We start from the raw sequence: 1,065,606 nt of genomic DNA, 5'->3' as shown, positions 1-1,065,606 counted from the left end.
AGGTTCAGTTGGGGATATGTTAAACTTAATATGCCTATGAATCAACCAAGTAGGTATGTCAAGTGGGCAGCTGAACTATATGAATCTGGACTTCATAGGAAAGATCTCTGCAAGGCGTGTACATTTGGGAGTAATCAGCTTAAAGATGCCTTTTAAAGCCACAAGAGTAGATAAGATCTAGTAAGGAAGAGTGACAGAGAAGCCTCACCCCTCATTCACAGGTGAGGAAGAGGAGGAAGATCCAGCAAAGAAGACTAAGAAGGAGAGGCCCAGAAGATAGGAGGGAAAAGAGAGAGAGAAGTCAGAGAGTACAAATAAAGTGTCTCAAGGAAGACAGTGTGATCAACTGTTACATGCTGCTGATCGTGTTGATTAAGATGGAGAGTGAGCACTGCTACTGGATGTTAAGACCTCCTTAGCAGAAACAGATGCTATGTCCCAGCACTATATGAACGGTATCTGATTCAATCCTCATGACAACCCAATGAGGTAGGTAATATCTACTGCAGTTTTAAAGAGAAGGACATTAAATTGAGAACTGAAGGAACTTGCCTTTGGTCACAGAGTTTGGGTTTGTTTGTTAGATTCTAATAACAAGGATGAACACAGTTCCATCTTACTCAAAAGCCTGTGCTCTTTACACCACATCATTCTATAGAAGATGGGTAGAATCATTGGCTACACATTGATAGCTCCAGTCTCTGATGATAGTTCTGTAAGATTAATATGCCTGCAGTAGCGTTGGACACTAAGACACTGATTCTATTCACTGACTCTATCCAACTCAACCCTTCATTTTACAGAACAACAACCAAGGTCCAGAGAAGGAAACTGATTTGTCTAATAGCACATCACTTGTGATTCCAGGTCCCTTGACTCAAATTTTACTGCTTGTTCTATTTCAGTTTATGGTTTTCCAAAAAGTCCTTTAAGGTCAAAACTCCTTTCCACATAGCTAGTCTGGATGCAGAGGGACTGGGAGAAGCACCACTCTCTCAGGCCTGGAGAATTGGCAGAAGAGAAAGAAGAGGCAAAAGATTATGAGACCCAGTCAGAGGAAGAGGGCAGCATTCCATCCATGCAGGAAGCATTGCCTATCCTGGGACGTGACTGGTAAGGGGTTATCCTGAAAGACGGGCACATCCTTACAGGGGCTAAGAGGCCCTGGGCTGGGCCAAAGGGGAAAGTGTGAAGTGAATACACCCTGGAATATATTCCCATGACCCCCATATAGTTTCTCTCTTCTAACAGATTTAGAGTATTTATGCCAAGTACTAGGTATTTTCTTTTTTTTTTTTAATTTCTTTTTATTTTACTTTTGAGAGAGAGAGACAGAGCGTGAGCAGGGGAGGAGCAGAGAGAGTGGGAGACACAGGATCCGAAGCAGGCTCCAGGCTCTGAGCTGTCAGCCCAGAGCCTGATGCAGGGCCCAAACCCACAAACCATGAGATCGTTACCTGAGCTGAAGTCGGAGGCTTAACTGACTGAGCCACCCAGGCGCCCCTTCTTTGTTTTTTAATATGCAAAAATATTATTTTTTAAAAAGCTAAAGAATAAAGGTTATATACAAAAGGGACCTGAAATCTTTAAGCTGATTCTAAAGATGAAATGAGTAGAAAATCTGTGGTGAAACCAGAACATTCCACCCCTGTTTTGGAAAAGGGCTATTATACAACATTCAGTCAGGTGAGGATGGATTGGTAGAGAGGTATCTATATATACATTTTCAAATCATTTTTGCTTCTGCAGAATCATCCAGATCTTCTCAAGACTGAATGGGCAATCCTGTGGCTTAATTCCTTTTCCATAGTCCCAACAAGGCCACATGACATTCAACTCTTGATGAACCACTTACAACAGCAGTTCCTTAAGCGCCAACACAACAGGTGGGGCAGATTTCCCTATGAGAAACTGGCCACCTACAGCAAAGTATCAAAACGGACAAAGTCCTTCTTTCCTCTTCCTTCTGATTATTATACCAGGTATTTTCTAAGCATTATCTCTAATCATCACAAAAATCCCGCCTTTAGATAAAGTAAGTAAAATGCAAAGACTTGATAAGCAGTGGATCCAGTATTTGATCTCAGGTCTGTTGGATCCCAGTGCCCACTTTCATCCGCTACATTACACATTCAGACATACTACATGATAAAATCATCATGGGAGTATATAATCTTAATTCAGATATGGCTGGCATGGCTGAAAACATCGATGAATGATAAAAAAAAAATCTATTTTGCATTACAATTTTGGGCTCAATTCTGCACTTCATTGAGAATATGCATACATAGGCTGAAATAAATACAAAGAAAAACCAAACTTCTGTCATGATTATGGCACTGTTCCTTGTGCGTACTTTTTAAAGATATTTTTTAAAAATTAGTTTAATTAAGGGCACCTGAGTGGCTCACTTGGTTGAGCAGGGGCTCTTGGTTTCCGCTCAGGTCATGATCTCACATTTCATGGATTTGAGCCCTGCATAGGGCTCTGCACTGACGATGCCAATCCTGCTTGGGATTCTTTCTCTCCCCTTCTCTCTGCCCCTGCCCCGCCCCAACTCTCTTTGTCTTTCAAAATAAGTAAATAAACTTTAAATATAGTAGTTTAATTAAAACAAGTTTGAATGCAAATTCCTTTATGAATACAATGCCTCTTATATGTTACTAGAATATTTTGATTACAAAACATTTTTTGTTTATATGTGCATGGCTATAGTGATAATACAAAAAGAAGCAATAAAAACAGAAGCAGAAACTTTCTACATTTCCTTCCATATACAATCTTCATGTCTGTAATGATAGTTAGGGATCTCACATGGTCCAAAGTAAGTGAGATCTTCTCAAAGCCTGGAGAAAGAGAGTTTAAGATATAATTTAGAACTTTAGAGTTCAATTTTTGTAATAAACATTTTTTTTAAAAGTGGGATTCACATACTTGTCTAATTCTTTATCTTTTCTACCTCCCCTCAAAAAACAAATGATTTTTATTTTAACTTTTGAAATTAGTAACATGCTAGGTATATGGGTTATCTTTATTGCAGCCACTTTTGTGGTTCAAAACCATATAACTAGGAAAGAAATCAACCAACAAGCATTTATGGCATATCTGCAATGAGCCTATTACTTCTTCAAGTGCTGTAAAAGTAAAAAAAAAAATGGTATTTGATTGCAGTTAATATACTATTGCTTATAATACACACCATTATTTTGTTTACCACCAGGAGAGAATAATAATGCCAGTTAAACTATTACAATGTGTGGGGTGCCTGCATGGCTCAGTCAGTTAAGTGTCTGATTCTTGATTTGGGCTCAGGTCATGATCTCAGGGTTTGCGAGATCGAGATTGATCCCTGCATTGGGCTCTGTGCTGGCAGCACAGGGCTTGCTTGGGATTCTCTCTCTTCCTCTCTCTGCCCTTCCCCTGTTCACCCATTCTCTCTCTCTCTCTCTCTCTCTCTCTCTCTCAAAAGAAATAAATAAACATTAAAAACAAGTAAACTGTTATAATGTTTGAGATGTCAACTTTGATTATAAGATGCATGTTGACTTTAGGGAAGTTAATAATATGAAAAAATGTGCATTTTAGAATTGATAAAATTTGGGGCATCTGGGTGGCTCGGTCCATTAAATGTCTGACTTCGGCTCAGGTCATGATCTTGCAGTTCATAAGTTCTAGCCCTGCACTGGGCTCTCTGCTGACAGCTCAGAGCCTGAAGCCTGCTTCAGATTCTGCGTCTCCCTCTCTCTGCCCCTCCCTCACTCATGCTCTCTCTCTCTCTCTTTTTCAAAAATAAATAAACACTAAAATTTTTTTTAAAAAATAGAACGGATACAATTCAATAACGAAAAATAGATCCTGATTTCCAAGAGCTTACAATTCCATTTGGGAGGGGGGAAATCAACCAAAACAAAATAAATCACAGAATGGGGAAATCAGTATTTGCAAAAATATGGAGGTAAAAAAACGATTAATTTTGTAGGGAAACTTCCTGTCTATAAAGACAGGTGCACGTTAGGAATAAAATTTATGCAGTACGGTAACTCTAGTTACATAAGCTTCAAAAATCAGGTGGAAATGTTTGGACTTGTAGTGTTTATGAACAGTAAGAGTGACATGATAAGAAATATATTATTATACAGGCTGAATAAAATAATCAGAGGGCCAATTAGAAAGCTAAAGTAATAACCCAGGTATAAGGGACATGACAACTTGGATTATGTTGAAGCCCATAAGAAGAACTCAAAAGACACTTTTTAAAAGTAAGTGAAAGATATTGAAAAAATGAACATAGAGATTGAACAAAGGTTCATCAAACATGATATGAAAGTTTAAAGCTAGGGAAACTTGGACATTAGTCTTATGAGGGTTATGAATTACAGTTTTATAGAGTATTGAGGAACCCAATTTATTTATTTAGTGCCTGTCATATTGTAAGCATTCAATAACTTTTTCACAGATGGACAAATGAGTGAGTAAAGCCAAGACATCTGAGTTGAATTGAGGCCATTCACTTAGAGGTGATGGTCACTAAGAAAATATGAATTTCTCAAAAGATCCAGTTTAGAGAAAGCCCAGCCAAGGACAATGCCCTGAGGGACAAATTTTGGAAGGCTGAAAAGCAAGTGAAATGTGAAAAGAAACCAGATAAGGAGAAGTCATGAAGGCGGGTGGAAAAGATGGGTTGTGTAATCAAAGGTTAAATAAGAGTTTAAAACAAAAATGTTGTCCAGTGGTATAAAAAGTTACAGAGAGGCCAGGGTATAGAGAAACAGCAAAAAATAACTTGACATAATAAAATGAGATCAACTGGAGATTTTATATAGAATGGCTCCATCAGAGTGATAGAGATAGCTGTCAAATTAGAGGGTTGAAGGGATTTGATGGATTGGAAACAGAGGCAGATGTAGGTCGTGCTCAGAAAGTACTAGATTGTCAATGATAGAAAATTCCCTTCCATGGCATCATCCTCCAGTAATGTTGACCTCTCCACTTTCTAACAGGAATTTATCTTTTTCTAAACACACACATATATATATGATTATGCCTACCATATATATGTTTATAAATATATACATATAAATATATACATATATATGTATAACACCTGATATTTTTATTTAAAATGATAGAAATGAATGGGGATGCAAGCTGGTGCAGCCACTCTGGAAAACAGTATGGAGGTTTCTGAAAAAACTAAAAATAGAACTACCCTACGACCTAGCAATTGCACTACTAGGCATTTATCCACAGGATACAGGTGTGCTGTTTCGAAAGGACACATACATCCCCATGTTTATAGCAGCACTATCAACAATAGCCAAAGTATGGAAAGAGCCCAAATGTCCATCAATGGATGAATGGATAAAGAAGATGTGGTCTATATATACAATGGAATATTACTCAGCAATCAAAAAGAATGAAATCTTGCCATTTGCAACTACGTGGATGGAACTGGAGGGTATTATGCTAAGTGAAATTAGTCAGTCAGAGAAATACAAAAATCATATGACTTCACTCATCTGAGGACTTTAAGAGAAAAAACAGATGAACATAAGGGAAGGGAAACAAAAATAATATAAAGACAGCGGGGGAACAAAACAGAAGAGACTCATAAATATGGGGAACAAACTGAGGGTTACTGGAGGGGTTGTGGGAGGAAGGATGGGCTAAATGGGTAAGGGACACTGAGGAATCCACTCCTGAAATCATTGTTGCACTATATGTTAGCTAATTTTGATGTAAATTTTAAAAAATAAAAAATAAAATTTAAAAAAATCAGAAAAAAATTAGAAAAAAATAAATAAAATGATAGAAATGGAGAACTGTGACCAAATTATTCAAAAAAATCAGGAATAATATGGATAATGTTAACTAAGTTAATAAATCCTAGGATATTAAAAAATACTAGTGAGTGTATCTTGAAGTTTAAAAGAAGTAATTTCATGTCAACCAAAAGAACACGGCGGGTAGTAATGTTAACTGAAAATGTTGCCTAAAGCACTGGAATAAGCAAACGAGAATAATTGTCAAGAAATTTAGAAAATGTCTAGGTCATATATCAACTGATCCACTACAGTAAGGAAACCATCTATATTTCTGGATTTTAGATGGATGAATTAGAAAGCCATAGTGCTTTCTTTCAAAATGTCTTGATGTCATGTGTAGAATAGGTGAAGGAAATTAAGGAGCACACTTACCATGATGAGCACTGAGAAATGTATAGAATTGTTGAATCACTGCGTTGTACGCCTGAAATTAATATAACATACGTTAACTATACTGGAATTAAATTTAAAACTTAAAAAATATGTCTTGGTGTCAGCATTCAGCTGGATGACCAACTGGTACGATGTGATATGACATTTCTTCTACTTTTATCTTCAATTCTCTCAATTGAGTCAGGAGTTGCTTCTCTGGAAATGCTCCTAAGGAACTGTATACTTATCTGGAAGTATCTCTATAGAAATTTTATGAGAATGACTAGTAAAAGCTAGAATCACTAGAGCTAAGCATATAGAAGAAAGCACTCATTCTTTTTAAAAATTGTTTCTTTTTCTAAAATTTTTTTTAACGTTTTATATTTTTTTGAGACAGGGAGAGACAGAGCATGAACAGGGGAGGGTCAGGGAGAGGGAGACACAGAATCTGAAACAGGCTCCAGGCTCTGAGCTGTCAGCACAGAGCCCAACGCGGGGCTCGAACTCACGGACCGAGAGATCATGACCTGAGCCGAAGTCGGCCGCTTAACCGACTGAGCCACCCAGGCGCCCCAAAAATTGTTTCTGTAAGTGCTCACACCAGAAGCACATATACTAAAATGGAATGTTACAGAGAAGCTTAGCATGGTCCCTGCACATGGATGATATACACATTTGTGAAGTGTTTCATATTTTTTAAAAAGTGGTTATTTAAAACTATTTGGGATGACACTATGTAGAGTGAAACAATTTTTTGTGATCTCTGAGAGGTCACTCATTCGATGATAGTTATGTCTTTCATTTCCTGATGCTTGGATTTTAAAAAAAAGCAAGATTGAAAGACTTCAGATTTTAAAGACTTGGATTTAAATACATTGATAAATAAGTATTTAACATGAAGAGAGTAAGGAATATTGGATCGATGAACTTGGAGGAAAAATGCAAATTTCACAACTCTTTCAAGGCTCAAATTCTAGAAAGCAGAGTGCAAGAGTAGTGAAGTAAAAGGGAATAAAGGTTATATGACTAGACTTTTTGCTGATCTCAGTTTCAGATTTAAATTTTTCAAATGGAGAATATACCCCAGTTCGAAAACTACATGCTGCCTCAATTTGAAAATAGCAGCAAATATTGAGAAACTTTGCAGGACTATTTTTTTTTATGGAAAGACTGTGAAAGATGATGTGTTGTTCTGTAATTGTCCTTTTTGTACACTCTTCTAGCAAGTATAGAGTTTTGTCTGCTAATCAAACATGTTAAAATAGCTGTCTTGGGGAAAAAAGCAAAAACACATTTGGTTTTATTTATTTAATATACATTTCTTGTGGTGTTTTGTTTTTGTTTTTGCTTTTGCTTTACATTTCTTGTGTTTCTATAAAACAAATCAAGGTGCATGGCTTTCTTTAAATATACTTTTAAACACATGCATTAGTCTAAAAAAATTATACTGCTTAAGAAAAGATTTCTTTTTACATAAGTAAGTCATCAGTGTATTAAGTGGTGAATGTTCAAGGAAGTATTATTATTCTAGTTCTGGACATTCTTATACTACTGAATTTAGTACCTGCTATTGTACCCTATACACAATGAAATGTTGAAGTACTTTTCTACGAAAAGTATATAAAAATTCAAACTGTGGAGGAAAAGTTTTCTAATTGGATAGTATAATTATTTTAAAAAGTCTTTACCATGATGTTTTACATTTGATTTAAAATGATGGAGGAAGGAGGTTATAAATCAAACAGAATTAGTTATATGTTGATAAGTAACAAAGCTGGGTGATGGGTACATGGGAGGGGGTGTTAATTTTGCTATTCTTTCTCCTGTTGCTTGAAAATTTGAAAATGTCCATTACTGAAAAGTAAACAAATAGGTAAAATAAATAAAAGCAAATTAACTTTAATCAGAATATATACCTTTGTGATACTCTGAAATTGGCCAGTGTCTTTGGAATTTAAGCAGCTTAAAAATTGTATTTATTGAAGGAAAAGAAAAAGCAAAAAAAAAAAAAAAAAGAAAAGGAAATAAATAAAAAATTATCTAGCTAGAGAGAGGCAGGGAGAGAAAGGCTAGCCTGATAACTAGGCCTTAATATTATTAAAACTATTATTAATAGCTAATTGCTATCAATATTAATAATATATTAGTATTAATATTATTGAATTCCTTGGGAAAATAACTCAATAACTTTTTTGTAATCTACTCTGGGCTTTTTTTTACTTTCTTATTTTTTTAAATGTATTTTATTTACGTTTTTAAGTAAGCTCTATGTCCAGCATGGGACTTGAACTCATGACCCCATGGTCAAGTGTTATATGCTCTACAGACTGAGCCAACCAGGCATTTCATTTTACTTTCTTATTTTTATATTTCTACTTTAAGAGGAGTGATGTCTAAGAAGTATGTTCTCATCGTTTATTTTACATGTTAAGTATGTTTTAAGCTTGATTCAGATTACTTTTACAATGTTTTTAAAAAGTGATTTTTATGTCATTGTATAATATTACATTTTAAAAGGTGTAGAGTTTTGCCAGTCCTTCCGCCGTCAAAGACCAGTATTGAATGGAGTTTTATTATTATTTCACGAAAGGAGAGGAACAATATAACTTCACTGTGCGTGTGTGGATGGGCTTATGTGCGTGTATGTGTATATATGGCTATTTATGTCTTAGTAGCATAGATGACTTCTAACTCACAAGCTGTAGAGTCATACGACGTGTGCTCATCTCCATGGTAACCATTTCTAAGATAAATGTGCTTCTGAACAATGATCCCAAAATAGTCTATTACCCGTTTTTGTAGATTTCCATTGTAGCAGCAAACAATAATTTTGAAAAATTTTGATCCATTCCTTAACCAACAAAAATAGAGACAACAAATATATATCCAAATCTGTGGAGAAACTATGGTTAAGTGCAATAATAATTTTTATAATAAACCCAAGATTTTGTTTGGTCTCATTTTCATTTTATGGATTATCTGTATTTATTGCTTCTCCTGAAACTTTTTGGCTTCCTACATTTTAGCCATTTTCCTTTTTGAGATTTCTTGGCTATAAAATAAACAGGAAGAAATGATCTTCCAGATCTCTTTTAGCTCTAAGATTTTATGATTTTATGATTTCTCTACTCAGCTTGAAGCATTATAAGAACATAAGCTTGGAAAATAAAAACAATTGAAACCTAAGTCAGACAATTTTTTTCTCCTTACTAGGTTAACTAAAGGAGAGTTAAGTTTTTTTTCTTAAGAGTTTTCTTTATCTGCAATGCACCTTCTATACTTTTTTTTTTTTTTTTTTAAGTAGTTTCCATGCCCAACATGGGGCTTGAACTCACAACAAAATGAGGACTAGTTGAATGGAATTCTTTCATTGGAGAAAATCCTGCCTGTGGTTTAAGGATGCTCATTTTGCACATATTTCTTCTCCACATTTCCTCTGTTGGAATTTCAATATCTGAGTCCTCCAAGGGATTGGGAAAGTCTCTGTGACCCTCAGATGGGCTGGGTCAGAACATATATCAACGGAGGAATGGTAAAAAGCAGGACAGATTCTACCCAACCCTTTTTAGTTCCAGGAAAATGGAAGGCTGATTCCTTGGACTTTAGTTTTTCTACTACTCCTCCAACGACCTCCAGGGCCTTACATTCTCTATGCTCCTAGATTTGTAAGGATCGGAAAGATGCAGGTTCCCTAAACTTTCATTCAGAGCAGACTGTGGCAGAATTGTAACACCACATTTTCCTTTGAGAGTAATCCTTACTTTGGGCCCAACTCCTTTAGAACTCCTTTTAAATTACTTCCTTCCTTTGGAGTATCACATCTTCTCTCAGAGTTCACCTGCATGCTAACAAGTCCTCCTTTTCTGCTTTCTTCAGTAATAGGGAAAACTCTTTTTTCTCTTATCTGGGCCAAGCACATCCTGACCAGACCACCAAGATAATCACTGTTATTCTTGCCAATCCCAGACTCACTCCCAAACATACTAACTCTTCTTAGGTCTCCACTCTTGGTAGGCTGCCTAGTGACCTAATCCATGCTAATGAAGGAAAAGAGGGACTGGAGAATTTATGTACACCTTTTGGATACAAGTTTTTTTTTTTTTTCATTTTATTTATTGTTTATATCCAAGTTAGTTAACATATGGTGCAACAATGATTTCAGGAGTAGAGTCCTTAATGCCCCTTACCCATTTAGACCATCCCTCCTCCCTCAACCCCTCCAGCAACCCTCCGTTTGTTCTCTGTATTTACTAGTCTTTTATGTTTTGTTCCCCTCTCTGTTTTTATATTATTTTTGCTTCCCTTCCCTTGTGTTCATCTGTTTTTATTTTAAATTCCTCGTATTAATGAAGTCATATAATATTTGTCTTTCTCTGACTGACTAATTTCACTTAGCATAATACCCTCCAGTTCCATCCATGTAGTTGCAAATGGCAAGATTTCATTCCTTGTGATTGCCAAGTAATACTCCCTTGTATATATGTATTCCATGTCTTCTTTATCCACTCATTCATTGATGGATATTTGGGCTCTTTTCATACTTTGGATATTGTTGATAGGGCTGCTATAAACATTGCCATAGAAAGCTTATGAAATAAATTGAAGAAGACACACACAAAAAATGGAAAAACATTCCATGGTCCTGGATTAGAAGAACAAACACTGTTAAAATGTTGATACTACCCAAAGCAATCTGCATATTCAATGCAATTCCTATCAAAATAACACCAGCATTCTTCACAGAGCTAGAACAAACAATCCTAAAATTTGTATGGAACCAGAAAAGATCCTGAATAGCCAAAGCAATCTTGAAAAGGAAAACCAAAGCTGGAAGCATCATACTCCCAAACTTCAAGATGTATTACAAAGCTGTAATCATCAGGGTGCCTGGGTGGCTTAGTCGGTTAAGTGTCCGACTTTGGCTCAGGTCATGATCTCACGGTTTGTGGGTTCAAGCCCCGCATTGGGCTCTGTGCTGACAGCTTAGAGCCTGGACCCTGCTTCGGATTCTGTGTCTCCATCTCACCCTGCCCCTCCCCCGCTCACACTCTGTCTCTCTCTCTCAGAAATAAATAAACATTAAAGAAAAATTTTTTTAAAAAGCTGTAATCATCAAGACACAATGGTACTGGTACAAAAAACAGACACTCAGATCAATGGAACAGAATAGAGAGCTCAGAAATGAACCCAGAAGCATATGGACACTAATCTTTCACAAAGCAGGAAAGAATATCCAATAGAGTATAGACCATCTCTTCAGCAAATGGTGCTGGGAAAACTGGACAGCGGCATGCAGAAAAATGAACCTGTACCACTTTCTTACACCATACACAAAAATAAACTCGAAATTGTAGAAAGACCTAAATGTAAGACAGGAAGCCATCAAAATCCTCAAGGAGAAAGCAGGCAAAAACCTCTTGGACCTCAGCTGCAGCAACTTCTTACTCATCACATCTCCAGAGGCAGGGGAAACAAAAGCAAAAATGAACTCATCAAGATAAAAAGCTTCTGCACAGTGAAAGAAACAATCAGCAAAACTACAAGTCAACTGACAGAATGGGAGAAGATATTTGCAAATGGCATATCAGATAAAGGTTAGTATCCAAAATCTATAAATAACTTACCAAACTCAACACCCAAAAAAACAAATAATCCAGTGAAGAAATGGGCATAAAGACATGAATAGACACTTCTCCAAAGAAAACATCCAGATGGCCAACTGACCCATGAAAAAATGCTCAACATCACTCATCATTAGGGAAATACAAGTCAAAACCACAATGAGATACCACCTCACACCTGTCAGAATGACTAACATTAACAACTCAGGTAACAACAGATGTTGGCGAGGATGAGGAGAAAGAGGATCTCTTTTGGATACAAGTATATTTTAAAAGCAGCCTTGCAGTCAGTGTCCTTACATTTTTTGTCTCACCTCAAGAATATTGGGGGCTTTTAAAAAGGTAGGGCAGTACCACAGAACGCCTACAAAACACATAGTTTGCCCAATGACCTCTTCAGTCCATGAAAGGATTGATTTTGACATTTGGCTTTGTTAGTGGACAGAGAATACAAAGAACCCCAAGTGGAAACTTTGTTTTGGTTCCCAGAGGTTAGTGGATTTTGTACCTCATATTAGTCATTGTCCACAGGCCAAGTGACTTGAAAAGGCAGTGCTTGCCTTGTCTTGACCCTTTTTCAGATGACTAAAGTTCCAGGTATCCCTCTCTGAAGGCCTATTTATGTGAATTAGTAAATCTTGCGTTATGACCCTAGTACTTTTAAACGGGCCTGAGAGATAGTTTAGTATTTCACCCGACTCTCTCCCTTCTAAGAATCTGAACTGAAGGTAAGTGATATTATAATAGTTTATCAAGAGCTTAAAGTGTTACTCATATCACATCAAGTTGGTGATCTACTTGCTTTCATTATGTGGACTACTTTACCAACAAATACTACCTTTTAGTTCTCAAAAGCTAACAGAGGACCAAGAACTTCTGTCAAAAGCCTCAACTAGCAGCAGATATATAACAGGTTTTAGTAATACCTGGATATCCTTGTTTTCTTTCATTGACGTGGAATTGCTTAAAAATTTTTTGGTATGGATATGCTAGAATTCCTGTAACTATAAGAATTTAGGTTGTATCTAATGTATGTTATTATAAATAGCATCCTTATACACAAAATTATTTTTGAGTTTTTTTCTTAAGGATTATTTCCAGGGTTCAAATATTCAGTTTATGGGTATATAGATCTGTATTTAGGAGTCATGGATTTTTTTAATGTATTTTACACATATGTCCAAATTGATCTCCAAAAAGATTACAGCACTGTATAAAAGTGCTCTTTTCACTACAAAAGCAGCTTTTTTGAGGTGGGGGGGGCAGGGCACAAGTGAGCAAGAGGCAGAGAGAGAGAATCCCAGGAGGGCAGAGGGAGAGAGAGAAAGAGAGAGAGAAGCAGGGCTCACCTGAAGCAGGGCTCCAGCTCACCCGATATGGTGCTTGAACTCATGAACAGTGAGATCATGACCTGAGTTGAAGTCAGATGCTTAACAACTGGGCCACCCAGGCACCTCAAAAGCAGCTTATTTTTAAACTTAATTTTTCTTGTTTTCCAGAGTATGAAGTCTTGCTGCTCTAAATTTTGGAGACCTCATTTTTTCCCATGTTGTAAATTCATGAAGAAAATGCAGTTTGGATTTTTTGTGTCATAGAGAGGAAAAGGCATTTGATATCATGAAAAACACAAAATTATAAAGATTAATATTTCTCCATTTTATTGTAGCTCTTTTTCTTATAATGAATCTTAGGCTTAACTTAAAATTTACTAAACAAAAAATAAATGATGTATTTATCAAGCTTGTCAATATAATAAGTAAAATTTCCCAAAGCTACAGCCAATATGGCCAGAAAAAGTGGTATTCCAAGATTATTTTGGAAATGAAACATGGAGAAACTATTAAATTGAGTTGGTCACGGGTCAGTTTGTTGCATGTCTGACTTGGGCTCAGGTCATGATCTCACAGCTCGTGGGTTCGAGCCCTGCATCGGTCTCTGTGCTGACAGCTGAGAGCCTAGAGCCTGCTTCGGATTCTGTGTCTCCGTCTCTCTCTGCCCCTCCCCCACTCATGCTCTGTCTCTCTCTGTCTCTCTCTCTCAAAAATAAATAAACATTAAAATTTTTTTTAAATAAACAAATGAACTGAGTCAATCAGAATGATTTTGTAATTTTCTTGTCAATTAGTGTAAATATCTAGCAAATGTTTAATACTAATCTAAAAAGGTTTTGGTTAATAAAATACTTCACTAGGATTCTGAATATTATCTGATTAAGAAAAAAAATTTTTTTTTACTTGCACCTATGTACCAGCCAGAGAGCTTTTTACATAAGCAAATTCTCATAATCAAAGTTGCCTGAGGTCAAAATATACAGAACAAATACTGGTGAGTATTATTGTAGACTGGACAGGTAACACAAAGCCTAGTGGCTTTATGCCTGCCGGTCCTCAAGGACTTGTGAATCACCTAAAAGAAAAATATGTCATTGTTCAGTAAGTGGTTTATCTTTCTCTCTTTCAACCCAGTGACTCAGCATAATGAATGTACTTTGGTGCATTCTTTATTTGCTTCTCCGATCAAGCCAAGATTAGGAGGCCCCACTCAGACAGCTGTGGTATCACTTGCTGTGAGCTTAGCTTCAGTTTGATAGACAGATATGTATTTAACTGATCTTAGTAAGTTTTACTACTTGGTTTGGCTGTTGCTAGGCACGCCACTTTGATGTTTGTCCTTACAGGCTCATTTTTTAAATATCTGGTTAAACATTATCATTAAAAAATGTGAAAATAAAACTAGCCCCATTTTAAGAATGCTGTTTATAACTCCAGGCCCATCCTGAGTCAACAATAATTAGTTGTCTTTTTTTTTGTAAGATTTTATTTTTAAGTAATCTTTATACCCGACATGGGGCTTGACACATAATCCTGAGATCAAGAGTTGCATACTCCACCAACTGAGCCAGCCAGGTGCCCCTAAAGAGTTGTCTTTTAAAAAGTAATTCAAACTGATCTCTTTCAAGAGTTTCTAGTTTTTTTATTATTTGTATTATAATCATGTATTATTTATAGGATAAATTAAAAAATTCTGGTTTTGATTATAGACAAATCAAAATCCTTTGCATTCGAGTTTGGGAAAATATTAAGCGTCAAACTTGGGTAATGAGTATATAGGAGGTTATTATACTCTACTCTTTTTTAAAAAAGTTGGATGCTCAACCGACTCAGGTGCCCCTCTATTCTTTTTATGTTTAAAACAATTTGTTATAAAAAATTAAAATTTAGAAAAACCTTCCCTTTGAATAGATACCTTTTGAAATACCTCTAGAAATAAAAGATACATAAAAGAAAAATAAATCTTTCACATGAATTAAACTAATCTGTTTCCCATGGAGGGGAGGAAAAAAATCCCTTAATCCTAGTATTTGGTTATATTCTTTGCCTCAAAGAATTTGAGGCAGCTTACCTAACTCTGGTCATTGTAGTCAAGTCCATTGCTTTGTGTCAAACTGCTGTTTAACGTTAAATGATGGTGGTAGTGGTGGGGGTTGTATTTATTTTGTATTTACATTGCTTCCCCAGAAAAGCAATAGCAGTGTGAAACATAGTGCCAATTTAAGCTGGTAGACTGGGAATTTGTCACCTGGCATAGAAGTCAAGAGAGGGGTTATTTCGCTAATAAGAGTATATTATCAACATTCAAAGATATTTTAATGTCCCAGTATTTGAAAACCTAAGCAATACTGGATTTTCTTAGAATTCATTGCTCCTTCCATTTTTGTGATTCTTTCATGTATGCCATGTCCCTTTCAAGTTAAGTTTTACTTCCTTTTTAAAAAATTTTTTAAAAATATTTTTATTTATTTTTGAAGGAGAGAGAGAGGGACAGAGCATGAGTGGGGGAGGAGCAGAGAGAGAGAGGGAGACACATAATCTGAAGCAGGCTCCAGGCCCTGAGCTGTCAGCACAGAGCCCAATGCAGGGCTCGAACTCACGAACAGTGAGATCATGACCTGAGGCTAGGTCGGACGCTTAACCGACTGAGCCACCCAGGTGCCCCAAGTTTTACTTCTTATGAATAGAGTATGAAAGGGTATATCAGCAACAGATTTCCAAATGTGCTGCTTTATACAGAGCAGCTTTGAAAACTAAAAAGCTGGCTGAGTCTGCTTTAAGCAGCAGGTTTCTGAGACTAAATTTACAATTTTTCTGCAATCATTCTGAGGCAAACTAACTATGGCTTATGTAATGTGCAGAAGCCACAGGATCTCTTTAAAGCACTGCATGTTTCATTAAGGAGGCAGCGAACCCTGTGTTACTTATAACAATAGGAGAAAGGGATATGTAGGCAAATGATAACTTGCATACAATTCAAAAGACTTAGAGCTAAAACAGCAGTTTCCACCTTTTCCTTGCAGTAAACTGTTTAGTCAAGGTATTCAACTGAAAGGAAAACAAAACAACTTCAGTTTCCTGCTTTCAGTTCTCCTTCCCACCTTCTGTTGGAGGTGCCAAAGTTCTCGCAACCAGAGGAGGCAGATGAAGAGAGAACTTGAGTCATCCATCTACAGTTGATATTTAGTCCTGGTAAAATGTTGATTACAAAGGCTACCCTAACACATCTGTGGAAAGATTACCAAGGAGTTGGTTGTAACACACTGAACTGATCAGAAAAAATACTTTTTACGTCTCTGGACAATGGGGTACAAAATTTTTGCTTTTGTTTTTTAAGGTTTTTTTTTTTTTTTTAACACTTATGTCAGGTTAAACCTGGACACTTAGCACAGGATTGCTTGGGTATCCAATTGCTGCTATTGTGCCTTTTCTGGTGGACTCACTACAATCCAGAATGCTTCTGAATCTTGGGTCTATGAAACTTGGGTCCATGAAAGCCTCCCACAGAGGCTTTAATGAGACCATGAACTCTTTAAAATTGCACTAAAATTTTGTATATTCTTATGGATAGGATACATAGCTTCATTAAATTTATATTGAGGTCCAGGATCCAAGGTTAATTAGGAACCTAAATTAGAGCCAAAAATTAATTTGGCCTATAAACAACAACATATTAAAAGACAAAAAATATTGCAGCTCTGTTTTGTTTCTGCTTCGACTCCTTGGAGAACATGAGTAAAAATGAGTTGTTTACTTCATTCCTTTCTTTTGATTCAATCCTTGGGCTTTAAGTTTACCTCATCCTCTCTTAAAACACGAGAGTGAGAGGGGTGCCTGGGTAGCTCAGTCAGTTGAGCATCTGATTTTGGCTCAGGTCATGACCTTGCAGTTTGTGAGTTCGAGCCCCCACCCCTACCCCCCCAACCCCCCACCACCGTCAGTCAGGCTCTGTGCTGACAACTCAGAGCCTAGAGCCTGCTTTGGATTCTGTCTCCCTATCTGCCTCTACCCCACTCATATCTGTCTCTCTCTCTCTGATTTAAAGCTAATCTATTGGATAATGTAACTATTTTCTACTTAAATCAATTTACAAATGTTTACTGTTCAAGTCAAACTATTCTATAATTAAAATCTAACACAAGAAAGTATTTATGCATATATACGCATACGCTGAAGTTTGCTTTAACATGCTCCTAATATTTTAAATGCAGACTCTACTATATAAGTGATAATTTGGAACTAGTTAGGACAAGTGGTTTTCCTTTCTTTATAAACTGAAAGTGAATTGTTTATCCTATCGTTTCAAATATGGCACAAAGACCATTAGAAATGGGAAAAATACAAAAACTGTGAAAATTTTGAGTTAATTCTGATTCTAATGTTTTATAATAGAAACAGCAATTAGTTGAAGTAATTAGAAACAACAGAAGAAATGATAGCGTGCCTGGGTGGCTCAGTTGGTTAAGCTCAGGACATGATTCACCATTCATGTGTTTGAGCCCCGCATGGAGCCCTGCATGGAGTGCCCCCATCAAGCTCTGTGCTGACAGTGTGGAGCCTGCTTGGGATTCATTCTCTCTCCCTCTCTCTCTGCCCCTCTCCCACTTAAGCCTTCTCTCTATCTCTCAAAATTAAATAAATAAAAAAAAAGAAACAATAGAAGAAATGAAGAAATGGTAAAACTTTAACATGCAAACAATCCAGGTGGAGCAATTATATATTCATAGTTTAAAAGCAGGAAAAAAAAATAGATTTGACAGTGGCAGCTTAGTTTGTATGGTTAAGTAACAGTGGATGTGAATTTAAGTAGGAATACAAAGTTGAATTTAAGCATCAGTGAACACCTGACTTATTGTAAACACTTAGACGTCAGTGATGTTTTAATGGAGAAAAATCATCTTATAATGAGTTTATAATATTTTAGCATAATGTATATTTTATAATAAGAACAAATTTAACATTTGCACATAATCAACACTTAGAAGCTTAATGATTATGGTGTGTGTCTAACATGAAATAATGAAAATATGATTTTCAGAAATTATTACTTTGCAATAGAAATTTGTCAAGCAAAGCAGTGTTAATACAATTAGGTAGGTTTTTAATATATATATATTTTTTGGTTGAATGCTAAAACAGTGAGTTAGCTATATTATTCCCCAACTACTTCTCTCAGCTCCTTTACTACTCTCTCTTTCCTTTGCATTCACCTAAAAAAAGAAAAATCCACAACCTTCCGTCTGTTTTATGTCATTACCAATATAGAAGATTACATAACTGGGCAGACTGGGGCAATAATAATAATAATAATAATGGTAATGACAAACAGCATTTATTCTCATTGAATTGTATAAGGTACAGTCCTAAAACTTATCTCATGCATACCTCACAATAATCTAGTGAGGGATGTAAAATTATACCCATTTAAGGTGAAAATTTGGGATTTTGAGAGCTTTAGTCATATGTTCAATGTCACACGGCTGTAAGTGGCAAAGGAAGGATTCCAACTCTCAGTCTGACCCCAGAGCTAAGGCTTTTTTCTGCTAACCATTTAAATGCATAACTCTAAACTGAAATGAACGTTTAACATTTTCTGACACATGACATTCCGTTTAAGCTAAAGACGTATTTCTACTTCACTGAGAAAATAGAAGACATGAGAAAACTTTCTTATCTTCGCCAAAGTAATTCTACTGATCTGCATCAGTGTACACATCAAGTAGTTAATAGCCTAAGCTCTGCCCCTTACCAGTTGTGACCATAGACATAACTTCCTTTCTTCTTTAATAGGAAAAACAAAATGTACCTGCTTCAAGAGTTTGTTATGAATATGAAACACATTAATACATGAAAAGCACTTGGAACAGAACATGACACATTGCAGGTAGCCAGCTAATATCATTATCTTATCTCTCCCTACAACCCCGAATCAAAAATCAATCTGGCTCTATATTATCTGCTTCCCGTTCATCACTTTCCTTCCTGTACTGTCAAAGCTTCTGCTCTTTTGATTATCCTAGCTCTCTGTACTGAGTTATAAATCTATCTCTTTCTACAGGATAGTTTGGTATTACCACTGAAAATAAACAACCTCCTCCCTCCCCCACCCCACCCCCCCCTTAATCCCTCCAGCTACTGCCCAGTCTCTGGCCCCTTTGACAATTCTATTCAGTCTCAGTTTGCTGGCTCTTTATTTTATTTTATTTTATTTTATTTTATTTTATTTTATTTTATTTTATTTTTTTAAGTAATCTCTACACCCAATGTGGGGCTCTGACTCACAACTCCGAGATCAAGAGTCGCACACTCCACCAACTGAGTCAGCCAGGCACCTCAGGGTCTTGATTCTTAAAAGTTGGAGTTCCTAAGGTCTTGGACTAGGCTTTATTTTCCTTTTTAAAATACTCCAAAAATGATCTCATCTACTCCTGTGGCGTCAAATAACATCCATATTCTGATGATCCCAAATTTGTATCTACAGTCTAGGCAATTCCTTGGATGTCCAGTTCAGTATTCTCAATATCATTCCAAATTTTTGAAAGACTGTTTACTTTTGGGGTAGACTAAATGTAAAAATGTAAATGGGTCTTATGTGTTCAGCTGGAACTTCAGTATCATCATAGGCTTATTCTGTATTCTAACTCAAGTTTTGTTCTATCATTGACTTCGCCAATTTTCCATGCATTCTAATATTTAAAGAAGACGTAACATCAAAATAAAAAGATTCACCAATATTTGTTTACACTGATTTGTATTTCATCATCCACTATTTAAGTGTAAATCTAAGCATAAATTTCATTTTTGTTTTTTTATTCTCAAGTTAGTTAACATACAGTGTAGTCTTGCCTTCAGGAGTAGAACCCAGTGATTCATCTCTTACATATGAACCCAATGCTTATCCTGAAGAGTGTCCTCCTTAATGCCTGTCACCTATTTAACCCACACCCCATCCCCCCACACCCATCAACCCTCAGTTTGTTCTCTGTATTTAAGAGTCTTTTATGGTTTTCCTGCCTCTCTGTTTTTATCTTATTTTTCCTTCCCTTCCCCTATGTTCATCTGTTGAGTTTCTCAAATTCCACATGAGTGAAATCATAGATCTGTCTTTCTCTGACTGACTTATTTCGCTTAGCATAATACCCTCCAGTTCCATCCACGTTGTTGCAAACGGCAAGATTTCATTCTTTTTTCATCTAAGCCCAACAAATTTCTAAAACAAAACTAAAAAACTCACAAATCCTTTGTACTATGAAAATAACTAAGAAGAATTAAAACCAATCATAAACTAAAAACTTCATTATACATTGGAATTTTTCTACAGGGAAAACTGAAATTCTTTGGGTGACTTTAATAAGAAAGATAAATATATCTTTAGTTTTGCAGAGCAGAAGCAAATAAACATAGTGAAGTGCATTATCAAAGATTTGGCAGGCTAGAAGATGAATCTAATTTGATGTGAATGGTCAAGATCAAGACCGTAATTAATTTTTCATCATTTTCTTTTTGAACTTTTCGGATCAGTTCTATTTCTGGCATCTCTTCTGCTAACTACGGAGACATCTTATGTTTCATTTAAGCCTGTCTTCATTACTCCTTTGCAATACCAAGTTGCGATCTCTGGCTAAGTCTTACCTCCTTACTTCATTTACTACAGGTACTGGGATACTGTTGCTCCAACTTTTCCCTATTTTCTTTCTTAATTTTTAGTGGAGTAAATTATCATACCTGGTTGTCTTTGGATGGAAAGGAACAGAACTTGAAGTATTGATGTAGCATATATGTTATTGTCTACCCTCTCTGTGACCATTGTTAAACAACAGTGAAATCTTCTGTTGTCCTTTTCCATACTTCACTCAAAGTTGGTTTCTCTGATTACATTATAGTCTGGCTACATGTAGTCTTTTTTTTTTTTTCTTTTTTTTGTAAACATTTATTTTCAGAGAGAGAGAGAGAGAGAGAGAATGAGAGGAAGAGGGGCATAGAGAGAGAGAGATAGAGAATCCCAAGTAGGCTCCATACTGAATATAGATCCCTATGGGGGGCTTGATCTCACAACCACAAGATCACGACCTGAGCAGATATCAAAAGTCAGATGCTAAACTGGGGGTGACTGAACCACCCAGGCACCCCTATATTTAGTCTTTAAAACAATTTTTGTGGGTGCCTGGATGGCTTAGTTGGTTGAGCATCCAACTCTTGATCTCAGGGTCATGAGTATGAGCTCCGTGTTGGGCTCTGTGGTGGGCACGGAGCTTACCACAAACAAACACCAATTTTTAAAAACGATAATTCCTTGAAAAACTCCATTAATTTCTATCTTATATGTGCCTGACCCTTCCCATTGCCTGACTCACATTTCTCTCTCTGCACTCAATTCTGTCAGAATGTAGCAGTTTCCCAAACAGTGGGAGGGAGGACAGGTAAAACTAATATATATCAGCTGCATGATTCTCAGGTTGTGAGAAATTTCGTTATATATTTCTGAAGTCTGATGGGAAAAAGAATGATGTTTTTGTCTTTAAGAATAAGTGGAACAGTACCTTTGACAAGAAACATCCTACTTAAAAGGCTTTATCCCAAGAACTCAAAAAGATACCTTTCATCAATTTTTCTCTCTTCTTGCCTTAAGATTTTTCTGGAAACACCAGAAATCTGGCTTGCCTAAGTGATTTACAAAAGTTTAAATCTTCCTCATGATTAGGAAAAAGCAATAATGAAATAATTTTCATCCTATATTCTGGAGAAAACAAAGCTAAAGAAAGCTACTAGAAAAACTCATATATTAGTCAGGGGAAAATATGACAGCCTAGCTGTTATCTGAAGAAATTTTAATGAGGGGATTATTTATAAAGGTTTGAGCACAGTTGAAGGACTTTAGAAGAAACTGTAGAATCATGTTTAGTGGGTTACATGACAAATTTATGTCATCCAACTGATCTGCAGTGACATCACAGTAATTAAGAGTACGCACGAACTTTGGTCAGACTGAAAAGGATCCAATACCAGCTTTAACACTTTCTGTGGCAATTTAAAAAAAACCTATCTGCATTCCAGTTTCCTCACTTATAAAATGAAGAGGATAATATCTCAAAGGATCGTTGAGACAAATAGATGAGGAAATGTAACTCAAATAGTAGCACCTAACACATAGTGCAAAAACACTTGAATGTTAAATTTAATTTCTATCCCTTATTTGATTCCTAGTAGAGATATTATCATGTTGGCCACAAAAATTGTTAATATTTAGTGTCAGGTTTGGCTAAAATAAACAACAGTAAACAAAAGAAGCTTAAATAAAAGTTTCTCTTTCACACAAAATCCAGATTAGGATAGGCAAGGTTTGGTATGGCAGTTCTGCTCTAAAAAGCCCACGTACACCTTCTATTTCTATTTTTGCCATCCTTAGTACGTGGCCATTGTCCTTATTGTCCAAGATAGCAGTCATAGTATCCTTCTTTCATGTGGCCAAATGAAGAAAGTGGGGAAGAACTGGCAAAAGGAAAGCTGCAGCAGTCTCTTAAGGAAGCTTCTTGAAAGCTTATATCCTATTGGCCAGAATATCAGTCATATGGCCACAGTGGGCTGCAAGAGACGCTGGGAAATGTAGTCTTTATTTTATTTCTAGGGGAGAAAGGGACCATACATATTGAAGGATAATCGGTAATACTTGTCACAGTCAGCAACTGTTTCAAATTATCTTTATTATCCTCAGATCTCCAAAAGTCACCATTTTTATCCCATTTTTTCTATCTTTCTTCATTGAATTTTTTTCCCCTTTCTTACCATTCATAAGGCTATATATTTTCTGTTCCATTTTTCTTTCTACCTATATTTCCCATTGTGTCTTTTGTGTATGCAATGAACATTCTTTTTATTTTCCTGCACTTTCCCGCTATTTTGCATTTATTAAAGTTAAACTTTGTTGAATATCATTTTCTACAGGTTTAAAAGTCCAAGACTTTGCTCTCATTCAAAGTTAAAATGTAAGCTACCCGTATTCTGAAAAGGGCTCTTAGACGTTTACGGTTGAAATTGTGCTAAGTCTTCTCCTGTGGTCTTGTATCTCAGGCTGCCTCATTGTATCTCCTTATGCATATTTCTATTCCACCAGGATGTGACTTCAAGATCAAAATCTACATCTTATAACAGTTTCATATCCCCTTCTAGAACAACAGTACTCTGCATATTTTAAATATTTGATTTAATATATTACAAAGAACTGAATAATACTCTTTAAACCCATCCACAATTGTCACTGTAAATGATTGAATGTTTTTATGTAAACCCTATATAAAAGTTGTGTGCCATAGTTTCTGAAATTTTGTGAGTAGAATTTTATACTTGAATTATTATAAAATATATTTGGGAGTCATAAATTGTAATTCTATTATAAATTCTTCTATGAAGCCAACTTCACTCCTCCTTATCCAATTTAAATATTTTCCAGTGAGAATCATTATACTTACCTCAAAAAATTATTTTCCAAAATTCTTATTTTTTAAGAATCAGATTTATTGAGATAATTTACATACAATAAAATTCACGTTTTAGGCATATTGGTCTCCACTAGTTAATTTTACTAGTTAATTTTCTAAGATCACTATAAATTTGAAGCTATTACCTACTCTCTACATCTATCTCTCTGAAGGCTTATAATAATTTTAATGATCCCTGAATATGTTCTAGGGACAAAACAGTAGAAATCTCTTAACTGAAGGAAAGTGTTTGGAAATCTTTAGTACCAAAAATAACTGTGAAGACTGCTGTATATGATGAGGGAAATAAAATCTTCAATAATGCTTTTGAAACTTAGATCACTAATCATTTTTAAAATTTTATGCTTTTCCAGAAAGCTATGGTAGGAAAACACCACAACAGGCACAATTTTCATAATACCTTTACAGGCTGATTAGCATGGTATAAGATATTTTCAAAGACTGAAGAAATGAATGAAAATATAAAATGATATACTTACTATAATTGCCATAAAATCATATGTACGTGGCAAAATATATAATTACCCTAGCTCTGACAGTATACTTTTTACACATACAGGCAAACACTGAAAGGGTTGAATCTTAGTAACAAAATGCTTTTTGATGCAAAATATAGAAAAAAATGCAAGAATTATGAATACCTCATTTAGACATAAACTCTTTTACTCAAATAGGCATATTCCATTCACTCTAGGGTCAATATGTCTAGAAATTAGTTATAATAAAAATTGAATCATGAGACTAACATCTACAGAGTTCTCCCTCTATTAGGTATTCTGAATTATAAGTAGGTACAACTGTTCAAGTTCATATAGAAACATGATAGTGGTTTTTCTTGAGTAGCAGTTGTGTTCAAATTGTAATATGGTGCCATTTTTCTCGTTCTTTTTTTGCAGCACTTTTGAAAAACTAGAAAATGATGCAAACTTTCATTGGTGCACTCTGTAGTTCTGCATCTAGCTAAATTTGTGTGTGGTCCCCCAAAAGAGCACATCTTTCCCTCAACGTTGAACATCTTTCAGTTTTCTTATCCAATTGTCCCAAACACCTTTGCAGTTTTGCATTTCCCAGGTCTGCTCTCACTGTGGCAGGCTCCAGATGCTTGCCTCCTCTAAACTGAAAGTTTAACTATCACGTTGGAAAGTAAATCCCCCAACACTTAACTGAGTAATAATAGCTCAATAGGTGATCTCTGAGGTGTTTACATTAAAAAAAGAAAGAAAGAAAAAAGAAAATAAAGGACACTTTAGGTACAAAGCCTTCATTCAAAGGTAATGAAATTCTTTCTATGTGTAGAATTTCAAGCAGTGTCAGGTATGATAGACTTTCTGGTGGGTGTTGGACTTCTTTAATGCCCCTTAACTCAAATGCATTTAGTCCACTCCCTTTCTCTTGTCAAGATAATAAAATAAATATTTCTGTAGGATGGTACATTCGCTAGCTTTAAAAAATGTTTTAAAAGCTGTTCATCACAATTTCCTTCTCATAAGGCATTTAGATCAATCTAACGATAGCTTATTTACTCTTAGTATATTTTTTATTGAAGGTGGCAGAACATTGTGTCGTAACACTAAAAATTAATGAATATAATACAAAGATTAACACATTGAAAGAAATTAAGGCCAGAAATAATCAAAGCCGTATGAATCCTCTTGGCTAGAACGCCTCATGCCAGTCAGTTACATAAGTCCTTTATTCGTTCACTTTTGGAACCAAGTCTAATACATTTGACTAGAGGGAGTAGTCTTGGAAGAAGTAGCCGGGAAGAAATCGATCAGGAAAAAACAAAAAGATGGAAAAGTAGAATGTTTCCAAGAAGGGGTGGGATTTAGGGTGGAGGCCTGGAAAAAATGCGAGCGTTCCTTCATTCACTGAACAAGCATTTATCTTTTGCCTCCCTCATGCCAGGGCCTATTTTGCGTCTTCTCCGGATGGGTGCTGCTAGTCAACAAATTCCGGATTCCGATTATCTCAGGAACTTGAGTTGCCCTCACTTCCGACCTCCCCTCTCAAAAACTGTCTTCAGGCAGGGGGGGTAGGGATGGGATAGGGAGGATGAGAGAGGCGATGCCCGCCTCGTGGAGCACAACATCTGCTGTGTTCAGCGACAAGCGTCTGTCAAGCGGTGGGAGGAAAAAGAGCTTGGAGCCTCCAGCCCACTCTTAGACGAAAGTCGCCTGAAACGCTCCCCTCCCCCCGCCCCCCCCGGACTTCTGCTGATTTCTTTAGGCAGGTGGTGCAGAAAGGCAACTTTTGGGAACTTGTAGAAGGGTGTGGGGCGAAGCGGGACGAGCGTGGAAATGCGACTCCACTTGATCTCAGGTTAGGACTCCCACACTGGGATCAAGCGCAGCGGGCGCGGGGGGCCGGGACTGGGGTCCGAAGCGGCAGCTGCAGCGGCGAGCCGGGCGGGGCAGGCGAAGGCCCCCAGGGCGCAGTTCCCCGTCCGGCCTCGCGGGGGCGCCGGCGCGGCCGATCAGGTGACCGAGCGCTCGTCCTGGGCTGCGGGAAGCGGCCTCGTTCTCAGCCGCCGGAGACGCCGCCGCCGCCGCCACACCTAGTGGAGGAGCCGGGGAAGGCGGCTCGGTGGGGGCTGGGGCGGAGAGCGCCGGGGGTGGGGACGGAAGGGCGGCGGGCGGAAGGCAGGAGGCTGCCGGGACGCGGGCTCCTACGGGGGAAGGGACCCCCCGAGGCGTCTGCCGCGGCTCGCTCAGTCACCGGCGCGGGATTGGGGCGCAAGGGTCATGGGCGCTCTCCCCTGAGACGGAGGTCGCGGGCGGTGGGGGAGGAGGCCCGACAGAGGTTGCGGCGGAGGCCGCGGGCCGGTGACTGGGTGCGAGGCGGCCGGCGGCGGCACCACCACCAGCACCACCATGTCGCGCTCCGTGCTGCAGCCCAGTCAGCAGAAGCTGGCGGAGAAGCTCACCATCCTCAACGATCGGGGCGTCGGTATGCTGACTCGCCTCTACAACATCAAAAAGGTGCGCACGGGCCGGCGAGATCGCGGCGGGGGCAGCGGGCGGGCGGAGGAAGGACGCACGGCCGGGGAAAACCGGGGGTGGGGGCAGCGGGCGGCGCCCGAGGCAAAAATCACGGCAGTGCCGCGTCAGGCCGGGCCCGGGGTCGCCGAGAAGCGCCGCGGCCTATTGCGGAGTCCCGGCGCCTCCCCCGGTGGCGGGCGGGCCGGCCGGAGGCAGAGAGAAGCCATTTCCCAGCTCCCAGCGGCGGGATCCGGCCGGGCCGGCGCGGGGCCCGGGGCGCCGCTGCCGCCCCCTCCTCGGCGCCCCCGCCCCCGGAGCGGGGTCTACCGGAAAGGGAGGGCAGAGGGTGGGCGAGGTTGGGGGAGGGGGGAGGAGATAGGAAAACTTGGGTGTTCATAACTGAGGTTGAATGGTAGGAATCTGTCGGAGGTGGTAGCAATTTTGTCTCAGTTTTTTGGTGTGTAAGTGTGTGGATGTGGGAAGGGAATGGCTAATCGGGATGAACCCCGCATCTCCTCCACTTGCCACTTTATTTTGGATTGCTAAATAACAGTCGTTTGAGAGCATGTTGACAATTTGGAATTATTTCATTTTGAAGGTAGAGAGGAGGGGAAAGTGAGGGTGGAACCAATTTTCTTCTGAAATACTTCTGGGCTGTGAGTCACGAGAACAGGAATAACAACCTTCTCTCCCATCCCTCTTTACTCCTCCTCTTAGTTTTTGCAACCATGTCTATCTAATAGCACCGAAACACCATTTCTTAAAGTTCGGTGTCGGTACAATTAGAATTGTAAATATGTTGCTATTACTGCTGGTTTATAACATGTAAGGAAAATTTGTGTAGTTGTAACTCAAAGGCCCATCGAAAGTCTTTAAATGGCCTCAGTAGAATAAGAAATGGAAGGCTGAGTTGGAGTTAAGAGAAATAGATGTAAAGATAGGACAAATATTGTATTAATTTATCTTGAGAGAAAACAGACCAAAATCGTTTTCCTTTTAAGGCAAGGTTAGTAAGTTTCAAAGAACGTGGTGAAGAGCAAATTAAAGAGATTTTTGGGCACACTCTACCATTTTTTGAGTTTGCAGTGTGTATTTGATGTCATGTTTTCATAATTATTTTTGTTGGCATTTTAACTATATCATGAACATTCCTTGTAGCTTGACCATAGCAATATAATTATAATGTGTGTAAATTAGGGCTGATGAAGAAGTATTTTTTTGAAATCCATATCATGGAGTTCAAGTTTTAAAACTGATTTATTCCAACAATTTGATATAGATGTTGTAATTCTAAAGGAGAAGACTATGCTAGCTTAATAGTGATAAATTTTTTATAAGGATGGCTTGTGTTCCTGTTGCTCACCTGAATGCAAGGATTGATTTGCCTCTAAACTCAGTAAAATCTGGAGAGGGCAACTGCAACATGTCTATTCAGTTTGTTACATCTTCTGTGGCAGGAGCTCAGCGTCATCACAAAGAAGCCCTCTGCATTTACCAAAGAGCTTTGGTTATACATTTATGGTAGATGGAAACAACTTAATTTTAGATAGTACTACTTACAGGTTGTATTGACTTGAACTTTTCTTGTGATATTATGCTCCTTAACAAACTTTCAAATTAGTTCCTATATGAACTTTGTCTTAACAAGCAAGGCAAACGGTACTAAAAATTACTAGACCTGTGGTATTGTGGTTAAAGGAAATGGTTACGATGGTTTTCAGAAAAGGAAGTGAGAGTAACATCAAAAGTGATTTGGGTATTTGGGCAAAATACCTTTTTAAGCATGCATTTAGACATTTTTATGGTATAAACACAACCAAACTTTACCTATTCTACCTTCATAAATTGCACAAAATTAAAACAAACTTGAAGCGTTTGAACTCCTGTTATTTCAGTTCACTGCCTTAAAAGCTTGCTTTTTTTCACTTCCTGTTTTGAGAAGCTTCAGGTTCTTATATTACTGAGCTATTGAAATTTAAAATGATTTGAACGTGATTATTCCATTCAATTGTCAAATATTTGAGTTATTGTTATATTTCAGCACTTAACGCATATTTAGAGTTTATTGAGAAATATTTTGTCTATCTTGCCTTACGTTCCCTCTGGGCACGGACGGTGTTAACTCATTTTTGAATTACTGGTACTTGGGGCCTTACCTGGTCCAGAGTTTTCCATTAAGTCTTGTTGAAATGGATGAATAATACATATATATATGTGCATATATATTGGTGCACATATGTACAATGTATATATTTAACATATATGGCATGTTAAAAAATATATATACGCATTTAACATATATGACATATATTACATATGAGTGTGTGTATAATCTTGCTCTAGTTTTAATAATAGCTTTTGGTTTGCTCTCCTTGTGCAATTTTGCATACAAATGCATCAGATAGCTTTTGCATCTTTTAGCCTATAGAGTTGTCTATAAGACTGGCATATCTTCCTGGCTGGCTAGGGATTGAAACATTTGTTCAAAAATCTTGCCAAAAAAAGTGAGTAAGATTGGTTCACCATGTGTTTATAAGGTTCATGCTGTCTGCATTTTTATGACTGTATAAGCTACATCTTTTTAATCCCAATCTCTTACAGTTCTCAAAAAAACCTTCCACTGCATAATACATGTCTACCAATCAATTATCACATTTTTATTAATGCGTACATGCATTAGATTGTCTTTCAGATCTGATTCCTGTTTCAGTTGGAAGTCTACATGGAAATATTTTAGTGAGCATACACAGTGAAAATACTTAAAATGACCTGAGTAAAATAATTTCATAAGTTACTGTAATAAAAAATAATATACTGGGGTGCCTGGGTGGGTCAGTTGATGAAGCATCTGACTCTTGATCTCAGCTCAGTCTTGATCTCAGGTTCCTGAGTTCAGGCCTTGCATTGGGCTCCATGCTGGGCATGAAGCCTACTTAAAAAAATCTATTATCTATATTTATATATGTATATACATGTATATATATATATGTATATATAGTATATATAAATACACACACTTTAATGCTTATTACAGGAATGTGGTTATTGAAGATGCCTTTTTATTTATTATTATTTATTATTTTTATTTATTAGAGAGAACGCGAGTTGGGGAGAGGGGCAGAGGGAGAGAGAGAATCCCAAGCAGGCTCCATGACCAGCGTGGAGCACGACATGGGGCTTGATCCCAAGACCTTGGGATCATCACCTGAGCCCAAGTCAAGTGTTGGATCCTCAGCCAACTGATCCACCCGTTGGTGCCCGTTTTACTTTTTTTTAAAAGAAAATCGATCAGTTGAAAAAATTTTGAGATCTTAATATGTACAGGTTATGGAAATTTTAACGAACTTGTAGACTAATCACATCCTTACGTGAGGACAGAAGGAGTCGCCGCCTGGGTAGCTCAGTCGGTTAAGTGTCTGACTCTAAATTTCCACTAGGCCATGATCTCATGGTTTTGAGTTCAAGCCCAGCTTTGGGCTCTGTGCTGGCAGTACGAGCCTGCTTGCTTGGGTTTTTTTCTTGCCGTCTCTGTGCCCCTACCCTGCTTGAGGGCGTGCATTGTCTCAAAATAAACATTTAAAAAAAAAAAAAAAGGAAAGAACAGGTGAAGGAGGAGTTTAGGAAAAGACATGAAGGTGGTAGGTAGTTTTATGTTTACATTTCTTTGTCTTAATTCCTTAAAAATTCTGTTTTTTGTTGAAAAATATGTCTTTTTCCAGACCTGGTAATGCTACTTACCTACGTGTTGATTTTTAACATTTTCCAGTCTACTTTTATATCTGACTGTGGTGTGGTACTCGAAGTACAGTAGTGGGCCAGGGCTTAGGAGACCTGCATTCCAGTCTTCAGTCTGTCACTGAGCGTTTTGTAACATCGGAGATGTCTTGACTTCCCTGAGCTTTATTTTTTCTCATCTGTAAAACAGAGGAAAATTAACTGTAAAAGGAATGTTAAAGTCCATTCTAGCTCTCATTATCTTATCTTTATAATGTTTACAGTGGCCCATTTTAAATAGTAACTGAGCTCAGTTTAGTTTCCATAATGCAGAGATAATGCCTGCTCTGCCTACTTCACAGGATTGTTTGTGAAGATAAAAGATAATAACAGTGTTAAAATAGTTTAAAACTTTCATGAATGTAAGTGTTTATTTAGGAGTCTCAGCAACTTTTTGGGGGGCAATGTTTGTTTTTTTCTGAAATTTTGCTGCTGTTAGCAAACACATTCCCAAATACCAGAACATTTTTGCTGAGTTGAGCAAATATTTCTATTTTGTTTTTTCAAAGTCTCCTTTTTTTTTCCTACCTATCACTAATATGAACGATAACTCTTTACTAGAAAGGTCTCAGTTAATATTTGCATGATTTTTCTAGTTACATCATTGCCTTAATTCTAAACGACGGAAAAGAAGAAAAGACCCACCCAACTATTGCAGACTTTTTTTTTGAATGGTGTGTGTTTGCAGATTTCAATGTATTTTCACTTGTTTAAAAAAATTTTTTTTTTATTAGAGGCTCTCTTTTTTTTTCATAGTCTTCTCCCCATGGTTTTGGATACATTTATTTTATGAGGAAAAAATGAATAGGAGTATAAAAAAATTGAAAGTCCTTAGCTGGTACCTGCTTATTTAATGGAGGAAAAAAAAAAAGATGCATGTGAAGGAGGGGTGTAGCGCAAGGTAAAGGGAGGGGAACCAGCTTTCGTTTTCTCTTTCAGTGTTCTCTTTCTCTTCATTTAGGGTATTATTTTCTCTATTCATCAATCAGGAGCAGAAACATCCTCCAAAGATTGGTTTGTGGCAAGTTCTGGAGTAGTAAGTGTTGTTAGTATGAGATTCCCCCCCCCCACCCCCCAGGGGGGTTTCATGAGAGCCTTAAGTATGTTAAGAAGGAAACATCTCTCCATAAACCTGAATTAAATAATATATATTATTTATTTAAACAGATCCTATTATGTCTATTTGTAAGTTTATTTTTTAATGAATGCTGCTTGTAAAAATGAGGATTTGATCATTTTTTTCTTGTTATATTGGATGGTAGGCTGAGGAAATAAAGATCACTGAAAAATACTTACGAAAAATTATTTTTATTTTTTAATTTAATTTTGTTTTTTTATATTTTATTTATTTTGTGAGAGACAGCACGAGCTAGGTAGGGGCAGAGAGAGAGGGGGACATAGGAGCCAAATGCAGCTCCGTGCCCGTAGCAGTGAGCCTGATGTGGGGGCTCAGACTTACGAACTGTGAGATCATGACCTGAGCGAAGTCGGATGCTCAACCAACTGAGCGACGCAGGGACCCCATTTTTATTTTTTTTAAGTAGCAATGATAGATTACCCTTTGTGGACTTGTTAAGTAACTTAAATATTAAGGATTGTTTAATGATTACAAAAGGAATACATTTATTGTATTCCTGTTTATTGTTAGAAATTCAAACATAACAGAGTTGTGTCACTTCAGAAATTTCTCTGCTTACCCATTTCCTACTTTTAAAAATAAACCTTGTATACTTACATGCTTTTCTGTGCAAATGCTAACATATGTGCATGCATATTTTATTACCTTTTGATTAAATTAGATTCTTTACAAAAATAAAAATGAAGCATCATGGATGCAGTTTACATATAAATGAAATTAGGGTCCTTAATCTATTGCTTGTATACTTGTAAGAAAAATTTAAAGGAATGAACATAGCTACTAGCTAGCTATGTCCAATATGTTAAAAATGAGGAGGCTCAGGTGAAAAACTGTCAGTGTCAGAAGTAATTGTCCTTCTTGACTAGGATGATTGAAAATCTAATCCATGTTATTGTTTGATAATATCCTAGGAATGTTCACATCAGTTAAATTCCAACAGTAATTTTGGGTCAGCTCCAGTAGTTATACACTTTATTTGTTACTAGAATTAAATAGTTTCATCTCTTTATTGTCAAAAAAAAGTGTGTAATGAAATTAATGCTAGCTGCCATTGTATGCTGTTTATATTTTTTTTTCTTTGTCTTTAGTTCTGTGATGTACATACTTATTTCTGGATAAAGGAGTTGAATTTGGAGAGGTTAAGTAATCTGTCCAATTTTTTTTTTAGTTTATTAATTTTTTTTTTTTAATCTCTATACCCAATGTGGGACTCGAACTCACGACCCCCAGATCAAGAGTTGCATGTTCTTCTGACTGAGCCAGCTGGAATTCAGATTGACACCTTTTTTATTGACCACTAAGTATGGGCTCTTCATTTAATTATTTTGCCATTAGGTTTACAGTCATTGATATATTTTTGGTAGATAGAATTAGATTTTGAACACAGTAACCTTAAAGAAATATGTAATTCTGTTATAGTTTTTGTCTTTACTGTAGATTGCATTTGTATGAACTTTGTATGGATTTGTATGAAAATTGAGATCATACTATCAGTGTACCAGAGTGATTATTATTGGAGACTTCCGTTTAGCTTTGTCATGTGTTAAAATGAGCAGTGGTTTAGAACTAGGAAATTTATTTATGTATGTAAGTATGTATGTATATTTTTGAGAAAGTAAGAGACAGCCTGTTGAGCACAAGAGGGACAGAGAGAGAGGGAGACACAGAATTTGAAGCAGGCTCTAGGCTCTGAGCTGTCAACACAGAGCCCAATGTGGCACTTGAAGTCATGAACCACGAGGTTGTGACTTGAGCTGAAGTCAGAAGCTTAACTGACTGAGCCACCCAGGTGCCCCTAGAATTAGGAACTTTAAAATTCAATTCAAATTTTTTTGGGAAACATATTTTGTATTTACTTTTCATGTTCTGTGCAGTTTTTCTTTGTGATTATTTCTAAAATTTAGTCCCTGACCTATTAAAATATACAAACTGAAAGAACTAATCATATAAACAATACTAAAGAAACAGGAACTTGCTTAAATTGGGGGAAGAGTATTTATAAAGCAGAAAGGAAAGTGTAAACTAAAAGATACAATGAAGTAGCATTTATCTTTCCTAATTTTAAGGACACATGGAATCATTTCCTAACTCGATACTCTGTTCCAAATTAAATGGAATTTTAAATGTACTTTTTTCATTTTACATGAAGTCAAATGGTAACATTTTCACATTGAAAGTTCCATAACATGAAATATAAGAAGTGCAGTAAAGAAAGCCCCACCAGCAGGTACCAGGGTGGCTCAGTCAGTTAAGTGTCTGACTTTTATTTCAGCTCAGGTCATGATCTCATGGTTTGTGAGTTCGAGCCCCGTATTGGGCTCTGTGCTGACAGTGCAGAGCCTGCTTGGGATTTTCTCTGTCTCTTCTCTCTCTGCCCCTCCAACATGCACATGTGTTCTCTCTCTCTCTCTCTCTCTCTCTCAAAATAAATAAACTTAAAAAAAAAGAAAGTCTAACCAATAAGTTTGTTTCTGTCTTGGGCAAAAATTAGTAATTAGTAAACTAGTAGTACTCTTCTGTGTTTTGTTGTTGTTGTTGGCTGTTTTTACTGTTGCCTTTATCAGTAAATGTAGTAAAATCTTTTTAGTTTTAATGCTGTAGGAATTTGCAGTACCATAATTAGACTTTGGTAAATTTTTTACTTTTGGTAAATTGTGATGAGACAATCTCCTAGTTAATTATTTCTTCAAATAGTGTTACAGTGTAGTGTTTTAGTTAAATAAGTTAACAGACTTCATAAGTTCTTGAATTACTAATTTGTAAGTAGGGTTGTACGTGTGCCAATTTTAAAGGTGTCTCCTGTTTTAAGTAAAAGCCTACATTGGAAAATACTTTTTTATTGCATAGATACTTGATAGTATCTAAAACTACATTTTAAAAAGTATTTTATATGGGGCGCCTGGGTGGCTCAGTTGGTTGAGCATCCGAATTCAGCTCAGGTCACGATCTTCCGGTCCGTGAGTTCGAGCCCCGCGTCAGGCTCTGGGCTGATGGCTCAGAGCCTGGAGCCTGTTTCAGATTCTGTGTCTCCCTCTCTCTCTGCCCCTCCCCCGTTCATGCTCTGTCTCTCTCTGTCTCAAAAATAAATAAATTAAAAAAAATTTTTTTAAGGTATTTTATAAATCTTACAAACTATTGTTTTAGTCCCAAATTTTGAGGGTTTCCATTTGTTTACTCTTCATTTGTTGAATGTCTTCCTTCATAGACACTGGTAAATTGATATACAGTCTCCAGTGTCAAGAAGTTCATATGTTAGTAGGTATGAGAGATTTACAGAGATCTAACTGAAATGTATTATGTAAGTGTGATTATGGGAATCTTCAGAAGAGCGTTGAAGATTCCATTCCGAGGAAGAAGAGATAATGACTTTTGTGCTTGATTTTGAAGTAGGAATAGAAGCTTCAGGTAGGCAATGTCGAGGAATAGTCATTATTTAAGGTTCCAAAACTTTTGTTCAGGAGAATATATAAAGATATAAAATATATAAGGTTATAAAATACCTTAGTAATGTCTAATGTCCTTCTTGCTGGCATACAGCTTCTAAACTTGTCTATCATTTTCCACAGTTGTAGTATATTCTGTAGCTTGAGAGAACTAGATTCTAGATAAAGCTCTGGTACTATTTTTTTTTTTAATTTTTTAATGTTTATTTATTTGTGAGAGAGACAGAGACAGAGTGAGACTGGGGGACAGGCAGAGAGAGAGGGAGACACAATCTGAAGCAGGCTCCAGGCTCTGGGCTGTCAGCACAGAGCCTGATGCAGGGATCGAACCCACAAACCGTGAGATCATGACCTGAGCTGAAGTTGGACGCTTACCTGACTGAGCCACCCAGGTGCCCTTCTATTTTGTTTTTTAAACTTTGGACAAGTTATTTAACCTTTCTGGGTTATAATAGTTTCTTTATTTATAAGCTTCGAAGACTAGTGGTTCTTAGCCAGGGATACATAATATAATCATTTTAAAGGGTTTTTAAAAATACATGTGTGTCTTGACACAAACTACTGAGAAGAAAAAGCCCCTGAAGTGATTCTGATGTTAAGAGCCACTAAGATAAGTAAAATATGTTTTTAATACCTCTGATTTCTTTCTCAGGAAGTTGTTCACTGTAGTGATTTAATTTTGTTTTCTGTGGTATAACTAAATTTCTGGAATGCTAGTAGACTGCATGTAGACTTTCTACCAGCAAAATCATCTACTGAGTATTTGTTCTCAGCTTCTGTTATGCTTCAAGGTACACTTTTTATTTTCTATGCCATGTTAATCTTCTTTTTTTTTTTTTTTTCAACGTTTATTTATTTTTGGGACAGAGAGAGACAGAGCATGAATGGGGGAGGGGCAGAGAGAGAGGGAGACACAGAATCGGAAACAGGCTCCAGGCTCCGAGCCATCAGCCCAGAGCCCGACGCGGGGCTCGAACTCACGGACCGCGAGATCGTGACCTGGCTGAAGTCAGACGCTTAACCGACTGCGCCACCCAGGCGCCCCAATCTTCTTGATTCTAACTCTTGAAATCTTAAATAGATATGCCGTTTCTCCTACATCTGTGGAATACTCTTATTATTTTTTATTTTTAAGTAATCTCTGCAACCAACGTGGGGCTTGAACTCACAGCTCTGAGATCAAGAGTTGCATGCTTCACCAACTGAGCCAGCCAGGCACCCCTGTGGAATACTCTTTAATTAACCTTATAAGGTTGAGAATTCAATGAATTAATTAATATTAAGTGCTAGTGCAGTGCCTGGCACAAGAGTAAGAAATAAATAAGTTTTGGCTGTTGTTATCAAACCTATTCCTGGGCCTTGAAACAAAGTGGACCTTTAATAAGTGTTTATTTTTTTCCCCTGTTAAATCCACCTCAAGACAACTTCTGGAAATATTTCTTAATTATCCTTTTTAACTACCTGACATTATAGTTTGATATCTACTTACTGCTAATACAGAGTAAGTATTTATATGTATTTCAGAAATGTGTGCTTCAGTAGTCCTTTAAAGATAGCTTCTTTAAAACAGTAAAAATATGATCATATATAATGCTTTTAAAAAAACTATGGAACACCTTTGTTTTATAAATGGAGATGTTTTTCTGTATTGCAAGCTGAAAAATGTTTAATAGCAACAGTGACATAGACCTCTTCTTTTGAATTGAGTAGTAATTAGTAATGCATTTGAATCGTTAAAATTTTTTAAATGCTTCTTTTTGAGAGAGAGAGAGAGAGAGCAAGTGGGAGAGGGGTAGAGAGAGAGGGAGACAGAAGTTCTGAAGCAAGCTCCATGCTGACAGCAGAGAGCCTCATGTGGGGCTCAAACCCAGAAACCATGAGATCATTACCTCGAGCCAATGTTGGACAGTTAACTGTGCCACCCAACTGCCCCTATATCATTAAAATATTTAATTAATTTTGAATTATATAAGACATTGAAATATTTCTTAAGTTTGTGATTTTTCCCAGAACTAGTGCTTAGAAAACAATAAGCATAATTTATATACCTTTAAGGTGGATGTTATTAGCTGTAAATAACAGGTAGTTATTGATAAATTTACATTAATTAAAAAAATTATTTTTTTATTAAAATTTTTTTTTAATGTTTATTTATTTTTGAGACAGAGGGAGACAGAGTGCGAGCTGGGGAGGGGCAGAGAGAGAGGGAGACACAGAATCTGAAACAGGCCCTAGGCTCCGAGCTGTCAGCACAGCGCCTGACATGTGGCTCGAACTCATGGACTGCGAGATGATGACGACCTGAGCTGAAGTCGGATGCTCAACCGACTGAGCCACCCAGGCACCCCCAAAAAACTTTTTTTAATGTTTGTTTATTTTTGAGAGACAGAGCATGAGTTGGGGGGGAGGCGCACATAGAGACAGGGTGACACAGGATCCGAAGCAGTCTCCAGGCCCTGCTGCCAGCAGGATGCTGCTGGATGCAGGGCTCAAACTCACAAATCGTGAGATCATGACCTGAACTGAAGTTGGATGCTCAATCGACTTGAGTCACTCAGGTGCCCCAATTTATATTAATATTAAAGAAAGCATTTCTAATAATTCCAGTTAACTTTCCTGTGAAGCTTCTTAATCTAAATTTTAGCAGTGAATTGCTTTTTTTTTTTTTTTTTTCACCTGCCCAAGCTCAAGGGGAAGTTCAGAGCAGTTTGGTTTGCCAAAATGTAGGTGATATGGACAAGAAAACAAAATAATTGGAAAATTAACCACTAATACGAGAATTTAAGGCTTGTTTTGCTTCTGACAGATTTTCCAGTACTTATTGAAAAATTTCATTGTATTATTTTCATTATTTCTAAAATAAATAAAAGAAGGCTAGGTAAGTTGCTTTACTAGTCCATGATTTTAGGTGATGTTCATTCTTCCTCTAGGCTTTAATGTCAGTTAATTTCCTTGGAGACTCGGGAGAATCTTGGTCCTGTTATGCTTTTAATTGTGCAAAACCTTTAAAAACTCTGACTTTTTTTTATTGAGAAAAAATTAAATTCCTGTTTCTATATAAATTGGTAACATTTTGCATTTTTCTATTCTTCCCTTACATATTCAGATGGGGCTGGTTTCTTTCCTGTACTCTCACAAATAGTATTCTCACTCTGCTCTCTGGGATTTTATTCATTTTATTTATTTTTAAGATTTTTTTTTTAATGTTTTATTTTTGAGAGAGAGCATGAGTGGGGAGGGGCAGAGAATCTGAAGCAGCTCTAGGCTGTGAGCTGTCAGCACAGAGCTCGACATGGGGCTTAAACCCACAGACCATGAGATCATGACCTGAGCTGAAGTCAGATGCTTAACCAACTGAGCCACCCAGGCACCCCTGTTCATGTTTTTTAATTAAATTATTGAATTTATTTTATTTTTTTAAAAAGTTCATTTATTTTGAGAGAGAGAGAGTGGCAGAGGGGCAGAGAGGGAGAGAGAGAATCCTAAGCAGGCTCAGCACTGTCGGCACAGAGCCCCACTCCTCGCTCCATCTCTCATGATTCTGGCTCAGGTCTTGATTTCATGGTTTGTGAAATTGAGCAAGGGGCTCTGGGTGGATAGCAAGAAGCCGGCTTGGGATTCTCTTTCTCTCTGCTCCTCCCTGACTTGTACTTTCCCTGTCTCTCCTAAAATTAATAAACGTTAAGAGTCGGACACTTAACCAGGTGAGCCAACCAGGTGCCTGTAAGTTAGTATATTTAAAAAATTGGTTTGTTCTATAGTTTTTTGGCAAAGGAATGTGTTTTACTGCTGACTTAGATAGACTAGGACTTAAAAAATAAAACTGATCTAACTAAGCAGGTTTTTCCTTTGATAGTAATTACTCCAATGAAAGTTTTGAGCAGCCGAGGTAGTGAAAGAATGGAGCATGTTTTTTTACTTTTTGTGTTTTTAAAAATTTTTTTTTAATTAAGCATTTTTAGTGCTTTGGAATCTTTGGGTCCTCAACAGCTAATAGTTGTAAAACCTTAATTTTTCTGAAGTTCCTTTCCTCTCCGTTGAGTGATGGGTTAGCACTTTCTAAAGCATAGATGTTTTACACACAACAGGTGCCCAGTAAATGTTCTCTTTATTCCCTACCCTTGTTGTTGTTTTCTTTTTTCTTTTAAAAAATTTTTTTAATGTTTATTTATATTTGAGAGAAAGACAGAGTGTGAGTGGGGGAGGGGGCAGAGAGAGAGAGGGAGACAGAATTTGAAGCAGGCTTCAGGCTTTGAGCTGTTAGCCCAGAGCCCGACGTGGGGCTTGAACTCATGAATTGCAAGAACACGACCTGAGCCAGTCATATGCTTAACTGACTGAGCCACCCAGGCGCCCCTGTCTTGATTGTCACATAATCTCTTATGAATAGAGGACTATTTCTATCTATATTTGATTTTTTTAACATGATAAGTTCTTGAAAAAACATGTAGCACTAATCACATAAAATTAATCTGTGTGTGTTATGTAATCTTATGTTGTGACAGCCTAAGGAAGGGACTTGGAAGGGGTTTTGGTGGTAGATTGGCAGAAATATTTGTTTTAAGGTTTACTTTAAAATCACATAAAGTTTGGTCTTGAGGTTTCCAGTGAAGGATGTTTACTTTTTGGCATGAGTAAAATATTATGTGGTTTTCTAAAACATCTTTGTTCTTTATTTTTGGTGATAAATATTATATTTGTATTCTGTGAAAAAAATGAACTTGGAGATGTCGATTGAAATACTGACCTAGAATTGGTTACATAGAAAATCTTAACTTTGATAATTGGGAACTCACTATAGATATTGATGTGTTTTGGGAAGTTTTATTTTAAAAAATAGAAGATGATTATTTAGAACTTAATTATTAAGTGCTTATGTACCAGGCACTGGAATAAGCACTTTATTTGCATTTTGTCTTTTAAAAATCTGTACAATCTACCCTGTTAAGTAGATAATATTAGTACCCTTCATTTGTGGATTATAGAACCGAAGTTCAGAGATTAAACAACTTGCCAGGAAGTCATATGGGCTGTGCTCTTTGACTCAGAGACAGATTTCTTAGTTATTATATTTAAGTATTCCCTTTAACACTAGTGCAATTTTATCTGTCACATTATATAGTAATAACTTAAATAAAATATAAAAAAAAAATTCAAAAAACCTAAGGGGCACCTGGGTGACTCAGTCGGTTGAACGTCCGACTTCAGCTCAGGTCATCATCTTGCAATTTGTGAGTTCGAGCCCCGCATCGGGCTCTGTGCTGACAGCTCGGAGCCTGGAGCTCCCTTTGGATTCTGTGTCTCCTTCTCTCTCTACCCCTCCCCCACTTGTGCTCTGTCTCTCTCTATCAAAAATAAATATTTAAAAAAATTTATATAGTCATAACCTTGTTGAATTTAAAGATAAGTAGAATATTCATAGAAAATAAATTTTCAATTGTGAGAACTGGAAGTTTAAGTATATAAATATTTAAATTTGCTTTAGATCTTCTGGAATTTTAAATAACAGTATTTTATGCATTATGAAAGCATGGTAAGTCAAGATAAACAAGATTTTGGAGTGGGTTTTTTTTTTTTTAAATTCTGTGGTTCAGATATAGTGTCCTTTTTCTCTAGTGAAGTAGCTCTTTTAGCCAATTAAGCAAAAAAAAAAATTTTTTTTTTTCAGTAGGGCTATAAGTTCAGTTATTTAGATGCAATTTTGCCCTGTACTCATCTTTTCCTTCTTTTTCTTTTTTGGTGTGTGTGGCATGGTAGAACTATTCAAAAGTTTTATTTAATTTAATTGGTAATTTGTTAAATCTTTTGATTCAGTCTTTATGGTAAGCCTTTTTGGTATGTATTACTGTAAAATGTGTTAATAACTAAGTACAGTAGTATATGTCATTTTCTTAAATGTGCCACTTCAAAGGATGATACTTTTGAGAGTGAAAGATTAATTTTGTGTAATATTGTAGTTGTAGGATGAGGTAGAGTTTCATAGGTACCAACTGCAGACAGTGTTTTTGAAATACAGGTTGTTATTTTATGATATCTTTGTCCTCCATATCCTGAAAATGAAATGTGCTGAGTTAGGGTGGGGAAGAAGAAGATTAATTTTTATAAACTGAGACAGCTGGTTACTTGGAATTTTGCTATACTGTTTTGGTATAGTAGGAAATCGCCCCCCCCCCTTTTTTTTTTTATGTTTATTTATTTTGAGAAAGAGCAGGCAAGCAGGGAGGAGCAGAGAGAGAATCCCAAGCAGGCTTCATGCTGTCAGCACAGAGCCTGATGTGGGACTTGAACCTTAGGAATCACGAGATCATGACTTCAGCAGAAGTCCGTCGCTTAACCAACTGAGCCATCCAGGCGCCCAAGTAGGAAATCCTTTTTTAAAAAATCTTCATTTTTGAGAGAGAGAGAGAGAGTGAATGAGGGAGGGAGACAGAAGATCTGAAGCAGGCTCCGTGCTGACAGCAGAGAGCCCAATGCAGGGCTCAAACTTATGAACCGTGAGATCATGACCTGAGCCAAAGTCAGATGCTTGACTGACTGAGCCATCTAGGCACCCCAGTAGGAAATCCTTTTTAACTGAATTATTAAGTACAGCTTTTTGTTAGATGTATTTATTTACTTAGATGTTAGCTTTTAGTCAGGTCATTGTTTTTTTCTTGTACTTTTTTTTTCTTTGCTTGAGTTTTCCTTACACAGTGTCTCTGTTGGTATTTGAGTAAATCAAGCAGGTTGATTTCAGAAAAAATAAAATAAGGTCTAGTACTTTTGTATAGTACCTATGAACCCTGTATTTTTTATTGGCATTTCTGAGTGCTCGTGGTATACTAACTATCTGTAAATTGCATGCATGCACACACACATACACACACAGATATTCATGTAATGGGGTTAAAGACTTTATAGGGTAAATTGCATTTATTATCAACCTATGTAACAGATGGAAAAACTGAGGCATAGAGGAGTAAAATCACTTGCTTATGGTTATGCAGCCAGGAAGTGATAGAGCTAGGATTTGAATATCTTGGAAATCATGTTCTTAACTATTAGGTTAAACTGTAAAAGTACAACAAATTTGGTATTTAGACATAGGGCAAAGGAAGGAAATATGTGATTAGAAGAGGGAATTGTAGTCATTATTTCTAGTTCCATATACTATGATAAATACGGTTTTGCAATTACTATTCATGAGACTTTTACTTGAGTAATTACAATTATTGTAGCTGTTATTGACAACAACGAGCATTTTTAGAGCATTTTAGAGCACTTATGTGTCAGTCCTTCAGCTAAATATTGTACACAGTTTATCTCTTTTATAATCCTCATAATGAATGTATGAGGTAAGTACTAACTTCCTCATTTAAACATGAAGAAACTGAGACTAGGAGATATTTTGTAATATATTCAAGTCCTATGGATTGTAAGTGGTGAAGATTAAAACCCAGTAAGTTTTAGAGTCTGTGTTCTGTCTCCTGCTATCGTATGTTTAGCTATGGCTCATTGAGCAGGGTGGAAAAAGGTAAATCAATTCCAAGGAAAGATTATACAACCATTTATTTTTCCACTGAAATGAAATTCCATTCTTTTAGTTTTTAGAGGGAGAAGGAAGAGTTCCTCTTATATATACATGCTCACCTGAGCACATATATATGTGAGCATACATATATATTAGTTTTCAGATACTTGATTAAATTCTTACACAGTAGAATTTGTGCTCATGGGAAATGGGTAGTCTATCGTATTTTTGTTATTAGATAGTCACTAATATTGTTAGAATGGATAGTTAAATTTTTAAATATTAGAATATGGAGGATAAAACATTTCATTGAAAAACTGAATGTAATAAAAAAATAAACTGAATGTAATTTGGAATCACTTTAGGATTCTGCACCACCTCAGGCAATATTTAGGAAACTTGATTTTCATTGTATCATTGGTGTAAGGAAATGCTAATCTAGGTATTTCTGTTTGGACAGAATTTTAGTATGTGGTTCTTAGTTATTATTATATAGCATAATATTTTTGGGGAGGTGGACTAATTAGCAAATTAGTTTATGTGCAATAAATGATGGTCTACTCTGAAGAAAAGTCAGATATATTTTAGTATTTATGATGTTGAAATAGAATTTGCATAGTTGCCTTGTGTCAATCTCATGAAGGATTATGAAGTTCTAAATTTCTTAAATTAATTTTGCTTTATCTACTTATGTTTGAGAATTAAGAGCATTCTTAATGCATTCCTATTTCCATTTGGAAAATACAGGAATGTTTGCATTGATTTTTATACTTTGACTTGGAAGGGAGTTAGGTGATTTTTGAAAAATAGTTTCAATTTGGGCTGAAGTGCAAAAGTCATCCAATAACAATTTACTTTTATTCTTGGCTACCGTTTCTTTTTAAGGTATGTAAAATTTCACTGACGGTTTTGCTCCTGTTTTTATAGTTGCATGTAGTCTTCATTTTTCCTTCTAGTATTATTTTAAGTTGATTTAGAAAGAGCACCAAGAAACTGACATGGTTTTACACTTACACAGTAGTATTTAAATATATATGAATAGTGTAAACTCTATAAAATCTATTGTATACTAAACTCGCTACTTAGAATACCTTTAAAATTGTAGCACCATATAGTTCTAATCTTGTTTTGTTATTCATAGTCTGCGGTGCATAAGTTCTCTACTGAAACGTATGTCATAGTTTGACAATCATTGTTTACACGTAATTTTCTCTCTTTTTATTACAATGCTTCCCCAGCAAGGACAAGTTTGGAAGGTTTGCAAAGCTTTTCACCTTCCCTTTGCCCGCTTGCCCGCTTTCAGATCAGTTTCATGTTTCATAACTTCTCTTTCTGCAATTCACAACATAGCCATAGTAAAAGATGAAAAAAAAACATTAAATTGCAATATGGTATTTCCTCACACATAGTAGAGAGATAAAACTTTTCAAAGGACACATTAAAAAAAATGCAATGAGAAGTTAAATAGCAATGTGATAGTTTAATTCCCTAAGAAATAACATCTCACTAGCAAGCAGTTAGTTAAATGTCGCATAATGAACCACTGAATAGTACTGATTATATTCTGTATTGCTAATAGTTCAGATAAAAAGTTCTTTCTAATGCTTACATTTGTATAATGCTTTACAGTTTACTACAGAGAATGCTATATGGCTGATGTGGTCAAAATGTAAACATTCCCATTTATTCTGTGCTTACGAGATCTAGAACAGATACAGATTCATTGTTTGACGTGCTGCCGGTATGATGGAAAAATACTGTTGTGACTCAGGTGTTCAGAGGAACAGGTTACACACTTGAGTACTATAAAGACAATTTTAGCAGCTTCCAGTTCTTTTGAACTAGGGCTCTTGTATTAAAATGTTTAAAATGAATGAGGAAAACATTTTGGAAAAGACATTTAAACATAAGCTTTATTTTATAACACTTAGAAAGAAACATTTCCAGTACTCTTCTGAATATTTAATTTTGTAATAATTTATTAGCTTCAGATGAATACAATTCTACCTCAAACCAAGACTTTTTTTTTTCTTTTTCTTTTTTTCTTTAGGTTTGAGCTTTTTTCTTCACTGCTGTTCTGCGCTAACTGCTTTGAAACTTTCCATGCATTTTTTTCAGTAGAAGAACATCTCTGTACTGTCTCCCATTGCATATTTCAGCTGTGACAATCCCTGCACTTTGCCTATTCATTTTATCACCTGCTCACCAAAAACAATAAATATCTCTAATTTCTGATTACAGATTTGCTATTAGTTGGTTTTAGAACAAGGATGCATTTCACTTTTTTATTACTGTTGTTTTATAGGCATGTGGAGATCCCAAGGCAAAACCATCCTACCTTATTGACAAAAATCTGGAATCTGCTGTGAAATTCATAGTCAGAAAGTTCCCTGCTGTAGAAACTCGCAACAACAATGTAAGTCATAGAAATTTTTGTGCTACTTGATTTTAACCATCAGTAGGGAAAGTAATGGTTAGATTAATACTTGAAATAGTTCTTATTTGTCTAACTCTTTATATTTTGGTATACCAATTATGTACATTGATGAATGACTTTCAGAGACACAGACACTATTCTTATCTTTAAAACTGGGAAAAATGACTGGAATATGTCACCGTTTTATCATACAAAACATAAGATGTTAATTTCTTACACACTTCTTCACTTTCAAGTTGCAACAGAAAGTAAGGTAATAGATATGTTTATGTTCCAGATATTTGCATGACTAGTTGGAGTTTTTCCTAATAATCATACACTATTTTGAAATTAGTAAATGTCATAGAGCTTGTATTGTTTTTAGTAATTAGCTATGTTTAGTTATAAAATATATGTTTCTTTAATATTTTTACATTTGAGAAAACAGTTTCTGAAAAATAATATAACTAGGTGATGTTGTAGGATCTTTATTTTTCCATATTACTTTCTTCAGATGGGGTAGTTTTTCTTAGTATATCAAAATATAATCCTATTCAGAGTTTACATAATCCTGATATGTTTACATAATCCTTTGGTAGTTCTTTATAATAATTTCTATAAAAACTAATTTTAGAAAATTAGAGCTAATTTTTATTTTACCATGTTCTTTCCATATAAATTTTGTTGACTTGGAATCTTTCTACATGTCTTCTCTTTTTAAATATTTTTCTTTGGTAGTCTTGTGTTATAATCTTTGCTCTCTTTTTCTTTATGTACAAACTTTGTATGGAAATTTCCTCTTACATATGGTCTTCCTACTTTTGAGAAACTGTTTAAAAAACTTTGTCATCTTTTAGTTTCCTTAAATCCTATATTTTTATTGAAGATTCATATTTAACTTACTGATATCACCTTTACTTAAAAATATTTTAATGTAGAGGGAAAATACCAGTCAGAAGTAATAAAGTCTGGTTAAAGTCTGTTTCTTGTGAGTACAGGTTAATAGAGGTCTTTCTTTGTTTCATAGAATATGTTTTGTAATTGGTATATTAAGGTATCACAACTAGTTGCTGATTACAAATGGGTGATTCAAAGTACACACTTTTTAAGAACAGTATTATTTGTGTGGAGGCTCTTTTTAGTTATTGACATTAATTAGCTGACTTATCTGAGAAATAATATACTCAGAATGAGAGAGGGTTTATGAGAATCGTTTTACATTTAGTTTCATATACACTTCTGTTTCTCCTGGCTTATAAAATCTCTGTGATATGAGCTCTTGAGAGAATCATTTAAGTTTAATGTGTGTGTGTGTGTGTGTGTGTGTGTGTGTGTAAATGTCCATGTGAGAACAAGCATAGTTCCTAAATATGAGGTCTTTTCTTAGAAAATTAGCAAGATCTGATTAAATACAGTTTTCATAACAGTAACATATTTTGTTAAAGAGTAAATTAAGAGTCTTTGCTCCTTGATTTGTGGGGTAAACTTTATAATAATGCTGCTGTTTCTTGTTTTTTCTAATATTTGTACTTCCCTTCTCAACTTTTGCAGCACAAAGTTGTTTTTTTTAAGTAATAGCTTTATTAAGGTACAATTCACATATATACAGTTTACTCATTTAAAGTATACAATTCAGTGAGTTTTTAGTACATCCACAGAGTTGTGTGTCTAGTTCCACAATTTTAGAACATTTTTATCACCCCAAAAAGAAACCCCAGACCCATTAGCATTCACACCTGCTAATCCCCCATCCCTATGCGAACACTAATCTACTTTCTGTATGCCTGTTTTGGAGATTTCATATAAATAGAATCCTATAACATGGTCTTTTGTGACTGGCTTTTCTTTTAGCATAATGTTTTCAAGGTTTATCCAAGTTGTAGCATGTATCAGTACTTCATTTCTTTTTATTGCCAAAAAAATTCCGTTTTGTGGCTATAACATTTTATTTATCCATCCATCAATTGATAGATGATTGGATTGTTTCTACTTTTCTTACTATTATGAATAATGCTGCCATGAACATTTGTGTAAAAGTTTTTGTGTGAACTTATGTATACTTTGAAGTAGAGTTACTGGGTCATGTGGTAATTTTTTGTTTAACCTATAAAATCAGTTGGATATTGTTGGATATTACGCTGCTTGTAGAATTTACTTTGGTTGTTTTGTGCAAAGTCTCAGTTTTGTGATACGGCCTTTACAACTATCTCATGTAATGCTATTGTATTGTTTTTTGCCTACTGAAGTATTATATACTGGGTATTTATGAGGTTTTATGATCTCAGTTTTGATAAATCCTGGTGAGAAGTTCCTAGCCAACTTGGTTTAGGAAATGACAAATGAGTGCCACTTTGTTATTATTTTTTAATTTCATGGAAGTAGTTAATGGAGGTGTCAGGACTGGGAATGGCAGTAGCATCTGGGAATGATGGAAACTTGCAGATTTCTGGGTGCTAAGTAAACTGAAAAAAATATATTGATACCGTGGTTGGTTTTTTTTTTCTTCTTATTCCTGGTCTTTGGGTCCCTATATAAATATGTATCACAGAGCATGCTTACTTTATCTCAGAAATCAGGGAGAATTCCTGGTAAGCACTAACTTGTCCCCAGTTTTAGAAAAGGCAGACAAAAATATTGTTTTGGTGAAAAATTAAGCACAAATTTTATTTTGAAGTTTCTGAGAGTAGATTCCTACAAAAAGGCTACCTGTGTGCTGATAGATAACCTGGTTATCTGGTATTCTGACAAAGGGAGGACACTGCTAACAGATACAGCCAGATTGGTTTCTAACATAGCCTCAGCAATGATGATGTTGGGTTCTGTTGAGTCAGTTTTGCTGTCTTGCTTGGGCCCTTTTGTGACCAGTTAGAAACTTTTGTACTCTTCCAGTTCTGGATTTAAGGAAAGTCTGGGCCAAAGGATGTCTTGTTTTGTTTTGTTTTGTTTTGTTTTGTTTCCCTGAGTCATGATGTTGAACTAAATGTGCCCGTAGGCTTCAAAGTAGGCTGATTAAGTAAAATTCAAATGAATAAGAGTTTTGTAACTATAGTAGCACTTACTAAGTGTCTAATATTTGCCAGGCTATTTTAATAGAGTTAATAGATTTTTAAATTTATTTTTAGGTTAAGGAAAGCATTTCTGAGCAGAGAGATTGTCTAATTTATAACATGATAATCTTCTAGTATTTTGAAAGGGTGACTGCAAGTGAATGTAAAATTGGTTTCCCAGAAGTTTCTTCTGAGTATATAGAGGGAAATTTGTTATTTTCCTGGGTAAAGAAAATAGTAGAAATTCCATATTTTAACAGGTAGAAATTGTTTTGTCCAAGAAATTCTAAGGAGCATTTTAAGGAAATGATCATGTTTATGTATGTGAAGACACTTCTTATGAAATATTTCCTCAAATATTTCAAACTTTATTTACCCCTTTTGTTCTTGTGTTGTATTTCCATCTAAAAGCTAGTTTGTTTTTTAAAACAGTTTAAATATCTGACACAACAATGTCATTATAGGATTTGCCTACTTACCTACATTTTAGTATAAAATTTTGGATTTGATTCCCAAATTAATGACAAAATGATATGTGTATGTTGAATTAAGTCTTAATTCCCTAAGAGTGAAGACCTTGTTAGTGAGGAGAGTGCCACAAGAATAATATAAGGGATTCTAGATTGAGAAACAAGCCATTATTGAAATAATTTGAAAATTAAGTTTTCAAACTTAGAGGAATATTTTGTGTTATGTGTTAACTTTTTTCTTAAGGAACACAGTATTACAGGATATTATGGAATAAATTAAATATTTTAAGTAGCTTGCAAGGTTACTCAAGTAAAGACAAAATAAAGCAACTCTAATGTTAGTTGTGAGACAGCATTAGAATCTGTTTTTAGATAACTTTTTATCCCTAGTGCTTGGTACATAAGAGACAGTAAATAAATGTTTGAATGAGTGAATAAAATTTATTTTATTCAGGGGCGCCTGGGTGGCGCAGTCGGTTAAGCATCCGACTTCAGTCAGGTCACTATCTCGCGGTCCGTGAGTTCGAGCCCCGCGTCAGGCTCTGGGCTGATGGCTCGGAGCCTGGAGCCTGTTTCCGATTCTGTGTCTCCCTCTCTCTCTGCCCCTCCCCCGTTCATGCTCTGTCTCTCTCTGTCCCAAAAATAAATAAACGTTGAAAGAAAAAAAATTAAAAAAAAAATTTATTTTATTCAATCATTATTTAAAATTTATGTCAGAACTCAAACTTACCAATAAATTTTTAACTTCATTATGTTGTTAGCTAAAAATTTACTATCCTTTTTAGTGGAGCTACACAGATCCATCTCATTAATGATACTACTGAGAGCAAACTGGAATAAGATGAGTCCCAGCTTCTTAAAAACAAATGTGTTTTGGGAGTGGGCTGGTGGACTTGAGGACAGATGTAGGGAAACCCTGACACATGCAGTGTGATTTAGTTAGTAGAAGGAAGAGGTGAGGAAATTTACTTGTTTCTAGCTTGTCTTGTCTTGGCTTCCATTATGATGTGGTAGTATACTGGTTACGAGGATGGACTTTAGAGTCAGTGAAACAGAATTTGAGTTCTGGTCTTTCCACTTATTAGCTGAATGATTTGGGGTAAGGTATTTCACATCTTAAAACCTCTTTGTTATTCTCTCTAAAATGATGATAATACCAATCTCAAGAAGCAGTTTAATATCTCCTACAGTACTTCACAGATTTGTGTGACAAATTGCTTTTGAAAAATGGAAGCTGTTACTTATATTACCCCTCTGACTTTTTGGTCTGCTTCACTGCCTTTTCTTCTAGCTGCCCTTTAAATGTGGGTAATTCTAAATGACTCCTTCCCACCCCACCCGCAGCAGTATATATGTATGAAAACTTTCTCTTCCATTGCTTCAACTAAGTAATCTACTCTCTTCTGTTTTCTGGGTTCTGAAATTCTAGGTCTGATTCCAGCTGCCCTTTGGACAGCTGCACAAGTTAAATAATAGCAAACTTTGTATCCAGTATTGAACACATGATTATTCCCCATTTTGTTTCTCTTCTATGTTTTCTGCCTGGAGCCATCATCTTCCACTTGGTTATCTAAACTAGAATTTTTAGATTCCCCTTTGTCTTTTATAAAATGTCAAGTTGGTGATTTAGAGCTCGTCATTTTTAATACTTGTCAGTTTCAATAATGTCTTGAATTTATCCCCTTCAGGTCCTAGTCTCCTGCTGGGACAAATGCTGTGATAATCCAAACACTGCTTTTCTTGCCATTCCAGTCTCTCCTCCTATTGCCACTCCCCATTCCCCACACTAGAGAGGCCAAACAGAACACTAATCTGTTTCTTTGTGGTAACTCCCATCTCTGTTTTCCTGCCCTAAGCACTCATCTTTGAATTCTGTTGACTAGGATGTAGTAGGCCAGCAAGAAATACTTTGGTTTTAAAAGGAATTATTATATAATAAGATAATATAACAAGATTTGGAGGATATATTTTGTCATTAGTCAATATGTCTCTCTGCATATCTGTATAAATACCCTAATGTAAACTTAAATATTTGGTTTTGACCAAGTAAACTGTGCCAAAATTGAAAGAATTTTAATACAATGAGAACTAACTAAAGTGTCTATTCTTTTAAAAAGGTATCATCAATATTCATTTAATATCTCTTCTACATGTAATAGTCTTTAATTCTAACTTGAATAAACAGAATAAATAGAAGAATGAACCCCTCATTAAAGATACAAGTAAGCCATGCTTTGATATATTTGAAAAGTATTTGAAATAGGTTAAGTGCTGGCAGGGAATTGCATTAGCACTAATGACCTACCTAAACTGGTTTAAATTTCCTTTTAGTTTATACCTAAATAACATAAATTCATGGTAATGAGCCAAATAGTTCAGAAGAATTTAAGATGAAAAGTGGGTGTATCTCCTACCCACTATTTCCCACCCTAGTCGTATTTCTCAGAAGGAACGTCTTCTAAGGAATATGCTTGTTCTTTTATAAATTCATTTGCCAGTGTTAGACAATGCCTATTATAAATTCTCTTCTACAAAAGATGATAATTGAGCTCATTCGATTTCTTGCTCCTTACTTACTCTCCCTTCTTCTTGATATTTGATAGTTTTGTTGTTAATATTTTTGGATCATTGGTTACTTCCTTTTTGAACTTCACATAGTACAGTTCTCTGTTTTTATGCCCTCACCCTTGGTCATTTATACTTTAATGCTGTCAAAATTGTTAGTGCTTTCTTTTGTTTATGAAACCATAAAATGTTCTGAGACTGATTTCTGTGCTGATTCCAAAAATTAACTATTAAAGACCTGAGTGCTTAGTTTGTATTCTTCATTCCATTGTCACATTGGACTTAAAATAATTTATTTATGTTTATATCTTTAATATATTTAGCATTAAAGTAAAATGGATTCTTTCATCCAGAATTATTTTGTAGTTAAATTTGTTTCATAGGTATATCATGATTTCTGGACTTACAGTTATGTGCCTTGATAGAATTCTTAAAATTTATCCATCCTAATAATCATATCATCTATGTAAGCTTTCCTTTTTGTATGGAGCCCACTCTTCTATAACCTGCTGTCTTCTAACTCCTCTGTGGACAGTTTGCTTATGTCTGCTGCAAAGCTTTCATCTTGGGACATCTTCTCTTTGTTGTCCCAAGTATAATGGTTTTTACCTGGGCTTTTACATGAAGTTTTCACAGAATTTGGGAATCCCCTGATACTGTGTACAGAATTTGAATGTGAGTGTATTTTTTGGCTTTCATTGTATTCTCAGGGTTGATTCCTATGATCCCAAAACACATGTGCTTTGAAATCACTTTATTTTGTGAATTTTGTGTACTATATATTCTAATTATACTAAACTCTAATCATAACCTCTTCAGCTCATTGATGCTCTCTGTTTTCCTGCAAATGAGACTGCTAATGAGCATTATACTGGGGTTTTCCCCATGGAGATGCATTCCTGGCATTTGCAATCATCTCTCTATTTTCCTCAAATTTCTTAGTTATATCTTGCCCTTAGTGATAGTTTTTTAGCTATCTTCCAAACTGTCCCTTTGGCTGCAATGTTGGTTATGATGCCCTTCCTAATAACAAAGGATATTACCAATATGTAATCACTTGTTGATCTTTAATTTTTATTTTCTTGGTTATTTGTTTGAAGGGAGCTTTAGCTACTTTTAGCCTGGTACCCTTTGAGCACCGTTAGTATGGTTTCTTTCTGTTTATCATGGCTGCCCTGGTCTTACCTTTTGTCAGATCAAAAAATTTTTGCTAAGATGCAGAGTAAAAGGCGACAAAAGAAACTATAGTGGAGTAAATAAGAGATGTTGCAAAAACACTTACTCTTCTTTATTCTTCTTCCTAGCAGTCATCTTGGGCTAAAAATGTTTTAAATATGTATACTAATGGTCTTTAGCCAAAAATAAATAGGATAGTATACGATGTTAGTCCTCTGTGTAGTGTTAGATAGAATGCAGAACATGGGAAAATATATTTAAGTGCTTTTTAAAAAATGTTTATTTATTATTTTAAACAACATTTTTTAAATGTTTGTTTATTTTTGAGACAGAGAATGAGACAGAGTGTGAGTGGGGGAGGGCCAGAGAAAGGGAGACACAGAATCGGAAGCAGGCTCCAGGCTCTGAGCTTTCAGCACAGAGCCTGACGTGGGGCTCAAACCATGAACCATGAGAATATGACCTGAGCCGAAATCGGATGCCCAACCGACTGAGCCACCCAGGCGCCCCAATGTTTATTTTTGAGAGAGAGAGAAAGAGAGAGAGACACCGACTGAGTGCGAGCAGGGAAGGGGCAGACAGAGAGGGAGACACAGAATCTGAAGCAGGCTGCAGGCTCTGAGCTGTCAGCACAGAGCCCAACGTGGGGCTCGAACTCATGGACCGTGGGATCATGACCTGAGCCAAAGTCAGACACTTAACTGACTGAGCCACCCAGACGCCCCTAAGTGCTTATTTTTTAAGGAGTATTTTATTTTGGGAGAGTATGTGTATACTTTCATGGCACAGATTGGCCATGCTTTCCTTAGCCTTGAGGTCTTTGTTTATGCTGTTTTCACTATATGGAAAAATACTTGCCTCCCATATTCTTTCATTAGGCTAACTTCTACTTGTCTTTTGGGTTTATCCTCAGATGTCACCATTTCAGAGAAACTTTCTTTAACCCTTTCAAGTTAGGTTAAGTGCTGCATGTATAGTTCCCTCCATTTATCATTCATTCACTTATTTAAAACATTTGTTGAGTGCTATCTGCATAGTCCTGTTATGGGAGAGGGGATCCAGCAGTGAATAACTAAATCAAATTACAGTTCTTGTAGAGCTTATGTTCTATTGGATAAAGATAGACAAAAAAAGAATATGAATGTAATATCAGGTAGAGATGAGTTTTAAAAAGAACAAAACAGAGTGATAGTGGGGAGATACTTACTTAAGGTGACCAGGGAATGCCATACTGAGGAGAAGGATATTTGCAGTCATTGAGATTAGAGCTAATAGTGGCTTGGGCCAGAATGGTAGAGGTGAGAAATGTTCAGATTCTGAATTACTTTGAAGACAGCCATGAAATGTTCAGATTCTGAAAATGTATTTTGAAGATAGAGTCTTCAGTAATTTGCTGATCCATTGGTATGGGGTACATGAGACTATGAGAGATGACCCCAAGATTTTGGCTTGAACAGATCTCAAGATTTACTTGGGTAAGGACCCAAGATGAACAGGTTTGGGGTGGGCGCGGGCATAAAAGGGGATAGTACTCAACAACTCAATATTAGATATGTTCAATATGTCTAAATATTAGAAATCTGAGTGGAGATTTTGAGTAGCCAAGTATACGTATTAAGTCTAGAGCACAGGCTAACATGAAACAGAAGTTGAAATGGAATTATTGAGTGTTTTAAGAGAGAGAGGGAATGGCATAATCATTGAGAATGAGAGAATGAATGGACAGTAAAAATTGGCAGTGAAAATGGTGTCGTGTTGCTACTCAGTTATGGTTTATGGTCATGAATTCAGGTTGAGATCAAGTCAGCATATGTATATGCTTTCTCTTATTGTGGGTTTTATCAGGCAGTCATGATGGAGAAAGAGATAAGGGAGTAATCCAGTGATGGGCCACTCAGTCTTAAAATGGTTAAAAACGGTATTATGGCATAAGAAGGCAAGTGACAGGAAAAAAATGGTAGGGTAAATGGATCAGAGGTGCTTCTGAGTTCCAAGAATTGATGAGGATGTAAGGTATTAGGAGGGTATTACAGGTCTTAAGTGGGAGTTATTCATAGATGCCAGTTAACCTTGTTTCCAAATCTCCCAAGAACAACATATAAACAAAAAGGTCAGGAAGAAGCCAAGAGAGTTTAAGCATAAACTTTATTCCTCTTTACAGGCCTGCAAATTGAGGAAATTTAACATGAGCCACCAAACTGTCAATATGTAAGAAAAATAATCCCTGGGAGCCCTCTTTATTTTAGGGTATCCTTTAACTTTCCCCATCTTCCTCACCATCCTCACTACCTTTAGAAGCTCTGACCATTCTTGTGGTCTTTCTCAAACTGGGAAGGGGAAGGAATGTGTGTGTGTGCTTTAAACTTCTTTCATGTTATTACTAGTTGGTGAGGGTTTTTGTCTTGTATTATAAGCATTATAGTGTTTCACCATTTTTGAACCTTGCACCTAGAAGTTAATTGTGGTGTAACCAGCTTTTAAAACTGGATATTTACCTTAAAAAAAAAAAGGTGAGAGTTACCTGCATACTGACATGTACATCCTTCAGTAGTCTATATACTCTTTTAGAGGCAAGGTCATCATTTTATTCACAGTTTTATCCCCAGCTCCTCTCATGATGCCTGATAATATAATAGGTTGGGATATTTGTTGACTAAATGAATAATATATTTATGAATAAGTAAGTAAAATGTGGTATATCCATTTAATGGGATACTATTCAGCAATTAAAAGGAACACACTACTGATAGATGTTGTAGTATTGATGAACTCCAAAACATTGGGCTAAGTGAAAGAAGTCAGATGCAAAAAGCTACATATTGTGTGGTTCTATTTTATAGGAAGTGTCTAGAAAAAGCAAATTTGTTGAGACAGAAAAGAGATCAGTAGTTGCTTGGTTCTGGGGGTAATGGGGTAAGAGTGAGGTTAACTGTAAATAGTATATCTTGGGATAATGGAAATGTTCTAAAACGATAGGGTTGGTGGTTGCACAACTCTAAATTTATGCAAATTATTTAATTGTTCATTTATCATGGATGAGTTTTATGTTATGTAAGCTACCTTTTTTAAGTGATTTATATTTTTATTTTTTAAATGTTTATTTTTGAGAGAGAGAGAGCATGCCACCCAGGCACCCCATAAACTGTATCTTAATAAAGCTATGAAAAACAATTTTCAACAGCCAGAAGGGGTATTTTATTTTTTATTTTTTTTAAGTTTATTTATTTATTTTGAGAGCACGCTTGCGTGAGCTTGAGTGAGAAAGGGGTAGAGAGACGGGGAGAGAAAGAATCCCAAGCAGGCTCCGTGTTGTCAACATGGATCCCCATGTGTGGCTTGAAATCACTAACCACAAGATCACGGCCTTAGCCAAAGTCAGATGCTGAGCCACCCAGGTGGTCCTGGAAGTATTTCAGAAAAAATGAAATGTATTCAGAAACTGTGAGATCATGACCTTAGCTGAAGTTGGGTGATTAACTGACTGAGCCACCCAGGCATCCAGAGAAATAAAAACTTTAAAAAGTAAAAAAGTATAACCATCAAGGACAGTTTAATGTTGACTTATTACCTTGATATGTCAGTAGCACCTGAGGCCATCTTGACATAAATAGTTCGGCATAATTATTGATTATAATATTGACATCTAATCTGTAAGAAAAGCTTGATTTTTTTCAGTGCCCAGGTTATGAAAGCAAGGTAATCACATATTAGAAAAATAAAAATTATTAAAAATGAATGTGAGGAACTAGCTTCATTTATATTGGAAAATGGTGCCATTATACAAAAATTACATTATCATTAACACAGTATACTACCTTTTATATAAATATGTTACACCAACCTCTCTTTACTCTAGGACCTATAATTAGTGATTTTTCTAGTACTAATGATAAAGTTACAGTAGTTCACGAGTTTGTATTAATTTGACCATCCTGTAACCAGAAATCTTAAACTTTCAGGATCTTTTCAGGTGCAACTTAAGGTGCACAGGTGGTGAAATAGAGATTGTTTTAATTTGTGTTACTTATTAGTCTTTGTTTCAGTTACTTAGTACTATATAACAGATGACCCCAAATATTAGCTTAAAACAACAACTTATTTCTTATTCTGTAGGTTCACTGGGCAGTTCTTGTGTTTGTCTCACCAGCCTTATGTCACAACTACATGTAGCTGGTGGGTTGGCTGGGGGGTGGGCCTAACTGAGATAGCAAGATACTGAGACTTTTCTTTCCTCATGATATATCTGAGGCCTCTTCACACATGGCACTCAAGGGCAGTGTTCCAAAAAGAGCAAAATCAGAAGCTGCAAGGCCTCACATTAAGAGTGTCATTGCTTCTGCTTTCTGTTGGTCAAAGCAAGTCACAAGGCCAGCTGAGATTGTAAGGGTGGGAAAAGAGAATACTATTGATGGGAGGAGCAATAAGGTCCTATTACAAAAGTGGTATGTATAAACCTTTAATTTCTTTGCCTTTCTGTTCTTTAAAATATAAAACTCTGTTCTTTGGAATTAATTTAAACGATGACTAGCAATACAAATTTGAAAAAATTTAATATATAAAATGAGGAGGTTGAATTAGAGGAGTTCTTGGAAGCTATAGTCTGATGAGACTACAAATAAATACAAGTATTTTCTGAAAAGAAAATAGTTATAGCTTGGCTTGTTCCTATACTACTTTTGTATCATTGTATGGACACTTGAATGTTGAAGTATATCGAAGAGGTGTTTTAAACTTTGATGTCTCATTGACTTCATTTGGCATTTTGCCCTCTTTATGGTCTGTTTCTGTATCTGGAAAGTGAGGATAAAAATATACCTGGATTGGGAAGATAAAAGTTCGGGGGGGAGGAGGGGGGCGCCTCGGTGGCTCAGTTGGTTAAGCATTGGACTTGACCTCAGCTCAGGTCTTGATCTCAGGGTGGTGAGTTCAGGCCCCACACTGGGCTCTGCTGAGTGTGAAGCCTGCTTAAAAAAAATAAGATGTTCTGGACACAGATGGGAGTGATAGTTGTACAACAATGTTAGTATATTTTTAAGTGTGAACTACACATTTCAAAATGGCTGAAATTGTTAAAGTAGATTCTGTGTTATGTATATTTTATTGCTGTAAAAAACATGTACCTTGAAGAGTATTTATGAGGATTAGATTCAGTAACAAATTTTAAATACTCAGTCATGCTTAATTACTAGGCAGGTGTTAAGGATACTTCCCTGAAATTTATTTACTACCCTTTGCTCAGAAAAATGCATTTATGAAATACTGACTACCAGTAGAATCATTTTGTATATGATAGAAGGAGAATCCTACAAAATGTTATGAACCTTTTTTTTAAAATGAGTACTCTTGGGGCACCTGGCTGGCTCAGTTGGTGGAACCCGCAACTCTTGATCTTGGCATTGTCCCTTGCTGGGTGTAGAGGTTACTTAAAAATAAAATCTTTAAAAAAGTAAAATGAGTACTCTTTGTGCTGATTTGGATTTTCAGGTAATCTTAGATTCGCTTATATTGGATCGAATATGCCATTCTTTTTAGACGCTTCTTGTTTCCTTGTTTTATGCTTTTCTATCCTGGAAGGACATAATAAAATATTTTGCCCAACTTTGGGGATTTATTCCAGGGATTAAATCACCAGTCTGTGTTAGGATACATAAACTCATTTGAGACATGAGTTGATACCTGATATTGCATTCATTTATAATCAGCAATGCAATTTAAAAATTGACTATGATTTTTACATTGAGAATCTTGATGATTGGAAATTAATTGATAGATTAATTGTACATCCTACTATGTGCTGGTATTCTTTCAACGTTTATTTTTGGGACAGAGAGAGACAGAGCATGAACGGGGGAGGGGCAGAGAGAGAGGGAGACACAGAATCGGAAACAGGCTCCAGGCTCTGAGCCATCAGCCCAGAGCCTGACTCGGGGCTCGAACTCACGGACCGCGAGATCGTGACCTGGCTGAAGTCGGACGCTTAACCGACTGCGCCACCCAGGCGCCCCTGTGCTGGTATTCTTGATGTTGGAGATATAGCAGAGAGTGTTACAAACCTTCTTGCTCCGTGGATTTAAATTCAAGTTGGGTTTTTAGATAACAAACAGTTAATGGAAATAAACACATACTTTGATTTGGTGATAAGTGGTAGGAAGAAATAAAAAGCAGGATAAGCAGTTAAAGAGCAAGGAGGAAAGGAGACTATTTTATTTTATTTTTACGTTTATTATTTAAAAAATTTTTTAAGCTTATTTAGAGAGAGAAAGAACACGAGTGGGGTAGGGACAGAGACAGAGACAGAGACAGAGAGAGAATTCCAAGCAGGCTCCACGCTGTCAGTTCAGAGCCCAATGTGGGACTCCACTCACGAACTGCGAGATCATGACCTGAGTCAAGATCAAGAGTCAGATGCTTAACCAACTGAGCCACTCATGAGCCCCAAAAGGAGACTTTTTTTTTTTTTTTTGAACCAAAAGGTCTCACATGTTTATTACTGAACCAACCTACAGGTGCAGAAGCATCGTAACAGAGAAAAGTCGATTTCCTGATAAAACAGATCTACTGGTCAGGCAGTAGGGAGGGATGGAATAGAAACACCTGATTTTCAGGCAGCATAAACGTGTGCCATCTCATGTTCGATCCCTTACAGACCCAGCTTCATTCTTCTCCAATTCTGCCTCTTGGAGTTGTATCTGATTTTATTACCAGTTTTCATCCGAACCCACGGGGCAATGGGACGATTCTGCTTTTGTTTCTTGGGAAGGAATCGCTTGATCCTGAAAGTCTTGTGAGAAGACATGGCGAGAAGTGGCCAGCGGCACACACACAAGGACGGCGTAGAAGAGGGAAAAAAAGCAAAAGGAGACTATTTTAGATAAGAGTGCTTAACAGTGGCTTCTCTGAAGAGAAGTGAGGGAGTGAGCTATGCAAACAAGTGGCAAAAACATCCCAGACTTGAGAAAGGAAGTGCAGAGGCTCTGAGGTGGGACCAACCTTGATGAATTTGATGAACAGAGGAGAAAGACCTGTATGACAGCTACTGAGTGAGGCTAAAGAAGTCAAAGATGAAGTTTGGAGAGCAGTTTGGAGGCTAGTGTAGTGGTCTAGATGAGAGTTAATGACAAAGGGTGGTAGCTGACAGTTCCTTTCATAAGAGGTTTACCCAAATACCTTCTCAGGACTCATATTTTTAAAAGTGTGGTTTAGAATATCATATTAAGAAACTGAACAAAGCTTTTTCTGAGACCAAACTTCTATACTTGGTTGTTACTGTTTTGTTTTTGAATTTTCATTTTTATTTTTTAAATTTGATTTAAATCCAAGTTAACATATAGTGTAAGAATGATTTCAGGAGTAGAATTTAGTGATTCATCACTTACATATAACACCCAGTGCTCATCCCAACAAGTGCCCTCCTTAATGCCCATCATGCATTTAGCCCATCCCCCACCCAGCACCCCTCCAGCAACCCTGTTCTGTTTTTAAGAGTCTATTATGGTTTGCCTTTCTCTCTCTTTTTATCTTATTTTTCTTTTCCTTCCCCTATGTTCATCTGTTTTATTTCTTAAATTCTACATTTGAGTGAAATATATTTGTCTTTCTCGGACTGACTTATTTCACTTAGCATAATACACTTTAGTTCCATTCACGCTGTTGCAAATGGCAAGATTTCATTCTTTTTGATCACGGAGTAATATTCCATTGTGTGTGTGTGTGTGTGTGTGTGTGTGTGTGTGTGTGTGTGTGTGTGTTTATGTGTACACATCTTCTTTATCCATTCATCAGTTAATGGATATTTGGGCTCTTTTCATACTTTGGCTTTTGTTGATAGTGCTGCTATAAATAAACATTGGGATGCATGTGCCCCTATGAATCAGCATTTTTGTATCCTTTGGATAAATACCTAATAGAGCAATTGCTGGGTTGTACGGTAATTGTTTTTAAATTTTTGAAGAACATCCATACTGTTTCCAGAGTGGCTGTCCCAGTTTGCATTTCAACCAGCAATGCAAAAGGGTCCCCTTTCTCCTCATCCTTGTGAATATCTGTTGTTTCCTGTTTTGTCAGTTTTAGCCATTCTGACAGATGTGAGGTGGTATCTCATTGTAGTTTTGATTTGTATTTCCCTGATGATGAGTGATGTTGGGCATCTTTTCACATGTCTGTTAGCCATCTGAATGTCTTCTTTGGAAAAGTGCCTGTTCATGTCTTTCGCTCATGTCTTCACTGGATTATTTGTTTTTTGGGTGTTGAGTTTGATAAGTTCTTTATAGATTTTGGATACTAACCCTTTATCTGACATTTTCTCCCATTCCATTGGTTGCCTTTTAGTTTTGTTGATTGTTTCTTTTGCTGTGCAGCAGCTTTTTATCTTGAGGTCCCAATAGTTCATGTTTGCTTTTGTTTCCCTTGCCTCTGGAGATAGGTTGAGTAAGAAGTTGCTGAAGCTGAGGTCAAAGAGGTTGCTGCCTGTTTTCTCCTCTAGGATTTTCATGGTTTCCTGTCTTACATTTAGGTCTTTCATCCATTTTGAGTATACATTTCTGTATGGTATAAGGAAGTTGTCCAGGTTCATTCTTTTGCATGTCGCTGTACTGTTTTCCCACCACCATTTGCTGAAGAGACTTGTCTTTTTTCCATTGGATATTCTTTCCTGCTTTGTCAAAGATTAGTTAACTATATAGTTGTGTGTCCATTTCTTGGTTCTCTATTCTGTTCCATTGATCTATGTTTCTGTTTTTGTGCCAGTACCATACTGTCTTGATGATTACACCTTTGTAATACAGCTTGAAGTCCGGACTTGTGATGCCTCCAGCTTTGGTTTTCTTTTTCAGGATTGCTTTGGCTATTTGGGTTCCATACTGTACTTGGTTTTTAAAAGGAACAAAATACTAGCATAATTTAGATCAAGAAAAATAGTTTATTATGCATAAGCAGTTTTGACAATGAAAGAACATAATACTTGAAATAGGTGAATAGAGAACTATAGCCACATTTCTTTGAAAATCAGTGAGTTGCGGGGCGCCTGGGTGGCGCAGTCGGTTGAGCGTCCGACTTCAGCCAGGTCACGATCTCGCGGTCCGTGAGTTCGAGCCCCGCGTCAGGCTCTGGGCTGATGGCTCAGAGCCTGGAGCCTGTTTCCGATTCTGTGTCTCCCTCTCTCTCTGCCCCTCCCCCGTTCATGCTCTGTCTCTCTCTGTCCCAAAAATAAATAATAAAAAAAAAAAAAAAAAGAAAATCAGTGAGTTGCCATCTTAGGCATTGGTTCTTTATTGTAATTTGCCAGTAATTTTTCTTTGAAAGAGTAAAAACTAGTAAATACTACATTTCAGTGAATTTTTTAGATACTTATTTTGTGTGTAAAATGCTTCTTAATTTGACAAAGATTGATAACCAACATTTTTCAGTGCAAAGATACGATGTTTTTACGATCTGTGTTGCTAATGTTTTTCCTGTTTGTTTTCGGTTTTTACATATTTTTTACTTTGAATGTTAAGAATAAGGATCCATGGTTTGAAATTTAGTGAAAGCATTGTACAAATATTTTGCTAATGTATATAGTTAATCTAAGTATCCAAAATAATGCTTTTAAAGTATTAATGAATAGAATCAGTTCTCAGAATTACACTTTTCTAATTCTGTTCTGTTACATCAAACAATTTATTATTGATCTGTTGTTTAGCTGTTTCCTGCTTTTTGTTTACTATAAAACAATGAGATGATGAACCTAAAATTAAATACATTTAGTAGTATCTACTCTCTTTCACTTTAAGAACTAAAAGGTACCATTCTTTTTTTGTGGTTGAAGTCTTAAAGTTGTAGACACTTTTGTTCTTTGTTGTTATAATTGATCTCTTTCATACAGAACTTTATGGAATTTATTGTCATTAAATAGGGAATATAATTGGGACAACTGAGTGAGATACTTGTAGAGTATTTGGAACAATGCCTGGCAAGGAGTGTGTGCTCATATAATACCAGCTCTTACTAGAAGTACTATGAGTAGTACTACATTATTTAAAATAGCTTTTCTTTTGTTTTGAAGAAATGGTTTGTTTAGCCTCCTTTGCCATTTATCTAATATTGAATGAATAGCTTCTGGGTGCCAGGAACTGTCAGATGTTCTCATGTACATTATTTTGGCTAATGATGAGAGTATTAGGCTCTAATGGTTAAGTCAGTTAGTCTTGGTTGTTCAATAAGAGGTAGGCTTTCTAGCAAAATTTGTCATCTATGATTGACATAAAAACCTTTTAAATTTGTCATAATCTCTCCTCTGATAGATGTTTATGTTGGATACTTTTTTATGTTCAGAGCAATGCGATATGGGCTGTGGAGATTGAAAAAAATGAGTTTGGTACACTGTCTTATAGTGCTGGAGAAAGCTGTGATACAGGGTAGAAAATGATACGGTTAGAAATTATACACATTTAGAAGAGAGAGCTAATACTTGCATTCAGGGAAGAAGTTTAATCAGGCATGGTTTTTGAAGATAGGTTAACATTTAAACTGAATAGTTTGGGGATAGTAGGATTTGGACATCTCAGTAGAGGAAACAAATATGAGATGTGTATAGAAAATAGGGAATAGTTTGTTTTAGGTACTGTGTATGAACGAATGTAGGAGAAATTTTAGATTGGGAAGGTAAATTTTATTTAGAACCAAATTGTGTAAGGCCTTGAAAACTTGACTGTTTTGAATTCAGACATTTGTTAGTGGAGTGAATGTTTTTAGTCACTTTGAGGCTAGTTACATATGGTTTGGGGGAAATAAAGTTGAATGAGAAATTTAGACCATAATGAGATTTTATTACTAAAAAGGGAGGTGGTGACCATACAGAATGGTAGAAAGGACAGTTCTTTTACATTCTGTGGGCATTAGGTTCTTAATATGTAAAATAAAATGTGTGTAAAAGATCATTAAGGCCATAATGAGATGGTGACTCTGTCTTTTTTTTTTTTTTTTTTTTTTTTTGGTCCAAACTAGGATGCTGAAATTGAAAGGAGGTACTATTAATAATTAAGCCCAGTAGCAACTGAGTTATACTGTTGCTTCTTATGAGTATACTTTACCTATTATATTTCAAAACTCAAATTTAAAGTACTGAAAAGCAAAAAAAAAAAAAAAAAAAAAAGACTAAGTCATCAATCATAAAGGTTTATTGTTGAACTTAAAGGTAAAGGTAATATAATCTGAGGAAATAGAATCTTTTAAAATTTATTAATTTAGTTTTAGTTGAAGTATAGTTGACACAGTGTTACATTAGTTTCAGGTGTATAACAGTAATTCCACAAGTTTATATGTTAATACTACGTTCACCACAAGTGTAGCTACCACCTGTCACCATACAATGCTGTTGTAACACCACTGACAATATTCCCTATGCTATACTTTTTATTCCCCTAACTTACTCATTCCATAACTGGAAGCCTGTGTCTCCCACTCCCCTTCACCCATTTTGTCCACTTGACACCCCCAGAAAATAGTCATTTTTGTATAAGTATCTGCTTGATGAGTGGTAATGATTAAAAATGTGCATATAAACATGGAAGTGTTTTGAAACAGATACATTGTTGAAAATAAAGTCAGTTACTCATAGATAAAGCTAAAACCAGTTACACATCACTGTAAGTATACACTTTAATATGTCTGGCATTATGAGGAAGTAATGAGGTACTTCATTTACACATTTTCTAGACATAATTCTTTAAATGTCTTCAGGGACTGCAGTCTTTAGGGTAGTTTACCCTATATTAGATGGGTCTACTAGGCTGCTATACTTGCTATTTTAAACTGTCTTGTCAGAATTTTTTTTGAATTTTCCCTTGATGTTGCACTCACTGCTGTAAATTTTCTGGCTTATCATAATGGTTCAGTACAATTATGTAGAGGGGCACCTCTTCCCCCAACTCTCCTGTATAAGTAAGAACCGTATGAGGGCCTCAAAATTATGTGGACTATGACAGCAATTTTGTTACTTCAAACCACTTTTCCGTATTCTAGTTTTCTCACATTCTAGACAAGTGATTCTCAGACATTTAGTGTGCATTCAGATCACCTGGGTATTTTGTTAAAAGGCAAATTCTCATTCAGTAGATCTTCCTTGGGCCTGAGATTCTGCTTTTCTAATCAGCTCCTAAATGATGTGGAGTTGCTCTTCTGTGGACTACACTGAGAATATCAAGGTTCTAGAAGGTTTATTGGAATTCTGTCAGTCTTATGATACAGGGTGTTAAATGTGGCTGGATTCTTCCAGAACTTACAGTTTTGAAAAGAAAACCTAGGGCTTTTTAAATTTAGTAATGCAGTTGATTGGATAATATTTATCTTTTATATTCACGTTTCCCTCTTTCATGTTTACCAGTGTCTTAACTCTAGTTTTGCTTCTTTCTCATTTCTTTTTTTGTTGTTGTGGTTTTTTGCTTTTGTTTAACGTATTATTGTGTTTTGTGGATCTGGTCAGGGAACCGTTACTGTATTTTATGTTTGTATCTACATTTTATTTTGCATGCTTAACGTGGCTTTGCCTGGATGTTCTTTTTGGTAAGTTCCAAATTTATAAAGCATATTGTTTTTTTGTAGTGTAAGTCACAGTGTTTATCATCCTTTTTTTTCCTCTCACTTCTGGTAATGTGATCATGCTCTCATGAGTTGTTTTTAATTTTTTTTAAAGAGTTCATTTGATACCTTTCCCTAACATTTTCCAGTTTTCCTTAATAGTAGTGCAGTTTGGTACTAATCTGCTTTGATTGGTTTTATAGCCTCACACTGTCAGTTGCTGATCACTATTAGCAGTTGCTATGTCAAGTATTTTGGTTTTTTTTAAAAAGCCTTAATCATCTAGAGATACTGTTCTAAGAGCTTGTGCTTCCATATAGCAATCATAAAAGAAAATAGTTTGTAGTAAAATTAAATATTTTTGTTCTGAATGAAAAATGCATTCTAATTTTGTTTTTTTACAGCAACAGCTTGCACAGCTACAGAAAGAAAAATCAGAGATTCTGAAAAATCTGGCATTATACTACTTTACATTTGTAGATGTTATGGAATTTAAGGTATGTATTTTAATATATAAAGTTTAATATTTCAGAAGTAGGTTGATGTTTATTAATTGTATAAATTGCTTTGTCACTTGTAGATAATAAAATAAGAATTCTTTTGCAACTACAATTTAAAATATATTTTATTTTTGTGTTTTCTAAATTTAGTATTATTTACCTAGGTAGAAAATTAACATAAGCTTTTATTTTCAGGACCATGTTTGTGAATTGCTGAACACTATTGATGTTTGCCAAGTCTTCTTTGATATCGTAAGTATTATTTTCAGAAAAACTCCTGATTCTCTCCTGGTAGCTTCTTTTTTTTTTTCTTTTAACGTTTTTATTCATTTTTGAGAGACACAGAGAGACTGGGCATGAGTGGGGGAGGGGCAGAGAGAGAGGGAGATACAGAATCTGAAGCAGGCTCCAGGCTCTGAGCTGTCAGCATGGAGCTCGTATTTTGTAGCACTTTTTAAAGGTAAGGAGTTATAATGTATTTTCTATTTTTACTTATTTCATTGTCACTGAGTATAAATCTTGAGTGTATTGGAAAATAGTTGTTAATTTTAGTATTTTATTTTAGTAATTGCAATTTAAAAAAGTTAAGTGAATAATATTTTTCTCTGTAAAAGGCACACTTGATAGAATCTTAGGTACGACAATTTCTAGATACAGGAAGTCAGAGTGAAAAATGCCTCCATTGACAATTTACTACTAAATGACTTCCATTACTTTTTTATTTAGTACTCCTTTTTCTTGCTTAGTGAGATTGGCTCCATATTTCTTCTTATTCTGGTTTTATTTATCCTTTTAAACTATTTACCAGTTAAATAAAGCAATAACAAGCTTTTTGTCATCCATAAAATTGTGTCACCAACATGAAACTGTTACCTGTAACTTCTAAATTTTAGGTATGTTTTTGGTGAAAGGAATTAGAATTTTAGAAGTAGGCATAAAATAAATAACTAAAGATTATTGACTTTTAGTAGCTGCCATGAAGATTGTGTATGTGCGTGTGTGTCTTAAAGTTCACAAAATAAGAGGTTAAACTTGATTTTTGTTTTCTAGACTGTAAACTTTGATTTAACAAAGAACTACTTAGATTTGATTATAACCTATACAACACTAATGATACTACTGTCTCGAATTGAAGAAAGGAAGGCAATCATTGGATTATACAACTATGCTCATGAAATGACCCATGGAGCCAGGTAGACCTGCATTATACAGATCTTTGTGAAATTCTCAGTTTGATGGCTAACAACTCACTGAAATTTGATATGTCTATTTTAAGTGACCGAGAATACCCACGCCTTGGTCAGATGATTGTGGATTATGAAAACCCTTTAAAAAAAATGATGGAAGAATTTGTACCCCATAGCAAGGTAGGACCTGGTTTTTAGATTGCTTTTAATAGGCATATGAAATAGTATAAGGGTGGATAGTTAGATAAACTTCTTTATGAAAAACATAATGGGATGCGAATAATAGCTGTGTATGGTGTTATCTAATTGTGAACCAGAGAACTCATTAGTTAGATTCCAAATAGTACATGGAAACTCAGGAATATATTGATCCAGTATAATTTTTATTTTTATTATTTATTTTTAGTTTATTTTTATTTGTTTTGAGAGACAGAGAGCAAGCAGGGTAGGGGCAGAAAGAGAGGGGGACAGAATCCCAAACAGGCTCTGCGATGTCAGCACAGAGCCTGACATGGGGCTCAGATTCACAAATCGTGAAATCATGACCTGAGCTGAAATCGGGAGTCGGATGCTTAACTGAGCCACCCAGTCACCTCCATTATAGATTTTAGATTCAGTATAGGGTATAGAGGTAGTGAAGTTTAGTATTTGGGAATGTCTGCTCTGATACCAGACTACCTGGGTTCTAATCCCAACTCTGCCAATTACTGAGTGTGTAATATTGGGCACATTCCTTAACCATCTTCCCTGTATCCATTTTCTTATCTGTAAAAATAGAGAAATAATATCTCCCTCATATGGTTGTTATGAGGATTAAATGAATTACTTCATAAAAAGTATTTAGATACATAGTGTTTGATAAATTTTAACTAGGTTATTAATAAATCTTAAGAAAAACTATAAGAGCTTTGTGAAAATAATTTTGAATGTCTTTTACAATATATAAAAAAGTAGTTTTCGTGAAACAATTTTGGTTCAAGGGAGTCTTGCCATTATGGTTTCTTTGCAGTAGGGCTGATTCAAAGAACCATAGTTCATATGCACATCAAGGAAATTTAGAGGTATCTCATACATCCTATTACAGATAAAAATTGAGAACTGGAGAAGTGACACAATAAGTCATTTAGCAGCAATTGGGGCAAAACCAGAGCTAAATCCCAAGATTTTAGAATCTTGGTTCATTCTCTTTGAGTCATGAGAGTTAAACATTTTAATAATACACTATTTTCTCTAAATCTGTGCTTTTTTTTTTGACCTACAGTTAACACCAAGAATTTTCCTTCCATTTTTTTACTCCAGTAAAAATTCTGAAGATGTGTTTACAGAAGATGTGTTTGTAGTTTAATTTCTTTGTTTAGCTGTATTATACCCACAAATTTATATAGGTTATTGTTTTGAAGTTAGTTGGATCATTAGTTTGAAAGAGGCCAGTGGATGGCATCAGTTTTGAAGTAAAAATCAGCATTGCAGATGGAGATGTCAGGATTCCTCAGAGTGCTGAGCATACCACAGTCATTTGTCTCTGATTTGGGTATTGCTTTTTCCTCACCTGGAACTGTCTTCCCTACTCCTCTCTGTTTTCTCTATACATTCATTTCTGACTTTTTGCCAATCACATACGGCCAAGTTTTTATTTACCCAATTCAGATTTCGTTCTTTTCCCACTTAAGTGATGAAAATTTCCTTAAGACTCTTGCATGTCTTTTTAAGTTCTCCATAGTCATTTGCATATACTAGACTATTAATAATTGCTTCAAGAGAATTATCCATTTGGATTAGACCCTTTATTTCCTAATCACAATTTTTCTGATGTTCCATGATATCTCAGGTTTAGATACAAAGTCTATCCTGTATTTGCTAGGATTTGTTAAAATTAATTTTAAAAACATTTATAATCACTTGGTAGAGTATAATAAAAATACAGATTCCTGGGGTCTACTCCCAGAGGTTCTGGTTTACTAAGTTTCAGGTAGAACTCTGGATTCTGATTTTTGAACAAATTCCATGGTAATTCATGTGCACTCAGATGTTCACTCTTACACAGAGATTCTAGGAAGCAAAGATGAATAGCAAAGGACAGTTAAAAGCAAGTAAGAAGCAGATGAGAAGAAACATTAAATACCTTGATGATAAAGCTATAATTAACAGACCAAATGACAAATAGAAGTTAAGTAATTTATTAAGATAGAGCACATTTTTTTTTGTAAAGAAATCTTTGGAGAAATATGAAATATGTTGAGCTCTATTAACAGTCCTATAACCCTAATGTGTTTTTTCAAAGAACTATTAGAGTAGAAAATGATGCACAAAAGAATGTGCCTACTACCCCTTTTGAAATAAAGATCCCAAGATTGCCAAACATTGTAACTTTTAAGGAACTAACATGATTTCCTGAGCTGAGCTCTTGCCCAGGAATACAGAATCTATGTAGTTTTTATGAAATTAAAAAAAATTCCAGAGGTGGTAGCCAGACCCACCTTAGATACTATATGGAGCATAGTTGTAATTAGGCTTTGTTGTTTTAGGATGGTACAGTTAGAAACACACAGCACTTGTAGCTGAAATTTAAATGGAAAAATAAAAAAAAGTCTTTGTTCCTCAACTTCCTTTTTTCCTATTTTAATTAGTCTCTTTCAGATGCACTAATTTCTCTTCAGATGGTGTATCCTCGAAGGAATCTTTCAGCTGACCAGTGGAGAAATGCCCAACTATTGAGTCTCATCAGTGCACCCAGTACAATGCTTAATCCTGCACAGTCTGACACCGTATGGTTCTGTTTTTCCCTTTTTGAATAAAAATAGTAAAGTTGATTTTTAAAAAAATATCAGCAATGCAGTACTGTTGTGATTTTTCTTCTGATTGATGTTAGCCTGTCAGTGAAGTTTATTGTAAAATGTCCAGTAATTAAGTTGTACTATTGAGTTTTTTTATTTCTAAAATCTGATGCTAAGTTAATACAATTAGTAATGTAAGTATTTTCTCTTAAAATTTAAATGTCTGTTTTGTTCTGTTATAGTAGAAAATTTGGAAAATGCAGAAAATTGTAAAGAAGGAAATACAAATCATCTTAAATCCTCACCAAAATCATTATATTGTTTTATATAGTTGACCCTTAAACAACATTGGTTTGAACTGTGTGAGGTCACTTACACGTGTATTTTTTGATAAATACAGTATTGTACTGTAAATGTATTTTCTCAAGATTTTCTTAATATTTTCTCTAGCTTTATTATTGTAAGAATACATTATATAATACGTGTAACTTACAAAATATATATTAATTGACTTTGTCATTGGTAAGGCTTCTGGTCAACAGTAAGCTATTAGTATTTAAATTTTTGGAAGTCAGGAGTATTAGGCAAATTTTCAGCTGCATGGGGAGCAGGGTGTTGGCATTCCTAATCCTCCTGTTGTTCAAGGGTCAACTGTATTTTCAGTCTGTTCTCTGTATGTATAAAAATATATGTTATGCAGATGGAGAATACACACACAAAATTACTGATTGGGGTGAGATAGTAAGTACCCATGTACCTAAATCTTTTTTAAATTGATTAAATATTATCTCTTGGAATACTACAAGCTCTGAAATAGACTTGGGAAATTTGAACTTGTCCTTTATCAGATTGAAGACAATTTAGCAACAGTATTATTTTAAGGGAGGTTTCAGAGAGTGTAAATGTGAAAGGGGCACAGCTCTTACTGTCCTTTATGGACTGCAAGTTTATTTATTTATTTATTTATTTATTTAAAAAAATTTTTTTTTTCAACGTTTATTTATTTTTGGGACAGAGAGAGACAGAACATGAACGGGGGAGGGGCAGAGAGAGAGGGAGACACAGAATCGGAAACAGGCTCCAGGCTCCGAGCCATCAGCCCAGAGCCCGACGCGGGGCTCGAACTCCCGGACCGCGAGATCGTGACCTGGCTGAAGTCGGACGCTTAACCGACTGCGCCACCCAGGCGCCCCTGCAAGTTTAAATCATAAGTTATAAAACTTTTATCCAGCCTTTTAAATACGTCATGGTGGTATTTGAGCCAAGAATTGAGCAGTAAGAGTTTTTAGGAGGAAGAGAAAGAGAGTGACTTAGCATAGGATTTGTTTTTTTAGAATTTCTTCTAATCACAGGTATATATTTTCTCTTTTTAAGATGCCTTGTGAATATCTCTCTTTGGATGCAATGGAAAAATGGATTATCTGTAAGTAAAATCAATTAGTTTTGTAACTATCTCTCAGGTTTTAAGTTTTAGAGAAAAATAACAGGTAATATGGATTACTTCTGTGCCAAGCACTGTCCTAAGCCATTTCTGTGTATTACCTCATTCAGTTCTCGTACTGACCCTGTCAAGATAGTCTGTTTTATAGTCGAGGAATCTAAAGCTTAGTCTATGTAGCTAATAAGTGACAAAGACAAAATGAGAACCTAGGCTAATGCCAAGGCTCATGGTACATTATATTGCCTCTCAGTATGACTGTCAAAACTACATTTTTATTTTGTTTTTAATGATTTTTTTAAATGTCATGTTTATTCAGCTAAGGTTTTTGGTTTTAGTTTACTTCTGTACATATAATAATGACTCATCGTTGGCAGTTAAATGCATTGGAAGATGAAATTACTAGTTGTGCCCCTGGGACGTTCACAAACCATAGGGGAAATAGACACAGTAACATACAGATACAATATAGAATGAGAGTTCCTATAATTACTTCTACCGCCCCCAGGTCCAGTAGCATATGGGAATAATTTTGAGCAGTTTTTGTTTCTTAGTTCTTATAGGTCTTGTTTCTTGGTTTATTAACCTTTAAGATTTATTTATTGTTTTTTTTTTATTATAGTTTATCTCAAACTATAGTGAAGGACCAGTTTTTAAAAAAATTTTTTTTTGCATTGATACTTCTATAAAATTCAAAAAAATTGAATTATTAGAATTACCAGAAATTAATACAGATGCAAAAGCCCACATTTTAAATTATTAAATTCAGTTTAATCTAACATTGTTTTTAGCTTTCTACTCATAAATCAATGTCAGATTTTTATGAGAGTTTCTAAATACTGTTAGTTTCTTTACTCAATCTCATGCCCTGGCACTTTGAAAAGCACTGTTATTAGTATGAAAGAGGAGGAATTTAGCACATAACTCCCTGTCCCTGGCCATTTTTATTAATTATATATTTTACATTGATCATTTTTGTGATACTCCTTTTTCTTCTGTAACGATAGTTAAGATTTTCATCCTTTAGTCTCTTACTTGATCAAAACACAGTTTTCAAAGTATTAATTTTGCTTAAATGTATCGTGATCCTTGGTTGTTCATGTTTATGGAAGTTTGGCTGTAGAACAGAGGTGATTAGTAGAGTTAGGTAGCATGACGACCTAGAGTTAATAGCACTAGTGCCCCTAGTCAGGAATGCTGAGTACAGGGCCCTGTATGATGAGAGGGAGGTAGGTCAGAAGGCAGGCTACCCTAAGAAGGAATGTAGGGACATAGAGGCAGATTTGGGATAATCACAGTTGCCCAAGTAAGGAAGGTTTACTCTGAAGTTTGCTGCCTTCATGTGTTTGAGCCTTGAGTAGAGTTAATATAGAAGTTAAGAATTGCCTTAAACTCTGCACTTGTCATTTTAACCCTAAAACTCATAGTAGGACTTTTCTGTAGACTGTGGTCTGCTTTCTTTAGTGCTTTGCTCTAGATTAGTTTCAAGTGTGGTCCCTGGATCAGCAGCATCACCTAGGAACTTATTAGATATGTAGAATCTTGATCTTCACCCTAGACCTACTCAATTGGAAACAGTGAATGGATCCTAGCAATCTGATTTAATAAGTCTCCCTAGTAGCTCTGATGCAAGCTAAAGTTGGAGAATCATTGGTCTAGATTATAGCCTGAGGCCGAGAGTTACTGAGAGTCTGGAATGTTGAAGACCCAGCTATTTGGAATGCAATTATAAAATAACTTATCCTGATGTTCTTTTCAGGGTCTATTCTTGCTCTGTTGGTTGGACTCAGAGGACTCCTTGGGAAAGATCTCTTTTCATCTCTGGAGTTTTGGATTACTAATTCCTGACTCTCTTTAAATTGATAGTCGAGTTCTGTCTACTTTCGATCTTAAAAGATTTTTCCCAACTTTCTTGTCTAGTATTGGTATTTATTTATTTATTTATTTATTTATTTATTTATTTATTTATTAACATCCACATTAGTTAGCATATAGTGCAATAATGGTTTCAGGAGTAGAGTCCCATGATTCATCCCCTACATATAACACCCAGCGTTCATCCCAACGAGTGTCCTCCTTAATGCCTCTTGCCCATTTAGCCCATCTCCCCACCCAGAACCCCTCCAGCAACCCTCAGTTTGTTCTCTGTATTTAAGAGTCTCTTATGTTTTATCCCCCTCCATGTTTTTGTATTATTTTTGCTTCTCTTCTCTTATGTTCATCTGTTTTGTATCTTAAATTCCACATCAGTAAAGTCACATGATATTTGTCTTTCTCTAATTTCCCTTAGCATAATACACTCTAGTTCCATCCACATAGTTGCAGATGGCAAGATTGCATTCTTAGTATTGGTCTTCTTTCTTGTTTTCTAACATTTTTGTGGCTTAAAATAACTAAATTTTTTTTTTCTGTCCTTGTATTGGAACCTTGGTGGGTAAAGGAAGTTAATATGTGATTTAATTAATAAATCATCCTAATCTTGGGCAGTCTATTTTAAATTCATTTGCCCTTTTTGATTCTGTCATAAACAAATGAAGATATTTTAATTCATAAGGTAATCCATATCTTAAAAAAATAAAATATATGGTAACCCATAATACTGCTAACATCTTTAGAGAAACCTTTTATTATCTGCAGCAATTTTGTGACTCTAAGTATTCAACGAGGTATAAAACACTAAGCGAAATCACTTTTTACTCAGAGGTTTAGAGTAAAAAAACATTATATAGGACAAGAATCTTTTACAAACAGTTTCTCGTGAGGACTTAAGTTTCCATGTGTATATTCTGTTTCTTTGGTTGTGTACCAGACCATGTAATTGGCTGTGTTTAGGGGTCCTGTTGCATGAAAAACTTTTTTATGTTTCAGGGTATTTAAAGAAGTTTAATATGTTTCTGTATATGATTCCACAGTATATGCCTACTTACCTTAAAAAGTTAACTTGCTTGCATAGTGTCCTGTTAAAGGAAGGTTGAGCTAAGAATAAAAAGATGAATGACAAGTTATATGTTAACGATTCAGGAGTTTAAAGGGGAGAGTGAATTCATGTAAGAAAGCAGCATAATATATTGAAAGAATCTTAGACTTTAAGGGTAAATACTTGAGGCTAAATATAGCTCTAATAGTTAATAGTATAACTTTAGGCAAGTCATTGAACCTTCATTTCTTCAACTATAAAAGAGAAGGATACCATCTATTTTATCTACTCCAGAGAATCATGTGAGATAATATAAGTGAAAGCTTATTTAGTAATCTATATATTGCTGTGAAAATGTGAGATGCATTTGTTCTGGTGATTTAAAAAAGTAGATTAGCCTTATTTTTCAGTTACTGTAATAGTTATGATTACTGTATTTGTTGATTAGTTTAACTTCTGATATCTAGGTTAAAATATTTTATAAAGATTTTGAAAATGTCTTTTACTCATTTATTAAAATGACTTTTTTCACAGGCCAGAAGCAACATTTTTTCTCATCAGTGTGGGTTCAAAGGACTGATTTTGCAGAATACAGAAAATTATTGACAATTGTTGCCATCTTGTGTGTATGAGTTATTACCTGTCACTTAAAAAGCCTCAATAAAAAGCCTCAATTTTATGTTTCTGAAATTTTTGGAAGCTACTTTGTAATGGAAAGAATTTAATTTTGGAATACTTTTATATTCGTATTTACTTTTTTTTTTTAAGTTGGCTTCATTTTGTGCCATGGGATTCTAAATACTGATGCGACAGCACTGAACCTTTGGAAGCTAGCTCTTCAAAGTAGCTCTTGCCTCTCTCTCTTTCGGGATGAAGTTTTCCACATTCACAAAGCTGCAGAAGACTTATTTGTAAACATACGAGGGTATGGCATTTTCATTTATCTTGTCTTTTTTTTTGGAGAAGGGTAGTGAGTGAATGATTTTTGTTGAAGTTTGGGGATAGAGAAGGGTCATGTATGCAAGAAGATGTCACCTGTACCCTCTTACTGGTCACAGTAAGTTTTTTTCTTAACAGTCACTCTGATACGGTATTTTCATATATTTTATAGGTAACTTCACAGACTGAAGTATCTAGTGTTTCTCCCCTTTTAAAACTTGTATTCTATGATAAAGAAGATGTGCTCTCTTTTGCAAATTATGATATGGGTTTAGACGTAAATATTGCTAAAAGCACCATATACATTTTAGAGTTTTGAAATTTGTAGAAGTGCTATTGAGAAGTATGTGGGTCAGTCAGAAGAACTTCATTAAATTATAACAATTATACAAGTCAGACTGCTGCACGTAAGAAATCATGTTTCCTTTTAATAAGGTGTTCCAAGTGACTCATTTATATTCATTCCCTGGAAAGCAAATAGTTCTTACAAATTTGTTTCCTTGAAATTTTTAATGCCTGTATTTCTTTCTATATGAGGTTCTGTAGGCAGTATACAGTAAACAGGTTGGCCTCAGACTTGGTAGTAGTTTTGAAGTCTTTTGAAATTAGGAGCATCTAAAATATTCTAAAATACCTGAAAGTGTCAAATAGTTATGTTCATCTTGTTAGTTTCAGATACAAATGAAGTTTACCAACATTTGATTCATATCCAATTTAGAAATGTCTTCATGCAGGGTGCCTGGGTGGCTCAGTTGGTTAAGTGTCCCAACTATTGATCTCAGCTCAGGTCTTGATCTCAGGGTTGTGAGTTCAAGTCCCATGCTGGACTCCATACTGGGCATGAAACCTACTTAAAAACAAACAAACAAACAAAAAAAACAATGTCTTGAAGAAATTGAGATAAAGCATCTGTTAGTTATTAAAAAGTAAATATACCAACTAAGCCTCAAATTTTAGTGTGCATAAAAATTACTCTGGGATGCGTATTAATCCAGATTACTGGGCATGATCCCTAATTTGTATTTCCTATATCTGTATCTTGGAGAGTTAAAAGAATCTGCTCTTTTTCTCCCTAGTAATTTTTGAAGTAGAATTTACAGACAGAAGAATGCATAAATTTTACATGTATGTCTCAATAACTTTATATATGAATACTCTAGGTGACCACCTAGATCAAGATATAGAACATTTCCATTATCCCCAGAAAATTGTCTTGTGTCTCTTTTTTGGTCAGTACTGCCACCCCTGGTCTCCCTTTCAGTTCCCTTCTCCGGTGACCACTCTTCTGGTTTCTGTCACCATGGATGGTTCTGACATTCTCATGTTGGTAGATTCTCAGGTATAATATGAGAACTAGTGCCCTATGTACTTTCCAGCTCTTACTTGGCTTTTATTTTAGATGCTGGAGTACTTGGAAATATCCTATGTCAGATGGGATACTTCCTAATTTATTTTCATTTTCTAATTGGTTCAGATTGAAAATTAAGAAACTTGTATTATATCTTAGCATATTGATAGCTTCTCTGTGGAATCATATTTAAATATATGTAAGCATTTAGAACCAGGTAGTCTATATATTGAGCGAGCTTATGTTATATATGGTACACATAAGTTGAATGACACCATGAGACCAGTTATCTTAAAAAAATATATTTTTTTAATGTATATTTATTTTTGAGAGAGAGACAGATTGTTGGTAGGGTAGGGGCAGAGAGATGCTGAATCTGAAGCAGGCTTCAGGCTCTGAGCTGTCAGCAAAGAGCCTGACGTGGGCTTGAACCCACGAACTGCAAGATCATGCCCTGAGCTGAAGTCAGATGCTTAACTGACTGAGCCACCCAGGCACCCCACCAATTGTCTTTTTGTTACGCTTTTTTTTCTTTATGTTAATACTTTTCTAACAATGAATTTACCATTTAAGAATCTTCATGATTAAAGTTGTAAAGTTTTAATTTATTAAGTCATGAGTGATCACTTGAAAATATGATTTACAGTACTTACAGGTTAGATTGTAAGTATAAAAGCTTATTAATTATGAAAGAGAATGATTACAGATTTAGTATATTTTAGACATTTGCTCAAAGATCACATAAATCTTAGAGTACTTAATTTAGAAGCTGGGACTTCTTGGTTTAAGTGGTCTTAGCCAGGTTGTCAAGAAGATAATTTTTCTTTAACATTTTAGGAATTTTGAGTTTTTGCATGTAGTATTAATGAAAATAACATTTATTTGCTCTTTTTTTCACATGTTACCTTTAAATTTTTTTATGTTGGTTCCTATTTTTTGTTTTTGTTTTTGAAATTTTTTTAATGTTTATTTATTTTGTGAGAGAGAGAGAGGAGGGGGCAGAGAGAGGGAGACAGAGGCTTCAGAGCGGGCTCCATACTGACATCAAAGAGCCTGACGGGAATCAAACTCATGAACCATGAGATTATGACCTGAGCTGAAGTTGGATGCTTATCTGACTGACCTACCCAGGCACCTGGTGTCCTATTTCTTTTAATTTAGTCTTAGGCTTTCCTGCCCCAGTTTTTTCTACCATAAAACCCCTATCTCCAGACATTCAGTAGTGTTACTCCCTAGTATATATCCTTTCAGAATTTTTTTAAATCAGATAGCATAAAATTAGAAGTAGTAGCTTTGTTATTACTTTAGATTTTGGAGACCACTGTTAATTACATTGGAGGTACAATTTTAGTGTCTCTGTGGGTTCTTGACGAGGTGTATATAATCAAAGATCTACATTGTGAGCTTCAATTTTATTGTTAGATTTAATATAATATGAGGTCTGTTTTTCTAAGAAGACTTGACTGGGTACTTAGGAAAGGAGGTAGGTGGACTTGTTCCATGCATTTCTAGTTTGAGCACCATTTTTTTCTTATTGCTAATAGTCGTTTTTAATTGACTTAGTATTTGGCTAACTCGTTTTGACTGTTACTGATGAAATTAGGATTAACAAGGATCTAATTTTTTTTTTTTTTTTTTTTTGCACATAGCTATAATAAGCGTATTAATGACATAAGAGAATGCAAAGAGGCAGCTGTGTCACATGCGTAAGTAGTTCTGTTTTCTCTGTGGAACTTGTAATCAACAAGAATTTCTGTCTTAAAGCATAATTTTGTTCACATACTGCAGATTAATGGTGTGCAATATGGGATAGAAGTGGGCCAATCAATGAGAAGTATATATCCTCAGTATTTAGTAAGCTTCAGGTTAGTACAGACAGATCTGGAATATTTTTGAAGTGTTGATAAAAATGCTCTAAGCAAGTACCATACAAAGGTCTTTTATTTTAGGTATCATTCAGATCTTTTGCCATCACTATGCTTTCATATCAATACTTTTCAAGGTGTGATGATTTTTGTACCACTTCATGAACATAGATATATGTTTATACTCTCCCAAATAGTATTTACTTTTCAAAGTATGTTATCCTCATGCCCTTACCTAATTGTAGTAAATATTTTATATTAGTAAGTATATAGAATAACTTAAAAATTATCATATTTAAGATCTTTGAACAAGTTTTTGATTTTCTCATGAAATAATTATAAATAATTTGATAATTCAGTGTTACATATATACTTCTATAAAATATTTTCTCCACTGAGCCTAGGTAATGTTATCTGATCCATCCGTATTTTTGTAAAGCAGAGTATAAAGCACCACTGCCATCGATGAAAATATAAAAACCACAAGAAGTTTCAGAATTTAGGTTTAGGCTATACGATGGATTTTGGGAATTTAAACCATCTTTATTCATTGCTGTCAGTGACCTATTTCCTCATGCATATTTTTTCACTTGAATGAAATGCTTATATTTAAAAAGTTATTTTCTAGTACTAATATATTTTGGAATGTGTTAGCATTCCTTTCTTGACATACAGAAATACAAATGATTATCAGTTCTTCATGGGATAGACTCTATTGTAGGCACATATATGATTCTTAGCTATCTTTTATGAAATTCTTTTAAAGGTAAGGCATTTTCCCCCTTTATTATATAAAGTAGTTGTAGGTAGTAAGCAGTAAGAATTCCTCATAGGAATTCCTCATTACCTTGTGCCAAGCATGGTACTTTATAGACATTTTCTCTCAGTATTAATAACACCACAGACTCCTTGCCACAACTCGGTGTAATAAAATAGTCAAAATAACATTGCCTCTTTTCTTAGAAATTGTATTGGTTGACTTTATTATTGTAAGATAAAAAAGAGCTTGTCATTGGAATTAGCCTAATAATACTATGTATCAGACATCATGAAAGATGTATCTTTTCAGGGAGGTGTCATCATCCCTGTTTTATAGATGACAGGGTGAAACTAGGAGGGGTGTGTGTGTGAGGGGGTGGGCAGAGGGTGCTGTTTTTTGCACCTATCAAAATCTTAAAACTTTGTTGGGACTGTGTATTTTGCATAGTGTGAGGAGTTGGAATACTTAGAACATTCTGTGATATTTTTTTCTACATTAATATGTAAGAGTAATTCTTTTAAATTTGCATTTTATTTTAAAAATACCTAGTAGTGAATATTTATGATTATCTTTTCCTTTCCTCATCTTTCTGTTTTTGAAGATTACCAAATGATCTCATCCTAATATCTTTATTATATATAGCTCTTGTTTATTAGTCTTACCTATTTAATAAGAATATACTTAATAAAGTAGGATATAATCAGATATTTAATAAGTTGTGTTCATTGATTTTCTTTGTGGGGGTGACAGAAAATGTATGTAGTAGAACATTGCTTGTTTTCAAGGATTTCACAGTCCACTTTTATAAAGTGCTAGGCTAAATGGTATTAAAGTTGCAGACATTATTCAAAAATGGGCATCTGGATATTGGGAAATGCTTCTTGAAGGGTTGGTCTTGAAGTTTGGGTAGGATTTTGATAGGTGGAGAGTAACAGAATAAACATGGTTATAAAAACACTGCAAGGAAGGCCAGGATAAACATAAGTTTGGAAAGTCATTTAATGATATGACATACATATAGAAGATATTTGTAGGAGCTTGTGCTTCCTAAAAAATGTTTGTAAATTGACCTGAAATGGTAAGTTATTTAATTGCCAATAATGATTTTAGTAGAAACAGATAAGTTATATTGATGTCTTTCCCTATAGTGGTTCAATGCACAGAGAAAGACGCAAATTTTTAAGATCTGCACTGAAAGAATTGGCTACTGTCCTCTCTGATCAACCTGGCTTGCTAGGTCCAAAGGTAATTGATTTAATTCTTATTTCAACTACAGGTGTACCGTATTAAAATGAAAAAAATTCGGGGCGCTTGGGTGGCTCAGTCGGTTAAGCGGCCGACTTCGGCTCAGGTCATGATCTCGCGGTTCGTGAGTTCGAGCCCCGTGTCGGGCTCTGGGCTGACAGCTCAGAGCCTGGAGACTGTTTGAGATTCTGTGTCTCCCTCTCTCTGACCCTCCCCCGTTGATGCTCTGTCTCTCTCTGTCTCAAAAATAAATAAACGTTAAAAAAAAATTATAAATAAAATGAAAAAAATTCTATGAAATTTTACTAAAATTTGAATTCTTATTTAACTGTAGGTGTGCCAATTAAAATTTTTAAAAAATTCTCTATGGAAAACTACTAAAATTTATATTTAACTGAGAATGAATTTGCTTACTTGACATTCATACATCACACCTTCCTGCATTTTTCTCACTTCATGTTTGAATGTGTACTCCCCTTGATACCTGTCTCTAGGTTTTCTTCTGTGTTCTCGTTTTTGTCTTTGAACTTCATATTATCAGTTCTTGCCAGTGGCTCTCACTTAGACAAAGATTATGAATAGGTTTTGTTAATAATCTTGGCATGAGAATAAGCAAATGTTCTTTTTTTTTTTTTTTTTTTTTAATTAGGCACTTTTTGTTTTTATGGCATTATCCTTTGCCCGTGATGAAATTATCTGGCTACTTCGTCATGCAGATAACATGCCAAAGAAGAGTGCAGATGACTTTATAGATAAGTAAGTTAGCAACATTTAAAGAGTTATTTTTTGAATGTTTTGATGTATGGGATGTGGAATTTGGGGACATTGAAGTTAAATTATTTTGAAAACCTTTTTTAGAGCTTTTCACATTTCATAATAAAGGGATATTTGTAATACACCATTAGATGATATGAATTAAAATAGAGTCAGTGTTAGCTTAATATTAGGGCTTGTAATGTTTCCTAAACCTAGATGGTCATAAAGTTCTTATTTTCTTGCTATAACCAGTCATATTTTCTTTGGAATTCATTTTTTAAAATGATTCACTACATAAAAATTTAAATAAGAACCTTAATGAACCAAGTGTGTTATTTGAAATGTCTTTATCATTTTAGTACACAGTCCTTCAATAGGAATTAGATAAATGAAACAGAAATAAGAGCTTACAGAAAAATCTTAATTCTTCTAATCCTCTAATCCTCTTCCGTTTGTGATTTTTTTTAATGATGTAATTTATGAGATACTCTAATTTTATTTTCATTTTGGGTTTTCCTTTATCAACTTTTTAGTCATAGCTGTTTTTTAATTTTTGCTTTGCATCATGGAAATGTCTTTAGGAAGGAATTGACATAAAATTATATTTAATAATGCTTTTTCTAAGAAAAAAACTCTTGTAGTAATATCAGATACATTTTATATTTTCCTTAATGATGAATTTATTTTTTGAAATACTTTTCTTGGATTTTTTAAAAAGGCACATTGCTGAATTAATATTTTACATGGAAGAGCTTAGAGCACATGTAAGGAAATATGGACCTGTAATGCAGAGGTATTATGTGCAGTACCTCTCTGGCTTTGATGCTGTTGTTCTCAATGAACTTGTGCAGGTAAAAACTGTCTCATGTTACTCTCCCTGTTGTTCCTTCCTTCCCTCCTTTCTAGTAACTGATTTGTTTGCTCAGTATAATCTAGTGCCAAGTGATAGATACAAATGTAAACAAGTCATTTTCCTATCTTGTTAAGGGGGATCATCACCTAGAGGGGAGAAAACATTTAGTTGTAGTCAAGTGTTGTAGCATAGTGTTATGCTTAAGTGTGTACAAAGCTCAGACTGAGCACAATTCAGGGAATTATTCTTTACCTGGCAGGTGGAGGTTGATATACAGTGACCAAATTATAGAGGGCCTTTCAGTAGAGGAGGTTAGTCATAAATCTGATTTATTACTTAGATTACTGTGGCTCAGTATGGATGATGGATTGCTGGGGGCCAAGGGAGGAAACAGAGAGATTAGAAGAGAGCTGATGAGAGCCTGAACTTGGACATTGGCTCTGGCAATAAAGAAGAGATGATGGAGACTTTATAATTGATAACCAAGTATTAGATAAAACACAGAAGATAAATCTTTTAGCATAGTATATTAGAAATGACCAGACTTTTAAAACAAAATTCATCTAGATGCCCTAATAAGATTAAATGTCCTGATTTTATTTTCAATTTGAATTTTCCTCTATTGATTTTTAGTCTTTTTTTTTTTTGCTTTCCATAATTTAGTCTTTTTCATCTTAATATAGATTTATTTTTATTCCAAATAAGCTAACTGTAAGGAAAATTGTTTTTTTTTTTACTTCATTTATAAAATCAAGATGTCTAAAAAAGTTCTGTAAGCTAATATACAGTATAAAGGAAGAACAACACAAATTCTCTTTGTATTAAGATTATTCTAGGGGTGCCTGAGTGGCTCAGTCAGTTAAGCATCTGAGACTCTTTACTTCGGCTCAGGTCATGATCTCGTATTCATGAGTTGGAGCCCCACATAGGACTCTGTGCTGACGGAGTGGAGCCTGCTTGGAATTCTGTCTCCTTCCCTCTCTCTCAAAATAAATAAACTTTAAAAAAAAAAAAAAAGAAGACTATTCTAAAGCTACTGGTTTTCCAGAGAAATAACCATACTTTAAAATCCTGATTTTTCTTTTTCAAATCTACCTAAAAAATGTAAATGAGAAAAGAAAATGTCTTTCATGGCATTGTTTACCTTGAATTAAATACTCCTTATAGGTTACTATCCTGAATTGGTGTATTTTTTCCTTTATCCGCTAGGTGGAGCTCAGATGCTTCCTGTTTACAATGTCCATTAAAAAAGGTCTAGAAAAGCTGATTTTATCTCTAGAATGTTATTGCTTTGCTGTACTTCTATTTTAATAGTTACTACTTAACAGATAAACCAGAGGCTTTTGTGCTATCAGAATGTAAACCAGTCTCCTGGTTTCATGTCAGTTTTAAACTTGCTGTGGCTGGTTGGATATTTTATTAATTTTATAGGTTTATGTTACAGCATTAAAAATTTTAAGTCATTCCGTATCTTTTGGTGTCTTTTTCATCAACTGTATTTTAACAACACTAGGGAGATTAATGTCTTTTTTTCCTAGAATTATAGTACTATAATAGCAGTAATACTAATATTAATAATTGTCAGATTTATTGATATTTTATTACATCTATACAACAATCCTCTGAGGATAGGTATGGTTATCATTATTTGTTGAAGAAAATAGACTTTGTGTAACTTGCTCCATATCACACAGTTCATAAGTAGTAGAGCCAGTATTTGAATTTAGGCTTTAATTACAATGCGTGAGCTTTTTATACCCTCTTCTGTTGTGAAGTACCTGCATAGTGTTTCTAACCATTTGGTGGGATTTAAATTTAGAACTAAGATTAACCTGTTAATATAGTTGATGAAATAGCTGTCAAATTTGTTTTTTGTGGTAAAATATACATTTTCTGCGTTCACTATTTTTAAGTGTACAGTTCAGTGAAATTATGTATGTTCACATTGTGCAAGTTTTGAAAATTATGCTGTTAGTGAGCTAAGCATTCACTTATTAAAAAATGTATTATTTATTATCAACTTCAGATGTACTTTATATGCTATTCATTTTTTTAGCTGGCTTGAAAGGGATGTTTTTGGTCCTAATCTTACTGAAGTATAATACACACAAAGTCACCTATTTTCAGTGTACAGTTTGAATTTTAGCAACTGTCTGTGTTCGTTCACATTACAGCCACTACAGTCAAGACATAGAAAGTTTCCAACACTTAAGAGTTTTCTTGTGTACCTTTTTCTTGTGTACTGATGCTCTAAATCCCCACCAACCATTCATCTCCTTTTGGTCACTTTTGCCTTTTTTTAACAAAAAAATTTGTATAAATGGAATCATATACTATATAATCTTTGTTTTTTATTTCTTTCAGTTAGTATGTTTTTGAGATTCATCCATGTTAATGTATGTATCAACATTTCATTCCTGTTTAAGGCTGAAAAATATTCCTTAGTATGGATATACCATCTTGTGTATCCACCCACCAGTTAGTGGACCTATGAATTGTTTCCCCTGTTAGATGTTCTTAACATTATTTTTTGTTTCTTCTTTTAGAATCTTTCTGTTTGCCCTGAAGATGAATCAATCATCATGTCCTCTTTTGTTAACACTATGACTTCCCTGAGTGTAAAACAAGGTAAGTCTTTTAAATAAAAGCATATTTTCTTCTAATTAGGTTTTCAAATTTGATTTTCAAGGAGGGGATTTCACAGTTAATTTTTATAGACTCACTTACTTTTGGACATATTTAGTCTGTTCTCTTTTGTCTTAGCTTTGTTCTCTGTGAAACAAAAGTTTCCAAAATGGGTGTGTGACATTTATAAAAATAATGAGAATTATAGCTTGAAATATTTTATTATTCAGCAGGTGAAAAAAGGCATTTTGTAATTAAAAAAAAACAACAACAACAAAGAAACATAATGAAGTATATATGTGGTCCAAGCATCACCTGTGACAATAGTATGTACCGTTGATAAAACATTTTAAAAATTGCCAGGCACTTATATTATCCTATTTAATCCACATCAATTTTAAAAAGTTCTTTATGCTTTTATTTGGTAGGTTTGGAAACTTAAGATTTGAGAGTTAACCTCTCCATTATTTAACATGATTTTCCCAAGCTCTAACAGGTATTAAGTGCTACTATAGGAATTTTAAGTTCCGGTCTGTCAATCCCAAAAGTTAATGTCATATACTAGATTGCTTCTTCATTATTTGAAAACTTCATTCCAACAGATTGGTGTTATATTTTAGTTTTGTAACCTTTTAAGTAAAGGGTATCCAAATCCTTGAAAATTTGAGTAATAAATACATTTTAGTTTAATCAGTATCACACTTAAGTAGTGAAACTGTTGTAAAGTTGGTTGGTGATAATTTGGTTTGTAAAGAGTTATTTTGAAGAACTTCACTATGCTGTCCAAAGCTTTTGTTTACAGAATTCCTCAAGCTCTAGTCTAGCTTCTTCAAAATTGACATGTAAGCACACTTAGAAACAGTTTAGGAGAGAAGTCTGTACTTAACACTTCTCTTAGCATAACTCCCTCCTTCTATCAACATTTTTATAGGATTTGAGAATTACTGCCTTGTCTTAGCTATTAAATTTTTTTTTGTTTTTTTTTTTAAGTGTACAGTTTAATACGGTTAAGTGTATTCACATAATTGCTCAACCAATCTCCAGAACGTTTTCATCTTGAAAACTGAATCTCCATAGCTATTAAATATCAACTTCTCAATTTCCCTCGCCCCTGGTATCCGCCATTCTACTTTCTGTTTCTATGAGTTTGATTACTCTAGGTACCTCTTAAGTGGAATCATGCAGTATTTTTCTTTTTGTCACTGACTTATTTCACAACATATGTCCTCAAGATTCAGCCACACTATAGCATGTGTCAGAATTTCCTTCCTTTTCAAGGCTGAATAATGTACCACATTTTGTTCATCTATTCCACTGTTGGTGGACATTTGGGTTGCTTCTGCCTTTTAGCTATTATGAATAATGCTGCTATTGTGAATAATGCTGAACATGGGTTTACAACGATCTCTTTAAGACCCTGCTTTTAATTCTTTTGTATATATGGCCATAGTTGAATTATCTTGATCTTAAATTTAAAACTGTGATTATATATTTGTTGAAACATTAATTTGCTTTGTAATCTTTTTTCTACTGTTGTAGTTGAAGATGGGGAAGTATTTGATTTCAGAGGAATGAGATTAGATTGGTTTAGGTTACAGGTAAGAATAACTTAATTTTCATTGGCTTTCTGTTTGGATATTGACTCTTTTAGCTAATATGGAAACATTACTTAGAAAAAAGTTCATTGTTGTATACCTGTTGAAAAAAGTAACCATAGCCTTGTATAACTGACCATAGTCTTTACCTCAGAAGAAACAGTTTTTTTATTAAGATGTAATTGTTGGGGCGCCTGGGTGGCTCAGTCGGTTGAGCGTCCGACTTCGCTCAGGTCACGATCTCACGGTCTGTGAGTTCGAGCCCCGCGTCAGGCTCTGTGCTGACAGCTCAGAGCCTGGAGCCTGCTTCAGATTCTGTGTCTCCCTCTCTCTCTGGCCCTCCCCCCGTTCATGCTCTGTCTCTCTCTGTCTCAAAAATAAATAAATGTTAAAAAAAATTAAAAAAAAAAAAAAAGATGTAATTGACATAGAACATTATACTAGTTTCAGGTTTGCAACATCATTACATTAGTACTTATTGCAAAATGGTCTCCATAATGTATCTAATTAACATCCATCACTACACATAGTTAGAAATTTGTTTTCTTATGGTGAGAACTTTTTTTTTAATTTAATTTTTTATTTTATAAAATTTACATCCAAATTAGTTAGCATATAGTGAAACAATGATTTTAGGAGTAGATTCCTCAGTGCCCCTTACCCATTTAGCCCATCCCCCTCCCACAACCCCTCCAGTAACCCTCAGTTTGTTCTCCATATTTGTGAGTCTCTTCTGTTTTGTCCCCCTCCCTATTTTTATATTATTTTTGTTTCCCTTCCCTTATGTTCATCTGTTCTGTCTCTTAAAGTCCTCATATGAGTGAAGTCATATGATTTTTGTCTTTCTATGACTAATTTCACTTAGCATAACACCCTCCAGTTCCATCCACATAGTGGCAAATGGCAAGATTTCATTCTGTTTGATTGCTGAGTAATAAATACTCCATTGTGTGTGTGTGTGTGTGTGTGTGTGTATACATACACCACATTTTCTTTATCCATTCATCCATCAATGGACATTTGGGCTCTTTCCATACTTTGGCTATTGTTGATGGTGCTGCTATAAACATGGGGTTGCATGTGTCCCTTCGAAACAGCACATCTGTATCATGTGGATAAATGCCTAGTAGTGTAATTGCTGGGTCATAGGGTAGTTCTATTTTTAGTTTTGTCAGGAACCTCCATACTGTTTTCCAGAGTGGCTGCACCAGCTTGCATTCCCTACAACAATGCAAAAGAGATCCTCTTTCTCCGTATCCTCGCCAACATCTGTTGTTGCCTGAGTTGTTAATGTTAGCCATTCTGACAGGTGTGAGGTGGTATCTCATTGTGGTTTTGATTTGTATTTCCCTAATGATGAGTGATGCTGAGCATTTTTTCATGTGTCAGTTGGCCATCTGGATGTCTTCTTTGGAGAAACATCTATTCATGTCTTTTGCCCATTTCTTCACTGGATGATTTGTTTTTTGGGTGTTGAGTTTGATAAGTTCTTTATAGGTTTTGTATACTAACCCTTTATCTGATATGTCATTTGCAAATATCTTTTCCCATTCTGTCAGTTGCCTTTTAGTTTTGCTGATTGTTTCCTTCACTGTGCAGAAGCTTTTCATTTTGATGAGGTCCCAGTCTTTCATTTTTGCTTTTGTTTCCCTTGCCTCCAGAGACGTGTTGAGTAAAAAGTTACTGCAGCCAAGATCCAAGAGGTTTTTGCCTGCTTTCTCCTCGAGGAATTTGATGGCTTCCTGTCTTACATTTAGGTCTTTCATCCATTTTGAGTTTATTTTTGTGTATGGTGTAAGAAAGTGGTCCAGGTTCATTCTTCTGCATGTTGCTGTCCAGTTTTCCCAGCACCACTTGGTGAAGAGACTGTCTTTATTACATTGGATATTCTTTCCTGCTTTGTTAAAGATTAGTTGGCCATACGTTTGTGGGTCCATTTCTGAGTTCTCTATTCTGTTCCATTGATCTGAATGTCTGTTCTTGTGCCAAGATGAGAACTTTTAAGATCTATTTTATTAGCAACTTTTAAATATGCAATACAGTATTGCTGATACAGTCATCATCCTGTACATGACATCTCCAGGACTTACTTGTTTTATAACTGGAAGTTTGTACCTTTTGGTTACTTTCACCCATATTCCCCAACTCCAGCTCCCCATCTCTGTCAGCCAGCAGTCCATTGTCTACATCTATGAGTTCAGTTTTAAGGGGTTATTTTGTTGTTGTTATTTTTTCAAATTCCATATGTAAGTGAGTTCATTGGGTCTTTGCCTTTCTCTGGCTTACGCCACTTAGCACATTGCCTTTGGGGTCTGTGCATGTTGTTGCAAGTGGCAAGATTTACCCCATTTTTTTGGCTGACTGATATTCTTATACACACACACACACGACACACACACACGCACACATTTTTTTTTCACCACAATTTATCTATTTATCCATCAGTTGCCACTTAGGCTATTTCCATGTCTTGGCTGTTGCAGGTAGTGCTGCAGTGAACAAGCGTTTGGAGATATCTTTTTGAGTTAGTGTTTTCATTTCCTTCAGATAAATACCTAGAAATGTAATTAATTGGATCCTATGGTAGTTCATTATATTTCTAATTTTTTGAGGAATTTCCATACTGTTTTCCAGAGTGACCGTACCCATTTACATTCTCACCAAGAGTGCATGCAGGTTCCCGCTTTTTCCACATTTTTGCCTTGTTACCTCTTGTGTTTTTGATAATAACTTTTCTAACAGGTGTGAGGTGATATCTCATTGTGGTTTTTATTTGCATTTCCCTGATGAGTAATGAGGTTTCAGCACCTCTTCATGTGCTTGTTAACTATCTGGATTTCTTCTTTGGAAAAGAATAACAAGCAGCCAGCTCACAGGCCATAGTTTACCATCCCCTGATGTAGTGCCAAAAGCTGTATTTCTGAAATGCAGAAATAAATGGTATTAGACTTTAAAACTTTTCATTTAATATATAACTCACTTAAATTGTTTTTAAGGGCTTTAAAACTCAAGCTTAAAATCTTTGTATATACTGTAAATTTAATGATGGCATTTAATTGCCCCTTAAATACTTCCAGTAATTATGTGGAAACTGTGGCTCAATTTTTTTAATAACTGCATATCTTAAAAATACGTATATTTTAAAGTAATACTAATGTGTTCTCATTATAAAATGTCAGAAAACCCAGAGGTAAAGTAGTAGAAAATGAAACTTTGTACTTTTCCCAGTGTTATGCCCTAGAAATACTAACTTTTAATAAGTGGTTTATATCTTTTTAGGTGTTCAAACAGTAAATGGGATTATACTATATATACATATGGTTCAGCACCACAGATTAATTTTTCATTTAATTAAAAAATGAAAATATAAGCAATATATGTTTGTGGAAGAAATTTTTAGATCAACTCAGTCTGGCGAAGGACTCCAAGACATAATTTTCTGGCAGTCTTCTTTATTTCCTGTGGTACTTTGGCTCTTAGGTTCTTTCCTTTCAACCTCAAAATACATAGGCACTTTTCTTGCTCTTGTTCTTTGTTCTATGATCACATATTTTTAGAAATGATTTTATAAATGAGACCACAGGTATTAAGTAACCTGCCTGAGATTGCAGAGTTAGGTAATGGTAGATCCGGAAAGAAGACTTGAAATAGCACCATCGCAAATATTAAATGTGCATATATAATACGTTGTTTTCTTCCTATTAAAAGTGAAGTTTAGAGATTAACATTTCTTTGTTTTAATTAAAGTTGTGAAAAGTACAGAAGTAGAGCATATGAGGTAAAAATAGAAGTGAAAATTGCTCTGCTAAAGGATATACACATTTAAAATTTTGAAAGTCACTCATTGTCAAAAAATTGAACTATTTAGTATTAAGTCTCTTGCTGTCAGTTTGTGAGAGTACCTAAACCAACATTTGGGTTCAGAAAATCTTAAGAGATTTAGGTACATTTCAAATGTACTCATTATTAAATACTTTCAGGATTATTAAGCTTACTCATCTGAAGGATTCACTTGAGAATTTAGCTTGGTTTGGTCATATGGCAGAGTATAAAGCATTTGTTGTAAGCATTAAGAATGTAGAATTGATACATCCCTGTGTGATTTTTTTTTTTTTTAATTTTTATGAGATAATTATAAGAATATCACCTGCTGGGGCACCTGGGTGACTCAGTTGGTTAAGCGTCCAACTTCGGCTCAGGTCATGATCTCACGGTTTGTGGGTTCAAGCTCTGTGTCAGGCTCTGTGCTGACAGCTCAGAACATGGAGCCTGCTTCGGATTCTGTGTCTCCCTCTCTCTCTGCCCCTCTCATGCTCATGCTCTCTGTCTCTCAATAATAAATAAACGTTAAGGAAAATTAAAAAAAAAAAAAAGAATACCACCTGCTGTTTGATTCTTTCACGCGTTGTAGTCTTGATTTTATCAGTTTGCTAGGGCTGCCATAACGGAGTCCCAAAGTTGGGTGGCTTAAACAACAGGAATTTATTGTTTTATAGTTTTGGAGGCTAGAAATCCAAAATTAAGGTGTTAGCTGGATTGACTCTGACAGCAGTGAGGGAAAATCTGTTTCATTCTTTTTCCCCAGCTTCTGGTGACTTGCTAGCAATATTTGATGTTTCTTGGCTTGTAGATGAGTCACTCTAATGGCATTTGCTCTGTCTCTTTTCATATAATCTGTGCATATGTCTGGGTCCAAATTTTTCCTTTCTACAAGGACACCAGTCATATTGGATTATGACCCACTCTAATGACCTCATTTTTAAAAACTTGATTATCTCTGTGAAGACCCTATTTCCAAATCAGGTCACCTTCTGAGGTACTGGGGACTATGACTTCAATATATCTATTTTGTGGACACAATTCAGCCCATAGTGTTTCTCATAATCATGACTAGGATATGCAGTCATTTTCTACTGTATAACTATTAAGTTTTAGGGACAGTAGGTAGGGCAGAGCATACCAAGGAAGGAAACTGGTATATACAATTTAGCCAGCGAAGCTTCTCCATGGAAAGAGGGCAAAAGTGCAAGTTGGGAGGCAGTGGCCATAATCCAGAAGTTTTGCATAGACGATGAAGAACAGGTTAACAGCGAAGGTTCCACTCCTTCATACTCGACCATACGATACAGGAGATAAAATATTGAGCAGTATTATATAATCTGTAGAGGAGTACAGATCCTCTTTTGATGATGTTATTAATCTGGCTGTGGAGACAGGCATAACAGATACGGAAAAATTAAATAGCAGTTGAAAATCTAAAAGATTAACTTAAAAGAAGCCGCCGATAGGGTATGATTATTATTATTAAGTACAGTTTTCTTAAAAGGGAGAAAGCTTTTTCCAAGTGGGAATTGGTAGTAATGACTTCATAGAGAAAGCATCATTTTGTCCAGACATTGAAAGATGGGTAGAAATTGAATATGACAATAGTTTACACAGGAAAAGGGCAACCAGTGAGGAAAGGGCAAGTAAAGAGACTTCTTAGTGTTAAGTATTACTACAAGAAGGAACAGATCTTCACAAGAGATCTGAATGATCTGACTGATCAATGATCAGGTAGAAGGATAAGGGTTAACTATAAGCATATGACCAGAGAGAGGTGTAGCATTCTGTAGATATCAGTAATTCTTTTTTTTTTTTTTTAATGTTTATTTTTGAGAGACAGAGCATGAGTGGGGGCAGGGCAGAGAGAGGGAGACACAGAATCTGAAGCAGGTGCGGGGGCTCGAACTCACGGGCTGCGAGTATCATGACCTGAGCCGAAGTCAGACCTTGACCAACTGAGCTACCCAGGCACCCCAATATCAGTAATTCTTGAGTAGAGCAGGGCCTGAAGGATAAGCAGTTGGGAGAATTTTATAGTTTTATGCCTTCACTGGAGTCCTATGCAATTTTGATTCTAAGGTCATTGGTCTCTTACAGGTCATTTTGATTTCTCTTTTTTTCTAATCTTTAAAGAAGAGTACTTTCTCTCTCCATGTATTCTTTGTCATTTTTTTCCTGTTTCCTAAGGCATCTTGTTCCCCTGTGTATTCAGTAGTCTCTTAAAGCATCTTCAGTTATTTTCTCATTTGTCTTCTTCCCTCTGTCTTCAAATTTACTTGGGTTGTTCATATCTTACACTTTTATTTAAGCCTTTTTTTTTTTTTTTAATAACCTTCTCCTTTCGTTGTTGGCAAGTATTTCATTTTTTTTTAATATATGAAATTTATTGTCAAATTGGTTTCCATACAACACCCAGTGCTCATCCCAAAAGATGCCCTCTTCAATACCCATCACCGACCCTCCTCTCCCTCCTACCCCCCCCCCCCCCCCCATCAACCCTCAGTTTGTTCTCAGTTTTTAAGAGTCTCTCATGCTTTGGCTCTCTCCCACTCTAACCTCTTTTTTTTTTTTTTCCTTCCCCTCCCACCATGGGTTTCTGTTAAGTTTCTCAGGATCCACATAAGAGTGAAAACATATGGTATCTGTCTTTCTCTGTATGGCTTATTTCACTTAGCATCACACTCTCCAGTTCTATCCACGTTGCTACAAAGGGCCATATTTCATTCTTTCTCATTGCCACGTAGTACTCCATTGTGTATATAAACCACAATTTCTTTATCCATTCATCAGTTGATGGACATTTAGGCTCTTTCCACAATTTGGCTATTGTTGAGAGTGCTGCTATGAACATTGGGGTACAAGTGCCCCTATGCATCAGTACTCCTGTATCCCTTGTTGGCAAGTATTTCAAATGAGTCTTTTTTAAAATTTTTTTTTTTCAGATGTCTTTTAAATTATCATTTTGTCACCATCCATTTCCTCTGAAATTATTTTCACAGTGATGCTTTAGTTCAGAATTTTTAAATGAGTGTCAATTAATGCAAGTGTTTAGTGACCTCATGGCCACAACAGTGGCTCCTCTTTTTACTCTAAAGCTGATTAAAGGTAATTAAACTTCATTTAAACTTAGTTTATAATAAATATCTGAGTATACTTTGCCATCAGAATATTGCTCTTATTATTCTTTATCCATTCAAAAATGACAAAATATAAAACTGCTTTCTTAGTGAACGGTAACCATCCTTGATGGACCCCTTGCCATTGTAGGGGCTGAGATTTGATTTTTATCTGATTTACAAGGAAAAGAATTATTTAGTCTCTTAATGTTTCATGGAAACTGGCAGAAGACATGGGTCCCCTGGGTCAGAGACAAAGGACTTAGCTATTCATTGCATAGGAAGCACCATGAGCATCAACAAATATATATCATTTTTCTCACTTGCTTTCATGACCCACGCTGGGGGGACCAGACGAACACAGATGAATACTATGTATAGAGTATGTTTGTGTTACAGTTAAGGAACACTGAGTTTGATGAACCCTCCATTTTATTAATAGTAAGCATACTTACTCTTTGATTCAGAGGGAGATATTACCATTCCTCAAATTTGGCAGCTGCAGATACAGTCTTGAGAAATGGCCTGAGTAATGAGTGCTCTGGGTCTTTCATTCTTGGCATATCCAACATGTGTAGGTACATATGAGATCCTTGAAGGAGTATCTCCCCAAAGCAAGCACCCTGGCCATCATTCATAATTTTTCTGTTGCCCACATCTAGTCATGTCCCAGACTTAACTCTTTTATTGCCACCATTGTGGATCAGAGCATCATAATCCTGTCTGGATTATTGTACCACTGCCTCCTGATAGATCTCTGCCTCCTCTTCTGGTCCTTTTCTGTCCACCTCTCCCCCAGTTCTTCTCTCGACTCCCCCACTACATAGAGCAATCTTTCTGAAATAGTAATTGACCACCACACAGAACCTTTGGTTCACCAAAAGGTTTAAATTCTTTAACATGGTATACAGGGAGGGGTCTGCAAGATATGATTGAATCTCTTCTGACACCATTTTCTTTTTCCTCTTTTCATTTTAACTGTAGCCATAGTGAACAGTGTTTATTCTGTAGACACCCCTTCTATTCTTGTCCTGTGCCTTTCTGGAATGCCCACTATCCACTGACAGGATTTTGTTCTTTGATTTGGTACCTTTATAGTCGAGTTTCTTTCCCTATAAACCTATACTGATGGATTTGGTTAAGTTATATCACCTTATTAGCCAACCTACACTAATTTTTACTATCTTCAGTTTTTTTCTAGAATCCATCAATTAGTACAATGTGTTATCTGGTTTTTAATGATTCAGTATAGTCTAAAACCTCAATGAATCAACATGTACCATACTTATTTTCATCTGAATGTTTCCCATGTATGCTTTCTTTCAAGCTGGACTGAAAATACCTTTTGGTAGGGTTAACTTGACAATTCACTGTTTTATACTTTTGATATTATAATTGCAGTTCCTTTGGGGTTCAAGATGAATGACGCATATATTAGGTTTTGTTTTATTGGCAGTAGTATTTGAGTTTATCTGAAGAAATTTTTAATAGGGATTTCAAGTGTGAGTCACTGTTGACAATTTTAAAAAGGTGATGTTATTAATATAGTGTCAAAATAAACATTAAAAAATTTTTCAATAGTGTTTTTATCCCCCCTGTAGAATGTCAAGGTTAAAATCATTGGTCCATGCTTAAACGACTTTGTTTTTTGCTGTATTTTCACAGGCATATACTAGTGTTTCCAAGGCTTCACTTAGCCTTGCAGATCACAGAGAACTTGGAAAGATGATGAATACGATAATTTTTCATACAAAAATGGTAGATTCCTTGGTGGAAATGTTGGTGGAAACATCAGATCTCTCCATATTTTGGTATGTGGTAATTTTTTTTCAAATCAGAATTTGAAATTTTTAGTATCCAAATATATCTTTGTTGATTGTTTTTATATTAGTGTAGTCCTTGAGACTATTCAGTAATAAACTCTTAAGAATAAAGGGAATAGGGGTGCCTGGCTGGCTCAGTTGGAACATGCGAATCTTGATCTTGAGGTTGTGTATTTGAGCCCCACGTTAGGTGTAGAGATAACTTAAAAATAAAATCTTTAAAAAAAAGAGATTATAAAGGGAATAGTTGACAACTTGTTAACAAAAGGAAGTTTACAAAGTAGAGATTTTATGTCTTTTTTTTTTTATTCTCTATAAGAGGAACTCTTACTGTTGTAAATTTATTTTTATATATTTTTTGAGGTTGTAAGAAACTCACGTCAGATTGCCTTAAGGCCCTCTTTTGCATCATTAGATTAAGGAAAAAAAAACTTGTGAATCAAGGTCAAATAGAGCAAATGTTGGGAAGTAAATAGCAAGTAATTTCGCTCTGCTGTATTAAATTAGATATTAATATAATGATGATGTAGTGACTACTACTCCCTCCATTGTTCTCTGTTCTCCTTTGTTCCTATCGTAGCCTCTTTAGTTAAATTTAGCAGTTTACATTTTTTTCCCCCTTTCTCCCCACATAAATGTGATTCTTGAAGTAAGGTCATGTTTTTATTTTCTTAATGTCTAACATAGTAAGTACTTATTAAATGCTTGAATGAATAAGGGGACTTCATTATGATCAAACTAATGAACAGTGGGATCAGGATTTAAACTCAAGTATTCTGGCACCAAAGGTGTGCAGTATCAACTCTATATCTGCTTCTTGGCCTTTTTTCCTGTAGGGAAGCTGATTGGAATAACCCAGTATTATGTCCTTTTATTTCTACAATGCTGAGATAATCTCAGTGGATAGTGATAGCCATTTCTATGTATTGAAAAGCTGTCATTATGAATAGCTTCTCATTGGTTTTATTTTGGAAGATAACTCAGTCCACACTGATTTTGGCAGTTTGTTAGGATAGCTTTAATTAGCAGTATTGCAGAAGAAATAGAAATCACCAGACGGAAGGCATGAGAGATCTCTTAAAGGAACTCTAGAAACACAGTATATCACTGAAACACAATATATCATATGTTAGATATGCAAAAATTTTAAGATTATTTGGAACCCTGTACTATTGTTGGGCTTGAAAAGAAAATGGAGCATTTAATGTTTACATATATTTGAACTACAGAAAAGTTCCTATTGTAAAAGAAGCTACTGCAGTTAAAAAGTCCTTTTCCCTTTTCTTGGAAGTAAAAGTACTTTGAGTAGTATTTACAATTTGTGATTTGTAGTCATATTTAATTAATTGTTATGCATCTTTTCTTATCACATTCTTATTTTGTCTGTTATATCCAAAATAAAGACATGTTCACTACTTCTGGTTGTCTTACTATTCCAAGATGTACTATATTTTACGGACTCATATTCTTTTATGTTTAATATCTCCTAAATCTGGAAGTAATTTAAAATTGATGGGTGTGTCATTGTTTAATTGACAGTGTTTTTCTTTCCTAGTCGTACATAAAATAATGGTGTTTCTTGCAATTGATAATGACTTAGCTTGGATAAAAATTTGGCAAGGTGAGATTTGAATGTCGTATTCATATGTCATAGATATGGTTTATTTTCTGTTTGAGTTTATTTTAAAATTTGTTAATATTCTACAAATAATATTTTTATTACTCTGTAATGATTGTTGGTGTATGAAAGATACTCTTTGGAAAAATAACTACTCCTCTTATGGTAATGAAGGTTACCAGTTGATAACTTTCACTTACTTGAATCCAATTAAATAAAGTACTATATCATTAAAGTTTTTAACTACAAAAATTGTGATCTAATTTTTGTTTCCTTGTATAGTTTTTATAGTCGTGCTTTTGAGAAGATGTTTCAACAGTGTTTGGAGTTACCCTCTCAGTCAAGATACTCAATTGCGTTTCCACTGCTTTGCACTCATTTTATGAGTTGCACACATGAACTATGTCCAGAAGAGGTAATTTCAGAGTAGTACTGTGATTTGTATGGCATGCAGAGTAAACTAGAACAAATATGTAGCTGGCTGGGTTTCACAAAGTCACAATTACCTAATCTAGCTTCCTACCTACTTTATCTCTGCAAAATCAGAAGAATGTTTGAATAGATTAAAAAAGCTGTTAATGTTTATTTGCATAGATGGATAAATACACATACATATTTCTAAGAACATGTTATAAAGTCACTTGGAATTACATTTATTAAATGGTGGGTCAGGTATTAATATTTATTGTAAAGTTATATATAGCTATCGATTTTATATGCCTACTTTTCCTGTCAAACTGTTATTGAAAAGACTTGAAAATTGAATGTACACATTACTGACTAAACATAAACATGTCAAAGAAGAATTTCACTGACTTGTTAATATGATAGATGTAGTACACAAAATTAATATTTGCTAGTATTTGTAAGACATTCACGCAGGCACACATAGTTATTGAATAATTGAACTACTCCATAGTTTATTGACAACAAGTATCTATCAAAAATGTATTCAGTATTTCTTCTAATCTTTAGAGAAGAAATGTCACTTTGTAAATGTGGTAAGAATATATATTAAACTTAAATGGTCCATTTCTTCATAGTTTAACTTAGTGTTGAGTCCCTTTACTTAGAACTACAAAACTTGGAGAAGAGAAACCGACAAATTGCAGTAGCGTTATTAATGTCTCTAAGCATTAGGTTGCAGATTGTATTCCAGCAATGCATTGGAAACTGACTCTGAGAAAGGTTAGCCTGAGGGAAATTCAGTAGGGACACCTTTTAGGATTATTACCTGCAGGGATACCAGCACCACCAAATTTAATAGTTTTATAGAGTTTTTAGATTTAATAGATATTTTCTTCAAGCTTTATACCTAAAATACATTATTAATTTTCCTCACCATCATCCCTCCCATTAAATTACCCATGAAGTCCTCTTAGTTTTATTTGTCTGGTATAAAACAAGAATTTGAATCCGTCTTCTACTTTCCATTGCTTTTGTCACTGTTGTAGCTCAAATTTGCAATATTCTTCATATATACTCCTAAATAGTTTTCCTGTCTTCAGTATTTCTGCCTTTAAGATCACCTGATACAATGCCACCAGAGTACTTCTTTCCTTCTTGAAAAATCCTCAGTGGTTCTCCATTGCATGTAGAGAAAGTAAAAATTTCTCAGCCAGGCATTTAAATTTAACTTCAACAATTTGGACTCTACACCCATTCTTTTTTTTTTCTTTTGCCTTTTAAAAAATTGTGATAAAAATATTTTTTTAATAAACATTTAACTTTATAATATAAGCATGTACCATTTAAATTATTTTCAAATGTGCAACTCATTGGCATTAATTACTTTCACTGTGTTGTGCAACCGTCACCACTACCTATTTGCAAAACTTTTATCACTCCAAGCAGAAACTTGGTGTCATTAAGTAGTAATTTCTCATCCATCAACCCTTGGTATCCTCTAGTCTACTTTCTGTCTCTAAGAATTTACCTATTCTAGGTAGTTTATAAAGGTGGAACCATGTAGTATTTGTCTTTTTGTGTTGGGCTAATTTCACTTAGCATATTGCCGATGCCTCCCAAATTTTTATCTCCAGCCCAGACCTTTGCCTTTAGTTCTAGATTTTCTGTATATTCTGCTGCAGTTTAGGTATTTGTGACCATCTGAAATGTAACATGTCCAGAATAGAACTATTGATTCTCCACATGTTACCCCATTGCCATCGTTCAAAGCCTTTTCTGCCTTTGGCTCTACCTTTATATATATCCAGACGCCTACTTCTTCTCGTCTTTGTCAAAGCCATATCTTTTTTCCTGGATTATTGTTACAGTGTCCTTACGTGGTTTCTCTGCTTCTGACATTGTTCTCCTAAAATCTGTCTCAGCACTGTAGCAATAGGGTGAGAGCAGATCATGGAGAGACTGTGACATGTTAAGAGACTTTAGTTGTTTTGTTTTCCATCCAGTCTCAGCATTTCTGAGCCACTTGAAGAGAGTAGTGATACCAGATTTGTATTTTAAATTAAGGCTAGTGAATTTGAAGCAGTGCTAATTTAATGTTCTTTTTTCAGGAGTAAATGATAGCAAGGGGTATGTTTCATCTTTCAAAAGTCAGATTTTGGTTAAATGAAATCCTAAATGTTTATAATTTGAAATCTTTCCTTAAGTAAAGTGAACTAACATTTAATTTGATCTGGCCTGGAGATGCAAACCGTTCAGTTTGGCTTCCTGTTAAAGTTTTAAAGGGCATTTAGAATAAAATACATTAAGGTATCATGAGAGAGCTAGGAACAGTTACGTTATGTGTTTAAGTATTTTTATATTCTTGTATATTACATTATTTTAGCATAGAAGTATATGTAAATTATACATTCGTTATGTAATTATGGAAGATCTGTAAGGTAAACTTTCAAAAATTTATCTCTTTGTAAAGTGCTACAAACGTGTAGTGCAAAATTTTATAGCATTATATACTCAACATTCCAGTTACCGTTGACAAGAAAACCCTATTAAATTATTGCGACATCCACCAAAACTAAAAAGATACAGAATCCTGTAGAGAGAGATGGATGGATTTGAGTGAGTGTATGTTTACATATACATATCTAATCTCCTAAAAAGTAAATACAGTGTTCTTTTTTTCCCCTGTTGTGTTTAGAAAATGCACAGTTTTTTTTTTTCCTCTTCTGGGTTGATGGGTTTGATTTTAGAGAGTTGAATGCCTTGTGAATTTCTGTTTTACTGACTTGATTTCTAACAATTTTAATTAAATACTTAAGCTTTTCTTTTCTGTTGGTACACTACAAAGTTATTCATTGTGTTGAGATATGTATATATATGTGTGTGTGTATATATATATATCATTTAAGATTAGAAAATATTACTCTAAATCTCTTTCACATCCTTTCTTTGATAGTTTAATATTTAAGAACTGGATGCATAGGACCTTGTGAAACTTGGAAATTACATTAAATTTTTTGTGTTAAGGAAAATATTGGTCCTCTAAGATCCCTCCACTCATTGTAGTTGTATAATCACCAAATACTTACTTTATGTCAACTGTGTAAATATAGTATGGTAGGTTAGTTGTCCCCCCCCCCAATCTGTAACATTCCCTACTCCCACTCCTTACTATACAGAGTTTATTTTCCATGTTTATTTAAAAAGTATTTTAATTCAAACCACTTTCTTATAACTTTTATTATTGTTATTATTCTGCTTTGACAGCGACATCATATTGGAGATCGCAGTCTTTCCTTATGTAATATGTTCTTGGATGAAATGGCCAAACAAGCTCGAAATCTCATCACTGATATTTGCACAGAACAGTGTACTCTCAGTGACCAGGTAAAAATTCACGTGTTTCCGTAAGGACAGGATGTTTGTGTATGAAGGCAAGAAAATAAGCTGTTAGTCAGTTTTGTGTGTGTGTGTGTGTGTGTGTGTGTGTGTGTGTGTGTGTGTGTTAAACTCTTAGTAAATCTCATTACCTCTTCTTGTAAAACTCCATTTTTAGGTTTTTAAAAATTAGCCCATCTTTAGGATTACTTACTGTTTAAAATCCAACTTCTAGCTTTGTATTCAAGTCCCTTCCTGCTAGCTCAGACTGTCTACTTCACCCTGCACTTGATGCTTTACCAGCTAGTAGTGCTTATTAAATTCTGAATACATCATGTCTTCGCACAGTTTATTCTTCATAGACCTTTTTCCTTCTAGTAATACATTCTCATTCTTTACTTGCCTACTTTGTTTTTACTTATCCTTTAAACTGTAGCCTTTATAGAACCTCTGTGAAGTTTTCTTCACACAAGATTCATCTATTTCTGTTTTCTACCAAGTTGTGCGAGCTCCTTTAGCTAGCTAGGTAATCTACATCTCACTTACACCTCTGTTCTTAGTGCTACATAGTCTGGATTCAGCTAAGGTTTGCTTAAATAGTTAATATGTTTTCAAAATAATTGTTGTCATGTAAATTTTCATTTCTTTTTAAATTTAGTTGCTACCCAAGCATTGTGCCAAAACCATTAGTCAAGCAGTGAATAAAAAGTCAAAAAAACAGACTGGTAAGAAAGGGGAACCTGAAAGGGAAAAACCAGGAGTTGAGAGTATGAGGAAAAACAGACTGGTAGTGACCAAGTAAGCCATCCATTTTTATTATATCTTTTTGTTATGAGTAGGAGAATTTTTTCATTTTTTTGTATGACATTAGTACTGAAGGAATGCTAGTAATTGTAAATTCTTCATTTTTCAGCCATTGGTTGTTGTTGTTATTTTACCTTTGTGAACTTGAGTAGGTAGTGCTAATTTCCAAAATACAGATTTTAGATTTTTAAAGAAAATTCATGTAATAAGTAATATTTGTCTTTATATAGTGAATACTAAAGGCCAACAATCTGTCTAGAATCTGTCTAGTAATTTTACATTTATTTAAAATCAGATAATCTGAGACTTTATTTTGGCATGTTGTCATATTAGAACATATATCATTTTTAAAGTGGGTATATCAGACTAGATATTATTAAGGGCCATGTGTTTGTTTAGAGGGTAGGCATTGGTGGGCAATAATGGATCAACATTTGTTTAAAGTAGATTTCCTACTACTTTGCTTTTTTATGTTGAACAAGCTATTTGCCATTTTGTAGACTATTTTCTTCCTCCAATACCGAAAATATAGCAAGATTTGGAAATGATTGTCTTTATGAGCATGTAATAAACTTTCTTGTCTATAAAATCAGTAAAGTCATTATTATCTGAATGTAGAAACAGATGAATGATGCAATCTTTAGAAAATTGCTCTCATATGTTAGTAATATTTTTAAAGATTTTGAACTTGTCCATTTAGGGAAGAAAAATACTGAATTCTGCAATTGTAATTCTCAAATAAGGTCTGATATATTTATAAAATTAATTTTGTATTGCTGTGATGAAATGTTTAACATTTTATTTACTGTCTATTAATATTTTTTCAGCCTTGATAAATTGCACACTGCACTTTCTGAGTTGTGTTTCTCTATAAATTATGTACCAAACATGGTAGTTTGGGAACATACCTTTACCCCACGAGAATATTTGACGTCTCATCTGGAAATCCGCTTTACTAAGTAAGAGAGAATATGAACTTTTTGTTGGTTCAGCTAATAGGTTTGTTATAGTCTTCATATGTATATGGTGTTTCCTTTTATGAGGAAAAGTATTAGAACTGATGTAGTATCAAGAATAACGAATGGGGAAGTATAAAGAATAGTGAACTGGGAATTATGTTATGCAGATTCTTGTCTCATACTTGTTATTAACTAGTTGTAACATTGGACAAAGCAGTTAATCTCTGTGAGCCTTAGCTTTTGTATAAACAAAATGAGAAGACTGGAGCAAATCTGTATTTCAGCTGGTAGGTAGCAACCAAGTAGGGTCATGAAATCAGTGTAGAAGGTTGTTGTAGTCAACATTTAAAGAAAGAAGAGGGAGGGAAAGGAAAAGAAACAAGGAAGAATAAACAAACGAACAATAAAGAACCAGTGCACTGTATGTAGTAAATATAAATATTGCTTCATGAAACTCTTCGCTATGTATATGTATATATGTACTGAGTTGTGATGCTAACTACATATCTTATAGTTGGTCCAGTCAAATGTTTGAAAATATCAGGACTAGATAAACACTTGTTTTTTCTTTTTTTTTTAATCTTTTTTAAAGATTTCTTTTAACATTTGTTTATTTTTGAGACAGAGAAATAGAGACAGAACATGAGTGGGGGAGGGGCAGAGAGAGAGGGAGACACAGAATCCGAAGCAGGCTCTAGGCTCTGAGCTGTTAGTACAGAGCCCCATGCGAGGCTTGAACTTACAAATTGCAAGATCATGACCTGAGCCGAAGTCGGACACTTAACTGACTGAGCTACCCAGGTGCCCCAACTCTTGTTTTTTCTGAATTCAAATGTATGCTGTTAGGCCAGTAGAATTCTAGACTCTTGAGGCACTCAATCTTAATTAGAGTTTTATAAGTCTTATATATGTTTCTAAAGTTACATACTTGTTAAAGAAAATATTGATTAATTTGAGAAGTTTTTCCTGAAGGCCTTAAAACACTTTATAAACCAAAATTTAGCCAAAGATTTTTTTCAAAGGTTTGTAGCCATTAACAAGTAGTATCTGCGCCATGTGCTTGACAGTGTGTTAAGTTCTGTGAGTAGTAATAAAACAGTATAAAGCTGAGAGCTATAGTTTGTGAGAAGACTTTAACAATTAGAGAACAAAATAAGAGAATGTATAAGTGGGCACTAAATTGTGTGTTAAGTCATCACTTGCCTAGTCAGGTGTTAAACAAAGACTGTCTTTTACTATCCTAAATTAGTAAGGTAGGCAACCTCACAGTGAAACCCAGAATAGTATTTAGACGAAATGGACATTACAGCTTCTGGTATTTATTATTCTCTAGTCAGCGGGGTGGTAGAGTTGTGGGTGGAAGATAGAGCTCACTTTTCAGCTCCCTTGTTTTCCTTCTGTAAGTATGTTCTCCACAGAGAAACATGTTCTTGTAACAAAACATCCACTTAGTGATCAGGATCAAGGCAAAGCTGTAAACTTGTTTACGGGGAAAGATTTTTTTGCCAAAACAAATAGCTGTGTTAGTTGGTTGGGTTTTACTGATCACTTGAGCACAATCTTAGGACTTTAGGGGTTATATACAAGGATAGCAATTATTGCCTTGAATCCTTGTTTTCTGGGATTGTTTTCTATCGATGGGGTTTGTCATTGTCTTTAAGGATTTATCCTTACAAATAAATAAGTCTAAGATCTTTATAAATCCAATGCTCAAGGAGTTTTAAAGATGGTAAAATAGGGGTGGCCAATGTAGGAAAAGATCAGAAGGGAAAGTATTTTCAAAATCTGTGTTTCTTTTTAGGCTTTTATAGTTTATTGGGATATAAACCTAACAGAACTGTGTTTCACGTGCTGTGAACAATTAAAGAACAATAAAGTTTTTTGTTTGTTGCCTTGTTTTAACTGTCATGCATTTTGTTGAAGGGCAGCACTAAGGCAGTTGTGGGTTCAAAGCCTAGGCACACTACTTCCAAACAAAGTGACTGTATTCAGTTGACTTCAGTTCTGAGCCTTAGTTTCTTTTTACCTGTGAAGTGGTGGTGGTAGTAACTACATTGCAGGGGTTTATTTTTTTTATTTTTTTATTTTTTTAAATTTTTTAAATGTTTTTATTTATTTTTGATACATTGCAAGGTTTTAAACATGAGGGTGATTGATATAAAGCCTAAGAAAATATTAGCACATAACTGTGCCAGATGAGTTTGAGCTATGGATTAAATAGTCCAGTGTGCTTGCTAGAGACAGTGAGTCCTATTAAAGGAATTTTTTAAGACCCTCTTTATCCTTAATTCATTGTTATTATTGATGTCCTTAGAATTTTTAAAATCCTAATTCTACCTTATTGTAGCTTTTGGGTGTTCATTCTTTTTTAAGATGGTTTCTTGGGAAGATAATAATTTCATTACTTTGTAACAATTAGTATGTTAAAATTAATTTTATTGCATACTTAATATTAGAGATCAGTAGGTTGAATGGCCTATGTACATAAATGGAAAAGTTCATTTCTTATTCCCTCCCTTACCCAGGTCAATTGTTGGAATGACTATGTATAATCAAGCCACACAGGAAATTGCAAAACCATCAGAGCTTCTAACAAGTGTAAGAGCATACATGACTGTACTACAGTCGATAGAAAACTATGTGCAAATTGATATTACAAGAGTGTTTAATAATGTTCTTCTTCAGCAAACACAACATTTAGACAGTCATGGAGAACCAACCATTACAAGTCTATACACAAATTGGTAAGGAGCACATTTAGAAATTTGGATTGATACAAAGTTTCTTTGTGGTGAAATGCTTAGGAAAGTTATTTTTTATCAGTGAGTGCTCATTTGTGTCATCAGTCATCTTAATGCAGGAATGTATACCATAATTTGAATAATACCATAAACTTTGAATTAATTTCTCCCAGTTATAAATTTACTTTTTCTTCCTAGGTATTTGGAAACTTTGTTAAGACAAGTCAGCAATGGTCATATAGCTTATTTCCCTGCAATGAAAGCATTTGTGAACTTACCTACAGAAAATGAATTAACATTCAATGCAGAGGAATATTCTGACATATCAGGTGAATAAAATCTATGACATGTTTAATGGAGTGAAGAAACCTTGATTCTTTTGCCTTTTCATTGTTACAACTATTTTCATTCAGTTATGTTCATTCAATGCATAATCATACATTATATCTTAGACTTACCTTTGCATTTGTGTTCCTTTTTATTCTAGAGACTAGAGATTTTTGCATTAATAATTTGCTTCTATGATGGAACATTCCAAAATGTTAATATTCATTTTCTTAAAGTATTTGCTCTATCAGAGTGTAAAATTAATTACATTTCCTTTCAGAAATGAGGTCGTTATCAGAACTACTAGGCCCATACGGTATGAAGTTCCTAAGTGAGAGCCTTATGTGGCATATCTCATCACAAGTTGCTGAACTTAAGGTAATACAGTCTTTATCAGTTTTAGCTTTGAAACATTGATTCCTGAAAAAACATTTCAAGAATATGAACAAGTCTATTTTGTTAATTACCTTAACCCAACATGAAAATTCTCATGTAAATGAAATTATAGAGCTACGATGGCCTTTCAATTGCATTGTCATTTAATACTCTCTCTTTTATGGATGAAAAACCTGAAAGCCTAGAGAGGTGAAATGACTTGCTAAAGGAGATTGAAAGTCAGATTTCTTGATGTTTGGTCAAGTCTTGATTCTATAGTACCATAATGCTTTTCTTTGAAGGACTGTTCAAAATTCCAGCCAAAGTCATTTGTTTAAATTTGTAGTTTGAGGGGCGCCTGGGTGGCGCAGTCGGTTAAGCGTCCGACTTCAGCCAGGTCACAATCTCGTGGTCCGTGAGTGCGAGCCCCGCATCGGGCTCTGGGCTGATGGCTCAGAGCCTGGAGCCTGTTTCCAATTCTGTGTCTCCCTCTCTCTCTCTGCCCCTCCCCCGTTCATGCTCTGTCTCTCTCTGTCCCAAAAATAAATAAACGTTGAAAAAAAAAATTAAATTTGTAGTTTGAATGTATTATTTCCCACAGTTTATGTTGCAAACATTATTAGGCTCACTGGGTTGTTGTTGGTTTTTTTAAAGTAATCTCTATGCCACATGTGGGGCTGGAATTCAACAGACTCTGAGATCAAGATTTGCATGCTCTGCCAACTGAGCCAGCCAGGTGCCCCTGGGCTCATTGTTTTTTTATCACTAAGTAATCTTTTAAATTATCTTACACCCTTTAAGGTAGATAAAAAATTTCTTTAGAATGCTTAACATTTTGTTAAGATGTAAAAGGGCTGAAGCAACAGCCTTTTAAATGACTTTTTTAAAGTCTTTTAGAAATATCCCAGCTCTAAGGTGATTTATATTGAATGAGTCTGTATATAATAACTATCTAGTTTTTGAAAGAATTTGAATTTGAACCACCAAAACTTTATAACTTAACAGAATACAAGAGGCATATTTTAAATTGTGCCCTTTGTGAAATTTTTTGGTGATTACTTGCGCCTTGCATTTTTAATTTAAGAACATGGTAGGTAGCATTGATAAGTAGCTTGCATTTACATAGAGCACTGAAGTCTAAATGTGGTAATCCAATTTACTGAAAACTTAGCAGTTATATAGGATAAGCCAATTCCTGCAAGGTAAAAAATATTTTGCTGAATGAATAAAATATGTAAGAGTCTGTGACTAAAAGGAGACGTGGTATTACCCGGTGGTTAAGAACTCAAGCTTTTAAGACCTGAATTTCAGTCCTCTCACTTATGAGCTTTGACTTTGGGCAAAGTTTAAACTCACTAAGCTTTTACTTTGAAAGAGTTATATGATACATATCAAATGCTTAGGTAGTGAGCATAGTTCTTCATCCACAATAAGCACTGAGTAATTATTACTTGGTATTTTTCATGTTCATTATCCTCTAAGAACATTCTGCAATTCTTTTATAAAATTCAACTTTTATATGTGGGTTTTAAATACACACACTGTATACTTTATATAGTTTTAAATGCTAAACCTTGCAATGACAGTTTTAGTTCTTCACAAGTAATATCGTTCTTGTTTATTAGATTCGTTCCCCTGTAAATACATGATCTCTTTTCTATTCTGTTATTTTTTAGGTAACAGATTTCTCATCTTCAGTTCACTTTCTTGTATTCTTTTCAGTATGAGATAATAGAAGAATTATGGCAAGATATTCTTTTCCTTGAATTCAAGAAAATTTCACTTTTGCCAGCTATTTTTTATTTCAGACTAAATAATAGGTACTTCTGGAATTACTAAGTATTTTGGGTGCTTCTTTGCTATTTAATGTGATGGATAGAATATTGTCATGTAGTGGTACAGATTGGCTTATTTAGGTCTCTGCATCTGTATTTATGAGAGTTCAAGGGGATTTGATGTCCTTAACAGTACTGGAAGGCCCCTATAGGATCTGGCCTTTTGCTTTTCTTACCTCCTTAACTCTTCCAGCCTGGTTGGCCTGCTTGTTGTTACCTCAAAATACTTTTCACTGAAGTATTGTCTTCTCATAATATTTGTGTGTTTTTCAAATGTTGCCCTATCAGAATATCCTTTCTTGACCACACTTTTAAAAACAGCAAGCATCACTTTTTATTCTTTTTATTCACCTTTTTGTGTATCTTATTGTGACCTTTCATGTCATGTATTTATGTCACTGTCGCAAGAATAAAAACTTAGTTATAAACCCTCTTAAAACTTTGCTAAATCAGTGTCCACACATAGAAGGTACTTGCTAAGTATCTGTTGGATGCAAAAATAAAAATAGGTAGCTTTTTTGACCCTTTGCTTTGTTCCAGGACTTTTCTAAGCTCCTGACATAAAACTGGTGGTATTGCCCCTATTTTACAAATTAAAAAAGTAAGATCAAGAACTACTAAGTACCTTCTCTGGGCTCACATGCTTGAAAATGGTGAAACTAAACTTTGAACTTTGAACCTACATAGTCAGTCTAGCCCTAGACCTTATACTAGTCCTGTGCTATGCTGTTTTTAGAAATGAAAGAGATCTAAGCAGTCCTCTAACCCACACTTATCTAATGCAGGAAGGGACACTACATTTCTCTAGGAGGATGATCTGGTGTTTTTGAAAATGAGGCAGTCTCTTCAGTTACTGCATATCTCTAGTTATGTTGAGTAAATCTGAGTAGTGATTTTTTGATGTGTCTTCATTCTTTTTTTTTTTTTTTTATGCTTATTTTTGAGAGAGGAAAAGAGCAGGGGAGGGGCAGAAAGGGAGGGAGGGAGGGAAAGAGAGAGAGAGAGAGAGAATGAATATGAATCCCAAGCAGGTTCTATGCTGCCAGCACAGAGCCTGACACGGGGCTCAAACCCATGAACCATAAGATCATGACCTGAGCCAAAATCAAGAGTGGGACAGTCCACCAACTGAGCCACTCAGGCACCCCTGATTGGTCTTCATTCTAATGTCAAGAGGCAGAGATTGCGTTTAACAAGATCACCCTTCACATATTTAAAAACTTTAGTAGTGTATTGCCTTTCTCTTCTCCACGTGAAATATATTCATGTTTAATCTCTCTGTCTTTTATACAAATTCTATCTTAATTGTTTGTGTCATTCTTAGAAAATAGTGCCTTGAACTGAGAATAAACTTCAGCTAGAGATCTGATTAGTAAAGGTACACTTATCCATTGTGGACACTACACTTACTTGTACAATTTAAGATTGCTTTGACACATTTGGTACCTATAACATAATATTTTCATGTTAACTTACAATCATAAATTTTCTTTTTTTCACATGTTGACCTTGAACCACGGCTCTCCACATCCTTGATTTTGTATTTTTTTCTTTAGACTTAAGTGTTGCTTTATTGTTTGTCTTTTAAAAATTTATCTTGTTAGATACTATTATTTCTATATCTTTTTTTAAAATGTTTATTTATTTTGAGAGAGAGGACATGTGTGCAAGCAGGGGAGGAGCAGAAAGATAGAGGGAGAGCCTCTGTGTACTGTCAGCACAGAGCCCCTATGAGGGGATTGATCTCACGAACCATAATATCATGACCTGAGCCAAGACCAAGAGTCAGAGGCTTATCCGACTCAGCCACCCAGGTGCCCCCAGATCTTTTTTGAGTGCAGATTTTGTCATAATCTTTTACTAATACTTTATTTATGAACATAACTCTCTTAGCTCTGTCCTTAGGTATTAATATTGTCAAGTACATCCTGTATTCTTAAAAAAGAAATGAGAGGAGCTTATGTTTTAACATTTCTGTTGTATTCTGGGTGACTATTTCTTTTCTTGAATATTATTAAAATTTAAAGTTTTGATGAGAGTGTAAATAGTGTTGATTTTTTTTTTTAATGCTGTTGAATTTTCTGACTCAAGAGTGTTGTTTCTTGGCTGACTTCTCATTTAAATATTTGACAATATTCAGCTTAACTCACAAACCTAGACAAAAGAAACTTTTTGTGTAAGAACTAAGGTTGATAATAATTGAGAAGCATGAGTGTGAATTAGCTTGGGTTTCTCATTAAATACTATACGCTCCAAAACAAAGATGGTTTAGGATACTAACCATTGTATTTCTAAAACTTTTGATTTTAACATTTTATTTTTGTGATTTTAAGTTTTTATTTAAATTCCAGTTAACATACAGTGTAATACTAGTTCAGGTATACAATTTAGTGATTCAACACTTAACATACAACACCCTGTGCTCATCACAAGTGCACTCATTAATGCCCATTACCCATTTAACCCTATCCTCCCACCCACCTCCCCTCTGATAACCATCAGTTTGTTCTCTATAGTTAAGAGTCTGTTTCTTTCTTTGTCTCTCTCTTTTTTTCCCCATCCCCATTTGTTTTGTGTCTTAAATTCTATGTATAAGTGAAATCATATGGTATTTGTCTTTCTCTCACTGACATATTTCACTTAACATAATACTCTCTAGTTCCATCCATATTGTTGCATATGGCAAGATTTCATTCTTTTTTATGGTTGACTAATATTCCGTGTGTGTGTGTGTGTGTGTGTGTGTGTGTGTGTGTGTGTGTGTGTGTGTCCGTCCGTCCATTCATCATTCGATGGATATTTGGGCTGTTTCCATAATTTGACTATTGTAGAAAATGCTGCTGTAAGCTTTGGGGTGCATGTATCCCTTTAAATTAGTATTTTTGTATTCTTTGGGTAAATGCTTAGTAGTATGATTTGCTGGATTGTAGGTATTTCTATTTTTAGGTAGCTTCTATTTTTGAGGAACCTCCAAATTTACACAGTGGCTGCACTAGTTTACCTTCCCACAAACAGTGCAAGAGGGTTCCTTTTTCTTCACATCCTCACCAACACCTGTTGTTTCTTGTGTTTTTGATTTTAGCCATTCGGACAGGTATACAGTGATATCTGATTGTAGTTTTGGTTTGCATTTCCCTGATGATAAGTGATGATGAGCATCTTTTCATGTGTCTGTTGCCCACCTGTATGTGTTCTTTGGAAAAATGTCTGTTCTTCACATTTTTAATTGGATTATTTGTTTTTTGGGTGTTGAGTTTTGTAAGTTCTATATATTTTAGATACTAACTCTTTATAGGATGTGTCATTTGCAGGTATCTTCTCTCATTCAGTAGGTTGCCGTTTAATTTTGTTGATTGTTTCTTTTGTGGTGCGGAAGCTTTTTCTTTTGATGTAGTCCCAGTAATTTATGTTTGCTTTTGTTTCCCTTGCCTCAGGAGGCATATCTAGAAAACAATTGCTACAGCCGATGACAAAGAGGTTATTGTCTGTGTTCTTCTGTAGGATTTTAATGGTTTCATGTCTAATATTTATGTCTTTAATGCATTTTTTTAACGTTTATTTTTGAAGGAGAGAGAGAGAGAGAGAGAGAGAGAGAGAGAGAGAGAGAGAGCGTGAGCGGGGGAGGGGCAGAGAGTGAGGGAGACACAGAATCCGAAGCAGGCTCTGGGCTCCAGGCTCTGAGCCATCAGCACAGAGCCTGATGTGGGGCTTGAACCCACAAACTGTGAGATCGTGACCTGGGCCGAAGTCGGACGCTCAACCAACTGAGCCACCCAGGCGCCCCTGTAATCTATTTTGAATTTAGTTTAGGGTATGGTGTAAGAAATTAGTCCAGTTTCTTTTGTGTGTTGCTATCCAATTTTCCCAACACCATTTGTTGAAGAGACTGTCTTTTTCCCATTGGATATTCTTTCCTACTTTTTTAAGATTAATTGACCATATAGTTGTGGGTTCATTTCTGGGTTTTCTATTCTTTTTCTTTGATCTTTGTGTCTATTTTTGTGCCAATACCATACTGTTTGGCCACAGCTCTATGATGTAACTTGAAGTCTGGAATTGTGATGCCTTAGCTTTGCTTTGCTTTTCTTTTTCAAGGTTGCTTTGGCTATTCGGGGTCTTTTGTGGTTCCATACAAATTTTAGGATTGTTTGTTCTAGCTCTGAAATGCTGGTATATTTTGATAGGGATTGTGTTAAATGTGTAGATTGCTTTGGGTAGTATAGACATTTTAACTATTTGTTCATGAGCATGGAATGTCTTTCTGTTTCTTTGTGTCTTCAGTTTCTTTCATCAGTGTTTTATAGTTTTCAGAGTACAGCTCTTTCACCTCTTTGGTTAGGTTTATTCCTAGGTATCTTACTGTTTTTGGTGCAATTGTAAATGCCATTGATTCATTAATTCCTCTTTCTGTTGCTTCATTATTGGTGTATAGAAATGCAACAGATTTCTATACTTTGATTTTGTATCCTGTCAGTTTACTGAATTTGTGTATCGGTTCTAGCACTTTTTCTGTGCAGTCTTCTGGGTTTTCTATATAGAATATCATATTGTCTGCAAATAGTGAAGGTGTTACTTCTTCCTTGCTCATTTGGATGCCTTTTATTCCTTTTTGTTGTCTGATTGTTATGGCTCAGACCTACAGTACTATGTTAATTAACAGTAGTGGGAGTAGACATTCTTATCTTGCACCTGACCGCAGAGGAAAAGCTCTCAGTTTTTCCCCATTGAGGATGACATTAGCTGTGGGGTTTTTGTATATGGTCTTTATTGTGTTGAAGTATATTCCCTCTATCCCTACTTTACTGAGGGTTTTTGTTATGAGTGGTGGATGTGGTACTTTGTCAGATGCTTTTTCTGTATCTATTGAAAGGATCATATAGTTCTTATCCTTTCTTTTATTAATGTGGTGTATCACATTCATTTATGAATATTGAACCACGCTTGTAACCCAGGAGTAAATCCCACGTGATCGTGGTGAATGATTCTTTTAATATATTGTTGGATTCGGTTTGCTAGTATTTTATTGAGAATTTTTATGTCCATTTTCATTAGGGATGTTAGCCTGTAGTTTTCTTTTTTAGTGGAATCTTTATCTGGTTTTGGTATCAGAGTGCTGGCCTTACAGAATGCATTTGGAAGTTTTCCTTCCTTGTCTGTTTTTTGGAATAGTTTGAGAAGAATAGGTATTAACTCTTCCTTAAATGTTTGGTAGAATTTGCCTGTGAAGCCGTCTGTCCCTGGACTTTATTTTGTGGGAGTGTTTTTTTTTTTTTTTTTTTTTTTTGTTGGTGCAGTTTCTTTTCAGGTTTTCTATTTTTTCCTGTTTCAGTTTTGGTAGTTTATATGTTTTTAGGCATTTATCCATTTCTTCCAGGTTGTCCAATTTGTAGGCATATAGTCTTTCCTTGATTTTAGCATTTTAGAAATCTTCTATGTGAGTTCTCTTACTTGGTCTGACTTTTTATTTATCTTCATAAAAACTTGTATATTTTATTAATGATAGGAGGTTGTATTTGTAGGAAGACTTTTTAACAATCACATGATTATGTTTTGGTATTTAGGGACTTCCTATTTTTACCTTTTTACTTCTCAAGTTTAAATCCTGATTTGATTAACTATTTTTCAAAAGACTCCTTCAGATGGTCAACCATAAATATGAAAGGTTTACATTTCTAGCATTGTGCCTTTACCATTGAAATTTCTTCAAAACAAAGCTAGTTCTGGGGCACCTGGGTGGCTCAGTCGGTTAAGCATCCGACTTCAGTTCAGGTCATGATCTCACAGTTTGTGAGTTTGAGCCCTGCATCAGCCTCTGTGCTGACAGCTCAGAGCCTGGAGCCTGCTTTGGATTTCGTGTCTCAATTCTCTCTCTGCCCCTACCCCACTTGTGCTCTGTCTCTGTCTCTCAAAAATAAATAAATAAATAAAAACAACAACAACAAAGCTAGTCCTAATGATTCAGTTTTCTGGAATTGCACAGTACTTTACAATGATTTTCTAAGAGATCCCTTTTAACAAAGATACATACATAGTCCAAATTTATCGGATTTCAGCTACTTGTGTATTATTAAGAACTAGAGAAGGTGTTATTTATGACTTTATTTCTGGCCTCTGTGTACTGAGGCATAGTTCCATGTGTATTCTTGTATTTTATTACATAAGAAATCTTATGATCATAATATAATGATGTTTCATATAGACAAGTTCAGTGTGTTGTATATTATTCTCTCACATTGAGATCAATCTCCAAAAGTAGTCAGTCTGCCAGTGGTGATTATAATTGTTTTGCATTTTTTAGTGTCCTATAAAGTTACTGCCCTTAGAATGACCTAATTTATGAAATTACAAGAAGAAATAACATTTAGTGTTTCGCTTCAAGTATTGGTAGGCTAGGTTATTTAGACCATTTTTTTTCCTCCAAAAGACAACTTAAAAAGTTAGAGAGCTATATTAAGAAAGATTCTTCTCTCAAAGAAGCTAAAAAAAAAGGTAGGTAGGTTAAAATCGAGGAGAAAGTGGGAAGTCAGACACAAGCCTAGCACTGGAAGCCACTTTTGACCTGAAGACATTTGCTAATCAAGAATTTGTAAGATTAAGACACAGTTTTTGTGGTCTTGTGGAGCAAGGAGGTCTGTAATAAAACCCAAAGCCTACCTGCAATGGAGAGTGGGAAATCTGCTTAAATTCCCCTCCACTCTCTTTATACAGATACCTCAAAGGGTTATTATATAAGCCTTCCAGTGCTAGGCTTATGTTTCTGAGTTCCCACTTTCTCCTTGATTGTAGCTTACTTATCTTTTTAGCTTCTTTGAAAGAAGACTCTTTCTTTATATAGCTCTCCAACTTTTTAAGTTGTCTTTTGGAGAAAAGATGGTCTAAATTAGCCTACCAAGGGCAGTTGTGAACTGGATATGATCTGCCCCTCCCAGGTTCTCCAGCCCTTTTGGTGTTACTCTCTTTGTTCAAGGAATATATAGTCTTAAATATGGATTAAGATGGTCCTGGATGAGTTGTGCCCCAAAGTACTTGGCAGAAGATAACAAATATTCTTTGGAGAAAAGTTTCAAGTAATTCTTACAAACTGTTTTTCAAAAACCATAACCTCTAGCTGGAGAGTGGAAGTCTGTTGGAGATCATTGGAGTGTGGAATAGGAGATTCAGTACTCTAGTTGGCTGTCTCAGGTCATTTTCTCTCCTGCTACACCCTCCACCCCCACCACCAACTTTTGCTCCTGAATTTAGAGTTGTCCTTGTTGGCATCACTTCTTAAGATGGTGAGAGGTTGGATGTGCAACAGTCCCCTATACAGACATGTAATAACCCTCTTGTGTAGGTTTAAGTCTTTCTATGTCACTGCCTACAACTTCTGAGCCCTGCTTGGGTCCTAAAAAGCATGCATCAACTTGCCTTCTATACTATGTCTTGAGGACCCTTTTATTTCAAAGAGTAAATTTGTCAGTGAAAAAAAGGAGAGCTGCTTTATATTTAATGGTCGTGAATAAATTGTGTGTCAGACATAGTCAGCACTGTGCATGCATATTCATGGTAAAATATGTTCATTGCTCTCTGAAGAAGAAAACAGCCAGTCTTCTTTCCTATTAAAATTCTTGGAGTGTTTCATTTGGTGGTGTGCCCATTGAGTCAATATCTCCTTTTAATCCTGCCAAAAGAATCGTTTTTGGCATTTTATAGATCAGTTCCTCCAGTTCTTCATGGAAGACTTTTTTTTTTTTTTCAAATGAAGTAGGAAATTTAAATATGTATTGTGCCAAGAATTTAACACTTTCTTATTAACTGAAAACCGAGTTTATTTTTAGTACTCTTGATATGTTTCATTTGATTTGTATTCACTAATGTTACTTCCAGCTTGCAGCCCATTTGCCAATGATATTAATCAATGGCTTTAAGTGTGTAGAGAGCTCTCTTTCAGGATGCAATTGAGGGAGAAAAGAAGAACATTTAAAAATGTATAAACTTTTTAAGTAGAGACATCATTAAATTTTTTTTTTTTGGGGGGGGGATAATGTGCAAACCACTTTGGGGTAATGGTTCTTAAAGTATGGTCCTTGTAGCAGCAGCAGCATTACCTTGGAACTTGTTAACAATGCACAGTTGTTCTTTTTTTTAAGTTTTATTTATGTAAGCTCCATACCCAACATGGGGCTTGAACCTCAACCCTAAGATCAAGAGTCGCACTCTCCTCCAACTGAGCCAGTCAAAATCTGTTGTGGGACTAAGACCCAGCAATGTATATTTTAATTAATAAGTCCTCTAGATTGTTCTGATACATACAAAAAATTGGGAACCGTTTCTTCAGGGATTGAGATCATGGATTTTTAAATCAGACATACCTGAATTTAGATTGCATAATCCACTGTTTAGTATCTCTCTAACTTTGGACAGATTATTTAATTTCTCCAAGCCTTAGTTTCTTCAGTTGAAATTAGAATGTCACCTCTCATGTGGATAGGTAAATGGGGTTATTTGTAAATTGCCGGGTACAGGAGCTTAAAAGTGATTACAGTGTCTTTACTATTAAACATATACTACTGTCTCTCCTCTTTCTGCCCTTCTCCCCTGCCCCCCATGCGCTTGCACTCTTTCTCTCTAAATAAACTTAAAAAACCATATACCGTAATTTATTGATTCTAAAACACAGTTATTCCATATTAGTATTTCTGAAATTATAGATGTCTTAAAGTTGTATATTAGAAACACTGTGTCAATTTAATTAGTGAAGGTTGTTTGTTTTGTTTTTTTTTTTTTCCTTAATGGCCCATAAGATAATGGTGCACTTAAAATTCAGTGGTGTATGATTCAGTGATATGTGGTATTATGTTCAGAGTTCAGGAAGACTTTCAGGGTTGAGCATATACTTTGAGTGTGTATTGATTGAACCAAGTTTGAGCATGGAACAGGTATTGGATTAGCCCCAGAAAGAGTAGGCATTTTCATCAGAGATTGTAGAAGTTGAGTTTAGCAAACAAATATGACTACAGGTGGGAACATAAAGAGAAATAATCTGAAGTACAGGAATACCTCGTTTTATTGCACTTTGCAGATACTGCAATTTTACAAGTTGTAGGTTTGTGGCCAACCTTGTGTCAAATATATTGGCATCATTTTTCCAACAGCATTTGCTCATGTTTGTATCACATTTTGGTAATTCTCCCAATATTTCAAGCTTTTTCATTATTACTATATTTGTTAAAATGATTTGTGATTACAACTCACTGAAGGCTCAGATGATGGTTAGCACTTTTAGTAATAAAATATTTTTTAATGTTTATTTTTAAGAGACAGTGTATGAGTGGGGGAGAGGAAGAGAGAGAGGGAGACACAGAATCTGAAGCAGTCTCCAGGCTCTGAGCTGTCAGCCAGAGCCTGCCATAGGGCTTAAACCCACAAACTGTGAGATCATGACCTGAGCCAAAGTTCGATGCTCAACCAACTGAGCCATCCTAACAATAAAGTATTTTTTTTTTTAATTTTTTTTCAACGTTTATTTATTTTTGGGACAGAGAGAGACAGAGCATGAACAGGGGAGGGGCAGAGAGAGAGGGAGACACAGAATCGGAAACAGGCTCCAGGCTCTGAGCCATCAGCCCAGAGCCTGACGCGGGACTCGAACTCACGGACCGCGAGATCGTGACCTGGCTGAAGTCGGAGCTTAACCGACTGCGCCACCCAGGCGCCCCAATAAAGTATTTTTTAATTAAAGTATGGACATTGTTTTTTTAGATATAATGCTGTTGCACACTTTATAGACTACAGTGTAGTGTCAACATAACTTTTTGTATCCACTGGGACGCCAAAAAGTTATTTGACTTGCTTCATTGTGGTATTTGCTTAATTATAGTGGTCCGGAACCAAATCTGCAATATCTCCTAGGTATGCCTGTGATATCAAGTAACGTAAACAAAATTCATACTAGTATAGGAAAAATGATTTTTATAAACATTCTGTATAGGTTTTCATATTCCCCTTGAATCAGTTATCATCAGCCTTTGACAAACCCTCATGGCACTTTAACAGTACGCTTGCTGTTAAATCTTTGCATCCAGGCCTGCTGAATTGAAATATCCAAGAATGAAGCTTGGATTTGTATGTACTTTGAAATATGCCCAGGCTTCATCCCTGGATATTTAAATATTACATCCAGACTTTCCACATACATAAAGCCATTATCTCTTACAGAATCCAATTGACTATATTTAATTATGATTTCTAAACTAAATTACTTTTCCAAAACACCTTGTAAGACAAACCTTCTTTAAAGAGTTATGCGTTCTTTAATAGCTGTCTGTACTCCCTTCCCTTATTTTTATCCCTCCATTCTCTTCTCTTCCTTTTTCTCAGTGGTCTCTGAAAGAAGGTAGAGAGTTTTAACACTTCCATTTTATAATTTGTGTGGGAAACCTTGGTCTAATTAATAATCCCCATGAAGTGGTACATACCCCAGAAATTACTCTCCCTCTGATTGTATACATCTAGTGGTGAACTGTAGGCTGTCCTTGGCTGCCTTTAACTTTAGCAAGTTTTTTGTTTTTTGGGTTTTTTTTTTTAGTTGGAATTTATTGCTCTCTATATCCACTTCAGTGTCTGTTTTTTATTATTGATGCTGTTCTGTGCCTAAGCATTAGATAATCCTTTATCCTCCTGTTTATCTTTATTGCTTTTTCTTGAACCATCCTCCCTTCTTGAATTTCAAATGGAATAAAAACATTAATCCTATATAAATAATTTTAAGATTCTTTTTTTAAACCAACAACAAAAGTATATAGCATAGAGCATCTGGATTTCATGAATTGTATTTCCTACTTGCTGGATTGTGATTTCAAACATGCTCTTGTCTCATTAATGCAAGGAGGTCTATGCCTAAGCTAGAATCTTTCTTACTTTTTGTTTTGTTTTGTTTTAGAAACTTGTGGTAGAGAATGTTGATGTGCTAACACAAATGAGGACCAGCTTTGACAAACCAGATCAGATGGCTGCACTCTTTAAAAGATTATCATGTGAGTAACTCATGATACTTTCTGTAAGTATTAAGACCTTGAATTAAGCCATTATTCAAACATAAATATACGCACTCCTTAGCTTATGAAGAGAACCAGAAAATTCTTGCAGTCAGAGGATATTTTAAGTACATGACTGATGTATGTCACAGTTGGTTTTTTGGGTTTTTTTTACCATACTCTTAGTCCCATGATCAAATATTTAGCGAATATTATCGATTAGTTATAAACTCATTTAATACAAAGTAAGTCTATGTTAACTTAGACTAAAGGAGAATTAACTTTTGAGTTAACTTTCTAAAAATCAACTTTATTGTGGTGTAGTTTACATACAATGAAATCTGTGCATGTAAATGAGCAGTTTGATGGATTTTGACAAATGTATACATCCAAGTAACCTTTACCACAGTCAAGACACAGAGCACTTCCATCACCTCAGAAAGTTCCCTCTCCCTTTGTAGTCAGTTTCTCACCATCCCCAAACCCAGACAAAAACTAATCTGATTTCTATCACTATAGATTAAATTTGCCTGTTCTAGAACTCCATATAAATGGAATCACACTGCATATACTGTTGTGTCTGCCTTTTTTCATTCAATATGTTTTTGAGATTTACCCAGCTATGTTAAGTGAATCAGTAATCTGTTTCTTTTTATTGCTAACTAGTATTCATTGCATGAAAACCTGAGCCCTACAACTGAAAAAAAATTTGTTTTTAATGTCTTCTTGACATTGATTTTTTGTGGGATGTATGTTGTGAAACAACAGTGAATCTTAAATATATATTAAAGTATATTTAGACAGGTAACTTTTAGATCCACTTGAATTTATTTTCATTTGCTTTGTACTTGAACTTATAATTAAAAATTATTCTAAAGTCATACTTTATGATTCATTTAAAAGCCTTTCCGGGGTGCCTGGGTTGGCTCTGTCAATTAAATGTTCAACTCTTGTTCTCAGCTCAGGTCATAATCTCATGGTTTGTGACTTTGAACCCTGTATCCAGCTCTATGCTAACAGTGCAGAGCCTGCTTGGGATTCTCTGTCTTTCCCTCCTTCTCTCTCTGCCCCTCCCTGCTTGCTCGCTTTCTCTCAAAATAAATTAATAAGCTTGAAAAAATAAAGGCCATTCCAACAGTAGAAAATTAATCAAATACCAAATAAAATATTCTTTGTATTTGAGAAAACCAGAGTTTATTCTCCCAAATAAAAAATCGTCCTGAGGAAAATTAAAGCCATGCATGTATTTTACATAATACTTCTCCTTTGATAATTTTATTTACTTTTTAAATTTTTTAAAAATGTTTGTTTTTGAGAGAGAGAGAGCACGGACAAGCAGGGGAGGGGCAGAGAGAGAGACACACAGAATCCAAAGCAGGCTCCAGGCTCTGAGCTGTCAGCATAAGAGTCCAACACAGGGTTCAGAGCTGAATTCCGAAGTTCAACTGATTGAGTCACCCAGGTGCCCCAATATCTTCTTTAATTTCATTTATTAATTTAATTTAATTTATTTTAATTTTTAATTTTTACTTTTGAGAGAGAGACAGAGTATGAGTGGGGTAAGGGCAGAGAGAGAGAGAGAGAGAGAGAGAGAGAGAGAGAATCCAAAGCAGGCTCCAGGCTCTGAGCTTATTATTAGCACAGAGCCTGATGCAGGGCTCAGCCTCAGCACACTGTGAGATCACGACCTGAGCCAAAGTCGGGCACTTAACCAACTGAGCTACCCACGCACCCCCTGATAATCTTCTTTTGAATGTTAGGCAGCTATATAAAACTTTATAAAAGTGTAAAATGATTTAGAGAATTACTTTATTAGTCTGTCTTCAAAAATGCTTTAAAAAATGCAAGCTTTTTTAATAAAAATTAGTATAAAATTAAACTATATGATATGTTGCCTTGTAGAGCAGGTCAGTTGTTGCCAGAACTGGGAAAAGCAAACAAGGAAGTTTTTTGGGGTGATGAAACTGTTACCACAGTGGCGAGGTGGTTACACAAATCTATACATTAAATTTTTTTTCCTAGAGCTATATACCAAAAGAAGGAAAGAAGGTCAGATTTACTGTATGGTACTTAAAAAATGAAATTAAAAAGCTAAAAATGAAAGTACTGAGTTGGTAGTATTAGAGAGAGGTAGAGTGTGAATAAATATTTAGTAGGAAATTATTTTTAAATCTCTACCTGATCTTTTTTGTTCATTGTTTTACTATGTACTTACATTTTCTAGTCTTGTTTTCTTTATTTTTAATTATTTATTGTGTGTTTCTCCCGTTTTATTTATTTATTTATTTATTTTTTTAACGTTTATTTATTTTTGAGACAGAGAGAGACAGAGCATGAACAGGGGAGGGGCAGAGAGAGAGGGAGACACAGAATCTGAAACAGGCTCCAGGCTCTGAGCTGTCAGCACAGAGCCTGACGCGGGGCTCCAACTCACAGACTGTGAGATCATGACCTGAGCTGAAGTCAGACGCTTAACCGACCAAGCCACCCAGGCGCCCCTCTCCCGTTTTTTAATAGATCACCCAGCCTAACTACTTAACTTTTTACTAATAAATAATGTTTTGACAATATCATCTGGTTAGAAGCATTTAATCCACTCCAATGTTCAGTGCCTGTTTACTGTTAACTTTAACTCTCTTGTTTGTAGAATCGAAACAAAATGAAATTTGTTAAAACTCCAAACAGTTTGCAGATTTTCAAAGTAAAATTCATAATCCTTTATGTAGATTTTATTTACTTGAATTTTTGTATATGGTAGTGGTGATTCATGACTTAACAGAATTGGCCAAAATCTAAATTGCTGAGTCTTAATGACCCATGTATGTCAAATTTGCCTTTAAATAGAATTTATTAAATCTTTTTGGGGATTTGAAAAAAGAAAAGATCTGCTTGCGAGTGGCTTATTTAGTGGAGTAGAGAAAGCTCTTCTTTCAGTTGAACTATTTTCCAAAATTCTTTTGTCTTAGATCCCTATCTTTGTGCTTCCTTTACCCTATATCCAGAAGTTAATGTACTTTTGTAGCAGTTTGACTTTCATAGCTGACAACCACATTCTTTTAATACCTTTAAAAAGCAGTATAATTTATTAAAAGTAGCTTTGAATTGGGGCGTAATCTGGAATTAATCTTCAGTTTTAGGACTTTCTAGCTATGTGACTTGAGCAAATTTAATAATGTCTCTCTGTTTTCTCACAGTGTGTCTCATGGGGCTAGGTTAATCACTCTATTGACTTTCTTATTATAAATCTTTATTTTCTAATTTTGCCCTGACTTTGCCACCATCTGCAAACCTACAAGTTGCCTCCAAAGACCTTTACTTTAGCAGTACTTTGAATGTCTTTATCACCTGAAATTGCTGTACTGGTAAAATCTTGAATTTGAAACTCTACTCTCAGATCATAGTCCTGTCTTATGGCTTTCCCACTCCTCACTCCTTTGCCCCTGTTAAATTTTTTGTCCTGGCTTATTGAAACTTTGACCTCTCTCTATTTTCTAATCAGCCACTTCCTGGTTTTACTTCCTTATCCATTCTGGACTATAAAGTTTAGTGATTTTAATTGCATTCTCCTCTGTGCTGTCATACTCTGACTTTGCTACACTTATCATTGCAAGCAGTTTCCCTGATCCCAGAAAAACCTCCTACCCCCTGGAAGCCAGATACTGCTTATAAAATAACACTTGTTATTGTTTTTTGTTAAGCTTGCCTCTTATTCATCCCTACCATTCTTCACGTTGCTAAATTTTACTAGCTTGAATTTGCTCTTTTGTCTTCCAAATTTTCTATTTACTCTTGTACATCATAATGTGGTTACTTTCCTGAAACCTTTCTGGAACAGGTCATTAGTGACTATCCATTTTCAAAATCTGGTCCTTTTTCTTATTCTACTTGATTTCTCTGTAGTATTACCTTTTGCTCTCCTTTTTATTGAAACTTCATTTTCTTCATTTGCCAATACTTTTGTCTCTTACCTTTTGCAAGCCACCATTTTACACTCCTATTGGGAAAATGTATCCAGTCTTATGTATCAGTGTTTCTTTAAATATTCATCTCTAGCCTTGATTCTCCCTCTGGAGCTCCAGGCATTTAATACCAAGTGCTAGTTTGACAAGGGTGTAGTCCATGGACCGGAGTTTGTTAAGAATGTAAATTGTTGGCGTTCCACCCCAGACCTACTAAATCAATTTGCTGGGACCCAACAAGTGATTCTGACTCGCACTGAAGTTTGAGAAACACGGTTAGATATTTACAGCTATATGACCCACAGGTACTTGGCAACATCTCTGGAATAGGAAGGATATTCCTCTCATGCGAGGTATGAGTGGGTGGGGAGAAAGCATGATACACTTTTATTGCCATTTTATTACCTCCCATGCCATTCAGCCAGTGATTCTCACAGGGAAATTTGGGTATGCTCTCTGACTCTTCTTGTCATCACATTCCACATCCAGTAGCTGTATCTTCCAGATTAGAGTCTGCAAATTGGTGGGTCATGTTTGGCCCAAGGATAGAATTTGCTTGGCTCTATCCTGCATTAAATTAAAAAACAAAACAAAACAAAACACAGTCTCTTTGATCATTATTTTAAAAATGAAAGATTTTTGCATAAATATCCAAACTTCTGGCTTCCTTCCTGAACCCTAGGACATATTTCCCCACATGGCAGTGATTGGCTGGAGCTAATAAGCAGTTGCCCCCTTTAGAATTTTTTTTCTCCAGTTCCTTCCTCTCATTATTGTTTCCCCATTCTACTTAACTATTTTATGTTACCTGCCATAGATTTGAGCTTTTAACTCCTTCAGACTCCACCTCTTAAATGTGATGCCTGAATCTATTCCTTTTATTGCCATGGTTCCCATTTAAGGCTCTGTCATTATTTTGTGAACTACAGTTGTGGCTTCCAAATGAGTCCAGTCTTCCCTTTCTAAACCATCTTCTACATTTAAAGTCATATTTCTAAAGGTTTCTTTTCCTATCACTCTTTATATTAAAAAACAAACAAACAAACAAACAAACAAACCTGAACTACTAACCTTTCCTTGCTGGAGCATAGTCTCAAACTCCTTAGCATGGCATTAGAAAGCCATTATTTGGATCAACCTCCTATCCCGACATTCTTTCTAGAAACCTTATTTTCCCCACTGCTTTTTCTTGCCTGGCCTGAGATCCACATAGCCTCTGCTCTTAGTCTTGGGATATGCCTTTGCCTGTTTGGGCCGCTACAATAAAATATCAAAGATTGGGTAGTTTGTATGCAACAGAAATTTGTTTCTTACGGTTCTGGAGTCTGGAAGTCCAAATTCATGCTGCTGGCATGGTTGGGTGAGGCCCCTCTTAAGCGTCACAGACTTGTCATTGTATTTTCACATAACTGAAAGGGATAATGTTCTCTCTGAAGCCTCTCTTACTGAAGGCAGTAATCAAATTATTGAGAGTTCCACCCTCATGGCTTGAGTACCTTCAAAAGGCCACACCTCCTAATACCATCAGCTTTTTGGGCTTAAGATTTTAATATATGAATTTTGTGGAGACTTAAACATTCAAAGCATAGCAAGATATTAATAAATTATGGAGGCTAAGAGGAAGTGCCAGTGGTTAAAAAGGTATGGCAAATAATTCATTAACAATTAAGTTAAACACATTTCTTACCATGAAGTTTCTCAGAACTTGAAAAAAAAAATTTTTTTAATGTTTATTTTTGAGAGAGGGAGAGAGAGATAAGAGTGTGAGGGGGAGGGGCAGAGAGAGGGAGACACAGATCCGAAGCAGGCTCCAGACTCTGAGCTTTCAGCACAGAGCCTGATGCAGGGCTTGAACACACGAACAGCGAGATCATGACTGAGCCAAAGTCGGATGCTTAACCAACTGAGCCACTCAGGCGCCCCTCAGAACTTTTAATGTGTCATTATTGTTCAAGGGGAGGTTGTGAGATATAGTTTTGGCAAAATTATTTGATTAAGTTCTGGGTATCATCACTTGGAAAATATATGATTATACCACACTACTTATTTTCTGATATACTCTCTGCCTTTCCTTTTTCTGGATTCCCTTTTTTTTTGTTGTTTGCTGATGTGGAATGCTTTTGTCTTCTTAATGTTCTTTTATGACCATCTTAGGTGATACTTTCTTAAATAGTTCCTTTCACCCTTTTTCTTCTCTCCTTTTCTGGATTGTAACAATTTCCTAGTCTCCTTTCTTGAATAACCGTGTCATTAAACATCTTCTAGTCTGAGTTTCACTCCACTGAGTGTTAGAGAAAGATTAAAAATACTGATTGATTAGACTAGTTCCTGCTCATGTGGATTGTATAACATATTTGTGCCTCACCTCATTTTATTAACACTACTGTTTTAATTCTCATCACATTTTGGCTTATGTTATGGCTGTTAGTATGTTTTAATACAGATGCTATGGTCAAGTTTTAAACAATCCACACAGGACGTAGAAAGTCAAAACAGTTCTCTGCAATCCTACTCCTCAAAGGCAACTATAGTTAACAGTTTTCTGTATGTTTTTCTAGAAATATGTTATCAAATATATGTGTATATATATATATATATGTGTGTGTGTATATATATATGTATGTATATATATGTAATATACATATATGTATGTGTGTATATATATATATTATATACTGTTGACTCTGAACAACATGGGGTTTAAGGGCATTGACCCCACCCCCCGTAGTCAGAAATCTGCATAGAAATTTTGACTCCCCCCAAATTTAACGACGAATAGCCTACTGTTGACCAGAAGACTGATAAACAGTTGATTAACATATTTTATATGGTATATGTATTATATACTGTATTCTTACAATAAAGTAAGCAAGAGAAACAAATGTTATTAAAATCGTAAGAGAAAATAAATTTATAGTACTGTACTTCATTTACCTGTGGAAAAAAATCCACATGTAAGTGGATCTGCACAGTTCACACCTGTGTTGTTCAAGGGTCAACTGTATATCTTTTATCTCATAAATAGGATTATATTTTCTTAGTTTTCTTGACAGTCCGTTTAGACTGTTACTTAATGTCTAGATTATTATTCTGTTTATATTTGTGTTCTTATTATACAGTATTATGCCTTATATATCAGGAATAATTCAGTAAATGTTTGTTGGCTTTTTAAAATATGAAAGTATTGATCCTTCCAGTTCTAATTGCCTTGATTTTGTTAAGTTTTAATACTGAATATATAATAATAATTTTCAGAATAATGCTTTCTAACGAAATGTAAATTATCAAATCTGTTTATAGTCTTTAGCACCCTGGTCTTACCAAAACTGCTTGTGATCTCGGTGTCATTTTTTGTTTCTTGACTCTCCACACCTCAACAATTTAAGAATTTATCATCTCCATGTTCTGAGACCTCTGGGCATTTAACTCCTGTCCACTCTGACAACTTTCTCTTTCTCCCCGAGTCTCTCTCTCCACCCTCCTACTTCTACCATTTCTGAGAGGATTATCTGGGTGGCTGCTTATGTGATTATTTCAAGATTCTGGTGAACTATCTAAATCATTTTAAAGAATAGTGTGTACTCCATATGAAGTAAACTATAATTTCCTTAGTTTTAATATCAGCTTTCAGTACCTTTGCCTCTTTAATCACTTGTTCTAATCAAATTGCTATTGTGCCTTTTATCATGGGAATTTTATAACTAAAAGTTTTCTCCAAAGTTAAGAAAGACTCTAATTCCTGTTGTTCTCCTCTCCTTTCTTCCAATTTAGCTGTTGACAGTGTCTTGAAGAGGATGACAATAATTGGTGTAATTTTGTCCTTCCGATCATTGGCACAAGAAGCACTTAGAGATGTAAGAAACCATTATAAGTACATATCCAGTCAAATAATCCGTTAATTTCCCAGAAATTAAAAGTTACTTAAAATTCCAGTTTTCATAGTTATATATAATCAAATATGTAGAAATTAGGGTTATTAAATTTATTTTTTATTTTGGTATTGAAATTGGGGGTGAGAGGTATAGTTTGCCTAGATACTTTACTACATTTTCAACTTCACTCTTCATTTAAGCATTTTCCATTTTGGCTTTACTCAGCTTGGCATCAAACATATTTCATTTCTCTGTGTCTTAGTACTTTAGAAAATCATGTGAAAATAGAAAAAGTAAAATAATTTTTATGAAAACTAGAAATAATTGAATGGTAATATTTAATAAATTTAGGATTTGCCATTTAAAAATAAGTCTACATTTTTATTTGTTGTCCTGCCTAGGTCTTATCTTACCACATTCCTTTTCTTGTAAGTTCAATTGAAGATTTCAAGGATCACATTCCAAGAGAAACTGATATGAAGGTAATAAAACTTCTATTTGGATTTTAACATTTTCTAAAATGAAATATGAGTTACATATGAAATAAAATTTAATAAACTCAAAACAATTGTAAAGTTTCTGTTTTAGAGTGATTAATTAGCATGCTGGCCTTTGAAAATACATCTTTGAGAGCTCAGCACTAAAATGCTGTGTGGGCATTTTGAAAGTTCATCTTCCTTGGTCACCTATAGCAATGTAAAGTGGGTTGGTATTGGTCTTTTTTCCTTAAGCTTATAGCTTTTTATACATGGTCATTGTTAGCAGAATAAGAAAAACAAGCCATTGAGATAGGAGTTGTTTTGTTTTAAGTAAAGTAAAGTTCAATCTGTTTTTTTTAATTGATGTTTAAAAAGTCTTATAAAAGAATGTCAATTATAGGGTATAATAAAATTTTAATATCCTGTTTTTATGACTATAAGAGAAGATTAGTAACCACATGTGAGTTTATGATTTTTGTTTTGAAAATTTTTTGATCATGAAATCCAACTCACTTATTTACTCCCAGCATTAATTAACCAGTAGTTACACATCCAGTAAGTGACCTCATGTATATGTTTTCTAAACTTTCATGTGTCTTGGAAAGATTATTTTCTGTTTCATATTTTGAAATGCAGTGACTGAAAAAGTTACGCTAAAGTCTTTTTATGACACTCAAGTCTTCTCAGATTGAAGCCTCTCACTTTCTGAGGCTTATCTTTCATCGCTTGTCCATCCTTGTCCAGTGCTCTTCCCTTTCCTTTTCTTCCTCTGCCCCTCTCTTCATATATGTATCCTGTGAGGTAACTAGTTCTTCCCAATGTGCATGCTCACATCTGTCTGTGTCATCCTCTCATTTATTCTACCTGCAAATCTTGCCCTTTTCTGTTTCTGCCTTTTGAAATCCTGCTTATCTTTTAAGGTGTGATTGAGTTGCCATCTTCTAAGAAACATTCCTTGATCCCCAGGCAATAAAGGATTTTTTTCTTATTATTATCAGACAACTTTTTGTTTATCCATTGTAGAGTTAAATAAGTTCTGCCTTGCATTATAATTGTGTTTTTCCTTTTAAATTTATACTAAGTTGTAAACATTTTGAAGACCGTGTTTTCTATATTTTTGTTTCTCCCACAGTGCTTTGCATAAACATTTGAGATCAATGATTGTCCTACGATTTTATAATTGAAAACCATGTATGATGATTAGTGCAAAATTGTTAAGTGGAAACAACTGTAGAAAAAAAAGTTAAAACATTAAAGAATCCTTCCTTGAGAATACACTGGTGTGTGGATTATGAGAATACTAATCAATATTCTGAGCAACTATTTAATTCTCTTAGCACCAACATAATTATGTTTAGTTTTTAGCAAACTTTCAATAGAACTTCATATTTAAAAAAAAAACCAAACATGTATTTTTTTAAATTAATCTATTTTTAATTGAAGTATAGTTGTCATACAATACATTAGTTTCAGATGTACAATGAAATGATTCAACATTTATACCCATTATGAAGTGCTTGCCTTGATAAGTATAGCTACCATCTGTCACCATACAAAGTTACTATAACATTATTGACTATATTCCCTATGCTGTACTTTTCATTCATGTGACTTATTTTATATCTGAAAGTTTGTACGTCTTACTTCCCTTCACCCATCTGCCCAGTCCCCCTCCCTTCTGGCAACCACCAGTCCTCCAGATACATATTTAAAAAACATTTTTTTTTACATTTATTTATTTTTGATAGAGACAGAGCACAAGTGGGGGAGTGGCAAAGAGAGAAGGAGACACAGAATCCGGAGCAGGCTCCAGGCTCCAAGCTGTCAGCACAGAGCCTGACTCAGGGCTCAAACTCACAAACTGCGAGATCATGACCTGAGCCGAAGTCGGATGCTTAACCGACTGATACGTATTTTTAATAGCTTTATTTATAGTCACAGAGTTGTGTAACTATCACCACAGCCAATTTAGAGCATTCCAGAAAGAAACCTTATGCCCATTAGCAGTAATTCCCTAATTGTTCCTAGTCCCAGCCTTAGGCAACCACTAATCTACCTTCTGTTTCTGTAAGTTTGCCTATTCTTGACACTTCATATAAATCATACAATGTGTAGTCTTTTGGTACTGGCTTTTACTTAGCATAATGCTTTCAAGGTTTATTGATGTAGCATGTATCAATACTTCATTTCTAATTGCTGAATAATATTCCATTATATGGATATACAACATTTATCCTTTCATCAGTTGATGGTCATTTATGTTGTTTTCACTTTTTGGCTATTATAAATAATACTTCTGTGACTATCCATATACAGGTTTTTGTGTGGACATATGCTTCCCTTTCTCTTAAGTATATGCCAGGAATTGAATTGCTAGGTCATATGGAAACTCTATGTTTAACCTTTTGAGAAACTGCCAAATTGTTTTCAAAGTGGTTGTGCCATTTTTCATTCCCAGCAGCAGTGTATGAAAGTTTCACTTTCTCTCTATCCTTGTCAGTACTTGTTGCTGTCTGTCTTCTTAATTATAACCATGCTAGTGTGTATGAAATGGTGTCTCCTTGTTTTGCTAAACATTTTCCTGAAATGATGGATGTTGAACGTCTTTTCATCTACTTATTGGCTGTTTGTGTATCTTTGGAAAAATATCTGTTCATATCATTTGCTCATTTTTTCACTTGGATTGTTTTGTTTGCCTTTTTAATTCTGAGATACAAAATTCATTATATGTTTGGATACAAGTCCAGTAACAGATACATGCTTTGCAAATCTCTTGTTCTGTGGGCTGTTTTTTTCATTTTCTTAATAATATCTTCTGCAGCACAAAAGTTTTTAATTTTGATGAAGCCTAATTTGTCTTTTTTTTTTCTTTGATTACCTCTGCTTTTGGTTCCCTAAGAAACCGTTGCCTAACCCACAGTTGAAAAATTTATACCTATATTACTTCTAAGAATTCTGTGGTTTTAGCTCTTATGTTTAAGTTTATAATCCATTTTGAGTTATTTTTTGTGTGTAGAGTGAGTGGAGTAATTTTTTTTGTGGATCACAAAAAAAAAAAATGTTTTCCTAGAACTTAATCCATGGCAATTTCTATTTATTTTAAGATACACAGTTTTACTTCATATTTTATACTGAATTTTTTTGTAGCACTATCAGAGGTAACCAATTATGTAGGTGGTTTTATATATATATATATCTCCTAAAGACATGAAATCCATATGTGACACCAAAAAGAATTACTTTAGTCATTAGAAATTCCTTTATGGGGTTTTAAGTCATTACTCCTTAAAAATCTATGATGGGCCATCTGGCTGGCTCAGTTGGTAGAGCATGCAGCTCTTGATTTCTGGGTCGTGAGTTCAAGGACCACGTTGGGCATGGAGCTTACTTAAAAAAAAAATCTATTATGGGGGCTCCTGGGTGCATCGATCAGTTAAGCATCTGACACTTAATTTCGGCTCAGGTAAATGATCTCACAGTTTTGAGTTTGAGCCCTGTGTGGGGCTCTACACTGACAGTGTAGAGCTTGCCTGGGATTCCCTCTCTCCTCTCTGTGCCCCTCCCCTGCTCACTCGCTCTCTCTCAAAATAAATTTTTAAAAAATTCTATTATGGTAAGTAATTTACCATATTTATGGCTATGGTATGATGAGTCATTGAACCACCACAGTTTTTCATTAAATAAGTATGAGTGTAAATATAAGTTCAGTGATTTTGATTTGCTTTTGTTCATTTATTTATCTTTGACTTGATACATTATATCCATACTTCCAAAAAAAATAATGTTAAGCTGATTTTGTTGGCATTTTATACAGAAAGTATACAAATTTTCTTGGGCCTTAACAACAGGAAGTTCTAACAAGCAGTACATCATGAAGTAATAACAGTTGTTCATTATAGGTTAGTTGTGCTGTTGTTCCTGTTTCACCTAAGCTTTGAAATCTAGTGGTGGTGTAGGTAGACTCTAATTTAAACAGTATTATCGTTTCTTACTAAAGTGAGATTTCTTACTCTGTAATTCTTACATATTTCATCAGGTTGCAATGAATGTATATGAGTTATCATCAGCTGCTGGATTACCTTGTGAGATTGATCCTGCCTTGGTGGTAGCTCTCTCCTCACAAAAATCAGGTAAAATGCATTAGTAAGTACATATTAGTCTTAGTTAAAATTATCAGGGCAACACAGATATAGATGTGGTACTTATTTACTCAAATGCCTGCTGAATGTCAAACTTGCATTTTATTTATTTATTTATTGATTGATTTATATTTTTATTTTTATTTATTTTTGGTGTTTGGAACATAGTCCTCATACAGGGTTGATATTTAAACCATAAGACTAGATGAGATTACTGAGATCAGTTAGTTGAGGAGGATCAGGGTCTGAGCCCTGGGACACTTGCAACTTTAAGAACTCCAGGACAAGAGGAGGATCTACCAACAAAGAAACTGAGAAAGAAGGATGGATGAAGGAGAAGAAAAACTAGGAAAGAGTAGCTTCCAGCAAAGTGGAGAGGAAATGATCAACTATGTAGAATTAATATGGGCAATAGGTAATGTTGCCAAGAGCAGTAGAATTTTTGGAGCAAAAGGCTGTTAGGGCTTTCAAGCGAATTGGAAAAAGGAATAGGAAATAATCAGTATAAAACAACTCTATCAAGAACTTTACTGTAAAAGGGAGCAAAGAAATGAAATTAACAGTAGTTAGAGGCAGGAATAAAATCAAGAGAAGGACTGGAGTACCTGGGTGGCTCAGTTGGTTAAGCGTCCAACTCTTAATTTCAGCTCAGGTCATGATTTTGTGGTTCATGAGTTTGAGCCGTGCGTCGGTCTCTGTGCTGTTTGGAATTCTGTGTCTCCTTCTCTCTCTGCCCCAACTCCACTCGTTTGCATGCATGCTCGCATTCTTTCTCTCTCTCTCTCAAAAATAAACATTTTTTTTTAAAAAATCAAGAGACGAATTCTTTTCAGGAAAGAAACTAGCAACATTTGTTTACTAATGGAGATGGCCCAGTAGGTAACATAATTGATAACTGGAAAAGGGTGTCCTATTTTCATTGAACTAGAGCTATTTACCATAGAGTCTGTACATTGTTATATTGTATTAAACATTTAAAAGATTGTAAGTCCAGCTCTTTGAAATGTAATACCCAGAATGCTGTAGATATTTCTAGATTTTTCTACAAAGTAAGTAACATTTTATCTGTTTCTGATACTTAAGTGCCCATACCTGTCCTCTTGCACCTAGCATGTTTGGCTGGGTTAATCTGTTCTTTTTTTATTTAACATTGATTTTTGTCTCATTCTTCATGCAATATGTTAATTTATAGTCACATGAGTGCCACGATTACTCATTTTGCCACAGTTACATTTTTCATAACTAAATTTAAAAAAGTTTTTTTTAATGTTTATTTTTGAGAGAGAGAGAGAGAGAGAGAGAGAGAGGGAGGGAGAGTGAGGGAGGGAGGGAGGGAGAGGACCAAAGAGAGGGAGACACAGAATCCAAAGCAGGCTCCAGGCTCCGAGCTGTCAGCACAGAGCCTGATGTGGGGCTCAACCCACGAACCGTGAGATCATGACCTGAACCGAAGTCAGATGCTTAACCGACTAAGCCAGGTGCTCCCATAACTAAATTTTAAAAACACATTCTGGCTCTTTCAATTCTTACATATAAGTGGTGGGATGAATAGTAGGGTAACTAGAATTTCCCAGGCACCAGATTCAAGTGCCTAGGTAACATGCAATTTTAGTACACATTACAATAAATGTTTTACAAAGGATTAGGTCTTAAAAGACTTAGGGCGGTGCTAGTTATTTTTATTTATGACTGGTTCCTTCTGTCTTCTAAAATGGAGAGGTTGGAAATCTCCACTTTCCACATTTATGTCTTTTAAATAGTAATAGTAAACTTCAAATCACTTTTATATCAATTCTAGAAAAAAAGTAAGGATTTTTTAAATGACATTACAGAGTATTTATGATATAATAAATTTTCTAAACAACAATAAACAATTTTTTAATAAAGTAACATCAGTTTTCGGGGTGCCTGCGTTGCTCAGTTGGTTAAGTGTCTGACTCTTGATTTTGGCTCAGGTCATCATCTCATGCTTGTGAGATCAGGCTCTGCATCCGGCTCTGGACTCCACGCTGAGTGTGGAGAATGCTTGGGATTCTATCTGCCTCTCCCCCTGCTTGTCTGTCTGTCTCTCTTTCAAAATAAACATTTGAAAAAAAATTACTTACCAGTTTACACTTAAGAAATTTTAGGGGGTGTCTGGATGGCTCAGTCAGTTGAGCATCCTCCTGATTTCAGCTCAGTCATGATCCCAGAGTTGTGGGATCCAGCCCCGTGTTGGGCTCCATGCTGAGCGTGGAACCTGCTTGGTATTCTTCCCCCTCCCCTACACCCCTGTCTCCTGCTAGTGCGTGCGCGCGCTCTCTCTGTCTCTCTCTAAAATAATAAATAATTAAGAAATTTTAGGATTCCACTTATCCTAATCACAGTTTTTACCCTACAATCTTACAATTTTTAAAAAAATTGTCTTTTTGTTAGAGGTTCTCGAAATATGCTTGAGTAGTGATAATAACCAATGATGTATATTATTTCTGTTCTATATTTCTTATAATAGTTCTGATTAGTTCTGTAGAAGCTCAGTAATGTACTTTATACAAAAATTAAAATTACTTTTTCTGGTTTAATTATTAACTCAAGTAATTTTAAAGAAGTACCTTGGTTTTATTCTTAATTTTCTCTCCTAGAAAACATAAGTCCAGAAGAAGAATATAAAATTGCCTGCCTCCTTATGGTCTTTGTGGCAGTTTCTTTGCCGACACTGGCTAGTAATGTGATGTCTCAGTATAGCCCGGCTATAGAAGGTAATAGTGGTTTAAAATTATTTTGGCAATGAAAAGGTCAGGAGTTTTGATATAATAGATACTCTTCAAGTAATTAATGTTCATTTATGATAGAATGTAGGTTAACTTACTAGCCACTTAAGTAGCTTTGTAACCTTGAGTAGTTGATTTTCTTTTTCTAAGCTTTCCATATCTTGATATATGAAATGCGTGTGTGTGAACCTTTGGGTGCTTGACTGTGTGTGACAGGGGATGGTGAGGGAGTATCCAACTCTTAAGATTGTTTTGAAGATTGACAAAATGTAAAGCAGCTGAGAACTTCTTTTTTAGGTTTCAGAGAGAATATAAAACTAATGTATAATTTCTTTTAGGGATTTTTTTGAAAATATGCCTGTTCAACACAGGCATAATCATTTGTTGCTTTTTTTTTTGCCATAGTATTTTTGAAGGCACTAGTCCTCATAACAGTGAAAGGAGAGCAAGGCAGGCTGTGTCCCAACTCTTTTTAATAACTCTTTTGCATCAGTATGTAGATTGTGAAGTCATTCATTAAAGACTTGCCTTTTATGTATTATTTGAAATTTTGGGGTCTCGCAAAAACCACAAACCCTATTTGCACTTTCTCAGGGCACTGCAACAACATACATTGCTTGGCTAAAGCCATCAACCAGATCGCTGCAGCTTTGTTTACAATTCACAAAGGAAGCATTGAAGACCGACTGAAAGAATTTCTGGCGGTATGTATAATCTAATAGCAGAACTCATGACATTTTATGAGGAAAATGATAACGGTCAGATACAACAGAATAAATTCTCTTTATTTATTTATTTTTTTCTGGAAGGAGGACCAGGTGAAGGCAGGCATTAAAATCAAGGAGCCATTTGACATTTTTTCCCTTAACAGATCTCTCCTAGAGCTCTGCAATATGATCTTCTTTTTTTCTAAGCTAATGTTTGGACTGCCTTAGAATTTTGTCCATTATCTTATATGTAGCTGTATGATAAGTTGAAGCATACTGAAAATAAACAAGTAACTTGTGAACATTAAAACTTACTTAAAATGTCTGTATACTTTAAGCTTGCATCCTCCAGTCTACTGAAAATTGGCCAGGAGACAGATAAAACAACAACAAGAAATAGAGAATCTGTTTATTTACTGCTAGATATGGTAAGTCTCGTTTTATTTTTTATTAACAACAACAAAGTTTCTGTTATTCCTGATAGTCTTTTCTTGGGATTTAGTAATTAAATACCAGTAAGAGCTGAAGTACCTTTTTGATCCCTTCTGTTCAGTTCACTCTTTCTAAATATTGCTGGAAAGACTGACATCACTTGTATTTTACCAAATGGCATCCATATCAGAAGACAACAAAATAAAAGATTTGCATTCTTGGATTCTCTATGCCTAGTCAGTGCTGTCTCTTCACCATCCAAACCAGCTATGCTTGTTTCTACCATGTGACTCTTCCCTCACTTGAAATAGTTTCCTTTTCCTGCAGAGATCTGTATCTGTCTTATGATTTAGCATACGCCATAGCTATACTCTTTGTCTAGGTAGACTTTCCTCATTACTCTGACCCACATTAATCTTTCATCCCTTTTGAACTCCTGGCTTTCCACTTCATTACAGCTGGTCTTATGTTTATTTGGCTTTTTTACTTAGTCTTGGGAACCCAGTGGGACTTGATGATATGGACCATATTTTGAATATGTTTGTATTGTCTTGCATGTCTAGTGTACTGTTGAGGGCAAATGTGAAAGTGCTCAATATATTCCTGTTGATTAATAGACTTCATTGAAAAGTGGTGATTTTAGACATTTTGCTAGCAAAACATTGTGACCCATTTATATTTCAGGTTTTAAAGTAAAAGGAAAATAATTTTCTATCAATTTCTAATAAGAACACTATAGAAATTATGATTTACTGGCTATGAGTAAATGTTCCCATTATAAATAACTTTAATTCTTTGATGAATTTTTGCAACTTTTCAGATTGTGCAGGAATCCCCATTCCTGACAATGGATCTTTTGGAATCTTGTTTTCCTTATGTCTTGCTGAGAAATGCATACCACGCTGTCTACAAACAAAGTGTTACATCTTCCGCATAAAATATCTACTTATTGAAGACAAGCACGCATTTTTGTTGCTTTGGTTTTACCTGTAAACTGTGGAACTGTTTTACCTTGAGGCCTGAAAAGCAGTTTTGTGGATTATCAATTTCTTTCCTACGATTGTATTTTCTGATCATTGGTTTCATTTAATATGGTTGTACTACAGTATACTTGGTTGATTTAGCTTTTACCTTCACTGAATTCACTAAAATTATTCCTATAATTTTAGAATATCATTGTTTGGAAAGCATACATTATCTCTATGTTTTTGATATTTGAAAATGAAAAAACCCTTTGCTTGTTTATTTCTGAAAAAGAATTGTATTTAGTGATTATTTTAGATAGTGATATTATAGCATTCATCTGTGTGTAAATTATTTCATATAGGGAAGAGTTCTGATCTGTACCTATGGTTCTTATTGAAAACAAAACTGGATGTGCATTTCTGTGATGTTATGAATACATTTCTACTTTATTTTGAAACATTTGCCAAACTAAATACTGTAACACTATATAACATTAAAAATGTTAAAGGACTGCTTAGCATTAGAAGCAGACTATGTCCGGAAATTCTAAAACAGCAGCATATGTTGTTGCTTGTATAAAGCCTGGTGATAATTTTTAGACTAACTTCCATGGTGCCCTACTGGCATTAGCACTACCATTGTACCCTGCTGTATAATAAACAATCTTAGACATTTATCAATTGTTGATACAAATGTTAGTCCCTAACCACTTTTTATATGTTTTAAATTTTTGAAATTCAAGTGTACCTGCCATAACATAAAATAAACACTAGACTGTATCCCATTTTGAATTATTTCCTTAATTATGTATCTCTAGAAATGTATTCAATAATATGAGAGTTTTAGTTTCAACTTAGTTTAAAATAAACTTTAGGAATGTCTAAGTATAGCATTTGATGCCAGGTCAGCTGTCACAAACTTTGCTTAAATATTTTGAAAAAACACTCCACAGGAAAAAAAAATTTAAACAAAATTGGAAAATAAAATCACATAACATTTTTTAAAAATTAAGAACTGAAAGGAAATTTGTGCCATCACATTACTAATTGTTTATGTGACCAAATGGACAGTTAGATGAAAGAATGGGAATAGAATGATTATGGAACTAGCACACATGTTGCTGAGAACTACTACATCAATCATGAATAAATGGGAAAGACCTGCTTAGTGGTTGGCATGGAGGGCAGAGGAGCTCATTTTGTTTAAAAACTAACCTGTTTCTCAGCAGCTTCCTATCTGGGTATCAAATAGAGCTTTTTTCACAGCTTTTTTTTTTTTTTTTTAAACGTTTATTTATTTTTGAGACAGAGAGAGACAGAGCATGAATGGGGGAGGGTCAGAGAGAGGGAGACACAGAACCCGAAACCGGCTCCAGGCTCTGAGCTGTCAGCACAGAGCCCAACGCGGGGCTCGAACTCACGGACCGCAAGATCATGACCTGAGCCGAAGTCGGCCGCTTAACCGACTGAGCCACCCAGGCGCCCCTCACAACTTCTTATAGTATACACGTAACATGTGAAGAGGAAAGAAAGCTACCATGAATTCAGTTATAGAACGTTCTTCTTTGTTCAGATACAGAGAGTAGAATGACATTGAGGTGCCACAAGATTATCATATTGCTATTTTGTGTATGATTTTTCCAGTTTATATTTAAAGCAGGGAATAGTTGTCACTGTTGAAAATTTTCAGTGGTTCAGTGAGGATTTTTTAATAGAATACTTTTAGACTTGAAATAGGCTGATGATGCAGCGAGCAGTTAAAATTAAGACTAAATGTTGTTTATTTTGAAATATTAGTATCCTAGAGTGGTGATAACTTGTTGGTAATCGATATCCTGAGAGGGAAAGTAGGCATTTGAATATGTGCACTTGGTTAAAATGAGGTAGGGCGCATGTACATATGCCATTATTTACCTCTGTTCAGGCCAAGAAAATAGCACTCCTTCATAGTCTTGTGAAGTTTTTCTTGCCTGGGCCTTTTTCCTCATATACCCAAACTGACTGACTGACTGACTGACTGACTAGTGTCTGATTATTCTTAATAATCTATCAAAAAAAAAAAACAAAGGTAACTTGGAAAATTTAAGGTAAAAGTAAATTGACAGTACTATTTCTGACATTTTGTTTGTCTTTTTTTTTTGTCTTAACTTTTTTTACTCTAAACTTAAACCACAACATACTGTTTTTGTTGTTTTTTGTACAATCCTGCAATGGTACCATGTATGCTAGCCCTATATTCTGCTTATTTCACTCAATAGTTGAAAAGTTCTTTGCTTTTTTTTTTAATGCCTCCACATATGCTGTGACTAATTTAATAATTTCATTTGGATGAACATTTAGGCAACTTCTTGTTTTCATTATAAATATCTTGTATCTATATCTTGGTGAACTTGTCTCCTTAGGATAATTTCTCACAAGATTGCTTGGTGGAAGCATGTACACATTTTAAACTTTGACACATAATATTAGATTTCCTTCTAGTACGACTGTATCAGTTTTACTCCTGCAATTGTGTGAATATATTTTTCTCTGTTATTGCCAACACACCTTTGCCTCTTCAAAAGGTGAAACACCCCTCTTGCTTTAATTTGCATATCCTTGTTTATTAAGGAGGTAGAATCTCTGTTAATTGGTTACTTTTATTTCTTTACTCACTTTCATTCTCATTTTTTTTTTTTAATGTTTATTTTGAGAGAGAGAGGAAAGTGGGGGGGAGAGAGAGAGAATCCCAAGCAGTCTGTGCACCGTCGGCGCAGAGCCCAGTGTGGGGCTTGATGTGAGATCATGACCTGAGACTAAATTAAGAGTCAGATGTTTAACTGACTGAGCCACCCAGGCTCCCCCGTTTTGTTACTTTCAAAAGCTTTTACTTTAAAATACTAGTTGAACACTTATTTGCATATCTAAACATTTTTAGTACATATAGTTAGGGTTGAAAACAGCTCCCCGTTCAGTCTTGAGTGTAGTGATATGGCTATTAAAATATACTAATAGTGCATAGTAATTAATGTTAGGGCGCAACTGCTTTGATAACTGAATTTTAATTGAGTTTTAGAAGTAGAGGACATTTATTTCCAACATCCAAGTTAAGAAGAGCATGGCTACAAAAAGAGTATATATACCTGTTAAAGAATGAAAAGATGTACAGTTTAAATGTACGAATGTAAGAATCAATTGAAATTACACCAAGATTGTAATTCCCTTATTCTATTATAGTATGATAGTAAGGAGAATCCGATGCAGTTGAGCAAATATTGGCTGGATGAGATAAATTTCATCTAAGCTAGCAGTACCCCTACGTAGTCGTCAGTAAGTGAAACTGGGGAATAAGCTTAGGAATTCCATGAGCTTGCACGGATGGGTTAACAAGGCATAAAGAGTTAGCCATAGGATGTACACCCACGTTTGGGTAAACAAGATGAGGTAAATAAGATTAGGTATGGGGCAAAGGCCCCCAATATTGGACAAAGGCATAGGAATAGGAAATCTCAGGATGAAAACATCCAAGATGAGGTAAACAAGATTAGGTATTCAGGGCAAAAATGCCCCCCAATTTAGTATAATAGCAGAAAGCTGCTTTCACGGGAAGGAAGGACCAAAATAGGTAAACAGGTCTATAGACCTCAGAGCAGAGCTAATTAGCAGAAGAAAGGTGCCTTGTTGACCCTGAGGTAGCATCCTCTGTCTTTCTTGTCCACTGTAAATAACCTTCTGCCTGGCGCCAGAATTTTGTTTTATGTTGACTCAAACCCCTAACACCACATATCTTTAAAACCCCCATTCCCCCATGCCCATAAATTAATGTTCAAGATTTCATTGTCTCTTTGTTCACACCCATCACGTTTGTAAGCCTTCTGATCTTAGTTAAAATGGAGCAAGGACCCCTACTCAGGGCTCTTGTTTCCTCCCGGACATTAGCCTCTCTTGGCATTCTAATCCTGAGTCCTGCTCTCTTGCTGGACAAGAGAGAACTCCAGACCCAGAGTCTACAACATGAAACAGTGCCTTAGATTTGAAATGGGGCTTTTTTCCTTCTCTATTAGACTCTTATTTATTCCTTTTTTCTTTTTTCCAACTTTGCTCTTAATTTCCCCTTCTCTTTTCAAGGTAATCATGGAACTTGGCACAAGTGATTCCCATGACTTCCATTTTGGATCCTCTCCAAAGTCACTGGCACTCTCCTAATAATTTCCTACCTGTTTTCCATTCATGTATTCAGCAAATATTTCTAGATGCCTGGATATAGTGGTGAACAAAATAGAGAAGTTCCCCTTTTTCAGTTAAGTTTGCATGTTAATGGTAGATAGTAAAAGAGCAAACTTCTGACAGTGACAGGGAAATACACAGGATGATGGGCTGGGGAGTTAGGGAGAGAGTTGCTTGAGGCACTACTTAGGAAGTGTCATCAGGGAAGGCCTCTGTGGGAATCATTTGGGCTGGTACATGAAAGATGAGAAGGAGTCAGAAATGGGCAGAGAGAACAGTGAAGGTAAAGTCCAAAGGCAAGAACAAACTTAACATATATGAGGAATAAAAGGAAGTATACCAATTAGTTTTTCTGTTGTAGAAGCCTCATTGGGTGGGCTAACTCTTTTACTTTTTTGGTCTGTCTTACTTCTTTTTCTTTCTTTGTTCTTTGCTTATATATTCACAGTTCACAAATCCAGTCTAAGGTAAGTTGGTCAGAAAGAAAGAAAGTAAATTCACTGATAGGCTGTGGCATTAATCTGAGAATGGTAAAGTCTACTATATACCTATCACTAGACCTTCTAAATCAAGCTCAAGTTCTTTTCAGGAATGCATCATAATCTACTAATTACTTTGCATATAATCAGGCCCAGCAATCTGTTACAGTGACTTGCCTTTGGGTGACTTCAGCTGTGTTATTCATAAAAATGTTTATGAATGAGTAATCCTTAAAGTAGTAACTCCGCATCTGTCCTTCATCTCTTCTTTATGGCCACTTGAGCACAAACCACCATTTCATTTGAAGGCATTGACCTTAATTTTCAAGTAGACACCATGCCTCTCTTTCTAAAGATTTGCTGTGACCTTTGTCTTTTGGGAATAAGATTGTTTGAAATTTTAAATGTTGTAATCTTTAGTGAAAAATGATTATCTGGTCCTGTTGGATTGAAAGGAAAATTAACATATGTTTTTTAAATAAGTAAATTTTTAAAAAATAAAATGAAGTATGTTTTTGAGAGAGAGGGAGGGAGAGAATCCCAAACAGGCTTCACTCTGTCAGCACAGAGCCCGGCATGGGACTCAATCCCATGAACTGAGCTGAAATCAAGAGTCAGATGCTTAATGGACTGAGTCACCCAGACACCCTGGAAAATTAGTATTTATTGACCCTACTTGATGTTATTTTCAGAGGGGAAAGTTGCTTTAAGTATATTAAGGTTTGGATGCTTGTATGAATCAAACTTCCCATACGTATTACTGTCATTAACATTTCAGATCAAGCATGCCTAACTCTAATATGGTTCATTTCCAAGAAAAGTTTTCAGCTGTCATTTTGACCTAAAAATAACAAAATAGGATAAATTAGCAAATTAAAGTGAGGAACCTAGCCAGAGAGGGCCATGTCTCATTTCCAATTAAGTGCAACCACCTTAACCTTTACCTGACTACTTTCTTTTAGCGTTAAGAGTTAGATGGATGGAGGTACCTTGTGGTTCAGTAGGTTGAGCATCTGACTCTTGATTTCTGCTCAGGTCATGATCTCACACTTCTTGGGTTACAGTTCTTTGCAGGACTCTGTGCTGACAGGTAGAGAGCCTGCTTGGGATTCTTTCTCCCTCTCTCTCTGCTCCTTACCTGCTTTCTTTCTCAAAATAAATATAAGTGAACTTTAAAAAAATTAGTTAGTTGGGGTCCAGTTCTGTGCAGGACTCTGTGCTGACAGGTACGGAGCCTGCTTGGGATTCTTTCTCCTTCTCTCTCTGCTCCTTACCTGCTCTCTTTCTCAAAATAAATATAAATGAACTTTAAAAACAGTATAAGAAGAAAGAGTTAGATGGATGGACAGATTCTGGTCAACTTCTTGCACAAGGTCCATAAACCTGGGAAATGAGTGACCCGAAGATGGGGCTATACTGGATAAGCAACCTGGTGATTGCCCTATCTTAACTGTGGTATATGGTTAAGTCATGTTCACAGTGTATGTACTGACCAAATGCTCAATGGTCTAGTCTTGCAATTAGTATTTGGCCAAGGCCTATGTTGAAAATCACTATTATAAAATATAAGTTTCTAAAATACATGAACAAATTTTATTCAAAAATTATTATAATTTTATCACATCAGTTATATTTTTAAAGTTTAATATAGTTCAGAAGCAATCATTTCTCACCTTTGTCAATTGCTAAATTGCTCCTGTGCTCATGTTAACCCACTCGTTTAAAATACTAAATAGTTACTTGCAAGTGTAGAGTGGAGAGCAACTCATGAAGTTAATGTCAAATTGTGTGTGTGTGTGTGTGTGTGTGTGTGTGTGTGTGTGCGTGCGCTTTTTTGCTATCAAATTATTAAGATTTACCTTTTCTCCACCAGTAACTAAGTTAAAGGCATTTCCTTTTTAACTCCTGGATATGAAGTTTTGGGGGTTAGTAGTAATGATAAAATTTCATTAAAGCATTCTCACAAACTGAAACTTCATGCATTTTTGGATGATATTTCCAGAATCAAACCTAAAGTATGTTGCCCTTGTTCAGTTTTTTTTTAATACTTTTGCATACATTTACTGCCTCACAATTACTTGAGAAGAAATTTTTTCGTAAACTTTGCTTCTAAAAATCTGACAGTGGAACAATGTAACTGAATTTCCATTTGCATATTGTCTGTAACAGCATGTACACCAATTTCAGCATCTTCCTTGCAGCAGAAAGAGAATCTTTACAGCAAGTATCATGTAAGAAATACTTGGATTCTAAAGGCACATTCATACTTGAACTGACAGAATTCAATTTAGGGAGATCTCCACTGCAAGTTACATCTAAAACGTGTATCTTTATTTGAAAGTGGATATTCAATTATTAATCTTAAATCAAGATGCCATACTAACTAGGTATGACCGTAACCCATATAATTACATGGTCATTGATCACATACGAGTTGTGGGTGCCAGAAAGCAGGTTGGAGCAGGCATTCGGTTGTTAGATCTTGCAAAAACGAGCTGAATCTGAGGGGCAGATAATGCACAACTTCCTAGGCTGAAGCTGAACTTCAGCTCATTCCTAATTTTTACCTTCAGCCAAAATGTACAAGGAAGGGTCTTTGTGTGTAACCTGAAGCAAGGCCCAGCTGGCAGAACTTGAGATGGGCATAAAGGTCAAATTTGACCTTGGTTGTTAATAAGAGTTTTGTCCAAGTTGAAAATGCTGGCTAAGTAATAGAGCTAACATTTACTGACACCAGACACTGTGCTAAATTTTATCTGATTTGATCCTTTAAGTGTTGCTCATTTAGCCTTCACACTAACCCTACGTGATGATTATCCTCATTTACTGATGTGAAACCAAAGCTCAGAGAAGATAAGTAATTTGCATAAACTCCTATTGCAAGGAAGTAGCAGAGCCATGATGTAAATCTGGCCCAGAACTATATACTTCTCATTACATTGTCTCAGATCTCTCAGATATAAATGTGGGCTTTTTTACACACTAGCATTTAAAGCTGCTTTGCACTAACTTAACTGCAGCTTAAGGGTCAGGAAACACTTCCTCAGTGTTTATTGCATTATGCCACTCTTGATACGAGGCATTTTCATGCCCATGACCTCATTTAATCTCCACAACCAAATTGCTCAGTAGGGATTATTTTTTCATGAAGAAAAATGAATGAAGAAACTATCACAAGAGCTTTAAACCCCTTGTCATAAAAATACTGAGTGACAGTTAATAATGGAGCACTTTAGTCTTGTAAAGCTGGATAGAGTCTTAGAAATTAACTAGTTTAACCTACTCAAGGGTAAGTAATTTATCCAATGTCACATAGTAGAGATCACAAGGTTTCTTCTTAGAATTCTGTCTTCTTGATTCTTGGTACAGTAGGTCTAGTGTTCTTTCTCCTGTGCCATGTTGCTACATATATGTGTATAGTTAGTTATACGGTCAAAATCTTCATCCTAATGAGCATTTGCTGGTTCCTGCTAGGGTTTTAGAGGTATATGAGAGGTAGGATTCCATAGCATGAAACAATTCTGGGATTTCAATCTCAGCTCTGTCATTTATGTCATGATGAATTGCTTTTCTGAGTTTGTTTCTGTAGTGTAGAATGGGGATATCTACCTCAGAGGGCTATTGTGGCGACAGAGTAAGTGACATCATGTATATAAATTGGTGAGATTCAGCAAATGGTTGCTTTTCTGATACAATTACGCTATTTGTCTTATCATCTTCAGAGTTCATGGTTTTTATGAATAATATAACATCACAACTTCCATTCATGAGAATGGGACGTTTTTGTATCAGTCTGTATTCCAGCTCTGGTCTGAAAGTCTTTATGTTATCATAAGTGGGGAAGAGTTATTTATCTCATGTAGCTTTAATATAAAGCGATGCCCAAGTTAATTTAAGATTGCTCTTTCCTGTATATACTTTATACTATATTTGTGTGTATTATACACAACAGATGTAAAAGATACAAAACTTACATTTTCAGATGTCATTGTAGTACCCAGAACAATTTCAGCAATTGCTCACTGGAAGCCTCCATGCTTTTCCTTATGTTGTTTCCTACCTCTGGAATGGAATGTTTGCTGATATTCTCACTTATATATAAGATATATATAGTTTTATATATGACTCCTGGTCATATTGTCAACCGTGAGTTCAAACATTACCTTCTTTTTCATAATGCACCATCCTCTATTTCTTCTGAACCTTGTAGACGCCTTTATTATAGTACTTAATGAGTCATAGTGTAATTGTTACGTATCTGTGTCTCCTTTGATTCTGGGAATGCCTTGAGGCATGGAATGCTGGAAAATGCTGATGGCTAGACAGATGCTATAGAAAAAATGCCCTTTGCTTCATGTTGGGGGCAAGAAGTTATTTTTCTTTTTGTTCTTGTGGAGGAACAGGGCATTATGAAGTACAGGTAGGTAGGGCTTTCCAGTGCCCGGAAATGAGGTAGCTCAGTGGTGAAACAAAGTGGTATCTGTGATTTCTCCCATCAAGATGATTCACATGTGTGGAGTCTTTAGGGGAGATGTGGAATCTGAACTTCTTACATAAATAGGCATAAGGATGAGAGGATTAGTGAGAGAGATCAAGAGTTACAGGAAAGTGATTTTAAAAAAGAAAAAATCTGGAAATGTAAGTGAAATGCCAAGAGCAAAGAAGAGGAACTCTCAGAGAAATTACAAAGTGACAGTTGAGGTCATTGTCCTGAAATAGAGAAATAATCCTTTCAATCTGGTGACTCACCTCTAACTAAAGTCAGTACTTCTTTAAAAAGGCAGGACCTTTGAGACACTTAACCGTAATCTTATCCCTTTGTAGAAATACCTCCCATACTTGGGCTGGTCTGGTGATCTTCTCATGTAATCAGGCACAAGGATTAGGAGACCTTGAAATGTTATCCTGTCAGTATAACTTCTCATCTATCCTCAAGATTGCACTGGCAGTTACCTTGGCAGCTGATCACACAGTGAGGACCGACAAGGCTCATAGGCTTTCAAGATGGCAGAATACTCTTGGAGAATAAATGCCTCTGCTGCTGGAGGTCACAGCACCCAGAAAGTGATTAGGGGAAGCAGCTGATGACCTCTCTAGTGAGTTCTGCTATTCTTATCGTATCCGAGCCCATCTCCAATGGTTGCTAACAAGTGAAATAATACCATGACTTCAGTTTGAAGGAGACACCACACATTTCAATTCTACTCTCCTTACCTATAAGTCATAGAGCCTTCTTCAGCTACAGTCTGAATAGTTGCATTGTATACAAAGTATTACAGTTGGAAGATAGGTGTGGTCTTTCAAGAACAGCTTCTGAATCCTCCAAGCCTTCCTATATAAAATGTATCATAGGAATTCTGCTTTGCTTCATGTATCCATGCCATTGTATCTTTTGAAATTGAGGATCCTTAAAGAGTGTACTGATGTTAAGTCTTCAGGTTGAGTTTCACTGCATCTCTGTGTGAGAGGGAGGAGACCTTGATAGTACCTGTATTCCTGGGGGGAACACCCAGGTAGAGGTGCTCACAACATTCTCTAATGACTGGCATGCTTGAATTCCTGGCTTAAATGAACACATCTGGCCTTGGTTTTATCACCCTTTACAAAATTTGATTTATTTGAAGGGGAGGGAGGGAAAGGCTAATAAACGCTTCTCTGGGCACTAGAGGGGCCCTTCAAAAAGAACAAAGAGAAAAATAATTGCTTGCTCCTAACATGAAGCAAAGGGCATCTCTGCCAACATTTCTGTAACATTTGTCTAGCCATCAGGCTTTTCCACCTCACACCATGCTTTCTAAGGGGAAATTTATTAGAGAGGGTTTGTTTCCTTGATTATTTAGTCTTGAAATTAATACAATTCTTCATGTCATTCTAAATAACTTAAGTTCTAAAGGGAATCAGAAAAGGAGAAAATACAATCTTGTGGCATTTTTACAATGTGACACATCTTCAAGGATAGTTAGAGTGGGCAGTGAGTTTCTGAGATGTTATGTAGTAGAGTCTTTCTGGTTTCCGTTTTAACTGATTTTTGAAAGATTGATTTGATAAAAGGTTTTGTTTTAAAGGAGATGCTTGAGTAAGAAAGTTAAATATAACTTTCCAGCTTTAACTCTACTCATCCTGGGAGCATTACGTATCTTTCCAGAGTCTAAAACCTCAGCACCTGTTACTTGATTTCCCCCCACTTTCCTTCCCCATCCCATATAATTATGAATCTTAAAAGAAATACAGTAGTCCCTCCTTTATCAGTAGGGGCCACATTCCAGGACTCCCAGTGGATGTATGAAACTGGACAGTACGAAACTCTGTATATACTATGTTTTTTTCCTATACATACATACCTATGAAAAAATTTAATTTATAAATTAGGTACAGTAAGGGATTAACAACAATAATAAAATAGAAAAATTATAACAATATGCTGTAATGAAAGTTATATGAATGTAGTCTCTCTCAAAATATCTTCTTGTACTAGACTTACCCTTCTTGTGATACTATGAGATGATAAAATGCCTATGTGACGAGAGAAAGTGAGGTGAAGGCTGTAGGTGTTGTGACTTAGTCTAACATTGACCTTCTGACCACGTGTCAGAAGGAGGATGAGATGCCTATGGACCACAGAAGTTGACCAAATGTAACTGAAACCATGGAAAGTAAAACCGTAGATAAGGGAGGACTACTGTAATATATCACAACCTAGCATCAGTTCAACAAATATTTTTTTAAGTTTGTTTATTTTTAAGTAATCTCTACACCCAACATGGGGGTTGAACTCACAACCATGAGATCAAGAGTCCTCCAACTGAGCCAGCCAGGCACCCCTCAACAAATTTTTTTTTTAATGTTTTATTTTAGTTTTGAGAGAGAGAGAGACAGAGAATGAGCAGGGAAGAGGCTGAGAGAGAGAGAGACAGAATCTGAAGTGGGCTCCAGGCTCCAAGCTGACAGCACAGAGCCCGGCGTGGGGCTCGAACCAACAAACCGCGAGATCATGACCTGAACCGAAGCCAGATGCCCAACTGATGGAGCCACCCAGGCGCCCCAACAAATATTTTTTACTACTACTATGTGCCAGATATTTGTGACAGAACAGTAAAAAATAAAACTATCTTAACTAAAAACACAGTTTAACTAGATTTATCTGGGTTATCTGCCCTATGCCCAGCTTCATCTAAAGGGAAAGACTCCTAATGGAATCTCCTTCTGCAATTATACACCTTGATCCTAATATGTGTCTTCTTGCTGGCTACAACTGGTTACATGAGAGAGGAAATTTAATTCGCAGGAAATTAGTTCAATGACTTGAAAATGGTGGGCTATTTTTACCGGACTCTTCTCATAAATTAAAACCAAAGCTGAAGGTTGTAGTGGCTACTTGAGCTGCAAGTCTCATGGAGGAGGGACTGGGGCAGCCAGTTCTGGGGTTCCTGTACTCCCAGATTATGCGGGAAGAGAGTATTAGAGAAAGCTGACCAGGTGAAGAGAATGGCATGGTTGCGAAGAAACATGACAGGATGAAAATGAGAAAGCATCCAGACTCTTTTTTTTTTTCCACTTAATTTGACTAGATTTGTATTTCTTACAACTTACCCAGTGCAGAGAAGCTCCTCAATAACTATTTGTTGAATGAATAAATGTTTAGATATTGTGTCCTAAATGCTTGGTGTGTATACGAAGCAGATATAGTCCTTGACATTCCAGAGTTTAAAGTATAGAGGAGGAGACAGATTTTATATATTTGATCTTGACCATGGCACAAGTGTTATCTCTCATCATCTCTCTCATCATCTGATGCAGAAGACAGATGTTAAACAAATAATGACTATTCGACATTGTAGTGTCAAAACTAAACAGAGGCTCAGGTAAAGGTTTCAGTGTGATTAATCATGACCAATGTATATGTGAATGCATTAGAAAATTGGTATGATATCATTAGCAAATATATAAATAAATAAATTGCACTTAACTAGAATTCAACTTTGGCTGGATTTTTTTCCTCCCTAACTTTCCCTCCCCTTCTTCCTTATTTCCTCTCTCTCTCTCTCTCTCGCTCACTCTCTTTTTTAATCTGGCTACAATATTGTGCTAGTGTACATATTTTAGCTTGGTCCAGGCCACGCATAGTAAAATAAGTGAAAAACCGTAAATATTAGAGCATATATAGTAGTTATTTCAATGACAAAGGGGTAATAAATCATTTTTGTCAACTTGCACTGTGTCATCCAAGTTCTGTCTCTGTTGTGTCTAATTGGCCAAGCATTTGCAATTCTGAACTTTACAAAATGGGGAAAAAGCATATTAACTAATAACAATAGATCATTGACTTGTTAAATGTACCTAATTTATACTTTCACTCTTTAACTGAAAAAAAAATGCCTTTCTCAAATATGTAATATTTACAGGTCATTGGTAGAGTATTGCACAATTGGATTATTATAATGTGTGCACTTTGATCTCATTGGCATGTAGAGATCACATGTGAAAACTTTTTGATCTTTGCTGACTTTTTAGCCAAAAAGATTTCTAAATCTTTTTGTCATTGGCAAAAACAGAACTATGGTAGCTGCTTTATAGTTGGTTGATTTTTAACAATGGACAAAAAAAGTTTTGGTGAAGCCAATTTCTTAATACATAACAGGCAACATGTTACCTTAAAGACAAATGCATATTTTTCTCATATCAAAAGACTCCCCCAATTTTTGCCAGCGTCCAAAGTTACTTAAAAGAGACCTACATCCCCCAACCCCCACCCAGTCTGTCCTATGCTTGGAAATAGTACTGCAACCCTCTGAGCTCTAGCGGTTTTTTAGGTAAAAGGAATTTTTCATGATGTAATTGATATCATAACTACTCAGCTGGACATAAGCTTTCAAGGGCTAAGTCCACTTGCTGATTTGTTTGCATTTCCTACTCCAACTAAAAGAACTCAAAGACATGAAGAGGCTATTGTAAAAAAAATGCATGAATAATGCAAAAGCATCTTCAAGTAGGACATCAGTAAGGTTCCAATGCAATTATGGCTTTGTGTAAAATCATGAAAAACTTAAATTGAAAAAACTAAAATCATCTCAAACTTGTTGAGGCAGCTATAGGAGAGTGCATGAGGGAAATTTCCTCCTGAGATGTGCGGGTTTTTGGTTTTTTTTTTTTTTTTCTGTGAATTCTCTCCCCCCACACCCCCACTACAACTTTGTTGAGATATAGCTGGCATATAACATGATGTGAGTTTAAGGTGTATGGTATGTAGTTTTGATACACATACATTTTGCAAAATGATTACTACCATAGCATTAGCTAACGTCATCAAGTCACATGACTACCATTTACTTTTTGTGGTGAGAACATTTAAGATCTACTTTCTTTTTTTTTTTTTTTAAGATCTACTTTCATAGCAACTTTCAAGTATCTAACACAGTAGTGTTAACTAAAATCACCATGCTGTACATTAGACCCCCAGAACTTACTCATCTTGTGACTGGAAGTTTGTGCCCTTTGACCAACCTGTCCCCATTTCCCCCTCCCTCCCTTGGTAACCATCACTCTATCCTGTTTCTATGAGTTTGGCGTTTTTATGATTCCACATGTAAGTCATATCACAGTGTATTTCTTTCTTTGTCTGATATATTTCACTTAGCATAATGCCCTTAAGTTTCATCTATGTTGACATAAAGGGCAGGATTTCCTTTCTCAGGGCTGAATAATATTCCTTGTGTGTGTACACCCCCACACCCTACCCCCATGCACATGCCACATGTAAAGTGATGATTTTCCATAGTGGTATGCATTGATTCCCCTCTCTTTATCTTCTGTGAATCTCCTGTAGGTTATGTTTTATGGTTACTGTGTGGCTTACATAAAACATCTTATAGATACAACAGTCTATTTTACACTGATAATTTAACTTTGACTGCCTACCTTTTTACTCTCTTTGTTGTTGTCATAATTGTCATATTTTTTTTTATTTAAAAAAATTTTTTTAGCGTTTATTTATTTTTGAGACAGAGAGAGACAGAGCATGAACGGGGGAGGGTCAGAGAGAGGGAGACACAGAATCTGAAACAGGCTCCAGGCTCTGAGCTGTCAGCACAGAGCCCGACGCGGGGCTCGAACTCACGGACCGCGAGATCATGACCTGAGCCGAAGTCGGCCGCTTAACCGACTGAGCCACCCAGCCGCCCATAATCGTCATATTTTTATATTGTGTATCCATTGGCAAATTATTGTAACCATAGTTTTTTTTAACGCATTGGCCCTTTAACCTTTATACTAGAATACATACCACAGTATTACAGTGTTAGAGTATTCTGAACCTGGCTATGCTAACTTAAACCAGCGTGTTATAGATTTTCATCTGTGACTTTGTTACTAATGAGTAGCCTTTTATTTCAACTTGAAGAACTTTCAAGGGTTACTTATAAGGCAGATCTGGTAATGAACTCCCTCAGCTTTTGTTTGCTAGGGAAAAACTTTATTTCATCTTCATTTCTTAAGTACCACTTTGCTGGGTAGAGTATTCCTGGTTAGTTTCCTTCAGCACTGTGATTATATCATTCTGTTCCCTCCCGGACTGCGAGGTCTCTGCTCAGAAACCTGCTGTTAGCCTTAGGGGGTTCCTTGTGTGAGAGAAAAATTTTCCCTCTTGCTGCTTTTATTTATTTTTTAATGTTTATTTATTTTGAGAAAGAGAGAGCATGAGCGTGAGCAGGAGAGGGGCAGAGACAGAGGGAGAAAGAGAATCCCAAGCAGGCTCCACACTGATAGCATGGAGCCCAAAGTGGGACTCGATCCCACGAATTGTGAGATCATGACCTGAGCCAAAATCAAGAGTCAGAGGCTTAACCAACTGAGCCACCCAGGTGCCCTTCCTCTTGCTGCTTTTAAAACTCTTTCTGTCTTTAAGTTTAGACAATTTTATGATAATGTGCCTTGAAATTTTAGGGTGCTTATTAGCTTCATGAACTTGAATGTCCAAATCTGTCTGTAGACTGGGAAACTTCTCAGCTATTATTTCTTTAAATAAGTTTTCTACTGTATTCTCTCTCTCTTCCCCTTCTGAGACTCCAGTCATATATGTTGTTTCTCTTAGTGGTGTCCTGTAAGTGTTCTGGGCTTTCTTCATTCCTTTTCGTTTTTGCTCTTCTGACTGTATAGTTTCACTTGGTCAGTCTTCTGGCTCACCATTTCTTCTACATGGTCAAGTCTATTATTGAAGCTCTCTATTTAATGCTTCAGTTCAATCAATATGTTATTCTTCAGCCCCACATTTGTTTGATTTGTTTTTATGTTTTCTATTTCTTTGTTAACCTCATTTTGTTCTTATGTTTGTTTTCCTGATATTATTATATTGTTTATTTGTGTTCTCGTGTAGATCTCCGAGCATCTTTACAACAATTATTTTAAATTCTTGTCAGATAATTCCTAGATCTCCATTTCTTTGAAGATAGATACTTGAGGTTTACTATATTTCTTTGGTGTAATCATGATTCACTGATTCTTCACAAGCCCTGTAGCCTTGAGTAGGTGTCTGTGCATTTGAAGAGCAGTCACCTCTTCTGGACTTTATGGATTGATGTTAGTCGTGGAACACAGTGTGCCGTGACCCTGGTACAGGGCACCAAGTGTGACAGTATTGGGTACAGGGATGCATGATGTTTCTTTGGCTTGGGCTGCTGGAGTAGACAGCATCAACACCCATGTGGTTCTTGGTAAGTACTGTACGGGGAATACAGTGGCTATAAGGGCTGTTGGGATCCTTAGTGGTGCCTCCAGGCCCTGTGGCTAGTGACCAGGGCAGGCAGTGATGGTGGCTGGAACCAGTGGTGTGCACACACTCGGCTGTGGAGCCAGCTGGAGACGCCTGTGTAGTGGCTGGGACCAGAAGCAGACACACATGTGGTGGTGGTAACCGGGCAGCCAGCAAGGGCCAGGCCAACTAGGGGCTATTGGTGTGCTCTGCTGTGGCTCCACAGTCTTCCCTGAGGTGTGTACCCCGCAGTGAAAGCCAGTAATGGGGGTCAGGCCAGGGCATTGCAGGTGCACACAGTTGGAGGAATTAGCTGCAGGCCAGTGACAGAAGATTAAGCCTAAGTTGAGCCACAAGCAGCCGCAGGGTCCTGGCTGCTGGTGTGCTCTCCCATGGGTACCTATATGTCCCAGGTGTACAGACTGCAGTGGAGGCTTGTGACAGGCGTCAGGCCAGCAGCTGGAAGAGCTGGCTCCAGTGCATGCTAAGTGATGGAGGACAGCCTCAGGAACCTATGCTGCTGCCTTGCACTCATGCAGCCACCGAAGTCTGGACTGGCTGCCAATGCAGTTCCTGGGCTCTGGCGTGGGTGAGGGATGAGGCAGCAGGGACGGACTCAGGAGGCTGGTGTCCGCAAATGCAAGTATCTGTGGGGAAAAACCTGGTGGAATCAGGAGGGGGTCTGTAGCAGCTGTGCCGGCATCAGCTTCATCAAAGTCTTCTCGTTTTGTGTACAGAGCAGGTCACTGTGAACCACGATTGCTCCTGCTGTGTGGCTGCTGTCGGTACCCCCTACTCTTCTTCCTTGTTCCTCGCGGTCTCTATCCATCTCAGCTTTGCCATTTTCTGGGTGGAGTGAAGCTGAAGTACGACCTTCATGGGGTGCCCCAAGGCTGGAGAAGCTGGTCACTCACTCCACTCTTTCTTTCCTGGTGAGGGAACTCTTTCTAAGAGTTGGAGGATGGGTTGATACAGGCAAAATGAAGCTGTCTTCTTTCTCTTCTTCAGTGGTTATTCTCAGATTTTGTTGTTGTTTCACTGTGCTGCCTAACTTTTAAGTGGACTCCAAGGCTCTCCCAGCATGGTTTTAGTTCTTAGGTAGCCAACTGTTGCTCTCTTTGGGGGGAATCAGACTGGGGTTTCATATATCACCATTTTCGTGATGTCAGACCTGCCATTAAAAAAAAAAAAAAATCTCCATCAACGGTAGTCCGTTCTCCAAATGAAAAAGCAGGTGTTATTCAGCATAAATGTCAAAATACCTGAGGGGAAGGAAAAAAAATATTAAAACTGATGACTTTGCTAGTTCAAAATCATGATGATGGTCACTCCATTGATGACTTAACATTTTGAAGTTTAAAGTGTCAGAATAGTGATTTCACTTATGTTTTTATGGTTTAAGATTTTAGGTTTCAATTTTTTTAGATAGTCTGTTTATAAGAGATTGTGTAAAATATATTAAATTAATTAATGAAGTCATGCATTTATTGCCATTTTTTAGTTTTATTTAGATATTTTAGACCATCCTATTGAAAGAGCGGACCTAGGCTGGCCGACTCCATTTTGTTCTGTGTCCTCCATCTTGAGTGACTACATCCCCGACAGATGGCCCCCTTTCCGGGAAAACCACAGAAAGAAATTCCCGCTCAAAGCTCAGACCACGCCTCCTCCCCTTGAGTAACTTCCCGTTCAAACCACGCCTGGCAACCTGCGCAACGGGACTCTGACCCTTCCCCAGCCAATCGGCTAAGGCCATGACCATCACCCCACCAACTGCCCCTAGATCCCTATAAAACCTTTGTGCTTTTGAAACTCGCTCTCTCTCTGGCATCTCACTGCTGCGTCGGTGCAGGTAGGGGATTGAGCTTGAGCTAGCTTGAATAAAGGCTCTTTGCTTTTGCATCAGACTCGGCTCCCTGATGGTCTTTGGGGATCACAAATTCTGAGCATAACACTATGAATTAATCCTTCCTATGTATTTGAATTCTTCATTGCATAAGGCTTGGTGGGGTGCAAAAGCTACTTCAAACCCTAAAGGTCTATTTTCCTAGCTTCCCTTGTGTGTTTTGTGGGGTACATGACTTAGGCTCATCTAGTCAGATGCAACTACCCTGGATACAAAGTGATGCAAGAAGGTAAGGATAGATAAGATAAGATAGATAAGACAAGATAAGGATAGATATGGACTCTTGCTGGCAGCAGTGAAGGGCATATCCTCACCCTATTTCCAGGGCAGTAGAGACAACATTCTTAACAGTGGTGTCCAGAGTTCAGCTGTAGCAAGCTGTATTTTTTAATATTCTGGGTGGTGTCAATAAGGTTCTCTCTGGATCATTTCTATGGCTTGATTTTGACACTTCTGGTTGCCCAGTTTTCAACTCTGGTTTTCTAGCTGTCCTGGCTATTCAGCTGTCCTGGCTATTCAATATCCTTTCATTAAACCCCCCTTTTACTTAAATCAAAGTTGTCCTTTTTTGTTCTTGCAACCTGGAGGATTATGACTGCTAACCCCATAAATTGGTCAGATAAGCTCTCTTTGTACATTTATAATCCATGGGAGTTTATGATCCACTACAGTGGGTTCATTTGTACAAGTTATGCGGCTGCAGTGTCGATTTAACAAAGATGTATACTTGCTGTAGTGAAGTCGACAGGAAGAGGTTATACAGCTAATATGTGGGAAGGGAATCATTTGAACTCCAAATGTACATTTTCCAATATACAACATAGAACTATATATAAAATTCCTTTGAACATGGTTAATTATGACACAAATATAGTGGATGATGTTGGTATATCATAGTGAAAAAATGGTCAACTTTCACATATTGCCTAATTTACTTATTTTGGGAAAATTCTCATTCACAAATACCACCAATTTTACTTATAGAAATATTGCAAAGTGGATGAATATAAAGCAAGTATTCAATACATTTGAGTAATTTTCAATGTAACGCTATCAATATGTTCCTTCTTGCAGTGGAGTTCTGCCTGAACCAAATTAAAGGTGTCTTCCTTGGCCTGACAATGTTGGATTAACTTTGGGCCTTTAGGACATAAATTCAGATTAAGTCTTAAATTTGTAAATACTTAGCAATACTTACAATTATGCAATACTTATAAATACTTACACCTCCAATCTTCTTTGAAGATTGATAACAATTCAGATGCTCTCAATGTCTGGCCACCCACCTCTTCAAAATGAGGAATGAGAAAATGGGATTGGATTGCCAAAGATGTCTTTGAAAAATAGGTGCTTGAGGATGTGTTACCTCTGAGGATGCAAGGATCCCTTCCCACAAAATGAAGACCAAATTTATAGTTGTTCTTTTACACTCATTGTCTCGTTTGAGGCACACAGCAGTGCTATAAAGAAGGTGAGCAGGAATTATTCTGACTTTTCAGTGAGAATCCTGAAGGTCGTTATAGTAGATACCCGGTTAACGTGTGCTGCAGCAGGGACTCAAACCTATCCTTCTGACTCCTGGCCCTGTCCTCTGGCCACCATGAAGGAATCTGACAAAAGATTCTTCTCATTGCAGTCTGGGTATGTTTAAGTTTCTCTCTCTCGGGGTGCCTGGGTGGCTTAGTTGGTTAAACATCCTACTCTTGATTTTGGCTCAGGCCATGATCTCACTGTTTGTGAGATCAAGCCCCACATCAGACTCTGTGCTGACAGTGCAGAACCTTCTTGGGATTCTCTCTCTCTCCCTCTCTCCCTCTCTCTTTGTGCCTCCCCTCCTCATGTGCTCACACTCTCTCTCAAAATAAATAAATTAAAAAAAAAAAAAAAGATTCTGTCTGTCTCCCTCTGCCCCCTCCCCCACTTGTACTTTCTCTGTCTCAAATAAAAAATTAAAAAACTAGGGGCGCCTGGGTGGCTCATTCGGTTGGGCGTCAGACTTCGGCTCAGGTCATGATCTCGCGGTTCATGAGTTTGAGCCCGAGTTGGGTTCTGTGCTGACAGCTCGGAGCCTGGAGCCTGCTTTGGATTCTGTGTCTCCCTCTCTCTCTGCCCCTCCCCACTCACACTCTGTCTCTAAAAACTAAATAAACATTAAAAAAAAATTAAAAACTAAATAAAAAAAGATTCTTCTCACTAGGTTTCTTCACTTTAGAAATCCAAGGTTTTTATCTGAAACATTGATTTATCTATACATTTCCACTGAAACTACTCACAAAATGTTTTCTGCTTACTGTTTAAATTTTGTGAAATGCGGTGGTGCTTTGATATGATGGAAAAGACCAAGGCCACTGGCATTCCTAGGTTACCACAGAACACAGTCTCAGTCCTCACAGCACAGCCTATCTAGTTCTGAATCCTCACTGGTCTGGAGCTCTCCTGGAGCTGAGATTTTGCTTTGCAGGTCAAGTGAGAGAAAGCATCTTTTTTGCCAAGGAACCATAACCCACATGTTGCCAACACTCCAAATGTGTGTATATATGAGGACACATCAACATCCATGCCCAAATTCTAATCACCATTTCCCCTCATATACTTACCCTGATCTCTAAACCTCTGAAAAATACTTCCTTCCACCTTCCGAAATTATGGGATGTTCATCCGAGTATGACACATGTCATACTGGCTGTCTCACGCAAAAACTGCAGCTAGAATGGGCCACTCTGAGTTGCCTGCCCCCCTCACCACTGAGCTACAGACCTGTACCACCCACCCTCACTAGTGTTAGCATGGTGGGCTAGTCTCCCATGTAAGGAGGAGAACTTCATCCTTCCTCGGGATGATGCTTGGGTCAGGATGGGGCTGGAGCAGAAGGGGATTGTCCTCCAGGAGGGTTACTTGGACCCCAAATGTAGCAGTTAGTAAGATAGCTCTTTGAGTTTGCATTCAGTCTTTTTGGCTTCCGGGGCACCTCTGGACCATGAGGGTAGTTGAATCTGGACCTGGTTAAAGAACTATCTACCACATCTTTGCATAAACCATCATTTCTCCCTAACTCTAGGGCCCAGTGGCTGAATTCCTTAGAACAAACTTTCTCTTTGGAAGTCTACAGTTTCCTTTTGTATTGTGGTCTTCACCGAGTCCCTTCTCTCAGTCCACCCCTATTCCAACAGGCATGTTTAGATGTGTCTGAACACCAAATGTGACAGAATTTGTGGTCTTTGACCAAAAGGCTGTTTTGCCTTTATATAAATCAGATGATGGAAATGGAACTGAGGGAAGGGTTTTCTTAGGAGTAACCAAGAACCTCACTTTTTTTTGTTGTTAAATCCAATATTTATGTATGTATGTATGTATTTATTTATTTATTATTTAAATGTTTATTTTTGAGAGAGACAAAGTGTGAGCAGGGAGGGGCAGAGAGAGCGGAAAGCCCAGAATCCAAAGCAGGCTCTAGAGCCCAATGCAGGGCTCGACCCCGTGAACTGTGAGATCACAACCTGAGCAGAAGTCAGACACTCAACTGACTGAGCCACCCAGGTGCCCCAAGAAGCTCATTTTGAACTTCATCTCAGGTTGGGCTCTCTCCTTTACTCTTAACACCTTCAATCAAATTCAAAATGGAGCATCAAAAACTCTGTTTCTGGTCAAATTATTTGTATATGTGCTGCTGAAGTGAGCACTCTAGTCAAATTATTTATATTTTGATGCTCTGTGCCAAAAATATCTTCTCAGGGGAAATTTTGCTTTAAAAGTTATTTGTTACTTGAACAGATAAACAAAACAACAACACATAAGGCAATAAACCCAAGTGTTTATCAACAGAAGAACAGATAAACAAAATGTAGCATATACATACAATGGAATATTATTCAGCCTTAAAAAGAAAGATTTGACACCTGCTACAGCATGGGTGGATCTTGAAGACATTATGCTAAGTGAAACAAGCCAGTCACCAAGGAATAGATATTGTAGGATTTCTCTGACATGAGATTCCTAGAGTTGTGAAACTCATAGAAACAGAAAGTAAAATGGTGGTTGCCAGGGGCTGGCAGGGAAAGGGGAATGGGGAGTAAGTGCCTAACGGGGACAGAGTTTCAGATGGGGAAGATGAAACTTTCTGGAAATGGATGATGATGACTGCCATACAGCAAAATGATGTAATCAAGGCCACAGAAATATACACAAAAATTGTTAAAATGGTAAATTTTTATTACATACAGTTTACCATGATTTAAAAAAAAGAGTAGTAAAAAATACTCTCCAGAAGTTACCATTTTTATTTTTCTGGTGTATTCCTCCAAATATTTTCCTATGCATATATGTATGTATGTATGTGTATGTGTATGTATACCTAGAATTGTGTTTGTATATTCAACATAAAGTATTCTATATGCAGCTTTCTTTTTCTTACTTATTCCATCTAGGACCCAATTCCAGATCAACATATAGATCTACTCTGTTCCTTTAGGTGGTGTCAAAATATACTCTTATCTTGAAATAATCTAAGTTGGCTTTTATGTTTTTTGTTTTTTTTTAGGGGGGAGAGGGTGCAAGTGAGCGAGGCTCAGAGAGAGAAAGAGAACCCCATGAGGGGCAGAGGGAGAGAGAGAGAAGCAGGGCTTACCTGAAGCAAAGCTCAAACTCACCCAATGCAGGACTCAAACTCACAAACCATGAAATCATGACCTGAGCCGAAGTCAGATGCTTAACTGACTGAGCCACCCATGCACCCTAAATAATCTACGTTTTTTATTAGTGTCCTACTGCTGGACATTCAGAGTATATTCTTCTTTTTTTAAATCAAACAGGGATACTTGGCTGGATCTCAGGGTCATAAGTTCAAGCACCACATTTTGTGTGGAGCCTGATAAGATAAGATGATGAGATGAGATGAGATGAGATGAGATGAGATGAGATGAGATAAAAATGGGTGAATGCTATCTTTAAAAAAATAAATAAAAATAAAAATAAAAAATTAGGAGCACCTGGGTGGCTCATTCAGTTAAGCTTTTGACTCTTGATTTCGACTCAGGTCATGATCTCATGGCCTGTGAGATTTAGCCCCCAGTCCGGGCTCTGTGCTGACAGAGCCTGCTTTGGATTCTCTCTCTCCCTCTTTCTCTTTATCCCTCCCCTACTCTCTCTCTCTCTCTCTCTCTCTTTCAAAAATAAATAAACATTTTGAAAAAATTTTAAAAATTAAAAAATCAGGGGTGCCTGGGTGGCTCAGTCGGTTGAGTGTCCCTCTGACTTTGGCTCAGGTCATGATCTTGTGGTTCATGGGTTCGAGCCCATGTCGGGCTCTGTGTTCACAGCTTGGATTCTGTGTCTCCTTCTCTCCCTGCTTGTGCTCATGCTCTCTCTCTCTCTCTCTCTCTCTCTCAAAAATAAATAAACGTTAGAAAAAAGTTCTTTTAAATTAAAAAATCAAACAATACAAAAGTGAACATCTAAATATATGTCTTTGAGCACTTGGGTCAACATGTGTGCTTGACAAATTTCTGGAAAAATGGCCTGTAGCTGAAAAAATATCTGTTTTGGTAATATGCTAGATATTGTCAAATTTCTCCCTAAAATGTTTGTACAAATTTACACTCTCACGTACAGTGTATAAACATCTATTCCCCACTCTCCAGTAATGGATATTATCAAATTTTTAAAACTCTGTCAATTTAGTGAGTGAAAACTAACCTCTGAGTGAGGTTGAGCGTCTTTCCTAAGTTAGTTGATTTGTAAGAGCTTTTTATGCCTATTAACAAAATTAACTTTTTTGTCTATTAAATATTTGGCAATTTTTTTTTAAGTTTATCATTTGTCTTTATGCTTTTTAAGAGTTATACAAAACTTCTAGATCATCATGTAGACACAAAGGTATCCACTTTCTCAACATGAAAAAAATTCTTCCTGTCATTTCTAGTACTTTTATGGCTTCTTTCTTTACTTTTAAATCATTGGTATATTATTTTGGTGCAATATTGAGGGCAAGAAACTTGGCTGTTTCATAAAAATAGTAGCTACTCATTAAACACTTTGTGAAGCATTATGCTACTGCCTTCTCTTCGTCGCAATCTAAGCTGTATAGCACACAGGGAATGAGGCAGGCTCAGCAAATTCCGATGGCCTACTTGGTAACACAGCTGGCAAATGGTAGAGACAAGTCTTATGCCCTAGCAATGGTCTCAATAGCGAATCTGTTTGCAGAATGTATGACTCTAGAGGTGAGCTCTGCTTTCATACTGTGCCACTTTCTTCATTTTACGTAAGAAGATCTGAGCTCTAGAGACATTAGACGAATAGAAGCAGCAATTTTAAAAACCTGTCAGAACTCCTGAGTCCCAGCCCAGTGTAAGGCTTCTCTTCCAAAAAAAACCCTTTATTCTCAGACTTTCATGGGTCAGCACAAAAGGATATGCAAGACATTTCTCCATGATGCTGCCTGGCAATTTTACCTACAGGGACTGTGAGCCTTCCTAGGTGCTCCTTTGGCGCTGTGGGAGGCAGTGAAAGTCTGTAGGTGCAGTGGTGAGGAGCAGACCCAAGCACTCTCACAGGATTGAAATCCGGGCTCTTAACCCGGGATGGGGGGGCGGGGAACTTGGGGATATACTGCGGGACGTGTGTGACCTAGGCTTTGTTTTTATGCGTGTGTATTCTTTCTCCTGGGGACATAGTTCATACCAGTCATAAGGTTTTCAGAGAAGGTGGGGGAAAAGGTGAAGAATTTTGGCACTGTACATGTATAAAATATTTCTTGAATGAAAGCTTGCATTGGACTGTATTTCTTCTTGAAAGATTTTTCGATAGAAATTCCTTGACTAACAAAGGTAAGAGTCTGTTATTTTACCATCAGCAGACGTGTAAACATTTAAAAAATTGTTTCCTTTTCCAGAGCTCCCTGCTCCCTTTTTCTGGAATCTTTCAAGTTTGAGGGGCAAAGTACTCCTGAAGGTCAGAGATGCTACCCAGATGGTTGTGATCCGAACACTTCAAGGGCCATGTGTTCCCTTAAACATAGAGTCCTGGCTGTGCTGTGGCCAGAAACACAGCCATCCATGTCTTCAATTAGTGCAGGGCCCTGGCTCCCATGAGGACACCGCGTCCCATTCAGCCTCAAGCAGAGACGTGATTTCCGCTAAGCGGGAGAGAGAGAGGAGGGATGAGATGGCAGAGCCTGACACCCGGCAAGTGAGATAACCTTTGGATTGATCTAGAATGAAGCCTTTTTTCCCTCCTAAGCTGCAAGTCTTTGAAATGCTCACTGGTGTCTTTGGGGTGGGAAATTAGCATAACTTCCTTCTCTCACAGTCCGGTCTTCCAGCCTCCCAGTGGGGGCTCTCTTTGAAATACGAGGAGTGTGTGTGGAAAGGATTCAGGAGCAAGGCTTGCGGGCCAAGAAGAAAAGCAACCGGCCTATTTCCCATCCAAAGAGTAACCAAATACAGCTGTAACTTTAGACTGAGGTGCTTGGGAAAGTGATTTTTATTATTATTTATTATTTTGTAAGAAGCAAGTGTCCATTGCTAAGGAAAGGATATAAAACGTGGTTGAGAAAACCTAGCTTTGATGATGTAGTCTAATATATTATGTAAAATTTTAACAAGTTAGCTGATTTTTTTCTTAGGAAGAAAAACCTCACAAGTGCAAATTTTTTTTGAGACAAAATGACTAAATATCGACTTAGAAATACAGATAGGAGATTCCCAAATACCCCGAGGGTACAAAATGCTTACAGCCTGTTCCTATTTCCTTCCGCATCAGTTACATTCAAGTCTGAGCAGTTATTAAAGGAAGTTAACATTCTCTTGTGTTTTGTCTACCTGTGGGAGCTATCACAAGATCTCAGCTGAAACAGGAAATATACAATAAATCCCCCTTTTATGACTGGAAGTGAACATATTTTATGGTGTCTGCAAGTCATGTAACTTTGTGGGGGAAACAAGTAAATTACATTGTAACTTATGGATCACTAACTAGTTTCTGCTGAATAATAACCTATTTTGTAGATTTGCCACCTCTTTGTAATTGTAGCTTGCGTCTGCATTGCAGGTAGCACATAATCAACTGTGATACTGAAATAAAGAGAAAAGACGTATTTGACATTGGGTTTGTGAAAGGTTATGTGTAATGAGATTTCCTATGAGCAAATGAGACCAACAATGATATATTGTGTCTTATTAGATTGAATAGACAAAAGTTAGGTGACTTAAAAACTAGTAGATGTTTCAAGAATATGGTTTATTGGCTCAACATTTTTTTCTTAAGGAGTCTTTAACTTATGAGTCTTTCTGTCATTTCAAGAGAAATTCAGAGAAGCTATTCTTTAATTACTGTTACTAAAAAGTTAAGTTTTAAAAGAGAAAGGACACAAGACACAATCTTATTTTTTACATATTTTTTTTTATTTTTATTTTGTATTTTGAGAGAGAGACAGTGAAGGAGAGGGGCAGAGGGAGAGAGCGAATCTTAAGCAGGCTCTACACTCGCTCAGCGTGGAGCCCAGTGCAGGCTCAATTCCACGCCCCTGGGATCATGACCTGAGCTGAAATCAAGAGTTGGACAGTCAACCGATTAGTCACCCAGGCACCCCTCAATCTTAATTTTTTAAATCCAGTTTATTTGGAAAGCCTATACTGGCAATCACCATATCATGTGCATCTGAGCCTCTTCTTGCTCAAGTCAGTCTATCCACCTCAGATCCAAATGTGGTGGTGTCTCTTGATTCCTGCAGCACTTCTCCCATGTCTGACTTTGCATCTCCAGTCTATCACCTGGTCAGGAGCAGATGTAATCAAGATAAGACTCGTAAAGCTTATCCCTTGTTTGGACCCTATGGAAGGTTCCAGTTTCATGCCTTTAAAGTCTTGAGAGACCTGGGCTCTGCACATCTTCAGTGTCAGGTTTTGATATGTGATAGTTAGTGACCATGAGTCCCGCTGCAACCAAGGCCGTGTCTCTAGAAGGAAAGGCAACATTTCTTCAAACAAATGGAAGACTAATTCATCACAGAACTCATTCAATCCCAAAAGAGACTGAACTGCAAGTGGAGTAACGGGATTTCAGTATCAAATACATGCAGAAAAATCTCGGAATCAACCTGCCAACAGTCCTTGCTCTGAGTGTTGTGATTGGCGACATTCATAGTGAGGCATTTTGTGAATCAGAGAATAGACTGCAAATACCAGAAACTGCTGGACTATTAGCTAAAGGATTCAGTCTTGAGTGAGACACGGTTCGCATGAATGCCAAAGGAAATGCTTCCTTGTGGCTGCATGCATTATGAGTAAATTAGGGAGGGCCTCATAAAATTGGGGGGGGGGGGGAAGCACACAAACCAAATTAAGAAAATGAAAGAATAAAAAAGAATCTCCTTCCGTGAGACTAATGCACCGAACCTTTTAACACATATACATTTCTGCTCTATGTGCTGTTCACTAGAATACACTGTAACTTAAATAATAATACAAGAATGGATTCAGTGATTGTTCCTTCCTATATTTTTTGTGCACAACATCTAGGCGTTTTGTCATGTACCAAGTTGAATCCCAATCTTCCATCGTTGACAAAGAACACTTCTTCTTCTTTAAGAAAATTTTTAATGTTTTATTTATTTTTGAGAGAGAGAGAGAGACCGCATGAACGGGGAAGGGGCAGAGAGACAGGGAGACACAGAATCGGAAGCAGCTCCAGGCTCTGAGCTGTCAGCACAGCTCACAGACCGTGAGATCATGACCTGAGCCAAAGTCAGACACTGAACGGGCAGAGCCACCCAGGCACCCTGACAAAGAGCATTTCTATATTTGTTTCTTTAAAGCAATCCTCCTAAAAGCCAGAATTCTGCAGAGGATATTATACCAGAAATATTTGACATAAGGTGATATTCCCTTAGTGGAGGTGACCACATTTCCTCCTTTGTTATTAAACTGGTGAGGCAGTCCTTGATGAATAAAACAAGAAAGAATTGGATGCCAAAACAAATTTTCCGATTCACTGTACTACCCAGCATTAGTACTTGGTTTGACAGATTGGCTCCCTTTTTGCTTGCTATCTAAAGGTACAGTGTGGAATTAGGTTCATCTTCACTTCAAAAATCCAAAGATGTTTCCCAGATGAATTTAGAGTTCATTAAAGCAACCATTAAATGCCTTTTTGTCATATTTCATATGAGAGGTAGTTCAGTGTCCTCGAATTTGCATGAAAAGTCAGATATACCTCAAAGGATCCTGGAAATCAAAAGGAACCAGTGCAGTTGTCCCTGGCCTGATGCCTGGGGTGATGGCTGTGACTCTGTTTCCATGTAGCCTGGCCATGTGTCACAGGAGATACAGCTCTGCCTGCAACAAAGTCCAAAGGGCATGAGACAACATGGGTAGAATTTGAACTTAAGTATAAACACATAAAGATACGCATGATAATATTTTTCTTCTAGAGTGAAGGTAGTATAGTCTCTAATTGGTCTATATATGTAGTTTTCTCATCTAATCCACTTGAATACATATTATAAAGTAATACATGTTTATTGAAGAAAACATGTATTTATTGCAGAAAATACATGTTTATTCAGGAAAAATAAAGACAAGCAATAAACACAATGTTATTAGATCACCTCAAATCCCACATTTATGAACATTTTATCTAGGTATAAAGAGGTATCTATACAGATATCCAGATATGTACATATATACATTCTAGAGTTATATGTATTCCTTTTTTAAATGTTTTTTAAAGTTCATTTATTTTTGAGAGAGGCAGAGCATGAATAGGGGAGGGGCAGAGAGAGGGGGGGACACAGAATCTGAAGCAGGCTCCAGGCTCGGAGCTGTCAGCACAGACCCTGACACAGAGCTGGAACCCACCAACTGCCAGATAATGACCTGAGCCAAAGTCGGATGCTTAACCAAATAAGCCACCCAGGCACCCCCATTTTATAATATCCAGAATTTTCTTCAGTTTAGGGTTTCAAACAAATCCTAATATACAGGAGTTTAGTGCAGGGTACCTTCCCAGTACCAAGACAAAAAAGATTTTAAAGAGACATGTAAGAATAAACTAAAACAAATTCCTAGATATCGAAATATCCTTTAAAAATAATTGGGAAGTAAAGTATAAATTAATAAAAAACATAAAGATTAAGTGTTCTGACAATACTCACTGATATAAGGGAATTATTCTGGTTGGAAAATGCATTTTGCTAAACACAAACTATTTCAAAAATAGCTTACAGCTTTTGCTAAGTCTGCAATATGCTAGAATTTACTGAACCTTAATTATTGTTACATTTTCAAGTAATAACCTCTGGTATTTAATAGCATCTTCACAAAATATCTGTGTGTAAATGGATCTTGCTATGTAAACTGTGTAACACCAATGTTGCACACTTCAGGATAGATTTGCTCCAGAAGTTACTGCAAAAATAGAATAATCTGCATTGGATTGATGTACTCTATCAAAAAAAACATGTAAGAATGCATTATGGAAAGAAAGCACTTAATGACAGAGGTAGGCATGGTCTGGGCAGAAATAGACATCCTATGAGTCTACTGACCATGAGTGGTGCCTGCCATTTTGCATACACACTTGCCTGCATTCATTTTGTTGTCTTTCATGCTCATCTCTGCATTTCTTCTTTTACTTACTCTTTTCTAAAAATTTTTGTATTTATTTAATGTTTCTAATTACTTTGAGAGAGAGATAGAGCATAAGCAGGGGAGGGCAGAAAGAGAGGGAGGCAGAATCGGAAGCAGGCTCCAGGCTCTGAGCCGTCAGCACAGAGCCCCATGTGGAGCTTGACCTCATGAGCCGCGAGATCATGACCTGAGCCGAAGTTGGACGCTCAACCGACTGAGCCACCCAGGTGCCCCTATTTCCTCTTTTCTATATATTTCAATTTTTTCTTGTCTTTTTATCCTCTCCCGTAATTTATTTTAGGTTCATGGAGGTTTCCATAGCCTTGTTCAAATGGAGGAGAACGAGAGAATCTGGTTCTAATTGTAATTCCTTATATTGACTCACTTTATCTCCAGTGAAACATTGATATGTTTCTCTGATACTAAAGAGGTAAACACACAATGGAAGGGAACCTTAGTACCATTAGCCTGCAATGTTATCTTTTAGCCGTATGTAGGTGGTAAAAGGAGAATACTGCCCTTGGAGTTGATGACATTAAATGGATTGGGTCAGGAGTCTGAAAGCCCTGGGTTCAAATCTAACTCTATTACTAATCAGCTCTTTGCTATTGGGCTGACCTAAAACTTACTGTGTTTTAGTGAGAATTAAATAAGATAATGTATTTCAAGTACTTAGCATTGAGCTTAGCGTACAGGAAAAAAAAAAAAAACTTTTTAGCTTGGCATGCAGAAAAAAAATGTTTTAGGATGTGGAATAGACAATTGTTTAGGACTCCATTAATTAAGTTGACTCCACCAAGTGTTACTGGGGGTTACTTTGCCTCCATAAGATTAAAATACCTTTCCAGTTAGTGTGAAAAATCCAGTGCTTTCCCACCAATGACCATGAATACCTGAGAAGCATTTGGTCATGGCTGCCTATGGCTCCAGTCTCCTGCTTCTGCCAAATTATTTGTTAAGGGATTCCCTCACTTTCCCATGAATTTGTCCATGTTCCGTGCCACTTCGATTCTGATATGTCACTCAGAGATTTTCTTTAACTTCCATGTACACTCAAAAATTACTCATAAAAGATATATGTGTCTGCGTAGAAAACCTGAGTTTCAGGGAGAGGGATTTACATTATAGACACATTAAGTTACAAATTAAATGTTGAATATTTCTGATTTTGAAAATGCCTTGGCCATTTATGAAAAGTGGGCTTTAGTTAAAATGATGGTGAATAATAATACCTAAACCACCAGGTTGTTATAAGGGTTAAATGAGATAAACCATAACAGAACACTTAAAACAATGCCTGGCAAGAAGTGGTGAGCTGCTTTTACTCTCCCTCTCACTATTACTGTTATCTGGCCTGCCATCATGTGACTTGGTCCTCCTCTGTCTTTGTCCCTTCTCTTTCTCCTGTCAACCACATTCTTGTTTGTTGTCTTGGCAGCTGCTGCCCTTGAGCTCTGGCATTCATCCAAGGTATTTATGAAAACATTTCCCAAACAGAGACAGTTCCCTTTCTAAGAAGAATTCTGCTGCCAGCTGTTAAGATAAAACTTTTTTTTTTTTGTCTTTGTTTCTTTACCCTACTACTTACATATTTCAAGCTTATAAATTTATTTAAGAAGGCAAGTTCCAGGTGTGCCTGGGTGGCTCAGTCTGCTGAGCATCTGATTCTTGACTTCAGCTCAGGTCATGATCCTAGGGTCATTTTCAAGTCCCTAGTGGAGCCTGCTTAAGATTCTCTCCCTCTCATAGCACCTGGGTAGCTCAGTCTGTTGGGCATCTGACTTCAGCTCAGGTCATGATCTCGAGGTTGGTGGGTTCAAGCCCTGCGTTGGGCTCTGTGCTGAAAGCTCAGAGCCTGGAGCCTGCTTCAGATTCTGTGTCTCCCTCTGTCTCCCCTCCTCGACTCACGCTCTGTCTTGCTCTGTCTCTTAAAAGTAAATGTTAAAAAAAAAAAAAGATTCTCTCCCTGTCTCTGTCTCCCTCTGCCCATCTCCCCTCACATGTTCTCTCTCTCTCTTTCTGTCAAAAAAAAAAAAAACAAAAAACGGAAAGTTCCAGATATATCCCAGATTCAGATCACATTCATCTTCCTGTCCTAAATGATCTATACCTACTAACTCCACAGTTTACTTGTTGACCAAAGAGTGTGTTTCTTATCTTTGTTACAGGAACATATACTCCTTGATGGCAAGGCTGTGTCTAACACATTTTGGTTTGACACAGAGACTTGAATGCAGATGGATGTAATAAATAATAACTGAGTGACTTTCTCCCTTTGCCCACCATCATGTTATGTGCGGTTGACAGCTTTCCTTGTCTTGTCTCCTGTATGACCTTCAGGATCAGGTGATTTCTGGCCAAGAAACAAAAGCAGAGTCATTTTCATTCCTCAATGAATTCACAGGAAAACTCATGATAAACCATGTACAGCTCCAAGAGGAGACATTGGAGAAAAATCAAGCCATGTCCATCAAGAGTCACACATCTGATGGCTCACATTGATGCTGTTATCAAGGTCACTAGTATTTTCCCCTATCAAGCTGAAAAACTGCCACTATTGGGACTATTGGACACATTTTATTGGGAAAATAATTTTTTCCTTATACTTCTGCACTAAGAGATTGGTTCAGTAATAAATATGGAAGAATTTTCGTTTGAAAAAAATAGCTGATTAAATAGTCTGTACAATACATATATTTCGTGCCAAGGAAGCAAAGTATTTTTTTTTTTTTTAAAGAATTTTAAAGAGCCAGCAATCTTGTTAAGGTAGTGTGGAAAGTTGTAATGCATTCGCTCCCTCACAGAGGGATGGAAGAGGTGATAATGGTTACACGAGAGACAACCTGTCTGCCCCAGCTGAGCCCACCGGGCAGAGGAGCATTCTGGGAACGCCTCACCACCGCTCGCTGCGTGGCTCCCAGCATCGCAAGTGCTGAAGACACCTGCTGTGGGAGCAGGTGGTGTGGAAGGTTTGCCAGTGGGGGGGGTGGGGGGGGAGGGTGTGTGTGTGTGCGTGCGTGCACGAGTCTGCCTGTGTGGGTGTGCGTGTGGGTGTGCTTATCTGTACCGGATATGCACTGCGCAGCCACAGGGGGCTGGACGTGTGTTGAGGAGGCGGGGTGGGGGGCGGGGCTTCTCATCCTTGTGTCTAGCTGGGCCATTGTCGACAGCTTTGGATGCATTTGGCTTCCTAAATGATCTTAGAGGTATTCCACTAGCCTCGGGCATAATACGGTTTAGGACATTTTGTATGAAAGAGGACGTTTATGTAAGTCTCAGAACTCAAAAATCAATTTTCACCATCTGCAGAACCCACGGATTTGACATCTGTTCTGCCTTTCCTGATGTGGCCTGATAACTGAGCTGGTCCTGTGTTTCACCTCTCTTGGAAGGAAGGAGGAAAATGAACGATATTTATTAGCTTAATAAGCTATAACTTGTTAGTGGCTGTGGAAGACCAACATCTCTGGGCTACGGCAAGGACAGCTTCACTCCCTGAGCCCTCAGCCCTGCCTCTGCTGAGGTCATCGGCTCCGTTATTTACACGAGAGCTAAGACAACTGTTCCCTTTAGAACTGGCTAGAAAAAACTGTGCGAATGAGGGGCAAGTGATTGGTGTGGTGATTAGTTAGACAGAAGTAGAGTTATAAACAGTGCTAATGAAGAGGACAAAGAGAGAAAAAGGAAGGAAGGAAGGAGGGGAGGGAGGGAGGGAAGAAAAGGAAGAACAGGAAGGAAAGAAGAGAAAGCAGTGGGTTGTGTGGGAGATTCTAGCCGACTAGGGATTTATTCACTGTTCACCACAGAAGGAGTAGGGCCTGGGAATGAAGAGGGTCACTTCTTGTTATGGCATTGATTCTCCAAGGGAAGTTGTGGAATATTATTTTCTGAAGGTCTTTAGATTTTGGAAACTTTCAGGCTTTATTTCCGAGATCTATGTTTTGTTATCTCTGACAAGACAGTGTGGTTTCTAGTCTCCTGGCTACAGCACACGAAAGATTTTCTCCCAACCCCCCTAACCACTCCCTGCTCAGGTGGTTTGGCCTAATAGAGGCAGCTGTTTGCCCTACTTGCTTCTGAAGCATTGCTAAGAGTGCTTGGATAGCTGTGGAAACAAACCTTTTAGATTTTATTTGAAAAACAACAGGAATACAATAACATAAAAATCATTTATCCAATCTTTTTAATGTCATGGCATAAAGTGGCTAAATTCCCCCTCCCTCTGCTTGCACACATGCACACGCACATGTGCGCGCGCACACACACGCACATACATTTAATCCCATCCTCCTGGGAAAATTTTACCCTCTGTTACGTTTCTGGCTTGTCCTTTCTAACTTGTTCCTAAGGAGACACAGTGATATATGCAGATGTATGCAAGTATTTCTTGCCACAAAATGGAATAGCTCTAGGTATATTTTTTTGCAGTTTCATACATTTCATACATTTCATACATCATGGATTTGTTTTCAAGGCACAGTGTGCAAGTCTGCTTCTTTCTTTCCAGTGCTATACAGAGTCCCTTTCACATAGGTACCATCATTTATTGAATCAGGCCCCTATTAATAGCATTTATATTGTTTCCAACTTTCTGTTATAAGGTATCCAGCAACAAATGTCTTTTTAAAAGCAAGTTTTAATTTTAGAGCATTTATCTATATTTCTATATTTTATGAATGAGTTTAGTTGTGCAAAGCTATCATTCTTGAAAGCTGATCGAGACAAGAATCATGAAGACCAAAATTCTGCATTTCCTCCTGAAAAATGTGGGATGGATTAGACAGAGTGAGATAGTGATACCAATAAGTCTGGTATATGTAATTAACTTGCTGTAGCCATATGTCTTGGTCTGCTTAGGGCTATAGAAAAGTAAGGATCTTTTATTATACTCTTATCAGTCTTAAGATCATTTGAACACAGTCCTGCTTCAAGGTAGGATAAAGAAGGAGATAATATGTAAGATTACAATCAGTGTGATATTCTATTCTAATTTGTTGAATACTTGGAATAATCTAATTATGTAGTAGTATTCTCTAATAATGATATATTGCTTTGTACCTCAAGTCTAAGTCAGTTGGACCCGACTTCTGTAAGCCAGTGTTTCTGAGCCACTTCCCCCAGAGCTTGCCCTGTTTAGAAATCTATTTAAGATAAGTTTACTTAATAAAAATTTATCCATCCACTGTGTACTAAGAACCTATTTATAAAAGAAAAATACAAAATATATATTTCACAAAATTTCTGCCCTTCAGAATCTTACTGTTGTAAGCAATCAGAAAATTTTCATATTAATGGACACATATGAAAGGTTGAATGAATAAATATAAATGACAGTTCTAGAAATTTCATAGAACACCATGTGATAAAATGCTAAGTCAAGCAGTGCGTTTAATGAAGAAATGAAGAAATTGAGCCAACTTAACCTTGAAATTTCATTATTAAAATGATTTGTTTAACATTGTCAAAACTACAACTTACAAATTTATACTGTTTTTATGGACATTGTCTTATTTCACCCTCAAAATTGATGTACAGTGAGAAAGGACTGCTAGGCTCTGATTAAGTGATGTGGTTGTGAATAAGTCATGCATGCTTCCAGGGTTCGGGAAGAGTTCATGAAGGGCATGCTTATACAACAGCCTTCCTGGAGCAGAGAGTATATATTGAAAGACAACTCTGTGTTGATTTGGAAAGAGGAGTGGGTAAGGTCTATGTAAGGGGCATGAGAGACCAGGACCAAGGGAGCTTTGGGGTGGTGGTGGTTGGGGATGGGAGCATGCCCCAAACAGTGGGAGAATGTCAGGGTCTGGCCATTGTGGGCCAAGTCTCTAAAGGGTTTTGACTAAAACTTCAAAAGGTAAGTCTCAGCTCTCACCATTTACACTGGTTTAAAGAGGCATGGGCTTGGGGAAGCCTGGACATCAGAGTTCTGGCTACCTTCCCATACTGGAGATGGAGGTTGAGCAGCCCTTCCGACCTTCTGGTCCTTCCTAAATCTCAGGACATGAAGGGCACAGGGTGACTTCCAAGGAATGGTTTCTTTATTCCCTTTGCCTCCCACAAGTGTTAGATTTAACTTCACTAGGAAAATGTGATGTGAAAAAATTTTAAAACGTGATCTTTTTGTATCAAAACATTTTTAAACAACATAGTAAAGTTGCTATACTAAATGAAAATGACATGTATTCTTTTGTTCATTTTTTCATTCACTCTCTGCTCCCACAATCCACATTCATTGAACATGTATAGAAGACATTGTGCTGAGAACAAAAAATGGGTGGAAAGTAACTTTGGCCTTCTGTGGCAGTTCCTGACTATGCTCACAGCATACTATGTTATAGTTGGAATATTTTTGGTAGAAAACAGTCATTAGGGTATGAACCCCATCACATGCACTCTTCATAACCTCAAACAGTGGGTTCAGTTTAATTTTGCACCTGTGTGCCTCAAAGGAGAAAGTAATGACCAAGCATTTTGTTAAAAAAGCCAAACTGTTCTTTTTCTTTCAATCACTATGTGCTCACCATGAAGGTTAACAGCCTACAGAAAAACCCAGTGCTAAAGTTATTGAATTTTATAATTTTATTCCAATAACAAGTTTTCACTAAGCAGGAAGGAGGCATGTGGCATTTGGTAGGATAAGTCATTTCAAGACTTCTAGTCAAAGGATTTTTATTTCATTATTAACAACGTCAGATTTTCTCTGAAAGCATTCTTTTGGAAAGACCATGTTGAACCTCAGAATGTATTTTAAGTGCCTTAATTGCCATAATAAAAAAAGATAAACACTGTGCCTGTTTTCATAAATTTCAATGTTCATTTTATGTTTTTGCTGCCCAACCAAGTCTAAAGGGAAAAAATGAGCACTAGAACTTTTGGTATAGTTCATCTAAAATTTGTTTTGGTGTTTTGCTTTCTTAACAGGGCTATAGTTACCATTTAGGACTGGGCAAATGCAGCAACACTGACCTTGGCAAAAACTTTTTTTTAAGAAGTTGAGAATTTTGGAACATTTTCAAAACATTACACTAAGGAATCTTTAATTGGTAGCAGTAAGGTTTTGTTTAAGCTTAGCCATTTGATATTTTATGTTTATCTGAAAAAAACTGCCTAGTGTGTGGCTGCCAAAGAGCATTAAATGCACACAATAAGTTAAATTTGTGATTCAGTATGCCATCTTGAAACAAAATGGCAACCTGGGAGAATTTTCAAGTCAATGTAACATTTTATGGGTTTCTGAAAATATTTAATGTGAGTTATTATAGAGTCTATTTTATTTTTATTGTTTATTTATTTTAAAATGTTTTATCTTTTTTTTTTTTTTTTTTTTTTTTGAGGTCGAGAGAGAGAGGGCCAAGTGAACAAGAGGCAGAGAGAGAGAAGCGGGGCTCACCCGAAGCAGGGCTCGCATTTTACCTGAAGCAGGGCATGAGCTCATCTCAGGTGGGCCTCTAGCTCACGAACCATGAGATCATGACCTGAGCCAAAGTTAGATGCTTAATGACTGAGCCACCCATATGCCCCTAGAGTCTTCTGTTTTAGACTGGTGTACTAATCAAACTGTAATGGAAAGTCTAAGTCTAAAGCTTTTCTACTTAGTTTATTTTAAATCAAATGGATTTAAAATTTGTTGGTGGATATTCATAAATTGGAAGAACTTAAATTAAACATTAAAAATCCTCTTTAGAATAGAATGGAACGCCTTTCTAAAGAGTTGTGTTTTGCTCATGTTTAATCCAATTTCAAAGCCTCCTGTCTTCTTATCAAGCTGTGCTGCACAGATACAGGCCATAGGCAGATCTTGGCTATAGTTGATGGCATTATCACAAGTGTAGACTATCATGGCTTTCCTAGAGGCCCTAATAATGAGACACTGAATCTAATTCTAACCTTATGGTACTTCATTTGTCAAATCAGGGCAATCTAATCAGAGTTGGAAAGAGAGAAAGATGTGTTGATAAATCTCTGATGAAACTCGCTCAGAAGGTCCTTCCCTCTCCCTGCTCCTGCAAGCTGATTCTGAACCTTAAATGGTTTCTCTGCATGTCTTAATGATCTGTTTTTTCTCTTTCCTCTTTCTCCCCTAAATTATTGTTATCAATAAAACAATTAATATGCACTTCTGATCCAGTAGAGTGATTTAAGTTACATAAATATAATTGAGTTTTCTTATAATTAAAAAGGATTAAAAAGCCCCAACAACCAGATAAGTCAAAATTTTATTGTATTCAATCTGGTTTTTTGTTTTTATTTAGTCAAATTTGTTTGTTAATATATAGATTCAATCGTAAGGATGGGTAAATAGTTTCTGTTTTCTAAGTGCTTAAAATAATATTGATCTAAAAATACAATTGAGTATGTAGATATAAGTAGATGTGTGTATGTTTAGTGAGAGAAGGAGATAGAGGAGGGGAGAAGGAGAGGAAGGAAGGGAGAGAGAGGAGAGAGAAAGGGAGAGGGATGAAGAGGTAGAGAGAGAGAGACAGAGAGAGAGATTGAACCTTTGGTTTGGTGAGGGAGTAGCGTTTGAAGGTCACAGGTGAAGTTATGCATCATTCAATGGAATATTTGCAAATGTAAATAATTTCTAGGCCATGTCTGCTCTTGAGTACACAGATACATTTTGAAGTTTTTAATTTCATTTTTCTTCTCTGTTCCTCTGTATTTTCCTCTTTATTAGTTTGAAAGTTACACTTGTAGTGGTTACCTTAGATACTTTGAAGGACAAATTTAACCTAATACAATCTAATGTTAATAATTAGGCAATCAAATAATCCTTCCAAACAATAAAGGATTTTAAAATGCCTTAGCATTGATCGCCACACCTTTTGGAATAACATACTATTGTTATCCACTAAATAGATACCTATGTGTGGACATTCTTTAAAAAAAAAGAAAAGAAAAGAAATTGGTACAGATCGGTTGAGGTTCAACAGATGTAAATTTTTATAAACAATTTATAAACTAGTTAATAATGGAAGTGTACAAGAATTTTTAGCCCTAAGGCATCCATATTTTGTAACCATTCCATCATGTGAGAACATATTTATGTCCTGACTCGAGTCTTGGCTCACAGGCTCCTGTGAACATACTCAGAATTCATTACTTTTATCAGTGAAGAGTTGCCAATAAAACAAACAGGAGAATCTTGGTGACAGCACATGATAAACCTGGTAGGATACATGGCAGATAATAAGCAGATTCACACAGAAGCTTCCTGGTTTTCATAGATATTGCCTCAGAAACGTATATTATTTAATGGCTTTAGCTACAGTACATATCAGTACATATCAGTACATACAGTACATAGTACAGTACATATCAGGTTACTGAATAGCACTCATACCTTAAAAAGGTACAACATTGGGGCGCCTGGGTGGCGCAGTCGGTTAAGCGTCCGACTTCAGCCAGGTCACGATCTCATGGTCCGTGAGTTCGAGCCCCGCGTCAGGCTCTGGGCTGATGGCTCAGAGCCTGGAGCCTGTTTCCGATTCTGTGTCTCCCTCTCTCTCTGCCCCTCCCCCGTTCATGCTCTGTGTCTCTCTGTCCCAAAAATAAATAAACGTTGAAAAAAAAAAAAGGTACAACACAATTTTGGCCTTATGGAAACATACAATATGCTAAAAGCACCTTCAGTCCTAGGTTTTCTGGCGGGGGGGTGGGGGGTAGTGGGTGGTTATTTAGCACACCATCTGTTCCATCTTATATTTATGTAATGCTTAATCTCCAGGGCATTTTTGTTTATAGATAGGCGAAGAACAGGCAATATGAGAGAAAAATTGGTGGGACGGTCATGGCAAACAAGAGAAAAATGAAAATGGTAAGAATTGAAAGATTGGTAAACAGTATATCATCTGTGACTTATTTATTCTTTGTAATCCTATTTATAAATCAATTATAACATTATTTAAAAAACCATAATATTAATAAAAGTAGTACTTTGGCATCAAAACATCTCTTCGGAATTGTGTCCTTTTTGGTGGTATATCACTGAGGTACCACACAGAGGTCCCATTACTGTCCATGTTATAGGGGAACTAGATTCCAGTGGCGTAAAGTTGTCCCTGAGGCCAATGGAGTGAAATTAGACTTCAAGTAAATCTTGAAGGAGTCCAATAAACAAACCCCTCCCTTATCACTTCAAATTAGGAATCCAGTTGGAAAATAAGTTACAGCAGAGAAACTAATGAATGTTATTACTAACACAGTTGATAGGGGAATGTGGCTTTAGGTGTATGGCTAACAGGGCTTGCTAATTTTTGACTCCAGGATTAATAAGAATTAAATACCCAGTCACAGGAATGCTGGACCCCCTCAGGCTTTCCCTCCAGTGGCTGAGCCCCCTGGGGCCACCTGGAGAAGAGTGGAAGAGCTTCCCAGGAGAAGGGAAAAGCCTGAAGCACTCTTTGCTCAAATTCATAGGTCAGGAAAATGGCTCCTCTGCTCAGGTTCCTCCCATGATTTTCCATCCTGGGGAGACAAGTGGACATCTCCTCCTCTCTGACAAAATATCTTCTTGTTTCCCTACTAGCATTAAGTTTGTCCCCAGCATCCTACCAACCTGTTCCTTTGCTCTTTCCTTTGCTCTCTTTCCCTTCCTGGGATGAAGGGGGTAGTTTTACACTGTATTGATCATGGTTAGCCAACAAACATTTTTTTCTGCATTTTATCCTCATAACTTAGTTCAATTATGTATCACAGTCTTGGAGATATAACATTAACAGTATACCCATTTAAGATGTGAAAATGGGAACATGCATTTTACCTATTTTGAGATCTATATATGAAATGACACAAATCGTAATGATCTATATTCAAGAAAGAAAAATTCTCTTTGTACATTGGTTGAAAACATGGAATGTGTGAATGCCTAAGGAACATTACATTTGTTAAAACTATAGAATAAGTTTATTTATTTACAGAACCTAGAAATTTGTTTTCCTAGTAGCAATAGCTAGATAGAAGCAATTGATTGGCTATCTATTTGGGTAATTTTTTCTTTTCTAAATCTGCTTGAATTCTGTTTGATGTAAAGTAGTTTCTTGGTTGCCTTGGTTCCTTTGTTATAATCTAACTATGAATTGAGTGTTACAATTTTACAGTTTTCTGTTTGATTCTTCTTAAATACTTCAGGGAAAACCATAGCCGGTTGTTGACCACATTCTTCAAAGAAAAACAAGTTCTAAGCCAAAATACATAGCAGATGTAAAGCGCTGCTAAGTTCCCCACCTAATCCTTCACTAGAAATGATATTTGTAACACTAGGCAGCACACTGAGTTATTGATGCAGTGCTGAGTGACAGAGAGTTCCTTGTGGCCTGTGCAAACCTGGCAATTAGGGTCTTACAGATACTTCTGTTAACATTTTTTTACATCTAGATGAGAAAATGCAATTTCCTGCAAAGAAAAACATGTCCATGGATGATGTGGGGAAAGAAAAAGAAACAGAAAATATGGACCTATAATTTGGTAAAATGAAACATTAAATGTCACCTGCAGGACAAATAATGTACACACTTAGAGTATTATTATATGCAAAGTGACTAAATAAATACATACACCAACGTGAAAATATGTGTCAGTGAAATGTAAGCAGTTTTTCAAAAGCTGTTTGTATGCATTATCAAAAATGACAAATTGATCGTTTTCTATCTGCCCATTCTTTCTAAACCTCACCTCCCAGGGCCTTTGTCTTCCACGTGAAGTGTAGGACCTGTGTGAAGAAAAGAATGAAATTTGTGGCTTGGTTTGCAAGGTGGAGTCATCTAAACTCTTGGAGGAGAAAGGTATTCTTTCAACAGTAACTTAATTTTTAAGAGAACAATTTCAGGACTTTACCAACTTCTACCCAAAACATTCTTTAGATCTAGTATAACTCTCTTGCCATAACATACTGTTGTAACTTAGTCTTCCCTCAGTTAAGATACAGGGCTGACCATTTATAGTTCTTTCCATTTTGTAGAGAAAAATTTTATCAGAATGCGAGTTTTATTACGGTCCTGACTTTGCTTTGTTTATTGTGCTATTTATTCCACCTAAAACTATCTGGAACTTAGAAGGCCAACAACAAGTGTTCAATAAACGAATGGATGAATTATCTCCTCCAGGGTAACAATATTCTTTAAGGTTTTTCCAGAGATTATATTCCATCACTTCCCCGCCCTCCCCACGCCTCAAAAAAAAGAAACATTTCATGTTTCTTCTGAATCCTGTCCAGTTTGGTTCAACTGGGCACAGATTTTTAGACCTTAATAGCTATGTTGTCATTGTGTTAATCACCATCATCATTATTGTAATAAAAAACATGAAAACATTTATATTGTTTATAACAGTATAAACGGATGTCAATGGACACCTGCCTCCAAGGCCCTCTTGAAGAACTATAAACTGTTTTCATTCAAAGCAGATTATATTATGCTCACAAGTTAAAATCACTTTAGTTTTGAATTTGGTGAGAAAGGAAACCTAAGAAAAGGGATGCTATTTTTTACTGTTGCAAAATATTTAAAAAATTCAAAATGTTTTTGTTTGGCAGTTACTAGTGAAAAGTCAAAATCTGAGCTTCCATCAGAAAAGAAGGCAGATTTACAGAAATTCTGTACTTAGGAAATACCTGGATGGCCTTAACTGATCTTCATGTGTGTTGTTGTTTTCGTAACTTTGCCAGGCTTTTATTTTTGGCAGGACCAAGAGATGTCTAATTTTTTGTCCCTATCTCCCCTTTCACCTCAGATGGAATAATTGAGTGATGTTAACTCTATGTAAGATCTTTCCCTGATTCTCTCTCTGGGAAACTTTCCCAAGTACCACGTTGCCTGTTATAGAACACGTATCTAGGGGGAAGGGAGTGGTTTCCCAGAAGACCTATGTGCAAAATCCTATCAAATCCTAAACCTCATCAGGTCAAGCAAGGACTTGGAGAGGCTCTCACTTCTCTGTCACTTTAACAATGTACATGATCAGATTGATAGCAAATACTGAGAATCAAAATAACACATTACTTATTATTAACTATAGTTCTTAAATATTTTCTATATAGCCTTAGAATCTTATTTCTTATAAGGATATAAGTAAAAACAAGTTTTTATTTAGAGATAGAAGGTATAATTATCTCCTAGAATTATTCCAGAGACTATCCTACATCATAATGTTATAATAAGTAGTGGGTATAACCAGATGCTTTTCCTTTGGGTTCAAAACATTATTTGCCATTGTGTTCAATTAATAATATATCAGTCATACACTCAGGGCGGGATTTGAAAATTATAATCTTCCTGTCTTGCCTTATTATTTCTGAGAGATTGCTCAAAGAAGACAGGCTTTACACAACGTTTCCTAAATAAAACCAATCTTGGTGTTAAGGTCTTCACTAATTATCATCAGAATGAATCAGGATATCAAGAGAATCAGTAGAATAGAATTGAGAATCCAGAATGATCCTTTACATTTACGTTCACTTGATTTTTGATAGAGATGTCAAGACAATGAAATGGGGAAGGAATAATCTTTTCTGCAAATTGTGCTGAGACAACTAGATAAGCACATGCAAAAGAATGGAGTTGGACCTCTTCCTCACACTGCACAAAAACTAGCTCAAAATGGATCATAGCTCTAAGCACAACAGCAAAAACTATAAAATTTTTAGAAGAAAGCAGAAGATTAAATCTTTGTGATTTTGGGTTACTCAAAGCCTTCTTAGATATAACAATAGAAAGCACAAGGGGCAAAAGAAAAAAAAATTGAACTTCATCAATATTCAAAACTTTTGTGCTTCAAAGAGAACTGTTAAGCAAATGAAAAGACAAACCATAGAATGGAAAAGATATTTGTAAATCATCTATCTGATAAGGGACTTGTGTCTAGACTATATAAAGAACTCCTACAACTGAAAACAAAACAAAACACAACACAACAAAACAAAACAAAACAAGCAAAATCATCAAGGACAAACAACCCAATTAAAAAATGCAAAGAATCTGAATTGAGATTTCCCCAGACATGATATATAAATAGCAAATAAGCACTTGAAAAGATGCTTACTATGAATAGTCGTTAAGAAAATACACACCAGGGGCGCCTGGGTGGCGCAGGCGGTTAAGCGTCCGACTTCAGCCAGGTCACGATCTCGCGGTCCGTGAGTTCGAGCCCCGCGTCGGGCTCTGGGCTGATGGCTCAGAGCCTGGAGCCTGTTTCCAATTCTGTGTTTCCCTCTCTCTCTGCCCCTCCCCCGTTCATGCTCTGTCTCTCTCTGTCCCAAAAATAAATAAACGTTGAAAAAAAAAAAAGAAAATACACATCGAAATCACAATGAGATGTCATTTCACACTCATGAGGATTGTGATAATAAAAAAGACAGACATTTATAGTAAGCGTTGACAAAGATGTGGGGAAATTGGAACCTTTTACATTGCTGGTAGGAATGCAAAATGGTATAGTGACTTGGAAAAGAGTTTGGCGGTTCCTCAAAAAGTTAAACATAAAGTTATTTATGATCCAGCAATTTAGTTCACTCCTAAGTATATACCCAATAGAAATGAAAACATAGATCCACACAAAAATGTGTGCACAAATATTACACCAGCATTATTCATAATAGCTCAAAAGTGTAAAAAAAAAAAACAAAACAGATGCCCATCAGCTGATGGATATTTGGATTTTTCCCCCCTTTTGGCTACAATATAGATGAACCTAAGAACATTATAGGAGGTGGAAGAAGCCAGTCCCAAAGAACTCATATTGCATGATTCCATTTCTATGGACGTGCATATATATGTCTAAAACAGGCAAATCTATAAATACAGAATGTAGATTAGTTGTTATCTAGGGCTGAAGGGATTAAGGGGAAATGAGAAGTGACTGCTAATGGGTAAGGTTCCTTTTATGGATTCATGGTGTTACATAACTCTGAATGAGCTAAGAACCACTGGATTGTAGGCTTTAAAAGAGTAAAGCTTTTATATTTTATATAAATTATATCTTTTTTTTTTTAATTTTTTTTTTCAACGTTTATTTATTTTTGGGACAGAGAGAGACAGAGCATGAACGGGGGAGGGGCAGAGAGAGAGGGAGACACAGAATTGGAAACAGGCTCCAGGCTCTGAGCCATCAGCCCAGAGCCTGACGCGGGGCTCGAACTCCCGGACCGCGAGATCGTGACCTGGCTGAAGTCGGACGCTCAACCGACTGCGCCACCCAGGCGCCCCTATATAAATTATATCTTAACACAACTGTTATTAAAAATAGATACCTGAGGAATGTCCTGCAGTTTAGTAGGTAGAGTATTTATATGAAATAAAAGCATATCAAACCGCTCCTCGTGGGTGCTGCGTCTAGGGAAGGAGCAACTTCTCACGTAGAGCGATGCAGTGCTAAGTGGAAATGTTCAGGCTTTGCAGCTGGATTGTCTGAATCAGAATCCTGCTATGACCTCTGATGAAGTCGTAAGTTCTTGGGGAAATGATTCCCTCTGTGGCTCAGCTTCCTCATTCATAAAATGGGAGTAACAATGTTCCTGTGTTATAGAGCTGTTATGATGATTGAATGAGTTAGATGCTTTAATCGTGCCTGGCATATCGTGAATCATAATAGATGCTGTATAAGTGTTTGTTATTATGATATAGTCTACAAGATTCAAACCTCTGGTCTGATGAAATTCCAGCTTTTTCTGCTTCCAACTTAGTGAATAAATACATGAAAAAAGGAGCCCAAGTTTGAGTGAGGAAAAATAGATTTCCCAGGGATAAATTTCAGACAGATAATAACAAAACAAGATACAGAGGAAGAATAAAATAACATCTGCATTTGCCTCCTCATGATCCAGTTCTTTATGAAGGAAAAATGGAAAGGGTGAAAGAGTGTTAGTCAGAGGTAGAGTTATTAGCCAGTGATGGGAAGAGTAAAGTAGATGAGGGGCATCTTGAGGGTCAGGGCATCAATTAGAAAGGATTATGGGGGTGCGCCTGGGTGGCTCAGTCGATTGAGTGTCCGACTCTTGATTCTCACTCAGGTCATGATCTCATGGTACATGGGATTGAGCCCCGTGTCAGGCTCCGTGCTGACAGCATGGAGTCTGCTTGGGATTCTCTCTCTCCCTTTCTCTCTGCCCTTCCCTGGCTCATGCTCTCTCTCTCTCTCAAAATAAATAAATAAGCAATAAAAAAAAAAAAAAAAGAGGAAGGATCATGGGGGAAAGACTGAACAAGATGATTAATGTTCTTGGGTTAGCAAGGTCAGTGGGCCAGGATTCTCACATGGGGTAAATTAGTTGATTGGTGATATAGAGATAATAAGCCTAGTCTCAAGAAAGGTTTTGTTAGTACTAGGAGGATCCATGTCAAGATTTAGGCCTTTTCCAATGGCTAAATTATTTTGAAATATCTCATTTTGACCCTAGAAATCTTTCAATAGCAATTTCTGATATTCTGATGGACATTTATCCTTCAAACCTGAAGAAACAATTTTAGACTTTAAAAAAATTCATTGGGTCTAGTAATTGATATATTTGCTAATTTGGCAGATTCATGTTCTCATTATTTATATATGCATGGAGGAGAGTGATTCATCTTCCAGGTTAAACATGAGGTATATGACTCACATTTAACAAATCTCAGATGACTGTGAACTGGCCAGGTTATTGCTTCTTACTGTTTTGCAGGATTTCTAATATTGTGGGGATTATTTTAAGGCCATTTTCTAACTTGGCCTTGATGGTCACAGTCAGTTGCTCAGTTATTCAGTCATAACTCAAGCCAAAAGCCCATGTTGGAATGACCTCTGTGCCACTTGACTTCCCTTCTATCACCATCAGAGAGGGAACTGAGGAGTAAATAAAGATTTTAAATATATAAGATGAAAGACGTAGCAAAACATGCAGGTCTATTCTAGAGTAAGATGGCAAAAGGGTATTCTAGAAATCATCTGTAATTAAATCTTGTCAAAGGGAGATTTGAAAGAAGTTCAGGTTCATCTGGGTTTCAACTGACATTAGACAGGGGAAGCACTACAGTCTGAGGTCCTCTTGGATGTGTCCCTTACCTCCCCTTCTGGACCCCAAGTCCATTTGGGTTGTTTGGGAGGTTTGGATGATTTTAAGGGATTGTGAAAGCTGAATACCATTATGTTTAATTGTCATACATATTGTATATAGGCGTTGGTGTTTCCAAATATAAGGAAAACACACTTCCAACAGAGAAGGATGGTGTAAGTGGAAAGAATATTGAACTGAGCACGTTAACTGCCATTAACTGACTTCATGGCTTTACCTAAGTTATTTTTCTGAGGTTTTTTTTTTTTTCCCCCAAATAAGATAGGGAAGCCTAGGAGGTTAGAGGGGGGAGGAACAGGTGGGTAGGCTAAATTGTTGAGGTTCATTCCATTACTAAGATACTATGGTTGCTTCTGGAACTTCTTTGAAGTGGATCTATTGTTCTTTTGTAGCAGTGGGGGTGGAGTGTTGCTATTTTCCTTTAGGAAAGTACATTAGGGTCAGAGAGTAGCTGATTGTATTGTCAACTCTCACTGGGGCTCTGAGGTTGACCTTTGAGTAACTAGTAGACAAATCTAGTCCTGTCTTCCTCCCTGGCCTCCCTTGAGAGTATAATTTAGATATTAGGGTGCTTTATTCAAATTATGTTTCTAAGTTCCTCGTAAGAAAAGATAGGCAGGAGATTAAAAAATGAAAGCTTTTTTTTTTTTTCAATATATGAAGTTTCTTGTCAAATTGGTTTCCATAAAAATGAAAGCTTTATAGCATGCAAAGTTTACTAAGGCAAATCAAGGCTTCATATCTAGTTCAAAAGAGTGACTCTCAAAGTGTTGTCCCTGGACAGCAGTATCAGCATCACATGGGAACATATGAGAAATGCAAATTCTCAGGCCCTACCCCCAGAGGACCCACCATACCAGAAATTCTGGATGAGGCCCACACAATCTGTGTTTTCAATAGTCCTGCAGGGGATTTTGCTGCAGGTCACAGTTTGAGAGTCACTGCCTTAATGTTGATGTACCTAACAGGTGGGAAGCTTTTCTGGATTGTTTGGAGACTGGACAGGTAATATCTTCTTAAAGTGGAACTTGAGGAATTTCTAGGTGCACAGAACAGCTTGAATGAGGCCATGAAGCCATGAATGAGGCCATGAAGGTCTCCCCATTCGAAGCACAAGGATTTGCATTCTATTCCTGGGTGGCGGGGGGTGGGGGGGGTGGTGGGCACAGTCAGTGTCTGATAAGCAGTGTGGACAGGGTTCAGGCTAAGACCTAGGTCCACAGAAAGCCGTGGTCTTTCCCATTCCCAAATCCTTTCTGCTTAGGAAAAAGTGTGATTGTTGGAGTTGGGGAAGGAGCATGGATTCAAGTCCCATCTCTGACTGGCCCTTATCTAGCTGTGAGAACTTTGGGTAAGTCCTTCTTTCCTCTGAGCCTCAGTTTCTTCATCTTTGGAATTAATACCTCTTGTAAAGTATCGTATGGTTTATATGCCTCACAGATAGTAGGCACTCAATAAACACTAGTTCTCTTGCTCCCTGGGTACCTAGGGCTGATCCCCAGTTGGTACAGAATGGGACTGGCCTCAGTCATTCTGACTGATGGATGCCCATGCTGTACTAGTTGTTAATTATTGCACACATCAGCCCTGCTTGAAGAAACATAAGCACGTTTTTTTGGGTGCCTGGGTGGCTGAGTCAGTTGAGTGGTTGACTCTTGATTTCAGCTCAGGTCATGATCCCAGGGTTGTGGGATTGAGCCCACGTTGAGCGTGGAGCCTGCTTAAGATTCTCTCTGTCTGTCTCTCCCTCTTCCCCTCTCCCCTGCTTGTGTGTGATGTCAAAAACACAAAACAAAACAAAACGATGTAACCACATTTTCTTAAAGGACAGATGTAGATTGTCTTACAAGCACAAACCTGGGGTAAGTGTAAAGTGTATTTACCAGATGAAAAAGCATATTAATACTTAAATTGTTGACAAAATACATCACAAATTCTTTTTTTTTTTTTTTTGAAATTGGTCAAATTTAAATTTTGGAAAGAAGGCTATTTCACAGTGAAAGATCTTTTATTTCCCTGTCCATATTTATTTTTATTTAAAACAATTTTAATGCCAGTATAGTTAACATACAATGTTATATCAGTTTCAGGTGTACAATATAATGATTCAACAATTCTATACAGGAAGATCTTTCCTTGAAATCACCACTGGAACCCTTGTCAGGAAGTTAGATGAAATGCCAATGCCATCATGCATTCTTTTTTTAAATTTTTTTTTTTTCAACGTTTATTTATTTTTGGGACAGAGAGAGACAGAGCATGAACGGGGGAGGGGCAGAGAGAGAGGGAGACAGAATCAGAAACAGGCTCCAGGCTCTGAGCCATCAGCCCAGAGCCCGACGCGGGGCTCGAACTCACAGACGGTGAGATCGTGACCTGGCTGAAGTCGGACGCTTAACCGACTGCGCCACCCAGGCGCCCCATGCCATCATGCATTCTAAGAAGACTGGCCATGCCTAGGTCTGGGGGTACTTCCAAGCAGCTGTTGAGCCCAGAATTGACTCACAGTCCCAAATAGGTGCTGGAGATGGGTGCTATGCTGCCTCTCAGAGAGTCACGTGCCACATGGTTACTCTGAAGTGCCCTCACCCCCTTGAAAGGCCCGAGATGTGTGTTGGGGAGCCTTTCAAGGTCCTGAAATCTAGGGTTCATAAGATATTTTTCAGTAGGGTATTGGTACACTAATAGTTTGCTTTTGCCACCTTCATAACTTTCTCAAACATAAAACCCACTGTAAAAATCTGTGATTTTCATCCTTAGTTCTAGAGAGTGAGTTTTAAAAGATCCCTGTTGCTCTGCCCATCAAAATTTCCTTTAAAAGCTTCAATTCTACAGCCACTTATGTGTTCCATGCAGATTATTTACCTTAATGCCTTTTCAACAGATGTGGAGAGATATCTAAACAGGCGGCTATCACACAGCCCTGGTGCACTTTTACATTAGGATCAGGGTCCTAATGGATCAGGGTCAGTTCAATGCTTGTTAAATTAAACCTTAAAATAACATAAGAGAAACAAATTACCTACGACCCCATTTCCTCTGAGGAATCAGGTTTCAACCTTCCCTTAATTTCTGTAAATGTGGGCCTTTTGGAAGGCACTCACTTTTAGGGGCATGGCTCATCTACTAGTGGAGACTGTATTCCTTATCTAATTTGTGTTTCCTTCATGATCACATAGCTTGGTTTTCAGACTTCACTCTATTTATTCCAACTGTATTTTATTTCTCTTTTCTTAATTTTTTTTTTTACATTTTGTTTTTTTTTTGAGAGATAGACAGAGACAGAGCATGGGTGGGGAGGAGCAGGGAGAGGGAGACGCAGAATCTGAAGCAGGCTCCAGGCTCTGAACTGTCAGCAGAGAGCCCCACGTGGGGCTCAGACTCACGAACCCGTGAGATCATGACCTAAGCCAAAGTTGGACGCTTAACCAACTGAGCCACCCAGGTGCCCTTGTATTTTATTTCTCTTTAAGGCATTTATTTATTATATGTTTTTAGACATTTATGTTTTAATATTTAAAACATTGCATTCCAAATTCCATCAGCTCACAGTTCTCAAATGCTTATTTCAAAAGACATAGAGGATGAACTCTCTTCTTGAAGAAAATCATACATACTATTTAGGAAGGCAGGGCACGCCCAGATGAAATAACAAAAGAAAAATATTTTACAGCAATAAATTGACAGGTGCTAAAGAATAATTTGCACAAATGAACAAAGTTCAAGAGGAACTGACTAGAAAAATGAACAAAACCAGGCAGTGTATTCAAAAAGACATGTGGGAGGCAGTGAAATTTACTTTGGGTGTTGATAAAGACAAGTTTGGATTAGAGACTAAAATTGTGAGGGGACATGTTAGACAAAGTGGATAATTAACTTCTGTGAAGGGGAAGGAAAGTAAGCTTTTATTTCAGACAGTTGTGGAACCATAAAAACAATTAGCTCGTTTCCTCTTATACTGAAAGACTTATGGCAAACAGGGAAACACATATAGCAAACAATCCGTTGCATCTATGGTTCACTTCCTTCTTCTAATTTACTGAAAATTCCACCTACATTTTAAAATATGGATTCCCCCAAATGTTCTAATATTGACTGTTTCAAATTTGTTTCCCTCCCCCAAATTTTACTTGCTATAGCATCTTTCATCTAATTCGTTTATACAATTTTGGCTTTGTATTCTTACATTACATGAAATAATTGTAGACCAGGCAAAGTTTGTACTAACTAAATGACTCCCTATCTACCATCTGTTGTGTTTTCTCCTAAGTGGAACAAACTTGCTTCTGAAGAAATTTACTATAGTCACAAACTGCTCTTTATGGTCATTTTAGAGATAAAATTTCATAAACTCAAGTGAGCACTGATGTTTTGTAAGTGCCATCAGGTCAGTGACGGGGAACGGACACCCACAACTCCCTGTGTGCTCTGAAGCGGGGGCATCATTTTTCTGCTTCTTGTTGACTCTGAGAAATGGCTGGATTAAAGCAGTGAAATATTTCAATGATGCAGGGCAAAGGTGACTTCCTGTTTTGTTTTAAGGTTTCTTTCTCTTCTCAATGAAAGCTGTGTTTTCTGACATTCTACAATCCTTTTGCTGGGTTAAAGGGCAGGGTGCAGGGCCTCAATAGGTCATTCCATTTACAATATGCCCTGAGAAGGCAGAGGGGGAGAGGAAGGAAAAGATGTGGCTCATTAGTGACAGAGAAGACCAGGAGGGGATCTGGTTTCTATTTTCTTCTCTAGATTGAGCTAATTTGGATGGGAAGGGTTTTATTGTTATCATCATCATGATTATTATTACCTGTGTGGTTTAATTTTCCTACACATTTCTTTCAAGTGTTAGGTGAAATCCGTGGTGACAAGAGTTGAATAATAAATGCCATTTTATTGTAGTGAGTAAAATCAGAAAACAAAACAAAACAAAAACCAGATACTTCAAAGCAGGTAGTTTTTCACTCTTCACCTTAAGAAGCAAAACTCCAAAGTTCTAATTCTGCAGGGCAAAGAAAAAAATGCTTTTTAAAAAACCTGTTTCTTGCTTCTGGTGGCCTACTTGTATTATGTACAGATTTCTTTCCTTTTTATGAAAGGCTGCCCCCCCTCCCCCGCCCACCACTTTGTTATTCATAATGCAGACTTCTGTAGTCCTGAACTCTGGGTGATAAACCTTCACCACTGCATGCAGGGGGCTGTGTTTTCTGTGACTTGGACATTTAAAGTGACACTGCTGAAGTCCTTCCTCCTGAAGTCTGACTTTGTGCAGAGCTGGTGATGCGCAGAGGTAAAGCGGTAGTTTGCCTGAAGAGCTGTCTCCAGGGAGTGAGGGTGCTTGGGTGGGCTCCCCAGTGGGGAACTTGGTACTCCTCCGTCAGGGATTGGGGTGGGCTTTCAGCGAGGGTCTGGGGGCTTTTCTTTGGAGCCAGCGTGGGGATGGGAAAGAGGTGCACGTCTCAAGTCAGCGCTGTGTTGCGTTACGGCATCCTGGCTGCTTCTCGAGGCTTCCCTCCCCTCTGCCTCCAACCGGCAGACCTTGTCTTTCCCCCCACCCCCACCGCCGCTCCCATCCCAGGAAGAGGAGCTGGCATTGGAGGGCTGGGACTGCACCGAGGGGTTGGCGGTAGGGGGTGGGGGCGGGGCTGCCTCTCTGGCCCGGAGGTGGGAAAGTGGAGCGCAGCGGGGCCGAGGCACAGACCTCTCGCGTCGAGGCTCCTCCGGCTGGTCCTTCCTGCCTGCGGCGGTCGCTGCTGCAGCAGCGTCAACTCCCACCAAGAACTGGATCTTTTTGCTCAGCCTACAAGAACTGAAACTCTTACAGCACCCTCCTCCCCCATTAGGAGTCTTTTCCCTCTGGTTTCCCCTCCCCCGCCCCAGCCCCTCCTTCCCCGGTTGGAGAATTTCATGCTTCTGTTAGCACCTTTTCATAATCCAGGGGACGTGACAGTCCAGAGCTCCAACTGCCTCAGCTGAATTTTACTTTTGATTTTATTTCTCCCTCGCTTCCTCTTGTTTTCCTCTAATCTGATTCATCTGCGAATCTGACGCTTCTGCCAGAGGGAGCGAGGAATAAATAGATGCTGCTGCCCCAGAAGGCTTAGACGTCGGGAAAGAACAGCCAGAGAGGCAGGGGCGGCGGCGGCCGGAGGTCGGCGGAGCTCGTGGGACCCCATTGGGGGAATTTGATCCAAGGAAAGAAACTGAGATCGTCGGGGGAGGAGAAGCTCCCAGATCATTGTGTCCACTTCCAGGGGGGAAGAGGGGACCGCGAAGCGGGCCTGTCGGCGTCCTCGGCACTGCTGAACCCTGCCCCGTCCTGCCGGGATCATGGTCTGCGGCAGTCCAGGAGGGATGCTGCTGCTGCGGGCCGGGCTGCTCGCCCTGGCTGCGCTCTGTCTGCTCTGGGTGCCCGGAGCACGAGCTGCAGCCTGCGAGCCCGTGCGCATCCCCCTGTGCAAGTCCCTGCCCTGGAACATGACCAAGATGCCCAACCACCTGCACCACAGCACCCAGGCTAACGCCATCCTGGCCATTGAGCAGTTCGAAGGTCTGCTGGGCACCCAGTGCAGCCCGGATCTGCTCTTCTTCCTCTGTGCCATGTATGCGCCCATCTGCACCATTGACTTCCAGCACGAGCCCATCAAGCCCTGCAAGTCTGTGTGCGAGCGGGCCCGGCAGGGCTGCGAGCCCATCCTCATCAAGTACCGCCACTCGTGGCCCGAGAGTCTGGCCTGCGAGGAGCTGCCTGTTTATGACCGTGGCGTGTGCATCTCTCCCGAGGCCATCGTTACCGCGGACGGAGCGGGTGAGTCCGGCTCTGGCCCAGCCTCCGTCCCGACCTCTAGCTACCCCACTTCTCGGAGTTTTTGTTACTCGCCTTTTACTCTCTAATTCTGCCTTTTTTTTTTTTTTTTTCTTGGGGTCGCTTCTCTTCATCACTCCTCTCTGGAGCACCACTTCTTTCTTCTCTCTTCCAGACTGATGCACTCCATTCCGATAGGCTATCCGTCTTTCTAAAACTTGCAGTTCATTCCACTCCCCGTCACACTTGTGCTCAACAGTGACCCTGCGCTTTCCATGCTTTCCATGTCTAAGTAACCACATCTTGCATAGTGATGCTCTTTTTTTACTTTCTTAATTTGTTTACAGTCACTGAACTTTCTTGCCGGATTCTCTTGCATTCTCAATCACACATTTTCCGTATTTTTCCTGTTGTAGCTGCTTGTCAAGATTGTATGGTGAAAACAGAAAAACTGAAGCACCATTTTCTTCTAATCATTAAAAATGCCTAGATAATTTCAGTAATCTTACTCCAACCCACAGATGTTAGTGATATGTGTTTGCTCAAAGTCCAATTTGAGCAATTACCTTCACCTTAAATTTCTTCATCCTTTCAATGAGATAAATTGTTCTTCCATTCCAGACTGAAACAGCTGTGAAACATTGCTATGCACTGCTAATTAGCTTCTGTGACTTGCTCCCAGCCACAGAGCTGGCGAAGTGAATTGCTGGGCTCTTTTCACATTCCCACATGCCTTCAAGTCCTTTTGTAAGTGACATATGGATGAAAGGAGTTATATTTAAGGTGTGCTATCATCATATGCTCACGTAATGTTACTTTTAATCTCACCCCTTGCCCTACTGTTTGTTATGCCCTGCAAATATGTCTTTAATACCTTATTTCATGCCCTTTGTGCTGTGTGTGCACCAACCACACATTCATTTTCATCTTTCCCTACTGTAAAGCTTGATTGTAGTTCTGCATTTAATGGAATCAACCACAAGTTGTTTTCTCACTAGTATTTGGTCTAATTAGGACAGTCATAACTCTGAAGACCCCAGCTAAACCTGGTTCATTATGGTTCATTTAATTCTCACTTAATAGCACTCCTACCAATTACCCCTCAACTCAAATTTCACCCTTCATAGAATTTCATATTTGTTATGGTCTGTTCTCTTTCATACCTTCCCCAGATGAACTCTGTTATTAAATGTGCTGACTCGATTGCCTCCTCTGTTCATTTCCTGGGCATCAAATGTTTCCTCCTGCCACTTGACCTGCTCAGCCTAAGCTCATGCCCATGGTCCATCTCTAGGTAACAGTTCTTGGCTGTCAGAGAATTGATTTGGAAAAATTGTTTTCTGTGCACATTGGCATGCTTACCATAAAGTGAGTGGAGAGGCAGAGAGTACAAATAGCTGTAAAACCAAAACTGAACAGAAAGATTCCAGAAGCTTTTCCATGGTCCCCTCAATCACTCTTTGAATATACCTATTAAGTCGTCTTGGTTTTAATCAAGAACGAATAACTGGCTGTATAATGTAAGCAGAAAGAAATGTATTTCTTCTTAATCTTTGGGCTCAAAGAACACTCTTGAGTCACAGTCTGTGCAGCTTCTGGAAGAGTTTGGTCAGTTGCTGCCCTGGTTTGCCAGACACTTAGAATCTGTTAAATACTGGTGCTTTGCTCGGGCCAATGACCTGGAATGAGGTGGCTTTGGTTCACTCTGAAATGCTTTCCTCCCGTTAAAGGAAAAGACTTGCTCTGAAACCTCTCTTCGAGATGGACCTCAAATGAGAGAGGTTTGGCAAGATGAACAGCTTTCAAACGCTGTGGTCAATATGGATGGGAAGCAGCTTCCTTAAGTGTCCCTGAATTACCTATCGTTGGGGACCAAATGCAGAACAACTGCCTCATTGAAGCTCTCAAATAGGACATGCATGGAAACAATTTGTCACTAAGTGGGACATGATTTCCGAGCTGCTTTCAAAGGCCATAGTAGCTGCTCTGTTGACAGCATCCTTGCTGGAAAAATAGGTAGGGGTAGGCGGCAGTAGGAGCCATATTTTTGTGATGGTCTCCCTTTTCCCTCCCTTTACCACAACCTTCAGTGTGAGTCCTTGGCCCTGGTGGCAGGTGGGAGCTTCAGGGGAGGTGGGGATGGGGAATGGAGAGGTGGATTCTAACCTGAAGGGTCCCCTGGCTTCCAAGGCCAGCTTGCTGAAAATTTCATTCCCTATCCTGGGTCAAACTGTTGGACACCTGGAATTACTTAGTAAGTACCATATGTGGCCAGTTTAATTTACGATGCAATATACTGCTTGGTTCAGGGGGATAGGATAGTCCGTGAAGCAGCTTTTTTTCTTCCTCTAGGTATAAACAGAATCACTTATGTTTTATGACTAGAATCCAGCCGAATACAAAAATGAGGTCTCCCTGAATAAAAGAGGCCACCCTTCACATTCCTTCAATGCCAAGAGGATTTGCAAGTCCTACCATTTTCACATGGGTCTCTTCCCTCCTAGCACAGTAGGATTCCACAAACAAGTTTAGGCCCATTTACGTGCTGAAATGGGGCAGTGCTTCCAACTACTTTTTGCTTTTGAAATACTAGGGGCCAGCATATGTTAAAAAAAAAAAAAAAAAAAAAAAAAGATCCTATCCTGACCCTTACCAACAAATTCACATTAAATGTATTCTTTTTCCACATTGTATATTTATTATGGAGTTGTGGCTTCATGCACAACTGCTTTATCGGAGGATTCATTTCTGCCAGTTAAGACCTCTAGTCCTGTCTTCAGTATTGTATGGCGAGTAAAGAGTGTGGGTAGGAGCCCAGCAGGCCAGGTGTTGAATCTGGACTCTGCTTCCTATCAAGTGTTAGTGCAGGGAAATTATATAACCTCTCTGGTTTAAAGTTTTCTGATTTGTATCATGGCAACAGCACTGCCTACATCCCACAGGCATGGTGAAGATGAAGTTAAAGATCATGGTACCTGGGACATCGTCCCTAACAGATTGGTGCTGCTGCTATTGCTTTTTCGCCATGGTTATCATTGTGGTATCAAAATGATGTTTTCTTTTTTGAAACGGTAGGCTGGTCAATGCAGATACAGCCTAGAATTTTTATCACTTCAGCTCTGGAAAACAAGCCCCACACGGGGACCCAACTGGATAAGCAGATCTTACTTCTGAACACACAAGCTTAATATTTCATTTTACACAAATTAACCTGGACCTCAGGATCAAGAACAAATCCCTTTGGGAGCAACAGGAAGAGAGAATGAGTCTGATGGATGTCTGTTAATTATAAATAGTTGATCTTGGATGTGTAGAGATCAAGAATTTAAGAAAACTTATGTGTGATATTTCCCAGCTATTTATTCAGTACCCATGGTTCACCATGCCAAGGGTTTTATAATCAATCCTCAGTCATCGCTGGTTTCTGCGGTAGTGTTAGCTCGTCACCTCAGTTCTTGCTCAACACATTTCGCCAGGCCCTCTCTTGCTGCCGGGACCATGCCAGCTTTCACATGCATGTACTGCTGTTTAGTCCTATCTCTGCTCTCTCAGAAACAGGCAGCCTTTTCTTCAGCCCTGCTCTACAAATATTTGAGGGGCCAAATACCAAGAAGGAAAAATTATTTAGTGTGATAGGAGGAAAATGGAATGGAAAGAAGAAATGGAAATTTTAGATTAAGACTGGAGAGAACACAGTTTTAAAGATTTTTAAAAAAATTTTTATTTAGAGAGAGACAGCATGAGCAGGGAAGGGGCAGAGAGAGAGAGAGAGAAAGAGAGAAAGAGTCCCAGGCAGGCTCCATGCTGCCAGCTGCGGAGCCTGACACGGGGCTTGAACTCACGAACTGTGAGATTGTGACCTAAGATGAAACCAAGATTCAGACGCTTAACCACCTGAGCCACCCAGACACCCCTAAAGATGCCTCATTACATAAAATACTGAAAGGCATTCTGGGTGGGGTAGGGAAGAGACGATCTCAGAGTTACGGTATTTCATCACAGCTAACCTAATTATTTGTGGTAATAAAATCTTATGTAGCCCCCAAATCTTAATGATTCATTTTTTAAAATTTCATTCCTACCAGACTTCCAAATAGTTGTTGCTATAAATAGCAAAACTGACTTAAGTTCTATTTGGCCTTTCTCTTTCTGCTAGGTGTATAGAAAGAAGAGACATACAGTTTTGAATAATTAAGAATTGGTTATATTTCTGCAATTGCACAGTTTTAGAGCTCTAGACCCTTAGTTGGTATTCCACCTTTGCCATTAATGTTAGACCTTGAGCAAGTCATTCAAGATTGACATTGTGAATAGAGAAGAATAAGAGAACTATTCATGTGAAGTGATCGATGAATGGCAAAGCACAATGTAAGTGTTTAATAACAACGTGATCGAGGAAAGGACATGTCCTCTCAGGGATTGTTAGCAGCAACCAGAATAAGAACTAATAACACTAGCATGTCTCATCTGCTGTTTTAAGTGTGTTATGCATTTCAATTTACTGTAATAACTACCTGGTGGGTACTATTATTCCCATTTTGAAGAAAAGGAAGCTGAGGCATATAAGTGACTTGTGCAAGGTCATAAAGCTATTAAGAGCGAGAAGATTCAAACCAGAAATCATTCTCCAATACACTTGCTGTCTTAAGAAGAAAGAGGTGATTCATAACTTTTGAGAGAATCTGTGTCTTTTGACGGTCAGATTGCAGTTAATGGATCAAGTTTTGTCCATTGTATTTCGAAAGCTCACTTATATATAGCTTAAGAGAATAAAAGACAGCTCTGGACGGGGATTCCAAGAGATAAGAGATAACTACTTCACTACACTTTGGAGATAAGAGTACATTCCAGATTGTCACATCTAATCCCGAGCCCTTCAATCCCATCATGCCACAAAGTGAACTCCTCCTTTCCTTCCCCTCATCTGCCTATTCTTTTTGAGTATTTTTTTATATGGTTACGAGGCACCAGCATACCCATGCTCCAGGCCTGGGAGTCATCCTTGATTCTACCCTATTCTTTACCGCCCCCTCCCCCCCCCCCCCCCCCCCAAATAATGGGTATTAAGTGTTATGGATCTACTCTGAATCCAGTTTCCTTCCCTCCTTCTCTGATGCTGCTCTCTTAGTTTGGGTCTCCACATGTGTCACATGGATTATGGCCACGGGGTAATAATCGGCTTGCTTACTTCCAGTATTGTCCCTCCATATTCCAACAGGGTGATCTTTCTGAAATGTCAATCTGTTGCTTAAAATCCTTTGGTGTCTGTCTCTAGCCTTTGTGACTTCATCCCTTCCTACCTCTCTGGCTTCATTTCTCTCTGCTCACAACTTTCTCTATTTTAGCCACACTGGAAGACTTGCAGGTCCCTTGGTGAGTACTGCAATTTCTTTCCATATTTCTTACACATGTGATTTTCTATGTGGAACGCACCCCCCACCCAACCCTCCCCAGCTCCTTTAGGACTCTTCTTCTGGAAACTTCTATGACCCCTACTAGAAATTCTTGGGGCATACAACCTAATAATGCCTGCTATTTTAACTTAGGATGATATTGTTGGAATTCCTAAGTTTAACTTTATGAAAACAATTTTTTTGGATTATTTAGGACCAGATAACTTTTTTCTCTTATAATTCTACCAATTGACTTCTAAGCACTTTTAAAAATGAAGAAACATTTTTCTGTAAGAATGAGAGTAGTAAAACCACTTTCCTAGATTCAACTATATCAAAGGGTTGTTTTTTTTCCAAGAGATTTTTTTCATTTTTCTTTCAACCTTTCGACACTAAACAATTATTTTACATGTGGTTTAATATAATTTCTTCATTTACAGAAAGATCATTTTGGTATAGGTCATATATGTATTATGATTATTGGAATTATTCAGAAATAAAACCATTGATTGGCATGTTACTTTAACACTTGGATACATTTATCACGAATAAAGTCTTTGCATAGAATAAAAGTCATTAAATTAATAGTATATGACTAAGTCAAACCTCATGTTTTAGAATCAAGTATTTGTTGCCTGCCTATTTGATGGTTACTGTCTTTCCTTGTACAGAGCTTTTTAAATACCAGACGATGATTACTAAGCCTGAGAATGTAATTGATTAATAGTAATTTTGAGTACTATTGTCCTAACATGGTATTAACCACTCCTTTTAAAATTTATTCATGATATATCCTATGAAGAAAAAGGACAGAAGAAGAATGTTATTTTCTGTTAGGATAAACAGATATTGAAGTTATTTAACATAACGTATTAATACAAATCTAAAACTTATATAAAAGTGCTGAGTTGAAGTAGCAATAAGAGTGGATAGCTGGGGCGCCTGGGTGGCGCAGTCGGTTAAGCGTCCGACTTCAGCCAGGTCACGATCTCGCGGTCCGTGAGTTCGAGCCCCGTGTCAGGCTCTGGGCTGATGGCTCAGAGCCTGGAGCCTGTTTCCGATTCTGTGTCTCCCTCTCTCTCTGCCCCTCCCCCGTTCATGCTCTGTCTCTCTGTCCCCCAAAAAATAAATAAACGTTGAAAAAAAAATTAAAAAAAAAAAAAGAATGGATAGCTAAGTTCAGCAAGTCTCAGCAGGGTGTTTTGCTGAGGCACTGTTATTCACTAGAGGCAGCTTTTTTATTCTTTTTCCTTTTTTTAAAATATTTATTTATTTTTGAGAGGTGGGTTGGGAGGGACAGAGAGAGAGAGAGAGAGACAGAGACAGAGAGAGAATCCCAAGCAGGCTCTGCACTGTCAGTGCAAAGCCTGACACAGGGCTCAAACTCACAAATTGTGAGATCATGACCTGAGCCTAAATCAAGAGTCAGACCTTAACTGACTGAGCCACCCAGGCTCCCCTAGAGGCTGCTTTCTTAACTAGAACACCGAAGAACTTTATATAATTACTATTTATCATTCATCATTACCATTTTCTTGGATTATGGGATCATGAAAAGAGTCCTTGACAATTTCCAATTATTACCACGTCTATTAATTGCACTGGCCCCTGCATGGTATGCTTTCTTTCTGCTGAAGAACTGTTTACAGGTAACAAAGGGCATGAGAATGTTTTCTGAATGTTTTCTTTAGGCACCAAGAATTTAAATATATGCTAGTAATGTGTGATACATCTATTTATTGAAGAGATGTGTTGGCTTCTTTTAGTCATCAAGACCCAAGTGTTGGGTGAATGCCTAATATGTGCATGGACTTCATGGTGTCAGAAATTGCGTGAGACTCAAAAACTTACTAAATCCTGAAATTTTATGCACAATTAAGGAGAACTCAAAAGAGCATATCCTCTTTCAGTCACACAAAATAGATCTTGTCCTTATTTGACCTATAAGTAATAGAGTGCCAAGCTCATGGCACTAATAAGAATCCACTTCCTTGAGACATGACTGAATTAGATTTAATTAAATTAATGACTGAATTAGATTTTTATATGGGAATTCTCAAAATAATAATGAATGAATTATGATTCTTTATTTTATCACTTTCAGATTTTCCTATGGATTCTAGTAATGGAAACTGTAGAGGGGCCAGTGGTGAGTACATCACTATCTTCCTAGTTTTCATTTGTAGTCAAATTAGTCTTTGTAACCTAGATACTCAAGTCTTATCTGGGGACATCTGTACACTATGTTTTTGTTTTTAATATTTATTATTATTGAGAGGGAGGAAAAGAGTGGGGGAGGGGCAGAGAGAGAGGGAGAGAGGGGGATAGAAGATCTGAAGCGGGCTCTGTGCTGACAGCAGAGAGCCCGATGTGGGGCTTGAACTCATGAATTGTGAGATCATGACCTCAGCTGAAGTTGGACACTTAACCGACTGAACCACCCAGGCACCACCCTGTACCCTAAGTTTTAACAGTAAATGTGGAGACCTAGGTGGCTCAGTTGGTTAAACGTCCATCCAGCTCTTGATTTCAGCTCACAGTTTGTGAGATTGAGCCCCACATTGGGCTCTGCACTTACAGCGTGGAGCCTACTTGGAATTTTCTCCCTTCCTCTCTCTGCTCCTCCCCACTTGCCTGTGAGTGCTCTCACTCTCTCTCTTTCAAAAATAAATAAATAAAAATAAAACATTTAAAAAGTAAACTTAATTATTTATATTTTATTTTAAAAATGAACATATAATAAAATTGACCTTTTGGCCACTAAAAATTGTGTGGATTTTATGAGTTCTATGAATTTTAATGCATATATAGACTTGTGTAAACACTACCACAGTCGAGACACAGAACAGTTGTATCACCTCAAAAGAAACTTCCTCATACTATCTCTTTGTAATTACAAGCTTCTCCCACCCTTAACCACTGGTGATCACTGATCTATTCTCCACTATAGCTTTGTAGTTTTGAGATGATCATATAAATGGAATGGTAGAGTATGTAACCTTTTGAGATTGGCTTATTTCACTTATCATAATGCCTTTGAGATTCATCCAAGTTGTTACTGCATGTAGCAATCGTTGATTCTTTTTAATTCCCAAATATTTTATTACTTGAGTCTATTACCATTTGTTTATCCATTCGTGCCTTGAAGGATAATTGGGCTGTTTCAAGTTTTTGTAAGTCATGGGTAGATCTACTATAAACATTTGTGTACAAGTTTTTGTATAAACCTAAGTTTTCATTTCTCTAGGGTAAATATCTGGGAATAAAATTACTGGGGTTAGATAGTAAGGGTATGTTTAACTTTGTAAAAAAAAGCTGCCGAACTGTTTCCAAAAATGGCTGTTCAATTTTGCACTAGTGGTGTGTAAGTGTTCCCCTTGCTGGGCATCCTCTCTGAAATGTGTTTTTTTCAGTTTTTTATTTTTTAAATCTTAGCCGTTTTAATAGGTGTGTAGTGATAGCACATACCTATTCCAGAAGTGATATATTCTGAATATAAAGAACCATCTTTTGGTTTCATTGATTTTTTCTCTATTTATTTGCAACTTTATTGATTTCTGCTCCTCAGTATTTCCTTCCTTTGCTTGTTTAAGATTTACTTTGCTGTCTGTTTTTCCCGTAAGGTAGAAGCTTAGGTTATGATTTGAGACCTTTATTCTTGTCTAGTATAGTAATTTGATGCTAAGAATGGCTTTATTTGCATCTCACAAAGTTTGATAGGTTTTATTTTAATATTCTTTACTTTAAAATAGTTTATAATTTCCCTTGAGGCTACATATTTGACTTATGAATTATTTAGGATTTTGCTGTTAAATTTGCTGCCGTTTGGAGATTTTTCTCTTTGCTTTATGTTATTCTAATTCTACTATAGAGAATACACTTTGTATAATTTTGATTCTTTTAAATTTGTTAGGGTTTATTCTATGACCCAGGATATGATTTGGTGAATGTTTTGTTTACACTTGGTGAAAAAAAATATACATATATATTCTGCAATTGTTGGGAGGAGTGTCCTTTAAATGTCAATTAGATTAGTTAATACTGTTGTTTAGGACTTTTATAGTCTTGCCTGTTTTCTGTCTACTAGATCTATTGATCATTGTGAGATGAATAAATCTCCAAATATCATAGATGTTTCTATTTCTCTTTCAGTTCTGTTTTTTTCATGTACAGGTATTCTGAAACTGTTATTTGGTGCATTCACAGTATTTTTGTAATTTTTGTTTATTTATTTTGAGAGAGAACAAGAGAGAGAGAGAGCAGGGGAAGGACAGAGAAAGGGAGAGAGATATTCCCAAGCAGGCTCTGCACTGACAGTGCAGACATGGAGCTCGAACTCATGAACCATGGGGTCATGACTTGAGCTGAAATCAAGAGTTGGACACTGGGGGCTCCTGGGTGGCTCAGTTGGTTGGGCTTCTGACTTTGGCTCAGGTCATGATCTCAGGTCATGAGTTCGAGCCCCGCGTCGGGCTCTGTGCTGAGAGCTCAGAGCCTGGAGCCTGTTTCATATTTTGTGTCTCCCTCTCTCTCTGACCTTCCCCCATTCATGCTCTGTCTCTCTCTGTCTCAAAAATGAATAAACGTTAAAAAATTTTTTTTTAAAAGAGTTGGACACTCAATTGACTTAGCCACCCACCCGCCCCCACAATTAGTGTTTTTATGTCTTATTGGAGAATTGACCCTTCATAATGTAATGTCGCTCTTTATCTCTGGTAGTTTTCTCTGCTTTAAAATCTATTTTCTTTGATATTAATATAGCTACTTCAATTTTCCTTTTTATCAGTATTTACAAGGTGTATCTTTACCCTTTTACTTTTAACATACCTACATTATTATGTTCTAAACAAATTTCTTGTAGACCTAGTATAATTGGGTCATTTTTTTGTTGGAATTGGTTTTTTTGTTCTTTTAACCAATCTTTGTCTTTTGATTGGTGCATTGAGATATTTACATCTAATGTGGTTATTGTTATGTTTTTATTTAGATCTACCATTTTATTATTTGTTTCTGTTTGTTCCCTCTCTTTTTCATTCCTGTGTTCTATATCCTGATTCATGTTGGATTATTTGAATCTCTCTTCCTCATGCACACATGTGTATGATCTCTCTGTGTTATACATTTATCTTGTGAATATATATATATATATATATATATATATATATATATATAATGACAGTATATGTAATTGTATTTTTTCTTTAAGCCATTAAAAATGTTTTAAACAACTCAGGAGGAGAACAGGGGTGCCTAGGTGGCTCAGTTGGTTGAGCATCCAGCTCTGGATTTCGGCTCAGGTCATGATTGATCCCACGGTCATGGGATCAAGCCCTGTGTTGAGCTCCACACTGGGTGTGGAGCCTGCTTAAGATTCTCTCTCTCTCTCCCCCTCTGCCCCTTTCCCCCACTCATGTCCTTGTTCTCTCTCTCTCTCTCAAAATAAAAAAAAAAGAGAATAGCCTACTGTGTTTACATAGATGTTTCTATTTCTATTGTTTTTTTCCTTTTTTCCAGTATTCCTTCTACCTGAAGAACTTCCTTCAACATTTCTTTTAAAGCAGTTCTGGTGGCAATAAATTCTCTCAGTTTTCCTTTATCTGAAAATGTCTAGATTTCACCTTCATTCCTGAAGGGTATTTTCATTGGATATAGAATTCCTGGTTGGCAGTTCATTCAGTGTTTAAAAAAGTTATTCCACTTACTTCTGTGTTTCTCAAGGGAAATTGGTAGTCATTCAAATCATTGTTACCCTGTATATAATGTGTCAGTTTTCTCTGGTTGCTTTCAAAGCTTTTTTCTTGGTGTTTAGTTTTTAGCAGTTGGATTGTGCTATGCCTGGACATTGATTTCTTTGGTTTTAACCTGTTTAGGGTTAATGGAGTTTCTTGAGTCTATAAATTTTTGCCTTTTGTCAAATTTGGGAAGGTTTCAGCAACTATTTCTTCCAAGATTTATTTTTACAGCACATTCTCTTCTATTTCCAAATCTATGATGATGTGAATCTTAGAGCTTTTGTTATTGTCCCACAGGTCCCCAAAGATCTGCTCATTTCCCTCTCAATCTTTATAATTTCTCCTGGTCTGTCTCCAAGTTCGGTGACTTGATCATCACTATTCTTCTACTGAGCCCATCTAGTGAATTTTTTATTCCAGTTCCTGCAATTTTCAAAGTTCAAAATTTCCACTTGGTTCTTCATTATATCTTGTATTTCTTTGTTGAGACTTTCTATCCTTCCATTCATTTCAAGGGTGTTCACTATTACTTTTTGGAGAATTTTTGTAAGAACTGCCTTGAGATTATTGTTGGATAATTTTAACATTTGTGTCACCTGATTGTTTTTCCATACAAATTGAGATTTTTCTGGTTCTTCATATGCAGAGTAATTTTTTAATTGCATCCTGGTCATTTTGATTATTTATGTTCTAAGACTTTGGTTCTCATTTAAAGTTCTATAGAGAATGTTGATTTATATTTTTTTAATGTTTGTTTATTTTTTGAGAGAACAGTCAGTGGAGGGGCAGGGAGAATTTTAGGCTCTACACTGTCAGTGCAGAGCCCAAAGTGGGCCTGATCCCACAAACTGTGAGATCATGACCTGAGTTGAAATGAGAATTGGACACAGCCGACTGAGCCACCCAGGTGCCCCGATAATGTTGATGTTTTTATTTTAGCACATTGGGTTTAAGCGGCAAATTCTGACTTGTCTTCTGTAGGTTGTGATTTCAGTATCTGTTCCACTGTCAGTCTTTGAAGTGCCTTTCAGATCTATCCCATGTGCATTCTACCCAGGGGCCAGTGTGAGATCAGGGCAATGATCTATCCCACAGTTTAGTTTTCAAAGTCTACAGTATACTGTTCAGTGTCCGATTCATACATACCCAGAGGTGAATCTACCAGCTCATAAACAATTTCATGGAATTTTTTCTAAGTTCCTCTCTGTCTGTGGTCTTCTCAGCACTTTTTTAGTTCCTTTGGGGCTCCTCTTTGGTCCTTTGGCCAGAAATCTGGAGCTTTATTTATCCCACTCTGTGATGTACTTCCTGTGACTGACTCCACATCTGAGGCCAGATGGTGGAGGACAAAGCGATGGGGCTTTGCCCCAATCTCTTGACATTACACGTCTAATGAGAAAGGAAGGTTCTCCAATGTCACCAGTTTAGACTCCTGAGGGCCTCCCTTGGTGCAGCTGTTGTCAGCACTGCCCCAGGATTGCTTGAATGATGGGATACCAGAGAATGGAGTAGTAGAAGACCCTTTTCTCACTTCTTGAGTCAGAAGTAGAGGGATTCTCCTAAAGAGAATCTGTATCATGCCCCCTTATAGGCTATGGGCTGTGTTGCAACTAGGCTGGAGGGTACTAGAGCGGGGGAAGTTAATGAACAGTTTGAGAATATCAGTCTTCTTCCCCAATCTTTCTATTATTTACTTTTCAGAATCCTTAAGTAGTTGCTTCATGCATTCTGTAGTTGTGTTCAGTGGGAAAGACATGGTAGAATCTAGTTACTTCATCTCATCATAAAATAAGCTTTCAGATGAAGTATGCTATATGTTCAAAAACACAAATCATAAGCATGCAGCTCAGTGACTTGTAACAAAGTAAACACTGTTGTGAAACCATCACACAGATCAAGATTTATACTATTAGCAGCATTCCAGAAGTCTCCTTGTGCCTCTTCCAAATTATTACTTCCACCTTTCTTTCCCAAGATAACTGCTAGCAGAAATTCCAATATCATACATTAATTTTGTCTAATTTTGATCTTTTATGAATATATATATATATATACACACACACACACATATATACACATATGTGTGTGTGTGTGTGTGTATAGTGTATGGCTTTCTTTGCTACTTATTATGCTGTGCATAACAGTACTTCTGAATTTTCGTTGCTGTGTAGAATTCTATCATATGAATATACCACACTTTATCCTAATGTTCCTGGATATTTGGGTTGTTTCTAGTTTTTGTTTCTGTGACTAATGCTACAATTGCTCTTACAAGAACATTTTAACTGCAATTAGTTATAAATACCTTTTCGATTTCACTTTCCTCTAGTAGTTTGCACTGATTTGGGTCTGTGCGTCCTGCTTTGTAAGGTGTCTTATATGTGGAAGTGGAGCATTTATTTTACTGAGTTGTAAATAACTTTGAAACATCAGTTTTCATTAGATTGCGATAGTTTTCACTGTTGATTTCCATTGAATCTTGTCAAAGTGACAAGTGTCTGACCAGAGGCAATGTCTGCCAAATGTGCCCAACAAACAACTTTTAAAAAACATAAGTGAATGAAAATGATTTATTTAGACTTATTTCATTACCTTCTTGATACAATTGAGAATGTTTTGCAGTGTCATAAAATCAGCTGGAAATTATTGGTGTCCAGCAATGTTTCTGTTTTAATGATCACGTCTACTGTTGAATTTGATCAAAACAAACCACAAAGCTCATTTGTATAGTACAACAGGTAAGTCAAAAGTTTTAGTCAAGTGCATACATGTGCTATCAGTCTGTGCAGAAGTTATGGTTATAATAATATAGCACTTAGTGTGTAAATGAAAGATATGACATCAACAACACTATAAATAATATACAAAAATAGTTCAATGTGTAAAAAAAAAAAAAAAATGACCTAGAATGAATGTAGTATTCCTGGGCTTCGTGTGTACTGTTCCTCTTTTATAAATGTTTTCCTGTTTCCTGGTATAATGGGAATGATGAAAACAAACAAGCAAAACCAAGCTTATTCTGCTTGTGGAAAGATGCACTGATGTATTCACATGTTCTATAAGGAAAATACAAATTATTCATAGTCAAAATTTTATGCTTTGGAAAAATGTAGCTGCTGAGGTTGGTAAAGAAGAATATAGAGAAGATACAAAAACATTGTAACCCACATAACCCAGCTTTCAAAAGTGTCAAGCTGTTTCTGCCTGGAATTTAGAAAAGAAATTCTTTCACTCTAGTTAATTTATCCTTTGCCTGGAAGCTTAACAATTTTTTTTTTTTTTTTTTTTACTTGAGATAATGACTTTGTCTGAACAGCTTCCAGTTTGTGAGTGTGCTCTACTATTGTAAACCCACTGTCCTAATAAGGAGAACATCATGTCTATTTCCCATAACATGGCATATGGGGAAAAACAATTTTAGTTTTATTCCACCGAGTCATTTGGTCTGTCAAATCAACCAGAAAATTGAGGCAGGTATTCAAATGATACAATGAAAAGGTCTTTTTTTATTATTAAAATGATTCTGAAAAAAGAATTCTCCCAGTTTTCTACTTTGTGGTGGTGACTGATTTGTGAGGTTTTTTTTTTTTTTTGAAGTGTTTTTCTTTTTTTAAGAGAGAGTGAGCTCGCACGTGAGCAGGGGAGGGGCAGAGGAAGAGGGAGAGAGAGAATCCCAAGGAGGCTTCATGCTCAGTGTGGAGCCCGAAGCTGGGCTGGCTGTCATGACTGTGAGATCATGACCTGGGCCGAAATCAAGAGTCAGATGCTTAACCGACTGAGCCACCCAGGCGCACCTTATGAGTTTTTATTTTTGAAAAACAAAAATTTTTCCAGAGAGCAGGTATAGTTGGTAAATTCTGACACTAATGAATTACATGAGCATAACCCAGTTACTTCTCTGGTTTGTTTCTGATTATAAAGTCAGACTGTATTGACCTTGGAGTTCCCGTGTGACATATTGTTGAATTAGGGAAACATTAGCGGTATCCCCTAGTGTAAGCTGGGTACCCTACACAGGTTTGACTAATGTCTCTCTGCCCCTATTTCTGAGGTGCTTCAGAGAAATTCTTAAGTTTGAGTGGCTACTGCTGAGTAACTAGAGATTTCTGACTGCCTGCACCTGCCAGGCCTGCCCCAGAGGGGGCGCCCTCTTTGCGGGATGGCCTGTGCCTGACTGGGGTGGTAGAGATTCATTCTCTCTCTTTCTCCAAACTTCTTTCCTCCCCTTGACTTCCTCCTAATTTGGGGAATTTAGTTTTTTGCTTTGGTGCAAATGTTTACTGACTATAGCAGCTGAATTAACTTGGGGCAACTTCTGCCATTTATTGAAAAAAAAATTAGGATAGATAAAAAGAATATTTACAATTCTATAGTTCCTTACAAGTATATGGTTTTTTTTTTTTCATTATTTCGTGGTATTTGACACTTTGACCCATTTTTATTCCTAAGCATTTTCCTCCTTGAACTGTTACCCAAGTCATGCTAGTTCTTCCCCTGTCCCCTAGCCATGGGCATTCCCTGAGACTTTGTGCTTGGCCTCTACTGCTCTCTCCTTATAACGGTTTCTTCCCTTTGGAGTATATCCAGCAACTAGGCTTAATTATCACTCTTGTGACTCCAGTTCTTATCCCTGTCACAGGTACAGCACCATATTTCTCCTTCAATAAACACTTCTACCTAGGTTGCCTATTTGTACTTCAATTACAACCTAGTTAATAATTAAAGCTATCTTTTTATTACAGATTTCCTTCTTGTAACTTTTTTAGCATGTGGCACCATTGTTTTCCCAGGTCCCCAGCATTGAAACTTCATAGTCAGTTTATTGGTTCATCCACCCCACCGTTCATTAGAAATGTAATGGCCAGGGGCGCCTGGGTGGCTCAGTCAGTTAAGAGTCTGACTCTTGATTTTGGCTCAGGTCATGATCTCTTGGTTTGTGAGACTGAGCTCCACATCGGGCTCTGTGCTCTCTCTCTCTGCCCCTCCCCACTCTTTCAAAATAAACAAATACACTTAAAAAAAAAAAAAAAAGAAAGAAATGTAATGGCCACCTCCTTGTACCAGGCATACTGCCTGCCCAGGACATGGGGTGAGGGGGGTGAGCAGGGACTGCACCTCCCTTTTCTGTCCCCTCTTTTCTATGTGCTTGGGAGGGGTAAATGATGTTCTAAAAGACTATGGAGCCCACTTTATGTTTTTGTTAATTGACCTCTTTATAGTACTTCACTGAACATAACACTTCAGATCTCATGGGAGAAAATGGGCAAATCGCATGGACTGTATTTTGTATATCCTGAATGACTCTTGGATCCATAAATGTTGTGAAGGAAAGTTTATTTAAAAATTTCCAAAGACATAAATCCTAAAGGAATAAACTAAATTTCCTTTTCTTATTAATACAGTGTTAGCCCTCTCAATCTTAAACAGTTCCCTTTTATAAAGCACAAATTACTATGAATAGGGACCTTTATTACAATTTTGAGGTTTGTTTTTTTAAGCTAAGCCGAGCAAATGTTATTTTTGCTTTTTAAAGCCTTATTATATTACCTAGGTTCACCAATCAACTACATTGCATTTTCCACATACTGCTCTTATCCAAAATAAAATCTAATATATTCTTTGCCTTATGCATATGATTGGGAAATAAATATTATTTTAAACATGTAATGAACAGCTGCTAAGTCATGGCACACTTCAGTTTATGGAAATATGAAAGGAAGGTCTCATGAATTTTTATGTTAATGGTACTTCATTGATGTATAATTTACTTACGGTAAAATGCATAATTAAGTGTATGCCACACTGAATTTTGACAAATGTATATACCTATGTAGCTATCCCCCAGCTCAAAATAAAGAATATTTCCATCATCTCTAAGAATTCCCTTGTGCCCAGTCACCCACCTCACTGTGAGGCAAGCACAGGTGTTATTTTTATTACCATAGATTAGTGTCTGTTCTTCACATCCATGTAAATGGAATCATATAGTACATACTCTTTTGTGACTGGCTACTTTTGTTTTTGCATAATGTTTTTGATATTTATCCATTTCTGTGCATCATTTCATTCTTTTTTTGTGGAATAGTGTACCCTTGTGTGAGCATAATACCAATGTGATTTCTAAATTCTATTTTTTTTAAACCCACCCAACCAAATGTAATATATATAAAAGTTTCTATCTCTAGGGAAAAATTCAGCACATTTTCATCTTTAAGCTTAAACTTTTAAGTATAAACTTTAAACTTTAATCTTTAAATCAACTTGCAGATGATTTTTTGTTAGAAAATTGTCTCTTATTTTATTAGCTGCTCTTGAATTTGCATAAAATATCTTAAGATCTTTTTGGTGTGTTTATATATTACTATTCCTAAGAGCTAACAGTCGGTGAATGATTACTAAGTAATAGTCTCTGTGTCAAATTCCTTAAGTGAATTATTCTTTAAATTCTTAACAATAACCCTGTGAGGTAGGCAGTATTAATTTAGAAATAGGTTTTGCCCGAGGTAACTTTCTCAAGGTCATACCACTAGGAAGAAATGGAGCTGGGATTCAAATCCATGTGCCCTTAATTGTGTTGTCATATTCTCTTGCATTCTAATACTTATTAGAATGGTCACATATGTGACCATTTGATGTGTCAAATGTGTATTTGATGTGTATTATGTCATTTAATTCTCCTGGTAACTCTAAAAGATATGTTTAAAAATCACCTTAGGGCATACTTATGGGCACATCTTAAAAATATAGATCTGAATCTCTAAAGAAGTTATAGTTAAGAATATAGATTTTCAAATAGTAAAAATTTATTTTTTATGTTTGTTTTAAAATTTGTGGTTTGCTCCTATGTTTCTTAAAGTGGAGAGAAGGGGACAAGTGGGCTTCAAGGGTCAAATGCCAAGATCTAAAACATATAATACATTTGGTACAAATTAAAATCATTTAAATTCTAAACTGATTAGAATGAGCCAGTCTTGAAAGAATTACAATGGAAACTGCAATGCAAATAGAATTATATTTTCTTTCATCCCCATGTACTTTTTGACAATAAATCCTGCACACAGACCTAAGACGTCTTTTCCTAGAAAAAGCAGAAAGATACTAATTCCTAGATAGTGGTATTCCAAAGTCATTGGACATGAAAGGTTATAGTGGTTTTGGAATCTGGCAAGAGAAGTTAGTTACAGTCTTATGGCCCTGGATGAGACCCAACGGTAGTCAATTTCAAATAAAGGTCACGGTTAGAGAGTTGTATAACACTTAAGCATTAACTTGAACAGATTGCATCAAGTAGGGAAGGTCCACTGAGAATCACATTTCACAATTGTATCAGGTACTTGGAATTCCTTAGACTTTATGAAACCATCTGACTCTTTAAAAATACTATCATAATTATGTGTTTTCAGTGAGCCTATTTTTATGAATAAAAATTGGAATAAAGAAGGATGTGATTACTTTCCTCCCTGAACTATGTTAATAAGATGCCTTCTTGTTGAGACCACGAGGCTGTTTGTGGCTCGGGCACTGCAGTGCCCTGGGAGACATCTCTGAATTGCAAACCAGATTCCGTGGAGCTTAGGGATGTTAATTTTGCAAACTAATATTTGTATGAGAGTGATAAACTCATGTTTGTACTAGTATAATAAACAGTCGTCAGTTTCATTAGCAGAGAAGTAGGAAATCGTTGATGCTAGGAGAGAGTGCCTGAGAGAACCAATCAAGAACTTGAGGGAGAGCTGCCAAAGATGGTTTCCTGATGGAGGCCCGTAGATGCTTGTGAGATGTAGGATGATGTGCTGTTCTGCAATTCGTGATGTTACATTCAGTTCTAGACATTGAAGCAAGTGAATTGTTAATATAAAAACTTACCCACATTTGAAGAATTCTTTGTCACTTACTTTGTTGCAGCCAGCTCCTTTAACTTGTTCATATATATTTTTTTCCCCCGGATAAAAACACCAAGGCAGTTCCTTTACAACCTTTTCTTCTCAGTGGTGGAATGTAGGCTAATCAATATCTAACGGTTTTTGTGCAAAGCTCAGTAAATAATACCACTGTATTTTGCCACTGTAGAAACCAAAATTTAAAAACCTTATGCAATTGGAAGCTGAGAGAGGAAGACTCCTAGCAAAATTATTAGCAAATTAAAGAAATGATAATGGTATTACTGCCTCTGTAAAAGTCTGAGAAATCAACTGTTGATAGTTAAAAAAAAAAAAAAAAAAAGCTGTTGCTGTCTTACTTAGGGTGGCAGGTGCAAAAAACATAATAATGCAAGCAGTATATCCCTCTATGGTTTCTTTGTAATTTCCCAGTTCTTGGGGCTTTGGGGATATATATGTAGATGTGAGTAACTGAACTTGAGAAGAAGAATAATTCTCCAAATTTTTTGATCTAAGATATATTTTTCATGAATACACTTAGGTATGAATATATTTGGTTTGAGCTAGCATAAATAGGTGAAAGGAAGTTCTTCCACATTTGAGCCTTGTAGATATAAATTTCCACGTCTCTTTATTATTTTATTGAGCTAGTTACTTCAACTAGGCAGATAATTGTTTATAGCGAAAGGGATTGGAAGCATGGCAAGGGTCACATATATGGTATGGTATTGCCACCTCCGAGGCTAGCAGATGTAAGTGCACTGTAGATGAATCAAATATAGTCCCACCAAGAATGTAACTGCTTCGCTATTAGCTATTAGGAAATGGTCTACCTATGTGCATGTAGTTGTGTATATATAGTTATGTAAATACCTACTTGAAATCTTCCTAAATCACTTTATAATAAAATTTTTAAAAAATCTCTGGGAATGTTATGGAATCCATTTGTCTATGCTTCAAGCAAAATTATATGGTAACAACATCATTGAATCATATTAGATTCAATGCAGTGATATTTGGTATAGTTTTGCCAAGAATTTTTATTAGAGTATGAGCAAATTTCTAAAGAATTCCAAATATGTAGATAATTTATCTACATGCATTACGTTTGAAAAATACCTATTTTTAAATGATAGAAAAAGTACAAATCCCTTTCTGTATATGGGTGAGGATAGTTTGTAAATCAAAGACTGTATCAGTTACTTCTTCAGAAATAGTCTCATCTTAAGAATCTCTCCCTCATGAACTCTTCATAGGAATGTAAATTGGTACAGCCACTGTGAAAAATAGTATGGGGGCTTCTCAAAAAATTAAAAATAAAAGGGTGCCTGTCTGGCTCAGTCAGGATAGCATGCAACTCCTGATCTCAGGAGTGAGATCTCAATGTGAGTTCAAGCCTCACACTGGATGTAGCACTTACTTGAAAAAAGTTAAAAATAGAAACACCAGATGACCCAACATTTCCATTACTGGGTATTTACCCAAAGAAAACAAATACACTAATTTTTATAGATATATACACCCCTTTGTTTATTGCATATTTGAAAAGTATGGAACTTCTCATTTCAAATTATGTACTTAGTAAATTTCTTCCAGTAAGTATAAAAATATCGTTGAGTTAAATAGCAGTTATTCTGCCTATACATGGGGCTCATGGCCTCTCTTAAGAACTTCACTAAGTTCACTGGGTTGTAATAATACATGCTTATCTCATTGAGTTGCTTTTATTTTTTTTTTTTAATTTTTTTTAACGTTTATTTATTTTTGAGACAGAGAGAGACAGAGCATGAACGAGGGAGGGTCAGAGAGAGAGGGAGACACAGAATCTGAAACAGGCTCCAGGCTCTGAGCAGTCAGCACAGAGCCCGACGCGGGGCTCGAGCTCACGGACCGCGAGATTGTGACCTGAGCCAAAGTCAGACGCTTAACCGACTGAGCCACCCAGGCGCCCCTTGAGTTGCTTTTAGATGCAGGAAATAGTATTTGGAAAAGTGCTATGTAATGTGTAAAGCATATATGAATGCAGGTGGTACCCCACAGGGGTAAACCAGTTGCCTGAGCATAAGCAGGAAATTGCCTTTCAGTAGGCATTGGTTCTGCTTCCATAGGCATTAAATGCCTTTTTTGGGGGATTCAGGGGTCATGATCTCTTCTTGCATGGTAGTGAACAGGGTTTCCTTAGGATTCGGGTGGTTTGTTGAAGAGTAGGAGCTTATGAGCATACTCACATTAAATAAGAGGCTAGGTAAACAATAAACATGAATGTAGTTCCAGGAGAAAGAGATCAAACACATAGAGTTACTAAGAGCCTCCTCGCCACCAAATTTGGATCTACCTTACCAAAAATGTGAATGTACAAAAGAAAGCTCATGTTGAATTTTTGCTGACAGCTAAAATGTTGTATTTTTCAGAACGCTGCAAGTGTAAGCCTATTAGAGCTACACAGAAGACCTATTTCCGAAACAATTACAACTATGGTAAGGATAACTGCTGTGCTAAGAAAGTAGTGTGTGTGTGTGTGTGTGTGTGTGTGTGTGTGTGAGAGAGAGAGAGAGAGAGGGGGAGAGAGAGAGAGAGAGAGAGAGAGAGAGAGAGAGAGAGAATTAGAGCAGTTTAAGAATAAGGCTTAAAACCAAACAAAGACAACTTTTAAGCACATAGTCCCCTGTCCCAAACAATTGAAATGTCTGATGGGCAAAATTCTTAACCAATGCTTGATTTTGAATCATATTGGGCAGCATTGCTGGCATCTAGAACCATGTAATTAAGTAAGTACACAGCTACATTTCAAACTAGATTGCTCTCTGAGAGGCTGAGGAGGATTTGAGCTTGAATGTTTGGGGCTGCATGGGTTTTCAGTTTTGCTTCCAAGTCAGCTTCCCTGGGGTGAACAGAGGAGCACTTTGATGCATAAGGGATGGATGGTTAACAGAGGACAACTTGGTTTCTCCAATCAGTCTGTCTCATGGAACACATTGACAGAGCTGGAAAGTAACACAGAAGTTGTTAGTATTCAATTAAGGAAATGTTTTGTTGTCTAGCTTGACCTAGAAATGTGACATTTTGATAAAATATTAATCTAAGAGCCACCCATCTAAATGTAGCCAACAGACTTAAATGGAGGAAAAAGCCTCCTGTCTTTTACCAGGTACTGTGCAAAGTGACTTCTATACACTATCTTTTATAGTTTCCTCAACTGCCCCATGAGATGTATTATTATCCTAATTTTATCAGTGATTATTGAATGTAAGTTGTCCTTTCTTAAATTATTTAGAATGTACTTTTGGGTACTGGCGTGCTTCAGAGTCACAAATATCAATTACTCTTATATTTAGACAACTCAGAATTTTCCAGTTGATACAACAAGGGACAAAAAACATTTGCTGTAATCCATAGGCATTTTATTGTGATTTTTTCCCTGGGCATCTATAAGATTAATAAACGTCATGTGACTATATCTCTGAAGATGATTGTTGATGTGCAGTCAATGAATAAACATGACAATTAAATACATTTTTAGGGGCACCTGGGTGGCTCAGTTGGTTGAGCGTCGACTTTGGCTCAGGTCATGGTCTCACAGCTCATGGGTTCGAGCCCCGCGTTGGGCTCTGTGCTGACAGCTTGGAGCCTGGAGCCTGCTTTGGATTCTGTGTCTCCCCCTCTCTCTGCCCCTAACCCACTCACATTCTGTCTCTGTCTCTCTCAAAAATAAACATTAAAATGTTTTTTAAATACATTTTTAAAGGAAACTTTATTAAAATGAGAATTTTATTATCAAACTTACAGGCCTTATTTTAGAGGACATAGGACATATATAGCAAATTTATTTCCGTACTGTTGGGAGTAGGAAGGAGAGAAATTGGTAAGACTCTGTAAGAGTAATCTTTGATATCTATGAAAATATCATGTATTAGAAAGTATAAAATAGAAAATTCTCAGGTAAATAAATCTCTTTGAAATAAATGTACTAATTTTACAAGTTTTTCTTCAATGGAATGAATTTTTATTTTTTGCTTACTACTCATCTTAAGAGGAATCTAATTTCTTTTAGCCAATGGTGGCTTGCAAGGTTGAAAGGTTGTTTTTCTGAGAAGTCAAATGCCTGGCTGCTAATTGGAGGATCCATTCTTCTAAAACCCAATGTGAAAAATCACAGGGAAATGGAGGTCTTGATTTTTAGGAGATTAGGTTTTCAAGATTGAAAAATGTTTTATGGACTTTTAAGTATAGTTATAGTAAAAAAATAATAAAAATGTTATTTCAAGGGAATTTTGTTTACTTGTATTTATTTTACTTTTCTTATTGATTTTTACTTTATCTTACTTTCTTAGTGCTTCAATGGTTGATGCTGCTGTTTTGATTAAAAGTTAAAAAACTAGTGGTTACAAGTCATGGAAAGAGAAGACTTTGACACAGTAGCTGAGGGAATAGTATAACGTAAAATGGAATACAGATCACATTTAATGGGAGAGAGATCATTTCTTTTTCATGGCCAAACAATAACCAGGTTGCCCAAAGTTGAAGGATTTCATGTGTCTGCAGCTTAATGTGGAACATCTTTGGGGGAGGTCAGGCACTCAAATGATTAAATAGAAGGAAGAATGCTGAAAAGAAAATGCAATTTAATTTCTAAAATCTGTTGATTTTTGTCATAAGTATCTGCCTGTGTCTAATGAAAAAACAAAGTTGGGGCGGGAGTAAATGATAATTCAGATGACCTGTGCTTCATTCAGATTAATTCAGTAAAAGCTCTTGAGCTTTAACAAAATTACTTGAATAATAAAGTAAGTCTTGTAGAGAGATATTTGTTTTGGAGTGGGTACATGTGCTAAAAATTTCTAATGAAAATAGTAGACACACTGGGTAAATAAATCATTAGTTTGAGAACATTTGCACAGTTTGCTAATCTCTAAGAGTTGATGGATGCTATGAAGCACATTTACATAAACCAGGACACAAAAAAATGCCTGCTAGCTGGGCTTGTCAATTTATCATCTGATTCCCCCAAATGACATTTCAAAAAAGGGCAATCTTACTTTTTGTTAAAATACAGACTAGAGAGAACACTAATAAGGGATTTCTTAACTCACAAGTTTCACCAAGCAGGGACAGCTGGGTAGTTATGTTTGTTTGCTGTAAGTTCTCATACTTTTCTCCAGAAACTGAAATACCTGAGAAGCAAAAATGAGATTTTGTCCTGAATTTTTTAGAATTTGCAATTTAATTTCTATCATACATATATTGTACTGGTGGAATGTTATTGAATGTTTCCAATATAGACTTGGGGCATTGATGAGGGGAATGGTTTATTAGCTAGCTTTATGTTTTCATGGATTACTTTTTTCCATTCCTGTGTAGTCCAAAAGACCCTAAAATACATGGGAAGGAACTCAGATGAAAGTGGTTTGCAGATCTGTTCCTAAGAGGCTTTCAAAAAGTGGATTAATTTGGATATATTGTGTCTTCTTCCATATAACATCCCTAGATATTAAACTAGAGCAGCCGGGGAGCCTGGTCAAAAGCCATTGGCTTCTTACTAATTGATGTTTTTACTTCTTTGTAGGCTTTTCAAACTCCTCTTTCAAACAAAAAAAAAAAAAAAAAAAAAAAAAAAAAAAAAGGATAACTCATTTATCAGAAGGAGGAATCTAAAAAATTTGGCTCTTCCAAAGGACAGAATACCCAGATTAGACACAGAACTGTGCTTTCTAGATTCTGAGACAAATACTTTGACTTTGCAGTGAAATTGGTTATTTTTAAGGCAGTTCATCTTTATGTTGAGGAGTGAAGCTGGCTCTTGTGAGATAAATTGGGTGCCAGCATTTCCACTGAGAGAGGTAGATTAATGCAATTGACACATTAGACCATTGTCCGTACCACATGAGAGGAAGAAATGTTGGAGTGTCTGACTTCAAAGCAGATGGAGAAAACAAAGTCAAGTGGTAGCAGTTTTTATTCAAAAAGAAAGTGTAGTATACTCACAGGAAAATATAAAAGATAATCTGCTCTGAAATGAAGAAAGGAGCTGATGTCTAAAGAGTCACTAAGGTAAGGAGGTGGAAAGATGGTGGAAACAGTTGGGGGACACTGTAGAACAGGACTTGAAAGCACTGAAGACCCCAACTCTTTAGAAAATCTATGAATCTGATAGAAGAATACTGACAAGTAAACAAAGCATATTCAAGTACTAGGTCTTTACATATAGTGAAATTAATATAAACTTCTGTTGGTAGCAATTGAAACTACATGCATGCACACATTCCAAATAAAATTTTGGAGGAAAATCACATCAGATTCACTCAACCTTTGATTATCTAAATGGATTTTTCACTATGAAGTACATGCACACAGGTACACACACACATACATGTGTATATATGTATACACAAATATATATGTACATACAAATTGGAAGGGGATCAGGGCTGAACATTAAAGGGGGCAGGTGTGTTGTGAAGTGTGTCATTCACTAATGTCTAAGGCAAATATCTGACTTCTCCATTCGTTGAGCAGGAAGTGGATATGAATTGACTAGAAAGAAGTCTACCTGTCTTTTTTGAATGGGGCATCTATCATGTATCATATTACCATATCGACTTTATTTTCTTTTATCCAGTCATTCGGGCTAAAGTTAAAGAAGTAAAGACCAAGTGCCATGATGTGACTGTAGTAGTTGAGGTGAAGGAGATTCTAAAAGCTTCTCTGGTAAACATTCCAAGGGAAAACGTTAACCTTTACACCAGCTCTGGCTGCCTGTGTCCTCCACTTAATGTTAATGAGGAGTATATCATCATGGGCTATGAAGATGAGGAACGCTCCAGGTAATTCATTCCCTAAAGGTTCAGAATAATTGCTATACCTATCATCTCTTTATTTCATTTCTCTAGACGTCTTACTCTGGAGTTCTTACCTGGGGATCTAACTCCTAGGGGATTACAGATAGGTTGTATTTGGGTCCCTCAATATCATTTATTGGATAGAAAAGTATATGTGTGCAATTTGTGGGTGTGCATTTTTCTGGGGAGAAGGATCATAACATCATTTCTTCTTAAAGGAGTCTATGACTCACAAATTATTAAGAATTTCTATTCTAAAATCTGGCTGTCCTATTGTAGAATAAACAGTAAATCTTTCTTGGCAACGATTCCTTGTATTTTTCAGTAATATCTTTTAATTTTTCAAAAATGGTTGCTTCTTTAAAAAATACAGATTACTGTTGGTGGAAGGTTCTATTGCTGAGAAATGGAAGGATCGACTTGGTAAAAAAGTTAAGGTAAGCCTATATTTTATGTTCAAAGTGATACATGAAGTAGAAAACCAGACATTTGTCATTTAAACAAAATAGCTGCCCTTACCAGCATGAGAAATATTAAAACCTGAGCTCTGTGTGTGTGTGTGTGTGTGTGTGTGTTTGTGTGTGTGTCTCAAATTCTAACGACTGAGTTTGTCTTTAATGTCAATTTCATTTAAGGAGTGAATTCTCTATAAGTGTATCAGAGATTTAACTACAGTTGCCTAACTTCTCACAATGAGAAGTCTGGCTATAGTCAGTCCAGTCCTGGTTGGGTAGCTCCACATTATCATTAGGGCTCCAGCTCCTTCTAGCTTGCTGTTCTGCCATTTTTAAGGGCATTACTTCCATGCTCATGTTCACCAGGAGGTCGCAAGATGGCTTCCCACCTCCAGTATCACACCTACATTTCAGGGAGAAAAAAAAAAGAGGTAAAAAGAAGTTTCCAAGTGCCCCATCTAGCAATTTTTACTTAGGTCTTAGTCTCATATCCATCTCTAGCTGCAAGAGAGGATGGCAAATGCAGTTTTTTAGCTGGGCATAAATTGCAGTTCTGGGAGTCAAGAGGGGAGAACAAAGGATGGGTAGGAAACTACCAATGTTGTCCCAATTCATAGACACCAGTTCTTCTGTACAAAATGCAGCCATGTTCATCTGTGTATAAGACATCTGACCAAATTAGGTCCTTAGAGCAGTAATGTAGCTTTGTTTTTAAACCACTGATTCTTAGATTCTGTAAGTGATACATTTAAAAAATCACAATAGGGGCACCTGGTGGCTCAGTCAGTTGAGTGTCTGACTCTGGATTTCGGCTCAGGTCATGATCTCATGGTTCATGAGGTTAAGCCCCACATTGGGCTTTGTGCTTACAGCACAGAGCCTGCTTGGGATTCTTTCTCTCTGTGCCCATCCCCAGCTCATGCTGTCTCTCTCCAAATAAATAAATAAACTTAAAAAAAAAATTTAAAAATTATGGTATATAACCTTATTATAGAGGTTAGAAGGTTTCATTTCTTTTCTTCTTACTATATACTAAGCTAATCTGTTCCAAAGAAAGGAATGTATGCGCAGATTGGCAAAGAATTGAAAAGGGTGTGTGTGTGTGTGTGTGTGTCGTGGGCAGGGAGGGAAAAGAAAGAGTGGGAATTGTACCAAACATAATACATCCTCTAACTTCTGTGAGTTTGAAGGCTTGGGAAACATTTACAGGGTAAGTTAAACACCCCTGAGCAGTTTATCTTATACATCTGGCACTTGACACAGCAGACACATTTGAGTTGAAGTGACCTACAAAAATGTAAAGGGCATTATTTTGCAGGGAGAAACTACCCTTCAGTAAGTTCTTTTTTCCCCTGGTATATTTGTCAAAAGTGAGATGTATTTCAAGTTCAGACTTGTGGGAATTCTCCATTTGTATCTATTTTCAGTTACTTTGGTGTTTATTAAAAAGTGGCTCTTCTTCAGTAAGTTGGAATCTCTTACTGTTCTTTTAATTTGGTTTTCTGCTTGCTAATGCAGAACAGGAATTTGTCCTAAATTCCTGTACCAGTTGGAAGAGCTTTCAACATCCCTGCTGCAAAGCATGTAACGAGGCTTGCTTGCTGCTTCTCTTTTGGTACCAAAACAATTACCATCATGTAAAGACCCAGGACACATGGCTTGTTTATCCTATTTCTTAGGCAAACATTTTCCATTGCTTTCTATAGGGGACTCATAGAATTGTTGTGAAATTCTTTATATCTCAGTCTGGATGTAAACATGCTAAAGGGAAGAAATAAATCAATAATGTGAACATTTTTTTTTTAATTAATTTATTTTGAGAGAGCGAGCGCAAGCAGGGGGAGTCTGGGACAGAAGATCTGAAGCAGGCTCTGTGCAGACAGCAGTGGGCCTGATGTGGGGCTCAAACTCATGAACCGTGAGATCATGACCTGAGCTGAAGTCAGACATTTAACTGACTGACCCACCCAGGCATCCCAACAATTTTTAATTGATATTGCAGATACTCATAGCTAAATATCTTGGGTAGGAAAATCTCTTTTGGCTAGAATTATTGAGATCCTTAGTTTAGTTTTCCTGTCAATTTGAGGATGTAAAAAAGAGTTTTATGGATTTTCCCTTTTCAGCTGATTTTTTTTTCTTCCTTTTGCTCAGTGAATAGAATAAGAATGAGATAAAGACCTTCTTTTGGTTTTGCCATACAGATGGTTGTCTACCTAAGTCTCTGTTAGAGCAGGTTGTTCAAATCAAAATATTTGGTCTGCCTTGGGCAGCTGAGAATCAGACTGTTTTTTAATATGAAAAACAATAAGATTGTAAAGTATGCTAAAACGAAGAATTACACTCAGTAATTGAAAAATGATAATTATATGCTAAGCCCTTCAGATATTTTTCATTTGTTAATCTTCAGAACAGTCTTATAAGTATATTCTATTATTAATTCCAATGTGCTAATGATTAAAATGAGGTTTAATAAGTTCAAGAAACTTTGCACGGTAACTGATAGAGTTAGAATTTGGGCTTGGGCCATCTGACATTAGCTCCTTGCTGCTCAAAGTGTGGTCTTGGGGCCAGCAACATTGGCATCACCTGGGAGCTTGCTACATATGAAGATCTTGGGCCCCAGCCCAGACCTATTGAGTGAGAATCTGCAATATTAATATCTCCAGGTGATTTCTGTATTCATTGAAATTTGAGAAGTAGTGCTGTGGTCCTTATTCACTAGGTTTAACACCAATAATATAACTTCCTTTTATTACATGTAAATACTATTGGTAGTGTTACTATGAAATATTAGTGAACTTGACTGTGGTCATTAGAAATATTGGTAATGTCGGCTTTGTAAAACAGAATGAGTGCAGGACCTTATCTGTTGTGATTGTCGCACTTGGTAGATATTACTTGGAAATATGTTTTTAAGAGATCTCATTTCCCCCCCCCCCAAATTTCTATTTTTTTCACTGCTTAAATCACATATGTTTTAAAAGTCTATGTTCTGATGTATTGTAGAAGAAGAAGATGAAGAATAGCCCTTCAAATTCTCTGTGTAAATCTTCCATTGGTGATCCCCTGTGTAGTGCCAGACTTGTGTATGTTAGTTCTGGAAATACCTGCAGATTTTGATAGATATTTTTGTCACCATTTGATGTGGAAATTTTAAGTTTAAGGTCTGATATGAAAACATAACTGATATATTATAGGTGGCCAATTTGGTGCTTTTTATGATCAGAGAATTATGTTCACGTAGCATCAATTTTGTTATCCTGGGATATGAATTTTATACTTTTAGAAAAGGATTTTGAGTTCTGACTTTGAGGTCTTACTTAGTTGTTAGAATAATAGAAATGATGACCCTGGTGATACATGCACGTGAGCATTTTCTGTTTTGAATTTCACAGCGCTGGGATATGAAGCTCCGCCATCTTGGACTCAATAAAAGCGATTCAAGCCATAGTGATTCCACTCAGAGTCAGAAGTCTGGCAAGAGCTCCAATCCCCGGCAAGCACGCAACTAAATCTTGAAATGCAGAAAGAACACCAGTGGACTTCCTATTAAGACTTGCATTGCTGGACTAGCAAAGGAAAATTGCACTATTGCACGTCATATTCTATTTTTTACCACAAAAATCATGTGGTAACTGATATTACTTCTATTTTCTCTTTTTCTGTTTTTCCTTCCCTCTTTCTTTTTTCTTTATTGTGTTCTGAGTGCAGCTCCTTAAATATATGTATTCTGTTTCACTAATCCTGGGAAAACTATTCTCTGCAATAATAATAAATTAAACATGTTGATACCAGGGCCTTTTTGCTGGAGTAAATGTTAATATGCTGTTCTGCACCCAGATTGGGAATGCAATATTGGATGCAAAGAGAGATTTCTGGTATACACAGAGAGCTAGATATGCTGTGAAACCTAGTCTGCTCATCTAATTACAGCCTCATTTTCACATGCCTTTTGGGCATTCTCCTCACGCTTAAAAGTTCTGAATGTTTATAAAGGTAAAATGGCAGTTTGAAATCAAATGCCACACAGGCAAAGCAATCAAGCACCAGGAACCATTTATGAGGAAACGACACACAAGATAAATTATTTGCAAGATTGGCAGGAAGCAAAATAAATAGTGCTAGGAGCTGGGGAAGGAACATTTTGCCTGATTGAGAAGCACAACTGAAACCAGTAGCTGTTGGGGTGTTAACAGTAGCATTTTTCTTTCGACAATACATTTGGTTTGTTTGTGAATATATTAATCAGCATTAGGGAAGTGAATTGTAACTAGACATCTGCTGTTATCAGCGTACCTCTGTTAAGTTTGCTTCCCTTTAAATAAACCCATTGGTGTAAGTTTTTTTTTTTTTTTTTTTGCATCTTTTAAAATAAATCTTGACTTGATGTGTTGACCAGAAAAAGAAAGTATGTATGCATGTGCACCAGGGTATTATTTTTGAAAGATACACAGCTCTATAAAATGCTGTAGTTTGCAGCATGGTAAAATGTGCAAGGGTGTGCCTGTGTGTGTGTGCGTGAGCGTGTGTTTGTGTTTGTGCACTCACACCCAAGCTGGACTGAATTACAGGCCTGTACTTGATCATTTGGATTTGTGCTGTTTAATGCTCAGTAAAATATGCCTAATAAAAGGAATTACGGTTGTCAGGAGAGAGATTATTCTTTTTTCTTTTAATATTTTTATTTATTTTTGAAAGAGCACGCAGGCAAGGGAGGGACAGAGAAGAAGGCAGAGCATCCAAAGCAGGCTCTGTCCTGACAGCAGAGAGCCCAACACAGGGCTCAAACTCATGAACCGTGAGGTCACGACCTGAGCTGAAGTCCAATGCTTCGCTTAATTGACTGAGCCACCCAGGCGCCCCAGGAGAGAGGTTATGCTGACTTTTGAACCAAATGCACAATCTTGCTACCCAAGCTGCAGTGTGCCCAGGGACCTTGGGGAATAACTGATGCTTTTCCTTCCTTCCTCTAGCAAGTTCTTCATAGCTTGTGCCAATCACTTGGATGTCTCATTTCCTTCAATTTATGTGTTCGATATTAGTAGAACAGATTTCCAAGATATGGTACACTGAAAATAAAACATTTATGAAGCAAAATGGTGCTGTGCTTCCTTCTACACGGACAATCGTGTGGGAATGAAATTCAGTCTAGAACAAACATTTCCGCAAATGGTAAATAATAATTCCTTTACATTCTCTCTTTTGAAAGTAAGTGACCATCTCAACCTTCTGGCTGATGTCCAAGCCCCTACAGTTTCTGGAATCCCACAAGAAAGAGTTCCAACCTTGCCTCCATGAAGACCGCATGCTCTTTTGAGCTGCTGTATGGTTGCTATCGATAATTTGGCCACCCGCTTTATTCTCAGATGGCTGGGGCAGGTGCATATCGTTCTAGATGCTACTGTTACAGCCTTAAAGAGGTAAGTTTGGGTGTCACAGGGCAGGAGTGAAGTGCCGCAAGGGAAGAACTACACCTTGGGATCTCTCGTCCTGATGTTGATGCCCCAACTGAGCTTCAAGGATTAAAGAGTGGAAAGTAGAATTCTGCCTTGTCCCGTGTTTCTCAGGCATCTTTCATGTTCACTGTGGGAAGAAGGGCAAGAATGGACTGCGGGAGATTTAAAAGAATTGATTTCTCAAGTCCACACAATGTCATCGCTTATTCCAAAGCACAGTAAGAGGAATTTTAAGTGATGAAATATTTTGATGTACAACCGAAGCCACAGATGTATCCAAGCCCCTGAAGTATTTTTTTCGGGGCGGGGGGCAGTGGTGGCCGTAAGTTAGCTCCTGCGTAGAATGACACAATTTATGCACAGTACATATATAACTATAAACAAAAGAGGACTAGATTTTGGGATTCAGCTGTGTTCTTTACCACCTTCCCTTTAGTGATCTGCACTGGCAATGGTTGATTTTGTTTATCTGTGTGAGGCTCTGTCAGTTAAAGTTTCTAATGGTATGAGGTCCATGAATAAAGTACTTTTGGCATTCAGTTTGATAGTTGCAATGTCTTCATTAATTATGTGCAAGCCTCTTTTGGGAGATAACATGATTTTTATGGTGGTCATGTTTCTAATCAGACTGCAAAATCATTTCTACTCTGCAATTGCCATAATACAAATGCATCTTATTAGTGCCTCTCTACAGGCTTTTCTGACAGGTACTCACTTTGAAAGCCACTAAAATTTTAATCTATATGCATCCTTGTCAGTGACCTTGAGATCTATAAAATTCACTTAAAATTTCTTTGAAAACTTTTGTTCACCTTCAGGATTTTAATTTCCCCAGCCAAGTAACAGGAACAAAATGTTAGGTGCGTGCTGAGTAGCAAAAATTAAAATAACAGCAAACTTGGAGTCTCTTTGCAGATATGTGAGTATTTTACTGTGTCACATACAGAGTGTAATCTGACTCGGTGCCATATGTTGCACTGAGCATTGGGGGTGGGGTGGGACAGATCCATGGGTCTCCACATGTGTTATGTATTAAGAAGGCAAATACAAAAATTACAATCACTGTGAGTAAATAGCACTACTTATTGCCTTCTGCAAGAAATTACTTGCTATTATTTTTTCAGCAAGTAAAATGACAAATAAGTATTTCAACATTGGTATTTATTTAGACTGTGAATTTTATTACTTAGTATGAGCATTCAAGAAGATGGTAAAAATGAGATAAAGCAGAGATTTCTAATACTGTTAGTGAAATCTGATAGAATTTTTGAATATGGTTCCCAGCTGTATTAATAAAAAATGGTATAGTTGTACCTTTTGATAGTTATCTCTCTGGGTAATAATATCTAACAGTGGCTAGAGCTCTATACAAAATACGTGCATGTGTATAACCTCATATAATCCTCGGAAGTCTGTGAAGTAGGTATTTCTATATTATGGATGAAAAAATCAAGTTATGGAAGGAGCGGAGCTGGGCCTCAGACTCTCTTTATTTCCTAAGTTATATGTTTTCAACCATTGCAAATACTGAGAAAGATCAACGCATCCTGACATTATGAAAAAGCATAGTGTCAGGCACGGAGTGGACTACTAAAATTTTTTCTTAAACTGAGGTCTACCGACTGAATGCCAGAAAGCATATGTAATATAGTTCCAATCTGATCCCAAGTACTGTCATTTTTGCTCTTCAGTTTTCCTTGCCTATAAAATTAAAATTTCATGGAATGATTCTTGTAGAGGATGAGCAGGTAAGTGAATAAAGCGATTCTTTTGGCATTAATAGTTTCTTTTGTTTTGGCATTGCTAAAGTTACATGATTCTCAGGAGGGAAAAAAAAGGTATTTTTCCCTCTAAGTGTCCGTTTTCCCTTGAATTTGGAGAGACGTATGGCGTTGAAAGTACTTAACAAGGTCAGGAAGAAAGTTGAAGTTGAAGGTTGATGGTTACTACAAAGAAAACCAGGTCGGCTGCTTTCCACTGAGAACTCTCTTTTCTCATTCTTACATCTTCCCTTAATCCCTCCTGCCACCAGCATCCTCCACAGCTGAGAAAGAAAATGATTCTACGTGACCTAATTCCTCTTGCTTTTCTTTCATTAAATATTTTTATTATGACGGGGATTCAACACGTTGAGAGACACCTAAAGCTGGGGTTTCTTTGGGTAAAGTGTAACCATTACTTGTTGTTTCTACTTTGAATGGCGGGTGTTGAGAAGTCAAGGAACTACGAAGAAGGAAAGGGCATGCTCAAGGAAGTGTGCCCGTCCAGAAAGGGAAGGATGCGTGGGCTGAGGAGGCCAAATCAGAAGTGAAAGGAAACGCGGAACAGAACTGCCCACTAATCTCCAGGCTGTGAAGGGGAACAGCATGTCTTAGTAGCATGGTAGTGCTGGGGCTGCCCTTCCAAACAGCCAGCACTCCCTCCACACACACTTAACATCATGAAATGGGATTGAGTGGGATTGCAGGGTTGGGTCTTAGGAAAACTTGAGGCAACAGCAAGGGTAGGTCAAGGTGACACTTGAAGCTTAGGATAGCTTGGGATGGTAAACAGTCTGTGAAACAGAGAACCAAGTATTTCTTGTCTATACTGGATGGCAAATAACGCTAATCAAGTTGATCTCGTTCCCTCTAATTTTATCTCTACATTATTTTGGTGACTCTGGGGGAATCAGGGCTTCTCAGAGATAGGATCCCTGCACTAGTATTAAGAACAGAATTTGAGGTAAATAGTTGTGACTTAACTGGACAAAAGAATAGATGAATATAAACAAAATGCCTACTGAAAAACTCTTTCCCTGTGACTTATAACTCCAAGTGAGGTATCAAAGCTTTAAAAAGAACCACGAAGCTCAGAAATATACCCACAAAGGCTGCGTTGTCCTGTCTGTGCACATTTATCTCTTTGCCTCTTGTTCCTTCTCACCTATTCTGCTTCTTTTCATATTGTTCTGCTCATTAAATCAAACACAGTCCTGTAGGAAGTATTCAGAATTGCTAGAAAATCAAGCATGGAGCAAATGGAAGAGAGTGACATTCTTTAAAGCCTCTGGTCAATATCCATGAAGCTCATCTGAATTTCTTTCAAATCATTAGTTCAGGCAGTCTTGTCTTTAGCTTCTCCTGTGTACCCAATACCAACAGCCCGAAACCACAGCTTCCACACTCCCTCCTTAGAAACATTCAATCATCAGAATGGTCCCCTTATCACACCTTGAAAGGATCTTTGGAGTTAGGGCACCTGGGTTCAGATTCTTTCTTTGAAACTTTCTGACTGTTTAGCCTGCTCTCCAAGTTTTAAGATCAGGTGAGTTGAGCTGGGCAGAGCCTGTTGAGCACTGCCTGGAGCATGGTAGGGGCTTAATAAATATCAGAATTATTTGACCTTTTACTTTGGAATTTTCTCTGTAAGGTGCACAGTTCTAAAATAGGGCTGTAGTGAGTGCTTACCCAGTCAAAAGAAGAAAAGGCCGCTTCCAAGAGATCCTACATCCTGCTCTGTTCTCCCTCTTTAAGATGACATCTTTAAGATGACAAACCCAACAAAAATCTCCTTCCTGCATTCTCAGGTTGAAGACTGAAATCTTTTTTCTTTTCTTCCTCTTCCTTAGCAAATGTGCTTAGACAGTAGCATGGTCAGGAGACCAGATGAATACTCACTCCATAAAAAAAAAAAAAATAAGATTCTGAAAAAACTACATAATAATTCTACAAATACTATTATCACTGGTAAAATTTTGTTTTTTTCTTGGGTGCCCGGGTGTCTCAGTTAAGCGTATGACTTTGGCTCAGGTCATGATCTTGCTGTTTGTGGGTTTGAGCCCTGAGTCGGGCTCTGTGCTGACAGCTCAGAACGCGGGGCCTGCTTCAGATTCTGTCTTCCTTTCTCTCTGCCTCTCCCACACTCATGCGATCTCTCTCTCTCTCTCAAAAATAAATAAACATTAGAAAAAAATTTTTAAAAATTTGTTTTCTTCCAAATATGATTTGTTTTGGAAATCAAAAAACCCAAGTGCTTCTCCAACCACTTTTTAATATAAAGGATGGTAAACTTATAAAAAGCATAACATCTTTACGCTGGTTATTTCTATGCAGATGTCAACTTCCAAATTGATTCACTTATTCTTCCAACTTTGGAACTGGGTTTTTATACTTTACTGTTATTCATGGTAACTAAGAGGTAATTTCACGTAAAGAGCAAAACAAGTAAGCCAACAGTTTTTTTAATGGTATTGGTAAAATTCTGGTCCCCCAGAAAGGTTATTGTTCATTGTTTAGGTGAGCAAGAAGGGACCTCTTGCAAAGATATGTGTTCTCAATATGAGCAGAATTTTGTCAGAGGAGCTTCTTGGTGTTTTTCATTTCCTAGGGAGTTCCAGAAGTACTAAAATTATATCGAGACAAAGTGTTTATATTTGAAAAGTGCAGGCTCTGCATTCCAGGCTGCACACTGAGGGCTCTCTAAACAGAGGCAGCTTTTACTGAAACTTGGGAAATAAGGATAACTCATAAAGGCTTGGGCTAGCACATACTGGAAAAATAGAAGATAACCTGTGAGCTAGCCGCAAAAGGGAACAACCTAACCCAGGAGTTGGCACACCTTTCTGTAAAGGGTTGCATAGTAAATATTTAAGGCTTTGTGGGCCATACAGCCTCTGTTGCAAGCTCTGCCCTTGAGGCTTAAAAGCAGGCACCGATAATACATATATGAACGAGCATGGTGGTGTTCCAATAAAACTTTATTTGCAAAAAACAGGAGGTAGGCTAGATTTAGCCTTTGGGCTGTAGTTTGCCTACCTTTGTGGGTCTAATCAAATTCTCACTAACTAGTTTCAATTATCTTATAGTTTTTTGGACTTATGGAAATAGGTAATTTTGGTGGCAAAGAGACTTAACTACTGAGAGTTTAGGCTTGTGCTTAAATAGGACTTTGCCTTAAAATTTTACCATTAGAGAGTAATCTATTGGGTAGAATATTGTTCTCTTCAGGAATAAAATGCAAGGGCTTGGGAAAGATATCAAATTACCATTTCCTAGTATCAATCTAGAACTGAAAGAGGCCCTAGAAGTTGCCTAGAGAATAGGGGATTGAAGGAAGCCAGAAAAGGGAGACGTTAGTTGCCCCATTTAAGAAGTTATTCATAGGGCCCATTTGACCACCCAGTAATATTTCGTTGTTGTTGTTTGCCTGCAAAGGCACATTCTTTAGGATGATCCAGCAGGGAAAATCCATGTATAATACAAGATGGTAGAATCTACAAAAGAAATAAGAACAAAGAGTAATTCTTTTAAAAGTCCCTCAAACTGCTGGTCTCATTCCTCTCTTACCTCCCCTCCCATTCATTCTAGTTTAGTGTATTGAAATGTGTTCCTACTGCTAATTAGCCACTATTTTTAAAGCTGGCATGCTTGTAATAATGAAAAACTATAAATATGGTTGGCAGTTGCTATTTTAAAAATATTATTAAAAAAAAAAAGGATACTAGGAAGAGTTGCGCATGTACTAAAACCCTCTTGTGTGCTTAACCCATTCACCAGAAGCTTGATTTACAACTGCGTTCCCTGCCTGATGAATCCCACATGCCCCATAACTTAAACATCTTAATGTGCCTCTCACTGGAGTCCCTTTTTATTTGAATGTAAATTGATTCTGAAACTGCTCCCAGCCAGAAGTTTGTGTTTGAAATACTGTAGCTTAGAGGCGAATATAGTTATACTAGGTTCAATCTGCAAGGCATAGGAATGAGGTTCAATTGCCAGCATAATTAACCTAGCTCAGGTTAATTTAACCATGAAATAGCCAGCTGACTGCTGAACCTGTCATAAATAAATGGCATAGATCCTGAGCCATTCAACAAATGGAATGTATCGTATAAATATAAAAGAACCTTGAGTTCATTTCTGGGTTTGTGCAGTTTATTCTTTTTTGAGGACTTTTAGGGACTTTCAGTGGAAGGCAGACAAGATTTTCAGGCATTCTAGACCTAAGAGCAACCTCACTAATTCTTTTTTTTTTTAATTTTTTTTTTTTAACATTTATTTTTGAGACAGGGAGAGACAGAGCATGAACAGGGGAGGGTCAGAGAAAGAGGGAGACACAGAATCTGAAACAGGCTCCAGGCTCTGAGCTGTCAGCACAGAGCCTGACGTGGGGCTCAAACTCATGGACCACGAGATCATGACCTGAGCCCAAGTCGGCCGCTTAACTGACTGAGCCACCCAGGCGCCCCCTCAACCTCACTAATTCTTATCTTGTCCAGGTAAAACCTAATATAATTTATGTAAGATAGTGGTTTATCTATCATCTATCTATCCCATTAAAAAAGAGTATTCTGGAAGACATTAAATCATCTCTTTGTAAGATAATTCTAGAATTTAATAATAATTTCTGCTATTGGCAATTTCCACTGCAGGTTTTAGCACAATAAAATATCAAATTACATGAAATATTTAGCTACAATTATAAAGGTTATACTTTTTTAAAAGTACTTGTTCAACACCTCACACTTAAATAGGCAGATCTAGAAGTATTTTAGACTTAGATTGGATATTATCTTAATAAGTCTTGGTATCTTTAGAAGTCCTACTCTTCTCCTTTCCACTCAGGAAGGAATGTGATAGCTTCAAATATGCCTGGGTTCAGGTGTTAGCCCTCCTTGGAGACAAACCACAGGCCCTTGACTTGATCCTTTTCTCAGAGCCACAGCCTGGACAGTGGGAAAATGTCTTGTGTGATGAGGCCAGGCTGACTAAAAAAAACCTCATGAATAAATGAGACAATGGCACGCAACTGTATGCAAAGATAGGCTTGAGCCTAGAAAAAGTCCAGAGCTCCATGGAGAATACTAATACCCTGGCCCCTGTTTAGTGTCAAATAGTCAGAAGCCATGTTGAAGGAGAGATCTTCCTCCAAAACACAGAGGATGGTGATTTTGACCCAGGTAACCAACCCTCTTGGAAAACTGCCTTTTTTTTTTTTTTTTTTTTTTTGTATCTGGAAATTAGGTTGTGGTCTTAAAAATTCCTGAGGATTTCTATAAAGTTGTAATTATCACGACAGTATGGTATTGGCACAAAAACAGACACAAAGACCAATGGAATAGAATAGAGAATCCAGAATTGGACCCACATATGTATGGCCAACTAACCTTTGACAAGGTAAGAAAGAGCATCCAATGGAAAAAAGTCTCATTAACAAATGGTGCTGGGAGAACTGGACAGCAACATGCAGAAAGATGAAATTAGACCACCTTCTTATACCTTACACAAAAATAAACTCAAAATGGATAAAAGACCTAAATGTAAGATAGGAAACCATTAAAACCCTAGAGGAGAAAGCAGACAACAGTCTCTTTGACCGCAGCCACAGTAATTTCTTACTTGACACATCCCCAAAGGCAAGGGAATTAAAAGCAAAAATGAACTGTTGGGACCTCATCAAGATAAAAAGCTTCTGCACTGCAAAGGAAACAATCAACAAAACTAAAAGGCAACCGACGGAATGGGAAAAGATATTTGCAAATGGCATATCAGATAAAGGGCTAGTATCCAAAGTCTATAAATAACTTGCCAGACTCCACATTTGAAAAACAAATAATCTAGTTAAGAAATGGGAAGAAGACATGAATAGACACTTTTCCAAAGAAGACATCCAGATGGCCAACAGACAGATGATGCTCAATGTCACTCATCATCGGGGAAATACAAATCAAAGCCACACTGAGATAACACCTCACACCGGTCAGAGTGGCTAAAATGAACAAATCAGGAAACTATAGATGCTGGTGAGGATGTGGAGAAACGGGAACCCTCTTGCACTGTTGGTGGGAATGCAAACTGGTGTAGCCTCTCTGAAAAACAGTGTGGAGGTTCCTCAAAAAAATAAAAAATCACCCAGCAATAGCAATACTAGGAATTTACCCAAGGGATACAGGAGTGCCAATGCATAGCGGCACGTGTACCCCAATGTTTATAGCAGCGCTTTCAACAATAGCCAAATTATTGAAAGAGTCTAAATGTCCATCAACTGATAAATGGATAATGAAGATGTGGTTTATATATTCAATGGAATACTACTTGGCAACGAGAAAGAATGAAATCATGCCATTTTCAGCAATGTGGATGGAACTGGAAGGTATTATGCTGAGTGAAATAAGCCAGTCAGAGAAGGACAGATGTTATATGTTTTCATCCATATGTGGGTCTTGAGAAAATGAACAGAAGACCATGAGGGAAGGGAAGGGGAAAAAATAGATACAGTGAGGGAGGGAGGCAAACCACAAGAGACTATTGAATACGGTGAACAAACTAAGGGTGGATGGGGTGTGGGGGAGAGTGAAAAATGGGTGATGAGCACTGAGGAGAGCACTTGCTGGGATGACCACTGGGTGTTGTATGTGTAAACCAATTTGACAATACAATTATATTCATAAAAAAATTCCTGAGGCTTGTTGCAGATAAAAAGGCCATAACAATTGTTTCCTCTGCACCAGGAATTTTGCGATGCTGTAAACAGTTCTTATAAGGGAAGAAAGAGAAGGAAAACAAGCCTTCTTTAATAACATGCAAATTTAAATTTATCTAGTACTTTACATTGATCTAGCACTGTTAATCTTAAAGGACACTTTGTCATTTATTCATTTAAAGGCAAATTTTTACTGAGTGCTACTGTGCCAGATGCTGTTTGGTGGTGGGCATTCTGGCACGGTCTCTGTCCTGTTGTACCATCGGATACAGGAAGCAGATAAGGCAAGTGACATATCGTGAGAAGTGCTAAAAGGAAAAATAAGATGCAATGATATTAGGGGTGCAGGTGGAGGTGGAGAGGGAGGTGGCAGGGAGTAGGTGACTTTCTGCTGAACAAGGGTAGTCATAAAGGTAGAATCAGTGTGAAGCTAACAAGACTAAGCTTCAGCATCCTTCACATGTCCTGGCCTCTCCCAAGGTCCTGAGGCATCCCATGATCATGTGTTTTTGTAAAGTTTGCAAATTTAAGATTAAAAAAAATTACTTTCCATAAATAGATTCTTCCAAACTGCATAGGTTTTAGGGCTCAAAAAATATGAATTAGTGGTTGGTGGTTAGGGAAATGTTCTCTGTGGAAGAAATATTTGAATTGATTCCAACAGGATAAGAAGGAACCTGCTCTGCTTGACTTGGGGCTAGCGGTCCAGTGGGGTTGCAGGGTCATTCAAAAAGTCTCAAGCTGGAAATTACCTTGCCCATTGGAGGACCTGTGGAGGTAGTAGAATGGGGAATGGAGAGAGAGGTGGGCAATAGGTTAAAGAAGTTAGCAGGGCATGTATGGAGAGTCGTGGTGGCCATATAATGCAGTTGGGTTTATGCAATGTGATATGCAAAACCATTAGCATGTTCAAAGCAGGAGAATAACACGATCAGATTTGTTTTTAAAAGATGACTGATTCTATAAGAACAATTGGTATGAGGTTGGGAGCATGATTAGAGAAAGGAGCCTGTTGCAATATTCCAGGTGAAAGATGATGGTGGTTTGGATTAGGGTGGTTATGGAGGGAAGTGGACAGACTTAAGATGCATATTAGATTTTGGAACCATAGGACTAGCTGATGGGTTGGATGTATGGAGCTGGAAAGAGACAAGAGTCAACGGCAACAAGTAATTTTCTGACTTGAGCCACATTGATAGGTTTATTTACTAGGACGAGGAGGGCCTAGGAAAAGAGGAAAATTGGGTGGGTGGTTGTGGGGAAATAAAAGTTCTGATTTGGCTGTATTGAGTTTGAAATACTTATTACTCAACAGGAAGATGTTGAATAGGTGGTAAGCTACATAGTCCAGAATTTAGGAGAAAGCTATATACCAAATTTAAATAACAAATACAGGAGTACAACAAACAAATAACAAGTAAATAATAAATTAAAATAACAAATTTAGGAGTCACCAACACATATTTGATAAATAACATATTTCCAAACTATATAAGATTCCTATTTCTGTTCCTTTTAGTGGTTCTTCATCCCATAACTTACTTAAATGAGACAGGACAAAGCATCTAAACAAGATTAAGTAGAAATGCTCAGTTGAGAAGTTACTATATGTGGAAATACAGGATTCTTGTTGAAAGATGTTGGAGTCTGGGCCAAAGTACTGCCAGAAGGTTGCAATAATCACAAAAGTTGTATTAGGAGTATCTAGAAAGGCATTTATTAGTATTATAATGGATATGGTTTCATATGTGTAAATATGTCAATGTTGACATCTCTTTGAAGGTGATATCAAAGTAGGATTACAGAGTTAACGGTGATTCTGCATTATTTAATCCCATTTGAGTGTGCAGGAATGAGTTAGGTATGTGAAATATGTATGCCGTCTTAATAAATCAGACTTTAACTTTGTTACCAGAGTTAGTTTACATTTCTTAGTGGCCTGTGAGAAACAATTCTATGACTACCACTGAATCATTCGAATCAATGAACAGACCAGGCTTTTAAAACATACATGAAATGTGGCCAAACATGGTGTTTGCCTGTGGATTAAGACCTTGACTTTAGGTTTCAGCTGGGAGATGTTTTCCCAGAGTTAAAATCACATTTTTGCAAATAAGCAAGGAACAGAAGTGCTGGCTAATCTGGCTGAAAAGTTCTAAGTGTCAACTATAATTAGACACAATCTGAGGGTTTAGGATCCTGACAAGACCATATTTGTGCATGGTGTCAGCCACATTAGAGACAATTTCAACAAGGTGTGAGAAGCAGATACTGTACTGTAAGGGGAAAGTAATTTGTTATGCTGGCCTTCCAAAATTTTTTACCTGTTCCTTATGGAATATAGATCAGTATACATAATCAGTACTTGCAAATGCAGTGAAAGTTGTATTATTCTTAAACAATTTCATTCATTCATTCAGCTTTTAAAAAATACACAGGTATTGAAATAACTTTGGAATTCAGGAAGGAGATTATTAGGCTACAAGGTAAGATTTGTAGGAAATGACGTCTGTAACTACGCAATGTGAAGAATGCCAGAGTCAACTCAGCAGTCGACGCTATAAGAAATTTTCCATGAGCAGATTTTGTATGAATGAGTTTCCATCTTATTTCAGACCGCTTTCTTCAGATTCTTCTGTTTTTAACAAGGGTCAGTGACCTAGATGTTTTTGTATCTTATCTTTATGGGATTTCTGACCTCTACTACCCTCATACATATAATTCCTGAAATACTTCTTTTGAAGCTTGGTAGTATTTGAGTAAAAATCTAATCCAGGGAAAAAAAGGTAGGCATGAAGAAGGTAGCAGAAAATGATAAACAAAACAGATGAGCCAACATAAGCACTTTAAGGGTTGAAAAGAATACTTTTTGGTTGCTTGACATTAGAGTGTTAAGCCCTAAAGGCCTACATTAATGATAAAACAAAAACATTTTAGAGAAAAAGAGGCAAAGACTAGATTAGGATTATAATGGGATGATTCAAGAGACCTTGCTGATAGCGCTGGAAGAAAATGTCATGGCAAATTCTTCTCCTTGTAAAATTTTTGGTAGGTAAATGAAATAGGGCAGGTGGAACAGTCGGCAGGACAGCTGTTCACTTATGAAGTCTGCTTTCTGCAGTCCTCAGCCAACAGCGATGTCCACAATCAAATCTAAGTCGTTAAGAAGTGTTATCATGCGGGAGGTCCACAGTGCCAAGCCTGAACTCTGCAAAGTGACCCATCCCTTCCTCCTTCTGGCTGGGACATGCCAAGCGGCTGCCGTACAGACCCATCCCTCCTGCCGTGGCTCATCTCATGGCCCAATTCCTGGAGATGCCACGGTGAGCTCTGAGTTGTCACAGGCACTGGTGCCAAAGGGCTCCAGAGAAAGACTGTGTCAGCAGGACAGGGAGCCTGTGCCTGGGAATTGCCTCAGAACTGCCTCTTACAGAGCCAGAGTCCACCCCAAGACCTTCTTGCACTCTGCCCTCCCGGTCCCATCAGTTTACCTGTGTGTCGTTATTCACACGTTTGGGGTTGTCTCTCACCAGTTGCATTTGAACTACGATGAGCAGCTAAGCAATTGAGTATGCTGTGGCTGCCCAAATACCGTTGTTGACTATGTCACCCACAAAATACCCTTGTTTGATACTTAGCTTTGTTTGCCTGCCTTTGGTTAAAAAAAAAAACAAAAAAAAGATGACCTTTAAATAAGAAAACCTTGAATGAATATGAGGTGGAAGAAAGTCTTTATTTTACTGTTACCAACCAAGTATTGTTTTGTGAAAGTTTGCAGAGTTGAGAAAATGGATAACTTTTCATCAGTCACTAATGGAAAACAAAATAGCTTAAATGTGTGACTTTCCACAAGATTTAATTCAACTTCGGGAAAACTGGCTAGACTTTCCCATCCCTCGTGTTCTGCTGTAAGTACACAAGGCAAATACATCACAACTAATTTCGCCCTTCTGTTGCGTATACCGATAAAAGTAGTTGTGCGTGCAGTTTGGTTGACCCTGCCTTCTATGGCCCGAAGCTGCTTTGGCATGCTTATGGAATTGTCAACAGTAAACACAGGAAAGGGGGCACATTCGGCTTACCATTTCCACAAAATCTTCACTTAAAGGCCGCCTGCTGTTTCTTCCAACTATGCATAAAAAGCAATTAAGAAAAGTCTTGTATAACTGTCATCTGCTAAATTAAGTATAAGCTGTATGTTGGAACGCACGAAAGACACAAAAAAATCTTACAAATCTTCTCAGAACCAAACTGTGTGCAGTGGTGCTTGTAAGAATGTGTGGCCCAATTAATGGAAAACCACTTAACTAAAAGTTAAATTGCCCTGTTGCCTTTTGCCCTATAAACTGGTGTCTAGCCTTGAGCATGAGAATCCTAGCTGCATGCTTATTTTACTAAGGCGGTAACACAATGAACCAGATATGAACCAGTCTAATAACTTTAGCAGTCCTGGGCCAACTACTAATGCTAAGAATTTATAAACTGAGTGAATACATACCTCTTTGTTATTTCTAATTGTGGCGGTGAAAAGGTTACTAAATTCCCATACCTGATGGTACAAAAGACACTGTACCAACACAACGACTTCATTTGACACCCGTGGAGGGAAGGGACGGCGGGTGTGCAAGCTGAGTTTAAAAAAAGTAACATAAAATAAAGGTTGCATTTGCAGGCAAGTAGATGTGCCGTGGTAACACGAACCTAAGTTACCAGATTTTAAAGTTGTGTGAAGTTATTCTCTTGTTACTAAGAGCTTACAGTTTTGACATCTATTTTACCTCTTAAAATTATTCACACATTTTTTTAAGCCCCAAGTGACATCGCAGTTTGAAGTGTTATTAAAACAATCTCTGGGATAAAATACCTACAGATTCTTTTGCCCCTAAAGCCCTTGCCCTTCCCTGGTGGTACAGTGTGTGCAGAAGTGACATCCACCTTAATCCAGGAGGGGCCACAAAAAATGGGCCCATGGAATCTGGAGGCATATTTAAAGGCATCTGTCAACATTTTGTGAAAAGTAAGATTTTGAAAGGAAAGTGCGAATTCATCAAATAGACATCGTAAAGTAAAAGCTTGAAGACTACTCAAATAGTTCATCAAATAGACAGCGTAAGCGTACATTATAAAATGGAAAGTAAATAATAATAGTGAAAATATATACAAGCTCTAAAATGCTGATTTATCCGTTTTAAAATCAACATCATAGCAGGCTAGAGTTTGGGAAGTGTATGTGTGTATATTCACATATGTATATGGCTATTTATTATAAGTGAAAATATTTTCATCAGCTGATTCCAATTGATCCCTAATTATGTTTTAAGTTAGGGTATGCCATACTGTATTACTTTAATTTTTTAAGGATTATTTTTGTTATTTCAAGTGTGGACCGTAAGTGCCTTTACTGTAGACAGCAGCATCCTTTGTTCTGTCGAGTAGAAAGCAGCTGTCATAAGACTGGGTTCTTTGCTTCTGTCTCTATTTTTAGTAAATCAAGGATGTATCCTAGAAAATATTTCCTATGATCATTTTTTTCCCTTTTGCTTACAGTGCCTAGTGAAAACCAATCACTGGAAATTTAGGAAAATTAAAATCGAAATCATACAATAGCTTGATTCAAATTCTATGGATTGTGAGGCTCGAATGGATTTGACATTTCTTTCTAATAACGAAACTATTGCAGCTACGAATGCGGAATGGATAAGCATGATATTAATAAAGCTGCACCACACACACGTTCCCTCATGGAACACTTTTGTGTTTAATCAGTTAACTCGAGTAAAATATGGTGACTATCAGGAAGAGGTTGTAAACCTACATGGTAGGAAAAGTTTTTATTTCTTTTTTGCTCTTCTCATTTTTTATTTCATTCTTGTTTATAAAAATCTTGTGGCAAGAATTACTGGTATTCAAAACATCTACTCTGAAATGACTGTCCTTGCTTACCGATTTGAAGCAGCTGTAAAACCTGAGGGGATCAAATGAGTTTCCAATTTCCATAGGCATTTAGAAATGCCTATGATATATCCCACATGATCAGGATTGTTTTGCATTCTTGGAATAAAGCTAGTTGGGCTCCTGGGTTCTTCTTGGGCCTCAGTAAAGGCTATGTGATTCCTCTGTGTACTTTTGAAAATATTCAGATACCAAATGGAAAGTTAGCAAAGAAGTTAGGCAGCACAAGACATTGCCCCTAAATGTTTGCAGTCAATTAAAGCCCTGTTCAAGGTTAGGCTGGCATTCCTCCAGCTGTGGTGCTCCATGTAAAATAAAATATTGCCAGCTGTGGTCAATTATTTGCTTTCTCTCTGAAACTCGAGAAATGTGTAATTACTGTTAATATGGTAAAAATTGATCAAGTGTGACATGCTATATAATTCACTGATTGCAATAGCCTTTTAGGTACCAACTCTGAGAGCAGTACCCAGTGATTAGTTCCTAGGTCTCTAGAGCTGAAGTAAGATTTAGGTTAACCTTTATACTTCAAATGTAGCTTTAGTCACATGATGGTGAGTTGGTTACAGACCTATGATTTATCCACGTGAGAGAATAGAATCAACTATTAAATGTTTTTGTAAGTGTGTTTAATAATGTCAGAAATGCTTATAATTTGAGTGAATAAAGCAGGACTCAAAGTTGTATATATAATGATTATAGTTGTATAAAAAAATCTGAGGTTAAAAAAAAGTTTAGAACATCAAAACATCTTTTTTTTTCTGGTTTCCATTTCTACTAAGCCCAACGTATAGATTCAGAAAGTACAACTGGCAGTCTGCATACGATTTGGGGAAAATGAAGAGGAAAAAATAAAGGATTAAAAGCACCAAAAATTGGGACCACCTGGGTGGCTCAGTTGGTTAAGCATCCAACTTCAGCTCAGGTCATGATCTCATGGTTTGGTTTGTGGGTTCAAGCCCTGCATTGGGCTCTCTGCTGTCAGCACAGGACCTGCTTCAGATCCTCTCTACCCCTTACCCTGCCCCCCCAAAGTAAATAAAAAATTTTAAAAAGCACCCCAAATTGTAAACAACCAAAACAAACATAAACATTAAAAAAAAATTTAAAAAGGGGTGCCTGGGTGGCTCAGTTGGTTGGGCGACTGACTTTGCTCAGGTCATGATCTCTCGGTCAGTGAGTTCGAGCCCCGTGTCGGGGCTCTGTGCTGTCAGTTTGGAGCCTGGAGCCTCCCTTGGATTCTGAGTCTCCCTGTCTCTCTGCCCCTCCCCCGCTCACAGTCTGTCTCTCTCAAAAATAAACATTAAAAAAAAAAAGAAAAGAGGGGCACCTGGGTGGCTCAGTTGGTTAAGCGGCCGACTTCAGCTCAGGTCATGATCTCGCGGTCCGTGAGTTCGAGCCCCGCGTCGGGCTCTGTGCTGACAGCCTGGAGCCTGTTTCAGATTCTGTGTCTCCCTCTCTGTGACCCTCCCCTGTTCATGCTCTGTCTCTCTCTGTCTCAAAAATAAATAAATGTAAAAAAAAAAAAGAAAAGAACCAAAACAAACAGAAAACCCAAAAAGCAAAAAAGTGAAAAAGATCTGAGAGCCCAGATATACACTTTTACAACTTGTGCCAAGACGTTAATTCTGGGAAGACGTTTATCTCTCCTTCTATTCTAAATAACAGACTTGCTGGATAAAGGATTTTTGGCTGCATATTTTTTTCTGTTCATCACATTGAAGATCTCCTGCCATTCCTTTCTGGCCTGCCAAGTTTCAGTAGAGAGATCAGTCACGAGTCTTATAGTGACCTATAGGTCACGAGTCTTATAGGTCTCCCTTTATATGTTAGAGCACGTTTAGCTGTTTTCAGAATTTTCTCTTTATCCTTGTATTTTGCCAGTTTCACTATGATATGTCGTGCAGAAGATCGATTCAAGTTCTCTGTGCCTCTTGGATTTCAATGCCTTTTTCCTTCCCCAGTTCAGGGAAGTTCTCAGCTATTATTTCTTCAAGTACACCTTCAGCACCTTTCCCTCTCTCTTCCTCCTCTGGAATACCAATTATGCATAGATTATTTCTCTTTAGTGCATCACTTAGTTCTCTAATTTTCCCCTCCTACTCCTGGGTTTTTTTATGTCTCTTTTTCTCAGCTTCTTCTTTTTCCATAATTTTATCTTCTAGTTCACCTACTCTCTCCTCTGCCTCTTCAATCCGAGCCATAGTTGTCTCCATTTTATTTTGCAGCTCATTTATAGCACTTTTTTTAGCTCCTCCTGGCTGTTCCTTAGTCCCTTGATCTCTGTAGCAAGAGATTCTCTGCTGTCCTTTATACTGTTTTCAAGCCCAGCGATTAATTTTATGACTATTATTCTAAATTCACTTTCTGTTATATTGTTTAAATCGTTTTTGATCAGTTCGTTAGCCGTTGTTATTTCCTGGACGTTTTTCTGAGGGGAATTCTTCCGTTTCGTCATTTTGGATAGTCCCTGGAGTGGTGCGGCACTGCGGGGCACTTCCCCTGTGCTGTCTTGAATAACTTGCGTTGGTGGGCGGGGCCGCAGTCAGACCTGACGTCTGCCTCCAGCCCACCGCTGGGGCCTCAGTCAGACTGGTGTGTGCCTTCTCTTCCCCTCTCCTAGGGGTGGGATTCACTGTGGGGTGGCGTGGCCCGTCTGGGCTACTTGCACACTGCCAGGCTTGTGGTGCTGGGGATCTGGCGTATTCGCTGGGGTGGATCGGCAAGGTGCACAGGGGCGGGAGGGGCAGGCTCAGCTCGCTTTTCCTTCGGAGATCCGCTTTGGGAGGGGCCCTGCGGCACTGGGAGGGAGTCAGACCTGCCGGAGGGATGGATCTGCAGAAGTACACGTTGGGTGTTTGTGCAGTGCAAGCAAGTTCCCTGGCAGGAACTGCTTCCCTTTGGGATTTTGGCTGGGGGATGGGCGAGGGAGATGGCGCTGGAGAGCGCCTTTGTTCCCCACCAAGCTGCACTCTGTTGTCTGGGGCTCAACAACTCTCCCTCCCGTTGTCCTCCAGCCCTCCCGTTCTCCCAGCAGAGCTGTTAGCTTATAACCTTCCAGATGTCAAGTCCCACTTGCTGTCAGAACACACTCCATCCGGCCCCTCCGCTTTTGCCAGCCAGACTCGGGGGCTCTGCTTGGCCGGCGAGCTGCCCCTCTGCCCTGGCTCCCTCCGGCCAGTCCGCCAGTCCGTGGAGTGCGCACCGCCTCTCTGCACTTTCTACCCTCTTCCGTGGGCCTCTCCTCTGTGCTGGGCTCTGGAGACTCCGTTCTGCTAGTCTTCTGGTGGTTTTCTGGGTTATTTAGGCAGGTGTAGGTGGAATCTAAGTGATCAGCAGGACGCACGGTGAGCCCAGCGTCCTCCTATGCCGCCATCTTCCCAGGATCCTCAAGACGTTAATTCTGGTATTTTATGTGCTTTGGTGATAAATATTCTTGGGGGTCTTAATACGTTGATTATCTTTGGAGAAAGTGATATCTATGAGGCCATGTAATGATGTATAATCATAGTCACGAGGGTGAGTTCAGGAGCTAGTCATAAATCCAGCATCAAGTCTGTCAGATTTCAGCTTTCTCATTTAGAGTGGGGGAGTAATAACGTTATTTACCTAGCAGGACCACTAGACAATCCAGTGAGGCAACTCACGGAAAACATTTAACGTGCTGCCTGGCCACTAGTAAAAGTTCAGTGTTACCTATTTTTATGATTTTCAGAATGTCTACATTTGTATTTTTCAACTTATAAACTATAATCTGTAGGTTTTGTTTTTGTGACACAATATATAGTCAGCATTAAAAGATACTTTTGTGAGCACAAAATATTTTTATATCTCTCTGATGAAGATCCCGGGATATTATCTTTTATGGCCTCTCTGGGTCTAAGTAATCCTGCCCTTTGTTATCCTGACTAGTTTACACACATCCTTTGGGATTCACTCCAGCATTGCATCCTCTGTGTTCTGCTTTTGGCCCTTTAATTCTACCAAATTCAGAAAATCATTTTGTTGTATTCAACGATCATACAATTTTGGAGCAGAAAAAGTCCAGTTTTTACTTTGGCTCAATATATCTAATAAACAGACTGCTGAGAAAAGGGCTAAGGATTAAGGCTGAAGTTCATGTTTCATCTTCTAGGGGTGACAGTGCCATTCAACTTCAGTAGAGGCTCCTAAAAATCCATCATTGTTCTTTTCTTTTTATGTTTATTTACTGAGGTGAAATCGACATGTAATATGATAGTAGTTTCAGGGGTTCTATGTAGTGATACATTGAGCAGTGATCACAAGAAGTCTAGTTACCATCTATCACCTTACAAAGTCAAGTAAATGTTTTTGACTATATTGTGCATACTATACATTGCATCCCCATGCTGTATTTATTCTATAATTAGAAGTTTGTACTTCTCAATCCCCTTCACCTGTACTCCCCATCCCCTGTGCTAACCACTAATCTGTCTGTATCTATGCATCTGAAGCCCACCATATTTTAAATTCTATTTTTTACTATTTTATTACTCCTTACACCTAGAATTTTATTAGTAATAATTATTCAAAAGGGGAGTAGGGGGCACCAAGTCTTTGAGCTTCTTGTGCATAAGTGGTCCTTTTTAAGAAGTCAAACAAAACATCTCCCTTAGAGTTCACAGGCCCTCAGTCATGCCTCAGAAGATGGCTAGAACAAACCGTCTGACTACAGATGCTTTTACATGTCTAACAAAGATCACCACCTTGGTGCTACTTCAGCCAAGAGGGTTCCTCGCAGAGGTCACCTCTCTGGGTCAGGTCAAGGACTGGAATCTGCCACCATCGTGGCCTAGAAGCTCTGTCTCTCTTTGATGACTGGGCTGGGTGCAGTGGCCATGCTCCTCATCTGGTCTCTCTACTACCACAGTGTGTGTTTGATTTCCTACCGCTGGGCCTTTAGTCAAGACTTCCTGGGTCCTCTGACAGGGGTTGGTCACCTGCCAGCTCAGAAGGGGTTGGAATCACTGTGTGCAAATTTGTCCACTTCTTGCCCAGCTACTTTCAGGCTCTGCACATCAAGAGTGTGAGGGGGAGGGGTGCCTGGGTGGCTCAGTGGGTTAAGTGTCCGACTTTGGCTCAGGTCATGATCTCACAGTTTGTGAGTTTGAGCCCCACATCGGGCTCTGCACTGACAGCTCAGAGCCTGGAGCCTGTTTTGGATTCTGTCTCCTCCTCTCTCTGCCCCTTCCCACTTGTGCCCTCTCTGTCTCTCAAAAACAAATAAATGAAAAAAAAAAATAAAAAAAACCAAAAGAGTGTGTGGGGGAAAGTTCAAGGTGAGCACTCTAGTACATGTCTAAAAACACTGACAGCTTGGTGACACTTTTAAAGGTGTATGACAGTATGCGTCAAACATGGACCAGCGTTCCAGTTGCCTCCACAGTGTTTCCTTCCACTTTTGTTTTCCCCGAGTTTTGCAAATAACTTCAAAGACGAGAGTCAAGGTTTTAGGGAATTCTCAGCAGGTAGTTTTTGCAGTGAGTATCCATTCCCAGCAAGTGTTTAGAATATCGTGAACAGAAGAACAGATGTGTTTTCCCTTGGAGGATACCCATAGTGCCCGTCTCATGTATTTCCTTTATGCTCATTCAGCCTCTTGCAAGCACAAAATAAATATTTAAAATATTTTACTGTTGTTGGGCATAGAGACAAGCTGGCACTCCAGTTCCTTATAAATACCACATGCCTTTTGGTGATTTTTGCTGAACTGTAGGTAAGTAAATGTTCCTGGGGTAACCAGATAACACACTGGATTTTTGGCTAATTGTAATTGATTTTCTAATCAAGGTAATTCATGCGACCAAGATGAAAACAGTGAAACTTGAATATGTTGGTCAATCTTTTCTACCACTTCCAACTACATGCCATATGATTACTTAAAAGAAACCTCCCCAATCCAATCAGCTGGTGGTAATGAGGGCAAATTATACCAGAAAAGGTAGAGATTTGTGTGATTGTGTTATTTTATCTAAACATAAACTTTCCTGGTGAACCCCCACAGCAGTGCCTCATTTCCATTTGGAAAATTGCAATTGGTGTTTTTCCCATTGTCTATTTTGGTCCTTATGAAAAGAAAGTGGAAAATGGCCTGATGAGGTGGCATAATGCTTAAATCCACACACGGTCTCTGACTTGTCTCCCCACGGGTTCAGTCTACAAAGTCTCCAACACTTGCTGCTATTAATAAAAACGGAATAAAATGATGCCTTTGTCTGAAGACATTAGCAGAATTGCAGTCGTGTTCCAAAGCATTGGGGGCAGAGAGGAGGGTGTGAGGAGGCCAGTCGCCCAGGGTGCAAACCAAAAGGGCCCTGCTATATTTGTTAAGGGAAAAGGCACCCAGCCAGCCCTCCGTGAACCACAAGGGCTCTGTCGTCCAGCTAGGTGTCCATGCTGCTCAAACAGCGCTGCTTGCTTTAAGCAGTTCTACCACATGTGCTCAGAGATTCTAAAGACCATTTATATATTTTACTGAAACAAGTTTTAAAAAGTTGGGCAGGCAGTAGCGCTCTATGCTCATGTGAATGACTACTTTAGAGTTAACGTTATAAAAGTATTAAACATGTTGGACTTAAACCAGGAAACTAGCACCATATCCTCCCTCCCCACACCTCCCCACCTCCCAAACCCTCCACAATAGAAAAATTCTTGTCCTATTCTTATTTGAGGATACTGCAGTGGTGTCGCACCCTGGCTGAATGGTAAAATCCGGTGATTTTACTCTGGGCAAACTCTGGGCCCCATCAGAGCCCACCTAAATCTGCCTTTTAGGTTAGTCTCCCAGGAATCTCTACGTCGTAAATGTTCCCCAGGTGATTCTGATCTACAGTGAGGATTCAATGAGAACCACGTGACAGTGCTTACTGTTATACCCTCAAAGTTTCGCTCTCATCAGAAACACCCGAAGAGTTTGGGAAAACAGATCTCTGGGCTCTCCTCCCAGGGTTTCTGACCAAGTCTGGGGTGAGTTCTGAGAATTTCCTTTCTATCAAGTTCCAATGCTTCCTGATGCTGCTTCAGGGATCACACTGGAAAAAACCACTGCTCTGATATGAATCCTGAATTCATTCTGCATATCCTAAGGTATTTTCAGCCCTAGAAAACATCTAGAAGTGCTACTGTTGTTCATAATGGAGTTTTGGAGAAGGGGATAGAGTCAGTGCTACAGGGAAGGAGGTGGAGGAAAGGGAGTTTAAGGGGAAAAAAGGGTGAGAATGTTATAAAAATTGAAGAGAGGGAAGGTTTGAATTTGAGAAGTACTTCCTGGGCAGAGAAGCTTTTTTTTTTTCTTTTTTAAGATTCAGATTTTATTTTTTATATTAAATATAATTTATTGTCAAATTGGTTTCCATACAACACCCAGTGCTCATCCTAACAGGTGCCCTCCTCAATGCCCATCACCCACTTTCTCCTCTCCCCTGCACCCCATCAACCTTCAGTTTGTTCTCAGTATTTAACAGTCTCTTATTGTTTGCCTCCTTCCCTCTCTGTAACATTTTTTTTTTCAGAGAAGCTTTATCAGAGAAATTTGATGGGAGAAAACTAGGGGAAGCTATAATGGATGTAAGAGGATTTAAGGGAAACTTTTAAAAAGTGTATTGGGGTCTCCCTGTCTCTCTGAATGTGCCCAGAAATATAAGAACAAGAGGGTTTGTGATTGTGTCACCTAACATCAGTGCCACCCTCTCTCGGATGAACTATGAGGCACACTTTTATAAGCATTGAATTCCCCACACTTTTTTCCTTCCTCATTCTCCTCTCTAGAAGAACAACAACAAGCTAGCTTCGACAACTCCCCAAGAAACAAGAATTAGAAGGAATGGGGTTTCAAAGACTCTGAAGACTGAGCTTTTGGGGCCTAAGCAGAATGAGATTTGCTTAAGTCTATGCAAAACTGTGTTCTGGGCGATAATGGGGATGAAGGAAAATGTGGAAAAATTTATCCAATGGCTCTTCATCTCCGTTTGGTCAAAAGAAATCTTGGGGTGTGAGAGTCCCCTGCACTTCAGTTGTGTGTGTGTATGGCGTGGGTGGGAATGAAGAGGTGCCCAGGAGGGCCTTACATAGGCAGGGTACCTCAGGTGGAGGTGACTGCTCCAACCATAGGCAGGCTATCCCCAGGGAGTTGTCAGAATTGACACAGGGCTGGGACAAGATACATGAGGGCTGAGAGAATCTAGGGGGTGCAGAAGAGGCTGTGATTTGGTCATTGGGGTCGGGGCACGGATGCTTATGGAGTGGCACATGGTACCCACCCACAATTGCTCATATGACAAGAATCTACACATGAAACAAAAACAAATCACAAAATCTCAATAGACCATTTGTCTCAAAGTTCTATCTAGATTCAAAGACTCTGCAAATTCACCAGACCAAGGTAGTCTTCCCCTTTGTTTGTAGTGCCCATTCTCACTACAGGAAGCATTAATAAATGATATAGAATGACCCAAAAGCAAAATGGGAACATGGTCTCTGGTTATCAATGAACAGGTTCACTGATTTCTGAATTAGTGAAAGAGGGTGACGTTGAGTGGGAAAGAAGTGGAGTTTGAAATTTACTTCAGAAGAATCGGATTGGATTCACCTTACCTTTGTATCACAGTTAATTTCGTATCCACAAATATTTGCAAATGCTTTTGGCACTCCATGGTTAGTAGGAAATGAACTGGTTTAGCAGTCACAAAAACCTGAGATCTAGTCCTAATTTTGTTGATATTGAGTGGTATGTAACCAAGTTCCTTTGACTTCCTGAGCCTCACAGTCTTCTTACAAAATGGTGATCTCTAGAGGGCAACCCTGACACGGATCCTATGAAACAGAGAGAAAGAATCTCATGTTGTGTCCTAGTTACACATGAAATAAATTTATCCACTTTGCCTGTCTTCAGCTAAGATTCAAATTAGAGAAAACTCTGATTTCTTTCCTTGGGTTGGGGGGTGAGGCCAAAATAAGGTTTAAGAGAGCACAAAGAAACCAGTAGAGCCTTGTTCTCCAGGTAGGAACATACCGGACGAATGTTATGACAGTCGAATTTTGGTAAACAGGAAATTTGGCTACATTACTACAACACCACAGTAGAGTTTAGTAACTACTTAGTTTCTTTTTCTTTTCTGGAAGTGGAGGGGAGTTTACATTCCTCAAAGGACATTGACTAAAATAGATGAGACTTAGGCTGGAAACTTTTTTTTTAAATAACAAACAGCAAACCTTATTTCTTTCTTCTGTCTCCCTCTATTCGTTCTGATACTGGCAAAGCAAAATGACGGTTGTTTTTTTTTTAGATTCAGCCATTTATTTGATGTGAAAATTAAATTTTCTTTTCCTTATTCTTGGTCCTATTTCTACCTCACCTTCATAGGTAATGCATTTTATAGCTAAAGAAGAAATTTTTTTTCTAAAAAATTAAAATTCTAATGGAACAAGTACAAACTCTAACTGGGTTTTTAAAGATTTAATCAAGAATTTAAACTCTGATATTAATGTTAGCTATATAATTGCATTATCAAGCCAATAAGAAAATGATAATAGTATTATTAAATAATTGAAAGTTATCCTGTACAGATCATTTGTGATTTATCAGTGACATTCTGCCAGTTTCACTGAGACTTAATTTTTGTTGGATTATCAATATAAAATTTATCCTTTGACTAGTTCCTGGTCCCACCTCCCACCCTCTCACAGAGCTTTCTTTCTCTTTTTCTCTTTCCTGTGTCTTAACACTCTCCCTATGGGTTATTTTTGCCTCCACATATAACCATACTCAAGATGTTCCCAAACTGAAAACCTTTAGATCCTGTCCACTCACTGCTGTATCTTACCTTGTCTTGCTTTCTCTTTTTTTTTTCCCTTCCTGTCTCCATTTCTCTTTTTCTCCACAGCCCCCCTTTCCTTTCCCCCTTCTCTCTTCTCCCACAATGTCTCCCTTTAATTCACTCATTAGGTAAGTACTGTTGAAGGTAGGGGTGCTGACAAGGTATCTACCATTGTAGTGAGTTCTAGAAAACAGGAATATACTGGAAAGACTGGGCTAATTGACATCATGGGGCCTAATTGACAAAGAAGACAAACATTCCATAAAGAAGCAGTCGAAGATCCTCGCTTCACTTCTTACCTCATATCTGTTGCAACTTGGCTTGATGCTCCAGCCATCAATGACCTCTCAGTTCCAAAAGCAATGAACCCTTTTTGTTCCACTTAAACTCTGCTATGAAATTAAAAGTTTATCACTTTATTCTTCTGGAAACTTCTTTCTCCTTTGCTTTGCATCGCCATTTGTCAATGGCTTTCTTATTCTTTCTTATCCCCCAGGGCCTTTTGGTAACTTTTCCTATGCTCATCAATAAAATGGGTGGCATTTCATGATGTTCTATGATTAGTCCTTTTATAATATTTCTTTTCTGATTTCCTGAGGCAAACCTTTCATTCATTCTGCTGCAAACAATGCACTGGGAATTACATATTCAACCATACCTCTTTCCTAAAGACGAGTTCCATCTATTTAACTGCTTGGTAGCATCCTGTCTCAAACTCAGCAGGTTGTAAGTTGAACTCATTTTCTTTAAAACTGTGTTTCCTGGGGTGCCTGGGTGGTGCAGTTGGTTAGGCCTCTGATTCTTTGTTTTTTAATTAAAAATATTTAAAATTTTTATTTATTTTTTTTTGAGACAGAGAGAAACAGAGAGAGTACATGTAAGTGGGAGAGGGGCAGAGAGAGAGAGGGAGACATAGAACCTGAAGCAGGCTCCAGGCTCTGAGCTGTCAGCACAGAGCCTGACATGGGGCTTTAACTTGTGAATTGCTAGATCATGACCTAAGCTGAAGTCAGCTGCTTAACTGATTGAGCCACCCATGTGTTCCAAGCCTCTGATTCTTGATTTCGATTCATGATCCCATGGTTGTGAGATCGAGCCCACATCAGGCTCTGTGCTGAGCATGGAGCCTGCTTAAGATTCTCCCTCTCCTCCCCTCTTTACCCCTTCCCCAACCCATCTCTGTCTCTAAAGAAAACAAAAACAAAAACAGAAAAACCCCTGTGCTTCCTGTCTCATTTTAGAGAATCACTGTACACACAATCACCTAAACTAGACTGGGTTCATGTAAAGAAGAGCAGCAAGATTTTCAAGAACAGACTTTTATAGGTAAGACTCAGACTGAGATTTAAATGACAAGAAGGAGCCAATTACATAACTACCTGAAAGACAAAGTATTCTAGGCAGAAGAAACACAGTGCAAAGGCCCAGAGGTTGAGAGGATGATTCTGAGGAATTCACAGGACAGAAAGAAGTCCAGGGTGGCTGGAGAGTAGTGTAGAAGAGGGAGGCCAGTGCCAGAGGAGGTTGAGAAATTGGCAGGGATTGCATCAAAGTTGTTCTCAATCGCTGAAAAGGTTTAATTTTATTCTACATAAAATGGGTTGCCATTGAGGGATTCTTCAGCCAGAGAATGAGATTTGATTATGCTTTATGAAGATTACTTCTACTCAACAAATAACAAATTGTGGAAGGGTAAGAGTACAAACATGATGTCCAGTTAAGAGGCTGTTCAGTAATACAGGCAAGAGATGCTGAGAATTGTAACTAGTAGTACAGTATTTCCTTTTCTTCCAGGGAGGAGGAGGCAGGATATATTTGGGAAGTAGCATTAAGAAGATGTGCTGACAAATTAGACAATAGAACCTGAAGTGAACATAGGCATCAAAGATTATTCCTGGTTTTTAGCATGAGCAGCTGTGAAGCCATTTTGCTGAGATAAAAAGAACATGGGAGAAATAAGAATTTGGGGCAAGGGGAAGGGAGATAGAGTTTTGTTTTGAATATGTAAAGTCTGAAATACCTTTAAGATCTCCAAAAGGAAATGTCAAATAGGCGGTTGGATAAATGAGTCTGGAGCCTGGTAGAGAAGTGAGAGCTGGAGACCTAAACAAGAGAGCCATTGACAAATAGATGGTATTCGAAGTCCTGGGAATGTATAAGATTGTGCAACAAGTGAATGTAGGCAGAACGGAGGACAGAAGGACTGAGGATGGAGTCGTGTGTTACACTGATGTTTAGAAGTTTGGTAGGAGAGAAGCAGGTGGACTAGAGACAGGGACAGTGAGGAAGCAGAACAGGAGAAGGTAGGGTCAATGAAACCAGAGAGCAGTTTGCTTTACTAGAGAGTCATCAGTGCTACTGAGAGGTTAAGCAAATGGAGAGCAGAAAATGGAGAGCAAATGGAGACCATAGGATAGTTTGTCAGTGACCTTGACAAAGCAGTTTTGGAAAGAGGTAGTCCCGCCTTTGAAAGTGAGTTCTTCAAATTGCCCTGATATACTTCACTTGTATTCTTCTTCTCTAAGTTTACAAAAGGTTGTATTAACATTGTTATAGTCTTTTAAATAGCTAATAATAGAATTAATGAAAGCTTATTAGAATAGTGTGTGCAAAGGCATAGACACCTAGAAATTGGTATGGTCTTTCAGGAGCTGAGATGAGGTGAATATGGCTAGAGGCTATAATATGTAGAGGAAAATGAAGGTGGAAGAGGATCAAAAAGAGTGAAAGTGAGGTTGGAACATGTAGAGAGGACAGATAAAAAAGGATAAAGTTTTATAGTTGTATAGTTTTTCATTGTTTTGTCATTTTCCTCCTATAGATCTTCTGTATATTTTGTGAGATTTATACCTAAGTATTTCATTTTTAGAGTGTTAATATAGATGATATTGTGTTTTTTTTTTTTTAATTTTTTTTTCAACGTTTATTTATTTTTGGGACAGAGAGAGACAGAGCATGAACGGGGGAGGGGCAGAGAGAGAGGGAGACACAGAATCGGAAACAGGCTCCAGGCTCTGAGCGGTCAGCACAAAGTCCGATGCGGGGCTCGAACTCACGGACCGCGAGATCGTGACCCGGCTGAAGTTGGACGCTTAACCGACTGCGCCACCCAGGCACCCCGCTATTGTGTTTTATTTCAAATTCGACTTGTTCACTGCTGGTATATGGGAAGTGATTTACTTTTGAATAGTAACCCAGTATTCTGCAACCTTGCTACAATTGCTTATGTGAGCTTTCTATAAGGAGGTATTATTTGTTGATTTTTTAGGATTTTATACATAGATGATCATGTCATCTGCAAACGAAGGTGTTTTATTTCTCCCTTCCCAACCTGTATGTCTTTTCTTATTGCATCACCAGGACTTCCATTACAGGGTTGAAAAGCAGTAGTGAGAGGGGAAATCCTTGCCTTGCTCCTCATCTTAGTAGGAAAGCTTTCAGTTTCTCACCGTTGAGTATAATGTTAGCCATAATTTTTTTGTCTAATTTTAAAAATGAGGTTGAGGAGCTTTCCCTCTATTCCTAGCTTACCAAGACTTTTTATCATGAATAGGTGTTGGATTGTTTAAGATGCTTTTTTTTTCCCCCTGCATCTATTGATAAGATCTTGTGATTTTTCTTTTTTAGCCTTTGATGTGATGGATCACATTTAATTCTTTAACTTTTAATGTTCATCCTTAACTTGATTTTTGAATGTTGAACTAACCTACCTGGGATAAATCATATTGGGTTATGGTGTATAATTCTTTTTTATACATTGTTGGATTTGGTTTATTAATGCTCTACTGAGGATTTTTATATCTATGTTCATGAGAAATATTGGTGTGTAGTTTTCTCTTTTAAATATTTTTTAACATTTATTTTTTGAGAGACAGGAGACAGAGTGTGAGTGGGGGAGGGGCAAAGAGAGAGACGGAGTCACAGATTCCAAAGTCGGCTCCAGGCTCTGAGCTGTCAGCACAGAGCCTAACGTGGGGTTTGAACTCACAAACCACAAGATTATGACCTGAGCTGAAGTCAGATGCTTAATCAACTGAGCCACCCAGGGGCCCCATTGGTCTGTAGTTTTCTTATAATGTCTTTGGTTTGGTATTATGGTAATGCTGGCCTCACAGAATGAGTTGGAAAAGTGTTTTCCCTGCTTCTATCTTCTGAAAGAGATTGTAGAAATGGCATAATTTTTTTTTCCTTTCATGTTTGGCAGAATTCACCAGTGAACCTATCTGGGTCTGATGTAATCTGTGTTGCAAGGTTATTGATTATTAATTATTGATTCAATTTCTTGAATAGATACAGGGCTAGGCAGTTTATTTCCTCTTGTGTGAGTTTTGGTAGATTGTGTCTTTCAAGGAATGGTCCATTTCTAGGTTATCAAATTTGTGGACAAAAAGTTATTGATAGTATTCTTTATTATCCTTTTAATCTCCATAGGATCTGTAGTGATGTTTCCTCTTTTATTTCTTATATTATTAATTTTGGTTTTCTTTTTATTTTAGTCAGGTTGGAAGCTTATCAACTTTATTAAATTTTCAAACATATTTGGCTTTTGAATTTTAAATTTTCTTTATTTTGTGTGTTCAATGATTGCTGCTTGAATTTTTAATGTTTCTTCTGATTATTTTAAAATTAATTTTCTCTTCCTTTTGTAGTTTCCTAAGGTAGAAGCTTAGATGATTGATTTGTAGATCTTCTTTTTTAATGTGTACATTCAATGCTATAAATTTCCAACCACTGCTTTTGCTGCATCACACACATTTTATGAAGTTGTGTTTGCATTTTCATTTAGTTCAAAATATTTTAAAAACTCCTCTTGAGATAACTTCTTTCACTCATGTGTTGTTTAAAAGTGTGTTCTTTAATTTTCATATATTTCAGAATTTTTCAGTTATCTTTCTGTGACTAATTTCTAGTTTAATTCCATTGGGGGTATGACAGAAGATATTGTGTGATTTATATTGCTTTAAATTTGTTAAGGTGTGTTTTATGACCTTTAATGTGTTCCATCTTGGTGAATGTTCCATGTGAACTTGGAAGGTGTATTCTGCTGTTATTGGATGAAATAGTCTATAAATGTTTATTATATTTAGTTGATTGATGGTGCTTAGTTCTACTATTAGTGATTTTCTCTCTGCTGGGTCTGTCCATTTCTCTCTTTTTAAAAAAATTTTTGATGCCTATTTTTGAGAGAGAGAGAGAGACAGACAGAGTGTGAGCTGGAGAGGAAGAGAAAGAGAAGGAGATACAGAATCCGAAGCAGGCTCCAGGCTCTGAGCTGTTAGCACAGAGTCCAATGCAGGGCTTGAACTCACGAGGCCTGAGATCATGACCTGAGCCAAAGTCGGATGGTCAACCAACTGAGCCACCCAGGCACCCCTGTCCATTTCTAACAGCAAAGTGTTAAAATCTCCAACTCTAATAGTAAACTCCTCTATTTCACCTTGCATTTCTATCAGGTTTTGATGCATGTATTTTGGTGCTTTGTTGTTATGGCACATACATATGAAAAATTACGTTTTCTTAGAGAATTGACCTCTTTGTCATTATGTATTGCCCCTCTTTATCCCTGATAATTTTCATGGCCTGAAGTCTGCTGTGTCTGAAATTAATAAATGACTCCTGCTTTCTTTTGGTGTTAGAATGGTATATTTTTCTCCATCGCTTTACTTTTTTTCCCCCATCAATTTATTTTTAATCTATATAGAATTTTATCTTTAAAGTGGGTTTCTTGTGCACTTAGCTGGCTCAGTCGATAGAGCATGTTACTCTCAATCTCAGGGTTGTAAGTTTGAACCCCAAGTTGAGTGTAGGGATTACTTAAACATAAACTCTTTAAAGTGGGTTTCTTGGGGTGCCTGGGTGGCTCAGTCGGTTAAGTGTCCGACTTCGGCTCAGGTCATGATCTCGCGGTCTGTGAGTTCGAGCCCCGCGTCGGACTTTGTGCTGACCGCTCAGAGCCTGGAGCCTGTTTCAGATTCTGTGTCTCCCTCTCTCTCTGACCCTCCCCCGTTCATGCTCTGTCTCTCTCTGTCTCAAAAATAAATAAACATTAAAAAAAAATTTTTAAGAAAGTGGGTTTCTTGTCCAGTCATTATGATGTATATCTTAAATTTCTATAGTGCAGTGTGTCAATTATATCCCAATAAAATGAAAAAACAAAAAGAACAAGTGTTCAGGATGTGGAGAAAAGAGAAAAGGGGGGTGTCTGGGTGGCTCAGTCAGTTAAGCATCCGACTTTAGCTCAGGTCATGATGTCACAGTTTGTGGGTTTGAGCCCTGCATCGGGCTGTGTGCTGACAGCTCAGAGCCTGGAGCCTGTGTCAGATTCTGTGACTCCCTTTCTCTCTCTACCCCTCCCCTGCTCACGCTCTGTCTCTCCCTGTCTCTCAAAAAATAAATAAACATTAAGAAAAATTAGGAAAAAATAAGAAAAGAGAAAAGGATGTGCAGTGTTGGTCAGAATGTGAATTAGTGTAGCCACTGTGGAAAAACTGTATGGAGTTTTCCATAAAAGTTACAAATAAAACTACTTTATGACCCATTAGTCCCATTTATGGGTATATATCCAAAGGAAAAAAAAACCCACTATCTCAAAGAGGGGAGAGGAATAATAAAGTGAATTTCTTGTAGACAACCTATAGAATATTTAATTATTGCCATAACTTTGTCTTTAACAAATTTAAGTCTCAGCCATTTTTAAAGCATGTTAAGTGCTTAATGTGAGAGTTAATGAGTGATGTTATTGAATTGTCATCGAAAATTTTGAATATCATTTTGAATGAATGTCATTACTGAATGAATATTATTAATGAATTACAAATGTCTTTAAAAATACTGGTTTTTTTAATTGCTAGGTAAAAAAAAAAAGGTATTGTGGTTATATTAATGAAAAGGACTCCTTACATGAAAAACATGTCAAAATATAGTTGATTATTTGTGGATTCATATTTATGTATTTGCCTACTCACTAAAATGGGTTTGTAAACCCAATATCAATATTCATCATGGTTCCATGGTCACTCCCAGACATGTGCCGAGTAGCACAAAATTAGAGAGGTCTGATGCACACATTTCCAGCTGTCGTTGAACAAGGTGGTTCACTGCCTTGTTGTTTCAGTTCTCATACCATAAAGAAGTGTCCTCATTGTCTATTTAGTGCCATGTTTTTCGCATTTAAGTGTTTTTAGTTATTTTGCTGTTTCAAATGGCCTCCAAACATAGTGTTAAGGTGCTGTCTAGTGCTCTGAAGCACAAGGAAGCTGTGATGTACTGTACAGAGAAAATACACCTAAAATAAGGTCATATATTGACCAGTTGTCAAAAATGTGACCTGAGGCTCTCAGGAACCTAATCCTATGTTCCCCTGGGAAGAATAGTTCAGTACTAGGTAATACAATGTGATGAATTTATAGAAAAAAAAACTACACAGAAAAGAGAGAATTGACTGTATTTACTGATGAAGTGTGAAGTGATGGGGGTTGCTTAAAATAATTCAGGAAGTACAGGCAATTGGGTTGAGGCATAGATGAAACACACAGGTAATGGGTTGAAAATTGGTAAAGCTGTGTGATGGGTACCTGAGGACTCAATACATTATTTCCTTTCTCTTGGTATATGTTTGGCAATTTCAATCAAAAAAAGTTGTCTTTAAATTTCATTATAAGTATTTAAAGACTGGAATTACAAATATTTTCATGAACATTTGATGTTTCCAGTCAATATCAGTACTTAACAAAATTTTCATAAAATTTTTTTGTCATCCTGTTTCCTCCAGCTTTATCCCATTGTGCTGTTAAAAGAGAAAGTGAGAAGAAGTTAGAATACAATCTGAGGTCTTTGAAAATAGTGTAACTGAATTGCACAGACCCAAAAAATTATGTCTTGTAAGGTTCTGTTTGGCTCTCTAGAACAGTTGACACATTAAACAAGGTGCTGCCACAGCTGTTGTTTACATAGCTCTTTTGCCTACCAAGGACTTGGTGACATGCTGTGTTCTTTTGCTTTTCTGAGAATACAGAGTCTCTAAGGGAACTCTCCTAGTAAGCATTAACCCTTCCACACTGGGTCCAGCAGTAACTGACTGAGAGAGTTTGTTTAACTTAAACTACAGAACATTTTCTTCTTAGTTTTTTGTGGACCTTGACCAAAAGTATAGAGGACAATCTCAGGACTGTCCTTGATAGATGAAGAATGTATAAACTAACCTGTAAGGTTGACTCACAGAGAGGGAGAGGGTTAGGCTACCAGTTCTGTTTGTTTGTTTGTTTGTCATGGTCATCATCATCATCATCATCATCATCATCATAATACAGAACTGAGAGAAACAGAGAAATACAGTGGAGAAAACCTGTAATTACACCTTGTGCTTTCTAATGTTTCTTGCCTGTAGGGTTCAAAATAATCTCTAAACATTAACTCAAGCATCAGTAGCTCTGAGGTACAGACAGGACAAACATTATTACCTTCATCTGAAAGATGAGGTTAAGCAGGGCGGGGAATTGATAGCCAAGATTAGGACTCAGAACTTGGTTGCTGTTTAGCAACCAGCAAAGTTAACTCCAGAGCCCCTACTCTCTGGGTGGTTCTTCCTTCCTCTCCTTAGTTGTAATCCAACCCTCACCACAGGCCTCTTGTGATCTCTCTTCTCTCATCAGTGAGGCCTTCCCAACTACCCTAAGTAGTGTCCCTCCATCCCTCACAGCCTCATCCCTCTCTCCCCTTCTCCAGCTTTGATTTCTTTTTGCCTTTATCATCTGGTACATTGTTTATTCCTTGTTTCCCTTCATTAACATGCTCTATGAGGGAATACTGCAATAGTGTGCATCCAATGCCTGCAGAGCCCAAAGTGGGTGCTGAGTAAATATTTATTAACTCCCTTCTTTTATTAAAACCTGTTTTTGGTTAAAATGCAATAGTTACCTCAAGGTGCTTGAAACAACTTAATATAAGGCCTCTTCTGGGGGTTGCTTTCATCATAGTAGGAGAAACCTTGCTGTGAGTTAGCCAAAGGAACAAAGCTCTAATTCGTAGCAACTGATAGTTTCAAGAAAGTATTTTTGCACAGCAAGAGATCCTTTTGATAATCTCTGGGCAAAGCCCAAGGCTAGTGTTCCCAATAGCTATCATCAGAGAGAGAGTGAGAGGAAAAAAGTAGACGAGAAATAGACTTTGCGTAATGCACATCAGCGGTGCTGAGAAATCAGAGGGATGCTCCTTTAGAGGCCCAGACCCTCACTCATCAAGGATAAAGCAAAGAAATCCTTTTCCTACGGCTTATGTACTGATTAAGAGTTTCATGCAGTTTCCCAGTGGCAGTCTTTGAACAGTTAGGTGGTAGAAAGGGTGAATCTTTTCTCACAGAAACTCATCAGGACAAATTGTAATTAGGAGCAAATCAGAACATGATCATACTTCTAGTAGCTTCTAAAAGGTTGACGTGCCAGGTTCAAGCCTACTTAGATGCTAATCCATACTATGGTTACCGTGTAAGTTTATTTTTATAAAAATTAATACTTTCATATTGATTACTTGTAATTGATTCTTAATTGCTACATACATGTTGGCATTTTGTGTTCATCTGCTTTTGTTTACACCCAGCTTTGTTCAAGGAAGCATTTAAAAAGGCTTACATACAATAAAAATTTTAAATTGGTGAAAGAGGAAACCAGTATAAAGGAAACCCCACATGATTGGTACTATTATTCTCTCCATTTTATGGATGAAGTAACTGAGGCACACAGAAGTGATGGAGACTATACAGGTAATAAGTGGTAGAGCTCTGGAGCTCAAACTCAGCCATTCTGGCTCCACAATACTTTCCTGATTTAACAATGAAGCTGCAAGTGAAGATAATACACAAAGTAGAAATTGTAAGATCCTGCAGTCCTGCTAGAGACCAACCACAAATTTACCTCTAAGATTTTTGGCAGACAAGATCGAGAAGGAAAAATGATCAGTTACATGATTCACAGTGTTTAGGAGATAAAAACAAGCTAGTTGCTCAAGGGTAGCATAATTATTTCTGGTTGGGAGACCAGGAAGAAAATTCTCTTACAAATTCTCACAAAGAAGTCACTATGTAATGAAATGGACACTATTCTCCAGAAAGGCTGTCATATTTTCATAGGGCTGTTTCTTACAACATCCTTCACTGTGTCATAATGTATAACTAACACCAAAGCCAAGTTCAGTAAAAAGCAATTCTACAGGGGTGCGGATTTCAGAAGATGTGGTCAGGTTTGTGGAGCTCTGCTGGTCTGGCTTAATTTAGGAAAACATTTTAGACTATTTAGAGGGAAGAATGGACCGTAGATCCTGCAGGCCACTGTCCATAATTATTATTTCTCTCAATTGAACTTTTGTAAAATTTTGAGTGGTAGTGAGTTGGAGGTTATTTCCTGACCAGGACCTGACTGCAGCTCTTCTGTGCTGCTGGTTAAGTGTGGAGCTTTACCAGCCAACGGAGTTGGGTGAGGAAAAGATTTTTTGGTAAAAGCTGGGGACATGCAAGAATACTGTTGAAATAAAGGGCCACCCAGTCTGCACAGGACCAGATTCAAAGGAATAGAATCTGAGGCCTTGACCACCCCCAAAATATTAGAGCCAGCGTGACTTTGTGGAGATCAAAAAGTTCCTCATAGAGAATTTCAATCTGGAATTCTTGAAAAAAAGTTTTATTGAAGAACCATTGACATACATTATTGCGTTAGTGTTAGGTGTGCAGCATAGTGATTTGGTATCTTTGTGTATTATACGATGGTCACCACAGCAAGTCTGGTTACTATCATCATATTACAATATTGTTATGTTATTGACTATTGCTCACTATATTCCCTATATTCCTTATGCTGTATATTACATCCCCATGTCATAGTTATTTCATAGCTGGAAGACTGCATCTCCTCTCCACTTATTTTGTCATCCCCCATCCTACTGTCCTCTGGCAACCATACACTTCTCTGTATCTATGATTCTGTTTCTGTTTGTTTGTTCATTTGTTTTTCAGACTCCACATATAAGTGAAATCATAGGGTATTTGTCTTTCTCTGTCTCACTTAATCCGCTTAGCATAATACCTTCTAGGTCCATCCATGTTGTCAAAGTGACAAGATTGCACTCTTTTTTTATGGCTTCCATATCTTGGCTATAGTAAATAATCTTGCAATTAACATGGGGGTGCATATACATTTTTGAATTAGTGTTTTCATTTTCTTTGGATAAATCCCTAGAAGTAGAATTGATGTATTGTATGGTATTTCCAATTTTTGTTTTTAGGGGAAGCCTCACACTGTTTTCCACAGTGGCTATGCCAGTTTACATTCCCACCAACAGTGCAGGAGGGTTCCTATTCTCCACATCCTTGCCAGTGCTCATTATTTCTTGTCTTTGTGATACTAGCCATTCTGACAGGTATGAGGTGATAACTCATTGTAGTTTTGATTTGCATTTCCTTGAAGACAAGTGATGTTGAGCACCTTTTAATGTGCCTATTTGCCATCTGTGCATCTTTGGGAAAAAAAATGTCTATTCAGGTCCTCTGCCATTTTTAAAAATGGAATTGCTTGGTTTTTTGTTTGTTTGTTTGTTTTTGGTGCTGAGTTTTAGGAGTTCTTTACATATTTTGGATGTTAACCCCTCATTGGATACATCATTTGCAAATATCTTTTCCCATTCTGTAGGTTGCCTTTTGATTTTATTGATGGTTTCCTTGACTGGGCAAAGTTTTTAGTTTGGTGTAGTTTCATTTGCTTATCTTACTTTTTTATCCTTGTCTGAGGAGACCTATCCAAAAAAATATTGCAAAGACCAATGTCAAAGAGCTTACTACATATATTTTATTTCAGGAATTTTATTGTTTCAGATAATTAAATCTTTAATCCATTTTGAGTTTACTTTTGTGTATGGTGTAAAAAAGTGGTCCAGTTTCATTCTTTTGCATGTTGCTGTCCAGCTTTTCCAACACTGTTTATTAAATAGACTGTCTTTTTCCCATTCTACATTCTTGCCTCCTTTGTTGTAGATTAATTGACCATAGAAGCAAAGGTTTATTTCTGGGTTCTCTATTCTGTTCCATTGACTTATGTATCTATTTTTGTGCCAGTGCCATACTGTTTTTATTACTGTTGCTTTGTAGTATAGTTTAAAATCTGGGAGCATGATATCTTTAGCTTTGTTCTTCTTTCAGTTGCTTTGGTCTTTAAAGTCTTTTGTGGTTCCATACAAATTTTATGATTATTTGTTCTAGTTTTGTGAAAAATGTCATTGGTATTTTGATAAGAATTGCAATGAATATGTAGATTGCTTTGAGTAGTACAGACATTTTAGCAATATTAATTCTTCCAATCCATGACAAAGCATTTCATTTATTTGTATCTTTTCATCAATCTCATAGTTTTCAGGGTACATGTCTTTCACTTCCTGATTTAAATTTATTTCTAGGTATTTTTTTCTTTTTGATGCAATTGTAATTGTGATTATTTTCTGAATTTCTCTTGATAGATTGTTATTAGGTTGTAGATATGCAATAGATTTCTGTATATTGATTTAATATTCTGGAACTTTACTGAATTCACTTATTCTAATAGTCTTGGGTGGAGGCTTTAAGGTTTTTATATATAGTATCATGTCATTTGTGAATAGTGACACTTAAAAAATTTTTTTTAATGTTTATTTTTGAGAGAGAAAGAGACAGAGGGGCAGGGAGAGAGGGAAACACAGAATCGGAAGGAGCTCCAGGCTCTGAGCTATTAGCACAGAGCCTGACATGGGGATCAAACTCAAGGGCCATGAGATCATGACCTGAGCTGAAGTCAGATGCTTAACCAACAGAACCATGCAGGTACCCCATGAATAGTGACACTTTTACTTCTTCTTTTCCAATTTGGATACCCTTTATTTCTATTACTTGCCTAATTTGTGTGTCTAGGACTTCTAATACTAAGTTTAATAAAAATGGTAAGACAATCCCTATCTTTTTCCTGATCTTAGGAGCAAAGCTTTCAACTTTTCACTGTTGAGTATGTTAACTATGGGTTTGTCATTCATGGACTTTACTATGTTGAGGTATATTGTATACACAATGTATTGAGATTTTATCATGAATGGATGTTGTACTTTGTCAAATACTTTTTCTACATCTACTGAGATGATATGATTTATATCCTTCATTTTGTTAATGTGGTGTATCATGCTGATTGATTTCCAGATATTAAATCATCCTTGCATCTCTGGAATAAATTCCACTTGATCATGGTTTATGATTATTTTAATGTATTGTTGAATTTGGTTTACTAATATTTTGTTGAAGATTTTTACATTATGTTAATAAGGGATACTGAGCTCAAATTTTCTTTTTCTATAGTGTTTTTGGCTAGTTTAGGTGTCAGGGTAATTCTGGCCCCATAGAATGAATCAGAAGCATTAGTTCCTTATCAATATTGTGAAATAGTTTGACAAGGATAGGTATTATTCTTTAAATGTTTGGTAGAATTGACCTGTGAAGCCATCTGGTACTGGACTTTTGTTTCTTGGGACTTTTTTGCTTATTGATTCAATTTCATTACTAGTGATTAGTCTGTTCACATTTTCCATTTCTTCTTGATTCAGTCTTGGAAGATTTTATGTTACCAGGAACTCATACATTTTTTTTCTAGGTTGTTCAATTCATTGGCATGTAATTGTTCATAGTAGTCTTTCATGATCCTTTGCATTTCTCTGGTTTCATTTGTAACTTCCCCTCTTTAATATCTGATTTTATTTATTTGGGGTCTTTATTTTCCTTGGGGAGTCTTGCTAAAGGTTTATCAATTTTATCTTTTCAAAAAATGAGCTTTTAGTTTCATTGATTTCTTTTTATTTATTTCTACTCTGATCTTTTTTTTTTTTAGTGTTTGTTTATTTTTGAGAGAGAAAGAGAGCATTGGCAGGGGAATGGCAGAGAGAGAGAGAGGGACAGAGAATCTGAAGTGGGCTCTGCATTGACAGCAGATGGCCCAGTGTAGGGCTTGAACTCACGAACTATGAGATCACGACCTGAGCCAAAGTCAAACAGCCTCAAACCAACTGAGCCACCCAGGTGCCCTCTACTCTGATCTTTATTATTTTCTTATACTAACTTTGTGCTTTGCTCTTCTTTTTCTAGTTCCTTCAGGTGTAAGTTTAGATTGTTTATTTGAGATTTTTCTTCTCTTTTCATGTAGGTGTCTGTTGCTATAAACTTCCTTCTTTAAACTGCTTTTACTGCATCCCATAGATTTTGGAGGATTCTGTTTTCATTTTAATTTGTCTCAAGGTACTTTCTTTGTTCCTTTTTTGATTTCTTCATTGGCCCATTGGTTATTTAATTCCATGTTGTTTAGTCTGCATGTGTTTCTTTTTATTTTCCAGCTTTCTTATTATAAATTGATTTCTAGTTTCATAGTGTTGTGGTCAGAAAAGATGCTTGATATGATTTCAATCTTCTTAAATTTATTGAGACTTGTTTTGTGCCTCAACATGTGATTTATCTTGGAGAATGTTTCATGTGCATTTGAGAAAAATGCTGCTTTCAGATGGAATTTTCTGTATATTTCTTTTAAGCCCATCTGGTCTAATGTGCCATTCAAAGCCAATACTTTCTTATTCATATTCTGCCTGGATAATTTCTCCATTGATGCAAGTGGGGTGTTAAAGTTCCCTATTATTGTATTGCTGTCAATTTCTCCCTTTGCAACTGTTAATATTTGCTTTATATATTTAGGTGTCCTACGGTGGGTGCATAAATATTTACAAGTTTTATCTTCTTGCTGGATTGATTCTTTTATCATTATGTAATTCTCTTCTTTATCTTGTTACAGTCTTTGTTTTAAAGTTGATTTTATATTATATATTACTACCCCAGCTTTCTTTTTACTTCTATTTTCATGGACTATCTTTTTCTATCCCTTTACTTTCAGTCAATGTGTGTCTTTAGATCTTAAATGAGTCTCCTGTAGGCAGCATATACGTTGACTTTTTTTTTTTTCATCCATCAGCCACTCAGTCTTTTGTTTGGAGAATTTTGCCTATTTACGTTTAAAGTAATTATTGACAGGTATGCATTTATTGCCATTTTGTTAATTGTGTTCTAACTTGTATAGCTCTTCTCTCTTCTTTTGTTCTCTTGTGATTTGGTAACTTTCTTTAATGTTTGGATTCTTTTCATTTTTTATGTATCTATTACAGGTTTTGTGTATCAAACCACAGGTTTGTGGTTTCTGTGAAGTTCATATATAACAACCTATATGTATAGAAGTCTATTTTAAGTTGGTGGCTCTCTAGTTTGGATGCATTCTAGAAGCATTACATTTTTTACCCCCGACACACATTTTATGTTTTTGATGTCATATTTTATATCTTTTAACTAATTATTGTAGATAAAGTTTATTATACTTCTTTTGTCTTTTTTAATCCTTATACTACCCTTATAAGTGTTGACCTGTTACCTTTTCAGTAGGTTTGCATTTACCATTGAGATTTTTCTTTCATATATTTTCTTTTTATTTTTTAAGAATATTTCTTTATTTAGAGAGAAAGGGAGAGAGAGAGCGCATGCAGGGGAGGCGCAGAAAGAGGGAGAGAGAAAGAATCCAAAGCAGGTTCTGCACTGTCAGTGCAGAGCTCGACATGGGGCTTGAACTCATGAAGCAGGAGATCATCACCTGAGCTGAAACCAAGAGTCCGATGCTTAACTGACTAAACCACCCAGGTGCCACTCTTCCACGTATTTTCTTATTTTTAGTTGTGACCTTTTATCCATTTAAAGAACTCTTTTTAATTTTTTTTTTTTTTTTTTTTTTTTTTTTTTGTAAAGCTGGTTTAGTGGTGATACCCTCATTTAGCTTTTGCTTGTCCGGGAAACTCTTTATCTCTCCTTCAGGTCTTAATAATAACCTCATCAGGTACTGTATTCTTGGTTGTAAGTTTTCCCTTTCAGCACTTTGAATATATCATGCCACTGCCTTCTGGCCTGCAAAATTTCTCTTGAAAAATCAGCTGAGAGTCATATGGGGAAATCCCTTATATGTAACAAGTTGCTTTTCTCTTGTGGCTTTCAAAATTCTCTATCTTTAATTTTTGATATTTAAATTATAATATGTCTTGGTGTGGATTTCTTTGGGTGCATCTTGTTTAGTACTCCCTGTGCTTCCTGGACGTGGAAATGTGTTTTCTTCCTCTGGTGAGGGAAGTTTTCAGCTATTATTTCTTCAAACAAGATTTCTGCCTCTTTCTCTCTCTCCTCTTTCTGGGAGAAGAAAACTTTGCTAAGAAAGCTTCAGCTGAGAACTTTGCTAATCTGGGGAAGGAAGTAGACATCCAAATCCAGGAGGCACAGAGACCTCCCATTAAAACCAACAAAAGCAGGCTGAGAGCAAGATACACTGTAATTGAATTTGCAAAATACGGCAATAAAATAAACAGACTAAAAGCAGCAAGACAAAAGAAGTCCCTAACTTACGAGGGAAGATCCATAAGGCTAGCTGCAGGTCTATCCACAAAAACTTGGCAAGTAAGAAGGGAGTGGCACATATTCAATGTGCTACCTGGGAAAAATATGCAGTCAAGAATACTCTATCCAGTAAGACTATCATTCAGAATAGAAGGAAAGATAAAGAATTTCCCAGACAAACAAAAAATAAAGGAGTTTATGACCACTAAATGAGCCCTGCAAGAATTATTAAAGGGCACTTTTTGAGTAGAAAGGAAAGACCAAAAGGGACAAAAGAACAGAGAAAAATCTCCAGAAACAATGACAAAACAAGTAATAAATGGCACTAAATACATAACTTTCAATAATTACTCTGAGTGTAAATAGACTAAATGCTCCAATCAAAAGACATAAAGTGTCAATAGATTTAAAAAAAGCCCATCTAATGCTGCATACCTGAGACTTATTTTAAACCTAAAGACACCTGAAGATTCCAAGTGAAGGGATGGAGAAACATTTATCATGAAAATTGATGTCAAAAGAAAGCCAGAGTAGCCACACTTACATTAGACAAACTAGATTTTAAACCAAAGACTGAAAAAAAAAGAGTGTCTCAACCAAAGACAGTGCCAAGAGATGAGGAAGGGCACTATATTTTAATAAAGGGACTATACAACAAAAATGTCTAACAAATGTGAATATTTATGTCCCCAACATGAAAGCACCCAAATATATAGAACAATTAATAACAAACATAAAGGAACTAATTGATAATGTCCCCTACTATTTTTGTGTTATTAACACCACACTTACCGTAATGAACAAATCATCTAAGCAGAAAATCAACAAGGAAACAATGGCTTTGAATGACACACTGCACCAGATGGACTTAATATATTCAGAACATTACATCCTAAGACAGCAGAATATATATTCTTTTCAAGTGCATATGGGACATTCACTAGAACAGATCACATACTAGGTCACAAATCAGGCTTTAACAAGTACAAAAAGATTGAGATTGTACCATGCATATTTTCTGATCATAACACTATGAAACTTGAAGTCATCCATAGGAAAAAAAAAATGGAAAGACCACAAATAAAGAGATTAAACAACATGCTACTAAATAATGATGGGGTGCCTGGGTGGCTCAGTCGGTTAAGCATCTGACTTCGGCTCAGGTCATGATCTCATGGTTTGTGAGTTCAAGCCCTGCGTCAGGCTCTGTGCTGACAGCTCAGAGCCTGGAGCCTGTTTCAGATTCTGTGTCTCCCTCTCTCTCTCTGACCCTCCCCCGTTCATGCTCTGTCTCTCTCTGTCTCAAAAATAAATAAACGTTAAAAAAAAAAAGAATGAATGAGTCAACCAGGAATCAAAGAGGAAATAAAAAATTACATGGAAACAAATGAAAATAAAAACACAATGGTCCAAAACCTTTGGGGTGCAGCAAAAGTGGTCCTAAGAGGGAAATAACTAGCAATATAGGTCTCCCTCAAGAATCAAGACAAATCTCAAAAAAAAAAAAAAAAACCAACCCTAACTTTACATCTAAAGGAGCTAAAAAAAGAACGAACAAAGCCTGAAGCCAGTTGAAGAAGGGAAATAATAAAGATTAGAGCAGAAATAAATGATATAGAAACTAAAACAACTAATAGGACAGATCAATGAAACCAGGAACTGGTTCTTTGAAAAAATCAATAAAACAAATTAACCCTTAACCAGACCCATCAAAAAGAAAAGAGAAAGGACCCAATAAATAAAATCACAACAGAGGGAGGAGAAATAACAACCAACACAGCAGAAGTAACCATTATAACACAATATTATGAAAAACTATTTGCCAATAAATGGGACAACCTGGAAGAAATGGGTAAATTCCAAAAAGCATATAAACTACCAAAACTGAAACATGAAAATACAGAAAACTTGAAACGACTTATAGCCAGCAAAGAAATTGAATTAGTAATAAAAAATCTCCCAACAAACAAAAGTCCAGGACCAGATGGCTTCACAGGTCAATTCTACCAAACATTTAAAGAAGAGTTAATACCTATTGTTCTCAAACTATTCCAAAAAATAGAAAAGGAAAACTTCCAAATTCATTCTATGAGGACAGCATTATCAGCAAAGCCAGACAAAGACTCCACTTAAAAAGAGACCTATGCAACCAACAGAATGGGAGAAGATATTTGCAAATGACATATCAGATAAAGGGTTAGTATCCAAAATCTGTGAAGAACTTATCAAACTCAACACCCAAAAACCAAATAATCCGGTGAAGAAATGGGCGAAAGACACGAATAGACACTTCTCCAAGGAAGACATCCAGATGGCCAACCAACACAGGAAAAAATGCTCAACATCATTCATCATCAGGGAAATACAAGTCAAAACCACAATGAGACACTACCTCACACCTGTCAGAATGGTTAACGTCAACAACTCAGGCAACAACAGATGTTGGCGAGGATGCAGAGAAAGAGGATCTCTTTTGCATTGTTGGTGGCAATGCAAGCTGGTGCAGCCATTCTGGAAAACAGTATGGAGGTTCCTGACAAAACTAAAAATAGAACTACCCTATGACCCAGCAATTGCACTACCAGGCATTTATCCACGTGATACAGGTGTGCTGTTTCGAAGGGATACATGCACCCCCATGTTTATAGCAGCACTATCAACAATAGCCAAAGTATGGAAAGAGCCCAAATGTCCCTCGATGGATGAATGGATAAAGAAGATGTGGTATATATATATATATACAATGGAGTATTACTTAGCAATCAAAAAGAATGAAATCTTGCCATTTGCAACTACACGGTTGGAACTGGAGGCTATTATCCTAAGTGAAATTAGTCAGAGAAAGACAAAAATCATATGACTCCACTCATATGAGGACTTCAAGTGACAAAACAGATGAACATAAGGGAAGGGAAAGAAAAATAATATAAAAACAGGGAGGGGAACAAAACAGAAGAGACTCATGAATATGGAGAACAAACTGAGGGTTGCTGGAGGGGTTGTGGGAGGGGGGATGGGCTAAATGGGTACAGGGCACTAAGGAATCTACTCCTGAAATCATTGTTGCACTATATGCTAACTAATTTGGATGTAAATTTAAAATAAAAAATAATAAACAAATAAAAAGAAGTAAAAACCAAAAAAAAAAAAAAAAAAGAGAGAGAGACCTATGGACCAACATCCATGATGAACTGATACACGAATTCAGTAAAGTCACAGGATGCAAAATCAATATACAGAATTCTGTTGCATTTCTTACCAATAATGAAGTAGCAGGAAGAAAAATCAAGGAATTGATCCCATTTACAATTGTACCAACAATTATAAGATACCTAGGAATAAACCTAACCAAAGAACTGAAAGATCTGTACCCTGAAAACTGTAAAGCACAGATGAAAGAAATTAAAGATGACATAAAGAAAGGAAAGAGAGGTGCACCTGGGTGGCTCGGTCGGTTGAGCATCTGACTTCAGCTCAGGTCATGATCTCATGGCTTGTGGATTTGAACCCTGCATCAAGCTCAGTGCTGACAGCTCCTAGCCTGGAGTCTGATTCGGATTCTCTCTCTCTCTCTGCACTTCCCCTACTCACACTCCTATCTCTCTCTTCTTCAAATATAAACAGATATTTTTAAAAATTTTAATAAAGAAATTAAAAAAGACATTTCATGCTCATAAATCAGAACAACAAATATTATTAAAATGTCTATACTACCCAAATCAAAATACCAACAGCATTTTTAACAGAGCTAGAACAGACAATCCAAGAATTTGTATGGAACCACAAAAGATTCTGAATAGTCAAAGCAATCTTAAGAAAAGTGAAGCTGGAGGCATCACAATTACGGATTTTGATTTATACTACAAAGTTGTAATGATCAAGAAAGTATGGTATTGACACAAAAATAGACAAATAGATCAGCGGAACAGAATAGAAAACCCAGTAACAAACCTGAGAGTATACGTAAATTAATCTTCAACAAAGCAGGGAAGAATCTCCAATGAAAAATCTCTTCAAAAAATGGTATTGGGAAAACTGGACAGCAACATGCCAGAGAATGAAACTGGCCCCCTTTCTTACACCATACACAAAAACAAATACAAAATGGATGAAAGACCTAAACGTGAGACAAGAAATCATCAAAATCCTAGAGGAGAACGCAGGCAGTAACTTCTTCAACATTGGCTGTAGCAACTTCTTACCAGAAACGTCTCTTGAGGCAAAGGAAATAAAGGAAAAATATACTACTGGGATAAAAAGCTTTCGCACAGTGAAGGAAACAATCAACAAAACTAAAAGAAAACTGATGGAATGGGAGGAGACATTTGCAAACAACATATTTAATAAAGGGTTAGTATCCAAAACCTATAAAGAACTTATCAAACTCAACACTCAAAAAATAATCCAATTTAAAATTGATAGAAGACATGAATAGGCATTTTCCCAAAGAATATCTATAGATGGTCAAAAAAGCACATGAAAAAATGCTCAACATCATTTATCAGGGAAATACAAATCAAAACTATAATAAGATGTCACCTCATACCAGCAAAATGGCTAAAATTAGCACAGGAAACAGCAGATGTTAGTAAGAATGTGGAGAAAGGTGAACCCTCTTACACTGTTGGTGGGAATGAAAACTGGTATAGTTACTCTGGAAAACAGTATGGAGGTTCTTCAAAAGTTAAGAAAAGAACTACCCTATGACCCAGCAATTGCACTACTAGGTACATACCCAAAGGATTAAAAAATACTAATTTGAAGGGATACATGTACCCTAATGTTTATAGCAACATTATCAACGATAGCCAAATTATGGAAAGAGCCCAAGTGTTCATCAACTGATGAATGGAGAAAGAAGATTTGCACACACACACACACACACACACACACACACACACACACTGGAATATTACTCAGCCATAAAAAAGAATGAAATCTTGCCATTTGCAATGACATGGTTGGAGCTAGAGAGTATTATGCTAAGAGAAATAATTCACTCAGTAAGACAAATACCATATGAATTCATTCATATGTAGAATTCAAGAAACAAAAAAAAAATGAATATAGAAGGGGAAAAAAGAGGAAAACCCAGAAACAGGCTCTTAACTATAGAGAACAAACTGATGGTTATCAGAGGGGAAAGCAGTAGGGGAATGGGTGAAACAGGTGATAGGAATGAAGGAGTATACTTGTGGTGATGAGCACTGGGTACTGTATGGAAGTGTTGCATCACTATGTTACACATCTGAAACTAATATTACACTGTATGTTAAATAACAAATTTCAATAACAATGTAAATAGAAAAAGTATGGCTAAAAGTAAGTGACAATCCAATAAGATAAAGGGATTCCAAATGAAGACATTTTCAATGCATGAATCTTCTTCATACAGAAATTAAATTTATAAAATAAAAAATAAAAATAAAACCAAAGTAATAAATATATCAGCATTTTAATAATAAAATAGTGTAAAGAAGCTTAACCAAAAAAACAGTAATCCTTTATACCAGTCCTTTCCTTTCTTGTCTTACCAGACGTGGCCACTGAATTTTTTTTTGTTTTTACATTTTATGCAGATTCACCAGTTTTTCATGTTTTGCTACATTTGCTTGATAATTTTCCCACTTTACATACAAATATGAAAATTGATAAAGATAGACATTAATTTTTGAACTACTTGAGTGTAGTTTTGTGGATTGTAGCCTTTTACCCTTAAATACTGTAGTATGTGTATTCTAACCGCAAGTTGAATATTCTTTTACATAACCACAATCCACATAAAAAGTCACTCTTCAATATTTTATTTAATTTATAGTTTATATTCCAGTTTCATCAATTGTCCCAGCAGTGTCCCTTAGAACATTTGTTCTCTTTTAGTGCAAGATTAAATTGTATTTATTTGTTATTCTTCTTAACCTGTTTTTCTGAAATAATTCCTCAGCCTTTCTCATTCACAGTGTTAACACTTATTTTTATATTACTTTAAAAAACTTTACTGAGACAAAATTGCCACACAACTAACTGTATATAAATTGTATGATTTGGTAAGTTTTGAAATATGTATACAAGTTTCCATATGTCCATTGTAATTTCTTCCTCCAGCCATCCACCGTCTCCCATTTTCCATACAACCAGTGATAAGTTTTCTGCTATTTATATTTTTAGTCTTTTATATAAATGGAATGATGAAGTGTGTGCTGTTTTCTTCCAGCATAATTATTTTGAGAATCATACATGTTTATGCATGTGTCAGTATTTTGTTTTTATTGTTGAGAAATACTTCTTTGCATATTAGCATAGATTGTTTACCCATTCTCCTGTTGTTGGACATTTGGATTGTTTGCAAGTTTTTGCAGTTACATGTAAAGCTATGAACATTTATGTACAAGTCTTGTGTGGACATATTTCCCTTCTAGGTGTACAAGGAAATATGTGGATTACATGGTAGGTATATGTTTGACTTCTTAAGAAACTGCCAAACTTTTCCAAAGTGGTTGAAATATTTTACATTCCAACAGCGTTATAGAAGTGTTCCAGATCCTCCAACTTCTAGCTAACCTTAAATGGTTATTACTTTTTCTTTTCCTTTTTTTTAAGAAAGAGAGAGAGAGAGAGAGAGAGAATATGAGTGGGGGAGGGGCAGAGGGAGCGAGAGCGAGAGAGAGAGAGAGAGAGAGAGAGAGAGAAAGAGAGAGAGAGAGAGAATCTAAAGCAGGCTCCACACTGAACTCAGAGCCTGACATGGGACTTGATCTCATGACCCTAGGATCACAACGTGAGCCAAAATCAAGACATTCAACCAACTGAGCCACCCAGGTGCCTCTAAATGGTTAGTCTCTTTAATTTTAGTTAAGTGCATAGAAATATCTTATTGTGGTTTTAAGCATTGCCCTAATAACTAATGACATTGAGTTAATTTTGTGTGTTTGTCATATATATATATATATCTTTTTATATATATGTCTATATGTCTTTTTATATATATGTCTATATATATACACACATATATACATATATATATATACACACACATATATACATACATACATATATATATATATATATATATATATATATATCTTTTTGGTTAGGTGTCTTTTCAAATATTTTCCTTGATACTGAGGTTTTTGAATGTTCTTCAATCTAAATTTGTCTGATTTCTTTTTTTAGATTTAGGTTATATGTATTCAGCTGGAATACTATAAAAGTAATATTTCCTTCTCAGAGCATCCTGTCTGGAGGCATACTTTACTTCTCTGCTCTACATTCATAATATCACCTCATCAACATGTGGCCCATTCTTTCCACTTCATAGTTCCTCTCTTCTTCCTTGGAACTAATAAGGAATCTGTGGGGAAAGACTTTGAGACCCTGGAAATTGTCCTGCTCTTCATCAAATTTCCCCCTGGATTTAGTATCCCTTGATGATTACTTCCTGAACTAGTCTTTACTAGTATCATTGCAAAATGTTGGTTTTAGGAGCTCCTGGGGGGCTCAGTTGGTTGAACATCTGACTCTTGATTTTGGCTAAGGTCATGATCCTAGGGTTGTGGGATTGAGCCCTATGTCAGGCTTTGTGCTGAGCATGGAGTCTGCTTAGGATTCTCTCTCCCCACACCCTCCCCACCCCACGTCCCCTGCCCCTTTGCTCTGTTCACGCTTGCTCTCTCTCTCTCGTGTGCGTGTGTGTGTGTGTGTGTGTGTGTGTGTGTGTGTGTGTTGATTTTATAAGCACTCCTTCTACATTTATTAGTTCATATTCTACTCTAAGAGCCTGCTAATGTCTCTCTCTCACTCTTTCATGTGCACACCCTCCCTTTCTCCTCCCTTTTCTTTCATGGATTTCTTATGTTTTCAGTGAGTTAAAATTCATTACTGTCCTTATACTGATGCCCCAACTGATGCCCCAGATTTGGACAGGGTGTGACCTCTCAAGCTACCTTATGTGTCCTTATGAGAAAGGCCCTCATCGTTTTTAAAAAAATTTTTTGTTCATTAATTTTTTTGAGAGAGAGAAAGCAGGGGTGGGGGCAGAGAGAGAGGGAGACACAGAATCTGAAGCAGGCTCCAGGCTCTGAGCTGTCAGCACAGAGCCCGACGTGAGGCTTGAACTCACTAGCTGTGAGATCATGACCTGGGCTGAAGCCGGATGCTTAACCTACTGAGCCACCCAGGCGCCTGGCCCCCATCATTTTTTGATCACTCCTTACTTTGTCACAGAAAGATGTTCTAAGCTTACCATGTAGCTTTCCTGTTGCAGCCCTGAAATTAGTCATTTTTCTAAGTGGAGAATGATATTTAGAAACTAAGATCTGAACAGTACATGTTCTTATTTCCACTAGCATGTAATTGCTTCTAGGCCTTTTAAGGAGATAGAGCTAGGAAACCTATTCATCTATCATTTATTAATGAACTGGAAAGTTTAACAACTACCCAGTGGGGGAGGGGCAGGTAGGGATGGAAAGCCTTGATTTTTAGCATTTGCCAATTTTCAAGGTATAATCACTCCCGCTGTGGGTGGTTTCAAGCTACCATTATGAAATCACTGAATGTGTCTGTGCAAAGAAATGGACGATTGACTTTCATGAGCCAGTAGAAGTGAACTCCAATATACCAACCTAGATAATCTAGTTAATCTATCCAATTGCCTATCTATCCACCCATGTACCTAATTCCAATCCAACCCCACAGGGTTTTTTCTTGACTTCACTCATTCCATATTTTAGCTTACCTTCTTCCATAGTGAGAATCTTGTCTCCCAATAACATTAACATGTGAACTCATTTGCTCATTCCTACCAAATACAAAGAATTATTTAAGAATGGCTACATCCATATCACTGTCTAAAACAAACCAGTTAAAAATAGTTCAAGATTTATTTGCATTTCCCCTAGACTGTAGGCGTATAGTTGAATCAATTTTTTAAAGTTCCTACAGGAGTGCCTGGGTGACTCAGTTGGTTAAGTATCCCACTCTTGGTTTTGGTTCAGGTCATGATCTCACAGTTGGTGAGTTTGAGCTTCATGTTGGGCTCTGTGCTGACAGTGTGGAGCCTGCTTTGGATTCTTTCTCTCCCTCTATCTCTCTGCCCCTCCCGCCACCCTCAAAATAAATAAACTTAAAAAAAAAGTTTCTAGGATTTGTTATCCCTTCTCCTTCAATTCAGTTATGTAGTTTATTTGAAGTATATTTGGGTTCATTTATATTTGTATTAATTTTGAGGGTTTTCATTTCATCTTAGACAATTCTATTTTTTGAACATGTGGAACATTAACATGATTTCAAAAGTACAAAAAGGTATACTCGGAGAAGGTTACTGTCTCCTCTATCCATTCTACCCCATTCTACCATACCTCATTTAGGTCTCCAATTACCTTAATTTCTCATTTATCCTTCTTGTGTTTCTTTTTGCAAAAATAAACATGTATATTCTTAATTCCTTGTCTTTCTTAGACAAAGGTAACATAATACAGATAATCTTTTGAAGTTTGCATTGTTGTCTTTATAATATATCCTAGAAATCACCCCATATCAGCTTATTATAAATCTTCCTTTTAAAAAAAACAATTTTTTTTTCACAGCCAACTAGTGCTCTATTGAGTATAAACTATAGTTTATAAATTCGGTTTCCTATGTGTGAGTATTTAGGTTGTTTATAGTATTTTGAAATTACAAATAATGCTGTAGTGACAAAATTTGTGCATATCTTCAGTGTAGATTTTCTAGGAGTAGGGTTGCTGGGCAGAAGATAAATGCAAAAGTAGTTTTGGTATATGCTGGGAAACACATTTTTTTATGTTTATTTACTTTGATAGAGACAGAGCAACCAAGAGAGGGGCAGAGAGAGGAGGAGAGAGAAAGAATCCCAAGCAGGCTCCACACTGTCAGTGCAGAGCCCAATGTGGGGTTCGAACTCATGAGTTGTGACATCATGACCTGAGCGGAAACCAAGAGGTGGATGCCTAACCACCTGAGCCACTTGAGTGCCCCTGCTGTGACATACTTTTTAATTAACTTCCCTATTGTAATTCATCCTCAGATACTTAGCATGCTTATGGCACTTTAAAATACATTAATTTAGACATTGACATTTGATTTCTCTTACAATAGGTGAGGGTTTAGCACACCCAACACCTCTTTTCTTCCTCCTCCTTTCTTCTACAGTCTTATCACTGCTCTCTGACCTAGTTGTGGCTGAGGGAAAAGGAATGTTATCTTTTGTAATTTCCCCCAGTCTCTTCCTGAAGTAGACACAAACAGTATGCTTGCAGTGTCATTGCAGCCTTAAGACAGATCCCCTAGCTTGATTTCAGTAGATGGCCCTATAGTGTTCCAAAGCTGCTGATGCTGGCTCAGCTTCTCCACTGGTCAAGTATGTACTTTCAAACACCTTTTTTTGCTCTCTGCTGTAGCAGTGTCACAAACTGGAAACCCCAGGTTGGATCTGGCATTGTTTGACCTTTATAATATTTTTTAATGCTTTTTAAATTTTATTTGTTTTTTTTTTTTTTTATTTAAAAAAATTTTTTTTTCAACGTTTATTTATTTTTGGGACAGAGAGAGACAGAGCATGAACGGGGGAGGGGCAGAGAGAGAGGGAGACACAGAATCGGAAACAGGCTCCAGGCTCTGAGCCATCAGCCCAGAGCCTGACGCGGGGCTCGAACTCACAGACCGCGAGATCGTGACCTGGCTGAAGTCGGACGCTTAACCGACTGCGCCACCCAGGCGCCCCTAAATTTTATTTGTTTTTAAGTAGGCTCCATGCAGAGGAACTCCCCAACAGAGGGCTTGAACTCACGACCCTGAGATCAAAAGTCAGATACCCAACTGATTGAACCACCCAGGCACCCTAATATTTTGTAATATTTTAAAGTAGTTGACAACATTTGAAACATTTTTCATAAAAATCCAGACTCTCACTTTTCTTGGGAAATTGAAATCTCTAGGTCTCGGTTTCTACATGCCCATAATATTTTGTAGCTGAGAAACTGCTGCCCCATTTAGATAGGGCATGCACTAACGGCCCTCACTTATTTCACCTACTGGGCTATGTGACTTTGCAATCCCTGAACTACAAAGTCTCCCTTCTCTCTGGAAGGTAAGGACATTAGTCCTTTCCCTTTATCCAAGCCAATGTATATTTTATATTGTTAAGCTGAAAGTCAATAACAGTATTTGCATTTTTATGAAAAATTTATTTGCTTTATAAAAGAAAACAGCCCACTGAAAAGCCAAGTGGTAGGCTAGAATTAGATTTTCTTACTCTGTAGGTTTACTGGCATCATCACTTAGAGGAGAGTCTGAGGGCATTCTTCAATTCCACATTTATTTTCTATGTACCCAAGTTTTTCTCAAGCCTACAGATACAGATGTGCCCCAGTACTTCCCCCTTATTACTAAGAGACTTCTTTCCCAGGTCCTGTCTTTCTGGCTCCAATCCAACCTGGATCATTTTTAGTCTTTCTTGCTCCGTTATTGTCCTGTGATTGTGCTTCATTGCTCTATTGAGTTAGAGCCATTGTTAACTGGATTTTATGTATCTTTGTTTAAGCCTTCATTTAGTGGAGGCATACTGTTAACTAGCCACCTAAGAAAAAAAATCTTCATTGTTTGCCTGCTATTTGTGCCTGGGTAAGCGTGTATGGAATTTTAGATTCAAAAATTTCTTCTCAGAACTTTGAAAGGCTTCCTTCCACAGTTTCCCAACATATCCAGAGTTCTAATTACATTCTGATTCTTGTTCTTCTGAAGGTAGCTGTGTGTGTGTGTGTGTGTGTGTGTGTGTGTGTGTGTGTGTGTGTTTCTTCAGAAGATTTTAGGATCTTCTGTTTGGTTCTAGAATTTGACAATTTCACTTTGAGTAAAAGTTTAAAATGACCTGCAGAGCCCTCTGTGATCTGCCTTCTTACTCTCAGTTTCTCCTCAACTCCTATCATTCTCCAACTAGGTCACTCCACTCTGTGGGAGGCTACTGTGAACTTGAACTTGCCAAGCATTTTTGGAACCTCTTCTTTGGCTATTCTTACTTTGGATATTTTCCAGCAGCAGATATCCCTGTGGCTATGTTTTTCACCTCCATTGATGTCCTTTTCTCCAGGAGACCTACCCTGCCTACCCTGTTTAATACTGATACTCTCTTGCTGCTGCCCCTGCACACTTAATTCCTCTTCCCCGTCCTGCTTTTTTCTTTATTCCATAACCTATCTCCTTCTAATATGCCATAACATTTCCTTCTGCTAGGACTTTATTGTCTGTCTCTCGCTGCTAGAATCAAATCCTCATGAGGTCAAGAAATCTAATTTACTACCTGAAACACATGAACAAAGCCTAGTCTCATTTAAGTGCTCAGTGAATTTTTCTTGAACAATATGGGTTCATGTTGACCTCATGCAGCTGGCTCATAAATGACATCTATTCAGGCAGGCCAAAGGAAAGGTGACAAAGAGGATCACAGCGTTCCGTTAGTGGAAGAGTTGAACCTAGCATCTACTCACTTTGCAATTACAGGCCTGCAATTTATCAAGAAAGAAACTGGGATGCATTTTAAATAGACTGTTATAAGCCAATTGGTCTACAATCTGTGGGTGCAAGGAATTGTTCTTTCAAGAAATGAGATAGGTGAAACAATCCATTAGATGGGACTTTTTCAGATATTAACTTGAAGTGCCAAATAGGAAGCTATTGAAGAAACCAATCAACTCTACCAAGGTTGAGAACAGCCCTAATGAAAAGTTTTTTAGGAAATAAAATTGAATAGGTCCTTTACGTTATTTTTGGACTTTAAACTTTTCTCCTGTTCCACACCCTCTAAACCCCCCTTACAAAGATCACCAAGCACACTAGTATAATTTTAGTTAGGTCAGTAAACAATATACTTCAGTTAGTGCATTTAATTATAGTGAAAACTATGAAAGATTATAGCAGACTTTGAAGAACAATTGTTCATTGATAATTTATGTATATTTGTGAAGATTGCTTATAAGTGGACTTCTACACCTATTTTTCTTTTATTCATTTAATCTCCAAATAAATATTGAGTGCTGAGCCCATGTCATAAAAAATGAACAAGATACAGTCTTGGTGTTCAAGTTTCATTTAGTCTAGGTCAGGGAAACAGACAAATAAACAGGCCTAAACTTACAAGGTAAATGTTTGAATCTAATTTTCTGATTCTCTAGAATATCGTTTAGAAGTATTGATACAAATTTAAAATTTGTGCCTTCTACACTTTGCAAATGCAAAATATAATTTAAAACACTTTAAACGTTCACTGTTAAAGTGCACTTTTGACTTTTAAACATCTGTTCTATACCCGTGTTAGAATTAATTAAAATGTGATACTAAAAATTCTAACTAGAAATCTTATTGCTTAGTTATAACGATTAAATTCCTGTTTTTAAATTGTCTTATATATATTACATTGGAATGTCTTGAAACACTGCATACAATTTGTATGCCTGGATGCTAATTTATTAATCAGAAAAGAAATGAGAGGAAAAATAATGTATAGTTTTCAGTAAACAAAGTACAGCACTGTAAATATATTTTCCTTCTGATTTTTTAAATAAAATTTTCTTTTCTCTAGATTTATTGTAAGGATACAGTATATTAATACATATAACATAGAAAATGTGTTAATTGGCTATTTATCAGTAAGGCTTCTGGTCAACAGTAGGCTATTAGTAAAGTTAGTAAACAAAGGTTATTCAAAGATTTTTCTTTTTTCTTTTTCTTTTTCTTTTTTTTTTTCTTTTTTTAGAGAGAAAGAATATGAGGTAGAGGGGCAGGGGGAGAGAGAGAGAGAATATTAAGCAGGCTTCACACCCAGCACAGAGCTGGACACAGGGCTCAATTCCCCAACTGTAAGGCCCCATATTCATTGATTTTTTTTTTTTTTTTCTGACTGGAGGGGCGGGGGGGAGTTGGTGTCCCTGGATCCTTCATTGTTCAGGGGTCAACTATAGTCATTATTGGTGCCAGGTTTCACTTGTTGAGAAAAATTTCATTGGAGAGGCCAGTTTGAATAGTGTCTTGAATATAAGACATGGAATAAAATCAAGTTGGAATAAAAACCAGTTATATACCTGGTTCTGCTAACAGGTATAAAATCATCATGGGCAAATCTGTTTACCCCAACATAGTGTCGGGATATACATTGGCTTCTAGCTGGGCTGAACATTCAAGATGTTTATGTATCTTTAAAATTTCACTGGATTGCAACTCATTAGATACTAACTTGGGCAAAATAGTATTGGAAAATACTGTGTATAAATGGCCACCTGAACACATTTCTCTCTTAAATGCTAACTCTGGAGGTTGGGGGAAGATTTTTTATGTTAAGGCTTATTCACACCAAAGCATTCCAGCTTTTGTCGCCAAAAAATTATGATTCAGTAGGACTGAAAACTAGGCTGTGGAGTTTCTTTAATTGGAGAATTACTACTTGGATTCAGTTTTTATGGCTTGATCCCATCATGGATGAATTGGCCTCTTCTGACAGAACTCATTTCATGTAAGGTAGATCTGTGTGTGGGTATTTATCCAGTGGATTTATAGAGTTTATACTTTATCCCAAAGAAAGAATGTTAAAAATATTTACTTGAAAACAAATCATAAAGTTTAAAGACTAGAATAGAAGTTTAAATACTAGAATAATGAACAAGGGTAGAAAGAGACAGGAGAGAAATGAATATGATTAATTGGAAGAAAAAAATAAAGGCAATGTCAAGAAACAAATCATATTAGCAGGCAGTGTAACTGATATATTAAGCAACTAAGGTTATTTGATATTTGGTGCTGGAAAGTATAATTATTACTGTTGTAACCTGAGAGAAGGGAAAATATGCTTCATTAAATAATGGCTTTTACTTTTGCCATTTTATATACCAGATTTAAATGCATGTAAGTATTCAGGTCTATAAAGCCAAAGTATTTACATTGCAAACTTTTCAAATTTCACATGCAGGAAGTCATGCAAATTAAGTGAACAAGCTACCAAGTATTTAGTACCCGAAAGTATTTCAGTGGCTCTTGAAGGTTATAAGTATAAAACAAATTTCTTTTGCTCTTGAAGACCTAACTATCTTGGAAGACAACATATGGAATAATTGGAGAATAATACAGGGCTGAATAAAAGCTAATGCTTTCTTATAAACAAAAACAAAGCTATGTGGTAGAGAGTGAAATATTTTTAGAAATTTAGAAATCAATATAGAATAAGGAAGTCAATAAAGACTTCATAAAGGAAGATGGAGTTTCTATTTCAAGGATGAGGTGAAGGATATAAAAGGGATCCACGTGGGACAATAGTATGAAGCAAGAATGAAAATATAATTTAGCTAACTTCCCATAAAATATTTTGGTATGAAAAAAGTAATAATTAAAAAGCTGTAAATGTGCAAATCAAAACCACAGAGTATCACCTCACATTCATGAGGGGGCTAGTATGAGACAGAAAATAGCAAGGGTAAGTGAGGATTTACAGAAATTGGAATACTTGTGAACTGTTGGTGGGAATGTAAAATGGGGCAGCTACCATAGAAAACATTATGAGATTCCTCAAAAAACTAACAATAGAATTACCATATGATCCAGCAATTCCAATTCTAGGTTTATATCCAAAAGAACTGAAATCAGGGCATCAGAGATATTTGTATACTCATGTTTATAGCAGCATTATTGACAGTAGCCAAAAGGTAGAAGCAATCCAAGTTTCCCTTAATGGATAAAAGGAAAAACAAAATGAGGTACATAAATATAATTGAATATTATTTAGCCTTAAAAAAGAAAGAAAACTCTGTGGGGCACCTGGGTGGCTCATTTGATGGAGCGTCCAACTCTGATTTTTGTCTCAAGTCACTGGATCAAGCCCTATGTCAGGCTCCATGCTCTTGTGGAGTGGTTCTCTCCCTCTGCCCCTCTCCCTGACTTTGCTCTCTTTCTCTAAAATGAAAGAAAGGAAATAAAAACTTTGATACATACTACAATATGGATGAATCTTGAAGACACGCTAAGTGAAATAAGCCAGTCACAAAAGCACAAATAGTGTATGATTCCATTTATATGATATACCTAATGTAGCCAAGTATATAGACACGAAGTGTCTGATTTAGAAGTAGGACTCACAGTTCTAGGAATACTGAGGGGTTAGGCTGAGGCTGGTGTTTAGGTGAATATGTTCTCTAGCTGATTCCAGCTAATATTTTTTTCAATGAAGAAGATTTTTTTAAAGATAATTCTTTTTTGGCTGGAACTTTACCATGTGCATCAGCTACCACCCCTGTTTAATATTTTGTATTGCAAAATGAGACAAGTGAACATTATCAAATTACCACTATCACTAATTCTTCCAAACCCCTGGTCCCTATTGCAGACCTGCTACTCATTCTGACCCTTTCATTCCCACTATTTCTATTGGAGCTCTCATCTCCTGATTTGAGTGGCACTATGAAGAGAACTTCATAGTAACTAAAAATAATTATTCACAGACTGTTGTGAAATCTGAAAACGATATTATAGCAAACATCAGGTGTTTGAATCCTTCTCAATTTTCTCCTCTCAAACCAAAGTAATGTCCTCCTTGATCACTATTAAACTTACAGGACTGAGTTTGTGCCTCCAACTTGGGGCATATGGCTTACCTAAGAATGTCTCTGGGCCCAATGTGTATAGGTGCATCTGTACCTCACACTGGGATATGAAAGAAATCTTGAACGTTGTTCCTAGGTTCTCTGGAGGATTGAATTCAGGTAACATCAAGAGGAATAATGGGCTGTACTCATTAACACAGGGAGAGGGTAGGAAGACTGTACATTCCAAGGATTATGGAAGCACATTCAACGCCAGAGGAAGGTCTGTGCTCTGCCTTGGAACACAGAAAGGAATTAAAGGGGCAAGAGGTGTATATTACAGATCAGAATCCATGCGAGTCCATTTCAGTCATTAATTATATAACTATGTACTGTTGTATCTATAGTGCCTGTGGTGTACCATGTTTCTTAAATAAGCATTATTATTCAGAAGTCTTCAGAATCATCTGTACAATTCACAAAAGTCTCTTAAAGAGCTGTTTAAAGGAAAGCCTTGTTTCTTAGAAATACAAGTTTTCATATAGAAGCAGTACTGTGATAATAACACAAAGGTGTTGAGCTGCAGAGAGAGAAAGAGATTGATTGATCCAGGACAGGAAAGAGCAATTTAGATTAGGACAAAGCATCCCTGAGATGAGCAACCACTGATGGTGGCTCTTTGAAGCCATGGTATCCATCCAGGATGCTGTGGTATATCCATCAAGGACAAGTGCTAGGTGCTGCCAGCCAAAGAAATGGTCCTTGGGAACAGGAGGAATGGTTACTTTAGGACCATGGTGTGCCCTGCCTTTTCAGGCAGATTCAGTTAGATTGCCCGTGCAGAGGATGGTGAACCTTTGTGTATAATCAGTCTTTAGTTTTGTTAGTGTGGGTTGACTGGAAAATCTCTAGTTAATTCTGTTGGAGAATTCAGTCTTATGACCTGAGGAGGAAACAGGATCATAATTTTCAGGCATTCTGATAGCTGGAGCCAATTACATAGGCTCTAAATAGTGAAATGGCTCTCAGGTTCCAAACTGGGAGAGAGTAATGAAAGGAAAATAAATTGCACACACTCTCTTCCAAAGTAGTCCTACTTAGTGCCAACCAATTCCATTTTTATTCTGTAATTTTCCTACTTCTCCTAATACACTGATTTACCTGGCAAACAGATGATTATAAATTTGTCATTTGGAGTTCTGCATAAAATTTCAATAACATCTTAGTTATAAAGACAACACTTTGCCTTTTAAAAGCTAACCTTAGTCATTAAGCTTTATTATGGAAACTTTCAAATAGAAAAAATAGAATTACATAATCAACCCCTATTTATCCATTATTCAGCTCCAATACTTAGGATACAGTCAATCTTGTTTCAAGAGGTGTTAACAACCACCTCCAATCCCTGGATTATAATTTTCTCCCTCCTCTACCTCACCTCCCTTCAATGTCCCAGTTAGGGATTATTTTATTTTAAATTAAAATAATTTTTTTTTAATTTATTTTTGAGAGAAAGAGCATGAGGAGGGGATGAGCAGAGAGAGATCTGAAGCAGGTTCTGGGCTCTGAGCTGTCAGCACAGAGCCTGACTGACACAGGGCTTGAACTTGAACTGTGAGATCATGACCTGAGGTGAAGTTGCCCGCTTAACGGACTGAGCCACCCAGGTGCCTCATATTTTATTCTATTTTAAAGTTTGTTTATTTAGTTTGAGAGAGAGAGAGAGAGAGAGAGAGAGAGAACAAGTGAGAGAGGGGCAGAGAGAGAGAGAGAGAGAGGGAGAGGAAGAGAATCCCAAGCAGGCTTTGCACTGTCAGCGCAGAGCCTGACATGGGGTTCAAACTCACAAACCATGAGATCATGACCTGACCCAAAATCAAGAGTCTGACGCTCAACCAACTGAGCCACCCCAGGTAATCTGGTCAGGGATTATTTTAAACCAAATTCCAAAAGAAGACATCCGGATGGCCAACAGGCACATGAAAAGATGTTCAGCGTCGCTCCTTATCAGGGAAATACAAATCAAAACCACACTCAGGTATCACCTCACGCCAGTCAGAGTGGCCAAAATGAACAAATCAGGAGACTATAGATGCTGGAGAGGATGTGGAGAAACGGGAACCCTCTTGCACTGTTGGTGGGAATGCAAATTGGTGCAGCCGCTCTGGAAAGCAGTGTGGAGGTTCCTCAGAAAATTAAAAATAGACCTACCCTATGACCCAGCAATAGCACTGTTAGGAATTTATCCAAGGGACACAGGAGTACTGATGCATAGGGGCACTTGTACCCCAATGTTCATAGCAGCACTCTCAACAATAGCCAAATGATGGAAAGAGCCTGAATGTCCATCAACTGATGAATGGATAAAGAAATTGTGGTTTATATACACTATGGAATACTACGTGGCAATGAGAAAAAATGAAATATGGCCTTTTGTAGCAACGTGGATGGAACTGGAGAGTGTGATGCTAAGTGAAATAAGCCATACAGAGAAAGACAGATACCATATGGTTTCACTCTTATGTGGATCCTGAGAAACTTAACAGGAACCCATGGGGGAGGGGAAGGAAAAAAAAAAAAAAAGAGGTTAGAGTGGGAGAGAGCCAAAGCATAAGAGACTGTTGAGAACTGAGAACAAACTAAGGGTTGATGGGGGGTGGGAAGGAGGAGAGGGTGGGTGATGGGTATTGAGGAGAGCACCTTTTGGGATGAGCACTGGGTGTTGTATGGAAACCAATTTGACAATAAATTTCATATATAAAATAAAAAAAAATAAGTAAATAAATAAATAAACCAAATTCCAGACATTGTTATTTTGTAAATATTGTTGGCACACCTGAACACCATTATTCCCTCTTCCCAAATAATATTTGGTTAATATCAAATATCCTGTCAGTGTTCTAAATATCCTCAAATGTTTCATAAATTTTTTGTGGTCTGTTTCTTCAAGTCAAAATCCACATGAAGTCCACACATTGCCTTTGACTGACACGACTCAAAAGTGTCTCTCTTTAATTTCTCTTTTAATGTAGAAGTTACTTTGTCCTCTTTTTTTCTTAAAAAAATTTTTTTAATGTTTATTTTTTTCAAAAAAAATCTTTTTTAATATTTATTTATTTTTGAGACAGAGAGAGACAAAGCATGAATAGGGGAGGGTCAGAGAGAGAGGGAGACACAGAATCTGAAACAGGCTCCAGGCTCTGAGCGGTCAGCACAAAGTCCGACGCGGGGCTCAAACTCACAGACCGCGAGATCATGACCTGAGCTGAAGTCGGATGCTTAACTGATTGAGCCACCCAGGCGCCCCTTTAATATTTATTTTCGAGAGTGAGAAAGAGTGCAAGCAGGGGACGGGCAGAGAGACAGAGAGAGAGAGAGAGAGAAGGAGACACAGTATCTGAAACAGGCTCCAGGCTCTGAGCTGTCAGCGTGGAGCCTGATGCGGGGCTTGAACTCGAGAACTACAAGATCATGACCTGAGCTAAAGTTGGACATTCAACCACCCAGAGCCACCCAGGCACCTCTTTCCTCCTTTTTTTCTTACCCTTTTTTTTTTTTTTTTTTTTTCCCATTAAGAACACTTATCGAGGCTCCTGGGTGGCTCAGTGGGTTAACCTTCTAACTCTCCATTTTGGCCCAGGTCATGATCTCATGATCTTGAGATTGAGCTCCCTGTTTGGCTCTGTGCTGGGCATGGAACCTGCTTAAGAATCTCTCTCTCCCTGCCCATCTGCCTCTCCCCACTCCTGCGTGTATGTGATCTGTTTCCTACCTTCCCCCACCCCGCTCCACTCTACTGCCACGCAAAAAAGAAACTATGTCGTTTATCCTGCAGAATCCTCACATTCCTGATTTTTGTTGCTTGCATAAATTTTTCTTGAAAAGACATGTTCTCTCATTTTATCTACATGACTACTTGATTAACTAGTTTTTTTTTTTTTTTTTTTTTTTTTTTTTGCCATTTAGCATATGGGTTTATCAGGATATGGAGAGATGAGGTAAGCAGTTTGTCCAAACTTAGAGTTACTAAGTAGTTGAACCAGGGCTAGACTGTAGGAAACCCATTTCTTTGACCAGAGAGCTCTTTTTATTCAAACAGTGGGCCTCATGTTTCATAAATTATAGTAGTAGTAGAAATATCAAAATCTCTGAGGAGAATTTTGAATATTTAAAAAATGAGGTATTATCAGTATAATTTAATAACTGTTTTATGGCCTCTTAAAAGTAATCTATGTACACTTAGTTATCCAGGCACCATTTTTGTGACTGGGAATCCAATCAGGCCTAATATAGGTCCATATGTTTATCTGTCTACAGTAGTATATGTGCCTGTAAGACCTTCTTGAATTTATTCTTTCATATCATTCATTCATTTACTTATTTTTGGCTTGTTTGCTATACTAGACTATACATTTTGGGATTCAAATTACAGTGTTAGTTTCTTTGCAGTTTCTTATGGTCAAATGTACATGACTGATATTCAGGATCTTGATAGTGAAAAACAAAGGCAAATTAGGCTGTGTAAGTCTCATTCACTTCTAAGGTAGAAACAGCATTTTCTAGGAGTAATGAATTATCTTCTATGTCTCTGCTTATTTTTCACTGCCATCTGCTGGTGCCTGATGTTGCTTTTCACTAAAATCTTTTAGGGAAATTTATCAAATGGACTTCTACAGAGAAAAAAATTATGAAGTCATAAAAATCAATTGAGAAAATGCCATTGAAGGAATAATTCCTTTTTTGATAGGTAAAGCTAACTTAAATATACAATAGAAAGCACTAACTTCTAAAAAGTGACGATTATATCTACTGCAATACTCCCTAAGTATTATAAGGGTTGTGAATTAAACATACAGACAATCACCTACAACTTTTAGGCATTAAAATATTTATAACCTCTGGCCAACAATTCTTAACGCAATTGAATTGCTGACAAATTAATTTTAAACAGATTTAACAATATTGTACAATACTTCTGGTGGTTAATTAGAGTATACACTTTGTGTGTTAAGTTCTAAAAACAGAGGAGGACACAAGAAAGCCCTGGAGTATCCTCAGAGAAGATAATTGTAAATTATGGGAAGGGGGGAGATGGAAGAGATTTCTTATCATTTAGATTTTTTCTAACTTTATTTTTTTATTTTTTATTTTTTTAATATGAAATTTATTGTCAAATTGGTTTCCATACAACACCCAGTGCTCATCCCAACAGGTGCCCTCCCCAATGCCCATCGCCCATTTCCCCTCCTTCCCACCCCCCATCAACTCTCAGTTTATTCTCAGTCCTTAGGAGTCTCTTATGGTTTGGCTCCCTCCCTCTCTAACTTTTTTTTTCCTTCCCCTCCCCCATGGTCTTCTGTTAAGTTTCTCAGGATCCACATAAGAGTGAAAACATATGGTATCTGTCTTTCTCTGTATGATTTATTTCACTTAGCACAACAGTCTCCAGTTCCATCCACATTGCCACAAAAGGCCATATTTCATTCTTTCTCATTGCCAAGTAGTATTCCATTGTGTATATAAACCACAATTTCTTTATCCATTCGTCAGTTGATGGACATTCAGGCTGTTTCCGTAATTTGGCTACTGTTGAGAGTGCTGCTATAAACATTGGGGTACAAGTGCCCCTATGCATCAGAACTCCTGTATCCCTTGGGTAAATTCCTAGCAGTGCTATTACTGAGTCATAGCGTAGATCTATTTTTAATTTTGTGAGGAACCTCCACACTGTTTTCCAGACTGGCCGCACCAGTTTGCATTCCCACCAACAGTGCAAGAGGGTTCCCGTTTCTCCACATCCTCGCCAGCATCTATATAGTCTCCTGATTTGTTCATTTTAGCTACTCTGACTGGCAGGTGGTATCTGAGTGTCTTTTGATTTGTATTTCCCTGATGAGGAGCAACTTTGAGCATCTTTTCATGTGCCTGTTGGCCATCTGGATGTCTTCTTCGGAAAAGTGTCTATTCATGTTTTCTGCCCATTTCTTCACTGGATTATTTGTTTTTCGGGTGTGGAGTTTCGTGAGCTCTTTATAGATTTTGGATACTAGCCCTTTGTCTGATATGTCATTTGCAAATATCTTTTCCCATTCCATTGGTTGCCTTTTAGTTTTGTTGGTTGTTTCCTTTGCAGTGCAGAAGCTTTTTATCTTGATGAGGTCCCAATAGTTCATTTTTGCTTTTAATTCCCTTGCCTTTGGAAATGTGTCAAGTAAGAAATTGCTGCGGCTGAGGCCAGAGAGGTTTTTTCCTGCTTTCTCCTCTAGGGTTTTGATGGTTTCCTGTCTCACATTCAGGTCTTTCATCCATTTTGAGTTAATTTTTGTGAATGGTGTAAGAAAGTGGTCTAGTTTCATTCTTCTGCATGTTGCTGTCCAGTTTTCCCAGCACCATTTGTTAAAGAGACTGTCTTTTTTCCATTGGATATTCTTTCCTGTTTTGTCAAAGATTAGTTGGCCATACTTTTGTGGGTCCAATTCTGGAGTCTCTATTCTATTCCATTGGTCTATGTGTCTGTTTTTGTGCCATAGATTTTTTTCTAACTATATACAAAACTTATCAATAAAATAAATTCAAAATTTACTCAATGTTTACTGTAAAATAGGTTTTCTTTCTTTGTGTTTTGAGCTTTTTATGGTTAACAGAATTGAATTAACTTTACAAAGCCCTAATATGGTGATTTAGATTCAGACTTTTGATATATCCTATTATTGAGTCTTGTGTTCTTTTGTGACTATCCTAGGGAGAAAAAATTGCTGAGGTATTTTTAAATTTTTTTTTTTTCAACGTTTATTTATTTTTGGGACAGAGAGAGACAGAGCATGAACGGGCGAGGGGCAGAGAGAGAGGGAGACACAGAATCGGAAACAGGCTCCAGGCTCTGAGCCATCAGCCCAGAGCCCGACGCGGGGCTGAACTCACGGACCGCGAGATCGTGACCTGGCTGAAGTCGGACGCTTAACCGACTGTGCCACCCAGGCGCCCCGCTGAGGTATTTTTAAAAACAACAGTATAGTTGACATATTAATATCCTCAGTTTTTTTTAGTAAACTACATGAGATGTTCCTGTTCTAAACCTGGACATTTTATTATATAAATTTACATATCACGTTTATAAATCATTAAAAAGTTTTTCAATCCTATAGCAAAATAGAAAGGAAAGGATATTTAAAACACAGAACTAAGGAGAGTAAGCTGGAGACTAGTTAACATAAGTCTAAATTTACTCAGAAACAACGGAAAGATGGTACAGACTTTACCTTTATAATTTTCATGGTAACTAGAGAAAGAGAACATAGGTGTTTTATAAATTAAGTAGTTAGTCATTTTAACACATGTAGGATAAATTGTCTTATTTTCTTGTGTTACTGCCTCCATTGGTGATGGCTCCTGATACATACACATACACACCCACATACACATATATTACATATATATATCAAATACGTATATAGTGTCAGAGCCATATACTTTATCCAAAGACCTGCAACAGATACTTCAACGCATAGGTGGATCTCTTTGCAGGTTAACTGGCCTCAGAACCATGTTTTTATTGCCCAGAGTTTTATCGTTTTGTAATATGGTCACAAAGGATTTGAATTTTTTGAATACTGATTTGATATCTTCCAAAACACAGCACGAACTCATTAAAAAATGAGATATAATGACATATAACATTGTATCAGTTTTAGGTGTGCATCATAATGATTTGATATATGTGTGTTGTGAAGTGATCATCATAAGTCCAGTTAACACCTATCACCGTACATAGTTGAACTTTTTCTCTTATGATGAGGACTTTTAAGATTTACTTTCAGCAACTTTCAAATATGCAATACAGTATGGTTAACTACAGTCACCATGCTGTACATTACAACACCAAGACTTATTTATTTTATAACTTGAAGTTTGTACCTTTTGACCACATTTCAACCCCCTCTTCCCTGCACCCTGCCTCTAGCAGCTACCAATCTGTTCTATGTATCTAAGATTTTCTTTTTTTCCTAATTGCATCAATTTGATATATGACATTTGCATAAATTTAAATGTTACTTTGATACATTTGTATATTGTAATATTACTGCCAGTGTAATGATATATATTACATTATTATAGTACAATATTGTCTATATTTACCTTACTATGCATTAGATCTCTATACCTTGTTTAGTACCTGTTAGAAGTTTGTACCTTTAAATGACATCAGTCTTCTTCCCCCACCTCCCACCACCTGATCCACCAGTTCACTCTGCTTTTTTACAGGTTCCTTTTTACAGACCTTTTTAGATTACACACATTTAAGTGACAATCACATATTACTTATCTTTCTCTATCTGACTTATCTCACTTGCCATAATATGCTCAAATTCCATCTATGTTGTTGCAAATGGCAGGATATCCTTCTTTCTCATGAATGAGTGATAATCCATTGTGTACATACACCACAGCGTTTTGGTCCATTTATCTGTCGACAGGCACTTAGGTTGCCCTCATATCTTGACTACTGTGAATAATGCTGCAATAACAGAGGAATGCATACATCTTTTTGAAATCCTTATTTCCTTCAGTACATACCCAGATATGAAATTGCTAGACTATATGGTAGATATATATTTCATTTTTTGGAGAATCTCCTTATTGTTTTCCATAATGGTTGGACAAATTTATATTCTTGAAACAGTGTATAGGTGTTCCCTATTAACCACATCCTTACCAGCACCTGTTTTCCCTTATCTTGATGACAGTCATTCTAGCAGATGTGAGGTGATATCTCATTGTGCATTTCCTTGGTGATTAGTGATGTTGAGAATCTTTTCACGTGTCTCTTGCCCCTTTTGATGTCATCTTTGGAAAAATTTCCACTTAGTTCTGCCCATTTTTAATTGGATTTTTTAAAAGTTGAGTTCTTTATATTTTGGATATTAACCCCTTATCCTATATATGGTTTGCAACATTTTTGTGCCATTCTCTAGGTTGTCTTTTCATTTTGTTGTTTCTTTTGCTGTGCAGAAGCTTGTAGGTTTGATGTAGTCCATTTATTGGTTTTTGCTTTTGTTGTTTGTGCTTTTGGTGTCATGTCCAAAAAAAACCATCATTAAGGCCAAGAATGAGGAGCTTCTTCCCTATGTTGTATGGCATCAGATCTTATGTCTAAGTCTTTGATCCATTTTGATTTAATTTTTATGAGTGGTGTGAGATAGAGGTCCAATTTCATCGTTCTGCATGTGTTTCTCCATTTTTCCCAGTACCACTTGTTGAAGACGTTATCCTTTATTCATCGAGCTCCTGGCTACCTTGTCAAATATTAGTTGACTCTATATGTCAGAATTTAATTCTGGGCTTTCTTTTCTGTTCCTTTGGTCTATATGTTTGCTTTTGTGGCAGTACAATACTGTTTTTGTTACCATGACTTTGTAATATAATTTGAAATCAAGAAGCAGAATTCTTCTGGCTTTGTTCTTTTTTTCTCAGGATTGCTTTGACTATTTGGGATCTTTTGTGGTTCCACACAAATTTTATGATTGTTTCTTCTATTTCTGTAAAGAATGCATTTGGTATTTTGATGAGTATTGCATGGGATCTATAGATAGCTTTAGGTAATATGGACATTGTAACAATATTTATCCTTTCAATCCATGAACATAGGATATCTTTCCATTTGTTGTGCTGTCTTCCGTTTTTTCCAGCAAAGTCCGGTAGTTTCCATTGTACAGATCTTTCACTTCTTGGGTTGAATTTATTCATAAGTATTTTATATCATAAATGGATTTTTTTAAAGATGATTCATCATTAGTGTAAAGGAATGCAATTAATTTCTGTATGTTGATTTTGTATCCTGCAACTTTACTGAAATTGTTACTTTTTTTCAGCAGTTTTTTTACTCTTTGGAATTTTCCATATATAACACATATCATCAGCAAATAATAATAATTTTATGTCTTCCTTTCTAACTTGGATGCCTTTTATTTCTTTATGTTGTCCAGTTGCTCTAGCTAGAACTTCCAGGACTATAGTAAATAGAATTGTGGGAGTGGGAATCCTGACCTTGTTCTGGATCTGAGAGGAAAAGTTTTTAATTTTTTTCCATTGAATATAATGTTAGCTGTGGGTTTGTCAAATATGGAGTTTATTATGTTGACGTATATTTTTTGTATACCCAGTCTTTTAAGATTTTTTATCATGACAGAATGTTGTATTTTGTCAAATGCCTTTTCTGTGTCTATTGAGATGATTATGTGATTTTTGTCATTTATTTTATTGATGTGATCTGTTATATTTATTGATTTGTGTATGTTGAACCATTCTTGCATCTCAGAGATAAATTCCACTTGGTCATGGTGTATACTCCTTTTAATGTGTTCTTGAATTCAGTTTACTAATATTTTGTTAAGAATTTTTGCATGAATATTTATTGGAAATAGTGGTCTATAGTATAGTGGGTTTTTTTTTTTTTCTTGTGGTGTTCTTATCTGGTTTTGGTATCAGGCTAATGCTGGCTTCATAGAATGAGTTTGGGAGTGTTCTCACCAACTCAGTATTTTGGAAGAGTTTGAGAAGGATTGGTGTTAATTCATCTTTAAATGTTTGGTAGAGTTCCCTTGTGAAACTGATCTTGGAGTTGGGTTTTTAATTTTTTTTAAATTTTAATAGATTTTTTTTTTATTTTAGAGAGAGAGTGTGAGGAAGGGTAAGGGGCAGAGGGAGAAAAAGAGAGAATCTTAAGCATTCTCCATGCTCAAGCAGAGACCGATGTGGGTGGGGCTTGATCCCATGACCCTGGGATCCCATGACCTGAGCCAAAATCAAGAATCAGACACTCAACCAACTGAGCCACGCAGGTGCCACTGTGTTGGGTTTTTGATTACTGATTTAACCTCTTTAATCATGGGTCTGTTCTAAATTTCTTTTTCTTCAAGATTCAGTCTTGGTAAGTTGCTTATTTCTAGAAATGTATGTAGTTCTAGGTTATCTCATTTGTTGGCATGTAATTATTTGTAATAGTTTTCTATGACCCTACGTATTTCTGTTGTATCAGTTGTAATGTCTCCTCTTTAATTTCTAATTATAGTTGAGTCAAATTCTTTCTTTTTTTGTCTTTATTTTATTTTATTTTACTTTATTTTTTTAATATAATTTGTTGTCAAGTTGGCTAACATACAGTGTATACAATGTGCTCTTGGTTTTGGAGGTAAATTCCCATGGTTCATCGCTTACATACAACACCCAGTGCTCATACCAACAAGTGTCCTCCTCAATGCCCATCACCCATTTTCCTCTCTCCCCGACCCTACCGCCATCAACCCTCAGTTTCCTCTGTACTTAGAGTCTCTTATGGTTTGCCTCCCTCCCTCTCTGTTTATAACTATTTTTCTCCTTCCCTTCCCCCATGGTCTTCTGCTAAGTTTCTCAATTTCCACATATGAGTGAAAACATAGATATCTATCCTTCTCTGACTGACTTATTTTACTTAGCATAATACCCTCCAGTTCTATCCACATGGTTGCAAATGGTAGGATCTCATTCTTTCTCATTGTCAAGTAGTATTCCATTGAATATATAAACTACATCTTCTTTATCCATTCACCAGTTGATGGACATTTAGACTCTGCATAATTTGGCTATTGTTGAAAGTGCTACTATAAACATTGGGGTACATGTGCCCCTATGAATCAGCACTCCTGTACCTTTTGGATAAATTCCTAGTAGTGCTGTTGCTGGGTCATAGGGTAGTTCTATTTTTAATTTGTTGAGGAACCTCCACACTGTTTTCCAGAGTGGCTGCACCAGTTTGCATTCCCACCAACAGTGCAAGAGGGTTACCATTTCTCCACATCCTCGCCAGCATCTGTTGTTTCCTGAGTTGTTCATTTTAGCAACTCGGACTGGTGTGATATCCCAATGTGGTTTTGATTTGTATTTCCCTGATTATGAGTGGTGTTGAGCATCTTTTCATGTGCCTATTGGCCATCTGGATGTCTTCTTCCCATTTCTTCACTGGATTATTTGTTTTTCAAATGTGGAGTTTGGTGAGTTCTTTATAGATTTTGGTTATTAATTCTTTACCTGATATGTCACTTGCAAATATCTTTTCCCATTCGGTCGGTTGCCTTTTAGTTTTGTTAACTGTTTCCTTTGCATTGCAGAAGATTTTTATCTTGATGAGGTCCCAATAGTTCGTTTTTGCTTTTATTTCCCTTGCCTTTGGAGATGTGTTGAGCAAGAAATTGCTGTGGCTGAGGTCACTGAGGTTGTTGCCTGCTTTCTTCTCTAGGGTTTTGATGGTTTCCTGTCTCACATTTAGGTCTTTCATCCACTTTGAGTTTATTTTTGTGTATGGTGTAAGAAAGGGTATAGTTTCATTCTTCTGCAGGTTGCTGTCCAGTTTTCCCAGCAACATTTGCTAAAGAAACTGACTTTTTTCCATTGGATATTCTTTCCTGCTTTGCCAAAGATTAGTTGGCTATACATTTGTGAGTCCAATCCTGGGTTTTCTATTCTATTCTATTCCATTGGTCTATGTGTCTATGTTTGTGCCAATACAATACTGTCTTGATGATTACAGCTTTGTAGTAGAGGCTAAAATCTTGGATTGTGATGCCTCCTGATTTGATTTTCTTTTTCAATATTAATCTGGATATGTGGAGTCTTTTATGGTTCCATACAAATTTTAGGATTGTTTTTTATAGCTTTGAGAAGAGTGCCAGTGCAATTTTGATTGGGATTGCATTGAATGTGTAGATTGCTTTGGGTAGTATTGATATTTTAACAATATTTGTTCTTTCAATCCATGAGCATGGAATGTTTTTCCATTTCCTTGTGTCTTCTTCAATTTTCTTCATAAGTTTTGTATAGTTTTCAGCATACAGAGCTTTTACATCTTTGGTTAGGTTTATTCCTACATATTTTATGGTTCTTGGTGCAATTGTAAATGGGATCGATTTCTTGATTTCTCTTTCTGTTGCTTCATTATTGGTGTATAGAAATGCAACCAATTTATGTGCATTGATTTTGTATCCTGTGACTTTCCTGAATTCATGGGTCAGTTCTAGCAGCTTTTTAGTGGACTCTTTCAGGTTTTCCATGTAGAGTATCATGTTGTCGGTGAAAACTGAAAATTTGACTTATTCTTTGCCAATTTGGATGCATTTTATTTCATTTTGTTGTCTGATTGCTGAGGCTAGGACTTCCAACACTATGTTAAACGATAGTGGTGAAAGTGGACATCCCTGTTGTGTTCCTGGTCTCAGGGGGAAAGCTCTCAGTTTTTCCCCATTGAGAATGATATTACCTGTGGACTTCTCATATATGGCTTTTACGACGTTAAGGTATGTTCCTTCTATCCCGACTTTCTTGAGGGTTTTTATTAAGAAAGATGCTGTATTTTGTCAAATGCTTTTTCTGCATCTATTGATGCATCTATTGCATCATATGGTTCTTATCCTTTCTTTTATTAATGTGATGTATCACATTGATTGATTTGCGAATATTGACCCAACCCTGCAGCCCAGGAATGAATCCCACTTGATCATGGTGAATAATTCTTTTAATATGTTGTTGAATTTGATTTGCTAGTATCTTGTTGAGAATTTTTGCATCCATGTTCATTAGGGATATTGGCCTGTAATTCATCTTTCTTGTGGGGTCTCTGTCTGGTTTGGGAATCAACGTAATGCTGGCTTCATAGGATGAGTCCAGAAGCTTTCATTATGTTTCTATTTTTTGGAACAGCTTGAGAAGGATAGGTATTAACTCTGCTTTAAATGTCTGGTAGAATTCCCCTGGGAAGCCATCTGGCTTATGACTCTTATTTGTTCGGAGATTTTTGATAACTGACTTAATTTCTTTGCTAGTTATGTGTCTGTTCAAATTTTCCATTTCTTCCTGTTTGAGTTTTGGTAGTGTGTGTGTGTCTGGGAATTTGTCCATTTCTTCCAGGTTGTCCAATTTGTTGGCATTTAATTTTTCATAGTATTCTCTAATAATTGTTTGTATTTCTGTTGTGTTGGTTGTGATATGTCTTTTTCATTTATGTTTTTATCTATTTGTGCCCTCTCTCTTTTCTTTTTGACAAGTCTGGCGAAGAGTTTATCAATTTTGTTTGTTTTTTTCAAAAACAGCTCTTAGTTTCACTGATCTGTTCTACTATGGGGTTTTTTTTTTTTTTTGGATTCTATATTGTTTATTTCTGCTCTAATCTTTATTATTTTTCTTCTGCTGCTGGCCTTGGGGTTTCTTTGCTGTTCTGCTTGTAGTTTCTTTAGGTGTGCTGTTAGATTTTGTATTTGGGATTTTTCTTTTTTCTTGAGATAGGCCTGGATTGCAATGTATTTTCCTCTAAGGTCTGCCTTTGCTGCATCCCAAAGGGTTTGGACTGTCGTGTTTTCACTTTCATTTGCTTCTATATATTTTTTAACTTCTTCGTTAATTGCCTGGTTGACCCATTCATTCTTTAGTAGGATGTTCTTTAACCTCCATGCATTTGGAGGTTTTCCAAACTTTTTCCTGTGGTTGATTTCAAGTTTCATAGCATTGTGATCTGAAAATGTGCATGGTATGATCTCAATTCTTTTATATTTATTGAGGCCTGTTTTGTGACCCAGTATCTGGTCTATCTTGGAAAATGTTCCATGTGTATTTGAGAAGAATGTATATTCTGCTGCTTTAGGATGAAAAGCTCTGAATATATCCGTCAAGTCCATCTGGTCCAGTGTATCATTCAGGGCCATTGTTTCTTTATTGATTTTCTGCTTAGGTGATTTGTTTCTTGTTGTAGTGGAGTATTAAAGTCCCCTGTAATTTACTACATTCTTACCAACAAGATTGCTTATGTTTGTGATTGTTTTATATATTTGGGGACTTTCAAATTGGGTGCATAAACATTTATAATTGTTAGCTCTTCTCGATTGATAGACCCCGTAATTATGATATAATGCCCTTCTTCATCTCTTATTACAATCTTTAGTTTAAAATCTAGTTTTCCTGATATAAGTATGGATTCTCCAGCTTTCTTTTGACTTCCAGTAGCATGACAGATCTCCATCTCCTCACTTTCAATCTGAAGGTGTCCTCAGGTCTAAAATGAGTCTCTTGTAGACAGCAGATTGATGGGTCTTTGTTTTTTTATCCATTCTGATAGCTTGTGTCTTTTTATTGGAGCATTTAGTCCATTTACATTCAGCATTATTATTGAAAGATATGGGTTTAGAGTAATTGTGTTATCTGTAGGTTTCATGATTGTGGAATGTCTCTGGTACTTTCTGGTCTTTGCAGCATTCCACTCACAGGGTCCCCCTTAGGATCTCTTGCAGGGCTGGTTTGGTGGTCATGAACTCCTTCAGTTTTTGTTTGGGAAAGCCTTTATCTCTCCTTCTATTCTGAAGGACAACCTTGCTGGATAAAGGTTTCTTGACTGCATATTTTTCCTATTGAGCACATTGAATATCTCCTGCCACTCCTGCCAACCTTCAGTGGACAGGTCTGCTACTACCCTTAGGTGTCTACCCTTGTAGGTTAAGGCCCGTTTATCCCTAGCTGCTTTCAGAATTCTCTCTTTATCTTTGTATTTTTCCAGTTTCACTATGATATGTCGTGGAAAGACCTATTCCTGTCACTTCTGAAGGGAGTTCTCTGTGCCTCCTGGATTTGGATGCCTGCTTCCATCCCCAGATTGGGGAAATTCTTAGCTATAATTTGTTCAAGTAAAACTTCTACCCCTTTCTCTCTTTCTTCTTCTTCTGGAACTCCTTTGATACGGATATTATTATGTTTCATTGACTCACTTAGTTCTCTAATTCTCCCCTCATGGTGTAGCACGTTTTTATCCGTTTTTCTCAGCTTCATCATTTTCCATAGTTTTATCTTCTATTTCACTTATTCTCCCCTCTACCTCTTCCATCCTCACTGTCACCACATCTAGTTTATTTTGTACCTCATGTACAACATTTCTTAATTTGTCATGACTATTTTTTAGTTCCTTGATCTTTGCAGCAATAGATTCTCTGCTGTTTTCTATGCTTTTTTCAAGCCTAGCAATTAATCATATAATTAGTATTCTAAATTCTTGCTCCATTATATTGTTTATATCTGTTTTGATCAATTCTTTAGCTGTCATTTCTTCCTGGAATTTCTTTTGAGGAGAATTCTTCTGTTTCATCATTTTGGCTAGTTTTCTATCCCTTTTATGTTTTAAAAGCTTGTTATGTGTTTCTGTTTCTGTTCCTTATGTGCTTTAAAAGCTTAATATAGTGCACCTGTAAGCACTACTATATTAAAGAGGGGTCATACACTGTCCAGGGTCTGGCCCTTCAGGAGGTGTGTTTGGAGTATGTTACATACTCTTTGTTGTTGGGACTCTGGTTGCTTTATCACCCTACTTGTAGTGGTGGTTTGGACCCTCTACCAGGTGTGTTTTGATTTGTTCATTGAAGTATCCCTGGAAAAAAAATTAAATAAGAAAATGGGGGGCAGTGGTAGAGAAAAAGGCCTTAATCCATTCAAAGAGAGAAATGACAGGGGTGGGGAAAAAATAAAATAAAATAAAATAAAATAAAATAAAATAAAATAAAATTGACAAGGAAGAGAAACTATACAACTTAATCCAGAGAGGGAAAAAAAAGAAGGAGATACATAACAGGTATAAAGAGAATAGATTAAATATGTCTGCTTGAACAAACCGACAACCAGAATAACCAGACTAGAAGAGGGAAGAAATAAGAGGAAGAAAAGGAAGAAAAAAAAAAATGTGTGTATATATATATATATATATATATATATATATATATATTAAGAACTGATCAAGAATTAAATCAGAAAATACAAAATTTGCTGGGTGCCTTGGAACCGGTGGCTGTGCTGGTCTAAAGTGGGGGCTGTCTGGTTGGTGAGCGTCGATCTTGCTCTGGTAGATACAGGGTTACCAGGCTTGGAGGGGCGTGGTTTGGTATAGGCTGGTCCCGCCTGCACTGTAGGCCCTTGTCTGTTCCCTGAAGCCCCACCTTGTTGGTGATGGGGAGAAAAAAGGTGACACCCCAGTCTCTCCTCCCTGGACCGGTGTCCCAAACCACTCCGTTCAGGCGGTCCTCACAGTGCTGCACCCTCGAACAGGCCATTTTTTTTTCTTCATTCTACAGTCTGCTGCCTCTCAGGCACTCTGCTGGGATTCAAACCCTGATGTCTGAAAGGATCCTGCTCCACGCACCCTAGTTCCAAGGTAGAGCCACTCTGGCCCGCCAGCTAAAGGCCTCTGGCTCCTCACAGCGCCACAAGGGCGGAAACGAGGTGGTTTGTCCTGCTCCAACGACTCCCGTGCCTCCCTGGCGCTTGGCTGGGATTCAACTGCCCCCCCACCGGAATTGTGTTAAAGGATCCTGCTCTGCAGGCCGCAGTTCTGGGGAAGTGCTGCCCCACGCCCTGATCGAGGACCTCTGGCTGGCGGGTGAAGGCAGTCTTTGTCCTTGGACCAGCTATATACCTTCCTCCCACAGCACTCAAAGGAGGGGATTGCTTTTTCTGACTACGAGCTGTACCTCTGAGCTAGTTACCAAGCCAGGGTCTGGCTCCCCTTCTCCCCAGGCACGTGAACAGGGCAGCCGGCCCCAGTCTGGAGAAAGCCCCACAGTTAGAAACTGGGTCTTTCTCCGTTTCTTCTGATCCCGGGTCCAGGGTTTTTCTCTTGTCCAAATACATTCCTACACTTCCACAGCCTCTGTTTCTTTTCTTTTTGTCTCTCCTAATTTGTCTTTCTAATTTCTGCCCTCCGTGCCTATGCTGCCTATTTTATCTCTCCCAGTTCGCAGTCATGCACCTATGGCCTGCCAGGTTGTCCCCGTGGGCTCTTGGAGATGTCTCTGTCACTCTGCAGCACAGACTCTTGGAATTCCAAGTCCTCTGGCCTCAACACTGCTGTGTTTGAGAGACAAGGGAACTTCAGGTCCCCCTACTTCTCTGCCATGTTGACCATTCTCTCGAGACTTATTTTTTTCTTAATCTAACTAAAGTCTTGTCAAATTTGTTTATCTTAAAAAAAATTTTTTTTTACATTTACTTATTTTTGAGAGACACAGAGACACAGAGAGACAGAGTGTGAGCAAGGGAGGGGCAGAGAGAGGGAGACAGAATCCTAAGGAGGCTCCAGGCTCTGAGTTGTCAGGACAGAGCCTGATGCAGGGCTCAAATTCATGAACTGTGAGATCATGACCTGAGCTGAAGTCGGATACTTAACTGACTGAGCCACCCAGGTGCCCGGAATTTGTTTACCTTTTTGAAAAAACAGGTCTTAGTTTCATTGATGCTTTCTTTTGTTTTTCTGGTCTCTATTTCATTTATGTCTGCTTTGATATTTGTGATTTCCTTCCTTCTGCTAGCCTTAGTTTGTTCTTTTTTTTTGTTCCTGAAGGTGTAAAGTTAGGTCATTTATTTTGGTTCTAATTTTTTAATATATGTGTTTATTGCTATAAACTCTTTTTTCAGAACTGCTTTCACTTCATCTTACAAAATTTGATATGTTGTATTTCCATTTTCATTTTTTTCAAGATAAATATTTATTTCTCTTTGATTTCATCTTTGACCCATTGGTTGCGTAAAAGTGCACTGTTTAATTTCCACATATTTGTAGATTTTCTCGCTTTGCTCTTGTTGATTTCCAATTTCATACCACTCCTGGTCAGAAAAGAAAGTTGGCATTATTCCAGTCTTCTTACATTTGCTAGGATTTGTTTTGTGTCCTATCATATTATCTATCCTGAAGAATGTTGTATGTATACTTGAGAAGAATTTGTATTCTGATGCTATTGGATGGAATGTTCTCACGCATTATTCCATTCCAATGTTTCCTTGTTGACTTTTCTATCTGGAAAAGGTCTATCCATTGCTGATAGTGGGGTATTGAAGTCCTCTACTATTAATGTATTGTTGTCTATTTGTCCTTTAAGATCTGTTAGTATTACCTTAATATATTTCAGTGCTCAGGTGTTGGGAGCAAATATATTTATAATTGTTGTAGCTTTTTGATATATTGATCCCTTTATCATTACATAATGACCGTTGTCTCATTACCATTTTTGGCTTGAAGTCTATTTTGTCCAGTAAAATTATGGCTAACCTAGTTTGTTTATTTGTTTTATTTCTGCTTGCTTAGAATGTCACCTTCCAGCCCATCACTTTGAGTCTACATGTGTTTTTAGAGTTGAAATAAGTCTTCTGTAGACAGTCTATACTTGGGTGTTACTTTTTTACCCATCTATCCACTGTGTGCCTTTTTTACTGGTGAGTTCAGTCTAATCATACCTACGGTGGTTGTTGATATGTAAGGATTTGCTACTGCCTTTTGCCTCTTGGCTATTTTGTTTCTCCGTTGTTCGTTTTCCCTTTTTCTTTATTTCTTTTTTGATGTTTATTTATTTTTGAGAGAGAGAGCATGAGTGTGTGTGCACAAGTGGAAGAGGGGCAGAGAGAGAGGGAGACAGAAGATCTGAAGTGGGCTCTGCACCGACAGCAGAGAGCCTGATGTGGTGCTCGAACATACCAACGGTGAGATCATGACCTGAGATGAAGTCAGACACTTAACCATCTGAGCCACCCAGGCACCCCAAGCCTCCTCCAAGGTCCAAAGTCACCCACATAAGATGCATAGATGGATGGATCTCCTAGATATCCTGGAATGCTTTGTATAGGTGCTTTTGTTCAGTTATGGATGTCAGATTAGTTGTAAATCATAGGAGAGAGAAAAACAAGGAAAGACTCACATTGCCATGATGCTAATGTCACCAAGTTTGTTTTTTAATTCCACATAGAATGAGACGATAGGGTATTTTCCTTTTTTTACCATTTTTTTGAACTTAAGTTTTAGTTAACATGCAGTGCAGTATTGGTTTCACAAGTAGAATTCAGTGATTCATGACTTATATACAACACCCAGAGCTCGTAGTAAATGCCCTCCTTAATAGGTATTTGTCTTTTTAAGTCTAACGTATTTTACTTAGCATAATGTCCTCAAGGTCTATCCCATCAAATAGGATGACAAGATTTCCCCTTTTATTGTGGTTGAATAATATTCCATTTTGTGTATATATATATATGTGTGTGTGTATACACACATATATATGTGTATATATATGTCTACATATATGTATATATGTCTACATATATGTATATATGTCTACATATATACGTATATATGTATATATATACGTATATATGTAGACATATATATATGTATATATATGTGTGTATACACACATATATAATGTAGTATATACATATATGTATATACTACATATATATAAAATGTAGTATACACACACACACACACACACACTACATTTTCTTTACCCATTCATCCATCAGTGAACACTTCGTTTGTTTCCATGTCTTGTGCTATTATAAATAATGCTGCAAAGGAGGTACAAATATATTTTCTAGTTAGTGTTTTTGTTTCCTTCAGATAAATACCCAGAAGTGGAATTATTGGTTCTTGTGGTAGTTTTTAATTTATATTCATTTTTACTGCTTTTGTGTATCCTACCTTCATACTGTGATTTTTGGTCTTTTCTTTCCACTCAAAGAGTCCCCTTTTATATTTCTTGCAGGGCTGGTTTAGTGGTCATGAACTTCTTTAATTTTTGTTTGTCTGGAAATTCTTTGTCTCTCCTTCTATTCTTAAATGGTAGCTTTGCTGGATAATCTTGGCTGCACGTTTTTCCCATTCCACACTTTGAATATATCATGACGCTCCTTTCTGGCTTGGAAAATTTCTGCTGAAACAGCTGTTCATAACTTTATGGGGTTTCCTTTGTATGCAGCTGTCTTGTCTTGCTGACTTTATTATTTTTTTCTTTATAACCATATTTTGCCATTATATGTCTTATGGATATAAGTCATATGTCTATATGGATCTGCTTCTGCTGATTTTGTTGGGGGTTCTCTGTGCTTGTTGGTCTGGATATCTGTTTCCTTCCCCAGATTAGGGAAGTTTTGAGCTATTATTTCTTTAAATTGTCCCCTTTTCTCTTCCTTCTTCTTTGGGACTCCTACAACATGAATGCTATTACATTTGATGGAGTCACTGAGTTCCTTAAGTCTATTCTTCTTTTGCATAATTCTTTTTTTTCTTCTCTTTGGTTCAGCCTGATTACTTTCCATTACTTTGTCTTCTAGCTTATTGATTCATTCTGCTTCTTTAACACTTTCCACAAAGTATGTTTTTCATTTTGTCTATAGAGCCCTTTATCTCTGCTATGTTATTTGTGTCTCTGTGTTAATGGTCTCACTGATAGTCTCCACTCTTTTCTCAAGTCTGGGTAGTATCCTTATAATAATCATTGTTTTACACTCCCCACCAGGCACGTTACTTGTATCTGATTCACTTAGATCCTCAGTCATAGCCTTGTCCTTTTTTTTCATGTGGAAAAATTCCTCTGTCTTCACATTTTGTGTTTCTGTGCCTGTTTCCCTGGGTAATGAAAGTCAGCTACGTCTCCCCTTCTTGAGGGTAATGGCCTAAAGAAGGAGAGGTCCTGTAGTGCCCTGTATTGTAGTATCCCTTGTTCCCCAGGACCTGCTGCTCCTGGGAATGTCTGCAGTGTGTGTTGTCTGTGCTCTGCTGTTGTGTCCTGACTGCTTTATCCTCCAGGCCAGCCATCTGCAGAGGCTCTGCCTGTCTGTTGTAAGTTGTGTTTGGTCCCTGGCCCAAATGTGGTGTATTTTAACTAGGTGTGCTCTGGTCTATTTGTGAAATAGGAAATGTCACCACTGCCACTGGAACCAAGGCCTTGGCAAATTTGTGTTGGGAGTGTGGCATTGGCAGGGGTTTGGGCCAGCCTTCTTGGGGGAGATCCCCACCATGCTGGGACTCAGACAAGTATGACTGGGAAGGGTGGTTCCACTAGGGTGAAGGAGACAGGGCTTGGTGTAAGCAAGTTAGGGAACAAGTTCCCTGGGTACTGCACTGGTTCCCACAGGTAGCCCTGTGCTTATGCTGAGTGGTGAGTGAAGGAAATGGCTCTGCCAGCTCCTTTATTCCTGGAGAGGTCTCTCTGTGAAGGCTGCCTCTTTGCCACATGGTCAAAGATAAACTAACCTCCCTATTATGTGCCCCATGTTCTCATTAGATCGCTGTTTCCACACTGTATGTCCATAGGCTGTTTGTCCTTCCTTTCCTCCGGGAAGTAGTCCCAATGTCCTCCAAGCTTTCCCAGAACCAAACACACTAACCTTTAACACTCCAGGCTTTAAGTCCCATTGGTTGTAAGAACTCATGAAATTCAGGCCTTCTCACACGCCAAGCAAATTGCTATGGGGATTAGTTTTCCCTGTGTGTTAGTCTCTTGCCCTTCCCTGGGACTCTGGCTCCCTCCTTACTGCAACAGCCACAATCCATTTCTCTCCCAAGCTGAATCTCCACACTTCCTACCTTCTTTTATGTGGCCTCTTTTCTACCTTTAGTTGTGGAGCATTATCAGTCTTCAGATTGATTTTTGGGGTGTTTAACGACATATGATAGCTATGTCATTGTGTTCATGGGACATGGTGAGTTGAGGGGACTGCTACTCTGTTGTCATCTTCCCCTCTCAGATTGTTCCTTTTTCTTAATGTAGGTTTTTGACCACTATAAACTTACACTGGAACTGCTTTTGTTGCATCCCCTAAGATTTGGTAGGTTGTATTTTCATTTGTCTTCAGGTATTTTGTTTGACCAATTGATAGTTCAGTAGCATGTTTAGTCTTCACACATACATCATTTTTCTCGTTTTTTCCCCTTGTATTTTACACCATCAGAAAAGATACTTGATAGGATTGAAAACTTCTTAAATTTATTAATATTTGTTTTATAGCCTAACATATGATCTATACTGGAAAATGTTCCCTGTTCATTTGCGAATGTCTATTCATCTGGTCTAATGTTTTCTTTTTGATTTTCTGTCTAGATGACCTATCTACTGATGAAAATGGGGAGATATACCCTATTATTGCTATTTCTACCTTGAAGTCTTAACATTTGCTTTATATATTTAGTTGCTCCTAATTTAGGTGCGTAATTGTTGGGTTGATCCCTTTATCATTATATAATGAGCTTGTCACTTATTACAATCTTTCTCTTAAAGTATATTTTGTCTAATAAGCATAGCTAGATCAGCTTTTGGTTTCCACTGGTAACAACTTCTTCCTTCTCTTCACTTCTGAGCTGTGTGTCCTTAGAGCTGTAGTGTTTCTAGTAGGCAAGCAGATCATTGGGTCTTGTTTTTTTAATCCATCCAGCTATTCTATGTATTTTGAATGGAGAATTCATTTATATTTAATTATTGATGGGGAAGGCCTTACTATCATTTGTTCTCTGGCTGTTTTATAGTTCTCTTGTTCTTGCTCTCTTGCTGTCTTATGAGTGTAGAGATTCATTTTATTCTATTCTCGTTAACTTTTGTGCATCTATTACAGGTTCTGCTGTGTGATCACCATGAGTCTTACACAGAACATCTTTATATATATCAGTCTGATGCTAACAATTAAATTTTACCCTCCTACAAAAACTACCCTTTTACTCCTTTATTTGATGTCCGAATTTAAGTCTTTTTAGTATGAACAATTATAGTTTTACGACCTTTGTCTTTCAAACTTTATACTAGATTTATAAATGATGGAACCACCAGCATCACATTAGAGTACAGTGATTTTAAGTATATACTTTGGCCAGTGAGATTTATATTTTCACGTTTTGTATTGACTAATGCCTTTTCATTTTGGTTTGAGTCCCATTAATATTCCTTGTAAAGCTTGTCTAATGGTGATGACTTCCTTCAGCTTTTGCTTATCTGGAAGACTCTCACTTTTAATTCTGAAGGACAGTTTTCTGGGTGTTCTTGGTTGGCAGTCTTAAAGTTTCCTCCTTGTTGTGATAATGCATCAGGGGATGGGGTTAATGATGAGATTGTGCCATAGCTTCTCTTGCCCACTCCAGTGTGTGTGTGTGTGTGTCTGTGTGTGTGTGTGTGTTCTCATTTACCTGACGTGTAAGAGTCACTTGGCTGGTGTCTGGATTTCTTTCAGAGGGAATAGTTTTGTACATATCTGTATGTTCAGTGTGTCCATGGGAGAAGGTGAATTCAGGAGCCTATCTATCTCACTACCTTCTGTTGGAACCGATACATATATTTTAGTATTTTACCTCCTCACATAAAATGTTTGGAATAGCAGTTATTTAATGAAGAGTTCTCTATCAGTAATTTTTTTTTTTTAATTTTTTTTTTTCAACGATTTTTTATTTTTGGGACAGAGACAGAGCACGAACGGGGGAGGGGCAGAGAGAGAGGGAGACACAGAATCGGAAACAGGCTCCAGGCTCCGAGCCATCAGCCCAGAGCCGGACGCGGGGCTTGAACTCACGGACCGCAAGATCGTGACCTGGCTAAAGTCGGACGCTTAACCGACTGCGCCACCCAGGCGCCCCTCTCTATCAGTAATTAACATGGAAAAATTTTTCATAGACATTAGCACAGATCTTTTTGAATAGGTCTTTTGATCTTTTTTGAAGAGGAAAGCAGGTACTAAAGAATGATCAAGTGATCAGACAATGCAATGAACTAATCAAGATACCATATCAGCTAGTCTGGCATCAGCCTCTAGCTGTACTTTGGGTTAATCACCTTTCACAAAATGGATCCAACTCCTTCCTAACAAGGGGACGGGGTGACAGGATATGAATCTAAGTGCAAATCTACTGTTAAATATAAAAGAGACTCAAGTTGTGAATTACTAACATTTTTAGATATGATAATACAGTTCTATTTAGCGTGGTGGTTGACCTGTCATTACTCTTACCGAAAATAAGGTATTCACCAGAGGCATCTGGGTGTATTTAAAAGTTTCAGTATATGGGGTGCCTGGGTGGCTCAGTTGGTTAAGCGTCCAACTCCGGCTCAGGTCATGATCTCGCGGTCCGTGAGTTCGAGCCCCGCGTCAGACTCTGTGCTGGCAGCTCAGAGCCTGGAGCCTGTTTCAGGTTCTGTGTCTCCCTCTCTCTCTCTGACCCTCCCCTGTTCATGCTCTGTCTCTGTCTCAAAAATAAATAAATGTTAAAATAAAAAAAAAAAAGTTTCAGTATATGTGGAAGTAGCATATTACTACAAAGATCATTTCCTTTTCATCTTCAGAATCACTTATAGGAATCACTATAGAAAATTTAAAATGCACTTTGTTAATTTAAACTTTGTACTATTTAACAGTTAGGATGGGCCAAATAGGTCTAATTTAAGACATTTACCTGAGTTTGGTAAACCTGTGGACTAATTATACAAAAATTCTCTTAAAATGGCTTAAAAATATTACCTCATTAAAGACATAAATGTAAATGTGTCCCATGGGAAACAACACAGCAATTCTGATAACTGTACCTAAGAAAATGCCTGCTTTGAATACTGTTAGAAAATGCAAAAATTTAAGGAAAACTTTTACCATATAAAAATAATCTCATTTTTTTATCTTAATCATATACTTTAAGTAAAAACGATATATAAGACCTTAAATAAAATTTGGGTAATTGGAATAAGTAAGCACATTAATGTAAAAAACACGAACTCCAAATTTCCTATAGTCACATATTTAAATGTATCTAATTTCCAAATACAGATGCCTGATAGAATACTCCCTGGTCTGCCAGATATGGTGCTGTGATACCCAAGGCCAGCTGCACACAAAAATGGTGTTTCTGAGAGAAAGGGCATGTTTTATCAGGCACTCTTCAGAGTGCTCTACTTACATGGCTGTTAAAACCTTTAATTCTGCCAGCTGTTTTCGACACTGAGATGACTGTAGACAATAGCCTCCTGATGAATACTGTAGGATATATATATATACTATTTAACATGACTACCAGCAGCCCTGGCTTTAGAGCCAATTCCACAGGCACATACTTAGACCAAGTTACAGGATACATATTGTTTACTAATTTTTTTTTTTTTTTTTTTTACTGCCTAAAATGTTTCTTAGTAAGTCGTTTAGGTACCTTTAAACCTGTTTATGGGTTCACTGTCAGAACTGTGAATTATAGACACACGGGAGACAGAGACCATCCCTTGGATTCCTTCTACATATGCTTCACTGTCCAGCACAGTGGTATTCAAATAATTGGTATATTAATTCAATAAATATTTACCAAGACTTCTTTAGGTCTTCGATTTTGACATTCTTATAGAAGCAAGCCAATTTTGAAAGATTTCTAGGCAGTGAAAATTTAATAAATGAAAGACACTTGCCATTACTGATCATAATTCAGAAAGGTTGAATTAAGGTTAGAAGTGGTGGGTGTTCTGAAACTGCCCACGTATATGATGTGGAATCCAAGGTTAGGACTCCAAGGATACAACTGAAGCAAAGTAGGAGAGAATATGAGGCATTGGGTTAGATTTGAAAATAAAATCTGTTTTTGTAGAAATTACAGTGATAAAATTATGAGGAAATATTGGGGAAGGAGATAAAGTAACATTAAAAAAAATAAAACGCTTCCAATATAATAAAGTAGAATCCTAGTAAGTTTTTGAGAAAACTGTTGTTGTTTAATTCACTGACCTCTTTTGATCAGAATTTTTACCATTCCATAAACTCTCAACTGTAACTAAATTACTGCACTTTACTGACAATGTTTTGTGAAAATGCGAGCAAAAACTTCTTGGATTCTTTTAGTCTGAACAACCGAGAAATTAAAAGATCCCATCCTTAGATTTATATAATTGATTTTCTTAAAAAAATAAGTTCAGTTATGACAATATTTATCTGGAAACAGCAGCCTCCAGCAGCAAACTAACAATTGGAATAACCACAGTGTCATTATGAGTCATAGTGAAACAAGCCTGCACACTTTTTGTATCTGAGTAACAAATGAGACAAGAGTGAAAAACCTCAACTATGGGGAAGGCAAATAGAGGATCTACATCAAAACAAAGTCCAAAAGGCAAAACCATAAATATTAGAACAATGCTTCAAAAGTCAATTGCTATCACAGGGAAAACATTTATGAAAGCAATTCAGAAAATAAATGAACATAGATCTTTAAAATATAGAACTCTAAATACTGATATATTTGGGATACTCTACAGTGCCCAGTTAATAGCTATGAATATTGTTTTCCTCAGGTATTTCTAGATGCTGTAGAAATCTATTGGATTTGTTAAAAATTTTTTCTCAATTGTGAAAAATTAAAATCAGTTCTTCAGCCTTTAGAAAGGAAAGAAAAAAGAAAATCTCTTCACTATAATACAGCATGAAAATAGGGTATCTGCTTGCCACATCATGTGTTTTTTTTTTTTAAAGAAACTATGGTCAGAATCCATTTCACACAATCTTTAAAACAGGTAACTAAATGCCAAGTTTTTCTTTTCAGGCCAGCCACAAAACTTGAGGGAATAGATCCCAGACATATATGTACATGACAGAGCAGGCTGCTGTTTGAGCCAGCCAGTTTTAGTGTCATTTCCAGGGGTCAGCAATCTATGGCCCATGGACTGAATGTGGCTTGGCCTGTTTGTGCATGGCCCTGAGCTAAGAACAATTTTTAATTTTTTAAAGGGTTGTAAACAAAGCAAACAAAGGAATATGTGACAACTGTACATGGTCTACAAAACTTAAAATATTTACGATCTGGCCTTTTACAGAAAAAGCTTGCAGACCTTTCATTTATACCAATGTTGTACAGAATTCAGACAGTGCAATTACAATTCCAATGTTCATTTATTCCAACCCAGAATGCAGCAACGTCCTAAAGAGGTCTTCTTGATGTCATTTGTTAGAATTCCTTTTCTCTTTTTTCTTCATCTTCATCATCATTAAAGTTCATCCTACAATAATATAAAAGTGATTGAAAGAAAAAAGTATGAATTTACATTAAAATGTTGGTTAGTTTATAGTACTTTATCTTTTATTTTTTTATTATTTTTTTTCAACGTTTATTTATTTTTGGGACAGAGAGAGACACAGCATGAACGGGGGAGGGGCAGAGAGAGAGGGAGACACAGAATCGGAAACAGGCTCCAGGCTCTGAGCCATCAGCCCAGAGCCCGACGCGGGGCTCAAACTCACGGAGCGTGAGATCGTGACCTGGCTGAAGTCGGACGCTTAACCGACTGCGCCACCCAGGCGCCCTACTTTATCTTTTAAAAAATAATTATTTAATGGATCACCATATGAAATATACCTTGCCTAAATGTAACAATGGAAAGGAAAAGGGATATCTCTTAGTTCTTACCTGCTCATGCAGATACTATCAATTACAGTTTTACAGTCATATTTTGGTACCTTTCTAAACTGAATTTCAATTCTGATATTCTGGCTATGACTAATGACATTTTCTGTTTCAAATGCTTTTTTTTTGTTTTTTAAATTTTTTTAATGTTTATTTATTTCTGAGACAGAGAGAGACAGAGCATGAGTGGGGGAGGGGCAGAGAGAGAGAGGGGGACACAGAATCCGAAGCAGGCTCCAGGTTCTGAGCTGTCAGCACAGAGCCTGACGCGGGGCTCGAACTCACAGACTGTGAGATCATGACCTGAGCCAAAGCTGGACGCTCAACCGACTGAGCCACCCAGGTGCCCCTCAGATGTTTAACTTAAGATAAAAGTCACACTTTAAAACCTCCTGAGGAAGCGAAAATAAATCAAAACACCAGAAAAACATTTTTGTTCCCTAAACCCAAGGAAATAATTGTAACCATCTCTTTCCTATCTTTTAGATTTGGATAAAATGTAACCCTTGATACAGGATGTAAGGCTTTTTATACTGGAGTGTGCAGTTCTAATATGGTTCTATAAAGCCAGACATCTCTAGCCCTCTCCAGAATATGCGCTGGTTCTTTTGTTCTTCTTTCACCTTATAGGGAAACAATCCAAGAAACTTCTATGTGATTTTATTAAGTTCCACTCAGAAAGCATTCCAGCATTCACGGACTCTTTGGTCTGTTTGTATGTCCTAGAATGACAATGACTTAAAAAAGAAAAAATGAACACTTCTTCCAAAGAATAGCAGAGGTTGCACTGTTTGACTGATACAATTCTAGGAGGGGCTGAAATGAGTATGGGTTCTGATACATCCTGACTATACCAAAAGAAAATCTGCTATGCAAAGTATGTTACACTGGAGCCTCGTATTTATTCCTAAGAAGTCAATACTTTATTTACATTTTAACAAAATCTAAATAATTTATGGCCATAGTTCACTATGTTTTAAACGGTTGTACTTGTGCAAATTTCTACACTTTTCAATATACAGAGGTTACATTCTGATTGTCCTATTTTTGAATTAAGAAACTTCAACTTTACTATTTTTTGAAGCTTCCATTGTACCTGTTTATTGATAAATATAAGGTACAGTATAAAGCTGGCTGAAGTCAGCTCTAGATTTAGTCCTTACCTTATCTCTCTTTCCATGATTTTGAAGATTTTTCAATTTTTCATATATTAAGGTAGCAATCTCTTTTGCATCTCTGGTATCTATTTGCTCTCCCCAAATGTTTCTCTAAAATAAAAAACATTCTTCTTATAATCTTTTAGGTGTCTAATCAAAACATGACATTTGCATCTAAGAAACTTGATTATTCCTTAAAGTTCTAAATGTATGTTTAAAACTCAAATTTCTTCAAGGAAATAATGCTACAAAGCAGTTAACTCATAATTTACTTAAATATGATACTGTTATGAACACATTTAAAGTATTTCCTTGGAAAAAATGCATTGCCAGCTCTAACTAATCTAATCTAATTCAAAACAACTAAAATATAAAGAAAAGCCATCCCCCAGAGGACTCAAATCATTCTAATCTTATACATATGTCATTGGCACAGTTAAAATCCTGACCAACTACAACACTAGAAAGTAATGTGTTATCTCCTGGTTTTCATCTGCGCACAGTAGGAAGGTGGCTGAAAAGCAGTGAAGGGGGCAGGTCAATATATCAAGCTTTACTTTGGATCTGGAGTCATTTGCTTCCTGCTTCCTAGTGGGAACTCCACACTATCTGTTAAGATCTTGCTTTTGTGTGTACCTGCCCACCTGGTTTGTACTGCTGTTAACTCCAATCATTATTCTGCTTTGGTTTTCAAATCTGGTCTGGTCTTCTGGATGCCACCTGTCTCGGTTTGTACAGGGATATTTTGGTGTCTAATGTCCTCGGGGCTCCTTTAGACACATGGTAACATCATCTTTTCAAAGAGCTCCTTCTATGGCCAGATTAATTCTGTGACTGCTCATTATATTGATACTTTGCTTACATCATTCTACCTGAGACCCCTACTTATGCTACCCATTTCTCAGCTATTCTGAGAATTAGAAAGCAGAGCTAGTGATTCCAAAGGGATGAAGTGAATTCAGATCCTGATATAAGCTCCTTTACTCTCACTGAGATGTTTACCCTAGGCTGTTCTTAAGACAGAATTAGCCTCTTGGACCAATCAAAGTCCTTCATTGAAACATCTAGTTGACAATTCTAGACTTCTAAAATCCATCTAATTTCTTTAACTCTATTTTAAAATATAATTTCCAATAAATAACCTGACATGTTAAGCTGATACTCCTTCTCAAAAAATATATTTACTTGAAATGTTTTACCATAAAACATGAATACATGGCAAATCCTTATTTATTTAATTACAATTCTATTGTCAAAAATATCATTCTTTTACTCAGGAAGATAGCAAAAGTCATGAGTATTTTCAGTTAGCAATTACAGTGGTTGAAAGATATATGCATTTATATAAATGATAGTAGAGGTTATCGCCTGAGTTTTAAGATCCATTGGTAAATGTCTAATTTTCTTTTTGGGGAAAAAAAAAAAAAAGCATATTGTCAGTGGCCCAAAGAAGGGAGTTGTGATCAAGCCATGGACCCTAACTTTTATTTTGCAGTCTAAACCACTAATAAATATTCCTCAAGACAAATGTTCAGGTACTAGTCTACTTCAAAAGTATGATAGTATTCTTTTAATTTTTTCCTTTCCTGGAAAAAATAATAAAGGTAATATGTAATTGTATAAAAGTAGAAAATATAGAACTTCACAGAATATAATTATGTTGACTTCTCCACTCAGAAAAAACTACTCTAGTATCCTGCTATGTGTCTTTAGTAGTTTCTGTAATTCATTAGTATAAAAATTTTAAGGAGTGGATCATATCAACTTTGAGACAGAAAAACCTTTGAAAATCACTTGATGTATATGTGAAAAGAAGCTTCAGCAATATGCAATAAAATAAAACATGACAAAGGAAGGAGAAGCTAATGAAAACCTTCACACTAATAACAAACCTTTTCAACTGGGTCTGCTAAAAGAAAGGCACATACGGGAACGCCAAATACATACCTTTGCTTTTTCGTAGGGATAAAATTTAACAGTTGGATAGGCTCTGATACCAGCTTTCTGGCATGTTTGAGCATAAGCCTGACAGTCTACTTTTCCAGCTTTCACTTTTCCTTTAATCATCTGAAAAGAGAGAAGTGGGGTTTGCCATTCACTGTGGCATAAACTATTTTGGCAACCACAAGGCAACATGACACTAAAATTTTCACATCTTTGTAATAATAAAGACTTATTTCAAAAACTTAAGTTTTAATCCTTTCCATACTAATAAGATTGCTTCCAAATTTTTTAGTGGCTCTTATCAAGAAAAACTCCTTCCTGGTCCCCATACCTTGTCCATCGCACCACAAACTCCCGATTCTGTCCTCAAACGCCTTCTCCCATTCTCTGGTCTCACCTGGCGAGGTAACACTCTTCATTTTGCAGAAGGCTGTCGACACCTACATTCTCCAGTTCCTCTCTGTCAGGTGTCTTACATGCTCTTTGGGGTATGCGCATATGGTCAAAACAGGATTCTTTTCTTAATTGTACTGGTTCCTCTAGCTACCTCCTTGCTTCTCTTTTTTTTTTTTTGAGGTTAGTCTTTCATTGCTTTTCCTCCCTCATCATCTCATTTATCAACAGATTTTAGTCTAGCTTCTGTTTTTACCGCTCCCTCCACTGAAACTGCTGTAAGTTCTGCAGTGACTACTTGACCAAACTGAATGGACACTTTTCAGTCTTAATGGGTACCTGACATTGCTAAACATGCCTTTCTTTTTTCTTTCTTGGCATTTATCACTATTCTCTCTTGGCTTTCTTACTCCTCAGGCTGTACTATCTCATTTCTAGCATGGGGACCTCTTTCTACACCTGCCTCTCAAATTATAGTATTTAATCACAGTTGCATCTATGGCGAACACTTTTTTCACTGTGAGCAATCTCCCAAGGGAGATTTTATATATAAATGTGCCGAGATGTGCTGCTCAGCCCAACCTCCCCTGATTTCACACTCACCTATGTACTGGCCTGGTTCAACTAAATAAGCATCCTGCACAGATGATTTCTAACACGGAACCTTTCCCTTTACCTACTCTTCCTTCTGTCCTACTATTCCCTCATTCAAGCCAGAAACTAGGGCCATCTTAGACTTCTTTCTCTGTCGCACTTACCACAATTAATTGGACATTAAATCCTATTCTTTTATCTCTTTTACATTTGTCCCATTCTTTCTATCACCATTACCTTTATCCCGGTTCAGATAACCTCTCTCACTTCAGGACAATTAAAATACCTTTGCTGCCTCTAGTTTTGTGGCCAATGCCGGCTTACTCAAGAGGGGTTAGGGCAGCAGCAAAGCTGCATGCAGAAACACACTTATACTGAAGGTCAGAGAAATTTACAAAATGTTTACCTTTAACATTAGTTGACTTGTATCTTCAATTGCTTATAAAGGAACACCATATTGTTTCTGGTGCTCTCATATCGTTCTCTGGCCTTGCTGGCCTGTGTACAGTTCCATCCAAAGTGCTCTTTCTAAAATGTAAAATGGATCCTACCATATCCAATAGTTTTCCCCTAGTGCTTATACAGAACTTATTCTGAACAATATGAAATCACAAAGAAAGAGGACCAAACCTTCTTCCTCCTCAATTATTTACTAAGCCTGAGTTTTTGCCATTCCCCTTCTGTCTCTACACTCTGGTAGTCTGGACGAACAGTGAAGTTGACCGAACATGCACCACTCTCTTGCATCCCTGCATCTCTGCAAATACTGTCCTCTCTGCTCGGAGGACTCTCTAGCCAAACTCCTGGTCATGTGCCAGGCTCCTGGTCATGTTGTAATTCTCATCTCAAATCCCAAGTTTTCGGTGGAGCCTTTTGTCTTTTCCTGGCAAGACTCTTTCTTCCTCCCATGTCCTTGCTCCCCTCTCATTTCACTAGAGCAATGATCCTGCTGTATTAAATGTATTTATTTGCATGTTATCTTCCCACTAGAATAAAACCTCAGACATGTAACTTTTGTCTTTCAATTTCTATAGCTCTAGTACTTACCGTAATGCTTCTCACCTAGTGCTTAGGATTTGTTGAATGATCTTTTTCATATTTAATAACTTTCTGGCATATCCAAGATATAGGTATGTTATAAAATATATAACTAAGCTAAGTTTTTCAGTATACAAGGGAATGAAAACATTTTGTTAGAATTACTGGAGAAAAAGGAAGCACAAGGGGAAAAGAAGATCAAGTAAGCGGGAAAGATGAAGAACTTATTTGAAGGATGATCCAATAACAAATAATCTTTCATGACACCTAGGAGCTTTGAAGTCCCTTTGCTAAAAAATCCTGATGGGTTAGGATTGTCAGCTTTTGCTTTAGACTGGTGAAACTGGAGCTTTCTCATTCTAAGTGAGTGTTTTGTAGCCCAGGCAAAGCTCCCTGAAGCAAGAATGCAAACAATCTGGATTAGGTCATTAACAGGATGATGGGGACAGAAACAAGAAAAAATTAGACTGTATTCTGTTTATGCATTCAGTTAAATTTTATAAGCATTTCCTGAGTTAGACTCAGATAAGACCTGTACCTGTACCTTGCCCTCAAGAAGCTCCAGTCTTATGGAGGAGATAGATATCTAAATATTTATTCACTGTGTAAGTACACCAAATGGAGTACAAGACATCAAAGTGACACTGAGAAGGACAGAGAATACAGAAGTGCCAATGTAGCTGGATTTTGTAGGATAAGGAGAGAAAGATTCAGATGACTAATAACAAAAAGGCATTTTAGAGAGAGGGAACAGTATCTGCTCAGCAAACCTGGAGTATTTCGCTGTGTCTGAACTGTGAGGTGTGGGGTGGTGACAGAGATAAAACTGAAGAGGTAGGAAGGGTCCCACCAGAGACCTGCAATCAAGGTCGTAAGTCAAGAAACTTGGCTAACAGGAAGCCAGAGAAGGCAGTATTTTAGAAAGATCAGCAGGGCAGAACTGAATAAGGCAGACTGGCAATGTGAGACTCGTTAAAAGGCACACATGAGAAGTCTGGAAGAGATGAATAGGGCTTGAAGAGAAAGGCTAGCAGAGGACATGACGAGGAGATGACAGATTTGAAAGGCACTTAAGAGGCAGGACAGGATCTAGTGATGGGCTGGTGGGCAGCAGAGTGATGGTGGAGGAAGGAAATAGGGAATAAGCAAGAGAAATGAGTTGTCTCTAATGGTTAGATGATGTCATCCATCAAGAAAGAGATGTTAGCCAAAAGTATTAATAAAGAAGGAAGAAATCTACCACAAAGATGATACTCATAGAAATGAAATGGGATTTTTAAAAAATTCACAGGAAACTTCTTAGAAAAAAAGAATCATATATACCTTTACCTAATTATTTTATCTAATTTTTAAATAATCTAATTTTTAAAACATGCATGTAACTACAACTTACTTACATAGATAGACAAGACTTACCCTAGCCAAAAGCTCAAACTCTGGAGCAAAATTTTGGCAAGGTCCACACCAAGGAGCATAGAAATCAACCACCCAGTGATTTTTCCCTTGTATAACTTTTTCATTGAAAGTCTGAGGCGTTAGATCTATGGATGCTTGAGGTAAAAATCTGTGGCAAGGGATCAAAATTACTTTTCATTATATGAAACCAAGGAAAACATCTAAAATATAGCAAAAGTTTTTAAGTTAAAACTGACTTCAAAGAATGACTATAAAGCACAACCCTATCTTGGTAAATTATAATTCTTTACTAAGTAGTTTAAAATGTGAGAGTCTTAAAAAACTTACAGTAAATTTAACTGCAGACATAAGACGAAGGTAAATAGCACTGAATCTATTTTATGCAATGATGCATATTTTTAATTACTCACCCTAGACCCCAAATCCTCAGGGAATAAGCATCTCTATTCCAACCATTGTAACTACTGAAAGAAGAGCAAATATGAAAGTTGTAAATACTATTTTCTATTATTGGATATGTTCAGAAAACAATCTCATTGAAGCAGTTTAAAAGTTTGACTGACTACTTAGCATCTCTCTTCTCAGTTACACCTAGCTACAAACGCTGCTTACATGGCTTCTCAAATACATTTTTCTCTAGTCTTGATGTTTTTTTGTGCTCCAGGTAGTCCTAAATGTTTAGCTGCCTGCTGGACATCTCCTATAGGAGCACGGGAATGGTAAAACTCAAAATGTCTGAGACTTCAGTTTCTGAACATTTACTCTGGTTATTATGTCTATCAAATTCCTATGTACTTTTTAAGACCCATGTCAAAAGCCACCTCATAAATGCAGCCTTTCGTGATTTCCTCTCATAGTTGTGATCCTTTCCTTCTTTGAAATTCATGGTCTGTTTTTACTTTTCAAAGAATATTCCTTATATTCTGCCTTGCACTGGAGTTGTCTACCTCAAATACCATGTGGTGTTGTAGAAACAAGTATGGGCACTGACACAGACCTGGGCTGAAACCCCAAGCAGCAGTGTGACTTGGGAAAGTTAATGAAAGTCTGTGGATCAGTTTACTTATCTGTAATAGTAGGAAAGGGTAGTAATTCTTATTTCTCAGGGTATATGTGAGGACCAGTGGAAACAATGTGAGCAAAGGATCAAGTACAGTACCTGAAACCAAACACTGACTAAATAAATGTTAGTGCTTCCTCTCTTTATCTTCCTCTATACTGGAGTGCCAGCTTCATGAACATTGGGATTGTTCAATTCTTTTTTTTTCATCTTCTGAGGTTCTCCTTAGCACACTATCTTAAAACATGGTGGACTCCCCAAAAATGTTTGTTGGGTTAACTTTTATTTAGTTAAGATAAACAAATAAATAAGCTTTAAAAAAAAAAGTTATTTATCTCTACACCCAACATGGGGCTTGAAGTCATGACCCCAAGATCAAGAGTTACATGCTCTTCTGGCGAAGCCTCTAAGATAACTTTTAAATTTTAACTGTCTAAATAAGTGGTTATAATAAATGTCTTTAAATTTTAGGCAACACTTACTGATACTGAAAAGCTTTATTTGATTTTTGGGGAAAAAATCTTATCTCAGGGTATCTCCGAACATTTTCTTGGGCACAAAAAGAATGATACTGTTGGCAGTCTATACTGCCTACATTGATCAGTCCAGTTAATGTCTATAAAAGAGAAAAAGGAGAGATAAAATAGATCAAAGTGATTACAATAAAACTACCTCCATAACTATGTTTACAATAGAAAAATCATCATTTTGAGATGGTTCTTATATTATTTACCAGTGATTTTCACCAAATAAAAATGGGTAAGGGTTTAAAACATAACAATATATATAGTAATGAACTGAAAATGTAATGTTGCAGTTAAGACCTTACTACAATTACTGCAGATTAAATAACAGATTTCGTACATGTACCTTATGGGGGGAAATGAAATATTTCTAAAACTTAAGTGTTAGAAACCAGGAACTAATGAAGACCTCTGCAATGGCATTTCAAAGAGTTATTTTTCAAATAGAGACATGCATTGCAGCACACTGACTCATGCCTGAATTTAAAAATTTTACTGAGAAGAGCACAAAATTGTATTATCTTAAATATTAAATACTAGAAATCACTTTTAACTCTTCCGTTTGTTCATTTTTTCTTAGAACTATAAAAGTTGATTTCATTTTCCATTCTCATATTGAAATAACTTTTCCCCAATCTTTCATGATTTATAACACTATGTCTATTTGTAGGAAATCTTAAAATTCCAAATGTTTTACTGATCAAAGCTATTGTTTAAGTCCCACAATATTGTGAAGAAACTGTACTGTTAAGCTCTAAAAATAAAGGAGTAGAAAAATTTTAATAGAAAATAAAGGGATCTTTGGGTTGACTTTGGCAGAAATTTGGTCAGATACATACCAAACAAGTGACACAGGAAAAAGGGTAGATTATTCTATACCATTCACCTATCAGACAGAAACAGAGTTGAAATCTAAGTGGTGTAATTAAAGCTATTGGGAGTGATAATCTAGAGGTGAGTTCATCTCCGTTTTAAAACAATTCTGTTAAATACACATTAATGCTAAATGTTAAGATTTAAATAAACTACTGTACTATACCCGGGCCATTCTTTTCCACTCTGGCATTAGGACTTGACATGGATGACACCATGGAGAGTAGAAATCAACCATCCAGACTTCATCATGTTTTCTTTGTTTAACTAGTTCACTGAAAGTGGTGGGTGTCAGGGAGATCACTGAAGGATTCATAAGATCCTAAAGAGAATTTAACTTTCATTATAACTGATATAAAAAGGTATTGATACATTCTTGGCAAACTGTTATCACTTAGAAAAGTTCCTGGTTTATTTTTGTTTCTGTTTTTAATTTTAGAGAGAGCACAAGTGGGGGAGAGGGGCAGAGGGAGAGCCAGAATCCTAAGAAGTCTCTATGCTCAGCGTGGAGACCAACACGGGGCCCGATCCCACAACCCTGGGATCATGACCTGAGCTGAGATCAAGAGTCGGATGCTCAACCGAGACACACAGAAGCCCCCCAAAATTCCTGTTTCTGAAGAATCAAAATATACTTATTTATATTTAAAATACAATCTAAAGTGAATTATTTTAAAAAGGACAAATGATTCCTAATTAATTTAGACTTTGCCCATTAATCTTCTGAAATCAAGGTATATTTTCTTACTATTATGTATCATTAAAGTCATCTTAGGTAGGGAAAAAAGGCAACTGTATTTAAGGTGACAGGAGATGGGACAAAAAGCCTAGAGGTGCCTAGATGTCTACAAAGGCCATATAGTTCTATTCTAGAACCAATGAGTGGTTTGGAAATAACCCTCTATTACTGAAAAGCCTACTATTCTATTTTCCTGACAGTCTGAATGGAGATACTGCACAACTTCCCTAACAGCTCACTTGCTCCAAATACTGTTTTAACAAAGCTTTAGTCTACAATGATGGGGTAATATTAACAAAAGTGTTAGCTTCACTGGGGAAATAATAATAAATAATACAGCACAAAATGAAAAACTATTTAAAAAAAATTTAGGGGCCCCTGGGTGGCTCAGTTGGTTAAACGTCCAACTCTTGATCTTGGCCCAGGTCATGACCTCACGGTTCAAGAGATCAAGCCCTGCATCAGGCTCTGCCATGACAGCATGGGGCCTGCTTGGGATTCTTTCTCTTCTTCTCTGCCCCTCCTTCACTTGCTTGCTGTTTCAAAATAATGATTTAAATTACCTCTACAATTGACAATACTATAAATTAAATTAATTTAAAATACCTCTATGAATTCCAAGATCTGTTCAGCAGAGTGATGTCCTTCATATTCATGAACGTTGGACTGGTTGAATACCACTGTTGTTGGATAAGCCTGAATGTTATACTGTTAGGAATGAGAATACAAATGAAAGATTTTATCCATTTTACCTATTGGTTTCAAATTCATAACCAGCTTGCTTTTAAGTAACAACATTTAAAAAGTCCATTGCTAAATTGCTGGGTTATTGCAAAATTTTAGCCTGGCCAAATTTGGCAAAGAAAATGGATTTACAGTTGCACTGATAAATTACCCTTTTTATAGCCACTCCATTAGCCACAGAATCCACGGGCAATGAAACACTGAAAAGTGAGCAAGGCTAATTATGAGTGTGGGCCCTTTTGACTCCTGAACCAAGAGGATAAGGCTGTAAAGAGCAGGCTAATCTCTGGCTTGAGTCTTTTTGAAACCATAATACTCCAATTTGTCTAGAAGAAAATAAGCAAAGGAGCAAGGATAATAATGTGTATACAACCATATTTTAAGGAATTGTGACTCATTTCCTAAGAATATGGTCATCTTTTATTCATCATTCAAGGTAGTTTTTATAGTACAAAATACTGTAAGTTCCTCCTCAAAGTAACATCAACACTGGCCCAGGAAGCATTTCTTCGAACTTTTAACTTTTCTAAAAGTTAACAAGGCTATCTTGTGAATTTACTATAGCTAAACTTTGCATCCTTAAAGTTGATAAGCACTCACTAGAAAATTGGAATTTTTCTGAAATTGACTAGGATTCAAAAATAATTTTAGGAAAAACAATGGAAATATTTATCAAAATTTGTAAAATGAGCGTAAATTCAAATAACTCAGATATAATTGTTGTTTTGTTAATCTACTTAGTGATTGATTAGCATGTGTTGGGAATCTTTTTAGCACTTAAACATGTAGTTTCTAGTCTATTCTCCACAACAATTACTCATTAGTGAGTAATGACCCCTGGCCTCTACTGCAGGTGAATTTGACACCACAGTTTTAAATCCTTACATTTTACTCAATTATCTAAAGAATATTTAATAGTTTAGATAAAAAGAAAAACTAGAAGAATTCAAATTAAGATAATTATTGTTTATCACATTAAGTTTGTATCTTGCTTAGCATCTTTTCAAAGTCACATATAAGACATTCAAAACCAAAGGCCTTATTGTTTAAACATAGTTCAGTTAAATTTCAAACAGAATGAAGAGAGAAATCATCTAACAAATACCCACACATCCCCTTCCCTATATTTAAGGAAGATTAAATTCTTTAGCACACTGGTATTACTAGAAGGTCTTTTTTCTTGATCCTATTTGCTTTCCTTCATGAAAGTAGGAGCAATCGATGTCCTCAAATAAGTATATGTCCATTCTACTGATGTTTTCCTCCTTTGCGATATGTTTATGTATCCCTGGGCAGTATAGTAAAATGTTTGAGCACTTAAAAATTTTCTGTAATTCTGTCATACTCTGTAAGCTATTATGCACTTGTTTTTGTCACCTTACATTGTATTTTTGAGACTTACCCATGCTGGTAAAGATAGACCTAGTTTAAATGCTCTATGATATTACATTGTGTGACTGGATAATTTATCAACATACTTGTAATGTCAGATTTCTAAATTTTTGTATATTTGATGGATTGCTGTAATTTGTACTTTCCTGATGACTAGTGAAACGCAACATTTTTTATGCTGGAATTCTTTTTCTAAAAAAAAAGTCTACAAACTTTCTTATTTTGTCTATTTAAAAAAATTGATTTGTAGCCTTGAAATATTCTGGCACTAATGCTTTATCAGTTACAAGTACTACAAATAGTCTGTTGTCTTAACTTCATAGTGTCTTTTTCTTTGGTAATAGTTTTAACATTTAATATAGTTAAAATCATTCACATTAATTTTTACCTTGTGTGTGTGGACTGAGAGATTACTCCTCACACAGATGCCATAAAGATTTCACCCTACATTAACTTCTACTATGTTTTTAAAACCTATTGTTTTCTTTTCCCTTCCCTTTCCCCCTTTTCTCTCTTCTATCTTTTTAAAAAAGTTTCCTCTTATAAAATATTTAAAATACACACAAAATCAGAGAGCAGTAAGTTCTCAAGTACTCTTGTAGCTACAATCATCTGCTCACCACACTTATTTCATCTATTCTCCCTTCCAACTCTACCCCTACACCAAGATTATTCTAAAGCAAATTCCAGATGATTTATCATTTCATCCATATTTCAGTCTATTTAAAATACAAGGACTTTCCCTGAAATGCAACTACACTGTCATTTTAATATCTAAAAATGAACAATTCCTGATAATTATCAGATACCCTGTCAGTGTTCAAATTTCCCCAATTATTGCTTGCTCATTTTTTTGCACTTGGTTTGAGCAGCATCCAAACAAGAAGACCTAAACACTTCATTTGAAGGATATGTCTTTTGAGTCTCTTTAATCTCTTCTGCTTTTCAATGTCATCTGTCCAATACATTAGGTGTTTGTCCTGTAAAATCCTCTGCGTGCTGGGACTTGAAGAGTTCATGCCCATGGTGTCACGTAACATGTTCCTCTATCATTAGATTTCCTTAACACTGATGTCACAGCTTGATTTGATTTAGGTTTCATATACTTGTTCCAAGTATGTTCTAAGTGGTATTATATACTTTCAACATGAGGTATACAATTTCTGATTATTCTTGGAATGAAGAATGAATATTAATTAACCTAAGAACATATTTTTATGTATACAAAAGTTTCAAAAAGCTTGTTCATTTTTAAAATTTCTAGCTACTAACTACACTTAGAAGAGAATTATGAAGAAAACCTAGAATAAAACTATAGGCTGCCAAAAGTGATATTACATCAAAAATTATAAAGATTTTAAATACTTGAATGACCATGTATTTTATCAAATAAACAATATTTTCCCAAGTTTGATAAATAAGACCATGTCTACATTCACTCAATTATGTTGTCTACTCATGTTTTAATCCAATCATAATTTTATATCATTTTGTTGAAATTATTTGTTCAAATAATGTTACTCTTCTAAATGTAGATATACATTTGAAAGAGAGCTTTTGTCAGTCTAACTTAAAAACTATTTTATAAAAATGTTGATTAGAATAACTATTTAATACTTAGCCTTACCATGTTACAGAGTCCCTCATGAACCGTACAATCTAGTGTACCAAACTTGAGCTGACCATAAAGATGCTTTGATGCTTTTCGTAACTCTGGCAACAAAGCTCGACATGGTGGACACCACTACGGAAGAAAAAAATATTCATAAGCGCTGAGCTAAATGAAACAAAAAGCCACATTTCTGCAACAATCAATATATGCTAGATAAATCATACTTAGTGGTAAATCGTGTGTGTGTGTGTGTGTGTGTGTGTGTGTGTGTGTGTGTGTGTGTATTTTATCCCTAGAGGGGCAAGTACAACCCTGCTCTCATAGAAGCAATATGTGATAGTGGCCAAAATTGAGTAACACAATTCTAGTGTTCAAGATTATATAGCAAATGTCTTTTTGCTGTGACAAGAGAAAATTTGAAACACTGACATTTGACAGATAAAAATAACTTACTGGTGCAAAAAAATCAACAAGCCATGGTTCCTTGTCATTGGCAGGAAAATTTTGAGGTCCAAGTGTGGTAACATGAGAATTAACACTTTCTTTGGCAAAGGCAAGTATATCATATAGAATCTTCTTTCCTTTGAAAGCGAATAAGAGAAAAATTAAAATTCACGTACTGCCTTTCTATCCATAGAAACATTTCAAAGTTTTTAGACTTAAAATATTAAAGAAAGGAAGATAAACTTATTGACCAAATTGATTTTGGTGAGGTTTCATCCTCAAAGGCAGAGTAATCACTTCATTGCAATATTTGTTGTGTTCTTTAAAAAAAAATTTTTTTTTAATGTTTATATATTTTTGAGAGAGAGAGAGACAGAAAGCAAGTGGGGGAGAGGCAGAGAAAGAGGGAGACCCAATCCGAAGCAGGGTCTGAGCTATCAGCACAGAGCCCAACGTGAGGCTTGAACTCACAAACTGTGAGATCATGACCTGAGCTGAAGTCAGATGCTTAACCGACTGGGCCACCCAGGTGCCCCTATTTGTGTTCTTTATGCTTACCCGAGCTATTACTGTTGCCTAATTACTAAACCTGTTTCTTCCAACTCAACCTCCCTTATGAATTCAAAACCTGTATTACCAACTGCCCAGTGAAGATATTTACGTGGATGTTATGTAAACATTTAAAATATATTAAAATCGGAGTTATTCCCCCCCAAACTTGCTCCTTTTCTCACCTTCCCTATGTTGGCATTGACATAATCATCCACCAGGTGCCTAAGATTTCCCAGAGTGATACTCGCCTTCTTTCTTTGCTGGTGTACCATGGACCAAGACCAATTAGACTAGTGCCTAAATTCCGTCTTGCCTATTACAATAACCAAGCTGGTCTTTGCGTACTATCTTTCGTAACTAATCCATTTTTTCATTGCTACCACAGTTAATTTACAAAAACGTTTGTCTGATTACACTGTTCCTTGCTGAAAGGACTTTGATGATTTACTATTGCCTAAAGAATATACTCTTTGGTTTGACAAATAATGATTTTTTTCAATTAGCACTTGGTCCATTTTCCCATGTGCCCTTTGACTTATTCACTTAATAGGCAATATTAAGTCAAATACCGATTATTTGTCATCCTTGTTTTAAATGTCATAGGGCATGCAAGAATAAAGATACAATCCTCAGAGAATTCACAGCACAGAAGAAATATTTTCACAATTATTTAAACACAATTATAAATCATACCACATTCTCCTGCTTTTTTCTTACTCTGTAGCTGCAGCTTCTTGAACTGGTTTACACATTCCTCTATCTTTGATCATCCTTAGGGCCCTGATCTTGTCTCTCTACTCACTCTTCCACAAGCTCATTCTCACTGAAGGCTTCAAGTATCGTTGATATGATGATTATTTACATCTACCTTTTTCAGCCCAAATTCCTCTCCTGAGGCCTAGGCCTACATTCAGCTACAGATTGGGGATGTCTACTCCCTATCAACTCCTCCCCTCAGTGTTCTCTTCTTCACTCAATGGTACAGTCACTCAATTGCCAAGTGAATGTCAGAAACTTGGACTTCTTTCTCTTACTTCCCCACATCTAAACAATTGTCAAGTTATACTGACTTTATATATAAATACTGACTTTGTATTTAAAGGTTGGTCCAAGTCCCTTCAACCACATTACCATTATTTAGATAAGGCAGCTGTCTTCTCTTAGATGAATGACTGTATCAGGTTTCTATCTGCCTTCCCTTCCTCTAATTGTGCTTCTATCCATTCTAGGTGGCCAGTTGCTTTCCTAAAATGTAACACTAGTTAAATCATGTCTGCATAAATCTGAGAGCATTTGCTTTGCCCTCAGGATAAAGTCCAAATTCCTTTACCTGACAGATGATACACAGAATTTGGAACTCTGAGGCCTTCTCCAGCCTCAAGTCTCAATCCTTTCAAACACTCAAAATTCCATCTTGAAATCCTCCTTTCTAAGAATGGATGAGGCTCTCTCTTATCTCAGAGTCTAAGAGAACTTGTGCTGGTTCCTGTGCTTGGAACATGCTTGCTACTCTTCATTTGGTCAACCATTACTTACACTTTAGATCTTGACAAAGAGATTGCTTTCTCTTACCTCAGAAGATTGTTCCTCCTAAGTGTAACCCATACTTAGCTCTGGTGGTAGCCAGTCTCCAAGGCAGTCCTCAGTGACTATTACCTCATGTACTCACACCATTGTTGTAACAGGGTACAACAAATGGTGGATATGATGGTGTGTCCTGTCTGACATTAGATTACATAATAGATATTGCTGTTACGTCTGTGTATCTCTCTCTGATCATTATTCTGGGAGAAGCCAGCTGTCATTCTGTGAGCAGCCCTACAGAGAGATCCAAGTGATAAGGAACTGAGGCTTTTGGTTGACAGCCAGCAAGGAACTAAGTCTTGAAGCCAGCTGTGCCAGGAGCTAACCGTCCCCCCATAAGTATGACCACAGCAGCTACGGCTGGGTCTCTCACCTAGTCCACCAGCATACCCGCAGCAAATGTGGCTCAGCCCAACAGAAGGGCACACGCAGCCACACAGGGGATGCCCCCCTTGAATACCTGGCTCTGGTGGCCAGGAGGGATTGGGCTTCTGGGCCCAGCAAGACACTCTACAGAAGGCCACTCCTTCTAGACCAGATGTAACTGATCTACCTAAAACACAAAAACAAACATGAAGAATCAGGCCAAATGAGGAGACAGAGAGAGATAAAGTACTCATAGAAATATTTAGTAGTTTAGTGGAAGAAAAATCTGAAAAATGCCCATAGTTGAGATGTTACATTTGGCACACTAGAAACGAAAACTATAGGTGTTGTTTACTTTTGTTCACAAGACCCTTAAAGTCTGCACTAACCTGATATGTCACCAGCATTCTTGCTCAAACACTAAAATAGCAGAAAAAAGTGAATTATTTTATTTTTTTAATGTTTATTTTTGAGAGATAGAGCACATGTGCGTGTGCGAGAGAGAGCATGAGTGGGGGAGGAGCAGAGAGAGAGATAGAGACAGAATCTGAAGCAGGCTCCAGGCTCTGAGCTGTCAGCACAGTGTCCGACATGGAGCTTGAACCCACAAGCTGTCAGATCATGGCCTGAGCCGAAGTCGGAAGCTTACCCGACTGAGACACCCAGGCACCCAAAAGTGAATAATTTTAAAAAGAAGAGTAAAGAGAATACAGCAACTAAATACAATTCAAAATATCTTTCTCCAAAAGAAACCTATTTACTAATAAAAGCAAAGTTATTTATAGTGAGTACGTTTATAGAAAGCAAGGTAAAAAGAACCACAAAAGACCCCAAAGAGCCAAAGCAATCTTGAGAAAGAAGAACAAAGCTAGAGGTATCATGGTCCCTCATTTCAAGATACACTACAAAGCTGCAGTAAACAAAGCAGTATGATACTGGCACAAAAACAGACACTTAGTTCAAAGAAACAGAATAGAGAGCCCAGAAATAAACCCATGCTTGTATGGTCAATCTCTGACAAAGGAGGTAAGAATATACAATGGAGAAAAGACAAGTTTCCTCAGTAAGTGGTGCTGGGAAAACTGGACAGCTACATGCAAAAGAATAAAACTCAACCACTCTCTTACACCATACACAAAAATAAGTTCAAAATGGATCAAAGACCTAAATGGGAAACCGGAAACCACGGAAGTCCTAGAAGGAAACATAAGTGGTAATTTCCAACATTACCTTAGCAACAATTTTTCTAGACCTGTCTACTATGCAAGAAAAACAAAAGCAAAAACTATTAGGACTACACCAAAATAAAAAGCTTTTGCACAGTGAAGGAATAAAAAGGAAAAAAAAAAAAAAAAAGCCAAGCTACTGAATGGGAGAAGATATTTTCAAATAACGTACTTAATAAAGGGTTAATATCCAGAATATATAAAGAACTCCTACAACTCTACACACACACACACACACACACACACACACACACACACACACTCCAATTAAAAATGGGCAGAGGACCTGAAGAGACATTTTTCCAAAGAAGACACATACATAAATGGACAACAAACCAATGAAATGATGCTCAACATCATTAATCATCAGAGAAAGCAAATCAAAACCATGATGAGATATCACCTTACACCTGTCAGAACAACTAATACCAAAAAGCAAGAAATAGAGTTGGCAAGGATGTGGAGAAAAAAGAACTGGTAGGCAAACAGTATAGAGGTGGAAAACAGTATAGAGGTTCCTCAAAAAATTAGAAATAAAAATGCCATACAATCCAGTAATTCTACTGTTATTTACCCAGAGAAAACAAAAACACTAATTTGAAAAGATATATGCACCCCATGCTCATTGCAGCATTATTTACAATAGCCAAGATATGGAAGCAACACAAGTGTACATCAATAGATGGGTAAGAGGATGTGTATATACACACAGACAACACACACACAAATGGAATATGATTACTCATCGATGAAAAAGGAGATCTTGCCATTTGTGACAACACAGATGAACCTAAAGTGAATGATGCTAAGTGAAATAAGTTTGAGAAGACAAATACCATATGATTTTACTTTTGTGGAATCTAAAAAACAAAACAAAGTAGAAACAGACTCATAGACACAAAGAACTGGTGATTACCAGAGGGGAGATAATTGGAGGGATGGGTGAATTGGAGTGGGGGCTAGACTTCCAGCTCTGGAATTAAGTAAGTCATGGAGTACAGAGCAGGGAATATAGTCAAAGGTATTATTAATACCACCATACAGTGACAGATGAGAACTACACTTGTGGTGAGCACAGCATAACGTACATAGTTGTGGAATCACTGTTGTATACCGGAAAGTAATGCAATACTGTGTGTCAACTACATTTCAGTTAAAAAATAATTAAAGAGGTAGAAAGTACAAATAAAAAATTATTTGAAAATACATACACATTTTTATCATTTTTCCCTTCTTACCATGATGAATTTCATATTCTTTGGTTCCTTGTCCTTTAAATACTGCTAGACATGGCTGAAACACATAGAGATTACTACAGATGTCTGGTGCAGAGGAACAGTCAAACTTGCCAACCTAAAGGAGAAAATTTAATTTGATGAAAACAAAATCTTATATATTCATTTTTTAAATATTCATAAAGAAATGCCATTGCTCTAACAGTTTCTAAACAGAAGTTAACTGGCCATGAAAATAAGAGGTAGAAATAATTTACATTGAACACTGAAACTAAGTCTAGTGAAGGAAAAACAAAGCCTCCTAGAGAGTTCAAAAACTTGACAGAAAATATTCTAGAAAACATGAAGTTGCTTAAGACATCCACTCTTCTAACAATGCAGAAGACACTTATATAATCTTGGAGTGGGAGAGATAGAAAACTTTTTAAGACCTCAAAAGCAGAAATAAGAAAAAGGTTGAGAATTTCATACAGTGTGAAAGAAAATTGCATAAAGAATACTAACAGGCAAATGATAAACCATGAAAAAATATTTGCAAGATTTTAGAGGATCCACTAAGAAATAAAAAGATAAATCTCCTTTCAGAAGAAAGAAAACAGGCCAGAGACACAGAGAAAATAGAAAAATTATGATTTGTTAATAATCACAAAAGATTTTTTCAACCTCACTAGAAAGCAAATAAATGAAAATGAATATTATTAATATATCACTTTTGGCCTATAAGAATGGTGATTACAAAAAATGATACTATCATGATTGGCACAGGTGTGGAGAAATGGCTACTCACATGTTGCTAGTAAGAATACAAAACGATATAAACATTATGGAGGATACTGGTAATGAGGACAATTAAAAAAAAAAATCTTGATTAAGGAAATTCCTCATACTGCATTTTTACAGTATGTATTTTTGACATAAAATAGAAAAAACATAAGATGGATCTGTTAAACAATTATGGTGTAATCATATAGTGAAATACTACCTAGTCTTTAGGGATGATGGTATCTATATGAAGATAAATATAGATATTTATTATCATATCTATATTCATCATCTATATTTATCATCAAATATCTATATTTATCATCATATATATTTAAATATGATATTTATCATCTATTTAGCATAGATTAAATATCTAAATATATTTATCATCATATATATTTAATAATATATATTGATCACCATCCCTAAAGGCTAAATTCATACACACACACACACACACACACACACATACATATATACATATACATATGCATAATAAGAAAAGCATAAGGGGCCTTATAAGGCATTTAAGAAAATACATGATATCGTCAAATGGAAAATTCTACAAAGGAGAATATAGTAGTTCCTCACTTATCAGTGGTTTTACTTTCTGTCGTTTCAGCTTCCATTTGTCCAACTGTAGTCCAGAACACAGGATTCTCTTCTAAAGCACTGTCAGGTCGGGAGTAACTTAACAACACACCATGGTGCTTACATTATTCACCTCACTTCATTTCATCATGTTAAGCATTTTACGGTTTCATATCAATTCACGAGAGTACAGTACAGTAAGATATTTTGAGAGAGAGCCCATATTCACATAGCTTTTATTTTAATTATCCATTTTATTGTTATTGTTAATCTCTTACTGCACCTAATTTATGAATGAAACTTTATTATAGGTATGTATGTATAGGAAAAAACAGAATATATACAGGGTTTGGTACTCTCTGTGGTTTCAGGCATCCACTCGGGATCTTAGAACATATCTCCTGCAGATAAAGGAGGGACTACTGTAATAGTGAATCCATTTTTATTTAAAAAGTTCGTATACAAATTTACATGTATGTCTATCACAATGGCCATTACAATATGTATGTATGTGCACATATATCCCTATGCCCACATACTACAACATCTGTAGAAAAAGTCTGAGAGGTTACACAGTAAATTTTGTAGGAGAGCCATTAATAGTAGTGAGAATATGGGTAATTTTTAAATATTTGTTTTAATTCATTTTGTTCTTTATATATCCTAATTTTTAAACTATGATTACAAATTAAAGAAATACAAATTTTACTTTATTTTTTAAAAATGTTTATTTATTTTGAGAGAGTGCATGCGTGCATGAGAGGGGGAGGGGCAGAAAGCAAGGGAGAGGATCCTAGGCAGGCTCTGTGCTAGTGCAGAGCCTGACACGGGGCCCGAATTCCTGAACCATGAGATCACGACCTGAGCGGAAATCAAGAGTCAGAGGCTTAGCCGACTGAGCCCCTCTGATGCCCCAAGAAACAAGAATTGTAAAAAGGAGAAGACATTCTTCTATAGTATGCATTTCAGAAAAATTTTCTGATACAGATATATCACATGCCAACTATCCAAGAGAAATGAAAGTTAACTGCTTTTAGATATCGCTGTTGGTTTTTAACAGAAAAACAAAACTACAAAAGAAGAACAAAAGCATTTAGGAGTTTCTTAACCTAGAATCTCAAATAAACATTTTGACGTTCCTTAAAATATAACTTTATATATTAAATTAGTAGGAAAGCACACTAGCAGAAGGCTAGGCAGAATACATTTTCCTTACTTGAATATGTTCACTTTTAAGTAGAGTTTTTAGTTTCTTCAACTCAGGATCGTTTGAATTTTCATGTTTTCCAAAATTAAAAAATAAGAGCCACCGATGATGAGCCAATCGATCCTTAGAAGTGATAAAAAGGGGGGAAAAAGTGAAAAATAATGTCAGAGTCAAGAAATTCTAAGGGTTCTAATCTTTATTTCTTTGACCTAAATTTTAGCCACCTACCCATTACTTCAAAATACTGTCTAAAATTCAGACCCATTTATGCTTATTGTGTATTTCTTTGCAATAATGAAATGTAAATCAATCCTCTATTAAAGAAGATAAAAATCACTAAGTTATAAAATCTTGAAGCAGACAATTGTACCAAAAAATGTATCTAATTTTAATGATATATAGCTAAAAATTTGGGGGTAGGGAAGTAAACTGTTTTTAGGCTTAGCAGTTTGGTAGGGATATGACTTGGAAGGCTCTGGGATCAAGAAGTAGAAAAAAAAAAGTTGATTCTACTGCAAACTGAGTATTGCTAAAGCTGCTTAACTCTCAGTGAACAATATAAATAGTTCTATAAGCAAGAACATAAAATTCCAAAACAGATCCACAGTTGCTTTGTGATAAAAAATCTTGACTTTTCGGACACTCCTGCTGAAAGACGTCATTCAGGACTGGTTAAGTTTTCCTGAACTCTACACCCACCATGAAGTTGCAACTCCAGCAATTAGAGTTTAATATAGAATAACTGATATGTATATGAAATCCTTTGAAACTGCTACTTTCTGTCTAGTGATGAATGAGACAAATGCTGATTTTAAAATGTTAACATGTGAAATGCTACCAACATTTACTACCATTTATCATTAATAGAAATATTACCTCTAGTGTATTTGCCGAAAGTAGTTCAAAATCTGGAAGATAATGCATTATTTCCAAATATATTTCTTTAGCATCCAGTGAATGAAGGAACTAAAATAAAAGAATTATACTGTAATCTTTTTAATCAACACCCATTTATTTTAGTGTCCTTTTTTACAGAGAACTCTTTAAAAAAAAATCACAAAAGTTAAAAAGTTTTTAAGCTATTTATTCTAAATGTTGTATTTTTAAAAAAGTGTACCATAGTTTGCCAATCATTAAAAAGCTGTGTAACTGGGCTGTTTCTTAAAAACACTGATGTAAAATTACATTATATGGAATTTTCTGTTAATTGTGGTGCGCATTCTATAATAATCTTCATGATAACGTGGAGTAACCTCTGAATTACTGGGGAAAAACTGTATCATGTTCAGATTAATTTTAACGCTCATCATGTCTTGTGGAAGGCCAATGCTTTATAAACTTTACAACTCAAGTACTACTTGAAAGATCTGAAACTCCAGTACAAACTTGTTGGAACTACCATGGTGTTCAGGGCTTAACTGTGCTCAACATGGGAGTAACCATTTGGATAGAAATGACAAGTATAACATAATAGAAAATGGTTTTTTCTAAGTTTCTTTCCTTAAAGCTTGTTTTTCTTTTCTTAGATTTTTAGCATATTGTTAAAGATCTATATGAAATATTTTCTGTTACCAAAGGGCTTACAAGGCCCAAACAAAACTTTCATGCCATGGTACTACAGTTCACTGACATCAGTCACATTTATTAGGAAGGTTTTACTAAAAATACTCCTATAGCAGCTTATATAAATATGTAAGTGACTAATCCACTAGAATCTCGTTATAAACCTGTTTGTTGTAGAGTAAAACGTGGTACTTACATTTATAAAGGATATTGTCTAACCTCTGAACTTCTTCCTTCCTCCCTCCCCTCCCTCTTAAAAAAGTTCTTTATTCATTATACACAGAACATGTCTCCTATAAAATATACACATAAATCACTTTTAAAAAGTGTCATTTGGTGACCATTTTCTCAATTACAGAACACACTAAATCAGTTGGGACAATAGCTCTGTCTGCCTCAAAATAACCTAATTATAGTACCCAAAGTCCTCTTTATATCTAATGCAAAGTTACAAACTTGTTTTTGGGATTATTTCCCAATATGTGTTTGAGGACACAAAATTAATAATTTAATATAACCTAGTATATTACAGTCACTGCACAATAAATCAGTTTATTACAAACTGAATTTTTTTCATTATTGATGGAATGCAAACAAATACTGGGTACTTTTAAATGGCAGATAGCCACAAAATTACCTTTGATAATGGCATTTTGGGTTTTAGAATTACATTAGGATATGAATGGTGTAAAACATTGTTATAAATAACACATCTTAAAACAATGGGGGCCGTACTGTAGTGACTCACTATACTGTGTGTACATTTATCAAATTAAGTGAATTTTCTACCCAATTACCCAGTACAATTTTGTTGACAATAAGGACTCAGTAAATAAATGTTTGCTGAGTATACGGGTTAGGAAAGGGGGAAAAGATGGATGTCAAGTACTATAACTGAAATTTACCTGGGAAGGAGAGTGTTTAAAGAAGATATAAACTACATATGTCATACAAGTAAATAAACTCAGAGGCCAACAAAACAAACCACCAAGCAGAAAACACTGTTGCTAGAATACATAAGGCAAGATTTGCCAATAGTGAAAACGGGACGGTATTTAAGAGATAACCAAGAAGATGTTTATGTTAGACCATATGTTTTCTCAATCAATTCACTTTGAGACAGACCACAAGATATTTCACTTTTTTAAAAACTTGAATGTTTTTAAGAGAGACAAAGACTATTTAATTCATCACTCTCTGTTACTACAGTATTACAGTATTTCCAGAATCACTGATGTATGTCTCCTAGGGTTGCATCTGAGCTTGCAGTTTTATATCAAAAAGCAGAAAGATCTCACTAAAACATGAGACTGTGGTACTGAAGGCAAGAGCCTATGTTAAGGGAAGAGGCATGCTCATACACTGTGGCACAGTATAAATAGAAATTTTCTGTAGGGGCAATCTGGCAAAACAAAATTAAAATTGCCATGGCTATTTCATCTAAATAGGTAATTGAAGAAGTGCACAAAGATGAACAAACATTGTTCATTACAACACTGCTTATAATCATGAAACAGTAGGTAACTTAAATATCAAGAGAGCACTGATTAAGTAGGTCACATTTAGTCAATGGATTGCTACTTAGGGATTGTTGATATGTATATGTATCTCTAGCACATAGCATATAATATACATAGGCATTATATATATTGTCCACTTACATGCCAGATAATCTTCTAGGGATTTGACATATAACAGTAAAAACATCCAAATTTAAAAATGTATTGTGGGAGAAAAATAAAAATAAAAAGGTAAGATAATAGTGTATATTATAAGGTGATAAATGCTCTAATAGCAGTGGGAGTGGATTTTAGAAAGATTTTAAAGAACCACAGATTCTCCTGACATAGGTTACAGAATATGAGAAAAATAAGAATTGAGAAGGACTCCAAAGTATTTGGCCTGAATGATACTGGATGGGGTTTTTATCAACTGAGATTGGGAAAACTGTGGGTAGAGCAGATTTATGGGAGAATACTAGGAGTATAGTTACAGCCATCTAAGTTTGAGACATCAATTCATATCCCAGGGGAGATGTGGAATAATTCAGGCAGTAGGATATATATGTATCTGGAGTGGAGGCCAGAGGTCTGGGCCACAGATAAAACTGGAGAGTTGTCAGCATGAAGTCATAATTCAGGTATATGTAAGTAGAGATCTGGAAGAGTATTTATCAAGATTTGATGGTGCTTGTCTGTGGGTGATTTGGTTTTAGTGAATTTTCCATCTGTCTTTACACATTTTTTTTTTTAAGATATTATTTTTAAGTAATTTCTACATGCAACGTAGGGCTTGAAGTCACAGCCCTGAGATCAAGAGTCACATGCTCCACTGACTGAGCCAGCCAGGTGCCCAGCCTGTATACATTTCTATACCCATTAATGAATTTCAGTAATGAATATGTTATTTTTGTCAACATCAAAAAAGCAGAATTAAAATACAGAGACATAAACTTATGAAAGTTTGTCTTTTATTATTTTCTTTTGAGGTTCTTTAGGGATCTATCCAATATCCCATTATTTATCTCAGCTTCTTGATAACTTGCTTGAACCGTGGTCTCCTCATTCATAAAATTAGGGAGGTGAACCATACTGGTGATCTCCATACTAAGTGTATACCAGAAAATCTAACAGGGTGCTTTAAAAAAAACAGATACTGACTCAGAGCCAAACCTACAAATGATCTATATTTTAACATTAGAAAATACACACTTAAATGAAAACCAATGAAAATTCATACAACCTAAGAATGTTTTCCACACTTTTGGGCTGTAAATTTTAATGGTTGATACCATTGTAAAAAATAATCCTTGTAAGTAGGCTTTACCATTAAACAGAATCCCAAAAGTTAAACATTTGTTCTAAATAATTAAACATTATAAATGGACTCGTTTCCTTGTTTATAAAATGGTGTATTATGTTTGAATGCGTGTGCTCACCTATATGTAAAGAAATTAAAGTAATTCATACCAAAACACTGCTTTTCTCTTTGTTATTTAATGTGGCACCAGGAGGAAAATAGGCAGTAGTGCTTGTCGTAACATCCAAACTTTTACAAAGGTTGTCCTGGGTGGCACAGTCCATCCATCCTATGTTAACAAGACCATCCTACAATGGAAAGCGACAAAAAATAGGTCGCGTGTAAGTAAAAGAGAAAGTTCGAGGGATTTAGCTTTATTCGGAAAGCCCCAACTTTTGTACTTTAAATTTAAAACTTTCAAAAAAGTTTACTTGGAATATAAATGATGCAGATTGGAGTAACATGATTAATAAAGTTGGTCTAACAGATAAAAAAATTATACCTAATATACACAGAAAACATATTGAGCACACACAGATCTTTCACAAATTTCCTAACTGACAAACTCCCAGGCAGCAAAGGGAACTTCAGTAGTGTTACAGTATCAACAACACACCTCAACCATATGTCCTCAACCATAGCATGATGAGAGCTAAATATGCAACAAAATAACAAAACATAACAGTACAAAATACAATTTGGAGATGATACGAACACTAAATATAAACTCCTTTGTTTAAAGAATTCATAACTAAATTACAGAATATTCGAAGTGAATAAAAGCACCAAAATTCTAGTTAGGAAGAGAAGTTTTATAGCTATGAATACACTTATCAAAAAACAAAATTTATAAATAAGTGAGTTAAATGTTCAAGAAACTACAAAGAAATATTTGGAATCAATTTTTAAATGTCTTTCTTAACATGGCCATATAGTTTTGCAAAATAGCTGATGCTTACCAACATGCCACTGAGCCTGAGTCGTGTCTGTGAAGTTAAACAATCTAGGGAGGAAAAAAAAATTATGACATAATTTTAGCTTTATTAAGTCTATACTTCCTTTTGACTTTCCTTCCACAAACTACCATGTTGATTCTAAGGCAACTGACTGGACTCCAATGGCAAGAATGACACGTTTACTAAGTTTCATACTACACATGTGCATATACACACACACAAGCACACACGTGCATACGCACTCTCACACATTTTTCCATTCTCTCCTGTTAATTTCCCAAGGTTTCTAGTTAAAGAGAATCGCTTTTGGATCTTACTCTCAAATCTGCTCCTATCAACAATCCCCTTTATCGAAGAGATCTCATGATTTGGGGGAACTAAAATGTCACAAATCTATATGATAAAAACATATAAAGAACCTTTAAAATATAACAGTCTTTTATTTATTTAATTTTAATTACAGTAGTTAACACACAGTGTTAATTTCAGGTGTACAATATAGGGATTAAACAATTAGTGTTTATCATGGTGTACTAAAGTGGTTTTCTCAACACTATTTGTTGAAGGGACTTTTTCCCATGTATATTCTTGCCTCCTTTGTCACAGACTGAGCATATAAGCATGGGTTTATTTCCGGGTTCTCTATTCTGTTCCATTGACCTATGTGTCTTTTTTGGTGCCAATACTACATTGTTCTGATTATTACAGCTTTGCAGTATAGCCTGAAATCTGGGATTGTGATACCTCCAGTTTTGTTCTTTTTCAATATTGCTTTGGCTATTTGGGGTCTTTTGTGGTTCCATACAAACTTTAGGATTATGTGTTCTACATCTGTGAAAAATGCTGTTGATATTTTGAGAGGGACTGCATTAAATTTGCAGATTGATTTGGATAGCATAGGAGATTTTAACAACATTTGTTCTTATAATCCATGTGCATGGAATATCTTTCCATTTGCTTGTATCATCTTCAGTTTCTTTCATCAGTGTTTTATAGTTTCCAGAGTACAGGTCTTCCCTTAGTTGAGGGAACTAAACTTAGTTCCCTCCTCCTTAGTTGAGATTATTCTTAGGTTTTTTTTTTTTTTTTTTTTGGTGCAATTCTAAATTCTTAATTTCTCTTTCTGTGGCTTCATTATTAGTGTATAAAAATGCAACAGATTTCTGTATACTAATTTTGTATCCTGTGACTTACTGAATTTATTGATCAGTTCTAATAGTTTTTTGGTGGAGTCTTTAGGGTTTTCTATATATAGTATCATATCATCTGCAAACAGTGAAAGTTTTACTTCTTTCTTACCGATGTGGATGCCTTTCATCTCTTTTTCTTGTCTGACTGCTGTGGCTATGACTTCTACTAGTATGTTGAATAAAAGTGGTGAGGGGACATCCTTGTCTTGTCCCTGATCTTAGAGGAAAAGCTCTCAGTTTGTCATCATTGAGTGTAATGTTAGCTGTAGGTTTTTTGTATATGACCTTTATTATGTTAAGGTATGTTCCTTCTAAACCTACTTTGTTGAGAGTTTTTATCATGAATGGATGTCGTACTTTGTGAAATGCTTTTTATGTACCTACTGAAATGATCATATCTTTATCTTTTCTCTTGCTGATGTAATGTATCACACTGATTGATTTGCTAATGTTGAACCACTCTTGCATCCCAGGAATAAATCCCACTTGATCATGGTGAATGTTTTTTTTTTTAGTGTACTGTTGGACTCGATTTGCTAATATTTTGTTGAAGATTTTTGCATCTATGTTTATCAGAGAGATTGGCCTGTAGTTCTCTTCTTCTGTAGGGTCTTTTGGTTTTGGTATCAGGATAATGCTAATCTCACAGAACGAATATAGAAAGCTTTCCTTCCTAAAATATTATACAATCTTAAAATAACTTTGTCTTCATTTTCACGGAAGCTCTTAAAATATGAATATTGGGATACAATGAGACAGATTTAGAAGGAAACTGTAGCACCACAGAGCCTATAAAGACACGTAAAATCAATTTACCTGGGATGAAAAGTAAAAGAATATCAGAAAGTTTAAGTTTTCTTAATATGTGGAATGAACAGAAATTTGTGCATTAGGCCAAAATGGAACAAAATCCCTCACTGTTAGACTAAGGGTTATTTTTGCTTGAAGGCAATACCTTCCTAACATGGGTCTTACAGGATAGGGTGAGTGATTCATTTTAGCTGCAAGGCAATTCATTTGCAACAGAACAGTATAAAGCTGATAGGTAAAGTTTGGGTTAAAGACCCATGTTAGGATTAAACGTATAAAAACATGTTAATGAATTTTGTAACACTGGGCCAATCTCATTGTTTGAATGGAGTTTGTGGTTTGGTACATGGGGTACTGAATTTTCAAGTTAATTTACTGGTGGAAAGGTTCCTAGAAATGGAAAGTTATCATCTTCAAATATATAATTTTATAAGGCAAACATACATACATTTTTTATATGTTAAGTATGAAGAAAAGTCCATAATACCAAAAAATTATTATTTGGGGAGGGTTACATCTGTCAACAACTACAAGTGGGAGAGGGGCAGACAGAAAGGGAGACAGAGGACCCAAAGCAGGCTCCACACTGTCAGAACAGGGCCCCGATGCGGGGCTTGAATTCACGAACTACAAGATCATGAGCTGGGCCGAAGATGGAAGGTTAATCAACTGAGCCACCCAGGCGTCCCAACGACTAATCATTTTTGCAAACTGCCAAACACATCTGTGGCTATCTGAAGGTATAATTATAATGAGTGTAATTAAGCTGGAAAACTTGTCCACCAAACAAAGTTATAAATGAAACTTTAACAAATTAATAATTTTATAACAAGTGTAAAATAACAAAAAAAGGTAGATATTCATTAAATAAAAAATTATGCTCAGATATATATTATAGTTTGAAGTACTGAATAATCAATTATGGTAGCATACTTAAGACTGACACCTAGTCAAAGGGTACAAGCTTCCTATTATAAGATTAACAAGTTCTGGGAATGTGATGTAGAGCATCGTGATTATAACTAATACTACTATATTATACACTCAAAAATTGCTAAGAAAGTAGATTTTAAATGTTCTTATCATGAAACAGAAATTGTCCTTATGTGACAGGTTGGAGATGTTAGCTAATGCTATGGTGGTAATCATTTTGCAATATATCAATTTGTAGTATATCAATAGGTTGTATACCCGTAAGTTACACAATGTTATAAGGCAATTATATCTCAATAAAACTGAAGAAAAAAATATTGCCACCTAAAAATTAAGTGTTATGATTTCTTCAACATAACAAAGTAACAAATAAAATTACCTCCTCCTTTGGAACAAAAAGTGATCAGCCAGCCAACACCAGCAGCAAAAGCAGTTTCTATGGAGTTGACAAAATTTCCTTAAAAGAAAATAAGGCAAATTACCTATTTTTTGAATTCCGGAATTCATAAAAATCCTCTTGAAGCATGTCAAATTCCTACACTAACTCTCCATTGTTTTCATCACATAAAATCTAAATTCATCATTTCATTAAGAAAGAAACTAAAACTGGCAACCAAGGCCCCTGTGGTCTGAGCTTTGTCTGCCCATTCAGCTAGCCATGTCTCCCCCCAGGCCACTCCACTCACTGCCCATCTTTTTGTCAGATTCATGATGAAGCACTGCCAGTTTACCAAGTTCACAGTGATTTTTAAAGGCTTCATTTTCATGACAGGTTGGGTCTGACTTCATTCAAGAAGTCTTTTCTAACCCTTCCTCTCTTCCACATCTGAGTTCTTTTATGTTCTTCATGTTTCTCTAAGATTGCCTCTATCATAGTAGTTACTACATTGCATTTTAATGGTTTTACTCACGCCTTACTTGCTAAAATAATGAGGCCCTTGAAGCAGGGATTATATATTTTATTACTGCAGCTCTAACATTTAACACAGTTTCCAAGACGTAACTTGTATTTAATGAATGACATAAACACCTTACTAGATGTGAATACTACCATTTCATGGGTAGCACAGAGTAGTTAAATAATCCACCTAAAGTCACTTGATAAGTCAGAAGTCTAAGATTAGAAGTAAGAGTTTTTAAACTTTAAAATTACACTGGATGGGCAGGAAGTGATGGCCTGATGCAGTACACTTATGAGAACAATAAAACACTTCGTTACCCAGACATTCAGTTCTACTTTGAAAGTTGTTTCACCTCACATCACATCATATTCATTTCCCACATCTTAACTGTTTGTTCTATACAAATAAGATTCATTTGTTAAATGCCAATTATTTAGCAGAGGTCAGAATAACAAAATTCCCTTCTAAAAAACATGGAAAAGATACGTTAAAATTTCAATATGACCAAAATGTTAACCCTGTTACTGGAGAAAACTTAAAATACCATTTTCAAAGTATCCTTGAAAATGAAACAAATGAAGAAAATAAAATTACCTGTCCATAATTCTGTCACTGTGCTTCTAACATGCTGCATGGCAAAATTCACCAAACTTTCCTTTGATCTGTCACCATGATATTTCACTGCGGCCTATTATTTTTTTTTTTTTTTTGTAAAAAGAGAAGCATCTTTTACTATTTCTTTTAAAAATTCACTGAAAGTATTACTGAATACTTTTAATTGTACATTATTTTATATACAATAAGCACTCTCTCTCAAGAGTACAACATTTATAATGGTTAAATTGTGTTAAGACAGAAACTGATGGCAAACATTTAATTTTGAAGTAAAAAAGGTCAAAGTAATGGCATTGAATGTATTTATAACATAATCAAAATGTTTACTATGACTAGAGCCTAGGTAGATGGCACCTAAAATAGGATTTAAAAACCAAAACATTCTACAAAACGACATATTGGTTTTTCACTAGTATTTTTATCATTAAGGTTCCAAATGAAAAAAATGCCAACTTTACCCCTTACCATTCCAGACCTAAAAATGAAGAGGCTGGGATAACTGTTGACTCCTTTCATTCGGCAAAGCATTCTATCATCGCCACAGTTAACAGCACCGATTCGAAGTAATCCATCTACTTCTTTAGCAAAGTCTCTCCACTATGAGAAAAAATGAATAAGTATTTCTCTGATAAGATAATCTGTCTTTGCTTGAACACTCTCCAAGCTATACATTTTTAAAGGAGAGTATTTTTATTTATTTATTTATTTATTTATTTATTTATTATGTATTATTAGTATTTTAAACTCATACAAGTATGCAGTATTTGATAATTGATAGTTATCATTACTATTAATAGAAAAAATCCTCATACATTAAAAAAGCACTCAACAGATTAGAAGTAATAAAACTTTAATAATCAGGATGTAAAAAATACATACTGTGGGAGCTAAATCATGGCAGTGTGAACATCCTGGGGAGTAAAAGTTCACAAACCACAGTTCTCCAGAATTAACAGCAGCATCTAAAGTATATAAAACCAAAACAACTTAGAATTATTTATTAAAGGTTTATACATACTTTAAAGTTTTGTTAAGATCAGAATGAAAAAGGCAGGCCTATATCTTTCATACTGCCTTTGTCATTTTCTATACAAGTTTTTCTATAAAAAGAGAACAGACTACAGTTGACCCCTGACCAACATGGATCTGAACTGTGTAGTCCACTTATATGTGTATTTTTCTGATACAGTATAGTACTGTAAATGTATTTGCTCTTATGATTTTAATAATTTATTCTCATTTACTATAAATATATAGTACATAACATATATGAAAAATATATGTTAACTGTTATGTTATTGGTAAGGTTTCTATCAACAGAAATCTATTAATAAGTTTTGGGAGAGTCAAAAGTTTTATTTGGATTTTCAACTGCAGAGGCAGGGGGCTCAGTTCCCCCAACCTCCTCATTATTCAAGGGTCAGTTGTATATCAGCTATCAAACTGACAATACCTTAAAAAAAAAACTTTTAAGCACATACTTGAATAAAGAGCGACCCTGAGCTTCAGGACACTTGTCACCGTGAAACTGTGAAAAGAGGTGGCACAAGGCATCAGCAGCCAAACCTCATCCAGGAGTTTGTGTGGATGAGAGAGATGAAGAAGAGAAACAGTGAGAGATGGGGACTGAAGTTCATTTACTATCTGCAGCACAGCTTAAATACCTGTGTCAGTCAATTCCAACAGCTACTTCAAATTCTGAGGGGATGAAAGACGAGAACTACACAATATAGTAGGACTGTGGGGATTAAATTTAAACTTTGCCCTTAAGTCATTTACCTTGGAAAACTGTATTATTAAAAAGTATTAGATCAAGGTTTTTAACAATTTAAAACAAATATGTATTTGTTAAGCTAATGGATCTGAATACCACATGATATCCAGCCAACAACACATTATGCATTATAATCTATAAAATGACCGATGCAAACTCTTAGAGAACACAGGCAGTAATTTCTTTGGACACTGGCTGTAGCAACACTGTTCTACATATGTCTCCTAAAGCCAAGGAAACAAAAGCAAAAATAAACTACTGGGATTACATCCGAATAAAAAGCTTTTGTACAGCAAAGAAACCATCAACAAAAGAAGCAACCTCCTGAATGGGAGGAGATATTCACAAATGATATATCTGATAAGGGATTAATATCTACAATATATAAAAAGCTTATCCAACTCAACACCAAAAAAGCACACAATCTGATTAAAAATGTGCAGAGAATCTGAACAGATGTTTTTCCAAAGAAGACAGACAGATGGCCATTAGCCATATGAAAATCACTAATCATCAGAGAAAAGCAAATCAAAACCATTATAAGATATCACTTTACACCTGTCAGAACAGCTAGAATCAAGAAGACAAAAAATAACAAATGTTGGTAAGGACATGGGGAAAAGGAACACTGGTGGACTGTTGATAAGAATGTAAATTGGTGCAGAGGGGATCCTCAAAAAAACAGAAGTACCATATGATCTGATAATTTCACTACTGGGTATTTACCTAAAGAAAACAAACACACTTATTTGAAAGATAACATGCATCTTTTTGGTTATTGCAGCATTATTTGTAACAGCCAAGATGTGGAAGCAGCCCAAGTATCCATTGACAGATTAATGGATTTAAAAATGTGGTGTACATGGGGGCGCCTGAGTGGCTCAGTCAAGCATCCTACTTCGGCTCAGGTCGTGATCTTGCAGTCCGTGAGTTCAAGACCCACATTGGGCTCTGTGCTGATGGCTCAGAGCCTGGAGCCTGCTTTGGATTCTGTGTCTCCCTCTCTCTCCGCCCCTCCCCTGCTTACTTTGTCTCTCTCTCAAAAATAAACATTAAAAAGGAGATCCTGCCATTTATGACAATATGGATGAACCTAGAGGGTATTACGCTAACTGTAATAAATCAGAAAAACAAACACCATAGGATTTCACTTTTATGTGAAATCTAAAAAACAAAACAAATGAATAAACAAACAGCAGAATCAGACATATAAGTACAAACAGACGGTTTCCAGTGGGAAGGAAGGTGTGAGCAAAGGGTAAAATGGGTGAAGGGAAGTGGGAGATACAGGCTCCCAGTTATGGAATAAGTCACAGGAATAAAAGATAGTTGTAGAGAATATAGTCAACAGTGTTGTAATAGAGTTACACAGTGACAGATGGTAGCTACACTTGTGGTGAGCACAGCATCATACAGAGTTGTTGAATCACTTTGTTGTATACCTGAAACTAATATAACACTCTGTGTCAACTATACTCTAAAAATAAACAAAAACTTTTTTAACCCTGTAAGGATGCACTCTAACATTCAAGGTAAAAAGGCAAAGACAATTTGCTTTTGGTATAAGTGTTTCTGTATAATTCCATTATCAAAATCAGTTATTAGTAATTTTAAGTAAGTTTCATAAATTATGTAATTATAGTAAGATACCAAAATAAACATACCATTTTATTTATTATTATTTTACTATTTATTTTTGAGAGAGACACAGAATGTGAGTGCAGGAGCGGCAGAGAGAGAGGGAGACACAGAATCCAAAGCAGGCTGCAGGCTCTGAGTTGTCTGCTCTGAGCAGAGCCCCATGCAGGACTTGAACTCAGAGACCGCAAGATTATGACCTGAGCCGAAGTCAGATACCTAAGTGACTGAGCCACCCAGGCGCCCCTCAAACATACTATTTTAAATATGCATAACTAATTTAGGTTAGATAGAAACGCACAAGATTCAATGTTTACCTTCAATTTTAAGACACATGGAACTATGGAAAAAAAAGTTAATCTGTATATTACAGGTAAAGTGTATAATTTAGGATAAGTTGTTGCATGGCAATGTTTAGAAAGTATGACCAACAGACCACTCTAAGTGGTTGAAATAATTGCCACCCTGACTTAGGCCCCCAACTGGTAATAATTTAGGTGAAATTTAAATAAACTTAGTGCAAACTTTAACAGAAATGGGATTATTTCATTAGCTATAAATAACTAATGAGGTGGGTATTTATACATGAAAAGATAAAGTAATGATTAGACAAAATAGGACTGTTATAAGTCTTCAATAAAAATATGACATATAACAAATCTGAATGGCATTTGACACAAAACCTTGTTCAGAGGGAAAAAATGTCTATTTGGTACTTCGTTTTCATAGAGCACTTCTATCACGTTTGCTTGGTTCCCACTCTTGTTGACTAAGATTAAAAATATTCTTAATGCCATGTTATTAAAGCTCAATGGGATGTTTTTCCAAAAACCCAGCAACATAGAATAAAACAAGTATATTTTAAAACGTGACACAGCTAATAACTTTGTGGCCCAGAAAAATGTCAAAATAGGATGAGGTCACAAAGAGAAGAGATAACAGAGATAGACCTAAGAGTGAAAAGCATAAATTACAAAGAGAAAACTAAAGTATAGGGTATAGGTCAATAAGAAAACATTGATGAATAACTCTTAGGCTAATAGGTTTATTTCCCTTAAAAAAAAAAAAAAAAGAGTAGCACAAGCATGGGCTTTGACATGAATTTGAGCGCATGTCCTGTCTTGTACTGTCAGTCAGGAAAGGTTAAGCTACAGAAAACAGATGATTCCAATTATGTCATGGGCTGACAATAAAGGTTTATTCTACCATCTATCACAATCTTATACTAAGTTGGCTGCAACGCTCTTCCAAATCATTTCACCGCTGACCCCTGGCAGGGAGAAGGCTCTATTTTGAACATTCTTATTTCTCACGACAGAGCAAAATGGTGAACACATGCTAGCTTTTAAAGCTTCTGCCCAGGGGGCACCTGGGTGGCTCAGTCGGTTAAGCGGCCGACTTCGGCTCGGGTCATGATCTCAAGGTCTGTGAGTTCGAGCCCCGCGTCGGGCTCTGTGCTGACAGCTCAGAGCCTGGAGCCTGTTTCAGATTCTGTGTCTCCCTCTCTCTGACCCTCCCCCGTTCATGCTCTGTCTCTCTCTGTCTCAAAAATAAATGTTAAAAAAAATTAAAACAAACAAAAAAAAAACTTCTGGCCAGAAGTGACATCCATCACGTCTGTTCACATTTCATCAGCTAAAGCAAGTCATATAGTCACGCCTGAGTTCTACAGAGTGGGATGTATAATTCTCCATCACAAAGGAGCACCTCAAGGATAAACAATCAACACAGATAATTAAAATAAAATATACCACAAATACCTATTAGCTGAACTTAAGCGTAGGTTTTCTTCCTGAAATGCAGTTTGTAATTTCTGAAAATAAAACTAGTAATATCGAGGACTGTTGTGAGGATTAAATATGATAAATATTAATTGCCTGGAATAGGAACTTTTGCTCACTAATTATAGCAGTATTTTAATATCATTCTCTTCTACTTACCTATAAAACATTCTAATATGACCACATATTAGTTGACAGGACTTTGTTGTAACAACTCAGAAAGAGGCAGCACAGGGCCTGCTGGCAGACAGCACTCTTTTGAAACAACAACAGCTCTATGACACTATACTTTAAAAAAAAACTTTGCCACAATTTTTGTCCCTCAGAATGAAGCCTTTTAGAGGATATTTAATTTTTCATTGATTCATTTTATTGACTGAGGAATAATTCACTCCCTGATATATTATGGAAAAAAGGTAGAAAATGTAGTATATTAGTTAAAGGAAGTTTGTGTAATTGTTTCCAATGCTAGAATTTCATCATTCTTGGTCCAAGGAAAAGGGCTCCAAAAAAAAAAAAAAAAAAAAAAAAAGCCTACATCGATGAGAAGCAATCCAGTATAGCCCACATTCCTGAGATTCTTCAAAACCTAACTAAGGATCCAGTTATTGCACCTACTCGAGCAAACAAGGCCCAGAATATTCAGAAATTCACCCTTTATGGGCTGTGCTTTGCATCATTTCCAACACACTGAATGGAAAGTTTTGCTAGATGCCCTTATACCTTGTGTTACCTAGCGTAAGTATGTCTGGTTCATGATAAGAAGACCCTGAAAATAACACTAACTACTCTCCAAAGAAAAGTTTTCTGACAAACTCTAATTGAACAAAATCCTAGATTTCTCTTTATTAGGAAATGATGGGGATGTAAAAAAAGAAGAAAAAGGAAAAAAGAGGCAGAGGCGCCGTGAGCTCCTCTGCCATTTCTTGAAGCATTTCTTCCAAAGGATGCCTATACTGTGTAGGCACTACTCAGAGTGACTAGTGTAAGTGCAAGATGTCCTCTGCTCCTGCAGATACTGTCTAGAACATGCTTATCATGACAGATATCATATTCTGTGACATATAAAAAGATAATATGCACCATGTTCAAGGGGAAGAACATTTTTAAAGCTTTCAAAGTAAGTTTATTAAACACATTTTCTCTTCTGTACTATAGTTAAGCATTCTGGAGTTCACTCCTGATAAAAGTGAACTATGTAATTTGGACTGACTCTCCCAATACAACTGCAAAACTGGACAAAATATAAAAGATTTCTGTTGAAAGCATCAGAGAATTACCAATGTAGTAAAGAATTAGGGGGCCAAAGTATGGGAGGAGGTGGAAATCACAGAGCCAATGTTAGAAAAGGTAGTTGATAGGCAAGATACTGAGCAGAGTTTTCAATACATTCAGGAGGCTAGAGGGACAAAAATGGGAGTGGACACATAGAAGAAAGGGTCCTGTGAATAAAGATGAACTGGAAAGTGACCAGTCCTCTCAAAGTTCAAAAAGCTCAGCTTTTCAATCGCAGTCCCTGCTTGGATAAAGCTGATCTGAGATTGTTAGTGACCTCACCCTAGAAGATAGCGTAACTCCTCTCAAGAGACAGAACATACATAACTTTAAAATATCTTTGTAATTATACGTGTGATTAGTTATACAAAAGACAAGCCTGAGTAACCCAAACGAGTAGAAATAACTGGTAATAGAAAGAGACCCACAACCAAGAAGGCTAATGTGGTATTTATACAAGTACAAATTGATACTACTCTCTTGCCACCTCACCTCAGCTTCTTCAACTAAAACTTCACTCAGGACCAGCTAGTCTCACCCCAGTAACACACAAAGTAGTATCAGACATGAGATGCAATGGCAACAACTACACACTGAACCTATCAGTATTATTTATTGCTTTTGAAAACTTACCTCTAAGGTTTTGTGGCTGTATTTTTAACTACTCCTTGGGGTTCTATATGAAATATTAGCAGTTCTTAACTGTTCCATAGTGACACACTGAAAAAAGTTTGAACCCATATACAGTGTACATCAGGGAAGTCTCCCCTTCCTGGGTGGGCTCGTTAGCTTGCAAGTTCTGTTCAGTGCCTCCAACTATATCTCCAAATCCAGTTTTCTGCCCCATTGGTCCACAAAACACTCACTGGCAGACTAACAGACGAGTGATAATAATAACCATACAGGAAGGCTATAGGTTCCTACAACTACATGCAGCTCATACTATCAGTTCTGTCTACCAACAATCTAAAATAATCAAAGTTTCTTCAATCTCCTTTGGATGGAAGGTACGTTTTCTAGTCATTCCACTCAGAACTTGTTCAAGCGTTCATGTGTTGAGTCTATGGACAAAGTGATGTACTAGATAGCTCTGGATAGGCTGGAGCTTACCGACAGGATGTAAAAAATAAGAATAAAATTCTTGGTCAGAAGAAACTGTTCAAAATCAAGTAACTATAATATATATTTTTATAATGATGTATGTGAGAAACATACACATACATTTATTGCAGCTAGGTGCTATTTTTCATTTCTAAATTAGAGATTATAAAACAAAACAATTAAAATTTGAAATAAAATATACTGATCAAAATAGAAAAGAGTAAACCTATTTCATTATACTTGTACAAACTTGGAAAAGTGTAAGACTAATCCAGTATTTAAAATTTTCTAAAATGCAATGGAAAACTGCGATAGAACTGTATTTTTGTATCCATTTTCACATAAATCAAAGTCAAAAGAAATCTGCTTCCAAAATAACCACAAAGTTACCCCTAACTCTGCAATCCAAAAGCTCCCAAACTGGAAGTTTGCAAGTTCGCAGCAAGCTCCCCGGGCTTCCAAACCTGTCCTGACCTGATCTGGGGCTATGTATTACTTTTACTTTTTTTTTTTTTTAGTATACATACTTATGCATTTCTTGGCAGAAATTATAATGTTTTAGGAATGCCTAGGTGGCTGAGTCGGTTTATCTCAGCTCAGGTCATGATCTCACGTTTCTGATATGGAGCCCTGTGTCAGGCTCTGTGCTGACAGCAAGTGGCCTGCTTGAGATTCTCTCTCTCCCTCTCTCTCTCTCTCTGCTCCTTCTCTGCATGCGCACGTCCCTCTCTCTCTCTCTCTCTCAAATAAATTAAAACACTGTCTTAAAAAATATACTGCCCCACATTCTGCAAAGAACATTATTTGATACATGGTGTATTCTGTGAAAATTATTATTTAAAAAAATTAAAAATCTGTTCTAACATGTATTCATTTCTGACACAGAGTGCGAGTAGGGGACAGGCAAAGAGACAGGGAGACACAGGATCTGAGGCAGGCTCAGCTGTCAGCTCAGAATCCACAAACTGCGAAATCATGACCTGAATTGAAGTGGGACGCTTAACTGACTAAGCCACCCAGGTGCCCCTATACTGTGAAAATTATTAAAGGGTAACTTCACTGGAGTCAGAGACTAGAATGAGGAGCCATACCTCTCAGCATCAATTACAGGAAGAATTGTCAATTACAGACCCCAACAGAATCATCATCAACAGAAAAGAATCATCAATTATAGGCCTCAACAAGAAAAGATGTATTTGAATTTCCTATAAGAAATTGACTATTTCTACATATCAGCCCGTGAGAAACTGTCATTACCCTGAACTCTTGCTTTCCTCCAATGGATTTTCATTCAGAACCCCTCCCAACTTCCTCCTTCTCCATAAAATAACGTTCTTCTCCTTTGTTTATTGGACCTTGCCTACAATCTTGCCCTAGCTTGCATATCCCAAAATGCAGTTCTCTGCTATTCCTCAATAAACCCATTCTTTTGCTAGTAAAACAACTATTTTAATGTTACATTAATATTACTTGGTGATCAGCCATGGGATCCAGACAGGACCCCCAACAACCAGGAGACTGGCGAGCAAACAAGTGCAGGTATCCACAGAGCCAACTGAGCATACTGCTTCCTTACAAACCTGGAGTTTGAGGTTAACTTTTTTCCTGGATTTCAAGTTCTGTTCTCTGTGTTCTAAGCTCTCCAAGCTTTATTCAGGATTTGTTTCAAGGCTTTGCCCTTAAGAGTACTTGTTTGGCCTTTGGTCCAACTCCTTTTTAGAACCAGACTGCTCCTGTTGGAACTGTGTCGACCTTTGGCTCAACTCCTTTTTGTGACATACCATTTCTATAGAAACTGTTTTTGTTGGGAAAATGCTAGCCTTCGGTCACCTCTTTTCTGGAACTGGACTGTTCCTGTTGGAACTGTGCTGGTCTTCAGTCTGATTCCTTATGGAATCAGGCTGTGTCTATTGGAATTTTTCTTTTTGCCTTAGGAAAAAAACCTCTAAGAAATGGGATCCCAGTCATCAAAATGTTTTTCTAGGGCACCTCCACTTCTAGGACCCCAGCCGGTTTTATGTTTAAAACTACGGTCCTTCCTCATGCCTATTTCTAACTAAATGGACCCACTTAACTAAACATAATTTAGAACTTCAATGGCCATTACAGTGAACTTTTGATTTCCTTAAACCAACTTTTCTCAAAACTAAATTGGATAGACATGGCTCTACAACTGTCAAAACTGAATGAGATGTCTACATGGATTGGCATTTGGAAGCATCCAAACGTTATCAGGAACCTAAAATTGCCTCTATAAAATATAATTTCTACACTAACTGAGGCAAACAACTAAAAAAAGACAAAAGGGTTCCAAGGCCTCCCTTCCCCAACCCATCTGGTCTCAAGACTCCTGGCAGCCCCCCTCCTGCTCAGGCCCAACTCCATTGCCATCATCCTCCCTCATGCCTCACCTCTTCTATACCCTTGGTTTCCTCATTCAAATTCTCTCACTGAACTTCTCTTCCTCAGAATCTCTCCCAGCTCTCTCCTCTCCTAAACCTTTTAAAACCTGCCCCATTAGAGACTTCTGAGGATCCAAATAACCCCCAAATTTCTTCTGTTCCCTGGACTAAGGCTGAATTCACAAGCCATAGTTAAAGAGTTTCCTAAAGTGACTGAGGACCCCCATAGATTTGCTGAAGATTTTAGCAGTTATTCAAACTTACCAACCTGGTTTCTCAGATATATATCAGTTAGTCTACATGCTTGTAGATGAACTGGGCCAGACCAAGGAGTGGAGAAACTAGCCCAGTGGAAACATCCTGAAAGGGATTCAATCACACAAACAGATCCCTAACTTTTGGCAAGACATTAGAACACTTGGCTGGAAACCTCCACGGAGAAATTACAGTGGCCTTTCCTAGGCCTGTTGATTGGAACTAAATTTAGGCTTGCACAAAAGCCTGATGAATCTATTCATGACTATTACAATCATTCAAACTGTCTTTAAAGAAAATTCTGATCTTGCTGTAGATGTTGAATCCACACAGGTAGCATTTATGTTTATTAGCAGGCTGAACTGGGGTCTTTCTCTTTTAATTAAAAGAACCAAGATGAATGTGAAACTATGTCCACTCTAGATTTAATTTGGCAAACCAGCCTGCTTGCACCCTAGACAAATTACCTGAAAGACCACTAAAATTATTAATTTTTAACTCCAGCAAATGAAAGCCCCTAAGCAAAACCAAAAATCTCCTACTTTCTATTACTGCAAAGAGCCAGGACATTGGAAAAAAGATTGTTACCCTCTTAAATGCCTCAGACATCTTCAGCCCTCTAGCCAGCCTTTCCAATGTCCTCCTAATTCCCAATGATGGGACTCCAAGGAACTACAAGTGGTCTTCCCAATCTTCCCACTTAATCAGGTTGGGGAAATGACTCTCCAGATTGGGAATGCATTTCTCTCTGTCCTTGACACCAGAGCTACAGTCTGGAAGCTCCATCTCCCTGCTATGAAATAGACCTGCTTCAGCATACTAAAACAGTTCAAACAGTGGGGGTCTTGAATCAACCTCTGCAGGTTCCTATCTATCATCCTATCCCCTTTTGTCTAGGCCCTTTAAGGAGTACACACTTTTTTCTCCTTAGTTCTGCCACCCCATTCAGTTATCAGGCTGAGATTTCTTAGAAAATATTATGCCAGAATTCCTTTCTCCCAAAAGGGGGAAATAATTTTACAATTTGACATTGGTAATTAAAATACCCAACCAGGTAAGTTAAACGACCCTTCAACATCTTTTATTAGATCTGATGGTACCACAGCGGAGCCTGGGGACAATGATCATTTGTTCCTATTGGATCGGCTACCATCCTCTTTATGTGCAAGATCTTCCACTGATACTGGCAGAATCTACAGTGCATCTCCCATCAAGATTCAAACAGATCCCTCAACCCCCTCCCCAGAATTAATGAATACCTTAAAGAAGTGCTTCAAGGCATCCAGCCCACACAGAAGATTACAAGGCTCAGGGTCTCATTATTCCCTGCGCTAGTGCCCATGACATCCTTATTTTACCTATGAGAAAACTAAATGGCCAAGAAAGGAGGTTTGCTCAGGACCTCCAAGCAATAAATAACATTTTTATCACTTGGCACCCTGTTGTTCCTAACCCCCACAGGCTACAGAATCTATTCCCACACAAGCAAATGTTTCACTACTATCTATATAGTACACTTTTAGTATTCCAGTTGGTAAGGCTAGCCAATTTATTTTTGTTTGTATTCTGGAAGAACAGAAATATACCTGAACAATAATGCTCTAAGGTGTCACAGAGAGTCCTTCTCATTTTTTCCAAACCTTAAAAGCTGATTTGGATGACATAGTTTTCTCAGGTTCTACTTTGTTACATTTGCTTCTCTGCTGCCCTTCTCAAACCTCTTCACAGGAAGACAATACCTACCCCTTAAAACTTTTGGACTTGGACATAAAGTCTCCAAAGAAAAAATGCAGTTTGCTCAAACTCAGGTTCTACACTTAGGGTGTAGACAAACAAAACCAGGGAACAAAACCTGATTTCAGAATAAGGGCTACATTTGGATTCTGGGAGGCTTCATTGCATCCTGACTTCCCTCAAATCTAAAACTAATATTTAATTACAATGTTTTCTTGGACTGACTAGCCAATGTTGAAACTGGATTCCAAACTTCTTATAGCTCAACCTCTATATGCTTTACCAAAAAAAAAAAAAAAGACAAACCTGACTCTATTATTTGGAAACACCAAGCACAGCTTTTAGGACTTAAAAAAACAAAACAAAACAAAACAAAACAAAACCTGATGAAGTCCCTCGCTTTTGGACACCCAACTTCCCTTTTTTCTCTTTGTATGTGAGAGAGAAGGGAAGACTGCCTGCATTTCCCAAACCTCTGCAAAAAGGGGGAAATCTCTTCTGATTATGGCTTTTCAGAAACACCCTCATCATGATTCTGTGATCACATTAATTCTTTAGCTGCTTTTTCTGAAGGATTAGAAGCTTTGGAATCCACAAGTCTTTCTTTCATTTGATTTATTATCTGACTCTAAAACTCTTATCTAAATTCATGGCCTCTCAATTTTCAACCTTACAGGCTGTATTATTAGGTAACATTTGTTTCCAAACAGTTCTTTTGAGATAACAATACTGTTTTAATACATCTTTGAGGTTTTGCTATTTTTTTTTTGAGGTTCTGTTATTTTTTGCAAGAAGTTCATTAGCTATTATTTCATGTCTATACTTGCACAGTATCCTCCCAAATGCACTTGGTTAATTCAGTGTGCTTTTGCAGTATTCACCGTTTTGCTTTCATGGCCACTTTAAGTGGGGACTTCCAGAAGGCATCCATAACTCTGCAGGGAGAACTTTTCTCCCTGAAGTTGGAGTAAATGCCAATAAATATTTTCAGTTAGCTACTTTCAGATCTCGGGTCTTGGTTTAGAACCAATAATTTTGTTACTTCTTGTTTTGCATATATCTTAAGTTTTGTATTTTGTTGTCTGCCAATCTTTTGTAACAATCATGTACCCAATAAAGAAATGATCTCCAATGTTTACGATCTTTATAAATATGAACTATACATGAGAAGTGCATGAGAGTTCTCTTTCCTCGCCTTCCTCATTAATGAAATGAGGCCATAAGTGGTTTCTAACTGCTATGTACCTTCCTTGAAAGATCCTTCTTGGCACTGAGGTACAAAACCATTAAATATGAAATAACTGACTCTTGATTAGGTATACTTTCAGAAAAAGATCTTGGTCAAAAGGGGGAAATGTAAAAATTAATACAGGAAAACCTCACTAAAGTGGACTGGGAAAGTGAAAAGGTGGAAATCACATGACTCAATGTCAATTACAGGAAAAACTATCAACTGCAGACCCTAACAGAAGAATTATCAAAGGAAAAAATGATCAATTATAGGTCAGAACAGGAAAAGATATACACTGAATTTTTATAAGAAATTGACTATCCCTGCAAATCAGCTAACGAGAAACTGTCGTCACTCTGAATTCCTGCTTTTCTAATGGACTCAAAACAACCCCCCTGAACTTCCTCCTCCTCCTCCATAAAAGAACATTACTTTTATTTGCTAGACTGGCCTTTGGTTTTGCCATAGCTTGTGTGTCCTGAATTATAATTTTCTGCTATTCCTGAATAAACCTATTTTTGCTAGTAAAACCATTATATTTAAAAAGTTAACAATACCACATTATCTTGCTACAATCAAAAAATTTTCTAAATTTCAAATATATCTGTCCTCAAGAGTTTTAGGTAAGAGACTGGTCTTGGACCAGTTTTAGAAAATCATATGCCCACAAACTTACCAAACTCTCTTCTATCCAATGTTATGATTTCAGGATCATCATCATAAATACCTAATTTAAAAGTAAACGTTATAAAATTAACAGTTTATCATAAAAATAAATTACCACATAGAAACAGATTACTTAGGTCTTGTTTTAAACACCAAAAATCAGATTACTATACTAAATGTCAAAGTTGAAGAAAGTGCAATAAACAGAAAGACCAAGAGTAAATAATACCAGTGGTAATGCATCTAAAGAATGATAAAAAACAAAAAATTAGTTTCCCGATATGGACTGTTGCAGCTATGTTTGGGGGTTCCCAATACCCATAATTTCATCTCCACAGAAAATTTCTATTATTATTTTTTAATTTTTTATTTTGCAATAATTATAGACTTCCAGGAAGTAGTAAAAATAGCACGGACTTCCATGTTCCCTTCACTCAGCTTCCCCTAATGATGACTTATGTAGTTTTAACAAAATCTAGGAAATTGACACTGATACCTTACTGTTAACTAGAGACGTCACTTCCTTTTCTGATTATGTTTTTTTTTTAATAAATAGTATCACTAAAGTATTTCCCACTGTTAAAAGTCTTATTAGAATGTTTATAGAGACAAAGACCAACTTAATTAATACAAATTTTACTTATTGTAATTAAAACCAGTGTGAGAAAATTTGTTTCTATATAAGATACCAAAATAATACTAGTGATGGATATAAACCAGGTGTCAGTAAACTTATTCTGCAGAGGCCAGTTAAACAGGTCTTGTGGGACACATGGTTTCTGTCACAACCATTCAATTTTGCCCCTGAAGTGAAAGAAGCCACAGATAATATGCAAATAAATGAGCATAATTTTATTCTCCTAATTATCATATTCTCATAATTCTATGATTAATTAAAACCTTACAAAAACAGGTGGCTGGCCAGATTTTAGCCCATGAAATGTAGACTACTGATATCAGATATATACTATTGAGCTGCAGTGATATATTAGAAAATACTATTTTGAAGGGAAAAAAAAGGCAGTCTTGAGAAACAAATACTCCAGATATGAATTTAAAATATTTTATGTAGTCTAATATAAAAGCATACCTCAGTTCTTAGTGTGCATTTGAGGCTAATCAATAACGAAGAGAAATACCGGGTAAGCAAATGCTCCCTCTAGCCTTGCTGGATACCTGTGTTTACTTTACCTGCCCTTGATTTCTTTAACTTGCTTCCTCCCTCCACACTTCCCTCTTTTCTTATTCTTGTCAACACGTCAATCCTATTATTAATAAGGATTCCACAAGAGAAGGATGGCATTTCTACTGAACTGACCACTATTAAACTTAAAGGAAACTTTAGATTTTCTTGGAAAATATGATGCTTTAAAAATACCAAAAGGCTTTAGGATTTAACATCTACTGTAAATATTTTTTTAATTAAACTACAATCCTTATTTTAAAAGTATCTAACACGATCATAACCAAAATACCTTCACATCTGTGCAGACAATATCTACATACCACCTGACTTTCCTTTTGAACGCAGCTCCCATGTTACATTAAACAGTCAAGGTGACACATATTAACTGCCTATGTTAAGTGGTGAAACAAAATTAATTTTCTAAATTTACTCAAATAAAAAACAAAATTTCACAGAGTATCATATCACCTTACCAAAATCATAACGATAATAATTCCAGCTTTCATATTGGCCACCTTCTTGATTATCTGCAAGTCCCTTTTCTCCGTATTTGTCATACTTTTTCCGCAGATCTTCATCTTTGAGTACTTCATATGCTCTATTTATTTTTAAAAAATCACTATGTGCGTTTGGGTTATTCTATTAAAATATTAGACATAATAGTTGTTTCAGATATGTGATCAAGTATCTCCAAAACCTCTACGAAGTTTTAATTTAACCTTGAAATTTCTGGGAGAACAGACATCAAAATAAGGAGGAAGAATACAGTATGAAATGGGTTATTATGGATTGAAATTATAAAGTATTTTGAAGAACTATAATCTTCCAAAAAAAAAAAGAATAAGAAAAGAACAGAGAAATGAGAATTGAGGCCTCAAAAAGCTGAAAGATATGGCCCTACAATGTAAGTCATTCCTTACATGAAATGCAATTGAGAAAAACTAATAAAACCTTGAAACCTTTAATTTTGTAAATATTATTTTTTATCCCAAAACAATTACAAAGAAATTTGTAGGTAATTTTTCTATTTGAAGCAAAATCAACATATTAACCAAAAACAAACAAACAGAAATGTCCCCCAATCCATCAAATGATTAAATGAGACTAGTATCAGAGTAAAACTCAAAACTGGATTGGAAATGTTCCTCATTCGTTACTCTTTCACAGAACTGGTTTTTGAAGAATGCTTTCATCTAAATAATAATTAGGTGTAAAAGGTCTACTATCTTTCATATGGAAACTTAAAAATCATATTTCTGAAATTTTAAAGAAAAATATGAAAAAATAAAAATTCTAAATATAATAGAAGGTAAATCTCCAGGGAAAGATAACCAACTAACAAGTTTTAGTGAAATATTGATTCTACTGCTGAACTTTATGCAATCAAAATAAAATAACCCTCTTTTAGGCATTTTATATAGAAAACAGAAAATTATAAACCATACCTTTCAAATCCTTGAGGAGTTAAATCTCATTAAAATAATTAGATACATTATAAAAAATACCATAAGTATTAAAACTAAATTAGTTTTGAAAGATGACGTAATTGAATATATAATCAAATATTTATGCCTGGAATTACCTGGATTTGGCTGCTCTTAAGTTTTCATTTGTAATAATTTCTGACTCTGGTGTGGGATTTGTGCATGGAGAAAACAGTACAAGTTGAAGCATGTTATTATTAGTTATTACTGCCATTTTTAGCAAGAACCTTCCAAGTTCTAAGGGAATAATTTTCCTATTACAGTTATAAAATACTTGTTCTTAACTTACTTTACTAAGAAAACTACTTCAACTACCCCATAGACATTATCATTGGTTTTGGAATTAACATCTGTAATGGAACTGGTACAACTCAGTTTTCAAATTAACAAGGAATTGCATTTTTGATATCAATATTCTTTCACACTGTTCTCAACCAGAATATTTTGCTGCTTCTGTTTTTTAGTACAGAAGCTAAATTGTGACTTTTGACATGTGATTGTTTTTAAGCATTTTGAGCACTTAAAATTTAACTATGTATCAAAACTTCACTGAAATACATTAATCAGATGTATTTAAAGAGAAAACTACTTACCGGGTTTTTATCAGGATGTAGCTTCAACGCCAATTTCTTAAAAGCTTGTCTTATTTCTCTACTGCTTGCAGTTTTGGATACTCCAAGTAAACTGTAAAAATCCTGATCTGTGCCCACTAAAACGGCCATATACACTATTAGAAAACACAGAATGACCCTTTTCAAGTCTCTGACGTAGTCATTTTTATTTAACCAGACTCCCATTCTTCTTCTTACACAAGTTCTGATTTAAGTGAACATTAAGATACACGCTGGTTCCAACTGATAGAACATGCAGGTTTGAGAACTTCTGTTCACATTACTCCCAGGGCGAATCAAGCATCATGAAACTTCCTCCCAAAATGTCAATCTAAAGAGAGGAAACAAGGGAGTTAAAAATATATTAAAAAAACAAACAAACAAACAAAAAAACCCCAGCAATAACGCTGTTAAATAACATGGCCAGTAATACAAGCTCCATTTGATGGCAAATCAGGGTGAGTGCCCAGGCTCTATTCTTTGGGGGTCCCTTCACTGCTTCCATATCCAGGTAGCCAGATTTGTGAAACCACTCAAGATAGGAGGTAAGTGTAAAGGGTAGTGTGCGGTTGTAGCTAGCTAGAACACTTTGAAAACAAATTCAATGATTTGCTCTGATCAGCACCAGAACACAAGTCTGGGAAAAAAACGTTTCCTTCCTTTTCTATCTAGCTTAATTAAGCACAGCTCTTTTGTAAAACCACTTCCTTTTTGGCCACTTCTTTACCACTGTAAGGCTACATCGTTTTCATTTTAATCAGATTTCACTTGTAGAAAATATCCTTTGGAAGGACTAGGGAGTCCTTTCAAAGAGTATTTTTCATACACCTCTTCCAACAAGGGCAGTGAATTTACATTGTTAGACAACATACTTAGTATGGCCTGTTTGTTCCGAATTTTCCCAAAAGGTCCTTACACTACATGTAAGTAGGGACTACTTTATATAAATAGTCGAATAATAACTACAAGTTAACAGTAATGTTATCGCAAAGTTTACATCTAAGATAAATAAAAATGAAAAGGAAACAAAAAAGGAGAAGGAATCAGTTATTTAACATGCTCACCTGTGTAGGGTCAATAATCTCCACTTCATCAGATCACAAAAGATACCAAACACTTTGAAAAATCTAACCTTCTTAGCATTGTTTCTCCTTTCTTCATTTAATCCTAAATATCTAAATCTTCTCCTTACCTGCGAACGGTCTTTGGCTCATTTCTAACTTGTTTCATGCAACCAAAACATAACTTTGTAAAGCATAGTGATGGAGAGTAACAAGTATCAGACTAAAAAACTAGAGGAAATAGAGAACACATTCTCCAATACCACTATGGGACAAGTGGTGTTGCTAGCGGTCGTTCTCAGTCAGCGTGGGTGTGGTTGACTTGATCTCCGCCAAGCTTCGGGGACAGGTGGAAGCTGCAGGTAAAGGCAGTATGAAGGATTTCTGGCTGCCATCACCCCAGAATAGGATGCGGGGAGAGGGGAAAGTTGGGGAAGTCCCGTGAAAGAGACCAATAAGTGCTGCTGGTGTGTGAAGTCTCCGGCCGGGTTAGGGTGAAAAGAGACTGAGTGACTGAGGCTTAAGTGAGAGAAACTGTAGCAAGACGTGCGGAGACGAGGTCAGAAGAGTGATGATGTAGATAATCAGAAAAAGATGGGGAGCGAGAACACAAAACCCGTCGCAGGGGCAAAGAGGAAGGGAGGGGAGACTGAGGTGCACAGGCATTGCGCTCTCCCTTCCAGGAGGGCCCAGGCCGCCGCCGGCTCCTACAGAGCCCCGGGCCCCGGCCCATGCCCACCTCAGTGTAGCGGGGTCGCCTCCTGCAGCTACTCCCCCATCCTCAATTCCCGGCGGCGGACCCCACCCGGCCGAGCGCAAGCTGTGCGCGCGTGAACAAAGCGCGCACTCTCCGACCGCCGGGCCGCCGCGCTCGGGATGGGGGAGGACGAGCCGCACCGGCAGCAACGAGCGCTGCAGTTCCAGTCGGCTCCTCGCGCCCCGGTCCCCACGGCGAACCGGGGCGGGGCCTGGCGCGGGGCACTGTGGGAAAGGCGGAGAGGACGCGGCCTGGGAACACCCGCAGCAACTCCGCGGGCGCGGCGGCAGCTGGGTGGGGAGGGCGGTTTAGCTTTAGGTTGACGTGGCCATCAGCGTTGAATCCGGCTCCGGCTCCGGGTCCAACCCGGAGCTGAAAACCTGTTCAACCCCAGAAGCCCGCGCCCCCGCATTAAACCGGCTGGCGCACGCGGCAGGCCGGACGTAGATTGAGGGAGCCCGCCCCTTCCTTCTCCCGTTGCTATGGTGACAGGGAAACCTGGGAGGCGGGTTTAGGCGTGCAATTTCCGAGTGGCCATATTCTTAAAGGGAAATTAGAGCTATAGAGCGTTTTTCTGGTTGGTGGGTGGGTGTGGCAGAGAGGGGAAATTTTGTGGATAAAGGGGAGCTTTATCTAGCGGGCTGAAGAGTCAGTAGGAAACTTGGGAGAAATAAAAATATTTGTGTGTGTGTTAGAACAAACATTTGAGCGTTCTACAGTATTGTCTGGTTTCCTAGTCATTCATGCTAGAAACTGGGGAGTTATCCATACTTCTCTCTCTCACCTTTACATTTAAGTGGTTTGGTACAAAAACTTCAGTTTTGATCTGCGGAACACAGAACAGTGGAAGTAGCTACATTTGCAACCATCAAAAGAAAAAAAAAACATTGTGAGGATGCCTGCTTAAGACATTAACCCTAATATGAAATACGTTGTAATTGGTAACAATTTCATGGGTAGTAAATCAAATGTAAGCTTATAAAAAACTGACTGAATGGGATCCCTAGCTGAACTAATACATTGCAAGAAAGAGAAGGAAGGAGGTGAACAAAGGCAGAAATATTAGAAGAGCCTAATGTAATAGTAAATATGTGGTAGGAACTAGTCTAAGTATACACGTATTAATTCAGTCCTCCAAATATTCTTATATTATTTTGACTATAATTATATCCATTTCACAATTGCGGAAACAGGTAAATATGTGATAGACCTGGGATTCACACTTAAGCAGCTTGACTCCAAAGACTGCGATGCTAATCATTATGTCACACTGTGTGTGTACCAACAAAATCTTTAGAGTAAATTGGAAAGCAAAATAGAAAACTGGCGAATCAAGCAGGGAGCTGATCACAGTGGGTTTTATGCTATGATGAGAACATAGACTATCTTTTTGGTAATGAGGAAGCCCCTTAAAGCTTTTAAAGTAAGGGACTCAGGCTGTATTTTAGATTGTTCTGGTAGCTTTTGGAAAGTGAATACAAAGGGAACCAGATGAGAAAGGAAGAACAATTAGAAGAGTGAGTGCTAGAGAAGGTAAATTTGGCAAGAAATGGTTATTGCTTGGATATGGGAAATAAAGGAGAGGAAGGATCTAAGGTTAGTTCTGGTTTAGGTAGCTGAATACATGCACTGAATGAGGATCGGGGGAAAAAATAAAGGGTTCTGATTTGGATATATCTATTTCAAAGATCCTAGATTATGTCCGAATAAATATATCTGGCCTAAATCTCATGGGGAATATTTAGACTGAAGAAAAAAATAGGAAATTATCAAATAATCTGTGGTAGTTGGAGCCATGAGTATAAATAAGAGTACCCAGAGAAAGTATGCAGAATAAAAGCTGTGAGCCAAGGATAAAATCTTGGGGAATTCTGATACCTAGAATTTACACAGCAAAGGAAACCATCAACTAAATGAAAAGACAGCCTTTGGAATGGGAGAAAAATATTTGCAGGTTATATATCTGATAAAGGGTTGATATCCAAATAATATAAACACCTATAAACTCAATAGCAAACACCCCAAACAATTTAATTTAAAAGATGGGCAGAGTAGGGCACCTGGGTGACTCAGTCAGATGAGTGTCCAATTTAGGCTCAGGTCATGATCTCAACAGTTTGTTTTGTAGGTAGGTTTCATAGCCCCATGTTGGGCTCTGGGCTGACAGCTCAGAGCCTGGAGCCTGCTTTGGATTCTGTGTCTCCCTCTCTCTCTGCCCCTCCCCTGCTTGCACTCCGTCTCTCTCTCTCAAAAATAAACATTAAAATTTTTTAAAATGGGAAGAGGATCTGAATAGACATTTTTTTAAAGAAGACATATTGGTGGCCAAGAAGCATATGAAAAGGTGTTCAGCATCATTAATCATCAGGGAAATACAAGTCAAAAACACAATGGGATATCACCTCATACTAGTCAGAATGACTGTTATCAAAAAGAGAAAAAAAATAACAAGTGTTAGTGAGGATGTGGAGAAAAGGGAACCCTTGTACTGTTGATGAGAATATAAATTGGTGCAGCCCCTATGAAAAACGGTATGGAAGTTCCTCAAAAAATTAAAAATACAACTACCATATGATCTAGCAATTCTATTTCTGGGTATTTACCCTAAGAAAATGAAAACAGTTATTAGAAAAGATCTATGCACCCTCATGTTCGTTGCAGCGTTATTCACAATAGCCAAGATATGGAAACAACCTAAATGTTGATTGATAGATGAATGGATAAAGAGAATGTAGTATATATGTAAAACAATATTATTTAGCCATAAAAAAGAATGAAATCTTGTCATTTATGACAACATGGATAGATTTTGAGGGCATTATGCTAAGTGAAAAAGGACATAAAGAAAAAGACAAATACTATTTAACCTTACTTACATATGGAATCTAAAACACACACACACACACACACACACACACACACACACACACACACACAGAGAACACCAAACTTATAGATACAGGGAGCAGATTGTTGATTGCCAGAGGCTGGGAGTAGGGGGTGGGTGGGATGGATGGAGAAAGTCAAAAGGTACAAACTTCCAGTCATAAAATAAATAAGTCCTAGGGATGTAATGTACAGCATGGCGACTGTAGTTAATAATGTTGTAATGCATACTTGAAAGTTACTAAGAGAATAGATGCTAAAAGTTCTCACCATAAGAAAAAAAATTCTGGGATGCCTGGGTGGCTCAGTTGGTTGAGCGTCCAACTTTGGCTCAGGTCATGATCTCACGGCTCATGAGTTCAAGCCCTGCGTCAGGCTCTGTGCTGACAGCTCAGAGCCTGGAGCCTGCTTCGGATTCTGTATATACCTCTCTCCTGCCCCTCCCCCGCTCATGCTCTGTCTCTCTCTCTCTCTCAAAAATAAATAAACATTCAAAAAATTTTTTTAAAAAAGAAAAAGTTCTGTGACTATGTATGGGATGGATGTTAATTAGACTTATTTTGGTGGTCATTTCACAACATATATAAATGTTATGTTGCATATCTGAAACTAATATTTCAATTATACCTTAATAAAGAATTTATAAATTAAAAAACAGAACGTTTTTATTAGTGCAGGTGCACTATGATGGAATTAGTGCAGGTGCAGAGAAATAAATAGATTCAAGAAAAAAGTAAGAGTATATATATATATGTGTGTGTATATATATATGTGTATATATATGTGTGTGTATATATATATATGTAATTTGGTGATGAATTGGTCATGGTAGGGTAAGAGAAAGACATTTGAAGACACATTTCTACTTCAGATAATTGACATCAGGGATGTACACCTGCTTTAGGGAAACCAAAGCCTTACCAGCATCAGTATAATAAATCAAAATTTGATACCCTTGTTCTATCATATCTGCATGAGATATGTTATAACAAGGGGACTGTTTTCATTTCTTTTTTTTTTTATTCCATCTGGGGCATTGCTACTCATCTTTTAAGACCTGTTCATGTTTCTTCTAAAAAATAATTTTCTGTGAGCCATTCAAGCATATTTGAGAATTTCATCCATTATTATTGCATTTATTATTCCATATAGTAATTATGTTTCACTGGTTGGTCTATTATAATGAATTCTTTCAGATCAGGGATTAGATTTTATTTACTTTTTCCCTCAAGGTCTAGCTAGAACAGTGCTTGGTGCCTATTCAATGCATGCATTATGATGGAATGAAAAGTCAATATTTATCATGTGCAAAGAGGAAAGAATGGACCTTTGTTCCTAAAGTCATTATCATCTGGCCAAAGGGGAGGGACATGAAGAATACACATTCACATGTAGAAATATAATATAATAATAAATATCAAATGAGTGGTATAAACAATAAGTTCTATAAAGACTCAAGTTGGGGCTTAATGGCTCAGAATCAAATGAGGGTGCAATATGGGTGTTTCTGAATTTCAAAAAAAAAAAATACATAATAAATTTGGAGTTTCAGAACCAGGTAAAATCTTTGAGGTGATGGAGTGCATTCTTTAAATTTGTAGGGGAGGAAACTGTGGCCCAGGAAAGTTGGTGAGTACTTGCCAAAGACACTGAAATGCAAATGGATGAAATGAGAATATAACCTATGTTTCCTGTCTTCCCAACCAGTGTGAAATGATAATGATCATCACAATAAAACTTACATGTGCTTTATATGTCCTAGACACTCTATCAAGCACTTTACTTGTATTAACACATTTAATTGTCATAACAATTCTGTGAGGTAAGTGCAATTATTACATCAATTTTACAGATAAAGAAACTGAGGCTAGAAGAGGTTAAGCTACTTGACCAACGTGACCCAGTTAGTAAGTGGCAGATGTTGGATTTCAGCCTGGGTGGTCTAGATCTGGAGTCTGTAAGGAGCACCACAATCAATTAATTGAAATATTTTTGACAGCATTTATTTAAGCTAAAATTAGGTGTTATTTCCATATATTTTTTTCAAAACAACATAATAACCTGTCACAAGTGTTTCATTTTGGGGGTAAATTGTAATAGCTTATTAGACCAGATCAAATATGTAAGGACACAATAATTGATATCTTAAAATCACCTACAGCATCCACTAATGGAATTGGTATTTGATATATGTGTTGAAAATATTTGAATTTGTAGTTGCTTATATTTCCGTGATGATTATAATTTTATATTCTCATCTCCAACAAGTAGGTCAAACTTTAGCTGTAGTTAACCTTTCTTTTATGCTTGTTCGCTACATCTCAATTATTTTGAGACTACAGTTTTTAGTGTTAAAAAAAAGTTATGTGGTAACTAAGCCCTTAAACTAAAAGTCAAAATAAAGCAGACAGGAATGTACACATGCATACACATGTGTGTGTGTGTGTATACATATATATATATATGTATACACACACACAAACACACATATGTATGTGTATTTTGTAAATGATGGTTTTTCTTGGCACTAATTCCTACATAAATACTTGCTAAATTGAAATGAAAGCAAATACAAAGCAAATATGGGTTGACAGTCCCAAATATGGGAAATATTTTGTCTTTCCATTTTACTCGATAAACAATAGGGGGCCAGGAGATCAGATTATCAATTGATAAAATGTGCCTGCCAGCCTACCTACATCCCAGGTTTTTGGAGATGATAGAGAAGTTTATTTAAAAAAAAATCCACATCATTGTTGCAGAACAAGTGCCCTCTTCATTGGACCAGAAACTTTGAGGAATCCCTGAAATGTGTATCGACAGAAGAAATCACTGAGTAAATCACAAGGAAAAACACTGTAAAATGTGAGAATGGCTCTGGCTGTTTGTAACTAATGAAGAGAAGGACATGGGAATGAAGGAGCTTATAGGTGTCTTTTGGTTGAGTCACTGCATTTAGGGTAGCTATGCAGGTTGTCCCCTGTGTGGGATGCCCCCAAGACCATCCCCAGGCTTGACATTTCACTAGAATGACCCATTGGAATAAGAATATAATTGTACTCATGGCTGCGATTTAATACAGGGTAAGGGAACAAAGCAGAATCAGCAAAGAGAGGAGGTTCACAGGTTGAGTCTGGAGGAAACCAGGTGGAAGCTTCCAAGGGTCCTCTCTCAGTAGAGTCACATAGGGGACACAACTCCAGCAGCGAGTTGTGGCAACACGTGCAAAGTGCTGTGACCACATGTGCAAAGGGTTGTGTTCAAGGGAAGCTCAGAAAAGACTAAGTGACCAAAATTTTTACTGGGAGCTGGGAATGTAGGCATCCTTTGCTTAGCATGCACCAAAATTCTAGACCCCCAGAAGGAAAATAGATTTTCAGCACAAACTACATTGTTTTTAGAGTTCAGCCACAGCAAGCCATTCAGGAAAGGTGTCCCCGCCCCGCCCCCTCCTCCAGAAGTTATCAGCCAGATTCCCAGACACCAGGCAAGGACCAACTTTCCAAGCAAGACTTTCCAAGAACGAGAATCTCAGGTTTACTATGATAGCTTTTTTCTAGCTTCCTTTAATACTCTACTTCAACCAATCAAGTAGTGCATAGTGGAAGCATCTTCTGCCAGACAGGTAGAGTGAGGCAATGAGCATTTTCGAGGTGTCAAGGAAAGACCCTAGTTTGCTAAGGTGGAAGAAGATGACATATTCAGAAAATTAGTGATTGGCACCATTCTCCCAGCAGCACATTTTCCCTTCTTTGTCAACACAAAGGAGATCGTATAGTGCATAGTAATAGCAAGGGGAGTTAAGGAGTGTACGCAGAGTGGGCTATGTGCATCCCAAGATGTACACAGTTGATTTTCTGGGAGTGGGCACAGGGAGAAAATTTTTTAAGTCCTTTCTTTCTTTCTTTCTTTCTTTCTTTCTTTCTTTCTTTCTTTCTTTCTTTCTTTCTTTCTTTCAGGAGGAATTTTTATTTATTTATTTTTAAAAAAAAATTTTTTTTCTTTCAACGTTTATTTATTTTTGGGACAGAGAGAGACAGAGCATGAACGGGGGAGGGTCAGAGAGAGAGGGAGACACAGAATTGGAAACAGGCTCCAGGCTCTGAGCCATCAGCCCAGAGCCTGACACGGGGCTTGAACTCACGGACCGCGAGATCGTGACCTGGCTGAAGTCGGATGCTTAACCGACTGCGCCACCCAGGCACCCCTCAGGAGAAATTTTTAAAAGCTCTTTTATTTTTGAGAGACAGAGAGAGAGAAAGGGCGCAAGCAAGAAGGGGAGGGGCGAAAGAAAGGAGAGAAAGAGAATCCTAAGCAGGCTCCGCACTGCCAGCATGAGCCCCAGATGTGGGGCTTGAACTCACAAACTGCAAGATCATGACCTGAGCCGAGACCAAGTGTCAGTCACTTAACTGGCTGAGCCACCCAGGTGTCCTGTTAACTCTTTATTTAAAAAAATTTTTTTTTATTTGAAAAATTTAACTTGTATTACTAGAATGTCAGCTACTTGGAGTCAGGGATCCAGAACTCTGATGATGACAGAGAGGGGCTAGTGTTTTCCCAATCAAAATCCCCACAGCACTAGGACTAGGGTGCCTTTTTTGAATCTGATGGTTGGCCTTCTAAATCCCTGGGTCCTTGCCCAGAATGTGATAGGCAATGGAGGACCTGAACAGCTACTGCTTCTTTCTCAGGAGTTTTATCACAGGCCTGGTGTGTTTGATGTCTGGTTGTTTGACATTGTTCACTCAACAGTTGGCACGAAAAAACGGGGCGTCTGGGCCAGCATACCAAGGTCTGCAGATCAAAGACCTACTCTAGAAATGGGAAAAGCCCAAATAGGGCAGTATGACTAGTTTCAAGGATTGGGAAGGATAATTACTAACATTACAAGAACTAGTCCTTTGAAGTCTCAAGTTTCTTAAATAACAAATTTGCTGAGAATGCCAAGATTTGGGGACAAAGATTGCCAATATCCCATGGCTGTTATTAAGGGCTTCGAGGGAGTTGCATAAGATGTGACACAGAAGAAGGGTGATCCAGAACTGCAGGTGAAACTACTAGTTGAATATTCTGGTGGGTGGAATGTGCAAAGAATTTTAGATAAAGTAAGACCAAATAAATAGACCATTTCTCTAATCCACTTTCTATAACTAGAGCAGTGAAGGTTGTCATGTAACCAGCATAAACAGTGTTCTGTCAACACTGTGTAATATGAGATAGATAATGCTTTTAGGTCACTATGTAGAGCAAGAAGAGGGGGAAGTTTAAAGTGTGTGGCCATTAGTATCATCCCATCTGCTCCCTGCTTCCATGAAAGTGATAACCTTAAATCAGACCAAGTGAGTGATAACCTTAAATCAGACCAAGTGAACTAACGGAATTTCTGGGTTGGCCTCCATAATGAGGTTACTCCTTGGAAGGCTATGTGTTTATGGCATTTAGATAAAGGGTCCAAATAGTAGCTGCTAACCAATCCCACCCCACCATGATCCCAGACTTGACTGATGATTCATTTATTAAAGCTCTGCAATTGCAGATGCTCACATAACACTGTTAAAGCATTGAGAGTATAATACTGTTTACTTTGGGGCTATCCAAAGGCCCTCCAATCAGACATGGATTACACTTTATGGCCCAGAAAATAATAAGCTAGGCCTTCCAGCATAGGATCCTATGACTATTGCATGCACATATCATCTGCAGAGTGTGTGGCAATAAAGTGCTGGAACAGGTGCCTAAAAAAGACAAATTTCAATAGTCTGTTGCTTACCATGCCATTGGTAGACTGGCTGGACCACGTACGTAATGCTATATCTGCCCTAGGTACATCTCCTCAAAGATTTATCCATTCTTAGCCATGTTTTAGCAATACAGAAAATTTGGGACATGGAAGTATCTGGAGTGGAACAAATACAGTGCAGGACCTCAGCCTACATACAACTTCCCACAATCTCTCCTTTTCTTTCCTACCCTGACTTGATCAATTAGTTAAGAAGCCCAGAATGCATCTTATGTGAGTGGGTGGGTAGACACCAACCTAGATGCACTGTTGTGGCCCCTCTCTCTACCTTGTCCCTTGTTATATTGCACTTCTAGATGCAGACATTGCACTTCCGCACTTATGCAGACACTCTATTGTGTGGTCACTGCAGTTATCATTCTTATGATACATGTACTTATTATTAGCTCCATGAAAGGTGGGAGAGTGTGGTGACAACAGGGAAAGTCCTAGATCCCAGAGAAATTGATTTCTGGTTTGGTGGGTCAGATAACAACTTATAACTGTTTGAATTGCATAATCATTTGGTAACCCACAGTCAGGCATTCACTCTCCTCCAGGGTCTAGTAGAAAGCTGAGGACTACTTTCATGTTGATAATTGTTATGAAAGGACACCATTGCCATGTAAACTCTAAAGGCCTAGGCTGTGATTTTCCTAGTGGGGCATATTAGAAGCACCTTACAGTATTTCAGTCTGCCACAGGCATTTCAGTATCATTTAGATCTATTGCTCATAAGGTTCAAGAGAAAGAACCATTTGCATCACAGCTTAGATCTACTTATTTCAGACTCTCAAAGGGCGGGCCTACGCCTGTCGACTCCATCTTGTTCTGTGTCCTTCACCTAGACCACGCCTCCTCCCCTTGAGTAACCTCCCTCTCACCCATTCAAACTTCCTGATCAAAACACGCCCAGCGACCTGCGTAACAGGACTCTGACCCTTCCCCAGCCAATTGGCCGAGGCCACGCCCCTTCCCCAGCCAATCGGCTGCCCCTAGACCCCTATAAAGCCTTTGTGCTTTTGAAACTCGCTCTCTCTCCCTGGTATCAAACCGCTGCGTCGGTGCAGGTAGGGGACTGAGCTCGAGCTAGCTCGAATAAAGGCTCTTTTGCTTTTGCATCGGACTCGGCTCCCTGGTGGTTTTTGGGGATCACGAATTCTGGGCATAACAACTCTTTCTTAATTCAGATTCATCAAAAACTGGCCAGTCTCATGAATTACTTGGCAAATGAGTTGAAGTAACACATCTATATATTGTAGACACTGCCTCCAAAATTTGAGAAACCACCCAATGTTGAATCTTTTCCTTCCATGTTGATGCAGCAACCCATACCTTTATGCCACTTACACTACTTATACCATTATAACTTATATCAACTCATACCATTATACCACTTTAAAAGAGATATTACAGGGCACCTGGGTGATTCAGTTGGATAAGCATCCAACTTTTGGTTCCAGCTCAGGTCATGGTCTCGCAGTTCGTGGGTTCAAGCACCACATCGGGCTCCGTGCTAACGGTGTGGAGTCTGCTTTGGATTCTCTCTCTCTCTCTCTCTCTCTCTCTCTCTCTCTCAAAATAAATAAATAAATTTTAAAAAAAGGAGATATTCCATCATGTCCTTGACCACTGGACCTCTAGAAATCTTACCAATATGGCAGGGTCCTGAAGTTTATCTCCTATTCTCTGGCATATGTATGAACTTGTTACATTCTGCTTATCTGTTCCAAATCAATATAGTGGATCTGTATGATGGTCTTAGGATATTGGAATGACTAAAGTCCCTCCAAACCATATTATGACAGTAAGAGTTTTAACATAGTCCTGGAATAAGGTAATAGAGATGTGCTGTTGGTGGTGCCAGGTACATGGAAATTGTTTCTGTTTTCTCTTCTATAACTAAAAAACCCAACATTTAGTAGGTTAATTACTACCTGCATACCAGGTGCCAAAGATTGTGCTAGATTTTTTTTTCAGCTATGAAAATATATTTGAAAATGTAACTTTCTTTAGCATTATCACTTTATTCTCCAAGAACCAATGACTTTTGCCCTAGCCCAAAAGGCAAGTTAAATGAGAATATGTTAGGAATCACCAGTCCTGCATGTCTCAGACTTTCAGTGGTGCTACTAATGTTTGAAATTCACCCTGAGGTGTAATTTTCCTTTTAGTTCACTTTCCTTGTGTCTGTGTCAAACAGTTTCAGATGCTTCAATTTGACCCTTTCTAGCATAAAAGCTCTACCTTCCCTCAAGGAACCAATGCTGGGATTTTGCTTGTTATTAAGCATATTTATATTATACAATCTAGGACAAGGGAAGTAACCATAGGATGGTTTTACATCCTCTTAGACTTACTATTAGACTCAGGCTAAACTCTATGAACCCTACTGTGCTTAGCAGATTATGGTGGCATTTTGGGTTGCTAGGGATCAACAAAAACTCAGAATTACTGTCTAAAAATTCCCAGAAGGTCTGGTTTGTTTTCCTTTCCCAAGGGAAGTGTAAGTCTGGACAAGGGCACTGGTTCCCCTGGGGCAGGCTAAAGGGGGAAAATTCATAGTATATTCCTGTTCTCATGTTGCAAGGCTCTCTCTCTCTCACTTGAAGTCTGGGAGTTGGTTCAGTCTGGGAGCTAAGGAAGTCTGTGAATCTCCACTATGGTAACTTATTTTTCTGTCCAGAATATCTAGACGTTTTTCTTCTATATCTCTTAAATAGTAAATAGCTGCCTATCATTTACATTTGTTGGGACCCTATAGTCAATGAGCCATTGCTACAATCACTGAAGATCAAAACACTTTATTTTAATTCCATTCTGTAATAATTGTACCCTCCTATCCCTGCTAGTTTAACCCTATCACCTGGGCTCTACAGTTTTGGGATCTTATTGTTCTCAATGAAATCAGCAACTCATTTCTACTGCAATATTCTCCACCATCATTTCTGCCCAATAGAGGATAGCTAACACAGAGCTCTTTAAGGATGTTACTGCCCCTCTCCCAATGTATTTGTTAGTACTTTGGTTAAGTTAATGTTCTTTTGTTCCTCCTGAAGGGATGGTTTGGGAGTGGCAGGGTAGACTGAATACCATAGATCCATTTCAACTTATCCGTTTTCCTGAGCCTTTAGACTTCTTCCTCTATAGTATTCCAGGAAAGTTCTGACATTTCGACCTCATTAACTACAAGAAATCATTTAATCTAGGCTTCATTTAGCTAACCTAACAGATTATTAACAGGTGCTGATGCCAAAATATTAGACATGATATCCTTAAGTGAGTGCACTTATGTCAGTGAATTTGGCCCTACTGAATAGTATATTCTAGACTTCTTGGTCTAAATAGAACTCATTTTTCTACATGCTTCCTGGGCTCTGGTCAATATGAATTGGAACTTCTATTATTTTTTAAATTTTTACATTTTTCTATGAAATTTAAAAAATGGAATAATTTTGATTTATAGAAAAGGTACAGCGATAGTACAGAGAGTTCCTGTATATTCTTCACCTAGTTTCCCCAAATATTTACACCTTCCATAATCATGGGACATTTGTGAATCTAATGTTTAAAAATTGGTACTATACCATTAACTCTACTACAGACTTTATTTGGATTTTGCCAGTTTCTGCATTAATAATTGGCAGTTCTTCTAACTCATTTTGTGTGCACACTATTTCTTGAGGAAGCAGGTCTTGTACTGCTCCATCCGGACTATGTTGGGCCTTGAATGAATAAGATCTAGAATGTTTTGGGCCTAGAAAGAATAAGAAATGGTAGGGATGAGTTCTGGGAGCATCATTGTGAGGAGCCCAAAATATCCAATATATAAGGGTAGAAAAAGAAAAAGAAAGTTTCAGAAAAATTCTTATTTCACTTAGCATAATGCTCTGTTCTCTAAGTTCATCTATGTTGTTGCAAATGGCAGGATATCCTTTTTTAAAAGGCTAAATAATATTCCATTGTGTGTTTGTATGTCTGTGTGTATGTGATATTTTCTTATCCATTCATCCATTGGCAGACACTCAGGTTGTTGCTATACCTTGGTTATTGTAAATAATGTTGAAATGAACATGGGAGTATATCTTTTGGAGAAAATTATTTCTTTTGTATATTCATATATCCAGAAATGGGATCGTATTAGTTCTATTTTAATTTTTTTGAGGAGCCTCCACACCATTTTTCATAGTGGCTGTTTCAGTTTATATTCCCACCAAAAAGGTTCCCTTCTCTCCACATCTTTGCCAACCCTTGTTATTTCTTGTCTTTTTCATAATAGACATCCTAACAAACGTGAGGTGATATCACATTGTGGTTTTGATTTGCATTTCCCTTATGATTAGTGATTTCAATTACCTTTTCATGTACCTGTTGGCCATTTGTATGTCTTCTTTGGAAAAATGTCTATTTAGGTCTTTTGCCCATTTTATGAATTTTTTTTAACTTTTTGTTTTTATTTTTTAGAGAGAGAGAGAGAATAAGTGTGAACAGAAGGGAAGCGCTGAGGGAGAGAGAGAAAATCCGAAGTAGGCTCTGCGCTATCAGCACAGAGCCTGAAGTGAGCCTTGATCCCATGAACCACAAGATCATGACCTGAGCTGAAATCAAGAGTCATGTGCTTAACCAGCTGAGCCACCCAGGCACCCCTGCTCATTTCATTATTGGGTTAGTATTATTATTATTTTTTAGCTAGTAAGTTATGTATCTTGTATACTTTAGATGTTAACCCCTTATCAGAGATGTGGTTCGCAAATATTTTCTCACTTTCAGTAGACTGTCTTTTCATTTTGTTCATGGTACTCTTTGCTGTACAGAAGCTTTTTAATTTGCTGTAGTCCCACTTGTTTATTTTTGCTTTTGTTGCCTTCACTTTTAGTGGCAAATACAAAAAAAAATTTCCATGATTGATGTCAAGGAGCTTACCACTTATGTTTTCTTCTGTAAGTCTTATAGTTTCAGGTCTTAAATTAAAGTCTAATCCATTTTGAGTTAATTTGGAGGTATGATGTAAGATAGTGGCCCAGTTTCATTCTTCTGCATTTCACTGTCCAGTTTTCCCAATATCACTTATTGAAGAGACTGTCCTTTCCTCACTATATATTCTTTGTTTCTTTGTCCTAAATTAATTCACCATATATGCATGGATTTATTTCTGGGTTCTCTATTCTGTTCCACTGAATAGGTGTCTGTTTTTATGCTAACACATTACTGTTTTAATTACCATAGCTTTGTTTTTTTTTTTTTAATATATGAAATTTATTGTCAAATTGGTTTCCATACAACACCCAGTGCTCATCCCAAAAGGTGCCCTCCTCAATACCCATCACCCACCCTCTCCTCCTTCCCACCCCCCATCAACCCTCAGTTTGTTCTCAGTTTTTAACAGTCTCTTATGCTTTGGCTCTCTCCCACTCTAACCTCTTTTTTTTTTTTTTTTCCCCTTCCCCTCCCCCATGGGTTCCTGTTAAGTTTCTCAGGATCCACATAAGAGTGAAACCATATGGTATCTGTCTTTCTCTGTATGGCTTATTTCACTTAGCATCACACTCTCCAGTTCCATCCACGTTGTTACAAAAGGCCATATTTCATTTTTTCTCATTGCCACGTAGTATTCCATTGTGTATATAAACCACAATTTCTTTATCCATTCATCCGTTGATGGACATTTAGGCTCTTTCCATAATTTGGCTATTGTTGAGAGTGCTGCTATAAACATTGGGGTACAAGTGCCCCTATGCATCAGTACTCCTGTATCCCTTGGATAAATTCCTAGCAGTGCTATTGCTGGGTCATAGGGTAGGTCTATTTTTAATTTTCTGAGGAACCTCCACACTGCTTTCCAGAGCGGCTGCACCAATTTGCATTCCCACCAACAGTGCAAGAGGGTTCCCGTTTCTCCACATCCTCTCCAGCATCTATAGTCTCCTGATTTGTTCATTTTGGCCACTCTGACTGGCGTGAGGTGATATCTGAGTGTGGTTTTGATTTGTATTTCCCTGATAAGGAGCGACGCTGAACATCTTTTCATGTGCCTGTTGGCCATCCGGATGTCTTCTTTAGAGAAGTGTCTATTCATGTTTTCTGCCCATTTCTTCACTGGGTTATTTGTTTTTCGGGTGTGGAGTTTGGTGAGCTCTTTATAGATTTTGGATACTAGCCCTTTGTCCGATACGTCATTTGCAAATATCTTTTCCCATTCCGTTGGTTGCCTTTTAGTTTTGTTGGTTGTTTCCTTTGCTGTGCAGAAGCTTTTTATCTTCATAAGGTCCCAGTAATTCACTTTTGCTTTTAATTCCCTTGCCTTTGGGGATGTGTCGAGTAAGAGATTGCTACGGCTGAGGTCAGAGAGGTCTTTTCATGCTTTCTCCTCTAAGGTTTTGATGGTTTCCTGCCTCACATTCAGGTCCTTTATCCATTTGGAGTTTATTTTTGTGAATGGTGTGAGAAAGTGGTCTAGTTTCAACCTTCTGCATGTTGCTGTCCAGTTCTCCCAGCACCATTTGTTAAAGAGACTGTCTTTTTTCCATTGGATGTTCTTTCCTGCTTTGTCAAAGATGAGTTGGCCATATGTTTGTGGATCTAGTTCTGGGGTTTCTATTCTATTCCATTGGTCTATGTGTCTGTTTTTGTGCCAATACCATGCTGTCTTGATGATGACAACTTTGTAGTAGAGGCTAAAGTCTGGGATTGTGATGCCTCCTGCTTTGGTATTCTTCTTCAAAATTACTTTGGCTATTCGGGGCCTTTTGTGGTTCCATATGAATTTTAGGATTGCTTGTTCTAGTTTCGAGAAGAATGCTGGTGCAATTTTGATTGGGATTGCATTGAATGTGTAGATAGCTTTAGGTAGTATTGACATTTTGACAATATTTATTCTTCCAATCCATGAGCAGGGAATGTCTTTCCATTTCTTTAAATCTTCTTCAATTTCCTTCATAAGTTTTCTATAGTTTTAAGCATACAGATCCTTTTACATCTTTGGTTAGATTTATTCCTAGGTATTTTATGCTTCTTGGTGCAATTGTGAATGGGATCAGTTTCTTTATTTGTCTTTCTGTTGCTTCATTGTTAGTGTATAAGAATGCAACTGATTTCTGTACATTGATTTTGTATCCTGCAACTTTGCTGAATTCATGTATCAGTTCTAGCAGACTTTTGGTGGAGTCTATCGGATTTTCCGTGTATAATATCATGTCATCTGCAAAAAGCGAAAGCTTGACTTCTTCTTTGCCAATTTTGATGCCTTTGATTTCCTTTTGTTGTCTGATTGCTGATGCTAGCACTTCCAGCACTATTTTTTTTTTTTTCAACCTTTATTTATTTTTGGGACAGAGAGAGACAGAGCATGAACGGGGGAGGGGCAGAGAGAGGGAGACACAGAATCGGAAACAGGCTCCAGGCTCTGAGCAATCAGCCCAGAGCCTGACGCGGGGCTCGAACTCACGAACCGCGAGATCATGACCTGGCTGAAGTCGGACGCTTAACCGACTGCGCCACCCAGGCGCCCCATCCAGCACTATGTTAAACAACAGCGGTGAGAGTGGGCATCCCTGTCGTGTTCCTGATCTCAGGGAAAAAGCTCTCAGTTTTTCCCCGTTGAGGATGATGTTAGCTGTGGGCTTTTCATAAATGGCTTTTATGATCTTTAAGTATGTTCCTTCTATCCCGACTTTCTCAAGGGTTTTTATTAAGAAAGGGTGCTGGATTTTGTCAAAGGCCTTTTCTGCATCGATTGACAGGATCATATGGTTCTTCTCTTTTTTTTTTGTTAATGTGATGTATCACGTTTGATTGATTTGCGAATGTTGAACCAGCCCTGCCTCCCAGGAATGAATCCCACTTGATCATGGTGAATAATTCTTCTATATGCCGTTGAATTCGATTTGCTAGTATCTTATTGAGAATTTTTGCATCCATATTCATCAGGGATATTGGCCTGTAGTTCTCTTTTTTTACTGGGTCTCTGGTTTAGGAATCCAAGTAATACTGGCTTCATAGAATGAGTCTGGAAGTTTTCCTTCCCTTTCTATTTCTTGGAATAGCTTGAGAAGGATAGGTATTATCTCTGCTTTAAACGTCTGGTAGAACACCCCTGGGAAGCCATCTGGTCCTGGACTCTTATTTGTTGGGAGATTTTTGATAACCGATTCAATTTCTTCGCTGGTGATGGGTCTGTTCAAGCTTTCTATTTCCTCCTGATTGAGTTTTGGAAGAGTGTGGGTGTTCAGGAATTTGTCCATTTCTTCCAGGTTGTCCAATTTGTTGGCATATAATTTTTCATAGTATTCCCTGATAATTGTTTGTATCTCTGAGGGATTGGTTGTAATAATTCCATTTTCATTCATGATTTTATCTATTTGGGTCATCTCCCTTTTCTTTTTGAGAAGCCTGGCTAGAGGTTTGTCAATTTTGTTTATTTTTTCAAAAAACCAACTCTTGGTTTCGTTGATCTGCTCTACAGTTTTTTTAGATTCTATAATGTTTATTTCTGCTCTGATCTTTATTATTTCTCTTCTTCTGCTGGGTTTAGGCTGCCTTTGCTGTTCTGCTTCTATTTCCTTTAGGTGTGCTGTTAGATTTTGTATTTGGGATTTTTCTTGTTTCTTGAGATAGGCCTGGATTGCAATGTATTTTCCTCTCAGGACTGCCTTCGCTGCGTCCCAAAGCGTTTGGATTGTTGTATTTTCATTTTCGTTTGTTTCCATATATTTTTAAATTTCTTCTCTAATTGCCTGGTTGACCCACTCATTCGTTAGTAGGGTGTTCTTTAACCTCCATGCTTTTGGAGGTTTTCCAGACTTTTTTCTGTGGTTGATTTCAAGCTCCATAGCATTGTGGTCTGAAAGTATGCATGGTATGATTTCAATTCTTGTAAACTTATGAAGGGCTGTTTTGTGACACAGTATATGATCTATCTTGGAGAATGTTCCATGTGCACTCGAGAAGAAAGTATATTCTGTTGCTTTGGGATGTAGAGTTCTAAATATATCTGTCAAGTCCATCTGATCCAATGTCTCATTCAGGGCCCTGGTTTCTTTATTGACCGTGTGTCTAGATGATCTATCCATTTCTGTAAGTGGGGTGTTAAAGTCCCCTGCAATTACCACATTCTTCTCAATAAGGTTGCTTATGTTTATGAGTAATTGTTTTATATATTTGGGGCCTCCGGTATTTGGTGCATAGACATTTATAATTGTTAGCTCTTCCTGATGGATAGACCCTGTAACTATTATATAATGCCCTTCTTCATCTCTTGTTACAGCCTTTAATTTAAAGTCTAGTTTGTCTGATATAAGTATGGCTACTCCAGCTTTCTTTTGGCTTCCAGTAGCATGATAAATAGTTCTCCATCCCCTCACTCTCAATCTAAAGGTGTCCTCAGGTCTAAAATGAGTCTCTTGTAGACAGCAAATAGATGGGTCTTGTTTTTTTATCCATTCTGATACCCTATGTCTTTTGGTTGGTGCATTTAGTCCATTTACATTCAGTGTTATTATAGAAAGATACGGGTTTAGAGTCATTGTGATGTCTGTATGTTTTATGCTTGTAGTGATGTCTCTGGTACTTTGTCTCACAGGGTCCCCCTTAGGATCTCTTGTAGGGCTGGTTTAGTGGTGACAATACCTTCAGTTTTTGTTTGTTTGGGAAGACCCTTATCTCTCCTTCTATTCTAAATGACAGACTTGCTGGATAAAGGATTCTCGGCTGCATATTTTTTCTGTCTAGCACACTGAAAATCTCGTGCCAATTCTTTCTGGCCTGCCATGTTTCAAAAGAGAGATCAGTCACGAGTCTTATAGGTCTCCCTTTATATGTTAGAGCACGTTTATCCCTAGCTGCTCTCAGAATTTTCTCTTTATCCTTGTATTTTGCCAGTTTGACTATGATATGTCGTGCAGAAGATCGATTCAAGTTACGTCTGAAGGGAGTTCTCTGTGCCTCTTGGATTTCAATGCCTTTTTCCTTCCCCAGTTCAGGGAAGTTGTCAGCTATGATTTCTTCAAGTACCCCTTCAGCACCTTTCCCTCTCTCTTCCTCCTCTGGGATACCAATTATGCGTATATTATTTCTTTTTAGTGTATCACTTAGTTCTCTAATTTTCCCCTCATACTCCTGGATTTTTTTATCTCTCTTTTTCTCAGCTTCCTCTTTTTCCATAACTTTATCGTCTAGTTCACCTATTCTCTCCTCTGCCTCTTCAATCCGAGCCGTGGTGGTTTCCATTTTGTTTTGCATTTCGTTTAAAGCGTTTTTCACCTCCTCGTGACTGTTCCTTAGTCCCTTGATCTCTGTAGCAAGAGATTCTCTGCTGTCCTCTATACTGTTTTCAAGCCCAGCGATTAATTTTATGACTATTATTCTAAATTCACTTTCTGTTATATTATTTAAATCCTTTTTGATCAGCTCATTAGCTGTTGTTATTTCCTGGAGATTCTTCTGAGGGGAATTCTTCCGCTTGGTCATTTTGGATAGTCCCTGGCGTGGTGAGGACCTGCAGGGCACTTCCCCTGTGCTGTGGTGTATAACTGGAGTTGGTGGGTGGGGCCGCAGTCCGACCTGATGTCTGCCCCCAGCCCACCCCTGGGGCCACAGTCAGACTGGTGTGTGCCTTCTCTTCCCCTCTCCTAGGGGCGGGATTCACTGTGGGGTGGCGTGGCCCGTCTGGGCTACTTGCACACTGCCAGGCTTGTGATGCTGGGGATCTGGTGTATTAGCTGGGGTGGGTAGGCAAGGTGCACAGGGGCAGGAAGGGCAGGCTTAGCTTGCTTCTCCTTAGGTGATCCACTTCAGGAGGGGCCCTGTGGCAGCGGGAGGGAGTCAGATCCGCTGGAGGTTTGGCTCCGCAGAAGCACAGAGTTGGGTGTTTGCGCGGAGCGAGCAAGTTCCCTGGCAGGAACTGGTTCCCTTTGGGATTTTGGCTGGGGAATGGGCAGGGGAGATGGCCCTGGCAAGCGCCTTTGTTCCCCACCAAACTGAGCTCTGTCGTCCGGGGGCTCAGCAGCTCTCCCTCCCTTTGTCCTCCAGCCTTCCCGCTTTCGGAGCAGAGCTGTTAACTTAGGACCTCCCAGAGGCTAAGTTGCGCTTGCTGTCGGAACACAGTCCGTCAGGCCCCTCTGCTTTTGCAAGCCAGACTCGGGGGCTCTGCTTGGCCGGCGAGCCGCCCCTCTACCCTGGCTCCCTCCCGCCAGTCCGTGGAGCGCGCACCACCTCGCCGCCCTTCCTACCCTCTTCCGTGGGCCTCTCGTCTGCGCTTGGCTCCGGCGACTCCGTTCTGCTAATCCTCTGGCGGTTTTCTGGGTTATTTAGGCAGGTGTAGGTGGAATCTAAGTGATCAGCAGGACGCGCGGTGAGCCCAGCGTCCTCCTACGCCGCCATCTTCCGAAGAGCCTAATTACCATAGCTTTGTAGTGTAGTTTGAAATCAGGACGTGCAATGCATCCAGCTTTGCTGTTCTTTCTCAAAATTGCTTTGGTTATTTGGGGTCTTTTGAGGTTCCATACAAATTTTAAGTCTTTTTGTTACTATTTCTCTTAAAAATGCCATTGGAATTTTGATAGGAATTACATTGAATCTATAGATCACTTTGGATAGTATAAACACTTTCTTAAAGCTGTTTAAAAAATTTATTTATTTTGAGAGAAAGAGAAAGCAAGCAAGCAGGGAAGGGGCAGAGAGAGAGGGAGAGAGAGAATCCTAACCAGGCTCTGCACTGTCAGCATGGAGTCTGATGTGGGGCTTGAACTCATGAACTGTGAGATCCTGACCTGAACCGAAAACAAGAGTCAGACCCTTAACGGACTGAGCCACCCAGGGACCCCTGGATAGTATGGACATTTTAACAATATTAATTCTCCCAATCCATAAGCACAGAACATGTTTCCATTGATTTGTGTCTTCAATTTCTTTTTTTAATGTTTTATATTTCTCAGGATACAGACCTTTCACCTCTTTGGTTAAATTTATTCCTTAGTACTTTATTCTTTTTAATGCAATTGTAAATGGGTTTTCTTAATTTCTCTTTCTGATAGCTCATTGTTAGCATATAAAAATAAACTGATTTTTATGTCTTGATTCTATATTCTGAAAATTTGCTGAATTAATTTATTAGTTCTAACATGTTTTTTTTCAATGGAGTCTTTAGGGTTTTCTATATATAATATTATGTCATTTGCAAATAGAGACTTCTATCTGCAGATTTTACTTTTACCTTTCAAATTTGGATGACTTTTATTTCTTTTTCTTGCACAATTGCTCAGGCTAGCACTGCTGGTAGTATACCAAATAAAAGTGGTGAGAGTAGCCAAACTTGTTTTATTCCTGATTTTCAGGGAAAAGCTGTCAGCATTTCGCCATTAAATATGACAATAGCTATGGGTTGTCATATATGGCTTTTATTTATGTTGTTGTATGTTCCTTCAACACTCAGTTTCTTGAGAGTTTTTACCACACAAAAATGTAGAATTTTGCCAAATCCTTTGTTGGTATCTATTGAGGCGAGCATGTGATTTTTCTCTTTCGTTAATGTGGCATATCAAATTTATCGATTTGTATATGTTGAAGCATCTATGCATCCCAAGGAAAAATCTCACTTGATCATGGTGTATGATCCTTTTAATGTACTGTTTAATTAGATTTGCTAATATTTTCTTAAGGATTTTTGCTTTTATGTTCATCAGGGATACTGGCCTGTGCTTTTCTTTTCTTGTAGTGTCCTTGTTTGGCTTTTGTATGAGGTTAATAATGGCCTCGTAAAATGAATTTGGAAGTGTTCCCATCATTTTAATTTTCTGGAAGAGTTTGTAAAAGATTATTGTTAATTCTTAGAATGTTTGGTAGATTCACCTGTGAAGCCATGTTGTCCTCAACCTTTTTTTGTTGTTGTTGGGAGGTTTTTGATTACTGATACGACAGTCTTACTAGTAATGGGTCTGATTAGATTTTCTATTTGTTCATGGGTTTGTTTTGGTAGGTAGTGTGATTCTATACATTTCTTCTAGGTTATTTGATTTGTTGGCATCTGATTTCTTCACAGTAATTTCTTATGACCTTTGTATTTTTGTGTTATCTGTTGCAATGTCTCTTCTTTCATTTATAATGTAACTTATTTCTTTTATAAAATAACTTAACATTGTATAATACAATATAACTTATTTCCCTTATAATATAACTTATTATATTATTAATATAATATAATGTAATATAACATTTATAATATAACTTATAAAGTTATTTTTCTTGGCAAGTCTAGCTAAAGGCTTATATATTTCCTTTATCTTTTCAAAAAAGCTGCTTTTAGAGCCATTGATCTTTTCAGTCTCCATTTCATTTATTTCTGCTCTGGTATTTGTTATTTTTTTTCGTTTGACTAATCTTGGGCTTTTTTTTTTCTAGCTCCTTGAGGAAAGTTAGGTTAAGATCTTTTTTGTGGGTATAATGCAGGCATTTATAACTCTGAACTTTGCTCTTAGAACTGCTTTTCATCATCCCATAAATTTTAGTATCTTGTGATTCCTTTTTTATTTGTCTCAAGGTCTTTTTTGATTTCTCTTTTAATTTCTTCTCTGATCCATTACTTGATTAGGAGAATGTTGTTTAGTCCCCACACATTTATAAATTTTTCAGTTTTCTTCTTATAATTGATTGCTGGTTTCATATCATTGTGGTTCAAAAAGATGCTTGATATGCTTTCAATCTTCTTACATTTTTAAGAACTGTTTTGTGGCCCCACATATGATCTGTCCTGTAGAATGATCTATGTATTAGAAGAATGTTACCTGAGATGATCTATGTCTGTTGGACCCCAAGTGTACAGCTGTGGGAATTGCTTCTGCACCATTAAAAACTGCTTCATTTTTTTGCTATAGTTACATGGGACTTGTGAATGCAAGTTCTGTTGGCTATCAGGGCTAGGTGATTTGGTGGCCTGCCTTTTGGGTTGCAGCTATAAAAGTTGGGGTGCTAGTTATATAAACAAATGCCTTCTGGGGAGATACTAGGGACTTGATTTTGTTGTTGGAATGAGCTGGATGGTAAAGGTGGGTGATGTGTCCACTAGTTCCCCCAGTCTCCACGGAAGATAGCAGCCAGTCCTTAGATGCATGTCAAAGTAGAAGCTGGACCCTGAGGCAACAGCTTGTAAAGTATGCAGTTAGATCCATTTTAGGGAACAATTGGGGGATGGGTGTTTTTGCCTGCCCCCTCTGCTTTGAGCCTTAGGGGAGCTGTGGCAAGTGATCATGTACACACTTGTTAAAAACTATTTCTTTGTTAGCTACAGTCCTGTGGAACTCATGAATGCAAGCCATGTTGGTTATCAGAGCCTAGCAATTTGAGGTCCCATCCCTCAGGCAGCTGGGAAAGGGGGGGCCTCCAGACATTTGTACAAGCTCCATCCAAAGAGATACTGGCAGCCTTGTTTTATGGTTGGAGCAAGCCATGAGAAGTGGGTGCCTTTGCCTGCTCCCTCTGCACTGAGCCCTGAGGCTGATAGGTGAGTGTTCATGCACCTTTTAAGAATTTCTTCTTTGCTTTCCTTCATCCCATGGGTCTTATGATGCATGCCCTATTGGCCCTCAAGAGCCAGATAACTTGGGGTCTTGTTCTTTGGATGGGAGTCTTAAAGTTGGGTGCTAGATGTATGACCAAAATTCTTCACTTCTCAGGGAGAAGCTGGAAGCTGGGGGTTCCCTCCTATTTATATGGTGCCATGGCAGGGTGGAGTTTGTGGTGAGAATGTGTCTCAGCTTTTCCTAGCCATCTTGATGTGGGTATGCTCTCATTTGCACAATATGCAGGAGTCAGTCAGTAGTTTCTGGATTTCTTTCAGAGGGAATTTCTGTGTGTAACTTTGGTGCATTTGTGGGAGGAGCAAAGTTCAGGAGCTTCCTGGGTCATCATCTTGATCCTTCCTCCTCTTTTAAGTTCTGAGTACTATTTTATCCCATAAATTTTGATACCTTGTGTTTTTATTCTCATTCAGTTCAACATATTTTCTAATGTCTCCTATAATTCTTCTTTGACCTATGGGTTATTTAGATGTAACAAGGAGAATACACTAGTGTATATATGGAAGAATTTTTGTGAAGAAGTGAATAGACCATGGCAGAAGTGATGTGCTTAGGAATAGTGCCTGACACATAATAATTGTTATGCATCAGCTATTATTTTTCACCTCCAAATTTACCTTTGGGTTTCCTCATTCTGTTTTAAGGAGGGTCTAAATTCTCTTATCTCTGCTACTATAAACCCTGCTTACTCTTTCATACCCCTTTGTTACTACTAGTGTGAAATAGGAATGCTTCAAGGGCCCAGATTTTCTTATAGTACTAATATATAATTGGTTTGTTTAATTAACCAGACTCAGTGAGTAAGAGAGAACCACACTTTCTTTTTCCTTTTCCTTCTTTTTTTAAGTTTATTTATTTATTTTGAGAGAGTGCATGCTCGCACACACCAGGAAATGGCAGAGAGAGAGGAAGAAAGAATCCCAAGCAGGTTCCACGCTGTCAGCACAGAGCCCAATGTGGGAATCCATCTCTGGAACCATGAAATCATGACCTGATCTGAAATCCAGAGTTGGTCGCTCAATCTACTGAGCCACCCACGTGCCCTGAGCCACAACTTCTTTTTGTAACTTTTGCTTGCTGCGTGCCCATTAAAATTCTGTGGCCAGAACAAGAAAACAAGAAAAGAACACAGGTATATGTTTTGTTGTTGCTGTTGTTGTTTGTTTGTTTTTATTTTTATTTTTTAAATTTTTTTAAAATTTTTTTAATGTTTATTTATTTTTGAGACAGGGAGAGACAGAGCATGAACGGGGGAGGGTCAGAGAGAGAGAGAGGGAGACACAGAATCTGAAACAGGCTCCAGGCTCTGAGCCGTCAGCCCAGAGCCCGACGCGGGCCTCGAACTCACGGACCGTGAGATCATGACCTGAGCCGAAGTCGGATGCTTAACCGACTGAGCCACCCAGGCGCCCCTGTTTGTTTGTTTTTAAAATCTTGTTGCTTCATTGATTGTCTTTTTCAATCAGAAAAGCTTACTTTGTCTACCTTGGAATGCATTACTCAGAACCAATTTCAAGTTAAATGACTCTCTCCTTCTCAATGAATTTATTTATTTTTAAAAAATGTATCCATTTATTGGTTGAGAGAGAGAGAGTGTACATGTGCACGCATGAGCGAGAGCAGGAGAGGGGCAGAGCGAGAGGGAGAGAGAGAATCCCAAGCAGGCTCCCTGCTGAAAGCAGGGCTTGACTCACCAACTGGGAGATAATGACTTGAGCCAAAACCAAGAGTTGGATGCTCAACGGACTGAGCCACCCTGGTACCCCTCAATGAATTTATTTTATACCTAAAAGAATTTTTTTACTAAATGGTGTTTCCAGACCCTTTCCTTTCCTTTCCTTTCCTTTCCTTTCCTTTCCTTTCCTTTCCCTTCCTTTCCTTTCCTTTCCTCAACATTATAAAACATCAAACAGAACTGAATGTGCCTCTTGCCCAAACTAATATATTCAAAGTTAAGATTACATGAAAATGTTAGAACTTCAGCTGCCACACTAATATGCTCCAAAAGACCATCTTCCATGTTGAATCTGGATGCTAAAGAGATAGGACAAAATCCTGTGTCCCTAAATGAGGGAATAGGATTTCAGGGAAGGGAGTGGACACTGAAGGGCTCTTTGAGATTTTTGAACACTGAACCACTGTTCCTGTTTGTCTAGGTATAAGTGTCTGACCTGGTGATGAGATCTTTTGAACTTTTCATACCTAACAGCCAACCTCTCACATTTTGATATAGGTTTCTACCTGTTCTCCACTGAAAAGTTTCAGTTTCTAGAATAGACTTTTCAACAAGAGCTTAGTATTAGATTAAAAAATTCTGTTGGCATACCTGAGCACAAAAATCTGATCTGTTCTTCTCAACAGCAGTGATTACTTTGGTGCAGTTATTGCATTTATAAGAAAGTTTTATAGTATAGTAGTGAAATCAGCAATATTCTGCAGTTAAATATTACTGTTTAAGTCTACTGCCATAAATTTTTCACTTGAAGACTTAGTCCTCATCAAGATTAATTTACATCCCAAAGACCTAATCTACTCCTTGTAAAAATGTCCTCGTTGATGCCTTTTCCTTCATTAATTATTAATGTTAATTAGTTGAATAACTTTTTTTTAAATTTACAAAGCTGAGGGGCAGATTGTCACCAAGTTCTTGGCAGCAAACATACTGTCACTCTGCCTGTCCTCCTGTCTCATTATTATTGTTTTTGTTCAATTCGTAAAAATGCCACTGAGGCAGCGGAAGGTGCCATCCACTAATAATTAGGCAAAATGAGCTGCCAAGGAAAAGTATCTTTCCAGGGAATAAGACTTCATATAGAATTTCTGTTTGAAAAATTATCATACATGATATTTGGTCCTAAAGATAACTGGAGATTTTCATTTTTTTCTATATTCATAAAGTAAACACAAACTTTTATTTGATTTTTATTCTGCTTTATCAATTTTACAGTTGCAAAAGCAAGAAAACTACAGTTTGCCACATTATCTAGGACATATCCGAGAAAAAAACTCTTTAAATACTTCAATTAATCATCAGAACGTGAAGTATGATCTAGGGACTCTTGGCGACCCCAAATTCTTTCCAGATATCCAAGGAGGTCAAAGCCATTTGTATGATAATAATGACATGTTAATTATTTATAATTGCACTCATAATAATAGTAAGATTAAATTGTATATAAATGATTTTTATAACAGTGGGATATTAATGTGCTTTGCTCATTCTGTTACAAGTGTCCAGTGAAGTTTTCTGGAGGCTATGTGATGTATCATATCACAGTAGATTGAATGTAGAAACAGGTAGGAAAATCTAGCTCTCATTTATAAGGGACAGACATTAAAAACTCTTGTAGAAATGTAGAGTACTATCATCTTCATTAATTTTTTTAGGGAAAGTTTTCATAAACATGTTAATACGTAATGGATCTATTATTTTTAAAATGAATTAATAAATATTTTAAATTTCTGTTTAATTTCTAATGTGGTAACTATCAATGGACACAATGGACACACAAAAAAAAACCGTTTTAGAAGTCCTTAATAATTTTAAGGGTGTAAAAAGATCTTGAGACAAATGTTTGGGAACGACTAATTGATCCAATTGCCAAGAAAACTCCCTACTTTTATCATTATATCCTGAGAATTGTGCACTTGAATTTTAGCCTAACGTCTTTAATCATTTTAATGACTTCAACTCCATTTCTAGTTCATGTTTTCTATGCTCCCATCCACCCCCAATTCTAGATTCACTGCGAGGTCAATTACCTTAGATCCTGAATTTAGAGTCCTGAATACCTGGAGTAACTTGGTGACTTGAGAGGCAAAATTCCTTGAAAGGTATGAGAAGATAAGAGTACAAAGGGTGAGCTTCAAAGAACTGTGATTTTATAACTGGTAACATTTTCCTTGTAACTCCTATATTCATGTAACCAAGGCAGTAAGAACTGACCAGAGCTAGAACCTTACCATTTATGGATGGTCTATAATATGTCAGATATTCTATTAGCTACTTTGGTTTTTATTTTTAATCCTACAGTTTGGAGCTTTGCATAATTGACTCATTTCATGGGTGAAGAAACCTAGCTTTGGAAATGATTTGTTCAAGGCAGCACACATAGTTTGCCGAGTGAGGATTCCCTGCCAGTCCGGGTGAACAAAAGGTATCTTTCAATTCCTTTTTTTTTTCTCTTTAGATTTTACAATGAGGGAGATCTGGAACATAATAGACATTTAATAAATACATTTTTTTTTTTTTTTTTGTAGAATGGAGGCATAAATTTGACCCAACTTAAGAGTTAAGTTCTGCTTAGCTGTTTTAGGATTCTTTCTCTTTTCTCTCAGATCATTTCAGCTCTCTGATCAGAATCAGAATTTCTAACTGTTCCTTCTGCTCATAAAACCATTGCAATCAGAGATCTTTTATCATGGAGAGTCACTGACCTTTCAAGGGCTGAAAAAATTAATGAGTGAAGACAGGCCTATTTCTTCCAGAATGTAAATTGGAATTAATCTAAGAGGAACTTAAAAATAAATTGCCACTGGAGACTGAAGAGCTAATAGAAATAAAGATCAAATCCCAAGTAGGATTTTTTACGTAACGTGAAATATACATCTTGAATTACTTCCCCACACCCTCTCCTTCAAAGAAATTCTATCTTGCTTTCATTGTCTATTTAGAACAATTTGGTTGTTCAGTTCTGCCTTAACAATCAACTTAAAGTACATGAACAGTTTCATGTCATTAACTTTCATCTCTATTTGCCATTATAACTTAAAATCTTAAAAAGTAATGGTTATCCTTTGAGAAAGTACTTTGTGTGACTTTCCTGTATCTGAAAGATCACAAGGAAAAGAGTGAATAATTCACACAAATCCAAACTGATATATTTTAGCTGCTATTTACTCATTTTATTTTCAGCAGGAAAAGACTTTAACTTAAACCAGTTACATCAACAGTAGTAGGGGAGTAACACCAGCCACGTTGCCAATAAAGAGTTTGTTTGTTTATTTATTTATATTTTAATTTCTTTTTTTATTACTATTTTAAAAAAATTATATCCAAGTTAGTTAACATATAGTGTAATAATTATTTCAGGAATAGAATTTGGTGATTTATCCCCTACATATAGCACCCAGTACTCATCCCAACAAGTGTCCTCCTTAATGCCCCTTGCCCTTTTAGCCCATCCCCCCAAGCCCAAACCCCTCCAGCTACCCTCAGTCTGTTGTCTATATTTAAGATCTCTTATGGTTTGTTTCCCTCCCTGTTTTATATTATTTTTGCTTCCCTTCCTTTATGTTCATCTGTTTTGTATCTTAAATTCCACATGAGTGAAGTTCATATATTTGTCTTTCTCTGACTGACTTATTTCACTTAGTTATACACTCTACACTCTAGTTATACACTCTACACTCTAGTTGCACCCACACTATTGCAAATGGCAAGATTTCATTCTTTTTGATTGCTGAGCAATATTCCATTGTATATATATATCACATCTTTATCCATTCATCAGTCAATGGACATCTGGGCTTTTTCCATACTTTGGCTACTGTTGATAGCACTGCTATAAACATTGGGGTGCATGTGCTCCTTTGAAGCAGCATTCCTGTATCCTTTGGATAAATACCTAGTAGTGCAAATGCTGGGTCATAGGGTAGTTCTATTTTTAATTTTTTGAGGAACCCCCATACTGTTTTCCAGAATGGCTGCAACAGTTTGCATTCCCACCGGCAGTGCAAAAGAGACCCTCTTTCTCTGCATCCTTGCCAGCATCTGTTGTTGCCTGAGTTGTTAATGTTAGCCATTCTGACTGGTGTGAGGTGGTATCTCATTGTGGTTTTGATTTATATTTCCCTGCTGATGAGTGGTGTTGAGCATCTTTTCATGTGTCTGTTAGCCATCTGGATATCTTCTTTGGAAAACTGTCTATTCATGTCTTTTGCCCATTTCTTTACTGGATTATTTGTTTTTTTGGGTCTTGAGTTTGATAAGTTCTTTATAGACTTTGGATACTAACCCTCTATCTGGCATTTCATTTGCAAATATCTTCTCCCATTCTGTCAGTGGCCTTTTAATTTTGCTGATTGTTTTCTTCACTGTGCAGAAGCTTTTTATCTTGATGAGGTCCTAATAGTTCATTTTTGCTTTTGTTTCCCTTGCCTCTGGAGACATGTCAAGTAAGAAGTTGCTGCGGCTGAGGTCTAAGAGGTTGTTGCCTGTTTTCTCCTCTAGGATTTTGACGGTTTTCTGTCTTACATTTAGGTCTTTCATCCATTTTGAGTTTATTTTTGTGTGTGGTATAAAAAAGCGGTCCAGGTTCATTCTTCTGCACATTGCTGTCCAGTTTTTCCAACACCGCTAATAAAGAGTTTAGACTCATTCAAGTAAAAGCGATTAAGATGGCATATGAAAATAAGTTCAGAAAAATCTAAAAAATTAAGAAAATAACTTTTAAAAGTATTTTCTGATTTGGGGCACCTGGGTGGCTCAGTTGGTTAAGCGTCCGACTTCGGCTCAGGTCATGATCTCACAGTTTGTGGGTTTGAGCCCTGCGTTGGGCTCTGTGCTGACAGCTCAGAGCCTGGAGCCTGCTTCAGATTCTGTGTCTCCCTCTCTCTGCCCCTTTCCAGCTCAAACTCTGTATCTCTCTCTCTCAAAACGAAAATAAACATTAAAAAAATAAAAAGTATTTTCTGATGTAATATCAATTTCTTCTATATTTCCTTATTTAGAAATATTTTTATAGCTTTTATAATTATGAAAAATAAGATGAGTGTCCATTTTCTCTAACCTCATTTATTAATTTGTTGTACATATTTTATGATGTGTATCACATTTAACTTCCTGTGCACATTTTCCCCCTCCCCCACTAGCGTGCAAGCTCATAAGGCCAGAGAACCTGCTGTTTCTTCTTTGCCTCCCTCACCAAAAGCAGTACTGTGCTTTGCATATTGTATATGTCCAATAAATATTCATAGGAATAAATTATTATTCATCACACATACTAACGTTTCTCTCACAATTTTAATCTTAATTCTATATTGGTTTCTTTAGAGAAATCTAGAATCTAGAGCCTCAAATTTAATTATCTTGCTTAGATTTTATTTATTTCTTTATTGATTTATATTCTTTAAATGAGTGTTAACATAAAGTTCAGGGAACCTCCTAAACAATGATTAAAACTGGTATTATTAGTATATTGTCTCTGTCAATTACTTTTGCTGGCATAAAAGTTCTGTTCTTTGATCATACCGTGGAGATTGCATCTCCTGTCATATCTTTGAAGATGGCCTCGAATCACAGAAGACTGAAAGTGAATAGGTAATGTCAGACAGATCTAGTACTCTTTGTCATTTGGACACAGGTTTAAAAGATGAACATACCTCACGTGTAGGATGAAATAACATACAACTAAAACCGGGCAGAAAGTAAACACAGTATTTGTGTCGGGAAAGACATATTTCCTTTAATGAAAACTAATGAGGCTATGCATTCCATGGATTACTTTTTTTTAATGGGAAAGTCCCCCAGAACTAAGTTTCATATGTCGTATTTTGGAGACATTTAGGGACAAGAGTGAGGTATCCTCACACTGCAGCCAACCTGAGTAAGCCACTGATGTTTATATTTTGGGAAACATGACCTACTATAAAAGTGCTTGCGTTGACAAGAGGAGTGATAGTACAGCGGCAAAGAAAAGTAGTTTTCCTCATGAGAAGAGAAAGTAGGAGAATAAAGGAATAAAGTCTTGTCTGTCTGTTTGTTTTTTCAGGAGAGACACAGAATCAGATGACCAGCAGTCTAGCAGTAGCCTGAGCACTGTGATCAAAAGCAGGGTCACAGGAGAATGAGACAGACTTGGGTTTGAATCCCAGGTGTGCCGTTTTAGTCCTGGACAAATCAGTTAACTCCTTTTCTCCTTATCTGTAAAATAGTCATAATGATGCTGTCAGAGATTCTTTTGAGAATTATAAAAGACGATGTTTTTAAAAAGCCTGGTACATAATAAACATTCACAATGGTAACAAAGGAAAAAACAAACTTGTTCTTTCTATAGAAACATTCCTTAAGCAGAGAATGGTATTTCCTCATGCTATTTTAGCTTAGTAAAAATCTCACTTTTGTTTTTGGTTTTTTTTGAGAGAGAGAGAGAGAAAGAGAGAAAGAGAGCAGGAGAGGGGTGAAGAGGGGGAGAAAGAGAATCTCAAACAAGCTCCATGCTGAGCATGGAGGTGGGGTTTGATCCCATGACCCTGGGATCATGACCTGAACCAAAATCGAGAATCAGATGCTCAACCAACCGAGCCACCCAGGTGCCCTGAAATATCTCTTAAGAACCTGCAACGGTCATCAAAAAGTACTCTAATCTAAGAAACCACCTATGTTCCATTACTTTTTTGAAGATGAATTCATTCAAGTCAGATAAGTATCATGCAGTGTAAAATCATACGTACATCTGTATTCTTGATTTTAATTCAGTTTCTTGTAAAATATATCACACTCATCCAAAGCAGCAGCACTTTATTATCCCCTCAGGGAACTGATGGAATCAGTTTTAAGAAACTAAAAAGTAAGAAAAATTCAATCCTGAAATTTGGCAGATGTATCAAAATGCAGCACATTGTGAGTCTGAAACAATCAGCAGATCATACCCATTTCCTTACTGAGAAAAGAAGGAGTGAATTGCTTCCTGATTGTGGATAGTAGTGTGGGTAGCGGGTAGTACAGAGTTTTATGTAGAAGCATAAGTTATCCTGATGAATACAATTCCCGGTCTGGGTTCCTCTGGGGAGGTTCAGGGTGAGGGCTGTGGAGCCTGAATATTACCACTTATTTCTTTATCCTCAAGTTATAATTAAAAATTAATAATCGGGGCATCTGGATGGCTCAGTCGGTTAAGCATCTGACTTCAGCTCAGGTCATGATCTCACAGTTTGTGAGTTCGAGCTCCATGTCAGGCTCTGCACTGAGCATGGAGCCTGCTAGGGATTATCTGTCTCCCTCTCTCTCTGCCCCTCCCCTCTCTCTCTCTCTCTCTCAAAATAAATAAATAAATAAAATTCTTAAAAAAATGAATAATCACAGATATTTGAGTCAAACAGGGGTCAAGATTCCAACATTTTTACTGATAATGGGCTATGTCAGGAATAGACATACAGTTTTTTAATATTTAAGAATAATTGCAATATATTACTGCCTAGTCCTCCTGTTAGTTGATAGTATTGCCAAGTGCCTGAAGAGGTTCCTTTGGAACTAGAGGTCGCAGGGCCAAATACACTATGTTCTCATGTTCTCCCACATGTATATTTAGCGATGAAATCAGCTTGAAATGAACAGCGAGAACAACCTTAAAGGGGAGATGAGGTCATTGCCCAGCAGTTGTATCCCTTCATTTTGGTGATGGGGTGTGTCTTGTGCTCACTGTGTGCAAATGTCTCTGGGCTTTAAAGGGAAAATTTTTTTTCATGATAGACATAGGCATAAAAAGGAGTAGAAAAAGAAAAATTGCTTGTATGCCTACCATCCCAACATAATAACTATTAACACATTTAGTTTTTACAAATCTGCCAAAATATTGAAAAAATAGTTTTATTCTTTTTACTCTAAAATCATACTATAAGTATTTTTAATGTTATAATCTTGATAAATATATATTTAATGACAGTGTAGTGCATAATATTTTACTAAATGGATTTAGCATAAGTTATTTAACCAGTCACCCAATGGTTATTTTCAGTTTTTAAACTTGTTTTTAGATTTCCCTTTGCTAATGTAAGTAATGCTGATGTATCATTCTGCATAGAATCTTTGCTGCTTCATATTTCTTACCTTAAGACAGATTCTCAAGAGTTGAATTTTAGGGTCCAAGGTATATTTAGGGTCAAAGTATACTCCCACAAGACATTTTCAGTAGGGGGCAAAGAACTTTCTCCTAATAAAAACCCAATCAGATCTCTAATATCCGGCACCTGAAGGTAGTTCTGAGAAGCTGTATTTTAGGAATGGCAACAGGGCATATAAGACCTGTATATGGAAGTTGCATTCTGTCACTGATAATAACCACCACTGTTACTAAGAGAAAATGTTGATCTTTGCTGCTCTTCTGATGCAGTAGAGGAGTTTAACAGAAAACAACATATTTTCAACTTGATAAATTCTTTAAGGAGAAAAAGGGAAACTAGCATTTGTTGAGTGCCTTCTTGGTCCAGGCACAGTGCTTCCATTTTTATATGTATTATTGTTGGAGTTACATGGTAGGGTTTGTTGCCTCGATTTACCCCTCATCTTTTTTCCCCTTATGGTTGTGGTCAATAGAATATAGTATCAGAGACCTGAGTATAACAGTGCTCCAGATTTTAGCCATGTTACTGGTAAAGCTGGATTAAAAGATGTGAAACATCTCCAGTTTCCTTCCAAACCTAGACTTTGGAATCCACAGGACTGTCACTTATCTACTTGCTTACAGGTGAGAAGCTGGAGTTGAGAAAGCAGGCTCTCTTGGCCTGCTTATTTAAAGATTAAAAACACAGGTGCCCATTGTGTAAGAGAACAGGAGAGCCCCAGAAGACAAAAGGCAGTCTCCTGTCCACATGGCAATGTCTTTTGGTTACTTTGGACCGATGGGGAACTGCCTTTCTGTAAACCAATCAGGTCACCCAATCCTCCTGTCCTGACGAGGGAGGGGTATAGAAAACATGTGTCCTCATGGAAATGTGACAAAGGGAACTAGGATCTGGATCCCTTAATTTCCCAAATTATTACAAATAGTCTTCAAAAGAATATTATAAGGATTGGAATCCTATTTGTCGGTAAGGAAACTGAAATTCAGATAAGTTAAGCAATTCTCAAGTTCACATAGCCAGGCAGCAAGTGAGCCAATGTTCAAACCCAGACCCCAAGGCCCACATTCTTTTCATTGAGCTGTTGAGCACTATTGTCTTCATGAGTCTCACTGCACCCCTCTCCCATTCTCATTTTAATAGAGGCTTTTTAAATATGTAATGTCTTACCATTGAGAAGCAACTCTGATGGTGGGAATTTCAGACCTCTTGGTAGACCAGATGAATTGAGGTTTGGGTCAGTTTGGCCTTTGGCATTTCTCAAGTGATGAATCTATCTGTAACTTTTGGGACAGCTATAGCAATCACAACTCTATGTAAGGAGACTTCCTCCTGTTAGGAGAGATCTCTCATCTTTTGGTCCCACACTGCAAGACCCTGACTGCTCTTTCACCTGGGTTATTTCCCATGGATTATTTATGCATCTAATATGTGAGGAGGTGACATACATTCTCTAGACAAAGATCAGGCTTGCTTACTGGTTGCTGTACAAGCAGTGCATTCCCTAAGCTAAGTGTTCCTCAGGTGCAACATAAGCCCACTAGATGCACAGCATCCATTTGAGCCTATTGTACCTTTATATTGTATGATACCAATATAAAAATAGACATATATATCAATGGAGTAGAACTGAGAATCCAGAAATAAACTCATACATTTATGGTCAATTGGTTTTCAATGAAGGTGCCAAACAGTTAAATAGGGGCTGGGACAGCCAGATACCCACATACAGTAGAGTGAAATTGGACTCCTCCTACTCACACAATATACAAAAATGAACTCAGAATGGATCAAAGTCCTAAATGCAAGAGCTAAGTTACATATATAACTCTTAGAAGAAAATATAGGTATAAATCTTTGTGAGTTTATATTAGGAAATGGTCTTCTAGATATTTGGATATAATACCAAAAACTGAGGCAACAAAAGAATAAAAATAGATAAATTGGACTTCTTAAAAATTAAAAAGTTTGACTCTTATCAAGAAGATGAACAGGGGTGCCTAGATAGCTCAATTGGCTAAGCATCTGTCTCTTGGTTTTGGCTTAGGTTGTGGGATGATCTTGTTGTGGTCGTGGGACGCAGCCCCACATTGGTCTCCGTGCTGAGCATGGAGCCTGCTTGAGATTCTGTCTCCCTCTGCTTTTTGCCCTCCCCTGCACATGTGTGCACTCTCTCTCCCCCCAGAAAAATAAATATTAAAAAAAAAAGATGAACAGACATGCCATGAACCCTGCCCTTGGTGGGGGGGGGGGGGGGGGCGGGTGTGCTAGAGGGTGCCTCCTTAAGCCAGAGCTTGGAACAGACTTTCTCCTGGCAAAGTGAGCTCAATGGCTGAGATAAGGTACCCCAGCTGAGAGCCTCATAACCCAATTCAGACTACTCTTCTCTGTAAAATAAAATAAATAAAAAGAAAAAAAATGAAAATGAACATACAACACCAAGAATGGGAGAAAGTATTTGAAAAAAATATATCTGATAAGGGTCTAGTATCCAGAATATATATAAATAACTGTTACAGCTCAACAATGAAATGGCAAATAACCCAATTAAAAAGTGAGCAAAGATATTACTCCAAAGAAGATCCAAAATGGTCAGCAAACAATTAAAAAAATGCTCAACATTATTAGCCATCAGGGCAATGCAAATAAAGTCAGAGATACCACTTCACATACACTTGGATGGCTGAAACAAAAAAGATTAATAACAAATGTTGACAAGGCTGTAGGGAAATCAGAACCCTCATTTCTGGTGGGAATGTAAACAGATGCAGTTACTTCGTAATGGTTCCTCAAAAGGTTAAAACGTTGCCATATCATCCCATAATTTCACTCTTAGGGATATACCTCAAAGTGATGAGAACATACATACATGCACAATCTTATACACAAGAGTTCATAGCAACATTCATTATAGTAGCCCCAAAGTGGAAACAATCCAAAAGTCTTACCAATTGATGAATGGATGATAAAATGTGATATATTCATACAATATATTTTTGGGCCATACAAAGTTGTTCTGATACATACTATAACACGGATAAACCTTGAAAACTTTATGCCTAGTGAAAAGGAGCCTGACACAAAAGGGCACAAATTGTAGGATTCCATTTAGATGAAATGTGTACTATAGGCAAATCCTTAGAAATGGAAGAAGCTGCCGAGGGTAGTGGGGAGTGACTTTTAATGAGTATGGAGTTTCTTTTTGGGCTGATGAAAATGTTCTGGAATTACATAGTGGTGATGGATGAGTAAGCTTATGAATTTGCTCAATATCACATAATTGTACAATTTAAAAGGATGAATTTTATGGAATGTGAATTTTATCTCAATTAAAAAATGAAACATCAATATTAAAAACTGTGCCAAGCCACAGTCCAGAAACAGATGAGTTGGATAAATGGCAATGACATGACGAGACTTTTATTTTTTCCCCCTAGGAAAGGAATTTTGAAAGAGAGCTGGAAAATGGATTTATGAAAAAACTAATAAGTAATCTCTGATTAGGTAAGATATAGTCATAGATCTCTAGAAAAATATAAATTATCTGAAATGGCCCAAGAAGAGGTAGACATGTTTGCACTGATTAGCGTGTAGGAAATGGGAAAGGTTTTTACAGATAATCATAAAAAGTCACCAGGTCCAGATTGCTTTATACCTGAATTCAACCTGACTTTCAAAGGACATAACTCTTCTATTATTAACTATTTCAGACCACAGCGTTTTTAATAAAATTAAAAACTAGTTCGTGTGTGCATGCAAAATAACCACAATTAATTTTTCAAAGACAACCTTAATACTGAATACTAGTAAGAATCATTCAAACAAAATATATATGAATATATATGAATGTACACACAAATATCATAAAACAGTAGCAAATTAAATTCAGCAATGTATTAAAGAATAATAAATGATAGACAAGTGACTTTTTTTGGTTTTCAGCATTGAGAGATTTTTTTTTTTTATGTTTGTTTATTTATTTTGAGAAAGAGAGTATGAGTGGGGAAGGAGTAGAGGGAGAGGGAGAGAGAATCCCAAAGTGAGGTCTGTGCTGATGAACTGTGACATCATGAGCGGAGCCAAAATCAAGAGTCAGACACTCAGTCAACTGAACCACCCAGGAGCCTCAAGAGATGGTATAACATTAGGAAATGTATAAATGCAAATTATTACCTTAGGTGATTAAAGAAACACCGTGTAATTTTATTAACTGATGTTTTCCTCTTTTTGGTATTGCTAGCGTATTTGGAGGGTATATTTTAACTCATTTCTCACCCAGTTTGCAGATAGCTTTTGGACTACTCAAAAAATTTTCCAGTCCATAAACTTGTATAGAGAAGACTAAATAAAGGAAGAATATGGACAATCTTCCACAGTTCCTCTAGAAAAGCAGGTTGCAAAGGCCAGTTAAATCAAGTTCAAATTGGTTCAAATCAAGTTCATTATGTAGTACGGAATCATGATATGATATATGATGATTAAGATTGCTCTAATGACTAATGGAATAGATTTTGTGTCTTATTAAAATGCAAATGATCTTGGCAGGGGTAATTTGCCAGTTACAACAGTTACAGTGTTAGGGAAGTGGAGAGGAGGAAAAATATATTGGATACTTAAGATGGAGAGAAAAGTGCACCATCAAGGAGGCAAAAGTACTTCAGGAGATCAGTTTACTGACCTAACACTTTGGCTTATGGTGAGTCCTTAAGTCTATGCTCTAATCACAGAGGCCTCAATGAGAAAGGGAAGGGTAGATTCAGAGGATGGGCAGACAGGAGAAGAGTTAGCATTCAAGAAGTGCCTTCCATGGCCCCAGCTTCTGACAGGCATTTTAATAATAGCAAGCACTATGTTCAGAATTTATAGTTGAGAAGACTGAATTTCAGGGACGTTGTCATGCACAAGGTGACCCAGCTCTTCAAATGCTAAGCCAAATGTTAATTCCAAATTTGTCTCTAAAGTCAGTATTGTTTCCATTGAAGTAATTAAAGGAAAGAATAGTCCATGAAATAATTTTCTTCAGTAATGAGAATATGAGATGAGTATTGCATAAACATATTATACAAAGCATATGAATATTTCCTTAACTGATTTACTCAAAACTTAAGTGAAATGTAGAAGTAGAAAATGTCCTTTTTGTCAAACACAAAGAGGAAAAACAGCCAGTAGGGATTGTTCTATTTCTTTAGTATATAAGTTTCATTAAGCCTTGAAACCAGGCCAACCATCTGTCTCTCTTTGATAGCCAAGGTTTTACACAGTTTCTAGATATATATATATATATATATATATATATATATATATACATACATATATACACACACACACATTTTTGCTGTCTCTCTCTCTCTCTCTCTCTCTGGGTTTTATGTGAATATAAAAGACACAGATATAAGCTCTCTGGTATGTCATTTAACAAATCATGATTTTTATATTTGTCTGGTGGATTAAAAATTACATGTTTTGCATTAAAAAAGCTATAAAGATCGCTTCTTCAGGAAAGCCTGTCTTTGAAGTCCTTGAGGGTGATTACTTACACAAGAGTTTCCAGATTAGGTTTGTAGTCTACTTTAAAGCAGAATAAAAAATAAACTAGTGAGTTTTTCTTCATTGGAATTGTTTAAATGTCCACATAGTTTATTTTTCTCGTATATTTAATTAGAAGTCTATATTGATCAGAAAATAAAAGATACAGGGGCACCTGGGTGGCTCAGTTGGTTAAGCATCCGACTCTTGATTTAGGCTCAGGTCATGATTTCATGTGGGTTCATGGTTTTAAGCCCCACATCGGGCTCTGTGCTAAAAGGCTGGAGCTTCCTTGGGATTCTCTTTATTTCCCTCTGTCTCTGGCCCTCCCTTGCTCACTCTCTGTCTCTCAAAATAAATAAACTTAAGAAAAGAAAACAAATATATAATATTTAATATGTAACATATATATATATGAGTATATCAAACCATTTGTCTCAATTTTTTGCCAGTTTATCTTTGCAATGAGGTTTTAGAAATAGTTTTGGCTTGTCATATAATTTAAAAATATATGTAATTAAAAAATATTGTAAATGTGATCCTGTCTTGTACCATTTTTCATTCTTATTAGCAATTTGCTCAAAGCCTTACTAATAGAAGGTGTTGTCACACTTTGCTCACCAATCTGAGAGTAAGAGGTGATATCTTAATCGCATTTTTTTGGTTATGAATCAGGTCCAGCATATTCTCATATGTTTAAGGGCCAATTGTATTTCATTTAGTTCACTTTTTCTATGCTGATTGTGTCTTTTTAAAAATTATTTTTAAATTTTTAATGTTTATTTTTGAAAGAAAGAGAGTGTGAGCAGAAGGGCAGAGAGAAAGGGAGACACAGAATCTGAATCAGGCTCCAGGTTCTAAGCTGTCAGCACAGAGCCCCACACAGGGCCTGAACCCAAGGGTCATGAGGTCGTGACCTGAGCTGAAGTCAGAGGCTTAACCCACTGAGCCACCCAGGCACTCCTATGCTGATTGTGTCTTTGTCTATTTTTCTACTTGTTTGTTTCTTTGTTTCTTGTTCTTCAAATCTCTAGAAGGTAGTTAAGCCCTTTGTCAGTGAAAAGTTGCAAGCTTTTCTGCCTGTTTATTTATTTTCCACTGGTTGCTCTTTTTTGGTTACAATTAAAAATTTGAATAATGCACGGAGTGCCTGGCTGGCCCAGTCTATAGACCATGTGACTTAAAAAAATTTTTTTAATGTTTATTTATTTTTGAGAGAGAGAGAGAGAGAGAGAGAGAGAGAGAGAATGAACAGGGGAGGGGCAGAGAGAGTGGGAGACACAGGATCCAAAGCAGGCTCCAGGCTCTGAGCTGTCAGCATAGCTTTGTCTTCTCCCCAAAATTGTATAGTTTAATTTTTTTTTTTTAATTAAGATGTTTGATCTATTTTGAGTTTATCTTTGTGGACTCAGTTTTTATTTTTCTGTATTTAGAAAGTTCAGTCAGTTTGACTGTAGTACTTGACTTGAAGACACATATTGTTCCAATGAAATTGATATATTAGGGAACAGTGTGAACATAATACTAAGTTTTTCATTTGCGAACGAACAGTTTTTTCTATGGGAAATACTAAATGCACATAGAAAATTACCCAGCCTATCTGAGTTACACTATTAAGGAGTACACAATGCACATGCACAGAAAACCCTCAACTATCTACCAGCTACTCCAGTTCACCATATGTTTTATCCTACAAGGTTGTGTTTTGCTATTACTTTACACATTTGTAAACTTAAAAAAAATTTTTTTAATGTTTATTTATTTCTGAGAGGAGGGGAGGGGCAGAGAGAGAAGGAAACACAGAATCCAAAGCAGATTCCAGGCTCTGAGCTGTCAGCACGCGGGGCTCAAACTCGTGAACAGCAAGATCATGACCTGAGCTGAAGTGGGGCGCCAGCTCGGGAAGACTGAGCCATCCTGGTGCCCCTGTAAACTTTCTATGTTAAAAAAAAAAACGCTCATTCCACATCTCAAATATGTGTAAATGTCTTGGTTCAAAAATGCCAAGCAGTGCAGAGAAGAGGAAAACTATAAAACCTGAAATAGTAATGATTTTCAAAGAAATGAGAAAGTATGTGATTCCTCTCAAGCAAAAGGCATTAAGGAATTTACATTGCTGACAATGAAGAGACTCCACAAATATGAAAGAAGCATCTATGGCTGGAACAATTTCAAGTGCTGTGCGATCAGTAAGAACAACATCTTAACAAAATGGAAGAAATGGAAAGATTGTGGAATATGGTTTGAAGACTAAACCGTGTTGTCAACAACTTATCTCACAATCAAAGAGAAAGCATAATCTATATATAAGGCCTTAAACAGACATTGCCAAATCCTGGAAAAGTGACTTCTTTTTTTTTTAAGACTGTTGGTTTGGTGACTTGAAAAATGACTATAGTTTCAAAGTCGTGAGCTATTTGGCGAAGCTAAGAGAACAAACAAGAAAGCCATGAAAGAATTTCCAGCATTTAAACAGACAGATGTCAATGAAGAAGTAGGCTATACAGTGTGGACATTGCAGTTTTGATTGAAACAAGTACCTATTAAAAATGCACTTCTTGAAAGGTCTCTGTCTCAAAGGCAGAAAAACAGGCTATTTAAGTATTTAAGATGTAAAACATCATAAATTGTGATAATTCTCTTTCTACTACCTCATAGTGAGTTACAGGCTGCAACCCTTCCCAAGTGCACTTCTACAAGCAAACTTCAGGTCTTTTTCAAGGTTGAGTGCCATTTTTATTACAGTATGTACATATTTCTTAATCATTTAGCACGTATAAAATTATGCTGTATTTTTAAAAATTAAATTCCTATCTTTTTTATGTGTCACTGATGAAGTTTTTGGGTGTTGAACCATAAGCCCTATAATTTTTTATTCTGAGATTTTGCACAATGGGGAGATTTTTGGGAACATATATTTTCTGTTACAGCAGAACTGATCACACATATTTTCTGATTATTTGAAATATTGCTTTTATCTTTAAATTTGTATATGTAATTTTTCTATTTCTGACATGCAATTTTGTTTCATGGTCAGTCTAACTACTTATATGCCAATGCCATGTTATTTTAATTTTTGAGGTTTGATAATATTTTATTTATTAAAAAAATTTTTCATGTTTATTTATTTTTGAGAGAGAGAGAGAGAGTGAAGGCAGGGGAGTGGCAGAGAGAGGGGGAGACACAGAATTCAAAGCAGGTTCCAGGCTCTGGGCTGTCAGCAGAGAGCTCGGGGTGGGGACTGAACTCACAAACCATGAGATCATGACCGGAGCTGAAGTCAGATGCTTAACCAACTGAGTCACCCAGGCACCCTGAGTCTTGATAATATTTTAATATCTAGTAGAGTTAGCTAATCTTCCTCCTTATGCCCACATGCCCCACACATAGTTTTTATATTTTAGGGGTTTTTTGGTCTTATTTTTGCTTGCTTATTTTTTCATATGGACTTTTGAATGAATTTCATGATCTCTAGGAAGAAAGATGTTGATAATTTAAATGGAAGTGCATTAAATTCATGAATCAATACCGAGAGAACTGACACGTTTCTGATATTGAGCATTCCTCATCATGAAATATCTCCAGAAAATGCCTTCCATTTGTTCAAGTCTCTATTTATCTATTTCAGAAGTGTTTTGACAATTTTTTCTCATAGAGGGTTTTATATTTCTTTTTTTTAAATGTTTATTTATTTTAGAGAGAGAGACAGAGACAGAGACAGAGACAGAGCGCAAGCGGGGTAGGGGCAGAGAGAGAGGGAAACACAGAATCCTAAGCAGGCTTCAGGCTCTGATCTGTCAGCACAGAGCCTGACGCAGGGCTTGAACCCACGAACTGCAAGATCATGACCTGGGCCAAAGTTGGTTGGCCTAACCGACTGCGCCACCCAAACACCCCTGATGGTTTTATATTTCTTAAGCATATTTCTACTATTTTATTTTTTATATTTTTATATTTTATATTTAGCGATGCTAAATGAGATTTTACTTTCCGTTATATCATTTAAATGTTTGTTGTTTTAATTCTGTTAATTTCTGTGGATTAATTATACATTTGGCTACCATGCTAAATTATTTTATTGTTTGTGGTTGCTTTCGTACTGATTTTCTTGGGATTTTCAAGTATGTATAATAACAGATCATATAATTATGTTATTAAGCAAGAGAAGGCATTGAAAGAATTTTCCAATTCACATGCCCTAAATGCCTTTTCTTTCTTAATGGAATTAAAACTAATACTTCCAATACGCTGTGAAATAGTAGTGATGGTGTTTATCTTGGTCTCATTCTTGTCTTTTAAAGGAATGGTTCTAGTATTTTTCTGTTATATAAGTTCCTGGCTTTCAGGATAGATTGATAGATTGATAGATGTGATAGATTGAGCACGTTTCTACCTATTACCATTTTAATGAGCGTTTTTTTTTTTTGGTTTTTTTTTTTTTTTTTTGAAGGAGAAGATAATTCCTGGGCCTAACTGAGCATCATTTGATAAAATAGGCTGTCAAGAATGTACAGAAAGGAACAGCTGGGTGGCTCAGTTGGTTAAACGTCTGACTCTTGATTTCTGCTCAGGTCATGATCTCACGGTTCGTAAGCTTAAGCCCCACATCGGGTTCTTTGCTGACTGCATAGAGCCTGCTTGGGATTCTTTGTTTTTCTCTCTTTGCCCCTCCCCAACTAGCTCTCTCTCAAAAATAAACATTAAAAAAAAAGAATGTACAGAAGAAGCACTGTACGTGGAAACCAGGCTTCTTGAGTTTTGTATAAGTGGTTGTGAAAATGATACTTCTTTGACTATATGCCTTTGAATCTACCACTGAATTTGTTTCATATTTCACTATGATGAGAAGTGGCAATTTTGAAAAGATGATGGACAAGTTTGTGTGCGGGACTGGGTTGGGTAGGGTATAAATGGGTCTAGGAATGAAACTTTGTGCTTAATAAATGTGATGAAATTCAGAACTGTGTGTCAATTTTTATTTTGCTCTAGGCTTTGCATCCTAAGATTTTATATTAATAGAGATGGTATTGGCTTTTTACCTGCCAAATGCACACACACAGCTACGATATTACTATAAATTAAAGTTGGACATAGATTAAAGTAATAAGAATTTCAAGGTGATAATTAAGGGATGGTTTACAGGAGGCCGGGACCCTGTTTCATTGTGTTTTTCTAGAGTGCTTTTCTATCCATGTAAAGAAAGATGAATTTGGGGGCAAATTTAAAAACAATACAACTGCAGTTCTATTGTATAGTGACTGAGACACATTAGAGACTGAGACACATTGATATGTGATTGGTTTCCCATGCTTGAGGACCATTTTGGCTAGATAAGAATGCCTGGAAAACTTTTTAAAATATAAATAGAAATTCTCAACACCCTCCACCAGAGATTCTAATTCAGTAGATCTGAAGTCCAAGAATAATCTCCTTCAGCTTGTTTGATTGTGATGCACCATTGCCCTAGGCCTAGAGCAGTGTATCCCAACTTTGCCTTGATCTAGTTCCAGAACAATGATTCTCAATCTTGACTGCACAATAGAATCACTTGGGGAGCCCTTAAAAAGGATTGAAAGCTGAGCTCTACTCTGAGACACTCGATTTATCTGTGCTATTGTGGGACTGAGGAATCCATAGGTTTTTAGAGCTCCTCGGGTGATTTTAATGTACAATCAGAATTGAGAAATACTATTAAATAGTGTAGGTGTGAACAAATAGAAGGAAACTTGGATTTTTTTTAAACAGGGGAGTTACATACGAGATGGACCTTTTGGACCCATTATTTTTATGATGGTAAAAAAAATGGATTAAAATGGGAGAGATAAGGAGTGTGAAAAACACCTGTAATAATGCAGTATAGATATAATGCAGTATAGAATAATGTAGTTGAGAGCTGTTCTACTGAAGCACTGACAGTAAAAATGGAAAGAGAAATTTTGAAAGAGGAAATATTTAGAATGAAGAATTATCAGGTCTTTGAGATGAAGTCTTTTAGTAAGGAGTGTGTTCAACCACATGAGTCTGTTGAGAGGTCAGGGTTGGACAGTATGGTGAGGAAGTCATGGAGATTTTTTGAGAGTATTATTTCAGTAAAGAGGTGGAACACAATTTAAGATGCAAAGGATTATAGAGAAAATTAATGATGAAGAAAATATGGAATTAATGATGAACAAAACATGGTTAACTTAAAATCCTTAACTCAGGTGCCTGGGTAGCTCAGGTGGTCAAGTGTCTGACTCTTGTTTTAAGCTTAGATCATGATCTCAAGGTTTGTGAGATCAAGCCCTGTGTTGGGCTCTTCGCTGACAATGCAGAACCTGTTTGGGGTTCCCTTTCTCTGCCCCTTCCCCACCCCTCAAAATAAATAAATTAAAAAAATTTTAAAATAAAATCATTAACCAAGAAGACAAGAAAGAAATAACATGCTTACTAGAAAGGAAAAATAGTTTAGAGAAGGTGGTTGTTGTTTTAAAGAAGTGTGAGATCTACACATAAGGTGAAATCAGAGATTGAAAGCAGAAAGCCAAACAAAATAAACCTCTAAATTTTTTTTGCACATTCAAACTTTGGGAAAAAATTCAACAAATATTACTTGACTGATGGGAATATTTGTCAAAAGGTGCTATGGGTTTAAAAAATAAAACCCTGAGAACAATTTTAGGTTTTGTCAAAACAACAAATTCTTATCACTTTGATCAGTGAAATAGCAATACTTGAGCCCACTGGACCATTTATTAAAAGTTATACCTTACAAACACAACTGCCAGAATAAGTCATGTCCTCTCATTTTGAGAACTGATCTTTCTTTGGAATCCTTGGTGGATAGAAGATGGCTATCCTTAGTCTTGTCCATTAAAGATCATTTAGTCTTTTGTGCCTAGAATAGCCTTTTTGGGGGATGTAGTCAATCAATTCAAAATTCAAACTTCCTAAAAAGCTGTTTCTCTTCTCTCTCAAGTCTCATTTTGCCTTCCTCTGTTTCAAGAGAGTAGGTGTTTGTGGGTGGTGGTGATGGTAGCTTACATTCAGTCATGATGGTCTGTCTCTCCATTACCCTGAGATTTGCCCCTTTTTTGTGTCATATCATATCCACTAAAATGAGGTTATTTGATCCGATCTACTCCTGCGGAGGCATGTTTATACCACCCTGGTTTTTGACTAGTGTGTAGGCGTCCTCTGTTAAAGTCCATGGTTCCTCTCATTTGTCCCCACTCATAATGGTCCTGTTAATATCTCCTGTCTTGACCACAGCATCACCAAGAATGAAATAGATGGTCAGCCTACTAAAATGTTGCTTAATTTATATAACAGGAAAAGCTGTAGGCCTGATGGCTAAAAATCTGACATGAGTCACCTTATGGAGAGTGATGAATTTCTACATAGTTTCTAGACCTAAGTTAGTTCACATACCTAGAACTCCTTCACTGAAGGGGAGGCCTGGTCCTCTTGAAGAAGGATACTGCACACTGCCAGCATACTATACATACTGTAAATCTTCCTCCAAGCCTTTCCCAATGGGCCACTACTAGAATGATGCATACATGTGAAATGGAAATACCCATGGTTTTCAGAGTTTATTAGATATGGTATATAAATTGATGTTATTCTCTGGGTACACCAAACCCACCATCACCCACCAATTAAGATGGGAGCTTATGGTGGCCAAGGGATAGAAAGAGGCTTAGCCTAAGTTTGAGTTACATGGACCTAAGACTGAATAGAAACTTGCTGGTGTTTTCTCCCCTAGTTCCTGAATATGTAATTGGAATAGATGTATTTGGCAATTAGCAAAATTTCTACTTCTTGCTGCCTCATCAAATTTTATTCCTCTGAGTCTATTATCCATTATTTTTTCCCCCAGATTTATTGAGATCTAATTGACAAATAAGATTGTATATATTTAGGTGTACAATGTGATGATTTGATATATGTATATGTTGTGAAGTGATTACCATAATTAAGTTAATTAACACATCCATCACCTCACATAGCTACCATTTATTTTCTTTGGTGGTGAGAAAACTTAAGATTTATTCTCTTAGAAAATTTCAAGTGTACAATACAGTATTATTAATTATTACCATTGTGCTGTACATTAGATACCCAGATCTGGTTCATCTTATAACTAAAAGTTTATACCCTTTGACCAAACTCTCCACATGTTCCTCACTCCCTAACCACTAGAAACCACCATTCTACTCTCTGCTTCTATGAGTTCAACATTTTTAGCTTTCACATATAAGTGAGCACACACAGTATTTGTATTTCTGTGTCTGGCTTATTTCAGTTAGTATAATGTTCTCCAGTTTCAACCATGTTTCTGGGAATGGTGGAATTTCCTTCTTTTTATGGCTCAGTAATATTCCATTGTATATGTGCCACATTTTTATTTTTTTTTTTTTATTATTTTTTTTTTCAACGTTTATTTTTGGGACAGAGAGAGACAGAGCATGAACAGGGGAGGGGCAGAGAGAGAGGAAGACACAGAATCGGAAACAGGCTCCAGGCTCCGAGCCATCAGCCCAGAGCCTGACGCGGGGCTCGAACTCACGGACCGCGAGATCGTGACCTGGCTGAAGTCGGACGCTTAACCGACTGCGCCACCCAGGCGCCCCTATGTGCCACATTTTTAATCCATTTATCTATTGATGACACTTAGATTGTTTCCATATTTTGGCTATTGTAAGAAAAGTTGTAATGAATATGGGGATGCAGATATTTCTTTGAGATACTGATTTTATTTCCTTCAGATATATATACCCAGAAGTAGAATTAATGGGTAATATGATAGTTCTATTTTTAATTTTTTGAGGAAACATCATATTGTTTTACATAATGGATGTACCAATTTACATTCCCACCAACAGCACACAAAGGTGCCCTTTTAACCACACCCTTGCCAACAGTTGCTGTCGTTTTGATGCTAACCATTCTTACTGATGTGAGGTGATATTTCATTGTGGTTTTGATTTGTGTTTCTCTGATGATTAGTGATATTAGACACTTTTTCATGGACAATACTTATTGTCCATGTGTATGTCTTCTTAGGAAAAATGTCTATTCAAGTCACTTGCTATTTTAAAATCAGATTGTCTTTTGTGTTTGTATTTTTTTGCTACTGAATGGTGAGTTCTTATATATTTTAGATATTAACCTATTATCAGATATATGGTTTATGAATATTTCCTCACATTCCATAGGTTGCTCTTAATTTTGCTAATTGTTTCCTTTGCTGCACAGAATATTTTTAGTTTGCTATACTCCCACGGTTTATTTCTGCTTTTGTTGCCTGGGCTTCTGGTGTAATATTAAAAAAAATTATCGTGGAGATCAATGTCAAGGAGTCTTTTTTTCCCCCTATGTTTTATTGTAGGAGTTTTATGGTTTCAAGTCTTACATTTAAGTCCTTAATCCATTTCCAGTTAATTTTTGTTTATGGCATAATGTTTAAGAGTCCGATTTTATTCTTTTGCATGTGAATATTCAGTTTTCCAAACACCATGTCTTGAAGAAACAATCCTTTCCCCATTGTGTGTATTGGCATTTGTGTAGTATCAGTTGTAATGTTTCCTCTTTCAAAACTCATTTTATTTGGGTCTACTCTTTTTTTTTTCTTAGTGTAACTAAGGGTTTCTCAACTTTATCTTTCAAAAGACCAACTCTTCGTTTTGTTCTTCTTTTCTATTGTTTTTTTCTGGTCTCTACTTTGTTTATTTCTGTCTGATATTTGTTATTTCCTTCCTTCTCCTAACTTTAGCCTAGTTTGTTCTTTTTCTAGTTCCTTGAGGTGTAAAGTTAGGTAGCTTATTTGAGATCTTTCTTTTTCAGAATGCAGTCTTTTATTGCTATAAACTTCCTACTTAGAACTGCTTTTGCTGCATCCCATAAGTTTTGGTTTCTTGTGTTTCCACTTTGATTTGTCTCAAGATATGTTTTTATTTCCTTTTTGATTTCTTCTTTGATCCATTGGTCATTCTAGACTATGTTGCTTAATTTACATATATTTGTAAATTTTTCAATTTTCCTTCTGTTATTGATATCTAGTTTCATACTATTGTGGTCAGAAATGATATTTGGTATGCTTTCCAAAGATTTGCTTTGTGGCCCTACATATAATCCAGATGGACATTGTTCTATATGTACTTGGGAAGGATGTGTATTCTGCTGCTATTGATGAGATGTTCTGTAAGTATGTTTCTTCAGTCCATTTGGTGTATAGTGATATTCTAGTCCACTGTTTTTCTTGTTGCTTTTATGTCTGGATGATCTGGACCCACATTCAGGATTCACAATCAGACCAAGATTGGTGGATCTGTCTTTGGGGGTACACATGAGTGCATCTCCCTTTGGATCCCTATCTGGGAAGCACTGCTCCTGAATCACAGCATGAGAGGCTGGAGCCAGGTCACGGCCTGCTTTCAGAGTCCACAGCTGTGGCTGAGGTTGGTGGGCCTGTTACCTAAAGCATGGGACAGTGTGACTCCTCCCAGGTTCCTTGGCAGATGGTGCTAGTGGCAGGATCAAGGCCAAATAAGGCTGTAGCTGAGTCCACAGTGGGGTGGAGCTGGGTCTGTAGTCAGGATCACAGCCGGTGAGTCTGCCACCTGTATGTGGGCCTGCCTTCTGAAATAGCCCCTTTTTGGTCTTGGGCTCCACTGGAGTTTTGCAAACTCCTACCTGGATCCCAAAGCTCCCACAAAGGCACTTTTGCCCATGGGTGGCTGCCAAATTGTTGTTCCTGTGGAAGGATATGAACAGTGGACTTTTTATTCTGCCATCTGGCTCTGTTCATTTTTTTAACGTAGTGATCTTTATTTCATTAAGCCAGATGTAAAACTGCTGATTTATATAAGCATGTAGATTTTTTGTGACAAGACAATGTAAACCTCTGAACCATAAAATAATAATAATAATAAACTTTGAAAAAAAAAGTTAAGGTGAAAATGGCAAAATCTAGTTCATGGTAATAGTCTTAACAATTTTTCTGGATGTTTGAAAATTTTCAATAATAAATACATTGGGAAAAGAAAAACAAAATTTAATTTGATTAAAATTAGTCAAGAAAACAATTTACAAACTTCAAAAGAAGATGTCTTCTAAGGAACGACTAACCTTGTCAATAAGTACTTTGTATTTTGAGTTTACCCTTTCCTAGAAAAACAGTAATGCTACAAGCCATTATCAAAAGACTTTGTGGACCTGAAATATACATTGTTTTAGTCTGAGAATGAAAAAGAAATGCAATCCATTGATTTATGTATCTCATTAGAATGACATCAAAGCAGTAAATTCACTCTATGCAGCACTTCCTTGACATTACGAAGTATGCAATATTAGTGATTCAGAAAATCCAAATGTATGGACTAATTAGAAATAATTTTAAGGTAGAGTTATTTCTTTCTGTCAGACACTAGGATACTTGGATAGGCAGTGGTGTCCTTTTAAATGTTCAACTCAACCATATTTCCTTCTCCCATACCTCCGCAAAAGATCCATAATTTTGTATGTGATATTTGTATTTCAATGTATGTCTTTGTATTTTAACTACATTTGTATTCATCCCTAAACAATATGCTGATGTTTCAAAACTATATAAATGTTAGACTTTATCTATCGTCTGCCACTTGTGAGATTTTTCCATTTTAATACATGTAGCTCTGTCCTTCATTTCATAGCTATGTGTTTTTCCAAATTATGAATATACTACAATTTACATATCTATTCATCGATAGCATTGATGGACATTTAGGTTGCATTCAATTTTTTTGCTCTTATAAGTAAGTCTTGTGTATGATTCTTTGGGCATATATGCAAAAAGTTCTTTAGTAGTGGAACTACTATGTTTATAGAGAACTTGGGTTTCTTTTGTAAATTGCCTATTTAAAAGTTTTGCTTATTATTCTATTGGGCTGTTTTTCTTTTTCTCATCAATTTTTCTTTATGCATTTGGGATACTAATCCTTTGCTACTTATAAGGGTTGAAGACAAATTTTCTCAGTCTATGTCTGATCTTTTCACTTTTAAAAAAATTGGGGATTTTAACACTCAATTTTTATGGTTTATCTTATTTTAGAAAAATCTTGTTTAAGAAGTTTTAAATTTTGGGGGCGCTTGGGTGGCTCAGTCAGTTGAGCATCAGACTTTGGCTCAGGTCATGATCTCACTGTTCATGAGTTTGAGCCTCGCGTTGGGCTAGCTGCTCTCTACCCCTTCCCTGCTTAAGGTTTCTCACTCTAAAAAAATAAACATAAAAAAAAAGAAGATTTAAATTTTCTTGAGTTCTTCTGTATATTCTTCTAAAAAAGTTTGAAGTTTGATTTTAATATGTAGTCTTTCAATTATCTTGAAGTTCATTTTTCTGTTATTCCAGCATGGTTTTTTTGTTTGTTTTTTGTTTGTTTGTTTTTGTTTTTTTGCTACTCCAATCTTTCTTCACTGTGAAATATTTTTTCCCAACTGTTCCTCAGTTTGTTATTCTGTTCTATGTATCTACTTCTGAGGTCATGTCACATCATCTAAAGCTACATAATATGTCTTGTTTTAGGTATGGTTAGCCTTCTCCATATTTTTCAGTTTTTTAAAATAGTCTTGGCTATTGTGGCTTTTTGGTTTTTCACATCAATTCTTTTTAGAATCAGATTATCAAATTCATATATATTTTCTTGACTTTTGGTGGGAATTGTATCAATTTTACAGATTAAATGGGGAGAAGTCTCTATCCTTATATTATTTCATTTTCTTTAGTATCTTTTCATAAAGTTTATAAATGTCCTACATATCTTTTCCTAGATTTATTCCTAGCTACCTTATGCATTTGTTGTGATGTTACAAAATATATCTCAAAATGCTAGATTTCAGCAATTTATTGGTAGTGTATAGGAATGTATTTGATACCTTGCATCCAATTAATTGTAATAACTTATCAGTAGTTTCTTATAGGACTTTTATGTAGATAGTAATATTGTCTAATAAAAATGTCAATGTCAGTTTCCCTTCTTTTCCTCAATACTTCCATCTTTTTTATTTCTTCTTTTTTTAAAGAACACTCTCTAGTACTATGTCAAATAATGTAGTGATAGCTCGTAGTCTTCTATCTACTTTTAGTGGCAATGCTTCTAACAATTCGCTGTTTACCCTGAAGTCTCTGAATGGATGTTTGTAAACAATGGTAGGGAAAATCTTTAATCCTAGCACCTAATCTTGTTTCTGGTACACAGTAGATACTTATTAAATAATTGTTGATTTAAATTTCATTATTTTTCCTGGTATATGGACATATATTATGTAAGAGCATTTCTATCAGGCATAAAAATCCTAGAAAATTATATGCTTACGGGTAAAGCGATTACAGCTTGCAATCTGGTAACATCTTAAATTATCCAGAGTAGATGTCAACTTGAATATGTAGGAATCTTTCTAATCTCTGTGATAAACAGGAGGGAATTACTCTGTGACTGGGGAGAGTTGATTTATGACAAAACTGCTGTTTTTAAACATCTGTTATTACCAGCCCACTAGGCATAAACACTCAAATGTTAAGCATGTCATTCAGAAGCTATGTTTTTCTGTTTGCCTTCTTTGTAAACCAATAGTAGGTATTAGGAGAAGGAAAGCAAGTTCTGCTATTCTGCTACTCAATTAATTTCTATTGATTTGTAACAAATTATTACAGATTCAGCAGCTTAAAACAACACTAATTTATTATCTCAGGTTTCTGTGGGTTAGGAGTTTGGGCACCGGTTAGCTGGATTCTCTCCTCAGGTCGTACAGGGCTGCAATCAAGATGCCAGCTGTGCTATAATTTTCTTCTACGGTTTGGGTTTTCTTCTAAGCTCATTTAGGTTATTGGCAGACATTCAGTTCCTTGCAGCTTTATTATTATTATTTTTTAATTTTATTTTTTAAAATTTACATCCAAATTGGTTAGCATATAGTGCAACAATAGGAGTAGATTCCTTAATGACCTTACCCATTTAGCCATCCCCCCTCCCACAACCCCTCCAGTAACCCTCAGTTTGTTCTCCATATTTATGTTAGGTCTCTATATTTATGTTATGTCGGTGTATTTATGTTCTCCATATCTGTTTTGTCCCCCTCTCTGTTTTTATATTATTTTTGTTTCCCTTCCCTTATGTTCATCTGTTTTGTCTCTTAAAGTCTTCAGATGAGTGAAGTCATATGATTTTTGTCTTTCTGTGACTAATTTCACTTAGCATAATACCCTCCAGTTCCATCCACATAGTTGCAAATGGCAAGATTTCATTCTTTTTGATTGCCGACTAATACTCCATTGTATATATATATATACCACATCTTCTTTATCCATTCATCCATCCATAGACATTTGGGCTCTGTCTATATTTTTGCTATTGTTGATAGTGCTTCTAGAAACATGGGGTGCATGTGTCCCTTGAAACAGCACACTAGTATCCCGTGGATAAATGCCTAGTAGTGCAATTGCTGGGTCGTAGGGTAGTTTTACTTTTAGTTTTTGAGGAACCTCCATACTGTTTTCCAGAGTGGCTGCACCAGCTCGCATTCCCAGCATTGATATATTTGATTTTTATAAGAAGATGACTTACTCCATTGGGTCTGACAAGTAATCAGAATATGTTTCATCTTGGTAAAATGGTAAGATGTTGTCCAAGACGACGTGCTGCCCAATCTCCAATGATTTTGTTGACTATATTTTTAGTCTGCTTTCTTTCCTATTAAAAAAAAATATGAATTCAGGTATCCAGGCAGTTCTTCATTTTCTTTCTTTGTCTTTTCTAATCTTATTAGCACACTATAAATCTGGTGACCATTGCTAAGGTCTTTTACTAGCAAATTGCTTCAATGGCTGTTGCTTTTATAATTTGCTATTAATGATCATTGTCTTATTGCTCTTTTTTTTAAAATATGAAATTTATTGTCAAATTGGTTGTGCTCATCCCAACAGGTGCCCTCCTCAATACCCCTCACCCACCCTCCCCTCCCTCCCACCCCCCATCTCAGTTTGTTAGTTTGTTCTCAGTTTTTAAGAGTCTCTTATGTTTTGGCTCCCTCCCTCTCTAACCTTTTTTTTTCCTTCCCCTCCCCCATGGGTTTCTGTTAAGTTTCTCAGGATCCACATAGGAGTGAAAACATATGATATCTGTCTTTCTCTGTATGGCTTATTTCACTTAGCATCACACTCTCCAGTTCCATCCACATTGCTACAAAGGGCCATATTTCATTCTTTCTCATTGCCATGTAGTATTCCATTGTGTATATAAACCACAATTTCTTATCCATTCATCAGTTGATGGACATTTAGGCTCTTTCCATAATTTGGCTATCATTGAAAGTGCTGCTATAAACATTGGGGTACAAGTGCTCCTATGCATCAGCACTCCTGTATCCCTTGGGTAAATTCCTAGCAGTGCTATTGCTGAGTCATAGCGTAGATCTATTTTTAATTTTGTGAGGAAACTCCACACTGTTTTCCAGAGCGGCTGCACCAGTTTGGATTCCCACCAACAGTGCAAGAGTGTTCCCATTTCTCCACATCCTCACCAACGTCTATAGTCTCCTGATTTGTTCATTTTAGCCACTCCGATTGGCGTGAGGTGGTATCTGAGTGTGGTTTTGATTTGTATTTCCCTGATGAGGAACGACGTTGAGCATCTTTTCATGTGCCTGTTGGCCATCTGGATGTCATCTTTTAAATTTGTTTTTAACGTTTATTTATTTTTGAGACAGAGAGAGACAAAGCATGAATGGGGGAGGGTCAGAGAGAGGGAGACACAGAATCTGAAACAGGCTCCAGGCTCTGAGCTGTCAGCACAGAGCCTGACGCGGGGTTCGAACTCACGGACAGTGAGATCATGACCTGAGCCGAAGTCGGACGCTTAACCAACTGAGCCACCCAGGCGCCCCTGGATGTCTTCTTTAGAGAAGTGTCTACTCATGTTTTCTGCCCATTTCTTCACTGGATTATTTGTTTTTTGGGTGTGGAGTTTGGTGAGTTCTTTATAGATTTTGGATACAAGCCCTTTGTCTGATATGTCTTTTGCAAATATCTTTTCCCATTCCGTTGGTTGCCTTTTAGTTTTGTTGGTTGTTTCCTTTGCAGTGCAGAAGTTTTTATCTTGATGAGGTCCCAATAGTTCATTTTTGCTTTTAATTCCCTTGACTTTGGGGATGTATCAAGTAAGAAATTGCTGCGGCTGAGGTCAGAGAGGTTTTTTTCCTGCTTTCTCCTCTAGGGTTTTGATGGTTTCCCGTCTCATTCAGGCCACACACTTCCAAAACTCAAACAGGAAGAAATAGAAAACTTGAACAGACCCATAACCAGAGAAGAAATTGAATCAGTCATCAAAAATCTCCCAACAAATAAGAGTCCAGGACCAGATGGCTTCCCTGGGGAATTCCACCAGACATTTAAAGCAGAGTTAATACCTATCCTCAAGCTGTTCCAAAAAATAAAAAGGGAAGGAAAACTTCCAGACTCATTCTATGAAGCCAGCATTACTTTGATTCCTAAACCAGACAGAGACCCAGCAAAAAACGAGAACTACAGACCAATATCCCTGATGAATATGGATGCAAAAATTCTCAATAAGATACTAGCAAATCGAATTCAACAGCATATAAAAAGAATTATTCACCATGATCAAGTGGGATTCATTCCTGGGATGCAGGGCTGGTTCAACATTTGCAAATCAATCAATGTGATACATCACATTAATAAAAGAAAAGATAAGAACCATATGATTCTGTCAATTGATGCAGAAAAGGCATTTGACAAAATTCAGCATCCTTTCTTAACAAAAACCCTCGAGATAGTTGGGATAGAAGCAACATACTTAAACATCATAAAAGCCATTTATGAAAAGCCCACAGCTAATATCATCCTCTGTGGGGAAAAACTGACAGCTTTCTCCCTGAGATCAGGAACACAACAGGGATGTCCACTCTCACCGTTGTTTAACATAGTGTTGGAAGTTCTAGCATCAGCAATCAGACAACAAAAGGAAATCAAAGCCATCAAAATTGGCAAAGATGAAGTCAAGCTTTCGCTTTTTGCAGATGACATGATATTATACATGGAAAATCCAATAGACTCCACCAGAAGTCTACTTGAACTGATACATGCATTCAGCAGTTGTAGGATACAAAATCAATGTACAGAAATCAGTTGCATTCTTATACACTAATAATGAAGCAACAGAAAGACAAATAAAGAAACTGATCCATTCACAATTGCACCAAGAAGAATAAAATACCTAGGAATAAACCTAACCAAAGATGTAAAATATCTGTATGCTGAAAACTATAGAAAGCTTATGAAGGAAATTGAAGAAGATATAAAGAAATGGAAAAACATTCCGTGCTCACTGATTGGAAGAATAAATATTGTTAAAATGTCAATACTACCCAAAGCTATCTACACATTCAATGCAATCCCAATCACAATTGCACCAACATTCTTCTCGAAGCTAGGACAAGCAATCCAAAAATTTGTATGGAACCACAAAAGGCCCTGAATAGCCAAAGTAATTTTGAAGAAGAAGACCAAAGCGGGAGTTCCTTGCAGCTTTGGGAATGAGGTCCTTGTGTTCTTCCTAGTTGTTAGCTGGAGACCACTCTAAGCAACTAAAAGCCAACACTGTAGTCAGTTCACAACATGGCTGTTTGCTTTCTTTCTAGTAAGCCAATCAGAGAAAATTCTTGTTTTTAAGGGCCCACCCTTGGGTCAGAGCCACCCAAGGTAATCTTCCTTCTGATTTACTCAAAGTCAACTGATTTGGGACCTTAATGACATCTGTAAAATTCTTTTGCCAGGTAATATAACATAATCACTGGAGTGATACCTCATCGTATTCACTGGGTCTGTCCATACTCAAGGGGAGAGGATTATACAAGGTTGAGGGTCAATGGGGATCATTTTAGGATTCTGACTGCCACAGCTATTATACACTCATATATAGAAGGTCACTTTCCTTCTTCCATTCTCTCAGATAAACATTTTCTTTCTTATTTCATGGCATTGTTGTTGTATGAAGGTCTCAACAAATCTTTCTCTTTTCCAAATGTTTGCACATGCCTTAAACTGCCATATGCCTTAAATTGATAGTTTGGTTTTAGCCTTATTTCTTAGGTAAGCCTGGGGACATTTTTTTCATGTGACACTTGGTAGTTGGATAATTGATAGACTTTAATTCAAGAGCTTCTGGGTTTCACTGGTTTTAAGCTGCTGTTTCAGCTACATTCAAAGGCACAAGGACACACACACATGTGCATACACGTAGTTACAATATTTCTGGTGATTTATGCAGAATTTTAATATTGTGTAGCTGTTAGTCAGTAATAGGCTGTGATATAATTATATTTTCTTCCAGTTTGAATATAGAATGTTTAAAAAATTATGAGAGCATTAGAGAATTCTAAAATGACAGAAAGACCATTTTCATGGCATTTTGTTTTACTTTTGGGAGACATGCACTTTATTAGGAGTGCCTACATTTTAGCAGCATTTTATAGTTTACAAGGTGTCATACCACATTTTATGTTATTATGCCTATCAGCTCTGTTGTAGGGGAGGAAAGTGAGGCCAACATCGGTCATTTCCCAAATTGCACATGTAGGGTTGAGTAGAACAGGGAATTGAACCCACGATTTCGGACTTCAAGTATAAACCTTTTTCATTTATCTGCTTCATTGCCACATGAGTAGAAAGAGTTTGTAAATGTATTTCTTACATTTGCATTAAATAATAAAGATAGAGAAGTGAGGGGTATTCTTGTGTATAGTCTTATTTTGTGCAACTCTGAACTGGTTTCCTATGATTTATTTGTAATTCCTTTTGAATTGGTTTTATTTTATATTATGCTCTATCATTTATAATTTGGCATATGTTTCTTGTCTGCTTCATATTCTCCTTGTATTTTTATGAGGCTGTATATCTTCTTCTTTAAAAGAGGGAACAAATGGAAAACATGCCTGTTAGATTTATTCAAGGATTTCACAGCCCTTCGTACACTATACCTTATCATCCACATTTCATTGTCTGGTGGCAAATTTTCTAACAAAAGAAAGATAATAATATCCAGAATGGAAATATTCATGAGGTTTGGAGATTTATGAGGAAATTCTACAACGCAAGTGGCTTTTGTTAAGTAGATGAAGCTTACAAACATGATGAAAGATGGTACAAAATCGTGGACTGGAGACTGTTTAAATTAAATGATTCTTCATGTAACATAGATACGTGATAAATTCAAATAGATCAAAAGAATGTGTGGTGAGAAGTGAGTTTTTCTCCTGACCCCATATTCCAGTCCCTGTCAGTAATTTGGTGGCTTGCAGGGATTCTCTGGTTAATATTTCTTCAAAACGGGAAAAAAGGATTTGCTAATGTTTAAAAGTAGAGCAGAATTTAAAAATGAGTGGAAAATGGCAATTAAACACATTAGTGGTGTAAGGGAGAAAACTTCGGGTTATGCAATTTCTGAAAAGATACTGTCCTTAAACTGATACAAAATTGAATGATGGAGAGAATGTGCTGCTGTTTGTGCATACTTGCTGGATTCAGCACAACATGACAAACATTTTCTCACTTATTGAGCTGCTTCTACCGTGTTCTTGCTAAGCTTGTTACTAGAATCCATTCCTTCAATTATCTTCTCTTGGACTAATCTCTCAGTTACGGTATAGAAGAAAGTGATGTCATTACAGAATCAAGAGGTGTTGTGAGTTGAATTGTGTACCTCCAAAAGATATGTTGAAGTCCTAACCTATGATACGTGTGCACGTGGCATTATTTGGAAATAAGGTCTTTGCAGATATAATCAAGTTAAGATGTGGCTATATTGCCTTAGGGTAGGCTCTAAATTCAGTGAGCTGTGTCCTTATTAGAAGGCCATGTGGAAATACAGACACACACAGGAAGAATACCATGTGACGGTAGAAGCAGAGACTGGAGTAATGCAGTGGCAAGCTGAGGAATGGCAAAGTTTGCTTGTATTAACAGAATCTAGGAGGGAAGCACTTCTAGCTTCCAGAAGTGTGAGAGAATAAATTTTGGTTGTTTTAACAACTACTTGCATGCAAAACACACATTACCTCAATACTGTTCTTCTCATAACAGCATTGCAAGGTAGATATTATCTTCATTTTATGTAAAGACTCAGATGTAAAGACTCAGACTCAGAAGTCTTAAATAACTTTCCAAAGTCACACAGCTAATGGTCTCTGATATAGAAGCCATTATACCACACTCTTATTGATGATCACCCATTTATAAAGGGACAGCTAAACTTAGGAATGGTTTTATCCATCTGGGGTTGCTTCACATGGTCTGATTATAGGAGCATTAGAAACAAAAATTACATCTCCTACTGATGCCCGAAAGTTCACCATTTCCCACAATTAATATTTCTTTTTAAAATATAAACATTCCAGGAGGATTAACATATTATGCCAATGAAAATATAAATATGTTAGAGTATTTTCTTTTTTTTCTTCATATCATAGAAGATCTACCAGCTTAAGAATATTGCTTACTGAAGTTGAAATATGGTGGCAGAGTAGGAGGATCCTAGGCTTGTCTTGTCCAGCAAATATAACTAGATAACTATCAAATCATTCTAAATACCCAGAAATTGACCAGAAGACTGACAGAACAAATGCCACAACTAGAGGTAAAGAAGAAGACATATTGAAGAAGGTAGGAAGTGCAGAGATGCAGTTTGGAAGAAAAACAGATTGTGGTTGCTGTGGTAGGGAGGGAGTCTTGGTTGCAGAGAAGGGCGAGAGAAGGGCACAAAGGGGAGCGCACATCTGAAGATGACTTACCTGAAGGATAAGGACACAATAGAACACAGAGCACACATTGAAGATGTTCTGGTAGTGCCAGGACACAGGACACAGGGAACACTACACAGCAGGGCACTACAGGACCTCTCCTCCATTACCGTCAAGAACGGAAGACGTAGTTGACTTTCCTAACACACAGAAGCAGGAACAGAGGCTTAGACAAAATAAGCAGACAGAGAATTTTATCGCAAATGGAAGAATAGGACATGGCCATGGCCCGAGATCTAAGTAAAACGGATACAAGCAACATGCCTGATAAAGAATTTAAAGTGATGATTGTAAGGATACTACCTGGATTTGAGAAAAGAATGGAAGACATGAATGAGGCCCTTAACACAGAGATAAGGAATAACACAGCAGAGATAAAAGGCTCTATAAATGAAATGAGAAAAACTTGATGGAATGAACAGAAGGCTGGAAGCAGCAGAGGAACAAATTAGTGACCTAGAAGACAGAGTAATAGGAAGTAATCAAGGTGAACAAAAGAGAAAAAAAAGAATTATGCATAGTTAGAATAGACTTAGGGAACTCAGTGACTCCATGAAATGTAACAATATTCATATAATAGGAGTCCTAGAAGAAGAAGAAGAGAGAAAAGGGGGCAGAAAATTTATTTGATGAAATAATAGCTAACAGCTTCCATAATCTGGGGAATATCTAGCTAGATCCAGAAGACATAGAGAACTCCCATCAAATTCAACAAAAGCAGATCCACCACAAGGCATATTTTAATTAAACTGGTAAAATATGGTAATAAAGAAAAAATATTAAAAGTAACACGGTAATTTGCAACAATGTGGATGGAACTGGAGGGTATTATCTAAGTGAAATAAGTCAGTCAGAGAAAGACAGACATTACATGATTTCACCCATATGTAGAATTTGAAAAACTTAACAGATGATCATAGGGGAAGGAAAGAAAAAGTAAGATAAAAACCATAAGACACTCTTAAATACAGAGAACAAACTGAGGGTTGATGGGGGTGGGGAAAATGGGTGATGGGCATTAAGGAGGGTACTTGTTGGGATGAGGACTGGGTGTTGTATGTAAGTGATGAATCACTGGGTTCTACTAATAGGTGTTTTATGTTTTTGGTGGAGCTACCCATTGCAAGCTAAGTAAAAGGACATTTTTAAGATTCATTTTCATTTTTCACAGATGTTAAAATCTAAGCCTAGGGCACAGAGAAGAGAAGAGCCTGACTCACATTTGCTGAAGATTTATAACTCTGATAAAGGCTGTACCCAGAATGAATAAGTAATGATTCTATTGTGTTTTCCCAGTTCAGTTCCATTAAAATAGCTTCAAAGTGAAATTATCATAGAATGTGCATTATAGGTAAACCACAGCTGGCTTGCCTGACAAAAGAAAGAGAAAATCAAATTATTTGAGATTATTTGAATTATATGAAAATAGATTTTCAGAGGTTTTGATTGTATTGAATGTTGCTTTGCTAAGTATATACCATTCCTAGCTTTGTGCTTAATGTGTCTCAGAGGCTGTTTGTTTGTTTAGAAGAAAAGTAATGTGTTGGTGGTAAGTAGAATGATAACTCCTGGGGTGATGTGGTGTCATGATGGCTAAGAATCCTACTTGTGGTGGATGGATATGCAGTAGCTAACGTGACACAATTGGTAGCTCTACTAATGGAATGATGTGAGGGAAATAAGGACTGTATACTAGTTGGCCTGCTCTGGAAGCCTTGAAGAAGAACCTTAAGCTCAGATCAGCCAGTTATCAACTCAGGATTCAGTGAAAGCCAGAAGGCAGGGTTTAAAGTGTCTCTTATCTCTTGCAGCCAGAGCCTGGACTGGGACAGGAACTGAAATGTGAGAGTGGTCAAAACGCAAAGGAGATGGAGAAAGTAGCCTTGACAGGTGCCCTAAGTTATCATCAGGGCCCTTATAGTGGAAACTTGAGAAATGGGATAAGGAAATTGGGTGGATGTGCTAGACAAGTTTGAACTTGTTTTTTTCAAAAAATGTTTACTTATTTATTTTGAGAGAGAGACAGAGACAGAGACAGAGACAGAGAGACAGAGAGAATCCCAAGCAGGGTCTGCACTGTCAGGACAAAGCCCATGACTTAAGCTAAAATCAAGAGTCAGACATTTAACCATCTGAACCACCCGGGCACCCTGAGAAATGTGAACTATTAATTCCCCTGGGCTCATTGTTCCTTGACCCACATGCTAGGGAAGAGCAACCTCTTCTTGCCTGGGGGTGAAAGACCCTGCATGAGAGACCTCAACAGGGCCAAATGCCTTGCAAATGGTGCTTGACTTCCTTAAGACATATTCTTTCCTTCTCTCATTGCCTAAAAAGCAGAAACAAGAGTCAAAGCAGCATAGCTTGAGAGAGAAAGCCTGGGCATGGGGGCTTGGGAGGGGGGGAAGAGGATCGCTTACTTTCCAAAGAAATGTAGGAGATGGAAATGGTGTACCAGCTGGAACTTTGGAATATGTGTGGGAGTACATCTTAAGGGCATTGGCCTAGGGCTTGTGCAGAAAACAAGGCTGGAAAGTGGAGAGTTTATAGACTCAATGTCTATATGCCCATGACTCAACATTTATTGTGCTAGAGAGGACACCAGGAGCCCATTGTAATATCCTGCCGACATGGCTCTTTGAAGCTAGGAGGACAAGCCAGAACTTCTTTGACAGAACATTGAGGAACAGCATTAGAAGCTCAGGAGGTGGGCATGTTAGAATGAATTTACTATGTGAGGCTAGAGAAACAATCCCTGCTTGTCTTACCTGGAAGAGCCCTGATAACACTTCATTCACTAAAGCAATAAGGAATGCAGTATTGATGGAGATATTGGCAACTTTGAGAAGTTCTATAGTAGCTGTCCTCTCTAGGCTACAGCTCACAGTTGGAGATTGTTATTTGTGGTTGTCAAGAGAACAGGAGAATGATAGGATTCCAGAATATGTGAGGCCAAATGGTTGTATTTGGACATAATTATTGTAATGGGTGACAAGGCCAGCATGGCAACTAGGAAGCCTTGGCCTACTGGGGTCTGTGCCAAGGGTTCATTCATCATGCTTCTCCTGGAAGAAGACAGATGGAAAGTCCATCAGCGTGTAGCTTGTTAACTTCAGTATATAAAAATGAGTTATGAAGACTGATATTAACGGGAACAAAGGAAAATAGATTCCATATCTGAGCCAGAGTGATCTGAGATAGTTCACAGATGCAGAGCCTATTGATTGAGGGAAGCCTCAGTTCTTTTGAGAAAGGACATCGAAAGGCTACTTCCAGTATACACAATAATATTTTCTTCAATCCTTACCCAGAAGGATTTGTATCCACCTATCAGATAGTGATACATTGGGTAAAGACCTTTCAAGGGGTTTTGGGTAAATAATTTGAGCTGGTACTTATGACAGGGGAGCAGAAGCGTTATCATGAGCCTTGGGTAAGGTGGAACTTTGGGAGAGCAGGTGCTAAATGGAGTCCTGGCCTAAATCTGTCACATAGTAAGTCAAACTCCTGGCACCAAGGAAAAGAATCATAAGTAAAACTGAAAACTAGGAGAAACTAGAGGTTAGTGTCGCCCTCAAAGGCCTAAAGGACACAGGTTTATTTCCAACATATTTCCTTTCAATTCATCTCTTTGACTCATATAACAACTATGTGGATTTTGACAGAAGACAGTAGACTACCACGGACTTAACCAAATAGTGGGTCCAATCACAGGTGTGCCAAATATTTTATCTCCACTGGAACAAATCAATATAGCCTGTGGTACTTGGTATTGATCTAGCAAATGAATTCTTTTCAATCCTTGTGAATCAAGAGTCTTTCAAGGTCAATTTACCTTTATGTTAGATGGACAGTGGTACACATTTACTATCTTGTCTCAGGACATTATTAATGCTATTTCTCTCTATAAAAATAAAGCCTGCAGGGACTTTGATTATCTTAACATTTAACAGATCATTACCCTGGTCCACTATATGGATGCCATCTTGTTAACTGGATCTGATGTGTGAGAAGAAGAAATTACCCTAGTTGCCCATTCATGTCAGATGGTGGTAAAACCTCTAAGTTTCAGGGGACTGCTTTATTGTAAATGTTTTCAGAGGTTCAATGACCTTAGACATTCCAGGACATTCTTTCCATGGTAAAGGGCAAGTTATTGTATTTTATACCTAGTCCAACTACGAAAACAGGCAGAGTACTAAGTGGGCCTCTTCAGATTTTGAAGGCAGCATACATTGCAGTTAAAGATACTGCTTTGACTCATTTATGGGATGACTTTGATGGTTGCCAGTTTCAAATTGGGCCCATGGAAAAAGATGGCTATGTAGAAGGTCTAGGCTATAGTGTAAGCTGCCCTATATTTCAGGTGGATCCAATTATGTAAAAACCAGATAAGGACTCCATCTGGAGTCTCTGGAAGCCCCAACAAGAAAGTTGCAGCATCTAGGGTTTTAGAGCAAGACTATGTCTTCTGCAGAAGAAAATTACCAGTTGCACTGCTGGTGCAGTGCTGGCAGAGACTGAATACCGGCCCATTAGCTAGCTGCTCACCATGACCTGGGTAGATCACTGACAAAAAGTTTGGATAAGCATGGTGACAATTCATTATTAAATGGCTCTATGTTCTGAACGTTAGAACATAGATGGTGATAGTATTAGGAGGTGGGGTCTTTAGGAGGTGATTAGATGATGAGGGCAGAGCTTTCATGAATGGAATTGGTGCCCTTGCAAAAGTGGCCCAAATTGCACCCTGTACCATGTGAAGTCATAGTCAAAAAGACAGCTATCTATGAGAAAACAGATTCTCACCAGATACCAGATCTGCTGGCACCATGATCTTGGACTTGCCAGCCACTAGAATTATGGGAAATAAAGGTCTGGTGCTTATAAGCCATGCAGTTTATGGTATTTTTGTTACAGAATCCAAATGGACTAAAATAAACAGAAGTGGTTCTTTTGGGATCAGACGCAAGCAGATCACAAGGAAAATAAATTATTTTAACAGGTGACCCCAATTCTGTTTTACTTATCTTTGTTGTACCAACAGAATTGTAACTCCCTCATCTCACATATAAGGACTAGTTCACAGATAGGTTGACTCCATATGTGGAACCAAATGTGAGTTGCTGCCTCACTCTAATGCTGCTCAGAGGTGGCCCTAAAGAACAGTTGGGAAGGAGGGGATATTCCTAGTGAGCAGAGATGTGAGCATTATACATGGTTGTTTATTTTGTATGAACGACAAGTGGCCTGAGGTAAAGATATACCTTCCAAGAAGGTCAGAAACTAGAATGGACAAGCTTAGTCAGAAAACTAAAATGGACAAGATTAGATTAGGAACAAAAGGTCTGAGTTAGAGGCATGAGCTGGACATACAGGGTGTGTATCTCTTCCTATATGATGATACTATCCACTGGAACACATTCAACACACAAGAAAGACTGAACAATTAGGTGGACAGAATGACTCTTCTGGTGGATATTGGTCAGCTTCCACCTTGAGTCACCTCAATATTTGCACAATGAGCTCATAGACAGAGGAGCATTGGTGGAAGAGATGGAGACTGTATATGGGTTCGATAGCATGGAGTCCTCACCATGGCTGATCTAGCTACTGCTGCTACTGAATGCTGGACCTACTAGAAGCAGATTTCAGTGATTAGCTCCTGATACATTATTATTCCTCAGAGGTCAACCAGTTACTTGATGGTAAGTTGATTATACCAATACCTTTCCACTCTGAAGATGACAGTGATTCTTCCTTACATGAATTGATATCTTCTCTAGATATGGGTTTCCATACCTGCTAACAGTGCTTCTGCAATACCAGAAGCACTCACTCAATGTGTGATTTACAAAATCAATACCATATAACATCCCCCCTGATCAAAGGACTCATTTCATAGAGAAAGAGGTGTAAAAGTAGGTGCACAGGCAACAGATCCTCTGGTTCTATCACATACCCCATCACCTAAAAACAATAGGATAATTAGAATTATGGAATGGTTTAGCCAATGCCCTTCAAGACTGCCTTGAATCACTGGCTTATATATAATGAGGTTTTCTCATGGCTAAAATACACAGATCCAAGAACCAAGACATGGAAATAAACTGGTCTTTCTCACCATCTTGATGTCTACTTGTTGAATTTGCACGTCCCCTACTTGATATTTCAGCTCTGCTAGATGAGGAAATACTTTCACTCAGTAATGCAGTGTGTCCCTTGAGCCTGAAGTTGTGACTACTTCAAAAGAGTGAAAAGTAACTCCTGTTTTATTATGGGCCTCTCATGGCAGTGGACCAGCAGGTAAGAAAAGAATTATATTCATGAGGAAATGAACCTCAAGTTCATGAAGAGATAGGAGTGCTACTAAACAGTGGAACTGAGGATATGAAGCAGGTATTTCCATGTCTGGTAATAATAATGAACCAGCAACTGCAGTGATGATAGCATGGTAAGAACAAAGCAAATAAAAGTTCAGACTCTCAGGCTGAAGAGCTGTGACACTCCACTCTGTGTCACTCCACTAGGCAAGCAACTTAGACAAGTGGGGGAGGGATGGAGCAACTTGGCAGACAGAAGAGAGAAGAATATATATAAAGAATGATAGATAAGTGAGATGATGAATGTGAATTTTGGTTTGGGTATAAGTTGCAGCATCTGTAGTTTGTGCCTCTAGCCCTTGTGTATTAAGCTTTTTGAAGAGGCCAACACCTTGAACTCTCAGTGACAGATTTCATTTAATGTAGGGCACAGGTGGATCTGAGTAGGACCAGGGGTGGACCATCTCAAGGTGCCTCTGGTGCCCTCACATCCTCTTGGTCATTTCTCTGAGTACAGCTGTGACTGGGGAGGACAGTTCTAAGTATGTTTGGACTCATTTTGCACCTACAGCATCTTGTTTCAAACATGTTGTATGTCTTTGATTTTAGTCTCAGGGCTTCTCTAATGCTGTGGATGAAGGAGGCTGGAATATAATTCTAGATGTTAGAAAGTAAATCTATAAAAGTAAGTTAAAGTGTTTCCAGACTGGGGGATGTACTTGAAGACATTGGAGGGAAAGAGATGCCCTAGGAAGAATTTTAAGTGAAAAGAGAAAGGTCATGGGGAAAAGTCCCAAAGAATATGTAAAATATTTGTATGTGCAAAGAGGAAGACTGGCAGACAAGCTTGAAGAGTGGCCAGGGGTAATACCAGAATGCTTAATGTTTTTATTTAAGGATGACCTCATTTAGCCAAACTTAACCTTCTCAATTATATATATATATATATATCATAAATATTACCACACACACAAACACACACACTTTTTTAAAGCTTATAAAGCCCTTCTATGAGTTTTCACATTGGATATATACAGCTCAGCTGCAAAATTATACCCATTCTAGAGATAAGGAAATTGGATCCTTGACGTTATTGATAAAGAGATGATAGCTGGATGTTAAAGCAAAGCCTATCTTTTATTAAACTGCAGGAAACAACTGTTTGTCTTTCTAGACCTTGAATTTTAGTTTTTGGTTCAAGGTTTGCAACTTCAGGGTTCACATATTATATATAAATTAGGTTTATATATAATATATATCAATCTTTATATACAGCCTGATAGTTACAGCTTTGGCCTGATCTATGTATCTTAAACATGGCAATACATATCTAGTTATGCCTCTATTTTAACACTGTTTGTTGATTTTCTACTTGTAAAAGTATTTGTTAGTCACCCTCATGAATGGTCTCAGTTTAATGTAGAAGCTTCAGATGTTAGATTAACAAACATTGTTTCTCCTTTTGGGAAATTATAGACTGAAATAAATGCATCATTATAAGCAAATAACATGTATACATAAAAGATTAAAATAGCCCTTTGGGTATTAGATATGTTTCAAATGTATTTTTTTCATGTAGCCCATAAAAAGAAAGTAAAATAAAAATGTAAAAAAAATCTTTAGTAATTTTTTTTTGTTCTGCATAGATAGCTAACGTTCAAAGATATTTCTCTTGGGGAAAAAGGAATTATTCTGAATTTGAATTTTTAAGATGTGTGCATTTTTGTAGCAGCAACAGACAAATCTGCCACATTTCTAAATTTTAATGAGCATAGCCGGAAATGATTAAAATGAGATTTCCCCTCAATTTGGCGTTAAATACATGTGAGACTCTAGAGGGCACTCTATTCCTATTGTTTTTCAAGAGGTGGTGAAATTCTTTCAAATGCAGAGATGAATGCAGATATTTACAATTCATCGTGAACACTTACAAGAAGGTTAGAGTACTTATGCAAGGTTGTGAAATCAGTATGGATTAATGGTACTTTTGTGTTTTGTGTTACACGTTTTCACTTGGGATAGTTTATGTTCTTTCATGCCTGGATGGTAATTAAGTTCTCCAGAGACTATATGTACATTTCCAAGGTTAAATGTTCTAATACTTATAGGTCTAATTGTTTTCTCTGCATTGCTTAATTATGTTTTACTTAATTTCTTTACTTGGTTATTATTGTTAGCAATAACATTATTATTATTGCTATTACTATTAAAACGCTTTAGTCAGAATTTTGAGATGTTTTCTGGGAGTAGGATCATCATAATACTTTGATTTCCCCCTAATTACATTCACATTAAATATAATGTATATAATACATGGGAAGGCCTCATCCAGTGCCTGGATTACAGTTGGTGTTAACTGAATGTTTCTCAAGTCTGAATCCAAAGAATAAGAAAACTTTTAATATTAATGAAGATATCACACTATCTGTATCTGTGCCCTCTTCTCTGGGCCTTTCATGGGCTAGGTGATAGTCAGAATCTGGTCACTTGGTTGTTTAATTTAGCTGAGAGACCATTTTTGTTTGTCAGTAGGTCTTAAAAAATCTGTATTGGGCTGCATTTAAATTCTAATTTTATATTAGATTATTAATTTAGAATATCGTATTTTAAATTCTAACAACACTCACATTCCCCCCCCCCCATTGTTATACTTCACCTTCCTGGTGCATAAAAAGCTATGTGCATTTAAAACCTCTGGATACACCCAGAATCTTTTGTGGGCAGCAGATGTCTGTCTTGAATACCGTTTTGTGGTTCAATAAGCATTGTCTCATTAATTTGGTTTATTGGCCCTTATCTAAAAACCTCTTTAGTTTCCTGAACTTCCCATTCTTCACAGCTGGGATTTGATTTCCATTTGTAGGCTCAACTTTGCCAGACTTGACCAAGGGAAATTGAAGCCTCAGGAATAGCTCTGACTGATTTTGCTTTCAGTGCTAATAACTTGTGTTATATAAAGCTCCCATCATGTACCCCATTTCCTGGAAGTGGGTACTGAGTTTTCTTCCATCTATCTGAATTGTATTTTGATAACTTTCCAGTTACTCACTGGATTCCTCTCCAAGTAACTTGAATCCTGTTTTACCTTCTAGGTCTGGAGATGGCCGTTGCAGATGAACTATTGGGCCACTAGAGGGGGTTATGTTTTCTGCTGCCAGTTAGCCACGTTCTATATATTCTCACTGTAATTTTCCACACCTTGTTGAGTTCTCCTGACACAAACAGTTGCCCTCATACTCTTCACCTGGTAGTCATAATCCATTCATGTAGCACTTTCAAACACATTGTTTAACTTACTTGTCATATCAGCTTTGATAATAAGCATTTATAAATTGGATACCATCACTCATTTTGTATAGATGATAAAAATGTGGGTGAAAAAGTCAAGATTTGCACCCATGACTTCATACTACAGACATCAAAGCACTTTTTGTTAGTTTGTTTAAAGTAATTGCAACTGGTAATATGCTTTACTGCCTTCCCTGAATTCCTTGTTATTATTGAGTCTGCTTAAGCTCTTGCCCTACATTGTGAAGCCTTACTATTTTTGTTCTGCTCTTTTTAATTTGAACTTCTATTCTGACTCTGACAAGTGGATTATTATTTTATTAGGAATGAGACTCACTATTCCCAAGGCTCAGAATATCACAATAAGCATGTAGAAGCATCTTCTTAGCTAGCAACTTGACATTCTCTTTTCAAACAGTGTATCACAAACTTACCAGAGAAGAATCCCCTCAGACCTTGTAACAGGCACAGATTGCCAGGTTACCAGGTTTAATCTCTGAGCACACTGTGGTTTAGTAGGTCTGGGATGAGATCTGAGAGCTTTTCAAAAAGGGTAGACAGTTCTTATCTTCAAGCAAATTTCAAAATCAATTTTCTAGAGCACAGTCTCTTAGAATGGTGTGACATTAACCTGTTATGCTCACTTCCTTTTCTACATCTTTTTCTCTGTAGATGAATTGGAGCATCTTTCTTTCCTTTTTCCCTCCTCCACTGCTGAGCTCCTCCTGTCAACAACAGAATTTCATTGTGATAGCTTATCGGCCCACTGTGTAATTTGGGTTTGGAAAGCCATTTGATCTACAGATGCTTCTTGTCCTGAATAGAATTGGAGAAAATGATTCTGAAATTGTACCCACCCAAGATGATTTTACCCCATAGTATGTCTAAAGGCCACCCAATAATTATAGAGTTTTGGAACCAGATGATGTTGGATCTTGAATTCTTTTACTACCTTCTCAGAAGGAGGTGACATTTCTTTTCCTAAATAAACTTATTGTATTCTGCAGAAGTTGCCAGATTATCTCAATGACTCTTAAACTAAATTCTAGGAGGCCCTTGGCACACTATAAAAACAAAGCACACATATAAATATCCCACAAGAAAAATGAAAAAGTATGGAATTGTTATTTGTGTCAAGAAATAAGATGTTCTGGAAAGGAATGCCATCTAATGTAACATCTGCCACTGGAAGAGATTGGAAGTAAATACTCATCTTGAAAACTGAGAAGCTACCCAGTGATGATTCTACACTGTCATGTTCTCACATAACTCTAACAGAGCACATGGAAAGTCACAAGGCCAAGAATGAAATCATATAGCTACTGTCTCTCCTCCTGGAGTGGAGGTACGTCGGAGCATTTGCTGTGGCCCTCAGCTGGATAGGTTTAAAATCCTAATTCAGTCAGTTCCAGAACTGGGTTCAATTTAAGTAAAGCACAAACTCTTAAAACTAATGTTTAAAACCAGAGTGCCAATTTATTACTTTGCCATTACACCTGTGTTAAAAAGTGGAATCCTATCAACATGGCCAGAATCTGCCTTCACTCCATGTAAAACTGCATAGAAATGAATTTTATTACCAGAAAAACTGGTGGCTAAATTTACTATTTTTTCCTGGATGCAGTCTGGATAGGCACTGCCGATGTTTGGGAAAGACTGCCCTATGATTTTGTAGCACATCAACCTTTTTTTTCTGACAAACACATAGTTTCTTCAGCTATATCACAACTTTTAATTGAGTTAACTCATGTTTCACTGATATGAGAATTATACTTTTTTGGGTGGCTTTGTTTAAATATTACTGTAATTATTCATGACCAATTTGACCTATATTCTTATCAAACTAATTACACAGAGGAGTAGGCTGACGTTTTTTCTTTTCTTTTTTTTTTTTTAGCCCTATCCTCTTTCATTTATGTATCTTTTATATCCTCACATAGCCTATCAGAAGTTATTTTCAAATGAAACATGACATTATATTCCCCAAATAGAGAAGATATGAATCACTAATGTGGCATATTTAAAAAGAGAGAAAATTCATTTTAGGCAAATGCTTTACTTCTGGGTGACATTAAGATGAACAACAATTTACCTTGTTAGGAGAGAGATAATACTTGAAACATCACATTACCAATTCTGAATACATTGTACTTGGATTTAGCATAGTTCATTCAGCACTGGCCACATATTATTTTTTTAATTTTCATTATGAATTGAAGACTTAAATAGGGTAATCTGAAAAAAATTTCATGTTTCATTTACTTTAGATATCCATGGGTTTTGCCCTTTTTCCCTCTGGGCATAATGATTTTGATAAACATTGTTCCACTATTATTTGAATATCTGACAGGCTCTCCATTAATATTCCAAATAGCACAACAGTTGACTTTAGTTTGACAGAAAAAAGATAAGTGTACCCTGGCCTCCAATGTTATTGATGTGTTTTGAATAAGAAATGCCAACCATGTTTGTATGGTTTTATACAGATATGGAAAATATGAAAAGAAATAAATTGGCAGTGATGATTTTAAGATAAGTGACAATTTTATTAGAAAGAATACCCCAAAGAAATAATATTTCATAAGGCAAAAGGAACATTCACATTAAAACAACAATCCATAACAGAAAGTATTTGAAAAAATGTGACAGATGTGGGCATGCCTGAGGATGTAGGAAATTATTTATGCTATTTCAAATTACTATGTGTTTGAAAATTGAAATAATTTAATACTATTATTTATATTTCAAATATATGTGTTCATATGATTTTTTCTTATTTTAGAATCCATTTATATTCAAACATTTTGAGGAATTTCACTGGCCTTGCTTATATCTTAGATAGGATTGGGAAAGAAAAGGAAACCATGTACTAGTCACTTTGCCACTTATGCCACCTCTTTTGTCATAGTTAATCAGCACAATTCCCTGAAGCAGGTTATATCCTTCCCACTCAGAGATGTGAAAATGAGGCACGGAGAGATTGTCATGCTGAAGATCACAGACATAATAATTCCAGCAAAAATGACATTGTTAAACCCTCACAACATCCCATTGTAGTAAATAATGCTGTCATCCTCATGTTACAAATGAGGAAATAGGCTAAATGAGTTTAAAAGTAGCTTACTTACTCGTTAGTGTGGAGCCTATTTCCTTTCCTCTGAACTGTGTCCTGTTTGTACGTCATATGGCCTGTTGTCAGCCAGTGGTATTATGAATTTCTTATAAATAATTTAGATAGGGGCTTCTGGGAAGATGGCCGTGTAGGAGGACGCTGAGCTCACTGCATCCTACAGATCACTTAGATTCCACCTACACCTGCCTAAATAACCCAGAAAGTTGCCAGAAGACTAGCAGAATGGAGTCTCCGGAGCCAAGCGCAGACGAGAGGCCCACGGAAGAGGGTAGGAAGGGCGGAGAGGCAGTGCGCGCTGACCGGACTGGCGGGAGGGAGCCGGGGTGGAGGGGTGGCCCGCTGGCCAAGCAGAGACTCCGAGTGGGCTGGCAAAAGCGGAGGGGCCGGACGGAGTGTGTTCAGACAGCAAGCGGGACTTAGCATCAGGGAGGTCATAAGTTAACAGCTTTGCTCGGAAAGTGGGAAGGCTGGAGGACAACGGGAGGGAGAGTTGCTGAGCCCCAGAACGACAGAGCTCAGTTTGGCGGGGAACAAAGGCGCTCGCCAGCGCCATCTCCCTCACCCATCCCCCAGCCAAAATCCCAAAGGGAACCAGTTCCTGCCAGGGAACTTGCTTGCACTGCGCAAACACACAACACTGTGCTTCTGTGGATCCATCCCTCCAGTGGGTCTGACTCCCTCCTGATGCCGCAGGGCCCCTCCCGAAGCAGATCTCCAAAGGAAGAGTGAGCTGAGCCTGCCCCTCCCACCCCTGTGCACCTTGCTGATCCACCCCAGCTAATACACCAGATCCCCAGCACCACAAGCCTGGCAGTGTGCAAGTAGCCCAGACGGGCCACGCCACCCCACAGTGAATCCCACCCCTAGGAGAGGGGAAGAGAAGGTACACACCAGTCTGACTGAGGCCCCAGCGGTGGGCTGGGGGCAGACATCAGGTCTGACTGCGGCCCCGCCCACCAATGCAAGTTATTTAAGACAGCACAGGGGAAGTGCCCCGCAGTCCTGCACCACTCCAGGGACTATCCAAAATGACAAAACGGAAGAATTCCCCTCAAAAAAAAGTCCCGGAAATAACGACAGCTAATGAACTGACCAAAAACGATTTAAACAATATAACAGAAAGTGAATTTAGAATAATAGTCATAAAATTGATCGCTGGGCTTGAAAACAGTATAAAGGACAGCAGAGAATCTCTTGCTACAGAGATCAAGGGACTAAGGAACAGCCAGGAGGAGCTAAAAAATGCTATTAATGAGCTGCAAAATAAAATGGAGACAACCACGGCTCGGATTGAAGAGGCAGAGGAGAGAATAGGCGAACTAGAAGATAAAGTTATGGAAAAAAAGGAAGCTGAGAAAAAGAGAGATAAAAAAATCCAGGAGTACGAGGGGAAAATTAGAGAACTAAGTGATACACTAAAAAGAAATAATATACACATAATTGGTATCCCAGAGGAGGAAGAGAGAGGGAAAGGTGCTGAAGGTGTACTTGAAGAAATAATAGCTGAGAACTTCCCTGAACTGGGGAAGGAAAAAGGCATTGAAATCCAAGAGGCACAGAGAACTCCCTTCAGACGTAACTTGAATCGATCTTCTGCATGACATATCATAGTGAAACTAGCAAAATACAAGGATAAAGAGAAAATTGTGAAAGCAGCAAGGGATAAACGTGCCCTCACATATAAAGGGAGACCTATAAGACGCGTGACTGATCTCTCTTTTGAAACTTGGCAGGCCAGAAAGGATTGGCATGAGATTTTCAGTGTGCTAGACAGAAAAAATATGCAGCCGAGAATCCTTTATCCAGCAAGTCTGTCATTTAGAATAGAAGGAGAGATAAAGGTCTTCCCAAACAAAAACTGAAGGAATTTGTTACCACTAAACCAGCCCTACAAGAGATCTTAAGGGGGATCCTGTGAGACAAAGTACCAGAGACATCGCTACAAGCATTAAACCTACGGACGTCACAATGACTCTAAACCCATATCTTTCTATAATAACACTGAACGTAAATGGACTAAATGCGCCAACCAAAAGACATAGGGTATCAGAATGGATGAAAAAACAAGACCCATCTATTTTATGTCTATGAGAGACTCATTTTAGACCTGAGGACACCTTCAGATTGAGAGTGAGGGGATGGAGAACTATTTATCATACCACTGGAAGTCAAAAGAAAGCTGGAGTAGCCATACTTATATCAGACAAACTAGACTTTAAATTGAAGGCTGTAACAAGAGATGAAGAAGGGCATTATATAATAATCACAGGGTCTATCCATCAGGAAGAGCTAACAATTATAAATGTCTATGTGCCAAATACAGGAGCCCCCAAATATATAAAACAATTACTCATAAACATAAGCAACCTTATTGAGAAGAATGTGGTAATTGCAGGGGACTTTAACACTCCACCTACAGAAATGGATAGATCATCTAGACACACAGTCAATAAAGAAACAAGGGCCCTGAATGAGACATTGGATCAGATGGACTTGACAGATATATTTAGAACTCTACATCCCAAAGCAACAGAATATACTTTCTTCTCGAGTGCACATGGAACATTCTCCAAGATAGATCATATACTGGGTCACAAAACAGCCCTTCATAAGTATACAAGAATTGAAATCATACCATGCATACCTTCAGACCACAATGCTATGAAGCTTGAAATCAACCACAGGAAAAGTCTGGAAAACCTCCAAAAGCATGGAGGTTAAAGAACACCCTACTAAAGAATGAGTGGGTCAACCAAGCAATTCGAGAAGAAATTAAAAAATATATGGAAACAAACAAAAATGAAAATACAATGATCCAACCGCTTTGGGACGCAGCGAAGGCAGTCCTGAGAGGAAAATACATTGCAATCCAGGCCTATCTCAAGAAACAAGAAAAATCCCAAATACAAAATCTAACAGCACACCTAAAGGAAATAGAAGCAGAACAGCAAAGGCAGCCTAAACCCAGCAGAAGAAGAGAAATAATAAAGATCAGAGCAGAAATAAACAATATAGAATCTAAAAAAACTGTAGAGCAGATCAACGAAACCAAGAGTTGGTTTTTTGAAAAAATAAACAAAATTGATAAACCTCTAGCCAGGCTTCTCAAAAAGAAAAGGGAGATGACCCAAATAGATAAAATCATGAATGAAAATGGAATTATTACAACCAATCCCTCAGAGATACAAGCAATTATCAGAGAATACTATGAAAAATTATATGCTAACAAACTGGACAACCTGGAAGAAATGGACAAATTCCTAAACACCGACACCCTTCCAAAACTCAATCAGGAGGAAATAGAAAGCTTGAACAGACCTATAACCAGCGAAGAAATTGAATCGGTTATCAAAAATCTCCCAACAAATAAGAGTCCAGGACCAGATGGCTTCCCAGGGGAGTTCTACCAGACGTTTTAAGCTAAGATAATACCTATCCTTCTCAAGCTATTCCAAGAAATAGAAGGGGAAGGAAAACTTCCAGACTCATTCTATGAAGCCAGTATTACTTTGATTCCTAAACCAGACAGAGACCCAGTAAAAAAAGAGAACTACAGGCCAATATCCCTGATGAATATGGATGCAAAAATTCTCAATAAGATACTAGCAAATAGAATTCAACCGCATATAAAAAGAATTATTTACCATGATCAAGTGGGCTTCATTCCTGGGATGCAGGGCTGGTTCAACATTTGAAAATCAATCAACGTGATACATCACATTAATAAAAGAAAAGATAAGAACCATATGATTCTGTCAATTGATGCAGAAAAGGCATTTGACAAAATTCAGCATCCTTTCTTAATAAAAACCCTCGAAAAAGTCGGGATAGAAGGAACATACTTAAACATCATAAAAGCCATTTATGAAAAGCCCACAGCTAACATCATCCTCAATGGGGAAAAACTGAGAGCTTTTTCCCTGAGATCAGGAACATGACAGGGATGTCCACTCTCACCGTTGTTGTTTAACATAGTGTTGGAAGTGCTAGCATCAGCAATCAGACAACAAAAAGAAATCAAAGGCATCAAAATTGGCAAAGATGAAGTCAAGCTTTTGCTTTTTGCAGATGACATGATATTATACATGGAAAATCCGATAGACTCCACCAAAAGTCTGCTAGAACTGATGCATGAATTTAGCAAAGTTGCAGGATACAAAATCAATGTACGGAAATCAGTTGCATTCTTATACACTAACAATGAAGCAACAGAAAGACAAATAAAGAAACTGATCCCATTCACAATTGCACCAAGAAGCATAAAATACCTAGGGATAAATCTAACCAAAGATGTAAAAGATCTGTATGCTGAAAACTATAGAAAGCTTATGAAGGAAATTGAAGAAGATATAAAGAAATGGAAAAACATTCCATGCTCATGGATTGGAAGAATAAATATTGTCAAAATGTCAATACTACCCAAAGCTATCTACACATTCAATGCAATCCCAATCAAAATTGCACCAGCATTCTTCTCGAAACTAGAACAAGCAATCCTAAAATTCATATGGAACCACAAAAAGCCCCGAATAGCCAGTCATTTTGAAGAAGAAGACCAAAGCAGGAGGCATCACAATCCCAGACTTAGGCTCTACTACAAAGATGTAATCATGAAGACAGCATGGTGTTGGCACAAAAACAGACACATAGACCAATGGAATAGAATAGAAACCCCAGAACCAGACGCACAAATGTATGGCCAACTAATCTTTGACAAAGCAGGAAAGAACATCCAATGGAAAAAAGACAGTCTCTTTAACAAATGGTGCTGGGAGAACTGGACAGCAACATGCAGAAGGTTGAAACTGGACCACTTTATCACACCATTCACAAAAATAAACTCAAAATGGATAAAGGACCTGAATGTGAGACAGGAAACCATCAAAACCCTAGAGGAGAAAGCAGGAAAAGACCTCTCTGACCTCAGCCGCAGAAATTTCTTACTTGACACATCCCCAAAGGCAAGGCAATTAAAAGCAAAAATGAACTACTGGGACCTTATGAAGATAAAAAGCTTCTGCACATCAAAGGAAACAACCAACAAAATTAATAGACAACCAACGGAATGGGAAAAGATATTTGCAAATGACATATCAGACAAAGGGCTAGTATCCAAAATCTATAAAGAGCTCACCAAACTCCACACCTGAAAAACAAATAACCCAGTGAAGAAATGGGCAGAAAACATGAATAGACACTTTTCTAAAGAAGACATCTGGATGGCCAACAAGCACATGGAAAGATGCTCAATGTCGTTCCTCATCAGGGAAATACAAATCAAAACCACACTCAGATATCACCTCATGCCAGTCAGAGTGGCCAAAATGAACAAATCAGGAGACCATAGATGCTAGAGAGGATGTGGAGAAATGGGAACCCTCTTGCACTGTTGGTGGGAATGCAAACTGGTGCAGCCACTCTGGAAAACAGTGTGGAGGTTCCTCAAAAAATTAAAAGTAGACCTACCCTATGACCCAGCAATAGCACTGCTAGGAATTTACCCAAGGGATACAGGAGTACTGATGCATAGGGGCACTTGTACCCCAATGTTTATAGCAGCACTCTGAACAATAGCCAAATTATGGAAAGAGCCTAAATGTCCATCAACTGATGAATGGATAAAGAATTGTGGTTTATATACACAATGGAGTACTACGTGGCAATGAGAAAGAATGAAATATGGCCCTTTGTAGCAACGTGGATGAAACTGGAGAGTGTGATGCTAAGTGAAATAAGCCATACAGGGAAAGACAGATACCATATGTTTTCACTCTTATGTGGATCCTGAGAAACTTAACAGAAACCCATGGGGGAGGGGAAGGAAAAAAAAAAGAGTTTAGATTGGGAGAGAGCCAAAGCATAAGAGACTCTTAAAAACTGAGAACAAACTGAGGGTTGATGGGGGGTGGGAGGGCGGGGAGGGTGGGTGATGGGTATTGAGGAGGGCACCTTTTGGGATGAGCACTGGGTGATGTATGGAAACCAATTTGACAATAAATTTTATATATTGAAAAAATATTTTTCTTTCTTTCTTTCTTTCTTTCTTTCTTTCTTTCTTTCTTTCTTTCTTTCTTTCTTTCTTTCTTTCTTTCTTCTTTTGACAGAGAGAGAGTACAAGCAAGGGAGAGGGGCAGTGGGAGAGACAGAATCTCAAGCAGGCTCCATGCTCAGCATGGAGCCCAGCATGGGGCTCAATCCCATGATCCCAGGATCATGACCTGAGTCAAAGTCAAGAGTCAGATGCTCAACCGACTGAGCTACCCAGGCACTCCCACATGCAACTTTACAGAGACCAACTTGTTATTTATTTAATTGTGACTTAGGCTTTCCTACAATCCATTACTCAATTAGCTTTTGATCCATTAGTTCTGGAAATCACCACCCCAAACTCCAGGGTTTGGATCTAATAACAACTTTGGGTTTCACAGATGATTTTATATCTATGTATCTATATATCTTTATCTATCTATATTTAAGGTGACAACATATTAGGAGATATTCAAGGAGATAAATTTATATAAGGATATATATATAAGGATATATGTATAAAGATATACATATTTCCTTATCACTCTAACCTTCAGGAATTAGGAGGAAAAGCCCACATTTATGTATGGTTATTTGGTTGTTAGTGAGTCCTCAGGTACAGAAGCTTGTTACAAGATTTTTTTGTGTAATCACTGGTTAGAGAGAAGGTATTTTGACTTAACATAAATTAAATATGACCATTAGGCTTTTGAAGAGCATTGACTTACTCTAGGCAAACTGTGGTTTCTGAGGAGTCAATGAAAGGGAAAATTGTAACATATCAGTCATCAGCATTTATTTATCATCCAATATAAGCTAAAGAAGGAATTTCCAGAAGTATAAGTCAACAGGAGTTGGCTGAATTCCCAGTCTGATTTAATAAGCAATCAACATAAGTAGCTTAAATATATTGCAAATAAATTGCCGTACTGTATTTTCTTATACTTTCTCAGATGTGCCAAAGCAAGTACTCTTCATATCAACTCTCTTATTTATTTATTTATTTATTTATTTATTTTTTTAATTTTTTATAAATTTTTTTTAACGTTTATTTATTTTTGAGACAGAGAGAGACAGAGCATGAACGGGGGAGGGTCAGAGAGAGGGAGACACAGAATCTGAAACAGGCTCCAGGCGGTCAGCACAGAGCCCGACGCGGGGCTCGAACTCATGGACTGCGAGATCATGACCTGAGCCGAAGTCGGCCGCTTAACCGACTGAGCCACCCAGGTGTCCCTCAACTCTCTTATTTAAATATCTGACAAATAGTCTCTTATTTCCTTTCACCGTAGTATCTCTTTGAACTGTAGCCATTGTTTTGGGTCTGCCATTTTCAAACCTTTTCTTTCCCCCTGTGAGGACGAGAAGGAGAATTGTGATGGTTCTGATGATAGGTATGTCTCTCTCTCTCATTAATCCTCTTTTCTACTTCGACATTAATTACTTAAAAAAATAACCTACCAAAAAAACTTCACTACCAAACTACTACTATTTGCTTTAGAGCAAAAATATTGGGAAGAAAGTTATGCAATGTATGTGGGTTGAGGAAGAATCTGAGATGAGATGGTAAGCTCAGAAGAGACAAGGGAGGACTGAGAGCAATATCTAGGGCCAGGCATAAACCCAGAGAGAACCTGGAAGCTGATAGAGGGGGGAAAAGCACAACACTTAGGCAGAAGACCTGGCTCAATACTTTCTTGTGTCAGTCTGGGCAACTAGTTAATTAATATCACTGAACAGTAGTTTTTTTATTATTTTATTTTATTTTTTTTATGTAGGCTTCATGCCCATTGTGGAGTCCAATGAGGGGTTTGACCTCACAACCCTGAGATCAAGACCTGATCTGAGATCAAGAGTAGATGCTTAACTGACTAAACCATGCAGATGCCCCTGAGCAACAGTTTCTAATCTCTATAAATTGAGAATTATACCTACCTCAATGTGGGCATAATGTGCTATAACTGCAATTACATGTGAAATCTTCAGATGGAGCTGGAGAGCAGCAACAAATAGCCGGGGTGGAGGAGGGCTTGGACTCTTGGAAAGCCAGGACCCAGCAGTAGCCTGCTTACAGCTAGGGCAAAGAACAAAGACTGTCTGGCCTGCAGGACTGCAGGGAAAGGGTACATTCTCCAAGAGGAGGGTGTGGACAGAAAGAAATCTCAGGATCTGCCCTCTTGAAACTTTCTGATCTTCCATGCTTGAGCATGTGCTTGTCCCTGAGACTTGGTTTAAAGTTTGTCAATTGGTATCATTTGTTTCTGCCTATAGAAGTGGAAAGCTTTGCTTGAGCCGATTAGAGAGAGTAATGGATGCCACTATGAAGTCTAAAGTGCCACTGGAAGACCCAATTCCAGGTATTGAATTCAGATGATGTTTCCCCAAAATAACTCAGGGTTCCAACATTTGAATATGAAGGGCTGCAAAGAAACTTTCAGAACTTCTAAAACTCATTCCACTGGGCTTGATACCTTGGCAACAGATTAAGTGAAAAAAAAAAAAAACGTATAGATAAACGTCTTCAGCACATTTAGGAAGCCACCCCTTCTCCTATTGCATAATGATTGGCTAGGCCTGGCCAGGCCAAACTTTCCCAACCCCCCTTAGTTTACCGTCCAGGCCTGACCAATCAGAGCGCTGCTTTTATCTGACCACAGTGGTTGCCATGGGGATAGGCACAAACTCACACTAGATGATTCAGATTCCTCCAGGTTTCTGGAATACTTGCAGGCATTTTGCTGCCACACAGACAAATCCTGTCTGATTTGAAGCAAAGCAGACAAGAAAACAGAGTCCTAATGAGTCCTAATGATATCATTTTAACTACTGGATTCAGCAAGAGATGCACTTTTTGGCCTTCACACTTGTGTTTTTCTGTCACTTGATCTTGAAAAGTGCTCTGGCTTTGTATAGTTCCACAGTGTTAAGCTACATATATTTCTCATAATGTTATATAATTTATAATTTAGCCAAGCAAAAATAAAAGAAATATGTTTTGTCTAAAAATAGTTTAATACCATAGGATTCCTTATCACATGTAGGCCTTGTTGAAGTGTTTGCTATTGCTTTAGAAATAACATAAGTTTGCCCCATAAAGCCTATTAATAGGAAAAGTTTTCTCATATAGGTCTTTGTCTTTAATTAATTAGAGTACATATAACTGCTTAGGAAAGAAGTAGTTTCTACAGTGTCTTCAAATAAGGATTTCAGATATCTTAGGAAGTATGTCATAGTAAATTAGGAAACTGTGTAGATATTCTTTCCTGGATACATCATTTGACAATTGAAGATTGCTTAAAATGTGAAGACATATAGTGTCTCATGTACCCCGAATAGCAGCTATACTGAAGTACTAAAACTTCCAGATGATTATCATATCTGTCAAAGAAGAGTAGCAATAAAAATGTTACTTGAAAACAATAAAATTGTTTTCTTACCTCAGAAAAACTTTGCAGAGGTCTCTAGTCAGAGTTGAAGAATTAAGTCATTATATGAGGTCGTGAAAGAAGACTAATGGTGTTCTCAGGATATAAAACTATAATAAATTGTGAGTTATAAGTTCATATCTTCTCCTTATTCATCATAATGACTAACTTTTAAAGTCTAGGATGAATAAGCCCAAATAACTGGAATCAAAGTATACCACTATGGAATATCATTAAACCACAAGGAAAACAGCAAGAGAGGAAGAAAACAGCAAAGGAACTAGAAATAGCCAGAAAAAAAAAATAAGATGGCATTAATAAGTGCTGATCTATCAATAATTACTTTAAATGTAAATGGATTAAATTCTTTAATCAAAAGGCTTAGAGTGAGTAAACAGATAAAAAAAAAAAAAGACCCAATTATATGCTTCCTCCAAGAGATTCACTTCAACTTTAAAAGCACACATGGGCTCAAAATGAAGAGATAGAAAAAGAGATTCCATGCAAATTGAAAGCAGAAGTGAACAGGGTTAGCTATATTTACATCAAATAAAACATACTTTACAGTAAAAAATTATAAGGAGAGGAAAAGGAGGACATTGTATAATGATACAGGGGCCCATTTATTATGAAGATATAACAATTGTAAATATATATGCACCCAGCATGCACCTAGCTGTATTAAGCAAATACTAACATATGAAGGGAGAAATAGACAACAATACAATTATAATAGGGACTTTAATACTCTACCTACAACAATGGATAGATGATCCAGAGACAAAGTCAACTTGAACTTGAACTATATACTTTAGACCAAATGGACCTAAGACACATACATCCTATGTAATGGGAACAGAATACACATTTTTCTTAAGTGCACATGGAACATCCTCCAGGATAGATAATATGTTAAATAACAAAACAAAACTTAGCAAATATAAGAAGTCTGAGATCACATCATGTATTTTTTCTTACCACATTGATATGAAACTAGAAGTCAATTACAGAAGGAAAACTGGAGACATTCACACATATGTGGAAATTGAACAATAACACCTGAACAATCAATGGGACAGAGAAGAAATCAAAAGGGAAATAAAAAACAAATAGAAAGCATCTAAATGGTAAAAGAAGTAATATTGTCTGTATTTGTAGATGGCATGATACTATCTATAGAAAACTCTAATGACTAATTGTCTCTAAGTATTACAACAAATGAATTCTGTAAAATGTCAGAATACAAAACTGACAAATGAAAATCAATTGTGTCTCTACACTCTAATAATGAACTATGTGAAAACAAAATAAAGAAAACAATCCCATTTACAATAGCATCAAAAAGAATAAACTACTTAGGAATAAATGCAACCAAGAGCAAAAGATCTAAACCCTAAAAACTTTAAGAAATTGATGGGAAAATTTAAAAAGGCACAAATAAATGGGAAGATGTTCTACATTAATAGATTGGAAAAATTAATATTTTTAAAATTACTATTGTTATAATATTGTTAAAATATTGTTTAAAAAGATCCATACACAAAGTGATCTATAGATTCAGATTAGAGAAAGATGGTAAATATTGAAGTGAGGCAATAAAAATGTAACATTGCATAATTAGAATCCCTAAAATAAAGATAGAATTCAAGAAAATTATTATCTTGATCTCTATCTTTGCTCTTTAGGGCTTTAAATGAAAGATTTGAGTAAAATAATGAAATAAAAGATTTGAATCTAAATAATGAAGGGAAACACCATGTGCCCAGGGAAACTAGCCCAGAATGGTCAATATTGAAATATCACTTCATGAAAATATGAAACTTCATGGATAAAGAACGAATCTCTTGGACATCTAGTCATATCTATATATCTCTATCTCTCTATCTCTATCTCTATCTCTATCTCTATCTCTATATCTATATCTATATCTATATATGAAAAATCACACTGACCTCAGATTTCTCAGGTAAATTCAACTTTAGAAGGTAGTGGAACAAATCTTACAAGATCCTCAAATAATGTGTGATCCAGTAATTTTCTAAGCAGCCAAAGCCAAATGTTCTTTAAGATTAAAGGCTAGAATAAACTGTTTTGAACATGAAAGAATTCAAAGAATATTTTCCTATCTATTCTCCATGTAACTACTAGGAAATAAATAAAAACACTATTTCAAGATAATATGATTGCATAAAAAAATATCAATTGAAAACCTATCACATAAGAACATTCAGTAAAGTAGTGGGATGTAGAATTAATATAGAGAAATCAACAGTTTAAAAAAAAATCTTTTTTAATGTGTATTTATTTTTGACAGAGAGACAGAGCATGAACGGGGGAGGGTCAGAGAGAGAGGGAGACACAGAATCTGAAGCAGGTTCCAGACTCTGAGCTGTCAGCACAGAGCCCGACACAGGGCTCCATCGCACAAACTGTGAGATCATGACCCCAAGCCGAAGTCGGACGCTCAACGGCTGAGCCACCCAGGCTCCCCTCAACAGTTTTTATTATACAAGAGACAACTATGAAATAATAGAACAAATGACTCCAGGTATTATTTTAATACCTAGGAATCAACACATCAAGAAATATAAAACCTATATTTAGAAAACTTTAGAATGCTACCGAAAGACATAAAAGAAATGATATAATGGGAAGACATAGCAAGGTTTTGACAGGAAAATTAAAAAATCATGAAGTTATCAATTCTTCATGAAATTATAAAATAGTCCAATGTAAATTCCTTCAATTATTCATGGTACAAATGTAAAGTGACCCAAAAGAATACCAAGTGTTTTTATACTAGGAAAACTGATTATAATGTTTTTATAGAAAAACTATACAAATGGGAATATTGAGAAAAACTCTCAAAAAGGAGCAATACTTGTAGGGGATGGATTTCCTGGTATAAGACACTTCATGTCTCAATATTCAACAAAGAATATGTATATCAATAAATAGCAGCTACAAATAAATGATACAACAATCTAGTATATTACAAAGGGCTATCTCAAAACAGGAGGGTAAAAGTGGATTGGTTAACAAATGGTCTTAGGACAATGGGTAATTTTTCGGAAAAAATAAAATTGGATGCACATTGTAAATTATATACTATGATAAATTCCAAATGCATTAAGAATTTACATATAAAAAAAAAGAAGCCCTTAAATTCTAGATGAAAATTCACTTTTCAATGGGAAGGCTTTTCTACATAGGAATCGAAATCCAGGAACTTCAATTAAAAAAGATTAGCAAATTTGGAAATATAAAAAGAAAAAAATCTTCATGACAAAACACCACATGGTAAGTCAAAAGACAAATTGCAAACTTGGAAAAATTCTGTAACCCACATCACAAACAAATAGTTAATCTCACCATTATATGGAAAGATACTAGGGCTCAACAAAAGACTGATAACCCAAAATATAAGAAGGCAAAAAATATGAACAGATAGCTCAGAATTAACAAAATACAAATAATTTAAAAATATATAAAAAGGTAGCAACCTCACTGAATATTAGAGACATGCATACAAAGGCTACACTGGAGCGATTTCTTTTGTCATATTGGCAAAATTTTGAGTTTTATAATGTAATCTATCAGTAACGGGAAACAAGCCCTCCTATTCATTGCTCAGAGTGGTATAAATAAAAGTGACTGCATATAAAGGGCAATCGACAATATTTGTCAAAATTACAAATGTACATTTCACTTTTTTAAACCAGTAGCTTTATTTCTCATAGATAAATTCTTAACATGTGAAATGATAGATGTGCCAATTTACAGAGTATATTGGTTAAATAAATTATGACACATTAATACAATTAAATATTTTTCACTTGTTAAAAACAAACAAAGAAGAAAGTGCTCTATGTACTGACTTAGAAAGTTTTTAAAGAAACAGTGTTTGGGGCGCCTGGGTGGCGCAGTCGGTTAAGCGTCCGACTTCGGCCAGGTCACGATCTCACCGTCTGTGAGTTCGAGCCCCGCGTCGGGCTCTGGGCTGATGGCTCAGAGCCTGGAGCCTGTTTCTGATTCTGTGTCTCCCTCTCTCTCTGCCCCTCCCCCGTTCATGCTCTGTCTCTCTCTGTCCCAAAAATAAATAAACGTTGAAAAAAAAATTAAAAAAAAAAATAAAAATAAAGATACAGTGTTAAATGAAAAAGTAAGGTATAGGAAGGTATAATATGCAACCATTTGTGTAAATTGACAAAATGTGTGTGTGTGTGTGTGTGTGTGTGTGTGTGTATACACTCATTATATAAAACAGTTGTTACTGGGAAGGAAACAATTGGGAACTGGGCAGATGGAGATAATCTTGGAAGGAATCTTTACTGTACATTGTTTTAAACTTTGTAATTTTTGACTATGTGAATTATCTATTATATATCTAAAAGTCTGAATTAAAAGAAACTTTAATATAAAATTCTTTTTTTTGGATCCACAACATGGTTTTATTCAACCTGAAATCAGGCAGAAATGGCAAATTTTTCACTAAGGTAGAAAACAAAAGCAAAGGTCAAAGTTGCATCTTGTGAAAACTTCATTCTGCCATCTTAACCTTCCACCATATCCCTGTCCTAAACCATTCTTTCTTAGCTCTTTCACATCTATGCTGAAAGGAGCCTTTTTTTGCCAAGCCATGGGAAGTACTAAGAATGGAGTTGGAAGGCACAACGTCTCAGCTGGAGCTAAGAATCCAAGAGGAAATATTTAAATTGTCTAGAAATACATGTGCTGTGAATTTTCAATGAAAGGTCGGTATAAAAAGGGTGTGTTTAGTTGGTTTTGTTGGTACGATATTTGGTTTGGGAAGAGAAATACATACATGGTACTAAATAACACTGAGACCCTTTTAAGGTGCCTTTTAATTTCAATTATATCAATGAGAAAGTCTTTGGTAATAATGCCACTCTTGGATATTAATCTTATATCCTGTAATTTTTCTATAATTGTTTATTAATTCCAGAAGTGATTTTTTTTGATTCTTTGGGATTTTCTACATAAACAACTATGTCATCTGTGAACAAAGATAGTTTTATTTCTTGCTTCCCAATCTGTATATATTTTACTTCCTTTTCTTGTCTTATTGCATTACCTAGGACTTCCAGTACAATCTTGAGCAGAAGTGGTAGGAGGAGTCATCCTTGGCTTGTTTCTGATCTTAGGGGGAAGATTTTTAGTTTGTCGTAATTACATATGACGTTAGCTGAAGGTTTTCTGTAGATGTTCTTTATCAAGTTAAGGAAGTTCCACTGTAATTCTCACTATATTCCTAGTTTGCTGAGGTGTGTGTGTCTGTGTGTGTGTGCATGTGTGTGTGTTTTAATCATGAATGGGTGTTGGATTTTGTCAAATGCTTTTTGTACATTTATTAATATGATTATATGATTTTTATTCTTGATGATGATTACATTAATTGATATTTGAATGTTGAATGTGCCTTGCATACCTGGGATAAATTCCACTTGGTCATGGTGTATAAGATAAAAAATTTTAAAAAGAAAAAATAAAGGATTTTACTATTGATGAAATAAGTAAATAAGTAAATTCAAAATGTAGCTATTTATCCCATTCTCTCCTCCTCACAATCAGATTATGAGAGCATGTTTTCATAATGAAAGATATCTGATTTATTCTTCTAAATTTTAGAATTCAGACTATGCTATTGATATCCTTTAAGTCGCATGGTCTTACTTATAATAATGGTAACTGCAGTTTATTTTCACATGGAGCGACGTTTTATGCTACCTTTTATTTTGCACCTGGTTTAAATATTTCTGGAACAGGTTCAAATCATTAAGATGAATGTAGTAATTAAGGGTCTACTAAAGATGAATCATCATCTATATATACTACACGAATTTTGATCACTCTGATATGCCACTGCTGTTAAAACAATTCATTCTTATTTTATCAAGTATTTTGTAGACTTTTATTTTCCTTTAGTCCTCACATTAGAAAGTTGTTTTTTTCCTCCTCTGAATACCACAAAACACTACCCATGTGAGATGAGGATTTTGCATTATAATAGTGACACCTGCAATCCTTAGTGTAACAGAAAATGGTAATAGGATCAGTTTCATGCTGCAAAAATGACAGTTAAAAACTTCTTTCAGCAAAGCTGCTACTTCTTCTTTTTCTGCTACTGCTTGATTTGTTTCAGTTGTTTGTGCTCTTTAGTCTACCCTGTTCGTGGAGTTATTTTCATTTCCTCCAATACTTATTATCTTAGTATTGTAAACACATTGGAAATGGTCATGGTACATCCTCTGTGTTTGATCTCTTCTGCAGAGAAAGCCTCTTGAGAGAACTCTCTGGGATAACCGGATTTTCCTACGTCTGGCTCAAGCTTTATTGGAGTTATGTTGGTCCATGAGGTCATATTGTATTTGAGTAGAGGCTCTGTACCTCAATTCATCTTCCATTTATCTACCTTGCCAGTTAAACTGGTACTCTGCATTCCCTCTGCAAAACCTAGCCATGTCCAGAGCAAACTGAATGTGGATAGCTGAGGATTGCTCTGTCATTTCTGCTCCTCCTGGGACAGGCTAATATTTACCTACCTTAAGTCAGGGAGCTTGTCCCCACACTTTATTTCTGTCAGCTTTTTTGCTAATCACAAGAAGATCATTTTAATTAAATATTTCATAGGCTGACAGACTGAAAAGAAACTGATGTCTCTATGATAACTAACCTGAATGCTTTGGAAAGACTCAATTAAAAAGATCACTTAAAAATCTTATCAGGTTAAGTATTAGTGAGATATCAGTAAAAACATTAGAAAAGAATTATACAATATAAAATTATTTCCTATTCAGATTACTCTGAAGGGCCACATTTCTGAGATTTCTCTTCATATTATAAAATGAAAATTGAAAATCCTAGACTGCATTAGGAGTGTGGTTTACACAGGACATCGTGCAAAACTCATTGGAGTCCCAGGTAGTAAATTTATACTCACAAAAATTTTGGGCTCTACATGAAAAAACTGGAAAATGAATATATGTTTGTATATTTTAAATTCAAGTAAAATGTTTAAAGTATGTATATAATACTTTTTGATGATTCACCTCTTTACACTTTAACTCACTAGCTGATATGTCAGATAAGAAGATTTCTACTAAACTTGAAGTTGAATGGCTGTCTTTTAAAAAAAAATTTTTTTTAACGTTTATTTATTATTGAAAGACAGAGACAGAGCATGAGCAGGGAAGGGGCAGAGAGAGAGAGCCCCGATGCGGGGCTCAAACTCACAAACCACGAGATCATGATCTGAGCTGAAGTTGGACGCTCAACCAACTGAGCCACCCAGGCGCCCCTGAATGGCTGTCTTTTTAATCCTTTCATGTGGACCTAAATTTTTGAGATAGGTAAAAGTGTATTTTTGGGATCTGTGTTTTTTTAAGATGCAGGCAAACTGATTAGAAAGATTTAAGAGAATATCTGATATAAGGGCAGAATGGCATAGGAACAGGGGCAAGGTGAGAAAAATGTGGATCTAAAAGTCATGTTCTTCCTATTCCCTCTGGAAGAAGTCCATGACTCACGTCACAAGTTAACACCGCCCCCCCCCCCCCCCACACACACACTGCTACCTTTTCTCCATGGCTCCTTTTAATAAGGGACAAAGACTTTCATGTCAATATTAAGAATATTCCAAATACAAAGTACTAGACATAACACCAGACATTTTTATTTTACCGTGAATGAGTTTTTAGGCTTTGTAAAAATGACTGGCACTTATGGGGGTCCTGGAAGATAATGTGTATAAGAAACAGGAAGAAAAGCACAAATACTGGGCTGGAGCAGGGTGGGACAGAGTGGACTTTCTTAATCCAGTATTAGATGAGGAAAATCTCTTTGACTGCATGGATAAAGCTTTTATTGATTGATTGATTGATTGATTGCAAGTGAGCGAGGGGCAAAGACAGAGAGATGAGAGAGAGAGTCCCATGATGGGAGAGAAAGAAGCGGGGCTCATCCAAAGTGGGGCTCGTGTTCACACAAAGTGGGGCGTGAGCTCACCTGAAGTGGGACTCGAACTCACAAACTGTGAGATCATGATCTGATCCAAAGTCAGATGCTTAACAGACTGAGCCACCCAGGAGCCTGGATAAAGCTATTATTTTAAAAACTGTCCATGCAATCTATGGCATATTGTTGACCTGAGTAACTAAAATCTTATTCATATTGTAATATCAACCCATTTCAAGCCTACCTGTTATCAAGACATTTCAGTCTTCACTATATTTTAGTAAGTCTATTCATCATGCCATTTAAATTTTAATTTGTTTTGGTTGTAGCTAATGGAGCCACCATGACATTCATCTTTATTTGTAATGTAGCATGATTGGAAAGTAAGTGTGTAAGACCTAAATGGATAGAGTAGAACCTGAATGCTACCAAGTCACATGGTTTGATTTTACTGTGATGTCATAAAATCATTTTATGTTTTCTTCAGTTTCAAAAAAAAAAAACACATGCCTTTTATTTAATGAAGTAAATTCAGAGAGAAACAAAGCAGCATTGTCACCGTATAGCGGTCATAATTTGAGACTGTGCTACATCATGAAATTGATTCTCCTACTTAAAATTGAGGGGACCTATGTAAACCTGTGTGTAATAATCTTTAAAAATGAAATTTGAATTGCTATAAATAATTGTTTGTTGTATTCCATTTGTTTTCAGTTATAGAGATACTTGAAACATTATTTCTTAACTTTGCAAAAATAGGAAATTGCTTACCATCAGTTTAGAACCCAGTTGGGCAAAGGAGTTATGAAAGAAAGCAAGCATAATTTTCAAGGTAAAAGACTTACTCCTTGGGGTCTAACAGAGCTATCCTATCACTAGAGGCAGAAAAAAGGCAACTAGAGCAGCAGAGACATAATTACAAATAAAAGGGAAATATAATTATGTATTGTTGAATATGTAAAATGGAAGCTTTTAAATTTGTTTTTAATGTTTATTTATGAGAGAGAGAGACAGAGACAGAGAGACAGAGGTGAGCAGGGGAGGGTCAGAAAGAGAGGGAGACAGAATCTGAAGCGGGCTCTAGGCTCTGAGCTGTCAGCACAAAGCCTGATGCAGGGCTCAAACTCACAAACCACATCATGACCTGAGCTGAAGTTGGTCACTTAACTGACCGAGCCACCCAGGCTCCCCTAAAATGGAAGCTTTAAGCTTGCACTTCTCCTTTCATTTACTCAGGTGAATGAGAAATCTTGCAAAGTTGATAGTAAAAATCTCAGATTTTGTATATTTGGCTTCTAGGATAAAAGTGGTCTGGTTAAAATATACTGGCAATTTAAAATCTTATTTTCAGTGGTGGTACAGTTAAAGAAAACCTATTGTGTTTTTGCTTGACTTCAAATCTGATGAAATATTTGTCTCGAAAAAAATATACCTGATTTTGTGTGTGTGTGTGTGTGTGTGTGTGTGTGTGTGTGTGTTTGTGTGTACTCACGTTCATGCATTTACATGTTATTATCCTGAAAACTTTCTTCCTTTTCCATTTATCTCCTCACAACCCAAACCAACTCTCTCTCACATCTTACGTACTTCAGTCTGGCAATGAATAAAACGCTCTGAAAGTTGTTTACAATTAGCATAAAAAAAGGAAAAAGAAAGCACCCACTATAATTTATTATCAATGTATCTGATTCCATTGATTTGACTGGTAACACTTCCTACTTACGGGAATTACAAAAGCAAATATTATTGCCATTTCTTCTGCACTCTTGAGTTCAACTTATATTTGTAAGAACAACAAATATTACAAATTTTGACAATTTCCTAACATGATACCTGATAAAACTGAAGAGAAATATTTCTGTGTGGAAACCTTGCCAGAGTGGAAGAAAAGCGGATTGTGCAAAAGTTTTTAGTTGCCTTTATGCAAAATTTGCTTTTACTAAGCTGACTTCTGTTAAAGCAAATCCCCAAATATGTAATACCTAATCATGTTTAAGTGTTTTGCTATTGTAGGGACCCAAATTCTCATTAAATGAGTAAACATCAAAAAGAAAAGGAAATGGAGGGGGAAAGGAGAAAAGGAGAAAATTTGCTGGGCTTATGTCTGTGTTACAGTGAGTCCCTGGATCCAGTGAGAGTCTCAAGGAGAGAACTTGTGCTGGACTCATCCTTATGTGGAAACTACAGATCTGGTGGTGCCTGGGTGGCTCAGTAGGTTGAGTTCTGACTTTGGCTCAAGTCATGATCTCTCAGTTCGTGGGTTTGAGCCCTGCATCCGGCTGGCTCTCTGCTGACAGCTCAGAGCCTGGAGCCTGTTTCAGATTCTGGGTCTCCCTCTCTCTCTGCTCCTCCCCCACTCGTTCTCTGTCTTTCTCTCTCAAAAATAAGTAAACATTAAAAAAAATTAACATACAAAGAACACTACAGATTTGTTTCAAAGAATATAATGCGAGATGTGAATAAGGGGCTGGAATACATTTTTGGGTGCAAAGGACTAATAACAATTAGGTGTGAATCTTCTAAATGTTAACATAAAAGTGAAATTCCTGTTTTAATTAGAACTCCCAACAAACTAACTTTTTCAATATGATGAAGTCTTCAAAAATTTTTTTGAAGGAATAAATACTTAAGGCAAGGTATTTTTGAGAAGAGGACTAGAAAGGAGAACTTGCCTTACTAGAAGAGAACATGCTGTAACTTACTGTATTTAAATCAATATGGCATTGGCATCAGAACAGACCGGTGGAAAAGAATCAAAAGTCTGAAAATAGTTCCTGGTGAGGATGAGAATTTAACATATGGCCAAGGTGGTATTTTAGCTCATTGGGAAAATGATGGTTTTTGTGCCATATGGTGATAGCCCAACTGGCTATCCATCAGGAAGTAAATATGATTGCACCAGTACCTCACGCCATATAGATGAATTTTGGGTGGATTAAAAATTAAATTTAACAAAAACACAATAATGAACACCTACAAAAAAATCCAGAAGAACATGGGTATAAACTGAGGGTAAAGAGTTTTATTTTTTAAAAAGTAAGTAGAGGGGCGCCTGGGTGGCTCAGTTGGTTGAGCATCTGACTCTTGATTTTGGCTGAGTTGTGATCTCATGGTTTGTGAGATCTGAGCCCCCACTGCACTGACAGAGCAGAGCCTGCTTGGGATTTTTTTCTGTCCCTCTCTCTCTCTGCCCCTCCCCCGCTCACACTCTCTCTTTCTCTCTCTCTCAAAATAAATAAATAAACATTAAAAAAAAGTGAATAGAGGGGCACCTAGGTGGCTCAGTCAGTTAAGCATCCAACTTCAGCTCAGGTCACGATCTTGTGGTTCGTGAGTTCGAGCCTCACATCAGCTCTGTCCGGACAGCTCAGATCCTGGAGCCTGCTTCAGATTCTGTGTCTTCCTCCCTCTCTGCTCCTCCCCCACTCACACTCTGTCTCTCTGTCTCTTAAAAATGAATAAATGTAAAAAAAAATTTTTAAGTGAATAGAAAAAACAATATATTTCGAAAATATATTTGTATGCAGAACACAGACAGAAGGCTAATATCTATAATGCATAAAGAGTTCTTACACATGAACAAGGAAATAATCCAAGAAAAGAATATGCAAAGGCTAACACCAGGCAAATCATAGAAGATCTAATAAAAAGGATTCAGAATCCTTACAGGCAGGCAAAAGTAAATTAAGTTTACACCTGTGTATCTCTCAGACTGGCCAAAATTAAAAAGAAGGAAAATACCACTTTCTGCCCAGGGATGGAGAAGTGAGTATATTTTCAGATTTTACTAACAAAAATGTAAATTATTGCATCCTTTTTGGAAAGCAATGTGGTACTATTAAAAGAAACAAATGCATAGTTGACTTTGATGGAGCAGTCTCTCTCCTAGGAATCTAGCCAGTAGAAATAATAGCACTCATGAAGATTGTATACAGAGTATTGGTTGTAACATTATTCATAGTGGCAAAGAATTGGAAACAAAATGAATGCCCATCATAGCACATTTATACCATGGACTCTTTTGTATCCATTAAAGACTGTATAGAACCATACTTGGAAACTCAGAAAGATTTCTATGCAGTATTGGTGACTGAGAAATGGATCAGGATGCAGATGATGTTGCATAAGATCCAAGTTTTGAAATATAAGTGAGATTCCCCGCACTCTAAATATATGTGTATTTTGTAAATATTTATAATTTTGTAATCTAAGAGTCCTTGTCACCTGGGTTACCCAGGTGGTGATGGTGATAGTGATGCTGTGGGTAGACAGGAGAAAGAAAAAAGAGAAGGGTAATGTATTAATTGTCTGTCATTGTATAACAAGTTAACACAAATGTAGAAGTTTAAAACAACATACACCTATTTTCTCATATTTTTTATGGGTCAGGATAAAAATGTGCTCAGCTGAATCCTCTGCTCAGCATCTAGCAAGGCTGCAGTAAAGGTGTTGCGAGGACAGAATTCTCTTCTGAACTTGTGATGCTTTTCCAAGCTCACATGACAGTTGTTGGCATTCATTTTCTTTCTTTAAAAAAATTTTTTTTAATGTTCATTTATTGTTGAGACACAGAGAGAGAGAGAGAGAGAGAGAGAGAGAGAGAGAGAGAGAGAGCGTGAGTGGGGGAAAGGCAGAGAGAGAGACACAGAATCCGAAGCGGGCTCCAGACTCTGAGCTGTCAGCACAGAGCCTGACATGGGACTTGAACCCACAAACTGTGAGATCATGACCTGAGCCAAAGGCAGAAGGAAACCAACTGAGTCACCCAGCCACCCTGGTGGCATTCATTTTCTTGTGACTGTATGGCTGAGGGCCTTGTTTTCTTACTGGCTGGTGGCTTGAGGCCACCCTAATGTCTTAGAGCCCACCTGCAATTCCTTGTCATGTGTTTCTTTCTCTAGTCAGTTCACAACATGGCTGTTTGCTTCTTCAAGGCCAGGAGGAGAAACTCCTGTTGCTAAATCAGTTAAGATAGAGTCTTATAAAAAGGGATGTAATCAGAAATGTGATATCCCATCCCATCATCTTTGCCATATTCTATTGGTTAGGAGAAAGGTCCTGCCAACACCCGAGGGCAGGGAATTACTACAAGGATACAGATCACTGGAGGGGTTCAAAATTAGAGTGTGTCCATTACAGAGACACAAGCAAACAATGAAAAGGAATAATATTTCAAAAAGACCAAAAACGAATAGAAAACAGAAACATAACAGAAATGTAATCATACTATGATTACAGAAATATACTATGAAAACAGAAATATAATCATACTATATAAAATTGTACATGTGCATTAAATAATTTTTTAAAATAAAGATATTTTTTAAAAAAGAAAATGACTACCATGTCTCAGATCATTTGTATTATTCATTCCCTTGGGTTCTTCACAGACCATTAATAGGCTATATGGTACCATGTCACTTTTTGGGGTTTTTCACGAAGAACATGCCCTGTTGTTTTCCTCCATATTTCATCCATTCTAGCATGCCCTCAGTTGTCAAAGGCTCATTATTTTGTGTGCCACAATGAAAGAAAATAGGATGCTATTTAAACTAGGCTTTTCTAGCATCATTAATTATGAGACATACGCTAACTTAAAAGATATGAAAATATATTCATCTCCGATTTCATAAAAATTACTTGGGGGCATTTTCTTCTTGGACAAACTCTCTTTAGCTTCTTGCTGGAGGCCCTTAGACCCCAATGGGTCCTCTCAGACACTGCTTCCTCTCAGACACTGCTTGCTGAGAGCCACTGCTTGCCTCACATCCTTCTTTCTTAAAATGTAAATTAAAAATAACAATAATCAGATTGAGGCCAAGCAAGAATAAATAAGATACTTTGTAAGTGCAAATTCCTCTGGAGTCATTCAATAGTTCTAGGGCACTAGGATTTCATTTCTAGGTCAACTAATGCCAACAACTCTCTAAAGGTATATTTTTCTTTTCTTTTTTTTTGTGGAAAGAAGCACTGCTAAGGTGAAAATAGTATAGGAAAAATTTGAATTAATTTTTAATTATCAGCTGCAGATGTCTGGAAATTCTTTTAGCTAAGTATGGCAAGTAGATGTAATTATAATATTGTGTATGAACAATGTTTTTCCTTAGATAAAATGAATGCTAATCAAACTTGAAAAGCAATTTAAATGAACTATCTCATTTCAAGTGCACTGAAAGTGACTTGACTTGTTTGAAAGAGGTTATATTGTTTAAAATGAAGGCAATTTGCTCTTTTCTTTGGCCATTTCTTTGTTCCAAGTCTCCCATATACTAGAAAACATTTTTCTTATGAGACCTACAGGTTGCTGCTAAATTTGTATGTGATATCTATAGCATTCTCCAGAATGACCTCTGTTACTAGGATTTTTCCATACCAGTATAAGGATTAATATTACAAGCTCTAAAATTAGTTTAATATACTTACTAGGTCTTTGAAATGATTAGAACTTTCCAAAGAAACAGCCTAAATTGCTAACTTTAAAAAGTTTATATTCTTAGGCTTAAAAAAAATTCAAGTGTCCTTGCTTCCATTCAATATGTTGTAGATCTCAAAGCCTTTTTCTTACCTTCTTCTGAAATTGAATTTCATGGTGCTATTCTAGTTTTCATCAATAAAAAGCTTTAAGTAGAATGCCAGGAATTTATTTACCTTTCCTGTTTCATAGTGACCTGAAGCTATCTGCTGTTGAAGTTTGCTTTTTGCTTCAGAAGTCAGTGAGAACATATCAAATATAGCTTCAAGTTAGTCTAATTTTCAGTCACCTTACATACCTTCCACATGCGGTTACCCTACAGATTTCAAAGGCAATGGTGAGGAACAGGTGACCTGAATCAGCCAGCCATTAATGCTTTGTTAGTGTTATCATCTACAATTGTAGGACACAACGTTCTTTCTTTGTCTCTGATCTTGGTCATTGTTTGACTTTTATCTTTGTAAGTCTTCCTAACTCCCTGTCTTCTCTTTTGTTTTTTTTTCCAAACATAAGTCACAATGGATGCCAACGATATGGCATACTTTGCTGTGCATGAGGAAGGATGTCTTTATTAGTAAACATAACTGTTTGGGTTTCTTTTCTTTTGAGCTAGAAGTACACGATGGCTTGACTTTCTATCCCCAGGCCCTTCAAAAATATATCTTGGGGTTTTGATATTGTGTGGTATTAACAAGTTAAAAGCAATGTAAACTGATCTCTCATTTTCATGTTTTAACGTTACTAAGTGTTCTCACATGAAAGCTAGAAGACTTAGACTCTCCTAGAATTGGTGACATGACCCTGTATCCAACCACCCAGCCAGCCAAGAGTTATTTTCCAAACCTAGTGTAAATTGGGGCCACTTGTATTCTGCTCACTAAAACAGAGAGATCTCTTTTCATGGTGATGTTCCTGCATTTAGGCAGGTGCCTCAAACTCAATCTCATCTGTTAAAAGTCCAGAGGAGGTAACAGATATTTGGAAGAAATAGTCAAAGAGAGTCAAGCTAACTACCTAATTCTCCAATTTCCATACTTGTGTAAAGTCAGAGCACCAGAACATATTGTACTCCCAAAGAGCTACCTCATCTTGCCTTCATTCCATGGTATTTGTAAGATTTTTTTCTTAGCTCTAGTTGCTATAACAAAATATCATAGACTTGATGGGTTAAACAACAGAAGTTTATTTCTCACAGTTCTGGAGGCTAGACATCTGAGATCAGTACCAGGAAGATTGGGTTCTGGTGAGGATCTTCTTCCTGGCCTGCTGACAGCTGCCTTCTTGCTGTATCCTTACATGGTGGAGAGAGGAAACTCTGATGTCTCTTCCTCTTCTCATAAGGGCACTAATACCATCATGGAGGATCCATCCTCATGACCTCATTTGAAACTAATTACCTCCCAGAGGCCCCATCTCCTAATACCATCACATTGAGGGTTAGTGCTTCAGCATATGAATTTTTGGGAAACATTCAGTCTATAACAGATTTAAAGGTATTTTATTTTATATTTTTATGGCAGAACAACACACTGACACTGGGGTCGATGAGACAGATGAAAGGTATAGTTCTTTGTTACTTACTGTTCTAAATAACAGAAAGTTGTAACTCAGGGACACATAGGGAGTTGTATCCAGGGACAGGGTAACAACAAGCTAGAACTATAGAAGGCAGCTTATATATGGTAAGATTGGTGAGTTTAGCTAGGTTTTGAGGGCTCCCTGTGGATTGGCAATTTGAATAACTTGCAGGTTCTGGAGGCTGCCCCTAGACGTTTGCCCTGATGCAATCAGGGCTGGTGTGTGGTGGCCCAGAGTATGGGACTCTGATAAGGGAAGAGGCTGGGCATATGGACTCAATCAGCAGCAGCCTCTAGGCAGGGCCTTTAAACTGGGTCAAGACAGCATAAAAATTATCTTACACATAGTTGCCAGGAGCATGATTTCATATTATTCTCTCAGTTTTAATTAGGAATTGGTATGAGGGCTGGCTATAAAAGAAAGATTTCATCATTTTTTAAAAGTACTATTGAAAATAGTGTTCACTGGCATCCATGATACCAACAAATTCCTCTTAGCATGTAGTGTTACCGACAAATGTTTTCAAATGCATTAGTATGTGAGCATCTCATTATTGTGTAACAAAGTCTGTCCTTTCTGTTTCTTCTTTGGAACACAGACTTTTTCAATGAAGAGCTGTAGTCATGAGCAGAGGCCCCACTTGTGCCTTGAGCATGCCCAGTGGCAAGTATCAGGGTTTATTATTACTATTATTATTGTTATTGTTATTATTATTTTAAATCAGGAAACAAAGTTAAATTTCATGATGGGTGATACTGACCAGGTATTTATCTTTTTTGAATTTCAATATAAAACGAGAGTAAAACTTGCGTCATCATCTACTGGGTTTCTATAAAGTGAGACGACTTTATAGAAAGTGTATGAAACAATGTTTCATTAAGTAACCATGTAATTCAAATAACCCAGGCTGAAGCCTGTGGGCATAAATGAAGTTATTTGGTATTAAAATCCACATAAAGAGGGCTTTTTAAGTTACCCTGCTCATGCAAGACCCGCTCTTAACTCCCAAAGTTCTCCATGTGTATTTACTTATCTTCTGAAGATATCTCATAGGTATTCAGGCGCCCCTGTGGTTCCTTGCTAATATCTCTTCTATGCCCTGTAAGTCAGGTTGCTGGTGACAACCCTGAGCCCCAGGGCTTAACCCTAGTCTGGGGAAGAGCATGTAAAATGCTTCTTGCTTTAATTTTATTTTGTGTCTGTCTCCTAGCCCTGAAACAAGATTCCTTGAGATTTCTTGTGCCTGACTTCCACATAGGCTTTCCTAGAGAAGTACACTAGGTCTTTCTGCTCCCAGATGTTTCTCTCCACATAATGTCTATGCCAGTCCACTGGGCGAGGCAGGAAGATACTGTGCTTTCACCTCTATTTTCATTTCTTCCTCTCACTAGATTCCTAGTTCAGTGCATGCACAAGCCTACATATTCTTATCTTTTCCTTCTTCTTCTTCTTCCCAGACCCCAGAACTTTCTACGGATGTCAATTAGTGCACATAGATAATTCCAGAGCTGCAGTCTACTATCTGCAAATCGCAGTTCATTGTGGATTCAAGTACAATACCTCATTATAATAATAATGACTTTGTCAAGTATCATTTCTTGAAAATTAAGCCAAATCCTTTTTCTGGTGGTGGTTGTTCTAACTGTGCTCCACACCCGTGGACTCTCTGTTGTTACTAAAATGCTTCCTTCCACTGACGATTGGTGTTTGGGACTCCATTTCTGAGTATGCCCTTGGATTTGTCTGTCCCCTGTTGTTTCTAGTCCCAGTTTTCTTCTCATTTTGGACCTATTTTGACATCTAGTCTTCCAGAGTTTTTAATTTCTGGGCTAGCTTTGGCTTCTATCAAATCTAGCTCAGCCTTTTAAGACTCAGCCCAGGCCAATGACTTTGCTTCCTACTACTCATCAGGGCATGGAAAATGGATGAACTGATTTCTAAAAATAATATATATTCATTCCTGTCATTGCTGTGTAGGCCCTATATAAAGAATATTTGTTTTTCCTTACATTGTGGAATACTGTTAGTCTTGTAAGAACTAGGTTCAGGAGAGTTTAATTTTATTCTTTTGGGAAACTAGCACTGTATAATTTTCCTTCTTGTGTTTCGCTGCTCTCTGACCTAATGATATAGAATTGCGGTGCTCAAACCTGGCTGCACATTTTAAATAACCTTGAGTGGTTTTGAAAAAAATGCCTCATTCCAGATCAGTTGAATCAAAATCTCTATAGATGGATCTAAAACATAGGCATTTAAAAAAAATTCTCCAAGGTGTTTCCAATATACAGCTAGAATTGAGAACCAATAGGAGTAGAACAAGCTTTCAAAATAATCACTTGCTTTCTAATTTTAAATAGTAGTTCTATCTCATACTAAATGTTCTCCTTCCCCCCCCCGCCCCCGCACCCAATCAGTTCTCTTTGAAACTAAAAGTATGTAAAACATACCCACCTTTCAATTCTTGTTTAAGAACATTTATGTATCTGGAGATGGGTTAACCATTCTATAGTATTTAATAGTTAATAAATTGAACCATTAATTAAATTTTCAAATCTTATCCTCCAAAGTCTTGAAAACGTACAATTCTCTCCTGAGGCTATTTCCATTATTACGTAAATGAATTATAAATTAGCAAACAAAAGAATATGCATGAACTGTAATTCACATCCTGTAAATTTCAGACTAAATCACAAACCTCATTTTTCTTCAGGATGTGCTGCTATACTTTTCTTGTCTACCATCCTGAGCTTAATTATGTAGAAATTAAATACTGTGAAATCCTCCAGAATCTTATAAATGTTGGAAAAAACAACATTTTGCTGTATTCACACAAAAATCAAACTTTTAAAATGCCTGTTCGAAATCTAAAACACCACAACACACTCAGAGGGAAGGAGAAACAATGGATTATCTGTAAAATGATAAAGATTGAAAGAAAAGCCATCTTAAATGGTTGAAAATAGTTGATGGGTTTAGAAAATAACAATATAATTTTAAAAATTGATGTTTCTTACTGACATTTCCCCTTAAGAGAGTGTGTTTGTTAGGTTGGAAACTAAAAAATAAGATTAGAGTCTCTGGCTTTTGTGTTTCCAAAGGCACAGCCACACTGGAGATTTTATTAGGTGCTCTTTGAAGCAAAAACATCTGATAAAAAAAGAAAAGATTCTTCTACTCTCAAAACAAGATTACGGGTGGAAGTTTCAAGTGGAGATAGCTGAAGATTACCCCAGACTTGAAGCTGGGAGCTGGTGATTTTTGGTCACAGAGAAAAAGATGTATACCCCTGCTTCTGAGATAAAATCTTCAATTTTCAGACTTAAAGGCTTGGGATTTGGCAAAGCTTCAGAGAGGAAATGACTGCTTGATGTATTTGGATAGAAAGAACAGAGAGAGCCTGGTGGAGATGATTCCTGGGTCCCTAAGTACTATGGACTTGAGTGTTTATATTCCCCTCCCCCCAATTCATATGTTGATTTTAATGCCCATTATGATGGCATTTGGAGGTGGGGCCTTTGAGCACTAATTAGATCATAAGGGTAGAGCCCTCATGAATGGGGCTAGTGCCTTTATAAAAGAGCCCTCAGAGGTAACTCACCATGTGAAGTCCCTTCCACCTTATCAGGATCCAGTGAAAAATCAGCAACCTACCTTCCTTCTGGAAGGGGGCCCTCACCAGAACTTGACCATGCTGGTGCTCTGATCTCAGTCTTTCAGCTTCCAGAACTTTGAGAAATAAATTTCTGTGGTTTATAAGCAACCCTCTGTCTATTGTATTTTTGCTACAGCAGCCCTGAAATACAAACACACTAAGATTAATATAGAGGCAGTGGAGAGAACTTCTGAACCTAAACCCTGGCAAGAATGAGGATGTCCTAAGTGTCCCATGTGGGCTGATGATTGGATGGGATGCTGGACATCCTAGTGAATGTCTACATATCCTCTCAATTGAGGACCAGATGTGTTCTACCCAATCCTGTGGCAGTACGTAAACACCCAGGATTTAGAGCTCTAGAAAAATAAAAATTGGGATGTCAAATTAGCTAAGATTAAGGTTTATCATCCTGATGAGACAGATATTCAAAATAGAAATTGGGTTTCAGGAAAATAGACAATTATACTTTTGTATATAAGTCTGTGGAACTATATTCTTTAGGAATCTGAAAAAGATGAGTATTTATTACCATTTACATTCTTTTTTTTTTTTTAATTTTTTTTTTCAACATTTATTTATTTTTGGGACAGAGAGAGACAGAGCATGAACGGGGGAGGGGCAGAGAGAGAGGGAGACACAGAATCGGAAACAGGCTCCAGGCTCTGAGCCATCAGCCCAGAGCCCGACGCGGGGCTCGAACTCACGGACCGCAAGATCGTGACCTGGCTGAAGTCGGACGCTTAACCGACTGCGCCACCCAGGCGCCCCTCCATTTACATTCTTTTAATGGCATTAAAAAATCTTGTAACTGTAAAAGGCTTTAATTACATAGTTTTATAGCCTCTATTTCTTTTTTTAAGAGCTTTGTAAAATTTATTTAATCATTTTTAAATCTTTGGTCTAACTATTTATTCTGGTTCAGCCTGACTCAGTTTGGATGGGGGATAACAACAGAAGATACCTCCACAATGTTACAATATTCTTGGAAGAATAATTTCCCATATACATCTTAATAAATTTATAGGTGCTATGATCAAAATCAAAAAATTGTGGGAAAAAATGGATTTCAATTAGATGTTTAAAACAATAAATGAAGACCAAAAGCTATTTTAAAAATCATTAAAAATAAAATAATTAAAAATCATACGAATATAAATATGCATTCCCATCTACTCAAATAGACTCATTTAATTAATATTACTATTGAAAAAATAAATACATTAAAAAATTATATTTTATGGGATCCTGCACTTGGCTTAATTCCCACTAAAAAGCCCAGCAAATCTTCTCTGAAAGTCCAGTGGCATGAAATTCTCCTGAATTTGTATGTATTATGACTCTAATGTATCAGAAGGAAAATTTGATAAAAGGAACAGAAATATTTTTCATTTACAGGTTAGTTACAGTGATGTAAAAATCTTAGAATATCAATGTTTCACAAAGAATATTTCCCAATTTCAAAAACCTCTCTGGAGATTTTTTTTTTTTTCATGGTGGGGTCATGTAGCCACTCTGTGTGTGGCTCTGACAAGGTCTGCAGCATTTCCCTCTGTTGCTGTGGTTTGCTCACATGACTCTGCTCTTCTGGTCACTGGGGAACATAACTGACTGCACATTTCTCTGCTTGTTTGGGTCACACAGTGTCTTCTCAGAGCTTGCTCACTCTCATTTTCTGAGGCATTTATAACACTTTTGAACATCATGATCAGTAATATTCTCAACTTTTGAGAATTATCATAGTGTTATTTTTCTATTTGGCCAAGTGAGTATGTTAATAAAACAAACCAATTACTACCCATTTTTATTATATTGGGCAAATGAATGTTTTTGTAAGGGGAATAGAGAAAACATAATGGAAGAAGTTAAGAATGTGGAATTAATTTACCTTCAGGTTAAACTTATTGTAGTATTTTTCTTTTCTTTAACAGAGAAATCAATGACAACTTAGTAACTGACTGGTGCTGGACTAAGGCCTGGAATATGGGAGTCATTGCACTGGATAATTCCTCCTTCTTGTTATGGCCAATTTCAATGGCACCCATAATTCTAACATGGTGTCAAAACAGGAGTTGTCTTTCTCCGAGGTTTATCTTCTCTTTGTAGGGCACTCATTTATTTAACTAACACAATCCAGGCCTGTGCTTTGTGCCAGGGACATAGAGATAAAAGTCCCTGCCTCCTGAAACTCGCAGTCTGTAAATAGATAATTTTTTAGTTGAATCTTGTTACTGACTCACGTTCCTGGAAATAGCCATGTATACTGAAAATACATAAAACAAATGTAATGCATACCATCTTTTAAAGCAGTAAACCTATTGACAATATGCAGAAAAAGATTTCCATTCTTTCTATATTTATTAAATTCCCATCTGCATCTTCTCATTTTTTGTAAACAATTATCATTTTTATGATGATAAATTCTGTAAATTACTGTAAATTCTTTGGCTCCACCACTTTTTGACTATCATTGTATTGTTTGCCTTATTCATCAAACCCTTTCACTGCCTCTACTTTCCCTTGGAACCAGTAAATTATTTTCCAGTCTTTTTTCATTTTTTTCTTTTCTAATTCCTTCTCTGAGTCTCATATATTTTTAAATTTTTCCAGCAATTTCTCACAAATAAAAAACTCAAACGTAATAACACAATGCCCATGACCTTAAGACATTGAGTAGGGAGCAAAGCAGGGATGAGAAAGAGAGTAAGATGGATATGAAATCTTGAAGTTCCTCTGATGCTAAAATTGGGGCTTCATCAAAGTCCTCTCAAAGATATACGAATTTGGAAGAAAACAAAAATACCAACCTTCAGACATGAGTGTTCTAATACCATAAGTATATGTTAGATGTGAGTATGAGGTCCTATGAGAACAGGAAGGGCTAAGATATAATCCAGGTGGGTTGTGGGTTGTGGGTTTCTGGAAGCAAGTGACACTTGAGACAATTTATAACAAATGAGGAAGAGTGAATTGGTGATGGAAATGAGTAAAGGCATTCCCAGAAAGGGAAAAGCTGATGCAAAGGCATAAAGATATGACAGAGTGCTGGGGCTGCACTCAAGCAGAGTTACTCAGTGTGGATTGTTGGTGTCTCCACAGAGACCATCTGAGCCCAGTGAACTGGATAGGCCACACACAAAGTACAGGAAGTCCCCAAGACCACCCTCATTTCTGATCTCAACTGCAACTTCGAGGGTCCCCCAAACCATCCTCAGGTTCAGTAACTCACTAGAAGGACTCACATAACTCACTGAGGTGATAGCTTATTACAGAAAGGTTAGAGATTAAAATGAAACAAAGGAAGTGGTGCATAGGGCAGGATCCAGGAATGTTCCAGGCACAAGCTACCACATATCCCTTCCTAGTAGAATTTTGAGGACAACACTAACTTTTCCCAACAACAATGTGCAACAGCATTCACAGAGTACTGCCAACCAGGGAAGTTTACTTGAGCCTTGGTGTCCAGAGTTTTTATTGGTCATGTAGATATTTTTGACTACCCACATGGCTGATCTCAGTCTCTAGCCCCTCCAGTGGTCAAGCTGACACTTGACTTAAGGTTCCTCAACCATAATTGACATTGTTAGCACAGACTATCTGACATGGCCCATTGTTCCCAAGAAAACAAACAACAAACAAACAAACAAACAAACAACACTATTATCTGGCAAGACATTCCAAGGGCATGATCTCAGGCAAAGGCCCATCTCTCTTTGGGCAAGGTTAATACTTTATTACACACCAGAAAACTCTGAAGTTCCAGTCATATTTCCTTTAGAGGAAGTCTTATGTAAGGCATTCCTCATTGGACCAGGGGTCAGCTTCTGATTCAGAAATTCACTGAGGTCTGGTGGATATCAGCCCTGGCTGCACATTGGGCTTACTTAGGGGCACTTAATATTGCTCATGTTTAAGTCTAAACCCCTGACCCAAGAGATCCTGATTTAATTTGTCTGGACCAGATCCAGGATTTGTGTTTTTAAAGTCCCCCCTGGGTGATTCTAATTTATGGGAACCACTGCATGGAAGACCTGGGAGAATTCTGCCTAGTAAAGATGCTCTCAGGAGCATGATGCTCTTTATCCTAACTCTGGCAGTGGATGTGCACAAAGATGCAGCCTCAGGAGAAGAAGCATAAACAAAGAAGCTGAGTCAAGAAAATGATTTTCTACCGGAGTTGCTGAGGTATCAAGACAGACATGCCAGTTTTCATGAGGCCTTACTCTACCTCTGCTAAGTTGTACCTTATCCTAAGAGTGGACATCTATCATCAGAGGTAACCTGTCTTTCGGCTGTGCAATCTGGATGAATTTACCTAATATTCCAGCTGCTGCCTTTCACCTTCTGGGGCAGGTTAGCTAATCTTTTGAGCCCCAGCTACCTCATTGATAAACTGGAAATAATAGTAGGTACACACATAAGTCGTCCTAGGATTAAATGGTTGAAACCTTATTATGGCCACAGTGCCAAATTATTTAGTTTAACACATGACATATAAATTAGCTCATTTAATTTTTATAACAGCCATTATAACAGCGAAATAGATGTCATTATAATTTTCATTTGATAGCTGAGAAACTAGGACTTATTAAAGTTAAATAATTTGTTCATGGCTTTAACATTAATAATGCTATTAATAAAACTGATATATTGGGATAAATATATTTAATCTATTAACAGGGAAATTGCTTACTTAGCATATGACAATGTAAGGTTTTGTATTGCTTTTGAACTTTCCCAAGTGTTATAGTTTTATCTTCCCAATTAGACGGTAAGTTTTATCTTCCTAATAACATATCTTCCCCAAAAGATATAAGATATAAGAACCAGCTTGTATTTTGTTTTCATCCCTTACTAATCTTGGAGCATGACAAGAACTGATCTTGTCATTTTAGAGGAAACAAAATTGACACCTAGGGATGTCAAGTGATTTGAAGTTACTCACTGAAATGGGAGTAGAATCTCAATCTATTGGCTTTTATTCAGGAGTCTTTCACTGGACCTTATTCTCATGGAAATGGAAAAGAAATTTATTTAATAATTTCACATATCCTCAAATCATCTGTCATAGCTACATAGTTACAGGAAGCAGTGAACATGGCATGAAAATGAACTCAATTCCAAATGAACTTTCAGGAAAATAGAGTATTCTAGTTAATCAAAGATTCTGGTTAACCAAGACTTTCTATACATGTCATATAGGAATTATCTATTTTAAATATCCCCTCAATACTAAAATTCTACAGGGCAGACTGTACTTTATGCTTACTAGTTTGTAAAACAGTTTGCTGCTATGGTCTAGGATCAGAATACCGTCTCTCCAGGTATGACTGAATAGATACACTAGATTATTTTAGATATATAATAAAGTGGTACTTTCATAAAGCTTTCACACAATGTTGCAAAAATGAAATGTTCAATCAATCATTCAGGAAATTAAAGAATTAAAATTTATAGTTTCTATGGTTAATACTTTTACATGCATTATGCACTCTTTCACAGCAGCTCTGTGAAATTGGTTTTATATTCATTTTGCACACACAGAAAATGTACCTCCAAGGGATTAAGTCAGAGGTTGCTAAATTTTTTCAGTTCACTATATCCTTTGTGTTCTAGTAATTTTTCATGGCACCATTCTGCCAAAAGACACACCTAAAAGGTTGCTTTATTAAGTTGTCGGTCCCAACTTAGGTTCTAACAATTTAGTACCCACTTGAAAATAAAAATACACAAATTAAAACCAAAATTAATATTTATGCTTCATTTTTAAATGCCCACAATTACTAGTAGGATGTGTGTGCCTGTTGGAATCTGCACAACTGTGCAAACTTTGCACAGATTACACACTACTGCTTTCATTTTCTGTTCTACATTGACTTTCAAATGATACTTGCTTTTTATTGCACCAATTGTTTAAAATTTGCGAAGATATGTCATCATTCAGAGAAATGTGGCATTGTCCGATGTTGAGACCGTAAACTAGCTTGAGTTAGTAGTTTGCACTGTATTGAAAAGATGTCAATTACCATCGTGAATCCCTCAAAAATGTAAACTATCCTATGGTGCCGTGGGAATTCTATCATAACACCAGTTTCGGAACCTCAGGGTTAAGTAATTTCTCAAAATTAAATATCTAGTAAGTGTTGAAATTAGAACTTGAAACCATAGTATGTTTATACATTCAAAATACCTTAATAACTGAAGATATTTGATCTTATTGACTAAGGGTTTATCAGGATGGCATTCAATGAAATCCTATTTAAAAACTAAGTAAATTTAAATTTTACTAATGTCATTTGAAGTCACGTGTAGAAGAAATGAATGAATCATTGAAAATTGTTCCTCAACAATATAATTTTAAAAACATATTAAAACAACTATCAAAAATAGTTTCATGCATGTGATTTATCTCCAATAACAGAGGCAGAAATGTTTGGATCTCTTATATTTCATTTAAACCAGGATTATTTAAACCAGGATATTAAATTTACTATGAAATTAAAAAAAAATTTTAACATTTATTCATTTTTAAGAGACAGGGAGAGATAGAGCGCGAGTTGGGGAGGGGCAGAAAGAGGGAGACACAGAATCTGAAGCAGTTCCAGGTTATGAGCTGTCAGCACATAACCCTACGTGGGGCTTGAACTCACGAATTGTGAGATCATGACCTGAACTGAAGTTGGATGCCCAACAGCACGAACCATTCAGGCGCCCCAAATTTACTGTGTATTTTTAAACTTGAATTTTCATGGCAACACCTGGGTGGCTCAGTTGGTTAAGCGTGGGTTCAAGCCCTGCGTCTGGCTCTGTGCTGACAGTGCTGAGCCTGTTTATGATTCTTTCTCTTCCTCTCTCTCTGCCCCTCCCCTGCTTGTTCTCTCTCTCTTTTTCTCTCAAAATGAATAGATAAACATTAAAAAAGTAAACTTGAATTCTCTTGTGAAAATTTGTAACCACAAAATTTGCATTTCAAAATAGTTTTTGTCCTGCAGATTTGCTTCAGATGGTAAAAGCTCATGATCATGAAACTCATAAAAAGATCAAGAAACTTCAGAAATGAAAAATATTGGCAGTTTATGGATGAAAACTGATCCCACAAATGATTTTTCCCATTCTCTCCTGTTGGATACATAATTTTGCTAGAAGAAAATTTTGTAAAATAATACGGTTTGTATTCATTTAATTTTTATGCAAATATTTTAGATTGGACCTACTTTCCTTTTGTTCAAATTAATTGACATCTTAACAAGTAGGGACAGAAAATATAACATGTTTACTTTTTTGTTTCTTTAAATATTTGCAGGGTCATCAATGAAAAGAAAAATAGAGTATAATGAGAGCCACTTTGACTCTTGCCTTATAACTAATTTATAAACAAACTGAACAAAAATATTTGGAAATCTTTATATTATATGGCTTTTTTTTTCCTGTTTCCATACTTGGATATGATCTGACTAAAGACATGCAGGTTCCAGATACAGTCCCGGTTACAGGTGCTCAAAATATAAATAAATTCCCATTGTTGCATTTGCATATGGAAGCATAAATATGTGGGATTTATGCGAGTTAAGTATTAGAGTTTGTTCACTATTTCTGAACAGTAGCCTATAAAAAGCTATTTCAATCCATAATATTCCTTCTTTCTGATATTTTCCCGTCCCGAATACCTATGAAATTGGTTTCTGTCTAAGCAACCTGATAACACAATTCATAAGGACTAAATTGTTAAATATTAACCACATACATTAAGAATACAGAATTTCTATAAATGAGATTTTTGACATTAATTTACAGCTTGTTCTGAATATTAAAATACTGTGCATAGTTCTTTTGGGCTGGAGTCTTTTTTGAAGCAAAGTGGATTTGAGTTGACTCTTTTTCATCTCATTAAGAGTGACTAGAGAATGTGGAGCTGTTGGTTTGGTGCAGAGTTCAGTGTTGAGGTTGATATTTTGCGAGCGGCATGGAAGATATCTGAGCAGCAGGCCTGGCTATTCTTGTTTTGAGTAAAGTAGTCGTTTGGCAAACATCATCTTTCATTTATATTTAACTTGTTACTTGAAGTCAATCATCAGTTTCAAATATTATAATTCCTAACATTTGGTTATTTTTGTACTTTCCAATTCTTTTGGTTTTTAAATAGACCTGATTTTTTTTCCTCATTCTTTTCCCAATATATATTTCTTGATGGTGTAAATTGTTGAATTTAAAAGTAATTACTAAGGGAAACTGCAGAGTCACCATATTTGGAAATCTTTAATCATAGGGTAGATATTTCTGGGGCTTTTTAGGCTATAGTTTAAGGCAGAGGAATAAGCTTATGTAATTTTTAGAGTCTACTAGCTTTATGGTTCTGGAATCCAGAAAACAAACCATGTTTGTTCTTGTTTCAAACAAAATAGAAAATGAATTGAGATTTAAATTTGCTGACTGTTGATACTGGTTGAGAAGACTAGACTGATGAAAAGCATAATCAAAGAGAAATACCATGCCTTGGAATTACTTTACGTCAAATCTACCTTTTGGCATATATATTTGAGACACATTTTTTGAGGGGGAAGGTGTTTCTTCTCTTTGAAGTCACTTTCATCTAGTGCTGTTTTAAGGCTTAGTTTTCCTAGTTTCTGTCCATTCTTAGCTCTCTTCCCCACACCCACACGGTAGGTGGTAAATAGTTTGGAATTCTGAGTGGCTTAGGTGCTAAGTAATTCTGTGTTATACAGCATCTCAAAATGGCAGTATATGGAATTGGCAGTGGGCTGAATCAGTTAATTGTGCATTTCAGTTATGGAGGTCAGGGAACTGGAGGTTGTGGGAGACATGAAGGAAACTGGGCATAATAAAGGTAGAGCCACATTTACTGCTTGAGGAGTGCCCAGGAGGGAGAATTGTGGGAAGGAGGGACAGAAATGACAAAGGTCATCCCTAAAGGCTCTCATAACTTCAGCTTTTGTTCTTCATCTAAAGACTTCACTTGGGAATCTTTTCAAAGAGATTTGTATCTTCAGATGGCAAGTAAGTAATCAAAACAGAAATTCTTGACATCGTCTGCACTAAGCTTACATTTGCTTTCCTTATCTCTCATGCGCTTTGGAACAACTTTTATTTTTTTATACTTAGTCTTTATGCATTAATAGCTTATATTCTTAATTAAGAGTGTGTCTTTGCCTTCTATCTTCTAGTTTGTAAGATATTTCATTTACTTTCACTTTTCAATTTATCTTTTTGCTTTTTTTTAGTCTTATGAGTTTCTTATAATTTAGTTTTATCTAATAATATTAAATTTTGAGCTGTTGGTCTTGTCTTACATTTTTATAAAATTAGGACAATTTTTTAAGAGTAGTTTTAAGTTCACAGCCAAATTGAAGGGAAGATACAGAGATTTCCCATATATTCCTTGCCCTAACACATGCATGGTCTCCTCCATTATCACCATCACTCACCAGACTGGTACATTTTTTATGAAGGATGAATGTGCACTGAATCATCATAATCACCCAGAGTCCATAATTTACACTAGAGTTTACTCTTGGTGTTATATATTCTACGGCTTTGGAAAAAAGAATAATGACATATAATCCATCATTATGTAATATGGGCATTATAACTCAGAGCTCTCCCAATAAGATCAAGTACAAGGCAAAGATATCCCCTCCTATGACTCTTTTTCAGCATTGTATTGGAAGTCCTTGCTAATGCACGTCAAAGAAGAACTAAATAAGTGGAAAAATATTCCGTGTTCATACATAGAAAGACTCATATTGTCAAGACATCAGTTCTTCCCAACTTGGTTTATAGATTCAATGCAATTCTAATAATAATTCCATCAGTTATTTTGTGGATATTAACATACTAATTATAAAGTTTATATGAAGGGGCTATAGACTCAGAATAGCCAACATAATATTAAAAGAGAAATAAAAGTAAGAGGCTGATGCTACCTGACTTCAAGACTTACTAAAATACACAGTAATGAAGACAAAGTGGTATTGGTGAAAGAATAGACAAATAGATGAATAAAACAGAATACAGAGCCTAGAAATAGATTCCCATAAATATAGTCAACTGATTTTTGGCAAAGGAGCAAAAGCCATACGATGGAGCAAAAGTAGTCTCTTAAACAAATGGTACTGGGACAATTGGACAGCCACATGCCAAAAAATGAGTTAGACACAGACTTCACACTTACCACAAAATTAACTCAAAATGTATCATAGGCCTTAATGTAAAATGCAAAATTATAACATTCTTATAGGATAACATAGGAGAAAACAGATGATCTTGGGTAAATTCATGTTTTTTATTTATTTTTTATTTAAATTAATTAGTTAACATACAGTGTAATATTAGTTTCAGATGTACAATACAGTGATTCAACACTTCCATATAATACCTGGTGGTCATCACAAGTGTCTTCCTTAATCCCTATCACCTATTTAATCTATGTCCCTAACCACCTTTCCTCTGGTAACTATCAGTCTGTTCTTTATAGTTTTGAGTCTGTTTCTTGGTTTGCCTCTCCCTTTCTCTTTTCCCTTTGCTCTTTTGTTTTGTTTCTTAAATTCCAAATATGAGTTAAATCATATGGTATTTGTTTATCTTTGACTGACTTATTTCACTTGGTATTATACTTTCTAGCTCCATCCATGTTATTGCAAATGACAAGATTTCATTTTTTATGGCTAAGTAATATCCCATTACACATATTCTATGATATATATATATATATGTACATACACATACATATACATATATATACACATAAAACATACATATACATACATATACACACACACACACATCACATCTTCTTTATCCATTAATCAATCAGTGGACACTTGGGCTGTTTCCATAATTCAGCTATTGTAGGTAATGCTGCTATAAACATTAGGGTGCATGTATCCATTTGAATTAGTGTTTTTGTATTATTTGGGTAAATATCTAGTAGTGCAATTGCTGAATTGTAGAGTAGTTCTATTTTTAACTTTTTGAGGAAACTTCATACTGTTTTCCAGATTGGCTGCACCTACAAAAGAATCAAACTGGGTCACTCTCTTACACTATACACAAAAATAAACTCAAAATGGATTAAGGACCTAAATATGAGACTTGAAACCATAAATATACCAGAGGAGCACACAGGCAGTAACCTCTTTGACATTGGCCATATCAACTTCTTTCTAGTTATGTCTCCAGAGACAAGGAAAACAAAAGCAAAAATAAACTATTGGGACTTCATCAGAATAAAAAGCTTCTGCACAGTGAAGGAAAGAATCAACAAAACTAAAAAGCAACATACAGAATTGGAGAATATATTTGCAAATGACATATCTGATAAAGGGTCAGTATTGAAAATATATAAATAACTTATATACTGGAGCACCCCCAAAATGATTAATCAAATTAAAACTAGGAAGAAGACATGAATACACATTTTTCTAAATAAAACATGCAGGTGGTCAACAGACACATGAAAAGATGCTCAACATCACCGATCACCAGGAAAATACAGATCAAAATTACAATGACATATCCCTCATGCCTGTCAGAAGGGCTAAACTCAACAACACACAAGAAACAATAGATGTTGTTGAGGACGTGGAGAAAGAGTAACCCTGTAATGTGGTTGGTGGGAATAATCATGCATTTTAGATACAATACCAAAGACACAATTCGTGAAAGAGATAATAGGCTAGACTTCATTAAAATTAAAAATTTCTTCTCTGCAAAAGACAATATCAAGAGAATGAGGAGATAAGCTACAGACTACATGGAAATATTTGCCAAAGACATATCTGATAAAAGACTATTAGTCAAAATATATGAAGAACATTTAAAACTCAACAATAAGAAAACAATCATACTTAAAGATAGGCCAAAGAACTTAACAGACACTGTATTAAAGAATATATACAGATGGAAATAAGCCATGAAAATATACTCATCAAGAGTATTAGGAAAATGCAAATTAAAACAACAATGAGATGCCATTAGACACATATTAGAATGTCCAAAATCTAGAACAGTGACAACAATAAGTTCTGGTGAGGATGTGGAAAAACAGGAACTTTCATATATTGCTGGTGAGAATGCAGAAATGGTACAGCCACTTTGGAAGACAGTTTGGTGGTATCTTACAAAATTAAACATACGTTTACCATATGATCCAGCAATCACACTCCTTGGTATTTACCCAAGGGAGTTGAAAAATTATATTCACACAGAAGCTGTACATGGACGTTTATAGCAACTTTATTCATAATGTTTAAAACTTGGAATCAAACAAGATGTCCTTTAGTAAGTGAGTGGATAAATAAACCATGATACATCCAGATAATGGAATTTTATTCAGTGCTCCAAACAATTGAACCATCAAGCCATGAAAAGACATGAAGGACACTTACATGCATATTAGTAAGTGCAAGAAACTAGTCTGAAAAAGCTGCACACTATATGATTGCAGGTATATGAAATTCTGGAAAATGTGAAACTATGGAGACAATAAAAAGGTCAGTGGTTGCTAGGTGTTAAGGAAGTGGGAAGGATGTACAGGTGGAACTCAGAGGATTTCTAGGGCAGTGAAAATACTCAGTATGATACACTATGTTGGATGCATGTTGTTATACATTTTTCTAAACCCATAGAATGTTCAAATCTATAGAATGTACAACACCATGAATGAATCCTGATGTAAACTATGGGCTCTGGGTGATAATGACATTCAGTGTAGATCCATCAAATGTAACAAATATACCATTCTGGTAGGGATTATTGGTAATAAGGAAGGCTATACATATGTGGAGACAAGTGGAACATGGGAAATTTCTATATTTTCCCCTCAATTTTGCTATGACCCTAAAACTGCTCTGAAAACAGAAAGTTAAAAAAAGCTTGGTTTTTGAAAACCTACAACTTCTGTCATTGATTTTTTTTCCTTAATGTCTCCCTGTGTTCTCCATGTTCTTGGGCTTAGCAAATGATTACTTTTATCATTTTAAATGGTTCTTCATAGGAAATGCTATTTTTCTTTTTCCTGAATATAATTTTATCTTCTCTGATAATTATAATGATTGACAGCATGTTTAAAATAAAGATCATTCAGTTAGTATTCTGGGAGATTTTCAAGAATTAACAAATTTCCCCTTGAAATTTCTTGTGTAATATCTTAAATTTGTGATTGCTAGCTTAGTAATGGCTCAAAAAGCTGATAACACTTTGAGATAATGGGACTAGTTATCCAAACACTGTTACATGTAAGTGGGATATATATTTTAATGCATTGACACCATAAATTAACTAAAAAGTATTCCAAAAAAAATTAAGATAAAATTTGCTTATATCTCATTAGAATTCTTTTCAAATATTATTTTTAAATTCTTATTATGTAGTATTCTTGCAAATTCTTTGCAATTTATAGGCACTTTATGTATAGTTCTGGCCATTCTTTAGGAAAAGTGGAAACTGTATATATTTATGGAAACTATATTCTTAGAAATAGTATGTAATTTATTTTAGAATATATCTATAAAAGTGGTTTACTTTTGGGGTGCTTGGGTGGCTCAGTTGGTTAAATGTCTGACTCTTGATTTTGGTGCAGGTCATGCATGACTCATGGTTTGTGAGACTGAGACCCAAATTGGGCTCTGTGTTGACAGCACAGAGCCTGCTTGGGATTCGCTCTCTCTCTCTCTCTCTCTGCCTCTCCTCCCTACTCTCTCTCTTCCTCTCTCTCAAAAAATAAACATTTAAAAAGGTGGTTTACTTTTAACTTAATGAAATATTAGTGGTTTGAAATATTTCAAAATGAAATGAGAATGTAGATATCACTCTATGAAATTATAGAGGCTTAAATTGTTGCAATTTTAAATATTATTAATATTCTGCTGCTTTATTTTTATTTTATTTATTGATTTTTTTGCTTTTTTCTTTTTTTTTAATTTTATTTTTTATTTTTTTAAATTTAAATCCAAATTAGTTAGCATATAGTGAAACAATGATTTCAGGAAATTCCTTAATGCCTCTTACCCATTTAGGCCATCCCTCTTCCCACACCCCCTCCAGCAACCCTGTTTTTTCCTTCATATTTATGAACCTCTTCTGTTTTGTCCCCCTCCCTGTTTTTATATTATTTTTGTTTCCCTTCCCATATGTTCATCTGTTTTGTCTCTTAAAGTCCTCATATGAGTGATGTGCTTCTTTCTTGGTATAGAATTTACATTTTTGGATAATGTTTCCTGTTAACCTGAGTTCTGTCTTTAAAAATGAATTTAACTGAAGGCCATATCTTGTTGAACAAAATAGACCTTTAATGACTTGTTTAATACAAACTTTCTATTTTGCTACTCTCATGGTCTGCATTTTATCTGAGGTCTTTACCTGCATTCTACAAGTATTAACAAACTTCAACTCACCCCTCCTATTCCACCCTCTTCTGGTCACCAGGGTGGTCATAGTTAATACCATTTTAATGGAGTGAATATGAGCAAATTCAATGGTAAATTCTTAAACAACTACTTACTGATAGGAAAGATAAAGGAACTTCTATAAGCAAGAAAAAACATTGTGCACTTCAAGTACAGCCATGGATATGGTTAATCTTTAGTCCTGACCAAGTTACCTTTAAAAAATTTTTTTTAAGTTAATTTATTTAATAAGTAAATTCTTTATTATTCAGGGGCTGGGGCAGAGACAGAGAGGATATAGAGAGAGTTCCAAGCAGGCTCCACACTGCCAGCACAGAGCCAGAGGTGGGGTTTGAACCCACCCGGAGGTAGAGTTAATGACCTGAGCTGAAATCAAGAGTGGGTCATTTAACTGACTGAGTCATCCAGATGTCCTATGTTGCCTTTCAAATTAATTTCAAAGATGAGTAGACAAAGTGAGTATATTTTAGCCTCCCCATTATATCTTTATTATTATTATTATTATTATTATTTTTAACATATAACCCATGTCAGCCTCTTAGATGCTCAATAGGTCTACTGGGTTATCTTGTATTTTTATTATTATTTTTAATCAATCTCTTCATAAAATTGGCTCCAACTTCCAATCCAGTGTCATTTTTTAAAGCTTCAGTTTCATGAATGCCAGTTACTACTGGCTTGAGTTCTAGATGTTATGTTATCCTCTTTGTCTATTGTACTATTTATCTTCTGCCTATATTAATTCTTTTCCCATACCATGTCATCCAATTGTTCTGCCTCTAAATTACCACCATTGTCCAATTTTATTCTGCTTCCTAATTGTCACCAACATGGGCTGATTCTCTAGAAAATTTTTATTGCATATTTAGAACAAAGGAAAGTTTACATTACAGGGCAGCATACCATTTAAACTCAGATAATATTTAGATCTGTTAGATTTTGCTCCGTGACAAATCACCTCAAAACTTTAAGGTAAGGTACCAATCATTTTATGGTTGTTCCATTTTATGTTTAAGGTAGCAACTCATTTTATGAGTCTGTGGGTTGACCATGTAGTTCTACAGCCATCTGTGGGCTGGGTGTTCTAGAATGGCATTTCTCATTTGATGTTGGCTGTTGGCTAGGGTATTTGGGTTGACTGGGCCATGCGTCTATTATCATCCAGAAGACTAGCCTTGGATTTTAACATGGTAGCAGCAACAGAGTTCTGAAGAGTAGCAAGAGATAAACCTTTAATAAATAGGCACTTTCCAAATCTCTGCTTATGTCAGTTTTGCCACAGCGAGTCACGTGGCCAAGCCCAGAATCAGTGTGGAAGGGAAATAGTCAAGGGCAAGGAAATAGGAAGGAGAATTATTAAGCCAATTTCTAAATAATCTATGAAACATTGTCTAACTTCTATATCTTTTTTTTTTTTTTTTTTTTTTTGGTCATCTATTCTTATAGAGCACGTATATCCCTTTACATTGCTGGGCTTCTTTTCCTCTGAACTTTTCTCTTTCTACCCTGTCTCAGTAACTCAATCTTGCCCATTTCTTGTTTATTTTATGCAAAGCACTTTATCTCTTTTAAACTCTTCCTATGTCATCTATTTTAATTATTTTATTTTATTTTATTTTAATTCCAGTATAGTTAACATACAATGTTATATTAGTTTCAGGTGTACAATAGAGTGATCTTGTGTCATCTAAATCCCGACCTCCAAAGAACCTAATTTTTGTTAAAAAACTTACTGATGACATATGTTTATAAATAAAATAGCTCTCTCCGTGATATTTCAGTAGACAACTTAAATCTTTTTCTCATAGCTAAACAAATATAAAGATGAAAATGTGAATTCTCACAAAATAGTTATAGTACTTTTATCTAATCAGTGTATAAATAAGGCTTAGGATTTATAAACTTATAATAGTGTTGGAGTCCCACTAAGTGCCCTCTATTGTTGAAAATTTTATAGCACATTTGGCAAGAATCTTTCAGATAACGTAAATTCCAAAACAGAAGAAAGACAACTGTTCAATGACGACGGAAGAAAGCATAAACATTTTGAAGTAGTGTTAATTGTTATTTTTTAAAAACAAGCTGTATAAAAATGGCCAATTTTCTTTTAAAAACTTAAGAAACCTTTGCTGTGGAGTTTTCAAATCTAATGGCAACTTTAAAATCTGAAAAATTTTACTTAATAACTTATTTTGTTTCTGGAAGCAAAGTAAGGTTGTGCCCAGATCAGGCTCTAAGGGTCTTCCTTATCACGCTGAGGTAGCAACCTGAAGATCTGGGTGTAGAATAGGTGATTTCACTTTATGATTCCTGTATAGGGAGTAGAGTTTAGTGATCTGGTATATGTAGTTATTCAGTAATATAATCAGATACAATATTTGGGTCGATAACAGGTATAATTGAATCTCTCTGATACCAATGGCACAGAGGTATGTGCTTGAGTAGGATTATCTGCTAAAACAAAGGAGCATCCACTTTAATTTGAATTTCAGATAAACAACAAATAATTTTTTAGTATGAGTATGTCCTATATACTGCATTGGAGATACCTATCTACGCTAAAAAAATATTAATCTGAAAGTCACATTTATTGGGGAGTTCCATATTTTTATTTGCTATTTCTGGCAATTCTATCAGCTTAGGACAATATGAAGCTGAAGAGCCAAGACATATACATAAAAAGTAATGACATAAGGAAATGCATTGTAGCAGTTTAAAAACATATATCCACAAATTGTTTGACATCCCATAAGACATGGAGTGTATGTCCCTTCCCTTGAATCTGAGGAATTTGCTTGTAGCCAACAGAAGGCAGAGGAAATGCTGCTGCATCACTACAGAGGTGGCTGGGTCATGAAAAGCATTGCAGCTTTTGCCTTGCTCACTGTTGAAGCACTGAGCCTCCAGACAGAAGACCACCACTACCCTGAGGCCAACATGCTGTAAGAAAGCCCAGGCCACATGGAGAGGCTGAAGTAGGTCCTTTGGTTGACAACCCCTGTTTAAGTCTCACTGAGGTAGCAGCCTAGAGCCAGTATCAACCACCAGGCATGTGAGTGAAATCATCTCCAGATGATTGTAGCCTCTAGGCATTAACTCCCTGCTTAAGTGTGGACGTCGTGGAACAGAGATAAGCCATTCCCACTGTGTGGTATCTGAATTCTTGACTTTCTTAGTCCTAGAGCATCATAAAGTGGTTGTTTTAACCCACTAAATTTTGGGGTAATTCTTTTGTTACTGTTATGCGGTAATAGTAAGTGTAATACACATATTAAGTACAAAGTGAATGTTTAACATAATCTGTGCCATAGGAGTTTAGAGGAGGAAGCAGTCACCAAAAGTTTGGATAGGGTGGAACTTCCCTCCTGGCTCCCGCCCCCACCGCACTTTAAAGGCAGAACTTGACAGACAATATAGGACATGGACAATGAGAAACGGAAGTGTGAAAGCAAGGTGAATGGCAAAGATCCGTGTTCTTTTTCTTTAAAATTCTTTTCTTAGAATAACTGTAATTAAAAATAAATCCGTTTACAAAGCACTGGAAAAAAGAATAAGAGTTGAATGGAGAAGAAATAATCTTAATTTCCAGGCTATGCTTCTGAGCATTAAAAATGAAACTATTGTGGTTGTGCATAGGACTTAATGGTCTCTAGGGAGACTGATAAATTGAGAAACAGATTGTAATAATTTTGGATGGGTGATCCACCATGCTGACTTAGTTACTTAAATTTAACATTTCTTTAAAATTCTGAAACAAGGGCATCTAGGATTTTTTTTAATTTTTTTTTCAACGTTTTTATTTATTTTTGGGACAGAGAGAGACAGAGCATGAACGGGGCAGGGGCAGAGAGAGAGGGAGACACAGAATCGGAAACAGGCTCCAGGCTCCGAGCCATCAGCCCAGAGCCTGACGCGGGGCTCGAACTCACGGACCGCAAGATCGTGACCTGGCTGAAGTCGGACGCTTAACCGACTGCGCCACCCAGGCGCCCCTAGGATATTTTTTTTTTAAAGAACAGATAGTTTCATTGGAGAACAAAGAAATTTGGTGAAAAGAGACTTTCATGTTTTAATGTCTTTGAAGAAGTCTCCAAACTGCCAAACAACAAAAGAAAAAAGCAAAAGAGAATATTTGGCCTTTATTTTGTGAGAGGATTTTTTAACAGACATCATGTGTGGATATTGTAGGGAAAGATTTTGAAGGTTGAGTCTTTTTCCTTGAGGACTTGCAATGTCAGGAGATGTTTATACTGTAAAGGACATTTGTACATTACTCAAAATAAAGCTAAAACCTAGAGTACTATTTACATGTACAGCAGGGTTCCCTCTTCTCCTGCCTGCATTGTTTTTCTCCTTACTTCCCTTCCCTTGAACCTCTCTGGACCTTCCCAGGACCCTTCAGTTCTCATGCTGTGTGTGGGCCTATTAGTCCCTCTCTTCCTCTGCTACAGTCTAACAGCACTGGTTTCTCAGAGTTTCCTTCAGGCTATCCATCGAACCATGATAGCTCCTTCATGTGTGTCCAAATGCAGTTCCCCTTAGGAAGGCATGGCAACCACATACACTGGATTTTCCAAGATAGATAGTATACAATTTCATTATCTTCATGTATTTAAATTTTTCAGAAATCCCAAGGTTTTGATATTCAACTACATCTACAGAATATTCCTTAAGTCTAAGAGGGACACCAAATCCCGGATCCTGTATTTAGATTCCTTGTATGAAAAATTCTTATCCTCCACCCCTCATTTGCCTCTATTATTATTAACTTTTAAAATCTGCTTTCTGGTTACTTTTCAGCTTTCCTTGAGACCTTGGCATTTGCCTTACTCTCTTTGTCTTTGCCAGACAAGATAAATTCTGGCATTTTATCTTCCATCCATCCATCCATCATCTAGTTTATTATTGATGTGAACAGCTCATATTATACAATAGTCTCATAGTTACTTATAGTTCTTAACTTTGATACCCTTATTTCTTTTTAAATTTAGTGACCTGGCACATAGTGAACATTACGTTAAAAAAATAAAAATACTTAAAAGGCAAATCAATTGTTAAAAATCATCACCAGACTCTGGTAATAGATGGGATTATCTGTCTATTACTAATAGCTCAATTTCACTGTCCCTTGCTCTCCCCTTACCTATAAGAACTTGCAAGTTTTCACCAGTTTAATACGTCAACCTTAGTTGAATGTGGTGGGGTGGTGCCTCATATGTGTCTCAGAAAAGTGTGTCATGTGCAGTCACTGGTATATTGTCTATCGTGGTTTTATTCTCTCCTTCAGTGAGCTTCTCTTCCCTTTGCCTGAGGGGGCCGTCAGTGCTGTACCTGCAGGTATCTCCATGACCATGCCCAGTGTTCACTTTCTTTGAACTTCCATAGCTGCCAAATCCCAAAGTGGGAGAGAACACAGCCTACTCAATTAGACTTTTATCTTGGAGACTGAAGCAACACCCTTTATGCGTGTTCTATTTTAGATACTCCTTTATGAAACAGTTTTTTTGTTTGTTTGCTTTTTTCAGCTTTTGATTTCATTTGCTTGTGCTATAGGTTTTTTTAGTAATGGTTCTCAACCTTGGCTGTGCATTAGAATCATCCATTTAAAAATGCTGACGCCCCACCCCGGGAGGTTCTGATTTAATCCACCTAGGGTGGGCCCAGCATTAGGTGATTCCACTGTGTTGTGAAGGTTGAGAATCTATGGTGTATGGTCATTGACAGGAGACCAACATTGTGCTCCTCGCCACATTCTCCCAGTCTCTATTTCAGGTGCCTTCAAAATAGTGGTCTTCCTTTGGATCCTAACAAACAAATCATATAGAAGCACCCACCTGATGGCCAGACAAATCTGAATTTTAGTTTGGTGCTCAAAGTATAAGTGCATGGCAATTTTTATAAGGAAAGAATTCCAGACACAGACTTCTAGGGGAGAAAAAGATAGCCTTCCTGGTGTTGGAGGTTTCTCCATTCTAAGGCATGAGAAAAATCTTTGACCCAGTTTTGGAAAGAATTGATTAGGATAGAAAACTATATATTACTTAATTTTCATCTTTGACCTATTCGATTTTCCTGTTCACATATATGAAAACATAGTTAATGTCATATACGATATTAATTCTGGATTTTAATAGATATCTCAATTTTCCAGGTTCATAATTTATGTTGTGCACAGGAGAATCATTTGAAGAGTCAATTACACAACTTCCTCTGAATAATACATAGAGGTGGATTTAGTGATGATAATGAAGTTGAAGATTTAGGCCTCTAGAAGGACCTCTAGGAATGTGTTCATATAAATGTATGTTTTTGGGGCGCCTGGGTGGCGCAGTCGGTTAAGTGTCCGACTTCAGCCAGGTCACGATCTCGCGGTCCGTGAGTTCGAGCCCCGCGTCAGGCTCTGGGCTGATGGCTCAGAGCCTGGAGCCTGTTTCCGATTCTGTGTCTCCCTCTCTCTCTGCCCCTCCCCCGTTCATGCTCTGTCTCTCTCTGTCCCAAAAATAAATAAACGTTGAAAAAAAAATTAAAAAAAAAGTATGTTTTTGTAAAATTTGCATAAGACAGGTGTTTTCTTTTTTTCTAAAGAAAAAAATTTCAGAAACTTCAGACCTCACTTAACCTGATTACGTGGAATCACAGAACACTACAAGATGGGACTTCGTCAAAGAGAAACAGTTATTATTTCGGCTGTCTTTATCTTCCATTTTCATTTCTATTAGAAAAAAATAACAAAAAAGACTTAAAACAGGTTTACTTTAAACCTATATGTACTATTAACCATGTATAGTTGTTAAATTATTGAAATATCACTCTACCTGTTGATAAACAGACATTGCCATAAATCCCCTAGTACCTCCAACTACCATTCCATCTAACCCAGATGTTCCCCTGAAACTTATCCCTGCCTCTCATGATTCAACCCTTAACAAGGTAACATCTGGCACATTAAGGAGGCCTCCAGGGCCCAGGTTCAGTGCTATGGCCACCAGATCCATTCAGATTGGTCAATACCTGTGCTAAATGAGTTATTAAATATATTGAACATCACCTTACTTAAAGACAACTTTTAAAAATTCTGTAGTTATACATTGTAGGTAAGAAGACTAAATGTTTAAGGAAACTAAATGTTTAATAAGGTATATTTATACATGAAGTGATCCTATTAAAAAAAAACCAACTTTTTTTTTTTTAGAAATTATTTTTGGAAATCTGTTTGAAGTCCATTTAATATCTGGTTTATGTAGGACTAAGAAAAGTCATGCCATGTAGAAACCAAATCTTAGATTAGTCAAAAAGAATTTGAGGAATACCTTAATGGCGCTTTAGTTTGCAAGTAGGACGGTTCTTAAAATATATTGAAAGGAAGCTAGCTGCTAACACAAAGGAGTACTACTCAATAGTCACTGTGTAGGAGTTGTTATGAGGGCTAGAAAGGAGACAGTACAGATACTCAACAATTGCTTAAATCTTTACCAAGAAATACTTTGGGGAACGTGCCATACTTTATCTAGAGATGAGGTTTAGAGAGTTATAAGCTGATGGTATTCTCTGCATAATTTGGTAACCTAGGAATGAATACGTTATTTGGGTCAGATTTAATGTACACAAATATTGAATGGAAGTGAAAAATGAATTTGAGGCTAAGTTGTTTTAGAAATACAAGCTCACTTTAGAAATAAATCATAGCATAAACTTTGGTAAGAGTGACCCCACATTATTTTCACAGACATTTTTGTTTGTAAGCTGAGAAGAATCTATGGTTACACTATATTTATAGATTCAAAGATGTTTTGATAAGTTTAATTTTTAATAAACAGGTAAAAATAAGCAGCAAAAGGAATGGGAGAAGGATAGTATTGGGTAGAGAAAGCAATTCTCAGGCACTTTTAAGGCAGTTTCTTCTGAAGTTTCTCAAACACCTGAAAGCACACAGGGAATGCTCAAATTTGCAGATGCACTAGCTTTTCTGAGTAAAGACTCATGTGTTTATTCAGCTCTCAGACAACAGTTATTGGATACTTAACATATCCCAGGTATTGTATTAGACAACAGATATGAAAGGATGAAGACAATGCAGTCCCTGTCCCAAAGGACACAGGCCATGAAGTGGAGACAAGTTAGGTAAATATATAACCTCATCCAACATAACATCTAAGAGATCTGCAGAAATGAATTAGTCATTCTATATAATTATATATCTTTTTAGTATAAGATGCTGCTTGGCAGAAACTCTAAAGGAGTTTTCAAACCCAACACTGATTCTCTCCCACGAGTCTGACTCATCAGGAGGGATTATTCTGTCCTGTGTTAAGTGGAATCACATTATGCCATCTTGGAGCCCAAATTCCTTGAGTACAACATAATTGATAAAACAGTGGAACAATGGGAATTCTATTTGACCTCTGCCAATCCCTCCCATTTTTTCTGGTCTGGCTATCATGCTCTTCTGTTTGCCTTCCTGAGACATAATATCTGCCTTCTAATCTTTTAGTAATGAAAGGAACTTTATCCATAACTGGATTCAAGGGCATACTTGTCCAGTTTAAATCCCAGGTTTGATCCCAAGTTCCACCAGCAGGTGGTAGGGAAGTCAGAGTTAACCTGTTTATAGGGGGCAGAGACCTCAAGGACAGTAACCATTATGATACTTCTGAGTCAATAACACCTATGTTTATAACAACACCTGTAGATAATGTTCTCACTCACTTTATTTGACTTGTAAAATCTGTGTATTTTTTTTTGAGTCACATTTTTAGTTTCAAGTGTCAGCATTATTATTATTGTTAAAAACTACTGTCTGCGAAAGTGTGTACATATGTGGTTTGCCTTATATAAAGTAAACATAGTCTTTATATCCAAGAATAGTATAATTGAAAGGTCTGAAAGTTTAATTTATATGTGCTGATATTAATATCTAGGAAGATTTGCTTTCTAGAATAAAAAACTCGGAGAATGTATTTATCCATTTTCTATTTCATTTCTTATTCTGAAAATGACCCAAAAGGGACAGGGATTTACTGACCATCATGGTATGCATGTACTTGGAGACATTCATCTGCTTTTGGCATCCATCACCCCAGGATTCCTAAGGTGCTTCAGCATTCTCTGTGACATGGAAACTGGTGAACAAACATCAAACACCTATGGGTTTTTTTCCATCTTTTTTTCAAATAATTTTATACAAGTCCCTGCATGTCTAAGCTTAAAATAAAGAAAGCAAAGGTTGAAGCAAAGGTTAATTAGAAGTCAAACATCAATCGGGGCACATGGGTGACTCAGTTGGTTAAGTGTCTGACTCTGGATTTACTCAGGTCATGATCTCATGGTTTGTGAGTTCAAGCCCTGCCTCTGGCTCTGCACTGACGGCATGGAGCCTGCTTGGGATTCTCTTTCTCTCTCTCTCTCTCTCCCTCTCTCTCTCTGCCTCTCCCCTGCTCATGCTCTAACACTCTCTCTCTTCCAAAATAAATAAATTTTTAAAAAAGTAGAACATCAAGCTAATTCTCCTTAACTGGCAAAGTTTCTGCATATGTATGGGACTGTAATATTGCATTTTTTTAAAAAAAGTAAGTGTTTTTATTTATTTTTGAGAGACAGAGAGAGCATGAGTGGGGGAGGAACAGAGAGAGAGAGAAGGAGACACAGAATCTGAAGCAGACTCTAGGTTTTGAGCTGTCAGCACAGAGCCCAACGTGGGGCTCAACTGGTGAACCACTAGATCATGACCTGAGCCGAAGTTGGACACTTAACTGAATGAACCGCCCAGGCACCCCAGATTGCATTTTAAATATACTTTGAATACTACTCGGTGATGAAAAAGAATGAAATCTTGCCATTTGCAAAAATGTGGATAGAACTGGAGGGTATTCTGCTAAGCAAAATAAGTCAGAGAAAGATAGATATTCTATGATTTCACTCGTATGTGGAATTTGAGAAACTCAACAGATGAACATAGGGGAAGGGAAGGAAAAATAAGATAAAAACAGAGAGGGAGGTAAACCATAAGAGACTCAAACACAGAGAACAAACTGACAGTTGCTGGAGGGGGCTGTGTGTAGCGGGACGGGTTAAATGGGTGATGGGCATTAAGGACGGCACTTTTCAAAATGAGTGCTGGGTGTCATATGTAAGAGATGAATCACTAGGTTTTACTCCTAAAGCCAAGCCTACACTGTATGTTATGTAGATCAAATTTAAATTAAAAAAAATACACTTTGTGGCAAATATCTCCATGAATTATCCTAAAAGGAAATTAATTTAACGAAGCATGTTTGTTTCAGAACTTCTTTGTTTTTTTAGGAAGCATTTTGAGACAATGCATTGCTTTCTTTAAGCATATTACTTAGTCAAGAAAAGTGTTTCTTTTCCAGCTTTTTGTTTCCTTTTTTTGTTTTCGTTTTTTTTTTTAAATTTTTTTTAACGTTTATTTATTTTTGAGACAGAGAGAGAGCATGAACGGGGGAGGGTCAGAGAGAGGAAGACACAGAATCTGAAACAGGCTCCAGGCTCTGAGCAGTCAGCACAGAGCCTGACGTGGGGCTCAAACTCACGGACCGCGAGATCATGACCTGAGCTGAAGTCAGCCGCTTAACCGACTGAGCCACCCAGGCGCCCCCCTTTTTTTGTTTTTGTACAACAAATATTTTCTTGATTTTGGGGCAACTCTATTTTAATAAAGTAATGAAAATGATCATGACAAATGAGTCTTTCTTGATAATATATTTAACCATTATCATATGAATTAATATTTGGCAATTAGAATGAGAAGTCACTTTTCTTTTGATACAATTTTCACATTCAAAAATTTAGTGTTAGGAAATAAAGTTAACTTGTCTTGATCTATTGCAATCAATATATTTGATACATGGAATATTTGGCATTAGGCATGTAGTGTTAACTTGAAATCTTAAATAATATTTCCTTTTGAACTCTGATGACATGTCATCATAAATTATGTTGATGAAAAATCATTTGATGGGAAGATGGAGATGATTTTTGGATCTCCCCAAATCCCCACATAGAAGTTAACACAGCAACTAGATAGCAAAACCGAAAATATTCATGGGCAATATTTATAATAAAATTAGGTGGCATGGTATTCTCTTGAATTCCAAAAATACAAGTAGGTTCAAACTACCAAGAGGAAAAATACAAAAGATACTGGCTTATGTTCAGGAGAAAGCAGAGGGAAACAATGGAGAGTCTGAAGGACCTGGGACAGGAGATCCTAAAATAACGCACTAATGTTCACTAGAAAATATAGTGGAGGCAATCTGAGAGCAGCAGCTGACACTGGGAGTGGGTTTTGCCCACTGTCAAGAGTGCTTTCAGTAAGGCCTGAAAGCACTAAAGAAGTCTAGGGCCTTTGGACTCTTAAAGTTGACCAGCTAAGATTTCCTTTCAAGACAGGATCTCACACCAAGGAGAAACTATTTAGAGTGGATTAAAAACTGGCCAACAGAGAGACAATCATAGGACCAAAGGACAGTGTTTAGATAAGACTGGGGGAGGAGACAGAGGCAGGAAATCTCAGCAAGGTGCTTATTATTTAACACTATACAAACAACAGTGGATCAGGAAGCCCTAAAATGAAAAAAATAGCTGAATTCTAAAAATTCATGAGAACCAATTTTACATAAAATACCCAGAAATTATTGAGATTAAATCTCAAAAAGTTGTTATAAGGGGCGCCTGGGTTGCTCAGTCTATTAAGCAACTGCCTCTTGATTTCGGCTCAGGTCATGATATTATGGTTCCAGAGATAGAGCCCTGTGTCCTGCTCTGCTCTGACAGTACAAAGCCTGCTTCGGATTCTCTATCTTCCACTCTCTCTGCCCCTCCCCTGTTTGCGTGTATGCACTCTCTCTCAAAATAAATAAATAAACAAACATTAAAGAAAATGATACAAGTTATGAAAAATAATACAAATAAGAATGAGAAATTCTAACAAAGTAACAATGTAAGAAAGAATTGGAAGCAGAAGAAAAATCACTTCAGAAATGAAAATTAAATTGAAGGAATACAAGACTGAAGAAACACAACAAATAATGCTTTAAAAGAAATATAAGGCAAAGAAAGAAAAATTTCAAAAATCAAAAAGAAATTTAAAATAAAAGATTTGAGAGAAAGTGATAGATACTGAAGATAGACAAAGAAAATCTAACATAAGGATTTTTTTTAAGAAGAAAAACCAAAGAAAGAAAGAATAAATATCAACATATAAAGTTTAAGAAAAAAATTCTTAAAATTACAAACTATATATCTGAACATATATTTTGAAAGAGCTTACCTGGGGATATTGACCCAAATGACTATCACTAATTTACTAATTACTAATTTACACTAATTTAGTGAAAGTACTAAAAGAAGAGGATATCTTATATTTCCCAACTAATTGATCATCAGAAATTTACATATTATATAATTACTATTTAATTGATGAAACTTATATTTGATTATGTAAAAGTGTGAATGTAACAAACTTGTTTCTGAAACCCAGTTCAAAAAAGGAATGTTCCATTTATCTATTGTTGCATAGAAAACCACACCAAAACTAAGTGGCTAAAAACATCAATCGCATTCATTTTGCTCACGGATCTGCAATTTTGTCGGAGCTTGGTTGGGTCGGCTCATCTTTACTCTATTTAGTGTCATCTGCGACAGCTCAAAGGCAAAGGAGTTGGAATCATTGAAGACCTACTTGCTCATTCATATGTCTGGCAGTTGATGATGGCTGATTGTCCAAACAACTACACATCATCGTTTCATGTGGGCCTAGGCTTCCTTACAACATGGTAGTTGGGTTTCAAGAGTAGCATTCCAAAAGGGAGAGATCCAGGTAGAAGCCCACTATCTATTATGATCTAGCCTTGGGTGTTATGCAGCATCATTTCCACTATATTGTATTTAAAGAGGACTCACAAAGAGTTCATCAAGCTCAGGGAACGGAAACTGACTGTCAATCTTTTGATGGAGGGAGTGGCAAGGTGCTGGATATTTTTGTGTTCCTACAAACATTTTTGGGCTTTGTTTTGGGATGCAGTAAAGTTACTAGAAAACAGTTTGATTCTTTCAAATCTTATTTTCAAGATATGTTAGCCATTCTCAATCGAGGGCTGATCATTCTCCAACCCTGAGGGAAGACCTTTTTGTATACTCTACTCCATGTCCTGTGAAACATGAATCTTCCACTTTGGCTGGTGGGAGCCAGCAATATCTCTGGTCCTGTGTGAATTCTAAGCACAGGAACAACTAATCTTCTTGGTAGTTATTTTCTTGGCCCCAGGTAGTCTCCTTACATTCCTGGTTGGTTGGTACTCAGGCAAATGCTTGACCGGGACCTTCTGCTGTTTTCTGGAGTTCTCTCTCTGCACAGTTCTTTCCCCTATGGAGCTCTGTCCTTCAAATCCTAGCCGCCTGGTTCACCCAGGACTCTCAGTTCTGTCTTCTCAAATCAGGGAGTCAACTTGGTTCTTCTTAGATCTCCCTCCTATGCTGCAGCTTGGAAACCCTCTCAAGGCAGTAAGCTGGTGCAACATAGGGTATACCTTATTTGTTTCTCAACTCTTGCCATCCCTAAACTGACCCTTCATTGTCTAACATTCTGTGTCTTGAAGACCAATATTTCAGATATTTTGCCAATTTTTTGGATGTTTCAGGCAGGAGGGTAAGCTATATCCCTGTTATTCCATCTTGATTGGAAATGGAAATCCTGCTTGGCTGCCTTTTAGTTATGCCTTAATTTATTATCTGTGCCTCCTGCAAAGACTCTTAAATCCATATTTACAGAATGTTTCTCGAAGCACAGTAAATACCTGTGTTCCTACCTAATGTTTCGAGTGTTTTTCACTGATCTTCTTTGTCAAATCACTAAATTATCTCTTTTTATTTCTGTCTCAATCTCTAAGGAATGTTATATTGTTTTTCTAGTGTTGCTGTAATAAATTGCAAGCAACTTTACAGCTTAAAACAACCCAAGTTTATTCTCTTGCAGTCTGTAGGCCAAAGGTCTGGTCCAAGAGGGGCCTGGTTTCAAGCTCCTTTGCTTCAAGTCCACAAGGCTGAAATCAAAGTGTCAGCAGGCCTGTGTTCCCTTCTGGAGGCTCCCGGGGGGAGGCCTATTGGCGTAGTTGGCAGAATTCAATTCCAAGTGGTTGTAGCACTAAGGTCTCTATTTCCTTCTAGTTGCCAGCTGAAAGCTGCCCTCATCTCCTGGAGTACTCCCTCCAGTCCTTGCACAAAACCCCCTATATTTCAGAACCAGCGGTGCTGCCTTGAACCCTTCTCATGCTGCCATGACTCTCTGTTTTGTCTTTTCCTGCCACATCCTTCTGACAGACTCTTTTGCCTTCCTGTTCTAATTTTAAGGGTTAGGTCAATCTGGATATTCCAGGATAATCTCCCTATTTTAAGGTTCATAATATTAAAAAGCCCCCTTTGCCATGTGGCATAACATATTCACAGGTTCTGGGGAGTAAGGTGTGGATATCTTGGAGGATGGACATTATTATGCTACCACAGAAATAAGTTTGTAATTATTTTTATTATAGGTTCTATTTCTCTGAAGCTTTAAAAAGAAAATACTGTGTGTTTTTGAATCTGGATTTCCTTTGGGGGCCAGTCTGCTTTTTGAAGAATTAGGTCTTTTCCTTTGTCAGATTGTTGAACCCCAGTCATGCTTTCTGAAAAGGTAATAACTAAGCATCTTCTTCTTTTCAACATCCCCTCTTTAAGAGAACTAGACTGGGGTTCCTCTACTTTTCCCATTTATATACATTCAATATGATTTCCAAAATCTCATCCTTTTCTTCTAGCTCAATCTTTTGCTTGCTTCTTGCCTTCCTTCATTATTCTTTCATTATCATGCTTCTGTCTAAGCATATTTTTACAGCTAATTCAATCTCTTCTTTTTCTGAGCAAATATGATTTCTAGAGACAGATTGTTCCAGGAACAGTTATTTTAAGTTGCCCACATAGCTGTTGTATTTCCAATAATTTTCTTGAGTTATTTATATATATCAACTGAAGAAGATGGCATATTTCCTATATAATAAGGTCTCATAGTCATGGATTATATAATTAATAAGTTAGAGCCAGTTTAAAACCATTATGCTGTGGGGGTACATGTGTGTACATGTGGGTACATGTATGTGTGTGTGCGTGTGTGTGTGTGTGTGTGTGTGTGTGTGTGTGTCTATGGAGACTTCTAGCCTGTTGACAGCCTTGTGAACATAAGAGTTTAGCCTTTGATCTGTGGGTAAAGCTACAATAAACTGCTGGGAAACCACAACGTCAGAATCCCACTTAAGTCTTTCTAAACTGTCAAACTTTAGAGCCACCTACAATGATCATGCCAGAAATCCCAATATTTAAGTGTTACGTTGGTCTTCATACGTTAGTCCCTGTTCCTATTTCTCAAGGTTTCTTGTGTTTTATTCTGTTGGTGATCTGGCAAATATTTATTATTTTATTATCTTGCTGAGTACAGAACTAACAGAGACATAGATAAGAGAACAGAGAGAAATCAAGATCTCAGCTTCATAACAGGTGAAAACTGGACTAAAGACTGTAGTGTAGATGTACTGCTGTAATGAGTTTCTTAACACGTCACTCCTGCCTTAGCCATTCAGGAAGTGACACATCTAAACAATGGTAACTTAGCACTATGGGTTTCCCATAGGGTTGAGAGCAGCCTAGAGTGTTTTCTCTCTATTGGCAGGAAGGTCCAAAAGAGAAAACCCAAACATACTAAGTCAAGCAAACTCATTTATTTTCCCAGATGCACTAATTAGGTACATCAATTTTCTTCTTATGGGGAGGTGGAGTGAGTAATGAGGGATTTAAAGGACTCAGAAAAACATGAGACGAGAGGAATAAGGTTTTCCCTTTTCCTAACCAATTTATAGAGGGTGTGTTTATCATCTCTGTCTCCCCCACTCCAGCCATGTAAGTCAATGAAGGTAGATATAATGTCTTGTGTAGATAAGTCTAACTATTGGGTAGCATTTACTCCTCTTTCTCTTAAGATGTTCAACTAGATCTCTTACTGGGTGGGTGCTTTCCTCTGTGTTCAGAGACTATTGCATTCTCAGAGATAAGACCTCTGGGTTACCTAGATTGTTAATGCTTTTGGTTCTTCCCTGGGTGGATCAGCAGGTATAGGCACATTGTCCAGAGATGGAGAACAGTGTGTATGAAAGGTATGTGTGCCTTGACAAATGTATCAATTGCCCTCTTTACCTTCTCTGACTCATTTTCTGATTCCCTCATTCTCTTTCTCAGTGGGTCAGGCGTAAAATCTCTGCTGCCCTGGCAAGGGGCATACTTTATCAAAAACACCTCCATTGGGCTGTGATTATTTAATTGGATTCACTTGGCTTGGCCTATTCTATTTTTGCCTGTATTTTGTACACAAAAGACTAGCTGACTTTTGTCAGCATAATCATCGTTTTACTCAGGCCCTACTTATAACAAAAACCAAAATTGAAATAATATAAAACTATAATGCCTCTCAATTTTGACTCATTGAACCTGATAATGGGAAGATACTGATCAGCCCTCAGGTGTAAAGAAAGGCATCCTATATACAGACATCGCCCACTATTCAAATCTCATTATCCATTTACTCTATATTCTTGCAAAAATTTTACCCATACTTCATTCCTTGAACTGAAAACCTGCTATAATGAATATGTTTGTGCATCAACAAAATCATTTTAATTGGGCAGGACTCAGAGCTAGAAGATGTAAAGCATGCCACATCTTAGCTGTTCTCCCAACAGAATTACAGCATGTGTATTTGTGTTGTTCAATATGTTTGCACTATTGTTCTCAGTTTTATTACTTTTTCCCTGAGAGTTCAGTCTTTATGTTTTCCAGTGGTTGCCTCTGCAAAGTGCCTGTAAGTACTACCAATCTGGGGTCTAAATTAGATACCAAGTGTTAATTTTATTTGAAGTCAAAGGCATGGTTAGTTAGCATTTGAAATACTCTAATCAGGCACACACTCAAGCAGTTAGTTAGCATTTGAAAGAATCCAATCAGGAGAACATTCTCCGGAGGCACCTGCTACCAGGACTCTCACTATCTAGATCTTGATCAGTACTATAGTAGGTGTCCTTATTATAACATATGGAATGTTGAAATGAGTTCTCACTGGTGAAATGAGAATGTTCAAGATACATGGGTTGGTTAGAAACATTGCATAAAAAGAAACAGAGTATCCAGTGAACCAAGCAGCCTAGACCAGGGGTTCTCCATTAGGGAGTGACTTTGCAATTTGACAATGTCAACATTTATGATTTTTCAACTGGGAAGGGGGTTGATCTAGTGGGTAGATGCTAGGGATGTTGCTGAGAATGCTACAATGCGCAGAAATCTCCCACCCCTTAGCCCTGTCCCCCTCCCCAACAAAGAATTATTGGCCCAAAATATTGGTAATGTCAATGTTAGAAACTGTAGCCCACACTCTTCAGAGTGGTGCCCTAGGTCTAGTATTCTATTTATTTCTATGTGTAGCCATTAACTGAGGAGTCTGTCTTCTGCTTCTAACTAGAAATTTAGTTGACATCTGCTACTAAAATATTGCTGCAATTCCTTCCAGTAAACCTTTCATGGGAGGTGCTAGTTGGAGTTCCTATGAGGTCAGAGAACTAGAACTTAACTATTTTTGTGTCTACTTGCTAATGTATGTTTGGATGTGTTGCAGAATTCAGTCTGAGACTTACTCTCTCTGTAATAAAACACTTGATGGATTGAGAGATCTTCAGAGCAAAGACCTATATAGTTTTTACCTACTATTTATATTGATGAAAATAGCCTAATTGTTGAGCATAACTAATTTTACTTAGATTAGTTCCCAAAGGGCAAGGGACAGCTTCAATCTTCTGTGGCACTGGCTACTACAGGATCTTGTGATGCTTTTTACATGCTTAAATATTTGTGCATACATTCAGTACGTTACACTGAGCATCTTATATGCACTGTTATAGTTCCTAGAGACGCAATGGTATACAAAACAGACATAGTGCTTGCTTTCCTGAGGATTATATTAGAAGTATGTCTGAGTTCCTGTTGTGAACACGGATGAGTTCTTTCGCTAGTAGGCAAGTCACTTCCAAAACAAATTGGTGGATGCAAATATATGTGAGAATGCGGTGGGGGGGGGGGGGAGGGAACACATGCTATTGTCAGTTTTTCAAACATAAATTTTACCCCCAGAACAAAGATTTCCCTAAATTTTAGTGAAAATCTTTGCCTATGAAATATCTGGGCTAATTACTCATAAGTCAGAAAATTTACAAGTACAAGATCTGCAATTCATTGGTACATGAGATAGAAAATGTAACAGAATATTTGGTAAAGTCTCTTGGGTCTCCACTTGTTTCAATTTCACCTCTACAAACTACCATTGTAGTGTTTTCATACCACATCACATTTATGCACATTTCTGTCTCCCTGCTAGGTTGTGAACTATTTCAAAGTGGGAATGGCACATTCCCAGGACTTACCAAAGAACCTAGCACAAAAAGGTAGCTATGTTTAAAGGATGAACGAAACTGATGAACGGATAAAGAAATTGTGGTTTATATATACGATGGAATACTACTTGGCAATGAGAAAGAATGAAATATGGCCTTTTGTAGCAACGTGGATGGAACTAGAGAGTGTTATGCTAAGTGAAATAAGTCATACAGAGAAAGACAGATGCCATGTATTTTCACTCTGATGTGGATCCTGAGAAACTTAACAGAAGAACATGGAGGAGGGGAAGGAAAAAAAAAGAGAGGGAGGCAGCCACACCATAGGAGATCTTGGAAACTGAGAATAAATTGAGGGTTGATAGGGGGTGGGAGGGAGGGGAAAGTGGGTGATGGGCATTGAGGAGCGTACCTGTTGGGAGGAGCACTGGGTGTTGTATGGAAACCAATTTGACAATAAATTTCATATAAAAAAAATAAAGGATGAATGAATACATTGATACTTATATACACTTATTTCTACATTCAGAAAGAACACATATTATTTGTATTTATGGTTTGAACAGATGATTTAATATTCAGAAGAAATGGGTGAGTGTTTAGTTGTAGAAATTTCAAATGGAGAGAGCAAATAGCTAATATAATAGTCAAGGTGTCCACTTAAGAAAGACAGGCTGATAATTGGCCAAGGAGACTCACAGATGGCATTTATTATCTTGATAAGTATGTAATCCTAAATCTTGTATAGTTAACTCTGACAGTGGATGTGCTAACCACTGATGTGATGAATTGCCGTTAAATGGATTCATGAGGTTGATATATAGCATATAATTATTAATGCAACAATATTCAGAAGTATTGGCATGATCAGAGTATTGACCTACAGGCACATTCATTTGGAAACAGAATCAGAGCAGTGAGATTTAGATACAAATTTCTTTAGTCTGATATATCCATCTCCCTTAAAGGGAGAGCATTTTTCATGGGCTTGAGTACTCCAAGTGTAATTGGTTAGGATGTTTCCTTCCTTGGATGAAGCTTGGTGGGGCACCCCCAGTTTTTGCTATTTCAATTTTCATTTTTAAGACTTTCATTACAGAACACTTCTGATTTTCCATAACCTCCACTAATTCATGATGGAAACTTGCTTTCTTTAAGGATATTATTATATTCGGTCAGATTAAATTTTGTCTTTTTGGCCAGTAATCTCTGCATTCATGCATTATTCATTGACTCTAAATCTCAGTGGAGACTGTCACACTGTAGCACCTATGAATTATGACATAAACTGTATTACTCCCCCTTTTCTGTCCCTTCTTCATGTGCCCCTCCTTCCTTCTCTTCCTCCCTCCCTTCCATTCTTCCTTTCTTTTTTCTTCTCTTACTCTTATATCCTTTCTTCTTCATTTTTCCCTTTTTAAAAATCAGATCTAATGTTGCTAAATTAAAGAAATGATAACAATCTAATTGTGGCAAAAGATAATTTAACTTTACAATTTTAAACTTTAACTTAACTTTTATTGAATACCATTGAAAATTTAAATAATTAGGAACAGAGAATTAAGTTCCAATCTTCCCCTCGTAGGTTTTATTATCTTAACTGGACATTTAGATATAGCCACATACAAAGGATGAGCTCCTTTCTAAACCTAGATGGCAGATAATATGCTGATTTTTAAGGGCCCTGCTGTGAAATTTAAATTTAATTTTTAAAAGAAAACTTAGACAGAAGTAGGAGTTTTAGGGAAGGTCAGGTTTCCAGCACTTGAAGGCTTTGTAAACATTTAGAATTAAAAATGCAAGAGAAAGAATTTATGGGAAATTAAAACTCCAGGAACTTCGTTTACCTGTGAGAGAAAAGTCAATCGACAAGAATTGCTTTGAAGTGTGTGCTAAGGTTCAAAGGTAGAGGCCGCTGACCCACTTTTCTAGATGTAAAGATGGCTCCTTCCAGAACTGGAGGGAAAGCTCATTCTTGTTGTATTTTCCCCAGAGCTTTCTTTCCTCTGTTTCATGCTGTAGTGAACAGATGATGAGGAGGAAATGAATTCAAACGTATTTACTTGCTAACAGACATATTCTACAAAGCTTTGCTTTGAGTAAGAATACTAAACAGCAAAGCAACCCTGCCATTTTTCGTCCTTCAAACTCCAAATTGATTCTATCAAAAACACATTCTGTTAAAATACAGTCACTGCTTGGTTAAAAAAGAAATTCTCCCAATATGTTGAGCATTCATTTGACTTTCTTGTATGTGACTCAGATATTACTCAAAGTCACATCAAGTTGTTTTCTCATGCTAAATGTCTTCTATAGTTCTGTGGTATATTGAACTAACATCACCTGCCTATTTAATGTTCTAAAGTTATTATTTTAAAAAATGTTTATTTTCTTATTTTGAGAGAGGGAGAGAGCATGCACCAGCAGGGGAGGAGCAGAGAGAGAGAGGGAGAGAGAATCCCAATCAGGCCCCGTGCTCTCAGTGTAGAGCCCAATGTGGAACTCGGTCCCATGAACCATGAGATCATGATCTGAGCTGCAGCCAAGAGTCAGATCCTCAACCAAATAAGCCACCCAAGTGCCCCTAATGTTTTTATTAATGTTTTTTTTTTAAATGTCTATATATTTTTGAGAGAGAGAGAGAGATAGAGAGAGGGAGAAAAGGGAAGGGGCAGAGAGAGAGGGAGACACAGAATCTGAAACAAATGCCAGGCTCTGAGCTGTCAGCACAGAGCCTGACATGGGTGTGGCTCGAACCCTGACTGAAGAGATCATGACCTGAGCCAGTCGAACGCTTAACTGACTGAGCCACCCAGGAGCCCCATGATGCTCCTAATGTTTTTAATTCACACAAAGAACCAAATCTATTGCTTATGTAATATATAGACACTTTATTTTAAAAAGTCTTTATAATTCAGAAGTTTCCAGTTGAATTCTAGAGAAACCTAATAAGATATAACACCTCAAGGCTTGGAGAAGGAGAAGTCAGCAGGCTTTGTCCAAACTTGACATGCCATTGATTTGCTTTTTTCTTAGTTTTGTATGTAAATGGCAAGCTAACTATGCACTTTTGTTATCTTCTCAAAGAACTTTTCCTTTTTTTGAGCTCTAGTTTAATTAGTACACAGACAACTTCATACTTTGGTAACAACCACATGAATATCTTTATAATTTAGAGTTATTTGTGTAATAGTGAAAAATTTAGGATAGCTTCAGTTTTAATTACAGAGATAATTTTACATTTTTAAATGATAGACTAAGAAGGAAGATTGATGTTTTGTGTTTTGTTGCTGTTAAAAGAGTACAGAATTTGGGGATGTTTTGGGCTGGCATACAGGTACTCAAGACTGACTTACATTGGAAGGACATTTATCTGAAGTTACGAAAGTTAGCCAACCAGAGTGACTGTCATGAAAAGCAAGATCATAGCTCACCACTATCATTAGAAAAAGGTCAAAACTCCTTAATATGAAACATATCACCTCATGTGACTTGGTCCTTGCTTACAGTTCTTAGTGCCTCAGTAATGTTGATCTGCTTTCTCACCTACAGGCTTTCACTCAATTGTTCTCTTTGTCTGGAACACTCTGTCCTTTTTTAATTTTTCACTGAACTAATTCCCACTCATCTTTTTGGTGTCAGGTTAAGTGTCTCCTCCTCTGTGAAAAGCTGGACTCCCTACCCCCTCCCATACTTGGTTAGAAGTACTTACCTTATAAGTACCTTTTCATTATGCTACAGTAGTACTTTGTTCTTACCTCTGTGATAATATTTTATATATTAAGTTGTAATTGACAATTTCCTTATTCACACTTATAACTAGACTTCAGGATAGGAAGGGCAAACACTACATCTTTCTTATTGTTGTAGTCCAGTACTTGACACAAAGCATGCATCTGAATAGACATTTATTTGAAGGGATCAATGCATAAATTAACAAATGTCATTGTAAACCAGTGTTTTTCAAATGTGGGTGATTGATTGACCTTGCCTACCAGTGAATATTTGGTAATGTCTAGACACATTTTGATTAACAAGATTTGGGAGAGGTAGTGCTATGGCATCTAGTGGGTAGAGGCCAGAGATGCTGCTAAAAATCGTACAGTGCACAGGCTCAGTGCCCCATAGCGAAGTGTTATGTGGTCCAAAGTGTAAATAGTGTCAAGACTGAGGAACTCTGCTATAAATAACACTGTGCTTATTATAACACAAGTGTCCTCAGGGGAAAGTAGTAGAAAAAAATGGGCAGTAAATGTAAATAACTGGGGTGTTTGGAAGCAGTTCAAAGTGTGGTACAATTGGTTCACAATCAAGGTCAACGAGAGCAATGGGAGTCAATCTTCCTGTGTTAATGGTGCTTCCTGTGGTGCCTGAATAGAGGAGTTTAAAAGGTTCAAGCTTAGATGTGCTGTCCAATATATTTACTATGATGGTGATGATGAGGATGATGATAATGATAGAAAGAGAGCAGAGGAAGGGCAGAGAGAGAAAGAGGGAGAGAAAGAATCCCAAGCAGGTTCCACTCGCTGTCATCACAGAGCCCAACGCAGGGCTCACTCTCATGAACCGAGAGATTATGACCTGAGCTGAGATCAAGAGTTGGATACTTGACCAACTGAGCCACCCAGGAGCCCCTACTATTACTTCTTATTCCTTCTAGTTACTGCTCTTTTGTGTTGCTTTAACTTTCTACTGTCCATAAAATATTTATCACTCAATTGTGAAGTTTTAAAAAATATATTGTCTTTGAACATTCTAGGTTATATGCTGAGGAGGAAAACTGGAAATAAATAGCCCATAATTTATAGGAGAAATATGGTGGAGACAGAACCTGAAGCAATTCTAATACAGGGTTAGAGAAAACATTGTCTTTCTGACTGTCTCCCTAAAACAAGGGATACATTATTTCATATGATCTGTATTACATCTTTCTTTGATCATATTTTATCTATTGCCAAGCATCTTAAGACCACTGTTTTTGTATGTACATCTGAAATGAATCTAAATTTATATCAAACCAGCTTTTAAAATCATATATGGCATAAAAAAAATGGAACCAATTAGTAAATAAGAAAATGTTTGGAATATTAAATAAGGACAGATGATATTCAACTGGCTTCATAATTTATGGTCTATCATTCTGATTAATAATCAGATGTACTGTATCTATGGAAACGAAGAGGAAAATTATTTCTGCTTCCAACAAATGTACAAAGATGAGAAATATTGTGCTACTCTGAATAATCAGCACAGATGTTGCCCTCCTTGTTAACCTTGTGTTATTATCTATTTCATCATGAGAAAAACAAAGTCATGTGGGTGGAAATCAAAAGTTGTAAGATAAAGAAAATGGATTGATGTTGCCTTAAAGAAAGTTGTATTTGGGGCGCCTGGGTGGCGCAGTCGGTTGAGCGTCCGACTTCAGCCAGGTCACGATCTCGCGCTCCGGGAGTTCGAGCCCCGCGTCAGGCTCTGAGCTGATGGCTCAGAGCCTGGAGCCTGTTTCCGATTCTGTGTCTCCCTCTCTCTCTGCCCCTCCCCCGTTCATGCTCTGTCTCTCTCTGTCCCCAAAAAAATAAATAAACGTTGGAAAAAAAAAAAAAGAAAGTTGTATACTGTCAGTTAATTTGGAATTCTGAATTGCTTTTTGAATTAGGGCATAAAAAATGCTCAAACTTACATAGTTTCTAAGTTAATTCTGTGATTTGACTCATGAATATGCCCAAGTTCTAAAGGCAAATTTTAATGGAAAACACTAAGAATATGAACATTGAAGAATGAAAAGTAACCAAAGAGGGAAGAGACTCCTAAAATACATTTCATAAACATAACACACCATTAATTTTAAAATGGGATGTCCTATGGGCCATGTTGATGTGAATCTGGTTTTCATCAGGATATGCAGCTTGATAAGATTTCTTGGAAGATACCATTACTTTCAAGGTGATTTTCACCAGATATTAAGGACTAAATGGGATTTATATGAGAGTTAGGGCTGAAATACAATGCCTATCACCCCCATATCCACGTCTTATCCCTCTACTGAAGTTAAAAGGTTGTTGTGTTCCTCTCTTTAGGTTTAAAACAGGGAAGACCCTATGAAGACACTGGGAGAAGATGGCCATCTACAAGCCAAGGAGGAACCAACCAAACCTCAGAAGAAACCATCCCCATCAACATCTTGATCTCAGATTTCTTGTCCCCAGAACTGTGAGAAAATAAATTCTGCTGTGTAAGCCATCCAACCACTCTGTGATATTTTATCATGGCAGCCCTAGAAAACTAATATGGCTCTTGAGGCTAGAATTCAATAGCCTATGAATGACGGATCTTATTTTGACTTGGTAATAGGAAAGAGTTCATTAATATTTTTATGTCATTTATAAAAAAAAAGATTTTATATCAAGTTTAAAATTAGAGTATCCTAAGCGTTTTAGATACACTGCAATTCACCACAGCTGGCCTGGTGAAGGATTACATCTGTAATGAAGGTGCAATATGTATCTGTTTCCTAGATTTGCTGTAACAAGTAACAAACTGGGGTGTTAAACACCAGAAGTTCATCATGCAACAGTTCTGGAGGCTGGAAGTCCAAAATTAAGGTATAATCAGGGCCATTCTCCCTCTAAAGTCTATAGGATAATCCTTTCCTGCCTCTTCCTAGCTTCTGGTGGTCAGCTGGGAATCTCTGGTGTTCCTTGGCTTGTGGCAGCTGCATAACTCCAGTCTTTGCCTCTGTCATCACATGGTGTTCTTCCTGTATCTGTGTCTCTGGTGCAAAGACAACAGACATATTGGATTAAGGGTTGATCATACTCAAATATGACCTCATTTTAACTCAATCAATTACATGTGCTATGACTCTATTTCTAAATAAGGCCATATTTTGAGGTATCGGAGGTTAGGCTGTCAACATACCTTCTTGGGTCATACAATTCAACCTGTAAGGGATTCTTTGGAATATGGTGAATTGTCATGGAAGAGGTAAATTTAGGAATTTCAAATGGTTAATATGTTTATTTATTGTTAGCAATTAAGGGAGTAGTTACAGTTTGTTTTGCAAATGTCATTAGCCTAAGTGGATTACAAATAGGGTCTGGATATTTATCTGCATTTAATAAAATCGTAGTGCTTATGGTGAGCCATTAATGAAATAAAGTGCTGATGGCATCAGTAGGAATAAAAAGGTTTTTACCAGACAGACATTTTCTTACTACTTGCTTTTCTCATGGAATGAATGCCCAAAGTCATCTTTTTAAAATTCAAATCATTCTAGTTTATATTGGTTTGCTATAAAAATTTATATGAAAGTAATTAAAAACTCCAACTTAAAATATTTTATCTTAATTCCAGTAGAGTTAATATTACAGTGTTATATTGGTTTCAGGTATACGATATAGTAATTCAACAATTCTATATATTACTCAGGGCTCATCCTGAGAAGTGTACTCTTAATCCTCTATCTTTTCCACTCACCCCCCTGTTACCACCAGTTTGTTCTCTATAGTTAAGAGTCTGTTTTTTTGGTTTGACTCTTTCTTTCTTCATTTTTTAAAAAATTCCACATATGAGTGAAATCGTATCATATTTGTCTTTCTCTGACTGACATTTCACTTAGCTTTATACCCTCTAGATCCATTCATGTTGCTGCAAATGGCAAAATTTCATTGTTTTATAGCTGAGTAATATTCCTTTGAATATATACCACTTCTTTATCCATTCATCTATCAATGGACATTTGGATTGCTTCCATACTTGGTTACTGTAAATAATGCTGCTATAAACATATGGATGCATATATCCTTGAAAATTAGTGTTTTCATATTCTTTCAGTAAGTACCCAGTAGTGCAATAACTGAATCATGATAATTCTATTTTTAATTTTTTGGGAGCTTCCCTACTGTTTTCCACAGTGGCTGCACCAGTTTGCTTTCTTACCAACAGAGCATGAGGGTTCATTTTTCTCCAGATCCTCAACAACACTTGTGCTTTTGATGTTAGCCATTCTGATAGATGTCAGGTGGTATCTCATGGTGGTTTTGATTTGCATTTCCCTGATGAGGAGTGATTTTGAGCATCTTTTCATGTGTCTGTTGACCATCTGGAAGTCATCTTTGGAGAAATATCTGCTCATTTTTTTGCCATTTTTTAAATTGGATTATTTATTTTTTGGGTGTTGAATTATATAAGTTCTTTATATATTTTTTTTTTTAAATTTTTTTTTTCAACGTTTATTTATTTTTGGGACAGAGAGAGACAGAGCATGAACGGGCGAGGGGCAGAGAGAGAGGGAGACACAGAATAGGAAACAGGCTCCAGGCTCTGAGCCATCAGCCCAGAGCCTGACGCGGGGCTCGAACTCACGAACCGCGAGATCATGACCTGGCTGAAGTCGGACGCTTAACCGACTGCGCCACCCAGGCGCCCCTCTTTATATATTTTGGATACTAACCCTTTATCTGACATGTCATTTGAAAATATCTTTTCCCATTCAGTAGGTTGTCTTTTAGTTTTTTGTTTCCTTTGCTGTGCAGAAGCTTTTTATTTTGATGTAGTCTCAATAATTTAATTTTGCTTTTGTTTCCTTTGTCTTGGGAGACATATCTAGAAAAATATTCCTATGGCTAATGTCACAGAAATTACTGCCTGTGCTCTGTTCTCAGATTGTTATGGTTTCAGGCCTTACATTTAGGTCCTTAATCCATTTTGAGTTTATTTTGTGTATGGTATAAGAAAGTGTTCCAGTTACATTGTTTTGTATGTAGCTGTCCAGTTTTCCCAACACCATTTGTTGAGGAGACTTTTTTTCCCATTGCATAGTCTTTCCTGCTCTGTTGATGATTAATTGATCATATAATCATGGGTTTAATTTCTGGGCTCTTTATTCTCTTCTATTGATCTACATGTCTATTTTTGTGCTGGTATCATACCAGCTGATTATTTCAGCTTTGTAGTATAACTTAAATTTTTTAAAAAATATTTATTTATTTATGAGAGAGATTAAGACAAAGCATGAGCGGTGGGAAGGGCAGCAAGAGAGGGAGACACAGAATCTGAATCAGGCTCCAGGCTCTGAGGTGTCAGCACAGAGCCTATTGTGGGGCTTGAACCCCGTGAACTATAAGATCATAACCTGAGCCAAAGTCAGACACTTAACCAACTAGCCACCCAGGTGCCCCTTTATAGTATATCTTGAAAGCCAGGATTGTGATACTTCCATTTTGTTCTTTTTCATGTTTGCTTTAGCTATTTAGCTTTTGTGGTTCCACACAAAATTTAGGATGATTTGTTCTAGTTCTGTGAAAAATGCTATTGGTATTTTGATAGAGATTGCATTAAATCTGTAGATTGCTTTGAGTAGTGTGGACATTTCAACAATATTTGTTCTTCCAATCCATGAGCATGGAGTGTCTTTCCATTTGTTTGTATCATCTTCAATTTCTTTCATCGTACTTTCATAGTTTTCAGAGGATGGGTCTTTCACCTCCTTGGGTAAGTTTATTACTAGGTATTTTATTATTTTAAATTATCTTTATTTTTAGTTTTTTAATGTTTTAATTTAATTTTGAAAGAGAAAGAGAGAGAGAGAGATAGGGCGCAAGTGGGGGAGGGGCAGAGAGAGAGGGAGACATGGAATCTGAAGCAGGCTCCAAGCTGAGTGGTCAGCACAGAGCCTGACACGGGGCTCGAACTCACAAACTATGAGATCATGACCTGAGCCGAAGTTGGATGCTCAACTGGCTGAGCACCCAGGAGCCCCTAGGTATTTTATTATTTTTAATGCAATTATGGGTGGGATTGTTTTCTTAATTTCTCTTTCTACTACTTCATTATTAGTGCATAAAAATGCAACAGATTTCTGTATATTGATTTTGTATCCTGGGACCCTACGAATTCATTTATAAGTTCTAGTAGTGTTTGGTGGAGTCTTGAACTTTTCTATATTTAATATCATGCCATCTGAGAATAGTGAAAATTTTACTTCTACCTTACCAATGTGGATGCTAATTAATTAATTAATTAATTAATTAAATTTTCTTGTCTGATTGCTCTGGCTAGAACTTCCAGTACCATGTTGAATAAAAGTGGTGAGAGTGGACATCCTTGTCTTGTTCCTAACCTTAGGGGAAAAGCTCTCAGTTTTTCACCATTGAGTATGATGTGAGCTGTAGGTTTTCATATATGGCCTTTATTATGTTCAGGTATATTCCCACTAAACCTATTTTATTGAGGGTTTTTTTTTTTAAATCATGAATGGATGTTGTACTTTGTCAAAAACTTTTTCTGCATCTATTGAAATGATCACATATTTTTAACCTTTCTCTTGTTGATGTGATGTATCATGTTGATTGATTTGCAGATGTGAACCACTCTTGCATCCAATTAATATCTTCCACTAGATTGTGAATGATTTTTTTAAATGTATTGTTGGATTTGGTTTGCTAATATTTTGTTGAGGATTTTTTGCATCTATTTTCATCAGAAACATTGGCCTGTAGTTCTCTTTTTTTGAGGTGTCTTTATCTGGTTTTTGTATCAGGGTAATGCTGGTCTCATAGAATGAATTTGGAAGTTTTTTTCCTCTTCTATCATTTGAGAAGAATAGGTATTAACTCTGTAAATGTTTGTTGAATGCCTGTGAAGCTGTCTGGTCCTGGACTTTTTCTTGTTGGGAGTTTTTGATTACTGATTCAATTTTATTGTTGGTAATTAATCCCCTCAAATTTTCTGTCTTCCTGATTCAATTTTGGGAGGTTATGTTTCTAGGAATTTATTCATTTCTTCTAGGTTGTCCAATTTGTTGGCATATAATTATTTATAATATTCTCTTATAATCCTTTGTATTTCTGTGTTGTTAGTTACTCTTTCTCCTCTTTCATTTCTGATTTTGAGTCCTCTCCCCTCCTGTGTGTGTGTGTGTGTGTGTGTGTGTGTGTGTGTGTGTGTGTATTATGAGTCTGGCTAGAGGTTTATTAATGTTGTTGATCTTTTCAAATAATTAGCTTCTGGTTTCATTGATCTGTCCTATGTTTTTTTTAGTTTCTATTTCACTTGTTTCTGTTCTAGTCGTTCTTATTTCCTTCCTTCTACTGGTTTTGGGTTTTATTTGTTCCTCTATAGCTCCTTTATGTATAAGGTTAGGTTGTTTATTTGAGATTTTTTTCTTGGTTCTTGAAATAGACCTGTATTGCTATAAGCTTCCCTCTTAGAACAAGATCCCAAAGATTTTGGACTATTATGTTTTCATTTTCATTTGTCTCCATGTATTTTTTATTTCCTCTTTGATTTCTTGGCTGACCTATTCACTGCTTAGTAGCATGTTATTTAACCTCCAAAGTATTTATGCTCTTTCCATATTTTTTCTTGTGTTTGATTTCTAGTTTCATAATGTTGTGATCAGAAAAGATGTATGGTATGAGTTCAATCTTTTTTAATTTGTTTAAACTTGTTTTGTGGCTAACATACAATCTATTCTGGAGAATGTTCCATATGCCCTGGGAAAGAATGTGTATTCTGCTGTTTTGAACGTTCTGAGTATATGTGTTACATACATGTGACCCAGTGTGTCATTCTTTTTGGATGATCTTTCCATTCTTTTTGGATGATGTTTCCATTGATGTAAACAAAGTGTTCAAGTCCCCTACTATTATTGTATTACTATTGATTACTTCTGTTATGTCTTCATACATGCTTTATGCATTTGGGTGTTTCCGGGTTAAGTGCATAAATATATACAGTTACTATATCTTCTTGTTGGATTGTTCCCTTTATGATTATATAGTGTCATCCTTTGCCTCTTGTTTTAAAGTCTATTTTATCCAATATAAGTATTGATCTATCCCAGCTTTCTTTTCACTTCTATTTGCATGATACATGTTTTTCCATCCCTTCACTTTGAATCTGCATGTGTCTTTAGGTCTGAAATGAGTCTTTTGTAGGCAGTATATAAATGGATCTTGCTTTTTAATCCATTCTGTCATCCTACGTTTTTTATTGAAGCATTTAGTCCATTTACATTCAAAGTAATTATTGATAGGCACATACTTATTGCCATTTTGTTATTTGTCTTGTTGAATTTGAGTTCTTCTCTGTTTCTTGCTTCTCTTGCTCTCTTGCAGTTTGCTGGCTTTCATTAGCAATATACTTGGATTCCTTTTGTTTATTTTTTGCATCTCTACTACTGGTTTTTTCATTTGTGATCATCATTGGTTTATATATAACATCTTGTGCATGTATCAGTCTATATTAAGTTTGTGACAGCTAAAGTTTGTATCCATTCTTTACTCCTCTCTTCCCAATACTTTACATATTTTTATTTTGTGAATCCCTTGACTGATTTTTATAGATATACTTAATTTTACTGCTTTTGTGCTTCTTACTTTTCTTACTCCCACTTATGGTCTGTCCTTTCCACTCAGAGTCCCTGCCTCACCCCCACCCCCCCTTTTTTTTGCTACTTGTCTTTTATTTATTTTTTTAAAACTTTATTTAAATCCAAGTTAGTTAGCATATAGTGTGATAATGATTTCAGAAATAGGATTTAGTGACTCATCACTTACATACAATGCCCAGTGCTCATCCCAAGTGTCCTCCTAATGCCATCATCCATTTAGCCCATCTCCCTACCTAATACCCCTCCAACAACTCTCAGTTTGTTCTCTGTATTTAAGAGTGTCTTAGGGTTTGCTGCCCTCTCTCTTTTTACCTTCTTTTTCCTTCTCTTCCCCTATGTTCATGTGTTTTGTTTCTTAAATTCCACATTTAAGTGAAATCATATATTTGTCTTTCTCTGACTGACTTATTTTGCTTAGCAGAATACACTCTAGTTCCATCCATGTTTTTGCAAATGGCAAGCTTTCATTCTTTTTGATCGCCAAGTAATATTCCATTGTGTGTGTGTGTGTGTGTGTGTGTGTGTGTGTGTCTATGTGTGTGTGTGTGTGTACACACACACACACAATGGAATATTATATATATATACACATATATACACACACACACACACACACACACACATATATATATTTATACATACAATGGATAAAGAAGATGTGGTCCATTCATCAGTTGATGGACATTTATGCACTTCCCATAATTTGGCTATTGTTGATATTTCAAAGAGTCCCTTTTAACATTTCTTGTAAGGCTGGTTTAATGGTCATGAATTTTGGTAACTTTTGTTTGTCTGGGAAACTTTTTATCTCCCCATTTACTCTGAATGATAGCATTGCTGGAAAGAAGATTCTTGCTTGCAGCTTTTTTTTTTTTTCTTTCAGCACTTTGAATATATCATACCAGTCCCTTCTGGTTTCTGCTAAAATAACCATCTAATAGCTTTACTGGGTTTCTCTTGTATGGAGCTATTTTCTCTTGCTGCTTTCTAAGTTCTATCTTTATCATTACTTTTTGCCATTTTAATTCTATGAGTCTTGGTGTGGACCTCCTTGGGTTGATTTTGTTGGGTGCTCTCTGTGCCTTCTGGATCTGAATTTCTATTTCCTTCCCCAGATTCAGGAAATTTTCAGCTATTATTTTTTTAAATAAATGTTCTGCCCATTTTTCTTTCTTGTGCTTCTGGGATCCCTATAATGCAAATGTTATTATGTTTGATGGTGTTGCTGAATTCTTTTAATCTATTTTCATTAATTGTTATTTTTTTCTCTTTCCTATTCAGCTTGATTACTTTCCATTATTTTATCTCCCAGTTTGCTAATCCATTATTCTACTTCCTCTAGTCTACTATTTATTTCCTCTGGTATATTATTAATCTCAGTTATTGAGTTCTTCATCTCTGTTTAATTTTTTTTATGTTAATTCTTTGTTGAGGGTCTCACTGAGATCTTCCACTTTTTTCCTCAAGTCCAGTGAGTATCTTTATGACCATTACTTTAAATTCTGTCCCAGGCCTATAGCTCATCTATTTCATTTAGCTTTTTTGCTGTGATTTTTGTCTTGTTATTTCATTTGGGACATATTCCTCTGTCTCCTCATTTTCTCTAACTCGCTGTGTCTGTTTCTATGTGTTGGGAAAGTCAGCTATGTCTCTTGCTCTTAAAAGTACTGGCCTTATGAAGAAGAGGTCCTGTAGTGCCCTGCAGTGCAATGTTCCCTATTCACCAAAACCTGGTGCTTCATTAATGTTTTCTATGTGTGTCGTATGTGCTCTACTTTTGTGGCTCAGATGCTTTTCCCTTCAATGTGGTTGTCTGCAATGGCTCTTTTTGTTTGTTGTGGGCAGGTTTTGGTCCTTGTGCTGTGAGTGGGCCAGTCTGGTGCTGCCTTGGGCTTGAGTTGGGTCAGACCAGGCATTGCCATAGATAGTAGCACTAACTGCAAGGCAATTTCCTTGTGTTGTCCCCTGAGAAGTTTTCATTGGTGGGTAAGGCCTGCAGTCAGAGCAGATATCTGCCCTGGCCCACTGTTAGGGCTGCAATCAGATGGGTATGTGTGGTTATCTTCCTCTTTTCCTGGGGCAGGAGTCACTTTGGAGCACTGCTGGCCTCTTGGGGCTGCTTGCACACTGCCAGGTTTATGGCACTGTTTTGGATGAATTTCAGCCAAGGGATATCAAAGGTGGGGCCAGGTCCACAGGAGAACATGGGGGTGAGGTATGTGGTGCCACCAATGTCCACCCTGGTCTGCTGCAGGAGGGGGCCTATAGCTGCCTGAGAAAACTCTGGGTAGATCTGCGGGGTTGGAGGGGGCAGGACCATAGAAAAATATGAGGGTGGGCACACTGTTAGCAAGCTAGGTAGAGAGTGCTGGTACTGTGTTGGTTTCTGCAGGGGTACACGTATCTAGGTTGGGGAGCGGGGATGGAAAATGACACTCACCAGCTCTTTTGTTCTTGGAGAAATTTCCCAAAGAACCTTGCCCCTACAGCACATGCACTGAGATTAGTAAATAAGTCCCCTTCCCGTGTACTGGTATTTTTCATACTGGTGACTCTATACTGTATCTCAGTGGGGCTCTTTGTTGTGCTGTCTCTTTAAGGGCAGGGACTTAATTTTCTCTCACCCTTCTGGCTCTCCCAGAGCTGAGTCTGCTGATTTTTGAAGTTTCAAGTGTTAAGTCCCACTGATTATAAGAACTAGTGGAGTTAAGCCTTTCTGGTTTTAAAAGCCAAATATTATGTGGATTCATCTTCCTCATGCTTGGTTTGGGGGCCTACTCCTCTCCCTTCTCTGCACCAACCACGTTCTTCCTAACTATGGACAATTCTGTGGGTCAGTTTTGTTCTACACCATGTCTTTACCCTTCCTGCCCTCTTTGATGTGGCTCTTCTCTACATTTAGCTGTGGAAAGTCTGTTCTGCCTGTCTTTGGGTCATGTTCTGGGTTATTTACACTGCTACGGGTGTTATCTAGTTGTTTTATCTGTGAGACGAGGTGAGCTTAGGATCCTCCTACTCTGTTATCTTCCCAGGAAGTCTCTCATTTCAACTTTCTGAATATACCATATGCTTATTTCCAGGTATGAGAGAAAAAAGTCATCTTTCTCTTCTCAGATTTGCTCTCCTTTCAGACTTATGCCAACAATGACATTGTAAGTGACTATACACACTGATAGTCCTTGGCTGATCTCCAAGCTCCCACAGACCATGTCACTTGAGGGACAATTAAAAATATTTGTGATCCTTTGCAGAAGGAATCTTCAGTAGCTTATTCACTTATTAATTTTTAGAAGTTTGTCTCCCTGCTTCACTATGGGCTATTGGAGAGCAGGGACTGAATCCTACAGGAGAGTGCCTAACTCATTTACTGAAGATTCATTATGTGCCTGCACAGCAAGTGAGTGGCAGATAGGATTTGAATATAGGCAGTCTGACTGCAGAGTTGATGCTCCATTAAGCATCTCTGCCTTCCAACACAAATGGCCAACAAAAAGCATTTCTTAAATCCATGGTAGGATATTTATTTTAGGATATGTTAGGCTCACTGTTTCCCTCTCATACTCAACCAAGTTAGAATTAAATGTTCATGATCTTGCAAAACTGTTTTTGGGTTATTTATATCACTCAAAGTAAAAACATTTTTTTCCCCTTATATGTGATTAGAAAACAAAGTGCCTTTTAGGAAAAAGAAAGTGGAATAACTCCATTGCTTAGAATTTGATTTTAGGAATTGTATTTTTAAGCCAGAGCAGAATTTTACATTCTTTTCTTTACTATATGTAAAGTTACAAAGTAGTACTTAGTTGCTGCAACAAGATGGCAATATGAGATCTAAAAACATGGATCATATCTCCTTCAACTCTTCCTCCAGTCCTAAAGTAATCCTTGTTAACATTCCACTGTTTACCCTTCCTTTCTGAGCTCACAGTAAGGTCAAAATATATACATTTCTATAACTTGCTATTTTCATTGAACAGAAATTTCATTTCTTCAATTTCATACATAAAGATCTAATTTATTTTTAAACTAGCAGTATAATTTCCCATTGTCTAAATGCACCGATTCAAGCATTCCCCTATTGATGAGGATTAGGGTTGTTGCCAATCACCCTGGCCTCTTGGCTGTTAAACAATAAGCTTATGAAAAGTGAGTCTTCTGGTCAAAGTACCTGTATATTTCAAAATCGATGTTGCCAGATTTCATTGCCCAAACCTTAGTCATTTAAACCTTTAAATGTAGATGTTTCTTTTTGAAATTAGACAATATTGCCTTTCTGATATATTGGAAGCTTTTAAGTCTTCATTGCAATGTTTTCATTATCTCCTATAATCAGAACAAAATTCTTAAGAAACTCAGATGGTAAGCTTGACAGATATGTAGGGTATTAAGGAGGATCCTTAAACTTGCTTCCTCTTCCCTTCCAAAAAATAGAAAGGAGTTTAGAAGATAATAGATTCAGGTTATGCTTTGTTGTGTGGGACACATGATTTGGGTTAGTTTATGGCCTTGGGCTCCTTCTAGACTAAGGCTCATGGTTCAGAAAACAGGGAAAAAACTTCCTTTATGGTCTCTATGCAAAGATACTTTTTATTTTAACTAAATTATTCCTCACTCTTATCTACTTTGAAGGTATACATCCAACTCTCTTTAGCAATTCTATAGATTGTTGAGTGTAATTTTTGAGAATATCTCACACAATAGACCTGCTATCACATTCAGACAATTCCTTTAGTAATATCTGACCCCTTCAACTCTTGTCTTTTTCATTCCAAAAAATGACAATCTGTCATAAGTCTTGTGTGACTATCCTTTTCTAAGTACTTCATATATCAAAGAAGATAATATATGAGACATTTGGCTGTCCAAGCTCTGCCATCTGGGGAAGAATTTCTCTTAATTCAATCAAACTCCATGTTTGTAGAACTGACAAATCTGCACATTCAGGATGGCACAGAAAGTTTATTCTAATTAATTCTTAATTTTGTAACAGTATAAATATTGAAGCCAGTACTACAGAATAGTTTAGTAGAAAGATGCCACACAGAACTGAATTTGAAACTCAGCCTCACCTTGTAGTAGTTGGTGGAACTGTCCACATTAACTGTTTCTCCCAAGCTTTAATTTATTCATGTATAAAATGTGGCTATAATATCAATCTCTCAGAGTGATATGAAAAACAAATCAGGTTGCAAAAGTGGAGAAAATAGATAAATTACACTTTACCAAAATTAAAAACTTCTGTGCATTAAATGGCACAGTCAATAATGTGAAAAAGCAACCCATGGATTGGATAAAATGTTTGCAAATCATACACCCAATACAGGGTTAATATCTAGAATATATAAAGAACTCTGACAACTCAACAACAATAAAACAAATAACTCAATTAAAAATGAGCAAAGTACCTGAATAAGCATTTCTTCAAAGAAGACGTACAAATTGCCAATAGACACATGAAAGGTGCTCAGCATCACAAATCACTACAGAAATGTGAATCAAAACCACAAAACTACTGATACCATCTCATACTCATTAAGATGGATAGTATGAAAAAAACTCAGAAAATAAGAGATGTTGGTAAGAATATGGAAAAACTGGAACCCTCTGTACTGTTTGTGGAAATGTAAAATGGTGCATCTGCTATGAAAAAAGTATGGTAGTTCCTTAAAAACTGTGAACTAGAAGTACCATGTAATTCAGCAATTACACTCTGGGTATATATCCAAAAGAGGTGAAAGCAGGATCTTAAAGGGATAATTTGCATACCCATGTTCATAGTAGTGTTATTCATAATAGCCAAAAGGTGAAAATAATATAAGTATCCATCAATGCATGAATGGATAAATAAAATTCGATACGTTATACACTATATATACCACACACACACACACACACACACACACACACACACACACACATACATGCAATGGAATGTTATTCAGCCTTAAAAAGGAAGGAAATTTTGACATGGATGAATTTTGAAGATATTTTGCTAAGTGAAATAAGTTGGTCACAAAAAAGCAAACACTGTATGAGGTACCTAGAGTAGTCAAATTCATAGAGACCAAAATTAGAATGGTGGTTGTCAGGGGCTGGGAGGAGGGGAAAATGAGAAGTTATTGTTTAATGGGTATAGAGTTTCAGTTGTGCAAAATGAAAAGAATTCTGTAGATGGATGGTGGTAATGGTTGCACAAAAATGTGAATGTTCTAAATGCCATTGAATTGTATGCATAAAAATGGTTAAGATAGTAAATTTTATGTCATGTGTATTTTACCATAATTAAGAAAATGCTTCTTAAAAAGTATTTTACCACAATTTTTTAAAAATGAATAATGTATGAATAGCAACTAGTGTGGTTCCTAGTTCTAGTAGGTGATCAACAAAGAGTTATGAATAACAACAGTGATGGTGTTTAATTTCAATGGGTTACTACCTTTCTCTGGCTTGTTTTATCGTTAATTTATAAAAATCCTTTTATGTACATAAGCTTTCAAATATACAGAAAAGGTGAAATAGCTCACTAGACACCTGTATGCGTTTAGCCAAGATTCAACAAAGTTAACATTTTGCCATATTTGATACATGTAATATGTGTGTGTCTGTCTGTGTGTGTGTAAACACATTGTATAAGTATTACAAAATGGGAATGTGTTCCACTCACTTAAATAATACTGTGATAAACCTTTCTTACAAGAAGCCTTTTGAATCATCTTGTAAGAAGTGTTCTTAAGCACTTCAGTACATATATTATAGATGTATATATATCTTTCACTCACTATAATAGCACTGTGCATGTATATTTGCATACATGTTTTTTAATCTATTTGATTTCTGTATTGTTAGAATTTATATATTATATAAAATATATTTTTACTGAACCTTTTAAAATAAATTGCAGGGGTGCCTGGGTGGCTCAGTCAGTTAAGCATCTGACTCTTGATTTTGGCTGAGGTCATGATCTCATGATCATGAAATCGAGCCCCACATCGGGATCCACACTGAGCGTGGAGCCTGCTTAGGATTCTCTCTCCCTCTCCCTCTGCCCCTCCCCTGCCTGCCTCTCTCTTTCTCTCTGTCTTTCTCTCTCTCCAAAAAAGTAAAATAAAAAATAAAAAGCATTTAAAAAAATTGCAGAAATTATCACACTTACTAAGTATTCTAGCATGGATTAAAAATCAGAACAAACTTCTACATAATTACAATACCATTATAATAACTAAGAAAATGAAAAACTATTCCCTACTGTCATATATTATTTATTCATAGACAAATATCTCAAGCTGTCTCCAAAATGTCTTTAATAGGTGATTTTTTTCAAAGCAGGATCTATTTAATGTTCTTGAATTACATTTGGTTGTTATGTCTCCTTAGAATCTATTCTAGTTTACTCACAATCTCCCATGTTTGTTTTACTCCATGACACTGGCTTTTTAAGAGAAAACACTGTTTTGAGGAATAGCATACATTCTGGATTTGAAAGAAAAAAAGATTTCCTTATGGTACAATTCAGTTTGTTCTTCTATGTCCTCTATTTCTGTAAAGATAGAAGTTAGGTTTAAAGCCTTGATGCAATTCAGATGAGATTTTTAAAAATAACTTTATCGAGATATCTTTGACATATAAAATTATATTTAAGGTGTAGGATTTCATGTTTTGATACATGTATACACTGTGGAAAGATCATTATAATAACCAAGGTAAATAACATGAATCACTTCTACATAGTTACCATTGCATGTGTGTGTGTGTGTGTGTGTGTGTGTGTGTGTGTGTGAGAGAGAGAGAGAGAGAGAGAGAGAGAGAGAGAGAGAGTGATGAAAAAGTTTAATTTAAGATCTATCCTGTTAGTTGGCACAAAAACAGACACTCAGATCAATGGAACAGAATAGAGAACCCAGAAATGGACCCACAAACATATGGCCAACTAATCTTTGACAAAGCAGGAAAGAATATCCAATGGAATAAAGACAGTCTCTTCAGCAAGTGGTGCTGGGAAAACTGGACAGTGACATGCAGAAGAATGAACCTGGACCACTTTCTTAACACCATAACATAAATAAACTCAAAATGGATGTAAAACTCTTACAAAACTCAATGTAAGACAGGAAGCCATCAAAATCCTCGAGGAGAAATCAGGCAAAAACCTCTTTGATCTTGCCCACAGCAACTTCTTACTCAACACATCTCTGGAGGCAAGGGAAACAAAAGCAAAAATGAACTACTGGGACCTCATCAAAATAAAAAGCTTCTGCACAGTGAAGGAAACAATCAGCAAAAGTAAAAGGCAATCGATGGAATGGGAGAAGATATTTGCAAATGACATATCAGATAAAGGGTTAGTATCTAAAATCTATAAAGAACTGATCAAACTCAACACCCAAAAAAACAAATAATCCAGTGAAGAAATGGGCAAAAGACATGAATAGATACTTCTCCAAGGAAGACATCCAGATGGCCAACCGACACAGGAAAAAATGCTCAACATCACTTATCATCAGGGAAATATAAATCAAAACCACAATGAAATACCACATTATACCTGTCAGAATGGCTAACCTTAACAACTCAGGCAACAACAGATGTTGGCGAGGATGTGGAGAAAGAGGATCTCTTTTGCATTGTTGTAGGGAATGCAAGCTGGTGCAGCCACTCTGGAAACAAGTATGGAGGTTCCTCAAAAAACTGAAAATAGAATTACCTATGACCAAGCAATTGCACTACTAGGCATTTATCCAAGGGATACATGTATGCTGTTTTGAAGGGGCACATGCACCCCAATGTTTATGGCAGCACTATCAACAATAGCTGAAGTTTGGAAAGAGCCCAAATGTCTATCAATGGATGAATGGATAAAGAAGATGTGGTATATATATACAATGGAGTATTACTCGGCAATCAAAAAGAATGAAAGCTTGCCATTTGCAACCATGTGGATGGAACTAGAGGGTATTATGCTAAGTGACATTAGTCAGTCAGAGAAAGACAAATGTCAGATGACTTCACTCATATGAGGACTTTAAGACACAGACTGGATGAACATAAGGGAAGGGAAGCAAAAATAATATAAAAACAGGGAGGGGTACAAAACATAAGAGACTCTTAAATATGGAGAACAAACAGAGGGTTACTGTGGGAGAAGGGATGGGCTAAATGGGTAAGGGGAATTAAGGAATCTATTCCTGAAATCATTGTTGCAGTATATGCTAACTAATTTGGATATAAATTAAAAAAAATCTATCCTGTTAGTAAATTTTAAGTATATAAGATGAAATGTTTTTGGCAGGAATATTTCATCAGTGTTGACTTTATATTAGTTCCCAAAAGGCACATAAGGCAGGTTGTCCTTCCAAGAGTTTGCTCAGAAAGCACAGTCAAATGTCTGTGCTGTAAAAGATATTACATAATTCCCAAGCAAACTATGGAATAACATGTGGGGCAAAGCCTGCTCCCTACCATCCTTACCCCAAGTGGTTTTAACATTATTTGATATTTGAATAAATTAGTATTTCATTGGGAATTTAAAAATGGTGATGAATTAGGCTTCCTCCAAAAAGGCAAGTTAGATACTTAATTCTTTTTTTTTAATTATCACTTTTCAGAGTGAAGATTGGATGTAGTTATCTCCTCCAGTGGTGGCATATGAGATTGTTTGTTATTCACTTCTAAAACACCATATAGACTATATAAATGTTTAGCAATAGGTTTTATTATGAAACAAACAATTTCTTAGTAGGTGCAGGACTGATATATTGCCTTACGCCTTAAGGTAAGTCTCAATTCTGAAGAGAAGGCTGGCTGTTTAAACAAATAGAGGTTTAAACAACTTTCTACTCTTGCCTTTCTCCCTTACCAGATACTTTCAGTTACCTTCCTGAAGCATTCTCCTTGGCTGAGAGAAAAGGAGACATTATTGTATGAATCTCTCCATCACTCCTCTTTAGGGAACACTCACTCTTCCCATTTCCTCCATCTCATAAAATATACTCCTGGAAAGACATCTTGCTGACTTCCACTCTCTCAATAATAAAGAATTACTGAATAGTTGTCGAATGTCAGGCACAGCATCAGTTCCTAAATCTATAGAGAGATAAAAACCACGGTCTCTGCTTTTTAGAAGCTTATGAAACATTCTGAAATTATCTTTCCAATAGGAGCCAGATGATACCTTACATATAAGAGAAATGATGATCTGTGGACTATCATGAGGTCTTACAAAGATGACAATTAGCTTTTCTTAGGAAGTTAACACAGAAAAAGGTCAATTTTAAAAAGGACCTCTTCTGGATAATGAGATAGGGTTGAGTTGTTGCTAGGTGGTATATTTAGGATTCTGCTGGCATAATGGATCCTGATTCCCTTCCCAATAAGTTGCTACTGCATTAGAGACCTGAAAATTGTTCAGGTTTTGTTGTTACTCTCAGACATCAATTTTACTGAAATTTAAAGTAATTTTTATGCTGATAGTATTTAAAAATATATTATATATTTAAACATATATTATATATTTTATTCATTTTTTAAAATGAACTAACCTTATATAATTTACTTTTTTAATTAATTTATTTTTAAATTTACATCCAAGTTAGCACATAGTGCAACAATGATTTCAGGAGTAGATTCCTTAATGCCCCTTATCCATTTAGCCCATCCCCCCTCCCACAATCTCTCCAGTAACACTCTGTTTGTTCTCCATATTTAAGAGTCTCTTATGTTTTGTCCTCCTCCCTGTTTTTATATTATTTTTGCTTCCCTTCCCTTATGTTCATCTGTTCTGTGTCTTAAAGTCCTCACATGAGTGAAGTCGTATGATTATTTTATATACATTTTAAATATTATTGTTTTTAAATATAAATTTGTTGTATAACTCAGCGTTTAGCACATTCTTTCACTGTAACATAACAGGAAAGTATCACTGTATATTACCTTTGATTCACTAACAAGCAGTTCTTGTATTTTACCAGGATCTTCATTTTAACAATGACATAGAGAGAGATTATCCTTCTTATAACTCATGACATTTGCCTTCACAATTCCACATTCACTTTAGATAAAGAAATAGAAATAATAAGAGGTTAAATGAGTCCCCAAGATCTCAAAGTTCGTAGAGGACTATTTGCCATTTTCTTAAGCTTTTGTCTTGTCACACTATCTCTTCTTTGATTTGATCTGTTGAATTATATTGAAAATATTTGCATTTGCATTTTCCATTCTCTCCCACTTATAAGACCTCAGTGACCCAAATTTTAAAAGAAAACATATGGGGGCGCCTGGGTGGCGCAGTCGGTTAAGCGTCCGACTTCAGCCAGGTCACGATCTCGCGGTCTGTGAGTTCGAGCCCCGCGTCGGGCTCTGGGCTGATGGCTCGGAGCCTGGAGCCTGTTTCCGATTCTGTGTCTCCCTCTCTCTCTGCCCCTCCCCCGTTCATGCTCTGTCTCTCTCTGTCCCACAAATAAATAAACGTTGAAAAAAAAAAATTTAAAAGAAAACATATGAAAAACATGATTCTAAAATTGTGAATTACAAAGTAAAATTTTCATCAATGTTAATAGCTCTTGCCATTCTCTTCGTAATCAGGAAGAATTGAATGATCTGTGGGCCTCTATTGAAATAAAAACCCCAGTCCACAATCTCAATTTTTATGTATTTCAACATTACTATCTATGTAAAATGAATGAGCAACCAGTTTTATAGCAGTAAGTTTCTAAGTAAGTAAGGTTCCAAGAACCTTATTAGTATTACTGCTATAATGGTCACATAAAGTCAATAAAATAGGTACTATTATTATTCTCATTTTATAGATGAATCAAAGCAAAGATAACTTAAGTAACTTACCCGGTATTCTACAGTAAATAAGTGGCAGAGCCTGTGTGCTTTATCTTGTGCCATCTCCCTATATGATGTCACGTGTCAAATACATAGCTATCTACACCCTTAAACTCTCCACCATCTAGCCTAACTCAGAAGTCAGGTTAAAAGAATATTAGGTATTAATGACTGTTCGAAGTATATGCATTGCTCCAATTATGTTATTGCTCTGATTATTATTTTTTTCTTACCCTATTTGAAAACAATAAGAAAATGACTACTGAATCTTGACCCTCTATAAAATGACATTCACTATTGTGTTTGGTATCATGCCCTTTATTGATGGGTGCTATAAGAAACAGCCTCATAAGTCCATCACCGTATTTGACATGCAAATGCTACTAGGGACATTCTCTAATATATTTCTTAGTCCTGCACTGTAAAGCATTTAGTGGTAGGAAATAGATTTGCTTCTACTGAAAATTCTTCCCTCTTTCAACAGTAATTTACAATTGGCCATATCTCCTTTTTCACTTAGGTTACCAGGAATAGCATATGTATCTCAAATCCGTTATCTTAGAGTCAAACATGTAGCTCAATATTTAGAAATTTAAAAATATATTCTTACAATCTGTATTTTCCTATTTTATACTTTGTACTTCTTTCCTCTTTATGTGTGGCTTCCCATTTCAGTTTATACTTTCTGTGCTCCAGAGTTTTATTGACATTTTATAACCCTTTTGAATGTTTTGTGCTACCTCAAATCTCTCATGGAATAACACATATATAATCTTGTGTCTTCTAAGATCCAGAGATGCCAAGAAATAATGGGCATAGTCTCTGATCTCATGAAGCTTAGACATGGTTGGGAATACAGCACATACAGGCACATACACAGAAATGAGTATTTCTCATTAATTAATAATTAAGGATTAATTAATAATGAGACTGAACACACTGTGAGTTCCAAATAGGTGGTATAGATTTAAAATAAAATATTATCTGACTTTTGAATGAGGTCTGGGGCAGTTGGAGAAAACAAGAATCAATAGAAACTAAGTTGGCCATTGAAGAAAGGCTAAAACTTCAAAAAGAGTAGTATGCAAAGGGAATTAGAATTTTTAGGAAAGGACAGTTTCCTGAACCAAGATATAGAAATGGAAATCCAATTTATTCAAATGACAATGGGCATATAAACATGGGAGGAGATTGTTAGCTGCCTGCTCCATCATCCATTCTCCTACTCCATCTCAATTGTTGAACCTTAATTTTATACCAGAGCAACCATGCAAGCAGACACAAACTATCTTCTCTTCTCCACTCTGAAACTAGGCTCATTTAAGTAATAAGTTGTTGGCAGTGAAATGCAAGAAGTGCTGTGTCACTGTGTAGGAGTTTTGGAAAGTCTCAAAGAGAGGGAGTATGCCTTTCCTACCACCTGGAAGGCCAGAGGACCGTGACTCAGGTGAGGATCATAGACCCTGAGGATAAAGACTACACACAGGAATAGTGGAACAGGGAGCCGAAAGTAGCCTGGGTTCCTGATGCTTTCCTGCAGCTGCCAGATAGCCTTAGACTGACAATCTCTAGATTCTTTTAGGTGAGAGACTAAAGCCTGGTGAGTTTAAAGGGCTATTTTCCAGGTTGCCCTGACTCATATCTAAAAGAAGTTCCGCTGGGATAAAACCATTTGGCCCAAGTAGAGAGGCCCAATATAGAGCATAATGAAAAACTGAGGGTCAGAGCTAAATGTCCAGCAACCAAATGCAGGTTTCATTTTATTACTGAATGAAATAAATTTGATTGTAAACTTTCAAGCAAAATTTTCTAAGCTGTTTTATTCAGTTAAACTTTTATGAAGTGAAATAATTTTCTGAGTTTTCATAATTTTCTGAGTGAAATTATGTTTTATACCAGTGACAAATATAGAAATATATGCCTAATCTGTGTTTACTGTTACTATAAAAAAACACTTTATGAGCGCACAGAAGACACATCTAGAACTTATTCTAAATAGTTCTAAATATGTTCAGTTTCAGTATCAGCTAAAGAAATCAGAAATATTAGTTCAATAAAAAACATTTTCCTTCTTTATTTTTAAAGTTTATTTATTTATTTAGAGAAGAGGGAGAGCGTGTGCATGTGCATGCATGCGAGTGGGTGAGGGGCAGAGAGAGAGGGGGAGAGAATCCCAAGCAAGCTTTGTAGTGTCAGTGTGGAGTCCGACATGGGGCTCCGACTCACGAACTGTGAGATCATGGCCGGAGGTGAAATCAAGAGTCTGATGCTTAACTGACTGGGCCACCCAGGCACCCCCCAAAACATTTTATTTCCTGAGTTTATAAATATAACTTAAGTTTAATAACTCATTGTTTAATGACAGAATAAAAATAGAATAAAAATAGGCCAACAGTATTAAATCTTAAATTGAAAGATTTAAGATTGTATAAATTTGTTTTATACAATATATTATACAATTATTGTATACACAAATTATACAATAATTTGTTATATATAAGGTACTGAAAACTCATTATAAGAAAAGTTAGATTTTCTTTTAAACCAAGAATGTAAACTACATCTAGATAACTATTATGTTTTCCTTTTCTACTTTTGCAAGCTGAGATTTACAATTAGTCTCTTAAAACACTTTTTCTGGTCTCTGCATGCTTCAAACCTGTGCAAATTAAAGAAAGAATCACTGTATTTGCTTTAGAAATCCTACTAAAACCATTTTATTTACTGTGAAATGTGGGGAAGATGAGAAGATACATGCTTTTGTAATCTCCCAGTTTGGTGGTGTTTCACATTTAAATGAATAAAGATTTTATTTTTTACAACTATTTGACCCTTGGTTTGAGGGGCAAGTGTATCACATTCCAGATTTTTTATGTAGACACCACAGAAGTAAATGGATAGTACTCCTGCTGTAAAATTCCTTCCCCTTCTGGAAAATTACCTTAGAGTATAAGGTCACCAGCTGTCAGAGATATCAAGCACAAATATGTATTGGCTGCCAAGAAAATGAAATTTCTTAGTCATCTGATTGGATGATTCCAATTGAATCAAAACCTTTTGTGGTAACCAGGTAATTTTCTTACTAACTTCCTAATTCTTGACTTCTCATGGTAATGTTGTAGCAAATTGTTATGAAATGGCATCAGTGGGAGTGATTCAGAATATCATGCAGCTAAATTTGGTTATGGCAGAAAAGAATATTTCTGCATTTAAAAGAGAATAACTAATTATTAATTAATTAACAAGGCTAGATTCTTCTAGTGCTTTTAACACTTCAGATTATTCATTCCAAATTATGACTATGTAAGAAACAAAATTTATAAGGTTACTATGGATTACTTGTACATTGCAAAGCAAGCATAAATGCTGAGCCAAATCTAGGTGCTCACAGAAATAAATTAAAAATTTGATTGCTTGAATTTTTTATGCAAAGGTCAAGTTTATAAAATATATTTGCATAGCAGTGTAGCTATTTAGAGAAGATGAAAAGCAAAGTCATAACTGATAGATGGTCTTAGACTGTCAAGAAAGGCAGTAAAGATCTGGCACATTTACTATAAATCACTAATACCAGCTTCCCAGATCTATAGAAATTTCTGCTCAGACAAAAACTTCAGAACTGAAACTGCTTAAAATCATAAAGTTGAACAAAAATCAAAATGGCTGCACGAATGCTTCAGGGAAGCTTGATTCTAAAGTAACCATTTTCCTTTCTTCCACAAACCTCCCCTCTGCCCTTTTTAGCCTTTTGTTTCAGGAACCCAGTAAAACCCTAAAGACATGATTAAGATGGCTGACAGCACTGTACTCAATTTCTGTCAAAACTGGCTAGATCCCCTATTTCCCTATAATCCCTCCCCCCCCCCCCCCCCCCAGCCTCTTCCTCTGGGCAGGCTTACAGTTTCTGAAGGACATACCTTGCTGCAGCCTCCTTTGCCGGGTAAAGCAATAAAGCTACTGTTCCTCTTTATCCCAAATTCTGTCTTTGTGTTATATTTTGGCTTCAAAATGGCTAGGTCGGTTTTTGACAACAGAACTTTCGAGACATATTATCAAGGGAAAGACCTAACACTGATGCTTTATCCAGTTCCATGCTAGAAATCATACCTTGGGTAATTGGAAAGAAATATTTAAAATTTAATGCCCACAATTCACTTCTTATCTCCTAATCATAGCATTTACACATAGCATATAATATATATATACAATACATAGCATATATTATTATACAAAACAATATATATTTAGAATGCAAAATAAACTAAAATCTTTCTTGTCCTTTTTCCCTCTATTATTTCCTATCATGCATCCTTCTTTTATTTTTGAGATATTATTTATTTTTTGAGAGAGAAAGAGAGAGCGCAAGCAGGGTAGGGGCAGAGGGAGACAAAGAGGGAGAGGGAGAATCTTAAGCAGGCTCCACACCCAGTGCAGAGCCCAGTGTAAGGCTCCATCTCACGACCATGAGATCATTACCTGAGCTGAAATCAAGACTTGGATACTTAACTAAATGAGCCACTCAGACGCCCTTTCCTTCTTTTCTTTTTAAACTTGTGTTTAAAAATATGATGAATAAGAAGTTTCTCAGTTTAACATGAAATATAACTTCAAAAATTCCCTTATTAGAAGATGTAGGGACAAAGTTGAGGCAGACAGATCACTATGGGAAATGAATTGATTTAAAACAGGAGAAATTTGGGGCACCTGGGTGGTTCAGTTGGCTGGGCATCCGACTTCAGCTCAGGTCATGATCTCACTGTTTGTGAGTTCGAGCCCCGCATCGGGCTCTGTGCTGACAGCTCAGAGCCTGGAGTCTGCTTCAGATTCTGTGTCTCCTCTCTCTTTGCTCCTGCACTGCGTGTGCTCTGTCTCTTTCTCTCTTTTTCTCAAAAATAAATAAACACTAAAAAAATTTAAAACAGGAGAAATTTTAACAAGAGATTCTGACGAAGATTTTTTATGGCTCAATGAAGGGAAAATGTAGGAGTGGAATATGAAGGAAAGTTGGTGGCTGGGTAAGAATAAATGGCTTGTCTGTAAACAAGCCAGTGTTTTTAAAGTTTGAGGTAAGAATATCAACGGAAGATCTGGAAGCTACCTTGAACCATCCTTATAATTCTGTTGCAGGTCACTCAAATCATTGAGCTCAGAAGCAACCTGAACTCAGAATTCTACTTTTTTATGTACCCTGCATCTGCAGGGCTGACCCAACTTCCTCCTTCTCTCTTCCTCTTTTGGTAACATTTGCCAATGAGAGCTTTTCTGAGAGTGGCAGTTGGGATAGGACAGCATCTAGGACCTTCTGCAAATTTGTTCAGTGGTTGGAATTGCTGGGATGGAGTTCTTCCTTCCAGGAGAAAGGAAGACTAAGGGGAAAATATGTTAGCTGTCTTCAGCTAACATATTCAACCCATTAAAGAGTGTTCACTAAATTCAAATGGATTGTCCCATGTTTCAGAGAGAATAATTAGAATAACAAATCATATTTTGACTATTATAAATAACATTTGAACCATTAGATTTTTTCAACAAGAGAACAGTCTTCTTTATGGGGATGTGAGTTTCTCATCCCCAGGAGTGGTTAAACCAGACATATAGAAGGCAGATTCTGCTAAGGCAGATGGCTATGAAGAAGGAGTCTTTGAATCTGTGCCTTTTATGTATCTATCACTAGACAATACAAGAATGTCTTATCATTTCTTCATCATTCTTCTTTCCCACCACACTGTCATCTCAATGCTAATGTGTTTACTACTTCTCTCTCCCAAGATGCTACCTTCCAGTCACTGGTCACTCCCTACCAGCAACAAGAGTAAACACTATTCTGTCCTTTAAAAATAGAGATTAGAGGGGTACCTGGGTGGCTCAGTGGGTTAAGTGTCCGGCTTCAGCTCAGGTTACGATCTCACTGTTCATGAGTTTGAACCCCGCGTTGGGCTCTGTGCTGACAGCTCAGAGACTAGAGCCCGCTTCAGATTCTGTCTCTCTCTCTCTCTCTCTGCCCCTCCCCTGCTCACGCTCTGTCTCTATCTCTCTCTCTCAAAAATAAATAAACATTAAAAAATTTTTTTAATATAGATTAGATTTACCTGTTCTTACAACATTTAAATGGAATTACTCAGTATGTATTCTACTATGTCTGGCTGTTGTTAAATGGTATCTGTGAGACTGATTCGTATTGTTTTGCGTAGTTGTAGAATACTCATTCTAATTGCTGTATAGGGTTTTGTTGTATGAATATTCTACACTTTATCCATTATACTGTTGATGGGAATGTAGGTAGTTTCCAGTTTGGGGCTATTTGAATAATGCTATAACGATCATTCTATAACATGTTTTTGTTGTTGTTGCTGTTGAACATATGTATGCGTTTCTATTGGAAATACACCTAGGAGTGGCTTGCTGGGCCATGGAGTATATATATATGTTCAACTTAGAAGACATTACAAAATATTTTTCTAAAGTGCTCATATTCACTTTACATTCTCACCAGCAACATCTAAGAACTCTAGTTGCTTCATATCTTTGCCAACATTTACTGTCAGTTTTGTAATTTTAACTGAGCTGATGGATGTTTTGTAGTCAGAGTGACATTTTTAAAACTATAAATAAGATTACATCTCTTCCAATAGCCCTCCAATAGCTTCTAATTTCACCTAGAATAAAATCCAAACTCCTAATATGGCTTACAGACTTCTGAAAGGTCTAGCCTGGCCTATCTTTGATTTCATTTTATATCACGATCTCCCCTATTCTCTAGATTCTAGATCCACAGACTTTATTTCTGTCTTTTGAAAATTAAAAACTTTTTCTCACTTTAGAAATTTTATACTAGGTTCTTTATCTCAGATCTTCACTTATTCAGCTTATTGAGATTTTAATGCTAATATTATAATGTTTTGGTAAAAAGCTGATCATTTAGGTAGAAATAAGGAGACCAGACATGATTTGAAAGCTTACCTTGATTGGGGTAAATATCAAAGTTTGGGAACAGTGAGACTTTTAAAATCACTATTTTGTTTTCCCTCTGGATTTAGGCTTAGACTTTGCTGTCAGCAAAAATCATTCAGAATGTGGTGCTCGAGCAAGGAGGAGAGAAAACTGTCTTCAGGAGCCTTTTAGAGTCACTGAGGTTGAAGAAATGTTGACCTTGACTCAAGCTCAATTTCTGATCTGCAGAAATTTCTTTTCCAAACAGATTTAGAAGGAAGAGTACCTTTTCCTTTGTGGAAGATACATAGTTTGAGCACTAACAGTTTAAGTACTATACATTGTGGGGGCACCTGGGTGGCTCAGTCGGTTAAACGTCCGACTTTGGCTCAGGTCATGATCTCACAGTTTGTGAGTTCGAGCCCCATGTTGGGCTCTGTGCTGTCAGTTCAGAGCCTGAAGCCTGCTTTGGATTCTGTGTCTCATTCTCTCTCCACCCCTCCCCTGCTCGTGCTCTGTCTCTCTGTTTCTCAAAAAATGAATAAACGTTAAAACATTTAAAAAAAATAAATACTGTACATTGTGATTTATTGAGAAATGAAAAGCACATTTTTCATTTTTGGAAATCCTTTGTTTTTAGCATGGCTTTTATAAATCATCCTTGTCATACACATGAAGGAACAATCGACTGTTTCACTTTTACTCTTTTTCGTTTTGTCAGTGTTACAACATTTTAATTGATTATATATTTATTGACAGGAAAAGATGGACATAATCTTCTACTTTTCACTTATAACAGTCCTGGTTTTACATGGATTCAGGATAATTATGACTGCAGTATTATTTCTTATGCTAGAAGCATAATAATTAATGATGATTATAAAAGCTTTCTGTTATTTTATATTATTAAGAATTGGTAAGCACTAAATTCTATTCTTGAAATCATTATTACACTATATGCTAACTAAAACAAAACAAAACAAAACAAACAGGAAAAAAAAGAAAAACAGAGTAGCAGTCCATATAAACATCAAATAAGCATATTAGGTAGACAAGTTTGAAAAGACCAATATATTCTTTTTGAGGCAAAAATTATTAATAAAATCAAAATCATAAAATAATAATAGATATTAGACTATATCATAATTCTACTATTTGTAGATTCATTATGTGTACTTGTTTTATAAAAAAAATAGTTGTCAAATTGTTTCATACTTCTTTGAAAATCCTTCACATCTGGTGAGAATGGGGTAACAGAAAATGACCACCTTGTCGCTTTGAAATTTACAAGGAAGAAAATTCCTACAAAATGATATAAACATCTATGATCAATGATTTTCAACTCAAACATAAAAAAGAACATAAAAATATAATGAAGAGTGTTACAGAAAAATAAGGTATCCAAAGCACATTTTGTACTCACTAATCAAACTTCAAAGCAACAGATTTTATAACACCAATTTAAAAAGAAAAGCTCCTAACGTTTTGTGGCCATGGCAGTTAAGCATTTCAATAGGAATCTTGTTGAAGTGATTTCTACAAACTGCCAGTCATTTTCAGTACTTGATAATGAGGGTTTTTTAAGATTAGCTTAAGCTATGGATGTTAGTATAACATTCTCACTAGGAAATATGCTGCCAGAAAACTGTTTCTAGAATTATATTCTTCAATGCATAGAAGAATTTAGACACTTTATTAAGTGGGCCAGTTAATGTAAGAATATATGTCTGTGATTGCACAACAATGTAGAGACGACAGTGCTGAGAAATTATTATTCTCAGGCACTAATACAAAAACTTAGGCAATGACTAGAATTTTTAATAATCAGATAATATTTTTACAGAATTTTGTTTACTTGTTTTTATTGAAAATTTTTATAAATGTTTATTTATTTTTGAGAGAGAGAGAGTGATAACAGTGGAGGGGCAGAGAGAGACAGAGGCAGAATCTGAAGCAGGCTCCAGGCTCTGGGCTGTCAGCCCACAGGTGGCTCAAACTCAGGAGACGTGAAATCATCACCTGAGTTGAAGTCAGACACTTAACCGACTGAACCACACAGGCACCACAAAATTTTGTTTATTCTTATGTACCAGATATTCTTTCAATGATGGTGATATTTGGCTTTGAGTGAATACTAATTCTAATGTGCAGCTCAGTGAAAAAATATATTTCCTGCACCACTATTCATTAACATACGCATGTTACTAATAGTCTTTAACATTTTAAATACAAGGCCTACTATGTTAAGTACCTAGTCAGTTATGTATATTACAAGATGAATAGAGAAATAGAAATTGAAAAAGGTTGAGATAAAGATGATATAAGCAAAAATTTTAAATGTCAGCTTGCTAATTATCATGACTTCCTAAAATCATTAGATAATATTTTAAGAAATAAAATTAGGGCAATGCATTCATTATAAATGAAAGTTAATGTAAATCCATTTTATAAATAGTCTTTATAATCTTAAAATTTCAAAGGCCTAATTAGATTGTCATTGTCTTCCTAGCTGTGATGACTGAAGAGCACTTCCTGGTGGGAGAAGTGTCAGGTTCCTCTATTTCTTGTTATTTGCTTGTGCTTACATTATTATTGTACTGTCTTTAATCTTTAATTTATTTATGGGACTACTTTAAAGTTTATTTATTTTTGAGAGAGAGAGAGAGACAGAGTGAGTGGGGGAAGGGCAGAGAGAGAGAGAGAGAGAGAGAGAGAGGGAGAGAGAATCCCAAGCAGGCTCCACACTGTTAGCACAGAGCCCAATGCAGGGCTAGAACTCACAAACCATGAGATCATGACCGGAGCTGAAACCAAGAGTCAGATGCTTAACCGACTGAAGCACCCAGGCGCCCTAATTTACAGGATCATTTTAAAGCAACTTGTGCATTGTCTGAGAATAAATTTAGTTAACACCGTATAGAAAAATCTACAAATCAATTGAACTTCTTGCAACTCACAATATCCTGGCGGCTTGAGGCTCTTTTACTGTCAGCACCCAACAGCCAAATTATCTTTCAGACCTCAGCCTAGAACATTGCCATGCTTTCTTTTGGCTGTGGTCTTTGGTGGGAAACTTTAAATGGTTTAAATAGATATTTATTTCCAAAGGTTCCTCTCACTTCATACTTGCAGCTACCATCTCAAATACTTTTAGGCAGTTAGTTCTGATTTCTTTCATTTAAAGGAATAACAACTTTATAGTTGGAAAGGATTTTAGAGCTAATGTATATCAATCCTCTTATTTTTATTGTTAATTTCTTTCCAATAAGTTTTCTTTTTATTTTTTCCCCTCTTCAACTTATCAATGCTTTTGTCTTCCAGTTGTAGATTGCCTTATTTTTAAGTCAAAACAAGGCTATACTCAAAGAATATTAACTTAAAAAGATTCCTGCTAACTAATAATGACATATCAAACATTTTCTGAGAATATATCTTTCAAAGTTTTTCTCGGTGCAAAGTATATGCATTCTCAATACGTGTTCTTAAATGGTGAAGAAAGGGTTAAGTGGTTTTTAAGATTTTTTTTGCTACCACACTATAATGTAGAAGACACGATTTTAAAGAATTGGATAATTTGCATGAAAAAAGTTCATTTACATATATCAGAATTTACTTGTTATGGCAAGTGTCATGAATTAGAAATAATTTATTTTATTGTAGTTCTTGAGATTTTGATTCTATTATCTTACTTCTATTATCAAACACTCCAAACATCTTGACATAAACATTCACTGACAATATGTTTGAATGATGTCATGAATTCAGGTAGCATGGAAATTTGTTTTCTGTGAATTTAAGAGAAGCTTCACAGAAACCTTCTTTTGGTAAGGTTCTGTTTATTGTCTGGAGTACCTTACGTCAACTGAAGGCTCTGAAGTCAGGGAAGTGATTACCGTGAGTGCTACTGAAATTAAATTTGCCATATGAGTCACTGCCCAGTTGTGATGTCAGGTAACAGATTATGTTTGCTCCTCTCTCCTCGCTTTACGTGAGTATTATGAACCAGATAGCACTGACAAGACTTTAAAGATATAATACTCCAAGTGCTTCTCTGTTTATGTTTTTGAAAAGATATCTTGAAATCCTAACAGGATTATCTATGAGATTATGTACACTTTTCACAAGGAATTTCTTTCAAATTTTATGATGAATTATGTCTAATGGAACACTGACTTTATTTTGCCAAATTATATTCTGAAACCAGATTTTTCTACAAAGTGGAAGAAAGAAGAAAATTCTAAGGCAGCTATCCAACATTAAAAGATGATGCCTTGGAAAATAATAATAATAGTAATGGCATGAATAAACATAATGATAGTATTATTAACATTTTTTAAGTGCTTACTATGTGTTGGGCATTGTGTTGAATGCTGTCCATGTGTTTTTTCATTTGTATAACTCTGAGATAAGTAGTAATTATCTCCATTTTACAGATGAAGATTCTGAAGCTCTGAGAAAAAAGTTAACTTGCCAAAGTTCACATGAGTGGAAGTGATGGAATAGGAATTCAAATCTAGGTCTGCTTAATTCTCGAGCCCACGCTTTTAACTACCTCACTAGATACATCATCCATGGAGATGTTCAAGCCTAGTTCAGAAGATGGCTTGGCAAGAATATGCAAGAAAGGCTTCCAAAATCAGCTGGATGGTTGAACCAAGTGAATTAAAACTTTCAAACCCTGAGAATCTGTGATTCTATGTTTATATCAGTAAGAAATGTATTTTTATGTACCTTTAGACTTTAGAAGGAGAATCGTGACTAGAGTTTCATCAAAGATGGATTTAAAATCAGTTTTAATTTAAAACACTAAAAAGGAATATGAAATAGTTTAGAAAATTTGGTTCCAAAACAAATGTTCTCTTCAAATTGTGGGTTAAATTTAGTCAAAGAATTTGGTGCAACTTCTTTGAGAGATGCCTTGCTTCAGGTCCCTGTATCTCATCTAAATATCAATATCCCTTCTTCACTGGTCTCCCTGAGACTCATCTTGATATGCCATTTCCTGTTCATATCAGTCATCACAGAAAGCTCCAGTTTTCCTGGCCACTCCATCTTCAACAAAATCCTGACATCCTTGACCTCTTGAATAGTTCCTTTATGCTCTTGCTTTAGAGGAAACTGGCCTCTCCCATGAGGTCATTCCTTCCCTGCAGACTTCTCAGGTGGTGGCGACTTTTTATTCTATAGCTTTTACACAACTAGACCCGAAGATGGGGGCAGAGATTCTCTTTGTCCCTCACTGCTGCTTTCAGATAATTCATTTTCTATCCTCTCTAAAACTCTGAATTCCATGCCCAGTTTCCCACTGCTTCTCCTATTGCTGTTATCAACTAACGGGGGACACCCTCAACTCCCATTTCTCTATGATTTTAGTTCCTGGGTCACTATCACTTTCTCTAACATTGTGCTATTCTTGGTAAAGATGAAGCCTTCAATAATTGGCCTCCAATTTCTTAGATCTTCTTGTCTACAATGATCTATCATCTTCCCTACCTCAGCTACCTACAGTCATTGTTAAAAGACTCTTCTTCCTCTTACCCTGCTCTGCAATTTCTTTCTCCTTTCCCACCATCTCCAGCTGCAAGTGTATTATTTATCATCTTATAACAGACTATATATTTTATAGTTTATTATGTTTGTTTTTAATTATTTGTTTCCCTTAGATTGAATGCAAATGTCTAAGGATCAGAGTTTTGTTTTGTTTTGTTTTTTTTAATTTACTGATTATAGGAGATATTGGCTAGTTATTTTTTAAATCTGTTTCAATCTTCCCTGGGCACACAGGTATACTATATTTCCTTGCTACCCTTGCTGTGTGGTATATCCTTGTGACTTCTTTCTGGCCAGCGGCATGTGCATGAAGTGACATGTACCATTGAGGCCTGGCCTCCATGTTCTCTTTATTCCCCCCTCTGCTGTATGGACACAGAAGTTCCAACCATTGACTGATGCTCTCTATAGGATAATGTAACCACAAGACAGAGACAACCTGGGTTCCTGAATCACCTTCTGATGGCTGCCTACCAAACATACTCATTGATCTCTTACCTGACACAGAAGTAGAATTATATTGTGTTAAATCTTGGAAATTGTTATAGCAGTTAGCCTATCCTAAATCATAAAAAGGTGTATCCCAAGCACCTTGAATTATGTCTGGAGCATGGTAATTGCTTGTTAACGCATGCATTTTTCCTTTTTTTCCCTTCAATATGATGGAAATAAAAATGTCAAAATCACTAGTACCTGCTTAACTAGTATTTCAGAACTAGTAGTAGATTAAAGGCTAATAGAGAATATGGCTTGGCTTGAATTTCCCTGAATTCTTATGATCTATGCCAAATAAGTAGCTGCTAAGAGCACGATTTCTCTGGAGATAGGGTCCTCTTCTAGCTATAACAACAGATTAGAAAGGCTAATGAATACTCTGTGAATTGATCTATTCCAGAATAAGATCAAAAATTAATTTATTTCATGATGTTTGAAACCTTTGTTTAGAATTCAGGAAATTTTTGCTGGACTGAGAACAAACTGAACTGGTTATTTACCATTCTCACATTTCTTTCTTTCTTAAAAAAATTTTTTTAATGTTTATTTATTTTTGAGAGAGACAGAGACAGAGATTGAGAGGGGCAGGGGAAGAGAGAGAGGGAGACACAGAATCCGAAGCAGGCTCCAGGCTCTGAGCTGTCAGCACAGAGCCAGACGCGGGGCACAAACCCACGAACTGTGAGATCATGACCTGAGTGGAAGTGGGACGCCCAACTGACTGAGCCACCCAGGCACCCCTCACATTTCTTTATAGTAAGAGTTCTATAGTAGGCTAGACAGAGTTAAAGCCTTTATTTTGATACTTACGATTATCTTGGATATTTGAGGTCAGAAATACATTGCTTTTTTTCCCTAGGAATCCTCAAGATTTACCTAACATTTATTAAAATGTTTACTTTTCTTCAGAGATGGATAAAAATATCTGATGACTCTGAATGATTATGAATGTACAAATAAAAAATTTCCCTAGAAAAGCTAAGGTATAAAGGTAATGCCTAAATTCATAATTATCAGACTTACTGCTTGATTTCATGTGTATATCAATTTTCCTTAACCAAATGTTACTATTTGCACAAATGAAATTGTGTAACACAGACAAAACAAATTACTTAATGATCCTGTACATAAGTAACAAGAACATACATATGAATACATCAAGAAACATTATCCCATTGAAAGAACCCTAATAACTTGGTGAAGGAAGGAAAATGCTATATGTTAGGAACACTACTGCTGCCTTTCTTTTTGTATTATATGCCTTTTTAAAGTGGAACAGAATTCTTCAGTTTTGCCCTTACCTACAGTGAGTAATTTGTAGCAATAATATAATCGAGGATAAAAAGGGCATTTGTTTTTCTTTTCAAGTAGACAATTTGATCACATTTAGAGACATATACCAGAGATCTGCAAATCATATTTTGATTTTCTAATTCACTCTTTTCTTCTGCCATATGCTATACATTCTGTGTATAATACAATACCATGCTGTGATTATATTACCACTGTAACATGGTATTGTAATTATATTACCATTAATTCCTGATTTATGTGTAACATATGACTTTTCAATGTCCTGTGTTCTCTCAGAATTAATTAGTTTTGTGTCTTTTTGGATTATTAGTATTATTTGTAATTTAAAGAGGCACTATCTGAACGAATAGAAAAGTTCTGGGGGCACCTGGGTGGCTTAGTTGGTTAAGCATCCCACTTCAGCTTAGGTCATGATCTCACAGTCTGTGAGTTTGAGACCCACATTGGGCTCTTTGCTGACAGCTCAGAACCGGGAGCTTGCTTTGGATTCTGTGTTTCCCTCTTTCTCTGCTTCTCTCCCGTTCACACTCTGTCTCTCTCTCTCTCAAACATAAACAAACATTAAAAACAACAACAACGGGGCGCCTGGGTGGCGCAGTCGGTTAAGCGTCCGACTTCAGCCAGGTCACCATCTCGCGGTCCATGAGTTCGAGCCCGCGTCAGGCTCTGGGCTGATGGCTCGGAGCCTGGAGCCTGTTTCCGATTCTGTGTCTCCCTCTCTCTCTGCCCCTCCCCCGTTCATGCTCTGTCTCTCTCTGTCCCAAAAATAAATAAAAAAACGTTGAAAAACAACAACAACAAAACAGTTCTGGCTTGCAAGCTGAAGTAGAAGATTATCCTATGAAAAACTTCAATAGGAATTGACTGTGTTTGTGTTTGTTATGTTTTTTTCAAGATTTTTCTTGAAAAGACTATTCAAAAATACTTCTAACACTTTTTGAAGTACTTTTCCCACAAGAATAGCTTTTTTAAAGTATTCTGAAATCTGGATGATTTAAAGATTCAACCTTTCTATAATCCAAAGTGTACTATATTTGAGAACTTCAAAGTAGTTTATGAATATTAATTTCTTTTTTTAAACGGTAATTTTTTTAACGTTTATTTATTTTTGAGACAGAGAGAGACAGAGCATGAACGAGAGAGGGAGACACAGAATCGGAAGCAGGCTCCAGGCTCTGAGCTGTCAGCACAGAGCCTGATGCGGGGCTCGAACTCACGGACCGTTAGATCATGACCTAAGCTGAAGTCAGACACTCAGCAGACTGAGCCACCCAGGCACCCCTACTAATTTCTTTTATAATGTATTCCAGTCTACAGGTATCTTCACTCTGTATTATAAACTGTATAAGCTGGGTTTAAAATCTTACACACATCTCTGCTTCCTGTTAGTCTTGTAAATTGTGATTTAGGAAATGTTTAGTTGGTTATCCACATGGAACATTCTTCCAGGAGTGGTCTGCAAACAGTTAGAGAATATGAACTGGTCAGTTTTTCCACTGTAGAGTTGCTGTTTGACCTTAGCGTGACCTGAGGGAACCCAGAACCACAAATGGAATCTGGTTCCAAGTGGGGAAATATATACTAGTGTTGCACGATCAAGAAAAGTACCAAAGAGGTCTAACCTAACCCAGATGGAAGTTTACTCACTGGGAGAAAAAACATCCTCCACACAGGAAGGTGGAAATCCTTACTTTGGGGAAAATATTCTAGCACCCTTATTAAAAGAAAAAAAAACTCCCTAAAAATCCAAAGAGAAGCAGCATCTGCCTCCTTGGTCTGTATATGCGTTTGAATAAACTCCCAAGTGTATCTTTGACCCGAGCAGTTTATTGAGAGCAGTTGGCAGGCACAGATTTGGGCCCACATTCCATTAATCTGCCTTCCAAATTCCTTCTTGCATTTTGCTTAGCTGTATCCTGTGTGTTTCCACTTGGCATTTCAGCGTTTGTCACTGATCCTATTTTAAAAATCAAGCTTGCCGTTGTTTTGGCTCAGGTAGTTTAAAAACAAAAGTTAAAAAGCAAAGAACTATTCGGGAGGTCTTGGGAAAGAAGGCAATGCCAGCTGCTTCCTGTTACTAAGAGTTAAATCTGGACATGGGTTGCTTGGGGCTCTGCTCTTGTCTTCTGTCCACTACTTCTCTTCTGGTGTCTGAGCAAGTATCACATCAATGGACTTAAGTTGAGAATAAAAGCAAATTCTCCTTCCAGATTTCAGGGAAATTAATTGGGAAAAACACAAAGTTAGGTACGGGGATGTTTATTTTATGTAAACTTGCCATAGGAATGAATTGGTACAGAAGCCTGATCCTAGGAGGAATTGTGGTGACTGTTTCGGGACAAGACATTCCCACTGCTACGCTTCTCTCTCAGTTCCTACGTCCCTGACTCTCAGCCATTGCTGCCATAAGCCTTGTTATTTAGCTTTCTTGAAGATTCCTCTTCTTCAAAACTTACTTGTCCTATTTACTCATCCTTTCAGAGAACTAGAACTCATTAGTTGATCAACTATGTTGTGTGAAGGTGTTGAAGAATAACTAATGAATGCTTTAGCTTTTTAATTTAAGTAAGCATCATTTAAATGCCTTTTTTTTTAAATCCTAGAAATTTCTGGTTCTGTGACAGGACACTTCTGAGGGATTTTTGGGTCAGAGTGGGCCTTCCAGTAGCTGCCAAAGCATGTAACACAGGCAATAGCTTAATCTGCTTACATTCAGATGAACGTAGGCTTTTTTTTTTTCCCCTAGGATGTTTCTCTATGTACACTTCCCATGTAATCTGAAGAGTATGCCAAGTGTCTGTATGGATTATGCATTTAAATTTTTTTAATGTTTATTTATTTTTGAGAGAGAGAGAGAGAGAGAGAGAGCGCGCACGAGTGGGGAGGAGCAGAGAGAGAGGGAGACACAGTGAAGCAGGCTCCAGGCTCTGAGCTGTCAGCACAGAGCTGAGTACAGAGGCTCAAACCCAGGAACCGAGAGATCATGACCTAAACCTAAACTGGAGGCTTAACTGAGCCACCCAGGTGCCCCTGGGTTATGCATTTTAATTAGCACTTATTGGGTACTGTTGGTTAAGTAGGCCCGATTGATAAAAAAACAATTTATGTGCAATAAATTAGTTCTTAATTAGTTCTTGCCTGGAGTCCTTTCATTAAGCAGACGTTCTATGCTCATCATCAAAGGCAGGAAGGCATAAGATCTAGGGTTAAATCATATAAACCTCAGTTGGTTTCCTGTGACTTTGCTCTTCTCCTCTTTTCAGGAAGAGAGATTCATTTTAGGAGATGAAATCCTACTAGGCAGATATGAACAGCAAGTAGGTGATAGATTAGAAAGGATAGGCTAGAGATGTAGAATGGGAGCTCTACAGTGGGTTGGAAACCCAGCACTCAGAAAGTACAAAGGCCTCTGTATGTTGCAAATGCAGTTATTGACCAGGGCTGTCTATGAGGCCTTTTGTTGTTGTTGTTGTTACATCCTATTTTACATGTATTTACTCCTAATAATCCCTGACAGCGTACTTTCAATTTGCTTTTTGTTTTTGTTTTGTTTTTGTTTTACAATGTGAGTTCATCTACAGAGGAGGCTATAGTTAGTTGAAGTTAGTTATCTGGTAAAGACGGAATCATAAAAATGAGTTGAAAGTAACCGTATTGGTGAAATTTTAGTTTGAGGGTAAAAACATGAAATGAATACAATTTTCAATAACTTCTACTACTCCTTCAGTAGCAGTTCTTTGAAGCTACCCATCTTTCCCGCAGGGTAGTGGGCTTCTTTAATAACATATCAGTTAAAATACATGGTAGTTTGTCATGCATAGTTAAAAACCATTTCATTTTGGTTATTAACGCTTCTTTCTTCTCCACACTCATCCCTGTGGTATTGGTTACACAAGGAGGGAAATGAAAAAGATTTTTCCTGCCCCTTCTCTATACCCTAGCTGTATCAGGTATTTTGCTTATCAGGTGCTCCGTCACTTTCAGATAAGAGATGATTACTAGTTCTTGCTTTAGTAGCAAGAGGAGACAGTTTGGATTCTCCCTTCTTGTTGGAAGGAGGGAGCCAGGGGACCCACCACCATTGATTTTCTTTGGCACAGGAAGATGGAAGGAGGAATGGTTGTTCTCCATCAATTCTGCAGTGCTGCAAAATATCACTCCTTATTTGCTTCTAGGTCTTCTCTCGTATCTTTCTATGGTAAAAGTCACCAAACCAGTTTGGCCTTTGCTAACTAATTACATTATGTAATTACACAAAGAACTGGCATAAACAGGTCTTGGAATAAATACAACTGCCTCCTGGCAAGAACGTACATCAGAGTGTAGGGAGAGAAGTACATCTGTCTCCTGGCAAGAACGTACATCAGAGTGTAGAGAAGGAGTCCCAGCTGTAAGCTTTCACCGTGCCATGGGTGTTAGTATGTTTTCTGAAGGAATGGAGGGCTCTTATGAACCTGGCAAGTCTATTACTGGAGGAGAGTTAGAGAGTTTTCACTGTAAGTATGATATTTGAGCCACAAAGCAATTTTATGAACCTGAGGTTGAATAACTTGACCCAAATTTCCAGCTAATTAGTCATACTTAGGATATGAAATCAGATCTTCTGATTTCATTTGTAGGGCTCTTCCTATTATACTGTTTGTATCCCTCAGGGTTCAGTCAGGAAAATAGAAACTGTTCTAGATATTTCAATATTGTATTGTGAATTATATTATATTATTCATAATAGCCACATTTGTGCCTTGACTATTGTGACTGATGTAATGTTTATTATTTTTGTAATAATTAAGTACCCATCTCACTGGGAGATTGCTTCTTTTTACTCTTCAGACATGCCCCTTTTGAGCTAAGTTATTAGACATGCCATGTTTTTTCATACTCCATAGCTATGTATTTCCCCAGGTAATACTATTAGAATTACTATGTATCTATTCTCCCAAAGTAAGAATTGTACACACACACACACACACACACACACACACACACACACACACTCAATGGAATATTATTCAGCCATAAAAGGAAGAAAATCCTACCATTTGCAACTACACAAATGGACCTTGAAGGAATTATGCTAACTGAGATAAGTCAGACAGAGAAAGGCAAATATGGTATAAACTCCCAGAAACAGAGTCTAGAGCAGTGGTTGACAGGGGCTGTGGGGTGAGGGAAATGAGATGTTTGCCAAAGGATGCAAACATCTAATTGTAAGATATGTAAGTTCTGGGAAAAAAACAAATATTACACAAATAGTAAATAATAAAATTAAACATGGCCACTGCATCACTTATTCCTCTGTATCTTTATCATACCTTTTATACCTCTTTGTCTTTTCTCATCACAGGAAAAGAAGAGAAACAAAGAAGAACCAGAAAGAAGAGAAGAGGGGGTGGGGGTCATCAGAGAGGCAAAATGTGGACAGAATCAAGAGGGCTCAGATAGTACAGGCAGAAAAGCAAGGCTAGTAACTGCAATTATGAATTAAAATGCTGAGACGGTACTATGTATTTAGAATTTTAATGGGTATTTTTTCCCTTTATGTAAGAGGAAGGAGGAGGGATTGGAAAGGTGAATAGGAAGATCATATGAAACAATTCCTTCCCCCACTGCATTATTTTCCCTTAGGTTGATTTTAATTGTCTTGCCACCAGAACAGGTGTCACAGATGTTTAAACCTTTGAGTTGGTGGTATGTCCCCAATCTCATATTTTTGTGATTATTTTTAACTTTTTTCTTATGACTTAAGTGCTTCTAGACTGAAGGATGAATGGAGACAGCAGAAGGAAGCATAAACAGAAAAAGGAAGCATTTATTTTCTTATAGAAGAGAATATGCTTAAAACTTGCCCATAAACAGAGGAGACAACGGTGTTGTGCTTCAATTCACACCCCCCCCCCCCCCGCCCCCTACCTCTCTCTTGTACATGTCAGGGTTAGTCTAGCTGCTGCTCTGAGCATTTTGCTCTGTTCATCACCTAGCTCCAGTCTCTAATTGTGGTCAGATAACTGTTTATCACCTCTTATCCCCATCTGGAAAAGTTTATACACTGATAGTCTTGTAAGTTGAAACAGGTCACTGATTTTTAATAAAGTTAGGGATCTTTTCATTTTCTGCTTTTCATGATTAAAAGATGTTCATTGAGAGTCACAGAGACCCCCACTTAAGTAATTTATATCAAAGGCATTCAATATCATGACAGAATCCAGGATGTGCCGGGAGACTGGCAGGTGGGAAAGGGAAGACAGAGAGGAGTAGTTGGCAGGACACGTGTGTATCATCTTCTCAGTTTAGAAGCACATATGGTGCTTCATAATGCTCTGCTAAATTGCTATATCATTTTAGTCTACATCCTATTAAAAATAAACTCTATTAAGAAGATTTCAGAAAAGTCATAAATCCCATACTGTAATTCATTGAATTTTTTAGGAGTGTTTTGACTTTAATATAGACTGACCCTGAAAGATAAAGTGAGACATCTACTTTTTTAATGAAAACAATAAACTATCACTGAAAGATGCTTACTCTTTTTAAAAATTACTAATTAAAAATTACAAATTACATGTCTTTGCTTTTTTAGTGTTTATTTTTTATGTCAGAGAGAGAGAGAGAGAGAGAGAGAGGGAGAGAGAGAGAGAGAAAACGCGTGGGGAAGGGGCAGACAGAGCAGGGGATAGAGGATCCAAAGCAGGCTCTGTGCTGATGTGGGGTTGGAATCCAGGAACCACAAGATCATGACCTGAGCCAAAGTCTGACGCTTAACTGACTGAGCCACCCAGGCACTCCTACGTGTCTTTGATTCAAGTAAAATTTTCATGTTGTGTACAAAAGAAAACAAAACAAAATATAACAAATATCCCCCACCCTCCCACCCCCCACCCCAGCCACTCCATCATACACAATGAAGGCATTCCCTCTTCTTTTTGTCTCTTGATGTATAAAAGTGTAAGTCTTAATTTTAAATCCTGAGGATGAATACCCCAAAGAAAGTCCCTGACCTTTGGAATCTTGTAATCTGATTTATATGGTGAGATTCAGCTATAAGAACAAGTTGTAGTGGCTCACTACAATGTTTACTGATATATTAGAAACTAATCTTACAGTTAGATTAGTGTGCCACTGGAATTAGTCATACCAATCTGTAAGTTCTATTTAATTTTCTGGACAATTTTTGAAAATGTAAATAAATTAAAGGGAACTAGACTTTATTTTCTATAATCTTACCAATATTTTAATATCTGCACTACTTCTACTCTCAATATTTTGTATGCAGTTTAATATGATTGAGTGGTCTTCAATATTCATAATTGTGATTGAGTGGTCACAATATTCTTGTCAAGGTAAGAGGGCTACCCTGTCTTCTGATGGCTATCCTCCCTAATGCCCACTGCCTCCTGCAATTTTTAACTTAAGGGAAATAGAGTGGCTGCCTTGAACAGACTCCCTCAGAGCACACTCACAAAACCAGATTCCCACAAAGGCTAAAGGAAAAAAGAGATATGGAAGCAATGCACATCGGTGATAATTCTCACAAATCTACTCACCCTCTGATGTCCTTTATTGTTGCCCTGTAAGTTCTGGCTTTTAAATCTGGAGACATATGCTTATTTTCATTAACATGATTTCCCCTAAAAGATAAATATATGACTTTGGCAGAGAATTCAAAACAAATGTGAAAATTGAAAAACATCCAAACTATTATCTTGACAATTGGCTTTTATACACTAGTTAGACATCTTCAAGAACCAAAGATTTATCATCCATTGACGTAAATCCATGGTGTGGAAATTCTAAAGATATGCCATGGAACCAAGAGATTTCTATTCCCAAAATAGGTATTAGTGTTTTATTGCCCAATAGAATGACAGAATATGCTATATAGGATAAAAATGAGATTCATAAAAATCTTATATACTAAAAAGTCACATAACAAAATAATCAAGACAATACTTAGAATATGATAGAATTATATGTAACTTAGTTCATTCTGTTTGAGCAATATGATAGAATAAAACTCTGACAAATCAAATATTGCAGTTAACAGATAGTAACAATGTATATATTATCTTAGTCTTTTAATGAGGTCATCACTATAAGCAAACAAGTTGCAAAATTTGAAAAAACTGGCAAACAATAAATCAACTATATTTAGTCTTTCTTTTCTGACACCAAAGTTTTGTCAGGGTTATTATTTGGACTATAAATTCATTCCATCCAGCAACTAACTAGCATGGCCCTCAGCAAATATTTAGTAAAGAAATATGTGGAAGCACAGGCTACTATGATTCCACTTGAGAGTACATGGCAAACATTACATAATATACATAGCATTTACACTGACCTCACAAAAAGTTTAATTCATACAAAATATTAGATATTTTCATACATTTCCAATCATTTTTTTTACCCCTAATTTACTTGGTAAATCTACTTGGTTCAGAAACTTTGGCATTTTGTTTAGTGTTTACACACATACATACATCTGTCAAATAAAAGAGAAAAAAGAATCTATTTTTTGATTAAATCAAGCATAGTTTAAAAAAATTACAGAATATATGTTAACATATTTTGAAATATTTAAGGTTGGGTTTTTAAGCTACACACTTTTGCTGAAATTACATAGGTTTAGATGTTATAAAATGGTAAACTAATTTTAAAAGCCATGTCTGATTTTAAAATAATCTAATAAAGGCAATATGTTTTATAATTGCATAAAATTATTAAACTGAGTTAAGATATTTTCAGCAAATGTTTCTAAATTCCTGACATAAAACTCTCAAACTGACTTTAATTTTTTGTGTTTTGGACTTGTAATTGATAGGTTTATTAGTTAGAAAAGGAATTTTGATATCCAGGCATAGCCTTAAGCCAACCATTTCCTGCTCTAGTCATGTCGAGCTTCATTTCCAATTGTTAATTTGGGATTCTAAAACTCAATTAATATTTTCTTTTCTAACATGTGAAGGTAATTAAATCAGAAGCAGATTTGCCTATAAATATTCATGACTAATTAACAAAATACTGAAATTTTCTTCTATGTTCATTGCATTAATACTCCATTATCAGTTAAATTAATTAAATATGTACAAATGTAGATCTAATGGTGAGCCTGGAACGGTTTTAAAAAGAACTTAGATGTGTAATAGCTTTTTATAAACATTCAGCGTTCAACTAGATGTTAAACCGCACAAGAGCAGTCTAGGTTGGTAGGATAGCTTTTCTTATCCTCCTTCCATAGTACAATGATAGTTCCCATTTATCTTCCAAGGACCCTGCTGACTAAGTTACATGTATTATCTCTCTGAAACTTCATGACAACCTAGTGAATGAAGTAAGTTCTATGATTAGTGATAATTTATAGCTGAGAAATCTAGAAATATTAAGTAGTTTCCCCAAGCTCACTGAAGTGGCAAGTCATGAGGCTGAAAATAGATCCAGACTTATGTTTACCTCTTTTGTCTTCTTATGTTCAGATGAAGAAACTGAAATACAGAGTTAGTGTTTAGATCACTAGCAAGGAGCAGGGCCAGCTAAATCCAGTCAAAAGAAAAGAAATCTAGCACTCGTTCTACTCTACCACCAAGGTCTGCCAAATTCTTATAGTCTCTATGAAACTAATTTGTCCACTTAAATCATGTGAGGTTAGCAATGGCTTTCAGTAGGTCTAGATTAGAAGTTATATATATTTTGAACTGTGTTTATCTTCTTAGAAATACATCTTCTTTCTGTGATTTCCAGGATTATAGTCAATTGGCTTTCTTTTTTGTTTCCTGTCTCCCTTCCTTCTTTTTATCAAGTAGATGATTGCTAATATTATATCAGGGGTTTTGGGTAATGGTAATAAGGAAAACAGTTGAGTTTTTTTGCAAGGACTAAGCATAAATATGTAATAAGATGATGAATATTCAGTATTTTATGGAGCTTATGGGAGGAAACATGTCCTGTGCATATATATTAACATATTCATAGTACTGCAAGTATGTACTCATATTTTTTGTTAATGTGAATTAAGACCAACATAAATATATGTGCACATTCATTGTATGTATCGAAATTACTTAAGTGGATGAAGAATCTTATACTTTGACAAAATCTGTGTACTTGTGAAAAAATGTAAAACTGTGCAAGATCACATTTCATTATTTTTGAATATGAAGAATATTACCTTTAATTTTTAAATATACTTAAAAAAATATTTATTGTTTAATTTACATCCAAGTTAGTTAGCATATGGTGCAACAATGATTTCAGGAGTAGATTCCTTAATTCCCCTTACCCACTTAGCCCATCCTTCCCCTCATAACTCCTCCAGCAACACTCTGTTTGCTCTCTATATTTAGTCTTTTATGTTTTGCCTCCTCCCTGTTTTTATATTATTTTTGCTTCCCTTCCCTTGTGTTCATCTTTTCTGTATCTTAAATTCCTCATATGAGTAAGTCATATGATATTTGTCTTTCTCTGACTGACTAATTTCACTTAGCATGATACCCTCCAGTTCCATCCATGTAGTTACAAATGGCAAGATTTCATTCTTTTTGATTGCCAAGTAGTACTCCATTGTATACATATGCCACATCTTCCTTATCCACTCATCTGTCGAAGGACATTGGGCTCTTTCCATACTTTGGCTATTGTCGATAGTGCTGCTATAAACATTGGGGTACATGTGCCCCTTTGAAACAGCACACCTCTATCCCTTGGATAAATGCCTAGAAGTGCAATTGCTGGATCGTAAGGTAGTTCTATTTTTAATATTTTTTTATGTTTATTTATTTTTGAGAGAGACAGAGAGAGAGACAGAGCATGAGCGGGGAGAGAACAGAGAGAGAGAGAGGGAGACACAGAATCCTAAACAGGCTCCAGGCTCTGAGCTGTCAGCACAGAGCCCGACGCAGGGCTTGAACTCACAAACTGTGAGATCATGACCTGAGCCGAAGCCAGATGCTCAACCGACTGAGCCACCCAGGTGCCCCTCTATTTTTAATTTTTTGAGGAACCTCCATACTGTTTTTCAGAGTGGCTGCACCAGTTTGCATTCCTACCAACAGTGCAAAAGAGATCCTCTTTCTCCACATCCTCATCAACATCCATTGTTGCCTGAGTTGTTAATGTTAGCCATTCTGACAGGTGTGAGGTGGTATCTCATTGTGGTTTTGATCTGTGTTTCCCTGATGATGAGTGATGTTGAGCATTTTTTCAGGTGTCTGTTAGCCATCTGGATATCTTTGGAAAAGTGTCTATTCATGTCTTTTGCCCATTTCTTCACTGGATTATTTCTTTTTTGGATGTTGAGTTTGATAAGTTCTTTATAGATTTTGGACACTAACCCTTTATCTGATATGTCATTTGCAAATATCTTCTCCCATTCCGTCAGTTGCCTTTTATTTTTGCTGATTGTTTCCTTTGCGCTGCAGGATAACATCCCAATAGTTCATTTTTGCTTTTGTTTCCCTTGCCTCTGGAGACATGTCAAGTAAGAAGCTGCTGTGGCCAAGGTCAAAGAGGTTTTTGCCTGCTTTCTCCTCAAGGATTTTGATGGCTTCCTGTCTTACATTTAGGTCTTTCATCCATTTTGAGTTTTTTTATGTGTATGGTGTAAGAAAGTGGTCCAGGTTCATTCTTCTGCATGTCACTGTCCAATTTTCCCAGCACCACTTGCTGAAGAGATTGTTTTTATTCCACTGGATATTCTTTCCTGCTTTGTCAAAAATTAGTTGGCCATATGTTTGTGGGTCCATTTCTGGGTTCTCTATTCTGTTCCATTGATCTGAGTGTCTGTTGATACTGTCTCGATGATTACAGCTTTGTAATATGTCTTGAAGTTTGGGATTGTGAGGCCTCCAGCTTTGGTTTTCTTTTTCAAGATTGCTTTGGCTATTTGGGGTCTTTCCTGGTTCCACACAAATTTTAGGATTGTTAGTTCTAGCTCTGTGAAGAACGCTGGTGTTATTTTGATAGGTATTGCATTGAAAACGTAGATTGCTTTGGGTAGTATTGATATTTTAACAATGTTTTTTCTTCCAATCCAGGAGCATGGAATATTTTTCCTTCTTTTGTGTCATCTTCAATTTCTTTCATAAGCTTTCTATAGTTTTTAGTGCATAGATTTCTCACCTCTGGTTATGTTTATTCCTGGGTATTTTATGGCTTTTGGTGCAATTGTAAATGGGGTTGATTGCTTGATTTCTCTTTCTGTTGCTTCATTATTGGTGTATGTAATGCAACCAATTTCTGTGTATTGATTTTATATCCTGCGACTTTGCTGAATTCATGGATCAGTTATAGCAGTTTTTTTTTTGTGGAATCTTCTGGGTTTTCGATATAGAGTATCATGTCATCTGCAAAGAGTGAAAGTTTGACTCCCTCCTGGCCGATTTTATTCCTTTGTGTTGTCTTAAGACTTCCAACACTATGTTGAATAACAGTGGCAAGAATGGACATCCTTGTTGTGTTCCTGACCTTAGGGGGAAGGCTCTAAATTTTCTAAGTGGGTCTTTCATATATGGCTTTTATGATCCTGAAGTATGATCCTTCTATACTTACTTTCTTGAGGGTTTTTATCAAGAAAGGATGCTGTATTTTGTCAAATGCTTTCTCTGCATCTATTGAGAGGATCATGTGGTTCTTGTCCTTTCTTTTATTTATTTATTTTTTTTAATTTTTATTATTATTATTTTTTAACGTTTATTTTATTTTTGGGACAGAGAGAGACAGAGCATGAACGGGGGAGGGGCAGAGAGAGAGGGAGACACAGAATGGGAAGCAGGCTCCAGGCTCTGAGCCATCAGCCCAGAGCTTGACGCGGGGCTCGAACTCACAGACTGCGAGATCGTGACCTGAGCTGAAGTCGGAGGCTTAACCGACTGAGCCACCCAGGCACCCCTCCTTTCTTTTATTGATGTCATGTATCACATTGATAGTTTTGTGGATATTGAACCAGCCCTGCATCTCAGGTATAAATCCCACTTAGTCATGGTGAATAATTCTTTTAATGTATTGTTGGATCTGGTTGGCTAGTGTCTTGTTCAGGATTTTTTGCATCCGTGTTCATCAGAGAAATTGGTCTACAGTTCTCCTTTTTAGTGGGGTCTTTGTCTGGTTTTGGAATCAAGGTAATGATGGCTTCATAGAAAGAGTTTGGAAGTTTTGCTTCCATTTCTATTTTTTGGAACAGCTTCAAGAGAATAGGTGTTAACTCTTCTTTAAATGTTTGGTAGAATTCCCCTGGACAGCTATCTGGCCCTGGACTCTTGTTTCTTGGGAGATTTTTTATTACTAATTTGATTTCTTTAGTGGTTATGGGTCTGTTCAAATTTTCTATTTCTTCCTGTTTCAGTTTTGGAAGTTTATATGTTTCTAGGAATTTTTCCATTTCTTCCAGATTGCCCACTTTACTGGCGTATAATTGCTCATAATATTCTCTTATTGTTTGTATTTCTGCAGTGTTGGTTGTGATCTCTCCTCTTTCATTCTTGATTTCATTTATTTGGGTCCTTTCTTTTTTCTTTTTGATCAAACTGACTAGGGGTTATCAATTTTGTTAATTCTTTCAAAGAACCAGCTCCTGGTTCATTATCTGTTCTATTTTTTTTTTGTTTTGTTTTGTTTTTGTTTTTGTTTTTTGTTTTTTTCAGTTTCGATAGCATTGATTTCTGCTCTAATCTTTATTATTTCCTGTCTTCTGTTGGTTTGGGGTTTTATTTGCTGTTCTTTTTCCAGCTTTTTGAGGTGTAAAGCTAGGTTGTGTATCTGAGAACTTTCTTCCTTCTTTAGGAAAGCTTGGATTGCTATATGCTTTCCTCTTATGATCGCCTTTGCTGCATTCCAGAGGTTTTGGGCTGTGGTGTTATCGTTTTCATTGGTTTCCATGTACTTTTTAATTTCCTTTTTACTTTCTTGGTTAACCCATTCATTCTTTGGTAGGATGTTCTTTAGTTTCCAAGTATTTGTTATCTTTCCAAATTTTTTCTTATGGTTGAATTTGAGTTTTATAGCATTGTGGTCTGAAAATATGTGTGGTATGATCTCGATCTTTTTGTCCTTGTTGAAGGCTGATTTGTGACCCTCGAACATTCTGGAAAATGTTCCACGTGCACTTGAGAAGAATGTGTATTCTGCTGCTTTAGGATGAAATGTTTTCAATATATCTGTTATGACTGTCCGGTCCATTGTGTCATTCACCATTGTTTCCTTGTAGATTTTCTGTTTAGATGATCTGTCCACTGTCATAAGTGGGGTGTTGAAGTCCCCTCCTATTATGGTGTTATTATCAATGAGTTTCATTATGTTTGTGATTAATTGATTTATATATTTGGGTGCTCCACATTTGGAGCATAAGTGTTTGCAATTGTTATGTCTTCTGGGGCGCCTGGGTGGCTCAGTCGGTTAAGTGGCCAACTTCGGCTCAGGTCATGATCTCGCAGTCCGTGAGTTCGAGACCCGCGTCGGGCTCTGTGCTGACAGCTCAGAGCCTGGAGCCTGTTTCAGATTCTGTGTCTCCCTCTTTCTGACCCTCCCCCGTTCATGCTCTCTTTCTGTCTCAAAAGTAAATAAACGTTAAAAAAAATTAAAAAAAGTTGTTATGTCTTCTTGGTGGATAGACCCCTTAATTATAATATAATGTCTTTCTTCATTGTTACAGTCTTTATCTTAAAATCTAGATCATCTGATATAAGTATGGCTATTCTAGCTTTCTTTTGGTGACCATTAGCATGATAGATGATTCTCCATTCCCCCATTTTCAATCTGAAGGTGTCTTTAAGTCTAAAATGTGTCTCTTGTAAACAGCATATAGATAGATCTTGTTTCCTTATCCATTCTGTTACCCTATGTCTTTCGACTGCAGTCTTTAGACCATTGATGTTTAGAATGAATACTTAAAGATATGAATTCATTGCCATTATGTCGCCTATAGAGTTGGAGATTCTGGTAGTGTTCTCTGGTCCTTTCTAGTCTTTATTGCTTTTGGTATTTTTGAGTATTTTTTTTCATCTTTTCTCCCCTCAGAGATTCCCCCTTAAAATTTCTTACAGGGCTGGTTTAGTGGTCACGAACACCTTTAATTTTTGTTTGTCTGGGAAACTTTTTATCTCTCCTTTTATTTTCAATGACAGCCTTGCTGGATAAAGAATTCTTGGCTGCATATTTTTCCCACTCAGCACGTTGACTATATCCTGCCACTCCTTTCTGGCCTGTCAAATTTCTGTGGATAGGTCTGCTGTGAACCTGATCTATCTTCCCTTATAGGTTAAGAACTTTTTTTTTTTTTTTTTTTTAAATTTTTTTTTTTTTCAACATTTATTTATTTTTGGGACAGAGAGAGACAGAGCATGAACAAGGGAGGGGCAGAGAGAGAGGGAGACACAGAATCGGAAACAGGCTCCAGGCTCTGAGCCATCAGCCCAGAGCCTGACGCGGGGCTCGAACTCCCGGACCGCGAGATCGTGACCTGGCTGAAGTCGGACGCTTAACCGACTGCGCCACCCAGGCGCCCCGGTTAAGAACTTTTTTTCCCCTTCCTGCTTTCATGATTCTTTCCTTGCCTGAGTATTTTGCAAATTTGACTATGATATGCCTTGTTGATGGTTGATTTTTGTTGAATCTAATGGGAGTCCTCTGTGCTTCCTGGATTTTGATGTCTGTGTCTTTCCCCAGGTTAGGAAAGTTTCCCCCTATGATTTGCTCACATAGATTTGCTCCCCCTTTTCTCTCTACTCATTTTCTGGGACCCCTATGATTCTGATGTTATTCCTTTTTAATGAGTCACTGATTTCTCTAATTCTTAAATCATGCTCTTTTGCCTTAGTCTCCCTCTTTTTTTTCTACATTATTCTCCATAAGTTTGTCCTCTTTATTACTGTCCTCTTTATTATTTGCTGCTCTGCCTTTCTGCTGAGGCATCCATTTGAGATTGCAGCTCATTTATAGCATTTTTTTATTTCACTCTGACTAGTTTTTACTTCTTTTATCTCCACAGAAAGGGAATCTAATCTATTTTCAATCCCAGCTAGTATTCTTATTATTGTGATTCTAAATTCTGGTTCAGACATCTTGCTTGTAATTGTGTTGATTAAATCCCTGGCTGTCATTTCTTTCTGTTCTTTCTTTTGGGGTGAATTCCTTCATTTTGTCATTTTGAAGGAAGGAAAGGAATTAATAAAGGAAAAAACCCTTAAAGTTAAAAAATTAAAAATAACACAACAAAATCAAATAAAGGATGCTAGATCCTAGGTGTGTTTTGGTCTGGTTGTTGAAAGAATCTTAAAGATTAGAGAAAAAAAGAGAAAGATAAGAAAAGAGAAAAAAGGAAAAGAAAAGAAGGGAAAAAAGGAAAAAAGAAAAAGTTTGAAAATTTGGAAAAATGAATATAATAAAATAGAATAAAATGAAATGATGAAAGTAGAATATAAAAACTTCAAAAATAAGTTAAAAATATAGTAGAAAAATTAAAGAAAAATCGTTAATAAAAATGGAAAATAAAATAATTTTTCTCTTTCTGTATTCAAGAATAAGAAAAGAAAAAAATTGAATAAAAGGACCAATGAACAGAATGAAGTATGATTGAAATTACATCTGGTTTCCATAGAAGTCAAGCTATGAAGCACTAAATAGTCCGTAAACCTCAGCAGGCAGAGAGACTTGTGTTTGCAAGAGCGCTGTTGGCCCAGTTGGATGGGGCTTATTGTAAAGGCTCTGTTCTCCATTTGATGGCGCTGCTTAGCTTACTCGGGTGGATTGCTGTGGCACATGTAAGCGTGTATGTGCATAAGCAGGAGGGATGAAAATGGCATTACCCAGCTACCCAGTCTAGTTTCAGAACTCTGCGTTCTCTGTGACTGGCAATCAAATACCCCTCCTCTGTCTCCGGCTTCCAACCACTCCCCAGTTCTACACTGTCTGTGACCAAGCCGACAGGCTGCCAGGCGCCACTTCCCTCCTGAGTTACATCTCAGATGCGGCTGTTTCCCAACCCCTCATTTATGAGGGACTGAGGCTTTGACCCATCAGACCTTCTGGGGAAGTGTCTCGCTGAGCAATGACTGGGTGCCAGCCTGCCCCCAGGAATGTTCACGAGACTGTGCTGCTGCCGATGCTCAGAGACTGCAGCTGGGTGCCAGCCCGCCCCAGAAAATGTTCACACTATCTTGTAGCAGCAGTGTTTCAGGGATTATGGTAAATCACAATACACATCTGGCACCAGGCTTCACCCTTAACTTCCTGTTACAACACCAGCGAACGTGGCTGTTCTCCGAGGTCTGCTGGCACCTTTGCCCGTGGGGAGGCCACACAGCCTCTACCAGATATCTTTCCAGGAGGGGAACTGCCACCCCCTGTGTGGCATGCGGATCCCTCAGACCTTGCTCTGTGCTTCTGGGGATTTGCCCTTCCCACCAGAGCATCACCAGGTATTGAGCTGCGGAGTTTCAGACTCTGCCCTCCCGCTGTTTATAGAGTCTTAGTGGAATTTAAAACCTCTCCTTTCCCCTTTCTCCCTTTTTTGTTCAGTCTCTGCTGCTGTTTCCACTTTTCCACTTTCTTTCCAGCTGCCTTTGGTGGGGGTGCTTTTTCCCATACTCTCCCACCCCCACCCCCGTTTCTGTCCTCTGCAAGCAGTAACAGCTTCCTGGCTTCCGTGGCTTCTCTCTCCCCCAGTTCACTTCTCTGCGCCACGTACCTGCTGAGTTCTCTGGTTCAGGTTGTGCAGATTGTTGTGTTAATCCTCAAATCAGTTTTCTACGCGTGCAAGAGGGTTTAGTGTTGATCTGGCTGCATTTCAGGGATGAGAGACACAAAAAAACCCTTCCATACTGTTCCGCCATCTTGGCCCCTCCCCCTAAATATACTTTTTTAAATTTTAAAAATATAGAGACTCTTTTTAAAAGTAATTATTTATTATCCATCGGTGTGGCCAATCTGATAATTTGGCAAGGTTTTGAAGTAAGAGAAATTATTCCTTTGCAAAATAACCTTCCTTTTCTGAATTCCTCATCTCCTTCATGTACTAAAGCCCTTGTGCCCTCTTGTGACTCGCTGGCTTTTTAAGAAATGATTTGATGTCAGTAATTTATATTTTTGTGGAACTTTAGGTCAATGTCTTACTTCTCCAAGAGTTATTTGCATGTTAGTATTTTAAAGTAATGCTACAGTAAAAAGTTTTCTTCTCAATATAATTTTAGAGATTCTCTAGAATGTGAGGTGACATATTTGGAGGCAGGGAAATGACTTCTTGAACATAGCTGAGGGACCTTGTTTTCTACATCTACATAAAACTGATGATGAAAACAGCAAATCATTTGATGGGTGTTTTCACATGTGTTTATTAAAATTACATTTCATTGTCACTAAATGTCCATTGTATTGAAACTATAGTTAGGCTATTGATGCTACATTATATGATAAACGTGGTACTACTTAGTCTATAATGTGTTCAATAGTGGGTTACTTTTAGTAGCAAAATGAAGACTATTAGCATGAGCAATGATGTATGAAAAAAGAATTAGGGCTTTTTCTAGGTAACAAATAATGAATCACATATTCTCATAGATAGCTTTTTAAGTTAAGATGGAAAAATTATTTGTTTTTATTTTATTGCTTTGCAAGCTATCAAAATTATGCTAAAAAAATGTTCCTTTTGGGATAGAAACTCTCAGAACTTTGGTATGAAATTCTTAGAGTGCCTTCCTAAGGTCGCTGTTTGTTCTGGCGACTTAAAAGTAATGCAAGCCTACTGTTTGGCTTAGCAGTTTGTGGGAGGACAAAGAAAATCTTGAAAACTCTCAAATATTTGTGATAGTTCTGGAGGCTCTTATGCTTCTAATCTGTTGTGAGATGTATTTTTGATCCAGACAACTCAGTAATTTACCAGGAGTAAAACAGACCACTTTGGTGGGACTTACCTTTGTTCAGTGATCTTGCTAATGAGATCCTATAAAAATGGTGTGGATACTCTGGCCATTCCTACTACTGTAGATTGATTTCAACATTATCTTATGTATAGGACTGAAACAGAGATGAGTGGAAACATGAATGTTAGGTCTAGCCATAACTTATTGCTATTACAGTCTTAAATCTTAGCTTATATAATGTTTGATTTTACTGAATTACTTTTTACCACTTAAAAGTAGTTATATAAAATCCAATCCCACATAAATTTGATTCAACCAACTTAAAAAAATTTTTTTTTTAACGTTTATTTATTTTTGAGACAGAGAGACAGAGCATGAATGGGGGAGGGTCAGAGAGAGGGAGACACAGAATCTGAAACAGGCTCCAGGCTCTGAGCTGTGAGCACAGAGCCCGACGCGGGGCTCGAACTCACGGACCGCGAGATCATGACCTGAGCCGAAGTCGGCCGCTTAACCGACTGAGCCACCCAGACGCCCCTGATTCAACCAACTTTAACAAACATTATACACCATAGTAGAGGACTATTAGATCTAAAATACTGTCAGAGAATATTTAGATTGCAAAATCTCGATTCACATTTATTGAAATTTTTCTCTTTTCTGGATAACTATTATATTAATTTTGAATTAAAAGCAAAACACCTGGAAGGAGCCAAATATCTGAAGCTATTTGCTTATATTGCATGAAGCAAATAGGAATATGGATGGAGTTTAGTTGGAAAAGAAGTAAAACAATATTGGGGAAGAAAAAATAAAATTGAAAATTCCCCAAATTAACCATTCGTGAAGAACAAACTGCATGCCAATATCTTTTCACACATTGTATCTCTTATTCTTCACAATATCTATGGAAGATATGGTTGTTCACGCATTTATTTAACAAACATTGGAGGAGCATTTATTTTATTCCAAGCACTATTCTAGATACTGTGGATGTATCGATAAGCAAGAGAGACATGGTCCCCTGTTTCATGGGGCTTGCCTTTGAGAAGGAGCAACACACCATATACAGATAAGAACAGGATGACATGATTGGAAGTGTCACTTGAACTAGACTGGTATTTTGGGTTGGGTGGGCATATCAAGGATCCTGGCAGCTGCACACATTGAAGATATGAAGAGAAGGTGATGGAGGAGGGGATAAGAATCTCAAAGGTCCTGACCAAGAAAGACCTCTGTAAGCTTAAGGAATAGAAAAAAAATGTCAGTGTGGCAGGAGCAAAATCAGTGAGAGAGAACATCAGGGGAAAAAGTAATCCAGAAAGGTGCTTTGAATACATAAATCAGAGCCCATGACTCTCATTCAAAATCATCAAAGAATTTCTCAATACATGTAGAATAAAATCCCCAAACTTTTCAGGGGCTGAGGTAGATTCTGCACAGATATGACTCCTGCCATCTATCCATCCATATGTCTTCTAGTTTTCTTCCCACCAGCAACTCACATCCTTGCTGACTGGCCAGTATGATGCCAAGCATCTCCAGCCTCAGGGTGCAGTTATTTGTTGTTCCAAATTCTCTCTTTGTAGATATGTGCATAGCTTCTCCAATTTTTTTCATTCATTTTATATTCATTCTCTGCTCAAATGTTCCAATCTTAGAGAATCCTTCCCTGAATATCATTGTAACATCTCATCTCCTCCTATTCCTTTCTTTTCCTTTACTTTGTTTTTCCCAGTTGCTATGGCTGCATAAAAAATTACACCAACACTTAGTTACCTAATGGGGTGCCTTAGTGGCTCAGTTGGTTAAGTGTCTGACTCTTGATTTTGGCTCAGGTCATGATCTCATGGTTCATGAGATTGTGCCCCGTGTCAGGCTCTGCACTGGCAGCATGTGGCCTGCTTGGGATTCTCTCTCTCCTTCTCTCCCTGCCCCTCCCCAACTCACTTGTCTTTTTTTGTTTGTTCATTTGTTTGTTTGTTTTAAACCAAACTTAGTTGCTTAAAACAACAAGAATAATTTATTATCTCTCATTGTTTCTGTGGGTTAGGAATTAAAGAGTGGTTCACCTGGGCATTTCTGGCTTAGGGTCCTTTATGAAGCTGCTGTTAGACATTTGGCTGGACTAGGAGTCATTTCAGCCTCCATTCATATGTCTGGTACCCGGTCTGAGAAGACTCCAAGAGCTGGGGACTAGAACAGCTGGGGGTCCTCAATCACCTTTCTCTTTCTCTATAGGGTCTCTCAGCATGCTGGCTTCAGGGTAGTAAGAATTCTTCCATGTGGTTCAAGGATCCAAAGGCAAATGTCTTAAGAGAGAAAGAGCCAGACAGAAGCCATATCACTATTTTGATTGTCTTGGAAAGGCAGGGGATGTTATTTCTGCTGCATTTTACTGGGGTTGGGGCAGTTACAAAGGTTTATCCAGCTTCAAGGGAGAAGGTGGGGGTATAGGCTTTGCCTCTTGAAGAGAAGTGTTGATATAACATAATAAGAACATGTGGGATGGTATATATATAAACATATGTAGACTATATATGTATATAAGTATACACATTCTCCAATGTTTGGAAAATCAAATTTGTCACATTGCTTTATTCTTCCTCCAAAGCAGTTTCCAGTCTGATTATTGCCTGTCTCCCTCACTAGAATACAAATCCTATAAAGGCAGGACTCTGGTCTGTCTTTGCTGCTGATCAATCTTTACTATCTGAATCAATGATTAGCATAGAGTAGGCACTCAACATTTTCCATTGTTGAATGAATAAACATCTCCCGAATCAATTATCTATGAAGCAACACAAGTATTATAAAAACCAGCATTTTAGAGATGGAAGAAAATTTTATAATATTCTATAAATTTTCCCAGAAATGTAATAAGACAATAGAACATACTACAATTATATTTTTTATGGCAATTAGTGAATTTATTTTATTTTATTTTTTTTCAATATATGAAGTTTATTGTCAAATTGGTTTCCATACAACACCCAGCATACTACAATTATCTTAAAAGGGATTTGGTTTTCACAGTGTGTGCCTAAATAGAAAAAGAAAAAAAAATTCTATAATATGTTGGAAAAATTATGACTCTTTTCATGACATTATATTTACTAAGTTCTCAGTGGTATAAATTGCAACAGATGAGGAGTGGCAAGTTTAGGCCACTTGTGCACAGATTATAACTTTGCAAATAGCATGTTAATCTTCTAGTCACAACAACACAAATGCAGTCATTTAGCTCATAATGATATCAATGAAAATGAACTGTATGGTACAGGGACCCTTACTCTCTGTTTTTGACTTCTCACTTTACCTTTTTCAATGGACCTAAATTTCTGCTTCTTTTAAGGTGGATTGTTGACATACAGAAGGAAATTATTGCTTGGATCTTTACTGCATCCAAGAAACATTAATTTGAAACTCATTCTCTGTAACACTAAATGTAGTGGTTTGTGACAGAAACATGGGAATTGGCCTTAAAATTGTCCTCTTAATAACAAGCCTCAAGGACATAAGAATCATTTCACCAGTGGGAAAAATAGGTGATTTTTCATGTGATTTGAAAACAACCTAAATGCTCACAAAGAAGAGTTGAGAAATTAATTATATATCAGCGGTTAATGTACAAGCATTTAAAAAGATGCTGCAAAATTCAGGGCAAAAAATAATTTTTTCATAGCTGACAGGAATACTTAACTAAAACTCCAAGATAATTAACTAAAAAATTAGAACTAATATAAATGTCAACAAATTATTTGGATATATTATAAAAATATCAATCAATTTTGTACAAATAGCAATGTTTAGAAGACCCAATGGTAAAATAAGGAAGCATAATACCTACCAGCAAAATATAAAACACTTAGGATCAGTGATAAGATATGAAAGAGGGACTAAATTGAGAGACAATGCGGTGAAGAATTTAAGGAGCATGGCCCAAACCAGCTCTTGTGACATCTTGGCAAGCCAGCAGAATGGGTCTGCAAATTCTAAGTGACAAAGTTGTTACTGGTGACAAAAGTACAGAAAACTGTGACTTCTGTTTTCACCACTAGAACTTACCAGAAGTTCATCTGTTCTTCGGCTGTCACAGAAAGAAAATATGTCACCCAAGAACGGGGCTAAAGCTGTGAAGGTGACTTTTCCTGTCACCTTTGTGGGATCCACCAAGGCACAGTATTTTAAGTCCCAGCATGAACAGCAAACTTGAGACTCGTTTTACTCTGGAGGACACCATTGGGTTAGAAAACTCCCCCCAAATCTGGATCCAGAAAGAGAACCAATAGTTCACTAAAGAAGTGGACACCAAAATGACCAACGGAATTCTCCAGAAACAGTGGCTGAAACCAGCTTTGTAGAGACGTGTTTCAGTGGGCTGCCTTGGCTTCCTTGGCTTGCCTTGATTCCTCAAGCTCTCCCCACAGATCCCAGGAAGGCTTGAAAACCAAAAGGGCACCTCCAGGAAGAATGTCTGGTTCTTATTCCTTAGATAAAAGCATTACATTCGCTTCTGAAATCCTAGAAGGCCTCCTGGGATGGTGTCCCAAGACAGGGAGCATCCTCAGAGGCCACAGTAGGAGAATGGCCCCTCACAGACCTCGGGCTGGCCCTGACCTGCCACCTCCTCCCTTCCCCAAGTTGCACCTTTCTGAGGCACCACATCCTTAGGTCCTCAGAAGTAGAGGCCAATGGCCAAATAACCCCGGAATTTAACTTCTCTGACGATGTTGTCAGGAAAAGGGCACCCCAACCAAGAAAGCTGGGAGACAGAGAGACCTGGCCTCAACTTTTCCTTGAGGAGTCCAGAGGCGAGGCAGGAAAATGCCCCCAGGGAGGCACACGACAGCCCTGTCCCCCCCCTCCCCGAGGATCCTACAACCTAGGCAACCCAAAGTGTAACCCATCTGTGGGTGGTGGGGAGGCTCGGAGCCCAGAGTGACCCTGGAGCAAGTCACTGCACCCCAGCTCTGTGGTGAGGAAGTCCCCTCCCAGCAACCCTGCTTTCAGACTCAGCAATTGACAACTTCTGGTGACACTGGTGGGAATGCGGAGGGAACTGTGAACTCCTCAGGTGCGTGGGTTCCCACTAACAGTTGGGTGGTGAGCCCACTGCCTCCTCTGCTGACCCAGTGTCCTCGCTCCAAGGCAGGGGCCAGAGCCTGCCTTGGACACGAATGAGGAGTGCTTCAGAGACCCTGTTGACGCTCTAAGCACCTGAGCAGAGGTTGATTATCTGAAGCAGTTTGGGACTTCCTCGTTTAAAGAGTCAGCCTTGAGGAAATAGTCCTTGTACTCGAGTTTTACGCAGGAGGAGGCCCTTGCCTGTGGCCCCTGAAAGCAGGAGTGCGCACATGCACACATACCTTCCTCCTGAAGCCCACCCGAGGCCAAGCTGGTAGAACTTGATTCCTTCGGAGCTCCAGTAAGTCCCTGTGTCCTCGGGCCAGGAGGTTCGTGGTAACCGTGGTGCCCGTCGTGGACGTACTGTAGCACAACCAGAAAGACCTGGACCTGGCAGTGTAAGGATACAAAAGCTGAAGGTGAAGAACAGGTATGAGGAGCTGTACGCAAAGAACCTGGAAATGAGGAAGATCTCCAACGGGTTTGAGGGGATCCTGGACCAGGTGCTGGAGGAGGCTTAGAAATAGAAGTAACTTGCCAGAGCCCAAATTCAGAGGGTTCTGAAAGAAAAAGACCAACCTACTGTAGACTTGGACTACATGGAAAAATCTTTCTCTGTCCTCTTCAAGTGGTTTGAAAAACACAAGGAGGTCATTGAAGGATACCGCATGAATGAAGAATCCGAGAAGTGTATGAGGATTGAAAGGAAAGACCAGAGATACCAAGCACTGAAGGCCCACATAGAAAAGAAACTCAAGCTACCAAACGAGGAGATCATGCAGATCTGGAGCAAAGCCCAAGCCTTGGCCTTGGCCTTCCATGTGAGCTTGAGGAAGGAGCAGATGTGCATCCAGTTGCTAGAGAAGACCACTGAGTGGAAGACTAAAGAAAATGAACTCATCAGAATCTCTGACAACCTCATTTCTAAAATAGAAAAGATCCGAGGTGCAAGTTCTTGACCAAGGTCTGTCTCCATTATGTCTGACTCTCTATTGAAAGATCTCATGTTCTTTCTTGACTCTATAACTTGTTTTTAAACTGGATTGCTTTAAAAAGAAGACTAGTTTCCCTCTAGTCAATGGAGGAGGAAGGGAGGAGGAGGAGAATGAGGAGGAGAAGGAGGGAAAGGTGGGGGAAGGAGGAGGGGAAGGTGGAGGAGGAGGAGGATAATTATTTAAGAGTTTAAGGCTTTGGAATTATACAAATCTAGGTTTAAATCCTGACTCTGTCATGTACTAGCTGGTGGGCTTAATCTCTTTGAGCTCACTTTCTCTGTCTATAAATGGTTGCAATAATTGAAATATTAGTGTAAGATTGACAGACAATGTATGCATGGAAAAAAAATAATAGCTATTAAATATAATTTAAAATGCATCAAAATATTATTAGTAAAACTGTGGGACTTACATAATGGACAGATGGAGCAATAAGATAGCACAGATGCTTCAGGGACAAATACTAGGATATATAAAAATATACTATTTGATAAAGGCCACAATACAAATCAATGAGGGCAGAAGAAACATGTCAATAAATGATTCTGAGCTGTGGGTGAAAGCTTTGAAAAATATAGTACATGTGTACTTTTCACCTAAACACAAATAAATTCCATATAATTTAGAGCACTAAATAAACAAAATGAAACTATATCAATTAGAATAAAATCAGACTCAGTAAGTATTTGGATATTGACATGGGGAAAAAAAACCTCCAAGACAAAAGAGCAATAGCAGAACCACAGAGAAGAGATGGACAGATTGACCACATATGAAGTTAGGTCGAGGGGCACCTGGCTGGCTTGGTGGAGCTCGTGATGCTAGATCTCGGGGTTGTGAATTGAACCCTGCATTGGGTGTAGACATTACTTGAAAAAAAAATCTTGAAAAAAATATTAGGTCTGGGGCACCTGAGTGGCTCAGTCAGATAAGCATCTGACTCGGCTCAGGTCATGATCTCATGGTTTGTGAATTCAGGGCCTGCATCAGGCTCTGGAGACTGCTTTGGATTCTGTGTTTCACCCTCTCTCTGCCCCTTCCTCCCTCACACTCTGTCTGTCTCTCTCAAAAATAAATAAACATTAAAGAACATTTTTAAAAAGTTAGGTCTAAATGACAGCAAAAAGGTAATGAAATATTTGCATTATTCATGATAGGCCAAAGGTTAATATAAATATTTAAAGAACATTTATAAACCAATAATAATTATAAACCCTATAACAGAAAAATGAACAAAAGGTGGAACAAGTAATTTATTAAGTAGTACAAAGCCTCCCCTGCCAAATTAATACAAGTAATCTCAATAACAAATTTAAATTAACTTTTTTGTTTATTATATTGGTAAATAATTTTAAAGAAAAATATATAATATACACGATTTGCTAGTGTGCCCTGAGATTGGAAATTCATGTATTGCAGAAAGAGAACAAATAGGAGTAAACATTAAGGAAATTATACTAGAGTTATAATCCTTGACCCAATGTTTTTCCTATACAGATTCGCTCTTAAGAAATAGAGATGCAGACTATTACTAATGTGCAAAAATATATTTATTAGAGGATTATTTGTAATAAAGGAAAATTGGGAACAAATTAGGGATGGATAAATAATGGTACAATCAAATGATAGTACACTATGCAGTAGTTAGTTAAGCAATTTTGAAGAAAAGTTAGGAGAATGGGAAAATGTCCATAGTAAAATTTTAAAAGGATAAAGGAGTATGCAATTTTATAAACCTCTATATCATACTCTGATTTTTAGTGGTTGTTTCCTATCACGGAACTTTCACTTTTTACTTTGGATTTTCCAGTATTTTGTCAAGTTCTCCATAATAATTATATGTATTTTAGTACTCAGGAAATGGGCAAAATGCTGCTCCTCATATTGTATTAAGTAAGCAAAACCATAAAATGCATATTCAGAAGGTCTCAACTATATAAATAAAAGTATTTATTTTTAAATCATTTTAAAATAAAACAAAAAGCCTGAAAAGAAAGAGTTTTATGTCTATTTGGCAGGCAGTGGACAACCTGAGAAAGTTCATGGGACCATGTGATTAGAGTGGCAGTTAAGATGAATTGCTTCACAGGGTGCTAATAACTGGTGGGGAAAGGTGATCCGGACCAGGCTGTGGTAGAGGGGACAAGAAGGGGTTGATATTGAGTTACTACAAGGAACAGAACTGAAAATACTTGGAGACTGGGAGTGGGACATGGAGGACAAGTAGGAGCCAAGAGCTTAAAAAAAAACTCCTGAATTTAAAAAATACATACAATTATTGTAGAAAATTTGAAACAATAAAGAAAAATGCAAATTAAAAAAGTGAAATAAAAATAAAAGTGCCAACCTACAGAAACATGAAAATTTGGAGGAAAAGCTGGTGTGAAAGAGTAAGTTAATTTTTAAACTTAAGTTTGTGGCTACAAGAGGATATTAAAAATATATTTTAACATCTCCCTTAGTTTTTATTACATAATATGTAAACAGTAGAAAAAATCAAATAGGAGAGAAAGGTACACATTACTATCAAATCTCCTATTGAATTTCCTATTATTACTGGAAGTCCTTCTCTTCATTACTAGCCACTTTGAATTATTTTCAGTTTTATTTCCTCTGGTGATCAATTTATAGCTGTGGAGCTCAAACCTCGATATCTTGACCTATCAACATCAAACATTACCTGATGTCTCCACGGTCGGAAAGACCAAGAACTTTCTCTCTCTTCCTAATTTTTTTAAGTTAAATTATTTTGGGATTCTTTTGGTAACGATTGTAACATGTTACACTTCTGTAAGATGTTTAATACTTAAACTTTTATATCTTGATCAGCCAACTTCAAACATTACCACTGAATTCTCGACAATATAAACTGAGAATGTCAGTGATTATAAACTTCCTTACACTTCTCATCCCCCTGTCTTTCTCCCAATATCTGGCAGGTATGTGATTACTTATTAAAGTTCAGAACATTTATACTTTATTTGTAACTAAAATAAAAAAGACTCATATTTTGCCTAGTGGTTAAATTCTAAAAACTGATAAATATTTGATAATATTATGACTATGTAAATATTTTTGATGTAGAACATACTACATGTTTGAGGACCCACTATGAAAGAAATATAATTCTTTATTTCTTTGCTTTTTAAACAACTTTATTGAGGTATAATTCGTACACCATATAATCCATCCCTTTTAAGTATACAATTTCAAGAGTTTTAGAAAACTTACTGAGTGGTGCAGTTTTCATCATAATCCAGTTCTAGAACATTTTCATCACTCTGATAAAATACCTCTTGTCCATTTACAGTCAATCCCTTTCCTACCCCCAGCCCCAAGTAACCACTAATCTACTTTCTGACTCTACAGATTTGCCTTTTCTGGTTTCGTTCACATAGGAAAACAGATTTAAGATTTATGTATGTTGTAGCAGGTATCAGTGTTTCATTCCTCTTTACTCTAGCTAGGGCTCCATTGTTTTGATTTACCACATTTTGTTAGTCATTTATAAGTTGATGGACATTTGAATTGTTTCCACTTTTTGGCCATAATAAATAATTCTGCTACAGACATTTGTGTACAGATCTTTCTGTGGACTCACGCTTTTTATTTCTCTTGGGTAGATACCTAGGAAATTAAATTCTGTACTTTCTAAACCAATCTACTCAAAGAAAAGTGTCACAATTATCAAAAGCATCTGGTGTTGTGGGAATCAGAGCTCAGAGAACCTGTACAAAAATGCCAGTAGTGTGGCTACTGCTTTTGGTGTGAGGAACAAATACAACTTTTTGTTCCTGACCCAAGGATAGGCTGGTAGGCTGATCTGATAGTCTGTATGAATGGCAAAATCTCAGAATCTTTACAGTTCTTGACATCTTTTTGTATCTGTTAATAAAATAAGGCATATCGATTTTATTGATCTTTTCAAAGAGCCAACTTTTTAGTTTGTTGATTATCTCTTTTGTCTTTCTGAGTTTTATTTCATTGATTTCTGCTCTGATATTTATTTCTTTATTTTTACTTATTTTGCTTATCCTCTTAAGATTCTTAATGTGGATCCTAATGTCATTGATACAAGATCTTTGGTCATTTCTTTTTAAAATCTTTTAAAATGTTTATTAATTTTTGAGAGAGAGAGACAGAGCATGAATGGGGGAGGGGCAGAGAGAGAAGGAAACAGAATTTGAAGAAGGCTTCAGGCTCTGAGCTGTCAGCACAGAGCCTGATGCGGGGCTCGAACCTACAGACTGTGAGGTCAAGACCTGAGCTGAAGTCAGACACCCAACCAACTGAGCCACCCAGGCACCCCTGTTCATTTTTAATACAGCTATATGGTGCTATAAATCCCCCCATCCCAGGTACTGCTTTAGCTATTTCTCACAGATTTTGATATGTTGTATTTTCATCTTTATTCAGTTGAAAATACATTCTAATTTCCTTTTCAATTTCTTATTTGGCCCATGGGTTAATTAAAAGTGTATCATTTAGTTTTCAAGTATTAGGGATTTTTCAAAGATATTTCTGTTACTGATTTCTCATTTAATTCCACTGGGGTCAGAGAATATACATTGCATTATTTGATCTTTGTAAATTTATTGAGATTTGTTTTATCACCCAGCATGTGATTTCTTTTGGTAAATATTCAATGTGTGTGCTTTAAAGTAATGTGTATTTTGCTGTTGTTCAGTGGAGTGTACTATAAATGTCAATCAGGTCAAGTCTACTGACAGTGAGGTTCAGTTCTCTTATATACTTACTGGGTTTCTCTACTTGTTTTGTCGATTTGTAGAGTGAGATGTATAAAATATATGACTATATGACTGTAATTACAAATGTATTTATTTCTCCTGAGATTTGTATTATTTTTGCTTTCATGTATTTTGAAGCTCCATTATGTGCATCTTCATTTTGACACCTTCATTTTTTAGAGGCCTATTTGTGCATTAAAAAGCATATTTACGGGGCGCCTGGGTGGCGCAGTCGGTTGGGCGTCCGACTTCAGCCAGGTCACGATCTCACGGTCCGTGAGTTCGAGCCCCGCGTCGGGCTCTGGGCTGATGGCTCAGAGCCTGGAGCCTGTTTCCGATTCTGTGTCTCCCTCTCTCTCTGCCCCTCGCCCGTTCATGCTCTGTCTCTCTCTGTCCCAAAAATAAATAAAAAACGTTGAAAAAAAATTTTAAAAAAAATTAAAAAAAAAAAAAAAAAAAGCATATTTACTACAATTTTTCCAATATTTGAATATCTAGTGTGCCATATTTGGAATATCTAGTGTGCCATATTGTTAAAACTTTGCATATTTTCTGGGGTTTTACTTATCAATTTATTTATTTAAAAAAATTTTTTAAATGTTTATTTTTGAGAAGGGGGGAGGGGCAGAAAAGAGGGAGGCACAGAATCCAAAGCAGACTCCAGGCTCTGAGCTGTCAGCACAGAGCCTGATGTGGGGCTCCAACTCACAAACCGTGAGATCGTGGCCTGAGCCGAAGTCGGACGCTCAACAGACTGAGCCACCCAGGTGCCCCTTTAGTTATCAATTTAGAAGTAGTGTGCTTTCATTTAATCAATGACATAATCTTTTTAGTTTGTTAAGGTTGTTTTAAAATTTAATCCTTTTTTTTCCTTGAAGCCATCTTTTTTGGATCCCCTGTTTCTTGTTCTAATTTGAATTAATTTCTTCCTAGCCCTTCTTCACAGAAGTAAACCTGGGACTTTGTTTTCAATCTCTATGGCTAGTTAGGTACAAGTCTCTGATTTTAGTCACTAATTACTTTTTGTTTCTCAAGTATACTGACTCAGGCAATTATTTTAGAAGATTATTTGAGTGGTATGATTTCCAATTTGGTGCTCCTGAATATGTCATCATTTATCTTTGTCATTTGCTGGGTGCGAACTTGTAAGTTTAAAACTGTTTCCCTCCAATTTATTACATGGTGCTAGTATAACCTTAATATGAAAATCAATAAAGTTAGTGCTACAAATATTTCAAACATTTCACTCATGAATTAGGATGTAAAGTTTCTAAATAAAATGAAGACTAGCAATGCATAAAAACAATAATGCTCTATGACAAATTATTTGGAAAATAGCTCATGGTCAGTAAACCTACTGAAATAATTACACTTCAATCTGAAGGAGGAAAGTCATGTGATAGTATCAATAATAATAAATGCTAACAATTAAAACATTATTTTTTAATTCTAACAATTTAATAGAGCAGTTACTATGCTTCTGATACTGTTTTAAGTTCTTTGTGTATATTAACTCATTTAGTCCTTACATCAGCATTATGAGAAAGATAATCTTATTATGTTCCTTTATACATGAGGGAACAGACACATAATAGTAACTTGCAAAAGATCACATAATTCTTTAAGTGAAAGAACAGGGATTCAAATTCAGGTAGTCTGGATCCTGTTCTATGCTGCAATATATCTTGGCATCCGTAGATACTGAAAAATCATTCTATAAATGTTTATCAACATTCCAATAAAATATTAGGTAATAGGAATGAAGGAGCTACTTATTATAATAAAGATAATTTACCTGAATATAGAGTTAAAACAAAAGAGATGGAACATATGAGAGAGAAGAAACAAATTGGATCAATTTTTACCCTAATTTAGTATTATTTTCTCAACTTCTCCCCAGAGCTCATATTGAACGTTTTGTTTTGGCAAGCATATTTTAATTTCTCAGCGTACTTTCTTGTTATCTTATTTCTCTGTCTTATGTCAGATTTTTTTGGTTTAATTTTATGAATGCAACATCTCAAATTTTTCTAAACAGATTAATTAGGAAAGAGAAAAGTTGAATGCTATTCCCTCAGTTCTATTTTCTTCAATGTGATTTATTTTATTTTTATTCTATTTAAAATATTTTTTTTAAGTTTATTTATATTTGAGAGACAGATTGAGTACAAGCGGGGGGAGAGGCAGAGAGAGAGGGAGACACAGAATCTGAAGCAGGCTTCAGACTCCGAACCTTCAGCACAAAGCCTGATGCAGGGCTAGAACCCATGAACCCTGATATAAGGTCATGACCTGAGCCAAAGTCAGATGCTCAATAGACTGAGCCACCCAGGCGCCCCTATTTTTATTCTATTAATACATCATGTAGACATTAGTTATAAACTAGAAAAGGAAAATGCTTTGAATTCTCTACATCAACAGAAATAATTTTTTGATGCTGCTTAAGGCTGAAAATTATATTGGTCAAGGATTTAAATAATAAGCTTTTCGGAATAGCTCATTTTTCAAATTTTAGTTTTATTTTATGAAATGCTTAATGCAACAATTAAGCATTTTTGTGTATTAAGGGTGTCATCAGTACACTAAGAGTTCATATGTATCAATATGTGACAGAAGTGAGATAGTGAAAGAAAGGGCAAGTAAGTTTCAATGACAAAATTCACCAACACTTAAGCAGAATAATCCTCAATTTTTACATTGCAATACTATTGGTAAACTAGCCAATGTGAGGGCTTGAAATTTCTTTCCATAATTAGAAAAACATTTGTGCCCTGAAAGGGGTTATAACCTTAAGGACTAGGGTGTTTGGCTCATAAAATAGTAGTGGTGGAGTGCTTGCATTTTATAGAGACTTTTTCACTGTGATTCATCTCTGAGAGCACAGTTCAGATGTTGACTATCTCATTAAAGAAAAATCAGCTAAGAATTTATTAAGTGAATGTATCTAGGATTATAAATTAAGGCACAGGGAAGGCAAAATCAGTACTTTCAGAACAATAACTAGCTCATTTCTGACAATTCTGGAAAATGCCCACAGGGGTGAGGTTGCAACAATGTAAAGCTAGCTAAAGACATTACATTCAGCTGGAGTTCAGGAAACAACTCGTTGGAAAAAGGAAAACTGAAGCCTCGGTTGATTTAACCTTTTCTTTTTTGAAAACTTCATTTTCTGCTGACCTTGTTGCCACGTTCTGTCCATGAGTGTGTAGAAGCGCCTGCGACCCCGTGGTGGTCCCTGCCCACCCGGCGCGGGGTCCCCGGGGCTGCAGCGGGTCCTGGGGGCGGGCTCCCGCTCCGGCTTCAGGAGGGAGCCCCCAGCAGGCTCGGAGGGCGCCCGCACCTCGCGCGGGTCCGCCAGCACGTGCCGAGAGGCGGCCGGTTGGGAGCTGGAGCGGCCGGTCCACCTGAGGTTCCTCCTGGTTCACAGCAGCGTCCTGCTCTTCCCTTTCAGTCTCTGTGGGATCTCAGTGCCGGTGGAGACCAGGCGTGACCCTCCGTGGCGGGGCGGCTCAGGGAGATGGGGCCGTGGGCGCACAGAACTTCCTCCCCGGCGCCACCCGCGTCACACCCACGGAGCCAGCTCCCTCGTGGCTGCTCTGGGGTGGCAGTGGCCACGCGGCGCAGACCTGGCAGAGGTGGGTTAAGATAAGCCACCTCTCCAGAGGCTGGGGGTCAGCCCTGGGATCAATAACGGCGGAAGTCTGGCTTCCCGCGCCCTGGAGGCTGCCTCCGTCTGGTTAGACAAGGTTCCGAGGCGAGGTGGCCACCGACAGGAGTGGCTCCAGGGACAGCCGCAGACTTCACCAGAGCTGGCTGGCCAGTGCTCCTGGAGGGTATGATACTGAGAGCAGCCAGGTTTTCAACGCGAGCCGCCAGCAGAAGCTTCTCCCAGGTCTTCTTGAGATTTATGAGGTAATGCTGTTACTTTTCCTTTTGTAGATGATGGTTTCGTTTGGAAGTCAAGGTTTGTGCCACCCAAATGGGTTCCTGGTGAAAGGAATTTGAGGGCATCCTGCTCCTTTATTTGCAGGACATCAAGGGCTCTGGACGCTGTGAAAGTTTTCAGTGAAGTTATTATGGGAACCCAGAAAGGAGGCCTATACGACTCTGCCCAAATAGCGCAGAAATCTCACCTCTTCTAATTTGTAAATCAGAAGACACTTTTTTTTTTTTTTTTTTTTTTTTTTTTGAGAGACAGAGAGAGTGGCAGAGGGGGAGCTAGGGGCAGAGACAGAGAGAATCCAAGGAGGGGAAGAAAGTGAGAAAGAGAGAGAGAAGCAGGAAAGCAGGACTCACCAAAGTGGTGCACGAGCTCACCTGCAGCTGGGCTCATGTTGGCCTGAGGCGGAGCCTCAAACTCAAGAACACTGAGATCACGACCTGAACCGAAGTCAGATGCTTAATGACTGAGCCGCCTGGGCGCCCCAGAAGACACTTTCTGTAACAATTTACAAAGATGCTTTTTACAGATATTATGATTTTGACCACCAGATGCGCTCAGTGTTTACACACACATAGTAACTTTATATTGGAAGGCCTTGTTAGTAAAATCACAGATAGTGCCCATTTTAAAGGGCTGGCTTTAAATCTGGGAAATATCTCTGTTTCTCCATTTCCTAAACTGTTAAATGGGAATATTACCTACCATTCATGGGGTTTTTGTAAAAATTTTAAAATGGTAAACTGTTAGGTACTAGGAACAGGGTCGGACATACAGTAAGTACTCAATAAATACGAGATGTTATCACGTGTCTACTACATATGAATATCGGTAACAGCAAGGTATCTTGTAGGGAAGAATAAAACTACATCTGGCTTTCTAAACAAGCAAGAAGAGATACTGCTTTTAAGTGTATTTTTCTTAGCAGCTTGCGGATAGCAATAGCTGTTATGGAGCTCATACTCAGGGTCTGTGCTGGTTTCAAAGAAAGCTCACCATGTGTTGGGAGCTTGGCAGATGACTCAGTTCTGATTCCTTTTATGTTCACTTTCTCTCATTTTTCTTCTAAAATGCACAAGCGGCATAGCATCCATTTCTCTCCCTCTCTCCCTTTCTTCTTCCCCCCCCACCTTCACACATTCCCTTTACTTCAGCACACACACGCACACACACACACACACACACACACACACACACTCTTCCACACTAGTTTCGTTTTATTTATTTTGTAACCCCCAAAGGATTCACGGAGCAGGCTGTGTGCAGCTGCCGTGTTTTCTACTGGTTAAATTGGCAGTTACCTACTGTGTGGAGTTGCTAGGAGAAGGTGAATAAGCATGATTACAGCATCATTGATGTACATAGTCTTTCAATAACAACCTGTGGAGCTCCGTGGTCTGTCTTCTGCATGGCTCTATGTGTTATTTTCTCATTGTTGCCATTAATTTTTATTGCGTTTGTTGTTAGGGCATGATATATCTTTAACTGTTGGTTCCAGATCAATGAATAGACAAAAACCTTGGCATTTAAAACAGGCACTTTTTTCTCAGGGTGGTGCTGCTGACACTGGTTCCTACCATCTGCTTTCTTATTACATCCTGCCCTCTTTCTATTGGTAGAGAGGAATTCAGCTTCTTCTGGTGCGCTAAAGTCATTCACGTTTCTCTTGTGCATAATAGATCTCGTAAACTGTAGGAATTCTGATGTGCTTCAGTGCACCGAACGGTAACAGATGAGCTGCTTTTGGGGAGAGCTGGAGCACTCAGTCGGTCAGTAGTACAGTAGCAGGCTCACATGTGCGGATTGCTCCTGTGAGGTCAGAGGATCTGTTTATACTGCTGTCTGCTTGGGAGGTTGGGTGATGTGAGCAGTGGATATGCCTGTCAAAGTCAGTAGCAATTCTGGCAGAGGCTGCCCTCAGCTTTGTAAATCTGCAGTATTTTGATAGATGAGAGATGCTACTGTGTAACTGTTTGAGATTTGTAGTGGTCTGAGGAATGCTTGTTCTAGCTGCTGAAACTGACTGTAACTATATTGCCCTAGGAATATCATCATGGGGTCTACTGCTACAGAAATTGAAGAATTGGAAAACACCCCTCTTAAGTATCTGATAGGAGAACACACTGAAAAAATGTGGCAACGCCTGAAAGGAATGTGAGTAAGCTCTTTGCTTGGTTCTGTGTTTTTATTCCCACCACCCCACCCAAAACTTGACTATTAATATGACTAATTGTTCGTAATATCTGACTTTGTGGACTAGTGTTTCCTTTAGAAAGATTTTCTCTTAAAAAATAAAATGTGTGAGTGTCAGCTAACAACTTGCCTGAAGGATAGATAGTCTTTTTTGCACCTGTATGTGTAATATAAAGTAAGGTAACTCCCTGAGAATTCACTTGACTGTTACAACACATGGTTTCTTTTATACATTCTGTATATATTCTTTAGATATGTGGTTTAGATATGCAGAAAAGTAACTAGAAAAGCTGCTTGCCAGGATACTTGCAGAAGTAAAATTTCCTTCAGTAAAATAAAAAAGATTACTACTGATACTTATTTCTCTGTGATTAGATTTTGAAAACACAAGGGCAGGATTAATGTGATAATAAATACTTATATTCCACTGTGCTTCTTCTTTGTCTTAATTAATAATGTTTGCTTAAGAAAAAATGTGGTAAAAACACTAGTAGCATACCAAACTTATTGGAGAGTTTTGGCTTTAAATTAACCAATTCACTTCTTCTGAGAACACACAGTAGCTCATGGTATAAAATAGACCTTACTAACTTGGGCTAAGAGATGTGCTTATGTCAAACATGAAATGTAAGTACCTGGGTCAAACTTTAATTGCATTGCTATTCACCTTGCTATTTAAACAAGATTTAAGTTTTTTTCTGTCTATGCTACTAATTTCTGTTCATCTGTTCCAGCACCCTATGTATACATGCTTTATTTTAATTATAATTTAAAAATCAGGTTTAACATTTGGATAAAAATTTGCATTATGAATATATACAGGCCAGTGTAATTGCTCAGCATATTTGTAGTTCTGAAATTAAAATATATTTTCTTGTTTATAATCATAGCTGAAGGAATCCTATACCATGCAAAATAGAGATATTCTAGGATTCATATTTCTAATGCTGCATTTACATACTGTTGTATAAAGTGCAACATCTGAGTAAATTTAATGTGGTTGTTTTTATATCTATGATTTTTTTGAAAGAAAAATTATGTTAAACTTTGTTAGAGGAAAAATTCCTTCTACTTTCCTCCACTTGAATATATTTAATGATGTTTGTATATTTAAGTAGTATTTTCTGTATATTTTCTTACAGTTGAAGTAACATATGACATTACAGTGCACTAGTATAGAGCTCACTAATAATGCAAACAACATTTAACAGAGAACTTTTAAAAAGGAAGCCATCTTACATCATTTGAATGAATTAGAGAAATATGTTTTCAAGATCCATTGAAGACCAGAATTACAGTTTTTTGGGGAGGGGGTTCTCTAAGGAAACAAATAATCCTATAAAAGCAAGTAACAGCTTACAAAATTAATTAGCATAGATGAAAATTAAACATTGGTAGTCATCAGATGATTTGTCCTAACCTAATTAGTAGATGAACATCTGTACCGGAAAAATTATAGATCATATTACAACCTAGTTTAGATTTTCTTCCCTTTAGCAGGACAGGATGTTTTTGCTTGTTTGTTTGTTTTGTTTGTATTTGTTTTATTTTTCTGTAGTTACTTAAATGTATGAAGATGTATGGTAGTGAATTTGTGCATATGTCTTAAAAAAAAATTGAAAAGTGACTTTGTGTTTACCTGACATTTTAGAGCAGTTATCTGACTTTCACTTTATCAAGTGATCTCAAAGATCAATCTCATTTTATTTCAGTAGAGTAGAGTCATTCAGCAGTAGAGCTTCATGATTTGATATTCAACATTGATGTAAGATATAATAATACATGCATGTACTAAGTAAATTTGGTATTTTGCCTCCATAGAGTCACTGAAGGATCATTTAGGGGAAAAATTACTGAAACTAGTTTTTTAAAAAATAATTATTATTACCAAACTGATTGAAATGACTGATTGGCTTTGCATCAAATAAAGAAGGAATTTGCATTTTGGTACTATTACTTTAACTTGTACTTTGACTTAAGACATTTTCAGTATTCTAGGTTTAGAATTTTCAAAACAAGAAGCTCTAAATCTAAAATCTGCATGACTAATGGCAACCAAATTGTTTAATTATGGTCTCTTGTGTAGTCTGCATTCATAGCAGTGATATGAGGGTCTCCTCATTCCATTGCTGGAATTGTCTTGCTTATTTAAAATGTAATATTGATTCAAACAGGATTTTTAGCTTCTTACAATCTCTACTTCTAGAATTTCACTTTTTAAGTGTTGGCAATTAAAATTATGTTATTCATGAAAGCTATCAAACAATTTTGCAATAATTTTTTAGTTTGTTCAAAAGCTCAATGAGGACTTTTAGATATTTGGAAAATGATTTTTCTACTTTTACTGTATCTAACTTCAAAGATACATTGATTTATTTCAACAGGACATTCTGTTTTTAAGTAGGTTTATAATATGTACATTTTTGAGGTTAAATAAAAATAGAGACAAAGGTTAGTAAAATAAAGTTTATTCAAGTATACTTTAAATTTGGAAACATGAACTACTGTAGGTAGATATTTATAGAAAATATTTTATAAGCAATATCATATAACATAAGATTTTGTAACACTTTTTTTGAGTTGATAGAAATAATTTTTAAATTTTGTAGCACATGTGAAACATCATTAAACTAAATTAAAATATCAATTATTCTCTACCTCTTTGTTGATTTTTTTCATTGAGTCCCTTTTAAATCTCCTTCATATAATATTTAATTGAGACACCATATTCGGTGATATGCCAAGAAGTCTCTTGTTCCTTTGTGGAAACAAAGGTGAAACCCTTTCCTCTTCCCATTTCTGATGTAGACTTGCATGCTTTATTTTATTAATTTTATTTTATAGTTATGGCTTTTTTCTTTAGCTTTCTTCAATCCATTTTCAATCCACCAATTTGTCTCTCAATATGACAGTTCAGATTCTACACTATGACTCACCATCCATGATGCTGGAAATATTAGCGAATGGCTATGGCATTATGCCCTTCATAAACAACACTTACAAAGAGTCATATACCTGTCCATATGTTATCGGTTATTTAGGACCTGGAAAACATTTCCTATTTCTTCTGCCATCTCAATACCTAATGAAATTTCTGGTTCAGAAGTTTTCTGTGACTCTGGGACCATGTACTAATTCCTACAGACTAAGGACATTTTTCTAACACTAGTCTTTGCAAAGACTGTTAAGTTTATTGATTCCCATGAGGAACACTGATTTGAAGGTTTTGTATGTGTTTTCATTTATGCAGTTTCCCCTCCAATTTTAGAAAGAATTCTGTTCTCTGTGTCATGGTACTCTTTTATTGTTATTTTTAATGTACAATTGCTCCACAGCTGTGGATTTAAAAGAAAAAAAAATCATATTTAAAAAATTTTCCATGCGAGCATGGAACCTGATGCGGGGCTCAAACCCACAAACTTCAACATCATAACCTGAGCTGAAACAAAGTCAGACACCTAACAAACTGAGCCACTCAGACGCCCCAGAAAAAACATTTTAAGACATTGGTACTGCTCTTTCCAGTCAATGCCACTGTTCTAAGAGTTTAATGCAAGGGGCGACAGCCTTTCCAGAAAACTGTGATCAACTAGAAATTCCAGCGAACATGACATTATAACAAAAACTTATTCAGGGTGTTACCTTTTCCAGTTGTTCAGCAGAAGGGAGGAAAGTTTAAACTACTTAAAACTACAAGCTATTGACAAAAATCTAAGACTCATTACTTCATAGTAATTATTGCCAATCCTTTCAGCTTTTATAAATGTAGGACTAGAACTTATGAGAATTTTACAGTTAGAAATGAACTTAATATTTTTTTTACTTATTTTTTATTTTTAAAAATGTTTTCATTTATTTTTGAGGACAGAGAGAGACAAAGCATGAGCAGGGGAGGGGCAGAGAGAGGAGACACAGAATCCGAAGCAGGCTCCAGGCTCTGAGCTGTCAGCACAGAGCCCAATGCAGGGCTCTAATTTGTGAACCAGAGATCATGGCCTGGGCTGAGGGCAGACGCTGAACCTAATGAGCCACCCAGGTGCCACTAAACTAACTTAATACTTGAGAATTAATTTTGCACATATAGATGCTTACCTCCGTATCTTGACAAGTGTCCAGATATTAAGATGTGGAATTGTGAATGCAACAGTTGAAAGACCTAAGATGCTCTTTTTTCTTTTTTCCTCTGATGGGTGGTAAACACAATCATCAGTAATGGAAGCATAAAATATAGAGAAGAAAGTGCAGGAGAAAGGAGGAAATGTGTAATAACCCTATAGCTAATTTAAAGTAACTGTAATTAAAGAGGGCAGTGTGTTGAACAGCTCTCAGATGCACTTGCCCAAACCCTTATCACCAAGAAGATGTAGCAGAAATACATATTTAGAATGAAAATTGGCAAAACAGGTAAAATGACAGGAGCTATTAGCACCATATTCCCAAACTGGAATTATACTTTAGGATAAAGCAGCATTATAGATTAGCAGATCTGATCCTTTTACTATCCTGCCTTCTAGTACCTTCCCTTGAAAGTTCAGCATCCTTCACCCTGTACCTGCTCCACATTTGGAACCTCTTTTCATACCTCTCCTTCTGTGGCCACCTCCCAATCAGCTTCAAGGTTGTCCCAAAGAAACACTGGGTACCACCCACCTGCGTTTACTCATTTTGTTCTCTCTTCCCAAGGGAGCCACTCCTTTCTCCTCTCTCAGCCAGAGCTGCTTTTGTTCCCTGTGATGTTTTTAGAGATGTGTGGGGATGCTTCTGGTTATTGCAGTGCCTGAGGATGTTTCTGTATTCAGTGGGCAGCAGGGTTCAGGCATGATAAATGTCCTCCAGAGCTTGGGAAATTCCTTTTTCAGGAAGAATTATCCTACTCACAATGCTACTAAGGAACACTATTAAGAAATGCTCAAAGATCTTGTCTTAAATGTCACTTGCAAAGGAAATCCTTCTTGATCCTTCACACTAGGTCAGTTTCCTATATTTGGCTCTTAAAAGAACCTGGACTTCCCTTTTCATAACAAAATCTACCTTCACTACTGGACCACAAGTTCCTGAGGGCACGAATTATGTTCATTGTGTTTGCTTTTGGATCACCAGCACCTAGCACAATACCTGGCATGTGGTAGATCATGCAATAAATGCTTTTCAATGAATCAATGAATGAATAAAATTTGGAATCTTACAGTGGTTCTGACTTCAAAGTTGGGGATCAGTCAGGTTGCCAAAATAGGGTCTAAGGTCAGGTTGGAGGAGTAGAGATAGATTCACAGATAGAATAGGGATGGAGAAGACGGGAGAAAGTAATATTTGCTTATCATCTACTAGTTGTCAGAACTTTCCAAATATAACATCTGTATGCTTACTTACTTTTCCAATGATTTCAAAAAGTAATTATCCTAAGTTGGTTAAATAGCTAGTGTCTGGTGAAGCTTGCATTTAAATACAGATTCATCTACCTGTAAAGCTTTTATTCGTCTTACTTTCAAAGCACAAAAGAAGACATCCTCAGAATAGTTACCAAGAAAGATCACAGAAAAGGATGCAGAGTCGTGCTTCTGAAAACTTAGTCCATGGGTTTTGTGGTAGACAGAAGAACTGCCCCCTAGACATGTCCACGTCCTAATCCCTAGAATCTGTGAATCTGTCAAAGGGGAAGTAAGGCAGCAGATGGAATTAAGGTTGCTAGTCAGCTGACCTTAAAATATGGAGATGAGACTGCATTATCCAGCTGGGCCAAATGTAATCACAACGGTTCTTAAAAGTGGAAGAGGGAGGGAGAAGAAGAGGTCAGAATGCTCTGATGTGAGGAAGACTCAACTTGTCTTGGTCAATGATGAAGATGGAGGAAGCAGACTAGGAGGCAAGGTATGTGGGCAACCTCTAGAGGCTTGCAAAAGTAAGAAACGGATTCTTCTCTAAGCCTCCAAAAAGAATGCAGCTTTGCCAAAACTGTGATTTTAGCCCAGTGAAACTTGCCTCAAATTTCTGACCTACAGAACTGGAGATAATACGTTTGTGTTGTTTCAAGCTACTAAGTTTGTGCTAAATATGATGCAGCAGCAGTAAGAAACTAATACATTCCTTCTGTAATAGAGTAACAGAGTGCTGAATCAACATGACCATTTTTATATTCTTACCCTCTCCCCTACCACTACCCCCCAACACACACTTTCTCACACAGACAGGATGCTTAGGGTGAAGCCAGTCTTGGCCAGTCTATGGAGAACTGGAGTAGATGCTCTTTATCTTTAGCCATTAAATAACTCCCTGTCTTCCATCTAAACCTGGTTTATATGCCTAGACCACCAATTTTCTGACAAAGCTCTGATACTGAGAGCTTATAGTAGATTCGTTTCAAATGTCAAAGAAGAATGTTTATGCTCTTTTTTGGAAATTGTTGATAAATCTTAATTTCTTTTCTCACATTGTTGAGTATATGATAGTTTTGATGGTTTAATCAGAAAAATCAGCTTAAAAGTGTGTCCTTTAGTTATAAAAATAAAGAAAACCACCTCAAAAAAACCTATTCTGGTGTGTAAATATAATCTTATTGTAAGTCTCAGTCCTTATATAATATTATGTTATATTTATAGAATAAATATCATTGAGGTAAAATACCTTAGAGATTAAAAACTGAACTGTGGAATCAGTCAGGTATTTTCTAATACCATCTGTCCTTTAGCTGTGTGATCATGGAAAATGTATTAACTTTTTTAAACTTTACTTTCTTTATTTGTAAAATCCAATTATTTGATTCGTTCACTCACTGGTTGTGTACTGTGTCAGGCACTAGTTTAGGTAGATGAGCCTACAGTTTAGTAGAGGAAACAAACATCAAAAAGGTGAATTATAAAAAAATAAGTTAATATAGAGTAAGAAGTGACCTTAAGAAAATGCACAAAGTGATGTGATCAAGAGTTACTTGGGAAAGTATTTTGGTTAGGAATGATCTATCTTAGAAGGTGCCTTTTCAGCTGAGACATAGACAAAACCTCATGAGATCTTGGGGTGGGGATGGGGTTAATGAATGACACCTCTCCTCAGCAGGGGCAAAGTCTGCCCTCCTAAATGTGCTTTCACAGATGAGACTGTGATTTGTATAAGCAGAATATCCCTTCCTCACTCTCTGAAAAGGATAGCTTGCACCCCCAGGTCTAATTCTTTATTCACAATTCACCAACCAAGTGCTCTTACTCCTTTGTCAAAGAATGTGAAAAGTGGCAAAGGGAGGCCTGAAAGGCTTTTTCAGGTGAAGGTTTTTCCACTTGAAAGGGAAGCATTTGGATCAGGGTATGTGCATATTGCCCAAATCAAGGTAGTGCAAATTAAATAAAATAATGTGTATAAGAAATATAGCACAGGGGTTGAGTATCTGACTTAAAAAATTTTTTTTTAACATTTATTTATTATTGAGAGACAGACACAGAGCATGAGCAGGGGAGGGGCCGAGAGATAGAGAGACACAGAACCTGAAGCAGGCTCCAGGTTCTGACCTGTCAGCACAGAGCCTGACGCAGGGCTCCAACTCACAAACCATGATATCATGACCTGAGCTGAAATTGGACGCTTAACCAACTGAGCCACCCAGGCGCCCCACGCCTGACTTTTGATTTTGGCTCAGGTCGTGGTCTCACCGTTCGTGAGATTGAGCTCTGTATGGAGATCTGAGCTGACAGCAAGGAGCCCGCTTGGAATTTTCTCTCTCCTTCTCTCTCTGCCCTTCCTCCTGCTTGCACACATGCATGCATGGGCTCTCTCTCTCTCAAAATAAATATTAAAAAGCAGAAATATAGGGGCACCTGGGTGGCTCAGTTGGTTAAGAATCCGACTTTGGCTCGGCTCAAGTCATGATCTCGCGGTCAATGAATTCAAGCCCCACGTCGGGCTCTGTGCTGACAGCTCAGAGCCTGGAGCCTGATTTGGATTCTGTCTCCCCATCTCTTCGCTCCTCCCCAGCTCACGCTTAGTTCTCTCTCTCAAAAATGAATAAACGTTAAAAATTTTTTTTAAAAAAAGAAATAGCACAATACCTGGCACACAGTAACCTTCTCAAAACACTGTAATTATTAATATTTCCATAATCTTAACCATTCTTATGTGTATATAAACTCTGCTATTTAACAGCTATATGATCTTCTCTAAGTTGATTGATTTTTTGATGCCTTAGGTTTTGTATCTGTAAAGTGGGAATGATATCATTATGTATCTCCTAGATATTAAAAAGATTAAATGAATGAATCTTATGAACCTCTTAGAACAGTGTCCAGAATTCAAGAATTCTAGCTGTTATCATTATTATTACTAATATTATATGCAAAAGCAGAATTCTATTTTTTTAAAGTAATTTCCTCGTCAGAATCTGTGGAGAGAGTCAGGTTGTTAGATGAGAAAAGGAAGACCTTCTATTAGTTCAGTGGAGGTGCTCTTGCCAAGATTCCCAGGCTTTTATACTCAAGGATTTACATTTCCTTGGGGAAGGAGTGATGGGTATGTAAGGAGAGAGAGCTGATGAAGAGAAGTGGGCTGGCCTTAGAGTTTCACCTATAGAACTGCCTTGATGGATTCAGCACCCTTTATTCAGTGTCATGTGGTGGACTTAGAATTGATTTTAGGGCTCTATAATCATGTATAAACCAGGGCCAATCTGATTTCCTGAGTCACTCTGGCTTGAAAATCATTCTTTAGGTTTTTTGTTATCCCAGTCTGGTTCTCAATGGATTTGACTTCCAAGTAATTACTGTCATGTCCCATAGTCCTTCCTTTTGCTGATTCATTTTAGAAAATACAAAATTACCATTATAGTATTAGATTTTGTCCCTTATTCTAATATATTTCAGTCAGCTAATCAAATGTAAATATTTGAGCAAGTCTGATTCCCATCCAAAAGGTCTGTGCTATAAGCCTTTTGGATAGGAAAGGGACTATTCACTAACATCATTAAACAGATGATAATGTTAAAGGTTCATGAGAATCACAGTATTCCAAATATCTGGTCTGAGCAAGTATTAGGCATGATTATTTATTGTCAAAGAAGCACATAAAAGTGATAATAGGTCATGAGAGGCATATAAATGAAACATTATGACTTTTTTGGTTTCTTCTTTAAACTACAGTTTCCTGAGTTGTTTAAAGATATTGTATTTTATTTTACATTTTATAAAATAATTAAAAACATAAATTTTTACCAAATAGGCCGAGAAAATGCTCAACGCAGATCATTTCTTCTAGGTAATTTTTTTTTTTTTATTTTTTAAAAATTTTTTTTTTCCACGTTTTTATTTTTATTTTTGGGACAGAGAGAGACAGAGCATGAACGGGGGAGGGGCAGAGAGAGAGGGAGACACAGAATCGGAAACAGGCTCCAGGCTCTGAGCCATCAGCCCAGAGCCCGACGCGGGGCTCGAACTCACGGACCGTGAGATCATGACCTGGCTGAAGTCGGACGCTTAACCGACTGCGCCACCCAGGCGCCCCTAGGTAATTTTTTTTTATTTATAGCTACTGAGATATGCTTATATTAAGGCATGAAAAAATAGTAAAGTCCTAAGTACAGTGTTCATAGGCTTCAAGTGTTCATAATGTTCAAGAAAGTGTTCATACAGTGTTCATAGTGTTCAAGAAAACAGAGGTCAGCCATAATTAAACTCTGCATAAGAGTGGAAGATCAAAGGATTCTTGCAGTTTTGTACATGAGTCAGTGCTTGATGATTTAGAAGAAAATCAAAATAGATTTTGTATTAGATGCATAGTGGCACGTGTACCCCGATGTTTATAAGTACTTTCAACAATTGCCAAATTATGGAAAGAGCCTAAATGTCCATCAACTAATGAATGGATAAAGAAATTGTGGTTTATATACACAATGGAATACTACTTGGCAATGAGAAAGAATGAAATCCTGCCGTTTGCAGCAATGTGGATGGAACTGGAAGGTATTATGCTGAGGGAAATAAGTCAGTCAGAGAAGGACAGATATCATATGTTTTCATGCATATGTGGATCTTGAGAAACTGAACAGAAGACCATGGGGGAAGGGAAGGTGGAAAAAACAGATACATACAGAGAGGGAGGGAGGCAAACCACAAGAGACTCTTAAATACAGAGAACAAACTGAGGAGGGGTGGGGTGGGGTGGGCGAGAGGGAAAATGGGTGATGGACATTGAGGAGGGCACTTGTTGGGATGAGCACTGGGTGTTGTATGTAAGCCAATTTGACAAAAATACTATATTCATTAAAAAAGGTGAACTTTCTAAGACTTGGTTCAAAATAAACTGCCTTTGGGGCAGGATAAGAAAATACTGAACAACTTGGGCATTAATCATATTCCTTAGTTAGCTCAAACTCATAATTGAATCATAGTATTAATCATATTTTATAATTTTTTTGCTTTATAATTTCTAAAAGAGTTTTCTTTTGATCTGTGTGGTTCAGCACAATTATTCCCAGTTTTTCTGATGAGAAAACTGAGCCTCAAAAGACATTAAATGACTTGATCAATGTGTCCTGGGTAGTAAGGGGAAGGCCAGATTCCTAAGCCCATACCTCTTCCAAACAACACTGACTTAGATAATTCCATTAACACTCAGACTCACTATAAGACCTGACATTTCAGGAATTAAAAACTATTCTCTTGTTTTGATTTTTCCACAATCCTGCCATCTGTTTGCCTAGTTTTGCATACTCCAAGGGGAGTTATCACTTGGCATATGCTTTAGATGTCAGAAACTCCCTGGTTCTATTTCTCTCCTTCTCTTAGGCATGTACAACCATTACCTCTTTAATCAGCTTATTTTAACAATGATCCTAGCTAGTATCTTCAAAGGAATTTGACTTTTCCTAAATCATCTTGTCCCTTCAGAGCTTGGACACTTAGAAAATTATTTTAATTTATTTGGCCTTTGATATCCCAAACAACAGAGAAAAACAAACGACTCTACATCTACATAGTAGAGATATCTGGGTGTCTGTCTCTGAAGATTTTCATTTATAGATAAGAATAAAGCCAGGGGTTTTGTTGATTAAAATAGGTTATAGGTATTTTATAGAGTTCCTGGGTGGTTCAGTCAGTTAAGCATCCGACTCTTGATTTCAGCTCAGGTCATGATCTCAGTGTCATGAGATCAAGCCTGGTGTTGGGTTCTGTGTTGTGTGTGGAACCTACTTGAGATTCTCTCTCTCTCTCTCTCTCTCTCTCTCTCTCTCTCTCTCTCTTCTCTCTCTCTCTCCACCTCCAACCCTCCCCTGCTTATGCATGCTTGCTTGTGTGTTCTGTCTCTCTCAAAAAATAAACCTAGGTATTTAATTCTTGCTATGCTGCTTCTTCTTGTTATAAAGGATTTCATGCATATAATAAAGTTCTTTCCTGAAGTAAAGTGAGCTGAATCTTTTCTCTTTTTGTTTATTTTAGAAAAATCATCTAAATGGAGTTTATTCTGTTTCATTCCCCACAGAGAACATAAACTATGTAAAGGCACACAACATTTTTCTCATTCTTTTTAGACTGCATTTGGAGACGGTTATTAGAGGAGTTAAGGACCTCCTTTCTAACCTTTAGAGCTCTCAAAATCTCTAGTACACCCAACTGGTACTAACTAAAAAAGTGTCTTTATAAATGTGACTCTCTTAATATTTCATCTTCTAGCAAATCGCTGCCTTAATATCTCAAATTTTCCAAAGAGCTCTCTATTTCCCAGAAATTCTTCCATGCTTTTGTTCACAGTTGCAATATGGCCCAGTTTGTGACTTCCAATAACCACTCTTGGATCATCCCTCCCATACTGACTCTGAGCTTGGCCATGCAACTTGCTTTGGCCAGTGGGATCTTAGCAAATGTGACACAAGTAAAGATTTGGAAAGGGCTTATGCATTGGAGTATACTCTCTTTGCCATTCTTTGGAACTCTTATACCAGCCTGGTCGAGCTTACTGAAGGATGAGCATGTGAAGCAGATATAAACCATTACAGTTGAGTCCCCTCTTAAAGCAACCAAACCATTAACTACCAGACATGTGAGTGAAGTCATCTGGGACTGTCTGACTTACTCAAAGTCATAAGGAAATAATAAATGTTTATTGTTTTTGGCCACTAGCTGCAAGATGGTTTGTTGCACAAAAACTGCCAACTGATATACACTCAAAATTAAGCTCTTGGCTTCTAAATGTTTCAGATAATTCTTCTCTGGTTTTCACAGTTTTTTTTTTCCCACTACTACTCTACTTTTTTCCATCTCATCATCTCCTATCATTTACTTCTCTGATCCAATGAAAAGATTATGAAAATAAAAATTGAAGTCTCTATTTTCAGAAAATCAGTTCAATAAAACTCTCTTCCACTTATTTCCACCAACAACAATATCAATTGCATGTCCCTACTTACAATATTTCTTCCAATACATGATTTGTCAATGACCTCTGTGCTGAAGTTGTGTTCCTCTTAGGTTTCTGTGAACAAATGTAATTTCCAATCAAATAGAAGAGAAACGTAGAATCGTAGAATAAGGCAAGGAAACTGCCTGGTTGCATAAGGAAAGATGGTTCATATCCTGTTACCCTGGCAACAGGCACTGGGAAGGCCAGGGCTCCCCACACATCCTGTTGCCCTGACAACAGGTCATGCAGGGCATGGGAAGGCCCAGTTTCTACTCTTCTAGGCCTCTTCTTTGCAACCACAATGAAAAAGGAGAAAGTGATTTTCCATCTTGTTCCTCCTTACCTACATATTTCTTCTACTATGTGAATCACTCCAGTATAAGTTATCTTTACCTACATAGGGGAGGGTAAGAAAAACGTGACCTCAGTTTTTACATTCATAAGCTCTGAAACATTTGTTAATTTTTGATTGGGTCAAAGGAGTAAGTGATAGAAAAAAAAAGAGAGAGAGAGAGAGAGGGATGGAACCAAAGCAGTAGGGGGTATAAATTGTGGAAACCAGGTAAGTAGTATATGAATAATGTAGCAGCCAAGAGCTAATTTGGGATATGTATCACTTAGCTACATTGGATAAGCGTAGCTAATTTTTAGGGTGTTCATCTGAGAAAGTCACATATGTGAAATGGTTGTTTATTTTGTTACCTCTATTTTGTGGGCAGACAATGCATAACCAAATATAATAACATGATATGTTATAAAATTTTTAAGAACTTAATTTGAAATTCTGTATAAATTTTCATTTTTTATTCAACTTTTCTTTTATGACATATCCTTTCTTACCATATAGAGTTGATAAGAAAACAATCTGATAAAATTTTTGTTTTCCTTCCCTTGTTCTTCCTTAAGCAATCGTCTTGAAAATACTAAAGAAATAACCTTGACATTTATTTTAGGAGCTCTATATTGCTTTGTCTTCACAATTAATGGTTTATATAAAGTAGTTGTCTATTCAAAACTGACATATACCATTAGTTCATCTATTACCAATGTTTATCAATTTTTCTGTGAATTAAAATAAAAATTTAGTTGACTCCTTTGGTTTAAAGATGGAGTAACAGCTTTAAATTCTGTAAAACAGAAGTCTTTAACTTTCGTAAGCCAAAAGTCTTATTGGTGAAGAGAACAGTGCCTGGCAAAATCTTCTCTTAAAAAACATGACAAAGGGGTTTGTGGAGAGAAGATTTTGAATTTAAATTGAATGAAAAAGGAATTATAGGCTGGTGAAAAGAAGTATCTATGAGACTGTAAGCATATTGAAGCTGAATTTCTCAAAGACCAGGTGGGAAAGTTGGAGCCCGATCAGAATATCATTAAAGTCAGAGAAACGATATTCATGATTATCTGAGACTAGATTAGGTGACCCTTCTAGATACTCTATTTGCATTTCATGTATTATTGTTACTGTCCATTAATTGTTCTGCATTTTAGGTTATCCTTCTCTTCCTCTTCTCGAGGTAACAAGAGGAAAAAGGTGGAATGCATCTGCTTATTATTGTATCCTCAGTGCCCAGCATAGTATATTGCAAGAAGTAAGAACTGAAAAATGTTTCAATATAAAAAGAACAACAATAGGCAATATGCAACAACTTGACATTTGAATGATGTAGCTAGTAAAGCTGTAGTTCAGCAGCAACATTAATTCAGTCTGGAAGATCAAGAAACTTTTTTGGAGGGTATTTAAACTGTTTCTGGAGAAAGGAAGAGAATGAGGTATCAGAACCTGACCAGTAGAAAATACTGGGGATGTGACTACATCACAGATAAAAACAAAAACAGCAAAGAGAAACCTTATAAAAAGGAATTTATAATCTCAGAGGATTGTTGTGAGGGGTAAAAATAATGCAAAGTGCACAGACCCTGTGTCTGGCATATAATAAACATCTACAAATGGTAGCTGTTATTGTAAATTTCTTCTGTGGCTCAACTATGTGTAAGACAGTATGCTTGTTTTTGCCCATTTCTCTCCCAAATATGAGATTAAATTTGACTCTGGGTAACTATATGATGGGTAGGAGGCAGAAGAGATTCAAACATTGACTGAATAATTGAATGACTGCTGCAAGAATTTAATTTCCTAAGTTCTATACCACTCATACTAGTAAAACTCAAATTTCTCTTTCATTATGTGGTTGAATAACTAGGATTATGTTGAGAATATCTTGTAGTCATGAGTGAATGTTCTGGCCTCATGTGACCTTGAAGCCCAGGGAATTCTGGGTGAGTGAAGACCCGTTTATCCTGGGAGAATTAATTGCCTGCTGAAGTTTCCAAACCGTAGTGAGTCAGACAGAAGGATATAAGCTGACTGAACTTAGAGGCCATCAGGCCAAATACTTCATATTAGCTTCCAGCTATTTGTCCACTACTGAGTTGAAGACTAACTAATCCTCTGTTTGTACAGAGCCTCACAGAGAAACTTGCAAAGAAAAGTAGTTTTGACATTTCATGATGTGATTGTGCAATTTTAACAGATCTTGAGTTTTATTTTTACCAGACACAAAGTCAAGGTGTGTGATGAAGTTTGAACTAAAGTCATCATTTTCAAACTGTTGTTTAATATTTTTGTTCTTTGACTTAATCATAGATGAATAGTGGTGAATCATATTTCAATAAGGGATAAATATTTATAAAATATGTATCAAAAGATGCCTCTGTAAAGACTACCCATCTATCCACAGTGGAGTCGTGGGTTAAGGAGAGATAACATAATGCTTATTGACTGAATGTTCCAAAATGAAATTCACAACCAAAATATTAATATCCAGTTTAAAAGATTTCTTGGCATTAGTCCCCAAATGACTTTATTGTATATACTTTCGCTCAATTTTACAGAAGGCATTATAACAAATTTTCTTTTTTTTAAAAAAATTTTTTTGAGAGACAGAGAACATGTGAATGGGGAGAGGGGAAGAGACAGAAGGGGACAGAGGATCCCAAGCGGGCTCTGCACTGACAGCAGCCAGCCTGATATGGGGCTTGAACTGGCAAACCATGAGATCATAACCTGAGCTGAAGTTGGACACTCAACCCACTGAGCCACCCAGGTGTCCCCAAATTTTCTTATTTCTTACCAGAAACTGTTTTATTTTTCTAGATAAAAAATGACCATATGCAATGCTAAAAAGTATTTCATGTCTACCTTTATTGTATTTCTTTGATTTCTTATTCTATGCTGAAATAGTTCATGTTTACTTCTTATTTTAGACAACTTGGTTAATTTACTGATAGCTATAGCACTTGGAAAACAAGAAATATGATGGAATCACTTGAGAGCACTTTGGAAGTGGAAACTTATTTCCAGGCAAACTTAGATTCCCTAGAAAGAGGAAGTGTTTAGTTCAGAAATAAGGAAATAAAAAAAGTCCTCAATAAATTCAGATCATTTTGTTAAGTATATGTCTTGTGAGTAAAAAAGTAAACACTAATTTACACAGTGTAAATCAAGTCTTAGCCACTGATGAGAACTATCTTAAGAATGGGAGTCATCAGAAATAAAGTTGCAGCTTAAGCTCATCAGGACTATACTGACACTTGTAAAAATATTGAGATACTTTGGAAAGTAGGACTAACATCATTTGATTAACCCAATTCAGTGGACTTATTAATACAACTTACTTTATTTGTTCATTCAATGAACGTTCATCACTGGGTACATAGGGAGCTCCAGCATTATTCTAGGCACCATGGATACAATGATAAATAATAGAGTCATGATCCCTCCCTTGATCTCTCCCTTCATGGAGTTACCTTTGGATGGTAGGGTGGATAATAAACAAGCAAACAAATAAACATGCAATGTAATTTTAATAAAAGCGAACAGGGTAAGGTGACAAAGTGTCTGGGAGGTTCAGAAGTTGCTGTTTTAGAAGAGCTGTCGAGGAAGGGCTTTCCGCAATAGCAACTGGTAGAGAGGGATTTAATGAAGTGAGGACTGAGCTGCACCAAGGCCCAAAGCAATAGCATGCCAGACACAGGGAAGCAAGAGCACACAGCCCGTCAGGCAGGGTGCATGTGATATGTTTGAGGAAAACAAGACCAGGAGGGCTGGAGCACAGTGAGTGAAGGAGAGAGTGAAAGACTTGAGAAAGGAGATAAAGGCGAAAGGCAGATCATCTAAGACCTAACAGGTCATGATAAGACATTAGGGTTTTATTTTCAGCCTGGTAGGAAGTCTTTAGGGCTTTGGAGCAGCATGGTGGAGGATCTGACCTATGTTTGGACAAGACTTCTCTAAACAGAGAGTAGAATGGTGGTTACCAGGGGTTGCAGGGTGGGGGAAATGTGGAGATTTTGGTCAAAGGATACAAGCTTCCAGTTATAAGGTTAACAAGTTTGGGGATCTAATGTACAGCTAATAATACTGTATCATTTCTTGAATTTTGCTAACAGAGCAGATCTTAAATGTTCTCACTACAAAAATGAAATGGTAACTATGTGGAGAGATGGAGGTGGTAGCTAGTGCTATAGTGGTAATTATTTATACATAAATTTAAGTTTATAATTATAACTGTATTTTATAAATGTATCAAATCAACAGGTTATATACCTTAAATTTAAAAAAAAAAAGAGAAGGCTTCTCTGGTCATTTTGTGGAAGCTAACACTGACAAGGTGGGGAACAGGGAAGGATAAGATTAGAATTAGGAGGATGTATTAGGAAGCTAAGGCAGTTGTCCATGGCAACATTCGTACTTATGGAGATGATAAGTATTCAGATTTAGGACATACTTAAAATTAAAGCTGATAGAATTCATGAATTGGATGTGGGAGTGTGCGGAATGAAAAAAATGAGGCTTAATGCCTTGTTTTAGTGTGTGTGTGCATGTGTGTGTAAGAGAGTGAGAGAGAGAGAGAGAGAGAGAGAGAGAGAGAGAGAGAGAGACAGAGACAGAGAGATCCTGAACAAATGGGTTTACAGTCCCTTATTTGAAACCCTTGGGTTTAAATGTTACCAAATTCTTAACTCAGATTTCAGAAAGGTAATAAGGTACCTATCCCAAAATTTACTAATTATTCCCAGAGGGGTCTAGGGTAGCTCCCAATGGATATTTCTGTAACAAAATGTACAAGTATTCACTTAAATAAAGACAATAAATGGCCTCTACTAGTTCAAGTCAGGTTTTGCTTCCAAATGAGTTCAAGTCAGGTCAGGTTTTACTGCCAAATGAAAATGTTTGGTGTTGAGAACTTTCAGAGTTTCATAGCTGTGGGTAAGGGAATATTAACCTTTATCATTTCCTGAAATGGGGAAGATGGTGGTGAAAATAAAAAGCTCTTTTGGATCTATGAATTTTGAGAAGCCTATTAGACATTCAAGTGGCCTTACAAACATATAGACAGCTGGACAGATGAGAGTTCAAGGCAGAAGATATAAATTTGTGAGTCATCAATATGCAAATATATTTAAAATCATGGAACTAGATGAGATGTAGGGAGTTAAAAAGGGTATAAATGAGATGAGACTCAGGGCTGAACCCTCAGGTACCCCAACATTTAGAGCTTGGGAAGATAAGTCAGGGAAAGAGAAGGAGGAGTGGCCAGTGTGCTGTGGCATCCTAGAAGCCTAAGATGACTACTTTACAAGAATGGCAAATGTCAAGTGTCCAATGTTGCTAAGCCATCATGTGCATTGGATTGTGCATTGACCATTGGTTTTTGCATTGTGGGGGTCTTTGGCAATCTTGGAAAAATACTCCCAATGAAGCAAAAACATTCCATTCATTGTTCCAATGAAAGAACAAAAATCCTTATAGAAGTGGGTAGAGAGAGGACTGAGGGTGAAGAAGTAGGAGCAGTATATACAGCTAACTCTTTAAATAATTTTCTATAAAGGAGACCCTAGAGATAAAGCAATGGCTCCTTTATCCTTGGAGACTAAAGGAGTTTGTTACTGTGGGGGATATTATTGGAGAATCCTGATGAGAAATGATGACAGGAGTGATACTGTAGGGAATGAAAAAGTCAACACAGAGAAAGAGAGAGAGAGAGGAAGATCTCCATCCCCTTGAATAGGTGAGAGGTAAGGACTGCTTGAGTGCAGAGACCAGACCTAGGAGCATGGATGGCTCATCCATGGTAACAGGAGGGAAGCAGAATGTTTGGGAACATTTGCAAGTAGGCAGGTGAAAACTTGGTGATGATCCCTCTGGTTACTTTTATTTTCTCAGTGAAATAAGAGACTATTTGTAGAGAGGAGGAGGGGAGAGAGGGAGTGGAGATTTGAGGAGAAGGTGTGAAACAGTCAGCTCAGCAAGGAGTGTGACTAAGGAAACGCAGTGGAACTGGTGGGCAGTGCTGAGTATCCATCTCGATCACATATTTAAAGTGAGATCGGTTTGCATCCCTGGGTGCTTTTTTCCTGCTACATTCAGTTCAGCCGCTTCCATGTAGGCGCAGAACAGATGCAGAACTGGGTTTACAGAGTTCATATTCTGCCAGGAAATACCAGTGCCATGGATAAAGAAGGGGATAGCAGGGCTGAGGGCCTCTTTAAGGTTTAAGGTGAGGGGAGAGATGGGAATATGGGGGAATGATGGACAGTGACAAAGTGGATAAGGTCAACAGATTGGAGGTAGAGAAGGAGATAGATAATGAACTTCTAGAATGACATACCAGTGTCAGTGAACTTTTGTTCTCAAAGACCCAGAATGATAAAATGGACACATATTATGTATAGACAAGCTTATACAAGAAATACAGTTTGTGAAAATGATATCTGGTAAGTTTTATTCTTCTCCTGTTTATAGAAGCCCCCTATGAAATCTTTTATCTTTCATTATTAGGCTTTCTCTTCAAAACAGAAGAGGCCATTAGGAGTGTGGCCATTCCTGCAAAGAAAACAAAGCTGGCAGTTCTAATTTTAGGATGCTTTTCCTTGACAACAGCCTTTTAAATATTGCCATACAACAGTAAAAATTGGCTTCGGAAAATAATGAGACTGTGTTTGGTTAAGGAAATTCAATCCTCTTTTACACTTGAACCTTACAAGTGTCATGAGAACACATAACGGCTTTTCCTTCACTTTTCTTCAGTGACTGAAATTTTACCATTTGTAGTATTTATGACACATTTCAATGTGTGCAGCAGTAGCAATAGGCCAAGTATGCAATGAAGGACTATTGTGAAATATGGTTTTAATCCCAAGGATATGGAGATTGTTTTACTACATAAGGGTTTTTGCTCTGTTTGCATTAACAGTAGCTTTAGTTGATCTAAATAATTCAGACTTTAAGTTCCTTCTTGAGATCCAAACCATTTTGCAAGTCTGCACACACTAAGCAAGCAATTATCCCTTTCTTTGATGACTGTAATACCAAGAGTGAAGCTTCAGTCACACAAAATGATGATACTTAGACACGCACTTTGGTGTAAGTGCAACTGCCATTCAGTACCACATACAATACTGTGCTGATCAGGCAGAAAGAGAAGTGAAAGTCATGGTTTCCTTTGATTTTTGTCACAGTGTCATTATACACAGAATTTGTGGGTCTTAGTATTAATGGATTATAAAACTTTAATGTAAAGGTCACTTGTAGATACATTTTACATCTAGTTTTTTTTTTCCAGGAAATTGAACCTTCTGTTTTTGTGCAACAAACTAATTTGGGATAATTATACATGGATTATGTGGATATTTAACAATTACTCTTCTGAAATGTTTGTTGAATTTCCTATTTAGCATTGCAGGGTTGATCTTATTTGAAGTTTGCTACTAGGCCTTGCTTTCGCCCAAATAATCTTTGCATCCTTGGATCCTTGGTGGGATATTCCCTAGGTAATACTATGCATTTTATTGTTGGTAAATTGAATTTCTTTCTTAGCTCCTAGAGATTTCTCTTGATTTCCCTCTCTTTGAAAATTGGCTTGAATATGATCTGAGACTACATGATTCCTATTAATAGGGCATCAAAGATGTACCTGAATGTCTGAAATTGCCAGTTATGTGCTTTGACTGGGTCTTTAAAGAAATATAAATTTGGCTTCCTTGGTACTAATCCTATACATTCTATAACAATTTTACTTTCAAAAGTTAATTCTCATTTTTATTACACTAATAAAATAGTACCATGTGACAATGACAATAGTTTATTTTCCCCCAATTCTTGGCACTATCTAGGTCTGCTTCCTGAGACATCAACTTTATCTTTTAATTCTTTCTTCCTATAAATTGTCTATATTTCAAGATGATAACTCAGTGTAGTTGGTTCTTGATTTATTGATTTTAAGCATATCTACTGCCTTCATATAACAGTGGCTGAAAATTTAGCACTTAGACCAAGCTCTAATGATGGCCCTCTTGAGTTACCCTCCCCCATTCTCCCAAAGTAGTTCTGTTACCTTTCCAGTGAATCAATATTTGGTATTTATCATCTTATGACTGAATTGCCTTCACTTCTGAGCCAAGAAATGGAATATCAATATATTTACTGTAGAGTACAGCCCCCTTGTTTTTCCTGGAGTTAGTAAATATCTCATTTTAATTCTTTGTTGGCCTTAATTACTGCATACCTATCACTAATTCTTTCCAAATTCAGAAAAAGAATTATAAAATACCCTTCAATATATTTCCCACATTTCCAAGCACATCATGTGCTTTTTCTGTCCTGCTCTTTTCCTTGGAGACACTGTCCTTCCAGCCTTTGTCCTCAGCTCCATCTGGGGTTCTCCAAGCCTAAGGCACAGATGACCCTGGGATTGCCCTTTGTCTTCATTCTGGGAAATTCCTTCAATACCCTAATGAATGGGTCTCTTGTTTCCTGGATCCCGTACTTTTTTGGTTTACACTCATTTAAGGAATGATCTTCTCTAATAACTTTCTGAAATAGAGCACTTGAGAAATATATTCATTTACAGTACAATCATATATGAAAATGTATTTATTCTGTTTTGATATAGAATTGACTTGATTGACTCTGAAATCATATGTTAACAATTACTTTTTCTCATAATTTTAAAAATATTGCTTCATTGTCTTTTAGCTTTAGTACTGCTATCAAGAGGGTTGGTGCCATTTAGCCCTGATCTTTTCATGTGATGTTCTCTCCAAACCTCATGAATCAGGAATTTCTGTTTATTCCTTTTTCTTCTGAAACTTCATGATAATAACATTGGTGTGAAAATTTTGTACTGGGGCATTGGTTTTTCCTTTCAATCTAGAAATGCAGCCATGCCCTTCAGTTTTTGGAAAGTTTCTCCATTTTTAATTTGATAATTTTCTTCCTTTCATTTTCTTCATTTATTGTTTCTGGGATTTTTATGTTGCTTCTTCTGGATTAAGCCTCAAATTTTCTTATATTTCCTCTCCTCTCATCTACTTTTGCTTTAAAAATAATTTTAAAAAACTTGAATATCTACCAATCCCTCCATCTGACCTCATTCTTATTTTGATTCTTTTTTTTTTTTTAAAAGAGAGTGTGTATACACACAGGGGAGGGGAAGAGGGAGAGAGAGAGAGAGAGAGAAAGAGACAGAGAGAGAGAGAATCTTAAGCAGGCTCCACACTCAGGATGGGGCCTAATGTGGGGCTTGATCTTACTATTCTGAGATCATGACCTGAGCAAGAATCAAGAGTCAGACACTTAACTGAGCCACCCAGGTGCCCCCTTATTTTGATTCTTATTTGTAGCACTCTGTTCTTTTCATATGCATTAAACACTTTTTATAGCTCTGAAGTTCATTTTTGTTGATTAACAATTTTTCTTCTACTTGAATAGGCTGTTTCTACTGAGTTACGGTTTTCTGTGTGTTTGTTTCAGTTTGTCTTTCCTGTTAAAGACTTTCCTCAAAGAGGCTGTCTGCTCAATTTTAAAAGACAGACACTAAAAGCTGATTGATGCTCGGTGTTAATAGATAGTGTTTGTTGACTTGTGGGCTTCATAATAGAGTGGGAGGTACTTAGACATTTAATTAGGTATAAAATGCCAGTATCTACAGGTCTTTTCCCTGGAACCATTTATTTTCTATTGGAAAATAATTTAATCTCTGGTCTAGGATATTAAAATCTGGTTGCCTTCATTTTAGAACTGAGGGAAGAAAGGAGATGGGGTCATACCATTTATTATATAGTTTGCATTTAGTTTTTTTCTTTTTTACTTAGTTTACTTTTTTTAAATATAGCAACTCACATTCTCACCTCTGTGGCTTAATTTCACCAGAAAATAAATATCTAGTCTTCCATAATGATGTGGGAGCAGTAGTTGCTAGGTACTGAGGGAGAAAATGAAGATCTACCTTCTGTTTCCTTTGGCTTTCAAATAAAACCCTACTTTGAGTCCCACTTTGGTTCTCTGAGTTATGCAATGCCGAATGCCTCCAATTCTTGTGTCTTTTCATGGTTAAAAGTTGAAATTTCTGTTTCTAGCTGGTACTCTAAGATTTCCACTCCTCCATTTCAAACTTCTAAACTATGAGTTTATTCTCTTGTGTCTTGTTATCTTTTTTCCAATGCTGTTTGTCCTTCTGGGGGATTTACAACATTTTTATGTCCTTACTGTCATGTTAGAAGAGTTTTAGGAGACAACAATGATAAATACATGTTCAGTTAGCCATAGTTAAAAAGTGATGCACTTGAGTTTTCCAATACTTAAAAAATTAATTCAAATTTTATTTTGTACTTTAATTTTCTTGAAAACCCTGAGAGGTAATACCATGTGCTAACTCCCATCTATCATATAAGGAAACAAAAAGAGATGATCTTCTTAAAGTGATTATATTACAGAGTTCAATGAAGAAGACAGGAACCAGGCTTCTATTTAAAACAGAAAAAAGGGGCTCCTGGTGGGTCAGTCTGTTAAGTATCCAATTCCGCTCAGGTCATGATCTCATAGTTCATGATTTTGGGCCCTGCATTGGGCTCCACACTGGCAGTGTGGAGCCTGCTTGAGATTCTCTCTTTCCTTCCCTCCATTTCTGCCCCTTCCCTGCTTGTGCTCTCTCTCTCTCTCTCTCTCTGAAAATAAATAAAGTTAAAAAGAAGAAACACAAAAGGATTCAATATAGATTCAATAGATGTGTATAAAATCAGGAATGTTTGTAGGAGCTGGAAGTTAGGGGCCACCATGAAACTGGCAAGTTAAAGGCTCAATGCCACAGCTGTGATTCAAAGGCAGAAACAATCTGGGCTGCCATCATTAGTGACTACCCTACTGCCTCTAGACATCCATAGAGCCAGTGGCTGGATATGCAAAGGTGAATCCAGCCAATACAATTATCTCGTGGCCTTGTTTGTGAGCCAAAATCAGTAGTAGGAACATGGTTCCTCCTAACTTTGCCTTCCAAATATTCCAAATGCTTTGAGACTGCTTCTCATAGGCATTACCTAATTCATATCTAGAACCTTGGCTAAAATGGCCTGGGTATAGATTTTAGCTTTCAAATATCTCCCAATAGAATGGCTCAATCTGAAGCATCTACTGTGGTAATACAGCTGGTTTGTGACAGAGTTACAGCTGGATCTCAGTTTTTGTGACTTTCAGCATTTTTCTTTCTACTGTTTCCTTTCATTTTAAAAATATAAAATAATTGGAGCACCTGGGTGGCTTAGTTGGTTGAGTGTCCAACTCTTGATTTTGTCTCGGGTTGTGGGACTGAGCCCTGTGTTGGGCTGTGCACTGAGCATGGACCCTGCTTGGGATTCTCTCTCTCTTCTTCTCTCTCTGCCCCTCTCCCCTGCTTGCTCACCCTCATTCTAAAATTTAAAAAATAGCACAAAAGAATATAATAAAATATTAATATTTAAATCTTAAAAAATATAAAAATCACATAAAATTTTTTTTCTAAATAGAATGATTATCTAAAATACACTAATGGGGGCGCCTGGGTGGCTCGGTCGTTTGGGCGTCCGACTTCAGCTCAGGTCACAATCTTGTGGTCCGTGAGTTAGAACCCTGCATCGGGCTCTGGACTGATGGCTCAGAGCCTGGAGCCTGCTTCTGATTCTGTGTCTCCCTCTCTCTCTGCCCCTCCCCCGTTCATGCTCTGTCTCTCTCTGTCTCAAAATAAATAAACGTTAAAAAAAAAAATAAACGTTAAAAATAAAATAAAATAAAATAAAATAAAATAAAATAAAATAAAATAAAATACACTAATGGTATAGTTGACATGTTCTTTCAAGGCTTTTGTTCTCGATAGTATTTGATGGCATCTAAATATATAGGATAATATTTTGATTCTTATTGCACAGAGCATATGAAACTATATTACATACTTAACATTATACTAGACTACTTGTGGGATACAGAAATAAAAGACAGTCTTTCCTTTAACTGGGTAGATAAAGCTAACTCCTATTAATTGATGGTACACAATAAAATATGGAGTATATGTATTTTTCTTTATGAGTGAGAAAAATACTAACATCTGTTGTTTGTCAAGAACTCTGTATTTGTTATCTTACTAAATCTCCATACAAATCTTATGAGTTAATATTGCCATATTCATTTTAGAGAATAGTAATAGACACTCAAGGCAGCTAGATAACTCCACAGATTATGCTGACATTGGACTGTAGAGTGGGATTTAAATATTGTGGTTTTCCTTTTATACTAAGATGCTTCTTGAGGTTTGGGATGAACCTTGATGAAGAGTAGGATTTGGATGGGGAGAGGGGTAGGAAAGGTGTCTCAAACTCAAATTCCATCAGAGGCCATAAATGAGGGAGGTGTATTGGGTGGGGACTGAAGCAGCTCAGGGTATACTTGTTTCTCCTTGGGACAGCAGCCTCTTAGCTCATCTTCGTTTTCTTTGTTGGAGTATCAGCAAATAGTGGTCATGTGCTGATTTTATTTATTTAAAATAAAATAACATTGTATTTTTAAAATTTTTTTTTTCAATGTTTATTTACCCTTGGGACAGAGAGAGACAGAGCATGAATGGGGGAGGGGCAGAGAGAGAGGGAGACACAGAATCGGAAACAGGCTCCAGGCTCCGAGCCATCAGCCCAGAGCCTGACGCGGGGCTCGAACTCACGGACCGCGAGATCGTGACCTGGCTGAAGTCGGACGCCCAACCGACTGCGCCACCCAGGCGCCCCAACATTGTATTTTTTAAATGTTAGCAAATAAACCAAGCTTTAAAACCACTGTTGAGACCAAGGTACACCCTGTTCCACCTGTGAAGGCCAAGGACAATGCAAAAGGTGCTAGCCAAAATCATGTACTACATGCTGGACTACCCATACAGGAAAACAGTGCAAAAATGAAATCTCTAGCATTAGAAAAAACCATCATCTATATTGAATGAGATAGTTAAAGGGAGGACTTCAGGACTTATTTGGAAGGAGAGGTGTCTGTGTGCTGGCATTCTCATCACGTCCAAGGAAAAGTGTAAAGGTGAGAGACTGTGGCTGGTGCTATCTTTGTTTGTCAGCGAAGAGGAGTGTCCACTGGGCTTTGCCACCAACATCAAGACAAGGAGGAATCTGTTCTCCTGTAGGCCAAGTAGGCCTTTGGAAAGAAGGCAGCCTGGGTCAGTTCAAAGGAGATGCTGCCTAAGATGATTGCCTGGAAGTGTAGAGCAACCCTAACAGAGAGCTTGTGCAGAGTGGACCAATCCCGCTAGGGATGAGGGAGGAAGTCCTTAGTGGTAAGGTAGAAGACCAGCATGATCTGCCTTAAGAATTGTAGTCAGAGGACCAGAGAGAGAAGATCTCTAAAAATCCTGTGTGTAGGTGGATCTCACTAGTGAAAAAGTCAGCATCTAGAAGGAACCAACACAGGAAAGCAGTTATATCTGCTGGGTAAAACTGTGCCCTTCCCCCTAATTCCCTTTCCTCTCTGTCCTCATAAATTACAGAGTTGGGAAAAAAGGAAACTCTAACCTAAAGCAATTCTGAGCTTTGGGCTAGGAGGGTGTGGCTGGAAAATGCTTCACTTTGAAAGAATATGGAGTACTAATTGTTACATTGGATGTTGGCATTTTGACTTCTCAAATGAAAATCAACTTGTGACTGAAAGAGACCAGAAAATCTGTGGGACTTGGATTTCATCCCATAGTAGAAACAAAGAAATCCAGAGGGTGGGTGTGGAAGAACAATAAGGGGGAAAAAAGACTCTTCCTGATTGTAGTATACTTCTTAAACACGTGTTTGCAAGACACATGTCTGTGTGCCAGAACTATGTGTTCTCCATTTGCAGTCCCTGGGATAGGGAACATTCTTTGGGGGTGGGGAAGTATGGCTGAGCATGGGGTGGAGAAAGCATGATTAGTAAATACTAAGTAAAAAGAGATATAAAACTTTCTCTATCAATAGTCTGCATTCTGTTTTGTCTTTTTATTTCTTTTCATTGTAGAATCCAAGTGACCTTGTAAGGCCCTTACTACACATATAGATGAGTTAACAAAATCGATGGTGCTAATGCTTTTAGACATGTAGGTGGTAAAAGTTACCTTAGCTTAGGAGATAGTCCCGTAAAGACCATTAAACTTTATTCAAATGATAATACATGATGTGTTGATGACTCAGTAAATGATTTTGTATGTTCCTCTGAAGCCCGCTGCAATTGATTTTTTAAAATGTACATTTCTCAAGGATTCAGCAAAATCACCAAATTAAGGAACATTATCATTCTCTGATTACGTAACTACTGAAGCGCCATCATCTGGTGTTTGGAATTTGTTCAAATACTTGTATAAAATGCATTGCAAAAGACAGTCCAGAAAGTCCTCTTGCTGATTGAAAGTTTGTGTAAGTTAAGGGAGAATTTTTGTGATATATGGCAAAGAATGCTTTGGCTAATTGTTAAGGGTTTTGTTCTCTGAGTTCCCGGAGTGTTCTGTTGTTTGGGGATCTTGTAGCTGCTGCAGTGATTAGAATGAGGTTAGCACAGAGTAGATGTTTTACACAATAAAATAAGTGTGGTTGAAAAGGCTGCTGGTCCCCTGCCCAGTTTCTGTCACTGTAATAGAACACACGGGCATTGCACTGTGTGACACTCATTCTGAGCCTGGAAATTGTTTGTGTAATTCCCCACACAGTTAAGTTTGTGAGTAACAAAGGCAGCACTAATGACTTTTTGGCATGTGGATATCTCTTGTCACAGAATCTCTTTGAGAATCAGACTTTATTTAAAAACATGTTGCACCAGATCAAAAATAAAATTCATTTAGCATTGTTTGGAAGTATAACAATAAATAAGTTTGTAGCTCACAAAAGGATAGGAAAATTAATTCTCCCCAAGTGAAACTAATTCACATGGTGAATATTTTTCTCTTGATCCATGGTCAATTTTAAGATCATACATACAAAGTTTCTCTTTTATGTCATGATTTTGTAACCTTAAACCATTTACATTAGTAGGTCAGACAGTTTAAACTCAGAATTCCAGGAAGTTTGATAGAATCGTGCAATTAGAAATGTGTGAGAGGTTTAGATATGAGAGTAAAAAGTACATACAGATCTTCGTTTATGCATTCATTGTCTATCCATTCTTCACTCACAAAGTCACTCACAAATTCATTCAATAAAATGTACTGAATTTCTACCATGTGTAGAGCTTGAGGTTTGCTTTTTAGATGGATAAAAAGAATAGCTGTAAACCTTAGGAAGTGGAACAGTTAAAAGCTAACAAGAGAGTTAGACAATGGCACAAATAATCACATAGATAATTACATACATTTATATATTTGAATGTATGTTACATATTTATATACATAAACATATAAATATGTATATGCGTATATATGCCCACACCCATAATCATTGTGTGCATACAACTTGATGTCTGACTGCCTTGCTTTTATTACATTTTATTTAATGCTGTTATATTTTCTTTATATATTATGTTTTACATGGTAACATGGAGCTTAGCTTACTGTTTCTATTGCTGGACAATTATGTTGTTTCTAATGTATGCTTGTTATGTGGAAAACACTAAGAAACATCTTTCCCATATTCTATATTTTTCCTTCAGATAGATTTCCAGAAGTAGGTTTGCTGGGTAAAATCTAAATTTCAAGTGACCAACTCTCCAGTCACCTTTCTTTAAAAATTTTCAAGCCCACTCCTTTTAGCACCTCACCTCTAGGACATTTTCCACCCTACTGTGACCTCCAATTTATTATCCCTTTTCACTGTCTCTCTCATTTCTCTTTGTTCCGCTCAGGGAACAACAAGCTTGTTCTCCCCCCAACAAGCTTTAGATACAATGGTCTGTTATTATACCCCGTGTTTGTATGCTTATTAACTCCCTTGTTCCTCTCATACACACACTTTCAGAAAAATCCTACTCCTGGTTAAAGCGTACTCTCAGATCATTTCATGCCTGCACTCATGCAGCTGAATGTGTCTGGAGAAAACCGCACAGCTATGCTGATTGCCGTTATTTTAAATGCATGACTAGGAACCCCAGGTGTACCCTAACTGTTGTCCACAAACCTACCACATTCCCTATAACCATGAATGACTATTCTAGGCCTTCTCCTGTCTCCTCAAGCCTCAGATGCTTCCTTTCCCCTTTATTGAGTAAAGGGAGCGCTAACAAAGGCCCTTCCCATCCATGTCTACAACCCCACAGATTTCTCCACACCTATGCTCTGCCTTCCCTTCTGTTACAATGAATGAATGGTCAGTGCTCCTAAGGCTACTAAAGTGTGCCACTCAAGGACATCACTCCTACAGTTATGCCTGCTGTAGCTTGCATTTTCTTCCTTTCTACTATATAATTCTGACCAGCGTATAAGTGTATCATATTTCCAAGTTAAAAAAACAAAAACTTAAAAAAATTTTTAATGTTTATTTATTTTTGAGAGAGAGAGAGAGAGAGAGAGAGAGAGAGCGCAAGCGTGAGCAGGAAAGGGACAGAGAGACAGGGAGACACAGAATCTGAAGCAGGTGCCAGGCTCTGAGCTGTCAGCAGAGAGCCCGACACGGGGCTCGAACTCACAGACCGCGAAATCATGACCTGAGTTGAAGTCAGACGCTTAACCGACTGAGCCACCCAGGCACCCCCCAAATAAAAACCTTTTAACTTATTGTCATCCTCCATTTAAGTCAAATTTTCCCTTGCAGTAAAAGTCCTCAAAAGAATTGTCTATACATATTGTTTCTACTTGCTCTCTTTCTATTTGTTCTTGGATCCAATAATAATTTTTTATATCTCTTTTTGCCAAAACCGCTCTTGTTAAAAATCATCAATGGCCTCCATCTCACCTGATCAACTCTTCACTTCTCAGCCTTCAGATCTTTTGGTCCATTAGCATACATTACCACTTGGTTTAACGTTACTCTTTGAAACACTTTCTTTACTGCTCCCAGAAGAATACTCTCTTGATGCTTTGTCTACTGTTGACTGCTTCTCAGTTTTCTTTGCTGATTTCTTCTTATTTTCCAACATTTGAATTTTGGAGTACCCTGGGACTCAGTTCTCAGATTAGTTGTCTTCTCTGTGTTCTCATTCCATTGATAGCATCCAGTGTCATGGTGTAATATTCTATTACAAATTAGTGCCAATTTATGTCCCCACACTTTACTTCACCAGACTTCAAAATCCACATTCTATCTTACATCTCTTGTTGTTGAAACATAACATTCCCCAAACTAAATTTGGTTCCCCACTTTTATCTGTCTATAAAACTGTCTCTTCTTATAGACTTTCTGATCTAAGTCAGTGGTAAGTCTGTTCCGTCATTTTCTCAGGCTGGAAGCTTTAGAGTCATCTGTGACCTTTTTTTTTTGCTCACGGCCACATCTGATTCATGAGGCAATGCCATAGAATCTACCTCAAAATATATCTAAAGTGCAACCACCGCTCACCACCTCTAATGCAACCTCCCTAGTCCAAGCCACTGTCATCTTACCCCAGGAATATTCCCACCAGCCATGCCTGCTCTCTCCTTGCTTCCACTTAGGCACTTCTGCCATTCTTCACACAGTGTTGGAGTCTTCCTTTAGATAGGGAAGACAGGGAGCACCTGATGGGCTCAGTCAGTAGAATATGCAACTCTTGATCTCTGGGTTGTGGGTTCGTGCCCACACAGGGTAAAGAAATTACTTAAAAAAATAAAATCTGGAAAAAACAAAAGAAAAGAAAGGGAAGCCAGGTCATGTCACTTCTCTGTTTAAGAACTTTCACTGGCTCTTTATCTCAGAGTGAAATAAAAAATCTTTATCCTTTATGATTAGCCTCCTCCTCTACCGTTAACTTCATGTCCTGCTCTTCTTCTCTTTTCTCATCCAGCTCCATCTACGCTGGTTTTCTTGCATCTCGTAAACTTGAAGTACGTTCAGACGTAGGTCCTTTGTATCTGCACTTTGTTCTAACTGGTACACTCTTGCCCCAGACACACATGGTATACTCTCTCACTTCCCTTAGGGCCCTACTCAAATGTCACCTTCTCAGACAGGCTTTCTTACAACAGTACCCTTATTATCACTCTGTAACCTTTTACTGTGTTTTAGTTTTACTTACAACACTTACCATTAAGCGTATTTTTTATCTGCTTGATTGTCTACCCCTATTAGAATACAAAATTCATGAAAGCAGGCACTTTTATTTTTAGTTTGATCACGCTCTTTCTTCAGGGCCTGGATCATACCTACAACCTAGTTGACATCCACCATTTTTTTGTTGAATGGATGAATGAATAGCATTTATGCATTCAAGTTGTTGAGTCATATCAAATTGTGTATTACATAATTTCTGGGATCGCTTTCATTGCATACTTACAAGCATTGCATATTATTTTAAATTTTCACTAAGTTAGCGAGAAAAACATGCTTTTGATGACATATTTTGTACCTTTCATTTTTACATCTTATGTATTGATAATTTTCAAAGACTTGATTTGGCATAATATAGTAGACATGGATTTATTGATATTTTATTAATGTTGTAAAGTTAATGTATAAATCACATGAGTTAGCACAGCAGAGTATTTAAATGGAAACAAAACAAACAAAAAACAATACTTTTTGGAATACCTGATCTCCCAAATAAGGTGGATATTTGGAGTTCTATTATATAATTTCCTTTTCATGCATTGCCTCTTAGATATCATTCTGTGGTTTATTTGTGATCAGTTACTTGCTTTTCCCTTGTGTTTGGATATTCAAAAAGATGCAGTTGTGAAGAATCCACTGTGTTGGGGGGTAAATTTTGGTAAATTAAATTTTGACATAGGAAAAGATTGAGATGTACTCCAATGCTGTAGTCATTATAACTGAACTATACGGCTCATCATATTTTGATATTGACAGATTGTGAATGGTGAATTGCATCTTAGTTATAACTTTCTGATTTATTAAAGTTAATAAATGTGATGTAACTAATTTTTAGTAATTTGCAGGAAAACAATAAGGGTTGGTAATAACTGTGAAACTATATGCATTACTTAAACCCCAAATTATGTGTGTTCTATTTAACTTATACTCTTTTTTTTTTGGTTCAATTTTGTAAGCTGCTCTGATAAGATTTACTTATTACAAATGACAGATACAAATAGTGCATTCAGATCTTGACATATGAATTAAATAATTGCTTGATATTTTTTCTGACATTAATATAGGGAAACCCCTTTGAACATATTATTCATGAGCCTTTCTGATACAGAACCTTTTCATTATAAACTTTCTTAGGAAGCCAGCTTCAAATTAAAGTTTTTAGTTTACTATTGACATCTTTGAATAGCCTTATTTAGGTATAATTTACATATCATAAAACTCATCCATTGTAAGTATACAGTTCAATGATTTTTTAGCAAATTTATAGGGTTATGCAGCCCTCACCATGATCCAGTTCCAAAACATTTCCATTGCTTCAAAAATTTTCCATGGTTCAATTGGAGTCATTCCCCATTCCCACCCACTCCCAGTCCCAGAGAAAGGTTGGTTTGTTTTCTGAGATGTCATAGAAATAGAATCATGCAATATGTAGTCTTTAATATTTTTGTAGTGGATATCAAAGGTCATTCCTTTTTATTGCTGAATATCATTTGATTTTATGGATATGCCACATTTTGTTTTCCATTCACCAGCTGATAGACAGGTTTGGCTATCACAAATAATGCTGGAAAATAATTGAAAGCACATGTTAGATGCAACTGTTAGATCCAATGGTAAATTCATGTTTAATCCTTTAATAAACTGCTAAACTTCCAAAGTGGCTGTATGATTTTGCATTCCCACTAGCAGTGAATAAGAGTTACAGCTTCTCCACATTTTTACTAGTACCTGATAAGGCAGTCTTTTTGATTAGAATCAGTCTGGTGGGAGTGTAATTGTATCTCATTGTGGTTTTAATTTGCATTTCTCTAATGACTGATGATGGTGAACATCTTTTCATGTGCTTATTAGTCATTTGAATAGCTTCTTTGATAGAATTTCTATTCAAGTCCTGTGTCTATTTTTAAAATGGTTTGTTTAATTTCTTATTTTAAATTTTAAGAGTTCTTTATGTACTCTGGTTACAAGTCCTTTATCTGATATATGACCTACAAATATATTTTTTCTCTTCTATTGCTGTCTTTCATTTTCTTAATAGTAATAGTGTCTTCTGAAGAGCAAGTTTCTAATTTTATGGAAGTCCAATTTATCATTTTTTTTCTTATGGATTGTGCTTTTAGTGTCATATATAAGAAATCTTTGACTAATCTAAGGTCACAGGATTTTCTCATATTCTACTAGAAGCTTTTATAGTTTTAATCTTTACATTTAGAGAAGCTTTTATAGTTTTAATCTCTACATTTAGGTCTATCATCCTATTTAAAGAAGTTTCTGTGTGAGGGTTTAAGTTCATGTTTTGGCATACAGATAACCAAATGACCTACCAGGTAACATTTGAAAAGCCCATCTATTTCCCACTGATACCTTTATTAAAAATAAATTGATAAAAATGTAAAGATTTATTTCTGGCCTTTCAATTTTGTTCTCTTTATCTATATGCCAGTTTATACCAGTTTCAGTTATCTTCATTACTGTGGCATTAGAGTAAGTTTGAAATCATGTAGTGTAAATCTTCCAACGTTGATCTTTTTTAAAGTATTATTTTGACTATTCTAATATTCTTTGTAGTTCTGTATCAGTTTTAGAACCAAGTTTACACTTGTGGCCAAAAAAAGCCTGGTGGGATTTTGATAGGGATATTATTGAATCTGTAGATCTATCCTAAGGAATTGCCATGTTAACAATACCAAGTCATCAGGCCATGAACATGGTAAGTCCATTAATTTTTTCTTTAATCTTTATTTATTTTTGAGAGAGAGACAGAGTGCAAGCATGGGAGGAGCAGAGAGAGAGGGAGACACAGAATCTGAAGCAGGCTCCAGGTTCTGAGCTGCCAGCACAGAGCCCGACGACGCGGGGCTTGAACTCACGTTCTGAGATCATGACCTGAGCCGAAGTTGGATGCTTAACCAACTGAGCCACCCAGTCACCCCAAAAGTGCATTAATTTTTATCTTCTTTAATTTTTCTTGTAGTTTTTATAATTATCATTGTATAAGTCTTACATTTTTAAAATTACATTTATTCCTGACTGTTTTGTTCTTTGTGATATTTTGAATGGAATTTGTTTTTGTTTTTTTTTAAATATTTTTTAATGCTTATTTATTTTTGAGAGAGTGAGCCAGAGCATGAGCGAGGGAGGGACAGAGAGAGACACAGAATCTGAAGCAGGTTCCAGGCTCTGAGCAGTCAGCACAGAGTCCTATGCAGGCTCTAACTCACGAACTGTGAGAACATGAACTGAGCCAAAGTCAGACACTTAACCGACTGAGCCACCCAGGCACCCCTGAATGGAATTCGTTTTATATAGTAGTTCGTTGCTATTATAAAGAAATACAGTTGGACATTAAGTAAACTTATGGTGTAATCATTTCACAATACATGTAAGTCATGCTGTACACATTAATCTTACACAGTACTGTATGTTGATTACATATCAATGAAATTAGGAAAGTGAATTTATAATATAAAAGGTAGAGCAATTAGAAATGGAAAGCTATAATAAAAAATAAATAAAACTTAAAAAAGGAAATACAATTGATCATATATCTCCCAAACTTGCTAAACTTATTTATTGACCTCTGGCAGGTTTTTTCTTATAGATTCTTTAGAATTTCATACATCAAAGATCATGTAGCCTGTCAATAAGGCAGTTTTACTTCTTTCTTTCTGATTTGTATGCTTATACTTAGATATCAGTATGATGATGAGTAGGAATGATGTGCAGAGGTCCTTGCTTAGTTCTATCTTAGGTAGAGAGCATTCACAGTTTCTCTTAGATGTCCTTAAAGTTAATTAAGTCCTTTTTATTCCTTATTTGTTGAATTTTTTTTTTGAATCATGAATATGTATTAGGTTTTCTGAAAAATTGTTCTGGGACAAGGATATGCTTTTGTCTTTTATTCTATTAATATGGTGTATTGTATTAATTAATTTCCATATTTTAAACCAATCTTGCATTCCTAGAATAAGTCTAATTTAGATATTAGGTATAATCCTTTATATATTGTTAGGTTTGGTTTGCTGCTATTTTGTTAAGGTTTTTTAAAATAAATGTTCATGAAGGATGTTGTTTTGTAATTTTCTTTTCTTTTGATGCTTTGCCTGAGTTTGACTTTATTAAGTGAGTTGGGAAGTATTCCTCTGGCCTGTATTTGGTGAAAGAGTTTATGTAGATTTAGTATTAGCATTATTTTATTTTTTTACCAAAAAATTATAGAATTTACCAGGGAAGCCATCTGGGCCTGTTCCTTTGTAATGGAAAATTTTTAATTACTCATGTAATTTCTTTACTTGTTATAGATCTATTTAGATTTTCTATTTCTTGGTCAGTTATTGTTACTAATATCTTTCTGTGAATTTGTCCATTTCATCTATGTTGTCTAATTTTTTGGCATAGAGTTGTTCAAAATATTCTTCTATAGTCCTTTAAATTCTGAAGTCTTGACAGTGATGTTCATACTTTTATTCCTGAGAGAAGACTTTGTGTCTTCTCTCTTCCTGGTTCATCTAGCTATAGGAATAATGATTTTGTTAATATTTTTAAAGAGTGGACTTTTGGTTTCATTGATGTTCTCTATTGTTTAATGTTATCTAGATCACTGATTTCTGAATCTTTCTTTTGCTTGCTTAGGATTTAGTTTCCTTTTTCTTTCCTAGGCTGTTAAAGTAGAAGTTTGGAGCATTTATTTAAAATCTTTCTTTTTTTCCAATATGCAAATTGAAAACTATACATTTACTTTTAAACAATGCATCTCATACACTATGATGTGTTGCATTTTCATTTTTATTAAGTTCAAAATATGTCCTAATTTCTAGTGTATTTACATCTATCCATGACTTATTTAGAGTATTTGTTTTCTGTATTTGTGGATCTCTCAAATTTCTTTTTGTTGCTGATTTCTAATTTAATATAGTTGTGGTTGGTGGGAGACCATACTTGCATGATTCCAATCATTTTAAGTTTATTAAGAATTACGGGCTAGCAAGTGGTCAATTCTGGGGAATATTATCTGTGCACTTGAAAGGAATGTGTATTCTGTTGTTGTTGGGTGCAGTGTTCCCTAAATGTCAGGTCTAACTGATTATTTTTCAAGTCTTCTGTATATCTGTATATTTTCTGTCCAGTTTATCAAGCATTGAAATGCAATATTGCGATCTACAACTACGATTGTTTAATTTTCAGTTTTTAATTTCACCTTTTAACTTGGTCATTTTTTGCTTCAGATATGTGGGGCCTTTGTTAGGTATACATTTATAATAGTTATTATCTTCCAGATCTATTGACCCTTTTATCATTGTGATTGTTCCTCTTTGTCTAGTTACATTTATTGTCTCAAAGTTCATTTTGTATGATATTAATATGGCCACTTCGGCTGTCTTATGATTGCATGGCTTATATGTTCCCATCCTTTTATTTTCAAATTACTTTTATCTCTGTATATAACGTATGTCTCTTATAGACAACTTATGGTTGGATTTTGCCTTTTTGTTCAGTCTGACAATCTCTAGCTTTTGATTGGAATGTTTAATCAAATACATTTAATAGAACTATTGATATAACTGGATTTACATCTGTCATTTTCTTTCTTGTTTTCTCTGTGTCGTAGGCCTTCTTCCCTCCATATTCTGCTCCAAATCAAGTCAGCCACCTCTAGCAATGAAGTTTCTGGTTTTAAGACCAATCTCACTATGGTAAAATTACCATATTGACTTAGCTGGTGGTGGTTGGAGGTAGCTCCAAGTCAAATGTTCAGTAGTTTTTAGTTAATACATGCTTTTCAATTTGTAATTTGCCTTTGGTTGATGTCTGGAGCCCTGAATGGGTGTTTTTGACAATTTTTGTCTGGTTGTATCACTGTTTCTTAATGAAGAATTTTTTTTAAGTTTTTATTTTAATTCCAGGTAGATAATATACAGTGTTATATTCAGTTCAGGTGTGCAATATGGTGATTTAACAATTCCATGCATCACCCCGTCCTCATCACAAGTGCATTCTTTAATCCCCATACCTATTTAACCTGTCCCCACATCTACCTCCCCTCTTGTAACTATCAATTTGTTCTCTATAGTTAGAAGTCTATTTCTTGTTATGATTCTCTCTCTCTCTCTTTTTCCCCCCTTTTTGCTCATTGGTTTTGTTTAATAAATTCCACATATGAGTGAAGTCATATGGTATTTGTCTTCCCCTGACTGACTTATTTCACTTAGCATTATACTCTCTAGCTCCATCCCTCTTGTTACAAATGACAAGATTTCATTTCTTTTTATGGCTGAGTAATATTCCATTGTGTGTGTGTGTGTGTGTGTGTGTGTGTGTGTGTGTGTGTATGCATGTGTGTGTATATATTCATCAATTGATGGACACTGGACTGCTTCCATATCTTGACTATTGTAAAAATGCTGCTATAAACATAGGAGTGCATGTTCACAATATGTTCAGAATATGTTTGAATTAGGATTTTTTTTTTAATTTTGAGGTAAATACCCAGTGGTGTGATTGCTGGATCATACTTTGTTTTTATTTTTAACTTTTTGAGGAACTTCCATACTCTTTTCCATAGTAGCTACACCATGCAAAGAATATTTTTAATTTTTTTACTTCTCCATAGCCAGAGTTCCTGACATTTTGGACTTGATGAAATATTTTGATGAAACATATGGGCTTTCTTTTTTCCAATCAATGAAAATGGTAACTTAAAAAACCTCTATTTAAGGGTAGCCTCTATTTAGGGGCTCAGTCAGTTAAGCATCTGACTCTTGATTTTGGCTGAGGTCATGATCTCACAGTTCATGAATTCAAGCCCCACACTGAGCCCCACATCAGCCTCTGTGCTGACAGCAAGGAACCTGCTTGGGATTCTCTGTCCCTCTCTCTCTGCTCCTCTCCACTCTCTCAAAAATAAGTAAATAAACATTAAAAAACCCCTCTATTTATACTCTTTAGTTTTCTAACATTTAGATTAGATTGGTAACATTGAGATAAAGCTCTTTGGAACTAAAAGCTCTCTTCAGTATATTGTTTGGTCTGACAATAGTCTAAAGACCAGATGATGACCTCAAAGTTATATAAATTTTATAAAGTCTAAGATTTGTCTTTTATTTTTTTTTTTAATTTTTTTTTCAATGTTTATTTATTTTTTTTGGGACAGAGAGAGACAGAGCATGAACGGGGGAGGGGCAGAGAGAGAGGGAAACACAGAATCGGAAACAGGCTCCAGGCTCTGAGCCATCGGCCCAGAGCCTGGCGCGGGGCTCTAACTCACGGACCGCGAGATCGTGACCTGGCTGAAGTCGGACGCTTAACCGACTGCGCCACCCAGGCGCCCCTAAGATTTGTCTTTTAAATCTATACTTTTAATTTTTTACAGTTATTAGTAGAGTGACTTTATTTTATTGCTGTGCTTAGTTTGTCAGTTTTGTCAGATTAGAAGTTGAAGTTAAATGTGTCGAGTGTTAGTAAGAAAATGTTGTGACTGTGTATAAATTCCACTTTCTGGTGAATAGGTAAGGAAGGTAAGCAAGACAGGTTATTTCCTAGATTTTAGGGAGCCTTAGGAGAGAAAGATGTCCTACATGTCCAGTTCTGTAGCTGAGATAGAAATGGCTAGTTGAGCATCTCTGTTATCCCACTTCTGCTTGCATACCTCCATTTGTGAAGAACTCACTAGCATCCTGATCGAGTCCATTTTGTTTTGATAGCCCTAATATTTGACTTTCAAATCTTAAATGAACCAGATAAAAAAAGAAATCTCCTAAATGCTGAATAGGCAAACAGGAAATGAAAACACCTCCTAAGTGCTGAAAATATTTCATTCTAACTATAAAAAAAGGGAAAGAATTTCCACTAACTCAAAATGGTAGGAGCTGATTTGATCATCATGGACAAACCCAGAGAATTATGGTATGAAACTTTTCATCCTTGTGAAGGAGGGGCCTGACTCAAAGCAAGCACCACATATTGTGGGAATAGCTAATGACTGAGGGGACTCCTGTAATGCAGGAGATGTGAGTATGTGGGAGAAGACACAGAAAAGCACTCCTCTATTACCTATTAGTTCCAGCCCTTCTCTATTCTTTTAGATCTTGCCCCTGCAGAACAGGTAGCACCATGGCCCCAGTGTGTGCTCTATTCATTGGGGGTGAATCAGAATGAAAAAGTCTCATACCACTGATAGGAGGCATACGTTTGGTGAGTCAGAACATTGACTTTAAAATCAGGTGAACCTGGGTGTGAATCATGCTACCTCTTCGTGGGGCTGGGTGGCCAAGAAAAGATAGTTTATCCCTGGGCTTAATTTCCTTATCTATTAAGTGGGCCTAATGATAACAGGGGTTTTTATAAGTGATAAATAAAGCAGCAAATGCCAAGCCTTAATACACTGCTTTGACAATTGCTGAATGTTTGATAAATAGTGGTTATATTTATTTATCAGTTTAATTCAATAGATATTTCCTGAGTACCTACTACATGCCAGATACTGCACTATATGTTGGGAATATATACAGTAACACACAGAAAGCCATGTAAAGCAGTAAACACACAAATTTTGGTTGTTATGGAGCTTATAGTCTAGTGGAAGAAGTCTAGATAGATAGATGTATATGTATGTATAAACATACGAGAGGCCATAATTTTAATATTTATTATTATAATTTTAATAATAAAGGGTCATGTGTTTCTTGATGTCTAAACAAATTTTTTTTCTATGATTGTCTCTGATTATATTATTATACATCTCTTTTTCACACAGGGTCTTGGCCCCCTCACAATGTATCAGCCTCATTTCAAAACTTCTCAATCACTTTGGTGATTAAATTAATATATATATATTTTTAAAGATGTGGTCCTGTATATTTAAAATTATCAGGCTTATATCCATTTTAAAAACTCTTTTCATTCCTCCCTCAATCCCAAGTGCAAAAGTTAGAAGGAGTTACTTTCTGTATTTAGGCAACTGCTCACCCCACCTTCCTTCCTGGCCTCAGATGCTCTGGTGCTGAACCTGGGGAAAGGGCAGGACAGGCAGTGTCCCCAGGTTACTACAAAGTACAGGTGATGGCTGTGGCAGAGAAGGAAAGGAAGGAATGTCCCCTTCATGAATACAACCTTCACTGAAAAGTAACCTCCTTCTTTCCATCAACCATCTTTTTGTATTAGGAGACGTGTGTGTGTGTGTGTGTGTGTGTGTGTGTATTTCTGGTTCTGCTAACAGGGTCTTTTCCAGGAAGTCCTACAAGGAGGTGGCTCTCTCTGACAGGTCTTTTGCTTTTGCTCTTGGCTGTGGACTTTAATCACCATGTGCAGCTTCCAGCACCTAGCACCATTCTGTCCTATGTGTTAAATAGAATGACTACTGCTTGACCACACTCATGGTAGTAGATTTTTGTCGCTGGGGCAGAAAATGATATTGGATTCTCTTTGTTGGAAAATTATTAGTTTTTTTCGTAGACTTTTTTTTTTGCCTTAGCTGTCATACATGGAAATGCTATTGATGATCAACCTGGTAAAGGTCTTTTATTGTTTTGTAGTTAATTGTTCTTGAACACAATGGTGCTGAATGTTTAAATGCAACAGTTCCTTGTAACTGAAAGGGAACAATAATTTATACTATGATTTTTGAAGTTCTGTTCTCTGTATGAAACAGAATAGTGGAATTTGTATTTAGTCAACACTTAGTTTTCTGTAGAAGGTTACATTGCATTTCTTCTCTAGGTACATAAAGGAATCAAATAACTTTTGTGATAAAAGCTTATTACAAGGACCTCTGGTAGTGAAATAAATACAAACAAGAAATAGTGATACAAGATATGATAAATATTATAATTAATATTTCTCACATATATGATTTATACTTTATTATGTATTTAATGAATATTTATTAAATAAATGGAGTGTATAATAAAAACTGAAATGCAATGTATATTTATCTTTTGTTTGTACTCTTTTCAGTCTTTTAGTGTTCTGTCAGTCTGCACATTAACACATTTTCATGCTTTGAAGCTAAATCTAAATAAGTTATATGTCCTAAGTCTGTCTGTCTGCCTTCCTTCCTTTATTCTTTCCTTGTTGTTCCTTTTTATGAAGAAAAGGGTAAAATTACATCTGGGAACTTGACACTAATGATTCTGTCAATTAGGGGTTGAATTAGAGCTTTCACATTTCAATATAACTTGTAAAGCCCAAATTTATCTAAGAATTGTTATGATTGCTAGCGTGGTAAGCTGTCAACATAACTATCTTTTGCATGAACATTCAAGTGGGAGTAAATGTAAAGACAGGAATATTGCTTTCATGAATCCTTAAGATTGCCTACAATGGCTGATTTTTATAAAAGTGAAGTTCTCTCTTCATGCTTTGAGTTTGTCTAAGAAAATTCTAACACTTCCTATGTAGACTATCCTATAAACATGATCTGAAAGGATTATCCCTTAATAGAATTAACATTGACGTCTTTTTGAGTTTGAAATATTTAAGGCCTCCATTCTTTATCCTCATTTCTAACTAACTGGGATCCGTAGGAAGTAATATACATGTGTGGATTCAGTAACTTCAAGCTAAAGTGAGCATCATCAATCAAATCCACTGTGTTTTAGTGTAAGATAGTAGATAGTCTCTGTTATAAAACAATACAATAGGAAAGGAGTCATTTATCAGACACTGTGACATTGTAATTTTAGTTTGAACAAGAAAATATTCTGGTAGTCAAGTTAGCAAAAGCCAGACCATGGGCCAGTAGCTTTTGAAAAGTGGTAAGGTAAATTCATGACCCTTTTGTTTCTTGTATGAGGAGAGATGTGAAGTGTTCACTATATTAGCTTCCAAATGGGAACCAAGACATGAGTAGCTATATAGAAAACAGCTGACTTTGCCAAACTAAGAAAAGGCTAAGGAGTTGTACAAAATTTTCCAAGCAGTGGGACAAATGGACCAGCAATAATATCCAGACATAATCCAGGTATCATATTTGGACCTGTGTTGTGATTTTCCCATTGTAACTTGGTTTGGACCAAAAACAATTTCAGAGATAAATGACTTGGGGAAATAGCAAAACACATAGGAATGCCCCTGAAATGGGAGTTGCATACATCTGGCATGCACATAAACTTTCTTCTTCTTGTCCCATATCAGACATTGTTACTCTGTAATATCAACCTTTCCCATTGAGGCTGCACATCAACCGCACAGTGCTCTGGCATCCACTGCCAGTCTGTCATAATTAGGAAGAACTTGTTTTTTGTGTGTGTGTGTATAACAGGAGTAACCAACCCAGTGCTTGATTCATAGTAGTAACCAATGGATATGTTACATAAATAAATTGAGTAAAATTGTCCAGAATTTATAAAATTCCCTTGTTATTTTGTGAATTGTAGCAAGCACAGACCAACAAAGAGATTTCTCTTTAAAGTTGTTTGTTTATTTTCAGACTTCTAGTCAAAAAAAAAAAAAAAAAAACGTTTAGTAATGGGTCATTTTTGTGCTTCAACTTACATTGGTTTGAATAGCTTCTTTTTGAGATTAATTTCAACCCTGCCTGCAGACACTCTTTAGTTGTCCTCCATGTTGAAGAGAAGCTGTCCATTGTCATGGCAAAAATATGAGTCATGCTTTATATTTTCTGCAACAAAACCTCGCCTTTTCCTCCTGTGCACCTGGTACCTAGAGAAGGGCGACCCTCCAGTTGTCCACAGAGGACACATACATCGCTTGAATGATCTTTTTGTGACTGGATTTTGAACTATGCCATATAGCTTCTGTCAAAAGCATGGAAAGGATTTAGATTTCCAAATCTTTAATAAGTCTTCACTCAATTTGTACTAAATATGCAGTCTTGGGCTTTACAATCTTATCTGTAAAATGGAAATTACTATAATAGTGCTCTTTACTTCTAGGAGTAATTTTGTGAAATGAAACTATATATGTGAAAATTCTCGTACAGTTTTAACACGTGTCAGTTAATTTTCAGCCCTGTACACTATCTTCTAGAACATAGCAATTACCAAATGGGGAGACAGGTTGATATGGGGGTTGAAAGCATTGTCTTTGAAGTGAAGAACATTGGGGTTTCTTATCTCAATTTCACTATTTACTGTGACTCAAAGTACATTGGCCCCTCTGAGTCTCATTTTCTTCAGCTGTCTGGAGGAAAATGGATTTTAGGAGAATTAAATTGTCACGTATTTAAAACAGCTGGCACAGTCACTGGTGCCCAGTAGTCAATTAATGACAGCTATTATAATCAATAAATACTATTTGACGTAATAAAAATTATAATCAGAGAAATTCTAACCACCCTACATTTTTTATCCTCAATCCTCAGCATGTGTTAGATCATCAGAAAGCTACACATATGGATTATTTTGAATTATGTTACAGTGGAATTATTACTACAGATCCTCAACATCCTATGGTTGGCTTTTTATTGGTGTTCTTTTAAAGTGATGGAAATAGATGGATGCTTTTGGATTATTATGCTGTTTATTTTGTTGTTTGCTGTCCTTATATAATAACCCATGTGACAAATTCCTAACAGAATTTAAATATATATCTCCTTTCATGAGATGAAATGAGTTGTGTATAATGCATAATATTTCCCTCTTTATTTACTTCAGCTAGGAGCTGAGAGTTATGTTTTGTTCACAAAGCTTTAGCCATATTAAGAATTGAAACTTCTCTATGTAATTATTTTTTCTTGATCACTTTTATTATTAACATTTTCATTTTCATGTTAAAATATCCTGGTTTTATATCTTCTTCTTTTTGGAGGAGGGGGAGTTAACTGGCCCAAGTCCCTTCCCAGTCTCTTTTAAAATAAATAGATGAGTGAAAATTAGAAAAATATAAGCCACTCAATTCTCATGTTTAGTTTCACCTTTGCTATTTTTCAATATTCTGAATTAATTTTATTAAATCGGGGTTAATTTTGAAACCCAATTAAATAAAATGCCCCAGTCAGCATATCAGTGTGCTGCATATTAATCAAAATAATGTGTGCCTTATGAATTCAGCCTTAAATGGGTAACGCTAATTGTAAAAATTATAATTCATGCTAATTAATAGTTGATCAATCTGTGGCTATAGAGCATACATATCTATTGTCCAATATTATTCCCTTAAAAGAAAATTTTCCACAATATTAGAGTAGCCCTTTCAGTATTAGTATGATGTTTCTTTTGATCTCATGGATGAAATTTAACTTTTACTGTGTTATTTGGATGACAAAATAAGAAATTGTTCTTTTCTCCTGCAACCTTAAATGCACCAGGAGGCAGAGCATCCTACCTCTTTAATATTTTTACTGTATTATCTGAAGGGTAAAATTGAATTAACAGAAATATTATTATATAGCATTTTAGGAAGCAAACATTTAAGGATTTAAAAAAAAAAGCCCTGCCTCCATTCATAATACTCTTTTCTAAATATATAGCCTGAGGAAGCTCATAAAACACTTTTAGTAAGTTAAATAAAATGGAATTGTACCTCAACTTCATTAAAGGCAAGAGAGTTGAGGAAAAGATCTAGTGTGTTTGAAAAGCATTTTATGGTACTTGTATAAGGATGGAAGTAAGAGTGAATAGCCAGTATTTTTTTTTTTCTAAAGGTTGTAAAATAAGTTTAGTGACAAGAAATGTAACTGTAGCTTTCCTAGGAAGTGTTAGTTGTACAAAATATCAAAGTAATAATGGAAATGATAAAACAATGTAGTCTGACCCCAATTTCCAGCCCTTTGGAGTTGCTTGGATTACAAATCCCATCTCAGTTTATATATTTGTTCTCAGTGAAATACTCTTTATAAAACATCAGATCTATTTGAGAGTGGGGTGGGGCCGAAGAAGGATGGAGACTCATTTAGTGTTAGTTCACTTCTCCTTCCCTGTCTTGCTTTGATCAGTGGTGCTAATTAATGTTCTGTCACCTGAAGGCCTCCATTTGCATTTGTTGCTGCTCTCCAAAACAACACCAATCTTGGTATTTTTTCTGGGGTCTCATCTTGACATTTACTGACTCCTCCCTCAGAGATTGTCCATTTCCAGTTGGACATGGGAGAAATTATGCAGGTATTTATGTTCCAGTTTATGAGAGAGTCTTTATTTCTATATGCCTGAACCCAGTTGTCTACATCACTGTCTTTCATTTTTCTCTTGGTACTTCATGTTGTCTTTATGTAAATAAGATGTGATAGCATCACTTTAGGTAATTGAGAGTTCCTGGTCCTCCTCTTTCATTTTTTAAAATAAAGAACAAACCAAGGAATCTTATTATGCCATATATATATATATATATATATATATATATATATATATATATACACACATACGTGTGTGTGTGTGTGTGTGTGTATATATATGTGGGTATATATATATATATATATATATATATATATATATATACAATTTTTCTCATCTTCTTTAATTTCCTTTTTCTATCTTACTGAGGAAAAACAGTAACTTTATATGTCCTTTCTATGTCACCAAGAGAATTAACCTAATTAAGAAACTACTTTGTGCTTCAAAATAATCTCGTGGAATTTTCACAAGATCCTTGAAAAAGAGGGATGTACATTTTACAAATAAAAAGGCCAAGATTCAGAGAGTTAAGTAACTTGCTTAAGATCACATGGCTATTTATGAATGGAATTAAAATTCAATTCTAGTGCATTTTCTTAGACCCTAGGGTTTGTGCTCAACCACATCTAGGGCAGTATTTGGCTCCTTCAGCAAATTTACTCCCTTGTTGTTTAGAGAACTGAATAGGTTGCCTTGCTGTGTACATTATGTGGAGCATTCCTATTGGTCCTTTTCTTTGATAAAAATGTTTACAAAGAGATTTCCATCCATTCAGAAAAGAGCCTATCCTAACCAAAGTGAAAGAATAAAATTTTCGTGATAGTAAAGTACCTAGACCCAAGTAAATATATATCTATATGCTTATTATTCACTTTACAAAAATAGGTACCATTGATCAATTGCTTGTATTGAGGAAGCTTATACATCGGAACACTAATGGTAGGTTTTTATATTAAAGAAGTCTTTCTTAGTTCCTAAATAGATTTTAAGATAAGAAAGTTTGAGAAGAAGAGTGTCTCATGAAACTCCTTTTGCAATCACATTGCTGAGCCATTGACTTTCTTATTGATATTCACTAAAGAGCTGGAACACTGAAGTGTGATAATTTCTTTCCTGTTGAAAAAAAAAATTCAACAAAAAAAGTGTTCTTAAAAAAGAACCAAATGCCAACCTAAAAAATTCTTTTCTCAGAGTACAGTTCAACCTAGTAGTGAGCAGTACATAACATCTTAATATGTATGAAGAATTGGGTTGGCATATCTTGGAGAAAAAACACTTTGGAGACTTTCACCTTAACTTTCCATCCTACACTCGAAGGCTAGTCTCATTTTAGCTCAGATTTGAAAAGTCACGATTCAGATTAAAGGGAATGCTTTGTTTGGTTTTATTTCAATTGGGCTTCCTGTGATAACAGCCAATAATTGTACTGTGTATTGTAAGAGTTCTGGGGACTTCTAATGGTGGTGGTACTAGATGAGGTCATTTCTTTACGCATAAGTTTCTTGCTCATGTTTTTTTCATCTTCCTGTCTTGTGGCATGTCATCTCCTTTACTCAATGAATAATTATTGACACGTATTTCTCCATTATAATTTTTATAAATTTTTCTAAACCATGTGACTATGTGTTATAGTTGGTGATTTAAGAGAATATTTTTGCTCTGAATCTAAATGTACTGGTCTGTAAAGCAAGTTGATTTCCATGGAACCACTTAGAAAATTTAGTTCACTAAATTGTGAAGATTGTCATTTGCCTACCTTCTGTTTTTTAGATAAGTGTATATAATTTTAACTGAAATGTTATTCCACCTACATGCAGCACTCAAGAACAAAAATCACTTAGAAATCAGACAAAGTAATTCATGAAAAACAAATCGCTATATCAAAATAGTCATAGTATCTCTGTAAAAATGTGAAGTCAAATGTCATCTCCCCCTGGATTGAGCTTAATGTTCCATGTGCAAAACTTTTTATTTTAAGTGCTTTCTAAGACAATAGAGACTCTCTTCAGGCTGTGAATATATCCATTTATATTTCCTACTTGCAGCTCTGTGGACAGTGTGTACTGTCTCTTGCAGCCATGCTCCCTTCACCAAGTCAACTACTCATCCTTAAGGTCTCACTTAACATGACTCCACTGTCTGAAGGCTTTCTGGACTGCAAGACTGGGTTAGAGCACCTCCATTGTGACTTTTACAGCACCGTGTATTTACCAAGATCGCCACACTTATCATGTCTCTGTTGAAATTTCTAATTTTTCTCTCTTGCTAAACTCTTAAGTCCCTAGGAGGAAGGACTATCTTCTTGTTAATTGTTAAATAGCTATTCCTATAATAACCCCCAACAGAGAGTAACTGTTCAATTAATATTTTGGAGAATTGAGTTAAACTGAACATTGAAAATTTCATATTGAGAAATTGATTACCACGACACACTCCACAGATTCAGAATCTTTGGAAAAAAAAGGTGTAAGTGGGTGAGGTCAGGGAAGGGTCTTGGGTGACCTGTTTAACTTGTGTAGAGAACAGAGGGAGGTACCTGCGTTTTTATTTCGAATATGTATAAATGGCACTTCCTTATGGAGAAGAGAGGCCATGATTAGGACCTATGACACAGTATTGTGATGTTAGCCTTAGTATAGATTTTTTCTCTCCTTCTCTCTCTATCTTTTTTTTTCCTGATGATAAAATTCATCAATTTTAAGTGTGTAGTTTGTTAAATTTTTGTAACTGTCTTCAATTATGAAATGACATCAAGATGTATGATAATTCTCTCACCTTAAAAAATTTCCTTGTTTTTCTTGTGTCTTGTTATACTTGAACAGGGCCAGCAGACCGCCCAGGCAAAATCAGATCTGGTTTCTGTCTTTAGAGTTTTGTATTTTCTAGAACCTTATATAAGTGGAATTATGTAGTACATAGTCTCCTGGTTTGACTTCTTTTACTTAGCAAATGTTTTTTAAATTCAAACATGTTGTTATGTGTATTCATATTTGATTCTTTTTCATTGGTGTGTAGTATATCATGAAATGGATATAATAAACTTCTCTGATCATTTAGATTGTTTCCACATTTTAGCTATTATGAATAATGCTTCTATGACATTTACATATAGGTTTTGTGTGGACACATGTCTTCATTCATTACTTCTTCGTAGTGAAATTACTAGGTCACTTGGTTAATTATTTGTTCAACTTTATAAGCTACTGACGTACAGCTTTCCAAAGTGGCTGTATTATTTTTTATTTCCAGCATCAAGGTATGAGAGTTCCACTTGCTTCACATTTTTGCTACACTTGTCATTTTCGATCTTTTTAATTTTAACCATTCTGGTGGGTATGTAGTAGAATCATTGTGGCTTTAATTTGCACTTTCCTAATGACTAGTGATCATTCAGAATCTTTTTATGTTAGCCATTCATATGTTTTATTTTGTGTAGTGCCTGTTTAAATATTTTGTCTAATTTTGATTTTCTTATTTTTCCTGAAGTTTTAAATTCAGAACTGACTTTTAAAGAGCAGAAACTTTTGATCTTAATGAAATCTATTCTACCAATTATTTTCTTTTACAGTTTGTGCTTTGAGGCTTACCCAATATCAAAAATTTTCTCTTATTTTTTAAATAGAAGTTTAATAGTTTTAGCTCCTATATTTAGGAACAATAATCCCAAGCTGATTTTTTTGTGTGTGATGTGAAGTAATGGTTAATATTCATTTAACCCTCATGTAGTCAGTCAGTTTTTTCCATCACCTTTTCCTGAAAGGACTATCATTTTCCTATTAAATTAAAGTGACTATCATTTTCCTATTAAATTATCTTGGCAACTTTGCCAAAGTCAATTGAATTATGAGTTTGTTTCTAGAGTTTCTATTCTGTTCCACTGATCTATACGTCTGTCCTTATGCCAATACCTCACAGTCTTGATTACTGTAGCTTTATATTAAAATTTGAATGCAAGTCGTATAAGTACTACAATTTTATTTTCTTTTTTTCAAGATTGCCTTAGCTATTCTAGCTCTTCAAATTTTGATATAAGTGTTAAGTATATATAGTTAATTTGCTTTAAAAGTCCCAGTTATGTTTATTATTAGGACTGCATTGAATCTAGAGATCAATTTGGAGAGGACTGGCATCTTAACAGTCTTGAGAGGAATGGTGTATCTCTCCATTTATTTAGGTCTAGTTTAATTTCTTTCAGCAGTGTTTTGTAATTTTCAGTGTAAAATCTTACAACTCTTTTCATTAAAAATTTTTCCCATATATTTTTTGTGCTTTTGTGAATGCAGTTTTTTCTAAATTTCATTTCACATTTTTTATTCCTAAAAGATTGAAAACACTTGATTTTTTAATAATGACCTCAGTTATTGCAACCCTACCGAATTCACTTGTTAGTTTTCATAGCCTTCTTATGGATTCCTTGGGATTTTCTACATACACTATCATGTTATTTATAAGAAAAATATTTTTACTTCTTGTCTGTTCTGTATACTTTTTATTGTTTTTCTTACCTTATTGCATTGCTTTGGGCTTAAAGTACAATGTTAAGTAAAATAGTGAGAGCACAGATCCTTTTTCCTGATCTTATCTAGGATGCATTGAGCCTCTTATTACCGAGTTTGATGTTAGCTGGAGTTTCTCATAGAAGCTCTTAATTGGGTTAACAACATTCCTTTTTATTTCCAGTTTTCTGGGAGTTTTTAATCATGAAATGGTGGTCAATTTTGTCAAATGCTTTCACTGTACCTACTAAAATAATTATATGCTTTTCTCCCTTTATTAAATTAATGTGAGGAATTATGTTGATTGATTTTCGGATATTAAATCGACCTTTCATTCCTGGTATAAACACCTCTTGGTTACTGTATATTATCTTTTTTACATAATGCTCAATTTGATTTGATAATATTTAAAAAGAATTTCTTATCTATATTCATGAGAGATATCAGCTTACTGTTCTCTTTTCTTGTATTATCTTTGCCGGGTTTTTGGAATCAAGGTAATTTTGGCTTAATAAACTGATAAGTTTTTTCTCTGAAATAGTTTTTGGATGGTAGTTACTATTTTGTCCTTTAATGTTTGATAGAATTCACCATTAAAGTCATCTGGATCCAGGGTTATCTTTTGGGGGTGGTTTTGATTTACAAATTCAATTTATTTGATTAATATAGGCTATGCAATTAATTTGTTTTTAGTTTTTTCCCTTTTTCACTTAGGTTGCAAATTTACAGGCACAAAGTTGTTCATAATATCACTGCTATTATTCTGCCATCCCCCAATTAACCTTTTAATGTTTGTAGAATCTGTAGTGACATCCTCTGTTTCTTTCTTGATACTGGTAATTTTCTTTCTATCCTCCCTCCATCCTCCACTTTTCCTTTCTCCCTTTCTTTTTCTTCACCTCTCCCTCCCAAGATGTGAGGTGTGTACACAGTTTAATCTCTAGCAGCCCTTTAACCCTGGTAAGCCTAATAGCTCAGTAGACAAACCCTAAGAACTCTTCTTCTTTGGTCCTTTTTGGCCAGCACCGAGTCAGTTTTTTGAGGTTCTATTCACCAAAACCATATCTATGCCCTACTGGTGGTATGGGTATTTCTTTCTGTTCATTATAATTCAAGAATAAGGATTCCCATGAGCAGAAAGAAGGAACTAGTTAGGAGGAATAATAGTACTGGGATTTATGACAGAGGAAAAGCTATATAACCTTCTGGAAGACATACAACATGGAAATGAATGGCAAGATCAGTTTCTTGATTCTAAAGAATTTGGTGGATCCATGGCAGGGCTACTGAAACCTGTGCATAGAAAGCCCAGTGCCTTTATCCAGTTGACTCTCCACTTTTTTTTTTTCCTCTCCAACTCCATTTTCTTTTACCTTTCTCTACAATAAACTCGATCACATGTATGCCAAAAAAAAAGAAGTTAGACTTACAACTGTAAATAAATAATAAATAAATCACAGTACATAAATTTATTTATATACCAAAACTAAATTTAAAAATTAATTGATTGATTTACAACTCATAAATTGAGTTGATTTACAACTCTAACCAAACATTTTGCCTCCTGTGCCATGATCTAATTGTGTGTACTTTTTGGACGCTTTATTCAAGAGTCCCTTCCTGAAACTTGAGTGATGAATATTAATAACACTTAACTCTTCATCAAAAATATTCAGTGACTTCCTACTATTTGATAAAACAAAGTATATAACTCTCTGTCTAGTATTTTAAATCTTTTTCTTTGTCATTTTTCCAAGTTTCCAACTTCCCATTTTGTTATATTTTCATCCTCACTTCTCACATCAATCAAGATGGTTCACTGATTATTTTGCCAACACACCTGGTAGATTTCCACTTCTGTGCTTTCATTGTTGTAGTACTGACCTGCTCCTTAATTTGTCTCAGTACTCTATGAGAACTGAGGTCCACAGAAATGGCATGAATTCATCAATGCCAAACACTTTACTTAGGAGAGAATGGGAATAAGAACTCTAACCTAGAATTTTTCTATCTTAATCTGAAGGATTTGCATTTTATCTGCAAAGAAATGGGGAGCCTTTTACGTTCCTAGGAAGATAACTGTTGAGAAGAAAATGCGGTCTAAAGAAGATAAAACTGATTTCTTTAGATAGAAGGGAGGAAGATGAAATTGTGACAGCTATAAAAACTAAGAGGTTGAGGTATCCCTGAGGAGATAAGTCAAGTCAGAGGTTGTGGGACAAACAGAAAGATACTGATTTAAAGATACTATGAATTAAACAGTGACAACACATTTTAAGACCATGGGAAGAAAGAATTGGCAGGATACAAAAGAAATTAGGTTTGTGCAACACCTTAAAATTTTTACTCTAGATAACCATAAACCTTATCATATTATGTTTAGTACATTAGATATTTATGTTACTTTAATTTATTTATGCATATTATTTTTAACATCTACTTTTTCTAGGCATTGTTCTAGACACTGGAGACACAAAAGTGAACCGTTCATTTAGTGAATAAATGTGATCTCACTACCAAAAATGCATATGGCAAAATTTTATTAGGGTCATTGAAAAAAATTTTGATTCTACAAATTTATTTTTTAGAAAGGATGTAATAATCTTTATTTGGGAAATAGTTAGGAATAGCTTTTGTGTTTGTCTGTTGGATAACACCAATCAGTAAACATGAAGCCAGAATATATGTATTTGTGTTTAATGAGGATAAAAATTATTTTTTTAATTACTTAAAACAGGTTTTAAGGTTAATGTTCATTAAGTAATTCAAGTGATGCTGTTTCCAAACATTATACTGACAAAAGAATGAAGGAAATGTTTTCTAAACTGAAAAGGATCTATTTTTCAACCTAAAAAAAACTTGTAATTCCTGTGATTTGTTACATATTAACACAGCTTCTTGATGTATCATATAAGCAATTAAGAGTTTTTGAGACACTGCTTTAAATTTTTTAATCAAAATATACTTTGGTTACTCAAATTCCAATTCTGTATCATGTATATTTGGAAAAGAAAGGTGTAAGCATTCTTAGATATATGCATTTTGCAGTATTTTTAGCTAAATGAAAAAGTAGTCACTCTACTATGATTTATGAATAAACTTTAGGCTAAATTTGAAATATTTGATGAAGCCAAATTCCTGTTAAATTATTATTCGTGAAATCTTTATGGACCAAAGGCATTATCCCATCCTCTTGCTATCACCATTTATTCTTTATCATTCTCTTAAATTTATCCAAATAAACAAAGAAAATCAGCTCATGCCAAATTTAGCAACCCAAGATAATTCTCTAAGAAAAATGAAATAAAAATAAGAGGTAGAAAAAATATACACACCTACTACTTTTGTTTAGTAGTTTTACAGTCTCACTCTTTCGTTAAACATTCAGTCAACACATTTTCTGAGTGCTCGCCATGTATCTGTGGTTGTGCTTAGCAGGAGGAGTACACAGGTGAAGAAGGAAGAAGGGTCCATGTAAAATGGTGCTGGCTTTCTGGCTGGTGAAGACAGGTATTAAAAAGATAGCAAATAAGTAACCAGAATAATTCCATAAAATGGTAAGTGACTTGAAGGAAATAAAGAACGGAATAGGGAATCCCTGTGGAATAGGAAATAAGCTGGTGGGTCTGCTTTACATAGGGTGGCCAAAAAAGGCCCTACTGAGAGATATTGCTTGGGGTGTTGAAGAGCTAGCATTTACATGGTTCACAAAATTGGGTACAGGAGAATGGACTTAGCTTTTTATAGCTCCCACAAAATAAATTAACCTTTTATAAAAGGCTAGGATATGAAAGGAAATAGCTTTTCCTTCATATCCAGTTTGCCATTTCAGTTCTTGACACTTCCTCTACTTGTATGACAGACTCAAAAGACAATAACAAAGTAGAGAAGTGGAGAAGACCTTGATATTTTTGGAGGTAATAATAAGGTTTGGTCTTTACATCATTTTCCTTTTAAGTATCATTTTTACAAGTGAAAACTTGTTATACTCTGAATGTGAAGAATGATTCTGAATATGGTGTTTCTTTATCACTAAACTTTTCTGACATTTGGCTTTAAAAATAATTGGCTCCTTTTGCTCCATATCCTACCTTGTTGTTCTGAACATAGTGCATCATTTGAACTGAGTGGAAATTTGTTGTTTCTTTAATAACTGACTATGACTAGAAGGAAGTCATAGCAGTGGAAAATAAGAGTGCTCACTTTTATAAGTATCTTTACTATTTGATTAAAAAGGAATTTGAGTACCCTCGCAAAGCATCCAGAAGTATTTAATGGATTTACAAACTCAAGTGGCTTCACAATAACTAAACGACTTGTTACAACTCTCTCCCCACTCTCAACAGTGTCTCTCTCCAGAATTTCTTAGATTTTCTCTGTTCAAAGAAACCCCTGTAAGTTTTCTAATAAATACAATCTTCAGTCATAGGTAGAACTGTTCATAAGTTGCTCCAGATAGAGGTTCATCTTCTATTTTTTTCTTTTAAATCTCTTTAAAAAGAAGTTTTTTTTAAAGTTTTTTTTGTAAGTTCTCCTCTGACAGTGCCTTTCTAACATGAGAGCCTTTCTCTGTAAAATCAAATATAAAATTTAGTTTTATAACTTTAGTTTTGGATGACTACTCAAAGTTCACAGAAGTGGGAAATTCTTCCAGTTTCTGTGATCCCAGCAGCCTAGAGAAAACATAAAAAATCTTGGAAGTTCTGGATTATTTGTGTGGTGTGGTGCAGGTGGACAGATCAGGATGGAGAAGAGAGCTTTAGTGGAGCCAGCCCAGCCATCACCATGACTCTGAACTCCTACTCATGTATCAAACAGATATAGTGAGAGGTTGGGCTGGCATACAAGCCGTTCTTTCCCCATCATCACTGACTTGGTGTCCTTGCCAGAGGTTTCCTTGCCAGGAGATAGCTCAGTTACCATGGGCTCTCTGAAGTGCTCCTTGGCAGTCCTGAGTGAATCTTGAGTATGATTTCATGCTTATGCTTTTCTTCAGCTTGTACTTGTCTGTGATTTTGAAAATTAACTATGAATTGTAATGGATTGTTCGTATTTTACATATTATTTGAACTCTGTAGGGACTAGGCCATTATTTCTTACATATTCTTTAATAGTAACAAAGCAAAATTTTTGCTTTGTGTAGTGTACTTTTTCTTCCTTATATAGAGCAGTATGTGAGTGGGAAGATTCTCGAATTGTTCCTGCTTTTCCTTGCCAGAAAGAAAATAAAAGTATGTCTTCTACAACCCTTTTCTTATGGTAACCAGTGTTATTTGAGGCTATCAAAATGCCAGCAGGTGGCTTTTTTTCTCGTTGAATACAATGCAGCATAAATATTCTCTTCTTTCATATAACACAATTAAATTAGAGTGGATTTGCTTCTTATATCTAGAGGTTAATGGACATGGGATAAAATGTGCATAGTAGTGTGTGTGTGTGTGTGTGTGTGTGTGTGTGTGTGTGTGTGTGTGCTGTGAGTGCTATAGGATTCATGGGGATGAGAAATAGGTTAGTTTCATAATTATTTGTTTTTTAATGAATATTTTTAGATATTGAGATTCTTAGACTTTGGGTCATAATATTACTAAGATGCAGAAAATTAGTTACAGGAAAAATGTATTTAATTACTGATTTAAAGTTCATAAATATTATATTGTGGAACAATCCTTGTGTGGATAAACTGTGGTACATCTAGACAGTGGAATATTATTCATCCCTAAAAGGATATGAACTATCAAGTCACGAAGAGACATGGAGAAATCTTATAGGCATTTTACTAAATGAAAGAAAGCCATCTGAAAGGCTATATACTGTATGATTCCAACTATATGACAATCTAGAAAAGGCAAAACTATGGAAATAGTAAAAAGATCAGTGGTTGCTAGGGGTTGAGAGAGAGGGAAGGAGGGATGAATAGGCAGAGAATAGAGGATTTTAGGACAGTGAAAATACTGTCTGAGACCACCATTAACATTATTAATAAATAGAAAAATGGGCTGGCACAGTTGTTTGTGCAGTGAGAACACTTAGCATCATTTTAATTAGTGTAAATTTATGATACTGTTTTTTTCTTTCTAGTGTTTTAAAAAAGTGGTTGCCTATACTTCAGTTCTGGCTTCCTCCACATTTTGCTTTGTTAGGAAAAGCTCTTCAAACAGGCATAATTTCTCCAGATCAGAGTTGGATGGAGTAATAAAATGAGTACAAAACTGAGTTGGGAATTCTAAGACTTAGTCCTGGATCTGCTACTTCCTGTTATTCTCTCTGAGCCTCAGTTTTCTCATTTTAGTATAAGACTCAAATGAACTCTCTTTATTTGCTTCAAAGTGCCATTGTGAAGATTAAATTAGTACCAGATATAAAATACCACCCCATCACTCTATTCTTTTATACTGCTTCTTTACTCTTAACAGTTCTTATCTTACACCTGTTGTATAATATTCAAGGTAGGCACTAGTAAAATTTGGTTGACTACACAAGTGAATAAAAATATTCTTATTTTTAACTGTTGAAAGCTTTTCTTAGGAAGCTTGTCTCTGACTGGGGATTAGGTCCAAAGTCTTTGATATAAGGAGGACTTTTCACACTTGATTTATGATCTTGTCTGGCTTTTTTCCCATTGTATCAGTATTATTCCACATTATCTCAAGATGATCGACAGCATCCTCCTAAAGTTTTCATGCTAGCTATTTGCTATAAATACTGTTTTTTAAAAAATAAGTATCTCAAAATCATGTATTCCTAGGTTGTGTTTGTTTGATAATATTGGTGCTTTATAGTTGAATTTTTCCTTTATCAGTAGAGAAATGTGTGAGAATTTTGGCTTGAGCCTAGTGGAGACTAAATTTTACTTTGCCCAACACAAATCATAAATACATTCTCAGATAGAAGTGATTACATTGTTAGAATCACAGTTGCTAGAAGTCAAACTAGAGAATCATTAAGAAAAAGCCCCAAGAACATATGCAAAAGAGGCAGGAATTTAATCTTTGTAAGAGCTGAATGTGTCTGTCTTATTTACTGCTATGTAATTAGTGCCCAGCAGAGGTTCTAGCCCACAGTTGGCACTGAGTGGTGAATGAGAGAAAGGAGAAATAATGGAAGGAAAGCAGTATAGAGAAGTAGTAAGGAAGATAAAGCAATGAGAGGTCAGGAGAGAGTAAATATTCTGCATGTGGTAAAAAAAGAAAGGCAGCTTTGAGCTTCAGTGGTGACAGCAGCACTGCACAACTCTCAGCATTCTTAGGTTATTCTTGATCTCTTTCCATGTTCTTCGTACCATCAAGAGTTTAAGCAACCAGAGGATAGACTGTACGCTGAGTTCACACTGACACATGGCCTCGGTCCCTGCTCATTGCTTGAAAGAAGAGCAAAATCCCCTCTGATTGGCAATTCCTTTTGTAAGGTCAGGAGTACACAATACATTTCAGAATGATTTTAATGAAAAAATGGTTAAACATTTTTAAAAGGTTTAAAGAATAAAGCCTCAGTTACTTAAACAATTGAGTAAGGTACATTATTCTCTGATCGTGCCAGTTAATAACCAAAATATATTTGGGGTGAGTGTGTATTTATGCCCTTGCATGTATATATATTTCTGTACATATGCTAATGTATTTCTATATGCTTAAAATATTTTTTTATAGAGAGAAAAACATCTTTCAAGTACATATTTTTATAACATTTTGTAACATATAAGGTCACTTAAATGTGATTAGGGACCCAACTTTTATTAGCTTCAATGGGATTTACAGAATACAGGCATAAGTTATCTGTAAATTAAATTTGTCAGAGAAAAAGCACTCGCATATGGTAATTCGTATATTTTTTACATTCTCTATTATTTCCAGAAACTGGTACATGAAACAGTGCCAGCTGCAGATATGTTTCCCTCTTTTATAGTTAAGATACATAACTTTTTACAAATGTAAGCAATTTTTTGTGTGTTTTGTACTTTTTTATATATAATGAAAAGCTATCAGTTCACATATGTAACATTAATGTAAATCTCTCTGATGAATAAATTATAATTTCCAGAGCATGGCTCCTTGGAAATTTGAAGAAGAAAACAAGAGCATTAAAAGGAATGAGCCTGAATTGATCTAACCAGTTCTTGATTTAATTAAACTGCCGGGGATTTTCATTTCCCTAGTAGCGTTTATTTTATTAAAATAATTTTTTGAGAGCTAGCTTGATGTCATTGGTATATTGTTTCCTGCCATGACCCAATAAATTCACTTGTGTGGGTAAATGCTCTATCTTTGGCCCCTAGGTTAACAGAGGCACACAAACTGAGGTGAAGTCATAAACTGGCCAGTCCTGAAATCCACTAGATATCCACAAACTAGATTTCCTAGTTTGTTTCTCCAACTGAAAACTTTCTGCCTCGATATGGCACTTTATGTCCCCATTTTTTCCATGTTTTTTCCTTTGTCCATTTCATCATTTTCTCTGGTTACTAAATTTCCGTGGTCTTTTGAAGATATGATGTTTGCTTGAGGATGCTTTTATTTCTTTTGATGCATGAGAGAAAAAGAGAAGGCAATTGGCCATAGCAGTAATTAAAGGAAATGCCAATGATAGTAACAAGGATGATAGTGAAAAGCCAGTATTTATTGAGGTCCTACTATATGCCAGGTACTGTGCTCAAAAATTTACATATTTATTTTATCTTAGCCAATCTTGATAACAACCCTATGAGGTAAAAATAACTTTAGTTAACATGTTTCATTTGGGAGTTAGTATTATAAATGGCTGACATGGATTGTCTATACTGGTTTACTTTAGTGTGATTTAATGGCTTTAAGTGTAAACATTTTTTAAAAATGTAAATGCTACATATACTATAGAGTTGTCGATATCTACTGTGATTCCATTTATTAGGGCAATCCTATAAAGGAGTTATTATTCTCAAGTCTATTTTATACATATGGAAACTGAAGCATAGAGATAAGAAAATTATCCAAGATCAAGTTGCTTATAAATGGCAAAACCAGTATTCAAACCCAGGTCTTTTTCACAATAGATTTTATGAATATTTGTGCTTTATGATTCTGCTTAGTAATAGAGTAAAGATGAAAATTTCAAAGAGTGAGTGTTGAGTGCCCCTAAGTGAATGTGGAAAACAAACCTGAATGGGATAAAAATGGGACAGGTACACTTTTTTTTTTTCCAACTTGAATTGCTGTTGGCAATATTTAAAACTTAGAGACCCCCTTCTGCTGAAGGGGTAGAGGTAATGAAGGAAAGGAGGTGTTTTTTTTTAAGTTTATTTATTTATTTTGAGAGCGAGAGAGAGTGAGCATGTAAGCAGAGGAGGGGCAGAGAGAGAGGGAAAGAGAGAGAATCCCAAGCATGTTCTGGGATGGCAGCAACAAGCCCAACGTGGGACTCAAACTCATGAAGCAAACAGTGAGATCCTAACCTGAGACGAAATTAAAAGTCCAACACTCAACCTACTGAGCTACCCAGGTGCCTGGGGAAAGAGGTGTTTTTTCTTTCCATTCTCTTCATTATTAATGGTTTTGAATGCATTTTTCATTGAATGCAGTTTTCATTCACTGTGTGTGTGTGTGTGTGTGTGTGTGTGTGTGTGTGTGTGTGTGAATGCTAAGTTGATGATCTTTTCATATGCTTTTTTGTGGGGGTGGTATATTTTCCCTGGATCAGTCTACATATTTGGCAGGGACACTTCCACATTTGAGTATATGGTCACTGAGTGATACCTTTTATTCACAGGCTTATTATAAGGTCTGACAATGCTAGTATCCTAAGAAGATCTTGAAGAATTTCTGGTGTGTGTGTGTGTGTGTGTGTGTGTGTGTGTGTGTGTGTGTGTTTTGTATGTTCTTGTAGATAGTACAATCTATCAATTTCTGATGGTTATTTATTTTAAATTTTAAACTATATTTAAAAATACATTAACTTCAGATTCGTGGATTAGAGGAAAAGGACACTGCTTTATTCCATTTTGTGGCCTCTCTTTCCCCAGAGGAAAATACAGCATCTGACCTAGATGATCTCTAGAGTAACTTTCCACACTACCCCCATAATTCATGTTTGTACCTGCCATGGAATGGAATCAGTAGATGATGACAATTCTGTAGTGCAAACAGCCTCTAAGTAAAAAAGTCATTTCAACTTTAGCCGTTAAACCACACTAAATTAGACTAACTAGGACTATGCTGAAAGGGACTGTAAGTGAATGCATTTGCTGGTAGATGAAAATTGGCTGGCATGCACAGTCATTAGCAGTGGGTGATAGCTTTTTTGGATGTTATGTGAAAAGAACAGAGAGCTGTTTTGGAATGCCTTTGAAGTTTTTTCTCTCTGTTCTAAATATCTGAGATTCCTTACAATTTTCACAGCAGAGTGGTCCATAATTGTTGCTGGATCTTAAAAAGTCACATGTGCTTAACAATTATGGAGTTTAGGGTACCTGTAAATCATATTTCAAGAAGGGAAACTCCGAAGTTGAAAAGTAATTTGAAGTTAACTCTAAATTCTCTGTTTTTAACTGCTTCCAGTATGAGAAATAAAAACAATCTAAATGATAGAATTAAGGAAGTCATGTAAGTTTTTAAATTTTTATTTGAAACATATGTTCCAACATGGTTCAAATGGTTTAAAATAAGAAAGAAAGGAAGAAAATCAAAAGTTACTGGGCACACCCAATGTGCCAAGCATGAGAGTTAGGAGCTTGAAATGTTAGGAAAGCCAAAGATTTGCATAATGGGAAGATTTACTGAGCTCACACTGTAGTGCTAAAATGCTAAAATGCAACTTCAGGTCATATGGTATGCCTGGGATCTTGGAAAACAGCCATGATACCCAGGGCCATGGAACAAGAGCTTCATAGTCAAGGAAACAAATTGAGAGCTCCAAGACAAGCTTGGGTTCTAGCAACATAATGTCAAAATTGTCCAAAGTCATTGCACATTAGCAAACATCTTTACAACAGAATATTGACGAAGATCTGAAGCACAAGGTTGTCTAAGCAGTTTAGACATAATTCGAAGGTTGATAGTTGATATTCATTCATTTATTCATACATCCATTCATCAACCACTAATTATCTACAATCCATAAAAGCCTTGTAGGGAAGATACCATGACCATAACAATTACAATACATATGGGGTGCCTGGGTGGCTCAGTCGGTTAAACGTATGACTCTTCATTTCGGCCCAGGTCATAATATCACAGTTTGTGGGTTCCAGCCCCACATCAGGCTCCATTTTCAGTGCAGACCCTGCTTGGGATTCTCTTTTTCTTCCTCTCTCTCTGCCTCTGCCATGTGAGCTCTAAATAGAATAAACTTAAATAACAACAACAACAACAACAACAATACATATAGAAAGTGAGTCATGCTGTAAGAAAGTATAGGTAAGGTCTGTGGTTTTTCAGAGAGAGTATGGGGCACCAGGAAAAACATCACTGAACAGATGGCTTTTGAGCTGAACCTTACAAGGTAGGTTTGGGCACCTTATAGCACTGATCCTTTAGTTTTCAAGTCTGCCCAAATTATTACCCTTTGGGAAGTATGAGGACCTTTATTTGGTGATGGTCTTCAGTATGTATCTTCTCTTCCTCTCCATTTGTGGTATACACTTTCATCAGCAAAGAGGGCTTTTTGTGAACTGAACTGGAGCTAGGGAGGGTTTTTGAAAATGGTTGGAATTTGATGGGAACGGGAAGAAGTGTGTGGGGAGATGCAGGTGTATGTCTGCAGTGTGTAAAAGGTCCTAGCTGGTTCTGATATAGTCTCCTTAGATGGCTATGTCTCTCTTTGATCTATTTGGAAATTATTACTCATAGATGACATGAGATATTAGGAAATCAAAATAAGCGCAACATTATTTAGGAATATTTGGTAATTAGGAATACTAAATATATAAGAAGAGGTACCTTGTAGTAAAACGTGAGATGTAAAATAGGAACAAAACGTGTGTGTATATGTGCTGTAGTGGCAGAAAGACACGTCTACCCTACTAGATTGCAGAGCTGAGTCTCTGAAATAAACTCACAACAAGCAGATTAAGAGGAGAAAAGGTATATAAAATTTATTAATTTTTATTCCTTGTGTGGGGGAAAAAGTGAATACCCAAAAGAACAGTAGATTTGAGAACTTTATATCATCTTGAGACAGGCGGGGCATCACACATGCAAAAATCGTGATTCATTCAGTTCAGCATTTAGGAATTGTGATACAGTGAAAATCCTCAAGGTAAGCACTTTTCCAAAGGTTGTCCTTCTGAACCTAATCAATTATAATTCTAAAGATTAATGTACAGTTTAAAATTAAAAACATTTTATGCAGACTTCCCATGTATCAGGCAGTAATATATATGTATGTGTGTGTATATATATATATATATATATATATATAACCTCATGTATATGTGTATATATATGTGTGTATATATATATGTGTGTATATATATATGTGTGTATATATATATATATATATATATATATATATATATATATATATAAAACCTCCTTTAAAAAACAAGATCTCATGAATTGCTCGTAACTATTAACCCTTTTTTGTGGATGAGGAAATTGAAGCTTAAGTATTTTAAACTTTCCAAAGATCTTGCACTTTGTTAGAAGAGGAGCTGGGATTGTAACCAGATTAGGCCATTTCAGAGAGTTCATGCTCTTTGTATCAAAGAAGGTATGATGAAGGACCCATGGAAATATTATTTAACTATTTGAACTAAACATTTTCATGTCGTATGTAGGTCATTTAATAACCAAACGATAAAATTAGTAAATTTAAAAATTCTCTTGTTCTCCTTACTTTTCCATTTGCAAAAGGAATAGTCAATCTGATACTTACTCCCTACATTGCAGCAAATGGACGTCTGTTGTCAGTTCTTAAATCTGACATTTCAGACAGAGAATTATTAGTCACAGTTGAGGTATGTTGTCACCTGACCCAAACAGGAGACTGTACTTAATTTAATAAATGTTTAGTGGCAATAACATTTCCCTCCACCCTCTGACCTGATTTTATTTGTGCTAAACAGCATGCCTTTGAGTGATCGACGGCTAAGATAGATTTATCTTTGTCCCCTGTGAACTGAATCTTGTGAGTTTTCACTCCACTGGTATGCTGTTTAGCCGAGCTTGGATGGTCCAGTTCCCCTTCCAAGCAGGGTTGGTAACTATACATGCCTTTTACTTCATAGCATGTTAAGATAAAATATCTCTGAGAAACCATTGCTAACTATTTTACTTTTTAATGAATTTATTCTAGCTATCATATTTTAAATACTTATGTAATAATAAAAGCTGAGATGATGTAAACATGTTGACAAAACTGCCATTTATATTGAAATGAATTGAAAAACATACTTCTACTTTTATCTCGCATATTAGCATTTTAAGTAGTGATAAATATTGAATAGGCATATCCCAGCATGCTATCATTTCTGTCATGACTAATTGCCTAATAAGGTTCCATGAAATTTTGTTTTGATGCTAAAGGCCCTTGACCATATTGAATTTTAAAATACTAAGTTATGACTGAGGGTTAAAGAAAATACTCTTAAAAGGAATGTGAAGTTTTATGCCAACAGACTAATCTTTAAAACAGCCCAAGTATTTTTTAGTTGCAATAATGGAAAAAACAACAATACTGGGCAGGAATGAAACAGGAAATGTTTAAATTGTTATTGCTGTAGGCAGAAACTGATCTAAGTAATGGTACTAAAAGCTATGCAATATTTAGGCTCTTAATATTGCCTAGATGGTTGAAATATATTCTTGCGCTATATATTTTCATCTTTTGTATAGCTTTCACAGTGAAGCTAATTGAGTCTTATTGGCATAAAATATTTTCCTTTAAACTCCCAGATCAGCTTCCTAAAACAATATTTATAGGTTTCAACTCTCCTGAAGGGAATCACCAACATTCACGATCCTAGAAAAAATAATCCTGTTTAGAAGGAAAACAATGTCATTTGATTCTATGTCAGATGGGAAATGGAATGTTTGTTTTGAGGAGATAGCTCAAGGCATAAACTATTTACTCTAAGTGATTTTTTTTACTGTTGCTCTTATACCAATAAAAAGCTGACTTTAGCCCATTCTATGAACCCTGTTGAGATCTTAATATTTATATTTAGAAATAAGTTTTTTTATATTTCCTCATTGTCCTTTGCAAATATCTAGATCTTCTAGATCTTCTAGATCTTCAGTAAATGGTCTTAAACTCCATTGTTATTTGTCTGCATTAGACCTAAGTGCTGAAAAAAAAAATACAATCACTTTCCATAGTCATTTAATCTCACTGAATGCTTAACCATCACATTATGCATTTCCAAACTCAATTATAGTATGGCCCAATATAGTCTAAAATTCCATTTTCCACAGCCAATAAAAACAATTTTTTGACCCAGATCCAAAGTATGCCAACTTTAACTTGTTATCTCAGGACTGTTTTAGCATATGAAACCCTGAAAGGTTAGTTATCTTTTCCACTCTTTTTGTCCTTGTTTTATTCAAAAAGGAGACTAGTAGTGTTAAATAAGTACTGAAGACATTCTGAAGAAAATATTATTTGTTTAATTACATATACATGCTTGGATAGATGAGAGGTTAGATAAATTTCTTTTAGTAGAGAATGCTAGATAGAAGCCAATATCCTGGTGATAGGTATGCTTATTTCAATTGAATTATCAGTGATTGTAGGCTCTCAGTGTACAGGAGGAGATAGCTTTCTCCCCAAACTCAAAATTCATAGGTAGCATTTTGCAAAAGTCCAATATAGATATGCGTTTAATCATTGCCAACTTACTTAATACGTGGTAATGTGGAATACAAAAATGAGTTATTTTGTCAACACAAAATAACACAAAGAGTTACAGTTAATGGTAGACCAAAAGAAGTAAAAGAATTATTGCAATTATGCTATAGATGCCTTAGCAGTGGAAATTAGGGTGTTCAACAGCTAGGTAAGAGACATCTATCTCAGACTTGGTTTCCAGAGAAGGCTTCCAGAAGCAAGACATGTCTATACAGAGGACTGAACAGTAAGCAGGACATAGCTAAGGGAAGAATTTGAAGGAAGTATATTCTAGGCAGAGGAACTTAGAAACTGTAAATTTCTGGAGAAAGAACATAATGATCTAAGTGAACTGAAAATAATCCAGTATAGCTGAAGCCTGGAATGTATATCCATTTCATCAAAGAGTGAGGGGGGGAATTTTGACACATATAGCTAGAATACATAATATATATGATTTATGAAACTTAATATAATATTATATATGATTTTTATAATATAATATTGAAGAGTTTAACCATCTTGAGGGCATCTGGGAACCACTGAAAGATTTTAAGCAAATGAGGATTCTACTTTTAATGAGGTTTTAAAAATATTTTTTAATGTTTTTATTTATTCTTGAGAGAGGGAGAGAGAGAGAAAGAGATTGTGGGGGAGGGGCAGGGAGAGAGGAAGACACAATCTGAAGCAGACTCCAGGCTCTGAGTTGTCAGGCACAGATCCTGACGCGGGGCTCGAACTCACAAACAATATCATGACCTGAGCCAAAGTTGGAGGCTTAATTGACTGAGCCACCCAGGTGACCCTAATTAGTTTTATTTTAACTGTTGTCAGAGATAATGTGTATATAAATAATTTTTATCCAAAATATGTTTTATTTGTCCCAGGAAAGTTAGAGAAACAGTGGTATGTGAGTTAAGAGTTGGAAGATTTTTTTCTATTTGAATAGCTGAGAGAAGCCTCTCTGAAGAGAAAAAAAAAAAAAACATTTTGGTTGGGCTTAAAACTCATTCAGGGTTATAGATTACTTACTCTATTTATTACTGATTATTTTGTCTTTAGTCACTGTGAACATAACACAGATATTTTTCTCCTAAAGTTTTTAACCTTGATTCTGAAAAATGGTAGCATGAAATTTGTTTTTATTAAAATTTTTTTAAATGTTTATTTATTTTTGAGACCATACAAGAGACAGAGTGCAAGCAGAAGGGCAGACAGAGGGAGACACAGAATCTCAAGCGGGCTCCAGGCTCTGAGCTCTCAGCCCGGAGCCGGAAGCGGGGCTCGAACTCACGAATCATGAGATCATGACCTGAGCTGAAGTCAGATGCTCAACAGACTGAGCCACTCAGGCACCCCACCATGAAGTTTTAGTGTAGCAAATTTTATTGTAAAATTTATTGTAAGATATAAAATTTGAAGGTACTGATGAATTACATAGTGCAGTTAAAAGTCAATTATGCATTGACTTTTCAATGTCTAAGATTTCAATACAATTTAAAAGTTAAAGTAGTAAAAAGCTTTTTTAAAAATATATTTTATATAATTTTAAAGTGGTAGTAATAGTACAAGGAACTAAAGGAACAATTATTTATATTTTGCTCCATTTATTATTTCTCTCCCACTCTTTCTATATATACATATATATACATGATTATGCATATGAATGTTAATTTTTATTATGTAAGTACAATAAAGTTAAATGTGTATTGTATAATACACACACTTTTTAATCAATCATTTGCACATCTACAGTACTATTATTAAAATTGAGAAATTTAAGTGATAAAATACTATCTAATCCTCAGTTCATATTCAAAGTTTGTCCTTGTTCTAATAATATCTCTTATAGCTATGTTATGCCTAGTCCAGGGTCAAATCTAAAATGACATATTATCTGTAGTTGTCATGTCTCCTTTGTCCTTTTTTTTTTTTTTTTTTGAGAGAGAGAGGGAGCGTGCAGGCGGGGGAGGGAGAGAGAAAATATTAAGCAGTGGTTCCACATCTAGCAGAGTCTGATGTGGAGCTTGATCTCACAACCATGAGATTATAACCTGAGCCAAAATCAAGTTAGGGACTTAACTGCCTGAGCCACCCAGGCATACCTCTCCTTAGTCTTTTAATCTGAAACAGTTCTTCAGTCTTTCCTTGTGTTTTTTGACCTTGTGAGGTTTAGAGCACAGGCCAATTATTTTGTAGACCTTCCTTCAGTTTGGTTATATTTGATATTTCCTCATGGGTAGATTCATACATAAATATGACATGAGTGATGTTGTATAAGGAGAAATATGCTCCTGGTTTGTCCTAATATGGATGAAGTAACAGTAGAGTTCTTAGCTTTTTATCTTTTTTGAATTTGAATTTGAATTTTATTTAAATCCAAGTTAGTTAACATATAGTGTAATAATAGTTTCAAGAGTAGAATTTAGTGATTCATCACTTATAACACCCAGTGCTCATCCCAACAAGTACCCTCCTTAATGCCCATCACGCATTTAGCCCATCCCCCCCACCCAGTACCCTTCCAGCACCCCTCAGTTTATTCTCTGTATTTAAGTCTCTTACAGTTTTCCTCTCTCTCTCTTTTTATCTTATTTTCCTTCCCTTCTCCTATGTTCATCATTTTGTGTTTTAAATTCCACGTGTTAGTGAAATCATATGATATCTTTCTCTGACTGACTTATTTCATTTAGCATTAACAGTCTAGTTCCATCCACGTTGTTGCAAATGGCAAGATTTCATTCTTTTTGATCACTGAGTAATATTCCCTTGTGTGCGTGTGTGTGTGTGTGTGTGTGTGTGTGTACACACATATATACACAATATAGACGATATATACCATATCATCTTTACCCATTCATCAATCAATGGACACTTGAGCTCTTTCCATAATTTGGCTATTGTTGATGGTGCTACTATATACATTGGGGTGCATGTGTCCCCAGTGCATCAACAGTTTTGTATCCTTTGGTTAAATACCTGGTAATGCAATTGCTGGATTGTAGGGTAGCTCTATTTTTAATTTTTTGAGAAACCTCCATACTGTTCTCCACAGTGGCTGCACCAGTTTGCATTCCCACCGGCAGTGCGAAAGTGTTCCCCTTTCTGTGCATCCTCACAAACATCTGTTGTTTTCTGAGTTATTAATTTTATTAATTTTGACAGGTGTGAGGTGGTATCTCAATGTGGTTTTGATTTTTATTTCCCTGATGATGACAGATATTGAGCATCTTTTCATGTGTCTGTTAGCCATCTGGATATCTTCTTTGGAAGTGCCTATTCGTGTCTTTTGCCCATGTCTTCTCTGGATTATTTATTTTTTGGGGTTTTGAGTTTGATAAGTTCTTTATAGATTTTGGATACTAACCCTTTATCCAGTATGTCATTTGCAAATATCTTCTCCCATCCTATTAGGCCTTTCAGTTTTGTTGTTTCCTTTGCTGTGCAGAAGCTTTTTATCTTGATGAGGTACCAATAGTTAATTTCTGCTTCTGTTTCCCTTGCTTCTGGAGACATATCTAGTAAGAAGTTTCTGTGGCCAAGGTCAGAGAAATTGTTGCCTGTTTTTTTCTGTAGGATTTTGATGGTTTCTTGTCTTACATTTAGGTCTTTCATGCATTTTGAGTTTATTTTTGTGTATGGTGTAAAAAAGTGGTCCAGGTTCATTCTTCTGCACGTCTCTGTCCAGTTTTCCCCAACACCATTTGCTGAAGAGACTTTTTTCATTGGATATTCTTTTCTGCTTAGTCGAAGATTAGTTGGTCATACATTTGTGAGTCCATTTCTGGGTTCTTTATTCTATTCCAATGGTCTATGTGTCTGTTTTTGTGCTGTACCATACTGTTTTAATGACCACAGCTTTGTAATATAGCTTGAAGCTTGAAATTGTGATGCCTCCAGCGTTGGTTCTTTTTTTCAACATTACTTTGACTATTTGAAGTCTTTTCTGGTTCCATACACATCTTAGGATTTGCTCTAGCTCTGAGAAGAACGCTGGTGTTATTTTGATAGGGATTGCATTGAATGTGTAGATTGCTTTGGATAGTATTGATATTTTAACATTTGTTCTCCCAGTCCATGAGCATGGAATGTTTTTCCATTTCTTTGTGTCTTCTTCAATTTCTTTCATAAGCTTTCTATAGTTTTCAGTGCATAAATTTTTCACTTCTTTGGTTAGGTAAATGGGATCGATTCCTTGCTTTCTCTTTCTGCTGCTTCATTATTGGTATATAGAAATGCAACCGATTTCTGTACATTGATTTTATAATCCTGCGACTTTTCTGCATTCACGTATCAGTTCTAGAAGGTTTTTGGTGGAGTCTTTCGGGTTTTCCATGTAGAGTATCATGTCATCTGAGAAGAGATGAAGTTTGACTTGTTCCTTGCCAATTTGTATGCCTTTTATTTCTTTGTGTTGTCTGATTGCTGAAGCTAGGACTTCCAGTACTATGTTTAACAACAGTCATGAGAGTGGACATCCCTGTCATGTTCCTAACCTTAGGGGGAAAGCTCTCAGTTTTTCCTTATTGAGGATGATGTTAGCTGTGGGTTTTTTGTATATGGTCTTTGTCATGTTGAGGTATGTTCCTTCTTTTTTTCTAAAATTTTTTTAAATATTTTTTTTTTAACATTTATTTATTGTTGAGAGACAGAGACAGACAGAGCATGAGCAGGGGAGGGGCAGAGAGAGAGGGAGACACAGAATCTGAAGCAGGCTCCAGGCTCTGAGCTGTCAGCACAGAGCCTGATGCAGGGCTGGAACCCACGAACTGTGACATCATGACCTGGGCTAAAGTCGATCACTCAACTGACTGAGCCACCCAGGCACCCCTTTAAATTTTTTTCATGTTTATTTTTGAGAGAGAGAGAGTGAGCAGGGAAGGACAGAGAGAGAGAGAGGGAGACAGACTCCGAAGCAGGCTCCAGTCTTGGAGCTGTCACCACAGAGCCCGACGTGGGTCTAGAGCTCACACACTGTGAGATCATGACCTGAGCTGAAGCCGGTCACTTAACTGACTGAGCCACCCAGGTGCCCCAGGGTATGTTCCTTCTATACCTACTTTCTTCAGTTTTTTTTTTTTTTTTATCAAGAAAAGATGATGCTGTCTTAGCTTTTATTTTTAAATTAATAAGCAATTTGTCGAAAGATTCTTTGAGATTATATAAATATCCTTTCTTTTTAAAAAATACTTTATGGAGGTGTGTTTTATATGCAAAAACTGCACTTATTTAATGTATAAAATTTTAATGAATTTGGATGTATGCACCCATGAAACCATCATCACAATCAAGGTAATAAGCATATCTATTACCTTCACAAATTTCCTCAAGCCCCTTTTTGTGTGTGTGTATGTGATAAAAATATTAACATAAGATCTATTCTCTGAACAACATTTTTAAGTATATAATACAGTATTATTAACTATAGGTATGATATTGTGCAACATTCGTTTTGCAAAACTAAAACTTATTCATCTTGCATAACTGAAACTTTATACTCACTGAAAACAACGCCCCATTACTCTTTCCCTCCAGTCCCTGACAACCACCATTATATTCTCTGATTCTATGAACTTGACTATTTTAGATACCTCATGTAATTACCTCATGTAATTTGTCCTGTGACTGACATTTCATTTAGCATAACGTCCTCTAGGTTCATCCATGTTGTTATATATGGAAGAATTTTCTTCTTAACTTTTTAACTTCTTTTTAGTTGTTTTTTTTTAATTTTTCAAAAAAAATTTATTTTAGAGAGAGAGAGAGATCATGATGGGGGGAGAGAGGCAGAGTGGAGAGAAAGAAAATCTTAAGCAGGCTCCATGCTCAGTGTGGAGTCTGACATGAGGCTCAATCATAGGATCCTGGGATCATGACCTGAGCCAAAGTTAAGAACTGGATGCTCAACCGACTGAGCCACCCAGTTGCCCCAAGAATTCTTTACATATTTTGGAGATTTACCCCTTATCAGATATAAAGTTTGCAAATATTTTGTCTCATTACCTTTTCATTTTGTTGGCTGTTTCCTTTGTGGTGAAGAAGCTTTTTAGTTTGATGTAGTACCAGTTGTTTTTCTTTTGCTGCCACTACTTTTGGTGTCATATCTAATCAATCATTGTCAAGAACAGCGTCAAAGAGTTTTTTCCCTATATTTTCTTCTAGCAGTTTTACAGTTTTAGGTCTTTTACAGCCAGTTAAGTCTTTAATCCATTTTGAATTGATTTTTCTATATAGTGTAAGATAAGGATCCAATTTGATTTTTTTGTATATAGATATTCAGTTTTCCCAAAACCATTTGTTGAAGACTATCCTTTTCCCATTGTGTATCCTTGGCACCCCTGTCAAAGAACAATTGACTGAATATGTGTGGACTTATTTTTGGACTTTCTATTTTGTTCCATTGATCTTCATGTCTGTCTTTATGCCAGTACAATACTGTTTTAACTACTGTAACTTTGATGATATTTTGTAATCAGGAAGTGTGATATCTCCAGCTTAGTTCTTCTTTCTCAAGATTGCTTTGGCTATTGGAGGTCTTTTGTAGCTCAGCATGAATTTTAGGATTGTTTTTTCTATTTCTTTGAAAAGTGCCACAGGGCTTCTTAAAACTAAAAACCACTGATGAAAGAAATTAAATATGATACAAATAAATAGAAAAATATCCTATGTTTAAAGATTGGAAGATTTAATTTTTTTTAAATGTCCATACTATCTAAAGTCATCTATATTCAGTGCAATCCCTATCAATATCCTGTTTCTTTTTCATTATACTTTCACCCACTGTTTTAATATTCATTGATTTTATAGCTCCATCATTCCTTTGGTATTTATTAGATGTTATTTTACTTTAAGGAGGAGCTTTCTTCCCAACTTATTTAATCAATTATTTATATCAATAATGATTCAGGAATTCTTATTTTATTCAATGGGTAGCAATATGTTACCATCATTATTTTGTTTGGTGTTCAAATTGTCCCACATTTGACCAATGGAGACTCTTAAGGCTGGGTTTTTTGGTACATCCCCATCATTGTTTGAATGTTTCCTTACTTTCTAGTACTAGAGTATAAGTTGATCTTATACTTTCCCTCCTCAAATTCTAGATTCAGCCTATTTTATAAGGAATCCTGGTTTCTTTTACTACTGAGTGGTATATAGAAACCAAACTTTGAGTGTTTGCTGTAATTGCTATTGGTGTTCATTCTTTCTCAGCCTTCTCAATGGACATAGTTAGAATTATATATAGTATATACATAATCTATAGTTTATATTAGTACTTCAAACTCCTGTGCAACACCTCAGGATATAATCTAGTCTTACCCTTTTCCATATGTGGACTTCCCTTCTCCAATCATGAGAAATCTGGTTCTTGCTATCCCTAATAATCCTTCACTCAAGACTAGGAATTTTCTACATTTGACAAAATGATTGTGTAGAAGAATGAATTTTTTGCAAAAGAACAAACATACATTAGTGTTGAAAAAAAATTATTGGGAGGAGAAAAAATTGAGTGAAGGCTGTCTAAACACTCAATGTTTTAGCATACTAAAAGCTACAATAATTAAACCAGAGTGGTATTTGTGCAGAAAAATCAACAGAATAGAAGAGAGACCAAGCCAAGTAAAAATGGAAATTAAATGTATATATGGTAAAAATGGCATTTTAAACTAAAGAAGAAAATAAAGGATATTTTTAAGAAATAGTGTTGGGGTAATAGGTAATTTGAGTAATTTGGAAAAATCAAATTATATCATATTGAAAGTAAGCCTTAAATTTTAGATACTGTTAATTCATTTCCCCAAAGAGCACTATTTTTGTTTGAGCTATCTTTTTAAAAATGATACATAGAGGGGTACCTGGGTGGCTCAGTCAGTTAAGTGTTGACTGGCTCAGGTCATGATCTCGTGGTCCGTGAATTAGAACCCTGCGTCAGGCTCTGTGCTGATAACTCAAAGCCTGGAGACTGCTTTGGATTCTGTCTCCCTCTCTCTCTCTCTCTGCCCCTCTCCCACTTGCATTCTGTCTCTCTGAAAAATAAACATTAAAAAAAATAAAATGATACAGAAAATATGTAAGCATTTATCATTTTTTTTTGCATGAATGAAGACACAAATAGGCATTTACTAGGATTGAATGGGAATATATGCCTGCAAAAAATTAGAAAGAATAGATAGCTGACTATGTGGTATGATTTAAAAGGCGTCTATAAATGAATAGTATCCAATCAATCTATCATAATTACTTAACGTTAGAGTTCTTGATAATCATGTTCTGGAAGGTAAAAGCAGGTTTTTATCATCTGCTAATTCACTGGCAGTATGGTTTCTTTGTCAGGTTATCTGGCTCATGTTTGAAGGAATGAAACACAGAACACAGTTAAGTTTTTATAGAAATCAAGATGAGAAGCAAATACACAGACATTGATTCTAGATGGTTGCTGTAGTTCAAGACTTGAATATCCAGAAATCATTATAGGAGCATTGGGATCCTGGAAGTGAATGCTGAAGGGTGAAGGGACGTAGGAGACATACTGTGGCTGCTTAAATAATATACGAAGGTCCAGCAGTGTCAATCTTTTCTTTCTATAAAATAACCACACACACTCAAAAAGGTTATCCAAGGGAATGCCAAGCTTAAAAAGCCATAGGACAACTTTGTTCTGATCTTTTATTGGATTCATATCTCTTGTTGAGTTACTACACATGTCCTCTCAAAAGAAAACATTCCTTGTAAATTTTAAATCAAGGAATTAAAGTAGAAAAAAAGAAACCTGAAAACACTTTCTTGAAGCAAACTATTGTCATATAAACAGATGGTCATATTTCTTTTTTTGTGACATCAAATATTTGTAAAGTTAGACCATATCTTCTTTCCATAGGCAGCATTAAATGAAGTGAGTTTGAGATATCTAGTTAGAAAAATCCCCCAACTTTCATGATTTTCTTGATTTCAGAACTTTTGTCTTACTGAACATATGATTGTTTCAGCACAGATATTGCTTTCATTAAAGCCTCTGGTGGCTTCCATGTTGCCAACTGTGATGGAAATATTTCTGTACTTTCTCTTTTTAATTGCTCTGTACCTTTGGTACCAGTAACCCTTTTCTTCTATTGTAGGAAAAACTTTCCCTCCTGACTTTTCCAGTCTTTCTGACATCATCACCTGGATACTCTTCCCTGTCCATGTCTTCAGTTGCCAGGGTTTTTATTCTTGGGCCTTTAGTCCTCTAACGTACATGTTCTCTCTGAGCAATACATGCCACACTGATAGTTTTATATTTGTGTAGCAATACCTCCACCTCCCACCCATACACATTTATGCCTATAACTGTCTCCTTTCTTCTCTCCCATAATTTAAATATCTAATTGCTTATGAAATATCTTCACTTGGGCCATCCCTTGGTATTGCAAACTCACTGTGCCTCACCAATAAGCTTTGATCATACTTCTTTCTTTGCATTTCATCATTATTCTTTTTATGATCTGAGTCTTCCTACACCATCCCCCCAAATAACAAACTAGAAATGAAAGTACTGCCTTAGCATTCTTTTTTTCCTCATTCAGTATACCCAATTATTCACTAAGCCCTATGCTTTTTATCCTGTAATATTGTAATTAGACTCTCTCTTTTCCAATTAATGCCTTTGTCTTACTTTAAACCACTATCATCTCTCACCAAGGATCTAAGAGATTATTTACTGATATCCCTGCATTCAGATTTATTCTTTTAAAAAATATTTTCCACAGTTTGCTCAATGAGATCTAAAACTGCAAAACTGAAGGTGCCATTTCTCTGACTATAGCCAATCAGTAACTACTCGTTGCCTATCGGATGTAATCTAAGCTCCCCATATGGCACAAATGATTTGGCCTCTGTTTAATTTTCCAACTTTAATCTCTTGTCACTCCCCCTTGTAGTTTTATCCTCACTCACACCAGGATCAGTACCAGTTTCTAAATATTATGGTATTTCACGCTTCTGTGTTATTTTTCCACTTTCATTTTACTTGGCTTTCTCCATTTATCTTTTTTTTAATGTTTATTTATTTTTGAGAGAGAGACACAGAGCACAAGCGGAGGAGGGGAAGAGAGAGAGGGAGACACAGAATCGGAAACAGGCTCCAGGCGCTGAGCTGTCAGCACAGAGCCCTACTCAGGGCTTGAACTCATGAATCCTGAGATCATGACCTGAGGCAAAGTCAGACACATAACCGACTGAGTCACCCAGGTGCCCCTCTCCACTTTATCTTTCTAGTAAACAATTCTGCCCTGGCAAATTTCTATTCACTGGCTAACCCTTGCTGAAACAGTAGTTTCCTCTATGACTTTTCCTTTCTCTCCCTTCTGAGCTTCCTTTGTCCCTTTTATTTATTTTATGAATCCACTTATTAAATTGTTTTGAAATTACCTTTAAAAGTACGTTATTATTTTTTTTCCTTTTAAACTTGAGTTCCTTGGAGGCAATGCCTGTGTTTAAGCAATATTGTTCTCCTAACATCAGGTACAACCTTTGTCATATTGGCCCATGAAATTAAGCCGTGTTATATTTAAATGTAGAGTTTAAAGCAAAAATTGACCTAAAACAAAAATTTACTCTTTCAATATGCATTGGTAGTTGCTGCATTGGAAATCAAATGGTAAGCCCAACACAGCCATTTTTCCCTCCATTGTTGGAACCATGTTGTTTCTTTGATTATATACAAGATAAAGAAGTTAGTATAAGAAAAGCCTCTATCTTTAAATATAAATAGCATTCAACAAGATGCAATTCTCATGTTATAAGAAGTTCTTGGGGATGGAGATCAAGGGAATGACATATTCACTTCATATACCTCAGGGGCACTTGTGAGTAAGCCCCTCTGACAGGAAAAGCAAGAGAAATTCTGCAATGGTTGGGAGAGTGACTAGCTTAACCTTGAAGGTCCTTTCAGATTCCAGAAGCCTACAATTCTGTTTATAACAAATAACTCACTAACTCAAGGTCAAAAAATTGATGTCCATGAACTTCTATACTGAAACAATGTGTACATTCAAAACAGCAGCAATATTCTATATTTGCAGAACAATTGAGAAAGATAAGTACAGAATTTCCACAAATTTAAGAAAGTTAGAATCAGTAGTATACTTGAAGCTCATTATTGGAAAAGAAAATTGTTAATACAACAGGAGCAGAAGAAAAGAATGAGGATAAAAATGCAGAATGGCTGTGAGGAGCAGAGAAAGGGAATCAAAGCAAATCATATTAGATGGCCCCAGTCAAGGGAGGTGTTAGTAGATAAATGCATGAGCTAGGGAGGAAAGCAGTCCTGGACTCTCTAAAAGAGGGATACTAATTCCCATCCCAGGTTTTCCTCAGGAGAATTCTATATAATAGGATTTGTAGAACACTCAGCAGTGACTGGTATGTAATATGTGTCCAATAAATGGCAGCAGTTATCAATATTATCCTTGTAGTGGAATGTAGGGTCTAGGTAATCTCATAGGCAACTCTGAGCTTTACAAGTCTACAAATGGAGTCCATCCAGGTTTTTTGTGTGTGAAGATGACTTACCTAATAATGTTTTTGAGAGAGGGTAGAGAATTAATGAGTGAATTTTTTAATGATATCAATTGCTGAGAGCATGATTTTAAGGAGAAACTTTCATTACATGAACCTCATTATTGGAGATCCATTCCATATGTTGAGGATAGAACCACAACTCATTTATGTATTTACTCTGACTTGCTTTTTTTTCCTGGGGTTTCTCAGTGATATTTTGACTAAATGTTTTGTTTACTTTTGTTCAGTGAAGATTATACATCAAACAAATGGTACAATTTAAACTTTAAAGATTCCATATTTGTCTTTTGCTTTTTTTGGTTCACTGATCCATGCATGTTTAAGGCTTATATTGTATGCAGCCGAGAATCCTTTATCCAGCAAGTCTGTCATTTAGAATAGAAGGAGAGATAAAGGTCTTCCCAAACAAACAAAAACTGAAGGAATTTGTCACCACTAAACCAGCCCTACAAGAGATCCTAAGGGGGACCCTGTGAGACAAAGTACCAGAGACATCACTACAAGCATAAAACATACAGACATCACAATGACTCTAAACCCATATCTTTCTATAATAACACTGAATGTAAATGGACTAAATGCGCCAACCAAAAGACATAGGGTATCAGAATGGATAAAAAAACAAGACCCATCTATTTGCTGTCTACAAGAGACTCATTTTAGACCTGAGGACACCTTTAGATTGAGAGTGAGGGGATGGAGAACTATTTATCATGCTACTGGAAGCCAAAAGAAAGCTGGAGTAGCCATCCTTATATCAGACAAACTAGACTTTAAATTAAAGGCTGTAACAAGAGATGAAGAAGGACATTATATAATAGTGACAGGGTCTATCCATCAGGAAGAGCTAACAATTATAAATGTCTATGCGCCGAATACCGGAGCGCCCAAATATATAAAACAATTACTCATAAACACAAGCAACCTTATTGATAAGAATGTGGTAATTGCAGGGGACTTTAACACCCCACTTACAGAAATGGATAGATCATCTAGACACACGATCAATAAAGAAACAAGGGCCCTGAATGAGACATTGGATCAGATGGACTTGACAGATATATTTAGAACTCTGCATCCCAAAGCAACAGAATATACTTTCTTCTCGAGTGCACATGGAACATTCTCCAAGATAGATCATATACTGGGTCACAAAACAGCCCTTCATAAGTTTACAAGAATTGAAATCATACCATGCATACTTTCAGACCACAACGCTATGAAGCTTGAAATCAACCACAGAAAAAAGTCTGGAAAACCTCCAAAAGCATGGAGGTTAAAGAACACCCTACTAACGAATGAGTGGGTCAACCAGGCAATTAGAGAAGAAATTAAAAAATATATGGAAACAAACGAAAATGAAAATACAACAATCCAAACGCTTTGGGACGCAGCGAAGGCAGTCCTGAGAGGAAAATACATTGCAATCCAGGCCTATCTCAAGAAACAAGAAAAATCCCAAATACAAAATCTAACAGCACACCTAAAGGAAATAGAAGCAGAACAGCAAAGGCAGCCTAAACCCAGCAGAAGAAGAGAAATAATAAAGATCAGAGCAGAAATAAACAATATAGAATCTAAAAAAACTGTAGAGCAGATCAACGAAACCAAGAGTTGGTTTTTTGAAAAAATAAACAAAATTGACAAACCTCTAGCCAGGCTTCTCAAAAAGAAAAGGGAGATGACCCAAATAGATAAAATCATGAATGAAAATGGAATTATTACAACCAATCCCTCAGAGATACAAACAATTATCAGGGAATACTATGAAAAATTATATGCCAACAAATTGGACAACCTAGAAGAAATGGACAAATTCCTGAACACCCACACTCTTCCAAAACTCAATCAGGAGGAAATAGAAAGCTTGAACAGACCCATCACCAGCGAAGAAATTGAATCGGTTATCAAAAATCTCCCAACAAATAAGAGTCCAGGACCAGATGGCTTCCCAGGGGAGTTCTACCAGACGTTTAAAGCAGAGATAATACCTATCCTTCTCAAGCTATTCCAAGAAATAGAAAGGGAAGGAAAACTTCCAGACTCATTCTATGAAGCCAGTATTACTTTGATTCCTAAACCAGACAGAGACCCAGTAAAAAAAGAGAACTACCGGCCAATATCCCTGATGAATATGGATGCAAAAATTCTCAATAAGATACTAGCAAATCGAATTCAACGGCATATAAAAAGAATTATTCACCATGATCAAGTGGGATTCATTCCTGGGATGCAGGGCTGGTTCAACATTCGCAAATCAATCAACGTGATACATCACATTAACAAAAAAGAAGAGAAGAACCATATGATCCTGTCAATCGATGCAGAAAAGGCCTTTGACAAAATCCAGCACCCTTTCTTAATAAAAACTCTTGAGAAAGTCGGGATAGAAGGAACATACTTAAAGATCATAAAAGCCATTTATGAAAAGCCCACAGCTAACATCATCCTCAACGGGGAAAAACTGAGAGCTTTTTCCCTGAGATCAGGAACACGACAGGGATGCCCACTCTCACCGCTGTTGTTTAACATAGTGCTGGAAGTTCTAGCATCAGCAATCAGACAACAAAAGGAAATCAAAGGCGTCAAAATTGGCAAAGATGAAGTCAAGCTTTCGCTCTTTGCAGATGACATGATATTATACATGGAAAATCCGATAGACTCCACCAAAAGTCTGCTAGAACTGATACATGAATTCAGCAAAGTTGCAGGATACAAAATCAATGTACAGAAATCAGTTGCATTCTTATACACTAACAATGAAGCAACAGAAAGACAAATAAAGAAACTGATCCCATTCACAATTGCACCAAGAAGCATAAAATACCTAGGAATCAATCTAACCAAAGATGTAAAGGATCTGTATGCTGAAAACTATAGAAAGCTTATGAAGGTAATTGAAGAAGATTTAAAGAAATGGAAAGACATTCCCTGCTCATGGATTGGAAGAATAAATATTGTCAAAATGTCAATACTACCCAAAGCTATCTACACATTCAATGCAATCCCAATCAAAATTGCACCAGCATTCTTCTCGAAACTAGAACAAGCAATCCTAAAATTCATATGGAACCACAAAAGGCCCCGAATAGCCAAAGTAATTTTGAAGAAGAAGACCAAAGCAGGAGGCATCACAATCCCAGACTTTAGCCTCTACTACAAAGCTGTCATCATCAAGACAGCATGGTATTGGCACCAAAACAGACACATAGACCAATGGAATAGAATAGAAACCCCGGAACTAGACCCACAAACGTACGGCCAACTCATCTTTGACAAAGCAGGAAAGAACATCCAATGGAAAAAAGACAGTCTCTTCAACAAATGGTGCTGGGAGAACTGGACAGCAACATGCAGAAGGTTGAAACTAGACCACTTTCTCACACCATTCACAAAAATAAACTCCAAGTGGATAAAGGACCTGAATGTGAGACAGGAAACCATCAAAACCTTAGAGGAGAAAGCAGGAAAAGACCTCTCTGACCTCAGCCGTAGCAATCTCTTACTCGACACATCCCCAAAGGCAAGGGAATTAAAAGCAAAAGTGAATTACTGGGACCTTATGAAGATAAAAAGCTTCTGCACGGCAAAGGAAACAACCAACAAAACTAAAAGGCAACCAACGGAATGGGAAAAGATATTTGCAAATGACATATCGGACAAAGGGCTAGTATCCAAAATCTATAAAGAGCTCACCAAACTCCACACCCGAAAAGCAAATAACCCAGTGAAGAAATGGGCAGAAAACATGAATAGACACTTCTCTAAAGAAGACATCCGGATGGCCAACAGGCACATGAAAAGATGTTCAGCGTCGCTCCTTATCAGGGAAATACAAATCAAAACCACACTCAGATATCACCTCACGCCAGTCAGAGTGGCCAAAATGAACAAATCAGGAGACTATAGATGCTGGAGAGGATGTGGAGAAACGGGAACCCTCTTGCACTGTTGGTGGGAATGCAAATTGGTGCAGCCGCTCTGGAAAGCAGTGTGGAGGTTCCTCAGAAAATTAAAAATAGACCTACCCTATGACCCAGCAATAGCACTGCTAGGAATTTATCCAAGGGACACAGGAGTACTGATGCATAGGGGCACTTGTACCCCAATGTTCATAGCAGCACTCTCAACAATAGCCAAATTATGGAAAGAGCCTAAATGTCCATCAACTGATGAATGGATAAAGAAATTGTGGTTTATATACACAATGGAGTACTACGTGGCAATGAGAAAAAATGAAATATGCCCTTTTGTAGCAAGGTGGATGGAACTGGAGAGTGTGATGCTAAGTGAAATAAGCCATACAGAGAAAGACAGATACCATATGGTTTCACTCTTATGTGGATCCTGAGAAACTTAAGAAAAACCCATGGGGGAGGGGAACAAAAAAAAAACAAAAAAAAAGAGGTTAGAGTGGGAGAGAGCCAAAGCATAAGAGACTGTTGAGAACTGAGAACAAACTAAGGATCGATGGGGGGTGGGAGGGAGGAGAGGGTGGGTGATGGGTACTGAGGAGGGCACCTTTTGGGATGAGCACTGGGTGTTGTATGGAAACCAATTTGACAATAAATTTCATATATAAAAAAAAAAAAAAAAAAAAAAAAAAAAAAAATAAAACGCATTTTATTAAAAAAAAAAAAAAAAAAAAAAAAAATAAGGCTTATATTGTGAGAATAACTCAAACCAAAGTAATGTGTCTCTGAAATCAAGTCTGAATTGTTGCTAGGATTCAGTCTCATTAAAATGATTAAAAAATTATATTTTAAGGTATGGTCATCCAAGATACCTTTTTATTTAAGGTTACTATTAAAATTAAGAATATGATCATGGAGAGGCAGTATTTGTTAAGAACAAAGATTTTGGCATCAAATAGAACTGGATTCAAATCCCATTACTGTAACATACAAGAGGTACAACATTTGTCAAATTATACAACTTTTCTCAACTCTAGTTTCCTTGAGTGTGACTTGAAGATAAGAGAATCTATCTTTTAGGTGTGTTATGCAGCTTAACTGAAATAGTGGGTAGAAAAGTATTGTGCCTAACACATAGTAAATGACCAATAAACACGTGTCAACTCTCTTGTACCCATGCTTTGCATTGGTCCAGGTGGAGAAATGAGCAGATGAGAGAAGATTGCCATTTTGGGAGACCATAGAGCAAGATGAAGATTCATAATTTTTTTTAAAAGATGCAGAATTTCTAAAATAGACTTGATTTCTAATATTCTCTCAGGTATTGGGCTTTGATAACATGTCTAGTTGGGCTTGGGAAAATGTTCACTGACCAGTTTAAACCCTGAATGGAATTAGAATTTAGAGTTTAAATGAATGTACTAATAAATTATGGCAACTATTGCATGTCACAGAACAGTTGATAGGAATAATATATTGATATGAGAAATAAGATAGTAATTCCAGAGATAAGATTTGCTAGGATGGGTCATTCCAATGGATATAACGTGGGGGAACATAAGTAGAAGTGGAGCAAAAAGCTGAAGATGGAATGAGGTTTTTGAGGAACGAATGGATATAAAGGCACAAATATATGTGGTCTGTATTTATTCTCTGTGCTAACTCATTTTTGTTTTACAAAGGTAGTAGGGGTAATGACCTATTTCTATACATTTGAGTTATTTTCACAGAACCTACCACATGTACTATTAAAGCCTTGGCAAACTGAGTGACTGCTTCTATTCAAAGTCCATGTGAGTCAGGATTATCTCTATTGCTGTCTAATTCTAAAAGCTTGGAGAGTCAATAGGTTAGCATTTAGGAATTTTCCATTTACGGACACTGATTCAATTCATTCTTGGTTGTAGTTCTGCACATTTATTCATAGGCATTACTGGAAATTTAAGACAGACTGAAAAAAAAAACCCTACTGACTGAGTTTAGAGTCATGTTGAAACCAAACTTAAAATATGGAGGAAAGCTGGTAATGATGACTCGGTACTGAAGCTAAGTTAATGATTTAGTGACAGGTTTCAGAGCTGCAGAGAAACTGAACAAGTCTCAGCATGCAACTACCTTTGGACAACTTTCCACTGACTAAAAACTGCAGAGAAAAACACTTTTGGCTTGTTTAGGGGTAATGGAAGCCTCTGAATCACGTGCTTTTGAACTATTATATCACATCAGTTATTTCCTTCATTACAACCCCTCTTAGGTGACGGTGTGAGCCTCTCCAGTTCTGCAGGCTAATATGGCAGAAACGGCTGCAACTGCTTCGGCCACAGTGTGCCCTCTGAACAACTGTTGTTGCTTGGTGCTTAGGGATGATGAAACACTTTACTTGCCCTTGGTCTTCGCCTGCTTACTGAATATCCATTCATCATTAAGCCCCTGTTCTACCAACTCTTTCTTAGTCCTCTGACTCAAAGGGAATTTTATATTAAGGAGGTCCCTTTTTGTAATGTTTATTTAACTACCCACTGTATAATAGTCATTTCCTTTTACATGGAATTTATATGTTGCTTGATTACACAGTGAGCTGTGGGTGGGTGTTTGCTATGAGAATCTGCTTTAAATGATTTCCTTTGTTGTTGTTGTTGATGTTTTCACAGAATGTCACGCTTATTCAAAATAAATTGTCCTACTGCCAGAACTAAGCTGTCAGAACCTGTGGGAGTGCTAATTGGAGCCAATCAAACTTTAACTGACCTGCTTCCACACTTAAATGACAAAGAGGAATTTCTCCTACTTTGTGAAGCAGAAAGGCGAAGCTCTGATACCTGGCTGAAGGCACAAACTGGGGAACAGTTTTTCCTTGTCACTTGAAGCCATAAACCTGGTCTTCCTTATGAATTCATTTAAGAAATTAACAATTTTGATGGATTTTATTATGGAGTAAATGGCTAATAAACTTTAATTCTGACTCACAAGTCAGAAGTATCTAGTTTAAAACTATTAATAGGGTAAAATCTGCTTTTTGTCTACAAGGCAGAAAACATTTTTGGTCAAACTGAGAACCATTTCCAAAGTGATTATCAGCTGCATTGTGAATTTTAAGATTCAATGCATTTATTCTCAGTTACTTAGAGTTCCTCATTTAAAGAAGTATAATGACAAACATTTCAAGATGAAACATATGTAAGTATTAGAAAATGTTTTGAAGCATTGCAGGAGATCAGTAAGAGTCTATTTTTAGGTTCTTACAGTTGTATAAGAGGAAAAGTTTTCTCTTCTTCTTTTGTAGGTTCTTTGATGGTCTAATTATTAAATTGATATAAGAGAGATTGACAAGAGAAAAGTAAACAAAAGTGTAGTAACATGGGTACATGGGAGAGACCCAGAAAAACTGAGTAACTCCCAAATGGCCAAAGCCATCAACTTAAGTATCATTTTCAGCTAAAGACAGATTATGGGGGTGGGAAGTCAGTTATAGGAGGCTTCTAGGAAGAGCCCAGTAAACAAAAATAAGACTGTTATGCAGAGTTAAGTCAAGGCTTTCTCCATTGATAATAGGTTCTAGAGATTTGTTTTATTTTATTTTTTAATGTTTATGTATTTATTTTGAGAGAGAGAGAGCCTGTGTGCAAGCAGCGGAGGGGGGGGGGGGGAGGGAGACAGAGAGAGAGGGAGAGAGATAGAGAATCCCAAGCAGGCTCCACACTGTTAGTGCAGAGCCTGATGTGGGTGACACTTGAACTCACAAACCATGAGATCATGACCTGAGCCAAAATCAAGAGTCAGACCCTTAACTGACTGAGCTACTTAGGTGCCCCAGTTTCTAAAGATTTAGGCATCCTCGTTTTTCTAGTATAGCCAGGGAGACAACCTTACAGATGGGGATTTCCCTTACAAATGTAAATATTTCTTACAAAAGGGTAACTTCTACTCAGTTTTCTGAGCTTCACCAGGATCTTCTGTTTCTTAAAAATAACCTGCTTAAGATAATCCATATGCCAAAGAGGTATATTTTGGAATGGTGTATTTTGCTTCCCTTTACAGACATGCATATAAGAAAAAATATATTTTTGTATAACTTGACTAGATTTATGTTTAAGGTAGTCAGGAACAGTTAGTTACATGTTCTGATTTTTTCCTCAGCTACTACATCCCGAAGAATCGGTTTCTTCATCATTACACAGATGAATTTGCAAATAAATAATTGCACATATTATGACACATAGATTATGATACTAATAGGGGAGCAAAGTATTGTAGGCATTATGAATTCAGATGGGGTTGTCAGAGAAGTCACCTCTCTGAGGTGAAACTGCAGCTGAAATCTGAACAATGAACAGAAGGAATAGCATTTTAGACAAGGGAACAGTATGTACAAAAGAGGCTGAAAAGAATGTGGAGTGTTCAAGGAACAAAATGCCAGTGTGGCCAATGAGAAATGAAGTAAAGAGCAAATGAGATAGGGGACAGATAGGTGAGACCAATGTTAAGATTGTGGTATAATTTACTCACTATGCACCCACTGAAATAAATAAGAAAGCTGTATAAAATAATGGGAATAATGTGCTGCCTCTCTTCCATTTAATAAATAATGATTTTATCTTCTCCCAGTCAGCCAGAGGCACTATGCAGTGTAGGTAGTGGGATTTATTTTTATCACAGATGAAAGTAAAAACAAGTAAGAAGCCAGACTTTAATATAGGCATATCTTGCAGATATTTCAAGTTCTGTTCTAGAATACTGCGATAAAGTGAATATTGGATAAAAGAAAGTCAAATGAATTTTTTGTTTTCCCAGTGCATAATACGTTATATTTACACTATTCTATAGTCTATTAAGTGTGCAATAGCATTATGTCTAAATAAACAATGCACAAACCTTTATTAAAAAATACATTATTGCTAAAAAATGCTGACCATCATCTGAGCTTTCAGCAAATTGGTAAGCAACAAAATTTAATTGAGTAAATTTGAAGATCTAATTGGCTTTATTAAGAGATTTGTGAATAGGGCAGTATCCCATCAAGCAAGTAGAGAGCAACTCTGAGGAGTTGTACAAAAAGGAAGGGTTTTGTAGGAAGGAGGATGCAGCAAAGAAGTTATTAGCAAAAGAGAAGAAAGGATTGTTTCAGGTAATGTCACTTTCCCTTAGGGGGAAGAACAGGGCTCTTATCTTGCAGATCACCTCATCTTCCTTTGAGAGATGGAGAAGGCCCACAGGACAGATTACTTTATGAATGATGAACAGAAAATTTCTGACTAACCTGTTAGGACTACATTTCTGGGAGAGATTGAAGCTGTAATCAGGTTAGGTGTTAAACCCTGGTTTGGTGCCTTGGCCTGGAATAAGTGACTCCATCTTGGGCCTGTGGTTTTCTTTTTAACAGAGTAATAATCCTTTTGCTGATGGAGGGTCTTGCCTTGGTATTGATGGTTTCTGACTGATTGATTACATGGTGGTAGTTGTGAAAGTATGAGGTGGCTGTGGTAATTTCTTAAAATAGGACTATGAAGTTTGCTACATCGACTGACTCTTCCTTTCACAAATGCTCTGTAACAAGCTATGCTATTTGACAGCATTTTACCCACAGTAGAACTTCTTTCAAAACTGGAGTCAATCTTCTCAAACTCTGCCACTGCTTTATCATCTAAGTTTACATAATATTTAAAATCCTTTGTTGCCATTTGAACAACGTTCACAGCATTTTCACCGGGAGTAGATTCTTTCTCAAGAAACTGCTTTCTTTGCTCATCCATAAGAAGCAACTCCTCATCCATTCCAGTTTGATCATGAAATTGCAGCAATTCAGTCACATCTTCAGGCTCCACTTCTAATTCTAGTTCTCTGTGAATAAGGAGGCCCAAGGAGAAGGACAGAGTAAGGGGAATGGCCAGTCAGTGGAGCAGTCAGAACACACACAGCATTTATTGATTAAGCTTGCCATCTCAAATGGGCATGGCTTGTGGTGCCCCCAAACAGTTACAATAGTAACATTGAAGATTACAGATCACCATAACAAATATAATAATAATGAAAAAGTTTGAAATATTTGTGAGAATTACAAAAATGTGACACAGAGACATGAAATGAGCAAATGCTACTGGGAAAATGGTGCTAATAGACTTGCTTAATTTGCCACAAACCTTCAATTACAAAAAAATGCGATACTTACAAAGCTCAAAAAAGGGAGGCACAATTAAAGTATGACTGTACCTAAATGGAACTTTTGAGCCACCATAAGATAATAGTCCTGAAAGCCAGGCTTTGTTCACACCAAGAGGGTTTTCCAAGTTCTGGTAGCTCTACCTAACATACATGATTCAGGATTGTAGATTTGAATATTGAGTTTATTATAAACTGTGGACAGAGGACACCTAGGAGATAAGAGAAGAGATCTTCTGCCACTTGAGATAGGGAAAGCATGTATCTTCTGCCCTGGTGAAATGTAGAAAAAGGGACCTGGATAGAAGGTGTTTTAAGCAAATGATCAGACAAAATATTTTGATCTCTTACTTCTGAGCTGAAATCCCAGAGTGGGGACCATGAAAGCTGAGTGAAAGCTTATAGCGGAGAATTTTCCCAGTGACTTTGTGTGTTTAGCTACAACAGAATAAAAGTGGTGGTATGGTGTGTCCAATCCCAAGCCTCCCTTAGTGCCTGTTCTGGGATGGAGGGCTCAAGAAGTCCTGCTGAGATAGGAGCAGTTTATCTGCCATGAGCCTGCCATGCCCATAGTGAGGAGTCAGGGAATCCCACACAGGAAACAAAAGGTTAACAACCTCCACAGAGATCCAGCTGAAGGATGTAATTGACACTTGAGGATCCTGCACCACCAGTGAAGGCTGAGATTGGGTTCAGTCAGAAGGGGAAGACCATAGTTCCCAGATTGCACCACCCGAAAAAAATAGACATAGATTCCAACAGTAGATATTTTCAGAGAACCAAGTGACCAGACAAGACAAGGGACATTGTCACGGAGACCAGAAAAAACAAAGGGGAACAGGAGATTGCAGGTTTGCGTTTGAGGCCACCTTTTTCTGATGCTACAGTCATAGAAACACACCTCCCTATAAGGCCTCCTTGAAGGAAAACAGTGGGTTGGAGAAAATATGAAAGACTGAACATTTAGCAGATATTACTGGGTTTTTAGAAAAAGAATGTACAAGAGGATGATGAGATAGCGTTAATAGGCACTTGGTTCATGTTCCATTCATTCAACAAATAACCACTGAATGTCTCTTATATTTCCTGCACAAGGACTACAACAGACACTAATCCCTTTCTTCCCGTACTTTACATTCCAGTGACAGTGGTTCCAAAGTGAAGCTGTAGAAAAAAAGGAAACAGCTTAATTAGAACAACTAGAGACACTACAATTTATTTTCACATTTGAATAGTAGTGTGTTATATTTTTTAAAGTGCTTAAAATTTTTTTTAATGTTTATTTATTTTTGAGAGAGAGAGAGAAACAGAATGCAAGCAGGGGAGGGACAGAGAGAGGGAGACACAGAATCCTAAGTAGACTTCAGGCTTCAAGCTGTCAGCTGTCAGCTGACACAGAGCTCGAACTCAGGGACCGCGAGATCATGACCTGAGCCAAAGTCTGACGCTTAACCTACTGAGGCACCCAGGTGCCCCAGTAGTGTGTTATATTTTTAAACCTACAACTATGGGGATGAAAAAGTATTCTGGTGATATGCATTGTCTCATTGAGGGTAAGAAAAGCTAAAAATCACTATAGAGCTTATTCTTGTTTGGACACCAAGTTTAAATAACTCGACATGTTATCACAGGGTCAATCATAGAGTCACAAAGATTTAGAACTGGAAAGGATCTTTGAAATCATAAGGCCCAACTTCGTAGTTTGATGGCTAAGGAAACAGATATACAGGGAGTTGAGAAAAATCACTGCTAGACCTGGGGTGAAAATATATGTTCCTTGACATTAGTCCAGGGCTCTTTGTAATAGAACAGTGCTTCCATTTGAATTTTAGGAGAACATATCCATCGAGCCCTCTCTAGGGCTTGCTTTTGCAAGTATTGGGAACACCTGGGCAATGCAATGATATTTCAATAGGGTAGAGGATTAGGAGAATAGACACTCATTAGAGTGGCCGGTTCCTCCTTCTCTTTCTCAATAGAATATGAAATATAGCCCAGAAAGAATATGAAAGATAGCCCAGAAAAAAACCAAGCAACCTGAGTGGCAGAGTCCCCACCAAGTGACAACCTACAAAGCAGGGGTAAGCTTGGGCTCAAGAAGGAGACATCTGAGTTCAAATTCCAACTCTACCACCTATGAACTAGCTTTGTAATCAGTTGTAAAAACTTGTAGCAGGAAATTTATTACAAAATATGAGTAAAATGCTGAAGGTTGCAAATGACTTACCTTAAAAGGATACATTAAACTTAGGGTTATCTCTAAATGATACCAGTCTTGTGCACTTACACACAAAAGTTTTTTGCCCAGTTCTAAAGGGGTAGAGTATGGTTGGCACATTGAAAATAGTTTCCCTTCTATTATCTCATGGTACAGTTGACCAAGTGGTGTTTCACTTTACTGATTCCATATTTATATGTCGAAGGAAAATTATGGCAGTGCCTGCATTTTCCTTTTTTTGTTTTCATCAAAATTTAAGTACTTTTCTGATAGAGTATCATATTCACATATCATCTTTCATGTATGATGTGTCAAAAATAAATAGGACTGAGAACTACTGAACTAAAGATTAGGTATAGGAGACATTCCGATCACACACAGGGCTAGTGCTCACCTGGAGGGAAAGCAGAGAGGCAAGAGTGAAAGAATCATTTTTTTTTTTATTTAAGTGATATTACATGTATATAGTGATAAAATCTAAAATGCCATTTGATCCTTTCTGTCTTGCATTTCTTTCTCACTTCTCCACTTAATTTAAAACTCACTTAACTATATAACTTACAGCATTGCATTTAACGAAACTCTGTAAGAAAAAAGTACACTTTGTTTCAGGTTGATATTTGATTAGACTTATATGGTAAAGTGATAACCTGTAGATACTATCATATTCCAGTTCTTGGGCTGCCATTAGTATTACATAATTTTTCTATCATTGCATGCTTTTTGGCACTTACATATAACAAACAGAGCTATAGAACAGGCTATTACTATAGAACAGACAAGTACAATGAAAAAAAAAAATAACTGTGCTGACAGTGCAGAGCCTGCTTGGGATTCTTTTTCTCTCTCTGCCCCTCCCCTGCTCACATGCTCTGTCTCTCAAAAAATAAATAAATAAATAAATAAATAAGCATTAAAAAAAATAAGGGAAAGTAAATCTTACTTATTTTCCAAGATGCTTAACACAAAATACCATGACACATTTCATATTCACTTGTTTGGGAAAGTCATGGAGCTAATCTGTTTTTTGTCACACACCATGGCTTATGTTGGATACATTGGTGTGTTTCAGCAGAACATTTAACAAATTAACTTAAGGAATATTTATTAAACACCTGTTATGACCGTCTGTAACAGTGCTGAGTGGGGGAAATTGTGTGTGTGAGAGAGACAGAGTGAGCACACGTGAGAGCAGGAGGTGTGGATGAAAGTGTTAGGCAAGGTCACACTGAAAGAGAGTTTACCATAACAGGAAAAATATAAACAACATTTCTGATCCTTACCCCCAGGGAAAAAATATTCATAATAAGTTGTATTTGGTTTATTTTATAGGAGAGTTGACCTGGTTATTGATAATAATAAATTTTAGTATTTTATTATTTAAATATAACAGTATAATTGTGTTCATTTAAGGAATATAATTTGTAATTTGAGCAACAACAGTGGAGTCCTTTTATCTTATTGAATACTACATTAGAGTTGAATAAGTTAATAAAGCAAACTTTTCCCCCAGTGTTAAATTTAAATGCTCTTTGATAGAAAGTTTACAAAAATATTTAAGAAATACATATTTTTCTTTGTGTCTGGTGAATATTTAACTTACCAATATTTTCTCATGGCTCTTTAGGTTTTTATATTGGGTTTAAATAATGGCACTTGATATAAATGGGAAGCTGAGCTTTCTACCTTAATAGCTAAAGAGCAAAAAGAATATAAACTTAATGTGGAGCAAAAATATTATTTTCCTATAATTAATTTAACAACAGTCAGATTCTGCAGTTGATAATTAAACCTTTGAGCCTCAAGTTAGATTTCATACTTGGCTTGTCCTTTGAGCTGTCCCTTGGCTGGCTGTTTCCTAGTATTTGTGGTGAGTTCCTTCATCATGTAAATGAAAAAATCATTTCACCTTTCTAATTCAAAAGTAGACAAAATGAAAATTAATTTTAAAAGTTGATGAGCTTACTATTCTCTTGGGTTGGCCCTCAGGAGTATTTATGCTAAATTAATAGTATTATAAATAAACCATGAGTACAGAAATTGTCTGCTACCCATAAATACAAAAATCCTTCCAGAAGACCTGCGTAGCATGTTATTTCTTATGTGCCTTCCTATACAAAGAAAGCCAAGGCACATGGTTATAATAATGCATTTATTCCAAAGGTCTGCATATTAGTTTGCATATAGATGGTCTCCAGATTTAACTGCAGTATCACACACATGTGAATTTATGATTGGATGCTTATTGATGGTGAAGGGAACATTGATTTAGATGTCTTTAAGTAAATATGTAATATCTACAGAGATACATACAATATAAAATTATCTTTTTATTTAGGACTTCTTTACTTATAACTTTACATATAAGCATGTATTTTTGGAGTACTAGGCATCATAACTTCTTTGCTAGATCCTTCACAAGAAGCAAACTAATCATATTTATAGATAGCATGATACCACCATTAAAGCTGGAAAGGAACATAGAATTCAATTAATATTGCAACTTCATAAGTACAAAAACTTGGGCTCAGATAGGTCAAGAATTTTTCCAACAATGGCTCGCATTTTCATGATAGAACTAGGACCAGAACCCATTTATTATTTTTAGCTCAATTCTGTCTCAGATTGACATCATCAGAAAGATGAAAAAAAAAAGTATGTGTTAGAACTGTGCTCCATGTAATCAGTGATTTCTTTCTTTGTAACTCTCTTCTTCTTTGTCTTTCCTTTGAGAGAACAAAAACAAAACGAAACAAAAAAAATACCTCTTGCTCCCGCTGAAGGTATTTAGAAAGTGCTAAGAACTTCAGATTGCGACCATATAGGTCATAAACTCCTTTGTGTCATTTGACCCTTATTTGATGATTCAACTAGAGGCACGAGTGTTTCTCAGTTTCCCCTGCGTTTTATTACATGTGCTTTTTAAAAACATTTTAATCATGGTTTATTTTATTACATACCAAACTTCTGGCCTGGAATCTCATGACACTATTGATTGAGTAGGAATTTTGTTAGTAATTCAGATATAGAAATGTCTCCAAAATACACTATATTAAAATGTGAGGGTTCATCTTATCTGTGACTAGAACAGGAGTTCCTGCAGTGTGAGTCTAAGGCTTCCAAGTAAAACAATTTTTAATGTCATTTATTTTCGGCCGTTTACAACTTCTAATACCTACATTTCTTTCTTTTTATTTTTAAAATTCAAATTTGATCACATAGTAAAAACAAAACAAAACAAAAACCACCTTAGGTTCCCAGGGAGTTTAGGGGCCTTAAAAAAGTGTGTGTGTATTTGTGTGCATGTGTTTTCATATGTTTTTTTCAGTGTCCCCACTTAGTTGGAAAGCTACTCTGGGTACAGACATCTGGGCACATTGTCACTGATAGAATTGAGCAATTTTTGTTTTTCTAACTCTCGTAGCTCTGGCCAGCTTCACATGGGCTTCTATCAGTTGAAATTGTAACTTTGACTTCAGCCAAGTGTAGGTTATTGGGCTATGAGTGCCAAAAATCACGAGCGGTCTCCACACTTCAAAGTGTGAATAAAAGCAATATTGTAAAATAATTATAATCGTTTGAAGCAGAGCCAGTCACACAGTCTGAGCCCATCTTCCTTCATTAATTTGTATACAGTTCTTATTTTAACAGAACAAACTTCCAGAGGGTACTCACATGGGACTGCTGAACCAGCTGTACAACTTTTATTTTGAAGAAAAAAGTTGAGCCTCAGATCAGGCAGTTTTAAAGACAGGGAGGGACTTAGCTTTCCAGAGCTTGACCAGCATGTGGAAGGACTGCTCTCTTGGCTGCACTAACTCAGGGCGCTCCTACCTGGGTGGCACTAGAGTAGGAAGTTGTCTGTTTGTTTCCTTCTGTTCCCGAGGGTCCTGTGTGCTTCTCCTGCCTGTATCAACGTGACTGTCGGTGGTTTTTGCACACCCTGCTCTGTGGGGGAGTGCCCCAACGTGCCTGTCTTATGTGGCCTCTATGGACACACTGCTCAGCTGGCAGAGAGCAGGGAAGTTTTCTCCCAGCACCCAAAAAGAGAAAGAGGAAACTACTTTTTCCTTCTGGGCTCCTTGCAGCAGAATAGACTTCTACATTGCCTCCCTGGATTTCTGGAGTGGTTTCCAGGAAGAAGTTAAACTTTTACCTTTAAATGGATGACCATGTCACAATCAGGAAGAAACATCTCCAAAGACCCATCTTTAGGTAAGTAATGCTACACCCCAGTTGGCTCCAGGGTTGTCAGGAAAAATAATTTCTCTTCTTCATCCTTAACTTGGGAATTCTGGCACTAAGTTACAGCAAAGCAGTACAGTGTGTCTAACGTTTAACTTCATGCATACCCAAGGAGTCCTTTTATTTTCTATTTTCTGAAACTCTGTGCACAAACTGTTATCAACTCCTCAAAATTTATTTAAAAAACATATTAGCTATTCAAGCGCATGAATGACATAGCACTGGAAAAACTTCTACAACATTATGCAATCCCTTGCTATTTCTAATGGTTGCACAGCCCTCTAAGTTGGAAATACTGTGCTTGGTTATTTCAACTAATTGCACTCAGAGATAGTGTTTTAGTGCAGCAAATGCTATACCTTTTTGCAGTAACGTGGGAAGACAAATTTGAACTTGATGGCTACTATACTAAAGTGTACATTTTACACCTAGTTCAGGAGTGTCTTTCTGCAGTTTAGGAAACAATAGGGCAACAGGAAAAATTTTATACTGTGGTGAAATTTGTGGGCAGAAAATATGTAGATACAGTGTAACAGATTGAGCTAAGGTTTTATTTTGGGGGGAGACTCACTCTCTAGAGAGCAGCAATTTCTTCACTGACTTCTTAACCCTTGATTCTTTAGTTATTTATTATGTACTTTAGAATTCAGAATTAGGAATTTAAAAAAATTAAAGAAGATAGAAATTCAACACAGTTTCTGCCTCTTAAGACAGAAGATTTTAAAAAAGAAGTTAATTATTTATCAATGTTGTACTTCCTCCAAAATAATATCCTAACCAGAGCAGAGATACTACATGTTAGTAAAACTAAATGTTAAAGTCAAGTTATAGTCACCGGTTGTTGATCTAGAATTAATTATAGGATAATAGAAGTTTATGGATGGAATTCCTGGCATTCTGTGATTGTCACATAATGCATAAGAGTGGGCCTTAAGGCACATATTTTATGCATTTATTAAAGCATGATTATAGTATTATTAGTAGCAACAGTATACTTTTGTAAAGCTTAAAAATTGCTAGCTCAAATCTCTTTTACAGCCTTCTCTTGAAGATAAATGATATTTGAATATGTATGTGTGGATTTAATATAATCTATGTCTACACAAATATACATTTGTACATTGTATGCACTGATGGCAATAAGTCACCAAAAATCCAAACTGACCCTCAGAATTTGAATCCACCTGCCATATTTTCTGAAAAAAAATCTCTCAGTGTTATGTAATTAATATCTATTTTCTCCCAAGTGCATGTATGACTTCAAAAGATCTGACAGTAGTATGGATAATTCCAAACTCAACTCTACTGAGGCACCATTAAAAGAAGGCACCTGCAGAAATTCAGGAAGGCAAGATTATGTTGGATAAAGTCAAATCCACTTAGCCAGTATCTTTATTATGTTACCCCATCAGGAAGCTGTTGCGATTGAAGCAGGTGGTACTTCACCACTGGTTATGGCGAACCCATATCCCCTCATGCTGAATTCTGTGCTTAGGTGCCACTCACAGGAGAATGGCAACTCATCTGTGCTTCTGTTCTTTTTCATATAAAGATGTTGAGATTCTTTACCCGAATAATTAGAATACAATTTGCTAAATTCAAATGATTGCTTCATGATCCTGGTGACTTAGAAGAGAAAACATAGCTGCCAGAGAGGACCTCCTTTCACTCAGTCAGCTGTTTCAATAAGTGCAGAAATGGTTGCTGACTGAAAACAGGGTAAGGCCAGATGTCAGGCCGGAATTGATTGGTCAATGGGCACACTGACAGCTGGCTTTGCTTTTCTCAGGATATGATTGTCATGAGGGAAACGGGAGGTGGAGAGTACCTTAATAAAGCATTCAAATGACTAGATATAATTCCCCAGAGAAATTTGTGGGATATTCTTCAGTAAAACACAGCATTGGCTTTCTGATAGCGAGTTGTACTTTTGAGCAAGTTAGGAAGTGGTTTAAGATTGTTTTTGGCATTTGATGTCCTTATCCCATGCCCCACTTCATTTTCCTTGTTGGCCTCGTTTCTCAGGTCCCTTGTCTCCTTGGGCTATTACTGAACCGTCCACCTCTCACATTGAGACATCTTTCTCAAGTCTGCTTTTTTGGTCAGATCCATGTACTAGACCTTTCCTTCTCAATATGTACTTCTTTGTACCCTACTTCCTAAGGAATTTGCATACTGGTTCTCAATCCACTTGGTAAGCAAATTAGTGCTTACCTTTTATATGTGCTAGACTCTTTTATATGTGTTAGTTATAAGTTTAACAGAAATTTTGTGAAAATAATATTTTGACTTTATAAACACTTCATTTAGAATTTTAGTTATTAAAGGAGATCAGTCTGGGATTTTTTGGGGAAATATCTGACATATTGACACCATTCAAAATTTTATATACAGACTACTTTCTTCTTCAGTTGAACCCACAGCTTTTTTGTTTGCTTGTTTGTTTTGAGAAAGAGAGACAGTGCGAGTGGGGGAAAGGCAGAGAAAGAGGGAGAGAGAGAGAATCCCAAGTAGGCTCCACACTAACAGTGTGGGCTTAAACCCAGGAACTGTGAGATCATGATCTGAGCTGAAGTCAGACGCTTAACTCATTAAGCCACCCAGGCACCCCAGAATCCACAGCCTTAATTCAATTCACCTGACCTTCTCTGATTGATTATAAGTGTCTAGATCTGGCTGACTGCACTGGGAAGGTCAGACATGATAACGAAACACAAATTGTAACTGCCTTCACATGACATGTCATCTAGCATACACCTAGGTAACTATGGCACAGGCAGATGATGGGTGCCAAAAAGGAGGTGACAATGTCCTGAAAAATTATAATAAGACAGCTTTCAATGATGACTAATTCTGACACCTTAGTGAATTGATAGAGAATGGCAATATTTTATTTTTTAATTTAATTTTTGAGACTGAATGAACATGAATTTTTAATTAACATAATCTCCCTAAATTTCAGACAGGAAAAGTCATCCAAATGTAAAAAAGTTAGTTGAGAGGTGTCAGAGCAGATGATAGATGTTGAAATTCCATGGCTGGATATGTTACTGGGGAGACTGGGAGAAATCTTACATATTATTTAGATTTTGCCTCTAAGAATGTGTCTCCTGCAATGGTGATTCTGCTGAATCGTCTCACCTAGTTAAGTTAGGAAATCTATGTTTTAAAAGTATTTTGTGGAAATTTTAGATATATATTTTCACACCAGGTCTGTGAGGCAAGGAACAAAGGAAAAGTTTATTTTATGGCCAAGGTGGGTTTATGGGATCTCTTTTATGCATATCATGTGGAACTTGGGGATCAGTGAGACTGACCACTCAGCCCTGAGAATATATAAATGGTGCATCTCAAACACACTTTGTGGTTCTGCCTGTAGACGTTCCTGTAGCTCAGAAACTGTACAGGAAAGTAATGATTCTTCCTTTCTTCAAGAGAAATTCTTTAGATTTTATAATTTTCCAGGAAGGAAATACTATCACAGAATGTATATTAATGTCTTTTAAATATGCATCACAAAGTTTGTTCCTCAGTACTTAGCAAATAAAATTATACAGAACCTTAAAATCCAAGATGTGAATAAACACTTGACATTAAAGGCATCCCACAGAGAAAGAAACATTGTATTAGACTTTAAAAAACCTCTTTTTCTGTGTTACCACTGAGTTTTATCTCTGGTAATAATAATTTATTTCTTTATATAAATAGATTAGTCAATTTCTAATATATTTCAAATCAATTACCTTTATATAACTCCAGCAAAACAGTTGCTGAAGATTCTTCCATCTTATTGCATATTTGTATTGCTGAGTGAACTTTCTATATTCTCATGGGATAAATAAACATTTAACGTTTATATCAAGAAAAATCTGTTTCTCCTAATAAAATTGCATCAGTGAGAACATTTCTTATATGAATCCATTACCATTAAGTCTAAGTCTGGGTTTTTGTTATTATCATCTCCTACTCGATTTGATATTTTATTTTATCAAATTCTATTATATGTGTATTGTTTTCCATTTATTGCTTCAAATTTTTTCTTAAAGTAGGTAGGCAAAAAATGAATTAAACAAATAAATTGAATTGAAACTTTTCTTACATGTTAAGCCCTATTTAGTATTCTTTGAAACTAACAACCTATTGAACTGCTTCAGTGTTCAAAATGGATGCTATTTTTGTGGTGACTTTCCATTAGAAGTAGCACCAAAATGCCACAAACAAAATATGCAAATAACTGTTCATCAGCCCTAGATTTGAGAACTGGTCTATGCATCCAGTATCTGAGACATTAAAGTGCAAGTCAGATTTCTGCCAGGGCCTGAGACTAATGAAAATTGTGTTGAGATCTTCACATTTAGAACATGCTGTTTCTTCTCTTTATGCCTTTTCAAAATTCTTATTTTTACAAGTATCTGTTAGCAGAGGAATTCTGAGTGTGCTTTTGGCAGGCATATTCTCTTCACATAGAGATGGAGAAAGCAGAAAGATGAAATAAGAAAGGCCAGGAAAAGAAAGACAGATCCTAATGTTCTTTGTGGACCTAATGGGGATGGTTAGTACCTATTGATATATCTGATTTCTAATTTCAAGGTTGTGATCTATGCTTTATAGAGGAATAGCATAAAATATCTGTTACATATTTAAAATGCTACACCTTTTGGAGTGTAATCATTTTTATGTTTCCACTTTTTTTTTGAGAAAGAATGTGTGCAAGTGCCCACAGAGTGGGGGAGGGGCAGAAGAGAGGGAGAGAGGATCTCAAACAGGCTCCACACCCAGCATGGAGCCAGAGGCCAGGCTCCATCTCACCCCCTGAGGTCATGACCTGAGCCGAAATCGAGAGTCAGATGCTTAACCAACTGAGCCACCGAAGCACCTCTATTTCCATGTTTAAGTTCAGTGCATGAACATCAGTGTTACCGCAAAACCAGAAGTTGCTAATACGCAAGGGATACACTGCATGTCAGATTTTTACATGTTGACATGGCAGAATACCTGACTGACTGCAGATTTACGGTAGTTTTCTAGGTAAAATGTTTGGATAGTATTAAGTTATTCAGACATTGTGAACCCATTCCCCTCGGTGTTTTGGGAACAACAAAAAACCTGAACAGATATAAAATATCAAAGCACTCTAAAATTTAAAGTAATTGTCATACATTGTTGGACATTGGGATTTTTTCTCATTAATATTTAAGTATTTATAATATTCTGTAATTTAATCCTCTTTTTAACACCTTCCTCTCACCGGAAACACATACTTTAGACAGGAATATATTTAGTACAAGTCATCAGAGTGAAAAATAATTACATAGAATAAAACTAAGTACGAGCTGATGAAGTAGTATAATATGTTAAATACCTTTTTTATGGAATGAATTTCCTCAAAGGAAGAAGTTCTATGTAAATCAAATCCAAAATATAATAAAATTCTGTATTTATGAAAATGTTTTAACATTTTTTGGCTCTAAAATAAAGGTGATTATGAATTTGTTTATTAAAAAAAGAGAAAAAGATGAATTTACCCGCATGGTTACATAGTTACATGTTGGAAATTTAGTTTAATGGCTTTTCTTTTAAATAAGTGATGATTTTTATGTGACAGTTAATTGATAGAAAAAAATAATTATGTTTAAGTTATTCTCCCCTTGCTATGAAAGGAAAAATAGTTCTGGAAAATAGACATAGTGAAGTGAATTTACCATTTATGACACTATCAGGCACAACATTAGTTAATAGAAGAACAGTTATATTTTATAATAGACATGTTTATTAAAAATTAGTTTTTTATTGTTTACATCAGGATGTTATTGCTGCTGGTTAAAGGTCATTGCATGACTTATAAGGCAAGGAACAGACACACGTTGATCTTTAAAATGGACTGACTACAAAGATAAAGCAAAACAACAAACAAATATGAGTGTAAGACATACGGTAATGTTTATCATGCAAGTTATCAGACATAACTCTGCCTTTTCTTTTTTTTCGGTTGTGATAACAATAACTCTAATTTTTAAGTGGTCATCACCAGTAGATAAACCATAATTTGTTATACATTTTAAAGTCAGGCAATAAGTAATTAACTCCTGCTGGTATTACTTCCTCCATAATCAACACAAATTTAAGCTACCTCCAATAAACTTACCATCACCAGCAACAGCAGCAGCGGCAATAGCAGTAGCTATTAATGTTAATATTAAGAGCTGCTGTTTATTAAAATTTTAGTGTATTTATTTATTTATTTATTTTAAGGTTTATTTATTTTTGAGAGAGAGAGAGAGAGAGAGAGAGAGAGAGAGAGACAGAGTGCAAGCAGGGGAGGGGCAGAGAGAGAGAGGAAGACACAGAATCCGAAGCAGGCTCAAGGCTCAGAGCTGTCAGCACAGAGCCCAACGGGAGGCTTGAACCCACTAACTGTGAGATCACGACCTGAACCAAAGTTGGACACTTAACCAACTGAGCCATCCAGGTGCCCCTAGTGTATTTTTAATAAAGTTTACAGGTATATAATCTTCAGAGCAATTCCCTAAAGAAGTAGTAAATCCACAATTTATAATTTGGGTATGGATCCAGGAACAGAGAATAGATTAAAACACAACAAAGTTTCTCTCTCTCAGGAACTACACAAATTTTGTTTGTTAACCTAGGGAAGTTTGGTGATAGTTGTGTTTATCTTAGACATTGTGTTCATGATTTAGAAATAGCTTTTCAAAGATTTGTAATGCTTGAAATAAGAAAATAAAGGTTATGCAGGTTAAATGATATAGTAGATAATTTAATCGTTTTGGAAAATTTTATATTTGGAATAATCAGTCTATTACATATAGTGTTTAGGTTTAAAGCAATGAAAAATCATAGTAATGAGATTAAGGTGACCTATAGGATTATCAAAATTGAATAAGTTAAAGAGGTCTGCAGTATTTATAAACCCAGTCTCTTCAGTTCTGTGACTGGACATGACATAATTGTGATAGTTAGTTCTCATGGGAAAGCTTCCATTTATTTATGTATTTGATTAAGGTCACTTGGCCATGAGCTCTGCTTGAGGAAAATCCAACATTTCCTGAACCAGAAATGCTGGAAGTGAATGCAGCAAGTCACAGTGCATTTGAAGAAGCAGATGATAAAACTTTGAGATTTGTCATCTTCATAATATCCCCAAACTGCTCCATTAAAGCCATATTTTTTTGTTATGGAGAAACACTAATTCTGAGATAAGTTGGTAACCAACTTATTAGCTGGAGTTTGTAGTCACTCCAGCCTTTAGCATCATAAGATATTATTTTTAGGAGAGTTGTTTGTTAAGACAGGTATTAAAATACTATGTATTTATTAACCTGTTGTTTACAGGCATTGAAAGTCAAGGGCTTTTATTATGAAAATCACCACTTCAGCTTTAAAAATATTAATATTTAATTTGACATTTTCAAGGATCAAAGAGCTTGGAACAAATTGTTTGGAGACCAAGTAATGAAAAACAGCATGTCAGTATCTTTAATGTACAAATGTGGCAATTTTTGATCCTAATTGAGGAAGGAAAGGAAAATCCTACTAGGTCAAAGTCATTTTTAAGTTATATAATTCAATCAAAATTTGGATGAAAGTAGAGAAATGTGACAATCTGGGACCACCTGTTTGTTAGATATCTCCTCTAATGAAGATTCCAAATGGTTATAGCTATTCCAGTGATGATATTTTTGTGGATCAACATGAAAGAGAAAAAAGAGACTCTTGCAAATTTCTGTGCCCACTAATTATGCATATGCTGCTCAGTTCAGCTGCACCTAATTTTTTCTAACTCAGAGATCTCATGTCATTTTATCTGGATTTCTTTTACTGCACATATCGCTTCATCCCTATTATAATTACTTGAGTAAGGAGGTCAACCCTCCTAAAAAAAAACCTGTAAGATTTCTGAGGCTGTAATTAATATTGAATTCATCTTTGTATTTCCCATAAATTTTGGTGGAATGTGTGTGACAAATAAGCACTTGCATAGGCTTCAAAAAGAGACTAAGTCAGTATTGTGAATGTATGAAATAGGAGGTGTTGGGAACTATGGTAGATAGGAAATGAAAACATTTAGTTTCACATTTTTAAAAACAGTGAGTCTGAACAAAATCCAGCTACAGATTGCTAACTGGTGACCCTTGAAATTAATGAATGATAGAATTAATAATTTGTTTAGTTAGGTCTACATAATGGGGATTGCTCCATTTTCAGGGTGAATGATGTCCAGTAAGTCTTGGCTGAAAATTCTGGCAGCCATATCCAAGAGGATTGCTATAAGGATGGGTAGCTTATTTCTTGTTTGTAATACTAATTGAGAATGAGAAAACCAATATACTCTACAAGGCACTATAATATACAGATTATAGAATCTGTATATAATTTTGTAGCATTCAAGGAAAAAATGAAGAAACAAACTTGTTGGATGAATAAAATGCGTTCATGTTAGCCCCAACTTGAATTATTCCGGAATCAGCAAATTCAGTGCCTGTAGCCCATTCCACCTTTGAACAACCATAACTTGTTAAAAAGTACTTTCTTAAATGGGAATCTGTCTTTTGGTCAATATAAACTTTTTTTCTCTCTTGGTAGAACTGGACCAAGAAAGATCCAAACTCTTTCACAGGACAGTCTTTCAAATGCTGAAGACATTTGTATCAGTGATTTCTATTTATAAATCTTCCTAAAGCATAGGGGCTTAAAATGACATGAGTCTATAGATCAGCTGAATGGTTCTGTGATCTCAATGGGCTTTCTTCTGCATCTGTAGCCAGATCATAGGTTTGCTGTGAACTGGCTGACCGAGGAGGACCTTGGGTTACATGACTTGAATTTCCTTCATGTATCTCACATATCTTTCTAGCAGACTAACCTGGATATTTTTTTTGTAGTAACAACAGGAAACTATGGAGGAAACAGAAACTCACAAACATTTTTTCAAGGCTCTGATTGAGTCTGAATTGAGTCAGTTGTTCTGTCCCATTGTAAAAGTCAAAAAGTCACAGGGCCAAACCCAGAGCTGGTGTGGGAGAATATTAGTAAAAAGAAGCATATATAATTGAGTCAATTAATGCAATTAATGCTCTCTGAAAATTCTTGTGTTTTTTCTGATTCTTCTTTCCTTTATTCCATCCATAGTCCATCTTCATTCAGACAGTTGAAAAGACAGCATATAATTTGAATTTTTATTTCATGTTGTTGAAGTTATCTGAGGATAGAAATATATATATATATATATATATATATATAATAAAACAGTGAAGTTCTATTGACTCTCATGTGGTTGATGGGTCAAATATTTTTCACCTGACATCAGAGTTATAGTGTGCCTGAAATTCCTGGTTAAAAAAAGTTTTAAAAAGTTAAACATTAGGAAAGTTTCACTAATTGCTTAAAACATGAGCTATTATGCCCATGATGATGGCCCATATTTTCTCAGTTTCTTTTGGAGAATTAATTTTTACCAAGTGTCATGCTAACAGGCTTGAGACATTAGTTATTTTAATACAAACTGAATATAATTAATTATATAATTTTGGGCAATCAATTTCAATTCCACGAAAACCATGACCTGGAATGGAGGGCTTGTAAATACTAAAATAAAATAATGCTTCCTTTTGCATTTGGACCATATTTGGTATTCATAATGCATATTCTCATCCATAATGCATATTCTCTAGGAACTTATTATTGTCTCTTAAAAATTATTTATTCTTTGTACTATAAAATCATGATATTATTTTCTATTACTGAACCCTTCCAAATACCACTATAATGAGTAAATGCTTTCATAAAAGCCAAATTACATAATTCCTTTTTTAAATCAGTGATTCACAAAACGGATCTGTTTGTTATTGACATTAGAATTGCAGCTTACAAAACAAAAACAAAACAAGCTTCTGAAACCTTAACTCAGATATTCTGCTTTAGTAGGTCTGGGACTAGAAAGCTTTGATATATGTGTTTCCACATGCTCTCCCATTTATGTTGATTCATAGCTAGATATGGGAGCCCCTTTCCTTAATGATACAATTTACCTGAATAGGAATGGAGGAACAGAGTAGTTTGGACAACGTTTTGATAATTTTAGCATCATTATTGAAAATATAAGCCAAATTAGAACTTCTAGCTTTCATTAAAAAATGTTTATGGGTACAGGAGACCTATGAAAATGAAGGGGGTTATATTTCTCCTTTAAAAAACTTAAACCCTTTTTTAGAATCTACATAGGTTTATGAAGTACAGAGACAAACTACCATGAACTCCAAACCAATGGTTTTCAGCATTGCCTGTATCTTACAATCACTGGGGAATTAAAAAAAAAAATCCCAATGCCCAGGTTGTATCTCAGACTTAATATATCAAAATCAGTGGGTGAGACCCAGGGATCAGTGTTTTTTATAGTTCTTTAGATACCTTGAATGTACGGCCAAGTTTGAGAACTGCTGTCCCAAGGAGAAGCACATATGAAGTACTGAGACAGAGAGGGAGAAACATTTGATGATAAACATTGAAGGTTTGTATGATTTTGACAGGAAAGTGGAAGAAGAGAAGGTTATTAATAAGGTGGTATAGCTTGAGCAAAGCCAGGAGATTACAAAAGTTCATGAAGTGTTTGGGAGAATTTGGGGCATAAGGAGAACTCCTGATTAGCTAGCAGAGAGTTGAGGATGTGTGGCTTCAAGTGGTTAGCACTAGTGAGTCAAGGGCCATACTGCAGTCATTTTGTGAATATGTGCTGTCACCCATCTGGTTTGTTGTTAAAACTGACAAATCTGATGAATTGAACTCCTAAACTCCTGAGCTCAAGGAAGACCATTCCCCTGAGGTACTCCAAACAGAAGCATAAAATAAGTTTGGGAAATACTGCCTGTCATACTCATTCTCCTGTTAGAAATTTACAAGTCATATTAGATATTTTTTTGCAGTAAAACTGAAGTTTGCTTGGCCCAGTATTTCCCCCAATTTATTCTATTTCTATATAATGCTTATTAATATCTACAGAAATTAGTGTTCCAAGGTACACATTTCAGTTTCTCTAAATTTTCCCCAAATATGTCTCCTTTATTTTTCTGAGATTCACTTTACTTTAGTTTTTTTTCGTCCTTTACTTATTTTATTTTTGTTATCTGGAAGATAGTCTGACTCTAAGAAACTTATCTATAGTTAATATTTTTCATCTACTCTTAGAGAAACTCGGCAAATAAAGTTGCCTAGTTGAGAGAATAGTTAATGTTCCATTACATAACTGCAATGATGTGAGTTTAAAAAAAGGAAGAAGAAATATTTTGAAAAGATTGAGAAATGATGAACAATATCATGTTATTGAAACAGCTGAGGGTAAATTAAGAAATAACAGATGGGAGTTATCTGTGGATTATCACACCCAGGTATCATGTACACACAAGTTTGGCAGCATTTTACCTAGCTCTGGTGCCTTTTTCTTCATTTCATCCCAAAGAGATTTCTTTTTAAAGCATTGCTTTTAAATTCACACTTAGTGAAAGCAGATGATTCAAAATCTGCAAATAATACCATTTTGAATAATGATGGCTTATGCTTATGTAGAATCCCATAAAAAGAGTTTTGGAAAACATTTTTTTTATATCTTTTATACTAGATGTTCACACAATATTCTTATGAAGTAGAAAGAAAACTATATAGATCTCCATTTCATAGATGTTTTTAAAGCTCAAGGGGTCAAAACCAGCCAGAGTGAGAAACATTGAAGAGTACTGATATTAAGAACATACAGATTGGGGCGCCTGGGTGGCTCAGTCGGTTAAACGTCCGACTTCGGCTCAGGTCATGATCTCACGGTCCGTGAGTTCGAGCCCCGCGTCGGGCTCTGTGCTGACAGCTCAGAGCCTGGAGCCTGCTTCAGATTCTGTGTCTCCCTCTCTCTCTGACCCTCCCCCGTTCCTGCTCTGTCTCTCTCTGTCTCAAGAATAAATAAACATTAAAAAAATTAAAAAAAAAAAAAAGAACGAACAGATTGAGTGTGGCTCGCCATTACAGATTGCATCTTTATAAAAGATAGTGTTAGGACATCTTAATGTGTATGCCAGGCTGGCCATACTATCCTTCCTTGAGGTATAATCCATTCTCACTAACCAAAGAGATGATTTGAATCACCCTAAAAGTTATTTTGAGCTACTCAGAATTATTTCAGAGTCATTATATTCATGAAAATTTTCTCTTCCAGAGGTCGAGCAAAAAAACAAAAACAAAAACAAAACAAACAACAACAACAACACAACCAACCAACCAAACAAACAAAAACAATGAGCAAGCATACATTATCAAGTGTTCTCTGGGTCATACTGTGATGACCATACAAACACCAACATAGATTTGACATGTCATATATGAGGCACTTATTAGGAATTTTAGGACATAAAATACTGTCTCCAGAAGGAGTAAAGAAAAGAGGAGGGAAAAGAAAGAAAGTTCAGGCACTTGTTCTGAAAGTGTTTCTATACAGAAGAGATTTGTTGCTACCATAATATAAACAGCATTTTCTTAGACAGTACAAAGACCCTTTTAGGTGTTGAAGGGTGTGACTTTTAGGTTGTGCAAGACTAGAACTAGATTTCATTATGACTTTGTTATGATTTCATTAATAGACATGAATAAAATATAATTTCACAGTAGTCATCCTATCTTTCTTTTTAGGCTTTGCTTTCTGTAAATTTCCTAATACTCAAAATGCTTGAATATTACTGTTCAGATGGTATTCCATTTTATTTATTTTTAAAAAAAAATTTTAAAAATTTTTATTTATTTTTGAAAGAGAGAGAAACAGAGCATGAGTGGGGGAAGACCAGAGGGAGAGGGAGACACAGAATTCGAAGCAGTCTCCAGGATCTGAGCTGTCAGCACAGAGCCCTATGCAGGGCTTGAACTCACAAACTGTAAGATCATGACCTGAGCTGAAGTCGGACGCTCAACCGACTGAGCCACCCAGGTGTCCTGAGATGGTATTTCATTTTAATGTACTTCAGATCACTCAAGAGTGCCATAAAACTTCCATATTTTATTATTTTAAAATATTTTACTTTATTGTAATTTTTTTTTGAAATATCATACTAAGAATCTATTTTCTAGAGGGAAATACAGTATAATGCCCTTAAGACTCTTTAGTCTCTCTCAAGAATCAAATATTAAAAAAAAATTTTTTTAAGTTTTTTAAAATGTTTGTTTATTTTTGAGAGAGAGAGAGAGAGAGAGAGAGAGAGAGAGAGAGAGAGAGAGAGAAAGCATGAGTGGGGGAGGGGTAGAGAGAGACACACACAGAATCTGAAGCAGGCTTCAGTCTCTGAGCTGTCAGCACAGAACCCAACATGGGGCTCGAACTCACCAACCATGAAATCATGACCTGAGCCAAAGTTGGAAGCTCAACCGACTGAGCCACCCAGGTGCCCAAGAATCAAATATTTAAGAAAACTTTACTAAATATTTTAATAAAGGTATTTGTGGTACAGAGTGTCAAAGACAATTTATTTAAAATACATTCCATTTCTAGAGGAGATCCATTATTTCTTGATATTTCCTTATTGAAAAAATGGAAAACACTTTCTGACTGCATTCTGAAGAGCCAAACAGCTGTTATCAAATGACAATTGACCTAAATTTTATACAAAAGTACTTATTAATTCTGTATACCAGCTTTTATTTAAACTTATATGGAAGTTGAGGTGCTAAAGTTACATAATTTTGATCAATATGTATAATCTGGATACTGCTCTGCTTTATCCTTCTAACAACATATTGTTTCCCTCTCTGTTATTAGTCCAGTTGCCAATTTAGCCTCATTTATCCATCTAATGGAGTCTAAAATGTACACTGTCTGCAGCTTCCATGTCCTCTCTTTACCTTTTCCAGTCCCTTGCAAAATCACCTCTTTTCATAATCTCAAGTATCTTCTCTGTTATGTGACTTCTAAATTTATATTTGCAGATCTCAACTCTATCCTGAGTGACAATTTACATCTCTTTCCATCTCTTAGGTCTACTGGAATGACTTCATGATACCTGATATTAATCCATCCCAAAGAGATTTATTATAACACATACTTCCTCTATAATAGTAAGTTCAGAAGAATATGTATGCTTGTCTCTCTAAACTTTGTCCCTTGCAGTGCTAGTGTCCCATGAGATTTAATAGTTTTACTCACACACACACACACATACACACACTAGTACGCAATTTCCCAGAACTTTATTATGTTTATGTTAAATGTAAATATTTAAGAGGAAGATAAGATATTTAGTGTGTCCTGAATTGACAGTGGAAAACCTCTTTGTGTTGAATATTTATAAACATATCAAAGTCTCCAGCAAACTGTTGCTTGAGAAATATTGCTTAGACAAACAGCCTAGCCTGTTTGCTTTGAGGCTCTTTGTTGATAGCTATTAGAGAAAGCATCAAATGTGTCCCTGCACTTCTACTCTTTTTGTCATTTCAACTTGAAATCTATTATTTTTGAAGCCTCTTGAACTTACTGTCTTCCAAACGAAATGAATATCAAATTTATTCTATCCTGCTTTTAGAAAATTATGCTTCTCTCCTCTTTGTGCCTTTTCACTTCAAGGCCTTTTCCCCTCTTATCTAAAATTTTATATTTTTCAGATTAATCTTCTAATCTCCAGCCCTCCTTTCACAGTTCCTTGTTTCTAGAGTCATTAGATTAGCCCTTAGAGCTTTGTCATGGTTATGTAACTACCTTCTTCCAAAATTTGCAGTGACCCTTCATTTTCAGCTAAGTGAAATATTGATTCTTCTGTCATTTGAAGCACTTTATACCTGCTCTCCATTTACCTCACCTCCTTCCTCCTTCCACAGATCCTACGTTACACTCATTCTGGATGATTCATTGTCCTCTTGGACCTGTCTCACGTTTCCCTCCCTGAGCCTGTGTCCATTCTGCTTCTTCTGCTTCAGTCCTTTCCCTACATGTCCTATCTAAACTTCTCTGTTCTTGTTCATGCTTCAAGACCCAATTCAAATACTACTATTGTCTTCAATAGAACAATGAACTGTTCCCTGATTCTTTCAGTGAAAAGAAGCTTCTCTTCTCTTGGGCTTTAGTGGTAGTAGGGTGTTTTTTCTTTGTTTTGTTTTTTGTTTTGTTTTGGTTTTGTTTTGGTTTTGTTGTTGTTTATTTGTGTTTTATGCAGCTCTGTATTCCTGAACATATTTGCCAGAAATTAATATGATAATTTATTATTTAGTGCATGTTCTATCTTCCCTTCTTAATATGAACTTATTGAAGATTGTCAAGTAAATAAATAAAGGTAGAGGACAATTAATAGTTGATGAGTATACATATGATTTTTAAATTCTCTGTGTTTACTACATATCTTGCAAGTTTTGTTTTATGTTGTTAATGAAAGTGATATTATTATCCTCATGAAGTAGCATTTCATAAATGGAAATTCTTTGCAGAGAATGACACAGGCCACATGAGCCCAGCTATATTATTCTATTATATAGCCATATATTAATTGCATTACAATTCTTATATGTCCATTAGAGAGATATTCCTACATTCATATTTATATTGCTAATCATTATTGTTATAGTCGGAAATAGTTAATATGAAGATATGGGTTTTCTTTAAAGTAAGTTGTACTCTAATAAAGGTTTATTCATAGTTTCAAACTGTGGTTGCATTTTAAAATAGTAAATTAGTTGAACTGTTCATCATAAAATTTTAATTTTTTTCACAAATTTATAAAGTATAAATTTAGAAACCATTCATTAGGAGATACCTTATGGAATTTCTACTCTGAAAATGAAAGAAGGCAGAAAAATTTATTCGTTGTTTTGAACTCTTTATGATGAAAATTATTGTTCTTATTATTGATTGTGATTTGGCTATTTAATGATCTGATTCAAAAGTCTCTATCATGAAGAGATACTGGGGCACCTGGGTGGCTCAGTTGGTTGAGCATCTGACTTTGGCTCAGGTCATGATCTCACGGCTTGTGAGTTCAAGCCCCGCATTGGGCTCTGTGTTGGCAGCTTGGAGCCTGCTTCAGATTTTGTGTCTCCCTCTCTCTCTCTGCTCTTCCCCACTTGTGTTCTGTCTCTGTCTCTGTCTCTCAAAAATAAATGAACATTAAAAAAATTGAAGAGATACCATATTTAATTTATATTAATATTTTTACTGGTAGGCCATATGACACATATAATTTTAATAATTCTGACCACTGTAGTTAAATGAGATCATGAACTCTGGAGGATCATCAATATAAAGAGATTTTGACTTCCCCTGTCCCTATGGTATGCCCAGCGATCTTCCCATTAATTCTGTTGTCATGAATGGAAAGATAAAGGAAGATCTTCCATAGACCTATCAGCAAATGAGAACATGGTAATTTCATAGCACCTGTAACTTCCATTTGAAATATTTATCATGGTTTGTAGTTATACATTTACATTTATGATTTGCTTCATGTCTGTCTCTTCTACTGGAATGGAAGAAATAGAGACACAGACACAAACTCCAGAGACCCTTCTCTGGACCAGAGCCAGGCAGTCAAAGGTTAGTACTGGAAAGTCTCAGGTTCTGCCCTGGGGGATCCTGGAAAATTCGAGGTTGGCACCTGCCCCCCAGGCTTGGCCTGTATTCTCGGTGTCCCAACATGCCTGCTTGAAGTCTGCTGCATGGTCACTCAGGATCTCTTCCTTGTGAGCACCTGTCATCAGTCTCTATTTCCTGCTTCTGGATAACATAGCCAAGGCCAGCATCTCAGCCAACTTGGGACACGATGGGATTGTAGTTCATACTGGCTATGGCAGTCACCTCGTTGCCTCTGGTATAAAAGCCATGAACTTTAGCTCCTCCAGCTATCTCAGAATGATGATGTAATTGAAGCCTTTTTCATACCCTGTGGTCCTGGCAGGCAGACAGTACCATGTGAGCTGGGCAGAGTGGATGGGGTTTCATGGGGTCTGAGCCCTGACTCCACCTTGGACTTCCCACCCTGGAATGCGTGTTCTGGGTCTACAAAACTGGGATTGTGTTTGCACATGTTTGCATGTGTTTGCATATCCAGTGCAAGCACAGTGTCACCCAATTAAAAGGTGCTAGTTAAGTATTTGTCCCCATGAATGAATAATGTCAGGACTTTTTTCTAAGAGGCTCTGGGTTTATCTTACTGGTTATCTAATTAAGGTTGAACCCAATATTTGAGATTAATCACTGAAGTCATTACTCCATCCAGGAGGTGGTTTCTAACAGATTATTCATGATCTAAGAGTGAACTTGGAGCCAGATTTAGGAGATTCTTTAAGAAAGATGCTAGTTGAAGAAGGAGAAAAAGATTAGATTTTGAGAAAGAGAGGGTACAAAGGTAAGGGAGAAGGCTAAAGAAAGAAACAAGAGAAATGGTCAGTATTAGGAGGAGAGAAGAGAGTTAGGGAAGAATGGAGTTAGTCAACACAGAGTTGGAGAGCAGCAACTGACACTAACAAAAATGGAGCAAATGGGCCTTCTCTGGAGCCAGACTCGTGTCTCTGCTCATTCTCTAGCTGCTGAGACAAACTGCTTCTTTGTTCTGAGCTTCAGTTTCTCTCTGTGAGATAAGTGAATTTGCCTCTAGTGAATTTCACAACTCCTGAATTTTGTGAATAGTTTCTGTGAGAATGAGCAAAGGCCCTGGCGTTGATGATCTTGATAACATTTAAGTGAGACCTTTAGAAGAATGGAAGAAAGCAGGAGGCTGTGTAGTAATAAAGAGGAGACAGTGAGTGTAGGTCATTTATATAAGCAGTTTATAAGAAACTAGGTTGGTAGAAGGAAAGATAATACCTGTTAATTTAAATGTATTTTAGGAAAAAAAAAACGAACCTTCTATTTAGTCCATACCTTATCATAGGTAATTACTGCCCAAGGAATCTGAAATATTTAGGGGTCTGAAGCACATGGCAGATCCAGGGCCAAAGCTAAGGGATAGTCATAGTAGTTAAATTTAATGAGCATGTAATACACGAAAGTGCCTTTTCATTTGTTATGCACGTAAGATATGCCATGCTAGTGAGTATTTTTCAGAGTTGAGAAATTAAAAGTGAAGTTCAGCAGGGTTAGCTAACTTGTTTAAGGTCACATAGCTAGTAAGTAACAGAGCCAAGATTCAGATACACATCTGCCAAACTATAAAACCCATGCAAAGTTTAAGTACAATGTATTGTTTCAAATAGCTGGGAGTAAGAAATGGGGAAATATAAGATGGGGGGAGGATTTGGGTTGCTACTGTTTTTTTATTGATAAATATTTTTTCTTTTTTTTTTTTTTAATTTTTTTTTCAACATTTATTTATTTTTGGGACAGAGAGAGACAGAGCATGAACGGGGGAGGGGCAGAGAGAGAGGGAGACACAGAATCGGAAGCAGGCTCCAGGCTCTGAGCCATCAGCCCAGAGCCTGACGCGGGGCTCGAACCCACAGACCGCGAGATCGTGACCTGGCTGAAGTCGGACGCCTAACCGACTGCGCCACCCAGGCACCCCGATAAATATTTTTTAAAAATAGTTATTTTTATGTAAATTGATTGACTAAATTCCATTGGAATTGACCCAAAGAAACAATGACATGAATAGAACTTCATTGTGAAATATAATTCCATAAACCTTGCCAAAGTTATCTTTGATATTTTTTTCTATGTATTTTTATATCTGTTGCTTCATGTGAAGGAAACATTTTCAAAGTGCCCTTTGAATTACTCTGAGTGGAGATAGATGAACAAATCTGACAATGAATATGTGAAGAAGATAAATTTTGACAACATTGTTGAATGTATGCAGACATTAAGTCTCAAAACAGAGAATGCAATATTATTGATTACTTCAACAGAACACTGTGTAGATATACTTTTTTCTTTTTTATAAGAAAAATACTTAAATTAAAAATTAATCTGCTCTTTTTTCAAGTTTCTTTTTTTTAATGTTTACTTATTTATTTTTGAGAGAGACAGAGAGCACAAGTGTGGAAGGGGCATAGAGAGAGAGTGGGAGACACAGAATCTGAAGCAGGCTCCCGGCTCTGAGCTGTCAGGGCAGAGACTGATGCGGGGTTCGAACCCACGAACCGTGAGATCATGACCTGAGTCGAAGTGGGATGCTTAACCAACTGAGCCACCCAGGTGCCCCCTTTCTCAACTTTCTGACATATCTTTAATATTTATTTTATTAATTATATTTTTATACTGGCATACCAGCACAAATTCAGCTAGAGAAAATGTTTACTGTCTATATTTATTTTCTAGCCATTATTATTTGTCTCATTTCAGGATTGTATCTGAGAATACTTTTTTCATATATAAGGGAAGTATTAAAAAATGATCCACTCTGGGTATCCAACATGCTAGGTATGACCCTGGCTAAAATTAAGGGTTATTTTAAAAATTCTTCTTGGAGGATGGTGGGAAATAGCTTTTTATTTCTTGGTCTCCAACAGAGTTCTGAGCATAGCAGTTGATAATACATACTTATTGAATGAAAAGACACATGATAAATGAATAATAAACAACTGCTTAAAATAAGCCATGTTTGGTCTGCTAGCATTACTGGAAATCTACATTTTTACTGTGAATCTAAGAACCTAAAAATAATTTGACTGCTAATCAAAACTACTCCTTTAGGTTTTGGCTGAAAGATGAAAACTACTAAATAGTGCAGTAAACTTCAGAATGTTTTAATCCCCTAAAAAAATCCCCTAAAATTACTCTGTAAAAGATTTTGAAATTTCGGGCCTGGCTTGACTTTTTGTTTTTTTTTTCATATAATACGGGAGTGATAATAGTAGTACCATATAGGGCTGAAGTGAGAGCACAATGAGATAAGATATAGAAAGTATGTAACAGTGCTCAACATCGTCTGAACATTTGATAAATGCTAGCTATCATGATCATATAGAAGCTTACATTTTTTTGATAAAATTACTTTGACCTCATATGGGTCCATAAACCTTTCCATTTGAGGAGTAAATGTTTCTAGGCTAATGTTTTATTTTTCTTTAACAAATTTTAGGACACAGGGGCACCTGAGCAGCTCGGTCGGTTAAGCGTCCAACTTCAGCTCACGTCATGATCTCACAGTCCGTGAGTTCAAGCCCCGTGTCGGGCTCTGTGCTGACAGCTTGGAGCCTGGAGCCTACTTTGGATTCTGTGTCTCCCTCTCTCTCTCTCTGCTCATTCCCTCCCACACTCTGTCTTTCAAAATTAAATAAACATTATTTTTTTTTAATTTTAGGATATAGAGATTTGGTACCTGTAGCTTTTGACAAAAATAAGTGAAAGCCAGAAAATGGTGAAAATGGAATAAAAAACTGTGGGGGAAAGGAATCAGATCTCTGAGAGACATATTCATGGTTTCCTACAAGCCAAGTTTACATCAGGACCACTTGACAAAATCCTATCTAGGACTTAGGCTCATGAAACACCAAATTTCAGTGGCCCTAGTGGCATCAAGCAGGGTCAAGCTGCAATAGGCTCCCTTTCACTATCAGCTATGTCTTCTTGTTCTCTTTATGTAAATCATATTGGAGAAGTAGAAGAGTAACAATTCATTTACATGTTTAATTTCATGTAGCTCATCATTTTATCCTAGGGAAGGGCTGTACCAGTGGGGGGGGAAATATACATATAAATATAAGTATATGTATAAGTATAAGTATATATAGTATATACTTATATACTATAAGTATATGTATACACACACACGTATACATTCATTTATATTTATACACTTTTAAAACTCTTTTCTCAGTCACGATGATGTCATTGCCCAGCATGTCTGTGATGTGCATTGACTGTGACAAAGTGTACACCAGTTTTGTGTGATTCAGTCTGTTGTCATTTGGATATTGTTGATCCATAGTAGACTCTCTTTATTGCCTGCTTGTATGGTAAAAACAATAATCCCATCTCACATTTTTAGTTTGGGCTACTACAGAAATAATAAACGTAACTACCTGGGATATTTTTACACATTCTTCTATTGTTTTAAATTTAAAACAATATAATCTGACACAAATCTTGAGGAAGGGGGCAGCATTTATTATTATTCCTACACATAATTGCAAATGAGATGGTTAGGTAAGTGTGGAGTCATGGGGTTACATGGTGAGGAAGTGGTAAAGTCCAACCTCTGCATTCTGTCTAGAGCACTTTCTACTTTATTATTACAAATTTGTGGTGAAAATGGTGTCCATAGATAAAAAGCATTGGATTGAGAAGTTGTTATCTACAAGTGATAAAAGTTAACTAGGAATTTGGACTTTATTTTGAAACTAAGCCTGGATTACCATATTTGCCTTTTCAAAATTCCTATTGAACAAATAATCAGTAAAGGGAGTGGTTTTATTGTTATTGTGTTAGTAATTCCAAAAGTGGTTAGTAATTTATATTATTTTTTAGTAAGCACAATTTTGTGATACCCTTTTTCCAGTATCGTTATATATCTATAATTCTGGGGACAGGGATGGGTTGGCCAGTAAAGCAGCAATCAGTAGTGTCTTATGTCCCAAACTAGATCTTGGCAACCAGTTTTCGGTTATTTCCATTAATAAACATCGTAGGACTAAATTCATTTTCTCTTTACTCGTCTGTCCCTGCCCACTAACCTAAACTTCCTATAATACCCCTTTATTATGTGATGAATGAAATTCAAACTTCTCCACTGCTTGCTACCGATGGTACTTTGTTTATTTTCTTAAACAGAGCTAGAAGTAGTGGTGTGCTGGTAAACTACCTCTATGAAAAGAAATTAAAAAGCTGTGATTTGTAGAATTGACCAATTTCCCTTGTCTAAACATTTCCATCATGGACTTGGAGTTGGAAAGAAATGAGCATGATGAGCTCTTCAGAGCTGGTGAGGGTTGGGCTCCAGTGCAGTACTGGGAAGGGAATTCAAGATCACCATACTCTGACTTGTAGAGTCACAGAGGAGAAAAGTCAAATCAAAAGCAAATATGCACTTTTCTATCTTTTTTCTCCAACTATGGGTACCTAATTTAGTAATTTACCAACAACTACCTGAGGGGTGAGCAATTTATCCAAAAGTGGTGGTAGTGATGAGCATAGGGCAGAGTATTACTATAAAGTATCTATGGGAGATGAGATAAAGTGAACATATGTTGATAATCAGAAGCCAAAACAGATCAACAACAGGAGAATGCTATTCTTACCTACACATGCGATGCTGTAACCCAAACAGATCAGATAGACCATTTAAGAATCATTGTGCATTGGAATGGAGACATACCTGTAGCTTCAAAGAATCTGTTACAGTTCAAGTTTTTATTTTCCTATTTTAGTAAAAAGCAAAATCACAGAGTGACTTCCTAGTGCTGGTCCAGAAGTTTCTGGTCCAGAAATTCACCTTCCTAAAAGTAAACACAATGTATGAGGGAGATTGTCTTCTAGGATTAACCAGTAAAGAATAATCTAATTGCCAGATCTTTTTTTTTCTTCATTTTTCTCACTTTCTTTTCAAATTCAATCATGTAATTTAGATACTCTGTTAATTATAGTAATTACATTTTCTGGATTTGAATTGAATAGCAGTCATCAATTTTTATCCCCTAAATTTAAATGCCTTAAATTAGATTTCAATATAAAATGCTAATGTCAAGTTTCTGCCTGTGGAGAAATAGTCATGAAATGCAAAGTGCAAATGGTATTGTAATCTTCTGTCTAAAAATAAGAATGAGTAGTTGAGTAACTGAATGATATTTGAAATTGTGGTATATAATCAGATTTATTATAGTTTAGACTTAGAATACATATTAGATGTTCAGTACTATTCAATCCCTTAATTATATTACTCTTAATTGATTTCTTTTGGTGAGGGTGACTCAAATAGAATCTAAAAGAATTTAAAGGTTAATAGTACATAGCCTTGTTTTGTAGTATATTCTAATATCTCTTTGCCAGCTTCAATTTATCATGAAAGTGGTGTTGGTTTATGGTAGTAAAAGACTATGTGGCCAGGCTTTTATAATACCAGGAATAATAAATCTTTAATTTTTCTAAAGATACAATAGATACTAGATTAAGATAATTAGATGAGCCTTAAGACCAGAATGGATGGACACCGAGTGTTTCAGTTTTTACCTGTTTCTAGCTATGAATCGATTATACACAGAACATTAAAAAACACTTAAATTTATAAATTGAAACAGATTTTTTGTATTGGTTATTCTTCATGTAGTAGCTAAGCTGTCTGGCTCTGGACTGTGCACAATTTCATATTTTTTACAAAATACGAACACCTTAATTGCGTTTGCAGACACAGATTTACAGGCTTTACTAAGGCTTTAGTTATATTAGTCTTATGAATGAATTACATAGAATCCAGACACTATGTGAAAAAGCCATTCTGAAGCAGCATGAGTATGTTGTCTCCTAAAGTTAGCCTAAAACCTAACTAAATCTGCAAATAATAATACAAGATATCAAGGTGAGAAGCATCACAGATTAGTAGATGACTCTTTGCCAAGAAATGATACTGCAAGAATACTGTGACTTTACTGAGGTATCAATGACTGAATGGAAGAGTCAAGGAAGTTTCCATGAAAGAGGTGGAAAATATTTGCACCGTGCAGGAGGATAGGAGTCAGGTAGGTGGAGAGAAAGGGAGTTGGGTTTCTTAGTGGCAGGAATAGTATGGGGGCATGCCTAGAGAATAGACTTTAGCACATTGGATTTTTCAGCGATGGTGAGCTGGCTATTCTGGCTGAAGTTAAAGATTAGTTTAACTGGACTGTATTATAGCGTTTCTCAATTTGTCATTTTCATGCAATGCACCTGGACACGCTGTTAAAATGCAGATTCTGAACCAGTAGGTCTGGGGTGAAGACACCGCACTGCCAAGAAGCTCTCAAGTGATGTTGCTGCTGTTCTTCCTGGTCCACACTTAAATAGTGAAGTGTTAGATTTTATATTTATCTTTAACCGTTCACTTGGCATTTTAGCTTGGAAAAGTTAATTAGAACTTATGCATAGATGACACTTACCGGATTTCATCTATTTTTACCTGTCATTACTGTGCTGAAATGATTTTGAAGCAGTTCACATCCTTTTAAAAGCTTTCCTAAGGATGATACTACCATGATTTCCAAATGTTCTGGTCCTAGTTTTTGTCGGCTTGCCTCTTTGATGAAGTTTCTGACAGCTGTTAGGCTTGATTTTGCCATCTCACTCCCTCTTTCTTTCTCATTACACTTTTTTGAATCCCGTCTGCTGGACTAGTATTTGCCGCCTGTGGGATTCTCACCTTTCAATGCTCTAATTCTGTCTTCCCAATACCTTCCAGGAATATCTAACTGTGACCTCTCATTCAGCACCTCATCTTGAGTCTCCTTATTTGTGATCTGCCTCTGGTCTCCCTCATCCACCATGTCCATGTTCCTGGTCTGAAATTGCCAGATGACAGAACAAAAAGTAAAGGCACTAACGTTTTTGTCTGATATGACTTGACTAATTATAATTTTATTGGTTGATTAATTAATACTTAATTTAATTAAAACCCTCTCAAGAGGCTAGTGATTTTTAGTCAAACTGACCAAGAACAATCCAAAAGTGATGCGTTCCATCCTATATTTGGGTTTTTTCTGGATATGGGGAACTTGAAAAGTTGACTATAAAATGAATTGTTCATTGTTAGATGAGAGAAAAAGTTGGAATTTTCTTCTCCTTTTTAGTATAGAAGGATTTTGATATAGAGTCAGCTCTCTTGAATATGTAACTATAAAGAATTTCATACATTTCTCACAGTAATGTCCCTTCTGCTTTTCTCTTGGGTCATTAGACAGAAGTTATCCAAGAGAGAAAAAGGTGGAGCTGTCAGATTTGGGGCTTGGGTGAACTTCTAGTCTGTCTGCAGCATGAAACTTCCTTTTGGATTATTTTCTATTTACCAAGGCCATTTTCAAAGCATACTTGTATTCTTGTAGAATATGGATTTAAAAAAATTTTAATGTTCATTTATTTTTGAGAGAGACAGAGTTAGAGTGTGAGTGGGGTAGGGGCAGAGAGAGAGAGGGAGACACAGAACCCGAAGCAGGCTCCAGGCTCTGAGCTGTCAGCACAGAGCCCGACGTGGGGCTCGAACCCACGGACCGCGAGATCATGACCTGAGCCGAAGTCGGACGCTTAACTGACTGAGCCACCCAGGCACCCCTATCTATTCATCTTTTGATGGACACTTGGATTACTTAAATAATGCTGCTATAAACATAGGGGTGCATGTATCTCTTTGAATTTGTGTTTTCATATTTTGGGGGCAGATACCCAGTAGTGCGATTACTAAATCATAGTGTAGTTATATTTTTAACTTTTTGAGGAAACTCCATTCTATTTTACACAGAGGCTGCACCAGTTTTCATTTCCACCAACAGTGTAAGAGTGTTCCCCTTTCGCCGTATCCTAACCAACATCTATTGTTTCCTGTGTTGTTAATTTTAGCCATTCTGACATGTGTGAGTTGGTATCTCGTCATTTTGATTTGCATTTCCCTGATAATGAATGATGTTGAGCATCTTTTCACCTGTCTGTTGACCAAGTGGATGCCTTCTTTGGAGAAATATCTGTTCATATCTTCTGCCTGTTTTTAATTGGATTATTTGTTTTTTGGGTGTTGAGATGTTTAAGCTCTTTATTTTGGATACTAACCCTTTATCACAGATGTCATGCACAAATATCTTTTCCCATTCAGTAGTTTGCTTTTTAGTTTTATTGATTATTTCCCTCACTGTTCAGAAACTTTATTTTGATGTGGTCCCAATAATTTATTTTTTCTTTTATTTCCCAGGCCTCAAGAGACATATCTAGAAAAAAATGTTGCTACAGTCCAATGTCAGAGACATTACCTCCTGTGCTATCTTCTAAGATTTTTATGGTTGCATGTCTCATACTAAATAAGATGGGTCTTTAACCCATCTTGAGTTTATCTTTTATACATTTTTTGAATGTACATTTATGGTTCATAGAGTAAGGACTAATAGCAAAAAGTGAACACTAATGGAAAAATAAAAACTCCCCTCTGGTAGAAGCTATTAATGTTTTGACCTAGGCTGGAAGGTCACAGGTGCTCTGACATTTTTGGCAGAAAAAATGAAAAATGGAAAAAAAACAGAGAAAAGAAAGAAAAAGAACTTTGTGACACATTTAGGGCAGGTCATCTAAGACAGTGCCCACCCCATCAAGTGGTCTTTCTCTTGCTTGCTGTTTTGGCCTCAGTTTCCTAAACGTCTCCCTAACCTGTTCTTCCCTCCACTTTATTACACTCAAAATATGAATTCACTTTCTCCTCTTGCCATAAGAGAATGATTCTTTGAATATGCTTAGTCCCTTAAGTGGCTTAACTGGAAAACTCTCCTCAGGGTTGATGTGTGAGTCATCTGGAAGGCTAATTAGGGCGACAGTATCTAAGGAGACTCCTGTGAGAAATGCTGTAAAGAGGAGGGAGATAACGAAGATATTTGTGTGCTGAAAGCTGTTTCTGCTAACATAAACAAAGGCACATCATCTTGGAGCATTATTCCTAAAGGGTTTGTGTAGAAATTATTATAATATAAATGGAGCAAGTGTTTCTCACTTTGTAGAAGCATATTCTAAATTTTTAAATGTTTTTTTTTTTTTAATTTATTTTTGAGAGACAGAGTGAGAGAGAGAGAAAAAAAAAGCATGAGCGGGGGAGGGGCAGAGAGAAAGAGAGGGAGACATAGAATCTGAAGAAGGCTCCAGGTTCTGAGCTGTCAGTACAGAGCCACGGGGCTCAAACTCATGAACTGTGAGATCATGACCTTAGCTGAAGTCAGATGCTTAACTGACTGAGCCACCCAGTCGCCCCATAGAAGTATATTCTAAAATGCGCAAATCTATTGTCACCACGTCAGAGAGGTGGTTAATTTGAGACAATGCTTGGGAAAGAAAAAAGAAAAAAATTAATTTATTTTGCTCAGTCTCTGCTATATGGCAAAGACAGAATCTTCATTTAGTCATGTGAAAAGCACAAGTAGCGTGATACAAATGTTAAATGACATGAGAAAGAGTTAAAGATAAAAATCAATTATTAGTAATTATTATGGATCATATAATATAACTATGGGACTTTCAGCAGCTATTAAAAAGAATGAAATAGATTTCTACATTAATTTGAAAGTATTCCCCAAATTTATTAATATTGAAAAAGTTAGCCGTAAAACCTACATTAGAATGGTTTCACTAAAAAAAAAGGATTGGGGCTCTATAAGTTTAAATTTTTTTTTTTAACGTTTATTTATTTTTGAGACAGAGAGAGACAAAGCATGAACGGGGGAGGTCAGAGAGAGGGAGACACAGAATCCGAAGCAGGCTCCAGGCTCTGAGCCGTCAGCACAGAGTCCGACGCTGAGCTCGAACTCACGGACCGTGAGATCATGACCTGAACCGAAGTCGGCCGCTCAACCAACTGAGCCACCCAGGGGGGCTCTATAAGTTTAAATATACGTAGTGCTTTTATAAACTGAGCATTGAGAATGATATTACTGTAGAATGATATATACCATAATATTAATGCTGATTAGTTTAAATCGATGAGATTGGTAAGAGGAAGGGGAACATACTAGCTTTTAAATGTATATACTAATGTGCACACACACATATAGATATATAATGTGAATATATACTAATATGAATATATGTAAAGAGTTAAATATATAAATATATATTTAGAATAAGCATGTACTAATTTAATTATTAAAAATTTATAAAATCGAGAGCGTATCGGTAGTTTCTGGTGATTCGGAGCTGGGAGATGGTTTGACTCAAAAGGGCACTGTAAAGGGAATACTTTTGGCTGATGGAACTCTTCTGTATCCTGAGTGTGATGGTGAGTAATGATACACAAATCTATGCATGAGCCAAAGTTCATAGAATTTCACACCAAAAAAGCACACTTAATTGAATGTGAGTTTTTAGAAACTGTAAAAGTCAGTGAAGAAAAAAAAAAACAATATTTAACAAAATATTGAGAAGTGGGTAATAAAAATAGTCCTTCAAATTCTACCAATTATGGACTAGACTGAACAACCAAATTTTTTCCAAGAGAAAACTATGCCAAAATATTGAAAACTTTAGGGTTATTTTCCAATTTGAGACCACTTAATCACTGATAGTCAAGAGAATAAGTCAGTGAGTCAATAGGATGGGTAAGTATTATTTGCCCTGTTTTATAAATAGGTTAACTAAAGCTCAGGACAGTTTAGAAATTTACCTACAAATACATAGTTAATACGACTTTAAGTTGAAATCCAAACTTTAGAAAAAAAGGGGTCAAGAATTCTATAAGTAAAAAATATACATAGGATACAAAATAGTTGTATGAATGAACTATAATAAAGTAGTAATGAAAAACTAGCAATATTTGGGATAGAAATATATTCCTTTACACTAAGAGTAATAAAACAGGCCTTAGACATAAGTAGTTACTTATGACCCACATCTATTCAGGCATCCCTGGAGGCTCTGTGGATAGTGATCACAAATTACTGTCATCATCTCAGTGTACAGTTCAATCCAGGATGCTGAAAATAAAGCAATATATTATTTTTGTCAAGAATCTTAATTCAACTCTGAAAAAGCACTTGACCTACATACTTGTAAAAGGGCTTTTAATGAAGTAGTAGGTAGCAAAGATGATGTTAATGATTTAACATGGGGCCTTTGTAGTATTAAAAAAAGTATAAATTTGAAGCCTGTTTAGTAGTGCTACATTCACATCTAATCGCAATGTTGAACTCTGTGTTTTTGTGTCAATAGGAGTTAAGTGGCAAAAGAGATCAGAGTTGCATAGTTAAAGCTGGCAGTCTACATTATAATTCATGGATATCTCCATTTGCAGTAATAACAGTGAATATTAAATATCTTTCTTCCTTTTAAGTGGTCATAATTCAAAACGGCACATTTTAAATATAAACTGTTTTACCAGAGTAGAATAGGAATTTCCTCACTGACTTCATCCAATTCAAGTTCTATTTATTTGTTTTGTTTTAAATTCCCTCTGTCTTTCTTATTTTTTCAATGTCAAATATTGTTTTTCATTTTTGCCTCATCTATTTAAACCACGTGCATCCTTTCGGAGCTCAGTTGAAATCCCATTTTTTTTTTAAATGTTTTTAATGTTTATTTAGTTTTGAGACACAGAGTGCAAGCGGGCAGGGGCAGAAAGAGAGGGAGACACAGAATCTGAAGGAGGCTCCAGGCTCTGAGCTGTCAGCACAGAGCCCGATGCAGGGCAGGAACCCACGGATCGTGAGATCATGACCTGAGCCGAAGTCGGAAACCCAACCGACCAAGCCACCCAGGCGCCCCGAAATCCCATGTTTTTAATGTAAACCTCTTTGGAAATAATGCTTTTTATTTTCTGAAATCTTACTATACTTAGAATATAACATTTTTTGTTCTATGCAAGTTGCTTTTATCTCCAAAAATATTGTAAGCACAGAGACTTTATCATGCTCCTTTGAAATTTCCCTAGCATCCATTCATCAAGTAGGTATCGATCACCTTCTCTATTCAAGGCACCATGTTGACTGGGTAGGGAGATACAAAGATGACCTAAAACTCACTCCTTACCTTAAAGAATTTACTATCCAATAGAAGAGATAAGACTTGTTGTACATGTGACTCCAATAATAGACACTGTATCATACAAAGTGATTAAAAAAGAAAAAAAGAACAAAAGACACTTCAGTGTTGCTACCATGGGTGGAGGATATTTTTCCCATTGATTTTTGAAATAGTTCATGAAACAGCTTTCCTAATCTAGTTTCTTTCTTTTTTTTTTCTTTTTTTTTTATTTATATATGAAATTTATTGTCAAATTGGTTTCCATACAACATCCAGTGCTCATCCCAAAAGGTGCCCTCCTCAATACCCTTCACCCACCCTCTCCTCCCTCCCACCCCCCATCAACCCTTAGTTTGTTCTCAGTTCTCAACAGTCTCTTATGCTTTGGCTCTCTCCCACTCTAACCTCTTTTTTTTTTTTTTTCCTTCCCCTCCCCCATGGGTTCCTGTTAAGTTTCTCAGGATCCACATAAGAGTGAAACCATATGGTATCTGTCTTTCTCTGTATGGCTTATTTCACTTAGCATCACACTCTCCAGTTCCATCCACGTTGCTACAAAAGGCCATATTTCATTTTTTCTCATTGCCACGTAGTATTCCATTGTGTATATAAACCACAATTTCTTTATCCATTCATCAGTTGATGGACATTTAGGCTCTTTCCATAATTTGGCTATTGTTGAGAGTGCTGCTATGAACATTGGGGTACAAGTGCCCCTATGCATCAGTACTCCTGTGTCCCTTGGATAAATTCCTAGCAGTGCTATTGCTGGGTCATAGGGTAGGTCTATTTTTAATTTTCTGAGGAACCTCCACACTGCTTTCCAGAGCGGCTGCACCAATTTGCATTCCCACCAACAGTGCAAGAGGGTTCCCGTTTCTCCACATCCTCTCCAGCATCTATAGTCTCCTGATTTGTTCATTTTGGCCAATCTGACTGGCGTGAGGTGATATCTGAGTGTGGTTTTGATTTGTATTTCCCTGATAAGGAGCGACGCTGAACATCTTTTCATGTGCCTGTTGGCCATCCGGATGTCTTCTTTAGAGAAGTGTCTATTCATGTTTTCTGCCCATTTCTTCACTGGGTTATTTGCTTTTCGGGTGTGGAGTTTGGTGAGCTCTTTATAGATTTTGGATACTAGCCCTTTGTCCGATACGTCATTTGCAAATATCTTTTCCCATTCCGTTGGTTGCCTTTTAGTTTTGTTGGTTGTTTCCTTTGCTGTGCAGAAGCTTTTTATCTTCATAAGGTCCCAGTAATTCACTTTTGCTTTTAATTCCCTTGCCTTTGGGGATGTGTCGAGTAAGAGATTGCTACGGCTGAGGTCAGAGAGGTCTTTTCCTACTTTCTCCTCTAAGGTTTTGATGGTTTCCTGCCTCACATTCAGGTCCTTTATCCATTTGGAGTTTATTTTTGTGAATGGTGTGAGAAAGTGGTCTAGTTTCAACCTTCTGCATGTTGCTGTCCAGTTCTCCCAGCACCATTTGTTAAAGAGACTGTCTTTTTTCCATTGGATGTTCTTTCCTGCTTTGTCAAAGATGAGTTGGCCATATGTTTGTGGATCTAGTTCTGGGGTTTCTATTCTATTCCATTGGTCTATGTGTCTGTTTTTGTGCCAATACCATGCTGTCTTGATGATGACAACTTTGTAGTAGAGGCTAAAGTCTGGGATTGTGATGCCTCCTGCTTTGGTCTTCTTCTTCAAAATTACTTTGGCTATTCGGGGCCTTTTGTGGTTGCATATGAATTTTAGGATTGCTTGTTCTAGTTTCGAGAAGAATGCTGGTGCAATTTTGATTGGGATTGCATTGAATGTGTAGATAGCTTTGGGTAGTATTGACATTTTGACAATATTTCTTCTTCCAATCCATGAGCAGGGAATGTCTTTCCATTTCTTTAAATCTTCTTCAATTACCTTCATAAGCTTTCTATAGTTTTCAGCATACAGATCCTTTACATCTTTGGTTAGATTTATTCCTAGGTATTTTATGCTTCTTGGTGCAATTGTGAATGGGATCAGTTTCCTTATTTGTCTTTCTGTTGCTTCATTGTTAGTGTATAAGAATGCAACTGATTTCTGTACATTGATTTTGTATCCTGCAACTTTGCTGAATTCATGTATCAGTTCTAGCAGACTTTTGGTGGAGTCTATCAGATTTTCCATGTATAATATCATGTCATCTGCAAAAAGCGAAAGCTTGACTTCATCTTTGCCAATTTTGATGCCTTTGATTTCCTTTTGTTGTCTGATTGCTGATGCTAGCACTTCCAGCACTATGTTAAACAACAGCGGTGAGAGTGGGCATCCCTGTCGTGTTCCTGATCTCAGGGAAAAAGCTCTCAGTTTTTCCCCGTTGAGGATGATGTTAGCTGTGGGCTTTTCATAAATGGCTTTTATGATCTTTAAGTATGTTCCTTCTATCCCGACTTTCTCAAGGGTTTTTATTAAGAAAGGGTGCTGGATTTTGTCAAAGGCCTTTTCTGCATCGATTGACAGGATCATATGGTTCTTCTCTTTTTTTTGTTAATGTGATGTATCACGTTGATTGATTTGCGAATGTTGAACCAGCCCTGCATCCCAGGAATGAATCCCACTTGATCATGGTGAATAATTCTTTTTATATGCCGTTGAATTCGATTTGCTAGTATCTTATTGAGAATTTTTGCATCCATATTCATCAGGGATATTGGCCTGTAGTTCTCTTTTTTTACTGGGTCTCTGTCTGGTTTAGGAATCCAAGTAATACTGGCTTCATAGAATGAGTCTGGAAGTTTTCCTTCCCTTTCTATTTCTTGGAATAGCTTGAGAAGGATAGGTATTATCTCTGCTTTAAACGTCTGGTAGAACTCCCCTGGGAAGCCATCTGGTCCTGGACTCTTATTTGTTGGGAGATTTTTGATAACCGATTCAATTTCTTCGCTGGTTATGGGTCTGTTCAAGCTTTCTATTTCCTCCTGATTGAGTTTTGGAAGAGTGTGGGTGTTCAGGAATTTGTCCATTTCTTCCAGGTTGTCCAATTTGTTGGCATATAATTTTAATAGTATTCCCTGATAATTGCTTGTATCTCTGAGGGATTGGTTGTAATAATTCCATTTTCATTCATGATTTTATCTATTTGGGTCATCTCCCTTTTCTTTTTGAGAAGCCTGGCTAGAGGTTTGTCAATTTTGTTTATTTTTTCAAAAAACCAACTCTTGGTTTCGTTGATCTGCTCTACAGTTTTTTTAGATTCTATAATGTTTATTTCTGCTCTGATCTTTATGATTTCTCTTCTTCTGCTGGGTTTAGGCTGCCTTTGCTGTTCTGCTTCTATTTCCTTTAGGTGTGCTGTTAGATTTTGTATTTGGGATTTTTCTTGTTTCTTGAGATAGGCCTGGATTGCAATGTATTTTCCTCTCAGGACTGCCTTCGCTGCGTCCCAAAGCGTTTGGATTGTTGTATTTTCATTTTCGTTTGTTTCCATATATTTTTTAATTTCTTCTCTAATTGCCTGGTTGACCCACTCATTCGTTAGTAGGGTGTTCTTTAACCTCCATGCTTTTGGAGGTTTTCCAGACTTTTTTCTGTGGTTGATTTCAAGCTTCATAGCATTGTGGTCTGAAAGTATGCATGGTATGATTTCAATTCTTGTAAACTTATGAAGGGCTGTTTTGTGACCCAGTATATGATCTATCTTGGAGAATGTTCCATGTGCACTCGAGAAGAAAGTATATTCTGTTGCTTTGGGATGCAGAGTTCTAAATATATCTGTCAAGTCCATCTGATCCAATGTCTCCTTCAGGGCCCTTGTTTCTTTATTGACCGTGTGTCTAGATGATCTATCCATTTCTGTAAGTGGGGTGTTAAAGTCCCCTGCAATTACCACATTCTTCTCAATAAGGTTGCTTATGTTTATGAGTAATTGTTTTATATATTTGGGCGCTCCGGTATTCGGCGCATAGACATTTATAATTGTTAGCTCTTCCTGATGGATAGACCCTGTCACTATTATATAATGTCCTTCTTCATCTCTTGTTACGGCCTTTAATTTAAAGTCTAGTTTGTCTGATATAAGGATGGCTACTCCAGCTTTCTTTTGGCTTCCAGTAGCATGATAAATAGTTCTCCATCCCCTCACTCTCAAAATAAAGGTGTCCTCAGGTCTAAAATGAGTCTCTTGTAGACAGCAAATAGATGGGTCTTGTTTTTTTATCCATTCTGATACCCTATGTCTTTTGGTTGGCACATTTAATCCATTTACATTCAGTGTTATTATAGAAAGATATGGGTTTAGAGTCATTGTGATGTCTGTATGTTTTATGCTTGTAGTGATGTCTCTGGTACTTTGTCTCACAGGGTCCCCCTTAGGATCTCTTGTAGGGCTGGTTTAGTGGTGACAATACTTTCAGTTTTTGTTTGTTTGGGAAGACCTTTATCTCTCCTTCTATTCTAAATGACAGACTTGCTGGATGAAGGATTCTCGGCTGCATATTTTTTCTGTCTAGCACACTGAAAATCTCGTGCCAATTCTTTCTGGCCTGCCAAGTTTCAAAAGAGAGATCAGTCACGCGTCTTATAGGTCTCCCTTTATATGTGAGGGCACGTTTACCCCTTGCTGCTTTCAGAATTTTCTCTTTATCCTTGTATTTTGCCAGTTTCACTATGATATGTCGTGCAGAAGATCGATTCAAGTTACGTCTGAAGGGAGTTCTCTGTGCCTCTTGGATTTCAATGCCTTTTTCCTTCCCCACTTCAGGGAAGTTCTCAGCTATTATTTCTTCAAGTACCCCTTCAGCACCTTTCCCTCTCTCTTCCTCCTCTGGGATACCAATTATGCGTATATTATTTCTTTTTAGTGTATCACTTAGTTCTCTAATTTTCCCCTCATACTCCTGGATTTTTTTATCTCTCTTTTTCTCAGCTTCCTCTTTTTCCATAACTTTATCTTCTAGTTCACCTATTCTCTCCTCTGCCTCTTCAATCCGAGCCGTGGTGGTTTCCATTTTGTTATGCATTTCGTTTAAAGCATTTTTCAGCTCCTCGTGACTGTTCCTTAGTCCCTTGATCTCTGTAGCAAGAGATTCTCTGCTGTCAGCTATACTGTTTTCAAGCCCAGCGATTAATTTTATGACTATTATTCTAAATTCACTTTCTGTTATATTATTTAAATCCTTTTTGATCAGCTCATTAGCTGTTGTTATTTCCTGGAGATTCTTCTGAGGGGAATTCTTCCGCTTGGTCATTTTGGATAGTCCCTGGCGTGGTGAGGACCTGCAGGGCACTTCCCCTGTGCTGTGGTGTATAACTGGAGTTGGTGGGCGGAGCCGCAGTCAGACCTGATGTCTGCCCCCAGCCCACCGCTGGGGCCACAGTCAGACTGGTGTGTGCCTTCTCTTCCCCTCTCCTAGGGGCAGGATTCACTGTGGGGTGGTGTGGCCCGTCTGGGCTACTTGCACACTGCCAGGCTTGTGATGCTGGGGATCTGGCGTATTAGCTGGGGTGGGTAGGCAAGGTGCACAGCGGCAGGAGGGGCAGGCTTAGCTTGCTTCTCCTTAGGTGATCCACTTCAGGAGGGGCCCTGTGGCAGCAGGAGGGAGTCAGATCCGCTGCCGGAGGTTTGGCTCCGCAGAAGCGCAGAGTTGGGTGTTTGCGCCGAGCGGGCAAGTTCCCTGGCAGGAACTGTTTCTCTTTGGGATTTTGGCTGGGGGATGGGCGGGGGAGATGGCGCTGGTGAGCGCCTTTGTTCCCCACCAAACTGAGCTCTGTCGTCCGGGGGCTCAGCAGCTCTCCTTCCCTTTGTCCTCCAGCCTTCCCGCTTTCTGAGCAGAGCTGTTAACTTATGACCTCCCAGACGCTAAGTCGCGCTTGCTGTCAGAACACAGTCCGTCAGGCCCCTCCGCTTTTTGCAAGCCAGACTCGGGGGCTCTGCTTGGCCGGCGAGCCACCCCTCCGCCCCGGCTCCCTCCCGCCAGTCCGTGGAGCGGGCACCGCCTCGCCGCCCTTCCTACCCTCTTCCGTGGGCCTCTCGTCTGCGCTTGGCTCCGGCGACTCCGTTCTGCTAATCCTCTGGCGGTTTTCTGGGTTATTTAGGCAGGTGTAGGTGGAATCTAAGTGATCAGCAGGACGCGCGGTGAGCCCAGCGTCCTCCTACGCCGCCATCTTCCCTCCTTTCTTTTTTTTTTTTTTAATTTAATTTTTTTCATCATGATATATGTACTCTAATTCCCATCACCCATTTCACCCATCCCCATCCACCTCCCCTCTGGTAGCCATCAGTTTGCCCTCTATAGTTCAGAGTTTGTTTCTTGGTTTACCTCTCTCTCTCTCTCTCTCTTTCTTTTTCTCTTTTTCCCCTTTGCGCATTTGTTTTGTTTCTTAAATTCCGTATATGATTGTAATCATACAATATTTGCCTTTCTCTGACTGACTTATTCTACTTAGCTCTCTGCTCTATTTATGTAATTGCAAATGGCAAGATACTAATCTGATTTCTTATCCTGGAAATTTCCTCCTTATGTCTGACACTAACACTAATAATTCTTAAAATTATATATAACACTTTTTTTCTAAGAAAGAGTTTATTGAAAAATACATTTTTTTCTGATTCATGCATTTCCCTCCATACTGCAATGTCCCTGAAATCAGGTTGTGTGTGTGTCTTGTCTGTTTGTTTGTTTCACTCTCAAAAACTTTATAGTCTTCCAAGACGGAATGATCATGGTACAAGTTCCAATACAAATTTCAATAAAACGTGTTTTTCTTAAAATTTTCTTAAAATTTAAATTCAAGTTATTTAACATACAGTTTGTATTTTTAAATGATGTCTTACAATGCCTTTTGGGGAGATGGCAATCATGATACTAGGTTAAACAATGTGAAATTACGGTACGAATAATTTTTGACCTACACACCCAGCAATTTTGTTTGACGTAATTGCCAGACCATTTATAAATTTTCCCATTTCTGTTCATCACATCATCACCTCAGTTGTGTTAGGTGCATTATTCTTACTACACATGTAGTTTGCTGCTCCTCAAAATGTCCTTAAAAATATCATACTGGAGATGATATTAAAATGAAAAGTAATTTTGCACATGAAAAGGTACAGGAACAAAGCAGCGGGAAATATATTTGACATTGTAGCAAGCATTTTTATGGAATAAGTGATCTTAAGTATCTGTTTTCCTGCAAAGCAGTAATAAAATGCATAGAGAGCCCCAATGGGGGATATTCACAAGTAGGTAAAGCTGTGCTATGCTATTCCTTAGATATATAAACAAACATTACTTCTCATTTCCCCAGGCAATACAACTAGAGGTAAGAGCAATTGTCAAAAATCACCTGGACTGATAAAATAAATGCCAAAGTGATGAGAAGCTGGTGAGGCCACCATGGTCATGCAAGAATATTATAAAAAACATTTTGTTATAGTTTAAATGGCAATTTTTGTTTCCTTTTAGTGGTATAAAAATAATAGTCTGTCTTACACTGATGATATAGATTCATTGCAGTGAAATAATTGAGATGTTTGCTTGTTCTTGAAGAACATTTTAAAAGTTGTTCACAGGGGCGCCTAGGTGGCTCAGTTGGTTAAGCGGTCAACTTCGGCTCAGGTCATGATCTCACACTCCGTGAGTTCGAGCCCCGCGTCGGGCTCTGTGCTGACAGCTCAGAGCCTGGAGCCTATTTCAGATTCTGTGCCTCCTTCTCTCTCTGACCCTCCCCTGTTCATGCTCTGTCTCTGTCTCAAAAATAAATAAACATTAAAAAAAATTTTTTTTAAAGTTGTTCACATAAATTATGCTATAAAGAAGCAAAGACTCTTTAAATGACTATCAACTTTTGGAGAACATTCAGTGTATTTATTTATTTATTTTTATCATGGCTAAAACGTGATTTCATTTACTTCTCCTTTGTGTTTTATTAGACATAAGTTCTGATTATTTTTAAAGTTTCTTTATATTTGTAAAAAATTCAGTGGTGCCTGGGTGGCTCAGTCGGTTAAGTGTCCATCTTTGGCTCAAGACATGGTCTCACAGTTTGTGAGTTCAAGCCCTGCGTTGGGCTCTGTGCTGATGGCTCAGAGCCTGGAGCCTGCTTTGGATTCTGTATATCCCTCTCTCTCTGCTCCTCCCCTGCTCACACTCTGTCTCTCTCAAAGGAATAAATAAAGAATTAAATATATATATATATATATATATATATATATATATATATATTTGTAAAAAATTCAAATAAACTGTCATATAGTAATCATTTCTTGTTTTTATGATATACTTGATCTCTCCCCTCAATGAATCTCAGGTCCATACAGAGATAATACGAGTTAAATAATAGTTTCAGATGGCATTTGAGGTGACAGAAATAAATATGATGAAAAGATAACTGGCACAGACAAGAAGTATTTAGGAATCAAAAAAGGAAGAGATCTTGAGAAAAATATCAGGAAAGTCTTTGTGTCTTGAAATATGGGTGGAAAAAATTTTTATTCAGGTCTTTCAACCATTTTTAAATAGGATTACTTGCTTTTTTGCTTTTGAGTTCTATATATATTCTGGTTATTAATTCTTTTGGATATTAGTCCGATAGATACGTGGTTTGCAAATATTTTCTACCATTTCTTAGGTTGCCTTTTCATTTTGTAGATCGTTTTCTTTGCTCTGAAGAAGGTTTTTAGTTTGATGTACTCCCAATTGTTTATTTTTTCCTTCTGTTGCCTCTACTTTGTGTGTCATATCCATCTTTGTGTGTCATTGCCGAGATGTCGAAGAGTTTTTCTCCTATATTTTTTTCCAGGAGTTTTACAATATTAGGTCTTACATTTAAGCCTTTAACCCATTTTGAATTGATTTTGTGTTTAGTGTAAGGATCCAATTTAATTCTTCTGTATGTAGATATTGAGATTTCCCAATACCATTTGTTGAAAAGACTGTTCTTTTCCTATTGTACATTCTTGGCACTCTTGTCAAAGATCAGTTGACTGTATATTCTGGATTTATTTCTGGGCCCTTTATTCTGTTCCACTGGTTTATGTACCTGTTTTTATGCCCCTACTGTATATTTTGATTACTACAACTTTATAAATAGTCTGAAATCAGAAACTGTGATGCCTCCAGGTTTATTCTTTTTTCCCAAGAGTGCTTTGGCCATCCAGGGTCTTTTGTGGTTCCATAAAAATGACCACTAGGGGGGCGCCTGGGTGGTGCAGTCGGTTAAGCGTCCGACTTCAGCCAGGTCACGATCTCGCGGTCCGTGAGTTCGAGCCCCGCGTCGGGCTCTGGGCTGATGGCTCGGAGCCTGGAGCCTGTTTCCGATTCTGTGTCTCCCTCTCTCTCTGCCCCTCCCCCGTTCATGCTCTGTCTCTCTCTGTCCCAAAAATAAATAAAAAACGTTGAAAAAAAATTAAAAAAAAAATGACCACTAGGTACGTGAAAAGGTGCTTAACATCACCAATTATCAGGAAAATGCAAATCAAAACCACAATGAGACATCATCTCATACCTGTTAGGATGTTTGGTATTAAAAAGACAAGAGACAACAAATGTCAGAAAGGATGTGGAGAAAAGGGAACCTTTATATCCTCATTGTTGATGGGAGTATAAATTGGTATAGCCATTATGGAAAATAGCAATGTGCTTCCTCAAAATACTAGCAATTGAACAACCATATGATCCAGCAATCCTCCTCTTGGATGACCTGAAGGAAATGAAATCAATATCTTGAAGAGATAATTGCACTCCCATGTTCATTGCAGCATTATTCATAATAGCCAAGATATGGAAACAATCTAAATTAAATGTTCTTAGATGGATGAGTGGCTATATATTCATGGAGATGTAGACCAAAGTGTATAAACAGGTCTTAGAAGAATGACTTCTGAGGATCTAATGTACAATATGGTTGTATTAGTTAATAATATGGTATTGTATACTTGAAAGTTGCTGAGAGTACGTCTTAAGTATTCTCATCACACACACACAGCATGTTAGCTTGTGAGATATAATTGTGTTAATTATCTAGATCTTGGTAATTATTGTGCAATATATATATATGTATATCAAGTAATAATGTTCTATTCCTTAAGGATATATAATTATGTTTGTAAATTATTTCTTAATAAAGCGGGGCAAAAAGAAAGATGGGTGGAAATAGGATAGGAAGAAAAGGGAGTACAGGTATCAATGAATGGAATATTAGAAAGACTGTGAGAAAAACTACAATGAGAAAACCAAAGAGATTTTCAGAGTATGGGAAGGATTTGAGGAGATTAATTATAAATGAGGTGGAGAGAAAATTTGGGACCAGAATGAGGGGTCCAGATGTGGATTCTGGATTTTATCATGCTGGTGGTGAGGAGTAGTTAATGATTATCTTGATCGCGAGTTGCAGTAATTAAGCTGTGGAAACTTTTAATTTATCAAACATAATCTTTTATTTAAAAATGTTTTCAGAAATGTTGTTACAATACATTAACTTTCAGACTTTTAGTTATTAACATATGCAAGATGTTATGTCTCATAATTTAGGAAATGTCCATTTAATTCTTCTAGGAATAATGATACAAGTTCCAGAACAGAAAAATTAAATGTTAAATGAATAATAAAATGTTTTTGAAATACTTTGTGCAAAAAGAAAATGTCCCTAAGATTTTGCTCTTTTTTCTATATAGTAAACTAAGCTTGTGTATTCCATGGTTTTAGATGCTATATTAGTTTTGTTTTGCTGAGTAACAAATTTTCACAAACAATGGCTCAAAACAGCACCCATTCATTAGTTCAGAGTTCTGTAGGTCAGAAATTCCAGCACACTAGACTGGCTTTTATGCTCAGAGTATCACAAGAGCAAAATCAAGGTGTCGACCAACCTCTCATTTAGAGGCTCTGGGAAAGAATATGCTTCCAAGTTCATTCTTAAAGTTGGCAGAATTTTGTTATTTGCAATGAGACTACAGTTCCTGTTTCCTCAATGGCTGTTAGCCAGGAGCCACGTTTTAGCTTCTACGGGCTGTTCTTGATCCTCTCACATGGTTCCTCCATTTTCAAATCTTCAAATCTTTCTCTTGCTTTGAATCTCCCTGACTTTTTCTTCTGCTTTTTTTATATGCAACCCTCCAAGGAAACCTCTCTACTTTTAAAGGAGTTGTATGATGATCTTTGGACACCTGGATTATCTCCCTATTTTAAGGTTAACTTTTCCCTGTAATAATACAGCAGAGATAATCCTGATCACAGCAGGGATTTGTCATCATATTCACAGGTTCTGCTTATACTCAAAGGACAGGAGGTTACAAAAGAATAAAGATCATTGGAGATTATTCTTAGAATTCTGTCTACCACAGTTATGTATTTGATTATTGTTAAAACTTATTCATAATATTATGAATGGTGGAAATAGTGTAAACAATATTTCTTAAAGAAATGAATAATGAGTAGGTACTAGTGAAAAAAAAACATGTATTCCAAAAACAATGATTAAGCAAGAATAAAATAAAGTTAAAATTAAAAATATATAACGGTTATTCTTTGTTAGCAAAATTGAACTAAGTTAATACAGGTCTTATAAGCAATCCCTATTTTATGTATAACACATGCCGTTATGCTGACACATTCAATTAAGGCCGTTTAAGAAGGCATTTGCCACTATCCCATGAACCACATAAAGGGACTCTTCACTAATCTCTCTGGCAACCATACAAAATCACATTTTGACCTGATAAGATGTCCTAGTAACAAATTCAGAAGTTTTGTGTCTAGGCTGGAAAGGGCATGATAGTAGTGGGAGTTGAAGAAAATCCCCTTTTCTCCCAACACCCTAGATGAAAACAACCTTGTGAGTGTCAAAAATCTATCAGAACTCCATTAGTTCTATTTCTTCTGAGAAATGTAACAAAACAAAACAACCTCCCCCCAAAAAACCACACATAATTAATGAAGAAAATCTATCACATTCACATCAAAGTAATTACACACCTTTCATGACCACCTCCATATCCTTAAGTGCTCTGAGTTTATTACTACTTCTCCATTCAATCACTGTTTTGATTCAAATACAACCATGACTCCTGGCTAGTAATGTTGAGTATGAATTGATGGCGTTCTTTCCCAGTCTTACAGCAGCATGCTCCATGTCTGACCTCTCACTTCTAGGGTACTGGTGCATTCTCAGGTGATCTTCAGTGCCCTTGAAATAACTAGTCATGGGCCTGCTGAGGTTTATTCAGTGGTATTATCCTTGCCTTATGCAATGACCATAGTTTTTATTAGCTTATGAGTTGAATTTTATAAGTTGCCATCAATGACTTACAATTATCCCAAAGATGAAGAAATAGTTGGGGCCCTGGGTGGCTCAGCCGGTTAAGCATCTGACTTCAGCTCAGGTCATGATCCCACAGTTTGGGGTTTTGAGCCCCGCATCGGGCTCCGTGCTGACAGCTCAGAGCCTGGAGCTGCTTCAGATTCTGTGTCTCCCTCTCTCTCTCTCTCTGCCCTTCCACCACTTGCACTCTGTGTCTCTCTCAAAAATAAATAGACATTAAAAAATAAAAAAAATTAAAAAATAAATAATATACCCAATTACAAAAAATCTATAAATTATTATTAAAAATAGGTAAGTAAGAAAAAAAAATGTTTACTTAAAAATATAAATTTCAACCAAAATGACCCTTTAAATGATCCTGTTTAACATGACTTTTAAATTTGGTATAAAACCTAGCATGCATGCCATTGTTCTAAAAATGAACAAGGAGATGTATCACAGTGACAGAATGGGCAGAGGGAATGGTTTATTCTACCTGGACAGGAGACAGAAAACTTGGAAAGTTTAAAGAGGAGCTGAGTCTTCTAAGATGAATTGGTGTTAGGGAAGGGACCAAGGAGAGCATGAATAATGGTGGTGATCCATAATCTCCAGCCTTGGTTATGAGATGCTGCAAAGTAAGGTGCTCATTCAAGTCTCTGGATCATCATGGTTGAATAGATGAGAAAATATCTTTATCCTGACAGAATCTACACCTAGTACTTTTGACCAAGTAAGATGATCCTGACAAATATCCACTTTTAGAAAGAAAAGATATTTCATAAATAATGCATGACCCTTTTTGTCTTGAAATAAAAGTAGCCCTGTTAACACTTTATGCTTAAATCCTTATTTTATATTATGTTACTGTACATTTCTTTCCACTTAACCTTTACAGAATGATGCATTTTTATTTCCTCCATTTGCAGAATTATTTACTTTTACAAAATCCTTGCCTGTGAGCATTGCTTTATTCCTGTTTGTGCTATTAAAGTTCAGCCAGATGGAACTCTTCCAAGACCTTATTTCTGTCAGACATTTGAACAGCTGGGATTGTGTAGTTTCTGAGCTTGAAGGAAAGGATCTGTAGAGCTCATGTCAGCAAGGGCCATGAGCTCTCATGATCTCTCTCAGTAGCTTTATATTCACATAGTTTCACTTGGAAAAAAAAACTAACATTTGTAATTTGTGCCAAGATGGAGGAGAGGATGAGAAGGAATTGCATTAATATCTGGCTTTTAACATTCTGAGACATTTGTAACTGTTTCATTAGATCCATTTTAGAAATTGTAATTATGTCATTATTCCATCTTGTGAAGTCATTTGCCATAAAGCATAGATATAAATAGTTTTAGAATGGACTTTTTTTGGAAAGGGTTGAGATTTACCATATTGAATTTAGATTGCTAAGTGGAAGATAATTAGGAAAAACTGGTGTTGATGTAGCATATGAGATTTATCTCAAAGATTAAGTAGGTTTCAAAAATCGTTCTTTATGCTACTAAAAATGGAGTTTATTTACATTTTGAAAGTAATTATAAATAGGATTTAAACAAAAAAATTTCTTCCCTCTTCTTATTTGTATAGCTTAATATTCATAGAAATAATTTTTTAAATGATCATTTATTTTGAGGGAGGGAGAGAGACAGAGACAGAGACAGAGAGAATCCAAAGCAGGCTCTGCGCTGCCAGTGTTGAGCCCAATGTGGGGCTCAATCTCATGAACCATGACATCATGACCTGAGCCAAGATCAAGAGTCAGATGTTTAACTGACTGAGCCACCCAGTTTACCCTTTGAAGAACATGTAGCAAATGCTATGTTCAGATTAGAGACTACCCAGTTTTAATAAAGATAAAGCTATGCTAAAGTAGCAATGACCTTTAAAAATATGAAAATGTGGGATAAAAAAAAGATTTTATAGTAAAGAGATGTAACAACAAAAAAGCAGAATTTTCGGGGCGCCTGGGTGGCGCAGTCGGTTAAGCGTCCGACTTCAGCCAGGTCACGATCTCGTGGTCCGTGAGTTCGAGCCCCGCGCCGGGCTCTGGGCTGATGGCTCGGAGCCTGGAGCCTGTTTCCGATTCTGTGTCTCCCTCTCTCTCTGCCCCTCCCCCGTTCATGCTCTGTCTCTCTCTGTCCCAAAAATAAATAAACGTTGGAAAAAATAAAAAAATAAAAAAAATAAAAAAAAAGCAGAATTTTCATAGTAATGTAATTCTGAAGAAGAGAAAGTGGGAAGATTTGAAGATTGACAGCCTCTGAATAATACACTGAATGACATCTCAGCTACATATGGTAGCATTTTATTTGAACAGTTCATTAGTTGCAATTAGAAACTCTTTAGAGACCTCTATAATGTCAAACTTTTAAAATATAACAGGCAAGTAGCTGTAAGTATAATATATAGAGTTCCTTCAATAGTTATTTTTTTCAATAGTTCTTTTTATCAAAGTTAATACTTGGAAAATTATTGGAGTCTTGAAAAAATATTAGAATAGGAAGACACTCTTAAAAATCATTTGGTCCAATTTTAGTTCTTTTTATTAATTGAGGCATAATTTATATATGGCAAAACAGATTATAAGAATTTATTTCAGTGGAACTTAACAGTTGTAGATACATGTAACCATAACTCCAGTTAAAGTATTGGATATTTTTCTCTCTCCAAAAAGTTAAGTCGATTTTGAAACACTTCGTCACCTCTGTTCTAATTTCTATTATCTGATCTTCATTTTCCCTTCATGTAAGTGGAATCATTCATTATGTACTCTTTTGTATCTGGCTATTTCAGCTCAATGTAATACTTTTGAGGTTCATCCATATTGTTTTGTGTATCAGTACTTGATTATTTTTAAAAAATTATTTCTAAGTTTTATCAGTTTTAACAAATACCACAATATGTTCATCAGGTTTTCTGTTGTGGACATGTGGGTTATTTCCATTTGGGGACATTATGAATAAAGGTACTGTGAACATTCTTGTACAAATCTTTTTGTGGACACATGTTTTCCTTTCTCTTGGGTAAATACCAAAGAGTGGAATGGCTGGGTCATAAAGAGGTTACATATTTAACTTTATGAAATACTGGCAAATTGATTTCCAAAGTAGTAATAAAATTTTACTTTCATCAGTGATGTAGGAAAGTTCTACTCACTTTACTTTCTCATCAACATTTGATAGGAAGATTTTATCCTGTTCTAATAGGTTCAAAGTGTTAACTCATTAGATTTAATTTATATATCCTTGATGACTATAATTACATTGAATATCTTTTTACATGCTTATTGACCATTTGTATATCTTCTTTGTGAAACATTTATCCAGTATTTGTCCATTTTTATTGAGTTTTTGGTCTCATGCATTTGTAGGAGCTCTTCACATATTCTGCTTGTAAGTATTTTATAGATATATGTCTGGGGATGAATATTTTTGTCTAGCTTGTGACTTGAATTTTTGTTTATTTAATGGAATGTTTAATGGTCTCTTTTGAAGAATAACAGTTGAATTTTGATGAAATTAAGTTTACCAATTTTGTTCCTAATGGTTAGTACTTTTGGTGTCCCAAGAAATTTTTGCCTACACTGATGTCATAAAGATACTTTTCCATTTTCTTCTGTAAACTTTATAATTTTATAATTTATGTATAGGTCTTTGATTCATCCTGAAATTAACTTTTGTGTATGATGTGAGGTAGAGGATAAAGGTTATTTTTTCCTATATGGATATCCAGGTATTCCTGATGATATTCATTACAGAGCCTGTCATATTAATCTTTAAGAGTTCTTTATTTTAATTTGATACATGAATAAATGCACATAGAAATTTTTAAACATCACATAAAAAAAACAATACTAAGTATATACTACAATGAATTACTTATTAGTCTTTTATGTGGATTTGTCTACCTAACTAAACTTTAAATTTTTGAACACACTTGTACTCTGGCTAATATTTCTCCTCCACCATTTGCCAAATGCTTAATAAATATTTATTGATTGAGTGATTGGATGATTAAGGTGGATGATCCATTAATATTTATCAGTTTCTGTCTTTTTCTAGTTACTACATATCTATGTAGTACCTTTAAGCTGTAGCACATGATTTGGTAACTCGATGCAGTCATTTGGTTAAAGTCTAATTTCTTATCTTGTGCTACTAGTATTTTCTCTTGCTTTTTATTTTTTATTTTTATTTTCAATGTTTTTTTATTTATTTTTGGGACAGAGAGAGACAGAGCATGAACGGGGGAGGGGCAGAGAGAGAGGGAGACACAGAATCGGAAACAGGCTCCAGGCTCCGAGCCATCAGCCCAGAGCCTGACGTGGGGCTCGAACCCACGGACCACGAGATCGTGACCTGGCTGAAGTCGGACGCTCAACCGACTGCGCCACCCAGGCGCCCCTCTCTTGCTTTTTAAATCATATTTCTCCCCCAAATATTCCATACATTTATAAATTCTGTCTCTCTCTTAATTCCTTCTTCACTGCCTTCAAATAAGCTCACGTGTGGAAAAAAAATACCCAGTTTTCAATTTTACTACCCACCAGGTACCACTCTTAACCTTTCTTCATTCCTCACTTCTATGTTTCTCAGATGGAATGCTATCATATATTGCAAGGGTCTGTGACTCTTTCTATGAGAAATTTGGCATTTCACTTTAAGGAAAATCTTTGAAAGAGCCTTCTTGTTCTGGTTCATCTAGGAGACCACCTTAAAACCAAGTTCTACCACAGTTTTAGAACTGCCCTTGGAATTTGTGTTTATAATTTCATCGTGCCCGGAAATTATAACCTGATGATGTTTGTTCAAGTTCTTAAACAGGGAGGGTGGTTTTACTAGTAGATTGTGCAAAAAGTAATTTACACAGTTGCTCTCTTCTTCCCTCCTTCCTTTACCAACCTCTTGTCATTTGACTTTGCCTTCCACCACTTTGTTAAGATTGGAAATTGCTCTCTCAACAGTATCCGTGTCAGAGTAGGCTGCCCTAAGTCCCAAAACAAGGCAGGTTGGATAGTAATTGTTCCCATTCCATTACTGCTACAATGTGGTATTTGATACTGAACACTCAAATTCAGAATGCATGGTCCAAGTAAATCAGCCCAGCTCCCATGATGCCTTTTTCCTTCTTGTCTTCTTCACTAACTACCACAGGTGAGACCTGGTGTCCTGTGAGGGCATGAAGTTGCCAAGCCTCAACAATTCCTCCTTGGCATTACATGGTGTCCTAGTCCACCGGACTTAGGCTTTTTTCTTACTCTCCTTTCATTAGTAATGAATACATCCCTTCCCTGTACACTATTCCTACCCTCAATCCTTTTCCTTAGGAAATCTCTGCTTCTGGGCTGCCATGTCCAGTTTCTCTACTGTCCAGGAAATGGAGTCTTTTCTTATGCTTTAGGTTGGTGTTTGAGCATTTTCTTCTTATGGGTATGTCCCCCAGGTGATAACCACTGGTCTGGTCTACTTCACTCGAGCATTCAGCACATTCTTGAATTTCTCTGTTCTCTGACCTACCACAAAGATTAGTTCTTCAGGATGAACAGCTTGTGAATTTGGATCTGAGGTTGTGGCATTGCACCCTCTTGGACATCACACCTTCTAACTTTCAGAGGCAGACCCTGAGGTGGAGTGTGTGTCTCTTACCTCTGTCTTGCCTGAATCCAGATTCCTCACTAATTCAGAAAGCTGTATCTCCTTTATGCTTAAGGAATTTCTGTGATACTGGTTTATAACAATGTTACCCATTCAATTATTTAAAAAAATTTTTTTTTAATGTTTATTTATTTTTGCGAGAGACACAGAGTGCGAGTGGGGGAGGGGCAGAGAGAGAGAGGGAGACAGAATCTGAAGCAGACAGAAGCTGAGCTGTCAGCACAGAGCCCGGCGTGGGGCTCAAACTCATAAACCGTGAGATCATGACCTGAGCTGAAGTCGGATGCCTAACCAACTGAGCCAGCCAGATGTCCACTAATTCTTTGTCATCACAATTTCAAACATTTCAATGTCTGCTGAGATATAGTGGGGAGAGTTTGCTCATGTTTTTATCTGCAGCTGTTGCTATCTTTGTCTTTGTGCAATCCTCTCCCTTTGTTCAGCTCCCTCAGTTCTGTTAATGACAAACTTTTGTCAGAGTAAGCTTTCATCTCAGGAGACCTGATGGCCATATTTAAAAATAACATTTCAAATAAAATATTGCTTGGAGAAGTTTTTTCTGGTTTTCTTCTCTTAACAAAACAAAATTTGGCAGGATCTTGACCTTAAATAGGAACTGATGCCTGTAGGTATTAAAAGAATAATTTAATATGGAAGAAATCTATATTTAAAAAATGTTTATAATGCACGTTTTATAACCACTTTTTCCATAATCTTTTTTTGGGGAACTGCTTCTCTAATGTTTTTGAATGATTTTAGAGTCAGGTGACAAATTGTGATTCCACCCAGCTGCTACTTTGGATAGGGAAAGATGTTTTGCCTAGCCTATACCCCTGGAAAGTTTTCCTCCTGTATTTCTTGGGCATGTAAATTCATCTTGTTTGAGTCATCCTCCCTCTCTTCCTCTCTATTTCAAGCCTTATAGGGCCTCTCTTTGCAGTCTTTATTCTCTTTCTACTTTTCTTGGTCTTTGTTGGAAGGTCCCTGAAGGCTCCTGAAAGATCATAAATTTAGTATCCTGAATGATAATCCATTTAACAAACTGTTAACCTCTTCTAACCCAATGGGATCACTATTTCAGCAGCACAGTCCTGTGGTCCTTCTCTGAGATCTTGAATTTTGAAAGTGCCCTTTCTGACCACGGTCTTTTCCCCATCTTTCCATAGCCTCTTAGCTCATCATAGTCCTTCCTCTTAGATTGTTGTTCACTCTTGGCTTTCTCTTCCTACTTTGATTGGAGCTCCTCTTAAATCTTTTTAATAGCAGTCTCACCAGTAACTGCTGTCTTGTCCCATTCTTTGGATCTTGCCTTGTCTCTCAGCTTGATCATCAGCTTACTCCATGCTTTTCCCTGGTACTAGTGGTGCTCAAGAAAGACTGCCTGACACTGTTGCCACTCATCCTTAAAGAAAATTACGTCACAACCCTTCTTGATTCCTAATCAGTCTCATGCACATTCGCTCACCAACTCCTGGAAATCTTTATAATTTTCCTCAAAAAACTCAACCCTGCACTCAACAAACTGTTCTTTATTACATTTTCAAGAAACTAGAGTCCATCAGGCATGGAGCCTATTAATTTCACCCATCTCCAATTCTAAGTTTATCTAATTAATCAGTCACTCCTTACTCCTCTTATCTGAAAGGAAAAGATGGACTTTCTTTCCAAGGCTTCCTTTATACTCATCTTAATTTCAAGCAATGAACCCATCTCTAGTCTTTCATTTGCCAGTGAAGCTTAATTTAAATTCATTGTTTCTAATTCATTCTTTATGCCACTGCAATTTTAGCTTTGGTTCTCACCATATCAGTGGAATTGCTCCAAAGTCTTAAGGTGTTTACTGATAGTCAAAGATTGGTTTCTGAGCCTCCTGTTCTTCTCATTTTCCTTGACCATGCTGCAGGATTTATCACTGCTTACTGGTCCTCCATTGAATGTTCTGCATCCTTCATTTTTATAACATTCTGGAGACCTGGAATCCACTGTAGTTAATCTTGGTAAAGACACAACTACTTCAAGGCATCCCTCCCTTTTTCCAATAAATGCTTTATTAAACTGGAAAGGGATCACTTTACATATATTTTTACTGTAGCTACATTTTGATCAATTAAACAATTCTTTTAAAGAAACTGAACTTAATTTTATGTCCTTAAAATGTAAATGGGTTTTTGCAAAAAGAAGCAATTACTAAATGTGCGATAAGAATCTATTACATAAAAACAATGCATCAAAAAGACTGTCTTAATAATGATGTACATGCTGTTCTGGGTTGTGAAAAGAGAAAATAGTTTCACTAAGTTATGCACACTATTTAAATGACTTTTTGGATGTACATTAGGGTAGAGACAGAATGTAGAGTTAGATACAAACCTAAACATCCTACAATTCAGGCTTTTTAGGATGGATCAAATCTGGACTAGAAAGATGGAAGAGAACTAAAGTGCTTGATTTGACATTCAAAAAAGATTTAGTGAGTATTAAACAATACCTCATTCATCTCAAACTCCTTACCATCAGGCCTGTAATGGAACCAAAATTGGCACTATTTTTGCTCAAAACCAACTTGGTGTTTTCCAAATAGACAAAAAAAAAATGTAACTTGAAATAAGAATGTAAAAATGCCTGGCATTTAATAAGCATTTTATGGGCAAGGAAGGAATTTATCACCTTCACTTTTCAGATGTGGAAAATGTGGCTCAGAGAGTTTAGGTAACGTGCCTAAAGTCACTCAACTGGTGAATAGAACTGGGCACCCAGTCCAGGTTTTCAGTCTCCAAACTTCTCATTTTTCTTCTTCCCCATGCTGAAAGAGGCTGTGCATTTAACAGCAGAGAATCTGAGTTCCAGTCCTACGCTTCTATTTTATCTTATCATGTAACAACAGATGTGTCCATTGAATCTTTGCCAACCCCAGTATTGTCTTCTGTATTTAAAAAAAAAAAAAAAAAAAAAAGAGGTAATAAGAAGGATAAGAGGGAGAAAATCAGCCAAATCTGAAATGTGGGAATTTTAAAGGATAAACGACATGATTTCTTCAACAAATAAATGACATGAATAAAAAGGAGTGGGGAGTGGGAACTGAGACTTAACAGATACAGGAACCAAATACGATGACTCCTGGTCCTCGTGGGGGTGGGCATGGTGGCATGGGCTGTTCTAGATTTAAATGAGAAACTGAAAAAAATATGTATGAGCACATTATAAAACTTGAACATGAACTAGATATTTGGTGATATTAAGGGATCTTTAGGAATATTGTAAGATGACAATAGTAGTATTTATAAGTGTTATAGAAAAAAAAAGTGTTACTTGCTAATATACATACCCAAAACAAGTGAATTGATTATGTGAGATTTGCTTTAAAATATTCTTGTAAATATAAGTGAGGTGAAGATGAGAAAGATTGGCAAATTCTTAATAATTGTTAAAGCAGAGTGGTGGGTGCATGGGAGATCATTATACTGACTGCTCTACTTTTGCATGTGTTTTAAATTTTCCACAATACAAAGTAAAAAAAAAAAAAAAAACAGGAAAAAAGATGAGGAAGAAATAGAAAAAGGTGAGACATATTTACAAGTTTAGTTTCAGATGTAAGACTGAATTATGGAAAAATCAGACATAACTTTTCTATTATGTATTATGGCATTTGGGCATGGCAAAGTATAATTTTATTTTGTCAATTAATTTTTAAGGTATTAAAGAATAATTGGAGTTTTAAAACTTTGCTAGCCCATAAATGCTGCTTATCGCCACCACATGTAGTTTCACACCTGAATTGGCTTTGCCAGATTAATTTGTCAGGACTCTTTTATCAAGAAGTTAAGTACCCAGGATTCAGGAATGTTCTTTGGTTCCACCTCATTGATTTTCTTGGGAAAACAGTGTCTCACTATGAGAATTTAAAATTTATTAAAGTTTCTTGCCAACGCTTAATACAGATTCTAAAATTTTAACACATATTTGAGTTAGAAATACAGGGAGATAAAAGGATTACAGAAACCATGATGAGAAAATTTTCTGATTACATCATGTAATATGTATATCATACCCTTGTGGAAAAAGGAGCAAATTATTTTATATCTGATTTTAGTCATAAGAAAGGAAGTAGTTAAAAGGATTAATAATGATGGCTCTTATCTTAAAGAGCCCTATATTTACACTCGGGTGGCATATACCTTTTTTCATCTTTTCCATGTGATTTCCAAATCAAAGGTATCAATGAAAGAGGATTATTTATGGTTTCTACATTGAAAATTTTATAGATCATTAAGTATCTTTAACCAAAAGAAACAGCTCTTTTTTTTCCGTAGTGATCAATGATAATTTGAAGAAAAATACTCAACAAGTACTTGAAACTTGCTTTTATTGTTTGTGGCATTTTGTCAGGTTTATGGTTATCTTGTGAAGTAATAAGGCTGAGATGATTTAACATGAGCTTGTGACAGTGATGCTTTTCTCTATTTATTTCTTACCACTCTGATTGCTCAGGGAGCTGCTTTCTTCATCTCACATTGGCCATGACTGCCAAGTCTACCAGTCAAAACAATTTCACAATTGAACATTAATGGACTCAGGAACATTAGCAGAAGCAAATATAAGCAGGATACCATAGTAACCCATGGAGTCTGAGGAAATGGTGTTCTATTAAAGGGAAAGATAATGTCCCCAAATAAGGTTTTACATAAATAGATTGGCTTCTCATACCTAAAGTGTCTTTTATTGTGAAACAAACTTCCAATTTCATAGTGCCCAGATTTGCCACCATAGTACTTTAAAATTCTGTTAAAATTTAATTCATTTTTGAAATTTAAGAACAATAGATTATTAAATAATGTGGGAAAGGAGATAAAATTATTATATATAGAGGTAGTTAGTTTAAGATTTTTAGGGTTATATGATAAATTTTGAGAGGCAACAGGCAAGCATGGGCAATAAATCAATATGATTTTAGATTCAGCACTAACAGAAAAGTCACCTCATCCATAAAGGAACATAGGAAACATACCCTTCCTTCTATTTTTTCTCATTTTTAAACTTATATTGGTCCATCAGCATTCTTCAAATAAACATTTATTACAATGCATTTCAAACTTTTCATATTTGAGGCAAACTCTTTAACACTAGAAGTTTTGGAGCCACACTTGAAGGGATTAATAACACTAAACACAGAAAAATCATTAACTTTTTAAAACTAATTCTGGTAGAGGAACTTCTTACTGTATCTATTCCTGTCAAAGTAATAGTAATTTCAAAGAACTCACATCATCACCTTTCAACAGAGTGTCACTCAATATAACTGTTTATTTCTAGGTGAACATCTCTTAGTACATAGGAGGCAAATTCTGGCACACTATAGCCACTTGATCATCTTTCAACATTTGGCTACACACTGAGAAAGAATATGGTAAATAGCAGAGGTGAGAACCACTGATTTATTGAGTATCTACTGGGTGCAAAGCCCTGCAATAAGTTTCATGCACTCTTTCTACTTCTTTTTAAAAAAATTTTTTTTAATGTTTATTTTATTTTTGAGACAGAGAGAGACAGAGAATGAGTGGGGGGTGGGCAGAGAGAGACACACACACAGAATCTGAAGCAGGCTCCAGGCTCTGAGCTGTCAGCACAGAGCCCAAGGCGGGGCTCGAACTTGTCAGCCGCGAGATCATGACTTGAGCTGAAGTTGGACACTCAACCCACTGAGCCACCTAGGCTCCCCCACTGTTTCTATTTCTTAGTTTGATTTCAGTTACACATAGGACGATAAAAAATAGATTTCTACACAAGATGCTAGCAAGTGGATACTTGTATTTATATTCAATCAAAAGGATTCTAAAACAGGTCACTGCATTTTTAATATTGAGAAACAAAGGCGAGTCTAAATAATATTAATTTTGTCATTGCAGGCCCAAGATATCGGTAAGAGAAAGAGGGAAATAAGGAGAAGAAGGTAGGGTGAAGAGGAGGAAAAAAAGATGGAGCAAATGAGGAACCCGTGATTTACAACCAAAAATTAACTTAAGGATGTCTATTAGTTCTCTAAATTGTCCATTTTGTGATTGAGAAACTTTAGCTTAGAATTCAGTTGAATTTGATTCTCCTACCTTTGTAGTACATATTTAATATACTTAATATATTCAAGCTAAGTTAAATTTTAAATTTTTTTTTTCAACGTTTTTTATTTATTTTTGGGACAGAGAGAGACAGAGCATGAACGGGGGAGGGGCAGAGTGAGAGGGAGACACAGAATCGGAAACAGGCTCCAGGCTCCGAGCCATCAGCCCAGAGCCTGATGCGGGGCTCGAACTCACGGACCGCGAGATCGTGACCTGGCTGAAGTCGGACGCTTAACCGACTGCACCACCCAGGCGCCCCTAAGCTAAGTTAAATTTATAGGGTTCAAAGTCATGCCAGCAGAGTAACGATTCAGAGATGGAGTCATGTTTGATTGCATGAAAATAGGAGCAAACAGCAATAGTAGAAATCACCAGCTATTTTAAAGGATAGCTTGTAAAGGGGGACTCGTATATATTCATCGTGGCTCATACATAGTATGGTTGTACTGGTTTATGTGTCTGGTATTGTTTCAGGTTACACTTGTTCAGAGTGTCCTATTTCTAAAGTGTTCTGGCTTGCATGATAGAGAATGTAACTGCTGTACTCATTAACTGAAGTTATAGCGATACAAATTTTTACTCAACTTTCCATAGGTTAAAATTGTCCAAAACGAGAGAAGTTTACTTACAAGCCAATAGAAACATTAGAAGTTCTCAATCAGATGCTTGAAATTATTAAGTGTTTTAAGGGGTCTAAGCTAGATAATGGTTAGATCAGTAGATCTATTACTTTGAATTATAAAAGTACCAATATCTGGCTGTTTTAGATATACAAAAATGTCAGTTTCATATAGTTCAACCTAATATAATGTGTATCAATACTCTAGGAGTCTATTTTATGTTTTTAGTCTATTATATATTTGGAAAGAAACCTAAAAATTGTTTTATTTTAAAATCTTAAAAGTTTCAAGGGCACCTGGGTGGCTCAGTTGGTTAAGCATCCAACTTTGGCCCAGGTCATGATGTCATGGTCTGTGGTTTCGAGCCCCATGTTGGGCTCTGTGCTGACATTTCAGAGCCTGGAGTCTGCTTCAGATTCTATGTCTCCCTCTCTCTCTGCTCCTCCCCTGCTCATGCTCTGTCTCTCTTGTTATCTCTCAAAAATAAATTTTAAAAAAAAGTTTAAAATCTTAAAAGTTTTTCATCAGGAAGAGTAAAAATTAGGATAACTCATTATTGAATATAACCTTAATAGAATGTCAGAGCATGTAAGTCAGAGGGATAGCACTGAAAGCTGAAAGGAAAGTTGGATGTATTTTGATACCAAACTGTAATGAAATGTCGCTATATACTAGCACTTCCGTTAAGGGATAAGATTCCTAGAAAAGAATTCAGAATACGTTTTTAAAAACAAAGTGTTCTAATATAGTCTGGGAATGCTGTAAAAGCCATGTTAAATTCAACCATGATTGATAACAGTTAAGATTAATGAAAGGCTTACAAAAGTGGACTAATATTAATTGATTGTAAGATTGCATTATAATCATGTTTTCCAAACAGATAACAGTCTCAGGGATCCCTGTCATGTGGGAAATTACATTGAGGCAATGGTAGCCTCCAAGCATATTAACTGACAGACATTTTCAAGAGTCAAGGGACAGAAAGACTCACAGACCCAAACTAAGGTAGTAGACTTAACATAGTGTATAGAACCCAATGAAAACACACAGAAAGAAGCAAGAGGAAAGAGTTGGAGATGGGTGAATGTACTTGTGATAGGTTAAGAGGAGGGGAAGGAACATCCTACTGGAGTCCTGTGTTGCACAACATTTACATGTCCTGCCTCTCTTTCTCTCTCTGCTACATTGGCCTTTACTATTGAAGATGTGGTTATAACTTACATTGGACAAAGAGGCTTAGGGAAGGAAGATACCTGGAGTCAATACATTCTGTTCTACCAGAGGTATTTAGAGGCAGAACCTGGTCAGCTGCTCTCACTTTCACTGACCTAATGAATAGCTTTGCCTTTTCTCTGCACATGTAGGATGAAACATACATGGGATCAAAATGTAACCATAATATATGTCACAAATAGGGGGTTGACTCCGTGATGATATACCTTTCAATCTGGAGGCGGCATGATTTGTTTCTTGTGATTTGGTCTTTGTATCTATTTTCACTGTAAGTGATACTCCTATTTATTCCACTTATTTTTTTTATCATATATTTCATTTATTCTATTTGTAAGAAATAGATATCTACATCTTATAAGTTACTAATTTATATTCTAGTTATACTTTTCTTTTCTAATTATGCTTAACACTTATGAATTTTACCTATGTCTTGGAAGCCAATGGATCGTTCACCATCTATACTTAATACTCTTTGTGAGTTTCATCCATCACATTTTTCTTGTTTTCTGCTTAGCAGAATTAGATATTCTTAAATAATACAGCAAGAACATAATGCAGACCCACAGGAGGAAAGTAGAGGGAAAAATCAGTGTGAAGTCCGGGTATCCCCATTTCGGCTTCCACCTGAATGGCTGTGGTTTCTACTTTTACTATTCTGTATATCCTTTATGAGATCTTGTGTGACAAAGGTCCTACAGTGCTACTAAGAAAACAACCTGAAAGTCAATGCTGTAAAAATTTACCTTATAATGTAATGTTTGGGTTTTATTAGTAATTCCATAATTATAAATGAAAATTTTAAAATACATGGTTGCCACATTGTTAGGGGTTGAAAAGAGAATTGCTATAGGAATTGCAGATAATATATGAGTTTATTGTATCAAACCCTGTAACGTAGGCACTTATCCCTGATGCAGATGCTAATGGTTGAAATTTGCTGAAAATCAGGTTTCATGTTTAAAGTGAATGATAGCAAAATAAAAATATCTTCATAGATTAAAAGCTGTGGCTTGAATAAGTTGCCCGAAATGATAGTCCTTATTTTACTCATTCATCAAATTATTGATTCTTCTATCTTTCTTACAAGTATCACTTAGATGCCAGACACTGTTCTAAGAGCTAGTGATACAAAGATGAATCATCCTCTGCTCCCATGCTCAAGTAATTCAGCCTGGTGGGGAAGACAGAGAAGTAAAGCATCTGTTAAAATCCGGTGTGATAACTCTTTTAAAGGGTTTGCTTTGGAGACGTAGAGGAAGAGTAGGGAGGGTAGACACTATAAAGGAAACCTTCGTAAAGGAGTTGGATATTGAGCAAGAAGTAATGGAAGTGAGAAAATAATTGGGATGAGGGGAGGAGAAACACACTAATTGTAGAGAGAAGAAACAACATTACTCGGGGGCATAAAAGAGAAGATAGATGTAGATTCCATGTGGAGAATTATCAGGAAATGAGACCTTGACACATCTGGTCATAAATGGCTTTTATGCTACAAAATGAAGATTGGAATTTATTCTGAAGTTGAAGAAAAGTGCCTGAAGAATTTTAGGTAAGAAGATGGCATGATTGCGTGATCATGTTTGCAGCTGGAGTGGTAACTTTGGAAAAGGTATGGGGAGGAGCAAGAGCAGATTGATTAATAGTCCAGTGTCCGTGACAGTAGTCCAGTTGTGTAGGGGTGGTGTAAGGAGTGGAGGAGGAGATTCTCAAGTCATAGGAGAGCTACTGAGGATTAGATTACATCTTCCTACTTCGGAATAGTCCAGTAGTATTTCCAGCTCTTCATATCACCACTGTCACAGACCAGATGCTGGCTAATACCACATACATCTGCAAAATATCTCTTGGCTTACATTTTAATTCTGGAAGGTATGTGTCGACTTTGTAGTCACTCTACTTGTTACATCAGAAATGTTTTCCTCAAGTGTGGCTCCCTGTTCTGAAATTTAAGAATGATCAAATTCACACATATTTGTGAAATGGGTTAGTTTTCTTTATTAATATCCATGTAATTAATATCACTGTTGCCTCTTATTGTGTACAAAGCAAATTATTAGCAAATGTGAAATGGCATTATTCATGTGATATAGAATAGTTGTTTTCCAAAGTAATTTATCTATGTTTGTTTTTAAACATGAAAAGTACTGACTCTCTCCTCAATCTATAAAACTCATGAGATTATGAGTATCATATAATTACTGCACATGTTCATCAGTGCTCTAAGCAGACCTTGTATCTGTAGTTCATGGTAAACATCTTTTACTGGGACCACTGCTTTGCTAGTCTCTAGAGGCATTAGTTTCTAACTCCTCCTGATAAAACCATTCTGTGGTTAATGTTATTTTAAATGTCTTTAGCCGTTCAACTTTGCCTATTCAGCTTTGCATGATGCAGCTGAACAGGCTTGGAGAATCTGAATATTCGTTTCTGGCTTCATCTCTTATTACCCTGCTCCCACCTCACACTGGACCTTCACTCCTCTTCAAACACATAAAGCTTGCTCCCTGCTTAGAGTCATTGTATGTGTTGTTCCCTTTGCCAGGAACACACTTCTCCCCAGTAATCCACGTGGCTCAGTCTTTTATCTCCCTCAAGTCTGTGTTCCAATGTCAGCTTGTTAGTGAGGCCCTTCCCTGACCATCCTCCTAAAAAAAGTTGCTGCTTTGGGTCAGTTCTCTTCCTCCGTTCTGTTTTGTTCAATAACACTTAGAATTTTATAACATACTGTGTACTTCATTTATTTACTGTGTTTATTTTCGATCTCTCTTCCACCATTAGAACATGTCTTTGAAGTAGGGATTGTATCTTGTTTTCTTCCCTCCGTTCTCTATAGGAATGTGTGTGTTTGTATCTGTATGTTTATTAAATATCAACAACCACATTCTCAACAGACAAATCTGAAAATAATAGGAAGATTAGAAATGTAAATTGAAAATTTAAAGGAACACAATGTCTTTGGCATCTTGTTCAGGTTTTCCTGGGACCTGGTTTCAGTTTTAGTACCAAAAATCCCATGTTTTGGGAGCCTGTGCAACTCTGTGCATCCCAGAGTTGGTCAACTTTCATTCTTGTGATTGTTTGTCATTGTTTAATGTTTTTATCACCTATTTCTGTCCTAGTGGGAGATGGCTGTGCTACACTATGTTCCCAATAATTCTTAGTAAGATTGCTCATGTTCAGCCCCAACAAAAGCATGGAGCGGGGGGTGGGGGGGGGTGGGGGGGCTTTCTCCATTTACTGATAAGTCTCTAAACTGTCATCTCTTCAGTCTTCTGGCTTGATTTGCAGAATAAATACATGTTCCTCCCACTAACACTTCTCATGTTATTATGAGAGAAGTACCAGACTAACAAACAGATTCTGCCACAAATCTGCTCAAATCATCTCTCTGGCCTGACCTTGGTTTTTTATTTTCATAAAATGAGGAGACAACAGATAACCACGTCTTTTCCACCACTAACATTCTAGGGTTCTGTGGCATTTCTTCTGACCAGCAATGGAAACTGTTTCTTTTTCCCAGGATGACTTAGCCCCTTCTGCCCCTCAACTGGAGTGTTTGGCACTTGGGGAAAAGCAGAAGCCTTCTCAAAGCATGAAGGGTGGGAGAACTTTAGTTCCCTTATCTTCTCTGAGTTAGAGCCTGACTTGCCCTAGTAAGATGTCCATACGGAGAAAAGTGTGGTCTGACTTTTCAACATTTTGCTTCTGAAGTGGCTGTGTTTCCTACAGAATGAAGTTTTTTTTTTTTTAAACAAATACCCCTACTATCTTTTGAATAATTTAAAATTTAATTTGAATTTAATAATTGACCACCAATATCCTCATAATAGATACATATGTATGACTAAAATAACATATATTATACATACCTGCACTCATATTAGACTAGGTTATGTTACCATTTCATGAGTTTGCACAAAACCTAGATGACAAGTAGTTTCATCTACATGTAGCTCTCATATTTGAATCAAAAAATGCTTTGGGGAAAAAATGTTAGCAAAGCAAATGCCATCATTTGCAATTAACTACTTTACATTTAAATGACGCTTAGGTGTTTAGAAATCATTTCTTTTGTCTACTGATCCTCACAGTGACTCTGAAAGAAAGCAGATGTTCAAATCAGATTGGATTCATATTTTTGCTGTACCACTCACTAATTGTGGGTACTTAGGGGAATCAGGTCAACCCTTGGATCCTCAGCTTAGGCAGGTGTATAATGGTGATTATAGTGTCTGTCTCATTTAGCTCAACCCTTTTCCAAGTTGTGGTAGGATTAAATGAGTTAAGTCTTATAACTAGGAGAGTGCCAAATACATAAGCCACTGATATGATTACTCATGTTTATAGATAAAGAAATCGAGAGTAGAAGAGGTTAAGTGATTTGTCCATTTGACAAAACTCATAACTTGTGCACCCAGGACTTGTTTATTAGTCTAAGGCTCTTTCTCTGAGAACCACAGTAATATTTTCAAGCCTGTCAAGAATCCACTCAGCAAAAATATCAACTAAGATCAGGGCTGCATTATGACTTTCTTGGGCCATTGGCACTTTTGCCGTCTTGGGCTCCTTTCACCAAAGAAAATAAAAACAAACCCAAGTGGAATTCATTAAGATATATTCATTACTATTATATTCACTTTTTCTTCATATTTTAAAGGAAGTTAAAATTAGAAAATTTCCATGAATCTCTAAATATAGCATGGGCCCTAGGCACTGTGCCCACTGTGCCTAATGGTTAAATCAACCTTAAGTTAGGGAAAAAAACCTGTTTCATAATGAGGCAAACAATAAAAATAATGGATCTTCAATTCCTATGTTTGGTCTTACAGTTGAAAGAGTGTTCTAGTGAGATCTTTCAGCTGCCCCCACAGTGCCTCACAAAGTGTACTGTAGTTAGCTTCTAAACCAAGTTAGATAAAACTGGGACACCTGCCAGATCCTATTGCCTCACTGTGAATGATGGATGGGGTTATACAAATTTAAAAGTTGATGATAAAGAACTTAATATTTTAAGACATGTAAAATATGATTCTTTCATGTCAGATAATGAAATCTAAGATTAATCACAAACACATTTGTACTAGGACATGTTGTAGTAATTCATCATGTCTTCTCCAGAAGTGGTATCTATGTTGAATGTTCCCAAACAGTGTCAAAGTCAGTGTCTGGAGTAGATGTAATCAGGAAGGGAAAAGGAGCCCAGAGTCATGCGTTTTAAATGTGTAGGCTGTATATGACAATCCCTGTGAGAAGGGGAATGCTACATTGAAACTTCTGTAGCTCTTCTTTCATGGTATTTGGATTCCATTTTGAAGACTCTATACAATTTAGGAGTTCAGGGCTTGAACTGTAGAAAATCATTGGACTGTCTTCAAGACACAAAGCTAAATAAACACGTCATTGCTTGGCAATCTTAGGATAAGCCTACCCTTCTTTGCTGGGTAATTTTTGGTGTGCGTGACCATCTGAGTTTCCTCAGACAGGAAGGTTTATGAATGCAGGGAATAAAAGCTCATGGGAAAATGCCTTCTGTAACCTTTTCCCTGTTACTTTTCTTGATTTCTGGGAGCTTTAGTCTCAGCAGCATGAAGTGTGTCTATGACATACAGTCCCATACAGATTTTAACTACTCAATTATTATCCTGACATGGATATCAAACAAACAAAAAATACTTAATTAAAGTGACATCAGCAATCTTTTTGATGTGTAAAAATGATGTTTCAAACTGAGGGAAATGTATTAATACAGATACAAACTTAGGCATCTGAATCCTTAAACGTAGATGCTGATTTCAAGCTGAAAAAGTCATTTACATTAATCATGGATGTGTCAGCTGAAAGCTTGTAAATTTGTCATCTCTAAAAGCAGTTTTACGTTATGAAGTCACCCAATAAAACCCTGCAAGTATAGGATAGAGGGGTTTATTGCCATTATTTATTACACATTTTAATGTTTTAACATGCTCGATTTTGTTTTGCTTTTTAAAAAAAAATGAATTAGTGTGCTCTGACGGAGTGTACTTAAATTTTGCTTCAAATGGATCCTGGCTGTCATCACTTTCAAACTAAGGAAACATAATTGTTTATGTATGATTTAACTTAGATTTATTAAACTTTTAAAGAGCCTGTCTGGGAAGATGTTGTGCCTACCTCTCCCTAAGACCTACTCATACATGTTCAAAGAATGTTAATTAATTTGCTCAAGAAACATGTACAGCTACATGTTAGAAAATGCAATAGACATTGAGAAGTCAAGAAAAAAGGAAGGAAGGAAGGAAGGGAGGAAGAGGAGAAAGACAGGGAGGAAAGAGAGAAAGGGAGGGAGGGAGGAAGAAAAGAAGGGAAAAAAGCAGTATAGGGAATTGATTAGGAACAAGGGTTATGGAGTTAGAGGACTTGCTATTCTTCCAATAGCAAGAAACAAAGCCTTGAAGAAATTACTTCTCTCTGCTGTTGTTTCCTTATTTTTAACACTGGGATGGTAATAGTCCAACCTCCTACGGTTGTTATAAGGATCAAATGGGTTTATGCATGTTAAGTGCTTAGAATCATGCCTTGCACTTAGCAAGCCCTCAGTACATGTTAGCTGTTAACTATGTATCCCTGCTGCCAAGAAACTCAGTGTATTAGGAAAACAAAATACAGATGCAGATACACTATAATACAGTTCATTGAATACTATGATAAAAAATCTGAACAGAGTGCTAGAAGAAGCACAGAGATGATACTAGATGAAAAAATATCATGGTGATTAGGAAATGGAGATGACAGGGGATGAAAAACATCACTGCAGGGTGACACAAAAGAGGAGAGATTAATTCTGATTAGGTGAGTCAGACCAAACTTCAAATAGGAGGTTGCTTGGAAGCATGTTAAGATTTTAGAAAGCATGCAGATGTAAGCACATGAGCAAAATAGTGGGGGTTTGAAGATACAGATTTAAGAAGCGGTGATTGGTTAGGTGTCCTGAAGGGAGGGAATATCAGAGTGAGGGAGATAAGTCTGGAAAGGAAGCTTGGGATCAGGCTCCTTATAGCTTCTCACAAACATACGAGCACTAGGAAGCCATTGAAGGATTTACGAGAAAAGGTGACGTCATTGGATCTATCTTGAAAAGATAACTCTGAATGTGAAAGAGTGGAATCTTGTACACCCAAAACACAGAAGTGGGAAATTCATGCAACTGTGAGGAACAGGGTAGGTGACTAAGAAATGGTTGAGAGGCAATCAACAAATGTCTATCTACCAGAGGTAAGAACGGCAGCAGTGCTCATCACAGTCAAAGGTGTGCCACTGCTTGGCCCACTTCCATCTCCCTTAATCTATAATTTTAGAGCTCAGGCCTCAGTGGGGCCAAATGCTGCCTCAGGACAGATTGCTTGGAAATCTAATACCGTATATTTCATGATCTGATAACAGTAAAGTTATTTCTTTGAGGCATGTGCTTAGCTCAAAAGAGCCCTCTTTGAATTGCATAGTGGAGCAATTCAAAGGCATGTCTGGAGTCTACATTACTTAGAGCAGTTAAAAGCTGGTTTCTTTCAGGTTCCATCCAAAGCAATTTAGCAACTAAGGAAAAAAAGGGCTTTGTAATAATATATTCTTACTCTTAGGGATTATATTGTTGTTTAGACTTTGAGTAAAGCCTTAGTATGAGGCTCTATTGAGAAGAGTGATCTGTGTGGTCTTCTTAAGTATTTATCATCTTTTCAAATGCCAAGTGTTTTGAAAAGCTCACAGATGGTGCAGAAACATATTGAAGAATCCTGTAGCTTTTCTTTGGAGGAAGAGTCTTGAGTGGCTATTGGGTATTTAATATGAATTTAAGAGTAATTTACTTTGTACTTTTGTCTTTTATATTTGAATTATTTCAGTTTAAGAAAACACCAAGAGGTATTTTGCACAAACATCCACATTTCATAAGTCTTTTCACCAAGGTGTTATTAACGTTAAGTATTTCTGTTGTGAGTTGATACAGGAAATAGTGATATTCTTATTTGAATCATAATGATCCAATAGCCAAAGAAATAAACAAACTTTGTGCAACTCTACAAAGCTTGTCAACAGTATAATTCAATATAGCCTAGTCTTTTAATATTGCAGATTGACTTCCTGTTCTAAAGAAAGGCCAGCCAACTTGTGATAATTTATATAATATTATTTTTTTTAAGTTTATTTATTTTGAGAGAGAGAGGTGCAGAGAGAGAGGGAGAGAGAGAGAGAGAGAGAGAGAGAGAGAGAGAGAGAGAGAGAATCCCAAGCAGACTTACTGCTGTCAGAGCATAACCTGCCGTGGGGCTTGATCTCACGGAATCTTGAGATCGTGACCCAAGCCGAAATCAAGAATTGGATGCTTAACCGACTGAGCCACACAGGCGCCCCATGTAGTATTGTTTTTTAAGCTTTTTCCCTTATATACGTTAAGATGATTTAAAGCAATAAACAGATTTTGGGGATGATAGTGTTGATGTCACCTAAGTGTTTAGACCTATGTTTCTTCTCCTCTCTGGTCTTCCTCTTCTCATTTCTTTCTTTCTTTAACTTTTCTGTCTGCTTTTTCTCTCTCCTCTCTCAGTATTTCATTGAACTGTCATTTCATAAGAACAATTATCAGGAAACGATTAGATCATAAGAAGCCAATGAGAAATTTCTATTTTAGTATTAACAAATTAATGATTATTAATTAGTATTATTAAAATTTTTCAAGATAATATTTTTCATTTTCAAATAGATGCACAAATGTATTTATTTAATATAGCATATATCCCCAAGGCATGTAACCTATTGTTTTTGTTTTTAGATCTGTAGCTTATTGTTCTACCAAAGCATTCTGTAATCTCCTTTAAAGTCTTCTGTCTCTGGGATTCCAGCAATTTTGTAAAATATCTTCGTATTTTTTTATGGTTCAACTGTGTATTAGTATCAACACTTAGCAGGGCAGTTTAGAAGCCTTGTTACAGTCAAACTCACCTTGAGCTGTTTCCAATTGGGCAACTCTTACACTTTAGATATTACCCAACTCAGACTTTCCTATCCTGAAATATGAACAACAGTTATAAAACTGCTGGTAAACTCAGTTTTTTTCAAAATCTCTATAACTCAAAGCAACTTGAAAATCTTGCAAACAAACCATTTTATTTATTTATTTTTTTTAATTTTTTTTTTTTCAACGTTTATTTATTTTTGGGACAGAGAGAGACAGAGCATGAACGGGGGAGGGGCAGAGAGAGAGGAAGACACAGAATGGGAAACAGGCTCCAGGCTCTGAGCCATCAGCCCAGAGCCTGACGCGGGGCTCGAACTCACGGACCGCGAGATCATGACCTGGCTGAAGTCGGACGCTTAACCGACTGCGCCACCCAGGCGCCCCACAAACAAACCATTTTAAAGGGAGAGTTATTTGAAATCAAAAACCTAAAATTTCATTAAATGTGTTTTCAATTAGAGTTGTTCACTTTGAATCCTGCAGTGAAGGAACTATACTGAAATCATGAGTTGTCATAGAAACAGCATTGCTACCAAACTCGACCTTAAGTAAAACCTTTTTAAAATAAAAATTACCATGAAATTATTTTTAAGAAATAAATGCCTTAGGTAATTTGAATTTGATAGCAATGATTTTAGTATTAATGGATACATGTAAAATTCAGATGAGAGTGATATACGCTTGTAATAAAAGCCACGTAAAACATGTAGACATGAAATCTAGTCATTCAGAAATGGTTGAAATATTTTTTATATATTTCTTAGTTTTACAATTTTACTTCCAAAGCTAGACTTATTTTATAAGAACAAGAAATATCAGAATAAAATTTATTTTTTAAAGTAACAATTATTTGGGGCTAAAGTCTTTTTTTTTTATTTTTTTTTTATTTTTTAATTTTTTTATTTATTTTTGGGACAGAGACAGAGCATGAACGGGGGAGGGGCAGAGAGAGAGAGGGAGACACAGAATCAGAAACAGGCTCCAGGCTCTGAGCCATCAGCCCAGAGCCTGACGCGGGGCTCGAACTCCCGGACCGCGAGATCGTGACCTGGTTGAAGTCGGACGCTTAACCGACTGCGCCACCCAGGCGCCCCGGGGCTAAAGTCTTAAAATATACATATATACTTAAATTTTATCTTCTCTGTAGTATGAAAGCAAAACAAATTGAGAAATTAATTCATTATCTAACTGTTGATGAGGATAAATTGATAATTTTATATTTCATTTGTATTTTATGTTTCTTGTGTGTATGAGAAAAATTGGCTCATGCTAAATATTCATGTGAGTTACAACACAAGTCTTCTACTTATCCCCCTTGTTCTCCATATTTGGTTTACATTTTTTTTTTACCAGGTGTATTAGCAAGTAGTCAACTGTATTTTTTAGTTATACTTCAGTACAGAAAGGCAAGCATTAGAACACATACATTCAGATATAAAGCAATCAGTAAGTAAGCCTACATTTGCATTCCATACATGTATTTGATTTTCATATATCCATTTCACACCGAGGAATTCTGGATTTATCAAGTGCAATTAAGTTGATACCATTGATGAATGCTAGCAGTTTAAATAATTAATTAACTGATTAATATTTAGAAAATCAGTGAAATCGAAGTATAATTGAACTCAGTGTGCATGTCTGCCATGACCATTAGTGTTTGCTTTCAACTGTAAAATACATGTAACTTTTCCATATGTAATTAGGGTAGCAGTTGTCAGGGTACATTTTTGCCAATCCAGATGTTCATATTTAACTACCACAACTTTATAGTTATCTCATCGGAACTCTCAGGCCCAGCCCAGGTGAAATGTAATATTCAAGTATTGAATTTTGATTTATGTATGCCTCACATATTTGTGCTATACTAGGTTAAAATGCTGATTTAGAAAAATGATTTTGAAGTTCTCACTGTAGAAGCAGGTTGGCTAATGGTTTCCTTTACTTGAAATGTACTCATTGCTTAACTGAATGTAACAGCTGTTTTTTGTTTACAAAATCTTATCTAAACTAAATGCTTTCCGTCATATATCAAGTCAACTCTTGTAGGCAACTCCTTTAGTCCAGCTAGCAATTGGGCAGAACACCCACACAATGAATCATTGTTTTTAGGGGATGAGCATTACTTTGCAGTCAGTTGAATGTTCTTGTCTTGCTGTCCATAAAATAGTTTCTTTCTTTCTTTCATTTCTTCTTTAGTTTATTTCCTTCTTTCCATTTCCCTTGGAAATGAAATGTGAAGTTAGACTATTTGTATATTCCATTTTAATTTTGGTTTAGTATTTTATATTTAAGTCCCTTTGTCTTAGAATAAATTTAGCCCTATTTAAAAGCTAATAAATTGGCTTATTACTGCCTCCGAGATACTGTCAGAAGATATGAGACTCCTGGGTCAGAAGGAAGAAGCTTTATTCCTCAGGGCCCTGCAAGCATTATGAGTATCCACCTGTGCATCTATCAGCCTTGTTCCCAGCTCCCACAAGGGCTCAGATGGACACATTGACTGCACCACAGCTGAGGAACACTGAGCTTAGGAAATCTACCTTTTCATAGCTAGCAGTAGGCAAGTCTGCTCTTTGTCCCAAAGACATGCCCTCAACCATGAGGGTTGCTTACTTCAACCACAAACTGAGAGATGGCCTGGGTGAAAATCAGTCATGGTCCTGCAGTCTTGCAGGAATGCTGAGATCCGTGGAAGGTTCTATCACATCACACTGTAAATGTTTTGACAAGCCTAACCTTATTTTAGGTATGTTTGTGTGCATATTTCTTGTATTTTTTTTTACATATGGCTCCCTGAATGTGTACATGACAAGTCATGTGCTTACCAGTTGCCTTCTTAATCCAGATTATTTCCCAGAACATCAACATCAAGTAAATTATTAATATTAACTAACTATGGTTCAGATTCATTGCCTTCAGTAAGTTTACATGCACACAACACATCAGGGATGACAGGGTCTTGGCTCTGATTTTACCTTCAGAAGCTAGAACAGACTGCTGTGACTGATCTTAAAATGTCAGTGTAAGGTGCCAACACTGACACTTGAAACACTTTGAATGAAATGACTTGTTTGTGACATGCATGGAAAAACATTCCAAATTTGTGATGTAAAGTAATTTATTCTCTGATAATCACCTTGTCAGATATTTTCATCTCACATACACAGTTATCTTTAGTTTTTATACACTAAACTGCTATTGATTTTCCCTCACTTGATAATCAGGTCGTAAAAAATATCTTCCAAATGTGGTCAATCACCCAAACAGCTTTCAAAGTTATTCTCTAGGAAATTAGATTTCATCATTTTGAGACAGTCAGAGGAAAGCAATCATCTAGAAACTACCCCTAACTATGGCCATTATTAATGTATTAGAAGATTTAAGCACTTATCTGCATTTACAGATTGAAAAGAATGGAAATTTTGATGATGACTTTGAGAAACAGCGGGTTAAACTGCAGAAGCAGTGAACTCTGAGGGCAAAATCGTCTATAGTGCTCCAGTGGTGCTAGAAGGTATCAGAGATTAATGAAATTGCTTCTGGAGTCCCTAGAAGACAAAGTCTGCCTATTTCAAATGCTTTTTTTCCTTCAAATTATTACAAGAAGAACATGTTCTATTGGTCAGTGTACTTTTTTGTTAATATTGTTGAAACAAGGAAAAGCAAAATGGCCATCTTTCTCTATAAGCTAACCTTGAATTTGCCATAATTCATAAAGATAAAATGAAGTAATACAAGTAACAGTGTTACAACAACAAGAGCCATTCCTTGGGATAAGGAAAATCAAGGATCAGAATATTATGGGGCAGGGAGTAAAGACCGATGGGTGAGGCAGCTGGTGAGGTGATATTGGTGGTAGTAGTGGTGGGGGTCAGCACTGTCCTAGCTGAGTACTGGGGGCCTCTACCCTGGTCTCTGCTGTGGCTCTCCTCTGGCCATGCCCACCTCACAGACTGAGAAGTGCACAGAAAATGTTCTCTTAGAGTTTGTAGGTGCCTCTCTTCTTGACCGTGTTTGAGAAGCCTAGAATGACAGAATTCTATGCCTAAGTGGATTAGTATCTGCTTCTAGGCCCCACGATGGCCTGGCAGCAACACTGCCTATTTTTAAAGAAACTTGGGGGTCTCCTATTCACTGTAGATTGGACAGTAGTCTCTTAAAGGGGAGATACCTGCTATAGTTTCCCCAGAGCCCATGCATAGGTGGGGCCTTGTGTATTGCCTCAGTAGCTGGTAGAGAGAAGAGCCTGTCATTCATCAGATCTCAACATGTAACTGACCTATCCATAGGGTGGTCTCCTGATTGCTTATCAGGATCTGCACATAACTCTGGGAATTCTGAGCTCCAGAGAGTCTCCTTGGCCAGCTCTGTAACTTGGGGTCTCTCTTTTCCTTCTTCCAACCTTCCAAAGTCTGACCTGTGTTTATTCTGGCTTGCTTGAGGCTCTCTCTGAAATAAGAATTATGCAATTCAGTATGAATTGAATGCTCTTATATTTGCATTTAATGCTGACATTGTACAACATAGATATAAAGACTAAAATCCATGCTAATAATTTCAATTTAAAATTTTTTCTTTACTTAGGATCTAATTAAATACCAAGTTAAGAGAAAGGTCACCGAACAGAGGAAAAATACACATCTAAGTGTACTTCTTGCTTTTAAAAAAAGGGGCCTGTAATTTTGATTTGTTCTGTGCCCTGAAAATTGTGTAGCCAGCCCTATATGTAGCCATTTTTGGAGAAGCCATTTTTCCTTATCTTTAAATAAAGATACAATAGCCAGGCACACTAAAGCTAAACATAAGCATTTTTTATAACCAAACTACTCCACTCCTAGGGAAATACCTTATGAAAATGCATGCATATATTCATCTAAAGACATGAACAAGAATGTTCATAGAAGTACTACCTAAGCAGCCCTAATCTGAAAACTACCCAAATACCCCAAGTTGTGGAAACAATTATATCTACAATAAACTATATAAATGAATCTCATGAAGATAATGCTGAATGAGAGAAGCCAGGTATATAAGAGTACATACAGTATAATTCCATTTATATAAATTCAAACATAGGCAAGACTAATCTATGGTGTTAGAAGTCAGGATAATAGTTACTCCTTGTTGGAGGGGTTGGCTAAGTACTGAAAGAAGGCATAAGTGGAACTTCTGAAGTCTTGATAATGTTCTGTTTGTCTTTCTTGGTCTTGGTCCCAATGATGTGTTCATTTGTGAAAGTTTATCAAGTTGTAACTTAACATTTGTGCACTTTTCTGTATGTATGTAATACCTCAATAAAAAAGTGGAAATAAAATAGACAAAGCATGAAGAATCCTCTATTCTTTTAATCACTGCTACTGTAAGGTAAATCTCATTTAGTTAATGTGCAGTTCAGTGGAAGAAATAATATAACCAAAGAAATTTATGTTCTTTTTTATGGTAGAGTTATAAGCTATGTAGATGAAGAGGAATAAACCATTGTTTTTGACCAAACTTTAAAAAAGTAAGGAGTAAACAAGAGGCAAAATATATTATTACAAAAGTCCGCGTAGATAGCAATTGGGATTGGCTTGGGAGGAGTGGTATTTTAAGAGCTGTTCTAAGGAGTGTAGTTCAGGAGTTAGAACCAAACTTGGTAAGTTTAAAGCAATGTGTTTTTGTAATTAAGCAACAAGTGGGTGTGTAAGAGGAATGTACTCCTGTTGATTTAGTCTGGTTGATTTATTTTTTCCTTTTTATTCCTTAGTTGTCAGTATTGACTTAGGGGCAATCATTTGAGGGTGGGTTTTTTTTTTAATGTTTTCTTTTTTAAATTTTTATTTATTTTTGAGAGAGACAGAGAGAGCATGAGCTGGGAAGGGGCAGAGAGAGAGGGGAACAGAGAATCTAAAGTGGGTGCTGTGCTGACAGCAGACAGCCCAATGTGGGGCTTGAACTCACAAACTGTGAGATCACGACCTGAGCCAAAGTCAGATGCTTAACTGCCTGAGCCACCTAGGTGTCCCAGGGTGGGTTTAAATTTTTTTTCAATATTTATTGACTTTTTAGAGAGAGAGAGTGTATGAGTGGCAGAAGGACAGAAAGAGAGGGAGACACAGAATCTGAAGCAGGCTCCAGGCTCTGAGCTGTCAGCACAGAGCCTGGTGTGGGGCTTGAACTCATGGACTGTGAGATCATGTCCTGAGTGAAGTCAGAAGCTTAGCTGACTGAGCCACCCAGGCACCCCATCAGGGTGGTTTTTAAATACCCTCAAATAGTTTCCTCATAGGAGTGAAAACTGTACTTTGGGAAATTGGAGAGGATAAGCCTAATGCAATTTCTTATAAAATATACGAATTGTAGAATATTTAAAGTAACTGATGTTCTCTGCATTTCCATAATTTGACAAATAATCTCAAATCCATGAAGGATGGGAATTAATAAAAAATACATATCCATTGATAAAATATTTACTGAATTTTTTACTATCTGTCTCTACCATATTAGCATATTCCTATACAGTTTATCTGTTAATAGTATTTTTAGGTTAGTTCAGTTTCCTTTCTGTCACAAGTTAATTTCCTCAAAATCAAATCTGATAATATTAAATCTATATCTATTAAGCTTCAGTTGACTCCCTATTATCTTTGGAATAAGATCCAGTTGACTTAATCTGTTCTATAATCCTACAATTTGCTTGTAACCTGATCCCAGACTGTTCCCCTTACCTTGTCTTCTACCAATTCTATCTTCACCCTTAGCTTTGTAACCTTGACCCTAGTATGGTTTTAGGATTGTGACATGATCTCTCTCATATGCCTGCTGATATACTTTGCCTAGAATGACTTTACTTCCCATTGTCCTCTATGCCCATCCAGAGTTAATACTCCCCACCTTAGTCATTTTGTGGGATTTTGTTCATACCTCTGTAATAGTTCTCAACTCAAAATATTATTATATATCTGATTGCATGTCACTACACTATGTGAAAGTGAGCTGAATCCATCCCCATATTCCAAGGCCTTAGATTAGTGCCTGGCTCAAAGTTAGTTCTCAGTTATATTGCTTAAATAATGATTATTTAAAAATTGGAAATCAGATGGAACCCAGTAAACTAAAACTATCAAAAGGAATTTTTATTATAACTTGAGTTTAGAAAAAAGATTTTTTATTCTTAAAGTTTCAGTTATGTAATATGAACAAGTCCTAGAGATCTGTAAAGCATAGTGCCTACTATGTATACTTAAAAATCTTGTATACTTAAAAATCTTCTGATAGGGCAGATCTTACATTAAGTGTTCTTATCACAAAAATAATAGTAATTACTAATAATAAATAGAGAAGGCAGGAGGAAACTTTTGGAGGTGAAGAAAATGTTTATGGCATAAGCGGTGGTGATGGTTTCATGGAAGTATACTTAACTTCAAACTCATCAAGGTGTATGCAGTAAACGTGTACAGCTTTTCATATGTCTATCATACCTCCATAAAGCAGTTTAGAAATACTTTGTGTTAACCATGAGCATTAGTTTGAGCATTCTTTCAGCATTTTGGACAGTTGAGGCAGTTCTAGGATTGGGAATTAACTGTGCAAGTCCAATCTACTTTCATCTGATTATATAAATCACAGCATGTCAAAATAGTCCTCTACTGTTGCCCTCTGGAGACTTTAAATTATCTTGTCTTTTGAGTGTCTGTGTGTTTGTGCTTGAGTTTTAATTTTCAGATTAAGTACCATGCTTAGATGTCTATGGCTTTGGAAAAGAAGGCAACTTGACAAACCTTAATCTTCCTTTAAAAAAATTTTTTTAAGTCTATTATTTATTTTGAGAGAGACAGAGACAGTGTGAGTGGGGGAGAGGTAGAGAGAGAGGGAGAGAGAAAGGGAATCCCAAGAGACTCTGCACTGTCAGCACTGAGCCCAACACAGGGCTGGAACTCACAAAATGGTGAGATCATGACCTGAGCCCAAACCAAGAGTCGGATGCTTAACTGACTGAGCCACCCAGGTGCCCCTACAAATCTTAATCTTCCTAACCAGAAGATTGATGGCTTGCAGAAGTTTCAAGTACCTTTCAATGTCATAAACACTACTAAAAATTGTACCAATGTAGTCTCTGAACAAGAACACAAAAAACATGACAGAAATCTAGGCATAAATGCCTATAACTGAAAAGCTTTCCATTCACCTTGTTGTTATAGTTAAGATCGCATGGACTCATGGCCATATTACTTTACTGATTTGTGCTGGCTCATTTGGAGGCCAGTATGTGATTTTGGCAAAGAGAAATGGAAAGCGTGTCTTTTTCAGACATATTCTATGTTTATAATGTTTACTTGTGATATTTAAAAAAATTAAATTGTTCACACACGGGGGCTACCCTTTTCCTCAGTGAGCTCCATTTTGTAATCTGAACTTTAGTATATTGAAATACTGCTCTTAGCATCCACAGCAAAGAGCTTTCTGACTAAATAAACTTAGCAGTCAAAGGTCTGGTCTGTACCCTCACTTGGGTTATTTTCAATTCTCCTGAGACTAAAATCACCATAGCAATGACATTTCATTCTACCTACCTCCTTATTGGAGATGCCTATTAATATACCATTTATCAGAATAGATTAGCTTATTTTGGTGTTATAATAACACTTTTTACAAGGATTTAAACTATCCCACCTCCTTTGCATAGCCTTTTCTATCTTGAATTCTTTCCTCTATTCACAGACAGAATCATTGAGTTCAATCTGTTTTAGTAGGAAAAAGTATAGAACGATTTCGAACTAGAATTTAGAATAAAGTTTAATTACCCTTCCATGCATGTAGTAACCCAAAGCTCTGGCACAAGGTAAGATTCTGAGACCCAGGGCTACAACTGAGGATGTGGCCAGACATAAAACTAAGGGGAACTAAGGTCTGCTTTTTGGATTAAAAAAATGGAATAGAACAGAATGGGCAGGATAATGTGGAGTCCAAAGAGTCATTTGGGTAGATATGATCTAGATACCTCAGTAAAATGTGCTGAAGAGAGGAAAAATAGTCCCTCCATGTGAGAAGAATGAGGAGAAATTCCCTGAGTCATGTGAGAACACAGGAGGACACCTTTTCTATAGAACCTGTGGCCCTACTGTCAGGTGGTCTGAGGCAGTTCATATGGGTAATACACAACCCCAAAGCCAGCGACCACAGAATACTAAAGTATTCTATACATGTTCATTAGCCTCATTCACCTTTCTTCTCTACTCCTTTTCTCTTGACTGATCATTTCCCCTTCTTACTAGAAGGGTCTAACAGCCTGCCTGAGTTCATGAAGTTTTCTATCAACATTACAGAATGGAGAAATGATCTCTTCCTGCTTTTTCCCTTATTGGCGTCTTCAAGGCTATTAATATAAAGCCAGTCTTTAACAGCTACATCATTTTTCTTAATGATTTGAATTTATGGCTAAGTAGTAGATCCCAAAGAAATGACAGCTATACCAGTTGGCTTTACATCAGCATACTATAAGGTACTTTGAGTTAAGTGATGTCTTTAAATCTCCAGGAGTAGTAAGCAGTTTAAAACATATCACTTTATTTGTGGCTAGCATGACAGTTTTTCCCCATAAAAGTACTTGTTGCTTCCTTTAAACATGACCATGTACTACCATAACTGTATGCCTTTTATTTATGCTTGCCCCCTCATCTGGAATAAACATCTTTTTTTTTTTCAACGTTTTTTAATTTATTTTTGGGACAGAGAGAGACAGAGCATGAACGGGGGAGGGGCAGAGAGAGAGGGAGACACAGAATCGGAAACAGGCTCCAGGCTCCGAGCCATCAGCCCAGAGCCCGACGCGGGGCTCGAACTCCCGGACCGCGAGATCGTGACCTGGCTGAAGTCGGACGCTTAACCGACTGTGCCACCCAGGCGCCCCTGGAATAAACATCTTTTAATTTTCAGTTTTCTTTCTTTTTCTTTTTCTTTTTTTTTTTTTTTTTATTCTCAAGTTAGTTAACCTACAGTGTAGTCTTGGCTTCAGGAGTAGAACCCAGTGGTTCATCACTTACATATAACAGCCAGTGCTCATCTCAACAAGTGTGCTTCTTAAAGCCCATAACCCATTTAATGCAACACCCCAGCCTCCCACTTCCATCAACCCTGTTTGTTCTCTGTATCTAAGAGAACTAGACAGCAGCATGCAGAAGTATGAAACTGGAGCACTTTCTTACACCATACACAAAAATAAATTAAAAATGGATGAAAGACCTAAACGTGAGACTGGAAACCATCAGAATCCTACAGAAGAAAACAGGCAGCAACTTCTTTGACCTCAGCTGCAGCAACTTTTTAATTTTCAGCTTTCTTGTCCCTGCTTCATTTCTGAACCTCTCTGTTAAAATCAGTATTCCCTCCTTTGTGCTCTCATTGTGCTTTGTTTATATCTCTTTGCTAATGGCTTTGAATTATAATTACTTATGTATATCCCTGTCTTTCCCACCAGATTGTGAACTCTTTGAGAATACAGAATATGCCCTATTCAATCTTACTGCACAGTACATAACCTGCCACCTGCCTTAAATTAGGCACTTGGTATGTATTGGAGAGTTTCACTACATGATGGATAAAAAGCAACTTTCCAAGGGCTGAATGCATGCTACAGTTAACAAAGGTAAAAAAAAAAAAAAAAAGTTTTCAATCCATGATTGCCTCAGAAGCAAAGGAAGTAATAAGTTATTAATGGAGATCATGGGGGAGAAATAATTTTAACAAAATGAAATGGATATCCAAGTACATTAATATTCAAACAGAATATATGAGTTATGCAGAAGCAAAGCACAAATTAGCTATTAGACTACAGACTCTAAAGATTTTAGAATTAGTTTCTGAGTTTACAATTTTAAATTGGGTTAATAGTCAAAGGGAGGGAGACTGCCTTCCTTATAGTGGTGCCTTTTCATACTGCCTCCCCCCTGGCTTATTAACATGAAATAGGGCCGATTATTTACCAAAGGATATCTGGAGTTTTAAACAAAAATAAATTTTAAAATTCTTTACCAATATTTAAAGCAAGCATTTTCTGACCAAATGGCTTTTGTATTTAGGCTAAATGGAAAAGCAAACTCTGTATCTTGCTACTTTCTTTTTTTCCTGACAGAGATGAAGACTTACTGCCTTTACAAACCTTTATCTCAGGCTTTGCTTCAGAAAATTTCCCAGAGAATAATAGAGTGTCTTAATAGTTTACTTCTGAACTAGCTGCCAAATGAAGAAAATGTGTTCCTATGAGGGACAAATCAATTTTCTCAGGGGTCTTGGGTGAAATACTTGAGATTTTTCTTGGTGTGGGTTTAAGGTCAAATAGACAAGCTCAAATGAAGGCCCTGCCATTTATTCTCAAAGTGATCACGGAATGGCCATTTAAATACTCCGAGTTGTTTTTCTCATTTTTATGCAGGATCGACTACCATTGTGTAAATATCAATAGGCATATATTTGTATGTGCATAGATCATCTCTAAAAAGTTATAGAAGAAATTGTCACAATCTTTCCCTCCAGGTAGAGGAACTGGGTGCCTTCCAGGTATCACAGATGGGAGAGAGACTTACTTTTTACGATACCACTTTAAACCTTTAGAGCATTATACCATTTCATGTATTACCCTTTCAAAAGTACAATACTTGATTTAAAAAAACATAATAAAATATGAAATGAAGTTTCCAACACAATTGCTGACATCATATTGAATAAATAATGTTCTCTCTACTTTTTCTATTTAATTCCCTAATTTACGCTCTTTGATCTTGTATCCATAGGAAAAAATACCCACGCTTTCATAGAAGCTTTAGTTCAACCATATTTTAGAAAGTTAAGTGTTTTAGATTTTTAGCAACTAAAATGAATAACTATAAAAGATGTTTATTTTTTAGAAAATTCAAACCTTGATGACTTAGCTTGTCATCCTTTTTTAAGAGACATATAGCTCTAAAAGCCTGATGATAACCCATTCATACCTCTAAGAGTTATTTCCATTTTCTGCTATGGGCTTGTCAGACACTATTCTAGATTCTTGAATAAGGCAGAAAAATAGCCTTGTTCTTGTAGAGGGTTAACCTACAGGAAACAGATGATAAACAGTAAACATGATGCATAAGTAAATTAACTTAGTACATTAGAAAGTGGAGTACTTAATGGACATATAACGAAGAAGATGGAGATAAGGAGAAAAGGGAGAGCTGGGATGGGTAGTGGCTTTAGCCATGGTCAGTGTGATCTTACTGAGAAGGGCTTGAGCTGAGACTTAAAGATGGATGAAGGAATAAAGCCACACAGATATGTCAGGAAGAGTATTCCAGGCAGAGATAACAACCATTTCAGAGTCTAAACAGAAGCATGCCTGTGCGTCCAAGGAGTAGTGATGGAGTGGCTGGAGGAGGTGTGATTCAGAGGAGGTGAAGCAGGAGAGGAGGAAGTCTGGGAGGAAATAGGTTAATATCATGGAGAGCCAGCCTGTAAGCCATATTAAAGAAGTCAGCTTTTACTCATGGTGAGATAGGGAGACATGGAGGGTTTTTGGCAGAGGAATGACAAGTGCTGACTTCTTTTTCAAAGAGGTAGCTTTGTTCAGAATAAACTTATAGGAAGGCAAGAAGGAAAGCAAGAGATAGTATTTATCAGTATAATATAGGCAAGAAGTTGTGTTCACAGTGGTAATACTGGGTTTGATATGGAGTTATGAATGAAAGATAAAGCCAAAGATAGTTGAAGCAATGTGGGCTGAGCATCTGGAAGAATGACATTTCTATTAACTGAGCTGAGGATAACTAAGAAAGGATCAGAACTGGAAAGGTAAATATTGGCAGTTCATTTTTTGAACAAATTAAGTGTGAGATGCCTATTAAATATCCAAGTGGAGATGGTGTTGAAGCAGAGAGGTCCAGGCTGAAGATATGAATGTTGTACTCATCAGCTTAAATACAGTAGTCCCCCACTTTGCCTGCATTTTTGCTTTCCACAGTTTCAATTACCTGTGGTCAACCATGGTCTAGGAGCAAATGATCCTCCTTCTGTTGTAGTGTCAGAAGGTGAAAAGTAGCCTGATGCTACATCACAATGCCTACATCATTCACTGTACTTCACCTCATCATGTAGACCCTTTATTATCTCACATCATCACAAGAAGAGTGAGTACAGTACAGTAAGATATTTTGAAAGAGAACACAATTATATAACTTTTATTACAGTATATTGTTATAGTTATTCTATTTTATTCTGATTGTTAATCTCTTACTGTGCCTATTTTAGAAATTAAACTTTATTATAAGTATGTATGCCTAGGGAAAAGTATATATGCAGTTCATTACTATTCATGGTTTCAGGCACCCACTAGTGGTCTTGGAAGTATTCCCCTCAGAGAAAGCGGTGGGGGGGGGGACTATTGTAATCACTCTTTGAAAGTAGTCACTTCTTCCCACCCCAAAACCTTGTCAAGGATTGTTCTACATATAAAGGATATCCCGGTTGATCCTAAGAGCAGAGAGTTCAGTCTTAAGAGAAAGCCAAGGGAAAAAGGCAGATATCACCAAATTGGGATACAAAACATGTAAAATTTGTTTCTGTAATTACTTCAAGATAAGGTACCCATTTCCAAATCCTGTGTTTGCAACAAGATGTTTTTCTCTGCAGAGGCTTCTGTCAGGGAAGGCAAATAACTGACATTTTGAACTTGAGCCTGAGCTCTGGATAACATGAGCTTTCTTAAGAGCTCTTGAGATTTTTGGGGGCACCTGGGTGGCTCAGTTGGTTGAGCGTCCAGCTTCGGCTCAGGTCATGATCTCACAGTTTGTAGGTTCGAGCCTCGTGTCAGGCTCTGTGCTGACAGCTGAGAGCCTGGAGCCTGCTTCGAGTTCTGTGTCTCCCTCTCTCTCTGCTCCTCCCCCACTCATGCTGTCTCTCTCTCTGTCCTTCAAAAATAAATAAAAACATTTTAAAAATTAAAAAAAAAGAGGTCCTGAGATTTTTTAAATTGTGTGTGTGTGTATGAGAGAGAGAGAAGAAATTAGAAAAACAAAGAAAACCCAACACACTGTTACAAACACTATTACTTTAGAGATGGAGGGGTTTTTTTGTCTTGCAAAGGTGAAGGTATGATCATACCTTTGGTGCCAAATATTTCTTTGTTCAGAGAAAATCGCAAAAATGATGACATCATTGTAAAGCAGAGGCCATGGCTGGAGTTGGAAGTGTTCAAGAAGCAGAGGCAGCAATAGCCTGTTTGGGTGATTATATGTACAGTGGTATGCACAGTGGATGCTTATCTCACTGTAGACCAGTTTCCCTTATAAAGTAGCTAGTTGTAAAGTACTAATTTGCCTCAGTTATTTTTTGGTCTTTGGAGAGGTTGATTTAATATTAGGGCCTGAACTCCGTTGTGTTGTGGTATTTATTAGGGAAAGATTACTGTCCACATTTTGGCCATTGAGGCCAACTATGAGAAGAATAAGCACCCAGGTGAGTGTCAAGAGCCTAGAACAACAGCAAGTGAAATGCAATGAGTAGCCTAAAGGAAATAATACAACAGGGCTCATCAGACCTGGGAAGATAATATATTTACATCTTCCAGACACACTAATGATGGAGGAAATGACAAAAGGAGGCTCAAAATGCTGTACGTAGCAGCTTAAGTGGAGGCCAAAGCTATAGAATGTTGGCGTATATACAAATGTGATTTCATTTATACACTCAGGGTAGTGCAGTCTGGAGACAATTAAATTATGTATAATTAAGTTGCCATAGCTAGGAAGATTGAAGCCAATTTACAGTCATTGCTAAGAATAATACAACTAAGCATGCAATGTGTTTGTGTATGCTGATCTTCTTGTTTTCTGTGAGCTTAGTCCCTTTTTTCTTTGTAAATATTTTATTACATATTTGAAAGTTTCCTCGTATTCATATTTTTTGTAGCATGATGCAAGGTATAAATAATGGTTTTCATTAAATTTCAATGATGGCATCAAAAACACTAATAAAATGACTACTATGTCTTACATGTTGTAGCATAATTCAGGAGAAATGCTAAATATGGTTTTTGGGTATTTTCATGGAAGATGATGTTTAATATTTTAATTCCTAAAAATGAGAAGTCATAAGTGGTAATATACTAATTCTCCCACTCTGAAACTCAATTTAATCATGATGGTTTTGATAAGTATATTACAAAAACACTTCAATAGTCTGAAGATATAAGTCCATGTAAAATCCCAGCCTCAATTAGGCTGCAAAAATTTTGAAGAGTAAGAATTTTTAAAGATTGGGGCAATTGTAAAGACAATTTTCCATTTTTTTTTCTTAATCTTAGAAGAAACATGTGCACTACAGTTTCTGAAAGGATAAAATTCAAAAGATCATATAGTTAGGTCTACTGCTTATGTTGTTATACTGAACACCTTCAGAACTCTTTCATATTTAAAAAATATAGACATGCCATAAGTGGTTGATTAAAATACAGTGTTGTGTATCCATCCAATAAAAAACTACCAAATTAATGCCATATGCTTGTACAACAGGCACTAAATATATTAATGTATAAACCAGGATATATTTTCTAATTCTGTTTCTCATGCTATGATCATATAAAAATGTTTATTAAAAATTTTCACTTTCAAACCACAAGCCATATGAAAAAAAAATAGTTGCTTTGCTGTTTTTTTTTCTAATTTCTTTTAATAGATGTTATCTCATTAATTGTTAACCTTCCTTCAATCCTAATATCTACATTTCATGCTATGCATTTTCCTATATTTTGTTTTATCTGCATCTAATGTTTTGATATGTTGTATTTTCATTTATCTTTCAGCTCAAAAATAACTTGTATAATATCTTCTTTGATTCATGGATTAATCACAAATGTAGTTCTTTATTTCCAAGCATATGGGGGATTTTCTAGTTGATGTTTATCAGAATTGCATTGTGAATAGTGAACAGCCTCTACGTTTTAAAGTCTTTGAAATTTTTTGAGATTTGCTTTGAAATTTTTGGGATTTGACTCAATATTTTGTCAACTTCATAAATGCTTCCCATAAACTTGAAAATAATGTGTATTCCATAGTTGTTATTTACAGTATTGGATGCAGCTTAGTGCAGGATCTATATCCATTGGGTCAAATTTGTTAGCAGATTTGTTCAAGTCTTCAATGAATTTACTTTTTATTTTCTACCTTTTCTCAATTACTAAGAAAGCTCTACTAAATGGGCCCACTATGATTGAAGATTTGTCTATTTCTGCTTATAGCTCTGTCACTTTGTTTTATACATATTCAGGTTATACTGTTAAGAGCAATTTTTTGAATTGCTGTATTTCTGAATTGAATTTTCTACATTTATGTAGTGTTTCTCCATGTCTCTAGCAATAATTTTTGCTTTTAAATTCATTTTGTCCGATATTAATATCGTGACACCCAGTTTTTTCTTGGTTAATATTTGCATGGTAGTTCTCTATTGTTTTATTTTTAATATTTCTGTTTACTTATATTTTATATGCTTCTTTTTTAAGAAAGTTTAATTTTTAGTCTACTCAATCTGTTTAAATTTAATATAATTATTAATATAATAATAATTTTTGGTTTAAATTAGCCAACCTAGAATTCACCTTTTTTTGGTTTTACCTATTACATTTCCTTTAATTCATCTTTTAAACAGAGTACTTTTTGTCATTTTATTTTTTCAATCCTTGTATTAGTTTGAAAGATACACATTCCCTTTCCAATCTTCTTAGTGACTCTTTAGAAATTATAACATTTATGCCTGACTTATTAAAATCTGATATTAATGTATACCTTTAGCCTTCTGAAAAATGCAAGGCATTAGACTTCTTGAACTCCATTTATTCTCCTTTTATTTGTTTTTAAATATATTTTAATTCTACATATTATAAATAATACAAGATATTATTACTATTTATATAGTTACTATTTATTTAGGTTTATCCATAAATCTAATACTATAATATTCTTCATTCTTCCTGCATCTTTGACCTTCGTCAGTTCTCTAATTCATGATGTAATCTCCCCAAATATGACCCTTAACCCCATTCTCTTTCTCCCTTTTCTCCTTCTTGTACTCTAAACATAATATGTTAGATATTCACACTGTGTTCTCTATGCCACCTCTCTTTTTTTCTCTTTTTGTCTCTCTCTACTTCATTCTGGACAATATTTTGATTTAACTTCTAATTTACTCATTCTCTCTTTGATAGCATCCATTCTGCTGTTAAGCCAATCTATTGATTTCTTAATTATAAATATTGTATTTTTTCAGTTGTAGAATTTCCACTTGATAGTTTACAAAATCTTATGTCATATAATATAGCTTCTTGATGCTATTTTCAATTTGGTATTTATCTACTTGGTTGTTTTCACTGTGTGTTTGCTAATTCCAGTATCTGGAGTCTCTGTAGCTCTGTTTTTGTTGTTTATTATACTAGTTTTCACTCATGGCGTCTTGTCTCCTTGTGTATTGATTGAATTATCTGCTAAGAATCAAATTTGAAATATTTAATTTGGAAAGAATTTGAGACTTAGGTTTATTTTCTTTTCCTCCAAAAAAGTATTTTATATTGTATTTGCCAAGCTTCTGAATTTCTAACAATTGTCTTAAATCAGTTTATAGTTTACAGTTATCTAAGCCACCTAGATAACTCAAAGCTGGGTACAATTCAGTTATTGTTACTCCTAGAATGAAGCCCTTCAGAATTCCAGCAGATGGAGAGGATGTGGAGAAACGGGAACCCTCTTGCACTGTTGGTGGGAATGCAAATTGGTGCAGCCGCTCTGGAAAGCAGTGTGGAGGTTCCTCAGAAAATTAAAAATAGACCTACCCTATGACCCAGCAATAGCACTGCTAGGAATTTATCCAAGGGACACAGGAGTACTGATGCATAGGGGCACTTGTACCCCAATGTTCATAGCAGCACTCTCAACAATAGCCAAATGATGGAAAGAGCCTAAATGTCCATCAACTGATGAATGGATAAAGAAATTGTGGTTTATATACACAATGGAGTACTACGTGGCAATGAGAAAAAATGAAATATGGCCTTTTGTAGCAACGTGGATGGAACTGGAGAGTGTGATGCTAAGTGAAATAAGCCATACAGAGAAAGACAGATACCATATGGTTTCACTCTTATGTGGATCCTGAGAAACTTAAGAGAAACCCATGGGGGAGGGGAACAGAAAAAAAAAAAAAGAGGTTAGAGTGGGAGAGAGCCAAAGCATAAGAGACTGTTGAGAACTGAGAACAAAGTAAGGGTTGATGGGGGGTGGGAGGGAGGAGAGGGTGGGTGATGGGTACTGAGGAGGGCACCTTTTGGGATGAGCACTGGGTGTTGTATGGAAACCAATTTGACAATAAATTTCATATATAAATAAAAAAAAAAAAAAAAAAGAATTCCAGCAGAAAGTTGGTAAAGGTAATCATAGTGATTTACCAGGACCCCAGCCATAACAGACCCTAATTTCAAACTACAGTTTGTGTCTTTACACATGTAAAGTTCAGCTTCTTATACTTTTTTCATATTGACCCCTGTAGTAAAAGTAGTATTTTATGAAAATGAGCCCACATCTCTGATTCCCATCATCTTCCAGATATTGATATTATATATATTTTTTACTATCTTATTGAATCTATATTGATTTTTTTAAAGGAGTTTAAAATTCTCTTCGGAAACAGATAATTCTCAATTACCTAGTCCTCCATTATAGAAAGCAGAAGTGATGAACAGCCATTATTATATTCACAGTCATATCTCTACTCACTAATATACTAAAGAGAATATTTTAAGTATACAGAGAACTTTTCCCTCTATTGTAATGTTTATATTCTCTTTATTGTACACAGCAAAATATTACGTCCAGGAGAGCTTTCTGTCCTGCTCTCACTGCTTCACCAGCAGTTTCATAGCCCATTTCTGAATTCCTTCCCTTACAGTCTTTCCATTCACTCAACATGTGATCATGCATTCAAAAATAAAGTGTCTTTAATATGTAGGGAATTCTAATAGCTGCTATAGAAAATAGAAACCCAAATGTTTGCGTCCTGGTCCCTGAGGTTAAAGGTCAACTTGATAATTCAAAATCAAAATATATTTGCAAACTATTATTGAAAGATAAAGAAAATATAACACTAAGTGTTCATTGGCTACATGATAGTTCATTATCGATCTGGGTGCCAAGGAGATCAGGGTTTTTATAACAATTGGATTGTATTAGATGCAAGGCTAAAAATTAAAACTGAGAGAGATTAAAATTTGTGTAAAATTTTTATATCAGTCAGGATTGGAAATTGGCCTGGGAATAAGTAGGATAAGCATTAACTCTTATTTGTAATGAATGGGCAGGAGTTGGAGCTACCATTTTATTGTTAAACGACCACCGAAGTACCAATATAAAACTGCTTGAGCTGTGACTATACCTGAGTTGACTATCCTTGCAGGCAATTACATTGTATATTGATTTATGCACACTCTAAGTAGAGGAACTGATTCACACGGAACATCCAGGTGATCAACCAATGAGGATTTGGGGTTTATTTGTGTAGAAAACAGTGTGTTAGCCACATAGCCTAATTATTAAAAAATATACTTGCATTCACTCTTAATATGCAATTTGCATGTGTGTATATACACAAACATATACATATATGTACACATATGTGTAATATATACTCACCTTATCCTGTATAAGATTTTAAAGAACAAAGAAAGTGTCTTATTTTTCTATTTAATTTCTCCTCAGTATAACACACTAGAGTGTCTAGTTATAACCATTAAAGTCTATTGATTTTATACTAATGCAAGAGTGTTCCATACTGAGTTATTTCATATAGTTCCATTTCAATGATGATTACCATATATTTTAAATTGAAACAATATAAATCCACTTGGTGTTTAAGTGATATTTTCTACTGCTGGATCTTTGAAAAAAGTTTCTGCTTTGGCTACCAAATTTGGTCCAGGTGTAATAAGAAAGAAGTGAAATGTTGTCAGCCAAATCATAAAAGCTTATTGAACAGTTATAAAATTAACATTAAACACCAAATTCCCATCACCAAATGTGAGCAAATTCTGCTAATGTATATAACTAAAGGAAAAAATATATACCAAATTTGGAGTTTCTTCAAAGAAAATGTCCCATACAAACACAAACACTAAAATAAGAACAACTTTCTTCCTAATAGTTGCTCATTAAGTGATTACAAAGGAGATTTTATAAGTAAGGATCTATGCTATGTTTAGATAATGGCTAAGATAAAGCTACATCTCGTACTCATATATTAAACTATCTCACTAGGTCACGATGGAGTTTCTGGAGTGGTGAATCTCCAGGGAGGGGAGCTAGAAGGTAGACTGTAGAGGTCTCACAGAGGTGCACCATGACTGCACGTTGATAAATAGAAATGAGGACATCTACAAAGATGTCATTAAAAGATAGACATATGCAAGAGTTACAGCCACAAATATTTCTATATCTTTTACAGCTAGAAATTTGAATTAGATTCCATAAAATAGGCATATAGTTTCATTAGATAATATATAATTACATTTTAAAAATGTAATAATTTGTATGCCAGGTGCTAGGGGATGATCCTGCTCTGGTTGAAAAGTGAGTTACTGAACTCATCTTGGATCGTTGTTAACCTTTTATGGTAACTTTTATGCATTTGACGATGGGATTTTAGGGTGTTAATAGAAATAAAATTTGTCTTTTAAAAATTTTATTAAAAAATTATTTTCTCCTGTGTTTCTTACCCAAAAAAACTCCTGAAGAACATGAGTCCTTTATGTCTTTTTTCTTAAGGAAAAGTCTACTTTCTGCCATGTCATTGCTGCTTCAAGGAAATATAATCTTTATGCAATTCCAGAAGATATCTAAGGTAGAAGTAAAGAAACAAACAAGAAAACAATTTTCTGCAATTAATCATATGTGAAAGTATTCATCATCAATAAGTTATTTTCATTATCTAGATTTTAGTTAAGTTCCTCCTGTTTTAACATCAGGGCCATAGAAAGGCTAGCTATTGTCCCTGACAGTCGGGCTATTTTAATGATATATAACATAACCATGCAATTTTCAGGGTAAACTTCCTGTTTAAAAGTCTAAAGATGTTAGATCTAGTTAAGGGGTTGTTTTCTTTGTTTTACTATTTTTGTATTCTGTTTCTAATTTCAAAGTTTCCATTTATTTTCTGTTTCACAAGAGGTATTTTATGAAGTGAGTTTTATAAAACAAGGTGCTTTTGGCTTAGATTATGGTCAAAAGAAAAAGGGGGCATGGGGGGCCAACATAGGTTTCAGAAATTTTGCTCATCAGAATTCATTCCACTTGGAGCCTCTCTAAAAGTTTGTCAGCAAGCTAGTCTTCATTGTTGAAACAGACATTAGCAATGCAGAAATTATGGTGGAGCATTTTATTGGACAGACTTTCTGAAGAATAACATTTAAATTTGATGTAATTTGCCTGAAAGCAAGTGGAAATACAAGTTGCATATTTTAAGAATGACCTTAAGAGCATCCATTTGCTTATTTTGAAGCTTCTTTTCACAATTCTATAAATCCTACAGACTGCGCATATTTCATATTGCTGTTTACCTTGGCCTTATTATAATTCAACAGTCCCCATAAATTGTTCTTCAATAAAAGTTGCATTTTATGGCATAATCTCAGTGATCTTTCTCCAAACTATGAAGTAGAAGCTTGTTTTATCAGGGTCACTTGGTGGCAGGTTTATACTTCTACAATGAAGTAGGATAAGGAATGTATGGTTAGCACCCTTTCTTCCTCAAGTAAATCAAGTTTAGGACTTTAGAAAATGAAACACTTTTCCTTCTTTCATAAAACATAGGCATAGTTGCATTGTGAAATGTATTATGAAATCCACATGAAGTAGACCGGCTCAGTCAAAATCTCATAGAATGTTAACATTTTTAAAAAGTTCTACAAGGGATTATGATTCAACTGTTTTGGGAAACTTTGTCATAGATAGAAGTAGAATATTTACTTTTTCCTGAAAGAGGGTCAGACCTTGCCTTCTAATTTCCAATTGTTTAAGATTTAGAAATGCACAAGGTTCTCCTAGGCTGAACAGAGCTTATAGAACTTGGAGGTATTTTTATGTGAGCATTTTGACCCAGAAAATTGGATATAGTCACCTCTCAAAAAAACTAAATTCTAATGATTATTCAAGAGTACATATTATTAATGAAAACATCTTATTCAAATTAAATTTAATTTTAATGACTCTAGATTGTGTTTGAATTTGATAGCTCTTTTAAAAGTGTTTTTTAAGGACTAGATTTTTTTATTGCCATGTTTTCATTTATAAAATGGAAATGCAAGGGTATTTTATAGATACAAACATCTAGTTTATACCAAATATTTCCTCAGGTGACTTGAGAAATAAAAAGGTAATATAAGATGAAGCATGGTAAGACAAATGCATCTTTGGCAAATACAAACTACATTGAAAGATTTCACAATCTATTAGGCAAGTGGAAAAGGCTGTATCTTGTGTCTCCTTTAGTTTTACCAAAGAAGGCCTCATTTATACACCCTGTAAAAGTTTCTTTTGCGCAATGTTTCAAATAAAAGGAAATATGCCTTTAAGGTTAGAACAAAATTATTCTTTCATAGATGTATGGAGAACAATCTTTGGCACAAATCCATGAGGAAGAGTTTAAAATTTGTGTTCTTCAGCAGGATACTAATAAGCATCAAGTGAAAACAAGGTGAAGAGTTTCAGTGTATTAAATGTAGTCTGGGGCACCTGGGTGACTCAGTCAGTTAAGCATCTGACTCTTGATTTTGGCTCAGGTCATGATCTCATGGTTCCTGAGATCAGGCTCCACGTTGGGCTCTGCACTGACAACACAGAACCTGCTTAGGATTCTCTCTCTCTCTCTCTCTCTCTCTCTCTCTCTCTCTCTCTCTCTCTCCCCTGCTTGTGCACCTGTGCACACGCACATACTCTCTCTCTCCCTCCCCCCCTCTCTCAAAATAAATACACTTAAAAAATAATCAGTGCAGTGTAGCTACCACTGAAATGTTGTTTACTGCCATGGGTGCAGTCATGCAAGGAAAAACAGATGACTTTCCTGCCTGTCCTCAGACCCTTGCCTCCTGGTTACTAATAATCCTATGCACTAAGCAGAAAGGTAGGATTGGTGACAGGGACTTCTGTGATGAGTCAAGTGGTTTTGATTGCATAGGTACTTATACCAGAAAGGAATTCCTATATTAGCTCAAGTGAACTAACATTAATTGGAAACCTTTTTCATGCTCATTTCCTTGATTCTTTATGAGCTAAGCTCTACTATCCCTATATTGCAGATGAGGAAACTGATGCCTTGAGAGGCGCAAATACCCTTGCATCAAACACTGGGTGGTAGAGTCAGAGTTCAAGAGCAGGTGTTTCCGGCTCCAGCAGCCTTACTTCTACCCTTGTCCCATTCAAGAGAGAAAGAGAATACACTAAATAGATCCAGATATCATCTCTTTGAATGACTATCTCCTATCTGCAATCTTTCTTCTAAAATGATGGTGTTAGAATACTTCAATCAGTCCAAATTGTGCTGACTTTGTGTAGGTACTGTTGAAGGACATAATAAAATGGGGGATCCAGTAGGACAGATATTATTACTAAGACTCAAATATGATACAGACATAAAGGCTCTAGAACTTCAAATGGCACATAACTCTTTGAGGACCAAAATTGTTGAGGAAGGCTTTGGTGAGTGTCTGATATTTTACCATAGACATTACCAATGATAGTGGGCTATTACACTTTATTTTCTTTGAGGAAAATAAAAGCTATACGTATCTTTAGCATATTGAAATGGATCATCCTACTTTTTGTCCAAAAGGCAGCAACAATGCATTTAGTCAGTCCAGTTTAACAAAACCCTATCCTATGATAATTATTAGAATAAGTGGCCCTTTAAGATTAGAAATGAAAACATATTGACCACATTTGGGGAAAGAAAATCAGGAGCTCATTTTGATGAGCTTCTGTTTGTTTCTGTTTCTTGGCTCTTCTAGCATCACTCTCTCCCCACACTCTGCTTTTCATCCCTCAGTACCCAAGTTGTAAGGCCTTTTGCCCTACCCAATAGGGTCTTGCCCTTGGTAGTTTCATTCTTTCTAAAGGTCCCTTTACTCTCAGGGCTTCCCTGGATGCTGGATGTGGTTGGTCTCCAGACTTTGTGCTCTACTTTACCTCTTAAATTCCAAAGGAAGTTATACCAGCAAAAAGCAGATTAGCTGTGGCAAAGTCACTTTCTCTTAAGGGATGGTGGGGGTCTATCAGACAATCTCATGAGTTGATCAGATGATTCCTGATTGACTGGTTTAAGATTCCATTTCTGGGAGAGGCAGAAATTGTAATTAAGTCCCAGTTTGGGGGTTAGCATAAGGGACTCTATTCTGAGCCTGTTGTCTTGTTTTAAAAAGTGGAAACATTCGTGAAATCTGATTTCTAGGCTCTAAAGGCTAGTTTTTACAGTTGAGATAACATGACAGGTTACTTACCAAAATCTTCAAGTAATTAATAATTTTATGACTTTGAAAATGACAGGATTATTCATTAGTCTGTCAAAGATTCCATGTACTCTCTTCCATTTAGATGGTAAATTTAATGTAGTTCAGTGTTATGATGTGATGAACTAAATATACTTCAAATACTCTTTAAGTAAAATTAATTGTGAAACTCTTAACATGTAGATTTTTTTTTCTTTCCATTTAATGTTCTACTATATCTTTTTCTTTTGGATTTTTCTATGTAGAGGTTCACAATCTTTATATCTTTCTCTGCTTTGGAGGTCTTGCTCCTTACACTATAGCATATAATGCAGAGGGAACTGATTCAGGTGCCAGGTAGGAAAAAGAACACCTAATGTGTACTCATTATTTACTATGTACCAGATACTCTTCTAAGTACTTTATACTTTTATTTCATTTTAATTCTCACAGCCAACTTGTGATATAGGCACTAATTTTTTTTTTTTCAACGTTTATTTATTTTTGGGACAGAGAGAGACAGAGCATGAACGGGGGAGGGGCAGAGAGAGAGGGAGACACAGAATCGGAAATAGGCTCCAGGCTCTGAGCCATCAGCCCAGAGCCTGACGCGGGGCTCGAACTCACGGACCGCGAGATCGTGACCTGGCTGAAGTCGGACGCTTAACCAACTGCGCCACCCAGGCGCCCCAGGCACTAATTTTTTTTATCCCCTTTTGTAAACCAGAGAACAAGGCACAGAACCATTAAGTAACTTACCTAGTCCCAAGAATCAAATCCTGAACTGTGATGCTTCTAATTAGCTGCTCCATAACTGTGTGATCTCAGCTAAATAACTAAGCCTCTCTGTACCTCCATTTGCTCATCTGTAAAGGAGGGAAGTGAGGTTACAAGATAAATAGATAAGCTACAAAGAATTCACAGTCTTAGTAGCAATGTTAAGCAAGCAGGTAAAAACGTGACTAGAATTCAAAGGCAGAGTAGAACACAAAGTCTGGAGACCAGCTATATGCAGTACCCAGGGAAGCTCCGAGAGTAAATGGGACCTCCAGGAAGAGTGCTGAGCGAGATTACCAAAGGCAGGACCCTGTGGGGCACGGGAAGGGGCCATCTGACTTGGATACTGAGGGATGAAAAGAAGAGTATGGAATAAGTTAGGGGTTAGAGTAGCACTGAGAGAGTGATGTTACAGGAGTTAAGAAACTGGCCAACAAGGCCAAACTTAACTTTTTATATTTTGAGGACTAGCCATGTCCTCATTTTGTTTGGCAATGAAGTCGTCATTGACCTTTTGAGGGATGTCTTCCTAGAGCTGCAGAAGTGAGGTTGCAACACATTCTGAGAAGAGAAAGAAGGAGGGAGGCACACAGAGAACGAATGTCCTCTCAGTTTGCTGTGAAGAGGCTGCAGCCCCAGGGAAAGAAGGCTAAGAGATGGGCTTGTGGATAGGGGACATCTAAGTGTGATTCTACTTGACATTTAGGGATCAGAGGAAGAGCAGGGAGAGATGGAGAAGGGGAGGGGTGATAAAACAAGACATGGGAAAGAAATAGGCCAATAGCCTTTCTGCAAACATTTGCTTTCTAATGATTTCTTCAGTGCTGTTACCCAAGAAATAATTGGTGATAATTTGAGATTCTTTCAACAACTCATATTTATTAAGTGATTACTATATGTCAGACACCATTTTAAGTGCTAGGAATACAATATCAGTTGCTACTAAGCAAAACAGGCAAAATTCCTGCTCCCATGGCACTTGCATTGGAGTTTGTCTAAAATAAGTAATAAACATGCAAATGAATGAATAGAAAAATATGGCTGGTGGATATAAGTGGTATGAAGAAAACTGAATTGGAATAAAAAGGTAGGGTGGCCTCTAGAGGGGCGGTGATGCTGTCGTAGATGGGCAGTACGAGGCCCTAGTTGATGAGGAGATATTATAGGGGAAATCTAAAGCAGTAAGGGGCTTAATTTTATGACTATATGGTGAGAAAATGTTTCATACAGATGAACAGTGAGTGCAACAGCTTACAAGTGTGCAAAGATTTGGGGAGATTCAAGGGATACCTAAGAGGCCACTATGGCTGGTGTGGAATGAGTGGGAATAGAGTACAATCGCTTAGCAACCTAAATTGTCCAACCCTGTAAACAGTAGTTTTCTATGCCTCATGGTAAAGGCAGCTCTAGGAATGGGTTATATTCAAATTATTATGTTATTTTTACTATGCATAGTTTTTCAATGTCTCAGTAGTAATTTTTATGTTTTGTGATATTAGACCATTTTGAGAACTGGATGGAAACTATGGTTTCCATAGTTTCTCTTCTTAGAAAAATCATGTATTTACCCAAAGAGAAGAAATTGCTTACAATTTCAGAGGACTCTGCAAACTCTGCAATACTTTCCATGGACCCCAGTTTAAAAACTCTTGCTATGGAAGATGAGATGTTTTCTAACACAGTTCTTCAATGTTACTTTGATTCTAAATAATGCAGAGAACCTCACTCCCTGTCCTTGAAGAGTTTATCATCTGGCTGTCACTACAATCGTATTTCACAGTGATTCCAACAAAGAATTCTGGAATCTCAGTTTCTTGATCCCCTTCTATTCTCCTCACTCTCTCAATCACCTATTCCTAGTCTAGGCCTAATAATGGTACCTCTTCGACAATCTCAGTTTCTAGCATTTCAGTCTCTAACTACTGCCTCCTCTCTTTCCAGTTTATTCTCTGTAGTGTCCCAACTCCAAAAATTCTTTATCCAAGTGGAACCTACTATCCATTAATCCTACCACCTTTTTACTATGCCCTTGTCCCTGAACTGTGTCCTTATTTCTCTCCCTGCACAGCTCATATTTAATGATCCGTTGTGCACTAATGACCTTCCTTACACTCTCAATGTCCTTGTTTCCATTACATTCTTCTGGCAAAACCCCAACATTGTTAAATTCAACTCCAAACTATTTGCACCGCCACTTGGGCATTGTAGCTGAATAAGAACACAGCCATGCTTAATATTCTGTTTAAATTCATGACCACAAACCTCAAATAATCCCTTAATGCTGTCTTCAACCATACTGCTTCCTTACTGCTTTAGGCTCAAAAACACTCCTGGAAACAATTTCACACCTTAGTCTCTCATCTCATATCACCTGCCCCCTCACTCTCAGATGGAGTCTTTCTGACTTTGTTTTCTGTTTCAATGAGAAAATAAAGAAATCAGAAGAAAATGTATAACATTTGTGGTACATTTACACACCAACTGTACCCATGTTTACATATTCTGCCTTCACTCCTGTAGCTGTGGATAAGCCCACCTGTTACACCCATCACTTCTACTTAAACACTAAATCACATTCTATCGTACCTTCTCAAAGACTTTAGCCCTTGCTTCCTTTCTCCACCACATCAATTTGTCCTATTGGATTAGTGCTTTCAACATGATTTTTTTTTTCATTTAGAAAAACACCTTGCTTAACCCACATTTCTGTCCAGTGTTCTCCCCAGTCTTTGTTATCATTTAGAGCAAAATCCTAATGTGTTATCTGTATGTGCTTTCTCTATTTCCTCTTCTTCCACATTTCTTAAGTTCATTTAAATCAGGTTTTCCCCCCACATCCCCACTACAACAGTTCTTGTCAGTCTTCAGTGACCTCATGTTGCTATAACCCAATAGTCCTATCTCAGTCGGCTTATGGGAACTATCAGCAGCATTTGAGATTAACTGAGTGATCTTGAGGTAATTTCTTCACTTGGTTCGTCCTGATCTCATTGAACACTGCATCTGAATGACCTTTGTTGATTCTCATCTCCCTACCTTTAAAACTTGGATTATTTCTTTAAAAAAACCTCTACACCATTTATACTGACCCACATACACTTTCTTGGACACCAAAGCATGTCATTATCTCAGGGCTTCTGAAATTCAATTTTCCTCTGCCTGGAATGCTTCTCCTGCATAAATCAGCATTGTTTACTTTTCCTTTCATTCAGTTCTCTGCCACAACATCACTTTATCACTTTTTTTTTTTTTTTTTTTTTTTTGCCGGAGGGTCCTTAGCCACTTTCTAAAATATCCCTCACTCTGCTACTACTGACCCAGTCATTCTCTCTACCCCTTACACTGCTTTATTTTCCCCCAGAATTGATCACTACCCAATATCACATATTTATTCATTTGTTTATTGCCTGTCTCCCCTCAAAGAAATGTCAGCTCTACTACTACTGGAACTTTAATACAACATAGTGTCCCCAGAGCCCAGACTGATTCCTGCCATGTACTAAACATTCAATAATTATCTGTTAAATGAATAAGAGATGAAAAACTGACTGAGCACCACAGGTTTGTGTGTGATATAATGTTTATGCAAAATATCCTGTGAGCTTTTTGAGCACAGAGACCATGACTTGGGGGCGCCTGGGTGGCGCAGTCGGTTAAGCGTCCGACTTCAGCCAGGTCACGATCTCGCGGTCTGTGAGTTCGAGCCCCGCGTCGGGCTCTGGGCTGATGGCTCGGAGCCTGGAGCCTGTTTCCGATTCTGTGTCTCCCTTTCTCTCTGCCCCTTCCCCGTTCATGCTCTGTCTCTCTCTGTCCCAAAAATAAATAAACGTTGAAAAAAAAAATTAAAAAAAAAAAGAAACCATGACTTGACTTACCTTATGAATGAATAAGTGGATGAGAACCTTAACATGCTTTTCAGTGTTGAATAAATGGAAAAACTGAATTGTCAATATTCAGAGAAAGGTAATGTTGCATGCCTTCCTCTAATCTCTGACCCCAATCTACATGTTTACTTTTTTTTTTTAAAGGAATGCTCATTCACCTTTCTCATGTAACTGCAGGGATACTATTATTATTTTTTTAATTGTGGTAAAATACACATGACATAAAATTTACCATGTTAACCATTTTTAAGTGCACAGTGTCACAGCATTACTTACATTCACATTGTTATGCAACCATCACACTATTCCATTCCAGAAATTTTTTTTTATCATCTGTAACTGAAGTCCTGTACCCATCGACCAACAACTCCTTATTCCATGGAAACTACTATTTTACTTTGTGTTTCTATAAATTTGACTATTCTAGGTGTCTCATGTAAGTGGAATAATATAGTATTTATCTGTATTTAGTTGATATCACTTAGCATAACATTTTCAAAGTTCATTCATGTTGTATCATGTACTGGAATTTCTTTTCTTTTAAAGCTAAAAATAATATTCCATTGTATTCATGTGTCACATTTTGTTTATCCATTCACTCATCAATGGATATTTGGATTGTTTCTACCTTTTGGCTCTTGCAAATAATGATTCTATAAACATTGGTGTACAAATATTTGTTTGAGCTTCTGCCTTCAATCTTTTTGGGTATATACGTGAAGTGGAATTGCTGGGTTATATGGTAATTCTATGTATAATTTTTTTGAGGCATTACCATACTGTCTACCCTAGTGACTACACATTTTACGTTCTCATCAGCAAGCACAAGGGTTCTAATGACTCCACATTCTTGCCAACAGTTATTTTCTGTTTGTTTTATACTAATCATCTTAAAGAGTGTCTATTGATATCACATTGTGTTTTGTTTTTGTTTTTGTTTTTGTTTTTTTGAGAGACAAAGACAGACAGAGACACAGACAGAGAGAAAGAGAGAGAGAGAGGGAGAGAGAGAGAATCCCAAACAGACTCCAAGCCCAGTGGGGAGCTGAGGCAGGGCTCTATCCCACCATGTAAGAGTCAGTCGCTTAACCAGCTGAGCCACCCAGGTGTCCCTCATTGTGGTTTCGATTTGCATTTACCTAAAGATTAGTGATGTTGAGTATCTTTTCATATGCTACTGGCCATTTGTATATATCTTCTTTGGAGAGTTGTGTATTCAAGACCTTTGCCAATTTTTAAATTGGATTGTTTGGGCTTTTTGTTGTTATTATGGAGTTACAGAAGTTTCTTTTTATGTATATGTTCTGGATATAAATCCATTGTCAGATATATGATTTGCAAATATTTTCTCCCATTTTGTGAGTTGCATTTTCACTGTTGATAGAGTCCTTCAATATACAAAATTTTTAATTCTTTTTATTTAAGAAAAATTTTCACGTTTATTATTGAAAGACAGAGAGAGACAGAGCAAGAGCAGGGTAGGGGCAGAGAGAGAGGGAGACACAGAATCTGAAGCAGGCTCCAGGCTCTGAGCTGTCAGCACAGAGCTGAGTGCAGGGCTCAATCCCAGGAACTGTGAGATCATGACCTAAGCCGAAGTTGGAAGTTTAACCGACTGAGCCACCCAGGCGCCCCACAAATTTTTAATTCTGATGAAGTCAGCTTTTCCTATATTTTTCTTTGTTGCCTATACTTTTGGTACAACATTTAAGAAATTATTGCTGAATCCAATGTCATGAAGATTTTATTTGTTTTCTTTTAAGAGTTTCATAGTTTTGGCTCTTCTATTAGATCTCTGATCCATTTTCGGTTAGTTTTTTATATATATTATAAGTGCACACATATACTTTCCAGTCACATTTGGTGCTATAGGTGAGCACAATATCTATGTATCACTAAATGAATTACTAGTTGAAGAGTCTAGATTTGCCAATTACTATCATACTCAAGATTTATATCTTCCTATTTCTAATTGTGCAGCATGAGCTTCATTTATTACACTTTTTGCTCCTGTTGGCTTATCAAATGTTCATTCACACCCTGAGATTTTAGCCAGGATGTGCTGGTGGCATAGGAAAAGGAGCAATGAATTCAAAGTCCAAAGGTTGGCTTGAATTTCAGCAATAACTACTTCCATGACCTTGAGCAAGTCCTTAAAACTTTGAGAGTTGCAGGGGTAATAATACCTACCTCAGTTTGTTGTGATAACCTCAGTGAAAGCAACTGGCACATAACAAGCACTTAAATGTTTGCTGAATCTATTGCCCAAGACAACCACTGATTTTTTTCTGAGTGACTAATCTCAGCTGACTTGGTTTTGCCTCGAGGGCAGTCAACCATACAGTACATAGAGGAGGGGGAAAGCAAATCACCCATGCTGGGAAAAAAATAAAATAAAAAAGACAGGAACCAAGAAATATCACAGAAGAGTATAGGTGTGGAGTGAACACACTTACCGCAACAGGTACCCACAGACAATGATTTTGTTTCTTTGTAGATTTGGGACAAAACATACAACTTAAGCAAAAAATAATGGCGGTAATAAATCTGACCTCTGAAGTGAATATGTTTAGCATTAGAAAGTCTAAAATGCTTGGAAATTAGATAGAAAATCTATTTTTTTTAACATTACATAGGAATCTTCTGATTTCCATCTATTTTTAATTTTCTCACATACATATAGTTATGACAAGAAAGTTGCTTTGTATTGAAATCCCCTAAATTTAGGCATTAAAATTATTGTATGCATATCATTTTCATATTTAGGATAATTGTAACTTGAAAATATGACTAAAATTGTATACATTGAGTATCGCTTATGCACATCCCAAATGGGAATTATGCAGTTTAATGTGAAGGGGTCAAAGTTCTGGTGAGAGAATGGTTGGAAAAGTTCTGCTCCCTGTCCCTTGACCACTGAGACATAGAACTTTTTGTGTTGTTTCCTCCTCAGCAAAACTGAAATAATATTTCTTATCCTATTTCCTCCACAGTGATATCATGAGGTTCATATGAAATGAAGTATATAATCTTCTTATGAGTATACTTTTCAGGAAATAGCCTAGAAAATGGATGGTAAAATTTAATAGCACCACTAATACTTACTGCTCTCTTTTCCACTCTCCTACAATGTCCCAGAACAAGGATGTCTTCTCTCCTGGCTATGGTCAGGTTCTGATTGACCCTTTGGCCCCTTAAGAAAATGCTATGCTGCACGTGAAAAAAATTGCTGCTTTAGAAATGTGCAGAGCATTCCTGAAATGCCAGACCTTGTAGCTGTGCACAGAATGGTAGGACTACACGTTGGCCTACTCTACTAGTAGGATGGAGAAGCCCTTAGAAATTGGTATAGCCTCTCACTTCTGGAAGAAATAGGGTGGCCCAGATGGTTGCTCTAAGAGTTCCTGAATTGCTACTTGCAATACCATCCATCCTCCTTGTGGCCAATGAGGGTTTCCTGGCCCTGTTCACTAATGACAGTTGGACCTACCTTCCAGGCAAGTACTCTGTAAACAGTGCTCACATTGGAGATGTATTTTTCTTGTGCTTCTCTGACAGCCACTTAAATCTTCCAAAGAATTCCTTCTTCCTTCCACAGATCCGGAAGAAATTTTTAGCTTCAACTACTAACATTAGGACAGGGGTAGAAATGTTTTCAAAAGTTCTTTTCTTTTTTTTTTTTTTTTTTTTTTGGCCTGGCTACAGCCTGCATTCAGCTTCCTAATTGTCCTATCTTCCTTCTTAGAAAAATGCTCATTATTTTAGATATTGCTTCCTTAATAGTGAACTTCTTTTTATAACTTTTGTGGCTGAATCTCTATGAAAGAGAGAAATAGATAATTTCTTGTATGGGGAGAGAAAGTGAGACTTGCTTTTCTTTTCCTGCATAAAATCATAAGATATACTAACCAGCATTGACAATAAGTGAATATTTTTAACTGGTCACAAAAAAAGAGAAATTGAACATGTTTTCCTATCGTCTACTTATATATAACTTCTTGGAATGTCCTTTAACTTGTTTACAGATCTGAAGGCCTTTACAAAAATGTTTATTTTAGATTTGTTTGTTATAACTCATCAGGTTAAAATAATATTTGCTTGATTTTGTAATAAATCAGAAAAGACTCAACTTTTTGTTGGCCTTACAAAATGTCACATTAACTGTATTATATACAACACTCAGAATATTGAAAACTCTTTGACATTAAACTATAATTCATCTTGTGGAAGCTAAATGTAGTTTAAAATTTTACTAACTCACATAGTTATGATATTATTTTCATGAAATGTAGTCTCTGATTTGATTTCTGGGTCTAAAGCTGGTTACACATTGATTTCTGAGAAGCCATTTATCTAATTTATCATTTCTTTCTTTTTAAGTTTATTTATTTATTTTGAGAGTGAGAGAGAGAGAGAGTGGGGAAGGGGCAGAGAGAGAAAGGGAGATAGAGAATCCCAAGCTGTCTGTATGCTGTCATCACAGAGTCCTACATGGAGCTCAATCTCACTAACTGTGAGATCGTGACCTGAGCCGAAATCAAGAGCCGATTAACTGATGGAGCCATCCAGGCACCCTATTATTTCATTCCTAAAATAAAAAGAAAAATTAAAAAAATAATATGGTTTTAACTATCTGTTTCACTGAACTCTTCTACAAATGTTTCCACTAAGCTTTATAAAGTATTCTGAATATCTCAAAGGAAAATTCCGTTAATATAAAAATGAAAACTATTGGTAAATCACATAACTTTTTACTTGTGTAGCAGTGACCCTGAATCATGAGCAGGAAACTGTGGATTCTGGAATTGATTCTGTGACTTACTATGTACCCAATAACAAATAAAGAAATTTCTGTACAACAATGAATTGTACCCTAGTGATGTAGATTCTATTCTTATCTCCTTTTACAAAAGAGAAGACTGACTGACTAGGAACAAAATCTAACTTGCCCAAGATCACACAGCTGATAAGTGGAAGGAAGGGGTTCAAAGTACAGTGTGATTTGGTAGCTTTTACTACCAATGATTAGTGACAGATCAGTACATTTTTATTCTTTTTTAAAAATTTTTAATGTCTATTTATTTTTGAGAGAGAGAGAGACAGAGCACAAACAGGGAAGGGACAGGGAAAGAAGGAGACACAGAATCTAAAGCAGGCTCCAGGCTCTGAGGTGTCAGCAAAGAGCCCCACATGAGGCTTGAACTCACAAACCATGAGATCATGACCTGAGCTGAAGTTGGACACTTAACCGACTGAGCTACCCAGGCGCCCCAATACACTTTTCTTCTAAACATAATTATTTTGAAATTATAAAACCAGAGTAAAACAACATTTCCTGGGCTCATTGAATGATGAAACTGGAAGAGAACTTAAAAGATTATCTAACCTAATGACTTACAAATTGGTTCTTGGTCCTGAAACTTACTTCAAATAAAAATTTAACTGGCGTCTCAAATAGGTAAAACATACAAGTTTAGAGAGCTCTACCAAAGAAAGTAGGGGCAAAGGGTAGCTATGCACAGTTCTTACTTTGAGGTGCCTTTTGAGGGAGTCCCAAAGAATTTTCCCAGAATCAGGTCCTAGGGGAGTAATTTATGAAATGACTGTACAGTTCAACATCTTCATTTCATAAATGAAAAAAAAAAAAACAGATTTTCAGTAATGTAGTTAAAATGAAAGAATAATATCAAAGTCATAAAGACTCCCTTCTTTATGCCTTTTTTCTTTCCTTACAGACAGAGTTGGACACTGACCACACTTATTTCTTTTTCTTTAAATCACTGAGACCCATTTATTAGTACAGTGTTTGGTATTTAATAGGAACTCAACATTTTTTGTGTTCATGAATTAAATAATTGATGTATTTGATAACTTTCTTAAAAGTGTGTGTGTCTGTGCACGTGCTTGTGTGCATGTGTGTCTGTGTGTGTATGCTAAGATTTGGAAAGGAAGAGTAATTTTTATAGCCACATGTTGATTTGTAACTAAAACCTTCAGGCTCACTCCAACATTTTGCCTTTGGGAGACCTAGTGAACTATTAAAAATGGGACATCATGTCCTTTTAGCAAAAAGTGCAGAAATATGCCAATTGGAACTACAAGAGAACTTGGAAATTCTGGCTGTGATCTCATGAATTGGAATCCAGGCAGAGGGTATCAGTAACTGCTCTTACTGGAAAATGCCCAAACTGCTATTTTTAATGACCATCTTGATGTTATATCTCATTCAACATGCAAAACATCTATCTGCTTTAAATTAATAGTCACACAGAAGTCATTAGCAGTCATTTTCCCTAAATACCATTTATTGCTTCTCACTGAAACCAGATTAATTTTTTCAAGGCACTTTATTACAGCCTATTGGAAAAGATTGAATGTGTAAATATTAAGATACATTGGTATTTAATTATTATGGATTGCATACCTGCTTGTAATATAAAACAAAATATTTTGCAGATATGTAATCATTTGCACATGTGGGATATTTTTGGTTTAGGGTAGTACCTTAGAGATCAGATTCCATGGAGACAAAGCAGTCACAAAATTGGTAATAGTGAATCTACTATTATAAACTGTCAAGATACTCTGTGAATATGTGTAACATTATATTTAACAGAGTCTTTTGTAATGAGTAGCCCACTTGCAAATTGTTCAATTGAAGTGAGATAAGAATATAGGAAAAGTGATTCGATCCTAAAAATAAGTTAATTTTTAAGAAGCTAGTTTTATTGAGTTCCCCAAAAGAGTAAATTCAAAGCAAATTTCTACTTCACCTTAATAATATCCACTTTCTGAGGTAAAAACGATAAATATAAATAAAAAAATAGTTTCAATTCCAGGAAATATTGTTCTTTTATTCTTATTTGGATCTATAATCCAGTTTTTAAATATAATTGTTATTTAACGTGTTTCTTAAGTCCATGCAGGGCTGTATGTTTCGCTTAAGTTTCCTTTCCCCACATTCCTCCTGGTCAATGTGCCATTTATGAAGACAAAAGCCTTGTGTCCCAACACAGAGGATCTGGCATATTATATTAGGTATCCCCTGCACGAGTATATAGGTTCTGTGTTCTCCACACCTGCATCCACACAGACAGCCAACCAAACCAACCTAGTACGTTCTTGGCTCTTAGGACATAACAACAAAGAAAATGGACAGAAGGCTTCCATATTAAGCTTATGTTGTCACTGACATCAGTGTCATACAAAGTTTTGTTTATGACTTTGAATATTTATTAATTAAACAATGTTCTATCTTTGTGCAGTCCTCCCTATGATCCAAGAAAATTGTGTATCTTCCAGCTGGCCCTTATTTTACAGGTCTCAGTGAATAAAAAACACTGAGTGTAGGCAATATTGAGCCTACCAGTTGTTCAGTATACCAAGAGAATGCAGACCACTAGCATAGTATATATTCTTCTATAGAAGAAAATAATTTGAAAGTTTAAAGCTGCTTTTTGATTTGACATAGCCTCAGAATCCAGTAGAGACTAAATAAATATTCACAGTCTTGCGGTCTTCACACTGAAGAAAATAATCCCATTGCATGCCAGTTAAACAATGTCCTTCATATTTATTCACTTTGTCTTGCCAATTTTTGGAGGAAATATGTCTTTTTGTGTTCCTTGGTGGGTTGCTGTGTTTGCCAGCAGGAGCCGAAGTCATTCTGTAGATTCTAAAGAACAGGTATACAGAATGGATGATTCATTCAGCCTAGAGGAGAAAGAAGAGGGCTTAAGCATACTTCTCACCTTCCACATTGTCCATTTGAGCCATCAGAAAATCTGCTTGGGAAAATTATCCCTTAGCTTGGTTGCCATGGGATAAATGAAGTCTATATAATATCATCCTTCTAGTGCATTTTAAGCTGATTGTTTAAAGAGAGTAGCTTTGATTTAGAAGTATAAGAGTAAATACAGGTGAAATTACCACTAATATGAGTAGTCTTAAGATGCAAAATTAAGGGCAGGACAAGAGTGACAATTTTTATTGATTAACTTAAGGCCAGAAAAGAAGGGTTCAACTAGGATTTAAGGATTTATTTATTGTACAACCTTTTAAAATTATTTTCTTTAGTAATTAAGACTTTTATCATCAATGTCATAGATAATAGCGTTTGTTTAATAATATCAGTATGGACTTCATAGAATATGCTTAAGTTATGTAAAGATTAGGTGTTACCAGTTTTTCTCCTAAATTCGTATAATTCTATTGAGATTTGAACCAGCAGATCCTTACAGAAATAAAAAAGAATCATTTTGTCCTGGAGTAAGAGACATATTTCAGGATTTTTTTTTTTTTTTTGAAAACCAAAAGTTACCAAAGCAGGAAAGTCAACACATGATGAGGAATTAACTTGCTCTTTCAGATCATAAAACCACGAAGAGCAAAATGAAAGAGGGGGTGATGGAATAGAAAGAAAATATTCATTCTTACAGGCAGTACATTTGTATATACATGGGAGGAGTGACTAAGAAAATAGGATAATGAGTAATTTATGCTGACAATGCTAAGACATACTGAAGTAAATGTGGGCTGAACAGAGTCTTCTTAATGGTTATAATAATTAAGAGAATACAGAAGAGCCCATATCATACAGAAGGAATTGGGTGGCTCCAGAGAAAATTAGAACCATTAATGTTCTACAAAAATTTAAAAACCACAGGGAATCATCATGTTGCTACAAAGATATTACTTTTCCCCCAGAGCTTCTATGACACTGAGGTATCTGATGACAGCCTCAGTCCTGTGGGTGAAGTTCTTTTCATTCACATATTTTTCATAAGGGCATTAAGATGAGAACACCCGTGAGAGTGTAAAACCAGCACACTACTACTGTAGCATTTGTTTTTCTGGGAAAGAGCCTTCCTACTTCTGATCAAAGCTTTCTGTAAAATCTTGTTTCTTGATTATGTAGACTTATGTATAGAATATTGTCAGTCTTTCAAAGTGGTGGCAAACAGCAGGGATCATTTCTCTGTAGGAAGCAACATTAGGACAGGTGAGGCCAGGAGAGAGCGTGGTATGGTGTAGGGGTTTTCAGTAAGTGACTCTTGAGGTAGGTGGTGTGTGTGTGTGTGTGTGTAGATCGAACAAAACACAGTTGGCATGGTAGTTTTATATTTGGAAATAAAAAACATGGTGTGATTTACACTACAAACTGTAGTCTTTAAAATTCTTGGCTAGTGAAAATATCCAGATTATAGTGATTTATATTGAGCAGACATACTAGATCAGCAGGAATGTGGGGGTGAGATTTTCATGTTTGTCAAAAATGCAGAGGGAGGTTTTCAAAGTTTGGGAAACTTGGTGTCATTAAAAGAAGAATGTGAATTGTAGTTGGAAAGTTTTGTATTCGAATTCCAGCCCTGCTTGTTGGGTAGCTTGGGGCATCTGATTTATACTCCTTGAGTCTTATTTCATTGATCCATAAATTGGGGATAATCACATCCACACATAGAGTTAGACAACCATACCTATATATTAAGGTTTTTTTTAAGTTATAGTATTTAAGGTGCCTGACACAATGTTAATTCAATATATCCACTTCTTTGCCTATTTATTTCTCTCTGTCCCTCTTGTTTTTATTCTCTTTGTAGCTTTTCAATCTCTTTCTTGAGCATTTGAGCGTACTTAAGAACTGATTAAAAACTTAAAAGAGAACCTCCGTTGTTCTTAGGTCCCCACCTTGTTACCACACTGACTGTCTTTTTCCCTTCACAGTAAAACTTCTTGGTCTGTGTTCACTATCTCCACCTTCCCATTGTCCAGTCTTATCCTCCACCCTTTGAACTGGCTTTGATCTCCCATCTGTCCACCATACCTCGTTCATTAAGGTTCTCAATTCCCTCAGTCATCAAATTTAGTCAGTAATTTTCAGTATTTCCTTTCTGGACTTAATCGCCAGAAACACTGCAGTTATAATAATTCTATTGCGTCCTTACTTGATTTTTTTGCCCTCAGCTCCCTTGCTGCTGGTTCTTTTCACTCTCTCTCCTTACAATGTTCATCTTCTCTTGCTCTTTCTTTAACTGTTGTCATTTTCATGGTTCCATCTTTAATGGCCTTTTCTTCTGTCTTTATAAAGTCTTCTGGAAATGTTTATCCACATTTTGGCTTCAACTACTCCTTATTACTGCATATGTGGTCTTTGAAAAACTTGCTTTGGAATCACAAACACTTAGCAGAAGTGCAGATTTGGGGCTGGACTCCAAACCTTCTTCCACCTTGCATTCTGGTGAATTTGAAGTATGTGTTACCATCACAGCTCTCTTTCCTGGAAGTCTGACCAAGTGCCCTACGTCCTGTTTGGCATTTTCACTTATATGTTCCATAAGCATCATAGGTTTAGAGTGCCTATAACTGAACTTGTCATTTCTCTCAGTCAGCTTGTGCCTCCCCTTCCCATGGCCACTATCTTGGTGATGCTCACAAGTCTTCTCCAGTTTCCTAAGCCCAAACATCTCCCTCTCTTTTACTACCACATCCCATCAGTCATCAAGCTCCTTCTTTCCACCTTCCCTGCTTCCTCATGTTTCTTCCTTGGGTAACAAAATAGTGTTGGTTTCCCTGCCATATCTTATCCCTCTTAAATTTATCCTCCACCCTACTGCCATACTGCAGGAGTGGTATTCCCTACTTTAAATTGGTTGTTGACTCCCCCACAAGCCTCTGAATAAATTCCAAACTTCTTAACGTGCATATGGCACGTTCCCTGCCTGCCTTCCAGGATCATCAGCTGCCATACCTCCAGCAGCAGCCCTAAGATCCCTTCTTCTCTCTAATGATTTGCAGTTTACTGCAGGCCTCCTGACTTGCCTGCTTCCAAGCCTTTACATATGTTGTTGTTTATGCCTGGGATTCTATTTTCACTCGACTCCCACTGTAGCTTCAGTTATTTCAAGGATAACACCCAAAGATCCCCTTAGGAAACTCTCCATCTCATCTGGATTGAAAGATATACTTTTTTTTTTTCAACGTTTTTTATTTATTTTTGGGACAGAGAGAGACAGAGCATGAACGGGGGAGGGGCAGAGAGAGAGGGAGACACAGAATCGGAAACAGGCTCCAGGCTCCGAGCCATCAGCCCAGAGCCCGACGCGGGGCTCGAACTCACGGACCGCGAGATCGTGACCTGGCTGAAGTCGGACGCTTAACCGACTGCGCCACCCAGGCGCCCCAGATCTACTTTTTTAAAAATAGCATTCTGTACTCTTGGTTTATCACAACAGTAATCATCTCAGATGGTGATTATCAGAGCACTTGTCTGTCGGCACTTCTAGTCTGTGAGTTTAAGAACTGGAGCTTTCATTTTAAAATCTGCAATACCATGCACAATACCTAGTACATAGTAGGTATTCAGTGTATGTTTGTTAACATATTGGCTTGTCAGCTAATGGTCTTTTCCAGTGGAGGATGTTGGCATTGTGAATGGAGAAGAAGATACTATTCAGAATGTCTTAGCTCAATGAATTGTTTTATTACATAATAATACTCTTATTTTTAAAAAGCGTGAAAGAGATGTTCAAAAAAGTCTGTTTTCTTAAAAAATTAAGCATAAATATTTAAAACTTAACTCTGGAGCCACATATAACTATCATTGTCATAAAGCTTAAATGTATGAGAGTGTTAACATCTGGTTAGCATGGAAATATGTTTAAGTGTGGGTATTAAGATGCATTGCATGACTAAACTTGTCTAAACTCCAAACCAGAAATTTATTATTTGGAAGCAAGATAAAACCAAAACATAAGCCTTTTCAAACTAAACACAGGCTGGTCAGAGGAAGAACAATGAAAACATGTCCATCTTTAATGTCTTGCAAAAGGATATAAGTAATTTTTCACTTTTTAAAATGAGTGCTGTAATCCAACAGCGATTTGGCAGATTTTCCTCACTTAATATTAAGCCAAAATGTATCAGAAATGAGAGAAATGACCATGCTTTTACCTCTGATTTTAAACAATAATACCCAATTCAGATAACTTTGAAATGCTTTAATGTATTTAGAGTATGAAATCTATGATACCTATTGAAAGTAAAAGTACAGTTTTAAAAGGTAAATACAAATTAAAAATAAACTCTGTATTCCTGATTCTCTAAATATGTCCTTTTCAATCCCCAACCAAAGTCAAGACTCCAGAAATCTTTTTACAAATATTGTTATCTATTAATAAAATTGTCATTGTAAATCCATTCATAATGAGATGAGCTTGGTAGAATGGAAAGCACTAGATTAGAATTCAAAAGATCCGATCTTGTCTGGGCCACTTACCAAATGTGTGATCTTGGGCAAATCACTCAGCTCCTTTGAATCTCAGTTCATGCCTTTGTAAAAGAGGAATAATAATTCCTGTTTGCTTACTTCTCATTTATGTAATATAATGACAAAAATATATGATCTCTCTTTGCATGACTTTAAATGTATGTAAACGAACACATCAATATAAATAATGCCATGTAACTGTATGAAACATTTACATTTGCTTCAAAGTTTGACTGTGTACACTACTTCATTTTCAAATGAGGGTCTTCTGTTACCCTATTTTTCATGACAGTGAATTAGGATAATCTCAAATTACATCTTTACTTCTTGCTAAGCTGGGTATTATATTATGGACTCTTAGATGCACATCCCTAGCACAGGTCCTCCAGCTTACATTCAGAAGCTCACTCAGTCACTGCTGGGAAACACCAGGATGTCTCCTCTGCGCTTACAAACAACTTTTAATTTTTCTAGTCCCTGACTGCTTGGTCAATTATTATTTCTTGCGAAGTCACTGTTGCCAGGTCCCTATTGCCAGTGTCCCCAGTAGAAATGGTGACGTGTTTGCTGGGAGGTTCTGTCTCTTAGTGTTACCAACACTGTACTTCTCAGAACCCTCTCTGCTGAAACTACATGGTGTGTTCTAGAGTCCCATAAAATCCCAGGTTAAAATAGTTTCCCGGATCTGTGATCTTTATTTCTAACGGAATCAATTTTTGAAATTGGGCCAGGGAGCATTACTTCATAAGAAAGTACTAAACTGTTTTCTACAATGACTTTATCATTTTGTATTCCTATTACGTATGTTTGAACTTGTTCTACCTCATTGGCACCACTAGATATTCTGTCTTTTTAGATGTGTTAGCCTTTGATGTTCAATTATATATATGTGTAATTATTAAAATTATTTTTAAGTAGACTGTTCCATAATATCTCCTCTTCACAATCTATATATTAAAAAAGATCTATAATCAATCAATAATGAAATAGTGTTTACTATCAGATATTAATAGTGGTAGAAGCCACTTACTTCCTACCAATCTTCAACATGCTCATCAATAAAGATCAATACAAGTGAAATACAAAAGTATACAAAAAGTAGCAACATACAGAAAGAAAACAAACTGCCAACGAGAAAAAGGTAAAGATGTCTGCTAATACTGCTCCTATTCAAATGTGGTACTGGAAATTCCAGCAAATGCAATAAGTCGAGAAAAAGAAAAAAAATATATCTAGATTGCCAAGAAATAAATAAAACTGCTATCGCAGAACACATAGTCATCTGTGTAGAAAGTCTAATAAAATTCATTTTTAAAGACTGCTAGAACTCATGAATGAGTTTAGCAAGGGGGTAGGATACATGGTATTTACAACAAATAGCAGAAAAAAACTACTAAATACTTAGGATAAATCTGATAGCTAAATATGCAAGGTTTATATATTAAAAATTATAAAATATAACAGAGAAATTTAAAAAGTCCTAAATAAATGGAGAGGTTTGCCATGTTTGTAGGTATATCATGTTTATGGATCAGAAGATTGCCAAGATGTCAATTCATCCAAAATTGGCCTATATATTCAGTACAATCTCAATAATAATTCTAGCAGCCCTTGTTTTGTAGGACATAAAAAGTTCATTCTAAAATTCATACAGAAATGTGAAGGATCTATAATAGCCAAAAACTTTTCAAAAGAATAGATTTAGATGATTAATACTATCATTAATCATTAATACTATGATTAATACATGATTATAGGACTTATTATTAAAAGCTAGTATAATCAAGACTGTGTGGGAGGCATCTGGATAGCTCAGTCGGCGAAGCATCCAACCTCAGCTCAGGTCAGATCTCACAGTTTGTGGGTTGGAGCCCCACATCGGGCTCTGTGCTGACAGCTCAGAGCCTGGGGCCTGCTTCGGATTCTGTGTCTCCCTCTCTCTCTCTGCCCCTTTCCCGCTCATACTGTCTCTCTCTCTCTCTCTCAAAAATAAACATTAAAAAAAAAGACTGTGTGATATTCGTGTTGGGTAGAAAAATAGAAAAACGGGCTAGAATAGAGTCCATAAATTGACCACACACACACACACACACACACACACACACACACACACATATATATATATATATATATATATATATATATATATATTTGACTTTTATCACAAAGCACAAATTCAGTGGAGAAATAATAGCCTTTTCAACAAATCATGTTACCCAAGATTACATATTCATATATAGAAATAACTATCAATAACTCACATTATATGTAGAAAAGTAATTCAAGATGAATCACAGATCTAAAGGCAAAACCTTAAACTATAAAATGTCTTAAAAGAAATCATAACAGAAAAGCTTAGTGATCTTGAATTAGGAAATAAAATAAAATAAAAACACTGAAGAAAATATTTGCTATTTGCAAGACACTGTTAGAAAATAAAAAGGTGCCATTTACAGGGAGAAAATAGTTGCAAATTATGTATGTGAAAAATGACTTATGGTTTGAATATATAAAGAACTCTCAAATATCTATATAAAAAAGAAAAGAAAAAATCCAACTAAAATCAGATTGTTTTCATCAAAGAAGATATAAAATGGCAAAATAGGCACATGAAAAGATACTCCTAGCAGTGGAAACATTAACCATTAGCAAATGCAAATTAAAGCCACAATGAAATATCACAATTCAACTATTAAAATGCCTAAAATAAAAATAAATGACTCTAGTAAGTATTGGTGATGCTATTGAGATACAAGAACTCATACATTGATGTTTGGAGTACAAAATGGTACTATCACTTTGGGAAAAAAACAGTTTAGCAGTTTCTTGAAAATTGAAACTTACTCGTATGTATAATCCATCCCTAGGCATTCATATGAGAAAAATGAATTAATACCACCATACATAGACTTGTAGGTGAATGTTCATCAGCTGAGGAATGAAGAAAAAAATTGTGATTCATCCCTACAATGAAATATCATCCAACAACAGAAGAAACAAACTTCTGATGCATGCAATGACATGACTGAGCCTTAAAAGCATTATGCTTAGTGAGAGTAGCCAGCCACAGAAACTTGCAGACTATATGTTTCCATTATAAGACATTTTGTTTTTTTAAGGCTTCAATCTATTTTTTAAAATTTTATTTATTTTCTTTTAAGTAAGCTCTAGGCCCAACGTGGGACTTGAACTTATGACCCTGAGATCAAGGGTCACATGCTCCACTAGCTGAGCCTGCCAGGCACCCTGATTTATATGACATTTCAGAAAAGCAAAACCATAGGAACCTAAAACACATCAGAGATTGCCAAGGACTAGAAGTGGGAGGGAACTGATGGAAAAGGGCAATGATGCAGCTCTTAGGGGTAATGAAAATACTCTAGATCTTTATTGTAGTGACTGTTACATGACAGTATGCATTTGTTAAAACTCATTGATCTAGGAATGATTTTTTAAATTATGTAATTTAAAAAACAATAAGCCTACCTTTGAAAATTGGAGTTACACAGACTAAACAATAAACAGAACTGATGAGTTTTAAGTAAAATCAAGAAGTTCTGAAGTGGACAAGAAAGTTTTCTTAAAGCAGGTTAACTTCAACTTGGTTGGAAAATAGAGTTTCTATTTGAAAAGGTAAACAGACAAGTAAAATTTGATATTAGTTACAGCAGACTTACTGCTATCACGGTAACCCCAAATATTAGTGACTTAACATAGTAATGGTATATTTCCTGACCACATGGTAGTATACTTCAGTATTCAGGAGGTAGTCTTCCAAGGGGTGATGCAGAAATCCAGGTCCCAGAAAGTCTATGTCCTTGGAATCCTTCACTACATGATCTGTATTAGGAAAGGAAGATAAGGAAGTAGAGCACTTGCATGACAGATTGAGTGGGAGATTTTAGAAAACAGGCATGAAAGTTGTGTATATCATTTCTTCCTGCACTTTATTAGCATGGTCACATGGCCTCATTTATCAGCAAAAACTCTAAGATCCCAGGAGGGAATGATTTGATGACTACCTATTAGTGTCTCTGCCACAGGTATGGATGTGAAAAAGTGAAATATGTGGTCATAGAGTGTGGAGGAGTCCCTATGTATGTAGGAAGCTGATGATTGCTGTAAGGCAATGTGGGAGGAACAAGGAGAGGGCATTGAATACAAGATTAAGGAGTTTATGTTGTCTTTGGGGCAAAAACTGGCCAAAGACGTCTTTGCAAAATAGGATGATACTTGCCAACCACTCAAAGGTATGCTGAGGATGGAACAAGACAATACAATGAAGCTGTCTTTCAAGGTTTACAAAGTACTAACGGAGTATATGATGTATTTTGTATTAATTTGAAATTTTGCAATTGCAAAGAAATTTGTTTTTCTACTCAGTGAGTTTTCCTGGAAAGTTCAGTTTTTCCACAACTTTTGAACTTTGCTAATTATTCCCTCCACACCCCGTCACCAAAGGAATAGTTATTTCCTTTGTCTCATTCCTCTCTGAGGAGAAGATATTAATAAGTTATTAACTATAAAGGAACAGAAACCACAGGATTTCTTAGAACACTTCTGTTCTTGGCAATCCTGCTGCGTAGTGGTTAAGGATATAGAATCACCATCTGTGCTAATAAAAGTAACAATAATGTGCACCAATAATGTTGAAATGTAGAATGATAGAGTATTATTTCAAAAAATGAAATTAAGTCCTGTTTTGTTTCTTTCTGTGGATTTCGGTTTTGCCTTATCCATATTTTTCTTTTATCATTAGTATGTTCATTGTGTCCTGCCTCAATTACTCTGATAACTCTGCTTCCCTCCTTAGGGCTGTCTGCTAACTGATCACTTCTGAAACCAATTTTCTTGGTTCCATTGGCATTCTCTCCCTCTTTCTTTTTTAAATTACCTCCCCAGTGCCTTTGAATCCAATTTTAACTATTTTATTGAGTTACAGAAAAATGTTTCCACCATTCTTGAGCTAGTCACATCCATCACACGTAGTTCTTTCACCTCTCTGTAATTTTATATGAGCAGCACTCTTAAAATTGGCCTTTTTATACTCTTCCCAACTGTATTTCTATGCATATTTTTACCTGCGTGCATATGTCTGCAAAATAAGTTTTTCTTCAGAAATTCACTCTCCTCAGCTTTCAAACAACTGCTCATTTTCCAATGAGATTTTAACTGAAATGATTGATTTGATATTCAAATTGAATAAACTTATCCTTTCTCAGCTTTGATATTTTCCAATCAGAATCCATCAAACATGGATACAGTAAATTCTTCATTATCATTGAGAATAACTGTGATTTCATCACTGGACAGCTGGCCCTCTATCATTCTCCTATCACTTTGGGTACATATTAGCTTTTTGTTTTTTGTTTTTTTAGACAAAATGGAAATGTTTTAAGTTTTGATTAAATGGAAGAGCAATAAATTATTGTTCATAATTATAGAATTATAATAATGGTATTATGTCCAGTATCATTCTCTATACAACAAATATCAATATAAACATAGCATACTGATTTTTCTATAACTAATTTTACAGTATGTGAACTGAAAACATGGTTATACAAAATAAAGGGGTAATTCATTAGTCTTGTCTTTTTTCAGAATTAATAGCAAATTTATTCTCTTAAATAAACATAAAAATATATCCAACTTTTTATCTGAAAAAAAAGCATAAAGCTCTTATTAATTTGCAAACCTTCTGTTTTCTCCCTTGTGAACCTCTTCATCACTTATTTTTTAAAAAAGCAAGATTAACGAGTGCTTTATAAACTTATGAAGAGATGTTTATCTGACTTATATGATCAATTGTAAAAATAAGAAGTGAGGATAAAGGGAACGCTATTTCAATTTAAAAAGGAAAAACAAAAATGGCAAATTTGTCAGTGTGTATGGATGTTTTGTAGATAAATTGTAGCACTAAGCTGAATTTTAATAAATTCAATAGAGTTTTATGGGATACACACTGTACTTTATAACTGTAGGAAAAAAACATATACTTTGCCTCCAAATGAATAAAATAAATTATTTTCTTTTATTACACTTTTAATTCTATAATGTAAGTCATGCTATACCTTGGGGGAAAAGATATATAAACACACAATTGGATGAAAGTGAAAAATTTCTGTTGAACAACTTATAGATCTAAGGAGGGAAGAGGCAATCATTCCAAGGACCATGTGTTTCCTTCCCCTACCAATTGATCACATTTATATCATAGTATTGTTTAAAGTTTTAAAAACTGCACTTGACCAAATTTTACTTTGATCCATAGCTATTTCTGTTCATTTCTAGATTGTTTCATTGTATTTCATCCTTTTAAATATTCTAGTTAGGTAAAATTAAAGGTGAGAGAATATGATACACATAGGGATTTAGTTAACTTACAGTTGCTTATTATGCAGAGATTTGCTTTTTAAAGTTCTCAATAACTTGTACATTTTATCTTCTTTATTAAAAATTTATGAGAATGATTTTTGTTTGGCTCCAATATTTAATTTACTTTTAACAATTTAAAAGTGATGAACTGCATAAACCATGTTCATCTTCATTGGAATCAAATAATGTCTCTTACATTACTTACATATTGATGTAATTATAGCATTAGGCTTTAAACAATGACTTTTCCATGCTTCTAAGTTATTATATATGTTACATGTAGTATGTCTTCTGAGTCCTCTAAGCTGGAAGTCATTCATTTTGATTCAGGCTCTAATTATTAAACTTGTGCAGACTAATACTGTCAACAAGTTCTGCCATTTGGAAAAAAAAAAAAAGAAGAATTTCCCTGGTAGACATTATTCATCAAATTGTGTTTTCAATGTAATTGTCAATGCCTTAGTACTACATGTTCAAAAATAATTGTATTCACTTTTAAAGATAGTCTAGATTATTATAAATACATTGTTTTTACTATTAGAGACCTAATTTTGAAATATAAAATCTTGGCAATTAACTTTAGGTTATGTATGATTTTTATAAACTTTCTAATCTTTTCATAGAGATATTGATGATCTCTTGTGACTGGAAGGACTTTTCAAAATGTTTTCTGAATCTAGAGGCATACAATACAGAATTTTAGACCATGAAGGAAATTTAGGAATAACTTAGCACAAGGATTGGAAAACTACAGCCATGGGCTAAATCTGGCCAGCAGTTTGTTTCTGCAAATAAAACTTATTATAACACAGTCACCTTCTTGTAAAAGCATCCCCTCATTCATTCTGCAAACCAGTAGCTCTTATACAGAAAAGTTGAAAGTTGAGTATGGAAAGCACAAATCACCGAAATGGGTCACTAGGAGTGAAATAGTGAAATAGTAAAAGGAACTATTTCTAAGATCTACAGAGTCATGTATTCTAGCTATTAGAGAAGCAGTACCATATAATAGCCATTGGTATGTAAAGGATAGGATCCCCATACGACAGAGAGTGTCATCCACAAACTAATGGCGTATTTGTGCCTTTATAAGATGAATCCAACATGCCATCATGCTACCAGATTAGGAGTCACTCAATGTATTTTCAAGTAAGTGATTTCCCACAGTCATGAACTTTTGGTCACTTTTCCTTTGCTTTAATATGGCCCTTTCATTCAAGAATATGTTATGCAAGATTACATGATGATAAATTTCTCATTCTCTGAGACTTCAGATAGTATTGCTAGATAAAATTCTGAGGCAGAAAAGATAAACCCATCCCCACAATTTTTATCAGTCCTAGCAAAGACAAATTACTGCCCCTTCTGGGGAGGAAAGGGTCAGATATTACCAACTTGCAACCAAATGGCTGGTTGGTTTCCTCAAAGGCTAATATCACATCAAGTAATCACTCTTGGTCTTTGATTATGACAGATCAGTCAGTCAACAGAGGCAGTAGCTAGATCAACCTCATAAGGGAAAGCTCATGCATAGTCTGCAACTGTACTTCAATAACTTCTTCTCTCATGGGCCAGTGGGAAAAATAAACTATCCACTAGACAGTCAATTCTATCCAATTGGTAGTTCAATGCCTTTACTATAGAGGACATTTATGTAAGAAACAAAGATATACAAAGATCTAAAGTGTCTACTGCTATAATTTCTTATGCTAGTTCTTCTCTAGACACTATTATTCCCAGTCTGTTCTTTCTAAAGCCCCTGACCACAGAGTCAAGTCATTTGCTACTTCTTAGTAGTCAGATGCAATTCTCAAGCCCTGCCCACTGGGAAGATTTCACCATACTATTGCCTTTCAGGGCAATCACTGAGTGAGGATGTAATGTGGCATTTTCAGCTCCCAGCAGCTTATTGTAATGACCCATCAATGAACCATGCTCAGATTTTTCTGCAGCTCCAACATACAGAAGCCCCCATGAGGCCATAGGTGTGAGCTGAGAAGTATAAGTGCAACATGGAAGTTTAGTCTTCCTGCTCTGGAAACTATGCTTAATTCCAAATAAATCTTTTCCAAATGTGGTATGAACAAAATGTCTTCAATATCTAAAGAGGGCATTTGGGGCGCCTGGGTGGCGCAGTCGGTTAAGCGTCCGACTTCAGCCAGTTCACGATCTCGCGGTCCGTGAGTTCGAGCCCCGCGTCAGGCTCTGGGCTGATGGCTCAGAGCCTGGAGCCTGTTTCCGATTCTGTGTCTCCCTCTCTCTCTGCCCCTCCCCCGTTCATGCTCTGTCTCTCTGTGTCCCAAAAATAAATAAACGTTGAAAAAAAAATTAAAAAAAAAAAATAAAGAGGGCATTAAATTCTGTGTTTTTTTCTTAGTGTTGGAGGTGCAAAGTACGATTACGTGTTCTTTACCTTGGAGCATATATTCTGGCATGTGTCAGGCAAACTCCTAAAAACTTCACCAAAATGGTATACCCTTGAATAATTATAGAATTTATTACCCACTCTCTGTCAGACATATGTCACAATGTGTGTTTCCTTATCACTCACTGCTGCTCAAGATTGAGTACAGTGGACTACTGTGATGCTCTGCAGAGTGTTCAACTGATCAAGATCTCTCCACACTATATTGTGTTAGAGAACAGGAGAACTAACAGTGCTGAGGAATGATCATGAACAGATACTGCTATCCAACCACATGAATCTGAACTACTTCTGAACCTCCTTTCTGATGGGTGTTGAAATGAAAACATTTGCCAGTTCAATACTTGTATACCATGTATCAGAGGCTTTGTTAATCTGCTATAGAAAAAAAAAGTGCCACATTTAGCATAGCAACTGCAAATGGAGCCATTACTTAATTCAGTTTGTGGTCAGTTGACTGTCATCTGCCATGATCTAGCCTATTTTTGTGGAACCATAATGATGAATTAGTTGGGGATATGATAGAGATGATCATCTCTGAATCATTAAGTCTTTGAAGATGGCACTAATCTCTGCCATTACACCCAGGATGCCATACTGCATCTGATTTCCATTCTTGGCCACAGGGAATAAAACCATTTTAAGGACTTTTACTTGGTCTTCTCTACCATAATGGCTCTTAGTATAAAGATTTGGAAATCAAATCAAGGTTCTGCTAGTTGTTAAGTTTATATATCCAGATTATGCATTTAAGGATTTGGAGAATAATCCACAGGATGGATGCAGACACAATGGATCCACTATGAGATAGGCTTGGGTCAGGATTCTGCTTATCATCTGGCATCTGTATACCCAAGAAAGTCAATGTATAATATTTAAGGTCCCTTGGTATCCAGTACACCTCAAAAGATATGAATAGTCTTTCTCAGTGTACAGTTCCCTGGTATTTTCAGGGAAATATTAGGAATTGTTACTCAATGTATTTGCTATGCTGTGGCAGAGTCCCTCTATAAGACGACTCTCCTAATTGATGGTTTTGGGTCTCAAATTGGTTCCGCTCTAGAAATTTGCTGAGAGCTTTTAAATTTCCATTATTGCAGCAAATATCAGTCTTCTGTTCACCTGACCTTGATCTTTTTTTTTTTTCCTGAGTGTGTGTGTGTGTGTGTGTGTGTGTGTGTGTGTGTGTGTATCCAACCTTATTTTGCACTCCTTATATTTCAGTGTCATCAAGACTGATTCTTAGGCATGTTCTCCCAATTTTTGCTAGTATACAGTATCAAGCTCCTACAGCTCTTTGGGTGAATAATCTTTTTATTAAAGGGACAATACTTCCAAGTCATACTGAGACTTGATCCTACCTATTTATATGGAAGTAGTGAGATAACATGGGGGAAGATCAATTTGGAAGCCATCTGCATCAGGTGAGGCCTTTGTGTAGTCTACAGGGAAGGAAAGGCTCTATCCTTTAACTAGGGGTGTTAAATGTTAGATGAATTTGGGAGTACAGTGTTACTAATGTATCCACCCACGTGTCCCCACCCCATATCCCATGGTCTCATTTTTTTCTTAACAAGACCATACTTTAGTATAAATGACTTCCCAGGTCTGTGTTTTAGTCTTGCTCACAATAAGGTCCTAGGTTTGATTTATAATGTATTCCTCTAGTTATAGGAAATACATGTCTATTTAAAGGCTATATGAAGAATTTCTGGCCTTCACACCCTCTCTTGAGTTGAGAGTAGGCTCAAGTGACATTTGTCATTCTTTCTTTAATCAGTACAATGGCTTGACAATAACCATTCAACTCCATAGCTCTTATAATTACCATTGTCCCCATAGCTGACAAATGGTATGCATAAATACATTCTTCCATCTGTATTTTATACCAGTCCTTCACAAGTGAGTTAGCAATTGTGCTGGAGCACACCAAGGATTATCACCACTGCAGTTACAGCTAGCAATAGGATTCTTCTTGCCATCTGGCTGGCAAGTTATCTAATTCCACTGGCTTGTTTATCTGCTTTTTATGTAGCAAAGAACTGTCTGTGTTTATGCTCCCCCAAAAGCAGGCCAGCTGATCTCCACAAACATTGATAAGGAAGTGGGGGAAGTGATACATGGAAGAATGGTTATCAAGCAAACTACCAGAGTGGGAAACTGGACCTTGCTGGGGAACTCTAGGAACAGTGTGGAAGACTTGCCTCAGAGTCATGCCATGCAAGGCGTGAGGAAGTTAAGGTATTACCATAGCAACCATTACTATTGTCAGGTACTGGTTGATGCTGTGTCCAGAGTCAGGTGTGACACAGAGAGGGCAGTAGCATCCAGAGAAAGTCTCAGATAAAGAGATGTAGGCGCTGGATACTGGAAGTGGGAGAGTCATGGACTAAGGTGGTGAAGCCACTGATAGCACTGAGAGCTTCTGCTGTAAATGACTGGCCTAACATCTAAATCTATACATGGCAGAATGGAAACAAGACCATGGGCTTTCTGACTCCTCTTTGTGATCTTGTACTAAGCTGTTTCACATTTATCTTCCAAGAATGTTGTCTAGTTTATACTTGAAGGTGGCCTATACAGAAATGACTGCAATCCAATTTGATGAGCAAATCTGCTCTTTGTTTTCAGTGCAAGGATAAAAGAAAAAAAAGCTCTCATCTTTTTTTTTCTTTTCCTTTGAGCTCAGGAAATGGAGTTACTGAGCAAGGACAATGCTCTTATGTGAGTGGGCGAATAAGAGAGGAAAGAGGATAAGTAGGGTTTTTTTTTTTCCCACTGATGGAAAAGATCAAAATAAACAAACAAAACAGGGCAGTGAGAGCTTTATACAATAGGTAATAGTTTTTGTAACCCCAGGGACAGCCAAAAGTTACTTTACAGTTAACCAAGCCTGTGGGAGAATATAAATCTTAGCATACCACTGGCTTGCAGGTTAGTTTAGAACATCCACAAAGGCAATTTTGCCAGGTATTCCTTACTTAAAGATGAATGTCCTCTTTACTACTTGGCCTCATTTATCTTGAGCAAGAGGTCCTGGGCCACACACTATTATGGCCTTAAGGGAAAGGACAAATAGATACAGGAAGGTTTCACCAGGAACAGCCATGCACACACTGACACACCAACATGCTTGCAAAACCAAGGTTGCTTTCTTTCTTTAGTGTACCTTCATTGATAAGCAAGTACATATGCACCTTGACCTCACCTCCATTTCCCTTTGTGTATGACAGCAGAGAGAGGAGAGTAGTAAGTCTAAGCAAAGGACAATGAAAATCTACATGGTAGGATTGGACACAGCAGCCCAGAGAGCCTGTGTGTGCATTCCAAAGTAATCCCAAAGCTCAAGTGAAGGCAGTTTACTTTTAGTTAGTGGTTGTTGGCTTAATTCCATGGACTCTAGTGCGTCACATATACTTTTATTTCAGCTTACCATGGATATATTTTTAGTTTTTGTGTTCTGTTACTGAAGTTGAAACCTTGAAAGCATTATCCTGCTTGAAGTAGTCAACCAGTTGTGAACTTGGAATTTAAGACTCATCTGATCTCCTAAGTTAATTCACTAGTGAGACAAATTTGTATGACTAGACTTGGTGGGTTTCTTGCTAATGCACATCACATTATATAAATTTGACCAGAAAATTACAATTTCTTTTCCTTATAAGGAATCACTAATTAGCAGCATTCAGGATTCTGCATTTGTATAATACTTGTTCATTAATGTTAAATCACACATTTTTCTTCTCTTCCCATGTATATGTCATCCAGAAATAGTTTTTAGCTAATTTTAAAAGGAGACAAATTTGAAAAATTTAAGTTCCCTTAAAAGTAGACATTTTGGTACTCAATCTGCATGACCATCAGAATAGTTTTAGGGAACTTACTGAAAATTTTGAAACTAAGCCATAGACATATATTCAGTAGTTCCCGACATGGTCTGGAAATCTGCATATTGAAAAATTCTCCAGGTAATTCTGATGACTTTCTAGATTTAAGAAACAATGGTGAATAAAACACTTTATTTGGCTTTAACAGTTTCAGTTCCACTACCAACTGAAACACTTTGTGACCATGTGATAATAGATACATGACTTCAAATATAAAGTAGGGATAAATTTACCTATTATATTTTGATTGGTCTCCTTTAGTTCCAATAAACACTTTTATAACAAAAAGGGCTATGTACATTGATATTAGTATGTATGAATATTGTTATAACCATAGGAAAATATTTGGAATGAGATGCATCAAGTTTTTAATTGGAAGAGACAGAGAGTTTTACCTCTTTATATCCTTCTAAAATATGTAGTGAGTGTATATGTGGTTTCTACTTACTTTTTTGGGGTTTTTTTTGCATTATAAAAAATTAAAAATAAAATGCCACTTTTTAATTATTATTCAATAATGCAGAGTTGTAGATGAGAATATACTCTATACTAGGATTGGAATATACTGTGAATACTGAGTGTTCCTACTGTTGTGGAATATGTATTTTAAAAAGAAATTATTATGAAATTTTATGGCACAGGTAACTAAACAGAAATTAGAGCTAAAAATGTTAGAATTTCATTTTAATTTAAAATTAATAAAAATGTGAAAACTTAGGAAAAAAGTAAAAGCTAGTAAAATAATTCTTTGTCAAAGTCATGGAAAAATATTAGATCTGTAGACACTACATTTCCAGATGCTCAATTGTTGAAAATTTAGGCATAAAATATAGATCAATACAAGTAACCAGGGAAAAAGCTTTCCAAAATATCTGCAATCTTATTTGATAATAGAATTATTAGAGAAAGAGCTTCTGGTAGTTTAGAAGTTTATATGGATACCACTTTATAAAGCTACTTATACACACAAAGCATATCCAATAACTTGAGATTTTTTTTTTTATTTTGAGAGAGGAAGAGAGAGAGAGGGAGAGGCAGAGAGATGGGGGAGAGAGAGAATCCCAAGTAGGCTCTATGCTGTCAGCACAGAGCCCTACATGGGACACAAACTCATGTACTGTGAGATCGTGACTTGAGCTGAAATCAAGAGTAGGATGCTTATAGCCAACTGAGCCACCCATGCACCTTGAGGTTTTTTAAAAAGAGAGAATACGCCCCTGCTTCATTATACAGATATTTATTTCCACATTACTGATACTTTTTCATAGATCATTATGTACTATTAGTCTTATTTTTAGAAACCAAAAATATGTCCTTTTTGAAACCGTCAATAACACAGCCGGTCTTCCTGAGCATCTGCTTTGCACAGCAGTGATTCAAAAGAATATTTGGGGAAGGGAGAACACAATGAATATATTTGCCATTTGAATTGGACACAAAAATGTGATTTAAAGGGATTTTAAGAAAAATCTTCTGAATGTCAGAATTTAAATTCTATGAATAGGCAAATAATCATTTCCTTCAGAATTTAACAGTGCCCTTTCTACAACCCCCCCCTTCTTCCCCTCCCCCACAGCACTGTATTTATTTACGACTTTGTCATTTCTTCTGTGCCTATACTATTGCAACCAGCTTCCTGCTTCCTGGTTACCATTTTCTACCCATTCCAGAATATTTATGCTCTAAATTAGTGTTGGGTTATATTCCAAATTAAACAAATTCTATTATTCCTCAGTATTCCCAGATGAATTAGTATATTTTTGTGCTGAAAAGTTATGTTCATTTTCTGCAAAGATGAAAAGACACCACCCAAGTCCTCAAAGAGCTTGAAAATCCAGAGGCAGCACATTTGTGTAAACACATGATCAAACTACAGTGTGGTAAATATAAAAATAGAGCTGTATACTACAAGCAATAATGTTACCAGAAGGAGGTGACTCATTCTACTTCATTATGTCAAGAATCTCACAAAAGGGAAAACACTTGATCTAATTTTTGAAGGTTGACTCGAAGTTTGTCAAGAATCTTCCAGGCATAGATATGCTGAGGTATTTCCTTTCTGAATTTCTGAAGGCAATAGGGATCCTGAAGAGTTTTACTTTGTTAAATGTGTGGCTTATTGAGATAACCTCAGTAGTAGTGTAAATGAAGGATTGCCTAAGCAGGACAGGAAGATGGAAGGATCTAGACATAGGCACAACCATGGGTAGACTGAACTGAACATCTAAGCAAGAGAAGATCAATATCTGAACTAAAGTCATGGCTGTAGAAAAAAATAAAGATTAAAAGAATGAGAAATGATGGAGAATCTGGGGAATCTAATGACTGAGTCTGATGGGTTAGTGTTAAGTGTGAAATCTGAGATTAGACTAATAACCACATTTCATGCTTGCAGGATTAGGTGAGTGGTGGTGGCATTATCTAAAATACAGTTTGTGGAGGAAAAAGCAGATTTGGGGGAAGGTTAGTGAGCTTAAATTTGGGGTTTTGGAGGTTGAAGTTTCTGGGGACATCTAAATAGAGAACACAGTAGGAAGTACTGTATATTGATATCAATCTTGGGGAAGGGCAGGAAATGTAGGTTTATGTCATCAGCAAATAGGTGGCAGTATAATTTGGGGGCATGTGTACTACAGTGAAAAAAGAAGCAAAGATAGAATAGTGGGCATTTAACATTTAAGCAGGAGGATAAGAAAGAAAATAGTAAAAGGTTGTAAGGAGGGACAAGATGTGCAAAATAAGTCCATGAGTGTCATAGAAGGTATGGGAATACAGAATTTTGAAGAGAAGAACAGGTAAGGATCATCAAGGCAGGCAGGGGAGTCTGGACTCTTTACTCTTTATATACAAGGTAGAGACTCATCTGGAATAGTTTTCTTCATGTTTTAAGATTAAATTAAAGTTACAATTAACTTTACCCTTCTTCCTCTCATTTTATTCCTAGTTAGTGTTGCTAGACAACAGCCTTAAGCTTTGGGGAAATTACTAAACATCCAGTTGAACACTTTTTAAAAAATTGTGTGACTGTAAGTTAAACTAACCTTTCCACTAAGAGATTTGGAGATTATTAAACATTTTCTTTTGTTTTGAATGTTGAATATGCTGAATACTCAATTTATTTAAAAAAAAGCTTACCCACATATTGCACACAAATATACTCATGCATATATATTCTCTATACATTTTTCCTCAAATTTTGGTATAATAGAATCAGAAGATGAGATTTTGGAATTAAGCACATTTGCCTTTAGCAGACACAAGGCAATAATAAATTTCAGATCTGGAAATCAAGTGAAAAAAGAAGGTTGAATTATTACAATTAAAAAAATAACTGTAGAAAATTCCCTTATTATTAAATGTTAAAATGTCTCCTCTTGAAATATGCTTTCTCTTGAAACCAGAAGAGAAAACTAAACAAAGAAGAGTTTGTGATTAGAGAAGAGACATAAATACTAAAACACAGGGAGTGATGTCTATCCCTAGTTTAAATATTTATTCACATGTTTATTTGGTTTGTTCTGGCTGTTACATTATCACTGCTTCTTTGCCTCTGTGTCCTTCTATATGAGGCTAGCTCTATGTCCCAAGTGATTTGAAGGGCTCTGAAAAATAACTGCCCAAAAATATCTTTCCTTTTATTTTGCTGTATTCCCCCAAATCCCAGTCATTGGAGACTTCAGAAGGTATGTTTTTATAAACATTTTTTTCTTGCTAAGAAAGAGAAAGAAGTATTTCAGGCCTTGGCCTCCATTAATATATGTATTAGGATTTATTTTTCTGCTTTTATAATATCTAAGCAAATGGAAAGAGCATTAAGAATAAGGATAATAGGTCAGGTAAATACTGGTTTTGTGAAGGGTGAAAGAAGAGTAATAAAGTAGCAAAATCAGAGAAGGAAACAAGCACAGTTGTTTTGGGATTTACCTAGGGAAATAATACCTTTGGGAATTACCTATGGCCAAGGAATCCTAAGAAGTTATGGATAAGCAGAAGTCGTGAGATGAGGAAATGTGAAATGACAGACCGTGAATCCAGGAGTAGAAGCTCCATCTTCACAGCCCCTGATGGCAAACTTCTCTGAACTGATTTGATTCACTGACAAAAGAAAGATCTTGAGCCATATTACTGTTAAACAGATCCTTCAAAATTTGAAATTCAGAAACTTGATTATTTTGTAAGCTCTGCTGTAGCATCCACTCTAATATTGTACCTAAGCAGGAATGGTGTTGGGGGAGAGATGAAGTAGCAGAGTCAGAAAGGGAAGCAGCCATAGTGGGTGAGGCATAGAAATGCTAGAGGTGAAATTTAACAAGTCCATATAGATAACAGTTCTGGCATGGATACTACATCAGTGCTGTCTTAGCCTTCAAGTTTCTTGCAAACCAGGAGTATTTACCCTCTCTGGGTAGTTTCATGCAGAAACTAACACTATATGTTGGTAGCTCTTGGGAGATGTGTTGACTTGCTAGCCAGAAAGGTAATTCTGGGTAGCTTTGTCATAATCTGCTGTGCTATCCAGGTAGGATGTGCTGCATGATAGTTATAGAGCAAATGTGAAAGGATGCCTTAGGAAAATATTAGTATTCAAAATTAAGATAGCATGACTGTTAACAGACAGGACACATTGGCTACAGCTTTTCAGTAGCCCAGGACATAGGCATTACATTGTGATTTATAAACATATTTGTGCTGTGTGGTTACCCTTGATAGCTTTCTGATTTCAGGCAAGTAACTTAACATCTTTAGGCCTCAGTTTCTTAAGCTCATTCTTATAAAGTATGCATGTACAGTGACTGGCACATCAAAAGTTCTCAGAAACTATTAATTGCTATGATTTTATTACTACAAACAGGGGAAGCAAAATTAAAAAGTCTCTATTCTACTTTTAGTTAACCAAATTACATTATTACAATATTTTAAAATAATAAAAAAATGTTCCGTATTGTTTAAGTGTCAAGAATTTGGCTTTCTTTGTACTACTGTGCTTTTTGACTTTTAAATACCACATTATGAGTTTGTTCCACCTTTGCACTAAGATTTCTTGATACAAACAGAAAGAGTAATTTAATTCATTAAATTGAAGAAGATATTTTGTTCCAAACTTAAAAGTTTAGTGGTTTTGGAGCACCTGAATGGGTCAATCAGTTGAACTTCTGACTCATGATCCCAGGGTCATGGGATCCAGCCCTGCATCAGGCTCCATGCTGAGGGTGGAGCCTGCTTAAGATTCTCTCTCTCTCTCTCTCTCTCTCTCTCTCTCTGTCTTTCTCTTTCTCTCTCTCTTTCTGTCTCTGCCTTCGCCCCTCTCTTCTACTCACTGTCTCTCTTAAATTAAAAAAAAAAAGTTTAGTAGTCTCACTGCATGTAAAAATAGAAAGTGATTAGGAAAAAAAGTCCTGATTAAGTGGAGAACATATATTTTCTACCCCTAGACATTCCTTTCAGAATTTTAGGCTCATTGGAAAGGGCAAAGGACACAAACTGGTCAGCTAAGCAGTTCTTCAGGCATAATTTGACCAGCTGCTTTCCAGCCACATGTAACTTTTGTAATGTTAATGTAAGACACAAGCTTGTTTTTTTTTTTTTCTTCATCTCAGTGGAGTTGATTGGAGGTCTAGCTCAGTGCATAGAAAGTTTAATACTTCACTAATGAGTCAGATTTACTGAACACTATGTGTCCAATAGCGCTAGCAGTCTAGGTTGTAGGTGTCAGTGGTGAATAAAACATCTAAGAATCTCTGCCAACTTATATTACTGTCAGAAGAATAGAGAGATAGGTAGATAGGTAGATAGACAGATAGATACACAGACAGACAAAATAAGTAGATAATGTGATAGAAAGAAAAATATCAGGGGCACCTGGGTGGCTCAGTCGGTTAGGCGTCCGACTTCGTTCGGCTCAGGTCATGATCTCCCAGTTTGTGAGTTTGTGCCCCGTGTCAGGCTCTGTGCTGAGCCTGGAGTTGCTTCAGATTCTGTGTCTCCCTCCCTCTCTGCCCCTCCCCCACTCATTCTCTGTCTCTCAAAAATAAATAATAAAACATTAACATTTTTTAAAAAAATATATCAAATTGTTATAAATTCTATGAAGAACATTAAAATAGAATTGATGTGCTAGAAAGTGTTGACTATTTTATACTGGGCTGTCAGGGAGGGCTTCTCTGAAAAGGTGTCATTTAAGCTGAAGTCTTAGTGGGAAGAAGGTATCCACCATGTGAAGATTATAGAAGAGTGTTCTTAGAAAAGAGAAGAGCTGGTACAAAGACTCTAGGAAGAGATGAGTTTGAATGGTCTAGGAACAGAAAGAAAATTAATTTGAGTAGACCATAGTATATGATAAAGAGATTGGCATGAGACAAGTTCAGAAAGGTAAAGCAAAGGCAAGATTACAAAGAACTCTGTAAGTCAAGGTAAGAGTTTGGGTTTTAGTTAAAGTACTACTGGAAGCCATTAGAAAATTTAAACATAAGAGTGAGATGATACAACTTATGTTTAACAAAAATACCCCTCTGGATCCTGCCAGGAATTGGATTGGAGGAGAACCAGTGCTGGAAACATGGAGGATAGTAAGGGAACTAGAGCAATATATGGCTAGCTGGTCATCATACCCATTACCTCTTGCTTCTTGGCACACAGTTGGATTGACTCTCCCACCCTTCCTTAAAGTGAGATGTGACCATATCACTGATTTTTTCTCAATGTAAGATGAGTGGAAGTTATGAGCCACTTCTATCTCTCAACCAGAAAACCTTCTACATGCAGTGATGTATACTCTTTTCTACTTCACTGGCTTACTCCATTGATATGAGTGAGTCCAGTGATCATGGAAGCCATATACTAAAAATAGTGGTACCATATGAAGGAAAGAATTTAGACCCAAATCATTTACTAATCAGGAACTCACAACTTGGCCTTTTTATTAGCGAGAAATAAACCTTGATTGGGTTAAGCTACTGTGTTTAAAGTTTTATCTGTTATAGTGGTTAGTGGTACCTTAACTAAAATAGTGGACTGGTGCAGTAAAATAAGTGAATTAAGGTGGTAGCAGTAAAGAGAAAAGGTGATGGATAGATGACATATAGGAGATAAAATTGGAGAGCTTTCATTGCAGATTGGACAAAAAGGGTAAGGAAGAAGTCAGATAGGACCCCTAGGTTGCTCTTTTATGAGCTATGTGAACATATTGTCATTTTGAATGTTAGGTACCATAAAAAGAGGAAATACAATGAGCTCATTATTGCACCAGTTGATTTTAGGTCTTTACATGACCTCCCAGAGCAGCTTTCTAGTAGCATATTTGAGATGAAGAGAACATTCTTTGGTGGAATATAATAATAGCAAGCATTAATTGGGTTCATATTATATGTCAGTTATTTTGCTAAGAACTACTTGCATCATTTCACATGCTTAATTTTCTCAACAACCCAAGCAAAGCAGACACTGTTGTTATTTTTCCAACTTTGTAAATGAGAACACTAAGATTTATGTATGGTAACTTATTTGTCCCTTATCAAATTTCTTTTTTTTTAAATTTTTTTTTTCAACGTTTATTTATTTTTGGGACAGAGAGAGACAGAGCATGAATGGGGGAGGGGCAGAGAGAGAGGGAGACACAGAATCGGAAACAGGCTCCAGGTTCTGAGCCATCAGCCCAGAGCCTGACGCGGGGCTCGAACTCACGGACCGCGAGATCGTGACCTGGCTGAAGTCGGACGCTTAACCGACTGCGCCACCCAGGCGCCCCATGTCCCTTATCAAATTTCCATAAGTAGTTTAGCTGAACTTGTTACTTCCCAGTGGTTTCTAACATTTGATTTTAAATATTTGATTTCACGTTCATGGTTCTGCAAGTGTGCTGTTTTTCTGCTGAACCCATCTGGTATCAGCTCAGCATGACTACAAGTTATAGATTAAATTCAGGTCTTCTCCCTATTTCCTCATTGTCCTTAACAAGCTACTATTTGGGGTATGTTCTTTTCCTGCTGAATCACAGGAACCCAAGAGACCAAGCCAAAATATGCAAATACATTCAGGACTGCTGCTTGTTTCAAGATACTACTGGTGAAAGCAACTCACATGGTCAAGGTCAGCATCAATGTAAGAAAAGTTTAGAAGGAGAAAGTTGTACTCTACTCACTCTATTGTACTGCAAGGACACTTAGAATGAGGGAAAATTGAGAAAAGAAAAAAAAAACTTTAGCACACCAAACAAAGATAAGATGATGCCACAGAAAACAAGAACGTAGAACATTTCAGAGTGTTCAAAAGTGAAACACACTGCAGAGAGTTTGAGAAGCATAAGGACCAAAGAGTATTCTTAGATGTAGCCATGAAGAAGTCATTATGGCATAAACAAGTATGGTTGAGGTGCCATAGTAGAGGTGGAAGGCAGACTTTGAGGAATGAACCAGAGGTAAGAATATGACTATTTTGGGAGAAAGTTTGGTAATGAAGGGAAGGCAAAAGAATACAAGAATGGTAGCTATAAAGGAGTGAGAATAGCATGGTAATTAATATAATAGTTACGACTGCATTGTTACCTGAGCAACTGCTTAGTAGTGTGGCCTTGGGCAACCTACTTACCTTCTGGTATCTCAGATTCCTCATTATAAAATGTAAATTACTTCATAATATTGATTTAAGATTAAATGAGTTAATATACATAAAGCACTCAAAACAATTTCTGACACAATTTAAATGCTTAATAAGTGTTAGCAATTATTTTGTTTCCAGGATGGGAAAATATTCAATGTATTTATATATTGATGTCAAGAGAGTTCTATAAAGGAATGATTAAAAAGCTAGGAAAGAGCAGATTTTATGTCTTTTTTAAAAAAATCACCACTCATCTATATTTTCTGTTAACTTAGGTAGATGAGAGAAATCCAATTTTTTCTTTTCTTCTGAATAATTTTAGCCAACGTGTCCCCTTAAAATAACATCAATTTGTTGTATATCAGATAATTAATAACTTTATAATGAAATTCCGTTTATATCCATATCTCTTCAAAATATATTTTATATGCATTGTAGAAAAGGTAGTAAAAATGACAAATTATGCAATGATTCTTAAAATTTGTGACTTTTCAATTTTATTTTATGTGCTAATTTTGTATTATAATTCTTAGTCATCTAACTAAACTCCCAATCAGTAAAATCCTCTAATGCAGCTATTTACTTATAAGTATAAATATTATATAAATATTATTTTGGATATAAGATTCTCTCTAGCTAAGAATTAAGCCAAATAAACCTACCAAAAACTGCTCTTATCATGACCATTTCCTAAAATCCTTTATGTAGCATAAGACCCAGACTCCTCAAACTAGAATTTAAAATCATGGACAATTGGAGCTTCCATGGGGTCTCAACCCCTGTTGCCAGCAGCACATCTCTGTTTTCTCCCATAAGTCATCTCCTTACCTTACAGTCTTTTGAACTCCTAAACTCATAAGATCTCCTGCAATAGGACAGGTTAGGGCTCTCAGGTCACTAGCTTCAGGAAAGCTACCACCTAATTCAGCTGTACCAAGGAGAAAAAGAGGGAAGGTACTTGATCATAGGAATTTTTTTGTTATTACAGAACCACCTCCTTGAACTTCTAATGGCCCAGTAGTCTTAAGTGACACTAGGTCTGAGATGTCGTTGACATTTTGCATCGTCCTTAGAACAAGATGTTAAGATGGAGTTTAATAATGTGCAATCTTTAAAGAACCATGATGCTTTCACAACTGTGGGTGTGTTGCCATGGAATTCTAGCTAACCACTAATTTCTCCCTTGTCTGACTTTCACTTTATAATCTTTAGGTTTTTGTCAGAAAAAAAAAAAAAACAACAACTAAGTAATAGTGATGCTCCATTGTGTGTTTTGTTTTGGGGTCAAGATTCTTTGGGCGGATGTGCCTTCTTTCCTTCCAGAAAAACTTCATTCTGTGTCTTTCCTTAGTAAACTAATGGTCACTCATGATTTGTTCTGAGTTAACAGTTGAAAAGATTTTTTTAAGTTCAGAAATAAGTAATATCAAAAGCCCAAACAGGGCCACATATTGTTTTATAATTTTCTCAAATCTAAGAGTTATACTGTATATAATTTAATTAAGGATGTCACTGGGTTATAAAGTGTGTGTGTGTGTGTGTGTGTGTGTGTGTGTGTGTGTGTGTGTGTAAAACTTCATACTAAAACCTTGGCTTCATATTGATAAGGTAGACTCCTCAAAGGATAGCAGTTTAAGCAATATGTTGTACTCTCTTGGAAATATTTGCTGATTGACTAATTCCAGTGGAATCACTGAAATCCTGCCATATAGGTGACCATTTACTACTAAGGATAAGACTTACTTGGCTATACATATGTGGACACAGGACAAATGTCTGATTTTTTTTACTTTTCTATAAGGTTTGCTAATCCTTGGGAATGATTACATCTAAATTTGACAGTTTAAACTTCAAGGATTTAAGAAGAAAATATTTCCTCCCTATTATTTATTGACATTGATCAATGTCTAAAGTATTTAATAAGTATGATTTTAGTCTTATTACCAGAGTTTGTATAGAAGGGATAAGAATGGATTTCTTTTTTTTTTATTTTTTTTAATGTTTATTTATTTTTGAGACAGAGAGAGACAGAGCATGAACGGGGGAGGGTCAGAGAGAGGGAGACACAGAATCTGGAACAGGCTCCAGGCTCTGAGCTGTCATCACAGAGCCCGATGTGGGGCTCAAACTCACGGACCGCAAAATCATGACCTGAGCCGAAGTCGTCCATTTAACTGAATGAGCCACCCAAGTGCCCCTAGAATGGATTTCTGAGAAATATAGATTTGGTTTAGAGATGCCTCTTACACTGTATAGATGTGAACATGTTAGTTAAAACTCTAAGTCTCAATGTCCTCATCCTTAAATTGAGAATATTTCACTTTGTGTGGATTACATAATATTTATGACCTTCAATTAGATCTTAAATAGTTTATTGAATGAATTGGACTACCAGTGAAAATTTAGAACTAAGAGATTTATTATGCCAAAAGACATGCATGTAGACTATACATTTATAGATAGAATTAATCATTTGTAAAGTACAAAAAATCCAATTAAAATTTTAATATATGTGGGGAAATAATGCTGATTTTTGGAATTGTTTGTTCACAAATATATATATATATACACATACACACACACACACACACACACACACACTTAACCTACACACACAACTAACACAAACTTCCAACATTAGGATACAGATATGATATGAATGTTAAGAGGACATCAATGTTATGATCCTTGGGTGTGTTGTGTACAGTGGAACTGAGAGGTGAAATTTAGTGAGAATGGATCCTTTTGTACCGTTTTTATAATCTTGACTTAAGTAATCTTGAGTTTTGTAATCTTGCCTATACTGAGCAAGTGGGATATAATGGTCATAAGGATACCTATGAACTTAATTAGTTCAAAGCAGTGAATTTCATCTACACAGAAAGTTTTTCTTAGGAAAGAAGAGTGGTAGTTAAAGTCAGGGCATATTATCTACTTCAATATGCTAAAAGGACATTTGCTATCTGAATTTCCTGAAAGGGTAGGTCTTTTTTTTAAGTTTATTTATTTTGAGAGAGAAAAAGAGTGTGAATGCTAGTGGGCAAGAGGAAGAGGAGTAGAGAGAGAGAGAGAGACAGCAAGAATCCCAAGCAGGCTATGTGCTGTCAGCACAGACCCTGACATGGGGCTCAGTCTCATGAACTGTGAGATCATGACCTGAGCCTAAATCAAGAGTCAGACACTTAACCGACTGAGCCACCCAGGTGCCCCCACTAAAGGATAGATCTTAAAATACACCCCCACCACCACACATACATGGATGGTAACTGTGTAAAGGTGATGGATAAGTTATTTAGCACAATTATGGTGATCTTTTCACAGTGCATATAGATATCAAACCGTTAAGCTGTACATTTTAAATAATATAATTTTTATATGTAAAAGATACCTCAATAGTTTTTAATAAAGGATGCAGTGACTTCTCCTGACAATAACCATCTCCTTCAGGAGCAAAGGAACAGGCAAGACCTGGTTGAATTGGGTAATGGAGGAAGGCTCAGACAGCAAAGAGGGAGTGATCAGAAAAAAGATTCAGGAGCAAGAAGAGGATGAGGACATGTGACAGGAGAGGTGGAAGAGAGGTTAAGATTATGGCTAAAAGTCCTCAGTATGAGTGATGGAAGTGAGTGAGTTGAGTCACCAGAGTTAACTGGATGGGCCTACAACTTTCATTTTAATATTAAACTAAGTGGTACCAACATCCTGTTTGCATTGGATGTGACACTTTCAGGTGACAGAAAGTCACAGGTACCAGGGGAATAATTGTTATGGTCAATAATAAATATACAAAATTATATTAATAATGCTTTGGTTTCTTTTCTTCTACATTTTAGTCTGAGGTTTATTTCTCTAAATTCTAACTACATTTAATATTTAACTCAAGAGCATTTAGCTGTAGTAGTGAAGCTGAATTGACCGTTTGCTTGTTTACTGCAAAAAAAGCTTGTTTTGCTTGTTTACTGCAAAAAAAAAGAAACATTTCCCTCTTCAGTCAGTGATTCTTGCTGAATCAGATCGAGTGCACAATAGTCTAAGGGAGCCACTGAGAGAGGTAGTTAAAAAAATAATGTTTTCACAATCTTATCTTTTGGCTATACTGACATTTGTCAGACTCCACTGGCTTCTTCAAGTGTTTGGTTGTTAAAGCCCAAGGTGAATATAATGTGCATCGAGGGTGCATAGTAATTTTCCCTTTCTTAGTAGCGGAAGCACCCGCTCAGCAGCTGGCTCTTTCATGGGACATTTGATTACTAAAACTCTCATTTTGCCCTCTAGTCCATGTGGTCAGCACTCAGGGGGGCTTCTTGACATTACTTAACTACTTAATTGGTATCATTTAAAAATTTCATGCCCACAGGCTTGTTTTAAGTAGTTTCCTTGAAAAGCAAATTGTAGGAGAAAACAATCATCACACAGGTGAGACAGTATACACCTTGAGATACAAATGCTAAAGTAACTGATGAAGACAGAAAATTAATGGTAAAGTTAGCAAATGAAAATGACTCATGCATTTTGGACTACACAGATTCCCTTACAGTATGTCTCCTGCAGCCTTTACAATTTTAGAGGGAGTAATGAAGTAGAAAAACTATAGAACTGCATACAAATCAAGAGACTAAGTTTCTAGTTTCTAGATAAACTCAATTCTCTCTACTATCTCTACTACTTCCAAATCTAAATTCTTTATTCCTTCTTTCCCCATTTTTTTCTGCCCAGAAAAAGATTATCTTTTATTTGTGAAAATATTCTATGATTTTTTCAATACCAAATAGACAATGCTCATTTGTACTAGCTCTGTAATTTTCTGCTTCATTATTGTCATTTTGTTATTTAGGTACTTCATCAAAAAAATTTCCATCTTAGCTACACTTTACTAAAATCCTTTTTGCTAATTTAGCTAGGCAGCAAGAAAAGAAAATCCTTACTTTTGAATAAAGATGGTGGGTTGTCACATATATCTATTTCCCTTCCAACTTGAGACTTTCCCTAAAATGATAGTAGAAAAGTAAAAATTTATAAACCCATAAAGTCAAAGAGAAAAAAAGAGAAGACATTAGAGAATAGATTATCTTTTTTTTAATGTTTATTTGTTTTTGAGAGACAGAGACAGAACATGAGATGGGAAGGGGCAGAGAGAGAGGGAGACAAGAATCCAAAGCAAGCTCCAGGCTCTGAGCTGTCAGCACAGAGCCTGATGTAGGGCTCGGACTCACAAACTGTGAGATCATGACCTGAGCCAAAGTCGGATGCTTAACTGACTGAACCACCCAGGCACCCCAGAGAATAGATTATCTTAATGAAATTTTGAAATATGTAGATAGGAGGAATAGTAGTAACTGTCAGAACAGAACAGAGTGACCAAGCACATGTCTGTCCTTGGCAGAAGAAGTAAAGGCAAGTTTTCAGATTTTCAAAGAAAATGCTTCTCAATCTAGAATATGCTGTCCAACTATCAATCAAATGGAAAGAAAGAACAAAGGCTTTTATCATTCAGATTCAAAGATTTATTTATGTATTTTTAACATGTTTTATTTTTTATTTTTTTAAATTTACATCCAAATTAGTTAGCATATAGTGCAACAATGATTTCAGGAGTAGATTCCTTAGTGGCCTTTACCCATTTAGCCCATCCCCCCTCCCACAACCCCTCCAGTAACCCTCAGTTTGTTCTCCATATTTATGAGTCTGTTTTGTCCCCCTCCCTGCCTTTATATTATTTTTGCTTCCCTTCCCTTATGTTCATCTGTTCTTAAAGTCTTCATATGAGTGAAGTCATATGATATTTGTTTTTCTATGACTAATTTCACTTAGCATAATACCCTCTAGTTCCATCTACATAGTTGTAAATGGCAATATTTCATTCTTTTTGATTGCCAAGTAATACTCCATTGTGTATATATACCACATTTTCTTTATCCATTCATCCTTCGATGGACATTTGGGATTTTTCCATACTTTGGCTATTGTTGATAGTGCTGCTATAAACATGGGGGTGCATGTGTCCTTTCAAAACAGCACACCTCTATCCCTTGGATAAATGACTAGTAGTGCAATTTCTGGGTTGTAGGGTAGTTCCATTTTTAGTTTTTTGAGGAACCTCCATACTGTTTTCCAGAGTGGCTGCACCAGCTTGCATTCCCATCAAAGATTTATGTCATATGAGCACGGTCTTAGAAACTACTATAGAATGTGCTCTTTCCAGTAAAACAGGGGAGAATTCAGAAAAGAGGAAGTCATAGAATCCAGAAACAGGGGATCCATACCATAACAGAGTATGGCCAAAGCATGTCACAGGATGATAGCTATGTTTCAGATCTAGAGAGTAACTCATCCAGGTTTGAGCCACAAGCTAAAGAGCTACAAGACAGAAGTCCCCAGAATAAAAGAGGGAAATTGTTGATTAATATTGGCAGATGTAAATGGGATTGGGGGGGGGGGGGATATAGAATAGACATAGAGAAAATAATGGTAGTAAAAAATGAGGTACTTAATAATTTCAGGAAATTTTTTAAACTCCAAGAATGGAAATTTGATCTTTATATACTTTTTGGCCATGTAATGAGCATTGTGTACATATCCTAAAAATGTAACTATTGATTACTGATTAAATTAAGAGTAGTATAGAACAGTATTGGGAATTTAGGGTAATATAAAATGGTCAGTCAGACATATAAAAGACCTAAACCCTTATCTATCATAACAGGAAGCCAATAGGCAATATCTAATATTGATAAGTCAAGAATTAAAAAAATAAGTATACCATTTAAAAATATGGAGAAAAGTCCCAGAAGAAACAGCCAAAATATTTTAAAGTAGATATCTCTGGTAAATAGAACAGAGTGAGATTGAGTGGGTGAAAAAAAAATGCTAACTTTTTTAAGAGAGAGACAGCACACTCAAATGAGAGAGAGGGGCCAAAGGAGAGAGAGAGAGAGAGAGAGAAAGAGAGAGAGAGAGAGAGAGAGAGAGTCTTAAGCAGGCTCCATGCTCAGCGCAGGGGGTGGGGTGGAGGGGGCTGAGGTGGAGCTCAATCTTACCTGAGCCAAAATCAAGAGTCAGAAGCTCAACCCACTGAGCCACTCAGGTGCCCCAAACTGCTAATTTTTATGAAAGGATTTATAGATGATAGATGATACATAGATAGATAGATAGATAGATAGATAGATAGATAGATAGATGATAGATAGATAGATATCTGTGCATGATTTACTCTAATAAAAATGTTTTAAAAGTAAAGGCCAAAGAATAAGCAAGGAAAAAAAATATCTTCGTATTTTAGATCTTACAAAAATCTTCTTCTTAAAATAGGTAGATGCTATAAATTTGAAGACTAAAAGAATACAGGGTAGGAAACCAGGATTGATACTCTTACAAATGCATTCACTATGGAAAGAGGAAGAAAGCAAGTTTTTTAAAAAGTTGAGTTCATAAATGAAAATCTCTCTGTTTTGATTGGTCATTGGCTCCCCAGGGAACCAACCCTAAAGAAGACTGAGAGCAAATGGGTATTTGATCTTTGAGATCTACTTATTGCTTTCTGACTCTGAGAACATGAAAGGCAGATGAAATTTCTCCACTCTGAGATTATCCTGGGAGCTGAAAAACAGGCATAGCTCTTAAACCCAAAGGCGCATGGACCTTATATAAATAAGAAAGGAAAAAGAGAATAATCTTTCTACCTTACATATTTCAGAGAGCCCTCTGATTCTATGGTGGTGACATGCTTTGTGGGTTCCTATTTATCACAATGATTTATGTTGTACTTGCTAAGAAATACAGGATGGTATTCCTTTCCTCCTGCTACAGACTATTTTTGAAAATCTCATCTGCTGCCTGTTTATAGTGAATATTCATTGCCTTTATAATAATATCTGTAATAAATATAATTTATATAATAAAAACCAAGCTAAAAATGACAATCTGCTTTCTAAGAATTGTGACCACATATCTTATTTTTATTATACTCTGGTCATTGTTTAATAGAAGATAATTTATGGAGAATCTCTAAAAAACTATAAAAGCCTCTGTTATTTGCCAGTATTGGGTTTGCATTGGAAAAAGAAAAAATAAATTAAGTTGAACGTTGTAATTTCAACTTTAAGCTTTTATATTAATTCTCAAGTACTTGCCACTCTGTACAAATCTACTTAAACTGTGTTTGGCCTACTTTTAAAAATTAAAAGAAAAAAAAAAGGATTAACCTTGGGTTGTCCAATCCTCTAGATAACCCTTGTTCTACCCTGCCCCAACAGGTCAGGGAAGGCATCTCACCTACCTTTCTGCCTTATTTCCAAACCTCAGAAAAAATGTTGACACTTTCTGGTTACCATGTCTTGTGTTCCAGGGCCTGTTTTCCCTTGGGTCTGTGCCTCACCTTATTTCCACTCTGCCCTGTGTCCATCACAGCTAGATTTCCCAGGTTCCTGTGTAAACTGGCACCTGGCTAGATTTGGCCAGTGGCTGATACCATCAGAAGATTGCAGGATAGGTAAGGAGGAAGAGAAAAGCCAGGGTATTTCCTTCTCCCTCTCTGCTTCTAGGAAGCCTTATTTGTGTCAGTTGTGTCTTTTCTGTGGTTCCAGATGCCTGTGCAGTAGACCTGTACTTTCTTTCCATAGTTTTTTAATGCATATTTCACCAAAAATCTATTTTAATTATTACTTTCTTTCTCTGCTAGTGTATTTTTGAAGTTTGTTGTTACATGGTACTGTATTAATTAAGAGCAAATGTCGTAAGCCCACTTTTAAACATACCTTTGTTATTTTTGGTGGAACTGGTGCTGAGCTTTCTTTACTCAGCCAATGCAGTACTCAACTTTGCTGGTTTTCAGTCTCTTATTACTTCAGGGACACGACAGTTTCGTAGTGCTCTTTACATGCAGAGCCTCTTCATTCTCTATAAACCACATTCTAATTTTACTTTTGTAGCACTACTCAATATGGCTTTCTCTGATTTTTCAAAAAATATGTAATATGTAACAAACTGTATTATACATATGCAATACTGTAATATACAAAACTAAATACATATGCAATAAAATAATAAATTCATCGATTATAGTTCACTGTGCTCTCATACTTTATGCTACTTCCTATATCTTTCTCTTCTTTACAGTCACATCAAAAATTTCTTTTTGATGAAGTACCTAAATAACTTACCAAAATAACAACAATGAAGCAGAGAATTTACAGAGCTAGTACAAATGAGCATTGTCTATTTGGTATTGAAAAAAATCATAGAATATTTTTCACAAATAAAAGATAATCTTTTTCCGTGGCAGAAAAAAACATGATTGGGGAAAGAAGGGATAAAGAATTTAGAGCTAAAAGTAGTAGAACTAGTATAGAGAATTGAGAGAATATATATATATATATATATATATATATATATATATATATATATATATATATATTTCTTTTGTGTGTCTACCTCAAATCTGAAACACAGGGCCTGTTTTCTGTTAGTTCAGTTCATGAGCATGGAACATGCGACAAACAGGTGTATATGTGATAACCATGTATAATTTTCTTTCCCTTGGCTTCACTGTGTGTCTAAAAGCCTAGAACAACTGGAGGTTAACATTAACCATCAACTTATGTTTAGAATGTGCTGTGCCCTTTCAGTCTTTCTCTGTTTTGAATTCAAGATGAATTTCAACATCTTGTCATTTGTCAGTAATTTACATTTTTCATGGTGGGTGATTCTGAAACTATCAAGTAAAGGATCTGAATTCTAAGTTCAGTCACTTGTGTTGTGAGCAGTCTACTGAATATTCTACTTTAACAGGTGATTATGTCATTAAAATTATTTTTATTATTATCAAAAAACAGCAGTTGGGGTGCCTGGTTGGCTCAGTCAGTTAAGCGTGCACCTCTTGCTTTTGTCTCAGGTCATGGTCTCATGGTTTGTCATGAGATTGAGCCCCACATCAGGCTCCCGGGTGATTGTTGAGCCTGCTTGAGATTCTCTCTGTCTCCCTCTTTGCTCCTCCCCCACTCATGTTTGTGCTTACACACTCTCTCTCTCTCCTACTCTCTCTCTCTCTCAAAATAAATAAATATTTAAAAAACCCAGCAATCAATTTTCCAGAAATAGATAACTTCAATGATTTCTTTCCAGTTCTTCCTTCTTTAGCATATTTCCAAATAATATGCTTTTACTATTTCTTGATTTATCAATTTCAGACTTTATCAATTGACATCCATAATAATAACTGAGGAAATAGCTCTCACATATTCACTTCACCAACTTCCTTACCCTCATCATCTTTTCAAGAGTCATACTGCTCCTTATTTAGTTTTTAAGTCACTTGTATTTGTAAGCAGTGATTTCTAAATATTATTCACTTGTCAATCAAAGCGTCAATCAAATGACTTTCCTATCTCATATAACTTTTTTCTTTCTCCTTGATTTCATAATTGTTGTATTTTTCAAATATATTTTATAATTTTATGAATGCTCACCGATCTGTCAAAACAAAGTTCCAAACATCCTGTCAGTTCCATTGTTCATCAGTTCCATTTTTTTCCCTGGAGACTTCCTCCCACTTTCTTTCCTCTGCACTCCTACTTCATCTAGGCTAGTTTATTTCTAGGATGGTCACATATCTCTTATTCAGACAGTTCCCTTATTCATTCATCTGCATTAGATTCATGTTATGTTCTTGTTTTGGTCAATTGCATCTCTCAAGTGGCTTCCTGAAAAAGAGTGCATGGAAAATCAAATTTTGAGAGTCATTTAATGTCTGAAAAAGCCTTTATTTTTTATTCAAATTTGATTGATAGCTTGACTGAGTATACAATTCTAGGTTGACCCTGGACCAACTACATAATGTGCAGGGCCTGGTGCAAAATGAAAATGTAGGTCTCCTTCTTCAAAAATTAAGTATTTTGGGGTACCTGGGTGGCTCAGTCGGTTAAGCGGCCTACTTCGGCTGGGGTCATGATCTCACGGTCTGTGAGTTTGAGCCCCGCGTTGGGCTCTGTGCTGACAGCTCAGAGCCTGGAGCCTGTTTCGGATTCTGTGTCTCCCTCTCTCTCTGACCCACCCCTGTTCGTGCTCTGTCTCTCTCTGTCTCAAAAATAAATAAATGTTTAAAAAAATTTTTAAAAAACATTAAGTATTTCAAGATGGTGACAGCAGAGTGCGAAACCAAGAGTGGTGTCTTTCTAAGCACAAGTCCTATGTGACTACCAGTTCATATGCCCTTGAAACTGACTCTGGTGGGACCTTTCAAAATGGAGATTCTTAATTCTGGGTAATTGACTTTTTCGTTACTAATTACCGCTATCCTTGATGTCTAGAATTTATTTATTTTTTAAGTGTTTATTTTTTTATTTTGAGAGAGAGAGAGAGAGAGAATGCATGAGCCGGGGAGGGGCAAAGAGAGATAGAGAGGGTGAATCCTAAGCAGGCTCCACACAATCATCATGGAGCCCCAATAGGGGCTAGATCTCATGACCACGATATCATGACTTGAGCCGAAATCAAGAGTTGGACACTTGGGGCACCTGGGTGGCTCAGTCGGTTGAGCGTCTGACTGCAGCCCAGGTCATGATCTCACAGTTTGTGAGTTTGAGCCCCGTGTTGGGCTCTGTGCTGACAGCTCAGAGCCTGGAACCGCTTCAGATTCTGTGTCTCCCTCTCTCTCTGCCCCATCCCCACTCATGCTCTCTCTCTGTCTTAAAAATAAATAAAACATTAAAAAAATTAAAAAAAAAAAGAGTTGGACACTTAACTGACTGAACCACCCAGGTGCCCCTTGATGTCTAGAACTTTAGTTCACTAGATATTAGATCTCCTGAACTAAATGCCGCTAATTTTCTTATCTTTATTTTTTTTATTTTCCCTCTTGCTGTCTTTTTGCCTACTTTATAGGATATTAGACTATAGGATATTAGACTTTTTCCTCTACTCCTTCTGTTGACTTTTTTACATAAATCATTGGATTCATTTCCAAGAGCCCCCTCAATACCATTCATTACATTTTTTAAAAGTAGTGTTATGTTCTTGTTTCATAGATGAAAGCTCTTATTTTTCTCAAAGAAATCTCTTATTTTCTCATTTTTTTCAATGTTTTTGTTTAGTCTCTGTATTATTTCTGGTTTCCCCAAGTTTTTTTTAATTTTATTTATATTTGTCCATGTCTTTCATGTTGGAGGTTTTCCTTTCACGCTTGCTCACTGTTGACAGGCCATTAATATTAAAGAGTGTGGCTCTGAGAAGTGATTAGAATCTCTCTCTCTCTGCTTAGGTGGTGCCTTGTCACCTGCTGAGCTTCACTGAAGGGTGAGCACGCTGTGAACTGTTTGTTTCCAAAATTTTCTTTCTCTGGGGCTTTTCAGTCTTTCCCACAACGAATCTCTCAGTCTTCATTCTGTAAATAGGTAGTAGAAAGAAACCTGGGGTATCGTTCAACATACTGACTTTCATTTAATCTGTCTATTTTCAATCTGGCAGTCTTGTCTCATTTCCATGTTTGTTGTAAGTATAGGTAAGGATAGTTTCCTGCTAGTTGGGGTGGAAAAATAAATCTGAAAGCTCTAACCAATCTCCTGTTTTGAGTCTGAAGCCAGATCCCTGCATTATAAGATCTTTGGTGTCCCTATCCCCTAAGCTGTTTCAAGGTTCTATGAGGAATAATTGTCTTGCTTCTCTGTGTCATCACCTTTTGAAAGTACCTTGGTTTGTTTTTCTTTCTTGGTTTCTGTTAAGTCAGTCACCATATCTCACTGTTAAATTTTCCCAAAAATGTGTTGTGAACTTTTCTCTGCTCTTATCTTTTCTGTTATTTTTCCTCATAGCTCTTTTACCTTTTCAATCCCTTTATGTGATGTTAGTGGTATTTCATTGGTGAACAGTAGTAAAGGCATTTTTTTTAATCCATCAGGCTTAAATATAAACCACAAATCCTTTTTGCCTACCTTTTTTTTAATTTGAAAAATTATACCACATGCTCTCTGACCCAGCTAGCATCAATCATTCCCCATAGCACCCCTTTTAAGCATCAGGCTGTTCCAGTGTGAAAGTGGCAATTTGGTCTCATCCATTCTCCTCCATTTCCTATGAAGCAGCTGACCCTCAGCATTTTGTGCAGTGTCCATGAAGAAGAGCTCAGTTGATTGCTGATCACTCTAGAAAGCTGAAGTAGCTGTCCCATCAGTATGTTGCTCCTCTCCATGAATACCAGAAAAGGGTGAATATAATTAGAGTGAGCCCTCACTAACGTTAATGCCCTGTCTCCACAGTCTTTTCAGCACTCCCAGAGGACTGTACTGAAAGTATCTGAAAGTCTCTGGTTTGAGAGGATAGCATTGTAGGAGGTTGATACAAGTAAGGCAAAAAGGATGACATAGTCAAAATGAGTAATTTGAGGGGTAAACAAAAGAGAGTATTTATATTTGTGGGATGCATGTAGGGAACCACCAGGTTAATACAGTACTTCTGGGCTAGTAACATGGGGTTCCAGGTATGTGTTATCCCTGATGAGAGACAGAAAGTTTGCAAGAGAATTCTGTGGAAAGGGAGAGTGCTGCCTGACAAGTGACTTTCTATAGGGGGTGAACATCCAGAGAGAAGAGAAGAATAATACTCTGACTTCATTCTTCTTCCTCTCTTCTACCTCCTGTGATACTTCCTATTTGTGAAACCCAAATTGTCACCTGATGTATTCTTTACAACCCCTGTTAAGGGCAAGGAGAAGTGTACATTCCAGTAGAGTGCAATTGGAGGGAAAAGTGAAAGATATTTAGCACAGAGTGGCTACCTGAGCTTTGTGCTAAATATGTGTTTCCCAAAGCATATGTGTTTTCTTAGTGGTTCTTTGGTGTGTACACCTTATTCCTAATCTTTCTTCCCTAGTTTAAATAAATACCTTAATAGTAGATGAAGGTCACTACTTTTTCTTCTTCACAACACATAGATTTAAATATATATATATAATAATATTTTTATTTTTATTTTTTTAATCTTTATTTATTTTTGAGAGAGAGAGAGAGAGAGAGTGAGCGGGGAAGGGGCAGAGAGAGAGGGAGACACAGAATCCAAAACAGGCTCCAGGCTCTGCGCGGTCAGCATAGAGCCCGACGTGGGGCTCGAACTCATGGACCATGAGATCATGACCTGAGCCGAAGTCTGATGCTTAACTGACTGAGCCACCCAGGCGCCCTAGTATTTTTAATTTTTAAATAAAATAGTTTAATACATATTTTTATTTTATATATATTATATGGTAAATAAATATATTTACTATATAAAATAATTATATTTTATAAATATATTTTTACATATTTATGTTTTTATAAATACAAATATATATTTAAATCTATAATATATTTATATAGTTAAATATGTGTTTAAATATATGTGTATATAAATATATATTTAATTATTGCATATTTATTTAAACATATATCCTTTAAAGAAAATCCTGCAGTCCATACAGCCCTTAGTATTTCAGAGGGGAAACAGTAACCAGGCACAAGTGATTGGTTCCCTCTGTGGAGTCAATATGATCTTACTATTCTTTTGCCTCCAAGGAGGAAAAAATTAATCTTGAAAGCATTTCTAACTATTCTAGTGTTTGTATCGCTGTACTTAAAAGGAATTCTTCCACATAGTGGGGATTATGCATGCCCATTTCTGTAAGAAAAAGTTTACTTAAGGTAGAATGATGAATAGTTTACCTAAATTGTGATTTTTGGGAGAAGAGAGAGAATAATTATATATTCCTTTGTATTTAAAAAATACTCCTCACCCAAAATACTTTTCCATCATATATTCTCCACCTTAGTGGGATTAGTTTTCTCCTTTAAATGTAGAATGTAAATTTATTTTAAAGGCCGATAATATTTGTTATACAAATTTTCCCACTGTTTTTAATGACACCTATTGCTGTGGGAATTATTTATCTCATAAAATAAAGGTGACAGGAGCTTTATAATTACTCTAACATTTGACTATCTGAAAGAAAATGTCTTAAAAATACTTTAAATCTAAATCTCAGAAGGCTTGCTTTTTAGACTAAGGTTAGGATTTAATTTCCTAAACATTGATCTGCAGAATAGGTAAGACAATTTCATTGTTTAATGGCTTCTTATTATAATTTTTTACCATGTTGGGATCAGAGGCAACAGGACTTACTGAAAACTACATAGTAGCTTCTTTATTGATAGCCTCTATTTGTGCGTTTTTGTACACTCCTGTGTGTGGCCATCTTTTGGTGCTAATGTTAAAATCTGCTAGAGACACTCTTTTAGTTTTACCTTTTATGCTTCTTAGTACGTTGTTCTTAGAACCATATCTTTCTCACTTTTATATTTCAATCAGGTCACAAATGGGGATGTTGATAGGGATTTAATGATTATCAATTCTCTTTTAAATTGCTTTCATTTATTTATTAGTCAGATTCTATGGCATTAGAGATGTCCTGGGCATTTTACATCCTAGAATTAATAAAAACTTGCATAGACACAAAAGATTTTTCAATATGAGAATAATCTTAGTTATGCAGGTGGTTCTTTTGCAAGATTGGGTCATGTAGCAGTATCTTAGAGGGTGAGTTTAGAGTATTTGAAGTACTTGATTATGAAAACAACACCATTTTATATTGAGTATTTTTTCATTTGGAAAGTGGCAGTTCTATATTTGAATATAAAAACACAAAATCATTTTCTACAGTATTCTTTGTTCAAAGGTAGAAATTGTTTCTACTCTACAACTACTTCTTGAACCACAAAGCCAATCGGTTATGTTCAAAGATGGTGTTTCTATTTTCATTCCTGTTTTCTTCTAAGTATTCTGATCATTACAAGGTAAGGTAAGCTAAGATCAAAATCTGTTCATAATATTCAGGCTGATTTATAAGCCTTATGAATTATCAAAGATTAGTGTCATTCTCTTTAGGAAAAGATCATTAGGAGTGTAATGCTGCTTGATTTTTTTTGTGTCTCTACTAGTATACATTAGAACTTTAATATTTCAATAAGATTGGTGAAAAAGAAAGATATGTAAGAGAAGCATCTATTTTGCATACATCCTTTTTCTACCTCAAATTACTGATTACATATTTCATTTTTTAATTTATAATTTGGTAAAAATTGATATATGTATACACCTATGAAATCATGACCACAATTAGGAAAATGAACATCTCCCTTAATTTCAAAAGTTTCCTTGAGCTTCGTTTGTAATATTTCCTTCCCTTTCCTCCCTGACCTCCCCCCCACCCCCTCCTCCTCCTCTATTTCAGGCAACCACTGATCTGATTCCTGTCATTGTAAGGATCATTTGCATTTTCTAAAATTTTGTGTAAGTGGAATCATACAGTATGCACATATCTTATTTCACTAGCATAATTACTTGGCATTTAGTCATGTCAGTAGTTCATTCCTTTTATTGCTGAGTAGAATTTTGGATGGATATGCCCTAGTTTGTTTTTTCTATGTACTATTGGGTTGTTTCCATTTGGAGGCTATTACAAATAAAGCTTCTATGAATATTTGTGTACAAGTCTCTAAAAAGACATATGTTTCTTTTCCTCTCCACCAAAGAATAGAGTGGCTGATTCATATGGTAGATACATGTTTAACTTTTTAAGAAACTGTTTTCAAAATGATTGTACCTATTTATATTACCAACAATAGTGTATGGTAATTTTTGTTGCTTTACATCTTTGCTAATATTTAGTATGATCAGTTATTTTACTTTTGGCCATTCTAATAGGTGTTTGATTGCATCTTATTATTGTTTTAATTTGAATTTTTTCTAATACTTAGTAATTTTGAGCATCTTTTCATGTTTGCAATGAATATATGTTTTTTGGTGAAGAGTCTGTTCAAATCATTTGTAAATTTTGTATTGGTTTGTTTGTCTTGTTATTATTGAGTTCTGCAAGTTCTTTTGGGTGTTTTGGATACAGATCTTTTATTAGATACGTGATTTGCAAATATTTTCTCCTAGTCTATGGCTTTTCTTTTAATTCTTTTAACAATGTTTTGAAGGACAGAAGTTCTTAATATTGATGAAGTTTAACTTACTACTTTTTCTATAGATAGTGCTTTATGTGTTGTGTACAGGACATCTTTGGCTGACTCAAGATGACAGAATTTTCTCCTATGGTTTCTTCTAGGCTCCCAGTTTTAGCATATACATTTAGATCTATGGTACATGTATGGATCAAAGTTCCTTTTACACATAAGTATTTCTATTTATCCAGCCCCATTTATTATGTAGGCTGTCTTTTTTACACTGAATTAGCTTTGTATCTTTTCTCCAAAATCAATTCTCTATATTTGTGGCTGTCTTTCTAGGTTATATTCTGTTCCATTGATCTACAGACTTCTCTTGGTGCTAATAATGTACCAGATTATGCTATTTTTACTGTACTGATTACTGTAGCTTTAAAATAAGTCTTGAAAGGGTGCTTGGTGGCTCAGTCAATTAAGCAGCCAACTTCAACTCAGGTCATGATCTCATGTTTATGGGTTTGAGCCCCGTGTCAGGTCCTGAGTTGACAGCTCAGAGCCTGGAGCCTGCTTCAGATTCTGTGTCTCCCTCTCTCTGCCCCTCCTCCACTCATGCTCTTTCTCTGTCTCTCAAAAATAAACAAAACATTTTAAAAATTTTAAAATAAGTCTTAAAGTCTTACAAGTATTGAAATAGTGTAAGTCCTCCAACTTGTTCTTTTTGTTACATTTGTTTTGACTATTCTAGGTTCTTTGCATTTCTGTATGAGTTTTAGAATTAGCATGTCAATATATATAACAACAACAAAAACCTGCTAGGACATTTATTGGGATTGCATTGACTCTGTAGTTACATTTGAGGAAAATTATGCGTTAACAATATTCAGTGTTTCAATCCATGAACACATGCATTTCATTGATTTAGGTCTACTTTTATTCCTTTCAGTAATGTTTTATAGTTTTCAGTGTATAGGGCTTCCATACAGTTTGTCAGACTTATGTCAAAGAATTTCATATTTTTTGGTACTATTTTAAATGATACTGCTTTTCATTTTAATGTCAGATTATCCCATGACTACATATAGAAAGGATATTGACTTTTTCTTTTTTTTTATATTGCAAGCTTGTTAAAATAATTTAATACTTTTAGTAACTTTGGCATATTATATCAGATTTTCTACTTAGAGAATCATGTTGCCTGTGAACAAAAATAGTTTCATTGCTTTCTTTCCAACCTGGATGCCTTTTACTCTCGCCTTATTGCATTGGCTAAAACATCAGTACAGTGATGAATAGCTGGGATGAGACTACACCCTTCCTTATTCGTGATGTTTGGCAGAAAGCATTCAGTCACTTAACCTTACTTATGACATTAGCTGTAGATTTTTGTAACCTTTATCAAGTGAGGAAGCTCTTCTCTATTCCTGTTTATTTAGTCTATTCCTTTCTTATTGAGTCTCTTAATATAGTGAGTTACATTGATTAATTTTTTAATCTTATGATGTACTATTCTTTTAGATATTGGTGGATTTGATTTCTCAAAGTGTTAAGGATTGTTTACATTTATGTTCATGAGGCATATTTATTGATAGGTTGTTCCTCCTCCTCCCCTTCCTCCTCTTCCTTCTTCTGCTAATGTTTTCATCTGGTTTTGTTATAAGGGCAATTTTGACTTCTCAGAATGACATAAGATTAGGATTAGGATATAGGATTTTTCTGGAAAAATTTGAAGACAACAGGTATTATTTTTCCTTAATATTTTTTTCATATTTCACCAATGAAGTCATATGGGCCTGAAGTTTCTTTATGTTAACACTTTAAACTGAAAATTCAGTTTATTCATTTCTTCTTGAGATTTGATAGTTTGTGTCTTTTAAGGAAATTGTTCATTCTATTTGAATTATTGAATTTATTGGCAGGGGCGCCTGGGTGCCGCAGTCGGTTAAGCGTCCGACTTCAGCCAGGTCACGATCTCGCGGTCCATGAGTTCGAGCCCTGCGTCGGGCTCTCGGCTGATGGCTCGGAGCCTGGAGCCTGTTTCCGATTCTGTGTCTCCCTCTCTCTCTGCCCCTCCCCCGTTCATGCTCTGTCTCTCTCTGTCCCAAAAATAAATAAAAGTTGAAAAAAAATTTAAAAAAAAATGAATTTATTGGCATAATGTTTTTTACATAATTGTGTTTTAATAATGATGGTTTTAACATCCTTGCCTTCTAATACTATCATCTTTGTCATATTTGGGCCAAGTTTGACTGATTAATTTTTATCCTCATTATGGATCAATTACCCTGCTTCTTTGTAGTCCTTATCATTTTTTTATTGGATTGGAAAAACATCATGTACACAAAATTGAAATTATAAGGAAGCCAGAGAAATTTCAGTTTTTTTAGTGAGGAATAAATGAAGTGTGGTTTAGTTTCTAAGTTTGGAGAGAACACAATGGATGGTAATCTTCAAAGGACTTATGATATAGGTAGCACCCAAGATACTCCTATTTACTAAGCATGATTTAGGCAGTAAAAGATGAGATATGGAGAAAGGTATTTCTGTAAGAAAGAAGAGCTTCAATCTAGGATGATGTGAGAATGTTTGAGGAACAATGACTAAATCAATTTTCTTAGGGTTGTGTAAAATCAGGGTTGTGTAAAAGAAGTAATGGGGAATGTATGCATTTCAACATTTGACCATATTATGTGCATATGTTATGCTACCCCCAGAGATTGTAAATACCTTGAAGACAGATACTGTGGTGCACACACAAGTGCCCATGTCTTATACATGTGTGTGTGCACTCTTATATATGCATTCATATATATTCTTATATGTATTAATATATATGTATATAAATACATAAAATAATTTATATGTATAAATATATATTTACAGAGCCACAGGCATGGTAATAAATGTTTAATATCTATTTAACTGACTGGGGTTTTCAACACCTTTTTGGCAATATCATTGACCTATAAATAGCTGGTCTATGTTTGATAGAACAGCTGTTAACTCATTTTGCTACCCAGCAAAGTAGCCAGTGGAGTCTCCAACCACAGATTAGTGGGCCAGAAACTGCACAGATTAGAACATCTAACAAGTATACTTAACCTAAACTTTGGGAACCATAAGAACATACCTAGACCTTAAGAACAGCATTAAGAACACTGTTTTTCACCATGCTTCTTTACTCTGATGAAAGAAACCAAATCATTATTAAAAAGATGTTTTACTAAATTAAGAGAACCTGTTCATTTTACACATGACTGATTCCTGTTTTGGTTCTGAGATTGACCCATAGGATGACTGAGTAATTAGGTAAATATAGTTATTTTTTTAAAAAATACAAAACTTGGGGGTGCCTAGGTGGCTCAGTCAGTTAAGTGTCCGACTCTGGATTTTGGCTCAGGTCATAATCTCACGGTTCATGAGACTGAGCCCTGCATTGGGCTCTGTGCTGACAGCGCAGAGCCTGCTTGTGATTCTCTCTCCCTGTCACTCTGCCCCTCCCTTGCTTTTGTGCACACGCTTTTTCTCTCTCAAAATAAACTTAAAAAATTAAAAATTTGTATAGATATATGTGGTAAAGCATTAATATTTTAAAACCTACTAGTTTCGAAATTATGATCATTTGAAAATGAATAATAAAGACATTTGACCTTTTTATCTATAAAGAGAATGAAATAATAGCCTAAATAAGATGGTTGGGGATTGTTCTATGCATATAAATTATTCCATTAACCTGCTGTTCTGTTTATAAATAGTCTTTTTACAATGCAATAGTTTGCTTTTTATGTAAATAGAACTTTGCACTCACTAAAGGAAATTAGGTGCATACAGGCAGGGGAAATAAAAGAGGAAGAAGTCCTAGTAACCCCCAAATATATATTTCCTTCCGGTCTTTTGGATCAACATAGTGAGTTTAGGAATGTGTGTGTGGGGTGTGTGTGTGTGTGTGTGTGTGTGTGTGTGTGTGTGTGTGTGTTTGTGGATGTGACTATGATTTTATACTTATAAACTTATCTAACTAGATTTTCTAGGTGGTAAAACCTTCTTGGAGTATTTTTTCAGAGCAATTTCTTGTGTCAGAGTATAGATTTATACCCCTATTAAAATATCAAAATGCATAACTTTATTTTTTAAACCACATCAAGATGTCTCTGTGAAAGAGCATGTTCCCTGTCAGAGGTTTCATCAGGTCTGATCTGCTGATGGGATGATACCCCTGAGGACAACTGCAGGCTGTCATGATTGCGGAAGTGCACCTGTCTGTGGGCACTTTCCCTGGGGCATCCCCTCTCATTTTCTATGATGTTTCGCCATTTTTGAATTCTGAGTCATTTCTTATTCATTTGACTTATTGGTTAAGATTGGGCTCAGCTGCACATGAAAGTCTCAAAATAATAGTAGCTTAAACAAAACATTTCTTTTTTGTTTTCTCATACGAAATAACTTCAGAGGTGGGTGACTTCATTAGGGTGGATTCCCAGCCTGAGACTCAGGCCACTTCCATCTTCCTTGTCTGCCATTCTCTCCGGTAATTTCTGATTGCCAGATTGCCTCAAGACTCTAAATGGCTACTGGATCTTCAGACACTTCCACTGCATTTGGGCAGCAAGGAACCGGAAAGGATAAAAGAGAACCCCTTCCACCTGAGTTAGCCTTCTTCAAAATAATTGTTCCAGAAGTCTTACTCAACAACCTCTTCTTACTCTCCTTGGCCAGAAAGCTGTAAAATGACTATACCTAGCTTTAAGAGAGCTTGAAAAAATGTAGATTTTTTTAGTGGAGAGGATTGCTAACTCAAATAAAAATAGAGTTTATTTATTCAGAAGAAAAGAAGCAATTATCTGAAGTACTTACTGCTTTTAAAATTAAGTCATACAAACATGAAATACAACCAAGCTGTACCAGGTACTTTTCACAAGAAGGATACATGAGGGATATATTTTTAAGTCACTGCAGACCTGTGAATTCTTTTCTTTTGCTTTCACACATAAAAGGCAATTTCACTAAATATAATGTACGTAGGTCATACACATTACAAAAATCTCTGTGTGTTACTCTATTATCATCATATTCAGATAGGCTTAGTTTTCATAAGTAACCTGCTTTAGTTGTTATCTTTGATTTGTTTTGTTTTGCTGACTATATGAATGAGACGTATTTAATTTATTAATACATAGATTTTATTTTGCAATGTGGTTATCTGCTAATATTTTATCATATAAAAGCATATGATACAAAAGAGAATTATTTGTAGATTCCTGAATAAGAAGTTTTAGTCTAGGTGTGCCTTTTTCCTATGGAGAAATAATTTGTCAAAACCCTTACTGAAAATTTTAACTTGTCTTTACACCCTTAGCCTTGATATTGGAAATCATCCAAAGTAAGTTTTCAGAAAATCTGCTACACTATCTTTAAGACAATGCCTAAAAGTAGATGTACTCCATTCTCTCTGAAATACTTTTGCTCAGGAATGGAATTAAATTGTCTGCTGACTTGGGAAAATGGATAAATTGTCTTCACATTTTTTATCTATACAATGTAGAGAATAAGGAATTTGTTTTCCTTTTCTGCCTAGTATAGGGTAATATCTTCAGAAACACTTGGTTTATAATTAAAGCACAAAAATTTCTAAAAATGTTAGAAACTTATAGTAGCAATTTGTATTGTCTCACTTCATGAAATATCTATTGCTGCATAAAAAATAATCCCCAAAATTAGTGGCTTCAAACAATACCATTAATGATCTAACAGTTTCTGTGAGTCAAGATTCCAGACATGGCTTAGTTGATCCAGGCTTTAAAATTCCTCAGAGAGTTGGGACACATCACTGTATGGACAAAAGCGAGAGAAAATATTGTACAGATTTGCCTCAGGTGAAAAATCATTTCAGTAAAAATAATAAGCACTCATACATAGATTTTTTTCTCATCATAATCGTATTTTCTCAGATCTTTTGCCTTTCATTTTTGTTATTGCTATATACCGTGAATAATTGCCACAGTAGTGGTAAAAAAAAAAGTACCCTTAAATAATTTTTTAGTTACAGCTCTAAAGAAGCAGAGCAGCCATAGAATAAATTCTAATATTGGGAACATACTTTTATGGAAATATCTATATTGTTTTCAATTTTCAGAAAGACTGTCCTTGAAATATAGTACCTAAAATAACAATGTACACCCCTAATATTATTGAGAGGTGAATATAACTTTTAAGAGTTGTCTAAGTGAGAAAAACTGATCTTAATTATATCAAAAAACTCCTCAAAATATTTCTATTTGATGACCTAGAAAGATATGTTAATAATTTAAATTGATTTGTGTATTTAATATTAGAGTGTTTTCCATATGATTATAATAAATCTCCTCTTATTTCTCTCTTTTTTGACTACTTTTTTTAAAACAGACTAAGATGCTTAGTGAAGCAGCTGGAAAAAGGTGATGTTAACGTTGTAGACTTAAAGAAGAACATTGAATATGCAGCATCTGTGTTGGAAGCTGTTTATATTGATGAAACAAGGTAAGTTTTAGCCTCCTTTCCCTTTTATCTTCTTTGTCTCTCTCCCTTTTTTCCTCTTTCTTGGCCTTCATTTATCTCAAACATGAATTTAGCATATCTTAGTCATGAAACCAAAATCAAAATCGTATTAAAATTTAAAGAGATTTTTTTTTTCTTAGAGCTACTTAACTGGACTATGATTCTTTCTAAAAAACATACACATTTTATGATATTCAAATGGTTGAATATCAAAAAATAGTCAAACAATTAAGTCATAAAATGAACACATTAGAGTCTCTTCTCCTCCTACACTCATTGCCCTTAGGCATAGATTTGTAAACATCAGAGACAGATGTAAGCTTGTACTGATTTTTACTGATGTAAGGATTTTCCTATTATTTCCAGATTTAAGAGTTCCTTCTGAGAAAATGGGTGTCACATGCCCATGCATTCTCATAAGATATACCTATTAGACACTCTCCAGGACTTGTTAAGAAACAGTCCCAAATGTGTATTTGATCACCACCTAAACCTTATCACCTAGCCTCCTGTTTAGCAGAGTGGTAAGGAGATTAAGAAATGGGGATTTATTTGAAGAAGGTTGTTAGCCTAGTTCTGTGGCTCTTGACTAGGGAATTTGCCTCCCTGGGGTCATTTGGCAATGTTTGTAGACATTTTTGGTTTGGTTGATGGGAGTGTGCTACTATTTGGTGATGGGTAGAGGCTAGAGATGCTGCTACAGGAAAATCCCCCACGACAAAGAATTATACAGCCCCCATGTGTCAATAGTATGGAGGTTAAAAAACCCTGGCCTTAAGAGAGAACTGTGCATTTCCCCTTTTTTCTCTAAGGGAATACTTACCTCAGAACCTCAAGAGAGGGTCCTGAGGATCCTACTGCTAATAGAAGACTTAGTGGAGTATGATATGACAGTTTGTAAGAGATTTGTGCACTATCTCTAGCAGTTTAGAGGGTACCGAGACCAGTTCCTGATTCTCATCTCAACAGAGTCAAAGGTGGCAGGCTAATTCAGACTACCTTGAATTCACAGGTAAAAGGGACACTGTGGAGGGAGAGAATAAACTCATTCCAGAGCTTAGCATAGAAAAGGCACTAAGTTTTTCAAAGTCATGAAGCAGATGCAGTATAGGTCTTTTGAAGGGATTGACCAGTATTGAAAGGCAACTGCCTTCAGAAGGTGAAAAAGAGGCTGCATGTGGTGATTGTTGAATGAATGAGGGAGATAAAAGATTCAACCCAGATATCAGAGAACACATAATGGTCAAGGTAACCTCTTGGTATAGCAAGTTCTCTGAAGGATACACAAAAGCTCCCAGAAGAGAAAAATAACCAGTATTTGGGCATTTGTCACATAGATGACAACAAACACATCAGTCGTGTAATGCCCTTTGACTCCTATAATTTTCTGCCACTCCTATCACACTGTTGAATGGTAAGAAACAGCAGAGTGAGTGGTGCTGGTGATGGAACATGGAGAGTGAACATCCATCATGCCCCTTCCCTTCTGCAGGTGTCCATGTGTGAGTCAGGCCTGAGCATGGGGGAGGGGAGAACTGTTAAGCCAGATGTAAAATTGAAGTTTTTTTTTAAATTTTTTTAATGTTTTATTTATTTTTGAGACAGGGAGAGACAGAGCATGAACAGGGGAGGGTCAGAGAGAGGGAGACACAGAACCTGAAACAGGTTCCAGGCTCTGAGCTGTCAGCACAGAGCCCGACGCGGGACTCAAACTCATGGACCGTGAGATCATGACCTGAGTCCAAGTCGGCCGCTTAACCGACTGAGCCACCCAGGTGCCCCCTAAAATTGAAGTTTTATATGTCTATGAGTAGTGGATGAAATACACACACACACACCACTGTTGTTTCACAGGTAATAATTCACATGATTAAAAAATCAAAATAAGGTAAAGGTGCCTCATGAACACCTTGCCTCCACCCTTATCCCACCCCAATCTACTTATATTTCCAATTCATAAATTTATGTATATTTCCAATGATGTATTACAAATTTTTATTTCGTATTTTTCTGTTTTGCTTTTATGGAAAGTAGCACACTATATACACAATGTTTATTTTGCTTTTTTCCCCTTAAATAAGGAAACTTGGAGATCTTCCTATATCATGATATATCATTTATGTCACTGACCTTTTTAATATCAGATGAGAGTTTTCACTAATAATGGACAGAAAAGAACATGGTGCGGGTTATGTTGCACAGGTGATTTTTTTTCTGTTAACAGAACTTTTCAGTTAAAACATGACTTAGATTCATAAATTAGGGGGAAAATCATAGGCACACTTTAAGATCATAAACTATTTGCAGAGTTATTTTCTTCCTTAACTTTGACTGAGTGCGTATATAATGCATATGGTTCTTCTAAGTGAACACAGATTCAAAGTTTGTATATTTAAAAAAATCTAATGTTCCTGTAATTTCCTTACTCCTTCATTTTCATGTGTGCTTTTTATTATTCACAAATTGAGTGGCCATTATGTTTAAGATTTCTTCAACCAGTCCTTGACATTTTATTTTTTATATTTATTTGTAAAACTAAGGAACTTTTACCTTAAAGAATTGGAGATTTGCATTATCCATCTTATGATGGCATAATGCTAACTATCTAATTTTCATAAATATCTTGCTTTTCATTTGATAGATTTTTATATTGTATTTCCTTCCAGAAATTATGATTCTATAGATATTTTGTTAACTTAGTTCTCCATGATCCCTAATTCATTTACACATGTTACATTTGTAAGCATCATTCCTTTCATTTGAAAAAAATTTTTTTTTGTGGAAAGAAAAAAATGTTTAACTGCTTCATGGTAGAACTGGTGTGTGTGTGTGTGTGTGTGTGTGTGTGTGTGTGTGTGTGTGTGTGTTCTTTTCTAAAAAAAAATCCCAGTTCTTAACACTACATGATCCCCAACTTTTACTCAAATGATATAAACCTCTTCACTATTTTATTTTAATGCTTCCATGCTTCCATGGCATCTTGATTTTTAACCTGGATTAATAATAATAACCCACATTTGGACCATCTTCCAAGGGCTCACATTAGTCTCTTCACAATCTGATGCAGTTGGCAGGAGGATTACCATTACTTTCTTCACTTCACCAATGAGAGAACCAAAGCTCCTAGAAGTAAACATGTTTTCCAAGGGTCACGGACTTAGGCTTTGGCAAAGCTAGGCACAGAAACTAAGGTATGACTTCTGTTATTGCTTTTAGTGCTCTTTTTTCTGTAACTGGCTCCTCTCGGGCTATTACTGTTGAGCAGGATGGTTTTTAATGACCTCTGAAAAATTAAGATGGCAATACGTAAAACATTCTGACAGTTGGAATGATAGATCCTGGAAAAGCAACACCCAAATTTATAACTAAAAGCCTCTTATTATAGCCTGCTCTGTGCCAAGAAATCTTTGAAGCATTTTAATACACTATTTCATTTAATTATCGCAGCAATCCCATGGGATAGAAACATTATTACCATTTTATATACTTCATGCATAAGAGGAAACACGTTGACAGAAAAGTTACACAACCTACGTGAGGGAACACAGAAAGTAACTTAATGGGCTTAGGGGCTTGGGCACCCACCTTGAGGGCTTGGCTGTTAAGCACAATTCTCATCTGCTTCCCTTGAGTAACATCTGACTTGGGCAACTTCGGAGACTTCCTGGAAATTCTGAGGAAAGCTCATGTGCTGTCAGGGTTGTCAGAACCAGTGGTGTGGATGGTGTTTGCATCACTTCCAACTCTGCCTTCAGTGATGCCACATCAGTAGCTTGAAATTGGCTACAGTGGGAGTATTTCTTTACACTGTGGAAACTGGGAAATGCAACAAGTGAGGATTTATGTTTTTGGAGAGCCTGTGGATTAACATTTACAATCATGTCCCTCATTAAACCTAAGGGTATCTCTTGTATATCTTCTAAGGCTGTGACTTTATGATAAAAAAAAAAAAAAAACAGCCCAAGAAATTTTAAAGCAACAATACTTGATGCTTGATACAATTTTTATTGTACTAATAAAAATGCAGATACCTCTAGGATACATATCATGTTTCCAATTGACTTAGTAAGACACAGCAGTAAATTGAGAATGCTTCTGTTGAGATGTGTATATAATTATTAAAGTTGCATTTGCTCTTGGAATATTAGTAAAACATAATGATTTAGAAGGAAGAGGGATGAAGGAATATTTAGTTGCTTTTAAACTTTAAATTAAAAACCTGCTGATTTCTGTGACATTTTTTAAAGGAAAATTCTCTTTCTAGAAAAAAAAAATGGTTCAGGGAGTATTCCAGAGAGGCATGTTTTTTTTTTTTTTTTTTGGAAATTTGGGCTGGATTGCACAAAAAGGTCAACACCTAATAAAGCAGGACAAAACAAATTATGAATCAGTTTAAAACCCATACACATGCGCACACACACACACACACACACACACACACCCGTCCCTTTTTCTGCTAAGCCTTGGTAATTTCAGGGTTTCAGTTAAGAAAACAAATCAAAACAAAACATCTCTCTTAAAGGGCGATTTAAATAAGAAAAATAGAAACAGAGTTTCTGACAGAATTTGAATTCTGACCTTCTTTGAAGGATTATAGAATAATTTCCTAAATGAATACAAGTGTTTGTTGGTTTTTTAACAAGACATTTTCAAATGTAAATGCAAATATTTTATGAGTCCTGCTTTCAGATGTGTCCCTAGAGGCTATTGTTTTTCAGAGCGGCAACAGTTGTAATCCAGAAACATGTGGCCTTAAGAGAGAGAGAGAGACAGAAAAATCTGTCTGATTGTCACTATTTAGATTTCGATATTGCCAGGCAAAGTAGCATCCGTGGCCTCATGAATTGCTATTCATGAGGGGAGGCAGCTGTCTGGGAGGGATACTTACAGAGATGGATATTATGTTTACTAATACCACTGAACAACATAATTTATATCTTCATTTTGTTAATGTGAATGGATCCAAGGCTTAGAATTACCATAGTTAGAGTGCTGACTCTGGATTTAGAAAGAATCGGTTGTTCAAAACCCGGATCCTCCATTCAATACTTCCTTTCTTTAAGCAAGTTACTTAACCTCTCTATTTCCTAGCTTCATCATCTGTAAAATAAGAATAATGACAATGCTAACCTTATAGGGCTGATCTGAGGATTAAAAGCAGCACAATACCTGATAGAGTAAAAGTTAATTAATAGACACTATTTTTACTGTACTAATAAAAATGCAGATACCTCTAGGATACATATCGTATTAAGATATATAACTTATACTTCCTAGTGAATACATAAAATAATTTCCTGAAAAATAGGTTTTGATCCTGAAAAAAAAATGAAGACAGGTGGGATGTAGTTACCTGGAAATTAAAGCAAAGTCCAAACTGCTGGAAAGGAATCTTAATAGGCTATGCCTCTTGATAAAAACATTCTCAGTTGACTTCTGTGTTTTACTAAGTCTAAGAGTTCTTCATTTTGTGAGAGATTAACTTGAGCATGAATGCATTGATGTCAATCAGCAATTCCCGGAGTTATTCTGTTAGAAATCCAGTGAAGTCAGGGGCACCTCGGAGTGTAAGTCTCTTGAAATCATTGAGTGCAGGGATTTACCAAGGAACATTCACTCATGAAACAAATAGTTACTGAGTACCTGAAATGAATACCAGACACACTGGTCAGTAGAATCAGGAGCACAACTGTACCCAGAGTTGGTGGCTAGAGCTGTCAAGAGCCAGGAAGATCAAACTAAGCACAATGACAAATGCTGCAAACAAGAAACAGGGAGGTTGTATGTTAGAGAGGGAAACCCAAGCACGGGGACAGATTACAGGAGGAAACACTAAGTAGTGGCATTAAGTCATAATCAGAGGAACTAACATGGAGTAAGAATTGTACAGAGTTGAGATTCCAACCTGGATATGATTGGACTTGCAGGTATTCCTTTAAGTTAATGAATTTTGTTCTTTGGCAAAGCTCCCCATGCTCATTCTTAAATGCATGACTTCTAACAAAAGGACTTCCTTTTTTTTTAATGTCTGGAAAATGCTAGGTATAGGAGCACTGAAGTTCAGAAATATAGTATCAAAGATGAGAATTTGGGGATTATAGCACAGAGGTCTGATTGTTTCATGCTTTATTTTGATTTCAATAATTGGAACTCCTTTGCTATTTCAACATGATCCCCATCCTAAAGTTTTTGAGAATGGCCAGTGAGTGTTTACTTATTTTACCCATCTTCCCTGGCTATCACTTTCCTCTGCAGCCAGGCCTCTGGCTTCAAAATGATATATCGCTCCCCTGCAGGTCACCTACTTTTCCCTCAAATTCAGAAATCTATAGGTGGGTTCCACTCCCAAGCATGAGCTCAATACCTGCTTTCCAGTTCCCTAAGCTGATGCTAGAATCAGCTGTAACTGCTGTAAGACCTTCCTGATGGATGCAACTCAACCCCTTCCACAGAGGTCCCCTACCAGGGATTTCTCTGAATCCTCTAAAGTCGAAGCCCATCTTCCAGAAGCCAGCTTATCCCCTATGGAAGTGCCTTTCAACATATTTTCCTATCCTGAGTTCAGGACCTCAAGCTCCAAGGCCAAGAGAAAGAAAAAGGGGCTATCAAAATTAATGTCAAGTTGTGCATTCATCTCAAGGATAAACAATTATGTTCAAAGACTATGCAGTGTAAATCCATATTTAGAAAAAAAATGACATTTTTTTCTAAAATACACTGAATCTGCAGTGTTGCAGCTGTGCTCCCAAGGAGGACATTGTGTACATTACTGTTTAGAGATTGTTAGCCTCTTGTAGTTATGTTGTATCAATCTTCTGTATGCCAGAGTAGGGCCTTCATTTTATTCTTATATAATGACCTATTCAAAAGATTTTTCATTATGCAAAAGAGAAGTTTGCCTCTGTAGATAAAATAAAGCCTCTGTAGAAAAACAACACATTATTTTTGACTTTTCAAATGTGCATTTTTCTCACTTCCAAATGCCTTCAAAAACTCTTGGAGTTCCATCTCAATATGGTCACTATGTAACCCTAGTAACTGAAGTCAGGGGACAGAATGAAATGTGAAATAGAGGTGTGGAGTAGGAAGGTAGTCAAGGACAGGTGTGGAAAAGCACTGAAAGTTACTAGAGAGGAGACATCAGAAGAACAGATATAGAAGCAGGAGGCATATCTGAAGATATGAAGCACCAAAAGCCAATGGGAGCTGGGTTACTATAAAGGGTAAATCAAATGCCACAGGGAGAACCACTGGATGCAGTTAGGAGATTCCTGATGACTCAGTGGAGTTTCAGTAAAGAGAAAAGCCACCCAGATTATAGTAGTGTGGAGAATTACTATGGAACGGCTCAAGAAGAAATTAGATTATTTTTCAAGAATTTGCTAGTGTAGGAAAAAGCATAAATAGAACAGTTTATTAGTGGGAACACTTACTTGTTTGTTTGTTTATTTGTTTTATATTTTGCATAGAATGGAAGGCTTCCATTAGCCTGGAGATGAAGAACGAAAAAGAGATTTGGGCCAAAGAGAAATAATAGTTATGGAAAGATTAGGTAGAGAAGTTATCCTTAGAAGTGGAAAAGCGTAAGTGGAAAATATAGATAAAGATGGAGCTTACTAACTAGTACACAGCCAAGGCTCCTCATATAAGCAAAACATAAGTAACATTGCAAAATCAGAAAGGTTAATTAGTATTTATTTTAAACTCAGGTGTTCTTTATGGGTAACAGTGCTACGATAATTATGGCCAAAATATAGACCATGGACTATAAAACTATGGGTTCAACGTAACAATGGAGAGCAAACCCTTTGTGGTTAATCACTACAACCTGCACATATCATGATGGCACTGACTCATGTGTACTCCATGGACATTTAGAGCCAGCACAGGCAAGAAGGGAAAAAGAAGAGGACTAATGAACACCTTTCATGAATATTTCAATTATAAGTGACAGGAAGCTCAATCAAACCACCTTCAAGAAACTCTCACTGTCCACACATTGATGGCTAGTACTAACTATAAGCATAGGTGACTCCAGGTAAAAATGATGTCTAGGGACCAACCTCTGTGTTTTGTTTGCTCTGCAGTGGCCTCCTTCTGATCCTTTGAGTGGTAGGAAGATGGCAATAGTATTTTCAAGCTTTATATCCTCACACCTTCAAATCCAGCAGGAATGACAAAAGGTTTCTCTCCAGAGGCTCTGACAAACATAACCTTTATATTTCATTGATTCTAGTCAGGTAATACGTGTATCCCTCAAACAGTATATCCAGGGGAGGTGGGTATATAAATGCAGTGGTCAAACATCTCATGAGCCAGGAGGGGATCAATTTTATTTAAATCTCATGCTAAAAAAGAGAAAGAATAAAATCCTGCCATTTGCAACAACGTGGATGGAACTGAAGGGTATTATGCTAAGTGAAATAAGTCAGTCAGAGAAAGACAGATATCATATGTTTTCATTCATATGTGGAACTTGGAAAACTTAACAGAAGACCATGGGGGAAAGGGAAAGGGAAAAATAGTTATGAACAGAAAGGGAGGGAAGGAAACTGTAAGAGACTCTGAAATACAGAGAACAAACTAAGCGTTGATGTGGGGAGCAGGGGAGAGGGGAAAATGGGTGATGGGCATTGAGGAATGCACTTGTTGGGATGAGCACTGGGTATTGTATGTAAGCGATGAATCACAGGAATCTAGCCCCAAAACCAAGAGCACACTGTATACACTGTATATTAGCCAACTTGACAATAAATTATATTAAGAAAATAAAATAAATCTCATGCCAAAGAATTGAGAATGGTGGAAAGTACTCCGCTAAACAATAACAACTTTGTCCTCTCTAGAGTGAAAATTATGTTAGTACCACACGTAGGGGACCTGGATCAGGATCTGTGTGGGATTTGGAACAACTCCTATCCAGGTTTTGCTCCTACTAAGGATAAGCCCCTGGGCAAGTGTTTGTGATTTCTTCTTTCTCTAGTCACTGGTTTTCTTGCGTGGAAGATGAAGTCTCCAGCCCCTTTCTGTTCTGGAATTCTGTGGTTTTATCCATGGTTACAAAGTCCCTTATAAAGATCTGCTCATGCCTAACCTACCCTGGCCACCAGCAGGGTGATAGGAGGGAGCTGCTTATCATTTGCTTAGTGAGGGAGCATTTACAGATATGGGCCTTATGTATTAGATTGATTTTATTTGGAGGGGTCTCTGAGGAAATCAAGTTGAAAGGTATGTGCTAAGACACTGTTGGAGCTCATTGAATCACTAAAAAGCAAATTATGATTTTTATGAACTCCATTTTTACGGTGTGAGTTGTAGGGAGGGGTGGTTGTTTGGAGTGATGTGTTTGTAGGCTGTTCTCACCCTGTGGATGGAGTGTGAAAACCAGGCTTAGAAAAAGTGCCGGTACATTTTGGGTGATTTTCATATTTTTGTCCATCTGTGGTGTGTTACTTTCTACAAACTTTCAAAAACAGCCTCAGTGGTGAAAAGGGAGAAAAAAAATCTGACCAGATCTTTTGAGAGATGACAAACAAGAAAGAGCTCCATGTATTATATAAGATCTTACTGTTTGTGAAAATTGGGGTCAATAAAATATAAATTTTTTTAGCTTTTATTCATTTTTGAGAGACAGAGCATAAGCGGGGAAGGGGCAGAGAGAGAGGGAGACACAGAATCTGAAGCAGGCTCCAGGCTCTGAGCTGTCAGCACAGAGCCCGACGCGGGGTTCGAACTCACAAACTGCGAGATCATGACCTGAGCCGAAGTGGGACGCTCAACCAACTGAGCCACCCAGGTGCCCCTGGGGTCAATAAAATATAAATGAATATTTACTGGATTTGAAAAAATATCACTTTAAATATTATTCTTTCCTAATAATGATATTAATAATAATTGTTTGACAATTAATTATACCCAAGGAAACTTATTATGCAGTTTGCATTTATGATTACATATAATTCTCAAAAAATCCTATAAATTAGATATTTATATTATTTCCACTAGAAAGTTAAGAAACTTGAGGCATGAAGAAAGTAAATGGACTTGCTTAGGATCATATAATTATTAAGTGTCAGAGACAAGTTCAAACTTAAATTCAACATTAATTCTTCTCTTCTTCCTTGACAACATAACTCATTCTTTTTTTTTTTTTTTTTAATTATTTACTCTTCTCTGCAAAGACAAATGATTCATGGAAGACCAATTCCAGGCCCAGGGTCAATGTGAGTGAAATCTTAATTGATTTAAACTAGTAATTAGCCTCCAGTTCCCTAACCAGTGAGTTTATATATGGATGTATGATGCAATTATGATCAATGGAATATAAAAGGAAGACTGATGGGACTGTGGGCAAAAGCTTTCCTCTCCATAAAACAGGACTCCTGTGCCTCTGAGTTTTGCTGTATCTGAGTTTGATGCTTGAAACTGATACAACCATCTTGCCATAAGCATAAAGCTAAATCTAACACTAAAAGTTGGCAGCATAGAAAGATGGAGGAAACCTGAGTCCTTGATGATGTAATCCACCTGCTGACTTTAAAAATAAGCCCTTCTTGGAGTCGACCTACCTTTAGTTTTCTTCTGAAGGAAAATAATAAATGTTCCTATTATTTAAGCCACTTCAGGTTAGGTATGATGTCACTTGCTGTTGAGAGCATCCTAATAGCCACATAGGTCTGCCTTGTTTCAAAGCTCAAATTCTTAATCTCTAAGCCATCCAGGCAGTCGTCTTATCCTAATAAGTCCTAACACAAATGTATGATTTCTAAGTTAGCTACTTATGATTCACACTCTATTTTCCTTTAAAACAAGTAATAGGTTGATTCAGTTTCCAAGGTAGCCCACAAAACATATTGATTCCATGATACAGCTAAACAACAATACATGGTCCTTTGGCAAGGATTGCGTACTGGAAAGTCAAATACTTAAGACTTTTCTCTTTAAATACAAGGGCATTATTTCCTTATTCGTTACCATATTTTATCAGCAAACCTACTTCCCAAGTATATTTTGTCTCTGTGTACTCTCCCTCACTTTTCTCTCATTGCCATCTCCATCAGTCTGGGCTGAGTCACCATCATCTTTGAGGCTGTCTGTCTAGACACACACCAACCAGCTCAGCACTGGGATCTTGCTGTCCTCCAGTTCCCTTCAGAAGTGGGGGCTGGAGGTGGGTGAGGCATTCAGCTCTCTTCTGTTCCAGGATCCTGAGAAATTATTTGGGGGTGTGCTGTCACCCTCCTCAGGGTTTTTCTGTTTGGAGAAGGTCAGGCAGGATTCAGCATCCCTTCTCAAGATCCCTTCTGTCTTCCTTTGTGACTTCTCTTGTGTAACCGAGGGCGTCTTTGCACACGCATAGGAATGGAAACCCTACTCTGACTCATTATATACTGTCTTTGGCTGAGCCTCTCCTCCTTGTCTGGTATCTAGATTTTGAAACTCAAGGAACAGGAGTTTTCCCCCTTCAGATAATTGTGTTTCATATATAACTTGAGTCAGCAAATATAATCGGCTCTCTATATGGACAAAGGGCCACAGGGTAACAGCAAATATTTGTAAAAATATTTTGGGATATCATCTTTTCACATATAAAGCAGGGCCTGACTGAAAATGTTAACATATATAGTATATGCATCAAAATAAACAACAAAAATGAACTTTTTCCCTCTATTAACTACTGTAAATATCTGAAAAGTTTAACAACCACTAAAACTAGAGATTTTCTGCCCATGTTTTAATACATTTATTCATTTATTCAACAAATATTTATGAAGGAGAGTCTGTGTACATTGATAATTATTTTGCTATTCTGTTTGGCTATTGTTAACTCCCTCTTGTCATTCTTGTCATATTTTGGCCTCCTAGGTTTAGAAGGAAATACGTTCTTTGTCTTCCCTCACACTCCTGTCCTCCAAGCATATTGCAACTCTTATTATCCATGCTTCACCCCTGCTCAGTTTAGAAATAACCTTTTGTATTTTGCAATTAAGTAACATACAGATAATTCTCATTTGTAACATCAGTATAAAATATTTATTAATTAAGGTACCTTCCCGATAGTTCACCAACATTCTTTATCTCCGACAGTGAAATATTGGGCGAGTGGAAGTAATAGTGCTGCTAAATCCTTGGTATGGAATGTAACTGAATCATGTTTTCTTGGCAGAGGTATTCCATTAATTGGCAAGCCGTAAATGGTGAGAGCAGTTCTCAAACTTCAGTGTTCATGACAGTCATCAGGAGGACTTGTTAAAACAGATTGCTGGTCTCCACCTCCAAAGTTTCTAAGTTAGTAGGTCTGGAGTAGAGCCTTGAAGTTCCCAGGTGCTGCTGATTCTGCTGGTCTAGGAACCACCTTTTGAGAACTACAGCCTTCAAGGATGTCAAAATGAGGCTACAAAAAAGTGAAAGAATGTTAGAAATTTAATGGTTAGAATCATAAGATTTTATTAAGAATGTGGCCCAAATATTGTCCTGACTGGTACATGAGATAACTTAGTGCCGAAATGCCTCCTTCAACTGGGAAATTCCACCATATAGATTAGGAGAATTAAACAAGAGGTGCTGAACTGGACATTAGCAGTTCCTCACAGCTATGAGTCTTGGGCACAGGGGAGGCAGTCCTGCCTGTGTTTTGATTTGTGGTGTGGTCACCTATCTCAGATCTGGGAAACTATTGGCTCTTAGGCTTCATCTCTGGCCTGCAAGCCACCCTTTTCCTCCAACCTAGCACTCTCAGTAATCCTTGGAAAGACACACAGGTAGATGAAGAACGGAATGCCCTTCTCTCACGTCTCACTTCTCCAATTAGAAGAATCTATTCCCTGGACAATGAGGCAGGAAGATCAATACTAAGTAGATATTGTTGTATTGTGACAAGATGTGAAAAACATCAAAGTTACTACTTTAACCACTTTAAAGTGTACAATTCAGTGGAATTAAGTACATTTATAATGTTGTTCTACCATCTCACTGTCAACTTCCACAACTTTTTCATCATCCCAAAGTAAATTCTGTACCCATTAAATGACAAACCCCACTTTCCTCCTTCCTTCAGTCCCTGGAAACTTGGTTCTAGTTTTTATTTCTATGAATTCGCCTATTTTACCAGGTAAAATTTTTAAGTAGGTAAAAATTATTTTTGGAAATTCCTCCCACTGACTCTTTATGATCCATAGACTCTTTTTTTTTTTTAATTTTTTTAAAGTTTATTTATTTATGTTGAGAGAGACAGAGATAGTGCAAGCTGGGGAGGACCAGAGAGAGAGGGAGACAGAGAATCCCAAGCAGGCTCTGCACTGCCAGTGCAGAGCTTGACACAGGGTTTAATCTCATGAACTGTAAAATCATGACCTGAGCTGAAACCAAGAGTCAGACGCTTAACCAACTGAGCCACTCAGGTGCCCCTAGACTCTTTTTTTTCTTATAATTTCTTTAATGTTTATTTACGTGTGTGTGGGGGGGGGGGGGGGAGAGAGAGAACACAAATGGGAGGGGCAGAGAGAGAGGGAGACACAGAATCCCAAGAAGGCTCCAGGCTCTGAGCTGTCAGCACAGAGCTAGATGCAGGGTTCAAACACATGAACCACAAGACCATGACCAGAGCTAAAGTACGACGCTTAACTGGGCGAGCCACCCAGGTGCCCCAATCCATAGACTCTTAATGTTGTTCTTTGGCTCTCCAAAGTCATTTTGAAATTCCACCATAGATTAGGGGCGTTAAACAAGAGGTGCTGAATTTTTCCCACGATGTCTCAAACTAAGCACGAAGTCTGCTTAGACTAACTAATGCAGATGTGTAAATAATGGGGGTTCTTTGAGGACTTGCTTTGTGACAGACACTTTTCTAAGTGCTTCTGTGTATTTACCCATTCCATCCTCATAACCCAAGTACTGGGGATACGATTATTACCATTTCCCTTTTATTGGCAAAGAAACTGAGACTCAGGATGAAGGATGTTTTCTAAGACCACACAACTAAAAGGTGATGGAGCCAAGAGTTTGACTCTAGGGATGTTCTCCTAACCAGAGGATGCTTATTAATCAAAAACATTGGTAATTAATAGAATGTGAAGCTTTGTGCCTAATGGAATGTTTTCAAAGATATTTTTGAGCCAAGAGGACTTTCTGGTGAAAAGCCAAGAGTCATCAGTCAGGCCTAGGGTAGTTTTCTGCCTTATCCATTCCCTCCATTTCCATCTCCCAACTGACTCAAAAAATACAATCTGAATCCAAACTGTCCAAGCAACTTGACTTCTTCTTAGACTCCTCCTCCAACATTCCCCTGGCCCCTTCTGCCTGTTTTGTGGGATGGAACCTCTTCTGCCTAGGCCTCTGCTTCCTTGGATGGGTACGGAGGAAGCACAGAGACCTCCTTAGACCTTGAAGAAAGCTGCATCGAACTTTAATATTCTCCTTAGCTGGTTTTGTTTTAGCCAAGATTTGCCTCTTGAGAATTAAGCTAAGGTCAGTATAACTAACTTGTCCACCCAAATATTCAGTCTCAATAGTCACTCAAATATAATTATCATCTTCTTACAGTTCAAAAAAAAAAAAAAAAAAGACTAATAAAACCAAAAGAAGAAAGTTATCAAGTAGACAGAAAAAAGGAAAGGAAACTTCCAACAACAACAATAATAACAACAAAACTGTTGAAAAAATTTGCAAGCCTGACATCTTAAATCCTTTTTGGAACAAAACAAGGAATAAATAATAAATAAGTAAATAAATGTGCTTGGGTGGTAGCCTGGAAGAATTAATTCAAGTGTATTTCACACTCAGGAAGTAGGTTACTGACAAGTCAATATGGCATTTCAAATGTATCACCTATTCTCATCCCAAAATTTAATTTATTGTATTTCAAAGTACCCTGAAATTCTACTATCCATATATATTTCTCTATGTGAAAATGATTCAACATACCAGTTTTGAAAAATAAATTTAAGCTTCCTCCAACCAGAAATTCCCTGGTGGGCCAGGGACTTGAAAAACCAAATTTCTTTATGATTTTTTTTAAGATCAATTATTTTTAACCCTAAATTTCATGGTAGAGATGAGATAGTAAATAATGATCGCTCATATTATTGCCTAATGTGAAGGTAGTCTGGGAACTTAGCAAGAAAACATGCATTTGAGGGAAAGGATAGCTGAGTAGTTAAAAACTCAAACTCTGAAATCAGACAGACTTGAGCTCAAAAAGCAGCACAGCCTTTCCTGGTTGTATGACTTTGAGCAAATCCTTTAAGGTGTCTGTGCTTCAGTTTATTCATCAGTAAAATTAGGGCATTGATAATAATTGTATTTTCATCATGGTCATATTGTGAGGATTAATTAGATAAAGCTTGGCTCCTCATCTGATTCATAGTAAGTAACAAAGTTAACAGCATTATCATCTCTATCCTCAGATAACTCTGAGGTCTGAGCGAAACTTTAGTACTACTCTTAGGGTTTTGTTTTGTTTTGTTTTCATTTTTGTTTTTTGGTGGGGGGGGGGCGGCAGTCAGCTCAGAGCATAGGTATGTATTAATCCAAGAAATAACTCTAATGGATTTGCCTGTGTGAGAACCACTTACCACCCCCTCCCCACACACCCAAATACCCATATTGCAGAACGATCAATTTCTCTTAATTCCCCCAGCTATCCCTGGAGGGCTCACTTAGAAGGTATTTACCATGTACGAGTTCAATACCATCCCTAGCCCAAGGTCACTATAATAGCTTTTCTGGACACTGCCCCTCATTTTGGAGTGCTCAATGATGGCTCATTTTTGGTGTGCCCCTTCCGTAGGGTGACAGGTCTTCAAGCCAAGAAGAACCTGAAACTCATGCTCTTCTCCCTCTTCTAGGTTCTTGGACTGTGGAATTCCCTGTCCTGCCCACTGTGCTCCTCTCCCATATTTTGAGCACTGAGACCCCAGAATTCACTGCCCAAAGATTCCCTAGCCTGTCTCCCAAGTCTTAACAGGCTTCTTCTTTAAGTCTTTCCTCCTGAGGGAACCAAGACACTCTTGGTATGTGCATCCCATCACCCCTAAAGAGTGGCCAAGAAGCAGCTGATTTCAAAGCTGGGCAGGTTGATGAGAGTATACGGGGAGGCTGCAAAGTCCACCTGCTTACATAGTAAGGCACTGAGCAGGAGGTTAGACAGGTGCAGAGGGGCAGCCACAGCCAGTTGGCCCAGGCTTGTCATGCAAGGAGTTGAGAATTCTCTATTCAAACTCAACTTGCCCAGGCTTTTATGAAGCTTATTAAAAGGTAGGAGTATAAAACACATTTAATAATGTATTCATTTGATGTATAACTTTAAAATACTTAATTATATGGTATTTGAGAGAAATGTGCTCCTGCCTTGGGCCCAGCAAACATTAGGGGCAGAATTGAATGACTTAGTTGCTTGTTGAAGTGTGTCCTTTATATGAAGAGTAAAGCAGGGAAGATACATTTTCAAACTTACAAAGCCAGTGTCTAATTGCATTCAACACCTGCATTTTAATACTCAGTAGGTGTAAATGTGGGCACCAATTGCCTGGAAATAACTGTGTGGGTACACTGATGTAACCATATTCCAAGAGTCCATTGTGGACAGAAATATTTTCATTGATATAATTGTAAAAGTCAAAATCTCATGACCTCTCCTTCTGTGGCCGCCTCCTTCTTTAGTCCCTTCCCCTGCAGATTTTCTAGTTCAAAATATAAGCCCTTTGGGAGTTGCGTCATCTGATTTCAAGAGAAAATTTGGGGTATAAATAGCTCCTGAGGATCAGTTGAGCAATGATTGGGCAGGAGGTCAGTTTTCATGACTCCGTGGCCCCCCATCTATACCCATGCTTAAGGACCCCTCACTTTCTGCTTTATTGACCCTTTTGGCACTAAAAAAAGAAACAGAGGAAGCATTTCTCAGAAGTCAACAGTGATAACATATTACACATATACTCTTTATCATTGCTTTTGTATATTGTACACTTTAAGAATTCCTAAGGGAAATGCACCAATGACTGTGTCTTCAGGTTGTAAGATTCTTAAACACAAAGTGTTTTTTAAGAGCACTCAGGATACAAACAATGATGCTCACTCTGCCACCTAACATTAGGATGAAGAGCAATTGAACCATTGGAGGTTTTGAAAGCAAAATTAATTATAGTATTTGGGATCCAGTTTTATCAACTTGTACACATTTATTCCAAAAATGGAATGGGGCCAAGCGTAGTCCTATGTGTTCTACATGTGGCATAATCTTATGTAAATATTCAGGTGTTTTCACATGTCTCAAGAAAACTGTTTATGATCATTCTCTAACAAAAGCCCAAGACTGTTATTCCACATTATACTATAGTTTTTGCTTCTTCCATATCTAGCAAGATCAAATGAAACCTAAAGAGTCCTTGTGGTGCTCAGAGCTGGGAAGACAGAGTGGACAAGGCAGGTGTCAGGGAAAGGGAAAATGAATAAGGGAGAAGAGAGAGATGGAGATGAGTGGGGAGAAATATGTGCCATTAGGTGTGTTGGCTTTTTAAAATGTGTTTATATTTAGGTTTTATTCACATGTCTTTATTCACATGTCTTTTATTCAACTTTCTTTTCTCTAAACTGGAATAATCACCTTCGTGAATCTGTTACAACTTATTTATAGCTTCATTAACAATGTCTTACTATAGTTGAGAAAGGAATATATGAGTTAGTATTTAACAGAAATACAGTAAAACCTTGGTTTGTGAGCATAATATGTTCTGGAAACATGCTTGTAATCCAAAGCACTTGTATATCAAAGCGAATTTCCCCATAAAAAATAATGGAAACTCAGATGATTCATTCCACAACCCAAAAATATTCATATAAAAATGATCACAGTACTGTAATATGATACAAAATAATAAAGAAAATAGAAAATATAAAGAAAAATTAACAAATTAACCTGTGACTTACCTTTGAAAACCTTCGTGGGTGGTCTGAGGGAGACGAGAGGAGGAGGGTTATCGTGTAGGATGATTTTCACTATCACTAATGGAATCACTGCTGTCTATTGGCTCAATGGCATCTTTTTCTGTTCGTGCAGCTTTAACAAGGAACCTATCTAATGACACTTGCTTTTGCCTCTTTTTGAGCATTTCACAGAAATGTGACATTGCATTGATGATCACCCACAGTTCCACAGCGAGTGAACAAGCAAGTGAGTGAGAGAGAAAGAAAGAGAGAGGAGAAACATTGGCTCAGTTGTGATCATGTGATGTTCGGCACCATGTACTACTCGTATTGTGAGACATCACTCCTTTGTCAATTTAAAACTTATTAGAAATGTTTACTACCTTGCAGAGAATACTCACAGACAAGTTACTTGCAATCCAAGGTTTTGCTGTATTGACTTTCTTGGCTAAAGGCATACAAACAGTGTATAGAATTTTTAAAATTTCTTTTTCCTGTGCCTATAGTTCAAAATGCCATAAAAAATGTTTAATGACTTTTCCACACCAAATATGCATGATTCCCCATAATTTGCTTCAAAAATTAAGGGGTTATTCAAGGGCAAATTAACCTAAAGGCAATGAAGACGATGATTCACAGCAGTGAATTTACTCCCATGCTGCTGCTACTGCTGCTTATCAATCAGATAATACAGGACTCTAAAGACTAAAATTTCTTTTATCATTCCTATCCTCATTCTACTCCTCAAAGGTAATCACTTATAATATTTCTGAATGTTTTCTAGTTATTCAGGAGATACATGTTCATCTCTTACTCTGTGCCATGCACTGTTGTAGATGCTGGTGATACAATAATGCATGAAATCAGAACAACTCTCTGCTTTCAAGATCTTTACAGTTTAGGGGATGAAACATAAAATGAATAAACTAGTATACATACAACATGATATCAAGTGCTAAGAAGTCTACAGTAGGACAAAAAGACAGAATAGAGGTGTTAACTAACTGAGTAGGGGAGTCAAGGAAGCCCTCTTTACCCGAATACAGTGAGAAAATGATCCCCTCAAATTGGGAAGAGATGCTAAGCAAAGCGAACAGCCAGTGCAAAGACCCGAAAGCAGTAGGAAGCCTGGCAGGGTTAAGCACAGCAAGGAAGTCAGTGTTGCTAGAACAAAGTGAGTGAGGGGAAACTGGTTAAGAAATGAAGGTAGAGAGACACAGCTTGTGATGAGCTATGTAGGACATTATGAATTAGGCATTGACATGGCCCGACTCATACTTTAAAAGAAGCGTTCTGGCTGCAGAAGGGCATCAGGACAAGGAGACCAGGAGACCGGTAGGGGGCTACTGCAGCAGACCGGGAGAGAGATGATGGTGGCTTGGTCTGTCTCTCATTCATTGCTGGTAGGAATGCAGCCACTTCTTCAGTTTGGAAGTTTCTTAAAAAACAAAACATACTCTTACCCTACAATCCAACCATTGTGGTCCTTGGTATTTATTCAAATTAACTTGAAAACTCTGCATACAACTATTTTTACAGCTTTATTGTAATTGTCAGAACTTGGAATCAACCAAGGTAACCTTGGTTGAATGTATAAACAAACTAGTATATCCATACAATAGATTGTGATTCAGCAATAAAGAATTTCAAAGCGAAATGCACCTTAGAAAAAAGAGCTATTAAGACATGGAAAGACAGTGTGGCATTTAGATCCATAATAGCTAAAAAGGCATTTTAGTTCCTTGCCAATGACTTTTTATATTTCAAAACAGGAAGTACAATTGACTTGCTTTGTTAATTGAATATTAATATAAGATGGATTTGTGCCTTTGTCATCTATCTGATTTATAATCCATGCTGGTAGTTACCACAGAGTGTTTGTGAATGATGGAAATATTCTTTCTTAGCCTTTATATATATAGCTTATATATATAAAGATATTTATCTGCTTACTCTTTATATTATTAGAGGAAGAGAATGAGAGAGAAAGAGCAAGAGAGAGGAGAATGAAATTGACTGATTTTAAGGAATTGGCTCATGTGATTGTGGGGGCTGGCAAAACGGAAATCTGCAGAACAGGCTGACCCTGGCTGGAAATTCTGGCAGGAGTAAATGTTGCAATCTGTAGTCTGAAGGCAATTCGAAGACAGAATTCCTTCCTCTTTAGGGAATCTCTGTCTTATCTCTTAAGGCCTTCAATTAATTGAATGAGGCACCCTCACATTATAGAAGGTAATCCGCTTTCACATCTGAAAAATGCCTTGACAACAACACCTAGACTGGGTGTTTGACCAAATAACAGGCACCATGCCCTAGCCATGTTTAACATATAAAATTAACCACTGAAGAGGTATTTGTTGCTTTTTCAAAATTTGCTTTTAATTAGAGAGTACCATAGCTCATGCTTTCCTCTTTACGCACTCTTCCTTTATTCCTATATCCACAAATGAATTCATATCACTCTTTCTCCAAGATTATGTGCTCTTTTCTTCTTATTTTTTTTTATTTTTACATATTTTTTAAGTAGGCTTCACACCCAGCATGCAGCCCAATGTGGGGCTTGAACTCAGAACACTGAGATCAAGGTCTGAGCTGAGATCAGGAGTCAGACGCTTAACCGACTAAGCCACCCATATACCCCCGTATGTTCTTTCCTTCTTAATGAATGACATCATGCATCATGATTAAGAATTACCAGACTCCTGATCCCACATCCACATATGAAATCTCATTTCCATAGGCTGATTTTGTCATGTTTGATGATCTGTCTTGGATAACTTATGAGTTTAAGACTACAGTCATCAATATCAAATTTGTAAAGAATCAATTGGCCACCATTACAATGTGTCATTCTACTTCAAGTAGCTGATAAAACAAGGCAGCAGTAGAATTCTTGGAGTTTGGTGACATCACAATATTACACCACAATGATTCTCAAATCCACCTGCCCTCTTCTGTAGCTTTATTTGATCACTGGATAAGAAATAATAGAAATGCCATAAGCCCTGAATTTCCAAACCATGTAGTGTAATATCTTGCTATAATTGTCCATTTGAAATGGACAAAATGCTAAAAAAAGTATTTTGCTTTGAGTTACAGTGTCAGTGTGTTAAGGGTAAATCAGAACCACTCAAACGTAAGTTCCGAAAGAAAGTTAAAAATGATGTAATGTAAGTATTAATCAGTATTAAGTTCCAATATGTAAGTTTTTTTGGTCTTCATATGTATACATGTGGTTTTGTAACTCTAGCCATTAAGTTGTATATATTTTGTCATAAGTTATTTCATAAATGCATTTGTGCTTATTTAATACCATGAAAAATAAATACTGGCAAATGACTGTGCTCTGTTTATAGAGAACAGCAGCACATAGAGGTCATCATATAATCTTTTGAGCCTTTTTTGGTAACACTGGGTGCTTTGGGTGGCCTTTCTAATTTTTTTTGCCCTTTACTTGGTCCCTGCCCTCTCAAGTTAGTGTGACTTGTTCTGGAGGCTTTAGCACACACTGTCATTTCTGGCTACCTTCCATCAGCCTATGATTCTTAGGCTTCACTCTGTACAAAGAGATTTACCCAAGTGAATGGAATCCAAAAGTCAAAACTACAATGTGCTAAAAATACCTAGGATTTATTAAATTGGTACACTGACAAGGAAATAATGAAGTCAAATGAGACAGAGCTGGCCTCTGTTCTTTCTGGAGGCAAAGCTCAATCGCTCTGTAGAGTTTCTATATTTTGTGGGGAGCCTTTCACACTATCTTGCCAGTTCAGACCTTTCGGGAGTTCTGGGTGATTGGAGCTGACCAGCCTTAAGGGCAGGTATTACTACCCATCAGTCCAGTCAGTGTTGTCTGTGTGGAGCTTATACAGGAGAGTGACAGAGCACCCCGATCTGCAGAGATCTGCAGAGATTACAGCCCAATTGCTTCCTCACTCACTTTGTTGATTTCCTCAGCCAGCAATTCTAAACCCACCGATCCCCACCCTCAGGAGAGCAAAATACTAAAGTTTTCCTCAAGAAGCCAGAAGTGTTTCTCTTCCACTTCCACTGGCTCTGTCACCTAAAATGAGCTTTCAAAATAATCCATTTGTTTCTTTTTTTTTCTTCACTTTTTAAACTGTGGTGCTGCTATCGGAATAAATATCTTTTAGAATACTTAATTTATTATTTTCCTAAAAGGTAGAGATCCTGATCAAATGAAATAACACATGTGAATGACTTTTGTAAACACCAAGGCCTTATTCAAATAGCTTGTGCTATCAGTACCATATATACCCAAGATTATTAACTACAAGACAACTTTTACAACTTCCAGTCCCCTTTGTTCTTTCCACTCCAGTTGCCTCCTTTAATAACAGACATCTGTTTATGAAACTTCTTCTCTGTTTTATTTTTATTCATTACAAGAATAGTGTATTAATTGATATCTTCAGACTGGTATTGCTACACTTCAATGTTGGGGAAGCTGCAAATGTTCAAGGCCCTTAGTGCTTGCCTTCAGAAGAGAATCAATCTGAGGAATTCAGAGCTTTCCAAATGTTAATCCAATCATTTTCCTTTTTTGAGACAGCTCATATTGAGGGGTGATCAGAGAGTGATTTGCTGTATTTTAAGTCCTATTGCAGTGTTTGTTTTGTTATCAGTTTTTCTTCACTTTTTCCTCAAGTTTAATCGGTATACATTTTTGTAGAAGACTGCTGGATACCGATGATGAGCTCAGTGACATTCAGACTGATTCAGTCCCATTGGAAGTACGGGACTGGTTGGCTTCTACTTTTACACGGAAAATGGGGATGATGAAAAAGAAATCTGAGGAAAAGCCAAAATTTCGAAGCATCGTGCATGCTGTTCAAGCTGGAATTTTTGTGGAAAGGTAAGTGACACTGTTAGTATCTCAAGATGATAAAATTTGGAAAGCAGGAGATAAACTTACCATATCAAAGTTATGTGAGTCAAATATTTTGCTTCTTGAAGAAAACTTCAATTATAAGTGTACATAGAATGAACAAATGTAGGGCTTTATTACAAGCTTGCCTATAACAAAAATGTTTTATCCTGGGTTTATTATTTTTATTTCTTTTAAAATGACATAAAGACTAAAAGCAAAGACTTGACTGACCAGTGCCCTCAAATGAACCTTTGTGAGTAACTGTTTAAGAAGTTATAACACACTCATATGTTACACAACTAATTTTACCTGTAAAATGTAACACTTCAGAAAAATGAGTTCTGTACTACATACTAAAATCAAACAGGCCTTTCTCTGTATTAAAGTGAAAAGACCATCCTCTTTCCATCATGGAAGGAAAGATCCCATGAGCTTTTGAAGAGTTTTTTAACATTTCTGTCACTGAAGCAGGGAATACTTGAGGGGTCCTAGAAGCACCAAATCAAATCGCTGTAGTTTCTGATGTGAAATACATGGTTTTGTTGCTGTTGTTTTGTTTTTTGTTTTTTAGTTTATTAATTTGAGCGAGAGAAAGAGAGCATGAGCAGGGGAGGAGCAAAGAGAGAGTATGAAAGAGAGAGAGAGAGAGAGAGAGAGAGAGAGAAAGAGAGAGAATCCCAAGCAGGCTCCATGCTGCCCAGTGCCCCACTGGGGGGGGGGGGTGAACAGGAGGGGGTGTGTGTGGGTCAGGGGTGCTGAACCCACAAACTCATGAGATCATGACCTGAGCAGAAACCAGAGTTTGAGGCTTAACCACAAGGTGCCATCCAGGAGCCCTGTGAAATACATGTTGATGTGGCCTAATTTTATATTCATTTAGCCCTTAAGAATACAGGCTTTTTTTTTTTCTATCTAGGAAACAAGATGTTCTAGAATTAAAGTTAAAGACTTGAAATAAACGTGTTACATCTGACAATTTAAAAAATTAGTCTTTAGAAATCTCTTAGATTAAAAAACAATTAAATTATATTAAATGATATATAAAAAGATGAAACATTTTGAAACTAATAAAATTGAGGAATGGAGAATTTTTTTGTCAATGTACTTAAATTTAAGAGAGACCACATCATTTTTCATCTTTTGACATCTCTACTTATTAATTTGAATGAACATTATAAACTTTAATTTTCCTCTGTTAAAGGAACAGTAGGAACACATTTGGATTTCTAAAAATGTAAATGAGAATGCATTGCAAGAAGTATTTGATGCCATTTGAAAATATAAATACAGCACATAAAGCTTGAAGTATCTTGGCTTGTGCCTATATTATATACAATAACAACCAGTCAGTGATTATTTAAATTATTTTGAGTATTTATTAACCATATCTAATTGGCTTTTATAACAGAATCTTCCATTAGTGTGGTGAGGAGATACCCACACCCCCTTACAAGATGCATAAACTGGTCCCAACTCTGCTGGGTGGGACCAGAAGTCTGCAACAGGGAGGCAGGGCTGGAGAGAAGGAATATCTATTCCCATTTAAAAAAAAAAACAGGGGCGCCTGGGTGGCGCAGTCGGTTGAGCGTCCGACTTCAGCCAGGTCACGATCTCGCGGTCCGTGAGTTCGAGCCCCGCGTCAGGCTCTGGGCCGATGGCTCGGAGCCTGGAGCCTGTTTCCCATTCTGTGTCTCCCTCTCTCTCTGCCCCTCCCCCGTTCATGCTCTGTCTCTCTCTGTCCCAAAAAAATAAATAAACGTTGAAAAAAAAATTTTTTGAAAAAAAAAAAAATAAAAAAAAAAATAAAAAAAAAAAACAATTTTGGAAAGTGTGTGACAGTTATTGATTCTCATTAACATCAAATCGATATTAACATCTCAATAGGAGTTCAGAAAGTCAGTGAAAGAATCACAGATAAAAGACAGTATGTGTGATTTGCTGAAAGAATATGTATTTGGTCTTTTTAAAGAAAATATTGTAGAACTTGGCAAACTAAAAAGGAGGCAAACAGTGGAGGTAAATTTCTATTCCCACCCAATAAAAGGTTAAGATTTCTGCAAAATACATTGATATCCTACATTTTCATTTTTTCCATATGCTACATAAAATATTTTACTTAGTAGGTTATAGAGATATAAAATGTACTTAAGACAACTAAACCAGCATGCAGTCTGGAAGAAATCAATATGCTACAAACACAAGGAAATGAAATCTCTTTATTACTCTTGTAGCCCCTTTAGTAGGTGCATAGAAATAATGGCATATGCTTCTCTTCAGTTTTCAAAGATAACTGTCTTCAGTTTTGAAAGTTAGAAAGACTTCCTGAGCATCCTGTCAAGTCTCCCCTCCCAAGACTCAGTGCCTTGGCAGGTCCTGGCAATTTGCTCATCCAAAAGTACCTCCAATCTACTTGCTTTTCCATCTCTACTCCTGCAATCCCAGTCTCCATTTCTGTTACCTGCCATCAGAAATGGGACAGTAGCTTTCCAGTTGGGCCTCCCTCTTCCACAAGTGCCCTTTCCAAACAAGTCAATTTTAAATATATAAATTAGTCCCTGTCACTCTTAAGCTTAAAACCATCGGTTGATTTTCCATTTCACTTAGTATTAAAAGTGACTTCTGTATCATGGATTTGCAGGTTAGGCCCCTTTTACCTTCTCACCTTATTGAATGCTACCTTTATTTTTAACTGAGTATCTGTACTGCTCTGATTTCAACCCCATGAAGATCCCTAACTCTTTCTTCCCTTGGGGCCACTTGTCCTGTTATTCCCACTACCAAAAGTGATTTTCCCCACCCTTCCCCCTTCCTGGTCCTTTCTGTCTTTTCAGAGGCCTTCCCTGAGTACTCTGTATACACTGTTCATCACTTTCTCTACCCTAACCAGCAGTTTACCTCATAGTGCTTAGTGTTGTTTTATATATATATATGTGTGTGTGTGTGTGTGTGTGTGTGTGTGTGTGTGTGTGTGTATAGTTTATTTATTTTGAGAGAGAGAAAAAGAATGAATGGGGGAGGGGCAGAGAGAGAGGGAGAGAAAGAAAACCCAAGCAAGGCTCCACGTTCTACACTGAGTCCTGCTTAGGGGCTCAACCTCATGACCATGAGATCATGAGCTGAGCCTCAATCAAGATCTGATGCTTAACCGACTGAGCCACCAAGGCACCCCTGTAATCATATATTTTTATTTATTGTCCGTCTTCACTGCTCAGTAAGCCCTGTGAAAGCAGCAGATGTAGTTTTCTTATTTGCCACTGGTCTCTTACCTAACGCGGTGTCTGACATAAAGCCATTTTTATTTTGTGTGTGTTGTTTTGTTTTGTCTTGTTTAGGTTTTGAATTATATTTTGCAATTGCAGTAAAAACGTCCAGAAATAATCCACCGTATTTCCAGTTGAACTTATACCACCTGAAGGAGCCTAGGAAACTCACTGTTCTTTTTCAGCTACTTCTACTATATCAGCTATTTACTCAAGTGTGAGGCAACTGTATTAAGGTTTCCCCTACATCGATTCTGATTCCAAACAACCTAATTTTTTGTCCTAATATTTTACTCCAAATTATAGGATTGGAAAGGAATAATGGGAAAGTTTCTCTGTCTCCTCAGAAAGATAATCTGCTTTGTCGTTCTTTACATTCCATGTAAGGAAAACGCGCACTGATACTCATTTCTCAACCTACTCCAGGTCTAAGGAAACAGCACCAGAGTTCCCACAGAGCCCAGGGAGCCCTGAAGAACCTAAGAACTGCAGCCAACAGCACTGGCTGCAGAATAGTGAGAACAGTAACATTAATACTAATAATGGCTTTCTTGTGTTGAGTACTTATTATATTATGCTAGGCATTTACATCATTTACTCTTCACAAAAAGCTTATAATTATCCTTGTTTTACAGATGAGTGACATTAAATAGCTTTCCAAAGGTCACATAGATAGTGAGTAGCTAGTCTGTAATTGAAAGTATGTCTTCTCTTCGTTACAGCCTACTGCCTTTCTCTGCCATGAAGTCACACCAATTAAAAGTTACTTAATTTTTCTTACTCCTGATTGTTATATTGACCTTCTTTTCCTAGTCCGTTATCCTTCTATTTCCTCTGTACCTCCATTTATTAGTAATAATGACTAGAAAAATAGAAAAGACTGGTGCCTCAAAAAAAAAAAAAAAACCCACAAAACAACTAAACATCATTATTGACAATAATTATTTTCTGGGTCTGTTATAGTGTAATCGCTAGTTTCCTTGCCCTGCAAGACTAGAATAATTACACCTATCTCAATAGAGTAATTAATATAAGTATTTTTATTTATAAACTGCTCTGAAATCTTCCAATAGAGATAGAGGATAAGGATAATTTTTTTATTATAACCAATTACCCATATTCAAAAATCATTTAGAGTCATTTAAAATAAACATAAAATGGAAATATAGAAATAAATAATGTCTCTGTAATAAAGTGGCAAAATCCTTTATCAAGAAAACCTAGGATAGATATGTATGCAAATGCAGTATTTTAATTCTGAGCTTCCAAGAAGTCAAGATTAAAAAGGGAACCATGAATTTTTAGCATTTATTATTTTATGAAAAGATAGGTTTTACATAGAAATTAAGTAATACATCTTACAGATTTTTAATAGAAGGTATATTGAATCAGAAAGGTTAACATCTTCTGTAGTGGTTTTATGAAAGCTGCAAAACTTCCAAGTGACTATTCTTTTTTTTTCAACATTTTTATTTATTTTTGGGACCGAGAGAGACAGAGCATGAACGGGGGAGGGGCAGAGAGAGAGGGAGACACAGAATGGGAAACAGGCTCCAGGCTCCGAGCCATCAGCCCAGAGCCTGACGCGGGGCTCGAACTCACGGACCGCGAGATCGTGACCTGGCTGAAGTCGGACGCTTAACCAACTGCGCCACCCAGGCGCCCCCCAAGTGACTATTCTTATGTTGACCTCCCTTGTTTAACTAATGATATAATCATTAAATAATTATTTTATTCAGGCATTTTGGGAGAAGTTACAACAATATAGTCTATAAATGCAGCTTTCTTGTGCACTAATAATATAAAAAGGGAAATGTTTAATAGTTAAATTCTTTCTTCCCAGGACTTTGTGGATGAACCATGTATCTTCCAGTTCTGAATTGAAGCCTATTGTTATTTCTACACATTGGGTATCACACTGATCCTATTCTCACATGAACCAGTGGAGGCATTTCATATATTTGGTTTATATCATTTTGGTTGCCCATTAGAAGATGGAAAAAATCCAACAAATTACTGATTAATAAAAACATTTTATTGATGCTATGAAAATAGAAATAAATTTGTTCTTTCTGCATAATTTTTCTTAAATTTTATTAAATGACAATTTGAACAGACTTAAGCAATTTTTGTCAATATGGTCTGCCCCAATGTTATTAGCTTAAAAAATACAAAAGCTGTATAAATTCTGATGATACTATGTATTGTCTCTTATAATTTATAATTTACATTTTATAAAAAACAAAGAAGAAAGGAATACATAAAGGCAATAATTTTAATGACATTTTAGCTTCTAGATTGAAAATTTTGCCACATAAATGAACACTAAACAAGAATACCCTTCTGTCATTAATATGATGACATGCCAGAATGCTTTGTTGCATATACAAAGGACAGTCTCTTTTAATAAGATGAAGTTACAGGCAAGATGTCAATCATACTGACTTTGTAGGGTGGTTGTGCACAAATTCATTTGAGCATATTCCACATTGTAGATGCTCAATAAATGGTGACCATAGTTGTCATCATTACCACAAAGGGAGCTTGTCCTTAAAAATGAAAGTTGAAAAAGTCAAAAGTAATCTTTTCCCTCATCTCTTAAAAAATAGCTGAAAACTTTGAGTAAATGAGTTTTATATATACACTTATTTTTCTCTTTCAGGATGTACAGAAAGTCCTATCACATGGTTGGTTTGGCATATCCAGAAGCTGTCATAATAACATTAAAGGTGAAATGATTTTAATTGTTTTAACTTTTTCAAATAGTCATTTTTCAAATCTTAAAATGGTTGGGAGAACATGAAAATAGGTCTTTGCTGCAGCTTATATGTTTGTATATAAGTAGTATTTTAACCATTTTCAACATGTCGTGTGTTCTGAATCATGACTCATTGTAGACTTAAATGAGGATTGATTGACACCAACAAGCTATCAATGCATATGCACGTGTGTGCACACACTTATGTGCTTTCTTTTCTTCTTTGTGCTTTATTTAGGTGGATCTTGAATTCAGTTTTGAGATGGCACCAGGACTTGTCAGAATATACATATCTTGTTATGTATATACTATGGAAAAGTTGCATGCATTAAAAAAAATATTTCAGGACAAAACTTACATGAAAGAAATTTGTTTGGAATTTTAGTTCTGAGAAAATATAAAATTAAGAAACAAAACAAAAGAAATGTGTCTCTCTCATCTCTGCTTTTCCTGTGGTTGAGGCCCCATTGCAGTATTAAATATGTTAGAAATAACTAGAGTCAAAACTCTGAAGTGGTAAAAGTTTTGGATTCACTTGTCTCCACTGTGTGTGCCCATGTGAGCACTGTTCCTATTTCTAGAGGCAGTTTGTAGGCTTATTATTTAATATCTCTTATTTCTTTCTATTGTTGAATTTGGGTAGAGACATTCAACTTTGTCTCCTCTAATAGTTTCATGGTTGTTTTCCTGTATCACCCAAGAATTTAAAGGACACTGGCAACAGAATATCCTGATTTGCTTTATTTGTGATTTATTAAACTCTTTTTCTAGTTTCAATTTATATTGTTTTCTTTTGTTAATTTATTTTAAAGGGTACCCTTTGCATTTGTTTTTTTTTTTTTTTTCTCTGTTCCATATTAGACTTTCATCTTATTAACTTAAAAGGATAGTTTTTCTTGGGCACTTTTTTATGTTTATGTTTCTTTTTTTTAATGTTTATTAATTTTTGAGAGAGATAGAGAGACAGCATGAGTGGGAAAGGGGCAGAGAGAGAGGGAGACACAGAATCTGAAGCAGGCTGCAGGCTCTGTGCTGTCAGCACAGAGCCCAACATGGGGCTTGAACTCACAAACCGTGAGATCACAACCTGAGCTGAACTCGGCTGCTTAACTGACTGAGCCACCCAGGGGCCCCTGTGTTTATGTTTCTAAAGCTATAATAAAGGAGTATATAACTGAAATGTCACATTGTAGGATATTAATTACTCCTTGGATCTTGTGAGATTTTTATTTACTCAAATGTGGGCAAGAATGTTACTTATTTTTATTTTTCTTATTTTAATAACCTTTACTTAGAAACCAACACAATGTTTTAGTATGAGAGAAAGTAAACATTTTTCTAAAGTTCAGTATAGAAAAAATATATAAACTAACAGGTTGCAGAAGGAAATAGCCACCAGTAAAGAATATTTTTGTTAAATAGTTCTTATTTCCTGAGATACCTTCTTGTCTTGTTTGTTCTTAATCAAGCATCTGCAGTAGTTTATAAATGTAAATTATCATTGTTGATAAAAATCCCCCAAAGTAGAGAACTAACCTTTTACTCAGTGGGAAACCCCTAGCAGGAACTATAAATAGCAGCTTCCTAACAATCTGAACTAATTCTTCTGTGTTAGCTTTGGAATTTGATAAAAGATTTGTTGGCCTCATTTGAGCTTTACGATGGCAAAATGCCTTCTAAGACAACTTTTAGCGATTCTAAATTTACAAACAGATAAAGCAAGTGTTTGGGGATCAAATCAGGGCCAAATGTGAGGAATTTAACAAAAGCATGTAAGCAAATAAAACAAAAATATTTCATTGGTGTTTTCAAGTGATTAAAATTACCACTGGAAGCTGTTATTACTATTTTCAAAAGCAGTATTTTTAAAAGAGACTGAATACTTTTTATCAGATTCTCAGGTTTCATCATGTTATAGTACAGATAATTGGCCTCTGTAAAAATGTGTTAAATGAACAAAGTTCTAAACAATGCCAGCCCAAATTCAAAATTAATACCTAGCTTTAAGGTTGCCCGCTTACTATTCAATAGTAAACCTGTTGTGTGTATGTAAACCCACACTTTGCTAATAGTTTCTAATAATCAGAGCTGACTGTTGTATTTCTTTAAATTTTTAAAATTTCAGTGATTTGTTTAGTATTGGAGCTCCAAATTTACATTAAAACCTCCTTAGTATATAGGACTTAATATCACTTGTTACAAGTCCATTTTGTGAACACCTCTGCAGGTATTCATCCTGCAATTACCCAAAGCAAACATCAGGAGGTAGCTGTAACAGTTTGGCTTTCTCTCCCACTGGCAGTGGTTTTTTTCCAAGGGTATGTATGTGTTTGCCTATAAGCCTGACCACTTCCCTAAAGAATCTCCTGAAATGCTGCAATTTACTCTCCTCTTCCTTCATGTCAGTCAAAAGACCCACTTCTTTTTCCTTTTCATCTGTCCTTGGAGGAAAGTGTAAATGAATCGGTCAAGGGTACAATGACTAACAAGGTTGTATATACTCTACCTTTCTAGGGTGTTTGCATCTTAAAGGAAGACATAAAATATCAAAGCTTTAAACCAAAGTACTAACTCTTAGGGTGTAATTTCAAGCCGTGTAGAAGGTGGTGGATGGGAAAGAGAAGTTGGGGCTACTTTCCCCCATCTCCCCATTGACATCACCATATAACCCATAATTCTACCTGAAAATGAAGCCCACTCTGAGAAAGTGACTTATGGTAAGAATTTGAAGAGAGATTGAGGATAAGGTTAGTATTATAGTGTTAACAGGTTTATTACATCAAGTTTGATAACTTTGGGATTAAAGGATTAAGGAAAATCTTAACACTACATTACACATTATGGCCTCACTTTTGTGAACCCATGGATGCTAAGTGGCCCTGTCATATCAAACTCTGCAAAATATAGTCAGATGTTCTAAATTGAAATGTAACCTGCTGAATCTACAATGCTTGATCTTTTCATAGAGAGAAATAGAACTATATAATATTGCCATTTAAAGTATTTCCTCTTTTTTTTACAGGATGTTGATAAATGGTCTTTTGATGTATTTGCCTTAAATGAAGCAAGTGGAGAGCACAGCCTGAAGTTTATGATTTATGAACTGTTTACCAGATATGATCTTATCAATCGTTTCAAGGTCAGAAACATGGGACAAAAGTGAAATGCTCTTAGAATTGGTTATCTGAATAAGAATGAAAAAGCAGAACATTGAGTCATTAATCAATGCATTTTTAATGTTTCTAATTAGCAGGTCACAGAACTAGGGGATGAGTTTACCACACGATATATCCATTTTCCATGACTCACTGACATGTATCCACATGGATGTCATGAGGCCATTGTAGTATCATTCCAACAAGATACCAACATCCCCCTGAATTACTCCCAGAATAGTCATGTAGAGACTGTGAGCTATGTTTTCTTAAAAAAAAAAAAAAAAAAAAAAAAAAAAAAAAAAAAAAAGATGCTCTTCTATGTTTCACAAACACAGAATGAATCTTTATTGGCAGCTTTTCTTAAACTGAGATGAAAGGGCTTCTAATTAACTTCATTTAGAGCCATTTAAGCAACAGATTTGATCCAGATTTCTGAGCACTCTGAAACGTGTACCCTTCAGCATTTCCAATGGAATCATGGCATTTTTAGAGTTAGAGGGTACTGGGAGGTCATTTATTTTAATCTTTTGTACTATGGATAGAAAAAACAGACTTCAATTGTAACTGGGAATTTTACCCTTTTAAGAACTAGCCTTCTGTCTTGACTCTGGAAGATATAAACATTTAAAGACCACAATATGGGTGATATTGTTAATTCATCTCTCTTAGTTAAACACATGGGTTTATAATCTTAGGATTGAAAGCTAACAGGTTAATGAAATCATTTTTCGGAACATCCTACATTTAACTGCAAAAAAACTCCTGCCCACATCTGACTCACAATTGTGTTCTATCCCGAACTTTGTTGTGCTTATGTTGACTTAGTGCTACTATTTTATCAAAATATAATCATAATTATTACTTTTCGCAGATTCCTGTTTCTTGCCTAATTTGCTTTGCAGAAGCTTTAGAAGTTGGTTACAGCAAGTACAAAAATCCTTATCACAATTTGATTCATGCAGCTGATGTCACTCAAACTGTGCATTACATAATGCTTCATACAGGTATCATGGTAAGAAAGCTTTCTTAACTGAAGTTTGTTAGTTTGTAACATCAAATTCCTTTTCTCCATTTTGCCATTGTCCCTCTAATACCCATAAAAGTATTATAAGAAGTAATCTTTTGTATTTTTTAGGGTTAGTGAGTTATTCATAATATACGTTATCCAAAAAAATATTTTAACTCAATGATAAAAAGATACCCAGAGGCAAATGTAAATATACTGCAAATTTGCCAAAATTTGGACTCTAGAACATTTTGTTTATAAATTTTTTTCCCATCGGAATCACCCAAAAAAAGTGACCTAGATAAAAAGTCTTTGGGATAAAAGCTAGTTACAGTTCTCTTCTCTCATATTACCATGTTCTCCCAAGCTGACTTCAGTGGATTTTTCTCTTTTACTTGCATTGCTAATTATAATGAAATCTTAATAGGGATTTTGGAAATTATTTATGTGAATTTTTCCAAATTCTCCTTCCTTTTCTTTGCATCTGAATGAATCAATGAATAAGTAAATAAATAATCCAGCAGTGCAATCCTGGGACAACAGTGAGTTCATGTTAGGAACTCTGGCACTGCTTGGAATTTCTGAAATGTATCAGAGTTTAGGGTGACTCCCAGAAATGAAAAGGAAGGAATAACTCTTCTAAAAATTCCACACTGACATGGGTTCAAAGGGATATAGTCCCTGTGAGTACCTTTTTGATTCCTTATGTGTCAGCCTACGCTGAAGCAGTGCCATAAAGTGCATGTACGTAGAATGTTCCACCAAACCCCATAATATGCATTTCCTACCTATTTTGATTTCAGAAGTCACACCTGTTCTTTTGGGTCATTGGCACTCAGATCTATGTAACTAATGCTCTTTGGGGCCAAAAGATCCTCAATACCTCATCTTTCCACACCAGAGACTATTCCTAACCTGGTCCCAAGCAAAGTCCCTAGGGCCACAGTATGTTGTGCTGAAGATATTGAAAACTTATGACAGTTACATAATTATTATATTTTATTATATACAGGAAATTCTAATAATAATTTATTTTTTCCTAAGAAACTATAGTATGTTGCTTACTATATATACCATCCACTTGCTGTGATTCATCCAATAGTGTCTCATATGATGACTAAAGAAATTGTCTACTCCACTTTTTCATCTTTCTTTTCCTCCAAAATATCACAGATCTATAAATGCCTTGGGCTCAGATCCTATTCCTAAGCCATGTTTCAATTATCTGTTGCTCTAAAACAAACTACTCTAAAATTTAGTGGCTTCAAACAACAATTTATCAATATCTCTCAAGGGTCTAGTTAGAAGGGTCCCAACTAGCAGGTTCTCACTGTGGTCTCTCATGGGCTTACAATCAGCTAGCAAGTATGGCTGAAGATATCTAAGGACATCACTGGGAAAGACATCCATGGTGGCTCAGTCACCGGCTGGCAGTTGATAATGGCTAATGGTTGGAGCTCAGCTGTCTTTTTTTTTTAATTTTTAGGTATTTAGTTATTTAGTTATTTATGTAGCAAGGGGGAGGGAGGAGCAGAGAGAGAGAGAAAGAGACAGAATCCCAAGCAAGCTCCACACTGTCAGTGCAGAGCCTGAGGCAGGGCTCGAACTTAAAAACCGTGAGATCATGACCTGAGCTGAGATTAAGAGTTGGATGCTTAATCAACTGAGCCACCCAGGCACCCCTTAGCTGGGCTTTTCATAAAGGATTTTCTTGGAATATTACTACCAATTCAAGAGAAATATGCATTCTACAACAATATTGCAAAGTAATATATCCTGCTTTGGAGTTAAATCCTATTTGGGTGAGGCAGAAATCTCAAAAACCCTAACTGATACAGTAGCATGACCTTCTCATGACCTTATTGAAGGCTGAACTTACATGTATTGTCAACCTCATACCTTGGGTTTTCCTGTTGTAAGGTATAGGTATGGGCATCACAGACTTAAGGTATAAATATGCCCATTGGCTGAGATCAAATGCAGCCATGTCTGGACTTGCTTGGTCCTGGGTTGAAGTTTACTCACTCTTCTTTCTAGGAGTCTGATTTGGCATGGAAAGGGATGGAGTTGAAGTTAACAATAATAAGTAGAAAATAAAGCATTCAAAGATAGAGTTTTAAAATATTATAAGCTTTTAAAAAGTAGCATATGTAACCTTCTTTATAACTGTTTCTAGTATGTGCACTCACACACGCACACACACACACACACACGCACACACACACACACACACACACACACGCAAATTCTTTTAAAGTTCCTTTGGTTCTAATAAGACTTCATCATCACAGCTGTTTTTTGAACTCTTTGCCTCCTGACAGCTGCAAATGCTGTTCTACTTGAAAAAGTTGCTTCACGGGGCGCCTGGGTGGCGCAGTCGGTTAAACGTCCAACTTCAGCCAGGTCACGATCTCGCGGTCCGTGAGTTCGAGCCCCGCGTCGGGCTCTGGGCTGATGGCTCAGAGCCTGGAGCCTGTTTCCGATTCTGTGTCTCCCTCTCTCTCTGCCCCTCGCCCGTTCATGCTCTGTCTCTCTCTGTCCCAAAAATAAATAAACGTTGGAAAAAAAAAAATTAAAAAAAAAAAAAAGTTGCTTCACTACCTTCCTGGTTAGAGCTGCTTACTGTTTCCTTTCTAAGGCCTTGGTCTTGAATCTGATAGCCAGATGGTTTTCAAGTGTGGCATTTCCTCTTTCCTGAGTTCTGTGGCTTTGAAAAAGTTAACTCAAAAACATAACATGTAAGTGGTACCCTGAAATGGAAACTGAAGTGATTCAGTTTTTTCAGAACTTAATGGAATGGAAAAGTAAAGCCTTCAGTCTAATAAAATATCTACTTTAATTATGACATGCAGTGAGAAGATATATGCCATTTTATGCTGGGAGGTAACCAAAATTTCATCATTTAAAAATGTTTCTGCATGGGGCACCTGGGTGGCGCAGTCGGTTAAGCGTCCGACTTCAGCCAGGTCACGATCTCGCGGTCCGTGAGTTCGAGCCCGCGTCGGGCTCTGGGCTGATGGCTCAGAGCCTGGAGCCTGTTTCTGATTCTGTGTCTCCCTCTCTCTCTGCCCCTCCCCCGTTCATGCTCTGTCTCTCTCTGTCCCAAAAATAAATAAACGTTGAAAAAAAATTTTTTTTAAATAAAATAAAATAAAAATGTTTCTGCTTAAGTATATTTTATTTTCGCTATCAGTGTAAAGGGAGCTAAATAAAAGTCTCCTATTTTAGCCTCAGAATCTCTGTTCTGAAATGAAATCTCTGTTTGAAGAAATGAAGGATGCTGTATTATTGGTAAATAGAGAAATTCAAATCCACAATGGAACTTTTTCCTCGGAATTGTGAGGAGGACTTTTTCCTGGATATACCAAGCCACTCCAACTTCTCCAGAATACTGGACAAAGCTGGTCCAGCCCGGCAGGACTCCTAGAAGTTGACATTAGTGAAGATCACATAGTCACTCTTTGAGAGGACCGTAACTTACCAGTCATAAACATAACTTCACTCTACTTTAGCAGGTTTTGTTGGAGGAACTTGTTTCTGATTTATTCATCCTTCAGCAAAAATGTGTTAGTGGGCTCTTTAATCATCCATTAGTTTGGCCATTACAAAAACAGCCTAGTGGAAGATTGTCACTGTTGTCCAAGATCAGGAAGATACATTTAAACTACAGAGAGTAATGAGAAATTTTATGATAGATGCTAAGATGAAAGGCAAAATGAATTACGAATTTATTGACAGTGTTGCCAAAACTACATTTCACTGCCAGCTTTATAGCTTTGGGAAAGTTACTGAAGTCACTGACTTCAGTATTTTAGTTGATGTCCTGCTGTTTCAGGACAGTCTTATCTGTGTGACATTTATGGAGCACTCCAGTGGCAGCCCCAAATTGTCAGGTGACTCACACAGCCTGTCACCTGCAAAGTGTTCTAAGGACCAGTGCCTGAAGGGGATTGTGATGAAGCCAGTGTCCTTCAGTTTGTTAATGTCAGATGGGATACTCTTGGCTTGGGAGTAGACACTGCAGAGAGATTGGATGTCGGTACAGCCTCTGTCTCTTTCTATCCTTTATCACTTAGTTAACTTGTAGTTCTGTGCCAAGGTGACAGGGGTGTGTGGTAGCTCAATCCATTTGCTAAAGAGCAAATTCCTTCACCAAGTGCTACCAAGCCACCTTCAAATATCTCATTGAATTTCAAATCATCCGAGGTCTTGAAAGGAACACTTGTATTTAAGGGCTCCTGGCACTGTGTTCTAACATTAAGAGTAGAAGAAAGAAAGATGATGTGCGATCTATTTCCTTTGGCAGTTGCAGTCTACTGACCACACCCAGAAATAGACCCCCACACTCTGGAATGACTCAGTTGTTCTCCAATCAGTCTACAGAAAATGTACCACTCTGTCTGTGTTCTACAAACTGTGTGGGAATTCTGTTTTTACAAACGGCTTCCCAGACAGCAATATTTGGAAGAGTGGAATGGGTGCAGGCATTCAAGGCAATCAGACATAGGTGTGGAATCCTGCTCTACCACTATGCTTGCTCACTCGCTCTCTACCTTGGCTTTCTTGTCATTAATATGTGGTTAATAATACTGACCACCAGTGAAGAGTCAATGATATCATATATGTAAAGCACCTAACCTAGTTCCTGACACATAATGGGTATTAACACACACCCTCACGTCGATAACAATTATTAACTTATTTTTATTATATATTACTTTATGTGTATTATGTATTAATATTATTATAACACTCACTTTCTATACTGGGTAAGTTATAGCAAACTATGTCATCCTAGTCAAAGGGATAGAGAAAAAGTACCCAACCCAATAATTTAAAGAGTTATTAATTATGCTCTTTTAGACACACCAGGAACTAATAGGTCAATGTGATTTTCTGACCTGAAATTCTCCCAACCTTACACATACACACACACACACTGAAAACTTGAGGTATGAAAATTTACATCATAAGTCTTAGAGCTTTATTAGCTTCTACCCATCAATATACCCAGTTAAATTATCTAGAAATTCTGCTTTTGAAACCTTAGAAGAATGTGTTCTGCATATTACCTCCCTCAAGTAACAAATGCTGTTGTCATCCATGGAAGGAATATTTTGATCTCTGGAAGGAACAGAAACTTTGAAATCAGATTTGGGGGTGAATTCCTGCTCTTCCACTTGATAGCAATGTGGCCTTTGGCAGGTTGATTCAATTCTTTAGGATTCAGCTTTGTTTGCTGCCAGATGAAGGTAAAAATACTTACCTCATAAATGGAAAATAGGATGGTTATACAAATTAGAGACCATATAACTAAAATGTCCAGTTAATGTTAGTTTCTTCTTTCTTTCTGTCATCATTGTGCGAACTGTTGATAGCGGTCAGTATCTCCCTATGATTTAATTTGAGGACTTCTCATTTTTAGAGTTAGTCTCCCTGAGCATTCCACTATGCAAAGTGCAAACTGTAGTTTAGATGAAGCACAGTGTCTGCACTGCTCATGACTCATCGTTTTTACCCTTTATGCCTGTCCGTGAGGAATCAGAAGAGTATAGGTTACGTATGGATCACTATGCTAGTTGGGAAGAGTGATAGGATTCAGTCTCATTCTCTCTGGCATGTCCTCTTGCATCATTTACAAAATCTATGAATTTAAGCTTTCATTTTCTGAGTTAGAATTCTCATTTGGCACCAGTGTAAAATGAATTAACAACCAAGGAGCTAAAAATTCAGCCCCAAATTCTACTTTTGCTAATGCAGAATAGATGTGCTTTTAAATTGAGTGTGAGGGTTCAGCATTTCTCTCTTTCCAAACCATTTTATAATTTAAAATTATTTATTAGGGCTATAATGTGGCAATAAATAAGAGAGATTCATGGAAGAAGTACTATTTATGGGAAGCAGAGAATAATGAGACTAAAAACAGGAAATAAGTATAATCAATTTTGACAGCTAGGAAGATAATAATTTTAAATACTTATGAGATAATCTATAATTAAAATTTATCTCTGCTGCCCTAATTGTATTTTTGTATAATTGCAACTTCATATTCTATGTTATTATAGATATTGAATGTTACTTTTTAAAAATCACAGTTAAATATATAAATCTTAAATATAATCAATAGGAAATACTTAAGAAAACAGGTGACTTTTTTTCTAGGAATAATTTTTTTTATAAAACAATGGGTTTCTGGGGGCTCAAGAACTGGTTTAACTTTAGTTGCTTGCTATTCATTTCATGGTGTTTAATTCCACAGTCTCGCTGGGGACATTGGAGGCTCAGTCTTACTTCAGTTTATAATACAGCCCATTCTTCCTTTTAATGACTTACAATTAAATGCACCCATAAACACAGAATAGCTAGCTATATCAACTCCCTTTGGTTCTGAAAATCATTTCTGCTTCAGTCATCCAGCTGTGAGACTATTTATTCTTGAATTGCAATCACTAAAGATATGTTAGCTCACTATTATTTCCCAGACTCAATGCCTTCTACAGTGCATTTAAGGTAATAAGTTCAGGAAAATGGCATCTGTTCTGTATTTTACTATATGACAAGATTTGTGAAAAAGCACAGCGAATACATTAACTTAAAACTTCTTTTAAAATTCCACAGGGAATGATCACTAATTCTATTTTCATGAGAGCTCTGGCTGAGAGGGTAAATAACTTGTTTGCCTAATGATCGACAAAGATTTAAAACCAGCAATTGTCTGATTCCACAATCTCTTTCAACTATTCCTTACTACCTCCTTCTAATACAAAACTGGTGAAATTCAAGTCAACAGACAAATATTAAGTTCCTACTATGTGCCAATTACCATGATAGGTTATGTGAAGGGGAGCAAAGATTAATAAGATGATGCCTTTGTCAATTATGAAATTCAACAGTTGTCACCTCTCATTCCTGAGTCATGGACCTACAATGGCTCCCTCTTGCATTTTATACAAAATCCAAATTCATCAGCTCTAATCAAAGTAGTCTATCAACTCTTCCCATAAGCTGCACTCTCTTTCCATTCTCATTCCACTTGACTTTCCAACACAATTGGCAATTCGCCTTTCATATCAGCCTCTACACTCTCATTCTGCATTTGCTCTATTTAGAATCTCTCTGTTCCTAACACTGCTTTTAGATACTAATCTTTGTCCATCCTTCTTTCAAGATCACTGCCATCAAATAGACATTCAATCTGCTCTTTGATTGTACTTCAAACTGTGATCTTTTATCAAGTATGCATGTAGTTTACATTATATTTTTCTGTTGCTTTGTACAATTTAATTGTTTCAAGTATATGGAATGAGACTACTAAGAGCAAGCTCCATATCATTTGGATCCTCCATTACTACCATCAAGTACCATCTACTGGTGGTTCTATCCAATAGAACTATCTGTGATGATAGGAACACTGCACTGTTCCATCTGGTAACTACTTGCTACATGTGACTATGAAGCAGCTAAAATTTGGTTTCTGTGACTGGGAAAATGAGCTTAATTTTATTTAATTATATTTATTTTCAGTTTAAGTGGTCACATGTGGTTACCATAATAGAGGAGTAAAACTGTTATGTTAAATGTCAGTGATGAATAAACTATCAAATTACCAAAGTAGGCTTATAATAGCAGAGAAATTTGTTAAACCATCCAATGGATAACAGAACGATCAATCTATATTGAAGCAGGTGGTCTGGATTTTATATGAAACATTTATTCTCTCTTTTATTACTAACTTATATGCACAGTCAAGAGTATGTGTGCTATGAAGAGCAAATTTAGTAAATTCTTAGAAACGCTTCCAGATTTTTAAATATAAAAACAAAGTTCAGTTTCTCTAATGAGAAAAGTGAATATTTTCAACTCTTAGGAAATTTCCTGATAGAAGAGTCTTCTATAAAAGTTGAGCTAAAAACATTTCAATGATATATGGGCTATATGTTAAAAATTACTAAACTAAAAGAAATCACTAAACTATAATTGATTTCATGAGAACCCAAATTGCTAATTTTAATTAGCAACAAACCCCTTTGAATTCAAAAACCCAGTGAGGGTTCACCTTTTAAATCATAGAAAATTACTCCTTTTCTGATTAGCAAGGAACATTATAATGTCTCTTTTTGAATCATTGACTTCATGAAGCATCCATTATGCAATTAATGTATGTGAAATAAGGGGAAAAAGTATTTTAAGATCAATAAAAATAATTTAATATATTTATACGACTACTTATACTGGATGCACTGAAAAATCTCTTTTGTAGGAATACAAGATGGCTGTGCTTTCTAAATACCATGGTATCTTTCTTTAATTTACTAGCACTGGCTCACTGAACTGGAAATTTTAGCAATGGTCTTTGCTGCTGCCATTCATGATTATGAGCATACAGGAACCACAAACAACTTTCACATTCAGACTAGGTAAGTTATATAAAGTATTAACTTTTAATTAAAACTTGAAATTTATTTTCCACATATTACTTATTTTTAAGAAAATTTAAAAATAACAGTGAATATGTCTAATAAGAATAGTTTTAATAGATTTTAGCAAAATTACTTAAGCTAACAAACGATTATTATTTATCAAGAAAATTGTACAAATATTTGGTGACATATTTAGCAATTTAGAGAATGTAAAAATGTGTCATACAACTTCTTTCTTCCCAGAATTAATATTCTGAACTATCACATAAGTCAGACATCTGCTCACTGAGACAAATCTTACAACATATTGTTTAAGGCATCAGTTTAGTATCATTATGTATTTGAAAGTAATAAAATTGTACTTCTGAAAAAAAATCAAGGAAACTGTATTTCCAGGTTAGCATGAAGTTCTAAGCTTAAAATAATTAGAAAATGATATTTTTTAGTGATGGTAATAATGGCAGTTATTAGAATCAAAATACCAGAGTGGAGATATATTTGTCATCACAAAATCACAGATTGGGTGGTTTAAATAACAGAAATTTTCTCACAGTTTTGGAGTCTAGAAGTCCAAGAAATGTCAGCAGGTTTGGTTTCTGCTGAAACCCCTCTCGTTGGCTTGCAGATGGCTGCTCTTTCACTGTTTTCACATGGCTTTTTTTCTGTGGGTACACATTCCTGGTATCTCTTTCTCTTCCTATAAGAAAAATACCGCCATATTGGTTAGGCATCACCCTTATGACCTCATTTAACTTTAATTACCTCTTTAAAAGCCTATCTCCATATACAGTCCCATTCTAAGGTACAAAGGGTGAGTACATCAACATAAGGATTTGGGAGGGAAATAATTCAGTTCGTAACAGAAAAGTGCTCTCTGCTCTTTTGGTTGCACAGAGATCTCAGTGCCTGGGAGGCAGAACGTGTCTAGGACCCATCATGATCCAATTCACTTTCTATACATTGGATCCTGAAATTTCTCTGTCTTTTACTAGTCAAATATGCTTGAGATGGAGATGTACATTGACAGACTGATGTTTCTCTGGAACTACTGTAGACCTGTCTATTCTTGTTGAGGGAAAATTAAATTTATTTTTTACTTTTTCATTTTTTAAATTAATAGACTTTATTTCTTAGAGCAGCTTTAGATTCTCAGAAAAACTGAAAAGTACATAGTTTCCATGTACTCTTTCCCCACCCTACAGCTTCCCCTATTGTTAACATCTTGCATCAGTATGGTACATTTGTTATAATTAATGAAATATTATTTGTAATTATTATTCACTAAAAGTCCATAGTACATATTCTGGCGTAGTCTTTGTGCTATATATCGCTCATTTCTTTTCACTGGTGAACAACAAACATTACACTGTATGCATGTGGCAAAGGTTCTCTCCTTATTCACCAATTGACAGATATCTTGGTTACTTCCAGATTTTTGAATAAAGGTTATAAATAAAGAGGCTATAAACATTTACGTGCAGGTTTTTGTGTGGTCTGTTCATTTGTTTTTTAATAGCAATATTGTTTTTTTTTTTTTTAATTTTTTTTTTCAACGTTTTTTTATTTATTTTTGGGACAGAGAGAGACAGAGCATGAACGGGGGAGGGGCAGAGAGAGAGGGAGACACAGAATCGGAAACAGGCTCCAGGCTCCGAGCCACCAGCCCAGAGCCCGACGCAGGGCTCGAACTCACAGACCGCGAGATCGTGACCTGGCTGAAGTCGGACGCTTAACCGACTGCGCCACCCAGCCGCCCCAATAGCAATATTGTTAACACCTGATTTTGCAGCTATAGGAAATTATTTTTCAATGTGGGGAGCATAGGAACATTTTATTGAAATATTAGACATTTTTAGTGCCTCAAGTGACTTAGTGACAGAAAGCCACATTATGGATCATCTGGTCAAAGTCTCACAACCTAAGCAGAGAAAAAAAACCTGAAGAGGTGAAATGATCTATCTATGTACACATAGTCAGCTGATGGCAGTAGCAGAATTCAGAAGCTGAGAAGAGGGATACTCTCAATCTAGCCTCTTCCTACAACTCTGATCCCATGGCCAGAGGCAGATGCATGATAGTTCCAGTCTTCTATAGCCTGAAATGGGATGGGCTTAGAAAACGTGATCCCTTGATGGAGACAGAGGGAGAGTTGAAATACAGTGAAATATTGAAGAAGGCATTCTGTGTAAACCCAGAGTCCCTAAGATTGGCAGAACAAGAAGGGAAAAAAGAGACATTGAGGTCAGGTCATGTGGAAGGGGGTGTTAATAACCTACACATTTGGAGAGTGGAGAGAGTTGTTCCATTTTTGTGCTGAACATCAGAGCAAAGGTAGACTGTGCAGATCATTTTTTTCTTGTCAAAGACTCTTCCACATCCCCTGAATCCATAATGAGTGAGATTTTAATTAAAGATAGCTCATTACTGAACTGAGCCCTGTATAGGACAATAGTTTTAGGAGAAAAGGAGCGAGAGATTTGTTACCAATGAACACTTCTTGTTTCTACTTTGAAAAGTGAAGGCAATGGACTGGCTTTCTCCAGCAGCAGTGTCAGGCTGTCTCTTCTAGCTTTCTCCTTTACCATCCATTTACAACTGGAGGAAGAGTCCTAACTTACTTATACTTTGGACTGCAGAGAAGGATAAGGAAATGGAGAAAAAGAAGGAGGTGGTGGAAGAGAAGGAAGAAGGGAAGGAGAAGAAGAAAAAGAGTAAAGGAAGAGGAGAGGGAGGAGGAAGAAGAATTCTTTTTTCCCCCCAATTTTATATTAAGAAATTGTATATAAAGGAGAGAAAAGGTCTAGTATTTTGTTTATTTTGTTATAAATTGCCTATCAGGATCAATTTAAAGGATTAATTATACAAGAACTTGAAAATTCTATGAATAAAAAGTTGTAATGACCACAAATCTAACAATATAGTGTGCTTTTAAAACTCTATTGCCTTTATATTATGTCCAAGAAAAAATAAGGTCTTATGTTACTAATATCAATAATTCTATTGTATTTTATATTATTCATTTTTACTTGAATTTAAAATGCTTTTCTAATTTGGAAAACTCTATACTGGGTAATGAAAAGTGAAAAATAATTTAGAACATAGTGCAGTGCTAAATTTGAGTTCAATACACACATTAAAATACATGAAATCCTTGAAAGTGTAAATAAAGAAAAATAATTTTTTTGTGAAAATACTGAGCTACATGTTACTATGGATACTGAATGTTGCTTAGAGTTGTTCTTTTCTTAGCAGTCAAAGACCATCTCAAACATTAAGACAGTGCTGTATTCTCAAAATCCTGTTGATTTATGAGACAAAATCATAATAGTTTCTTACAATTAAATCTGGTTCAAAAATACATTTTTGCTTAATGCTGAAAGTAGAAGACAGTATTACTTGGAGCTATATCATGTAATAACACTGTCATGGCTAGATTTGAGGCCATATGACACAAATGATATGAGATTTACAAGTCAGTTTTTCCCATAATCTGAGTGAAATTCTAGAGATTGGAAACATATATTTAATTATCTTTTAAATAAGGATTGCAGGTGTACTTTTCTGTATTTTGAGTTATGATTATCGGTTAAGGAATTTTTAGGCCATGGTTGAAATTAAAACTATTTTGAAGTTATGTACTATTAGCTAATTACATATGTTTTTCTACTTCTATGATAGTCTAGAAACAGAAGATACGTAATTGTTCTTCTTAATAGGTCATTTTCCCTATGCTGGATTAACCATTAAGCTTGGTTTATCTGGTAGATTATTAGATACAAATCTCGAATAGGTAGCTTACAACAAAAACCAGGTTTCTTTAGTTCTTTCTTTTATGTATCCTCACCTTTTTTTTTTTTTTTTTTTTTTTTTGGTAAACATTCAGTGGTGAGTGCTATAATCAGTACTACTGACTGAAAAGCCTAAAACAAACAGTAAGTCTTAGTGAGGCTTAGTAAGACAAAAGTATATCCCTACCAGAAGGAATGAAAAATGAAGAATCTGGGCATTGGGGAAAGTGGAGGCAAAGTTGTACAGGTTTTAGATTGACTTTCCTTTTGCTATTTTTGCTGCCTACTTCCAACTTGCCAACTTATATACATGGATTTACCATTTTAATTCATTGAACATAGTGGTTCTGCTTCCATTCCACACTTGCAAAATGATCTGGCAACCTAAGAAGATAGAGGAATAAGCAACCAGAGCTCCATTATACAGATGTGAGAATGCTTGGAATATTTCAAACTTTATGCTAGGATACTAACTTCAGCAATGCAACTTGAAATAGTTTATTTGATCAAGTGATAAGATAAAATTATGTGAAAATATGGACAGGTGAAAAACAAAAGAAAACTTCTCTTGATGAATTCATTATTTTAAAATGTTCATTATAAATTGGTGGTGAAACATACATTTTGTTTAAAAAATGATTTTCTTAGTTAATTTAATGCTATGGGATCAAAATATTCAAATTGAATTGCAACATTATATGGGAGAAAAAAAACTAGAATCATAAATAGATCAAATGATTTATATTATCCCCTCCATCCTCCATCCCCCACCCAAAGTAATTTTAGTCCAAGCTAATAGGAAATAGTGGGTAATCAACTATCTGGAATGGGTTGATTCATCAACAGAGGGTTGATTCATTCAGATTGAATGAAGATGTCAAGTAATTTTTTTTCCCTTTGTTTGGCATATCTAAATTAAATCACAGGTATCTGGATTACAAATTTAAAGGAAAAGGCATAATATATTCAAACTATGATAATTAAAAGGAAACGAAACACTATAACCAAGTGGGATTTAGTCCCAAGCTTAACATTCAAAAATCAGTTAAGGTAATCATCATATCAACATGCTAAAGAACAAAAACACATGATGATATCAAGATGCAGAAAAGGCATTTGACAAAATCCAACACCATTCATGATAAAAATGCTCAGTAAACTAGGAATATAGGAGACTTTCCTCAACTTGATGAAGAATGTCTACAAAAACTTGACAACTAATAGCACACTTCACAGTGAGACACTTGAAGTTTTTCCACTAAGATCAGGAACAAGGCAAGGATGTTCCTTCTCACTACTTTTTTTTTAATATCACAGTGGAAGTCCTACTTAATGCAATAAGATAAGAAAAGGAAACAAAAGGTATAGAGATTGGGAAAGATGGCATAAAACTGTCTTTGTTCACAAGTGACATGATAGTTTATATAGAAAATCCAAAAGAATTGATGAAAAAACTTATAGAACTAACAAGCAATTACAGAAACTTTGCAGGATATAGGGTTAACACACAAAATTCAGCTATTTTCCTGTATACCAGCAATGAACAAGTGGAATTTGAAATTAAAATCACAATATCATTTATATTAACATCAAAAAATTGAAATTCCAAACAAATGAAATACTTAGGTGTAAATCTAACAAAATATGGATAAGATATATACCAGGAAAACTATAAAACCTGATGACAGAGTTCAAAGAAGAACTAAATCAATGGAGAGATATTCCATGTTCATGGTAGGAAAATTCAGTATTGTCAAGATGTCAGTTCTTCTCAATTTGATCTACAGATTCAATGCAATACCAAACTCCCAGAAAGTTATTTTGTGAATATTGACAAACAGAGTTAAAGTTTATATGGAAAGGCAAAAGAACCAGAATAGCCAATACGTTACTGAGGGAGAACAATGTTGGAGAATTGACACTATCTAACTTCAAGACTCACTACAAAGCTACAGTAGTCAAGATAGTGTGGTAATGGTAAAAGAATAGACAAATAGATCAATGGAACAGAAGAAGAAATACACACACATAAATATAGTCAACTCATCTTTGATAAAGGAGTAAAGGCAGTGCAATAACCCAAAGATAGTCTGTTCAACAAATGGATCTGAAACTACTGAACATGCAAAAAAAAAAAAAAATCTGGACAGAGATCTTCGCCTCACAATAACTCAAAATGGGTGATAGACCTAAATGTAAAATGCAAAATATAAAACTCTTAGAAGTTAACATGAGAGAAAACCTAGATGATCTTGGATGTGGCAGTGACTTTTTAAGTACAACACTAAAGGCAAAATTCATGAAAGAAATGATTAATAATCTGGAATTCATTAAAATTAAAACCTCATGCTCTGGAAAAGACAATATCAAGATAATTAAGAGACCATCCACGAAGTGAGAGAAATTATTTGCAAAAGATACATCTGATAAGATACTGTCATGCAAAATACAAGAACTCTTTAAACTCTACAATAATAAATGACCTGACTTAAAAATGTGCCTTAACAGATGCCTCACCAAAGAAGATATACAGATGGAAATTAGCATATAAAAAGGGGCTCCACATTGTATGTCATCAGGGAAATGCAAATTAAAACAATGAGCTATCACTACACATCTATTAGAGTGGCTATAATCTGGAACACTGATGACACCAATTGTTGGTGAGGATGTGGAGCAACTGGAACTCTCATGCATTGCTGGTGGGAACGCAAAATGGTACAGCCACTTAGGAAGACCCTTTGGCAGTTTCTTACAAAACTAAACATATTCTTACCATTCAAGCCAGCAATTACACTCTTTCATATTTACCCAAAGGAGTTGAAAAATTATGTCCACACAACCTGAACAAGGAATTTATAGTAGGTTTATCCATAATGGCCCAAACTTGGAAGCAACTGAGATATCCTTGAGGATAGAATAGGTGAAAGGATAAATTTTGATAGATCCAGACAATAGAATATTATTCAGTTTTCAAAAGAATTGAGTTATGAAAAGACATGTAGGAATCTTATATGCATAATACTAAGTGCAAGAAGCCAGTCTATAAAGGCTACATACTATATGATTTTAAATATATGACATTAGGAAAAGGCAAAACTATGGAGACAATAAGATTAGTGGTTGCCAGGGGTTATGGGCATGGGAGGGAAGAACAGACAAAGCAGAGAGGATTTCTATGGCAGTGAAAATACTCTGTATAATGTCATAAGTGTGGATGCATGTCATTGTACATTTGTCCAAAGTCACAGAATGTGCAACACCAAGAGTGAATACTAATGTAAACTATGGACTTTGTTAATAACAATGCTCAATGTAGACCTATCAGTTATAACAAATGTACCACTCTGGTGGGGGCTGTTAATAATGGGGGGAGGATGTTACACATGTTTGAGCTGAAGGGGTATATTGCAAATCTCTGTACCTTCTGCTAAATTTTTCTGTCAATCTATAACTGCTCTAAAAAAATAAGATTTATTTTTTTAAGTTATCATACAATTAAATTACTTTCATCAATTTGGATGTTGAATTAGAGAATTTTTACTGATGAGATAGATATCTTGTGACTTGAGTATTCTTATTCAACACTCATGAAATTTAAAGAATCCTGTACTTTACATTTTGTTTTTAATTCTCAGGTCAGATGTTGCCCTTTTATATAATGATCGCTCAGTCCTTGAGAATCACCATGTGAGTGCAGCTTATCGGCTTATGCAAGAAGAAGAAATGAATGTTTTGATAAATTTATCCAAAGATGACTGGAGGTGAGTTTCAGAGGAAGCCTAGAGAAAATTTAATTTCAGGAAACAGTTAAGTGATGTGATTTAAAGTGAAGAAAATGGATGAAAATCAATCTTTTATTCATGTTATAAAAATTCCCTTTGACTAGATGACTCTAAGAAGGATTAGTACCTAGAAGACTTCCAGGAGCCAGTCTCTGCTGGTGGAAGTTAAACTATTTTCCAGGCTAATTCAACATCTGTTTGCATCATAGCCAACCCATAAGACCACATACCACACAACAAATACTTCCAGAGAGTAATTATGTACTCTCTTGAATGGAGCTCTGCTTAATTATACCAATATGTGGTCCTAAATAAATTCAAAATTGTAGTGTAATATGGATTCCTTCCTATATTATTTTTCTATATGTGGAGTTTAGCTTTTTTTTAAAAAAATTCATTGTTTGAAGGAAAAAATTACAAACATAATATAGTAAAATGACCCAGATGCAGAGGGAAATCTTACCTTTTCTTCAGGGCATCCATCTGCTTAAGATAAACAAACAACAACAACAACAAAAAACATTCATGGATTGGTGATACTTGTTGCCATGTAGGGGGAGATAACAAGATGTACCCCTACTGCTCAGAGTAACTTTTCCTCCTTCTTCTATCTTTGGTCATCATCAACACCTTCATTTGACTGTAAGGCTGCTGGATTTAGCAAATAAAGATAAAGGGTGTCCGGTTAAGTATGAATTTCTGATAAACATCGAGATATTTAGTGCAAATATGTCTGTATGTCCCTACTATTCAGTGAGACCTACTTATTTTTTTAAAAGCCTTATCTTTAACAAAGATTTTGTTAAAAGTTAGTGAGCTGAAAAGATTCCCATTTAAATATCACAGGTTTTTAATTTTTTTCTTTAAATCAAGGTAAAAAGAAATGTTCAAAGAAATGCTTTCGGATGAAGAGCTGCCTCAAAATGAATGAATGAATGAATGAATGAATGAATGAATGAATTAAAGAATGAATGGTTTTTAAAACAAGCCCTAATTTCTGATGGTTACTTTTCCAAATACTCAAGCTTTCTGGTTTTTCAAGGCCACTTTTGAAGCTGTATAAAACATGGGCTTGCTTTTGCAACCTTGGAAGCAGATCTGATGTGGGGGGGAGAAATTTGGGAACCCAGTTTGGGCCTTTCATTTTATTCTGCAGGAAACAATAGCTCAGTTGTGTTTCCAGCTAAGAAGGCCACCATCTAATTGTGAAGGGATTTTAAAGCTACCATTGGTGGGCTATGTGGAGAATAGAAGGGTATACGTAGGAGTAGGGAGATAAGTTTGGAGGTATTTGCTAAGGACCAAGAAATGTACTCTCTTTTAGAGAGTACTCATTTAGAGTATTAATTTAATTTTTATCAGTGATTATTACTCCCAGAAGTAACATTTATATTATTAATTTTTACTGTTATTCCTTTAAATTAATCTTTTTCCTTCCCAAAGTTGATTCTGTTGCAATTTCAATGTAATTTTTTCCTATTACATTTTTGTTCTTTAGCATCTTTAGTATTCTAATAATTTATTCCCATAATATTTTATAAATTTCTGTATAGTAACTTCTCAGAATCATCCTAATTGAATGGTTTTACAGAATTGTTTTAATACTATAATATCATACAGATTGTAGAATTTAATAGATACAACACTGTTTCTAAAAGCTACAAAAGATATATTTGCTAGTATAAAATTGATAATATTTTACCACAAATTAAAATATAGATAGCTTTTTAAAAAACGTGTAGGTTTTTGGTTTGCATACCTATTTATTTCTTAATTTAACTTTAGTAACCATAAATGAAATAATTTAAAAATTTGGTAAGGAAGATTCATAAAGTAACATTCCCTTGTGCACTATTTTGCCTAGTTTACTGATACATTATTAGCTGATTACTGATAATATCTAGCACTTACTAATCACTTACAAACTAAAATGTACTAAATTTTAAGATTTCATAAAACATTCATCTCATTTTTTCTTAGTTAAAATGAATATTTTGGTTCAGCTGCTATTGTAATATGGGTCTCTTCATAATTCCAGAGGAAAAAAATGTATTAAAAATAATTTCATTATCTTTAGTTTCCTTTAATATTTAGGAGCAAGTATGCTAAGCAGGCTATTCAATATCATTAACAGTAATCAGCGTAATGATTTCTCACAATGCCCATCTGAAAAATGCAATTTAATTAAGGACCCATAATTTTCAGCAAGTACCTCTAATATGCTTTGGTACATAAGAGACTGTTGAGAACTGAGAACAAACTGAGGGTTGATGGGGGGTGGGAGGGAGGAGAGGGTGGGTGACAGGTATTGAGGAGGGCACCTTTTGGGATGAGCACTGGGTGTTGTATGGAAACGAATTTGACAATAAATTTCATATATAAATAAAAAAATAATAATATGCTTTGGTTAAAAAAAAAAAAGCATCCAGTCATACCACCTTTAAGTAAAATATCTTCGACACAAGATTATAATGCAAGTTTACCACACACCTTTTATTTAGCTTACTCCAGTGGCCATGCCACAGAATGAAAATAAAATATGATTTCCAGTATAAGTGACTTTTCTACCTATCTATACTGAGCAATGAAGCCTTTCCTGTCGTAACTTATTTCCAACTTACTGTGAGAATGAGTTATTCGTGCATAGGTTTTGTGATATGGTCACTGTATTTATAGCTCAGATTTAAATTTGATCAAACTTTCAATAGCTGTGTCTACAATATATTGTAGTGTCAGGGTCCCAAAAGCTTAAACAGAGAATTGCACTCACATTAGCATCTTGACTTCTCTGGGGTTCTTAGGATGATAGGTTGGCACAGTGAAGTGGTCTAAGTGTAAGCTTTAGGAGTGGGAACTCTTGGTGTTGAATCTTATCTCTGCCATGTACCAGCTACCTATGTGACTGGGAAAACCCCAATCTCCTCTGGTGTGAAATAATAATACCCCCTATATAAAAGCACCTAGGACACTACTTGGGACACTACTTAGGACACTACTTATTCAGGACTTACCTGAATAAATAGTGGTTGTTTTAATAATAGCAAATACTGCATTTAAAATTAATTTTGGGAAACACGGGGGTGGCTCAGTCAGTTAAGTGGCCAACTCTTGATTTTGGCTCAGGTCACAATCTCAGCTAGTTGTAATCTGGCCCTGCATTGGACTTTGCACTGGGCTGGGCCTGGAGCCTGCTTGGGATTCTCTTCCCTTTCTCTGCCCCACCCCCTCCTCAAAATAAATAAATAAACTTTAAAAAATAAGTAAAATAAAAGTATGTTTTTTAGATTTGTCAGGATACTTTCAGAAATAAAAACAATATTTAGGAATTATGAGTAGGGGAGGGTTGTACGTGTGGGTGGGGAAAGCAGGAGTGTTGTTAAACAGCATCATTCACAGATCGCTCTCCTGGGAACTTCCTAAAGCCATTAGAGTTAAAGGATGAAATAAAGTCAAAGTTTGCGAGCTCTTTTATATTTAAAAAGTAGCATATTTTTGCTCATATACATTAAGAAAAATAAAATTTAAGTAGTAATATTTGAAGAAATATTTTACTTGAGAATCCTCAAGGGCCAAATAAACCTTTCTTCTTTTGATGACTCCACAGGGATCTTCGGAACCTAGTGATTGAAATGGTTTTGTCTACAGACATGTCAGGTCACTTCCAGCAAATTAAAAATATAAGAAACAGTTTGCAACAGCCTGAAGGGTAGGTTATTTTCTTTTATAATGTTAAAGTTTGGTGGGCTTAGATTCAGAAAAGACTGTAATTGATATTGGGGCACCTGGGTGGCTCAATCTGTTAAGTGTCTGACTCTTGGTTTCGGCTCAGGTCATGATCTCAGGGTGGTGGAATTTAGCCCTGCATCAGGCTACACGTTGAGTGTGGAGCCTGCTTAAGATTCTCTCTCTCTCTCTCTCTCTCTCTCTCTCTCTGTCCTGCTGCCCTACCCCTCCCCCCCCCCCCCCCCCCCCGCTTATGCTCTCTCTGTAAAATAAAAATAAAAATTAGGAACGCCTGGGTGGCTCAGCTGGTTATGTGTCCAACTTCAGCTCACATAATGATCTCGCCGTTCCAAAGTTCAAGCCTTGCGTTGGGGTCTGTTCTGACAGCTCAGAGCCTGGAGCCTGTTTCAGATTCTGTGTTTCCCTCTCTCTCTGCCCCTCCCTTGTGTGTATACTCTCTCTCTCTCTCTCTCTGTCTCTCTCTCTCTCCCTCTCTCTCTCTCAAATAAATAAATATTGAAAATTTTTTCAAAAAATAAAAAGTAAATATTTTTTTTAAAAAGACTATAACTGGTTACTTTGCCCTAATAATTTGAACATGTCCTTGATTTGACAGGATTGACAAAGCCAAAACGATGTCCCTGATTCTCCATGCAGCAGACATCAGCCACCCAGCCAAATCCTGGCAGCTGCACCACCGGTGGACCATGGCCCTGATGGAGGAGTTTTTCCTACAGGTGCCTCTTTCACACTATGTGCACATGTTTTTGGAAATAGTAACTACGCATATTGACATGCACCTTTTTTTGTTCCGAATTCAGGGCTTGTGACTTACTATTTATCTTTCAGATAAATGTATTTCCTAATCCTACGTAGTATACTATATATTTTAAAGAGAGTCAAGTCTTGGATCTCAGATGCCACTCTTAGGAAAGAAAGAAACAAACAAATTAGTATTGTTGTCTTCTGTTAAGAGGTAAAATGTTAGAGTAGAAACATCAAATATCTTTCATCATAAAATGGGAAAGGGGAGAATATACAGCACTGCTGCATCCATCTTGTTGGTTATAACTTAGTCATATATGCATAGTTGCAAGGAAGACTGAGAAATACAATTTTGCGTTAGATGGATGTATGCTTTGTAAAAAGTGGATTATTATATGAAAAAACAAGCCTAGCCATGGGGAATGGCCAGTGGTCTCTACCACAAGTATACTTTTTTAAAAATAGTCCACTCCGACCTGAGGTACCACAATACAATCGTGATGTTAACTGCCGAGAGTTAGCATCAGACCCCACAAGGTGAAGGCTCAGTCTTCCATAAGAGTGGCTCTAGTTCAGATGCCAACATCAACTGGGGCCCCAGGACACCAGCCCTTCTGACCACTGGTTATAAATTCAGGATTCCCATGACCCTCCTCAGGTCTGACAATTTGTTACAATGATTCAAATAACTCAAGGAAGTTACAGTTTTAATTATAAAGAATACAGTAAGAAAGGGCCAATTGACATTATACCTATTCTGAAGACATAAAGACCAAGTACATTACTACATTTGGATGACTCTGTTTTCTGTTTCCCATTGTCAATGAATATGCTATACGGTTTCACTTTGAAATAGCATAGCATGGTCCTAGAGAAAGTTACTCAGTAACATCTTCCAAATTTAAGTATTTTCATACTAAAAATAGTCTTAAAAATATTTTTAATACATTTTGTGGTAAACACACACACACACACACACACACACACACACACACACACACACACATGTTAAAACTTATCCAGGTCTAGAACTGTGTGTTATGGCCAATTAAAAATTACAATTTCATGTATTCAACCAAACACTAGTCAGAAAATGGTAAATCTAAAGAGAACTTAGAGATCTTTAACAACAATTTTCTCATATTATAAATGAAGGAACAGAAACATGAAGAGATAAAATGACTTTGCTCAAGTTAAGACAAAATTTTTAAGTATTTTAAATGATCATTAAACCACAATATGCGAAGTTCTGTGGAATGCAGCTAAAGCAATGCTTAGAGGAAATTGTATAGCTCTAAATGCTCATATTAGAAAAGAATAACAGTACTTGTATCAATGATTTGAAGAAGTTAGGGAAATAAAACCAAAATAAGTTGATGGAAGGAAGTAAAAATATAAAAGCAGAAATTAATGAAACAGAACAAAAACAACAGCAAAAATTAACAAGGAAAGCAGTTTGTTCTCAGAAAAAATAATAAGATTGTTAGCAAGTTTAAAAAGAGAAAAAAAACATGGGTGCCTGGTAGCTCAGTTGGTTAAGCGTCTGACTCTTGGTTTCAGCTCAAGTCATGATCTCATGGTTTGTGAGTTCAAGCCCTGCATCGGGATCTGAGCTGACAGCGGGAGTCTGCTTGGGATTCTTTCTCTCTGCCCCTCTCCCACTTGCTTTCTCTCTGAAAATAAATAAATAAACTAAAAAAATGTTTTTAAAAAAGAAAAAGAGAAAAAAACACAAATCATAAGTAAAAGAGGAGTTGTCATTATGGACTCTACATATAACAAAAGGGCAAGGAATTTTGGGCATAATTTAGGTTTTAACACATTTGGCAACTTAGGAGAAATTGTCAAATTCTTGAAAGATATAAAATACCAAAACAAACATAAGAAAAATTGTAATTTGTATATCCATATACCTATTTTTAAACACTGAATTTGTATTTTAAACTCTTTCCATGAAGAAAAATTCAGGCTTAGGTGGTTTCAATTCTTAATTCTTCTTTCAGTTCTCAATTCAAGTGAGAGATGGTGAGTTCTCTCAAACTTTTCAAAAAGAAATAATGCCAGTCTCACACAGATTATTTCATAACACAGAGCGAGAGGGAAAATTGTCAGTATAACCCTGACAAAAGCTGACAAAGATTTTGCAAGAAAAGGATATTATACACCCATATCTATCATGAACCTAGGTGGAAAATTTCTTTAAATATTAGCAAATCCAATCTAGCAATATAGTGAAAGAGTGCATATTATGACGTAAGTTGATTTAAGTAAAAAATCATTTAAAATAATTACTATACTAAAAGAAAAAAAATCCTACTATTATCTCAATAGACGCAGAAAAAGTATTTGACAAAGTTCAAAAGACACTAATTACAAAACTTTCTGCAAACTAGAAGTAGGGGACATCTCCCATTGTGGTAAAAGGTGTCTATAGCTTACATAATATTTCCTGGGGAAATACTGAACACTTTCATGCTGAGTTCCAGGTATCTGCTCTTACCACTTCCTTTCAACTTTGCATTTGAAGCTCTAGCCATTACGATATGTAAAAGAAAATAAAGAATAGATTGGATAAAAATAAAAAGAACTGTCTTTATTTGCACAAATATGAGCTTCTACATAGAAATTTAAGGAATCTATAAAAAGCTACTGGAACTGATAAATGAGTTTAACAGGGCTGTAGGATCAATTGTAGTTCTGTATACTATCAACAAACAACTTGAAAATAAAAATTTAAATACAATATGACTTATAAAAGCATAAAAAAAATTTGGGAATACATTTAATTAAATGCATATAATGCCTGAACACTGAAAACCACAGAATATTGAGAAATTTTTAAAGATCTGTCTATGTAGATTGAGAGATATACCACGTTATGGATTAAAAGATTTAATATTGTTAAGATGTCAATTGTACGAGGGGCACCTGGGTGCCTCAGTTGGCTAAGTGTCTGACTTCAGCTCAGGTCATGATCTCATGGTTTGTGAGTTTGGGCCCCACATTGGTCTGTCTGCTGTCAGCATAGAACCTGCTTCAGATCTTCTGTCCCCCTCTCTCTGCCTCTCTGTCCCCTCTCTCTCTCAAAATAAATAAACATTAAAATTTTTTTTAAAAGATGTCAATTCAAAAAATTGATTAATATACCTAGCATAATCCTTATCAAAAACTGTTAACAGATTTCTTTGTAGTAGTTGAAAGAAAAGCTGATCCTAAAATTGACATGGAAATGTAAGAATCTAGATATAATCAAAACAATTTTGAAAAAGATTAAGAAAGTTGGAAAATTTACACCTTCTTATCACATGACTTAGTAGAAAGTTAAAGTCATCAAGGCAGTGTGTTATTGACATAGAGTCAGGCAAATAGATCAATAAAATAGAATAGTGATTCCAGAAACAGTCCCATACTTATACGATCATTTGATTTTCTACAAAAGCAATAAGATAGTTAAACAGTGAAAAGAAAGTTTATAAATGGCAATAGACTGATACTATTAAATATATGGGAGAAAAGGAATTTTATCCCTTATGTATACCATATATAAATATTAATTCAAGATTGACTCCAGCCTTAACACAAAACCTAAACCTATGAAGTTTCTAGAGGAAAGCTCAGGAGAATATCTCTCTAATCTTAGGGGTAGCCAAATATTTCTTAGAAAAGACACATAAAGCACTGCCTAAAAACGAAAAAAAAAGTAGTAAAGTGGACAAGAACGAATTTTAACACTTCTCTTCCAAAAATACCATTAAGGCAAGCCATAGAGTGAGAGAAAATATTTGTACTACAAATATCTGTCCAAGCGCTTGTTCACAAATTGCATAAACTCCTACAAATCAGTAATAAAAAAAATCAGCCTAATTTGATCAGCCACCTCGTTAAAAAGTACACAAATTGGGGGGCGCCTGGGTGGCGCAGTCGGTTAAGCGTCCGACTTCAGCCAGGTCACGATCTCGCGGTCCGTGAGTTCGAGCCCCGCGTCGGGCTCTGGGCTGATGGCTCGGAGCCTGGAGCCTGTTTCCGATTCTGTGTCTCCCTCTGTCTCTGCTCCTCCCCCGTTCATGCTCTGTCTCTGTCTGTCCCATAAATAAATAAAAACGTTGAAAAAAAAAATTAAAAAAAAAAAAGAAAAAAAAAAAGTACACAAATTGGTAATAAATACATACAAGTATACTCAATATCATTGCTTATCAAAGGATTGCACATTAAAATCACAGTAAGATACATTTACATCCTCACCATAATAACCAAAGTTAAAAGGATTGAAAATATTAAGTGTTTTTTATTATGTGGAGCAACTGGAAGTATCAGACATTGCTGGTAGGAATATAAATAATTACAACTCCTCTGAAAACTACTGGCTAGCGTCCATGAAACTTAATGAAACTAACATAAGACTTAATATCCCTATGACCCAGCATGCCAACCCACATGTGTATAACTCGGATAAATTAGTGCTTATGCCCACCAAATGTGGAATAGTCATAACAGTATTACTTATTATAGCCCTATACTAGAAACAGTCCAAATTTGCATCCAAAATAGAAATGAATAAATAAATAATGGCATAGTCATACAATGGAATATCATACAACAAGAAAAAATGGACTACTAATACAAACAACAATAAATCTCAAAAAAACCATACTATATGATTCCATTTATATGAAGTTCAAAATTGGCAAAATTAACCTATGATGATTAAAATCTGAACAATGGGTGCCTGTAGGAGGTGAGATTCACTGAAAAAAGTTAAGGGAATTTCTGGAAGTGATGGAAATGTTTTGTATCTTGCGTGTTAATTACATAGATATGTTCATAATTTATGCACTTAAATTTTGTACATAAATTTTTCCTTGATTTAAACAAGAATATAGCAGAATGACTTAAAGAACTCTAAAAGAGGCTCCTGGATGGTTCAGTCCAACTTTGGCTCAGGTCATGATCTCGTGGTTTGTGACTTTGAGCCCCTCAGCGGCTCTGTGCTGACAGTTCAGAGCCTGGAGCCTGCTTTGGATTCTGTGTCTCCCTCTCTCTGTGTCCCTCTCCCACTAGCGCTCTGTCTCTCTTTCTCTCTCAAAAACAGATAAACATTAAAAAAATTTTTTTAAGAATTCTAAAAAAAACCCTGTTAATATAAGTCTGCAATAAATTCCAGCAACTCTTGAAAATTATTGTTAGATATCCAAATAGTATCTTGACTTATATTCTCCCTATTTTTTATTAATTTCAAACCAGACAAAGATTACCTGACAGAATCATGAGAGTAATGAATTTAATGAAATTGAGTCAAGATGTTTTCAAGATTCACTACCTTATTCTTGAATTTTCTAGAAAGGTGACTGCTATTAATAATGAAGCTTCTAACACGCAGTGATTTTTCACATCTGAAATTCAGGGTAGAGGTAAACCGTTCCATAAGGCTACTTAGTTCCTCTGTCATTCTCAGCGCCTGATAAGCAGTGACTCAGATATCTAAATAGAGATAAAAATGCATGCAGCACAAAAGGTCAAGTCTTGGAATAGGTATAACATCATGATATTTGGAATGTTTTTGTGATCTGAATTTTTCAGACTGTGTTACTTACTTAGAGTATGAAAATGTCAGGTTTTTCATTTGTTTTTTTCACGGGATTCTTGATAGGCAACAATAGGCATTTGTGTCATCCCAAAATGTTCAGAAATGACTGTCTTTTCTTGAATGACCTTAATATATAAGGCAAGAAACTTACAGCTCTGAGACGAGTAAGCATACAGGTTAAGGTGGACCATTATAAAATCAAATTATCTCTGTTGGCATTCCCTCTTCAACTATGAAATTCCTTTCAGACTGTAATAAGTTGATTTAGGATTTGAGCTTTTAATAATGGAATCTTATATTTCGCAGTCTCTGGACTTTTAAAAGTCAGTGACTTTCAAATCCCCTGCAGAAATATATAGAGCAAAACAGGAGAATGTGATGTGAAAGGTCAGAACAAGTGAGTCTGTACTACCAACAAACATGGTTACAAGCAAAACAAGTTTATCTTTATGAGACTTATGCTAATGTATGACATTGATGCCAACAGCTAAAATGTTTCTGTGCATTCAGTTAACTAAATGAATCTCCCAGTACTCTTACTCTGCCATATCCCATATATTAGCCTTTTGGAGGTGTGCATATATGTGTGCATGTACGCACGTATAAATTTACACACACAGAAACGTATATGTGTATATGTATGTGTGTACATACATATATTTACATACATATCACTTAATGTTTCAGAAAAATCCAGAGGAATTTTGAGATGTGTTGACTTCTAAGCCAATTTCTTATTAATTTTTCTACTAAGTTCATTTTCTCCAACAAAAGAATAGGTATTAAGAATTTTTAAAACACACCGTATTTCTGGAGGAGAAATCAATGCAAACCAAGTTATTTGCATTACTCTTTAAAATTTCATCAGTGTCACCCAAACTCTTGGTGTTGTCAAGATAACAAGAAGTTAATACAAATAAAGTTAAAAGAAATACTTCCTGCTACTAAAATTTGTTTCTGCTTCATATTATACAAACCTAATAACTAAGTGAATTTTTCCTTTTTCAGCTGGTTGTTTTGTGTTACATGAAAAAAAAATGAACAGTTATGTAAAATCTATATTTACCAATAGGTACTACCTTTTCAAAAAAGGGGAAACAAATAATTGGAATTACAAGTTTTGGGGAGCAGGACAAAACGATTATTTTATCCTAAATTGTATACTGTCAGTCCCCTTTATGTTCTTCAAAATTACAAGAAGTAGTGTGAAGTGTGTTATTTCAAAATAGATTGTATTCCCCATAGTAATATGGGGAATGTATTATTTGGTAATGTATTTAGTTAGGGCAACCTCAGCCAAGGATCTGGCATCAAAAATTCAGACACGACCACCACCAAAAATTGATAAATATAAAGAACCACAGCTATGAGCCCGTATAATAACTTAAAATTTAAAAATCAAAGCTCATAGTTTTAAGAGGCATGCAAGGATACTAATGTCCTATACAATATTTATAACTCACAAAATACAATCATACAATATAAATCTTGCTGCAAGTGAATATGTTAGCTATAGTAATCATTAAACATTTAAACAGTTTTGATGGCTTCCTGGAATTTAGAAGGACAATTTTTAGCAAGAATGAAAGAAGGTAATTAGATGGCTTAAATCCCTTAAATAAGTTGTCCAAAGATTGTAAACTATCGCTTCTTCCCCTTCTCCCTCAGTTAAATGTCCCTATAGAACTTGTGACCCCTCAAATTCACCCTTGGCCTTGTAGTGGCCCCCAAGTCTGTGGTCAGGAGCTTCCTGTATGTTTGTTGTTGGTGTTGCTTCTGTGATTAAAACTTGTTTTCAATGCAAGAAGGTTCTCAAGATTTCTATACTTCACCATTTTGTCTTCAGTTTTTGAAAGCTATAGAAATTCTTTGGCTTCAGACAAAATGCAAAAAAAAAAAAAAAAAGTGCCATTAAGTCACTGGATTTGACAACTTGTTGACCACTACCAGAGCATTTCATACTGTTAGGAAAGCATAAAAATATTACTGGTCTTTGTCATGGCCTTTCAAAGAAGCAACCTCAACGGCCTCCAAGGGAATTGCTGATACAGGGACAAGTCTGAGCACATCAGGCTGCCTTGTGTTTCCACATTTCTGGGGTCACTTTCTCCCCTTTCCCACCTGCAAGGTCATCCCCAAGAAAAGATTCAGGGATCCAGGAGCACAATTGGGTGACATTGGTTAATTGGGGTCAGTGGCCTTAGGGCCCTGTAATTTTATTCCAACCACTGTACAAGTCAATACACCAGAACATACATATATTTGGTATTTTACTGATTTTTGAAAGTATATTTTGGCCTCCTGAAGGCAGCAACCTCAAATGAAAGCACATCCTCCAAGAGAAAACTAGATGACTTACACAATGTCTGTTGCCTTGACCCCAGATTTCATCGTTAGGGAGAGTAAACGCTCCCAATTCAGGGACCCAATAAGGAAAATTTTAGCGTTTATTAAATTTATACTCAGGGATCCCAACTTTCTCTTTACATATCTTTCTCTCTCCCCTAGTAGTACCCCCCTGTCGTACTGGGTTTGTGGTGCCCCCATAGTCTGGCTATAGGGCCTCCTACTAATCTTGCCCTCATGGTCTCAATTCACCCTAAAGAATAACACCTTGAAATATTTATAAATAAATTAAATAATTAATGTGCTTTAGTATTCAATGTGCTTTAGCAGTAGACATTTAATACCCTAATTCAATTGTGGAATATAAGAAGCGAATAGAATATAAAATTTCTCCCTCCAAATATAGGGTGGTGGACCCGATATGTATCTGTCAAGTGCCTAGGTCCTATATGAAAATGTTGCCTTCTAGCATTCTATAAAATTTAGCTCATAGAAGGGAAATCACCACAATGCCTTTTTCAGGCCCAAATTATCATTTTTAGATCAAACAAAGAACTCCTATTATATAGTATAAAAATATACATATTAAAATATCAGATAGCAGCCCCCTAATCAATAAAACCAGTTATATAGGCATAGATCAGATAAGTGTCTACAATATCACATTTCCCATGAAGTCTATGAGGAGCTTTATTTCTATTTTAACAATAGCAATATTATCATTTATATTTTAATATAAACAATGATATTATTCTTGCACGTTATTCTCATTATGTTAAAGATCAAATGCATAATAGTCTTCAAATACAGCCCTCATTCAGATTGCCTTATTTCTATTAGTGGCACCAAAGACTCCTTTTCATTCAGGTTTGAAGCCCAAGATTCATGTTTAATTCACTTCAAGCAATCCCCCACACTGCTGACAAATCAATATTTCAAAAGTAAAAGTCCTGTCTTGTCAGTTTCCTGCTAGAAAACTGGGGAGGTCCTGAGGACAGGGGTGGGGAGCCAATGCCTCTCCATTACATGCTCAATTAAGTACCAGTCATTTATCCCGTGGTTTAAAACCATCTAAGATATGCATTAGACATTATAAATACCTCACAGCTCTGTATCTTTGCTATTATGAAGTATGGTTCTTTCTAAAAAAATTTAATTCCAGGATAGCTAACATACAGTGTTATATGAGCTTCAGGTGTACAATATAGTGAATCAGCACGTCTATACGGAGCTCAGTGCTCATCATGGTAAGTGTACTTTTAATCCTCTTCACCTGTATGAAGTATGGTTCTTACTAGCTAATATTGAATGACCATTTACTAAATATTAGGCAGTGTAGCCTTCACATAAATTATCTTTGATAACCTCAGGATAGTCCTACTAGGTAGATACTATTATATCTTTATTACTAACTTGAGTTAACCAAAATTACCAAGTGAGGTAACATATGAGGAAAATTCATTCCATCAAGTTTGTGATATGTCTGAAATAAAAGAGAGCCAGATGAAAAGCAGTGATTGAAGTGTGTATCTTGTAACTCTGAGGCTAATGGCACTAATAATTCCTTTCCCTCTGTCCCTTAAGCTGGGTGTAAATATTAACTCCAAATGGAATGGGTGTTGTTATTCTCTAAGGAAGGAGCACAGCTGCTGGGAGAGGTCACGGAAATTCTACTCCCCATTTTCTCTAAGCTATGACGTAGTCAAATATTCCTGTTTACAGCTACTTTGCGTACTTCTCTGGTGACCATATCCAGATTTTTCCCCAAACAATTCTGATTTCAGACTTCCTGCTTCTTATGATCAGAGGTATGGTTTCAAGGAAATGCACCAGAAAACATTGTCAATGAATAACTTTAAAGCCAATAAAACATACTGACATGTTATTGTAAAGATCACAATGAAAAGGTGTTAAAGGAAGCAGAGGGATTGAAAATCTGAGGTCCTCAAGACAGACACTGCATTGTTACATGGGCTCCACAACACAGCAAAAGTGATGGTCCCTCCCTTTTGTCTTCTGATTCGAGAACCTGGCCACGTGTCCTAAACTGTGGTCTTACATAAGTCACCGTGTGTTCTGTGAAGGTATACAGCCAACAGCTTAGGAGAAGATAGAGCCCAAGGCATCCTTCAAATAGCCAGAAGATCAAGGTGAAGAGACACAAGTGAAGTAGCTTCTCTTTCTTTTGTAAGCACATCCCCTTGAATGCCAAGGAAAGAACCTATGTTCGATGTTGGATAAATCTTGTGATAATAAGGTTCTGCCCAGAGCAGCCACTTTTATTTTAGGAGATGAAAATCGAATCAGTTCTTGTGATGTTAAACCCAAACGTACATGGAATTCTTTAACATATGTACTCAATTAACTTGCTGTGGATAGGATCAAGTAATAAAAATCATTAACATTTCCATTTTCTGAGAATACGTTAAAATGATGCACACAGAATGTAAGGATGTTGAAGATACTCTTCATTTGCTGTGGGAGATTCAATTAATGTTGTTTTATAAGTGGAAAGATGTTTCAAAATATTCATATACTTTTGACTTCAAAAAATAATATACTCATGAAGTCTTCATAGTGAAGATCTGTGATGTATTTAGCCTGGGGGGACAAAAAGCATGAGAATCCAAGAACTTGATTGTTAATTAAATGCCAAATAACACACTGAGATGACTATTTTATGGCAATTGCAGAAAATTCCAAAGAGCAAAGGTTTGTCTCTTTATAATCAAGGGGATTGTAATACCAAAGCAGAGTCTCCAGGTGCTGAAATGTTCATTTCTTTTTCTTCAGCAATAAGTATGTCCTCAAAAGGAGACCAAGTAAAATTACACCAACTTGGACTATAGTTTTTTTGTTTCATAAAAAAATAAATAAATAAATACACAGTGTCAATTAAGAAAAGAAAGATGCAACTTTTTTAGGCTTTGTATCTAGACTGCTCGTCGTCTAAGCCTCTCCAGACTAAGCCTGTACTAATGAGCTTTCCTTTCCACAGGGAGATAAAGAAGCTGAGTTAGGACTTCCATTTTCCCCACTTTGTGACCGGAAGTCAACGATGGTGGCCCAGTCACAAATAGGTACTGTTGTGGAGGGTGGGCACGTGTGTGCCAGTTTTCAAATGGAGAAACCATGTTGTTTAAAGGGGCAAACATCCATGAAACTTCACACTCCTAACAAATTTGATGTTTAGACTGATCTATATGGTGCTAAATGATAAGGATTTTGAAAAATTCTCACAAAATGAATTCAATCAAGCAGTATTAGTAAATGTAATTGTTATTCTATTTACAACCTTCTTACAAATGACAGGCTTTCTTCTTGTTTAAGAGACAGCTTTTTTTTGTATTGTGTTGCTGATTATTGTAATCTGTAATGTAATCCTTTGCATATAGAACAATTCAATGAAAATGTTAATATATCTGTCCCGTTATCACTGTTTGCATAATATATTCAATATGCCAGTTTACATTCCTTTGGAAAAAAATTCTTATGATATAAGAAGATAAACCAACAAGTTCAACCCATTATTATAACATATGGTTGCTATGCTGCATGCTCCAAATGTTTGTAATGGTTATCCCCTGAGCCAGCACCTTCATTACTGAACTGCAAGATTAATAAACATTAGGATTGCCGCCTTACCTCTCTAGCTGCTCCAGTACCACCTCCAACAGAGCAGTAGTCAACTGTCAGAAAGAGTCTCGCTCTGACCTTTGCCCCTTCCCATCCAAGTTCCAACAGCTGTTTTTCTAGGCACCATAACACTGGTACCTACCATTGTTTAGCAGCTGTGAGCATAACAGGCTAAGGACCTCCTCAGGGAAACTGGAAAGAATGGAGGTGTCTGAGGCTTGTTGCTGTAATATAAATTGCTACCCTGTTAGCAAGGTGACACCTCATTTGACGGTCTCCGAATTCCAGGCATTGAAAACTACAGACAGAACTTGAAATAGCCTACTGGTGGCCAATGAACATTGCTTTGAGTGGAAGGTATCAATTAAAACACAAAACTATTGAAGTTTTCTTGAATTAAAAATGCACCTTAATGTATTACATGACTAAGCCAGTTACTTAAAATGCGAATTCCTTTTATCTGTGTATCTGATGGATGGAATACTCTTCAAATGTGGATCTTTCTGGGTACAGTATCACTTTAAAAGCTTCCCTCCAATTTTCTCTTATATTCAGATGATCGTCCATAGCTCCCAGGTGTGTTTAAGACCACAAGCACTTGATTTCCAGTGCCATACCTCTCCAGGGACACGTAGTGTTGAAATGTGTACACAGTTTAGAGTGTGTTGTCTCCTTCTCCCCATGAACATTGGGCATTGCCCCATTCTCTCTGTGTGTCATTTCGTATCTTGACGAGTACTTTAAATTTAAAGTCTGTATTCAATCCTGACATCTCAAGGTGGTGGAAATAATGCTGTCTTCCAGAGATGTTACTGTTCTCTTTACTGATTTGACAGAACACACCCACGTGCTGTGAACTAACGCTTTACATCCAGAGAATAATAAACAGCAATTTGAAATATTAACACACGGGCAGGAAGCTCTGACTGATATAGTCAGAGGGGGCAAAAAAGTGGGTGCCTTCCTGTGGCCTGAGAAGCAACTTCAATTCTCTTGTTTCTTTGAAGCTTAGATATTATTTTTTGTTGGTCAATAATAAATTCAACAAACAAGTGGAATCGTTTCAGAAAAGTAATGATCCCTGTCACTGAGAGGAAAATATAATCAAGTCTGGTTAGACTTGAATTTATTGTAAACAAGAGTATAAAAACTGAATATTAAATAGAAAAGCCAATATACTTATCAAGCTTAAATTGCATCACTTCCACTGCTTGAGAGATCATTTTATAGAGCTGTTAAACTATCTCTAAAGATTGTGTTATTGGGTTAAAAATAATTTCAGTGGGTAAACCAAACCAGTATGTAGCTGATGCTTTCTACCTGATGCATCAGACTCTTCATTATTACAGATTTTAGAGTTCAGAAAATTGTAGTGTTTCAATTCATCTCTCTCTCTCTCTTTTTTTTTTTTTTTTTTTTTTTTTTTGCTTTTGTAGGTTTCATTGACTTCATAGTAGAGCCAACATTTTCTCTTCTGACAGATTCAACAGAGAAAATTATTACTCCTCTTATAGAGGAAGCCTCGAAAACAGAAACTCCTTCCTATGGGGCAAGCAGGTTTGGTATTTTCTCTTTTTTTGCGTCTTTTTTTTTTTTTTTTTTTTTTTAATGATTATCTTCATTATCTCTTATAGCTAGGTTGGAAATTCTTAGAATTATTAGATAGTATTGCCACCTAGTGGCTCTCTATTATATTGCACCTGCCTTTGAAATTCACTTCAAGTCCACTACAAAATATATCAAAGTACTAACAAAGTACTAACTAACTAATATATCAAAGTACTAATGAATATAACACAAGAGTATTCAATACCAGAAGAATTAAATATCTGACTTTTGTGCAAATGTATGTATTGTGTCTTGGATGTTAACATATATAGTTGTGTTGGTTTGCTTACAAACAAACCAGTTACAACCCACTTGTAGATCTAGAGAGATGCCTATATCAAAATAAAGCTTGTGGATGATGTGAGTACAACAGATCCATGTAACATCTAACGGTAACAGTAGCATCCACTGTATATGCGATCACAATATTTCAAGCTAAACATTTTTCATTGACAAATTTGTTAAGGGATATTATTTAAAACTTCCAGTTGTAGATTAATCATGCTAAATTCTTGTCTATCTGAACACACAACTTTTCCTAATAGCACAACACTAGGTTCCCAAAATGTTGCCCCAATGAGGAAATTGAGGAAATGTTTTCCTAAAAATGATTCAGGTTGGCCCCACTTAGGGCTCCAGAACGTGATGCCCCATTTGTTATGTTCACCTGTGAACTCACCACCAAGTCAGCTCACCTCAAGTATCTGCTTTTCTAATGAGACCTAGCCACCTTATAATGCAAGAGCACTCCAACCTGCTGCTCTGACCAACCCAGGGAGTTCCAGCCGGAGTCCTGGCCCTCTCCATGATGGGAGAAAAGGAGGGATGTGAGCAGCCCTGATGCATGCTCAAAACTGGGCCTGAGCACCTGCCATCCTGTTTCTGCAGCTGGCTTTGTGAAGTGTTTCAGGCTTTGCTCCCTCATTCCATATCTTGACATTAGTGTTTTCTGGGCTTTTTTTTTTTTTTTTTTGGTTGTTACTATTAGCATATGCACCTTTATTGGGTTCACCCAGTGTTGATTTGTTTAGACGATCAAATATGAAGGGCACCATGAACGATGGAACCTATTCCCCAGACTACTCCCTTGCAAGCGTGGACCTGAAAAGCTTCAAAAACAACCTGGTGGACATCATCCAGCAGAACAAAGAGAGGTGGAAAGAGTTAGCTGCACAAGGTATAGTTGTTTATAAAGCCTTACTACTCTCTCTTTCTGTCTTAACTCTTCCTCTGGGATTTCGTACTTTTTCCCCCTAGATTTCTTCTTTTATGAAATACACAAACTTTTGGCTGTGCTTGGAATTGGCTACCCTTTGATTATTCATCACAAGGTTGGCTTATCTGTTGAAGAGATTCTGCTGTGTTTATGTCATGTGGACTGCAGAAATCTGTGTCAGTGGGTGGCAGTGACATGAATGCAAAGGATGGGGCAAGAAAATGGTGACAAAACTTTATGTGACAGATTAACCTCCTGTTAATTTCTGGAAGTGCTTTTGAGCCTGTGTTTTAGGCTTTGCACATGGCTTTTGTGTTGCATTAGGAATGTAACACTCAGTGTCAGAGACTTGGGTGTGTTTTTTTGTTCAATTTTACTAAGTTACTTCTTCAGGTGACAGTTCCATTCGTGCATTGGAAAGAATCATTTGTAAGCCTTCCCTTAAAGGAAACAAATGGGAAGCTAGTGTTAGCCATTTCTGACATGTTTTCTGATTCAAGTACATTCGTTGTTTTTGTTTACAAGATATGTGAATTTGTAGCAGTCATTATCTTTGTTCAGGAAATTAGCTTTCTGATTTCAAATCTGGCCCCCATCTCCCCTCATGCTCGCTCCTGTCCATAGCCCTGTGTCTCTCAGGTGCTGTACTCCCTGCACGGTGGCCTCTGGCAGCTTCTTGAAATACTCCCAGAGCCTTTGCGATGATTGTTTCTTCAGCCAAAGATTCTCCCCTTAGAGTTTTCTGCAAGGCTGAGTCCTCCTTGGCTAACAGTTTGTAGTATGTATTTATTTTTATTTTGAAAAATAGCACTTAATTAACTCAATTTTCACATGGACCTTATAAGGTATATACTATTATTATTCCCCTTTTACAGATAAGGAAACTGAGGCAGAAGACAGTGATGTGACTTGCCCCAAATCCCACAGCTAGTAAGTGAAGGAGCTAGAATTCACTCTTTCTCCCCAATGCAGTGCTCTAAACCTTCATGGTAGGCAGCTCCACCAGGAGGCCCTCCTTGACCATGACAAGTATGTCGTCTGTCCTATTTTTCTCTGATTAGGGCCCAGTTCAGTTGCTTCAAAGTGGTATCACTAGTCCGTAATTGATGATATTTATTTATTCCTTTTAAAGTTTATCATCTGTTTTCCACAGGGGAACATATGATTCACACAAGTTGGGACATGGGCTGTTATGTTTTCCAGTATATTCCTTAGCTCGTAGCACAGTGTTGGGCATATCATAGGCACTCAGTATATATTCATTTAATTAAATAACTACTTAATGGTGTCACATTATTTCTCCACCTCTGCTATTAGGAAATAAAAGAAATACCATTCTAATGTCTTCATCTGACTGTGTAACTTACATTTTCCTAAAAGTCTGATCTTCGTTGAGAAGAAATAGAGTTTCCCAGGCTTTGGTGGCTCTATACAGCTATCATGAGGGCCACTTCCTGTATTCGCACAGCACCACCCCCCCGCCCCCCGCCACACACACACACTCAGAATGGCCCTGTACTTAAATCCTCTACTATCATCATCTTGAAATTCTTAAAAATTTTTCAGTCTCAGTTTTATTTTATATGGGGACCTGTAATTATGTAGCTAGCCTTAGCCATTACAGAGGATCTTTGTAATACATTATTGTCACTCAATAAAAAATATAATGCAGTACGAGACCCAGATGGCCAAACTAAAATATTGTCAGATCCATCTAATTGGAGACTTCAAATGATGAGAATTGCCCCTCTCTATGGACAATTACTGAAGCACAGTAAGATATAAATCCCAAAACTATAAGCCATCTGAAAATAGGAACAATGTCTATCTCATTGTCATGATTTTCTCAGAGCTAGCATGTCCCGGCATAGTGTAGTTGCTTTAAAATTATTTAGTGAGGATAGTTTTGAATGAATGAATAAATGAATACTTAAATTCCACTTTGAATGTATTTATTCAGAAAAGAAAACAAATAGATATATTAGATATTCAGTGATGCAAGGAAGAGAGGAGGGGAGTAAGAATTCTGAAATCCCTCCTGTGTGCCAGGCATTTGACATGGATTATCCTATTTCCTCCTGCAACAATCTTCCTAACTAGAGGTGACTACTCTCCTTTGCTACATATGGAAACTGAGGATCACACAGCTTCTAAGCAGTAGAGTTAAAACTGTTCTGATTCTTTACCCATTTTCCCCACTGCATGCGAGCACCTCCTAGTATACTACCTTTTCAAAAAAGTTTGAAAAAGTTCACTTGAAGCCTTTATCTTCAATGAACCCAAAAAATCCAATTGACCAAAACACACTCTCCTCTAAGAAAGTTTTAATTAAAATAAGCAACACTACGCCCCAAACATGAACCCGTCACCTGGAATCTATCTGTCATAAACCTGTTATCAGAATTGAATTAGTGACTGCAATTTCTCCCTTTTTAATAGACTTTCTGCCACCATGCTCTACTGAATATTTTGTTGCACACAGACAGTAAACTTTAGATCTATATAAAGTTCTCAATTTACATTTCTGGAATTGAGTGATAATATCTGACTCCTATAGTTAGATAAGATAGAACCAAGATTTGAACACAGGCAGCCTGGCTTTAGCAAATTAGAATCCTGGATCATTTTGATAATATAATTTCCAAAGGATAGTTGTGTAGGGTACACACGTTTTGAGTAAAGCAAATACTGCCAGATTTGTTTGACTTGTAACATTGCATGGTTGGTTGCTGTTTCCAATGCAGTGGTGAACGAGATAAACTTAAAGAAATATCTCATGGTAAAAATGAATAAATAAATAAATTGCTGGGTGAAATATTGCTAACAAGAAAATGACAGAGACAGTGCTTCAAGAACTATCTCCCTGTCTCCTTGCTTGTAACAAGTAATGAAGAGTACTTTGCTTGCAACAACAAAAAATGAAAGAAAGAAAAAAAGAAACTGATGTCCTTAGAACCCATCCAAATAAAAATAAAACTGAAATTGAGAGAGATACAGAAACTTGGAGCCAGAATCTCTCTGGAAGGTATCTGCTTACCTTTGCTGGAGTCCTGGGTTTGCAGACTGAATTGACCACCACACAGGGTTTTTATGCCAGAAGTGCAATCACCATATTTTTTAAAAATTTTTTAACATTTATTTATTTTTGAGACAGAGAGAGGGTGTGAGCGGGGGAGGGGCAGACAGAGAGAGAGAGAGAGAGAGAGAGAGAATCCGAAGCAGGATCCAGGCTCTGAGCTGTCAGTACAGAACCTGACACAGGGCTCCAACTCACAAACCATGAGATCATGACCTAAGCAGAAGTCAGACACTTAACTGACTGAGCCACCTAGGCGCCCCTGCAATGCACCATATTAAGGATCAAGGGATAAAAACCTAACATCTTAAGAGATGCAGAAAGAACATTTAGGAAAATTCAGTGTTTATTCATTATAAAAATTATAAAAATTAGAGGAGGCTTTTTAATCTAGTATTTCTGTTTTCCTGCTTTTCTCGCCTTCATTTTTACTGCTTGGGTTGTTTATTTTTTCCATTCCAATTCATTTCCTTAATGGTGTGAAATATTTACACTTTATTCCTATTATTGTCATGATTAATTAGAAAATTTTAAATGCATAATCAATAGTAGATGACAATGAAGTTAATAACTTTACCCTTCCACAAAATAACACAAAAACCTTAGAAAGCTTTGTCTCTGATGTTCAAAAATGTTTTTAAAATAGATTTTATATTTAATAATTAAAATTTTTAAATCGTCCAAAAAATTTAAAACGTATTCTTGAAATTCAAGAATATGAGGACAACAGCTTTTTAACAACGTTTTCAAAAATCAAGGTAGTGCAGGAAGACTTTCTCAACATCTCTTGCATGCTTGCATAGTTCCTCAGTTAGCCAGAGATTGGAGAGAGCTATCTAGACTTTCCATGGCTCTTCAACTGCTAGGAATTCTCTTTGAAATCCTGCTCATCTACCTGTTACCCCAAACTTGGACTGCAACCTCAGGCTTGCAAAGCTGTGCATTTCCCCCATTTATTCTAAACCAAACCCACTGTTTTACATTGTGGAAACCAGGGGGTTTTGCCCTCTGCTTCTATCCCAAATTGAGTCTACCGCCTCTCGCAGCAAAACTGGTTTCCGGTGCCATTCTCAAGTTGAGGTTGGCAGGGAGGTTGGGAGTAGCCCCAGGCAAAAAGGTCGCCGATTGCTGTTTTCCTTACCTGAATCGCTAGCAGTTTTTCAAGAATAAATGCTTCTTAAATCGTTGTGTTGCCTTGGTTGATTTCCATTGTGGTGGAATTGTTTTTGTTAATATTTTCCAATTGTGTACTTGTTTTCTGTGGAAACACTCGACCCTTTTATGTCACTAGAACAGGAAGTCCTCTTTCTCCACGTTGGGTTTTGGGAGTTATATGAGGTGATTTGTAGAATCTGCTTAGAAGTACCTAAAATAGGGACGCCTGGGTATGTCAGTCAGTTGAGTGTCTGACTTCGGCTCAGGTCATGATCTCGGGGTTCATGAGTTTGAGCCCCATGTCAGGCTGCATGCTAACAGCTCAGAGCCTAGAGCCTGCTTCAGATTGTGTCTCCTGTCTTTGCCCTTCCCCCACACTCTCTGTCTCTCTGTCTCTGTCTCTGCCCCCCTCTCTCTCTCTCTCTCTCAAAAATAAACATTAAAAAAAAGAAGTACCTAGAATAGTAGCACTATATGAGTTGACTGTTATTATAATTATTATTGGAGCTCCTGGATGGCTCAGTCAGTTAAGCACGTGTTTAGCTCCAGTCATAATCTCGCAGCTCATGGGTTCCAGCCCCGCGTCTAGCTTTGTGCTGACAGCTCAGAGCCTACAGCCTGCTTCAGATTCTATGTCTCCCTCTCTCTCTGCCCCTCCCCTGCTCACGTTCTGTCTTTCTCTCTTTCTCTCTCAAAAAATAAATAAACATTTACGGGGCGCCTGGGTGGCGCAGTCGGTTAAGCGTCCGACTTCAGCCAGGTCACAATCTCGCGGTCCGTGAGTTCGAGCCCCGCGTCAGGCTCTGGGCTGATGGCTCCGAGCTTGGAGCCTGTTTCCGATTCTGTGTCTCCCTCTCTCTCTGCCCCTCCCCCGTTCATGCTCTGTCTCTCTCTGTCCCAAAAATAAATAAAAAAAACGTTGAAAAAAAATAAATAAATAAACATTTAAATAATTATTATTTACTGTGCTTCTGTTGTGTTCTAGGAATTAGGGATATAGAAAAAAAGAGAGAGAGAGAGAGAGAGAAACAATAATCCCTACATTTATGAAAGAAGCTGTGGAAGCTGGGAGCAGGATTGCATTTTAAGGTAGCCAAGAAAGGCTTTCTTAAGGAAGTGATCATTTAAATAAATACAAGGAAGAGATTAGAAAGAGCAATGAGGAGGTGTGGGGGAATAAATTTTCAAACAGAGGAAATGATCAGCACAATATTTGAGAGGTGGAGTTTGCCTGACATGAAAAAAATAACAGGAGGTAAGTGAAACAGAAGATCGGGCAAGTGGGACTAATGTAGGCCCTGTGATAAATGGATAACATGACACCACATCATTGGTTTTGGCCCAAGAGGGATAGGAAGCCAAATGCAGCATTTTGAAGAAGAAAAATAAAATGGTCTGAAGTTTTAAAAGGATCACTCTGGCTACAGAATGGAAAATATTCTGTTTGGGAGACAGAAAAGGAAACAAGGAAGTGAGAAAAGAGGCTGTGGTTTATAACACAGGAGAGAGCTGGGGACTTAGACCAGGGAGTACTGATGGAGGGAGAAGTGTCTAAATTCTGGGTGCCTAAAGATGGTGACTTGAATGAGTAGGCATGAGAAAGAAAGGATAGCAACAAGAGATCAGATTCTGGATCTATTTTGAAAGTAGAACTGATAAGATTTGTTAAGTGATTATATCTGGAGTATGAAATCAAGAAAAGAGTCAAGACTAATGCCAGAGTTTTTGGTTTTCTTATGCATTAATTGTATATATGTAAATTTATAGAATCATTCTCCAGAAAAACGTGGCTTTCTCTAGCAAAGCTGAAGACGCACATGCCATGTTTCCCAATAATTTGACTTCTGTATTTTTACCCTAGAGAGATTTTGCTCATGTGCATCAGAAGACACGGACAAAATATTCACTATAGCATTGGTATTGAGAGCAAAAAAGAAAAAAACTGAAAACAACAGTAAAATGAATTCACAGGCTGTGGTGTATTCATATTATGGAAAAGCATACAACTGTTAAGATAAATGAACTTTAGTTGTGAGTACCAACAAAGATGGAAGTCACAAATAATATGAAGCAAAATATACAAGCTGCCACAATAGAGCAAGAAACCATTTATAGAAAAATTTTAAAAACCCATAAACTAAATAATAGGTTTTAGAATACACTTATGATAAAACAAAAGAAAGGGGAAAATATTCAGAATGGTTCTAGGGGAATGATGGGACCCTTAGTAATAGTTTATCTCACAAATGTTCATTTTGTGATTATGGTTATACCTGACATATATACTTTATATGTGTAACTATAACCCATTTATATGAGTAGAATGTTTCATAATAAATAAGTAAAAATGCAATCTGGTACAAAAATACATCTACTAAAATAGTCATCAGTTTTAAAGCCAGTATGTATCAGATGTTGCCATTGTAATTTCCTGCTGCCATCACCTCTAGTCTTAAGTACACTGAAGATGATAATTACTTTATTATAATTGCATTGAGATGAAAATAAGCAGGCTATATGGTGCTTAAAGTTTTAGAATATTAATTAAACAATAAGGCTCTGAACAGAACCCCAGATTCTTGGTGTTCATATCAGCTCTGACAGTATATTTCACAGTTATCTTAAAAACATTCCACTAATCCCGAAGCAGGTATGGACACTTAGGCCCCATGGTATGAAGCTCCTAGACCATCAGTAAAAGAAGACACTTTTTAAAACAGTAATTTCACTCAGGAAGCCTCCTATTAAGGATCTGGGGGCATCTAAGAATGTTACATGTAAATACATTCCTTTTCAAAAAGTAAGAGATAGAAGTTAAAAAGTAAAAAATGCTTTCCTCCATTCCAAACTATTTTGGTTTTGGTTAAAACTTACCCATTTAGAGTGAGGAAAATATCTTCATTATCTATTTCTCAGCATTCCTCAGCATCTAAAGTCTTTCCTTTTCCTGCAGTACTTACAGAGAAGACAGGAGATTTAAGAGGGCCTGTGGCTAACCTCCTAGTGACACAAGTGGAGGGAAATAGTGAGAAAAGTTGCTCTCTGCTTTTATTTCTACCTATAAAGTTTCAGGCAAACCACGTAACTTTCTGTATCCTCAATAAATGTGATTATCGGGCACGTAATATCCACCCCCATGAAGAAGCCGACATTCCCAATTCCCATTTATGTTCCAGAGACTTGAAGGTCTATGATGCAGTTCTGAGAGCAAGGCACCTAAGAAAGTGAGGAGGGCGGGGGGGGGGGGGGGGGGACAACAAAATGAGCACATTTGCCTCTACTGGTGGCTGTTGGTGACAGATACCCGCAATTAGCAAGCAAGGAAACCATAGGCAGCAAAGAAATGTAACAATTCTAAAGGAACAGATAAATGTACCTTGTTTTTGTTGGTGACCTGCCATCCTGTGTCACAAGCTGAAATGGAAGAGTGGCTTAGCTTCATGCCTGGAATTGTTAAAGAAGCATGTCTCTTTAGAGTAGCTCCCAAATGGCAAACACAAATTTTGGTTCTCCTTCAAGGCAAAAGAGTTACTTTGGTAAGCCACTTGATGGTTTGGTTTGTGTTTAGAACAAAAAATTACAAACTGAACCAGATCCACCGAGTCCACCTTAATTGGAACAAAAACTGCAAACTAATCCCAGATCTGCTTCTGATCTTCTCAAAGAAAATGTGTATTTGACAAAAACAAATTACATCCCAGAATGGAATTGGGAGTGTGGGGTGGGGAGTGGGTCATACTGGAATGGAATACAATATGTTTCTTACTGTACTGGGTAATTTTCCGATTTATTTGATATAGATTCAAATCCCAAAACACTAGGCTTAAAGACGATTAACAGGTGAGAAAAGGAGGCAATGTGGGAACTGAGACGCCACAAGATTTGCATTGTGCATGATTAACAGCTATTTATTTTATTTTATTTTAATTTTTTTAATGCTTTTATTTATTTTTGAGAGAGAGAGAGTGTGTGTGAATGGGGGAGGAGCAGAAAGAGGGAGACACAGAATCTGAAGAAGGCTCCGGGCTCTGAGCTGTGAGCTGTCAGCACAGAGCCCGACACGGGATCAAACTCATGAACCGTGATATCATGACCTGAGCCGAAGTCGGATGCTTAACCGACTGAGCCACCCAGGCGCCCTATGATTAATAGCTATTTAGAACCAGAAGGAAACCTAGAGCTAGCTTAAGGCAAATAAGACATTTTAGAATATGTATTAAAACTTGCAAATACACAAGTGTTTTCTAGTTTCTTTTGGGGACTTACTTCCTATGTAATTGCTCTACAGTCATAGAATATGTTTGGTATGATATTATTCATTTAAACTTTTCACACCTGCTTTTGTAGCTGCTTTTAGTGGCTCATAAGTTCCACCAAAAAAAAAAAGAAAACAAGTGGGATTTTGGTCAGAATTACTTTGATATTTTGGAAAGAATTGTCATCGTTGATATCAAGTCTTCCTATTCATATATATCTTATATATCTTCTTTCATGTTTCTCAGAAAGTATACGTTTCCTTCATAATAATAATAATGGTCATGGAAAATACTTGTTAGCGTTATTAGATGCCCGGCATTACATTAAGCATATTATATATCAAGTAATCAATATTTATAATTAATAATAATTTATTTCAAAAGTTTGAATGTATTTTGTTGGATTTTCCATCAGTATTTTATATTTTTGTTGCTGTTCCAAGTGGCTGTTTCTTGCTGCTGTATAAAAATACAATTTTATTTTGAAAACTGATCTTCTGCAAATGACAGTTTTTTTCTCTCCCAAATGTATATCTCTAATGATTGTTTTTCTTGAATCAGTTGCATTAGCAAGTTTATCCAGAAGCATCTGAAATGGAAATGGTGAGAGCATTTAGGTTGTCTCTGAATTCAAAAGGAAAAATATTCAATGTTGCAGCAATAAAGTGTGATATTTCTTAATTTTATTTTGATCTTCTCTTTATGAGGTTAATTACATTTCCATAAATAATTTGTTAAGAAAATGTATTTTAAATGAAACATTTAGTTTTATCAAATGTCTTTTCTGTGGCTTTTTAAATAATTCATATGATTTTTCTTTTTAATTAGTTCATATAATGAATTAAGAGATTTTCTAATGGTGAATCACCTTGTATTCCTTGATTAGACCCAACTTAATTGTAATGTAATAACTTTTTAAAATTTATGTGTTACTTTGGCTGACTTAAAAAATCTATCTGAGTGAGGTGAGCCTGCAATTTTCCTTTCTCATACTTATACTTCTGGTACTGAGGTTAGCCTCAGAAAATAAATTGGAGTTTTTAAATTCTTGAGAGTTTGTGAGCCTTAAATTGGCATTGAATGTTCGGCAGAATTTACTTTTAAAAACCATGTGAGCCTGCTGCTTTCTCTGTGGGATAATTTTTTTCTGCTGATTCAATTTTCTTAATAGTCATAGAGCACTATTTAAGTTGTTTAATGTTTAGTTTTTTAAAAAAATATTATGAAATATACCACAAAAATATATAAAAACATATATGTACTATTTATAAGTCAATAATACAGTATGGGAAATCCTTACAGTGGCCTACAGGTAATAGTATGCTGGCAAGTTTAACAACTGTCTCAAAAAAGTATACACACACACATACACATGTGGTTTCTCATATATTTTACACATAAAGGAAGTGTAACACATGTTTAAGAGTAGTAATAAAATATGCAGTAGCCTTTGTTGTAAACTCTATATAGGTGATTGGTTTTCACAGAATGCCTTAGTTGATTTTTACCAAACTCTGTGTCTATGGTCAACTTATGGTTGCAACTGACAAACATAAGTTGTTCAGATAAGAACACTGATATTTTCATTTATATCAAGGAGTAAGGTGAAAGTATAAAAAACGTATGTCAAAACTTAAAAAACATAGAAGGCATATGTCAATTTCACCTGTTCATCGAAAATACAAATGACTTCTTGGTCACTTGAGTGGATAATGATTTTTGAATACTGGAAAAAATTTCCTCAAATTTCTGTGCTATTTATAATGTAGCAATTTTAGACATGACACACTTTTAAACTTAATCTCTATTTTTTTTATCTCCAGCACTTTAGACAACAATGAAACAATAAATCAAGCCCTGATTCATAAAGTTTGATGACATCCATGGTGTAAATATTCCTACCATGGCCAGTTTCAAGCTGTCAGTATAAAGTCTCTGAACATGGGAATTGGGAAAAGAGGTGCACATGAGATGTTTGCATCATACAGATTTGGTAGCTATAATTAACCTGAAGACATAGATAATGAGAAAATGGGTCAAAATAATTAGGAAATGATTTTTAAACACTTAGCACCTTTACTTTTAATACAATTTATTTAATTGTAAGCCCCTATAATTTTATTTTTAAGAATGACTAGGTTTAACAACCAACTTACAAAGTTCCTAAAATGCAACAATCAGGTCATAGGAGCCTGTACAGGTTGGAGTAGCATTTTGCTGCCCATAAGGCTTTATATGATCCACGTCTGCCTTACCTCCTTTATCTTGCTGATTCAATTCCCATTTCTCTTTCTCTCTCTCACTAGCTCCCTTGCAACTACACTGTCCTTTTGTCTTCTTTCTTTCAACACATCAGATACGTTCCTGCTTTAAGTGCTTTGTACCAGCATGTCTTTGTTAGAAACACGCTTCCTCCAAACACCACGTGACTGCCTCCTCTCTACTTTCCAATCTAGCTCCAGTTGTCACTTGTCAGTAAGGCCTCCTCTGGCAAACATTTCAAATTCCCCCCAGGTTCCTCCCTTGACCTCTGATCCCCTCTCAACTACTTTCCCATGACACTTCACAGATCACTGTCTAACCTTTAAATAATTGACTTACTATGCTTAATTTTTGTTGTCTGTCTTCCTCCACTCAGAATAAGTTTCATGAGAATGAAGATATTTATGTCGATCACTGATGTTTCTTAAGCTCTTAGCACAGTGACTATCACAAAGTAGGACCTCAAACAATTAAGCATTGAAAGAAAGGAGGAGAGAAATAGACATGGGGAGAGAGGGAGAGAGAGAAAGAGAGAGAAGGAAAGAGAGAAAATGGCAACAAAGAGAGGAAGGAAAGAAAGAGAAAAGAAGGGACAGAGGGAGAAAACCTACCATCTAGGCCAAGAAAATATATTACCATCCCTAGAAGTTCCAAGTCCTTTTTTAATCATGTTTTCCCTCTTTCCCTACCATGATCTAATCAATACTATGAATTTCATGATAATTATTTCTTTTTTTTGTTTGTTTTAGTTTTTTAGCTGTTATTCCTCCTTCTGTAACCTTAAACAATACATAATTTAGTTTTTCATGTTTTAAAACTTGGTGTAAATGAAATCACGTGGTACACATTCTTTAATGAATATCTTTCTACCCAATGCCATATTTTTTGAGCTTTATCCATGATGAGGTAAATAGCTGTTATCTGTCTCACCAGGGAATTTGGGGATCTTGAGAGAAACATGAGGCAGAAAAAAAATGTATCTAAATACTATGCAGATTTTTTTAAATATTAAGTAGTTAAGTCTTTTAAGTAATATATATTTATAGTACATATCAATTTCTTAGTCCATATCAGGTTCACAAATAATGTAACTTCTTTTACTTTTCTGTGACCAAATACAGTTTCTAGCTGAAATCCCCATGCTACATGTTTATTTTTTATTTTTTTTTTCAACGTTTATTTATTTTTGGGACAGAGAGAGACAGAGCATGAACGGGGGAGGGGCAGAGAGAGAGGGAGACACAGAATCGGAAACAGGCTCCAGGCTCTGAGCCATCAGCCCAGAGCCCGACGCGGGGCTCGAACTCACAGACCGCGAGATCGTGACCTGGCTGAAGTCGGACGCTTAACCGACTGCGCCACCCAGGTGCCCCCCCATGCTACATGTTTAAAGAAAACATAAGCTTGTTTCTAGCTGAAATCTCCATGCTACATGTTTAAAGAAAACATAAGCTTGTTATTCAAATGTTTTAGTTGAATTAGAGTAAGCCTATTCAATTGAGTGTTCTTGATTTCCTTTTTCTTCTTAGGTGGCATCAAAGTTCGTAATGTGACCATGGGATGGCCACCTTGCTTAACTTCTTTCTCATCTCTCTAGACATACCCCCTCCTGTCTACTTCCTGCTCCTTCCATCTTCTACCTCTGACACGTGACCCCGGGTTTGGCCACTATAAGCCACCAAAGCTTTGCCATCCCCCTTTTGCTTGATCTCTCCTCCTTTTCTCTTTATGCTTCTGAGACCTGATTGTTAAGCATCACACCCAAACCAGCCACATAGCGGCACTTTCCCTCCCAGATGTCTATATCACTCTGTAATATTTCACTGCACTTTGTCCCATAGATCTCTACTAAAGTTCTGCCCCCCCCCCTTTTTTTTCTTATTTGCCAGCAATCTCTATCAGTACTTAACAGTGTTCCTAACTCTTCTGCATCTGCTGCTTAGAGAAAATAAAAATAGATTGTTTTTAAACAACAAAAACATGTTTATATTATTTTGTATTGAGTTACTTTAAAGGTTTATGTTTCTAAATATTTGTTCTTAAAATGTTTTAGTTATTCCTTCCCATTATCCTTTTAATCAATCAAAACTCATCATGTAAACAAAATTACAACTTTCAAACTCCCAGGACTAAACCCAAGCATCTTTTTGAGAAAATGCATGCATATTGTTTAGAGCTCAGAAGGGACAATTAATCAAACAGAGGGAAGCAAAACCTTTCAAATAAAAACTAGAGCTCGCTCTCATTTTTTTTTCTAATCATGGTTTAAAAATGCAATTAACAGCAGTTTAAATGAGATCCTACCAGTAATTTTTAAATTGTATATTTAAAATTATTAGTAAATTAAATTCTGTATTATACATTTATTTTATTCCTATTTTCAACTTAATCTCTTTAGCTGACATTCTATATTATATTATCAGTACAATAGAGCAGGAGTTTGCATTTGCTAGAATGGAACATTTGGAAGATCAGAATTATGAGTTTGAAGAGGTGGTACTCACCAAAGTTACTTAAGCCTAGAAGAGCTTACATAACAGTTTGAACAGTGAGTATGTGCTTATTCATTCACTCATTCAATTATTGTAATGGTGGAACTCAATAGTCTTCAACCCTGGCAGCACATTAGCATCTTCTGGGCTATTTTATTTTTTAAAAGTCTGATATGTGGGGTCCCTAGGTGGCTCAGTTGGTTGATTATCCAACTATTCATTTTGGTTCAGGTCATGATCCCAGGGTCGTGGGATCGAGCCCTGCGTTGGGCTTAAGATTAATATTCCTTCTCTCCCTCTGCCCCTTTCCCCCTGCTTGTGCTCTCTTTCACTCCCTCTTGCTCCCTCTAAAAAAAAAAAAAAAAAAAATTTGAAGTTCAATATGGCTTATCTCCAGTTTACAGAGGTAGGTCAAAACAGAACACTTTTGTGCATTGAAATGAATGCAGAGGACATGGAGGGGGAGAGCAGGAAACTTAATCACTTCATGATCAAGACAAGCCAAGTACAGATTAGAATCTGAGCCAGCTTCACCCTGGCAGGCTGTACACAGGAAACAGCAGTGTGTACCTTGATAATGATATCCCTTAAAATATCTGTGTCTTGGGTCACACATCTCCTCTGGAACATTTGCCTTCTACTACTGGGAAAGTCCGTGGACTTTCTTTCTACTTTAACCCTTGTTCTTTCTTCCTCATGGAATGTACTCCTTTGGTCCCCTCTTCCACTTTGCTCATTAAAATCCTACCTATCTTGGGGCACCTGGGTGACTCAGTTGGTTAAGTGTCTAACTCTTGATCTCAGCTCAAGTCATGATCTCTCAGTTCGTGAGTTCTAGCCCCATGACAGGCTCTGCACTGACAGTGTGGAGCCCACTTGGGATTCTCTCTCCCTCTCTCTCTGCCCCTCTCCTGTTCATGCTCTTTTTCTCTTTCAAAAATAAATTAATAAAACATTTAAAAAATCCTACCTATCTTCCAAAACTCCATTAAATCACCTTCTCCAAGAAGCCTGTTACTTAGTTATGTAAGCATAGCTGTGTTATTTATACTCCAGTTGGGATATTTATCATATGCAGACTTGCATTCTCTAAATGTGAAGAGAAAAATGCATTCAAAAGGGACCTCCCAAAATCAGTGTTGGGAGTAAGAGAGGGAATAAGAGGAGCTTCAGGATGTGTTTCCAACTGTACATGCCTCAAGGAGATTCCAAGATTCCCCTTTGGGGGTGTGCACCATCTCTCCACATGAGAACCACTGTATATTATAAGATATTGTGATTAGAATGTGTCACACATATTAAAGCAAGAAGTTGCTTTAATGGAACCTGACAGGAAGTTGAGAACTACTAATGAAGTCACTACAAAAATATTTACCTAGGCCTACTATGTGCCAAACAAACGCTGGTAGTTTTTTTTTTGAGAACAGAATTCATGGGATATTCAGCTTTAGATCTCTAGTTCCTGCTCAAGGCCAGGTAAAAACTTGGTCACTGTTGGGTAGAGGAGAATTGACTCCATTTCATAAAACTCTGATTTTAGTGGTGAGTCCCTAAAACTGAAATGACATTACCCTATGTTGTACCATATATTTTTTGTTAGCTAAAAGATCTCGAAAGAGAAAAAAATAACTGACAAATGGAAAAAGGGAAACTAAATGTGGGGGTATTCCCCAAAAGTCCACTGCACAATGTCTATACTTGCGACGTTTTCAGACACCCAAAAACTATTCACTTGCTCTAATTTTACTTTGTGCAATATAGACTTTGTCATATTCTCCCAATAATTCCAAATTCCAAGCACATTGAAAGCTTTGTTGTCTTAACATTATACCTCTGAGCAAAAGATAAATCTCTTTGTCACCACTCACCTCTGTTCTGTCTCCAAAACCTTTAGTCTTATATTGCTCTTGATTCACAACCTCAGCTCCTCTCTTTCCCCTCTCTGCCACTAAAACCCCCTCAGTTGCACAGAACAGTTTAGTTCTGGCCTCAAAGGAACCCATTCAACAAAACGAAAGCCTGACTGTCGGTCTAAAATGATATCTATAGTTCTTCACAAATGCCTAGGCATGTCTTGGATGACCATGGTTCAGTTAGAGCTTCAACTTCATTAGCATTCCTATAAAAACCTTTATTTCCTATTAGCATCAGGACATTTTTTAAAAACTTAATCACTGTATCTATGCCTTCATATGAGTTACTAATAAGTTAAATGTTTTCTTATCTTTGCACATTTTATAATTTATTTGAAATGTATTGAATATATTTTAGTCAAACAGGTTCATTTAAAATCAATTTTGCTAGAAAATTTCATAGATTTCTCAACAGGAAACAAAAGGTTTTCCAAAATAGGTCTTGTAATATTGCTTGAAAAATTAAAACACAAAATTGAAAGATTTTCCCACCAGAAATAAGGAAATATTTAAAAATTATGGGAAAGTATTAAAATTTTTGAAAGATAAAATTTACATTATGATTAATATGACATTTTAATATATTGAGATAGGTTCATTATTAAACTTTATATTTGTTCTTTGTATCTTAAATATCTTAAAATGCAATATTGTATATTACAGTATATATGGTAAGTGATTTTTGTAATCATGTAGGTATTAACGCTAAATAGAATGCAGATTCGTTTCCTACTAAGTACACATTTATTTGCCAGGCAATATACTGAGTTCTTTTTTTTTTTAATTTTTTTTAATATTATTTTTTTTTTTGAGAGAGAGACAGACAGACAGAAAGCAAGTGGGAGAGGGACAGAGAGAGAGGAAGACAGAATCTGAAGCAGGCTCCAGGCTCTGAGCTGTCAGCATAGAGTTTGATGTGGGGCTCAAACCCATAAACCATGAGGTCATGACCTGAACTGAAGTCAGATGCTTAACAGACTGAGCCACCCAGGCGCCCCAAACAGCCCTGTGATTTAGGTACTATCACCATTTTACCAATGTGAAAACTGAGGTCTCTGAGGGGCATGTAAATTGTCCAAATTACAGGTTTGTACACATATTACATATGGATCTTCCTCATTCCTTTTCAGTTTCATATAATACACAGAAAATAGTATCATGACAGTAGTAAATCCAGAAAGAAGTAACAACTTTTTGTGAAAACTTATCCCAGAGTAGCATAATTTTTATCTCAACACAACTGATCCCATGAGCTTTCAAATGTGTACTTATATCCCATAGACATTTTTGTTTTAAAATGTTGAAAATTATGAATTTGGGAGTGAAATTTTACATTATTTACCTTCCCATGGGTCATTTATACATTTATTACAGCAACCTCACAAGGTGGGAGTTGTACTCTGATAAAACTGTGGCTCAGAGAACTTAAATTGTCTAAATCCATACACTTAGTTTTGGAAAAGACTGGGATTTGTGCTTCATTCATCTCAAATCAAAGCCAGTAACCTTCTGGATAGTTTCTAGATCATCCTCTAGAAGCTGGTTGTGACAGTTTGGTTTATTTACATTTTCTAAATTTTCTTCCAGAGCAGAAGTCTTGCCCAACCTGTTAGTTGATAGAGAAACTGTAACAGCAGCAGAACTTGGGGGCACTTTAAAGTGATATTGTTGAAGTGTGTGTGAACTCTCCGCTTGTATTTACATGGACAATAGAGTTAGAAGGAAGGTGGAAGGAGCGGGCTTGCATCTCTAGTGATTATGAGCTGGCTCAGGGATGATGAAGAAACGGTTTCACCTGGGTACTGGGATGAGGACAAGCAGAGGTGAGATCTGTATTGGTGGGAGCACAAATGGTATGATGTGCTCTTTACTTAATTTGGAAATGAAGCCGATTTATCTTGGGACAACTTTGAGATTTTATCCATAGTTGGATGTAGTCAGGATATAAGAAGTTATTTCCAGACGGTTCCACTGATCCTCTCCTTTTATCCATAGTTGGATGTAGTCAGGATATAAGAAGTTATTTCCAGACGGTTCCACTGATCCTCTCCATCCAAGGCACGCCTCTTGTTCTTTTTGTTTTGTTAAGGGCACTCTGATGGTCCCTAGTGAGTGTTACAAAGCATTTGTTTTTCTTTCTTGAGCACTATTTCATTGTTATGCTTAACAATTTCAGCTAATTCTGTCTTTACCATCATTTTAGTTGGATCACTCAGAATTTAGGACATATATTGGTTCATACACAGAGTTTATGCTGCATTTATATACAAATGAATAAATATAAGTAAGTCCTATGTCAGTATCTAGGTTTCAGTATATGTTTTCAGTGTACGATATTCTTTTCCTTAAAAATATATTTCTATAACTCTCCTAAACTAGAGACATAGTCAATATAAAGTCTTATAAATAGTAAAGGGAAGAAACTTAACCGCCAATGAGTTAAGAATTGCTCTGAAATCCATATTCAGCCAAAAATGTCTTCCTATACTTTGTCATAGTGTTTATGAGCTTACCAAATGTTTGAGTTAAGGAAATTACTTATGATATTTATATTAAATTATAAAAAATAGGATTATGTTGTACATGACCATAACTTATGAGATACACACATACGAAAAGCTTAATGATTTTCTCAATGCTTTCTCAGTAGATTAAGGATTGATAGAGTGCAGTTGTACCTGAAAGTCAAGTTATTACCTACATAAGGGCATTGGTCCCTCTAACTCTATTTCTTCAAAGAATTTGATTTTTTGTTAGGATTATTAAAATACATTACTAGGAAGAAGATAAAAGAAAAGGAAGTATAATTATATTTTTTATTTTTAAAATAAGTCACAGATTCCATATTATTTCTTTATATAATATAGTCCTATATCCTAATACTTGTATACTATTTGTTAGTAGACAATATTAATATCCTTCAAGGTAGCTTCTTATTAGATTCGGAGGGTATCTGCTCTACTTGAAATCAACTAGAATTGAGCTCCTTAGAACCCCAGCTTTTTAGGCAATAAATCAAATGGTGAAAAAAAATAAGTTGAAATAGAAAAAAGGGCGGGGGGGCTGGGTGGCTCAGTCAGTTCAGTGTCTGACCTCAGCTCAGGTCATGATCTGGCAGTTCATGGGTTGGAGCCCCATGTTGGGCTCTGTGCTGACAGCTCGGAGCCTGGAGCCTGTTTCAGGATTCTGTGTCTCCCTCTCTCTCTGCCCCTCCCCCACTCATGCTCTGACTCTCTCTCTCTCAATAATAAATAAAAATTAAAAAACTAAAAAAAGTAAAAGAAAAAAGAATCATTTGAGTATCACTACTAATGAGTGCAAAAGTCACAAAAGGTTTTAGGAGCAAAAGTAAAATATATTGAAAATTAAGAAAAAATATCAATTATATTTATCTTCTTAATTTTTCCACAATTCCTACAAACATGGATAATTATAAATGCTAAGGTACAGTTTAATTATTCCAACTCTTAGATAATATTGTCTCAAGGTTTTTTAAATGAGTATCCTTTTTTTCAGAAGCAAAAACCAATTCAAAGCATTAACTTTTCCTGATCAGTAAACATCCTTAAACAATACCTCACACATGGTGGCAGCTCTAATGTGACCAAAAGACTTGGAGATTTCATTCCACTGCTGGAAATTTATCTGGCCCTGTGAGAGAAAAAGAACCTGTTTTTTTGCAGATTGCACAAGTGGCATCACTAACCACATAAATAAAAGCTACAAATTCTTTGGTTGATGTAGTTCAACTGCTATGGCTACCCCAGCATCTTCATGCTTTCAAATATTGGTTTAAATGGCATTTTGTAGCATTTCTCCTTACTGAGATAATATGTTGAGTGTCAATAAATTTTCTTTGAGCATCTAATCACTGTGTCATCTGCAATAAAGCTTGTATTTTCACTTTGATGTCCTTTTCTAAAACATCAAGTATTTAGGTAATATAAAGGTAATGTGACTTCCATAAACTCATTGTGTTTTTTAATTAATTCTACCATTTTTCTGAACAAATGTCTTAATAGTTCTCTGCCATTAAATAAACATGACTGATAAAAATTTTAAGGGACAGATATCCTTGAAAAGTGTTTGCATTATAGTAGGAGTGAACAGCAAGAGTAAAATGGCTTCATATACTGTTTTTTGGGGGGGGGGGGTTTGAGAATGACTTGTACAATATATAATTCCATTTGTCAGATTAGCCCAGTTATTTCCCCCCTGAAAAACCTGTTGGTTTTTAAAGCTGCTCTTATATACCTTCTTTACTGTGATTCCTTAACAGTTGACCTAATGGTTAATTGTAGTTGACTAGTGGGAACACCCCAATTAATTAGTTAGCTGAGACTGTCCTTGTGTCTAATATTGAAGAACATATTTTCACGAAGACATTTTTTTATTCTTATTCTCTGTCTCTGCCTTTGGAAAAAAAGGCTATCATTTACCATGATATTTAATTTCAAAGATAAGGCATAAACTCATACTAAGGAAACACAAAAACATAGCAGCTATTAAATAAACTATACCCAGGAAAGCTGCATAGTGTACAGTTAGGATCTAGAACTCTGGGCCTAGACTATCTATTCAATTCTGGTCCCATCACTTACTTGCTATGTAACCTTGAGCAAGTTACTTAACCTCTCTGTTTCAATTTGCCAGTTTTTAAAGTGAGGGTCAGAAAACTTATGTCTATCTCAAGAGCTATTGTGAAGATTAGATGAGTTTATACATATAAAGTATTTAGAACTTAGTGTTTTCTACAGTAATTGTTATTACTCTCCTGGGCTCATATATGTGCCTCCAAACTACATGGAGATCTTATAGAAGGCTTCCTTAAAGAAGTATATTATGGGAAAACACTGCTTGATCATAACAATTTTGATATGAGATAAAGCTTAACTCATGAGAAAATATGCAGTGGATCAATTCCATCAATCAAGTGGATGACTCAATAGGTAGAGCATACAACTCTTGATCTCAGGGTTGTGAGTTCAAGTCCCACACTGGGTGTATAGATTGCTTAAAAGTAAAATCTTTTTTAAAATATCAAGTGAATTGATGTATGGTGAATTGATCTTGACTCTTCTATTACCTTTCCATTTTTTTTAATTTTAATGTTTATTTATTTTTTATATGAAATTTATTGTCTAATTGGTTTCCATACAACACCCGGTGCTCATCCCAACAGGTGCCCTCCTCAATGCCCATCACCCACTTTCCCCTCCCCCCCCACCCCCCTCAACCCTCAGTTTGTTCTCAGTATTTAAGAGTCTCTTATGGTTTGCCTCCTTCCCTCTCTGTAACTTTTGTTTATTTATTTTTGAGAGAGAGACAGAGCATGAGTGGGGGAGGGGCAGAGAGAGAGGGAAACACAGAATCTGAAGCAGGCTTCAGTCTCCAAGCTGTCAGCACAAAGCTCGAAGCAGGGCTCAAACTCACAAACCATGAGATCAAGACCTGAACCAAAGACATGTAACTGACTGAGCCACCCAGATGCCCCTCACCTTTCCATTATTAATTAATCCATCAAAATTATCTATAGAGTATCTCTCCAAAGTATGTCTCAAATCCAACCAGTTTTCTGCAGGAGTGAGTGAAGGAATGAAGTGGCTTATTCTGAATGGTGGGTATAGTGGCCCAATTTGAAAAGCTGAACATGAACAAACTTTATCTAAATACTTTCTGTGGAGGATTCTGCCACTTAAGTTACTTGCCTTTATTTTTTCTTGGCATAGAACCTTTTAAGAAAAAAAAATTTTTTTAAGTATCCTGCAGACCTAAAGGCCCCAAAAAAGAAGACGAAGAAGAAGAAGAAGAAGATTTTAGCTAACCCATGAAACTTAGTTTACAGCAATTCACTTCTTTCCTAAAAGAATCTATTAACATTAATATTTTTACTCCTCAAAGTATGCCTGAGTTTAGATGAATTATTCTTCAATTCTGAGTTTACTCCTTCTGGGACTCTTGCTCATGGTTTGGCTAATATAATGTTCCCTTGTTAACTATAGGAATCTAGGGATTTCCTAGAAATCATGCAAAAAAAGATTTATAGCTGAAATTTTGTATCTTTTTTTACATATATTTAATTTCTATGAAGAAATTATGAAAAAATAAGGAAAATAAAAAACAATCCAAGAGATCTCTTCAGTTAAAGTTTAAAATATAAGCCTTCGAGAAGAAATGGTGAAAACAAAAAATCTGATGTTCAAACTTCATTTCCATAACCTCTTCAAAACCCAACCTAGGCCCATTCTTTAGCAAGACAGTTGGTAGTGAGTGAGCTTGGAAGCTTTGACCAATTTTTATTTGTATCAGGAAATTTTTGTGGAAGTAAAGAATTCAGTACAATAAACTCATTACTCTGGACGTGGGATTCATTCAGAAGAGTCCTACGTTCCCATCCTTCCATCTTGGGCTAGGCTTCTATAACATATGCCGAGCAAGTCTGCTGATTAAAGAAAACCCAGAGACATTGGTAAGAAATAAAAATCTCATCAAAGGAATTCAACAAGAATAAGATAATAGTTTTGGCATTAGTAATGTAGAAATGATAAAGCACCTATGATTTATTTTAAATAAATTCACCTCCATCATGAGGCTAATCCTGTTATATGAGTCTTTATAGATTAGAGATTGTACTACTCCCCACAATTCTAGCTAAATGTTGTGGATCAATAAAGTGCTGTGTGACTAATTGCTTAAAGTGCTTTTATTTTAAAGCATGTATTTACAATTTATAAGTGTACTTTAATAGGAACAATTTGCATTATGACCAAGAGAAGCAATTTATTTCACTACTACTTAAAGAAAAAAAAAAAAAAAACTACAAGTAGATGAGACACTCTTCACACAGCCTTTCAAATAGCCTCTCATCATAGCCAGCCTAAGTTAGATAGGAGCATGTACATAGGAGAGGAAAGAAAGTAGCATGGAAGGCATTTTTAAAGAACACTAGCCTTTTTCATCCCAGGTTAAAGGATAGCTGGATATGTGAGACTGATTTCTATTTTGGCTGATTTTTTTTTTTATTTATTTATATATGAAATTTATTGTCAAATTGGTTTCCATACAACACCCAGTGCTCATCCCAAAAGGTGCCCTCCTCAATACCCATCACCCACCCTCTCCTCCCTCCCACCCCCCATCAACCCTTAGTTTGTTCTCAGTTCTCAACAGTCTCTTATGCTTTGGCTCTCTCCCACTCTAACCTCTTTTTTTTTTTTTTTCCTTCCCCTCCCCCCTGGGTTCCTGTTAAGTTTCTCAGGATCCACATAAGAGTGAAACCATATGGTATCTGTCTTTCTCTGTATGGCTTATTTCACTTAGCATCACACTCTCCAGTTCCATCCATGTTGCTACAAAAGGCCATATTTCATTTTTTCTCATTGCCACGTAGTATTCCATTGTGTATATAAACCACAATTTCTTTATCCATTCATCAGTTGATGGACATTTAGGCTCTTTCCATAATTTGGCTATTGTTGAGAGTGCTGCTATGAACATTGGGGTACAAGTGCCCCTATGCATCAGTACTCCTGTGTCCCTTGGATAAATTCCTAGCAGTGCTATTGCTGGGTCATAGGGTAGGTCTATTTTTAATTTTCTGAGGAACCTCCACACTGCTTTCCAGAGCGGCTGCACCAATTTGCATTCCCACCAACAGTGCAAGAGGGTTCCCATTTCTCCACATCCTCTCCAGCATCTATAGTCTCCTGATTTGTTCATTTTGGCCACTCTGACTGGCGTGAGGTGATACCTGAGTGTGGTTTTGATTTGTATTTCCCTGATAAGGAGCGACGCTGAACATCTTTTCATGTGCCTGTTGGCCATCCGGATGTCTTCTTTAGAGAAGTGTCTATTCATGTTTTCTGCCCATTTCTTCACTGGGTTATTTGCTTTTCGGGTGTGGAGTTTGGTGAGCTCTTTATAGATTTTGGATACTAGCCCTTTGTCCGATATGTCATTTGCAAATATCTTTTCCCATTCCGTTGGTTGCCTTTTAGTTTTGTTGGTTGTTTCCTTTGCTGTGCAGAAGCTTTTTATCTTCATAAGGTCCCAGTAATTCACTTTTGCTTTTAATTCCCTTGCCTTTGGGGATGTGTCGAGTAAGAGATTGCTACGGCTGAGGTCAGAGAGGTCTTTTCCTGCTTTCTCCTCTAAGGTTTTGATGGTTTCCTGTCTCACATTCAGGGCCTTTATCCATTTGGAGTTTATTTTTGTGAATGGTGTGAGAAAGTGGTCTAGTTTCAACCTTCTGCATGTTGCTGGCCAGTTCTCCCAGCACCATTTGTTAAAGAGACTGTCTTTTTTCCATTGGATGTTCTTTCCTGCTTTGTCAAAGATGAGTTGGCCATACGTTTGTGGGTCTAGTTCTGGGGTTTCTATTCTATTCCATTGGTCTATGTGTCTGTTTTTGTGCCAATACCATGCTGTCTTGAGGATGACAGCTTTGTAGTAGAGGCTAAAGTCTGGGATTGTGATGCCTCCTGCTTTGGTCTTCTTCTTCAAAATTACTTTGGCTATTCGGGGCCTTTTGTGGTTGCATATGAATTTTAGGATTGCTTGTTCTAGTTTCGAGAAGAATGCTGGTGCAATTTTGATTGGGATTGCATTGAATGTGTAGATAGCTTTGGGTAGTATTGACATTTTGATAATATTTATTCTTCCAATCCATGAGCAGGGAATGTCTTTCCATTTCTTTAAATCTTCTTCAATTACCTTCATAAGCTTTCTATAGTTTTCAGCATACAGATCCTTTACATCTTTGGTTAGATTTATTCCTAGGTATTTTATGCTTCTTGGTGCAATTGTGAATGGGATCAGTTTCTTTATTTGTCTTTCTGTTGCTTCATTGTTAGTGTATAAGAATGCAACTGATTTCTGTACATTGATTTTGTATCCTGCAACTTTGCTGAATTCATGTATCAGTTCTAGCAGACTTTTGGTGGAGTCTATCGGATTTTCCACGTATAATATCATGTCATCTGCAAAAAGCGAAAGCTTGACTTCATCTTTGCCAATTTTGATGCCTTTGATTTCCTTTTGCTGTCTGATTGCTGATGCTAGAACTTCCAGCACTATGTTAAACAACAGCGGTGAGAGTGGGCATCCCTGTCGTGTTCCTGATCTCAGGGAAAAAGCTCTCAGTTTTTCCCCGTTGAGGATGATGTTAGCTGTGGGCTTTTCATAAATGGCTTTTATGATCTTTAAGTATGTTCCTTCTATCCCGACTTTCTCAAGAGTTTTTATTAAGAAAGGGTGCTGGATTTTGTCAAAGGCCTTTTCTGCATCGATTGACAGGATCATATGGTTCTTCTCTTTTTTTTTGTTAATGTGATGTATCACGTTGATTGATTTGCGAATGTTGAACCAGCCCTGCATCCCAGGAATGAATCCCACTTGATCATGGTGAATAATTCTTTTTATATGCCGTTGAATTCGATTTGCTAGTATCTTATTGAGAATTTTTGCATCCATATTCATCAGGGATATTGGCCTGTAGTTCTCTTTTTTTACTGGGTCTCTGTCTGGTTTAGGAATCAAAGTAATACTGGCTTCATAGAATGAGTCTGGAAGTTTTCCTTCCCTTTCTATTTCTTGGAATAGCTTGAGAAGGATAGGTATTATCTCTGCTTTAAACGTCTGGTAGAACTCCCCTGGGAAGCCATCTGGTCCTGGACTCTTATTTGTTGGGAGATTTTTGATAACCGATTCAATTTCTTCGCTGGTGATGGGTCTGTTCAAGCTTTCTATTTCCTCCTGATTGAGTTTTGGAAGAGTGTGGGTGTTCAGGAATTTGTCCATTTCTTCCAGGTTGTCCAATTTGTTGGCATATAATTTTTCATAGTATTCCCTGATAATTGTTTGTATCTCTGAGGGATTGGTTGTAATAATTCCATTTTCATTCATGATTTTATCTATTTGGGTCATCTCCCTTTTCTTTTTGAGAAGCCTGGCTAGAGGTTTGTCAATTTTGTTTATTTTTTCAAAAAACCAACTCTTGGTTTCGTTGATCTGCTCTACAGTTTTTTTAGATTCTATATTGTTTATTTCTGCTCTGATCTTTATTATTTCTCTTCTTCTGCTGGGTTTAGGCTGCCTTTGCTGTTCTGCTTCTATTTCCTTTAGGTGTGCTGTTAGATTTTGTATTTGGGATTTTTCTTGTTTCTTGAGATAGGCCTGGATTGCAATGTATTTTCCTCTCAGGACTGCCTTCGCTGCGTCCCAAAGCGTTTGGATTGTTGTATTTTCATTTTTGTTTGTTTCCATATATTTTTTAATTTCTTCTCTGATTGCCTGGTTGACCCACTCATTCGTTAGTAGGTTGTTCTTTAACCTCCATGCTTTTGGAGGTTTTCCAGACGTTTTTCTGTGGTTGATTTCAAGCTTCATAGCATTGTGGTCTGAAAGTATGCATGGTATGATTTCAATTCTTGTAAACTTATGAAGGGCTGTTTTGTGACCCAGTATATGATCTATCTTGGAGAATGTTCCATGTGCACTCGAGAAGAAAGTATATTCTGTTGCTTTGGGATGCAGAGTTCTAAATATATCTGTCAAGTCCATCTGATCCAATGTCTCATTCAGGGCCCTTGTTTCTTTATTGACCGTGTGTCTAGATGATCTATCCATTTCTGTAAGTGGGGTGTTAAAGTCCCCTGCAATTACCACATTCTTCTCAATAAGGTTGCTTATGTTTATGAGTAATTGTTTTATATATTTGGGCGCTCCGGTATTCGGCGCATAGACATTTATAATTGTTAGCTCTTCCTGATGGATAGACCCTGTCACTATTATATAATGTCCTTCTTCATCTCTTGTTACAGCCTTTAATTTAAAGTCTAGTTTGTCTGATAGAAGTATGGCTACTCCAGCTTTCTTTTGGCTTCCAGTCGCATGATAAATAGTTCTCCATCCCCTCACTCTCAATCTAAAGGTGTCCTCAGGTCTAAAATGAGTCTCTTGTAGACAGCAAATAGATGGGTCTTGTTTTTTTATCCATTCTGATACCCTATGTCTTTTGGTTGGTGCATTTAATCCATTTACATTCAGTGTTATTATAGAAAGATATGGGTTTAGAGTCATTGTGATGTCTGTATGTTTTATGCTTGTAGTGATGTCTCTGGTACTTTGTCTCACAGGGTCCCCCTTAGGATCTCTTGGAGGGCTGGTTTAGTGGTGACAAATTCCTTCAGTTTTTGTTTGTTTGGGAAGACCTTTATCTCTCCTTCTATTCTAAATGACAGACTTGCTGGATAAAGGATTCTCGGCTGCATATTTTTTCTGTCTAGCACACTGAAAATCTCGTGCCAATTCTTTCTGGCCTGCCAAGTTTCAAAAGAGAGATCAGTCACGAGTCTTATAGGTCTCCCTTTATATGTGAGGGCACGTTTACCCCTTGCTGCTTTCAGAATTTTCTCTTTATCCTTGTATTTTGCCAGTTTCACTATGATATGTCGTGCAGAAGATCGATTCAAGTTACGTCTGAAGGGAGTTCTCTGTGCCTCTTGGATTTCAATGCCTTTTTCCTTCCCCCTTCAGGGAAGTTCTCAGCTATTATTTCTTCAAGTACCCCTTCAGCACCTTTCCCTCTCTCTTCCTCCTCTGGGATACCTATTATGCGTATATTATTTCTTTTTAGTGTATCACTTAGTTCTCTAATTTTCCCCTCATACTCCTGGATTTTTTTATCTCTCTTTTTCTCAGCTTCCTCTTTTTCCATAACTTTATCTTCTAGTTCACCTATTCTCTCCTCTGCCTCTTCAATCCGAGCCGTGGTGGTTTCCATTTTGTTATGCATTTCGTTTAAAGCGTTTTTCAGCTCCTCGTGACTGTTCCTTAGTCCCTTGATCTCTGTAGCAAGAGATTCTCTGCTGTCAGCTATACTGTTTTCAAGCCCAGCGATTAATTTTATGACTATTATTCTAAATTCACTTTCTGTTATATTATTTAAATCCTTTTTGATCAGCTCATTAGCTGTTGTTATTTCCTGGAGATTCTTCTGAGGGGAATTCTTCCGCTTGGTCATTTTGGATAGTCCCTGGCGTGGTGAGGACCTGCAGGGCACTTCCCCTGTGCTGTGGTGTATAACTGGAGTTGGTGGGCGGAGCCGCAGTCAGACCTGATGTCTGCCCCCAGCCCACCGCTGGGGCCACAGTCAGACTGGTGTGTGTCTTCTCTTCCCCTCTCCTAGGGGCAGGATTCACTGTGGGGTGGTGTGGCCCGTCTGGGATACTTGCACACTGCCAGGCTTGTGATGCTGGGGATCTGGCGTCTTAGCTGGGGTGGGTAGGCAAGGTGCACGGGGGCAGGAGGGGCAGGCTTAGCTTGCTTCTCCTTAGGTGTTCCACTTCAGGAGGGGCCCTGTGGCAGCAGGAGGGAGTCAGATCTGCTGCCGGAGGTTTGGCTCCGCAGTAGCGCAGAGTTGGGTGTTTGCGCTGAGCGAGAAAGTTCCCTGGCAGGAACTGGTGCTCTTTGGGATTTTGGCTGGGGGATGGGCGGGGGAGATGGCGCTGGCGAGCGCCTTTGTTCCCCACCAAACTGAGCTCTGTCGTCTGGGAGCTCAGCAGCTCTCCTTCCCTTTGTCCTCCAGCCTTCCCGCTTTCTGAGCAGAGCTGTTAACTTACGACCTCCCAGACGCTAAGTTGCGCTTGCTGTCGGAACACAGTCCGTCAGGCCCCTCCGCTTTTTGCAAGCCAGACTCGGGGGCTCTGCTTGGCCGGCGAGCCGCCCCTCCGCCCCGGCTCCCTCCCGCCAGTCCGTGGAGCGGGCACCGCCTCGCCGCCCTTCCTACCCTCTTCCGTGGGCCTCTGGTCTGCGCTTGGCTCCGGCGACTCCGTTCTGCTAATCCTCTGGCGGTTTTCTGGGTTATTTAGGCAGGTGTAGGTGGAATCTAAGTGATCAGCAGGACGCGCGGTGAGCCCAGCGTCCTCCTACGCCGCCATCTTCCCTCTCTCCTCTATTTTGGCTGATTTTTGAACCTCAATCAAGATAGCTACCAATTAAGCCCTCTAAGACTTATGACTTAAAGCTAAATAAGATGGAGGAAAAAATTACTTGTTTGGGGTTTTGGTATCCCCAATTCAACCAGTCTACAAATTTGTCAAATAATGTTTATAGTCTATTATCAGGGACATCTAAAGACTCCTAGAATTTTGGAATATGCATACCACCAATATTTGCCGAATATGCTTTCTTAGCAGGTATCTAATTGCTGATAATTATGTATTCAGCTTGTGAATGGAGACAAGTGGTTTTTGTCTCCATGGGAAAAATGAAGAACAGAGTCAAAGGACATACGCTTTCCTGACTCTTCTCTAGATGGAAACTCATACAAAAACAGTCTTCTCTTCACTAAAGAATTGGATCATAAACACTAAAAATTAGGAAACTTGTGATGTTTGCAGTCTTTAGGTTAGAAACAATTCATTGCTCTTGGTGTGGATGAATATACAGGGAAAACAGTGCAATTTGAGATCCTTAACATCTACAGTGGATGGTTGACTATAGTGTTGCAGGGTGGAGAGTCGGAAATCATCAAGACAAAAATTATAATAGGGTTTTCACTAATTTACAACTTTTGGTTTTTTAAGAATAGGCACCTCAGTCACATATTTGTGTTGACTTTTAAATTGAATACTTTCTTATTGCTCCTGGAGTCACAAATCTCTATTATCTCTCCTCCATGGTATAGCAAGAAAACATTTGATTCTTTCTTGCAGCACTTTGCTTTGAAATTCCCCTGAATATAGGATTTGGCATCTGAGTCCTTCTTAGTCTGTCTCCTGTAGGTTTTACTACACAGAGTGGCAGTCAAAAGAGTTTTATTCTTTAGAAAATGCTTCTCACAATTCTTGCTATCAAATTATTCATCTCTGAAGAACGGAATTTTGAATCCTAATAGCTTGTCAGAGCAGGAAGATGAAAAATAGCATGTTTACACTTCTCAACTTGAACCTCTGCCATTGTTGTTTAGGCAACAAGGAATGCTTTCACTCTTTCAAATCCAATAGAAATTTGCCCCTTTGGGTCTGGGAGTTAGCACTGTGCAACCAAACCCTTTGGTTTAGTAGTGAAGTACATGACTCTGGGGTTGAATGCCTAGCTCTGCTCCTTAGCTGATATATAAACTTGGGTAATAAAAATTGTTGGGGAGATTAAATGATAAAATGTATGAAGCATTTAGCATAGTGCTTAGCACAGAGTGAATATTCCCTAAATGTTAACTACTCTTTTTGCTGCTGCTGTTAATATTACTATTAATAATAATAAAATTTGTCATTCTTACTCATTAATTTATATTCTTTGTTACCTAGATCACATATGATTTAATAAACAAATAATATAACAACACATTCATGTTAGAATACATATAGACTGGTTTTAACAAGAATTTTAGCTTGTAATTGCTGTATTGTTACCATTTGGTGATTTTGTTCCATATCCACTCTTTCATTACTGGTAAGTTCCTTTTCCTTAGTGTTTTTTGCCCATCGTAAAAGTTTTTCTCAAAATTTTGAGAACCAGAGAATTACTTATATTCCTCTTTTAATTCAGCCTGTTCTTTTCATTCTGTTCTGTTCTAATTTAGTCCTAAGTAACAGAATACTAAATCAGAAGTTTAAGCCATGAGTCTAAAATGTCAGAAATAAAACCTGTGAGATAGGAATTTCAAAGAAGATTCAAAGCCAATTATAGGATGCTTATAATCCTTACCCAACTCAAACAAATGAAAGGGTCAGGTTGTTAATGGTTGAAAAAGGATTTGCAAGTAGAATTTCTTTAACGAGCTATCAGCTATTGGGAGAGATGTAGAAATGCTTCCCTCTACCTCAAATCAAGAGAAGGGAGCTGCACCAGGACCCTCAGGAGATATTGGGAATGGAGTTTTGTTTAAACATGAGATCTAAAGGGTTAGCTGGTGACAGATGAGCAAAATGAGGGGAATCTATGTAGGTTTCAGTCTTTCCTCAAGTAATTTATGGCAACAGTTGCTTCGTGAGTGTTTCATGTGATTCAGATGTGGCCCATCCCTATTTGGAAGGATGAAAGGACCTTAGCACACGGAAGCTAAAGATGCAACTATAAATTTCCAGGGGGCTGTCAACATTGTAAATAACCAGAGTTTCATGTGCCCATTGCAAGGTGGTGAGATGTCTCCAGCCATGGTCCCTGGCAAAGAGCCCCTGAAGAGCCCATGAATGTGCTCATAGAAGAATTAGTTTTCAACACCTGCCAGGTCTAGTGAGTGTGGAGCCATCCTACAGTGTGCTGCTCGAGGAGGAGCTTGGCTTTTCCTCTCAGCCCTTTCTCTCCCTTGCTCCAGCTCAGGAGTTAAGGTGGCCAATTGGGGAAGAATGACCCAGAAAGGAATATCAACCATGTGTCCCCAAATGCACACCATTTCTGGACTCTGCCACAAACTCAAGGTTGGAAAGGGATCTTCTATGATCTTTGTTTGATCTTTGTTTTAAGATTGATGTGCAATATAGGTGACAAGACTTTCTAATGTTGGTTAAGACTTGGGTGACTTCACGTGATCAGGCAATGTTTATATTATGCAAGAATGATTGCAAAAGTCATGACACTACCTGAAAATTTCATCCTGGGACAGAAGATAACTTTCCCTTTTTGAGTGTTTTAAAAAGAAAGCAGGAGACAAAATAATTTTGCTTCATGAAAACACCCCATAAGTCTTATATGTTCATTAATTTTATAACCTCAATAAAAAATCTGTTGCAACTGAGATGACACAGTCTTACAGTATATATAAAAGGAATTATCTCAAAGATAACTGGTGTGATGCTTAACTTGTTAGTATATTTTTTATCTAAGTTCAAATAGAAAGAACATGCCATCATATATGACTATTTCCTGAATATTAAGGTATTTTGAGTAATTGGCTCAAAATTGAAATTGCTTATTTTATTTACTTTCTTTTCCATATAATAAGACTCTTTTATCTGTACATTTCTGCTTTATATTTTTATTTTTGATAGATTAGATTCTAGGCAACCTCTGTATAAATGTTGGCATATTTTCCATGTTAATTTTTTTCTTCAAGGTATATATAAATGGTGAGTGATTCAGAGACTGTAAATTCCATTAGTTTGTTTTGACAGATTATGTCTTATCTTAAAAATTACTATTCTCTAATAGTCATGTGTTCAAATTCATAGCAACTAAGCCATGTATGGTAAAGGACACTGATCAGTAGAAGGGTTGTTTGAAACAACATGTTTTGATTTAAAAATATCAAGAAAAAAACATGCACAATTTTTATGTTTGACTTAGTAGATGTTTAAGCATGTCTCATGAGTTTCAGTTCTGTATTACCAGATTAAACTACAACTTCATGACGTTGTGTAACTACCACAGTGTGACCTGCTGTGCTCTTTAAATGCACAGTCTGAAAAGAACGTGTTTGGAAACCATGGAGAAATGTGCCACAAAACCCATTGCAAAATGGAGTCTTCAACACTCACTATTTGCTTCAGATTCCTGACTTCATGAGGTTTTTTTTTCCACAGGCTTATTTTGTTTCCGTTCATCTGTTTGCTTGTGTTTTAGGTGAACCTGATCTTCATAAGAACTCAGAAGACCTAGTAAATGCTGAGGAAAAACATGCTGATACACACTCATAGGTTTGAAATACCTTAAAGGCTTCTGTCATGTTAAACATGAGAGGTAATTTTATTTTTTAGGCAAGAAACATAATTTTTTAAATGAATGGCTTGTAGATATCATTAGAGGCAAAGTTACCTTATTTCAATGCCCTCCTGGAATCTTTAAAAAAAAAAAAGTCTCTCCTGTTTTCTGAAGCAAAATCTTAAATATTTACTTTTTCAAAGAATTTAATTTGTTCATCAATAAAAATTATACTTAGTGAGACCTTTTAATCCTTTAAATTAATAATCTGGAGGCTGTGGAGAGGTTTAATCCTGATTTCTCTTCCTACTTCACGTAGGAAATATGAATGTTCACATTGGGTGATAACAAAGCAAGTACATATTATGAAACAGACATCAATATTTGCTAAAATCTATAGACATTTGTTTGCATCAGTGTTTTTTTAATTCAGCTTCTGGGGTCTGATTTTGATCTACTAAATCATAGGTTGAATTATAACTCTGGGAATGATGCCTTGGAAATCTGAATTTTTAATAATCCCGTCTGTTGGTAATTCTATACACTACAGTTGAGAACCATTGTCTTGGGCCTACAGAGGAAGTGCAAGCTGTTAGGAGGGAAGGTTGTGTAATTATAGTGGAGATGTCTTAGTGTTTCCTTTAAAAAGTAAGAAACAAATCCCACGTGCTATAACGAGTCCTGTTCTTGGGGGTGATGGCCGCAAGAGAGAAAATGCTGAGTGCCATATACCAAGTCGTTGAAATGTTATCAGTAGCTCCTCACATGTTGCTTTAGATATGAAAGAGTTAAACTGTGGTTAGATTTTAAGATGATTTATCTCTCAGTATTCTTGAGTTGGTTGTAAGACTGTCTTTTCTTGATAGCAGTTTCCTTAATACCAACTATCAAGTGTCCGTCACTGTGATCAACATCTTACATATATAGTATCTCACTTAGTTCTCTGAACAATTTCAGAGTCGGTGGTTGTGATTCCTATTTTACATATGAAGCTTGGGTAGATATCAAGCCCACAAAGTAGGTGTTCAGCAACTAAAACCCATGTATGTCTACATTTAACAATTTTAACATATTGTCTCATATTAGCTACAGCAATTTCTTTTCATCCCTCCATCCAAACTATAAATTTATTACTTTAGAGCTCACAGCTGTTTCAGAAGAGTCCTTAAGTTCTGATGACATACAACATACCCTCAAAGTATGTTTTAGGAAAAACTAAATTCAGTGGAGGATTTATAGATGTTTTAAGTACAAAAAGGTTTCTGTCAAATAAATTCCATTAGAAAACTGAGTTAAACAAAATTAAGCAAGAGTCTTCATTCCTACTCGATGACCAGTGCACACTAAGTAGCTTCAAAAGAAAAAAGTTAAAAATCAGCATTTCTTATGTATTTATGATATGGAACTGGAATATTTATGAACATTTTCCAAAAATTGTGTGTAGGAAACACAGGTCACCAGTACATTTGTAAAGCTGACTATTTAAGCTATGAAGATGTCTCAGGCAAAAAAAAAATTATCTATAAAATTCTGGCATCTCATCAGTAAAAGACTTCAATGGGATTCAACTGGCAGTTACTGAAGGCTCTTTTTTTGTTTTTCAACTAAAAAGACTCCAAAGCTGGAAAGATTTTAGACCCACTCAAACTAAACAGTGGTATTTAAACTCAGGCAAGCTGTTAGACATTTTTTTTTTCCATCAGCACTAACTAAATCCTGTAGTTTTCCTCTTGGAGGAATTGGAGAAAACTCTGCCTTTGGAGCACAATCTTCCAGAAATCATGGCCTTCAATAGGTGAAATTTATATGCCTTCAAGAAATAGGCAGGTCTCTAATATAAGGGAAGTAAAAAACCAACAGGAGTGGTGACAACTGGTAACTATGACTCAGGCCCGCTGTCTGGAAGGTGAGAGCAGTGGTCAGCCTTGGAAACTTCTAGAAAGGGCACAGCACACCTGACTAAAGGCTGCAGCTAGCCAGTCTTTGCATCCAACATATTTTCACCATGCACAAATTAGGAAAAAATCTTTCCATTTTTAATGTTGACTCAAAAACTTTTTGAAACACTTTGTAGACCAAAATAAATATGTGTGAAGGTCAGATTTTGCCTACAGGCTCCTAGTTTGCATATTAACCACACCTTCTTTGTGACCTATAGCTACTCTTTCACTGGCAGCCATCATGGAAAATTTAGATCTTATGGAAGCCTGGCTATATCTCTGAGAGCCATTGCCTGCTGCATTCTCAGTGTGTGGTCCCCAGTATGAGATATTTTTCCAGGAAACACGTCTAATTCAATGTGCACCATGATGAAACCCCATAAATCAATGTGCAACACTACACTTAGAGCAAGAAATCAACCTTTGAAATCTACTTGTAACACTGTTGTATAACTTCACTACTATTTCTAAGAAATTTCTATCCACGAAACTATTTTGTTTTGCTTACTTTTTGAAAATGATTTTGTTAATTCAAGTGAATGAGATTGGAATTGGATGTACAATGCATTGCTGCTTTATTATTTCAAAAGATTTTAAAAGGTGCGGACATATAATTTATTATATCGTCTTCTTTGAAGGATATATCAGAGGTTTCTGGCACTTCCAAAGCAAACCAATATCAGATTTGGTACTCATTGGGAGGGAAGTGTTCCCTCTTCCTACCAAGAGGGAACTGCCCTTTAATGTTGCGTGTACTGTCCAAGAAGAGGTCAAAACCTAATGTGTTGTGGTCTAGATTTAGTTTTGCATTTGCTTTGTTTGACTTCCACACTGATTTGAAATATCTTTTTGAATATCTTTAAGCAGGACTTACGCTCATTAGTTCACCACAGTCCTTGTGACTCTACTGGTTTCACATTCACACAGGCCCACTTACCTCATTTATACTGCCTTCCAGGCTTGTTTTTAGCTACTTGAGTTTGTGACTTCTGACCCAAGGAATCCAAATTTTTGCTGGAATTAAAGAAATAAAACATACACACACACACACACACACACACACACACACAAAATAACAGGAATTCCAATGGGTATAAAACAAATATCTATTATATACTGATAAATCCTTTATTTCTGACAAGGTATATGAAGCCCAATGTGATATTACCACACAGTAATTGATGCATGTATATGACTAAAACATGATCTTCATTTTCATTTAGATTTTATTTCAGGATAATGAGAACGGGACAAAAACATCCTAAATCCTCAACTTTCCACAAAGCGATGTTCTCCTTTTCAACACACACGTGGATCAGGCCATTTTAATGGACTCCTATATAAGGAACTAATAAGAAGAACATAAATTCTGAGCTAGTAACTCTGGCCAAACAAACACATTCAAAGTTGCCATTTTTCTTGGTCAGTGCTTCTGCCATTGTCTTTCCTCCAAAAGACAGTCTTGGAGGAAATGTGTTGGTTGTTTTCATCCAGCTTTTTCAATCAAGTTAAGGAAATTTATAAGACAAAAGTTGGATAGTTTAAAATTGTCATCACTTTGAACCGGTAATAGTATAGGTGACTATGTGATACGTGTGCAAAAGATGAGGCATTTTTAAAATTAACTTTCATGTATTGTTTTATGCAGAGTTGTGTAATTACAAATATTTCAAGGTTTTAAGTAAAAGGAAAGTAAAACAAAATTATGGGCAAAAATTTTTTTGTAGCTCTGAAAAACAGGCTAGATTGGCCCTCTTTTAAATACATGGGAACAGCATGAGGGGTGGAGCTGTTCAGAAGCTGTGGTTGAAGTCCCATGATGACACTGGAGCTTTACCCTGGTCCCACGACCTAATGACCACTTCATTGTAACTGTCAAGCTGGGAAACTGCAGTGAAACCTGTCCCTGGAAGCAGTGGACCAACTTGCCTCCATCTCTGTGGTTTCAGAGCACTGATACGTCACCCACACGGGCGTCATCACAATGCAAGTCACACATTACCTACGCTCTGGGATAACAAGAACCTCCAGCCATTTTTGGAGACAGACGTTAGTGCTCAGAATGGAATTTGCCTTCTGGGGTGTTGATCCCATTAGGACACGACAAAATATATTACAGGCCAAGGGATAAGTGACAAGAAGTGTGTGTGTGTGTGTGTGTGTGTGTGTGTGTGTCTGTACTCAAAAATATCTATGAAGATGGAAGCCCACACTTTTCTGTACAGATAATAAGATAATAGTATTGGGTGTGACTTTATAATTTTCCTACACAGAAACGAACTGCAATTCTTGGAGACTCTGCTTCCTTGTCATGTTTTGCCTGAGCATGTGCAGAGCCCTTCCTTTGCTCCAAACTGAAGAACTACTTTTATTTGTTATTAGCTGACAAGAAAAGTCAAGCACAATTAGGTGTTGTAACTTTTCACTGTGCGAACACGTCGATGATCCTGCGATGAATCTGTCTTTGTGAAAGGTAGAAACTGAATGGAAAAAAACAAGAGTAGCCATCAATTAAAGAATAAAGTGAAGGAGGGTCCATCCATCCAACGAGTTTTCTGTTGCACCTGCTTTTTTCCTGGGTTCCATGATGCTAAGCAATATTTTAGAAATTGATAGAATCAGAAGCTTTTAAGTCTGAGTGGTGGGATTTTATAACCCACAACTTAGATCTCCTTTAATGTGTAAGCCATATTCTATATGCATATTAGGTATGCATCATTCTAATTTAAGATATATTTATGCATAGACTGTGCATAAAATGCTTTTAAATGTTCTGTGAATAAGGTCCTTAATTTTTGTTTCACCTGAATCTTGTGTAGAACTGAGCTAAATAACTGAATTGTATCATAGACATTATAATGCAATTGATATTTTAAATGTAAGCAGTACAAATTGATCTATGATGATATGTTGGGGGAAATTTATAGATATGTACATCATGGTGACTTTTTGTCTTTTAAAAAATGGACTTTTTATTTCTATTTATGAAGACATTATAACTACTGCTTTCAAAGTCTTTTTAAAAGTAGCTATTTACCAGCTAGAAAATATTCTGCATTTAAATAGAATCTGACTATCTGGGAAGTGTAATTACTTTTGTTCTTATTTGAGCCAGTTGTCTTTCGGGAAAGCTAGAGAATCTCTCCAGGGAGAAGTAAATTGAAACATCGCTTCTCAATTGTCATAGGAAACTTGTCTATTTTGTTCCTATTGATACTTTAAGATCTATAGGCTTTGTTACGAAAACAAAAATTGAGAAATATAATGAATTCATCAGTGTCTGTATATGGGCTTTCACCTAATTTCCCAGGTTATTTAACTTATAAAGCACTGTGACTGAATTTCCAGAGGGAGTGGAGAAAACATGCTCCACTTCAGAAGAATTGTCACGCTGTTGATACGCTTTTTCCTTTTCTAATCTCCCCTCCTTTCTCCATTCCCTCCTTCCCCTCCCCTGTTCGCTTCCCTTGTTCTTTCTTTTCTTCCAAGAGGGCTACTAACTAGTGCTGACTAGAGGGAGTGGGCATGGAGGTTACTAGTGCCCATCCCCCTGCAAACACCAGGGATGAGTGAGAGGGTCGATGAGTCAGGCCGCTGCATCTTGGATGTCCTGCTTTGCATTTTTATCCTCAGCTCCACAACATATATTCAACAATTTCATGCGCCTTTTTATTTAACCAGTAGCTGTTTTAATTTTTAACTTGACAAGCAACAATTCTTGTGTTTTTATTCTACTGTAGTTCTCTGTATTTCCTATTACATATGATTGTTAAATAAATCATACTTGAGGGAAAATATTGTGAAACATTTGGTGTCTGATATAATTCAATTTGGTGGGGCATTGAAAAGTTGGAGAAATCAGGAATACCGGATAGATGTGAGTTTTGGTATGAGTTCTGTCAGAAAATGATTTTTGCTCTTTCTTTAATAGAAGAATTCATTGAACATTTATTATTTGCAAGCTCCTGGCTAGATGCGTGTTGCATATAGGAATCTGGAAACCTGAATCTTTTCTCTATAAACTTCATATCTTATAGCAGAGATAATTCATACACATAAATAACCAAAATGCCACATAGAAAAGTAACCAGGTGCAAGTAAAATGCACCTGTGGATATTAAGGAGGGTAAAAATTGCATCCATCTTCAGGGCTTCTAAGAAGACTTAGAACAGCTTGCACATGAGTTGATACTTAACAAATAATAGCAAAGCTCATGTTCGTTGCCTATTTTCTATGAGCAGCCTCTGTGTAAACACTTAACACATATTATCTCTAATTCTCAATAATCCAGCAAAGTGTGTATTGACCTGAGTAGGGAAATCAACTTTCAGAGAAACAGCCTCATTTAGGCCATGCAGGTCCCAAGTGGTGGACTCCAGATTGGATTTGCTTCTAGGTCTCTCTGTCACCAACAACCCCTTTTTCTTTCTACTACATCTCTGTGGGGCGGAGCAGAAGCACAGTGGAAAGGAAAGCTGTGTGAAGAAGAACCATGTGGATAAGGTAACAGTTGAGAGTAATAAAAAAGCAAAGAACATCGAATTAAGGTGCAGACCTAGAGAGTGTCAACTAAATGAATTAAGAGTAATTGGTATAATCCGTGTCACCTCTGAGACTCTGGCTCCACAGTGCCAAATCACTCAATTAAAACATAAAAACGTATCTAGTCATCAGATATATGACATTTGACTGAACTTTTATTTTAAATGTGATTCCCTGATAAATTTCCATGTCATAGCAAAAAGCTCTTAAAGGCCATATTTTAGTTCTGAAATACAATGTGGATATAAAATACATATCTTCTTTGGAAGCTGTGTGAAGCCTCTGGTCCTCTAATTGCTTTTCTAAATATTACAAAGCTTATCTACCATTTAGTACAAGCCTTGAGCAATAAAGACAATATGTAGTTTAGAGTCAAAAAGAAACAGCTAATAATGTCCCACGTTATATACATGTTATTACTTCTGAGAGAATCCCAAATATTTAAGATACAAGTCCTATATATATAGACCAACATTGTATATTTAAAGCTCCTTTAGGAGCCATTTATCCTTTAGTAACATTAATAAATTTCTAGGCTATTTGCTTAACTCTTGTAATGTTTGGAGAACTTCCTTTGAATCTGAAGCTGATATATATTTTTTATCTCTGATAATTAAACATTACAATTATTTAGTGTTTATTATAGTCTCACTGTGGCATTACATTATTTTCTGACATTGTCTCTTTTACTCCCATAAATACTCTTTAAGAAATTGTTATCCCCAGCTGTGGGTAAGGAGTCATGGCAGAGGGTGAAATAATTTGTGTGAGATCACACAGCTGATCAGGGAAAGAGTCCAGATTTGAAGTCGAAGGGAGTGTGAGTCCCCAAACCATGAAGCTAGACTGCCTCTGTTCACTTCACCCACCATATCCATTGCCTGTCTTTTCTCCCCTTTATTCCATTCTCCCTTTCATTCTATATCCAGGTACTTGTCTTTAAAACCTACCACTTGGAGTGAGCAGAATTCCAAGTGACCAACATCGAGAGTGGTGTGCTTTGGAGAACAGTTGAATCATATATTATAGCAGAGAAGGTGCCTTTGATTTCTATGGACAGAATTATTTTGCATGCTTAATATGTGGCCTGAAAAGCGTGTTCTTCAAATAACCTACTGGTGTTCAGTGCAGACCTTTGCTACTTAAAGTGTGGCCCCCACCGCCCACCTGGGAACTTCTTAGAAGTAAACGCTCTCTGGCCCCATCCAGACCTACTAAACTGGAATTGGCATTTAAGAAGATACCTGGGTGATTCCTGTACATGTCATTGTTTGAGACAATAACTAAATTTTAGGAAGATGAATCTAAATGCCCACAGAGCGTTCAAACATGAGGTGGTTTTTCTCCACTCTAGACAACAGGCTCCAGAGTTCATGCTTTCATCGTGTCACTACTCTCAAAAATGACACCAAACCAACCCCTGAGAGACGGCTGAACTGGACAGACTGGGAGTTCCTCCGTTGTTGAGAACTCACTACAGCATGGTGCTTGGGCTAACTGCCGTAAAACAATCTACTTGTCTAAGCGCTGTAGCCCCACGTCTTTCTCTTCAAAGAGCATTGCGTTGTTTACACCTTGACGGTCTTCCTTGTGCTCCATATTTGGCTTCTCTGCCTTCAGTTCTTTTCTTTCTTTTCTGTTCCTTAGTTCATTGGACCTATTGCTTCTTCTCTGCAAAAACAGTTTCTCCTCGTCTACACCAGTCGTCAGCAAACTTTTTCTGCAGAGGATGAGACAGGGAATACTTCAGCTTTGGAGGCCACATTCCATTACAGTGTTTCTCCTCCTTCTCTTCTTTCCTCAACATTTTTTCTTCTTCCTCCTCTTCCTTCCCTTCTTTTGTAACCCTTTAAAAATGTAAAAGTGATTCTCAGCTTGCGGGGTGGGGCATCAGGCAAAAACAGGCCACCAAGCCTTTTTGGCCCACAGGCCTGTCCCGACTTTCCACAGGGCTTCCCCCCCCCCCCCCCCCCCCCCCCCCCCCCGAGATCCAAGTTGCTCAGGATCCTAGAATAATGGGGATGCTTGTGCCGGCAACAGTCACTCCCAGGGACTGCAGCTTCCCCGGGGGGGGGGGGGGGGGTGAGGGGGTGGGGGGGGGTGGGGGTGGGTTTTGCCTGACCCCGCGGAGGTCTGGGGAGATCAGCGTTGCCCCTTCACCACGGCACACACGGGAGTCTGGGAGGACTTGCACTGCACCGGTTCTCCACCCGCTGTGGCAGCGTCACCCCGTGGGGCTACTGAACTACTGGTTGCCAAGGCCACGCCCCAGGGATGCGGAGTCGGTAGGTGTGACCTGGGGGCCCCAGGTAATGCCAGTGCTGCAGGACGGAGAGCTCACTCTGAGAAACACTGGTTTACAGGTAAACCTTAAACTCCTTACCCTAACACTCAGAGCCCCAGAGCCCCACGCAGTCGAACCCCGGGCTGTCTGGTTCACTTCACCATTCGCTCTGTTCCTGGATTTCTGGTCTGCCTTTGCATGGGGTGCCTCCTCTGCAAGGATCTTCGCCATCTTTCCCCGTCGCCGTGCTCGCTTCCTCCACGGGTCTGCACATTTGCCAGCTCTCCCAGAGAGCCTTTTCTCATTTCCCTGGTCAGGAGCCTTAGACCCTCCTCCAGGTGAACTCGGAACTTCCACCCCTCCCTGCCTGAATCCCGGAGCTCCTCTAGTCATACAGCTGTCAGATTTTAAAGTCAGGATGCCCTGAACCTAACACGTGGTAGGTGTCCGGTAACTATTTGCAGAATAAGTAAATATAATGAACGAAGGCAGGAAGGAAAAGTTTGTATTTGTTCGTCTTACGTGTTTGATATGTGATCGAATTAATCCTTTTCAGATAACATCTCTAGTTAATTCAATCAAAATGAGATGCACTCGTCAAGCACTTTAGATCGACATAATTCTAAAAAGCCATTTGTGTTTTTTCTCAGAGCAGGCACAAGGGGAGTGCATTAATTCCTAATTAATACTTAATAGCTACTAAAAGCAAACCTGAATTATATGACAGAAACATTAGGATCTCCCCATCTGTCTCCTATTACCCTTGGGGAGATGGGTCTGCTGGTGCAGAGGTATATTAATTGTAGCTAATCTTACCAGATTTGCTAATCTTACAAAATCTTACCAAAGCTCACATTTCCTAGGTGATTTCAAATAGCCTTGATGATTAACAGTGGCAACCATGCAAGTTTGAAGCAGGAATGACCTCAATTCACAGTATGCCTTTGGCGGCTGGTAGCTGTTGACCTTAACATTTCCTAACCTCTCACCATGAAGACTTTGGCAAAGTCAAATGGCAAGATAATAAAGAATAATATTTAAAGGATCTGGACGGTACCTGACATCCTGTTGGCCCTCAATTAACATAAATTAATGTTATTATTTTTATATTAATCCATTTACCATTACTTCTTGTTGGATTTTATGTGAAGGATCTGAGGCAAGAAATATCTCATCCAAGGACTGAATTTGACCCTCAATTCAATTTCAGACTTTGCCATGGTCTCTGTGATCTTAGACAAGCCTCAATTTTCTTATCTATGAAATGGAGATGTAACAGTACCTATCTTATACCATCATGGGAATGATGAAATGAAATGGCCCATGTAAGATGCTGGGAATATTGACACAAATTTTTCCTATACTGAAATAGTATGAGCTATAAACATAAGAATCTACCAAGGTTCTCCTTTAAAGGAATCGTCCTCCTTTTAAAAAAAAAATAATAATTCATGATTATAGTTGCAAGAAAACAGCATGGTTTTAACTTCAGTAGCAATATCCTAAGAGTCCACATGATGGGGACATTTCTCCATGTAAAGAGTAGGCTGGCCATTCTATAGTAGAGGATGCATTATGTTTAATGTCCTTTATGGAGGACAGGCAAGGCAAAATATCTGTGCTATAGATAGAGAAAGATGGAGATATAGATTGAAATATTAGTGTATACATCTATGGACAGATGCTTATATTGATGTGTATGTTGATATAGGTCATGTAGACGTTTAATTCTAGGGGAAATTTTTTAATGCAAATATTAAGAAAAATATCAGCATAAAGATTAAAATAACAATAACCTTTAGACTTCCTAAATGGCTTGTTAAATAAAACACATTATTAGACATCCAGGTGCACTTAGGAGCAACAATAGCAGTTTCTTAAAAAAGAACTTACGGGTACACACACCCCTGCACTCTCCACAGATCTCAGAGAACCTTCATTAGCAAAACAAAAAGGTCTTTCTTTGGAGGAAACAAAAAAAGGAGAGGACCTTTCATAATGAGGAAATTGCCCATAAACAGACACGTCCACTAAATGTGGTAAATCAGATGCAATCTAGAAGCCAAGTGGGTCAACATTGAAACCATAATCTTTAAACCCACCACAGAGAAAAGGGCTGCTAGAAACAGCCCTGGTGCCAAAGACACATTCAGATGGAGATGACTTGGCAGCCTGGCAGGAACCTACTAAAAGCAAGTTGTGTGGCCAGGGACCCTGAGGAAGAAGGAGCTGGCCTTGCCTCTAGCTCAGCCCCTGGCTGCCTTTCTCTTCCCACCACCCGCCTGGCTACCGCCAGCTCTTCGCCTTCTGTCAGGATGTCCTCGCTTTCTTCCTCTCATCTAGTTTATTCTGGACATCTCCCTCCATTCTCACTTAGCCTTTCCTTAACAAAAGATAATATGGAAGTGAGAATTTAGGGAAGTATTTCTTTAATAGGGTTTTAATTCTCTGTTCTTTAATAGCAAATGGGTTACACTTATTTTCTCTTTCAAACAGTTCCCTTTCGGGTTGCCTGGGTGGCTCAGTCACTGAACGTTTGACTCTTGATTTTGGTTCAGGTCATGATCTCATGGTCTGTGGGTTTGAGCCCCACATTGGGCTCTGCACTAACAACACAGAGCATGCTTGGGATTCTCTCTCTCCCTCTCTCTCTCTCTGTCCTTCTCTCTCTCTTTCTCTGTCTCCAAATTAAAAATAAAAATTTATAATAAAAAAGTTTCCTTTTTTATATCAGTGCAATTATATATATATATATATATATATATATATATATATGCATTTGCATATATATATTTTTTTCAACGTTTATTTATTTTTTGGGACAGAGAGAGACAGAGCATGAATGGGGTAGGAGCAGAGAGAGAGGGAGACACAGAATCGGAAACAGGCTCCAGGCTCTGAGCCATCAGCCCAGAGCCTGACGCGGGGCTCGAACTCACGGACCGTGAGATCGTGACCTGGCTGAAGTCAGACGCTTAACCGACTGCGCCACCCAGGCGTCCCTATATTTTTTATATATACATGTGCATATGTACATGTATACACTCATGTGTAAATTCTTCACACACATTCGTATATATATTTCTCAATGGAAAATATTTTAACTCCACATTACACAATGAAAGGAACAGGTTTGTAAAAATTAATAAATTAATAGGAAAACAAGCATGCAGATTTATTTATGACTTAAGTAAAAATTTATTGATTTTGGCAATTACATTTTCCCCAAAATAGCTTTTGGGAGCTTATGGTGACAATGTCTAATTTTTAAAGCTTCTCTGCCCATACTGTAAGAATTATTGTTCTTCAAAATCTCCTTTAGATATCAATTGGTTCCAATTAATATTTGTTCCACTGAACTGCTTCCCATGAAAAGTCTGTTTATACTGACCATGAAAATAGGTAGCTCAAGCTTGGCTATCCTATGAGAGTCCAGGATAATTGTACTAGTACAGTATAGTTAGTAAGTATAATTAATAGTATAATTCCCATCTTAGGCATCACTGGTCTTCAGATCAAGTTTTAATTTTTAGACTACTAAGTGTTCTCAAAAGCGAATAAAGACTTCAAACACTCGCAAATATAACAAATAAGTGACAATTTCAAAATAGGAAATCTGTGTCCCGTTAAGGCAACAGAGGAAAGATGAGAACATCTGGTAATGTAATTAATATGATTAGAGAAACACATCCACGGAATTTATGCTTCGGGGGAAATGTAATGGGAAAACTTGCCCATCTATTGCAATGCCTTGACAAATGCCAGTCTCTTTAAAAAATAAAGAAGAAAGAGATTCTCCTGTAATTATTAAAGAGATGGCCAACCATCTATGAGTTTTTTTGGTTTTTTTTTTTAGGTTCTTATTGTTCTGTGGCCTTGATTCATATAAAACCATGTTATATCTTTGCTCCTGTGGGTAGAACAAGGTTTCTGGCTAGGTCTGAAAGTTAAACCAACAAAGAGTAATAGGAAAAACGCATACAGATTATTTAATACAAGTTTTACATGACATGGGAGCCTTCATAAGGAAATGAAGAGCCAATGAAACAGACCTGAATATTGTTGTGCTAGGACTGAGGAAGAATGGTGTGCCAGAAGAATATGGTAAGTTAAGGAGAGTGTAGTAAGGGTAGTAAACTGGGGGCAACTTAGCAAGGCTTGTTCACATTCTTCTTTGAATCCCTTTGACTTCAGAGACAAGGGCGCTCCTTTCTTCTGGGTATAAGGCACCTCTCACATGAGGGTTTTATAGACTGTTTCAGGGAGAAGGACAAAGGGAAGGTGACCTTCCTGCGTCTGCCATTTTTCTCAAGCTCCTTCAGCTTACAATACTCAATATGCCAAGGTGCCATACTTTACAGCAGTGGGACCTGAACCCCATCACTACTCTTGAGCAAAAAAAGGTATTTTGAAATACCAATAAAATTGATTCCTCAGTTAGCCTGAGGAGCAAATACAGCAGTTAGAAGGTTCTCTTTGGTTCCTCATTAAGTAGGATATGGTTTTTTTAATGCCATAATATCTATAGTTTATTCCACAATTATGCATTTAAGTTCTATGGTAATTATGCTTGTTTATATTATTTTTACTTTGGGGGCAGAACAAATTTGGGAATGGTAAGGAAAAATTAGAAATCTTTAAATCCTGGGGACAGTGGGCACAGAGAAAGGGAAAGGTCATGACAAAAATAGTAATTTGTGAAATGACTTTTCAATTTATTAGAAATCAAAGAAAAGAAACAACAGAAAAAGATTGATGCCTTGTTCTTTAAAAAAAGTTTATACCCAACACTGTCATAAACTCAGCAGTTCTCTCCTACTTTTCAGATATTAAAGATTGCTTTTTTCAAGTACAGATTTAAACATAAAAAATATTTTTAAGTGAGTCACATAGTTTAAAAAGAATTTCAAATGTGCGTCTTTTATTGGTTAAAGGTCATTTTAGTTTGAGGACAATATCAAAGAATTAAGGTAGAACTGAGGTGTTTCTTTCCATTCCAGCATCATTGACAAACTTTTCCCCTTATGCTTTAGGTCTGACATGTAGAAAGTTTAGTTCCAAAGCAATCTACAAGACACTATAAAAAACCGTAAAAGCCAGGGTGCCTGGGTGGCTCAGTTGGTTAAGCGTCCTACTTCAGCTCAGGTCATGATCTCGTGGTTTATGTGCATCAGGCTGCATCAGGCTCTGTGCTGACAGCTCAGAGCCTGGAGCCTATTTCAGATTCTGTGACTCCCTCTCTCGCTGCCCCTCCCCTGCTCATGCTCTTTCTCTCTCTGTCTCTTAATAATAAATAAACATTAAAAAAATTTTTTTTAAACTGTAAAAGCCTCTGATTTCTAAGGAAGATGGGCTTTTCCATCTGAAAAACTGTCACAACTTCTCAAAAAGATCATCAGCTAGTAGAAGCGTTTTGTTGGATTATTAGTTCATTTAGGGCCATTTATTTTCTTCAGACTCCAGTTTCCTGATCTATAAAATGAATCCTACTTGTCATACATATTTAATGTCATTGTAAACTGAGAAACAAAGGTGAGGCCACTTTATTAGTTGTAAAAAACTGAACCAATATTAAGTGGCAGGGCGGCAGCAACAATAAAAGCCTTTGCATTTTTATAACTCAGATGCGTGAATACCTGGTTGGTATGTAGCAGCTTATCAAGACATATTTGTGGAACTAAATTCCATCAAGACCAATGGATTTGAAAAAGAAAGAAAAGAATAAATACATATGATGGAACTTGAAAAGAAACAAAGGAAATATATGTCAAAGCCTCTCCCTATTGTAAAAGAAGGCTCAGATTCCAGAATTAGAAAAACTAAAAATAAATTGCTTAAAATTTACCCAAATTCAAGATCTCCCTTTTAGTAGTAGAGAAATAAATTACAACAAAAAGGAAGAACTTGGCAAAGAGCATAGCATATATACATTTTAAAAAAATATATAAAACGAAGGAACAGTTTCTGAAAACGTAAATATTTGTGTATAAAATATCTAAAGCGCTTCAGAAAGCAATCCAGGAGGGTGATGGTGGTAGTGGTGGTGTTTGTTTTGTGTTGGTGTTTTTCCAAGCTCGCAGGAGCACAGCCTCACAAGTCAGCTGCTGGTTATTATCAACCCATTTTGCACCTGGTGGAGAAAAAGAAAATAACAAAGTCCTCCAGAACACTGTGGAGATGTTCCAGAGGCTTTCATACCACATCACATCAATCTTTGTAAAGGGAAAAATCTGGTATGTATCACTTAATAGCAACAAAGCATGTGTGCTATGAGAGAATAAATTATCCAATTAGTGATTTGTGGGAGGAAATTTTTCTTGGAAGGACTTTAAAATCTTAACAACAACAAAAAACACACAAAACCACCACAAGAACAAACAAACAAAAAAACGATCACCATTTTTTAGATCATTTTCTAAGGAGAAGTTTTAAAAGATAAACATAAATGGTCACAATGCTAATGCTGTTACATTCATACATACACGTGTGTAGATTTCTAACTAAAACACTTTTGTTCTATTGACTATCATATAAGCTAAGCATACAAAGATACCCTTTTTCTCTTCTGGTCCCGTTTGCTTTTAATGCGGCTGCTTTCTGTCTATTCCTGTCTCTTCTTTTCTCCTTTGCTGCTTGTCGATAGTTCCTGAAAGAGAATCAGAGAGGAGAAACAGATCTTAGAGTTGGAAGGAGCCTCAGAGGATCATCTGATCCCCTCCTCAGATCATTCTCTACATTTTGCTGTTCAGAAAACTGGCTCCCAGAGCGATAAAAGGGCTTCCCCAATGTCACGCAGCTACGATAAAAGAGGAGATGCCACCCTGTATCACATCGCTGATTCTATTTCCTTCCAGGAACTTATCACTATCTGAAATGATCTAATTTATTTATTTATTATTATTAATAACTTGTTTATTAATTTATTTGAAGACTCACTGACAGTCTTCAAACACTAGAGTATACATCCATGAATTTAAGGACCTTAGCTATCTTATTAATAGCTGTATCCTCAGCACTTAAACCATGTCTAGCCTGTCATAGGCATTCATATTTATTGACTGATAGACTAGGACATTGGTCTCTTGTTTCTAGAGTATACTTTTATAAATGGTACCAAATTATCCTATGAAAAATACTATAGAATAATTAAGGATATCTGAACTCATATATCTAGCTACAGGTCTATCATAGACATTAACCTAATTTATGCATTTTAAGTAACAAAGATATCTAGTGAGTATTAATGTTTTCAACTGCTTGACATATATTGAATAGTTTGTACTTTCTTTAGATACTCCGGGGAAGAATAATTTCCCCGAATTCTGTTTGGGAAATAGCGCTGGTTGCTCAACTGATATCCATGGTCACTTTATAACTTACAAAGAGGACTTTGATTGAGTTGGAAGGTGGCAAGGTTCCTGGTTTAAAATATTTACTTTCTCCAACTCCTTTGCATCAAGGAGTGGTCTCGTGACACAGCTCTGATCCATAAGACATTAGCTGGGGGGCTCTGGGATAGCTCTGCTTCTCTGCTAGATTCTTTCTCTTTATCTTCCCAGTCTTCTTTTTGCTCAGAACAGACTGGATGCCTGTAGCAGTAGCTCTCTTGGGACCGTGAATTTACAACATTGAGCATATTAAGGAAAATGAAAAGTGTCTGGATACCCACTGGGGTCTTGAGCCACAATTCCGGCCCTGGACATTTTATTGCATGACATACAAAAGCCTCTATGCTATTGTTTCCTGGGTTTTCTGTTATTTGCTGCCAAATGCTTGTTCTGAGTAATAACAAAGAATCATTTGCCAAACATACTTTAATATTCTGCTACTTCTAGGATTCTATTCTGGGGTTCACTGTGCTCATTCCTTCAAATTAGCCTCACTGTTACTAAAAGTAAGAGAAAAGGGGAAAATGCTAAGCCGTATTTTAGAGCAAGAAACAAAAAATGAAGATGAATCCAATACCATTTTAACTGACTTTCTCTAGTTTTTCTCCCTTGAGTTTCCAGGCTTCTTTGAGTTCCTTCCTTTGCCTACTTCTCTCTCTATACTTACGGTCGTCTCTCTTCCACACCAAATCTCTTTATATGCATAAATTGAGTATGAAATGCAATGAGGAAATTGGCTGCACCAACATGTGCTCACAGAATGAAGAGGGCTTGCAGTATAAATGTCGAGGGAAGTGCTACGGTCAGATGGTAGCCTCTTTACAAAATGCAATCAAGCACCTATGCATTCATGTAGATTATTTCATTTAATTCACACAACATTGCAAGCTAGAAACTTTACTCCCATTGCTGTGTGAATTATGTGGGACGCTTGCAAACTTTAGTACCTTAACTACTTACAATGTCATTTAAAACCAAAGATGCCCTCTATCATTGTCCTGAAACTCTTCTTCCTCTGATATTTAGTTTTCCAGAATGTTATGATGTTTGAAATCTAATAATTTTATCTCTTTAAACAGATTTCACATTGCAGCAACATAGACATTTTTAAAAATGAGTACACCTGCTGGAGCTTCGAAGACTGATATTTAGGATCAGGGACTTAGAAAAGTAAGGGCACTTCTTCCGTCCTCCATATTCAGAGAAAGCAAATATTGAAAATTACATATGAGCATAAACACATTAATGTAATTAGGCATAATTTTCTATTATTCATTTTGTACACTGCTTTTAGATGTGGGTGAAGAAAGAGACATTTTAAATGAATGCAATAGAAGTAGTTTATTTATAAATTCATTAATCCATATTGCAACTAAATGAACTCTGCAATACTTAAGTTATTTGCTGTAACAATACCCAAAACCAGTGTTTCCAAACATCAATCATATATCACTTTTGTGATATTGAGGTACCAACTCTACTACAGTTAATATTTTTCTTTAAATTGATCTAAAATATACTTACACATTAAGCTTGCCTCATCTTAAGCAACAATAGCTACAAAATCATAGGCTTGGAGTGCCGATTATGTATCTTTTCTATTATGTATTATGACAGTATTTATAAATATAAAGATAAAAATAACTCATCCCTTACCAACCTAAAACGTTTCTACAATGTAGAAAACATTGTCATAATTGAATTAAAATTTAAAATGAATGTTGAGAACTTTCTAAGAACAGAACAGTCTGAGCATTTTGTTTTTTAAAAAGACCTTTACCCTGGACAGCTCTAGGAAGAAAAAGGGCATACACTATTATTGTCTACTAGAAAGAACTCTGGTCTAGAATTCTGCTCCACCCTGCCACACTCTATGCTTCAGTTTCTCATGTTTAGGGAGATTTTTTAAAAGCCACATATCCATCTGACATAACCTTTCTTATTCAGTATACACAATTAAAGAGGATCCAACAGCAAGGGGCCGGGATGATGAGAAAGGTAGGGAGGAACTGGTGGTGTTTCATCACAGAGACCAGGCCACTTAGGAGATGACATCAGAGTGTTGAAAGGCTGTGATCAAGGAGGTGAAGTACAAGAGAAAGAGTTTCACACAGAGAAGAACAGAGCTCTTTGGGTGGGTTTGGGATTCAGCTGGAGCTGTTCAAGAAGTGAGGGGATCAATCACTGGTCTGTGATGTTGAAGAGGGTCATGTGCTGGGTAAGGCTTGGAGAGACAGTATCAGGTCCTTTCCCACCCTGGTAATAATAATAGGCACCAATGATTAAATGCTCTCCAAGGTGGACTATGCATTTTAATACACCTTATCTCATTTGATTTCCACAATAACCCATAGGGGTAGGTATGATGGTAACCATTTTGCAAATGGAGTAACTGAGTCTAAAATATGATAGAAGTTGAATTTGAACTCAAGCCAGAGTGACTCAAAAAGCCCATCTACTAACCATTATGTTATATTATAAATGTGGTCTGGGAAAGATAAAGTTTTTGTTTTGTTTTGTTTTGTTTTGTTTTGGTTTTGTTTTGCTCAGAAAGTTTCTTTGCCCTCTCGGCCAAACTGAAGCCAAGCCATCTTCTTGAAAAAAAACTGTTGTAAACTGTAATTGTGTGAAAAGGAAACTGAAAAGCCATTGCCATTATCTCAGCTGGTTTCCTTCAAATTTCTGAGAAAGCCAACATTATTTCCCAAGGAAAATTTATTTAATTATAATCTCTGTTTTGAGAGTAGAGAACAGAATGGAAGAAACCAACATTTCCTAAGGAAAACTTATGCTTTTAATTTTTGTGTTTTTGTGTTTTTAATAGAGAACAGAAGAATCCAGAAGCCATGCTACTTATTTACCCAAATGATGTTACAAAATCAGCAAAAGCTTTGGTTTCTTTTGTTTGCCTGGATCCTTTTGAAAAAAAAAAAAAAATATGAAAGTGTGTTCAAGGAAAGGGGAGGGCAGATTTTATTTTTTAAGCACCTTGGGGTGTCTCAAATAATCTCAAGGGGTATCAGAATGTTTTCCAAACACAAATAATTCAAAGTCATTTAAAACAAATCTGTGCCTTAATCATGTTTTAAGTAGAAAATTTAGGAAATCCAACAAATAGTCACAGCAGGTGGTCTACAAACTCTGAAAAGTTTTGATTGAAACTGGCTTAATAACAACTACAAAAACTGAAACAAACAAACCAAAAAGGCCGGGGGGGGGGGGGGTGGGGGGGGTGGGGGGGGTGGGAGGTGGAGGGTGGGGAGGAAGAGAGAAAGGGAGGAAGGCAGGAAAGAAGAAAAGGAGGAAGGAAGAAGGACAGACACTTGGAACCAGAGTACTCATTCATACTACTTATCAGTGAGTTTTGACATCTATGGTCTTGAGGAAAGATACTGAGAAAAATTATTGTTATTATCTACTGCATTGTCTTATAGATCTACATATTTCTCTTAATCTCTATATTATTAAACTCACATTCAAAATTAAAAACAATACTTCTACTTCTTTGAATCTTGATATAAGATCCCACCAGGGATTTTACATTTGATTTTTTTTCTTCCCATCTTAATTTCCTCTTTACTGACATCTGAGAAATCTTGTCATTTTTTTCATCCATGAAACATTTGAACCTCATCAATATCATCAGTGTGGGAACCAAAGTGGCATGCCACCGTCCTCACTAAATTTGGTGGCATAGATACTTTACCTTGAAATGCCGTAAATAATTAATACTGTTCTGGAGGCCAGAACTTTGAATAACCAAAAGCCCTGTTCAATAAACATATACCGTCCGGGAAACCCTTACCTTATACTGATGCTTTATTGTCTCTGCCAGTTCTGAGAATGAGAAATTATCTTTCCTTTATTTTTATAACCTCCAGCAAAGTGGTTTGCTAGAGATAAACTCATAGAAAGTAGTTACTGAATTAATGAATGACTATATGTTTGAATTAATGGAATTTCTTATTTGATGATAATGGAATTTCTCATTTGATGATTTCTTCATTTGAAGATTTATAAAAGACTAATGATTTCCTAAAATGCAACAGGAAATAGCTCATATTTCAAGTAACAAAAAGTGGCAGGGGAGATTTGGGCATATTTTATTTTAGATTTAGCATTTTTTTTTCTTAATAGCTAGTGGAAATGATGGGAAATATATCTCTCACAGCTCAAAAAATGAGGAAAATTCTGCTGTCCTTTGTCCATTAACATGCTGGAGGAAAAAGGATGTTTAGCATCTAAAGACTCATATATTGAGATCTTTTGAATCAAGAAATCTGGCATTTCTTCATTTTGAAATAAACACTGTGGACCCCTCTGTGTACAGAAATATGATAAATGTAGATCTTAAAAGTTTTGTTAAACATTCTTCTGTAAGTTAAACCCAGACACACAGTCATGTCTAAATGTATTTAGCGTTTATTTTTTACTCTTTAAAGTGAAGCTATTTACATTTGACCTTAGAAGGCAAACCGCTTCAGTAGGACATCAGGGATTAAGCTGGGCAGTATTAAAGTTAGAACACTCACATGTATGCAAATGTCATTAAAAGGAAAAATCACCATAAAATAAATGTTTATTCTTTAATTGGATGTAATATCGAACAATCTGTATTTAGTTCTAAAGTTCAATCAGGGACAGCTTCCCAGGAGGTGTATTACTACTGTATGAGTGTGGAGAGAAGAGGTGGAGAATGCTTCTGGAAGTCAAGGAGTGGCCTTCCATACGATATTCAGAAAAGTTAACAGTTCAGTTATTCCCAAGAAGCCTTCTTGCTGCAGACCCGTAATTAATGGTCCCACTGCTCCTCTCTTTCGTTTACACCTTCTTCTTCTTCAGGGAATGCTGATTCATTCTGGCCCTTCAGATGCTTAACTCCTGAAATTATAAAAAATTCTCTATTTAAGTGAAATTTATTTCTAACAGGTTCACTGCTTTGCTGCAAGAGATGAAGAAAATGAGTGGAAAGTATTTTCTGGTGTATATGTGTTTTCTCCAAGAATTTCAATAATGTAACCCTATGTAAACCTTTTAATTCACTGAGAAATAAAAACACACCCAGCCAAATTTCCATTCGAGACAGGCTCCCTTTGTAATTATATCTTCTCCATGAAGAATTGCATCACAGCCTATTAAAAACCTGTTAACTAAAAATCCACTCACAGACTTATTGTAATTTTCATATATCATTTAGTTCAAATATTTCTTTTGGCATCCCTGAAATCTAGTACAATGAGAACCATTGAAGAAACCCCTAGGAACAAAAGGGATGTGTGTGCCGTTTCTGTACCTTGTAAACAACAAAAGAATCACGATATTGTTAGTCTCCTTTAGGAATCAGAATATACTCCTTTTATTACAAAACATCTGTACACAAAATTCTTCAGTAACTTCCCCCACAGCCCACAGAGAGGCAGAACACTGTCACCCCTCTCGAGGTACACAGGCTTATATGATCCAGCCTCTCCCTACCTATGTGGACTCATTCCTTCCCAGCCCTTCTTGCTTCCCCTTTCACAGTAATTTAGGAGTTAGGAGTTAGCAACACTAATCTCTTCCACATTCCCTGATCACTCCAGGCTCCCTCAAGCCTCCCAGCTCTTCTCGCTCTGTTCTCACTGCCAAATAGCTTCTTCCCACTCACCCACCTGATAATCTCCCACTCATGCCTCCGCCTCAGCCTGCCTCTTCTGTGAAGGCTCCTCTTATTTTCCAAGCGGACTTGGCTAGATCTTCCTTATATTTCACTACTGCTCTTGGATCATTTTCTCTTGTATCAATTACCTTATAGAAGTGATTTGTTTACATATCTTTCTCATTAGAGCAAACTTCTTGATGTCAGAATTATGTAGTTTCAGTTTGGGGTCCCAGGCACGATGCCTGGCAAATAGTTGGTGCTCGTTAATACTGATGGAATAAATGACTGATATAGTTAATTAATAAACAACTTGGCATATGTCTTCGCATGTTTTTCTTTCATAATTTCAAATTAATCCAAATTTTGAGTATTAACCAGAAGGCAATTACCACAACCATAGTCAATCTACAAAATTACCTTTCATTTCACTTGGATCTGTTCTGTTAACACATAACAGCTGACACTTCATGCATTGATACTTAAAATGAAAAATTTTATACATCTTGCATATTTTAGAAAATTGGTTTATGAGATTTTTCTAAGTATTACTGAAAAATATTCCAGTTAGAATTGGTAAGTGAAAGGAAGTCCTTGCTCTTGTTTCCTATGAAACAAAGAAACTAAAAAAAAAAGTGTAGATTTGCATGCACTGTAGTCAGCAAGCCCCAGTGTGCTGTTTGGCAAAGAATGACATCCTTGGGCTTGGTGGATTTTCTTGCAAAAATATTTGATCAGTTGTAATAATATTTAAATACTTTAATTTCATCTGTAAACACAGATCACTCACAATTCCTGTTGACCCAAAACTGAAGAAAGAGAGACACTTATTATTAACAAATGGAACTTATTTCATATTATTACAAATTACAGGGTGGGATGAAGAGGTCTAAATGTTAAGGAGAAGGGAAGAGAGTTCATTCATTCAATCAGCATCCAATCAGTTACTCTGCTAGAGTCTTATATACCTGAGTCACTAAACCTCACAACTCCATGATGATACCTGGATGGTAAAATTTAGACTTGAAGAAAGTATGTGATTTGTTCAAGGTTGTAAGGATAGTGTAGTATATATATATTTTTTTACTGTTTATTCATTTATTTTGATTAAAAGAGCGAGCAAGCAAGCATGAGTGGGGGAGGGGCAGAGAGAGGGCGGGTAGAGAGAGAATCCCAAGCAGGCTGGACCCTAGTGTCAGTGCAGAGCCCAGTGCAGGGCTTGAACTAATGAACCATGAGGTCACGACCTGAGCCAAATCAAGAGTCAGATGCTCAACCGACTGAGCCACCCAGGTGCCCCAAGGATAGTGTAGTTTTAAGATAAGTTATGACACATCATATTCCTGCAGTATATACTGATTTACTGAATAGATGAATAAGTGAATGAGGCATAAGGTTTCATTGTCAGGAGACCCTAATTCATTTTCACCTTTAGCTTTTTGGTTGCTGACCTAGATTTTCCTATCATTCTCTAAGATTTATTGTAGATTTACAGTACCTATTAACCTGGCTCAGACAATATTGGGATTTCCTCTGAAATATTAAAGAACAGTAATCTTTCAGCCACCTCTTAGTCCCCTGAGCTGAAATGTCTGTACCTCTCTGAGTTTGAAAGGTTCTATTACCTCCAGAGCTCATCCCTTTCATCCATAAGGTAACTACAGAGCAATAAAGTTGTGTTCAAGACTACTTTCTTTAAATTAGGGTTAATAGCTTAATGGAAACATTGATTTGTTTATACGAGGGGCTCAAACATTAAAAAAATATGGTAACCAAAAAAGTCCAACTTACTAAACCATTAGTCAATCACTTCCCTTACTTGAGTATAGACCTACTTGCTTATCCTGATCCACATTTATTTTATAATAATGGTCACAAAGTTATAATGGGAAGCTTTTTTAAAAGTAAAATCACTCACTTGGGCAAACCTTGGAAGATGCCTTTCTTAGCCTTTTTTCAGGTGTGACATTAACTATTTCTGGGTGAAAGATTTGGTGAGGCAGGAGTTGATAACATACGAACATCTCCACAGAACTGACACATTCTTTGGATCTCAAAGCAATTTACATTCATGTCATCTTTCCCTTGGATAACAGATAGTTGGTTAACTTGTGCTTTGAATCTTTTCTCCTATCAGCAACAATTGTTTGCTTATCCATGCAATAACACTAAGATTAAAGTGTGAGGTCCATGAGGACTATCTAATAATTTCTTTCTCCCCACTCTCTCCTCCTATTCCCAAACACACATATACTTTGTGCTTACATTTTCTTTAAACCTTCGTTTAATATTAAGGTCATTGTAGAGGTGGAAGAAAATAACTTGGGCTGAGGACTTGCTAAGAAGTCCTCAGAGCCTCCTCCTCTGCCAAATGCTAATAAGCACGTATTTAAACACCTTGTCGGCACCAGCAGACTCGGCATGGCGCGGCAGAGTCTCCCGGAGCACACACAGACTCAGCCAGCCCTGAGCACAGGCAGAAGGCAAAGCGACCCCCCAAAACACAACTGAGGTTCTTTTCTCCATGTAAGACCAAAATATGCAGTATGAACGCATGAAGGAATGAAGAAAACAGAGGGCGAGTAACAGAAGGAAAGGAAAGGAAATAAATGTTGCCCCAAAGAGGATATAATCCCTCTGGTCTTCTCCAGTCTATAGATCAGGTGAGTAAATGTGAGTCGGATGAAATTGTAAAGCGACTGAGTGAGGGACTATGAATAATGAATCCACAGAGGGAAGCTTCTATTTGGGAAGCCACAGGTCAATATGTTTACCAGTTAATTTGGAGTGATGGAAGGCAGGCTAATTATTTACATCTGTAGACGACATAACACTTAGAGGAAAAGATGGCATAATGAAAGACAAAACTAATACTCCAGAAGCTTTCTAAGAGCTGGGAAGAAGAGGCTGATGGGAGGAAGATTCAGGTCAACAGGGAGTTTCATCTTTAGAAAGATTACATTGCTTCTGGGGGTTGCTTCTGGGGCACCTGTGTGGCTCAGTCAGTTAAGCCTCTGACTTTGGCTCAGGTCATGATCTCACAGTTCATGAGTTCGAGCCCCACACTGGGCTCTGTGCTGACACCACGGAGCCTGCTTGGGATTCTCTCTCTCTATCCCCCTCCCCCACTTGCCTGTTCTCTCTCTCTCTCTCTCAAAATAAAAATAAGATAAACTAAAAAAAACAAAGAGGGGCACCTGGGTGGCTCAGTCGGTTAAGTGTCCAACTCTTGGTTTCAGCTCAGGTCATGACTCATAACTTCATGGGTTCGAAACCCACATTGGGCTCTATGCAGGCAGGGTGGAGCCTGCTTGGAATTCTCTCTCTCCCTTTCTCTCTCTCTTTGTCCCTCCCCCATTTGTGCTATCTCTGTCTCTCTCAAAATAAACAAATAAACTTAAATTAAAAAACATATATTGAAGAAAAAATAAAAAAAAACAAAAACAAAAATAATAAATAAAATTATGTTGCTTCTAAAAAATACAGAATGAGGGCAGCTTCAATTGATTATAGTTAGGGGTTTAAGGTGACCACAATTCCAACATGACCCAGTAGAATCACCTGTTTAGGGACCAGGCTCTTGGTGGTGTTAGCACAGCATTCCTAACAGCAATCAGTAGTTTAATGAACTACTTCCCACCCGTGGGTTGTCAGACCTTTTCTGGAATATGCTGCCTAATTGTGAGCTCTCTGTTTCAAGAGTTCCATTAACTGAGATTAAAAGTAGTCTTATGAAATCACTTTTCTAGAACAATTGTATCTGAAACTGGAGTGCCTGGCACACAGAAAATTAAGAGAGGACAAAAGAGGCTGCCTTTGAATTCCTAAAAGACTGGAAAAAGAACTAAAATGTATCTATGTAGCTTCTGAGAGCAGAAATAGGATCAGTAGCTGACATTTATGGGGTAGGGGCAGATTATAGTTTAGTAGAAAGAAGAAAATCCTAAACTCTTTATGTATGTCCAGCAGTAAACATGTGAGTGAGCTCTCATCACTCTGTGGGTTCAAGTCTAACCTAAATGTCTATCTCTGAGAAGAGTCATAGAAGGAGGCCGGAATAGTGGAGCAGGAGGGACAGACATCCTCGCTGGCCTTGAGACACTAGTAGTCCATAAAAGAGATCTCTTCTACTGAAAAATTTGCTCTGCTGTGAGTACTTTAAGTTACAAAAAAATAATTATGACTTCTAATGACATAAATGGCCCAAATCCACATTTTAAAACTAATTCACATTGAAAGTAGCAAATGGATTTTTATTTATTTATTTATTTTAGCCACATACTTTAGACCTTAAAAATCATTCTAAAGTCCTCTAGGGAATATGTGGGAGGATTTTACAGAGGCTCTGACCCTCTTGGAATTCTATTTATAGTCGTATTTGTGCTTTAGGGGGGAAAAGGCCCATGGTTTTCAGTAGAATCTCAGAGGAGTCTGACCCACAAATAATTGTGAGCATGAATCCAGGTTTAATCCCTTTAGTTTAAAGATGAAGGAACAATTTCAGATGGCAAAGTGACTTGCTTAAATTCACACAGAAGTCATTGGCTGATCTGAGACACAAACCTTGGCCCCTAAATCCTACTGGGGTCTTTTCATCTGGGTCACCAAGACTCAATCTTGCCCTGTCATTGACTTTTCCCAAGTTAAAAACTGAAGAAAAATAAGGGGACAAGATCACAAGGCCCTTTTCATTATCACATTCCTTGAAAGGACCTTACATAGCTGATAGAGTTAGATGTAACTGTTCAGTCTGTTGTTGTTGTTGTTGTGGCTGTTTTTAATGGAATTTAGAATAAAAAAGATGTAGAATTTAATCTCACCCAGGAACATTCCCAGAACAGAACCAAGTTACAAATAATGTTCAGAATATTACAAAAAAGACAGCCTTTCTCTCTGCTATGCTCAAACCTGATACAGGACTCTGGGAGACACAAAAAATATATCATGGTCTAGTCTGGCAGATGAGACAGTAATCATCAAGCAAAATGAGTTAAATATAATAAAGTAATAAAGCACCTACTGTGTGTTGACCATGGGAGAGACACAACTACAGATTAGATGGGGATGTAGGTCAAATGGTGATGATGTATACACACATGAAGTTAATCCTGTGAATATGTGTTATGGACCAGTACTACAAATAAAACATTTGGAGAGTTCTGCTATGAGAAAAAAGGGTTCCAACTTGGGATATATAAATCTGGAGAGCTATTTATTGAGGAATACACTGGATAGAGTAAGGGAAACAGCAAGTCTGAGTTCTATACATGAAAACTATTTGCAAAATACAATTAACAGCCATTCATTTTCTGAAGGCCTACTTCAGAAAATCTCAAAAGACTGTCTTTAGTGGCCCTAGAAAGATGATTTTCTAATGGTTCCTTGTGTATTGACCCTTCAAATTTTATCAAAATAATCATACTAGATATATTCAAGGAATGTAAGGTAACCTATAATATGCATAGCAGGGCCCAACATACCTCAGGATGAAAATGTGCTGTTTCCCCAAATGCTTTTGCATGTATTTTGTTAATCTTCTTGTCATTCACTTATAATGCACTGCTAATACAGTAATACACTTAGGGTCACAAAGATCAAGAGACATATTGATTTCATTCCACAGCTAAATGCATATCATCTCCTGAATTTACCTTAAATCTATCTCTTTTTACTTTATTTGAAATAAATTACATACATGTAGCATAGTTAATCTCTATTCTGAAATGGTGACTGGTCAGTTAATATAAACTGCAAATCAACACATGATCATTTCATTTGACACCCTATTACATAGGGAAGCATTTTTCTGGAGAGGAATAAATATGTGATATGCTTCTCTTTCCATCATACATGGGAATCGGGGTGGCATGTTTATGTGATACTCGTAACTATTTGTAAGTATTATATGTCTTATGTGTAATTTTACTATGATGTATTTTACCAAAGCTGTTGCCCAAGAGTAAACCCTAAGTAAATGATTTAGCAGTAAATACAGAGAAGAAGATAGGGGAGGAGGTATACTTACAGACTGTTTGTTAGAAGTGTGAATTCAAATAATATCTTTGGGGAGCAGTTTAGCCTTACTTAAAATGTAAAGTGCCCACATCTTTGCAGTAAGTGTGAGGTGGGGGCCAGAATTTTGCAAGAGTCCTGCTACTCAGCCTAGGATGAGAATCACTTTGATAGCCTGAGTGTCTCTTTTGCCCTCTACAGTCAAGTGCCCTTCTAATACCCCTTTTTGATTCTAAGCTAATGCATTTCCTATGAACTCAGAAATAGAGTTAAATTTTTAAGCCTACATATAATGGAGCTAAATGTGTTGAGCAATTTCACTTTAGAAAGGGACAGAATGGCTCCCTAGCTTGCAAGACTTGACTGCCATTGATTGAACACAATAGCATGTCTAAAATAAAGAATGCATCAATCAGCAGGAGTCAGTGGTTAGCCCTGAAAGCACTAAAAATAAAATAATGAAAGGGGAGTTGCATTTACAGCCACAGAAGCTAATGCTGTGTGTGTTTTTTAAGAATGCCCACAGGAGGATGTCCTGTGCTGGCATTTTAGAAGGCTCTGTCTTCTAAGCGGGGTACTTTTCTGTTGAAGCAATGATCACTATAGGCTACCATAGCCTGATGCCAATATATGCCCAAACATAATCAAATCATCCGGCTCTGATTCTAATCTCACTGAGAAACCTTGTGACAACAACAGAGCTTCCTCACAAGGAGAAAAGACCCTGACTGAACTGAAAGAAGGTAGGAGTGAGTTGTGAAGCTAAGTGGGAGAAGGCTGTCCCAGGCAAATGGAACAAAAATTGTAAAGGCTTTGTCTCAAGCATGCCTGCTGTGGTCAAAGGACAGCAATGAGCCTGGAGTGTCAGGAATGAGGTAGCAGTAGGAGGTAAGCTCAGACAGATGAATCCAGGCAGGGAGGAGGAGGAGCCTGACGATGTAGGAAAATGTAGGACCTTGTAGGGGATATTATGAGCATTTTGGCTGTTATTCTGTGAAGCTACTGACAGATATTTTTGTTGTGTTTGTTTGTTTGAGTAGAAGAGTAACATGATCTGATCTGCATTTTCAAAGAATAACTCTATGGTCCACGATATAAAGAGTTTAGACTTAGATGTCACCACTCTATTGTAACAAGTAAAAAGCTGAACAAGCTAAAAAAAATCAACAACTCTTAGATCTTCCATTAGAGAAGTAAGGACACAAAGCAAACCACTGCCAAAATATGGAAACACAGAAAGGTGGATACAGAAAAACACAACTTACAGGAGCAGAAACCCATGCAGGAAGCACTGCCAGGGAGGAAAACCTGAGCTGTACTGGATGAATGGCTGAGGGCTCATTGTGGACAAGATGGACAGATTAAAAACTCCAGGGGCAGGAGCGCAGCCATTTAGGGCCCTCACCTTTTTGTGAATTTTACCTCCTGGAGCTCTACTAGATTCTTGCAATAAAAAGCAGAGAAAAAAAATCTCCTCATGCTTTTTAAAAATGTTTTATGTTTATTTATTTATTTTTGAGGGAGACAGAGACAGCATGAATGGGGGAGAGAGCGAGAGAGAGGGAGAAAGACAGGGTGGGGGGGCCCGTGGGGGGCAGAGAATCTCAAGAAGGCTCTGCTCCCATCAACACAGAGCCCAAGGCAGGGGCTCAAACCATGAGATCATGACCAGAGCTGAAACCAAGATTTGGACATTTAACCGAATGAGCCACCCAGGTGCCCCATCCTCTTGCTTTTGACAAGGAAGACAAATAGTGGCCATTTTCAAAAACAGAGCATTCTGTTGTTCTTAATAAGGTCTGCTCTTAAGAGGTTTTTACCAGAGCTTAACCTTCTGGGGTTATCAAAGACTAACATACTTGGGGGTGGGGGCAGCAGAGAGAAATACCTAATTCCATTCCCTTCAGCCATTGTGTCCTACCTAAGTGGGGAGGAAGGAGACTGAGGTTTAAAGTCCAGAGGCACAGGCTCAATAAAAGGTTGAAATCTATTAATAGACTATAGAACACTTCCTCCCTGCCCCTCACTACCACATTACTGAAGGTCTGTTTACCACAGTTCCTTTTACCCAATACATCATGTTCACCTTTCCACAAAAATTACAAGTCATTCTATAGGCAAAAAACACAGTTTGAAGGGACTGAATAAAATGAGAACCAGAGTCAGATATGATAGTAATGTTGGAATTATCACACCAGAAACTGTGTTTTAAGCTATAATTAATACGCTAAGGATGTTAATGGAAAAAGTAGATAACCTGAAAGAACAGATGGATAATGTAAGCAGAGAAATGGAAATTCTAAGGAAAAATAAAAAAAAGAAACACTAGAGATCAAAAACACTGTAACAGAAACAAAGAATGTCTTTGGCAGGCTCATTAGCAGACTGGACATGGATGCGGAAAGAATGTCTAAGCTTGAAGATACAACAATAGAAAACTCCAAAACTGAAAGGCAAAGAGAAAAAGAAAAATACAAAACAGAAAATTCAAGAACTGTGAGACAACTACAAAAGGTGTAACATACTTGTAATGGGAATACCAGAATGAGAAAAAAAGAAAGAAAGAAATAGAGGCAATATTTAAAGACATGACTTGAGAATTTCTCTCTAATTAATGTCAGACACCAAATCATACACCCAGGAAGCTCAGAGAATTCCAACACAGGATAAATGCCCAAATTACTACACCTACAAATACAGTAGTCAAACTACATAAAATCAAAGATAAAGAAAAAAAAGGAAAAACACAGGAAAACAAACAAAAGAAGAAGAAGAAGAAGAAGAAGAAGAAGAAGAAGAGGAGGAGGAAGAGGAAGAGGAAGAAGAAGAAGAAGAAAGAAGAAGAAGAAGAAGAAGAAGAAGAAGGGGAAGAAGAAGAAGAAATAAGAAAAGAAGAAGAAGAGGAGGAGGAGGAAGAGGAAGAGGAAGAAGAAGAAGAAGAAAGAAGAAGAAGAAGAAGAAGAAGAAGAAGAAGAAGGGGAAGAAGAAGAAGAAATAAGAAAGAAGAAGAAGAAGAGGAGGAGGAGGAAGAGGAAGAGGAAGAAGAAAGAAGAAGGAAGAAGAAGAAGAAGAAGAAGAAGAAGAAGAAGAAGAAGAAGAAGAAGAAGAAGAAGAGGAAAGAAAAAAGAAGAAAAAAGAAAGAAAGAAAGAAAGAAAGAAAGAAAGAAAGAAAGAAAGAAAGAAAGAAAGAAAGAAAGAAAGAAAGAAACCCTGAAAGAAGCCAGAGGAAAAAAACATGTTACTCATAGTGGAACAGAGATAATAATCACATCCAACTACTCCTCAGAAACTATGCAAGAGAGAAGAGAGTGAAGAGTAATATTTAAAACGTTGACAGAAAAAAAACCCAGCAACCTACAATTCTGTACTCTGAAATTATTCTTCAAAAATGAAGGAGAAATAATGACTTTCTCAGACAAACAAAAATTGAGTGAAATTTGTTGCCAGTAGACCTGACTTGCCAGAAATGTTGAAAGAAATTCTTTGGATAGAAGGAAAATAATATAGATCAGCAACATGATCTACATAAAGAAAGGTAGAGCATCAATGAAGGAATAAATGAAGGTAAAAAAACCTTAACTTCTCTTATTCTTAATTGATTTAATAGCAGATGTTCAAAATTAATAATAGCAACAATGTATTCAATTATATATGCTTATGTATATATGTTATATATATATATGTTTATGTTGCTTATATATAAGTGAAATGAATGACAATGATGATTTAAGGTATAAGAGAGAGGAATAAGATTCCTGCATTATTTTTATAAGGTATACTATCTGTGAAGTAGTATAGTGTTATTTGAAAGTAGTCTTGGATTAGTTGTAAATGTATGCTGCAAATTGTAGGGCAACCACTAAAAATTTTTTTAAAAAGTATAAGTGGGGTGCCTGGGTGGCTCAGTTGGTTAAGTGTCTAACTCTTGATTTCAGCTCAGGTCATGATCTCATGGTTTGTGAGTTCGAAACCCGCATCGGGCTCTCCACTGACAGTGTGGAACCTGCTTGGGGTTCTCTCTGTGTGCCTCTCTCTCTCTCTCTCTCTCTCTCTCTCTCTCTCTCTCAAAATAAGTAAACTTAAAAAAATAAAAATAAAAAACAAAAATAAAAATAAAAAGTATACCCAATAGGCTAAGAAAGGAGAAAAAATGGAATGATACAAAACGCTCCATTAAAACTACAAAAGGCTGGGGCACCTGTGTGGCTCAGTTGGTTAAGTGTCCAACTTTGGCTCAGGTCATGATCTTGTGGTCCATAAGTTCGAGCCCTGTGTGGGGCTGTGTGCTGACAGATCAGAGCCCGGAGCCTGCTTCAGATTCTGTGTTTCCCTCTCTCTCTGCCCCTCCCCAACTCGTGCTCTGTCTCCCAAAAATAAATGAAAACATTAAAAAAAAATTTTTTTTTTAAATTTTTTTTCAACGTTTATTTATTTTTGGGACAGAGAGAGACAGAGCATGAACGGGGGAGGGGCAGAGAGAGAGGGAGACACAGAATCGGAAACAGGCTCCAGGCTCCGAGCCATCAGCCCAGAGCCTGACGCGGGGCTCGAACTCACGGACCGCGAGATCGTGACCTGGCTGAAGTCGAACGCTTAACCGACTGCGCCACCCAGGCGCCCCAAAAAAATTTTTTTAAAAACTACAAAAGGCAAAAAAGAGTGGGAGACAAAAATAGAGACAAAGAACAAGGGAAACAAACACAAAGCATGCTTTTTATTAATACAAGACCCAACTATAGATTGTCTATAAAAAATTTACTTTAAATAGATCAGGTGCCTGGGTGGCTCAGTCAGTTAAGCATCAGACTTCAGCTCAGGTCATGATCTCACAGTTCATGAGTTCAAGCCCCACATCAAGCTCACTGTTCTCAGCACAGAGCAGCACAGAGTCCACTTTGGATCCTCTATCTCTCTCTCTGCCCCTCCCCTGCTTGTGTGTGTGCATGCTCTCTCTCCCAAAAATAAATAAACATTTAAAAATAAATAAATAAATAAATAAATAAATAAATAAATAAATAAAAAGACATATACAGATTACAAGTATAAACGTGTGGAGGAAATATATTTTGCTAACATTAATCGAAGAAAGCAGGAGTAGCTATATTACTTTTTTACCAGCTAGATCCAAAGATCTGACCTTTACTGCCCACCTGCTTGTACTCGTCCACCTTTGTCCCACACTTTTCCTTAAGCTTTTTTCCCCAGCTTGTCTCTAAACTCAAGCAAATGGAAAGTGAAATCACCCCTTGAGGGATACCAACTGCTCTTAACAAGACCTCCAGTTAGCCCAGACCACTCAGACCAGTAAACCCACCTCAACCCTGCACAGATGGACCATGGAGTGAGCTCTAGAATATCCGACAATTACATTTACCTCATTATAATACTAAAATCTCCACCCAAGGAGGAGTATAAGCCTCATTTACATAACATACAATGTATATATAGGCATGTTTCACAACCTTATGCTTGCCTCTATATATGGTGACAAGGCTCCCCCTTTTAAATATTTATCCTAAGTCTAAATAAAAGGAACCCATCCACCCTTGTTCAGGGAGTCACGGCTTTGAAAGTTATTCCCTGTGATCTCCTTATTTGCTGCAAAAATAAAGTTTACTTTGTGCGACATTTCCACCTGGTGTATCTGTAACTCACCAAGGAGCGTACTCACTTTGGTTTGGTTTCACTTTCAGACTAAACAGACTTCAAAGCAAGGAAAATTATCAGAGATAAAGTAGAGCATTATACCTGACGGAACTACAATTGACATAAAGCCCAACTCTCTATAGTCCTAATGCCTAAACCTAGACAAGTAAACACAACTGACACAAAACTTACAACCATGAAGATGGCTTTCACATAAAACTTTTAACCACATTTCTTAAGTAAGCTTCAACATTTCCTGAAAGATATACTTCATTTTCCTGTTTCAATCATTCTTAATTTTTTCACTCCTAGAACAATGCCTTAACATCACAGATGCTTAGTTCATTTTAAGTGAAGAACAGACTTCAATCGCACTTTCATTAAAAACATTTCGTATTCAAAGATTAAATAATTTTCAATCTAGCCAATTTTTTTTCCCCCAGATGAATGAACTTCTTTTCCACCGACTGAACTCACATCTTCTATGATAGAAAAAGTAGAGTGTTCTTGGTCTGGAGTTATTTTGTTCTTCTCAGTTTCCTATGCTTTTTTAGGTTATCAGTCTAGACTCACTTAGCAATTATTATTCTAAAATTCCACCTAGTTCAAGAAAATGCGTAGTAAATCTTAAAGATGGAAGCAAGAAATGGTACTTTCCCCAGTATACAATGTTGCTCTGATCACCAAACACAGGTAATTAATCCCATTGGGCATATGGCTTTTACAACAAATGGATTTAATTATTTTGGTCTCCTCAGTGTTTCTCTTGTTACTTAACATTTTCTTTTATTGGAAAGTGATAATCTTGATGAGTTGATAGTTCACATCCAGTCTCAAAACTCTGCTCAGTTCTCTCTATATCCTGAGGCTGTTTTCCTCCACTTTGTCTGTGGAGGGCCTCAGCTCAGTTTGCTTCTCATTATGCAGCTTGCTGGACGCCAGGAAGCTTCTGAATGATGAGATTGTTCTGCTGTTTCATCCTCTGCCCGACCCAAGGACATGCAGTTCACACTCCGAGCCTTGCAACTGTTTTGCTCTGACCCTGCTTTTCTGTTCATTTACCATTGTTCTGTTAGCCATTCTGGTTCATAGCCAGTGTAACTCTCTGACCATCCCTTTAAATAACAGCAATTCTTTGTATTGCCATGGGGCTCACTGACCTACTTTCTTCTTTGATTTGCTGCCCTACAGTTGGTCTGTTTCACTTGTCTCCCAGATGTAAAATCACAGTATCTCTTCTTTTACATAGATCTTTAGCAAACTCTCCTCGGATGAACTGATACCATTTTTTTTATGTCTTCTTAAATATTGATTTTATTAAACATACTTGATGCAAAGGAGCAATTGTACACTCAAGTTCTACAGGCAGTAGCAATTTTACATAGTTTACATGACGAAGAAAAATAATTAATACATTTTTTTGCTTAAAATGATAATATTCTGTTATTTCTACCTTATGATATTCAAATGTAGTAGCTAGGGGGAAAAAGCATTTACTTACCTAATTTCCTTAGTTTCTCAACACTTACCTGAAATTTTTTTTTCATTACCAAAATTGGAACCCCCAACTCTCTCAAACATTATAAATCAATTACTCTAAAATCTTGGCTTTTGAATTTGCAAATTTCTCTTTAAAAAGGTAAACAATCTTATTTTCAGTGTACAAACATTTCATTCAACTTATAAAAATGTATAATTATCTTCTAAGATTATTAATAAAAATTAACGTATGTTTTTTCAAAACCCCATGTTGAATTTCATTTAAACCCGCAGTTGGAGAGGAAGAATTCTCTTGAAGTATGTTTATGGCCTATCACACCCCCAAATGATGTCAAAGCATTTCAGTTTGTTCCCCAAATTTGCTGTCCATTCATGTGTTTAACTTTTCTTAGTTATTTATTTTTATTTCTCCTTCAAATAATGGAAACTACTGTGAGGAAAAATATAAGGTAATCACAAGATTTTTAGAAATAAAATGAAGTTATTGAGAATAGACAGCACTTTTATTTTTGGTTTGATATACTAACTAGAAATAGTTTCCAGTTTACTAACACAAGGGAGCAGCACCTCACACACAAAAAGTGAGACGCGTCATTTGCCTAGGACCTCTTATGCAACACTTGGCATGAATTGGGCTATTGATATAATCTCCAAATGGGTTCATATGTATATATGTGATTGTATAATCACAGATATATTTATTGACAAATTTAGTGATAATTTTAAAAAAAAAATCTCATAAAACTTTACACACATCTGATTATTAGATCATAGTACCTGGATTATGCCATGAATTATTCTTTTTTTGTAAATATCATAATTATGAACAGTTTAATTATATTATATCCTAAGTATTTTTATGTCAAATGAAAATATTGACAAATCTATCATGCTTGCAATCCTGTTTTGGTATTACATCATTTATTAATACAGGGAACCTCAAAAAAAGGAAAGTGGCCAGAGTCTCCTGTCATCCAGATGGTTTAATAAGGAAGACATAGAAACCAATGGGCACAGAAGGAGAACAGCCTGTGTTCCTGCTCCATCCCCTTATAGTCTCCTCCCCATATAACTATTAGCCCAGAGAGTTGCCTTCCCTTAAGTAGCGATAGTGCTGTAAGAAAGCACATTTTCTCAATCACAGAAGTACAACCTTTAAGGGTTGAAAGAACTTTAAAAGGTAGTCTTGAATATAAATAGCAGTCCAGCTTCCTCCTAACACGTACCAGAACCACCACCAGCACCACCATCATATTAAGATGTAGAAACCAAGGCCCATTTTCTGAAGTCTCATAGCAAGTAGCAGTCACTCAATGCAGAATACAGGTCATCAGACTTTTATTCCATACTGTCTGCATCATACCACACTAGACATAGAGAGTGCCTAGGGATCCCAGCAGAGTTACTTTCATGCCCTCTCTCACCCAACCATGATCTAGTTGCATGATGTCCACTAAGAGGTAAATCACTAAGAGGTAAAATGTATTCTATGGTGTGTGGAAGCTGGGCTCTTTAGAAAGATACTCTGATGAATGTTTGGTGACATTGAAATGGACTGTTACTATAATAATTTAGGCATATTATGGATTCTGCTTCTATAAACTGACTTAAAAAATACCACTCATTGGTAGCATTGATTCTATGTATTTTCAGAGCCAAATCCCTTACCAGTCAATTTTCAGAATGCGATCCTTTTTTATAATTGGAGGTTGCATGTTGTGAAAATTCACCAATAATACTACCAGAATATAATTAGAAGTGGGCAGAAATAAGAGGTATGATTTTCTAAGTTTCTAAGGAAGACTTGTTTACTTTTCAACAAATATTATTATTACCCATGTATTCTTGATTTGTACTTTATAATGAGTATCTATTGATTAGTCTTTTCCATGATGCTCCTTACCCTCCCCTGCTTACAGGGAATGACTCTTCTCTTCACTCATTTTCTTTAAGGAACCACTCCAAACATGGGGTAATCATCAGCACTGCCTGGTTCTTATATTACCTTGCCCTGTGGCCATCGTTGCCAACACGAGGGGCACCTGACCCATGCTGGGCCAATCATAATGCTTCCTTTGTGATTTTGCTGTCTGAAACCAAGTCATTACAAGTGCATTTTGAAATTATAGGTGGTGTAAAATGTTAAACTTGCTTACTCTTGATGACCATACTTCCTACATGAGGAGACGGCCCGTCTGCCCTGGACCACAAGGAGGATGAAGTCAATAGACAAAGTAAAGGAAATGGAAGACAGGCAGCCTTTGATTATCCATTTCCTGAGACTCAGCTGCTTCCTTTCTTTCCTTTGCTCCTAGTTTGTTTACCCTTAACATAAGGTAACTGAGTAATCTTTCAATAAATTTCCCTTTTGCCTGAACTAATTAGGTTTGGGTTTTGACATGTAAAACCTAAAGTGTCCTGAATAGTCTATTCTCCTTATCTTGTATCTTCCCTGGAATCTTCTCTTGGCATGGAAAACAGAAGAGAGAAATGAAAGGCAACTGGGATATTTCTTTTTTGTTCTTTTCTTTTTTTTTTTTTTTTTGCCTCTACCTCCAGCTTTGAATGAAACATATGATGACCTCAGAACCAGACAAAAATGAGAAATGTTCCCAATATGTCCCAAGAGTGTCCTTCAAATTAAATCTAAACCTTAGATTCATTACTGGTAAAGTAATAGAGGAGATTTAGGAGGTTTTTTTTTTTTTTTTTTTTTTTTTTACAAAATCAGTAATTGTCTCCTTATGGCAAGACAAGTTCTGAAGGATGGATATCATAAACTTTCAGGTCAGAGGTCAAAATCATTGCAACTTATTTCATGGTTTCTTTGGTTCCTGAGGCAATAGTTTTATTATTACAAAACCCTGGACATTTATGGTCAGCTCTTATTGTGCAGATCTGTAAACAACCAGATGACAGAATTTTAGTGATTCTAAAAGTGTTTTGCCCAGAATTATCACAACCTAGGCTTTATAATGCTTAAAATCTGTCAGTTTTCTCAGACGAAACATCTACTTCAGTAAATTGTGAAGATATACCAGGCATTGACACACATGATGTCATAACACATTAAAAGCAATCTCCTGAAGACTCTAGAAAAACATAGCAAAGAAAAACTTTTTTAAAATCCCCAAATTAGCTCTTTAGCGTTCTCCTTATCATTATTTCAATTTGGCTTTGAAATACAAATAAATTGGATCTATAATTTTTGATGCCATACTTTTCTTGCTGTTCATCTATGTTTTCCCATTCACCTAATTTACCCTTGTATCATGATCTCCGCCAATTTGAGGCAATCAGTTTAGGCATGGTTTACCTCAACCCCCAGGTGGGACATTCAATCTGTCTTGGGGTAGAAGATTACTTTGGAAATTTCATTCTTTTCTTTTTTTGCACCTTCATCCTGTATTATCAATTTTTGTGATTAACATAAGCTAACCTAATATGGGTCTCCCTTCTGCTTTCCCTATTATTTTCCTGATTCTAATTCTATCATCCTGTTTAATAATAGTAAGAACATATTATAGCACTTTTCAAATTTTCAAGGCAATAAATATATTTTTCTATCCTTAATATAATGCTGAAAAGTGGGAAGGACTACTGTTATTACTCCCATTTCACAGTTGGAGAAATTGTGTCTACCAATTATTAAATGAGTTGCCCAAGATCCCCTAGCAAGACAGTATCAGAACTGGTATCAGAACTCAAAATTCCTAAATTCTAGTTATTTTTACACTCTGGCACCCAATTTCTCTTTCCTTTTGGGTCAAGATCTCATTATTCTAGTCACAAGCTCTTCCTCCATTCACTTGTGACATAATATGATGAACATTTTAACAATTTATTTATTTTCTCCTGGAGAATATGGATTCTTTTCCCAGACCTCTAAAGAAAGGTTCAAGTAATGGCAATTTTAATCCAGGTGTCAAGAAAGATCATGATAGGTGGAGATGATTTAGGAAATTAGTACTGCTCCTTTACATCACAATATTTAGATAGGTCTCTGTTCTCTGCTTGCAGGGCTGAGGCTATTTAGGAATAAGGCTGATATTTTTCCAGGACAGGATTACTTTCAAATATTCTTAAGTACTTTTCCATAAATTATGGAAATGTCCTAGGAATTCCAACATCTCCTGAACTACTTCCTACACCAATATTATTGCAAAATTGCAGATAACCTCAGGCCTGATTTTTTTCCTAGAAAACATCACTAAAAGAATGTAGAGAGACAGATTACATCTGTTGGAGAGTTGATTACTAGAATCAAATTTTTCATGTTTTTTTTTCTACAAAGTTATTTTAGGAAGATTATTATATTCTCCCAATTACTTTTAGGTATTTGTTTTTAGGTTAATACTCTGTACACAAGTAACTGTAGATTAGTGTGTACTGAGACAGAACAGCTTGTACCTTTTTGTTACATACCAAACATCATCATAAGAAGCCACATCCATCATATTTGAAAAAAAAATCCAAAATTAATGAGCATTTTTTTTTTGCTCTTTCGATTAGTCAAGAAGTCTACAAATTAAGAAGAGTTTGTGTTCCAAAATGTGTTTGTAAGGTGTTTGGAACTCAATCTATTTTTTTATAAGGACAGATGTAAAACGTGGGGAATTTTGTTTTACTTTTCTAGATTGCTGACATACAAAACCTCCAGAGGAATAGACCTACATTTGCTGTTTTGATTCATTAATAGTGGAGGCTTTGGGGACTATGCTATCAACTGGCATCCAGGATTCAGAGAAAACTGTAGGGTTATTATGCATGTGAAAGAAAAGGGAACCTTTTACTTTTGGAAGAGAAGGGCCTGGGCAGCATCTCAGGGAAAGGAAGAGGGAAGGATATTGGTTGGGTCACATGAGAGGTAGAGAGACCTGAAAGGAGACCAGTATCTCATGAAAATTTAGAGAGTTTACCTTGGAATATTTGATAGCAGACCCTGTCCTCATTTTATCTTATGAAATTGTCAGTAAATACTACACCACTGCAATAAATGTACTTGAAGGATCAGGAAGAGAAAAATGGGAAGACATAGTTTGGGTTTCATGATAGTTATCCAGGGAAGACTTCAATGCCTATCTAACCCATAAAGATCCAGAAATGCAAAACCAGCATATCCATTTTAAGCCAAATCAAGACTAGCCTTATTTCTATAATCAAATACATTTTAAATTGTTTTGCAAATAATTTTTTCCAATTCCATCTTTCCACGGATGGAGTAAAGGGTTGAATTGCATTCTTAGTCCCAGTAGTAAACTAATTTTTTTTTCAACGTTTATTTATTTTTGGGACAGAGAGAGACAGAGCATGAACGGGGGAGGGGCAGAGAGAGAGGGAGACACAGAATCTGAAACAGGCTCCAGGCTCTGAGCCATCAGCCCAGAGCCCGACGCGGGGCTCGAACTCACGGACTGCGAGATCGTGACCTGGCTGAAGTCGGACGCTTAATCGACTGCGCCACCCAGGTGCCCCTAATTTTTTATTCCCATGTCAATTCAATCAGAATTGGTTTGGGAGTGGTGGGGAGGAAAGAATTCTCATCATTTGACCCTGAGTGACTGATTTCTAATCATTATGTTTCCTTATGATATACTACAAAACACATCAGAATAGAAAGTTTGATATGTGTGAGTGTATGTGTACAGGAGTAAATATGTATTAATTTTATCTACCCCTTAAGGATAGTTGATTAATATTTCAAGTACACTAATCAGGACTAACACTCCAGGGAGAGCTAGTTAGCATTTGAAGGACCCTAATGGAAAGTCCACTTCAGAAGAGCACCATTTGTAACTCCAATCAATATAAGAAAGTTTATTAATTAGTATATAATGTGCTAGAAATAGTTTTTCTTCAGGGAAATGAGTGGTAGTTAAGGTATTTCTGCTGCTAGATAAATTGACTGGGCACCCTTGCATTTGCATGAATAATGTCTAAATATCTAGTAAGCCTAATAGCAACATTCTTCAAAGTAGAAGCTAGGGATTCCAATATGTTCTGTGGGCAGTCTTTGTCACTTGGCTCTGACTAGCAATTTAAATTAATCCTGCTACTAGGAAACTGTCCCCCTTGCCTTGAGTAAACCTTTCATGCAAGTTGCTTGTTGGATAATTTAAAAGGGCAGAAAGATAAAATCCACTGAGATTTCAGAACAACTTGTGTGGTTCTCAGGGAAGGAGCTGCTTGTTAATAAATGTTTGCACATGTGGCAAAATTAGCAGCCAGCCATGTTGATTAGCTGAAAAAAAAAAAAAAACAAATGCAATAAAGGAAACTGAAAATGTAAAGGCATAGAAACTGGAGGGAGCTTGATATATTTAAGAAAAGGGAAGAGGGCCACTGACGACAGAAAATAGAAGTGCATTTAAAGTCAAGTGGAGATTGTGAATGGAAGTCAGAGGATGGGAGCAGCCAGCTCATGTAGGGCCTGACTAGCCATGGTGAGGAGTTGAATCTACTTCTAAGGGTACTGGAAAACCTCACTGGAACACAAATTACTTGTTAGTTGAATACTGCAGACACATTTGCCCAAAGAGGCCAAGCAGGATGAAGGAGCCATATTATAAAAAATAGTAGCTCATGTTCCATAATAGATGATGATTGACAGTAGACTTAAATGTTGAGGATACAATAGTGAATGGCTAGGACTTTGGCAAATGAAGATCACATGCTTTATCCTGTGGGTCTTTGTCCTGGAGGATGGTGGTGAGGGGACAGCCTCAAATCAGATCCAGGTGATTGAAGTCATACAGAGGTGTGAGTCAAGTATTGCCACATCCTCTTGCTTTCCAAAACAAGCCATACATCTGAAGCTTTGAGTTAAGTCTATTGTTTAAATGATGACAACTTATTAAAAATAAAAATAAATTATTATATGAGATAAACAAATCATGAACTCAAATAGGGCATGTGAGCTATTTAAACAGGGCTTGTGAGTTATTCCACAAATAACATCTGATTGATACAGAGAATGTTCAACTTTCAATATGTATGAAATCTTTCTTCACCTTACCGTTCTTATAAGTTATAGCTTAATTATTCCTACTTTGGAGGTAAGAAAATAAAATATTTCAAGCTAATCCCAACTTCATTTTTTTAATTCTACAATCCAACAGCTTTTCATTCAATAAGTATTTATTGCGTGCCCATCATGTTCTAGATGCTTGAAATATGAGAATAAAGAAAAGATAAACATCTCTGCCCCTGTGAACTTTATAAAGCCCTGGGAAGACACTTCCATTTAAAGGATAAGTGGGAATAGCAGGAAATGAAAAGGTCACAAAGGATTGATGGGGGGGGGGGGGGGATGGGCATTAAGGAGGGCACTGGTTGTGATGAGTACTGGGTGTTACATGTAAGTGAGGAATTACTAAATTCTACTCCTGAAACCCACCATACACTATATATTAACCAATTAGAATTTAAATAAAAATATTATTAAAAAGGTCACAAAGGAGGTTGAGAGTGGAGGGGTGGAAAAGACAAGTGATAAATGTAACACATACATTATACAAGGTAACTAATGCTACAGAGAAAAGAAAAATAGAGCAGGGTAAGGGAGATTGGGAGTGCCCATTGTCTTGGGAGGATTCCCATACACATCCCCAACTTTAGTCTGCTCAGGGATCTGTATTTGCTTTCTATCTAGAACTTCATTCTCTCCTCTCTCTACTGCTTTCTTCCACTCAGTTTGTAATACACACTCAAGTATCTTCTATACTAAAAATAAGCAAACAAACATAAACCTCCTTTAACCATGCATATTCCTCTTGCTTGTATCTCATCCTGTAAGAAATGAAGCTGTTTATGTTGCCGGGCCCAATTTCTCACCTCCTGTGCGCTCAACCCATATAAATTTCCCATATGATTTCCACTCCAATCTCTTCGCCAAAACTGTTTGTAGGTGACCTTTGACTGGCCTAACCCAACTGGCATTTCTTAAGCTTTCATCTTATTTCACCATTCCTCAGCCTTTGCCACTGTTTTTTTTTTTTTTTTCAATTTTTAAAAAATGTTTTCATTTATTTTTGAAAGACAGAGAGACAGAGCATGAGCGGGGGAGGAGCAGAAAGAGAGGGAGACATAGAATCTGAAGCAGACTCCAGGCTCTAAGTTGTCAGCACAGAGCCCGGTGCGGGGCTCGAACTCACGAACTGTGAGATCATGACCTAAGCCAAAGTCAACGCTTAACCGACTGAGCCACCAAGGTGCCCTGTGCCTTTGCCACTGTTAAAGGTTCACTCTCTTTTGAGGATTCAACCTCTCTTGCCTTCTAAGATATCATTCTACCAGGAACCCCCATGCTGCATTTGATTAGTCCTCCTTCTCAGTCCCCTTTGTGTTACATTTTTCTGCTTTTACTAACTTCTTAAATGCCAGTATTGTCCCAACATAATTTATTACTTCTTCAAGATTAAAACATGTCTTTACCAATACAGGCAATAAACTCAACATATCTAAAACTATACTCTCATTTATTCTCTTTTAATTTTGATCTTGGTTAACTGCTTTTAGTATTTGTTTCTGGGAAAGGAAAGAAAAACTTCTGAATAATTTCATCTGCCCTGGGAAACAGGTTACCTATTTTTATTTTCAAATTTTAAAGTTTTTATTTTTAAAATAATGGTTTATAGTCTCATGTAACTGTGAAGACTGTGCATATGCACATAGGAAAATTGGATGTTAAAAATTTTAGTCTGAGGCTTAACATGTTATGGGAAACTTACCAGTTATCATCTGAAAGCATTTGACTTTCAAAACCTGGCATATTACCTAAATTTATTGTCTTAGAGAAGTTAAGAATTTTAGAGAAATTCTTATAGAAATTAAGATTGTCTTGCCATTTCTGGGAGATTACATTCAGAGTGTTTTTATCTATTCATCCTAGACTATCTTTTTCAAAATATTCAGTTTAAAAATATTAAGCACAAAATTTAAAGAAACTGGGTTTATCTAGTCATCAGAGGTTAGAGCAGAAAGAAATTCTAATCTGGTTTTCATCTGTTATAAACAGCAAATGTCACCCAATTTGCTACTTGTTTAAGATTGAAAAAAACTTTTATCCACCTGCAACTTTATTTTAACAAAGTATATTCAACTACATAGCTTCATCTATCTCTGTCTCTACTCTCTATCTCTCCCTCCCTCTCTCTCTCTGTCTCTCTCTCTCTCTCTCTCTCTCTCTCACACACACACACACACACAAATTTATAGTTCAAGAGAATTGTTTAATAGTAATCTGACATAACATAAGGTGACAAAATGAATTTTGGCCTAGGTTTTGAACTGCTGCCTAATCAGAATTAGTATTTATCTTTATACAAAATATTTTTTTGGATAGGTTTGTTAAATCTCCATAGATAAGAATGTCCAAATGAAACATATATACTATGCATGAATACTAAGAGAAAATAAATCCATTTCTTCTTGAGAGACTAAATATTTATACTTGAAATGATTTGCTTTTGGTCAGATGTTCAAATGAAAACCAAATTCAAATGTATAACTTATAAATATGTGAGTAGTCAAAATAAACTATAAGCATGTAAACATGGAATAGATTTAAATAAATATAAATTTTAAAATATTTTGTGCTATTGGAAGATAATGCTGGGCACAGAATTAAACTAAGGAAACTTACTTGCCTAGATAATAAAATTATTCAATCTAATTTTCAGAGATTGATATGTACTATCATTCATTTTATTAGTAACACAGTATATAACCAAGAAGAGTACTAATTCATTAGCAATATAGTGATGATTATTGTGGTTAAAGGAAATTGCCAACTGGTTGTCTACCATGTTGCTCTGTATTCTTGCATACTTTATGCTGTGTAATTAAAATGAGACAATCCATAGAAATATCTATACCTGCTTGCTATTTTAAAAAGACAAAAAACTCTGTCCATTTTTAAACTGGATTCTTTGTTTTTTGGGTGTCCAGTTTTATAAGTTCTTTATACGTTTTAAATACTAACCCTTTATCAGATATGTCATTTGTAATCATCTTCTCCTATTCTGTAGGTTGCCTTTTAGTTTTGTTGATTGTTTCCTTTGCTGTGCAGAAGATTTTATTTTGATGAAGTCCCAACAGTTTACTTTTGCTTTTGTTTCTTTTGCCTCAGGAAACATATCTAGTAAGAAGTTGCTGCTGCCAATGCCAAAGAGGTTCCTGCCTGTGTTCTCCTCCAGAATTTTGATGGTTTCCTGTCTCCAATTTAGGTCTTTAATCCATTTGGCATTTATTTTTGTGTATGGTATAAGAAAGCAGTCCAGGTTTATTCTTTTGCATGAATACACATTTTTCTAAAGAAGACATACAGATGGCTAACAGACACATGAAAAGATGCTTAACATCACTGATCATCAAGGAAAGACAAATCAAAACTACAATGAGATATCACCTCAGAATGGCTAAAATTAACAACAAAGGAAACAACAGATATTGGTGAGGATGCAGAAAAAAGGGAACCCTCTTACACTGTTGGTGGGAATGCAAACTGGTGTAGCCGCTCTGGAAAACAGTATGGAGGAGGTACCTCAAAAAGTTAAAAATATAACTACCCTACTACCCAGCAATTACACTACTAGGTGTTTACCGAAAGGATACAAAAGTACTGGGGCACCTGGGTGGCTCAGTCAGTTAATAACGTGTCTGACTCTTGATTTCGGCTCAGGTCATGGCCTCACAGTTTCTGGGATGCAGCCCCACATCAGGCTCTGCGCTGACAGTGTGGAGCCTGCTTGAGATTCTCTCTCTCCTTCTCTCTCTCTGCCCCTCCCTTGCTCATGCATGCTCTCTCTCTCTCAAAACAAACAAACAAGTAAACAAACATTTAAAAAAAAGCTGATTCAAAGAGGTGCATGCATCTGGATGCTCATAGCAGCATAATCAACAATAGCCAAATTATGGAAAGAGTCTAAATGTCCATTGATTGAAGCATAGATAAAGAAGATGGGGTACACATCTTCTTTACACACACACACACACACACACACACACACACACACACACACAATGGAATATTAGCCATAAAAAAGAATGGCGTCTTGCCATTTGCAATAATGTGTATGGAGCTAGAGAGTATTATGCTAAGTGAAATAAGTCAGTCAGAGAAAGACAAACACCATATGATTTCACTCATATGTGGAATGTAAGAAACAAAACAGATGAACAGAGAAAAAAAAAAAACGAGACACAAACCAGAAAACGGACTCTTAACTATAGAGAACAAACTGAGGGTTACTTGAGGGGAGGTGGGAGGTAGGGTGGGAAATGGGTTAAATAGGTGATGGGTATTAAGGATGAGCACTGAGTATTGTATGTAAATGATGAATCACTAAATTCTACACCTTAAACTAATATTACACTTTATGTTAACTAATTGGAATTTAAATAAAAACTTTAAAAAGGTAAAAAGAGCTAATTGTGAAACAAAATGTACAATCCATGGACAATTATGACTATTGAGGAAATACATAAAAAGTTTATCTCAAAACTGGAAATTTTTTTTAAATTTCCTGGAAAAGGACTAGCATTTTCCACTTGGAAATATGCACATGTAGCAAATATTCATGCTCATGCTTGGAACAATTTGAGACACCAAGAGATTTGAGGTAGTTGGGCCAGTTAAAACCACAAGCAAGAATTAATCTCTTCCTCTTACTATCCTTTCCAAGCTCCTGCTGAGTAGGAGTGCTCTTTAAGCATTTGGCTTTTATGTACCTGCAACTCCAAACCAGAATTTACTACTGAGAGTCCTTTTTGTGGCAGTATTTAGCTGTTCTCGTGTTGAAATAATCTAAACAGCTGGAATCTATTTCAGAATTGTCTGGCTTTCCCTGGATATGCCTTTGAAAAAAAGGCCTTCTGTTCAGAGCTGGATTTTCACTGTAATCACAGAATTAAGTTTACAAAACCAAGCCATAAATGGTGTTCCTACACAGGGCCAGTTTGACCCGGTTGCCTAAATAGAAGAAACCGTAACTGCTTATTCATTCTTTTCCTCCACTATTTGAGATTATCTCACTCTATTAAAAAGGTCTAGAGGTCTAGTTCCTAGTGGAACTTTGTTAAGATAGTGTAAATGAATTTAAGTAAGAAATGTTGTGTGCACCATGTAATGATTCTGATTCATTTACAGTAAGCATGTTTATGGCATGCTTGCTACTAGAAACCCTGTGAGCAAAACTGTTTACATTAATTTTGATTACATTGAGCCAAACATGTAGAGCGAAGAAAAGAAACACACCACCAAGGAACAGGGGTAAAGGAATAATCAATGTAGTCGTAATATCCATTAAGCTTTTCAGGGCAAGATGAACTGAGTGATAAGAAAAATTGCCAAACCCTCAACCAGCCTTGCCAAATGTCAGTCTCTGCATTGTTATGGGAAATCACACATGTTCCTTAGTTAAAGCCTCACTCTGTGTCCCCATCACCTTGACTACTCTCCAAGAACTCTGATGACTGTGCAGGCAGATAAACATCACTTATGAGGCAGCTATGGATCGGCATCAACAATCCTCCTCTAAACTTTATACAACTGTGGTTTCCAGTTTAGTGACAGTTTAGAAGTCTCTTGAAATGTAATTGCAGACTAGAAAATTTCTATAGCAAGAGTCCCCAAAACATGTGTAAACTGTTTTTAATACTCTAAAGCATGATGATCAGAATCTACTGATGGTAAAGTCCTTGCATAGGAAATGGGGAGTCATCACTGTCTCTTTACTGGTTATCCCAGTAAACCAGAGAGAGAAAATGTTCAAGGCAGTTGCCTGAGAAAGGCAGCTATCTGCAAAGCTTTAAATCTTCCATGCAATGTCTGTCTACAATTAGAGAATGCACGTAGGTTTTAAAATTTTCAAAATAAAACTAAGAGAGAGAACCACTACAAAAATTCAAAGTAGCTACTAAGAACTACTGGAAAGAATTTTATTACTCAAAAAAAAATAGTAAAATAAAATTACTCTTGTGGAGCAACAAGAGATCTCTCTGCTCCCAGAGGACAGGGATAGCATTTGGATCAGTTTACTACAAATGATGTAATAGCAGGTGATTACCTTGCTCCATTTCTTAGTCTATGGTTATGCCCTATGGGAATTCATTAAGTACGTACTATCTTTGTGTAGCTCATAAAGCTTTATAAGTATTCCTAATTTTGAGCAACAACAAAAAAAATTTTATCATAAACGATAGACTTATTGACCAAAGGTTGTGTTGTAATTAAATTCTCATTCTCATTCTTTCATTCATTCAGCCAATATTCATGTAGTACACGAAGTGCTAAACTGTGTGCTAGGCTAGGCTCTGAGTATCCAACAGCGACCCACACAGACATGATCACAGCTTATAGTCAATCATAGTCCATTAATTCACTCAATGGATATTTCTGGAGTATCTGCTATATGCCAGGCATTCTTCTCTATACTGGAATATGCAAGTAAACAAAAAAGAAACAAAAAACATTCTTCACTTGTGGAGCTTATTTTTAGTAGAAAGTTTCCAATAATAATCACCAAACATGATAAATAAATAAATGATGAAACATGCTAGAATGACAAAAGTATTATGTCAAAACATAACCCAGGGAAAGGGGTCTCAGAAGTTCAGTTCAAGTGGCTGTACTTTTAAATCTAGTAGTCTACATAAGTTTCATTGAGAAGGTGACACATTTGAGAAAATGTGACTCAAAGGTGACTCAAAGGAACTAGGAGTTGGCCATGCAGATATCTAGAGGAAGAAGGTACTGGGGCAGAGAGAACAGACAGTGCAAAGGCACTAAGGTGAGTGGATAACTGAAGCCACTGTGCTTCAAGCAGAGTGAGCTAGTGGTAAAGTGGCAGGTGAAGAGGTCAGAGAGGTAACAGGGATCTAGATCCTAGGCCTTGTAGGTCTTGTAAGAACCATAAAGAATCACTCTTGTTGATGTAGTTAGAATAGACTCTAGTATACAAAGTTAAAAACAGACCCATTAAAAAGTAATTGCCATAATCCAGGTGAAGAGAATTGATAGCTCAAACAAGAGTAAAATGTCTTCTCTAAGCAGAGCCAAAGGGATTTCCTATTAGACTGGATATGAAATGTGAGAGTAAAAAAGAAGTCAAGGAAGACTAAAGTTTTTGATCTGAGCAGTTGGGAGAATGGAAGTGTCATTCACTGGGAGGAAGAAGGTTGCAAGGCAGCAAGTTTGGCTTTTTGTTTGTTGGGCTGATTCTTCCTCCTTAGTGAGGGAGGTGGCTACAGAACTAGAGATCATGGTTTCTGTTAGGGATATGTTAAATTTGAGGTGTCTGTTACATATCCAAGTGAATACCCTTTTACTTCCAAGGTGGTTTGATATGTGAACATGGAATTTAAAGATATAAATTTTGGAATCATCTGCGTATAAAAGTATTTGGAGCTACAACACTGGATGACATTATCGAGGGGGTGAATATGGACAGAGATGAGGACCCAAACTAATTGCTCGGCCATACCATCATTGAGAGGTCTGAGCAAGAAGGATAAAAAACCAAAAGGAACCAAGAAGGCACAACCAGTGAGGTAGGAGGAGCATTTGGTAGGTGTGGTGCCTAGAAGTCACCCAGAGAAAGTACATCGTGGAGGAAGAAGTAATCACACGTGTCAAATCCTGCCAAGTAAATCTTGTGGTAAAAATTCACGACAAGATTTAGCATAAAAAGGGAAAGACCAGAAAAATCATTAAAAATACGAATAAAGTCACAAAAGAACTGTTCACAATAGAACTTCTCAGTGATGTGTACTAGCTGATCACCATCTAGTAATAAATTTTCTTCTAACTCTACAGATATTAAGTTGTGTGGTGTTCATCTCTTCTCTCATTGATTCATATACAAACTTTAACGGCCTAATCTTAATGCAGAAGGTTTGATGTCAAATATAGTAATATCCTAAGTTAATGCTATATAAGCTTACCTCAACAGAGAGAGAGAGAGAGAGAGAGAGAGAGAGAGATTCTTTATACAACTTTTATATTACTATGGATATAGTGATATATATCACTTCCAATTTGCTTGCAGACTATATTCTTTACCTGACAAGAAAAATAGAAGAAAAATTTACTTCTTCAATATCACCCATCCATTAAAAATTGTATCAGTCATATAATAGGTCTTACATAGGTATTTCTGTATTAATTAATGGACTTACATGTTTCTTTTTTTAAATTTTATTTATTTATTTTGAGAGAGACAGAGACAGCACAAGTGGGGGAGGAGCAGAGAAAGGCAGAGAGAGAGAAATCTAAGCAGGCTCTGCACTGCCAGCACAGAGCCTGATGTGGGGTTTGAACTCACGAACTGCAAGATCATGACCTGAGTCTAAACAAAGAGTTTTTCCATTTTCACTATAAAATTGAGTTCAGATAAGGTACGTATCATTGTCAATCTAGGTTTTTTTCACTTCATGTTTTAATTGGTTATTTTTTCCATGTCATGTTTATAACAGATTCATAAATGCAGAATTTTGTAATAAGAGGTTGAGTATTTTTCTGTTTCTTGCAAAAGTGGTACCAATTTATATTTTCCAATAACAATGTGTGAATGTTTGTTTTCCCACACTCTCACAAAGTTTTAATATTATCTTTTTAAAGATATTTCTAAATTTATTGGTTATTTTATCTTATATTTCTTTAATTATGAAGGAGATGTAGCTGTTTGGGAAAACAACATTTTTCTATAAAGTGTTCATACCTTTAATTCATTTTTCTTTCAAAGTAATAACATATTTTCCCCCTTGATTTATGAGAGCTCCTAATATAATGATGCTAATGTTTTATCTGCCATGTTTTCTAGTCTGCCACTTACCTTTCAAAGATATTTTTATTTTCAGATGTTTTTGTATTCATTTTTATAGTCCTGTCTTTCATTTTTTATTTTCTGTAAATTCTCACCTTAACTTTTCATTTATATCTTAGATAGATTCTGTAAATATATTTATTTTTCCAGAGCAATATTTCCTATGTACCCATATAGTCTTCTAGGTGATTTTATAGTATTTTAAAAGTTTTATTCTCTGATCCATCTAGATTCATTAAAACTTGTTTTTTAAATTTTTTTTTGAGAGAGAGAGAGAGAGAGAGAGAGAGAGAGAGACAGAGCATGAGCAGGGGAGGGGCAGAGAGACAGGGAGTCACAGAATCCAAAACAGGCTCCAGGCTCTGAGCTGTCAGCACAGAGCCCCACGCGGGGCTTGAATTCACGAGCCGTGAGATCATGACCTGAGCCAAAGTCAGATGCTTAACCAACTGAGCCACCCAGGTGCCCCAAGAATTCATTTTTAAAATGTATTTATCAATATGCTTTCAGTTGACCAAAACACTAAAATAAACTGGAGGGCAAAATAGACCAAACGTGTGTTATATGATCAGTTTTCTTACCTGTCCCTTCTCTGTTTTAAAACAATCTCTCTTGTGGCATGTTGCAGTGTAGTTTATTCATTGAAGAAATACCAAATATTTGAACTTCAAGAAGTATAACTGGGGTTGATTCTGTCATACAGTCAAAGCAGACAGTTGCATTACAGAAAAAACATTCCACGCAGGAAATTCTTTAGGGATTGTTTTAGTGTGAGAAGCTAGAGGCAATAAAATACAAGATATTTCCCAGTTTGTCTAAAGTGAATTGAACCAGAATTTAATTATCTCTTGGAAGTATCATCTTTGGCACCCATATTCACGTTTCTATTACAGTGAGGGCTGGAGGGTAAAGCTACATAAAATACTGATAAACATTTTAACAAACAATTTTTAGTAACTACTTATTTCTTATGATGAAAGGATGGATTTTCAGAATGTTTTACTTTTATTGGAGAAAGCTGTATATTCCCTACAACTGAAGGACAGATACTTAGAATGTTTTATTTTTATTAGAGAGAGGTATACATGTTTACATGCATGGACATGAGTGTGTATAGGGGAAAATTTGCAAAATAAAATATTTAAAGGAAAATTAATTTTACCCTTAATCTAATTATTTAACTCTGTCAATGAGAAGATTCAAACTACAAACCTAGAAACAATTGGAAATATGAAATTTAATCTTTTATCATTTGACTTTTCCTAGGCTTTAGCAAACTGAAGAACCAATGGGATCTTAAAATCAGCAATACTTCAAATCCTTTTTTTGACTGTTGGACCCAGGTTAGGCCTCTTTAAAAAAATTTTTTTTAATGTTTATCCAGTTTTGAAAGACAGAGAAAGACAGAGCACAAGCAGGGGTGGGGCAGAGAGGGGCGGGTGTGGACACAGAATCTAAAGCTGGCTCCAGGCTCTGAGCTGTCAGCACAGAGCCCAATGCGGGGCTCCAACTCATGAATCATGAGATCATGACCTGAGCCGAAGTCAGACGCTTAACCGACAGAGCCATCCAGGCGCCCCTCTCAGGCCTCTTTTAAAATCCACTCTGCCCTGATCCTGTGTTCCAAGGCATTCAGGACTTTTTAGAGTATAAGTGTGTGACAGTGTTCAAACATAAGTGTAATCCAGTTAGACTGTATGGATTCTGTCCCACCAGGTACAGCGATCTCCCACTGGGTGTCACCAGACTCCACCAAGTGCTGCAGCTTCCCATCAGGTACATCTTTGCTCCATAAACCATGGTCAGCTAAGACTCTTCTTGACATCAGGGCAAAAGGTGGTCAGAGTAGGAAAAAAATGCCCTTTCTCCCTTCATCTCCTGGTTGATTAGAGAGGCCCCCTATCACATTGCTTAGGTCTTCCATGTTTGAAACAACTCTTTGAATCTCTTAGTCTTTCATATCTTTCATGCCAGCATAGTCAACATATATTCAGCACTAAATGAGCCCATCTTCTTCTGAACTCAGACATGGGGTCAATGAAAGCAGAGCGGGAAACAAGTGTGAGTGACAGGAGCAGGCCTCTTCTATGACTAAGGCTTACTGTATCAAGCTGAAACTCAGTGAGGTTGGTACCTTTGTCCTTCGGAGTAACTTTCCAACCGTGATTTCTAGGTCATATACATGCAATTTTGCTTTACAGGTAATGCTTCCTAATTTTGTCAAATACAATCTGTATCCTTAAAAACCAGGTGAGCCTTTGCTACAAAGTATTTTCCTATCTGTACCCCCTCTGATCATATTTCTATCACTTTAAAAGCAAATGACTTACAATATCACATGCATATATTCATCTGTTGCTTTATGATGTGTTTCTATCCTTTGCATGGGTGCAGGGAGAATTCCTAACCAGCTCATAATCTTCTTATGAGTAAAAATATGTTTTTGTGTGTCCTTTTGGGAGACAAAGGGGTAGGTACAGGACAATATACAACCCTGAGCAAATCTCAATACGTTCTTATCTGCTTTGTCAAAGTAATAGCACAGCGTTTATTTCTTTAAGCTGAGTAGAAAAAGTATTTTAAAGTTGGATGTGTGTATATATATAGTTTGAACTTTGGGTGTTTATTTTCCCATTAATATAAAGTTTCTGTACATGAGGCTTCTCTCCCAGACATTTACGACCTAGTGCTATGGAGGATGTTGTTAATACGTGGAATGAAATATGTATCCGTAGTGAAATGGGCATGGCCTTACATAGGATATGAGGTATTTATGAAATGCTGTCTGAATGGCTTTTCAACCACACACATTAGACTCAGTTAATGTAATTGGTGTTAAGTGCAGTTTTTATTGATGGTGTGACATTTTTAAAAGAAGTCATCCAGAAGTTATGAAAGCTCATCTCTATTTTAATTCTGCTAGTTCTATCTCAGAATTAAGGCTCTCATTCCCTTTGCTAGGTGATCACTTTCCGCTGATCCAATATGCTTCAGAATGCCAACATTCAATAGGTGCTGAAGGTATGTTGATTATTGCAACATTAGAAATACAGGGATTTTTAAAGTTTCTATCACAATGTTCTAATTCTTTCTGTCCAGAGACCTCATATAACTTCTGTGCCATAATGGATTGCATACTCCTCTAAAATTTTTGAGTATTTTTTTTTGAGCATAGTTGACACACAATGTTACATTACTTTCAGGTGTGCAACATAGTGATTCAACTCCTCTGTATGTTATGCTTTGCTCACCACAACTGTAGCTATCATCTGTCACCACACACTGCTATTACAATACCATTGACTATATTCTCTATGCTGTACCTTTTATTCCCTGACTTATTCAATCTGTAACTGGAAGCCTGTATCTTCCACTCCCCTTCACCCATTTTGCCCATCTCCCCTACCCAGGTCTCATCTTCTTTTCAAAAGAATGAAAAAAAGTTAAGAGAATTTACCTAGAATCTGAGACCCAAAAAACTTTATTATGGACAGCCACCATTTATTGAATGCTCACTGTGTGCTGTTAAGTTCTTATAACACATCGTATCCCTTCTTATACAATAAGGACACCAGGGCGCACTCAGCTCAGGAAGAGTACATCCCTAGCCTAAGGATTTGCCCAACAGCAGTTAACGACTGAGAAGCCAAGTTCTTCCTAACAATAGCATACACTGCACCCAAATGACACTGCTTTGTTAAAGTGCAACAGAATCTGGAAATATACTTTAAATGAAATAAGCCATCAAATGAAACAGATAGGTGCAAGATTTTTAGAGAATCAATGTCTACAGGAATCTAAAATTATATCTAATAGCTAACATTTATTAAGCATGTAGTAGGGGCAGAATACTATTCCAAAGTATTTTACATATGGTTTTCTCATTTAATTCTTATGTCAAACTTGTGGGTAAGTATAATCGTAATTAATGAATGATAAAGCATCATCTGTAGGATTAAAAAATGTAAACAACCCTTTCAAAGTCACATTTTAATGATAAGGGAACTGAGGCCAGACTTGTGGAATGTCTGGACAGAATCCATGCCAGATCACCATGCCTTTGTTTACATCACAGATTAGAAGCATAGTAAACATTTTCCTTTTTTCCCCTCAAAGTTTCTCTTTTCTCCATAATTGAGCTAGTTCACATGCAGAGCCACCAAGCCCTCTTTATTGTATATTGTATTTTTTCATTAAATCATTAAAGTCAGACCTATTGTCTGAATTAAAGGAAATGTAGTTTTTTAAAAAACTTTTTAATGTTTATTCATTTTAGGGAGGAGAGAGAGGGAGCACGAGTGGGGGAGCAGAGAGAGAAAGGGAGACACAGAAACTAAAGCAGGCTCCAGGCTCTGAGCTGTCAGGACAGAGCCTGATGCAGGGCCTGAACTCATGAACCGTGAAATCATGACCTGAGCCAAAGTCAGATGCTCAACTGACTAAGCCACCCAGGCGCCCCGGAAATGTAGTTATTTTTGCCCTCTGAAATATGTGTGTGTGTGTGTGTGTGTGTGTGCATTTATTGTGATTTACTGTGTGACTGTTTTATGCTATTTCTCATCCGGGTGAATATTAAAGCAGCCTGACCTAGAAAGGAGAAATGGGAGCAGAACAAGTTAATTGCTTTCACGGTACACTCAATAGGATCAAATGGTTGATTAAACAAAACAATAAATAAGGAAGAGTTATAGCATAAGTAAATGGGGTTGGTAATACCACTTATAAGAATTGAGGAATCCAGTGGTTCTTGTTTGGGGTGAAAATGAAGGCAGGTTTTTTTGTTTTGTTTTGTTTTTAACTTTATTCATTTATTTTGAGAGAGAGAGAGAGAGAGTGCACATGTGCATGCATGAGTGAGCATGGTAGGGGCAGAGAGAAGGAGAGAAAGAATCTCAAGCAGGCTCTGTGCTGTGCCCAACATGGAGCTCTCATGAACCGTGAGATCATGACCTGAGTTGAAATCAAAAGTTGGATGTTTAACAGATTGAGACACCCAGGCACCCCATAAATGAAAGCAGTTTTAAGTGGCTTGTGTTTAAAGTACCGTGGGCCACTAGGGGATGCTGTCTAGCACATATTCATAACTGGGCATCTGTAACGTCAGTGAAGCTGCCTGAACTACAGATAAAGTTTGAGAAGTCACCTTAGCTAAAACATCCACAACAGGTATTGTTTTATCTAGTGCTTTAATTACAATTCATTTAATCCTCAAAACTATCCTGAGGTATGTAGTAAGTTAAATAGTGTCCCTTGAAATTCATGTCCACTGGGAACCTCAGAAAGTGACCTTATTTGGGAATAGGGTCTTTGCAGATGTGATTAAAATGAGGTCTTACTGGATTGGGTATCCAATATCCTCAATCCAATGATTAGTGTCCTCATAAGAAGGGGAGGGGACACACAGAGACAGAGAGGCTGTGACGACACAGCCACAGGCTAGACTTACACTGTCACATGCCAAGGTACAGCTGGGGTCACCAGAAGCTGGAAGAGGCAAGGAAGGATTCTTCCCTAGACTGTTTGGTGGGAACATGACCTTGCTGATAACTTGGTTTCAGACCTCTGGCTTCCCGATCTGTGAGAACATACATTTCTGTTGCTTTAAGCCAGCAAGTCTGTGGTAATTTGCTAAGGCAGCCCTAGGAAACTGATACAAAGCGTACACTTTAATATCAGCATTTTATAAGTGAAGACAGTGAAGCACAGATGAGGGTATCCCACGTGTTCTCTCAAGGTCACAGAGCTAAAAAGAACTAAAATTCAAACCTGGCTTTTCTGGCTTCAGAGTTTTGCACTTAACCACCACCTATACTGCCTCTATTATTTTTTGATTACCTCATGATAAAGAGTGACCTAGCTGTGTATATAGAACTAGAGACAGCACAGCATTCCCTAGAGGCAAACTGTTATTCAGAAAATATAAAGGTTAAGGTCAAACCACTTTTCCCTATCCTGCTATTTGATTGTGAAACCATTAGGTACTGTCTTGTCAAAACTTGATATAATGAAATAAACACATTTACTACATATGTAGCAAAAGGGAGCTATTAAAGACATGAATTTATTTGTCATACTCTATGACAACTTCTACAACTCACTTTCTAAATACCCGCATCAGAATATACTGTTTACCTAAGTTCTTTTATAGCCCAATATAATAGAGGTTTCTTGGACCTACAATTATGTAGGGTCAACTATACTTCTGATCCTGTCTCCACATCAAAAAATAAATAGGATTAGATTATAGATTGAGTGACTATGGTGAAGTCAAATCATATTTTTTTTCAATAAAAACTATATGTTTTATACGATTAAACATATGTTATGTGGCCACGCTATTTGAATTTTTGGAAGGGAAGTTGTTTCTCTTTGACACTCTCTAGATCATTTGGTTCGTTGGAGGAGAAACCCAGATTTCTCAGTAATAGGTTAACCACAATTAACATACATCTGCTACATGTTAGACACTGTGCATACATTACTTTATTTAGCCCTCTGAAGCTAAACAATGACTCTCTGGGAATTTTACTGCCATATTATAGATGTGAACAAGAAGGAACAGAGAGAATAAATAACTTGAAGAAGACTACACAGATTTTGTCAAAGCTGGGACTCAAGGCCATGTTTCTCCAACTTCTGTCCTCTCTTTTTTGACTATGTTTAGCCTATAACTTTTAGTCTATACCAAATGAAGACAGCCATCAATGCCATAAAAATGAGAGGCACAGGATTTTAATTGCTCAGTTTGAAAAAGATGTTTACATGTTTCACTTACCACCCCTGTAGTTGGAGTAAGGGTAACATAAGGCTCCCTGTGAATAATGCCCTGCCTTATGGAGGAATAGAGCTATTAGCGTGCAGCTGATAGGCTCATGAATCTTACTTGCATTGGAGTTGTCCAGAAAAATTGTCTGCCTACTGTTCTAAAGCCTGCCTTTTATTGCAAAGAGTAAGATAGTACAGGCACACAATGGTAGAATGATTAAAGACAGAAAGTGAGTAGGGTGGTTCACAACTTAAGAAACATAAAAATGAGAAGTCTGTCTATTGCTTATTTCTTTTTTTTATTTTTATTTTTAATTTACTTTTGAGAGAGAGACAGAGATGGAGACCGAATGGGGGAGGAGCAGAGAGAGAGAGGGAGACACAGAATCCGAAGGAGCTCTAGGCTAGGCACACAATGGTAGAATGATTAAAGACAGAAAGTGAGTAGGGTGGTTCACAACTTAAGAAACATAAAAATGAGAAGTCTGTCTATTGCTTATTTCTTTATTTTTATTTTTATTTTTAATTTACTTTTGAGAGAGAGACAGAGATGGAGACCGAATGGGGGAGGAGCAGAGAGAGAGAGGGAGACACAGAATCCGAAGCAGCTCTAGGCTTTGAGCTCTCAGCACAGAGCCCAACGAGGGACTCGAACCCACAAACCGTGAGATCACAACCTGAGCTGAAGTCAGAAGCTTAACCGACTGAGCCACCGACTGAGCCACCAGGTGCCCTGTCTATTGCTTAATTCTTTAGTTAACCCCCTTGCATACCTGAAATGACACATTTGTCTCTTAAGAGGCTCTAGCTCTTTTTTTAAAAATTTTTTTTAACGTTTATTTATTTTTGAGACAGAGAGAGACAGAGCATGAACGGGGGAGGGGCAGAGAGAGAGGGAGACACAGAATCTGAAACAGGCTCCAGGCTCTGAGCAGTCAGCACAGAGCCCCACGCGGGGCTCGAACTCACGAACCGTGAGATCGTGACCTGAGCTGAAGTCGGACGCTTAACCGACTGAGCCACCCAGGAGCCCCAAGAGGCTCTAGTTCTTGAACATATTCTTTTGTACTTTTTAAACTTCATGAACCAGCAGAGGGAGCTATATGGTCAAAAGCAGTTTGTTCTTTTTAAAATGATGTAATACGAACTGAATGTGAAGCTCTTCTTTCTGGCTTCATTGCCAATGAAGAAAATATGACCTCCTCCTCCCCCCCCCACCCCCCGCCTATATAGTGTTTACTTAAGGGATCAAAACCCTCCTGGGGGGTCTAGTGGCCAATTACCAGGGCGTAGAACAGAACATTATTTACACAGCACACACTGGAGTGGCTCCATGGGATCTGTTCTGTTCTATTGAGTAATTATATAATTACATGAAAAAATATATTTATCTCAGAGATCAAAAGGGATTAAAATGTCTGTCTGGAAAACTAGGAATGCTGATATAAATGCAAAGAATTCTTTGGTTTGGCCTTACAAGTAAAACATGGGACCTGTGGTAATTCAACAATTAATTAATCTTAATAAGATGAAAGAAAGCTTTGGCATTAACAAGGCCCTATGATATTTACTTTTGGAATATTTTTCATTGCCAACTTCAATAAATTGATATGTTAATTGAATTTATGTACATTAAAATTAAGGCTATGCCAGTGTTTCTCTATTTTATCTTGGTTCAGCTCTTAGAAAATGCATCTTAATCCAAAAAAAAAAAAATCATTTAAGTTTATGACATTTCAAGTTATTCAAAAACAAGTAGCAATGTTTAAGTAATATGAAATTTGAAGCATATTTTGCCATGCTTTGGGATTCTTTGAGGTCATAAAGGGCAGTTTTAGTTTTCATTTTTCAAGTGTGCATTCATGTTGTACTTCTTTTTAAATTTGAACATAGAGTAGAGGTTTTTAAAGTTTTCATTATTTCTACAATATATCTGTATGTCCTAGTAATTATAGAAGATTAACTAAATAATAATCAAATGACATTTTTGCCTATCATCTTCCAAGAAAGCCCAAAGTAATATTAATTCTATTATTATTTTTTTCACAATGTTTAGGATGAGCAAGATGGGTACAAAATGTAGAGTTCAACATTATCAAATATGCTAAGATTGGCAAACAAATCTCTTTCCCATATTTCTTCATGCTAGAATTTTCAGGTGTGGTATAAAAACCAGTTGAATTACTTAATAGTAGAAAAATTGTAATGTTGAAGAAAATAGCATAAGCAGAATACTATAGGCTTATATAATTGGGAATGAGCAATAGGAAAAGTTTTGGAGGAAATTATTACCCAAGTGCTAATTAATTTATTGTTTAGAGGAGGAATTGCATCAAAGAGTAATAGTAGGGTTGGAAGCTTTGAAAAAACTCTGATCAACTTCATTAACCATGAAGGTTGAAAGAATGAAAGGGGAGCAGTATTGGAAATCTCAGTTCCAATAATCCTTCCCCCCATTTCTCTGACCTAATTTTTACATGTGTTCTCCTTCCATAACATCAAAGGTAAGGTCAGGTACCTTTTGCTTGTGAATTTTAAAAAGATAAACAAATGGAAGGAGAGGACTTCTCTTCTTGCCCCATTCTTCTAGAAGTTCAAAATCCTTGATAGAGACACTAACAACTGTCCCGAAAGATCCAGACTAATTCCCACAATAATAGAATAAATGTTTTCAAGGCAAACATCAAAATAATAAATAGTGGAACTAAATTAAAAAGCTAAAATTAAAATAACATTCATTATAAATACACAGTAAAAATACATTTTTAATCAGTTTTCAAACTTTTTTTTTTTTTTTTTTGCCATACAGAAAGCTGTATTGAGACCTATTGTTACACAAGGTAAGGGTTATCATGCAGTGGCGATTTTCAATACATGAAATACATTTATTTTTCACTTAACTACAATAAGAGGCAAAACTGATAATCTAGAGATTATCAAATGAACTCAAAATGGAACCTGTCTTCAAAATTTGAACTAGATGCTTAGACTTCACGGTTTCACATGAAATGGACAGAATCTTGCACAGGGTCGACAGTCAATAAGAATTTTAAATTAGGTGAAATATTTCTCCAAGCATCACAGTATGGAAGAAAGATTTATTATTGCTCTAATTATTACTTATTTTCTGAAATAGTCCATAAAAAGACCATTTCAATGTGATTATCTGTGATAATGAATCCCTATGGCATTGGCAATTTGGCTCCAGAGAGCTCACCACTCCAAAGTGAAAAATAAAAATACTTCCTATTGTTTCTTATTTTAATAAATTTTCCAAACCAGATGAAACTCTTTGTAGGGACTGGAATAAAACTTGAAAGTTGGTCTTTACCTCTAGATTTCTGAGAAAGATCTTAAAGGAAACCTCTGCTGTGAGTAGGAGGTAAGGTGCTGATGTAGGAACATTGCTTAAGTAGGCCAAATTTGTTTACATACCCTTCCCAATGTCCCGGAATGACTAGAAGGCCAATTGATGAGCTACTGAGCTCTAGACCCCTCCCTGTTTCCTGTCACCTCACATTCTCATTAACCCCGTCATCACTCTTCAAGATAACAACAGTGGCTGGGCATCAAGGCTTCAGAAAGAGGAAGCATGAGAGAGTCTACATGTTTGTATTTCCATGGAATGAGAAGCACATACCACACTGAATAGGAACTACTAAAAAGGGGCACCTGGGTGGCTTAGTCGGTAGAGTGTCCAACTCTTGATTTCGGCGGGGGTCATGATCCCAAGGTCCTTAGATCGAGCCCTGCTTCTGACTCCACTCAGCACAGAGCCTGCCTAAATTTCTCTCTCCCTCTCCCTCTCCCCGGCTTGTGCATGCCCTTTCTCTCTCTCTCAAAAAAAATAAATAAATAAAGTAGGATTTACCTTCCTACTTATTTATTTATTTATTCTTATTTATTTATTTTGAGAGAGAGAAAGAGAGCATGCAAGCAGGGGAAGGACAGAGAGAGACAGAGAGAGAGAATCCTAACCAGGCTCTGCACTGTCAACACAGAGCCCCACGTGGGGCTCAATCCCACAAACCATGAGATCAAGACCTGAGTGGATATCAAGAGTCAGATGCTTAATGGACTGAGCCATCTAGGTACCCCTTCCTACCTTTTAAAGTACGTATTATATTAAAATAGTACAAGTTTTTCCTTAGTGACTTTAGGCCACTGTTTCGATCACCTTTGTGCCATGTGGTGCTGTAACTATGTGCATAGTTAAAAAACTGAAACAGTAAACTTTCCTCAAAAATTTGACCCAGGGTCATTTGCTTGTGCTTCATCCCTGCCCAGACAGCTCCTGTAGCTCTTGCAGTCACTTTACTTGTTACTTCTACTGCTTACTTCTTTTTTCATTTGCCTCCAGATTTCCAGGGTCCAGGAGGACCATAGGTTTTCAAGAATTAAACATTTAATAATAGACTAAGCAACAGCCTCAAATGCAGAAGAGGCAGGATGACGTCATTTCAAATGCTCAAAGTCCTTTATCAATTCTAGTCCAGCTCTATTTAAAGCTAAGATGTCTTTTGGCTGCTATACTGATAGAAACATGTGAGAGCCTTGCCCTAAGAGAGCTTCTTAGACATCAATAATTTTTTAAGATTTAAAAAAAAAAAATTTAAGTAATCTCTACATCCAACTTGGGGCTGGAACTCATAACCCCAAGATCAAGAGTTGCATTCTCTATGGACTGAGCCAGCCAAGCACCCCTCAATAAGGTAATTTTAAGTTTGGTTTTAAAAATAAAATCTTACATAGTTACTCAAAAGTGCAGTGAGTAAAATTTCTGTTCAAAGAAAACAAAAAAAAAAAAAATAGCTTCAGCATAACTATGAAGCATAAAGAAAGTACAGAATGGACCCCATTGGTGATTATTCCAGAAGGAAGAGATGTACAATATAGATCATAAATGCAGGGAAGCCTGGGTGGTTCAGTTGGTTAAGTGTCCAACTCTTGGTTTCAGCTCAGGTCATGATCTCAGGGTTCGGGAGTTCAAGCACTGTCAGTGCAGAGCCTGCTTGGGATACTCTCTCTCCCTCTCTTTGCCCCTCCTCTGCTCGCACTGTCTCTGTCCCTCTCAAAATAAATAAATAAATGCAATGCATATTACGTAATTTTTATCTTGGAAGCCTATTAATTTCCTAAAACTGTAACCTTCTACTTGGTATTTTATCTTTTATTGAAAAAACTGAAACAGTAAACCTTCCTCAAAAATTTGACCTAGGGTCATTTGTTTAAGGTAACATACAGCTCAGAGCTTAGCACAGAGTTTGAGTTAAGTAAATATTTGTATACTGATTGACAGCAATGCTGATTCCTCTACTATCCTCTAATAAACATGCCACAGAAAGAGTACAGCCAGATCTAGCAACTGAAATGTGGGCTATTTTGTCATGAGGACCTTTTGAGAAAGATTTAGTGAAGCTGTTTTAAAAATTATCTTGAGGATCAGACCTTTTCTTTCTTTCTTTTTTTTTTTTAAGGTTTAGATAAGAATATAAGGTTCTAAGAGGGAAAATGTTTAGAAAAGTTATACGGACTGGCACAAATTTGTAAAGAATGTAATTCTATCTTAAATTTGCCCCACTAAGCACCAGTTTCTCAATTTATCTTGACATTTTTATATTACAACACATTGCTAATTGGGTTTCCATTACTTTATCTGGAAAGATAATATAATGACTATTTCGGCTTCTCACAAGTCATAACTGTTATTTAGAAAGTCTAAATGCATTAAAGAAAAAGAAAGTGAGGTTAGTACTAGCAGTTAGCCATTCTTATATAAATAAGAGCATTGCAAACAGGCAGATGAACTGAGGCAAATAAGATCTAAGGTAGACTAATCTTTAAAAGTTAGCTCTGTAAATCAACTTCTTTGTCCCTTCCCTGCCCCATATTTTCAAAGCACTCAGGAGAACATGGTACATATCAAGGACTCTTAAGAATTGTCCAAAAGTCCTCTGTAGTCTTGGGATAAATTCCCAACACCTGAGCACAAGACACACAGGAAGGACCTTTTTTTGACAAGTCCCCAGCATCTCTCCAGTATTCTTTCGTCCACACATTCTACCCTTGGCTTCACGATGTTCCAGGTTCATGAGCCCTTTCACATTCTGTGCCTCCACGTCTGCTCCACCCTTTGCCTGGAACCCATCCCTTGGGCTTCTCAATGAAAATCTTACTCATTCCCTCAACTAACAGATGAAGTTCATTTCTTTTGTGAAGCCTTCGCTATCGGTGACAGGGAGAGCTAGCGATTTCCGTCTCTGCTTCCAAATACTGCTGTCCATATAATCATACAGAACTTATTGTTATTTTTTTCCATAACTTTCCTTTTCACTCGACTACATTTTTTCCTATGGACAGAGACTGCGTTTAGCTCATCCCAAACTAAAAGAGCCTACTACATGACCGGGCAGAGAGTAGACATCTATAAATGGTTACAGAATGAGTAAGTGGCTGAATAAAATATACACCAAATTTATAACTTTTTCCATATGGCTAAAATTAAGCTATTAAATTCACATTTTTAAACCAGAAACCTCATTCACTCACTGATTCAGCATTTACTAAAAGCCTTCTGAAGACAAATGGAAGACAAGTAAGTCACTGGTTCTGTCCCCAAGGAATTCAGTCTAGCTACGTGGGATTACAGACACACACAAATAAGTGTGTGTAATACATTCTGAGTCTCAAGGCAGCACAGCTCAAAGAATTTAGAAGCACGGGGAAGAGAGAGAAGTCTTTCATGCAAATTAAGCTACAGAGCAAATGTGCAGGCTAGAAACCATGTATTATTTTCAAGGAGCTCAATACAGCTCAGCATTGCTGCAGCCTGAAATACAAGGAGACTGTGGCAGGAGGTGGGACTAGACAGGTATGAGGGGCCAGATCTTAAACAGCTCTGCACATTCTTTCCAGGGCTTTATTCTAAAGGAATCAGTGCACATTTAAAGGGTTGTAAAACAAAAAGACATGGGGCCAGATTTCTGTGGTTCAGCTGTTGGGAGCTAGGTTGGGGGGAGCAGGGGGAGGTGGGTTGGAGAGAGACAAGATTAAAGGCAAGCTTAGTTTGAGTACAAAACTGTTATTATATAGGGACCTATAATGTGAGTTCAAAATACAAAATAATTAAGAGCAAAGGTGCTAAGCATTCTGTAGTAACTTTGATATAAAAGATCTTGTAAAAACTTTCCATTAAGTTATAAAGTTGAGGGATCACTGGATTTTATTAGGGCAAACAGGATAGATGGGTAGAGTAAATGGAAAAAATGAGTTCTATTGTTATTCCATCAGAAAAGCAAGAAAGGCTCATGTCACAAGTTAGCCTTGTACAGAAGAGTGACATTTAATGGGGATTCTGCTCTTCCATGAACCTTTCTTTTAAAATAAATATACCATTTCTCTTACAAGTTTTCTGTAAAAACAAATGAATTAATCAAAAACACATATGTTGCATATATTGAAGCACTACACAAGTATAAAGTGCTATAAATGATACTTTCTAAAATCTTTGATTTAAGTAAGGCAAATAGCCAATCTCCAAGAAGCAAATGTATTACTAATTCCACATCTATAAAGTGGCAATACAAATGCCATCCCAGAAAACATTGTATTAGGTTTTAAATGAAGGAAGGTAAGCCCATGAAGATGACATCTGCTCTTAGCCGCTGTTTTTGCCTTCCAGGAACTTCCATTACCATTAATAAGAGTAAAGAGTGTACATCTGTATGCTGATAGTGTAGCATTAACCCTCCTAAACACTAATGGATATGATCCACTTCTGCAGAGCAAGAGATAGATTTCTCTATTTTTAGTAACTATGTCCCGATGCAAACATATATTTTACAGTATACTGACTCAAATAGAAAACAAAATTGTAACTTGAGGGCTTCTTGGAGAAATGACTGATTCTTAGACCAGGGCAGAAAATACACAAATGAACCTGGAGTAGCTTGTAGTGCCAGAAAGTAACAATATGCTAAAACAAACAAACAAAAATAATAAAACAACAACAAAAACCCCATAATGATGGGTATATCAAAGGGAACGGCAATTAACTGGAAAAGCTTCCCAGAACTAGACCTGGAATAATCTGAGCAGCAAAATAAAGTAGCACTGGTTTATAATCTAAAGTATAAAATAAATATCTATGACTCAATACTGATAAAAATAAATTATTGAATACATAAAGAAATGGAGAAGAAACGAATGTCCTGTGCAGAAGAATTTCAAATAATTTATACATCCTTCAAGAAGGTGGAACACAACTTCTCACTCATCAAGTGTAAGCTACACATAATGACTCCCTTCCAAAGAGTACAGTATGGACAGGAAGCAAAAAACAGTAACTGTACTGTGGAGAATCCTGGCAAATACCACCTCACCCGTGATCAAGGTCAACATCAACAGTGATAAGTCAGGTTATCTCTATGTACCCTGGATGTCATGTGATGAAAAGGTCATCTTATACCTGCAGTCTTCCTCCCCCAAACCCACAAACCCAGTCTAATCAAGAGAAAAACATTAGACAAATCGCAATATAAGAGCATTTTAGAAAATACCCACCCACTGTTCTTCAAAACTGTCAAAGTCATCAAAAACAAGGGAAGTCTGAGAAACTGTCACAACCAAGAGGAGGATAAGGAGACTTGATAACTAAATGTAATATTATATCCTGGGTGAGTACCTGGAACAGAAAAAGGACATTAGGTAAAAACTAAACAATGAATAAAGTATGGACTTTAATTAATAATATGTGTCAACATTGGTTTATTAATTGTAACAAATGTACTATACTAATATAGGGTGTAAATGGTAGGGGAAACTGGATGCAGGGTACATGGGGACTCTGTACTATTGTCATAATTTTTCTGAAAATCTAAAACTGTTCTAAAATATAAAGTTTGTTTTTTAAAGCACAATTTGAGCTGGAAATTACTGTTTTGAAAAGAATATTATTGGAGTACCTGGGTGGCTCAGTCGGTAAAGCAACTGACCCTTGATTTTGGCTCAGGTCATGATCTCACAATTCATGGGATCAAGTCCCACATTGGGTTCTGTGCTAGCAGCATGGTGCCTGCTTGGGATTCTGTCTCTCCTTCTTGCTCTGCCCTTCCTCCACTCATGCATGCACACCTTCTCTCCAAATAAAGCAACTTTTAAAATGGAATAAAATGCACAAGGATTTCCAAATACTTTGGAAAACGTACACAGTCCATTCGTGGGACCTACTTAAACCTTGTACTGCAGCAGAAGTCTTTGTAATGATCCATGCAAAAATTCACTCTATATTAGGGTATCATCTTAAATGCTTTCTAAGTTCATATGAACAAGAGGAATGAAAATGATGAGCCATGTATTATACTTTTCCATGACCTGGTCCATTTTACTTTCTAGGCACATGTGTAAAGATAACTGTTCCTTCTGTAATATGAAAGTGAATTCAATCTCCTGTCCCCCAGGCCTAGTGAGTCCTTTCAGACCCCCTGATACCTCTGTCAAATCTCTATTCCAAGATTCATTTGGGTGTGCTCTACCTGTCTACTTATGTGTTGCTTCCTCTAGACTGGTCTCCCATTGGGCAGAGAACTTTGCTTTTCATCTCTGTAGCAATGGCACTCTATTGCAGTACTTGGTATGCAGTGGATGCTGATATGTGATTTGTGGCAGTATATGATTAGTGCTTATATAACTGAATTTTACCATTTGCATATTTGGAAAACATCTTGACACTATATCTTAATTCATCTGTTCCAACCAAAGGCAAAAGTTCATCTCCTTCCCTGCTTCTAAGATAGGAAGCAACTTTTAAAGTTGCATCATTATTATTGGGGCACCTGGCTGGGTCAGTCGGTTAAGCGTCCAGCTTTGGCTCAGGTCATGGTCTCATGGTTCATGAGTTCGAGCCCCACGTCAGGCTCTGGGCTGACACGTCTGAGCCTGCTTTAGATTCTCTGTCTCTGCCCCTCCCCCACACTCTCTCTCTTAAAAATAACATTTAAAAATATTAAAGTTGCGTATTATTTATACAGAAATGTAAATGAAAAAGACTAACTTAAAGATAGGCAAATAGAGTAAAACCTTGGGTTGAGAGTAACTTGTTCTGTGAGTGTTCCACAACACAAGTAAACATTTTCTAATAAATTTTAACTTGATAAACAAGTGATGTCTTGCAATATGAGTAGTATGTAATGCCGAATGTCACATGACCACAACTGAGTTGGTGGTTCTTCTCTCTCTCTCTGAGATTGTGGGTGATCATCTCCCATGCTCAGATGCTCAGTCTCGGGCTATGGCGTTTGGCAGAAATCAGTGATTTTTCAGAATGTTGGAAGGTACCCACAACTGGCACTAGTGTTATTTTTTTGTCACTTCAAAGCACCTATGGACAGTCCTTTGCTTTTCCAAACAAGAGTAAGCTTAGGAATGTTCTGCTTCCTTCTAGGTCAGGCTGCCTGCAGATATAGACCCTTTCCTCTGCACCTTATTGCCAGTTACATTAAATACAGTATATGACAAGAGTTTATTAATACTGTACTGTAGTCAGCATCCATGCACGTGTATACAATGGCCCCTATGCAGAAAGATTCCATTGAGCCAATAAATAGCAGTGATTCTGTTAGTGAAAGTTGTCCTTCGCAATAACCCTCTTCTCTTGTCTCCCTCACACCAGTCACAAAGGTTTTCAAAAGTAAGTGCAGGTTAATTTTTTTTCTTTTTCCTTATATTTTGCATTTTCTTTACTATTTTGTATTATATTACAGTATTATGATCATTTTTATATGAATATTTTTGGGTTGTGGAATGAATCATCTAAGTTTCCATTATTTCTTATGGGGAAATTCACTTTGATATACAAGTGCTTTGGATTACAAGCAAGTTTCTGGAACGACTTATGCTTGCAAATCAAGGTTTTACTATATACACAAACGCATGAATGGAACCATATTGACAAACAGTGGTCTCCTTTTCAAAGTATAAGTGGCACCACATGAGATTAAGTTTCTTGTCCCAAATACTAAATTTTCAACTTAATTCATCTCAAGATCTTTTAGACCTTTCAACCTAATAATCATCAGCAATGCTATGGAATATGAAGTCTACTCATTTTTGCTGGCCTTTTCCACTTGCTTTACTCTCTCTCAATGTTGAACTCAGAAAAAAAAGACATCTTAGTGGCTTTCAGGAAAAGTACATTCTCAGATCAGTTCTCCACCCTAACCCCACCCTCTGCATTTAAAGATAGGAGGAAAGATGTGCAAATACTTAGTGGAAGAAATTAAAAAGAAGTGAAGGAAGTGGATTTGGAAATAGAAGCATACTTGTTTTTTTGTTGTTGTTGTTTTTGGGTTTTTTTTACTTTTTTTTTTTTAGAAATAAGCAAGACTTGTGTACCTTATTATCTAGAAATCTGTTGAAATGTTTCTTGAGTTGCATAAATAAGCCGTACCCTACTAGTAAATAAATCAAGCCAGCACAAACAAAAACAGCTAAGTTTTAGAAAGGCAAATGTGCTGAATACCTGGCAAAACACCCAAAGAAGGATAGAAATGTTTAAGAAAAGAATGTAGTATGGTAGAGATTGCCTGATGAGAAATTAAAAGATCTTGTCTTCTCTCCCTGTCTTTGATTTTCACTGTGCAGGGGGTGATAAGAACAATCTGGTCTATTCCTTCTGAGTATTTTTTCAGTCACAATTATAAGAGACTTGAAATCAGGAGGAGAGACTTGGTTGCAATTCCATGTCATTATTGTTAGTCTACCTTCATTGGCTAATTATAGGCTGAATTTAGATGATGTGATTCCTGCTCATCCCTGTGGCTAGACATATATATGGCATAATCTTTAGCAATCCCTAAATTCACCATTAGCCATCACTTTGTTCTTATGCTTTCTTGAAACACAAGATTTATTAAATTAAATATAAATACTTCTGAGAGGGCTGTTAGCTGGGAAATAAGGTACACAGTACCTGAGGTGAAATGAAGGAAAGCCAGCTGGCTTTTGTTGAAAAGAAAGTGAAAGGTCAAAGATTAGCTGCACAAATCTACCTCAGACAGGGGCAAATAAAAGTGGAGCAAATGTTGCCAAGCTGGATAATCCACATGCTTATTGGGTGGGCACTCTTAGGTGGATGGGTACCTTATAGGATTGGGCACCTCTAACTCTGACTTTTCAATTGCCACCAGAGCAAAACCCTGGCAGGTATTTCATTCTTCCCCAAGTCTTTTTGTCTTCTCCTCCATCTCTCTCCTGACCTCCTGCCTCCCTTATACAGGGCTCAGTGGAAATGGAAAAGAAGTGCTTCTGACTTAATCCAGAGTTCAAAGAATTATTCAAAGTAATTCCCACATACTGCATGCCTACCCTAAACATTCTCTTTTCACATATTGTTTCATTATGTCTCTAGGACAATCCTTTGGCGTAGGTATCATCAACATTTACCAATGATAAAGAAGAAATTAAACTCATTGACTTGCTGAAATTGAATAGTTAATAAACATTGACACCAAGGTTTGAACCCTGATTGCTTGTCCTCCAAAGTCCATGTCTTTTCATGTTGGGTCCAGTAAAATCATTTTGATCAATGGCTTTCTCTGATTTGAGGATTATCCTTCAGTTAATATGACATGTCACATCCTTGCCACTATCATCTACCATGCTCTAAAAACCTACTTAGCCTTTTTTATTGATCCAGTTTTATTTAGTTCCCATCTTGCATTACTTGCATTTATTGCTTAACTATGAAAAGAGGCTGAGTTAAGATAAAATATCAAGATCACAATCATCCTTGGAGAAACAGAATGTAGGAGTTATAGTGCTGCAAGCATTCAAAGACCTGTTTGATATATGAACTATTGGACATATGAGAAGAACAATCTCTGGACACCGAAGTAACTACAATTTTCTCTTAAAGAAATTACAAAGAGTGAGAGAAAGAAGATATTCTTCAGAAGTACATATAAAATCTGACTTGCTTTGCATTAAGAATGGTAATGTAACACCCTGCTATGCAATGCTATTTTTCAGTCAGCTGATTCGTTTCATGTTCAAATTTCCTTTTAAATCGATAGCACTTGCTTTGCTTTCTTCAGTTAAAGGCATTTGCATTCCAGTAACACACACACACACACACACACACACACACACACACACACACACACACACAAACACACAATGAGGATGGAAATGAGTCAGCTATTTCCTGTCCCAAGATTCAAATCTGCCTTGCTTTTCTGAAAACGTGATTCAAGCTCTTCAACAAAACCTTAACTGGCTGTTCTGTAAATTACAAGGCTGACCACAATATAAACACAAAAAAAGTGCACATGAAAATTCAGTGATCAGCTATCAATTTCTGATAATCCTCAGAACTTTCTACTTATATAATTATGAAGCACTATATTACAAAAGGTAATAGAAAAGTAAATCTGTTTTCTATGCAAACTTCAACTTTTGTCATTTTTATGTTATAATATACATTATAAATTTATGATTCATCTGTACAGATGAAAAAATGTGGTCAGCATAAAAATAAATGAAACACAACAATGTATCTAACAATATCCTTCACAATATCCTCTGGTTTTAAGGACTGGAGTCCTGTTATATAAGTCTATTTCATAATTGTTTCAATGGTGGCATTCAGGGAGATCGATGTCAACTAGAGAGAGATAATGTGTGCTACAAGGCCCTCCCTTTGCCCTGTTCTGTTTGATATGTTTATTACAGATGTAGATAAAAATACCAAAGATAAGTTTATTTTATCTGTGGATGAAACGTGACTGAGATAAGAAATGGATGACAGAATCAAAATACAAAATATGACATGTTCATGTGACTGCCTGATTCTAACAAGAGAAAGTTCAATTGGGATGACAGCACTGTCTTGCTTTTTTGGTTCAAAAAAGACATAATTTTAAAATGGGAAGGGACCCCTGCATGGCTCAGTTAAGTGTCAGAGTCTTGGTTTCAGCTCAGGTCATGATCTCACAGTTCATGAGTTCAAGCCCCATGTCAGGCTCTGTGCTGACAGCATGGAAGCCTGCTTGAGATTCTCCCTCTGCCCCTTCACTGCTCCTGTGTTCACATGCATGCTCTTTCTCTCTCAAAAATAAATAATAAAAAAGACTTGGAAGTTTTGAATTTACAGTAAGTTCACTATTTTTCACCAATGTATATGCCTGCCAGAAAAGTTAATAAGATTTTAGGTTGCCTTATTATAATTAAATAATCTGGGAAAAAGGGGTGATAGGCATCATTAAAGTCTCCATTCTGTTCTGATCAAACCACGTTTAAATATTAGGTTGATACTGAATGATATACTTCTATATATCAAAATGGAGCTTATTAGGAGATCAAGAAAGAATGTGAAAAAACAAAGTGGCAGGCATAACTGACATTGAGATATTTTAACCTTGAAAGAAGTAAATTAATGGTGAGGTAGGGACCTGATAGATGTCCTGAAATATTTAGATAGCTGCCATTTTTAAAATTTGTCATAAATAGTAATAAGATATAGAACAAGAATACAAGAATACAAATTTTTAGGGACCTCAACAGAAAAAAAAGGCCTTTCTAATAGACCAGAGATAAAGTAGATATCCACAGGAAATGATTCATTCACCAACATTTGTGTGTTGAGTATATTTTTAAAATTTATTTTAAAATATATTTATAAGCACTGCTTATGTCTCAAGCATTATGTTAAGCCCTGCAAATATAGTAGTAATTAAAATAGACACCTGTTATTGATGCTACTACATACATTACTTCCAATCTAGTTGAAGACAAAGACATTAGTAAATAACTGGACATAATTACTTGCTATGAAAAAACCCTAGAGATTATAACTATCAACAGAATTTATAGCTATAGGGAATTTAGATAGAGAGTTAGCAAAAGCTCCTTTCAGGAACTGATCTCTAGGGATAGGACCTGAATGTTAAGTAGGAGTTAGCCAATGAAGAATGACGACAAGGAGGAGGTAGGGAAAAACATTCTAGGTGAAGGAAAGAATGTGTCAATCTTTCTTGAATCAGGGAAGAACTTGGTGCATCCAGAAGCTGGCAGAATACCAACATGTCTGAGACCTAGTGGAAAGAGAAGAGGCAGATTGGAGCCTTGGGCCAGTAAGCTTTGAAAGCTTTGCTCTGGAATAGGGATTTTATCTAATGGCAATGGGGAGCTATAAAAGAGTTTTAACCAAGGAAGGAGCATAACCACTTCTGAGTTTTAAATGTTCACTTTGGTTACAGTATAGAAAACTCATGGGAAGCAAGGAGAGAAAGACTGGATGTTGAGTAGTCAGTTATAGGTATAGCTTGATTTATTGCACTTCTCTTCATTGCATGTTGCAGATACTGCATTTTTTTTTTTTTTTTTTTTACAAATTGAAGGGTTGTGGTAACCCTAAATCAAGTAAGTCTATTGGTACAATTTTTCCAATAGCATTTGCTCACTTTGTGTCTTGCACCACATTTTAGAAATTCTTGCAATATTTCAAACGTTTTCATTGTTATCACATTATGGTGATCTGTGATCAGGGGTCTTTGATGTTACTACTGTTAAATGTTTTGGGGTGCCATGAACTGCGCCCATATAATATGGTGAAATTAATTGAAAAATGTGTGTTCTGACTACTTCACTGACCATCTGTTTCCTATCTCTCTCCCTCTTCTTGGGCCTCCCTATTCCCTAAGACACAGCAATATTCAAATTAGGCCAATTAATAATCCTACAATGGTCTCTGAGTCCTCAAGTGAAAGGAAGAGTCACACATCTCTCACTTTAAATCAAAAGCTAGGCATTATTAAGCTTAGTGAGGATGGCATGTCAAAAGCCAAGATAGATCAAAAGCTAGGCCTCTTGTGCCTAGTTAGCCAAACTGTGAATGCAAAGGAAAGTTCCGAAAGGAAATTAAAAGTGCTACTCCAATGAACACACATTACAAAAAGCAAAACAGTATTATTGCTGATATAGAGAAAGTCTGAGTGGTCTGGGTAGAAGATTAAGCTGGTCTCAATACTCCCTAAACCAAAGCCGAATCTGGAGCAAGGCCATAACTCTCTTCAATTCTGTGAAGACTGAAAAAGTTGAGATGCTACCGAAGAAAAGTTTGGAGCTACCAGAGGTTGGTTTATGAGGTTTAAAAAAAGAAGGCATATCCATAACATTACAGTGCCAGGTGAAAGAGCAAGAACTTACGTAGAAGCTGCAGCAAGTTATCTAGAAGATCTAGCTAAGATAATATAATGAAAGTGGCTACACTAAACAACAGATCTTCAAGGTAGATGACAAAGCCTTCTGTCAGAAGAAGATGTCATCTAGGACTTTCATTGATAGAGAGGAAAAGTTAATTCCTGGCTTTAAAACTTCAAAGGACAGGCTGATCTCTTGTTAGCGCTAATGTAGCTGGTGACTTTAAGTTGAAGCCAATGATCATTTATGTTCAGACAATCCTAGGGCCCTTAAGATTTATGGTAAATCTACTCTGCTTGTACTCCATAAATGGAAAAACAAATCATGCATGACTGCACATTGTTCATAAAATGATTTACTTAATATTTTAAATCTCACTGTTGGGACCTACTGCTCAAAAAAAAAAAAAAAAAAGATTCCTTTTAAAATATTACTACTTGTTGACAATACACCTGGTCACTCAAGTGCTCTGATGGAGATGTACAATGAGACTGATGTTGTTTCCATGCCTGCTAACATAATATCCATTCTGTAGCCCATGAGTCAAGGGGCAATTTTGACTTTTGAGTCTTATTCATTAAGAAATGTGTTTCTTGGGGCGCCTGGGTGGCGCAGTCGGTTAAGCGTCCGACTTCAGCCAGGTCACGATCTCGCGGTCCGGGAGTTCAAGCCCCGCGTCAGGCTCTGGGCTGATGGCTCGGAGCCTGGAGCCTGTTTCCGATTCTGTGTCTCCCTCTCTCTCTGCCCCTCCCCCTTTCATGCTCTGTCTCTCTCTGTCCCAAAAAAAAAAAAAAAAATAAAAAAAAAAAACGTTGAAAAAAGAAAGAAATGTGTTTCTTAAGACTATAGCTGACATAGATAATGATTACTCCAATAGATCTGTGTAAAGCAAATCACAACTTTCTTGAAAGGATTCATTATTCTAGGAGCCACTGAGAACATTCATGACTCATGGGAAGAGGTCAAAATATCAACATTAACAGAACAGGAGTTTGGAAGAAGTTGATTCCAACCTTTATGGAAAACTTTGAGGGTTCAAGATTTCAGTGCAGGAAGTAGCTGCAGATGGGGTAAAATAGCTAGAAAACTAGAATTCGAAGTGGAGCCTGAAGATGTGACTGAATTGCTGCAATCTCATGATAAAACTTGAACAAATGAGGAATCACTTCTTATGTATGATCAAAGAAAGTGGTTTTTTGAGATGAAATCTACTCCTGGTAAAGATACTGTGAAGATTGTTGAAATGACAACATTGATTTAAAATACTACATAAACTTAGTTGATAAAGCTGTGGCAGACTTAGAAAGGACTGACTTCAAGTTTGAAAGAAGTTCTACTGTGGGTAAAATGCTTTCAAACAGCATCACATACAACAGAGAAATCATTTATGAAAGAAAAGTCCATTTATGTGGCAAACTTTATTGTTGTCTGATTTTAAGAAATTGCCACAGTCACCCCAACCTTCAGCAACCACCACCCTGATCAGTCAGCAGCCATCACAATGGAAGCAAGACCCTCCACCAGCAAAACCATTATGGCTTGCTGAAAACACACAATGGTTAGCATTTTTTAGCAATAAAGTATTTTTAAATGAAGGCATATACGTTATTTTTTAGACATAATGCTACTGCACACTTAATAGACTACAGTATAGTGTGAACATAACTTTTATATTCACTGGAAAACTAAAAAATTCATTTTATTCACCTTATTGTGGTGGTTTAGAGTATCTTCGAGGTATGCCTATATATCCTGGCAAAGACATGATTGTGATTTGAAATGTGGTGATGATGTTGGAGATAAGAGAAGACAAAAGGTGGGAGAGATAAGAGATAGTAATGGGGTGAAATCCATGAAACCTGGTGTTCTATTATTGAAGAGAGTGGAAGAAAGAGAGAGGTTCACTGGAGGCTCTCAGAACTCAGCAATATGCAGCTAGGCAGATGGATATTCCACTTGCTGAGAAGGGAAACAGTGCAGGTCAAACTGATCTGGTTTTGAAAAAATTCAAAGGTCAGTCTTGACCATATTAATTTTGATCTCATTATCTCTTTGATCTCCATGAGACATGTTAAGTAGGTGATTGGATATTTGAGTCTGGTCAATCTTTAGACTTGCTGCAGCAGAATCCCTTGGAACTTTTGATTATCTGGCTCTACCTCCAGGCCTAATATACTAGAATCCTCAAGACAACACAGCCAATGTATTACCCTGAGGTTATATGCAGTGGAAGAAATTCAATCATCACTGGGTAGTTACACTAGTTAACCTTTAAGCTCCTTGAACACACTGAATGCCTATGATATTATGAATAGAAAAACAGCCAGATACAGTACCAAATCTATTATTATATCCTAAGAGTAAATGTGCTGAATGAACCACGAAATACCTCTGAAGGAAGAGAGCCATATCCAGACTCTTCTATTTACATTGCCATATTTATATCATCTGGTGCTGCCACCCTGGCCATAAACTATTGATCCAGGCCCCACCTAATGGTTCTGGTGGTCCTTGAGATGATCTTTCTTAAGAAGCCAGCCCAACCGATGCACCATTCTGGACGAGAATTAATGTACCAAATTATATGTTTCTCTTTGATCAGAGGGGACAGGAGTGGGAAAAAGTAAAACTAGTAAAGCAGAAGTATACATATAAGTAGGAATACAAGACTTAAGGGAGAATCTGGCAAAGAGAGAAGCAAAGAGAAATATAAGCAGAATACACATATGAAAATTAGTAGAACAAGGCTTAAGAGACATCCTCTTCTCAGCAGATGACAGTGTGACTGGATTTCCTAGTTCATTACAGTTCATTTATTCATCTAGTACTTATCAAGCAGCTAAATGTGTCTGTCAGGCACTGTTCTAGGTGCTGCAGATACTCAAATGAACAAAATTTATCACAGATACCTCCTTCATGATAAGTGTAATGGAAAAAACAAGGCCGCGTGTAAAGACATAGACAGTGATATAGGAGGAGTTAGTAACAGGGAAGGAAGGCCTCTAAGGAGGTAACATTAGCTGAGGCATCTGTGAGGCCACTGGGCAAAGAGTATTCCAGACAGACAAAATAGAAAGGACAAATGTTCTAGAACGGAATTTGTTTGGCATGTTTAAAAATAGTGAACAAGCCCATGAGGTTGGGCTCCATTGAAAAGGGGCAGTGTGAAAGGAGATGAGGTCAAAGAGAGAGGCTGGTGCAGAGCATTTAGGGACTTGGTTGGATTTTCAATTTTATTCTGAACGTGATAGGAAGCCATTGAGGACTTTGATCAAGAGGAGGGTATGATATCATCTGTAAGTCAGAGGAATTACTGTGGCATCTGGGGGAGCACTAGATAGTGGAGAGAGGTAAGAGCAGCATCAGGGTGACCAGTAAGAAAAAGACTCCAACAGTCCAGGCAAGAAAGAATGGTGACCTGCAAGGGCGCCTGGGAGGCTCGGTCAGTTGAGCGTCCGACTTCGGCTCAGGTCATGAGCTCAGGGTTTGTGGGTTCGAGCCCCGCGTCAGGCTCTGCGCTGACAGCTCAGAGCCTGGAGCCTGCTTCAGATTCTGTCTCCATCTCTCTCTCTCTGCCCCTCCCCCACTCACGCTTTGCTCTCTCTCCTACTCAAATATAAATAAAAAATTAAAAAAAGAAAGAAAGAATGGTGACTTGCATAAAATAGCAGCTGTGGAAGATGTGGGGAGTACTCAGATTAAGAGGTGCACTTTGAAATTAGAGCTAACAAGAACAGACAGTCAATTGGGTAAGGGAGAGAAGTCTAGGATTACATGAAGGCTTTTGTTCTCAACAGCTGAATATAATTTATTAGTATAGGGAAAACCAGAAAAGCGCCAAAGAGTTTCACTTTGGACATACTAAATTTGAGAAGGCTAATAACAATCAGGGGAAAAAAAATCAGAGGTTGGTTGGAATTGGCAATCTGAAGTTCAGGAGATATGTTAGGATTGCAGATATAAATTTGGAAGTCATCACTATATCAGTCTTGACAGTATGACTGTTTAAAATGGTTTCCTCTGCTCTATTTCTTATCCACATACCTTCATATAAAACCCTCATCACAAGAGGTAACCTGGACATGTCTTTGTTTCCTGAAACCTGCTGGAGACAGAAGTGCCACCGTTACCGAAAAAGGAAAAACTAAATGCACTTAGGAGAAAGGAGATCAGTCTGTCCATGCATTAATCAAAACACTATAGGTAGGATGTCGCCTCTCTCCCCTCCTGCTACTTTGATCTCCGTACCTGGCAACTCCTCACAACTGAGTAAAGGAAGGGGAGAAGGAAGGAATCTGGCTAGTTTGTGTTTGTTTCGTTGTATTTTGTTTTGTTTCACTAACCAGTTATTTGCTAGGTCCTTCATGAAGTCCTAGTTGGCCTTTTTGTCAGAGTTAATTTTTTCAGAACTATTAATCACATCTGTTGCTGCTTTGCTCTCTCAGCAAACTTTTTTTTATACTCAATAATGGATAATCACATTCCACTCCAATTTGAAGAATTACACATTTCGGAGCAATTGTATTACTGTATTTAGCATCTCAATAACATTTCCTTTGCTAATTCATCTTTCTTATGATTGAAGCTTCTTAATGTGCTCACAATGCACCATATGTTACCATAGCTTAATTTTGTCTTGAAATATTCATTTCTAGCTCTTGGGGACAGGTAGACTGAATAAAACATGTGGATTTAGCTTTCTCTCTCTCTCTCTTTATTTTTTTATCAGAAGCAGGAGATTTACCTAGATATTTACTGGTTAAAATGAGGACCTAGGTGGCTTACAGTAACACACTAGTATCCTCTTGAAAGAATTACTGTGCTTTCTCAAGGCTTTAACTCATGACCAAAATGACTGTCACTGAATAGCCATCTTGGAGGGATCGACAGTAGTAAGGTCGCCTGTGAAAATGTGCAATATGACTAACTTCCCTAAATGTTAGGATCCCACATTTTTATGATATTTGAGAGCTAAATATAATGAAAGCCCTTGGGGTTTTGATTTTAAGAATTTCCTTTAAAAATAATCCTATTATTCTCTGAGGACACGAGAACAGTATTACTTTATTTAGTTAAGCCAACCTAAAATAGAATAGAGGAAATCATTAAACAAGTGAACATATATCTTTTACTGTTGCCCACTCATGCCAAAACTGATGTGTATTAAAAGTACAAGATGACTTACAATAGGAAATATACCTTCAAATGATCATATTTGTCATCAGAGAGGGAAGCGGATAATCTCAACAATTACCCTGGAATAAACTACAATGTTGATGATTGTGTTATTTACTGCAGCCTTACAAACAAACAAACATGGGGTTTTATAGCTGCACAGGAAGGAAGTTTACTGAGAGTAGCGATTAATGTGTCCATTTATATTCCACTTCCCTGAAAAAGCCTCAAATCTAGAGAGAATACAGAGTGGAAAATTTCACTCCCAATTTAGACATCTCTCCAGACTCCAGAGGAAGCTGCCCAGCTGGCCTCTCCTGTAGTTGAAACGGAGCTTGATGAGCCACTGGGCCAATGGCCCAGGTGACAGCCTGGTGCAGGAGCTACTGGACTGAGCACTCTGCCTCACGTCAGGAACATTTTTGTGTGAGAAATAAAAGAAGCCTTCCCTGGAACTGGTGTCAGTCAAAATTCTGATACCCTTAGATGTTCTTTTAGCAGTTCCAATTTGGGGGAAGAAATCTGGAAAAATGCCAGGATATGAGCTAGCATTTTTAGTTGTTATTTGAACAGCTGTTACATGTACAGCTAATAACTGTTTGATTGGGTTTCTCAGAGCTGCTCTTGACACAAGGCAATGAGGCAACACTTTACATTAACTGTGCCCCCAATTCAAGTTATTCTACTTTGCATAAGCCTAGGAAAAAAATGGCAATTTTATGGCAACAGTAATTAGGGATTCTAGAAAGATCCCTTCAAAAAAAATATAAGGAAGGGTAAAAGAAAAGCCTTTGTTATTATTTTGGAAAATGTGAATTTCCAGACTGAAATTCAGAGACCTCTCTAGTTATTCCTTCTTCAGTTACCTGTTTTACTCTTGATGAAACTAAGTTTTAAGTGGATAAAGTATCTTATTCAAAGTAGCATTACCAAGTTGTAAAACTGCGACCAGATCAAGCTTATACTCAAGCATATGGTCTTTGAGAACAGACAGCGTACCAGCCATGAGCTCAACGTTCACGGCAACCCGAAACAGTACCTGAACAGTACCTTTCATGGCCGGTGGTGTGTACACGCTCTGCTTCCTCTGCTTAGGGGATGCATTTTGTGACTGTGGACAAAAAGAAAAGAGGAAAAGGCATATTTGAATAAAAATTGACCCTGTGAGGGAAATACACTGCCGTATTTCAAAGAGCTTTCTGATTCCCCGTCATGAAATACAATGCAAATCAATGAGAAATTATATCCATGTTCATTGATATCACAGTTTTATTTATTTATTTTTTACTTTTTTTTCATTTTTGTTATTTTTTATTTTTTATTATGAAATTTATTGTCAAATTGGTTTGATATCACAGTTTTAAAAGTATATGAAGCTATTTTATCATAAAACTCTTCATCCATTGCAGTCTTGAAATTACTCCTTTTATTTTCTCACTTAGTAATGTTTGTTTATTTTAAAAAGAAACAGAAAAAGAGACACCAATCCTTTTTGTTTACGAGAAAAAACATAAGGGCCAGGACAAAGTATACTCAAAAAGCTATGTCCATGGGATAACTATACCTGCTCATAGGATTTTTGAGTGGTTTCAGGTACATAATGAAGGTTGTTGGTAAGTAATACCTATTTATAAACCTCTGGAATTGACATGTTCAATCTAATATCTCCATTGACCTGGAATTACAATGTTGAGATAATATTCTCTTCTATTTGTAAAAGATAAATAAGTTCTTTCCTAACAAAACTGCTATTTAACACTCTTACCTATGCACACTAGACCAGGATTGAATTATTGAAGAGAGAATTTTTATATTAAAAATTATAAAAATTGGAACACAGAAACATATTTCAGGGTCAAAACCACAAACTATATATATATATATATATATATATATATATATAAGAGTATATATAAATTAAACTATCCCTACATATGACTATATTATTTATTATGATAAATTACATATGTAGTCTATTTTCTAATTGGATTATGTCAAAGATTCCTTTTTAATAGTGTATTGATTTATATTTCATTGTGGCAAAAGTAGGGGTCTTAATCAATGAGTTTTAGTGTGTAGAGCAATTATTTTTGCTTTGAAAAGGTCAGGTATAAATGGTAACAAGATGCTTTTTTGGGGATTATTCTAGGCTTTCATGTGTATTAGAAAGAACATAACCTACAGTCTGAAAAAAACTAGAAACTATTTCATTGAACAGTAAATAGAACTTGAGGTATTTTTCCTTGTACATACTAAAGCTTAATTGCCCTCAAAAGTATCATGAAGATGTAGACACTTACCTGATGCAAAAACAATATACTAAAAAGGAAAAATCCAACCAAATATCGCCAAATCCATATCAACAAGCAAATGGTCCAAGCACATTTCTCCAGAATGGAATATGTGAGTACCAGTTCATTATGCCCAGATGCAGACAGAGGGACTCTATGTTAATGTTAAACATGTAGTGTAAACATAGACAGTTCTGGTGTTCCTTTACTGTATTCATCTCATCCAGTTGATTTCAAGAAGCAATCACTTTTGGTATTTCTTATATATTTATCTCCATACATATATTCAAAGATCAAGTAGAAAATTAATACGACAGAAAATTTTGCTTTGTAACACGTAGTACAACTTGTTAAGTAATAAAAACTGATTTATATTTATGTAAGAGTTCTGTTATCAAAGCATTTTCACATTTATAACCTCTTTAAAAATTTAGAAAAGTCTTAGATATTATTTGGCATTTTGTTCTTTCTACATTTCCTCTGGGTATTGCTATATGCCTAACGCAGCTATGGGAGTTGACTAGTATGTCTGCACAGCAGTCAATCCTTGTCCTATTTCTGAGTACAGTTTACTTACTTTTTTGTATTCCATATATTCTATATTATTAGCTTCCTATCCTCCCCTGGTTCCTATTTTCCATCTGAACTCCTACATGTGTATGTGAACCTCTGGCCTCAGGGTGTGCTCTTGGCTTCACACACCAGAAGACCCTTTAAGAGGTGTCGGCCCCTGTCTTCTTGCTCCAGGATTCCAACATTGGCTGGCCCTAGCCTGTAGATGGTCATAAACGAGTCACTAAATTGAAAATAACAACACCATATCTTGCCACTAAAAGCAATGGTTTATTTTACAAGTTTTTTCAGGGGTTGGCATTTCATAAGTTGAGAACCAATGTAGCATAGAGGCAGAGATTTAACAACCCCATTTTACTGTTTCTTCGGTCAGGAAAAGGAAACTAGTTTTTACATTAGTTATATTGATATATTTTATGTAACATCAAGCCAAGCTAATTATGTCTTTAATTGAACACCTATTTATACAAAATATAAGGAAACTTACTTCAGCTTGTGTGTTGGTCACCCTCTTGTCATCTATTTCTGTAACAGAAGTAGATATAATTTATTAGAAAGGTGATTTCTATATAATATGCATATTAACATTTTTGATAACATTAACAATATGATAAAAAATAATTTAATAATTACGTTATATTTATACAACATCTGTGGCTTAGGGAAAGGGGGACAGAGGAGGTGGTTTCCTTCTGAGATAACCTTCTCCCAAAGGTTTAAAAAAGGCAGTTTAAAAAAAAAAGGTATCTCTCTTGAAATACAAATTGCCCACCTTCCAGAAATCAGAAAGGAAACCAGGGAAATGGCCCTTGAACCAACTGTTTGTGTCACCAACCTCACAGTGCTAAGGCATAAACAACCTCCTCCATGGATTTTGCTGCCTCTGTCTGCTCAACTGTAGCTTGTCAAATTTCCTCAAGTTTGCTGCTAAGCTGAACAAAGCACCTTTCCCAATCTGCCCGATCACTCTGATTCTGAGACAGGCAGCACCCTCTTGTCTATATGCCCCTGGAAAGAATCATTTGCTTTGTCAGAAATATTTCTTATGACAATGCTAGGGAAAATAGTACAAATGCTGTCTGTATAAAAACGAAAATGAGAAGGGGAGAGAGGAGGAAGAGGCGCTCACATACTGCCCCTTCAACAGAAGGAAGACCTTCTGAGTTTCTTTTGTACCCCCTCATCTACTTTATATGGATCTTGACTTTTCTTAATGGTTATTGACTTCCCTAAAACATTCCTCCATCTCTCATCTGTACTGCAGAGGCTAGGTTTCTCAATATTTCAAAAAAAAAAAAAAAAAAAAAAAAAAAAGACTAGGAAACTCTTTTCTCCAACCAAACTGCCGCCAGATATTGTGCAATCCCCTGACTACCATGTGCCAGGGACAACCACAGCATTGCAACTATTGGGGTGGTCAGTGTGGGTTCCCACATGGAACCCGGGGGGGTGGAGGGGTTGTTCTCAAGTTTGAGAATCACAAAGCTATCCTATATTAGCAAAGTCATCTGACTTTGATTCTCCTTAAATATCTAGACATGGAGAACCTAGAGCTCCTTAGTTTCCCACCTTTTAAAATGTTCACAGGCTTTGGTTACCACAGCCATCAATTGTAAGAAATCCTGCCCCATGCATGTTGGCACATCTGCGATCGGAAGGCATCTTACAAAGGCAAGAGGCAGGGCACCTGGGAGGCTTAGTAGGTTGAGCGACTCACTTTGGCTCCGGTCATGATCTCAGGGTTCATGAGTTCAAGCCCACATAGGGCTGGCTGCTATCAGCACATAACCTCTGTTTCCCCCTTCTCTGCTCCTCCCCCATTTGCACTCTATCTCTCGAAAAAACAAAGTTGGGGCGCCTGGGTGGCTCAGTAGGTTAAGCTGTTGACTGGGGCTCAGGTCATGATCTCACAGCTCGTGAGTTCAAACCCCGCATCAGGCTCTGTGCTGAAGTTCAGGGCCTGGAGCCTGCTTCAAATTCCATGTCTCCCTATCTCTTTGCCTCCCACCTTCCATTCATGCTCTGTCTCTCCCTCTGTCAAAAATAAATAAAACATTAAAATTTTTTTAATAAATAAATTAAAATTAAAATTAAAAACAAAAGGCAAGAGCCTTCACAATATTGGGTCCAACTGGGCGACTCTCAGGGACAAAGGTGTGTCTCACCCACTTTGAGACTTCTCTGTCTTAGGAACATTGACAGTTCGGCCTGGAACAAAACAGTGCTTAACTGAGGGTGAAGGAAAACACTGTGCTGAGAAAAACGCTCAGCGAAGCAGAATACGTGTCCTTGTCTAGCCCTGGGACCACTGGAGGCTGGGCAGGGCTGACAGGCCCTCTGGCCTGTGTGAAGGGACAGTCTGGTGCTAACCCACCGGTGACTGCTAATCTCAGGGAACACCCGGCAGAGGTAAGAACATTGACCTGGTTTTCCTACAGGAGGCTGTGTTTAACCTTCCTGCACTTCACCCCACTTCTAGCTGCAATGGTGAAGGTAAACCTTTATTCCACTGAGTGGCGTATCCAATTCTGAAGGAAACCGAGCTGTGTTCGGTGGCATTAAATGTGTTCAACTGTAAGAGAAATGTCCCACCCTTGGCACCGTTTATGAAATTTGGCCTTAAATTCACACCCAAAGAAACGTGCGTGAACACAGCTCTGTCCACAGTTCCTGGCCTGGGTGGGATCTCAGAGGGCCTCGACCGGAAGAGCCCAGACATCCTGCTCAGTCCCGCCCCTTCCCCCTCCCATCCCCCACCTCGGCTCCACAAAGCAGGCAGAGGGCTTAAGAGTTGGCTGCTCAGTCAAATGTAGGCTTCCAGCGGAGCATTTTAAATATTTATGTATTTTGAGAGAGAGAAAGAGAGAGAGAGAGAGAGAGAAGGGATAGGGGTGGGGTAGCAGCAGAGAGAGGGAGAGAGGGTGCTGTCGGGGCAGAGCCCCACGCGGGATCCACCCCACTAACTGTGAGATCGTGACCTGTTGTGGAGCATTTTAGAAGCAACTCTCCAGATGTCTTTTGGCTTCCCCTTGGAGATGAGTGTGCACGGCTCGCAGGGCAGCTTTCTGGAACGGGTAGTCAGCACCTGCTTCCCTACATCCTGTTAGATCACAGGCCTGGACTCCAGGTTCAGCCTGCGCATGGACATCGGCTACGTCTTCGTTCCCCGCAGCTCCACCACACCCACAGTCCCGGCCATTAAAATGAATTTCTTGTTGAAGATTTCCAGGCTTCCTCGAACCTGGCCAGGGTGGGCGCAGGTGTGGACTCACAAGAGGTCCGCTTCGCCTTGGCTGTGGGGGTGGGAGGCTGTGCCGGACATCCAGTGGTGCCTGTTGAGCTCACTGAGGGACAGACTGGCAAACATGCCCTTGCCCCGCCGCCTGCCAACCAGTTCAGCACGCACAGGGGATGGAATCTTCCTCCAAGAAGGAACAGCTCTTCAGTCCTGTCCTGACAGCGCATGGGCTCCGGAAACAGGGCAGGGCACGGGCTGACGCTAGACCTGTCGTCTTCCAGCCTGGCAGCCTCCCGCCGTGCACTGCAATACCGATCTGTCCTCGTCCTCAGCCTTCTCACATGCCCAGGCGGCTCGGGTTCCCGGGAGGCACTTTCTGGCACATTCCACCAGGTGCTCATGCTCCAACCCACCCCAGCCAGCACCACGAGGTGGGGCGTGTAGTCGTTTCTCAGGCGGGAATTAAGTCCCTCTCCACAGATCTTTGCTGTATTTTTGTGGCGCTGAGGCAGTGGAGACCAACTGTGTTTTCCGGGTAAGCAGCCTCAGGGGTCACCTCCGGGAGAAGCGGTTCCGGGTCAGGACGCGGTTCGAGGTTCAGGCGTTCGCGCCGACTCTGTGCCTTCCTCTGTGAGCCTGCGTGCGTGACCTCGCCGGACACGCCCGCCGCGTGCGGACCTGTACCATCCGCAACGCGGTGCTCTCGCCGCCTGGCCGCCACCCGGAAGAGACCTGTGCTTTTGGAGGTAAGCAGAATTTCACTTGTGCTCAAATGCATTGGTTGGCGAAAGTGCCGACTTTTCCAATAAGGTATTTGTCTCATATCTCGATTCTGAATTAATAAGAATTCCTACCGAACAAAATTCTCCAAACTTGTTTGGGGATGCCCACGAAGCGTGTTATCCAGCGTGGTGACTTCAATTTCAAACTTTTCTTGCCCATCCACTGTAGCCAAAATGGGCGTGGGCAGTCCGGATAAGGGAGGAGAGAGCCGGGATGGGGAAAAGCACCGCCACCGCCGAACTGCCTGTGGGGTGGGGCCGGGTCGGGACCCAGCCTCGCGCGGTGCCGAAGCTGCTCTGCCGCCACCACCTTAGCCGCCATCCCTGGTCTCGCTGCCTTGACCTACTGTCCGGGTTACCCTTTCCTGACCCTCAGGTGAGCGCCAAGGCTGAGAGGCTGAAGCCCATGGTCCAAACACTGAACGAGGTGTTCATCAAGGAATAACTGTCTCAAGTCAGCGATACAGATCTGCATCAATTGACATGAAAAGATGTACTAAAAGGATTTCAAAACCAAAGGAATGGTATTTTTATTTCATAAAGTATAGATAACCCAGAGAGAGATGATAGAGAAGTGCATGTATATTCATAAAAGGATATATTCAATATGTTAACTGTAGTTATCTCTCGGTGATTGAAGAACACTCTACCTGTACTGTTTCTTTTTCTAGTGAACATACATTACATACATACAATGAAAAACTATGTGTACGTATCGTGTGGATATATAGAAACACGTATATAGGTAGTAAAATTTCTATAGAAGTCCACAATGCATACAGTCAGTATTTCGTGTAGTAAGAGACCAAAATAGACAAGCAGCAAAAACAAAACAAAACAAAACAAAACAAAAGACAAGCAGCTAGAATGAATAGTATATGGAACTATTATTTATTCTAATCTTATATCTTGATTACTAGACTTTTAGAAGTTATGGAATTATGGAACCTAATAAATTTGCCCTCCCTTGTGTAGGGGTGAGCAGACAGGAACTATTGGCTAAGGACAGCAATCACAATTGTTTGATATTCCTGGAAGTATCTGGGTCATTATCAGGTAACTGTGAATACACTGAATTGAGCAGTTATATCAAAGCAAAATCTTTTGCTATCATCTTTTAAGTAAATATGAAATATGATCCACTTTAACAATGCATGTACTGTGATCCATTGGTTGGTTAAATGTCACTTGTGTTTCTTAAGATTTTATTTATTCCTTAGGAGTTTTCAAAATTTATCCCAGGACTCAGAACCTATTGTTTTGAGAACAAAATGGTGTCCAGTCATTCAGCCTTGTGCCTTCTTACTGTCTGAATATAACACACACTAAAATAATGTCTTTTCAAGACAACTGTATAGACTTCACCGTTTCATAATTCAATGAAAAAGGTTTTTTTCTTGTTGGTTAGTTTTTCTTATTAATATCAGTCTCGAATTGATTAAGTTAGCCAGTTAAAAGCACTTTTGAAAAATATACAATTTTGTTTTATATTATGAGTCTGTTTTTCATGATTCCAAAATAGCTTCTGTTTCTTCTCTACTCTGAATTTTTGGGGAGTATCAAAAAAGGTAACATAAATTACATTTTTTTTAGAATTTAAACATGTTTTTTTTCCCACTTCACTCATTTGGGACTTATTTTAGTTAGCTGACAGGAATAAGTAAAATAGACAGGAATTTAGTCTATTTTAGCCACTTGACAACAAATTATAATCATACATGTTTGTTATATGATCATATAATCATTTTCTTTTACTGAAAATATTAGAACACAATTAAAAAAACCTGCATATTTTGTGATTTTAGGTAATTTCACACCAAAAGACCAAATCAGGAATAACTAATCCTAAAAAGCAGTAAATAATTTCCTTTCCTCAGTTTACAAAATTGCAGGTTGAAACAGCAAAACAACATTCTTCTGTGTTGTTGCAATGATCTCACATTTGTGTTATTGATGTGGGAGAGTGTTATAGGAGAAACTAGTGTGGCTAATCATCATCCAGTACAGTAGAATTCATTATAAGAGGATTGAATTTGACAAAACCACCATTATTATGTATGATGACAAGTCTCATACACACGCGCGCACACACACACACACACACACACCAGCTAAATTATAGATTGTTTTATTTATCACGGCATTCCTTTGGCATTGTCTAAACATAACTTAGCAGACAAGGTAACAGCCAAATATAACTGGTCAAACAGGAGGAAGAAAATTGAGATTTCCCAATATCCTTTTCTTTCAATGACAAAGACTATAGGTTTGTTTTCACGGATTCTTATTTTATCTGTCCAATTTAGCATGGAGTCAGAACTCTGGCCACCTAAAGCATATGCAAAACCTTATTACAAATAACAATTTTGAATTGTTTTGTGACACTCACATGATTAATGTGTCCACTCCATCATTTAACTGCAGTGTAATAAATTCAGTTTCCATAGTTTCTCTTCTCTGTAGCCAATTGCCATAAAAACCATGCTTTAATCTGTTAGTTGCCTGTGACTTTGTTGGAATTATAGGTTAAGAAAAATCAGATTCTCCCATCCCTATTGTCTCTACCAAAGGAAAGTTCAGGAATGAACATTGGAATGGCCTCTTTTAAAAGTCTGTTTGCCATCCACATTGAGTTTCTACTGGATTGCCTTTTTATAGGTATACTTGAGATTGTCACTTGATGTTCTAACTAGTATATATTTATCTACTTAGGGAGATGGTTACAAAGTCAAGTGAAAAGGATTCTAAAATCTAGAAAAATTTTTTATGACAAAAACCTGGATGAAGATTGATTCAAGGTTTTAATTTCCTATCAATTGAATGTTTTGTTGTATGTGGAATTAAGTGTTCAATCCATTAACTTACAGCACTTTCCATAATTTTTCATTAATAACTGAAAAAATCTTGCATCTCTTCCATATTAAGCAATCTAAGACAGTGCCTCTGCAGACAGATCCTTCTAAAGGCAGCAATTGTAGGAGCAGAGGTCATTGACACCTTTATATTTAAACTATAATTATTCAAAACCATCCCTTAAAATAAATCCTGGAAGAGATCAGACTAATTTCCTGAATTACCTTTTTTATTTATTTTGCTAAAATTTTTGTTTCAGTGTCATTTAATACTTTACTAAATTTATCATTAAAAAACCTTAATCTACAATTAGTGCTTTATCATATTTTCAAAAATGTAGGAAAAGTATATACTATGAATCATTATATTATCACATTTTTAAAAATTTTTATAAAATATTAACCATCTGTCTTCACTAAAACTGAAATATTTCATATACATCTTTAAATCCAAAAATTGATGGTTTAAATATATTCAAAGAGTGGAGATAGATATGGAGAGGTTATTTTTTGGCTGTCAACATTCACTCCTATATGCTAGTCAAGTTTTTGATTAAAAAATATTTTCTATGTGTCTTCTGAGGCAGTGAGACTCATCTAATAGATCTATAAGAATCGCATATGCGTTTAGCAAAGTTTGAATTGAAAAATAGAGGTCATGTAAGTTTACAAGACGTGATGACAAAGTAGTAATTTCTTGACTGATTTTTACTTTTTAAAAATGTCCACCAATGGAAATACTACAACCCATGTGGTAATGATATTTAGTTACCAAGAAAAACGAGGACTGGCTCTTATGAACATTACCACTTTGTGCTCTAGAACTCTGAAACATCCCTCATTAAACCACAGTATTCCAGCTGCCATACTAAATATTACTAGAAATTGATTTTTCCCTTCTTCTACTAATCTACCAAGAGAGTAAACGCTACAGTTGCACAGATTTTACACACTAGCCAGCATCTAAATTATTCTTCCTCTTTTTCAGAAACACTAATAATAAACTGGGCACAGAAAATATTAATAAAATTGCAGAATAAATCTCATTCATGCACATATTCTTTCTCACATTTCTTTTTCTATCCTGTTAAGCTAGTGTTTGAAGTGAATGCCCATCTTTTGCCATCAAATTCCTTAGTAAAATTCAAAGTAGATAAGGATAGGTTATTTTCGCATCCAGTCTGTGTGTGTTGCTGGATTCTAAAAGGCTTAGCTGCCATTTTGTTTTTGTTTAAAACCAGAACGTACTTCCTTCTCTATGGGAAGCTTCTCTGAACATTCAGAGAGAATGTTTTTGATTCTCTCCTTTGTAAAGTTAGTCAAGAGAGAATGTTTGACTGCTATAATACAGTCTGGTTGAAATTGTGGTCAAATGTGTTCTGGGACTCACACTCTAAGGAAATGTATGCAAAGCACACCCAAATTGATAAATGATGTGGAAAAAGCCTTCTACGTTAAAATGTTTTTCTTTTGAAGTTTCCTCTCAGCTTTGCAGTTGTTTTGCACTCCACTTTATTGTAAAAATACAAGTGCTGGTTTATGGATGACAGGAAGACAGATATAACTAAGTGAAGCAAGATGAGTATTTTGGCAGGGGTCTGGAAGAAGAAGGTAATTAAGCCAGGCTGTGGGATCAATGCATGACGTATTACCAGAGTGTGACACTGATCAGAGAACTGGTGAGGGTGGCATCCGAACAGGTGGTCTGGAGGTACCGTTAAGAGTTAACACGTGGACAAGCAGAAGATTGCAGTGTTGAGTAGGTAGTAGAGGCATCATTTTTGTACCCAAAATACTGAACTGGAACAATGTCAGCAGATAGATTCGAATTCTGAGAGGCAATTCAGTCCTAAAGACCAGAATTGGGATTTCAAGCTATAGTACAAGCTGGCAGGGTCATATAAGTAGGTGGTAAAGATCAGCTTTCATGAAACTAAGCATTAAGATTAGGGACACAGCCACTGAGAGTCTGGACTATTAGAGAAAGATTACTAAAAGACTGAGTTGAAATTAGATGGGATAGTCACAGAGCTAAGAAAGTAAACAGAATAATAAAACATGCTTTAATATGAAATTTTGAGGTTCTGCTTGGAGTGGTATATATCAGTTCACCACAGGCCAGTGATACCACTTATCACAACTAGAAAAGCAAGATAAAGTAAAGAATGCATGAAGATCTGCAGAGCAAACTACAGAGACCAGAGACATTGCAGAGTGACAGGCCAGGCCACCAAGTCTGATTTGGCCCCTGGCAGAGGACTACTGTGGGGGAACAGAATCCAGAAATTTTGGTGATTATGTGGAGTAACAAAACTGAAGACTTGCCCAGCATATCTTTCTGTTCTATGTTCCACTTTTTGTCTAATAAATGGAGTTATCTGCCTTGGCAGATACTATGCTAGATCCCTAGTGTATTTTCAGTCAGTGTTTCCTTTTCATTTTTCCTAGCACTAATTTGTGAAAAAAGAATTAATTCTCTCCCATAGAGGAGTAGCAGCAGAGAAAAGCAATTCATAGTCTTCTTTCTGAGGTGCCGTGGAGACTAAATCACACGGGCATTGGTGCCATCTTTGACAGTCTCAGAAGGAATTTACCATCAGATCTCTGAAAACAGCAGTGAAATCTAAATGATTACCTTTCTGCAGATTCTGTATTTTGGTATCTAACATATTTGAAGGTTGAACATCTTCTCAGAAACCCTTGGATCACAACTATTGACAAGATCATCTATGGCTGTGTAATACAGAGAAGGGCAGAGTTAAACACAAAAATTGTATAGATGGCTTTAGGTCTACTAGTTCGAGAACAGTCACTGACCCGTGAGCCTTCAGAACTGAATAAGATAAATCAAATGCAAATGAAAGAAATTGCTGTGCATAGCTCAGCTCTTCATTGGGCACGTAAATTTGTCATTACCTTGTGGTTTTAGCATTCCAGCATAGTCAGTTAAAAGTGCCAGAGAAATCTATCATGTGTTTCTTACATAGAACACTCACTGTTTCTTTTTAGTAGGGCAATGCAGAATCTCCTAAGACAGCTATGGTGAAACCTCTTTCTGACTTGTTATCAAACTCTCCACTTTTCAAAATGAGCTCTAGTCAGGGGCCTTTTTGCAGAAAGCCTGCTGGGCTCTGTTGGAGGCCTATCATTTGAGGCTGTGAGTTAAGCCACTAGGCAGTGGTTTCAGCTGTGTTTTTCTTTGAGTTCTTAGATTTAGCCAAAACTGGGGCCCAAATTAAAACCACCAGAGCAATGAATTTATATGCGCTGGAAAGGAGACATGGGGAAAAGAAGCAAACAGTAGAAATAGTTTCATCCTGTTGTGCCAAGATTCACACAGCTGTATTGTTCTTTCGGTATTATTTATAGCTTTCTACTTTTAACTGATAGAAGTTGGGATATAACCTCATTACCAAATAGGTTTTTATCTCTCAGAGCCCCCTACAAAATGGTTCATTTTTGTGGCAGTCAGTGAGAATCAGATATATATTCTATGTGGAAATAGTGAAGGAGATGACAAGGAAAACAAAATGGATCATGTTGGTTTATTAAGAACTCTCAACCAGCAATTGTCTTATGAGAGAGGTTAGAAATCTTCCAAACTGCTTTTATGCTTATATTTCATCATTTCTGCTGCCACTTCCAAACACACTAAAAAAAGAACAGAAAAATCAGATCATTTAAAACCTCAAAAGTCTGCTTTTCATTAGTATTCTTGATTTTTGTAAACTTGGTTTCTCTTATAAAACATATTTTATCCTACCACAGAATCAGCTTACATGAGGGCCAAAGAACTGTTGCGTCATCCCATCAGTGGTGATTCTCAATCATAGGTAAAGTTGTTCTGCCTATCTGGAGTTTGGATTTCTCACATTTGCTCCAGGAAAATAAATTTACTCCTTCAATGCATGTTTTTTAAAATTTTTTTCAGGAGAGGGTAGGGAATGACATCAGTTTAATCACCCACACTTGTTTTAGTAGCTCTAATTTTTTAAAATTCCGTATCCTTTGGGGTGCCTAGGTGGCTAAGTTGGCTAAGTGTCCGACTCTTTATCTTGGTTCAGGTCCTGATCTCATGGTTAGGTTCATGAGATCAAGCCCTGCATAGGGCTGTGTCCTGACAATGCTGAGTCGGCTTGGGGTTCTCTCTCTGCCCCTGCCCTGTGTGCTCACATGCATTCTCTCTCAAAATAATTAAATAAACTTTGGGGGAAAAATTCCATCTCCTTTTCTTAGAATTACCTAGAGAACTGATGATAAATTATACATTTTATTTTTACATCAATTTTGTACATTTACTTAAAAATAATTATCAGATGTTTCAGGTAATGTGGACAACCAATCAAGTAATTATTTAATGAACACTTATCTTCCCCACAATGTGCTCTGTGTCATTTTGACCTAATAAAATTAAATCTAGTTAGGATTTGAATAGGTTTTAACCAATTTAAAACACTAAAATTTCATTATTCTATCACAGAAAATGTCACAAAGATATTCTTAGCAGAGTCCCCAAATGAAGTCCCATAACTAGGCACCTTATAAATAAGAGTAGAAGAAATAATTGAGGTGAACATGAGAACAATATTCAGAGGTTAATCATTTGAATGGTAATGATAGAAAATTTTGAAGAAATTTTGAGAACTTTAGAGATGGATCTGAGTGGCATTGGAGTTGGGAAACAATTGGCTGTTTACCAATATTTGGAATATTTAGTACTCTTTGCACTCCATAGAACATTTCCTCTTTTTTCACACTGGCTGTCAAAATTGACAAGACTTATTAAATTTGCTTTGCAACTTACATCAATCATTAGAGAAAATATAATAGTTTCAGTTCGTAAAAAAGATAATGGAATATAAAGTAAACTTCAAAAATATTTCTTTATATCTTATAAATTTAATTACTTGACATGATTATTCAAGTTGAAATTATTTCTAATTTGAATTATTAGCTCCTAATTTTCAAAGGTCAAGTTGGGGCTACAGTTCATGCATAAAAACTGGCAGGCAAAGCTAAACTTAAAATTAGGTTTCCGTGTATTCTTATGAAGCCAAATATAAGTGGATATTTGACAATTTTGGAGCCTCTCTACCTTCATCAAACTGCTAAACTACAGGATTTCTTGTTTAAGTCAGATTCTTACTTCTTAATCATGCTATTTGATATTCTCTATTGAAAAAAATTTAATTTTTTTCCAAATTCCTCTGTGTTTCAACTGTGTAGACACACCACTGTGAATTTCAAAATAATTTTATCTGAGTAATTCTGTTATGAGTAGACCATTGTAAAATGACTTAAAATGAAGCACCAGTCTCCTTTTAATGAGAATTTTCTATAACAAGAGGCAAACATCCCTTTTTTAGTTTAAATGGAAGATAAATTCGTAAAAATTACAAGGTGTCGCTCAACACATTGAGTACATGTGAGTACCTATAAACAACATGATAATATTTTCATGGCTTAATCAACTGAAGGCACTCCTGTCACTGATGGTAAATACGCTTGTTAGTTATGGAAGGAAAGGTCAGTGGAACTATAATTCTTCTCTACTTTACATAACTTTTTGTAGAAAAAGTCTTGAAAGTCTTGCAAAGTACAGCAGTTAGCTTTCATCAGTAGATCATCTATAAACATTATTTCACATTCTAGGTAATATTTCTCACAAAAAAAGATATTTAATTCACTCAGTTTTATTTTTATTTTTTAATTTTTTAAAACCCTATTTATTTGTTTATTTATTTAATTCATTTTGAGAGACAGAGACAGAGCATGAGTAGGGAAAGGGCAGAGAGAGAGGGAGACACAGAATCTGAAGCAGGCTCCAGGCTCTGAGCTATCAGCACAGAGCCCCATGCAGGGCTCGAACCCACAAACTATGAGATCATGACCAGAGCCTAGGTCAAACACTTAACCGACTGAGCCACCCAGGTGTCCCTCATTCACTCAGTTTTAAAGATTGAAGGAATTAAATATCTGTGTAGTCAGGTTGTCTTTTCAACTCTTGGTATTTTTCCTGTCCTGGAAACCTTAACCTTCATGCTGTTTCTCAAAAAAAAAAAAAAAAAAAAAAATTATCTCAGATATAATTTACTTGAGGATTTTACAGTATAGAAAGCAATGACTATTTATAGTAGATACATGGAAGAACTATTAGAGGAAAAAGTATTATAATTAGATACTACTTCAACATGTTTATCACCAAGTTCAGATAGGAAAACAGAAAAATTATGTGTGTGTCTGTATGTGTGTGTATCAGGAGGGAAAAATAGCTTTATATTTTAAACATTTTTAAGTCTTAAAACATTTTTTCCTATGAATGGTGATGTAAGAAGAAAATTAAATGAAAACACATAAATGCAATTTATCGGTTATATGATAGATTGTGTTTTTTAGAAGGCTGTCACCAGGGATCTAAAATGCATCCAATATTTTAATAATAATTTATTGCATGTATAATACATTTAGGGCATCCTGCTAGGAACTGGGGTTCAGCCTGACACAACCACAGTACAGTGTTATAAATAAAGACTGTGATGGAGGAAGCACAAGGTGTGGTACAAGCATATGTCAAGGACATCAAGCTTAGTTTTGGCAGAGCCACAGAGACTTCTCAGAGGAAAGGACATCCAAGCTGATGTGACAGCAAAGGTAGGTGGGATAGGGAAAGTTGATGGGACAAGGAAGTTAGATGAGGGGACTGGGGAGGAGAAGAGATTTTAATCAGAAGAGGCTATTTGTGGGGCTATCCCGAGGTGTGAAAGAGCATGACAGTTTCTTAGATATTGAACAAAACTCAAATATTTGGACTGTCGAATGATAGGAGTAGGTTCAGAGAGAACAGAGTGAAAACTTAAGAAGGAGCTAGATAATTTGGAGCTTTGTAATGATATTAAGAAGTTTGGTCTTCTTTCTAAAGTGATGAGAAACCACTGATGGGTTTCAACCAGGTGAAGGCATGATCAGATTTCCCTTGTAGAAAGATTATTCTGACAATTGTGTGGAGAATGGATTGCAGGGGTCCATCTTGGATATATAGCTAATTCAACTAGGACGGTATTTCAGTAATTCCCATGATAGAATATGATGATTTGAACAAGGTTAGAGAGATGTTTAAGAGAAAGAATGGACTGGACTTTGTGACTGACTGGATGTGGGAGGGAAGTGACAAAAGAGGAGAAGGAAGTCAAATATTATATCAATTTCTGGATCGTAATTGGAGTACTTATGGAATGTTGATTTTGAGGTACTTATTAATGTTTCAAGTGGGAAGAATTCAGAAATCATCTCTTGGAAGTGAAAGCAGAGCGAAGATACAGATCTGGGAGTCATCAGCATGTAGGTGGTCAGTGATGCCATGGGAAAGGATGACAGTGAGAGAGAGGGTGGAGAATTAGAGAAGCAGAGGGCCTACATGACAGCCCTAAAAACAAAGGGAAGAGGTAGGCTGGGGAAGACATGCCTATAAGACAAAGGAGCAGCCAAAGGGTAGATGGGGAAACTCCATTGGCAATGTATATGATTTAAGTCATTCTTCAGAGTGGACCTGAATTTGTACTGGGTCACCCATTCCACTTTTAAACTCATATGTGTAAACTCCTTACACAAAGCTTGCTGTCTAGATAATTTGTATTGTACTATATCTGGAATATATATAATAAAAATAGATACTATGTAGATCCTTTTCTTTTTGTGCATATTTTATGTTTGATTTCAGTATGAGTGGCATTGTAACAGGCAAATCAAATACTCTTTTGCCTGTTTTTAGTTTTAATTTAAAAAAACAGCATATTTGAGAAAGTTCAGTACAATAACTATATTTCAGACTCTGAGCAGGTTTGGCAGGAGGTTGGGGATATCATAAGACTTGTTGGAAATCAGTTCTTATAAAACAAAATGTTGGTGGTTTAAGAAAATAATTCAGGGACAGATGGATCAAATTTACTTCCACACACTTGAATTTGAATATGAAGTGGTTGACCAAATGCATTTTTCACTCATCTAAACATAACTCTATAAATACTGAATTTTTAAAATGCTGATTTGTGTGTTCTTTTGCTCTCCCAATAATTGGCCATCATCCTTTCCTAGTCAATTCCTTCTTTGATTTCTCTGGTGGCTCAATGTTTGGAGTTGCATACATAGTTTTAAAGGAAGGAAGTACAAATCAAAACTACAAAACTACAATGAGATATCACCTCACACCTGTTAAAATGGTTATCAAAAAGACAAGAAGGAACCAGTGCTGGTGAGGGCGTAAAGAAAAGGGGACCCTTTTGCACTGTTGGTGGGATTATAAATTGAGAGCAGTCACTATAGAACACTGTGTTGTACTTTGTCAAAAATTATAAAAACATTATATGATCAAAAAAATTTATCAAAAAATTATATGATCCAGCAATCCCAATGCTGGGTATATATCTGAAAGAAATGAAACCAACAATCTCAAAGAGGTATCTATACCCCCATGTTTATTGTAGCATTATTCATAATAGGTGTGACCTGGAAGCAACCTAAGTATCTGTGGATGGATGATTGGATTAAAAATGTGATTTTATACACACATGCATTAAAATATTATTCAGCCAAAAAAAAAAAAAAGTTCTGCCTTTTGTGACAACACTGATGGACTTTTAGGGTATTATGTTTAAGGGAAGTAAGACATATGGAGAAAAACAAATACTGTTTGATTACGCATATATGTAGAATCTAAAAAAAAAAAAAAACCCTCAATTTATAGACACAGAGTAGAATGGTGGTTATTAGGGGCTAGGGGTGGAGGAAATAAGGAGATGTTAATCAAATGGTACAAACTTCCAATTGTAACATGAATGAGTTCCGGGGATCTAATGTCCAGCCTAGTAATTATAGTTAATAATACTGTATTATATACTTGAAAATTTCTAGGATACCATATATTCAATATTCTCATCACACGCACAAGCACACACAAAAGGTAATTATTGATCATTCTGCAGTATGTACATGAATCAAATCATTACATTCTATACCTTAAACTTACACAATGCCATATGTCATTTATACTTTGATAAACCTGGGAAAATAAAATCCTACTCAAAGCAAGAATCTTTTCTGTGAATCCTAACAGACTGTCTTTCAATATCAGCTTAAACAGTTTTAGTAAAAGGGAGTGAATTGAGGAATTTTTATGCAACTGTTATAAAATTTAACCATTAGAATATTGTTTTCTGTTCTGAGCTAAAATCTACCCTCCTGGAGGTTCAGCCCACATCCACATTACTCTTTGTCAGTTGATGACCCTCTTTAAGCTGATTTTCAGAACTGAACACTATATCCCAAATGAGGTGCATCATAGTTCTCTTAATGTTGCAAAATACTACATCAGTTGCCATATACAATAGGGTCACATAGCCTATTTTGTCTAAGTCTATGGATTTGATTCACATAAACCTTTCTTTCTTTCTTTCTTTCTTTCTTTCTTTCTTTCTTTCTTTCTTTCTTTCTTTCTTTCTTTCTTTCTTTCTTTCTTTCACTTTCAGTAGTTAAACAAAGGATCTTATATTCTTCCCTGATGTATTTAATCTGGAAGGTTTTCAACCTTTGTCTTAGATTCTACCGTCCGATATCTACATAAGTCTTTCCAGCTTTGGGGCTTTAGCAAGACTTCACTTAGAGTCATTAATAAAAATGTCAAACAAAATGGCTTAAGAAGAGGCAAATCATTTAGTTACTAGGCCCTTATATATCCACTGATCTTTAGGTAGGGTTACATAAAAAATTATGAACTAAGTGCATTATAATCCAAAGTTATTTTTCATCCTATATATATGAATATCAGGAGATATTTGCTAGGTATCTTATTGGTATACATATGTTTTAAGCATTACCTAGATCAATTAATATAGTATATCTGCTAAAAGAGTAAAAATAAAGTTGTGGGAACATGATTTGTTTTTAATGAACCTACTTGTGTCTAGGAATCAACATTTTAGATTACTGAGAAGTCTGGAATAGAGTTTGCTTCAAATTAAGGTCAAATTAAGAGTTCACAGTTTCTAAACTCTGCTGTTCTCTCAGCTGTAAACATCAAGACTCCCTGCAGTCTTCTGCCAGTTCATTTATTTTACTTGTATCTTTAAATGTTGACAGCAATAGCTCTTTGGTCATAATTGCTATTTTTTTTATTATCTTATGATATACTTTTTTTCTGAGCCTGGGAACCTGAACTTAAAGTAACAAGCAGTATTCTCTCTCTCTCTCTCTCTCTCTCTCTCTTTATTACTAAGCTTATCTTCAGGTCTGTTTTAACAATGCTCATAGCACATCTTCACTTAGAGGTAAATTCTCCTTACAGAAAGGGATGAAGGAAATATAAAAGTTGAAGACCTCTTTTTGTTTGTTTGCTCTTGTTTTTAAACTAAAATTACTGCATCTTAAGACAATTGGGAATGCCTTTTTTTTTTCTTGCTCCTAAAGGATCTAAAAGCTATTTTATATGTGTGTTTTATTTTCAAGCTTCAACTTGTTCTGGTATTTAGCCTCTCTGATAGAATTTTTACAGATCCACAAAACTCTCTGAAATTTATGTGTTGCTAATATGTTGCCTCTTTCATCTTTGTGTTCTCAAAACTGAATGTATAAGACTTTATTCTTTTTAAAACTGCTAACTAGCATAACAGAAGGATAGGCTAAGAAATATAGTCCTTTAGTGAGTTTACCTTGAAAATGTGACTTACACTGTAAGTACTTATGAATGGATCATCTAATGTTTTGTATATATGTGTGTATATATATATATATATATATATATACACACATACATATATTCACACATTGTATACACATATTTATATATACATGCGCACACCCCTATAAGTGATCTTTAAAACAATATTTTGATAAGATACATTATGGCTCTATATCAAATATTTTGTCAGGAAGTGCAAGTTATAATTATTACATTGTCTTTGTTCTCAATAAATTTAGAACTGTGGAATGTTGATATTGGAACTGCATAGAAATATCTTAGGAATCACCTTCTAAATGAACATATTCCAGTTGATTATTGCAGCTGTCCAAATACTAAAAATTATGCTGAAAATCAGAATTAAGTATTAGTATGCCTGTGTAGTAATTTCATGTTTAAAATGTCTGTTAATTTTATATATGCATATGGAAGTGAGCAGTAAATAATAATAAAATAATCTAATAACTGCTGTTTGAGTACTTACTTTGTATCAGGACTTGCTAAGTCCTTTACATATGTTATCCTATTTAAGCCTTTAAACAACATTATTGGGTAGTTTTCATTATTCTCAGTTTTTAGGCAATGAAAGGGACACATCAAATAGTAAGTGGTAAAATCAGGATTTGAAAACAGATCTGAGCAGACCCACTGAATCATTGAGAGGAGAAACTTTTAGAGTTACAGACTGTAAGAGGGAAAGGAGCTCTTGTTCTACCAAATAAATTTAAAAAAAATTTTTAATGTTTATTTATTTTTGAGACAGAAAGAGACAGAGCATGAACGGGGAAGGGTCAGAGAGAGGGAGACACAGAATCTGAAGCAGGCTCCAGGCTGTCAGCACAGAGCCCGATGTGGGCCCGAACTCACAGACTGTGAGATCATGACCTGAGGTGAAGTCGGATGCTTAACTGACTGAGCCACCTAGGCGCCCCTCTACCAAATAAATTTAAACCCAGTTTGCATTGACTTTGTAGCTCCAGCCTTCTACCTCGTTTCATGGAAGGGGCTTGTTTTGGAGAATCTACTCTCCCTTCCACCACTTGGTCAAACCCCTTGTCTATGAAGAAGCAAAATAAGTTGTGCTTAAAGCACAATGAAATTAGTGAGGACAACATAGGTCTCTATAGTAAAGCCTTTGTTGGATGATTCAGAAACAAATTTAGCTTCTTTTATCCCCCTAGCGTATTTAGAGTTGGCAGTAAGAATGCCAAGAAGTAAACTGTATGTGGAAAAAATATATACATAAATCCTCATGGCAATTATTTTTTATAACCGAGGCACTTACATGATTGGTTAGAGGTTTATTCTTCAAAAAATAAGTTGAGCAGTTGTTAAAAACTGATGAAACATTGTAAAAATATTTTACTTAGGCATTTGATTTTAAAACCTAGCTTTGTATCATAACAACCATTTCTTCATTCATTCACTCATTCATTCATTCAGTAAACTTTCTTTGTGAATCAGGTCTCCTGCTCCAATGAGGGGGTGAGAAGAAGCAACGTGATATAGTGATGGAGATTCCAGATTCTTAGACTGCTGAGATATTTAACAGATACGTACATGGGCACATAGTCACTTGTCATTCCCTCTCCAAGTAGTTATTGAGCAACAAGGTACCAGGCATTGGGCTAGGTACTAGGAATACAGAGTGAAATCAGATACAGTCCTTTCTTTCAAGAAGACACAGACCAAAAAATCACAGTGCAGCGAAATAAGTCGTATGTTAAAAGTGTATAAGGGCTATGGGAGCGCAGTTCAATCCAACAAACTTTGCATTCCTAATATGTGCCAAGGACCATGGTGAGTGTTGTGAATCTTTGTTGATTGTGGTCAACACATGTTGATTCTAGTCATTTGTTGATTTATTGGCCTAGCATCTCATTTTCTGCCCAACAACAACCTGATAGATTTTGAGGAATAATGATTTTCTTCTTGGGATGAATGTGGAGAGATTATAATTTGCTTTCTTGACCTCAGGATCTACTTGAATTCAACCTGTTGATAGCATTCCCACCACGTCTATGACTTCCTTATATCTTCCAACTTAAACTTTTTATTTAAGTTGGCCCAAATTGGTTTAATAGGTATGAGTGACTAGAAGATCAGCTGGGCCAGTCCAGCCCTCAAAAAAGCTCATGGTGTATTGATGGAGAAATAGTTTCAATATAATATGGTAAACACTTCATCTCATGACACTTTTGCTGCACAACCTTTGCTCTTTAGTCTCAGTGGCCTTGTCGTTCCTCAGAAGCACTATTCTCTTTCCCAGTCAGGGCTTTTGCATATGTTCTTCCTTCTACATGAAAAAGTTTATATTCTACCTTGGTCCCTTTTTACACATCACATACTAATTCCTGGAAGAAGACCTCTGATTCCTCAAACTAGGCTACATATATTTCTCATTATACAGTCTGATGACACCTTTAAGTCTTTTTGATAGCATTTATCATGATTATAATAAATCATTTGTGTACTGATTTATTTAATATTTGTCTTCCCTTCCTAAACACACACTCAGTCAGGGAAAGAACTTAGCCTTTATCCCAAGTAGGACAGTTTCCTAGCTATAGTAGGCACTCAAAAATGTTTCATTGCATGAATAAATCAATGATTAAGTATATTATGTACACACAGATTTAAGGAAACCTGGAAAATACACACACATTAGCCTAAAGTTAAAAAAAGAGCTTCCAGAATCCATACCTGAATCATGACAAAGAGGAAGAAGTAGATCACTGGAAGATTCAGAAAAGCCTGGCAGAAACAAACAGCATGAATAAAAGGATACGTTTATAAAATAGTATGCTGTGCCCTGATACCTAGAAGCAGTTCAGAATGGTTTAGGGTAGGGATGAGAATAAAAAGAAGTCTTGTCATAGGGAGTCTTTAACATCATGCAAATGAACTTGGTTGGACCTTTTCTGCAACTTGGACCTTTTCTGCATTTCTTGGGGTCTGGTTTTAAAGTGTTTAAATAGGGCATGGATCTGGTTAGATGTTTATTTTAAGACTATCACTCTGTTAGAAAAGAGAAATATAAAATCAGATTGGCCTGAGTCGTGCAAGGTTATTGCAGAACAAAGATGGTAAAGGCCTGACTTAAGAATTGGTGGTAGCAATGGAGATGTGGGGTACATTTGAGAAATAGAAGATAAGATTGGCAGTGATTGGGGATTGGTTGGATGTCAAAGAATACACGAGAAGTGGCAGTTGTGAGGAAGTGCAAGGAAGTGTTAAATTTACTTTCTTATATGTTAAGTTTGATATACCTCTGGGACACCCAAAATAAGATGTCTAGACAATTTTTAAACATAGACATCTAAAAATCAGGCAATATTTTTGACTCAAGACACTGATTTGGAAGTCATTAGTATATGTTTGACAGTTTTCTAGTTTTAATAAATGCTCTAATATTTCTACAATGTAACGGGAGGAAAAGATACTGAGGTTGTAAAACTTAGAAGTTGGTAAGTCTCTGCCCCTCCCCTGCTCACACTTTGTCTCACTCTGTTCCTCAAAAATAAATGAATGTTAAAAAAAAAGAAAATAAATTAAAAAAAGAAGTTGGTAAAGTTCAATAAAATAGCTCTTTAAAGATCACTGTAACATTATGAAAAAAAGTAATAGACACCATTATTTTAACTAATATTTCAAGTTATTATCAATTGTGAAGAATGAAACATGAAAGAAATTAGAACTTCTCTCTTTCCTCGAGCTTCTTCTCTAAGCCCTGAACTTTTTCATTCAAATTCTTTTATTTCAGGATTTGTAATATTTACATTCTTTTTCAAAACATAGTTGTTTAACCTTAATGGTAAGAATATATAGATGCTTGCAAACATAACAGTTTCTTCATCCTGAATATTTTTTGTTTTAATTTCTCTTTGAGTTCGCTGGATATCATTATTGTTTTTTGTTTTGGTTTTTTTTTTTTCAGAAGACCTCAGAGAAGTTCAGAAAAACTCTTTCCTGAGTTCTTGCATGTTTGAGAATATCCATACTTTGATATACAAAGATAATTTGACTAGAGTAAATATGTTGAGTTACATTTTCCTTTAGAACTACATAAATGTTTCCCCTACCACCTTCTGTGAGAAGGAGCAATTTTTTTTATATGCCTGCACATCAGAAAAATCATTTACTATTGAATTGTAATAATGTAATACTAATGTTATTTTATCTTAGTCACACTACACAATCTTTTATTGGATCATCAAATTCCCTTTCAATCTTCAGTTATTTCTTCCATTATTACAATAAAAAATTTGCTGCTATAACTTTGGGTTTCTTATTTCATTGTCCTTTGGTGGAGAGAGGAAGTTGAGACCAATTGTCCTTAAATTGGATTGGATTGTCTTTGCCCTCTCTATCTTTTTTCTAATTGTTTCCATCTGTAATTTCCCTTTGCATGAATCCAAAGTATCTCAAGCTTTTCTTCCATATTGGAAATTCTATTCTTGGCTTGCCTATTATGTTTCATTTCTGTTGGTAAGGTATTCATCAATCCTATAGTGGTGTCATGCTGGCCTATAGTCTCCTTTTTATTTTATTCTCTTTTCTCCTCATCTGAAGTTTTAGCTATGGTACCATGATGTTCATGTTGTTAGTAAGTATTTTTGTATTAAGCATTGAGGAGTATATTTTCTCCTGTTCCTTGCATACTATGTTCTTCCATACTGGCTTCTTCATCTGTACTAGCAAGCTGCATTGTAGTGTTTATTTTTTTCTCTGTGTTATGTTTACAAAATTGCCATCCTATTTCTTTTTTATTTCATATGATAAACTATATATCATTAGTCTTGATAGAATTCCCACTTTATATTTGACTTATTTACCTTCTTGCCAACTTACAGTGGAGGACTGAGAATTTTTATGTAACTTTTAAATAACTTAAGGATTTAATAAGGGAGGAGTGGGGAGGTAGAACTCCATTGGTCTTGGCTCTGTTATTTCTTCAACATCTTATTAAATTCCCTACCTCAGGATTTACCCCACCAGTTAGTAATGTATGTTATTCATAAGGGTGATAACCTTATTCTTCCCATGATCTATGGAAGTGTGATTATGATGATCTCTAATGGATTTTCAAGCTTCTACTGAGACCTTGAGATTTTACAGTAGTGGATGACAACTTCCTACTCATCGGGGTTTTATTTTCTTCCCTGTGATTTTTATTGGATGCCCCAGAATAGAGGTCTTTCCAAATTGAAGTTTTTAAATAAAAATAAGGATGTATTATTGCACTTCTTATGGGGGTGGGGTTGAGGACAGAGGAGGAATGAGGAGCTACTCTGAGTTGAGATAGAATCATCTATTTCTTTTCTCAGCTGCCACGTTTTAAAATTCATGGCATGTGATTTTACTTTTTAACTCTTTTAGGTTCTGCTACTTTTTATCTTATTATTTTCTTGCTGGTTTTACTATTTAAAAAGAATATTTTAAAGAATTGAGAGGGTACAGAATGTAATGCAGCTTCATTAAACTTTCTTTACCCAGGTTTTTGAGTTATGCTCTCTTAATCTCTGATTCCCCGCACCCACCTTCCACCCCCCCCAAACCTAGCACAGTGGTTCAAAATACATTTTGAATTTCATTGAAAATGTAAATAGACTTGAGTGTAAAGACTGTATTAACCAAAAATTTTCATCTATTTGTTTTCTACAACGTATGGTGGGGACTTCTTTAAACTATTCATTTCATTTAAATAATAGCATAAATTAACTAAGCATTGGCTACTAATTCTGTTCAATATTTCTGAAGAAAACATACAGTTTAGGGGCACCTGGGTGACTCAGTGGGTTAAACATCTGACTTAGGCTCAAGTCATGGTCTCATAGTTCATGGCTTCCAGCTTCACCGCCCCACCTCCTGCTCTGCGCTGACAGCTCAGAGCCTGGAGCCTGCTTCAGGTGCTGTGTCTCTCTCTCACTCTCTGCCCCTTCCCCACTTGTGCCCATGGTCTCTCTCTCAAAAATAAATAAGCATTAAAAAAATACAGTTTAAAACAAGACTAGAAGAAACATCTACTCACAAGTTATTCATTGACAACCAACCCATTGTAGAGTCTGTCTTATCATCTAACCCTGATTGTAAACCGTATGAACTTAGGCTTTTCAACTGTGGTCTCTCCTTTTCTTGCTGTTTCTGACTGTCTCATTTACAGATAATTATTGATCACTTACAGTATTACAGTGAGTAGCTCTGATATCTAAAATGTTGGTCCCTTTTTGTAATAATCACTTTCTTTTTTTCTGGAAAGGGATAAATACTTTCTTGATACTTTGTAGAGTTTCCCAGATGCCCCTTTGTCTGACATTTTTCATCATTAGCTCCCTTCTGCCTAATTGTTCTTCTTTCTAGGAGAAGTTTAAAAAATGCAAAAAGAAATAGTTAATGACTGTTTTCCTGTATTAGAGATTCTAACATCTTTTCTTTCTTTTTCTTTCTTTCTTTCTTTCTTTCTTTCTTTCTTTCTTTCTTTCTTTCTTTCTTTCTTTTTCTTTCTTTCTTTCTTTCTCTTTCTTTCTTTCTTTCTTTCTTTCTTTCTTTCTTTCTTAGTCCTTAATTGTTTGGGGAAGTCTGGGAGCTGCCCATGGATTGGTGTTCCAGTCCCAGTCTTCCAGCTTCACCAGTTTTCAAGTCTCTGGCACCCCTGCTTCTGTTCCTGGGTGGGGCAGGTGGTCTCTTCTGACAGGCTACTTGGTTGGCTCCTTCAGGTATTCCCAGCACTCCTTTTATTTAATTGATAAGGTTAGATGACTTGAGTTTTAGTAATAAATTCTCACAGCTAGAAGAAACTTTTTAAGAGTCTACGCCCCAACTCCTCTTTAAATAATGGAGGGCGCTTTTCTACCACATCTCTGAGAGACAGTCATCTGGATTCTGCTTGAGTTACAGAAGATTCACTTCCATTCCAGCTCATATTTCCCATGGTGGAGACTTTGATTGTTATAATGTAATGCTTTATATTGCATTAAAATGTGTCCCTATAACCTCAGCCCATATGGTCTGCATCAAAATAATGTACTTTGCTTGGTCTATTATGTTATACATATTTTGGATTATTAGAAGGGCTCCCTTGACATTAAAAAAAATTTGGGGGGCACCTGGGTGACTCCATCGGTTAAACTTCCGACTTTGGCTCAGGTCATGATCTCCCGGATTGTGAGTTCAAGCCCTGCATTGGGTTCTGTGCTGACAGCTTGGAGCCTGCTTCAGATTCTGTGTCTCCCTCTCTCTCTCTGCCCTTCCCCCACTCACACTCTATCTCTCTCAAAAATAAATAAAACATTAAAAAAAGGTTTTTTTTAAATGTTTGTTTTCTCTGTTGAGGTCCACAGCTGGTTTCTATTGTGCTCTTTCCTTAAGACACTTGACTTTCACTAGTTGGAAAAGTCTGAGATTGTACTGATATTATTAGAAAAAATCTTTACTGCCACTCTCAAGGAATTGTCAAAATATACAGTTCTATTTTGTCTATGATGTAAATGTACTCAGGAGGCTATTTTTTAAAAATTCATTTCAAAAATATTTTGTGACTATAAGTTTTGGGGCGCCATTCAAGTTCAGGTATATCTCTCAGACAGATATATCCCAGAAAAATTTTAGAACAGAAACAATTAGAATGATAATTTTTCCATTTACAAAACTCTAAATTTGAAATACATTTGGAAAATTCAGATTTTTCAGTAACTAAATTATTTTAAAGTGGAAATATAATCAGCAAACATCGATTAACTCCCTACCAATCTCACCCTGTAAATCTGTCAATTGGAGTATACAGAGCACATCATAGTTGTTTGCATTAAAGAAAATTGTTATTTAAATTGGTAAATGCTGAAGGGATACAAAATGCAGTGGGTAAACCATAAAGACTTAGCTGGAAGACATGCGGTTGGTGACACTTATTCTGAAGCAGAGTAAAGAGTAAACATTTGAGTGGCATCTGGGTGGCTCAGTCAGTTAAGGGTCCGACTTCAGCTCAGGTCATGATCTCACAGTGCGTGAGCTCTAGCCCCACATCAGGCTCTGTGCTGACAGCTCAGGTTCCTGAGTTTGAGCCCCACATCGGGCTCTGCACTGAGAGTTCGCAGCCTGTTTCAGGTCCTCTGTCTCTCTCTGTCCCTCCCCCATGCTCGCTCTCTCACTCTCTCGCTCTCTCTCAAAAATAAACTTTTTTTTTTTAAAGTAAACATTTGAGCCCTGGAAAATCACCATTTCTTGGAGGTGGTCAGGACAAAGAACCACCTGTCAACAATACAGAGAAAGAGAAGTTATCCTGGTCATGAGAAAAAAGGAGGGCATGGAATCACAAAAGCCAAAGGTGGAGAGAATTTCAAGAAGGAAATTGTTAATAGTTTCAAAAGTAGCTGAGAGATTGAGAAAGAGAAGCACAGAGAAAAGTCAACTATGTTTGGATAAAATGATCTTAGATGATTTAGTGAAAGCCAAATGGAACTGGAATGAGTGATTAAAGAGAACCTAAAAGCAAGGACAGGCAGGCTAACCTTTGAAAAGTTGAGTCATAACTGGCCAGAGAGAAATCAGGCAAGAAAGGGTGGTATAGAAAGGGGTGGCCAAGATCGGACAAGAGTTTTCATCTTCTTAAGATATAGGCTCCTATTCGTGTTACAAGGCAGAAGAAAGGAAGAGGGTTAAGATGCCAGAGCCTGGGGGACTAAGAACTTTAATAAAAAGAGAGGAAAACAGTCTAAGAATAGGAGGAGAAACTACATGTTGAGAAGAGTTATGATTTCCTCTGAGGCTGTCAGGGGAAACATGCAAAATAGTGGTCAGGGTGGGAAAGACCTCAAGGGGCTACTTATTCGACTTTAGCTTTCTTCAAATGTCTACCTTTACCCTTAGATCCCTCATGGTCAAGAAACCTTCTGTGATTCTCAGAAAAAGAGCTAGGAAAGTACAGGTTGTATTGTCTTTTTGGGGTTCTTATACCCCGAATCTAGAATCTAATGGTTTTTATTATTTACGATATTACTTTTCTTTCCTCTAATTCTATGCAATCATAATGTGGAAATTAAAAAGTACAATCTATTTACCTCAGGTTTTCCTGTGAAGACTCATAGTATGAATATTTATGAATACATTAAAACGATTATCAATCAAATCAAAAATCAAAATAATGCTTCTTTTACTTAAATACCTATAGGGGATTGTAATCCTTTTCATCTTTCCTTCAGTTATCTGTAATCTCATGCTCTAAGCTGAGAACCAATGATATCGAATGAGTTTTCAGTATTAAATGTCAAACAGACATCTAATTTTTTTAAAACCAGTTTCAACATGCTCATATTTTGGGGGAACTGATTTCTTAATTTTTTTAATGTTTATTTATTTTTGAAAGAGAGACAGAGTGTGAGTGGGGGAGGGGCAGAGAGAGAGGGAGACACAGAATCTGAAGCAGGCTCCAGACTCCGAGCTGTCAGCACAGAGTCCGACGCGGGGCTTGAACCCACAAACTGCGAGATCATGACCTGAACTGAAGTCGGACGCCCAACCGACTGAGCTACCCAGGTGCCCCTTAGGGAACTGATTTCTGAAGCTTCTCAATTATTTAATATATCTGATACATTAAGTTGCTGTTACAGAGATGTATCTACATGTCATTGCCTACTTTGAAGAAAACTTCACCAAATTAGTTACTAAGCTTGGCTTCAGTTCAGGGATTTCTGTTTCTGTCTTGTTGATTTAATAAGGCTCTGGATATGATCCCCAGATCTTATTTCTATGCTGTCTTATGAGACTGAATGACATTCATAATTATTAAAAATTCTATGTTTAAGAGTACAGGGTTTACAGTCAGATCTGAGTTTGAATCCCACCTCTGCCACTGATTTGTCATATGGCATCTGCTACATTACTCAATTTCTCTGAACTAATTTCCTCATCCAAAAATGGGGAAAGCAGCTGTAAACAAACCCTGAAAGAGACACAACTCGTAAGTGTTTCAGAGCCGCACTAATGGGTTAATACCAAGAAGAGAGATACATATTTGACCAAACAAAGCACGGTGCCATTGAATAACATGGAGGCCCAGGGCAGAGGGTGGCTACTAACTGAAAAAAGATGTGTCTGGTGGTTGAAACAGCTGAAAGCAGTAGCAGCTGGGCCCAGTGAAGCAGTTAAAGTAATGAGAAGTGATACATATGTGATGCTTCACCCAAGGGATCCAAGAAAATATTTGATTAGGGAAAGCACTTTGCATGGGCTGGAGGACTCACATTAGCAGGTAATGGCACAAGGGAACTTTAGGAATTATTATAAAGAAATATCTGTAGCCATAGACTGGCAAAATGTAGAGAACTTCAAGCTGCATCTATGAAAATACAAACCTCTACTTTTTAAAAGAACCTCATTTTTAGGGGCACCTGGGTGGCTCAGTCGGTTAAGTATCCCCCTCTTGATTTCAGCTCAGGTCATGATCTCATGGTTCTTGGGATCAAACCCTGCATCGAGCTTGCACTGACAGTGCAGAACTTGCTTGAGATTCTCTCTCCCTTTCTCTATGCCCCTCTCCCTTCTCAAAATAAATAAACTTTAAAAAAAGAATCTCATTTTTAAATAGATTCTATCATTTGCCTTCATTTTTGAAGTTGGATTTTTGTGTATAAGTATGTGTATGTCATGACATAAATATGGTTATAACCATAATATATATAAAATATCAGCAATGTATGGGGCACCTGGGTTGCTCAGTTGATTAAGCATCTGACTTCTGCTCAGGTCATGATCTCACGGCTCTTAGGTTTGAGCCCTGCGTGGGGCTCTGTGCTGACAGCTCAGAGCCTGGAGCCTTTTTCAGATTCTGTGCCTCCCTCTCTCTCAGCTCCTCCCCCGCTTGTGCTCATTCTCTCTCGGTTTCTCAAAAATAAATGTTAAAAATTTTAAAAATATCAAGAATGTGTATGTTACATATACTATATGATTTTTTTTAATGTGTCATTATGTAGCTACATAACCATTACTTTTGCACTTATGATTAACTTTAATTTTAATACAAAATTATTTCCCTCCTCTGGGTTTCCCAATCTCCCCATTGGAACCCTGCTTTACTCTCTGAGCTTCCTTATTAAATGTCCATTCAGGCAGTCAAGGATTCAGGTGATAAATGGATTCATTTTCCTCAACGCCTCACAACTTAGTCTTTCACAATCCATTACTTTGCCATTGCCCGGTTTAGACCCTTACCACGAATTCCCAGACCTATTGGTCTCCCAGCTGACCCTCCTGCTATTCCTCATTCTGCACCATGTGCTGTAAGACTGACCTTCATTTGATTACAACATGCACTAGTTCATACAATGCCAGTAATGTCCACTTTGCAAGACAAATTCAGAACTACTCATTTTAGCTTCCACACATTGGCTCCCACATACCTAAATTCTCATTAGTCTCCTGTGTGGACCATCTGCTGCAGTCCAATTGACCTGAGCAGTCAACTTCACATGTTCTGCCTCTGAAAATTCCCACAAGACATGCCTGGAATGAAACTCCACCTATTCTATAAGAGCATAATGAGGGTTCTCACTCCTCTTATAAGCATATACTGTTGACATCATTCATTAAATAATGAATCATTGGTGCACCTGGGTGGCTCAGTCGGTTGGGCATCCAACTTTGTCTCAAGTCAGGATCTCGCGGTTTGTGAGTTCGAGCCCCACGTCAGGCTCTGTGCTGACAGCTCAGAGCCTGGATCCTGCTTCAGATTCTGTGTCTCTCTTTCTCTGCCCCAGCAAGACTTGAGACATTCTATCTCTCAAAGATAATTAAACATTAAAGAGTTTTTTTAATTAATGAATCATCTGTCTCACTGCACCTACTTTATACTGTTTCTCACTTCTATTATTTGTTCTAATTTCCATGTCATTTCCTAACACTAGTTTGTAAGCTCACAAATCAGATCCTTGCAATCTATTTTATCTAGCACACATAGCACAGAAACTGGTCTGTTACATTCTCAATATTTTTATTTTGGTTTAATTTAGATAGATCATTACAGCCAAAAGGCATACAGTGTGAAGTCATTTTTTTTATATTAGTGACCATTTTTTTTTCTTTAAATATTTAAGAACCTAGGATCCCAAAGACAAAAGTTGAGAGATAGCAATAGAAATGTTTATTATTGATTAATCTAAATGGATATAAAGTCTTAAAAAACTTGAACTATAACCATGTTCTTTTCGCTGACATTAACTCAGAGTAACAGCCTTTCATCAATATAAACAGTACATAATTTTAAAGTACAAAACAAAAGAGCATGATTTTTCTTTTTGTTGACTTATCCCAGAAATCTAGAACTTAAGCATCACACATCTATTTTGAGACTACAGAGGGTTTGCAGTATGTTAGTTTTAATGACAACAATGCATTTGGTAGTAAAAAATGTGGGTGAATGACTGTATTTTGCCAAATATAGCACAGGTCATACATTTTAGCTTATTTCTCTGATATGACGAACACAATTCCACAGAAACTTCATACTGGAGATAAGGACTTAGTGACTAGACTCCTTCTCCCACTAGTTCTCACTGGAATGTGTGTATCAAAAGAATGCATCACTTTACCACTGCATCTTCAAATACCTAGAACATGTAGTCAATGCTGAAAGTCTATTAATTTGTTGAATAAATGAATGAATGAAAAATTATTTCAATTTAATTCTGGACGTCTTTAAATGTTAACATTCTAATGTGCAAGCAGGGCTGGAGTCCATGAAGAATAAATAAGATGAAAAAGACAGAACTGGTTTTCAGTAGTTTACAATCAAATTGAATTAACTGAGGTCTGTTCTAGAGTCATGAGATTTGAGCAATTGTAAGTACCCCTATCCAATCTTATTCTGACATCACTAATTTTTCATTTGTATGGAAACCTAAAGCTGTATGGGCAAGAACAGTGAACAAGGAGAAAGTAGTATGAATTTTGTAATAAGTAGGATAAAAAGTGAAATGAAAAATCTATTTTGATAATATTGAATTTAGCATTATGAAAAGGTAACTGGATAATGGTTTATTTTTTTAAATTTTTTTTTTTTTCAACGTTTTTATTTATTTATGGGACAGACAGAGACAGAGCATGAACGGGGGAGGGGCAGAGAGAGAGGGAGACACAGAATCAGAAACAGGCTCCAGGCTCCGAGCCATCAGCCCAGAGCCTGATGCGGGGCTCGAACTCACAGACCGCGAGATCGTGACCTGGCTGAAGTCGGACGCTTAACCGACTGCGCCACCCAGGCGCCCCTGGATAATGGTTTAAAGACTCAAAATGTGTAGCTCTGTCGAAGATTAAAGAATACTTTGCAACAGCTCTGAGAGTTCTTTTAAAGAATTTCTACCATGGCATATTTACTTCACATTATGTAACCTTCATTTGTGTTTTTGTACTAAATTTTTTTCTCTCCACCTATAGCTAAGCACGACATTCACTAAGAAGAACTCCAATGAGGGGCACCTGGGTGGCTCAGTTGGTTAGGTTTCCAACTTTAGCTCAGGTCATGACCTCTCAGTTTGTGAGTTCAAGCCCCGCATCAGGCTCTGTGCTGTCAGCTGAGAGCCTGGAGCCTGTTCCAGATTCTGTCTCCCTTTCTCTCTGCCCCTCCCCCACTCACACTCTGTCTCTGTCTCTCTCAAAAATAGATAAACATTGAGAAAATTAAAACAAAAACTCCAATGAAGCAGTAAGCAACCTCCATTTTAAAGATCTACCTTAGCCTTCTGGAAACCTCCTCCTAGGTCCCCATAGTTTTCTTTTCTTTTCTTTATTTTTTTCCTCTATTGCCTTTTTTCATTTTCCCCCTAGCTTTATTGAGGTATAATTGGCAAGTAATATTTCTTTGCTCCCATACCCCCTCTCCTGAATATGAGTGATCACATGAGCATACACACACATGCACACACAGGCGTGAACATGTTTGATTTGCACAACGATTTTGCTTTCTCTCCTGTCTTTGGTTATACCTCAAATCTGCTCTGTTGAACAAACTTCCAGTATCACCCTCACACTTGCCTAGCATCGAAACCCTAGCTGTACCATGATTTGGACTTAGCCTTGATTCTGAAAGCCTTCCCTGGTCTCATCTCATCAAGGAAAATAAATAAGACACACCTTCATTTTATATACAAGCAAACCAAATTCCTGGAAAAGTTTATTAACCTGCTAAGTACCATAACAAATTGGAAGCGGACCTAGACTAGAACTCTATTAACTGTATTATGCACAAAATGTAAATTATTAACTCTAAAATGTGTTGACATATCTTGGTTACATATATGTCCTTCCAGAAATGTAGCTTTTTTTCTTAATTTGTATATAAATAAATTCATATGAAATAAATAAACAAATGACCTAAAAGTAGAGTTGATCCACTTGGAGTGCTCACTGCTAGTGGAAACTTACAAAACCTGTTGGCCTGCCAAGTATTTGGCAAAGACTTCAAAGATGGCTGAACCTCTGCAAAGATGGATAAACTGTATACAGTCATGTATTTATGATGACAAAGAAAGATTCCTTTTGGATCATGGATGAAAGTGAGATTAAAACTTTAGTTCTATAATTGGAAATTTGGCTATGAATCACAGAAATTTAATATTTTAGGACCTGGCGTATAAAATGACACAAAAATTAAACAGATGTCTAACCACTTTTAAGCAGTTAATAGACGGATAAGTGCAATTGACCATATAATCAGGTACCTAGACTCAGTGTTAGTTATCAGAAACAGAGACAAAATTAGATAGTCTGACTAAATGATGGTTTAAAGAAGCTGGAATGTTAACATGTTTTATCTATGAAGAATAGGAATCAGTTTCTCTTTCAAATATTTTATGTATATAATTATTTCTTTTAAAATGCCAAATTAATCAAATTTTATGTTTAAAAAAGGAAACAAACATTTCATTAAGAAACTACATGTGCCAGTCACTATTATCTCATTTAATCTTCATGTAATAGTCACATGAGATGAATAACCCTGTACTGCTTTCCAGAAGAAGAAACTGTGTTTCAAAAAAATTATGTTACTTTTGTAACATAACTACTTAACTACTCAGTGGTAAAACTGCGATGCAAACCTACAACCATCTTACTCCAAAACCCTTATGCTTTGCCCTACTACTTTCAAAGATAAAGTTATCACAAAATATTTTGTAAGTTTTCTTTGATTGCAAACCATCAATAATTACAATAACAGCACTTTAAAAAGTGAACATAATCCTTTGATTATGTTCTTTGAATGCATTGATTCTGTTCCCCTTTAGCAATGTGCCTTTACCAAAGGTATAAGCAGTGACTTGGAGGGGTCTCTCCTATATCTTATCAGGGATATCACATATACTCCGCTCACATTAAATATAATTTGCTTATAACTACATTCTTTGAGTGCAGATAACTAGCTGATATTACACTTTATAGAAATTTACTCAAATACATTGATTTATATTGAAATATTTTAAAGGGTGCCTGGGTGGCGCATTCAGTTAAACAACCAACTCGTGATTTCGGCTCAGGTCATGATCTCATGGTTTGTGAGTTTGAGCTCCATGTTGGGCTCTGTACTAGTGCAGAGCCTGCTTGGGATTCTCTCCCTCCCTCTCTCTCTGCCCCTCCCCAGCTCATACCCCCCCCCTTTTCTCAAAATAAATAAATAAACTTTAAGAAAATAAGAAATATTTTAAAATACACTAAATCCATTTAAAAATTTTAGGCCCTACATTTTTCAAGATCGGTAGAACTCCGTCTCCAGGCATTATACCTTTATTGACTAATGGGGAAAAGCCAGCACTGAGAAAATAAAGACAAACTGCCTTACCAAACTTACTTGCTTAGTGGAAGTAAGGACGAGAACCCCTGTTGTCTAGTTTTATTTTACCATCATATGCCTCAATATGTCATTATTCTCAAAAGCATAGAATTCTGTACAAGGCATTATATATAAGACATAAAATAAATGGTCTCTCCTATGATGCCCAAGCTTTGAGCAGAATTTCAATTGAATATTTAATGGCATTTGGATTTTAAAAGAAATGTAATTAAGGTATTACTAGTATAGGTATTTTCTAAAATCATACACAGTCATAGGATGATGGAATATAATGAGCAATCAGTTATATCATATGCTAAAATATCTGTATAGGTGATAAATATCTGTGTGGATGTGTGTATATATACAATGATAATATAAAATTATTAAATTTCAATACAGGGAAAGTTAGAAGATGTCATCTCATCAATCTCTTCAATAGAAACAGAAAATGACACTCAAAGGCATGAGGTGATTAACCCTTTAATGGCCAACTTGAAATTAAATCCAGATTTCCTGAATCCTAGTGTACAAGTCACTGGTTTTGCTTTTGTTTTTAATTGTTCCCATGCTGCTGCTGCATAAGTAAGGTAACAAAAAGCAAACAATTTCTGTAGATAAAACATGATAATATAGGCAAGGAAATTTGTACTCTACACCCTCATTCGATTTTTTAATTTTTAAATGTTTATTTTAAATACAGTGTGTGCATGTGCATGTGTGTGTGGATGTGTGGCAATGGGGGGAGGGGCAGAGGGAGAAGAAGAAAGAGAGAATCCCAAGTAGGCTTCATGCTGTCAGCACAGAGCCCAACACGGGGCTCAGTCTCACAAACCTCGAGATCACGACCTGAGCCCAAATCAAGTATCAGACACTTAATCGGCTGAGCAACCCAGGCACCCCCAACCCAGGCACCTCATTTTAAAGACTAATATGATGAGTGCTCTGAAAATCATTAACAAGCAGTGAGACAAGCCAAGTTAACCAGTTCAGATCCTGATATGTCAGTGTTTCTTCAGCCCATCGTTTTTACTTTGATCATTGCACACGACTTTAAGCTTCTTGCTTTTTTGTAATACCTCAAATATTTCAATACTGGCTTATGTGTAAGGTTGGATTTCAGTTTCTTTGTATTTCACTCATAATGTACATGGCCTCACATGCATGTTTTGGCACATCTGCCTTTCAAGAGTAAACTGCTTAAAACTCAAGGCCACTGTTAACAAAAGTAAAGATAAAACAGAAAAGATGTCAGGAAAGTTTAAAGACAATGTTGAAGTTAGTCCATGCGGTTTTATTCAAAATTGTAACCACATTCAACAATAACATATATCCTTCAATCTTGAGAACCTTCAATCTGTCACCATCAGATATAGACAAACTGGCTGAAGTATCACTTTTTTTTTTTTAAGTCTTCTTGTTCTGTTCATGCTATAGACGATTTGTGAAGATCTGATTAACTTGAAGTCCACTTTTAGTCTCTCTCACCTAATCCTTTTTTTCTAAGAAATTACAAGACCGTATTTTTAAAGAATCTTGGGAAGGTTCCAGTGAAGATCAAAGTAAATGTCTTTGATCTTTCATAACCACAGCCTTACTTTCAAATACCATTGTTTTTGTTTTGTTCGGTGAAATCCTAGGCAGTAATAACAGATATTAGTCCAAATTCTCTTTCAATGATTTTTGAGATACCAGCTCCTTAATTTCAACCAGTATTCTTTGGGGACACTTCATCCCCCCAATTCCTAAAATCACCATTAAACCCAGCCAACAAGTGCCATGACTAGATTGACAGGATTTCCAGTTGAGGAAAGTGAAGTGCACATATTCTTTGCTTCAACAATCTAAAGTATTAATGTTTTATTCTTATTGCTATTGATTCTAATACTGTGATGACATGCCATTTTTATTCATTTTTATTTTCAAAACAACTCTGTAAGGTAGATATTATTAATTTATATTTTATATGTGAGCAAATTGAAGTTCAGAGAGGATGGGTGACTTACTTTAAAGCCACAGAATGAGTAAATGACAGAGCTGGGATTCAGATCTAGGCCTTTCTGCTTCCAGACCTTACATCTTTTGATTATACCATGCTTCTAGACTTATAATTTTTCTAAGATTGAGATGAAATGGACTGAGAACAACAGAATGACAAAGTATATAGTGTAGTCAGGCATTTATTTGAGACTTGAAAATGATAGAATAAATAACACAAATGATAGAAAATATGTGTGTTTATATGGACTATAACAAATGCCCATAGTTACAGATTGAAATAATTTGCTGCTTCTGACTGCCCAAAATCCTTAAAACTTCCAAGATCCATACTTAGATAACTTGTTCAGTCACACATACTCATTTTGTTAAATGTTGAAAATGAGAAGGACATAAAACTCATCAAAGAAGAATAGAAAATGTTGTTCTAATCGGGACTTTGAATTTAAGTAGATGTGTTGAACTGAGGTCATACACTTTGGGATAAGTTATTCCTTGGAGCCTGTGCATATGGAACAGCTGTCAGAGGCAGGATAATAGCCATGCTCTAGATAGTCTGGCAGCATATTAGTGACTCAGCACATAAGTAGATGTGAGTAGTTAATGTTAATTGCTTGACTGGCGATGTATGTGTCTAATTGGAGTTTTTTAATGATTAAGAGCAATAATTGTTTTTCAGGTAGTTATACTGAGCCTATAGTAGATGTATTGCCAACATTATTAAGATAGTAATTACTAGGTAAACATTTCCTTCTCATAAGCACATCGTGCTTACTCTTAAGAGACTCTAGTAAATTGGTTTTTAATACCAGTGGCTCCGTTATTGTGGTATTACTTCCAGGGATGTTATGAATATTTCATATGGAATTAGAATGAGAGCTATTTATTTTATCCACTATAACTGAAGTAATGTGTTCCACTCTGAAGTCATCACCTTTCTCCACTCCTCTGCAAATGTGCTCTGCCTTCTTAGAAAAGGCCCTGGCATCCATAGACTTAACTCAAACTTCTTTTTTATCACCATCTCCCTCTCTGCCATTCAATTAATCAAGTCCACTGACTCTCCATGCATTCAGACTTTCTCCCATGTACCCGTTCCTTGTCTGCAGCCTCAGAGACCTTTTTAGGATAAAATCTGAGCATGTGAACCCTCCTGCTTAGTGGTTCCTAATCTTAACTCCTTAAAAATGTTTACAATAACCCCCAACATAGTGTCTGCTTGATTTCCACCCCCACCTGATGCCATTCCATGCTGCATCATACTGGACCCCTTTCAGTTCCGTGAATCTTCAGTGCCTTGCCCTGCTTATGAGTCTTTATCCTTGTTTTCCCTTTGTCTTAAATGATCAGTCTTCCCTGACTTTCTTTTTTTCCAAGTTTCTCCACAAACTTGTTTTCTCCATTAAGCCTACTGACTGAGGTATGTTCTTTTACTGTGTGCTTCTAAAGTATCTCATGTTTCTGTTAGCACAAACTCCATTGCATCTCACTGTGAAGCCTCACATTGTAGCACACTACATGGCCTATGATAGATGATCAATAACTAACTGTTAAATGAGTAAAATTTTGGTCCTCCACTGAAAAATATGAGTATTACCATGGGGCTGAACAGTGAGATTTCTGAAAACCATATCATGATTGTAAAGCTAAATGTAAGTGAAAGTTTTAGAGAAGAGAGAACTGAGGGCAAAGGAGATATCTGTCCCCAAACACATGAAGGGTTCTCAGTTGGGAGAGGTATTAAACTTTTCCTGGTATCTTTTAGAAGGACATACCAGTATCCAAGAAGGGTATTTCAGCTAGATATAAGGCAGGACTTTATAACGATTAGAGCTATCCAGTCATAACCATGATGTTTCAAAAAGAGCTAAACTGTTCATCACTGAAAATGGTCAAGTAGATCAGACTAATCATCAGTTGGAATTCCTAGAGAAAGTAATCCTGCATAGAGTTGAAACCAAAGTAGAACCAATACCACAGTTTTTACCAGTTTTCCTTCATGGTTCCTTTGCTTGTCAAAATTAATGAAAAAAGGATGGTTTTAGTGGAATATAGGGTGGCTATTGAGCATTCCTTTTTTTCAAAGATTATTTACACTATTCCAAGTCCAAATGGTAAGATTCATTTTTTTAGGTTTATTTATTTATTTCCAGAGAGAGAGAGGAGGGAGGGAATCGCAAGCAGTCTCTGTACTGTCAGCACAGAACCCAGCACAGGGCTCAAACTCACAAACTGTGAGATAATGACCTGAGCTGAAATCAAAGACCCAGATGTTTAACCAACTGAGCCGCCCAGGTTGCCCCAGTAAGGCTTATTAAAACAAAAACAAACAAACAAAAAAAAAAAACATGGTAATTTGACAAAAATCATAGAGGTTATCATTGAGTTTATTAGGTTGGAGATGCCACAAGACTGAGTTAATGTCCACCTGTAATGAAATGTAGGAAACTTGTGAATTTAAGCCACTATAAAACTGCACTTACAGTATTTTTCAGCTCTGAGCTGCTAGAAGATATATTTCTGATAAATATCTATTTCTAGAAATGAGTGAAATGAAATAGAGCTGAGTATTTTAAAAACTGCAAATATTTGGTAAAATAGAGTCATAGTTGGGGGCATTCTAAGTAGGACATAATTTCTGTTCAGAGATTTTAGTGGAGATGAGATAGTGAGAGGTGAAAGGTAGCCTGTCTGACCAGAGATGCAGGCTCAAGTCTAGGAATAAAGTGGAGTTGGGGAATTTGGCTCTACCCAGACTGTCAAATATTTGGATATTAGGCTAAGGAAAGAATCTAAGTATTCTTCTGTAAGGAGCAGAAAGTGAGACAAGGCAGTGAAATACAAGAGTACTAACTATCTGGAAAAGATGAGGCAAGAGTATCTAGAGTGGATCTCAAATATAAGCACAAATTACATATGCCTTTATCATAATAGTTTAAAAGTTTGACGATTTAGGTGTTCCTTTATAATTCCAACCATGTTGATAACAGTTGATGCTTGAACAATGTGGAAGTTAGAGGTGGCAACTGCTCCTGCACTCAAAAATCTGCATATAATTTTTGACTCCCCCCAGATTTAATTACTCATAGCATACTGTTGATTTGGAAGCCTTACTGGCAAAGTGACATGTAAACTATGATTCTTAACTTTTGTTAACCGATTTATGACTACCTTCTTTTCTGAATTTTTACTTTTCCAAACCTCCATATTTAAATAACTTCTGATCGAATACAGTGTATCACAAAGCTGTCTGACTTGTATTTCACTTTCTACAGAGGCTATTTCCATGACAATGACAAGGAGTCTGTGAAATGTATGCACCCTGCATGTGGTCAGGGAATTGTATTTGTTTTTGTGCATGCACCTGTAATTATTTTTCAGTTGAATGGAGATACTGTTGTACTTATAAAATATGGCATTTTCAAGCATTACTGGTTTTATTGTCACTTTTTGTCATTATGTATTATTTTCAGCTGTGAGTGCTAAAAATACAGCTGAATGTAAGTATTCTCAAAGTCATTTTCTGTTAAAAAGCCTTCATTTGGAAAATGCACTATAAGCAGATCTCACAATAAGTAAACTAGAGACAAGAAAATGTTATTTTTTTAACATTTATTTATTTATCTATTTATCTATTTATGTATGTATTTATTTTGAGAGAGAGTGTGTGTGTCTGCGAGTGCCATGTGCAAGCGTGTGCATCAGCAGGAGAGGCAGAGAGAGGGAGAGAGAGAATCCCAAGCAGGCTCTGTGCTGTCAGCAAAGAGTCTAACGTGGGGCTCACACTCATGAGCCATGAGAGCATGACCTGAGCTGAAACCAACAGTCAGACGTTTAACTGACTGAGCCACCCAGGCTCCCCCAGGAAAATGTTATTAAGAAAATCATAAGGAAGAGAAAATAGATTTATAATACTGTACTGTATTTATAAAAAACAAAAAACAAAAAACAAAAAAAAAACAAATCCATGTATAAGTGGACCCAGATAGTTCAAACCCATGTTGTTCAAGGGTCAACTGTAGTTGTCATGTTATTAACCACCACCACCTTTCACCTGAGGAAGCTCCTTGCTCTGCTTGGTTATGGGAGAAAACACAGACCAATCCTGTTCCAACAGGATGGTTGATGGCAGTATTTTGGGTATTGCTTTTGTTTTTGTTTTCACCATGGCTCTGCATGGAATAGTTCTACAAGTTACAGAAGAAGAAAAAGAATTACAACATACAAATACTTGGGACCAACTTATAAGCACATCTTTTCTCATGTACACTTCCTACTACCAAAGGTTTGGTGGCAATTAATATGGGTATTACCGTATTTGTAATCTGGATTTGAAGTGTCTAAAGCGTGTAAATCAGTGTAGATAGTGGAGCATATTAATGAACAATGTTAAATGCCAATAATTTTATTTTCCAGTTTGGAAATATCATTGCAGTACCTTCTATCTTAGTCATTTTCTTTTTTCTTTCATCAAAATGTTAAATTAAAGCTATTACTAAAAAGCAAACTCTGAGTATTCTATTTTAAGAAATCTTACTGATTGTTGCATTATTAAAAAATATAAATCTGATGGCATATATAAATTGTTTTAAGTTGTTTTATTTTTTGTTTTGTCTTGCTTTGTTGTAGTTTGCATATATTCATTAATCTGTAAGATTTGTAGTAGGAAGTCATATTCTACTTCATCTTAATTTTTTTTTAATGTTTGTTTTATTTTTTAGAGAAAGAGAGAGAGAGGGAGAGCAGGGGAGGGGTAAGGGGTAAGGAACACACAGAATCCAAAGCAGGCTCCAGGCTCTGAGCTATCAGCACAGAGCCCGACGCGGGGTTCAAAGTCAGGAACCCTAAGATCATGACCTGAGCCAAAGTTGGTGTTCAGTCAACTGAACCACCAGGCACCCCTCATCTTAATTCTTTTATGTCAGAGTTTCAAATTTCTTTTACATCTAAGAAAGCTGTGTTCTCATAAGGAGCTTGATGCTAAAGTTTTTCAGATTTTTTTTTTACTAAAGTGAACTGTAGACCTATAGCTCTAAAAACAATGAGAGCAGTTCCAAGTTCTAGCTGCTGCACAGAAAAACTTAATATTAAAAGGGAAAAAAAGAATCTCAGTAGAGAGTGGGTTGTGGTATGTCTGGAAAAATTGCCAAGAATGTCCAACTAAGTTAGAAATACGGAAATGGAGCTGATGCCTGCAATGAACTCATTTTTATGTAATATACCAACAGTATGCCCGTAATGATGGACATGTTAAGAAGTACCCAGATAACAGAAATACATAGACTACAATCTTATCTGACTCAGTCAGAAAATAATAAAGCAGCTGGAATGTTGTAATGTGAAACTATGTATCAGTATGCTTACAAATAATTCACTGGGGCCAATGTAAATTATTTCAATGGTTTCCTTGTGTAAAAAGTGAGGGAAAGGAAGAATATGGTACAAGGTCCACTCTGAAATTATTTTTCTTGTAGTTACTAAGTTCCGCTTACAAAGGAATCTTATATGCAAACCAGTTGAATGGATTTTTTAGGTAAAGTTGTGTAATTTTAAATGCTTTTGACAAGTAACGGACTGTTTGATTTTCAGTATTGGCTACAGGTTACTAACTATTTCCTGGTAGCTTATTGTTTAAAAAAGGAAAGTGTTTAAGGGGAATTATTAGGTAAAATGTTTATTTCACAATTCAATGGAAATGAAAAGAAGACCTACCTCCTATTTATGGACTCATACATTAGTTAACATAGAAGGAAAGTACATAGCCATTCAGAGGGATAGATTGCTCCTATTTGAACTCTTGAACTCCCATGCTGTTAGAAGAAAGCAACCAAACTGATAATACTACATTTTCCACCATCACCATTTTACTGACATTTTAAAATCAGTTTCAATAATTTGAAGACCGCTAAAGAATAAAATTGGTCATTAAACAAAACCTACTGAGGCTTTATATTATCCTATAAAACATAAGAAATCCCCAAAATATTTTTATTATGCAAAATGATCTTTGTATCCGCAGTCACTAGCTGCCTATGGTGCTTAATTCAGAACATTTTCTATATGAAAATAATGAAACAAGCAGCTCAAGTCTTCTATTAAAATTTACTTTCTTCAATCCTTAGAACCTTATTCTGCAGCCCTGCTACCCAGAAAGGACTTACTAAAGCTTGAGAACACATGGAAGGGCCTTGTGACTCAATCTTTCTTCCTCTGACTCACATTAGAATGTATTAATTCTATAATCCATTCCTTCGGTGCATTACTAGGTGACAGAAAGTCATTGACAATTGTTTGGAGCAAATGAGTTAATGGATCCACTGACTTGTTACTTTTACTGGAATAAAGCCTTTCAGCCGGAGTGGCTAGTGAAGGTTTCACAGAGAAAGGGGGATTTGATCTTAGTCCAGGAGGATAAGAAAAACTACAGTAGATACAGATAAGAAGGGAAGATGACATTCTAGTGTACAAATCAGTCATGTTCAGAGTTAACTAGAATCCAAATGTAAACTGTTACCCTTCCAACTAAAGTTTTAAATCAAGACAGTGTTTTTTTTAAATAAGTGAATTCATATAGGTAGGCAACCAGAAACATGAATAAATAACAGAATCCAACTATAAGAGTTGAATAATGGGTGAGATTTATTTTTCTGTTTGGCTATCTTTCTGATTATATAATAAAAAAAATCTGATGTTAGTAACTCTAAGAACGCTTATCTAATAAATTATCAAAGAAAAGAAAAAAGTGTAGTATGTCCTCTCCAAAATGAACTCACTTACATTGGGATAGAAAGAAGTACATTCTGTTATTACATCAAACAGGATCTCACTTGGCTGAGCCACAATGAGGAATTTGCTTATAGTTACTTCCATGAGGAAGATAGAAATAAAATAGCAAGAGAATAATGTTGTTTATTTGTAGAAGGAAAAATATTATTATTGAAGTGAAAAGTGCATTAACCTGGGATAGATAACCTATGTTTAAATTTCAGACCTACTAACTTACTAGCTTCTTTAACCTTGAGCAGCTCACCTATCACCTTCCTTCTGTAAAATGAAGGTTATAATATTTATTTCACAGAGTTCTTGAGCATAAATATCATAGGTGAAAAATATGTTTTCAAAGTATAAAACTACCAAAAGGAAAATAAATTACTATTAATCTCTTTAAATTTGCCTTTGAGTTTGTACGGGTTTTTAAAATTATTTGTAGCTTAGAAGTATTTGTCTTTTATGTCCTAAAGATATTTCAAAATATATTTGAATATGTTTTTTATACTGTAAGTGTCCTTATAAACAGTACAGCTGGTTTTTGCCTTGACTCCAATGATGGCTGTGAACCATGGAGCTAGCATATGAAAATATCTTGGTCTCCAAGACCTTAAGCAAAAAGGTGCCCTTCATTGGCTGAGTAAAGCGGGAATTCTGGGCTATTCACCAAGTAAAATGACCTGTGGCAGAATTTGAGATGAGCCATTTTAGCTCAATCATTCATGACATTTTACTTCACTGAAATGTGATGGTGAGTGGGTCTCTGGCATTATTTCCTGAAAACCTTTTAATCATTGGGGGCAAGTGGGCAGTGCTTAAGATCCATGAAGGGAAAGTGGATAATCCTTAGAGTACTTTGGAAACCAAATCCAGTCTGAGTCTCTCCTGCTTGATCTGAAATTCCTCCACATATGGAAAAGTTATTTTCAGTAGGAAGGTACCTATGGCAAATGAGCAAGTTTCCTGTATTCAGTTTTAGAGCCCTCAGCCAAAAATAAAGGAGGCAATAGAAAAGAAATTATAAAGCAGTAATGTTAACCATAATATAACACAATTTTCATTTTGTCTGTATATTTCTTTTCTTTAATTAAATCTCAGCCTTAGTACAATTATAAACAATTTAGGTAACAAAGATGCCATAGACTATGGAGGAAACAATTGACTTATTTAAGCAAGAAATAGGAATGATGTGTAAATGATATTTAAATATATGAGCTCCTCCTGAGAAGACCTCATGTGCCTTATCATAGCCAATTAAGAGCTTGGACAGGTAAATTAGAGGATACAAATCAGAGCTCATAACAAATGAATTATGAAAAGTAAAGCTGCCCCAGTCCATCACCCGTTGTATAATTACATCTTCCAAAGCCTCTCACACAAGCCAGAGTGGAAAAAAAGCAAATTTACCACCAATAGTGTTGCTAGCATACATCATCTTACTTGATTCCAGCAGGAAAACTAGTTTTGGAGTTACCATGCATGATCTGTGCTTCGTGGAATTAGAAACTAAGACAGCGTTTCACAGTCATGCCACGATTTGATTTTAAGTCATGCCACGTTCACTTATTCTAACATTAGGGCTCAGCTCTACACAAACCACCTCCCAGTGTTAAAGTCATGGAAAAGTGGTTTGGAAGCTACTGTACTTTATTTTGGAATAAAGCAATAACTGTCCTAGCCTGAGCAGAGGCAGTAAAAACATGGGGCATAGAGTCAACCTTCACAATAGAATTAACAGAAAAGCCATGGCTAGATTTAGGGGGCAGGTGGGGAGAGAGAGGTGTCAGAGGTGATTCCTAGGTTGTTACGGTTCAGATTAGAGGAATGGGGATACCATTAACGTAATTGCTGAGGTTAAGAGTTTAAATGTTGATTTTAAATTGGATGACACATTTCAGCTAGACATTGACTTTTAGGTGGTAGCAGGAGGAGCTCACTTTTTATTTGTTATAATACTTCTTGTATTCACGAATTATGAAACTGGGAATATAAAATCTACCCAAATGAGAAGATAGTCTTAAAGCAATTAATATTCAATACATGTAACTTATTTTTAAATGCTCTTTTGATTTAAAAAATAGTCTCATCATTTAAATCCATAATTTCAATGTTTTTTTATTCATGGTTTTCCAAATATTATGATTAGTTTTTGATCTATTGGTTTTAAATCAAAGGATTAGGAATTTAAATAATTATTTTAAACTTTATTCCATTTATAAACTGAATTCACAAAGCTTTTCTAGATACCTTATTAGGTCCTGGCCTTTTTGTAAGTCAGGTCACTTAGTGGAGGTTGATTTTATTACATGAATAAATTGCCTGTGATATTTGTACACATAATTGGGTATTCAACTTATATGTGTGTGTGTGTGTGTGTGCGCACATGTATATCTGTGGATATGTTCCCTAATATTTCATTTTTTGTCAGATAGCAAAGAAAGCATAAAATGATACTGCATTGAACCAAATTATTCTAAAAATTGAATTCTAAAATAAACATTTTTTTCAATTTTCATTTTGTGCATTCAGTTCCATTTTTACAAGCAAGTCAATATGTATTTATATGTAAAGAATGTGATTCTGAAAATTGTTTCCTATAAACGGTGGAAAATTACTTCCAGAGAATGAAATAGGAAGGAAGGAAGGAAGGAAGGAAGGAAGGAAGGAAGGAAGGAAGGAAGGAAGGAAGGAAGGAAGGAGGAAGGTAGGTAGGAGGGAGGGAGGAGGAAGAAAAGCAACCCATTTCCTAGCTTTTCTTACTTTATATAGTACTTTTTCCTTAGCATTATTGCCAAGGTCAAACTGTAATTGTATTCTAACCAGACTGCCAATATATCTCCCTTTGATGATGCAGATTTGGCAACGTATTTGGCTTAACAAATTAGTTTTGTTAAGCACTATAATTGTCACTATATCAAATTACTCTGAGTGATACAAAGTCATTGAGTTAAATTCAAAAATAATCTTCTATCCACAGCACAGGGAAGACTCACAGATACAGACGTAACATTTCCCAGTATGGGCTTGGGGCCTCAGAAATAGTGGGGAAGACCTGAAGGGAAGAAAGCAATGACCACAGACTGGGAGTAGGAGATGACTCTGAGGTCCCTACTTTGCAGCTGGAATATTTGCTTCAGGATATTCCTCTCTCTCTACCTCAGGCTTTCACAAGTTCCTTCTGAGCTCCAGGTAGAGTGCTTTTCTAGTGTCAGGGACGATGTGTTACATCTGGTCAAGTTCTTACAGTATAGAAGATAGGGTATAGTAACAATAATAAGAACTTTGAAAGGTACAATTTTAGGTAGCGTGGAGACTGACCACTTGGGCGCCCCTATTGCTCACAATGTTGTTTTTGTTTTGTTTTGTTTTGTTTTCTTTCTTTCTGCGTATTTCTGTATGTTTCATTTGAAAGACTTGAATGGAGCTTGTACCCTCCAAGTAGACCACAGTCCCCATCACAGTGTCCCACACAGAGCCTAGGTACTCAACTATGTCACCTGCCTGAGCCCTTGGGGCATTTCAATTCTGCTACCAAATTGTATCTGGAATTTCTGGAACAGTTTCAGATCACAGTTTGGTGGAACTCAAGAGTAGAAAATGGTGGCAGAAAGGGGGAAAAAAGTGCCAAAGCTTGAAGGCTTGTTCCTGAGCAGTTCTAAAATAAACATGGAAATAACTCCTCTCTATTCATTACACAGCTTGGCTAAACTTTTTCATTAGAGGTTGTCAAGTACTACTAATTTACTATTTGCCTTAAATGTGACTATGAACTAGAAACAATTAGAGCTGTTAGTGACTTTTTCAGTCTTAAATTTGAAACTGAGCATGCCCTTAAACTCTCCAGAACAGCTGACGATGACATATGTAGCCCATATGTATTATTCTGCAGACACAAAAATGTACATCAACTTATTCAGTGGACTCAGAATAGCCTTATTTCTAATGAATGTATTTTATATTTAGTGAAATATGGTAGTGTTGAAAAAAGAAACATGCATTTCAGAGCCACTTGAACCCAGCTTCCTCACTTAATGGGCCTTGGGAGGATAAGCCACTTCCCTAGGGTAAAGACAGGGAGGGAGTAAACGGCCATCTGAGATCCATATCCAGACCTAAGTGATTCCAGCATCTCTACTTCTAAGTGCTATGTGCCTGCCTCCCCAAAATAAGAGTTGCCATTTATCAAGCACCTAGTCTTTATACTGTACTGTCTAATATTATAATTGAATTTCCCAAAATGTCCATCAGTAGACATTTCTGTGCCGAATTGAAATATATTTTGTATTTTTGCCACATGCTGTTGATTCCAGTATCAATATACATGTATCAAATTATAGATGTCTCAGGTAGTTTTCTCCATGAGGGCAGAGATAGTGACTTAACCTGTTTTATCTCCAAGAGCAGCTAACACTGTGTCCTAATCAGAGTAAGTACCCAAAAAGTTTGATGCATTGCCATCGGATTTGAGGATCTGTTTTTTTTTTTTAATCCATTTAAATTTAATAGCTCACGGGTATGTAATATCTACTCAACTAGATATTCACTCTACTAGTTTAAGTAGATATAAATATTATACTAGTTTGAAATAAATAGTAGAATTTTAGTTCTGACCCTAGTCATTAAAAGGTTAAAGCCCTAAGATCAAAGTAAGTCATACAAATGCTTTGTAGATTAGTGAACATGAGAAATAAGTGCCTCTAGGTCTTGGCCAGAATTAATTTTACCCTGGTCTGAGCAGTTAGAATTTATATTATTACAATTGTATTCTGGTTCATGGAGATATATTATTTATTCTCTATTACCTAAATCACATGTTCCTGGAGGATTTAGAATAAGGACTCAATAAATACTTATTGAATTGAATTGAATATATAATCCAATAAATAGCTTCAATAGTTGGAAGTGGGAAGAGAGTATTAGAATAAAAAGCCAGACAATGGATGAAACCAGTCAGAGAAAATTTTTGAGATTTAAGTGAGTTTCATACAGTAATTTAAATAAAAGAAATTGTTGGAGAAGCTGGAGACTGATTTACACAAATGAGTCTGTCTAGACTAAGCCTTAAGATCTGGCAAAGGAACCAAAAGGAGGAACCAAAAAAAGAAAGCTTAGCCAAAATATGGCATTAGGATGGTGTATGGAAGGAAGTGATAAGAAATGGAGTGGAAATAAATGTGAGCAATCAAATGAATGTTTGATAGATACCTCTGAAAGATTTTTATACTCAGTAATCAACCTTCTTTCTGTCCACATACCATTAGAATATGAATTTCATTTTTGGTCAAATACAAATCTGCTACGAGGATCTCCACTGCTTTTTGTAACTTTACAGACATCAGTACCTTGTTTTTTTAAAGAAAATTCTAGAGGACTAATATTTCAGGAAATTATATTTGTAAGCAAGACAACTCAGTTGGACAAATATTACAGTATAAGATACATAACAATTCCCTAATTGTGTATTCTTATCCTGATGAATTAGGAGATGTGATACATCTTCTCTCTTGTCAAGAACTCCAACTCTTGAGGACACTTTGACATGGCCTAATGCAGTCGAAATCAGAAAGGAGCTAAGCCATCTTCCAATAAGAAATACAGGTTTTAGGAGAACATGGTGTTTCTCAGCAGGGGTATAATAATGCAGGGGGGTTGCATGTCTTCAGTATCTGTCTGGTTGCAGGCACTGTGCTATGCATTCCATTTTACTGAGAAAGGAGGAAACTGAGCCCGTGGAGGTTGACAATACACACAATGTCTCAGCACCAGTAACTAGCAAAACTGAGATTCGAACCCATGCCTTACTCCAGTCAGTGCTTTACCTACTACCAACGCTGCATCTTTACATCATGCAAAAGTACCTCAGAGTTATTTTCATCTGCAGTATCCCTCCACAAGTAGGCAGACAGAAAACCAGAAAAATGAAATGAATTGACCCTACTATAATTCTCTCATATTTCACTAAGGTATTTCTAATTAAAATCAACATAAAAAGTAAGCAATATATGTTATTATTCAAAATAAGCAAAAGTAGTAATCTTGCTGAAATAAAATAGAACTATTTCGTAGTTTTATGATTTTCCCTTTAATTTTTTTCTTTAATTTAATTTGAAGATTATACTAGTTCCTTTGAAAAAGTGTAGCAAACCTTGGCATTACTAAGAACTGGAACCTCATCCCTGGCTTATAGTTATTCTGACTGAATAGGCGATTTGGCTGCTGCACAGATTGAGTCTTTATGGGAAAACAAGTCAATCAGTTGTGATGAATCTCTGAAAGCCACATGCATCACTTGTCTTTAAATCATTCAACATAGTTTGGCATTCAATAACTCATAAATGCTGAGGAGAAAAAAAAGGCGAAATAAATGTTGAGACTTTTCTGAAAATTCCTTAGAAATTAATACCAGTTAACTCTTAAATAACCTTCAAACTTGGGCTTTTCTTTGTTTCATATTGCCATTCACAGTGAGAAGGCAAAATAAATGCTGAATAATCAACAAGGATTGTGTATCAGAATGATTTAAAATGACATTCCCACAGAAGATGAGAAAATAGAATGAAACAAAACTGTATGGACTGTGAATCCCTTTCAGCTCTTATTTGACTGCATTTGATTGAAGGTCCTTGGAGGTGACAGGCACCACCAGGTATGGGGTTGATGATGTCTTACCCATCCTTAAGTCCCAGGAAAACCCTCAGTGGTATTCTTGGAGCTTGCACTCAAGGTGCCCATTGCCTTTTGACTACAAATCATTTATTTGGTAAAATAGAGGGTCTCCATGATAAAAGATTGTTTGCATATGAATGCCCCAACAACTGGATATAAATTTCCACTTTAACTTTGTTGACCCTGAAAAACCTCTGATTGGTCAGAGATTCCTGGGGCCCCCTATGTTAAATAACTCCGTCTCAGTCCAGCAATACTCTCTAGCTATCTATCTATCATCCACTGTCTCAGCGTTATTAATCCAGAGCTTTCAAAACCTCATTAGGTATCTTAGTGTTGGAGTCTGAAAATGCAGGCTTCATTTAGAAAGTCATATGCTACATCCAGAGTGGACTGTGGCTTCTTTCTCAGTCTGTGGAGCCAAAGAGCCTGATCAGTTGGCAACCCCAGTTCTCTCTACTGACTAGACTTACTGTCCTACTCTTTCAAGGTTGAAGAGAGATAGTGTGATATTTAATTCATGTGTCTCAATTAATTTTCAGGATCCTCACCTATGTGAAAATGCTTTTGTTTTATTCTTCATTTCTAAGAATGTTTAAAGCCAAAAGCATCAAAGAGAAAGTCAATCTCGGGGCGCCTGGGTGGCTCCATCAGTTAAGCGTCTGACTTCAGCTCAAGTCATGATCTTGCGGTTTGTGAATTAGAGCCCGAGTCAGTCTCTGTGCTGACAGCTCAGAGTCTGGAGTCTGCTTCAGATTCTGTGTCTCCCTCTCTCTCTGTCCCTCCCCCACTCATGTTCTGTCTCTCTCAAAAATAAATAAACATTAAAAGATTTAAAAATAAAAAAGAGATTCAATCTCTCCAAAATTCAGCTGTGATAGAAAGTTCAATAAATATCCCCAGAAAACTATTACACATTGTAATTCTGGTCCCACTTTTTAGATGTACAACAAACTTTTAAATGATGCCAAAACCCTTGGGTACTTATCCAAACCTTCACTAAGCTCCAGACCTCTTATGGTTCACTCATGCATAATAGGCATCAGATCCGTTAAGTTTAATTGTATCTATATTGTCTCTGGTTAAAGTAAATGGGAGAGAATGAATGCCACAAACTTTAATATTCAGAAGGCCTAGGATGGCTTTTTACTGGAAGACCATGTCCAGCTCTGGCTCCAAAGGCCGAAAGACAAGGACAATTTGGGTAGAATTCATTAAGGCCCTTATAGGGACTGAAAGTATTCAATTTAGGAAAGAAAATAATGAAGAATTCTTTTGTGTATTTAAAGAAGTGAGTAAATAAACTTTTATTGAAGAGCATGAACAAGGAGTTATTTTAGAATAAAGTGGGGGTATTACTCATGTTTGATGAAACTATTTTCTAACATCTAAAATTATTGGATCTGGAATTGAAAAGTAGGGGTAATTATAGATTTTTCCTTGACATATATAAAATAAAACAAGTCTCAGGGACTTGGGTTGATTTATGCATCTTTCACAAAGATGTGTGGTTAGATTAGGTATTTTCTGAAGTTCTTTTCAATTCTAGATTTCTGATTGTGGTAGCCAAATATACAGTTTTGTCATAGGTCTACTTAAAGTAATGTTTAAGTAAATCTAGAAATGTGATGAAATAAATTGCAGAAAATGGCATTGCCATTTACTTCTAAATGGAGAGGATTTGTGTGTATTCCTTTAAGTAAAAACATAGAAACCAAACCAGTCAACTACAGATTATACAAGAGTAAAAGCAAACAGCACACAGTATAAGAGCAATGAAGCTCTGCTGTATAGCCTCTGAGAGCTCATCATAAATATTCCCTTAATCGGAAGGTGAGCTGAAAATGGAGAGAAATAAACAGTTTGTTGCAAGGTCATTCACACTAGCAGCCCCAGAAAACATTTGGAAAAATGAAATTTGTCTTTGGTGCTTTTCTACTTTACATTTTAAGCTTCAGGTATCTTTTTACTGCCATCTGGCTCTTCAGAGTCATTCCTAGCAGCAAATGCATAGTTTCTGCTCCCTTTATCATAAAGACACACCCCTTTGTTATTAAATTGTTTCAGGCATGATGACTTCAACGCACATTTTTTAGTGATATTTCCCATTATTTTGAGTTAAATTATGGTTTATGTATGCCCAAAGATGACATATCCTAAATAGGTTATGTGTCTGTTTCCATAGTGCTTCACTGCTGAGAATTCTGGGCCATTGGTTAGAAAAGGACTAAGGAGACATTTTGCTGTGCCTGAAATCCTACCAATCACATGCCTACCTCATCTATGTGTTTTGACCAGCATAGATGAACTAGCAAACCAACAATCTGGATTTACATGTTCAAATATCTTTCTCTTCTATTTCCCCTTTATCAGATATAAACAATGCATGTGTTTTTCTGAATCTAAAAGCAAATCAGGGACATCGAGTGGCTCAGTCAGTTAAGTGTCCTACTCTTGATTTTGGCTCAGGTCATGATCTCAAGGTTCATGAAGTTGAGCCCTGTGTTGGGCTCTATGCTGACAGTGTGGAGTCTACTTGGGATTCTTTCTCTCTCCCTCTCTCTCTGCCCTGCCTTGCTCATGCACTTCCTCTCTCTCTGTCTCTCTCTCTCAAAATAAATAAAAATTTTTTAAAAAGCAAATAATTGTGGGGCGCCTGGGTGGCTTGGTCGGTTAAGCGTCCGACTTCGGCTCAGGTCATGATCTCACAGTCCGTGAGTTCGAGCCCCGTGTCAGGCTCTGTGCTGACAGCTCAGGGCCTGGAGCCTGTTTCAGATTCTGTGTCTGCCTCTCTGCCCCTCCCCTGTTCATGCTCTGTCTTTCTCTGTCTCAAAAATAAATAAACGTTTAAAAAAAAAAAGCAAATAATTGTTTCAAATACTTTTTAACTATTTCTGCAAACTCCGGGAAAGATGAAAAAAAAAAGGAAGTTAGTTTAATTCATTTAACAGTGATTATAATATACCTGTCTCATTATATGAATTGGGAGGGTTTGTTAATTATGTCTCTCTAATGGAAAATTTAATTTTCTTTGCTACATTAATTGGAAATAAAGATTTTGGGGGATTTTAATTTTAGACAGCATTAATGACAGATGATTCCAAGAACATTCAGTTACTTCCTGGGGAATCTCAGTAAAATTGAAGAGATTTGTTTATCTTACCAGGATTTAGTGCTGCGCACAATTTGTATTTGTCACAGCACATATTGCTTTTTAGGGCTAAAAGAAACAATTGCTTTAGGAAGGTCATTTAACACTTGAGGTTTTTGTTGTTGCTGTTATTTTGCTTTGTTTTGTTTGATAGGGAATGGTCAGATAATATTTGGAACATAAAGAATTGTTGGGTTGGGCAGAGATATTTAGTATAGAGGAGATTATGAAAATTCTATTCTTAACTTTTAAATATCCCATGCAAAGGTTGTATCCCAGAGCACATCAACTAATAACACCTAATATTTGTTGCACTTTGCAGTTTTTAAGGTGTGTTCACAATAAGTCTTTCAATCATTACAACAACCTTGTTAAGTAGAAAGGATGAATATTATCTCTGTTTTATAGATGAGACCATAAAGTTTGGAGATGTTGTCCCTTACCCAACCAAGACCACATGGATAATAAAGATTAGTATCCAAGTTTGGTTTGGTTCAATGTGGTATTTGTTCTTTTGTTGCCATTGTTTTGTTAGGTCCTTAGATTTATTTCTTTAGTAATCATGGTTCTAGATCATTTTTACTGGGGAAGCTATATAAGTGATTTTTTTTTCCTGCAGGAACCCAAGTCCAAAAATCTCTGCTTGCCATACACATTGCTATACACAGGCATAGGCTGATGGGTCTCTTCTAAACTGTTCTGATTTCCAAAAGGTTGAAGATGCAAGGAGATGACATTACTAAAATGACTTGGTTCTCGGTGCGATGCTATTTGCATCTAAGTTCTTTCCAATGCTGCTTAAAAACGTGGAGAAGTATGGAGTCAATAAGGGAAATAGGACAATGCCATCTCGTGATTAGGAGATCTGGTAAGAAAAAAAATTCTAGAGAAAATCTAAATATGATTCACAGGGATATTTAAGTATAATTCTAATCTGCTAAATGTAGTGGTCTAGACAGATTTGTTTAAAGTTTAGGTTCGCTTGTCAATAGGGCCTCAAGTCTGGTCCCATTTACAGAGAATTCATACTGAAATGCAAACTGAAATTTGTAGGGCCAGCATCATGTAGTAGAAAATGCATGGGCTTTAGAATGACCTTTATCTGAGTTTGTCTGTATAATCTGACTCTTATAGTGGAGTAACTTCCGCAGAAATTACTTTACCTCTCTGGTACTTACTGTCCTCATCTGTAAATGGCACATATTTGGCTTTTAAAAAACATGAATTCCTATTCTGGGGGCTTGAATGAGAGCCACAAGGGTCGTTTACGTGGCTTCACTATGTTCAAACAGTAGCAATACCCGTAGCAGAACACTTAAAAATCAAGCTGGGCAGTACCTTTTAAGGATGACTACGGAGTTAAGTTCTAGGACATTGTGGAAAAATTGCCACTGTAAGCAAAGACAGTGGTGGAAACTTGCTGTAAAATTACCTTCAATCTGAGATTTTAGTATTATGTTGACTTCCTTGTATTTATTTATGAACTATAAATGCAAACTATTTGCACCTCTTATTAAACCAAAATAAGTTAACATTTATTAAGTGAGATAATATATTTGAAAATAATTTTTGTAAGTTTATTTATTTTGAGAAATAGAGAGCAAGTGCGGGAGGGGCAGAGAGAGAGAGAGAGAGACAGAATCCCAAGCAGGCTCCACACTGCCCATGCAGAGCCTGATGTGGAGCTTGAACACATGAAACTGTGAGATCCTGACCTGAGGCAAAACCAAGAGTTGGACGCTTAACTGACTGAGCCACCCAGCCACCCCTGAAAATAATTTTTAAGTGCTATAGCACCTTAAGGAAGAAGAAATAGAAAAAAAAAATCCTATTTTCATCAGTAATATTTTTGCTTTGGTTTCCCATTAGCTGAAGACCTTCTTGTATTTAGGCTCAATGATATATATTCTATTCCAGCTTCACTTTCATATGTATGCTTCTCTAATTAGAAAGGAATCTGAAAAAAATCAAAGACTGTTTTGCCTTGGTATTCTTAAAATAACTGAGCTTAGACTTATTATGTTTCTACTCTTCAAACTCCGTTTGTCCACCTGTATTATTTAGACCTGCAAAAACCCAACACCAAGTCCTGCCTGTGTACAAATTAATGCCATGACCTCTGCTGTCTTGTTTGCATTTCTAGAAACAGCACTTAAATGTGTGATTAAAATCATGTCCGTTCAGTAAGTAACTAATAATGTTTGCATCTTGAAGATCACAGTCATTTATCAGGAATAAGGCAGCTTTACTTTTTTACAGGAAATAGAATGCAAAACCTCAACAAATGGATGCAACCCTTCAGAATGGCTCTCAAATGGGCAGTGCTGAAAATTGATCTGGTTACTTGTCAATTGCATTATTCAGACATGACATCAGAAACAAAGCTGTAGCCAGTGCTAGCTCATTGCCCAGCCCATGACAACCTTTCATAAATAAAAAACCTACTCTGTAAAGATAGAAGCATCTCTTGGACTGTAAATTGAGCTTTGAAACCTAATTAAACAACTTTCCACCAGCCGCATTAATAAGCACTGAACCAGACTCTACATAAACAACAAAACACTTTATAGCATATCATCACAAATGTGTCATTATCTAGAGGAAAAGCAGACTGTTGACTGAGATAGTTCCTATATTTATTTCTGATTTTGCTTATGATCCATTTTATAGACTAGCTTGTTAGATTATAATTGGCTGAAATCCTAAATTGAAATCTTTTGGCAATGACACACTCTTTCATGTTCTTCAAACAATTCTGTTCTGTCCCATCAGTGCAAAAGACATCATGCTTCTTTACCTGGGGGATTATGTTCATTGAGAATCACAAGTGATGCTGGTGTAGGTCTTCTTTTTCTGATCTGTAAACAAAAAAGGCCCAGCTGAGGTCAGTGAGAATCAGACACTGCCCCCGGTTACTCTACAGCTTGCAAAGCTATTCCATCCTCATCTTTTCCCAATATATATATAAAAAAAAAGCAAACTTGGGGAGAGCACACAGTAGGTTCTCACTATTGGGAATTATAGAAAGACAGATAATAGAACCGTCAGGTTGTAGTATTACCTTCTTTGGTCTAAAAAGGTACCTTTCCACAGAAAAGAAATAGTTGTATGTGATCCAGTGATGCCACTAGAATAGTATGCAGTGTAGGTAGGAGGATGACTTTCAGTGGCTCTCTTGGAGCCTCATAGTATTGATGATGCTTTCGAGATTCATTGTCCTTATTCTTAAGCAGAGTAAAGACACTTGCAAAACTTAAATTTCTAGCAGGTTAAATTTAACAGCATTAGTTCTTAATTTCAATTAATAAGGCTTTCTTATTTTCTAGTAAAATATTTAGGACAAATAAAGAATGAGTATGGATTTTATGAGAGTAATTAATTTAAAACTAATAGGTTTGATGTAGGTTTTTTTCTTAGTTAAGAGTTACAGAAGCATATTAAGATTAGAATTTCTAACGTGCTCTTGATTTCTTAAATATACAGGTAAACTCTTAAAGTCTATGTCAGTAGAACAGAAGATAAAATTTACCAATGACATTTTGTCCAGGACAGAACCAATGTCCCATTCAACATAGATAGATGTTCAAGGTTATGTTTATCTGGGATGATCTACTTCAGGTTATCAAAATATCCTAGAAAGTTATGAGCCCCAGATTCAGTAATCATTTTTAAGACTTTGTATAAAGTATTTGTAAAAGGATTCAGGGATAATTTAGACTTTAAGAAATTAATGAATTAGATTGATGACCCCATAAATTGTATCTGCTTTTGCCCCCCTACTGTTGTAATTTTACCACAAATGGTCTTTTAAGTGGTTCCATTGCATCAAGAGTCTAAGTAAATCCGAATATGAAAGGTGATACATGTAAATCAATCTTACAGGAAAGAGAGAAACAGAGAAATATAGAAATATAGATACATAGATATATTAGACATAGAAAAGGAATCTGGTAAATGTTTGCTACTATTTAATATCTGAATAAAATGTGTTAAATTATACATACACCTACAAATCCTGTCTATCGTGTATTACATATAATTACTGCTTTGAATATATAATGAAAAGTCTTTAAAAAATATTAACCCTATAATCTGAAATTATTCCAAGGTTTAATGTTTTCATTGTTAAATGAATCTTTTTTATTTTATAAATAATGAAATAAAAGATTGCTAATTCTGAGAATTTTTAAAGTTTCTCTGAATGTTAAACATGTTAATTTAGTAAGCAAAAGCAAACAGATTTCTGGATCCAAATCTGAATCACTAATATAAGCATTTTTCTCCTTAACTGGGGCTAATTTTTTATCACACGAAGTGCTGCATTTTAGCCAATAGGTCACCCAATGCAACTCAAATACAAGTGCCATATGGAAACCAACTTATTTCTCGTTCACATAGCATGGAACATCACAACAAGGCAGATTCAAGAAGCAGAAAAGCTTTCGGTTAATAAGAACCTGTGTCCATGTTACCTTAGATACAGGAACTGGTCCCCACCCAACCCCACCTACCTGCTCTGCTGCTTCAGGAGCAATCTGACTCTGGAATAAAGGCACAGCAAATTGTATCTTTTTGGGACTGTTGGGCTCCATGATAATGATGAGAATTAGAGACGTGAAGGGCTCAGAAAGACTAACCCCAGGTGATGTCTGGGATGTCTTTCCTCAGGCACACTCCACCCAGCCACACAGGGCACTTCGTAATAAATAGCTGTAATTCCAGAGCGAGCAAGTGAAGATGCAGAGGTCTGAGTAAATCCCTTCTTCAACTCCGCAGTGATGGCTGGCTTGCCTGTTCCCCCACCAATCCCTTGGAACCTTTCAGCACAATACAGAAAGGAACAATAAGCTAATTGTGTGCTTCTTCACTAATACACATGCCAAGCATTCACTCAGCAGCTAATTGAAAATGCAATGCTAGCCTTGAAGGACCCGCTGCCCTGGGATTTGAAAGAAAGGCTCTATCCACTGTACATTACTAACCGGCTGCTCAAAAGTGCAATGTAAGCTCCCTCTGAGTATTGCAGGGATGGGCCATTCATTATTGATGAACATAAAGCAGGAAGTTTATACGGTTGGGGGAAGGGTTTGGGTATGAAATCATTTCATTTCTCTTGTAGCAACTTGTAAGTCAGACACCTTTGCCATTTCACATTCAGCCACCAAACTGATGAATGGTCACAGACAGTAAGCCACAACCAATAATATCAGGTATATTTACGCTGTGAGATCTGGTTAGGTAAGACTGACCATGGGAAGCAGACTATCTGTGGTATAGTAAGGACACTGTCATCCCGGACTGAGCAGATTTTAGTTCAAGTTCCATCTCTACCATTAATAAGCTCTGTGCCCTGAGGCAAATCACAGGCTATGTCTAGGCCCCCCAAACCTTCATCAGAAAAACGATGAGATCGGACTCGGTGACCTTTAAGCTCCTGTTCTGTTCCAGCATTCTATAATTGTAGTTCACAGTTTTCATTAGAGTGGAAAGTATTGGACAGCTAAATTTAGCAGATAGCTTGAAAGTCACTGCTGCTGTAATGACCTCTATTTCATTTCCTGGTGGAGCCAGTTATATCCTCTGATTTGGAAGAATACAGAAGTGACTAGAAAACATTAGTGGCAACCTAATGATCCATCATTGTGGTTTATTGTCAATAGTGGGGATATATGTAAAGAAAAGGACTTGAAAAAAAAAAAGCATAAAAGAGGTTATCTCCAGAATGATAGAGGATAATGGTCATGGTGGGTAGTGGTGAAGGTAGAGGGAGACAGTGGCCTGATCTCCACATCTGTTAATATCTAAGGGGAGGCAGCAGCATAGCTAGATGGCCTTCCTGCGTTCAACTCCGTTTGTGAAGGTAGCCTGAAAACGAAGTTGTTTAAATGCAAGAGAGAACTTGAGTACTCTACTTTCTTATTTGAAAGACTTTGTTTGATGAACATTAGATTTTTAATATGTTTTTGCATTTATATAATACATTTAGACACTGAATATTATACCAGGCACTTACAAATGAGGTTTTCTTTCTTTTGCTTAAATTCTGAGTCCATACTAGGAATCCATCTTAATGATTGAAGTATGTGGTGTTCTGTTGAAGGAATATGGAAAGTAGTATGCATTATTCAAGTAGTTTTCTATACCCACTAGGGGAAAAAGCAAATGAAGATGTGGATGTGAAAGCACTTTCAGTCAGAGAACAGTGCTGACCAGCGAGACATCTTGTGATGCACTCATCCTTGCAGCGTCAAAGGGAAACTTAGAAATTACATTTTGTGTTACCGTTTACAAAGTCCCAGAGTGGAACCTGAATCAATATCATTAATGAAGTAAATTTCTCTATTTCTTCAAATTATACAAAAGGAAAACAAGACAGTATTTCTAGTGAATAATCAATCCAGAACTTCACTTGGCATAGTAATTTCAAGCATGCACTTGGCAGCCTTGGGTTCAAACCCTGGCTCTGCTACTTACTCAGTTTATCAACTTGGCAGGAAGAGAACTTTCTTCTTGTGAATTTTAGATGAATTAATTCTTTAGAAGAGCTCATTGTAAGGCCAGTACATGATAACTACTCAGAGAGCTATTATTTTTTTTAAGCTAGACTTCAAAAGACTTGAAGATGTACGTTCTTAATCTGAATTTACTAGGCTCTCTGCCTATTTGGAATATTTTGATACCAATCAGAACACTAGGTGATAAAGTAAACTTTATTTCTATCCACAGAGGGTCTAGACTCATCTTTGTGTTCCCAAAGCACTCAGCTTAACCACTACTTAGTATAATAATTACCAGTTTATCTTTTCTGTTTAGCATTTCAGAATGTCACTCATTGACATAGTGCATATTTATTGAGTAGATAGTACATCTACTCCATGCCAGGCCTTTTGCTATGGCATTAGAAAAGAAACTGTGTTAAAAGATCCTTGGGGTCCTTTTCAAGCTAAATTGCTATTTCAAGTATCACTTAAAATGCAACTTAAATTTGAAATAATCAAAAACTTTAATATGTTTATGTGGGCAGTATAGTTACACTAAATGTTAGGTGTACATTTTTTTCTCCCTGTTAGAGATAATATTAATAGCCTACCCTTATATAACACTTAGCACATGCCAGGTGCTATTTGAAGTGCTTTATCTGCACTAATTTATTTAATACTCATAATCCTTTCAGGCAAATATTATTGCTGTCCTCATTTTTAATTTAAAATGAAGAAACAGAATCAGAGAATTTAGGTAATTTGCCCAAAGTCATCTGGCAGAAACAGGATTCAAATGCCATCAATTTTGCCTAGAGCCTGGGCTTTAATCAGATGGCTGCTATTCTATAAGGGCCTACAGAGAGGGGGGTGGAAGGTACCAGAACCTACAATGGTTAGATGTTCTACCGGTTCAAGTTCCATGGTAAGAGATCTTAAGATGACATGGCATATGGATAAAAGGAAAGAAAGTAGCATGATTATAGGATCCTAGTAATCAAGAAGATCTTACATTTCATGTTAGATATCAGAATAAAATGGAAACTCTAGAGTTGGGGGTTTTGTCACCAAGCTGACTTAAAAGAAGCCAGTTTTACTTTCTCTCTCTCTCTCTTTTAAAGTAATGGGTTCTATCATTAAAGATTAAAAATGCCTCTAGAACAAGCAATAACTGTAGTCTCTCTTCAAGATAAGTGATACTGTGAATAAAGAAGGTAGTACATTAGGAGAATAGTCCATTAGGCCTTCCTAATTTTACTTTATAATCTCTGACCCTATTTTCCACAACCCCTTCAGGCCGCACTTGACCCCACAGCCAGCTTTTCTGTGGCCTCCTCTATCTTCCTGAGAAGCTTTCCTGCCCTCCCTCCTTTTCTCCAAATTGAATTCATCCTCTGACTGCACTTCTTTAGGATGTCACCCTCAGATTCTTCAGATAAGATGCACCACTCTTTTCATTCTTCTCCTAGTATTTACTTACATGTACTTTTATGTTATTCTACAACGTCGTATGTGTTCCTTCAGCCTCCCCTCCTACACTGCAAACCCTTTTCTGTTCTATCTTAAACATATTCAGAAAAGCATAAGGTTGGCCAGGTAGTAGTTACCAAATAATTCTACTTAGGAATCTCCTATCTGATATTGTCAGGAAATGAGATGTTTCAATATAGTGAATTTTCCCCAAGACTACAGTTCAACCTTTTAAGCACCACGCCAGGCTTTTATTTTGATATTTTAAGTGGACATTTAAAACATATTCAGGGGCTCCTGGGTGACTCAGTCGGGTAAGCATCCGACTTCAGCTCAGGTCACGATCTCATGGTTTGTGGGTCCAAGCCCCACATCAGGCTTCACGCTGACAGCTTGGGGCCCAGAGCCTGTTTAGGATTCTGTGTCTCCCTGTCTTTCTGTCCCTTCCCCACACATCATCTGTCTGTCTCTCTCTTTCAAAAATAAACAAATATTAAAAAAAAACATATTCAGTATTTTCATGCCTTTTAAAAGAGTATATATCAACTGCAATTTGTCTTTTTTCGTTCATAGCATTCATATAAACCTCAGTTGTACTCGCATATACAAAGATGCCATCTGAAGCTATTGGTATTCCTTGTTGCCCTAACTGGTTCCAAATTCCATAGATATATAGTTCTATGACTGTTCTGGAGTTTTTCTTTATCTGATGATTTCCAGTAGACATTTATAAATTGTCATTTGTCTTAGTCTGTTCAGGCGGCTGTAAAAAATACTAGAGACAAGGTGCATTATAAATAACAAACATTTATTTCTCACAATTCTGGAGTCTGGGAAGTCCAAGATCATGGGGCCAGCAGATTTGGTGACTGGTGAGGACCCACCTCCTAGACAGCTGTCTTTTCACTGTGTCCTCACCTTGCTGAAAGGGCAAGGAATTTCTCCAGAGCCTCTTACATAAGGACAATAGTCCCATTAATAAGGGCTCTACCCTCATGACCTCACTTCTCAAAGGCCCCACTTCCTAATACCATCACCTTACCAATTAGGATTTCAACATATGGATTTGGAGGGAACATAAACATTCAGTCCATTGCATTCACCTGACATATAACAAATGCTTTATTTTTGGAAAGAGGAAAGAAAATGAAAGGGTAGGGAAGAGAAGGGAAGGGAGAGGAGAGGAGAGAAAAAGGTTTGCTAAGAAAATCAAACAATTTAAAAAATTTTTAATGTACTTCGTATTCAAAGTTCTGTTTCAGATGTCTTGATTTCAAAATCTTGAGATATTTTATTTAACATTCAGATGGCTATCACCAAAAACAAAAGCAAATATTTATTGCACATGTTTATAAATATATAGGATTACATTAAATGCTGAAAATACCATAATGAACAAAAGCAGACAACATCTCAAAGTGTGTAGATACATATTAGTTGGTAAGGTTTATAGCCCTAATATAATGGTTTTCAACCTCATGTGTTCAACACTTTGACGATGGCAGGCATATATGAGATGCACTGCCTTCCCCCCTTCAGTTCTAGCTGTAACTTTATTCACTTCTTCCATTAAAGAAAGCCTATCATAATGCAAGCAAGAATGACATTATTAGTGGGATCATGTAGAATAATCTTGATTGTTTTTAAAAAAATTTTTTAACATTTATTCATATTTTGAGAGACAGAGCATGAGTGAGGGAGGGGCAGAGAGAGAGGGAGACAGAATCCAGAGAAGGCTCCAGGCTCTGAACTGACAGCACAGAGCCCAACGTGGGCCTCGAAGTCACAGACCATGAGATCATGACCTGAGCTGAAGTTGGACGCTTAACCAACTGAGCCACCCAAGGGCCCCTCTTGATTATTTTTAATGAAAATAGATGGAGAATTCCCAAACTTTGAATATTGTTTTAACAAATTACTAGTAAAGCACCGATACCTAATAGAGACAAATATGTGCCTCTGTAAAATGTGGTCGATACCACTAATCTAAATGAAATGGACCACTGTCTCCCAATACCTATTTAAATTAAATTTCTTCCAGAGAAATCATTAATCATATTAATTCCTTCAGAACATCTTTTAAATTCATCCATGCCATTTTAAATATTATATTTTGGGGTGCCTGGGTAGCTCAGTAAGTTAAGCATCCAACTTCGGCTCAAGTCATGATCTCACAGTTCGTGAGTTTGAGCCCCTCATCGGGCTCTGTGCTGACAGCTCAGAACCTGGAGCCTCCTTCGGATTCTGTGTCTCCCTCTCTCTCTCCTTGCCCGCCCCCACCCCCCTGCCCCACTCTGCTTGTGCTCTATCTCTCTTTCAAAAATAAATAAACATGCAAAATTTTTCTTAAAATATTATATAATTTTTTTTCAAATTCTACACTTAAAAGAAGACTCCTGAGATTAAGCTCACTATATTGCAATCTTATAATAAAATCTGAACTCCACACTACTTAACTATAGAAATGTACTTGCAATCACTCTTGTGCTTAAAGGCTGACATCATTGATACATTCTTTCATTTATTTAGTGCCTGCCATATTCCTTAAAACTGTTCCTTAATTGCTTTATGTTTGCATGTTTTTATCGTCACTTCCTCTAACTTAAATTTTGATTTACTCTGGGATCCTCATATCAATTAATGCAGTTTTTACAATATGTGTTGAACTGAAGAATCACTACTGTGTTGTTTAATGTATAATATTTTCCTGATCATCACTCAATTGTTTCATCTCTATTCTTGTTGAGGCAGGTTCACTAAAGAAAATCAGAAGCTCATGAAGGGTTTTCAGCAAGTGCATAACATGAGGCTAGAGCAGTAAGTTCACCTGAGAGAAAGGGAACTCTAGGGATTTGTAGAGCTGGGGCCTCATCTGAAGGACTATGGGATTTTGTTCACGCCACTCTTAAGGAAGCAATTTCCTCAGGCAAAGGAACGGCATGCAAAGACAGAGTCAGTCACAGCTTGGTGTGGACCATGGGACCTCTGAAATGTCAGGCCAGGTGAAATATTAAGAAGATTTTTAGCTCAGGTCCAGGAAAGGCACAGGAGTAATGGGAAGAAGAGTTGGAATCTATTCTTGGTTCTCTTCATATCCATCCCCTTTTTCATTTGTTTTGGTAACTTTCACTTTCATTCACTTCCATGACTTAATTTTATTCTTCCCCTGCCTTTTATTTGGAGGGGATGATTATTATATGAACTCTAGAAATTGTAATTCTTGAATTTACATAAAAATGTATTAATTTATAAAATATTTTCATAAATATTATTCATTCATCCAACAACTATGTATTGAGCATCCTATTCTATGCCAAACACTGGGACGTAAACATGAACAAGATAAAGTTTCAACCTTCAGAGAACTTATAGGTAAGAGAAGAAAGCAAAATCCTAAACAAGTGAGCAGCATAGAGCTAAAGATGCTATGATAGAAAGAGGTAATAGGAAATAGAAAAGAGACCTTGGTAGGAAGTTGATGGGTGACTCTGGGTCACAAACAGTTTTTATTTGCCTACGCATAATTTTTTTTAATTGAGATGACATTTTAAGACAAATAAAAATAAAAGATATCCAGCTTCCCTTAATAAAATAGATAGAAAGCTGGGCTCTCATATCCACAAGGTTACAATCAACTCCAGTGACATAAAGCTACCTTCTGTAAGCATGGCGGTGATTTCTACACTGGTAATCACTCTAAAACAGTATATGGATGGTATTGCTACATAACCCAACTAGCTTCAGCTAACCTCTGAGCTGGAGAAGAGGAAGATAGGCATGACAACATTGCATACTATGCAAAGAAATGTGGGATTTACTGTGAAGGCAACAAGTATAACTAGAGAGATTTAAGTAGGAGGGTATTATGATCTGACTTGAGTCTTAGAATGGCCACTGTGATGTCTGTGTGGAGGATAGATTGGAAGGGTACAAGACCAAAGGTGAGAACATCTGAGGATATTACAGTATTCTACTCAAGGGATGACAAAAGCCTTATCTAAAGAAATAGTAGTGAAGATGGAGAGAGGGAGATATAGTTACTTAATGGAATTGGATGGGGACAAGGGAAAAGATAAATGGAAGAATGTGTCTAATAGTTTAGATTCAGCAGCTTTGCATATGGGGATATCACGACTAAAATGTGGATGGTTGCAGCATTCCACATATTTGTCTGCAATGTGCCCTTACTGCTCCCTCATTAAGAAGTGAAGTCAAATTCCCCTGCCCTTGACTCTGCCTGGCTTTAGTGACTTGTCTGTAACCAATAGAATACAAAGGAAGTGATGCTGCATGACTGCAGAAGCTATACATAAAAGGCCATACTAATTTCTCTTAGTTCTCTTGCAACACTTACTTTCTAGAGACTCCCTCCATCTGGGAATGCTCCCTCTTAGAAACCAGCCACAGCACTATGAAGGTTGGGGGATTCACATGGAGGGTACATGTAAGCACTCTGGCTGACAGCCTCAGATGAGCCTAACCTTCAAGTCATCCTTGTCAAGGTGCCAGACATGTGAGTTAAGAAGCCTCCAGAGCATTCTAGTCCCTAGCTACTCAAGTCATCCCAGCTGTTTGAGTTTTCAGAGCTGATGACATCAAAGTGCAAAGAATGCATTCCTGCTCTGCTTTGTCTGTCTACACTCCAGATACTCCCTCTTATAACATTTTCTTTCAGAACCCAGTTGGTATGCGTGAGAAGCCCTAGCCATATGGAGAGGTCATGTGTTGATGCCAGTCAGTTGCCTCAGTGAAAACCAGCCTTTGAATCACTACAGCCATCCCATGAGACATTAAGTGAAGAAGCCTCCAGATGATTACAGCCTTTAACTGTGAGTCACCTCCAGCTGTTTGTGTGATCCAGCTGAAACCCCAGACATCATGGAACAGAGATAAGCTATCCTCACTTTACCCTACCTGAATTCTTGATCTATAGAATCTAGATGAAAATTGATTGTTATTTGTAGCACTAAGTTTGGAACAGGGATATAGAGGCAAAACTCAGTAATTGTTGGCTACTTTTAAAATCATTATTACTTCTTACAGCTGGCCATTTTATATGTGTGTTTATAACTCAGAAGCAAGGTCTGTCTTAATAAAGATATACATATAAATACATGAGTTATTATCAATTAAGCAATTAGGAACAGGGAAGTAGATAAATTAATCCAAGCCGTATGTAGAATGCAGAGTAGGAAGTCAAAAATTTTAAGAATCCCAAAGGTTAAAGAGAAAAGGCAAGACAGAATGAAAAACAAAAATCTATAGAGGTAAGAAGATCAGGGAAGAATCATAACATAGAAATCAAAGTTGAAGATAGTTTATTTAGGAGCATTGTAATCAGCACTAAAAAATAATGGTAGAGGATGTAATTGTGATCATTAAAAAATACCTGTTGAATTTTAGTAGCTAGACTGAGGGAGAGAGTGAGAGATTATCTAAGTGAAAACAAAAATTGAAACTAGTCCTTCAAAACAGACAAACAAACAAACAAACAAACAAAAAACACCATGGCAATTAAAAAAAAGCCTCCTTCAAACACAGGACCTAACAGTAGACAGCAAGAGTGAGAATGGGGATCTCTAGGTTTGTTTCATAGATGAACAAGACTCGAGTATATCCTGTGTTACAAGGAGGTGGCCAATAGAGAGGCTGAAAATAAAAAAGAGAGAGGGGAAAATTTCTAAAAAGAAATGTAAATATAATTTAAATTGAAGAGAATACAATGTAGGCAATTTATTTCAGATTATGCGTCTATTTTCTGTTCTGGAATTACTACTCACGGTTCCTAAATAGTAGGCCAGTTTTCCTTCTAGGAGGTCATAGAAATTTTCCTCTTAAGACAAATAAGGAAATGAATGCATAAACAGTCCATTTGTAAAATTCTTCACATTTTACTAATTTTTGATGACAGTGAGATAAAATCACACTCTTGGTTGTTGGTATGGCTTTCAGTAATTAAATATTTTTTATGGTGTATTGTTAACCACAGTTAAGTTAAAAAAAAAAAGGTTCTTAAACAGTATGTCTAATGTAATTCCATTACATATTTATATGGGTATATACACAAACACCTACACACACAAGTACAATGCATAAAACACATATTGATATATATGTACATAGACACATATTTGTATTTTTGTGTGTGATGTGAGAAAAATGTTTGGGATAACCACTTCTGAAATGTTACTAGGAATTATCTCAGATGATGGGATTATAGATCCTATCTTTGCTCTTTATGTTTCTGTATTTTATATAATGGGCAGGTATTAATTTTGTCGTAAAAATCAGCTTTCATAATAACAAAGATAATTTTTAAAATAATATTTTCTTTAAAAGGTCTTGATTTTCATGTATAAAGAGATTATTTTATACACTCCCTAAAATCAGAAAAATTAAACTAAAATAGTTCTTCAAAAAATGGTATTTTGCCTTTTAATTAAAGACAAACTGCTTTGGATGAGATCATTGTTTCCATAAGCATACTGAATTTACTTCACCTATTAAATGCAAAAGAACACAGTTTTTAACACTTTTATATTGACCTATAAGAGCAATATTGCAAGAAAGACTGTAACTACACAAAAGCGTTTCTAATATACTTGCTGATGTATGCAGTTTAATGCATATAAGCTACAATGAAATTAGGAAAACATCAGGAGCAATTTGTTTTCTTATAATCTGCTTGAAGACCACTATTATTTTCTTGTTTAGCTTTGTTGATTTCATTCTCTAAGCTATGCGTAACAAGTAAAACATATCCTTACTTTTATTGTTGCATAATTATGATAGTATGAATGAATGAATGAAAGAGAATTATCACAGAAGAAAATGAAGCTCCTTAAACTTTAAGGAATTTCAAGTCTTCTACTCAAAAGAAATGTTCGAAATGTAAATGGTATTACATACATACAAAAATGTGATCAGGCAAAGTGTGAAATATATTCAGATAATACTTATCAGTCAGAGAAGCTTGAAGGAACAAGCTGTCTCAAAGTCCTGCCCAGTGTTACTTTTTAAGACGCCTTTCAAAAGAGAAATTTAAATGGACAATACATTCTGAAGAAAACAAAATAGGCAACAGATAACTCCCAGGTAAAATACTGTCTTCAATTTAGTTCCTTAAACATGTCATCAGATGCCAGCTAGAGAACAATCAATATCAATTACTGCCAAGATTTTAGATTCATAATTTTTCTAAGTAGGGTTTTGTGAGTCACCTAAGGTAAGTGTCTTGTAACTTAGTTTGATTGATGTCAGGCACAATCTTGATTGTCATAAAAATTTTGGTAGACTCTTAAATCCTTTCATTCATTTTACAGATATCAGGAAAAACATTTTGTGCCCTACCTTTATTGAGAGATTATTTTTAAATGATTGAAGAAGACAGGGAGAGACTGTACTCCTGAGATGGTGAGGCACTTTACTTTAAAATCTTTGTAATCTTTTCTGGGGCACCTGGGTGGCTCAGTTAAGCATTCTGTTTCGGCGCAGGCCATGATCTCACAGTTTGTGGGTTCAAGCCCTGTTTTGGGCTCTGTGCTGACAGCTCAGAGCCTGGAGCCTGCTTTGGATTCTGTGTTTCCCTCTCTCTGACCCTCTCCCACTCACTCTCTGTCTCTCTCAAAAATAAACATTCAAAAATAAATAAAATAAAATGTATTTAATCTTTTAAAGGGTACTCAGGTGTACCTAGTAGAATATCAGGTAGATCCCAGCCAGCTGCTGCTGCCAACCTAATTCTGGGAACCAGAGAGGGTTCTGATTTGTGCTTCTCAGTTTAGGGGATTCTGACACCCAAAACCCACCTTCCACTGTTGCTTCAGTTCATCTCCCCTCTCACCCCTTCATGCTTGGACTGTCTCAAAGTTTCTTCTAACCCAGGACACAGCTAGAAAACCTGAGTTCCCCAGAGGAATTCCAGGAAGGGCCCATCCTGTGTGTAAGGTTGTGATTGATATGCTTCAGATTTATCTTAATTCTAGAAAAATCACATCTCAGAGTGGATACTAAATCTTTGTAGAAGAGGCATGACCAAAGCTTCTTCCAGTTACAATTTGTGACCAAAAATAGAACTTAAGTTCTGTAATGACATAAAAAAGCAGATAAGATTTTTTCATTGAATTTTTGGTGGTTCTGTCAAATGTTTTAACATCATCTTACCTGCAAATATACTCTGTGAAATCCAATTTGAAATGGATATAACAAGTAAGAAACAGTCTCACAGTATAATCTTCTGTATGTTACTTTAATTAATATGCACACCCATCTCAGATTCCTGTGGGATGAGTGACAAACAGCACATACATAATTCAAACCAACTCTAAATATTGGTTCCAATTTTCTTTCCATAATGATTTTTTAAACCTAAAACTCTCTCTATACATGTATATATAAACCTTGTGTTAAGGAGTACTCCAAGGTGGCATAATTGACTGACTTAAGTCTCATCTCTTATCCCGAAATCTTCCTGCCTCGGGTAAAATGCTAATGCTTAGGAGATCGCTTAAAAGGCAGGATACAGGGAAGATAAGACTGGAGGCAAATGTCGGCATAAGCCACAAATTAATTCATCAATCTCCAGAAACAGAAAGCTGATGCTAATAGTAATTGAATTGACAAGTTTCTCAATTTTTTTTAAGAGAACAAGATGTAAGTTAAGTATATATGTGATTTGAAAGTTGCATGTAATATAGAAGTCAGTGAAGTCATGGTATTATATGAATGAATATTCGGTTCATATTGAGTATGTTTTCCCTTTTTAAAAAGTATATTTGATTAGAACATCTCTGTGGAAGGAAGCCAATTGTTTCCTGTGCTCTCAGTATCAGAGAAAGATCTGCTTTGGCAAAAATCCTTTTCTTCCAAAAAAAAAAACTAAATCAAGAAATGATTAATTAAGTTGGTACTTTAACACTTAACCATTTTGCCTCTTTTTATTATCAGTATAAAACTTGATACACATTCTCTTCTGTCTTACTTTTCTGCTCATCTATATTCCTACTACCTAAATATTACTTACACATCTGGTACTTTGTGTATGCTCTTTGTTCTAACTTCCATTTACACAAAGGTAAATTCTTTTTTAAGATGATTACAACTTTTGGCTTCATGTTGCAGTTTAGCGATCTTCTGGGTCTGAGTGGAATCTAAAAAGGCACATGATAGCTATTCTTGAGTGTTTGCCTGTGTTTCCACACATGACATAGGCTAATTCGTATCCACAAGTAATCTTAAGTAATGGAAATTAAAAAAATAGAATAATTCACTGATTAGGATGAGTCACTTCCAGTAAACGCAAACCTTTTAGTAAGAACATGAAACCTATATTAAACAGCTGAGGGCGTTTGCCATGGTTTCCTGGTCGTGTTGGACTGCAGTGACAGGAAATCAGTTGGTCTGTAAATCAGAATTGCTTATTGATCACATTTATTTCTTAGCAACGTATTATGGGGATGATCAGTGCTATCTCACAGTCTCTGTTTCTTGAGAATTCAAAATGTTATAAACCTTTTTTATGATTTTCTAACCACTTAGTTTTAAGAGAATATGACTCACTATACTGTTTGTATAATATATGCATAATGATTTTGGAAGCAAAGAGATATTCTTAATTCAGAAAGAACATGAAATATCTATCAGGTTGTAATGTGCTGAGCCTTATTTTCCAGTGCACATAATGAGTCATGGAACAAAATGGATGATAAGAGTAGATAATTAAGAAAGTATGATAAGGAAGTCAAACTTACATCATTACCTGGCAAATTAGAGAAACGAAAGGTTAAAAAACCTTATTTTCTAGACACATCTCAGGCCATGCATCCTACAGCCACCACTGAACTTCTTAGTCTATCTCGAATAATCCAGGCCCTTGCACAGTGCTGCACCCTTTTTACATGGGGACACTTTGTTCAGAATATCCTTCTACCCCACCTCTGTTATTGAAATATACTTCTTCCTATAGAACCTTGTTCAAATGCCCCTCTTCTGAAATGTCTTCCCAGAATCCTCTGAGCTTTCACGAGTCTTTGTTCATACATTGTTTCCTTTTAAAAATTAATTATACTAATAATTAATGTAATAAATAATATTCATTCTCAACATCTACCCCCCCGGAAAAACAAGAAGCTTAGCATGCCCTTTTCCCCAGTCTTCACTCACCTGAGATGGTAAAAGGATCTTTTATTTTAATTTCAGGGTGTCTTTTTTTTTTTTTTTCTTTATAGTATATTCTGGCGGTTTCATTTTATTTGTTTCTTTGCCCACATTGTTCCTATATCCTACTTCTTTAGATTCATTATCTGTTTTGCTGAGCTGTGTTCTTCAGTAATTTAAAAAAAAAATGATTCATAGGTAGTAAATTCTCTGTCTTTGCATATTTAAAAAAGCAAATCTATATTTTGCTCTCCCACATGAGGGAGTTTGGCTGGGTAAAGAACTCCAGGTTAATTTTTTTTTTCTTTCAGAATTTTGATGCTATTTCTCTTTTGTCAACCTGTATCCAAGATTGCTGATTTTAATTAGAACTCCTTCATAGGCAATCTGTTTTTTTCTCTTGAGAAACTTTTAGGATTTTGTCTTTAGATTTGGCATTCTGAAATTACATTGGGGTGTGTCAAAATGTAGATAGTATTTTTCTCTTCATGCTACTTTTTGGATCCTTTCAGTATTTTGAATGACTCACTTACATGGTTAAGTTTCTTCAATTAGTTTGTAGTTTGGGGTTGCTGTTTATATTTGTGGTTGAGTATCTTTATCATAACAGGATATTTGAAATGTATTTTATCAGATCAAAGGAGAAGCGCTTTTGCAGTAGGTGCCATTAAATTCTGAAGGTAGATGACTGCTTTGGATGTTTGGAAGGGGGGGTCACACTGGGAAAATGTGCAAATAACTTTTATTTAGGGTCTGAGGGCTTCTCGGCCCTGCTGGTTGTTACACCTTATCTGGGGGTATCCTGTGTCAGAACTCGCATTTCAGATTATCCCGTTCCCAATTTGTTCCTGTGGACAAAGAGAATAAGTGGTTCTCCTTCCTTCCATCTTTGGTGTGGATTCAAAAGTTCCAGGTTAGCTCAGACTCTGCTTTCCTTCATCTCCAGCCCCAACCTTCATACAAGGGACTCTCTCCTAAGGAAGTAACTCACTGTGTGTATGAAACAGTCCTCTAGGATTTATCCCAAGGCAAACACTACTATTGCCATCCGCTTTGGGGGGTTGGGGGGGGGGGCAGCCGGCTGGCCCAAGCTATTCAAATAAGTCTTTAATTAATTGTCCTAACTGTCCACAGGGGCCCCTCCCTCTCTGATTTGTTCAGTCTGAGCACATTTCTCCTAGTTTTCTTTAGGAAATGCTTAAATAATGTAGAGCTATCTCCAGTTATAGCCTTTATATTTTTTTCTCTTTTCTGCTTTCTCCAGCTAGATGATACTATTTATCTGTTCCTTACCATCAAAAAATTCCTCAAAATTTCTGGTCTGCTGAGTTTATCTTTTTTTATTTAGGCTGTGTTACGGATTTATTATCTAGTGAAACATTTTCTATAATGTCTATGTATTTCAGTAGAATCTCTGCAATTCCTATAGGTACAAAACAGTAGCTGGAGCATGTTTTCATTCATAACTTTCATGAATGTATTGCATTGTACACTAGAGTAATTGTTCTCTGCTCACATAAGTCTCATTTGCTGGAAAATCACTCCTGGATGACAGCATGGTAATCGTAGTGGTAATCTGTAAGTGGAGAGACTGCATGAACAGAGCACAGAAATAGAAAAACATGAGGCCTCATGGAAGAGAGAATTCTTATTTTTCTGTTAATGGAAAACAATAGAAACTGGTGAGAAGGATGGGAGGGAGAGGGGTGTATATGGAGAAAATAAAACTCTAGAATAATGGGAAACTTTTCATGTGGGATTTAGGTTGTTCTTTTTTTTTTCTTCTTTTTTTAAGTTTTTATTTTACATATTTTATTTTTTTAATTTTTATTTATTTTTGAGAGAGAGAGAGAGACAGAGACAGAGAGAGACCGAGAGAGAATCCAAAGCAGGCTCTAGGCTCTGAGCTGTCAGCACAGAGCCCAATGTGGGGCTCGAACCCATGAACCACGAGATCATGACCTGAGCCAAAGTTTGATGCTTAACCAATTGAGCCACCCAAGTGTCCCTTATTATTATTTTTTTAAGTAATCTCTACACCCAACATGAGCTCGAACTCACAACCCTGTGATTAAGGGTCTCATGCTCCACTGACTGAGCCAGCCAGGTGCCCCTCATTCAGGTTGTTTGTAACCCTTTTCTGAGCCCCAGTTCTCCCATTTGGGAAAGAGAACATAGCTACAAGACACCTATATTCTTTTCCTGTTTAAATCACTGTGTGATTGTATGAATTAGATATTAAAACTCAATAGAGTTTATCAGACCACTGATCTTCTCCCAAAACCCTCCAGATAGAAACCATATGATTTGCACTCATCCTAAAATGAGTAGGACCAGACTTCAGTAAAATGGGAGAACCTGCTCTTTTCTGTGAGGTGTGAGCAGTTCTCTTTTCCCTCAGACACTTCTCCACTACTATTCTTGATTTTCCCTCTTTCAGGCACGATTTCCAAGTGATTTACTTTGTGGCTAATTCTACAAATTTCTGATAAGGCATTAACTGATAAGGAAAGTGTTAGCTAGTAAGGGCTGAGGGCAGATGCTTTATAGAGTTATATACAGTTTTTTGAGGCAGCATTTAATTAAAAGCATTATTTTTAAATTTTTCAAGACTTTTTCAGTTGTTAAATTTTTTTTAATGTTTATTTTTGAGAGAGAGAGAGAGAGAGACAGCGTGAGTGGGGGAGGAGCAAGAGAGAGGAAGACACAGAATCTGAAGCAGGCTCCAGACTCTGAGCTGTCAGCACAGAGCCCGATGTGGGGATCGAACTCACGAACTGTGAGGTCATGACCTGAGCCGAAGCCGGAAGCCTAACCAACTGAGCCACCCAGGTGCCCCCAAGACTTTTTCAGCTGTAAGGAGAAAGATCAACATATAAAAATGTGGTTGAACAAATTTGCCATCAAAGACACACACACACACACACACACACACACACACACACCATTGGAGCCTCCTTCAATGACACGTGATTCTATAGCATGATTATCTAAATTAAAAACATAATTAATGCAGAAGTCCTAAAATGCTAGTATAATGATATACAGTGACATTGATATTTGAGAACAGGCATACTCCTGTAAACCTTTTCAAGTTCTAGTCCAGGGTCAAATAGACATTTCTCTCCTGCCTAACTGTCAAGTTTCAGTCTATAGCAAATCACAGCTTTTTTTTTAATAGTCTTATGCATCTTCATTGAAAGTGTGTTTTGTTTTGTTTTTTTCCTATTTGAGGCTAAATGACTTGTTTCTGATTCTTTGCATTCATACAGATATCAAAACATTTCCACATATTTCTGCCAGGATGCTATAGTCTTAAATTGGAGCTAGAAAGTTTTAGGGTGAAAGCTAGTCAACATGAAATATTTCTTATAAATTTTCTTAGTTGATAGCATTAAACTTTGCTCTACACAGACCAAATTCAAGCAGATAAAACCCTTGATTTCTACAATGAACAATATAAGAGAGATCTTGTTGATTCACACCTAAATGACTTAAAAACTTAAAAAAATTATCAGTTGAATGAAGAAATATTTAGCACCCGCAATTTTATTTGTGAGAAGATAAATTACTCACCAATATCAGCATTTATCAAAATGAGGTTGCTATCTTCAAAAGTTTCTACAAAATTTTTAACTGTGAGTTTTCAATTTAACCCCAGTTTAAAAAACAATCTACACACCCAGAATGGTTAGAAGCTACAGACCAAGACCACTAAGTGGGGCTGAGAATACAGAGCAACTGAAATTCTTATGCGGTGCTAATGAGAATTGAAAGGGCACAATGGCAGTATCTACCAAGGCTTAATAAATGCACAGTCCACGCAGGCAACTCTACTCTCAGGTACTTACCCACAGACCTCCCAGAAATGCACACATTTGGGCTTCAAAATACACTCCCAAGAAATTTATATCAGCATCACTTAAAATAGCCCCAAATTGGAATGAAGCAGGGCAAACACAGGCCAGGTATGAATCATGAGATTGAGACATGTTTCAAAAAACCATGCAGCACGAATATTAAATTCATGAATCACGCTGTGTATTGTACAACTTTATCACACAAGTTAGTTACACAAGAAAGGTAGAAGAGGGAATTAACAAACTACTTAGAAGAGAATCTGGCAAGGAGGCATCAAATGCCAGGAGCGAGGCACACATGTGGTCCTGTGACAAACATTGGCCAGAATTGTAGTCAGGCTGCCTTCTGGGCTGACAAAGCCTCTGGCAGTCCAGCTGGAACAGTATCTCCACAAGTACAGCATGGGTGGTCCTCCAGTCTTTGAGCCGCTACTAGTCAGCAACTTTTTCTAGGGAGTCTGTATAGCTGGGTGTAATGGTTACACCTGAGGGTCTTTGCCATGTCAGTTCGGTCCACTGGGCCTCACCAAAGTCTTTCCGAGGATGTTGGCAAACTACTCTAGCTTATCTCTAGGGATACTTTAAGTTCTACGCTGGGGGCTGACAAACTGCTAGAGAAGTTCACATTGGCTGCTGTGATTTCCTTTTGTCATATTGTTAGTTTATTCTCTATCTTCTAGGAGTATGTATCACATACAGGGTATGTGACATGGAAACAAACTAAATGCCCAGCAACAGTAAAATGAATTGTGAAACAGCCATATAATGGAATACTCCAAAGCAATGAAAAAGAATGAACTACCACTAGATGCTACAACATGGATGAATTTCACAATAAGTTGAATAAAAAAGCCAGGCACAGTAGAGTATATGCTGTAAGATTCATTTATAAAAGGTTAAAAAAAAAAAACATGCAAGCAAAACTATAATCAGAGAACTGGTTACCTTTTCAAAGGGTCTATTGATTGCGAGACAATACCAGGAAGACTTCTGGGGTGCTTGTATTACTCCATATCCTGATCTGGAGTTGCAATTACCCCTGGGAAGAAGGCTCCACTGCCCAAGGTATGGCTGCGTAGGCATTGCTCACCCACTGCGCTATAGCAGATATGGAAGGTGCTCCACCCATATCCTTTTAGATCTCCTCATAAGTCTTGTGGTTCCTTATGAGTCCCTCAGCTTCTATATGTTGCACTTTTGACAGCACACAGCTGTCTTCAGAAGACTACCCTTTGGCCAAACCTGCATAGAGCTGGAGGTGCCAGGGAACTTGTGTCTCTCAAAGGGCAGCCTACATCCAGTGACTGACCGATGAGGAAGAGTGAAAGCCCAGCTCCTTTTCCTCAAGATAAGGTAAGCTCTGAAATGTAATGTCCTCTGCATAGCTCCCTGTAAGATCAGGCTGAAGCTTGACCTAAAACTGCTCTCTTGCTTAACTTCTTTCCCTTCGTTGTTGGGCTTCCTGTATGCCTCTACTGGATTTTCTTGGAAGTACCGCCTTAACAAATCTCTTGCTCACAAATCCTCATGTCAAAGTCTTCCTTTGAGAATCAGACCTAATGAGAATCAGACCCCCAATGGTCATATTGGAAATCCAGTATCATATGGACGTAGATTTCTTTCTCCTGCTACCCCTCCAAATACTTACTACTATTTTCTTATTGCCTAGAGTTTATACCCCAAACAGTTCCTTTTAGGGATCAAGGTCTTGAAAGGTTTCCATTAACTGAATGGGAACACAATCTGGGAGGCATGATTTATGAAACATCTGTCAATGATTTGCAGTTTAGCAAAATGCAGTATGATTAGCAACGCAGTCATCTGACAAGTCCCTCAGCCACCAGGAGACCCACCAAAGGCTGTGATGATGGGGGCAAGGAATGATGTTCAGGAAAGGTCTGAAGCACAAGCCTTGCCTGGAAAGGTGAGTTGAGTAGGGTAGGAGAGACACATTCCTCAGGCTATAAGCATCAGTGTCAGATTTTGATCACTTGGCCGCAGAAAGGGAAGGAAGAAGACCCAAAACGGAAACAGTTTTGAGCAGAAGATGATCCAACCTCATTTGTGATTTTTACGTAGGACTAGCCCTGAACTAAGTAATGTTTGTTAATTCTATGTATAACCAATGTAATGAATGCATTTTATGATTTAATAAGTCATAATATACTATATATTATACTATAATATTTTTCAGTGGTTGAGAATGGGTAAGTTACTACCTGTCCCACAGGAAACCCAGATGACTTCATGAATTGAGTGAGATTTCAGGAGCTTGCTTAGTAAGAGTTAGTACAGTTATCCAGTGG

General features: G+C 36.6%; 5 protein-coding genes, 2 long non-coding RNA genes, 2 other non-coding genes and 2 pseudogenes across 25 annotated transcripts; 7 read left to right on the top strand and 4 right to left on the bottom strand.

Moving 5' to 3' along the window:
- The first annotated feature begins 6,788 nt into the window (after positions 1-6,788).
- LOC112849045 (U6 spliceosomal RNA) lies at positions 6,789-6,894 on the top strand. Its single transcript, XR_003222495.1, has one exon. It is a non-coding gene; the product is annotated as a U6 spliceosomal RNA (small nuclear RNA).
- Positions 6,895-26,377: 19,483 nt separating this feature from the next.
- On the top strand, positions 26,378-135,831 carry NCKAP1 (NCK associated protein 1). 4 transcript variants are annotated; one of them, XM_086719100.1, is made up of 32 exons: positions 26,378-26,626; positions 43,730-43,747; positions 44,797-44,907; positions 65,131-65,217; positions 65,416-65,472; positions 66,271-66,413; positions 66,497-66,587; positions 69,035-69,172; positions 70,556-70,604; positions 74,305-74,461; positions 77,473-77,529; positions 79,597-79,693; positions 80,343-80,449; positions 81,168-81,300; positions 83,849-83,930; positions 85,467-85,525; positions 94,129-94,274; positions 96,187-96,319; positions 99,577-99,696; positions 100,346-100,485; positions 101,319-101,450; positions 103,976-104,194; positions 104,390-104,520; positions 104,799-104,896; positions 117,650-117,743; positions 125,474-125,556; positions 125,976-126,056; positions 130,090-130,183; positions 132,814-132,930; positions 133,537-133,646; positions 133,988-134,077; positions 134,902-135,831. In XM_086719100.1, the coding sequence occupies exons 1-32, from the start codon at positions 26,519-26,521 to the stop codon at positions 135,016-135,018; spliced, it is 3,399 nt and encodes a 1,132-aa protein (XP_086575226.1). In that variant the 5' UTR covers positions 26,378-26,518; the 3' UTR covers positions 135,019-135,831. The 4 variants fall into 4 exon arrangements, with proteins under 4 accessions (XP_086575226.1, XP_025768359.1, XP_086575227.1 ...); XM_025912574.2 differs by having other exon boundaries at positions 65,125-65,217; XM_086719101.1 differs by lacking the exon at positions 43,730-43,747.
- On the bottom strand, positions 58,635-58,990 carry LOC112848771 (large ribosomal subunit protein eL39 pseudogene; annotated as a pseudogene).
- A 51,867-nt stretch (positions 135,832-187,698) lies between the features above and the next one.
- FRZB (frizzled related protein) lies at positions 187,699-220,243 on the top strand. The gene is made up of 6 exons (XM_025912124.2): positions 187,699-188,850; positions 196,345-196,389; positions 210,264-210,329; positions 214,469-214,673; positions 215,062-215,125; positions 218,542-220,243. Exons 1-6 carry the CDS (start codon positions 188,373-188,375, stop codon positions 218,656-218,658), a joined length of 975 nt encoding a protein of 324 aa, XP_025767909.1. The 5' UTR covers positions 187,699-188,372; the 3' UTR covers positions 218,659-220,243.
- An 84,163-nt stretch (positions 220,244-304,406) lies between these two features.
- On the bottom strand, positions 304,407-356,742 carry DNAJC10 (DnaJ heat shock protein family (Hsp40) member C10). 2 transcript variants are annotated; one of them, XM_025934803.2, is made up of 23 exons: positions 356,277-356,742; positions 354,459-354,807; positions 352,855-353,020; positions 351,206-351,256; positions 338,218-338,300; positions 337,804-337,935; positions 337,318-337,411; positions 336,201-336,278; positions 332,892-332,935; positions 332,103-332,240; positions 328,447-328,536; positions 327,580-327,693; positions 325,011-325,125; positions 320,054-320,181; positions 319,616-319,732; positions 316,459-316,560; positions 315,280-315,435; positions 314,199-314,332; positions 313,067-313,120; positions 312,657-312,804; positions 309,219-309,338; positions 307,278-307,382; positions 304,407-305,710 (listed from the first exon to the last, which is right to left on the bottom strand). In XM_025934803.2, exons 2-23 carry the CDS (start codon positions 354,660-354,662, stop codon positions 305,699-305,701), a joined length of 2,385 nt encoding a protein of 794 aa, XP_025790588.1. In that variant the 5' UTR covers positions 354,663-354,807; positions 356,277-356,742; the 3' UTR covers positions 304,407-305,698. The 2 variants fall into 2 exon arrangements, with proteins under 2 accessions (XP_025790588.1, XP_086575225.1); XM_086719099.1 differs by lacking the exon at positions 356,277-356,742 and adding an exon at positions 355,541-356,270.
- A 34,675-nt stretch (positions 356,743-391,417) lies between these two features.
- LOC147578578 (Nuclear RNase P) lies at positions 391,418-391,762 on the top strand. Its single transcript, XR_015255711.1, has one exon.
- A 160,286-nt stretch (positions 391,763-552,048) lies between these two features.
- LOC112866390 (transforming acidic coiled-coil-containing protein 3-like) lies at positions 552,049-563,680 on the top strand (annotated as a pseudogene).
- Positions 563,681-563,757: 77 nt separating this feature from the next.
- Positions 563,758-913,307, top strand: PDE1A (phosphodiesterase 1A). Of its 9 annotated transcripts, none has more exons than XM_086719095.1 (16): positions 563,758-563,986; positions 564,703-564,813; positions 807,773-807,886; positions 830,517-830,699; positions 836,637-836,703; positions 839,755-839,871; positions 840,762-840,902; positions 849,213-849,313; positions 856,743-856,868; positions 860,494-860,595; positions 861,229-861,349; positions 872,306-872,387; positions 874,380-874,500; positions 875,568-875,728; positions 907,485-907,601; positions 910,726-913,307. In XM_086719095.1, exons 2-15 carry the CDS (start codon positions 564,713-564,715, stop codon positions 907,556-907,558), a joined length of 1,611 nt encoding a protein of 536 aa, XP_086575221.1. In that variant the 5' UTR covers positions 563,758-563,986; positions 564,703-564,712; the 3' UTR covers positions 907,559-907,601; positions 910,726-913,307. The 9 variants fall into 9 exon arrangements, with proteins under 9 accessions (XP_086575221.1, XP_086575220.1, XP_025768551.1 ...); XM_086719094.1 differs by lacking the exon at positions 563,758-563,986 and adding an exon at positions 564,320-564,428; XM_025912766.2 differs by lacking the exon at positions 563,758-563,986 and adding an exon at positions 564,344-564,475.
- Positions 819,923-828,671, bottom strand: LOC147578577 (uncharacterized). 2 transcript variants are annotated; one of them, XR_015255375.1, is made up of 4 exons: positions 828,519-828,671; positions 827,102-827,261; positions 825,827-825,996; positions 819,923-820,298 (listed from the first exon to the last, which is right to left on the bottom strand). It is a non-coding gene; the product is annotated as an uncharacterized LOC147578577 (long non-coding RNA). The 2 variants fall into 2 exon arrangements; XR_015255376.1 differs by lacking the exon at positions 825,827-825,996 and having other exon boundaries at positions 828,519-828,667.
- Positions 913,308-921,598: 8,291 nt separating the features above from the next.
- PPP1R1C (protein phosphatase 1 regulatory inhibitor subunit 1C) lies at positions 921,599-1,046,162 on the bottom strand. 3 transcript variants are annotated; one of them, XM_086719090.1, is made up of 5 exons: positions 1,045,848-1,046,106; positions 1,044,134-1,044,194; positions 989,826-989,863; positions 987,525-987,585; positions 921,599-922,975 (listed from the first exon to the last, which is right to left on the bottom strand). In XM_086719090.1, exons 1-5 carry the CDS (start codon positions 1,045,926-1,045,928, stop codon positions 922,911-922,913), a joined length of 306 nt encoding a protein of 101 aa, XP_086575216.1. In that variant the 5' UTR covers positions 1,045,929-1,046,106; the 3' UTR covers positions 921,599-922,910. The 3 variants fall into 3 exon arrangements, with proteins under 3 accessions (XP_086575216.1, XP_025791074.1, XP_086575217.1); XM_025935289.2 differs by lacking the exon at positions 921,599-922,975 and adding an exon at positions 928,117-928,598 and having other exon boundaries at positions 1,045,848-1,046,162; XM_086719091.1 differs by lacking the exon at positions 921,599-922,975 and adding an exon at positions 928,117-928,598 and having other exon boundaries at positions 987,514-987,585.
- LOC147578576 (uncharacterized) lies at positions 993,118-1,064,365 on the top strand. 2 transcript variants are annotated; one of them, XR_015255373.1, is made up of 4 exons: positions 993,118-993,322; positions 1,053,961-1,054,114; positions 1,056,608-1,056,698; positions 1,064,256-1,064,365. It is a non-coding gene; the product is annotated as an uncharacterized LOC147578576 (long non-coding RNA). The 2 variants fall into 2 exon arrangements; XR_015255374.1 differs by lacking the exon at positions 993,118-993,322 and adding an exon at positions 1,041,842-1,042,204.
- Positions 1,064,366-1,065,606: the final 1,241 nt, after the last annotated feature.

This window comes from Puma concolor, chromosome C1 (genome assembly GCF_028749965.1).
Source record: "Puma concolor isolate L17-30 chromosome C1, mPumCon1.1.hap2, whole genome shotgun sequence".
Lineage (NCBI taxonomy): Eukaryota > Metazoa > Chordata > Mammalia > Carnivora > Felidae > Puma > Puma concolor.
Note: the sequence above shows the minus strand (reverse complement) of the source record. Positions and strands in the feature narration are given on the sequence as shown.

What these genes read in the sequence shown, in the direction of transcription:
- NCKAP1 (XM_025912574.2), top strand. Translation starts at nt 26,519, where the DNA reads ATGTCGCGCTCCGTGCTGCAGCCCAGTCAGCAGAAGCTGGCGGAGAAG. An exon ending in TAGAAACTCGCAACAACAAT is followed by an intron (nt 44,908 to 65,124) that starts GTAAGTCATAGA and finishes GTTTTTTTACAG; the next exon opens with CAACAGCTTGCACAGCTACA. An exon ending in CACAAGTTGCTGAACTTAAG is followed by an intron (nt 104,897 to 117,649) that starts GTAATACAGTCT and finishes GTTTTGTTTTAG; the next exon opens with AAACTTGTGGTAGAGAATGT.
- DNAJC10 (XM_025934803.2), bottom strand. Translation starts at nt 354,662, where the DNA reads ATGGGAGTCTGGTTAAATAAAAATGACTACGTCAGAGACTTGAAAAGG. An exon ending in TTAAAAGTGAACATATTCAA is followed by an intron (nt 325,126 to 327,579) that starts GTAAGGAAAATG and finishes TTTCTCCTTTAG; the next exon opens with GTTGGCAAGTTTGACTGTTC. An exon ending in ATCCCTACGAAAAAGCAAAG is followed by an intron (nt 307,383 to 309,218) that starts GTATGTATTTGG and finishes TTTTTATTTTAG; the next exon opens with AGAAACATTTGGGGAGAGCA.
- PPP1R1C (XM_025935289.2), bottom strand. Translation starts at nt 1,045,928, where the DNA reads ATGGAGCCCAACAGTCCCAAAAAGATACAATTTGCTGTGCCTTTATTC. An exon ending in CTCCTGAAGCAGCAGAGCAG is followed by an intron (nt 1,044,195 to 1,045,847) that starts GTAGGTGGGGTT and finishes TTTTGTTTACAG; the next exon opens with ATCAGAAAAAGAAGACCTAC. An exon ending in CAATGAACATAATCCCCCAG is followed by an intron (nt 989,864 to 1,044,133) that starts GTAAAGAAGCAT and finishes CTTCTGTTACAG; the next exon opens with AAATAGATGACAAGAGGGTG.
- PDE1A (XM_086719095.1), top strand. Translation starts at nt 564,713, where the DNA reads ATGGGGTCTACTGCTACAGAAATTGAAGAATTGGAAAACACCCCTCTT. An exon ending in TGGCAACGCCTGAAAGGAAT is followed by an intron (nt 564,814 to 807,772) that starts GTGAGTAAGCTC and finishes TTTTTAAAACAG; the next exon opens with ACTAAGATGCTTAGTGAAGC. An exon ending in CTGTCATAATAACATTAAAG is followed by an intron (nt 836,704 to 839,754) that starts GTGAAATGATTT and finishes TTTTTTTTACAG; the next exon opens with GATGTTGATAAATGGTCTTT.
- FRZB (XM_025912124.2), top strand. Translation starts at nt 188,373, where the DNA reads ATGGTCTGCGGCAGTCCAGGAGGGATGCTGCTGCTGCGGGCCGGGCTG. An exon ending in CCGAAACAATTACAACTATG is followed by an intron (nt 210,330 to 214,468) that starts GTAAGGATAACT and finishes TCTTTTATCCAG; the next exon opens with TCATTCGGGCTAAAGTTAAA. An exon ending in GAAGATGAGGAACGCTCCAG is followed by an intron (nt 214,674 to 215,061) that starts GTAATTCATTCC and finishes TAAAAAATACAG; the next exon opens with ATTACTGTTGGTGGAAGGTT.